At 41.9% G+C, this 1072921-nt stretch overlaps 8 protein-coding genes, 1 non-coding gene and 2 pseudogenes across 44 annotated transcripts; 4 read left to right on the top strand and 7 right to left on the bottom strand.

The window, feature by feature from the left end:
* Nucleotides 1-85492: 85492 nt before the first annotated feature.
* Nucleotides 85493-144266, bottom strand: RCL1 (RNA terminal phosphate cyclase like 1). 5 transcript variants are annotated; one of them, XR_005985961.1, is made up of 10 exons: nt 143961-144266; nt 128627-128698; nt 125870-126045; nt 119116-119190; nt 118054-118178; nt 105883-106008; nt 101696-101852; nt 97329-97432; nt 95861-95964; nt 86126-86265 (listed from the first exon to the last, which is right to left on the bottom strand). XR_005985961.1 is itself a non-coding variant. In XM_041743091.1 (9 exons), exons 1-9 carry the CDS (start codon nt 144094-144096, stop codon nt 86115-86117), a joined length of 1122 nt encoding a protein of 373 aa, XP_041599025.1. In that variant the 5' UTR covers nt 144097-144258; the 3' UTR covers nt 85493-86114. The 5 variants fall into 5 exon arrangements, 4 of the variants coding, with proteins under 4 accessions (XP_041599025.1, XP_041599028.1, XP_041599026.1 ...); XM_041743091.1 differs by lacking the exon at nt 97329-97432 and having other exon boundaries at nt 85493-86265; nt 143961-144258; XM_041743094.1 differs by lacking the exons at nt 97329-97432; nt 143961-144266 and adding an exon at nt 130191-130360 and having other exon boundaries at nt 85493-86265.
* Nucleotides 144267-180110: 35844 nt separating this feature from the next.
* Nucleotides 180111-199660, top strand: AK3 (adenylate kinase 3). The gene is made up of 5 exons (XM_041744858.1): nt 180111-180379; nt 191506-191625; nt 192554-192726; nt 193258-193376; nt 197869-199660. Exons 1-5 carry the CDS (start codon nt 180229-180231, stop codon nt 197987-197989), a joined length of 684 nt encoding a protein of 227 aa, XP_041600792.1. The 5' UTR covers nt 180111-180228; the 3' UTR covers nt 197990-199660.
* A 3976-nt stretch (nt 199661-203636) lies between these two features.
* CDC37L1 (cell division cycle 37 like 1) lies at nt 203637-230223 on the bottom strand. The gene is made up of 7 exons (XM_041745490.1): nt 229924-230223; nt 225477-225758; nt 221445-221538; nt 212700-212815; nt 212213-212335; nt 209232-209396; nt 203637-204226 (listed from the first exon to the last, which is right to left on the bottom strand). Exons 1-7 carry the CDS (start codon nt 230053-230055, stop codon nt 204125-204127), a joined length of 1014 nt encoding a protein of 337 aa, XP_041601424.1. The 5' UTR covers nt 230056-230223; the 3' UTR covers nt 203637-204124.
* Nucleotides 230224-234936: 4713 nt separating this feature from the next.
* On the top strand, nt 234937-235848 carry LOC121485012 (annotated as a pseudogene).
* Nucleotides 235849-244705: 8857 nt separating this feature from the next.
* Nucleotides 244706-291805, top strand: SPATA6L (spermatogenesis associated 6 like). 7 transcript variants are annotated; one of them, XM_041746073.1, is made up of 14 exons: nt 244706-244972; nt 245157-245201; nt 249386-249523; nt 252237-252285; nt 256437-256478; nt 267205-267329; nt 275064-275141; nt 277731-277970; nt 280492-280594; nt 283512-283546; nt 284317-284513; nt 285996-286089; nt 287088-287190; nt 291486-291805. In XM_041746073.1, exons 1-13 carry the CDS (start codon nt 244931-244933, stop codon nt 287175-287177), a joined length of 1278 nt encoding a protein of 425 aa, XP_041602007.1. In that variant the 5' UTR covers nt 244706-244930; the 3' UTR covers nt 287178-287190; nt 291486-291805. The 7 variants fall into 7 exon arrangements, with proteins under 7 accessions (XP_041602007.1, XP_041602006.1, XP_041602009.1 ...); XM_041746072.1 differs by having other exon boundaries at nt 285993-286089; XM_041746075.1 differs by lacking the exon at nt 256437-256478.
* PLPP6 (phospholipid phosphatase 6) lies at nt 246149-249139 on the bottom strand. Its single transcript, XM_041746079.1, has one exon. It carries the CDS (start codon nt 249029-249031, stop codon nt 248111-248113), a length of 921 nt encoding a protein of 306 aa, XP_041602013.1. The 5' UTR covers nt 249032-249139; the 3' UTR covers nt 246149-248110.
* A 16496-nt stretch (nt 291806-308301) lies between the features above and the next one.
* SLC1A1 (solute carrier family 1 member 1) lies at nt 308302-386172 on the bottom strand. The gene is made up of 12 exons (XM_041729552.1): nt 385945-386172; nt 347375-347515; nt 329173-329265; nt 327426-327540; nt 326154-326196; nt 324665-324763; nt 321149-321333; nt 319983-320090; nt 317959-318081; nt 317345-317539; nt 311678-311812; nt 308302-310519 (listed from the first exon to the last, which is right to left on the bottom strand). Exons 1-12 carry the CDS (start codon nt 386033-386035, stop codon nt 310273-310275), a joined length of 1575 nt encoding a protein of 524 aa, XP_041585486.1. The 5' UTR covers nt 386036-386172; the 3' UTR covers nt 308302-310272.
* A 154-nt stretch (nt 386173-386326) lies between these two features.
* On the top strand, nt 386327-1008848 carry GLIS3 (GLIS family zinc finger 3). 26 transcript variants are annotated; one of them, XM_041729434.1, is made up of 15 exons: nt 386327-386498; nt 415127-415378; nt 421572-421705; nt 505011-505179; nt 551996-552057; nt 575625-576111; nt 706315-706522; nt 713578-714700; nt 907681-907842; nt 911967-912077; nt 943137-943281; nt 962562-962730; nt 980072-980250; nt 1003459-1003641; nt 1004497-1008848. In XM_041729434.1, the coding sequence occupies exons 6-15, from the start codon at nt 575724-575726 to the stop codon at nt 1004631-1004633; spliced, it is 2805 nt and encodes a 934-aa protein (XP_041585368.1). In that variant the 5' UTR covers nt 386327-386498; nt 415127-415378; nt 421572-421705; nt 505011-505179; nt 551996-552057; nt 575625-575723; the 3' UTR covers nt 1004634-1008848. The 26 variants fall into 26 exon arrangements, with proteins under 26 accessions (XP_041585368.1, XP_041585256.1, XP_041585282.1 ...); XM_041729322.1 differs by lacking the exon at nt 415127-415378 and adding an exon at nt 461445-461496 and having other exon boundaries at nt 386327-387031; XM_041729348.1 differs by lacking the exon at nt 415127-415378 and adding an exon at nt 396621-396633 and having other exon boundaries at nt 386327-387031.
* On the bottom strand, nt 522994-523952 carry LOC121475863 (peroxiredoxin-1-like). The gene has a single exon (XM_041729565.1). It carries the CDS (start codon nt 523935-523937, stop codon nt 523251-523253), a length of 687 nt encoding a protein of 228 aa, XP_041585499.1. The 5' UTR covers nt 523938-523952; the 3' UTR covers nt 522994-523250.
* Nucleotides 619819-621311, bottom strand: LOC121475870 (annotated as a pseudogene).
* LOC121485972 lies at nt 746258-746363 on the bottom strand. Its single transcript, XR_005986464.1, has one exon. It is a non-coding gene; the product is annotated as a U6 spliceosomal RNA (small nuclear RNA).
* Nucleotides 1008849-1072921: the final 64073 nt, after the last annotated feature.

Below are 1072921 nucleotides of genomic sequence, written 5' to 3'. Positions count from 1 at the left end.
AAAACAGATGGAAATTGAAAGGAAGTCTACAGGTGGAAATAGGTAGTATCAATGGGAGAGTTTCCTGGTTTTACAGCTATCTGCCTGAGGGCAAGTCTCAGTGCCAAACTGGACAGCCAATACTCCAATATAAAACATGCAGTCTTACTGGTTAAAGAGTTAGGTGATACGGTTTTGGGCAAACATGGCAGCTGGAAATAAAGTAGTAAAGACCATGTAAACTTTGCCCAAGGCCTCTTGCTGACCTCTGCATTACACATACACAGCACACACTCTAAACAACCCAGGTAAGCTAAGCTCAACGATTCAGTGTTTAAACTGTTGCCCATTACAGGAAAGACAGACTTTGGAATTTGAGTTCACTCAAGGTAACTACCCAGTAAAAGTAAAAAAGAAAAATATGCTCTTCAAGGGAGCATAACAGGGCAGCCTGCGGTGGCGCAGCGGTTTAGCGCCGCCTGCAGCCCGGGGTGTGATCCTGGAGACTCGGAATCGAATCCCAGGTCGGGCTCCCTGCGTGGAGCCTGCTTCTCCCTCTGCCTGTGTCTCTGCCTCTCTCTGTGTGTCTCTATGAATAAATAAATAAAATCTTAAAAAAAAAAAACTAACGTTATAAAAAAAAGGAGCATAACAGAATTTAAGTATTTTCAATGTATATCTACAATATTCAGGGTAAATTCCAAATTACTAGACATACAAAGAAATAGGAGAATGTGATCCATCCCCCTCCAAAAAAAAAAAAAAAAAAAAAAAGGTAATCAATGGAGACCAACACCAAGATGATTTAGCTTTAGGCATAAACAGTTAGATTTAAAGCAGCCATCTTATGGAGCTAGAGAGTATAATGCTAAGTGAAATAAGTCAGTCAGAGAAAGGCAAATGCCATATGATTTCACTCACATGTGGAACTAAAAAACAAAAACCATCAAACTGAAAAAAATAAAAGAGAGAAAGAGAAATCGAGAAAAAGACTCTTAACTATAGAAAACAAACTGATTGGGACGCCCTGGTGGCTCCGTGGTTGAGCATCTGCCTTTGGGTCAGGACATGATTCCAGAGCTCTAGGATCAAGTCCCGCATCAGGCTCCCTGCATGGAGCCTGCTCCTCCCTCTGCCTGTGTCTCTGCCTCTCTCTCTCTCTCTCTCTCTCTGTCTCTCATGAATAAATAAACTTTAAAAAAATTTAAAAAAAATAAAAAGAAAACAAACTGATTGTTACCAGAGAGGAGATGGGTAGAGGGAAGGGTGAAATAGGTGATGAGGATTAAAGAGTGCATCTGTTGTGATGAGCACTGGGTGATGTATGGAAGTGTTGAATCACTATATTGTACACGTGAAACTAATATAACACTGCATACTAACTGGAATTAAAATTAAAACGTCAAAGAAAAATAAGACAGCCATCATAATGTTCAAGGATGTGAAGGAAAATACTCTCAAAATGAGTTAACGGGTAGTATATCTTAGGGGAAAAATATCAAAACTATAGAAAGAACCAGATTTCCTATTCTAGAGGTAAAATATTCTTTGTTAGAATACTTTACTATTTCCTATTTTAGTATTCTAGTAAAATAGAAATTTTTCCTTGAAGCTTTCTGGAGTGCTGTAGATACTGGGGCTAAAGCCCTCAATGACTGGGGGCTGTGATGGTTCAAAGGGTGCCCCCGGAGTCACAGGGCCAGGACCCGCCATGTCCTGGGCAACAGCTTTGGAAGAAAGACCCTGGGGAGATGTTTCTGTTCAGATCTTCCACTTACTTTTTCACTGGATTGTTTAGATATATTTTTTCAAGTTTATTTATTTATTTTATTATTTATTATTGAGATCAAGAGTTGTGCACTCTTCCAACTGAACCAACCAGACTCAATTCTGTATGATGAAATCAGAAGGACACATAAAGCACTTTTTTTTTTTTTAAGATTTTTATTTATTTATTCATGAGAGACACGGAGAAAGAGGCGGAGGGAGAAGTGGACTCCATGCAGGGAGCCCGATGTGGGACTCAATGCCAGGACTCCAGGATCATGCCCTGGGCCAAAGGCAGACACTCAACCACTGAGTCACGCAGGCGTCCCACATAAAGCACTTCTGCTGCATACTGAAGTATGATGGTTTTATCGAGGAAAAACATTTGAGTGATTGAGTTGTGAGCTGAATTGGCCAATTTTTTCACAGAGCATCATTTTTACTTGAAAAACAAGCTGTGGTAATTCCGAATTGAGTAATGGCAGACATTTTCTTGAAAAAAAAAGTAAATAAGCCTGTCATTTCAAGAGGAAAAACTGACAACATAAATATAAGATTCAAGCTTTCAAATAAAAATAAGAATTTTGCAACTCTTGTATCGTCCAGCATAAGCTTTACTGTTTTTCAACACTTTAAAACTTTTCTGCTAAGATTGGTAGTGATATTAATGAATGTGCTTTTAAAATTTTATACAATGAAATATGTCAACACTTGAAAGATCTACATAACCGAGTGAACAAATATTCGACATCAAAAGCAACTGCTAAGAAAACGAATAGGAAGGGGATGCCTGGGTGGCTCAGTTGGCTAAGCATCAGCCTTTTGGTGGAGCCATGATCTTGGAGTCTGGGGATTGAGGCCCGCATTGGGCTCCCTGCTCAGCAGGGAGTCTGCTTGTCCCTCTTCCTCTGGCCCTTCACCCCTGCTCATGCTCATTTGCTCTCTCTCTCTCAAATAAATAAATAAAATCTAAAAAAAAGAAAGAACGAAAATGAATAGGTAGGGCATAGACTAGGAGAAAAGATTTGCACAGAGACACAGAGAGAGAGAGAGAGGCAGAGACACAGGCAGAGGGAGAAGCAGGCTCCATGCAGGGAGCCTAACGTGGGACTCGATCCTGGGACTCCAGGATCACGTCCTGGGCCGAAGGCAGGTGCCAAACTGCTGAGCCACCCAGGAATCCCTGGACACAAGATTTAAACTGAGATTTCACAAAGGAAAATGTAGGAATGTCACAAACATATGAGTAAGTGTTCAAAATCATTAGTCAGTGAGATACTGCTGTAAATGCATCAGAGTGGCTAAAATAAGAAGACTGATGATACCAAATGTCAGTGAGGATGTGCAACAACTGAAACTCTTATACCCTGCTACTAAACTAAGCTGTGTTGAAAAACATTGAGGGATGAGTATGTAAGGATTATCTGAGAAGTATATATGAAATCTCTGAATTTCAATCTCTATAAAATATTCTATATTGTGATAGAGTTTGGGTTACCCAAACATATTCATTTGCCAAAACTCATTGAATGGTACACTAAAGACTATATGCTCACTATATGTACAGCTCACCTCACAAAAACACATAAATAAATGACTGTCATGCTAAGTACTGGATGAAGTATACTGATGTCTACAACTTACTACAAAATGCAAAAAAAAAAAAAAAAATGGATTGCGGCTCCTGGGTGGCTCAGTCATTGAGCATCTGACTCTTGGTTTCGGCTCAGGTTATGATCTCAGGGTCGTGAGACAGAGCCCCACATTAAGTTCTGTGCTTAGTGTAGAATCTGCTTGAGATACTCTCTCTCCCTGCCCCTTCCCCTCACTTGCACTCACTCTCTCTCTCTCAAATAAATGAAATAAATCTTTAAAACAAATAAGATGAATTGAGAGATTGACAGAGGAATCAACAGATAGATGGTTGGAAAAATATGTGATAAAGCAAATTAATTGCTAATTCTAGAATATAGGTGGTAAATATACATGAATTCATTGTGCAGATAGTTCACTTTTTCAGTGTATTTGACAATTTTCTTAATAAAATGTTGGGGGAAAGTTATATAGAAAAGGAAACATAGTTGACTTTAAATGTTGAAATGATGGAAATTTTTTCAAGTTATCTCTAATGATGCATATGAATTTTATAAAGAAAAAATGCACTTTGTACTTCCTTCCATTTCCATGAAGCAGGAAAAAATAGATATTTTTTCATCATATACTAAGCTGTGGTATATTGCTTTCTAGCTAAACAATTAATCCATCATAAATGTAAACTTTATACTAAAGACATGAGAAAATGAACTTCATTGTCCCATAGTGAAATTATTTTAATAAGGTTAAATTACTTAAAGCACATTTTCTTTGAGCACTCTTAGGGCATTGTATGGATTGCATGAATCTGTTTTAGACTTCTGATTTAAACCTTCACAGCCTAATTACATCATAGCCACTCAGCAGTTGCAGGATTTTATTTAGAAAATGTAACTTCTCTATTAGAGATATCTTTAAACTGGACATTAAAATCCCTGACCCGGGCAGCCCGGGTGGCTGAGCGGTTTAGCGCCGCCTTCAGCCCAGGGCATGATCCTGGAGACCTGGGATCAGGTGTCACATCAGGCTCCCTGCGGGGAGCCTGCTTCTCCCTCTGCCTGTGTCTCTGCCTCTCCACTCTGTGTCAGTCATGAATAAAGAAATAAAATCTTTAAAAATAAAAAAATAAGATGCCTGACCCACCGTAGAAATACTGTGAAATAAAATAAAATGATGGATACAAAGATACCTTAAGGGGCGCCTGGGCGGCTCAGTAGGTTAAACGTCTGCCTCTGGCTCAGGTCATGATCCTGGAATCCCCGGATCCAGCCCCACACTGGGCTCCCCGCTCAGCAGGGAATCTCCCTCTCCCCAAACCCCCACCATTCATGTTCTGTCTCATGCTCACTTTCTCTCTCTCAAATAATTAAATAAATAAAATCTTTAACACACACAAAGGCACCTTGAAAAATTAAAGTTATGACACAAAGTCTGTTGAGATATTAAAACATTTTCCTCTGTTCATCCATGTCGAATGGTAGCCTTTAGGAAAGAATGAATATTACTTTCACGCATTCATGGAAGAACTGATTAAATCTGTTGCAGTCTTTGTGATGATAAAATTATTGCTCTTACCTACTTAATTACCCTATTTTTGTCTGTTCAAGGAAAAAAAAGATTTTATGGCAATAGCGATCTTGCCTCACTTGATTGCTTCCACAGTGCCAAGGCATAAGTACTGAAAAACTGTGCTTTGTTCATTAATCAGGGATAATTCATGCTGGTTAATCAGAATGTGCAATTTTCTTTTTCTTTGGAAAAAAGACAACTGGATGTTGTGCTTCAGTGACAGTTCCATTTCCGGAGGAAGTCCTCTAATGAGGGACACAAAATGCCAAAATTTCATGTTTCAATGGTCCCATTTCTCCATGTAGGCAAAGCTAGATAAATTTTCTGAAATGGAAATTGTCCCATCCTTCTCTGTTATTAATTCCCTGATCCCTCATAGCTATCCAATGTTTAACCTGAATCTAAAACCCAGAAAAATTTTAGAGAAAGACCCCTACTAACTTAAAAATTAAATAGAAAAAAAAAATTCCTAGCCAATTTTTCCTTGAATCCATTTCTCACATTTCTTCTGAGCAATCAGCTCTTCCTTCCTAGAGTTTAAAGTTGTTCTAATGGAAACAAACCTATTTAGCTGGAACTCAGATTTTACTTACCCCTTACCTTTACTTTTCTATATTAAAAGAAATAGAAAATTTTCCTGAGAGGTGTTCTCATTTTGAAAAATTAAAATGTAAACCTCTAGTTTAAAACTTTAACCTTAAATCAGCTTATTTTCTAAAGGAAGTCTTATTTTTGTAGAGACCTGTAACATAATGATGTTTAAAACCACAAGGAACTTCTTTTCTTGAGTCATTTTTCTTACCAAATACTGGTTCTTACCAAGTGACTTCCTTTCAGGGCACATTTTACTCACTGATTACAAACTCCCAAAAACAAATGGTGTATGTGTGTGTGTGTGTGTGTGTGTGTATAACCCCAAAATCAGAAACTTACCTACAATTAAACCAGTTTCTACTTGGCTAGACACCCAACATAGTCATACCCAGGAATGGTCATTAAAATATAGTGATATTCTATGTCCTTTTAAAAAATATATGGTAATTGAGATATTTTATTAAATTTTCATTAGTCTAACTGGAAAATGAGATATTTTCCACACATGGACATAATTCTACTTATTCTGCAAGCCAGTAGGTATTCCTTTTGAAGTATTTGAATTAACCTGTTTATTAATTATGGTAAATTAGAGAATTATTCTCAACTCTTCAACCCCCCCCCCCCATGTGAACTTCTAATGAGAATTATTTCCCCATCATTAATGTTGGGTGTAGCCATGCATCAACTTACTTTGGCCCACTCAGTAATAGCAAATAGGAGTACAGGCCTTAAATAAGTGGTTTGACTCTGCTGACTGTGTGTGGTGATCCAACAGGGAAAGAATGTATCTCAGGCAGTTAATGGGATTATGAAAACACAGCGAGCCTGATCCCAACCTGAAGCTTTGACACAAGTCTAGCTGGCCTGCAACAGAAAACAGAGTGGTCCTAGCTCATCTACATACTCATGAACAAGGTAAAATAAATGCTTATTTTTGTGACCTGTTGAGTGTGGGGGCTGTTTGTTACTCAGCAGTAATGTGACAATAGCTAATATATCCCATAGTTTTGCACCAGTAGCAAACACATGTATGAAAACTGAGAGACACACTCATATCTTTACCTTAGCTCCGAGTCCTCAAACCTGAAATAATCAGGAGCTTTGGAGACTTAAAGAATCATGCCAATCTCAATAACCAAAGTTTCTTGCTACTATTAGTAGGGACCCCAGACAAATTGGAAACTCTAGATAATCTTCCATAATGGAGTTGGAGGGGAAAAAAATAAAGTAAAAGAGTCAACAGAAATGTGTGAAAGTCCTTAAGATTCTGTAAGAGTTCAATAGAAATAGCGAGAGCAAGGGAGAAGGTGTGTATTTAACCAGGCAATGTGCCTTCTACTCTACTGGCCAAAGAACCAGTGATACAATCCAGCTCTGAATTCTCGCTGGGTGTTTCCAGGGCCTGAAGTGTTTCACTCAGCATCTCCTCTGTCTTCCCCCTCTTTCATTTGTAACTAACTACATGATTGCTTCTTCCACCCGAAGCTCAAAGTATAGGAAACAGGGTATTCTCTCTTATCCCAGAGAAAAGGAGCTGGGCTTATGTGTTAGCATCTTGTTAATACTTCAAAAATCTACCTCTGGGAAGTTCTTCACTTTGGTCTCTAGCTTTGTTAGAGGAGCAGCACAGGAAGGAATAAGAGGTTGGGTATATCCCCCAGAGGGGCTTTTTACATTTACATTTGCATATTTTAGCAATAGATCTATTTTTTCTACTGGTCACAGTTAGTGATGCACTTCTTGGCAACAGTCCAGAGGAAACTTAATTTACATAGCACTTTTGATTAAAAATGAGGCACTGTTGGGCGCCTGAGTGGCTCAGTCAGTTGAATGTCTGCCTTTGGCTTAGGTCATGATCCAAGGGTCCTGGGATGGAGCCCCGTGTCCAGCTCTCTGCTCCATAGAGAGCCTGCTTCTCCCTCTCCCTCTGCCTGCCCCTCTGCCTACTTGTGCTTTCTCTCTCTCTCTCTCTCTCTCTCTCTCTCTCTCTCTGTCAAATAAATAAATAAAATATATTTTTTTAAATGAGGCACTGAGCTTCCATCTTGGTGAATTATAAAATTCTTCTCCTATCTTTTTATCAGAAGAATAATTTCAGTGTATCTCTTCTATAAATGATGTTTATATACTGTAAGAATTTTTCCTGTGGTTACAAACATTTTTGAGTCTCAACATTTTTCTGCTTTCACACTAATGACTTAACAAAGCTGTTTCCACTAGGACCATCTAATGACACCATGTGTTTTTCCATAATCACTATTTGTAATGGCTTCCTAATCTCTCATAGAGTGGATATGCCATCATCTTATTAACCATTATTTATTGTTTATTGTTGGATTTTTTAAACTGTGACCAACATTTTTGCTATTATATATAACTTTCCTGTAATTGATGACATGCTTTCATCATATGTTTTTTAATCTTTTGATTATTTCTTTAACACACATTCCCAAAAATTCTACTGGGCCCAAGGATAGGAATACTTTAAAATCCTTAACGGATATTTCTAAATCAATTTCCAACAGACTTTTGTGATATCAATGGTAATAATGTATGAGAGCACTAGTTTTATCCCTTCCTAACAAATCTTGGATATTATTACGAATGTTGCTTTTTTTTGTAGTTAAATGAATGGAAGAAGAAGGGTACTTCATTATCATTTCCACTGTTACTTTTTAAAAAAGATTTTATTCATTTATTCATGAGAGACACAGAGAGAGAAGCAGAGACACAGATAGAGGGAGAAGCAGGCTTCATGCAGGGAGTCCAATGAGGGACTCGATCCCAGGACCCTGAGATGATGACCTAAGCCAAAGGTAGATACTCAACCACTGAACCATCCAGGTGCCCCTCCATCGTAGTTTTTTTAATTAAAAGTGAAGTGGAATATTTTCTCATGTTGGTAAACTAGATGATCTCCTTTTCTCAATATCTATTTACTTTATTATGCCACAAACGTACTGGAGCAGCTTTCTTTTTTTTTTTAAGATTTTATTTATTTATTCATGAGAGAGAGAGACAGAGAGAGAGAGAGATGCAGAGGGAGAAGCAGGCTCCATGCAGGGAGCCCAACGTGGGACTCAATCCCAGGTCTCCAGGATCAGGCCCTGGGCTGAAGGCAGTGCTAAACGACTGAGCCACCTGGGCTGCCCTGGAGCAGCTTTCAAGGTGTGCTTATCAATAAGAAAACATACACTTATTGTTTCTTTTTTATGTGGATGCTGTATGCCCATTATTCTACAGATTTGTAATATAAACCTATTCTCACAGATAAGTATGTAAGTTGGAAGCATTCTTTAAAAAACAAACAAACAAAAACCCGAAGTAGTGGCAAAATCTTTCTGAAAAAATAATCGACAGAACATTTTATCAGCATTTACCTTGATCCAAAAGCACTGCCTTAAAAAAAAAAAAAAAAAAAAAAAAAGCACTGACTTTATAGAGGGATCTAATCAAATTAGCAAATCAGCCAAAAACAACAGTACATGACAGATCAAATTCCATTTGAACAAATACCTCACAGAGGGCAGAAGTAAGACCAATTTAGGGAAGCCCAAAGGAGACAAGAGTTTTGCTAATGATAGGAAGAACTTTGTAGCAATTAGCTCAAACCCAAATCACACCCAGACTGTCTGGTGAAAGAGCAAGTTTCATATCACTCTGCTCCAGCAAGGATGGTTGGGGGTAGTTTGGAGTCATATGTATGGGGATGAGGGAGGCTTGGCCCTAAGGGGGATGGATAGCTTCGAAGTCCCTTCCCACTCTGTTTTCCCAAGCGCAGCTTGTGGACCTGTCCCTCTTGGGCCTAGGAAGAAGGGACTTATTTGTACAGGACAGAGAAAGAGGAAGAACTTGTCTTCTTCTTGAGGGTGGGGCCTACCCTTGTCAGAATTTTGAAATAGTCAGACCTTATCTTGGGCATCTTCCCACTTCCCTTTCTGTACTTTTGCTTACCATCTCATCCAGATCTCAGCTGCCCCATATTCCAAGGACAGCCTTCACTTCCAAGCAGGACCCTTCCTACTATATTTCTCCTCTCTCTCTAACCATTCTCAAATGTCCCCTTCTTTTAATACAGGGAACCTAAAAAAAAAAAAAAAAAAAAATACAGGGAACCTAAAAAAAAAAAAAAAAAAAAATACAGGGAACCTTAGCTAGGTGTTGAGAGGCAGCTTGAACGATTTCACTGTAAAATCTGAATGACTGATAGCCTGTGACCTTCCCAGACAGACATGAGTTTCAAACCATGATGTTTCTAAAACCAATGGCACCTTTGACTGACAACATATGGTAAATTAAACTCCAATTAATAGCCCCTCTAGAGTTCAAATCGAAGCTCCATTACTTGCTGTCTGGTGAACCTGAAGATATCGCTAAGCTATCTGTAGCTTCAATATTCTCATCTGTAAGTGAGGAAACTTTATTATTAAGCCTAGCATAATGCTTGACATATAGATCTTAGGAAATGTTGGTTATTACCCTCCCCTTGACATTCCCCCTCACACAGGTGCCATCACGGATATCCTGCTGTCTTCCTTCATTTCTATTTCAAAGTCCCTAGCCTATATTACTTGGGCAGAAAGTATCTAAGGCAGAATCCGGGCAGCTGAGATTCCTACCTGAAAGGAGGAATTCCTCGCATTCAGCTGCCCCTACTCACCTTTCTATTGCAGGAGTTTCTGCCAGTACACGGTTTACCTTCTCCCCCTTTTCTCAGCGTTCACTTTGTTATTTTTGTTCAAGTGGTTATTGGGCTGGGATGTTAAAGTTTGATTTGAAAGTTTGCTTAATTTACTTCCAATATTTCTGATTTTCTAATACCTATATTTAAGGCTACAAGCTTTCCTTCTGGGTAGTGTGCTGACTATAAACCACAGATTTTATAAAGGAATACTTCTGTGTCCATCATCACATGTTTTTTAACTACCAGTTGATTTTCTCCTTAAACCAAGAGTTATTTAACCAACCGAGCCACCCAGGGGCCCCCACCCAACAGTTATTTAGTAATTAAAAAAAATTTTTTTAGATGCTTGACTTTGGTGGGTATCATTATCAATTTGATTTGTGACATCTTCCTGCCTATTATTAGGCATCAGGAGGTCAGTAGCCATTTGGCGGCTCTGTCTTCTCTATCTCCTGTCTCCGTGTTGGCATCTCTATAATTGATGCCACCTCTCAAAAGTTTATACTCAGTGCAGGTAGGCTATGAATAAATGAAAGGATGCCTCTTTCAACATATTTAAAGAAATAAATGAGGATGCCGGGGTGGCTCAGTGGTTGAGCATCTGCCTTCAGCTCAGGGTGTGATCCCGGGGTCCTCGGATCAAGTCCCACATCGGGCTTCTCCCTCTATCTCTGCCTCTCTCTGTGTCTCTTATGAATAAATAAAAATTTTTAAAATCTTTTAAAAACTAAAGAAACGACACAGTACAGTGCTTTCAGTCAACAACAGTAACAGGTACCCATTTAAAATAAAATGATATTTTGCCACTGTAAAACCCACTGTGTTCTCTTAATATGGTGAAAACTGATGGAAACTTAATTAAAACAAAAGTATGCTATATCAGAAAAATAAAAATCTACTCTGTGTGCTTGTGTGTGTGTGTGTGTGTGTGCGTGTGCGTGTTTGTGTGTGTGTGGTGCACCATCTTTGGGGGTAAGGCACTTATCTCCACATGCTCAATTAAAATTTGGCAATGTCTCCTAGCAGTCTAAGCAAGCAAGATTTAATTATGTAACTGCTGTTATTTTTATAGCCACATTTGGGAGTTCTCTGCTGATTATAAGATTGCCTTATCATAATGAGATAGCAGAGCTGACATCTTCCCAAACTGGGCTAGTTGTTTACTTATTGAAATATTTATCTTTTTCCCACAGGTCCTGGAGACCAAGTTAGTAGTTGTGTTATCATTAAAATTAAGAGAACATAATCAGCCTTACATGTGGGTCTTAGAAGGTGACCAGAATGCTCTGGTTTTCCCCGGGGCTGGGGTTTCCCAAGGTATGGAATTTCCAGGGCTAAAATGGGGACAGTCCCAGACTAACCAGGACAGTCGGCTGCCCTATGTATTTCCCCAGAGTAAATCACAGCATCATCCTGGGCCCATCTTAGCAGCCCGCAGGCTAAGCTACTGCATTGAGTTGGCATAATTTAAGGGCTGGCCGAAAGGTCATCCTGTCTATCCCCCCCAAATGACTGCCAACTCTTAACAGCACTGTCTCTCCTAACCTGCCATTTCCACCTTTGTTAAGTTACTCCTACAGTTAAGTTTCTTTTTGGCTGGAATTGGAAAATCAAAGGTCCAGGCATTATCTTTAAAGACCTTGGTTATAAAACTTAAGTCTGGAAAGGATGATGTTTTTAGATTTTTCTCATCTCACAGCCCAAAGAACCCTTTGAAAAGCATTAGAAGCCAGCATGGTGAGGGTGACACCAAATTAATTAGAGCTTCTCCTCTGCGTCCCCTCTGCATTTTCCTCCTCTGCATCCTCCCCCAGGCCATCGGCACCCTCATCCGATCCCTCCCCTTCCCTATAACAAACCCTCTCCCAGAACTGGAGGTCGTGAGTGGACTTACGCTCAGGTGCAAGGTTTAGAATAAGGCTTATGCCTTCGTCAAGTTTAAAGAGTTAACCTCTTCAGAAGACATGTGCATTTTAGGTGGGAGCAAAGCTCCTGTTTGTATTAAAGTCAAAGAAAAGAGGCACAAAGTAAGAAATTTTAGGACCAGGTACATACACCAGGAAACCTGCAATGGCCCCATGGCCATTGAGGCACTGCTCCCCCACTCCAATCATACAGAAGTTACTGGCAAGCTCCTGCTTTCATCAGGGAGGTGAGGGAATCCTTTCTTTTGACAAACATTTGTGGAGGGGTACCTGGATGGCTTAGTTGCATTACGCCTCTGCCTTCAGCTCAGGTCATGATCCTGGGGTCCTGGCATCAAGCCCTTCATGGGGCTCGCTGCTCAGCAGGGAGTCTGCTTCTCCCTCTCTCTCTGCCTCTCCCCCTGGCTTGTATTCTCTCTCTGTCAAATAAATAAATAAAATCCTTAAAAAAAAACAACAACAAAGATTTGTTGAGCATCTACTGTGAGCCAGGCACGCTGGCCCCCTGAGACAAATGAGACATCCTTGTTACCCACAGGCCTCTTTGGTTCAGGTCGGGGAGAGACACCTGCAGTAAGTGTGTGCTATAGAGACACATGTCTGAGGTGTGCTGGGAGCAGGAAGGGGGAGCACTGGGGGACCCAGGGGAATTCAGGGTTTGCAAGGACATGTATGGTGAACACAAAATTTAGGCCCACAACACCTGTACCCCTAAAACCAGCTGAGGGATGAAACCAAGTCCAAAAAGTAAAATTTTCCCTTCATCTAACTTCCCCCTGAAATGGAATTTTTGATCTTCATTGACTACTAAGACCTCTAAACATAAAAGTTGGAAGAAAAAAATATATATATGAATTATGTAAAATACATAAAATTGAAGTAAATAGCATAAATAACTTATGCAAACCCAATAAAAACTACTTTTCTGGGGGAATAATGATTCAAAACTCCAAATAAGGGCAGCCCTGGTGGCTCAGAGGTTTAGCGCCGCCTTCAGCCCAGGGTGTGATCCTGGAGACCCGGGATCGAGAGCCATGTCGGGCTCCCTGCATGGAGCCTTCTTCTCCCTCTGCCTATGTCTCTGCCTCCCTCTCTCTCTCTGAATAAAAAAACAAAAAATCTTAAAAAAAAAAAAAAGCTCCAAATAAAAGGAAAGACTTCAGCTTTTGTGAACAATGGGCTTGACTTTTTTTTTCTTTTAAGTTACTTGTTTTTATGTCTTTCTGTTTCATTTCCCAGAAACAAAAACAGTTTGCATTCCATTATTTCCATTTTCCAATAATGACATGCTAACTGAATCATTTTTCATGCTTTGTCTCACAATTAAAGCTTTCAACCCACATTCCCTTCCTCTGACCTTTAAATATTAGAAATTTAACTGAGTTAGGGGGAGGATCTAAGTTAGTTACTACTTATTTCACCAGCACAACTTGGCACTTTCAAGAAACACTACAAATTTTCATGGAGATTATAGAGATGAATCTATATTATGTTACCCACCTCCATGGTGTCAGTGGACAAACCAAGACTCATCAAAGATCAGCTGTGAAATGGAAGCCTTGGGCTGCAAGAAGAATCACTCGGAGAGTAGTGGGGTTAGTAGACCCATCCCCTAACCTCTTGGTCAGATACTTTCTCAGTATGTTTACTCAGGAGGCAACCCTAGGGACAAGGGACTGATTAAGTTGAGAAGAGGAATCAGGCATTAGGGAGAGGTGGCACCTCTTAAGGTCCCTTGCAAGTCTAAGATTCTGTAAAATTACCCTTTGGGATGTTTGAGAGCATTGACTTGATGAGTCTTGCCTTGAGCCAGTGAACCATGGATTTTGAGTGGGTGCCTCCTTCTATTGGTTGTCCTACAAGGCAACGACAAACTGATCCAACTCTTTTTTAAAAAATATTTATTTATATATTTATGGGGGGGGCGGTGTGTGCACATGAACGTGAGGGAGGGGCAAAGGGAACAGGAGAGAAAGAATCCTAAGCAGGCTCCACGTTCAGCATGGAGCCCAACAGAAGGCTCAATCCCATGACCCTGAGATTATGACCTGTGCCAAAAATTAAGAGTCAGATATTCAACCTACTGAGCCACTCAGGCGCCCTCAGACTGACCCAACTCTTAAATCTGGACTTCCCTGCTACTGCTGCCATCCCAATACCAGAAATCAAATTGAAAGTGAACAAAGTGAGTAAGTATGTTTTGTATACAGGCTTCTAAATTAAGTCTGCAATGATATTTTAGTAGTTGGCAACAAGACTTGTAAACATTGACAATTTAAAAATACAATAAAAGTTTTAAAAACTGGGAAAAAAACCCAGAAAGATGTTTCCAGATAGTCTTATACGATGATGCAAAGGTGAATAGAGTCTGGGATTCCAGCACTGTTTACTAACCGTGTGACCAAGAGCCAGTTATTCAGTATCACTAATCCTTTACCATGTTGGTAATAGGGGATCTTAATCATTCTTTCCTTATAATACTGCTGTAAGGATCAAGCAAGGTGATCATGTTAGATGCTGAACAGGGCCTGGTGATGCAGAGGAAGACTGACTGCCCACCCCCACCCCCGCCCTGCATGATCCTCTGTACACCTCCCTTGTCTTCATCGCCCCCCTCTGCAGGGACTTCTGCTTGGACTTGGTCACCTGAGAGCCCCAGGAAGGCAGGAGAGTGAAGGTGAAGTATATGTTCTCCAGCTCTCTACCTGGGAGGGTTATCACAGGAACACTGGGGTCCCTTGACAGGTGGCTTAGCAGCCAAGAGGAAGTGACTGTCCTCGCCTTGGGTGGCTGCCCACTCCCCTTCCTCATGGTCTCCTGCACACTCCCCACTGCACTGTGAATAGTCCCTTTGTTAACTTTGCCCCAGATTGCCCAGCTGGAGTGCACCGTGGGATAAAGTAGCCATGGGTAGCAGCTGTGATTTATCTTGGAATCTAAGGTTAAGCACTAAACAAATTATCATACAGAAACCACAAAATACATACTGTAATGCAAATAAATGCCCCCACCGGCAGAAGGTTGTTGGAATAACTCAGACCATTCCCTACTTCTCAACATTTTCATAGCACTCTCAAGAGGAGCTTTCTCCTCTTTTCTTTCAAAAACCTTGTTATTTTTTTATACCATTTTTTAAAATATTTTTTTTTTAATTTTTATTTATGATAGTCACACAGAGAGAGAGAGAGGCAGAGACACAGGCGGAGGGAGAAGCAGGCTCCATGCACCGGGAGCCCGATGTGGGATTCGATCTCGGGTCTCCAGGATCGCGCCCTGGGCCAAAGGCAGGCGCTAAACCGCTGCGCCACCCAGGGATCCCTAAAAACCTTGTTATTTAGGGTTGCCCAATTTAGAAAACAATGAGCAATCATTTCAGTTTAAAAATGTCACAAACATGGATGTTGCTTACTCGAAATGTATTCATGGCCTGTACAAAATTCAAATCTAACTGGGTGTCTTGTGTTTTATTTGGCAACCCTACCAGTCATGGAAAGATTTGGAACCTTTCTTTTCTTTTCTTTTTTAACATATTTTATTTATTTATTTATTTATTTATTTATTTATTTATTTATTTATTTGACAGAGAGAGTGAGTGAGTGAGTGAGTGAGAGCGTGAGTAGGGGGAGCAGCAGAGGGAGAGGGAGAAGCAGACTCCCCACTGAGCAGGGAGCCCATCATGGGGCAGACACATCACTGAGTCACCAGATGCCCAGAGATCTGGACCCTTTCATTCGTAGTTTCTTAAATGTCTACTTAAGAACACGCTTGTCTTTACGAGTGGGTGGGAGAGTCAGGCCTCATGATGAACCAGTACTTTCCCATGGAAAAAAAACATTCACAATCTACCTGAGTAGGTACAGAGAGGCCAATTCTGCACCACATTCTGTTCAAGACACACCAGTTGTGTCCGCCTTTTGCTCCCGCCCTTCCATGTGCAACTGCCCCACACATGACCTCTGTCTAAGGAGACCAGACGGACCAGCTGCTGGGACCAGGAGAAGGAGCCTGCCTGACAGTGACCGATACATGAGGAGTGGAGCTGAACCAATCTGATTTCTGGTATCTCCAGAGAATTTTGACTGAGGGAATGAGGCAGCGAGCAATGGCAGCTATAGGAACTGAAAATATGCCTGATAAGCCTGTGCAAACTGAATTTGTAAGAAGCAGAGTTAGGGCAGAGGAAATGCAGTCACCAAAAAGAGAAAGACTACAACTGCATGGCAGAAATAAGCAGACTTGTGAAGAGTAGCGAGGATCCATTAATGATGGGAGACTGAGGAAAGTTCCAGTCACTTACTGCCTCCAGGGCATCTTAGGATGGGGAAACCTGCCTCTGGCTCCTGTCTCCCCAGGGCTCTGTTGTTTTGCTTTCTCTTGCACAGTGAAGGATGCCAGCACCTCTCTATACTTAACATACCTCTTTCTTACTTGAGGTAATTTAAGTGAATTACTTCCCTGCACTTGCACATAGGCTGCTGAGTCCCCACCATGTGAGTAGTTTCCAACGCTGAAGAAATTCACATGCAGCCATTGCCTTGCAGAGGCCTGGGGTGCAGGGAGTAATCCATTCCTCTGGGACCCTAACTTCCAGGGGTCTCTAAGCAAAAACTCTTAGAAGAGTGAGGCAGTACTGCTCTTCCTGCTTCCCTCCCAATGCTTGCTAAAAGCAGGCTGGTGGGCCACAGTGGTGCTTGTGCTATTCCCACTGCAAGTGCACAATCTTAGTCTTCAGAGAATCCATGGTCAGCATATCACTCATGTGAATATTTTGTCTATGTAGTAATTATTCCCATATAATAAACATTAGCTATAAAAAAACAATCAGTATGGCAACTGTAAAAATAATAATAATAAAAAGTGTTGGAGAGGATGTTGAGAAGTCAGAACCCTTATGCATTTCAGGAGGGAATGTAAAATGGTGGAGCCACCGTAGAAAACAGTCTGGCAACTCCTCAAACAGCTACACTGAACTAGCATATGATTCAGTAATTCCACTCCTGGGTATGTACCCATAAGAATTGAAAGCAAGTAATCAAATAGATACTTATACACTAAGGTTCATAGCAGCATTATTTACAAAAGCCATATGATGCAAACAATCCAAAGTCCATCAACAGATGAACAGATATGGCATAACTGTACACACAAAATATGGCATATCCATACGATGCAATATTGCTCAGCCATAAGAAGGAAGGAAATTCTAGTCTATGCTGCAATACGGATTCACCTTGAAAACATTACACTCAAAGTGAAAGAAGCCAAACACAAAAGGCCACATTCTGTGTGATTCCATTTATATAAAATATTCCCAAATAGATCAACACATAGATACAGAAAGTAGGGGATCCCTGGGTGGCGCAGCGGTTTGGCGCCTGCCTTTGGCCCAGGGCGCGATCCTGGAGACCCGGGATCGAATCCCACATCGGGCTCCCGGTGCATGGAGCCTGCTTCTCCCTCTGCCTGTGTCTCTGCCTCTCTCTCTCTCTCTCTCTCTATGACTAGCATAAAAAAAAAAAAAAAAAAAAAAAGATACAGAAAGTAGACTGACCAGGGTTCGGGGGAAATGGGAGATAACCATTGGGGGTGGGGATGGAGTTCTGACTGGCATGATGAGCAAGTTCTGGAAATGGCAAGCAGTGATAGTTAACACAACCTTGTGAAAGTGCTTAATGCCACTGAACTGTACACTGAAAATGGTTAAAAAGGAAAACGTTATGTTATGTTTTGTTTCTTTTTTTACCACAATTAAAAACAAAAAACAACCAAACTGTCTGAATCAGGGCTTCATTGAGCTTCCATAAGCCACTAAGCCAGGTCTAAGGCAGTGGAAACTGCTGCACATTAGAATTATCTGGGGAACTTTTATTTTTTATTTTTATTTTTTTTAAATATTTATTCATTTTACAGAGAGAGAGAGAGAGAGCATGTGTGAGCGTGCATGCAAGCAGGGGGAGGGGCAGTGCAGAATCCTGCAAGCAGATTCCTTGTTGATCGGGGAGCCTGGTGCAGGACTCAATCCCAGGTTCCCAAGATCATGACCTGAGCCGAAACCAAGAGCCGGCTGCTTAACTGGCTGAGCCACCCAAGTGCGAATTATCTGGGGAACTTTTAAAATCCCCAATGTCAGGACCACATCTCAGACCTACTCAGAATGTCTGCAGGTGGGCATCAGCATTTTTTAAAAGCTCCCCAGTTAACTCTGATATGCAAGCATCAAGAACAGTCCTCCAAGGTAATGTGCTTCTCAAACCTTAATGTGTATACAAACAACCTGGTCATCTTGTTAGAACACAGATTTTGACTGGTACATCCATGGTGAAGTCCAAGCAGTTCTAACAAGCTCCCAGGTAACACAGATATCCCTGGTCTGTGGACCACACTTTTTTTTTAAGATTTTACTTATTTATTCATGAGAGACACACAGAGTGAGACAGAGACATAGGCAGAGGGAGAAGCAGGCTCCCTGCAGGGACTGGATCCCAGGTCCCTGGGATCACACCCTGAGCCAAAGGCAGATGCTCAACCACTGAGCCACCCAGGTGCTCCACACTTTGAGTGACAAAACCCTACGGTTCATCCTGGCCAGCTGTATATCTATTCTTTAAAGAAAGAAAAATCCATCAGGACTTAAAAGTGATTCTAAGACTTAACAACATTCATTATCAGGAGGGTCTTCATATCCAAACACATTTTCATTACCCATATTTCTTCAGCCTATAAGATAATCCTCCAAGGCTTTCCCACAAAAGCCCAGATGTTTTCATCAGCTATTTGAATTTTTGAATATTTCTTATCACCACTTCCACTTTTGTCTGATTTCTCATGTTCCTGTAGGTCCAAGTACGGATTCAGAAATACCCATTTAATAAGCTAAGGAGACTTCCACCTCTTGGCTGCAGTACATAAAATATAGCAATCAACATTTCAGTGAGACTTTGTGCCTGATAATTCAAGAATAAATCAAACAAGAAAGATCTTGACCGCTTTGACACTGCTGTCTAAATCATTCCCTTTCCCAATATCAAGCAGTAATAAAGTTTACAAAGTACACTGGAGATTCCAAGGGAAATAAGTTTCAAAATGATGCCAATTACATATAAACAAAATGATTTCATCACATAGTTTTGTTGACAGAGAAGTAGAAACTTCAAGTTCCAACAGATCTTAAAGAAAATGAATGAGATCTCCAGTAATGATTATGATCAGGAATTTCAATATTAGTAGCCAGATTTGAGAAACTCATTGGTGAGGCATCTAAGAGAGGTGATAAATGGGTGTTATTATAAAAGGCAGTTCGTTTTTATCATCACTTTGTCAAATTATACACATAAAACAAGAAGAATAGAAAAGGAATGTCAGAGCTTCATGCTAAATTAACTTTTGCCTGAAGCTGATACATACAATGCTGGTGCCCAGTTTAAAATATTTTTAACTGGCACAGTTAACTGGTGTCCAGTTTAAAACATGTTAACTGGCACAGTCCATCTGGAAAATACATAGTTCAAGAGCCTCAAAAAGTTTGTAAACTTGTAATGTGCAGCTATAATGAATGATAGCAATGGATGTGTAAAGATAGCATAAAATCTAAAAAAAACAGTGATGGGATGAAGAGAAGAGATTCAAACCAACTGAGCAAAGATCTGTAATAATAATTACTCGAAATGTGGCTAACATAAGCAAACTCATAATGACATTTTTAAGGGTTCAATTATGGTATCTGATTATGTCAACTTTATATCAAAGAGCATTGAGAAACAAGCATTTACAGTAATAAACAAGGACATTGTATTAATAGAACTCATAATAAATAGTGATAAAAACACAATAATCCTGAATTTATGCTCTAACTATAGCAATAAATATATAAGATAAAAAATGTATAGAAATAAGGCAGAAATGCAATCATGATTAAGAGATTTTAATCCTCTGCTTTCAGAACCACTATCAAAAAGAACATTAATAAGGATACTACAGATATGAATAATTTATTATATTGCTCATTACCTCTTAGATAAAGATCTGCAGGGCAATTACCATAGCCAAGACAGAATTTCCTCTCCTGATGAATAGATACTCTTTTCTTAGTTATACAATACTTTGACACTATTTAATAAAGATATAAAAATATAAAACCCAGGTAGTTTCTATTTTGCTGAAGCTGCTAGAAAGCCCAGGGCCAAACTTTGCTCTTAATAATGTAATTTCCTTTAGCCATGACTTTTTAAGATAATATTAATTTTCTTCCTCTCTGCTTGGATATCTCCATTTTAACCTGATTTACTGGCATTGATCTTAGTGTATCTGTACTCTTATTCTGAACCATCTCACATCCTTTTTTGATAGTACATTATGAGAAACAAATTAGTACCAATGCAATACAAATGCAGCACCTAATAAAATAGAATGGATGGTACAGACCTGTTGGAAATCCTTAGCTATCCTTGGAATGGGCTTTTAAGGCTGAACAGGACAGACAGGCTTCCCTGGGCCAAGGCTTTTAAAGGACTCCTTATCATTTGCATAAACCAGCATTAAAATGTATGAGCCAATCCTGGTTTCAGACATCAGATCCTTTTACTGTCATTCTGCTGCTCTGGTTGGACTCTGTATCTTTGATAAGCCTTGTGATCGTGGTCCATCTCCCTCCTGGTTCCTGGCTTGCTGTTCCCATGTTGGCTCCCCCAGCACTGATCTTTTTCCAATGTTTACTGGCATCTGTACTAAGAACCATTTTCACCTAGCAAATCCGGCAAGCTGGCTAATTCCTGCAAGAGCCAACTCTTGTCTGCTGCCCAGATCTGATCAAGTCTGCCTGTGTCCTGGCACCGGAGGTGGGGTGGGTGGGGGACAACACCATAAGAGTCACATGGGAATCAAGGGAATTTAAAACACATGCTTTCTTTCCAGTTCTATCAATACAGTGCAGACCACAAAATGAAAAACAATCAAAGAAGCACTTTGCAATTACAAGAAAGTATCAATTCCATATGTTAGTGCTATAAACTTGAAAAGATAAAGAAAGGTAGAAATGTTAATCACATCTCAAAATCTATCCAAGAAAAAATTAAAAAGTATCTTTAATGCCCTCAATATCTCTCCTCAAATAAAAGCTCAACTTTCCAAATTTCTTCTAAATATCTCATTCATTCACTCATCAGCTAGTAATTGAGCATCTGCTGTATGTCAGTTCTGGGTTGGGTGCTGGAGTTACAAGAGCAAAGGAGAAATAATGAGCGTATTGATTAGTTGGGGAAGGGGGTAATTCCGCTCACAACAGGAGTAAGCATGGGGTTTATGGGCACACAGACAAGAGCCCCTGGCTGTCCTGCAGGAACAAGATGAGATCCCAGGGTAGGGAAGGCTTGAAGACAGGGAGGGGTAGGACTGGAAGCTTCTACAGGGTGAAAGCAGTGAACTAGAGGCAGTGTGCATGGAGACAAGAGGAGTGGACTAGAGGAGAGTTAAAGAGGAAGTGAGCTTGAGGGTGTTTGATGAGAAGGAGAGGAGAGGCATGGATAACAGCAGGGAATGCTTTCAGCAGAAGGGTGGCACCTTCATTGTAACAGGCAACACAAGAGGAACATGACATGGAGAGAAGATGATGCACAGGGTCAATTATGCTTCTAAAGGATACAGCAGGAAGGAGAAAAAAGGAGAAAGGGATCAGGGAAAAGAAGCTGGGGGTGGGGGTGGGGGCGTTGAAGATGGATGATCCCAGGACTTCTGACATCTCCACTGAACACAGATGCTGGAGCAGAAGATGAAGATGACCCTAAAACACACTTGTTTCTCACTGGCTGGGTGTTGACTCTCTAGCCTTATACTCAGCAACCTAGCAACATGGTATGTGTGCTGGAAGGATTTCATTTGCCTGGGCTAGAAGGAAGTCAGGTGCCTTGGAGAAAACTATGGCAAAATCATCTTTTGGGCCCAATTCCCCGGGGCCTGCAACTCATGGAAAGGAAGAACAATAAAACCTAAGAGCAATCATTAAAAAAGAGGGATTCTCTGAAAGCCCTAGAGTTGCAGCCCAAAGGCCTCTTTTTTTCTGGTTTCTACTTGGCTTTCTAAAGGTAGGTTCAGGGTGCCCTTCTTCCCAAGTAGAAGGCTCAGGCCCTCTCAATGTAGCCGCATGCAGTTGACCATGTGACCAGACCCAAGCCAAAGTAGATTAATGAGCCACAAATAGGTTGGATGAAGCAAACCAATGCCAACAGCTCAATTCAAACTGTTGGGCTCAAGTGAGCAGGAATTTTATAGGAGAGAGGATGAACATGGATCCTCACTCCAAATGAGAAGAAAGACCTTCATACCCTCTGATTTAAACTCATGCAAAAAAACACACAAACAAAAAAATACAAAAAATACCTCATGCCAATACATTTGATTCGTGGGGGTAAAACTAGCTGGTGTCTCTGTAAGAATGCTCAGTCCTTGGAAGAGTTTGACAAATCCCACAAGTGGAAAGGCCAATCATATTTCTACTTTTGACCTGCCAAGCAGCTGACGTAGGCAGTTGGAAGTATAGAAAGCCTAGTACCTAATTCAGGCAACCAACAAGAGTCCAACTGTTAAAGGCCTCAGGAGAGATGATGAGGTGTTTTGGACAGCAAGAGGAAAACCAGAGATGTAGCCTTTCACCCAGACATGGGGACAAAGTAAACTCAAACTAGACAAGGATAGAGAATTATGCTTTTTTCAAGCCTATACACACACACACACACACACACACACAAACTGATCACCTTCTGAACTATAAAGGTATTAGTCTAAATTCTATTTAAAATGATGCCTTGACCACTAGAAGATTCAGATTGCAGAAATCTTTGATGAGTCAATGTATTATTTCCTAGAAAATTTACAGATTGCATCTATGTAAAAACTATCAGCTCTTGCACAAGTGTGGGCATGTGTCTGCATGATAGTAAAGGTTGAACTTGTGTGCATGTGACCCCTCAGAGGCCAGGGCACAATACAAGTGCACTCTGATTTGGCTTTCGCATAAAGAAAGCAGAGTTACAGCCTGCCAGCTTCTGACAAGTGTTTCTTGTAACTTGTTCTCACACTCCTTTATGATGTGAACCCAACACTGAAAGCGAGTCTGTTCAAAGTGAGCTTCCAGAGAGACCCTTCAGGTAATGGCTTTCCCAGAGAAAGTGTCCTTTGCTATCTTCCCCTAAGAGAATATAATAATCTATTTCAGGGAAGCATAAAAGATAGTTCTCTTCCAAAGAACAGTGGCTTTTCAAGACCCCTGGGGTAAGAGGCAGAGGGAGGAGGGTCTTCAAAGCAGGTCTGGACTCAGAAGGCCTTCATTTTTTCAGAGATTGGTTTTCTCGCCTCAACATCTGCAAGAGCCTTCTGATTTGGGGCCCTTGGAGGTGTATTCAACAATGGTTCCAGATGAACACTGTTGCTATTACAAATGAAAATCTGACTTGAAGCTTCTCAGAAGCTAGTGTAAGGAGGAAAGTTTAGTAAGAATTGTGCATATTTAGCCAAGACAAAGAACTGTGAACATGTCTGAAGGGAAGGAGAGGTTTTCCTGGTACTGAATTCTGAAAGTCCTCACAGGGGACACTATTTGGAAACCCGAGTGATTTGTTGGAGAATGTTTTCAATCGCAATTGCCTTGTAAGTACAAAAGCTGAAATAAAATTGTTTTATCTTGTAGCAACCATTCATAAAAGTAGAAAGCATAATATTCAAACTTAATTCAATGAAGGAGATTTTGTTCAGCGTTGACCTGAGTTAAGCCAAGTTAATACTCTTGCAGTGGTTGAACTTGACTCAAAGGTAGAATCTAAAACTAACACAAGACTACATAGATGGTATGTCCTCTGAGTTATATTTCATAAGCTCATTTCTCTCAAAGAGGATTTTTTTTTTAGATTTTACTTATTTATTCATGAGAGACACAGAGAGAGCCAGAGACACAGGCAAAGGGAAAAGCAGGCTCTCTGCGGGGAGCCCGATGCAGGATTTGATCCCAGGACCCTGGGATCATGACCCAAGCCAAAACCAGATGCTCAATCACTGAGCCAACCAGGTGCTCCTCTCAAAGGGGATTTTTTTTTCAAAGGGGATTTTAATAGGAGTTATAAAGATCCAGATTTTTCTATCTAGCAAGGTTATGGAGAGTTGATGGTATATGCCAGGATCAGCAAACCATATCCTGTGGGCCAAATATGTCCCAATGTATGTTTTGTCCCAATTGTATGTTTCCAAATGATCCATTTGTAAAGAATGTTTTTATTTGACATGTTTCTAATGGCTGGAAAAAATCAAAAGAAGAATAATATTCTGTGACATGTGAGAATAATATGAAATTCAAATTTTAGTGTCTATAAAGTTTTTTTGGAAAACATTTACATTTCATCTATCAATCCTTTAATACTACAACAGCAAAGTAAAATAGTTGTAACAGGACTGTATGGTCTGCAAAGTCTAAAATATTTACTATGTGGCTCTTTACAGAAAAAGTTTATCAACATCTGGAATTTACTGCTGATGACAGACCTCAAAGCTCTTAAGATCAGACAAGTAAAAAAAAAAGTAAAAAAAAAAGATCAGACAAGTAAATTATAGGATTCTCTAGTGGAAGCCACACTTGGATTACTAGGCCCAAAATAATTTAGAAAGAGAGTCAGAATTTCCTTCAGGAAGTCTCATTTAATCTTTTTACCATTTAATGGTTGGTTTCCCTTCATTTGTATAGATAAGAAAATAGACCTCAGATGTTAAGTGGTGGTACAAACAGATTTCCAGGTATATAAGGTATAAAAAAACAGGTTTGTAGAATCTTCACTGGCGATATTATAAAAATAAACAAATATAGAAGAAAATCCCCAAATTTACCAAATATGTAACCAAATATGAGATAACACTTTGAGTACTTTTAATCTTATTGAAGACTAACCTTATGCCATAGAGTTCAAAACTTGGTTGGTAACCAAGGAAAAAACACAGGGGAGCCCTAAGGAAAAGTAAATCAGTAATGTCATAAAAACTATCATTAATTACTCTCAATTTGCAAATGAAGTGAGAGAGGAGTACACAGCCCTGGAAAAAGTCGAAGTCAGAATTTGCAGAGACAAAAAGGGCAGCCAAGGCTTGTCATTTTCCCGGGCATTGTGCTGAGTCAGAGAAATGGAAATGGGACATGCCATTCATTGGCTGAGTGGAGAGAGATCTTTCATCTCACTCTTCTGAGGTTCCACAAAATTTCAGCAAACAAAGCAGAACCCAACTGAGGACTGCACTCAGCCCAGACTAGCTATTTCCTCCCTTGCACCCACACCCATATTCTTGGTTTATAGAAAAGTGGATGGAAAGCAGCATGGTACTCCTAAAAGGTATCAAATGTGAAAGACAATCTATCCCAGTAAAGGTGGAAAAAAATAACAATTTGAATTGATGGCATGAAGGAAATATAAGAAATGATCAGTTAATGCTGAAGAAAAACACAAAGAAACTAAGGGAGTTAAGAGAAAAGATGATACACAAAGAGAAAAATAAAGACAATCCTCTATAAGGATAACTCGTACCCTTGCAAAAGCTGATGGAACAGGAATAAATATTCAGAAACATAATACCAGAGATTTTCCCTGAAATGATGGCAGAACTGATTGAAAGTACCCACAGTGCTCTCGAAGATTTAACATTTAAAAAACCAAATCACCATTTGATTCCAAGTTAGTGAGCTTCAAATATAAGTAGACTATTTCAGGCATATAGACTGAAGGAGCAAGACACCTACAAGGGGGAATAATCGAGATAGTCTTAAGAAAACTCTTCGGCAACGTTAAGAGAAAAATATTTACAAAGTTCTGAGGAAAAGGGTAAATCAGAAATATTACAAAGTGCAGTTTAAACAGGTAGATATGATTTCCCTAAATTTAAGAGAACTCGGGTCACATAGACCCATAACACTCTTGGAAAAGCTACTTGCCTATATAACCCACCTATCCAAATTCCACTCAGGGATGGAAAAATCATGGTAAAAGAGCTAATGGTGATCATAGAAGTCTTTTAAGTATTAAATTAAGACTAAATACCTAGGTCAATTATAACTAATCCAGAATGCAAATGTTACAATTCCTGGAGAAGTTAAAATATATAAGCAACCAAAATCAGGAGGTAAATGCAAAGTTAGGCAGGAGCAAATGTAGGAGTTCCCAATTACCTCTGTTTTCCAAACAAAAGATGGATCTGTACCATCCAAAATTAAGCACATTTTCTCTTAAAAGTTACCAACTCTTCATGATTTTCATAATTTCTTTTCTTAGCCATAAAAGGATAGTCTAGAAATATCTCTTGTGGTGAAAAAAATGTGATTCGAAATTCAGTTCCTATTGCTTTTGTTCAATTCAACTAAATTAAAGGTATTATTTATAGTGTGACATTATATATAATTCAAGTAAAATTAAACAATATTACTTATAATACAATCCTATGTGTAGGCAAACCACAGAGCATAATATTTATCTATGTCTATCCATTTCCTTTACATCTGTGTGCAGAGAGAGGTAACTGGAAATAAGTTCACCCAATGCCATCCTCATCGGGGGATACAGAACTCTGGGTGGTGTGTTGCTTTTTTTTTTCTTCTTCTTCTTATAATTTTATATTTCATGAGCTTTTGTGTTTTGTTTTTGTTTTTTTTAATTCATAAGAGACACAGAGAGAAAGAGAGGCAGAGACACAGGCAGAGGGAGAAGCAGGCTCCATGCAGGGAGCTCGATGTGGGACTTGATCCCGAGACTGCAGGACTATGCCCTGGGCCAAAGGTAGATGCCAAACTGCTGAGCCACCCAGGTGTCCCAGCTTTTGTGTTTTGTTTTAGCCACTTCTAAAATTTATGCACAATAAAATCATTCTTTTTTGAAAAAAAAATTTTTGAAGATTTTATTTGAGAGAGAGAGAGAACGCACAAATGGGAAGGAGAGGCAGAGGGTGAGGAAGAAGCAGACTCCCTGCAGAGCAGGGAGCCAGATGCAGAACTCAATCCCTGGACCCTGGGGTCATGACTGGAACTGCAGGAGCTTAACCTACTGAGCCACCCAGGTGCCCCAAATGCACTCTTTTTTGGTATATGGTTATTTGAGTTTAGGCAAATGCACAGTCAAGCAACTTTCACCAAAATCAAGACATGGAACTGATCATCACCCAAGGCTTGCTTTGTGCTACTCCATATTCCACCTCTCTTCCTGCTCCCTGCCCCTCCAACCATTACTCTATTCTCTCTTCCTATAATTTTGGGCCTTTTTTTAGAACTTTATACAAATCGAATAACACGATACATGTAGCCTCTCGGGTGTGGCTTCTTTCACTCAGCAAAACCCATTTGAGATTCTCAAAGTTAGCTGAACATGAGAATCACCTGCGGGGATTTAAAACTCCTGATGAAAAAAAAAAAATAAAAAATAAAACTCCCGATGGCCAGGCCACACCCAAACCAGAAATTAAAGTTCAGAGTCTCCAGGGATTAGACTCTAGTGTCAATATTTAATGCTCCCCAGGAGATGCTGTGGATAATCAAGGCTGAGGACCACTCAGCTCATTTCCAAACTGCTTCAAACCCCACAATTCTGTTAAGTCTCCTTTCAGGTTTCTCAAACCTATTTCAGTTAGATTCACTCCACTGGGGTGGGATAACCCTCTGCTGGGGGCTGGGGTGAGGGTTCTGTTATGCATGGTAGGTGTTGAACAGCACCCTTGCTTCTATCCACTGGACCTCAGTAGCACACCCCCAACCCAAGTGGTGACAACCAAAAATGTCTCTACAATTCACCAAGTGTCCCTTTGCGGGCAAAATCACAGTAGTTGAAAACCACTACTCTACTGCAAGCCACAGCAAACCAAAAGCAATTCAGTGGAATTTAGAAGCTTTTACAACACGCAACATTCTCTTTCGTGTTTATCCAGCCTGCTAATGTATCCACTCCAACTTCATTAAACCAACTTTTAAACTCCATTTTCACTTTGAGATCAAGTTGCCAACAACCAGCAGAGGGCACCTCTAAATATTGACTGATACTTCTAATTGCTCTGGGCTCCTGTGGAGTGGTGATAAGATAAAGAGCCCAAGCTGGCAGCTCCGCTGTGTGTGGGACCAGGGGAGAGTAGGGAGGAAGACAGGTCCAAGGGCTGAAGAATGATCTGAGGAGAGAAAAGATAAAAAAGAAAGCCAGGGAGCTGGCCGGCCGAGGGGTCAGAGATGTGGACCACTGAAATGGAAATTAGTTCCAGAATGTAAAAAGATTCCAGCTACTCGAAGAGCCAACATCCCTTCTAATTTCCTGGAGGGGGTATGGAAAAACACCTACCTAGACTTCCACCTCCTTTTGCCTGGCCTAACCCAATTGCCACTGAAAAAGAGCATATGACAAAAGCATGAACAACCTTTCCCCACTTGTGACCTTGCAAGGGAGCCCAAGATATCCTATTGCAACTGCCACAGTGTACCATAATTTAAAACTCACTGTACTGTATTCAGCTCGGGGTATATACCACCTCGTTTTCTGGAGACTCTAAAAGTTCCATAAGTCTTGTCTCTTGGCATGCAGGCTTTGTGACTATTCTCAGGAAAATATTACCATTCACTCAGTCCTCTTGAGAGCCATGAACTCTTCTAAAAATAGGTCTTCTAAAGTCAGCTTTGATTACACACTCCTCATTTACAGGCAGGCTTGATCTTCCCTCTGACTTGCTTTTTTTCTGATGACAACCTAGGGCAAACTCCTTTCAAGGGAGCTTGAGTCTGATGGTTCAACCAGTTCTAGCTTGACCCCTCTCTAGACGGTTGGCAAAATCAGAGTTGTGCCCATCTTACAAGGAGAACAGCCACTTAAGGGAACATCCTATTTTTTTGCAAAAAAAAAAAAAATTTTTTATCTTATATTTTACCACTTTAAAATAACACATATGTTGGGATCCCTGGGTGGTGCAGCGGTTTGGCGCCTGCCTTTGGCCCAGGGCGCGATCCTGGAGATCCGGAATCGAATCCCACGTCGGGCTCCCGGTGCATGGAGCCTGCTTCTCCCTCTGCCTGTGTCTCTGCCTCTCTCTCTCTGTGTGTGACTATCATAAAAAAATAAAAATAACACATATGTGGAGATCCAAATGCAATTTGAAAAGCCTACAGATTATGTGTTTCCAACTCTGTGACATTCTAAAGCAGGCAAACCTACGGGAACAAGAGAAAGAAAAAGATCAGTGGCTGCCAAGAGTTAAGAGGGGAAGGAGGGATGAAGAGGAGGGACACAGGGACTTTAGGGCAGGGAAACTACTCTATATGATACCATAATGGTGGATACATGTCATTATACATTTGTCCAAACCCACAGAATGGACATCAAGAATAAATCCTGATGTAAACTCTGGATTTGGGTGGCTAATAATGTGTCAATGTAGGTTGATCAATTGTAACAAATGTCATAATAAGGGAAGTTGTGCATAAGTTAGGGCAGAGTGCATATGGGAAATCTCTGTACCTTCTGCTCAATTCAGCTGTGAACCTGTAACTTCTCTAAAAACTAACTTCTATTTCTTTTTTAAAAAATTGCAAAAGTATACAGTACAAAAAAAATTGCAAAGTATAGAAGGGTAGAACAAAGGAGAAAATAAACAAAGTCAATTTAATTTGAGGAACGAGGGCAACCCGGGTGGCCCAGCGGTTTAGCGCCGCCTTCAACCCAGGGCGTGATCCTGGAGACCTGGGATCGAGTCCCACGTCAGGTTCCCTGCATGGAGCCTGCTTCTCCCTCTGCCTGTGTCTCTGCCTCTCTCTGTCTCTCATTAATAAATAAGTAAAATCTTAAAAAAAAAATAATTTCAGGAACGAGACAAATTTCTACCAGTCTGATATTCCATCATTCTAATTAAATCAATTACATCTTCAAGAGTTCCAATTTAAACCTAATTGTCTCTGGAGCAAAAGGTTTTAAACTTTAACCTAATTCTTTGGAATGCAGGTTAAGAACTGGGGCTCTGGAATCCAGCAAGCCCGAGCTGAGTGCTCCTATTCTGGCATCTGTGAGCTATGTGACCTTGGGCAAATTACTTATCTCTTTAGGTGCCAGTTTCCATCACTGAAAAATGGGGATGACAATAATAGAACTTAACTCAGAGTCTTTATGAGGATTAAATGAGATAATGCATGTAAATTCCTCAGGAAACAGTGTGGGGTACTTGGCAAGCATTCTTGATCCCTGCATCTAAGAACTTTGCAATAATAATGTCTTTTGAACATACATTGGGTTTTAAAAGTCCTAAACTTTTGGAGTGCCTGTGTGGCTCAGTGGATTGAGCATCTGACTCTTGGTTTCAGCTCAGATTGAGATCTCAGTATTGTGAAGTTGAACCCTGACTCGGGGTCTGAGCACAGAGTCTGCTGGAGATCTCCCTCTCCCTCTCGCTCCCCTTCTGCTTCTCCCCACATCCTCCTACCCCTTTACCCCTCAAGAGCACTTTTTCTCTCTCAGAAAGAAATAAATAAATAAATAAATAAATAAATAAATAAATAAAATCTTTTTTAAAAGTCCTAAACTTTTTTTAAGTCCTAAACTTTTAATGGATATTATGGTCTTTGGAGTATATCTTTTGCCAGTTTAAAAATATACTCAGTTCAGTATAAGGTCCCTCAAAAGCACAATAAAATCTTAAAATAGGGGACGCTGGGGTGGCTCAGCCGTTGAGCATCTGCCTTTGGCTCAGGGCGTGATCCCGGAGTCCCAGGATCAAGTCCCACATCAGGTTCCCTTCCAGGTACCTGTTTCTCCCTCTGCCTATGTCTGTGTCTCTCATGAATAAATAAATAAAATCTTTTTTTTAAATCTTAAATATTTCATTTTACAGATGAATAAAGTTAGGCCCAGAGAGACTAAGTGCATGACCCTGTAGATGTCACAGCTGGAATTTTTTAGAGAACATATAGGAAGACTGGTTCTGCATCCATTTTTAAACCAATCTCATATTCCAAACATGGTTTATCTCAATTTAATGTCATTTCCTTCATAGATGGCACATCTTGGTGAACCATAAACTGTAGAAGCATTGAGGCCATGTTTGCAAGTTGTTTCTGCCTCTTAGAAAGGGCACAGTGCCTGGCATACAGTCAGTGATTAATATCAGTTGATAATGCATAAATTAGTGTGCGGAAAACACTGGGCTTTTATTACTTTTAGTGAGAGTGGGGCAGAAGACAGCTATGCCCAATAGTGAACTATTTATGCCTAAAAGCTACAAGACATTGGAGACAAAACTTGCTCTTTGAGACAAAAGCCGGGGGTAGTCATGAAAGGACAGTGAGCATGATTACGTCATTTGAGAGGGATATAGACTATCTTTCATGAAGAGGTTAGAAGACACTCTGAATTCACTCTGTGGGAACTAAGAGAGTTATATGATTTAGTAGGATGATGATTCATTCAGAGTAAGATTTTTCCAGTACAAGAGTTTAAGCAGTTTAGGTACATTTTATCATCTCTTGCCATTTTGTCTTTCTTCTAATGGATGGGGTTACCCTATCGCACAAATTGAGCAGACTCCAATCAAGAACAACAGGATGGCTAACATTGAAACTACTAATAACTCTGATATAATTTATGTTGTATTTAAGAAAATTCAAAATTAATACAGTTGCATATAGATTTAGGTGAGTCCCCCCTTGAAATTCCTTCTCACAAACTTTGTTCAGTGGTTGAGCAGTTGAGGGAAAAGCAGGCTCCATGCAGGGAGCCCGATGTGGGACTCGATCCCAGAACTCCAAGATCACGCCCTGGGCCGAAGGTAAGTGCCTAACTGCTGAGCCACCCAGGGATCCCCAGAATGGCAAAAATTTGAGTCATCTGACAGCACACATCCCCAGCTGAAGTACAAGAACACTGCTCTACCTTCTTGTTTCAGTTCTCATGTCCTAATAAGAGAATCCTTCTCCTGGCCTATCTAGTGCCGTGTTTTTCACCCTTTTTTTTTTTTTTTTCTGGTGTGCTTTTTCTTGGTGACTTTGCTGTTTAAATGACACCTGAGCATAATACTGAAATGCTGTGTCATGTTCCTAAGCTCAGGAAGGCTGTGATGTGCTTTATGGAGAAAATAGGTGTGTTACATAACCCTCATTCAGCATAAGTTATAATGCTGTTGGCCATGAGTTCAGTGTTAATGAATCAATAATATATATATTAAATAAGGTGTCTTTAAACAAGAACACATATAAAACTAAGTTATAGGGCCCCTGAGTGGCTCAGTGGTTAAGCATCTGCCTTTGACTCAGGTTGTGATTCCCGGGGTCCCAGGATCCAATCCCACATTGCGTTCCCCACAGGAAGCCTGCTTCTTCCTCTGCCTATGTCTCTCTCTGCCTTTTTCTCTGTGTCTCTCATAAACAAACAAACAAACAAACAAATAAATAAATAAATAAAATCTTTAAAAACAAAAACTAGGTTATGTATTAGTTCATGCTCTCTCTCTTTCAAATAAATAAAATCCTTTTTTTAAAAAAAAAAAAAAAAAGCCCTCATTTGCATTTTGAATCTTGGTGCTTCAACTGCAGTTTTGATCTGCAGACATCCCCAAGGCTACCTCAGTTTAAGTCACCTGAGCCTTGCACAAGATGTGAGCTTAGGTTCTTATAGTCTATTGTCAGAAAAAAACATTAGGGCCTTCCCAAACCAGGTTGTTCAAGTAGGGACATAGCTCTGCCATCAGGCTGTAAAAGGAAAGCTAGACTGGGTATGGGTGTGGGTCTGAGAGGCTGGGACTTAAGCAAGGAGAGCTGAGGAATGTCTCTCTCTCTCTCTCTCTCTCTAAAGGTATCACCAGCTCTATCAGTCAAAGGAGGAAGCACACAGGTGGGTCAGAGTTATCCACGTAAACACAAATGAGTAGACAGATAGTAGGTAGCCTCACATAGGAGGCTTTGTTGGTGCAAACATTACCATATTGGAATGATTTGTATTTGGTTTAATTTCCAGTATGTTTTTCAATTTGTCTTGCAGAAACATGGGCCAGACAAAGATGACATCTTATTCTCCCTTCGAGAAGAATCTCAAGTATTTCAACACACCATTTTCAGCTGCTTTCTATTGCATTCTGACTAACCAGGCCAGCTGAAAGTCTGAGTTGAAGCCCCAGGAACATCACTTGTACCACAAAAAAAAAAAAAAAAAAAGGGAGGGGGGAACACGCTTAGGGTCCATAATTGGGTTCTGGTTAAATTCATCCTGGTACATTCACACAATGCTACGTGGCCTTTAAAGAGAAGGCTAGGGCAGTCCCAGTGGCCTGCCGCCTTCGGCCCAGGGCGTGATCCTGGAGACCTGGAATCGAGTCCCACGTCAGGTTCCCTGCATGGAGCCTGCTTCTCCCTCTGCCTGTGTCTCTGCCTCTCTCTCTCTCTCTCTCTCTGTGTCTCTCATGAATAAATAAATAAAATCTAAAAGAGAGAGAGAGAGAGAAGGCTAGCACTCTCTGTGAGCTACTATGGGAAGACATCCTGTTAATCACGGTGCATGTGCCACATGCAGCCCTGGTGCACAGTCCCCAGGCATGATGAAGGCTTTCCAACACAAGGACCAGCCCCCATCTCTCAGATTTTTCTCCGAAGCTGAGGAGCTTTCTCAACACTCATAGAGTGGACTGCAAGTACAAGGGAATTAACCTTTTAGGAAACTCTCAGCAAATGGGGTTGCCTCCTGTCCTTGGAGGGACAATTCTGAGGTGCACTACATGATTTCTTAGTCTCCATGGCATTGGTCCCTAAGCCCACTGCACTAGTCAACTTAGTTATTCTGCTTTTCTGTTCTCTTCGGTTTTCTTTCCTTCCCTGTATTTCATTCTGACTTCTTGGAATTATCAAAAAGGAAAAGGAAAAGGAAAGAGAAGAGGAGAGGAGAGGAGAGGAGAGGAGAGGAGAGGAGAGGAGAGGAGAGGAGAGGAGAGGAAAGAAAAGGTAAAAATACAACTACCTGCCTCCAAGTCCTTTACTCAAATTCTGCTTTACGAGAAACCCAAACTAAGAGCATATCCATTCAAGGGAAGCATAAATCAAATTGTATAATTGGATACATGGTAGTTTCCATTGTGTAAAAACAAAACAAAACACCCACAACAAAACTATAAGTGATATGTACCTATGTTCATATACACCCAGCCATAAAAGCTACAGAAGGAATCATCCCACAGGTGGTGGTTTCCATGTTCTCGAAACATCTAACTTCAAGCTGTAAGCTACCCTGCAGAAAAAAGAGTAACTGCACAGAAATACAACCACCTGATTTTAAAACCTAATTGGTGATCATCCCAACCCAAACCATCTTCAGAGAATTAACATACAATAAAATGAACAAATCTGAAATGTTGTTTGGTGAGCTTTGACCAATTGTATATACCCATGTATTTACTATCCAAAAGAAGGCAAGAACATTTTCGTGTAAGTTCTCTCATGCCCTTACTTCAGTTGACTGCCCTCCCCACCCCTAAAACCAGTACCTGGTTTCTATCATAGATTCCTTTTCCCGATTATTAAATTCATGTAGAAAAAGCCAGAGTGTGCACTGCTATTGTGTCCAGCTTCTTCTGCATCACATAATGCATTTGAGATGTAGCCATGTATCAATACACCAAAATTTGCTTTCCCCTTCTCTTTTTGAAAGGTATTCGATTTCCAGTGTGGAACTATTATACATGAAGCTGCTATAAATATTCTTCTACAGGTGTTTGTGTGGATATACATGTTCATTTCTTTTCAGTAAATAACTGGGAGTGGATCTGTTGGAACGTAGGGTAGATAAATAACTTTATAAGAAGTTAATGAACAATTTTCCAAAATAGTTGTACCATTTTACACCAAGTAATGAATGCTCCATTTCTGCTACATCTTTGCCAGAATTTTCTGTCATCTGTCTTTTTGCTTTAAGCTATTCTAATGGGTTTTCTTTCTTTCTTTTTTTTTAAAGATTTTATTTATTTATTCATGAGAGACATACAGAGAGAGAAAGAGGCAGAGACACAGGCAGAGGGAGAAGCAGGCTCCATGCAAAGAGCCCGATGTGGGACTTGATCCCAGGACTCCAGGATCACACCCTGGGCTGCAGGCGGCGCTAAACCGCTGTGCCACCGGAGCTGCCCTCTAATGGGTTTTCATGTGCATTTACCCTGATAACTAATGAGATTTGAGCCTCTTTTCATCTGGCCATTCCTGTATCTCTTTTGGGAAGGCCTGACTAAAATTTTGCACATTTTTAATTGGGTCGTTTGTTTTTATTCTGAATTTCTAGGAGTTCTTTATATATTCTAGATGTGTCTTGTCAGATATATATGGCAAACATTTTCCCCTAACCTCTGGTTTATTTACTCGTTATCTTAATAATATCTTTTGATGAGCAGAAATTTTTTATTTGGGGGGACCTGGGTGGCTCAGTCAGTTAAGCGTCTGCCTTCGGCTCAGGTCATGATTCTGGGGTTCTGGGATCGAGCTTCACATCAAGCTCCCTGTTCAGCGGGAAGCCTGCTTCTCCCTCTTCCTCTACCCCTCCACCCCATTCGTGTTCTCTCTCACTCCTGTCTCTCTCTCTCTCATAAATAATTCTCAAGGAATTTTTTATTTTGATAAAGCCCAATTTATCAATTTTTTTAAAATTTTAATCTTTGAAAATATCCTCCTACGTTCTTTTACAAGTTTTATGGTTCTGAGTTTCACATGCAGGTTTATGAGTTCTCCATCCATTTATATTCATTCAGGTTATCCATGTTATTTTACGTATAAGAAGCTGGCTCTGGCTCGTGCACCTTGGTGGCTCCCATGAGAACATGCCCAGGCTGCTGGATGATGAAAGATACATGGAGTACATCTAAAACACACCAATCATCCCAGCCAGGGGTGAGCCATGGACATCTAGACACATGAGCCCTCTAGGCAAGATCACATCAGCTCAACCTTAATCAGCTAAACTGCACAGGCTCTAATGCTAAATAATGAATGCTACTGAGATTTTGTCATCATTTGTTCTGAAACACAATTGTGTCAATGTGAATTCAATCAAGAAATGAATTGATACCTAGAAGTGTAATATAGCTGTAACAAAACCTAAAGTTTATGGCATTTAGCCTTAAGAGGAGGCAATAATAAATGCAGGCTGGAAAAATGGTGGCCCATGGTTTTCAGTGGAAAAATATTTGGTAAAAGTGTAGCCTGCTGTAACTTAGAAGACTGAAAATGTGCCAAATATACACTTGAACATGAGCAAAGATTACCAGGAAGAATGATGATGGTATCAATTGGCTCCTACTGCATACAAAGAAGCCACCTCAAGAAAGAGAAGAACTCAGAAAAGAATAGGACAGTTTGCAGGCAGAATTTTCCCAAAACACAGAGAGGCCAGAATTTGCTAAGCTGGAAAATGAAACTATTGCTATGCCCAGCCTCTCAAGGCAGTAGAGTTCTCAAATTAAGATATGGCCACAAGACACAGACCAGGTCAAGGATGTGGCTGCAAGACCTCTGTTGGGACATCTGGAAGATTCAAGGTAGGACAGAATAGCGCCATTAAGTGGGACAGAAGGGCTTCTGGGATTCACAGAGGTTTGGCATTTCCAAATTAGCACTGACTCAGTCCAAAGAAAATTTGGGGGTATTTTTTCAGCACATGTAGTTAAGCCAAAATTTATATAAAATTCACAAATCATGGGGTGCCTGCGTGGCTCAGTCAGTTGAGCGTCTGACTCTTGATTTCAGCTCAGGTCATGATCTGAGAGTTGTGAGGTGGAGCCCCACATCAGGCTCCATGCTGGGCGTAGAGCCTGCTTAAGATTCTCTCTCTCCCCCTCTCTCTCTGCCCTTCTTCCCCCCACAGGCATGCATGTTCTCTCTCTCTAAAAATAAAGAAATAAACTCACAAATCATTCATATAGCTGTAATGGCATAAGTAGCCAGCCCAAACCAAGAGGAACAGAAATTGTTCAAAATGTAAAAAACACCACTAGGCTTCCAACCTTTCCAGGAAGGAAGCAGACAGAGAAAGTTGCTCAGAGGGCATGCTAATGCTGTTTTCACAAGAGGTCAAGGAGAGCGATGAAAAATGTGGGGGCCTATCAGAGGGCAGAGCCCACAACAGTGGAGAGTAGAAGGGCAAACCATTCCCGGGTAGAAAACATTTCCCACACCCAGACTCAGGGAATCTGACAACATTTGCCCAGCAGGATTTCAGAACCACATCGCCTGATACATAGGCTTCTCTCTCTTCCACTTTGGGGATGGGAATATTTATTGCATCTATCTTGTCCCTTGCCCACTGAATGTAGGGTGTGTGGGCGCAGATAACTTGTTTTTAGTTTTTAAGTCTCTGCTTCAAGAAGAATCACATCCTGGACTTACAAGTCATGAGAACCTGGATTTCAAGCCTGCTTCCATAATTGGATTAGTGTCCAATTATGGAGTAGAGAGGTTTAGTGTCCTGGGACGGGCCTGAGTCCCATTTGCATGTGGGAAATACTTGAATAATTTTAGGCAAAGGGAAATTTGTGATACTGTAAAAGTGACCCTAATTGTTCACCCTCCCTTATCTATACCCTTTGCCTTATAACTTTGTAAAGCTCTCTCACTGACTCCAAAATCAGTAAAATGAATTGCCTTGGCAATGAGGTATTAGCAAATGTGACACAAGCAAAGGCTTGAATTTGTTTGCATTTCAGGTTTGCTCTTCCTCCTCTTCCTTGGCTAGCTTAAGTTACCCTAGTAACCCCAGTAACCCCAAATTAGACCATCCTAGATCAGCCAACAGCCAACCAATTCCCACAAATGTCAGCATGCCCAACCAAGATCAGCAGGGATACCTAGCCAACCTACAGTTACACAGACCTATAAAACATGCCCAGGCAAGATCAGGTGGACCGTCTAGGTCAGCCTAACCCCACTGATTCTAAGCTAAGTAAAGATTGATTGTTGTGTCAACTTATGTGCCTTATTAGGGCAACAGATAACTGATACAGATTCTTTTTTTTTTTTTTTGATACAGATTCTTCATAGAAAGACACAGCAGTGGGGTGCCTGGGTGGCTCAGTTGGTTAAGGACCTAGCTTTTGGTTTTGGCTCAGGTCATGATCTCAGGGTTGTGGGATCGATTCCTGCATCAGGCTCTGTACTCTGTGCAGTCTGCTTGGGATTCTCTCTCTCCCTCCTCCCTCTACCAGCTCATGCCCTCAACTTCTCTCAAATAAATGAATAAAATCTTTTTTTTTCTTTTAAAATAAGACTCGGGAGTCACTGCCAACTTTCTAAAATCAAATATATAGAGTCATTTACTGTAAGGAACATTTCATTTCCTTCTTATCACTTCTCATTCTCAGGAAAAGCCTTATTTATTTAGCTCAAGTAATAAAGTTACATGTGTGGGAGGCTATAAAGGTTTGCATCAGTTTTTCTGGAATGTGAGGCTAGATTTCATTCTATCTTGAGTATATACTAGGAAGGTATGTAGACCTTGCCTTTTAACTATACAGTGGTTACATACAATATTTTACTAACATGGCTATTAATTTGAAGGCCCAGTGAGATATTGGGGAAAACTTCAATCTGGGAAGTGCAATTAGTTTTGAACAAATTGGGGACTTGAGAAAGTAAACCGGGAGAAGTAAAATGATCAGCAAGTACGTCATCCTAAAAAGTTAAGTCATTTAGATTTTTTTTTTCATTTAGTTTTTTTAAACCTAAAACTCTCTTTTCTCAAATTAAAATACAAAGGAAAGATATCTCTGACTTAGAGTCAGATAAAATTGGCACAGAATATATGAATTTTAAAAATGCATAAAAATAAGTGTAAATAGGAAAATGTCAAAACTCTATCTAAAACCAAACTGAGGGCAGCCCAGGTGGCTCAGCGGTTTAGTGCCGCCTTCAGCCCAGGGTGATCCTGGAGACCTGGGATCGAGTCCCATGTTGGGCTCCCTGCATGAAGCCTGCTTCTCCCTCTGCCTGTGTCTCTGCCTCTCTCTCTCTCTCTTTCTCTCTGTCTCTCATGAATAAATAAAATCTTTTAAAAATAAATAAATAAAATAAAACCAAACTGAGGGGGCACCTGGGTGCTCAGTTGGGTGGGCATCTGCCTTTGGCTCAGGTGGTGATCTCAGGGTCCTGGGATCGAGCCCCCGGCAGCAGGCTTCCCTCTGTCCCTCCTCAACCTGCTCTCTCTTTCTGTCTCTGTCTCAAATAAATAAATAAAATCTTAAAAAAATAAAAATAAAAACAAACTGAGCATAAAGGTGAAGTCAGAGAAAGAATTACTATCCAATGAACTATCATTGTTATAAGTTGTTCTCAATAAGCTGTTGCACAAAATTCCAGGCCAGGAAGGCTTTAATAAGAAATTTGAACACAGTCCTATTCTCTACAATTGATGGTGTCAGCTTTTCCTCCAAGAAAGTGTAGCAATACTTGTCTTTAAGTGAAATAAAAATATATAGAACAGTGCCTGGCACAGAATGAGCTTTCAGAGCTTTGCAATGAGCTTTGCAATGTCCTTTGCAATGGCAAATGGACAATCTGGTCACTTTTAATCTTATGAAAAGCTCTTGAACTGACAAAGTGCAGTGAAGGGGGTCTCTGTAGAATAGCATAGTGTCCTTCAGTTTTCTGGGGATGCAGGTGATGGCCAGGGTACCAAGATAGACTCTCTCTGATGAAGTCTAAGTATTTTCCAGCCAGGCTGGTTCCACAGGCACCACAGCCTCGGATATGAGGCTGTCGGCCTATGGAGGTTCATGAGGTGCTTCCAGAGTCCAAGGGTATCAGGCAATTGTTTGTGAACTCTTTCATAAGAACAAAGGTTTTAGTTGGTCCTTCATAGATTTTGTGGTTTGGGGCATGTGTGTGTGTGTGTGTGTGTGCTCTTAGACCTAGTTCTCTGGGTCATCTCTTTCCTCTTCAGCAAAGTCATTCTGCATCTGCAGTGCACATGCTTCCTACCAAGATCTGTGTGCATCAACGTGGTTATGGAGATGAATGAGATGTGCTTCATCCCCTCTAGTAGTTTCGAGCTTGGGAACAGCTATTAGAATTTTAAAAATTTAAAATATCTGGCAATTCACAGGAATGAAAGTTAAAAGAGACAGATATCTGATTTCATCCATTTGCTTCCAAAGCCACAAAAGAAAAGTCAAATTATCAAAAAATATAGAAAGAGAACAAATGAACATTTATTTTTGTTTTCAGAAAATCTTAGCAAGATTCTCTATCACAAGCTTTTTTTTTTTTTTTTAACACAGCACTTACAATCCTCAAGTAAGTTACACTAGGGATAAAGAACTGATACTAACCATGAAATGAGTAAGTGAAAAGTAGGGAAGTTTCAGTGCCCTGGGTAGCTCAGACAGTTGAATGTCTGCCTTTGGCTCAGGTCGGAGTCCTGGTTTCGAACCCTGAATCAGGCTCTCTGAACCACAGGGAGTCTGCTTCTCCCTCTGTTCTTCACCCTGCTTGTGCTCTCTCTCACATTCTCTCTCTCTCTCTCTCTCTCTCTCTCTCTCTCTCTCTCAAATAAATAAATAAAATCTTTCCCAAAAAAGTGGGGGAGTTTCAATGCTGGCTATATCCTACGGATCAATACCAAGATTGATGACTTAATATTTTATATATTAATTATGTATAACTCTTCCAAGTGATTTTGAGTGCTAACTGGATGGGGATATACTGCAGAAAGTGCTCTCAAAGCTATGAATCAAAGATGTTTATAAGATGATGGTCTCAAAGGTATCAATTATAACCTCATAAATAAAGAAATCTGCCTCTTTGATTTTTTTTTAAAGATCTATTTATTTGAGAGAGAGAGAGAGCACATGAGTGAATGTGGGGGAGAGGCAGAGGGAGAGAGAGAATCTCAAGCACCCTTCCTGCTGAGGGCAGAGCCTGAGGCAGGGCTCGACCTCAGGATTCTGAGATCATGACCTGAGCCAAAATCAGTAGTCTCATATTTAATCAACTGAGCCACCCAGGTACCCCTGCTTCTTTGATTTTCAGAAAATTCAGTTGAAATTTTTGCTTCTTGGGACAAAGAGACCAACACAAACAAACAAACAAAAAGACTATTATTTGATATTTTCATGTAGGTATTGAAAATAAAGTGGAGTACAATCTTACTTTTTCAAACAAACATGGTGCATTTGCCAAACCTGAATAGAAAGCTCTCCATAGCTGGATTCTAAAACTCTCCAGGTTCAAATCCTGCCTCTGCCACTCACAACCTGTCTGACTCTACATGGCCTGGTGAAGATAATAAGAAATCTATCTCTGAGGGAGATAATATATGTCAAGGAGCTAGCATAAAGCTTTGTACCTAGGAGGTTTGCAATAAATATTAATAAATTATTTTATAGCTGCCTGGTTCCAGGTGAGAGAACAAGGAGCCATATCTGTGGTTCAGAAAAAGACAATGAAACAATATGCCCAGAGAGAAAAAGGAAGTAGGTGAAGATTCCAAGGGAAGAGGTTGAAACAAACTGAAACATCTGGGTCCATTCCAAGCAAACTTGAGGGAGAGACAGGAAAGTAGAATGGGAAACGTGATTGCAAAAATGGATGAGCTGAGGAGCTGGAGCTTCTAGGTAGAGGCTGAAGGCAGAGATCAAGGGGAATGGCAAGATAATGGCAAGTCATGTCTCAGGAGCCCACATAAGTAGTTAGGACTTAAACTCCACTCAGGGTAGAGTTTCTGAAGTTAGAAACTCCCAAAGAAGATGCTGGTTCCTGAGAAGTGAAACAGTGCCAGTCAACCACTGGTGTCCACCTCTGCACCCAGAACGGAAGGTATTGCAAACTCCAAAGGGGAATCCTGCTCTCATCAGGTGTTCCTGCTTCCATACTCACAAAGCCAGTGGAGCTGGAAAAAATATCTGCAAATCATAGATCTGATAAGGGAGTCATATCCAAAGTATATAAAAAATCTCCGACAACTCAACCACAACAACAAAAACCCTAAAACAACCCAATTCAAAATTGGGCAAAGGACTTTAACAGACATTTCTCCAATGATGACACAAGTGGTCAATAAGTAAATGGAAAGATGCTCGACATTACTAGTCATTGGGGAAATGCAAATCAAAAACACAGTGAAAGACCATTTCACACACATGAGGATGGTTATAGTAAATACAATATATTTAATGGGAAATTACAAGTGTTGGTAATGATGTGGAGAATTTGAAACCTTAGTGCATTGTAAGTGGGAATGTAAAGTGGTCTAGCCACTGTAGAAAACAGTACAGCTGTTCTTCAAAAATTCAACACAGTGAATCCAGCAATTCCACTTCTGTGTATAGATCCACGGGAACTAAAATCAGGGACTCGAACAGATACACTCCAATATTCACAGCAGCATTACTTACAACAGCCAAAAGATTGGAACAACCTAGTGTCCATCAACAGACGAATAAATAAACAAAATGAGATTTATACACACGATGGGATAGTATTCAGCCTTAAAGAGGAACAAAACTCTGATACATGCTGTAACACGGATGAGTATTGAAACCATTATGTTAAATGAAATGATCCAGACACAAGAAAACAAATATTGTATGAATCAGCTCATATGAGGTACCTATAACAAGAGAACTCATAGAGACAGAAAATTTAATAGCAGTTAGCAAGGCTGTGGGAAGTGGAGAATGGGGAGTTGTTGTTTAATGGGTACAGAGTGCCTGTTTGGAATATTGAGAAAGTTCTGGAAATGAACAGTGATGACAGATGTGCAACATAACACACCCCTCAACCCTGCCCTCCACCTCCGCTGGAGGCAACCACTAATCATTTTCAGATCTTTACAGATCTGCCTATTCTGGACATTTCATATGAATGGGATCACACAATATTTAGTCCTTTGTGACTGGCTTCTTTCACTTACCATGTTTTCAAGGCTCATCCATGTTGTAGTAGTAATTTCCTTTTACAGACAAATAATATTCTATCGTATGGATATATTACATTTCATGTCATAGATTTTTTTTTTTAAAGACTGAGTTATTTGTCTTGTAGATCTGTCCTGTAGATTTGACTGACCTTTTGGATTTGGCTAAGTGCCTCCTCTTGGTCTGAGTGTGTGTGTATGTGTGTGTGCACACGTGTGTATATGTGTGTTGGGGTGGAGGAGCAGGGGAGGACTGATAGAGCAGTTGATTAGATTAAGTGTTACTAGTTTAGAGAAGCATATGTCACGTAATGCTGTATATTTCCTACCCTACCACAAAACATGTATGTCTGGTTGTTCCCTCTATGGATGCCAAAGTGATGAGGGATTAGGTGGCATCAGACTGATCCTTCCATCATAAAATCCTCCATTAGGGGGATCCCTGGGTGGCTCAGCGGTTTGGCGGCTGCCTTTGGCCCAGGGCGCGATCCTGGAGTCCCAGGGTTGAGTCCTGCATCGGGCTCCCGGCATGGAGCCTGCTACTCCCTCTGCCTGTGTGTCTCTGCCTCTGCCTCTGTCTCTCTCTCTCTCTCTCTCTCTCTCTCTGTGTCTATCATGAATAAATAAAATAAATAAATCTTTAAAAAAATAAAAATAAAAGTAAAATCCTCCATTAACTTTTCTCTTTAACATTCACTGACCAGCATATTGCTTAGTTCCAGTAGGATCACAAACTGGTGATTTTCAGGGCGCCTGGGTGGCCCAGTTGGTGGTTTTAGCCCAGATGGAGATCTCAGGGTTGTGAAATCGAGCCCTTGGGCTCTGGGCTTAGCAAGGAGTCTGCTTGGGATTCTCCCTATCTCTCTCTGTCTCCCTCTCCCTTTCCCCCCATCACACACATGTGCACTCTCTCTCAAATAAATAAATAAATCTTAAAAAAATTACAAATACCTGAAATGGTACAATAAAATTAAAAAGAAGCCACAGACAGGAAGAAAATTATTGCTATTTAAAAAAAAACTGGTGATTTTCTATCATTCTTTCTCCATTTATTAGTCGAATTTCTTCCATTAAGGGGCTGGGTGGCTCAGTCAATTACGCATCTGCCTTCAGCTCAGGTCATGATCTCAAGGTCCTGGGATTGAGCCCCCTACCGGGCTCTCTGCTCGATGGGGAGCCTGCTTCTCCCTCTGCCTCTGCTGCTTCCCCCAACTTGTACTCTCTCTCTCTCTCTCAAATAAATAAAACTTTAAAAAATTTCTATCAATTGTTTGGTTCTCCTGAAATGAAGTTTGAAAAGCAAGATAAATACTTGATTCTAATTTATTAATTTGCAGATAAATTGGTGCCGTAGTAACCTTCAGTGCAGGCCAATGAAGTTTGTTTGCTATATTTTGCATTCTTATTAAATGTCACATATCTGATGTGATTTGATGAATTACAATTATTATTCTGTTCCTGATATCTAGATTTTCCCCCAAAGCCTTTGATAGCTTGGTTATTTTCTAGTATAAGGAGATGTCCCAGGTTCACCTTAATACATTTCTTGTCCCAAACCTGCAATCACCCATTTTTCTAAGACCCCAGGTTCCTTTTAGTTGAAAATCCAGTTTGGATACTCGAATGCTCACTGCATTGTTAGTGCTCTTAGGTCTTTTCAGAGTCAGGAAGGTTAGGACAGAAATAGGGAATATGTACTGGTTTTCGAAGGAAAAAAATCATAAATTATACTGGTGTTTCCATTTCAAAGCAAAGGCTATAGGGTTAAGGTTACTTAATTTCTCTGGTTTTATATATCTCTTTTCTCCTACACTGAAAATCTTACTTCTAACATTAACATAATTACTGATTATCTTGTCATAGACCTATAATAGTTTAAAACCAACAATATCAATATTATTTAAAACAGCAAGGGGGCACCTGGGTGGCTCTGCTGGTTAAGCAATCGACTCTTGGTTTTGGCTCAGGTGGAGATCTCAGGGTTGTGAGATTCAGCCCCAAGTTGGGCTCTACAGGGAATCCAGGTTTCTCTCTCCCTCTCTCTGTATCCCTCCCTACCCCCTTCATGCGTGCAGTCTCTCTGTGTGTCTGTCTCTCTCTAAAATAAATTAATTAATCTTAAAAATAAAAATAAAACAGCAAGACTACTGAATGCAATTCAGTATCTCCTTGTGTGTTTTGTTCTTTGGATATACATCACTAGGGGAGTAAACTCAAAATACTGCATATTAAAGTCACTTTTAGGGGATCCCTGGGTGGCTCAGTGGTTTAGCGCCGCCTTTGGCCCAGGGCGTGATCCTGGAGATCCGGGATCGAGTCCCACATCGGGATCCCTGCGTGGAGCCTGCTTCTCCCTCTGCCTGTGTCTCCGCCTCTCTCTCTCTCTCATGAATAAATAAATAAAATCTTTAAAAAAAAATAAAGGCACTTTTAGTAACTATTTTGTTTGGCTTTAGCAGCTTGATAATACAGTTGATACACACTTAGGGTTATTTGTTTCCAGTTCTGGGGATTTCTTTGTATTCCTTTTTAAATTTATATACAAAACATTTACATGGTTCCAAAATCAAAACTGTAACAAAGCAACTTAACAAAAGTCATGCTTATCCATGCCCAACCTCCTGAATCTTGTTCTCCCCCCCAGACAGCTGTTTTAGGTTTTGATTTGTACTTTGATCTATTCTTTGAAAATATAAGGTATGCACAGGTATGTATACGTATGCCTCTCTTACACAAAGATAGGCTACTATAAAGATACTAGCTTCTTACTTTTTTTGTTTAAATTATATTCTAGAGGGGCACCTGGGTGGCTCAGTGGTTGAGCATCTGCCTCTGGCTCAGGTCATGATCCCAGGATCCTGGGATCGAATCCCACATCAGGCTCCCTGCAGGGAGCCTGCTTCTCCCTCTGCTTGTGTCTCTGCCTCTCTCTGTGTCTCTCATGAATAAATAAATAAAATCTTTTAAACAAACAAATAAATAAAATTCTAGAGATATCTCCATATAATGTACAGAAATTTTCCTCATTCATTTGTATAATTGCATGGTCAAGAGACATCTTTTTTACAAAAAGATTGATTGATTGATTGATTGATTTGACAGAGAGAGCACACACAAGGTGGAGGAGGAGCAGAGAGAGAGGGAGAGAATGTCAAGCAGATCCGCTGCTGAGCATGGAGCCCAACTCAAAGCTTAAAATCCCTGAGATCAAGATCTGAGCTGAGATAAGGGGCCAGACACTTAACCGACTGAGCCACGTGGGTACCTCTTGTAGATTTGATTCCAACTTCTTCCTTCCCCATTCTTCACAAATTCTCCCAATATCCCTCACTCTTTCTTTGGCCTCATGTCTAGTCTGCTTTTCTTCTCTTCTGTTTCCCTCTCCTCCTTCCTTTCCTTTCTACTAAGACCAGAGGGTCCTCCTTTCTCTGCCACAATGCTTGGGGCAGGAGGAGGATGAGGAGGCCCTGGGTTTCGTGTCTAACTTGGTGGTGTCCTCTGTGGTGTGGGAATGAAGGAGTCACAAGTGGTCAAAGAGTGAACATGTAGAGTCCCAATGGAACTGGGTTAAAAATCAGTCTCCACGCTTAATAATCTCTGTGCCTCAGTGTTCTCAACAGGAAAATGAGGACACTGATAGCAGCTCCCATCAAGTTCTTGAATGGATTAGATATAATATTGTTTGGACAACGCCTCGTTCAAAGTAGGCACTCAGCAAAGAACGTCTGTTAGGGAACTATGGTTGAAACACAAGGGAGGGAGTAGAAGGTCCACACTCCAGTGTTTTCTCCCACTTTCCTTCCCTCTGGCCTAAAATCATAGGAATGGGGAGAAGGGGAAAAGTTGGGGAGGCAAGGGTGTGGACAAAGCAACATTCTACATTTCAAATCTTAATCCCTAGTTTAGCAGCCAGATCTAAATCAAACACTTTGACATAACAGTTTTTATTTCATATATCTGATTTATGGTTTATTCCAAAGACATTATCCAAGTAATAACTTAACATATTTGAAACAAAAAATCTCAAAGGAAAAAATGCTCTGAGATGGAATCTCCATGAAACTGACACACTCAGATTACTCAACAGCTTGTCAAGAGAAACAAAAACCCAGTCATGTTATACCTCCCCTGGCCCACTCCAATAGCAATACAATTTCAAATTCTCAAAAGTTAATAAAATTTCTGGTAAATAAAGCAAACTCCTCAAAACTCATAGGGGTAGTGTGGTGAAGGGGGCAGGGACAGTTTTATCTAATTAGTGACTTTTCTCAAATACGGTATATTTTTCTGAATAAGAAATATGTAGATCAGGGCAGCCCAGGTGGCTCAGTGGTTTAGCTCTGCCTTCAGCCCAGGGCCTGATCCTGGAGACCTGGGATCGAGTCCCATGTCAGGCTCCCTGCATGGAGCCTGTTTCTCCCTCTGCCTGTGTATCTGCCTCTCTCTCTCTCTGTCTCTCATGAATAAATAAATAAAAAGTCTTTAAAAAAAATATGTAGATCATTTATTCCTAATGGTAAGTTATAGCAACTCAGAGTGCATCTTCAGTGCAGGTAGACATGTTTTTCAGGACACGTGTTCACTGTATCATGATACTTATCATCATCATATACTTATCATCATTCCTCTGTTTTAAAAAGGGGGAGGAGGCACCTGGGTGGCCCAGTGCTCTGCCTTTGGCTCAGATTGTGATCCCCGGGTCCTGGACTTGAGTTCCACATCAGGCTCCCCGGAGGGAGCCTGCTTTTCCTTCTGCCTATTCTTTGCTTCTCTCTCTGTCTCATGAATAAATAAAATATTTAAAAAACAATAAAAATAAAAATAAAAAGTGGGGTGGGAAGTAAGTTGTACCATTGTCCTCTAAGAAAATGCTTCACTTCCTTCTGTCATCATTCAGCCTTGATCATATCCAATTTCAGTGTTGGTGAATCTATTGCACTTTTAAGTAATAAAGAACACATTCCGGTCACTGCTAAGAAGATACGTCATTAGTCTTCCTGTTAGTGTGAGTCATAACACAGAAAAATGTGATGATTTGCAAGAAGAAACCATAGTCCACTAACAAGCACTCAACCTTTAAGCCACAAAAGAATTGAATTAGAAAGAAATTTTGCTCTAAATGTTTTCAGTGTTACTAGCACTGTTCTAGGATTTGCAAGTATGTTTTTAAAAAATAAAATACAGAGGTGCCTGGGTGGCTCAGTAGGTTAAGTGTTTGACTCTTGATCTCAGCTCAGGTCTTGATCTCAGGGTCATGAGTTCGAACCTTGTGTTGGGCTCCACATTGGGCACATAGCCTGGCTCTCTCACAGGAGTGACCTGGGCCACAGCTCTAGCCTAGCCCAGATGCTCTGTTACACCAACACTGGGAATATTACTACCAAGTGAGTGATCATGGACCAATGTCATGGTAAGCACACCTGAAAATGTAAAAGGCTGTCTTGGTATAAGTTGATATTTTCATCTAACAGTTCCCCAGTTCAAGGGAACATTAGTGGTTGTATGAGATTAGAAGGCTATTTAAAGTGATCAGCAAAAGAGAAGTTCATATTAAGTCTACAAAAAAAAAAAGTTATAGATGCAGCTTTTCTTTTCTCAAAAAGTTAAAACATTTTATTTAAGAATATTATGTGTCCAAAAAAAAAAAAAAAAAGAATATTATGTGTCCAGAGGCACCTGGGTGGCTCAGTTGGTTAATAAGCATCAGACTCTTGATTTTGGTTCAGGTCATGATCTCAGGCCAGACTCTGTGCTGAGCATGGAGCCTACTTAAGATTCTCTTTCTCCCTCTCTCCCCTCCACCCCCCACCTCTCACTCATGTGCATGTTCATTCTCTCTCTCTCTAAAAAGAAAAAGAATATTACATGCCCAGAACCAGAAAGCAAGCAGCATATACCTTAAATAATCTGCTTAAGGGATCTTAGAGACTGAATACAGCAATTTAGACATAGTTCAATTTCCAAAGCCCCAGAAAGATGAGAAGCATGAAAGGTAATGTTAGCTGAGCAGTTTTTAGGTGCCAAATGTGCTAAATTATTTTCATACATTCTCTCACATGTTCAAACAATGTTTTTTTTTTTTAAGATTTTTATTATTTATTCATGAGAGACACAGAGAGACAGAGAGAGGCAGAGACACAGGCAGAGGGAGAAACAGGCTCCATGCAGCGAGGCCCACGCAGGACTCCATCCTGGGTCTCCAGGCTCATGCCCCGGGCCAAAGGTAGCGCTAAACCACTGAGCCACCCAGGCTGCCCCTCAAACAATGCTTTGAGGTAGCTGCTTTTATGCTATCTACCCTACAGATAGGAACACCACGATGAAAAAAAATGTTCCAAGATCCTGAGCTAGTAAGACATGTAGCTGGCTGGGCAGCCCGGGTGGCTCAGCGGTTTAGTGCCGCCTTTAGCCCAGGGCCTGATCCTGGAGACCTGGGATCGAGTCCCACGTCTGGCTCCCCGCAGGGAGCCTGCTTCTCCCTCTGCCTGTGTCTCTGCCTCTCTCACTCTGTGTCTCTCATGAATAAATAAATAAAATATTTTTTAAAAAAATCTATCATTTGTTAATTTAATACTCTTCTCATTTCTATTGCCAATCAGCATAAGGAATTTTCATGTAAGGGCTTATTAGTATCTTATACACACCTCAGGAACCTAGAAATCAGTGGAAACCAAGTAGAATCCCCTCTTTTCACGTTTAGTTGAATGTAGTTTCCATTGGTCTCTCCTGGGTCTTCTAGGTTCTGTTCACAGGACTGCCTCAATTTCCCTTGGGCTCGACTTCTCTAATGGCCACCCTCATCATAACATCAACATATACCAAGTCCTTGCCAAGCTTGAGACCTTGTGTAACTGACACACACATACTTCATGTAGTTGACCTCACCCCATCCACATAACTCTGTAAGGCTGTTTTTGTCACTCCATTTGACAGTTGAGTAAGTTCAGTCACAGAGAAGCTTCTTGCCCAAAAATCACAAAATGAGAGAGGGTTGGAGCTGGGATTTATAACCATGTCCACGTGACTCCAAATCCTCCGGTCTCAACTATTCTGCTATATACACTCTCCCCTGATTAGGACCTGGAAAAAAAACTTCATTTCCATTTGTTTCACTAAAACTTTGGCCCAATCAGTGGCAAGTTACAGACTATTTATCAAATTATAAGAACATGAATTTAGTCTAAAGTGAAGGACAACAGCGTGAATGTGGTGAGTCCAAATTGTCTAAATTAATCAGGTTCAGAAATAACTGAGCTGTGTTGTGATGGAAATCAGTGGATGTGAGAAAATATACATCTCTCTTTTTTATTCTTCTCTGTGTACCTTTGGGTAAGTAGCTAAGTAACATCTCTGCACCTCTGGAGTTACACTGGATACAGTCTAAGATAATGTTTTTTAAAGTGCATCTCACAAGCCATTCATGGGTTATAAATCAATTTAAGGATAATTGATAATCATTAAACTTTATCATTAAAGCAATAATCATTAAACTTTAAGAAATTAAATAGATAGAACATAAATATATGTATAGTATCAATGCTATACTACTTGTAGTATTAAAATAGAAAGAATAAAAAAGTTCTTCATATATAATAGAAATCCCTTTGATCATTCTTTTGTTTTAGGTGTAGGGTGTGTGTGTATGTATGTGCGAGTGTGTTGAATCACAATGTGAAATATTTTTCTCTCTTTTTTTAAAGATTATTCGATAGTGTGCACATGTGTGCACAAGTGGGGAGGAGGGGCAGGGCTAGAGGGAGAGAGAATCTCAAGCAGACTTCCTGCTAAGCACAGAGCCCAATGCAGGGCTTGATCCCAGAACACTGAGATCATGACCTGAGCCAAAATCAAAAGTTGGACATTTAACTGACTGAGCCACCCAGGCACCCCCAAAATATATTTCTCATGGGGATCATAGTCAAAAAAGTTTGAGTAACACTTGACTATGGTCCTCTACCTCAAATTGGAGGATTCTATCCAAGAGTTATGATACTTTAGTCACACTCAAATTTGCAGACCGTAATTCTCTATAGTTGGTTAGTGACCATCTCACTGGGAAAATTCAGCAGAAAAACAAAAGAGGGAAAGAGAGTCAAATGGAATCTAATGATGTTCTGTGTCTCCTCGATACCCAAAGATCTTCCCTTCATCAGTAAGAAGTTAAACATATTCCGATGGTGAAATAATGTTTTTGCTCTTTAATTCATGCCCATTGTCATATTTTCACTGCTTTAACACATTCACAAAAAAGGACATCTGTTCCTTTCTTCACTCAATAGGATCCCATGAATGATAAGAAACCAGTATAATACAATTAATCTAATACTGGCTCCGCAGGTCATGATTTGTCAATACTTAGGCAAAATCCTCATGAAACACTTGGTATATCCCTCTAATTCCATTTGCTTCACAGCTTACTCCTCTTATTTAATCCAATATGACAATTTAATGGAAAAACATGACAATTTAGTCTCCTAAGTAAACTTGACCACATCTGCCTCTTGATCCATCCATCTCTTTATGTAGCTAAGAAGAGTCTATTTCTTTTTGAGCAAATTCCAGATCAGATCATGGCGGGCCATGTTAGAAGACTGCCAATGGACTTCCCTAAGGGTCTCCATAATGAAGCCCTAGTGCATAAACGATCTCCACAAAGATGTCTCCCCAGTACAAAGGAGATACAAGGTCTTGGGAAAGAGAACTAATAAAATGGTGTCTTCATAAAAGCAGCAGTTCCCCAAAACTCAAATTCAAATGTACCAGAATCCCCACAGAGCTTTTCAAACACAGATTCCAAAGCTCCAGGACTTCTGGGTGGCTCAGCATTTGAGAGCATCTGCCTTCAGTTCAGGGCATGATCTGGGTCTGGGGATCAAGTCCCGCATCGGGATCCCTGTGAGGGGCCTGTTCTCCCTCTATGTCTCTGCCTCTCTCTGTGTCTCTCCTGAATAAATAAATAAATAATCTTAAAAAAAAAAAAAACCCTAAGCTTTTTATGCGGACAGTTACAGTAGGTAAATATTCCAATTCTAATTTGGCATACATATGGAAAAATGTAAAAATCATAACTATGGTTTGAAGAGTTTTTACATAATGAACATACCCAGGTAACTGATCATATCAAGAAACAGAATATTCAAGCATATTAGAATCCCTTTCTTTTCTTTTTTTCTTTCTTTTTTCTTTTCTTTCTTTTTCTTTTTTCTTCTCTTTCTTTTTCTTTCTTTCTTTCTTTCTTTCTTTCTTTCTTTCTTTCTTTCTTTTCTTCCTTCCTTCCTTCCTTCTTTCTTTCTTTCTTTCTTTCTTTCTTTCTTTCTTTCTTTCTTTCTTTCTTTCTTTCTTTCTTTCTTTCTTCTTCTTTTTTTAAGATTCTGCCTCTTTCCCTGCAAGGTTAGCCAGTATCTTGACTTTGAACAGCAGAGATTGGTTTTGACTTTTTTTAACTTGATATAAATGGAATGATACAATATTTATTTTTCTGTGTCTGGCTTTCTTTGCTCAACATCACATTTGTGAAGTTTATGTTGGGACGATATTTGTGGCTTGTTCATTCTCATTGCTGTTCTGATGATAGACATTTAGGTTCTTTAGAAATAGGGGCTGTCACAAATAGTGCTGCAATGAACATTCATATACATGTCGTTTGGTGCACATGTATATGCATTTCTGTTGGATACATATATAGTAGTGAAAGTCCTGGGTCAAGGACTAGCCATATGCTTAGCTTTAGCAGATACTGCCAAATAGGTTTCCAACTGATTGTATCAAATCTGAATACTGTGAACTATTTCCCAATTGTTTTAATGTCAGGTTTGGTAACCAGTGAACTAAAGCATGACAATTTGAAGGCAACCACTACACTGACCTCCTTCTACTGCCCCCAATGTAATTGGACAGTATCTTCTACGTGGTAAGAGCTCAACAAATATTGATTTAAATTTGATTTAAATTGATTGAATTACATTTTCCTCAAGTATTAGTCAATACATGAGGAATAACAAAGCTCTCAAGTCACTTTATATTCTGGTCATCTTTTCTCACAGTTTTACAGAAGAGGACTTCAAATGGGACAATTAAAGGAGAACATCCCAACCAGAGCTCCCATCTGTTTTCACTTTATGGAGCTTCCTCTGCCATCCTCAACCAACAGGGTCAAATTCAGATCCATCTAGAAAAAAAAATCCTTATGGTTACTCCTGGCTTAACTATAGACACATTCTGTTACAGACTGTATGTGTCCCCCTAAAATTCATACGCTGAGGCCTTAGCCTGCAGTGTGGCTATATCTGGAGAAGGGGTGTTTAAGGAAGTAATTAGGTGAAATGAGGTTATAAGTGCAGGGCCCTAATCTGATAAGATTAGAGTCCTAATAAAGAGCTACCTCCTCTCGGCCCACTCCCACCACACACACAAGCACACGAAGAGGTCACGCGAGGACACAGCGAGAAGGTTGCTGTTGCAGGGAGACCTCTCACCAGAGACTGACCACACAGGGACCCTGATCACGGCTGTCCTCCTCCAGAACTGTGAGAAAATAAATTTCTGCTATTATGTAAGCACAGCTTGTGATAGTTTGTTATGGCAGCCGGAGCAGACTAATACACATTCCGATGCAATTCCACAAGGTTTCAGAGAGCCTACTGGGCTGGAATGCTGCCTTAATAATTTAACCAGGTTTCAAAAGCAAAATGGAAGTTAACTTTCAGAGACACACGATTAGCAAACAATTGCAAAGCCATCTCTGTTCACTGATTTCCAGGGAAAGAGCAGTCTCATTTCTGCCTCCCTCCAGGGGACAGACCCCTCAGGGACAGGTTTTGGTTTGTGCAACCAAATCCACAAGTTCCAATACCCAGAGTTGGCAATCAGAGCAGATGATGCCAGCAAGAGCTCCCAAAAAGAGCAATTCTATACAGAAAGTCTGAAAGTGAGGACCAAATATGCTCATGTCTAAAATACCAAAAGGGGGATCCCTGGGTGGCGCAGCGGTTTGGCGCCTGCCTTTGGCCCAGGGCGCGATCCGGGAGACCCTGGATCGAATCCCACGTCAGGCTCCCGGTGCATGGAGCCTGCTTCTCCCTCTGCCTGTGTCTCTGCCTCTCTCTCTCTCTAACTATCATAAAAATAAAAATAAAAAAAATAAATAAATAAAAAAAATTTAAAAATAAAATAAAATACCAAAGGGCGATTTAAAAACAATACTTAAAGTACAATCCCATTTTTTTAAAAGATTTTATTTATTGATTGATGAGAGACACACACACACAGAGAGAGAGGGGCAGAGACACAGGCAGAGAGAGAAGCAGGCCCCATGCAGGGAGCCCGAGGTGGGACTAGATCCCGGGTCTCCAGAGTCAGGCCTTGGACCAAAGGTGGAGCTAAACCGCTGAGCCACCTGGGCCACCCCCAATCCCACTTTTTTTAAAGCCTATTTATTATCTATCTAGGTATGTCCGTTTCCTCATACCTACAAATAAGAGGGAAAAAGCCTAAATGGGGAAGCAGAGAGTCTCCTATAAGGCAATAAGCCTGGAGATCGGTTAAGCCTTTATGGAAAACAATTTGACCAATAGCCTTCAAATTTCAAATGCATGTATCCTTTGACCCAGTAATTCTAATCCTAAGATTCTTTCTTTTTTTTTTTTTTATTTTTATTTATTTATGATAGTCACACAGAGAGAGAGAGAGAGAGAGGCAGAGACATAGGCAGAGGGAGAAGCAGGCTCCATGCACCGGGAGCCTGACGTGGGATTCGATCCAGGGTCTCCAGGATCGTGCCCTGGGCCAAAGGCAGGCACTAAACCGCTGCGCCACCCAGGGTTCCAGATGTATTAGCATATATGCTCAACCCCAAATGTACAAAAATGTTTACTGCAGTACTGCTGTTCATGTATTTTTTTAAAAAAAGAATTTCAATACTCATGAATAATGGACATATTTCTGCTGTAATTTTTTAAACAATTAAAAGAAAAAAATTGGAAGACAAATGTTAATAGCAAAATATTAATAGGAGTTACCTCTAAGGATTATCAGTGATCTATACTTCTTCCACCTGTAGTTTTAAATATTTCTCTCTAATGCTCTTCAATGAACATGTATTACTTTTTATTTTTTATTTTTTGGTAAAGATCTTATTGTTTATTTGAGAGAGAGAGTGAGAGAAACGGAATGTGAAAGAGACAGTGTGCACTCAAGAGAGCATAAGCGAGGGGTCAGGGTGGCTAGAAGCAGACTCCGCGTTGAGCACGGAGTCCAATGCCCAACTCGATCCTGGAACTCTGGGATCATGACCTAAGCCCAAGGCAGATGCTTAACCGACTGAGACACCTAGGTGCTCCATGTATTATTTTTTAATTAGGAAGCAGAATAAATGTTATATTTTATTAAATATTTTAATGAGGGGCAGTCTGGGTGGCTCAGTGGTTTAGTGCCACCTTCAGCCCAGGGTCTGACCCTGGAGACCTGGGATAGAGTCCCATGTCGGGCTCCCTGCATGGAGCCTGCTTCTCCCTCTGCCTGTGTCTCTGCCTCTCTCTCTGTGTCTCTCACGAATGAATAAATAAAATCTTTAAAATAAATAAATAAATAAATAAATAAATAAATAAATAAATAAACATTTTAATGAAATAAATCCAGCAGCTTTCCCTTCAAAAGCCTTTTCCTTCAAAAGGAAATCAAACATACTCAGAGAAAGTAACTACCTTTAGAACTGGCTAGTGATCTTTAATTTACAGTAATGCTATTTAAAACACGCAATCATTCAAAGACAGTGTATGATTCCCAGGTTGTGCAAACTGGCATACCTTCTCTCAATTTCCTCAGCTACAGAAACAAGGTGAATTATTCTTCGATTAGTAGCCTTTTCATGCAGTTGTTCAAATTACAGAGTTTCCAAATGAGTATTGCATTATGCCTAAGGCAAGAATTGCACACTTTCTCTTAGTTTATTAAATTTCATTCAGTAATGAGTCTTAATGCCAACACCAATAATGTCCTATTTTTTTCCCAAGACACACACAACATAGTTACTAGTTAAATAACCCCATCAAGTTGTGAGGTCACCTGTGGAGAAATGTGTCAAGAATAAGACAATAAATAGCTTGTGACTCCACGACTACCTGCTTCATCTCCAGGTTTAGAGCTCCATCAGAAACAGCCATGGGATGCACTGATTTCTGAGTTCTGCTACTTTTCCTCGCAGCCCAAGGGAGTGACCTCTTGCCAGGTGATGGGTCTGTTGTTCTTGCTCTTAGGGAGTCTACATATAGAGAAGCACAGGATACTTTGAACAGTATTCCTAACAAGGAAATTGCTGCATAATCTTCATGTAGTTATTTGAAGAATAAAGCAATGATGTCTTCCAAAATGGCACCTTTTTTTTCCTTCTTTTTTCCTTAGAAGCTGCCTCTAGTGCTGATAAGAGTGGATTTCCCAGAGGTAGCAAGCAATCTCAAGTAATAAATAACTGGAAATGTTGAAATATTCCTTTTTGTGGTCAGTAATACCAACAGTCTTCTTCCCAGTGGGGAATCATTCATAATTCCTGATGACTCATTCATCCACCGGAGTACAGCAGACTTGGAAATTCCCAGCCTCCAATGTTGTCCGGGATCAATTTTGTCAACCATACCCTGTCTTGTCAACCACAGTGGTTCACATTTACCCGTGCTTTTGGAAATGGGCAGGGTCTCTTTTCCCTTCACATTCTTAGGAGTGGTAAAGTCAAAGGAAACATTTTTGAGAATGAAGATGAGGGAGTAAATGGCTTTCAGAAGTACATCACCAAATATGATGTTCCACAAACTCTTTGGCAATAGCCACATTATATTCCTTCCTGTAAAACTAAGCTAAAAGTTGGCTTACATTAGCAATTTCCCAAATGCCTCTTCCAACTCTATCCCAATTCTATTCAAGCTGTGAAAACTGACCATTTTTGCCTACCTGCTGGTTAGAAAGAAAAATGGCAGATGGCCAATGATTGAGCTACTATGTTTGTTGTCTTGCATCTTTCAGGGGTAGAATCTATGCCACTTTGTCCCTAGAAAATAACCACTAAGCTCTTTGCTAAGTTATTTGGCAAGACTGGGGAGGTACCTGGTGCTGCTAGATTAGCTGAGGGGGTCCCATGTGGGCAACAGAGCAGCACAGTTGTTGTTTTTTTTTTTTTTTAAGGCTTTATCTATTTATTCATGAGAGACACAGAGAGAGAGAAAGAGGCAGAGACATAGGCAGAGGGAGAGGGAGAAGCAGGCTCCATACAGGGAGCCTGATGTGGGACTCGATCCCGGGTCTCCAGGAGCAGGCCCTGGGCTGAAAGCAGCGCTAAACCGCTGAGCCACCCGGGCTGCCCCGAGCAGCACAGTTTAAATCAAAGAAGACAGAGCAAGAAAGGAGAAAGGAGGATGCTGGACAGATGTGGACTGGAATTTAGCTGCCCTTTCCTGTTCCACCCTGGCAAGCGGTGAGGTGAGCTTCTGCTCACCAGTGCTAAGTAGTTCTTTACAGTTTCCCAAGCACTTGTACGTAAGAACTCATCAGGTCCACAACAGCGAAAGTGTGGAAGGAGTCATGATGTCCTTTGACAGATGAATGGATAAAGAAGATGTGATCTATATATACAATGGACTATTAGCCATCAGAAAGGATGAACACTTACCACTTGTTTCAACATGGATGGAACTGGAGGGTATTACGCTGAGTGCAGTAAATCAATCAGAGAAAGACAGTTATCATATGGTCTCACTCATATGTGGAATATAAGAAAGTGAAAAGGACCATAAGGGGAGGGGGAAAACTGTGTGGGGAAAAATTAGAGAGGAAGACAAACCATGAGAGACTCCTAAGTCTGGAAAACAAACAAAGGGTTGCAGAAGGGGAGGTGGGTGATAGGATGGGGTGACTGGGTGATGGCACTAAGGAGGGCACTTGATGGGATGAGCAATGGGTGTTGTACTATGTGTTGGCAAATTGAATTTAAATAAAATATGTATTTTTTAAAAGAACTCATCTGGTTTCCTTGGCACTGCTGTGTTGAAGAAATGGCTAGTATAGATGATAAATACAATTTCGTAACCTATCCTATTAGATTTTCAGGCTTTGGGGGCCCACCACTATTGGGCTTCAAATCTTAACTCAGTTACCTTCCTGGCTATGTAACCTTAAGTAAGTATTTACCTTCCCTGTGCCAGGCTTTTTTCATTCATAAAAGGTGACAGCAATCATACATATTTCATAGGATTGAGGTAAGGATTCAGTGAGATGACACAAGTCTCCAGCGCGTGGTCCAGTACATAGCCCTTAACAGATGTTAGCTATTATTTTTTTTTTAGGTTTTGTTTATTTAAGAAAGAAAGAGAGGGTAAAAAAAAAAAAAAGAAAGAGAGAGAGCACTTGTGGGGGGAGCAGCAGGCAGAGGGAGAGGTAGAAGCAAGCTCCCCGCTGAGCAGGAAGCCTGACCCAGGGCTCAATCCCAAGACCCTGAGATCACAACTTGAGCCAAAGGCAGACAATTAACCAACTGAGCCACCCAGGCATCTGTTAGCTATTATTTGTAATCGGTGCTTGTTTGTATGGTTTCTGTCTTGGCTATCATGTCTAGAAAGTTCTTTCCTTCCCTAATATTATATATATTCACTCATATTTCCTTTGATGATTTTATGTTTTACATTTAAATATTTTTAAATTTTTATTTTATTTTGCTAAGAACATTTAACATGAGATCTACCGTCTTAACAAGTTTTCAAGTGTAAATACAGTATTGGTAACTATAGGTACAATGCTGTACAGCAGGTCTCTAGGATTTATTCATCTTCCTTAACTGAAACTTTATGTCCACTAACTAGCAATCCTCAGTTCCCCCTCCCTCTCTCCCCTGGAAAGCACATTCCACTCCTTGATTCTATGAATGTGACTATTTTATGTACCTCATATACATGGTACCATGTATGTGGAAGTACTTGTCCTTCTGTGACTGGCTTATGTCCTTTAGCCTAACGCCCTGAGGTTCCATGTTATGGTCTTACATTTTACATTTCAATCTCAGAATTTATTTAGGTATATGGAATAAGGACTTTATTACTTTTTGCCAAATGGTTACAGGGCATTAAAAAAAATTTTTTTAAAAGATTTTATTTATTTATTCACAAGAGACACAGAGAGAGAGAGAGAGAGAGAGAGAGAGGCAGAGACACAGGCAAAGGGAGAAGCAGGCTCCATGCAGGGAGCCCGACATGGGACTCGATCTTGGGTCTCCAGGATCATGCCCTGGGCCAAAGGCAGGTGCTAAATCGCTGAGCCACCCAGGAATCCCAAGGATACTTTCTATATAGAGTACTCTCTTCAAAGACTATGAAATTATTAGATTTTCTTAGTCCATCTTGATTTCCATCATAAAAAGAAATTATGTATCTTCTCTAAATATTAGCCAAAGAAGAATACTCCAAAGGGAATGGAAATGAAATGAGAAAATTATGACATGCTAGTGGCACCAACAAAATCCTGTCTATGGCTGGCAGAAAGAAGCTGTAAAAAATCAATACTTCCATATAAATGAATTGGAAATGGACAAGAAAGATAAAGCCAAAGAAAAACAAGAGTAAGAGCAAAAACAGGAAGTAGGCATGAAACTAATCTAAAAATACCACAGTATTTTATGCATTTGTTATGAATGGGTCACAAGTTATCTCTTTCAACAGTCAGTACAGGATCAAACACAATCTCAATCACTAAATACAATGATTTATTAAAAAAAGAAAAAAGGAAAAAAAAAAAGAGCAAGGCAATTTCTTAGAGCATAGTACATAGAGGTGGATATTGTTAATTACCTTGCCAGAGTCTATTCTCCCCTTGATTCTCCCTAACAGAATCTCAGTATTGTTTAGGTCTCTTCCTCATGTAGCATTTGTAACTGAAGGAATCTGATCCCTGAGGTGAACAGAATGAACGCAATTGTATTTCAGCCCATAAGACATAGGGAGATTGTAGATAAAGGCTTCTGGGAAATTCCTTTATTGGCCTTAAAAGAGACCAGTGAGAAGCCCATGTCTCTTTCCTGCTAAATGTGAAAATAAGCTGCAGTTGCTACTGGTATCCACCCTGAAACAAGCCTAAGGATACACCAAACATATGAGAAGAGCCAACACAATGGCTGAAAAGAAATGGATTGAAAACCCTGATTATACTGCACCTGAAGTCTACACTACTCCAGCCATCCACCCATAAAAGCCTCACTGTTTACCAGTTTGATCCTGGTGTCTGGTACTTGCAATCCAAAATGTGTTGATACATACTCCCTCAAGTGTATGAAAACATTCTTTTTCCTAAACTGGTCCTCTAAGTCAAATTAAGAGTGTATAACAACACACCATCTCCCACTCAACCATCCATACCACAAATCATTCTTGAGCATGTATTACCTGCCAGCCTAAGTTCTGGGAATGTAATGATAGAATGATGACATAATAAGTCTATGAAAGAGTACCTTCTACTGTGGGAAGGGAGTCTAACCTATTCTGAGAGCAAGAAGCCTCCACAGGAAAAAAAAAAAAAAAGCCTCCACAGGGAGTTCCATTTAAATTGAGATGTGAAGAATGAGGAGACATTTGCCAGAAGAAAGAAAATTGAGGGGGAAGGATATTCGAGGCAGAGGAAAGAGCATATTTCAGACACACTGGGAGTGAAACAAGTCCAGTGGAGCTGGAGGTGAGAGAATTGAAGTGGAGAAGAGGATGAAATAAAGCCGAGAAATAGGGGCCTCCTAAGCCACTGTTGAACTTCAGCCTAACAATGATGAGATACCCTAGAAGAATTTTAAGCAGCGGTGATATAATTTCTTGCACTAAAAAATTCTGACAAGGGGTGGACAGTGGATTGGAAAGGGGCAGTAGCAGATGCTGGAAGCCACATTAGGAGGCACAAGCAGTAGTCAAGGTGGCAGAAGAGGGATGGAAGGGACTAGATCAGCAGCTATGACCAAAAAAGTATACTGACAAGAAAAATGTATGGGAAATGTAACCTACAATATTTGCTGATAATTTAGATATGAAAATATATGCTGATAATTAGATACTCCTCTTTAGGCAAAAAGAGGAGTAAAGAATGAATCCCAGGTTCATGACTTGTACACCTTGATCAAAGATGGTGCCGTTGGGTGAAACCAATATGCTCAAGGGAGTAAGAAGTGATAATAAATTCAGTTTGGAGTCTATTAATTTTGTTCAACACTTTATTACAGAAATGTTCAAATATACAGAAAAGTTGAAAGAACTGCACATTTTACATTCATATATCCACCACTTGGGTCCTCTAGTTCATGGTATATTGTATTTTCTTCATCACATCATATATCAAACCATCTCATGTTTTGATGCATTTCAAAGTTGCAGAAATCAGCACATTTAAGCTTTAAATCCTTCAGCATGCATACTACCAATTAAATACGTGTTTATAGCTTTTTAATTTTTTTTTTTTTTTAAAGAAAGGGAAACTGCCACATGCAGTGTCTCATTTGGAGAATCTAGAGTCTCAGAAGGTTGACTATCCTACGTTATCCTACAAATGGACCTGGAGAGCTTGTTAGGAGGTTCTAGCAGGAGAGCACGGCTACTTGTACACCCTTGACCTAAGAAAACGGTTATCCCCTTGAAGCTCGTCCTCTTCAACAGAGTTTGCAGTTTTAGGAGGGACACACATAGAATGGTGAGGGAGAAGGGGGACACCCGCCTAGCCAGCCAAATCAACTGAATCAAGCCTGGCGATCAATGAGGTGACAGATGGCTCAGTCCCATCGCCCTCACATCCTATGGCTCTTCTTGAGGTAAAACTTATATGAAGTGGAATGCATCTATCTGAGTGTACAATCTGATGAGTTTGGTAAAAACATACCTGTGTAAAAAACACTCTTATGATACACAACACTATCACCACTCTAGAAAGTTCTTTTAAGTAACTTCCCAACAATTTTACTCCCCAATACTCCGGAGGCAACCACTATTCTGATTATTTTTTTCACTATTGATTAGTTTTTTGCCTGTTCTAAAATGATATTAAAAATCAAAACACAGTATTTAATCTCTTGTGTCAGGCTTCCTTCACTCAGCGTAATGTTCTTGAGATTCAGCTATGTTGGTACACAGATCAGTAGCTCATTCCTTTTTATTGTTGACTAGTATTCTAGCTGTATGAATATTGCTATTTATTTTCCATTTGCCCTGTCTACTGTATGTCTTTCCTTCTATTCTTTTCCTCTTTTATGTTAATTGAATATTTTCTAGAATTCCATTATAATTCATCTATTGGCTTCTTACACATACCTCTTTGCATCATTTCCTTAGTGCTTGTCCTAGAAATTAGATATCCCAAACTTCTTTTAACTGTTTAGACTTAATATAATTCTACTTTATGTAAAATGTGTGAATCTTATAACTTTAAGGTCCACTTACCTCTTTTGTCCTTATTGTTACAGTTGTCATTTGTATTCATCACTATTGACATTTGTTTTTTCTGCGCCTCCATGATTTCTGACGATGTGTCCACAGTCACTGAAATCTTTGTTTCTCTGTATATAATTTATCATGTTCTTCTGAATGCTTTCAATATTTTCTCTTTATCTTTGGCTTTCAAAGTCTGACTATGATATAGCTAGACAGGATTTTCCTTGTATTTGTTGATTGGAATTCTTCTGGAATCTCTAAATATGTCTTTTGGCAAATTTGGGGACACTTTTGCTATTTATTTTTTTAAATAAATGTTAGGTCCTGTTTTCTCTTTATTCCCCTTCTGGGGCTTCAATTACATATGTTAGACCTTTCAATATTGTTCCACAGGTACCTATGACTAACTCACTATAAAAACCTTTTTTCTCTCTTTCCTTCAAATTGGATAGTTTTGATTGTTATATCTTCTCCCAAAGATAGATGTAGTGAAATGATGGGACATCTGTACCCCAATGTTCTTAGCAGCAATGTCCACAATAGCAAACTGTGGAAGGAGCCAAGATGTCCTACAACAAATGAATAGATACAATAAAGATGTGGTATATACATACCATGGAATATTACTCAGCTATCAGAAAGGGTAAATACCTACCATTCACACCAATGTGAATGGTATTATGCTGAGTAAAATAAGTCAGTTGGAGAAAGACAATTTGCATATGGTCTCACTCATATGAGGGATATAAGAAATAGTAAAGAGACTATAAGGGAAGGGGAGGAAACTGAGTGGGGAAAAATTAGAGAGGAAGATAAATCATGAGAGACTCCTAACTCTGGGAAACAAAGGGTTGCAGAAGGAGAGGAGTGTGGAAGATGGGGTAATTGGGTGATGGGCATTAAGGAGGGCACATGAGATGAGCACTGGGTGTTATACATTAGCAAACTGAATTTAAATTTTAAAAATACTAAATAAAATAAACTAGATAGTATTGATTGCAGATTCTTCAAGTTAATTGAGTTTTCAGCTGTTTCTATTCTGCTGTTAAGATCTCCAATACATTTTAAGATAATATATTTTTTAGTTTTAGACGTTCTATTTTCCTTTACTTCAAATTTGTTATTTCTGCTAAGATTTTCCAGCTGTTTTTCTATAATAATGAGCACATTTCCTTACTTCCAAGAGCTCCAATAATAGTTACAATAGCTGTTTTAAAATATTTATCAGCTAGGGAGACCTGGGTGCCTCAGTGGTTGAGCGTATGCCTTTGGCTCAGGGCGTGATCCCAGAGTCTCAGAATCGAGTCCGAGTCCGCACTGTGCTCACTGCAGGGAGCCTGCTTCTCCCTCTGCCTACATCTCTGCCTCTCTCTCTCTGTGTCTCTCATGAATAAATGTATAAAACCTTAAAAAAAAATTATCAACTAAGTCCAACACAAGTCATTTTAAGGTTGGTATGCATTGATTCTCTTTTTTTCTTAGCGCAGAATCATATTTTCCTATTGTTGGACCGTGGCTCACGGGTGCCAACGTGTCCCGGTGGACGCCCCAGAGACTCAGACCCCAGACAGGCAGATGCAATTAGCAAGAGGGTTTATTGAACGTTTGCGCAAACGGGCTCTCCGCCTCCGAAGAGGAAGAGAGCCCCGATTAGCAATTACAGGTATCTTTTAAAGGTAAAAGAAAAAAACCGCTTAAAGACAAAAGAACTGTGGGAGTCGCATAGCATAGCATTCAGGTTACCGATTTCTCAGAAGGTCAACATGAACCTATTCAGGGACATTCCAATCAGGGTGTGGGGGGAAATGGTTTTCTTATCACAAACAGAATGCTTTTTGTTGCTAAAACTTCAGGAAGGCACCTGGATGGGCTGCCTCTGGATTAGGGCTGATCCTACTTACAGGGGGGTTTCTTCACTATTTCTTTGGAATTCTAGAAATTTTGAATTTTTTATGGACACTATGAATCTGTAGAGGCTCTTGATTTTGTTATATTCTTCTAAAGAATGTTGATCTTTTATGTTTGATCAGGCAATTAACTGAGCTCAAAACCCTGCCTCTCTTGCAGTGGACAATAGCTAAAGACTCTCTTCCATACTTCTAGGCTCAGCTAGTCTCCTTGGAGTCCACCTCAAGTGAAGATGTCAAGTAGGTGATTAGTTGAATACATAGATCTCAGGAGCAAAATCTGGACTAGAGATGAAATGTTGAAGGGAATAACCATATAAATGGTAGGTGAAGCCAAGGGCTGCCATAACAGACTGGGTAGCTGAAACCACAGAAATTTGTTTTCTCACAGTTCTGGAGGCTAAAAGGCCAAGAGAAAGTTATTGACAGCTTTGGTTTCTTCTGACATCTTTCTCCTTGTCTTGTAGATGGCCATCTGTGTCAAAATTTCCTCTTCTTATAAGGACACTAAATTCCCAGAGTTAGCATCAGACCCCACAGCTTAGCAGTCAGGCTGCCACCATTTCAGACACTAATCAGTCTGACTCCCAGACTTCTGAGCGACCTGCTACAAATTGGCAGTTCCCACAAACTCATCCTCAGGTTCAATAATTTGCTAGAATGGCTCACAGAACTCAGGAAAGCATTTTTCTTACTACTACTCGTTTCTTATAAAGGACACAAATGGCCAGCCAGATGGAGAAGTACATAGGTCAAGGTCCAGAAGAGTCCTGAGCATAGGAACGTCTGCTCCCAGAGAGTTGAGAGTACAGCACACTCCTGGCATATAGATGTGTTCACTAACCTGAAAGTTCTCCAAACCCCATAGTCAGGAGGTTTTATGGAGGTTTCATTACATAGGCACAATTGATTAAATCATTGGCCATTGGTGATTAACTCAATCTCCAGCCCCTCTCCTCTCCCTGGATGTCAGATATAGGTGTGAGGATGCTGAAATTTCCAACCCTGAAATCATGCCTTGGCCTTTCTGGCAACCCATACTCATTCTGAAGCCCTCCTGGGGTCTCTAGCCATCAGTCATTTTATTAGCATACAAAAAGATGCTCTTATGACTCTGGGTAAATTCTTGTGACAGGAACCAGAGACAGGGGATCCCTGGGTGGCACAGCGGTTTGGTGCCTGCCTTTGGCCAAGGGCGTGATCATCCTGGAGACCCCAGATCGAGTCCCACGGTGCATGGAGCCTGCTTCTCCCTCTGCTGTGTCTCTGCCTCTCTCTCTCTCTCTCTCTGTGACTATCATAAATAAATAAAAAAGAAAAAAAAAAGGAGCCAGAGACAAAGACCAAATATACATTCATTACATCACAATATCAAAACCATGTTCACAGATTGGAAAACTCAGAGATTGCTAAGGTATCAGTCCTCCCCAAACTGGTCAACAGATTCAGTGTAATCAGAATAAAAAATCCTAGCAGGCTAATTTTTTGTAGAAATTGACAATCTATTTTTAAAATTTATATGCAAATGAGAAAACTTGTAGAATAGCCAAGATAATCTTGGGGAGGGGGGTGGTGCAAAATGAAGTTGGAAGGCATCAAGTATTGAAATTTGAAACTGCCTGAGAAGAAACAAACATTTCCCTTATGTGCATCTGAAACTTGACATCTGTTTTCCACACACCAAGGCATTTTTTGTGCAGTAAGAGAACATCATGGAGATAACGTAAAGTCAAAGCCTTCCCAGACATGCAAGTTGTGATGTTATCATATCAGCCATAGTAGAGAACCCAGCCAAAGCAACAAAAAGTTCTTGACCTCAGAAGAAAATTACTGGCCTACTGTAGATTGATTTTCAATTCTGTTTACCTTAATCTACTATTTCTCAAAGTATATTACTTGGTGATAATGTTTCACAGAAAGGAAAAGGAAAGAATCTTTTTTTTTTTTTTAATTTTATTTATTTGAGAGAGAATGAGAGCACACAAGTAAGGGAAGTGAGGGGGAGGGGTAGTAGAGAGAGAAGCAGGCTCCCTGCTGAGCAGGAAACACAGCTTAGGGCTTGATCCCAGGACCCCAAAGTCACGACTGAAGACAAAGGCAGAAGCTTAACCAATGGAGCCATTTAAGCACCTCACGAAGGGAAGTCTTAACCAAATGAATTTGGAGATTGCTGAGTTCAAAAGATTTTCACCTATTGCCACAGAACTTCCCAGAACCTTTAATATGCTAATGTACTCTGTAAATCTCCAAATGGCAGAGAGTAGACCTTAGTGTGTTTAAAAATTCACTGGTGTTCAATAAAACAATATACTTTGAGAAATGCTATCTCAGGTCAATAGGAAAATGCTGCAACTATAAATTTATTATTTTTTATTTTTTTAATTATTTTTTAATTTATTCTTTTTTAACTTATTTTATTTTTTTCTGACCCAAGAAGGAAGAACTAACCTTCAAGCTTATTAAGGCAAACCTTATATTTTAGGTGATACAAAGCATCTACTCTTTAACAACAATAAAAAAACCATAGACTGGGATCCCTGGGTGGCGCAGCGGTTTGGCGCCTGCCTTTGGCCCAGGGCGCGATCCTGGAGACCCGGGATCAAATCCCACGTCGGGCTCCGGTGCATGGAGCCTGCTTCTCCCTCTGCCTGTGTCTCTGGCTCTGTCTCTGCCTGTGTCTTTGGCTCTGTCTCTCCTTCTATCTCTCAAGAATAAATAAATAAAAAATCTTAAAAAAAAAAAAAAAAACATAGACTGAAAAAAAAAAAAAAAAACCATAGACTGAGGAGTTAGGATGTGCTTTCTTCTAAATATCTGTGTGAAGTTGGGCCAGTATTGTTTTAATCCCTCTAATCCAATTTCTTTTCTACAGCTGTAAAAGCAGAAATCCCCTAGCCAAGGAGTTCTTTGTGATGGCCAAATATAAATGTATTTGAATAACACAGAATTAAAGAGAATACAAATGTTAGGGTGGAAATCCCCAGACTGTCTGGTTAGAAATTCCCTGCAATTATCCTCATTCTTGCTCTTTGAGTTCTGGCCACATTATGACCTTGGGCTTGGTTCCAGTGTCCCCTTGGGCAGACTGAACCCAAAAGTGCACGTTGCTGGGCAAAGCCACCAGGGATGAGGCAAATCAGCAAAGATGAAGAAGGGTCTACTTTGTGGGCCTTCCCATCCACAGCTTAACTTCTTCAAATGTCCCCTCCTCAACCAGGCCTATGGGAATTAGTTGTGCGGAAAGAGAAGCAAGGAAGGATCTTTAAAGAACCTACAGTTAGAAAAACCCTAAAATAATTCAGATGATTAGCCCTAGAGGAAGAATTTGAAAAAAAAAAAAAAAGCTGAAGAGCTGATGAGAGCACATTCTTCAAAAGATCTTTTGCCGTATTTATTTTTTCATTTTATCTTGTTACAGTGAATCCCACTAAATACTCATTGAATATACATTCATTTTAGAAAATGGGAAATATCTCTAGTAAGGCTAAAGAGATATTAAACCTCTATCTGGGGGCGCCTGGGTGGTTCCGTCAGTGAAGTGTCTGCCTTCAGCTCAGGTCATGATCTCAGGGTCCTGGGATGGAGCCCCACATTGAGCTCTTTACTCAGCATGGAGTCTGCTTCTCCCTCTTCCTTTGCCCCTTCCCTGACTTATGTGGTCTCTCTCTCAAATAAATAAAATCTTTAAAAAGAAAAACAAAACAAAACAAAACCCATGTATCTGGAGTGTGAATTTACTCAGTCAGGGGACTTTCCTCTTAACACTTGAAATTATTTGCCCTCAAATTGGACTGCACTTGGCAGTCTAGGGAGGGTAAGACCCTTGGCGGTTGGTGGGGTGGGGCTTGCATGTCACTGGAGGAGGGTGTGGTGAAGAACAAGTACACAGGAGACACTCATACAGTGACAGAGAAGTACAAAAATAGAGTATGAAAAAGGAAAATGTTAAAGACAAATGATCCAATTCCAAATGGCTCCCAGGGCCCATCCTCCTTCCATCTCTTCTTCCTCCCTCCATCGTATGCCATCCTGCTCAAGGGAAACAGGAAAGCTGGGATCAAGGTTAGGCTACGTCATGGGTGAATTCGGTTTCTATAAGCTAGACTGACAAGCTAAAAACCATCTCCCATTATGATGGCCAAGCACATTCCAAATTCCTAAGGGCCTCCTTATATTAGAAACCTCCTGGGATATAACCTGTTCATGAGCTGGGAATTTCCAATAACATCCAGTCAAGAAATATTTACTAGGTGCCTACTGTGTGCAGGCCTTCCTAAGTGCTGAAAGCACAATGGAGAGTAAAAGACATCATCCCTATTCTCACAGAGTTGGGGAATCCCTGGGTGGTTCAGCGGTTTGGCGCCTGCCTTTGGCCCAGGGCGCAATCTTGGAGACCCGGGATCGAATCCCACGTCGGGCTCCCGGTGCATGGAGCCTGCTTCTCCCTCTGCCTATGTCTCTACCTCTCTCTCTTTCTCTCTCTGTGACTATCATATATAAATTAAAAAAAAAAAAACAATTTTATTCTCACAGAGTTAATTGTCATTTTCATATTTCCAGGGTTACTCAGATGTACAGAAAGTGGGCTGGAGGGAAACAAGATTGAGGCCAGAAGACCAGCCAGGAGGCCCCTTCAGAAATGCCAGGACTTAGTCCTCAACCTTCATTTCTGAGTGGAAGTGGATTAGCAATTAGTATATTTTCAGTGGAACATGTACTTTGGTTAGTGGAATAATGGGCACTCTTTGCCTCTTAAAATGAATCATTGGTTGGGTTTTAATAGTCCTCGCCAACACCTGTCAGTCTTCGTTGAGGACCGCTCCCTCTAGAGCCCTAAAGCAGAACATTTAGGTGCTGGCAGGTGGAAGCTCTGTCCTAGAAAGAGTGACAAGGACAGGACAGTATGGTTGGGGTGGATATATCTTGCCACCTTCCCCTCATTGAGGAGGGCAGTGACTTCTAGACCCCTCTGCATGTTATGGGAAAACCATGAAACCAGGGACAGCATCTCAATCTCATCTCCTTAGACACCTCTTCTCAGCCATTTCTAACCAGCTACCTGGGTATGCTCTGGCGAGGACATTTTGAGAAACACAGTTCTGGTCCTTTGCATGGCGCCCAGCAAAGAGTAAAAACTGGCTGAAAGAACACATAGATTTTGCTCATGGAACAGCGTGTGTTCATATTCTCCATCATGTCTCTCTTCATTTCAGGTTTTAATTTTCTCTCCTCTTACTTAGCGCTTATCCCTCCATGCTTGACAAGTCTGGCTTCTTTTAGTGAGCTACCAATCCCCCATTCCTCCTGGAGGTCCTCACACCCCACTAGTCAGTTTTACATGCAGTAGGTGCATGCAGTTTTACATGCAGTTTTACATGCAGTAGGTGCTCAGGACTGTTTTCTAGATTGAACCAAGGTATACCTACTGCATGTAAAACTCTGCCCTGACTGCTCAGGGGGGGTGCCACAAAAATGACGAGGAGGAACACGCACTCTTCCTACAGAAAGCATTTCTTCTGGCCTTTACTGGCTCCACTGAACTTTTCTTTAATCCTCTATTATTAGCTCCCTAGTTCTGCGCTCTGTAGCTTCCCCTTTGCCTCTAAAATATAAACTTCCAGACTATGATAGATCGTGACATTACTGGCCCCAAATGAATCATGGGTCCAGTGAATAGCATCAGTCTCTAGGGCATATCTCCTCCCATACTGAACCAGAGCTTAGTCACGTGACTTGGTTTTGGCCAGTGGACATTAGCAGACAAAAGGTAAGTGGGGACCTGCGAAGTGCTTGAGCATTGCAGTTTTTTCCCTTGGAATACTGCTGCTGCTGTGTGGGGATGTCTGGTCCAGACTCCTGGAGGATGAAAGATCATAGAGAAGCCCACCTGTCCCTGCCATCCCGCTGAGTCCAGCATGCAGGGGACCTGCCAGCTGAATGCAGCCTCATGACAGAGCCCAGGCGAGACCAACAAAAGAACCACCCAGCCCTGACACAGGATCATAAGAAATAACTGTTGTGTAAGCCACAGTCAGGGATGTTTTGTTGTACAGCAACTGGTAATGGAAATGTATGACCGGTTTGCAAGGCCTTCCTCTGACTCCATCCTGGAAGAGCTCCACCTTAGTCCAGAAGGTCTTTGGTCACCGCTTCACACTGCTCTGCCTGGGTCGACCATGCAAGAAGGAACACCATGAGCTCTTGAATCTACCTTTTGACGTCTGAGCCTTCTGGGCTGTGTGGCTTTGGAAATTTACTTGACCTTTTCATGCATCAGTTTTCAGCCTTAGGGCAGTGTTTCTCAAAATGTAGTCTACTTGCAGCACAACTACCCAGGGTTTTGTTAAAAAGTAGGTTAATCAGCTATTTTTAATAACAGCCACAAACTGAAAACAATGTCAACATCCATCAGCTGGTGAAAGTATATATATATATATTCATATAATGAAATACCTCCTAGCAATTAAAAAAAAAACCCAACGCTGTTGATATATTGAGCATGGTTGATTTCTTGCCTGTGGATTTTGAACTGGGCTAGAATGAAAATTAAAAACTGGTAGGGTGTAGGGAAACCACTTTCTTCTCACAGGGTAGACTAAGAAGCAAAGAAAGGGGGATTTCACAGAGAGAAGAATGTAGCATCTCAGCAGGAAGAAGCTACCTGGGACCCAGTCACTGCAGGTTCCCTCCAGAAGCCCAGCCATAGGCCTGTTTTGGAGTCTGTGAGACACCCCCACATCCTTAAAATAAATTCCCCCTTTTTTCTTTAAACTGACTTGACTTATATAGCGGATGGCAGCCACTATAGGGTCTGTCTAACACTGTGTTTCCCCCACTCCCTTCTATAGCTTTCTCTGAGAAATCCCTGCCTGCCCCAATTTTCATGAGGTAGGACAACCCACCATGGACACTCCTCCCAAGGGTGAGCACATAATCCAGGCTGGCCAATCAGGGCACCCTATTTCCCTGGCCACAATGACTGGTTTGTGTATGGACACATGACTCAAACAAGGCCAATCAGTGTCCTCTAGAATTCATACAAGGAGCTAGAAATTTCTTTTTCTGCTAAGATGGTAAAACAGAGACAATGTGAGTTTGGGACACTCAGTCACCATTTACCCTCTTTGTGAAAAGGGCTTGCTGGGAGGGAGGGGAAGAGAAAGAGAAAGAGAGAAAGAGACAGAGACAAGACACCTCTGAAGACATGAAGCTTTAGATTCCATCCTGCCTAAAGCCAGATCCATTCCTAGATTGTCTGGTTATGTCAGCCAGTAAATTTCTTTTATTTCTTTGTTCAACCCAGCTGGAATTGTGTTTCCATCCCTTGCAACCAAAATGACCCCGGCTTATATAAGTTCATTTTCATTACTTGCCACCAAAATCCTCATGATGGAACAATATATACAAATATGGGATTTTATAAAGTCTCAGAGTTTAGACAACTGTAGAATTAACAAGACCACTGTTTTGGCAGCGGCTTCTAAGTAATCCCCATAACTCCTCCAGGTCCACCACCAGGTCCACCTGCTGCAGGTTCTTCAGCCTTTAGTCTTTGTTATGGGCTGAATTGTGTCTCCTCCACTCCAAAAAAGAGATATGTTAAGGTCCTACTCTGTTACCTCAAAACGTAAGCTTATTTGGAAATACAATTATTGAAGATGTAATTGGTTAAGATGAAATAATACCACAGTGGGGTAGGTCCCTCATCCATTATGACTGGTATCCCTACATGAAGACAGAGACCCAGAGACAACACTAAGTGAATTTGGAGGCTGCATCTATAAGTGAGGAATCCTAGGACCACCAGAATAAGGAGAGAGGCACATGGAAGTGATTCATCCCCCCCCCCCCCCCCCCCCCAGCCCTCAGAAGGGACAAATCTGTTGACACTTTGATTTTGGACTTCTGGGCTCCAGATCTTTGAGTTAAGAAAAAGCCACTCAAACTGTAATACTTTGTTAGGGCAGCCCGAGGCCACTAATACAGTCCCCAAACCATGAGGTGCTGTCTGGGTGATGGCTACAGGTACAGCAGGTGCTGCCCTCACTTGCCTGATAGAAGTGCTGTCATTTTATTCAGGTCAGAACAACCTTCTTTACTTAGACCACCTTCCTACTCCTCTACTCCTCTCTGTTTTCTTCCTGCTCTAGGGTAACTGGAGACCTAGATGGTAACTCTGATAGGGTGGCCATAGTTAACCCCAATGGAATTGAGTTCAGAGCCCAGTTTCCAAAACACTCAAACATCTGAGGAAGTAGCATTCACAACTGGCTGCAGGAGATGGAGACAGAACCACATGCCTCGGCAGAACCCACAGCAAGACAGGTGCCCCACCGCTGGTGTTCAAGGCCCTATTCCCAGCTGGTGTCTGGGCAGTGCGTGTGCTAACTGTCCTGGAGAACACGAGACTCTCCTTCTCTTTTCCCAACAGCCAGCCCCACAACCCAATACTAACTCTGGACAGCCAACCCAGGGCACAGGAAAGGGAGAGAGATGGGGGCAAGAGTGCCGGATGAGAAGGGGAGCACACAGAGCCTGGCATCTCTGTCCCAAGGAGAGACCACAGAAGAGAAGACCCCAGCTTGGCTACCTGGTCTCTACAGCAAACTCATAGAAGATGGGGTGGACTTAGCACAAGTGCCAGCTCAGGAAGAAAGCTGACAATGGAGACTCAACAAGCTGCTAGAGAGATTCAGAAGATGAGCCGGTAATTGCTACTCAAATATTTTCTCCTCCAGAATTTTTTTTCTGAAAAGACCATAATCTCTTTTCTCATTCACCAAGTCCTCACTCCACCTGCTGGGAGGACCTTCTGACCTGGATGCTCCTGACCCTCCAGCTAATTGTGAGAGGAGCTGCTGAGCATTTTCAGGCTCTGTCCAACGGTTGGGGAGGAGAGCAGATGGGGAGCCACATTCCTACAGTAAAGCAGTAACCTAGAGAGCAACAAGGAGGGAGTTGTGGGTTTAGGGGGAAAATAAATCTCCTAGGAGATGTCAGATACTTGGTTCCCATGTATCTGAAATGGCTCCATTAAATTGGTATTTATTGATTTAATGTTCAAGCGAGATTGGTGCCAAGGAGTAAAGCAAACTGTCCTGATCCTGTAGTCCACACAGGTTTTAGTGACCAAAACCCCACAGGCAAGTGAGAGGAGGAGGTCAGGATTCTCTGTATGATGCAAGCCTCCCTGAGGCACCATGGGTGACCTCGCCTCGCCCTTTGCCGTGCCTCAGTGTTCGTCCAAGCCCCTCTTCCCTTCACTTACCTCAAGCCCAATCTGAGCTTTCAATATCTAGAAATCTCTGCATATCCGAATATAGGGAAGATGTGGAATAGAATCATACTACATCAAACCTCCCCAGCTTGAGAAAGGTTGGTATACCCAAGGCCACCAAAGACAGTTCTTCAGTGGAGATTGTCAAGGAGGAGAGAAATAAAATTCTGGGTTTGGGGTTGTTGGTTTTGTTGTTTTTTCTTCTCTCTCTCTCTCTCTCTCTCTTTTTTTTTTTTTTTTGTCAATTGCTTTCAGCTTTAGATATAGCACTTAAAAATGTGTCAAACCTTGAGACTGGAATTATCCTTAAGGACAGCCCACTAACACCATACCATATATGCCCAACACTGCTGCAGGCCCAGTGGAAAATTCAGTCAAAAGACGTCAGGGGAACACACAGTTCTTCCCCAGATGCTTTGTCCCCAGCTTCTTCCTACCCCTGCGACCCATTCCTGTCCCTCTGGGCATCTCCTTCTAGTGTCCATCCCTTGACGGTTTAGTCTCTTCTTACTCCAGGTATATCTCTTTTGCACTTTTCTAAAGGAAATAGGAAAGAAAAAAAAAAAGACTCCATTTTATCTCCCTCACTATCTTTCTTTCCTGGATTATCAAGGATTCTGTAAGAAAAAACTCAGTGGCCCAGAACCATCAGTGTCGTTAGTGGACCAGAACCACAGCATCCAGGTAGGAACAATTCAAAGTATACAATCCATGGCCATGGACAATCTGGCCACTATAGATTTCACTTAGTGCAAGAGAAAAAGAAAAAACAAAGTTATGGTGGGGCTAGACCCAGCCTCTTCAAGGAAGCAATCAGCAGAGGGAGAGAAAAGCAAGAAGGGGAATTCCAAGTACAACTGGGGCCAACAGACATGCTTAGGTCAGTGGAGGCAAGGGCATCCCTGCTTATCTAAATGAATAGCATTTTCTTCCAAATAAACACCTGGGAAAGTGTATCCTTATTTCAACAGAGAAACTCTTTGTTTTGTAATAAATATTCAGGAAGCTCTATGTTGCCTTTAGAATTTAAACTTAATATTCTAGATGTTTTCAGCAACCACAAATCCTTTCAGGACATATTTGATGACAGAAATGAGTCTAAAGTAATTTGGAGTAAAGCCCAATTAATAAGCTGGGCAATTACCTTTTAGGTCAACATCTAGGTGTGGCTGGATTAGTGATTAGTTTTCTCTTGTGTTCTACAAAATCGCCCAGAAAGGAGGCCAGGCTGGTCAGGCAGTGATCATTGCGCCCACCAGTCAATGGGGTCTTGACAAGTGTTAGATCCAACATACTAAGTACCATTGAGTAGGTAGGGTCAGTGCCACTGGAAGAAAAAGTCCTTATCCTCCGAAGACCTTTACTTTTCTGGGTGTGTGGCAGCCTTGTGTTTGGGTCCTGAGTATTTTCTCCAACCCTCATCTCCCTCCCTTCCCCATCAGAGGTACTTTCCCAGTCTTCCTCAAACCTTGGGATCAAGGCCAAGAGGAATCTCCCCCAACCCCCTGCACCTCAGAGCACCCCTCCCCCTTAAACCACCCTTAAACCACTCCAACAACAGAAAATAGATAAAGCACAAAGTGACCATCTCCTCCCCAATTTCATATGCCTAGGCAGGCTACTCCTGTTAACAGCCTAGTATTTCCTTCTAGATGGTTTCTCTTTGGGGACTCTAAAGAATGCTCTTTTACCTGAAACAATATACCTGTCTGAAATACTAGATAGAGTCCATTGCAGTAGCTACACTGGCACATCTCCACAGAGCCTTCGGCAGGTTGTGAATGCCTCGGGCCAAACTGCCTTAAATCTGAAGTCTGAAGATCTCTTGGTTCAGCTACAACCCATACCAATCTCAGTCCCAGTGGGACCCAGGTGGGCTGTGGGACAAGCAAAGGCGTGCTGCTGAGCCTGCCCAAGAGCCAAGTGACAGGGTCAGCAGTGCTTCCTGGCCCCAACAGCCAGCAGTGTAGGGCTAGGTTCTGCTCTGAACTTGGTCCTGGGCTGAGTCCGTTTACTCTCCTACCTACGAAGACAGAGTTGGAGTAAGAGGAGCCAGTTGGGAAGGTGCCCAGGGAACCAATTTATAACTTAATGAAAGAGTGAAAACTGTATTGATCAGAACTCTGCTCAGGGAGTGGCCTGAATGTTGTTTAAAGCAAGATTTTGATTAATTATATAGGGTGCTAGGGGGACATAACATTTCTAGAATACATATCTGCTGGCTTGGTCTGCCCAGCATTCATTTCCTTGTCTTGGCACAAGAAATCATAGTTTCCATGGGGAACCACTTCCTCACTTTCAGGGCATGTGGTTTGGGAATGGGACTCCTGCAGGCTCTCAGTGTAACCCAAGCATGGCCAATCACAGCAACCAATAGCTTTGGTTACAGTAAGTGATTACTGGTTGGGCAAATGACCAAAGTCAATTCCATGATGCTGAACTCTTTGGGGATACTTTTGAGAACTATTAGACTCTTTCTATTGGGGCGGCCAAGAACTGACAGCCTCTTGTCACCATCAGTTGGGAGATTGTGCCAGGGAGCAGGGTAGGAGAAGGACCAGAGATATGGGACAAAAATTATGAGTCTTGATGACATTGGGTAAGCCTCAGGACCCAGCTAGGCCCAAAGTGAGATGCAGCCCTGGGTTTTTCCTTTAAATGAGTCAATACATTCCCATTTTTGTGTAAGCCTGATGTTTTCAGGTACTTTCACTCAGGAAACACACAAAACATCCTGGTTTAGTATGACTTCCTAAGTCAACAAAGAGGATGAAGCTGGGCTTTAGTTCCACTGAGAAGATGTGGAAATCTGGGGTGCTCCTTTTCAACCCTCCCCTCACAGAAGGTTCATCTGCTCATCTCTAAATAAACACTAAACAAATACTTGAATAATACCCATTTGAAAGAGTGGTAAGGTATGGTCTGCTAAAAAAAAAAAAGAAAAAAAAAGGGTATGGTCTGCTAGATACTCCTATATCATGGTTCTGACCTAGGAACTACATGCTCCATCTCTCTACTCACTGTGTGGCCCCGAGGAAATCCTACAGCTTCTGTAGGTCTGAACATAAGTCCTGAATGTAAGTTTGGAGAAGTGTTTGGAAATTACTATGGCAGCAACAATTTTGAATCAAGGTATATCTGAAAACCTGCCACCTTGAAAGGCTGAGGCTTTCTGGAGGAAAACATCTTGAGGGAAGAAAGTAGCACCTGATTTCACAGCGAGGAAGCTCAGCTTGGACAACATTTCAGCACCAACAGGTCAGTAATGCCAAATGGAACTTCATCTGTTTGAACGACAACTGAAAATGGCCCAATAACTGAACTGACCTCTAGTCTGCCCCTTCTCTCTCTCCTCACCTACCCTGACACAAGCAAACATTCCAGAACATTCCAGAATGTTCACATGACCAAAGTAGATAACCAATGGGAGACCAATACTGGGGAGAACATAATTGCACAATTTAACAGTCATTCCAGCCTTTTCAAGAAAATATGGGAACCTCAGCTCTTTTAAACATCTAACATTTTCCCATATCTGTTTCTCCACAGTAGAATCTGCTGGTTGAGAAGGTTTTTAATGGAACAAGAATGAATTCAGTGGGGACCACCTGGGTGGCTCAGTTGGTTGAACACAGGACTCTCGGTTTGGACTCAGATCATGATCCCTGGGTCCTGGGATGGGGCCCCGAGTTGGACTCACGAGGAGTAGGTCTGCTGGGGATTCTCTCTCCCTTTCTGGCTCTCACCGCTTGTGCGAATGTGCATGCACACTCTCTCTTTAAAAATGAATAATTAGGGGATCCCTGGGTGGTGCAGCGGTTTGGCGCCTGCCTTTGGCCCAGGGCGCGATCCTGGAGACCCGGGATCGAATCCCACATCAGGCTCCCGGTGCATGGAGCCTGCTTCTCCCTCTGCCTGTGTCTCTGCCTCTCTCTCTCTCTCTCTGTGACTATCATAAATAAAAATTAAAAAAAAAAATTTAAAAATGAATAATTAAATCTTTTTAAAAAAGAATGAATTCAGTAATGCTTTACACAATGAATTTGTATATTATTCATAATAGCAATAGCACTTAACATTTGGAAAGAGAGTCGCACAAGACTGTGCCAGTCGTATTATGGATTCAGTGTTCATGGTCCTCTTGGGGCCAAGGATTCCTGGTAGATGGGTAAGACAAGTAGGACAGTCCCTGAGGCTGCCCATCCACTGCTCTTCTCCCAGCAGCCCCCCTTGTTTTGCCAAAGGTGTTTTCTTGGTATTGTTAACAAAGGCGCTCACCACACACTCCTTTGGTCTGAGGTTAGGCTGTCCTCCCGTTTGCACTCCTTGTTCTTCAGGGAGGTGGACAGGAAGTTCAAGCCATCTTCCCTATCTCCTACACTGGGCCGAACTCAGGGCTCTGATTGAAGCTCTACTGCTCTTTCACCTTCTAAACTCCCAAGACAAAAATCAGGACTGCAAACGACACCCACTCAGGTTGTTGGGGGTTGCATAAGTTTATGATTGATGTACATGATCAACTACTTTAAAAAGCACCCATGTAAGTCCTACATTTTAGAGAAGACTCTCAGATAATACCCAGACAGGCTGTCTCCTGGAGAGCCCATTAGCATCAAGCAAGGCTAGCAGGGGCTTATTTTAAGTGCAAGAGTCTCCTTGTATTTTTTTCTTTCTATTGAAGAGTTTCCTTTTTTAAAAACAATTTTTTTATTTAAAAAAAAAGATTTTTTTTAAATTTTTATTTATTTATTTATGATAGTCACAGAGAGAGAGAGAGAGAGAGAGAGGCAGAGACACCGGCAGAGGGAGAAGCAGGCTCCATGCAAGGATCCCAACATGGGACTCAATCCTGGGTCTCCAGGATTACGCCCTGGGCTGAAGGCAGGTGCCAAACCACTGAGCCACCCAGGGATTCCCCCAAGAGTTTCCTTTTATTTTTTTTAAATTTTTAAATTTATTTATGATAGTCACACACAGAGAGAGAGAGAGAGAGAGGCAGAGACACAGGCAGAGGGAGAAGCAGGCTCCATGCACTGGGAGCCCGACGTGGGATTCGAACCCAGGTCTCCAGGATCGCGCCCTGGGCCAAAGGCAGGCGCCAAACCGCTGCGCCACCCAGGGACCCCAAGAGTTTCCTTTTAAAAGCCCAAGCCTTCTCCCCATTCCTAGATCCACTGCCTCAAAAATTCTACCTTCACATCTGCTAGTAGGTGATGTCCCCATAAGAGTTCTTTAAAAATCCAGATGTTTGAGGGCTCAGGCTAGCTTAAGGCTATGGTCAACAGTTTCTCCATGGTGCCGCCTCCCTGACCCATTACCAAGACTTGGGCTAATCAGCCATAAGGCTCTGGCACTCTCCCTGCACCCCCAGTCAATAGAATTTTTATACACATCTTCTGACCTCTTAAGAGCTCAAATGAGCTCTACTGCCATGCTCTGAACCAAGAAGTAAAGAATAGTCAATGTGATACTCAAGAAACCAGGGGCACAGTAACTATGTGACGGGGGAAAAAAATCCCAGCCTATTCTCAAGCCTGACCCTTCTATATCTTTGAAGCCCAGATAAGAAGAAAAGATAATATGGGAATGGGTGGGGTTGGCAGCTGCTGCTCTGAAGCTCCTGTGCATGGCTGATTGATGCAGTAAGCATGGTGCAAGGGTTAGACAGGACTCTGGATTTCCCACTAGGTTCCCAAAACTGCTCAGCTTCTCACAAATATTCCAATCAAGAATGGAAGAATGTATCTTTTCCTAAAAGATATCCTACTAGACCAGGAACACCCAGTGTGATCTGCAAAATAAAAGTATTATGTGTAATTTTCTTTTTTTCTGACAGATATGGAGAGTCTCATGGTCAAGTCAGCTTGAAAAGTGGTAGGTTTTGGGTTTTTTTTTTTTAAGATTTTATTTATTTATTTGGGGTTTTTAAAAAGATTTTGTTTGTTTATTTGAGAGAGAGCATGAGAGAGTGGGAGCAGCAGAGGGAGGAGAAGCAGGCTCCCCTCTGAGCAGGGAGCCTGATGCAGGGCTCAATCCTAGGACCCTGAGATCATGACCTGAGCTGAAAGCAGACGTTTAAATAACTGAGCCAGATGCCCCCAAAAGTGGTAGGTTTAACAAAGACAGTTTCAACCTCATGATTTAGCAAAGCCTTTGTTAAATTAATGTACATTGTGATGCTCCAAACCTGGGCCGGAGATTACAGTGCTGTCTACATCTCTAATAATCCTTCCCAGGGGAAGCATCTCATGATGCTACTGTACTGTGGAGCATGCTCTATAAAGTGCTACAGTGGACCAGATCTGGTCAAAGTATTCTGGAGTCAGCAGAGGGAGACACAACTCTGGGTTTTGTTTTGTTTTGTTTTTTTAAGTACTGGGCAGAGACAGTCTCTCTGTCCACCAGGGTTGCTGAGAGAATAAAATATTCAGGAGAAGGAAGACAACACCCAAGAAAACAGCTCTGAGATGGGAGAGGGCTGAATAATAATGACATCATAGTTTCTTGGGTGGGTCTGGTGTGAGCAGTACTCTCGGATCCAACAGCTGAGTCAGAGCCCACCTTTCCAGTTCACCCTGACTGGACAGATGCTGGCACTCCACCCTGGAACAAAGTGAACTTCATGGAGATGCCTGCAGGCCCTCTTTTTTACTCCAAAATTTGTCATAAGCAGTTTGACTCCCAGCCACATGCAGGTGCCCTATCTCATCTCTGGCCTTCTGGCTAAGCACATCCATGTACTAGATGTTGAAGATAAGCCCTGTGATTCAGGCTGATGTTAACCTGTTATGTTGAAGCCTGCTTTGAATCTTCACCAAGGAGCAAACAGCAAGAAAGAATCCTAAGCATTTAGCACATAACCCTTATGTTGACAAAACCCTCTCGATACCAGGAGACGTCTGACAATTCCCATTCTGCAGATGAGGAAATGAGCCTCAGGCGCACAACCTGTTCACTGCCACACACAAGCTGACACAGCTAGAGTTCACGCAGGGCTCATTCCTACTTCTGTGCTATTTGTCCAACACTCTACTGAAATTTGAGAAACCAAAAGCTTTCCTCAGAAATTACTGAATCGAACTTTTTAAAAACTAAAGCCTTTCAAAAAGGACTTTAAAATCACAGCCATATCAAAACTTAAAAGACAAACTCATTCTAGCCCACCACAGGTCGACAGGAAGGACAATTCAGGAGTAACTGACCAAGTGTGGGGAGTGTCAAGACAGGTGGCTGGGGGAGCATCCTGGGGCAGGGACACCCTCAGGAACTGCTGAGATTTTCAGGTGCAAGAGGTGGCTCCGTGACAGGGAGGGCTCACACAATTTTTTACTTTTTAGGCCTCTTAGGACAGCATTATCAAACCACACATATTAAAAGGTAGCCACATCTGGGATGCCTGGGTGGCTCAGTGGCTGAGCATTTGCCTTCAGCTCAGGTCATGATCCCGGGGTCCTGAGATCAAGTCCCACAAACGACTCCCCACATGCTTCTCCCTTTGCCTCTGTCTCTCATGAATAAATAAATAAAATCCTTAAAAAAAAAAAAAAAAAGGTAGCCACATCCTAAATTTCTAAAGCTTTTTATAATTCTTTTAAATTGCTTGGTAGGGGGACGGGTAGCAATTCACTTAACAGATGATTAGTTACAGTTCCTCGGCAGCCGCCTGGGCTCAGAAATGCTTGGAAGAAACTCTCACCTATGTTGTTCTCAATATTTTAACAATTAAGCCAGGAAATGTTTCATTCTGTGGATATTCAATAATTTTTGCTCTTTTCCTTACATAATTTGGAGCCAGTATTTTTTTTTTCCTGGTATTTTGCAAACCTTTCCATTGGTTCTTCAAAGCTTACAGATCTTAGGCAAGAGGACTTTAACTGCCTAACAGGTAAAATGGCAGGAAGGTCAAAACAGCATGAAACTGAGAGAAGAGTATGCAGATGATCCAGAACCAAGTGAACTCAGTATTGAAAACAGCCTGAGGGAAGCTGTCCCAATGTGAAGTTGGATCCCTCCATGCAGCACTGCAGGCACCATTTGAAAATATACAGTCCCCACCAATGTCTTTCCTTAAAGACTATGAAGAGCTTCAGGGATGTCCTACCATCCCCCCTTCCTTTGGGGCATCATGTGCTCCCAAGACTAGTTCCCCAAATGGACACCAGGGAGACCAGTTGTGGTGTCAACCATTCTCATGGCTGTGGTGACAGGGTATTTATTCAAGGAGTAGACAAAGTTGTCACATGTCTCCTTGCTGGGCTGGTTCCTTATCCTTTGTCTTTGAGCTGGCCTCTGATTTCTACAAGCTCACCCGCCTTCATAGGTTTGAATACAGCATTTCGCCAACTGTAGCAGAAATTATTAACAAGATAGCCAATCTGAATATTTTGGGGTGCAAGGCTCTTTAGAAGGTTGGGAATGGGAAGGAAACAGAAATAGAGTGTCCTGAGACCTTAGAGAAAATACCTTGATATTTATAAAACAAAAACAACACAACTAACCTACCTGCTGCCCCAAATAAATATATATGATGGGGGTGGGGGTTGGTGCAACAAGTAGGCAATGGTATCATTCTGATTTTTTTTCTGCACCATTTCACACATTGACCTCAATTTCACAGAGGAAACCCAAGTGTGGGGAGGTAAGTTATATAATGTCATAACAGCTGCCAAGCTGAACCAGAAAGCAAGCCTCGCCACTTACCTCCTGAGATTACCATCACCTCCCCTGCAGACCCAACAGAAGGGTCTCAGCAGACCAGGATCCACATCCAAAACCACCAGCATCAGAAGGACAAGGCAAAGAGGGAGTGGCCCATCTGCCAAAACTCAGACCTGGGTCAACAGGGCTGACTCAGACACTGTGCTCAGGCTTGGGGTTATGTTATCTGATAGGTGTGGGCCAAATATGATGAGGGATTAGCACAGCCCCAGACCCAGGCAGTCTCAGACGAAATGAAAGCTTTTATTTACTTGAGTAAAGGAGTGATGTAGCTTGGCCTCCGTAAGATGCCAAACACTGATAAATTATCCCACTCCAATGGCCTCTTAGATCTAGTCAACTGGATGGAGTCCTAAAAGACCCAGCTTGCCTACTGACATTCACATTGACCATTAGTCCTTCTGAAGAACAGGCTAGGGGTCTCTGACCATGGATACTCTGAGCACAAGCTGCTTCTCATCCACCCTGGAGTCAAGGGAGGAACAATCAAGATCTTCATGGGGAGTCCTGCCTGTGATGCTGTTTCCCAATTCATCACAGACTGGCTAATATTGCCCACACTGGTACATCCACAGGTCTCCAACAAAGTACCAACAGGCAAAGTCAATGGAACTCTTCACTTTAATCCTCACACCATGACCAAAGCCCCCAGTAAATCCATTTCAGCAGCCCACCTTGGTCTCCTACCCCACTCAGCTGAGTCCCACCCCCACCTTGGGCATGGCCAACCCCATGAAAATTCCTTATTTCCCTGATGTTTCCTTTTCTCCATCTACCTTTAATCTTATCCACTTCTCCCACTCCATCCTGCCTACTTCTTTCCCTGCCATAGCGTTACTCAGCATAAAACTCTGCTGGCATGGGTCTCACTGAGGAGGACCTCAAAACAAAAGACCTAGCAGGAAATGGCTGCCTCAGTGGGGTCTTGTTGTCCAGTGACAGTGAAAAGACAGGCACCATGATGCAACTTAAGCTTTTGCGTTCCTGTTGGGTTTGTAATCAGGGATGTCCTTCACCACTTTTTATCAGAAAAGATTAAAAAACAAACAAACCATGAGGTTTAGCTGACCTATGAAGGCAATCTGGATTTCTGCAGAGCCTCCTGTCACTCTTTCCCCATCACTATGGTATGCTGCAATATCCTGGCTTCCTCCCACCCCTTATCAACTGCCTTGATGAATATGGTAAAGTAATTATGATAAAGGAGCCTAGCTGGTCTTGACACAGAAAGACAGAAGCAGGTAGATGACAGAAAGGAAAAGCAGGAGCGAATCTAAGAATAAGGCAGTAACTGGAAGGGCTGAATGTCAAAGACAGGCCAGCCACCTGAATAGGATGGCTTCCACCCAGTGAATGATACTGCTTCTCTTGGGCATTTGAAAAGAGGCTGGGAGCAGGCTGTATAAATATTACATTTCTCCTCCTTTGGCAATGTCATCATCACTACCAGATACTCCTATTGCAGACGCAGCTATGCCAGGAGGGCTGGAAACACCAGGCCCTTCCGAGTTCGCAGCAGAGAGCAGTACACACCCCTTGTACTACTTGCAATGATCTGACTGGGGTCCATATGCCACTGGAAACTGACCAACAATACTATTTGCAGAGCTTGCTACAAGAGAAAGGCCCTGTCATATCCAACATGGCCCCCTTAGTTCTAAATTTAATCATGGGCAGATTTGGGTTCAAACATGAGCAGCGGTAAATACGACTGCAGCGTATGTGGCAGGCAGAATTTTCCAATGGCCATTGATGCACTACTGCTGGCTTGAAGACAGAAGGAACCAAGATGAAAGGAATGCAGGCAACCCCCAGCTGACAGCCAGAAACAGGAATTCCAGTCCTAAGACCCACATTCTGCCAACAACCCAAGTGAGCTGGAGGCTCATTCTTTGCCAGGGCCCAGCCCAGCTGACACCCTGACATCAGCCTTGTGAGACTCTAAGCAGAGTATCCAACGAGGCCCCCCAGGACCTCCAACCTAGGGAACTGTGAGATCATAAATGGGTACTGTCCTCAGCTGCTAAATTTGTGCTCATTTCTTATGCGTAACACAAAACTGAAGTAAAGCACTCAGTAGGTGGAGTGCCACAATTCATAATGGCCTGGCTCTCTGCAATGATGGCCTTACATTTCCATATCCTCCCACACCCCCAGTCAGGAGAGCACAGACTTCCTCTGGTCCCCTTTCCCCAAAAAAGAAAAGGATATAAAGAAGATTAGGGAGGCAAAGACATTTTCTACAAGGAATACCATTTGGAACCCTTGTAGAAAGAATTAGATCAGGCACCTGGGTGGCTCAGTTGGGTAGGCTTCTGCCTTTGAGTGAGGTCATGGTCTCGGGGTCCTGGGATCGAGCCCCATGTCACACTCCCTGCTCAGCGGGGAGTCTGCTTCTCTATCCCTCCTCCGCTCCCTCCACTGTGTTCTCTATTTTGTGCCCTCTCTCTCAAACAAATAAAATATTCACAAAAAAATAAAAGAAAGAATTAGATCTTCTCCTTCCTGTCAACCACAGCCCCGTACACACAGCAAATATAGACTCTGCCGGTTGTCAGGGGCAACCCACCATGGGCCAAGTGTTCCTGCATGTTCTTGCTCAAGAGGCTTTTCCCTGGGCCCTTTCTTTCTCATAACGGTGTTCACAGCAAGCAGTCCTGAGGGATGCAGTAATGCCTCCATCTGGAACCAAGAGCAGGCTTGCTGGAAGAGGTGGAATCCCCAAGCATGCAGACTCCTTGGCTGTGATGCAAACCCACTGCACACTCAGCATCTGCCTGGGCCACCCCCTCCCCACCCCATGTCACCACTGTGGGGCTTGGGGGACAGGGGAAACCTGATACAAACATGAAGCTCATGCTGCTTGCTGTGCTCCGGGTAACAAAGTGTCTCTGACCCAAGATCTGCAGGTCTTCCACTAGCATCCACGGAACAGCAATAATCTGACTGAGTAGCTGGCAAGTAGGGTCAAATTCCAGACTCTGACACTATTACATGCAGGACTTTAAACCAGGAGATCTAATGTCTTCACATTATAAATTTCAAAGGAATAAAATACCCTTTCTGAATTTTCTTAAGAATATAGTAAAATCTGTATCGCAGAGCTATCATGAAGATAAAATAAGACAATGTATTGCACACTTTAGATATAGAAAATATCCCATAACTTTAATTGACCCTTGCCCTCCCCAGGCACACACGGCCCCATAGATTCATATGGTGAATCAGACAGGGAGCGGCACCCGCATCCAAGATGTCAGTCCATTCAGAAGATGAGGGACAAATTAGTTCCATATCTCATTCAGGCGAGTGCATAGCTGTGCACTCCACTTGTTATCTCATTTAATCCCCATACAGAAACCGAGGCTCAAAGTGGTCAGTCCTTACAGGAAGAACAGCAAGAGACTCCACAGGTCTGGAAAACAGCCAACAACAGAAGCTCAGGGATGAAGACCGGGGAGGCACTGCTGAAATGCAGGTGTGAGGTTGTTCTGAAGGCACACTCTTCATCCACGTGAGCCAAGGGAGGGAGTGCTCGTCATGGGCTTCCTGAGGAAAGTCAGTGCCACCACAGAAAAGGCAAGAAACCACATGATACAAAGATGTCTTTTTTTAAATATTCTGATTTTTTTTTTTTTTAAACAGAGAATTAACAAATCCTTAATATAAGAGCATATCCTGTCCTGGATGAATCTGGGCTTGACTCTTTGGGTGTCCATGGCAACTTCTGCTTTGTTTGTAGGCGCTGGGACCTTATCTGGTAAGAGTATCACTTGAGAGTCTTGCTAAGGTTGGAGAAACCGACGCCAACACAGGTCATCAGCACTTTATCCCCACCCTTGAGTTCTTCGCCACATGGCTTGGTTTCAATTTTAAACATGATCTGGAAAAAGCTCTTCAAATGTCGCAAAAACTCTATCCTAAAAAGGAAAACAACAACAACAACAAGGAAGGAATGAAAAAGGAATTCTGTTTTCAAAAAAAGTTCTCCTTCCCCCACCTAGAACCCAAGCCTTCACTTCCACAGATCAAGAATATCTGAAATTAAAAAAAAAAAAAAAAAAAGAATATCTGAAATTAAAAAAAAAAAAAAAAAAAGAATATCTGAAATTAAGTACTTCTCATTAAGGCTCATTAAATAGTATTTATTCACAGCTTGCCAGTTTCCAAAGGTGATTTAGAGCTTACAGAGATTCACACAATACAAGATAAATTAATTTTTAAAAGGTCGGAGGTTAGTACATGACACATAAGTCATTAGGCCCCTGAGCAGTTCAAGTGGACATAAATCCAGCATTAGTCTTTGAGCAGCTCACATAGAGAGAGAAACACGTACTCCTGTGACTCACAGCATCATGATGTAAGACCAAGCAGATGCCAAAAGCAGATTTCTTCGCTTCTCAACCTCAATAAAATCTTTCTGTTCATTCAACACACGTTTACTGAGTGTGTCCTAGGTACCAAGCACTGTTCTTGGTGCTGAGGATGTTGCAATCAACAAAAAAAATCCCTTGTGTCTCAGGAAGTTTTCAATCTAGTGGGGTAGACAAGTTCAATACTCTTTAAAAGTACTATGGAAATTTAAATCAAGTAAACAAGGCAGGGGCATGTGAAGAAATGTGGGTCTAACACTATCTGTGTGTGTGTGTGGCAGGCATATTAGACAACGTGGGCAGGGAGGGGCTCAGGGTAAACGTGACAAGGAGTTTCACAGGGCTGCTCCTCGTCATCTCCTTTAAGACAGAATGATGGGGTAGCCCTGGTGGCTCAGCGGTTTAGCGCCACCTTCAGCCCAGGGCCTGATCCTGGAGACCCAGGATTGAGTCCCATGTTGGGCTCCCTGCATGGAGCCTGCTTCTCCCTCTGCCTGTGCCTCTGCCTCTCTCTCTCTCTCTCTCTCTCTGTGTACAGTGTGTGTCTTTCATGAATAAATAAATAAAAATCTTAAAAAAAAAAAAAAAAAAGAATGATGTCTCCATCCCAACATCATTGTGGGGACAGCAATTCTATGGAAGGACCATGGCACAGGTAAGCAGGCTTCTATAGGTTGGGCCTAGCTGATTCAGTGTCTCCTCAGCTGGCCCACCATAAGACTCCCCTAGAGAATTCATTAAACACACAAGTTCCTGAAAGGTTCTACTCAACTAACAACTGGTAGGGAGCAAGGGTCCACATAGTAGAGCTTGAAAGCACAGGCCAACATAAAGACGGCCCCTCCCCAACCCTTAACCAGGCCGTCTCCCCAGTGTCTTCCCCAGAAATCACTGTAACAAGTATCCCTGGTGATTCTTCATCAGGCAAGTTTGGGAACACTGGCTTAGTTAAAAACAAATGGGCTGGCTCTCTATGACGAAGGATCCAGCAACCCTGTATCCTGCTGCCTCCCAACTGAAACATCCAAACTCCCAACCCTAGCCAGATGGTTCTAGCCCTGCCTACACATGGAATCACCTGAGGAGCTTTCAAAATACTGCCTCTGGACATAAAGACCAATGGGAAAGAGCTGAGAGTCAAGAAATAAACCCACACATCTATGGTGAATTGATTTTCAAAAAGGGTGCCAAGATAATTCAATGGGGAAAGAACAATGTTTTCAACAAATGCTGCTGAAACAATTACACAGGCAAAACGATGAAGCTGGGCCCTTTCCTCACATCATACACAAAAATTAACTCAAAATGGACTAAGGACCTCAATTTAACAGCTAAAACATGAAACTCACAGAAGGAAACACAGGAGAAAATCCTCACGATCTTAGGCTAGACACTGGTTTCTTAAATATAACACCTAAAGCACAGTGATAAAAGAAAAAAACAGTAAATCGGACTTCACCAAAATTAAAACCTTTTGTGCATCAATAAACACTATCAAGGAAATAAAAAAAGGATGGGGATCCACAAAGGGATCAACTCCCAGGATGAAAAAAAATATTTGCAAGTCATGTATCTGATAAGAGTCTGGCATTAAGAATATATAAAGAACTCTAAACTCAATATTAAAAAAGTCAAATAATCCAACTAAAGACAGGCAAAGGATCTGAAAAGATGCTCAACATCTTTAGTCATTAGGGAAGTGAAAACCAAAACCACTAAGAGATCCCACTTCACACCCCTCAGAACGGCTACAATCAAAAAGAGAGACCTCACGTGTCTGAGTGAGGATGGGAAGCAATCAGACCCCTCAACACTTCGGTTGGAATGTTAATACAGTGTGGCTGTGGAAAGCAGTCTGGCAGTTAACTATTAAATCAGGATATACCACATGATCCAATCATCCCCCTCTTGGGTAGAGGTAGACACACAAGAGAAATGAAACCTACACCTACACAAAACCTTGACACAAACATCTGTGATGACATTATTCATAACAGCTAGAAAAGCAGAAACAATCCACATGCCCATCAAGCAAAGAACGGATAACCAAAATGCGGAGTGTCCGTACAATGGAGTATTATTCAGCCTCGAAAAGGAGTGAAGTACTGACATACGCTACAGCAGGATGAACTTTGAAGACATGCTGAGTAAAAAGAAGCCAGTCACAAAAAACAAATGTTGTAGGAGTCTATTTATATAGAATGTGCAGAAGAGGGGGATCATAGGGGCAGAAAGCAGATCAGTGGTTGCCCAGGGCCAGGGTGGGGGGTGGGTGGGAAGGAGAGGGAACCACTATGAATGCGCAAAGGGTTTTTCTTCCTATGGTGGTGAACATGTTCTCAAATTATAGTTGTTCTAAAACTGTGGTTATGGTTACACAACTTGGTGAATATACTAAAAACCACCAAAATGTACACTTTATTTTTTTTTCAGATTTATTAATTTGAGAGTGCGCACGTGTGTGTGTAGGAGGGGGCAGGGGCAGAGGGCCCCACCTGAGTGGGGGCCCTCATGGGGCTCAATCCCACAACCCTGAGATCATGACCTGAGCCAAAACAGAAACCGTTGGACGCTTAACTCAGCCACCCACACGCCCCTGAACTGTGTACTTTAAATGGGTAAAGTGGGTGGTATGTGAATTCTATCTCAATTCAGCTATTTAAAATGAATAAATATATGTAATGTTTGGGAAATTCAGAAGTACTGAACCTGGCTTCCGCCCTCACGCAGCATGTACCCAAATGAGCAGGAAAGCCCGCTGCGGTGAACTTCCCGCCCCTTCTGCCCCTCTGTCCTTCCATCTCCAGAGGAGAGCAAAGGGGATGGAACAAGCCGGCAACCTATCTGGCTGGTGACCAGCACACCAGGGGCTAAGAGAAGAAACAGCAGGTACCCTGGACGGTAGTTCTGGTGCGTAGGGCAGGCTCATAGAAACGTCTCTCACTTTCCCCGCTCCCTCTCCATCTGCGATGTCACATCCCCTGGGCACCTCTCCTATGGAACAGCCTCTGGTTCCCCAGCGTTCCTGGTTCTGCTCACGTTCCTGGTTCTGCTCACGGTGTCTGTAATTACTGCTTCTGTCCCCCCCACACACACACTCACAGTTAGAGCCCCTCCAGGGTAAAGACCGTGTCTTTACCGCGAAGTCCACTTCCCCTGCGGGTGCTCTTCCAGCAGCTGGGGAACAGTGCTGAGGTCTCGGGACCTTGACAAGGGACATCCCCATCCTCAGCAGTGAAGTAAGCCGGATCCTCCCCTGCCTTCCTTGCCAACTGAAATCTGCAGTGTCTCACTCTCTGCCCTGCCTTACCACGTCCCCCACCCTGTCCCAGGGGAGAAAACAAACACATCAAACCCACAATTTACATCTGTGGGCCAAGCTTCCAGCTGGCAGCAAACCACCATCACTCTCCCTGGTTGTGCTCAAAGGAGAAACAGCTGTTCTGTGGGCCTAGGCTCCAGCAGGGGCATACTTGCCTCCCCACCTCCCCAGCCTCCTCACCTCTGCAGCCTCCCCAGCCTCCCCAACCTGCCATGCTGTGTCAATCGGTGGACTGTGCTGGAAACCCCACATGCCCTCTGCAGCTGGCAGAACCCCCAGAGGCCTCTGTGTGCCCCCAGCTCCTCGACGAGGATGGAGAAACACAGGCTGAGTGTACAGCCCATGTATTTGCAGCCTCAGGTGTTTGTAGCCTTTGGAAAGGCGAGGAAAAGCAAAGTTGGTTTCGCATCTCACAAGCTGTTCAGCCAGCCCCTCTGCCTGTCTGAGGAAGTCTGCGTGGAGGACTGACAGGAGGTTTCCATGCACCCACCCCCTCCCACTCTCCTGAAACAGAGAAAGAACCTTGGACCAACATACCCTTCCTGAAGGAATTCAGCACCTCACTTGGGCGCTGAGGCCAGCCCTTCCCTGGGCTGAGGCCAGCCCTCCCCTGGGCTGCAGCCCCAACTACGACCTTACCTCCCAGTTCACATCCCCACCCTTCCCCACCGCCCCGCGCTGGGACTACACTGCCCCCTGCCCCTTCCCACACCCCAGCCCACACTGCCCCCTGCCTCTTCCCACCGCCCCCAGCCCACACTGCCCCTGCCCCTTCCCACTCCCCAGCCCACACTGCCCCTGCCCCTTCCCACTCCCAGCCCACACTGTCCCCTGCCCCTTTCCACCCACCCAGCCCACTGTCCGCCCCCCATGCCCCCAGCACCACACTGCTCCCTGCCCCCACTGCCCTCTGCCCCTCCCTACCCCCCCCCCCCCCAGCCCACACTGCACTGTGGCCCCTGCTCCTTGGACACAAGCACAGAGCCACACAGAGAGCAGACCTGTTGCGTGCCGACAGTGACTCTGGCCCTCGGTGGAGCATAGGGATGACCTGAACAGTGCAGATCATTTTAGGCACCTGGAACTCTTTCTATTCAGCTCCTGTGTGAAGGGTTCGAACTCCTGACTTTAAACAACTGTATCTTTAGCTTTTTTGTTGTTGTTCAGGAAAAAACGATTTGTTTTCCAAAAAACAAAACCAAAAACAACCTACTTTTAGCCTTTAGTCCCTCTGACGAGCAGCTTTCAGAGAATTCCAGAGCACAGAGATCATTTTTCTTATGTATTTTCAAAGAGTGGGTTATTCCCACCAACACTGTTGGTCAACAGGGGAAGGCCACTGGGCTTATGGTCACTTGCCCGGGACTTTTCAGGGGGCCCGGCCCACCCCTTAACCACTGCCCTCTCACCAGGTCATCCTTCTAAAGCCTGACACAGACAGGATGACAGCATCCTGAGAGGGGGAGCCCTCTCTCAGCAGCTCCAAGGACACAAAACCCAACAGGGGGTCCCACCTCCTGCTCCACAAAGCCACTTCGGTCCTAGGGTTACCTGCCTCTGAGGCCTAGGGCCTTGCTCTGGAAGTGGAGGGGAAGGTTCAGGGGGTGGGAAGACAATCTGCTCAATGAAGCCCCATAGTCATGACACGCCAGCCCTTAAAAAAATACATCGGTGGTGCTTATCCTGCCAGACAGTGGCGCTTATCCTGCCAGACAGTGGCTTTCCCAAAGCCCACTGACCTCTGTTCCAAGAATGAATGCTCACAGTGAGTTCGCCGAACTCGGTCTGGCCTAACTCTCTGCTTCCTGCTGCCTTTATAACCGTATTTAACTACTTCACCATTTTCATCTAAAAAGTTAGGCTATCACTTGCTTTTCCCGTATGCCAAACACATCCTGGGGTAAAAAGCGTAATAAGAGTGACAGGGCTTCGCGGGACTTTAAGCACTCCGCAGACGGAAGGCAGAGGGAGCTGCAGAAGCTTGCAGGCTGCAGCTAAGCAAGGGAGCCTGAGCAGCCTGGTGTTCTCCCCCTCGGTGCTGCAGACTGGGGGAACCAACAGTCCCCCCCCACCCCGGGCGCTCTCAGCAAGGACACTGGGCTCTTGCTCCCCAGCACTTCATAAGCACTGGAAAAAGGTCATTTATTAAAGTGAGAGAAAAAACAAAGTGGCATGGTTTATTTTAGACTTCTAACTAAAGATAGACAGAGATCATTTTACAGCAGAATTTGAAACGAGGACTCTCTGAAAAGATGTAGCATGGCACCGGGCCTGAGGCAGGGAGGTGTCTGGAGTCCAGCAACATGGACGGAATCCCAGGTCTTACACAACAGCACTATGCGTCAGGGAAGCAAGGACTCTGGACGAGACTCTTGGTCAGAACCCACTGGCTGACCTGTGTGCCCCAGGGCACATGATTCGACCTCTCCATGCCTCAAACCCCTCACCTGTAAAATGGAGCATGAAGAATAAATACCTACCTGCCTCTATCGCCCTCATAGGGTTATCATGAAAACTAAGTGAGTTCGTCTTTTTAAAGCACCTAAAATAACACCTGGACAACAGTAAACCCTGTTAAGTGTTCATTAAATAAACTGACCCTACAGAATTCTTGGGAATAGTAAATAAGATATGTGTGGTTTATTTAGTAACATGACTGCAGGAAGTTGGTCATAATGAATACAGATTTAGAAATAGCCAAGTGGACAATTTACAGTGACTTCAGGTCCGAGAACACCCAAACCAAGTTAACTAAGCCTCCTGGTGTCCAAAGTGACCTCACCAGGAAACTCAGCCTCCCAGGCTGAGGGGACGTCTAGGCAGGAACCCCAGCATTTGGCATCAGCGGAGCTCTGTGAGGTGCACTGCACACCAGGAGGGCAGAGTACCTGATTCCGATCAAGCCTCACTCCATCTCTAAAAACCCACGACTTCAGGACCATTCACCATCTCTAGTGATGAGACAGACGCTCAGAGGTGCTCCATGCCTAGTCCATAGTCTCCCGAGCTCCAGGACAGAGCCAGAACTGAAATCTAGGTAGGCAGGACCCTAAGACCTGTGCACCCGCAGGATGCACCATGCTCTGGTGACTGCAGCCTCCAATCATGAACAATTTCCAAAAGTGCTAATTAAGATGCTCATTAGGAGCACCTGGGTGGCTCAGTTAGTTAAGCATCTGCCTTCAGCTCAGGTCATGATCCCAGGGTCCTGGAATGGAATCCTGTATTGGGCCCCCTGCTCAGCGAGGAGTCTGCTTCTCCCTCTGCCTGCCGCTCTGCCTACTTATGCACTCTCTCTCTCTCTGTTAAATAAATAAATAAAATCTTAAAAAAAGTAAGACGCTCATTAAGATTTATTTTTCTTGCTGTTCACCATGCTTTTAAATGAAGTATAAATCCTCCCCTAACCTCTGAAGTTTTGAGGGGAAGGCAGAACCACTGTCACCAACTAACCATCTAAAATTCAATAAATGCAACAGAAATAGATTCCACACATACTAGCATGCCATCCAATACTATTTTATTCTACTGAAAAAAATCTCTCCGGCCTTCCTGAAGAATTTCACACACACAGACATAGGTTTTCAAGTAATACAGAAAACCACCAGCAGCAATCTCCTGAAGACAGAGGGAAGAGGAAAAGAAGGGAAGAACACAGAGACCCTTATTTTCCAGAAAGGATTTGAAAGCAACACTGCAAGAAAAAACATCCTCCTTAATCCCAGTGCTCTGTAAACAGATATTTGAAAAGCTATTTATAAAAATCAAAATGTGTGAAGTGTCGGAATAAATTTTTTTAAACCAAGGAGGGTCTTGCTTCTGGTTTTCGTTGGAAACCTGATGGTGCAGAGAACAGGTTTTTTATGACTTTAACTGCTCATAAAAAGAAGTGTGATGGTTTGATCTCAAAAGCTCTTAAATCCAAGGACAAATGGTTCCCCCAAGTATGATCGTCCTGATTAAGGATTCTGTTCCTTTCCCCCATTCACTGTACGCAAATACAATATTAACTCGTTTATCGGGCCCCTTCATCATTCTGGGCTACTGGAACCTTCCATGGTGATAAACAGCAAAAAGGGTGCCAAACAGATACAGCTTCCAAAGATAAGCTCCCAAACCCCCAACCCTGTGCCAGGCTGCCCAATCCCACCCCACGGCAGCCTCCTTTTACGTGAAGCCCTGGGACGCAGGTAATCCAGAGGACAAATATCCTATAAGGCCTAGCCGCAAGTCTCAAAACACGTAATTTTGCAATTTGTCTCCTCCTCTAAAGCTCTATTCAGAACAGACCACTTTGTTTTCCCAGGAGACGCTGTAATTTTAAGCAAGGTCTCTGGAGGACAGGATAGGACACTGCAATTAATGCCTGGTGAGGAGTGAGTTGAGGAGGACACAGGAACTTTTAAAAATGTCCAGTCACATCTTGACCATCTCCACACGGACTGCGGACTTGAAAAGATTATAATATAAAGGCCCCAGAGCCAAATGAAGAAAAAAAAATCTCCAAAAGCAAATAAAAAAAAAAACTGTCAAGGAAAAATATACATTCCATTTTCCATTTTTCACATACTGTTCTGCCAAACCCCATGCCCGACGACCACACACATTTCTAGACACAGCCTCATGCTGTGTGAGCGGCCAGGCCCTTGGCTGCCCCAGAGTAGAGGCGAGCGAAGCCGCAGCAGTGAGAGCGGTTAACCAGTGGAAGGGAGCTGCTTCCAGCAAACTCCCCGTGGGAAGCCCATCTCTGCACTCAGGGTGCTGTCCCCTCAGCCCTGACCCCCTCTCTAATTGCTGCCTGGAGCCATACGGATTCCTGGTGTTTTGTGTGTCATGGACTCAATTTCAGGTTTCCTGTGCTGCAAAATACCTTACACACGTTATAGGGAGACAGCGTGGTCCTCAGCACACTCCTGCTAATCAGTCTTCCCCCTCTGTTAACACAATGGACTCTCCTCCATCAACTTGTTCCAAAACAATCTCCCCCCCAAAAAAGCCTCCTTAAGAATGTCTTTCAAGCTCCTGAGCCGTGGCGGGAAGCATGGCAGCCCGTGGCAGCGCTGGCCCCTTCCCCACGTGATGGCACCACCATTCTTCAGTTATCACAGTACTGTACCTTTCAGATATACAGCATCGGTACCATGATAACCGAAAAAGGACAGTTCAGTCTCGAGTCTACCTGAGCATCTCTGCCCAGCACGGCCACCCAGAGATCAGGCAGTGACCTAAGTAGACATGCCTGCACACAATGTCAGCGCTCACAGGCTGTTCCTGTCAGTGGGACAGGCTGCCTCTATTCTGCTGTTGATGATGGAAGCCCCCATGAGCAGTCAACTTCGGGTGACACCCGGGGCCTCAAACTCACCATCGTAGTTCCCCACTAGTCCAGCAGCATGACTATAAGCCCTGCCTCTTCCTTCAGCTTTCCGGCCAGCTCATACCCTACCTTCTTGGATAAAAAGACGGTCGGTCCTCTTTGCCACAGTGAAGGAAAAGGGGGATTTAAAAAACTAATAACAAAATCCAAGCTGCAACAGAACCAGGAGTTTGCCTGGAAACAAAATCGAAGGCATGGATGAAAGCCCAGTATTTATCATGTGGTTCTGATGACATGGGAATGAGACAGGTATGATGAAGCTACAAGAAGGAACGGAAAGCAAAATCTTTGTTCAACAGCAGGCTCAGGGTGACAACCTCTGCCTCCTTAACCATTGGTACCAGCAGGTATTCACAGTGACAAGCTGCGTGAGCCATGGGGTCATTTTGTGCAACTGGAGGATTAACCTGGACCAATAGCAAGGCCAAAGGGAAACAACTCACGTGTAGGGAGAGAGAGGTCCCAGCAGGACTTTGGAAACATCCTGCTGTCCAAGGGTCATGAGCAACAAAGCCAGGCTTTGGTTGGTTGAGTCCACACATCCACCCTGTAAACACAAATGCTTTAAAGATTAATCATTGTACCAACCAGAAAATGGAAAACCAACAGACCAGAGGGAAGGAACAACCTCAGATACCCAGAAAATCAGAACCACGGAAGAGCAGACCACAAAGTTCAAGCAGTAATAAAACAGGAGGCAGCTCTTTTCAGAGTAATTCTCATACCAACTAATTTTAGGGAGTGAAAGTAAGAGTTAATAAAAATGACTATAATCACAGAGACTACGTGAATGAACAGACACCCATGCTTACTGAATTGCATCTGGTGAAGGATGAAACCTTGCCTTTGTAATTAAAGCAGCAGCAGGACATACAAGCAAAAACGCATCATCGGTTCTAGGCAACGTAAGGTTAATTACCTAGGGCTCTCACACTGTGACCTGTCACGGAGCACCATGGCTAATGATGTGGACAGACCATCAGCTTCCATGGGTCTCACCTACGCACACGTTCTGTTATACTCAGGAACTGTTGGCCATGTTCCAGAAGCTTCCTGTCTCTCTTTGTGTCCTTAACACTGGAGAACTACTTCTCACTGCTTATAGATTATTTCCCCCATCTTTCCTTCCTTTTCCTCTATATCAGAACACAACTGCTTTGGTTGCCTTTCTTCTTTCATTCTTGAATTTCTCCACCATTTCTGCCATTTTGCTTCTGCAGATATGTGCGTCACGGCTGTTGATATTTGTGCCCTTAAAAGTGTCTTTATTTGGGATCCCTGGGTGGCGCAGCGGTTTAGCGCCTGCCTTTGGCCCAGGGCGCGATCCTGGAGACCCGGGATCGAGTCCCACGTCGGGCTCCCGGTGCATGGAGCCTGCTTCTCCCTCTGCCTGTGTCTCTGCCCCTCTCTCTCTCTCTCTCTCTCTCTCTCTCTCTCTCTCTGTGTGTGACTATCATAAATAAATAAAAAAAAAATTTAAAAAAAAAAGTGTCTTTATTTCTCATCATCCTACCTGTGAGAACTTGATTTAAAACAATTCAAACTGGGATCCCTGGGTGGCACAGCGGTGTGGCGCCTGCCTTTGGCCCAGGGTGCGATCCTGGAGACCCAGGATCGAATCCCACGTTGGGCTCCGGGTGCATGGAGCCTGCTTCTCCCTCTGCCTATGTCTCTGCCTCTCTCTCTCTCTGTGACTATCATAAATAAATAAAAATTAAAAAAATAAAAAATAAAATAAAAATAAAATAAAATAAAACAATTCAAACTTACATGGTACACAGTGAAAGTAGGGTGACCCTGGATCTCCATGTATTTTTTAAGCCTCACAGTAAGACACCCAGTTTCTAAGCATGGCACATGCCTGGCCAAGGCGAAGCTCTCAGACTGGGAAGGGAACAGGGAGCCACTCACTGCTGCATCTGTGGGTATGCGCCGTCCTTTTTCTGAGCGCATGTGGGGTAGGGACTAAGTGAGTTCTCAGGCACAGACATCCATTCTCTGCTGTCAGACTTCACCTGTGACCATGGAGTCAGAAAATAAGGGACTTTATGCTACAGCTAGGCCTTACAAAAACCCACTGCTCTTCCCAAACTACCAGAGATATTACAGGACAATATTTATCTCATTTAACAAAGTCTAAGACAAGAAGTGTTAGCTTATATATTTCCATGTGAAAAGGAAAACGTGACCCATGGAGAACAGGAGGCCCAACGAAACTCTGCCTTACAGAACTTGCTCCCTTTCACAACTGTCTAAAATTATTTTTTTTAAGATTTTATTTATTTATTCATGAGAGACACAGAGAGAGGTAGAGACACAGGCAGGGGGAGAAGCAGGCTCCATGCAGGAAGCCCAATACGGGACTTGATCCCAGGTCTCCAGGGTCAGGCCCTGAGCTGAAGGCGGTGCTAAACCGCTGAGCCACCCAAGCTGCCCCAACTATCTAAAATTCAACTGTTCTCCTCCATCTCTCCTTCTTACCACAGTGCTGCTTTTCTACCATTCTCCCTGATTTCTAAGATGTGCTGAACCAATAGATTAGTGCAATCAATATGCTAGAGTCTGTGCATCGGACACCACAGAGGGCAAAGTGGAGCCACCCCCAAGGAACAAGGTCCAGACCCTGTACTAAGTGCCTTCGATCTAACTGTGGAGAGGAGACAGGAGCAGGAACAGAGACAATACAAGGGGAGCCAGCGCTACACAGTAGCTGGGGGCTGGGGGCACTGGGGCTGCCAAGGCAGGCAGGAGGGAGGTCACTGAGATGGCACCCGAGGGAGGCTTTGGGGACAGGGATCTGAGGTGGCCCCAGAAGGAAGAGCAGGAGGACGGGGCTGGGAGGATGGAGCCAGGGCCAGCAAGGAGCAGCCAAAAGGCCAAAGAAAAGTGGCTGCACACTTTCTATGGAGGAGACGAACAAGACAGCTACCGGGCAGAGAGAAATACAGACTGAGGTAGGGCTCTTCTAACTGGGTTTTGACTTTATCCTGGGAAAGTGAAAAGCTGGAGGTCTCTGAACACAGGAGTGAAACAATGAGATCAGTGTCCCTGGGAGAGACGTGAACTGAAGAAGATGCTAGAGAGGTGGGTGGTAGGAAGGAGGGCAACAGGGGAGAAAGGCAGTTCAGAGGCAGCTACAGAACCAAGGGGGCCAGGCAACTGAAGAGACATAAATGGAGCAAGGATCAGACCAGAGGATTAAAACTGGTTAAAAAAAAAAAAAAAGGCCACACCCTCAAAGGGATGGATTTTTATTACCCATTTAAACCACGTCACATCACACAGCTATAAAAAATTATTCATGGGCACCTGGGTGGCTCAGTCGGTTAAGTGTCTGCCTTCGGCTCAGGTCATGATCTCAGAGTCCTGGGATCAAGCCTCATATCAGGGCCTCTGCTCGGCGAGGAGCCTGCTTCTCCCTCTCCCTCTGCCTGCCGCTCCCCCTGCTTGTGCTCTCTCTCTCTGTCAAATAAATAAAATCTTAAAAAAAAAAAAAAGTTATTTATAGGGAAGCTGGGGTGGCTCAGTTGGTTAAGTGTCCAACTCTTGATTTGGGCTCAGGTCATGATCTTGGGGTCATGAGATCAAGTTCCATATGAGAATCCATGCTCAGGGAGGAGTCTGCTTCTTCCTCTCCCTCCCCCACTCCCCTGCTTGCACATGTGTTTACTCTCTAATAAATAAATAAAAATCTTTCAAAAAATTATTCGTAAATGCATAAAGCATTTTCATCCTTTTAAAAATTAAAGATCATAGACATACAAAGGATGTTTTCTTGGTGATTAAAAACAAAGACAAAAAACATGGTCCAGGCACAAGAAAATGGTATAAAATAGAACCTAACTGGAGTTTATTTATTTATTTATTTTATTTATTTATTTTTTCCTAACTGGAGTTTAAAGAAAAAATGAAATAACCTAATCCAGACTGCATGTTTTCTCTCTTATGGACTGATGGGCTGGCTGTGCTTTCACCCAGGGGCCTATAACATCCGCTATGTACGTGGATATAAAATACACACTCCAACTGTGTGTGTGGCTCCCACTGGCCAGCTCTGTAACGTGATGCTTCCAGGGCCCCAGGTCTGCTGGGAATAGATAGAAACGTCCACCATGGTCAGGGAGAGGAGAGGGTCTGCCAGCCACCACAGGACCAAGGAAGGGACCTCTGCACACGTCAACAGGGGCTAAGGACTGCCCATAAAACATGCGATTTTCCCTAACACACACCTAGATGGCAAACCTCCAGTACTAAGTCACAGGCAGAACAAGCTCTCCATCATTTACCCCAGCTTCTGGTTACTACCTGTCTTTCAAAATTAAAGGGAAAAAAGGTCACTAAATTTAGCACCAAACTTTGGGCTGACTTAGCCTCAAAAACTCTGAGGCCAGATCCTGACTGCCCTCCACCAGGAGGATGTCATGTGACAGGGTGGTTCCTTCCTCCACTACTTTCCAGCTGAATGGTGAGCACAGGAGATGAAAGCACTCCCCTGAAAACAGTTATACCTTCTCTGTCTTCATTTTAATTAGATGGACATTAAATAAAGCCATCTAGGACCTGGAAATCTTAATGAACTCTGCAACAGTTCATTCTTACTTGTTCCACCTGGTGACCAATAACATGTTTCCCAGAATGCTGACTTGGATTGGGAGAGTAGATTGTGCCTGTCAGCTGTTTCCCTCGATGATGCCTATACGAGGATCAATACCCGTGACCCAGCCGTCACCCTACCACAGTGATTAATCAATGACAGTGATAAAAGGAAGAAGTGAAGAAAAAAGAAAAATCACCACTGTACCCGCCTTCCTGGTTTTATTTCGCTGGGCTCACCTGTGATTTCTGTTGATTTAAACAGGGCAAAACTTCCCTGGGAGACTCCCAGAAAGACCCAGAGAGAGGTCTAGTAACCGAGAATAAATACACAAATGCAGAGATGTAGGGCTCTTGAGCTAGAGAAAGGACAGTTTACAAACATGGTACACCATCCAGTAACAAACCATCAGAGCACAGTTCTCACCAGTACTCAGTTCCAGAACGTGAGGCCTCACCTACATGGCAGAGAAGTAAGCATCCCTCAAAGCCTGAGTGGATTCCGCATGTCAAGGGGAAAGTTGCAGCTTCCAGACGTGGAACCAAGGCAAAAGATAGTGCAGAGTAACAGAAATCCTGGAGCTACATTTGTGACTCTCCTCTAATCAAGCCTATGAAATCTTAAAGAATATTTTCAGGCAGCTTCATCTTATTTTTTCCTGCCATCATTCTTCCTTCCCTTCCAATTTCTTCCTTGCTTAAGTCATCTCAACTATCTTTTAAAAAAAATAATAAATCTTTTATTTTTTTAAGATTTCATTTATTTGACAGAGCAAGAGAGCGTGTGGAGAAGCAACGGGAGGGGCAGAGTGAGAGGGAGAGGCAGACTCCCCGCTGAGCAGGGATTCCTCTCCCACCCAACGTGGGGGCTCGATCCCAGGACCTGGGATCATGACCTGAGCCAAAGGCAGATGCTTACCCATCTGAGCCACCCAGGCGCCCTCACCTCAACCATCTTCAGGAAACAGTGAGTGTGTGTGTGCACATGGGCATGTTGTTCATATGGCTTGACAGAGAAAAGACTCTGGGCAACGAGGAGACAGGCTGGTCCAGACAGGTCTGAGCTGTGTCCCACAGCAGAGCTGCAGTTGCAGAATGGCAACTGGTGAAGTCCTGTCTTTCGCCGTGTTCTGATCTTTCCAAGCGCCTACCGTGCTCAGACACAGGACTACCTTCTCTAGACATTGTTCTGTGCTCCAGGGCACGCTACAAAATCTAGCCTGTGGATATTATTTTCTATCTGATTTGTCACACACAACTCCAGACTTTCAGCTTCTCTTGAAAAATCTGAAAACAGTGAGCCCCCACTGCCCTACGGCAGGGAGGCGGGGAATTAAGAAACAGTGCCTGCATTGGTCAGGGCATGTGTGCTCTTCAACTGCCAATCACCACCAAACATGCTTCCATTTTTTTTTTTTTTTTTTTTTTAACCACTAGTTCCTTCCTCTCCCCATTAAACTTACCTGCCCTGTATCCCAAACCAGTGGGGCTGGATCTCTACTGATGGACTAGCTTACCTAATCCATTAAATTAGTTAGTGCTAAACTGCTGAATGGGTAGGAACAAGTTAACTCCTTGGCTTAAGCCCTTGGAAGGGAAGAAAGTTGCTAAGGGAGAAAATGAGAAACAGCAGAAACTGCTTTCTGATGGCTTCGCTCCCACACCTGCAGAGACTGAGGACATACCCTATAGATTTCTTCGAGCAGCAGCTTGGCACAGTTCCTGCCGAGGTCCTCCGGAAGCACTGCTGCTCCCTGGCCCTGAGGGTTGGAGGCCAGTTCAGCACTGAGGAAAGTGCCATTGGTGGTCTCAGCAACCAGTGACAACCCAAAGCCTGGAGACCTGGGAAGTCAAAGGCACAGACATGAATAGGGTTAATGGGGAGTTGGGGTGGGGGGCTCACATTCACCCACAAAAGGAAAAGAGAAGACAAACATCTTTTTGATGGCATTCTATCTGGCCACACCAAGCCCTACTAGAGTTCCTACTAGCTTATACTGGAAATACAAATGACCTAGTGAGAGCATACAGGGCAAGACCGGAAGATTGCACAAGTTGGCACAGCTTTTCCTGTTGGCCCTGCCTTCCTTTCCCGCACACTCCTACCCTGTGAAAGATCCTACTGTGAAAGTCTATAATGATCAACTGACATATAAAGTAACATTAACAAGGAATACCAGATACTAAGCACCTACTTATCACCAGTTTCTGAGCTAGGGGCTTTGATACCACAACTCTGAGTAAATATTACCACCCCCATATTACAAATGAGAAATTAAGGGACGCCTGAGTGGTTCAGCAGCTGGGCATCTACCTTTGGCTCAGGGCGGAATCCCAGTCCCGGGATCGAGTCCCGTATCGGGTTCCCTCTAAGAAGCTTGCTTCTCTCTCTGCCTATGTCTGTGCCTCTCTCTGTGTATCTCTCATAAATAAAATCTTTAAAAACAAACAAACAAAAACAAAAAACAAATGAGAAATTAAGCAACCAGCACCAAGTCCACATAGCTAGAAAGTGACCGTGATGCATTTCAAACACAGGTCTTCCAGACTCCAAAGCCCACAAAAGTTCTCCACCACGGTACTCAGCCCTCAACCAATCCAGAAGGTATGCGTAGCCCGGAAACCACTGATGACAGCTCTTCTTCCAAAATACCAAGCTGGTTTCCTGTCACAAAAAGTCCCAAGCGAGCCAGAAAGGGCCTACAGACCTTTGTCTGAAGGAACATCTCTCGCTCAGATCTCATTTAATATAACCAATGAGCTGGCACTGTGTTTCTTCTGTTGTGTTCCTACCACGAACAGCCAGAAGCTAGCACCCTTCTTGTCCAGAATCATAGTGGACTCATTCACTCATGCATCCAGCAAACATTTGGGGGAAAGCTTCCACAGCCAGGACCTGGAGCACCATGTGCAAACACAAGAGTTCTTGCTCTCACAGAGCTTAGTGACAATCAGTTTTGCACAAAACAAAATCAGTCCACAGACAATAAATATACTACCTCACCATAAAATTTCCAAGTTTGGCATCCCACGGACATCTACTTTGTCCAGTGCCTTTTAAAAAAATATGTACTTCCCAGCAGTATACTCCGCATGTAATCACTATATATATGCCCCCTTTAACACAATTCAACACTTATGTTCCTAAAGCACTTTCTATGTGTCCAACACAAAACTAGCCAAAGTGCCTGTCGCAGAAAAAGTATAAAATAATGTTACAAAACGTATATATGAGCTACCTTGGTCACTCCTCAATTTCTTTAGAAAAAAAAATGCAAAAAAAAAAAGAAAAAAAAATGCTGTCTATGCAGCCAAGGGTTAATAAACCTGCCAAGGGAAGGGCGTGAGTGAGAACAGAGGTTCTGGGGTGCTCTGAGTCATGCTTTACCACCTCACGCCATGCCACCCAGCCATCACACCATGGGACAATCTCAAGTAGCCTTTGAGTCCCTGGACCAGGAGGAAGGAGAGCATCCAGCTCAGCAGTCCAGGTTGTGGCACGCGAACGAGGAAAGTAGAAAACAGGGAGACCGAACTAGAAGATAAGCTACCATCACTGCTTTAACCTGCTCACCTAGAGTTCCCGAGAACTTCCAAAATTTTTCCATCCACGTGAAGTTTTTGAGGTGTGTGTAGTTATTACAATAAACTTTGTATTTAATAAAGATTGTCCCACTTTGTTTTATCTAAAACAAAAAAACAGAACAGAGAACACAGGAAGCCCTAGTGCATTCCTCCAATTTTCATGCTCCGATCTGGGGTGTGTGTGTTATCACGCCTGTTTCAAGTTCTGAAAAGGCAGCTGGTCACCAGGTGACCTCACTGAAGATCTGCCTTAATACAGTTCACAAGTGACAGCTTCCAAAACTTCCCAATTGGTAAAGGATTAGATTTGTTTAAAAGTCTAACTGTGAATCAAAATCAAAAGACAATGGGCAAATGTGCATACTGGTCAAAGAGCTGACACAGACCACTCAGGACTGCTGGTCCCCAAGGTTCTAGGTCATGGCCACATATCATACACTTTCAGTCTCAGAGTTCAATAAACCTCATTATGTGGATACCCCACAGAATCAGAAGAAAATACCCACTATGACTCCATAATTTCCTTAACAGTGAAGGAAGAATGCTTGTCACCTGTAACTTGAGATTTAGAAAACACAAACCTAACATCATGCATTACTTTCACATGTAACGTTTTTTCAGTGGGGCTTCGAGTTGATGAGCTACAAACCTCCATCACGCCCATGTCTTGATCCACACGTGAGCTTCCTACTTACCCTTCGCAGGGATGGGACTGGACCACGCACCAGCGTCAGCTGAGTCAATGGCTTTATAAAAAAGCTGCACCACAGTTGGGGGCAGCGTGGCCTTCAGACCTGCTCCACTTCTTTCCTGGTCACCTTTATAGAGCCAGAGGCCAGACAGAGGAGACACTATGGAGAGCAAGCCACTCAGCTCCTGCTGCTACCTATGCTCCCCATTGCTCTGCAATCTCCTCTCCCTAGAGAGTGGCCAAGAGGAGAAAAAGGGAAGAGTGGCCTAGAGTGGCCTTAGCAGCATCAGCATCTCTGCAGTACCTACTGTGTGCCAGCCATTGCATTCATGCCTTACATATGTGATCTTTTAATCTTTACAGCAACCTAATGATGCTGGCCAGCATTATTACTCCTATCAAATGCGTGAGGAAAGCGCTGGTAATACCTTAGCAGCACACCAAAGGTTTGCGACCATCACTGACCTTTCTGAACACCTAGAAAGGGAGAGGTTTGCACACAAATTCTTTCCCAAGTGTACCTTCTGACACCCCCAACCCTGTTGCTCTCAATCATGAGCTGCCCCCAGGTTGCTGGAATCACCCTCATCTTTCCCGTGGGCCTCGAGAGGTTAGAAATGCCCTAACAGGCTCAGCCCTCCTGTGCTCTCCCCCTTCTTTGGCTGAAGTCAAAGGAAAGCTCAGAGGAAAGGGCTCTGAGAAAGGATGGGCTGTGCTACTACTTAGTGAAAAAAAAAAAAAAAAAAAACTGATTTCTGAACCCACGACAGCTGATCTCTGATGTTTCTTGTTTTTAGGAGACACAATCTACAAGCTTCAGACTCCAAGCATAATGATACTGTCGTTCACACTGAAATGATGCAGCAAAACAAAAACAGAGAAAACCCGCACACAACTAAAGCAAAACTGGCAAAATATTCACTGTTAACTACAGGTAGGACTAACACCCAAGTGTTCACTGGGCTAGCCTTTCAACTATTCTATATATTTAACATTTCCATAATAAAAAAAAATTAGTTTTTAATTGCTTCCCTAACTTACTGGTTGCTAAATATACAAACAAAGCCTAGAACAAGTATTTTCATTACACATATCATCATTAACTTTTTACTTTCTAAAATGAGGTTTTCCACAAAGGCTCTAGCTAAACCCAAGTTGAGTCTGCGATAACAACTTTCTTTGGCTCTACGGGTGTTGTTCCCCTTGTTGGGGAGAGAGCCTGACTGACACAGACCAACAAGGGATATTTTCCCCTGAACTGTTATTTACTCAGAATAGAACTTGTTTGCTTTAATTTTTTGTGGGAAGAGATGGGATTTAAAGCCAGAGGCACTGTTTATTAACAGCTGGGTTTTAACTCCTCCCAGCTAGGGTCTGGACCCCTCATCTCCAGCGCTGACCACTGCAGTGCTTTTCACGTGACAGGTGTTCTAAAGGTGCTGGCTGGTGACAACAGCAGAAAGTCAAGAGGACATTGATTCTGGAATCACTCTTCCTGTCAACACAGAGCTGGCAGCTTTCACTTCAATCAGGACAGGAGTGTGAAAAGGTTTGGTTAGCTGCAGAAATAAGCTCTAAAAATGTACAGACACTTACTTCCCAGAGTTGATTCCTTTCATGTGGTCTGTGTAAATATAGATATCGGGTATAAACTTGTTGAGGATGCTCCTTGCAGAATCCACAATCCGGTTTGCCATCTGCGGAGACACACGCACAGAGTACCTGTGATCCACGGTTAAGGGTGCCATTAACTCCAGACAGAGGAAGGTCTGTTACGAAGCCAGCGGCTCTTTGCGGAACTATATCATATAATGGGACTTCTAACGCCATTCTATTTTCCAGCTGTATTTAATTGCTTACCTTTGTAATACCGTAACTTGATTTTTAGATTATTTTCATTTATTATTATTGTATCATAATTTATTATAAAACAATCACAATGAAAAACACCCAGAAGTAGAGAGTTGGAGAGTATAAAATAAGAGTTCTCAAGCCTGCTCTAGACTTCCTACCTGATGCCCTCCCCTCCTAGAAATGGCTCAACCCAATTTTGTAATAAGAAACAGCTTGCCTGTCTGGGATGAGCCAGACTCCCTTTGAAGTAAGCGTTTTCTGACCATCCCCACTGCTGTAACCAATGAGTCTTTCTTTTGCAGCCCTAAGGCCAGAAGAGATACCACACTGGGGCTCACATGGACCAATCTCAATCTACCCTACCCCCATGTGTTGACAGGAAAAACAGAAAAAGATTAGTGAAAGAGCGTATGGTAGCTGTTTATAAAGACCTAAACAGGTTTGTTGCAACTCACAGAGCTTATTTTCAATTATTTAAGTGTCAGTTACTCCATTTGTGGATGCTACAAGCTTCTCACAGCTATTACCTTATAATCAAAATATTGGTAATTAGCACTTTACACCAGGGCACCGCTAGAAAGAAGAGGAGGAAGATACATAAACTCAAGCGAAAAGCCTGGAGTTTTATTTTCTTAATTTTTTTTTTTTTTTTTTGAAAGAGAAAGAGCGCACGGGGTTGGGAGGGCCAGAAAGAAAATCTCAAGCGGGCTCCACAACCAACATGGAGCCCGACATGGGGCTCAATCTCACAGCCCTCAGACCATGACTTGAGCTGAAGTCCAGAGTCAGATGTTTAACTGAGCCACCCAGGCGCTCCTGAAAAGGCTGATTTTTAAAGAAGTAGAAATAATTACCTAAAATTAGACTTTATTACAGAGACTGGCTCCCCTCAAAAAATAAGTATGGAGTACTTTCAATGTGCAACGTTTGGTCGAGAGGTGGCTACATACAGGTGGCTATATACGTGGAGCCAGGGGCTAAAGAAACAGAAAAGTAACAACATGTGATCTTCTCACTACTCTGACACACACACACACACACACACACACACACACATACCGTGGCAATCCAGTGGGGAAAACAAGATGCGTGGTCTACCCATTCCGGCCCAACTGTTAAAAAATTACTGTCAATGACACATTCAATGTTCATTTGAGCTGCAGAAATGAAATGCTGAGACTGCAAAGAACCTGGCTGGCATCTATCTCCCCTCCCTGATACATCCTGCACCCTCCACTGAAAGATCCATCTTCCTCATATGAGCAATAACCCACAGTTAGCTAGCCCAGGCCTCCCAGGCCTCACGGGCAGTCTGCTTGGTGCCTGTCTCCACCCTGGCACCATCACCCCCTCTACTCACCCAAACTGTCCAGATGCATCTGAACTGCCTTCCTTCCTCCTTCCCTCATTCTCCCAGAGGCCCTCCAGCCAGCACCAGCCCATGGTCTCCACCTGGCCTTGCCGTATGTCTTCCTTCATTTACACACATACTGTCCTTGTTCATCAACAAGACCACATGTTTCATAAGAAGAAGGACTCTGCTTTTGTACAGAGCAGAGCTCTCTGAGGACTCTCATACCCTATTTTTGTACTCAGAAATACTCAATAAATATTTGACTTGACTCAAAGGACAAACCTGAAATGAGGAAAGAGCAAAGAGGATTTTTCAATACACACACAAGGCCCACTTACATCACCACCTCTGTCCAGAATGTACTTTTGACCACCGGCAGCTTAGACAAACAGTCCCGGGTCTCATACCCTTTGGACCGGGTGGGTGCTGCCCTTCTGAGCCCAATGCTGCCCACTCTCCCGAGGAGAGCATGGATATCACTGACATATAATCCCACAATATTCATGGCTCCCAAAGTTCTTTCAGGTACATTAGCAACTGATCTTATGCTCACAGTGACCCTGTGGGCCAGTTCCGGGGCTTCCAGTGAGCATAAGCTGGTCACAGAAGTGAGATACAAAATTAAACAGATGCAACTTAACAAAGACAACCCTCCTCCTTCCAACCTTGAGATGTGGAAACCAGGTGGGTAACTCTACCAACTCAGGGCCAGTGGAGTCCTATTCCAGAATCCTGGCAGTGGAGAGGGACAAGGTGGCTTTATGCCAGAGTCACTGTGAAACCACTCAGCTTGGTGTGGAGGCCCTACAAAGGAATGGCTAAGAGTTCTAGAATCAGACCACCTGTGTTCAAGTCCTAGCTCCAGCAAACTGCATCATTCTGGGCCTGGGGTGTGTCCATCTTCTCATCAGTAAGAGAAGGATAAATCACAATATTCTCCTCCCAAGGTTTGGAGGCTCAAATGAAATAATGCACGTAAAGTACTTTGTGGTACCTGGTATGATGTAGGAGCCCAGTAAACGCCAGCTACTGCTTTCCTTACTGTTAGTCCAAGATTCAAATCCCAGAGTAGAGATTCCCATCCTTTCAGGAATCAGAGATCCCTGGGAATCTGATAAAAGCTATGGACACTCCCTCAAGAAACAGGCACATATAATTTTGCAGACAATTTCAGGGGATTGTGAATCTCCTGGAGCCCAAATATGAATATCATTTTTTAAAAGATTTTATTTATTTATTCATGAAAGACACAGAGAAGAGAGGCAGAGACACGGGCAGAGGGAGAAGCAGATTCCCTGCAGGGAGTCTGATGTGGCCTTGATCCCAGGACCCCGGGATCACACCCTGAACCAAAGGCAGATGCTCCACCACTGAGCCACCCAGAGGTCCTGATATGAATACCATATTAAGAAATTATATCTAAGGGAAAGGAAATCAGTTGTCCTACAAATTCCAACTCCCTCCCATCTTCTGCCTCCACCCAGCTTTTTCATGTGACTCTCATGTACCAAGTCATGAGCTTCTGGCAGAGTGCCACAAACTGAAAACAGAGTGTTCCCTTCTCCCCACCACCCCTCCTCAGGCAGGGAGAGAATGAGTGGGTGGCATTAAATCAAAGGTAACCACACTGTCCAGTCACTGCGGCTCCTTCCCAGACCCTGGACAGGCGGTCAGCGAAGGAGAAGATGTGCTCTGGGGGGTAATTCAGTTCAAGCCACAACCACCCACAAGAGCAGGGCCAGTTCTCCCAGCCCAAGCCCTCCTATGGGGACTACAACCTCCAAACTCAGACCAACAGTTAACCAGATTTGCAAGTAAAAAACCCCACAAAACCAACTAAAGCTTTTTTCCAAAGGCAGCTCTTTTTTCCCAGGCTCCAAAACTGGCCAAGAAGGTGATCTTAATTCAAACCCCCATTCCACTGAGATGTTTGTGAAAGGGGCAGCTCTGGAGACCAGTGGCTGGAATGTCTGGTTTGCAGACAAGAATCTAAGCAAGGGCACTTGCATCTACTTTCTTGGGGAGTTGGGAGGAAGGCTCTACAGGCCTGATGTGTCAGGGAGATTCAGTTGTCTGAGCTTCAGAACCAAGCAAGAGTCTTCCTGGCACCAATTCTATCCAGGGAAGGCATGAAGACCACCAGAGGGAGAAGCCAGGAACGAACAGGGTTATACCCCAGCGCTCAGGCTCTTTACACTTTCGTGTTCTCCTCTGTACAATCCCCAAGGCTTCCTCATTTCTCAGCGTCCTCATCAAAGGCTGACTCATGAGGCGTTTGCACACCCAGTACTCCAAGTACACTGGGACCCCAGTGGGACAGTCTCTCTGGAACCCACATAGTTACAAGACTGTGTCAAAACAAACAGAGTACACTCTGGAAATCACATTTCCAGACTACAGAGAATGGATTCCAAGCAGAGTTTACCGCCACAACAGAGTGTTAAAGAAACAAATCTCAAATGAGAAAAAACAAAGTGAAACAGCCCAGAGTGTGGCACGTAAGATTTCGTGTGCAAGGTTATCAACTGCAGCATTTTCAGCAACAGAGAAAAATGGAAAGCAACTCAATGATCGCCAACAGGACTTCATTCTGGGTGTATACAGTAAAATACGGTGTGCCTGTTAACAAGAATGGGGTTGAGCTATAAGCTACTGACATGGGTCAAGTAGAAAAGGCATATTTAGTTAAAAATAATTAAAATAAAAACCTACCTACTTGCATGGCATCTTCATTTCTCCATGGAGAACATCACCTCAGAAAGTCAGTTTAACTATATGCATCAATCTGGGGGCTCGCAGGACAGAAACTTCCTTCCCACCCCGGGGGTCCATTCTCTCCTCATTTTTACCAAGCATGGCCCTGAGACGCACCCCAGGATAGCTGAGCAGAGAAGAAGCCACCGTCCAGCGAAGCTCTGCTATACCTTCCTCTTATCTGGAGGATTTCTAAAGAGAACTTAGGGCAGCAGCCTTTTATCTCAACAATGGCCTTCTCTACCTGCACTGTGCGGACCACCCAGGTCCCCTCATTGCTTACTGTTCAAGCTAATCAAGCCCTCTCCAAACTTCTCTTCCCCCAAGTAGGACCACCTCCAAGCCTCCTGAGACACACAAAACTGGACTTTAAGCTCCTATGTCACCCCTGAGAAGTGCACATCTACCTCTTTTGTCAAAGTCTCACAGGGAAAGCCATCACCCAACCCCACCCAGCCCCCCACCTCCAACACCTGCCCTCACTCAGATCTTGTCGGCACCTAGAATTGTACAAGATTCTCAAGATTCTTGACAAGAGAGGATCTCTGGGTGGCTCAGCAGTTTGGTGCCTGCCTTCAGCCCAGGGAGTGATCCTGGAGTCCCGGGATGGAGTCCCACATCGGGCTCCCTGCATGGGGCCTACTTCTCCCTCTGCCTGTGTCTTTGCCTCTCTCTCTCTCTCTCTCTGTCTCATGAATAAATAAATAAAATCTTTAAAATTAAGAAAAAAAAAAGATTCTTGACAGAGCAGACGTTCAACAGACTGAGCCACAGCACCTGGAAGTTATCATCTTAATGTGGCATTTCTCTAGAAAATTACTGACTTTGGAATAAAAGCCAACTTGTCAGCATGGCCTTCAATCTTCACTGGCTCCTGCCCTATCTTTCACATTCCATCTTCTACTACCATACACCACTGACAGACCTGCATTCAGTCCACACTGCAAAGCCTGCCACCCCCAAAACTTCTGTGCACCACTGTGTCTACACAGGCCCACCCCTGTGCCTGAAGCACCCCTTTCTTGCTCCACTTCACAGGCCTCTATTGCTCAAGGTTCAATCCAAATACTCTCCCTTCCTCTAAGAGAACATAGAGGTTAAAAGCCTGGGCTGCAATCAGCACTCAAATCCCAGCTATGTCATTAGCAACAGTGTGATGTAGACTCAAACTCTTTAAGCCTGTAAAGCCTCAGTTTCCCCATCTGCAAAACAGAACTCAAGTAAACTTAGAGTCACTTGGAGGCTTAAAAACAAAGAATATAAAATGTAAATGGATTAAATTCCATAATGAAAAGTAGCTGAATGGGTAAAACAAGATCCAACCATATGCTGTCTGTGAAAGACTCACTTTAGACATAAGGAGACATATAAGCTGAAAGTGAAGATGTTCCATGCAAATGGGAACCAAAAGAGAGTAGGGGTGACTATACTTCCATTACACAAAATAGATTAAGTCCAAAAAGACTTTAAAGTCACAAAGACAAAGAAGTGAATACAATGATAAAGGGTCAAATCAACAGAAAGATGTAACTATAAACATAGATGCACTCAATACCAGATCACCTAAATATATAAAGCAAACATCAGAACATCTGAATAGAGAAACAGCAATACAACAATAATATTAGACTTCTCATCCCACTTTCAATAATGGATAGAACATCCAGGAAGAAAATCAATAAGGCAACAGGAGACTTGAATAACATTATAAACCAAATGGAACTAAGAGACATCGACAGAACATTTCACCCAGTGAACATTGACGAACATTTCACCAGTAGCAGGATACACATTCTTCTTACATGGACACAGAACACTCTCCAGAATCACATGGTAGGTCACAAAACATGTCTTAACAAGTTTAAGAAGGCTGAAATCACCTCAGGTACCTTCTGCAACCACAATGGAATCAAACTAGATGTCAATAAACAGGAAGAAAATGAGAAAATTCACAAACAAATGAAAATGAGTGCATTCTTGAACAAACATGGGGTCAAAGAAGAAATCAAAAGGGAAAATAGAAAATATCTAGAGACAAATGAAAATGAAAACACAATATACCAAGATCTATGGGACAAAGCAAAAGGAGTACTAAGAAGGAATTTTATAGTGATACACACCTATATTCTTTCTACAAAAGAAGAAAGATCTCAAATAAACAGAATAACTTTACACCTCAAGGAATTAGAAAAAGAACAAACTAAATCCAAAGTTAGCAGAAGGAAAGAAATAACAGAGTAGATATAAATGAAACAGAAAAGTGAAAACCAATAGAAAAAAAAAAATCAATGAAAGTAGGAATCTTTTAAAAAGATAAACATATTGATAAACCCTTAGCTAGACTAAGAAAAAAGAAAGACTCAAAAATCAGAAATGAAAGAGGAAACATCACAACTGATGCCACAGAATTTTTTTAAAGTCATAAATAAGGTACTATTATGAACAATTATATATGCCAACAAACTGGACAACCTAGAAGAGATGGATAAATTTTACCAAGTCTGCATCAAAACTAGAGCTTGAAGAGAACAATAACAAGGAGACTGAATTAGTAACTAAAAACCTTGCAAAAAGAAAAGCTGAAGACCAGATGGCTTCACCAAATGAATTCACTGGTGAATTCTAACATTTAAAGAATAATCAATATCGATCCTTAAACTTCCAAAAATATCGAAGAGGGAACACTTCCAAATTCATTTTATGAGTCAGCATCACCCTGATACCAAAGCCAGACCTTAAAGACACTACAAGAAAAGAAAACTATGGGCCAATATCCCTGATAAACACGGATACAAAAGTTATCAACAAATTTTAGCAAATTAAATTCAATGAGGGCAGCGTTGGTGGCTCAGTTATTTAGCGCCACCTTTGGCCCAGGGTGTGATCCTGGAGACCCTGGATCAAGTCCTGCGTTGGGTTTCCTACATGGAGCCTGCTTCTCCCTTGCTTGTGTCTCTGCCTCTCTCTCTCTCTCTCTCTGTCTCTCATGAATAAATAAATAAAATCTTAAAAAAAATTTAAATTCAACGATACACTGAAAGGATCATACAACATGACCAAGCAGGATTTATTTCTGGGATACAAGGATGATTCTACAATGCAAATCAATTAATGTGTTATACCACAGTAACAGAATGAAGGGCAAAAATCACGACTGTCTCAACACATGCAGAAAAAGCATTTGACAAAAGTCAACACTCTTCCATAACTAAAAATGCTCAACAAATTAAGTATGGAAGAAATACTTACCTCAACACAATAAGGACCATACATGAAAAGCCCACAGCTAACATCATCCTCAGTGGTGGAAAACTCAAAGCTTTTCTTTATAATTTAGAAGAAAGCACAGATGCCATGCCTATTCAACATGCAACTGTAAATCCTAGCCACAGCAATGAAGCAAGAAATGAAAGGAGTCCAAAGTAGAAAGGAAGAAGTAAAACTGTCTGTCTGCAGATGACATGATCATATATGCAGAAACACCAAAGATGTTATCTCCCCACCAAAAAACCTACTGGAATAAATGAAGTTTTAAAAGTTGCAACTTGCCTTTCTGTACACTAACAACAAATTATCTGAATAAAAATAAAATCAAGGAAATAATCCTATCTACAATGGCATCCAAAAAAACCTAAATACTTAGGAATAAATTTAACCAAGAAGGTGAAAGACTTGTATACTAAAAAGTATAAAACACCTATGAAAGACATTTTATTTTTTAATTTTTTAAAAGATTTTATTTATTTTTTCATGATAGACACACAGAGAGAGAGAGAGAGAGAGAGAGAGAGAGAGAGGCAGAGACACAGGCAGAGGGAGAAGCAGGCTCCATGCCGGGAGCCCAATGCGGGACTCGATCCCAGGACTCCAGGACTGTGTCCTGGGCTAAAGGCAGGCGCCAAACACCGAGCCACCCATGGATCCCCTATTTCTTTAAGATTTTATTTATTCATTCATGAGAGACACACACAGAGAGAGAGAGAGGCAGAGACACAGGCAGAGAGAGAAGCAGGCCCCATGCAGGGAGCCTGATGTGGGACTCGATCCCAGGTGTCCAGGACTACGCCCCAGGCCAAAGGCAGGTGCTAAACTGCTGAGCCACCCAGGGATCCCCGAAAGACATTTTAAAAAATACAAATAAGTGGAAAGACAGATGATGTTCATGGACTGAGAGAATTAATATTCTTGAAATGTCCATACTATCCAAAGTTACCTTACAGACTCAATACCATCCCTATCAAAATCCCAATGATATTTTTTATAAAATAATAGACACAGAAAATAAAAGATACAGAAAAACAATCTTAAAATCTATGTGGAACCACAAAGGACTCTAGATACCCAAAGCAATTCTGAGCAAGAAGAACAAAGCTGGAGGCATCAAGAGTTCCTGATTTCAAAATATATTACTAAGCTACAAGAGTCAAAACAGCAGGGTACCGGCATAAAAACATGCAGAGCGATGCAACCGAAAAGAGTCCAGAAATAAACCTACACATATCTGTTCAACAGATTAACACCACAAAGAAAAATCAACTCAAAATGGATTAAAGATAAACTTAACACCTAATACCATGAAACTCCTAGAGGAAAACACAGAGGAAAAGCTTTTAGCACTGGCAATGCTTTCTTGGGTGGAATACCAAAATAAGGGCAAAAGAAACAACAAAGTGAAAAGGCAACACACAGAACAAGAGAAAATGTTAACTCATACCTCTGATTAACATCCAAAATATATAAGAGACTCATACAACTCAACAGAAAAAAAGTAAAAATAAAATAACCCAGGGGCGCATGGCTGGTTCAGTGGGTAGAGCATACAACTCCTGATCTCAGGGTTGTGAGTTCGAGGCCCACTCAGTGTAGAGATTACATAGAAATAAAATCTTAAAAATAAAACAGCCCGATTAAAAAATGGGCAAAAGACCTGAATAAATATTTCTCCACAGAAGACCCAGATGTGTTCAAACATTCATGTGGACAAGTGCTCAACATCACTCATCATTAGAGAAATGCAAATCAAAACCACAATGAGCTATCACCTCAGACCTGTTAGGGTAGCTATTATCAAAAAACAAAAGATAGGGCAGCCCGGTGGCTCAGTGGTTTAGCGCCGCCTTCAGCCCAGGGCGTGATCCTGGAGACCTGGGATCGAGTCCCACGTCACGTTCCCTGCATGGAGCCTGCTTCTCCCTCTGCCTGTGTCTCTGCCTGTCTCATGAATACATAAATAAAATATTTTTTTAAAAAAAGAGAGAGAGATAACAAGTATTGCTGACAGTGTGGAGAAATGGGAATCCTTACACACTGTTGAGGGGAATGTAAACTGGTGCAGCCACTACGGACAACAGTATGGAAGTTCCTCAAGAAATTAAAAACAGAACCACCATTTGATCCCACAGTCTCACTTCTGGGTACATATGCACAGAAACTGAACATACTTCCACATTCATTTCAACTTTATTCACTATAGCCAAGATATGGAAGCAAGCTAAATGTCCAATGAAAGATGAATAAAGGGGATCCCTGGGTGGCGCAGCGGTTTGGCGCCTGCCTTTGGCCCGGGGCGCGATCCTGGAGACCCGGGATCGAATCCCACATCGGGCTCCCGGTGCATGGAGCCTGCTTCTCCCTCTGCCTGTGTCTCTGCCTCTCTCTCTCTCTCTGACTATCATAAATAAAAAAAAAAAAAAAAAAAAGGTTGAACATTTAAAAAAAAAAAAAAAAGAAAGATGAATAAAGAGGGGATCCCTGGGTGGCGCAGCGGTTTGGCGCCTGCCTTTGGCCCAGGGCGCGATCCTGGAGACCCGGGATCGAATCCCACGTCGGGCTCCCGGTGCATGGAGCCTGCTTCTCCCTCTGCCTGTGTCTCTGCCTCTCTCTCTATCTCTCTGTGACTATCATAAATAAATAAAAAAAAAAAATTAAAAAAAAAAAAAAAAAAGAAAGATGAATAAAGAAAATGTAAAAAAAAAAAAAAAGAAAAGAAAAGAAAATGTACTATTTCCATACAATGGAATATTATTCAGCCTTAAAAAAAAAAGTAAATGCTGTCATTTGTGACATGGGTGAACAAGGAAAACAGTGTGCTAAGTGAAATAAGACAGACATGAAGAACAAATACTACGTAATTCCATTTATAGAAGGAATCTATTTTTTTTTTTTTCATTTATAGAAGGAATCTAAAATAGTCATAGTCACAGAAGCAGAGTAGACTGGTGGTTGCCAGGGGATGGAGGGAGGGGCAACAGGAGATGTCAGTCAAAGGGCATAAAGTTTCAGTTATGCAAGATGATTAAGTCCTACAGATGTACCGTGTACTGTAATGCCTGCATTATATACTTAAAAATTTGCTAAGATAATTATACTGGAGTTTAAAAAATAAATTCTTGTTGTTTTATTAAAACATTCATTCATTTATTTATAATGCAAGCAAGTGGAGAGGAGGGCAAAGGGAGAAAGGGAATCCCAGGCAGACTCCAAGCTGAGTGTCAAGCTCAGAGCCCAACACGGGACTCGATCCCACGACCTGGAGATCATGACCTGAGCTGAAATCAAGAGTTGGATGCTCAACCAACTGAGCCACCTAGGAGCCCCAGTAAATCTTTTTAAATTTACTAAGAGAGGGGATCCCTGGGTGGCTCAGAGGTTTAGCACCTGCCTTTGGCCCAGGGCACGATCCCAGAGTCCTGGGAGCGAGTCCCGCATCGGGCTCCCGGCATGGAACCTGCTTCTCCCTCTGCCTGTGTCTCTGCCTCTCTCTCTCTGTGTCTATCATGAATAAATAAATATTTTTAAAAAAATTACTAAGAGAGTAGGTCTATGCCAAGTGTTATACCACAAAAAATAAAAGTGTGAAAAATTTTTTTAAAAAGAGCAGAAAGTAACTTTTAGAGTTAACATATATGTTCGTGGCACTGACAACACTGCTTGTATATGCTCATCACACTGCTGGTTTCACAGGTATATACTCATCTACAAACTCATCAAGTTGGGACACCTGGGTGGGTCAGCAGTTAAGCGTCTGCCTTCAGCCCAGGATGTGATCCTGGAGTCTTGGGATGGAGTCTCACATCGGGCTCCCTGCATGGAGCTTGCTTCTCCCTCTGCCTGTGTCTCTGCTTCTCTCTCTGTGTGTCTCTCATGAATAAATAAATAAAATCTTAAAAAAAAATAAAAAATATACTGTAAAAAAACTCATCAAGTTGTACATATTAACTATCTATAGCCTTTTTATGTAAATCGTAACATCAATAAAGTGTTTTTTTAAAAAGAAACTAAAAGTAAGTATATAGTTATATTATCAGAGTGCATGCTGAGTAACCACTTAATAAGTATTATTCATGCTCTCCTACATCTTCCAGACAAAATGTGCCATCCTCTATCTCTGCTCCCTGAACCCATCGTGCATCCATCTACACCATTTTACACATTCTATCAGAATAACATATTTGCACATGTTACCCTCATCAGATGACAAGCTTTGCTGGGGGAGGGACTACAGTATGTTGGTGTCCCCTAAACCAAAGCGCTCAGGGGAACAGCACATACCATGGAGTTATCTGCTTTGGCATGAACTCAAAACAAAACAAAACAAAACACAAGGAATGGATCTGTCTAGTCACAGTAACACAGACAATAAAACATCATATCTCAGCCAACAATTACAATTTCACTGTTAAGACTTCTCCAAGACTATTGTCTAGAAAATAAATAACTCTGGGAAGAAGTAAATTGTTATGAGTCATTCTTATCTTCGTGAGGCAAATGAAAGAGAAGAAATCTAAATCAAGTCCAAAGGATACGCAGTCCCTCTGATTCGCTTGATTTTTCCTGGATCTGTGAGCTGAATGGGCTTCAGGACCTTCCTCACAGGACAAGAGAAGAACACCTCTCCTCCTCCTCCAGGAGGCATTCCTCGTCGCACCACCTGCGCAGGTGTTGAGAAAGAAGAGGTGAGAATTTGGCAGAGCAGGTGACCCTGACACCCAACCTGGTTGGTTTACACCAAAAGTTCTTCCTTAAAGCACAGCTAGCACTTCTGTATCCAACGTGTCAATCCTTTCAAGATTATCGGTACCTGACGTTAGCACCAAGCAGGGACACTGAAAGGTGAGGCAAAAAGAGGAGCCGACACAGGGCCAGCATGTCCCAGGCCCAGTCAGGCAGGCTTCACTACCAGGGCCTGTGCCCTCATTCTTACGAGCGACTGGCGTGGCTCATTAGCCCATCCCATTTGTGAACCATCAGGAATCCATTTCTCCTCCCAATGCAATTAATGAATCTAAATTAAATAAAAATGAAGTTGTTTCCCTTGTTTAAAATGTTAACTTAAGTAGAGATGCTAAACGGCTTAAGGTATCTAGTTAACTTATTGATACAATAATTGATAATAGTTACTGGTATCATATTGATAATAATTCCTTTTGACAGCAAACAAATGGATGCTTAAATTACTTCCAGGTTTTGAAAACACTAAAAATTCTCAGAAGCATCTAGGTTCGGAGGCCCAAGACACAAATTACACCTAGATGATCTTGCTCAGAGAGGGAGTGTGGCCAGGAGACTGGTTGCACAGCTTACCAGTGGAAGTGCCATGAGGAATAAAGGAGTTAATACACATGAACACTTACAATGTTGCCTATCATACACAAAGTAAGTACAACATAATCGGTGCTGCTGCTGTCACTGCTCGAGTCCCTTTACAGCTCAAAGTCTGTAATGTTTGGTTCAGGACTCCTGAGGGTCTTCTCAATGGTGACTTCAAATGTGACACACACAGACACACTGCATCCTATAGCTCTTCCAATGAGTTAATAAGAGAATATTTTTCACATGTTTACAGCTAACAATGTGTACATTCTTACCTTTAGCTCAAATGATTCACCGTCAATTCCAAACTGCTTCAATAGAGGGAGGGCTGTTGCCTTAAGAACATCAACCTGTAAAATTATTTAAGGAAAAAAAAAAAGTTTAATTAAACCTTGAGAGGCACCTGGGTGGCTCAGTCGGTTAACTGTCTGCCATCAGCTCAGGTCCCCAGGAATGAGCCCTGCATCAGGCTCCCTGCTCAGTGGGGAGTCCACTTCTCCCTCTCCCTAGCATGTGTGTGTACTCTCTCTCTCTCTCTGCCAAATAAATAAATAAAATCTTTAAAAAAATAAAAAATAACCCTTAAGAGGTAGAAAAAATAAAGAGCCCAGGAAGCAGGATGAGGTTTAGCAATTGGGTAAATGATGTGCTCCTATGAAGAGAAAGCATGCTGATTTACAACTGAGGGCGAAGGCCTGCTCTGCTCCCAAGTAAGGCTGCAATTTTACAAAAAGCCACTGGCTTCTCCGAGCCCCTCTTCACTTACTTTATAGCATCATAAGCCTACCCTACAAGTCACCGTGAGGACCTCATATATCAGGCAAAAAGCACTGAGAAATTGCTGGGCTCATTCAGAAAACAAACTAGGATTTCTGCTCATTCTGGGTGTTTTGTTTTGTTTTTAATTTATTTAAGAGAGAGAGCTCTAGGGTTGGCGGGGTGCAAAGGAAAGAGAGAATCTTCAAGCAGACTCCCTGACTCCAGGCTCCATCCCAGGACCCTGAGATTATGACCTGAGCCAAAACCAAGAGTCAGCAGCTTAACCGATTGAGCCACCCAATGGTCCCAACTTCCATCATTCTTATAGGCATAAATGCTATGGAAAAAAATATCAGCATTTTTTATTACTTTTTCTGACATGGTTATTTAATATTTAAAGTTGGTAGCACTCCAAGCAAGGCAAACCAAATGAACCATCCAACCTGAGCTGGGGCTACCTGGGGATCCTGCAATGCCCACCACACAGGCAGTTAAAGAGGAGGTGGTGTGCCCGCAAGGGGGTGGGGGCAGACTGGGAACAGCAGCTTCAAACTCCAGGAAGCAGCACAAATCCCAGACTATGATGACAATACTCAGGGTAGGGCTGTGCCAAATGTTGCTGTTCTGACACCTGGGGTCCTCTGCTTACTTATCTGTGAATTCCCCAGAGGGAACAGGATGACATTCAAATCTGGTCAGCTAACCAGTAGGTGAATGTTGTCTCAACAGCAAGTTGGGAAGGAAAATGACTCCATCCTTGTTCCCAATGCAACAGAGCTGTTCCTCAGCCTGCAGGGGCTGGCCTGTCAGCCAGCACTGAGGGCAGGCAGCCACAGCAAGGCGCATAGGGAAAAAGTCGTGGTCAGAGTTCAGACTCTGCCTCCAGTTAGCTGGTGGCCTCAGCTCAGAAAATCCCAAACTGTCTGAACTTCTTTGTCTCTATGGTAAGGGGGCTCAGCCTGGAGCAACTCTAACATGCTGGGATTCAGCAGAATGATACTCCAATAAGGCTTCAGAGCACAGAACAGACCCCAATTAAATATTTTGATACCACAAATTAACCAGAAGCAGAAATGACCTGGGAAGCCTAGGAACATGTTCGGAATAGATCAGGTGGGGCAGAAGCAGTTATGGGGAAAACCCATTAAAGATTAGCTCATTTCATTAAATATTAAAGCTAAACACATGTTAAAAACTTAAAATACGCATTCAGGGTTACCACAACAAGGAAGTCAGTCCGAGTAGAATACAGGACAGCTGAGGAGAAGGCCAAACTAGACTCTGGGAAAAGTGAGGGAGGTACCAACATAGGTAGCTCTGCTGTCACGACTCCCAGGAACTAGGCACCCACCAGCTCTCCTGGAAGGAAAGAAAAGCAAGAAGACGGCACATCCCACCTATACTTGGATTCAGAAGGATGAGGTGAAGTGACTGTGAAGGTCAGCTGGAAGCCCTGGTGTAACCCGATGCGTGGCCCTGTCTCCTGGCTCTCTCTCCACTTGACACAGAGGGCAGGTATCTTGGTGCAGGGGGACTAGGACCAGGAAAGCAGATGTGGACTTGAGTCCCTCTCTGCCTCTTACCTGCTGTGACACCAGAAAACTCCCTCTGCATCCCCAGGGCTTTGGGTGCCTCCTATATAACGGGAGGGGCTAGAATGGATGTGCCCCCCTGGCTCTGCAGAGTCTCTAATTTTAGCAGAGTGAGGGAAGTCTGTAAGTTCTGCTCAAGGAAAACAGAGCTGTAACTCTGATTACAAGCAAAAGTCTGACCCAGGTGACACCTGAGGGCAAAGGCTTATCCTTCAGGTCAGTGCATCGGTCGACAGACAGAAACATGACCAGATCCGAGCCAAAAAGAAAAAAGGAAGAAACCCGCTCCCAGCTACCTTGTCCAAAACAGTGATAAGAAAGAACATCCACCTCACAGGGTTGGTGTGAGAATTAAACAAGTAAGGATGCATACACATGAACCCAGGTTCACCCAGAAGAACACCCAGCACACAGCAGACGTAACTGTACTTCTCTTCCCCTCCCAGGAGGGAAAGAAGACTAGAATCTTCACTTGCCTTTTGGCCGGCTTGTCTGCACCAATAAATACCTACAGGCAGCTCTGGTGCAGAATCACCGAGATTTAGAGGATACCTCTTTAACTTTTCTTCCAAGAATCTCTCCCCACTCCCAGTCTTTTCGTCCCCGGAAGGAAAATGTCCCTATTCCTGCACAGGGCTCACCCCATCACTTCCACCGTCGACCTCACCCCTCCACCTGCTGTAGTGAACCTTATAAATACCCCACTCCTTTTAATGGTTTTTTTAAAAGATTTTTTCTTTAAATTTATTCAGAGAGAGAGAGGCAGAGACACAGGCAGAAGGAGAAGCAGGCTCCATGCAGGAGCCCAACATGGGACTCGATCTCGGTGCTGCGCCACCGAGGCTGCCCATATTTTAATGGTTTCTTTCTCCACTACTGTGTCACCTCTGCCCACAAGTAAGATCAAGCTTCCTTCATTCAAAAAACAATGCAGTCCGGGTGGCTCAGCGGTTTAGCGTGGCCTTCAGCCCAGGGCGTGATCCTGGAGACCTGCGATCAAGTCCCACGTCAGGCTCCCTGCATGGAGCCTGCTTCTCCCTCTGCCTGTGTCTCTGCCTCTCTTTCTCTCTGTGTATTCTCATGAATAAATAAATAAAAACAAAAAACAGAAAAAACTAATGGGATGCCTGGGTGGCTCTGTCAGTTGAGTATCTGCCTTTGGCTCAGGTCATGATCCAGGGGTCCTGGAATCGAATCGGGCATCAGGCCCCCTGCTCAGCAGGGAGTCTGCTCCCCCTGCTTGTGCTCTCTCTCTCTAATAAATAATTAAAACAAAAACATAAAACAAAACGAAAACTCAGCTCTTAAAGAATCATCCTATCTAACCTTCTAGAAGACTCTCCTGGTTTTCCATGGTTCTGTTTGCTACTCATTCCTCAATTCATGCCTGTCCTTATAGTCCCATGACACTACTCTCTCAAAGGTCAACACAACTTCTCACTGTCGAATCTCCCCACCTAGCACTGAGATCCCGTAAACCTGCCTCTGTGAGTCATCCCTCACTTCTTAGAACTCAACTCCTACCTCCACAGTCACTGTCTCCAGGCCCTTTCTCCCACTCACACCTTAAACATTCATTTCCTCTTTTTCCTCTCTTCTCGGTCTCTGGAACCACGCAACCCACAGAGGCCAGAAAGGGAATTTAAATGAATCATGAGGTCAGCTAAGACCTGTGTCCAACCAGAGTTCACATCTTCTCCAAAGAGGGCATCAGCACCACAGGTCCAATTCAGCACCATGAAGGCCCCACTGATGGCCATGCAGTGCTGCCACATAAACCTAGTATAAAATAAAACCTGGGATCTCAAACACGAACCACCAGCTCAGATCCACACACCACCATCACACTTTGCAAGCCAAAGGAAAAACAGCTGTCAGATTAACTCAGTCAAAAAGCCTCCAGCGTTCAACCTTGGCACTAGTCAATCTCCTTCTCCTAGGGATTTAACTATCAAGAGGCAAGATCTTAATGACCTACCTCTGAGGCTCCAGACAATAACTTCTTTTATTTTTTTTTAAGATTCTATTTATTCATGAGACACACACACACACACACACACAGAGAGAGAGAGAGAGAGAGAGAGGCAGAGACACAGGCAGAGGGAGAGAAGCAGGCTCCATGCAGGGAGCCCGATACGGGACTTGATCCCAGGACTCCAAGATCATGCCCTGGGCCAAAGGCAGGTGCTAAACTGCTGAGCCACCCAGGGATCCCCCAGCCAATAACTTCTAACTGCCAGCTGGACATCCCCATGTGAATATCCTGCCAATATCCCAGAGAAGAGGATGAAAATTAAACACAGCATCCATCACCCTACCACAATTTTCCTCTTCCCTGTGTCAAATGCTATCTGCTCTCTATCCTTCCAGTCAAGAATAGAAATCATGGAATAATTTATAACCACTTCCTCCTACCAGTTAGGAAGTCTCACTCCACAGTGTCCTTCAGATCAGTCTTTCCCTTTCCACTTCCATGCCCATAATGTTCCAACTAACTGACGCCTCTCTAATTCATCCTTATCTTCCTAAAATCTGAGATACACTCTTGGCTTCCTTTCCTCTACAAAACCCTCCCCAGCTCTCAGCACTTTGCTTGTCCCTTGGACAGGGGAACCTTGTAGTCTCCCTAGCCACCTTCATAGCTGTCCACCTTATGGAGTTCCAGAAGGGAACTCTTCAAATTCAACCTTGTGTGCACTGAGTGGACATGGACATGGACTGGGGGAGCCATACGTTAGTGAGAAAGCTTGAGTCTATGGCCATAGCACTCTGAACGCACCAGATCTCGTCTGATATAGGAAGCTAAGCAGAGTCAGGCCTGATGAGTACCTGGATGGGGAAAGCCTGAAGTGATGGAAGCCACGGGCTGAAGAATTCAGGATTCTTCTACTCTCATTCAGGATTAGGTGTATTTATTTTATCCTGGTCTGGAGCCAAGTACTAACCAAGGTCATTTTAGTCATGCAGCTAGCAAAAGCAGAGAGCCCTACAACATTTGAAAACAGATTTTTTTAAAATACCCTGCATGCAAGAATTAGGTACTATTTCTGGGGAATTCATCAGCCAAGTTTTGTTACTCTTAATATATAAAACTTTTTAAAATGCCAGTAGAAATAGCTTTTAAGATTATTAGCAATTGTGGAAAATAAAAAAGTACAAAACTGAGACACACAGTGCCAGAGTTTCCTGTATGCTTCAAAGTTCTTCCCATTATGCAAGACTCTTCCTCCTCCCCCCTTCTAGAACCTTCAGAAAATGCAGGAAAAAAAGCAATAATTTGAAATTAGTTTAAAATTCAAAATACTTTAAGTAAATAAATATTTTTTAAAGGGGGGGTTGTGCCTGGATGGCATAGTCCATTGAGCTTCCTACTCTTGCTCTCAGCTCAGGTCATGATCTCAGGGTCATAAGAGACTGAGCCCCTCCCCCAACTCCAGCTCCATGCTCAACAGGGAGTCTACTTGGTTTTCTTTCTCCCTCTGCTCCTCCCCCCTCTAAAACAAATAAATCAATCTTTAAAATTCTAAACAGTTTATGCAACATTACTTTACAGATGAGAATTTCAGATATTGCACTGTACTCAGGATCCTAAGAAAGGAGTTTATATACCTGAATTCCCAAGAATTGAGGAATAAGTCTTTTAGTGCCTACCAACACACTAACTGGGATTATACCCTAATAGATGTCTTGGTGATTACCAGCAGTCTCCACTTTGGGACTCACTGCACCACCTAATTGGTCTTTCCTGGTTAAGAAAGTTATATACTTCACATTCTGCCTCACAAGTCACCTCCTCAGTGGTCTGGGTCCAGTATCAGTAGAGATGAAGACAAGTGTCCTTGGTAAGGATTTCACATCATGGCCCTAAGCTTTAAGATACCTTCTCTGGCCAGCAAAGAATCCAAAGGTGGGGAGCTTTCCCTCTATACAAGAGAGGTATAAGGCAATCCTGGACAGAATTGCTCTAATCTCTGTCTCTGTCACACACATATACATACACATACACATACACATACACATACACACAACAAAACCCATCCTAGACGGGCACCAAGACAGCTGTGGTGGCCACAGTGAAAATTCCACACATATATGAAACTATCCTCCCCACACATGCAGGAAAATTAGCATGCATAGTAAGAAGATTGCTGGTGCCCACAAACTATCCAAGTTCATGTATACCTCCCTGCCCTTGCCCTTTTTCTAAATCTGCAAACTCTCCTTGGAAGAAAAAAAAGTCCTAAAATTTATGGTTAAAACCCAAGTAAGTCAAGATTATGCTACAGCAATGCCAAGGAGATGTTATTATTTTCTGTCTAACATTTTGGTCTACTGCCTTCCAGCCACAGCCATCACCATGACCTTAAGAAGATTCCAGTCACAAGCACTCGAGCCAACAGAACCATATTTCACGTCAACCACGATGAGACTGCATGCATCTGTTCTGAAGGCTCTTAGACACGACAACGAAAGGCACCTTGATGAATGTTAGCAATCGTCACTGAATCTAATGATTACAAGTCTTGGTTCATCTGCTTCCTAGAGTGATTAATGTCTAAATCTCAAGGTAAATAACAAAACAAAAACACTCGGCAATAAAACTGTGCTTTATCAGGAACTTGTTTCTCAAAAGCTGGGTTGCTGCAAGAAACAGAGCTACTCACTGCTCACTACTCACCGAAGGGTCAACCTGGTCATTGGTTACTCCTCGCAGAACGATTCTTAACGGGTGCTTCATAAATGGAGCCAGACAAAGAAGACTCTCCAGGTAGTAGCCAATGCTGCGAAGGACATTACAGTCATGTTCCACAGACCCACCGTACAGGAGGCCAGGCTGGTAATACAAGGTTGTTCCTTACACCAGAGGAAGGAGAGCCACATTCAACAGAAAACAAAACAAAAAAAAAACAAAAACAAAAACGGAAAAAACACTTAGTGTCACAAAGTCAACAAAGGAAGTAAAACCTAAGGGGAAAGTCTGACAAGGGCATCCAAGAAGTTCAAAATGCCATTCCTAAGGGCCCACACTTCACTCCAAAAGCTGACTCATTACTGTCAAGCCCCTGTAACAATAATAAACTGTGAGTGTAATTTAATAAACAGCAATAAATTAAACCCCTCCCTAAGCATCTGAGTTGCCAAAATCGTGGCAGGGCAGAGGAGAGATCCTAACAGGCGCTCTGGTCTACCAAGAGCACACTCTGCCTGCTATGGGGGGCTTTACAAATGATGTGCTAAAATCATCATACCAGCAACCAGCTTCTCCCGGGCCCCTGAAATGAGATTTCCCTGTATACAGCACTCACCAACAGGATTCCTAGAGAAGGCAAGTACTTGATGGCACTTAATACTGTTAATAGTAGCTATTTTAATAGTAATGAGTGGAAAGATCTAAAACTATTAAATAGCTTTAGTGGAAACTCTATTATCTTTATTCAGTCTTTTGCATATTTGTATCATCCAGAAAGTTTCTTACTGGGTATACGTATTAGGGGAAAAGTAAAATATTCTAGATTATTAGGGGCAGGGAACACATAAATGGGTGAACAAGAGATTGTTGCTGCTCAAAATCTTTTGCCAATGTCTTCTGGCATAATTAACCAATAAATTTAACATTAGAGGAAAGTGATCTAGGCTCAGTCACTGAAAAGGAAAGCAATTCTTTGAAGTTTCATAAAATAAAAAAATTTGGAGTTTCGTTAACAAAAGAAAAAAAAAGACTGTATCATCACTAAATTCTGCAAATCCGTGCCTACAAATGAACCAAGTGAAAAACTGGTAGATTATTAGAATGAAGACTTCTCTGGTGGGGCAGGAAGTATGACATAGAAGCAGGATCATTTAAAATGTCTTACTTCCCAACTTAAGCTACAGATATGACCAGAAAATAATTATGAACCCTCTAAATCACCAGTAAAAACTGCTGGAAAAAAATGTTTTTAATTTAAAATTTTCTTTTAAATCCCCAGCAATTTCAAAGTAAGCCAAGGAGGACTCAAGGAATCATAGGTTGCAAAAGGTATCTGAAGTCTCATGCCTAAAACATGTTCTCTGTAGGATAGGCCCGAAAGCAGCTACAAATCGGGTCTCATGTGATGCAGGGGCCACTTATTAGGACAAACGTCATCTTTCTTAAGAGAGCCAAGTGAGAAAGTTCAGAGTTTCCTTTGTGGAATATATGTGCAAAGGTGAATACTTCATGGAGCGAGGCAGTGTTTGCCATGGCTTCCCATACAATGTCTTGAAAAAGAGTTTCTAATAGCCAACAAACAGCTAAAAAACAACCTAAGTGTTTACCTGTAGGGAGCAGTTAAATAAATTATCAGGCATCCATACAATAGAATACTCTACTAGGCCCATGGAAATGTTGAGATGGATCTGCGTGTGCCTGGCAGGGAAAGTTCTCGGAGACATCTGTGATAGTGAAGAAAAGCTGGCTGCAGAACAATCTGAAGAGCATGACGTTGCTGGAGGCTTGAGATACAGAAGTGCGCAAGGAAGCAAAGGCATATATAGGAGACAAGGGCACACACCTCAGGCTGTGACCATGGCTGCCCCTCAGGAAGAGGGAGGGAACAGGAGAAGAAACAGGTGAAGGGATTTTCACAACTTTTGCATATACTTGAGCTTAATTTTTTTTTCTTTTTATTGAGAGGAGAGAGAAAGAATGCATGCAGGGGGCAGGGCGGAGGAGCAGGAGACGAAGAGGGAAAGAATCCCAAGCAGACTCTGCACAGAGTATAGAGCCCAACTGCGGGGCTTGATCTCACAACCCCGAGATCATGACCTGAGCCAAAACCAAAAGTTGGGACACTCAACGGACTCAGCCACCCAAGTGTCCTGTGCATTCTTACTTTGAAGATAAAACTAAAAAAGTAAAATTCAGCACTTCACAGGGTTTGCTGTAAAATTTGACTGTGACAAAATAAAGACTTTGAAAAGATGTGCAGAAATATTAGGTAAAAAAAAAAATTAGGTATAAAGTATTTTTGTTGTTGAAAAAGAGAAGGTGCTTGTTCGTTGATGTGAAATTTCCAGCCTTCTAACTTCTTTAATTCAAGTGTACGCCCCTTACATCGACAGATTTCACATACATTTCCACACACTGTATCACGGACAGGAAACTCGCCCTTTCCACATGATTATTTTTATAGGGTCAAAAGGCATGAGAGGGAAGCCTGGGTGGCTCAGTGGTTGGGCATCAGCCTTTGGCTTAGGGTGTGATCCCAGGTCTGGGGATCAAGTCCTACAACCGGCTTCCTGCGAGGAGCCTGCTTGCTTCTCCATCTATGTCTCTGCCTCTCTTTCTGCATCTTTCATGAATAAATAACTAAAATCTTTTAAAAAGGGGGGGAATGAGGGGGGGGCATGAGAAGTAGGAATGTTTAAGTAGAATATGTGGGTGCTTTCAGGAACGGTAAGAAAGAGAGCTTACCTGTTTGGTTTATTTCAATCCGAGAACCATTAGTTACTTTGTCCAACAGTCTTATGAAGCTGGCTTCAAAGTCTGTGAGGAAAAGAGAAAACAGATTGGCCTCATGTCAGGTCACCATTTCCAGAGTACATGTGTTATCCAGGAACTGCGGTGGAAGGTATGTGACTTCCTGCATCATGCCCAGGTTCTTGTTAGGACTGGGGTGGGACCACTGGCTGAGGAAACTAAAGCAGCTGAAAAGCACTGACTAGCGGACATATGGTTAGTGGAACTATGAGAAACAATTCAGCTTTCATATTCCACAACAAACAACAACTCTACCAGCAATCTGATGGGGTATTAATTTCAGCAGCCTACCACCCATCAAGGCCTGCTCTTCTGACTTGAGGAGTGCATGCCAAATACAGGAGAAACTGCAGAAAGTGGGGAAGAGTCTGAAAGTCAATTTCTTATTTATTCCAGAATACCCAAGAGGGCAGATGAAATTGTGACTCCTCAGTCTCAGAAGCAGTAAGAGGTCACTGTCTCCCCTACTCAACACTGTCCCTTTTCCCTTCTTCTGCCACTTTACTCATCTAGAGCTATCTAACCAGTTCAGTTTTTAACTTCATTACAGAGGTGCTTGAATATGAAGTTATTATTACTACCTTCTTTTTAACACACGAAAAGAGACTGGAAGAAAAAACACCGAATCTTAACGAATGGATTTCTCTTCATGGTAGGACTTTATAGGAATTTAATTTTATTGCTTAAATTCTCATGTATAAATTTGGATAGATTGGTTTTTTTTTTTTAAAGATTTTATTTATTTATTCATGAGAGACACAGAGAGAGGGAGAGGCAGAGACACAGGCAGAGGGCGAAGCAGGCTCCACGCAGGGAGCCCGATGCGGGACTCGTTCCCGGGTCTCCAGGATCACAGCCCGGACTGAAGGCGGTGCCAAACCGCTGAGCCACCGGGGCTGCCCAAATTTGGATAGATTGTTATCCAAAAGATAAAAGCTGGTCATTATTTAGAAGAGGGGTGTGTAGGGAGGGAGGACATGGATTTTAAATGTAAAGTAAGAGAAGAGGAAGAGAGAGGACTCAGGCAGGAGACTATGTCCTGTGGCCTTCCTGAGTGGACCTCACTCACGTTCAGACAATCATGCTCACCTCCTCCCTCTCTTCCTGAGTAGGTCTCACTCACGTTCATACAATCGTGCTCACCTCCTCCCTCTCTGCCGTCAACCTCCTGCCCGTGAACAGGACAGGAAGACCAACTCTCCCACACCAAAAGCATAGTGACCACCTGGTAGTTTAGGCAGTTTCCACCCGTATAATAAACTAGCAGAGTTTTTAAGCACAGACGCCAGCAGTCACTTGAGCTGATCCCAGAGGGCGAGCACAACAACTAAGCAATTCCCATCCACCCATCCTGTTATTTAACACTGCCCCACGCTTCTTGCCATGGTAGATGTTGCAATCTGTACAAAGAGCCTTAGGCTAGAAGTCAGAGAAGCTCCAGTAAGTCCTGAAACAAGGAATAACAGCTAATTCCAGCAAGGTGTGCATTGATGGTTACCTTACAGCCAGACAGTCTCTCATTTAATCTGCAAAGCTCTTGACAGGGAGTGCCAGTCCCATTTTTTTGACCCACCAGGGGATCCCTGGGTGGCTCAGCAGTTTAGCGCCTGCCTTTGGCCCAGGGTGCAGTCCTGGAGTCCTGGGATAGAGTCCCACGTCGGGCTCCCAGCATGGAGCCTGCTTCTCCCTCTGACTGTGTCTCTGCTTCTCTCTCTCTCTCTCTCTCTCTCTATGTCTATCATGAATAAATAAAAAATTTTAAAAATCTTAAAAAAAAAAAAAAAAAAAAAAAGAAGGCTGAGGCCCGAGAATGAGGTTGGCCAGTGACGGAGCCAGGGGTTGAGGCCAAGTCTGGGCTTCTCCAGAGTCCACACTCCTAACCACATGACACTAGTTTGTCAAACTCAGTTTAATGCCTGAGTCAACTACCTCCTCTAGAAAATCATAGAACTTTTTAACTGCAGGCAGTGACCTACTGCAGGATCCTGCAGACCATTTAATGGGTCCCCAATCAACATTTATTTTTAATGAAATTAGAACAGAATAAACGATGCCAGAGTTAACTGTACACAGGGCACTGTTTGTGAAACCTTCAAGTGTTTTACAATTATCTGTACGTGCACTTGGTTGTACTGTTAAGTAGCATCGCAAAAGTTTGAAAAGAACTACAAAATTGTTTCCATGACCTCTCGATAAAGAATATTGTTTTTAAAAATTAGGTATGATGTAGACCACGGTGCCACTCTCCACCTATATTTCCAACACATACAATGTACTCTGCACAAAAAAAGGAAAGTCCTGATTAGCTCAAATTCTTGAGGTGGCTAAGGGGGAGAGGAACAGATATTTATGAATAAAGTCCATGATTAAACTCCATAACTTTCACAGATGAGAGGGGGGGGGGGAAGAAAGCATAACTTTTAGAACTTTTTTCTTCTGCAATTCACAGGGCCATTTAAGCATGAACACAGTTAAAAATGCCCAGCACAGGAACACGGGCAGGAACAGAATAGGCACATAAAGAGACCTCCAGGCTGGACCATCCCCTGGTCACGGCAAACAGGTGATTCAGAAGCAGTACTTGAAAGAACCAAACACAGAGCTAGTTCCAGAGTCCTGGCAACAGTGAAGATACAGCTCCATCACGTGGTTATGAAAAAGATCTCAGGTTCACCTAATAATAGTAAGACGAATGTCCCCAAACTCATTAGGACAGATGTGTAGGATTCCCTACCCCTTCACTCCCCACACAGCCTCTTTGACTCTCCTTCCTCAGGACTGCTTTTGGGGGGTACAGAAGTTCAGATATCAAAAAGCACTAGGGGGAAAATATCCAAAACTAGGCACAATTTTACTGCACTGTTTAGGAATACATAATTAGGTTATAAAGCTATAAAGACAATCTACACGAATACTGTACTGGTCAGGAAAGTGGCTACCAGCAGGTACAGAGGAGGGAGTCATGACCAGAGAGGCCCCTAGGTGCAACAGTGACTATTTCTTGACTTGGATGGGGTCACACAGGTGTTCATTTTATAATCTTTTTGGCACTACTTTAACATGTGCATTTTTTGTTTATTGTATTTAACATTTTCTAGAAGTTTATACTATATCTCAGAATTCTTTAAATATTGCCTCTGATACCTAAAGCGCTCCCGTTCTCAGTGAGCTCATTACTTCTTACAGGCAGCCTATAACTATGTAGGACAGTGCCAATCATCGGCCTGGCCCATTCCTCACTAATAAAGGCAAACTATGTCTCAAATGAGGGCAGTGAGGAAAAGAATACAAACTAAAGACCTACACTTTAAAACTAGGAGTAAATCTCAACCGATAACAGTTTCAACTTAAAAAGTATCATAACAATTTAAATATCTAGAAACATTAAGTGTGCGAAAATAAATTATGATGCATATATCTAATATAATATATGTCACATATAAATGTTAGATGTATATACATTGGATATATATCAGAACACTTTGCAGCCTTACAATTTTTTTTTTAAAAGATTTTATTTATTTATTCATGAGCGAGAGTGAGAGAGAGAGAGAGAGAGAGAGAGGCAGAGACAAAGGCAGAGGGAGAAGCAGGCTCCATGCAGGGAGCCTGATGTGGGACTTGATCCCGGGTCTCCAGGATCACACCCTGGGCTGAAGACAGCACTAAACCATTGAGCCACCCGGGCTGCCCCAGCCTTACAATTAATGAGAATTTTCATATACTGATATTTAAGTCACCTCCATGGTATGTTAAGTGAAAAAAAGTAAGATGCTGATGGCCATTTGTGTGAAAAAGGAAAAAGCGTATATGTACTTGCCTAATTACGAAAAAAAGAGCTCTGGGAAGAAACACAACAAACTAGTAACACTGGCTGCTTCATAGGAAAAGGAAGATGGGAAAGAGAGACACACTTTGTTAAAACCTTTTGCTCCCTCTGATTTTTACACAATCGTGTATGTTTTTTAAATACATAAAATTTAAATTAAAAAATACACATAAAGTTACTGTAACACAATTTAAATAGCCAACAAAACTGCTCTCATTAGATAGCCTGTGAAAGATCTTTATAATACTATATGGCCATTAAAAATATTTTAAAAGAATTATTTAATTACACGAGGAAATGCTCACATTAAGGAAATAACTTAAAAGTAATATACACAATGTGATTTCAAGTTCTTTAGAGAGGTACCTAAAATATAAGACAATGAGCCAGTAATATCTGAAACTAGAAATCATTCTTATCCTCATTAAATCCCAAAAGGTAGATATTACAAATACATACCCAATTCTCAGAAAAAATTAAAAGGTATCTGTTGGGCTGGCAAGACTGGGGACCTCAAAATGGCCGCTCTACCTTCATCTTCCTGCCAAAACTCTTTATAAACCCCCCTGAGGTTTGCCTGGGCACGACTTCTGGGACTCAACTTCCCTGACTCGGGCCTCTTCTCCAAGTCACGGAACCTTGCCAGGAGTGCTCCCCATTAAAGCACTCTCGAACCTACTGCCTGGCTCTGCTGTCTTTTTCTCCGTTGATCATTAAAAGAAAACCTAACAGTACCCATTCACTTGGAAATATGCATAAAATATATACATTTTTATATATAATATGTAACTACAGATGTGATTAATAAATCATATTTTAACTGAAAGAAACATATAACATCTTTCCTAAATTGTCAGCACAGGAAGAAAAAAAACTACAGAACATGCTCAAATATTTTAGGCAGAAACATCATTTTACCAGACTACACAACAGTCAACCAAAAAAAAAAAAATTACCACTTTGAATACCTTAGTAATTAAAAAAAACAAAAGCAAGGGCAGCCCGGGTGGCTCAGCTGTTTGTCGCCTGCCTTCGGCCCAGGGTGTGAGCCTGGGAGACCCGGGATAGAGTCCCACATCGGGCTCCCTGCATGGAGCCTGCTTCTCCCTCTGCCTGTGTCTCTGCCTCTCTCTCTCTCTCTCTCTCTCTCTGTGTCTCTCATTAATAATAAATAGATAAATAATCTTTAAAAAAAAAAAAAAAGCAAGAGCAAAATGAACTGAGATTTTAGAAATGGAACTGAATTATAAGCCAAAAAGTAAATGAAAAAAATCACAAAAGAGATTTTAAAAATGGAAAATAGAGCAGAAAAAAAAATTAAACTATTTAAAAAATACAATACAGATCAATAGTTTCATTCATCTGTAAGAGGAAAGAAAATGTGAGTTAATAATAAATAATAAAAAAAAATATAATTAATAAAAGATATTTGAGCTTTGGGGCACCTGGGTGGCTCAATCAGTTAGGGATCCACCTCCGGATCTGCCTTTGTGTCTGCCTCTGCTCAGGTCCTGATCCTAGAAGCCCTACATCGGGCTCCCTGCTCAGTCTGCTTCTGCCTCTGCCCCTCCCTTCCACTCAAGATCTCTCTCTGGCTCAGTCTCTCTCTGATCTCAAATAAATAAAATCTTTTTTAAAAAAGGGACACCTGGGGGATCCCTGGGTGGCGCAGCGGTTTGGCGCCTGCCTTTGGCCCAGGGTGGGATCCTGGAGGCCCGGGATCGAGTCCCACGTCGGGCTCCCTGAATGGAGCCTGCTTCTCTCTCTGCCTCTCTCTCTCTCTATGTCTATCATGAATAGATAAATAAAATCTTTAAAAAAATAAAAAATAAAAAATAAAAAAAATTAAAAAAATTAAAAAAAAAAAAAGGGACACCTGGGTGGCTCAGCAGTTGAGCGTCTACCTTCGGTTCAGGGCCTGATAGCACAGTCCTGGGACAGAGTCCCACATCAGGCTTCCTGCATGGAGCCTGCTTCTCCCTCTGCCTGTCTCTCTGCCTCTCCCATGAATAAATAAAATCTTTAAAAAAAATTATAAACTTTTATAATAAACTATTCCCTAATATTTACTGATACATCTGAAATTAATATAGCTAGGTAAAAAGAGGATAAACCAAGCAGATAAAAAAAAAAGACACAAAAAAGATAATTCATTCTGTCCCAAAATGAAGAGAATAAGAAAATTTATCAATAAACCGAAAAGAGCACTGATAAAGTTGCTGAAATATTTTTTCCCAACGTTGGAAGGAAAAAGTTTTCTATTACATATCCCGAAGAACAGCAATACCAAAAGCATGGAGAGATAGCTTCAACTGCAGAACAGTTAAGAAGAGCACAACATGCAAAAAATAAATTAATTAATAAATTACAAACTAACTTCATTTTATAAGAACAAATGAGGGATGCCTGGGTGGCCCAGAGGTTGAGTGTCTGCCTTCAGCTCAGGGCTTGATCCCCGTCCGGGGATTGAGTCCTGAATATGGCTCCTTGCACAGAGCCTGCTTTTCCCTCTATGTCTCTGCCTCTCTCTGTGTCTCTCATGCATAAATAAATAAAATCTTAAAAAAAAAAAGACAAATGAAATATCCCCACATAAAACCTTAGAAAAGAGACTATAACATATTTTTCAACTACCCACTATGGTTGAGAAGAGGGCCTCTCAGGGAAGGACTGCATATAATGCACAAAGAAAATGACAATATTATTAAATACAAGATTAAATACAAAAATAGGGTGAAATTAAGTAATTAGCTTGACTGCTACTGAAAAGGCAGCATCTGATAAAATTCAAAATCTATTTTTCAGTAAAAATCGGTTTTAAAAAGTACAAAGAATGAATTTATTGTAAGAGAGTTTATATATAAAAACAGAAGCCTTAGATGTTAAAGGAAAATGTCTCCACTGGCTGTGGGTAGACCAAGATTTCTTTAGCAGGACACAAAAAGATTTATAAATTGGACTACATTAAAAGTAGTACCTATTGCAAATCAATAGAAATCATTAAGTGTGAAAAAAAACAAGTCAGAGTATAACTAGGTATCTGCAATACTTCAACAAAGAATTGTGCCACATTAATAAAATGTAATAGCATGCTACAGCAATGAAAATCAGCTACTGCCTCTACAACAGAGATAAATCTTACAAACATGACAGAGAACAAAGAAACTAGACACACACACAAAATACATACTCTATAATTCCACTTACATAAATTATGGTTAATACTTCAGAGATGTGGGATCCCTGGGTGGCGCAGCGGTTTAGCGCCTGCCTTTGGCCCAGGGCGCGATCCTGGAGACCCGGGATCGAATCCCACATCGGGCTCCCGATGCATGGAGCCTGCTTCTCCCTCTGCCTATGTCTCTGCCTCTCTCTCTCTCTCTCTGTGTGACTATCATAAATAAATAAAAATTAAAAAAAAAATCAAGGGGTGCTTGTGTGGCTGTCAATTGAGCGACCAACTCTTGGTTTGGGCTAAGGTGCTAATAATCTAGGTTCCTAATTTTGAGTCACCATGGGCTCCACACTTAGAGAGGAGTGTGCTTGAGATTTTCTCCCTCTGCAACCTCCCCTCTCTCAAATCTCCACTGCCGTGCATGCTCTCTCAAATGAATAAATAAATCTTTAAAAAAAATAATAAATAAATAAAAATCAAGTTAAAAGAAAGAGTACCTTAAAATATATGACAGAAGCAAAGAAATTCAATCATTTCTCCAATCTGCCATACTAGAAATGCTATTAAATATATCTCAAAAAAAAAAAAAAAAGAAGGTGTCAATAGAAGGAAGAAGTAGCAATTAAGGGAAAATATATCTTACCAACAAAGCAAGACGGTTTCACATACTTTGATCTGACCCCACGTTTTAAAAAAAGCATAGTCTTTGACCCAGCAATTCCACATCTAGAACTCTATCCTGTAGGAACAGAAGTATGCTAGGATACATGTACCAAAACTTTTACTGCTGCTTTATTTATAATAACAAACAATGAAGATTACTTTTTTGGTCCCATGCGTTCAAATGTTCCTAGACATTTTGTCATGCTTATATAAAAACCTATAAAAAAATAAAATCAACAAAGGGAAATTTAATTATCTGATTTATGCTGTAAAGAACTCTCAAAACTTAAGCATAAAAACAAACAATCCTACAGGGCAATGAAAAAAGACATCAGAGGCGGTGCAGACTAGAAATAGTCAACAGGAGTCAGGAAGGATGTGGACCATCATCAGCCATTAGGAATATGCAAATTCAACAGGACAGTACTACCAGGATGGCTAAGGGGTTTGGAGAAACTGTGAGCCCATCGGCCACAGGTGCAAGGAGGAGCCTGGGCGCAGCACAAGGCACAGAGATACCCCCTAGCCTAGGGACCAGTCCCTCTTGGAGTCCTTCCTCCCACCTCCTCATCGTGTGCACCCCTCCTCCGGCTCCTCCTGTGTGGGCCACCGGTTCAGGCTGAGAGCCGCCTCTCCCAGCTGTGGGCTGTAGGCCATGGGCCGTGGGCCGTGAGCCCTGTCCTCCTCTTCTCTTCTGTCCTCTCCTGGGGGTATAGGAGGGCACCCCAGAGTTTCCTGATCCTCTGAAACCAGGTCACACTCACTGGTGTTCTAGTGGGAGTTCACCACTTCCTCCTGTCAGTGGCCTTCCCATCAATAGCATCACCCATCCCTGGCGACAACTAAGGAGATTTTAGCGCGATCCCCCCAAATCCAAGACCATCAGGTTCTACAAAGACAGTGTGATCAAGATGGGACTTTTCCAACATGTGACCTCTGGTGTGGACATGGGTGTGTAAATGACCTTGAGCTGCTGCCTCTTAGCCAACAACCTTTGGGGAACGGCCAGAAAGAGCCCAGCAGATATCTGCAGCTGGTCTGAGGGCCAGAGGCCAGGAAGGTGCCTCAGTGCCACCAGCTGCACAGGCTCAGCCAAGTTATGAAAATGCTGATCTTATTAGAAGTAACACATTTTAAAACCCTTGGGGAAAACACCAAATGCTGGCAAGGGTATAGAGAACCTGAATCACTTGGCATTGCTGGTGGGAATGTAAAATGGTAAGGCCATACTGGAAAACACTTTGACAGTTTCTTAAGTATGTAAACTACCATACAGCCCAGCCACTATACTTGTGGGCATTCATCCCAGGCAGAGACTTCTGTTCACATAAAAGCATGTACACAAATGTTTATAGCAGCTTTATTCATAAATGGTCAAAAACTGGAAACAATCCAGATGTCTTTCAACAGGTGAATGGTTAAAAAAAAAACACAACCCTGTAATAGTTTCATATCATGGAATAGTGTACAGCAATAAAAAGAAACAAACCTGAAAAAAAACAACAATTTAAATCTCCGAAGAATCATGCTGAGTGAAAAAAGTCCACCGCATAAGGTTACTTGCTGTATGATTCTACTTATATAACGTTCTTCAAATGACAAAATCACAGGACTGGAAAACAGATTGGTGATTGCCAAAGGTTAAGATTTAGTGGGGTAAGGAGGAAGATGGTGTGGCTGAGAACCTGAGGAATCCTTGTGGTAATGGAAATGCTCACTACCTTCATTCTTACCCCCGTCGATTTCCTGGCTGTGATATTATACTATAGTTTTCCAGATGTTCCATGAGGAGAAAATTGGGTGAACTGCAGACAGGATCTCTCAGTACTATTTATTACAACTGCATGTGAATCCACAACTATCTCAAAATTAAAAGTTTAGTTTAAAAAAAAAAAAAAGATGGCACACAGTTCCATCTGGAATAGCATTTACAGCTTCCAAGCAACAGCAGATCTGAGAGCAGACAATTAGGATTCCTGGCATCTGTCTTTCAAAAATGAGTATCTCATTTTGGGCACCCAATAATCAACATGTGGCAGCAAACTAACAGTCAACAGAGGCACAAGAGGGCGGGTTCCCAATCAACCATACAATATTCAATCTACTATCATTATTAGAGTCCTCAGGCTTGTCCAAGTCTAGTTACTGATCAGTAACTCTGAGTCTCAGACCATACTAAAATAAAATACAGGTGCATCCTTGCAGTATAATAAGAAATGTAATTTGGTCTTTGTCCCTGATTCCTGATACAGAGCTCCTAAAACCCTTGGAAGTTCCAAAATAATAAGTGTCTCTTAAAATTTATTCATAAGGAGCCTCTTTTGAATTTATGCTGATGAAGTGACTCAGAATGGGGCTGGTCAACAGAAAGACCCAAGTGGTTAAAGAGTTGGAACTTTCAGCCCATCCACTGACCCTGAAGGAAGGAGAGGTTGCCTGGAGATTAAACCTCATTAAAACTTGCATAAGGAGAGGACTTCCAGGCCAGTGAATGAACCACGTGCTGGAAGGGTGGCATGCCCTGGTTCCAGAGGGCAGAAGCTCCTGCTCCAGGACCCTTCAGGACCTGGCCCTATATACCTCATCTGTGTGTGTTCAGCTATATCCTTTATAATATCCTGTATAATAAACTGAGCTTTGTGAGCCACTCTAGCAAATTATTAGACCCAAGGAGGTTCCGTGAGAACCCCCGATTTATATAACCACTTGGTCACAAGTACAAGTAGCCTGAACCTGAGATTGGGACTTGTGACTGGCATCAGAAGCGGGCCTGAGAACCTTACGCTGTGGGATCTGCTGTCATCTCCAAGTAGACAGCATCAGAATTGAGTTCAATCTGTACTACACCCCATTGATGCCCACTGAGAATTGGAGAATTGCTTTGTAGGGGGAAAACCCCATCCATCTCGTGTCAGACCCATTGAGAGTAGAGGAGGAAAACAGTCTTCTCTTACAGTTCTCCTTCTAGAAGATGCAATTTATGAACAGCAGATTTAGCCCCCATACAGTTTACCAAGCAATGTTTTCCTTTCAAAGGACCTCTGTGTAGCACGTTTCTTCAACACATTTTAAGGCATTCTTTTGATTAAAACTCCAGTTAGCCCTCCCTTCTCAGAACCTCATCTGCTTACGCTGTGTGCAGCCCTCCCGTGGGTTCCCATCACTCCTCTCTCCCATTTCACAGGGGAAGACAGTGAGGCTCAGTCATGGGACTGGCTCAGAGATGCAGGGAGTAGCGTTGCGGCCTAACTACTATACCACTGCTCCTGCCTCAGTCCATCTTTCCCTATTCCCGCTTTAAACGATTCTCATGGAATTCCTTCTATCTGGACCTCATCTTACCCATGAACTGTGATCTCAACTTAACCTAACAAGACACAGCCCCTATGAAATCCAGAGCCCCATGCTGCGTACGGCTGCTGTCCGTGGTGACAAGCAACAGACAAGTGCATCATACAGTTAAATGGGAGAAGCAGCCCTCCAGGCAGGAGCTGACCACAGCCTCCTTCCAGCTGTGTCACCCCCGCAGACTTGAACTTGGCCAGCTATCTTACCCAACCATGCCTTGGCTTTCTACCTGCAGGAACACAGCAGTAAAACAAAATATGTACTTCCTCCTCACTAACAGCAAGAGTAGAATGGAACATAATTGTTCATGTTTCTCAGAATGAAGCAGAAATTATACATGGTTGTGTAATTAATAAAAATCATTCCAAGATCATTTTTCTTTGGGGTTCAAATTCTTCTCATCATATACAATCTGTCACGTTGGAAGGGGGCAGTTTTATTTAAGAGATTAGCTCGTTTGCTTGAAGCCACAGAGTTTGGCTTGGGTCTCATCCCCTTCTGAATCCCCATGCAGCTTTCTGGGTCCACATGCTGCTATTCCCAACCACTGGAGATATGGGGAAAAGAAAAGGCATAATAATTCAGTCTCATATGCCCAGGGTTTTAACAACCACACTGTTGACATTTTGGACAGAAGTATTTTTTGTGTGAGGAAGTTGTCTGGTGCAGCGCAGGATGTTTAATGGTATCCCTGGGCTCTGCCCACAAGGTGCCAGGAGCAGCCTCCCAGTTGTGACAACCAAAAACACCTCCAAAAACTGCCAACTGTCCCCCTGGGGAACAAAGCTGCACTGGTTGAAAACCACTACATTATACATAATACACACCAATATTTGGAAGCCATCACCCAAGAGGAAAACTTAGGCCGAAAAAAGAGGACAAAAAGAAGGCATAATTCTCTTTAAATATGTGAAAAGTTTCCATATAGAAGCAGGAACAGATTTCAGATGCCAGAGACCAGAACTATACTCTGTAGGTAGAAGTTACATAATTATAAAACCAGCTAACTTTTTTTGTAATTGATCTTTTTACATTAGAGAGAGACCGTGCACAAGTGGGGGCAGGGGGTTGGGGGACAGACTCCCTGCTGAGCACGAGCTCAATCTCAGAACCTTGAGATCGTGACCTAAGCTGAAACCAAGAGCCAGACATTTCACCAACTGAGCCACCCAGGTGCGCCCAAACCAGCTAACATTTATTTTTCCTACATGCCTGGCAGTCCTGTGCACTTTATTTCATCTAATCTTTACAATAACCCGTTAAGTTGGTAATACTGGCCTCACTTTACCAATGAAAAAACTGAGGCTCAGAAATGTTAAAGAATTCGCCCGAGGTCCAAGAGCTGACAGCATATGCAGAGCCAGGACTCAACCCAAGGTCTAACTCTGAGACCAAGCTCGTAACCACCAAGCTACTACAACCACAACAAAGTAAGGATTTTACCTCAACATAATAAATAAAGAACTCTATGACTTACAAGTGGTTCCTTTCACCAACAGTGATTCTGGCAGCCACCATCATATCTGTCCAGACCAGAAGCAGATCAAGAAAGTCTTCCTCCATGACCCCCAGGGAGGCCTCTGCCCTGACTTCGCTGAGTCCCTTTACCACATTCAGCTCTTCCTACTTCATATTACTCAAGCTACTCTCTCAAGCACTTCCTACTGAGAAAGCTCCCCCTGAGTGGGGCAACCAGCTCCTCATGTTTATGTTCCCACAAGGCCTTGCACAGTGGGCTCAGTAACCTTTCCTAAACCGCTGCCCCTGAGGCAAAAGGCCTCCACCACCCACCCCCAGAGCACGATCAGATTCAGCAAGCACCTTCCAGAGACACAGTTTTTTACTTAAACTGAAGATTTTATTGGCTGTGCTCTGAAGTTTTTTTCAATTCTCAGAATCTGAGCAGAAATAGTCAGAAAGGGAGAGATGACTGGCAACATAGCCTGCTAGCTACATCTTCAATCAAACTACCAAGGACTCACCTGACTATGACGGTAGATCATGTTTCAGGGGCTACACATTATTTATATACATAAACACGTACATGTGGGTATATATATGTGTATATACACATATGTGTGGGTATCTATGAGTGCATATATATATGTGTATATAAATGTATATATACACATATTTATATATTTATTTATATACGTATATATATACATTTACTTATATGTGTGTGTGTGTGTGTGTATATATATATATACATATATACACACATATATATACACAACACATTTCAGCTCCCTCTTAAAGAAATTTAAGCAAACATCTATGAGATTTCTGAGGACCTGAAACCAGCACAAAGAGACCTAAATCAGGAGTCTCTTTTCTTTTCCCTTGGTATATTAAAAACGTAAGGCAAATAATGCTCTACATACAGCTTCCCATAAAATACCAACACATCTGCCAACAAGTACTACCTCCCCCAAGCAGTGGAGCCTGGCATCCTTTCAGGAAAGCGCCAGTGGCCAAGCCCTGTCGGAAGAAATGAGAGTTCGTGTGTATGGTGTGTATGGCAGTTGAAGAGATGTCCACAAACCATGGGGGGGGGGGGGCATCCTTTGGAATATTAAATATTAGTTTGGACGCCACCTGTCAAAAGACAAACACTAAAATATATCTTTACAAGTACTGTATTTCCCATAGAAATGCTAGATTTCCAGGCCAAAGTACTTCTATTCCTATTAAAACACACACACACACACACACACACACACACACACACACACACACACACACACCAACTATGACCACTGTTCACAGTAGAAGCCTGTCTTCTTATCATATCCAGCTCACAGCAAGTTCTCTAAACTGGAGGTAAAGGGGAGGGCTGGCTGAGAATGCCACAGAGCAGAGCAATCAAGCAACTGCTTTGCCCTAACAGTCTCAAAATAAGGACAGCAGATGTTGAGGAAAACACCTGCAGAAACCCTGCTGGGGGTCCCCCCTCCTTCAGTGCTTCTGAACAGTAAGAGAGAAGAATCAATACTAATACAAGCCCTTCCCACTATCAGCAAGTGTGGAGGGTCTTCTGGTTCTTTTTTTCCTAACCTTGTATCTCCATCAATGACATGGCATTTTCTCTTTATAGGCAACCAATTACCATTCAGGAGAGGCACAAATGTAGCCCTCCAGAACAGGCATTCAGACAGATGATGAAATGGGCCGGCCACCTCCAACCCAAGTCTGGGTGCCAAAGCAAGCACTGCAACAGGACCGACAAAGCTTCCAAGACCAACCACAAACCCTCTCCTTCAATTTGCAGATAGATTTTTCCTTTTTTCCTTTGAGTGAATCTCCCAATTTGAGATAACCAGACAGAAGCTTTCAAATGCATGTGTCTTAGTCCAGGAAAACAGTTGAAAATGGGCACCACTTAACTTGATGTGAGTTTAAAACAGGGCGTATTTTGGGGAACCTGGGTGGCTCAATGGTTGAGCGTCTGCCTTCGGCTCAGGTCATGATCCACGGGGTCCTAGGATGGAGTCTCCCATCGGGCTCCCCGCAGGGAGCCTGCTTCTCCCTCTGCCTGTGTCTCTGCCTCTCTCCTCTCAGTGTCTCTCATGAATAAATAAGTCAATCCTTTAAGAAAATTAAAATAAATAAAATAGGGCCCATTTTTTCATCAATACACCTTTATCGGGCAAAAAAGGGCGGGGAGCTTGGAAACCTATAGTTTAGCGCTTGTCAAAAAAAAGGAAAAATTAGCACAAAGCTTCTAACCTGTGCACACCCCAGTTACGGCTAAAAACAAACACAGAATTAAAATTTTTTTCTTTGATCCACACCCAAGGAGGGGTGCGAGGGCAGCTGATCGTGACGACTGGGTCAGCCGACAAACGAGGGGGCAGCTGCTTCTGAGACGTGTTTTGGGACAGGGCACGGAAACAACCAGCGGCACTTCTCTCTGCAAACCTCTCTCCTCCTTCTATCTGCCCATCACCACATTTCGGTCCAGCAAACTGCCTTGATCCTGAGAGGCTCGCAGCGACAGCAGGAGGGACCTAAGGCGGGCGAGGGGGCGATGCCTGGGATGTGCTGCAACACGTAGCGCTGGAAAACGTGGAGCTGTTTACTAGCAGCGCCCGGGAGCCGCCAGCCTGCGCGCGGCGAGCACACCCCCCGGGCCCGACCCCGCCTTCCCCCCAACCCCAGGCGCGCTCGGCCTCCCCGCAGCGCCCCGGGACGCGCAGGCTCCGCGCGCGCCGCCCCCCCGCGGCCCCCGCGGCCGCCCCGCCGCCACTTACCTCGGAGGCCCGGGTTATCGTCCCTGGCCCGAATCCTTCGGATTTTGACTGGGCGCCCGCTCAGGGTGGACAGGACCAGCCGCTGGCGCAAGAAGTTGCAGCCCGCGTAGCTGAGGGAGTGCGCCTGGGTCGCCATGTGCGCGCCCTCCGCCAAGGTGCGGGCGGCCGGGGCGCGGCGACTTTGGACGGGCGCGGGGATCGCGACCCCGGCGGCGGCGGCGACGGAGGCGGTGGTGACCCGGGCTCTCGACCGGAGCCCCGCAGCCCCCGGCGCGTCCACGTGGTTTGGAACAGGAAGACAGAGAGACGAGACACCGGGTCAGAGGGGAGAGGGGCGGAGTCGGGGCCCGTCTCCCCGCCTCCCCCCCCGGCCGGGGGAGGCTCCCGCACCGGGTCTCGCTGCTATTGGTCCGCGCAGGATCAGGGCGGTGCCCGTGCGGCGCTGCCATTGGCCTGTGCTGGAGCTGGGCGGTGCCCGGGCCGCGCTGCCATTGGTCCGCACTGGAGAGGGGCGGTGCTCGGGCCCCGGCAACAGCGCGCGGCGGGAGGGAGCGCGTGCGGCGCGGGGCGGGGCGGGGGGCAGCCTGGGAGCCAAGCGCGGGAGCTCGCCTTCCTCGGCAGTCTCCGTGCAGTGCCTCCGCCCGCGCCGCGGCCCGCGGACGCGACCGGCTGGGGCTGGGTGCCTATTACCCTCGGTGCTAACGGCAAGCCCTGGATGTGGATGGTATTACCTCCCCCGCCTTTTTCCTGATAGAGAAGCGCGCCAGGGTTTGGCGCGCTTACCCTGTTGCGGTCTCGGCGCTGTCCCCTTGCTCCCCGCTGTAGCCCTGCAAGATGCACGCGTTCCCTACTGACACGTGAGGACAGACAGGAGGAACACTGATTGCAAAGGTGGCAGTGGCCCCATGCATGAGGACCAGGGTCTGATGATACCAGGCCATTGCTTACTGTTATGAGACACCAAGATGTGTCCCTTTGACATCCGCCCGTTTACATGCACAGCGCTTCTTGCCAAGTCAGTGCCTCGCGTGCCACATGCCTCAAAATGGGCAGTTGTGATAACTTCGCACATATATACACAGACTCTGCTTTTTCCCTCTTTCCTGTGCTTTAATCCTGCACATCAGCATCTTCCCAAAGATTGTACTTTGTCTATCCTCTGCTCAAAAACCTTCAGAGATCCGCATTTATCAAATGACTACAAACTTATGAATCCAGTATCGTAAAAACATGGGTTTGCAACCGTTCTTGGACAGTGTCACCAGATCCTGAGTTCCAGAACATTGAGGGGGCAGGGGGCAGTGATCTGCAAGGCTGGGAGCTTGAGTAAGATTAACCAAGGTGGCAAGCCTTGTGTGACTAAGATTCAGTTAGGAGGAACCACAGGGGAGGTCTGCACATAGGGTGACAGGTTATTAGTTTTGATGTTTATTGAGGGAGATGGGTAGTCCACTGATATTATTGCCATTTCTTAAAACTGCCTTTCAGGAAATTGGCAGTGGATATTGAAAGCTTCCGGACCTCTGAGAGCCCCCCTCCAACCCAATGGAGTGTGCCAAAGCAAAAACAGGCACCATCAGGCCAGGAGTGGATTTCTTTGTGCATCACCTCATTTTAATTACTCAACAGCCTATACTCTGTAGCAAAACCTGTGGGTGCCCTGTTTTATATCCCTTAAACTCTTCCCATTTTCAATGCAAACCTGCTAATTTTCCTCCAGCAGCACCTGTATCTCTTCGTCTGAGGGTTTTCCCACTTGCATGGAGCCCAGCAGACCAAAGGTGCTGAAGAATTAATGTTCCCCAGAGTCGTCAACCAATGACTGATGGGAGTTGATGTATAAATGTCTCCAGCTCTTCAACTCTTGGATGAGATAGCTCTGTGATGTGGATTATACAGTGTTTCCACAGGGTTCCCTAAGAGATTTTAAGCTCCAGCAGCCCATAGTGGTAACTTGCTTAACTAACTTTTACCAGCTTCCTTCCTCTTCCTCTGCCCCCACACACCTCCAAACTCCTTATTTAAAAAATGTATTTATTTAGAGAAAGAGAAAGTGTGAGGGGGAGGGGGAAAGGGAGAGGGACAGAGAATCTCCAGCAGACTCTCCATTGAGCACAGAGCCTGACTCAGGGCTCGAACTCAGGACCCTAAGGTCATGGCCTGAGCCGAAATCAAGAGCTGGATGCTTAACCAACTGAGTCACCCAGGCTCCTCTTCTCAGCTCCCTTCTGATATTTCCTGGGATTAACTCCCAAATAAACTACTTTCACTCAAATTATTGCCCCAGAGTCTTCTTCTAGGCAACCCCAAAATAAGTCCTGATTTCTAAAATTTGAGAACTGAAGTTCAGAGAGAATAAATTACCTGCTTGAAGTGACATAGCTAATAAATGACAACCAAAATAGAAACTCCATCTGCCTGCCTGCCTGGCCTTCTCCCTCTCCACCTCCCTCTCTCTTAAGTCCTATATCTTTGGAACACTAAATCTCCAATAAAAAGCCTGGCTACCATGGAGCCGCCATGCCAGAGAGACCACAGGAAGAGAGTGTCAACTATTTTAGCTGCTGGCTAGCATCAACCACTATAGATGTGGGGGTGATGGAGCCTTCAAGTGATCCCAGTTCCCAGCCAGCCTCTGCCCAGTGTTTGGAGCCACTCTGACTGACACCATTTGGAGCGCAGATAAACTGTCCTCACTGAGACCTGCCCAAACTGCATATTCCTGAGCTAAATAAGTGATTGTTAGAGTTTTAAGCTATGGGCTACACGGTAACGGACAACTAACACTACAAGTCCCTGAATCCCATTTTCTATATAATTCTAGGTTACCAAACCACAGGAAACATCTTGTATGAGATTTGGAAGACAAATTTGAAGTCATAGCCACATTGTTGATGTTTGAAATGTTGCTACAGGGTACCAGGCTGTCTTGCAGCTCACTTAGAGATGTTGACCTTCCTTATTGGGCTAGGGCCATAATTGGGCCCATAGCCCCTCCAGTTCTCACCTGACCCTGCTTTAGCAACTCCAACTGCTGGGCCACTTGTGCATTTACCTTCATGATGAAGAACACCATCCTCTGCTGGTCACACACATCACTGAAGTTGGATGCTTTGCAGGCAGTGAGAGATTGAAGCAGGTTCCAACACATCCTACTGACTTGGGGTTCCATCAGCAGGCACAACAGCCTCACAGACTGTGAAATCAACCCCACAATTAATTGCATCAGGTCAAATCCCTAAAGGAAATCTCTAGTGAGCGGTTCTGCTTTTCTGATTGAACCCCGACTGGTACAAAAAGCCATTATTGAAAGCCTACTGAGACTAAGGCTCTCTTCTCTGCTAAAGGTGTTACATACATAATCTTATTTGGTCCTCACCCCAACTAGCTCCAAAGTTGGATTATGAGTACATAGAAGTTTATGATACAATTGTCTCTACCTTCATTTATATTTGGAATTATCCATTACAAACTTTTCATAGATTTTTCTTTCACCCTAAATGATAAATGACATATATCTTGCCTTGTAATCACTTCCACAAATAAAGGCAAAGATAATGATAATACAAGGATAAAAGTATACTTGGTTCAGCAATGGAACAGAGTAGAGACCAGAGTAGAAATGAATTTTTCCCAGTCCATGGAGAAATTTACTCAACACCACATGTCCACCCACTCTGCTATCTCATTATCTCTTTTATCCAAACTACAATGGTTCTACGGGCTTTTTCTTACCTCACCCTGGAACTGATGCTTAACACTGTTCCAGTTTTAAGATGAATTTCTGTGTTCAATGCTCTGCCTCTGGGCCCCCACAATAACTATTCACAACTACATTTTTGCATATAAACCCTTTTATAACTTGTTTATGTGCAGCCTTTCTAAAAACACTTCATGATCTAGTGAATGCAGGGACCATATTCTATCATTTACAGCAGAAATAGTGGAGAGCCTGGGTGGCTCAGTCATTTGGGTGTCTGACTCTTGATTTAGGCTCAAGTCATGACATCAGGGTGGTGAGATCAGGCCCTACATCTGGCTCCATGTTTAGCAGAGAGTTTCCTAGAGATTCTCTCCTTCTCCCTCCACTCCTCCCCCATTCACATTCTCTCTCTTTCAAAAATTAAATAAATAAAGTGTCTTATCATTGTATCCTCAGTGTTTACTTTTTCCTTTTTTGCTATTTTTTAAATTTTTTATTTAAATTCTATCAATTAACACATAATGTATTATTGGTTTCAGAGGTAGAGGTCTATGATGCATCAGCACAATGGACTATTATCCATAAAAAAGAATGAGATCTTGCCATTTGCAATAACGTGGATGGCCCTAGAGGGTATTATGCTGAACAAAACAACTCAGACAGAAAAAGACAAATACTATATGATTTCACTTATGTGTGGAACTAAAAAAACAAAATGAAGGAACAAACAAAACAGAAACAGACTCATAGATACAGAGAACAAACTGGTGGTTGTCAAAGGGGAGGTTAGGGGGATGGGCAAATGGGTAAAAGGGAGTAAGAAGTACAGACTTCTTGTTATGGAATGAATAAGTCATGGGAATGAAAAGTACAAGGTAGGGAATACAATCAATGATATTGTAATTGGGTTGTGTGGTGGCAGATGGTAGCTACACTTTTGGTAAGTATAGCATAATATGTAGACTTGTCAAATACTATGTTGTACACCTAAAACTACTATAACATTGTGTATCAACTTCAATTAAAACACACACACATGCATGCACTCACGTACACACACACACACACACACACACAGATTGTTGGGCCTCATCCCCAGAGTTTCTTTAATACATCTGCAGCAAGGCCTAAGAATTTACATTTCTTTTTTTTTTTTTTAAGATTTATTTATTTATTTGTTTATTTATTTATTTATTTGAGAGAGAGAGAACGCATGAGTGGGAGGGAGAGGGAGAAAGAATCTAAAGCAGACTCCCCACTGAGCATGGAACCCCAACACAGGGTTTACTTAATTTCATGACTGCAAGAACATGACCTGAACCAAAACCAAGAATCAGATGCTCAACTGACTGAGCCACCCAGGTGCCCCAGAATTTACATTTCTAACAACTTCTGAGGTGGTGTTGATGCTTCTGGCTTAAGGAACACTCTTTGAGAAACTTAAGAAACAAACAAAAATGTATGGGATGCCTTCCTGTGTACCTACATACACCTGATTGGAGCTGCAGAATAAGAGAAGAAAGAGAAAGGGGCAGAAAGAATATTTGAAAACATAGTGAGCAGATCTTTCCAAATTTGATGAAATACATAAATCTACACATCCAAGTTATTATAGTCCATATGTAGAAGTGGCTCCTGCAGATGAGAACCCTGTCCTGGCTGACACCTTCATTACAATCTTGTGTGGCCCTGTAACATAGCACCCAGCTTGGCCATCCCTAAATGCCTGCCCACAGAAACTGTGAGATAATGAGTATATGTTCAAGCCACTAAGTGTATGGTTATTTGTTACCCAGCTACAGAAAATTAATACACTAGTCTGTCTGGCTCCTGCAGTCTATGCTCCTTGTCCCTTTCCTGATTAATTAAACATATCATGAAAGGCGGTAACTGAGGAGTTGGTAGAGATTATAGACTTTCAGAGTTCCAAGAAACTCACAGGGCATTAGTCCAGCACCTCTAAGACATGCAGATCCCCTTCCTCAAGGGATCATCTAAGAAAATTGGGATATTGGGGTTCCCTGGGTGGCTCAGCAGTTTAGCACCTGCCTTCGGCCCAGGGTGTGATCCTGGAGACCTGGGATCGAGTCCCACATCAGGCTCCCTGCATGGAGCCTACTTCTCCCTCAGCCTGTGTCTCTGCCTCTCTCTTCCTGTGTCTCTCATGAATAAATGAATGGAATATTTATTTATTTATTTATTTATTTATTTATTTATTTATTGGAATCTTTTTTAAAAAAAGAAGAAGATTGGGATATTGAACTATAAGATGGTGATCTGAGTCCCAATAACATTGAGATGATGACTAGGGATAACTACAAGTAGTGCTTTTAAATATTTTTTTATGATTCATAGAGACCCACTGATTATGATATTTACTCTCTCTTTTCCTGTCATTGTTAGCAGTAAAAACACTGATAAAATTTGAAAACATCTGTGTGCTTGTTTCAGAGCCTTTGGGTCGGGGGTGAGGGATAAGGAACTTGAGTCTTGTTTTATAGACAATCTTAAACCATCTTTATTGACTGTGAAAGTGACAGAGAAGTGGATGATCAGCAGGTGATAAACAGAGCAGAATTTTCAAGGCACCAGTTGCCAATCTTGAAGCCACATCATAATTACAAAACATTATGGTTTATAATTACAAAACTTCAAATGTGAGTTGAAGCCCAATACACAAACATAAAACTGTTACATAAACAATACATCCCTGATTTTTCTATGACTTTCAAAAGTTCTCATATTTTATTCACTATCTCTGTCAAATCACACTCACCACTCATCAAATCACATGTTCCAATATTTGATTCAGAACCATCTGCATTACAACTTTTTCACTGTTAGAAAAATATTTAACCATAAAAAGGAACTTAGTGATCCATGAAAAGATAATGGGTACCCAAGTGTCCACTGACTGATGAATGGAAAACCCAAATAGAGTATATCCATACAGTGGAATATTAGTTGGCAATAAAAGGAATGAAGCACTCTACATGCTACATCATGGATGAGCCTTGAAAACATTATGCTAAGTCAAATAAGCCATCTATCAAAAAAAAGAGAAAGAAAAAATCCACTTATTAGACAGTTCCATTTATATGAAGTGTCCCAAACAAGCAAAACTGTAGAGACTACTAGTAGGTTAGGTGGAGACAAAGATGGTCACTGGAGGTGGGTAAGGGGATGGGGTAATTGAGTGATGGGCATTAAGGAAGGCACTTGACGTAATGAGCACTGGGTATTGTATGCTACTGATGAATCACTGAACTCTACTCTGAAACTAAAAAATACATTATATGTTAACTAATTAATTTTTTAAAAAAAAGATAGTCATTGGAAAGTCCAGACTTACATTCCACCACCTTAGCAAACCTAATGAGAAAAGGCCTCTTTCCAGCAGCACTAGCAAATCTGGAGTAGAGTTCTCACCGGGTCACATACCCATTTCTGAACCCATGGCATGTATGCCCTGATTGGCCAAACCTGGGACACACACTCACTTCCTTTGTGGAGAAAGTCTTGCCAGTGCCTCTAAGACTATGGGAAGCAGGAGAGGGAAGTGGCTCCCCTAAGGAAAAAGAGTGCTGTTATCACAAGAGATAACAGATGCTGGATGGGCAAAAACAGTACACAATCACCTCACCAAAACAAATGAGGCCAAAGAGTCTCATCAACATAGAATCTCTTCACGAATTAGTGGAGTTAAAACTTGAAAGATGTGGAAATTTTTCTGATTCAGTTCAATTCCATGAACATTTATCCAACACCTGCCAGCATGCTAGGGGTGCCAATGCCTAGAAAAGTACAAGAATACAAGTGAGAAACTAAAAACACAGTGATAAAAACAACAACAACAACAACAAAAACACAGTGATGAGTAAGATTCAGACCCTGTTCTCATGTTCACGATCTGATACAGGGATTCTTGAATTTTATCGTACAGAACAAGTTCACCTTGGAGATCTTATTAAAAATGCATGTTTCTGGGGCACAATCTCAGATTTTTCTGGTCTGGTAAGGGTGGGATTGGCTTTAGAACTGTCTTTAAATATGCATCTCCAGGGATCCCTGGGTGGTGCAGCGGTTTAGCGCCTGCCTTTGGCCCAGGGCGCGATCCTGGAGACCAGGGATCGAATCCCACGTCAGGCTCCCGGTGCATGGAGCCTGCTTGTGTCTCTGCCTCTCTCTCTCTCTGTGACTATCATAAATAAATAAAAATTTTAAAAAAAGAAGAATTTTGTAAAAAAAAAATACACATCTCCGGTAATTATGCTGCATGAAGTCCAGGAGCTACTCTTTATGGGATTCTCTGATATGATGGAGGAGAAAGATTTGCAGAAAGGAAGTCACAGAACATCGGCAAGTTGCCACAGGACTAGGGTGAATGTCCAAGAGGAGGGTAGGAAGCGGTATCCTTGTTCAGTTTATATCATGCATTTTACACAAGATATGGTTTCCTATAAAGGAAACTACAGGATTACATCCAGCCCACTGTGAATGTTTCTGATTATGATGAGCCTGGAGATATTTGGAAGATGAGAAACTAAGAGTTGGCTTTTGTTCATTTGCTTGTAACAACCCTATGTATTTCCTCTGCTTTCATTCCAGTGAGGATTTTTAGTCATAGTGCAAATTAGTTTACCCTTCAGATTTTATCCTACCCCAGGCGCCTGGGTGGCTCCCTAGCTGAGTGACTGGCTCTTGGTTTTATTTTATTTATTTATTTTAAAGATTTTACTTATTTATTCATGAGAGACGGGGGGGGGGGTGCGGGGGGCAGAGACACAGGCGGAGGGAGAAGCAGGCTCCATGCAGGGATCCTGACGTGGGACTCCATCCCAGGTCTCTGGGATCATGCCCTGGGCCGAAGGCAGCGCTAAACCGCTGAGCCACCCGGGCTGCCCTGGCTCTTGGTTTTAAGTTGTGATCTCCAGGTCATGAGATCCAGCTCCGTGTCGGGCTCTGTGCTTGGTGCAGAGTCTACTTGGGACTCTCTTACCCTCACCCTCTGTCCCTCCCTCCCCTGTTCACAGGTGTTCTCTCTCTCTCTCTCTCTGAATGAATAAATAAATAAATCTTAAAAAAAAAAAAAAAAAGGAAGTATGGATGGGTAGGATAAAGTCTTTTTTAAAAGAAAAAAATATTTATTTATTCATTCAGAGAGAGAGAGAGAGAGAGAGAGAGAGGCATCGAGGCGGGACTCAATCCGGGGTCTCCAGCATCACACCCTGGGCTGCAGGCGGTGCTAAACCGCAGCACCACCAGGGCTGTTGCCCCCTGCCTCCTTCCGTACTTCCTTAACTGAAATCTTCATCCTTCTTTGTTTCCTTCAAATTGTTTCAATATTTCATTTCCCCTTTATTTTTTTTCATTTCCCCTTTAAAAATTATTTACTCTTATATACTATTAGGGTTCCATTTAGATTGACTCTTTTAGTAATAAATAAGAAGGTACCTTACCCTCGTAAGATGTAGGTGTAACCTCTCAATATATGTGCAGTCTTTTTTAAACTAGCATAGGTTTCTGAGTCTAGAGTTTCTATCATTATAGGATGTCATAGACCATTAAAATAAAAAAAGAATTTTTAAAGAGGCCAATTGTGGTGGTTTAGAATGTGTCCACCAATTCTTCAGAACTCCCTTCAATGGTTGGATCCTAATTTCCCTTCCCTTGGGTATGGGTTGGGCTTATTGATTCACTTCTAATGAATAAAATATGAATAAAATATGGTGGAAGTGACAGTATGACTTCTAAGACTAGGTCACAAAGGTGCTACCCTTTTATTTTAAAGTAAAGAACACTTCTTTAAACTATCGTTTGTGGGATCCCTGGGTGGCTTAGCGGTTTAGTGCCTGCCTTCGGCCCAGGGCTTGATCCTGGAGACCCAGGATAGAATCCCACATCGGGCTCCCTGCATGGAGCCTGCTTCTCCCTCTGCCTGTGTCTCTGCCTCTCTCTCTGTTTCTCTCATGAATAAATAAAATCTTTAAAAAAAAGAACTATCATTTTTTATCACTACCATTTTATTTTTTTTAAGATTTTATTTATTAATTTGAGAAAGAGCATGAGCAAGGAGAGAAGAGAGAGAGCAGAGGGAGAGGAAGACTCCCTGCTGAGCATGGAGCCCGATGTGGAGCTTGATCCTGGAACTCCGGGATCATGACCTGAGCCAAAGGCAATGCTTAAACAACTAAGCCACCCGGTGCCCCTCACGTTCGTTTTATATAATAAGTGATTAAAATCCTTTAACTTGTTATCATGCACAATTTAACATACTGGAGAGTGAACCCTCATATACGTAGCTACCCAGTTCAACAACTATTAACTCATGGCCAGTCCTATTTCATCTAGACCCACATTCATCCACCCATACCCATTGTAAATTATTTTGAAGGAAACCTCAGACATCATAACTTTTCATCTGTAAATATTTTGGTATATATCTCTAAAAGAGAAATACCCTTTTATTTGCTAAAAAAAAAAAAAAAAAAATCTACTTTGTCTTTTAGAGTTTCCCACAATCTGATTTTGTTGATTACATCCCTGTGATGTCACTTGACATGTTCCCCTGTCACCATATATATAATTATATATAAATTGATTATTTGATCTAAAGTGAGATTTCTCGGGACGTTTGGATGGCTCAGCAGTTTGGCGCCTGCCTTCAGTCCAGGGCGTGATCCTGGAGATTCGGGATCGAGTCCCGCATCAGGCCCCCTCCCTGCATGGAGCCTGCTTCTCTCTCTGCCTATGTCTCTGCCTCTCTCTCTCTGTACCTCTCATGAATAAATAAAATCTTAAAAAAAAATAAAGTGAGATTTCTCAAGCCCACCATAATTGACATTTTGGGCCAAATAATTCTTCATTGTGGGGAATCATCCTATGCCATGTAGGAGGTTAAGCAGCATCTCTAGTCTCTAACCATTAGATGCTAGTAGCACTCTCTCTCCCAACTGTGACAATCAAAAATATCTCCAGACAATGCTAAATGTCTCTTGTAGGCAAAAGTGTTGAGAGTCACTGATTTTTACTTGCTGGTTTTGCAAGAGGTATACCTTAATTATTTATTTATTTATTTATTTATTTATTTATTTATTTAGAAAGATTTTATTTATTTATTCATGAGAGACACAGAGAGAGGCAGAGACACAGGCAGAGGAGAAGCAGGTTCCCCACAAGGGGCCTGATGTGGGACTCGATCCCAGATCCCAGGATCACGCCGTGAGCGGAAGGCAGACGCTCAACCGCTGAGCCACTCAGGTGTCCCGGAGGTATACTTTATAGGTAGGATGTGCACTTCTGTCATGAGGCATAAATATCTAGATGTCCGTTCTTTTTGTGCTGGCTGTTACTGATGATCATTGCCAAAACCTCCCTTAATCCATGAGGGGATGCAAAATTCTTATTTATTAACTGGGATACTTCCATAAGGAGAAACTTCCTTTCATCAACTATTTGGTTACCTGAAGTGCAATTCATAGAGGAAAGATAAGATCTCTTCCTTTATCTTCTAGTTTTCAAAATAACAAGCTCTGCAAAGGTGTTCATTGAGGATTATCAGGTATATGAGCTGCTGAAGTCAGGCACATTTGATGTATTTCAATCCACTGCAGTTTCTATTCTTAAAAATGTTCAGAGTATCCCCTCTCCAGGTACAGACCATTCAATGTAGTTGCTGAGCCTTTTTGCATTACTCAAGCATTCCCTGATAAATTTCTTGCTTTCTTGGTTCCACATGCTCTTCCAGGCTCAACTTGTATATTTCCTATACCTAATCTGAAATCAGCCATTTTTCCAAGAAGCTTGATTTCTGTTCTTGGGAAGTAGTAATTAGAGGTTATAACTTGGGCACTCCTTAGCTACTTTGTTTTTATTTCTAGGCTTTCTCAGTACACAGAGCTGGAAAATACATTTTCTTTCCTTTTTAAGAAAAAATACACTGAGCTCAATAGTGGTACTTCCAATTCAAAAATCAGGATTCAAGCGAAATTAAATTAACCTCATTGTTCTTCATGTTTGTACCTCTTTGATTCCATAGCGAAAATCTGGCTCTCCAGCACCTCCAACATAATTACTCCATTTTTTTCTTCCACAAAACATAAAAAATAGTCTCAGAACAACAATACTAACACTAAAGTGCAAAGCTCTGTGTCAGAAAACTAACCCCATTCCTGATATGTGGATTCCCGTTCGTTGCCACTTCGGAAGCTTGCCTTTTCCTAGACGTAACCACCGAGTTAGGACTACATCATATTCTAGGGCCTGTAGCCTGCCCTCTAACTGCAATTATGTTGAAACTACTTAAAAGCACAAAGAGCAAACTGTTTCAAGCCCAGATGAAGCATTTCAAATGCTGACCATATCTGAGTTTTTAAAAATTATAAGCTATATGCCATTTATATTAGAAACCATTTCCATTTGCCTGCTAAAATAAGGCAAATGCATTTTGCTGCCCACCTGATTTTAGGTGTGACCATGCATTTCGCTTTCACCAGTGAAATTGAGTGGAAATTACATGTGTCACTTTCAAACTGAAGCTCCTCTTTTCCTTTCCTGTGGCAACTGGATTTTTCGAACTAGTAGGTACTCCATTAGCCTGGGTTCTGGAGTGAGGACAAATAGGATGACCTAGTCCGTCCACCATGGACATGCAGCCTAAGTGAGAAATAAAGCCCAATGCTCTGTCCAACACACGGCCTTCCTGTACCATTCCCAGAGAACAGTCTTCCAGAATCTTCTTGAAAATGTCCACGGGTAGACAGCTTATGTCACATGAAGCAGTGTGCTTCATTTCCTGAGAACTTTGTTTAAAAGATCTTTATAGGGATCCCTGGGTGGCGCAGCGGTTTGGCGCCTGCCTTTGGCCCAGGGCGCGATCCTGGAGACCCGGGATCGAATCCCACGTCGGGCTCCCTGCATGGAGCCTGCGTCTCCCTCTGCCTGTGTCTCTGCTTCTCTCTCCTCTCTGTGTATTCTCATGAAAAAATAAATAAAATTTAAAAAAATAAAATAAAATAAAAGATCTTTATAATCAAGTCCCACCTCCAGCTCCCTGTATGGAGCCTGCTTCTCTCTCTCCCTGTGTCTCTGCCTCTCTCTCTCTCTCTCTGTGTATCTCTCATGAATAAGTAAATAAAATCTTTTAAAAAGAAAGTTCTTTATATATCAGGTTGACTTCATTCTTCCTCTTACGGCAATGCATTGCTTCTGTGAGTAAAATTTAATCCCTCAAAAAAAAAAAAATGTAATCCCTCTTGCTACAAATTCCCAATGTACTACCTTCTTCTCAGTAGAAAAATATACCCAGTTTTTTGCAGTAATCCTCAAAGTCATTATTTCCAGATGATTCTTTCTCAGTCCACTCACCTCTGGGCCATTCTTCAAGCTAATAACCAAGAGGACTATGAATTTGGCATACAATATTTTCTACTCCCCTTCTCCTCCACCACTGCTACTTCCCCACATTGGTAGCTGCTCCGATGGAAGCCCTGCCACAATAAAACAAATCCCGCAAAGACACTTTTGATGTGAAAATCCTCCAACAGATCAAAACCACATCAAGAATAATAACTAGTAGTTATTCTGGGACTATAATAACCAAAAAAAAGGGGGGGGGGACAAATCCCTGAATTTTGCCTTCAGGGAGAATTATCGGAACAATGGGTTTACTGTATAATTCCAGCCCAGTCATTTTTGGGACTAAGTAGTCTGAAACCAGAGAAAGGAAACCAGCTGCAGAGAATTCCAAGAAACATCAACATGTGTGTACTTCTTGGAGGGAAATTTCCAGTGATTTCTGGGAATATTTAGTAACTTCTGTGCTTACATATGTTTGGTGTGTAAAGGCAAGTGCTTACCCCAAAGCTATTCATTCAGAAATTGACACAGTGAGTCTTTATATTTTTAAGAAAACTCTCATTTTTTCTCTAATTTCTAAAAATACCACATGCTGTCATAAAAAAATTTGGAAAACACGGAAAAGTATACATAAGTTGCAGTTAACGGTTATGACAGGTACTCATACATTGCATATTCAATAGATGATGGTACAGCTACTAGTGGTCATGTCTGATGGAACAAAATTATGCCTCAAAACTCTTTGGCTGTGTCCTTAAAAATGTAACAGAGTTTAAAATTTTGAAGCTTTAACTCTCTCCTTTCTGCTAGACTTATAGAACTGATTTCAATTCCTTGACTTTCCATGTAAGGCAATCAAGAATAAGAAACCTTGGGGCAGCCCAGTTGGCTCAGCGGTTTAGCGCCGCCTGTAGCCCAGGGTGTGATCCTGGAGACCCGGATCAGGTCCTGCGTCGGGCTCCCTGAGTGGAGCCTGCTACTCCCTCTGCCTGTGTCTCTGTCTCTCTCTCTCTCTGTGCCTCTCATGAATAAATAAATAAAATCTTTAAAAAAAAATAGAATAAGAAACCTTATGACTATTTCATGGCTGACCAAATTGTCAAAGAAGTCAAAGAAGTTTGGCTGTTCTCCGTGGCCCACAGGAAATACTTAGTTCAAGCTCAACGTGTTTAAAAACTGAGCTCATCTTTCACTCAAATCTGAGGTTTTCCCTAGCCATGCTATTTTTTTTCCCAAAGAGATGAAATAATGCTTATTTTCCTGGCTCATCTGGGTTGCAACATCAATGCCTCTCTCTTCTCTCTTCTTCCCAACATATTTGGGAAGATAGGAATTCCTCCTTTAAACTCTAAGGGGCAGCACCGGTGGCGCAGCGGTTTAGCGCCGCCTGCAGCCTAGGGCATGATCCTGGAGACCCTGGATTGAGTCCCGCATAGGGCTCTCTGCAGGGAACCCGCTTCTCTGCCTGTGTCTCTGCCCCTCTGTGTGTGTGTGTGTGTGTGTGTGTGTGTGTGTGTGTGTGTCTATGAATAAATAGAGCATGGAGCCTGACGCAGGACTTGATCCCGGGACTCCAGGATCGCGCCCTGGGCCAAAGGCAGGTGCTAAACCACTGAGCCACCCAGGGATCCCCTCCATCATTCCTTCTAATGTTCTAATGTGTCCTTATGTTTCATTAGTCCTTTTTCCAAAATGTGCGAAACTCCTCCTCGCAAATCTAAACTCTTTGGCCTACTGCCATTCGTCTAAAAACTAATTATCTACTCTGTGCCAGGCATGGTGCGGGCAGGAAGGCTAAAATGATGCACCAAATAGACAAGCTCCCCTGCCCTGCGGTGCCACAATCTAGTGGCGGAGACAGATAATAAGGTAAATAACAAAATAAATGTACGACTTGGGCTAAATGCCTGAAGGAAATAACTACAGTGCTGTGCCCAAGAACCGCAGTAGGGAGATGGTTAGTGGATCCTGGATGATGTGTAGATCAGTGGGGGTGGGAGCGGTGAAAGAGCAAATAAGGAGACCAATAAAGAGTCTCCTGCTGTTGGGCAGCCTGTCATGATGATGGTTGGGATTATTGTGGTGGCAGTGAGGACAGGGGACGTGCTGAATCCAAGACCATGTCCAGCTTTCTGGTTTAAACAATTGGGGAGACCGTAGTGCCAGTGCTAAGAGGAGGAATATGAGACAAAAGTAAATCTGGGAATTAAAAGCAAGAGTTCGGGCAGCCCAGGTGGCTCAGCAGGTTGGCAGCGCCTTCAGCCCAGGGCCGGATCCTGGAGACCCAGGATCGAGTCCCGTGTCGGGCTCCCTGCATGGAGCCTGCTTCTCCCTCTGCCTGTGTCTCTGCCTCTCTCTCTCTCTGTCTGTGTCTCTCATTAATAAATAAATGAAATCTTTTAAAAATTCAATAAATAAATAAATAAATAAATAGTTCCATGTTGGACCTAACCAGCCATGGAATCGCCATAGTAACAGCCACCGGGAGCAGGCTCCCATGACCCTCCCCTTAGACCCAGCTCTCCCAGAAAGAAGCAAATCCTTTGGGCAGCCAGTGGTTGAACAATCATCATCCCAGCTGGGGACCCAGCACAGGACCCAGCACAGAACAGCTTTGACCTTGGCCTATTGAGTCATCTTCTACAGTCTCCAGGGGAAGAAGCGTCTGGCCATAATTCTTCCCCAGCAGCACCTGCTCCTAACCCCTCCTGGCTTGAGCAGGAGAGACAGACAGAAGAGGACTTCTTCTGAAGACTCCTTCACCTAGCACGGGCACTTCAGGCTATCTGTGGAACAAAACGAAGAAGAACTCCTCCTTCCCATCCTTCCAAGGCTGAGATCCCTTCCAAGAGGAAGATCTGCGCCTCCCCCCCCCCCCCCCATGATTTCCTGTCAATCAGGAGAACAGAGATCTGCCTCTCTCTGATCTGGAGCGTGCGCTCTACCTCCCTATCTGCTACAATCAGAGAAAGGCAAAGTCTGCCTTTTGCAGGTCACAGCCATCCTGAGGCTGAGTTCTGGCATCCTGTCCAGTCCAGCAGTGTGGGCCAGGGCCTGTCCCATGGGTGCAGGGCTTCTGGCTGGATGGTCCCTGCCCCTGCCCCATTCCAGGCAGCCCTCCCTGGACAAGCTGAACCAGACTTGCCTCCCTGGCAGTAACACGTGTTGTGTGGCCTGCGGAACCTGCTCCTGGCTGGCTACTCTCACCCCAGCCATCAGGGTGAGGCCCTTAAGTTTCTGGAGAGGGACATTACTGCTAGGGCTGCTGGCCTTATCATTTAGGCTGCCCAGAATGTGCAAACTGTGTTCTTTGAGGCCAAAGATGCCCTGAGACCAGAGCTGCTGCCTGTAAGTTGGCCAGACTCGGTCCTCCTGTTCCCAGGAGACAGCTCCTTGATGCCCAGAGCAGCCCTTCTTCCATTGCTGGAGGAGGGGACATCGGATGAAGACAGGAGCATTTGCCACTGGAGACACACTCCTGGTTGGTGCTCCCAGCCTCCTGGCTAGTGACTCCATCTAGAGGTAGCTATGGACTGACCCCTCAACATGAGGACCCTCAAACCCATGTGGCAGGCCTGGGAGGACACCTTTGCCTGCTTTTGTGACCAGGAGCAGCCCACAAAGTCCTAAGCTTGCTTGGCCTTCCACTTCATGACTTTTGAACTTGACTGTTCACGAAATGAAAAGAAAGGAAAAGGAGAACTGTATTTTCTCTCATTCTTTTGAAGCATGTCCGTCCAGTTTATACTGGGTCATTCAGAACTCCCACCTCAGTAGTTACTTTAATTTGTTCTTACAACCAGTAGTTACTTCTATCTGTTCTTAATTTGTGTGATGCCTTTATTTTTTTTAATTTAATTTTTATTTATTTATGATAGTCACAGAGAGAGAGAGAGGCAGAGACACAGGCAGAGGGAGAAGCAAGCTCCATGCACCGAGAGCCCAATGTGGGATTCGATCCCGGGTCTCCAGGATCACGCCCTGGGCCAAAGGCAGGCGCCAAACTGCTGCACCACCCAGGGATCCCTGTGTGATGCCTTTAAATTGTGCCTTTTCTGGGCGCCTGACTGGCCCAGTCAGTAAAGCATGCGACTCTTAATCTCGAGATCATGAGTTCAAGCGCCACATTGGGCATGGACCCTACTTAAAATAAAATTAAAATTAAAAATAAATAAATTGTGCCTTCCCAAGAAGATTGAGATCATGTTCTTTTGTGCTCACCACTGTCTCCTCTGTTTGCCTAGAGCTGAAAAGGCAGCAAACCTCACCCCTGGTTCGTGCACAGGAAAACAGCTCAGCTTGTAGCTCTGGCCTCCCGTGATAGCCTTCCTGGGCCCAGTGCCAGCCCTATCAGTTATTTGCACATGGATGCCCCTGGGGGGCAGGAGGGAGGCTGGAAGGGGGCGGAAGGGCTGTCTGTGGGGCCCCTGTCCCTTAGAAGAATGAAGTCCTCACCACAGGAGGAAGACCCCGACTTTCAGACTTTGGATTGTGAGGGAAGGAATTTTAAAAGGTTCACCATGGGGGCGCCTGGGTGTCTCCATCTGTTATGCGTCTGAGTCTTGATCTCAGCTCGGGTCTTCACCTCAGGGTCTGGGTTCATTGGGCTCCATGCTGCATGTGGAGCCTACTTAAAAGGTTAACCATACAGGCATGTGACAGTCCGTAAATAAAACAGAGGACTACCAGAAATGACAGCACGGCTCCACCCTCTCGCTGAACGGGCATATCCTTTTGGATGCTTTGGGTCATTGCACAACACTCAGTGCTCCCTCGGAGCAGCTCTCCATCAGTGAGGATGGAGATGACGGTCACCATGACCATCCTTCCCGGCTTCATGGCCAACTCAGATCTCCGTGCCCAGTCCCTTGTTCTTGTCTGAGTCCTCATTTGTCCGTCAGAAGTCAATTTATTCGTGCAAGTGGGACAATGGCAGGCAAATTGAGCAGGAAAAGAAATAATAAACTCAATTACTCAGCATTTGAGGGTTGAATTCCAGTAACACAGAACTTCCCGTCTTCCTCCTCCCACTCACGAGAAAGCATTTATGTTGACGCAGCGCCATCTGCTGGCCTCCCGCACCAGTGCTGCTCGTCGCCCTCCAGAACGCGCTCCTCGAGTGCGGCTGACTGTGTTGCGCACTGCGCAAGGTGACAGTGTGCATGAAAGCATGGCCACTCTCCTGCCGGGTGTGCTGGTTAAACTTGGCACAAGTCAGAATCATCTTGGGGAATCATTTATTTGTTTATTTATTTTTTATGGTTTTATGGTTTTATGGTTTCATTTATTTGAGAGAGAAAAGAGCATGAGTAGGGGGAGGGGCAGGAGAAGAGAAACAAGCAGACTCCCCGCTGAGCTGGGAGCCCCCACTTGGGGCTCCATCCCAGGACCCTGAAACCATGACCTGAGCCAAAGTCAGACACCCATTGAGCTCCCCCACAAGCATGTCCTGGGGAATCTTTTAAATGGAGACTCCTGGGCTTTGCCTGAAACAATTCTGGATTGGGGGGTCTAACATAGGTCCCAGGAGCCTGTATTTTAAGCAAACGTCCCAGGTGATTCTGAAGCAGGGAGTCCACGAATCACATTTTGAGAAAAACTAATGATAGAGAATCTATAGTGGAATGCACTATTACAACGTAATCTGGTCAATGCCACAAAGTATAGACAGAGTCGGCTGGGGACACAGAGAAGAGACATGGAATCAGACTTGAGAAGAGATTGGAAAAGCTTCCCAGAAGGTAAGACAATAGATAAATAGAAGAAGTTGCCAAGGTGAATTGGGGAACACATGCAGCCAGAGGGTGTAGCACATGCAGAGGCAAGAAGGCATGAAACCACACCCAGGTTGTGTGGGAAGCTGGAGCGAAGTGTGGGTGAGAGTCAGAAAGGAAGAACCTGGAATATGAAAATCTAACTTTATCCTAAAAGCTCTGGGGGCTGTGGAAACTTTCCAAGCAGGAGGATGGGCCAGATCTGCGGTACAGGAAAATCCATCCGACTCAGTCGATGTGAGCTTTAATTTACTGCCAGGTACTGACTGATTGGGGTACACTGGACCACTGCTCCTGATGCCGCATTCTCTGTTTTAGAATTGTGGCTCAGTGGTTGAGCGTCTGCCTTCGGTTCAGGGCGTGATCCCAGAGTCCTGGGATCGAGTCCCATATTGGGCTCCCCTTGGGGGACCTGCTTCTCTCTCTGCCTGTGTCTCTGCCTCTGTGTGTCTCTCATGAATAAGTAAATAAAATCTTAAAAAAAAACAAAAAAGAATTGTACATCCAGGGGCACCTGGGTGGCTCAGGGGGTGAAGCCTCTGACTCTTGATGTCAGCTCAGGTCATAAATCTTGGGGTTGTGAGACTGAGCCCAGTGTCAGGCTCTGCACTGAGTGTGTGGAGACTGGTTAAGATTCACCCTCTCTGGGATCCCTGGGTGGCGCAGCGGTTTGGCGCCTGCCTTTGGCCCGGGGCGCGATCCTGGAGACCCGGGATCGAATCCCACGTCGGGCTCCCGGTGCATGGAGCCTGCTTCTCCCTCTGCCTATGTCTCTGCTTCTCTCTCTCTCACTGTGTGCCTATCATAAATAAATACAATTAAAAAAATTTTTTTTAAAGATTCACCCTCTCTCCCTCTGCCCCTCACTCCTAGCACTTTCTCTGTCTGTCTCTCTTTCAGAAAATAAAAATTTAGAATTGTACATCTGTACAATTTGCTAAATGACCTTTGCAGCACCTGCCACTAGCACAGAGTGCTTTCCCCTGGTCGACATCCATGACTTGCTCTGGCCAATGCAATGCTAGGGACACTGTGTCCCAAGCAGAGGCTTTAAACGTGCTTGTGAGGTTTAGCTTGTTCTTTTGTGCTTATGCAATTCACCAGCCTTCATGGCCACTGGGCCTAGAATGATGAAGACCAGAGAGCTGACCTAGGCTAGACCTGCAGCCTCAGTTAAGGGGGCTGGGGGACAGTCAATCGACAGACTTAGGAGCCAGAAAATAAATGTTTGCTGTGTGTCAAGGAAATACCAATGCTGTTATTAAAGAGCATTATTGCAACAAGTGCTAATACACTGACACAGGAAAATATTTTCTGGCCAGTTTTTTTTTTTTTTACACTTATTCAAAGATTATGGTATTTCTCCAGTAAACTCGAATTAGGCAGCATGAGCTACCAGGCACCTTAGATATCTGACAATACGCCAGGCCCTCTCAGCTTTTGTTTTTTCTTTTTTAAGATTTTATTTATTTGAGAGAGAGAGAGAGAGAGAGGGAGAGAGCATGAGCAAGGGGGAGGGGCAGAAGGAGAGCGGGGAACAGACTCTTGAGCAGTGAGCGGGACTCAGAACTCGATCCCAGGACCCTGAAATCATGACCTCAGCAGAAGATAGATGTTTAACTGACTGAGCCACCCAGGCACTCCTCATCCTTTGTTAAGAGCAATCATTATAGAGGTTTCCCAACCTGTAGCCACTGAGGGGTGACTTTGGGTGTCTTCATGTCCCTAAGAAGAGAGGTACTGAGCCGGAAAAGTGGCAGGTACACAACCCACTTCTGCTTATACCCTTCCTTCCCCTTGGCCAAGCTCAACTCATGGCCGTGACCACAGAGTGACCCAACAAAGCTAAACTTAATTATATACTTGAAACAGAAGTGGGGCCCAACCTGACCTCCAAATATCCTAAGCGCAGTACTATTATTCCCTGTGGGGAAAGGACCCACAGGAGTGGTCAGGGAGCTCTTAGGTCTTTGTCCATTTCTCAGTTGTACCTGATAACCCTGCTTTACTCTAGACAGCAGAGTGGAGAGAGCATTGGGTCAGGAGTCAAAAAATAGCTCTGCTGCCTACTTGTCTGACGTTGAGTAAGTCACGTAAACTGCCTCTCAAGTTTTCTGTCTGTAAAGCTGGGATGTTAGGACCTGCCCCCAACCATTCCCTAGTTGTTATAAGATGAAAAAATGCTCTCACAACAGTAAACTGAGGGGCGCCTGGCTGGCTCAGTTGGTAGAGCCTGAGATTCTTGGTCTGGGGGGGGGGGGGGATGAGGGTTGGGGGGGTCATGACTTGGAGCTCCACGTTGAGCATGGAAATTACTTAAAAATAAGATAAAAGAGGGGCGCCTGGGTGGTTCCGTCAGTAAAGCATCTGCCTTCGGCTGAGGTCATGATCTTCGGGTCCTGGGATGGAGCCAGGTGAAGGGGTCCCTGCTCAGCCAGAGAGCCTGCTTCTCCCTCTGCCCCTCCCCGCTGGGGAGCAGCCTCACCTGGAGCGGGGAGTCTGAGGCTCAGGCCGCCCTGGGCTTCCTCCCATCTCAGCTGCCCTCCATCAGTTGCTTTTTGCCTTTTCTCCCGGTGTGACTGGTACCAGGCTCCCCTGCCCCCGCTTGACTTCAGTGTGGGCACGCGGTGGTCCCGGCGCACGGACTCTGCACCTGAGCCGCAACCGCTTCTCGCGCCGCGCAGGGCTCGGTTCCTCCCCGCGGGCCCCTGGGCGGCCCGGGCGGGGGGGGGGGGGGGCTCGTCGGACGTTGACCGCAGATTCGGATCCCGCGGACTTCACGGTTCTCCGTTTCCAGCTCACTCGACCCGGGGTCCCCAGGATCACGCGCTGGGCTGAAGGCGGCGCTAAACCGCTGAGCCACCGGGGCTGCCCAAGACCAAGGCTGTCTTAAGGGTCCTTTCTGTACAGGGTCCTTCCTTCCTTCCTTCCTTCCTTCCTTCCTTCCTTCCTTCCTTCCTTCCTCTTCCCTTTCCTTCTTTCGTTTTCTTTTCTTTCGTTCTTTTTCTTCCTTCCTCCCTCCCTTTCTTTCCTTCCTTCCTTCCTCCCTCCGTTTCCTTCCTTCCTTCCTTCCTTCCTTCCTTCCTTCCTCTTCCCTTTCCTTCTTTCGTTTTCTTTTCTTTCGTTCTTTTTCTTCCTTCCTCCCTCCCTTTCTTTCCTTCCTTCCTTCCTTCCTTCCTTCCTCCCTCCGTTCCTTCCTCCTTCCTTCCTTCCTTCCTTCCTTCCTTCCTCTTCCTCTCCCTTCCTTCTTTCGTTTTCTTTTCTTTCGTTCTTTTTCTTCCTTCCTCCCTCCCTTTCTTTCCTTCCTTCCTTCCTTCCTTCCTTCCTCCCTCCGTTTCCTTCCTTCCTTCCTTCCTTCCTTCCTTCCTTCCTCCCTCCTCTTCCCTTTCCTTCCTTTCGTTCCTTCTTCTCTTCCGTTCATTTCCTTCCTTCCTCCCTCCCTTTCTTTCCTTCCTTCCTTCCTTCCTCTTCCCTTCCTCCCTCCGTTTCTTTCCTTCCTTCCTTCTTCTTCCTTCCTCCCTCCCTTTCTTTCCTTCCTTCCTTCCTTCCTTCCTTCCTTCCTTCCTTCTTCCTTCTCTTTTGGTTTTGTTTTCAGCACCAAGAGTCTAGGACCAGGTTGTTCTTGAAACCTTTCCCATGCCACGACCGTGCCCCAAGGTATCGCTGTTCTATCTACTAGGACTAATTTGAGTAATTAACTTTTTAAAAGTTATTTGCTACATGATAGTATCTTAATGCGCTAACATGTTTGTCTTTTAATAGCAGTCTGTGAAATCTTGGAGGGAGGGGGGACAAGGGGGGATGAAAAGAAAGAGACTCAATTTCAAATGAAAAGAATTGCCTAAAGAGATTATTTGTAGGGGCAGCCCGGGTGGCGCAGCGGTTTGGCGCCGCCTGCAGCCCAGGGCCTGATCCTGGAGACGCGGGATCAAGACCCATGTTGGGCTCCCTGCATGATGCCTGCTTCTCCCTCTGCTTCTGTGTGTGTGTGTCATGAATGAATAAAATCCTTTAAAAAAGAGAGATTAAAAAAGATTTTATTTATTTATCTTTTTATTTATTTGAGCAAGCAAGGGGAGTAGCAGAGGAAGAGGGAGAAGCAGCCTCCCTGCTGAGCAGAGAGCCTGACTGGGGCTTCATCCCAGGACCCCAGTTGAAGGCAGACGCTTAGAATGAGCCACCCAGGGCCCCCTCTTGTCACCTCATTCTGCTGTAGGGAGCATCTGATGAGGCAGAGGTTGCAAAGAGTGACTGAAGAATATATTGAAAAAATTGTTCACAGATTTTAATTTTCCTTTGTTTTATAACTATTATTATATTATTATTTGCTCCATTCATTTTGCAGCTCCTCCTCTCCTGCTCACTCAAAGAAACATTCTGTGAGCACAGGGGCTTTGATGTGTTCACTACTATATTCCTAAAACCATGACTGACCTTCTGTAAGTACTAACTGAAACAAAAAAAGAATCAATCGACAGGAATAATAAAAAGGCGATATCAATTTACACCTCAGTAAAGCTGAAAAAAATAGGCTGAGAAAAATCCACTGATTTTTTTAAAGTGACGTTTTGTTAAATTGGATTTGTTTTATTCTTACTATGAGATCCTAGGGGAGGATAAAAATTATATATGTTCATTATATTTTGTTCATATGAAACAGAAAAGTGAAAAAAAGAATTAATACACAACACCCATTAGGATGGCAGGCACACACAAAGGGGCCATGTGAGGAGAGAGTAAGAAAGTGACCAGGTGGGGCACCTGGGTGGCTCAGGTCATGATCTCAGGGTCCTGGGATCTAGTCTGCCATCTGCTCAGCAGGGAGTGCACTTCTCCCTCCCTCTGCCCCTGCCCATTCTTTCTCCTCTCTCTTAAATACATAAAATCTTTAAAAAAAAAAAAAAAACCACACACAAAAAAAAACCCACATGCAAGCCCAGCTTTCACCAGACACCAATCCTGAGGATACTTTGATCTGGGACTTCCAGCCTCCAGAGCTGTGAGAAAATAAAAAATTTAAGCTGCTCAGATTATGGCAGTTTGTGATGGCAACTGGAGCAGATCAACACAGGATGTATGTCTACATTTCTCTTGAGTAAATACCAAGGAGAGATTGCTTGGTGTTATGAGAGATGTGCATTTAACTTTACAAGAAATTGCCAAACTGTTTTCCAGAATAGCTGTATCATTTTGTGTTAACATCAGCAATGTATAAGAAGTATAGTTGCCCTACATCCTCATCAATATTTGGGGTTACCTGGTGGGACTTTTTCTGGTTTGTTTTGTTTGCTTTAATTTGAGCTATCCTGGTGGTATATACTGATATCTCATTGTGGTTCTGTTTTTACATCTTCCTGATGATTGGTGATGTTAAGCATATTTCAAGTGCCTGTATGTTCATCATATGTCTTCAATGACGTATTTGTTCAAACTCTTTGCCTATTTTGTTTTCAGGTTGTGTTTTGTTATTTCTGAGATGTAAGGGGTCTTTCTTTATCCTAGATACAAGCATTCAATTCGGTACATTTTGCAAAGATTTTCTCCCAAGTCTATCTTGCCTTCACATTTTCTAAACCTTGTCTTTCAAAGGGCTTAAGTTTTTCTTTTTAATAAAGTCCAGTTTATAAAGTTTTTCTTTAAAAAAATTATAAAGTTTTTCTTTTATGGTTTATGCTTTTGTGCCCTAAAAAAATCTTTGCCTAAACAAAACTCACAAAGATTTTCTCCTGTTTCTTTCAGAAGTTTTATATTTTTTTACCTTTTACATTGAGGCATACGATCCATTTTGAGTTAATTGTGGCTTACTGTGTGAAGTTAGAATTGAGTTCATGTTTTTCCAATGGATAGGCTATTATTCTAGTAACACTGTTTGTTTGTTTCTTAAGATTTTATTTCAAGTACACCCACCATGGGGCTGGAACTCATAACCCCAAGATCAAGAGTCACATGCTCCACCAACTGAGCCAGCCAGGCGCCCCTCTGGCAACATTGTTAAAAAGACTATCCTTTTCTCCTTTGTCAAAAATGAATTGACTCTATTTGAAGTCTATTTCTGCACTCTCCAATCTGTCCCATCCATAAGCCTATTTCTACATGAACACCACTCTGTACCCTTACAGTAAATCTTGAAATCAGGTGCAGTTCTCCATTTTTGTTCGTCTTAAAGGTTGTTTTGTTTAATCTAGGTTTTTTATGTTTCTCTATAAATTTTAGAATCAGCCTGTCCATTTCTATCAAAAACATTAACAACCTACTGAGAGAGTGATTGAGACTATGTTAAATCTATAGATGATTTGGGGGGAGAATTGACATTGCAATAATATTGAGTGTTCTATTTACTTATTAATTTTTAAAAGATATTTATTTGAGAGAGAGAGCAAGCAGGCATGAGCAGTGGGGATGGGCAGAAGGAGAGGGAGAAGCAGACTCCCTGCTGAGCAGGGAGCCGGATGCAGGACTCGATCCCAGAACCCTTAGATTATGACCTTAGCCAAAGGCAGATGTTTAACTGACTGAGCCACCCAGGCACCCCAATATTGAGTGTTTTATGCATAAACACAGTATATTTATTTATTTAGGTCTCTAATTTTTCCTGGAAATATTTTGTAGATTTCAGTATTTTTTGTCTGTGCATGCTATTTGTTAGCTTTACTCCTAAATATTTTTTTTGTTTTAATATTACCACAAACAGCATTTCAAACACTTTTTGTTTGTAATTGTCTGTTGCTAATGCATAGACATACCACTGTGTCTCTATGTTTGATCCTCAATGTTGCAGCTGGAACTCATGAGTCCTGGTAGCTTTCTTGTAGATTTCCTTGGGATTTTCTACATCCATGCTCATTGTGAATGAAACAGTGTGTTTCTTCCTTTTCAATCCTCCTTGTCTTAGGCACTAACCCCCAGAATAATGTTAAAGAGACATGATGAGGGCAGACATCTTCGTCTTGTTCCCTACATTCTCCATTAAGTATGATGTTAGCTTTAGGTGTGTTTGGTTTTGTGTTGTGTGCTATCGGTTTTTCAGCATCCCGTTGAATCCTGCCATAACTTCGAACATGGTCATTGTAAATATTCTGCATGTGTGTGGAAAGAACTTACATATACAATATATATATATAATATATATACTTTTTTATTTATTCAATCATGAGAGACGTAGAGAGAGAGAGAGGCAGAGACACAGGCAGAGGGAGAAGCAGGCTCCATGGAGGGAGCCCGATGTGGGACTCGATCCCAGGTCTCCAGGATCAGGCCCTGGGCTGAAGGCGGCGCTAAACCACTGAGGCACCCGGGCCGCCCAGAACTTATATATTTATCTCCTCTCCTACATGTTCTCATTTTAACACTTCCCCACATGTCTATACGCATAGATATTAATGTCTTAGTGATGTATTACTCCAAGAGATCATATTCAGGTTTTTTAATTAATTAATAATTAATTTTTGTTTATAGCTTGGAAAACATTTAGTATCAGTATAAAAAACCTTCCTTGGGATACCTGGGTGGCTCAGTTGAGCATCCAACTCTTGGGTTTGGCTAAGATCATGATCTTAGGATTGTGAGGTAGGCTCTGAGCTCAGCATGGAGTCTGCTTGGGATTCTCTGACTTTTCCAGTCCTTCTCCCGCCCACTTATCCACAGGCACGTGCACTCTCTCTCCCTCTCTCTCAATAAACAAATTTTTTTTTTTAAGCCTTCCTCTTCCTGTTTTCTTCCTCATTCCTTTTTTTTTTTTTTTTTTAAGATTTTATTTATTTATTCATAGAGACACAGAGAGAGAGGGGCAGAGGAACAGGCAGAGGGAGAAGCAGGCTCCATTCAGGGAGCCCGATGTGGGACTCATCCAGGGTCCCCAGGATCACACCCCAGGCTGCAGGCGGCGCTAAACCGCTGCGCCACCAGGGCTCTCTTCCTCCTTCCTGAATGTCATTACAGAGCATTTCATTATATGGATGGACCACACTTGAGTTGAGTAGTGCTTCCCACTTTAAAGATTTTGTTTGTGGACTTTTGTTTTTTAATCAGGAAGGCAACTTTCTCTTCTCCTTCCTCTTCTTCTTTCTTTTCTTTACCCCCCTAACCTTTAGACTCCCTTCTCTCATTTCCCCCACTGCCTCTGGCAACCTGTCTGTCCACCAGTCTGTCCTCCTGTATCTATGAGCTTGGCTTTTTAATTCTTGCCTTTTTTTTTTTTTTTAAGATTTTGTTTATTTATTCATGAGACACACACACACACAGAGACACAGAAGGGAGAGAGAGGCAGAGACACAGGCAGAGGGAGAAGCAGGCTCTATGCAGGGAGCTCAATGTGGGACCCAGGACTCGACCCAGGACTCCAGAATCAGGCCCCGGGCCAAAGGCAGGCACTAAACTGCTAAGCCACCCAGGGATCCCTCTTCTTGCTGTTGTTTGAGATTCCACATCCTATGGTATTTGATTTCACTTAGCATAATGTCCTCAAGGTGCATCTGTGCTGTAGCAAATGGCAAGAATTCATTTTTTTATGGCTGAATGAATAACATTCCATGGCACATACCACAATTTCTTTATCCATTCTTCCATCAGTGGACACAGGCTGTTTCCATATCCTGGCTCCTGTAACTAATGTTACAATGAATATGAGGATGCATATAACTTTTCAAATGAGTGTTTTTGTTTTTCTTCTGACAAATTCCCAGATGCGGAGTTGCTGGATCATATGGTAATTCTAGCATTAATATTTTGAGAAACACCATAGTGTTTTTCATAGTGGCTGCACCAATAAACATTTCCACCAGTGGGGCACAAGTGTTCTTTTCTCCGTCTCCTTGCCAACATTTGTTATTTCTGGTCTTTAGCCATCATCTTATAGCCATTCTAACATGTGTGAGATGATATATCATTGTGGTTTTCCTTTGCACTCCCCTGATGATTAATAACGTCGAGCATCTTTTCATGTACCTACCTGTTGGCCATCTGTAGGCCTTATCTGGGAAAATAAAATTTCAGGGCAGCCCTAGTGGCTCAGCAGTTTAGTGCTGCCTTTACCCCAGGGTATGATCCTGGAGACCTGGGATTGAGTCCTGTGTCGGGCTCCCAGCATGGAGCCTGCTTCTCCCTCTGCCTCTCTCTCTGTGTCTCTCATGAATAAATAAAATCTTTAAGAAAAAATAAAATTTCATTCTATGAATATACCACATCTTATTTATCTATTGATATGTTGAAGGAGGTTTGAGTTGTTTCCACCTCTTGGCTATAATGAACTATGTTGCTATAAACTCTCACATACAAGTTTTTGTGTAGACATAAATTTTCAGTTCCCTGGGGTATATATATACTCAGAAGTGGAATGGGTTATATGGTAACTTGATGTTTAATTGAGAAACTGCCAGATTATTTTCTGAAATGATTGCACTGTTGTGCCCAAGATTGCGAATCCCAGAAACCACCAAGGAGCCGACACCGACGCAAACACATGAGGGTTTATTTACAAGCTCGAGCTTGGGTCCAAGTATACCCGACACATTGGAGCAGGGACTTAGACCCCGAGGTGGGTTTCAGCTTAGTTTTAAGGGCTGGTCTAGGGGACCTCCAGAAGGGGTGGAGGAATTTCTCAAGTTCTGTTTACATTCTGATATGGGGCTTTCAAGAGCATTGAGCTCTGTTCTTATTCTAATAGGGGCTTCCAGCCCTTGGCTTGGGCTCAGTTCTTATTCTAAAATAGGGCTTTCTAGGACTTTAAGCTGTAAGCTGTTGTTTTTCCTGTAACTGAAGTAATGTAAATTTCAGCTCTTAGTCACAGGGGCCTGGGATGGCTGTACTTGTGCTAACGCTGAACTTAAAGTGGAATGGCCCTAATTTTCTCGGCCTCCACATGCACCATTTTACACTTCCTCCAGCAATGCATGAGAATTCCAGTTTCTCCACATTTTTACCAACACTTGTTGGGACCTGACTTTATTTTAATCTTCTCCTTACTTTCCAATTTTTCTTTTTCCCCACCTCCTTGACTCACTTCCCTATGTCCTCCCCTCCCTTGCACAAATCATCAGATTTTGTGATATTTCTCAGAGCCGAAAAAAGTTCCACTAAGGAACCCTTTCCCCTGTGTTTTCTTAGATCCTAAACTCCTCTTCAGTTAAAATCCCTGCTGGCCTTTAAACTCACATTTCTGCTATGCTCATCTTTGAATTTCTAATCCTTAGCAGCCACGCCCCCATCTAAATGCACTGTACTCCATCAATTTTTTTTTTTTTAAGATTTATTTATTTATTCATTCAGAGAGAGCAAAGAGAGAGGCAGAGACACAGGCAGAGAGAGAAGCAGGCTCCATGCAGGAAGCCCGATGTGGGACTCGAGCCTGGGTCTCCAGGATCACAAACCCAGGGTGCAGGCGGCGCTAAACCGCTGTGCCACCGGGGCTGCCCCATCAATGTTTCTAAAGATCTCAGGGTTTGAAAAGGACCTTAAAAGTTTCCTAATCTAATTCATTTTGTTTAATGTCGCATAGAGGTGGAAAGAAGATTGAGTGAAAAAAAGGTGGGAAATAAGAAAAGAGGAGGGAAGCAGGAAGAAGCATTGAGTATATGCCTGACATTTTACATACATAATCTTATTTAAATCTCACAACACCCTCGTAAGATTGGTGTATTACCTTTTCCTTGTTTCATAAATGAGGCTACTGAGGCTCAAAGAAGTTAATGATTTTGTTCAGGTCCCTCAGCTTGTGAGAGTCAAATTTAGCTACCTGCAACTCCAAATCTTGGGATCCAGGAAGCTCTTGAATTTCAAGGAGGAGGATGATCCTCATGGGCATATGATTACCACGTTCCTTGCTGCTGGACAGACAAGCCCCGTATGGACTGAAGTTTCGGAAATAAAGGGGCATTATTAGGAGAACACTGTGTCTCATTTCTTGGATGGGGAGCAGTTTTATCTCAATGGACAGTTGACGCCTCAAGCTAAGAGAACACAGGCTAGGAAACTGGCCAGGGTTCTGTATTTGTCACCTGGAAGGACAGGTTAGATATATTAGATATGTGAGATAGTATGGAAAATTTCAAGAGAAAACTTCAGAACATGGATGACCTCAGTACCACGGGAGGCTACTCATATTTCTGCAAGCTATTCAAAGACCAGTAGCAATTTATAAAAATAGGACAAGGCCATTATACAACCAAGTTCATTTGTTTCATTTTCCTTTTGACTTGTAGGGTTTGCTTCTGAAAACATTTAAAAAAAAATAAGTCTTAGGGTGCCTGGGTGGCTCAGTTAAGAATCCGACTTTTCATTTTGGCTAGGCTCAGGATCTCGGGGTCATGTGATCTCAGGGTGGTAAGATCGAGCCCCACATAGGGCTCCTTGCTCAGTGAGGAGTCTGCTTCTCTCCTGATCCCTCCCCCCCTGCTCTCTCAAGCTCTCACAAATAAATCTTTAAAAGAAATTAAGTTTTGTTGCATAGTTAACAAAGCCAAATCTAGAAACCATAACCAGAGAGGTCTGATCTCCATCTCTTTCTCTCTGCCTCATTCCTTCCTCCCCCTAGAAGTAATGGTTTTTATTGTTGTTGTTGTTGTTGTTTTGTTTTTTAAGCAGGCTCCATGCCTAGCATTGGAGCCCAATGTGGAACTTGAACTCACGAGCCTGAGATCAAGACCTGAGTTGAGGGGATCCCGGGGTGGCTCAGCGGTTTAGTGCCTGCCTTCCACCCTGGGCGTGATCTTGGAGTCTCAGGATCGAGTCCCACGTCAGGCTCCTTGCATGGGGGCTGCTTCTCCTTCTGCCTGTGTCTCTGCCTCTCTCTCTCTGTGTCACTCATGAATGCATAAATAAAATCTTAAAAAAAAAAAAACAAGACCTGAATTGAAGAGTCATGATCTCAGGGTCGTGGTTTTGAGCCTAGCTTCAGGCTCCATGCTGTGTGGAGTTGGCTTGAGATTCTTTCCCTCTCTCTTTCCCCTTCCACTCGTGCTCTTCTAAAATAAATCAGTAAGCTCTAAAATAAATCAGTAAGAAAGAAAAAGAAAGAAAAGAATAGAAAAGAAAGAAAAAGAGAAAGAAAGAAAGAGAAAGAAAGAAGAAAGAAAGAAAGAAAGAAAGAAAGAAAGAAAGAAAGAAAGAAAGAAGAAAGAAAGAAAAGAAAGAAAAGGGATCCCTGGGTGGCTCAGTGGTTTAGCGCCTGCCTTCAGCCCAAGGCGTGATTTTGGAATCCCAGGATCGAGTCCCATATCAGGCTCCCTGCGTGGAGCCTGCTTCTCCCTCTGCCTATGTCTCTGCTTCTCTGTGTGTGTGTGTGTCTCTCATGAATAAATAAACAAAATCTTTAAAAAAAAAAAGTAAAGAGTAAAAAGACCTCAGCTGAGATTAAGAGTCCGACAACCAACTGAGCCACCCAAGTGCCCTTGTTTTTTTTTTTTTTTTTTTTTTGTTCCTTTAACTTTGTTTTTATCTTTTTATTCCTCTTTTTTTAGGTAACCTCAATGACCAAGTAGGGCTCAAACTCACAACCCTGAGACCAAGATTTGAATGCTGTACTGACTGAGCCAGTCAGGCGTCCCTTACCTTTTATTTTTTTATTTTTTTAAATATAAGGGATATTCATCTCCTCTTCCCCTACTAGTTAAATGGTATAGTATATTACCTTCAGTTTTGCCACCTTGCTTTTTTCACTGGAGATCACGTCATAGCAGCATTTAGAGATATTTGTTTATATTATTTATTTATTTAAAGATTTTATTCATTTATTCATGAGAATACACAGAGAGGAGAGAGAGAGAGAGAGAGGCAGAGACACAGGTGGGACTCATCCGAGGTCTCCAGAATCACACCCTGGACTGCAGGCGGCACCAAACCGCTTAGCCACCAGGGCTGCCCTCTTGTTTTTAGAGCTGTGTAGTATTATAGCGTGTGAATGGGTCCTACTTTATCTGTAGGATATCATTCTGTTATGGATATTGGTTTGTTTCCAGGTTCTTGGTATTACAAATAGTTTATTGAGTAACCTTTTGTATTTGTCTTTTTTTCTTTTTTCTTTTTGTTTTTGTCAGTATATCTTTAGGCTTGATTCCTAGAAGTAGGATTTCTGGATGGACAGTAAATGCATATGAAAGTTTGCTAGATATTGCCACATTTCCCTCCCCTCGGATCCTACCATTTTTGCATTTCCACCAGCAAAAAATAGAAGTGCTAGTTTCCTGACTCCTTTGTCAACAAATTTTGTCAGACTTTTAGATTTTTTGCCAGTCTGAGAGTTGAGAGGTAGTATCTCACTGTAGTTTTAATTTACATTTCTTTCGTTACATTGATGTAACGAAAATGGTACATTTTTTCATATATGTAAAGGTCCTTTATTTTCACTTCTTTTTTTTGTGTGTGTTTATATCTCTTGCCTATTTCCCACAAGGTGATGGTTTTCCTTTTCTTCTCCATCTTTTTAAACCCTTTACATACTAGGGTGGGGATGAAGTAGCTAGGGGCATCTTATAAGTGCTAATTGCTAAATTGTCAGGAATTTTGTAATCCAGTTGATGTCACATTGGTACAGTTGTATGCATTTTGGGAACTTTAAATCTGTTAGGTTGGGAATAGTTACACCACGGTGATCGGCAAATTCTGTGAGTCCAGAGTCCCCTTCACCCTCCAGAACACAACCACTGGGTATTAATCTTCTGTAAGCTGGAAATAATTTTTCCCCCAGGTTTTAACTTGTCTTATTTTGCTTATGATATATTTTGCTATGCAAAAATTTTATTGTTGCTGCTGTTTCGGATAGTCCAAATTTCAGTCTTTTCCTTAAATGCCTCTGGATTTTGAGTTTGGAAAGTTTCTCCACTTCTTCCATTACAGAGGAATCCACTTTTACTTCCTTCTAGTACTTACATAGCTTTTCTCTTTAAAAAGTTTTTAAAAATCTTTGACCCATTTGGAATTCATCTTGTGTAGAGAAACAGATGTGATTGTCTGGCTATCTATTTACAGCCATACTATTTATGAAGAATGCCTTGACTGAACTTGAAGAACTCCACTGATTTGAGATGCCACCTATATCACATATTAAATTTCCAAATACAATTATTTTTTAGATTTTTTTACTTTGTTTTATTGACCTACATATTCATGTGCCAATACCTTAATCTTATTGTACAGGCCATATACTATTTTAATAACTGGTAGGGCTAGCTTCTCTTCATTTCCTTCTTGGGGTTTTCCCAAATATTCTCACTTATTTAATCTTCCAAATGAACGTTATAATAAAGTTGTCTTAACTCTAAGGCTCCTTCTGTTGCTTTTGCCAAGTGTCAAAAAAATATGGCCTTGTATTTTCTGACTTGGGCCTCCTCTGATCTGTACCCCTACTTTAGTTGAGACCTTCTTTTTCTCCCCGGCTCATGTCCTTGTTCTGGATAATTTGAATTCTACTTCCAGACATTCCCTTGCAGAGAAAGCATTTTGTAAGCTTCACTGAGCACTTTTTGAAATCACGTATTCTGTTGCTGAATAGCTATGGGATTTGGAGCAAACCCATCTCCAGGTTTTTTCAACTAGACATTGTAAATAAAAAATAATCTATTTCATAGAGGTTTTGTACAATTAGAAATATTTTCAGCCAGTTCTCAGTCATACCATCAGCAGAATTTGACTCCTGTAAACATTCCCTCCATGAAACATGTCCCAGACTTCCAGGACACTCTCAAACTAGCTACCTTACCTCTCCCCCTCACACTCCCTCAGTGTTTCCTCCTCAGTCTTGAAATGATGGAGAGCCCCAGAACTCAGATTTCATACCTCTTCTCCTCTCATCTAAAATCACCTAGGGGTGCCTGGGTGGCTTGATTGTCTGCCTTCAGCTCATGATCTCAGAATCCTGGGATGGAGCCCCATGTGGGGCCCCCTGCTTAGTGGGGAGTCTGCTTCTCCCTTTGTGCTTTCTCTCTCTCTCAAATAAATAAAGTCTTTATTTATTTTTTTAAATCTTTAAAAAATAATAATAAACTCTTAGTGAGTTTATGCTATCTTGAGGATTTAAATGACTGACTTCCAAGTTTTAAATCTCCAGCTTGGACCTGCACTATACACTCAAAATCTGTACATTTAACTACTTCTTTATCAAGTCCCAATGGGTGTCTCAAAGGCATCTCCAATTTAACTTATCACAAAACAATTCTGATATCCTGTTCTTGTAGCTCAAGGAAGCTCAGCTGGACAGGCTAGAACGACCGACACATCCGGGCCCTCTCTCCACCCTGGCCTAGCTTGGGCTCCTTCAGACCTTGGCTTTGGCAGGATTCCTAGAAGGCGAACCCCAGGAAACAAGCCCTTCCTAAATCTCTTGAGTTACATCTTATGATGGACCAGTATGAGTTCAGGTCTTTACCACTAGAGCGGGGGAAGCAGTGAAGAAGGGGCCCCCCATGCATGCCTATGTATGGCGAAAGGACTGCCTGGAGATTTCCCACAGCTTGGCAGTTACTTACTCATTTGTAATCAACAAACTTGAGCAAAGCTGCAGTTAGCTGGCAGCTCTGTGGGGCCTGTTGATGTGACCACAACACTCAGCTTTTCCTCCCCAGTGACTTGATGATTCCTCAGCTATTTTGTCCAAACACTTTTTCCTAATGCAATTTCTCCCACCCAGGATTCTCTTTCAGGGCTCTTCAGCAGCTCAAAGCTCCAATGTTCCCAGAAGATTTGAAGTACTTTCTCTACATGTTTAGGTTTCCTGGTGTTTCACAACTTGTACTTGTCCAGACTTTTCCCTTCTTTTGTTCTGTTTCGTAAATTTTCCAGTCCTTTTATTTATGTTCTTTTGCTTTACGTAATCCCTTCCTCGGCTTTCCTTGGGTTATTTTCATGTCATTTTTCTAACTACATGAATTGAACGTTTACTTCATTTTTCATTGTTAGTCATGAATATTACAAGCTATTAAATTTCTTTTTTAATAGATTATTTATCTATTTGAGAACTATTGAGGGAGCGAGAAAGAGTTCACACAAGCAAGCATGGGGTGTTTGTGTGCGCACGCTGCTCAGCAGGGAGCCCAACTCCAGGCCGGATCCCAGGACCCTGAGATCATCATCTGAACCCAAGCCAGACGCTCAACTGACTGAGCCACCCAGGTGTCCCCAAACTACTAACTTTCTAAGTACAGCGCCTTCTACCCATTAAATCCCCATCTCCAGTCACCCAGCTCAGATACACTCACCCTGTAGCTAGCACTGTAATTTACGCACGTTCTTTTTACAACCCATGCTAGTCTTCCAAGCCCGATTTACAGGTGAAATAAGCACTCCGATGTCTGTCTTGAGGTGCCTGGCTGGCTCAGTCAAAAGAGCATGTGACTCTTGATCTCAGGCCTGTGAGTTCAAACCCCATCTTCTGTGGAGGGATCACTAAAAAAAGTAAATTAATTAATCTTTAAAAATGTCTGTCTTGTGTTTCTCTTCCTGGGATATTTGAACATTCTGTTCTACAGCTTCCCCCTAGCCTGTGCACCCCCCCCCCCAATTCAATACTTCTAGCAAATGCCATTTCTTCAAAGTAAAGCACAGGTTAGTACCTGACCTGAAACAGCCTCCCTCCACCCTTCACACGTTCTATCTTATTTTGTTTATAGCACTATCTCAAATTATTTCCTTCATTGATTTGCTTCCTTGTGATGATCTGCCTCCACGGCCACGCGTTCATCTTCAAGAACAGGCATCTTTGTCCTGTTGAACACCGCATTCCCGAGGCTTCTCAGAGTACCTGGCGCGTCCCGGCAGGAGGAAGTATTTGTGGACTCGGTGCATTGCGGAAAGCAAATAATGCAGCTCGTGGAGGCACCAGCACTTCCAGACTCTGCTGAGGAAAGGCCAAGGCTGCTTTAGAATCTGAAAGTGTGATCCTGGGAGGGAAGAGGCACCGCTCCGTGGATGTGACTGGGGGCGCCTCCTGCGACCAGGGGAGGAAAGGATCACAGTCGCCCACTGTGATTCGACCCAGATGCAAACGTACCCCGCAGAGCCGCGTGCGCGCGGGAGGAGCGGGAGGAGCGGGAGGAGAGGTCGCCCCGCAGCCCGGGGGCCGGGAAGGGCGGGCTGGGGGGAGGCGGGGACAGTCCGGTGACCCGGGATTGGCGGCGAGGGCGGGGGGGGCACGCGGGGGCGCCGGGGCGGGCGGGGTGGACCCGAGCGAGGCGGGGGCCTGCAGGGGGCGCCGGGGGGGCGCAGGCGGGGCTCGCGGAGGCGGCGGCGAGGGGCGCGCGGCGGGGGCGCCGGGTCTCCGCGGGGCTGGCGCCGGGGCGGGCGGGGCGGGCGGGGCGGCCGCGGGGGCCGCCGCCTCACTTCCGGGAGCGCCCGGGCGCCGCGCCCGCCCCCTGCGCGCAGCGCTGTCCGCCCGCCGCCCCGCACGGCGCAGCCCCGCGAGCGCGCAGCCAGGCCGGAGCCCCCGCGCGCGGCCCGGCTCCCTGCGGCCATGGGGGCGTCCGCGCGGCTGCTGCGCGCCGTGATCATGGGGGCGCCGGGCTCCGGCAAGGGCACCGTGTCGTCGCGCATCACCAAGCACTTCGCGCTGAAGCACCTCTCCAGCGGAGACCTGCTCCGGGACAACATGCTTCGGGGCACAGGTGGGAGCCCGGGCGGGGGTGAGCGGGAGGGGAGGCGGGCCCCGGGGTGCGGGTCCTGGGGAGGCGGGCCCCGGGGTGCGGGAGGGGAGGCGGGGCCCCGGGGTGCGGGTCCTGGGGAGGCGGGGCCCCGGGGTGCGGGTCCTGGGGAGGCGGGGCCCCGGGGTGCGGGTCCTGGGGAGGCGGGGCCCCGGGGTGCGGGTCCTGGGGAGGCGGGCCCCGGGGTGCGGGAGGGGAGGCGGGGCCCCGGGGTGCGGGTCCTGGGGAGGCGGGGCCCCGGGGAGCGGGAGCGGGAGGGGAGGCGGGGCCCCGGGGTGCGGGTCCTCGGATGCAGGTCCGGGGGTGCGGCCGCCGCATCCCTTTCCCGCCCCCACCCCCCCCAGGAGAGACCTCAGGCAGTTGAGCAATTGCGCCCTGAGAGCTCCAGGCCCCGGGGCAGCTTTGAGCGGGTTGTCGGTTGCCGTCCGAGAGTTAGGACAGGTTCGAAGTTCAGAGATTAGGGTGAGAGGCGCGTCCCGGTCCGGGCGCTGCTGCTCCCGTAGGAACCGCGGCCTCTGCTCCGCGCCCCCTTTCACCCGGAGAGTTGAATTTTGACCTGAAGGTTTCGCTCTTCCTTTTTTTCTCTTCCTTCCTGCTTGCTTGCTTGCTTTCTTTTTTTTTTTCCTTTTTACTTCCTTCCCTTTCTCTTTCTTTTTTCTAACTTCCTTTCTCTCTCTCTCTCTCTCTCTCTCTTTTTTTTTTTCCGGTTAAACTCTGGGATTTTCTGGTTCCAGCCTTTCTCCCAAATCTGAAGGCCGGCTATTATTTATGCTTGTTGCACTCACAAAATTGGCTTAGATCTTTGATACCCCAGGGATTTCTTAGACAGGAAAGCTATTCTTATGAATCTGAAAGATTGTTTTGTTTATCATGCCAGATAAATTTTTATAACTCAGCACCAACTCCAAGTCAACAGTTTCTATACTTTACAATGTATAAGTTTTGTTATGCAAATTATATCTTAAGAAAGCTGTTTAAAAAAAAAGAAAGCTGTTTTTTTTTTAATTAAAAAAAAAATTAATTTGTACACCTAACGTGAGGCTTGAACTCACAGCCCTAGACCAGAAATAGAGTCTCAGGCTCTACCGGCTGAGCCACCCAGGGCCCCAAGGGAGCGATTTTTAAAAAATCAACAGATGAGTTTTTTTTTTTTCTCCCCTCAAAGGTGTTGACCTTTATTTTCCAAAACAGAACTCGTTTTGAATCTCCTTTTATTTATTTTTTTTTTAAATTTTTATTTATTTATGATAGTCACAGAGAGAGAGAGAGAGAGAGAGGCAGAGACACAGGCAGAGGGAGAAGCAGGCTCCATGCACCGAGAGCCCGACGTGGGATTCGATCCCAGGTCTCCAGGATCGCGCCCTGGGCCAAAGGCAGGCGCCAAACCGCTGCGCCACCCAGGGATCCCTTGAATCTCCTTTTAAAAAAATTACAGCAGTAATTGTACAGGGTAAGAAAAGGATTGGAAAAAGGACAGAAGTACATGAAATGAAAAGTAAAGCCAACTCTCTCATTCCCTGCCTCAGTCTCATTCTTCATAGGGGAAGACCTTGGGTTCCCTTTTAGAAATGTGTATTTGTGTACAAACACACACACACACACACACACACAGCCCTTATTTTATGCAATATGCAGTCATACAATGTATTTATGTGTTGTGCACCAGCACATTTTCACTTTATATCTACGATATATTTCCACATCAGAACATAAAAACCCATTTCATTTTTTTTTAATTTTTTTTAATTTTTTATTTATTTATGATAGTCACAGAGAGAGAGAGAGAGACAGAGGCAGAGACATAGGCAGAGGGAGAAGCAGGCTCCATGCACCGGGAGCCCGACGTGGGATTCGATCCCGGGTCTCCAGGATCGCGCCCTGGGCCAAAGGCAAGCGCCAAACCACTGCGCCACCCAGGGATCCCAAAACCCATTTCATTTTGCTCATGTTTGTATAGGTGTCTATTAGCTGAATCTAGATCATCTCGAGGTGGGATTGTCTGTTTCAAAATATAAGTGGAGGGATCCCTGGGTGGCGCAGCGGTTTAGCGCTTGCCTTTGGCCCAGGGCGCGATCCTGGAGACCCGGGATCGAATCCCACGTCGGGCTCCGGGTGCATGGAGCCTGCTTCTCTCTCTGCCTGTGTCTCTGCCCCTCTCTCTCCGTCTCTCCTTGTGACTATCATAAATAAATAAATTTAAAAAACAAAACAAAACAAAATATAAGTGGAAAACAGAACCGCCTCCATGTTTCTTGGATTTCTTTCCCTCCAGCAGCTAGTCTGGCAAATTACCGCTTTTATTTTTCTCTTCTAACATTGATGTTTTTTTTTAAAAAAAATACAGTGTTTTGTCTTTTAGTTACCACTTCTTCAAAAGGTTAAATTGTTTGGCTTGGTTGCTAAACGATCTTGATGCAACATACTTAAGTAGTTAGGTAACAAATAGCCTCCACCTGGTGGGGGGTAAGGTTACCCAAAGTGGGAAGGGGTAGTAAAGAATGTGTCAGGGATTCTCTGAAAAATAATTGAGCAGTGAGGTATAACCTAGGGGTTAAAGAAACTTTTGGCAGAGTAAGGTTCCGTACATTTGTGAAAATATAAAACATTTTAAAAATTAAATCTGAAGCCAATTAAGTAGGCCTTTTTTTCAGAATTGAGAAACAATGCTGTTTATCCTTAACATCCCCGGACCAGTCTGCTGTTCTCTTTCTGGCTCCATGTGGAGAAAGAGAGAGGAGAGCATCCCTGGAAACGGGAGTCCAGCTCGCCTGCCAGTTCCTTCTTTAAAGGTCTTTTAAGACGGCAGTTCTTTAACAGAAAACAGAGAATAGACCTTAGGGGAGGTGTCAGGAGATTGTTATTACAGGTGTTCTGTATCTCAGGACTAAGAAAATAGTCTCAATAAATATTTTTCTCTTCTAACATTTTTCTCTTCTGTTTTTTTTTTTTTTTTTTAAGTGGAATTGGCTATTTCCCACAGGATCTGAGCCAAAAAAGAGGTGTAGTCTTTTATTAAACCCAGTGTTATGTTTTCTGATACTAAAAGCATATTTATTATAAAGGAAGAAATACATATGAGAATAATATAAAAAAGAATTAAAATACTAATTTTAATTAGAAACAAAGAATTATAATTAACTTTTTAGTGCCTTATATGCTTTTTTCTTTGTCTTTTCTCCATTGCATTTGTATGTATTTGCAAAATTGTTGCATTCTAAGTGTTTGCTCATATACTGTTTTTTCCTCACTTGTGAGCATGTCGACACATCAAGAAGCAGTCTTGAATGAAAAACTGAAAAAAAAAAAAAAAAGAAGCAGTCTTGAAAATGATATTTAATTTTAGCATTTTCCTGTCTTTGGACATTTATGTTGTTAACCATTCTTTCCTGTAATAAATAATGCTATGACTGTCTTTGTTTATGAACATTTGGCAGCAATATGAAATCCTTAGTTTAGAATTCTCTGTAATGTGGGACTGTCAAATATTGCTGCAGAAGGAGAGTACCGGTTTACTCTCAAACCACTATTTCATGAGGGTGCTGTGTTTTATAACCTAGAGCTGTATTTTATAGCCAAAGTTTAAAACCAATCCAGAGAAGGCGCCTGGGTGGCTCAGCCTGTTAAGCGTCTGCCTTCCAGTTCTGGTCAAGATCCTAGGGTCCTGGGATCAAGCCCTGCGGGCTCCCTGCTCAGCAGGGAGCCTGCTTCTCCCTCTGCCCTTCCCTCTGTTTGTACTCTTTCTTTCAAATGAATAAATGTAATCTTTTTAAAAATAAATCAACCTAAAAAAAAAAAAATCAATCCAGAGTATGTGATTAGACACAGGACACCCTGGGCAACCTGTTGACAGAGTAATGGTGGCTCAGCACGGACCTGAGTCAAGAGCTGGATGATCCTTAGACATTAGGCCAGCCCTCTAGATTAAAGAAAGATAAGAAACTGAGCTCAGGAGAGGTTGAAGAACCTGCTCATTTATAAACAGCAGTTACCGGGAGACCAGGGTGAATGCTCAGGTCTCCCTAGTTAAATACTTTTCCTTCTGCAGTGTTGATGTTCATGAGATCATTCTAGGGGGGCACAATTTTTTAATCTATTTTCTTCAAAGGATATTTGAAAAGCAACAAATACACCAAACCTTTAATCTTGTGAGCATTATAATTTGTTAATTTAAAAATCTGAATCCCGGGGGCACCTGGGTGACTCTGGTTGAGCGTCTGCCTTCGGCGTAGGTCGTGATCCTGGGGTCCTAGGACCGAGTCCCTCATGGGGCTCCCCGCAGGGAGCCTGCTTCTCCCTCTGCCTGTGTTCCTGCCTCTCTCTGTGTCTCTCTCATGAATAAATGAATAAAATCTTAAAAAAAAAATAAAAAGCTGGATCCCTTTAAAGAATGGTATGCAGTAACTAATAGTCTGGCTGGGGCAGAAATTGTGAGGTTGCCGAGGGATTGCCCAAATTTTGAGAAACTGCCTTGTGGCTTAGTGCTTCTCAAAGATGGAACCCTGCCCTAGATGGCTGATCCTTCTGAATGTCATTTGTGCTCATCTGTATGTTGGGGGAGCTGAACTCAGTAGATAATCTTCTGTGTCTCCGTCAGCTCCCAAGATTCTCTAACAAAACTTTTATTATGGCCACCTGTGCAGCACAGATGCACCTATTTAGAATGATGTTGACAGTAGGGACAATTATTTTTGTAATGGCAAAAAAATAAATAAAAACCCACCCCACACCCGAATTTATAAGAGGCAATACATTTACATGGTTTGAAATTCCAGAAACTATAAAAGGGCATTCAGTCAAAAAAATCCTTCATGTATATGCAACCAAGTGTTTACCTGTTCTTCCCTCTTTATCTTACACAAATGACAGCAAATGGTAATACTGCCCTGTACCTTTGATAATAGTGCTTTTTGTAAAGATTGCCTCATTTTTGACAGTTTTATTGAGATCTAATTCATATGCCATATAACTCACTTGAAGTTTACAATTATTATTTTTTTAAGATTTTCTTTATTTATTTGAGAGTGAGAGAGATCACAGAAGGAGAGGGAGAAGCATGCAGGGAGCATGATGCGGGACTCAATCCCAGGACCACCCTGAGATCATGATCTGACCTGAAGACAGACACTTCACTGAAGAAGCCACCCAGGTGCCCCTAAAGTTTACAATTTAATGGACTTTAGGATATGCATGGAGTTGTGCAACCGCTACCACAGTCAATTTTAGGACATTTTCATGACCCCCCCCCCAAAGAAAACTCATACCTACTAGCAATCAATCTCCATTTACTTATTTATTTGTTTAGCATGGGGCTTGAACTCAGAACCCTGAGATCAAGAGTCAGTCACTTAATGGCCTGACCACCCATCAAGGTGCCCGCCCGGATCAGCGTTAATTGGTATAGATCATTGTTAGGGATAAATGAAGAAGGTTATTAGATTATGCACAGGGCTATCTATTTACAAAATTTTAAAAATTTGGAAGTTTTTAAGATTATCAGTTTTAAGAACTATTTACTCTGGGTAGTGACAGGATTATGAGAGGCTTTTTCCTTTTGTTTTGCTTATCCAGCATTTCTTTCTTTCTTTCTTTCTTTCTTTCTTTCTTTCTTTCTTTCTTTCTTTCTCTTTCTTTCCTTCCTTCCTTCCTTCCTTCCTTCCTTCCTTCCTTCTCTTTCTCTTTCTTTCTTTCTTTCTTTCTTTCTTTCTTTCTTTCTTTCTTCTTTCTTTCTTCTTTCTTTCAATTTTATTTATTTATTTATGAGAGACACAGAGAGAGAGAGAGGCAGAGACACAGAAGAGGGAGAAGTAGGCTCCCTGCAGGGAGCTTGATGTGGGACTCTGTCCCAGGACCCCGGGATCACGACTTGAGCCAAAGACAGAAACTCAACTGCTGAGTCACGCAGGCGTCTCGCTTACCCAGCATTTTTAAATCTTTCCTTTAAAAAACTCTGGGAAATGAACAAGGGATAGTGGAAGAGGAGGTGGGCGGGGGATTGGGGTGACTGGGTGATGGGCACTGATGGGGGCACTTGGCTGGATGAGCACTGGGTGTTATGCTATATGTTGGCAAATTGAACTCCACTTAAAAAAAATAAATTAAAAATAGTTGTTGGGGGCAACCCTGGTGGTTCAGCGGTTTAGCGCTACCTACAGCCCAGGGCGCTAAAAATAACTAGTGAAAAAAATCTGTTGAGATATAATTCATATACCATAAAAATTAGCCCCTTTAAAGTATCTAATTCAGTGTTTTTAGTATATCCAGAGCTGTGTAACCATCACCACAGTCAATTTTGGGTATTTCTATTGGGGTGCTTGGGTGGTTTGGTTGGTTAAACATCTGACTCTTGGTTTTAGTTTAAGGTCATGATCTCAGGGTTGTGAGATGAAGCCTTTAGTTAGGCTCTGTGTTCAGTGTGAATCTGCTTGGGATTCTCCCTCTGCCCTTCCTTCCCCCAAATAAATAAATACAATCTTTTAAAAATCTGTAATTTTATCACCCCAAAAAGAAACCCTTTCACAGGAACAGTCACTCTTCATTTTCCCCATGGCTCCCAGCTGGAGGCAACCACTAATCTTGCTTCTCTCCCTACAGATTTCCATATTCTAAATATTTCATACAAATGGAATGATACAGTATGTGGTCTTTTGTGTCTGTGGCTTCTTTCGCTTAATGTTTTCAAGTTCTTATACTTTGTAACATCAGTACTTCATTTCTTTTTATGGCTGAATAATGTAATTTTATGTGGATCTATCACATTTTATTTATCCATTCATCACTTGGCGGACGTTTGAGTTTTCCATTTTCGGCTATTGTGAATAATGTTGCTTTGAACACTCATTTATAAGTTTTTGTATAGATGTCTCTCTTAATTTCTCTTGGATGTTTGTATGTGTGTGTGTGTTTGTTCATCCAATTGGTAGGTAAGATGGTAACTCTATTTTATTTTATTTTATTTATTTATTTTATTTTTAAAAAGATTTATTTATTTTTTTTATTTATGATAGACACAGAGAGAGAGAGAGAGAGGCAGAGACACAGGAGGAGGGAGAAGCAGGCTCCATACCAGGAGGCCGACGTGGGACTCGATCCTGGGACTCCAGGATCGCGCCCTGGGCCAAAGGCAGGTGCTAAACCACTCAGCCACCCAGGGATCCCCTATTTTTTTAAAATTTATTTTTATTTTTATTTTTTTGGTAACTCTTTTTAACATTTGAAAACTGCCACAGTATTTTTCCATTTGGCTACAGCATTTAAAACCTTACTAGCAATATAGGAGGGTTTCAGTTTCTCAGCATTCTTGTCAACACTTGTTATTATCAGCCTCTTTGACTACAGTCATCCTGGTGGGTGTGAAATGGTATCTCATTGTGGTTTCCATTTGTATTTCCTTAATGACTAACCATGTTGAGCATCTTTCCATGTGCTCATTGGGTTTTTGTTTATCTTTTTATATTCGGATCCTTTTTCCATTTAAAAAAATGGATTGTCTTTTTATTGTGTATGAATTATGTCTTTTATTGTTGTAAGAATTCTTTAGATATTCAGAATACAAGTTCCTTATGAGATACAGGATTTACAAACATTTTTTTTCATTCAGCGAATTGTCTTTTCACTTTTGTGGTGCTCTTTGAAGGATAAAGTTTTTTTAATTTTAACGAATCCAGTTTTTTTTTTTGGTTGATTGTATTTTTGGCTTCATGTCTAAGAAACCACCGCCTGATGAAGAGTCATGAAGATTTATGCCTATGTTTTAAGAGTTTTGTAGTTTTAGCTCAAACCTCTAGGTCTGATTGATGCTACTTTTTGTATATGCTGTGAGGTAGAGGTCCAACTTTATTCTCTTGTTATTGGATATTCAGTTTTCCCAGCACCATTTGTTAAAAAGATTATTCTTTCCCCTGTTGAATTGTCTTGGTATTCTTGTTGAAAACCAATTGATGGTAAGGGTAAAGGGTAATTTCTGGAGTCTCATTTCTGTTCCGTTAATCTGTAGGTCTATTGCTTTTTTTTTTTTTTAAGTTTATTTTTTTATTTTTTTAAAGATTTTATTTTATTTATTCATAGAGACAGACAGAGAGAGAGAGAGAGAGTGAGAGTGAGGCAGAGACACAGGCAGAGGGAGAAGCAGGCACCACACAGAGAGCCTGATGTGGGACTCGATCCCGGGTCTCCAGGATCACGCCCTGGGCTGCAGGCGGCGCTAAACTCCTGCGCCACCGGGGCTGCCCGGTCTATTGCTTTTTTAAAAAAATATTTATTTATTCATGAGAGACACAGACATAGAGAGGCAGAGACACAGGCAGAGAGAGAAGCAGGCTCCATGCAGGGAGCCTGATGTGGGTGCAAAGATGCAACTGGGATTTCGATAGGAGTGCATTAAATCTGTTAGGCATTTTTGGAGACAGATTCTCTTAATATTAATTTTTTAAAAAATATTTTATTTATTTATTCATGAGAGACAGAGAGGCAGAGACACAGGCAGAGGGAGAAGCAGGTTCCATGCAGGGAGCCCAATGTGGGACTCGATCCTGGGTCTCCAGGATCATGCCCTGGGCCAAAGGCAAAGCTGAGCCACCCAGGAATCACCTCAGGGTATCTTTTCTTAATGCTATTCTTACACTGATGAAATTAAAAATGTTAAAAATTAGTCTCATCCTCTCAATCCATTTGATGTTATTGGTTGAGGGCTTACAAGAGGGTTTGGCCTGAAGAGTAAGAGGTGGGGGAAGGGGGTAATGCCAGTTTTAGGAACTTAGCCTTGAAGTAATACAAGTTTTTACATTTTTTCCCCCAAACACTGTGGATGAGGCTGACTTCTGCTTCTCCAGATCAGTGGTCAAAACCTGGTCAGAGCAACAGAGAGGTGTACACATACCAAGTATGTGCAGCTTTATAGCAGGTTACCTTATTGAAAGGTTCCTGAGTGCTGGCCCTTGGAACCAGGTCTTCTTCCAGATGCAGTTTGTAAACCCTGGCCATAAACCTGTCAATCCCGTGCAGTTAATGTGCTTAGTGAAAATCTAAAACTTTGTGAATATGACAATTTAGAATCTGTTCTGAAGTCAGAGTGGCAGTTTATACCAAGAATTATGGAAAGAGTCATATGCCTTAACCTTTTAATCTGAATCCCAGGAGGTTATCCATCAGAAATAATTAAAAAGAAAAAAAAAAGAAGAAAAGAAACGGTATTAAGATCTTGAAAAGCAGCAGTGGTAGGGCAAAACCAAGACCAATTTAGATAATTTGTTTTTTTTTTTAATTTTTTATTTTTTATTATTATTATTATTTTTATTTTATTTTTTATTTTTTATTTTTTTTAATTTTTATTTTTTAAAGATTTTATTTAATCTTGAGAAACAGAGAGAGAGAGAGATCAGAGAGAGAGAGAGAGAGGCAGAGACACAGGCAGAGGGAGGAGCAGGCTCCATGCAGGGAGCCCGATGTGAGACTCGATCTTGGGACTCGATCCTGGAACTCCAGGATCACACCCTGGGCCAAAGGCAGGTGCTAAACCGCTGAGCCACCTAGGCATCCCCCAATTTAGATAATTTAAATGTCCAAGAGTCCTGTGATAATGTTTTATATATCAAACTTGGGTATATGTCGATGGAGTGTGATAGAGTTAATAAAAAAATGACTGCATAAAGTCACTGGTAAATACTTACAAAATAATGCTAAGTGAAAAAAGAACATAAAACTATACATACACTGGCTGGCTCAGTCAGTAGAGTGCACGACTCTTGATCTTGGGATTGTGAGCTCAAGCTCCATGTCTGGTGTGGAGCTTTCTTTAAGAAAAAGAAAACAAAAACAACGGGTTCCCTGGTGGCCTGGCGGTTTAGCGCCTCCTTCGGCCCAGGGCGTGATCCTGGAGTCCTGGGGTTGAGTCCCACGTCCGGCTCCCTGCATGGAGCCTGCTTCTCCCTCTGCCTGTGTCTCTGCCTCTCTCTCTGTGTGTCTCTCATGAATAAATAAATAAAAAATATTAAAAACAATAACAACAAAAAAAACCCAAAACGTATATACACGCAGATTATAATGGTATTACAGTTCCAAATGTAAACAGTATAGTTTGTTGGAAATGACCAGCAAATTAAAATATTGATGTGTAAAAATGATACCAGTTTGTGAGTAATACTTTTAAATTGTTCATCAGTTCTTTTCTGGAGTGTTTAGTAAAATGTAATATGAACACTGCTAAATCTGGTCAAAAGCTGAACTGGGACAGCAAGTGTCTATTTTAGAGGATTAGAAGAATCTCTACAGTAACAGAGCAAGCACTTACATTGAGCCACTTAGAAATAATGACTATTACAAGTTCTTGTTTAAAAAAGAAAACTCTTGGGACATCTGAATGGCTCAGCGGTTGAGCTTCTGCCTTTGGCTCAGGTCCTGATCCTGGGGTCCTGGGATCGAGTTCCACATTGGGCTCCCCGCAGGGAGCCTGCTTCTCCCTCTGCCTGTGTCTCTGCCTCCTCTCTGTGTCTTTATTTATTTATTTATTTATTTATTTATTTATTTATTTATGATAGTCACAGAGAGAGAGAGAGAGGCAGAGACATAGGCAGAGGGAGAAGCAGGCTCCATGCACTGGGAGCCCGACATGGGATTCGATCCCGGGTCTCCAGGATCATGCCCTGGGCCAAAGGCAGGCGCTAAACCGCTGTGCCACCCAGGGATTCCATCTCTTTGTGTCTTTCATGAATAAATAAATTTTTTAAATCTTAAAAAATTTTCTATTATTCTGTATTTTTTTCTGATAGAAAATTTACAAAATATAGAGCAGTGCAGATATATTGAAAAATCACATATCACACAGAGATGACTGCTGTTAATGAAGGTGTCTATAGCTTTCTATGATTTTTTTTGTCTCTACATTTGCACTTATGTATTTTTATATAATGGAGACGTTGAAGTAGGTATAGATTATTTTGTAACTTCTCTGTTAATTGCAAGAGTTGACAACGCACATTTTCATATAAGGGTGCTATCCGGAGTTGCTCTCTGGGCTAGTGGCTTCCTAGGGGCCTGGAATGGGATAAAATAAATGTGCTTGCTGACAAGTTTTTTTTCTTTCTTCTGTGCTGTAGAAATTGGTGTGTTAGCCAAGACTTTCATTGACCAAGGGAAGCTTATCCCGGATGATGTCATGACTAGGCTGGCCCTTCATGAGCTGAAAAACCTCACCCAATATAGCTGGCTATTGGATGGTAAGGCGTGTTAGGAGCATTTCACCTGCCCAGAATGACGAGCGTGGCCAGAGGAGGAGCATTTTGTGGCTACAGACACACAGCTGGTGGGCAGGGGCCCGAGTGCTGTCATTCACCACACTGAGGCCTTGGGGTAGTCCTCTCCTCTAGGCCTGCTTCTTCATCTGAAGGGAAAGACAAAAGCATGATTATTTCTATGCTCCCTTCAGATGTGACCGGTTCCTTCATCCTCCTTTGAGAATATTTTATGAGGAGGAGGAAGGAAGGGTAGAAAGTGATTCTCATTCAGCTATAAACTTTCCCCAGCTAGAGGTGTGGCGGGATCTTTGAGGATAGGTTGGTTTTTAGTTTTTGGAGAGAGAAAGAGAGGTATTTATTTTAAGGAATTGGCTCACATGATAATGAAGGCTGACAGGTCCCAAGATCTTCAGGGTGACTGATGGGTGGTCTGGCTCATCTGAAGACCAGCAGGCTTACAGCCCAGGAAGAACTGGCTTCAGATTGAGTTGGAGGCAGGAAAAAGCTAATGTCTCAGCTCTGGGCAGTCAAGCAGGAGGAACTCCCCCTTACTGGGGGGATGGTCAGCCTTTTCCATCCGTCCAAGGCTTCAGTGGGTTAGATGAGGCCCACCCATATCAGGAAGACAATCTACTTTACTCAGTCTCCTGATTTAAATGTTACTCTCATTCCAAAACAGTCTCACAGACACACCCCAAATAATGTTTGACCAGTGTCCAGGCTCCCCATGGGTCCAGGCAATTTGTCACATAAAATTAACCACCATCATGGTCGTCCTACAGCTGTGATCAGCCTGCCTGATATTACTGCTTTTTTCCAGATTATTCAACATGAACTAATTCTCTTCCTCCTTCGACCCACCCGCCCTCCCTTTATTCTTTTTTTTTTTTTTTTTTTTTAATTTATAAAGGTTTTCCAAGGACACTTCCACAGGCAGAAGCCCTGGACGGAGCTTATCAGATAGACACAGTGATCAATCTGAACGTGCCCTTCGAAGTCATTAAGCAGCGTCTCACCGCGCGCTGGATTCATCCGGCCAGCGGCCGAGTCTACAACATCGAATTCAACCCTCCCAAAACCGTGGTGAGTAGTGGGATGGCACAGACCGTCTCTGATCCCTCTCATCCACACAGACCTAAGCTTTGTGACGCCTGTTCCTGAGGGAATGTTCTCGGCTCCCATTGAGCCCTGTGCATCCACCCAGCTTGCTGGTAAAGGAAACCCCTTGGGAACAATGGGCGTCTGTGACTCCTGCACAAGCATTTGCCATTTCCTGCTTGGTGCTGGGGAGGATGTTAGGAGTGGGGGTAAGAAGGATTAGAGACCACTTTGGCTTATTTAGGGAGTTGCAGTTGGGGTTCCCAGGCTGTCCCTGAATCCTTTTGTATATGAAATTACTGAGAGGCTGCTTAGAAATCCTTTTACTCTAAGGCCCGATACGGGAGATGATACTGCATGGCCATGGTCTGTGTTTGGGTTTGACTCTGTTTACTTAAAAAGCATGCTGTTGTGCTTGCTGCTGGCACAGAGAGGCTTAAGAATCACTGGACTGCTTATAAAGATCTGCTTCAGAGGTGAGATGTCTGACACCAGCCTCTGGTGACACCTGTTTAGGGCATTGATGACCTGACAGGGGAGCCTCTCATTCAGCGGGATGATGACAAGCCAGAGACGGTTGTCAAGAGACTCAAGGCTTATGAAGTCCAAACACAGCCGGTCCTGGAATATTACCGGTGAGTTTGTCGCTTTTCAGAACGTGCCTGATGTGATGAAACACTAAGTCAGTGTTTGACTGCCCCTGCTTTACAGCTGAACTGCAAAAATACCAGAAGAGTCAATTCAAATTGATTTGATGGGTAGAGATGTATTAGTGTGTATGACAGGGAAGTCCAGAAGGCAGGCTGGGCTTTGGCACCACGGGGTTTGATCAGAATTCGTATTGGCTGTGTCCTTAGACCCCTGCATGTTGCACAGAGTTGCCAGGAATGGGCAGGGCATCCTCTTTCATGGGGGGCGGAGGGGTCAGCTTCCCCCAAGTGAACAGAAGCCCCACGTGTTACCAAGATGACACCACATTGAACGGCTGCTGTGGTCAGGGGACGCTTTGCACTGTTTTAGGCCTTGTTCCTGCCCATTCGGGAGCTGGGAGCGGGCCAGTGACACCCGAGCTCTGCTGTCAGGAAGAGGGAGGGCCGCACTGAGTGCTGGGGGCACGAGTCTCATGATGCTCACTCCCTGGGCCATTAGAGGACATACGGAGGCCTCAGATGGCAGCCTGTCCTCAGGTCATTTACTTGGCCGATAGTCTTGAAGAGCTTGTGTTCGAACACAATTTTATTTGTTCCTTAGGGAATTCATATCCATGACAGGTACTGGAGCTGTCCTGAATAAATATAAGACTCGGGCTAAGGAACAGTGCAGTCCCCGTACTCGGTGTTTCCCCTCTGGTCATGCAGGAGTGATTGCATCCCGTTTCCCTTCACATTCACTAGCTGGACGGGGATGCAGTGTCAACACGCGCAGTGCTGCAGTGGGAGCAGATTCTGGAACCCGACTGCCTGAGTTCAAATCCCAACTCATTGTTGATTAACTTGGTCTTATTTATTTATTTTTTATTTGAGAGAGAGAGTGTGTGTGTGACAGTGAGCACACAAGCAGGGAGAGAGCAAAGCAGGTTCACTGCTGAGCAGGGAGGCCAACACGGGGCTTGATCCTAGGATCCTGGGACCATGACCTGAGCCGAAGGCAGATGCTTAACTGACTGAGCCACCCAGGCACCCCTATTACCTTGGTCTTAACTTCTTGCTTAAGAATAGAGGGTGGGCAGAGTGCGTTACTATGAGTGACTCCCAGAGTTGTGTCTGACACAGAGTGAATGCAGTATCATCACTGGCTGCTCCTGGTGGTGGTGTGCTGGGGTCGGTTTGTAGTGACCTCTGAAGCCATAGTCTCCAAGCTGTTCTAAAGTAGTACTTTCTGAATGGGGAAATGACAAGGGAGTTGGCAATTCACTTTCTACGGTAGCTGGTACCATAACTCTGTGGTTTATGGAATGAGCTTGGCTCTTCAGGTTACCAGCTGTGTGCGTGGCTCCTTTGCGCCACAAACTCTTCATGCATTGAGTCAGAGCAATATTGAGTAGTACCTACTGTATATGGCTGTGAAGGGGATTGCGAGAATCCGCATAAAGCCTTACTGCAGCCCTGGCACTAATAAATCACTCGATGAGAGTTGCTGTTACTATTCTGCTGACACTGTGCTGGGCGCTGGTCTACATAGGTCAAGGCCTGGCCCCAGGCAATCACACCTGCTCTCTGTGGGTGAGGTAGATAGCGGGGTAAATTGTAGTTTCCATACAACACGATATGCTTCTATCAGTCAGGAACCTAATTCAAGCTAACTTCAGCAAAAGGGGAATTTGTTCTAACTACAAAGTCCAAAGGTCAATCCTGGGTCCAGGCATTCAGATAGCACCACAGGGCCTGGGTCACGTTCAGCTCCACTTTTCTGCGTTGGCTTCAATCTCAGGTGGGCTGCCCCCGTGTGAGCCCCTCAGCACCCGAGCTTGTCTCCTACCAGTTCAGCTACTGACCAGAAAAAAGAATTTTACCACAAGTCCTGGAGTCGGATCCAATTATCTCTGATCACGTCCATCCTGGAAGCTGGGGAGTGACTCCACTCCCAAACCAAAACTCATGGACTGAGTGTGGTGAAGATGATGTTTTCCAAACGGGGGTTTTGTTATTCACTCAAAAGTAACCAGAAGGGAGAACGCACAGTTGTTGGGCTGATAAAAACAGTGTGAGGCCCCTTCACAGAGGTGACCACCTAATGCAGCAGCAGGAGGGGGGTAACTTACTTCTGTCCAAATGTGGGAGGGGGGGGCGTGTTGGGACGACTGCAGAGAGGAAGCCTAGAATCTGGGTCCCTGTCTTAGGAGATACCCTAGTCTTTTATTTATTTTTAAAGATTTTATTTATTTACGGGACACACACACACACACACAGAGAGAGAGAGAGAGAGAGAGGCAGAGACACAGCAGAGGGAGAAGCAGGCTCCATACAGGGAGCCCGATGTGGGACTTGATCCCAGGACTCCAGGATCACGCCCTGGGCTGACGGATGTGCTAACCCGCGGAGCCACCGGGGCTGCCCCTAGTCTTTTATATTTTTAAAGATTTTATTCATTAGAGAGCATGAGCAGGCGGAGGGGCAGAGGGAGAGGAAGAAGCAGATTCCCTGCTGAGCAGGGAGCCTGACGTGGGGGCTCATCCCAGGACCCCAAGATCATGACCTGAGCTGGAGACACCCTGTGTTTCCAGGCTTCCAGCTTTTGCTACCTCTTGCAGTTAACTGGAGCTGTTCCTTCTAAACTCCAGCACTGGACCTCAGGTTGGACTTAACCAAACCCAGAAAGTAGTGGTATTTGCAACTTCAGTGGTAATCAGCATTATTATTTTAAAATACTGACAGTTGTATTGTTTTTAAATTGCTTTCAGCAGCGATTAGGTCTGTGTTAACAAACAATACGAAGTTCTCACTCTTTAGAGGACCTAGAGGTGAGGCTGGTTTTATTACAGAGAAATTAAAATGACAAATATGTGACCAAGGTACAGCTCTAGGATTGTCTAGGTGCCTGCACTTGTACCCTCAATTATTAACTCACTTGTGATACCGGCTTGATCTTAAAGTGGCTCTTCAAGTGGAGGGCTCTTCAAACCCTCACACAGCAGTTAGGAACCTTGTTCTCTTGAAAGCTTGACAAGATGCCTGTGAATTTGGGGTGTGTGTGTGTTTCTGATATGTAGAGAATACAGCATTTTTACATAGTGGCCCTGCTTAGCAGATGTTTCTTAGCAAAAAATTCCATGGAACTTTTTTTTTTTTTTAAACGATTTTATTTATTTATGAGAGAGAGTACAGATGTGGGGTAGGAGCAGAGGGAGATGGACAAGCAGAGTCCGTGCTGAGCAGGGAGCCTGATGCAGGACTCGATCTCATGGCTCCCAGATCATGACTTGAGCCGAAACCAAGAGTCAGATGCTTATTGGACTAAGCCACCCGGGTGCCCCAACAATAGGAGTTACTAGTCTTAATTCTGGGAAATTTTATGAGATATCAAGAGAGCAATGCTTTTGCCCTCGGGAAGCTTTTGAAAATCAAGTGAAAGGTTGCAGAGGTAGGACTGATTCTGTTTTTAGAAAGAAGCCAGAGTTCCTCAGTTGCTCTTCTGCAGACTAAAAGACACTGTGTGTGAATTAGGGGAGGAGGGGATCTGGAGGGTGGTGTGTGTGTTTTGAAAAGCAGCCCTGGGATTCTGATCCTGCTCACTGCCTTACTCCCAGGAGTAAACAGAGATTGGCTGCCGGTGTGGGGGCATGCCAGACAAATCTGGGGGAGAAAGACAATGAAAACACTTTTTGTTACCATTTCCCCCCACATTCAAAAAGGATAGCATAAGAGGAAAAAAAATAAACCCAGGCAAAAAGAAGGAAGCATAATCAAGTATTAGGAAGTAGTTTTGCAAGTGATTAAGTAGACTGAGAGCCCCTTGGGTGTCTGACATGCCCCATGTTTGGAAGCCTACTACCAGTTTAGTGATCTGGGCTGTTAACCTTACTTTCTAACACATTGTTTTATCAGTAAAACAAGGAATCTGAACTTTAGAAAGGATTACGTGAGCTATTATATTTAAGACACTGAGCACATGCTCAGTAAGTGCTATGGTTTTTCAAGTGGCCATTTCTGTAAGCCAGAAGACACAACTGAAACTAAAATCTAGGTGTACCAACGCCATACCAATGTCTTTCTCTCTTGATCACAGACTTTATTGAAACCCCTAAATCTGCATTTTTTTTAAAGTCAACTCTCCTTCCACCCCCCATGTGGACGGAGACTGAGTTGTATGCTGCACCCACTGAAACCAGCCAGGCACCCCTCATATCATCATCTTTTAAGAATCACTTTGAAAACCCTCATCAGGGGGCACCTGGGTGGCTCAGTGGTTGAGCGTCTGCCTTTGGCCCAGGGCGTGATCCTGGGGTTCTGGGATCGAGTCCCACATCGGGCTCCCTGCAGGGAGTCTGCTTCTCCTTCTGCCTGTGTCTCTGCCTATCTCTATGTGTCTCATGAATAAATAAGTAAAATATTGAAGAAAAAAAAAAAAAAAGAAAAACCTCATCAGGAATGAGTCAGAAGTTTTTTTTTTTTTTTTGGTCATCTTTAGGAAAAAGGGAGTATTGGAAACCTTCTCTGGAACAGAAACCAACAAGATCTGGCCCCATGTGTATGCTTTCCTACAAACAAAAGTTCCACAAATAAACCAGAAAGCATCAGTTACTCCATGAGGAAAAGTGTACATCACCAGTAAGATGAGCAGACTCCTCGCCTGTGCATTTAGAAGCTCCGTGTTCTGAGACTGGCATGTATGAATTCTTTGAAAATTATATTAGTTTCACTTCCACTGATTTCATTCTGGAAATTAAGAATGGGCCAAATGAGTCTGATACTAAGATTCATCTTTTTGTCTACCCAGGGTATCTTCTATGGGTATGTAATTTAAAAACATCAGGTGTCCTAATTAAAAGAGCAATTGGTAGTAATATTAACTTTTGTTCAGAAGAGTAAGTGGTTGATAAAAATTTTTCTTATTCTTTGGAGAAGCTAAAAAAACATTTCCATGTCACTCGGTAAAGTATTTCATCAGAGAAATGTGTTGTAGACTGATGCCAAAACCCAGCATCGTTAGTACTGTGGTACATGGTTTTGTGAAACATATCAAATTCTAGAAAACAAGCCACCAGATATGCAGATTAGTTTCAGGATGCAAATTCACTGTTGCCTTTACACTAAGAAACTTAAAAACTTAACCGTATATGCTGTATTTATTATGTCATAAACAAACTTTCAGTTTATTCAGAATTTTCAGTCTGCTATAAAATTGTGTTAAATTAGCATATAGGAAAATATTACTTTCCTATGACAGGTTTTGAGAACATGTGTATTGAAAAAAATGATTTATTAGAAATTGACATTGGAAGTTCTTACAAAAGCACTGAGGTTGAATTATCAACAGAAAATGTAATTAGTCTTGTGTTTTCAGATTATTACTCAGGTTAAGAAGCATAAGTATGTGCTTTAGGATCTACTTGCCAGGTTCTCTTTTTGATCATTATGTAAAATTTGCTGTGATGAGTGACAAATTAAAATAAAAGCAAACCCATGGCCCTACATAAAAGCAAGCATACTGGGTCCTCAGGAAGTAGAAATAGATCAGTTATGCCTGGGGAGAATTTCCCTGACACGCTTAACAATCATAATTAGTAAACAATCAAAATTAGTAAACTAATCAAATTAGTAGCAATTAAAAGGATTTACATGAGAGGTTAAAAAGGACCAGGAAGGTAACTGAGTTTGTTGAAGGACTTTATTCCTAGTGTAAGCGGTGGGCAGCTGCTGGCTTTCCTTGCCACCGTCAGCAGGGCAAGAACTCCACCTGTGTGTGTAGCCTGAGTAGCCCTTTAAAAGCGAAGAGAATTTGATTTCTTCGTAGGGTAACAAGGATGCGTGCTTATGTCCTGTGGCCTGGCACGAAGAGTGGGGGCGATGAGAGGTGGATGAAAAAAATCAGCTACATCTTCAGTGGGATATTTACTCTTACTTGGTGCTAAATCAGATGCAATGAGTCCTGGTACAACCTGTTATGAACTGCCTTTGAACACTGGCCTGTTATCCCAGGCACTCAAAATATAAATGCCAGCAAGTGGTTCTTCGTGTATTTTTGTGGGAAAAAACTTTTCTTTTGATTTTTAAAAATTCAGTGATCTTTCAGAATGGACCAAGGCTTTTAAAAAGGATTGCAGGACACATTTAATTCTTTACAAAACTTTCTGTAATGCCTTATTTGAATGTATTATGTGCTTTCTAAAACTGTGGTGAACTACTAAGCTTATGAATAATTACTGGCTTTCCTGGCATACATGACTCTTAATGTACTACAATAAAATTAAGTTCTAGAACTGTGGGTATCCCTGTCTCCATTATTTCACATGGTCCACTCCATCCCATGTTCTGTTCTGCTGCCCCGAGGTCTCACGAGTTTCTGAACTGGGGACTGTTTTCTAGTAACTGATGACAGTAATAGGCTGGGTGCATTTCAAGCTATATCTGCTGTAGGGCTGCAGGCAGGCATGCTGCCCTTCTTACACTTAAGATTTGAAAATCAAGGGATCCCTGGGTGGCGCAGCGGTTTGGCGCCTGCCTTTGGCCCAGGGCGCGATCCTGGAGACCCGGGATCGAATCCCACATCAGGCTCCTGGTGCATGGAGCCTGCTTCTCCCTCTGCCTGTGTCTCTGCCTCTCTCTCTCTCTCTCTGTGACTATCATAAATAAAAAAAATAAAAAAAATAAAAAAAAATAAAAAGATTTGAAAATCAAGAAGAGGGGTAGAAGAACATGGCTTTGAAAATTAGGGCTTCTTCCCTATGTCCGCTCCCTCCCCATCCCCAAAATACTTCACCCAAAGTTTTGGACACACATCCATTACTTTGGGAAACACTATTATTTTTTCCCTTAATTAAAGCAGATAAAGAGAACCTGCTTTAAGCAGAATGAGCTGGTGTCATGGGCCATCCCGATGAAGCCTGTCACTGCCTAGCCACAGGGAAATACGTCTAGCGCCAAGTGCCATGGCTAGAAGACACCCCCTTAGTTGAAGGCTAAGGAGAACAGTACCTCCACCCAGTACCCTACTTTCCAGAGTCCCACTGTTACTTTGGTACACTTTCCATAAGCAGAATGTGCTGTGGGAAATGCAACATGGCAGTACCATCCACAAATAATAGATTACATACTCACTCAAATTTCTAAACCCCAGCCCACTTTTGCCCCAGATACTTATAATGGCTTTCCAGCAAAATATTTTAGGCACTTCATAGTTTGTGACAAAACTTACCTGAGTCACGGTAATTACCAACCGTAGGTTAAATCACTGTAATGCCTGCAACCAATGGCAAGAATAAACTTAGATTTTAAAACATGGAAGTTGTGTCTTCTCGTTGACAAAAGAAATAGCTTTCTTAATTTTGCAACTCAAGATCTGATTTTTGAAAGCTACTAGTTTAAAAGTCTTAAAACATAGTAAAAGCCAATATGCTTTATAGAGTGCATACCCCACACTACCTAAGTTTTGTTGTTGTTTTTTTTTTGTAAACAAATGATCATGTGTAAAGTAAAGTTAAACTGTTATGCCAAATTGCACTTGGGAAGGATTTTACCAAAGTAAATCAATTTGGTGAGGTTTCATAGTTTACCAAGGGACTCTTTTAAGTGTTTGAAGAGGATCATGTGGGTTTAAGAAACCAAGTGAAAGATGCAATAATTTTTTTTTATCCTTTTTTCATACTCAGAGAAAACGTGAAGTCTAATTCTTCAAGGCTTATGAGAATGGCTTCGACTTCATCATTAGATGCCAAGCAATTCATAATCAACTTTTACTCATTTTTGTAACTGCCTTCCATCACCTTAAGTAGTAAATAAGCAAATACGTATTCCATGAATCCGCTTCTCAGAAACCTGTGAAATGGTACACAATATCTATTAGATGGGAAATGGATGCAAAAGATTTTGGAATTTTTAAAATGCATATGATACAGTGGCAAAACTGGAATGAACAGCCTGACCTTAAACCTGACAAATATGTCTCTGTCCCACATCAATTTAGGAACTGAAATACATGACTGATCTTGAGAATAGTAAGTTGACATCTTTTTATTTTTCCCTGAAAATACCCCAAGGTTAACTTCAGGTTCACTTTGACTAAACCCACCATCAATTTTTTTCATACTGTAAAAAAAAAAAAAAAAAAAAAAAAAAATCCACTCCCTAACCAGACATGAGTCTGGTCTGCATGTTAATTAACTTTATTTTTTTTATTTTTTTTATTTTTTTGTTTTTTTTTGTTGTTGTTTTTTTTTTTTTTTTTTGTTAATTAACTTTTAAAAGGGGAACAGGAATGTTAATCTAAAACAACACCCAATTTTCCTAGAGAAGTTATAGGACATCATGAGCTTATTATGCAAACTTGAAGAGTCCACTAACGGTGTAACTGGATGAGAATGTTACCCATCTATCTCCTAGAGACTAATTTTAAATCCGTATTATCTCTACTACCATGGATAAAAGGACACCAAGTTATAGGCAATAAAGAAGGGACAGTGCCTTAATTTTTAAAAAAATCTTTTTTCCTTTTTATCAAATGAAATAATCGCTGATGGACACTTTGATGTTAAAGATGTTTCATTCATCTTCTGGACAGCCCAGCAAAATTCAATGTGAAACATGAGTCATTCCTTTGCTTAGTAGACTTATTTCTTAAAACAGAAAAGAGGATATTTTTCTTAAAAGGGGTTAGTTCTTAGCAGTAAATAAAAAAAGGGTGTCAATTTACTGTTCTTAGCACTAAAGTACTGCTAAATATGTCAGTTATAATCTTTAAGTGCAAACCATGGTATTAGGGGCTCCTAGAGTAAATCCAATCTCATGTACATACAAAACACAGAACCCTTCCCTTCAAAAGTAAAAATATATATAGCCACATCTTAAATAGCTCTTGGTAATTCCTGTTTCAGAGAACACAGCCAAAAAACTGTTCAGGAGTAGTTTTACTCTGTTGGTCCTTTCTTTCTTCCCAATACTTAGTCATTTTACCTTTAACTTAAAAAAGGCAATGAAATTCAAAAAACAATTTGGGCGCTTCCAGGCAGATCCTGGGGAAAGGTGAAGTTGAGAAATGGAAAGTAAAGGCTCAAGTAACACATATCTGTGAAATCAAGCGTTTCACTCCTGTGTCCGATCTCTATTTGACAGGAGGGGAAAACAAGAGCTTGCTCCAGAACAGAAAAAAAAAAAACTTCTATAACTAGGCTATTGGTTAAAAAATTACAGGCTGATGAATACTACCATATAAATTAGTCAAATATTTTATTATAGAGTATTTACTTATATCAAAAGCACAAAAAGTTTTATTCTGAAAACCAGGAAGATTGTGATGTTACAGAATTATGATATTCCGGTCCATTTCTATGGGTACCACGTGCCTTATCACCTCAGTTAAAACAAGGTGCAAATGAGGCCACGGTCACAGGTTTGATCACTGTATGGGTCCCTTAGCATTATTTGGTTTCTCAAATTGAGACATGTATTCCCAATCCCAGTCAGCCATCTTCCAAACATGTGCTACTGCTCTCAATGGGACTGAGCCAGAGACTACACCCGATACACACCAAAGCCCATGTTCCCCTAAGTCAGAAGACAAATCCTCAATAATAAGGATAGCACGGTCATCTAATTCCAAATGAATAATGAAATACCCTGGCACATTTGAAATGAATTATATAAGAAGTAGTAAAGCTCAGAAGCATCCTATGGTAACTGACCTAAGGACAGAAATGACAAATGTAGTAAAAGCCATCATTACAGACAAGGATCACCAAATTCTTAGAAATAAGGAGTTGGCAGCTTGAGGCAATTGGGTCTTCAAGATTTCTCCTGCCTTTAAAAAAGTCCTTGGGCTACATCAGAATGAAACCACCATGATTTTAAAAATCAGATTATTCTTCCCGTTTGTTCTTACAGGCCATTAGTATTCTTTTAAAACTTGCTCCCTGAGAGATCCCAGACTATGTCAAGTAAAGAAATTAAGAGTGAGTTCAAACTTGATCTCACTAAAAAAAAAAAAAAAAAAAATTGTAAAAATTGTATTAGCTTTATCAGTTTTTATATTACTATAACCCTTAATATTAAAAAGTCAACAGGGTAAAATTGACTTCTAAATAATACAGTTTTGAGAATACATAGGGGATAAAGTCAGTCTACATAAAAATGATACTATAATCAAGGATTTAACTGATGGTGTCGAAAATACGAATGTAATATTATTTTAAAGGGAAAGACTTTGTTTTAATTTTCACCACCCAGCTTATTTAGTAAAATAGATTATCAAACTACTGATTTATTGCTTTTAATATGATGAAACACCAGATTTGACAGCTAAATTAGCAGTAGAATACAAGTACATTTTTATCTTTAATCATTTTTGTAGAGTAGGACATGTACATATCCATATAAAAAGAGACTGTAGCAGATGCCTCCTAGAATCAACCAGTTCTTGTAAACATTGCATTTGTGCAGATTTTCATACTTTGATTCCAAAACTGAGAACAATAAGATTAAAGGCAAATTTAGTAGCCAAAAAAAAGTCCAGTTTGACTTCAACATATGGTACCACTCCTCTCTTCCGAAAAAAATCAAAAAACCTAGCAGCACATAAAAAAAATTTTACAAAACGTTTCAGTACTCTTTTTTCCCCTCCCATCAAAACCGAACAAAAATAAAGTGCAGCACCCATAAAAGTGTCAAGAAAATAGCCAAGTTCTTCCTTTCTTGTAACAAAATAGTACTTGGCCTCAGCAGTCTTAACCAAATCATACAGTGTCCATCATTTTGGATTCATCATCTTCTCTATGTACCACTGAGTTTAAACTGCAAAGAGCTGTATTGACAGAATACTGAAGATAATCTGGATTCTGGAAAAAAAAAATATAGGGAAGAAATAGATGATAACCAGTTTTATGCCAGTATATGCAACTACATATTCAGTTTCACACTATTTCTCTTCAGTGTAGTAAATGCAAAGTAGGGGGGAAAGCAAATGGACTTTGAAGTCAAACTTGGGGTGAAACCCAAAAAGATAAAAAAAAAAAAAAAGACTGGACCACTTGATCCAAAGAAGATGTGACAAAGACAGGATGACATATGTAAAAAATAAAACTGGAATAAACACTTTTTTCCCCTTTTAACAAAACTTGCCATTTATTTAATCATATAAGGCTATATCTTCCATATAATTGTATATACAAAGCTATGGATTTTTTTTTTTTTTTTTTTTTTTTTTTTTAAATTTTTTTATTTATTTATGATAGTCATACAGAGAGAAAGAGAGAGAGGTAGAGACACAGGCAGAGGGAGAAGCAGGCTCCATGCACCGGGAGCCTGATGTGGGATTCGATCCCGGGTCTCCAGGATCGCGCCCTGGGCCAAAGGCAGGCGCCAAACCACTGCGCCACCCAGGGATCCCAAAGCTATGGATTATTTAAAAGATAAATACTGCTTTAAATTGGCAATGCATTTTGAAATTACTAATTACCCCAGTAAGTATTAAAAATGGAAAACACTATTCTGAATAAGGAAAAAAAATCCATTTACCAAGTAAAAATTATAGCTACCTTCAGAGTCTATTTTGGTTTTTCAAAAGTTAAAAAGTGAGGAATTATTAATCTTTTGAGAGGTACTTAGATCCATATTTTAACATGGAGAATAAAAGAACATTTTAATTTGGATTTTATTTTTAAAATTCATAAATATCCTAACTGTATACTTCTAAAGCTAGGAAGAAAGCCTTATTCAATAAAAGTAAAAATAAAACTGTTATTTATTAAAGCACCATGACTAGGGACATAAGCCCATAAGACCCAGGACTTTAGGAAATTCTTCCCTAAGAATTCAATTTTGTCTATTCAGTTGTTCTGAGTATCTGCTAGGTACTCAGAGTCTTACTACCATTATCATCTGTTTTCATTTGCTTATTTTATTTTATTTATTAATTTTTAAAAATTTTTTAAAAAATTTATGATAGTCACACACAACACAGAGAGAGAAAGAGAGAGAGAGGCAGAGACACAGGCAGAGGGAGAAGCAGGCTCCATGCACTGGGAGCCCGACGTGGGATTTGATCCCGGGTCTCCAGGATCGCGCCCTGGGCCAAAGGCAGGCGCCAAACCGCTGCGCCACCCAGGGATCCCATTTGCTTATTTTATTTAATGAACAACAATGAGGAAAATAATCCGGCCAGAGGATAGATGTCTTAAGCTTTCCCACCCAAAGGGAGGCAGAGTTTTCAATGATGCCCTTAATAATAAAGTAAAATACACATTGTGATTCTATTATATTCTATTTGTAAAAGTCAAAAGCTATTTTCAAAAGGTTTCAAAAGATGCTCTTAATAAAGTACAATACATTGTGATTCTATTACATTATATTTGTAAAAGTCAAAAAGCTAGCCAGAAGTCAGATTATTTTCAATCAAGTCTTGATGAAGGCAGTGGCAGAGATGACTGACTGGGGTCTGGAATACTACAGTAATGTTGGACCTCTGTTCTAATCCTGCCTCTTCCACCTAATGTACTGCAGTCCTTAGAGAGAAAACCACTCTTCACAATTTAATAAAATTGAAACCAAGTCTATAGGATAAACCTAAGGTAACTTGGACTTCTGTCCAAGAGGCCTTGGTTTAGTTCTCGCAAAACTAAGGATGGTGGTATCTGGCTATTTCACAAGACTGTTGTCAACGAAAAAAAATTAAAAGCTGAAGTGTGAATGCAAATTTTTAAAAAAGATTTTATTATTTATCATTCATTCATTCATTCATTCGAGACTGAGAGAGAGAGAGAGAGAGAGAGGGAGAGGCAGTCTTCATGCAGGAAGCCCAATGTGGGGCCCGATCCCAGGACTCTGGGATCACACCCTGAGCCAAATGCAGATGCTCAACTGCTGAGCCACTCAGGTGTCCTCCACAAATTTAAGTTTTATTTATTTATTTATTTATTTATTTATTTATTTATTTATTTATTTATTTCCCAAATTTGTTTTATAAAAAATTATTGAACTCTCATTAGATTATCCCATTTTCCAAAGAAACAAGAGCGCTATGACCTTTTCTGACAATGCAAACCCAATTCCAAAGGCCCTCAGAACAGAGCTTTTAATTATCCTACCAAGACTGGACTGGAGTTCCCCCAGAACTCATCTATCTCCCTGAGAACTCTAAGGCTTCATCATGCAGAGACTTAAAAAACAAAAAGCAATCAACATACCTAACCTACTCTATAAATTCCGCTGGCTACTCCATATTTTCATCTGGTAGTATTCTCAACACCTTTCTCATTTCAGTGACAAGTCCCTCTGTAAGAGCACACATCTGTGTCTCCTGTCCTATCTCCAGCATAGGATTCAACAACAATCTGGAGTGCAGGTGAATGAACAGTGAAGTAGAACAGACACTAGGATTACAGGATTAGCCCCATTGCTTCCTGTCCTGATTTCAGGCACACTGCCTTCACCACCATGAGCTTCAATTTATTCATCCATAAAAATGAATGAAAAGAAATCACGAGGCGTTTGAGAAGATTAAATGAAACAACAGGTGAACATGTTTTTTTTTTTTTTAATTTTTTTTTTTTTAAATTTATGATAGTCACAGAGAGAGAGAGAGAGAGAGAGAGAGAGAGGCAGAGACACAGGCAGAGGGAGAAGCAGGCTCCATGCACCGGGAGCCCGACGTGGGATTCGATCCCGGGTCTCCAGGATCACGCCCTGGGCCAAAGAAGGCAGGCGCCAAACTGCTGCGCCACCCAGGGATCCCCCATGTTTTGTAATCTATAAGCAAATGTAATAAAAATGGGATATAATTATCACAGAAAGCTTTTCTTTCAGAAGCTCTCTGTCACCTAGTCCACAGTCCTTCTGTGCATCTAGCTGAAATACCATCCAGCCCTTCACTTCCTCAGGAGGGATAGACCAGGATGGTCAACTTCAACCACAAGGAATTAGACTGTTGGCCCAAGTGAATTAGGTCTGAACAATCCTGAAATATCAGCAACTTTCAAGTGTCAAAGTTGTATAGTCCCAGCCCCTCATCTCACCAGGGGAGGCCGAGCAGCAGATTCGAAAGCTGATGCATGCAGTAAGAACTTATTTCTCCCAAATGAAAAGCAACTTGTTGATAATACAGGCCTATTATGATATTTTAGTTTGTGTCTTTTCCCTCTTATGTTTAGAACCAATGATATTCTTCAAAGTCTCTTTCTTCCTCTGTATTCACTATGTGACATCTTAATTTTAGGTTATATATTAGACTTGACAGTGTCTTACAGTCATAAAATTCCCTTGGAAAGACTACTTTCCTGTGGGCTATTTCTCAAAGAACGGAAGAGAAAATCATTACTACATTTAAAGAGCAGAAAGAGATATTCTGTAGAACAAATGGAAGGGGAATATTGCTAATATATGCAACTAAGGGGCAGAATTACTAATTATGTAAAAATCAAGACCTTGATTATTTTTATCCTTGAGAATTAGTATTTTTAGCTGAGTTGAATATTATCAATTGCTTTCCTTAATTGTCACTTTGGCCTATGATTTATGTAACTGAAATGGTGAAATTATAGAGGTATGAGGTATAGATACTGAAAATCTCCATCCTACCACTTAATGAGATTTAAAACTACAGGGCTCTCTTCATATTGTCTTCTGAATGAGACTGTCCTTTTCACCGTGTAGGCCACACACTGAACTGGCTAAAGCTGGTCTTGAAATCTTGGAGCCTGGAAATGCGAGATGACTGGGCTCAATTAAAATGCTACTAAAATAAACATGGGCAGCAACTTTCTAGTGGTAACTTAAATTTCCTTCTTCTGACAGAAATTGTTTCATGCTAGAAACAGACCTTTATTTTGATCTCACAGAGGCTCAGTCTGAACATTACTAGAAAGAACACCTTAACAGAAGGTGCGTTAACATATTAAAAATGCTACCTCTGGGGATCCCTGGGTGGCACAGTGGTTTAGCGCCTGCCTTTGGCCCAGGGTGCGATCCTGGAGACCCGAGATCGAATCCCACGTTGGGCTCCTGGTACATGGGGCCTGCTTCTCCCTCTGCCTATGTCTCTGCCTCTCTCTCTCTCTCTCCCTCTCCCTCTCTCTCTGTGTGACTATCATAAATAAATAAAAAATTAAAAAAAAAACAGCAAAAAAAATAAAAATAAAAATGCTACCTCTGGCAGGCAACACTAACATTTCATAATACTAAATAAACTCATGGAACAAATCACCTGGGTTGCCACAGGATGTATGCTCTGAAGTTAATCCATCCTAAGAAATTCTTTTTTCTTTTTCTTTTTTTTAAAGTATTTTTTATTTGAGAGCTAGAGGGTGTGTAAGCATGCAAGGGGGTGGAGGGTGACGCATGGGGGAGAGAAACTTTAGCAGACTCTGTGCTGAGCAGGGAGCCTCACACAGGGCTTGATTCCATGACAAGATTCCATGATCTTCCTTGTCAAGATAACGACTCAAGCTGAAACCAGGAGGTGGTCATTCAACTGACTGCATCACCCAGGCACCCCCATCCTAAGAAATTCTTAATAGTACAGTTCGCTGAGAATGAGATGTTCCTCAGGAACCATCTTGAGAAGTTTATGATTAAAATGATCAATAGGTAACACTTGCCCTTAAGAGTGCTTAGGAGTAACTCATCCCTTCTATATTTAAGGAGTAGAAGTTGGTGTCTCTCAAAATACGCAACAGATGGAAGAGATTTAGTGTCAAAACATGGCATGAAATGAAGTTATCTTCTTAGATAATTTAAGAATATTTAAAATGATCTCACATATATTATATGTAAGAACAAAGAGTAGTCCAAAAGAACAAAAATTATGTGAATAAATTTATGAAACAAATATTTACTTTTCCAACTTACCTGTGGTAAGGATTCTAACAAACCTATAGATCCCACACTAGAATGGGGAACATGATTCTGAACTGTCATAGGCTGAAAACTTGGTGACTGAGAATAAAGTCGGACTCTTGACTTGAAAGCTTCAAGTTCATTTTTGAATGCTTCAAAATAACCTTCTTCCTCTGCCTAGAAAAACACAGAAAACAAAGACTTATTTTTCAAGACTTTCAGACCACACAGTAAATTCTAACAAACATGTATTAGATCTGAAGTGGAGGAAGTAAAGATAAGGCGAACTGTTTAAATGTACGTAGACACCACCCAAAATCCCTGTCAGATTTGTGAAAACTACCTGTTTTATAGGAATATTAATGACTGGTGTGTTCCATTTCCCTCTGGTCCAGTAATATAAAACAAACATACACACACACACACACACACACACACACGCATGCGCACACACACATACATATGTACACACACAAATATAACAAAAGTAGGAATTCTCTGTATTTCTTGATTCTTGTCAGGATCCAAAATAGTCCTCACTTGACCTCTCACATTGCCAAGCAAAGGCAAGGGATGTTCTTAAAACCTTCTAATTGTCCATCAATTAATGATAGGGCACTATTATCTGTTTCTGTAATTCTCCAGCTTTATACTCCCTGTTTGTAAAAGCATTAAAACCAAATAAAATTCAATATTCAATTCCATTCTGGAAGTATCTGTGTTTTAGTGAAACAACTACGTTTTCAACATCATAGAGAGAAAAAAGTAGGAGTATTATGTTGCTGGAAGAGACCTCCCTCCTATGATGTATAACATAATCGAGATTCTTGATGTAAAACAACCAACTAGCAGTAGCCTCCACTTGTTTCCTCTGCAAAGAATGACACAGCACTTATCCTCCACTAATAGGACTTTAGGCTTTAACTTCAGGTGATGGAAGGGATTTTTTTTTTTTTTTTTGATGGAAGGGATTTTATCAAAATCTCATTCCATAATATCATTGGGCCCTTTGTGTAGAATGCTATTTTTTCTTTAATGTTATGTAATCAATTAAAACTTGCGAGTTAGTTATTAACATCAATATCTATACAAATCACACAATGTTCTGTGCTATTCTATATTTTTATGAATTTAGCAATCATTTCCTTAATCCAATTATAGTATTTCACTTTAATCAATATATGCTACTTATATAGACACACAGGACATTAGCCTTCAGATCCAGAAGTGATCCTTCTCAAATGGTTTTGCAACAAACTATGAGAGGAGCCAAGTGGCTCAACCTCTGGCTTTACTGCATGTGGAAGGCCTAAGGATTTAGATCTGGAGAGACATGACTGATTTTTCCTTTAAGTAATCTATTCTATATGCTGGTTTCCTAACTTGTAAAACAGAAATAATAACCTTCACAAAATCTTATGGGGATTTAATGAGTTAATCCATGTAAAGTGCTTAGAATAGTACCTGGCACAAAATAAGAAGTACCCTGAAAGTCAGTTATTCCTTAATTTAAAAAAACTATTAACAACAAAATGCTAAGATTAGAGACTTTTCACTTCTATTTTGACAAAGTAAATTTTAAAGAATAAACATGGTTTGGCTATGTTCCATTATCCTATTAATAAGCACTAGTTCAGGGACACCTGAGTGGTTCAGTAGATTAAGTGTCCACCTTCGATTCAGGTCATGATCTTAGCGTCCTGGGATAGAGCCCCACAACAGACTCCCTGCTCAGTAGGGAGATCCAGTAGGGAATAGGGAGAGTCTGCTTCTCCCACTCCCTCTGTATGCGCTCTCTCTCTCTCTCAAATAAATAAACAAAATCTTAAAAAAAAAAGGGGGGGGGGATCCCTGGGTGGCTCAGCCTTTTAGCGCCTGCCTTTGGCCCAGGGCGTGATCCCGGAGTCCCAGGATCGATTCTCGCATCAGGATCCCTGCCTTGAGCCTGCTTCTCCTCCCTCTGCCTGTGCCTCTGCCTCTCTCTGTCTCTCATGAATGAATAAATAAAATCTTAAAAAAAAAAAAAAAAGCATTAGTTCAAACATATCCAATAATAAGCTGAAAAACAAAGTACTTTTTTTTTTTAAGATTTTATTTATTTATTCATGAGAGACACAGAGAAAGAGAAAGAGAGAGAGGGAGGGCGGGGGCAGAGACAGGCAGAGGGAGAAGCAGGCTCCAAGCAGGGGGAGCCCGATGTGGGACTCGATCCTGGGTCTCCAGGATCACGCCCTGGGCTGAAGGTGGCGCTAAACCGCTGAGCCACCAGGGCTGCCCCTGTACCACAGGTTTTATTTTTTATTTTATTTTATTTTTTTAAATTTTTATTTATTTATGATAGTCACACAGAGAGAGGGAGAGAGAGAGAGAGAGAGAGAGAGGCAGAGACACAGGCAGAGGGAGAAGCAGGCTCCATGCACCGGGAGCCCGATGTGGGATTCGAACCCAGGTCTCCAGGATCGCGCCCTGTGCCAAAGGCAAGCACCAAACCGCTGTGCCACCCAGGGATCCCTGTACCACAGGTTTTAAACATTCTTCTAGTCATTGAAATTTCAGGTTGTTTCTTATTATTTCATTACAAAAGTCATTTCTCATTACTGTGACTTCTTTTTTTTTATTTTTGTTAAATTGTGAGTTCTAAACATGGAATATACTGTATCTGTTTCATTCAACACTGTATCCTTAGCATCTTGAACAGTCCTTGCAAGACAGTCAATACTTATTGGCTGAATAAATGATGCACCACTCTAATTTTCCTAAACACATTCATCTAAACAAGTCTCAATTTCATGTGCATGATACAGTATAGCCTCTTACAGAGCTCCCTTAAGTCTAAATTAGCATGAAATCAGCAATGTAATTTTTTTTCACTATAATATCTATACAGACTTTAGCTTGTGGCATTCTAGTTGGATGGCTATCTTTGATGTATATGGACCAAAGAGGTCTCACTTAAGGCTTATTCTTCTCATTTAAAAATATTAAATACTTACTTTGGCTTTCTGGAAAAATAAACGAAAACACCCTCTTGGATCCACATTACAATTTTTGGCCATTTCCATAATAAACTGCATTACAACAGCCTGATGTGCTATTTGTTCCATTAGAGCCCCTTTCTGAAAATAGAGAGATTAAAATTATGAGAAATACCTCTGGAAATGTATTTAACATTGTGATTACTATTTGAATTTTAAAACACGATTTTTCAATAGGTTATAAAAGAAAAAGGTTTATAGTATATGGGAACAGAGAAATGAGGCTGCAAAGAGAGCACATCAGAGAAAAGTTTCCATATGCTAACTAAAACAATGAAAAATACTCCCACAGTAAACTCAAGGAGATTAAAAACAAAAAGATTATTAATTCCACTTAATAACCTTCTTGCTTTCATTCAAAGTAACATAAAAGACAAAACAAAAAAACCAAAAAGTAGACCAGAATTCCACTAAGGTTTCAGAAACTCAAAGGTTCACATGATACCTGCTCAGCTTCTAGATGAAAACACCATAAAATAAGATATTTAGCAGTCTCTTCACATACAAGGTATGGATGGTCAGACAAAAATCTCTGACTATCATCCCATCGACTCAACATACCTGCAAAAAAAAAAAAAAAAAAAAAAAAAACAAGAATTAAGCTACAATTGTCAGATACTCTTATAAACAAAGAAATTGGTATTTTAAAATGATTCTCTTTAAAGATAATTCACAGTACCACAGCAATTTGTTATGGTAAAAGAGCAAATAAAGCAATACTCAATATACTGGAAATAGCTTTTCAAGTTCACAGAAAGTTTTATTTTAAATAATTAGGTTAAAGTAGGATGATTGGTTTAAAGCCAAAAAACTCTTCACCTGGGAAATGCCTTAAGTTCCAGGCAAATTGAGATGGCTGGACAACCTTGGCTGAACTGAGTACAAATGACTTCAAGAAACTCAGTATTATTTATTCACAGAATACAAATTTTTCTATTAGAAAGATGACATATAGCAAAATCTCAAGAAACTGTATTTAGCAAAACAATACAATAGAAAAACCACATTATCTCTAATTTATTTTAAAATGTCTAAGATGATATGGTCAAATGCTGACAGCACGGAAAACCAATCCAGTAGGTATTAAAATAGTAAATATACTTTAAACATTTTAGTCATCTTAATCATTTAGTCATGTTTATAACACACAGAAAACACAATCACATTAAGCATACTTGAAAGAAGATACCATTTTGCTTCATTTTAAAAAATATTTTATTTACTTATTCATGAGAGACACACACAGAGAGAGAGAGGCAGAGACACAGGCAGAGGGAGAAGCAGGCTCCATGCAGGGAGGCCGACGTGGGACTCAATCCTGGGACTCTGAGATCACGCCCTGAGTCAAGGCAGATGCTCAACCACTGAGCCACCCAGGCATCCCTGCCATTTTGCTTCAAAAAATATCATGCTTATTCAAATACTACTTAAGGTATTCAAATTAGTAAGAAATTTGGTGAAAAAGTCAATGCCATCATGGAACCAGCAAAGTGTTCAGCTTTAAATTTTGTTCTGTAAGCCTTACACTTGAACAAATTAACTATGTTAGCTTTAGATTCTTAAGACTCATCCAGGGCCTGGGTTGCTCAGTTGGTTAAGGGTCTGCCTTCGGCTCAGGTCATGATCCCAGGTTCCTGGGATTGAGCCCCACATCAGGCTCCCTGCTTAGTGGGGAGTTTGCTTCCCCCTCTTCCTCTGTTCCTGCTTGTGCGCTCTCTCTCTCTCTCTCTCTCTCTCTCTCTCTCTCTCTCTCTCGCTCAAACAGATAAAATCTTTAAAAAGAAAAAAAAAGACTCATCCAAAGAAGTCTGTACGTCATTGAATCATTATGGAAATTGTATTAAGATGGTGTCAACAGTTTGGCAGTAAATATTTCCTCTAGACACAAACTGAACTTCTATATGTTAAAGTTCCACATTAGAACACAAGAACAAAACTGAGGACAAATGTCTTACTGAAAAATACACATTTAGCAACACACGGAAATCAACTGAAAATAAACAATTAATTTTCCCATTTAAAAAAAAGGAATAAGCATTTTAGTATTTTCATGTAAAGAGTTTACACGCTTTATAAAATATTTTTCCAACACTTTGGATATAGTGATTAGGGAGTTTTAAATTCTGAGAAAAAATGATTTAGAAAGTTACTTAAAACTACTTCTCAAGGTATAAACAGTCTAATAATAATAACTTCTGAGGGTCAGATCTAAAGAAGGCATAATCTTTCTTCCTTATACCTAAAGCCATAAAATAAATCCTATGAAGCAGTTTTGTGTTAGGTTTATTATATTCCAGAAGAGGAAGTATTTTTAACGCTATCCACCATCCATAGAGCATTGCTTCTATTTACTTCTCCATGGCAGCATCATCACTTACTATGGCACCAAAATCTTATCTATTTTGGCTTCTTTTACAGGAAGGATAATATGAAATAGTTACACTTTTAGGGATCATGAGGAATGGGTATCATTAAATGTTACAATTTTTAAACTATCCATTTAATAACTAAGATAAAAACAATATTTGAGGTTGACCACAGCTTTTCTTTATCTGAGAAACACCTATCACTACCTGATTTCAAAAATGCCTATCAATTATCATCAAATCGAGGTTAGGTTACAGGGAGTCCATACAAACCTCTGCGGAAAGAATATGGAATCTTATGAACAAAATACTTACAGATAATCAATGGCTTTAGTAGAACAGAACATAGCTGAAATTACTAATGTTATTTTGGAATTTGTAAACAAACAAACAAATAGAAAGTAGCACAATCTAGCACAGTGACTAAGCAAGCCAACTCTGGAAGTCAACTGCATAGGTCAATTTACTATGCCTCCCTCTCCTCTTCTATAAAATAGGGCAAATAACAGTATCTCAGAGGGTTTCTGTGAGAATTAAATGAGTTAATAAACATAAAGCACATGAGACAGTGCTTGACAGAGAGTAAATATTAGGTAGTATCAACACAAAAGGGAACAATTCATTCTTGCAATTAAACATGAAATCCTTTAAGATTAATCTAGTTATTTCAACTAGCCAACCAATCTCTGAATGCTTGAAAACCCCTATTTTGATAAATTAAAATATTTTAATTATGTGCTTTCACCTATGTATTTTCCTGAACGTATAACTTGCAATCCATCCATCAGCTCTCAGTATTCCACCTGATTTTTTTTTTTAAGATTTTATTTATTTATTCACAAGAGACAGAAAGAAAGAAAAGCAGAGACACAGGCAGAGGGAGAAGTAGGCTCCACACAGGGAGCCTGATGTGGGACTCGATCCTGGGACCCCAGATCACGCCCTGGACTGGAGGCGGTGCTAAACCGCGGAGCCACCTGGGCTGCCCATTCCACCTGATTCTTAAAATGGTCTTCCAATACACACATCATTATTAATTTCTCTTTCTTCTTTGCTTTATACTTACAGAGTAATAGATTTGAATCCTCTAAATTATACTAATTATTTTAATGTCTCTATCTGCTAAAAGCCTCCCCAAAACGTTGTAAATGTCTTAATGAAAGAAAAATGACCTATTTTTCTATATTTCCCAGGTCCTGGGTCTCCTGTATTTCAATAACCTACCACTAGACAACTATTTCTACCTACACACTTGCACATAAAGTCATTTTATTTGAAACTAAACCTGTCTTCCTCTCCCTGCCATCTACAGTGCTCCTAGGTCACCCACTCAAAAATTCTAGAAATTCCTCTAGACATTTCCTTTCCTCCCACATCAAACTGATCACCAAGTCCTGTGGTTTATACTATTACCAATTATTAAAATATGGTGAATCACATTAATAAATTTTCCAATGTTAACCCATCCTTGAATTCTTAGGATAAACCTTTTCAAAGTATTTTTTTTTCATATTATAAAAAAAATGTATGATCATTGTGAAGAATTTGAAAAACCCAGAAAAATCATCTGCAATCCTACAAGAGAAAATTAATGTTAACACTTTAATGCATTTCTTTCTGGGCTTGTATTTTAAGGAGTTAAAATTAGAATCCTGTTATATATATTAATTTTCTATTAATTTCAGTCCATGTTCAGGGGTACTTTATATTTATATTAAATGTCTTTCAAAAACAGGACATTAGGGACACCTGGGTGGCTGAGCGGTTAAGTGTCTGCCTTCGGCTCAGGGTGTGATCCCAGGATCCAGGATCAAGTCCCACACTGGGCTCCTTGCAGGGACCCAGCTTCTCCCTGTCTGTGTCTCTGCCTCTCTCTCCCTCTGTGTCTCTCATGAATAAAATCTTAAAACAAAAAAAGCAAAAAAACAGGACATTAATGTGTTTTTGAAAAGCAATATGTATGTGTTTACACTGAGGAGAGTGAATTATCTACCTTCCACACAAATGAGAAAGATCCATCACAATATTTATACAAACATTTTAGCTTTCGGTAAAATTTCCAGTGACAAGACTCAAAAATCTTAAATCACATCACAGCTAACTTTGACTGGAAGTGAAGAGAGGATATGCCATTAAAAACTATGCTAGATCACCTAAAAGCCACTCTGATGATCACAGAAAATGATGTCAAAGATGCATATGACATTGAATAAAACTACTCTGAAATTTAAAAGAAAACAGACTTTGTTGCTAAACTGGTATTTTTCATTTATAAAACATGAATTAACTAAATTAATGAATTAAATATGTTAAGGAGAAAAAAAATCAAGATTTCACTGCTTTAAAATACTCCACGATATGGTCATACTATTTACCATTAAATGGTAAAGTTCATCTACTTATTAGAGCAAAAGTACGATAGTCAACAAATAATGGAAGAGCAGTCTGGGTGGCTCAATGGTTTAGCGCCGTCTTCAGCCCAGGGTGTGATCCTGGAGACCTGGAATCGAGTCCCGCATTGGGCTCCCTGCATGGAACCTGTTTCTCCCTCTGCCTGTGTCTGTGCACCCCCCCGCCATCTCTCATGAGTAAATAAATAAAATCTTAAAAAAACAAAAACAAAAACAAAAAAAGAAATACCCTAATGGAAATGTTAATGTCAAATACACACGAAACCACAGAGAAGTACTGGTATCAAGCCCCTGGAGCCCTTCCCAGCCCCCCACGTATCAGGCCCAGGTCTTCCAAGAGTATGGAATGCAATCCAAGTTTGAAAAGCCTTTAGTGGGAAGCTTTAATTACAGCTGCATTTATTCCAGATGTGTTTGCTTTGAAGAAGTCTATCAATGTAGTCATAATTCTGACAAATGCTCCCCTCCGAATCTTTACCGCAAAAAGCATTAACACCAGAAACATTTGCTTCCACCCAGCAGGAAAAGCATTAAACTTTCACTATCTTGCCTAAGGTCCCTATCAGCTCTGTGCCACAATTTAGTCCACAGGGACTTTTATCACCTCATCATCCCACATGACTCCAAGTTGGCCCACTTCATACCGATGGAACTTGGCGAGCAGGAAGTAGCGGGTATCCAGATGTCTTGATAAGATACACATGAAAATTTGGGAGCCTACCACCTCAGTAACATTCTGGGGATCCAAGGAGCTGTGGCAAGTAGGATATCTTCTCCGAAGTAAAAAGCTACTGTACATTTCCATTAAGAAACAGGCACAATGTGAATCTGGGAGTAGCTATCAGGACTGGCTGGCTTTGAAGACAGTAAGGCTCTGGTCAGTATAAGAGGATGAGACACTGGAAGCCCCCAACATGCAATGGCAAAGCTGCTGCTTATTAATCACTTTGGATGTCAAGTCAGCCTTTTTCCTCAGCCATCTCCCTACTTGCATAATATAGTTTCTAAACTCAGGGGTCATGGTGGCAGACATTCAGTGGCACAGGATCACCCCATCAACAATATTCCAATATAGCCTCTGAATATCTAACTTGCCTGTAGCAGAATCCAGTGCTGAAAACTATATATGGCACCATATACTGGATGGACCAGTCAACCATCAAGTAACAAACTGTTTATCTTGGCCCCATTTCATCTTGGAAAGATCAGTGTTTCCTCACTTGAACAAACCCATTCTAGATCCGGTGTTGTCCTCCCTCCCCACCATGCTTCTACCAGTTAATATACCTATGGTCTTACTAAACGAGTTATTTAACACCCATACACATGATTTCTTGATGCAGAGATTCATTTTACAGCAAAAGACATGAAGACAATAGGTTCGTGAAATTCACTGGTCTTACAAACATCACTACCTAGAAGCAGGTTTTATGGAATGGCTAAATGCTTTACTAAAGACTTAAATATAGTGCCAGGTGGATTACAATACCTTGTGAGATTAGGTTTTTTTCCCCAGACGAAACTGTTTCTTACTGAGGCATTCAGTTTATAGCAAAAATGAGGGAACTGTTTTGCACCTACTAGGTTTTCCCATGGCATGCAGCTGGGTGACAAGACCCTGAAGGAGGCTATTCCGCTAGAGGCAGTGGAACACATAGATCTAAGAAGCAAGGACCACAGGTGGGAATGGTAAATCACATTATCACAACTAAGAGTCATTTACAGAATTTTTAAAAGTAAAAACTTTATGTTCATTTCTTCAGGTCCTATCCTTGAATTAATCTGAATACAGAGTCTTTTTTTTTAAAATAAGAAATATGAGAAAAATAAATTCTTTATGAGTAAACTACAGATAAAGGGAGAAAAATCTGAAGTACTATCTACTGTTTTAATAAACCTGAAGAATGAATGAAATTCTAAATACTTAGGGGGAGGGACGCCTGGGTGGCTCAGCGGCTGAACACCTACCTTTGGCCCAGGGCATGATCTTGGAGTCCTGGGACCGAGTTCCACACCAGGCTCCCTGCATGGAGCCTGCTCTTCCCTCTGCCTATGTCTCTGCCTTCTTTCTCTATGAGTTTCTCATGAGTAAATAAATAAAATCTTTAAAAATAAGTAAATAAATACTTAGGGGGAGAAAAACATTGGAAATACATTTCAAAATACCATGTATTAATAAGCTTATTAACATATTACAAATAAAAACTATGTTTACTAAATTAACATATTACTTGTGGTCAAATAATATGCCTTGAGCCTTAATCTCTAATATTTCCCAGTGGCATTTTGACTCCAGCAGTACTACATCGCTTACCCGACACAGCATGTTGTTTCCTGACTCTGCTTTTGCACACAATGCTAGTGCTTCCTTATCTACAAGGAGAACTTCATAATCTAGCTCAGATGTTCTCTCTTGTTGGAAGTCTTCACATCAAACCCCAACCCATCGTCTTTCTCCAATAGAAAAAACAATTTTTCAGTACTTTGTATTACTATGTTTATCTGAATAGCAGTTAAGGATCCACATAAATTATATATGAACATATCCAAAATCTGAAAATAATGAATGCTAATCTATTTTTTTTTTTTTTAAGATTTTACTTATTTATTCGAGAGAGAGAGAGAGAGAGAGAGAGGCAGAGACACAGGCAGAGGGGGAAATAGGCTCCACGCACAGAGCCTGACATGGGACTCAATCCCAAGTCTCCAGGATCAGGCCGCTGAAGGCAGCACTAAACCGCTGAACCATCCGGGCTGCCCCGAATACTAATCTTATATCCATAAAATAAGCAGATACCACAGAAGCAAAGAAGGAAAAAGACAAAAGCAAAGACTAGTTGGGAAATGGAAAGAGGCCATGGAGTAAGCAAAGGCAGTGTCTTAGAGGGTAGCATTATATAAGAATTGATTGAATTTTGCTTCTCTTCACAATTTAGTTTACTGTCAATCTATTTATGACCAAAAAATAGTATAAAGCAAGAACTGTACAAAAAGAAAGAAACTTTGGGCTTCTTTGCCAGAAGTAGCCATAAAACTGGAGTTTTGTCATTTATCTTTCTTTTCGTCCCCCCTCCCATTTTTAAAAAATTTTTAATATTTTTAATTTTTTTTAAAGATTTAATTTATTTATTTATTTATTTATTTATTTATTTATTTATTTATTTTTAATTTATTTATTCATGAGAGACAGAGAGAGAGGCAGAGACATAGAGAGAGAAGCAGGCTCCATGCAGGGAGCCCGATGTGGGACTCGATCCCAGAACTCCAGATCACACGCCGGGCTGAAGGCAGACGCCCAACCGCTGAGCCACCCAGGCATACCCCACTTTTTTAAAAAACATTTTTCAAAAAAATTATTTATTTGAAAGACAGAGCGCACACAAAGCAGGGGGAGTGGCAGGCAGAGGGAGAAGCAGGCTCCCCACTGAGCAGGGAGCCTGATACAAGGCTCAATCCCAGGACTCTGGGATCATGACCCGAGCTGAAGGCAGACACTTAACCAACTGAGCCACCCAGGTGTAATTTCCATTTTATAAATACATTGCTTGTATACATATTTATGATATCAAACATTTTTTTTTAAAGATTTATTTATTTATTCATTCAGAGAGAGCAAAGAGAGAGGCAGAGACACAGGCAGAGGGAGAAGCAGGCTCCATGCAGGAAGCCTGATGTGGGACTCGATCCTGGGTCTCCAGGATCACACCCCCGGCTGCAGGCGGCGCTAAACCACTGCGCCACCGGGGCTGCCCCTCAAACATTTTTTTTTTTTTTAATTTATTTACGATAGTCACAGAGAGAGAGAGAGGGAGAGAGAGGCAGAGACACAGGCGGAGGGAGAAGCAGGCTCCATGCACCGGGAGCCCGACGTGGGATTCGATCCCGGGTCTCCAGGATCACGCCCTGGGCCAAAGGCAGGCGCCAAACCACTGCGCCACCCAGGGATCCCTCAAACATTTTTTATTAAAGATTTTATTTATTTATTCACGAGAGATACAGAGAGAGAGGCAGAGACACAGGCAGAGGGAGAGGCAGAGAGAGAGCAGCAGGCTCCATGCAGGGAACCTGACACGGGACTCAATTGGAGCCAGGATCAAACCCTGGGCCAGAAGGCAGGTGCCAAACCACTGAGCAACACAGGTGTCCCAATATCAAACATTTTTTAAAAAAGATATTTGTTTTACAGAGAGAGAGAGCACACATGCACATAAGCAGAAGGGCAGAGGGTGAGGGAAAAAGAGAATCACAAGCAGATTCCCTGCTGAGCATGGAGCCCCACCCAGGACTCAGTCTCACAATCCTGAGATCATGACTGGAGCCAAAATCAAGAGTTGGACACTCAACTGACTGACCCACCCTGGGGCCCCAATATCAAACACTTCATAAAATAAGGAAACTAAGCAGTGGACTTACCAAAATGTCTGATTTTTTGTTCATATTTCTGCATAAATGATTTTGATTTATCTTCATCTTCTATTTCTTTTCTTTTATCTTGATTAATAAAACTCTAAGAAAAAAATGCTTAAAGTTAAAATCAGATTTTATATTCATTGAATATTCTTTCTCAGGTACTGAATGCCTAGCAATGCTTCCTACAGATACTATTAAAAGGTAGTATAGTATTTTTTTTTAAAGGTAGTATAGTATTATACTGATATTATAACCATTAAATTTGTCTGTAAAATTCTTTCAAAAAATTAAAATTTTCCTGTATTAGTTTCATTATTTAAAAAAAAATCTGTGCAAAATTACAGAATTATTTTAGAAATCATACCAAAAAATCCAAATGCATTAACTTTTTTGTTAAGTGGAATTTCCCCATCAAAGTATAGAAAGATCCTTTACATTCCAAATATATATTTTGCATTATTCATTTCCATTAAATATTTGGACCTCTACACAAATCTTTGGAGTTATTGCTAGAAATAAACTTAAGACATTCAAAGTGTATAAAGTATATTTACTATAGCTTCTCCAACAGGACATAAACCTAAAATGGACCTTTGCTGCAAACTTTTCTTAGGATAGGCCAACACTTTGATTCTGAAATCAAGTACAAATTTCTATTAAGGAAGTCCTTATTTCCAGTTAAATAAGCCATAACTTATGGACCCTGATGAAGTTTTTATCTAGCCAGAAAACTGGCAGGGCAGTTTCACAGAACGTTCTGTGATCGCATTTAAACCTTGTAATCATCACTGCCATAAAACAAAATCCCAAAGTAGCTCTCTACCAGTTGACAATGCACAAGCACACAAGTTTGTATTTTTTTTTTTTTGAAGATTTTTATTTATTTACTTATTCATGAGAAAGACAGAGAGAAAGCAGAGACACAGGCAGAGGGAGAAGCAGGGTCCATGCAGGGCGCCCGATGTGGGACTCGATCCTGGAATGGCGGGATCACACCCTGAGCCAAAGGCAGAAGCCCAGCTACTGAGCCACCCAGGGGTCCCAAGTTTATATATTTCATAATAAAAACATTTTTTCCTTTATATATCCTGCTATCTAGACCAGCACTGTTCAATAGAAACACAATCCAAGTCACAAATGTAATTTAAAGTTTTGTATTTGTCACATTGAAAAGCAAAAACAGATGAAATCGGTAATTGGTTTATTTAACCCAATATATCCAACATATGATCATTTCAACATGTAAGACAAAAAAATTATTCACAAAATATTTTACTTTTTTTGGTACTAAGTTACTGGAATCTGGTGGGTATTTTACACTTACAGCACATCTCAATTCGGACTAGCCACATTTCAAGCGCTCAATAATACATGTGGCTAGCGGCTATCGAGTCGGACAGCACAGATCTAGACCAGTGCTCTCAAGTCTCAAGCTCACAGACAAAACCAATGTACGATTCTGACCAAATGACTAGAACATAAAAGTAATCCTAATTAATTTGTGGTATAAATGTAGGCTATGTTAGAACCTAAAACACACACACACACACACACACACACACACACACACACACACGCACAAATAAAAGCAGAGACAAATGAAAATATTTTCTTTGTGACCACTGTGTTAAAAGACATTAACTTGGGGATCCCTGGGTGGCTCAGCGGTTTCGCGCCTGCCTTTGGCCCAGGGTGTGATCCTGGAGTCCTGGGATCGAGTTCTGCGTCGGGCTCCTGGCATGGAGCTTGCTTCTCCCTCTGCCTGTGTCTCTGCCCCCCTCTCTCCCTCTCCCTCTCTCTCTCTATCATAAATAAATAAAAAATAAATCTTAAAAAAAAAAAAAGACATTAACTTTTTAAAACAAAGAAACACTACTTTGACCACTCCTTCTGGAAGAAAAAAATTACTTTAAGTAGTAATGTGTATAAATGCAAACCAGAAATAAATGCTAAGAATACACACCCCTTAGAAAAATATATACAGATACAGTGAATCTTTCAGATAATGAATGATCTTGGTGTGTGTGTGTGCACAATAATAAACACACAATGCGGGCAGCCCCAGTGGCGCAGCGGTCTGGCGCCGCCCGCAGCCTGGGGTGTGATCCTGGAGACCTAGCATCGAGTCCTGCATCGGGCTCCCTGCATGGAGCCTGCTTCTCTTCCTCTGCCTGTCTCTGCCTCTCTCTCTGTGTCTATGAATAAATAAATAAAATCTTTAAAAAAAATAATAAATAAAAAAATAAACACACAATGCTACAAGCACGTAAAAAGTTTAGAAAGATACAACTCACTGTTAATAGAAGTTATCTCTGGGAATGAAACTAGAAGTGAAGGAAACCTTTCAATTCTATTTTACATACTCTTTTTTTTCATGGTAAGCATGCTGTACTCATAATTTTTCTCAATTTAATAAAGCACCGATAGAGTCAGTGGTGTTGTACACTTAACATATGTATATTACTTGTTAATATAGAAGAACTAGGGCTGGCCCAAGGGAAGGACATTAAAAGTGCTTAAGAGGATGTGTTGAAAGTGGGTGCTAGGACAGAAACAAATGGTGTTATAGACGGAGAAGTCTAGAGAGTAATGATGGCTAAAGATAAAAGTGAATGTGGACTTAGAAAGAGCAGTCTACCTCTGAAGCTTTGAGAATTTAGTACAAATAGAAAGAAGTAATACTTTACACCGTAGTAAAAATGAATTCCATTGCCCATTTCTTCTACAGATACAACAAAGAATAAAGCCTACATAATCCAGTGAGAAACTGAACACTACTCTTAATGACTACTAACTTGGCAAAAGCTCTGTACTAGTCCTTTGGTAATGCTGGTAATGCTAAATCTGGATTACTATCTGAGGTTTACTTATCTATTTATTTATTTTATTTTTTTTCAAAAAAATTTTTTTTTATTTACTTATGATAGTCAGAGAGAGAGAGAGAGAGAGGCAGAGACACAGGCAGAGGGAGAAGCAGGCTCCATGCACCAGGAGCCCGACGTGGGATTCGTTCCCGGGTCTCCAGGATCGCGCCCTGGGCCAAAGGCAGGCGCCAAACCGCTGCACCACCCAGGGATCCCTATTTATTTATTCTAAAAGATTTTATTTATTCATGAGACACACACACACACACACACACACACACAGAGAGGCGCAGAGACACAGGCAGAGGGAGAAGCAGGCTCCATGCAGGGAGCGCAACCTGGGACTCGATCTCGGGTCTACAGGACCATGCCCTGGGCCGAAGGCAGGCACTAAACTGCTGAGCCACCCATGGATCCCCCCCCCCGCTCCGCTTTTTAAAAAGAGATTTTATTTATTTATTTGACAGAGAGACCAAGCAGGGGAAGCAGCAGGCAGAGAGAGGGGGAGAAGCAGGCCCCCTAGTGCCATGGAGCAGGGAGCCAGATGTGGGGCTTGATCCCAGGATCCTGGGATCATGATCTGAGCTGAAGGGAAATGCTTCACTGACTGAACTACCCAGGTGCCCCTCCCTACCTGAAGTTTACTAAATACATACTGGTAAGTAACACTGAAAGACTATTTAACAAATCCACTATCTATACGTTAGTGTTACAAAACTGAGAGCAAGCTGACAGCAACATCAGAAAGCTCCTGTAACATCTGAGCTTTCCCAATTGCCTGGCCCTATCCTATGGGCTTTTAAGAAATTACCTCAGTCTTTATATCCCCACCCCTTGGTGTTGAAGAAACTGAGGCTTAGAGATGTAAGTGACTTGCCCACAGTCACAGAGTCAGCAGCATATGACAAAGCTGAGAGCTAAGGCAGTCTGATCCCAGAGTCTACCCTTACATTCAGTGTGCTATGCTACAGCCATGTATTTATATTAATGACTACTCACATTTGACCCTATTGGGGATATAGGTTTCTGTAACAAACACTTTTCATAAACTGTCAAAACTCAATACTGTTCACAGGTTCTGTTGCTTTGTTACCAAATATGCACAACTGGTTTGTACAAACACTTCCATTTTCTCTTCTCTCATTTTAATCCAGTAAAAAGTCGTACATACCTTGTTAAAAACATCCTTGCTAATGGCATCCATGTTCCACAGACACATTCTCTCTCTCTGTACTAGAGCCTCTTCTTTCTGCCGCCATTCTTCTTCACGTTGCCTTAGCTCTGATACTGCTGTTTGTGCTTTGGCATGTTCCTGATCCAAGGACTCAGAGTTATGCAGGGCTAGGCTACCAAGTTTCTGCTGAGCTTCAGCGAGATTCCATTTGCACGCCACAGAGCTCTTCACAAACTCTTTCTGCTTTTGACAAGCCAGTTCAATTCCATGGCTATACATCTGGATAAAAAACAGTATTGTAAGAAATGAAGACGGCAACGGGTATGTTTATTCAGCACGATTCAATTTTCTGTTAGTGAAGGATTTCTGTATAGTATGTTTGGTACATAGGTGTCCTGACTTCTCTGTATGTAGTTATACTTCTATATTATAGGCATTCTTTCGTCAACCAGACTCTAAGCTCCTTTGATAATCTATGCTACTCCTCTGACAACTAGCAGCAGCAAAAAGTCTCATAATTAACACAATGTTCTGCATATAGCTTGTGCTTGAGAAACTGGATTTATCATTTCATAGTCCTGAAACAGCAGAATGAGAACAAAAGCTTCAATCTAGCCCATTACCTTACAAGTCAACACGCTGAAAATCAGATCTTTAGAGTTTTGTTCTGGAAGTTCTTCACTGAAAAGAACCTTTTATTTAGAAATAATCACTTCTTGGTTTCCATTTTCCTTCTCTATTATCCCAACTCTTGGTGATCTGAGAAAATCTTATATTGGGAATTTCTGTTTGTAACTGACTCTGATATTCTTTAGCTTAATCTTAATCAAAATAGGCAAAGTTATAAAAACAAAAGCAAAAACTGGTTCATCCTGGTGACTGACTCTGTTCCACTGAGAAGCAACAGTAATTAGTTTTAATATTTACTGACCTACTGCATGTGAGGCACTGTGATAGATGTTTAAGTCCTTATGCTCCTCAGCTCTCTAAAAGCTGAAAGCACATATTTTATGAATCCTCAGCCAAAATGTAGATCAATTTCAAACTAGGTATAGAGAACAATCTTACTTGATTTGTTTCCTAATCTGCATCACTACTCAAGCCCTTATAATTTCACATCTCAATTATGTATATACAGTCTTTCTCATCTGAAGCCATTCTCTACTACACTTGGAGCCATCTCTCCAAAAAACAAATCTGATACTTATACTCGTTCCTAAAGTCTTAGGTAAAGGACAAATTCTGTGGCATGGCACGGTCCTTCATGACTTCCCTTCCTACTATCTCTCTAGATTCAGTTCTAGTTGCTCTTCTGTTTGCTTATTCTTCCCATCCCCTACCCCTTTCAATCTGGCAACTCCTCATCCCCCAGCTCCTATCTCCATACCAGATTCTGCAATCACTTCCTAAGTCTTTTTTTAATCCCTTCCCTTCCCAAGGTTTGCATACTTCTTAGTGGTGTTTTCACACAATGTTGTGCTTATTTGTTTACTCTACCAGCAGTCTCTTGAGGGGCTAGGACTCCATAAATCTTAAATACATAAATGTTTCTCCACTTTTTGGAAAAGACTAGTGGTGGCAAAGAATTCCAGACAAGTAGCTGCAAGGCCTCTCTTTTTGGGTTGAGTCTTAGATTTCTATTGTGGCAAATGTAGACACTGTTGCTATTCAGGTGTTTTATTTACTCATTTAGCAGTTTTGGAGGCCAGGTCCTAACCAATCAAGTTAAATATTTATTTTTATTTTTTGCTATTTTAGATAGGATCAATAATAACTGTAGCCCAGCTATGTTAAAAAGGTGCCAGGAAAAGGAGAATAATGAAGTTATAAAATTTGCTTTGTCAGAAAAGACAAATACATTCTAAGAAAGGCAATGTGAACAAATGAAAATACCGTGCATTTTCAAATTATGTGGGAGCAAACATTCATATCTCAAATCAAACATAGAAATCTTATTTCCAAATTCTAAAAATGACTCACGTTTAAATTCCTCTCCACAGACTATACAGATAACATCTGGCAATTTGAGCAAACTACCCAACATGTATTGAGATGATTAAAAAAAAAAAGAAGGTCATTTTACCTGTAAACACATTGAGGTTTAATTATTATTTTTTTAAAGATTTTATTTATTTATTCATGAGAGACACACAGAGAGACAGACAGAGAGAGAGAGAGAGAAAGAGAGAGGGGCAGAGACATAGGCAGAGGGAGAAGCAGGCTCCATGCAGGGAAGCCTGATGTGGGACCCAATCCTGGGACTCCGGGATCACACCCTGAGCCAAAGGCAGACAGATGCTCAACCGCTAAGCCACCCAGGAATCCCACAATTGAGGTTTTAGAGGAACATTAAACATAATACTCTGATGAACATAAATTCAAAAATGGAACTGCTGGCATTAGGTTTACTAATGTAACTTTACATTAAAAATGCTCAAACAGAATCTCTAAATTCTGAATCGCCTTTTACTTTAATTGGATCTCAGAACATATGACATTAAGATGTCTAGATTCCCCACATCTTGTAAAATTAAACCAGAGCTGTTTTTGAAAAAACTACAAAATGTTTATAATTTGAATTAAACATTTTATTCTTTCCAAGTACTCCAATCCAAAACTTAAGTCCTAAGCCCAGCAAGATAAGTGGGTTATAAACACAGGAACTAATTTAGGATTAGTAATCACTTTGCAAATTTTAACACCAAAGGTAGTTTCACCCGTGTGGTTTTAAACTACATCCAGGATGGTAGTAAGTCCAGCAGGTAGGAAAAACCACTGTACTAGGCGCCGGAAGTGGTCTTAATTCTGCCACTAACTAGCCATAGAGTCTCAGAGAAGTCATTTTTAATGAAAAAGATAAACCTATTTACTTACAACATCACTTTCAGCCAAATAAGCTTAAAATTCCAAGTGCATAAGTAAAAAATATACAGTTTTTAAGTTTATTTTTCTTTTTAGTAATCTCTACAGCCAACATGGGGCTTGAACCTACCACCCCCAAAACAAGAGTCATGTGTTCCTCGGACTGACCCAGCCAGGTATTATCAGCTTAGATATTTTCTAAGTTCAGAGCTCCTCTTAGGTTACTTTTGTGATTCAACCACAATGCACTATAATTCTGGTGACCTCTTATTCTCCCATATGCCTTCAAAATTGACAACAGCAGCTGCTGTTCTTTTTTTTTTTCTCTGTAACACACTCGTTATATGCTCATATAACACGCTTTGTATATAAAGATGACACCAGCGATCCATAATTAGGGGGTGACTACTGACCTATCAACTCTCATGGTGGCCTCCTAAAACATGTTTTGCACTCTCCCAGAGACTGGCTGGCCGAAGTACAGTCTAGGGTTATGAAACAGCATTTTTCTGTGAAGCCAACTAACCCAGTGAGCTGGGCTTAGGACTGATGGCCTTACACTTATTGGAAAATGATTTAAATAACTCATCTTCACTAACAGCTAGCAGGATGAACCTCAAGAAAAACTGTTAATTCAGTTAAGCCCTTTGGAACCCCGTTTTGCAAGAAGCCTAGAACCTATAACCGTTTCACTGAACATATTAGTGTTTGGTCTGTGTTCCTGAAATACACTTCCAAACACACTCAGAGTAGGAGAAAAACCAGGGCAAGGTGACATATATGAGTATATAAGCATTTCCTAAGATAGGACCCCCCAAAAACATCCGTAATGATGTGTCATCCGGTTAAGTTTCAGAGGAAAGAAGGCTGGACTGAAAACCACAAGTAGCACCAGGAATATGAGGAAGGCAGTCTGAGGGGAGCAGGCAAACGTGTGCCTGTACGTTTTCCCTGGAGAATGATGTGAAGCCGAACTTCAAGCATAATCGGACGGGGGGGGGGGGGGTGCGGGAAGCGGTCGCGTTAATAAGACGGATTCACAGCAGCATCAAAAAGCGAGGTTCACAGAATTTATTCAGATTGTCAGAAGTCAGTGAAATTGGATCCTAAATCTGGATAAAAGGTCAGGAGCTCGGGGCATTGCCGGAATACAACCAACCATTCCCTGTGCAACACCAGTACCGGAGCACAAGTATTAGAGCCTCCCACCGAATAACGCGCTCGGATAAAGACACACGCACGAAGGGACAAAGGGTCAACGTTAGAACGCTAGCCGCCCCAAATCTGGGTGCTGTCAGGAGGGGGCGGAGGGGGGGAGGGACATCTCCCAAGGAGGGGAAGGAATTCGCCAAGGTGAAAAGGTGTGCGCGGAGATGGAGGTCGGGAATGTGTGGCCAGCCCCCTGGGAAGCCCTCCGAAGATGCTACAATAGCCGCGGGACGGCACCAAGCTGCTGGCCACCGCCCCGGGAGTGAGACGGGGGCGCGGCACAGGGCGCAGGGGGGTCGCGGAGAGAGGGGGCTCTGGGGGCCTGGCGATGGCACCTCCCCATCCCCCTCGCCACACGCGGGACCCCTCTCACCTGCGCGCCGCCGCCCGGCAGCTGCGGGCAGCGGGGAGAACCGGGGGACACGTCCAAGTCGCTCTCTTCCTCAGCCTCACCCTCGGCCCGAGGGAGGCTCCAAGGTCCCGGCGGCGGCCACGGCTGCTCCATGTCCGGGGGGCCCCAGCCCTAGAAGCGTCACTGCCAACGGACTTGGCGTGAGTGGAACCTGCTGCGCGGAGCCAGCCGCCCCAGCCGGCCGGGGCCGTTACCCAGAATGCCTCTGCCGGCCGCGACGCCGACGCACACCCCGCGCCAGCCTGGGCCGGGGACGGCGGAAGGAGACGGACACGCTCGGCGACGTCACTTCCTGTTTGGGGGGCGGGGCCGGGAGGCGGGGCCCGGGGGGGCCTGCGTGAAGGGGGTGGGGCTGAGGCTGGCGTTTAAAATTCCCTTCTCTGAAGCCTCTGGGCGCTGCCCAGTCCAGCCCTGAGGGCGCCGTGGGCCGCGTAGCGTCGAGTCGCTGTTGCCCCGTGTTCCCTCCGCTGTGCGCCGTGGGTCTCGGACGCCGAGAGATGCGGGGTCCCTTTTCGCGAGTTGTTTGCAAACTGCAGCAGCTCCTTTCTGCACGTTCGTGTGTAAAGTAGGAGCCCGGAGGCGGGGTGGGCGCAGAGTAGGGCCGGGGCTTGAAGAGCGGAGCGGTGTTTGCTCCCGTTTCGAGTGCCGAGCTGCGGGGTGATTTGCGAAAGTTGGCCGGGAGGGGTGCGCCGAGGATGAAGGGGTCGAGGTCGCGCGGCTGCGAGCGGACCCCGCCCGGGTCGGGGGAGGTGGGAGGGATGGGAGTGTGGGGGGCGGCGAGGCGGTGGGGGGCGTGGGAGGGCCCCTGTCCGCGCATCCCGCGGCCGCCGAGGCCTGCGCTCTCCCGATGCCCTTTGTCGAGGAGCAGCCGTCACAGGTGTAAGGAAGGGACCAGTGGTCAGCTCGGGCCCCCCCCCTCCAAAGGTGTGTGTCCGGCAGGACCGCGCTGCCGCCTGCTCATGAGTACAGGGACCCCAATAAAAAAAAAGAATCAGACGCCATTTTTCCCAGCCTCGTGCATTGACGAACTTTGAGGTTTGTCAGCGTTGACCAGACGTGAGGAAATGCTGCTGGAGAGAACGTGGTTTGGGGGCACTTGGATGGCTCCGTGGTTGAGCGTCTGCCTTCGGCTCAGGGCTTAGGGCGTGATCCCGGGGTCCTGGGATGGAGTCCCGCATGGGGCTTCCCCTTCAGGGGGCCTGCTTCTCCCTCTGTCTGTGTCTCTGCCTCTTTGTATTTCTCATGAAAAAATAAATAACATAAAATCTTCAAAAAGAATGAGATTTGTGTAATCTTTTCAGAGGGTTGATTTGACCGTATCAGTGGTTTAAGGGCTTTGATTTCAGCAACTTCACCACCAAGACGTTATCCAACAGTTCTTTTTGTACCGATGTCCAAGGATTTATCTACAAAGATGCTTATTGCAGCATGTTGCAGCAAAAAAACAGGAAACAATCTAGTTGCCCATCAGTACAGGAACTTACGTAAATGATGGTATATTAATACAATATCATATCAGTCTTTAAAAAAGAGATATGTATGTGCTGATATAGAAAATCTACACAATGAGCTTAAAAAATGCAGAATTAGAAATATTTGTGTGTGTATCTAGCTATAGCTATCTACCTACCAAGAGAAAATGATCCAATCTGCAAAAACGTATACATGCCTATAGAAAATTCTTGGGGGTTGAATAAGAATTGTTACTGATGGTAGATCGGGCTGGGAGGAAAGTTTTGTTTTTTAAAGATTTTATTTATTAATGAGAGATAGAGAGAGGCAGAGACATAGGCAGAGGGAGAAGCAGGCTCCATGCAGGGAGCCTGATGTGGGACTCGATTCCGTGACTGCAGGATCATGCCCTGGGCCGAAGACAAAGGCTCCACCACTGAGACACCCAGGCGTCCCTGGGAGGGAAGTTTTTGAGTTTCTTTGTTTTCCATTTTTAGCTTTCCTGCATTATGCTGTTTGAATATTTTAATGAATATATGTTTTACCTTAATAATTAATTACAAATTAAGGTTGAGAAACACTGTGCCTAAACTTTTTGGGTTAGGGAAAGCCACAGGAGTTAAAATAGAAAGGGAGGAAGAAAAGGAAAACACTTTTTTTCTGTTTGCTTCCATAAAGGCACAAAGTGCTTTGAGGGTCCCTGGCATGAAGTAAGCTCTATATAAATGTTAAATATTGTTGTTATTATTGGTTTTCTTCTTAGCTATGTCACTACTTCCCCTCAGGCTCTTTGGCAGGCTCCTCCCTTTCTAAAGGGCCTCTAATTTTAGAATTCCTCTAATTTTGGCCAGTGGGGAGGACTTTGTCAATTCTTGTGGCTTTAAATAGCATCTGTGCATTGACAGCTCCCTAATTGAAATCCAACCCTGAAAAAAAAAAAAAAAGAAATCCAAACCTGACCTAAAGTACTTCAGACTCATTTGTCTACTGCTGACTTGACCTCTGTCTCTCTCTCTTTTTAAAAAAGATTTTATTTATTTATTTGAGAGAAAGCAAGAGAGAGAGCAGGAGTGCCAGGGAGGGGCAGTGGGAGAGGGAGAAGCAGATTTCCTGCTGAGTCCTCCCGTGAGACCTGATCCCAGGACCCTGAGATCATGACCTGAGCCCAAAGCAAATGCTTAATGCACTGAACCACCCAGTGCCCTACCCTCTTTTTTTAAAAAAGTAGACTCTGGGCAGGCCAGGTGGCCCAATGGTTTAGCACCGCCTTCAGCCAGGGATGTGATCCTGGAGACCCGGGATAGAGTCCCACATCAGGCTCCCTGCATGGAGCCTGCTTCTCCCTCTGCCTCTCTCTTTCTCTCTGTCATGAATAAATAAACAAAATCTTAAAAAGAAAAAAAAGGTAGGCTCTACCCACAATGTGGAGCTCAATGTGGGGCTTGAACTCATGACCCTGAGATCAAAATCCCAGCTGAGATCAAGAGTCAGACACTAAACTGGCTGAGCCCCCAGGCGCCCCATATCTCTTTTTGGATGCACAGTTTAATATTTCCAAAAAAAAAAAAAAAACAAACCCCAAAACCAAAACCCTCTTGATTCTATTCCTTCCCCAAACTTCTTCCTATCTTCTCCAAATCAATAAATGTTACTACCTTCAATCCCAAAAGAGGTCAGGCTTAACTTATCCCCTTCCTTCCCCTCCCATGTCTGAACTAAAGCAAATTTTGTTATTTTTTTACCCTGAAATGCTTCTTGAATCTGTGTATGTCTCTCTAGCTGTAATGCTTCCTCCCTAGCCCAGCACACCATGATCCTTCCTCAGGACTACTACAGTAGTCTTCAATGTCTCCGTTCCATTTTTTCTTCTTCTTCTTTTTTTTTTTTTTCTCTCTCTGTTCCATTTTTTGCTCATCACAAATCTCTTCACATAGTTACAAAGAGACATAAAAATATATGTATGTAAATCAGATCATGCCACACCCTGCTGTATCAATTAAATGCCTTCAACACAAGTAACAGAAACCCCAGCTACTAGAAACTTAAACCATGAGGAAAATTATTTTTTCTATTTTACAAAAGGGTGAAGATCAGTGTTTTCACGATTGGTTTAGCAGTTTGGCGATGTCATCAAGGACTCAAGTTCTTTTTTTTTTTTTTTAAGATCTTATTTATTTATTCATGAGAGACACAGAGAGAGAGTCAGAGGCATGGGCAGTGGGAGAAACAGGCTTATGCAGGGAGGCCGATGTGGGACTCCATCCCAGGACTCCAGGATCACGCCCTGGGTGGAAGGCAGATGCTCAACCACTGAGCCACCCAGGTGTCCCAAGGACTCAAGTTCTTTCTGTTCTTTCCACCATCCTGTCTGTTGACTTTCATCTTCAAGCTTGTCATGGTTGCAGGATGGCTGCCACAGCTCTGGATATCCTATCAAAATATGACAACAGCCAAAGCAGGAAGAGAGAGGAGGCAAAGAGCTTTATTTACTTGTGGCTCTACTATCAGAAAAAAAGAAAAAAAAAGTTTCTTAGAAGCTTCCAGTGACTTCCCCTTATGTCTCATTGTCCAGAATCGGCTTAAATAAATTATGATTCACTCCCTGAAGAGAGATAGATTGCCACCCAAGCAAAATGGGCTCCATTAGCAAGGAAGAGGAGGTTATGGCTATTAGGTAGGCAATCACATTGTTGCTATAACTTTGAGTTCCTAACTATCTAATGCCAGCCGACTATTCAGTGTCATCTCTTAACTTCCTCTGCCCCCTGCCCGGGTCTCTCTTAGTATACTCATTGCCCTCCTTTCAGTTTCTCAGACATACCAATTTCCTCCCTGACTCCTGGCTTTTTTACATTTTGTTGCTCCCTTCATCGGGATATCTTTTCTCTAGTACTTTAGAAGTCCTGTTAGTGGTCATGCTTTTCCTTTTAGATCCTTAGATCTACTGTCATTGATGTCATGATTCCTTAGATCAAATGTCATACCCTTAGAGAAGCTGATCTGTCCACTGGGTGTAAATTAGGTTCTCATTCCCTCTTCAACCTATATCCTTCTCTCTCACCCCTAACACTTGGATTCCTTCCTAGTGTTTATCATACTGTTATTATCTTATGCTCACTTATTTATTATCTGCTCCCTGCAAGATGTAAAGCCCACAAAGTCATAGACTGTTTCTTGTTCACACTTGTACCTCCATTGTCTGGAACAGTACCTAGCACAGGGTAGGCATTTAATAAATATGTACAGGGACACGTGGGTGGCTCAGTGGTTGAGGGTCTGCCTTTGGCTCAGGGTGTGATCCCAGGATTCTGGGATTGAGTCCTCTATCGGGTTCCCTGCAGGGAGCCTGCTTCTCCCTCTGCCTATGTCTCTGCCTCTCTCTCTGTGTCTTTCATGAATAAATAAGTCTTTTAAAAAATGTGTATTGAATGGATGAATAAAGAATTAATGAATGGAAACAAAGATAAAAGGAAAGGTGTAGGATTAAATAAAGACAGAAGAGGGTGGACCATACCTGCCAACATGGGCCACGTTTGCACCAAAACCCTGAAGACGGCTGCTTGGGTCATCACTGAGAAATAATACATGCTCCTGGGCAATGACTTCTACACCAACAAGCGCATGTGCAAGGAGATTGCCATCATCCCCAGCAAGAAGCTCTGCACTATGATCGCAGTCTATGTCACACACCTGATGAAGCAAGCAGATTCAGAGAAGCCTGATGAGAGGGGCGGCCATCAAGCTGCAGAAGGAGGAGAAAGGAGAGATAATTATGTGTCCAAGATCTCTGCTCTAGATTAGGAGATCATTGAAGTAGGTCCTGGCACTAAGGAAATGTTGAAACTCTTGGACTTTGGCAATCCATCCAACCTGCAGTTCACTCAGCCTACAGTTGGGATGAATTTCAAAACACCACAGGGAGCCATTTGAATCTTTCTGCTGTGCTGTAGTATCTTCAAAAAACCTTGAACAACCACCTTAAAAAAAAAGAGGGTGAAAAAGGAATGGAAAGAGATATATTTTGGTAGGAGAATAAAGAGTGGCTATAATGACATCATCTTAGCTATTGCTGACTTTGGGGCCTAAATCTTTTGCTCAGATTCAACAGATACTTTTTTACAAGTCCTGGAATGAAGTCAGGCTCTTTTCTACTTTCTTATATTGGATAATAAATATAATTCCTTGGAAACTGCTTTCGGTCATAATTAGCCTACTGCTCCCATGGACATAGTCAGTTGACACTCAAAGGAGCAAATTAGTTTTTCCTGAGTAGAAATTACTTTAAAATGAAAGGATATGGACTATGTAACCCAGAATGCCCAAGGGCAATCTTGTGTAAGGGTTTGTGTGGTATTAAGTAAGTACTGAGCCTACAAAAGCCAGTGAATCAAAGTGGAAGCCAAATAGGAGTCTGACTCATAAACTCTAATAAAGTTTGTGAAATAGATCCCACGTGTGAGTCCAGATCTCAAATGACTTCAAGATTGTTAAAAGCTATTCAATTGCAATTTAATTCCTTCCTTGGATGCTTTCCTGATACTTGGGGAAAATTCTGGAGAAGTATACACACTTAAAGAAATACTCAAATTGCCAGCTCCTGTTTTGGATATTCATGCAGAGACCACTATTTTTTTTTTTTAAGATTTTATTTATTTATTCATGACAGACACAGAGAGAGAGAAAGAGAGAGAGAGAGAGAGGCGCAGAGACACAGGCAGAGGGAGAAGCAGGCTCCATGCAGGGAGCCCAACGTGGGACTAGATCCCAGGTCTCCAGGATCACACCCTGGGCTGAAGGTGGCACTAAACCGCTAGGCCATGGGGGCTGCCTGAGGCCACTATTCGTATAATACAGTGCTGCTTTTTTCCTCAAGGGGATTTCCTCTGAATTGGAAAGTATTATGTGCCTCAATAATTTTCTTAATCTGCATTTGAGGCAAATAGATCCACTGCATTTTCTCTTTAAGTGTATGTAAGAATTCTACTGAAGGGCATTTCATAGTGATATCACTAAGAATCCTCTTTTTTTTTTTTTAATAAAGATTTCACTTATTTATTCATGAGAGAACAGAGAGAGGCAGAGACACAGGCAGAGGGAGAAGCAGGCTCCCTGCGGGGAGCCCAATGCGGGATTCCATCCTGGGACCCTGGGATCACAACCTGAGCCAAAGGCAGATGCTCAACTGCTGAGCCACGAGGTGTCGCTGGATCAGTTGTTCTATACAATGTCCCACATTCCTAATATGTCTGTTTGCTTCCTTATGGTGTCATGGACATGTATCTCTAACCTCCATATTTCCTTTAAGTTAGCTCTAGAGCAATACTTCAATAGAAGTTTCTGTGGGATGGAAATATTCCACTTGCCCTATGCAGTATGGTAGCCACTAGCCATATGTGGTTATTGAATACTTTAAATGTGACTAGTGCAAGTGAGGAACTGAATTTTAGATTTCATTTGGTTTTAGTTAATTTAAATAGTTATATGCAGCTATCTTATTAACCAGTGCCGCTCTAATGGCTTGAATAGATTCAACTTCAACTTTCGTGGCATAAGTGTTTCATAGGTGCTTTCTATGAATCATGTAGGGAGACATGATGCCAATTTTAGTATGTTAAGATTAATCAGTGGGCTCATTAACTTTTTAAAAAATATAAACTTCATCTTTGGGCAGTTTATGAGAATCAAGGAAAGAGCCCAGCATTGTTCATTGAGCTCTTTTATACATTCATTGTAAAAGTTAGAAAAAGTAAACTTTTCTATATATCAAACTGTGAGAAAACTGAACTGTCAAAGAATATTTCAGAGAAAGATTTTGGAGAAGGCAGATATTCAACAATTATTTCTTGGGTCTCAAGGCCGGGCCTGTGCTTTTTAAAAAAATTTATTTGACAGAGAGGGAGACTGATTGAGGGGAGGACAAGCAGACCCTGTGCCAAGCGCAGAACCCAATGGAGGGCTCCATGCAGGGCATGATCACATGACCCCCAGGTCACAACCCCAGTGGAAACCGAGAGATGCCTAACCCACTGAGCCACCCGGGAGCCCCTGGGTCTGTGCTTTAAAAGAAAAAAAAACCAGTGATCTGAAAATGCATCATTGCTGAAATAATCCAGATTGTTTCCTGTACTTGGATTTTTTTTTTTTTTCAGGAATTTCTCACAAATGCTAATGAACAACTCATTTTGGAAACTCAATCTGCTGGTGTTATTCATATTTGCTAATGAATAATTCACTGTTTTTTTTTTAATTTTTATTTATTTATGATAGTCACAGAGAGAGAGAGAGAGAGAGAGAGGCAGAGACACAGGCAGAGGGAGAAGCAGGCTCCATGCACCGGGAGCCCGACGTGGGATTCGATCCCGGGTCTCCAGGATCGCGCCCTGGGCCAAAGGCAGGCGCCAAACCGCTGCGCCACCCAGGGATCCCTAATTCACTGTTTTGAAAGATTGTAGGCCTAACAAATGAGTCTGAGTCCAGGCATAAATTAATGGTCCAGAACAGGACTTTGGAGGTCTTTTTCACTTATTATTGAATACGGCTTCCCCTGGAGAGACCGTTTGCTCTAATAAGTGGGCATGAAAGTGCTGCAGAGAATAGCCCCTCTTTCTTTACCTGCTGCATTGTAAGATAACACAGGAGGCCCTTCTTTGTACTGTAAAAGGAACTGATGTCAGGGTAGAGTATAGAGGGCAGGACAGTGGTTCTAAAACCTGGTTTGACTAACGCTATCCCTTTCAGACTCTGATGGAAACCACAGCCTCTCTTCCCAGAAAAATGCACGTATGTACATGCAGAAACATTGCTTATTATTTTAGGGGCTTTAGGACCCCTGAGACAGCCAGGGGTCACAGGATAAGACGCACTGTCCTGGAAGAAGAGTGACCACACTTGCAGGGGTGTTTGCATGGCAGGCAGTATATAGAATGACGCCCCCCAAAGCTGAAGAATCCAGTTCCTGGTCTTCCTTATTTAACCAGATTTAGCCTCTTTAGTGTTGTATGTTTCTACTTATTTTGTTTTCCTTTTTGGACTAGATAATGCAAATACTTGGCAAAAATATTTGAAAAGTACCTAACGACGTTCAATGGAAAGAAGTTTCAGGGAAGCCCCCGTGGCGCAGCAGTTTAGCGCCGCCTGCAGCCTAGGGCGTGATCCTGGAGACCTGGGATCGAGTCCCACATTGGGCTCCCTGCGTGGAGCCTGCTTCTCCCTCTGCCTGTGTCTCTGCCTCTCTCTCTCTCTCTGTCTCTATGAATAAATAAATAAATTATTTTTTAAAAAAGAAGTTACTTCTCTCTCTCTACTCTATGGCCCCTCCCCCGAGGCATCCACTATTAGCACTTTCTGGTGTATCCTTTCAGGAATATTCTAAGCATGTACACACATATCATATCCTCTTGTCTCTTCCTTTTTTTTTTATTTTTATTTTATTTTTTTTAAATTAATTTTTATTGGTGTTCAATTTACCAACATACAGAAAAACACCCAGTGCTCATCCCATCAAGTGTCCACCTCAGTGCCCGTCACCCATTCCCCTCCAACACCCGCCCTCCTCCCCTTCCACCACCCCTAGTTCGTTTCCCCGAGTTAGGAGTCTTTATGTTCTGTCTCCCTTCCTGATATTTCCCAACATTTCTTTTCCCTTCCTTTATATTCCCTTTCACTATTATTCATATTCCCCAAATGAATGAGAACATACACTGTTTGTCCTTCTCCGATTGACTTACTTCACTCAGCATAATACCCTCCAGTTCCATCCACGTTGAAGCAAATGGTGGGTATTTGTCGTTTCTAATTGCTGAGTAATATTCCATTGTATACATAAACCACATCTTCTTTATCCATTCATCTTTCGATGGACACTGAGGCTCCTTCCACAGTTTGGCTATTGTGGACTCCTCTGTCTCTTCCAAATAGCAGCATACTTCACACATTTTTTTATTCCATGTATTTTGCCTCCCCTTAGTCTTATTTTATTTTTTTTGTTATTTTTAAAAAATATTTTTATTTAGTTCTGTATTTCAGGGAGCATTTATTGCGAGTATGTACAGCTCTGCTTTATTCTTTTCCCATGCTGCATAATGTTCCATCTTAAGGCTTAAGCATAACTGATTACGTCTGACCCTCCGTAATGAACATTTAGGTGGTTTCCAGTATCTTTTTTTTTTTTTCAGATTTATTTTAAAAGTAAACTCTATGTCCAATGTGGAGCTTGAACTTACAACCCCAAGATCAAGACTTGCATGCTCTACTGACTGAGCCAGTCAGGTGCTCCTGGTATCTTTTTTTTTTTAAGATGTATTTATTTATTTTAGAGGTGGGGAGGGGCAGAAGGAGAGGGAGAGATGGTCTTAAGCAGACTCCGAGCTGAGCAGGGAGCCCAATGGTGGGCTCCATCTCACAATCCTAAGATCACAACCTGAGCCAAAACCAGGAGTCAGTGGCTTAACCTACCACATCACCCAGGGGTTCTTCCCCACCCCACTCCGGTGTCTTTTTTAACTACAGATAAGACTGCAGCAGGTATTTTTGTGTGTCCCTGAAAGTATATCCACACACACACCCATGCTTAGCAGTGGAATTGCTGAGTCAAATGAAAAATTTTGATAGACATGAACAAATTGCTCTCTAGAGAAGTTATACGTGGTAGGCAGAATAATAGCCCCCAAAGATATCTGTGTCCTAATTCGCGGAACCAATGAATATGTTAACTTCTATGGCAGAAGGGAATTAACATTACAGATGGAATTCAGGTTGCTAATCAGCTGACCTTAAGATAAGGAAATGATCCTGAGTTATCTGGATGGGCCAGGGTAATCACAAAGGTCCCTGAAAGTGGAAGAGAGAGCCAGAGAGATGGTGGTGTGAAAAGGACTGGCTCGGATTTGCTGGCTTTGAAGATGGAGGAAGGGAGTTTGGAGACAAGGAATGGAGGTGACCCCTAGAAGTCGAAAAAACAAGGAAATGAAAAAGGCAAGGAATGCAGGCCTGCTTCTAGCTTTGCTCTTAGCCTAGGGAGATCTGTGTTGGATTTCTGACCCACAAAACTAGTAATAATAAGTGGTACATTTGTCTTGTTTTAAGCCATTAAAGTTTGTGGTAATTTGTTACAATAACTCTAGAAAATTAACACATTATATGTATTTACACACTCCTACCAACAAGATGTTGTTTCCAAAAAAAAAAAAAAAAAAAAAGATGTTGTTTCCCCTCATCCTTGACATTAGAGCCTTCATTTTTTAAAAATAATTTCCTTCTTCATATGAATGCTCCTTCCTACATTATTTGAGGAATGCTTACAATTTAGTGTCCTCTAATTCATATTTTTGATTAAATGGAAAATTTGCAACCATACTTATCTGACTGTTACATTTTTGTTCTCTGCTAATTAACTCTTTGGAAAAGTCCCCTTTGGGACATGGGCCATTTTCTTTGGCAGGGGCCAGTATGTGAGCAGGATGTGTTGATGCGTCATTTCTGCGGTGCTGATATCACTCTGACCAGCCTGCACCGCAAAAATCCTGTGGGAATAGAAGTCCAGCAGGATTTGTTTCCTGCCACCAAGGTGGCAGCCTCAGTGATGAATTACTTTACAAGCTGGACCAGAGGTGTTGTGTGTGTAGAAACCATCACACCTCCATGGTAGCTCAGGTGACCACAATGAGTGATACTAACAGAGCATAAATAGTCCTAATCACTCATTTGATACTTCCAGGGCAGACTAGCAGTTGTAGTAGCTGTGCCTGGTCATCTCTCATTCCACATATTTAGTCTGTCCTGATGTGCTGTTGGTTTCCAAACTCAGGAGCTTCCCTGGGTGAAACTGGCTCTTAGATGGAGGACAGCAAGAAATAATAGAAGAAAGAAGAAGGCCACTCAAGAATAGTAGGTGGCAGGATTTTTTGTTTTGTTTTGTCTTTTGAAGATTTTATTTATTTGAGAGAACAAGAGAGTGAGCATGAGAGTGGGGAGAGTGGAGGAGGGAGACTGAAAATCAGGCTCTCTGTTGAGCAGGGATTCTGATGTGGGCTTGATCCCAGGACCCCAGGAACATGACCTGAGCCAAAGGCAGACACTTAACTGACCAAGCCACCCTGGCATCCCTTTAATAAGTAAGGGAATTTCCACTGGAATCTTGTCTTAGATGGCCACAAGATGAGTAGACCTCAGGCAGCCTGGGTGGCTCAGCGATTTAGCATGATCCTGAAGACCTGGGTTGTACAGGGACACGTGGGTGGCTCAGTGGTTGAGGGTCTGCCTTTGGCTCAGGGTGTGATCCTAGGATTCTGGGATTGAGTCCTCCATCGAGTTCCCTGCAGGGAGCCTGCTTCTCCCTCTGCCTATGTCTCTGCCTCTCTCTGTGTCTCTCATGAATAAATAAATAAAATCTTAAAAAAAAAAAAAGATGAGGAGACCTCTGCACCCTCCCACCAGAAACTTAAAAGTTTATTTGGAGGACTTACCTGAGTTCAGTCACATATAACATCCAGATGGTATCCACAGCATTTTGTTCTTTTAAGACTTGTGTTCTTCAAACGACTCCCTCTGTGGGAATGGTGGGTAGAATGTACATCCCAAGGACAGTGGAGGGGGGTGACGGGCTTCTCATTGCCTTGGTCCAGCTTATGGGTCAACCAGTGGTCAAGTCCTCTTGATGACCTCCTCCAACATGTGGGAACCCCCTTACCACATACCTTGAACCCTATAGACTGGCTGGACCATCTCTGTATTTATATCTCTTTAAAGATATTTATTGAGCATCTGCTATGCTAGGTGTTTAGAATACAAACTTTTAGCCATGCAGATCCTAGAGTTTATGGAGATAATCAACAATCACAGGAGCTAATGTGAAACAGCTTTTGTGGCAGTTGCTACAAAGAAGAGATAGCATATATTTGTAGTCAGGGGATTCCTCCTTGTCAGGGAGAGCATATAAATGGCATAGGTGGGGCAGCCCGAGTGGCTCAGTGGTTTAGTGCCGCCTTCAGCCCAGGGCGTGATCCTGGAGACCCAGGATCGAGTCCCGCATCGAGCTCCCTGCAAGGAGCCTGCTTCTCCCTCTGCCTGTGTCTCTGCCTCTCTCTTTCTCTCTGTGTCTTTCATGAATAAATAAAATCTTTCAAAAAAGGCATAGGTGAAATATGTAGATCTGCGTCCATGTTTTGTCCATACCTACACTGTATGCCACTGAAGGTAAAGGGCATAGAGTAAGTAAAGGAAAGGACCTAGAAACATTGCATAGCTACATAGAGGAGGGTGAATAGAGAGAAAAAATGGCCAGAGCATTGAAGAGAAACCAGAACAAGGCCTCTACTCTAGGAACCAAGCAAGGAGAGTGCAGTTAAAACTAGTAAGAGCACAGGATGGGACAGTGTATCTGGATGGATCGATAGGATTTCTATACCGCAGGGGCACTGAGCACACCTGGATCCCAGTGTGGCTGCTTCCCTTTAGCTGTGTGGCCTTGGGGAAAAGGTTGTTTGGCCAGGTCCTGTATCTGTAAAATAGAGATGATACCTTTCTCCAAGAGTTATTGTGGAGATGAAATGAATTAGCATATGCAGTGTGTCCAGCACTTTGCATGTTCTCAGTAAAGATTGATTCCTCCCTTTATTATGTCTCTGTCCACTTATTTATTCATCCATTTTGGTTATTACTCTCCTTGATGACTTAGCATTGGTTTTCGTGACTTACCTCTGAGAGTCAACACTGGTCTGTTCCTGTATATCCCTGTGTTAGTCTGGATGCCAGCAAGCTGCTGTGAGCCAACAGATAAGTTCTCTGGATATGGCAGGGAGCCAAGCATACACCTATGTGCCTCTCGGTATGCAGACAGATGGAGCAACAGGGATGGGATAAGGACATAATATACCTTCCATCATCATACTGAGTTTTTCTGTTCCAGGGAAAGGAACTCCAATTACCAAAGTGAATATCTAATTCTTGTCCCAGGACATCTTTGTGCACTTGCATTTCAGCCATCGCATAAACCTCCAAGAGTTTAGTAATAAATGACTCATCACAATTTAAGATTTTTTTCCAGAGACAGCATTGGCCCTCCCAGATTTCTCAGATTGGCTAGAAGCAGCCACTCCCCCTCCCCTTTCTTTAGTTTTTGTCTATTGCATACATTGAATGGACAAAATTTTAGACAATATCCCCTACTGGTTAAGAACGTTTGCTCTGCCAGTAGCTTCTGATGGTTTTCACAGTGTGACCCTGGCTCTGGCAATCATTGTAACTACTCACTGGGTAATAATGTAATTCCCTGCTTGCCTAAATTAACCAAACACCAGAAAAGAGAGATGGACACCTATTTCTGTTGTGGGGAAATATGTGTCCATTCCCACATTTCTAACATGGGAAACCAAACTTTTAAATCTCAGAATTATCCTTGTATTTCTAATTAGCACACAGTTCATTTCATATTATTGACAGGGGCCATGTTTTCCAAACCAAACATGAGGATGTAACATTTGATAAGCATGGGTGGCTCAGCGGTTTAGTGCTGGCTTCAGCCCAGGGCATGATCCTGGAGATCCAGGATCGAGTCCCACGTCAGGCTCCCTGCATGGAGCCTACTTCTCTCTCTGCCTGTGTCTCTGCCTCTCTCTCTCTCTCTCATGAATAAATAAAATATTTAAAATTTTTTTGATAAGCAAGCGAATGCCTTTAGGGACAGGCTACTCTATGAATTAGAATTGTTAAGAAGTTCCAGGGCTTGCATCAGAGAAGATGAATACCTGCTGTTTACTTCCACATGGCTACAACTGGAGGGTATTATGCAGAGTGAAGTAAGTTAATTGGAGAAAGACAATTATATGGTCTCACTTATATGTGGAATATAAGAAATAGTGAAAGGGACCAGAAGGGAAAGGAGGGAAACTGAGTGGGGAAAAATTAGAGAGGAAGACAAACCATGAGAGACTCCTAAGTCTGGGAAACAAACAAAAGGGTTGCTGGAGGGGAGGGGAGTGGGAGGATGGGGCAAATGGATGACAGACCCTAAGGAGGGCACTTGATGGGATGAGCACTGGGTGTTATCCTATATGTTGGCATATTGAATTTAAATAAAAAGGTAAAATTAGAAACAAATGTTTCAAGCTTTCAGGAATATGTTAAATATGGCAGGAATATTGTTGAGAATAAAAGAAGCCAAATGTGAAATAAAAAAAAAAAAAAAGAAGAAAAAAATTGATTCTAGGACTTGGCCGTCACTGAGCTACTAAAAATGGATAGCTCTTAAATGATAAGGAAGCTAATGATCATATTCCCCTTTCAGAGTGGACGCAGTAACCATTTTAGCATAGTGACGGGGGCCATCCGGAGAGGTGACGGGAAAGGAAACTGGGGCCCTGGCAGCACCTGGCGATCCCCGCAGCGAGGCTGCACCGGGTCCCGCTCGCGCCCGCGCCCGCGCCCCGCGGGGAGAGCCCGCTCCGCCCCGACTGCGCCTGCGCCGAGCTTGGCCCGTTCCAGGTGGAAGGTTGCGGGTTTGAGTCGTCATGGCAACGCGATGCTCCCGCCTTCTGGAAGCCTGGGCTCCAGCTCCCGTAGAGTGAGACTCGTCCGGGTGGGAGGGACCAGGGCTGAGTCCCGGGGCCGGATGGGGGGAGGAGGGGGCGCGGGGCTCGGGAAGCTGCTGAGAGCACTTGCCCCAGGGATTGAGCTAAACTAAGAAAAAATCGGTCCCAGGCTCAGCACGAAAGGATCTTTTCATTCCAGTCCTTTCGCCCACGCAGGGAACGATGCCTCTGGAAGTGGTGGTGGAACTACAGATCCGGGCGGTAAGAGAAGTCGCCTCCTGGCCCCCAAATCGGACTCTTTCCCCGGGGTTCCCAAATGGTCCGGGTCGTTTTCACCACCTCCTCCCCACCTCACCGCACACACATCATTATCCTTTGGGACAGATCGTACCTCTGCGTCCCTAAGATCCCTCTACATTGGTCTTCCCTGACTTCTTAGCCTTTAAACATTTACCCCCCAAGGGACTTGTTAGCTTTATCCTAAATTTTCCTGTTATTTTAGAATAACCCTGCATTATATCGAAGAAGAATTTTATTATTTTTTCCAGGATAAAGATTTGTGAAAGAATTAAAAATAAATAAAACCCTCCTTTAAATAGTGAGGGAAAAATTCAATTTCAGCAAGTCCAGTCACTTCCTGATAACTTGCCACCTCTATGAACCAATCGAGTATTTTCTAGGTATTTCCCCTAGAGAGGTCTCTGGCTTGCTAATTCCAAAAGGGAAGTCAATCAGTCAACACCTGTTTTATAATTAACCCACTGAATCCGGTGGCCCAGTGACTGCATTGTTCCTGTTTGGGATCTATCACTATCATGAATTCAGCTTCTGTGTTCCAATCCTTCCATCCATAGCTGGTGACAGACTATCATGCAGCTTTGCCTCCCAGCTCTAGGGGCTTCTCTACTGGCCATGATTACCAGCACAATGTTGGTAAGTTACAGCCATGGAGAACCTGGCTAGCCTCCATACAAGTGACAAGTGCTGTGGTTTCATCATATACATCGTTCTGAAAAGAAGACAAAAATTTCCTGGATTTGTCCCATTTCACTGACGGCAAGTAGGACCAGACTCTATCATATTGTGCTACATCAAGTGCCAACTTTCAACCTTTTGCAGTCAAGGGAAGGAATTCTTGAGAAGCTGAGTGTTAAAGCAGGCTTCTTCTTCCTCAAGGCAAAAATTAGACAAGTTTTCATCTCATTCAATGCTATTGGTTATTTTTATTTTAATTTTCAAAAGGCATTCCTCAGTGTACAATTGACAGTAAAATCATTTTCTACTCTATAGTAGTTAGAGTGCTTCAGAAACATCAGCTGAATTGATCTGTGCTTTAAAAGCCTGCAAACTTTTAGGAATTCCAGAAGTATAATCAGCAACCAGAAGATAAAACTAGTTTTGAGCCCCCAATATTCAGACTTGTGAACACGGCAGAAGGAAACATCACTGCTTTCCAAAAGATCTGGCCTGAATATTGCTGGATTAAAATAAAAGATCTAAGATTAAACAATAAAGCAAATCACTCAAAGCTTTACAGTTTGGCTGATTCAGGGAGAGAAGAGGTAGTCTGTTCAGGATGTTGTGGGAGTACAGATGATTTTGTTTGACTTTGAGGAGTAGCTGTTTCTCTTTCAATGTGCCTCTCACACTCAGAAAATTCATACTTCTCCCCAGTCAGAGCCTATTCATCACACCATTCTATGTGACACATCCAAGGCCAAAAATCCTTTCTCTTTATAAATGTCAAAATAATTCACCACTATCTGAAAACACCAGTTCCATAGGTAATTCAAAGATTCTTATTTTCAGGCAGAACAGCATTTAAAGCACACACGCTGCTTGGTTTTCCTGCTCAAAGAATAGTGAGCAGAGTCCATCTTGCATTTGGTCGTCTTTGGTCTTGTGATTTGGGGAGGTACCGTGGATAAACTGCTTTGAATGTAAAGGTCAATGTAAAGGGACATTTAGGAGTTAGTTATCCCTTGTGCCTGGTGTAACAGTGGGCTCCCCTGGTGAATTTCAAGTTAAATATTGTTACCGAAAGTATGCTATATATGGGGAAATGGAATTCCATATGAAAAGCTATACAGTGTCATCCTTGTGGTACATAGGAGAAAGTTTATGCCCTTGCACTGCAAAGAATCAAGTTATTTTCCTATTACCTCAGCAGAGGAGCATTATTCTTTGTTCAGTAGAGATGATGGGCAACAGAGCCCCATCTCCTGCCATACTGGTCCACTGACATAATATGTGGTAGGCCTACCCCCAGACGATTAGGTCCTGACGTCCTCAGTTAGCTTTCATACCACGCTCTTTGTCAACAGAATTAAGCATTCGATCATAGTCCCATCCTTCCTTTTTTGTGGGCATTGTAGACATGCCCACCATTAAGTGTTTCTTCTTCAAGTAAGTTCTTGGCTTGTTCTCTGAATGCAAAAAGATAGTATTAGAAAGTAATGGGAAATAAAGATCTATTTAGAGAGTTTTTGAGGAGGTAGAGGGAAAGGAAACCAAGATATGCACTATAATCTCTTCTCACTACCCATCCCACAAAGATGGAAGAGAATATATTAAGAAAGCTTATCAAGAAAATAAGGATTAAGAAGACACCCGTGGCAGCAGATTTTCAGGAAATACATGAGAAAAAAAAAACCTATGTCTTAATATACTGTTTAAAATTTACCTCAGGAAAAGAACTAGGATGAGTAGGTGGCTCATCTGCATGTATATTTACAGAATGAAGATCGTGTTGGTTTGTTTTTTTTCAAAGTTCACTTTACAAGTGATATGTTGACTTACAGGATTACTACAAAACACAAAATTTACTTTTGTCAACTTAAAAAAAAAAAAAACAGCAGGATTATCATCACCCCAGCTTGTTTTCTTTGCAGTTGTCCTGGAGATATAAACAGTGGTTGAATGAATATATAATAGAGGGATTTCTTTTCTTTTCTTTTCTTTTTTTTTTCTTCCTGTAATATGGCTGTGGTCACAATGGCCAGGACGTTCTCCAGCCTAGCAACCCCCCAAGATGGAATGACACCTGAAATCCCAAAGGAAGCCTGAAATGTCCTTAGAGGGACAAGCAGGATTGCTGCTGCTTGACGTCGTAGGTGTCACCGCATGCGGAAACCTTCTGATCGCCTGGTGCCATAGAGGATGAGGTGGTGTCATTGTTGGTTCCACAGTAGGAAGAGGACCCGGGCGTTGTGCGGCGAAAGCCAGCAGTAGTCCACGATGCTGTACTGCGCGTAGCCCAGAAAAAAGCCAAACGCCACGTCAGTGACGTTGTGCCGCCCCAGCATCACCCTGGAGAAGCCCACGATGAAGGCCCACAGTACCACAAGCACCCTCAGCGGAATGGCCAGCACCAAGTGGTTCAAGATGAACCGAGACACCAGGGCGGCCCTGGTGGCGTGGCCCGAGGGGAAGGAGTACCTGTCCACCGACAGGGTGACGAACATGTCCATCTGATTGTGAGCGGGGCGGCGCCTGCGCACCAGCCCCTTGATCAGGGCCACCAGCAGCAGGTCCAGCAGCAGGGCGAAGAGCAGGTTCGTGAGCACCTCGCGCCCGGCCCAGCTGTCGCTCCTGAGCAGGCAGTAGAGGGTCCCCAGCAGCCAGGGGATGCCGTGTCCCGAGATCTCCAGCAGCTTCATGAGGGGCCGCACGCTACCCCAGGACGAGCTCTCCCCCGCGCACACGCCCAGCCTCTTGGACAGCCACAGGTCGATGGCCAGCAGGGAGCGCAGGGCGATGCCCAGGAAGGACGGGTTCAGGTCCATGCGGTCCTCCTCGGGCAGCGCGGCCGCGGGCGCCTGCGACGGGCCGGGCCCGGCCAGCGGGCAGGAGCCGCGCCGGTGCACCGGGCTCTCGGGCGCGCGGAGCCGGGCGCAGGTGGGGTCGGCGCCGGGCGCGCGGCTGCCGAGCAGGGACTGGAACTCGAACCTGCCGCCGCCGCCGCCGCCGCCGCCGCCGCCGCCGCCGCCGCCGCCGCGGGCCGGGCTGCCGGGGCTGCTGCTGCTGCTGCTGCTGCTCGAGGCGGCGGCGGCCAGCGGGCGGGCGTCCGCGTTCCTCCGGGGGCTCGGCATGGCGGCGGGGGGCCCGGACCCCGGGAGCCGACCCGCCGGGCGCACCGCTCCCGGCCCGGCAGCCTCTTCCGCTTCCGCACGGCCATCCCGGGGGCGGGGAGAGGAGCCGGCGAGAGGACGATTGTGACACCTGGCGGAGACGTGGGGGGAAACGGATTGGCACTTGGGGAAGGAGGGGCGGGGGAGGGGGTGGTGTGGGAGGTCCAGGGGAAGGGGCGTGGGGGGGGTGAGGGGGATGGGGATGGGGAATATGACGTCGTCGTGGGAGGTTAGGGAAAACAGCTCCTGTGCACAAACAACCAAACAAGCCACCAAACCAAACACCTGTTCTCTCTCTTTGTTTTCTTCTTTAAGATTTCTTGTCCCGGGGTGTACCTTCCTGACAAGCAAGATGTATACCTTGGGGTGTACCTCCTGAATCAGTACCTGGAGACTGACTGCTTTCCCTCTGTGTTCCCTATTATGATTCAGCAGAACATGAGGTTTGAAAAGGTGAACTTGACTTTCTCACTGCCAAGTCAAGAAGTTTAAATGTTGTCCGGGGAGCATCTCATGGTGCTTATAAAGAACACAGCTCTCGTAAAGTCAGTTGGTACCTTTTCTTTAAAAATAAAATAAAATAAAATAAATGGCTTGAAGGCATCTCAGCACAGCACAAAACCTGACTTGGAGGACTTGCTTTTGCATTGCAGGCCTGAGCCAAGTTCTGTCAACCTGCTGCTAAATGTCCTGGTGGATGTTTTCTATTCTTGGAATTCCCACGGCATTTTGTAACTGGAACAGAGAGAGCATTTTCTGAATGTTCTTGGAGGTGTTAGAGGCAGTTGCATTACATTTATGACAGGGATTATTAGGAAGTTAGTGGCCTTAGAAACAAACTTTTGTGGACTCAGAAAAATAATGAAAAGAAAAAAAAAAGCTATAATCAAATCAGTAAAATCCTGCATCTCAAATCCTGTAACAAAACAAACCTCTTCAGATTTATGGAATTTTCTTAGGTCATCCCTGGTTTATTTAGCTACAGTGATAAAAGCTACGTTTCATTCCAGTGACTATGAACCTGATTTTTTTTCTTTAAGATTTTATTTCTTTATTCATGAGACATACACAGAGAGAGAGGTAGAGGCACAGGCAGAGGGAGAAGCAGGCTCCATGCAGGGAGCCTGATGTGGGATTCGATCCCAGGTCTCCAGGATCAGACCCTGGGCTGAAGGCAGCACTAAACTGCTGAGCCACCTGGGTTGCTCTGAACATGATTTTATTTTATTCATTTTTTTTTCTGAACATGATTTTAATAGAACATTACCAACCTCCTTCCCACTTTGATTTAGAATATTAATTTCGGGATCCCTGGGTGGCGCAGCGGTTTGGCGCCTGCCTTTGGCCCGGGGCGCGATCCTGGAGACCCGGGATCGAATCCCACGTCGGGCTCCCGGTGCATGGAGCCTGCTTCTCCCTCTGCCTATGTCTCTGCTTCTCTCTCTCTCACTGTGTGCCTATCATAAATAAATAAAATAAAAAATAAATAAAAATAGAATATTAATTTCATTATTATGAATCACAGACAGTTCTTTGAAGTTTGCATTTTGGAATTTGGAGGTGGAATCAGTTTTAACCTTTGTGAGTCTAATGATTTTCCCCCAAACAATATCTCTGAGCTGCTTTTTGGAGGAGGTGTTACTAAGTATGGGAAGTCTAGATAGGGTAGAGCCTGTCACCTTTAAAGGTCTGGTTGGTGGGCAGCCCCGGTGGCGCAGCGGTTTAGTGCCACCTGCACCCCAGGGTGTGATCCTGGAGACCCGAGATCGAGTCTCACATCAGGCTCCTTGCATGGAGCCTGCTTCTCCCTCTGCCTGTGTCTCTGCCTCTCTCTCTCTCTCTCTCTCTCTCTTTCTCTCTCCGTGTCTCTCATGAATAAATAAAATTAAAAAAAAAAATAAAGGTCTGGTTGGTGTTGCTCAGAAAATGACCTATTTCCAGCTGAGACTGGGAGAGGAGATGAGGATTAATTTTCTAAAAGGCTAAGGATGTTTGTAATATTTTTTAAAATCACAGCGGCACAGCCTTCAGCCCGGGGTGTGATCCTGGAGACCCAGGATCAAGTCCCATGTCAGGCTTCCTGCATGGAGCCTGCTTCTCCCTCTGCCTGTGTCTCTGCCTCTCTTTCTCTCATGAATAAATAAACAAAATCTTAAATAAAAAAGAGCAGATTTTAACCATGCTTACATTTATTTTGTTTATTAAAAGATTTTATTTATCTATTTTTAATATTATTTTTATTTATCTATTTTATATTTATCTATTTTTTATTTATCTATTTTATTAGATTTATTAGAGAAGCAGAGACAAAGGCAGGGGGAGAAGCAGGCTCCCTCTGGGGAGCCTGATGTGGAACTCAATCCCAGGACCCTGGGCTTACAACCTGAGCCAAAGGCAGAGCCTCAACCACTGAACCACCCAGATGCCCTTAACCATGCTTAAATTTAAACACCATTTAAGAGCTTAAATGCCTGAAACTAAACTCTGCTGAAAACTTTTGTTTGTTATAGGCTTCCAGAGTTTAGGGAAAAGGTTGTGGTATGCTTTTAATTTCAGTCCTCTCCCAGACCATTAAGCTCAAGGACAAAATAAGCCAAATTAGCATTGGCTAGATACATATCACAACATTTGTCTTGGGCTTCATGATATACTTTAAACTTATGAGGCCCTCCCGCTCTCTAATTATTTTGGATTCTGTAGGACTGTCACTAGTAGTACATGGGTTTTCTTTTTTGTTACACATAGAATTTTTACTTGTGTTCCTTCTTAGCACAACCATTTGCTAGTCATTTATTCAGTTAACATCAGTTAATGAGTGTCTGTGGTATGCAGGATTTTTTTAGAGACTCAAGCAAGACGCTGAGTTTGATACCCCATGTGCTTGTAGCAACAAACTTGTAGGGCTAGGTCAAGTTGATGACATTTTGAGAATGTGGTAGATTCAGCTAACTCAGGTTTTCCTTGTACTTTGTATTGTGTTCTTGTTCTATAATTACTTGTTGAATTTTTAACCATATACCTGTTAAAGATACTCCTGTTGAATTTTAAAATATTATATGGCTGGAATTGGCATGTGTTAATTATTTGGAAGAATATAATCTACAGTTTCTATAAGCATATATTAATAAATCTTTGAAAATTTATTTTCACCATTTTTTTCCTGCAGGTATTTGAAAATGCAACAGATCCTGGGGCTGTAGCAGACATTTTAGAAAGTAAGTACTCTCAAGACAAAACAAAACAACTATCATGTGTATGTAATTGTGTGTACAAATATAAAATTCTATATTCTAAGTTGTGATGTTTCCATGTTTGGTCCATATTTATATTCAAGAGAGTCTATATCAAATTTTTTTTTTTAATTTTTATTTATTTATTATAGTCACAGAGAGAGAGAGAGGCAGAGACACAGGCAGAGGGAGAGAAGCAGGCTCCATGCACCGGGAACCTGACGTGGGATTCGATCCCGGGTCTCCAGGATCGCGCCCTGGGCCAAAGGCAGGCGCCAAACCGCTGCGCCACCCAGGGATCCCTCTATATCAAATTTGAATCATGTTTTTGATTCTATTATAAACTCTTTTCTATATAGAGATGGGATTTATTAGATGGTACACTTGTTTGTTGATTAATTTCTTGCAAGTAAATGGTTTTTGTATTTCACACAGTTGTGTCACTATCACTGTAATTAATTTTAGAACATTTTTATCACTGCAGAATGAAACCCTAAGCCCATTCTTCCTTATCACCCCCAGCCCTAGGTAACTACTAACAAATCTTTCTCTGTAGATTTCCTTATTCTGATATTTTATATAAATGAAATTATGCAACATATGGTCGGTCCTTTGTGACTAGCTTCTTTCACTTAGCATAATGTTTTCTTTTTTTTTTTTTTTTATTTTATTTTATTTATTTTTTATTTATGATAGTTACAGAGAGAGAATGATAGTTACAGAGAGAGAGAGAGAGAGAGAGAGACAGAGACACAGGCAGAGGGAGAAGCAGGCTCCATGCACCGGGAGCCCGACGTGGGATTCGATCCCGGGTCTCCAGGATCGTGCCCTGGGCCAAAGACAGGCGCCAAACCGCTGCGCCACCCAGGGATCCCATGTTTTCTTTTTTTATAATAAATTTATTTTTTATTGGTGTTCAATTTAGCATAATGTTTTCAAGATTGATCTTTGTTACAGCATGTGTCAGTATTTCATTTGTCTATATGGCCAAATAGTGTTCCATTGTATGGCTATACCACATTTTGTTTATTCATTCATTGGTTGATGGACCACTGGGTTGTCTTCACATTTGGGCTATGATGAAAAATGTTGCTATGAATATTTGTGTACAAGTGTTTTTGTGGACATATGTTTTTATTTCTCTTGGGTATAAACTTAGGAATAGAAGTGCTGGGTCATATGGTAATTCTTCTTACTCTCTGAAGAAACTTTACTAAAGCAGCTGGGTTCATAATCTATAATCATGTAATCATTTTACATTCTACCAGCAACATGTGAGGGTTCCATTTCTCAACATCCTGACCAACACTTATTATTACCTGTCCTTTTGATTGGTAGCCATCTTTGAGCGTTTGAAGTGAAATCTCATTGTAGTTTGATGGTGTTGAGCATTTTTTTCATGTGCTTCTTAACTGTTTGTAGATCTTATTTGGAGAAATGTGTTTTCAGAGCTTTTGTTTATATTTTATTTGGATTATTTGGTATTTTATTATTGAGTTGTAATGTATAGTGAACTTGTAGTGTATTGAGTTCTTTGTGTATTGTAGATATAAGTCCCATGTCAGATGTATGATAGATCAATATTTTCTTCCATTCTTTGGATTATAATTTCACTTTTTTTTTTTTTTAAAATTTATGATAGTCACAGAGAGAGAGAGAGAGGCAGAGACACAGGCAGAGGGAGAAGCAAGCTCCACGCAGGGAGCCCAATGTGGGACTCGATCCTGGGACTCCAGAATCATGCCCTGGGCGGAAGGCAGGCGCTAAACTGCTGAGCCACGCAGGGATCCCCTCTTTTCACTTTCTTGATGGTGTTCTTTGAAACAAAAAATTTTAAAATTTCAATGAATTGTATTTTATCTTTTTTCTTTTGTTATTTGCACTTTTTGATGTCATAACTAAGAAAGCATTACCTAATTCAAGTCACAAAGATTTATGTCTGTGTTTCTTTCTAAGAGTTTTATAGTTTTAACTTTTTTTTTTAAGATTTTATTTATTCATGAGAGACACAGAGAGAGAGGCAGAGACACAGGCAGAGGGAGAAGCAGGCTCCATGCTGGGAGCCCCATGTGGGACTCAATCCCAGGACTCCAGGATCACACCCTGGGCTGTAGGCAGGCGCCAAACTGCTGAGCCACCCAGGCATCTCTATAGTTTTAACTTCTATGTTTAGGTCTATGACACATATTAAGTTGATTTTTGTAAATAACATGAAGTGGGGGTCCAACTTCATTCTTTTGCGTCTGGATATCCAGTTGTCCTGGTACCATTTGTTGATAAGAGTATGTGACCCCCATTGAATAGTCTTGGCACGTTTGTTGAAAGTCAATTGAGTGTACATAAGGAAGGATTTTTTTGGACTCTCAATTCTATTCTCTTGATCCATATATCTATCATTATGCCAGTTCCACACAATTTTCATTACTGTAGCTTTGTAAGTAAGTTTTGAAATCAGGAAATGTGAATCCTCCACCTTAGTTCTTCTTTCCAAGACAGTTTTGCTATTTGGATTTCCTTGGCTTTCCATGTGAATTTTAGGATCAGCATGTCAGTTCTGCAAAGAAGCCAGCTAGGATGTTGATAGGTGTTGCACTGAACCTGTATATCAACCTGGGGAGTATTTCCCCCGAATAATATTAAATCTTCCAATCCATGAACATGGGATGTGGTGAGAATTAATTGAATGTAAGGAATTTGGAGTTTGAGACAAATGAAGTGCTTAACATTACCATTGGAGTGATGGTTGGCAGAGATATATATTCCTTCTTACTACTTCGAAAACCTAAAATCACAAGCTGTCTTAGCTGTTACATTTCTTGGCACTTAAAATTTTATCTTCATACATTCATATGTTTTTCATAAGCCAACAAAGGAACAATTTTACTTTTCTTGTATATATTTCCAGCTTTTTTGAGACATAATTGATGTATAACATTGTGAAAATTTAGGGTATACAATATGTGGATTTGATACACTTATATATTGCAAAATGATAACCCCCACAGCATTAGCTAACACACTCATCACATCACAAAATACTGTTTCTTTTTTGTTTTGAGAACATTTTAGACCTACTCTTGGGACACCCGGGTGGCTCAGTGGTTGAGATCTGGCATCGGCCCAGGGTGTGATCCTGGAGTCCCCAGATCAAGTCCCACATCAGGCTCCCCGCATGGAGCCTGCTTCTCCCTCTGCCTGTGTCTCTGCCTTTCTCTCTCTCTGTGTCTTTCATGAATTAAAAAAAAAAAAAATCTACTCTCACAGCAAGTTTCAAATATATCATACAGTATTAGTAACAATAAGTGTCTTTAATTGTCACCATTATTGTCTATTTTATAATGTTTTAATTTCTAATATTTTGTTGGAATTATCTCTATTGATTTTTAATTGTTATACCATATATGTTTGAATTACTTTAAGATTTGAATTTTATTCTTGTCCTTATAGATTTTGTACATGAGCTCACTATTTGTAAATGCATTTTGGACTCAGGAAGTATAAAAAATGTATATTTTATGTCTTAATCAGAAGACATACTGTTTTAAGCACTATAACTTGTCTAGGTTAATGGACAACAGTCATATTTTGAATTATTTATTTATTTTTATTTATTTTTTAAAGGTTTTATTTATTTATTCATGAGAGACACACACACACACACACACACACAGAGGCAGAAACACAGGCAGAGGGAGAAGCAGGCTCCATGCAGGGAGCCTGACGTGGGACTCGATTCCGGGACTCCAGAATCACGCCCTGGGCGGAAGGCAGGCACCAAATCGCTGAGCCACCCGGGCTGCCCATATTTTGAATTTTTAAAATGAGAAGTTGATTATTATGTCATTGACTTATGAATACCTTTTTAGGAGAGAAGATATTGCATCCATTTCATCAATACTTGTCAGGGCATAAAATGCTGTTTCTAGACTCAGTTACTCTCACTGCATGCCCTTGAATGACTGGCTCTTGAAATACCTAAATTATTGTTGGTATGGCACTTATTATTATTATTATTATTATTATTATTATTATTATTATTATTTTAAATGGGATGTTATGGTAGTCTTGAACTTAGCAATTAATGAATAACTCCAGCAATTTTCTAAGGTATTAAAATCTCATTTTTTCCCTTTTAGGCTTCCTAACCAGGTTTGAATTAATACAGCTAGTATCTCCAGGTAATGTAGCAGTAAATGCATTTCTAAATTAGCTTATTTTATTTTGAAAGGACTTTGGCATGATAGAGTGAGATTGGTATTTACAAGTTGTGCTTTCTAGAACACTTTCTTTTTCCCCCATACTGGTCTGTTGAATCCTATCCATTTCCAGAAAAGTAACTTTATGGGTTTGGTGGCAGTAAATATAACTTAAACAGGCAGTTGACTTTCCATTTTTTCATATCTTTATCTAATTATCATCAAATAATAAAATCTTGGTTCAGTTTCTTTCAAGTTGTTGCCTTTGGCTTTGTTCTCATTTATGGAGCACGTGTGTGTGTAAAACCCAAAGCTATCTTTTGTATTAGATGCTAGAGCAGGGTTGGCAAAATATAGGCCCCAGGCTACATACCACCTGCAGTTTGTTTTGTAGGACTCATGAACTAAATTTCTACGTTTAAAAAAATTGAAATTCATATCCTATCTGTTTAATTCGTGCACTTCACTGTGGTCAAGTGTACAATTCAGTTGTTTTACTATCTTTACAAAGTTATGCAACTGTCACCACTATCTTATTCCAGAATATTTTTATTATCCCAAAAAGAAACGCATAGTCATTAGTAGTCCCTACCATTCCCTTCTCCCAAAGCCCTGGCCACTACTGATCTACGTTCTCTGTTGAAGGACCTGTTCCAGACATTTAATGTAAATGGAATCAGACAGTGTGTGGCCTTTTGTTTCTGGCCTCTTTACTTTGCATATTTTCATCCACATTGTGGCAAGTATCATTATTACTTCATTCCTTTTTATTGCTGCATAATATGCTTTTATATGGATATACCATTTGTTTATCCATTTGTTGGTTGATGGACATTTGGGTTATTTTCACTTTTGGAATATTATGAATAACTGCTATCAACATTCATGTACAAGTTGTTGTGCGAGTACATGTTTTCAGTTCTCTTGAGTTTATGCCTATGAGTAGAATTTTTGTATTATATGGTACTTGTGTGTTTAACTTCTAAAAAAAAATTTAATATATTTATTTGAGAGAGAGAGAGAGCGAGCGAGCACACATAAGCATGGGGAGGGAGAAGGACAAGGAGATTCCATGCTGAGACGTGGGGCTTGATCTCATGACTCTGAGGTCATGACCTGAGCTGAAATCTGGAGTCGGACACTTCACTGACTGAGCCACCCAAGTGCACCTCCGTGTTTAACTTTTTAAGGAACTGCCAAACTGTCTTCAGTGCTTGCAGTTTTGAATGGTTGGAAAAAAAATTTTAAAACATGAGTATTTTGTGATGTGAAATTATATAAAATTCAGATTTCAGTGTCCATAAAGTTTTATTGGAACATAGCCATACTCATTTGTTTAAATATTATCTTTGGCTGCTTTTGTTTATGCTGGAATTGAGTAGTTATGACCATATGGTTGGCAAAGCCTAAAGTACTTACTATCTGGCCTTTTACAGAAAAAGTTATTGCTAGAATCATGGAACTTTAGGAGGAAACTTTTCTGTGGTGCCTTTGCTTTGCGTGTGTCTTTTTTTTCCGTATGTGTCTCGAATGTCAATTTGGCTAGTTTCCTGGTGATTTTTACTCATGTATGTGTGTGTGTGTGTGTGTGTGTGTGTGTGAGAGAGAGAGAGAGAGAGAGAGAAAGAGAGACAGAGAATATTTAAAACTCAGAAACATGTCTAATTCTTTTCCGATCTTTGCTGTTATAGGTTTTTCCTTTTCTCTTCCCAAAATGAAAATAGCTTTACAGTTTTTACTTGTTGCAAAAAGCATCCCCAAATGATGAGAAAATCTCTATAATTTGGTGAACATGTTTCCTGATATCTCTGTGGACAGAACACCTAGATACAGAATTTCTACATAGTAGTGTTACATATACTTTCTTCTCTTTTTTGCTTCCCCCATGATATATCATTGTTGTTTTGTCTTCTTTTTTTTAAGATTTTATTTATTTGGGCAGCCCCGGTGGTGCAGCGGTTTAGCGCCGCCTGCAGCCCAAGGCGTGATCCTGGAGACCCTGGATCGAGTCCCACATCAGGCTCTCTGCATGGAGCCTGCTTCTCCCTCTGCCTGTTTCTCTGCCTCTCTCTCTCTCTCTCTGCATCTCTATGAATAAATTTTTTAAAAATCTTAAAAAAAAGATTTTATTTATTCATGAGAGACACACACACAGAGAGGCAGAGACATAGGCAGAGGGAGAAGCAGGCTCCCTGTGGGGAGCCCGATGTAGGACTCAATCCCAGGACCCCGAGATCACGACCTGAGCTAAAGGTAGACGCTCAACCACTGAGCCATCTGGGTGTCCATGTTTTGTCATTTCTAAAAGCATAGATGTACATCATTATTTTTAGTGGCCATAAAGAATTTCATTAAGTTACTTACGTGTTGGGACACCCGGGTGGCTCAGTGGTTGAGTACCTCCTTTTGGCCCAGGGCATGATCCTGGAATCCTGGGATCCCACATTGGGCTCCCTGCATGGAGCCTGCTTCTCCCTCTGCCTGTGTCTCTACCTCTCTCTGTCTCTCGTGAATAAATAAATAAAACCTTTAAAAAATTTACTTATGTGTTTTTATACGTCCATGAACAGTTGGGACATAATATTTGGAGTTTTGCTTTTTTCATTGTACACTGTTGTCTGTAGTTTGTTATTCCTGAATAGCTATGCATTCTTCCATAGTATTATAATTATCCTTAACTTGACATTGTTAAACATTTAGGTTTTGTTTTTTACATATTTATGAAATTATTTTTTTCTCTTGGTATATTTGTAAAGAATAGATTTACAGTATCTGTAGTTCTGATTTCTGTGATTTCAGTTACCCGTGGTCCAAAAGCAGGTGATCCTCCTCTGACATTGTCAGGAAGTCAGTAGTGGCCTAACACTGAGTCACAATTACTGACATTCATCTCATTTCATCTCACTATGTAGGCATTTTAGCAAATCACATCATCACAAGAAGGGTCAATATAGTACAATAAGATATTTTGCAAGAGACCACATTCCCATGACTTTTTTTTTAAACCCAGGCTCCAGGATGGGATTTTTCTTTTTTTTTTTCTTTTTAGTTTTATTTATTTATTCATGAGAGACACAGTGGGAGAGAGAGAGAGGCAGAGACACAGGCAGAGGGAGAAGAAGCAGGCTCCACACAGGGAGCCCGACCTGGGACCCGATCCGAGGTCTCCAGTACCATGCCCTCTGCTGAAGGTGGCGCTAAACCGCTGAGCCACCCAGGCTGCCCTCCCATGACTTTTATTATAGTCTGTTGTTATAGTTATTCTGTTTTATTATTAGTTATTGTTCTTAATCTCTTACTAAGCCTAATTTATAAGTTAAACTTTATCATGGGTATGTATGCATAGGAAAAAATGTAGTGCATTTAGGATTCAGTACAATTTGCTGTTTCAGGCATCCACTGAGGCCTTGGAACATAATTCACTGTGGATAAGGGGAGTGACTGTACTAGACTGAACGATCCATATCTTGTCACCTGGGAGTAAACTGATCGCCAGCAAGTTTCCATTATTGCTGTATTCAGTAGTATATGGCATGCCTCTTGCCCATATCCTAGCTAATGCTGGATATTATATTTTAATTTATTGTTTACAAAATATATACTTTCTTTAAAATATATTTTCTGTCCCCTTCTCTTTAGATATGTTTTGTGATAACCTAAAATTTAAAATTGACTTCTTAAAAATTTACATTTTCCCATAGTTTTTCTTTCTTTTCTTTTGTATAACATGACTTTAAGTGCCCTTTGATCCTTGTGGAGTGATATCTATATGTTAACATTGCATTTTGGTATAAATTCTTATATTTTAAAAAAATATTTAGTTATTTGAGAGGGTGAGCAAGCAAGAGAGAGAACACGAGTGGGGAAGGAGGCAGAGGGAGAAGCAAGTTCTCCACTGAGCAGGGAGGCTGATGCAGCGCTCATCCTGGGACCCCAGGATCATGACTGGAGCTGAAGGCAGACGCTTAACCAACGGAGCCACCCAGGTGTCCCTACATTAATTATCTTAAATGATAAGAATACATTTAGTATTCAATGAAACCTAAAACACATACATATATATAGATGCACACGTATATATTCATGAATGTATATCTAGTATTTAATATATGTATAGTATACAAGTTGGTTGAATATACATGTTCTGCAACTTGCTTTTTAAAATTTAACATATCTTAAATTGCCATATGTTTTTCACATGACTAGAAACCCATCTTTGAGAAGGTTGCAAGAGGAGTTCAAGGTCATGATGGAGAATGTTGAGGCTGGGTGCATACATATTGGTTAATAACTCAGAAGTTACTCAGATATAAGATGGAAGCTGTATTATGCTTGTTTTCCTTTTGTCTACGGTCCTTGTATTGGAGATTGTAATTTCTAGTAGCATTAAATTAGAATTGCTCAAAATAATTTCACTCAACTTCAGATGCATTACAAAATGATCCACTAATTTGTCATTCATTTACTTATTTATATATTTATTTATTTATAGATTGTGTTTTTTTTAAGGTTTTATTTATTTATTTATGAGAGATACAGAGAAAGAGGCAGAGATACAGGCAGAGGAAGAAGCAGGTTCCCTGCAGGAGCCTGATGCGGGACTACCCAGACCTGGGATCACGCCCTGAGCCACCCAGGCATCCCTCCAACGTATATTCATTGAGGGTGTACTCAGAACATGCCCCACACTGTGTTGCTGGTATCACACTAGTGGTACCAGGCAGGATGGTGATGGTGAGCCATCTTGCTCTGCTGGTTCTTGATACTAGATAATTAAACAAGAATGATTTGTCTCATGTAGGGTCACATGGGCCACAGTTAGGTTTACAGGAACTAATCCTTCACTTGGCTGAAGTCCTTAACTTTTCGTTTTGCTGTAGATATTATTTTATTGTTGGATGTTTATTCACATTGCTTTCAAACACACCTAGAGTCAAAAGACATATTATGACCATTATGTTAATGATATAAGTGCTTTAGATTTGAAGTTGTCTAATGATTTGGCTTAGAAGTGGTGGAAACTCCTCTGGTTCCTGTTTACAAAGATGGGAAAAAGCGAATGGACACAGGGGGGCAGCAGTGTAATCCTGTTTGACTGGGAGCTTAGCATTCTCTTTTTACTGATCTCTGATAAAAACCTCTCCTTGGGGAGAAGTCATGCATGTTCAGTCCAGCTATAAAATGCTATTTTGGGGGGCACCCGTTCCTTCAATCAGAGTTGGTTTTATACTTTGTAGTGGCGTTTACTAGGCATCAGCAGTGAAACAACTCTTGCCTCAGATAATAAGATTTTGAATTCCTACTTTGCCATGTGGCATCGTAAGTGTCATCTACTCACAGAGCCAGTTTTCTTATCTGTAAAGAAGGCATCAGATGAGACTCCATCATGGGAAGCAAGCTGTCAATTCTGATATACTCTGTAAGTGTTAGATATTCTTTTTTTTCTTTTTAGAGATTTTATTTATTTATTCATGAGAGACACACAGAGAGAGGTAGAGACATAGGCAGAAGGAGAAGCAGACTCCTGCAGGGAGCCCGATGCAGGACTCGATCCCAGGACCCCATAATCACGACCTGAGCCGAAGGCAGACGCTCAACCACTGAGCCACCCAGGCATCCCAGAACACTGATTTCTCTCAGACATTTCACTTGGCCTATGAGAACTGCTCAGCCTATGTATATGTTTATTATTTATAACCAAGGCTCTTGCCATAGCATCTCCTAGGCATGCTGACATTTTTACAATGGGTGGCAGTTTGGACTCTAGAATGTGACCAAAGCAGAGAGAAAGAATTGAAAAACATCAGCCTTTTATTTCTCTTTTCCAGTTTTAATTTCTTTATCCCTGTGATTCCAAAGATAGTAGATGAGCATGCCTCCAGTTCTCTGACTTTTATTTTTATTTTAATTCTTGCTAAATACATGAATACTGATTTAGTAGTTGACATGTTGGATGCAGTGACAAGAGCTGGCCAAAAGCCTGTGAAAGGAAAAAGGACAGGCCCAGTGTGGAGAGCATCATACCATGCATTCAGGTGTTTGCTTTCATCGGAACACGTGATTGAAAACACAGGATTTCCAGGACCAGGTAGTGCTGGGACTTCTGCTGGGTTGGTGTCATGGAGCAGTCCTGATAATGGCACATGCTCTGTACCTTACATATGCCATGTGCCCTCACAGTAACCCCAAGGGATAGGTACTATTATGACTTTTATGTTTTCCTGAAGAGGAAGCTGAAACTAGATTATTTATGTAATTTGCTCCTGGTCACATAGCTGGTGAATGGTGGGGCAGGGATTTGAACCAGCTCTGTCTGAACCTGGAAACAGTTCTTAACAATGGCACTATAGGCCTCAGTAGAAAGCTGTATTTCATTGCTAGTGATGGGTGAGGAGATTGTCACATCCCTGCCCATTTTCTGGTTGCACCTGTGAGATCTCTGAGTGGAGGAAGTCTCTCTGGCCAGCAGGGGTGGGAGGTCATGCCTATCACAGGGAGCACTGTCAAAGGAGTACTGATGAAAATGAGGCTGGGATGAAGCAGAAGATGGATCTTAGAGCTGCACCCACCTTCCCACCGCCTCTCCACCTTCCTCTTTATCATCAATGTACATTGTAGATTTATTCATATAATTGTTTACCACTTGTGGACTGTAAGCTCCAGGAGGGCAGGAATTGTACCTGTTGTATTCCCTAGAATACATTCTGTGTCTAGAACTCCTAGCACACAGAAGGTTCTCAAGGTGTATTTCTTTACTTGTTGGTTTTTTTTAAGATTTTATTTATTTTATTTTAAAAATATATTTTATTTATTTATTTGAGATAGAGCTAGTGAGAGAGAGAGCATGAGCAGGGGGAGAAGCAGGGGGAGAAGCAGGCTCCCCACTGAGCAGGGAGCCCGATGAGGGGCTTGATCCCAGGACCCTAAGATAATGAACTAAAGTGAAGGCAGACACTCAACTGACTGAGGCGCCCCTCAATGTGTATTTCTTGAACATATGAATGAAAAGGGATTGAAAAAATTGAAAGGAGGCAGCCTGGGTGGCTCAACGGTTTAGCGCTACCTTCTGCCCAGGGCGTGATCTCGAGGCCCAGGATCGAGTCCCGTGTCAGGCTCTCTGCGTGGAGCCTGCTTCTCTTTCTCTCTCTCTCAGTCTCTCTCTGTTTCTCATGAGTAAATAAATAAAATCTTAAAAAAAAAGAAGAAAAAAGAAAAAATTGAAAAGAAGTGATTGAGAAATGAATGAACAGAGGATTTTTCTCATTACTATTGCAAGAGATTCCGAGTCCACCCACCCCCAGTGTCAACAGGCGATAATAGCATAAAGGACAAAGAATACTGACGAGGTACAAAGACATATTCATGTCTCCCTTCTCTTATGGTGGTGGACACTGAGTCTCAGAGTAACTGATGCTACCTGAGCACCTGATGTAAGCAGGGCCATAAATTATCTCACATCATCTGCCTGGAGGCAACTGCAGGATGCTGCACCACACCTCTCTCCTGATTGCCACTGAAGTGCAGTTTTAAAATGTCCATCTTTGAGGGCACCTGGGTGGCTCTGTCGGTTGAGCTCCCGACTCTTGGTTTCGGCTTGGGTCGTGGTCTTGGGGTCCTGGGATCGAGCCCCACGTTGAGCCTGTGTCTGGCTCTGTGCTCGGCAGGGGGACTGTTTCTCTCCCTCTCCCTCTGCCCCTCCTTCCACTAAATAAACCCAAAAATCTTTACAATATCCGTCTTTAGCAACATCTCAAGGGGCGTATGAGAGACGCTGGCAGAATGGCCCGTCTCCAGGCGAGGCGGCCACCCTGGGCCCCGTGTGGCCTGTGCCCTGCACTCACACCACAGCCCTCTGGGGACCGCCCTGCCCGGGATACAGTACCCAACGGAGCAGTCACTGCGTTCACCGAGCATTGACAGGAGCGGGTCACAAATCCATGTCCGAATGACAGTCCTGGTTAGTGGTACATGTTGGATAGAAAGTTAAGTAGGGTGATGGGGTGGGGAGTTCCAGGCTCCTTTAGGTTGTTGAGGGGCCACCTTTCTGAAGAGATGACACATTTCAGCCGAGGCCCATCATTTGGTAGGAGGCAGCCAGCCATGCAGAGACCCGGGGAAGGAACATTACAGGGACAACATGGGGCAAACGTCTAAGGTAGAGGTGAGCTGGGTGTGTTTGAGGGGTAGCAGGAAGGGGAGCAGGGAGGACCGCGAGTGATCCAGGAGGAGAGTGTTAACAGATCAGGTAGGAGGGAGATGCAAGGAGGCCCAATTACATGGAATCCTAAAGGCCAGGGTAAGATGCTTAGGTTTTATTCTAGCATGATAGGAAGCCCGTTGGAAGTTTCAAGGAGATGAAAGGCACAATCTGGTGTATTTATAACATCACAGTGTGTGGGATAGGTGTGTGTGCAGGAAGAATGAAAGCAGGGAGGCCAGCTTAGACGCAGTGGCAGTGCTCTGGGAGAGAGGTGACGGGGCTGGGACCAGTGCCTGTGAATGTGGGGAGAGGACACAGATTTTGGATTAATTTTGGAGATGGAGTCAACAGAACTAGCTAATGGGTTACTATGAGGAGCAAAAGAGTGGAATCAAGGATAAAGCATAGGGATCCCTGGGTGGCTCAGCGGTTTGGCACCTGCCTTTGGCCCAGGGCGCGATCCTGGAGTCCCGGGATCGAGTCCCGCGTCGGGGTCCCGGCATGGAGCCTGCTTCTCCCTCTGCCTCTCTCTCTCTCTCTCTCTCTCTCTCCTCTGTGTCTATCATAAATAAATGAATAAATCTTTAAAAAAAAAAAGGATAAAGCCTAGATTTTTGGCTCAAGCATGTGGTACTGGTTTTTCTGATGGGAGGAATAAGGGAGAGCTTATTTGTGGGAACAATTAAAGAGTTCTGTGTTGGACCTGTTATCTTGGTGACATAGGGAGACATCTAAGGAGAAACTGGAAAGATGAATGGGATATCAACTGGAATAGGAAGGAAGAAAGGGCATTCTGGAAGGAACAGCATGGCATGTTGTTGTAAGTATGTGGTGGAGGAGGGAAAGACATCCTCAATCCTGTAGCTGGAGCAGGTCTGAGATGAGACGAGAGGAAAGACATGATGTAGTGATGAGAAAGAGAGAATGTGTTCTTTTTGCACTTTGATCCTTATAGAACCCAAACACTAATGGAGTGGAATAAGTAGGAAGAAATTCATCTGTTGTATCTGATAATGTCAGGTGTTTCCTACCGTTGGTGCGCCAGAAATACACCCTCATCAGAATTCTTCTCCATGTAGAATGGCAGTCACCAAACCATAAACCTACCTCTTTGACTACGGTTTCATCTTGGGTGGAACTCTGTGCAGGGGCCACTCTCGGTGTGCACCTCTGTGTAGCACCTGCTGTGTAGACAGGGAAGGCTCTGCTCGCTGCTTCTCCTCCCTTTGACTCTGTGACTCATGCCTCATAGATCTTCTTTTGGTAGTCAGTGTTTTGTAGCATCCCTTTTGCCATATGGAAGTAATATTCATAGTTAATAAAACCAGCTTACACACATCACTGCAAACAGTATATGTCAGCTGTAACAAAGGAGAAATAAAAATAAGATGGTTTTAAATAAAATGATAGGTATAGCATAAGGAAGTTGAGCATAAGGAAGTATTTAGATGCGGCATGATTTTCAAAATGCCAGTAGGGTCTTGGTACAGATCAGAACACAGGCAGGTACAGTTGTTCTGTGATTTATGTGGTAGCTGCATTCCTGAAAATACACTGTATTTTAAGATCATGCAAAGAAAGTGCTTTGTGTTAATTGGTGATAGTAGGTTCTAGGCTCAACCAATTATCAAATGGCTTCTTGTTTTGTAATTATGCTGCAATTATATACATTATAGAATGTTAGGACATTAGAATGTAGTACAGGGGCGTCTTGAGCACTGAGGGACATACTTGCACCTTTGGCTCCTGCCCATGTAATGTCCCCACACAGTTTGGAAATGCGTACCATGGGAGGCTGGTACCAGCCCTGCAAAGAACCACAGCTTCCGTGGGCCATGGGGATGTTGGTATCCCTGCATCAGAGGACACGTTGCCCTCCAGTCTACCGTGTCAGCTCTGCATGAATGGTGCATTGTCTGTCTTGTCCTGTTCTACCCCTAGGACCTGGCTCAAGGCATGTCCTTAGAGACCATTGCTGAAGGAAAGGATAGGTGGAAGTATTGATGGATGGACAGTCAGATGGATGAAAAGAGATTTTTCTCTTTGTTTTGTGGAGAAATCCTTTACTTTTTTTTCTCTCGGTTATGACTTGGGAAGGCTTTTAAAAATTATCCATGAGGAGTCCCTGGGTGGCTCAGTGGCTGAGAGTCTGCCTTCAGCTCAGGTCATGATCCTGGGGTCCTGGGATTGAGACTCACATCGGGCTCCCTGCTCAGCGAGGAGCTTGGTAGCTTGGTTCTCCCTGTCCCTTGCCCCTCCCTCTTCTTATGCTGTCTCTCTCACTCTGCCAAATAAATAAAATCTTTAAAAACAATCATCCATGAGATAAACAGTAGTAGAAATCCCTTGTACTCCACCTCTTGAATAACAGGTGCTTTGATCAAAATGTCTATTTTTGTCTGAGTGCCATCTCTGCTGTCACCTGTCTAAGCTTTTATTTTGTTCAACTCGAGTGTGGATTATTTTGAAAATGCAAATCAACTTCTGACTTTTCTCCTTCCCTTCCAGTGTGGGAAGAATTGGCTTGCTATGAAGACAACACACGGGACTTTCTTTTTCCCGAACCCAAGCTGACACCTTCACTCCCTGGGATGTGCAGGGAGGTGCTCATGAAGACGTTTGCAGGTTTTCCAGTAAGTGATTCGTGCCTGCCTCAACTTCTGTTGGGAGAGGTTCTTGGGACCTGGACATTTTATTCTGATAGAGCTTTCCCTGGGGCCAGTTTTTACCTCATCTCAGTTAGAACCCCTGTTTTTCTGTTTGGTGGCCCCATTTAGATGCCCCATTTGAAATACCAAATTATTCCCACCACTGATAGGAGAGGTGGGGGAGGTCTTCACCTGGTCATACCAAATCATTGCTTAACTCACACTGTTACGTACCTATAAGGATGCTTTTCCATTTCTTCTGCATGCCAACTAACTGAAAGGTTTGATTCCAATATATTTAATCATAGCTATTGTTTGAGAAGTAATGACGAAAGCAAAACAGAGTTGTGGTAGTAGTAATGCTTCCTTTCATTTATTTTGAGCTTTTGGGTTTTCATATGCTATATTATTTTCCTCATGAGAGCTATCACACCAGCTAAGGCAGGTATCACCATCTCCACTTAATGGAAGGGAAAGTGACAGAGAGGTTCGCAGTGATACTACTGAAGGGTCTTAAGAGACACAACAGTTATTCAGAGGACAATCTGTTTTTTTTGGGGGGAAGGGCATTACCTGAATCCAAATTCAAAATATTCGTTTTGAAGATATCTGTAATGGTTTCCAGCTCCACAAGAGCTCTGGCAGTTTTCTTGAGCTTTATGTTACTTGGATGGCCTCTGTTGGAGGGGCACAGATTTATGAATTTACAAAGCCTATTTAGGGGTGCCTGGGTGGCTCAGTGGTTGAGCATCTGCCTTTGGAGTCCTGGGATCGAATCTCACATCGGGCTCCCCGTAGGGAGCCTGCTTCTCCCTCTGCCTCTCTCTCTGTGTCTCTCATGAATAAATAAATAGAATCTTAAAAAAAAAAAAGCCTATTTAATACTCACCTTTCCTGTTACTCCCCCATGAATTGCTACTGTTATGATTTAATAAAATATTACAGCCTCCCATTTTGCTGAGAGGACTGTGCAGAATATGTCACGCACAGGACCCTTGATTCTGTGATGTTTATGATGACAGAGCTTCTAGTTCAAATACTTCAAACAGCAAACATTCATCCAAAGCTGTGCTCATCAGAATTGCTAATGACCATAACTTAAAAACCGTCTATAATCTTAGAGGGTTTGTTGAATATCACCAACACCTTTTTTTTTTTTCCCTTGGAGATATTCTTTGTCACTTATATCCATGGTACTCAAAAGAATGCTTGCCTTTATTATTTTGAGTTATTGGTATATTGCTCTTCAGAAGCTGGAAGGATAAAACTAGTGAGAATCATGTGGGGGATACTCTTTATATTAACTTTGGTTTGCCTGAGTTTGTATTGAGTAAAAGCCATCTGCAAACACTGGCTGGTATCCAGCTGAGTATCAAGAAAAGGAGAAACACATGTTCTTGTCTTTTCCCAAATGTCAACTCTGTTTAACTTTATGCACATAAATAGGAAGAAGAACATATAGGAAGCTGTATTTACAGTTATTCGTAAACGCAAGTGATCCTTAGAGAAAGGGCTTTACAATTGCAGAAGGATCCTCCCACATTACAGGTAAAGGATCAATGAAGTTAATGAAACTCTGAACAACTTTTAAAAAGGTAGAGGAGCTCAACATCTCTCCAATGTTCTAGAAAGCAAAATAAAACCAGTTGCCACAGTTTTAATGATAGCTGATATTCGTTGCATGCTCCCTTGATGCCAGATACTGTGCTGAGTTTCTTTTTTTTTTCTTTTTTTTTTCTTTCTTTCTTTCTTTCTTTCTTTCTTTCTTTCTTTCTTTCTTTCTTTCTTTCTTTCTTTTTTAATTAATTTTTATTGGTGTTCAATTTACCAACATACAGAAAAACACCCAGTGCTCATCCCATCAAGTGTCCACCTCAGTGCCCGCCACCCATTCCCCTCCAACATCCGCCCTCCTCCCCTTCCACCACCCCTAGTTCGTTTCCCCGAGTTAGGAGTCTTTATGTTCTGTCTCCCTTCCTGATATTTCCCAACATTTCTTTTCCCTTCCTTTATATTCCCTTTCACTATTATTTATATTCCCCAAATGAATGAGAACATACACTGTTTGTCCTTCTCCGATTGACTTATTTCACTCAGCATAATACCCTCCAGTTCCATCCACGTTGAAGCAAATGGTGGGTATTTGTCGTTTCTAATTGCTGAGTAATATTCCATTGTATACATAAACCACATCTTCTTTATCCATTCATCTTTCGATGGACACCGAGGCTCCTTCCACAGTTTGGCTATTGTGGCCATTGCTGATAGAAACATCGGGGTGCAGGTGTCCCGACGTTTCATTGCATCTGAATCTTTGGGGTAAATCCCCAACAGTGCAATTGCTGGGTCGTAGTGTGCTGAGTTTCATACATGAATTATCTTGTTCAAGCCTTCTTCACTCTGCAATGTGACTGCTGTTCTTTAGCTTGTTTTATGGATGTAGAAGCTGGTAGAGGGAGTTTAAGAAATGTGCTTAAAGCCACAGAGCTGGTCAGTGATGGAACAGGGATTCTTATGCTGGCCTGTGGGACTTCCAAGTTTGCGCCCTTGGTCACTGTGAGAGACTGCTTTGCTCATGTTTATTTCAGCCCAGTGTCCACTTTGTCTCTATTAATATCATAGAATGTGAGTGTGGATCATGTGTGCCAGGCAGGCAAATCATTCACTTCATTTATTTTCTCTTAAGTTATTAAGTCATTAAGAATCAGATTTATTTCTTCCACTAAAATGTGACTTTTTCTTTATATTTCGTTTTATTTTGTATTTTGTATTTCGTTTTATTTCACTTGATACTTTAACAGCTTTTTCTCCCCACCTTTCTTGCCAAGGTCAAGAAATTTTTGTTTTGTTTGTCTTTTTAAATTTAAATTTAAATTTTTTTAAAAACTGAGCTTTAGGCCCAACATAGGGCTTGAACTGACAACCCCGAGATTGAGAGTCACATGCTCTACTTACTGAGCCAGCCAAGTGCCCCAAGAATTTTTTTTCACATAATTTGTTTTCTTGTTAGGTGAAGACTGAATCTGTCAAATAAGCAGAAAGAGGGGATCCCTGGGTGGCTCAGCGGTTTAGTGCCTGCCTTTGGCCTAGGGCGTGATCCTGGAGTCCTGGAATCAGGTCCCACGTTGGGCTGCCGGCATGGAGCCTGCTTCTCCCTCCTCCTGTGTCTCTATCATAAATAAATAAATAAATCTTTAAAAAAATAAGCAGAGTATTATTTCATAATCACTAACTTTTATTTATTTATTTATTTATTTATTTTAGAAAATTTTTTTAATTTTTTTATTTATTTATGATAGTCACAGAGAGATAGAGAGAGAGGCAGAGACACAGGCAGAGGGAGAAGCAGGCTCCATGCACCGGGAGCCCGACGTGGGATTCGATCCCGGGTCTCCAGGATCGCGCCCTGGGCCAAAGGCAGGCGCCAAACCGCTGCGCCACCCAGGGATCCCTCATAATCACTAACTTTTAGTTAATAATTTCACTTTTCCTTTAGTGCTGTGATTCTAGAAAAATTGCACTGTTATTTTTTTTTTTTAAGATTTTATTTAATTATTTATGAGGGACACAGAAACAGAGAGAGAGGCAGAGAAGCCTGATGTGGGACTCGATTCCAGGTCTCCAGTTTCACGCCCTGGGCCGAAGGCGGCACTAAACCGCTGAGCCACCAAGGCGAAAGGCGGCGCTAAACTGCTGAGCCACCGGGGCTGCCGGAAAAATTGCACTGTTAAATCCATTTGTTGACCTAACCATCGTCACCCTCGTCCTGTTGCTAAGGAAACTGGACAAGAGAAAGCCTGCAAATTTCAGTTCTGAGCTATTATACTAAAATCAGTACTGCTGTGGAAAAGGGAGTACATTCCTTCTTAGTGTTTGTAAGCCACTATCAGGAGGGGAGTTATTATTATTTTTTTAAGATTTTATTTATTCATGAGAGACACACAGAGAGAGGCAGGGACACAGGCAGAGGGAGAAGCAGGCTCCCTGTGGGGAGCCCTATGTGGGACTGGATCCCAGGACCCCAGGATCACGCCCTGAGCCAAAGGCTCAACCACTGAGCCACCCAGATGTCCCCCCCCCCACCTTTTTTTTTTTTTTAAGGTTTTATTTAAGAAGGGGATTTATGGGAGGGGAACAAGAATGTGTTACCGAGTGTGAATTCCTTGCTGGGAGGTGCACCCTCCTCCTCCTCCTCTTCTCCAGGCAAAGTACAGCAGGACTTTGAAGGCTGGCAAGGCAGTCACATATGCAGAGGTCATGTGTGGAGGATTGTCTGGACTCGGTCCCCATTTTGTCTCTCAGTGACTGTGACTTTGGGTGAATTACATAGTCTCTGTATGCCTTAGTTTCCTCAGCTGTAAAATGGACTGGTAATAGTACTCCCCCCATAGGGTCCTTGTGAGGGTTAAAGCTACCTGGAATGTTTAGCATCCTACCTGGTATGTAGTCAAGTACACGATGTGAGCGGTTATCGTTTATCATACTGTCATTCAAGGGTTAACACTGCCTCCCCATAAGGTGATGAGACAATGGCACAAATCTGTGGCTCACATCTGACTTGTTCAGGCTCAGGCAGCTAGGTCACGGGGGAACCTGAGGTTTGGTACACATGCAAGGTCTCGTGATTCCACCAGTAGCGCTGTGGACCTTGCAACCCACCCACCCTCCTCTTCGTGTGGGCAGTCTCTTTCCTAACTGAAGGTGAGGCTGCACTGGTCCTGTCATTGTGCACTGTTTGTCAAATCCTCCCCTGGATTATCTGGCTGTGCACCAACTGGGTTCGTGTGTTTGCAAGCCCAGAATCTTGAGTCACCAGTCCAGGTCTACTGCTTGTATAGGCATACCACATTCTAAAGGCCAAAAAAGAAAAAAAAAAAAGAGCTGAAGATATAGGTTGTGCCTGTAAGGACTTGTAAAGACTTGTTTTGTAGACCAGATGAATGCATGCATCGGAATGAATGTGTTTAAGAAGGAAGAAATATGCAGCTAACTCCTGGCTCTACCAATCCCCAGCTGCATGGCACTGGTCAGACTAACCTCTCCAAGCCTGCTTTCTCCCATGTAAAAATGAGGACAGAATGGTGTGATGCCTGGGTTGTGTGAGGGTTATGTGCATTCACCCATGAGAGCCTCTACCGAAACCTGGCGCATGTGGTATGGATGCAGCCACATCAGTCTCCTCCTTCTAGAGCTTCAGCGGATGCAAACCCTTCTTGGAAGTACTGGTGATATGTTATATAAGTAAATATGTGCTGGGGGAGCCTGGAGGGCGATAGGGTGAGGGCAGACTCTGAGAGATGGGTGGGGCTTGGGCAGGAAAGGAAGAAAGGGAAGGCACCCCCAGGATAAGGAATTACCTGGCCAGGTAGTGGTATCTGGGGAGAGCAGAGTGGAGGATCATGCTTGGGGAGGGGAAGACGGGAGGTAGGGGGTGGCTGCAGGTGAGTTGATGAGGTCAGTTGAAGACACTGCAGCTCAATCAGATCCAGGTCCTGTCCCTGTTCTGCCATTTATAAGCCACGTGACCTTGGGAAAATTGCATTGTCTCTCTAAGCCTTAGAAAGATAATTGCATTTTTTCAATGACCATACAGTAAAATTGATTTTTTTGATATACAGTTGTATGAATTTTAACACATGTATAAATGTGTGAAACCACCACCATGATCAGGGTATGGAGCTCTTCCATCAGCCACAGATCTCTCTCCTTTTCCCCTTTGTAGGCACATCCTCTCCCTTCCCCCACCCACTCATCTGTTCTCCATCAGGGTAGTTATAGTTTTATCTTTTTCAGATCACATTAATGGAATCATATGGTCTGCAACCTTTTTAGATTTATTTATTTGAGAGAGAGAGAGTGAGAGAGAGAAAACAAACTGGAGGCAGGGGCAGAAGCAGAGACCCCATTGAGCAGGCTGCCCGATGCAGGGCTCAATCCCAGGACCCCGGGATCATGACCTGAGCCAAAGGCAGACACTTAATCAACTGAGCCACCCAGGCACCCCAGTATGTAGCCTTTTGAGACTGGCTTCTTTCACTTAGAAAAATGCCTTTGAGAGTCATCCATGTGATTGTGTGCATCAGTAGTCTGTTCCTTGTTATTGCTGACTGTAATTTTTGTGTGTGTATATGTGTATTATTCAGTATGGTACCCACCAAAAATAGGAGTGTCAGTCAATGAAACAAAAGGGAAAATTTGAAAATAGATCTGGTAAACATAAATATTTGGTATAAGATACAAAGCACATTTTTCAAAGCAAGTAGGCGGGGAAGGAGAACCTCTATCTATCCCTCTTCCTAGATGATCTCACTCAATTCTGTGGTTCAGTGTTTTATTTATTTATTTATGATAGTCACAGAGACAGAGAGAGAGAGAGAGAGGCAGAGACACAGGCAGAGGGAGAAGCAGGCTCCATGCACCGGGAGCCCGACGTGGGACTCGATCCCAGGTCTCCAGGATCGCGCCCTGGGCCAAAGGCAGGCGCCAAACTGCTGCGCCACCCAGGGATCCCCTGGTTCAGTGTTTTAAGTAGAGTAGTGACTGCATGGATGTGGGAGCCAGAATGCCTGGGTTCAGTGACGAGCCCTGCCATCACTAGAGGATAGGTTACTTAAACTTTCTGTGTCTTAGCTACTTATCTACAAAGTAGAAATACTATTAGGACCCACCTCATGGGGTGGTTGTGAGGATAGGATTGGCCAAATATGCAGAGCACTTAGGTCAGGGCCTGGCACATAATACAAGTTACATATTATTATGTTTATATGTTATTTTTCAGCTTTATTGATGTATAATCAACAATAAATATTGTATACATTTAAGATGTTCAACTTGATTTTTTAAAAAATATTATTTATTTATTTATTCCTGAGAGACACAGAGAGAGAGAGGCAGAGACACAGGCAGAGGGAGAAGGAGGCTCCCTGCAGGGAACCCGATGTGGGACACAATCCTGGGACCCGGAATCATACCCTGAGCCAAAGGCAGATGCTCAACCGATGAGCCACCCAGGTGTCCCTCAACTTGATGTTTTGATATACAATGTGAAATAATTGCCACAATCAAGCTAATTAAGTTATCCATCACTTTTTATTACTCGGTTAGCCTTTTTACTCTGCCTTCCTTCCTTCCCTCCCTCTGTCTCTCTCTTTTTTCTTTCTTTTCTTTCTTTTTGTGGTGAGGACACTTAAGATTTACCCCATTAAAAATTTTCAAGTTGACAGTATAAGTATTATTAACTACAGTCACATTGGTGTACATCAGATGGACCTCCAGAACTTAGTCATCTTGTATAACTCACCGAAACTTTGTACCTTTGGCCAACATCTCTGCATTTCCCCCATCCTCCAGCCCCTGGCAAGCAACATTCTACTCTCTGCTTCTATGAGTTTGACTATTTTAGATTCCATACATAAGTAAGACACACCATATTTGTCTGTGTCTAGCTTTTTCATTTAGCATAATGTCCTCTAGATTCTTCTGTGTTATAACAAATGGCAGGATTTCCTTCTTTTTTTTTTATTTCCTTCTTTTGTAAGGCTGAATAATATTCCATTGTATATATATATTAGGTATATATATTTTAGGTACTATGTGTGGATTATGCAAACCACACAAAAAAGTAATGAGGCTCTAAACACACTTTCAAGTTAGATGGGATGGGAAAAGAATCTGTTTCCAATAATTTTATTTGCTTCTTCTATGCTGTTTTATTTTTAGGGCATTGCTCCCAAAATAGAATTTTCTACAAGGACAGCCATCAGAGAACGTGTGTTTCTGCAAAGAAACAGATTTCCTGTAAGTATAATCAAGAAGCCAATGATAGAACTGTCAGAAATTTTCTCCACAGATTTGGAGAATTTCAGCCCAGACTTGGTTACCAAGTTTAGATGCAACTGGATGAATAGAACCTAGAGATTTATTGCTAGGTTTGAATTTCCATATTCAAACTACTTGTTCAGCTACATTAGAGTGTGTGTGTTTGATGTGTATTCATCATGGTATAGTTGGTGCAACAGGTGATATAAAAGCTAAAATCACAAGTTTGACATAAGTAGGTTAGTTAGCTTTCTTCTTATTGTTTCATGACTTACTCTTGATTTTATGAATAATAGTGTTCCTTCTTTCTTTTGCTGAGGCTGCAGTTCAGAGTTGTACTTGAGGGTCCTCTTTAATAATCATGAAGGGTCTTGGGGCATCCTTGAGCACCCCCTACATTTCACCATCATGTTCAGCCCTAATTCTCCCCATCACACCAATTGCTTTTTTTGTTTTACATTATTGTACATAGTGTTTAACCATTTAAAATCCTTTCTAGAACAATATGGAGAATGAATGAAGATAATTTGTAAAGCTTCTTCAGATACTTTGCTTGTCATCTCAAATCCTGCCTGGTGTCTTGGAAAATCCTTGAAAATGTAGGCTCTGGGTTAAGGGTTACTGAATGCAAAGGGTTACTTAGTCGGTGCAAGCCCATTAATCATTTGGGCATCATAACTCATATAATGGGAGGCCAGTGAATAATTTCAAGGAAGGCGTTGGTTACTTTTTATTAAAAAAATATTTTTTAGATTTATTTATTTATTTCACAGATTGAGAGAGAGAAAGAGAGAGAGAGAGAGAGAGAGATTGAGCAGGAGGGGCAGAGGAAGAGGGAGAGAGAACCCATAAGCAGACTCCATGCTGAGCATGGAGCCTGACATGGGGCTCAATCTCACGACCCTGAGATCATGACCTGAACCAAAATCAAGAGTCGGATGCTCAACAGTCTATACCACCCAGTGCCCCTGCATTGGCTGCTTTTTAGTTTTTCCCTGTTTACTTACTCTTTTCTCCGGTTTGATATGGGTGCACAGTGATTTTTCAGTCTTTCTCTTCCACTCCACCATTTTAACCTTGTTTTGGCCTCTTACCATAGGTCTTCCATTAAGTGTAAACTCTTTTTTTTTTTTTTTTAAGGTTTTATTTATTTATTTGAGAGAAAGAGCCAGAAGATCACAGAGGGAGAGGCAGAGAGAGAAGCAGACCCAGGCTCGCTATGGAGCAGAGCCCAATGTGGGGCTTGATCCCAGGACCCTGAGATCATGACCTGAGCTGAAGGCAGACATTTAATGGACTGACCTCCTCAGTGTGAGCTTTTTTTTTTTTTTAATTTTTATTTTATTTACTCATGAGAGATACAGAGCGAGAGAGAGAGAGAGAGTGAGAGGCAGAGACACAGGCAGAGGGAGAAGCAGGCTCCACGCAAGGAACCCGACGTGGGACTCGATCCTGATTCTCTAGGATCAGGCCCTGGGCTGCAGGCGGCGCTAAACCGCTACGCTACCGGGGCTACCCCTCAGTGTGAGCTTTTTAAAGTGATTGTTTTTATTGTTTTTTTCTTATAACAAAAGTATTTAGTTTAGAAAATTGGAAAATACAGATAAGCAAACAGGACAAAATAAAAATAATCTGTCATTCTTAGTATGTAGAGATGAACATGACTCTTCTTTTGAGTGTATTCTTTGGTACCCTCCTCCAACACACACATTCTTTTAATGTTAAAAGATTGCGATCATGCTATACTGCATGTGGTTTTGTACCCTTCTTTATCACTTAATATGTCACGAACATGTTTTTCAGATCCTTAAGTATTCTTATGCCAGGCAATTTTTCATGGCTTCCTTGTAGGCCGTGGTATAGACATACCATGATTTGGCCCATGGGTTTCCTCTTGTTGGGCTCTTGGTTGATACCGTGGTCAGTCAGGAAAACAAAACAAATCTGTTCTTTTTAGTTAAAAAAAAAATTAATTAGAGGCACCTGGGTGGCTCAGTGTTTGAGCATCTGCCTTTAGCTCAGGTCATGATCCCAGGGTCCTGGGATCGAGTCCTGTTTCAGGTTCCCTGTGGGGAGCCTGCTTCTCCCTCTGCCAAGTCTCTGCTTTCTCCCTGTGTCTCTCATGAATAAATAAATTTAAAAAAATCTTAAAAAAATGTTTGTAGCTATACACATACATGATCATTTCCTAATAATAAATTTCTTACTGTGAAATTGCCAGACTGGAGTGTGTGCCAGATTCATTCCCCCCGAATCAATCATCTCTTTGTGGTGAGGGAGGGGTATCAGATACCTTCCAACTTTCTCCTAAGGCAAATAATTCTCACTGTTTCTGGTTGAAGTATATTATGCTAGCAAGTTATAAATACTAGTGATGTTAAGCTGAACTGTAGAAAAATTAAGGAGAGAATACCCTTTGTTAAATCCAAGTTTTGCAAATCTGAGATGTTTAGTCTTCTTCCTTAGTTAAATGAAGTCCAATTAAATACAGTTATATTCTGATCAAATTTTTCTTTTCTTTCTCTGTTTTTCATTTAAAAAAAAATTGTTTTTTTAATTTACTTTCAGGAAGAAAGACATAAGTCAAGGAGGCCTTTATCTACAACGCAGGGCCCAAAACTCCCCTTAAATAATGCGAAGATGAAGCCAAAGGAGAATAATCTCAACAGACTGCCCCAAAACACGCAATCCCGTGCACCTTCTCCCTGTTCCACCAGGCGCATCTTTCAGGACCAGCCAGCTCAACAGAACCCTGGAAATAACCTCAGAATCTCTGGGGGAAGCAAGCCTCCATTTGTAGTTAGACATGTGAGCCTAAAATTATTTTTTAGAGTCTGGAGGGTGAAGGTGCGAATGAGGGTTGGATATAGGAAGGTTGGGCCATAGAAACAAATGGGTGACATTTAAAAAAATTATTATTAAGATTTCATTTATTTATTTGACAGAGAGAGAGAGTGAGCACAAGTAAGGGCAGAGGGGGAGGGAGAAGCAGGCTGCCTACTGAGCAGGGAGCCCAACACAGGGTTCGATCCTAGGACCCCAGGATGATAACCTGAGCCAGAGGCAGATGCTTAACTGACTGAGTGACTCAGGTGCCCCCAAATGGGTGATTTTAAATAAAGAGGGAATTCAAATTGAATAATAACTATGATTAGACGAAATTTGCTTTGTAGTAGAGTCACTGTCAGGAAAATCATACAGAGATGTCTCATGCAGAGGACTTGCTCAGTAAATGCCAGTCATCCCTATTTTTAATTTTTGAAAATTATTAATAGAGTGTGATGCCTGCCTATGACAACCTGCCGGTTTTTTTTTTATTGAGAAGAATCAGGAGCTGACAGGGGTAGAAGACACAAAACAAAGGCTGGCACGTGCTCTATATCAATCAAAATGGAAAGCTTCATCAGGTTTAAAGAGAACTGCTTAGATTTTTAAAATGAGGTTGCTGTTCATTGGCTGTACTTTAAAGAGCAGGACAAATGTGTCTGTAGGAAGAAGCAATGATGTGCCCTACTCAAAGCCCTTAATTAAAGTTATCTTAAAATAAAATAAAATAAAATAAAATAAAATAAAATAAAATAAAGTTATCTTAGATTTAGCCCTCAGGAAGTAGCAGGTAAATGTAATCACACTAGCCATTTTTGGCTGTGAAAATATGGGAAGTATAGAAAAAAAATTTAAAAATTACCTATAAGCTCACCAGCCTAATAAAATAAATAAAAATTTTATTTAATTTAGTGCATTTTCTTTCACTTTTGACATATTCATAAGGCTTTTCCCCCTACAAAGTTATAATTATACTGTATATACAGACTAGTTTCTCTCTCTATATATATAGTTAATATTACATTGAAAGCATTTCCTGTATCACGTTCTGGTTAATAACCTATTCTCTAAGAGTTCTTATTGTCAAGTTGAGAACTTGGCTTAAAGCCACTGGTGGTGATGTTTGTGCATTAGATGTAAGATATGAAGCCTGGTCAGCCCTGAAGTCAGGTGCTGTTCATTGGGATGACAGTATGCAGAGCTGGTAGGTAGAACAGATGTTATTTGTCTGGAAACCACAGAACAGCTGTTTTCCTTGTGGTGACCTGGGTAACAATGGCAAAAGTCTAATAACCAATCTTTAAACATAGCTTTATAAAAATATTGTTGAATCGAATTTATTGGACAGTGTGCTTTATTCCACTTGAGATAAATTTATGTGAAATATGCTGTAGTTAAGGCCCCTTGGGCTAAATAATCTTAAAATCGTGGTGGATTTCTTAGGGAATAAAACTGGCTTGATATTTATTGAACAAATTCTTGTACAGCCTCTACTATGTACCCTGCTCTTCTCTAAATGCTTTATACATATTAACTTATTTATTTAGCCAGGTTTCCTCATAGTATGTGATGTTTCTTTACATAGAAGCATTAAAATTTATTTTAAAGATTTTTATTTATTTATTCATGAGAGACACACACAGAGAGAGGCAGAGTCATAGGCAGAGGGAGAAACAGGCTCCCCACAGGAAGCCTGAAGCAGGACTCAATCCCAGGACCCCCAGATTGTGACTTGAGCCAAGGGCAGATGCTCAACCACTGAGCCACCTAGAGGCCCCAGAAGCATTAAAATTTAGAGGGCCTAATGTCATAAAGACTGTAAATTCTAATCAATGTATTTCTGAAAGTAGAATGAAGGGTAACATTGTAACTTGCCTTCTTGAAATTTAAAAAAAAAAAGGACAGAAATAAATGAGATAAAAAAAATTCAGCAACTTGATGTCATAAATATTCTGGAGGATTCCCCATTTCAAGTGTTCAGACCTGCTCACAGATCGTGCTGTCCCATTCAGGAAAATAAGGTCACCTTTATTAAAATCGGGCAGTTGCTACTCTTTGTTTTTTTCAAGGTTATAGACACTCAGGTTGGAAGAGAGGGTGGAAAGCTGAAATATCAGCTGGTGATAATCCCTTATCTCTAGGGAGGACCCTACTTCAGCCAGCACTCTTCACTAAGAACACGAAACTCTGTCCTGTTTCGAAGTATTTCGAAATTAACTTCACCTGCTCTTTTCTGGGCAGGATCCTGGACCTGCGGTTAGAATATAATTTGTGTCCAACATTTAGCCCATGACTTCATGTTTAAGCCTCGGTGAAATAGGGACAGAGCTTCCCTTATTGGGATAACCTTTAACATCCATGGAGATGATGATTTAATTTGTTCACAACTCTTCTTCTTCCCTGCATGACCCACCATTGCAAGGGAGGAAGGCATTACAGGTAATGAGGAGAGGGTAACACAAGCTATGGTGGATTCAAATCTTCTTTCTTTCCTTTCTTTCAGGTGGACAGTGACAAGCCTTTTGGTGAGGATATTTCAGAGTATCAGTCCCAGAAGTCTAGAAGAAAACTTAAGTTTTCAGACTTGCCTTTTCCAGGGAGAAGAGGTATTCAAGTTTCTCGTTACCCCTGTACATTCCCCAGTGGGAATAAGTGCATCCTCCTCCTAAATCATCTTTCATTCTGGGGCATCCTGAGCTTCTTTGGAAGCTTGAGGCCTAATGCTCCAGTCGCGTTCAGCTGTGGAGTTTGCGGGGCAGGAGGCCCTCTGGAGCAGAGCCAGACGAGAAGCTGTCCTTGTCATGGGTCCCTTAGCTGCTGAAGGAGAGTGCTCTGAGTATGCCATCAGGGGTGTGCTCTCTTTGCAAGTGTTTCCTTGCTGGGCTGAAAAAGCAGAGGGCAGCCTTTCCTGGTGTGAACTCCCTCAAAGGCACCACTGATAGCTAATGGAGGAGGCTTGCCATTTCTCTGGAGGGGAAAGTAGGAGATTGGTGGAGATCAGGAGGTATAACATTTGCTCTACAAGATTCCAGGTCAGGGAGGAGGGGAGCCAATTCTACCCGAAGCGAGGTTCTGTCAGGTGAAGGCAGGGAATCCCAAATGTAGAGGTGTCAGCCCCCTTCTGTATTCTTAAACATTACTGGGGACCCCAGAGAGCTTTTGTTTATGTGGATGAGATCTGTTAATATTTAGCATATTAGAAATTAAAGCTGAGAAATTTGTAAAATGCAGGAATACATAAGCACACATCCCGTTAGCCATTCAGAGCAGTGATGTCATGACACATCATGTAGCTTTTGGAAAATGCCATTGTACAGTCATGAGAGAATGAGAAAAAGACGAATCGTGTCTTAGTGTTATTAGAACAGTCTTGACCTGGCAGATCTGGAAGTTCTTGGTGACTCCTGGACCAAGAGGTCCCTGGACTGATCATATGTTGAGAGTCACCAAGTTAATGCATCCATCCTTTGGTGGCACTGACCTTATGTACCACATCAGCTCTGAAGATCATGGCAGCTGGCCCTTTCTTGACTCTTGGTGGAACTGGACCTAGACAGTCCCTGAAAATAGGTTCCCTATTTTAGGCTTACAGGCTTATTCTTGTAAGGGGCTGCACCGTCTCTTTTGGTGACTCAAGCCAGTGTTCTTGGATCATGGTGACTATTAGCCTACTAAGGACAGAGTGCAGGGTTTGAAGCAGAAAGTTCTTTATCACCTCTGACATTTAATTTAAGTCCTTGGATTGAAAATCACCCACGTAGCCTATAAAAGCAGCACCGTCTTCCCTATTACTGTGAAATCAAGCAATGGCAAATGTCCTTTCCCAGGGAGGACACGTTGGGCTTAATGCTGGCTGGATTACGGTGAGACTCTCATACATCACATTGGTCTCGGCCTCTGTCTTTTCTTAATCCTGGCAGGTGGAGAAATGAGGCTCCAGAGAGGTTACAGAGTGTGCACAGGTCACACTCCCAGTTTTGGGCATTCCTACATTTAGAGAAGACCTTCACACCTCTGGGCTCTCAGATCCCTGGGATCTCTGTAGCTTCCAAGCCAGACCTTTGCTTAGGTCACCTGTCAGCTCATTCATCCAGGCCAAAGGTAGAATAAAGCAGTGCTTCTCGAGCTTGAATGTGCATTTGAATCACCTGAGGATCTTGTTAAACTGTAGATTCTGATTCAGCACGGCTGGGTGGGTCTGGGCTCCTTCTTTTCGTACAAGCTTCCAGGTGATGATGTGGCTGGTCCATGGACTGCACTTTGAGAAGCAAGGGAACAAGGACAAGCCAAGCTGCCTGTGAAAGCGAGTGCTCCAAACACTAGTAAGGGGGTTTCTAGGCAACAGGCAGATTTGTGGCTATAGCTGAAAAGGGCCTTAGCATTGCCAGCTCCCTGCTCAGCTGCGAGTTGGGGAGAAGAGAGTTTCTGGGGCAAAACAGACAGACACACATGTGCATGCCCAGAGGATGTAGTGATTGCCAGGCTTTAAAAAGCCCTTTTCTTATTTTCCTGCCAGTAACAGGGGAATCGGCAATCCACGAAAAGCCCCTTGTCACTGCTGAAGCCCCAAGCATAGAGGGGGAGGCCACAGTGGCCTTAGCATAGCCTTGCAAATACTTATTCAAAAAGCATTTTTTTCCCTGAATTTGGAAAAATCCAATTTAGTCTTGATTTTGCCTGTGTGTATTTAGTACTTAATTTCCTAGTCATTCTTACTGCTCTCTGGCAGTAGGTCTACTTACTTATGATTGTTTAGGATAATCATAATGATTTGCATTTTTCCTGCATTATGTTTTCCCAAGCTCTTGTCTCTTCATTGTCTCCACTTAACATTTGTGTCTACCTTGGACAAGTATGCTCGAGAGTTCCTGCATGAGTAGGATTCCATGTAAGCCAAAAAATATAAGGGGAATGTCAGAGGAGGCAGGGTGTATGAAATTTTTTTTAAAGATTTTATTTAATCATGAGAGAGAGAGAAAGAGAGAGAGAGAGAGAGAGAGAGAGGCACAGGCATAGGCAGAGGGAGAAGCAGGCTCCATGCAGGGAGCCCAACGTGGGACTTGATCCTGGGTCTCCAGGGTCATGCCCTGGGCCAAAGGCAGCGGTAAACCACTGAGCCACCTGGGCTGCCCCCAAGTGTATGAATTTTATATGAGAGTCACATGGCTTTCTATTAGGCTCTGGGCACCTGGGCCAATACATGTTTTGTTTCTAGGCTATGTAAGCATTACTGAATTTATGGCTTCACTTTAGACTCTCCTTTGCCCTTCCCACGTCCCTGTGTGCTATCATTAATAACATAACTTCACTGACCTCAGGAGGACAGAAATACTCATAGATAGGATCACTGTGACTCAAGGGACTTGTAAAAGTTGACAGTATAACTTAAAAGGGAGCATTTAAATTCTTTAATAATTCAGCTGTGTGTAATATTTCTGTGCTGCTGTGAAACAAATGTAACAGTAGTTTTAGGGGTAAATGGTAATAATGAGTCACTGAAACACCTCTTCCTCTTTCTTCTAGCTTCGTCTCTTGACAGCCTTGCCGTTAACGTAAAGGTAATTGTAGAAGTAGCATTTGTAAAATGATTTATTTCCAGCTCTAATGTTGGTTATTGTGCATTCCTCAATGAGTGGTGGAAGTGTATTTCTAGCAAGTGCTGCTTACAGAAATGGAATTGCTATAGTTTCACCAGAGTTTGAGAGATGCCCAAGCTCTGCTGTATGCTTTGCATTAGTTGGTTTGTTCCCTTCATGTAAGCTCTTTCCATTTGTAGAATGAATCACCACTGCATATAGCCCCAATACCTACTTTATTGGTAGGTATTCTTATTGCTTTTTTTTTTTTCCCAGTCAATACATAGAGGTGGTACATCACTTGTTCTTGAAGTTTGACTGGTTTGTCAAGGTGAAGGCTCAAACTTTTATGCTAAACATGAAAACAGATGGAAGCAAAGAAATTGAATATATTGTACTTTTTATGCTATGGCTTTAAAATAGTTTATTTAAAGAAATTGTATCTTTACCAAATCCAATAATCCCTTATCCTCACAAATCGAAGTTCAGGGCATGAATTAATTTGGGCTTGTTAATGTATGACAAGTGTGCAGAATATTGGTTATCTTTCCTTGACCTTGGACTCCTGAGCATTTTGTCTCTAGCACTGCTCACTCCTGCCTCTCTTTTATTTCAGGAGCTCCCCATGGCAGGCATTTTATCAGCTTGTCCCCTTCATCATCCCATCACTCCTACCCCCGCTGCCCGCCAGCTCTAAATAAAACAAATGAGAACAAAATTACAACTAAAAAATCATACACATTGTCACCTAGGTTATCAAAGAGCCAGATGAACGGATTGTTTTAAGGAAAGATTCACCATCATCTTTAGATTCAAGTAAGTTTGGAAAACCCTCGCCCAGTTACAATAACCAAGGGGATGCTGACCTTCACCCGGAAGCTTCATTGGCCACCTTCCAGCACTCCAGATCCCCCAGCCCTCTTCTGGATCAGCCCATTTTCCGAGAAAGGTCAGCAGCAAACACCCATCTCTTTGCTTGAAGAGTGTGTTGTGGTCTAGGAGGAGTAGAGCCTGGTCACTTTGCTGCCTTAGGGATATTTAGCTGGTGATATGAAAAATGACTATACCTCTTTAAATCTTCCTGGAAGGAAGAGTTGAGACTTTTTTTTTTGCCAGTGGAAAGCATATCTCAGAATGCTTGTTAAAAAGAGGACAGAGGAGCACCTGGGTGGCTCAGTGGTTGAGCGTCTGCTTTTGGCTCAGGTCATGATCCCTGGGTCCTGGGATCGAGTCCTGCATCGGGCTCCCTGCAGGGAGTCTGCTTCTCCTTCTGTGTCTCTCATTAATAAATAAATAAAATCTTAAAAAAAAAAGAGGACAGACAGCTAACTTGGCATAGATGCTATTTAATTATCCATTTTTATCTTTCATAAAAAACAAAAGGAGTGAAAAAAATCCCAAAGTCCTGCCACCCAAAGACAAAGATTATTAACATGTAGATATGTTTTTTTCTTTTTCTAGACATGTTTTCTTGGTTTATTTATATGATTGTCACAAATAATGCCCCCTCCCCCCCCGCACCGCTACAATTGCATATATGTGGTAGGCAGGCCAGAAATCAAGAGAGGGACCTTTATTTTCCAAACTATACTATCTGGTAAGATGACCAGCTATCCACTTGGCCGGGGACTGTTCTGACTTTAGCTCTTAAAGTCCTGCATTCTGGAAAACACTTTACTCCCAGACAAGTCAGGACAATTTGGCCACCTTAACTCCAGGAAAATGGAACAGAAGATAATATATTTTTTGTAAGCTTTTATTTATTTATTCATGAGATACACACAGAGAGAGGCAGAGACATAGAGGGAGAAGCAGACTCCCCGGAGGGGAGCGGGACTCAATCCCCAGACCCCACCATCACGCTTTGAGCCAAAGGCAGATGCTCAACCACTGAACCCATGAAGGTACCCATGGATCAAACTTCTAAACATAGAAGCAGGATCATTTATTTATTTATTTACTTACTTACTTACTTATTTAAGATTTTACTTATTTATCCATGAGAGACATAGAAAGAGAAAGACGAGACACAGGCAGAGGGAGGAACAGGGTCCATGCAGGGAGCCCAATGTGGGAGTCGATCTCAGGACTCCAGGATCACACCCTGAGCCGAAGGCAGATGCTTATTCGCTGAGCCATCCAGGCGTTCCTAGCAGGATCTGTTTTTTAGAGAAGTATCTGAAACAGTCAAGTGAAGAATCACTCACAGCCACATACTCAGAAACAAGCCATTCTTAATGTTTTGGCTGCTTTTATTGTTGTTAGTGTGTCTTAGGCATAGGCATGAAGACACTGAAGCCACACTGTGTATACTCTTTTACATGTTACTGCTGCTTCTTGCTATTATAAATATCAACCCATGTGTTCTGTGCTCTAAGTGTCCTTTTTAGCAGCTGCATAATATTCTGACCTGGTTTCATATATCCAGCAGGTTCAACCCTTATTCTCAGAACACGTGGAGGAAGATCCATGAAAGGGTGTGCAGTCTCCTGACATCCCACAGAGCTCAGCAACACCTACACAAGGTAGGGCTTCTGAGAAAATGAAAGCACTGCCAACAAAATAATACGGGAACTGGGACTTACTGGGGCTGCAAGGCGACAGACATCAATCAAGTAACCATAGAGATTAATGTAAGATGGTGATGCTTCCCAGGGACAGGGGGGCACGGTGTCCTGAGAGTGTATGAAAGGGGGTATTTGATTTGGTTGGGAATAAGGGCAGGTTTCCCTGAGGAAGAGACGAGGGAGCTCTGGTCTGAGCAATGAAGTAGCAGCTGGTGCGCGGTGCAGCACGCCCAGGCAGAGGTCCTGCAGCGACAGGGAGCAGCGTCCTAAAGACAGTCTCCCTGGCCTGAGGCGCATCTCCTTGCACCACGCACAGGAGTCCCAGTCTGGGGAAGTTGTGGCCTGTGTGAGGTCACACAGGCCACACAGGCCACACACAGGGAAGAAGAATTTAAGAGTTAGTAAGGTGTTTTGCTGCTTGACTTGTGAGGTGTAGAGAGTGTTTCTAACCCATGGGTAGATACATCCAGTACTTTGCTGTGGGTATATAGCCATCGGCCAAGTGACCTGTCACCATCTCCAAAGAATTTGAATGCAGGGTTAGCAGTGCCCCCATGTCGTTGTTGCTATCATCGTCATCATCAAAGGGGTCGTCTTGACTTTATTTAAACACTGGCATATGCTACATATATAGGATGCCACTTCTAAATGAGCATTGATTTTTCACAGGCAAGGGTTGTGAATTACTTTGCTTCCTCTTGGCCAAGGCACAGGCTTTGCTTTGTTAATTTCTGAGCTTTTCAAGTCGGAATCCCCTTAAAAGGTGAAAAGAAGGAAAGGAAGGGAGGGGGAAGATCAGAAAAGAAGAGAGTACCTGTGTGCACATGCATGTAGTAAACTGCACATATATGGCACACGTGGAGTCTGTGGGCCTCCTAAATGCAAAACCACGCATCTGAGTAGCATTGATTTATATGACAGGAATAACACAGTTTCTGGATTTGCTTTTGTTACAGGAATATCCTATCTCTGAAGCAAATTATATCTTTGAACAACCAAGCTACCTGCTGAAGAAATACCCAGTGCATGAACAGAGATATTTTTAAGCTGCTGTCTTATGTAAGGAAGCAGTTTAGTGCTGCTTATTTTGATTTGCTTAAATAATTTCCTGCTGTCAATATGAAGTAACTAGAAAACGTGTTGGACAGGAGACGGGGTGGAGACCCAAGAACCACGTATGACATGAATGACAGCACATGTATCTGTGGTCTCCCAGCCCTGTCTTGGTCTCCCTCTCTCCCCACCCTCCCTTCCCTCTTCTTTGATGGTACCTGCTCTAGCTCCTTGAACACAGGCTCTTTCTTGCCACAGGGCCTTTGCACATGTCATGCTCTCTGTCTGGAATACTGCTTCCTGACCCTGCTTGGGTCACTTCTGTTTAATCGTCTGGTCTCAGGACTTTCCAGGACACTTCCTTCCCCTCCAAGGCATACCTTTTTAGTGCCCTGCCCTTTTCTTTCCAAAGCATGATACCATTTGTGGTTATATTTTTGTATGGGTTGGTTGTTTTGTAGGGGGTTGATTGCCCCTTCTATTTGAATGAAACCTTCCCAAGGCCAGGGACTATCTCACCAGTTTGTAGCCAGCTTTGGCACACGACAGTACATGAAGTCAACTCCATATGATAGGTGTGTGCCCTGAGCAAGAACCTAACTCCCCCTGCTGCCACCCTGCTACCACCCTGGTAGCAGATGATCTTCCACTGTGGTTGGTACTCAGTAAATATATTTTTGTGAGTGAGTGTTGAATGAGGTAATGAGGCAGCTGTAGAATTCAGGTCTTTGGTCAGTAGTTGGCCTTACTGTGTGGTGACATCATTCCTTAGATGCTCTCTTCTTGTCCCTTCCTACCCAGGCCTAGAATTATGATAGCTCTTCCTTATTAAGTGCTTCCTGAGTTCCAGGAACTGGTGCAGACATTTAACGTGCATTAGATGAGTTAATATCTAATTCTTACAACACTCCTATAAAGTAGATTCTATCATTAGTTCCATTTCACAGGGAAACTGAGGCATGGAGAGCATAAGTGCCTTGTTCAAAGTCACATGGCCAGTGAATGACACAGCTAGGGATAGGAACCTGGGTGGTCTGGCTTCAGCAACCATGCTTTTATTATTTAAAAATTTTTTAAAAAAATATTTATCTTTTAAAAAATTTGTTCATTTGAGAGAGAGAGAGAACAAGCAAGAGTACGAGCAGTAGGGAGAGGCAGACTCTCTGTGGAGCAGGGAGCCCAGTGGAGGATTTTATCCCAGGACCCAAGGATCATGATCTGAGCCAAAGGCAGATGCTTAACCGACTGAGCCACCCAGGTGCCCCAGCAACCATGCTTTTAAACCATTATATCCCACTGCCTCCCCAACCCCAGAGTGTGTGATAGGGGAGCCCTGGGGAGAAAGCAGAGCCCTTTGGAATCCGAGCAGGGTCTGTGGACAGTGTCCTCGAACATCTCCCATGTGCTGCGCTGTTGTATTATGTAACAACATCATCCTAGCAACATCAAAATAATTATGAATCTTTTTAAACCATAAAAGAGTGTGGGATGAAATGCTAGGTGTTCACTGCAGTCAGGCTCCTGAAAGTCTGGCTCCAGGGTCATTCATGCTTTAGGGCACAATCCACCTTGCCCCCAGGCTGGCCAGGACTCCCTGTCATCAGCACCGAGGAATGTGGAGGACGGCTCAGTAATAGCCCGTTCTGCAGGCTTCTACCTCAGAACGTTCTGCTTGGTTGATGAAAGGATGGATTCTGGGCCACTTAATCTCCAGTTGCCAAAACAGTCATCTAGGTATTTATTGGGTGGTTATATGGAACATAGCCCACATAATGACCACCACGGGAACATGGCCCACATCATTACCGAATGCTAAATTGTGTTGACTTTCAGCATGGGTGACATCAGGTTACATAAAACCAGCTGATATGTGGATGCTGATGGGAGGGGATAGAGAGAAAGGAAGAACAAAAAGTGAGTAATTTCTGTCTTTTAGAAAGTGGGTTTCCTTAGGGGTACCTGGCTGGCTCAGTCAGTGGAGCATGTGACTCTTGATCTCAGAGTCATGAGTTCAAGCCCCATGTTGGGGGTAGAGTTTACTTAAAAAAAAAGAAGAAGAAAATGAGTTTCCTTCATAACACAAATTCCCAATCAGTGGTTTGGAATATGCTCGTAGGCCTTCTCTGGGAAGCTCTCCATACCACCACCCCATATCAGTAATTTTTGGGTCATGCCTTCATAGTGAGGCAGGGGTGTTGGAGGGCTGTGTTAGTGAAAGTGTTCATGGTTGTAAAAAAAAAAAAATGCAGGTGATTTTGGCTTGTCTTAAGCAAGTATGGCATTTATTAGGAGGATGCTGAGTGTCTCAGTGAATCTAGGAAATATCCAAACAAGCAAGATCAGGCCCCTAAGATGGGGTGGTTAGAGTCCCCCCCATGGGTCCGGGAGAGCCCCGGAGGGAACCATCTGCAGGAGACCCAGTGGGCTCCTGCTGCTTGTCCCCAGCCTTGCTTTCCTCAAGGACTTTCTCCTGCCTGTCACTCCAGTTCTTATCTCCTTGCCTCTCTACTTCTGCTCTTTCACTGTTGATTAGCTGTTCCTCTCCTGGATCCCTAGTGATCTCCAGGACTGAGGGGAAATGAAACAGTTCACTCTTACCACAGAAGGGCCAGGGATTCTTGAACCAAAATAACAGTAAATCCAATTGTCTGACAAGGGAACAGGTAGAAGAATTGGGTAGGAGGGGTTGGAATACATCCATTTCTCCTTATTCGGGATGTTTTGGGGCTTGGTACTTTGGTATAAGCTAGATTATCCTTTGTATACTTTAAAGTGGTTAAAATCTTATCAACATAAACAAAATTTTGCGTTAAATGTGCATTTTGCCACCAAAAAAAAAAAAAAATCCTATAAACCACTTCCTGCCCCCTCCCTGATTAATCCTAGTTTTCTTGGAAGGCGCGATTGTCTCTGTGTCATGGCCCATGTCAGGCATGTGCTCACTGAGGCTCCACTTTCAAGGGGCCCTCCTCTGTGACACCTTCTGGTCCCTCAGGCAGACTCGGGAACTCAGCCTTCTCCCAGAGGTGCCTTCTAGCAGCCTTGTATCATAGTTGGTTTTCCTCACGACAACCCTCCCAAGAAGGGGACAGAGACTGACCACCTGGCACCAGCTCTGGCCCACCGAGGGCTCCAGCACCATGGCTGGCAGGAGCCACTTGGCTAGGGATGCTCCCAGCCAGAGGGTGGGCTAGGAACTCAGGCCTCATGTTCTCAGACCCAGACAAGAATTGTAGCACAAAAACCTCTCTAAAATTAAAGAAGAGCGAAATGGAAAGAAACCAAAAAAGGAGAAAAACTAATTAAAATGCTGGTTTCTGCTCTGTCACAGCTCATTAGGCCTCCAGATCCTAGGACGGTGGCTGGTGTGGCTTCCAACCTCACTTGGCCCTAGGGGGCAGGCAGGAGCCCTTGTACTCCCACTGACAGGGATCTCTTCCTCTCTGCAAAGGCAAAAGGCAAACCAGCCTCCCGAAGCCCAGCTCCAACCCTGGGGTCCCCCTCTCTCTGACTCAGTTGCCAGCTTCTGAGGGGCTTGTTGTTTGGTGGCTCATGGGGATTGATACAATGGATGATGCCACACCTTCCTTCATCCCAGGGCCTTGTCTGACAGACCACACAGATAGGGATCATGCACCCAAATCACGAGTCACAATCTTGGGTCAGTGTCCTCAATGAGCACTAGAATCACCTGGGGAGAGGGGGGGAGCTCTGAAAAATCCTGATCCCTCCCTCTGGACTGATTTAATTGGAATCCTTTTGGATGGTGCCTGGAAAAGGCATTTTTATAAATGTTCTTTGGGAGATTCTGATGCACATATAGGATTGAAAATCTTGCCATTGGCAAGGCTCCCCCCACCCTCCCATTGAGATGGGAGACTTGGAACACTTCCCAATCCTATACTAACTCACTCTGTGCTCAAAACTACGCTCCTGTTCCATAGAATAGGACTGGGGCATATTTAACAGTTCGGTGCAGTTTCTGTGCAGTCACTACGTGCCAAGGACTGTGCTGACTCCTCAGGAGGAGGACTAAGAGGTCGATGCTCAGCTTATCATCATCCTGATGTGATGCAGAGAAGGCTGGTAACTTGCTGAGGGATGCACAGCTGCTGCATTGAGCTACCAAACGTGGCCTCCCCCTGCCCTGGGGAGGAAGAGGGGGTCCAGACACTGAGGGATCCCAGGGAGAGCTACATGCCAAGATTGGGTTAGAATGACATCCCCTGCTTCTCCTTGGTGCTAATTGTTCGCCTTTTTCTTGGTACCACGTGTAGTGTGTGAAATTTCCAATTTCGCAGGGGAATCTGAAGGAAAGCTGGAGGAACGTCATGAAGATCTCTCTCAAGGAGCCAACCCCCACATCCTTAGAGAAATGAACAACCATTTTTGTTATGTGTATCAAATCACCAGTGTCTCACCCCTTTCAAATAAAAAACCCTGTACTCAGTCTTTTGTGGCCAGGTAAGAGTCATTGATTAAAGTGTTTCCTATGTGGGGCTCATAATTTCTTTTCCAGCTGGAAAATTTGTGTTATTGTTTGTGTACGTGTTTGTTTTGAGCTTCACCTAGAAAATAACCAGAGTTGGGTGGCAGGTGCTTTTTCATTTAGAAAGCACCTTTTAGAATTCTAAGGAAAGTGTCAGGATCCCTTTTCAGGTGCTGCTCGTTTGTGGCACTGATTTTTTAAAAAAATATTTTATTTATTTATTTGAGAGAGAGAGAGAGAAGAGAGGGTAAGTACAGGTGGGTGGAGGGGCAGAGGGAGAAGTAGATTCCCTGCTGAGGCAGAGAGCCCAGTGCAGGATTTGATTCCAGGAATCTGAGATCATGACCTGAGCCCAAGGCAGATGCTTGACCGACTGAGCCACCCAGGTTCCCCACTGGATGTGTTCTTGGAAAGTTTTTACATGTTTCCTTCCTTCCTCTTCCTCTCCCTCCATCCCCCCTCCTCCTGCCCTCTTTCCCTCCCTACTTCCCTCTCTCCTTCCATCCTTCCTTTCTCAACTTACATTTTACATGAACTACAGGAAGCTGCTATTCAAAGGAATAACCTGATAAATCCTCCAGGAAAAAAACTGTCAAGAAAAAAGTCAAGAAAAAAGATTTTCTCTTTTTGGTAAATCTGTTTTTTTTGTTGTTTGTGTTTTAGTGTTAGGCTTGAGTATTGACTCAAAGTCCCCTGAAAAGTTAGGAAGAGGGAGCCTTACATATGGAGAATTCATATCTTGCTCTAAAGTTTCACTTTCTAGGACACATTTGTAAGAAGAGACTAGTTTCTTTGGATTGTAGTTTAATCCACTCCTGTCATCTACCCCTCCCCGCCCCCACCTTTTCTCCAGTGGTGCTTTAATACATTTATATGAGGAACAAAACCTTCCTCAAATATTTCTCTGAAAGAGGTGCTTTAATTAAATATACTCTGCAGATATGACTGCCAAAACCAGATTTAAAATGAGCTAGAAGGGTGCCCTGGTGAAATGCTCATGTGGACCTGAGGGAGCGCGAGGAGGCTGGGCCTTGGTGCTAGAGGGGTGATGTGAGGCTGGAGACAGGCTCGGAGCAGAGGGGCCTCAAAACGGGAGCCTTGGTCTTTCCTTCACATTACAACCTGGCTTTCCTCTACTATACCCTAAATCCCTTTTTGTTTTCACAGGATTCAGTGAGAGTCAAATTTCCTTCTTTCATTATGATCACAGGAATTGGTTCGTTAGGTAAATTCAGAAAACAACATTAATAATTAAAGGAGGAAAAAATCCTACAAAAACAATAAAACAAAGTTCATTTATTTTCTCTTCTCAGACTTTCAGCCAAGTAAACACAACAAGCATTTCATCCACTTCTGGAAAACACAAATGCTCAATTACACTTGCTTATCTGTTCTGGGTGTGTCTGGGACTATAGTTGTTAGTTTGCTATTTTGACAACTAGTAGTCATCAAAAGTAAAAAAAAATACCGTGTTACATTAAGGCTGTGACACTGTTCTCAGAAAAGGACCACTTAAAAAAGGACATAAATAGCTAGAAGAAACCCAGTTTCTTCTACCAACCAGTGGATGGGTATCCCATACGAGTTATTGTTCAAATATACACCATGACTTCACGGTTTATTTTTTTCAATTTTTAAAAAAACATTTTTATTTATTAGAGAGAGAGAGGGAGCATGAGCAGCAGGGTGGGCAGCGACCAGGGAGGAGCAGAGGGAGGAGGGAGAAGTAGCTCCCGCCTGAGCAGGGAGCTGGATATGGGACTCTATCTCAGGACCCTGGGGTGATGACCTGAGCCAAAGGCAGATGTTTAACTGACTCAGCCACCCAGGTGCCCCAGTTCAATTTTTATGAAATGGTTTGAGCATAACTCCTTGATTCAGTTTAGGGATAAGATCTTAAATGCCCATTCTTTTCTGTTTTTTGTTTTGTTTGGCAAATCAATCTTTTTCTAACTTTCTGATTAGCTAACTCTGTTGTTTAAATTATCCTTATTTTACCTTTTTATTCCTCAAGGAATTGTTTCCATTTTGAGGAATCATATTGGGACCAAGATTGCAGTTGAGGAATTTTGCTTTTGGGGTATATAATGATGTGAATAATTTTGTGATGAACTGGGATTTCTTTGGGAAGATCTGTGTCATTAAACATGATAAAAATTCCTACCTGTCTTGCTTCGATTTATTATTCCTTTTTTGACTTTCACAGTTGCAGATCTGTCTAAACCTAGACCATATTTTCTAAGCAGGTTTGAGGGGGTCTGGGTTTGCAGAGGCTCCTGGGAAAATCTCATGGGCCCTCCATGTAAAAGTCATTGTACAAAGAGGCCATTTCCCTAAGATCACTTGACTGACCCAAAGTTACCTGAAACCTACAGACTCTGAATTATAAATAAGATTTAAAAAATGAGAGTGTACATGATATGTTTAACGTAAAAGAAGGTGATTGATTTTAAATGCATAACTGAGAGGATTTATGAGTTATATGTGCACATTCAGCTGAGCTCCTGAATGCCTGGTCGCTCTTAACTTATGAGGGCCATAACTCTACTCAATTAGTTCCATTAAAGGAGCCCTCTGGCCTCTCTGAGGGCAGCCCATGTGTGACTAGTGATCCAATGGGCACTGCTGTCCTTCTCTGAATAGGTGACCCATCCCAGCACTCCTGGGGACATGCAGGTTTGGAGAGGACCCCCTCCTTGCTGGCAGTGAGAAGAGCTGCACCCCCCAGGCTCCCTGGGTCTGCTCCCACTGACCCCTCCACGCTGGGTCTAGGGGCAGCTGGAGCTATTTAGTTCATCAGAACAAAGAGCCTGTGCTTAGTTTTACTTTCAGAGCTAGGAAATTTGGCAAAAACCGAGTCATGTCTAGGACTAGAGCTTTTCCTTGGTGCAAATGGGTCATTTTTAGGATGGGTTGTCGAAGCTTCTTCAGCAGAGTAATGAGCTCCCAGTGTGAAAGTTTCCCTTTGGGATTCTGTATCTTTTAGAGTGATCCTCCAGCACTCCTATAAGTATGCATTTTTCTTATCTTTATTTTAGAGGTACCCTGTAGCCCATAGTATAGTATCAATCCTCTGTACCTACCTGTAAGAATCACCTACTGGGGCTCCTTTGTTCTCTGTGGCTCTGTGGTGGCCACAGCTTTGCCTCTGATAGGACAGACAATAAACATAATATATGGCTGGATTTGCTATGTCTGTGTGGGAGGGTCACACGAGGCTGCGTGGTGGGGACTCTTCATTTCAACACCAGAAACCCCAAGGTGGCAGCACTGAACACCACCATGGCCTGCCCCACATATGGTGAAGGGCATTTGGGGGCTGCTAGACTGCTGAGTCCCCAGAAGTAGGACTTTCTTTTTCTTTTCTTTCTTTCTTTTTTTTGGGGGGGGGGGAGTAAAGATTTATTTATTTTAGAAAGAGAGAGCATGAGTGGGAGGGGCAGAGAGAGAGAGAGAATCTCAAGCAGACTCCATGCTCAGCACAGAGTCCAACTAGGGGCTTGATCTCACAATCTTGAGAACACAGCCTGAGCGCCAAATCAAGAGTCAGATGGGGCCAGCAAGGTGCCCCCAGAATTAAGATTTTTAAGGGAAGAGGGAGAAGAGAGACCTCTGGCAATGTAGGGAGTTTGCTCGAAGGGAAGAGAGTTGAAGGGACTCGTGTTGGGTCTGGGGCCTTTGGCTTGTGATTGGTTGGGATGCTTCTGAACCAGCCAGGCTGTGTCACTGTGTGTCCTGCATGCCTTGAATGAGTGTGGAGGGCGATTTATTCTAGGTTCTTCCACAGAGGAGGCCAGGACAGGGGCAATGTTGAGGCAGAGCTACAGTCTTGGAAAGTCCAACTTTGGGAGATTTGGGATCCTAAAGAAATGGAATAAAGCATTTTCCCCCTCTTCCTGCCTGCTCTCTTTCCATTTTTTCATTCCTTTGTTGACAGCCTCGGTTTACCAGCGCTATATCAAGTGCTCTGCAAGGGCATCATAGGGAAGGCTCTGGAGTGAGAGCACCTGGATTTGAATCCTGCTTCTGCCATGAAGTGAGTGAAGGGCAAAAAGTGACTTAGAATCTCTTTTTTGTCTTAGTGTCCAGTCTGTGTGTAATGGAGGCAGTTATAGTATCTGTTTCATAATGTTACAGTTGTGAGCAGATGAGTTAGCATATTGAAAGCCCTTTATATCAGTGCCTGGCACAAAATAAATCTCAGTAAGTGCCGGCTGCTATTATTTGCATCTCATTTAATTACTTGAGGAAGGCATTTGTCCTCCTCCCAACTATTTTTTTTTTTTTACTAAGGATACTGAGGCTCAGAAAAGCTAAGTAGTGTCAAAGCCAATTTCCAAACCCTAGCCTGTTTTGTCTCTAAACCGCATACTTTTTCTACCACTTCCTGCCACCCCCTTTGGTTGTCACCTGATTATCCCCGAGGCTTGTACCTACTGGATAATTCAACCTAAGGGGTTTAAAAAAAGGAACTCAGAACATTCCACTAGAGTGACAGGGCAACTAAGGTCCCTTGACAGAAGTTGGAACAAGGGTAACCACTTCTTGTTTAGGGCAACAAGAGGTGCTTTCTGCTCTGCTTTCCTGTCACTGGAATATTATGTCTGTAAATAGCATTTTTAGAAAGCTAGCTCCTTTCCCCTGCCCCCAATTAAAAATCCCTGTTTCCTTTTCCTCCTCGAACTGACACTTACTTAAATTGGTATCTTGAACTGAGAGAAATATCACACCTGTTTCAGTGGGGTGACTCACAGGGGCAGATCGTGGGTAATAGGTGTCATTGCTGCAAGTACTAGATTCACGGTGAGAAAATTCGCCATCGTGAAGGTTCACATGTCATTGCATAAGGGAAGTTCAGCAGGGCGAAGGATACCATCCTTTGTTTGTTTGTTTGTTTTGGATACCATCTTTTGTTCATTGATTTGTTTGGTCTCCCAGTCCTGATGGTTCACTAAATTGATTCCACAGTCTCATATGGAATCACTCAATTTGTATTTATTAAAAAAAATTTGTATTTATTAAGCTCCTTCTATGTGCTTAGTATTGTATTGTGCCGTGTGGGGCGGGGCAGGAGATGAGCTATGTAAGGAGTAGAAGATACAGACTGTGCCCTCTCGGAGTCTCAGGACTTTACTACGGCAATGAGATGTGGCAAGTGTGACTCTCAGAGGGTGCTGCAAACTCTGATGCCTTCATGACCAGGCAGGATTCGTGACTGTCAGAAGCAGTGGGGCCTGAAATAACCATGAGTGATGGGAACTGGGTGAAATGGAGAGTACAAGTCTGCTTCCCGCAAGGTGTTCAAATTATTCAAGTTCAAATCTAAAACAACAAAAGGCTCTCTGATCTCATAAAGCTGATCTGAAGCTGAATCTTGCCTGTAGCCATGTGTTTTGACTTCTATTTAAGAATATCGAATAATGAGGGGCACCTGAGTGACTCGGTCGGGTAAACATCTGACTCTTGGTTTCCACTCAGGTGGTGATCTCTTGGGGTCGTGAGATTGAGCCCCACACCGGGCTCTGCACTCTCTCTCTCTCTCTCTCTCTGCCCTGCCCTCTGCTTTCTCTCTCTCTCAAATAAATAAAATCTTTAAAAAATATCGAAAATGATACTGAATTATTATCAATAGTTTGTGGAACTCAATCTTATTATGTTATAATCAAGTATTAAATTAATAAGGCAAAAAATTAATAAGGCAGTATCTGATTATGGACCAAGATACTGCTACTTTTCTGGGTTCCGTGAGGTTAGAAATAATATTAGAAATGATGAGGTCTTGGGGCTGAGGGCCAAGAATATTTGACAGTAAGGAATAGGAAGACCAGGTGGAGAGGAGGTTTGGGAAAAGTGAGGAAATTGGAATCTAATGGAAGATCTATGTATGGAGAAGGAGGAAATATCTGCTAGGGATATCTTCTGAAGTGTCTTAAATATTAGGCCTCATATTTTAAACTTTGTGCTATAGACCGTAAGAAGCCTTTAGAGTTTGAGATGGGAAAGCAGGCTATTCATATGATTGTTTATTCAGGGTGGTTTGGGAGTGGGTAGAGGCTGGCAAGAGGGAGGCTATGACAAAGCCATTGAAGAAATCTGGAAATAGAATCTGGACTGGGTGGGAGGGTCATAGAGAAGAAAGGGGCCATTAACCGTCAGGGGTGGGAAGAAATAATCAAGCAGCTTATTTTAACGGTGCTTTAATGGTGCATGGGGTGCAGGGATGGGGACACTGGCCCCTTTAAATCAGCTGGACTGGGCTGAGTTGCGAAGTGAAGGTGAAATATTTAATCAACAGGAATGAAGTATTGATTGAGGGAATAATTACTCTGCCAACATAAGGACACAGTGTCCTTTATTTTACAGATTTGCATTCTCCGTGAACTGAGTGAGATGAACCTCAGGACTAAGGATAAAAGAGGAGGCCAAGTCAAACCTTTTGGGGAGGGATTTTTTTTTCATAGTGTGTTTTTGGCTGTAGGGCCAGAACTTTCAGGATTACCACAGGGTGGGATGCTCAGAGGCAGTGGGGGCCTTCTCTTGGATTTAGGTGGGGGCTTTTGTTATTCTTCTGAATCTTCTTCCTACTGTGAAGGTTTCATTGTTGTAAATAGAATTTAGAGGCTTATGAAGATGTATGTTGCTTATTCAAGAAGAACACGGGAAGAGAAGACGCAGGGATGCACCATGCCCAGTTCTCATGTCTGAACAGAGGCTCAGTCTTGCCTCACTTCACAAAGAGGCAGCGCTGTACTCGGGCTCCCACCTGCCACCAAAGTGGAGAGATTTCAATAAATGGGTAAATCTCTGTAGACCTGCCTTGCAACCTCAAACCTTTTGAGGTTAAAGAGGGAAGACACTGTTATGATATTAGGTTTCTGTGGAAATAAAGGCAATTTTGAAAACACAGTAGCCAATTAAAAAAAAAAAAAGATTTGATTTACTTATTTGAGAGCATGAGGGGGAGAGCTAGCAAGCAAGCACGAGGAGGGGGAGGGGAAGAGGGAGAGGAAGAAGCAGACTCCCCGCTGAGCAGGGGGCCTGACACGGGTTCGAACTCAGGCCCCCAGGATCCCGACCTGAGCTGAAGGCAGACGCTTAACCACTGAGCCACCCAGGTGCCCCCACAGTAGCCAATTTTGAGAAGAAAAACTCCGAGAGAAATTTACAAGATTGAGTTGGGACAAGTTCAATTTGAAAAGCTGCTGGAGAGGTCCAAGGGAAGTGCCAGTAGAAGTTGGGAATGTGGAGCTGACATTTGGCTGGAGGTCAGGGAAGCCACTAAGAACGGCTATAGATTTGGTGGACTCCCATCTGGGTAATTACCTGCGTAGTCCTGGTGCTTGAAGCCATAATAATGAGTTTCTGGTGGAGAGAGACCAGGAGGAGATAGAATTTGTTTGTTCAAACCACAAATGTTCGAGGGGCCGCTGTGCATTCGGCATAGGCTGAGTGGTGGGCAGGGGGAGCAGCCAGAGGAGGATGCGGACATGATTGCGGGATGACAGGAGGGCATCGGGCAGCCCCCCTAATGTCCTGGTACTCAAGGGGGGAGAGCGTGGTGAAAACAAGCCAATGAACAGGGACAAATAGTGCATTAAAGTATAAGCTGGCTGCTGAGAACATGTCCACTGGGTTTCCCAAGCAGGGCACTGGTTTACCTTGGGGTTCCGGGAGAGCTGTCAGGGTGCAGGCCAGGCCGCAGGGGACTGAGGTGCCAGGGGCTGGGAGGCAGGGGAGGCTGAGCACGAGGATCGCTGTGCAGCGCCCGAACTTCAGCAAGAAAGGGAAGGAGAAATTGGGTGCCCGATTTCATTCTGCTGCCTTCCCTGGTTGGAACAGGCAAGAACCCTTGGGGGGATTAGGTTTTGAATGAAAGATTTGAAAGTGATCCGAAGCAAGGATCTGAAAACACGGTATCAACTACAAAGGAGGTCAGATGGAGTGGGCAGGGGGTGTGGGAGATCCTACAGACGCACTTTGATCTTTGCTAGATTGGGAGAATGAGGAGGGGGCAGTTTGAGTAAAATTGATGCTCACAAGTATATACATCGTGAACAGAGTTGCACCACTGAGTTAATGAACACATCCATCACCTCATATTTCCTTTCCTTTTTTTTTTTTTTTTTTTTTTGTGAGCACTCATAAGGTTCTGCTCTCTTAGTAAATGTCCATTATACAGGACAGTGCTCAAGTAGTCACCATGTTGTACTTTAGATGGAAGTTTGTACCCATTTACCAACCACCCCCCAGCCACTGACAAACTATCATTCTACTCTGTTTCAGGTTCCACATGTAAATGATACCATGCAGCATATTTTTCTTTCTCTGTCTGGCTTATTTCACAGCATAGAGCCCTCTAGGTTCATCCGTGTTACTGCAAGTGGCAGGGTTTCCTTCTTTTGGTTTTAAGATTGAATAATATTCCATTGTGTGTATATACCACGTTCATTTACCTGTTCACCCATCCATGGACATTTAGGTGGCTTTCACATCTTGGCTATTGTGAATAGTGCTGCAATGAACATGGGAGTGTAGATATCATTGAGGTGGTGATTTAATTTCCTTTGGAAATGTACCCTGAAATGGAATTGCTAGGTTGCAGGGTGGTTCTACTTTTAATTTCTTATTTTTAAAAAGATTTTATTTATTTACTCATGAGAGACACAGGTAGAGGGAAAAGCAAGCTCCCTGCGGGGAGCCGGATGCAGGACTTGATCCCAGGACCCTGGGATCACGACCTGAACTGAAGGCAGACGTTCAACCACTGAGCCACCCAAGTGTCCCTTTCCAACAGCATTTATTGAGGACACCATTTTTTTTCTCATTGTATAATCTTTGCTCCTTTGTCAGAAATTAATTGAATATATACATGGATTTATTTCTGGTCTCCTATTTGGTTTCATTGATCTGTGTGTCTGTTTTTATGCCAATTCCATACTATTTTGATTCCTATAGCTTTGTAATGTTTGAAATCAGGATGAGTGATTACTCCATCTTTATTTTTCTTTTTCAAGATTGCTTTGACTATTTGGGGGTGTTTTGTGGTTCCATACAGAAAGAGAAGATTGTTATTTCTATGTCTAAAAAATATACCATTGGAATTTTATTGGGAATTGGGTTAAATCTATAAAAAGCTTTGGGTTGTATGGATATTTTTAAAAATCTTAATTCTTCCAATCTATCAGCCTAGAATCTTTGCATTTATTTGCGTCTTTTTCAATTTCTTTCATCAGTGTTTTAGTTTTCAGAATATAGGTCTTACACCTCCTTGGTTAAATTTATTCCTAAGTAATTTATTCTTCTTGATGCTAGTGTAAATAGAATTGTTTTCTTAATTTCTTTTTCTAATAATTTGTTGTTAGTGTATAGAAACTCAACTGATTTTTGTGGATTGATTTTATGTTCTATCATTTTACTGAATTTGTTTATTTTAGCTTTTTGGTGGTGTCTTTTGGGTTGTCTATGTATATAATATCATCTGTAAACAGTTAATTTTACTTCTTCCTTTCTGATTCTGATGCCTTTTATTTCTTTTTCTGGCCTACTTCCTCTGACTAGGACTTCTTCTTTTTTTTTTTAAAAGACTTTATTTATTTATTCATGAGAGACACACACACAGAGAGAGGCAGAGATACAGGCAGAGGGAGAAGCAGGCTCCACGCAGGGAGCCCAACGTGGGACTCAATCCTGAGACTCCAGGATCACGCCCTGGGCTGAAGGCAGCGCTAAACCGCTGAGCCACCCAGAGATCCTCCTGACTAGGACTTCTTATACTATGTTGAATAACTGTCTTGTTCCTTATATTAGAGGAAAAGCTTTTCACCATTGAGGATGATGTCAGCTATGGGCTTGTCGTATATGGCTGTTATTATGTAGTGCTATGTTCCTTCTATATGTTGAGAGTTTATCATGAAAGGATGTTGAATTTTGTTGAATTTTTTTTCTGCATATTGAGATGGCCATATGATTGTTATCCTTCATGTTGTTACTGTGTTTCACACTTACTGATTTGTGGATGTTGAACCATCCTTATATCTCAGGAATAAATCTCACTTGATCGTAGTTTATCAACCTTTTTAATAAATGTGCTGTTGAATTCAGTTTGTTAACATTTTGTTGAGGATTTTTGCATCTATGTTCATCAAGGATATCGGCCTATAATCTTCTTTTCTTGTAATGTCCTTGTCTCCCTCTGATTTCAGGGTAATTCTGGCCTTGGAAAATGAATTTGAAAGTATTACCTCCTCTTCTAGTTTTAAGATTTTATTAAAAAAAGAAGATTTTATTTAGTTATTGAGAGAGAGAGAGAGCATGTGTATGAGCAGGGGGAGGGGGAGGGTCAGAGGGAGAAGCAGACTCTCCACTGAGCAGGGAGTCCAATGCATGCTCTATCGCAGGACCCTGGGATCACGATCTGAGAAGACACTTAACCGACTGAGCCACCCAGGTGCCCTTCCTCTTTTATTTTTTTGTAAGAGTTTGAGAAGGATTGGTATTCTTTATTTTTTTATTTTTTATTTTGTTTCAAGTTTTTATTTAAATTCTAGTTAGTTAACATATAGTGTAATATTAGTTTTAGGAGTGGAATTTAGTTTTAGAGTGGAATTTAGAGATTCATCACTTACTATAATACCCAGTGCTCATCACAAGTGCCCTTCCTAACCCCTATCACCGGTTTAATCCCCTCCCCTCCATCAACCCTCTGTTCTCTATATAGTTGAGTCTGTTACATGGTTTGCCTCTCTCCTTTTCCAAGTTCATCTCTTGTTTCTTAAATTCCACAACGAGTGAAATCATATGGTATTTGTCTTTCTCTGAATGATTTCATTTAGCACAATACACTCTAGTTCCATCCACTTTGTTGCAAATGGCAAGATTTCATTCTTTTTTATGGCCGAGTAATATTCCATTGTATATACACCACATCTTCTTTATCCATTCATCTGTCAGTGGACAATTAGACTCTTTCCATAGTTTGGCTATCATTGATAATGCTCTGGGATGCCTATGTCCCTTTGATCAGTATTTTTGTATCCTTTGGGTAGGACTAGTATTCTTTAAAAATCTGTTAGATTCACTAGCAAAGCTACGTGGACCTGGACTTTTCCTTGATGGGAGGTTTTTGATTATCTTTGCTTTCCATTTTCATGGGATTTTTAGGCATGTTAAAGCACCACTTTGGGATGCCTGGGTGGCTCAGCAGTTGAGCATCTGCCTTCGGCCCAGGGCGTGATCCTGGAGACCTGGGGTTGAGTCCCACTTCAAGCTCCCTGCATGGAGCCTGCTTCTCCCTCTGCCTGTGTCTCTGCCTCTCTCTCTGTCTCTGTGTCTCTCATGAATAAATAAATAAAATCTTAAAAAAATAATAAAGCACCACCTCAATGGTTAGGAACACAGGCTTTATTTTTTTTTTATTTTTTTAAAATTTTTACTTATTTATGATAGTCACACAGAGAGAGAGAGAATGAGAGGCAGAGACACAGGCAGAGGGAGAAGCAGGCTCCATGCACTGGGAGCCCGATGTGGGATTCGATCCCGGGTCTCCAGGATTGCGCCCTGGGCCAAAGGCAAGCGCTAAACCGCTGCGCCACCCAGGGATCCCTAGGAACACAGGCTTTAGAATCCAATTTGAGTCCCACTATGTGAACTTGGGCAAGTCACTTCATCTCTCCAAGCCATAGTTCCCTTATCTGGAGAATGGAGGGTAATGATACCTGCCTATTAGGAGTGTTGAGAAGGATAAATGCCATTAAGCATGTAGAATATTTAGGACAGCGTCATGCACACAGTTAACACTTGGTAGGTGTTAACAATGATTATTATGTGTCTTGAAAATTTTAGGCTTCCCCAAACTTAAAGTTAGCACTCCTGGCCTTCTCTGGCTCTCAGTATTTGGTGAAGAATGTTGACACTGGAGCCAAATTGCTGTGTGATCTCTCTTGTGTGATCTGGGGCAGACGAACCTTTTGTACTAGTTTCCGCATCATTAGAAAGGAGGTAATAACAGTACCGACTTCATGATGTTGAGGTTAAATGAGTTAATATTTGTTTTTGTTTATTTAATGAGGGTTACTATTTGTTAAGTGCTAAGAACAGTGCTTGCCACAGTCACTGCTACACAAACATTTGTCAAGTAAATAAAAATGAGCTTCCTCTCTGTTGTTGCTGTTTGTTTTTCTGGAGTCATGACATCCCATCCTTCTCTGCACTCATCCTGGCAGGGACAACTCCTCACTTAGTACCTGCAGCAGTTGGTTCAACATCTTAAAAGAAATTGGACCTGGGGGACCTATGTGGCTCAGTCGGTTAAGCAGCTGACTCTTGGTTTCGGCTCAGGTCATGATCTCAGGTACATGGGATCGAGCCCCACGTGGGTCTGCTTGAGGCTCTCTTCCTATCCCTCTGGCCCTCCCTCCTCAAATAAATTTAAGAAAAAAATTGGACGTTTATTTGCCCTAGAGGGTCATTTTAAAAAATATTTTACTTATTTATTCATTCATGAGACACACACACACACAGAGAAAGAGAGAGAGAGAGAGAGAGAGAGAGGCAGAGACACAGGCAGAGAGAGAAGCAGGCTCCATGAGGGAGCCTGATGTGGGACTCGATCCTGAGGCTCCAGGATCACGCCCTGGGCTGAAGGCAGGAGCTAAACCACTGAGCCACCCAGGATCCCCAAGAGGGTCATTTTTACAAAAGGTGATGATGCCCAGGAACGGGGTAGGTGGCTGTCTACTTGGAATGGAATGGGAGCAAACTTCCTCAGTGCCAGTCTGTATCCTTGCAGCCTGAGGCTGTCTTGTTTGCTCTTCTGATTTCTCATCAGCTACAGGTGGCATGTTTTTCTGACTTAACTGACCCCTCTTGACCCAGCAAAGAGCTTTGAGTTTGTGTGAGCTTAATGTGAAGTTGACACAGTCTTGTCTGTTTTATCCTTTCTGGCTAAATTAGGAAATGGAGGATTAGTGCATAAGCCCTGGGAATTAAAGCCATTTTGGGGTGCTGGGAAGACAAAAGCAAGTGTTGGGGAAGCATCAGCCACTGTTTCTCTTGCTAACTGGTGGTTTTTTTTTTTAATAACAAGTATGAGCTCCACAGCTATTCTCTGAGCCTCATCAGATCCACACAGTTTCCTAAAGACCTGGAAATTTTGTTATCCACAGATTCATTCTGGAGAATCTTATTTTTTTCTTTTCTCCAAAGTCCTCAGTTCAGACAAATCATTCTGTGGGCCTCTAATTATTCTTGCCAAGCTAAGCAGATGACCTTGGAAATACAGGGACTCCTTAAATGAAAATTATATTTGAATACTTGGAGGAAGATCAAAATCCTCTTTATTTTTTAAAGATTTTATGTGTTTATTCATGAGAGACACACAGAGAGAGAGAGAGAGAGAGAGAGAGAGAGAGGCAGAGACACAGGCAGAGGGAGAAGCAGGCTCCCTGTGGGGAGCCTGATGTCGGACTCGATCCCAGGCCTCGGGATCACGACCTGAGCCGAAGGCAGACGCTCAACCGCTGAACCACCCAGGCGTCCCTCAAAGTTATCTTTAAAATGTACATGCCTTCGGCACTTTCTTAAGGCATGTCCATAAGATGAAGCACCCGTGCAATGATGGAGTGGTGCCTTTTCTTCGGCGATTGTCCTCCTGGGACCAACCACTCAATTCATTTCAACCGGGCTTACCCTCATCTTGGAAAACATGTTTTTCTACAGGGTCCGACAACATAAGACAGACCTTGGTTAATACCAGATTTTCAAACTCCTCATTTTGGCTCCTGGCAGCCAGACCTTTGACTCTGGAATGCCCAGATGATGCAGGCTTGCTTTGCATTCCCTCAGATGCCCTGAAGTGCAGAAGGAGGATGTGATGTCCTCATAAGGTAGCAAATACCTTTTCTGAGTCACGGAGACATGGTGATATCAGAGCTGGCTCCAGTCTGTCAGGAAAGGCATCTTCTTGGAGGAAAAATGGGAGTGGGTAGATGGGAATGGTGCTGGGATTGAGATCCAAACACTACCACTCAGGAGTCTGGTGGATTCTGTATATTAGTTTCAGGATTTCTTTGCCTCCATCTTTTGATAAACGGTACTCTTGTGGGGCAAGCTTCTCTATGGGTAATAGCCTCAGGAAAAAAAAAAAAAAAAAAGCAAAATAGCTTTTGCTCTTCCGAGGCCAGAGCTTCCCAGCTCCAGTCTAGCAAGGTGCTCTAGAGATCAGTGAACTCTCTCTAGATGAGGCCTCTGCTTTCCTCCAACAAGAGTAACAAGAATAACAAAACAACAAAAGGGCTATTGATTTTATCTGGGCTCAGGAGGTTTACTAATAACTGTACTGAACCTTGTGATACTTTATAAATGGGCAGGCCAAATGGAGATTTGTAGAGGAAACCAGAAACATCTCCATAATCCTGGAGAGACAGCCTCCAAATCACACGCGGCATTGGATTTTCCTAGTGAGACAGGAAGTGGGACATTAATTGTGGAATTAGATCTTGCTGCTTACTTAGGAGTTTTGTGGTTTACTTAGCCTAGGCCACTGGGAAATGTCCCCAAGGGCCTCCCATCTGTGGTCAATAACTTCGTACACTCAGGTGCAGTCACCTAATTCAATATATACAGATCAATATGTTGTTCCCAAAGCTAATTTAACAACACTGACTTCTGGTTGTTTATCTTATATGGCTTTCACTTAAAAAGTCTAAGATTTCAGGGGAGGGAGGCATGCTTCCCAGGATAGCGGGTATTAAGAAGCCCCATGTGGGGCCCAGAACAAAGTCTACTTCCAGCAGGTGGAGACAGTTACGTGAGATTTATGGACCAAGATGATAAACGTGAACTTCATGTCTTACTGTGATTTCAGAACATCTCAGCCTCACACATGCAGACTGAGCACTTCAAATCCTGCCGTGTGTCTCAGAGCACAGAAGATTGTGAACACTTACCGTTGCTTAATCCGCATGTGATCTTTTACAAAATATTCTAGATCTTATTACTGTTTTTGTGAAAATGTCCCAGTTTCAGAAAGGGCTTTCCCCCTTTATACATTTTTTTTTGTAAATATTTTATTTACTTATTTGAGAAATATGGACAGCAGGCATGAGCAAGGGGGAGAGGGAGAAGCAGACTCCCCACAGAGCAGGGAGTCTGATGTGGGGCTTGATCCGAGGACCCTGGGATCACTACCCGAGCCAAAGGTAGATGCTTAGCTGACTGAGCCACCCAGGCACCAAGCTTTTCCCTTTATAGAATGGAGTTTGCTTATTAAATCTCAGTAGGTTGCATTTATTGTTTGCTCTAATAACCCAGGTAAGGCCAAGTGGTAAGAGCTGTAATCCTCAACTGTAATGTCAGTGGCAAGGGCCCTAAAACATCTGAACAGCTGGTAAAGCTGCATGTCTGTGGATTCTCCATGGGAGGTGAGTATATGGCATTTACTAAACATATTATGTGCTAAATGCATCACATCCATTTTCTTATTGAACACTTAAGGCAGTCTCACGAGACAAGATTTGTTATCCTCATTTCACAGGATAAGAACCAAGGCTTAGATCATTGGCAAGAGTCCCAGATCTGATTCGGTACCAGAGCTGTGTGCCCACTCACTGGTTTCTATGGGCCCTTGCTGGGCAGTTAAGAGAACACGAAATATCGATCCTGTTGCATAGAATCTTCCTGGCATTCTACCAAGGCTCTGCGTGATCATTTCCTCCTTCTGTTCCAAGAGGGAAGATTCTTAACACCTGCAAAGCCAACACCATTGCTGGCTCACTGCCTGATTATAAGCCAGACACAGTTTTCTCAAGCTATCCTAAGGATGGGGTGTGTTTTTAATAAATGGCCTGGTGCCCGGTGGACTCACAAAGATTTGTTGAGAAATAGTCATTTATTAGAGCTGATAACACTTCCTCTGTACATGAGTATACTTTGGGCAAGATCAAAGTCATACGAGGACCCTGCTCAGGTGTACTAACTCTCCCAAACAAATCTCTAAGTAGTTGGGCTGGGTGTTTTATCCCATGTTCCCTAAAGAGGTCACTATCCTCAATTAGTCTGGTCAGGTAGTGATCAGCTCTCTGTGAAATGGTGTCCTCTCTTGGTAGGTTAGGGAGTTATCTATTTACGTGTTGTCTGTCATAGGCTAGTAAGTCCACCAGCAGAACCGTGTCATGACTCAGGTTCTGGGCAGGGTGTGGAATCCCTGAATATAGCATTTGTGGTTTGTAGGCACATTTCAGAGGGCAGGATTGGTTCTTCAGTGAAACCAGGGCACCATCATATGGAGATAAGACGACTTCCCAGTATAGTAACTTCTAGCCAAATTATACCTTCCCTTCCACCTCAGTGATACAATAGGGATGAACTGTTCATCACTTACGGTTCTGTATTTCAGCCTTATCATCCCCATGGATTCACATGAAGAACCAAGAAGAGTACTTTTCCCCAAGGCCTGCTTTTTCATTCTTGGGCGTAAACAGTTTTATTTTTATTTTATTTTTTTTTATTTTTATTTTTTTTTGCGTAACAGTTTTAAAACAATCATCTGTTGACAGTCTGAATCAACTGACCACGTCTCCACTTTCCCACACCCCTTCTGAGTAAAAAGAAGAGATAAAGAACAAGGCTGGGAAGGAGGAAGGGCAGAAGTATTTATTGAGACTGAAATGGAACATCGTTCTCTTTAATGAGTTAACAGCACAGTGTGTTAAGAGGCTCGTTACAAACTCACTCCAAAATAAGGATGACCTGCAGTTCACGAACAGCTCTGCCAACTCCCGTGCCTTAGATCCGAGCAAACTGCCAAGGGGGTAGGACCTTTCAGCCCATGACAAATTATGGATTCAACTGCATCGATATTTAGATTTACTTCCACTGCACAACATCAATATTTCCCTTCGAAGACTAACATTGAATCACTGGTCCACGTTTATGATGTGTACACAATCTAGGATCATTCCCTTATAGCTTTCAGGGTACAGGTAGTCAACATTGAGCATTTGTTTACTTTTCCACCATCTTTGGCACAGTTTCTGGTTTTCTTAAATATAAAAAAGCACAGGTTTAAATTGGCTATACTGCAGAAACATGACTATTTTGGATCTCCGTGTAAATACAAATTTTTATGTTAAGTGTTATTTTTAAGATGAGTGCTGAAGCACAGATTTTAATAAACTATTTCCATAAATTAGCATAAGAAGGGAAATGGATTGTAATGACCAGGGCTGAGATTACTAGACTACTAGTTGGAACCATCCTCCCTTGAGGAGGAGATGAGTTTCATACAATGGAAGAATTTCCCTGAACCACTCATAACCAAGATCTCATGTTGTGGGACTTCCTTTGCAAGAAGACACTGGCCAATGTGACTTGTTTAGTCCATCAGATCCATATTAAAATACAACTTAGCTGGTAACTTGCCACTGTTGTTTAGGCCCTAATGGGTACAAAAGGGCAAAGTCCTGTCATTTTTAAGTGGGTCTAGTTGATCTTGGAAGAATGAAGCCTTCCAATTGGATAAAAACACATCCAGCCTTGTATGAGTGACACCTTTGTATACAATTGTATATAGAGCTGATATGGATTCCCTCCCAGCAGCAGGAATCTGGGGGTTGTAGATAAATGGTGATGCCACCTTGGAGTATCTCCATAATACATATCTGCTTTGAGGCTGACACACAGACGTGGAACAATCAGACAACATGATATTTCATTCCTATGCTCCTGAGAGAGGAGTTTGGATAAGCCCCAAAGCAGATCTGGATTGAGATCATAGTTATTATTCAAGTACAAGGAAAGCTCTTTATTTCACATTGACAGTTCAATTCTGATCTCTGTCTGGCAACTTATATGAAAATAATAAATATATACATATATATATATCTAGCTCTATACTGAACACTGGGGTAGGAGTTACCAGTGTCCCAATACAGTACATTGAAAAAAGAACCTTCCCACAAAACCCCACACCCATCTTAAAACTCTGATTGCAGAATTGTGCTGGTCTGTTTTCTTTCAAAGTTGTTTCTTTGAAATTGGCTGGAGATGAGTTAAAAATGGACAATTTGGCACATTAATGGGGGGGAGGGTGTTTATATGCATTATAATCTATAAAAATGTGAGAAGTCAAAGGAAATCCATGCCAATAGAAAGCTTGAGTAAAAATTTGTAATCAGAGAGTATTTTTTTAAAAACTCAAAACACTGGACTGTGTATGAGAAAGCAATTTTTTTTTCCATATCCATGTCCTAATCCAACAGTTATGACTCTATTTACTTCCAAACTTTAGAATTTTTATTTTTTTTAATTTTATTATTTTTTTTTGTTTTTTTTTTTCAAACTTTAGAAATTTTAAATTGCAGACAATCCAGCTTTCTTTTTCATGTATTTTCTTTCATGTTACCCCACCCCCAAAGCCCAGAACCCCGAGAGTGAAAGCTGTGAATCCAAATATAGAAAATAATCTGGAAGTTTCTATATCAAATCCAATGTACAGTTGGCCATTAATGTTTTTCTTTTCCTTATTTAATGTTTGAATTTGCTAAGAGATGACTCTTATGGAGCTGTCCTTCATCATTCCTGGTCCTATGAAGCCAGGGACTCTAGAACTGAGAGGTCTGGGTGAACGAGATAGTGTCAGATTTGTCTACCGCGAAGCCTCCATTGACATAGGACTTCTTGGTATCTGAGTCTTCATTATCCAGTATTGTGGATTCCAAGGCAAATGGGTTCACGATATTGACTTCAGATGAAACATCCATCTGCTCCAGCTCCTTCTTAGAGAGCTTCTCCACAATGCCTGTCCCAAACGCATCACCAAGGACGTTCACCATGGTCCTGAACCGGTCCCTGGGGAAGAGAGAGGGTGAGTCTGACAGGAGGCCCCAAGTTCATTTCCATCTGCCACTGGGGAGAGAAAAGGATCTGAAGCACTCAGTTACGAATTAAGCAAATGGAGAGAATGCCGTCCTCATGGCTGGACCAGAGAGGCTCTTCTCATAGGCCTGGGGGAGAAGGTGGCTCATAGAAGTATAGAATGAGCAAATGCGTTCCCTGGGTGTGTGCTCCCCAGAAGTCACAACGACCCTCCTAAATCCAGCCCCAGTCTCCCCAAATTCTGTCCTCTCCTCCCAAAGATCTGTGAATAGAGTCTTAGCAGATATTCTGGGGGAGCTGAGGGAGGGTCACAATTGAGCCAGCCTCTTACCCTAACCTCTGTCTTGGTGCATTTCTGGCCTCTCTTGGTGAAGGTGAGGGGATCCTGTGGGTGGCATATATGCCACAAGGGAGTGTGTGTATGTGTGTACATCCAAGTGTTCCTGTGTGTTTGTGCATCCCTGGTGTTGTCATTTCTCTGCCACATTACATCACTCTACAGGCAAGTCAGCAGAGAGACAGCAGAGCACAGGCCCAGAAGACATGGGTCAGCTGAGGAGTAGCTTCTCCCTGTGGTGCCCTCGGCCAGCCTTAACTCCCACACGGCTTGGAGAAGACGCTGTGGCAGGAAGACATGGAGCGGAGAAGGAATCCTGGCGATACAAACTTAAGCTTGTCTTACCCCCAAGCCTTTACTCGTGGCCACCACCCCTGATGATGTAGAAGATCTTGGGAAGATGGGCTGCCTTGGAACCAGGCAGTTCTAAATCTACGAGGCTGACCCAGGGCTGGGATAGACGAGGGGAGCCTATATGGTTTGGAATGTCTGGGTCCGGCTTCTTCACCTTGCTCTTTTGTGTGTCTCTCCTCTCATACTCGACTGGTATCCTTGAGCATTATCAGGTATAATGAGCTAATGGAGATCACCGGCCTTTTAAAAATCACTGCTCAAAGTTAGGAGGAGTTAATTTTTAAGCACATTATCAGATGGCCTGGTCAGAGGGAAATTAAAGCAGCAACAGATGGCTCATTAGACAATCTGAGGACAGAATGATGACAGGCTGCCGATTCTGCAGGGCTGGGAAGCCCGCCTCCCCATCCGGCCGAGGCAGTACATTTATTTCAACTCACAGGAGCCAGTCAACAGCGATGATTAGCGTGACATCCTCCGCCGGCAGGCCCACAGCACTCAGCACGATCACCATGGTCACCAGGCCAGCCTGTGGCACACCAGCAGCTCCAATGCTGGCAGCCGTGGCCGTGACACTGCAGCCAAAACACACCAGTGCAAAAGGCGTTAGACACCCGTTTGTCCCTTTGGGGCCCCAGTGCCTGTTACTGGTGTGTCCCCAAATTGGCCGCTTCAAATCTGCTCTCTGCTGGGCATCAGCTCTGCCTCATTAGAGAGCTGTGGGGGACAAAGCAGGAATCAACCTCCTTCCAGGGGGAGATGTGGCAAATCTCTCTAGTGCACGGATATGAAAAGCTGCCTGAGAGGCATTCAAAGAATAGGTAAGAGGGCTACTCAAGAGGAAGGCAAGAGTTCACCAAGTGGGGTATTCGTGGCAGGCATCAGCTGCCTATGCATGCATGCACCATCAACTACGATAAGTGCCAATTACCTCTCTGCCGGCTTTCCTTTCTTTCTCCCTGAGGCCATCTACTCACGCAGCCAACCATTAACTGGTATCTAACATGTGCCAGGAATTTATGTTGCCTTGAAGGATAGTCAGAGGGAGGCGTACAGGTAGATGGGAAGGGTATTTCAGGTGAAGGTGAAGGAATGGGAAGGCGATCAAGCAGGTCTTATGCACTCTCTTGACATCATAAGACTCTTGGCCTCTGGGGCTGCCCTTTATAGCACAGAAAAGAGAGCAATGCCTCCGGTCTGAGGTACAAGTGTGTACCCCTGACTGTTCCATTTTGCCAGTGGATGCACTTTCTGCAAAAGGAAGAGAGTTCTGGAGCTGGAAGAGGCAGTCAAAAGGAATGTCCTTACTGTGTATTTAAAAAGATTCCTCTTGGACAGATAAAATGTGGTGCTGGGGATTCTTCTCTTTGGAATGTGGAGTTTCTCATCAGCAGTATCATTCTTACTTAAATCTGGTCATTTTGGAGGAAACCCTCACCATGGCCTGAAAAGCCCCCAAATCAGAATAAACTTGAGAGGATGCCCACTCTACGTTTTGGATGCATGTTCTCATCCTGAGTCCAAGGAGGCCTCTGGGTTGAAAGGTGAAGATGTAGCAACTGTCCATTTAAACTAGAAGAATGCCTGATACTGTCCACAAATCCATATTCTTGTGGACTCAAAGAGCCTCAGAATTCTTACGAAGCTGATTCTATTACTAATTTGTCTGCCTAGTGATGTGCTGCAGATGGCATCTGAAGGCATGGTCACACAGAGGCCAGCCTTCTTTGACAAGTGTGTTTTCCTTCAGTGGCTGTGGCCACAAATTTACAGTTAATTACAGATTTCTGGGGTGTCCCGATTCCTCGAAAAGTTTCAGGCCTACATAATCCTTTAGATCTGTTCTGACTTAAGTAATCTTTGGAAAACCTAAGTTTATTTCAATGCTGGTTGAAACAAGATTTAAACTGACTGCAACAGCAGGTTTTCTTTGCCAGACATGATTTGTGCCCATGCCCACTGATCCCTTTTGGAAGCCGCAACACATCAGGGTTAACCACATCCCTATAGCCTGTGGCTGGGCTCAAAACTCAAACCCCATTTTGTCAAAGAAAACCCTGCCCTTCAGCCTTGACCTTGCTTCTGAACTCAGACCAAAGCCATTTGACTGGTTTTGGTCTGAGCCTGGGAACTATAATTCTTCAGATGGGGGAGAAATATGAAAACCTGTTCCTTCTACTTGAATATATTCTATTTTGTCTTTAGAGGGTTTTCACAGAAGAATACACAACAACCATTGGTAGGGAGTTCTTTCTAAGCATTGAGATCTAGTTTTCAGACAGGACACTTGGCTTGGGTCCCATCCAGGCTGGCCTGGGGTGTGAACTGAAGCGAGTAGAGATTTTAGCATCAGAAAGATCTGGCTGTGCTGTTTCCAGTAGCAGCATGTCCTTAGGCAGGCTCCCTCTGAATCTCAGTTCTTCGCGTCGGATGGGGAGAATGTGTCTACTTCGCAGGGCGTCACGAAGATGAAGTGAGGCAGTATATGGAGGGCATCCAGTATAGCAGCTGGACACACCAGATCCTTAAAACACTGATGTCACTTTTGCTACATCACCAGGTGCTACTCTCAGAGCTACTGCCCCCAGTATTACTACTCACTGCTACAAAACAACATACTATTGTCATGTCTTTTCTCTTCCAAGCTTTTTCTAGGCCCTACATCCAGCCATCATCTTTTGTTATAAGAATATGCATCCTATTTTCAATCAGTCCTAACCTTTGATTAGTGCATATTACGATAAAACCACAAAAGGGTTTGGACTGGGTGGATGGCGCTTACGTTTCTTTGATGTCCAGGCCAAACGGACCACAGAAGGAGATGAACTATGGGTCTCTTTAACCATCAGCCACATGAGCCACCACTGTAACTCGTGAAGGGAAAAGTCATGTTTATTATTTCATTATTCTGTCCCAGGCTGAGCCAGAAAGGATTTTAAATTTTAGGTGAATGATCACTCTGGGCCTCACAGTTGTGGTTGTTGGCTCTGGGCCAGTAGTTATTTATCAGCGAGTCTGATTTAAGGATACAGGGGTGCCTGGCGGGCTCAGTTGGTAGACAGTGCGACTCTTTATCTTTGGGGTTGTGAATTTGAGCCCCATGTTGGGTGTTGAGATGACTTAAAAATAAAATCCTAAAAAAATACACACCAGAGCATGGGGACAGTTTTGATGTGAATTATTTAGCTTCTCCACCCAAAGTTGATTTGTCTAGCAGTCAGGTTAACGACAACAACAAAAACGGTTAGAAATATCTAAGAAACTCATGACTAAGGGAGGGTGAGGGATTTGATCACAAAGTGGTAAATACCCAAAAGAATTGGCAGACTGGGTCCCACAGGCCAGGGCAAGGGAGGCAGCAAAGGATACTTGGAAGAACCAAAGTAACAACCGCTGAACCACAGGTGGCTGTGGGGCTTTCTTAGGAATGATTCAAGATTTCACTTTGAACATACTCGTCGCTGTTCAACCTATAGGACTTTACTCAAGCTCTTTTGGCTCAGGCTTCTTAAGCTACAGACACTTTTTATAGACCACGCAGCATAGATATAGTTTCCCAGCTGATGTGCCAATGGTCCAATTGGCACTTGTCTTCAGTTAGCTTCAAGCCAATAGCAATAAATACTTTATGATTTAGGGTTGGGGAAGACTTAAAAATATACTGTATTAGAACATTGTTAGAACTTACTTTCTGAAAAAAAAAAAAAAAAAAAAAAAAAAAGAACTTACTTTCTGCCTGGAGTATATGCCTGTGCCAAGTACTGGGGATGTAAGAGTGAGTTAACTTGGAAAGGCCAGATTCAACTTTGTGTAGGCCTAGGGACTCAGTTTAGTCCTAAACTTCCACTCTACACCGAATGAACGGTGAATTAATCTCCGGATTAACTCTAAACCCAATCTATCCCTTCAAAGCAGCTCTGTCCAGGAGAATTTTCCATGCCAGAACCTAGTTCTATAATGATGGATCCTCCTATGTCTGCTTGGTCCAACATGTGTGTGTGGCTAGTGGCTACCATCTTGAACAGTGTTGTTTCAGGGCAACAACTCTGGAAAAATTCATTAATGACGTTTTTAGCATCTACTTGAGAAGACAATTCATATGAGCAGAATTCTTTGCAGTATTGGGCTCTGTTGAACATTTTATCCTTGGAAATCTCTCTTCTCTGAGTTTCCATGATGTGATGATTCCATGGATCTCTTCCTACGTTTCTGTTCCTTCTTGGGTCTCCCTCTCGGCTCTCTCCTCCTCTGTCTGCCTCCAATATCGGGATTTTCTAGGGCATAGTCCTTAGTCCTTTTCTATTTGCCACAAACCCACTGTCCCAGTCTTCTCATCATCTCCTGGGAACTCACGATGGACACACTGTTCTAAGCATTTTACAAGCGTTGACTTAATTACCACTACTTACATAAAATGTAGGTACTATTATTATCCTCATTTTACAGGTGAGAAGACAGAAGGGTACAGAATTCAAGTACCTTGGCCAAGGTCATGATTAATCATGGTGAAGCTAAGACTCAAACACAGATGATGGACTCCTAACCACATGCTTGATGACTGCCCTCCCGCTGATGCCTCTGACATCATATCTACACATTTTTTACTGCAGAGTTCCACCTGGATGTCCTGAAGGCATTTCAGATTTAATGTGACAAAGAGTATAAGCTCTTTATCTTCCCACCTAGGCTTGCTTTTCTCTTCCACTAGTCTCTGTTCTGATAAGCACCAAGTACCAGTCCAGAACCATCCACCAATCCTGGAGGTCATCCTAACCACCCCTGTTCCTCACTCTGAATCCAACTGATTCCTCTTGAATTCATTAGCTCTTTTCCATCCTCAGGGACAGTGCCTTGATTGTTAGCCTTTTTTTTTTTTTTTTAAGGATTTTTATTTATTTGAGAGACAGAGCACAATGGGAGGTCGGGGAGAGGCAGAGGGAGAAGCAGGCTCCCCGTGGAGCAGGGAGCCTGACGCGGGGCTCTATTGCAGGACCTGGGATCATGACCTGAGCCTAAGGCAGATGCTTAACTGACTGAGCCACCCAGGCGCCCCCAATATAGGCCTTTTAATTCTTTACTTGGGGGATCCCTGGGTGGCGCAGCGGTTTGGCGCCTGCCTGCCTTTGGCTCAGGGCGCGATCCTGGAGACCCGGGATCGAATCCCACATCGGGCTCCCGGTGCATGGAGCCTGCTTCTCCCTCCGCCTGTGTCTCTGCCTCTCTCTCTCTCTCTGTGACTATCATAAATAAATTAAAAAAAAAAAAAATTAATTCTTTACTTGGACTGCTATAGTAGTCTCCTAAATAGTCTTCTAGCTTACATGCCTGCTCCCATCCAGTCCATCTGCCATATTTCCATGATACCCTTTGAAAATACAAATCTGTCCATATTATGAAAGACTGAGCTCCTTCCATGGGCGCCTCACATGAAGCCTTTCATGAGATGATCCCTGCCTGCTTGTTCCTCTGTGTTCTCCACATTGTACTCTATGCTAGTGTGTCCAGTAATGTGTCCTCTCCAACTAGGCCATGATGTTATCATGAGCCCCTGTACATGCTAGTCCTTCTATCCCAAAAGCTCTTAGGTTCCTTCTTCTCTTACTAAATTTTTATTCCTAAGACTTAACTAAAACTTCCCTTTCTCTGGGAAGCCTCTACTCACCTTCCCTTCCTTCTCTGGTGCCTCCATATGCCCTTGAATAGTGCCCTCCATAATAGTTCTTATCATACTCCCCAGCATTTATTTAGTTATCTGTATCCCCCTATATCCTGGGGGCCCCCTGAAAGCAGGGGCTGGCCCTTATCTAACCCTGAGTTCTTGGCATCTGTTGTGTGCCTAGCACCCAGTGGGTGTACTGACTCAAGAATGGTGATGCCTTCGGCTATCCAGACCCTGAAGGAGAAATCCTGCATGCCATGATTCTACTTCCTGTAATAAAGTTGTGTTTAATCCTGGGAAGGGACTTTATAGACCAAGAAAATCAATCTACCAATGGACCATTCCTGATCTCCTTTCATAGGAGATCAATCTCTTACCCCCACAGGCGATTTTTAGTTGAGACAATTCCAGTAACAGAAACGAACATGAGTGTGACCCCGTGCCCTACCTGATGGTGATGATCTGCCCAATGCCCAAGTCCAGGCCATTCAACTGCGCAATGAACACAGCTGCCACGGCCTCATACAGTGCAGTCCCGTCCATGTTGATAGTAGCTCCCACGGGCAGCACAAACCTAGTGATCCTCTTGTCCACCTGGTTCTTTTCTTCTGCACAGCGGAAAGTGACAGGCAGTGTGGCTGAACTGTGTGATAAAAAAGAGAAAGGAATCCATGGTCTAGGAATGCCAGAGCTCAATCCCGGCCTGAAGAGATGCTTCTATGCCAAAAACTAAACCAAGAACCCAAAGCAGGGATTTTCTGTAGGCCCAGGAATGAGAATGTGCCGTGTCTACTGCTGTTCCAAGTTACACGGTAACACCTACCTGGGTTGCAGGCCATGCCACGAGGGCAAGAAATACCCAGTAGGTGCAGAAATGTTTAAGGACACAGGCAGAGAATGTAGAGGTCATTTCTTGAGTTAACGGCAGCTACAGCTACAAAAGCACAAGCTATAGCTGGGGCGTTATCAGCTGCATGTGGCCGGGACAGCTCTCGACTGCAGCCAGTGAGAGCTGACTAGGTGTGGCCCAGAGATCCTCCCAGACACCCCTCTTCTATTTACCTGGAAGAGATCATGAGAGCCGTCAAGAGAGCCTGAGCCATTCCCATGGCGAATCGGAAAGGGTTCTTCCGTACAACTATGAAGTAGATCAGTGGGAGAATGATAATGGAGTGGATTGCGAGACTGTGAATGAGAGAGAGAAGCAGGTTCATAGATGATACCCTCTCTTCATATTAATCCTTTTTTTCCAAAAAGCTTTTTTTTTAAAAAAAAATTCATGATATATCACTTGATTTTCATAATGACCCAAGAGAAAATGAAAAGCAGGACAGGGATATATGTCTCCTTCATTTAACCACTGAGGATTAGGAGACTGACTCAGCAAATGAAGTATTTTGTCAAAGCAGTGAAGCCAGTAGCTGCATCCACATTTCAGAGCTCACAGAACAGGTATGTCATGCTGCCAAGCCCCATATGTGCTATTCTTGCAATAGGTACTAACATCACTTCCTCTTGCTGCTGAATTCTTATCCCTCTTCTAAGGCTCAGCACAAGGGCCCCTCCTCCAGGAAGGCTTCCCTCACTTTCCCAGGTCAAGTGGACCCTTTCATCCATGGTAGCTCCATGGCTCCACATAAACCTCTACCATAAATTCTTGCCATACACCCAGGCCCTCTGTTCCCTGGGCCACACTGCCGTCCTGCTGGATGGTGCCCATCTAAGGGCAGGCAGGATGCAGTAAGGAGGAAGTCCCTGCCCTCCTACAATAATTCTTCAGGACTGACCCTCTTTTCTTTTTTTTTTTTTTTTTCCTTTTTTCTTTATTATTCCTGCCTTCTGAAATGATTCCTTGTTTCATGTAGAAATACACAGGTTATGCAAAACAGGGGACTTAAAAAATGAGACCGAGCCAGCAGATGCCTCTAGGGGGCAACTTAGAGTTTACAGATCAGTTATTCAAAGCTGAAATAAGAAGAAATGGCCATTGAAAATACAGATCCTAGAGGTCCATCGTGAGGGTCTTCTAGATTCCCAGCTTGTAGCTAAGAACTATGAGAAATTTAGTTTTCTGTTAGAAACCATGGTAGGGGTCATTGAACAGAAACAAGCAGAAATGTGTTTTAGCATGATATGCCTCAGCCAAATCACTGCCTGTACACAGGCCCTGGCCTCTAGAAGGGTAGAGAGTCCTGCTCCCATACCCTGGGGCCCTGGGATTGGACGTTGGCCCTCCCATTGTAGACATCCAGGCTTCTCCTTGGCTGACAGGGCTGTGCTCTTGGTAAACACAGATTAACTCCCCAGGACACTTGGGTTCCAACAGGTGAGCTCATTGCTCAAGGTGGGTGTTTGGGGCCACTGACCTGTGGGAGTGTTGGATGTTGTTTATTCATTCCCTTGGTCCATATTTCTTAGCACATGTGATGTATCCTGCCCCTGCTGGATATCCAGGGGCACCATTCCTAACTTTTCCCACCCTGTCTCCCCTCAAGGAACCAGTAACTGGGCTGAGATAAATATGTAAATGACCTGTCCCCAGGCTGCCTCTCTATTTTTCATAATTCCTCCCAGCCTGAAGATTTTCCCAACATCCTCTCTGACCCTCTGATGGTGCAGAGTGTGGTAGTGGTTACCAGTCCCATCAACAGGATTGGAACCAACTGGCCACCTGCTCCTACTTGCCCAAGTCTCATTTCATTTAGGCTCTGCCTGATTTCTTTCTTGGGGTTGGGGCACTTGTGGGCTATTCTTACTAGTTTGGTGAGTTTCCATCCTTGGAGAAGTGAATGCCAAGAGAGGCCACCAGTAGGTTTTGCTCGTTTTAAAAAATGATTTTAACACAACTAATAAAGGCAGCAATAAACCATGGTCCAGGCTGTTCTGCCAAGATCTGGCAATTAGCACAGTATGATCCTCCCCCAGTACAGCTGTTAAAGGGCAGCCCTCCACCCTGCTCTCTTATCTCTGAACCCCCTCTTTCTCCACACATGGGAGAAGTCGATTATAACTGAAATGCAGCTTCTCAGCAGCGATCCATTGGCTCAAACACAGTTCCTGCTTCCCCTCTCTCAAGTCTGACATACCCACTCAGGACGGTAGCCATGTAAAGGCCTAGCTTGCGGAATATTTCCCAGTCTTCAACTTCTATGATCTTCCCAGCAATCAGGAACAAAATGCCAAGTGGCATGTAACTAGAAAGCAAGCAGAGCAAAGACACTCCCATTATCAGGTGTCTTCTTGAGGTGGGACTGCTGTGCAAAAAACAAGCCAGGGCATGCCCCCTGGCTCGGTATGTGCGCTCAGCTGGGAGGAGCACCTGGTACACAATAAAGCTAAGGTGCCAGTCTCAGGCCCTGGTGGACCACACTGGCGCCAGGGTTCAGTACCTGTGCATGTACACACATGGTTAAACAGCGGCATATCCCATGCCTTGCTCCCGGTGCACATATGTCCAGTGGATGGTCCCATCTGCAGATCTCAACTTTTGCTTGACCCTCCATACATGGCCACCATGCTCTTTCTAGCCCCAGTCATCTTGTTTCCCAGGTGGTAGATTCAGCAACCGAGCAATACAATTAGTAGTGGAAGTGGTCATAACAGCTCTGTTTCTGGAGTCCTAATTACATGCCTGGTACTGGGTTAAGTATTTGACATACATCATGTCCCTTAATGTACTTCTCCCAGCTCAAGGGGGAGAAAATGTCTCCCCCGCCCTTTTTTTTAACGGATGATGAAGCTGAGGTTCAGCAGAAGTAAGTGGCTGAAATAATTAAACCTTTTGCGTCATTGTCATTGTCTACATTTCAGGGTAAATAATGTTGAGTCAACTCAGGATGAGATAAATGGGGGCAGAGATCACCTAGAAAAGATAGACTTTTTGATACTTCCAGGGATGGGGCAGATGTGTAGGTGGCACCGCTGGTATGCTCATTTAAGGAGAGCACTTTGTGTTCTGATGTGTAAAGAGCCCCTTTAAATCACTATTTTAAGAGTTATTTCTTAGATAAATGCTGGCTGGGGACAAGCCGATCAAGGGCTTTGGTAGAAAAGACAATGGCTGATACACAGATTCTTGTTAGTGAACTAACTCCTAAGTAATATGTAGAATTACTGACTATTCTAGTGTCTCAGCATTCCATGTTTATCCTTCCTGGGGTGAGGTCAGTGGAGAAACACAGGCCTCTGTATTCTAATTTTGAGGAGACAATTGTCAGGAGAAGCAAGATGGCATTCACTGGCATCTACTCACCACATAATGATCTGAACAATTTTCATGGTTGCATCACTTAGAGCATTGAAGAAATCCACCAGAACCTGTCCTTTTTCTCCCATTTTTCCAATGACAAGTCCAAAGACGAGGCAAAAGACAATCAGGCCCAGGACATTTATGCCATCTGAATACATGCCTACGACTTTGTATTCCTTTGTTTTGTTCTGTGGATCAAAACCAAGAGAATATATTGATGCACAATTATAACTTTGTTGGAATGCAGAGGCCCTGAAATGAGAAGATTCAATAGCCAAAAATAATAAACTAGTAATCTACCCATCAGAGTCAACAATACTCGGGGAGAAGAAAAAAAAAACACAACAAACAACAAACCACCTACGCATGTATCAAGTTTGTACTGCCCCCACCCTCTGCCACTGAAGTGATTTTTTTTTTCCCTTTTTTTCAAAAAATCCAAACTTGAAGATGTCTTTTGAACATTTCTTATTCTGGGATATCTTGCATTTTTAACAAGAACTTTAGAATGAAGGCACATTTCAGGGTTATTTTAACAACTTCGCTACATTTGGAGTGTGTGAAAAAGATGGGAATTAATAATGAAGGAAAAGCAAAATATTTACCATGGTGAACATTTTTAGGATATCTTACTATCTGTTTTATCCTGGTGGTGAAGCAAAAGAACATTGTTTACTGACTCTAATCTTGGATGATCAATGGGACTTTAGAGATATAAATGTATTTTTTAAAGATTTTATTTATTATTCATGAGAGACAGAGAGAGAGAGGCAGAGACACAGGCAGAGGGAGAAGCAGCCTCCATGCAGGGAGCCCGATGTGGGACTCGATCCCAGGACTCCAGGATCACGCCCTAAGCCGAAGGCAGGCGCTAAACAGCTGAGCCACCCAGAGATCCCCTAGAGATATAAATATTAACCAAATGCCTGCTACTATGAACCATTCCTTCACTGGATCCCGGGTAAGAACAGCAATGAGATTTGCTGAGAAAACTTAATCCGAGTGGGGGCAGCATGAGATTTACTGCGAGATTTCACAGGGAGATAACATAATCTCAGTGGTACAAACCAGGTTTATAAAGTATTATAAATGGTTGATAAGCTCCTGGTATGTCAGTCATTTTTTACTTATAATCTGATATGCTCAAATTCGTATTGATCAAACAGCTAGAGTGTGCTTGCTGCACTGGCTAGAGTGTAAGTCTTCAACTACAGCTAGATAGATAAGATTAACTGTAAGAAAAACAAACCAGTGATGGCAAGGTGGTGCGTAATTAACTGCGTAGCCAAGCTACAAGTTGCAGGCATCAGACAGAGATGGAATTGATGGCCGTGGGGTGAGGGAGAGTTCAGCCTGAGTGGCAGGCAGCCAGGAGGTGAAAGCACACTTCAGAAAAACGGTGTAAGCAGGCCAGTCATCATGCACTGGACAGCCCCACCCTGCCTGGAGAGTCCCTACTCCCTACTCCTCCTTTATGGCCTCCAAAGGCTTAGTTTGTTTCTGTTAAATGCCCCCAGAGAATCCTGTTCCTCCTATTGCAATGCTCACTGCTGGTCATCTGAGGGCAGAGGGCAGATCTGTCTGCACCAGTGGCATCTTGATACCTAGCAAGCCTAGCTCATGCAGGGTGCTCACAAAAGTCTTCCCATGTGAAGGCGGGTAGAAGGAGGAACTGAGGGTCTGGATGGGATGGAGAGGGCCACTGGGAGGGGACCTGGGAAACCAGGGAAGAGCCCAGTGGTAGAGGGTCCTGAGCCAGCTTGAGGACTTACGACTTTCTGCAGTAGAAAGCAGGAGCAAACCATGGTCTATCTCATTTGAATTTCTAAGTCTCCCAAACATTTATTACTATTTTTTCCTTAAATCTTCTCTTTCTATTTGGAGGCAGAGAATGTTCAGCATAAATCTACTATAGACTATAAGAGGTACTATGTCAGGCCCATACGTTCTAACCTCTAATGCTGAAATTCCAATACCTCTCAAAACCCATGGATTTTACTGATGGGTATACAGCAAATTCTTGGTGGCAGGACCTATTCTGAACTGAGACCAGGCTACTTAGGGTTTATTTCTCTCATCTGGCAGGATATCCACAAGTTTGCCGCAGGACTGTCGCTGTCCTTGATCATAGAGGGTTGTTGCCAATTCCCCTTAAGTGTGTTTGCAAAACATACAGTGCCTATACCATGTGGCCCACAGAGAGTAAAAAACTCTGGACTCTGAATCACATCTGGGAAGAGAGTTTCCGATAAGGAATGTGGCCCTGCATCTCCACATTTCCATGGTCATGCAAATCTAAAGTAGTTCCCAACTCAACTCAAGGAGTGACAGAGATAATAGAGATAACAGGACTCATTCTTTTCTCTGTGTGGTTCAGTTCCTTCTCAGAATGCGTGGGAGTCAAGTTCTACAAAGTGGTCACCCACTAACACTGAGTTAGCAAATCTTGAATCCTTGTTCTCAGGGGAACTATAAGATCAGGTTCCTGGGAACCAATGTTTGCAACATTTTCATCAAATAGTTGGTATATAACTTGCTTTATGTGTGTTTCTGTTCAAAAACACATAAATATTTAATATATATTGTTGAATGATGAACAATGAACTCCCAACCAACACTTAGGCCTGAATGAAGCTTGATCTAATGCACATGTATTTTCCATCTAGCACATCACAGCCTTCCTGCCCTGAGAATAGAAGTCAGCACTGGGGATCCCTGGTGGCGCAGCGGTTTGGCGCCTGCCTTTGGCCCAGGGCGCGATCCTGGAGACCCAGGATCGAATCCCACGTCGGGCTCCCGGTGCATGGAGCCTGCTTCTCCCTCTGCCTGTGTCTCTGCCTCTCTCTCTCTCTGTGACTATCATAAATAAAAAAAATTAAAAAAAAAAAAAAAAAAAAAAAAAAAAAAAAAAAAAAAAGAAGTCAGCACTGTAGCACTGTGCCTGGGTGACATTTTAAACAGTGAAATTATCACAAAAAAACACAAAAATATGAAAAATGTGGCATAAACACACCACTAAAAGGACACTTGTTTGTAACAAGAGAGTTGAAGCAAGAAGGCAGAGCCTGGGGCACCTGGCTGGCTCTGTCAGTAGAGCATGCAACTCTTGATCTCAGAATCATGAGTTCAAGCCCTATGTTGGGCATGGAGCCTACTTAAAAAAAAAAAAAAAAGAAAAGAAAGAAAAAAGGAAAAAAAAGAAAAGAAAGAAAGAAAAGAAAGAAAAGAAAAGAAAAGAAAAGAAAAGAAAAGAAAAGAAAAGAAAAGAAAAGAAAAGAAAAGAAAAGAAAAAAGAAAAGAAAAAGCAGAGCTCGGCCCTGTTCATCCTCAGCTGGGAGTGTGTGCCCTGGGTGACTTAAATTTCTCACCACTCCCTGTGTGTCTGAGAGTGATATGAGACCATCGTGTTGACTTTGGGGTTACAAATTCATTTTAGCAAGTAGTGACTGTATTTCCATCTCCTGCTTGCTCACAACTCTGCCCCTGCCTACTGGGGAAGGGGCGCAGGTGACCAGGTACCTTGGAAATGGCAGTAGTCATGATAGCGGTGACAGATGCTTCCGTCATGTTCATCCCTGGCTCACTGGGAGAATTTACTTCTTCACGCTTGGTTTTATACTGCATGTTGGAGGAAAAAAAAAAAAAAAAAAAGACCAGAGAAATCAACAAAATAAGAGTTTTTCCAGCCTCTGAGCCTATACCACAGGGATATGTTACTTCAGCCAAAGGAGCACCACTGAAAGCTTCTGCTTCTGTCACCTCTCTTGGCTCTGGGTTTTCATAGTACCTCCCAAGAGACTTTAGAGGCAAAAGTGGGGCCGAGAAGTCTAAACCCTGATTCCCACAGCTGCCATTCAATGATGTTAGAATGTTTTCTTTCATAATAAGGGACAAATTAACAGAGTGATAATGGGAAAGAAAGAACAGGTTTTATTGGAGATGCTTTAAGAGACCGTGCAGGGATCCTGTCAATCGTTGTGTTTCTATCTGTCTAGTCATTTGTTAATTTTACTCTGAGAGAAACACCTCATCACTTTGATAAATCATCACATGATTTTCGGAAACATCAAGAACTACACGGCTGTTTCAAAGTCAACAGTCCCTTTAGGGCGGGGCCATGAGTAAGATTTCTGTTAAATTCCCTTCCTTCACCTTTGTTTGGTTCTGCCCAGCTTCAGCAGAGAGCTTTAAGAAAAAGCTAGTATACCATTACAGCAGGCAAAAACATCACCCCTCAGAGGCTCTGCCAACCTCGAGAACCTGACAAATGACCACTGTGGCAGAACCGTGAAGGCATCCTTGAAATAGAAGCAGTTGTGTGCCTCCTGGAGTTTGGCAGGGAGCAACTTCATGGCATCTCTGTTGGTATACACAGAGGTCTCTGTTCACACAATTTATGTAAATAAATTCAGCAGTTTGTGATAGACTCAGCTGTCTTCAAGTGCACATATAAACAAGAGAGAAGGGAAGCAAGGAAGTGGAGTGACGAGACCATGAAGCTTTCCTAGAGGAAAAATCATGGCTTTGTTACATGGCTGGGGGTGGGTGGGTGGCGTGCCAGCAATGGGCACACAAGGATTAAGGAAACTGGTCAGTTAATTTTAAGAATGTAAGATAAAAAGACCAAACTCCAGGACCGCTAAGCCCTCATGTGGGTTAGATATTGCTGTCCCAACATGAGCGAGGAAGGAAGGAGGAGATGGGGTTATTCCTGCAGGGTGCTGCTTCTGCAGACAGTCTAAGCTTCTTCACAAATACCATGTGGTCCTCCAAAAACAAGGAAAGGGAGCCAGCATCATATCTAATGGGGGACTTCTCCAGGGCCCAAAAGACCCAGAGACATGAAGCAGAGAAGTCACCTGAGATTGCCCTGCAGACACATTCAGAGGTACCTTTCCTGCCAGTTCGGATGGACTCATGCCAGTTCTTGGGTCATAGCAGGACATAAAAATCTTAATTGGTAAAGCAAAGAAGGGAGCAGCCTGAAGGCAAAATGTCTTATTCTTACCTGCTGAAAACAGGCTTGGACAAGATTCTCAGGGAACATATTCCTGTTGGAGACATGAAAAGCAGTGTCACGTTAAGGCAAATTCTTTTTCTTTTTTTTTTTTTTTTTGGTCATACTCAATACCTTGGTGAACATGAGTAGAACATAGAACCAGTACTCTGGTTTCTCCTCTGGCCTCTCCTTTGCAAATACTTCCTTGGATTAAGATGTTTTTCCCCTGCCGAGCTTCAGCCAAGTCTAGAAAGCTCTCTTAAACAGTCATGGCTTAGCTGATTCACTGAGGAACTGAAACGCTTGCTGTCCTTGGCAGGTGGACACTCACAGTCAAGGCACCTCCTTAATACCCTGTATGCTTCTGTTTTCACCGATGAGAACACAGGCCTACTGAGAGCCCACTGCATAGGTTCCCAATTTCTTTATGCCAATTATGAATATAAGCATAATTATTGAATTAAAAATGATGTGAATCAATGAAACAGGAGTATGAAACAGAAGGCGTGTTTTTTTATAAACACTAAATGCAACGCCTAGAAACTCAACCAAGACAGGTGACTAAAATTTCTGTGGTTAAATCAGGTTCAGAGGGCCCCTAAATGGGAAGAAAAACTGGCATTCAGCTTTCTTTGCAGGTCTAAGGGTTTTGTTGTTCCACTTCAAGGAAATGGAACCTGGAAACTATACAAGATGCCTTTGTAAGGGTAGTAGGTGCAAGAGAAATGATATGAAATTATAATCGACTGACACCCTGGAAGGAAAGACCTTGGCCCTATGTCAGAAACTGGCAAAAAAAAAAAAAAAAAAAAGCATTTAAATTTTAAGTGTCAAGGAAATATAATGCATGTCTGTCATTTTTTTTTTTTTTTTACAATTCTCTATCTTAAAATTAACTGACTGATTTTTAGCCCTGATTGCTTCCAATAAGAGGGTTTCTCCTGTACAATAAAAAAAAAAAATGTATTTCTTCAAGTGTGCTTCAGAACTGACCCCCCAACCCAGCCTACTATCTCAATGCAGTAAGTATACTTTCTGCATTTCTGTCCATTCAAAATCCGGACAGAGGAGCCTGTTCCTTCCCATCCCCTCTTGGCACCACGGTCTGGCAAGCAGGCCTGGCCATGTGATTTCAGGGTATGGGGCTAACTTAAAACACACAATGATTAAAAAACTATTAGAAGTTTCAAGATAGTGACAGCAGAGCAAGCATGGATCCCATGCGATCACAGTATTGCAGGTGGCATGCCTATGGAGCTGCCCCGCTGGCCAGACACTCACCTGATCAGATCTAACATGGCATCCACTGTACTGACTTCGGGGCTGCTGCCTGTCCTGTCAATTTCATCCACCTTCTGGGACACACCAGGCTTGATGCTCACCACCAGCACGATGCCTGCGGCCAAGGAGAGTACCACAGAGCATTAGGAACCTTCCAGAACACCTGCCCCCCCAGAGCATCCTTCTTAGAACCAGTAGGCATGGTGGTACCAGGCAATACTGGAATGAGGACTCCAAGATCCAGCCAAAATGCTGAGCCTCAGCTGGGACTTCAGCAGTGGCCTTAATTATTTTTCCATTTAAATGAGCCAGAAGGAACTTTTCCCATTTTTCTTTCTTTTTTTTTTTTTTTTAAACTAAGTTGCATTCCAGAATTGCTTCTGGAGAGATGTGCTAATGAGAATTTTCTATTTTCTTTTCCTTAGCTTATGAGATCAGCCTAGGCAGGGGTTGGCATGAGGGTGATTCCTTTTCCAACTCAGGGCACTCATTCAATATCTTTATGTAACTTTTACCCACAGATGCTGGTTATTTTTCTGAGGTGTTTCCAAAACAAGCCCTACCTTCCTTCCATACCAGAAGCCTTCAAATATCTGGAAAGCTGTTATATAATCCAAAAAAGGGCTAGGTTTAGGAAAAGTAGTATTCCCTGTGACACTCAGGGGATGGAATGAGAACAAATAGACTTTAGAGGGAGAGATGGCTCTTGGATTCCTGCTGTGATGAACCATCTCAAGGGGGAGTATCTGCGAGTGCCATTTTGGAACTTGGAACCATGGGTTCCTGTCCTTCGGGGTGTCCAAGCAGAGGTGGGAGGCTGGAGATCAAGGCATAAGAGACTCCTTGACTGGAGGGGGAATGCCAGTCCACAGGGGCAGGATGTCCGGATGCTGAGCAGGTCAGTTTTGCCAGTGAGATGAGTCAGGGGGCGATATAAGGACCATGGTGGGTGTGGTCCCCTCTTCCCTCTCAGGCTTGCAGGAGAGACACACACTGGCTTTTTCCTTCATGCTTCCCTCCCCTCAGGAACCTCATGGGGAGATGGGGCTTTGGTTTAAGACAGGATTCAGGCCCTGCCCTAACACCTGGTGCCTAACACCACTCCAACCTCACCACATCCTAACAATCCATTAAAGCAGAAGCAGCAGGATCACGCTGGCTGATTCTTCCCAGCCTCTCTGCCCACTCAGGGCATCCTTTTTAAAACGTTAGGTCACAAAGGACGGACCACACTTTCTTCACAAAAGAATGCCAAACATACAAGAGCAGCTACATTCCTTTATTAGAACTTTCTCCCCTTTTCAAGTGGAATTTATATTTGGCAAGATGCTGTGAACTCTCAGTACCATGTGGAATTTGAAATGCACCGAAATGCTATCTTTTTGGAAATATTTCACAATTAGACTCAACTCCACTATTACAGACTAATTATTCAGTTTACAGATTATATAAGCTCTTGACTTCACTTCCTTCTACTCAGTGAGCCTGATAAAGCACAGAACTGGCAACCTCTTTCTGTGCCTTTACTAGGGACATTCATCAGCAGTGCCACAGCTGAACTTCAGTCAGTATTATATTTTCTTCATGTAAAAGGTGCCGTTTAGACTTTAAGCCCAAAAGCTTCATGTTAGTTTGACAAAACTACTTTTTGAATGGAAAAAAAAAAGTGCATTTAAAAAAGTCCAACTACTTTGAAAGAAAAATTCACCATTATACAGAAGAATAAGGAATCAGAAATAGATCTTACCTAGAACTACAGCAATGACAGTGGTACAGAAATAATATATGACAGCACGTAGACCAATTTTCCCGGATACACTGGAATCCAGTGCAGCAACACCTGCAAGAAGGGAGGGGGAGATGTCAAGTTACATTAATTTTTTTAAAAGATTTTATTTATTCATGAGAGACACAGAGAGAGAGGCAGAGACACAGGCAGAGGGAGAAGCAGGCTTCCTGCGGGGAGCCCAATGTGGGACTGGATCCCAGGACCTTAGGATCACGACCTGAGCCAAAGGCAGATCCTCAACTACTGAGCCACCCAGTCATCCCAAGTCACATTAATTTTTAAAAGAAGCGATTTCTAGGACTGAGGTCATTCAATCTTCAAGATGTGAAATAAAGTGCTAAGAGCTGTCCTCTGCACCTGCTGGGCCTCACACATTTCCTCTGGATAAGATGCAACGGGCAAAGGAAGGTCTTCAAAATTGCCAACAAAGAAGGCAGTCAGAAGAGGGGCAAGAGGTAATCTCCCTCCCCGCTCACCCCACTGCCAGCCAGTGCTCTTGGGGCTGATCATGAGACAGGAGCAGCTCCCCTCCCACATCTGCTCTAAGAACTTCGTTAAGATTTGTATGTCACATCCCCCCCACAGCCTTCAAGTCAGTATCCAGAAAAACCCTTCTGGAATTCAGTACCCAGAAAGTTTATCTTGAAGCATGGAGACCGTTCTTTCCTCAAATAATGAATATTGTAAAACTCACCCTTGTCTCCCTTTTGCCTTTTCTGTCAGGAAGCTCAGAGTCAACCAAAAAGATAACTTTTGTGTGTGATTATGAAAGTCAATATGTGTTCGTTGTAACAATTTGAAAACAGGAAAATGAAAATCACTCCATCTCATCAACTGTCGTTGATATGCTGGAGAATCTGTCAATATTTTTTCTTGATTTTTTTCGTAAACATAGTTGAGATAATTCCATAGTTTTTAATCCTCTCTTCCTCATACTGTATCATAAGAATTTTCTTGTTACAAATTCCCCTCCCAAGGGTAATTTTAATGGCTGCATGATCTTGTCATGGGACCATACCATAATGCATTTAATCATCCACTTATTGCCAGAGCTTTGGAGATACTCAGAGCCAACTTTAATAATAAATCACAGTAATTTCATTATTTATCCTGGCTGGCACATTTTCTTCTTCTTTCCATGATTTTCAAATTGCTTCTACCTTAACAACCTTATCGTGTACGGCTCTGTGAGACAAAATATCCATTTTCAAGCGGTATGATATAAGTAAAGATTTCCAATTTAAAAGACTTACAACCACACTGTTAGCAGTAGTCTCAAAAGGTCTATGGTGGTCTCTAACATGACTGAATGTCACCTGAAAATGGAAGGGCTATCCAGAATGCCAAGAATAATTATGGAGGTGGGAGGCACACATCCCTTCTTGCTAGAAATCCTTGGTCTCCAGTAAAGATGCTTCTATAAAGGGAGCCAAATGATGTGGCTACCTGGATAGCTTCTGTGTTGGAAGACAGGGCAAGTGGAGAAGCAACCAAACCACCTTTTAGCTAACTGACATTTGAAGGTTTCAGACTGTACCCTGCCCATTTTCCAAATGAGAAGCACATATTGAGTCAAATTATCATCACAGAAAATTACTTGAAACTTCAGCACATGTGAGCTGTCCCATAACCACTGTCAAAGCCTGAAGTATCAGGCAGCAGGAAAAATGAAGAGGTTGGCATGAGGCAGCCCCAAGGAGAGGGAGTAAACCTGTAGGCTACTGGCATACACAGGTAGCTTGTGTGTTCATTCCTGACACCATAAAAGATCTATCCTTTTTTAAAAAAAGTGACTGGGGGCTTATGCTTCTCACGTATCATTGTACATATTCAGTATATCGGAGAAATCTGCAAGCAAGCTATCATCATCATGATGACCGAACAAATCATCTCTCACTGTAAACATGTCATTCATCCCAGCTGTTGATTGTTCCTCTGGAAGCTAATATTTTGACAGAAGGGGTTCTGGCCTCTTTAGCGACCACCCCACGATGCTGTAAGGGCCCATTCGCCAAGCCTTGGGACAAGACTGTGCCATTACCATATGATGGGCATATTGCAACAGACACATCCTAGAATAACCCTGATGACAGATTCCATTATCTCTCTCTGGGAAAAATGCACTTTGCTGTGGTTGAGAAGACTTTCTTCTCATGGTAAGACAATTAAAAATAACAACTCTGCAAGAAACAACAATAGCAACAACAACAAAACATCAAGAGACAACGAAGGCCCCAACTCAGAATCTCCTATTTAGCTTTTGTCTCTTAAAAGAAGAGGGGCACCGGGGTGGCTCAGTTGGTGAAGCATCTGTCTGCAACTCAGGTCATGATCCTGGGGTCCTGGGATCCAGCCCTGCACTGGGCTCCCTGCTCAGCAGGAGTCTGCTTCTCCCCCTCCCTCTGCCTGCCACTCCCCCCGTTCATGCTCTTTCTCTAATAAATAAGTAAAATCTTACAAGAGCAAACAACACAAATATGTATGTTTGCTAACTACATATGAATATAAAATGTGGTCTAATATCCTATTTTAGAGCTCTGGGCATGATTTCATGAACAATCCAAATAATTATTTATAACAAAAATGAGTGATTAAAAAAAAATTACCAATTCAACAAAACTCCAGGTAACCTGTATCAGCACATGTAATCCTGGTCCAAGAGAGGATGTATTTTCAGACATAGTGTCCTTGGGTAGATGTCTAATTTCAGTGGCTAACAGCCCCGAAGGTGCTGGCAAGTGACAGGCTTCCAGGGTAGCTGGAGAACTGTTCTCGGGTATGTGTTTTGTGCCCTCTCGGGGTTTTCTTCCAGCAGTGAAACAAATTAAATATATGTAGGTAATTGTTTCCAGCATATGTTAATATGTCTTAATTTGTCTTAATGATTTGGCCATGGGCTGATGCCTCTGCTTCTATTGCAGGACCCAGCTGGCAATAAAAGGCTTCATAATAATGAGATTCTTGGTGGAAACATCTTAAGCAAATGCATCCCCCAAAGCAGCCAGCCAGCTCCTCTCTGCTGGAGTACAGCAATTGTCTTGCAATTACTTTTGGGAAAGGCTTTATTTCCCGTTTCTCAAAACTACTTTAGTCCTACAATTCTCCTGGATAGATCAGGAATGTGTTCGAACCAACGATTGTCCTTCTCTACACTTTACCTCTAGAGTTACCGTTCTACCTCTCTAGTCATCACTGATTGGGGGGCAGAGCTGGCCCCCAAGTCCAGGTCTCAGATTATAATGTGCTGCTGAGGACAGAGCCTCCATAGATAACAGGAACATTACTGAATTTAACTTGAAGATAAAATGCCTGTCTGGATGCCCTACACACCCCACCTGCCAAAAATAGCAATGATGTTGATGGTAATTATAATAAAAACAATGATGACAATAAACACTGGGTAGTGGGCAATGACTGCAGGTTATGTGTGTCACCTTCTTCCATGCTCAATGGTGAAGCTGGGATCCCAACCCAGATTCGACCCCAAAGACCAAATTCTTTTTCTTTTTTTGAGATTTTATTTATTTATTCATGAGAGACACACAGGGAGAGGCAGAGACACAGGCAGAGGGAGAAGCTGGCTTCCCATGGGGAGCCCGATGTGGGACAGGACCCCAGGATCATGACCTGAGCCAAAGGCAGATGCTACACTGCTGAGCCACCCAGGTGTCTCCAAAGGCCAAATTCCTAACCACTATGTCCTGCTGGCTCTATCCATAAGCTACCAAATTCTAGACCAGCACTGCCTCAGAGAACTTCTGCGATGGTGGAAATGCTCTGTTTGTATTGCCTGATGTAGTAGTCACGAGCTACGTGTAGCTAATGAGCACTTGAAATGTGGCCAGTGTGACTAAGGAATTTTCATCTTGCTTAACTGTGATTGACTGCACACGTGGATAACGGCTGCCATGCTGGACAGCACACTCTTTAGACCTTACCAGGGGATCCAGCATTTAGCAGGTGCTGAGTAATTTTGAATGAACAAACTTAAGCTTAACTCCAAAGTTAGTTACTAAAGTCAGTACAACCTCTTTACCTTGCCAGCTTGGGGCCAGGGGAGACACAAGGAAGAACCATCATCTCCTAGGATGCATTTCCATCACTGCACTGACCCTAAAGCCTGAGGCTTATTCTTCTCTGTGTCCCCAGGGCATGAAACAAGGTGCTTTATAAATTTTGTACTTGATGCTTTCCCTGTGACAGAAAAAGCTGCATTTAAAAAAATAGGTAATCCCCTCTTTACAATGTGAGCCCACTTAAAAGATCCACTCATGTGTCAGTGATTAGGAACTCAGCAGGTAGTCTCCTGAGAAACCACCTGCACAGGGCAGTTTGGTTCAGTCCCCAGAGTGACCAACAATAATGCTTTTCATACATGATGTGAAAACATATTTAGCATTTTAATGTTTCTCTACCTACCTTGTTTTCCATCATTCTTTGCTCTCCCTGACCCTCCCCTAGCCTTTTAAATAAATTTTATGTACTAGACGTACACAGGTATTTTTTACCTAAAAAGAGTACATTTCTCCTCCTTCACCCCAAATAGCCAGGATTTGCTGCCTTGGGGGGTGATATTGCTCCTGTTGAGAATGTGAGGTCTGGCTCAGTGGATGTCATGCAAATGCTACCTTAATCCAGATGCTGGACTCTGGAACAGCACCTCTCCATCACTTCCTTAGTTACATCTGGTCACATGTAGCTCGTGGCTACTACAACGGGCAGCACAAAAAGACAACATGTCTACCACCACCAGAAGTTCGATGAGGCAGCACTGGTCTAGATTTGGTAGCACATGGATAGAGTCAGCAGGACATAATGGTTAAGAATATGGCCTCCATCACTTACTGGGGGGCATGGTCAAACAGCACGCTCACCTTCATCCCAAAAGGTGGGGCATCACTGTGCTTTATCCTGGGGTCTTACTCTCCATAGCTACCTGGATCCTCTGCTTTCAGGCCATGCCTCATGCCTGCTGAAGCCTGGTCACTCTCTTTGTGATCCACTCCCAGAACCCATTTCCTCTGGGTTCCTCCCTTTTTTTTGATCCTCGAAATATTTATAAGTTCCTTCAATTGTGGGCATCACAAACATTTTCTATCTTAAGAAAAGTCAGAAAAAGCAACTAACAGAAAAATAAAATTGCTGAACTATAGATCTTAGAGTCAACCAAGGTACGTGAACTTTTTTAAGAGACTGTGGGACACGGAATGTTAACGATCTTCATTGTCAGGAAACTTCCTAAACTTTTGTCTGAATGCCTCATGCATCACTTGAAGCTCATTTCTTCTCACTGAACATTGACAGATGAGAGGGGAATGCACACTAACCCATCATAAGGCAGGGGCGACAGGGTCTGTACAGAAACCAGAGAAAGGGGCTTAAAACCATTTATGGGGGGCACCTGGGTGGCTCAGGTCATGATCTTGGGGTCCTGGGATCCAGTCTCTCATCAGGCTCCCCACAGGGAGCCGGCTTCTCCCTCTTCCTATGTCTCTGCCTCTCTCTCTCTCTGTGTCTCTCATGAATAAATAAAATCTTAAAAAAAAAAATTTATAACAATTGGACAGGGATTTTCCATTTGTTCAATATAACCACAAAAAGTAGGGCTAACATTTTGTAGGTCTTTGTTTTTTTACATCCTTACCTCGTAATTCATTTTTACTATAGTTTACAAAGATGACTGATCTGTGACAGACTGGAAATTTAAAAAAACTAGATCTCTCCCATCCATCTAAAAAACCAGATGCTTTGCAAAGCCCTGGAGCAGAGGATGGGTACTGGGGGTTTCGGAGGTGCCAGGGGTGCCACCAGGCTGAGATGATATGGCAGACAGACAGCATGTGAACTGGGCAGAAAAAGATGAGCAGGATTCTGACAAAGAGTGTTTGCTTGACCACAGGCTCCTGAACCTTCTCCTGGGTCTATGTACTTCCTGCAAAATCCAGGTTTACCAAGAACTCTGCTAGGCTAGTTTGACCAGAACCCCCACCCTCGATATCTGGTCAGTCTCCTCGTCCTCCAGCATCCCCCCAGGTGATGTCTGGCTACCCTGGCCTGCCTCCAGAAAGAATCCTGTGGGTTCAGTTTGGTCAGAATCCCCCAGTACCCCTGATGTTCTGTTTTAGTGACTCTCCACCCACTGACCTCCACCCTGCTCCTTGACGAGCAAATCCCATGTACGATGCTGTGTTCAGAGTTGAGCCCCAACTCTCTCCCCCACTGGCAAATCCCACTGCAGTGGCCCCCACACCTATCACGATGGTCTGGAATAAAGTCTGTCCTACCACCTTTGACAGGTGTCACTGAGTTTTTATTTTCTTAACAAGTCCAGTTTCCCAGTGAGCCCACAATTATCCTTTAAAACCAGGGACAGTCTGGAGGCTGGGCTGTGGCCTAGAAACAGGGACACCATCCAAGATTGCCCTTGGAAGTTAGGGGCACCTGCTTGGTCTTTATTTTAAGACTGCACACTTAATTTTTTACCTTGGGAAGAAGCTCTGATGAGCTGGGGTGATGGCTCCTGGCTAGAGCAGTAATAATCTATTAGAACTTTCTATAAAAACACCACAAAGGATGTAGTTGCCATGGGCTAAACAATAGCATGTTTTAAAAATAAACACCCGAGGGCAAAAGACTCCTCCGAGAACTCTCTGATTAAGCTACCACCCACTGGAGAACAAAGTTTTTGTGACAGTCTCTCTCCACCTTGTCATTAAGGTGTCAAAATTAACTCCATTATTGGAAGGTTGTTTTTTTTTTTTCCCCCAGTCTGGCATTTGATGGTATGTCACGACTGGGAATGGACACAACATCCAAGAAACTCATTGTTGCACAGGAGTTAAAACCCTCTTATCCAGATGGTCCCTCTATCACCGTCATGGAGAAAAACAAGCATGGACTCAAATCCCAGGCTTCTCTTCTCAGACTCAGTTTCTCCATCTATACAAACACAAGGTTTCAATGCCTCTGCCTCCTACAGGGTAATTGTGAGGAGCAAAGCAAGTAATCTTATACAGCTGCTGTGAAGATTAGAACCAGTATCTGTAACACACCGAGTACAGTGCCTAGAACTTAACTGTACCAGTAAATAGCCTCATTACTGAATGAAATGATCAAATGGAAGGTACTCAGCAAACATTAATTAGCTCATTCATCCCCTCTGAATCCTTCTGTATTCCTTCATCAGATAGGTGCTAAAGAGATCCTTTTTTTTTTTTTTTAAGATTTTGTTTATTTATTCATGAGAGACACACAAAGAGAGGCAGAGACACAGGCAGAGGGAAAACCAGGCTCCCTGTGGGGAGCCCGAAGTGCGGGATTCAATCCCAGGACCCTGGATCACGACCTGAGCCAAAGGCAGATGCTCAACCACTAAGCCACTCAGGTGCCCCTAAAGAGAACCTTTAAGAGCATCCGTCAGGCCATTTCACACCCTGCTATGACCTCCAATGGCACGGATGATAAACTAGAAAATCCTCATGCTGGCTGAGGAGACCCTGCTGGAAAGGTGCCTGCCTGCCCTCCTAGCCCAGGCTGTGCCACCTTCCCGCCTGGTCATCCCCCAGCCCTCATCTGAAGCAGACCCAGCTCCCTCCCAATTTGCAGGGACTCCTCTCTCTGCCCCACTGCCTTCCCTCTACTCTTCACTTGTCTACTTTCAAGACTTTTCTTGGGGCTCCTTCCCTGAGTCACCAGGCTAAACCAGGCTCCTCTGTTTCCTCACCTGGCACCCTGCTCATACATGTTTCACAAGTTGTATTAATAGGCTCATTATTTATCTCCATCTTTTGCACTAGACTGTAGCAAGCAGCATGGAGGGCAGGAGACCCAGATGTCTGTGTGTTCACCAATGCATAGCTAGTGCCCAGCATGTAGGAGGAGCTTGATTAACATGTGTTGGTTGAATGGTTGAACACCTAGTTATGTATGGTTGCTGCCCCAGACCTGAGGGAGGCCTCAGTTTCTGGTGCCTGGACAGCAGAATGTTCCAGAACAGAACTCAAGACTCTGCACCAGTCCCAGGTCCTACTCTTATGATCGTGTGATCTTGGAACAGGCCTTGGAACTGTCTCTGAGGATGGAGACTGTGTCCCACTCACCTTACTACTTCACTGGGTTGCTACAAGGATTAAATGAACAAGCTCATTCCCCAGGGAAAATAAGGCTAGATATGACCTCACCTTGTGTTCCAGGACACAAGAACATCTCTGCTTCTTGGATTTATACCCCTGGGATGTGACAGGGGAAGAAAAGAGGCAGAAGGGAGCATGCACTGTGCACTCCTCGCCCATGACATCTACTTTTCTTAGAGGCATCTATACAAAGGACTCCCTGAAAATAGGTTATATCAGCACCTTAGACTCTTCTGTGAAGTTAACAAAATACACTGGTCCTTGGGCAGAACCAACTAAAGGTCACTTTGCAGCCTCTGTCAGCAGGTCTACATTTGAAGTTCAAACATGTGTCAAGAAGCAGTGGGCCAGTCTTCTGGTCCTCAGCCATTCAGGGAGCTGTTTTCAACCTTTTTTTTTTTTTAATACCATGGATCTTGGTGGTATTTGTAGTGGGGACCAATTTTTTAGAAGACCCCATGAGCTTCTGAAGGATGCTTATGGTTCAGTAAGAGCATTAAACACATCTCAGAGGATCTAAGGAACTCAGCCATCCTCTTCAAAGTCCATACAAATGCTTTGACATCAGGACAGCTAACAGCTCAGTGAAACTTCTCTCTTTTTTTAAACCACAACCTAATTATTATTGGGCTTTTTGCTTCTCCTTATTCTATAAAATCAGTAGCTCAGGATTCTGGGTAGAAGTGACTTGTATGCCAGTGAACTTCACAGTTTATTACAAAGAGTAAGTCTTTTTTAATGTTTTCCTTTCTGGAATGAATGCATTGCATGTACCTGCATCTGTAGGGCTCAATTCTAATACTGGCTCTGTAGCTTCTAATGCCAAGGCAGGGACTTTCTAGAAACTTCTGACAGTATCAGGCATACTACGGCACAGTACTACTATTTTCCTATTTTACAATTGAGGACAAGTTAAGTAACTTGTCAAGGTTTCACAGCTAGCAAATGGCAGAGCCAGGATTTGAACCAGGCAGTCTGGCTCCTTGGTCTGCACACTTAACCACTTGACTCTCCTGCCTCTCTGTGACTGGTACTGACAAGGTTCTTTGCCTGACTATAACTTTGTCAGGCTCCTGGACCTTCTCCCAGGCCCATCTGTGTATTTTCCCGCAAAACCTAGTTTTCGTAAGAACTCTGCTAAGTCAGTTTAATCAGAACCTGGTATCTGATCACTCTGCATATCTAATCAGGCTTCCCATCCTCCACCTTCCCCCAGGTGATGTGTAGCCACCCTGGCCTGCCCTCAGCAAGAATCTTACTAGGTTGGTTTAGCCAGAATCCCTCTCATGGTTTCTCTTATGATTTTCCATCCACTGACTCCCCTTCCCTGGCTCCTTGGCTATCAGTTCTCACTTGCTGAAGCTGTATTCAGAGTTGAGCCCCATCTCTCTCCCCCACTGCAAAATCCCATCATAACGGTCCCCATACCTATTGTGATGGTCCTGAATAAAGTCTGCGTTACCACCTTAACACGTGGCATTAAATTTTTTAACAATCCTTTCCCACCTGAAGCTCGTTCAGGGTGTTCCTTTGCAGAGAAGGGTGACCACCTGGTGGTCACTGCTGTGATTTGCTTCTCCATGCCTAGACATGTCCCTGATGAAGGCACATGCTGGCCTTTCTGTCCCCACCCCTCTCCCCCGTGTTTCTAGTACTGTGCTCAAAGTCTCACTGTCCTTGAGAGGCCATGTTATCTGCTGTTTTCTTCTGCCTAGAGTCCCTGCTTCCTTCATCTGATTCTTAGGTTTCTTTCAAGACTCCACTCCAGCGTCCCCTCTACCAGCCTCATTCCTACAAAGCACTTATCACTGCATTTTTTTTTTTTTTTTTGCTGGGACAGGACCTCTCTTTATATTGTATGTGCCTAGCATAGAGCCTGTGACAATGAAGATGGAATGAATGAATGAATGAGTGAGTGAGTTGTATCCCAGGTCCATGCATTTAACACACAGGAGGTTTCTTAGAGTCTCTGCATGGCATTTCATTCCTTTTTTTTTAAAATATTTATTTATTTATTATTCATGAGAGAAAGAGAGAGAGGGAGGCAGAGACACAGGAGGAGGGAGAAGCAGGCTCCATGCCAGGAGCCTGACGCGGGACTCGATCCCGGTACTCCAGGATCACGCCCTGGGCCAAAGGCAGGCGCTAAACCACTGAGCCACCCAGGGATCCCTCCTTTTTTTTTTTTTTAAAGAAAAAAAATCAGGTTAACTTCTAGTTGAACAGAGCTGTGAGCCAGTGTAGTCACAGTATAGGCAGAAGAGAAAGCTTATTCATGGCTGATTCTCGGGGCCTTCCTATCTCAGAATGAGATTTGGTTGCACCTCTTGCCACTTTTCATTTGATTACTGTGGCAAGTGGCATTTTCATTGTAGGAGTTCCACTCCTTACACGTTATGTGCCAGTTTCCTCTTTGGAGAAAAGGCATTGTAGATGTCGAATTATTGCATTAAGTCCTCTGGCTTCCATAACTGTGTTCTAACTCCATGCAAATTTCCTGATGACATTAGGGAAATGTTTAATTCATGCGTGCAAAGCTGCTTAATTCATCTTATTTTCTCACTTCCCCAATAAGGCTTGGGAAGGTTAAAAGAAAAAAAGGCACTTAAATTCAGGCAGAACCCAGTGGTTACAGATGTTGCAAAGGAAGCAAGAAGCTCCTTCGTCTATATAGTTTTAGGCTACAACCCTGCTTTCCTCAGCATGGAGCTTGACGTTTATAGGCCACCTTGAAATAACAATTTTCTAGCGATTAAAGTACCAAAAAAGCACCAATCTTTCCAGAAAGCATGCATACTCCCCTGCCCCCACCAGCTGACATTGACACTAAACACTCTTTGCTCCCTAATGGCAAGAGGTATGACCAAGTGAAGTGATACATGAGCCTTCCACTCTTGTACCTTCTTGCCCACACGGGGATTCATGAATCCAACTGGCTCCCTGCGATCCATGAACAGGTGAGTGGCAGGCATCTCATCCTCTCACAAATGCTTTTCTCTTTGTTTTCACACAGCTGGGGTTAACAAATGTTGAATTCAACTGAACCGTGTTAAAAGTGGGCACATTCATGGTTCTTCCCACTGGAGGAAGGTACACAGGTACACAGCTGCTTATGAGTAAATGAATACACAGCTTAAAAAACAATGGAGCCCACACCACACAATCCAAGCATGTCATCGCTTGCAAAGCCTGGATTTAAAAAACAGGCTTAGTGGTTGAACATCTGCCTTTGGCTCAGGTCATGATCCCAGGGTCCTGGGTCATTCTCCCAGAGTCTCTGCCTATGTCTCTGCCTCTCTCTCTGTGTCATTCAAGAATAAATAAGTAAACTTAAAAAATGAAAAACAGGCATCTTCAAATACCTAGACTGACTTCACTCATCCTGCTCCACCCTCCATCCCTCCTCCCTCTGTGCCTCTTTGGAGGCATTTACACTCATTACTTGATATGAATAGTGATTGCTTCCTGTGTTGATTTATTTTTGCCACATGGATTCCACCTCAATGACACTGTATCTTGAGAGTTTGACTCTAGCCTTGTTCTTCATCTTGACCAGCTGCTGGTTGGCCTCCTGTTATCAAAAATAAATGCTTTATTGACACACAGCTATGCCCATCACTTACATATTGTTTATGGCTGCTTTTCTGTGACAGCCAGTTGGGAAGTTGGAAACCACATGGTTTGAAAAGCTAAAATATTCACTATCTGGTCCTTTACAAAAATGTCTCCAGCCCCTTGCTTGTTAGGAAACCAACTTACAGGCGTATTCTACAGCTGGCTGTTGTTTAATAAATACTGTTTATATCTAAGCCTCTGTAAGACTTAATTTTTTTTTTTCTTGGTTAAAAAGTAGTAGAAAAATCTCTGGCCTTAGAGCTGAGATCAAGCCCTCCAAAATTAGAAATCCTAATGTAGAGGCTGGAGTGACAACCATCTAAATTTTGTAACAAGTTTGTTTGTTTCTTTGTTTTTTTAAATCATTGAAAGGTAGAGTCTGACATTTATCCTTGAAGGAGGTCCCCACAATTGTAAATCCAATATCCAACCAGTGCTCTTGTCAAAATAGGAAGGTCATCAATAAGCAGAATGCAAGTGTTTTCTACCAAAGTCTTTTTTTTTTTTTTTTTAAGATTTTATTTATTCATTCATGAGAGACACACACAGAGAGAGGCAGAGACACAGGCAGAGGGAGAAGCAGGCTCCATGCAGGGAGCCCGATGCGGGACTCAATCCTGGGACCCCAGGATCATGCCCTGGGCCGAAGGCGGTGCTAAACCATTGAGCCATCTGGGCTGCCCATCTACCAAACTCTTATGTTTGGTATGTGACTTGCTCAAGAGGTGAAAACGGTACTAGGACCCAGGGACGCAGTGGCTTGGGTCTTTTTCTACCAAAGTCTTTTTTTTGGTTTGGTATGAATTTGGAATGTACTGCCCTGCAAACTGATGTGGTTTCTTGAGGAGCTGACATCTGTAGGAAATCCAGATTGAAGTACCACATGAATGAGTAGGAATAAGCGTCTTGCTCCCAAGAGAGATGGTGCACATAAGAACTGGCATGGGGGATCCCTGGGTGGCGCAGCAGTTTAGTGCCTGCCTTTGGCCCAGGGCGCGATCCTGGAGACCTGGGATCGAATCCCACGTCGGGCTCCCGGTGCATGGAGCCTGCTTCTCCCTCTGCCTGTGTCTCTGCCTCTCTCTCTCTCTCTCTCTCTGTGTGTGTATGACTATCATAAATAAATAAAAATTAAAAAAAAATAATTAAAAAAAAAAAGAACTGGCATGGATTCAGCATAGTCCAAACTCCCAAATCCTGCAAGTTGGGTGGGAATGCCCTAATCTGTCAGGTGCTAATGGTACCTATTCTAGTGTGAGTCTCTTGATGGGGCCCTCAAGGTAAACCATCCCTTTGTGGCTATGAGGAGGGTTGCCTCTCAAGTGGATAATCCTTGATGGCGGTCATCCCAGGAAGAGGTTGCTCCTGGGTCAGGACAGGAAGACCTGTGTGATGGTGAAATTTTTTCTTTTCAAAACCTAGTGTCAGGTGGTGGGGTCTGGGATGTGGTAATGCCTAGAACATCTTCGGGAGGAAGAATAGGCTGGAAGCTAAGCAAAAGGGGAGCCCTGTTAAGAGACCCTGGGACTCTCAGAAGACCTCATCGGGGAGCAGCTGGGTGTCACTATTGGTATTTCCCCTAATTTCACTTTCCAACCTTTCATAAAGCTTTATCCCAAGGAACAGCCTGGTCTTGGCCATGCTATAAAGAATTAGGTTCTCATTCCTATGTTAGGATAGAGGAGCAAAGGGGGAGCTCTTCATCATCAGAGGGGTGGCGGAAGGCACAGGAGACACCAGGAAGGGGGCAGCTGTGTTTGGCAGAGCACTTCTGGCCCAGGTGGTGGGGGCAAAGAGGCTGGAGTACAGGAGTTAAGGACCTCTACCTGCCTACAGCTGAGGCGCCATCTTGGGAAGATGGTCAGGGAAACTCTGGGAGTGGCTGTGGAGGGGCTGTTCCCTTTCCTGTGCTGGTCATAGGAGGCTCAAATCATCATCATCATTTGTGTATTAAAGAAAACGTGCTCTGATTTTAAACTCACTGGCTGGTGAAATGTGGACCAGGATTTTCCAGAGCCGCAGTTCTCATGTACAGAAGCCATTTCCCCTGCTATTCCCCTGGTGGTTTGGTACAAATACAGCTTAGAAACAAATCCAAACGTTAATAGGGCCCAAACAGTCTGCACATCATACGAGTGTGTCTCTCAGGATGTAAGTTATGGGAAGGATTCTGTTAGTGCCTACACTGCCTGTCTCTGAAAGTACCTTGAGATTTTGTCTACCATGCCTTTGTTTTTTTTTTTTTTTTTAAGATTTTATTTATTTGTAGAGAGAAAGAGAGAGGCAGAGACACAGGCAGAAGGAGAAGCAGGCTTCACACAGGGAGCCCGATGTGGGACTCGATTTTGGGTCTCCAGGATCACGCCCTGGGCCGAAGGCAGGAGCTAAGCCGCTGAGCCACCCAGGCATCCCTTTTTTTTCTGTTTTAACTAAATTCTAGACATTCTGTTATCTTATTCCTACCTAATTCATATGCATTAAAAAGGACATTTTCTTACATAACAAAAAGCCATTATCACTAAGAAAATTATCAACAAATTCAAATTTCCTCAGTTAATGGGACATCTTACCCTCATCATCATATGAAGGTGGTTCTTTTTTTAAAAAAAAAAAAAAAAAAAAGGGACGCCGGGGTGGCTCAGCAGTTGAGCATCTGCTTTTGGCCCAGGGCGTGATCCTGGGGTCCTGGGATCGAGTCCCACATCGGGCTTCCTGCATGGAGCCTGCTTCTCCCTTCACCTGTGTCTCTGCCTCTCTCTCTTCTTGTCTCTCTCATGAATGAATAAATAAAATCTTTAAAACAAACAAACAAACAAACCCCCAAAACACAGCTATAAATTAAGTATTTTTATGTCAGCAAAGGCTTTGATGGCAGAGGGTTCTTTTTTTTTTTTTCCTTGTTAATTCACTAAGAGAGTTTCCTTTATGCAGAAGTACAGGCTACTAGTCATAGATCTCAATTTTTGTTCCTACCTCTAATTTATGTATCACAAGGGAATTCATTTAATTCTCCCCAGCTTCCAATACGCATCTTCCTTTGTCCTAATAAGTGTATAAGTTATTGATCTGCTGGATTTATAAAGGCTCTTGAAAAGTGAAAAATGAGGCAGCCCGGGTGGCTCAGCGGTTTAGCGCCGCTTTCAGCCCAGGTCCTGATCCTGGAGGCCCGGGATCGAGTCCCACGTTGGGCTCCCTGCATGGAGCCTGCTTCTCTCTCTGCCTGTGTCTCTGCCTCTCTCTCTCTCATGAATGAATAAATAAAATCTTAAAAAAAAAAAAAAAAGTGAAAAATGCTCTTCTTGTGTATTTCCACAGCCACTCTGTGCTTTACCCTGCTGGCTCTGTGCTGGGTGAGGAGGCTGAGGACTACTGGGGGTTTGGGAGAGGACCACACACCAGGGAAAAGGTGATGCAGAGGTGCAGAGGCCGGGAGCAGAGCCGAGGAGGAGAGAAGCAGGGAAGCTGCCAGAGGCAGCGATGGAGGATCATAGAGCAGAATCCACCTCAGTCTCTCTCTCTCTCTCTCTCTTTTTTCTTAAAATACAGGGAGCCAGCTTCTCCGTCTGCTGTTTCTCCGCCTCTGTGTCTCTCATGAATAAATAAAATCTTTAAAAAAAAGAGAGAAAGAAGTGGGGAGAAAGAATTTGAAAGAGAGGAAGAGCAAGAGAGAGGGGAGAGAGAGAGAAAGAAAATACAAAACCAACAAAACAAAAATAACAAACATCTGTTTGCCTTGAAAATGTAAAGAAAGCATGGTGAGTCATGTTTTCTTACTATCCCAATCTCACATCATTAAGCAGTTTTCATCCCAACTTTTTAAAAATCCACATACATTTTGAAAAATTTTGGATTGTACACAACACTCTGTTTTATCTTCCTATTTGATACCATGTGAGGAACATATCCATATGTCATTTAATGTTTTCAAAACAAGGTTTTTAATAGGTCCAGAGAATCATAACTTAGGGGTATAACTTACATTTAGATTGCTTATAATTTGCCACCATGATTTAAAAAAAATGTTACCATGAACATTCTTGTACCTAAATCTTTGAACAGATTGCTGATTATTTACGAGAAATTCTGAGAAACAGAATTACAAAGTGGAGAGACCAGGACATGTTCCAAGCTGCACCCCCCAGAAGTTTGTTCCAATTAATACAATAATCGAAAATGTATGAATGAGCCAGTTTCCCCACAATCTTGCTAATACTAGTAATATTGTTTCCCCTTTAATCTGACAATTTAAATCATGAACATGGTATCACTGTTCCCAGGCTGCTCTGTTCACGTTCCCTCAATCTTTGACTATTTTATCACTCCAGGGCAACAGTATGGATAGGGGTTCTGGTCGGTCTGTCTCTCTCTCTCTGTCTCTCTTCTGTTTAATTGCTGGGGGTTTGCTAAAGGAAAAATGTAGAAATGTCCAGACCCGTGCTACAGCCTCAGAAAGCAGCTGGGCTATGTGAGCAGAGTGCTGAGGGTTGCAAATTATTTTCCTAGATTATCTACAAGACTGAGCTAGCACGCAAAACAGCCAGACTGCAAAAATACCACAAATTATTGACTGCCAAGAGTGGTACATATTTCAATATCTGATATTATACTCGCATATCCAAACATGTATTTTTACCTTTTCTTCTAAAACCCAGTTTTGTGTACGAGTTTTGGATCTGTTGCCTAATTTGGATCAACTTAGACTCAAGTTTTAAATGGTATTGATCAAGTGATTTATGTATCTCATGCAATTGCATGCAAATACAGAATGGTATGTACAACTATAAACATTTGTCTTGGGAGAGAGTCCAAAGCTTTTGTTGTGTTCTCAAAGGAGCCTAAGAAAAGATTTAGTCTTGATGAGGAGAAACTTCTCAGAGGTTATAAAGGCAACACGTATGGGGGCCAGCAGGTAATGGAAATGAGAGCAGTGGACGAGGTGTCAGGTGATAGGGAGTGGTGGGGACTGTGGTGTCCTCAAATGCATTTGCTTCAACTAAATGGAGTAGCTGTCTCTTAGCTCCAGATCACTGTTGGTCTGTGGGGACATGCGTCCAGTATTTCCTGATCTTAATTCTTCTCAGAGGTACCCAGAAATCCATATGCCTACATGAAATCTTCCAAATTTCAAGTGCGTATGATGATTTAAAGTTGAATAGACTTATCTATTCAAGTAAATAATATATAGTACAAACCACTGGGCTACTGATCTGGTCCCCAGGGTCCAGGGCCTAAAAGAAGCCAGGCATTTCAAAACATAATTAAGTATGTACATAAAAATAATTAAATGCTCTTTTTAGGCTTGTAATAAGCCAAGAACACCAAGACCATTTAAGGACCAGGCTCCTAGGGGATTCTAATCTTTCTGGAGTTTGGCATTTGGAAAGTTCAATAGCCAACTCTATAGCTCCTCAAGCAATGCAGCTGCTGAGTACAGCAGAGCCTGATATCCACCTTCCCTCTCCACCGAGCCAACATCCAGTACTCTACATAGATCAGTCCCAGGTCTTTGTAGTGGCAGTGGGGAAAAATGTTTAGAAAAGGACATGTCAAGAATCCTAATTGCATGATTACAGAAAACCCTGATTTTTCAAGCTGCCAACACTAGTGACTGTCAGGCCATGTTTTACTTAACACCAGAATTAAGAGAGTACAAGAAAGTATGGAATGCACTGAGCAGCTTACCACACCCAGACTAATGACATTTTTGTAAGCCAAATTAATCTGTACCCCTAGAGGGGAGCTTGCTCTTTAAAGCAACAGAATGACCAAGGAGGAAAAAAGCATTTCCAAATCCAACTGGGTCACAAGTTCGGATTTTAAAATACCAGGCTTTTAAAATATGGTGCCAACCCATCATAAAATGTTTCCCACAGCCAAGTGGCTCTGAGTTTCCAGGGCAGGTATGCGGGGGTGTGGACATGCAGTGGGGAAGGTAGAGAGACTCAGAGGGTGGCCGTGTAGAGAGTGGGGGGTAGCACGGCTGCAGTTGGGAAATAGATGAGTGAACTGCTCAAAACAACATCGAAACTGACAACCACATTTTGCCTGGGGACACTGGTTGACATTTCAGTGACCAAATATATGGGCGTTTTTTTTTTTTTTAAACGTCTGTGCCCTGGATAGAGTTTTATTTATAATATGTTTGAAAATGGCATCTTCCTCTCAAGACATCACATGGCTGGCCAAACGAAGATTCGAGCGAGGAGAGGTGGACAGTGCCCTAGGCAGAGCAATGCCACTTTGTGAATAATGTAGTATTTCCACTCAAGCAAAATATACACTTTCCAAGGAGTGTGTATGAGTGCGTGTGTATGTGAGGCATCAAATGCATTTCAATTTTTTCCATAATTAGAAAAGAACTTAACAGACAACTCCTTAAATAATCACAGAGAACATCCGTTTTCTCAAGATACCTGTAATCATGCTGGATATAATTAATGGCAAAATGATGAGTTTCAGCATCCTCATTAGGATTTCACCGGGAAAAGCAAAGTAGAATTTCTCCAGACTAGACAGCTTGCTGTATTCTCGAACCAAGACTCCTATGGCAATCCCTAAGAACGACAAAGATTGGAAAGGAGAAAAGAAAACAAGCATTGAGTTCTTCTGTATATATTTCAAAAAAATACCTCCCAATACCCCATTTTAATGGCAAGAAAAACAGTTTAGATGATCTTCCGTGAGTGAAAATTTTAGACTTAAAAAACAAATCACATTTTAATGAATGCAAAGTGCACATTATTCAGTGAATCTGTAAAAAGTACTCCTCATGTGAAAGGTTGTGTTTTCATTTTTCTCCTTCAATTATATTTATTATAATGACAAAACATCAAAAACACCGTGAGAAGGAAAAGAAATTCATCACCTAATATAATTATTTTGTTTTACACTCCCCTTAATCTTTGTCTACTTCAGGTATTTTACATTTTATTTTTGTTTGTTTTTTAAAGTAATCTGTAACCCCAACATGGGGCTTGAACCCACCACTCTGAGATCAAGACTCCCATGCTCTTCTGACTCAGACAGCCAGGCATCTCAGGTGTTTTACATTTTATAGCTTCCATATCCATGTAATTTTTGTCATTTTCTCATACTCTTTGCATGATAGTTTTTATTAGTACTCTGTGTTTATGCAACTTTTGTGATTTTAATAGCAACATATGGTTCTCCTGGTTTGATATGTTTACATGTTGTTAAACAACTGTGTTGTCCAATGCTCTTCATCCTGCTCTGGTTATTTCTAGATGATGATGTGTCCAAATTGGTTTGACCAAGAGGCTTTTTAAGAAGCTACTGAACCCAAGTACCTTGGACACTGAGGCTTATATTTATGTGAGTGTAGGGAAATGTTCAAAATCAAGAAATGTTACACAGTGGAAGCCTGAACAATGATGGAGCTCGGGGCACCAATCCCCGCATTGTCGAAAATCTGTATATAACTTTTGTCTCCCCCCAAAAATAGTTAGTGACAGCCTGCTGTTTACTGGAAGCCTTATCCATAATATAATCAATTAACATGTATTTTGTATGTTATATGTACTGTGTACTGGATTTTTACAATAAACTAAGCTAGAGGAAAAAAATGTTATTAAGAAAGTCACAGGAAGAGAAAATACATTTACAGGGCTGGATTGCATTTACTGAAAAAAATCCATGTGTACATGGACCCACGCAGTCAAACCCATGTTGTTCAAGAGTCAACTGCACGTTCTCTGAACACTTGCCTTCACAAGACGTCTATATGAATTCCTTCCTTGTGCTGGCTTTGGTAACTACAAATCACAAACTTTAAATATTTCTTACTTATCCTCTTCTGAAGGTCCCAACATTTAACTGCCTTATTCTTTCCAACTCTCACACATTGCCCCTTTGTAATACTTCTTTTTATAAATTTAAAAAAAGGTTTTATTTATTTATGAGAGAGAGAGAGACAGACAGACAGACAGACAGTGCACATGAGCAGGGGGAGAGGGAAGGGGAGAGGGAGAATCCTAAGCAGACTCTGTGCTGAGCCTCACCATCCTGAGATCATGACCTGTGCCAAAATCAAGAGTCAGATGCTTAACTGACTGAGCCACCTGGGCGCCCCCTCTTCTTTTTTTTCTTAAGTTTATTTATTTCTTTTAAGCAATCTCTCCACCCTACATGGGGCTCGAACTCACAACCCCAAGATCAAGAGTCACATGCTCTTCCAACTGAGCCAGCCAGGAGCCTCACTATACCCCCATGTTTTTTAAACCAAGACATAAGGGATCCCTGGGTGGTGCAGCGGTTTGGCGCCTGCCTTTGGCCCAGGGTGCGATCCTGGAGAACCGGGATCGAATCCCACGTCAGGCTCCCGGTGCATGGAGCCTGCTTCTCTCCCTCTGCCCTTGTCTCTGCCTCTCTCTCTCTCTCTGTGACTATAATAAAAAAAAAAAAAAAATTAAAAAAAAAAATAAACCAAGACATAAAATGGGCTGGGATGAACCTGTACATCTTTTTTCCCCTCATCAACCTCTGAGGATGATATGTTAATTGGAGATAAAATGGCTAAACAGCACAAACACTCAAGGAGGATATCCCTGGATCTGCTCCTTTACAAACTCAGATAATTAGTCTGTGAAAATTTACAGTTGCTTCGGCACAATTAAGAAATCTAGGGCAACAAAGAGATGTGAATTATAATCAAAACTAGAGTTTTCATTTAAATTCAGGTATACTTCCCATGTGTGTTAGTAGGCCAAATAAAGGAACCCCACAAGATACATCTGTGTAGTGACCTCATCCTTCGTTTAATTTTATTTTCCTACATGTTCTACCTTTGTCTTAATCTCTTTATTTTGGGCATGCATTTCTAAATGTATTTCTGATCAGTCACTTAAAATTACTTTTGGGGGACACCCAGGTGGCTCAGTGATTGGTTGTCTACCTTCAGCTCAGGTCGTGGTCCCAGGGTCCTGGGATCGAGTCCTGCATTGTGCTCCCTGCTGGGAGCCTGCTTCTCCCTCTGCCTGTGTCTCTGTTTCTCTGTCTCTCATTACTAAATAAATAAAAACCTTAAAAAAATTAAATTACTTTTGTAACAAACATATGCACAAACATTTCTCAAATTGTAACTAAGACAAAAGGAAAAAAAAAGCTCTAATACCAATCCTACTTGGTTCATATTTCAAAACCTAGGGTTAGAGATTCCTGAATGGTTCAGAACGCCAAGGATTCAAAATATTTTAGGTGAATTTAAAAAGCATGTTGTGCTTACTTCCTACTTAATAAATGCCTCTGTTCAGCTGTTCTATACGGAACATACCTACTTTATGCTGTAAGGAAACTCTGTAGTGTTCAGTGTTTTAAAAAACCAAACAAACATTCTCTCTCATACTCTTTAGGTTGCCTCAAATAAATTTTTGGCTTGTATGTCAAAGAAAGCTCTGTGTTTAAAAAGAAAGGAGATGTGTCTGTGCTCAAAAACCCACCACAAAAGCACTCTGTTGAGTAGCAAAAGAACCCCATGTGCTCCAATTTTAAGGTTTATATTACTAACGATTAACTGTGACTCTAATCATCTCCACCCCAAATAAATGCAGGGAAATTAGAGAGAAGTGTACTTGCTATTTTTTAGTTTTTATCCAGATCATGGGTTTTTACAGGAGAAATAAAAGAGTCACCACAAAGAGTCATTTCAAAGCTATCAGAGGTGACAAGCATCATGAATAGGTTACTGTTTTTAAACTTTTTATCAAATGTGTTCTTGAAGTAACACGAATTATAATTCTTTTCTTTCCCCTCCCTCCTTCCCTCCCTCCCTTCCTTCCTTCAAGGAAAGAGAATATAAATACCAACCAAGACCAGGAGAAGCAGTTGAGAGATTTGCCCTGGGCCAGAGATGTCATCCCAGGACCTTCAAGTAAGATGTGGCTGGTGAAGAAGCACAGCCAGGAGTTATACCTTGTAAACGGGTGTGTTTTATATTGGTCTCAGAGCAGTTTGGAAAAATTGGATGCCTGATAAGAAAAAATCCCTGGAAGATTTTCCAGGTCCCAAAATGAGGTCAAGATTTCACAGGGCACAATCCTTCTCTACATTTCTCCAGAGCCAGAATCTTGGACTGGAGCGGTCTCCAAAGACAAAGGCTGTTGGGAATAAGAGCCTGCCTGGAGGTACACAGTTCAGACCCATTTGGCAGGATAACTCCCAGAAGTAGGGAAGGTGAAGATCAAGAACTTCCCTGAATGGTACAGCTCTCTGGAGGCCTTTGGCAGGGCTAACAAGGAAGCCCAAAGGTAGAATTATGTAGATCTCTGTAGCCCCAGAAATTACCAGGAACTTATTCTAGGGCAGCTTTCTCTCACTCAGGCAAGAAGATCCCAAGCAGGTACTAAGGCTGGGAAGAGCTCTGTGTCAGAACCACCCGCTTGAGTTCTTACTCTGCCATTTACAAGGTTTGTCACTTGGGCTGTAATTTTAACCTCTCCCATCATGGAGTGGTGGGATGGAAGGTACGGGGCAAAGGGCTTGGATGAGATGCCCTCAGGGTCCATTCTAATGCCCGAGATACTATGATAATCTCTGACCGTTAATGTCCTCAGCTTTAAAATGGGCTCATAGGACTAGTTCATTGGCTCCCTAAAGAGCTGGCTGGACCTTCCCCAGTATTTATGCTAAGTATAAGTGTATCAGTAAAACAGGGAAGAAAAAACTCGGGCAGAAAACGAGATCTCAGCTGGAGATTTCAAGTTCATATTGTTTCAAACCACTGCCAGTCCAGTAGCCCTATCTTGGAAGAAATGCAGTGATTTTTTTTTTCACTCTAAGCTTATAAAAAATTATTGTTCAAGAAATAATTCTGGAGGGGTACCTGGCTGGCTCAGTCAGTGAAGCGTAGGACTCTTGATCTCGGGGTTTTGAGTTCAAGCCCCATAATGGGTGTAGAGATTACTTAAAAATAAAAATCTTGAGAGAATGAATTCTGGAAATCAAAATAAAAGAAAAAAGTCACGTATAATAATTTATACTGACCTATCCTCCCTTTCTGCCTCCGGTTCTATCCAGCCTGTTCTTATGTACACATGTTTTTTTTTTTTTAAATATATAGTTATAAAAATTAATCTGGGGACAGTAGCTGAATTGCATTTCAGAAAACAGATTTATGAAAACAGCATTGTTTCTGTTTCAGGGTATTTTCAGAAAAGAGATTAAAATCTTCTGTGTGTTTTTTTTTTTTAATCAAAGCCCCAGAATGGTTCTCTGGTACACTGACTGATTTTGGCTTGATTGACTAAGAACTATTGGCAAAGGAAAAAATATTTTTAATTATCACTGAAATAGTTATCTAGCCATGCCATCTTGTAAGGCACCATATTAGGGAAATTAACAATATGCCTTCCTGCCCTCTGGGAGCTAATCTAAGATGAACATTGATAACCAGAAAATAAAAAGTGTAGAATGAATAGTTATTAACAAATGACCATATGCATATACTGAATAGATGGGAGGATGGTTTTTCTAGCCTGTCCCTGCACTGAAATAGACCTGTTCCCCTCGTTCACTATTTTCCTCGGAGCTGAATAGCTCTACCATTGAGAGCTCTTTAAAGGCATTTGGCTCCAAAAAGATGCCTCTGTAAAGCTTTATTTTTAAATCCTTAAGAAATGTATTTATTGCACAAGCAGTATTATCACAGTTCTACTGGAAACAAGAAGTTCAAAAATTCACTCACAATCTCAAAGAGAAATTGTTTTCATTTTTTCCCCATATACTATTGTGGTTCATCATAATTTAAATAGAAAATTGAGAAAAATAACATAATGGTTAACAATTACTGAGTACGTACTGTATGTCAGGCTCTGGGCTAAGCACTTCAGATGAAGTGTCTCTTGATATTATCTCTTGTCATTTTTAATGGCTGTTATTACTATGGGATTAGGGCAATTTTTCATTGAGATAAAATTCACAGAAGATAAAATTTATCATTTTTAAAATGTACAAACTCAGGGGTTTTTAGAATATTTACAACATTGTGCAACCATCACCACTATCAAATTCCAGCATATTCCCATCACAGAAAAAGAAACCCATACCCACCAGCAGCCACTCCCCAAACCTCCCTTGCCTCAGCCCCGGGCAACCACTAATCTGCTTTCTGCAGATCTGCCAATCCTAGACATTTCATCTAGATGGAGTCATACAACACGGGGCTATGATGGTTAGTTAGTTGTAGGTGTTAACTGGGAGAGGCCATAGTGTCAGTTATTCAATAAAACACCAATCTGGGTGTGGCTGTGAAGGTATTCGGTAGATGTGACTAACATCTACAGTAAGTTCACTTTACATTACCCTTGACAATCTAAGTGGTCTCATCCCATCAGCCTTTGAAGGCCAAGGTTTCATGCAGAAGAAGGAATTCTCCTCAGGATGGGCAGCTCCAACTTCCTGCCCAAGTTGCTGGCCTGCCCTATGGATTTCAGGCTTAAATGGGACCCTCAATTGTGTGAGCCAATTCCTTAAAATAAATCTCATGTAAATTTACAGAAGAGATTCTGTTCCTCAGGAGAATCCTGACTGATACCATGGCATGTGTGTCTGGATTCCTTCACTTAGTATGTTTTCAAAGTTAATCTGTGAAATTTGAATGGGTTTTGTCTTGTTTTGGGTATTTCTCATTTAATATATTACAGGCATGTCCTCTCATGCTACACACCTTCATCTTTTTAAAGTGCTGGATAATACTGCTTTGGATAGACACATTTCTTGACTACCACCCAACTGTTAAACATTTCAATTCTTGACAATTTTGTTGAGTGTTACGGACTTTTCCTCATGACCAAAGGGGATGAGCATCAAATATGATATAAAGGCTTTAGTTATTGTGCAGTTTCAGGCTCAAGGGAAGAAAGTCCATTAAAGGCATTCTTTGTAGTATCTAAATTCAAGGAAAAGCAAAAATAAGTGCACATTTATTAAAATCCAATTATATGCCAAGTCTGGTATTGAATGCTGGAGGATCTGAGGAGGAGGAGTCGAAAAAATACAATTTTGTTCTTACTGCAATAATAAACATTTCCCTTCATGAACTGATCTGTCCCCTGTCAACAGGAAATGTGGTCTGTACTGCTTTGTCTATAGAGATGACTGTTTACACTGAATTTTTTCAGCCTAATGCCCTTTCAGCCCTTAATGCCCACCCCCCTATTTGCCCATCACCTACAATTAAGAATTCAGTCTGGCTCAGAGAGAAAGTTTTTTTTTTTTTTTTTTAAGATTTAATTTATTTATTCATGAGCGACACACAGAGAGAGGCAGAGACATAGGCAGAGGGAGAAGCAGGCTCCCTGCAGAGGTTGATGTGGGACTCGATCCCAAGACTTTGTGATCTCGACCTGAGCCGAAGGCAGATGCTCAAACAACCACTCAGGCATCCCAAGAAAGTTCTTTTGATGAGGATCTAACAGGTTTCTCTATATGTCCCTAGCCATTAAAATGTATAATGTTGTTATGTGTTTGAAAATTGGACTTCCGCAGTATCAGTCTAGATACAGTGTTTTGTAGCCTATCTTTTCCTTTTGAGATTTTTTTTCACCCTATGTTTAAGACTTACTCATATTAATATAGGTAGATCCATTATAAGTGGTGTCCAGTATTCCATACCACACTCCCTATTTTGTTTTTGTTTTCTGTATCATTAAATTCTGCTCTTACAAATGATCAAATGATCGTTCCTTCCATTTTTTTCTAGGTTTGCCCTCTTCTTTCTCTAACTTTGTGGGTTGACTGCTTAAGCCCATTAACTTATTTGTTTCAATATATGCATGTAAAAGTATACCTTTCCTTCTAGATTTTGTGTTTGTGTTCCCTAAATTATTACATAGTATTCTCATTGTCGTTTAGTTCTAAAGGTCTTCCAACTGCTATTGTGATTTCTTCTTCAACTGCAAATTCTCTAAACCTATGCTTGTAAGTATCCAGCTACATGAGGATTTGGGGGCTTTTAACACTACTTCTTTTTATCTCTGTGATGTATTCTCACTGATTTTCTTGTACCTACTTCAGTTTACCCATGTTTCCTTCAGCTGTACTTAGAGGATGTTTCATTCATCTGCTGAGTTTCTAATTCCACTGTCTCTTAGTTTCATCTCTGGAAGTTTTATTGTATCCTTTTCAGAGTGTCCTTCTTCTATTTCCTAGTTTCTACTCACCTGTTGCTCTTTGATCATTTTCCTTAAAGATTTATTTATTTATTTTAGAGACAGAGAGCACGCACGTGTGGGGTAGAGGGGGAGAGGGAGAGGGAGAGAGAGAATCTTCACCAGACTCCACACACAGCATAGAGCCAGATACCGGGCTTGATCTCACGACCCTGAGGTCATGACCTGAGCCGAAACCAAGAGTTGGATGCTTTACCAACTGAGCCACCCAGGCGCCCCTTTCTTTAATCATTTTAAACATACTTAGCATTCTTTTAGATTGTTGTATCATCTCCAGTTTTGGAATATGCATCGTCTTGCTTGTGGTGTATATATATTAACTGGTATCATTTCCTTGTGTGGTTTGTAATTTTTGACTGTAGATTTCTCTTTTGGAGAGGGGAGTGGCTTTCATAGAGTAGGACACCTGTTTTTCCCTGGGATTTAGGTGTTTCAAGATCACTAGGACTGTTTTCCTATTAGTTTTTCAGTGTAGGAAGTCAGCATTCTTCCCCCAGCCCCACCTCAAGTTTTTATTTAAATTCAAGTTAGTTAACATATAGTGTTGGTTTTAGGAGTAGAATTTAGTGATTCATCACTTACATATAATACCTAGTGCTCATCACAAGTGCCCTCTTTAATGCCCCCCCCACCCCCCCTGCAGCAAACTTCAGATTGTTCTGTATGGTGGAAGTCAGCATTCTGTGGTAGTGTAAATTTAGATCAAATACCCAGTTAAGTCTGCATTTTAATTTTTTTATAGATGCCCCTCTTCCTTGTTACTTGTAGCCATGGGTGGATGGCAAGCTTTCTTGAGGTTTTCCTGAGTCACTGGGTAGAATTTTTCTGGTATTCTTTTCAAGGATAGGACTAAATTTTGAGAGTCTAGCTTTATGCAGAGGTCTGATTCTAGCTCCTTCACTCACACAGTCCAAACTCACATCTCTTTTCCATGTGAATATTAAAACCCATTTCCCATCATTAAGGCCTATAATTGGGTCTAGACCTTAGCATCACTTTTTTCTTTTTTTTAACACTTCTCATTTTGAGTCCCCTTTTTATTTCTGGCACATGAGGACAGACCTTCCCAACCTACTTTCCTTCCTTCCTTTTTTTCTTCTCTCCCTCTTTTATTTTTAGATTTTAAAGTAATCTCTACACCCAATAGCGGGCTTATACTCACAACACCACGATCAAGAATCACACATGTAACCGACTGAGCCAGCCAGATGCCCCAGGACTTTCCTTTGAGTCTAGGTTTAGTGATTTGAAGAGGGGTGTTATATTTCCATGTTTGAGATGGTAGGGATCAATCCACTTGAGCTCAGCCATCAAACTACTAGATGTTACAACATCTCCAATTATTTCTTCCTTTTCTTTCCAATATGTAAACTTTAGGATGGATAAGGAAGTCCATGATGATTAAAGCTAAGAGTTCCACAGTATATAGGAAAGATCTTGTTATATTAAAACATCCGCTGCTGTTCCAGGTATTCCCATGTAACCTCTTGGGATCAATTAAGCCAACAATCATTTATAGACCACCTAATTCCTACAACACATTGCCCAATAGGGAAATAGAGATGAGAGTAATGCATAATCAAGGGGTCTTTAATCTACATGATGAAATGAGGCATATTAAATCATGCGAGACACTGTAAGGGAAGAAACTAATTCAGCACCAACTCTTTAGGAGGCAGGCTCTATAGTCAGATGATCTGTGTTCAAACACTGGCCTCATCATTTTATTAGCTGTACTCTTGGGGCAAAGCATTTATCTTGATGCCTGTGCATCCGTTTTCTCTTCTGTAACAACAGGCATAATAAAATATCAACCTCCTAGATCACTGGTAGGTTTAAAAATGAGACTATATATAAAGTGCTTAGAATCAACAGTACCTGCCTCTCATAGTAAGTACTCAGTCAATGTGAGCTATTACTATAGGCTATATCCTCTTCGTAGGTTTTCTTGTAAAATCTTTGAAATAGTTATGCTCTCAGGTGAGCCATGGTTACTGAGCTCATATCAGTAGAGTCAGAGGTTTATGGGAGAAATTCATGTAAAATATTTTCATTGTGATAAATTTACAAGTTATTCCCTTAGTCTATTACATGTATTTTGGTAGAAAAATATTTCATTTTATCCTATAAATGAAAAAAATTCCAGGGTTAAAGCAATGACACACAAAGCACCCATGAGATGCGCCAAATGTAATCTATGTCCATTTGATACCACTTGATGTCCCTGAAATAAAAGTCTCAGGATCTTGGCACCATAAGAAAAGCATTTTTAATTTTTCTTTTTTTTTTTTAAGACTTTATTTATTTATTCATGAGACACACACACACACAGAGAGAGAGAGAGAGAGAGAGAGAGAGAGAGAGAGGTAGATACACAGGCAGAGGGAGAAGCAGGCTCCATGCAGGGAGCCCGATGTGGGATTCGATCCGGGTCCCCAGGATCACGCCCCAGGCTGCACCCGGCACTAAACTGCTGCGCCACCAGGGCTGCCCCATTTTTAATTTCTTTAGGTGTCTTCTGAAATATTTTTCATGGTGATTCAACAATCTAATTAAATTCTGCAAATATTTACTGTTTAAGAGATGCAGTAGTGGGAATAAAGATATAAAAATGGACAGCATAAGATCCCTCTCTCAAGAAGCTCCTAGTCTAATGAGGGCTTGTCATGGAATGCAACCTCCCTCCTTGAGAAGACTAGGAAGTGGAGAAAGCTGAGGAAGGCCCAACAGTGAATACAAATAGATAGTTATTTCTAGATTTCTATGGAATTGTTTCCAAGCCTGAGAGCACCTCAGGAAAATGCCAACCGGTTTTCATCAACCAGCAATGAAGAGAAGCTGCAGCCAGTCCTAGGATGGCACCAACATCACATCAGGCTAAATCCAAGGAAGCCACAAGAAGAAAGAGGAAGACTGCTGAGGCAGACACAGACCGAATAGCCGTTTGAGGAGTACAGCAACAGGGAGGCTGACATGAACAACAGGCTTCCCAAACTTCAATGTGCATATCAATCACCTAGGGATTTTGGTTTTGTTTTATTTTATTTTTATTTAAAAAAAATTTTTTTAAAGACAATTTTTTTAAAGATTTTATTTATCCATTCATTAGAGACACAGAGAGAGTCAGAGACATAGGCAGAGGGAGAAGCAGGCTCCATTCAGGGAGCCTGATGTGGGACTTGATCCCAAGACTCCAGGATCACACCCTGAGCCAAAGGCAGATGCTCAATGGCAGATGCTGCAAATTGAGCCACCCAGGCATCCCTGCTTGTTTTAAAATAGGCTCCATACTGGGCTTGAACTCATGACCCTGAGATCAAGACCTGAGCTGAGATCAAGAGCTGGACTCCTTACTTGAGCCATCCAGGTGCCCTACCTGGGGATTTTGTTAAAAGACAGATTCAGCCAGTGGGATCATGTTTTGAGTAGCAAGGAGATAAGTGAGCCTGGCAAGGGCACCCTAAGATCTTGCCAGTCATGGTGACATTCACCTCGACACATCAGAAAGATATGCTGCCAGCCTCAAGCCCCAGCACAGTGAGGAAATGGCACAGTCAGCATGCGATCTAAGCACAACTGCTCCCACTGCAAAGACCCTGAACACACACCTGTCTTTGCTGACTCTTAGACTGTCGCACAGAGTCACCTTCTTCAGCTGTGTTTCCCCCTATTCTCTATTCTGCCTCAGTTCTGGGGCTCTATGTCTTCTACAAGGTGTGCAGCAATAAAGTCACAGTTGAACCCAAAAGAAAAGAATGGGCCTTCACCCGGCCACTATGAAATTTCCAACCAAGTCGCCTCAAATAGGCAAACTCCTCCTGACCAGAAGAAAAGTGTTGGAGTGATAGGTGACTGGGGGGTGGGGACAGCTCATCCGCCTCAGAACTTTTCTTTAAGAGCAAAAGACAAAAATCTTACTTTGAAGCAAAATCAAAGTTTCCATACCACCATGGATAAAAATGCCATAAACTTTCAAGCTTCTACCACCACACATACCCTCAGGCTTCATGGCTTCTACCAGTGAAGGAGATGGGGACCTTGGCTTTCTCAAGGTGAGAAATCCCAGGCCAACAAAATGCTTCCTTTTCACTCCAAACCCCACTTTTGAATGTAAGTTCTGGTGACCTTCCAGACACTAATAATTAAATACAAGGTAGGGCCTGGTAAAGACCACAACATGGCAGCAAAATACAAATCTTTCAAAGTTTTGCTTTGCAATTGATTCAAGAAAGGTAGATACACAAATCATATATTGGTAAGTGTCTAGGATCCAGAATATATACACAACTCCCACAATTCAACAATTAAATGGGCAAAGGATTTGAAGAGACATTTCTCCAAAGAAGATACATAAATGCAAAGAAGGATGTTCAAAATCATTAGTCATCAGACAAATGTGAAGTGGAAGTCACACACACTCATTAGGGTGGTTCTTTAAAGAGCAAACAAAACAGAAATTGACAGGTTGGTGAAGATGTGGAGAAATTGGAATGTGAACATTCCTATGATGTTGGTGGTCATCTAACAGTGTGAACCCTGTGGAAAACCACAATTCCTTGAGAAGTCAAACATATGTACCTTAGGACCGAACAATTCTACTCCAAAGCATATAGTCAAATTTAAAACATGCCTTCACATGAACGCTTGTACCTAAATGGTCACAGCAACATTATCCATAATAGTCAAAAAGTGAAAAATAATAAATGTCTATCAACTTATTACTGGATAGAGAAACTGTGATATATTCATATAATGGGACATTATTCAGCCATGGAGAGGAATGAAACACTGACATGGTATGGTGCGGATGAGCCTTGAAGAGTTTATGCTGAGTAAATGAAGACAGACACAAGAGGCCATATGTTACATTTATAGGATTCCCATCTATAAGAAATGCCCAGAATAAGCAAATCCATAGAGACAGGAAGCTGATTAGTGGTTAACATAAGATGAGGGTAAGAGATATAGGTATGGGGTTTCTTTTGGGTGTGTGTGTGTGTGATTAGAAATGTCCTGAAATTAGTTTGTGGTGATGGTTGCACAATTCAGTGAATATGTGGATTACATCTCAATTTAAAAAAAAGACAAAAACATATACACACAATCAGAAAGCTAAATTGTTTAAAAAAAAGAGAGAGAGAAAGGCGGATAATAATATTAAATGTGATTCTTTTCCACTGTGATTGGTTGACAATTTGAGGGCTTTTTCATGGGGTGGGACACAAGACAAAAATACAGGGAAATTTCTTTTTTTTTCTTTTAATTATCATACTAACAGCATAAAGACTGCCAAAAACGTGGCATTTTGTTCAAACTTCCACTTAGTAGGATATGCACGAGCTTATCAAATCTGAAGGCCTCACCATCTGGAAATAACAATTTGAAAACTCCAATGAAGCCAGACATGTTTATTAACAGCTCAAAAGAAAATGATCAATTTAAAGAAAAGTTGTGATTACAGATTGCAGCTCATAGCCCACAAAGGAGATGTTTGGGAGCTTAATTTTCAATTACAGGGTAGAAAAATCAATCAAAACAACCAACAGAAAAACCAAGATTATTCTGAGAATAGTGCAACCTGAAAGTCCCTGCAGGAAAAGCAAAATCAAGCCAATGGCAAAAATAAAAAAATAAAAAAATCAGCTGTCATTAATTAATGACTTGTAACCTGGCTGGATCCGACCACTTCACTAAGCTCTGTGGATGATACACTCAGGGTCCCGATCCTCATGTGGTTTAGAGTCTAGGTAAAGACACAGGTCATATCAGATCTGGAGTTGAGTCTGCTCTAAGAGTTACTAGCTGTGGGACCTGAGGAAGCTACCTACGTAAGCCCCTTTTGACACAGCATCCTTATCAAAGAGGGATAACGGACCCTAGGATTTCCCAGGACCGTGGTGAGGGTGGAGATGGATAAGGAATGTGGAGGACTTAGCCTCGCCCCTGGCAGAAGGCCCCAGATGTGTGATGATGAACAACAGAAGCAGCAAAAGTGGACAGAACAGAGCTTTCAAAATTAACTTCTACCCTGGTGCAAGTGAAAACCAAGCAGGAGAATGTAATAGAACAAAGAGTCAGGAATCTGGAATTTACTTCCCTTTCTACCACATACACAGCTGTCAGGCCTTTTGTGGGGTTGCTTCACCTAAAAACTTCAAGGAAGGTACCTCAGAAATGTTGTGAGGATCAAATGAGAAAATATACATGTGAAGCACATTGATCTGAAATCGAAGACATTATTATTTTACAATGAAGTTATTTTATTGACTTGGTCCTATTTCCTTGAAGACCATCCGCTTACAGAGAGATTTAGGTGGGAGGCCTAAAGACTCAATTCCAGTGCAGGGCTGAACAGAAACTTCTGTTTAGGGCAGCCCCGGTGGCTTAGCGGTTTGGCGCCGCCTTTAGCCCAGGGCATGATCCTGGAGACCCAAGATCGAGTCCCATGTCAGGCTCCCTGCATGGAGCCTGCTTTTCCCTCTGCCTGTGTCTCTGCCTCTGTCTCTCATGAATGAATAAATAAAATCTTAAAAAAAAAAAAAAAAGAAACTTCTCTTTAGAGCTGGCTGGGGCTCAAGTTTGATTTATTTTAGCTTTGCTCTTAATTGCCTTCAAACTAGTAAATCCTTCCACAAACACTGGTCCTAGAAACACGGTGGGATGGGGCTGAAGACCCTAAATCAGACAGATTAGGGGGACATGCCTTAAGTTGGATATTAAATCACCCAAGCTCTGCTCACTATTTATGTCCTTGCCGTGGGACAGAGGGTAAACAATGGTCTCTTGTTGCCGTAGTTCTGTCATCAGTCCAGAAGGAATGATACCTGACCCAGAGTGTGGTGTAGGGATTAAATGTGATAAAGTGGAGAATGAAGAAAATCCTCTTCCTCTTCTTCCTTCTCCCTTCAGGAAGGGTGGGCCTTCCCATCACTTTGACCTCTCCCCTTGTGGGGCGGGGGGACAACTGTTGAAAGGTGACTGGGGAAGCAGTGATCTGACATTTGTCCCTTCACCATGATGCAGTTTTTTTTCTTCAAGTAGTGTTCTTATTTTCTGGCTCAGCAAGATTTCCCAAGACTCTCTTATACATTTCTTGCCCTGGAATCAACCATTTCTCCAAAGGCTCTAGATTCCTTTTCATGGAAAATCGTATTTAGAAACTACAGTCTTGGCATAGGGGTGTCCATTGCTAACAGGTTGTTAATGTTTCTAGGCATTTTAGTGGACAGCTCTCAGAAATACATAGTTCATAGAAAGGGAAAAATAATGAGTCCACACTGATATTTTCTATTCAAATTTTCTTATTATGGTAAAATATTCATAATAAGTTTTATCAGTTTTAAACAATTTTTAAATGTACAGTTTTGTGGCAGTAAGTGGACCCACATTGTTCTGCAACCATTACCACCATCCATTTTCAGGGCTTTTTCATCTTCCTAAACTGAAACTCTCCCATTAAATACTAACTCCCCACTCCTTTTTCCTCCAGCTCCTGGCAATCCCCTTTCTATATTCTGTATCTATGGATATTTATGCTTTTGTGACTGGTTTGTTTCACTTAACATAATGTTCTCAAGGGTCATCTGTGTTGACATGAGTCAGAATTGGGTGGATGGTTCTTCCATGTCAAAGAAGCCACAGCCACTGCACTGACAAATGCACTAGAACAGGACTGGGAGCCACAGATTCTAAACAACTGAATGATGTCTACAGATGAAGAGCACAAGGACATTGAATAAAACACATATAATAGAAGAAGAACCTTTCTATCATCTGGGGAAATAACAGCATCTTGGTCACCTATCCTAAATTGAAAATGAAGAACCACTCTGCTCTTAAATACAGAGTTTAAATACACGTTAATGATTTTTCAGTTTCATCAAAGATTGCAAATGTCCAAAGCTAGGGGGTCAGAGAGGCAGTGAGAGCAGCACACTTCGGGTCTGTGGTGACCATTACAGCTCCAGCCAAGCGCTATCACATCAAAATGAGGGTCTATGGTGGCCTCATCTCCTGAATTTTTAATTTATTTTTATTTTTTAAAGATATTTATTTATTCATGAGAGACACACAGAGAGAGGCAGAAACATAGGCAGAGGGAGAAGCAGGCTTCCCCTGGGGAGCTTGATGAAGGACTCAATCTCAGGCCCAAAGGCAGACACTCAACCACACTGAGCTACCCAGGTGCCCTTCTTCTGAATTTCTTTTTTTTCTTTTTTTTTTTTTTTTTTGAATTTCTTAAAGTGAAACTAAAAATCGGAGTCTTGGTGTGAAACCACTCAATTTTTAAATGTGAAGCTTAAAAACAATTGTTAAAAATCTCCCTAAGGTCACACCAAATGCCTGCACAAGCCAATTTCTTCTTGAGCTGTCATCTCTCATTCCAGTTTTCCCATTGAAGACGATATAGGGGCAGGACAGATCAGATGAGGGAGAGTCACCACGCCCAGAGGACAGCAAATATCACAGCGATGGGGACATGATCACTATGACCTCTTGAAGCCTCCTGTGGCCCTGAGTGAGTCCTACGAGTGCTCTCTGGGTGATGTCTTTGAGCAGCACCACAGGCAGTGTGGTGGGGTGAAGCCAACAAGAGGGTGTCGCTCCTGCCCAAGAACGTCCATCCCAGTAGACAGGATAGAATGTGCACAGTGAATTAAAAAAAAAAAAAAAAAAAGGGATCCCTGGGTGGCGCAGCGGGTTTGGCGCCTGCCTTTGGCCCAGGGCGCGATCCTGGAGACCCGGGATCGAATCCCACGTCAGGCTCCCGGTGCATGGAGCCTGCTTCTCCCTCTGCCTATGTCTCTGCCTCTCTCTGTGTGACTATCATAAATAAATAAACAAACAAACAAAAAGAATGTGCACAGTGATCATAGATATGAGACTGCTATTCTGTAGGAGAGCCACCCCAAAGTTGTAGGAATTCAAGGCTACCTTGAGATAACCATTAGGCAGCATTAAGAAAAGCAGAAGTTCATCTTTGAGAATAGGAATGCAGCTGTGAGGTGCATCTTTGGGAATAGGAATTCAACAGGTAAGGATTGCTTCTGGGGACAAAGGAGAGTGAGGGAAACACCCCAAAACCAAGGGGTCAGAAGAAGAAACATTCAAGTGCCTCTGTCTGGAGCACTTTTATAATTCATTGTTTTATTTAATCTCTGACTCTAATAAGCTTTTAATTTACAGATAGAGTAAGATGAGAAAGGTCAGGAAACTTGGCCAAGGTCACATGGCTAGCCTGGAGACCCAGATATGTCTGACCCCACATTGCTGCCCCTTCACAAAGAGTTGTGTTCAGCCCACCGTCTGGCTGGTGCTCAAGGGGTGGTTTAGAGAACCCTAGAAAAAAAAATTGGGACATATCATGAAATGCCCAGATTGCCCAGGAGAGGAGTGTAAAATCTTTTGGCCCTTAAGTCCCTTCCCTATCACCAAAGTCATTGTCAGGATTACATGAGCTAACCCATCTTCAACTATAAAGTAATATACACAGATTAGCTATTAAGAGAGCTAACGGGCAGACACTGCACATGTTTGCATACAGGTGGCCCCAGACTGAAGATAAACCTGAGGTGTGCAGGGTGGATTAGAACTGGGAGATAAAGCAGTTGGGAGGCTGCTCCTGGGCAGGGAACAAGATGGGAGGATGGAGAAGGAGCTCCGTCAAGGAGAGGGAGGTAGCAAAGACAGGAGAGCGAGCGTCCCACATACCCAGTTTGGGCAGGGGAAGATTTGGCAAGATGGTAAGGGTGGTTCATTTTAGAGCTCGGGCTGAGGGGGAGTGTGAATCACTTTGTTAATTCATTTGTTTCTCACAGAGAAGAGGTCAAGGAAAGCCACTCTGACTCTGCCAAGTACCCACTGTGAGCCTTCTCTTATTTTTAACCTGCTCACTCAAATTGAACCCACCAGTCTCAGAGCTCAATCTGGGGGGAGTCAGCTGGTGTGTACTGTATTCAACTGTCTGGATGTTGAGGCCATTGAGGGAAAATTCATGCTGGTGTCTTCTGAAGGCATGCAGGGGGTGAAGCGCTCAGCTCTGAAGTCACACAGACCTGATTTGGAGCCTGGCCCTTTCACAGAACTGCGGGTCACTTCCTCTGTCCTGGTGGCAACTCACAAGAGAGGAACCAGCTTAGCCCTTGCACCAGTGTGCTTCTCTGAAAGGGTCTGGAACTGAAGGCGAATTATAGGGACATGGCTTAAATTCAGAAGGACACTGAGGGAAGGATGTTACTTAAGGACTTGCCAAGTACTATTTTACTAGAGGGAAGACATGTGACTGGGAGGAACATGGAGGGTCTAATTCCTTGTGCCACTCTGGAAATACACAGGACAGAAGCAACCAGAACCCCGTGCTCCCTGCGTGACTGCTTGGCCTCATGGGGAGGATGGGGACTGTGACAATGAGCAATCTGGCTGGAGAGGATGCCTGATGTGGCCAAACAAGGGTCCAGTCTGGCTGGAAAGGCAACTCTTTGCCAAGAGGATGCTGGGTTGCTGGACCCCGGGATCATGACCTGAGCTGAAGTAGATAGATGCTTAACCACCTTAGCCACCCAGGTGCCCCCATTTCAGAAATTTCAAAACACAGCTCAAGGGTGTTTGCCAAGCCTTCCCAAACTCCTCCACAATCCATGTGACATGTATGTCCTCAGGCCAGATAAACAGCACGCCCTGGCTTGCCCCAAAGATGCAGAGTTAAGAAGTTCCCTTTCTGTCCATGTCCAACAGTGCTTGGAATGATGAGATCAGATCTACTTAGTGGGAGTGAGGGCAGCATCAGGTCATAGGAAGCTTTGCTCCTCACAGGAATCACACACCATAAAGCAGAGATTCCTCACCATTAAACACAGACCTCCTTTTGCCAACATTTGACTTGTCTGCACCAATCTGACTTGAGGTTTGTGTGTGTACATAGTGTATGTATCATATGATAAAACTGACTTTTTTAGTGTCTAATCCTATTTTTTTTAAGATTTTATTTATTTACTCAAGAGAGATACGGGGGGGGGGGGGGGCAGAGACACAGGCAGAGGGAGAAGCAGGCTCCATGCAGGGAGCCCGACGTGGGACTCCATCCCGTGTCTCCAAGATCAGGCCCTGGGCTGCAGGTGGCGCTAAACCGCTGAGCCACCCGGGCTGCCCCAGTCCTATGATTTTGAACATGTGTTAAAATTCTTACCACCATAATCAAAATTAGGATGTGGCTTATAGAACAGTTCTATCACCCCAAAGAACTCCCTCACACTATATTTTTACGGACACACACACCCCTAACATTTGCCAGGTACTAATCTGTTCTGTATCGCTATGGTTTTGTCTTATGTTTCAGGTGGTCTTCTGAGACTGGCTTTTTCACTGAGCATAATGCCTTTGAGATTCATCTCAGTTTTGTGCATATCAATAGTATGTTCCTTTTTCTTGTGGAATACATCACACTAGTGTGCTCATCCATTTACTCATCGAAGGATATATGAGTTGTTTTCCTGTTTTGAGGGACTATGATTAGAGCTGCTATTTATGTACCAGTCTTTGTGTGAATGTAAGCTTTTCTTTAGGTATATACTCAGAAGTGGGATTGTTGGGTCATATGATTTGGTAAGAGTATGTTTAACTTTTTATAAGAGACTGCCATATTGTTTTTCATATCATTTCACACTCCCACCAGTCACATATGAATACCAGTGGCTCCCTATGCTCCTCAGCACTGGTTGTAGTATTTTGTATTTTAGCCATTCTAACATGTATGGAGTGACATCTTATAATTTGCATTGCCCTAATAGCTAATAATGCTGAGTATCTCTTTGTGTGATGATTTGCCATCAGTGTACTCTCTCTGGTGAAGTTCTGTTCAAATCTTTCACCCATTTTAAAAGTTGAGCTGTTTTCTTACTATTTTGAGTTTTGAAAATTCTTTATATATTCTGGATACAAGTTCAGATCTGTTGGATAGGTGATATGTAATTATTTTCTCGTAGTCTGTAGATGGTTCATTATCTTTTATTTTCCAGCGTTGCCTAGGTATAACTGACAATTAAAAACTGCGTATACTGAAGATGTACGACTTGATGACTTAAAAAAAAAATTCTTCATTTATTCATGAGAGACACAGAGAGAAGGCAGACACAGGCAGAGGGAGAAGCAGGCTCCCCACAGTGAGCCCGATGTGGGACTTGATCCCAGTACTCCAAGATCATGCCCTGAGGTGAAGGCAGATGCTCAACCACTGAGCCACCCAGGTGTCCCACAACTTGATAATTTGATATATGTTCATTTTTATAATGGTATCTTCCATGAAACAAAAGTTTTTATTTTTTATAGAATTCAATCTAACAATTTTTTTAAAAAGATTTTATTTATTTATTTATTTATTTATTCATGAGAGACACAGAGAGAGAGAGGCAGAGACACAGGCAGAGGGAGAAGCAGGCTCCATGCAGGGAGCCTGATGTGGGACTCGATCCCAGGACTCTGGGATCACACCCTGGGCTGAAGGTGGCGCCAAACTGCTGAGCCACCCAGGCTGCCTTTTTTTTTTTTTTTTTTTTTAATTTAATGATCTGTGTTTTGGATGTCTGAGAACTCTCAACTAGGTCACCAAGATTTTTCTTTTTCTAAAAATTGTACATTTTATCCTTTTTCTTTTAGATCATCCACTCTGAGTTAATCTTTGTATGAAATGTGATGCTTAGATCAAACATCAGATGCTTAAACAACTGGGTGTCTCAGTTGTTTAAGCATCTGCCTTCAGCTCAGGTCATGATCTCAGGATCTTGGAATCCAGCCCCGCCTCTGACTCCCTGCTCAGTGGGGAGTCTACTTCTCTTTCTGATCCCTCTCCCCCATACCCCTACCCCCCTACCCCCCCACCCCGCTTGCGTTCTCTCTCTCTCAAAAATAAATAAAATCTTAAAAAAAATGTGATGTTTAGATAGAGGTTCATTTTTAATTTTGGCATATGGGTGTCCAGTTGCTCCAATACCATTTGCAGAAAAGACTATCACTTCTTCTTGGAATAGCTTTTGCACTTCTGTCAAAAACCAATCGAACATTCTTGCATGGGTCTATTTCTGGGATCTCTCTTCTGTTTCATTGATCTATGTGTCTGTCCCTTCACCAATACTACAGTGTCTTGATCACTGTTTTAAAATAGGATAGTGTGACTCTTCCAGCTTCCTTCTTCTTTTCAAAACTGTGTTAGTAGTTCCTAGTTCTCTGCTTTTCCACATAAAGTTTAGAATTATGTCTGAAGTATCTACAAAAAATACTGCTGGGTTTGATCAGAATTACATTAAGTCTATAAAACAATCTAAGGGAATGCACACGATTACTGTGATGAATCTTCTAATCCATGAACAGGTGTGTCTCTCCGTGTACTTTAGGTCTATAATTTCTTTTGTCAGTGTCTTATAATTTTTGGCCTACAGATTCTACATGTTTTGTCAGATATACATTTAATCTTTTATTTTTTGGAGCTATTATAGATAATAGTTTTATAATTTCTATTTCCAGCTGTACATTATTAGTACATAGAAAAAATGATTTTGTTGTGTTAACTTTGTATCTTGCAAAGATCCAAATGACTTATCAGTTTTAGGAGTTATTTCATAGATTCCTTGGTATTTTCTAAGTAGAAAATCATGTCATCTGTGAATGGGAGCAGTTTTCCTTCTTTCTTTTCAATCTATGCCTTTTATTTCTTTTTCTTGCTCCCTGGGACTGGTTCAGCACCCAGTGAGATACTGAATACAAGTAGTGAGAGTGAACATTCTTGCCTTATTCCCAATTTTAGGGAGAAAGCAGTCAGATTTTCAACATTAACTATGATATTAGCTGTAGGCTTTTTTTTAAAAATAATCTGAATTTTATTTTATTTTTTTATTTTTTATTTTTTTATGATAGTCACACACACAGAGAGAGGCAGAGACATAGGCAGAGGGAGAAGCAGGCTCCATGCACTGGAAGTCCAACATGGGATTTGATCCTGGGTTTCCAGGATCGCACCCTGGGCCAAAGGCAGGCGCCAAACCGCTGCGCCACCCAGGGATCCCAGCTGTAGGCTCTTAAAAAAAAAAAAAGAATTCTTAAGAGTTTAAAGCAAAAATTCAATTGTCACCCTCGCTTAATTATTCTTCCCCTCTCTCAGATTTTAATGTGGTTTCTGTCTAAAAGTAATCAATTTCAAGGCAGATGGTGAATATCTAAACAACTTCAAACGTTTCTATCCCATGAATTCAATAAAACTTGGTCTATGATTATGTACTAATTGCATTCAGGAAATAGCATAAGGACACAAAAGATAAAAGGGAGGGCATCTGTTGTAACTGCCACCCAATATCCATTATCCCTGCTGTCGTCAGCACACCTCCCAGGTTTCGATCCGTCTGATGTACAGTGGCACCTGTTACTAGCTCAGAGTTGGGGACATGGTGTAAGGTGAGGGAGTGATTCTGGCCCCAATTAGGGCTGCCTGAGGTACAGGCCAAGGCAGGGGAGGCTTGTTTGAACCATAGGATCAGAAAATTTTTCTCTTCTGCTGGGCATGGAACAGGGAAATGGAAACCCTTAGCTGTGCTCACAACTATCTCACCACCAATGGGAGTCTTCCCTGAGGGTGAAAACAATACAGGCATGCAGAAACTGTATGTAAACAAAGAACAGGCCAGAGGGTACTGTCTAAATCCCTGGATCCAGCTGTACCTGAAGCCATTAGTATTTCTGAGCTCTTAAATTATCTGAGCCATAAATTCTACACCTCACCCCTCACTCTTTTGGCGTAAGCCTGTTTGACCTGGATTTTCTGTCACTTCCAATTAGAAGAGTCCTTAATTATAAGGTTGGGAGAGAGGGTGTCACTGGTATTCTGGGTACCTCCACCATCAATCACATTTGCCCTCTTTGCATGGACAAAAGGCTGGTGATGTGGGGGCAAGGCAGGGGAATGGTCATGCTGGTAATATAGTTACAGAGGCTCATTTCTCATAATGCCCATAAGCAGCAGTATCACTAGACATCATTAAACTTTCTTCTCTGCCATCACTCATAGACCTTGTATCTTTTCAACAGTTTTTGTGGTATAATGGTGTCCTGAGAAAAACCTCTTAGCACTCAAAGCCACATGGCTCTGTGCTGGTTATTTCCTATTTGCCTTTCAGATTTAACTTCTGTCACTTCTTGCCTGCTTTATGTTCCAGGAGGCTGGGCTCTACAAAATGTGTAACTCAGGGTTCCTTGTTCTCTGGCTTTGGCTAAGTTTAGCCAAGGAGAGGCACTAGCTACAAATCTCAAAGATGGAAAGAGAGGTTGGGGTATTTATCACCTGTGCTCCCTCCCAGCCATGCCATGGTTCTAGGAGTGGCTGCAGTCCTGTGGCCACACAACATGGTCCCTCTGCCACAGCCCCAATCCTCACTGGACTGTCGTAATACTGCCCCCTCCCCTTGCCTGTTCAGGTATAGGGGAGCTAACAGCTTCCCACAGTTATCAGCTCTGGGTGTCTCACCATCTTTTGCTGGTTTTCTTAACCCTGCTTACCCTGGTACATGTCCCCTGATTAAATTCTGTCCAGGTAAACACTTTTGAGTGAGTGGGTCCTGTGTTTTCTGATAGGTCCCTAAGGTGATATAAGCCTTCATGTCCTCACCACCCTGTGTCCTCATTTATAGTGACAAAAAACTCCTTGCTATTTCTTAAAGATGCTCTTTGCTTTTGTGCTTTTTTTTTTTTTTTGCATAGATTCCCCTCTAAAAAAAGAAAAAGAAAAAATAACCTTCTGCCATTCTCTTTGTCTAGTGAACTCCTACTCACCCCTCAAAATCTAGTTAAAATGTCACCTCCTGCAGAAAGCCTTCTGTGGGCTCCCTCCCATGGTGGAATGAATCTATTCGCTGGCCCGCTTACCTTCATTTGCATCTGTTACTGCCTCTAACAGACCTCTAGTTCAGCCCCTTGCCTCATCTCGAGCTCCTGAATCATAACGACCGTATGCTCACTTCTGTACTCCCACCACCCCAGGCACTGAGCCTGATTCTCCATAGCTATCTGATACTATGTGCTGCACTGAACTGAACCCGAATGCATAAGTGCCGTACACAACACATGGGCCCAGGAGGCCACCACATTTTCTACTCTTTACTCAACACTAATTACAAGACAGGAGGGAACAGCTGAGAGAGGATGCCACTGGCTGAGTGTGAAAATTGGACCACAGGAATGTGGGTGTGAATTCGGCCACACTGTTCCAGAGCCATCCAACTCAGAGGTGCATCATACATATGGCCTCTCAGGTAACTCCTAACTTGTGGGGTTGTTTTCCTTCGACAATGGCTGTGGTAATGCACCCATGAGAATTTGGGCGTCTGGTTCCTACACCTCTGGACTTCTCCCAGGCTTCTGGGGCTCCTGGAGTCCCAAGAGCCCCATGGGTTCAAATGAGGATGAGGTCGGTTATAGGACCACTGCCCCCCACCCCCCAGGACTCTAGTCTCTACAGGAAGCATCTGCTGGCTTAGAGGCCAGTTTATGAGTGAACCTTCAATCTAGGAACAAGCAGACTCTCTCTCTCTCTCCCTCAAAGGTATGTCAGTCCCCAACTTGTGTGGTTGGGTTATTTCTGAGATACATATCTGTGACTTGACTTGTGGGTTCTAAAATCTCCCATTTTCTACTGTATCTAATAATGTCATGGATGATGCCACCTCTCAGCCTACTTTATGCATGCCTCTGAAAGACCTTCATCTACCTTGTGGTTACATTTTATTCTCTCCCCCTCCTTGGCACCTGGGAAAATATTTGGCCTCCAAGTCACTGAAGGATCTGTGAGTTGAGTCCCCTCACTCAGACTCATGGTTTGGGGAGGTCCTGGGTTCTCTGGTTGGGAGGCTCCTCTGGTTGGGACACACCTTTTCCTCAGGTTTAACACTAGATGTCTGGAAACACTACCTACCATAACCAGTTTTACAACTCTCATAAACTTTTCTTGTTTTCTTGGTTCATTACACAATTTCAGGAAGCCTTCTCCCTCTGAGTAAATGAAACCCAACCATCTTCCCTACAGCTGGTTGTAGTCAGGAGCAATTTGAGGGCAGAGAAAGAGACCTCTGGCAGAAAAAAGGCAGCCAGCTATCCTGAATTTTCTTTTTTTTTTTTTTTAATTTTTATTTATTTATGATAGTCACAGAGAGATAGAGAGAGAGGCAGAGACACAGGCAGAGGGAGAAGCAGGCTTCGTGCACTGGGAGCCCGACGTGGGATTCGATCCCGGGTCTCCAGGATCGCGCCCTGGGCCAAAGGCAGGCGCCAAACCGCTGCGCCACCCAGGGATCCCTATCCTGAATTTTCTAAACCTGTCCCAAGCCTGGAATTCTCAGTCTGAGGGACCTTGCACCCAGAAGGCTAAGTCTAAGGAAGTGGATTCCCTGATTTCCCTCAGCCATTCCTCACTTCTGCTTGGAAAACTTTTGTCACCTTGAACTCTGGTCTCTAATGATTCCCAACAATGCCGCCTGGCTGCTGTTTACCTGTCTGCTCTAACTTCTGCGGAGCTGTAACCCTGAACTATCCTTCCCCACTCCCAGAAGGACCACAGAAATATTTAGTTATCTTCAAGTAAGTTAAGATGTATTTGAAGAATTTTATGGTATTTCTTAAATTAAAATGAAAGTGGTCTCCAGTGCTGAAAGGTTGGGTCAGGAATCTGTCTGTAAATACCTTGGATACTTCTTTTAATCCTCACTGGAAGAAGAAAAAAAAAAACCCACAAAGATAGCCAACTTGTTAATTACTTGTGAAAGGAAAGAATAGTCCTGTTTAGAATGTTAACCATGCTATATAGCCACTAAAAGACCAAATGCCTTTTCATAGGATGAGAGTAGGGCCCCAGGAAAACACACAAAGATGACACTGTATATACCAGTATCTCCAAGGAATAACATTGTATGTACCCAGGACCCAGATTTCCCCATTTACACACCCCCTTAACAATAAGAAACATTTATAAGGCACTTCACAGGTTTATAAGTACCTGCTTATGCATTAACCTGTTTGAGAACAATAATGGATTAGATAGGTCTGGAAATAACTATAAATGCATTTAAGATGACCACCAGAGGGCAGCCCTGGTGGTGCAGCGGTTTGGCGCCGCCTGCAGCCCAGGGCGTGATCCTGGAGACCCTGAATCGAGTCCCACGTCAGGCTCCAGGCATGGAGCCTGCTTCTCCCTCTGCCTGTATCTCTGCCTCTGTGTGTGTGTCTCTGTGAATAAATAAATAATACAAATCTTAAAAAAAAAAAAAAAAAAGAAAAGATGACCACCAGAGACCCAAGAAATCAAACACAATGAGTATAATTTTTTCATAGTACTACTTAAGGGTTCTGTTTACTTTTGGAATCTGGGAATGTTTAACACTTGTGAGGCTTTTCAGCCCCCTTTGTTGGGGTTGCCCACATGGACAACAGATGTTGCCTGGGGAGTGGGAGAAGAGGCTGCAGAGGAGGAGGAGGAAGAAAATCTAAGCAAAACGCCCCTGCTCCAAACCCACCTGCTGTGATCCACTAACCCTTTACCCTAGAGCCCAGAGCAGGATTTGCAAAGCCTCTGGAAGCTCTGGGATGAGCCCCACGGTTCTAGATTTTAGATGCCTTAAGTTCTGTTTTTCTATGGCTATCTACTTGAAATTTTTTTTTTCTACTTGAAATTTTAAAAAGCACCCCAACTTTACTCGAGCATTCCCACTTAAACAATAGTAGATGGGAACTTTGTTTTTCAGGGTCTGTGGCTTCTGAACTGGCAATATTTCCAACTCCATTCCTCTTTGGAACTCAGAAGCTCCTCCAAGTGACAAAACTTCAGGAGGTGTGAGAAAGGAATCAATGGAGAGAAAGCAGAAATGGAGGAGACGTGTTCCGTCTCCTGGTTGACGATTAACTTTTGCCAATAAAAAAGTAAAAACCCATCTTCAGACTCTTTAATGACCAAATCTAGTGTTTATCCAAGCAGTTCAAGCTCAAGGTCTACTGGAACAGGCAGCACAGACAGGTTAATTAATTCCTTATCATAGAAATAATCTCCAGACAGAGAGAGAAATGGGCAGGATTTGAACAAGGATGTAAAAAGATTTTGGGGGGTGGCGGGGAGAAAAACCTAGAAATAAATTCACAAGCGGACATAGGTATTGCTAAATATCACATTGAAAAAAGCCCTATCATTCAAGGCTGATTTAGCTTTATGCCATGGCCCAAATCTGAGAGACCACATGGCCCAAATATCACTCCAAAGAATTCTCTGGAGATCAGGCCCGTGCTGCCTTCCTGAGAAGGTCACAGGTCTTCCTCAGGGTGGAGAAACTCCCTCCAGCCTGGGAGCTTTGAGGCCACGTGGAGCTCACACTAAAATGGCTTCAGAACTGTTGTTGGCCATGCTTGCTCTTTTTCTGGGATCCCCAATGTAGAAGTAAAGTATATTTAGGATGGCTCCAGCTTGAGAAGAGCTCCCAGGGTCTTTACTCAAAAACCCATACAACTGGGCTACCTGGCTCGGTTGGTTGGTTAAGCATCTGCCTACAGATCAGGTCATGATCTCAGGGTCCTGGGATCGAGCCCTGCATTGGGCTCTCTACTCAGTGGGGAGTCTGCTTCTCCTTTTCCCTCTGTGCTCTCTCTCTCAAATAGATAATGAAATATAATTTTAAAAAATTGAAAAACAAAAAACTAAGTGGCTAGTTGTAACCAAGTGAAAAATGATTTGGGGGTGTCATGTACAAAGGAGGTGCAGTACTAGATGCCATGAGTACAACAGACCCATGTGAGGCCGCTTTTTTTTTCCATCCTCAGGAAATTAAGGTGAGATAGAGAAGTTGTGAAAACACAGCAACACATTTATTACATAGTAGTTGCACATGATACTGAAACTAGACATAAGACAGGATATGGGCCTTTGTCCTTCTATCATTATCTTGACCTGGGCTTATGTCCCATCTTCCAGCCCAGGAATCCTACCGCACCTGCTCAAGGCCATTCCTGGACACTTCCAGGAACTCTTTCTCAATTCCATCTCTCTTCTTTGAAGGCCCAATACAAGATGTAGCTTTCTTGCAGCATTTACCGCACTTGGGCTACTGTTGGGTGGCATCTGACACTCTGAGACAAAACAGATTTTCACTCTGCATCTTTTGCCAGTAACATTAATAGTTGCTCCATTTGAACTGAGCTCCTAATTGATTGCTAAATGAAAAGGTGTTCCCAATCATAGACAATACTTTCCCTCTTACATGTCAGTTCCCTTTGATTGACAGTGGTTCCCTGGAGGATAGTTTTGGGGATTTTGAGGCCATAACTGAGCTCTGTGGTTAAGAGTGCAGTAATCAATCAGTGATGTCTGCCACAGGGCAGGGTCTGGGGAGGTGGTGCACATGCAGTGTAATGTGGGGATGTTAAGGTATAAATGAAAGGTGACAAGAGCACAGAGAGGGCAGATCACCTCTGGTTGCGCAGCCAGAGAAGTCTATTCAATAAAAGTGGGAATCAGGTGATCCATCTTCAAGGACGGGTAGGGTAACAGTGGGTGAAACAATGAGCAAAAGCATTCAGGCAGCAAAGTGCAACACACCGAGGGGAAGCAACCACTAGACAAGCTTGGCCAGAATATACGTTCAAATAGGAGGCTTCTGAGGGGAGAGAGGGGGGAGGCTGACCACTGGGGATGCCCCAAGGACAGGATGAAGAGGAGCCAAGAGATGGGCAAGGGATAGAGCAAGAAGAGGGAGAATAGGCTTCATTTCATCATTGTACAAGAGTGAAATCTACACGAATAATTTGAACTACCCATTAGTTGTAGCAAGGTCTGCTAGGAAGAAAGGAGCCCTGCTTAATGTTTAAGAACCTCAGTTTTAGAATCAGATAGTCCTAGGTGCAAATCCCAGCTTTGACTGGGACCACAGCCACGGGACTTAAGCCTTTTACGTTTCCTTCTCTCATCTGCAAAAGGGCAAACTTCCTACTTCATTGTACACAGGGTCAAATGGGAAATTAAAGTGCATAAAACTCATAGTAAGCCCTCAATGAATATTAGCAAATTGTAGGCTTGGTGAATCTCAAGGAAAGTAACTTTTCAAAGGAGAAAATGTGTCTCCCTTATTGTCTCATAATTTGGGGAATCTTGCATGAAACCTGTAAAGTGGTAAGGGACTCAGAAGGCAATGAAGTATATGAAATACCCATTCTAAACAAAACCAGTTTATCTTCCAGAAGTGAGAAGAGGCTTAGAGATTAGCCTTTCTGTGGTTAGGTATTTCTGGTGATGATGCATTTCTTTTTTGTTGTTGACTTAATTCTTTATTGAATTATAAGTAACCAGATAACTCTTGAGCAATAGAACAGTGGTAGAAAGATAATTTGATTTTACAATCTCACTTAAGCTCTCTTCCCAAAGGGTTTCCTTCTTCGTTAAGTAAGTAAATGTAGTTTTAAAAACCTGAGAGCACTGAATCCAGTGCAGTTATAAGAATACACACATAGCGTGGACCCTCTCTGAAGTCATTTCTGAATGGAAGTTCCAGGCCCAAAGGCCACACCCTGCATTGACATGCAAACCTCACAGAGTCACATGATGCTGGTGTAGGGACCCTTCCTGGACAACACGTGAAGATGTACTATGACAACTGTCCAATATGTGGGCACAGTTAGGGACCCTGAAACCAAGAAGGGCCAAGGGAACAAGGATCTCAGGCTGCAGGTGCAGGACCTGGTGGAAGGGTCTCAGCTCAGTGCTGGCTCTGGTTCTTGTGCCTGAGAACAAGGTGCAACGTCCTCGTCGTCCTAGCTGAGTGGGGGCCGCTGCCCAGAACTCACACAACACACGGCATGAAGCATCTGCGGGCTGGGCCAAGGTCCACCCATCCCGGAAAGTGCAGGAGTATTTGCTGGAAAGGAAATATTCTACCACTGGTAATGGAACAGGCAGTTGGCAGATACTTTCTGAACGTAGGGTAGTAACATTTCTGGAAACCGAGTGAGTCACCAAAACACTTTCTTTCCATCAACAGAGGTGTTACTGTGGAGTGTACTAATTACAACAGAGCGTTCTTTGTTGCAGTTTGGACTGTTTCCACTGCAAGTGTAATGAATTACCTCCTTCTAAATCTATCCACTGAGCCAAACTATAGCTCCAAAGTGAATTATTGGCATAACAGTCACTGTCTCCAATATTCTGTGCTATTAGATGTTTAACATTCTAAATAGGAAAGGTCACTGAAAACACTTGCTACTTTAACACACTGCTGCAGGGGTGTTTAAAATGGGCCACTTGATGTCACCGAAAATGAATTCATTTTCTTCGAGAGTGCTCCAGTACTCACAGCATACGTGACTCCAGATCTCCAGCCCCGACACAGGGGAAATCTGCACTTCTGCAGGCGAACAGAGCTTCCCTGGCACGGGGCCAGCCTGTTGCTGACTCCCCGCAGGACAGTTACTTTGAGGCTCAGCTCTGCTAAAGGTAATCAAAATTCCTCACAAGTAATTAATGTGGAAAGCTTTCTCTCTCAACAAGCAAATGCTCACATGAGCACTCTAATAGCGAATTCCTAATCCCATGTATGTACACCTGGTCTGACCTGCCCAGGGTTTCTACCACCTGAGCTACTCTTAGAGCTTTACCATATCCTGATCTGGCACATAGTGATTTTCAACATCATGTGTCTTCGCTTGTCCTTTATCTCTCATGCTTGCTGCTCAGATTTTTGACAGGTAGATAACTTTGATTTTACGGGTTTTTTTTTGTACTAAAAAACCCAATGTCTCACATTAAGTGACATCTGACAAGATGTTGAATATCTATGAACAATCTTCTCTCTTTTTAAGAAAGATATATTTATTTATTTGAGAGAAGAGAGTGCGTGCATGCCAATGTGGGGGAAGGGCAGAGGGAGGAGAGAGAGAATCTCAAGCAGACTCCTTGCTGAGCGTGGAGCCCCATGTGGGGCTCAATCACAGGAATTCTAACCTAAGTTGAATTCAAGTTGGACACTTAACCAACAGAGCCACCCAAGTGTCTCTGATCTTGTTTTCTATCAAACTAAATAGACAGACACAGACACATACCCATACACACATACCATCTTTTCTCCTTCTCTGTACTTTAGCAATTTACCTTCAAAGTCCTCCCAAGAGGGCAGCCCCAGTGGCTCAGCGGTTTAGTGCCTGCTTTCAGCCCAGGGCGTGATCCTGGAGATGCGGCATCGAATCCCATATCAGGCTCCCTGCATGGAGCCTGCTCCCTGCATGGAGCCTGCTTCTCCCTCTGCCTGTGTCTCTGCCTCTCTCTCTTTCTCTGTCATGAATAAATAAATAAAATCTTAAGGAAAAAAAGTCCTCCCAACAGACGGCATTAAGAATGTGTATCCAACATAAGGTGTTGGGCTAACACCTTGAATAATTTTTGAAAGATGCATTTTATACATTTGGATTCTTCTAGCTTTGTGCGGGATTTTGGTTTGATAGACTTGAGGTATATACCACGCAGAAAACAAAAAAAAAAAAATCAGAATCTTTTTAGTGAGTTCCCAAATCTGCTTGGTTCCAATTTGGTTTCAAAAATGAAAGGCATCAGGCATGGACGTTCAAAGCAGAAAATTCTTTTTTCTATTTCTTTCATATGTGGATCTTGGGTCAAGCTAGCCAAAGGACCTCTTATCTAAGGTACCTAATTAAGCAGATACGTTCAAGATATACATACACATATACAGCAAGAACACAAGTTATTAGACCTCATATTCCTGAATAATCTTGTGCTGACACGAAATACTGCCCTGGTAACAGTCCAATATACCAAATATGTTATTTACTTATTTATTTTTCAATTTATATTGTGAAACTCAAGTTGCAGAGGTTTACAATGGACTCAACAGCAAGATCATTTTGTCTTTCCCATAACGACCTTTAACACTAAGTGTCCCATGGAAGATTTCCTCTGGTTCCTGGCAATAAACTGAGGAACGAGGATGATATAATCACTGAGCAAAAGGATTAAAGCTAGAAGGAATGCAGAGATCTTCAAATCCACGGTCAACAAGTAAGCTGCACACATGCCCCTACTCTCTGCTCCTAAGCCCTTGGCAGACGTCAGTAATCAATTTCAGAACTTCTGTTTCCAATTCTTTCTCAACAAACATATCCCACCAGACAGTCCACTATCTCTAAAGGGAGCTGGCACGTGAATGAAATCCTTGCTCTTCTAGGTCATCCAAACCCCTCTTCTTTCTGATAAGGAAACAAAGGCCCAGAGAGTTTAAATATCAGATACGCTTTCTTAAAGAGCTCTTAAGAATAAGGCTCATTACTGTAAGGTCTCATTTCATGTTCCAGAGTCTTCTGGGGGTAATAGGGGTGCTTTTGCCCTCAAGGGGTCTATAACCTAGTTTGAGGAAGAAAGGATGACCATGCTTAATATATATGTAGACTAAGTGTCGACCAGAGTTACTGATGCATATGGGAGAGAGCTGAAGTAGGCAGAAGAGGATTTGTGGAAGACATGGAATTCAAACTAAGCCTTGGCCTCATTTATTTACTCAATAAACAACAACGTCTTACTCTCTGGGTCATGGATGGCTCAACAAATTAACGCATGTATTGAGCCCACCACGCACTGTGACAGGTGCTGTGGGTTCAGGGAGGCCTATGGATTGGTGTTGGAGGCAAAAAAAAAAAAAAAATGAGGGTGTATTCTAACTGCACAGTAACACATACAAGAAGATGTTCCTGCTGCACAGTGGGAGAGCACAATTGTTCTTTTCCAAGAGTGTGCCACTTCTGGGGCTCCCTCTTCTGCTAGAGATTGCCACCTCCATTCCCTACAGGAACAAACCCAGCCCATCAGCTTAACCTGCTGAGCAGCTCGAGTTAACTGTATTGTCATTTCTTTTCCACTTCTACTGAGGCTGTACAGCCGAGGCCCCTAGCTCTCCCTGTCGGACACAGACATTAAACCCCCTCGGCAGTCTGCCCACCTGCAAGACTGCCCTACCAGGATCCATTAAGCTATACACATTTGCTTCAATGATTTTTACCAAGCACAGCACTGTGTCGTTGCCAACCTGACCCTCTGACCATTTCCGAACTCATCAGCATGGCATTCTAGGCCCTTCAGGATCTGGCTCTGCCTCTTCAGCAGCCTTGCTCCTTTTGACTTTCCACGTCCCTCAATCATACCCTCTGCTGCAATCACGCCAAGCCTCTCTGATAGAAGGTAGGAAAGGCAGACTTTGAAGGTGGAAGGAAGAAATGGGCAGCTTCATGAACTAGAGTTGCATAAGGATAGGTCTGAGCCCACGGTGGAGACCAGCCTGGCTCGTGTGTCTGGCAGGTTCTGCTGGAGCAGTCTTCTTCCAATGGCGCACACTGTGATTCCTGGAGTCCTGGAGGCATGCTTTTGCCCCTTCCCAGTCTCAGGGGAGAAAAAGACGATACAGACCAGAGTGTAGAGGGAGAATCCTCATTCTCCACCCCAGTATGGCACTTGGCCACACTGCCGTGGTTCCCAGGAGGGTTAGCAAGGATCAGCTACGACAGGGAGCTAGGGAGCAAGACAGAGAGAAGTGGCCCAGAGGAGGCAAAGGAAAGGAACAGGAGGACCTGGTGTAGCCAGTTTTCACCTGAGTTACTGTGAGCGTTGAGTCTCAGTTCCCTTATCCATGGGCGGGCAACTTTATAGTTTCCTATATATATACACATATACACACATTCACACACATATGTATATATGTGTATATATATACATATATATGTGCCTGGGATTTCTATGGTGCTGGCTGATATATATATGCAACATTTTATAGCTGCAAAAAAGTTTTCATTGACTTTTTTCGTAAGTATTTCCTAATATTTCCTAAGGCATGATGGAAATGAGATTTGAGAAGTACAAGAAGTCAAATGTGTAGTAGGTCAAATGCACCAGCCTCCTGAACCTGGCTCTGCTTCCACCCCTGCCTCTGCCAGTCTATGGTCAAACAGCAGCCAGGGCAAGCTGGTTAAAATACATCCAGACCACATCTGTGCTCTGCTAAGAAACTTTCAATCATTTCCCACCTCCCAGTAAAAGTCAAAGTCCTTAGAGGAGCCTCTACTCTCCCACTGCTCTGCCCCTGTGAGTTCCTGCCTCCCCTCCCTCACTCCATCCCTTGTTCTTTCTCAAACAAGCCAGGATGCTCCCCAGTCATCGGTGTGGTGCTCAGTGTTCTTCCACCTCTTTCTAGTCTCGATTCAGTGGTCACCTTCTCAGTAGGGCCTTTCCTATAGCCCTATTTAAAAGCAGACCCCTCCCTCCCAGGCCCCTTTGCTTTTTGTTGCTCTAGAACACTCTCACCGTCTGACATACTCTACATTGCAGTTGACCTATTCATTCTGTTTACCTCTCTCCACTTGAACATTACGTACCATGAGGAAAGGGGTTTTGATTGTTTTGTTTACTGCCTTGTGCCCAGGCTCCAGAACAGTCTCCAGTGAATGAACAAATGATTTAAGTGTTGGTTACTGCAGATGTATTCCAAGACTGAGCTGATTTGAGGCCCAGCAGTACCAGGCAAGGTTGCCAGATCAAGCAAGCTTTATCAGTAATGATAGACATTCTGGAATGCTGCCACACACAAGTCTCTGCACAGGTGAGGGGCAGCCTGAGCTGTGGCCAGCCCCTGTCCTCAGAGGCTTCAAAGACATAAAAACAGAGGAAGAGGGCAGCCCGGGTGGCTCGGCGGTTTAGCGCCGCCTTCAGCCCAGGGCCTGATCCTGGAGTCCCGGGATGGGTCCCACAATCAGGCTCCCAGCATAGAGCCTGCTTCTCCCTCTGCCTGTGTCTCTGCCTGCCTCTCTCTCTCGCTCTGTCTCTCATGAATAGATAGAATCTTAAAAAACAAAACAAAACAAAAAACACAGAGGAAGAGAGCATATACCATGACTCTACGTAGCACTGCCAAATATATGCTGCAAGAGCTACCAGTAGGAGACACAAGGCTTGGGCAAGGGGATTACTAATATAGCGTGAAATAACTGTTCTCCATGTCAAACGATGGAATCTGAATTTATAAATGCTTGCTTCCTTACTGCTCTGAAAAAAATTATTCAGAATGAACAAGCTTGCCAGTTCTGTAACGTAAATAACATCTACTTCCTGTCCTGAAAATCCATAAGGTGGAAATCAGGCTTTTCAGATGGCTAAAATAAAGCACGTCCTGGACAGAAAGATTGAGCTCCATCCTGTGCATGGGGTGAGGACTGCATGAGCACCTTAGCAACGTGACACACACAGTTCGTGACGTTCTTCAACTTCACAATGGTGGAAAAGTGTTACTTGTTTAGTAGAAATCAGACCTGAAATTTTGAAGTTTGATCTTTTCCTCAGCTAGTGAGACCTGGTACAATCCTCTCTTGTGACGCTGAGTATGAGAGCCACGCCGCGGTTCAGTCAGCCACCAATACACACACTCACAACCATTCTGTACCCAACAACCACTGTCCTTCACTTTCAGTACAGTGTTCAACAAATCACCTGAGATGTGCAACGCTTTATTACAAAATTGGCTTTGTGTGAAATGATTTTTGCCTGACCACAGGCTGATGGAAACGTTCTGAGCACATCTGAGGTAGACCAGGCTAAGCCATGGTGTTCAGCAGGTCAGGTGTATTAAATGCACTTTTGAATTATGATATTTGGTATTTTCAACTTAGCACAGGCTTACTGGGACCTAATCCCATCATAAGTCAAAGGAGATGTGTACACATTATGATCATAATTGGGTCATTTGAATCAGAATGCTGTGACACAGGGTTTTTTTTTTATACATAGTGATCCTGTTTGGACAGAATTATTGGTTGGAGTACAGAAATTCTACCCTCAGAATTTCTGCCTGTTAAATGAATTGAAAATCAGGCCATGGGGCACGAAACAAAATGCCGTATCTTTGTAAAAAAATGAACGCTCCTTAGCTGCACTTCCCCTGACATCCTAGGTCTTGAAAAATCAGAGGCTTTAAGCTGGCTCATAAGAACCTTTGCCCCTCATTTCAATAATCAAAATATTTTAAAGTGTCAGGGCTGTTGAATTCCAGAGGGGACCGAACATTTTGATGGCTATCATCAGAAGATGATACTCTGTCAAGGTAGGTAATAAATTTAACAGTTTCTTCTTTTCAAAGGTCTAGAAAAGAAGCTGCATGAGAGTGCTTGTGATTTTCTGTATTAATAAAGACTTTTAAAATAAACTTACTATGACTTTATATATGGACTCAGCCTCACTGTTTTAAGTTAGCAGAAATTTCATTCTGGTTAAACAATTGAGCTAGCGCAGACCACACAAACCGAGGCATGTTTTCCACTCAGACCCAGTGCTCAAGAAAAAAAAAAAAAAAAAAAAAACCAAACTGGAAGACCCCAGGGGGTGCCTGTGATGGGCACACTGGGGATGGCTTAGGGTTGACATTTCTCAGACCAGGAATGGGAAGCCTCAGGACAGCCCTGTGTTGCTCCTGGAGGAGCAAATGTCCAGAAAGACTTCAGTGAGGCACTTGAAACTTTTATATGGTGGTTTCTTTTCTTGAGAAAAGTGTCTGAATCAAGCTCCTGTGGTTCACCCAGATTAAAAACTGTTGGGGGGATCCCTGGGTGGCGCAGAGGTTTGGCGCCTGCCTTTGGCCCAGGGCGCGATCCTGGAGACCCGGTCTCCCTCTGCCTATGTCTCTGCCTCTCTCTCTCTCTCTCTCTGTGTGTGTGACTATCATAAATAAATGAAAAATTAAAAAAAATAAAAAATAAAATAAAAACTTTAACAACAACAACAACAAAAAACTGTTGGGAAGGGATCCCTGGGTGGAGCAGCGTTTTGGCGCCTGCCTTTGGCCCAGGGCGCGATCCTGAAGACCCAGGATCGAGTCCCACGTCGGGCTCCCGGTGCATGGAGCCTGCTTCTCCCTCTGCCTGTTTCTCTGCCTCTCTCTCTCTCTCTCTCTCTCTCTCTCTCTCTCTCTCTCTCTGTGACTATCATAAATAAATAAAAATTAAAAAAAAAAAAGATCACTTATTTAAAAAAAAAACAACAACAACTGTTGGGAAGTGTTCTGATGCCAAAGGCCAGATTTGCAAAATGGGCATGTGATCCCTCTAGACAATGAAGCTGTATTTATGCAATAGGCTCCTAAGGCCACAGATCAACTGCCCCAAATCCTTTCCAAACCTGCCTCCCGTGAATGGGTACGCTGAACAGTGGTATGTAACACTTGATTAACAGGTGAGCATCTCTGGAGACCCCTAAGGCTAAAAAAAGGCAGGATTATTCCACTTTCACAAGGAATTAGGAGGGAAATGCCAGCCTTGAGTTACCCAGTAACCATCCTTAAATAGGGCTTAACAATTAATTCTGGACTCTTACCACTTGGGAAAACAAACAAGGCCATCTCATCTGTTTGGATGCAGAGACATCAAATCACTGACTCCGTGGTGTATTATTTAAATGTAGTGGGGGCAGGATAAACTTTCCCTAAAACCCCCTAAGCCATTTGGCCCTTGGGGGAAATAGTTAAGCAGATAAGATAAGAAACACTTGCTTCTCTACCTCTCTCCTTTCCTCCCACAAATGGCCTCTGCTAGAGCAATTCCAAGATGTTATTTCTTTACTAGAAACCTGACTTTATTTTAGCACAAGGTTCTGAAGGTGCAAATCTGACTCTGAGGATTCCGTTAACTTCCACAGGGTTTTTTGGGGGGGCTGGGGGGGGGAGCATCAAGAGTGGGAGTAGGCAATGCCAAATATTCTGAAATTCAGAAGCATCCCTGGAGAAGAAGAAGAAGCATGAGGTCGGGAGGCTACCAGTCCACCCCCTTTTCCACAAATCCAGCTCCTGTTTCCAAAGGGAAGATGGGGATCTCAAAGACCTCTCACCTGCTGAGTGTCCCCACCTGTGTGAGCTCCCAGTGGAAAGGAGACCGACTCCAATCCCAAAGGGGTGCGTCTCAGAACCCAAATTGTAAGACAGGCAAATAGAAATTCATGATCTAAGTAGGAACAACTCATACCTCTGAGCAATGGCTCAGACCACCACTTAGTCCAGTAATCTGTCAGGTGTGAATCATTTAAATACACCCTTGTTTAAAAACAAGCAAATAGAACTTAAAAAATTGTTTTCAGTAGAAAAACAACGTGGAGAGCAAGGAAGCTCAAGGAGGCTATTCTGGGAGATTACCAGGGTGGGGAAGCAAGACATCTGAGTTATGTTAGCTCTTTCCCCAATGACCTCCTGTGGGCCATTAAGTGCACACCTCCGAGTATGGGCAAGAATTTGGCCGGGGGGGGGGGGGGCGGCCAACACCCTCTTCCTCCCGCCCCTTGGGGACCTCCGGCCATCCCCGAGGCTAAGGTCCTTCTTCCAGGCCAACGGAGGACCCTATCCACGCTGGATCCCTGTCCCGGCAGCACCGTGCTGGTGCTGGTGGTGCTGGTGGGAATGGGGGTAAAGCACATAGGACTGAAAACGTGATAATGAACCACGTTTGCTACCCAAACGGGAAGAACCGAGGGCTTCCTTCCCCCTTCCAAGCCCCTCCGATCATTCGGGGGTCCCCAGGAGCTCTGTTCCTCGCACGCACACCCCGGCGGCCGAGGGGGGCGCCCGGGTGCCCCCGCCGCGCCTCGCCCACCCGCGCACCCGCCGGCCCCGCACGCGGCCTGGGCGCCGGGAGCGCGTGAGGGCGCGCGCCGCCCCGCGCCCCCCGCCCCGCGCCCCCCGCCCCGCGCCCCGCGCCCCGCGCCCCGCGCTCACCTAGCACCACGGCGGCCACGGTGGACAGCAGCAGCCAGTTGTTCCTCAGGAAGCGCCTGCAGTCGCATCCCTTCCTCGCCGGCTTGCCCATGGCGGGCGCAGGGGCCGGGAGCCGCCGCTCTTGTGCGCTGGGCTCGGCCGTGCGCGCGGGCACCGGCGGGGGCTCCGCGGCGCGGCGGGGCGGGATGCGGGCGCGCGGGGAGAGGGTGCGCGCGGGCCGCCGCGGTCGCTGTCCCCGCCGCGGTCCCCGCCGCCACCTGAGACCGCGCGCCGCGCCCGCCGCCCCTCGCAGGCAGTGCGCGTCGGGCGCGCCCGGCTCCTCCTGCCGCCGCCGCGCTCTGCGGAGCCCGGGCCAACCAGCGCGGAGGAGGGCGGGGCGGGGCGGGGGGAGGAGGGCGGGCGCCGTGCGCGCGGGGGCCGGAGCCCGCTGCCCCGCGCCCGCCCAGTCCTCGGCTCACCTGGAGTCTCTCGCCTTCTTCTTCTTCTTCTTTTTTTTTTTTAGATCCTGCCAGACCAGCTTTTCAGATTTCGGCTTTCCTCCTCTCCTAGCCCAGGTGGGCGGAGCCACGGTGCTTTGGACCTCTTCCCGCACACCCCCGCCCTCCCCTCCCGCACACCCCCTCCCCTCCTCAAGCCAACCCCTGGCACCGCGAAGCCCTTGCGGGTGGGGAGAGGTGAGGGACCCTGGGCTCTGTCGTGGGTGCTCTTTGCTCCCCGCAGCAGCCTCGGATTTGCCAGGCGTCTAGAGAGCTTGAAGCCCCTGGCGGGAGGGGAAGAGTGCGGGGGGCGGGGGGAGAACAGGACTTTGTGAGCTCTCGCCTGCTGCCCCCCTCCCTGCCCCCACCCGGACTATTAACTCTTCTCTCTGAGTAGCGGGAGGTGAGGCACCAGTGGGATGGTCCGGGGACACAGGGCTTGCAGTGGGCCCCCTTAGAGCTTGACTGGCTCTGTGGCCGCCGAAGGCCCCCCGAACTGTGAGATTTGGCAGAGCAATTAGGTCTGAGCACCCGGCCCAGCTGGGAGAAGGTGGGCCCGCCCCTAAGGCCAAAGGCACTGGAAAGGCAAACAGGGGAGTTGGAGAAACTGGGTAAGTGGTGCCAAATATATTCCGCGAGGCTAAGTGAATTTTCGAGTTCTCTTCTATTCTTCTACCCCATTATTTCACCGTCACTTATGCAAACTCTTTCCTTTCCTTCCCCACCTCACCACCTCTGCAGCCCCAGGCTGCCTTGCTGTCAGCTTTCCTAACACTAGGTAAGCTCTGCACCTTTTCTTTGCTATTGTGGAGGCTGCTCTCTGAATGGGGAGGGTGGGGGAGCTTCCCAACTGGATTATCTGGTGACTAAACCCCCATAATTAGAGCTTCATTCCTTTGGCTGAAATTGATGCAAGCCTTCTTCAAGAGATAATAATTCAGCTTTATGAACCAAGTACACTTTAGTATGAATGACTTTGTCAGCTCCTTTCCAGAAACTAAATTTTGAGAGAGGAAGGATAGAAAGGTACAAAGGTCACTGTGTGCCTGAGCAGGAGCTGAGAAAATGTCAGAAGGAGAGAAACTATCAAGAAAGAGAGGCCAGAAATAGCCATCCCACAGTAGAAAAGCTGGAAATACTCAGGTGTCCATCATGAAAGGAATGGCAAGTATATCATGAAACTGTCATGCAGTAGCACACTATGTAGCCTATAGAAAGGAAGTTTATGAACTTTCTAATTGCATGAGATAGCAGATGTTAATAATATTAGGAGGAAAAAAGGAAGATTGAATTGTGTATATAATTGGTCACAGGTATGTAAAGCAAACATAGACAACAAAATCATATACTTCAGAAAGAAGTCTCGGAGGACATATGCTAAAATTTTAACAATGGTGGTCTTTGGGTGATATAATAGCACGTTCAATTCTTTCTGCGTTCTATCTTCTGCATTTTCCTGAGTGTTTACCATAAGCATATTCATGTTCCTTACAGCTGTGGGCAGGGCTGTATTTAAGAGATAAACAGGCCCTAAAGAGAGAAAAAAAAGTGGAAGACCTAAGATGAATTTTGTACATGACAACTTTTTGAGGTAGAGTAGAACAACTACACCTGGGTTTTGTGGGTAGGATATTTAGGTTTAAATCCCAGTACCATCACTTACCAGCTAGGTAACTTTGGGCAAGTTGCTTACATTTCTTTGTGACTCAGTTTCTATATCTGTAACATGGAGGCATTAATATTATTTCTCTCATGAGGGTATTGTAAGAGTTGAATACAGTATTTGTAAGTGGCTTACTGACTCGCTCGCAATCAGCACCAGTACTGGTTTTACATGGAGTCAACCTGAGCTGACATCTTTTACTCCCTCCCTCCTGTGGCCTGCCTGTCAGGAACGTACCCTGAGCTACATCAGACCCACGAGAACCCTTGCATATTTATCAACAGTAATTGCTCATATATAGCACATACTTGCTTTATGCTTATTTAAATTATGCAATTTTAAAATAGCACAATATGAAAAGACGAATAAAGCCAAAATGCATACACTCATTTTGAAATGATAAAAATCTTCTAAATTAGGTATAAAAGTCAAGAATCTCAAAAGTTCAAAGCAGGTGGGCCAAGTGAATAATAAACTGCATTTATGCCATTGCTCCATGGTGGTTCCACTTTAGGCGGCCATAAAAAATAATTAATAAGCAGACACAATGCACTTACCATGTGCCAGCACCTCTCTAACCACTTTGCACATATTAACTTCTTTGATCCTCCCAACAACTGAATGTGGTAGGGATGGTGGTTACCTCAAGGGACTGTTGGAAGAATCAGATAAGATATTGAGCGTCATCATCATCTTCATCTTACAGCTGAGGAATCTAAGGCAAACAGAAGGTCAGTAACTTCCTTCAGTTCCCTCTGTTAGTAGGAAGACAATTAAGGTAAACTAAGTGGTCTGGCTCAAGGTAAATGCACCAACCCTGTTCATGAAGCCACCACCTCCTATAGGAGGTAACAAATACAGATTTGTTACGGGGAAATTACTTGAGTTGCTTTATGCAAGATCTTCAGAAGTCCATTCGTCCAAAAACAGGAGACATTAGGGTGTCCTGAAGTGCTGTGCTCAGGTGGAAGCTGCCTACATTTTATAGGGCAGTGGCTGAACTCTTGAATTCACTCTCCTTTGCTGCTACTGGCACCTAATTCTATGATTTCTTTGCCTAAGATAAGCATCACTTTGGGGAGGGACCAAAGGATGCTTAGGGAGACCCCTAGGGCTTCAGTTTTATTATTTTATTTTCATTGCCTATGATAGTCATGGATGCAAATGATCTCAAATTGGACAGAGGTTAAGAGGCATTTCCCTTGTAAAGCATTTCTTAATATATTACATTTTGCCAGTGTGGGTTCTTTTTTAAATTTTTTATTTATTTATTTTAGCATTTAAATAACCCTGGCATTCATTTCTTTTAGTGTTACTGTTCTTCTCTCCCCACTCCCACCCCCCGCCACTGCCCTTAATTGTTGACTCATGAACTCTCTTGTTAGTTATTAAGGAAAGGAGACTTTGACTTTACCATGCAAGGTTACATCATCAGGTGACAGTGTGGGCTTATATATTACTTGGGACAGAAATGAAAGCATTCAGAGACAAAAAGTAAAGCATCAGCTTCTGATCAACTCCAGAAATAGTATGCTGGTTGCATCCTACCATCATAAAACATACACAGTTGGTTGCTTTGTTCTCGTGCTGTGGTGATGGGGAGAAGGAGGTCATGGGGTACCAGAGTCTCCTTCAGCATCTATAGTTGTGCAGCCATTCATGACCGATGGGTGGTAAGAAGAATGGTGTCAGCATATTCAGACATTCTTTTTAGCAGTCTCTTCCTTATTTAATTCTTCTCGTGACTATACGTTAAGATGTTAAAGAACTGTAAGTAATTAAATCTTCACAATAATCCTCCAAGCAATCTTTTATAAAGATGATCTGGCCCAAAGAGACTTATTTATTGTTTAGATGTCCTTGAACTCTGAATTCAACAGAACTTTGCCCACGGGCTTTATTGCTTACTTTGACAAACTGAAGAACAATTTCATTTTATTTTAGAATATATATAACTATATATAGTTATTTGCTTCATAGAAGCTGTGTGTCCTTGAACAAGTCATTTAACCTCTCTGAACCTCATTTCCTCATCTGAAGATACCATTTGAAGTAATGAATACAAATGGCTGATGTGTATTTGAAGAATGAACAAGTTTTCAGACTCACAAGGACTCAAGGAAAGGAAAACTTAAACCATATTCGTTTGCTAGTTAAGCAAAAGTATTTTAGGATAAAACATTTTTAAATGCATAATTCTAATATTATAAGTTGTAAACTTAGAGAAAGCATGCAGAAATGGGCAGCGTCACATACTACTGGTAGACCTAAAAATGTGCTATGACTTTTCTGAGGATAATTAGCCAATTTGTAACATATTTCAACAAAAGTGTATTCCTTAACTCCATCATTCTACCTCTACAAATCTATTCCAAAAAAGTGAGGGGAGGGGGCAGTCCATTCCAGTTCAATTGGGAACAGTTTCGCTATTTCATAAAGTAGATTGGCTAAAGATTGGTTACATGTGTAAAGATACACTGGACAATGGAACACTGTTCAGGTATTGAAGAACATATTTCAGCAGAATGTTGAATTAGATGGGAAAATAGTAAAGACATACAACTATGGTTTGAAATGATGGAAGTAAGTTATAAAACAGTGAGTCAGTTGTTTTTTATGATGAGGCTGTAGTCATTTACTATTTGTATACCTGAAAATATAAAACTTAAAATATGCATATTATAATTCCAATTAAGTCTCTCTGTGTGTATAAGATAGTAATCTGAATGTTACTCTTGTGCAAACACATGTCTTTGCCCTGCCAGGCCAAGGTATTCATATGCTTGGGAGATTAGGATTTGTCACAGAAGGAATTTAAAGAAAAAAATGTACTAACATTCCACTTCTACATGAAATGCAGGATTATGTAGCAGGAAAGACTATTATCATGAGAAAGAATGTTTCATATTCCTTCATCTCCTCATTATAATATCAAATCCCAGCATGGAAGATCCATCTCATAGGATTCTCTGTAGTGGAGGGAAGACACCCCATTACCTATAGCAGCTGTCACTCTGTTGCAGCAAGAGGTGAAGACACAGGGAAATTAGATGAAAGACTCACCACTTTCTGGTCAAGGGAATGGTGGGAAGATGAAAGAGAGACGCTGGTCCTGTTTTCTTTCTCCAGGCTTTGTCCAGGAAGGGAGTCTATGCTAGAAAATAGGAGGCGACAGCTCTGTCCCCACTGCCCATTGGGGGGCTGACTCCCCAGCTGTCCCTTACCAACCTAGGTTACAGCCACATCAACACAAATGTGGCAGGAAGTGTAGTCAGGCAAGGAGAGGATCTGAGATTTTACTTCCCAGCCACCCTTGGCTCCTGGTGGCAGGGATGCTGAAGAGAACCATGGGATGGTCATCACAGGATAAGGCAACTCTCAGAGTTCTGACGGTGTGTGTGTGTGTGTGTGTGTGTGTGTGTGTGTGTGTGAGAGAGAGAGAGAGAGAGAGAGAGAGAGAGAGAGACCTAATGCAGAGACTAACTTATTTATTACTACCAGTGGTGGAGGTGAGAGTAAGGCCATGGTAGATGTGCCTGAGCTCAAACGAAGCCAAGAGAAAGAGCAGAATATATCTTCCCAACTGCAGATTTCAACCATGAAGGGCAAGTTGGGACCAGGGAAAATGTTCTGGACACTAGGAGCTAAGCAAGTCCACATGTTACATTGGGTTGTTCATGTTTTAAAGTCTCTTTTATTCTGCAACAGATTCCCCCCCCAACCCCCGGCCCATCGTCTCATTTGTTTGTTGAAGGGACTAGGTAATTTGTCCTACAAAATTGCCCACACACTGGATTTGACTGATTGTTTTTTCATGGTGGCAATTAATTTGTGCCCCCCCCCCACTATTCCCCCTAAGCTGGTGGTTAAATCTAGAGATTTGATAGTTAGCAATGCTAAGATTGAACGAACAGTGGATTCTGATGTCAGCCTGATTCATCTGTGATGAATTCACCATCAACCTTTTGAATATGGTTTTGGCATCTGTTAGTGATGGTTGCTTAAGATCATTTTATTTAATTTGTTCTAATTCTATCATTCCTCTGAATATATTTGCTGGAATTCTTCTATAAAAATAAATTTTTATCGCATAATTATTTGGTTACCCTGAAATAAGAGTTTGTACAGAAAAGGCAGGATCCATGATTAGCTTTTTCCCTTTATTGGTTTTCTAAATAATGAATTGGTACACTAGCAACCTCTATTGTTGACTAATGATGTTTTGTTTCCTTGTTTTTATTAGTGTTATTATGAATACTACTGTTGAACACTGATGAACACTGTATTAGTGTTATTATGAATACTAGTGTTATTATGAATACTTTTATTACTGTTATTATGAAACACCACTCCATCCAAAGTGTGTAAATCCATGTGCACATAGATTTATATGTGTTGGGTAGATTTATGTGTTTCAATCAATTATAATCATTCTTTTTCTTGCTCAAATTGTCCCATCCTTGGCTAATGGGAGTCCCTTAATTTTGGCTCCCATGTCTTTTGGCAAAACCATTTGTCTTCAAGTAGTGTTCTTATTTTCTGGCTCAGAAAGATGTCCCAAGACCCTCTTGTACATTTCTTGCTCTGGAATCAACCATTTCTCCAAAGGCTCTAGATTCCTTTTCATGGAAAATCGTATTTAGAAACTACAGTCTTGGCATGGGGGTGCTCATTGCTACCAGGTTGTCAATGTTTCTAAACATTTAGTGGACAGCTCTCAGAAATACATAGTTCATAGAAAGGGAAAAATAATGAGTCCACACTGATATTTCCTATTCAAATTTTCTTATTGTGGTAAAATATTCATAATAAGTTTTATCAGTTTTAAACAATTTTTAAATGTACAGTTTTGTGGCAGTAAGTGGATCCACATTGTTCTGCAACCATTACCACCATCTATTTTCAGGGCTTTTTCATCTTCCTAAACTGAAACTCTCCCCATTAAATACTAACTCCTCACTCCTTTTTCCTCAGCTCCTGGCAATCCCCTTTCTGTATTCTGTATCTGTGGATATTTATGCTTTTGCGATTGGTTTGTTTCACTTAGCATAATGTTCTCAAGGGTCATCTGTGTTGACATGAGTCAGAATTCCTTCCTTTTTAGAGCTGAATAGTATCCCATCGTGTGTGTGCGTGTGTGCGTGCATATACCACATTTGTTTATCCATTCATTGATGGACACTTGGGTTGTGAATAATGCTGCTATGAAAATGGGTGTATCAATATCTGTTTGAGTCCCTGCTTTCAGTTCTTCGATGTATATACCAGAAGTAGAATTCCATGTGGAAATTCTATGTAGTATTTTGAGGACCTGCCATACTGTTTTCCACTTTGGCTGCACCATTATACTTTCCTACCAGCAGTGCACGAGGGTTCCAGTTTCTCCACATCCTCATCAATACTTGTTCTTTTCTCTTTCTTTTAATAGTAGCCATCCTAATGTGTATGAGTCAATTCAAATTTAACACTAGAGTTTGATTAAACTTCTTTGATTTTACTCTTATATCACTTTTTTCTTTACTTTGAAAATCTTGGTTCTTAAAGGCATTTATTTCCTAATTCTATAATGTACACGTAGTAGTAAAAAATATATATATACATATGAACAGGGGCACCTGGGTGTCTCACTTGGTTAAATGTTCGACTCTTGATTTGAGCTCAGGTCATGATCTCAGGGTCATGAGATTGAGCCCTGCATTGGGCTCCATGCTGCATGGAGTCTGCTTGAGATTCTCTCTCTCTGAAAACAAAATATGTATATGGGATGGCTGGGTTGCTCAGTGGTTGGGCACCTGCCTTCAGCTCAGGTTGTGATCCTGGGACCTGGGATCGAGTCCCCACATTGGGCTCCTTGCAAGGAACCTGCTTCTCCCTCTGCCTATGTCTCTGCCTCTCTTTCTGTGTCTCTCGTGAGTAAATAAATAAATCTTTAAAAATGTATATATCAACATTACTTCTAATGGTAAGACAATTGAATGCAGCTTAATTGTTTCTTTGTGGTTCTTTTCACCCCAGAATATGTCTCTCAAGTCATATATAGTCAAATTACTATGTTCAGTGGTCTCTTGAAGTAATTATTTTCCCTCTGTGGTTATGCCATCAATTTGATCTAAAGAATGTAAAACATTTACTTAGTTCAGTCAAATCTATAAAACAACACAATCAGAGAATTCTTATTTTGCTCTTCATCTCTCCCTCTCGCCGTATGTGACACTTTGTAGATTTCTATTGGGTTCGTCCTTCAGTTGATTCTTTTTAGAAAACATAAACGAAATATTTATACTTCTGTTCTCTTGCCCTTTATTACAGAGGTAACATCTTCTAAGCCCTGTTCTATGCCTCCCTTTTTTTCATTTATCCTGGTGCTCATTCAATATTATGATACAGAGATCTTGCTCATTCCTTTTAATGTTCAATATTCCTTTGTGTAGCTATTGGTATAAAGAAGTCTTCCTCATTCCTTTGAACTGCTACAGAATACTATATTGTGTGGATAGACCCATAGTTTTTTTTTTTTTTTAACAAGCTTCCCACTGATAGACATTTGGTTTGTTTCCAGTTTTTGCTATTATTAATAATATCACATTGACCTCACTCAGAAGTATGCTGGCAAGTGACCAACAAACTCTCCAGGAAAAAAAAAAAGAAAGAAAAAAAAAGAATTCCTAAATTTTAACATTTATTGATTTACATGGTGAAAGACTCCCATCCTGGCCAATTTCAAGCTACCAACATGAAATCATGTCATGTGGAGTTAGGAAGACATGTCTAGTAACAGCATTATGAAGTACTTCTTCCATACAAGTGGAACAGATGTACAGGACCTCAAGGGCATAGATAATAATAAAAGGCTATAAAAATAATTTGGAAATAGTGAGTTTTGAGTATTTATTACCTTTCTTTTTTATATAGTTTCTTTAGCTTTACATTTATATAATTTTACTTCTTTATTTTCAGAGAAAGAGAGAGAGTGTAAGTGGGGGAGGGGCAGAAGGATTGAGAGAATCTTAGGCAGACCCATGTTAAGCACAGAGCCACACTCAGGGCTGGATCTCATGACCTGAGATCATGACCTGAGTCACAACCAAGAGTTGGATGCTCTAATTTTTTTTTTAATTTATTTTTTATTTATTTTTTATTTATTTTATGATAGTCACAGAGGGAGAGAGAGAGAGGCAGAGACACAGGCGGAGGAAGAAGCAGGCTCCATGCACCGGGAGCCCGACGTGGGATTGGATCCCGGGTCTCCAGGATCGCGCCCCGGGCCAAAGGCAGGCGCCAAACCGCTGCGCCACCCAGGGATCCCCATTTTTTTTTTAATTTTATTTTTTAAAATGGAATTGTTTAGGGATGCTTGGGTGGCTCAGTCAAGCATCTCCACTTAACTCAAGTCAGAATCTAGGGTCCATGTTGGGCTCTCTACTCAGCTGAGAGTCTGTTGCTCCTTCTCCCTCTCCCTCTGCACCACCATCGGCTCTTCTGAGCCAGTATGAGCCATCACATTGTTTAATCCACACCTCATTTTACTTGAATAGAAAATTCTGTCTGCCTAAGCTAGAGACCATCTGTTTTTCTCTCAGGAAGAGAAGTTCAAAGGTAGGCAGCCCAGTGCTTATGTTGGAGCTCCATCGTCAGTGGTGTCCCATGCTCTTTTCTCTCTGCTCTGCTATCTTAGCCTTATCATTCAAAGTAGTTGATGGAGCGCCAGGTATCATATCCATATGCCAGATAGCAGGAGAAAGGAAGTGGGGAAAGGCAGAGGGTTTACACTGCTCTGTTCAATCAGTTACTTTTTAGGATATTCCTGGAGGCCCCATCTAGCACTCTGTTTACCATTTACGATATAGTACTTGGCTACCTGGTCATATCTAGGTGTAAGAAAAGCTGGGAAATGGGGACAATTGTGCAGATTGCTGCCTCAAATAAAATCAGGTTTTTCTCTCTTAATTTACTAAGTAAGAGATGAAAAGTGAATATTAGCTAGGCAACTAGCAATCTGCACTTCTATTGTAATTGTGGATTTTTCTCTTCTTTTAATGTTACCAGTTTTTGCTCTCCATATATCAGAGTTGTATTATTAGATACATAGAACTTTAGATAATTTTGTGATATATTGACACTTATTTTTATGAAATATCACTCTTAATCCTTAGTAATGCTTACTCTTTAAAAGGCATCTTCTTTTCTAATGCTAGCATGGTTATGCCACCTTTATTTTAATTAGTATTTTCATGATATATAATTTTCTATACTTTTTTTTTGGAGGGAAGCACATTTTATTTATAAATCACTTTTACCATAACTGATATAACTGACCCATCTGATTGCCCATTGCTAGTTGGGTTCCTTCTGGAATATTGAGGTATTCCCCAGGGTTTTATAGCTGATAGATCCATGGTCACTGGGCAGATCAATACTGTGGAGGGGCTACTATGATGCTCTGTAGAGCTTGGCTTTGGGCTGATCCCTGGGAAGCTGGGTGAGGTGGTGGTGGAGCTACTACTCAGTGACCTGAGCCTGCAATTCACTTTCCACAGCCTCCAGTGAGAGGTGTGTGTGTCCACAGAGGTGTGTCCACTTGCAATCTGATATTGGTGAGTTTCTTATTTATAATTAGACTTGTTCAATCTGTTAGAAGTCAACTTTATGTAAGACATGATTTTAAAGCAGCTCACAGAAAAACTGGCTGCCCAGATTTAGGAATAAATCTGGATAGTTGACAAGTTTAGCATTGTTAAAAGGAGTATGCAGGGATTGAGAAATTTTCAGAGGATGCCAGGCTATAGTCATTAAATATGCTCAGCCTTACAGATTCTTACAGAAATATGAAGAGAATATTTTTCTTTTATGAAATATTACTCTTGATCTTTAGTAATGGTTTATATCTAAAAGTCTTCTAGAAAATAAATAAGTCTTCTAATACTAGTCTTCTAATAACTTTGTTTTAATTAGTGTCTTCATGACAAATAATTTTCTGTATTTTTAAAACTTCTACATCCTTATTATTTAGAGTGTATCTTTTGAAAGTAGGAAACAGTTGGCTTTGATTTTATTTTCAGTCTGCAAAGCTTAGTTCTTACATTGAGTATTTATTTATGCTTAATTCAGTTACTAATATAGTTTGAATTCTATCAAAAATATTTGTTGTACTTGTTTTATGTTTTTTTTCTTTTATTACTTGCTTCTTTTGGGCTTAAATATTTTTTATCATTCCAATCAACATTTTGGTTATACATTCTTTATTTGTGGAGATTACTACTACATTCATTTTTGAATTATTAGTGTCTGATATAAATTGGTACTTCTACATAATGACAGGATCTTGGAACATATGAACTCTACCTTTGATGCTTATGTTGTTATACATTTTATTCTACTTACTTAATTTTTTAAAAAAGATTTTATTTTTTTATTCATGAGAGACGGAGAGAGACGCAGAGACACAGGCAGAGGGAGAAGCAGGCTTCCTGTGGGGAGGCTGATGAGAGACTCAATCCCAGGACCCCAGGATCACAACTTGGCCCAAAGGCAGATGCTCAACCACTGAGCCACCCCTGTGCCCCAGATGCATTTGTTCTTACCTCAGTCCCTATCCTGGTGCTGTGCAGACACTTCATGGGCCAGACCTGGTGCTGCTCTGTTCCTGACTGGGCTCCTAGTCCTGACTTGCTTTTCATGCCCACACACTAGCTTTGGCCCACCCCGACCTTGGAAGAGTGTTTCTTGCTTGTCTGGTAACTGTGGACAACTTATTACTTGGGCAAGCCAGAGAACTTTTTCAGCATCCAGTAGACTATCACCACATCTTTTCCAATTAGGTCACATCCCTTTGTCATGAGGGTCCTCTTCTAAGTTTGTTCATCCTTGGGCATTTTCTTCAGGGCTAGTATATTCTGTAGCATTGTCTTTATGTCTTTATAGTTACTCCTCTGTTGGAATTAGTAGTTCTTTTTTTTAAGAATTTATTTATTTATTTATTTATTTTTAATTTTTATTTATGATAGTCACAGAGAGAGAGAGAGAGAGGCAGAAACACAGGCAGAGGGAGAAGCAGGCTCCATGCACCGGGAGCTCGATGTGGGATTCTATCCCGGGTCTCCAGGATCGCGCCCTGGGCCAAAGGCAGGCACCAAACCGCTGCGCCACCCAGGGATTCCCCTAAGAATTTATTTATTTATTTGTTTGTTTATTTATTTTAGAGAGAGTGCGCCTATGCATGGATGGGGGAGGGGAAGGGTAGAGGGAGAGGGAGAATTAGATAATTTCAAGCAGACTCCATGCTGAGCATGCTACAGGGCTTGATCTCACGACCCTGAGATCATGACCTGAGTCAAAACCAAGAGTCCAATGCTTAACCAACTGAGTCATCCAGGTGCCCCTGGAGTCAATAGTTCTTTATATCAAACTTTCTCTGTTTTAGTTACTGTGTCATTTCTCTCTACTGATTGGGACTTGAATGATATAAAAATCTGCATCCACAGGATACACCCCATTCATCATGATACATTATCCTTATTGGATATTTATTATATATTATTGGTTTAAACTTGCTAACATTTTGTTAAATTTTACATCTATGTTATGAGAGTTAATGTTCTATTATTCTAATATTCTGTTATTGGATTAAACTTGCTAATATTTTGTTAAGTTTAATATCTATGCTATGAGGGAAGCCTGGGTGGCTCAGTGGTTGAGCATCTGCCTTTGGCTTAGGTTGTGATCCTGGGGTCCTGGGATTGAGCTCCTGTCGGGCCCCTGCAGGGAGCCTGCTTTTCTGTCTGCCTATGTCCCTGCCTGTCTTTGTGTATCTCTCATGAATAAATAAAATATTTTTAAAAAATCTGTTATGAGAGAGAATGTTCTGTAATTCTGTGTAGTTTTAATGTCTTTGTCTAGTTTTAGAATCAGAGTAATACCTTATAAAATGGTTTGGTGTTTCTTCTTTTTCTATTTTCTGAAAAAGTATGTGTTGGTTTGGTACTATTTCTTCCTTAGATGTCAGATGGAATTTACCAGTGAAGTGTTCTGGGCCTGGAGTTTCTTTTTGGAAGTTGTTAACTGTGAATTAAGTTTCTTTGATTGATACTGGGTTACTCAAGTTTTTTATTTCTTGTGCCAATTTTTTATAATTTGTGTCTTTCAGTGAATGTGCCCATCTCATCTAAATTGTCGGATTAGTTGGCATAAGGTTGTTCATCATAGACCCTTATATCCTTACTATTTTTTGGGTCTTAGTGATGTCCTCTCTTTCATTCCTGATTCTGGTAATTTGTCTTCATAGTCTTCTGGATCAGTCTGGGTCGGAGCTTGTGAATTTTGACATTCCCCAACCCCCTAGAATCAGCTTTTGGGTTCGTTGATTTTTTTTGCATTGTTTTTCTGTTGAGTGGGCCTCATTTTTGAGGTTCCTCACCTTTGTCATCTTGTACTGTAAAATCCTGGCTGCTAAGGCAACTTTCTAATGATGTCAAGTAGGTTTCATTTTTGTATTTTTTTTCTGGCTTTTCAAGTTATTCTCAGCAGAAGCACATGTTACTTCATTATAGCCAGAGAGAGAAGTCTGAGAGGAATAGTTTTGGGTGGTTGGTATTGCAGGAAAAGCACTGATTTGGAGGCAGGATTCCTGGGTTGAAGACTTTCCCCTGTTGCTTACTAATATTGCTAACAATGACCTTGGGCAAGTCAACTTGACTAAGCAAAGGTTTTCTTGTGTATAAAAGGGAGATAGCAAGAATATCTTATGTCAAAACGTTTCTGTAAGTATTAAGTAATCAAAGTAATACTGTTTATATGAACTATGACAAATTTTGTAATATAGTGTGGCTCATAATTATTTGTACAACCATAGATGCCTTGAAGGCAGGGACTAAATCTTTTTGCTCATGATTCTTGAACACACAGCACAATTCTTGGAATATGTTTCAGTGTTTAATAAATACTTGTTGAGCTCAACCAAAGCTATTTCACATGAATGGTTAAAATTCTCACATACTGACTCAAAGGAAATGCATACTGTATGCTCATAGTTATTGACGACATCTGAATTAATCCAGATTATGCTGAATTGTTGTTTATTATCATTACTTAGGCTAAAAATATTTACAATGCTCTATGTAAATTTCCTGTAATATTTTTATAGGATTATCCTGGTTCTGGCCACAAATGAAAAGATGTACTGAGAGATCTATGATTGGTGGGAAATCTCCAAGAATTGTCTCATAGGAGGAAGAGGTAGAAAATGCCCTGTTTCTGAGTCTGCAGATTTAAAAAGAGGTTCCTAAGATATGTGTCACTGAAGCTTGTAAACTCTAATCTTGTGGCCACATTCCTTTATGGTTTATGCCAATGGGTCTGTTCAGAGGAATTAACTACCTATACTACCTACAGGTGACAGGTTTGTGCTTTACCTTAACACCGTTTCTGGGGAGGGGAGTTTCTCTCCCCTATATGTATGCATATCTCTCTCGTCAGTTTTAAATTCAAGTACCGAGTTCATTAGATCAGATCAGTGTTTTCCCAGCTCCTTTGTTCTGCCTTCATAATTCCTTTTCATATCTATGTACACTTACACTATTTACTTAAGATTTTCTTTGAACTCATTTTCTTTTTCCTAAATGAATGTATTTTAAAAGAAACTTAATATCAATAATTTGAAAATTGAAAATCAATACTTTCAAAGATCTTGGTAGAAAATAAAAGATAGTGAAAAATAAACAATTTTATTGAATGCTTCAGAGAGACCATTGAACCCTAGATCTCATTGAAGACTGAGCCCTAGGCCTCCTCTCCTTATTAAAATAAGCAATAGTGAGAGGGCTGTTAAGACCCACCTCAGCTGAGTTTTTTTCCTTGTTATAATAAAACACCTGAAAAATAATTTTTAAAAAATGAGTGATTTCTTCACTATGTGATTCCATTTCATTTAATGATTTGCAAGCCTACCACCTAAAGCCACTCCAGGTCTCGCACTTAGGAATGCCTGGGTTAGATCATCTGCAAGGTGTTTTTCCGCTTTCAATATCTATGGTGTTGCAAATATTTTCTCTTCCAAATACTTGTGTATTTCCTCCCTCAGTTCTCATTCATGCAGACTGTCCCTGCATCATGTGCAAATGATTCCTTTCTACCAATGACTACCCCTGTTCTTAGTGTTGAGGATCACTGTGGGAAAAAAAAAAAAAAAAACTTGATAATTTTTATATAAAAGAGTGAAAATCAGGAAGTGATTGGGACAAGGTGACTCAGACAGAAGCCATTTTGCCTCCTTGACCTAGTATAATTTTACCTGTTTTTCCAAGCATTTCCTTTTCACTTCTTTGCACTTCCGCTCTGAAGTTTATCTGAATTAAAAATAAGGAAAATAAGCATATTTAAAGTTAAAATAAATTAAAAAGACAGATGCCTCCAGGAGGATTAAGAGGTCATTAGTCATCTACATACATCTGAGTATAAATTAATCCAATCAGTTTATTTCCTTAATACCTGAGATTACCTATAATGAAGAGGAGGGAATAAAATAATCACAATGAGTAGTTTATTTTGGGAGACTATGGGAGAATAAAAGGAAAGAGGGTTGGCTGGGACGGCATGCAGAGTGAGAAGGGAAAGAAAGGAAGATCAGAGCATCTCGAAGAAAAGTTAAGCATAATTTAAAATTTTTTCTCTCATTCCTCTCCTTATTCTATCTTAGTTTCTGTTTTAGAGACCCAGAAGTAAGACTAATATAGAATATTGTATATTTCACTTCTTAGATTAAGTCAACTTCCAAAGGTTAAGTTAAGACTTCCTCCACTATAACTAAAATTGCTCCTAAGGGAAGATGTCTTCTGTTTGGTGACACATATTTGGTAACCTGAGAACTGTATGTGTAGTGCTCCACACACAGTGGGTGATTAAGAAATGTTATTACTTCCATCTGCCTTTGTAAATCTCCAGTAGGACAGAAAATGTTAGGAAGACTGTTAGTGTGGACTTGGATTTTCCCAAGAGAATGGTTCAATTTTATATATAATATTCCTGTGCTTTTCAGGTCCTCCATTAGGTAACCCATCAATTTAAGTGATGATTTCTAAGCAGGTTCTAGGTCAGCACTTTTCAAACTATCTGTGGTGAAGACCAGGATATTATTATTATTGTTGTTGTTATTATTCTCTGATCTGTGGCAGACCCATCCTTGTGTGTAGCTCATGCCATATGTGACTCACTACACTAAGTCTGACAACACATATTAGCCTGTTACCTCACTCAACAAGACAATTTGACCAGCTTTGAGCTTCAGTGTCCTAGCCATGTCAAATTGCTATAAGAGCTTCTAAATACTTATTCCTAATACTGATATATCTCACTGAAGCCTGGTGAGAAAAAATTCACAGGCTATACTTTGAGTAGACTGATCTATTAGATGTTCTCTGAGAGTTCCTTTTATGAAATGACAAGACTCCTCTAGTCCTGGGGAGTCATTTTACTGATCTAAAATAAATGCAATCTGACAGTGTGGTTCATAGACAAAAATAATCTGAGAATTACTGCTTTGTAACATGAATTTTCCAACTCTCCTGGAATACTCTTGTTGCTGTTTTCTTTTGAACTCTACCAGAAAATTAGGAGCCCAGAAAATTTGGAGGTCTTATTATATAATTCTTAAACAATTATTATAATATTTATAGTATATAACAATATATAAAATAATTTATGAAGTACTTTCTGTCGGTATAAGTTATGCTGTAGTAACAAATGATCTCTGGAACCCTCGAGTTTCATACCAGTGAACTCATACCATTTATTTCTTGTTTGTGCTATCTGTCCATCACATCATAGGCAGGTTCAGCTTGGCTCCGGCTTATTAATTTTAGGACTTGTGCTGAGAGAGTAGTCCCAATCTTGACACTGCTGATCATGTTGGGAAAAGAAAAGATGGAGGCTGTGTGATGGTTCCTAAAGCCCTACCCAAAGATGGACACATTACTTTCTCTGACATTTCAATGGCTAAATTAAGTCACATGACCAAACCTGACTTCAGTGAATCAGGTGGAGGTAACCTCCCAGTAACCCTGGAAGGAGGAGCAGCAAAGAATTCAAATACTAATAACTCCTACAACATTCACTGTTAAGATTTGGGTCAGAGGTAGAAAAAGAGTATAGAGGCCTTTCAAAGCGTGGGGAATCTATTTTATAAATGAAAAACATAAAATTATTTGTTCTAGTTTCAATACCAATTTGAACACATTTTTCTCTTTTTTCCCTGGCCTTATTTGAGATGTAGTTGACATATCACATTGTATATGTTTAAGGTGTGTAACATGATGATTTGATATATGTATATATTTCAAAATGATTACTACAATAAGATTAATTAACACATCCATTACCTTACATAGTTACAATTTGTGTGTGTGTGTGTGTGTGTGTATGTATGTGTGTGGTAAGAACTTTTCAGATTTACCCTCTGAGGGACATTCAAATATACAATATCATATTGTTAACCACCATCATCATGCTGTACATTACATCCCCTGAACATGTTCATCTTAAAACTGGAAATCTGTACCCTTTGACTACCTTCTCCCACGTCCCCATCCCATCACCCCTGGCCATCACCTATCAGCTTCTGCACTGTTTCTATGTTCAGCTTTTTGTTTGTTTTTGTTTTAGATTCCACTTATAAATGAGGTTGTATAGTATTTGTCTTTCTCTGTTTGACTTATTTTTTAGCACAATGCCCTCAAGGTTCATCCATGTTGTTGCAAATGGCAGCATTTTCTTCTTCCTCATGGCTGAATAATATTCCATTATACACACGCACACAATCTATCTATCTATATATTATATATATCACCTTTTCTTTATTTGTTCATCTGTCAGTGGACAGTTAGGTTGTTTCCATGTTTGGGCTATTGTGAATGATGCTGCAATGAACATTAGAGTATCCGTTATCTCTTTCAGATAGTGATTTCTTTTTCTTTACATATTTATCCAGAAGTGGAATTGCTGGATCATAGGGTAGTTCTGTATTTAACTTTTTGGGGAATCTCCATATGGTTTTCCAGAGTGGCTGCATTAATTTACACTCCCACTCAGTGCACAAGGGTTCCCTTTCCTCCACATGTTCACCAGCATTTACCACCTCTAGTCTTTTGGATAATACTCATTCAACGGGAGTGAGGTGATACCTCATTGAGGTTTTGATTTTTATTTCTCCGATTCATGATATTGAGTACTTTTTTCATGTACCCATTGGCCATTGGAGTATCTTCTTTGGGAAAATGTCTATTCAACATCTTAGCCCATTTTAAATTGGATTATTTGTGAGGGTTTTTTTTTGCCACTGAGTTATATGAGTTTCTTTTTTTAAAAAAATTATTTATCTCTAATCTTTATTATTTCCTTCCTTCTACCAGTTTTAAGTTTTGTTTGTTATTCTTTTCTAGCTCCCTTAGATGTAAGGTCGGGTTGTTTACTTGAGATTTTTCTTGCTTCTTGAGGTAATTCTGTACTGCTCTAATCGTCCCTCTTTGAAGGGCTTTTGCTGTATCCCCAAAATTTTGGACCATTGTGTTTTCATGTGTCTGTGTGTATTTTTTAAATTTCCTCTTTGATTTCTTGGGTGACACATTCATTGTTTAGTAGCATGTTATTTAACCTCTATGTATTTGTGCTCTTTCTAGATTTTTTCTTGTGGTTGATTTCTAGTTTCATAGCATTGTGGTTGGAAAAGAAGCATGCTATGACTTCAGTCTTTTTTAATTTTTGAGACTTGTTTTGTGAACTAATATATGATTTATGTGATCTATTCTGGAGAATGTTCTATTTGTACTTGAGAAGAATGTGCATTTTGCTGTTTTAGGATGGAATGTTCTGAATATATCTGTTGGATCCATCTGGCCCAATGTGTCATTCAAAGCCACTCTTTCTTTGTTTGAAAAGATGATCTATCCATTGATGTGAGTGGGGTGTTAAAATCCCCTACTATTATATTACTATTGATTTCTTTCTTTATATTCATTATTAGCTGCTTTATGTATATGAGTGATCCCACATTGGGTGCATAAATATTTATAGTTGTTATATCTTCTTGTTGGATTGTCCCTTTTTATGATTATGTATTGTCCTTCTTTGTCTCTTGGTGCAGTCTTTGTTTTAAAATCTATTTTGTCTGATGTAAGTATTGCTACCCAGGCTTTCTTTTTACTTCTATTTGTGTGATAAATTCTTTTTCATCCCTTCACTGCATGTGTCTAGGTCTGAAATGAGTCTCTTCTGGGCATTGTATAGATGGGTCTTTTTTTTTTTTTTTTTTTTTTTTTTAGATGGGTCTTATTTGTTTTTTCATTCTATCATTCTATGTTTTGGAGTGTTTAGTCTATTTATATTCAAAGTAATTATTGATAAGTACATACTTATTGCCATTTTGTAACTTGTTTTATGGTTGTTTTCGTAGTTCTCTACTCCTTGTTCTCTCATAGTTTGTTGGCTTTCTTTGGTGATAGACGTGGATTCCTTTCTCTATTTTTTGCATATATATTACCAGGTTTTGATTTGTGGTTGACATTAGATTTATATGTAACATGCATATAGCAGTCTATATTAAGTTCATGGTCACTTAAATTTGAACCCATCCTAAAAGCACTAAATTTTTACTTTGCCCTACCCTGACAGTTTAGGTATATGGTATCATACTTTATATCCTTTTATTTCATGGATCCCTTGGCTGATTTTTTTTTGTGGACATACTTACTTTTATTGCTTTTGTGCTTCCTAATTTTCTTACTATTGCTTATGATCTTTCTTTCCACTTAAATCTCCCTTCAGCATTTCTTGTAGGGCTGACTTGGTGGTGATGAATTCCTTTAACTTTTGTTTGAGAAACTCTTCATCTCTCCTTCTATTCTGAATGATAGCCTTGCTGGATAGTGTTCTTGATTGCATTTTTTTTCATCATTTTGAATATATCATGCCACTTTCTTCTGGCCTCGAGAGTTTCTGCTGAAAAATACTCTGATAGCCTTATGGGATTTTCCTTGTATGTAAATGTTTTCTCTTGCTGCTTTAAAAATTCTTTCTTTATTACCACTTTTTTTTTTTTTCCATTTTAATTACTAGCTGTGGATCTTGGTGTGGATCTTCTTGGGTTGATTTTGCTAGGGAATCTCTGCTTCCTGGATCTGGATTTCTGTTTCCTTCCCTGGATTCAGGAAGTTTTCAGCTTATTCAAATAAATTTTCTGTCTTTTTCTTTCCATTCTTTTCTCCTTCTAGGATCCCTATAGTGCAAATGTTATGCTTGGTGGTGTCTCTGACTTCCCTCAATATGTTTTCATTTCTTCTTCTTCCTTTTTTTAGGTATTTTTAAAAAATATTTTGTTTATTTATTCATGAGATATATATAGAGAGGCAGAGGCATAGGCAGAGGGAGAAGCAGGGACGTAGGACTTGGTCTCAGGACCTCGGGATCACGACCTGAGCCAAAGGCAGATGCTCAACCACTGAGCCACCCAAGTGTCCCTTTTATTTTTCTTTTTCTCTCTCCTGTTCTATTTGATTCCTTTCCATTACTCTCTTTTCCAGGTTGCTGATCTGTTCTTCTGTCTCCTCCAGTCTACTATTTGTTTCTACTAATGTTTATTTAATTTCAGTTGTTGAGTTCTTCATCCCTGATTGGTTCTATTTTATGTTTTCTATCTCTTTGTTGAGGGCCTCACTGAGCTCCCCTACTCTTCTCAACTCCAGTGAGTATCTTTATGACCATTTTTTTACATTCTCTTATCAGGCATATTACTTATCTCTGTTTTGTTTAGGTTCCTTGCTGTGATTTTTCCTGTTCTTTCATTTGGGATATAGTCCTCTGTCTCCTGTTTTGTATAACTATCTGTGTCTATTTCTCTGTGTTAGGAAAGTTAAGTATGTTTCCTGCTCTTGAAAGTTGTGGCCACTAGGGTGTGGAGTGGGAAAAAAAAAATTTTTTTTTAATTTAAAGAAAAAGAAAAGAAAGCTGTGGCTTTAGGAAGAAGAGGTCCTGCAGTGCCCTACAGTGCCCTGCAGTGCAGTGTCTTCTGTTCACCAGAACCCGGCCCTTCAGAAATGTTGCATATGTGTGTTGTGTGTGCCTTCCTGTTGTGGTTGAGCTGCTTTTGCTTTCAGTCAAGTCATCTGCAATAGTTCTCTTTGCCTGTTGTGGGCAGGATTTGGTCCCTGTGTTGTTAGTGAGCCAGTCTGGGACTGCCCTGAACTTGAGTTGAGTCAGACTATGTGTTTGGTAGAGCTGTGTAGCACCAAACTTCAGGGTACTCTCCTCACTTTGCTCCCTAGGAAACTTTCATTAATGGGGCCTGCTATCAGACCAGGTATATGCCCCAGCCTGCTGCTGGGGCTCAGCTGAAGTGGTATGTGTGGTTATCTTCCCCTCTCCCTGGGGCAGGACTCACTTTGGCAGGAATCACTGTTGGGGCTGCTCACACACTGCCAGGCTTGTGACACCACTTTGGATGGCCTCTGGCCAAGGGCATGTTGGAGGGCAGGGTCCACAGGAGAACATGGGGTGGGTCACATAATGCCAACAAGGTCTGCATGGGCAGCTGCAGGAGGAGACTCATAGCTCCCAGGAAGACTCCCGTTGAGATTGATTGAGTTAGAGGGAGCCTAGCTGTATGAGCTTCTTATATATTTGGACATTAACTTCTTATCACATATGTGATTTGTAAATATTTTCTCCCATTCTATAGGTTGCCTTTTCATTTTGTGGTTGTTTCTTTTGGTTTGTGGTCATCCTGCTTGTTTATTTTTGCTTTTGGTGTCATATCTATAAAATCGTTGCCAAGACCAATGTTAAGGAATTTCTGCCCCCTCCCCCCACCCCCCGTATTCTAATAGGAGTTTTATGGCTTCAGGTCTTATGCTTAAGTCTTTAATGTATTTCAAGTTAATTTCTGTGAATGGCATAAGACTGGAGTGCACTTCCATTCTTTTGCATATAAATACCTAGTTTTCTCAACACCATTTATTGAAGAAACTGTCTTTTCTCCATTCAATATTTGGCTATTTTGTTAAATATTAGGTACTGTATACAGGTGGGTTTATTTATGGGCTCTCAATTCTGTTTCACTGATCTATCTTTGTGTTTTCTGCCAGTGCCTTACAGTTTTCGTTATTATGGTTTTGTAATATAGTTTGAAATCAGGAAGTGTGATGTCTCCAGCTTCATTCTTCTCAGGATAGCTTTGACTATTCAGAGTCTTTTGTGGTTTCATATCAATTTTAGAATAATTTTTTCTACTTCTGTAAGAAATTTGCCTTTGAAATCTCAATAGGAATTGCATTGAATCTATAAATGGCTTTGCGTAGAATAGACATTTTAATAATATTCTTCATTTTACTCTATCTTTTAAAAAAGATTTTATTTATTTCTTTGACAGGGAGAAAGCGTGAGCACACGTGAAGGGGAAGCAGTAGGCAGAGGGAGAAGGAGAAGCAGGCTCCCTGCTGAGCAACAGGCCCCAGGTGGGTCTGGATCCCAGGACCCCTGAGATCATGACCTGAGCCAAAGGCAGACGCTTAGCTAGCTAAGCCACCCAGGTGCCTCCATTCCACTCTGTCTTAAAGGCTCTGTGAGATTATTTCTTTAAGTGTCACAAGTGGAAAATGCATCTCCTATGTAAAAATTATAGATGTTTTATATTAAAAACAGAACATCATAGCAATTTATCCATCTCTCTGGAGTATATATGGAACATATAAGTACGTATGATTATAAAGTAAACACAGAAGAAGATGAAATTTGATAGGAAACTCACTCAGCTAATTTCTGAGGTTTCAAAACTTCAGTGTCTTTTATCTTGATTTTTGTGGTTCATTTTAGAAGATGAGGTTATCACAGAAAAAGAGTCACATATTCATGTCCTGAGCCCTGTGAGAAAATTCCTTGCTTGTTAAAATAAGTTAGGACATCTACAATTCCCAGAGAAGAAGTCTGACAGGACTTAGCATTTCTTAAAAATTCTTAATTCTCTGAGGATAGGAAAGAACTTCTTCAGATCTTTCTTCAAATAGGGCTCATTTCATATCAAAGAATTAACAAGCCTCCTTAAGCACCTAACATGCAGCCATGGAGTAATTAGGCTCATTTGGGGTTAGGGCTCAAGATCTCTTTTATTTTTAAAACACTTCAGATTTGAAATGCCTTGTCAGAACTAGAAAGAACAAAGACAAATCTCTGCTGCATGCAGATATGTAGAGAAAAAGATTAAAAAAAAAAAAAAAGAAAAGAAAACTTCTTTATTTGCCTCTTTCCTTTCCTTCTTGCTAATGGTTCCTTATTTTTATTATGCTATTCCTTTAAGTCCCTCTTTGGGATTTTTTTTTCTACTTTCTGTTTTGAGAGATGTTAAGAATACATCTTCCTAAGAGCTCCTGATGTTTAAACTTGGGGAAAAGAATTGTGTTGTTTTAGCCAAAATATCCACTTGTTTTAAATATATATGCCTGTAGCTTCTTCAGGGGACTAGGTGGCCAGGGAGTGTGGCCTGGAGAAGTGCCATAGCAGTGTGCACTTTCATTTGGCAACATGATGGCCATCCATCAAGTTTATAAAGAAGTTGCAGTCTGTGCATGCAGAATTCAGTCACCACATTCTCTTATTTGATCTGATTTTAACACCAGTTCTGTGAAACTGAGACTTCCAATGCCACTTTATACTTGAGGATTAAATTGCAGACTCCCATGTTTGGGAGATTCATGGTGATCTTATCCTTCTCCTCCTCCTTCCTGCATCTTTCGCCCTGTCTCCATCCATACATACGTCTCAGAATGCCCGTGTTCTTATGTGACAGTCTGAGATCCCCCACTGTTGACTGGTCCACTGCTGATCCATGAAATTACTTTCCCCCATGTCATAGTTTATTGGCCTGAGAATGAGTCTTTTACCTGAACAGGTTAATCAGGGTGTATCTCTTTAAACACTAGAGCTGAGGCTTCAGCATCTCTCCAATGGCATAGGTTTTAGAGCATTTGTCTCTACCATTTCACTAAAAACATGCTTGTCAAGGTTACCTGTGAACCTTCTGTGGTCATAACCACTGGCTCCCTTGTTTATCTTTGAACATATCAAGAGCATGTTCTCACTTCAGAGTCTTTGTGTGCACTGTTCTACCAAATATTCTTATTACTCTCTCCTTTGTTTGTTCAAATAATACCAAACATTAGAAGACTTTCCCTGGCCACGTTTATAAAATAACACACAGCACCACCATCACCACTACCACTTGGCACTCTCTAAGTCCTTATGCTGGTTATTTTTCTCCATAGCAGTAATGACTACCTGGTATATCATTTGTACATTTGTATAGTGTGCAACTTTCTCCGTTCCACTAGAGTATAAGATCCCCAAGGGCAGACACTTTCCTTGTCACTACTAGGCCTCTAGTACCAGAATAGTGCCAGTTGGGCTCTAGAGCGTAGCTGATTGAGGAATAAATAAACATAAGTCTAGAGCTGTAGGAGACTGCATTTCCTTGCAAGTAGAGAAAGCCAGCATAAGATAAGAGAGAACAAAGCCAGCATGCTGGGAGGAGCAGAGGCCAGGTGAAGGATGAGTCCTGGTTGAGCTCAATTTCCTGATTGTTTCTGATGCTCAGGTGCATTTCTGATCTGCTGCAGCTTGATGGTCCAATCCTTCCAAAGAGTCCATGGACCTTTGCGTTTAAATAGCCTTGAGTTGGGTTTCTGCATCTACCAGGGTACCTAACGAATAGACCAAAGTCATAGATACAGAAGGAGCTATAGGCAGGGCCAGAACTCAGGTTTTGGATTTTCAATCTAACATCATACCAGGTGTTTCTGCAGCTTAAAGCTCTTATGTAATTACAGGACCCAAAGATATTCGTGTCCAAATCCACTTGAAACAAGGCCCCAGAGGGTGTCAAAGATGATGAGATCCTGCTAAACTTGCTAAATATCTGTTTTCCTCCTGCCAGAGGGTGCAATCAATATTTTCAGGATCTGGAAAGAAACAACGTATCATCACTGAGTGTTCCATTATCAATCATTTCATGATGATATTAAGAATAGCATTTAAAAAAATTAATTGCATAAGTGACAGGAGAAACCCTATGGCATGATGTTGGAAGGAATGTTAGAGGCCACTTCGTCCATCTAGAGAAATGATATGATTGACTTAAGATAACTTGGTTAGTGCCAAAGCTAGTTCTAGAACCCCAAAATCCAAGGCTGTTTCACTTTAAACTCAGGCTCTTTTTGCTATACAAGATGCCCAATTTTTCCTTTTCCCTTTGTCCTTTCACTCCCACTCTGGTCTCTGAGGTCCTTATTTTTATTATGCTATTCCTTTACATAGCTGTATACAGCTATGTAAACTCTATTAATAATCTCTTCATCAATAAATTGTGGATCATGCTATTTAGTTGTCTCCAGAGAGTGTGATGACAGATTTTAAATGAACTCAGGGTAACTAAAGATTGTATGTTGGAAGACAATCTCACACAAGCTGTGAATGAAATATAAATCAATCCAAACTCAGCAATTTATGGATTCACGCTTGTAAAAGAATAATAACTTTAGAATATGTCCCAACATATTAACTCATATAATGAGTAGACAATTTTTTTATAATTCTGTTTTAGAAAGAGAAATTATCTCAGAACTAAATTCTATTTTGTATTATCTGTCTAGCAGATAAAACAGTCTGGAAAAAGGTATAAATTACCTAATGAAGTAGAAAAACACTAAATGCTTCTTAATTATTGATAGTTTTAGAAAGGTGGATGGTATAAGAATTAGGAAGAGCTATAGCAAACACTTGGGAGAAATTTAAAAAATATGTATCTAAATATATGCATTGCTCTAGGTTATATGAAATCAAAATTTCTTCAGATTTGAATATCCCACTTTAGGAGGCCAGCAAAGGAATGTATGACCTTCAACCATATGACCTTTTTGAGTAACTCTACTCATATTGAAATCATGAGAGAGAGAATCTAAATTGGCCCAGTCTGGAATCCACTGACCACACCATCACATCCACTGATCAGAGGAGAGCAGGATATATTCCCTGCAATAGCAAAGTTGTAGTTCCCCAAAACAGAAGTAAGAAGAGCTGCATGCTGAAAAATGAGAAATAATAGGTGTCCCCTAAAGTCCTCTGGATTTGTCCCTTTGTCATTTACCCCATATTGTCATAATGTTTTGGGAAACAGCAGAGTATAGGGCAAAATGACCTGGACTTGGATTCTGAGACTTAAATTTGACCTTCATCTCTGTATAACATTAGACAAGTCATCTCTGTATAACATTAGTCAGGTTTATAACCCTTTGGGGCCTTAGTTTTCTCATCTGTAAAATTAGAGAGCTTTAATGTGTTGTTACAAAGATTTCTTCCTGCTTCATATGGTAAGAATTTATGGCTCAAACTTGGGCGCTGTCCATGGTTCTGCCAAGTTAAAGTGAAATCTTTATTCTTTATAACTGTACTTCAAGGTTTTATTATGATAAATAACCCCAATTAGAGTTTATTCTGGTTAAACATCAAGATTCTGATGGTGTGGATTCAAGTAGATACCCAAACTGGAGTGGGAGGGAGCTGTAGAAGAAGTCTTGGATTGGGAGTTAAGAGATATAGTGCAATGCTCATCTCTGGCATTCATTTACTTTTCTTCAGTTAATGCATGATTTCCCTTTGGTTAGTCGGTCTTCTGCCATCCAATCATACAATTCTGATAGAGCCAACTTCACCCTCTATGTTCCCCCTTCATTTAGCGCACTTTGTCACAGTAAGGAATTGTACAAGATCACAAGTGGGGCTGAATCAGGTGGGATCTGTAAGGAGTTGGCTTTAGAGACCAGTACCAGTAAGGGAAAGTCTACCTCCTTTTGGAGCATGAATAGGACAGAAACAAACTAAAAAATAACATAAGAGACAAATAAAGAAGGACCATGACGTTGTATAGGTTTTTCTTAGGTGCTGAACAGAGGGCTGTGTTCAGGAGATTGACTGCATCCCATAATCTCCCATCAAAAGAAGAGGTAGAGGAAGATGTCCTCCATGAGGTTATCCACTGTTGAGAAAATTTCAATATCTCTTCCAGCAGCTCAATAGTACTTAGGGTCAATGACTAGGATAGCAGGAGAGTAAGGTTGAGGAAGGAGATCACTGGTCACTTTTGAGTAAGAATGAAGAGTCCAATTTAAATTCAATATTCGCCAAGATTCTGGTTGGAACAACAGACATAAAACAAGTACTTACAGTACTATGAGGTAAATACAATCAGATGTGCAAGATATTGTAAGAACATAATGGGTGAACATTTTGGTAGTGTTGTGGGGAAACTGCTCAGGGATAATTTCCTGGTGGAACTAAGAGTTGAGACATTTTAAAATAAATATATGAGTTAGGAGAGTGATGCATTGCAGGCATAAGGGGCAAGGGGCAAGGGGCAGGAGCAGCAGAGTGACAATCAGTGGGCATGTTCGCAAGAGTCAGCAGGTGTGTTATTGCAGTAAGCAAACTGTTTACTGCAGCTGGAACCTAAGTACAGGCAAGGACAGATAGGAGAGTGAGCTGGAGAAGGAAGCAGGGGACAGATCATGCAGGGCCTTTGATACCGTGAGAAAGAACTTGAACATTTCCCTGCAGACCAGTGGTCACACATTGGTAAACCATAGGCTAATTTTTACTCTCCAGTGTGTTGTTTGGCCTATACAACATTATTTTAAAAATTGAAATATTTAAAGTTTAAAAAATTTTCACTTTGGCGGTGGTTTCTTTTGCTGTGCAGAGCATTTTAGTTTCATGTAGTCCCACTTGTTTATTTTTTATTTTGCTGCTTGCAGATTTAAAAATTGGGAGTCTTCACGTATCAAACATCTGTATTTCTGGTCTCTCTAAAAAAAAAAAAAAAGAGAGAGAGAGAAGATCTAGCAATCCTGGGCCTATACTCTGATATGGTGAAAATTGCCTGGAGATAAATAATAGGTATTCTTCCTGGACAGGGCATATGCATTTCCAGCTCATCACAGTTCCCAATACTCTCCCCTGATTCCTCATTTGGCACCTAGTTCCTCTCTCTCTCTTTTTGTCTGTGTGGCCCTTGTATTAAAGAGAGTATCTGCAAAAGGACTCAGTTACCTGCATCCAGAATTTAAGTTGCCACTAGTGTGGTGTATGCTGATCAGTAGGTTATTTAGTTCTGGTGCTCAGTTTCTTCATTTCTTAAATCCAGACTAGTTAATTTCCTGCTCCATCATGCTATGATGCTTTTATCATTAAAACAATGATAAAAATGCTCTGGTCTTATACAGTTTTCACAAATTTCATGTGCTTTTTTAATGGCCTCTATGAGATAAATACTGTGTTCTCAACTAAAGAGATGAGTAAACTGAGGTCCCGAGAGGCCAAGAAAGAAATCCTGTGCCCTTCCTTCCTTTGCTATGCAGCAATGTTATGCTTGGATTTCTCTTTTCTGATACTTCCCAGGGTTGGTGCAGCATGAGTAAAATAATGAAATGCAACCAATTAGCATATATGAGATAAAATATATAAGGTGTAATTCCAAGGCAGTGGGGCAGTTCCCATATGATAAAAAATTGTAGCTTTATCTTTTTTTTTAAAACTTCATGTGTTTTATATTTTTGCGTCTTGGGGAAAAAGGAACTGAAACTGAGCTCATAAGAAGATTTTTACTCCCTTTTTAAAGATAATTTATTCAAGCATAAAATCTTTGAAGCAATTTTGTAATCAAGTCTGAAAACAGAAGAAAAAAGATTTTTATAAAAAAAAAAGTCTGAAAACAGTTTACAATCCTCAGAGGCAGGAAATCCAGGACTAGTTAAAGTGAAAGGGTATATCTGCAGGGAATGCAGATATCACTGGTTCCATATATACCAGGGGCTTTGGCTCTTCTTACGTGGTTCTCTGAAGGGAAAGGAAGCTGGACTTCTAGTGAGGCAATGACCTGCTGTCTTCACAATAACCAGCAAGGTAATGGGAATACCACACTTGTGAAGTCATGTCCAGCAACCAGATGTTTTGTTTCATACAGGTGAATGTGAAGTTACTGGAAATGAGACTGCTATACGATGGAATCACTAGAAGTCTGGCTTAATGATTCACATACAACAGAAAGACCAGAGCTCAGAGCTTATCATTCCTATGCTTTCAAGAAAAGTGTGTGAACTGGAAGACAATTAAGATCATGATGCTAATCCAGATTGAAAGGATACAGGGGAAGATTAGAACATGATTCCATATCACTTCTGATGGGAGAACATTGCTTAGGTTTCTTTATTATTGTGTATGTGAAACAGAATAATTATGCTTTTGTGAATTAAACAGTGTATATTATTTTGCAGAAAAGCTTTTGTAGGCTTCAGATGCTGATTGAGGAAATGGCAAATGAGCTGAATGAAAAACCCAAGATTGCATCTCAAATAATCAGCTCCCATCGCTTCTCCTCCTCATTGCTCTAGGGATCAACCATCAGATCAAATTTCTCTTGGCCATAGTCCTATTCTTTAATCCTTCCCAACACTCCTCCTCTGTGGCAAATCACTAGTGCCTCACACAGCTATAGGAAGTCAAGTCTCCTTGATTGTGTTGTGGAGAAGCTTGGTATAGAACCGCTCTGCAGCGAGACACTAGGCAGGGACACATAGTGGAATTGTAATGTCTATCTCAGAAGAAGTAACATAATTCTGTCTTCTTTGAGCCTAGTTCTTTGAATCTAGACTCGCTAAGCTAGTTCCTTTTCCTTGGGAAAACCAAGACCTTTCTGACAGAATTCCCAGGGCAATCCAGAGTTTAGGTCAAATCTGCTTTCTTTGCAATCACTTGACACGTAAGTGTATTATTCCTTTCCCTGGACCTCACATTCACTTCCTGAACTGGCCTCCAGAAACATGTTTCCCAAGTGTTTTCTCTAAGAATGTCCTCTTGATTCCCTTAATCCCAGCTTATCCTCCTTTTCAATCCTGGTTATTTTCTTCTCTGTCATTGATACCTCCAATTTTAGTGTCTTTAATAGGGTGCCACTTGTTTTTTTTTTAAATTTTATATTTATTTTTTTTATTTTTATTTTTATTTTTTATATATTATTTATTTATTTATTTATTTATTTATTTTAAAGTAGGCTCCATGCCCAAAGTGGGGCTCGACCTCAAGACCCTGAAATCAAGAGTTACATGCTTTACTGACTGAGCCAGCCAGATGCTGCCCTCCCCCTACCCATCCCCCCCTTCTCCCCCTCCTCCTCCCCTTCCTCCTCGTCCTCCTCCTCCTTCCTATTTTCTTCTTTCTTCTTCCTTATTCCTGGCAAGAACCTTAAGATTCCTTAAGAACACTGCATTTTCATTGTGTCTTTTTTGTTGCTTTTAACTCATGAATGGGAAATTCATTTTATGAGAGAGGAGACTTCTGGTCAAATTGGAAGAGTAAATTCATATTTTGACACACCTCTTCTCCAAAATGCTGATGCAACAGATAAAATATAAAAAAAAGAAATAAAGAATATTAAATTGAGCCTTCTGTGATTACAGTTCTTATAGATTAAAATCATCAAATTTTAGAAATTTTAAATGTTCATCTTAAAATAGATATGGATTGAAAACACAAGATAAATATCTCTGTGTATCAGAAATGGACAAACAATGTATGTGGTGAGTGAGGCTTGAGTTACAACTTTGCTGGGTCTGGAAGCAGGCAGTCGTAGCAGGAGTTTGACTCTCTTGGGTAATAGCGACTTGAAAATACCTCACAGGAGTTGAAGGACTGGACACAGGATTGTTACTTGAAACCAGGTCTTGGAATGGGACTTAATATCTCATAAAAGAAGATTGGAGGAAAAATTGCTACCAATGAATGCTTAGATCCCATGCATCCTAGAACACACATGATTTGGGAGGAAAGAGGACATGGGCCTAATGCTTTGACCAGCAATGGAACCAAACTTCTGCTGACTCAGCAGCTTGATTGGCCATATCCCAGTTGTCACCCCAGGGCTTCTCCAACCTGTCCTTATGAGGCTGTGCTCTGGATTGGAGTCTGGGGCACCAAATGGAGGCAGCTTCCAAACTCCTGGAATGAGGGGTGGACAGCAAAGAGGGATAAAAGGAAAATGAAAAAACAATCTTTTCAATTTAAAACAAACCTACAGGGGTGCTTGTCTGGCTCAGTCAGTAGAGCATGTGACTCCAGATCTTGGGATTGTGAGTTCAAGCCCCATGTTGGCTGTAGAGATTACTTGAAAATAAAATCTTAAAACAAGCCTGTAATGTAATGACTACAAATGTATGAAAGAATATAATAGTAAGAAAGACATGAATTCATTAGGGAATGAAACTAATTTATTAATTTGTTTAATGTATTTATCTGACAAAGACTATAAACTATGCATGTTTAAGGCATTCAAGGAGAAAAAGGAAGGCATACATTTTATTGAAAAAATAAATTACAGAACAAAAGTAACAAATGAAATCTGAAACGAAAAAGTATGCATTAGATAGAAATCCTGGAAAACAGACACAATGAAAGTCTTTGGAATATAAAATTTCATACTTGTAGGGAGAATTAATGAATTGGAAGACAGTGTGAGAAATTCACTTGGAATGCAGCACAGTGAGACAGAGGGATAAAAAAATCAAAGTGTGTGGAAGGGATGATACATTGAAGTTGAGAGGACTGGCATTGACCATTGTGTTATGTTTTGATGGTGTGTTATGACCCCATGTATATAATTCTTAAAAGCAGGCCAGACAATGCTACATGTTTAATGAAGATCTATATATGCAGTAGGATTATATAAAACTTGAAATGATAAACACCAAATTTCAGGTAAGCTGTTGCTTCCGAAATAGGACAGGAGTCAGCATAAAAAATGTTTCACATTGCCACCATCTCACAATCTCTTTGGCTCATTCCCCCCTCCTTAGGAAAATGAATATCCATCTTCATATTCTCAGAGTTTCCTCTTGTTGATTATGGGGAGAGGGACTTTTCTGCGACATGGACAAATACAGTCTGTTATCCAGCCTTTCGTTGCTTTTAGTGATACAATCTTCATTACTAAAGAAGCATGTTGGGGATGCCTGGGTGGCTTAGTTGGTTGAGTGTCTGACTCTTGGTTTTGTCTCAGGTCATGATCTCAGGGTCATGAGATTAAGCCCAATGTGGGTTCAAAACTCAGCAGGACCATCTGCTTGATGCTCTCTCTCCCTTAGCCTCTGCCACTCCCAGCCCCACCCCTGTGTGTGTAAAAAATGAGTTCTTCTTTCTTCTTTCTTATTCCTTGCAAGAACCTTAAGATTCTTTAAGAACACTGCATTTTCATTGTGTCTTTGTTGTTGCTTCTAACTCATGAATGGGAAATTCATTTTATGAGAGAAGAGACTTCTCTCTCTCAAATAAATAAATAATCCCCCCCCAAACCATACTAGTTGTATCTATAATTTTTTCTCTTTAAACATTATCTAAAGAAAATATGGCAAAATATTAATATTTAGTAGGGTGGTGTGCTGGGTACCTGAGCATCTGTTATTTTTGTTTCATTATTATACTTCATAATAGAATGAAAATATTTCATTTGAAAATAAATTTATAAAATAAAGAAGAATAAGAAGCCATTTAGTTAGTGTCAGTGTTTGGGGCCCTGATTCTGGAATCAGATTGCTTGGGTCAGTCCCTCACTCCTTAAATACTAGTTATATGACTGGTCTCTCTCTCTGCTCCAGCTTCCTCATTTGTAAACTAGTTGCCATCACGAAATCTACTTCATGGAGGTACTTGAGGATTAAATGAAAAAGATTACATGCATACCCACAGAGCTAGAAGATTTGGGCAATATAGATATGTGGGAAGAATAAAACAGCCTCATCCAAGTCATACTAACGTCTTCATGGGTATACACCTGTGGTCTTTTTCCTGGATATGCATATAAATATAACCCTAATAAATCTAAGCCCCTCATGCAGCTTTGGTCTAGCTAGCAAAACCTGTATTCACAGAACTCAAATTTTTTATTGCTGCTTCTGCAAAACCATGAAAGGGTTGAAATACATTTCTCTAGTGCGGTCTCACAGCTCTGTTTCTTCCATCCCATTTCCTCGGACCCTGTGCTATTCCATATCCCCTAGAAAACTCTTCTTCTTCCTCAGCTCAAGGTACCTTTTCTCTTTATTGTAGCACTTTATTATGTAGATGTGTTGTCCTTCTAGATGGCCCTCCTTCTCCTTAACTCCCTCTTCAGTTCATCTCTCTGCATTATTTTGATTACACATTACAAAACTCAAAGAATTTATCTGAGAAAAACAGAACTCTTTGCTTGAGGTAAGATGTCATTGATGGAGACCATAAAGGTAGCTTGGGTATCATGGCAGCAGTGGTGTTGGGAACCTGAGCAGACAAAGACTGAATTTGCTCTGGAGGTGTACAGAGGAAGAATGTGAACATTATGATGTTATAATTTTGATTATATTTCCTATTAACATGACATCAGACTGTTTATATTCATTTGAAACCAACTTCTAAATATATACAAAAATGTCCCTTTGATATTTTTCAATAACACCATTTTCCTTGCATAGTTTCCTGTAATACAGAGTAAACAATGTTCTATGGTTATTTCCAAATTTTTAAACAATGCTTTGATGACCTCCTCATAGCTGTGTGTATATTTATACCTTAATTCCTAGAAGGAGCATTGTTGAGTTCAAGGATATATCAAATACCTAAGGCTTTATCTATAGTAGAAAAAAATATTGGGGCGCCTGAGTGGCTCAGTCAGTGAAACATCTGCCTTCAGCTCAGGTCATGATCTTGGCATTCTGGGATATGGAGTCCCCGTGTCAGGCTCCCTGCTTAGCCGAGAGCCTGCTTCTCTCTGCCTGCTATCCTCTTGCTTGTACTTACTCTCTCTCTCTCTCTCTCTCTCTCTCTCTCTCTCCTTCTCACTGTCTCTGTCAAATAAATAAATAAAATCTTTAAGAAAAATTCAGCACGAGTGTTGTGAGTCACAAATAGTTTTTTTAATAGTTTTTCAAATATTCACATTTGCACTGAATATCCTTAAAATAGCTACAATCCACAGAAAGTCTGGGGGGAGATTTTTGTTACAGGCTATTGTGTCAGCCTTCTTTGCTGAGATTTAAAAGTAAAAGAGCCTTTTCAGTGGCATGGCAAATCTGTCTTTAAATACTAGGTGGATGCAGGATCATATAAAACTAATATTGAAGGACTTTTTTAGGGGTATTTGGGTGGTGCTCAGTTGGTTAAGCATTTGCCTTTGGCTCACGTCATGATCACAGTGTCCTGGGATCAGCCCAGCATCAGGCTTCCTGCTCAGAGAGAAGCCTGCTTCTGCCTCTCCTCCTGCCTTTTCCACCCCCCACTGCTTGTGCTCTCTCCCCCCCCCCCATCTTTTGTAAATAAATAAATAAATAATTTTTTTTAAATAAAGAGGATGCTTTTTGAGGCTCTTGTGACAAGGGTCAGGAGACCCAGAGAAGGGAAAGGGACATTACCTTTACTATGTTAGAAAATATAGTCTGTGTTTCAAACAATAAGTTTACAAACAGATTTTTGGAACACAAGACTTATGTGTATACTTCCTAATAACTTTCAGTGGCTTTCGATTGCCACCAAACGTTCGATCTTTACATGGTATTCAAAGCCTATTTACTTCCCAGATTTATGTCTTACAGGTCCTCTTCATAACCCTGTATTACAGCCAACTGAGCCATATGCACTCACTAACCCTACATTGCTTTCCAACTGTTAATACATTTGGTCAAGCTGCTCCCCCACTTCTGTTTGTTAGAATCCTATCCTACCTTTGAGAATCAACTGTAATATTTCCTGAGTCCCCTCAATTAAATATGACCACTTACTCCTGTAAATATCAAAGGTACTTTATTCTTTATTTTTAAAATGATGACATTTATTGAGCAACTCCTAAATAGTGACCTTTACTAAGCATTTTGCAGACACTGTAATGTAATCCTCATGACAGTTATATGGGGAGAGACATTAATTTTACATGTGGTTCTTTGCTGGAACTTGCTCTTTCTCTATCCATGTCTAAATGTAGAGAGAGAGACAGACAGACAGACAAGGTCCTAGAGTAACACTAGCAAACATCACTGATAGTTACATTTATGTAAGTCATGCAAATTCTTTTTATAAATACAGAGTGAAATGTGGACATAAAATGGTTCTGCCATTTGGATGGTGGCAGTAGGTGGTATTTATGTAAGAACTAATGACAAAAATTCATGGCTAGCAATATGTAAAATAAATTTTCTTTGCATTAAAAAAAAACAAACAAAAACAGCCTACTGCCTATTTTTGTACATGGAGTTTTATGGTGACATAGCCATGCCCATTGATGTACATATTGCCCATAGCTGCTTTTGTGCCACAATGGTAGAGTTGAATAGTTGTGACACAGACCATATGGCCAACCAAGCCTAAAATATTCACTATATGGCCCTTTGCAGAAAAATATTGCCATCTCTTGGGCTAAGAGGATGGTGGGACCACATGATGGAAGGATCCTGAGTCCCTGATTGACTACTTGGAGCAGAACAGTTTGGCCCCACACACCACCAATCTGAACTGACCTGTGATGGAAGTAAGAAACAATTTTTTATTCTGTTAATGCATCAAAACTTCTGGGTTGTTTGTTCCAGTACTTGGCCTAGTCTCACTAACGTGAGAGCGACATAAACATGCTAACTATCCCAGACAGCAGTCAAATGGTTCCTCTTCCCATGACCCAGGAATGTGGGGAGGTTGTTGCTGAGTTCTTTTACTGGCTTCTGATGCCTTTTAAAAATTATAGGTGAGTATGAGAGACATTCTAGGATCTCAACTCAGCAACATGCTCCACAAACTAACTTTCATGATGGCAGCTGAGAAGCTACTGATTTAATCTAGTAAATAAACAGCTTAGGAAAAAATATCCCAGGGATTGCTGAGGCATGTACTTGGCTGGTGGTCAGGTGCGAGAGGTCAAACTGGGAAAATCTGGGAAGCCCTTCTATGTGCCTGGCTTCTCCTGAGTTAGAGGAACTAAAACTAAGGAATATCCTGGTTTGATCACTGCTTCTTTTCTTGGAAGAGCAGTGTGTGACATGCTTTTATTTCTTCAGGGAAAACGCTAGGGGAAAAAGGAACTCTGAGATAAAGATAAACTTTCCTAGGAACTCTGGGATATTGAAAGTGACTACAATGTCTCAACGGAAATTTGAATTAAGTTGAGGGCCATTGGCAGCTTATCTTTGGCCTGTATTTTGTTTGGAAGACGAACAACCTAGTTGGTAATCTATACGTTCTCCCATAACGGCCATTTGGGTTTTTTGCCCCATTGCCTTCAGGGGGAGAATGAAGATGTTAATCTCCTGCAGGCTTTGTTTCTTTGCTTTAACAGAACATAGTGCTCTTGGAACAATAAAGCCAGTTATAGATTAACTGATCCTGACGTCTTAGTTTCATGGAACCATCAAAGTCCAAGTTGGATAACTATTGCTAAGATTATTTATGAGGGCCCTACCCCGTTTTCCTTGCAACAGAAGTCTGTAGCGACAACCCTGCATCTTTCCTCCTGCTCCCCCCTCCATCTAGGCTGAGGATTGCAAACTGGCATCAGCAGCCCACATTCTTCCTACAGATATGTTCTGTTTGATCTGCATAGTGTCTTAAAATTAGAGTGACTTCATACAAAAGTCCAGGTCTAAATTTCTCTTAAAAGTTAGGACAGCCGAAAAATATTGAGGGCCCATGTTCCCATCCACCAACAATAATTCAGAGCTGGAATTAAATCGGATGTCCCTTCTAACTGGATGTGGTTACCAACACTCTTTCCTTTTTAAAAAGATTTTATTTATTCATGAGAGACACAGAGAGAGAGGCAGACACAGGCAGAGGGAGAAGCAGGCTCCCTGTGGGGAGCCCAATGCAGGACTTGATCCCAGGACTCTGGGATCACGCCCTGAGCCGAAGGCAGACATTCAACAGCTGAACCACCCAGGCATCCCCCAACCCTCTTTCTTATCTTAACTCTGTTGTACCTCAGTCTTTACCTGCCTGGTTCCTGTAGACATTAGAGTTCCTGGTTCTCACTCCAGGTCTCCTTACTGTCTCTGCTTATTTCAATTTTGTTAAATAAAAAAGAAGAGTGGATGAGGATAACCTAGATAGACATCATAGATCTGCCATTATGTGACTTCAGGCAAGTCATTTGATATCTCTAGTTTCCTTATTTATAAAATGCCTAAAGCAAAAAGTGGACTGTTCAGAAAATTAGCCAAAGAGATGCATGAAGAATCGGCCTTAGTTTTAGGTTTTCACTTTCTTCTGCAGGACCATTACATCTCTTTCTACCTTGGTCACCCTGCATCTAGTCTTTTCACTCTTCTATTCCATAGCTTTAAATGTTTTATGTACCCTCCAAACCCACTAAACACCTACCCTATGCCTGATATTGGGTTGGAGACTTAGTGGTCAGTGATAATAGACTCTGTCCCTATTCTCATCAGACTTAAAGTTCTAATGGGGGAGGTAGACATATCAAATAATCCACACAGATAAATGTAAAATTTTCACTGGTACAACTGCTATAAAGATGACCTTCACATTAAGAGACCATGTGATGAAGCCTTTGATGAAAGGGGAAAGGTCAGACAAGGCTCTCGAGATCTGCAGGATAAGGAGTTGTATGATTGGAGAGAGGTTTGAAGAATATTCTAGGCTGTGGAAATAACATGTGTAAAAGTTCTGTGGGGACAAGAAACATGGAAAGGACAGGGAAGAAGAAATCCAGTGAGTCAGGTACAGAGGGAATAAGGAAGAGTGGGGGGTATGTGGCTGGAGAGGAAGGTGGATCAAATAGCATTGTGGGCTGTGCTTAGGAGCTTTATCTTTATCTTAAAAGCACTGGTAAAGCCTTGGAAAATTTTGGCAGGGGGTTTTATGGAAAGGTAAATCACTCTGTAGTGTGGAAATCAGATGGGAAGAAATAGCAGGTCAAATCCTATGAAATTTTCACTTCCAGACTTATTTTTGTCCTAGAAGATGGCTGATAGAGTTGGTGCAGGGTAAACCAGTTAGGGGACTGGGGAGAGATGGCCATGGTTTAGACTAGGATGGGGTATTGGAAATGGAGAGGTGGACAGATCTGCTAGAAATTTACAGAGTAAAGTCAATGAGCCTTAGTGACAGATTGGTGTAGGACATCAAGGATGACTCCCGGACATGTGTGCCCCAATGGGAAGTGATATTATATGTAAATAATTTGGTGAGCAGCCAGATTTGGTGAGCAGGGATGATCCACATGGAATTCAAAGTGCCTTTGCAACAACCAGGAGGAGATGGCCTTTGAGAGCGTTTTTACAGGTATATCTTGCCTTGGCTTTAGCTGGATTCTAGGAGGCATTGAGTAACCCTAGACTATGTTAAATTACCAGCTAGAGGTTCTACATCACAGAAGTTTTATAAGTTAAAGCCCTAAACCTATGTGTGGTGTAGACTCGAAGTTTTGATTTTCTTAGGTGACTTTTCATACCCCCCTTAGAACCTCAGGCAGATGATGTGTTTATGAAGGAGTTCAGTTTCATTCTTTTCCTCTCTTAGGGTTAAACCTACAATTTATTTTAATTTATTATTATTTTTTTTGTAGGCTTTAGATATCTATCTCCCTTGCCCTAGAGGGCCTACAAGTCCATCTGAAACTCCTGTGACCTCCTCCTGGAATCAGCTCATATTTATTTCTCTGACTTGATTTCATGCCATTCTTGGCACCTGAGGATTTTTTCTTATCAAACTTGGCTATGTGAAAAATAAATTTGTTACACCATGTCTAGCATTTCTGTGTACAAGGAGCCTATTCGGATCAGCTCAGTGGGCTGGGTGGTCAGAAGTGATATAGTAAATATTCTATACATATTATTAGAATGGTTATATAATGAAGTATGGTGTGCTATTCTGTAATTTGACTTAAGAATGCATCTCTTGTCACAAGACAGGTAAATCCTGTAGGCCGGTTGCCATTTGACCTTGCTATTAGGCTTCAAACTCACAGAATATAAAAATGTGAGCATGACCTGAATCCTGGGCTTGAGTTTCAGTGCCAGGGCAGCTGGTTCATAGGTGCTCCAGAAAGACATTTTGATCTCCAGCCCTCATCACAAAACCTGACACCCAATGGTTGCTAAATGAATATCTGTCCAATTAAACAGGAGTTGAAAAAAAAGTCATAATTGGAGAAGATGAGAATTCTTGGCCTATCTTTCATGATGGAATAAAATTTCTGGGGTTAGGACAGAGTTGTAATCAGAATGTTTTTTCAAGACCCAGAATGATGTGTCATCTCAAATTAGCATCCATCTCACTGTCTGCCCCCCACCCATCTATTCCGGAAATACAGATGGCAATGATGCTGTTTGAAGTTCTTAGATAAAATCTTTATGGATGATTCATTTTCATTTATATAGCATCTATTGATTATTTACTATGTCCAAAGTTTTTCTTGGTAAGGTTCTATGAGGTATAAAGTGATGACTAAGACCCAGGCTCTCCCTTCAACTACTTAACAGCTTAATGATAGGGGATGGGGACAGAAGTGTACAATCCACTAGAATAAAAATACTCCTTATCAAATGCTTTCCGTGTGCCAGGCACCATGCTAAGAATTTTAAATTTCATTTAAGCCTGTGATGTGGAAACTGTTATTGTGTCCATTTTGTCAACAGGAAACTGAAGCACGGAAAGATTAGGAAGTGTACACAGGCTACACAGCAAGAACGAGCCAGAGCCAGAATTGAAACCTAATCATTCTGATCATAGACCTCAAGAATTCAGATATTCGGGTGTACAGAAGCCCAAATAATCCACTATGGAAGGTGATATAGGCTGTAACAGATATTCAAGCTCAGGCTGACTGCACAAAGGTGGGGTTCAAGAAAAGCTTTATGGAGAAGTTATGGCATTCTGACAGATAGTGATCAGCGAAGAGCTAGGTGTAGGAAATTATCTGAACAAGGGCAGAGTTCAGAAGAAGGCACCTCAGCATGTTTGGGAAACTGTACATAGACAGTCCAATGTGGCTGTGTGTGGGTTCCTTGTATAAGTCAGGAAAGAAGAGTTACTTGGGAGTTAAATTTCAGTTACAGGACCTTGGAGCTGGGAGCAGGGAGGGAGTGTGCCATGTTTTTCTCACTATTGGTCATAAGTAATAGTAAAGCCAGTAGACAATTGAAGCCTCTAGAATGAATTTGGGCTACTGTGTTTCAGAGTGGTAGTGAGGACTCTATCTCAAAGAAGAAACTAGATGACTTCAGATATTTCTAAATCTTCTCTGGAGTTCAACGTAAGCCTTCTTAACCTGGGGGCTCCAGACTCATGGATGGGTGTCAGGGATCCGAGAGCCTTAGGGAGTTAGGGCAAAGTTGTGCATTGCATGAACATGTGTGCTTCTTTTCTAGGAGGAGGTGGTTCACAAGATTCATCTCTTGGTCTAAGGGTTCATGGTCAAAGAAATATTGCAAACCATGGCTCCAAGGAGAAAAAGCCAGCATCGATCTCAGTGGGGCCTTCCTTGGAGCCAGGAACTGGAAGCAATGCCCCAGTGTGTGTCCTAAATCTTTGGGATTCAAAACTGATTTTGAGTTCCTCACTGACAAACAGAGCTTTCCACAGAAATATCAACACTGTGCCTCAGCAGAAGCCCTGCCTCAGGCAGCTTCTGCCCCAGGACTACAGGTTATCTGGGTTAGCAGGCCCAGTCCTCAGCAGAAGGATTAGGGAAGGCAGATCTCACTGTAAAAGTGTCAGTAGGAAGTGGATCACTTTTGAACTTCTATCCCTGTAGGTTTACAAGGGTAACAGGAAGCTACAATTTCCAGGAAGATGACAGCTGTTTGGAAGCATTTCTGCCATTGCACTTTTAACCCAACCCACCAGAGTCACTCAGCATAAAACAGGCTTGACAGCAAGGCAACTTATGGGCAAGGCCTGTGAGAAAACCCTTCATTTACTCCTGTTTGTCAAGTCTTGCCTAGCAGGCCCTTCCATCACAGACACCAGCTGAGGTGACTAGGGTAGGAAGGCAGAAATGCCAGTGATGAAAGTGAGGTTTCCAGGCAGATCCTTTGATGCATAGAAATAGTTGTGGTGGAGGCTGGTGTGGTGGTCAGTGGCGTGTTTTGCATAATGATACTCTTTGATAAAGAGAGACGGAGTCCTGTGTGCATTAGGATTAGGACTGTCTGCGAGTAACAGAAAAATGGAAGACAACAGTGGCTTCAACATGATAGAAGTTTCTCTCTCTCACATAAATCCAATCTGGAGTCCAGCAGCCCAAGACTGGTTGGTTAACCCCGTGCTCGGCAGGGAACCAGCTTTACCCTCACTTGTTTCTCCACCAAACCCAAGGAACTACTTCGTGATCCAGAATGGCTCCCCAATCTCCAGCCTGGAGGAAGAGAAAAAGAGGAAGAAAGGAGCCCCTTTATATTAATGACACTCCCGCAGAGGGCTCATGTCACGGTTCTGTTTGCATGCTGTTTTCCAGAACATACTGATTACAGCTAATGTTGACATGGTTGGAATCTTCTAGTCTTACACTCGTCATCTAAGTGCCTGGTGAAACACTGGGGATCCTGTTCCATCTACATGTGGACAGCTAGAGGTCTCTCAACACTGTCCTTAGGAAAGATGGAATGTTTTGATGTTGTTTTGATAACTCCAGAGACCTTAGCAAACCTGATCTGCCTTTATTGTTTAGATGATTTAGTTGTTCCTCCCCTGCCACGGAGAGCAGCTTCATAGAGAGAGTATCCTTAATTTTTGTTAGAGGGCATGAGAAGCAAGATGTCTTCATTTACTCATTTACTCATTCATGTAGTCACTCACTCATTCATGTGTCAGTACTGTCATGTTGGATACGGTTTGCTGTTCATCACATTTATGCTTCCTGTCCAAAGTGTAGAGTTATTTCTGGAAAGTAGTTGTCCTGCTAGAGGCAAGGTTTCTCCGCCTCTAGCATCGAGGTGGGCTCGAATAACCAGCTTCTGCCAATGGGATGTGAATAGAGGAGATGCGTCCCTTCTGGGAGGAGGTGCTTAAAGAATAGGCAAACTTTAATACCTATTTTCCTGTCTGCCTCTGGGGGCAGGATACCCTGAGATCTAGCAGCTGGCAGAGACACAGGTAGAAGTTGCTTGGGCTCCAGAATCACACCAGGGAAGACTGCCCACCAAATATCCACACTGGACTATTGCATTGATGAAGGATCAACTATCAGCTAAGGCTTGGTACGAGGGTATGCAGCAGGTCACCTGCTTTCCTGTGACAGTGGTTAGCTCAGCTCCCACATCAGAACTAGATTCAAATGCCATGTGCAGCACTTACTAGCTGTGAGATTGAGAGTTCAGGTAATTTCTCTTAATCTCTAATAACCTCTCTTTTCTCGTTTATAAAATGTGACTTACATACTACATACAATGTGTGTGTGTGTGTGTGTGTGTGTGTGTGTGTGTGATGCTGGCACCAAATAAATGCTTCAAATATTAATTCTTATTCTTATAATCACATACTATTGGGCTACTCCTTTTCTGTTTATTAGGGTAGCTTTTGCTCATTTGGAATAATCAAAAAGTTTCAGCTTATTTACTTAGTTCTTCTCTTTTGCCCTCAACTTGTGGGTCTCTTTCTCTCTGCTAAATGGTCATCAATGATTCTGTAGAGCAGATGTCTCCTTCCCCATCACTTTGTGGTAGGCAGAAGGCCCCTGAAGATGTCCCTGTCCTAATCTCTGGAGACTGTCAATATGCTAACTTTACATGGCAGAAGGAATTTTGCAGCTGTGATTAGGTTAAGGCCCTCTAGTTGGGGAGATAATCCTAGATTACCTAAGTGGGCCCAATGTAATCAGGAGTGTCTTTAAAGATGGGAGAGGGGGCAGCCCCGGTGGCACAGCGGTTTAGTGCTACCTGCAGCCCGGGTTATGATCCTGGAGACCTGGAATCGAGTCCCACATCAGGTTCCCTGCATGGGGCCCGCTTCTCTCTCTTGCCTGTGTCTCTGCCTCTCTCTCTCTCTCTCTCTCTCTCTCTCTCTCCCCGTGTGTGTGTGTGTCTCTTTGAATAAATAAATAAAATCTTTAAAAAATAAACAAATAAAGATGGGAGAGGGAGACAGAGAACCAGAAACGGAGATAGGATGACAGATGGGTGTTGGAGTGGCTTGATTGCTGACTTGGAAGGCGAAGACCGCAAGCCAAAGGGTGTAAGCTGCCTCTAAAGCTAGAAAAGGCAAGGAATAGGCCCTGCCCTAGAGCCTTTGGAGGGAGCACAGCCCTGCCAAAGCCCTGGTTCTAGCCTAGTGAGACACACATCAGACTTTTCTCCTACAGAACTATAAATAATAAATTTATATTGTTTGTCATTAAGTTTGTGGTAATTTGCTACAGCTGCGATTAAGTCAAATCATGGGATGCTTGGCTGGCTCAGCTCTACCTCTTTGGCTCAGATTGTGATCGTGGGGTCACAGGATAGAGTCCCACATTGGGCTGCCTGCATGGAACCTGCTTCTCCCTCTGCCTCTGTCTCTGCCTCTCTCTCCCTCTATGTGTCTCATGAATAAATAAATAAAATCTTAAAAAAAAAAATCCAAATCATGTCCTTCCCCTAACATGCTGTTGCAATGTGCATGCAAAGCTCTTTACTGAGGTGGGAGGGGAGATCTCAGAAATGAAGCACAGGGCCGGGATAAGAAGGGTGGAGTCACTGGTTACCACGAGCTCTCCCTGCCCCACACTGGGAAAGCTACTTCAAGGTCTGGGGCTTCCCTGGGGGTGGGGTGGGGTGTGTGTGACCACACCCTCCATGGATCCTCTTTAACTCCTGGCCAGACTTTCTATCTTTGTTTTGTGTCACGGATACTTCATGGTCCACCCCTGCCCCCTCCCTGCACCACAAGCTATGAGCCTCCCAAATCCTATAGTGGGTGACCTTTAAGTAAGAGCCTGTCTCCTATTTTCTTGTTGGCAGGGCTCTGGCTTTGAACTTGAGCAATCATGGATTCCACACTTGTGATGTGAGCCCTGAGATGTTCCTGCCCCTCCCACCCCTTCCAGATAGCAACATATAAGAGCCACACTGGCACCTTTTTTTTTTTTTTTAGGTGAAATGCACACATAAAATTAACCACAAGCAGGAGGAGTGAAGAGGGAGAAGCTGGCTCTTTGCTGAACAGGGAGCCCGATGTGGGGGCTCTATCCCAGGACCCCTGACATCATGACCTGAGCCAAAGGCAGACGCTTAACTGACTGAGCCACTCAGGTGCCCCAAATTAACCATTTTAAAGTATACCATTTAGTGGCATTTAGTACATTTGTAATGTGTGCAACCATCACCTCTACCTACTTCTAAAACATTTTCTTCATCACCAAGATGACAAGGGATAACATGCTTGATAATAGCAAGGTGGTGGTGGAATTAGCACCTCCCACACACTTTTTCCACCTGGAGAAGATCCTAAATATGAATAATTTAGTGGCACTGGGAGAATGTATTAATTCTTCAATTCCTTGGCTGAATAATATTTCATGAAATGGCTAATCACATTTTGTTTATCCATTCTTCTGTCCATGGATACTTGGGTCGCTTCCCCCTTTTGGCTATTGTAAATAATGCTGCTATGAACATTTGCATGTGAGTTTTGTTTAAATACTTCTTTTAAGTTCTGCATGGACCTGCATTTTCATATCTCTTGGGTATCTTCCTAGCAGTGGAGTTACTGGGTCATCTTGATGTTTGATACCTGCTTATTTTGTTATCAAAGATAAATATCTCCAGTGTCATCATTGTGGCAGAAACTATCAGGTACATGAAATTAGTGGTGACCTGAAATTAAGGGATATAGGCTGTGTCAGAAGCCAAGATACCTCCTGTCACCCTCTGAAATAGTAAATGGGTTAACCTGTGTGTTCATGGTCTGACTCCCTCAATGACTATGTGAGTTCTACAAGGGCAAGGATTTGCTATATTTTGTTCACTTCTGTTATCTCTAATGCCTAAGACAGGGCCTGGATCAGTATATATTGAATGAACACATGAACATTTGAAGGAATAACCATCAGTGCTCTGTGATTTCATGTCCTATCTCTCCTGGAAGTCCTAACCCTTGCACTGCGTTCACATCCATGAACTATTTAAAGGGCATCTTTGTGTCCATTTTTTCTTTCAAGATTAAAGAATACCTTAGATTACAGAGTAGGTCTTCTTTTCTCACTTAGATTAAGAAAATGATGATCAGAAGTATCAATTTATGCTAACTGACTTAGCTAGGAGGTTGTGACAAAGGAAGGTAAGGGTGATGTATTATTTTCCCAGGACTATAACAAATCACCATGAATTAGGGGGGTTAACAGAGCAGAAACTTATACTCTTTTTTTTTTCTTTTTTTAGGATTTTATTTATTTAAGAGAGAATGAGTTGCGGGGAGAAGCAGAGGGAGAGGGAGAAGCGGACTCCCTGCACAGCAGGGAGTCCCAATCCCAGGACCCAGGACCATATTCTGAGCTGAAGGCAGAGGCCTGACTGAGCCACCCAGGAGCTTCAGAAACTTATACTCTAATCATCCTGGAGGCCAGAAGTCTGAATTGAGGTGTCAACAGAACCAAGGCTCTAGGGAGAATTCCTGCCTGCCTCTTCCATCTCCTGGTGGCCGTAGGCTTCCTTGGCCATTGCACCATGACTCTGATCACTGCCTATTTTTCATGTGGCCTTCTCCGTGTGTCTCTGCCTGTCCTTTTCTATCTCTTACAAGGACAGTCTTCAGTGGATTTAGTGGCTGAACTAATCTCGGATGATCTCATCTCAAGATCCTAAACTTAATTCATCTGCAAAGACCCTTTTTCCAAATAAGGTCACATTCTGAGGTTTGGGTAGACACATCTTTTGTAGGCCACAGATTAGGCCATTACATATCGGCATCCCCGTTTCCTAATTGAGCTCTTTCTCCCTGGGTCTCTGATCTGTATTCCAGCCTAATTTCTAATGTGTCCATGTAACACTGGTACATGTTATGGAAAAGAGAGTTGCAGGTAAAATGAATTTGGAAAACTCTGAGTTGAACAAAGGTAGGCAGGAATTTTTTACCGCAGGACTTCTCAGACTTTTTAATATGCTAATATACATTGTAAATGTTCAGGAGAGGAAAAATATGGAGCACTGCCCAAATTCCTTTGATCTGGAAACCCTTTAAAAAGAATTAATGAAGAACAATAGAGCTTTCACAGGTTGAGGCTACCTAGAATATAGGTGGAAAGTATTGCTTCTTTCTTTGTTTACCTCAGGGTCAGCAGGGACTCCATTCTTAAGACATGTTCCATCAGAAATGGTACAAATCACCCCAAAGAGGCTGAAGTCAAATGGCATGGAAAAGATAAAAATATATAATGTTTGGCATATTCTTTTCATTGACAAATCTCTAATTAAAAAAAGAAAAACTCAGCAAATGTCTAAATATCCCATACAATTGCTATGGTGATGGTGCCTCCCCTAATAGACCATGTTGGAAATTTGAAGATACTTGCTAGGATCATGTGCCCATTAGAAATTGACTGCCTAGTGTATGTGGACCTATTCAGTTAGAGGGCAGAGATTTATAGAGTTTTAGAGCTGCAAGAGGTCTTAGAAATATCTCTTCTAACCCAGGAATTTTACAGATATGGAAACAGAGGCCCAGAAAGACAAAATAGTACATGGTCACACCTGTTCAGGTTCACATAGAGAACCAGTGGTAGAGCCTTCACTAACTGAGTTCAAGTTCAGGGCTTTGCTACCCCAGGCTTCTTTCTAAATAGAAGGAAAAACTCTTCTATGGATGATTGACTAGAAATCTGGGGATACTGTGCATTTTCTTATTACTGAACATTCTCCCAAAACCTGTTCGCCTCAACTATTTATTGATTTTGTCAAATATGTCAAACATTTGCTAATCCACTTATCTGTCTTCATTCAAGTGGAGTGCAAGAGACAGAATTTAATTTTTCTTTAATTATGCACCATTTTGCAGTGGGAGAGGTCTGTTGTCTGGCCATTAGCCCTGTCTCACATCTGACCATGGACCAAGTGTAGATGGATATAGACTGCACCGGAAAGTGATTAGTAACATTTTATAAGAGATGTTAAACCTTCAGTGATTTCCTTCTGACATGTTAAGTGTGTGTGGTAGGATGCTGTGAACAAGAATAAGGCAACTGAAAGTTTAGAAGTGTCAGCAAAGATTGTCTGATAGAAGCAATTAGTCCACTTGTCCATAAAAGTGGTTCTATGTGCCTTTATGGCATTAATGCAGTAATTCAGCCAAACTCGCATTATAGGGCACTGCGCTGAATGTTTGGTAATTTGTGATATGCTGTAGAAATTATTGTTTTTTTTTTAAAAGTAAATTCATCATATGATCTTGTTTAATAGCCACCGGGTAGGATTTTTGTTGATTTTAAGAAGCTAGTAAGTGATGTCTTAGATCAGAGCTTTGGTGTCATTTTTTCTTAGGAAAGAGTGATTCTCCTCAAGATCAAAGGCATGGGGTGGATGAGTACTTTCCCTGGATCTACCTGGGAAAAGGTGGTTTGACTAGAACTCTTGCACTCATGAGGGAACTTTGGAAGACAAGAATGAGATGCAGCTTCAAGGCAAATCGCTTCCATTCCCTCATCCCTCCAGTGGAGAGGTCATTTCACTGCTGTCAGTCTCTGAAATCAGGGGTCTGTGGTCCATGATATCAGCTGTTAAATATTTATGGATCCTCTCTAGGAATGAGGAGGGACCTCTGATAATAGCAGCTTATTGTCTGAAAGGCAAATAGTGATGAGCTGGTCTAGGAAAGGCTCAGGATTGCCCTGAAATTGCCTATTTCAGGGTGCAGCACACATGGAGGGTCTGTACATGGCAGATACTAGGGCCCTTGATTCATATCCTGGCTGCTGCCTCTGGCCACTTGTGGCCACCTGATCCTTAGACAGCCTCCAGTTTCCTCTCCTGACGCCCATGATTAGTTTCACAAATCTCAAAGTTAGGGCATAGAGGGGAAACAATTACATTAAGAGGACTGGATCTTTGGATTCAAGGGAACTGAAAGTTTGTCTGTGTCTGTCTCCGGGCCTTTGTCTTATCTATCTGTCAGACTCTTCCTCCAAGTCTCAGTATGAATGGCACCTCCTCAGAAAGAGCCCCCCTGACCCCCTAGGTGTCCCACAACACCTCCTAGCAGTCATTCATTCTTTGACTCTTTACCCTGGGTTATCTTCTTCAGGCTCTGATCTCTAACTGAAGTCATCTTGGTTACGTATTTCCTTATGTGTGGTTGGCTCTGACTTCTCCCACTAGATTGGTAGGCATAGCTACTCTATCCCCAGTGTCCACCAAGGCCTGGCACAGGAGAGATGGGAGCAGAATCTTGGTAGATCCCATTAGACTAGATACTGGGGGATTATGTCTTCTTTTTGGAATCTCATATACCTAGACTTTTTTTTTTTTAGCACTCTTAACACTTTGTAACTACATATTGGTGGGATTATTTCCTTAAGGCCTGTCTCTCTCTTAGTAGGGCAAGGATTCGTGACCATTTTGTACCTTTGTGTCAAGGTTGCTTTGGTGTCTGGTGAAGCCTTTGGATCCCTTCTCAAATAATATGTTTGATTGCATAAAGTAAACTACATAGAATTGCAAAGGAAATTGACTATACTGAAGTAGAATCATCAAAATGTTAAAATGTAAATTTGTAATATAGTTACATGTGCATCTTCATTAACACATGTAATAACAAAACTGACCAAACTTTTCTAAGTAGTGACAAGCATAATTGGTTTTTTGAGCTGTCTCTGAAAACTGTAATGTGAGATAAAAATGACTGTCATTTTGTTGATGATAGAGGCATGGGTACTTTTAGTACTGCTCTGGTTTGTTGCCTACATGCATGATGGAATCAAACAGTAAATTTCAGTTAGAGATTATGAAAATCAAAATGTAATTTTTTTCCCATCTGAGTTCACTGTCTCCCTGAAGTCTATCTATAGATTCTAGGGCAGTCCATGGACCCCAGGTTAGGAATTCCTGAGCCACAATCTATCACTTAAATTTAGTTCACCATTTTTACCCTAACACTTAAGACATAGTAAGTACTTCTTACTATTTGTGGAAGGAATGAAGGAAGAATGAAGGAAGGGAGGAAGGATGAAGGAAGGAAAGAACATTCTTCTTAGGGTTTAACACTGTTCTCAGAACAAGGCTGCTGAATGAATGAATGAATCCTGCATGCAAGGTAGTGAGCTCATCATTAATAAGTGAGAGTACCCTTTTCCTCCACCAGTTCTAGTAATGATTGCATCTTAGGTGAGGACCTTGTATACGATTGAAACCCACTGAGTGCCTTATCCATAGCCAACACAAAACATGTGCTTGAGTGATGCCTCTGGCTGAAAGAGACAACCCCCACACTGTAATTTATCAGGTATAATGGATCAGTGCTTTGCCACTTCTATCAGACCAATCAGCTGACCCCTTGGGCTATCTTAGACTCAAGAACGCAGCTTTTGTGGGGCTCTGCCTTTTACCATGACAGCACCTCTCAGTTTCAACCAGCCCCATCATTGCACCTGCCCTTGGTGAGTTGTTTTGGACTGACCCCCTTTTCCTGCTCCACGGGAAGAGAAGGCCCCTGGGACAACAGGCTCCCTAGGAATTTGGCTCTATCATCTGACAGATTATTTCAGGCTTTCATGAATATCAACTGGAAGGATCAGCGCTATGTGAATTTTTTTGCTCTCATGGTGCCTTGCAAGTCAGCAGTTACTGACAGGACTTACATGAGAACTCAGGGCTAGCAGAGGAAAAGTTGAATTCATTATTCAGTGCCTTAGAAAAATTCCTAATATATCAGCAGTGCAGATGCCAACATGCCTCTCTTGGTAGCAGACACTTCTTAAAAATGTTGGAATGCTTTCTAAGACAGTTAAGGATAAATGAATATTCATGAAGGTGCTATAAAAATGAAAGATCTATTTCTTAATAGGGGAAAGACAAGTAGCTTGGGGGAAATAAACAGCAACTTTGTGGCTGTAAAAACTAGATTTTCTGCCTGGGCCTGCATTATTGTAATTGCTCGGTGGAATCCATCTTTCATCATCTTTCTTTCTTTCTTTCTTTCTTTCTTTCTTTCTTTCTTTCTTTCTTTCTTATTTCTTTCTTTCTTCTTCTTCTTCTTTTTTTTTTTTTTTGGAATCCATCTTTCTGTGTTATCATGGAGATCAAACAGTAAACATTCTCCACTGGTCCCCACTCACCTTACCCCCATGTTGATTGACTTGTTTCACTTGATACGAAGTGGTGACTAATTGCACCTTTCTGATCACAACACCTTACAAGTAATAGTTTGGGGCTAGAGGTGCTTGTCCAAGTATATAATCATCTAATTATCTTTCCTCCGTTGAGGTTTGTAGGGTCTGTGCTTTATCAGATAAGATAGTCATGGTAATGAAACATGAATGAAGCAATGGAAGAAAATTATGTCTCCTCTTCTTGAATTCCATAACATTCCTGGCCTACTCTGCAGATGTATTCAGTGGACCTGTGGATGCAGAATTCTCACATTGCTTCTTCCCCTCCACGTGGGGTCCATGGCTTTGTATTCCATGACTTCCCTAAATCTGTGATTTTCTATCTTGGTTGCCCATTAGAATCCTCAGGACCGTTTTTATTTATTTTTTTTAACCACACACACACGCCTGGGCCTCCCTCCAGGAGTTTATAAAAGATCCCCAGGTGACTGCATTGAGCAATCAGGGTTCGGGACCACTGATCTAAATTCCCACCAACTACTCTGGATGACTTCTGTTCAGATCCCCATAAATGTTCTCCTCTCCTTGTTCAAAAGAGATTAGCAGCTGTTCAAACCAGATTAGTACCAAACAGAGTCCTTCTGATGTAATCAGAAAGATTAAACTTTTGGGAGAGTGAGCATAAGTCTCCCATATTTGAGGCCAGAAAGCAATACTCATGAACTAATTCTTTCCAAGAAATTAAAAAATCTGGCTCAGCGGTATAGTGCCGCCTTCAGCCCAGGGTGTGGTCTTGGAAACCTGGGATCAAGTCCCACATCAGGCTCCCTGCATGGAGCCTGCTTCTCCCTCTGCCTGTGTCTCTGCCCCCGCCCCTGCCCCTGTCTCTCATAAATAGATAAATAAAATTTTAAAAAATCTTAGCCCTCAGAAATTGTGAGGATATTTTGTAACTTACTGGGAAATTAATGACAGATTGCAAGGCCTAGGTCCTATTCCCTCCAAATTTCAGCAATTTGACCAATTTGTTCTCCACCTTCCTCCCTAACTTTGTCTTGAGTTGACTGTACTCCACACCCTGATTTCCACCACATGGGACCGCGACCTTTTCCCTGAAGAAGTCCTGAATGTTTTCACCTCTTGCCCTGGCTCACATTTCTCTTTCTATGTGCAGTCTTTCTCCTCTCTATCATTTGAAATCCTACTCATCCTTAAAGATCCAACTCAAGTTAATCCTGCCATCCTTAAAGATCCAACTCAAATATTACCATGAAGGTCTTTCTCCTTCTAATGCCTGAATCAGTACCTTTTGCCATTTTGTTTTTATGTCACTTTGTATTTCTATTTTAGTCTTTTCCAAATTCTTATATAGTCCTTTCCAATAATTAGTTCAGAAGATATTGCAGATAGAGCAAACCCTATAACTTCCTCATTTTAACTCTCTCATTCGGGCAGTATTGTGACTTTCATAAGGTTATAGTCTACATGTCTATTTCTCCTACCTGAGTGCATACAATGAACTCAGTAGTTAAGGCCCAGTTCCCTTCTTGTAATAGCTATTTGTGGGATAAAAAAAAAATTCCCGGGTGTGCTATAGCACAGTGTAAGGTTCAGTGTGGCTTATTCAAAAGACATGTGGATGTATCCAGTCCATTTGTTCAGGATGGCTCATGAGTGACTGTTCAGTCTTGGGGTAAAAAGATTGAGATACATAAGCCAGTGGTTTTCAGGTAGTCAGTCCATTTGTGAGGTTTTGATTATCACAAAGACTAGAGGTGTTACTGGCATTTAGTGGGCATGAGCCAGGAATGCCAGATGCTTTGCCATGTATAGGAAAGCCCCTACAAAAAGAGTTGTCCCTTTCAAAATACCAATTGTTCCCCACCTCCCACACCCATCCTGGAAAATTCTAACACATCATATTTTATGATTATAAAATACTTAAACAGAAAACCAAAAAACTTTTTTTTTTTTTTTTTTTTTTTTTGAAGAAAAGAGAGAAGCTCCCAAAACTCACTCTGAAATCATGTGCAAAATGTCCTGGGTGTGTTATCAGATAGGCAGAGATAACAAAATTGGATGATACCTGGCTGGTGAAACAGGAATTTTTACATTATGTAGGTGAGAATGTTACATGATGCAACCTTCTTAAAAAATATTTTTTATTTATTTATTTTAGAGAGATTGAGAATATGAGCCAGGGGAGATCAAAGGGACAGAGACAATCAGACTCTATGCTGAGCGAGGAGCCTGATCTGAAGACCCTGAGATTATGACCTGAGCCAAAATCAAGAGTCAGATACTTAACCAACTGAGCCCCCAGGCACCCCAGACACAACCTTTTTGAGGAAAACAATACTTACAGTATTTACAATGCATATTCCTTTTGACCTAGTAGTTTCACTGCCAGAAATTTATCCTGTGATGTATATTTTTAAAGACTTTATTTATTATTTTGAGAAAGAGAGAGAGTACAAGTTAGAGCAAGCATGGGTTGGGGGGGAGACACACAGGGAGAGGGAGAAGCAGACTCCCCACTGAGCAGGGAGCCCGATGTAGGGTTCCATCCCAGGACTGAGCTGAAGGCAGACACTTAACTGACTGAGCCACCCAAGCATCCCTATCCTGTGATGTATCCACACAAAAATTCAAAGTTGCATGACCAGGAATGTTCATTACAAGATTGGTTGCCATCACAGAAAAGTGAGAACAATTTATATGTCCATCAGTTGGAGCATGGTTACATAAACACTGATACATCCATATGATGGTATGTGACCAAGTGGAATGAGTGCCACAATATATTGAATAGAAAAGAGTGAAGCATGTTATGCGTGATGATCCATTTTTCTTTAGAGTGTATGACATACATTTATATGTCTCCATAAACACACAGGCAATCCTCCCTTTGCATGGTTCTCATATAAACAGATTTCAATTGCCATGGGTTGACTAAATAACACATCTCAACAATGTAGTTCGAATTTTCAGTTACCAGGTATATTACCTGTGAGTCATTGAATAAAGCACAAACTTTGCTGCTACATCTTCAGCCCACAAATCACTACGTAACAGAGGCATTACGATACTCCATAAATATTCACTAAGACTTCCTTCCATGCCTGTTGAGAGTCACTGCATTGTTATTCCCAAGATTGTGAATCTGAGAAACCACCAAGGAGCCGATACCGATGCAAGCACACGAGGGTTTATTGCAAGCTCGAGCTTGGGTCCAAGTATACCTGACACAGCGGAGCAGGCACTTGGACCCTGAAGTAGGTTACAGCTGGGTTTTTTACAGGCTGGTCTAGGGGATTTTCAGAAGGGGTGGAGGGATTTCTCAAGTTTGTTTACATTCTGATATGGCGTTGTCATGGGCTCTGTTGTCTTTCTGGTATGGGATTCCCTGCCGAGGACATTCTGCAGTTTTTCCTATAAAGTTCAGCTCTTATTCACAGGGGCCTAAGATGGTTGTACTTGTGCTAATGCTAAACTTGAGGTGGAATGGCCTTGATTTTTCTTGGCCTCCACATGCATATTTGTTATTCAGTTCACAAACCCATGGTGAAGCAAGTTTAGAGACTCAGGTGACATTTTACAAAAGCGAATGATCAAAAGAGGGAATCTACAACAGGGGATCCCTGGGTGGCTCAGCCGTTCAGTGCCTGCCTTTGGCCCAAGGCGAGATCCTGGAGTCCCCGGATCAAGTCCCACGTCAGGCTCCTGGCATGGAGCCTGTTTCTCCCTCTGCCTGTGTCTCTGTCTCTCTCTCTCTATGTCTATCATGAATAAATAAATAAAATCTTTAAAAAAAAAGACTAATGATAATAATGGAAGATAAAGTCGAATCTCATGAAATGGATGCATAGAAGAAAAAGCTGACCACAGGGATGTTGACACTGCCACCCTTGAGTGACTTGGGGTAGGCAGCAGGGGGACTTTGGGAAGGCCCCTACTCACCAGGATACACAACGGAAGAGGTTGTGGGAAGAAACATGAAGGTATCCGTAGGGCAGTGAGACCAGCAAAGAACTTCACACGAGAGCAGTTCTCAGAATTATTTCATGATGTTGAAATCACAAAGGACAAGCATTGGAAGTGGACCCAAATTTGGAAAGGTATATGACAGTTTGACAAGGTACGGAGAAGACACTCTCTCAACATCATCAAGTTATATGACAAATAGAAGGCAAACATTCTTGCCAAAGATTTTACAAAGAAATATGATACTTTAATTCTCAGTGCTTTCAATGTCTCTAAATAAAGAGCAGTTTTACTACGTTTTGTTTTTCTTCTACATTTATGATCAACAGAGAATGTCTAATGTTCTGACAAAAAGCTTCAAAGATAATGAAACAGCTGGAATTTTTCTCATTATTGCTAACATCACCCTGCATGGTTTCCATGTGTGCAGTTATTTTTATGGTTCAAGACTACTGTGCAAAGCAAAGAGCACCTGTACCTATATATTTTTAAATGGAAGTATATACAAAGAATTATTATAGTTATTACTTCTCAGGAGTGAGGCTGAGGGAGGGTGGTAGCAAAGGGAATTTTTTTTTCAAAGGATTTTCTTTATTTATTCATGAGAGACACAGAGAGAGAGGCGGAGACATAGGCAGAGGGAGAGGCAGGCTCCCCGCGGGGACCCCAATGTGGGACTCAATCCCAGGACCCCAGGATCATGCCCTGAGCTGAAAGCAGATGCTCAACCACTCAGCTACCCAGGCATCCCACAAAGGGAAATTTTATGTTCATTTTCTCCCCTTCTGAACTGTTTTTCCTTTAGAATGTATTACTTTTTGATATAAAACCTAATTAGTAAAAATAAAGATAAAGATAATTTGATAAAATATTAAAGATGTTTTGTGTATATGATTTCTGCTTCTGTTTTTTTTTTTTTTTTCCCCTTGCTGGGAAGATAGTCTGAAGTTTCATGTGGAATTTCAAAAGAATTCATGACAACAAAAAAGGTTTAAATCCATTGGTATAGGCACCCTGGTCCCAAGCAGAAAGATTGCAAAATATGCAGTTTCTTCAGACATGGATATGATGTGAGTTATTGATTTCATTTTTCTGTGGAGAGAATTGGCCTGGAAATGAGTCCAGCTGATGGTGATGTGTAAGCACAATTTTCAGACAGATGCCCAAAACAAAATGCTTCCACCGAGTCTGGTGACTAAACATGCATCTGTTTAGAAGGCAGCAAAGTGTGACCTTGTGCACAACCTTCAAAGTTTACTGGCTAGCAAACAAAATGTGAAATACATGGGAAGGAGCCTTTGGAGAAATAATGTTGAGGTGATATAGCCTGCCAGGACCTGTACTCAGAGAATAGAGTCCCACCATGACTGGGTTGAGGACTTGACCCCTGATGCAGGATGCAAACCTAAGATTTGGTTTGAATGAGTCTATGGGGTGGAAGGATCCTGACAGAGCCCTAAATCTACTTAAACAATAGATTTCCATCTTCTATCACATTCCCTGAGGCCTCCTGGATAGATGGGGAGTTCCCCTAGAGGATGTAAGCTTATGTTAATCAGAAAAAGGCTCTTGGGTGAATCTTGCCTTTTGCAAGAGGTGGATGGAACTAGAGGGTATTATGCTAAGTGAGATAAGTCCATCAGAGAAAGACAAATACTATATGATTTTACTTATATGTGGAATTTAAGAAACAAAACAGATAAACATGGGGAAGAAAGGGAAAAATAAAATAAGAGGAAAACAGGGAGGCAAACCATAAGAGACTCTTAATTCTAGGAAGTAAACTGAGGATTCCCTGGAGGGGAGGGGGTTGGAGGATGGGGTAACTGGGTGATGGGTATTAAGGAGGGCATGTGATATAATGAGCACTGGGTTTTGTATGCAGTTCATGAATCACTAAATTCTACCTCTGAAACTAATTATATAGTATATGTTAATTTAACTGAATTTAAATAAAACGATTAAAAGAAATAGAAAAGGCTCTTGGAGGTCTAGGGAGTTGGCAGGAATGACGAGGTAATCCTGCAGCACACAGGATACAAGCCATCAATCAGCATTTCACATGCATTATCTTATTTAACCATTAAAACCATCCTATGATTGTTTTACCACCCCTATATCCCTCATGAGAACATTAAGGTTCAACTGGGTTCAAGGGAATTAAATAAATAATTTTCCCATTACCACATCAGGGTAGGTAGGAGACTAGGAGAATTCTAATTTCTGAAGCTGTGTGTATACCCACTAAGCTATGTGTTCTGAATTACTTGGAAACACCTATGAGTTGTTTTTTTGCATCTTCGTTTTATCAGAAATCTTGCTAATGCTAGATTATCTAATCTAAAACCTGCCCAGCCCTGTTCTAGTGTTCTGAACCCTACTGACCTGGTGCTCATTATTGTGGGCATTCAAGCCTTTTGATCCTGGTTTTTACCCTGTTGTATTTTTCACATATGGCTTTGGTGGCCAGGGATCGTCTTGCTTTTGCCGACTACGTTCCAACCAGTTCAGAAGAAATGTACATGAGCATTAGCCATTAGTGATTCCCCTTAAAGGATGGTATGGTTCTGTCTTTTACCGACTTGGCAAAGGCTTCTTTGACTACAAGTAAGAAACGTCTGACCACAGGTCTATAAATTAAAGTGATGGCAAGTCGGGCAAAGTGGAATTCTATAACCTGGCAATACTGAGCCCAATTTGGAAAGCCAGAACCTTCATTTAGCAAAATCCAAGTTTTCAGTTGGATTAAACCTTATGGAGTCTCAATCATTGGAAAAATGAAATAATATTCTTTTGGGGTATTTAAGTAGAGGTTAAAGTGGCAGTGGAAAACATCCTAACATGTTAGAAGACTCAGGGAACATGGAGTCTCTCCTCCCTCACTTAAGGTCATGCTAGATCTGGGTGGCAATGTCCAGTATGCTATTGGTATCCTTTCCTAAAAAAGAGAGTCCTATCTTGGCCCTTTACAGAACTTTGCTTGTCAGAGCGTTGAAGAGTTTGACAATATCGAGTATTCACAAACAGGGCATGTTGAAAGGGTGATTCTTTAGGGGCAGATACTGGGACTTACATAGCCTTTGAGGTAATACATACCTGGAAAATAGCCAGAGCATAAAATATGCAGGCTCAAAATGCAAGTCCAAGTCTGGTGGAAACTCCTTCACTGATAGGAATAGGGATTAAGAATGAGACCATGAGGGGCGCCTGGATAGCTCAGTGGTTGAGCATCTGCCTTTGGCTCACAGAGTGATCCTGGGGTCCTGGGATCGAGTTCCACATTAGGCTCCTTCGCCTGCAGGGAGCCTTCTTCTCCTTCTGCCTATGTCTCTGCCTCTCTGTCTCTGCCTCTCCTGAGTAAATAAATAAAATCTTAAAAAAAGAGAGAGAATTAGACCATGATATTGGAAGAGATCAAGAAGGAGTCCAACAGACAGAATTATATTTCCCATAGTCATGTAGTCACACCAATAGTGTGGTCCAAGGAGCCAAGAACTATGCTAGGGTATAGCCATACTAGATCTTATTCGGTCCTCACAACAACCCTGATGTGGGGTTGGGGTGTTAAATGTGTTCCAAAGGCCTCTGAGTGAGGGCATCAAATCCAGAACTCAAGCCCAGGTCTAACTCTAAATGGCACACTTAACATCATGATACTTTCCCTTTAATAAACCCAATAAAGCATCTTCTTTATAATGTGTTGCATTAGTTTGGGTGGTGCTAGCTGCTAAAACAGATGAACCCTAAACCTCAGTAGCTTGTCAACACAAAATTTTATTTCTTACTCATGTTAAGTCTATTTGGCAGCAAGGGACCAGCAAAGGAGGCTGTGCTCTACAAAGTTATTCAGGGATCCAGGCTTACACAGTCTCTGTCATTTTTGACCTTGCCTTCCAAGGTCACTCTGGGTGCCAACATTCAGAGGCAAATGGGAAAAGAGAGGTAGTGGGAAATCATATGATGAATTCTTACGGGCCAGGTCTGGAAGTGGCACATCCATTTTTGTCCATAATTTAGTGGTTTAGTCGTATGGCTACATTTACCTATGCGAGAGGCTGCTAGAAATGTAAACTAATCGTAGGCCCTGGAGGAAAGGAAAAAGGAATTTGGTGAATAGCTAGCCTGTATCTGCTACACTTGTGTTTTTCTATAGTTACCAGAATTTTTTAAGAAAGATTTTATTTATTTATTCACGAGAGACACAGAGAGAGGCAGAGACACAGGCAGAGGGAGAAGCAGGCTCCCTGTGGGGAGCCTGATGTAGGACTCAATCCCAGGACCCTGGGATCATGCCCTAAGCCAAAGGCTCAACCACTGAGCCACCCAGTGTTCCTAGTTACCAGAATTTAAGTATAAAGAGATGTTGTCACCTACTAAATACCAAATACCATGCTAGATTCTGAGAATTTAAAAATGAAAAAGATTGAATCTACATCCCTAGTCTAGTGGGAGAATAGAGAGAGGTGCAGACCCAGAGTGATATGAATGGTATGCTTATGTAGATAACTGTCCTTGGCTATTTGGCTCTTAGGTTGCATTTATGTATGTGGGAATATTCTCAAGTTCAGAATTACCGATTTAGGTCCTTTTGATCTAGAAAAGTGCTGCAGGATCTGAACTTAGGTGCCAGTCTAAAGCAGGTTTTCCCTCTTAAAAATCTCTGATGAAAGGAACCCATCTGTAGGTTCCCCCAACACAAAAGCCACATTGTTCACTACCCACAATCCCATCTCACATTATCAAGCTGTCATCAGAATAAGCATTCCACCTCTCCAGGCCTGAAGGAGTGTTTCTTGGAAGAGTTCCACCTAACCTTTAGGCCAGACACCAGGGTGTGTGGATGGTAGGATGAGCAAGATACTCTCAGAAAGGGGTGCTGTTTAGAGACTGAGGCAATTTTGTTAGAGGATTTGACAACCTTATTTCTTGATACCCATATTAAGATTTTGGGCCACCTCTTAAAATAATTATTTTTTCTGTTTAAAGCTAATTTGGTATTAGGCCAGCTTATTTCATATACTCTAGTTAGGACCGTAATGAGCCACGATATTAAATGGCATTTTTTAACAGAAAACAATTTTAGAAATCATTTCATTAGCTTTCTATGGCTTTGAGAATGCACATCAAAAGCTGATAGGAGAAAAGGACTGCAGATAAGAGAGCAAAAATCTCAGCATGAAACTGGCTGATGGTGTTTTAAGCCAATTGCCTCCCAATTATTTCTTTGGCAGCATGAGCTGTGGGTTTTTATTCTATTCTGCTTCAGAGTAGTTTAGGTAGTTTACAAAAGAGCATACAGCATCATATATCAAAAATACAGATTTTCTAAAAATGAGGCCAACTAGAAAATAAAAGTAGAATGGAAAGATGGGACCAGAGGGGAAACTGATAGGCCACTAACCCCTAAATCAGTATTGTCAACAGGAATATACCAGATACATTCTTGGGGACTATTAGTTTTCTATGAGCATTTAATACTTCCGCTTTTTGATTTTTATGGCAATTTAGAAAATAATATAAAAACACTCTGGGTCATCTCTATGATCACTCACTACCTCATATTTGCAACTGAGTTCATGTTTATAGTTGGATGGTCATGGAAATACATGAGAAAAGCACAAAGATAGACCTTAAATGTAAATGATCTGTTTGCACCAAAGCTCTAATGTCACTATAACACATCATACAATTGACAGGTTCACAATAATTTTAACAGAGAAAAGGAGTGAGAGCATTGAGTCAGCATGCCACACACTGGAGTAACAGACACAAGGTACAGCAGAACTCTGTGAGTGAGGATCAGTTTTGACAACATAGCTTCACCTGTCATGTTTACAAATGCCAGTGAAATGAATTGTAGTTTTACTCCATTGTTTGCATTAAACTTTGTACACTTGTTGTGGTTCTTACAATTGTAGAAGGGCTATAAATATAAATAATTTAGAACTCTTTTTAGGCTCATACACAATTTAATGAAAAACCCATGAGTTTGTGAGGATTCTGTCCCATAAAAAGACTAAAGCTGGGCCCCAACTTCTGCATTCTGATCTTCCTGGTGCCTAAAATGAAAAGAAAGAGGAACCTGATAGTGAAAGATTCATCTTAAGATAAAAAATTATTGCATTTGTGCAGGGAATGGACAAGTTTTGCTGGCAGTTAAACATGAGCAGAATTTCACCAGGAGGTACCTGTTAAAGTCATACTGAGCAGTGGGAGGTCAGTATTCTTGACGACTTCCCTAATCACTGAAACAGTGTTTTTAACACTGATACTTCCAAAGGATCCTTTGATGCAAGACAAAGGAGGATATATGCCAATTAACATGAATCTGTGATGGACCAAAGCAAGTATACAACTAATTCAAACAATATTACAGGTGATATATGTGCAATCCTTAGGAATGTTTTTCAATCCTAGTTTCAAAATATGCATAAATTCCTTATACGAATGTGAAATTCTAATATCTTTATCATTCATTTTTACCTTTTGGTCTATAACTATAACAAAAAAAAAAAAATAAGGTTGCCTTTTCTACCTGCCTCTGTGCTAAAGAGAAAAAGCAATGACTTCTCTGGTGTTCTACCTTCCTCTTAATATCTGAAAAAAAATTAACTTACATAGAACCCAGTCCTTCAGATTTAAAATACATAGGGTTTTCAAGAATTTATTCCTATTTTTAATATGTGTGCTGTCAAAAAAGATACTGAAAATCATTTTATAGGCATGTGGAGGTGGAGAAACTTTCAATAGTCATGTCTGAAATTAGAGCTAGTCAATAATATTTTCCCAAAGAAGACATACAAATGGCTAACAAACACATGAAAAGATGCTCAACAAATACAATTCAAGGGGTAGTCCGTGTGGCTCAGAGGTTTAGCGCCACCTTCAGCCCAGGTTGTGATCCTGGAGACCCGAGATAGAGTCCCACGTCGGGCTCCCTGCAAAGAGCCTGCTTCTCCCTCTGCCTGTGTCTCTGCCTCTCTCTCTCTCTCTCTCTCTCTCTCTCTCTCTGTCTTTCTGTCTCTCTCTGTATCTCCTGAATAAATAAATAAAATCTTTAAAAAAAAGTACAATTCAAAACCACGATGAGATACCTCACACCTGTCAGAATGGCTAAAATTAACAACACAGGAGACAACCAATGTTGACGAGAATGTGGACAAAGAAAAACCCTCTTAGACTGTTGGTGGGAATGCAAACAGAGAGCAGCCACTCTGGAAAACAGTATGGAGTTTCCTCAAAAAGCTAAAAATAGAGCTACCCTATGACCCAGCAATTGCACTGCTGGGTATTTACCCAAAGGATACAAAAACACTGAATCGAAGGGGCATGTGCATTCAGATGCTTATAGCAGTATTATCAACAATAGGCAAATCATGGAGAGAGCCCAAATATCCATTGACTGATGAATGGGTAAAGAAGATGTGGTACATACATACTTACATACACACACATAAATATTACTCAGTCATAAAAAGAATGAGATCTTGCCATTTATAGTGACATGGATGGAGCTAGAGTGTATTATGCTAAGTGAAGTAAGTCAGAGAAATACACAAGACACATACTGTATGATTTCACTCGTATGTGGAATTTAAGAAACAAAACAGATAAACATGGAGGAAGAAAGGAAAAAAAAAGAGAGGGAGGCAAACCATAAGAGACTCTTAACTATGGAAAACAAACTGAAGGTTGATGGCAGGAGGTGGGCAGGGGATGGACTAAGTGAGTGATGGGTATTAGGGAGGACACTTGTGAGGAGTGCTGGGTGTTGTATGGAAGGGATGAATCACTAAATTCTCCTTCAGAGACCAAATATTACACTGTATGTTAATTAAATAGAATTTAAATAAAAGCTTGAAACAAATTAAAAAATAGAACTAGTCAGTAATAAGCCTGTTCCTTTCTTTCTTTTTTAAAGATTTTATTTATTCATTCGTGAGACACACAGAGAGAGAGAGAGAAGCAGAGGGAGAAAGAAGCAGGCTCCACGCAGGGAGCCCAATGTGGAACTTGATCCCGGGACTCTAGGATCATGCCCTGGACTGAAGGCAGGCGCTAAACCGCTGAGCCACCCAGGGATCCCCCAATAAGCCTGTTTCTTATGTAGGCTTTTAGGTTTGTGTTATCTGTGGCCAATATTTTTTTCCTTGATAATTTTTATATTTTATAACTGATCCCCCTTTTTTCTGTGGTGTGTAGCTTATTATTTCTTCCTCTTTTGTTTTTTTTAAAAGATTTATTTATCTATTCATGAGAGACAGAGAGAGAGAGAGAGAGACAGAGAGAGAGAGAGAGGCAGAAGGAGAAGCAGGCTCCCCAAGGGGAGCCAGATGTGGGGATCACTCCCTGAGCCCAAGGCAGCCACTCAACTGCTGAGCTACCCAGGTGTCCCTTCCTCTTTTGTTTTAACCTATGTTTGATAATCCTCCAGTGAAATGACTGCAGTGACATGCATAACTTACTGGAAATCACTAGAATCTTCAACATTTCCCCTGTTCAGTGATCTTTGGAAAATTATGCTTTGACAATAATCTTCACTGTGTATGCCCCATAAGGAGCCAGTTACACCAGTAAGTGTATTCATCTGAAAATAAATGATTAAGGGGCTTCTCATAATGAGAGGGGGACATTTAGCTGTAAGTATGTTAGTAGATAAAGTGTTATTCATATCTTAATTTAGAGATGATTTGTAGGGATTTTTCAGACCTTGTAGGTCTGAACCTACAACTCCAAGACCAAGACCCGAGCCGAGATCAAGTTAGATGCCATTGTAGGGATATCTTTGATAACATATCCAAATATATGGCATTATCAGCCATACCCCTGCCTAAGCAAACATACAGGACATCATCACAATGTCCCTATCCCTTGCCAGTCTCATATCAGATCCATCAAGCCCTACTGATGTCCTAAGTAGCTCTATCCTTTGCTTCTCCATCCTTTTTGCTCTTACCTGAGTTCAGGCCACCAGCAGCTATCATCCATATTATTTCAACTGCCTTGTCAGTTTTCTTCATCATCTTTTCAGGCTCTCCCTTCAATCTGTCACCCCATGGAAGAGGAATCTTTGTAAAACAAATGTGGTCACATCCCTTCTGTGCTAAAAAACTTCAATGACACTTCTTGTTCTCAGGATTTGGAGCAAACTCCTTATGCAGCTCCAAAGGCTGTTCATGATAGGATTCCTGCTCGCCTCTGGGCCTTTTCTCATCCCATTGTCCATCCTCCCTCCTCCTTACCCAACTCAAGCCTCTCCATTCTGCTCCAGCCATACCGAATTTCCTTTTGTTCATTTGTTGAACTGGCCCTACCATCTCTTGCTTCTGACCTTCACCCTGTTTCCTCTGCTCAGAAATTCTTCTTCCCATCTTTTCCTTCAGGTTTTGGCTAGAGTGTCATGCCTCACAACAAACTGAACTTCATACCTAGTGCTGAGTTATATGCTCCTCCTGCGGGTGCTCATAACATCCTACTTTTAGCACCATAATAGCACATATCACATTGTATTGCCAATTTACTAGTCCAGGACAGCCTTCAAAGGTGGGCTGCTTGAGGAAAGGGATGAAGAAGGGAAATCACTTTATATATCTATGTGTGTGTGTGTGTGTGTGTGTGTGTGTGTGTATACATAACATCTGTATAGATCCTGAGTACCAGGTAACTAATTACACCTGACACCATGGTAACAGGGAAAGAACAGACTAGGGCTTGATCCTGCCTCTGCCTCCTGACCAGCTATGAGAACACGGACAAGTTATTTGATCTTCCTGAGCCTTAGTTTCTTCATTTGTAAATGAGGATAAGATTATCTACTTTCAGGGTGGTTGTAAGGCATTCAATGAAGTGATGCATACAAAAGAGCTTAGCACAATGCCTGGTACATGTTAGAGTACTTAGAACAGGGCATTGCTATTGTAAAATGTCCTGTTCTCTCCTTTGCATGAGATAAATGGATGAGGAGAGAGAGGACAATCAAAGGAATCTGAGAGGTTGAAGAAACATTTTAAAGTCCAGAGGATGGTAGTGGGTAGAGGGTGAGGCAAAGGTGTGGGTGAGGAGATTCAGATTCAGTAGATTTGGGAAGGAGCCTGAAATTCTGCATTTCTAACAAACTGCCAGGTAATACTAATGTTACTCCTCCAGAGAGCGTACTTAAAGTAGCAAGGGTATAGAAAATAACCACTTCTGCTAGCTTGTACTGGTGTAATGACATGGAAAAACTATTAGTTTCTTAGCAGGTGGCATGAGAATTCCTTTGGGGAAGAATGTGTATTTGGAAGAAACACTCTGATGAATCACTGGGGTTTGGCATTGGGGGGCGGGGGGGGGGGGCAGAGGGTGACTCACCAAAGTACATGTTGAAGTAATAATTGATGATCTTAAACTGCCTTCTCAGGAGGAGGGGGGTCTCATTAACCTCAAGGCCTTTTTGACTGTGTGCCAGAATGGAGTGGTATCTGGGGTTGAGGGCAGGGTATAATTGCTCTGCATAGGACAAGATGGGAGCCAGGAGGAACCACAGAGCCAAATGGGAGAATTGGAGAAACAGAGCCACACTGGAGAAATGCTTATATAGATATTTGGAAGTTATTTGCTTGACAATGTGCTCATTTTCTTTCATCTCTTGCAAGGAATCATTTGGATTGCTTGCCAAAGCTTTTGTGCATGTGATTTCTCTCTTTGTAGAGGAGTGGATGTGAAGAAGTGGATGAGGGGACAGCTCACAGCAGGGTCACACTAGCCTCAAGGGACCTGCTAGGTCCTCTTCAGCAGTTGCTGGGTGATGAGTAGGTAGTAGTGAGGGTGGGACATGTCCCAACTTCTGCTGTTGGGTGATATGGCTTTACTACTATCAAAATCAGTAATTAGGGCAGCCGCAGTGGCGCAGCGGTTTAGCGCCGCCTGCAGCCAGGGGTGTGATCCTGGAGACCCGGGATCGAGTCCCACATCGGGTTCCCTGCATGGAGCCTGCTTCTCCCTCTGCCTGTGTCTCTGCCTCTCTCTCTCTCTCTCTCTCTCTCTCTCTCTCTCTCTGTGTCTCTATGAAAAAATAAATAAATAAAAATCTTTAATAAAAAAAACAAAATCAGTAATTAAAGCAAAGAGAATAATAGATTGGCAAACACAGAAGGAACAATGACAGGGTTGAAAAGAAGCAGGATGGTTGGATGCTTCGGAAAAGGTTAACAGCGCTTGGACAGTTTACCTAGAAAAGAAGAGCAAAGCCTTTGTGATAATCAAACTTTATCAGCCATTTTCTGACTTGCTTTATTTTATAACCTCACAAAATCATAACTCAAAGAACTGGCACTAGTTTTAGAACAGAATTTTTTTTTTTTTTTTAGAACAGAATTTTAACCTAGGGTCCAGGAAAGAGCTTGGAGGGGTGGTAGCCTCAAATTTGCTAAAATTACATGCAAAAATTATATGTGTGTGCATGCATATCTTTCTAAGGAGTGGCTACTTAGTTTTCATTGACTTGAATAGCAAAGGGTCATATAGAAATGGTTAAGAATCATTGATTTCCAAATGAAAACTAGCTAGAAATCTGTCTTTGATATACTTATGAAAATTTTAAAAAAAAGTGGGGAAAGAAAAGAAACTAGGAATGTTGTCAATAAGAAACCAAGATAATCGGTTCGATGTTACACTATCGTTCACTTAAAAATAGTGAAATCTAGTCAGAGGATGAAATTTTTATATTTGCTTAGAAAAGTAAAAAAGGCTTCCCTTGAACTTATTCAATAGGGAATGGTGGCCAGTTATTCTCTATCCCCATAGTAAACAAAAACAGCAACAAAAACGTGACATCGAATTGTAAAAGAACAGATTCAAGTTAGGTTGGAAGCTTTGTCCCCCAGGGAATATTTGGCAATGCATGGAAATCTTTTTGGTTGTCTCCCCTAGTGGGGTTACTATTGGCATGTGGTGGGGAGAGGCACGAGAAGCTGCTAAACATTCTGCAATGCACAGGACGGCCCCCACAACTAGGGATTTTGTCCAGTCCAAAATGTCAATAGGGCTGATGTTGAGAAACCAGGAATTAGAATAAATGAAAACGTCCTGGCTATGAAAAGTACAAATAATTGAAATAGGTTAACTCAGGGATTGTAACATGTCTATGAGGCCTTTAATGATTAAGAACTTTGGGACGGGGATCCCTGGGTGGCGCAGCGGTTTGGTGCCTGCCTTTGGCCCAGGGCGCGATCCTGGAGACACGGGATTGAATCCCACATCGGGCTCCCGGTGCATGGAGCCTGCTTCTCCCTCTGCCTGTGTCTCCGCCTCTCTCTCTCTCTCTCTCTCTCTCTGTGACTATCATAAAAACAACAATAACAACAACAACAACAACTTTGGGACGCCTGGGTGGTTCAGGGGTTGAGCATCTGCCTTCAGCCCAGGGTGTGATCTCAGGGTCCAGGGATCGAGTCCCACATCGAGCTTCTTGCGTGGAGCCTGCTTCTCCCTCTGCCTGTGTCTCTGCCTCTCTCTCTGTCACTCATGAATAAATAAATAAATAAACCTAAAAAAAAAATAAAGAACTTCATCTCTACCTGGCAAAGCACCATCGTTTTTCTACAGAGGTGATGGTGCAGTCTGCGGAGATGAAGCTGCTGTGAGAAAGGGGGCTAAATTTTTTTCAATTTCATCCTCACAGCTCTGGGTGTGCAGGCACTTAGTGTTTGCAGAATGAATAAAAATCTCTATGGATCTTCCCACTGCAAATGACCTGCCCCGAATTCAACTGCCTCTAGGGTCAAATGCCTTTCTCCATAGGAAGGATAATCATATTTTATGAAACTGAAATTGTAGGAAATTTTAGATAAGAAGGCAATCACTAGGTGAGGAATATAGCCCGACTAGTGGCAAGAACCCACTGGAAACTAACAGTAGTCTCTACAAAAGTATCCTCCATCTAAGTCTGTCCAAGAACCTGCCCAAGAGCCAGTTTGCAGTGGGCTCAGTCCCTTTTGGAAGGGGAAAGATCTTCCTAGGCACAGGTCCCAAAGTGACTCATGGATTGTGTAGGAATCCTTTCCTTTTGGCTAGAGCATCTGAGCTGGGCTTGGGAGCAGACACCACCACATATCTCAAGCTGTCCTTCAGATATGTAAGAAAGAACATGGATTAGAATCTCTGTAACAGTCACATGTTCACATTGAAGTATTGTAGTGAGTGAGAAAGGGGAAGTAGAAAATCATGTCAGAACCTAACAAAATAATCAGACTACACGTGCAACTCACCTGTTTTGGAAGTCGTGTAAGTAATCACAAGTCAATGAATACATTTATATTCTACTTGTAAAATTCTGCCTTTTAAGGGAGAGGATGTGACTGGCGTTTAATAAGCTGAATTACTAGAATTTAAATTCATGGGCACAATTTGTAAATTTATGAGCATGGCCTGCATAAAACCCTCAACATTAACCTTTAGTAGGTTGGAGGCATACAATAGATGCCCGTTTTATTCTTAATGAATAATTAGAAAGTGTTTTACACTGTTACAGATATTCTCTAGAGTCATGGGCCTGAATTTTTAAATCAGCAATTAGTCATGTACTGGATATTCAGTGCAAGAATAGGACTCACAGTGTGTTTTCCCAAGCCAGGCTGATGAAGCAGCTAATTATAGTGCTAGTTATTGTGGCTATGGTCCCCAAGCTTAAAGATATTAATAATAGTTAGACATGGCTATATTTGGTAGTGTTTTGCTATTGCTATATAGGAAGAGCTATTCGAGTTACAATCTTTTCTCATTAGTGGTGAATGGAATGAAAAGTGTGCTTGCATTAGTCTGTACTCTGTAAAAACAAACGTAGAGTCAGATGTGCAAAATCAGATTCTCTTAGGGAAAATCAAACAAGTGCGGTGGGCTACCTTTCCTGAAGAACTTTGGTATGAGATACAAAGCTGACCTTTTGAATGGATAGGAATTATTTCTCAGCTATATTTCATCTGAATTAAAGGTAAGTCTTTTTCCTTCCACCCACTCACTGATACACACAGTACCATCAAATTAAAGCTTTAAGATTATGGTTTTTCCTTTGCTTCTTGTTCAAGAACTAGAACCATAAAGAATTCTGTATTTGAAACATAGATACTGAAGCCTAACTCCATGTTTCCTGAGAGACCGAAGGCTCAGAATAGCCTCTGATTGCCCATTTAGTCTGAGTTAGGGACTCTGAAATGATAATGATTAAAAAAAATGTAATTGAATTGAGTTTTCCCAAAAGATAGGAAAGGGGCAAACTTCATGTTTTATGAATTCCCTGAGAAGAATCCTGAGTCTTAGGGTCAGCAGCCAAGGGCAGTCACAATAAGTTCAGAAATAAGTGCAGATAAAAATAAATGCAGAGTATGGAAGAGATTTTTTAAAAATAGGGAGCAATTTTCCTTGTTCACCCTCCCTTTAATTTCCACCTGCTGTCAAGTTTCCCTTGATCCTAAAATCAACCCCTCCTTTGCTTCAAAGCCTAAATATTATGTGAGATCTTTTTCTTCCTTTCAACAGTTTCTTACCTCTCATTCACTCTTCCAATCACTAAGATCTGGCTTCTGATTCTACGTGAACTGCTTGTCAAGATTACCAATCACCTCCATACTTACCATCAATGAGTCTTTTTAGTCCTATGTTACTTTTCCTCTGTGCTAAATTTAAACATTGGAACATTATCCCTTGAAATTTTCTACTTGACAAATTTTCCTTCTATTTTTTTCCATCTACTTTTCTGCTTTTTACTGCCTTTCAGTCCTCCATTCCCAATTGTTCCCTAGGGTTTCATCTTTGGCCTACTGCTTTTCTTGGGTCCTAACTTTACCTCCTATATATTATTTCCTTAGAGAATGTCTGTGACTCCCTATTGCACACCAGGCACTCTTCTTCCATTGTCTTGTAGTAGCTTCACTTTTCCATTATAGTCCGTAGCGTAAGCACCATTTGCCATGACATTTTTTTATGTGACTTTTTTGATGGATGTCTGTCCCCTCCTCTAGATGGTTAACTCTATGAGGACAGGAGCTGTGAATATTTTGTACGTCACTATATATCCAGAGTCAAGTGCAGGGCTTGGCCTTTAATGAATGCACCTGTCTCTATTACTTACCTTTATCCATCCAGACAACCAAACCAAAACACTCGTAGTCATCTTAGGAACTCTTTCACATTCATATCCAGTCAATCACATCATCTTACCTATTTACTTCTAATTCTCTCTGGCAGGTGCCCTTCCTCTCCATCCCTGTTATCACTGCCCATAAGCAGTTCTCACCATTTCTCATTGAGACACTTCCTTTGTCACCTACCTGTACCTGCTTTTGGGCATATGCCTATCTGAGTCTGGAATGATCTATTTGAAATGCAAATCTGACTATATCATTCTCCTATGGAAAATATTTGAGTGGCTCCTCATTGCCTACAATAAAAATATCCCAAATCCCATAGTATACAATGCATAATCTTCTTTGGTCTGGCAAAGGCTAGTCTTCCCAGCTGCATCTACTACCTCTCCTTATCTTGCACTTCTTACCCTGATAACACCAAAAGTCCACTGGGTTACCCATATACCCCTGCCCCGCCTTTATTCCTGGAAGTCCAGTGACACTCTTTTTCCTTAAAAGTACATTTGCACTGTTGTCATCATCACCATCCTCCTCCTTCTCATGTATGTCTGCCACCAACCCCATCTCCATCCAATTTGACTATTTTGAGAGCTGAGCCTCTCTTATTCATCTTAACTGCACCCTCCCTGACATATAATAGTTGCTTAACAAATCTCTGCCACCTGAACTGAATATGCTTGTAGCATAAATACACTGGGAGCTGGTAGTATGACAGTTTGATTTTGACACTGTTTTTCGAGGTTCTGAATTATTGACTGAAGACCTCTTCCTTGTCTAAAGGAAAACAAAGACTTGCATCATGCCAGATATTTCCTGATGCCAGTTCCGGTATATATTAGCCTCTTGTTGAATGGCCAGTTACACAATAAAATGATAACTAGTTCACTGAGTCATAATGTCATCTTGAAGTTTGTTTTTTTTCCTGGTCACCCCTGCTATTCTCATTATTAAAACAAATTATGTTCTCTATTAACTTTCCCTTCTAAATCTAGCAAGCAGCAAACTAATGTAAAAGAAAGAAAAATTTACTTTTTGATCCTATAAATAATGCTGCATTAAACAATTTTGACATGCATCCTGATAGTAAGGTGACTTTATTGCTATCAAATTCCCCAAAGTGGGATTGCTGGATTAACAAAAATTGTCTCACCTTAAAAAACAAATTAAGCTGTAATAAAACAGAAGCAGTAATTCAGGAAGAATAGTGACCTAAAATAGTTCTGGGTTTTTTTCAGTTATTCTAGTTATTTCACTCTGGCAAGTAACATCTGTGTCCTCTGGTGTGTTTCCATTTGTCATTTTAAGACTGGTAGTATTGACTCAAGAGAATGGGGCTGCTCTGAGTGCTGCCTCCAATGATAGCAGAAATAAGTGCTTAATTCAGCCAGAAACAAGAGGAAATCATAAACAATGTATCCTTCCTGCCTTAGCCTCAGTATTTCCAAGGGATGTTGCATTTGTGTGGTGATCTGCATAGGAGAAGAACACATATTTAAGGCTTGGAGCAGATAGGAAAAAGAAGCTGCAACCATGTTTTCTAGAATCAGTTCAAGGCTGTACTGAGAGGGCACTCAAGTTAGCTTTCCTTCCCCAAGAGGGGCCACAAACTAAGCCTGGGAAGAGGTAGGTTCTACCTAGACCAGCCCATCCTAAAGTCCCCTGTGGAGATTCACTTTTTGTAAGAATGATAATAGTCTCTAAGTATTGGATGTGTCTTTTCTTATGCTGAGTGGTTAACTGAAATCTCTTTTGACAATGCAAGCCTCTCTCTGGTTTTCCGGTTCTCAATGGAGATGGAGAAAAGGGATTATTTATCAAATTTCAAATAAATACTTACATACCTGGTGCAATAAACAATGTCACATTCTACCTATCCCAACACACACACACACACACACACACACACACACACACATTTCTTACACTTTTATCAGGAAGAAACATGGCAATGTGGAACAAACTATTGGCGTACAGTGCCATTGTCTCAGATGATCCAGGCAGAGTGATTTTTCAGTTAATCAAGAAAGGCCTTAATGAAAACCAGGCAAGGAAAGAGATCTAGTGTTACTCACAAGAACAAGGTTAAAGCTATATTAAGAAAACACACTCCTTATGTAGATTAGACAGGGTAACCTTTGGAAGAAACTACTCTCATAAAGTCTGTCTTTAAAGAACATCAGAAAGCAAAGTGGAGGCAGGCCCTTTGGAGGTGAAGCACCCTCTTGGCATGTCTCTTCCACAAAAGAATGCACCCTACAGAACAGGGCTTATGGAAGTGTTGGGGGGGGGGGGGGCGTCAGAAAAAGCTCCCACTGGCATCCAGCTAAAACCGGAAGTTGCAGAAGATTCCTTACTTATGAAATGGCTCTATCTACATCCTGGTAGGAATAGTAGGGAATGATAGAAATGGGAAGGACACAGAGATAGGGAGGAGTAAGGCCCAAAGAGAGGGAAAGGCAGGAAGATAAGGAGACAGAGGAAGAGTTAGGAAGGGAATGAGCCTTCATAGAGATACTTCTTAAAAGCCCCAAACACGGTCTCCTTCTTGAAATATAAAAATGTTAACTTTTTTTTTTTTTTTAAAAAAAGGCATAATTTCTGTCTCCAACTCCTTACTGCTTTGAGTCATACATGAATCTTTCAGAAAAAGAGTAATCTAAATCTCCCAGTGGAGTTCCAAGCAGGTGGGGAAGTTAGTAAAAGAAGTAGCTATGCTGTTTTATCTGATGGCACTGGTCCCAGCCCTAGGTTGGACTTCTGGGTGGGGAAGAGGCACCAGTTGAGTGTCCTTCAGCCTGAAGGAGAGAAAGGTGATTCACTGACCCCCCTTAACACCTTCCCCCAACTCCTATCCTTGCAGGAAGGTTGCAGCCTGAGGCCAGAAAGGTTAAGTATTTCTGTGGTATAAGCACTTAAATGCTGCTAGAAGTTTTAACTTTTATCAAGCACTTAATATATACAAACACTGTCTGGGCTTAAGCCTCCACAAAACTTACTTATGCTGTTTTCTGCACTTACTGTGAATTATCAAACCCTATACATATGAATTATAGCATTCGATACATAGTATGAGTTATTGCATACCTCGGCCACATCTGCTGCTTTTTTTCTTTCAAATTTTGTCCTCCATGATTTGGAATGTCTTACAGTTCTTCAAAGACACCATAATCTTTCAGACATCTATTTAGGTATGTGATCTTTTCTGCTTGAAACGTCTCTTTTCCTCTCTGCTGGAAAATGTATTTGTCCAGGATTTGGTTCATTGCAGTGCATATGTATCCAGGAAATGCTTTTGGATTTCAGTTAACCACTCAGAATGAGAAAGTCTGTCTTGGGGCTACTTGGATGACTCAGTTGGTTAATCCTCTTGCCTTCCACCCAGGTCATGATACTAGGGTCCTAGGATTGAGACCTGGGTGGGGCTCCCTCCTCAACCAGGAGTCTGCTTCTCCCTTGCAACCCCCCCATTGTGCATTCTCTGTTTCAAATTAAAACAAAATCTTAAAAAAAAAAGAGAGAGATACTCTGCCCCAACACCAAGTTAATCACTCCTTCCTCTGTGCTACTTTAGAACCTTCTGTGTCATTTGTGTCACTTACAGGCTATGTTGCCTATTTACCTATCTCACTTCCCTAGACAGATTGGTTTGTCACCACATATAAAATTTATTATTCCAGTGGCACCAACACAACTGGATATGCTCATGGGGACATTGTGTAAGATTTTTTTCTTTTCATTGTGTAAGATTTCCTGCCTTCTGGTTTCTGTTCAATGAGAAATGTCTACCTGCTTGTTCCTTCTCTGGAGGTGGGGAACATCCACTGACCCAAGTCAACCTGTCAATGTATGTATGTATGTATCTGACATTTGAGTTCCCTCTGACGAAACGTCCCTGCATCTGCAGAGTGTGGGCAGGCGCGCTGGGCTTGTCGCTGTGGGAGTCGGCGAGCGGGTGCCACGCTGTGTTCTGCCCACCGCCCTGGGGCTGCCGTGGCGAGCGCGTGGAGTACAAGCTGCTCAGGAAGCTGTTTGGGGCCAGGATGCCTTCCACCAGGCCTGTGCACCTGTGTGTCCCCGCCGCCACCCGCTGGTGCTGTGGGAGGGGTCGTCGGGCAGGATCTGCCTGGCAGTGGTCGGACGTGTGGCGGGGAAAGGCATGGCTGCCCTCCCAAGGCCTCGCTAGCGATCAGGTAGACGCGGCGCCTCCACGAGGCAGACGGGCTCCACCAGCAGGGGCTGCGTGGTCAGCGCGCTGACGTAGAGGCAGCGCGGCGCGAGATGGCCCGGGAGGCCGTCTGCGTGCCATGTGCGGAGCGCGGCGTGCGGCGTGCGGCGTCCCGTCGCCGACGTTGAAGCGCGTGCTCCCTCCCCTCAGGCCATTTGGGGCCGCCATTGCGCCGTCGCCAGCGACCGGGTTGAGGTGCCGCGTGCGCCTGCCGAGGGAGGTTATCGCGGCCTGGCGTCAGGTCTTGTAGGCCTTGGGCGAAGCCTTCTCGTGCTCTCGGCCTGGAGCGGGCCCGCTGCTTGAGCTCCTGGCTGGCAGACACCTCAAGTTTGATGTCCACAACCAGCCGTCGGGGAGGGGCGGCGCCTTCCGCGCAGTCACTTGCTCCTGGTGCGACTGGAGCTGGCCCCACACGTCCGACGCCTTGCTGACTGTCTCGAGGCACAAGACAACCGTGTTGGGTTTCTTGATAGAGATGCAGATGTCTGGGCTTCCTCAGGGTTTCTCAAGCGTATCCGGGTGCAGCTCATCGGCACGCGCCAGGGTGTGCCCCGCTGAGTCGGTGATGATGCTCTTCGTGGGGTTGCGGTGGGGCGCTAGCCGTTGGAGCCCCTTCACCAGCTTGGGCGGGGCGGCCGGGTTCTTGGCCTCCACGGGGACTGTGATGACCCGGCTGACCCTCAACTTCATTACTGGCATGCTTGAAGGAGCTCAGAGGTGGGGGTGGTGCCTGTGTTCACCAGGAGCTGGTGCATGCCCACCGGGCCTCGGGGTTCCTGCAAAGGCATGTTCTCGATGCGCTCTTTGTAAGCCCAGACAGGTTTATTTTTATTTTATTTTATTTTTTATTTATGATAGTCACACAGAGAGAGAGGCAGAGACACAGGCAGAGGGAGAAGCAGGCTCCATGCACCGGAAGCCCAACGTGGGATTCGATCCCGGGTCTCCAGGATCACGCCCTGGGCCAAAGGCAGGCGCCAAACCGCTGCGCCACCCAGGGATCCCCCCAGACAGGTTGGTTGGTTGGTTGGTTTGTTTATTTACTTATTTATTTATTTATTTATTTATTTATTTATTTATTTATTTATGATAGTCACAGGTTGGTTGGTTGGTTTGTTTGTTTATTTATTTATTTATTTATTTATTTATTTATTTATTTATTTATTTATTTATGATAGTCACAGAGAGAGAGAGAGGCAGACACACAGGCAGAGGGAGAAGCAGGCTCCATGCACCGGGAGCCCGACGTGGGACTCGATCCCGGGTCTCCAGGATCGCGCCCTGGGCCAAAGGCAGGCGCCAAACCGCTGCGCCACCCAGGGATCCCCCCCAGACAGGTTTTGATGGCTGGCACCATTTATGTCTATCGTCGCAGGGTCAGCGGAACAGTGCCTGAAATGTAGCAGATGCTCAACAGATTTGAATTGATTTGAACCTTTGTTCACTCATGGGCATCAGTGTGGTGTACAGTTCTCCAGTGCAGACATCTTTGTGGTGTTGGACTTATAGATTCTCATGATGTCCTTGTCCTGCGTGGGAGTCCGCATATTGTCCGTGCCCAGGACCAAGGAGTACACTCAGCTGCTTATTTTTCATTCAGATTCTTGTCTGGAACCCTAAATTTTTTCATTAGCCCAAGATCCAAAGAGGCTTCGGGAATACAGACTCTAAAGGCCCATATATCATATTGTTTCAGCAGCCTTTGGAAGCCCTGAACTGGCCCTGTGCGCTATGGGATCTCCAGATAGGTAAGTCCTGTTCCCCAACAGCCTGTGGATTCTGGGATATAGGCCACGCGACCTACCAGCCTTTTTATGTGAAGGGAATCCATGGCTTCCTTGAAAGGAAGAGACATCACCAGAGGAAAGCAGGATAGCACATGCATTAGAATAGACTTTGGGGAAAAAAAAAGATTTTGGAATCATTGGTTTACTTTTTCTCCCCTCTCTGATCTTAAGTTTTATTGATCTGTCTCCACCTGATTCCTTTGCCATCTTCAATCTGCTCTTAAGACCTGTCCTTCCAGTGAGTTTTTCATTTGTTGTCTTTCCATCTTGTTAGAGAAGATTGGTGGAAAGCCCGGAATGTTTCCCAAGTGCCTTTCCCTTGGGCAAGGCTCAATTTATTTATTTATTTTTTAATTTGTTTTTTACTAAGATGTAATTGACGTATAACATTATATTAGTTTAAAAAAATAACATTGTCTTAATTTCAGATGTTGTACAACATTGTAATTCAATAGGTGTATGTATTGCAAAATGATTACCATAAGTCTGGTTATTATCTGTCACTATACATATACTTCAAAAATTTTTTTCTTGTGATGAATGCTTTAAGATTTACTTTCTTAGCAACTTTCAAATATACAATGAAATGTTATCATTTTTTACAATACAGTATTTTAAAAATTATTTTTAAAATTTATTTATTCATGAGACAGAGACAGAGAGGCAGAGACATAGGCAAAGGGAGAAGCAGGCTTCCTTTGGGGAGATGGATGTAGAACTCGATCCCAGGATCATGCTCTGAGCCAAGGCAGATGCTCAACCACTGAGCTACCCTGGTGCCCCACAATACAGTATTATTAACTGTAGTCATCATGCTGTAAGACCCATGTAATGATGTACCCATCATGTAAGACCCATGCCTTATTTATTTTATAACTGGAAATTTGTACCTTTTGACCCCTGTTACCCATTTCACTCATGCCCTGGCCACCACCCCTCTGACAATCACCAGTCTGTTCTCAGTATGTATGAACTTGGTTTATTTTGTTTTGTTGTTTATTTTTTAGATTCCACATGCAAGTGAGATCATATGGTATTTGTTTTTTTCTGACTTATTTCACTTAGCATAATGCCCTCAAGATTCATCCATATTGTTGTAAATGGCAAGATTCCTTTCTTTTTATGGTTGAATAATATTCCATTGTGTATATATGTATACGCAACAATTTCTTTTTATTTTTTTTAATAATAAATTTATTTTTTATTGGTGTTCAATTTGCCAACATACAAAATAACACCCAGTGTTCATCCCGTCAAGTGCTCCCCTCACTGCCCGTCACCCATTCACCCCCACCTCCCGCCCTCTTCCCCTTCCACCACCCCTAGTTTGTTTCCCAGGGTTAGGAGTCTTCATGTTCTGTCTCCCTTTCTGATATTTCCCACGCATTTCTTCTCCCTTCCCTTCTATTCCCTTTCACTATTATTTATATTCCCCAAATGAATGAGACCATATAATGTTTGTCCTTCTCCGATTGACTTATTTCACTCAGCATAATACCCTCCAGTTCCATTCATGTTGAAGCAAATGGTGGGTATTTGTCATTTCTACTGGCTGAGTAATATTCCATTGTATACATAAACCACATCTTCTTTATCCATTCATCTTTCGATGGACATCGAGGCTCCTTCCACAGTTTGGCTATTGTAGACATTGCTGCTATAAACATCGGGGTGCAGGTGTCCGGCGTTTCATTGCATCTGTATCTTTGGGGTAAATCCCCAGCAGTGCAATTGCTGGGTCATAGGGCAGGTCTATTTTTAACTCTATGAGGAACCTCCACGCAGTTTTCCAGAGTGGCTGCACCAGTTCACATTCCCACCAACAGTGTAAGAGGGTTCCCTTTTCTCCGCATCCTCTCCAACATTTGTGGTTTCCTGCCTTGTTAATTTTCCCCATTCTCACTGGTGTGAGGTGGTATCTCATTGTGGTTTTGATGTGTATTTCCCTGATGGCAAGGGATGCGGAGCATTTTCTCATGTGCGTGTTGGCCGTGTCTATGTCTTCCTCTGTGAGATTTCTGTTCATGTCTTTTGCCCATTTCATGATTGGATTGTTTGTTTCTTTGGTGTTGAGTTTAAGAAGTTCTTTATAGATCTTGGAAACTAGCCCTTTATCTGATATGTCATTTGCAAATATCTTCTCCCATTCTGTAGGTGGTCTTTTAGTTTTGTTGACTGTATCCTTTGCTGTGCAAAAGCTTCTGATCTTGATGAAGTCCCAATAGTTCATTTTTGCTTTTGTTTCTTTTGCCTTTGTGGATGTATCTTGCAAGAAGTTACTGTGGCCGAGTTCAAAAAGGGTGTCGCCTGTGTTCTCCTCTAGGATTTTGATGGAATTTTGTCTCACATTTAGATCTTTCATCCATTTTGAGTTTATCTTTGCGTATGGTGCAAGAGAGTGGTCCAGTTTCATTCTTCTGCATGTGGATGTCCAGTTTTCCCAGCACCATTTATTGAAGAGACTGTCTTTCTTCCAGTGGATAGTCTTTCCTCCTTTATCGAATATTAGTTGACCATAAAGTTCAGGGTCTACTTCTGGGTTCTCTATTCTGTTCCATTGATCTATGTGCCTGTTTTTGTGCCAGTACCACACTGTCTTGATGACCACAGCTTTGTAGTACAACCTGAAATCTGGCATTGTGATGCCCCCAGATATGGTTTTCTTTTTTAAAATTCCCCTGGCTATTCGGGGTCTTTTCTGATGCCACACAAATCTTAAAATAATTTGTTCTAACTCTCTGAAGAAAGTCCATGGTATTTTGATAGGGATTGCATTAAACGTGTAAATTGACCTGGGTAACATTGACATTTTCACAATATTAATTCTGCCAATCCATGAGCATGGAATATTTTTCCAACAATTTCTTGATCCATTCATTTATTAGTAGACTTTTGGGTTGCTTCCATATCTAGGCTATGATTAACAATGCAATGAATGTAGGGGTGCATGTATCTTTTGGAAATTGTTTTTTTTTTTTGTTTGTTTTCTTGGGATGAATGCCCAGAAGTAAAATTGTTGGATCACATCATAGTTCTGTTCTTAATTTTTTGGGGAACCTCCACACTGTTTTCCATTGTGGTTGTACCAATTTGCATTTCACTAACAAGGCACAGGGTTCTCTTTTATCCACATTCTCACCAGCACTTGTTATTTCTTGGCTTTGATTCTAACCATTTTAACAAGTGAGAGGTGATATCTCATAGTGTTTTGATTTGCATTTCCCTAATGATTAGTGATACTGAGCATTTTTCCATATGACTGCCCATTTGGATGCCTTCTTTGCAATAATGTCTATTCAAGTCCTCTGCCCATTTTTAATTGTTTGGGTTTTTGTTTGTTTGTTTGTTTGTTTGTTTTGGTGGTAAAGTTGTATGATATTTTGGTGTTGTTTGAATATTAACGGCTTATTACATGTATGATTTGTAAATATTTTCTCCCATTCAGCAGGTTGACTTTCCATTTTGTTGATGTTTTTCCTTGCTGTGCAGAAACTTTTTTTAGTTTGATGTCTCACTTGTTTATTTTTGCTTTTGGAGTCAGATTTAAAAATTGTTACCAAGACAGATGTCAAGGAGATTACTGTCTATGTTTTCTTCTAGGATTCTTATGGCTTCAGGGGCAAGATTCAATTAATTAATTAATTAATTAATTTCCTTCCTCCTTTCTTCCTTTCTTTCTTTCTTGATTATACTTGACAGAAAGTATTATGTATTAGTTTCAGATGTACCACTCAGTGGTTTGACAAGTTTATACATTATGCTGTGTTTACCATAAGTATAGCTACATCTGGCCCATTATATAGCTATTACAGTATCATTGACTATATTCTTTGTGCTCTGCTTTTTAGTCCCATAGGGCTCAACTTCTAAAGTCTATCCTCTGAAGATCTTGCCAGAACTTGGTTTTGGGCATTATTAGGATAGATCTAGAGTAAGCCTTGCTCTGGATCATGTTCTTTAGTCTCAGGCATGGCCCTTCTGGTTTCACAGCTGATGCCTGGCTTTGTTGAAAGATCCACAGCCCTGGAGTATGGTCAGGAGAAGTCTTCCCAGTGGTGAGGAAACTTAGTGGTCTAAGGTAGGAAGAATAGTTAAAGATGTCAGTAGGGCAAGGGGAATAGATGACACATGGGAAGGGCTGTCGCATAATAGGGAGAATGGATAATATCTTTGTGGCCTCCTGGTTAAATGTAGTATTGATGCTTGGTTGCTAAAAGGACACAATTTTCAGTTCAGAATAAAAATTGATTTTTTTATTGTTAGAGTAGTATAAAAGTGAAATGTCTAGGAAAAGAGGGAGTTTGTCTTTAAAGATAACTAAATAAAGGTTAAATATAGGAAATGTTGAAGGGGTGACTGGTATCAGATAAGGACTGAGTTTAAGAACTTTTGTGGCTCCTCTCAGTATTGCATTCTATGATTCCCTGAGTTCAAATTGTTTTAGTGAAAACCCTATGTGGCACAGTGAGGGAATTCCCCTTTCTGTGTGTAACGGAAAGAGCATGGCTTATAGAAATACACCTGGGTTTGAATCCCTGATCTGTCATTTTCTAGCACATTTTCTGAGAGATAAATCTCAAGCCTCACTTTCTTCACTTTTTAAAATAAGGATGGTGTGATATTCACCTCCTAAGATCATTGTGAATATAAAGTATAGATAGAGTACCTGATACACAGTATGCTGCAGGAATACTTGTCATTATATATTGATGGTATTGTGGTTTCTATTATTAGCTTGAAATTGGGTTTAATTAGTTCTATTTCTAAGAATTTCTTTGAAAAATATTCATGGCTGTACATAAAAATTTAGCCACAAAAATGTTCATTATGGCTCTATGATATATATTTATATACATAATTTTTATTATAATGGGATAATAGTCAACCACTGATAACCAAAGTTCCTTCTTAGTATGGTGATTATGGATAATCAAATTACAGAGATATCTGTATATACACATTATAGGTAATAAAATTTAGGGTTTTTTTTCCTCCCTGAACTTTTCTCTGTGGATATGTATTATTATAATTAAGAGATCAATCATAATAAAACCTGTAAGAAAAAGTCGATTCCTCATCCTCAGGGATGGTTTGTCATTAGTTGGTTCCTGGATGGGGAGGTAGGAAATTGACAGACAGAAAGAGAGAGAGGCAGAGACACAGGCAGAGGGAGAAGCAGGCTCCATGCAGGGAGCCCAACGTGGGACCTATCCTGGGTCTCCAGGATCACACCCCAAGCCGAAGGTGGCGCTAAACCGCTGAGGCACCGGGACTGCCCTAGGGTGGATAATCTTAAATTTTTTTGTATCCTGAAGCATTTTATATGGTCAGTGAGTGGTACAAATGGTAAGTCCTACAGGAGATTAAAAGATGGTGGAGCTCTCTGGATGGGCTTGGGAAGGAGGTGAGCCTTGAAGACCAGGTCTGTAGTCCATAAAGGAATTTAACATCTGTGTGGCTTTGAAGATGCAGCTGTTGAGTAGCAGGTAGCAACTCCTATCTTTGGGCTTTTGGAAATCTCTGAAGTGTTTATTTGCAGAGGGAAGCTTAGGAGAAAATGAGTATGGGAAATGCAAGGGGTTGTAGAAACAGTCCTGCTGTCAAACTGCAACAAATGATACTTTTACTGCTCTCAAGTTCACTGGGTACAATCAACTATCCCTGATATGTGCCAGGAAATTTTTATTTCGAAATTTGAAGCACTTCAAAAATATCTTATTCCATTGCTATTTTACAAGCATTTCCTAAAGGCTGAGGCATCTCCCTTTAGTTTCTGACTCTCTGCAGAGCCATATGAAATTGGAGCAGCTGAATGTTGACAGGTGATTTGAAATTGTGATGATGACAGTTATAACCCAGTGTCGTGCAACAGCATTTTAACTGAGGCGCGTTTTCCCAGTCTGGATATCAAGGAATGTAAAGTCTTTTATATGATAAGTTGGACAACAGGGTTGTGTTGGGGGTGGAGGCTGAGTGGGTGTGAGTGAGGGGTGAAGGGTGGTAGGAGGAGTGCATACAAGTCTGTAGGTATTAACCAGTTGATGTTGTACACTTATTGAAAAGAAGTTTATAAAAACTAGGAAAGAAATTTATAAGACCAGGAAAACAAGGGAGGAAGGAAGGAAGGAAGGAACGAAGGAAGGGCAGAGGGGGGAGGGAGGGAGGGAAGGAGGGAAGGAAACAGGATGATGGGAAAAGAGGAATAAATTACAATGTTATTGACAACCACTTGACCATGGGCAATAATAGTCCTTTTTAAAGAACACAAAGCTGATACTGACAGCCTAGAAAATTAACTCTTATCACCATATGGAGTCTTAGAAAGTTCTTTTCCAGGGATATTGAGTCCTGGCTAAATGAAGAATATTGTCTCAAAGCTCCTTTATTTTTGTCTCCTGGCAGCATTGCTGTTAACTTCTAGGAGCCCTCCATTACTAAAACCCAGAAGTCATCAAGGTCCAGCAACCTGAGTCTACCACACGTATAGGTTCCACAAAGTGGGAGGAAAACTTTTAAATATCACTGACACAATCTCTGAACATAGTGCTGGGCAATAACTGGTTAACCCAAACAAGAACAGTTTCTTCAGTGCTAAGTGGGGAACAGAGGACAAGCTTGATGCCCTGAAGTGAAATGATTGGCAGCCAAGGACACACACACTCCTCCAGCAGATTATTGTAAAATGTGAGTAGAAGCTGGCTGATCATTTGGAAAATGGGGGCATTTTAGGGGACATTTAGGGGGTAAGTCTTGAAGGAGAGTGGTTAGGGATCTAGGTGATTAGGGATTCAAGGATCACCCAGCTGATGAAGAATAAGTGTTACAGGATTGCAGGGTTCTTGTCTCATAGAGTCAGAAAATGAATCTTGCAGACACATAAGGGTGAAGCAAAGTGAAAGTTTATTAAGTGAAGATGAGAACAGAAAGGAAATAAAAAGGCTCTCTAGAGTAAGCAGAGTCCTGAGTGGGTTGCCACTGTGGGCTTCTACTGGCAGTCTTTTTTGAGAACTCACCAGGAAGCTTGAGGCCTTGGAATTCTGGTGCTGTCTTGGTTTGAGCAAGGACTATTGATAACATTCTTAATGGTTTACTGCTTTGAGGTCTGGTTAGTTTCTGTGATTACGGTGTAGCTACCAAAAAAAATATACTCCCTAACATCCAGGGCCAGGTGGTCTGCTTTGTTCCCTTATCTCTGGTTTTGTCCACCTCAATATTTCTCCACATTTGGGATTTCTTTGAGCTTCCTCAGAGGATTTAGGACCTACATTCTCTTCCTGCCTATATCTTAACCCTTTCCTTACTTGTAAAGGGGGGGCCCATTTCTACTACTGCAGATCTGTTTATCATTCAGTACCTCTCTTTTCATTGAAATTTAAGCCTCTGAACAATTAATATGAAGAAAGGGCTGATTATCCAGGAAATTGACTTTTCCGGAGGTAGATGCTCAAATGGGGAAGATCAGGTATAACCTAAGAAGTTCTAGAGGACATTTCAAGGCTCCTTTGGACCCATAAATCTAGAGTTCATTTCCTTTCAACCAGCTTACTGGATTCTTAATACAATTTGAGAATTAGAATTCAGAAATGTTAAAATATAGCCAGGTCTGAGTTTTATGGAAACTGCTTTTGGAAAACATGCCATTCTCAGCCTGTTAGTAATTAGAAGTAATTATTAAACAGCTTCTGGCATAGGTGAGGGTTCTATATTGCCTTAGAAGTCACATATTAAGTGGCTCATGGTATACCTTGGTTTGCTCACCTGAGAATGAGGAATAATTTAAGTCAATAACATCAAAGTAAAATATATAAAAGGAAAATTAAATTTTCAAATAATGGCTCCAAATGTCATTAAAAACTAATGGGGTTTCAAGAGGTAAATAAAAATGCAATTTGTTTGGTGTTGAGTGTTTTTTGCAAGCTCATTAAGCATTTGTTTCTTAAGCTTGCTCTCTAGAATGTTAATGCCAGGAAGCTAATGCAGTGAGATCTGAGGTCTTGGGGGACAAGGAGAGGCTTGCTTCTTCCCAGGAAGTCTGGCGTTCTCAGAAGATGCCACTACTTCTTTTCAGAGGACCTGAGTTGTATGCATTGTTTAGATTTTGCTGTCTATTTTCTTGGTGAGGTTTACACAGTTCTTTCTTAGGGAAAAAAAACAAAAACCAAAGAAACATGATGGAATGTACAGAATCAGTGAGTCCAGGGAAGGTCAGATTTTGCTACGTGAGGTGCTTTTCATTGGGGCAGAAATATTAATTAGGCAGTAGTGACACCACCTGGTCTTCCTGGGAATCTTCACTCAATCAATTCATTGGAAAAATGGACGTTTTTATTGCATGTATTTAAACTGTGTTAGGCACAGTAAATACTACATAGGAAATGGAAGGGCCCTGATCTTGAGGGGTTTATTATCTTAGGAATATACAAAACATATATATGCCTTCTCTACCCAACCTCCTCCAGCCCTCACTCCAGAAATTCTGATTCAGGAGGTTAGGAGTGGGAGTGAGGTCCTGGCATCTGTACTTTTTTTTTTTTTTTTTCTTCTGAGAATTCCAATGATCACTTGGGTATGGGAAGTGAATCTGGCCAACACTGACTGATAACATACCTGGAGAAATTCTTGAGAACTGAGAAAACCAAAGGACCAGAAGAATTCAGAGTAAATAAGATCACGGTTAGCTGGGGTAATCAGAGAAGCTTCCATGAGGGGGAGGTAATTGCAGATGTTTGTAGAAAAGCAGAGAGATTAAAAAATAACAACATTAATAAGGTAATAAATGCAAGGAGATACTCCAGGAGAATGAGAAGGCATTTTGTCCCCTATATGTGCTGTTTAATAATCTAATTCTCCAATTTAATTTCAGTTTCTATTCCAGGTTCTTAAGGAACCAATGAAATATTCTCTAACCTGTGCTTTCAATACCTAGTGTAATCAGATTTCCCCTGATTTTACCAAATGTCTCAGTCAGAGTATGGTCAGAGAAATAGAAACCAGTTCTGTTTCAAATAGAGGGAATTTGTTTTATTTTTTAAAAATATTTTATTTATTCATGAGAGACAGAGAGAGAGAGAGAGAGAGAGAGAGAGGCAGAGATACGGCAGAGGGAGAAGCAGAGAGAGAGAGAGAGAGAGAGAGAGAGAGAGAGGCAGAGACACAAGCAGAGGGAGAACCAGGCTGCATGCAGGGAGCCCGATGCGAGACTTGATCCTGGAACCCTGGGATCACGCCCCGGCAGGCGCTAAACCGCTGAGCCACCCCAGCGTCCCAAATAAAGGGAATTTAATGCAAATCTTGGTTGTATGGGTGTTTGAAGAGATGGAAAAGCTAAGGAGAAAAAGCAAGGAGCTTGAGAAGGAAAAAGGAGAAAGAATAATATCTAGAGATAAGTGTGTATCTGTAGTAAGCAGCTATCAATGCTAGGGATTGGGGGAATAAAGGGAAAAAAGGGTTGTTATAAAAACTCAAGAGCAAGTTTCTAGGGGTTCTATCTAGCCAGTGCTAGGACTGCAGACATTGGTCTCCCTGGCTAGTACAGGGACCACCAGAGAAGAGCAGTAACAGCAGAAGCTTAGATGACAGTCTGCAGCTATTTCCAGAAACACCAGCAGAAGCAATAAAATGTGAGATAGAAATAATGTTTCTTTCTCTTGCCAGAATTGAATAGAAAACCAGTTACTGGGGGGGTTGGGGGTTGGATTTTGGGGAATGTAGCTTATAGATATCAAAACCTGCCAATGCAGAATAGATGGAAGGAGGTAAGTATGGGGCTGAGGGGCGACAGATAACTGGCATACCAAGTTAAATGAGTCAAGATATACTTCCTTCGGGAAGACAGATAAACATGCCTTGGAGGTTATGTATGATTGCCAGCCGATATTAGTACTAAAATAGGTCTAAGTCTTCTCTAACAGTCACTTGGCAACTCAGTCCAAATAGAGAAGAATTGTGTGATTTGATGAATACTGTATGAACTTGCAGCTCTTCTCTTGGCTTTTTTTGTATTAACCTGATTTTACCCACCCATCCATCTACCCATTTACTTATAGATCCGTCTGGTTAGTGCTTATTATATGCTAGACACTGTAGTAGGCCCTGGGGATCCTAAGATAATGCCATAAAGCCCTCCATAACTAGCTTCCAAGCCTGACATGAAGTGAATAAATTTGACAGTAAAAAAAAATACTGTAAGTAGTAATCATCTCATTTATTCTTTATGCTTTTCAGAGTACTTTCTCATCTTCTAAAATTCTTTTTTTTTTAATTTTTAAAATTTATTTATGATAGTCACAGAGAGAGAGAGAGAGAGGCAGAGACACAGGCAGAGGGAGAAGCAGGCTCCATGCACCGGGAGCCCGACGTGGGACTCGATCCAGGGTCTCCCGGATCGCACCCTGGGCCAAAGGCAGGCGGCCAAACTGCTGCACCACCCAGGGATCCCTCATCTTCTAAAATTCTTATAGAATATTTTTAAAAATTTCATATTGAACATATTTTTATTTCCCACCTACAAATGTTCCATGAAAATTGTATATCATTTTTAAAAAAGATTTTATTTATTTATTCATGAGAGACACAGATATAGAGAAGAAGCAGGCTCCCCGTTGGGAGCTTGATGCAGGACTTGATCCCAGGATATGACCTGAGTTAAAGGCAGATGCTCAACCACTGAGCCTCTATATCATTTTTTTTTTTTTTTTGTAAGGACACTGACACTTTTATTGTTAAACTCCTTTTTGACGAATTGGTTTTTTCTTCTACCAAGGGCTGTCTCTTTTATATTTGTAGGACTCAATAGTACTACCCTTCCAAAGACTGTTTGTTCTGTGACAATTTCTATCTTCCTATGTTTTTCTTCCAAATTGTATGGGCTTTTGACTCTTGGGTTTGTCCATTTTCTTCCATCATTTTCACCAGCTGGCTCTTGCCAATCAATCAGAGACACATTTGAGAGATTATTATTTTTTTAATTTTTATTTATTTATGATAGTCACACACAGTGAGAGAGAGAGAGGCAGAGACACAGGCAGAGGGAGGAGCAGGCTCCATGCACCGGGAGCCTGACGCGGGACTCGATCCCAGGTCTCCAGGATCGCACCCTGGGCCAAAGGCAGGCGCCAAACCGCCGCGCCACCCAGGGATCCCACATTTTGTGAGATTAGACAGTGCTGTGAGTCCCTCTCTCCAGCTTTACTCTTGGGAAGGTCTTGGCTCTCCTGTCCCAGAACGTTATATTGAAGCAAGTCTACTATATGCTTTCTACTAGTTTCATTTTATTTCATTGTCTTTAAAAAATCTTAACTAAAAAAAAATAAAAAATCTTAACTATGTTTGTATTTTATTGATAATGACCAGTGTTTCTCAGAGTGTTTTAAATGGACCATCTATTTCTGAATCACCGACGGAGCTTATTAAATATGCAGACTCTTTGGCCAGTTCTATTCCTACTGATTTATAATCTCTGATGTGTAGCCCAGAAGTACATGTTTAACAAACTCCCTGGATGACTGTGAGAGAAGACAGAAGAAGCACTGTGGATGCTGGGGTGGCTTAGTCAGTTATGTGTCCACCTTTGGCTCAGGTCATGATCTCAGGGTCCTGGGATTGAGACTCATCATTGGGCTCCCTGCTCCGTGGGGAGTCTGTTTGTCCCTCTCCCTCTGCTTCTCTCACCCTTACCCCCACGCCTGGGCTTTTGCGCTTATCTCTCTCTCTCTCAAATAAATAAATAAATAAATAAATAAATAAATAAATAAATAAACTTTAAGAAAGGAGAAGAAATGACATTTTTCTTCTCACCTTCTTTGGTTCTTTTGAAAATATTATCATCTTTGGTAGAATAGTGTCTTACCAGAGTTCAAAGATGGGCAGTAGTGATTTGAAGTTTGCCCCCTAATTCCTGAAATCACTTTGCTTTGAACCAGTTATAACCTTTCTTTTCTCAGTAGCATACAGCCAATATGCTTTCTAGATACGCAATCTTGTCCCAAAATATTCCTGTGGAACAGAGCAGATATTGATGTCAGGCTTTGTTTTTTTTAAAGATTTTATTTATTTATTCATGAGAGAGAGAGAGAGAGAGAGAGAGAGGCAGAGACACAGGCAGAGGGAGGAGCAGGCTCCATGCAGGGAGCCTGACATGAGACTTGATCCCGGGTCTCCAGGATCATGCCTTGGGCTGAAGGCGACGTTAAACCGCTGAGCCACCCGGACTGCCCTGATGTCAGGCTTTGGATGGTGGAAATGGGGCTCAGAAAGAATCAGGGACTAGTTGAAGGTCACCTAGCTAGTTAATTCTATAGCTGAGATTGGAACCCAGGCCTCCTGGGACCCCTTTACCTTGTCTTTCCTCAATTCTTTTTCTTTCTTTCTTTCTTTCTTTCTTTCTTTCTTTCTTTCTTTCTTTCTTTCTTTTGATTGGTATTAGTGCTACAAGACATACACGTATACTTGATTCCACCCTTTGCAGTGCACCATGACATATATTTGAATATTGGCCCTTTTTCTCGTGCCTACCTTTTGCAAAAGTAGAGTGACATCTTTTCTTCAAGAGCAAAAAGATGCTTGAACATGTCTCTATTATCATCAAGGCCACTGTGAATTAACATAGTTTATTCTCTGAGTGGTGCTGACTGCAAATGGAGGGGGGATGGCACACCCTGATGTGAAGCAAATAGGATAATTTCAAGGTCCACTGAAGTAGCAGAAAACAAGTCAGCTGCCACCATCGAGTAGAAATGAAGCAACCCAAGGTTAGCTCCCAGAACCTGAAATCTCATCAACTCAAAACAGCTTATAAGCATTTACATGTTTATTCTTCCATCTCTAGATAATTTGCACTAAAAGAAGGGATGGATGTTGTCAATCTTCCAAAATGCCTGATAATTCCAAAGTCATTTAGATTTGGCTTTGCACCATGTTTTTATGTTGAGTATTTGAATTTGGGCTTAATGTATTCTGAGAAATTACAATATTTTAAATAACGAGAACACTGCAGGGAGAACCAGGCAATAATTTCTGGCTTTCTCATTTTGCCTCTTGATTTAATACTTCTTCCTCTTTCTGGTCCATAGTAGGAGTGGTGGGTGATCTGTCATTGCACCAATTAAAATTGAATCTCTGTTTTTGTTTATGGCTTGCTCTCACATATATAATTATTATATTTATTTCATAGGACTGATGTGGGTTACTAGATAAAATGTATGATGCCCAGGTAAATTTTAATTTCAGAAGAAAAACAAATAAATTTTTAGTATAAGTACATTTCAAATGTTTCAGATAAATAATGAATAACTTTTAGTATAAGTATGTTCCAAATAGTTCAGATAAACACTGAATAATTGCATTTCAGACATGTTTATACTAAAAAATTATTCAATATTTATCTGAAATTCTAATTTAATAGGCATTGTGTACTTTTATTTTCTAAACATGGCGGCTGTTTGGATTAGGAATTACATGAGATAATATGTGCACAATATCTGGAACATAGTAAATGTTCAGTAAAGATGCATTAAAATTATGTTCATAATTGAGCTTATGTAGACCCCAACAAGTAATAATAATTAGTATTTACATAATACCTTACTATTTCCAAAGCTTCCTTGTATTCATGACTATTCTGATCCTCATAATGATTCTGTGGTAATGTCCATTAATCTGATGAAGAAATTAAGCCTCATAACATTAGGTTTTAGTGACTGCAGAGTAATCCACACTATGCTATTCAATCTTTTGCTTCATAGACATGTAGTTTTGAACACTGGCGTCATTTCCAATCATTGCTACTATAAATATTATTGAAATGAACATCTAAGAGTGTAACTTTTTTTTTTTTGCATCTATGTATAAGCTTTTTAGGTCAGAGACCATAACTGTTGTGTTCACCATCTCACAACCAAAAATATTGCTCAGTACATATTTCCTTAATGAATGCAGTTTCCAGATTGTTGTCAGGTTCTTCCAATAATGAAAATAGCAGTAATATTAATACCATCTTATGATGCACTAGCTGTATTCTGGGTGGCTTAAATTTACTGATATAATCTTCATACTACTTGGTGAAATAGGAACCATTATTACCCCACTTTATGGTGAGGAATCAAAGCACAGAGAAGTCAGGCATTTTCTTGCCTAGTTGTTTGGCTAAATAAGCAGTAGGACTGGGAGACAGTTTCAGGTGACCTGGCTCACAGCCTGCATTCTTCTCCATTGCATGTTCGGCCTCCAGCAATGGAATCAATGACTCCATGAACATGCACATTTGTAAGCATCTTGATGCACATTGCCAAAATGCTTTCCAGAAAGATTGCACGTGTAGACTCTTCTAGCAGGAATTCATGAATGTCTTAACACAGCCTTGAGTATTCTCATTAAAACTTTATTTTCATATCTGATAGACAGGAAATAGTATTTACTAATTTTTAAACTGCACTTTGACTACAAAAGATTGAGCTCCCCCCCCCCCCATATGGTTTAAGAAATTTTGTTTCTTCTTTTATTAGGTGTATATTTACATCCATACACTTTTGCATTTTAGTGCTAAAGCAATTGCATGAATTGTCATTGTTGCACATGGGTTAAAAAATCAAATTTGCTTGTCTTTCAGTTTTGTATTTGGATCTTTGTCTTGTGAAGTTTAACTGTAAAGAGAGGGAAGTTTGTCAGTCTTGTTTTTTGTGATTTCTTTTGTTGTTTTTGTACTTAGCATATTGGTCCAGCATTTTAAACTGGAAGCCATTAAATTATAAGCCATTGCTTTTTCAAAGGCTTTATTTAAAAAAACTGTCTTCAGCCTCTGAAAGTTCTCTTCAAATTCTCCTAACATTTGAGATGCTTGATACCTAAGAGATGGTCAGTTTTTCTTTCTGAAACTTTCCCTGCAGACACCTTTCCCCCCTGACTTCTGAGATGGAACTGTTTGCCCCTCATTCAGGGACAATCTCTCCAGTAGTATTATGTCTGAAGATATTTTTAAAAAATCCAGATTACTAATCCAGCTGTTCTGAATGACAGTAATAAGGCTTTATATTCTGTCTGGTACTTTAGCACACTTCAGCACTTCTCCCATATGTGACCTCAGGAACTCTGTGAAGCTCCCAGCTCAGGTATTCTCTCCCTTTTTCAGATGAAGGATCAGGGATTAAGGAGTTAAGCGACCCAAGGTCACTGAAACTCATGTAGCTCTGATGGCAACCCAATTATTCTAACACCTACTCTTGAGATCTTTTCACTACTCCAAAGTTTGTTTGTTTTTAAAATGACTTACTCTTAAGCAAGCTAAATACAATGCCATTTTCCTTTCAAGTATTGGTGTTTAGAAGGTTTTGAAATGTTGGGCTCATATCAGAATGTTATCACTTGAGGACTGGAAACTCTCTAAGCATTTGGTTTATGTGCATTTTTTTAAAAAGCCAATAAACGGGGTAAGGGGGTGGGGTGACCTGGTGATGGATATTAAGATTGGGATGTGATATGATATCACTGACCTCTACCTCTGAAATCAGCAATACACTATATGTTAATTAATTGAATTTAAATTTAAAAAAGCCAATAAACAATGATATGCATATTCTGTTACAATTGAAGCAAACCTTTTCTTAAAGAGGCGCTTGCAGTTGTACTTGATTTTTCTCATACCCTCACACACTAGAAAGCTAAGTGTCTTCTGATTATCTTTTGTATCAGCCACAAGATGGTACCCTTGCACAGCCTAGAGAGAGCCTGGGTCAGACGTGGGAGAATTCAGAGAATCCAATAGAAAGGAGATTCATCTTAGGTTAAAGGTGGCATGAGCATACAAATCTTGCCTTTATATTCTAAAATAGACCAAAAAAAAAAAAAATAGACCAAAGTTGTTCTCCTTCATTAAAGGTAAAAAGGAATTTGTATATCCTGTAAATTGACATGCTCCTTTTCTTTATACCCATGCTCTCACCCTACAAAAAAGCCAAGGTTTTTTTGTTCTACAAGAACATTCAGATCTCCTTCACTTCTACTGAAGGGGAATTGTGGAATCAAGTAGGCTTGATTGAAACCCCCCTTCCCTTCAAACCTGGGAGTATTCCTTCTCCTTTAGAGAGTGCTGACTGTAGCGGTCAGAAGGGATTTGAAATTCAATTTTGCAAAATGGTAAATGACTAAGAATAGTGTGTCCTGTCAGGAGAAGATGGGATTTACCTTGAAGATCAAGCAGAGAGAGCAATCAGAATATTATTTATAATAACAAACAGTTAGAGCTATGCAGGTCTATCACACGGGAGAATGCTCAAGATGGAGTAAGTTAAGAAATGGATTTCAAAACAGTATATTCAGTTGTGTTTGCATGTGTATGTTTGTGTCAATAAATAAATAACAGTGGTTCTCTCTGAAAAATGTAGCTAACTTACTTTTTTGACCTTTGAGGGTTCTCTACATTTTCTGTAATAAGCCTTTTTTGTGTATGCGATCACTCATCTAGGAGATGAGAAGGCTCTGTTGCCAACAAAGGTCTCATTTCAATCCTCACATGGGGTGGATGTGATGCCTGGATTGACAGCCTCATCAGAATGAGGGAGGAAGAGTAATTCCCCAAGAAAGGGATGCCATGTGTAAGCTTGGCTTGAACAGGCCCAGCTGTCTTAAGGGCTTTAGGCTGGGCCTGTGTGAGATATTTTTTTGGGCACTGGTCAGTAATTGGTTGAAAGGCCTATGTTAGCCCTAGTATTGGTTCTTTGAAAATGTACTAGGAGGTGGGAGTTTCAGGATTGCCAGAGTTGACTACCAGCACTTTCCATCTTTTTCCTTTGGAGGGATGGATAGAGTAGAAAGTGGATCATAGAAGGTTTTCTTCTAAATAGGTATTGCTTCAGAGAAGGGGAGTTGTTTTAACTCACTTTGTAGCTGTTCTTGGATCAGAAATACTTGGCAGTTGCAGCATCTCATCAGAAATCAGTATCACTGGGGCAGGTCCTTCTGTGGACATCAGTAGAAAATTAAATAACAGAGGTATATATATATATATATTTAAAGATTTTATTTATTTATTTATTCATGAGTGACAGAGAGAGAGAGAGAGAGAGAGAGGCAGAGACATAGGCAGAGGGAGAAGCAGGCTCCATGCAGGAAGCCCGATGTGGGACTTGATCCTGGGACTCCGGGACCACACCCTGAGCCAAAGGCAGACACTCAACCTCTGAGCCACCCAGGCATCCCAATAGAGTTATATATTTGGACAGAGATTTCACATATTACCTGAAATCACCCTTACCTGTTCATTCATTGTGAGACATGAAATGTACATGAAGTGTACATACATGATGTAAATTATTCAGTAGTTACAGTTTAGAAATCCATGTTTTTCTCCAGATAAGGAAAAATAATTAATTTCACACTGAGTATTAGGAAGTCTTTTATAGAGGTGCCTGGGTGGTTCAGTTGGTTAAGCGTCTGCCTTCAACTCAGGTCATGATCCCTGGCTCCTGGGATCAAGCCACATTGGTCTCCCTGCTCTGCAGGGAGCATGCTTTTTCCTCTCCTGCTCCCCCTACATATGTGTACTCTTTCTCTCTCTTTGTGAAATAAATAAATAAAATCGTAAAAATGTCTTTTATAAACCCCAGAAAGAGAATTGGTTCAGGGCTTGTACATAACATTTATATGATTCAAACTGATTCTTCTTCTGAATTGAGCTGGGCCTCAGAAACCTATGCAGCTTCAACAGTTTTTCATCCTAGAGCAGTGGTTCCTAAAGGCTGATTTGTGGATAACCTGTATCAGAATCACATGGAAGGGCTTTAACCATCCCCTCTCCCCACAGTCCACTTCCAAATTCTGGTTCAGTAGGTCTTCAGCGGGCCCCGAGAATCCCAAACTCTTCAGTGACTCTGAAGTTGGAATGGACTGCTAGCTCAGACCACAGGGCATGGGAGCTGCTAACTGCTCCTCTTCTGTGTTTAATGCAGCGGGCAGTCAATGACATCTGAGAATGTTGTCCTGCCTTCCCCAGGTCCCGTCATGCTAGCAAAGTCCAGTTTCATGTAAGTAGCTTTTCAAAAACTTGTAAATCACAGGACCCCATGTTTTCATAGGCTTGGAATTTAGGGAACACAGAAACCACTTTTACTGAGGGTTGTGCCTAGTTCTGAGATGTGGCCTTTAATAATCCATTTCTTTCTGGTATATTTTTTGCCTTCTGCAAGCATTTATGAAGTGCTACTATTAGTAGGAGTGACTGCATGAGCTACTGAGGTGGATAGAAATATTAGCCATCATTCCTCGCCCTGAGAATTCACTGCCCATCAAAGCCTGGGGAAGGATGGTGGAGTCCTACACTGCATGGAGTGACATCTGCCAGGGTGGGTGGTGGTGGTGAGGAGTATGTGTGGAATAATGGGATCCCTCAGGGCTTAGATGAGCTGTCAGGATTTTAGTGCTTTCCCCAATTATTGACTCCATTTTAAAGGTTCTCTAGGAAAATCATTTATTTTAGCAGGTAATGTCCCCTCCAAGCAAATACTGCTTGTAAAAATATTTCCTGCTTTCAGTTACCAATCTCCTAAATAAGTTAAAACTAGGAGGCTTCCTTAAAGCAACTTCCTAAAGTCTAGTAATACATGCAAACTCTGTGTGATTTTCCTTTTTTTATGGGAGGATTACTGTACATGGGTGGCGTAGTCCATGAATGCCCCACTGTATTTCATTGAATCTTGACTACAACCTCTAACCCTGTCTCTGAGGCAGCCTACAAAAGCAGGATGTGTCTAGTGGCTCTTGCAGTTGGTGATACACCTGCTGGAAGCCACTGGTAGACTTGCTGCCTCTTTCCTAACTAGATGTGGCTGGATCCATCCCCAAGAGGGTCCTCATCCCACCTCCAACAGCATACACTGCCTGGCATGATGAGGTCTGCAACTCTTATTTCTCCTGGGCTGGGATGTGCCTCTTTCTCTGGGTAGTGTTGGTTCATTTCTGTCAACGTTGTGTTCCTTGTGTGAAAGGCTCTGGATTGGAGAGGAAGGATCTTGTTCTGAATTCTACTACTGGAAATAACAATTTAGTCTTCAATCAGACCAAAACACAACTCATAGTAGGCACCCTAGTAAGCCTTCCCTTCTCCTTTGTAAGTGTAATTTGCGGTTAGGTGGTAATCACTATAGTAAGTGGTTCCTTTTTGCCTGTGAAGGGTCAGCTACATAATTTGCGGGGCTCAGTGCAAAGTGAGAGTGCAAGATCCATTGGTTTAAAAAGCAGGAAAATAGTGCCATGAAAGTTACTAAAATACAACACTTTTTAATTTCTTCTGTAGTTTCTCTGGATTTGTAATGGTGTTTTATTATTTATTTATTTATTTTTTTTTTAACTTTTTTTTAAATAATAAATTTATTTTTTATTGGTGTTCAATTTACCAACATACAGAATAACACCCAGTGCTCATCCCGTCAAGTGCCCACCTCAGTGCCCGTCACCCATTCACCCCCAACCCCCGCCCTCCTCCCCTTCCATCACCCCTAGTTCGTTTCCCAGAGTTAGGAGTCTTTATGTTCTGTCATGTAATGGTGTTTTAAACTTAAATTAGCTATTTAATGTCATTTTAAGCAATGAAAAATTAAAAGTTTAAATTATTAGCATGAATTTTACCATTTACTATTACATCGTATAATGCCAGTTTTAAATGTAAATATGAGAGTGTTAACTTGTGTGCAGAATCAGTGTAGTTATATACAGTTTGTGTTTCATAGCTCGTACACGCAATGTACTTTGTTCTTACCAGAACAGTAGCGTCACTGCACAAAGCTAATGCAGCTTAATTTTACTTCTCAATATGTGCACATTCTGCAGCATTCTCTCCTGATAAGTAAGGAAGAACTTAAAAGGAACTCAGGTTGCCCGACTTTTCCCTTTCCTTCTATGGCATCATTTTCAGCATAAGTGGTTGGCTGATCCTGGGAAGTAACATGGTTAAGAAAGAAGACAATAGAGTCCTTGGTCATTTGTATTTCTCTCTTCTTCCTACATTCAAAGTAGATTCTGGTTCAAGTGGAAAGAGTGGCCTCTCTAAGGTGTCAGTTTATTCAACTGTAGATGTAACATGCTCACCTTATTCTCAGTTTGAGTCTTTCTGAACTTCTATGCATCTAGATGTACCAGAATTATGTACTTACAGGACATCACAAATGTCATATGCAAACCCAACAGCCAGAAACAGCAGCAGACATGCATGTTGTATATGTCTCCTCCACTCATGCTTACACTGCATTGTTCCATCAGATTTCACTTACATAACAAGTTCAAAGATAAATGTTTTATGGTTCAAAGAACTAAATGTGCGACCTAAAGCATAAAACTAGAAGAAAACATTGACAGAAGTCTCTTTGACATTGGCCTTAGAAGTATATTTATAGATCTGTCTCTGTAGGCAAGGGAAACAAAATCTAAGGTAAATTATTTCACCAAAATTAAAAGCTTTTGCACAGTGAAGGAAACCATCAACAAAATGACGAGACAAACTAATGTATGGGAGAAGATATTTGCAAACGATATATCCAGTAAGGGATTAATATTAATATCTAAAATATGTGAAGGACTTATATAACTCAATACCAAAGAAACAATTAAAAAGTGGGCAGAGGAACTAAATAGACATTTATCCAAAGGAGACATCCAGATGGCCAACAGACACATGAAAAGATGCTCAGCTTCACTAATGCTAGGGAAATGGAAGTCAAAATCACAGTGGAGCTATCTCCTTACCCCTGTTAGAATGGCTAGTATCAAAAAGACAAGAAACAATATGTGTTGACAAGGATCTGGAGAAAAAGGACATTGTACATTGTACATTGTTGGTGAAAATGTAACTTGGTGCATCCACTGTGGAAAACAGTATGGAGGTTCCTCAAAAAATTAAGAAGTACTATCAATCTAGGAATTCTACTACTGGATTTTTACCCAAAGAAAATGAAAACACTAATTCAAAAAGACACATGCACTCCTATGTTTATTGCAGCATTATTTACAGTAGTCAAGATATGGAAGCAACCCAAGTGTACATCTATAGTTGAATGTATACAGAAGATGTGGTATGTGTGTGTGTATACACACACACACACACACACAGACAAACATAATGGAATATTACTCATAGAAAAGAATGACATCTTTCCATGATGGACCTAGAGGATATTATGCCAAGTGAAAAAAGTCAGAGAAAGACAAATACCATATGACTTCACTTACATGTGCAATGTAAAAAGCAAAATAAGCGAAAAAGGCAGAAATAGATCCATAAATATAGAAAATAAAATGATGGTTTCTTTAGGGGAGGAGATGAGAAGATGGCCAAAATGGGTGAAGTGAGGTGGGGAGTATAGGCTTCCAGTTTGGGAAGGAGTAAATCGTGGAGACAGAAGGTACAGCGTAGGGGGTATAGTCAGTGGTATTGTAATAGTATTGCATGGTGATGAATGGTAGCTACACTTGTAAGTATAGTATTAAGGTATATAATTGTCAAATCACCACCTGAAGCTGATGTAATATTATGTGTCACCTGCACTTCAATAACAAAAAAGAAGCTTACAAAAAAATTTCAAGGTGGCAACAGCAGAGTATTAAACCAAGCCCAGGCCCTGTGGAGCGTAGGCCCTCTGCAGCTGCATAGGTGCTATACTCAAGAAACTTGGGTTTATGAATTCTTTCTAGATTAATTCTTTCTATCTTGGTGGCTGACACTCCAGCCACCCTTCATAGCATAAGCGGGGCAGGTTGAATGGAAGTTCTGTAACTACATGTTCAAAATAACAGGGATCTTGCAGAAGAGGGTGGGGAACAGGCCCCAGCACCAGACCTACCCATGGACGCTGGGCAAAATAGGGACTGAAACAGACCAGGTGCAGATATGTTTGATCTTTTTTTTAAACTTTAAAAAAATTTGAGTTCATTTAGCCAACATATAAGTACATAGTTGCAGATGTAGCATTTATCGTTTGTGTATAACACCCAGTGCTCACATCACGTTCCCTCCTTCGTGGCCATCACCCAATTACCCCATTCCCCACTCTGCCTCTCCTTCAGCAGATATGATTTTAAAACAGGTGCAGACAGGCAGAGTTGAGCATCCAGAGAAACACAGGTCAGTTCCTTCCATATTTATTGTGCAAGATACTGAAGGAGTCAGAGGCGGCCTGTACCTTCAGAGCAGAGGGTCAGGTCTTCAGGGAGACTTGAGTCAGGCAACAGATTTGAACTTCATTTTGGGAATGGGGAACCACTGAAAAGCATTAAGAGAGGTAACATGGGGTTATTTCTGTTTTTATAAAGATGACTTTGGCCACAGGGTCTTAGTGGGCATGGCAGAGATACAGCAAGGGCGGGGTCCTTTGGAAGGCTGTAACAATAGTCCAATGCAGAATGGATCCTGATGAGAGGTCAGCAAGAAGGGCCGCATCCCAGGAGTGGCGGGCTGTCCCAACTGCAAGTCTGGGCAGGGAAAAGCATGCCAGGACTGCTCTCACTTTGTGGACTGGACTCAGCCTTTGGATGGGGGAGTGTCTAGAGCAAACAGGCCACAGACGGCCTCAAAGGAAAGAATTAGCTGATGGAGGGAGGAGAGCCCGGGGCTTTGGGCTGAAGTGATGTTCAGTAGAAGTGGGTTGCAGCTGGGAGGACAGTCTGTGAGAGGGATTCATGATCACTTCCAGATCATGCACTCAGGCTACTTAAATGGCTTCTCTCCCAATCCATCAGGATTTGTCTTGGGCACACACTGAGTCAGCAGGTGGAAATACTGTATTTCTTCTAATAAGGAACGGAAGAGATGCCAAGCCTGGGAACCAGGCCCGACCAGTTTATGTATGCATCTTTCTAAGAACCAAATAAATTTTATTTTTTCTTATCATAGAAATTAGAATTTTAGACAATACAGATGAATGAAATGAAAAGTCAATGCAAAGAATAATTTCGCCTGTCCTGGGTCACTATTACCATTTGGGGACATGTACTTTCAGTAATTTATCTTTGCAGTTTCTCCCCTTAATTTACAAAAATGTGTGTCTTTTATGCTGAATATACTTTGGAGAACTTAAATATTTTACCTGTTGGAGTTTCACTTATTTGTTACTCCTATATATTCATATGTGTTTATATTAAGTCCCCTTCTCTGGAAGCAGGACCAGGTCTACTGTTTATTTTTCATTTCCCCACAGCATTCTAATTCTTTCTCCAGAGTCTTGGTGAAATAAGAAGTCTTATTGACTTGAGATTAATTACCTTAGGGAATGTACATGGGGGATATGGTTGATCTCTATTTCTTAGTTGATAGAAAGCGCAATAAAGTCCTATATAAGCAACTAAAAATCTAACGAGAACCACAGAAGCACACGACCCTGGAATGGTGATGGTGATGAGATGGTAAGCCATGGCTTAACTGGAAGGGTTGGAAGAGCAGGACTGCTCATCATGGAAAAGTCTAAGGAAGTAATGCTGCTTACTTGTCTGAAGACTTGTGGAAAAGACACTTTTTACTGCTAAAGAAGCCCATGAGAATACTAACTTTTGAATAACCACTCTGTGCTATGGCTTTGTATTTTACTTCCTATGTCTAATTTTTTTCATACTCTCTCCATTTGTCTTCTGTAACGACATGGTTCCCTTTTAGTTGATGTTTGCTTTTTGGCCATGAACATAGTTCTTTATTAGATAAACTCTCTTTAGATCTACTTCATGTTGCCAACTTGTCAATCCCGATCTTTTGGGACTTGGATTTGTTCAGTGAGCATCTAAGCCAACTCTTCTAGTTATATGCACACTTGGTCAGCATACCATTTTATTATCCTCTATGTATAGATGAGATATAAGAACCTTAAGAAGGATTACTAGCCAAGTCCTTTTAGCTAAGGTGTATCAGAGCCTGGACTATGTCTGGGTCTTCTGATTCTTAGGCCAGTGCTGTTTTTCATGGCACCATACCCTCTCAAGACAATTTTTTCAATTTTTCTCTCTCTTTTTTTATTTTTATTTTTTTTCTCTCTCTTTTTTAAACAAATTATTTATTTATTTGAGAGAGAGAGTACACAAGCAGGGTGAACAGCAGGCAGAGGGAGAGGGAGAAGCAGACTCACTACTGAGCAGGGTAGGGCTCAATGTAGGGCTCGATCCCAGGACCCTAGGATCATGACCTGAGCCAAAGGCAAACACTTAACTGACTGAGCCACCCAGGCTCCCTCAAGACAATTTTGAATTTATGGTAGAACTTATGGTTAGAAGCCTTAGACACAATGTAAAAGAGATTTTAGCTTTGAGTAATGCTTACAGAAGGAAATTGCAGCCAGTTCTTCTAGTGACTCTAGAGTTGGTGTTGTTGCTCTCATTTTATGGAGGAGAGGCCCAGGAAGGTTATTTTTAAGATCAGAGAGTAAACTGGGTTCTGTGTATATCAGTTGTTACAGAGCACAGTTAGGTTTGATAGATGTCTTTTCTTCCTGTGATTCTTAAAGCATCTTTGGGAATACTTCTTTAGAAGACCTAGAAGAGTAGCTGAACAACCCATCAGGAGTTGTTGACATGGGAGGACCTCAAGGTCTGCTTCATGATACTAGAGAAATGTACAAAAACTCGAAGTTGAAAGCTAATGTTCTTTCTGTTCTCTGCCTTGTGATGCACTGTTGCCTTCTGGTTGGGAAAGCTCACTAGGCAGGGCTTCTCGGGATGACTTAGTTATTTTCTTTGGAGATACTGAGAACATCAAAAGAAATCCCTTTTAAAATGGAAGAACAAAAGCACTCACCAAAAAGAAATACCACCTAAAACCTGATAGAAATGATTTAAGGATTATTCATTATTTGATAATAGTCATGCTGTATGATGCTGCATTGACATGAATAAACGAGAATTGACTGTGGTTGACTTTGGGCTGCTTAAGAGGAAGCATCACGTGGTAGAAAGTTCATTAACTTTGGAATTACACTTGGGTGTGACTTCTGGATTTGACACATTCTCCCTTGTAGCAATGGCCAAGCCACATAAACCTCTCTGAATTTTACTTTCCTCACTGTAAATTTAAGATAACAATACTTTCCTGGGTATATTAATATGTCACTTCTCTTTTCTCTTTTGGAATTTACTGCTTCAAACATATTCTCAATAAATATCTATAGTCTCTGCATTGGATGTGGGGAGTAAGGGTGAACAATAGGCACAGAATCTACCCTCATAGAGAACACCTTTTAATGGGGAAGAAAGATATTAAATAAGCAGTTACAATTGAGTGTAATGGGTGCCTAGGTAAGGAAACTCAGGGTGCAAAGTTCAGACTGAACAGAGAGAGTCTAGGAGCTTAAGAAAGGCCTCCAGGAGGAGGTGATATTTAAGTTAAATATGAACAGATGGAGAAGATTTAGCCAGACGAGATGGGATGAAGGTGGAGAAGGGAAGTCACAGTTATTCCTAGTAGTGATCATACTGAAGGGAGAGAGTTCAAAAAATGTTAAGTGAGGGGGAGAGTGAGATTTGAGGTGGGCAGGAGATAGATCTTTAGGGGTTTATAAGCAATGGGTCATGATTTTGGAAGTTAATTTTAAGGGCAAAGGGGAATCATTGGAGACCTTTGAGTTTGTAATTTGCAATGTAATTTTTGTCAGCAAAATTAGAGGGCTGTAAGTATTAGCTCTTTGGAAGGGGGTAAAGGCAACTACTCAAATAGGCTGATAAGATTGCTCCAGAAAGTGCCTTCATCCTTTGTTCATGGAATTCAGGGATGTCTTTCTGCTGGAAAAGTGGCAGGACTTAGCCATTGTACTCCACCGCAAGAGGGAGCTAGTGATCTTCCATGGTCCTGTAATTTTCTGTTGGCTCATTGTCTAATGACAACATGGTAGCACTGGCAGTTGGTTCAACAGTTGGCCATTTTCCAGACACAGGGCCGTTATGGCAGTTGGTGGTTGGTAAATTCAGTCCCTGCTCTCTGTGCTCAACCATATGTCCAAACCCTACTGGCAGTCCTACTGCTGGAGCCTCCAGCCAGCTCAGAACAAAGACTTAGTCTGAAAAGGCCTCTCCCTGTCACCATCGCAATCACTTGAGCATTTATGCTCAAAGCAGCTCTCTGACAGGAAAACGTTTGTGTTCCTCCGGAATGTGAAGGAAGGTTCATGGTTTTTAAAATTCATGAATTGCGTGGAATGGAACGTTCCTTCTCCAAGTACAGGAAAGAAACAGAGGGGCTGTGTCTTCATGACACCCAAACTATGGGTCATCTCAGGCAGGAAAAATCTAGTCAAACCAATTATTTGGCATGGTATAGACCCTTTCCCTCCCATCCCAAGAAAAGGTTGTATATTTTTTTCACTTTTTAGCTTGTTGCATTGGATTCACTTGAGAGTATTCAGGTTTAGGCAACCAGTTGAAGAAATTCAGTATCTTTTTTTCTATTTTAAATTATTTGAAGATAATTATTTGGGCTGGGTATATGATCAGAATAATCCAAATAAAAAATTCAAGTGGTTTATTTTCTTTGTTTGGCTAAATACAAGATAAGGATAGGATTGAGCCTTGGGAAATTGTGAAGTTTATTTTTAACTATGCTTATCATCCTGTGTTCTCACTGGCCCCTTTGACCTATTTCTTCATGTCTTCTGGTGCTCAGGACTCTTAGACCTAAGATCAGGCTTCAGTTCCCCACCAGAGCATTTCCTAGGACCTCTCCTGCCTGCTCTGCCAGTTTTCTCTCCTACACTTTTGAATGAAACCTTAGAGCTTCTGAGTTTGAAACAAAGAAATTTGATTACATTGGCTTACTATGAGATTGTAATAGACTCTAATGTGTGAATGTAGGAGCACCCAGCACTTTCCAGCTCCTTGACTCTGGTGGAGGGTGTTGGGTGTTGCATCCTAGATGAAAATTTTGATAGCCCAAATTTTGATAGCCCATACGTGGTGGTGGCATTTTAGATATTAAAAAAAAAAAGAAGAAGCACAAAGTAATTTCTCCCCTATATTCTGGAAAAGAGATCCTTTAGCAGTTGGTGGAGTGGGGTGAGCTGGAGCAGGACTTCTCAGCACGGCGAGTGGGTTGATCGTCTACATTCAATGCCGTTGTTGGAGTCTCAGCTTCTGTCCTTCCACATGAACATGTCAGGGTGAAGAGATGCATCCTAGATTTTCATTACGTGTGATTTGATCTATCTTATCCGCATATGGGCTTCTGCACATGCTTAAGCCATCTCTTAACTGCCTTCCCTGCCTCATACATGACACTTCACAGCATGCCAGTGGAAACCAGAACTACTGTTTAATGGTCGTGTCTGAGAGAGACCTGCACAGAGAGTCTTCCAATGAGGGAAGTTCCTCTTTTATAAAGAAATCATCTAGCAAGGACAGGGACCTTTTTTGTAAGCTAAGAATCTCTCATTTCTTTTCATTCCAAAACTTTATAGTTTTCATATTTTAAAAGCAATACATGATAACATAAAGATATAAAATATATACAGGGTATAATAGAAAATGTAAAGAAGAAAATAGAACATCCCATTTTTAGAGAATAATCAGTGTTAAATTATTAGCATTTTGGAACATTTGGAACTTTTCAGATATTTTTCAATGCATACACAGATATTTTTCAAGCAGAAATGAATGAAGTTGTATTATGGTTACTATTTTGTAACCTGATTTTATTCACTTAGTTACATATTTTGAGCATGTTTATACCATCATTTTCATTGGAAGCACACAATCCTTTTGCCTGAATGTACCATCATTAACTTAAGCAATATAACCACTCTCCTATGAATGGAACTTTACACTTAAAAATGACAAATATTGCACCTGAGGTTTACCCTTTTTGAGGAAGAAATTTGCTAATCTTAACTAAAAATACTGTGCTTCTCAGTTTCATTGAGACTTTCAGAATTCACTTCAGAGAGAGAACAAAGGCCGCCAAGGTTTGGAGAGGGATTGACTCCTATTTGGTTCTAGTTCTTCAGTAAACTCAAGGGTATCTTCAGATCAAATGAGAATAATCAAGTGTTTTCATGCTCACAAAGAGAGCCCTGAGAATTCTATATGGTTTTCAGCCAAGGTTCAATCTGGGAGGCAGATTTTATGACTTGACCATGTATTTTGTGTCAATTATATATGTTTTCAGTATTTAATATGCAAGTATCTATAGGAATTCTGTCGAGCCAGGGTTACTAAAGGGGAATTTAAGGAAAGGTTTGAGGACAATGGAAACCTCTTGTAATACTGGACTGGGAGCCTTGCTCTACTTCTTTGTACCTGCTAACACTGTTGGAGCCTTTTATGCAGAATTGCCACAGGCTGTTGTTACCCAGTTTATTCACTTCACCAGCCAGCCATCCCGCTCTTGTGAGATTATTTTAGTTGGTACAGAGGGTTGATCAATGCCAGTAGCATGTTTGTATGTTTGTATTCTTAGAGCAGAAGAATTAAGTGATGAAAAACCAGGATACTGTTGCTGAGTACCTATTTGTCGAGGATGTGATAGAGGTGGAAAGAATCTAGGCTGGATTGACAGTGTTGCAGAAGCTTACTACTAAGGTCCCTTCCAGTATTAACAGCTTACACAGCTCACAGCTAGGAAACAGCCATTGGACAGGACTGCTTGCTACTGCAGTATGTGGAACTTCTGCTCCAGAATTTGTATTTGACTTCTCTGCTCCCTAAATATGCTTGGGGAAGTTAAATCACTTTATTATTTATTTTATTATTACTTTTTATAAAAAGAATAGCTCCATAATTTATTTTCCAAAGTTGTCACTATTTTTTTTTTGTTTTCAGTTGCAAATTTTACCTCATTCTCTTTTTAAGCGTGTATGTGTGTGAGGGGGGCATTTGATCACAGGTTAATAAGTAGGTAAGTCTGTGGTTGGGTGGAAGCAGGTTAATTTTGATCATTTGTACTCTAAAGTTCTCTAGTTAGTTGGTGCTTAAAGCAGTCACGTTGTTCAAGACCACCTTTGGTTTATTGGTTCTTCTATTCCTGGTGGTTTTCTAGATCAAGGCTGGGTCCACCTGTCTCCTCTCTTCGCTCCTCTACTTTCCTTTTTCTTCTGCCATCTCTCTGCAGTACAGTAGTTCTCCTTTGCTACCCTCTTCCCTCCTTTCTTCCTTTGACTCCTTGATAGGAGTCTCTGATCCAGTTTCTCAACAATAGATATTTTTTAGGTTTTCCCATCATTTTCCAGCATAATAGCTCAGTTTTCTGACAAGCTCTTTAGGTTCCACAGAATTTACTCTTTTTGTTTAGTGAAGTGATGTATGAAGAGCTGGACCCCTGGTTTTTTTGTGCTTTTGTGCCCATCCACCTCTTTGCTTGAGCATTACCTGAGGGCCTAACAAATGCTTTTCATCACAAGAATAACATTCAGACTTTGCCCCTGTGAAGTAAGATCCTTTTCCCATTGGAGTCCTTGAAGGTGCCAAACATATGACCATGAGCAATTTTAAGGGAAATTCATCATAAAGTGCCTTTTGGAGTGTTGTTTGAAAAATAAGCTGTTGCTATAGGATTTTAATAAAACTGGCCCCATGCCGAGATGGAAAGCGTGTGGTCATCAACTACAAAGGGAGCTTCAGCTGAGAGGGCTCATTTTGGGATGAAAATTGTCTTCCTGTTTTCTTACTACATCAATGAAACAGCAATTTCTTTTATAATTTCCAGTTGTGCACAAGCCAGTCAGCAGAAAAATGAGAGTTTGCTTTCCTTCCTAGCTGAGAGAATATTCTCTTTAAAAGAATGAAAGATAAAAAGAAGGAGGAAAGAAAAAAGGAAAAAATTCATGGCAAAAAGACATTTTAAAAAATCCTTCACAGGTTTCAGGGAAAAGAGATGGGTTTACTATACAACGAGTTGTCTTAGATCTTGTCTTAGCAGTTGCCTCTCCAGGCACATCAGGTTATTAGGAGAGATTGATGAGTGCTTTTTAGGGATTCAGTGTAAGTAAATGTATCCTCCTTCACTGACCATTCGTCTCTGGCTTATTACTGTTTTACCAGCTACAAAGAGAATATCAGTGGATCATTGGAATTTCACCTAGATTTTTCTCATCAAACTGCCCACACATTTTATTCCTGTTGGATGGAGAGGAGGGAGGTAATATTCCTAATTTATAAAAACAAAAACTTGAAAGATTATGTGGTCTTCCCTTGACCGTCAGGGTAAAGAGTTTCAAATTAGGCTGTAGATTTTCTACTAATACTTAATCAAATTGAAGGTTTTAAGGTATAATAAAAATCATCATGTTACTCTAAGGTCAGGAAATGTGGTTAGGAGCCTTTACTGACTTTGATGCCAAGTCTTCCCATTATGTGTTTGCAAGATCAAATCAGGACTGCTTTCAGAGTGGCTTGGAGTGAATGCGGTGATCTGGAAGCTAGAGCTTCCACCAAGGATCCATGCCAGGATTGATCTTGGCCCCTTAGGTGAGTCATCTAGCAAGGAATGGTTCACACACTGCAGCACTGCAAATCTCAATCTCCTTGCATATAGACCTTTGCTGCGCTCTACATAGAAGAGAAAGGGTCCAACCATCAGATTGTTTTTTAATAAGAAATATTGTCTTAGATTGGGCTCCCTAGGAAAGGGAACATCATCTTTAAGGGAGTGAGGGAAGCTGAATTGTGCAGAAGAAGAAGTTGAACTGCCATGCAGTTGAAGAGAGATTTCAGCCAACCCCTGGGATTGTCAGAGGATCCTTTCTGGGGACAGGAGGGCCAGGCAGTGACATCTACTAGTCATTACATAAAGGTTAACCATGGGGAGAGAGGGGTATCACCTTGGGTGAAGCAGCTCCCTTCTTTAGAGGCCTGTTCCTGAAGAGGGACAGCTGGGGGCTGTCAGTGGTCACCATGGCCAGCAGCATCATTCTCAGGAATGAGGGTTTTGTTTTGTTTTCAGTTCTAAAACAGGGCCAATGATAACGACTTCGTGGGGTTAAAATAAAGAATGAATGAGATAATCCTTGTGAAAGGCCAGAATTGACATGGTAAATGCCAAGCGCTTCATGCATGTTACTTAAATGTTAGCAATTTAATATTACTAGTAATATTTGCAGTAGCATTCTTAGCCATTAGCCACATTTTGTGAGCATGTTACTTAAATGTTAGCAATTTAATATTACTAGTAATATTTGCAATAGCATTCTTAGCCATTAGCCACATTTCTGTGAGCTATTGTGTATTTTCAGGGTGCAGATGCACATGGACTTGGGGAGAATGACAGTGTCTCTGAGATGAATCATGTTTTGCTTATAACATCCAAATGTGCTCAGTCATGTGCTCTTTCCTTGTTACTCCTCTTCACTTATGGAAGACACATTGAGACACAGGACCCTGTGATGTCACACTGTTTAAAAGCTGTGGGTGGAGGGGTGGGTTAGGCAGTCCTACGCTTAGGTGATGTCTCCAGTGTTTTGAAGCTTGCTGCCTCTTTAGGAGCAAGGCTCCTATTCATGTAAGGCAAATGAGTAAGTGTGAGTAAGTTGGCAGAATGACTTTGTCAGGAAATGGAGGAATATCTTAGATGGGCTTCAATTTTTGTAATTTAAGTTTTTGCCAATTCTGGTATTCTTTTAAAATTATATATGTACGGGGATCCCTGGGTGGCGCAGCGGTTTGGCGCCTGCCTTTGGCCCAGGGCGCGATCCTGGAGACCTGGGATCGAATCCCACGTTGGGCTCCCGGTGCATGGAGCCTGCTTCTCCCTCTGCCTGTGTCTCTGCCTCTTTCTCTCTCTCTCTGTGACTTTCATAAATAAATAAAAATAAAAAAAATTATTAAAATTATATATGTACGTATTTATTTTTCCAACATTTGTCTCCTCATGGAAAAAATAATAACACATCCATTGGTGCTCGCTTTTACTTAACATCAAGATTAATTATTTTTCAAGGTAAATATTGACTGAGGTGGAGACCAGGGCAGCCTGCACTTTTTATTTAGCTTGATGATTCTTGATGTAAACTTCAGCAGAAATCAGTGTCTGCTTATTGTACTCCCATGGGCCAAAGCAAGCAACTCTACCTTTTAAAATAAATTTTAGTCCCAAAATTGAATGGATATCTGGGTCTTGGCATCTTCTGGGTAGTGTGTACTCCTAAGTTCTTTATGCAAAGTGTTAAATAAACCATTTATTGAGTCTATCATGTCTGTCACTGGTTAGAAGCTATTACTCTTCTGCAGATGGGAGGGAATCATTATAAGGTGACAAAAGGTGAGCAATAGCTACTCAAAGGAGTCAGCCAGAAAGATTGTAGGGCTAAATCTCAGTACAATAGAAATAAAAATCAGGAATCTGTCCTGATCTATGCTGTAAAGGAAGACAAGTAGCTGTTTCTGATTGCCTTAGGCTAGTGGTTCCAAAAGCAGTTCAGGTGAATCTGCAAGGTCAAAGCAGGAAGGAAAATAGAAGCTCTGATGAGTCACATGCCAGTTCCAGCCACTCCACCAGTGGATCTAGCAGGAGGTTGTGAAGAAGCAGGTGTGTGGGGAGATTCATATGTGTGTGTCTGTGGGTGTGCACAGCTGTGGGCATTCCTGGACATTTGGGGTTTGGTAGATATTGGAACAATAGCTACAATAGCACCTGATTTGGTGAGGAGGAGCCAACTTTCAACCCCTAGAGGGCAGTAACTAGGATGACGGTCCAGAATGAGGAGGTCTCCTGTCTCCTCTCTAAGCTGCTGTAGTCTTACCAGATGGAAATATCAAGGTTTGGACTAATGGCAGGTTTAAGGACTTAGGCACCCAGCCATCTTTAAAACTGCAACCAGCGCCTGGGATTCAGAACCCTAGCTGTCCCCTGAATTGCAGCTGTCCTGGAGGGGTTTGGAACAGTGAGGGAGAGGCGATAGCAGCAGAGGGAGCTCACATTGAGTTCTGTAAGGTGACTCTGGTTGTTAATGAGATTTTACATGTTATAGGGACCTTTTACACACCTTTCTCATCTGCTCTGAATAGAGGCCTTACTGTATAGGTTTGTTTATGTGAATGCCAGCCAGATGTCACCCAGCCACAGATGTATACATGCGCATATCATGTGCACATATACACACACCCATGCCCTCCCTCTGAGAGCATTTCTAGAGTGTTCACGTGTATGATAATACATTATGGCCACATGAATGTTCTGCAGAGACTGCAACATTTTTTATCTCAGTAGGTAGATTGTAAGAACTCTGAAGGCAAAGGTTTTTGTCTTTTGGTCACTAATATATCCTCAGCACCTAGAAAAGTGCTGGCACATAGTAGGTGCCTCAAAAATATTTACTGAATTAAATTCACAACAGCAATTCACCACCACCAACACATGTGCTAACAAAGTGGAGAATTTCTGTGGACAGTGAGCCCTTCACCTTGGGGATGTTCTTAGCACACTGCTCAGTACATAACCCTGATTTTTATTATTTTTAAAAAATATTTATTAGAAAGAGAGAGTGAGAGCAAGAGAGCACAGAGGGAGAAGCAGACTCACTGCTGAGCAAGAAGCCTGATGTGGGGCTCAATTGCAGGACCCTGGGATCATGATCTGAGCCGCAGGCAGACGGTTAACCAACTGTGCCACTTGGGTGCCCCCAGAATCCTGAATTACTGAGTGAATGGATGGACTTTTGTATTAGTCTAGATTTTTTAAAATTACAAAAGCAATATTTGCCCATGGTAAACACATACACTAAAAAAGGGTATACAACTAAATGTGGAACTCCTTGTCACTATGACTTTCCAGCAGCAACTAGTATTAATAGTTTATATTAATCCAGAAATTTTCTTTGTGTGTATGTGAGGACATAAATGTATATGCACACACGTAGGAACATACTCTATGTTGTTCTGCCCTTGGTTTTCTTGACTTAGACATTGGTCCTTATCAGATCATATAGATGGACCTCACTTTTTTTTAACAAAGGCATAATATCCATACTCTCCTATCATATAGATGTAGCATAACTTATTTGATCATCCTGCAATGGTAGAAAATTTCATTGTTTTGAGTTACTTGCCATTTAAAAAACGTAGTAGTGAATGTCTTTTTTTCATGCTTCAGGGGAGACATTGACATAGCCTCACTGATAATGGTACCTCTGAACCTGACAATGTACAGCATGGTGCCCCTGATCCTTACACTTAGTTCTTTGCATGCATGTCCAAGTATTTCTGTAGGATAAATTCCTAGGAGGACAAGTGCTGGATCGAAGGCTGTGCTTAATGTAAATTTTGATATCCTGTTCCCAATATGTTGAATGATGTTAACATGAATCAATTGATGACATACTTGAAGGGGTCTATATTAGAGATCTTCAGAAAAAAATCTATCTATCTATCTATCTATCTATCTATCTATACACACACACATACGTATTTCTGGTTCTGTGTATATATCCATTTATACACACGTATATGTGAATACATGTATATATGTGTGTATGTATATACACAGTATACATGGATGGAGAGATTTATTATAAGGAATTTGCTTACATGATTGTGGATGGTGAAAATTCCCAGTGCTTGTAGTGGTCAAGCTAAAGACCCAGGGAGCTGATGCTATATTTGGAGTTTGAGTCCAAAGGCCTGACAACTAGAGAACCAGAGGTATGAGTTCTAGTCCATGTCTGAGTCTGAAGGCAGGAGCTATATGTCCCAGCTTGTAGAAAGTCTGGCAGAGAAAGCAAACTCTCTTACTTTAGCCTTTTGTTCTATTCAGGCCTTCAGCAGGTTGGATGGTGCCTACCCACATTGAGGAGGGCAATCTGCTTTACTCAGTCTAGTAGTTCCAATGGTAATCTCATCCAGAAGCATACAGACATACTCAGAATAATATTTTAATCAAACATCTGAATACCCTGTGGTCCAATCTAGTTGACACACAAAACTAACCAGGATTGTTCCCTAAAGATTAAAAATGAGAAACAAATGCTATTCTATTTCTAAATGCAACTTGAGACTAAAATATGACTTTTATTTCTGTCCAATTTGCATAAGTAAATGCACTAATACTTAATGATTCATACACATTGAATTTTGTTTTTAGATTCTTATTCTTTGGGAACCATTAAGACTTAATGCCAGTGAATATATTCCACCTTTTAAGGCCCTCATTAATATGTTATAATAATGCCAACTGTAGCTACTGGCATAATGCTCTCCCATGAAAGTCCAATTTAACCTTCCTTTTACATATGTAATCTTGAAAACATCAGTGGGCATTTTACATCCAAAGGGCTTTGGGATCAAACCTTTAGAGATTTTCTTACTGATGTTTCTGAGCTTTTAGTTCATCACCAAATTCCAAATTTATCCTTGATGATTTTTATTGCTGTAATAGTCATTCAATTTCATTTATAAATGAAACAAATGGCCTTTGATCATATACTCTTTGCAAAGCCTGATGCACTCTGTTGAATCTACCGTGTTCCCTTTGTATTATAAAAGCAGTAGCTGCACTAGAGACAGCTTGACCTTACCGTGAGAAATAGCATTTTATCATGAAACTTGGCAGAGCCTTCAATTTCCTCCCGTTTAATATCTGTCAGTCATTCCCATTGTCCAGGAAACATTCTCTCCACTCTCCATGTGAAAGTTGTTATCTCTGGTGGCAGATAGAACTTGTCGGGGGCCAGATCATCCTCATCCCAAAGCTCAATCATGTTACATTGCTAGATCCCTGTGGAAAACCAGTCATGTTCTTTAAAGTGTGGCCGGAAAGTTAATGATACAATAGAAAGACACTAGATTCCTGCCCACTAGTTACTGCCCACTCCCCCTAAATTGTATGCCATTCTTTCTGAGCCTGCTGCTAGGCCCAATGGGCATAAAATAGAGGCTGTAATGAAGGGAAGAGGTCTTGTTTATCTTATCAGCGTTGAGCTGGTAAGGGATGTTAGGTTTTATCTAATTATAACCCTTCATCATAAAGACAAGAAAACAGGCCCAAAGAGGGGAACTGAGTTGGCCAAGACCACCCAGCTCATTAGTATCAGAGCTGGGACTGGAAAGTATACTTATGTTTTTAAACTAATGTAACTGAGGTGTAATTTGCATGCCATAAAATGCATGGAACTGAAGTACCAGCTCATGCATGGTTTTTTTTTTTTTTTTTTTTTTTTTTTTAATTTGAGAGAGAGAGTGAGGGAGAGAGAGCACAAGCCAGGGGAGAAGCAGAGTGAAAAGCAGACTCCCCCCACTAAGCAGGGAGCTATGGCTCCATCCCAGGACCCTGGGATCACCAGCTGAGCCAAAGGCAGACACTTACCGGCTGAACCACCCAGGCGCCCCCAGCTGATGTGTTTCGACAAATGTATGTATCTATGAAACCATAGCTAACACACCAATCAAGATACAGAACATTTGGGACGCCTGGGTGGCTCAGTGGTTGAGCATCTGCCTTCAGCCCAGGGCGTGATCCTGGAGTCCCGGGGTTTGAGTCCCACATCAGGCTCTCTGCCTGCCTCTCCCTCTGCCTGTCTCTGCCTCTCACTGTGTCTCTTGTAAATAAATAAAATCTTAAAAAAGAATGAAGAAATGCCAATACAGGATCATAAAACATATGGTATATTCAACAGCTACTTTAAAAAAAAAAAAAGATACAGAACATTTCATTGCCCTTAGGAATTTCCCAATACTCCTTTCTTTAAAAGTAAGTTTTTGATGCCTGATCTAGTATTTTGCTGCCACTGACCCCTTTATCTCCTCATCATCTGAGGAAAAGAGCCCAGGGCTGGAAATAGAGTATATAGGTTCTAATTCTAGTTCTTCCTCAATTAACTCTATGATATTAGGCAAACAGTTTTACTGAGTCAATGTCTCTAGCTCTTTCACTGAGTCAATATCTCTTGTTAGGATAGGGTACACATGGAGGGTCAGATTATAAAGGTGGTAAGGCTTATTTTTGGTTCTTCCTACCCTTCTATTCTGAGAACCTATTTACAGTTCCTGGGCTATAAAGTGTCATTAGTTCTGTCTAGCTCCCACTTGATTCTGTACTTGGTTTTGAGCTAGCCTAGGTACTGTTACAAAGTATCAAGGTATTAATAACTTTGCTCTTGGAAGAGCTTGTATTTGATACTTGTAGTGACATCTGTAGTTTATTAGAATCTATACTGTATCAGTCATTAGTATTCTAGGTACATTGACTAAATAAATGCTGCCTAATGTGAGCCCTGTAAATTCTTGGGTTTTTCCTAAGGCCCATCTAAGACTCAAGGAGGTTAAGTATCTGATCCATGATCTTATGGCCGATAAGTAGCAGAGTTTTTTTTTTTGTTTTTTTTTTTTTTTTTTTAGTAGCAGAGTTTTTATTGGGACTCAGATCTGCCCAACTCCAAAGTCAGGCCACTTTCCCCTCTGCTCCTTTGCTTCCAAGAACTCTTGGAGATGACAGTGCCTTTGCCCAAAGGAATGACTTTTTAGGTGGAATTTTAGCCTGTCTTGCTGGAGGGAGAATGACATCTGACCAGAGAGATCATGGACAACTTCTGCATCATCCCAGTGCCTGCCAGTGAAATTGTTCTGGTTCCAGGATCACAGTGAGAGAGGCCTGAGAAAACCCTGTGAATGGTGCATTGCTTTGCATGAATGCCACTGACTTAACTGTGTAGGGCAACTCTGTGCATTGGGATTTTGGCTTCAATGAGATGGGGCAGATGGGTTCTCGAGAGCAGGCAGTTATTATAGGTAATATTGGCTATAAAAAGTAAGATTCCAGGCCAGAGTGTCCAGCTATGTGTTAAATACAGCAAAAGGGTAAGGAACCATTACCTACTCATTCAGGAAAGTGACTCTGGCTAGGAACCTCAGGCCCACGAATAGGGTGTGCTCTCATTCTTCCCACAGCATAAAGAGAGGTGTCCTGGTTGAAGGGTATTAACTGAATCTTATTCACAAAGAAAATGCTTAGGAAGTTTGGCATTTCAACTGAGGCTCTTGATTTCATTCATATACGTTTGCTTGTCTTTGTCTGACCTGTGAGTTTAGCAGAATACTCTTTTGGAAAGTGCTCTTAGCCAGTCCGTTTTCCTGAAGTGGCACAGTTGAGACTGTGAGAAATAAAAGACTCAATAGCTACAGGCGCCAAACTAAGGACAGCACATATAATTCAGAACATACTTCTTGTGCAGGGGGTAAGCAGGCCCCAGGAGAAACAACTGAATACTATTCTGCTGTGCTGTTTAGGGGAGGGGTTTAGGTCTGTGTCAGGAACCTCCTAGACTCCATCCTACCCCAAATTAAGATGCGTTTTGGTAACTTCTAGATGTTGGAGAATCTTAGGTGAGGAATCAGAATGTAGTCCCCAGTTTTGCTGGTAACATACACACAGATACTCATGCTGCCCTTGGGCCAATACCCAGAGACAGTTCTGGAAATGCCTTAGTTCTTTCTGAGCGGGGCCGAGTCCAGAGATAAACCCTGGCCCCTGAACTTTGGAATGCTGAGGCTCAGTTAGCTTTGGTGCCAGTGAACTCTCACACCTCCTCCTCATCTTTTAAAGAAGGCTGCCTGAGGTCAGAGGCCTGAGACTTCACAAAAGCAGATCAGATAGCAAGTAGTTTCATGTGCATAAAGACAGTGGAGGCTTTGAGGGGTTGCTTGGCTACAGAAGTCTGCACCCAACCTGTGGTTTTACCTGATTGGTGGGGCACAGAAGTCTGGTCACCTTTGCCTCAACAGTATTAACCTTTAATGGCATAGGGATGTCAGAACAGGATGCTTCTCAGAGTTGGAGGAAACAGAGCGGTTGGGGCAAGTTGTGTTTGTTCATTCAGGGATCAAAGATAAAACCAAGTCTTGGTGGCCACCATACTCAGGCTGACATAACTTTCCAAAGAGCTAACTAACCTCCTGATTGAACTGATGAAGCAACAAACCATTAAGGACTGGAGCTCTTGAGGAGTGCAGGGACCCCATATTTCAGCTCGAAGGGTTGTTACTTACACCTGCTAAATGTATAAAAAACAGAACTTGTTTTGTGCATCATGTGATATGTTCACAAAATCTAAGATTCACCCAAAGAGGATTCACTTTTGACCAGTGCTTGAGAACATTAATTTATGGCCACAATTTATTCTTTCGACCATTCCACTTGAATGTTATTTTCCAGAGTCTCTTGGCATGAAGGCACCAAGGTAAGCTGAATGCCCAACACCACACCTAGCCCTTCAGGCCTGCCTTGGGCCTGGTCATCTCCCCTCTGGGTGCCTCTATCCTGATAATTTCCATGTCCATTAAAGCCTGTGAGTGGTCTCCCTACACAGAGACAGCTTAACCCAGGACAGAATTCACTTTAATGGTCATCTATAAGTGGAACAGGCTACTTGGTTACCATCTGTGCTCTTTAGTACTGAGCTTGAGGAAAGGTTCTTGGGTTTACCTAGAATATGCCCCCCCATCCCTCAGCCACTCATATTCCCATGCTCTCACAGGCCATAAAGGACTCGTGGTGAATTGTGAACTATTTTTAATTTGGAGATTGGTGACCAAGGGATTTCACACAAAGAGCCCAGTATAAGTTTACTAGTCACAGGCAAACCTCAGGTTTTCCCCTTGTTCCTGAGCCATATCCCTGCATGACCTTGAGAAAATCAGTCAGCCACCCCAAAGAGGGCACTTCTGGGTGTTGCCTGAGCTTTACTGATGTTAGCAAAGCTCAATACAATGGCTGCATTTTTTATTTAAAGGAGGAATAGGGTGAACTGAGACAAGCTTCTTTTATAACTACAAAGATCTCCTGTAGTTGTGAATCTGACTTCATGGACAGGATAGTTCAAACTTACACTGAACACTTAACTTTATGAAAAGGAGGATATTTTACAAAATGGTCTCATTTATTTTTTAATCAAGAACAGCTATTAACCCTATGAGGATTAAATCAAACTTCTTAGATCCAAAACATAACTCAAGTAGAAGCAGTATAATTTTAATTTTTTGTCCAGATTCAGAATCCTGACTTTTTTTTTTAAAGAAAACTGTGCATTCATTTTCTCTGAAAATGACAACTCTGTGCTCCAGATTTCTAGCTCTGAGATAAAATTGGATTCTTCGAAGAGGCTCAGAAACTAATTTTAAAAACCTAAGGCTCATCAATAAATGACAGAAGTCCTTTGGCTACCACTTTCTGCTCCCTAGTTCAAGGAACCATAATATTTTGTTCAAAACAAAATCTTTCATTATCCTTTGATGTCCATCATTAGGCAACCCAGATTACATACTTTTTGCTCTTTTCGCCTGTGAAAACTATACTGATTCTGACCAATTAAGTGGAAAGTTCAAAATCTGAATAATAAAGAATTCTCAGAGTTTCTTAGAGAAATGTATTTTTGTGTTTTTAAATGTGTATCTTAATACTTATATTAAGCACTCAAACACTAAACAATATTTTCGGAGATATGTAAGTGATTTCTCCTCACTCCCTTTCCCCCATCTTGATTTATATTTTGTTAGTTTTTACTTTTGAAATTTAAAAAGTACTGAACAGTATGAAGAATAGTAAACAACTTATATACCCACTGTCCAATAGTATTTTATTATGTTTGCTTTTGGTCTTTTTTTAAAAATTAAAATGTAAAACATTTCAGGTAAAATCGAAGTCCTTTTTGTTCCTTATTCTGTTTTGTCCCATTCCAAAGACAGTTGAGTTTAAGGTGCATTCTTAAAATATATTTCAGTACTTTTAATGTGCATTCTTACATATCAAAGGACAGTATGTACTAGCATATGTGTGCATTTTAAATGTATACGAGGGACATTTTACCCCATGTCTTTCTTTGAATATATCATATTGCATAGGTTACTTTTCTCAATCAACATTGACTTACCTGCGAAGATCTGTTAGTGAATGAGTCTTATTTATTTATGGTATATGACTTATTTGGAATTACTTGTACCATTTTAGTTTGTTTCTGTTTGCTTTTGTTTTTTGATTTTGTTTGCTTCCCCCCCATCTACCTTAAATGGAGTGGTCAAATTTTCTCTCTTTCCCCTTCTCTCCTACTTTGAAAGTTAACACATTCTATTTCTAGCCCCTTAGTACATACCTTTAACAATATTGTTACACACAACTCATGGTATTGTAAAATAAATATATATTTTTAAAAAGATTATTTATTTATTTATTTATTTATTTATTTAATTTATTCATAAGAGACACAGAGAGAGGCAGAGACACAGGCAGAGGGAGAAGCAGGCTCCCCACGGGGAGCCCAATGTGGGACATGATCCCAGGACCCCAGGATCACGACCCGGGACGAAAGCAGACGCTCAATTGTTGAGCCTCCCATGTGTCCCTTAAAATAAATATTAAAGTTAATTTCTGTTCTTCCAAACAGATGAGAAATTTAGCCTAGTTTTTTTCCTGTTGCAAAGAATGCTCTTTAACCTCCCGTATTGTCTGGAGTTTTAGTTCTACCTTGTTCTTAAAGAATGGTTGTAATTGTTAGTTAGCATATTCTATACCAGTTTTCTTTTTCTTTTCTTATCATTGCTGTCAAATGTCATCTTTCATTTCATTCATCTTTCATCTTTCTGACTTCCTGTTCTTTCTTGCTGGAGTCTATCTTGCATGTTGGGTTTGGGACATATAAAAAATGTACTTATATTACTTTCACTCCTACACGATTACTTATCTGTAGGTAGGATTCTGTTGTGTCAGTTTTCTCCCTTAAACAACTGTGAGGATGGAATTTTTCTCTTTTGGCATCTGTTGCTTCTGCAGCTAGTCTGCAGCCAGGCTGAATGTGGGGGTTTTCAATTTAAGATAATCTGCCTTCTTGGTTTGATTTGCAGATTTTCTTTTAATGTTCTGTAGTTTCGCTATAGTGTGTTTGAAATTGTTCTTATTTATCGTGCTCATGACTTTTTACTTATTTAATTCTTTTGATTCGGTAAATTCTTATCAATTGTCTATTGCCTTTTTTCCAGATTTCTCCATTACATTTTTCTGGAATTTCAACTAAGAATATACTGAACTGTCTCCTTTCTTTCCTCCATGTCTCTTAGCATCTTGTTCATAATCTTTTTTTTTTTTAAGAGAGAAATGAGAGAGAGCAAGAGTGGAGTGGGGAGGGCCAGAGGGAAAGGGGGGAAGAGAGAAAATCTTAAGTGGGACTGTCCTGAGTGCAGAGCCCGACATGGGGCGTGATCTCATGGCCCTGAGATCCTGACCTGATCCGAAACCAAGAGTTGAATGCTTTACTGACTGAGTCACCCATGCACCCCAACATCTTATTCTTAATTTTCTTTATTGCTCCAGGCTATGTTTGCTCTTATTTTTTAAGGTCTCATTTCACTAATCCTGTTTTCAGTTTTTTTTTTTTTTTTAAATGAGCATATTTTCATTTTTGGATTTTTACTCAGTTTTTTTTTTTTTTTTCAAATCCAGGTTGTTGTTTTATAAGCTCCTATTCTTAGGTTTGGGATTTGTATTTCTTTTCTTTGTGACAAGATTGCTATTTTAAAAATGTTTTCAGATATATTGTTGTCCTATCCTGAAAATCTTTTACCCTGCGCTGTAGTGTGATTGGCACAGCTTCTAGGAAAGAGGTGGGAAAAACCCACTATTTTCTAAAAAGATATTAATCAGCTTTTATCATTGGGTTAAATTTTGTTCGATTTCCACAGCAAGAAAGTAAGCTTGAAGTCCAGACCTCCTTTACATCTAGAGAAGTTATTCTAATCAGCTATAAGGTCTAAGTGGTAAGCCAGAATCAGAAAGGAGGAAGTTATGTAGGGAGAGTGAAAGCCCCAAAGCTACCACTTCAAGGCATTGGGTAGAGGTGGGGCCAGCTATGGGACCAGCTAAATAGACATACAGCTTGTACAGCCGCATGGCACCATGCTTAGAAGGGCTCTGTACTTGGTTTAATGTTCCGCTGTTATCATCTTGAAGTTCCTGATAATTTTTGAACAAGGGGCCCTGATTCATTTTGCACTGGGCTCCAAAAATTATGTAGCTGGTCCTGGTACTAAGGGAAGTCCAGAGAGAGAGGAGGAGGAAGTAAAAGAAAAACTGACCTTTATTGACCCAAGGACACTGTGGGTAGACGAGGCAGGAGAGACAGTGAGGGAGACATATGGACTCCACTTCCTCTGTGGCCCAGGAAGAAGATACCATTTGACTTAAGAGGAACACCGGAGGTGGGATCCTTTTGTCTCACACTTTGGAAGGGAAAATCAGTCCTTTACCTCTAAAACTGAGATGATAAAGCCACCTGAAGGAGACTTTAAAGTTTTTTAAATGTTCAGAGATACCACATCGTAGAATTGTGAATTTACTCTCACTGTACTCAGGTGAACAGAGAAAATGTAGTTTAAAGAAATTTTCTATCATTCAAACGTCATGAGTAGTTCCCATCCATATAGAAGTTGGAAGAAAAATCTTAATTTTAAGTTGAATCCAGTAAACATGGTCCAGTGCAATGTGTCCCTTAAAGCTTAATATTTTTCCTTGATTTAAACCTGGCTGGTTGCTCAGATTTCCACCTATTTTCCCTTTGCTGTCCCAGGTGCTGAGTGGGTATCTGAAAGGACGTAGCAAACATGGCTGTGCAGTGGGCCTTGAAGGATGGAAACCACTTCCTGCAGATGGTGAACTGGCAACACAGGAACCTTGGTTACTGAGATGAAGATGCCGTATCAACCCTGGATGGCCTCCTTCCTCTGAACTTATTCCAGGTGAGGGAAAAATATATTTGTTTGGCTAAATGATGATTATTTTAAATGTTCTTTTATATGCAGACACACTTAACTCCAATCATTACAGCTACTTAGGCTGATTCTAAATTTTTGCTTATGTAAGTTATGCTGCACCTAGCACACTGGTCTAAACATTTCTTCATATTAGTCTGGGAAATATTAGAACATCTTAGAAGTTAAATTACCAATTAAGAGATTCATGAACAGCATTTTATTATTTTGTGAAATATCTTGCCTAACTTGGGAAGGTATTCTTTTTGAGGATCCTCCTGGGTAGTGAACAAATGGGGTGGGAATACCCATCCTGCACGTGTGGGACACTGGCTGGAGATCCAGTGCTGGGAAATGGTTGACATAACATGAGAAATGTGGATGGAAGGCAGGTGTTCCATGTCAAGCTGAAACTCTATCGTTTCCTTTACTAGAATGTCTAGTGAGTCAAGGTCAATATTATAAAAGATAACCTAGTATAATAGTTGTGTGTCATGCCTGTCAGGTAGTTATTCTTAAGACTTTCATTTTAATTAAACTGTAAAGCAGTAGACCCTCCCCACCCCCCAACAAAAAGGAGAGCTACTATGCTAAGTCCATTTCCTTCTGTGATTTTAGTTCACTCTGGATTATTAGGGGATTGATTTTAGTGGATTATGTAAATCAGTAGTTTTCAAAAACAGCAAAAAAGCCTATCAGTAAACTAGATTTTTTAATTTCTCCACATATTCTGATTCAGTTGGGCAGGGGTAAGCCCAGGAACATGCATTTTAACGGATACATAACTTTGAGAAGCACTCATCCAGATACTTTAAAGACGTTTTTTAGCAATTGGATGACTCTTACTGCCTCATTGCTCATCAGTCCTTTCAGAGATGCTGACCAAAGATGCTCATAGAGGTGCAACTGAGATTGGCAATTCTTCCCATCAAGTTGAATGGCATTTTGTGGCTCTGGATTTAAAGTAATGACCACACTAATGAATAATGGAGATGATATTTTAGGAATTATTTAATGTATTTTTTATTCCCCTTAAATCAAGATGCCATATGGCTCCTCATCCTTTTAATCAATGAATCTCAGTGCTTCAGGGGCAAGGCAGTCACTAGCTAGAACACCAAAGTCATCGCTGAGCTTTGACTGTCAAATGAAGCTTTTTATGTATTGTGTCCCCAGGGAGAAAGTGCTATTGAAAGTTAGCTCCGTCAAGAGAGAAAAGGAATTTCTGAATTTCTAAAGCTCCTTTTATATATCATTTATTCCTAATCTTACTGGATTTTTAATAGAGAAGGAGATCTGTAAAATCTCTACTTGCCATATTTTCTTGAGATTTTCTTTGCAGTCATGTACATGATTGATTTTTATGTCTTTCATTCAGTGGATGTCAGGTTCTTTAGCAATTAAAACAAGTGAGTTGATTGTACTGTTCAGTCTTTCTGTGTTTATTTCTTGTCTCCTAGATCTCACTGGTTTGAAATATTCTTCTGTTGCTATATTTTGCCTCTTTTAAATTTTTGCAAAATGTACCCCAAAACTTAAAAAACAGAACAAAACAAACCCAGCAGCATAATCTCTTATTCCTCCCTATCCCCAAATTCTTACTCCCTGGAGGCAACCACTCAACTCTGCTTTATCTTCTGCCATCTTCCAGGATTACACGTAACTTTGACTTTTAAATTTTAAATACTATCTATTGATATTTTATCTTGGAAAATGAGTTTGAGAAGTGGAGATAAATTGCTCTATGCAGTTTGCCACACTTAAAGTCTTTAAGGAAGGGGAAAATGAGGAACAGTGGCAAGTGATGAGGTAAGTGGGTGCTGGTTCCTCTTCTGCAGGTCAAAGCCCCAGTTGGTGGGGTGAGGGGTAGTGAGTATTAGAATTAATAAGATATACTCAAAAATACTTACTGAGCACCTACTGAGCAAAATGACATCATGAGCTTGCATTATTTTGAGAGAACCAGACAATAAATAATATATAAAATACATGTCCACTGGTAAAAAAAAAAATGTATGGAGCAAAAAAAGTAAGGAGTTAGATGGCATGAAGAGGTGGGCTTGGGGGTGGGTTCATAATTTTGTTTTACTAGAATTATTATAGAAGGCCCTACTGAAAAGGCATTATCTCCATAAATACCTGGAGTGGGTGAGGGAACTGGCTAAGGGTGTTTTAATAAGAGCAGAATGAAGGAAGGGCAGAGGTAGGAGATGAGGTCAGTGAGGTAACAGTGGGACATGGCAGGAAATGGTGAGAGTAGTTTGTTTTTTTTTTAAGATTTATTTATTTATTTATTCATGAGAGACAGAGAGAGAGAGGCAGAGACATAGGCAGAGGGAGAAGCAGGCTCCTCGCAGGGAGCCTGATATGGGACTCGATTCCGGATCCTGGGATCAGGGCCTGAGCCAAAGGCAGACGCTCAACCACTGAGCCACCCAGGCGTCCCGGTGAGAGTAGATTGTACAGGACCTTGTAAGTACTTTGGCTTTTACTCTTTGGTAGAAATTCCTGGACACTTTTGAATGGAGAAGTAACCTAATTTGACTTTGGCTTAAAGGCATCATTCTGGTTGTTGTATTGAGAATAGACTGAAGGGAAGCAAAGTGTGGAAGGAAGAGACCAGCCAGGTGACTAATGCCATGATTCATGTACAGATAAGAATTAGACCAGAGTTGGCAGTAGTGAAGAGACAGTGAGAAGTATGAATTCTGGATATATTCTGAAGGTAGAGCCAACAAGATTGCTAATGGATGAGCTTTGACAACCTAAGAGGAAGAGAAGAGACAAGGAATTCTGGCCTGAGGAACCAGAAGGAGAAATGCTACCTGGTGTGTTGAGGAAGATTGTAGAAGGGGTGGATTTTAGGTGGAAAGATCAGAATTTAGTGTGGACAGATCAGGTTGGAGATGCCTGTTGGTTAACCAGATGACACTGTGGACTAGCACTTGGTTATTGGAATCTAGAATATGTGGGAGAGGTTGAGACTTACAGCGAAATTTGGAATCGTTAGCAGATTTAAAGCCAGGAGACTAGATGAGGACACCATGGGAGTGAATTTAAGGGAGAATTGAAGAAGAGGCCTAAGAACTGAGCCCTGGGTTACTTTCCATTTAGAGATCAGGGGAGGAATCAGGGAAGAGTTGATAATGAAGTTAGAGGAAGACCAGGATTTTTAGGAGCCCAAGTAAAGAAGGTAATTCAGGGAGCAAACAGTCAACTCTCCAATCCTGCTAATGTGGGAAATAGGGTGAGCACTGAGAATTGGCCTCTAGGTTGGGCAATATGGAGGTCATCAGAGAACTTGAGAAGAGTAGTTTCAGTGGAATGGTGGTGGGGAGGAAGAACAGTAACCATGGACGAAATCATACTGGTACAGAATATATAGCACGTGCCTGTGGGGTCAGAGAAACCAACTGGGAAATTCTGTCCCCTCATAGGGAACACAGAAATGCTCAGGGAACTAATGGACCAGAAAATACAAAAGATCACGAAGCAAGACTTGCAGCCAGAGGATGCCTTGAGGACAATAGACTCTAGCTGTGGGTGTTAGCACAATTCCAAGAGAATCAGGTAGGATCAGGTACCTACAGTGATCAGCAGGTTCAGGGGTCCAGGGGGTAGATCAGCCCAGTGTCTTCATGAACAATGACAACAGTATGGAGGTTACTACATGGGCCATCATTACATTCCTGTTCTACTGCCACTACAAGTACACAGAAGCTTACCCCCAGGCTCAGGAGCCATCTCAGTAAGGAAAATGGGGAAGGAGGATATATTCTGAAAGATGGAGCATTTCTCTCAAGACTCAGGGGTGAGCTAAGACAATAAGAGAGTGTTTCAAAGTGGAATTAGCTAAGTTATATTTAATTGTTATGTTGAACTCTTCCCCCACCCCCCTAACTTCTATCTGTTGGCAGACTCAAAACTCAGAAAATGTCAGTTGTGTGAGCTAAAGGAAAGTGATATTGGGGATCCTTGGGTGGCGCAGTGGTTTGGCGCCTGCCTTTGGCCCAGGGTGCGATCCTGGAGACCCGGGATCGAATCCCACATCGGGCTCCCGGTGCATGGAGCCTGCTTCTCCCTCTGCCTGTGTCTCTGCCTCTCTCTCTCTCTCTCTCTGTGACTATCATAAATAAAAAAAAAATAAAGGAAAGTGATATACTTTTTTCTCATTTGATTTGTAGTTAATAAGCTTCTACTTGGGTATAGACATTTTGGGTTATTTATGGATTTAAAACTACATGTTATTTCTGTTCCCCTGTGGTAATTAAAAGTTGGCCATATAAGAAAATATGGAAAAGTATGAAGAAGTCTGGAAAAAGAGGAATAGATCCGGAAATCCCAGGGAAATAATAACCTCACACTAGATCAAGCCATGGAGATCTTGTGAATTCACCACTGAGCAAGAAGCAAAGCCATTTGTCACTGGCATGTGTTAAATCTTGATGTCTGCTCAATCTTTGTGTCAATGTCAATGTGAGAAGTCTCCAGTCTACCACCAAAAATATGCTGTGCTGTGCTTTTCTTTCTGCCTGCCTGCCTTCCTTCTCTCTCTCTCTCTCTCTCTCTCTCTCTTTTTAAACAAAACTTGTGGAACTTTCAGCATCCCGTGTGAGCAGACAAGGGCAATGGGAAGCTTTCTGCTTGAATTTAATGTACCAGTGTCTGAGGTAGTGGGTCATTCAGAACCACCTTGGGCCACATTTCCATCTCTACCAAGAGCCCAGCATCTCAGAATGTTCCACCTTAGAATTGGAGCTGTTTCATGTCAGGTGACATGTGGATTTGAACAAATCTGTTACCACTGCTTTCCTCTAAAATTCAGCTCTTGAAGGTTGCTGTAAGGATCAGTGATAATGTATTTAGAGTAGCACCCCTGTCTAGATGCTGAAGAACTGCTGTTATTAACAGAAACAGTGAGAATAGCATTCATCTAAGCCAGTAGTTTTCACAGATTTTCTGAAAAGTCCATGATTAAAAAAGGGAAATTTAATTTAGACCAGTGGTTTTCAAACCTGGCTATGCTCAGAATATTCTCTGAGGCTTGTTAAAAACACATACCCTGGTGTCACTGCTAAACATTCTGATTCACTAACTCAGGAGTGGGAAGTGGGCATCTGCAGTTTAACAGGTTCCACAGGTGATACTGTTGCACAAACCAGTGCTTCTCAGCCCTCGCTGTGTATTAAAATAGGACAACAACTGGGGAGCTATGAATGTTTCAGATACAGGGGCCACACTTTGGACCAACTGAATCAGAGTCTCCAGATAGGTGGGCACTAGTGTTTAAAAAACTTTCCATGGGGATGTTCATGTGCTCTGAGAAGTTTTATATTCGGGGGGCACATGGATGGGTCAGTAGGTTAAGCAGCCAACTCTTGATTTCACCTCAGGTCAGGGTCTCAGGGTCCTGGGATCAAGCCCCATATCTTAGTGGGGAGTCTGCTTGTGAATTCTCTCTCCCTCTTCCTCTACCCCTCCCACCCCCTACTCTCTTTCTCATTAAATAAATACATAAATCTTAAAAAAAAAGAGGTTTTGCACTTCACTTTGTGTCAGCAGTATCTGAGCTGCTTGTCAAAAACCCCATTGCACAGGCTCTGCTGGTGCCATTCTGAGTCAGATTTCGTTGGACGGAGGCCCAGGAATCTTCACCCTAGCAAATTCCACAGGCTCTTATGCATAACACTCTTAAACAGTGTTAAGGACTATAGTTCTACATCAGTAGTTCTCAAATTTGGTTGCATGTTGGAATCACTTGATAGCTTGGTCTCACCCCCCAGATATTCTGATTGAATTGGGATGAGGTTTGGTCTGCTCGTTAAAAAATTTTAAAGCTCTCTTGTTGATTTGAATACCCAACAAAACTTGAGAACCAGTGGTCCCTGGATCAGTAGCATCAACATTATCTTCTGGGAACTTGTAAGAAATGCAGATTCTTGGGCCTTCTCCCATACCTGCCGAATCAGAAGCTCTGGGAGTGGAGCCCAGTAATCTGTATTTAGCAGATGCTTCTGGTGATTCTGATGCACACTAAGGTTGGAGAACCAGGGGACTAGACCTTGCTTATTAGCACAAATCACTTAGCAAGGACTAATGGATCAGATTAGCTGGTTGACATTGTGATTTAAGGGGCCTGGCCCAAGGCTGGCAGGGTGTAGTTGCTCAGTGCATACCTGTCCAGAGTACACATGTGCCTCTAGGTGCATGTGGGAGATGCAAGAGCTCTGAGGTCAGCCCTGCACACACTGGTGCTTCCTCAATTGATAAGCCATGCTCTATCGAAAGAGAGCCCAGCCCATCCAAGGCAACCCAGGGGCTTTTAGCAGCCATTTCAAGCTTTGATGAGAGCTCCCTCAAGACACTATTTGCAGTAGATTGTTAAAATTTCGATTCCTGGGCCCTACCAACAGATGTTGCTTTGGTGGATCCAGCGTGGCCACTAGGAAACAGCATTTTACGCTGGTATCTACAATGATGCTGATGTAAATGATACGTAACCAACTGAAAAATACTGGCTTAATGGGCTATTGTCCTGAAGCTTGGTGAAATCAACTTATGGAACCTTCAGATTTTAGCCCTAGTTTAGATTCAGAAGGTTTGGACTCCTCCATCAATGCACGGATAGCAAAGCCAGGTGTGAAGTCACTGGCCAAGCCCAGTGTCTGGTTCCAGAGCTCAACTTCTGATGTCAGTGAAAAACTTCTTTTGTTCTGGGACTCACCAACCCCATCATTGCATTGGAGACCGGCTTTGAAATTTCTTTCTGGTACTCTCCCCCAACCACTCCTGGGCTTAGGAAATTTTACAGAATGAAAAACCCAGTTTGCCCCTCCTGACCCTAACTGCTCATGACTGAGGCTTGTCACAAGTGGCTGAAGGGAGCAGGTTGAAGACTCCTTCCCCAGAGAAATCCAAAATGCTGCACGTATTTGGCCTCTAGGCGGTGCCAGCCTTTTGGAAAACAAGGCTGTTTATGTAACAGATTGGCAGTTTGAGCGGCTGTGTAAATGTCATTCTTTAAAAATAAAGATGAAACTCTCTGTTAACTCAAACAGGAGCAAATTAAAAAGTAGAGTGAAACATCTACTTCGTGAATACAATTCATCCGCTGTCTCTGGTACTTCAAAACGATACCTTTTCTTCAAATGATAACTGGCATCCTCCCACTGGCTTTAGCTAGGCAGTGACAAAACAACAGACCACTTCACTCACTTCAGTGAAGAAGAAAAATCCAGTCTGTTAGGATAGGCTTCATGTGACTCATACACTCAGAGACCGGATCCTTTCTATGTAACCAAACTCAGAAGCCGAATAAGCTACTGAAATATGACTGAGCTTTGGAGTTTATTCCCTGAAATGTATTGAGGAAGTATTGTATTAAGAATCTCAATTGTTTCTAGACCCAAAAGATGATTATTTTTTCTTGTGAATCACCAGGAGGGTCCTTGAAATACCAATTTTCAACCATTTTAAGGGTACATCTATAATACATAAAGCCACCTCATTTTGAGGGCTTTGTGTCTTGTTTCCTAATGCAGAATCTCAACCTTAGCTTCAAAATGGAACTATTAGGAAGCTTTTAAAAATCCCAAGCCTGGGTGGCTCAGTGATTGAGCACTGCCTTTGGCTCTGGTCGTGATCCCTGGGTCCTGGGATCGAGTCCTGCACTGGGCTTCCCATAGGAAGGCTGCTACTCCCTCTGTCTATGTCTGTCTCTTTCTTTGTCTCATGAATAAATAAATAAGTACAATCTTTTAAAAAAAATCTCAAGGCTCAGGCACATACTCCAAACCAATTAAGTAAGAATCTGGAGGTAGGACCCAGTCAACAGTATTTTTCAAAAGCTTGTTAGGTGATAATGTGAAGTGACCCCTTTGGTTCCTTCACTCTCTGTATCTCTTTCCTAGAATTCAGACCCTTGTCCTTGGGGCTGGCTGCAGGGACCATTGTCCAGGACTCACACTGCTTTCTCCTGATTTGTCTCTCTCTGAGTTCTGCTCATGCAGACTGATCCCCAGTGGACCCATCTTTAGTATTTTATGCCCATCATCTCAGATTTGTCTGAAATCCAATGGTGGCTACGTCTTGATCTCAAGCCTGAGGCTTCAACCATGCAGTAATGGTGGATAGGAAAGATACCTCCTAGATTATTTAATATGTTGGTTCCAAAAACCAGCCCAGAGATGAACTCTTCTGAATAAGAATAAAATATATGCTAGACTCAACCCCCAAAAGGCCCATTAGGTAGGTCTGGAGAATAACTTAGCAAGCTGTGTTTTAATCAGCTAAACCTTCAATACCTAGGGGTAATAGAATCTCAGACGGGATATGACTTGTTCAGTGTCTCTTGGCTTGTTAGGAAAAGAGTCAGGCTTAGAATTGAGTGTCTTGACTTCTATGAAAAGAAGTCATGGTATGGATAAATATAATTTTTGTATTTCCAAAAAAAGAAATCCAATGAATTTTCTTTCTAACCCTTACCAGTCAGACGTTAGGGAAATGGCAAAGCATTCTGGAGAGTCCTATTTGGTTTCTAGCCCCTGCTTAGGCACACATTAACTCTGAGGTTTGGGGCAAGTATTTTCATCTCTCTGAGACTGTCTTCAGTCTTTCAGGTAAGGTGCTGCATGTCTCATATGGTTTTGTGAAAATTGAATGATACAGTATAAGTAAAGAGCTGAGTGTAGAACCTGGCACTGAGTAAAGACTCAAAACTAGCTGCTACTGTTTCTATTATTACTGCTATTTATGTTGTTCAGCACCTATCTGGCTTTGTGATATGAAAGAAAGAGAGCCAAAATGATTGCCCAGGAGGGATCCACCATGTTCTTTTAGTTCTGTGTTGCTGGAGACCCTCATCCAACTCAGCATGTTAGAAAAAAAAAAAACATGCAGGCATCTGAAGTTTTGTTAGCTGTGTTTTCCTGGTTATAAATGAAATACACATCATTGCAGAAAACATTTGAAATGTTCAGAATCATTGGCAAATATTGCCTTCAGTCTTTTAAATTCAAAAGTATTACTTAAACTAAAACAATTTAGTATTTTTATTTTCAAATTAATGGTGATATAAGAACTTTTCCCTGTCATTAATCTTTTTGACTATATCACCTTAATAACTGCATGGTATCCAGTCATATGGCTGCATTTAATTAACCATTTTCTGATTTTTAGATAATTTATATTTTTTGATTTTTGTAATAATTAACACTTTGATGAGTGTCCTTGTAGATAAGTCTTTTAAAAAGTTTCTGATGATTTTTTCAGCACTAAATCCTACAATGAGAATTTTTGGTTAAAGGATTTATGCTTTAAAGATAGAGAACAAACCGAGGATGGGTGGGCGATGGGATAGATGGATGATGGTCATTAATAAGGAGGGCACTTGTGATGAGCACTGGGTGTTCAATGGAAGTGATGAACCACTGAATTCTACTCCTGGAACCAATATTGTACTGCTTGCTAACTAACTAGAATTTAAATTAAAAATTTGAAAAGAAAAGATAAGATTTTTGCTAAGTAATTGCGAGATCATTTTTTGGGAAATTGTACCAATTTGTGCCCTGGAAGCCAGTGGTACTACCAACTTTGAGTATTTTTCTTTTCTAATTTCAGAGGTAAAAAAAAAACTCATTTTAGTGCATTTGAAGATATTTACTAGTAATGCTGGATTTTTACATAGATATTAACCATTTATAGTTCGTCCCCTGAGAATTATCTGTTAACTTGGTCTGTTTGTCTCTGGGAATTTAATGTATTCCTGATCTGTTTATACAAGTATTTCTATATATAGTTGACAGATAATTTTGTAGACCTCTTTTCACAGATCTTTTAACAAATATATAGTGCAATTTGTATGTTCATCTGTCTACTATCATAAGGGCTCACTCACTAAAGGAAATAATGCACACATTGTAAAGGACTTGGGATATTAACTTTGATTAGCTAGAGCTCCACGTTTCCCTTAAGTGGTAGCTTGGTGTAATGGCTCATGGACCTGGGTCCAAATCCTGGCTTTGCCACTTACAGGTTTTGTGGTCTTGGTTTTCCCATATAATCTTTGTGAGCCTCATTTTCCTCTTCCATAAAATGGAAGTTATTATATCTAGTTTTCAGGGTATGTGTGAGCATTCAGAGTGGTGGTGCTTCTATAAACACCCTACTGCACATGTCACAGTTAGGTACCAGTAGTGGAAGCAATGATACCAAGGTATTGAGGGCCCTGACCTAGGACTGACACTCTGAGTATTGGTGGCCTGGTGTGGCATGGTGGCTTTGGCTCTGTGGAGCCTTGCCAGTTGCACCAGCAGTAGGGGGTTAGTGGATAACCTTGGCCACAGGGATCTCTGAAGGATACGGGGCCAAAGAGGAGGAAAGCCATGCATGCTACACGTCAATGAAAAGTACTTCTTTTGAATTGAGATGATATACTGTTTGGAGGCTCCCAAAATTAGAGCAGGGAGGGGATTTTGCAGTGGGCTAAAGCCAGTGAAGTATTGTTTTCTATTCCTATTATGACCCCACTTTGATGTCCTGCTGTGGTCTATTGATAACAAACAGATGGGGAAATGGAGCAATGACTTGGTCAAGATCACATGGCCCATGACTTTCAGACACAGGCCTCCTGACTCACCAATTACTGCTCTTCTACATCTTGTCACCAGGGAAATTTTTCTGAGTCAGCAGATTTTTACATTAGATGGTCACAGTACTGTATTAACTCCTTGGATTTCTTGGAACTAGATACAGACATCAAGGACAGGATGAGGGAAGGATCAGTCAGTCAGTCACCTCACCATGTACCCTTACATCTGGTCCAGCCGGGGAAGGGAACTTAGGGCATTTCAGCCACAGACAAGGGACCCAGGGAAAGCTTTCATGGCTCCTTCTAGGATAGGTCTAAAGAGATCATGATGTTTCTATGGTCCTGCAGGGTAGCTGCCACACACAGGCTGGGTCAACACCATCCCCCAGCCGGTGGGCTACTGGCTGGGGGATGGTGCCAGTGGGCCCTAGAATCATTGCATTCTGGCTCTCTGCTCTCCACACCCAAAGGCTTTGTAGATACAGGAAGCACGTGAAGTTGAGAGGACTCTTCAGAGAATTTGAGCAAAAACCTTTTGCTGAGTAGCATTGCCGGTTATTTTTATTTGCTAAATCTGGCAACCCAACGAGCAATTAAGGATTTGCTTTAACTGAATCATTTTGTTTAGCTGCCTACATTAAATTGATCCAATTCACAGGTTAGAGCTTCATTTCACTTTGTGTTATAGACTTTAATCATTGTTGTCATCATCGAGGTATTCCTTATGCTTCTCATTTGTTTTAATTATGGCACTGAGATATTCAATAAAAATAGGTGGAGAGGGGTTTTTATTCTGAGAGCTATTCTCATTTTAGTTAGGGGTTGAAGGGAGCAGGCATAACTGCCCACGGCTGGCCAGGCTTTGGAAGGTCAGAAGTAGAAAAGGTCTGTGGACACCCGGTCCCTTAAACAGATACCTTCTGTAGTGTCTTTGTACATAGGAAGGAATGCCACCTCTTGCAGAAGTGGTGGTACAAATGAGGGAGTAGGGGAATGAAAGGAGAGAGTGGGCAGGGCAGTGTGGGGACAGCATGCTGTGCCTGACCCATAGCTTACTGGGCCAGGCCAGGCTGTTTGGTGTTCACCAGGGTAACCTGTTGCCAGGAGGACGACAGTAACTTCCCCATGACAACCCTGGAGCAAGGTCCCTGGCATTGCAAACAGGGCCAGGAAAGTCCGGCCCTCCAGTAGGCCTCCTGCTTAATGAGCATGCATTTGCACTGCATTCATTTCTGAAAAGGTGGAGGGGGCAGAGGGCTCTCACCAGCTTCCCAGCCTCTCCAGCCATCAGCTCCTTGACAACCCCACCTTTCCTGTCCATCTGGATACCCCAGAGCTGCCTGTTTTTATACTTGCTTGTTTTGAGCTGGTTCTGTGCTTGCTTACTTTCTCTTTCTTTCCTCTTTTTTCTTTTCTTTTCTTAATTTGTAGAAGGTACGAATATTGTATTCAGAAGGCTCTTTTAGAAATAGAAGATTTAGAGCCTTCCTGGGACTTACCCTATACAGTCTTTAACTGTCTCCCTGAATCACCTATAAAAGAATCAGTGCCCATTTCCCAAATTTTTAACTGAACCTGTATGAGATCACATTGTGAAGTCACACATTCAAAACTCCTGAATTATGAGTCATCCTATTGCTTGCCACAGGAAGAAATCACTTTTGTTTCTAACTGTTTAAGCCTGGAACTGTAAATCTAGTCTTTTCCTCTCCCTAAAAGGTCAACAAAGCAAAAATGGTAGCAGCATTCTGGGTAAGATTTAAGGAATTCAGGAAGCTCTCAAAGCAAAATGATATCCTCTGGTGTTGCCTGAAATTCTATCTTTTTTGTTATTTGGAGCTTTATAATCACATAATTTCTCTTGGGAGGAAGATATTTCCGATCAGGTGTAACACCTGGAAGTGATGGGGAATCACAACAGATGAAGCAGGGAGGTTCCTCCCATCTCCTTGCATTGCAGTTTTGTCTAGAGCAGCCTTCCCAAAGTTCTGGGTGGGAGGAAGCTAATAACCTTTCTTGAAAAAAAAAAAAAAAAAAGCTTCCTAGCCAAGTTCATTTGGGAAGAGCAGTATTGAGAGGTCATTGAACAAGATCTTGTTCTATCACTCTCTGAGAATGTTAGAAATTTCTTGCTGTCTCTTAGATTAAATATTATTTGCTGATTCTTTTTTTAAAAAAGATTTTATTTATTTATTTGAGAGAGTGAGAGAGAGAGCATGCACACACAAGCACAAGCAGGGAGAGGGGCAGAGGGAGGAGATGTGGACTCTCCACTGAGCAGGGAGCACAACGCAGGACTCAATCCCAGGACCCTGGGATTATGACCTGAGCTGAAGGCAGACGCTTGGTTAAGCCACCCAGGCACTCCATACTTGCTGATTCTTAAGGAAATTAAAATCAATTTTTAAAAAAAGTCTTAGTTTTTTAAGTTTGTAAAATGAAAATAACAGTAACTGTTCCATGAAGTTATCCTGGGGCTTGAAGGGGGCAGCCTAGGGATGAAGAAGCTGCCATAGAGCAGACAACCAGTGTCCTAAGGCCCAGTATGGAGCTGAAAAGACTAACATTGAACCCACTTTCCTAGTGTCACAAGAGGGACTGTAAACAAAGAACAATATACTGCCCATCTCAGAAATAACGATACCACCAAATCCGTAGTGTGTGGCATCTAGTAGATGCTTGATATATTTTCTGGATGAGCACATAAACCTGCATCTATACCAGATGTAATATATATCAGTAGGGTCCACATGGGGATGATATATTTTCTGGATGAGCACATAAACCTGCATCTATACCAGATGTAATATATATCAGTAGGGTCCACATGGGGATGATTCTTGGAGTCATTATAGTGGCTCAAAGGTTATAGAAATTTCCATCTACCTCATCTAACAGTCCAGAGATGGGTGGGCTGTTTAGGGTGAGTAGAGTACTCTCTGCCTCAAGAAGTCATCCAGACACCCAGGTGGGCTGTTTTTTTCTGCTCTCTTCAACATGGGACTTCCACATCTGAGTACAAGGATGCTGCTACAGTTGTTTCTCTTTCCAGAGAGAGAGGAGGGAGGGAGGGGGGAAGACTGGAATAAATGACTTTGCTAAGAAAATCATATGGACCAGAACTTGTCTGGTCCAGAACTAGTCTGTGTGACATGACTAGGCTATGGAGTCACACAGTCAGGTACAAAGAAGACAAAGTTATTAATCTCTCTCTAGTTGGGCAGCCATGTGCTTAGCTAAACTTTGGGGGAGCTTATGTTAGTAAAAAGGAAGACAGTAATGGTGGATATTGAGGTCCAGTTAGCAATCTCTGCCACAAAGACCTGCCTTAATTGTATTCCTAGGTCTAAGAGGGAAAGCTGCCATCAGTAAACATGGATCTTGTGGTGTTGGGTTGGAGTATTTTCTTCCATTTGGGGATTCTGCCTGGAGAGATTTAGACAAACTGGAGCGTATTTGCAGGACTTCAACCAGGATAGTTAGGATTGAGATGGGACTCTAAAGTATACAAGAAATCCTTGGAGAAATTAGGTGTATTTAACTTGGAGAAGAGAACATTTAAGGACAACAAGATACCTGTTTTTAAAGGACTAAAAGGACATATGGCTAAAATGAACAAGTTAGGAAACAACAAATGCTGGCGAGGATGCGGAGGAAGGGGAACCCTCGTACACTTCTGGTGTGTACACTTCAGGGAAGGCAAGCTGGTGCAGCCACAGAAGTTAAAAATAGAGCTACCCCAAACCCAGCAATTCCACTACTAGGTATTTACCCAAAGAACACTAATGTTGTGATCCAAAGGGGCACCTGCACCTCAATGTTTATAGCAGCAGTTACAAAAGTCAAACTACAGGAAGAGCCCAGATGTCCATTGACAGATGAATGGACAAGAAGATGTGGGATATATATACATATATATATATATGTATATATGTATATATATCCCGGAACATTACTCAGCCATCAAAAAGATGAAATCTTACCATTTACATCGACGAGAATAGAACTGGAGGGCATTATGCTAAGTAAAATAAGTCAATCAGAGAAGGACAATTATCATATGGTTTCACTTGTATGTGGAATTTAAGAAACAAGAGGATCGTGTGGGAAGGGAGGGAAAAATAAAATAAGTTAAAATCAGAGAGGGAGACAAACCATAATAGACTCTTAACTCTAGGAAACAAACAAGGTGGATGAAGGGATGGTGGGTGAGGTTTGGGGTAACTGGGTGACAGGTATTAAGGAGGGCACTTGATGTAATGAGCACTGGATGTTATATGCAATGGATGAATCACTAAATTTTACATTAGAAACTAATGATAAGCTACATGTTAACTAATGGAATTTAAATAACTTTGAAAAAAAGGACATAAGGAGTCTTGAGTTGAAGAATGGCTAGGATTATTCTGTGTGACTTGAAGAGATAAAAGCCATGGGCTCACACCTCAGTACCCTAGGTGCTCTCCCTCCCACCCCCATGTACCACTCTACAATCCAGTCATCTTGAGTGTGCTTGAGCTCTGGTAATGAATCATGTTTTTCTCTTACTTCTGGGTCTTTGTCCAGGTGTCTCCCCCACTGGAACACTCTTCCCTGGTGTCTCTTTTCTCACCCAGATCTTCAGCTGAGTATTTTCTGCTCATTCTTCAGATCTCACCCGAGACCTTTTAACTGTTAGGAAACCATGCCTCACATTCAAGTCTGTGTTCAGGGCCTGCCTTCTGGGTTCCCATTGCATCTTGCCTTCTTCATAATAACCTATCAACATTATCATAATGAGTGAGATTTATTACTGACCACTCCCACCAAAGTGCAGGTTTAGGGAATTTTTCTGCAACTGGATAACTTCTCTGGAGCCTCTCTTCTATTTGTCAAAAATCCCACCTTCTATTTCAAGGGACCAATGAGTGTCCTGAGCTTTTGAAAAGGAGAGGGGGTAAGGGAATCAGTGATTGGATTCAGTTCAGTAGTGGATTGAATAGTGCCCCCCCAAATTGATGTATACCTGGAAACTTAGAGTGGGACCCTCTTTGGAAATAGTCCTGACAGGTATAATTAGTTACATTAATATGAAGTCATACTGGATTAGATGAGTCCTAAATCTAATGGCTGGTGTCCTTACAAGAAGAGGAAAGGACATGCAAAAGATGAAGGCAGAGATTAGGGTCTCTATAGATTAGGGTTTCCCTAGAAAACTAATACAGATGGTCCAGAGAATAGCAGACTGTCTTAAGGTGTCATGCATGTAGCAGTCAGTAGAGGGGCCTAACTGGGCAGCAATGGGAAGAACAGTTAACGGGATCCTTTGCACAAGTGATGTGCAGTGCTTGCTCAAATGGTAGCAGGTGATCTTCAGACATTGGCTTAGCTCTCTCCTAGCCCCCTGGTGCTTTTGATGGGTGATGATGAAAAGTTTCTCAGTGTTGACTCCACTTTGCCCAAAGTACCCCCTGAGTCCAGTCCCTCTTCTCAGCAAGCCCTGCTATTGCCCAGGTGTGACCCTTCTAGTTCATCCCCACCTTTCTTCCCAGCCCAGGTGGGGGTCACTTAGTTTCTCCTAGACCTGAACCTGGATCGTCTTTCCAGTCCACTGTCAAGATGGATTTCAAAGTGTTATCCCTGGAGCAGCAGTAACAATGTCACCCAGGAGGGTCCTACCAGTACAGATACTACTCATCCCAGACCTACGGAATCAGTAACACGGGGTGGTTGCCAGCAACCTGTGTTTTCATAGGTATTCTAGGCAATTCTGATGTGCCCTAGAGTTAGATCATTCTCCACCATACTGTCTTGGGGCCCTGACTCTTAATTTTTAAGGGCCTTTTCTCTTGGCAGAATCCAGACATTTTAAGTCAAAATTATTTGTCTTTCAAAATTGCTGTTTCTGCTGTGGGCTTCAGGTGCCTGCATTGGACATCACAAAAGTGAGTTCTGACCATTTATATCCATTAGCATTTCTGCTGGAATAGTCGTCATTTTCATCAAGGATATGTGAAAACCTTTGGTTGACTTGGGGAAGGATGCTGTTCAAGGAAATTAGGGAAAGAAAAGCATGAAGATTAGTATTTCAATATCATATTTCATTGCATTCATTAATTCACCTGTACCTCTCTCTTGACTGTAAACTCTTTGAGAGCAGGGTTCATTGTTGGATTAGTAGCACTCAGCTGTGGGCCTGGCCACTTGATGAAAAGATGAAAAAACTAGTAAGTTCTAGAGATCGTGAGTGGGGGCATTCCTGGAGGTGTTAACCACAGGGTAGGTGTGGGGATATTGTAGAAGATATTCTTGTATCAGAAGGTGGTCAGATGAGACAAATTTTCAAGTTCTCTCCCACCCCGGGATGCTGTAATTCTTGTGATGGGAGGCTGCAGAGAGAGAGAGAGAGGGAGGGGCATGGCTGTGCAGTACTTGGCACGGTGTTTAGCACATCTGTACTGAGAAATGCTTCCTAGTCTTTTGACTTCTTCAATGAGGGTACAGTAGGTGGGGTTATGGTGGCTCTTAGAAGTTCCCTGACACCACCTAGTTCCAGGACAAATTGTGAGGTGTTAGAAATACTCATTGGGAAGCATTTTATCATTCAGAGGTATTTTTTTTTTAGCTGTTATATTTGTAAATTCTCTGACTTTAATATTGAAATGTTGATTACCAGAAGCAAGATGAAAAAACAAAGACTAAGACCTTCAGTGGGAAAAAGTGGACTTCACACACATGTGCCAAAGTGCCTGGTTGATTTTGTGTGCACCTGGAGTCGAGGACCCTTCTAGAATGTTACTTTTGGATGGGACTTCAGAGAGCTTTTGGTTTATAGTCAAGGAAACTGAGGCCTATGGAGATGGAAAACTTCTTAACCCCACATGGCTGTTCAAGCAGACAGTATATCAGGGAAATGAAAAAGGCTTGAGCCATTTCTTTAAGTGGCAATAAGACAGGATTTGAGAATCTTATTCATCATCATAGACTTTTTGTAACAAAACACTGTTGGTGTCTTTCCAATGTGCCCTCTGCACTCACCTCACAAGCTGTGGTTACTGGAACTGACAAGAAGCAAGTAGGGAACTCATGTTGTCATTCTGCTGCCTACAGCCTGGGAGCACTGTGTCAGACTCCTGTCCTAAAAAGTAATAATAGTGTAATAATAGTGGATGCTTACCACACAGCAGGCACTGATTTAAGGGCAATCTGTGTTTCTTTCTTTTTTTTTTTTTTTCCTCAGTTCAAGTTTAATAGAAACAACAAAAGATCAAAAGTGATGCCTTGCTACTACTGTACATATCAGTTGGCCTGCCCCATAGCACACCTCAGACCATTCTCTCCAGAGGAGAGCAGGAAAGGGCTGTCTTGTCCCATACCACATACCACATCTGCAGAGTCTAAAGTCTTGTTATAAGCATGACAATAATACAAAAAAAAAGATTCTGTTTTCATGGATGCCCCACTGCAGCCCAGCCCTAAAATGGCGAGGCGCTCACTTCTGCTTAGAGAAATATTCTTTGCTCTTCTGGACATCAGGCTTGATGGTATCACTGCCAGGCTTCCAGCCAGCTGGGCACACTTCCCCATGCTTGTCAGTAAACTGGAAGGCCTGAACCAGTCGCAGAGTCTCATCCACAGAGCGACCAACAGGAAGGTCATTTACAGTGATCTGCCGAAGGATACCTTTATCATCAATGATAAAGAGGCCCCTGAACGAGATGCCTTCATCAGCCTTTAAGACTCCATAGTCCTGAGCAATGGTACGCTTGGGGTCTGATACCAAGGGAATGTTCATGGGTCCCAGTCCTCCTTGTTTCTTGGGTGTGTTGATCCAAGCCAGGTGACAGAAATGAGAATCCACAGAAGCACCAATCACTTGACAGTTGAGTTTCTTAAATTCTTCTGCCCTGTCACTGAAAGCAATGATCTCCGTGGGGCACACAAAGGTGAAGTCAAGAGGATAAAAGAAGAATACAACATATTTTCCTTTGTAGTCAGATAGGCTGAGGTCTTTGAACTGGCCATCTGGCATAACAGCTGTGGCTTTGAAGTTGGGAGCAGGATGCCCAATTTTGGCATTTCCTGAAGACATCTTGCTATGGGCAGTGCTGAGGAGACTAACCGCCGAAAACCAGTCAGGAAGAAGACGCGTCCAATCTGTGTTTCTAACACTGTCCATTCTCACAGTCCCTGTACAATAGAGACAGTCATCATCATCCTTATTTCACAGATGAGGAAACCGAGGCACAGAGAGGTGAAGAATCTCATCCAAGCAGACATCACAGTGACTCTCCTGTCAGTCATTTCTTCATACACATGGTCATATTTGGTTTTAGGAGTCAGGAGACTTCATCTTTCTTGGGGCCCAGGACTTAACTCCTCTAGATTTCTCTGCTTTAGAGGCTGACGTGCTAGTGGAGTATGATTTGGGGCAGAGCCATAGTTTACTTGTTCATAAACGTGAGCAGTTGGGAGGCAGAATGTCAGGTGAGGGTCCCAGATTCCACTCAGTTTCTGTCTGTTTTGCTGTGGTGGTCTGAGGTGTGAACACTTTTACCTGCTGACAGCTGGTGGGTGGGATGGCTTCCTATCTGGCTTTACTCACCTGGAGCCCCAGGTAGAGCTGTGTCCAAGTCATTCTTCAGGGACCATGGTAATATCTGGGCTGCCTTGGAGTCCCTGGGGGAGGCTTGGAGAGATCTTTTGTTTTCTTGCGCTAGACTTCTCAGGCTGTAAGGGATGAGTCAGTCTCAAGCTTCTGGTGAATTCTGTGGAACATGCCTCGCTGGCACTGAAGCCCTAGAGTAGCAGCATCCACAGCTCTTCCCAGCAATGGGCCACATGACCAGAAAACCATATGTGCCCAGCTACACGAGCATGACATTGCTAACAGTGATGAGTGGGAAGAGAGTAGACAGCCCTCCAACATGCCTCCAACATGAGTCATATGTGCATATAGGCTTTCTTCTTCCTAATTTCCTTTTGCCCAGAATTCTTCTGAAAGCCCAGGCTCATCATGTAATTTCAGTGAACTTAACTTGAACAGCTGAACAAAAACACTTGATTCCATTGGGCTTTTGGTACATTGGTCATTGATGACAGACCTCAGGTACGGTAGGAGGAAAATGATCGATGGGGGAAATTAGGCCCAGGTTAGGGACCACAGCTTGTCACATGACATTATGGTGTAACTGCTTGTGCTCAAGTCCAGGGGGCACCGCTGGCATTGACTTCAAAGTGGATGGCGTTCCCCCCTGCCACCGCTCCCCTCTGCCTGTAGTTGTGCAGTGTGGTGACACTTTTTTTGTTTTTTAAGGTTTTTAAATTTGTTTTGTTCATGAGAGAGACAGAGAGTGGCAGAGACACACACAGGCAGAGGGAGAAGCAGGCTCCATGCAGGGAACCTGACATGGGACTCTATCCTGGTTCTCCAGGATCACATCCTGGGCTGAAAGTGGTGCTAAACTGCTGAGCCACCCAGGCTGCTCCTGATCACGCCTTTAATTAGTGACTTTGAAGGCCCTATCCATCCAGCTTCACAAAATACAAAGCTCAGATATATCCTTGCTTCTCTTTTCATCCCTCATGCCTCCTGATTTGGTACCCAGTTCCAGTGTGGGTGTCTGCCCCTGCCCCTCCCCCCACCAATAACAAGCATTTCTCAGGCACCTGCTGGGTGTCCTTCATTTCAGCTCAATTCTAATACCATCTACCAGGAGATAGAGTCAGATCCTAGAGGCTAAGAGCTCAGGCCTACTACAACACTGTCCTTCACACACATTTCAGATGCCAAAGTCCAGGTTGTTGGAGCACCTGGGTGGCTCAGTCAGTTAAGCGTCTGCTTTTGGCTCAAGTCATGATCCCAGGGTCTTGGGATGAAGTCCTGCATCAGGCTCCCTGCTCAACGGGGAGCCTGTTCCTTCCTCTCCCACTCCCCCTGCTTGTGCCCCTCCCATCAAATAAATAAATAAAATATTAAAAAAAAAGTCCAGGCTGTCACCTGTGCTTCTGATGAACTGGCTATAGATTGGAGGTTCCAGTGACCTACTCCTTGGATTCACTTAGTTTGCTAGAGAGGCTCAAAGAACTCAGAGAAACATTTTACTTACTAGATTCTAGGTTTATTATAAAAATATAGAACTCAGGAACAGTCAGAGGAGATGAAGAGGGCATGGTATGGAGAAGGGGTGAAGAGCTTCCTCGTTCTCTCTGAGCAAGCCACTCTCCCCAAATCTCCACATATTTAAAACCCAGAAGCTCTCTGAACCCCATCCTTTCATATTTTTATGAAGATTCATTATATAGGCATGAATGGTTAAATTGTTGTCCTTTGCCAATTATTTCAGCCTCTAGCCCCTCTTTCCTGTGCATTAACAGAGTGAGAAAGCAAGTAGTGAGAAGGCAAAAGAAATAAAAATTTCAGATTAGAGTTGAAAATCTTGATTCATGACCTTGGGAGAGCTGTCTACCTCAAGATGCTGTCTACTTCTGGGGAGGAACCCCCCCCCCCCCCGCCCCAGTCAGTTTTCATTTAAGATCTCCAGCTGGTATGCAGTTCCAAAAGTCTGAAAGAATCCTTTTTATTTGTGGGGATGTGGGCCCAAGGTTCAAGTCCCTGAGGTATGGCTGCTGTCTGGGTAGTGAGGAGAGCCTGGTATGGCTCCCTTCAAGGAACCTTAAGGGCATCTGTGTTCTTTTGAGATCCTAAGTCAGAAGGGTGGGAGAAAAGAAGGAATGTTAGTTTGGAGGGTTGTAGCCAGGTATTTGATTGAAACTAGAGGAATTCGCTATCCAGTTCAGTTCATATATATATAACAAAACCTCAAAGACCATGAACAGGGGAAGAATTTGATACCTACAGGTTGTGTTACAGTTTTCTACTGAAACATAATTTTTCTTCTTTTTTCTTTTTTTAAAATAAATTTTTATTTATTCTTAAAGAGACCCAGAAAGAAAGACAGAGACATAGGCAGAGGGAGAAGCAGGCTCCCTGCAGGTAGCCAGATGTGGGACTCGATCTGGGACTGGGATCACGCTCTGAGCCAAAGGCAGACGCTCAACCGCTGAGCCACCCAGGGGTCCTAATTTTTCTTCTACATTACCCATCATTTCTACATCTACTCATTTCTACTATAGATAATTACACTAAAACTAATTTATTTGCAGAATAAATCTAATTTTATTAAAGTTGGCCTGATTATTTATGTAAGTGCTGCAAGAACAGTGATTGGCCATATAGGCTTTTTTTTTTTTTTTTTTTTTTTTAAAGCCAGATTTAAAAATCTGCTTTGCTGGAACTTTTCATAATGAATCTTAGATTGGACTTTTATAGGCTCTCCAGGCTAAGAAGCCAAGCCAAGAATTCATCAAACTTCACTGGTAATACCCATAGATTTGAATGAATTCTTCTCTTCTTGAGGTCTCCAGGATATCTTGAGGTTCCTGGCCTTGCCAGGAAGTGACCTACCTTCCTCGCCTGCTAAGGCTGCCAGGAACCCCATAAGCACAGTACCCGGTTGATTTTTCCAAGGAACTTCTATTGGTTCCATAAAGTCAATTGTAGTATCTTAAAATTACCTGGTTACATCTGATTTTATGCATCAAATATGACATTTCAGCACAGTCTTGCTCATATAGCCCATGTTTCCAATTGTGTCCTGTTGCAAAGAAAACAGATTCTTATTGAACTTATGCAAATAACTATATTGCCATGAAATAAGTATAGAGTTTCCAAATTCTGGAGGGATCGGCTAGGGAGAAAAATGTTTCATCTTTGTTTCCAGAGATACATTTTACCAAATTGCTGATAGTTTAAGAGAAAGAAGATTTTCTTAACTCTAGAAAAACAAAACTTTAAAGAGCCATAAAGTTTCAAACAAAAGTCATAAACATTATAAAAATTATCCTGTTCAGTCCTATGTAATTAATTCTTGTTGATCTTGATATTTTGTTCATTTTATGAAGCCATACATTTCTGCCTTAGAGTTCTGCCAGCTCTTACCCAGTTCAGTGTTGTGATCTGAGAGTTACAAGACTGAACTCTGAACTTGTTAGAATCCTTTCCATGGGTCTTCTTGAAGATGAAACAGTTTTGCAGGAACACTCGGAAAAGCATCCTAGTAAATCAGTAACTGTAAGGGACAAAGGACATAAAAATGACCATAGTTAAAGAGCTGATGAGAGTTCATTATAATGCCATTGGCAAGAAAATGTGGTTATTTCTGTGACATACAGCATTTTAAGGTAATAACTAGAATTATAAGTGATTAACTTATACCAGAATATATATCAGATTTCTAGGAATTTTATATAATTGCTGCAACACTTATATTAATAATATATCCATACAAATATAATGTAATTATTCCTTCTTATTTGACAGTGCTTCTCATGTAATTTAGCATAGCAAGTAAGGGTAATTATCTAATTAATGTCTGTCTTTTTATGAGACAATAAATCTTTTGAAATGTTCCAGGGACCCTCTAAAAAATTCCAAACTTACAAGTCAGACTTCATTTAGAATTTGATTTTGGAAAGTTTGTCAAAAATATCATAGGGTTTTATATGCTTGGCTAATAGAATCACAGGTCACTGAAACAATATACTTAATTATCTATTTAACTAATGTGACAAAAGATTTCAAAGGCAAATACAGAGTGCTATGAGCAAAGCTTCACTCTTATAATATTAAGAAGACTCGGTTTTCTTAAGTAATCAAAGACATGATGAAGATAGCACAGAGCACAGAATATTGTTTTAGGAAAACATGAAATATTTGTTTTCTAGGCATATTACTTGAAGGGAAAGGCCTGTCACAGTTTCTTATTGTCAAGAGCGGACCAAAAGTTTAGGAAAACCTTGTCCTTTGAGCAGATGAAAGAAAATTTGTAGTTTTACATAAGTATATTATTGATGTCAAAGTTTATTTTTTAAAACTCTTGGAATAACAATTCAGTTTTAGCCAGCTTAAATACTCAAGGTAAAATTTCCTCTTGTCTCTTTTCCCCCAACTTTCTGTAATCCATTTAGTTTAGTTTTTTTTTTTTTTAATCCATTTAGTTTGTCCTTTGTTCTCCTCTTTCCCATTCTGAAGGAACCAACTTGACTTTAGGGCAAAATTATTTTCATTTCTCTTAACAAAAAATGCATCTTCATACCTTGACATTTTCTTAGCCAAAAACACATCTTACTTTCCTTGTATCCAGAGTTTTTCCCTTATTATTTCTAGTAGTTTTAATCATATTAATCAGAGTTCTTAACCCTTATAAACCTTAATTTCTAGTGAAAAGTTAGAAGTAAGCAATGTGAAGTGTTACACCAGCATTCTTTAGATTGGCAAATTCGTGACTATGTTCATAATTCCTAGAAGCATATGCTTTTTCATTAATACAATATTTCAGTGAAGCACAGGACATATTTACTAACAGACCTAAATATCTTTAGTTCCTCTGTAGTAAGAAGCCAAAAGTAGATAAAAATTGCGTTCAGTAATTAATGTCTCATTATTTTATCTCACTTGGAAATGATCTAGATACTCAGTGAATATGCATCATTTAACTTATTTGGTATAACTTTGTTTCAAGTTACTAAAAAGGTTTTGGATATTTTTAAGTAGATGTGTAAAGTATCATTATTCTTGAAAATTTCCTTTGTAAACTTATATCTATTTGATTTATTACTTCTTAACAATTATGTTTAGATCACCTATTGACACTTCATGAGACATTAAACAGGTGTCATCTTAGTTTTCTTTCTTGCTGACAGATTTTATAACAGAGATATCATGAGCTTATTTGACTTTTGGTAAATCTAGGTAAAATAAAAGTATTATATTTAATGCTGATAACTCTAAAGATATACCTGTTTTGATTAAGCCAACAAACTTAAACTAACTTTTATTTACTGAAGATTGTCCTAGATCTTGTGACCTTGGAAAACATTTGAGTTAATGTTTATATTTCTGAGAACAGATTTCATTTATATAGTGACTTTTTTTTTGTCCTTAAGCTTGTTTCTCTTTAAGCCAGTAAAATAAAGCTCTTTACAAATTAATTTTGGCAATGCCATATGGAGGTAGGACAATATCACACATTTATAATATACATACATAAATGTATATAAACATACAGATAGATACAAACAGAAAGCTTGTAGCTTTTGTTTTAAAGTTCTAGCCATGAAACAGGTATCATAATTTAAAAATCACTAGTTTATAGAAACTGTTGGATCTACAATTGTGTTTCTTGAAGATGGCATGAAGTCAAGTTTGTCTGCTTAGAATGGCTTTAACATGTTTACTAATCTGTGTGGAGATCTTCCAGATTTTTAATTAACCTGTTTTCCCAATAGCCCCTTCCTCCTTTTCTTTTTCTTTCCCTTCTGGTAAGTAAGAATCAGCTCCCTGAAGTTTGCATTGAAGAGATGGCCCTCAGTTGTGAGAGAAGGCTGGTAGAACATTTACTTCTCAGAAGCACTGGGAAAGAATGTAGGTTCCTCTAAGGAGAACTTCTGATCATAAATCAAGAATTTTATAATACTTGCAAGGCTTTGGAGGTAAATAGGGAAGGTTTTGGGATTGGTAAAACTGATAGGAAGGCTTTGAATTCTTTCTAGAGTGGCATTTCTGTTTTTGTAAAGACTTAATTTATAAGACAAGTACAGTTGTTTTTACTTCCTCAAAGGATTGGGATGCAACCTGAATAATATCAAGGCTGATCCACTCATCTACCTACATTATCTTCAGTTTGCTTCTTTATATCAGGGAGAAGATCTTCAACTAAGATGAAAACCAAAGGATTCCTGTGTTCTAGATATAGTGCTATTTATCTTTGTAATGTTTTTCTTTCCCTTGGTTAACACAGTTTCATTTAACTTAGGGGAGAAGGTCTTAAAACCCTTCCTATCAGGGCAGCCTGGGTGGCTCAGCGGTTTAGCGCCACCTTCAGCCCAGGGTGTGATCCTGGAGACCGGGTTCGAGTCCCGTGTTGGGCTCCCCGCGTAGAACCTGCTTTTCCCTCTGCTTGCCTCTCTCTCTCTCTCTGTCTCTCATGAATAAATAAATAAAATCTTAAAAAAAACCCCACCTTCCTATCAAGCTTCCAGTTTGGCTAACTTCTGATCATAGAGTTACTTTAAATTCTTTATAATCTCTTGTCAGGTTTCCTGGCAGTATTGAACCAACCCAGTGGATGCAAGAGGTATCCTCAGAGAGGTATAGAAGATACAATCCTCCCATGATCCAGAGCCACTCTCAAAAAATAGCCAAAGGAAAAAAGATTTAGACAATTCCCTTGAAAGCTGGCAGCAATGAGTAAGACCCTATCCACAAATGGAGTGCAACCCATATTTTTGTATGTCCATGTTTTGGGGGTTCCCAATCTGACAGTTGCCAAGCCAACTATTAGAACACAATGACAGGGCAGCCCGGGTGGCTCAGCGGTTTAGCGCCGCCTACAGCCCAGGGCTTGACCCTGGGGTTCCGGGATCGAGTCCCACGTCGGGCTCCCTGCAGGGGAGGGACCTGTATCTCTGCCTCTCTTTCTCTCTCTGTGTCTCTCATGAATAAATAAGTCTTAAAAAAAAAACCACAATGACAAATAAAAAGGCAGTAGCTGTCCCTCGGAGAGAAAGGATCTATAACTAATGCATTCCCAAAGGGAAATTCATGAGTCACTATTCAAAGATGTTATTCTTACAAATATTTTTTTGCCTGCCAATCTGAATTCCAGAAGAAAGGAACAATGTGAAATTTTACCTTTCCCTCTTGACCAGACACAACAAACAGAGATCTGGGAGAGCTGGCTTTGGTGGGAATTCTCACCATTTGCTGGCTTTTACCAGTTTCCTCAGGATCCCATGTGCAGGCTCTGAAGCAAGTGGGGTGTCTCAGTGGGTCTCATCCTGGTCACTGGAAACTGTAGAGGAGGATAAATAAATTTCCCTCTACCTTGTATACTGACTCCTTGGCTGAGACCCCTTTTTCTCTAGGGCACCTTCTAAATGAATAGGCTTATCTAGGTTAAAAGTTCTCTACTGTGGTCATTGTAATTCAGAATTATCTTTGGTTAGGGTAACCTTTTGGTTCAGTCTTAAAACACCTGAGTCTTTACACTGGACCCAGGCTGGTTTCCAAGTTGTACCAGTCTGACCCTGGCTCCAGTCCAGTTTCTAAGTCAGGCCTGGTTTGAACGCAGACCCATTCTGACTCTGTACCCAGTCTGACTCTAGCTAGTTTCCAGAACTAGCCCAAGAAAGGAAATGCTCGAACTCTGGAAGTTCATAGTGCAAAAACTGTGGAGCTGGCATAGAGGTACTTACCCATCACCTGCAGAGGAGCAAGAAAGCCGTGAGCCTAAGGCCCAGCAGGTACCTTCCCTTGGTTGCTCTTTGCTCCTTGAGGCCATGGGGATTCTCCTTTGGTTCCCTCTTCTGACATCAAAACTATCAAAAGATAAACTGAAGCATATTAACAGCACCAAGCCAGAAGTAGTTAGGAGTGCTCCACCAACAGGAGCTTGGGGATGGGCTTTAATAGAGAAAAGATGGAAGAAAACTAAGGAAATTGTTGATTGGATATAGCTTAAAGCCTAGTTGGCTCTTTGTGGTTGATCATCGTGAGGATTTTTAATTTTGTAACCTTGAGGCATTTATAGGTTTAGATTTTGGTTTTCTTATGCAGGCAGCCATGGCATTAGAGCTGCATCAGTCTATTGACCTCTTTGTTTAACTAATACAACAATCTTATAAATTACAATATCATAATCCTTGATTTATCTCAAATTCTAAGTCCCCCTTGGATCTGCCTACTGTCTTCATCTCCTCCAGCACTTCTCTAGGCCCCCCCACTTCTATTGCCCCTCACTTAGACCACTGAAGTAGCCTCCTACTTAGTCTCTCCACATCTCTTTTGTGCCTTTTTTCCAGAATCCAGATCAATTGTGACATCCCAACCTTCTCCTACCTCCACTTCCACCTCTAGTACTACTATAATTCCTATTTGTTCTGATTCCTCTTTGCTCTTAGGACAGAGACCACAAGTTTGAACATGGTCCCTGGCCCTGACATTTGTTCCCTGCCCACCTTTCCAGAAGCACCCCGTTTGTTCCCTTTGCTCCCTCAGCCTCGCTGCTCTGTTCAGGTCCTGGAAACCCGCTGTTCCTGCCTAGGATACCCTCCCTGCACCCCCATCCCCTGCTTCATAAACCTTACTCATTCCCTACTCTCAGCTCATGCACCACCTCCTCGCTTGACCTCCTTGACATGAATCACATTATGACCTCCATTTATATAAGTGATTGTTTTCTGTCTGTCTCCTTTGTGTGACTCTAAGGTATACATCTGGCTTAGTGCTGTGCCCCCAGTGTCAGCATGGAGAACTCATTACATATTTGTTGTCGTTGAAGGAATTGCTTTGCCCTCTGGTGGGGAGGAGGGAAAGCTTTGTCACTGTAAGAGCACAGGTCAGCCCACAGACACGGATCTCCCATACCCATGCCAGCCCCTACATCTTTCCACATTGAGCCCAACACCTCCCACTTTTGCAGGTGCTTCCAGCCTGAGAATATTTCCCACATCTCTCTCATTCTTTGTCCTCACTGCAATTCTAGACTCACATTTTTTCAAAATTGTAAAATGTATATAACACAAAAATTACCGTTCTAACCATTTTTAGGTGTACAGTTAAGTGGCATTGGGTACATTCACACTGTTGTGCAACCATCACCACGGTCTATCTCCAGAACTTTTTCATCATCCTAGATTGAAACTCTGTACTCAGTAAACAAGAACTCCCCACTTCCTGCTCCTGCCTGGTAACCTCTGTTCTCTTTACTGTCTCTATGAGTTTGACTGTTCTAGGGACCTCATATCAGTGAACTCATACAGTATGTGTCTTTTTGTGACTGGTTTATTTCACTTAGCATCATGTCTTCAAGATCCATTCCTATTGTAACAAGGGTCAGAATTTCAGAATTTCCTTCCATTTTAAAGGCTGAATGATATTCCATTTGGGGTGTGCTGTGAACATTGGTATACAAATATCTGTTCAACAGACTCCAGTTTTAATGATGTACTGTAATTGTAAGATCAAAGAATGCTCTCTTCCTCATCTTGGTATAATGGATTCTTGAGCTATGTGTTTAATTCCTCTTAAAAAGTATCTGCTACAAGTATCTTTCACTGAGGTGGCTCCAAGTTCAACATCCTTCCTCTGAGAAATTAGACAAGGACAGGGGACATCTGTGCCCGAAAGGGCTTCCACTTGGATGAGGAAACAGGTTCTAGGGACTTTTTTGGATGCTGTGTTGTGTATTCAAACTTAGTCTGAATTCAGAGAGGTGGGGGAGATCAGTGTGGACCTGAGTGGCAGAGAAGTTGTAGTAGTTTCCTGTTGCTGCTGCAACAAATTACCAAACACTTAACTGACTTAAAACAACACAAATTTATACTCTTCTAGTTCTGAAGGCCATAGGTCTAAAATCAGTTTCACAGGGCTAAAGTCATGCTGCCAGCAGAGATGGTTCCTTGGAGGCTCTGAGGGGAGAATCGTTGCCTTGCCCTTTTCAGGTTCTAGAGGCTGTCTGTATCCTTGGCTTGTGGCCCCCAGCTGTTTCTGCAAAGTGCATTAGTCCAGTCTTTGCTTCCATCATTGCATTGCTTTCTGCTCTGAATCTATCTTCCCCCTGCCTTCCTCTTCTAAGGGAACCATTATGACTACATCAGCCCAGCCTGGATGATCTAGGATAATCTCCCCACCTGAGGATCCCTGACTTAATCACACCTGCAGATCCTCTTTTGCCAGGGTAACATATTTGCAGGTTCCAGAAATTAGGACACAGATATATTTGAAAGGGGGACATTATTCAGCCCACCCCAGAAGGCTTTCTGTGGAAGCATGTGGGCTGGCCTTAACAGGCTTTGCTGAATCTTTCTGTGTATGATTCATCAAACATGGACCCAAGGTCCATGGTGAACGTGGACCCTCCTCATTGTACCTGTTTCAGTATTGTGTATTCTTTAAGTGCCCACTAAGTGTTTCTGACCAGTGAGCAATGCCCTGATTGCTGGATGCATAGCAGCAGTGGACATCATTGGCAGGGAATGTTCCTGGGTCTTTAAAAAATCGACTCATCATCTACATTTATTGAGCACCTCTAAGTGCTAGGTGCTCTGTCAGACTTCATGGACATATAATGGACATTTAGCCCTCACACCCAGCACATATCTATCTATCTATCTATCTATCTATCTATCTATCTATCTTTCTTTCTTTCTTTCTTTCTTTTCTTTCTTTCTTTTCTTTCTTTCTTCTTTCTTTCTTTCTTTCTTTCTTTCTTTCTTTCTTTCTTTCTTTCTTTCTTTCTTTCTTTCTTTTTCTTTTATTTCTCAAGTTTAATCCCTTGAACAGGATAGGATTCTGATTGCTGGATGCATAGCAGCAGTGGACATCATTGGCAGGGAATGTTCCTGGGTCTTTAAAAAAATCGACTCATCATCTACATTTATTGAGCACCTCTAAGTGCTAGGTGCTCTGTCAGACTTCATGGACATATAATGGACATTTAGCCCTCACACCCAGCACATATCTATCTTTCTTTCTTTTTTTCTTTCTTTCTTTCTTTCTTTCTTTCTTTCTTTCTTTCTTTCTTTCTTTCTTTTTCTTTTATTTCTCAAGTTTAATCCCTTGAACAGGATAGGATTACTTCTATAGTTGAATAAAAAAAAAAAAACATGGTAGTTATCTAAAAAAAAAAAATACAGGAGTTGTTTCTGGTGCCAAGAGTAGGTGAATCTGAATCTCCAGTGTGCTTTGTCTCGTTTCAATGTAGATGAAGATTAGAAAAGGCAGGAGAAGCATCCTTTGTCCTGGAGGTGGTTGCAGAAACACGTGTTTTCCAGGAAAGGGATCAGTGTCAGGGAATGGAGAGCAACCAGAAGGTGAAGTATGGATGAGCTTGGTGGGATTTGGGTTTGGTAAAAATTCCTAGTAGGCACAGAATGTCCGTTGTGAGTGCTGATTTAAAGATGAACTGTATGTTGTTGCTGAAACCTTTCTTTCTTTCATGTTTGCCCAGGTGTTGTTCCCTAGCACATTTCTCAGAGTTCAGGTCACCATATTAGGGGGTTCTCTATCCTTCACTTATCAAGAACACACAAGCAGCCCCAGGATAGGTCCTATTCTGGCCTCAAAAGTAAAACAAAAAGGAGAAAAAAATGTGATTGGGTTTGCTGTTTGGAAGCCCCAGACCTATGTAGCCAGAGGGCAGAGTGCACTGAGGAAGATGGGCTTTGCAACCTCACCAGCCCAGTGAAAGGATTTACCTGCTGGGTGGTGGCACACTTTATTTACTTTTTCACTGATGCCACAGTCTCATCTGTGAAAGGGACACAAACATAGGATGTATAACATCGGGCTGCTGTCAAGGATGAAAGCATTTACCATACTATCTGGCACACACAGTAAGTTCTCAATAAATGCCAGTTGCTGTTCAGTGTTATTTAAGGTTGTAGGGGATATCTTTTCACCTTCAGAGCAAGGTAAGAGAAAATGAGCAAAGTCAATCTTTTTTTTTAAAGCTTGTAATAAATCACCCAAAGCTAAAACAAATCAAGTGACTTACAGAAAATGGGGTGAAACAAATCAAGAGATTTACAGAAAATGGGACTTACTGAGTCATTGGCAAGCTTCCTACTTCCTTGCATTTTCCTTTAGCAATTCGTGTGAGTCCTGGAATATGTGTTCAGATTGACCTCAGTCTCTTTATGAGAAGATCTTTCAGAATCCAAATCTGCTGCCAAACTTATATGTGAAAGGAGGGAGAAAAGTCTGAAACCTCCAAGGAAGAATATTAATCATTATAATAATTACCATGGGGATCCCTGGGTGGCGCAGCGGTTTGGCGCCTGCCTTTGGCCCAGGGCGCGATCCTGGAGACCCGGGATCGAATCCCACATCGGGCTCCCGGTACATGGAGCCTGCTTCTTCCTCCACCTGTGTCTCTGCCTCTCTCTCTCTCTGTGACTATCATAAATAAATAAATAAATTTAAAAAAAAAATAATAATAATTACCATGATACAACTAACATTTGTATTGCCTCTGTAGTCGACAAAGAGCTTTGTCACATGTTCTAGCATACAGTTCTCAAAATAATCCTGTCAGGTGTCTGTGGTGGGTGTTGTTATTAATCCTCTTTTACTAATGAAAATATGAGGTTGAAAGAAGTTAAATGAGTTGTCTCAGACAACACAGAAAACAAGTTTGAGGGTCATGCCTCCATATCCGTTAGAAAAAATCAGTGTCTGATGCTGTTAACATCACTGTGAAGTGATATAAATACTAATACACCCCTTCTAATGTAGGTGGATGAGTGTTGTTTTTCACAGTGGTCACTTTTGGTTGCTGGGTGCTATTTTGGAATTGCGGCCATGCAAGAATTTTTATGACACCTTACCAGTTGTGAGAGATACATACCTCTCACTTTAAAATTCCTTTCCATTGTTGATCCTAAATGCCCAGTTATTCACTAACCTTGGTTCCAAATGGCTTTTTGCTATATTCAAGGCTCAAATATACCCTTTTCAGACGTGACTTGAGATCAGTGAAGATATTCATATAAAATCCACAGGCTCTAATGGAACATCTAAAAGATGTTAACCCAGAGTTGCCTTATTGGAATATATTGGAATATGTGTCACTTCCTCTGGGGACTAGTTTGAAAAGCATCCCTTATTTGGGTGTGAAAGTTCTGGTGTGTTCATTTAAATATAAGGGTCATATTACTTCATGGTTGTGGTTTTAAGAAGTCAATAAATAAGTCCTTTTCTTCCCCACCTGAGTTCAGTACCAGTTGAGAAATGAGGCAGGGAAAGCAAACAGATGGAGGTCAGAGCTTTGTCACTGATAAACTGATGAGAGAACTGGCCAGAGAGGTGTGGCCATAAAGGTTGCCAACAACCCAGCCCCGAGTTAGAGCTTTGCTCACTAGTCCTAGCCACCCCGAGGGTGGAGGTTGTCTCTCTAGGTGCCAAGGGGCAGAGCAGAATGTGGGAGTCCTGCAGACAAGCAGATGAGAGCTGATGAAGGTTGGACAGTACAGAGGAGGGTTCTGATGGAGAGATGGAGAGAGAAAGTGGAGGAGGTGGAAGGAGGAGTAGAGGGGAAGGGAGTTAAGCTAGGATGTTCACTTTTTACTCCTAAATTCTCTAATCTGCTAAATCATTCTTTCCCAAGGAAGAAGTGAGTAAGAGGTAGGGGCTGGAGCCAAAAGTGTTACACCAGGAAAACACAGGGTAAGTGGAAAGGGGCTTCCTATCTAGTATTTTCCAGGTATTTGTCTACTTCAATGTGACCAACATTTCCAAGAATTGGATGTGATTCCTCCTGTATAGGTAATGTCTTAAGGTCATGCAATAGAAAGGATTTGAAATCAGATTTGAGTATGAAGCCCATGTACACCAAGTACACCAAGAACTTCTGATTGGACACAGACAAGCACTGTGTAAGGTAGTGGGTAATAATGGCTAGAGACAGAAGAGATCATTCCATCTGGGAAGTCAGGGAAATATTTTGGGGAGATACAGCATTTGCAGTGGCCATTGGGTAGAAATTAAATGCCCAGAAATGAAGGAGTCTCTGAGAACAAGGAATAGCATAAGCAAAGATAAGGCGATAGGAAATTATCAGGTACAGTTTAGGGAATTGAAAATAGAACAGGTGGAAGTCGCATCAGGTTGAAATGATATATTGGGGTGGGAATCCTTTTCAACACAGAAGGAGCAGAAATGGGCAAACAATCAAATGTAAGGATTTAGGGAAAGACCAGAGTCAGATCTAATGTCAAAATCTTTAAGCTAGATAAATGAAAGAATGGTAATGGCATTAAAAATATGTGAAAGTCAGGAAGAGAGGGTAGTTTTACATTTATTTATCTCTGTAATGTTTAGTTGGATATACTCTTTAGTAGAGATGAGTACTTATGTTCATGATTCATACATTCATTCAAGCAATAGCTTTTATTGAGTCCTTATGATGTCCTAGGAGCTGGGGATTTGATAGCAATCAAACATAGGCATAGTGCCTGTTCCTGAGGAGCTTACAGCCAAGTGGGTGGGAGGATAGATGAAATCAGACAACCCTTGTGTGAAATCATTACTGCAGTATTGGCGACAGAGGAGACATACAGGGTGCTTTGAAGGCCTGTAATAAATCAGGGGTCCAATCTGGTTGTGAAGGTTAGGAAACATTTGATGAAGTGACACCTGAGCTGAAAGCTGAAGGATAAATAAGAATTAACTAGTCCAAGAAGACAAAGAGCAATGCAGGCAGAGGACATTCACATAATGAATATTGTACGGCAATAGCGAACAGCAAGTCACCCTGCTACCCACAACTGCATGGGTGAATATTGGTAACATAATGGTGGGTGAAAAACAAACAGGCTCTGGAGACTATATTCTGCATGATACCTTTTTACAAAGTTTATAATATATATATATTTTTTTAATTTTTATTTATTTATGATAGTCACAGAGAGAGAGAGAGAGAGAGAGAGGCAGAGACACAGGCAGAGGGAGAAGCAGGCTCCATGCACCGGGAGCCCGACGTGGGATTGGATCCCGGGTCTCCAGGATTGCGCCCTGGGCCAAAGGCAGGCGCTAAACCGCTGCGCCACCCAGGGATCCCTCTTTTTACAAAGTTTAAAAGCAAAACAACCCTAAACAATGGATTGCTCAGATATACAAATATATATGATAAAGCAAACAAAAAGGCAGTGAAAAGTAACCCCAAAATTTAGAGAATAAAAATTCAGAGGAGGACCAGCAGTGGGGGATGGGGAGGGTCACAAAGGGGCACACAAGTTATTGGTAATGTTCTAGATACTGAGCTCTATAGAGCTCATTATAATATTTTAAATACATAAATAAAGAGGGCCATACATCAGCCAATTTAAATAGTGTGATAAACCAATAATTAAGATTAATCCAATTCTAGGCACAGGAATTATTTTTAAAGAGATTATGCTGAGTTTTAGGAGCTTAAAGTATATAAGGAGGTTGGAATAGAAAAGCACAGGGTGAAGGGGAGAGATAAGAAATGAGTCGATGGCTGAGCTCCAGACCACGGAGAGCCTTGCAGGCCCTTTTAGGTGGGTTTCCCCTTTATCCAAGACCTGTGGGAGCCATTGAAGGATTTTTAAACAGGAGACAGGCTTCAAAATTTGCTTTTTGAAAAAGGTAACTTTGCCTTCAGTGTAGTGACCAGATTGAAGAGAGGCCAGAATGAATGTGGATGAACCACTTAAGAAACATAGGCATGGTGCCTGTTTAGATGTAAGATGTTTAGATGTAGGAACTTAAAATAGGGTGGAGGTTGTAGTGGCAGTGCTGGTAACAATGATAGCAGTCATGGTGTTGGTGGTGGTGATGGTGATAGGGATGGTGGTGTTGATGGTAGTAGTAATGATGGTGGTGATGGTTCTGGTGGTGGTGATAGTATTGGTGATGATGATGCCTTTGGTATTGGAAATGGAGCTAAACGGCCAGATTTGAGAATATTTAGGAAGTAAAATCCATAGACTTAGGGATAGATTTGATAGATGTTTTGATGGAGAGGAAGACATCAAGGATGATTCTTAGTTTTTGGCTTGTCAGTAAAATGGGGATGGAGCAAGGAGAAATCTGTAATTCAGTTCTGGGCATGGTGAGTTAGAGATGCTTTTTTAGGTTCCACCTTTCCTCAACTCCTTTCCAGAGATGATGTTCTCACTTTCCTCTTTACTGCCTAAATGAGAGCTCATAAACTTAAATTCTTTCTGAAGTCAGGCAGGTAATTGAAGTGAGTGAAGCTGGCAGGGAGATATTCAGAATGGTGAAAACATGGTTGTGACTTGACTCAGTGCACTGAGAGGCTGAGTGTTTTTCAAGAGGAGCAAAAAAAAAAAAATCATAGTTCTTATGTTTATTAGTGAGCAACTGCTTCAGTGCTTGAAAAAAAAACAAAATAAACCACACACACACACACACACACACACACACACACACACAAAACCCTGTAAGGCCCAGTCCTGTGGATTAAGCAAAACTGATCTGGGACCTATGAGTAGCCAGATTAAAATTTGGTTCTAAATCTTTCTTTAACACTAATTTATTCATCATATTATTGGTTAAGTACATTTCAATACAATAATTTGGATCAAAATATTCTGATAACATAGCATTATTAAGAGTTGCTTGCGTTTGAATTTTACCAAAATGTATTGTATATTCAGTTATAGAACATCATTTCCAATTTTTAAAATTTTCATTTTGAAAATTTTTACATCTTCAGGAAGGTTGTACAGATAGAATGATGAAACCTCATATACCTTCACTCAGATTTACCATTTATAAGGCATTTCTCCATATTGGAGTTCTCTTCACCCAACCAGCTGAGCCCCTCCCCTCCATTTCTGAACCATTCCAGAGTAAGTTGCAGACATCATGATCCCTAATACTTCCATATGTATCCCTGCAGTACAGTGACATTCTTTTAATAACCACAGTCATTGATCAAATTGAGGATTAATGCAATACTTATATATAATACACAGTTTATATTCAGTTTTGCAGTTCTTTTCTGACCCAGAATCCAGTTGGATCACTCATCGTATTTGGTCACCATGTATATTTAGTCTCCTGTAATCTGGAACAGTTCCTTATGTCTTTGATGACATTGACATTTTTGAAGAGCACAGGCCAACTTTTTTTATTGAATACCCCTTATTTTTAGTTTGCCTGATTGGTTCCTCATGGCTAGACTCAGGTTATGCATTGTTGGCAGCAGTAGTACTGTGTAAGCATTGTGTTGCCTGTGCGTTACATTGGGAGGCACATATCACTTTGATTGTCGAGGGAAGCATGTATCTGCCAGATTTCCCCACTTACAGGAATTTAGCCCCTTTGTAATCAGCAAGTACTCTGTGGAGAGACACTGAGACTCTGTGAATAGTCTGTTCACCAACAGACTCTCACTGAGTAGTTCAGAATCCACTGAAAATTGCCATCTAAATATGTCATTACTATGTAGGTTGCACATCTGTGATTTGAGTTATTTATATGTATGATTTGAGTTATATGTATGTATGTATTTAGAGAGCACACACACAAGTGAGGGGAGGGGCAGAGAGAGATTGAGAGAGAGAGAGAGAGAGAGAGAGACCTTAAGCAGACTCCTCACTCAGCCCAGAGCCTGAAGTGGGGCTCAGTCTCACAACCCTGAGATCATGACCTGAGCTGAAACCAGGAGTCAGATGCTCAACGACTGAGCCACCCAGGTGCCCTACAGATCGTGATTTTTTTAAAAACCGACATTTCTCCTATGTTTATTAGTATTCCACTGTAAGAAAGAGCTTTCTCTTCCCCATTTACTTACTATTTATATCTTTCTTTATTCCAGTGGACATCTGGATTCTTTTTCTGTCCAACACCTTCTAACCTATTATTGTTGTGATGCCCAAACTGCCCACAGTTGGCTAGTGGGAGCCCTTCAAGCTGCTACTGTATTCCTTGTCATGTCCTCGTCAGTTTCTGAAGATTTACTTTCTTCCACAAGATGCTTGTAGCTTACTCAGTACTTTCCCTGCCCTAGCCCTAGAATTAGCCATTTACCCAAGGACCCTGCTTCTTTTTAGTGGGGAATGTATTTAGAAACTAAAACTAAAACCATTGGTAAAATGTTATTGATTCTAGGTGCTTCCAAGGGACAGAGCTAGGAGGCATGTATTTTTAAAAATGCAAAGGTTTGGGACACCTGGGTGGCTCAACTGTTGAGCGTCTGCCTTTGGCTCAGGGCATGATCCCAGGATCCTGGGATCGAGTCCCACATTGGGCTTCCCGCAGGAAGTTTGGTTCTTCCTCTGCTTGTGTCTCTGCCTCTCTCTCTTTCATGAATAAAATTTTTTTTTTTAATTGGAAAGATTCATACTGATACTTATAAATCCAGTCAAACACTAGAGGGCCTTTCTTATTTTCCCTCATTGTATCCTTTGGTCTATCTTCCTTCTCTCACAGTGAGTACCTGGCCTGACAATATCAACATATTTGCTCATTTAAAGCATGAATTTTAAAGCAGTTTTTTAAAGAGTGTTCTTCTTTGCCTCCCTTCTCTAGCTGCGGAGCTCATTTATTTTGATATTCCTCAGTTTCTATAGTTTTTCCTGCTTAACTTTCTCACTTATAAGCATGTTCAGGTTTCTCTAAGTATGTCTTTGCAGAGGTTTCACCATGTAGAAGTACTATATTAATATTATTTATCATAAATCATACAAAGAACAAGTGAGTCTGGAATGGGGGTTGTTCTAATAACTTCCATCCTCATGACAGTTTACAGTTTACCAAGGACTTCTTTACGTGTGCTATTTATTCATCATGCTTTGAATTCCTTAGTCCCAGACAAAATGAACAGTGGATAAGTAAACCCAGGACTTCATGAATGTTTCACATAGTAGGACTTAAGTAACACCTGTTGATTTTTAAAAGATGCATTTAGAATCTATGACTGATGAAAACATGTATCCTATAAAAGCATGGGATAATCCTCAGCAATAGATAATCTAAAATGTTTTATATTTACGTAGGCATTGTTTGCTATTATTATTTTGTAGGAATTTTCATGTATTCCTCAGATTTTTTTTTTTTTTGAGAGAGAGAGAGAGAGAGAGAGAATGAGTGTGTAAGTACAGGGGGAGGAGCAAAGGGAGAGGGAGAGAGAGAACCTTAAACAGACTCCATGCCTAGTGTGGAGCCCCATATGTGGCTTAATCTCATGACTCTGAGATCATGACCTGAGCCTAAATCAAGAGTTGGACGCTCAACTGACTGAGTCACCCAGGCGTCCCCAGATTGATATTTTTAAAGGATATCTGCTTCCTAAACATACACCGAATTACAAATGCCTTCAAAGGGGTGATTCTGAAACACAGCTACATGTGGTAGTGCTTGGAGAGATGTGACTGGGGGCTGCACCGCTTACTGATTAAATCAGACTCTTTAGAGTAGGCATCAATTCTTTTTTTTTTTTTAAGATTTTATTTATTTAACAGAGAGGGTGTGCACACACAAGCAGGGGAAGAAGCAGAAGGAGTGGGAGAAGCAGGCTCCTTGCTGAGCAGGGAGCCCATGCAGGGCTTGATCCCAGGAGCCTGAGATCATGACCTGAGCTGAAGGCAGACACCTAACTGACTGAGCCACCCAGGCACCCTAACATCAGTTTTTTTTAAAGCTGTCCAGATTTCAGTGAGCAGCCACTATCTGGCTGAAGAAAGGCTGTGCTATTTTGGAGAGAGAGGCTTCACTCACAGCTAAACACAAGAGAACTTGATTTGGGCCAGATTTCTGGTTTAAAAACTGATACCTAAAAGTAATATAAGGATCTATTTTGAGATTTACCTAGCGGTTAAAGGCACTGAACGTATTATTATTTTTTTTTATTAGCCAGCCATATTTTCTTTACTTTGAGATTTACATTATTTTCACATTTTAATGTTTCTGAAATTATGTTATCTAAAATTGAGGTATGCGTGTGTATGCATGCACATAAATGTGTACATACACATGAACATGGTCATGTTCTAAAGCTGTACCTAGAGCAGAGTTCTTAAAAACTCAGTATTCATCAGGAATACCTAGAATACTTGTTACAAGTATGGAATTGTAGGCCAGTTTGGGCCTTCTGGAAGGATCTGGGTCAGCCAGCCCAGCAAGGGATTCTGATCCACCAGGTCCCTAGACTTTGAGCAGCCATTTTCAAAGAGCCATCCCCCTCACTCCCTCCACAGCAGTGTCAGCGTCACCTAGGAACTGCTTAGAAATGCTTGTTCTCAGGACTTTCCCCAGACCCACTGAGTCAGAAACTCTGGAAGTGGGGACCAGCAATCTGTATTTTCACTGGCACCCAGAAATTCTGATGCAGGATAAAGTTTAGGAACCACTGTTTTCAGAAATACTGCCAGTGCTCCCATACTTCCTTGATGATAAGAATCACCCAGCATACTTTTAAAAACACAGAATCTGGGCTCCACCCCAAATCTGTTGAATTACGGTTCCAAGGGGACAATAATTCCATTGCGACAGGTGGATAGTCTGTATTACTAACAAGTATCCAAGGCCATTCTTATCTTCAGACAAATTTGGGAAGTACTGAGAAGGGAAAGCCAAGGATGTACCAGTTCACAGTCACATTCCCTAGTTAGGGGTTGTCTCTGGGTTTTGTGTTCATTATCAGATTTAAATTTTGTAACAGCCTTATGAAAGTTGATGATAATTAAAACTCATTTTACCGATGAAAAAACTGATGTTTGGAGAACTTAACAAAACATATCTAGGGTCAGATCGATAGTAAACCAGAGAGCAGGGACTCAAGCCACGAACTTTCTGACACCAAAGCCTTTATTGTTAAACTGTCCTAAGGCAGCTGCATGCAAATCCTCATCACTGTTATTACAATATAGTGCAGCCTTGGAGATAGATACTTGCCCAGGGTCATTCCTTGTTTCAGCAGTTAAGAACCGCCAGCTGTAACCCCAGCCTGCTTTGCGGACTTTCTTCCCCACTGCTTCTCAACATGAATTGTTCCCTCCAACAAGGCCATTTCACTCCTCACCCTTGACCTCCCCTTGCTCACTCCTGCCTCTGCTGTTATACTTAATGCACCTTCACTGATGGGATCTCTTTATCATCTTGTCCCCCAGGCCTCTTACTTTCTCTTCCCTTGCTTCTCCCCCCAGAAGGACTGCTCTTTCTCTTCTGGAACAGTCCAAACCTCAGCTGTGCCTCAAGACTCTTAGTCTAGTGTTCTCTCTGGAGCCTCCCTACCCACACTGGCCTCGGCGAGCACTCTTGTATGGGACCTACCGTGGTGCATGCACACTCTCTTTGTCTGCAACATGGAGTGCCCTGCACACGGACCTTCATCTTCCGTCTACATTAAGTAACTTGAATATGCTTCTCTGTTTCTGGCTAAGTAGTAGGAATTGCTAAAATATCTCTTGACCTACAATAAAGTCAATGCAGCTAAGATCCACAGAAAATGAAGGTGGATTTTAAAAGTAAATACAAGTTGTGGAGTTTCTGGGAGAATCTGTGACAGACATACTGACGATCATATGAGCAATCACTAGATTTGCAAGGGTAGATGAATTTAATAACTATCCCTTAGAGTTCAGTTTGTGGGACTCCTCCCCTCTCTTCCAAACCCAGAAAAAGCCGGGGAAATCTTTTTTGGTGGGGATGGAATGACAGTGGCATGGGGGGAGCAGATGGAGGTGTAGTATATGCTTAATAAAGGGGAATACCTTTTGTAAAAAAATTTACATTGTGGTCATTCCAGGTGATAATGTATTTTCTTTTAAAATGGGATGGATAATGCCTTTTCTGGTTTCCTTACACATGTTAGGGTATCGTAGTATTTTGGGACAACAGTTTCCCAAGAGGTAACATGAAACAAAGTCAGCGTTCTGGAGCCTAGACCAGGAGGAACATGTCCCTGTGCCTCTGAGCTAGGGTCAGGACCAATGCTGGGGAAAGGTCGCCACCTACTGACCAGCCTTCATCACACTTTTTCCTCCTGTTGCCCCACCCACCATATTTCATGGCAAAGTTCATGAGGACATAGCCACACAAAGTATAGTATTCTAAGTTTCTGTCTTCTATAAGAGTCTCTCTCATGAAAAGAGTTCTCCTTTGAGGAAACACATCAGCAGCCTTGGTGCAGAAAATGATAGAACTTGTATTTGGTTGAATGCTGCTTATATATAAGTTATGGTTCCACCACATAGATTTCAAAGACAGCTCTGTTGTTGAGGGGTGGAGGGGGAAGTTAGGACTTAGTTCTGTTTTGGAAGCGTTAGAAGCTGTTTAAAGGTCTTCATTTCATTTAAAGATAAAACTGTATTCTCTGACACATTTGGGAATGGGGAATTTGCATCAGAAAAGTGTCATTACGGGGCGGGGGTGGGGGTGTGTGTGTGTGGGAAGCCCGGGTGGCTCAGCGGCTTAGCACAGCCTTAAGCTCAGGGAGTGATTCTGAAGGCCTGGGATCGAGTCCCAGGTCAGGCTCACTGCATGGAGCCTGCTTCTCCCTCTGCCCCTGCCCTCTTTCTCTCTCTCTCTGTCTCTCATGAATAAATAAAATCTTTAAAAAAAGTGTCATTACGGGATGAGCACTGGGTATTATACTATACGTGGCAAATTGAACTCCAATAAAAAAATATACAAAATAAAAGTGTCATTACATACATGGTAGAGTTCTGGAATGTTGACTCAAGTGAGGAGAAACTGACAGAACAGCACCAGTATCTTCTGATAAACCATTCAGCTTCCAGCCATACATCCAGGAGACAGTCCTAATCACTTGTCCTCTCAACACTCTGCTGGTTCAGTCTGAAGAGTGCACGAGAGGGGACAATATGGTTGGATAGGATTTGTTTCCTCCACCAGGAAAATGCATCTGGGACACATGATGGTAAGTGTAAGAAAGGCTACTTCCTAAATCAAGTGAGAACCAAAATTAGACTCTTTGATTTCTTTGGTGGAAGCAGTATCTGAAAGAAAAGACACTTTCATGAGTGGGTGTATAAAGGAATGGAAAAGAGTGGAAGCACAAGCTGTACTTTGGTGGATGGCTTTTGGGGGCTTCCCACTTTCATGCCAGCAGCACCTAATCCCTGGGGAATTCCAGCCTTCTGGATCCTGATAAACAAAGTCACATGAAACTTAGCTCCCCATTGAGAAGCACTCTCAGGAGGATTTTACCTAACTTGGAATGAGAGGAGGGGAATGCTACTTAGCCCAAAGGACTAGTACCCACAGCCAACACAAGGATGCTGGGCACTGGGCTAATTGCCTTGCACAGGTCAGTTCATGGATGCTGCTATAGCCCAGTGCAGGAGGAAGAGCAGAGGCTCAGGGATGGATGATCAGGAACTTGCCTGCTGTCCCAGAGCTGGCAGTGAGAGGGCTGCATTCTGAACCCAGTTCTGCCTAAACCCAGAATCAATTATCTTATCCATGTGACATTGTAAACCTGTAATGATGGCATTTCAGAAATTGCTAGTAGGATTATCTTGGAGCTAGAGATGCTACAAAGGACCCCAAGGGCTCATGTCTTTCTTAGATATAAGAGGCTGTCCTGCACTGTGAATGACAGAGGATTCCCTTTCTCTCCTCCCCTCCCCTCCCCTCTCCTCTCCAACTAAAGATTTTGTAGTTTCATTAAAGTTGTAGATGACCTTAAATGGAAAAGCAATGTTTACCTGTCTGTTGACTTGAATGTATGTTTTTGTGTGTGTGTGTGTGTGTGTGTGTGTGTGTGTGTACACAGGCTTGTGCGTGTGTTTCTTTTGCATGGAGCAGGGATGTTGAACCAAGAGTAGGGACCCAGTGCTAGAAGATGGAGCCTGCATGAAGAACCCTGGACTGGGAGCCAAAGGTCCTCAGTTCTAATTCTGGCTCTGCCATTTATAGCAACAATAGCAGCAGCTAACCGTTGAGTGCTCACCATTTGCTGGGTACCATTCCAAACATTTCCTATATCTTAACTCACTTAATCCTCATGGCCATTCTATGGATGAGTATCATTCTCATTTTACTGATATGATAAGAAAATTGAGGCACACAGTGGTTAATTTTTTCCAGGTCACACCAGCTAATAAATGATAGGAAGTTGGCTTAAACTTGGGCAATCTGGCTTACTACATTAGTAATACTGTCACTCTGCTAACATCTGCAAGTTGTGTCAATTAACCTTTACGGGCTTTAGTTTTCCCTATTTATAAATTCATGTTTTTAACAAATATTGATTTCCAAGCTTGTGTAAGACATTACAGATCAGAGATGGGAAGGACCGTGTGCACAGACTCCTTTCCACCTCCTGCCACCTCGCACTCTTAGCATGTACACACAGAGTGCAAAATGCAAAGGAGAGGGAGTCTGGGAAAGGCTGCAGGAGAAGCTGGCTTTGAAACTTGATCTGAAGGCTGGATACTGGTCCAGAGACAGCATCACAGGCAGAAGTAAAGCTGAAGGCGAGTTTGGGGATGCTTACAGGAACTAGCGTGTTTTGAGTGAAGAACGGACTCTTGGGCAGGGGTCACTGCCAGAGTGAGAGCAGGAGGCTCAAGATTAAGGAGTCACGACCAGGACCATTTGTATTTGAAGTAGTATGTATGTTACATTTGTGGAGGGCCACAGTAGAGGCAGGGAGACCAGTGAGGAGAACTGAGGTTACAGAGACTCAAGTGGTTACAGAGACTGAACCATGGACCAATGCCAGAAGCTTTGGGAGGCAGGATGGTGAAGGTGAATAGGGTAGAGGAGGGGTTCAGTAGACAGAAAAACTGAGAGGGTGACAGTGGCCTGCAGTGAAGGACAGTTGAGTTGCTGACTTATTCCACCTGACAGCCCTGTGGACTCTGTAGGCAGATGAGTTTGGCCAGAGTTAGAAGGTTTATATGGTTGAAGGTCAGAGTAATGATCTTTAGAGGAAGATGGTAATGATGGCGATGTGCCAGGCTTTTCCCCACCCATGTTATCTCTATAATTAGCAGAAGAGTACTGCTCGACAGGTGTGTGACTTTCATTTTAGAGGATTTTTTCTTTCCCTTGAGAGACAACAGAACAGAGTGCTGACAGAGTAGACTCTGAAGCCAGAAGACTAGGACAAGTAGGGGAGCAAAGAATGTAATCTTTCTGTGCCTCAGTGTGTTGTGTGTGTGCATTACATCGGGGTAACATGGCTCCCCTCACAGGGCTGTTGTGGGGATTAAATGTATTAATGCAGATAAAGTGCGTGGCCTCGGTAAGCACATAGGAACTGTTGGCTCTTCCTACTGGTGAGTAAACTGAACTGCTGGGCTGCAGCTAGGAGAGGCCGTCCAGCTCCAAGGCGGCCTTATGTTCCTTATGTTCCTTATGTTCCTCTGTGCCATGTCTGAGCGAGAGTGGGGCCCTCCCAGAGGTGCTCAAGAAGGATGGTGGGAATAGCACGTTCAGGTGGAAGGAGGAAGAGGAGGATGAGAAGCAACCAGGAGAAATTTGGAGGAGGAACAATAGAGAACTTTAAAAAAAATCTTTTCTATTTTTTCTGGCTGTTAAATTAAAATGGTCTCACTCTGAAAATTAAAACATCCTAAAACTAAATTTCTATCATCTGTGATCTAGCCATCTGCCCTATTCCATCAGCCAGCCATTGCTAGCAGACTTTGGAAAAACGAAAGCCAACAGGAAATTATAATATCATAGAAAGCGGGAGACATGACTCCAAAGAGCAGAGGTGGTTGATAGGCCAGATGCAGGAGTGTCAGGTCCCTGAGGCTTGGTGTAGGGAGGGAAGGGGGAGCACGTATCATAGTCAGGGTTGGAGTCCCTCAGTTAGGTTTGGGGTGAATCCGGGGTAGGTCAAGGAGTGGACATACAGCTCCAGAATAAGGGGGGTGGCACAGAGAGTTGTGGGGCCAGGAAATTTTGTTTTGCTCTGGACCTCTTTGGGGGTCTGATGAGCTTAAGGACCTCTTCTCAGAATAAGGTACCTAAAATAAAAGACGTGGGATTATAGCAGGTAGACATTTCTGTTCACAAACACTTTGGAATTCAGAACTCCTGTAAAGATAATTCCAGCTTTCGGATATGGCACTTCTTGAAGACTCCCTGCTTAGAAGCTGTCTAAATCCTCTAAACCTTGTGGGTATAGAAAGCTAAAGATATACCCAGAATACTGAATGAGCCAGATCTCTAGCTTCAGACAGTGATTTTGGATAAGGGCGTATCTTTAGGTGATTTGGAGTCCCTAAAACGTAGAGAAGTTATATAAATATTAGCATCACTACCCCCATTTACTTATTTCATAAGGGTATTGGCAGAATGAAAAGTACTTTGGAGACTTCATGTGCTGATCAAGTCCCTATAGAGTCCAAAAAAAAAAAAAAAATCCACTGCGACCTAGGGGCAAGTAATCCTGGGTTATTGACTCATTACAGGACATTCTTGGTATGCTCCACATGCTTGCAAGGCAGCTGATGCAGTTTCCTATGGGGCTGGATCCACTCCCCTCCCCCCACATGAGCATATATGGGGTTTAAATTTACAAATACAGTTCAGATAATCACCAGTAACTCATCTTGGACAAGGGGGAAGACAGGAAGAAGGCTGACAGCAGGCATGGCCCAGGGCAGATTTGTTGGGGCACATACACTAGAAAAAAGAGTTTTAGAGATTTTCCTTATCAGCCATTTATCAGAAATTGACTGAGCCTGCCTATGAAGTCATCATTAATATAGCAGAGGGGAAGTTGTGCATCCAGTGATCCCATTTACTGTTCAATTGTGATTCTATATTTTTTCCCAGGTCACAGGAGTGCGTCTATAGGAGAAGAGCTTCTCTGCTCCTTCCTACTAGGAGCTTTTCTGCTCTTAGATATGAAATCATCATCCCAACTACATCCATTGTTGGAAGTACTATTTTGGATTGGCCCTGTGTAATGTGAAATGAAGAGAAAAAAGTGTGTAGCTGAATCCCGATATGGAAATCCAGACTTAAAAACATTCTCTGATGGTTTGGCATCCGTGGGATAAATTGGTCATAGTTTTCAACAACTCAGATCAAAGCCAAATGCTGTTTGCATTCAGACAGTGATTCAGGGACCATGTCTTATTTGGTTTCTTTGAAAATAGAGCACAGGCATTTTTTCATACCTTTGAGAGAAATCTTTTGGCTGCCAAATTTGTGCCTAGTAAATGTTATTGTACCCTAATACAAAGTTTTACATCTTATCTCAAGTGTCTTTTGCAGCCTTGCTCCACCATCCCCAAGCTGAGTGGCTGGTTGCAATGAAGGTCTCCTGATGGTAATGTGAAGAAGAAAAAAATAGGCCAACTGGTAAAGATATAAAATAAATGAGAGTAAATAAAACACATATGGAAGGTCTACTTTCAGAGTTAAAATGTATACGAGTGTGTATGCAAATCAGCCCTCCAAATAGAAAATCTAGGCGGGGCCCACCATAGGCATGATCATAAGTAGCCAAGTTTGCTTTCTGTGGCCTTTCATTCCCCTGACCTGGGTATTTCTCCAGCACCTCCATCCCCGTTCTTTCTTAGGCTTCTTTTCCATCCTTCTGAACCTGCTAGAGAACTAGAATTGCTCCTGTTTCAGGGCCCACTTCAGGACTCCTCCTCTTGCCTCACATTTCACTTCTGCTCTCCCTACAGACTCCTGTGTCCAGTGTGCCTTTCCTCCTGAGGGCATTGCTCATCAGGGAGGAGCTCCAGGGGTAAGTGAGAATTCTTAATATGACCATTCTTTTTTTTTTTTTTTTTTTGAGAGAGAGAATGAACATGCACAAGCTGGGAGTAGGAGTTAGGGAGAGAGAGAGAATCCCAAGCAGACCTCTCGCTGAGCTCAGAGCCACCAGCGCAGAGCTCCATCTCATGACCTTGAGATCATGACCTGGGTGAAAACCAAGAGTCAGATGCTTAACTGACTGAGCCACCCAGGTGCCCCTAAATGGCTGTTCTTAAATAAAAATTATTAATTCATAGCCAGTTCTTGATTTTGATGAACAGATTATGTTTTAAAGATTATTTTCTGACTTAATTTTGCTCACTTACCAGACTTTATCAAGTGTCTCTTACATAGAGTGCAGTGGCTTTGGTGTAGTGGGCATCAGAGGAGAGCCCAGTTGTCAGTGGAGGGGGCAGAGGTCCTATACACAAAAGGTTAAAGAGCATGGCAAGATAGAGTAACAATTCAGAGATGAAGCAGGCTGGTTTTAACAAATGCTTATTTCATACACTGAATGTGGCAGACACTATTTTAAGGGCTTCCCAAATATTAACTCATTGAGTCTTCAAAGCTGTGGTCATTCCTGTTCTGCAGATGGAGAGACAGCCACAGAGAGTAACTCCCCCAGGGTTACTTGGCCAATTAGTGCAGAGTCAGTACTAAATCCCAGCAGTTTGGCTCCAGGGTCTGGGTCCTTAAAGCAGCTCGATGTGGCATCTCCAGCTTTAGGATGAGGACCAAGTGCAGGACACAAACAAGGGTTCTGATTTGTGGAAGGGTCCATTCCAGGTGAGCTAAAGAGGGCAGAGAGGGCTATCTGACAGAGGTTCTTTACCCTGGCTACTCATTATAGTCACTGGGAAGTTTGAGAAAGTCCCAAAGACCAGATCTTATCCAGGCCGCTAAATCAGAATCTCAGGGGGGAAGCCTGGCCAGGTGTGTGAAGAGGGCCGCCAGGTAGAAGGCAGCCAGCATGAGAAGCCAGTAGGGGGATGAGGCTCCAGAACTAGAGCCTCTGAGTGGACAGGAACTCAGGAAGACAGGATGGCGGAGGGCAAGGTGGTCAGGTGTTTCTCTCCCACCACCAGTCTCCGGGTCTTCCTCCAGCCCCGCTGCTCCCTCCTTTCTCCTCTTTTCTGGCCTCATTGTCCTTCCTTATCTTTTGTTTTCTTTTCCTCCTCTCCTATCAACCCCTTTACCACCTTCTTTCCTGCATCTTCCTGCTGTTCTCTAATTTCCTTCTCCTGCCCACTGCTTCCTTCCATTTCCTGGCCTTTTGGCCATTTCACTTGACATTGCCCCTCCTCCCAGCAGAAGGTGGGCAGAGGCAGAGTTGTGACTTTGGATGAATCTCAGTGCTCATTGGCAATGCTCCTGAGGGAATTGGGGGAAGGCCTGGAACATGTAGACCTGGCTCCCCAGTAGTGTAATTCGTGTTTGATACTAGCGAGGGCCATATTCCCTGGGGACCTAGGGTATGTGCACCTGGCTTTGAGGTTGAGAAATATGAGTTTGGAAGGTGTGTGAAAAACTGCCCTCAATATAGTGGCTTAAATAACCCAATTCACATCTCACAGTTCTGTAAGATAGAAGTCTGACATGGGTCTCACTAAGACTAAGGTCCAGTGTGAGCAGGACTGCTTCCTTTTTGGAGGTTCTAGGGAAGATTCTATTTCATTGTGTTTTTCAACTTCTAGTGTTTTCCTGTGTTCTCTGGCTCCTGGCCCCATCCTCCATCCTCAAAGCCAGTAACCTGGCACCTCTCTGGCCCTACCGTGGTTGCCAAATCACTTTCTCTGAAGCTCTTCTTCTGCCACCCTCTTCCACTTTTAAGGGCTCTTGTGATTGATTCCATTGGACCTACTTGGATAATCCAGAGTAATTTCTCTCTCTCTCTCTTTTTATTTATTTATTTATTTATTTATTTATTTATTTATTTGTTCGTTCGTTCATTCATTCATTTATTCATTCATTCATGAGATTCAGAGACAGGCAGAGACATAGGCAGAGGGAGAAGCAGGCTCCCTGCAGAGAGCCTGATGCGGGACTTGATCCCAGGACCCCAGGATCACAGCCTAAGCCAAAGGCACTCAACCACTGAGCCACTCAGGTGCCCCCAGAATCATCTTTCTATTTTAAGGTCATTTTTTTTTTTTTACCAGCTTTAATTCCATCCGCACCTTAATTACCTTTAGCCACTTAACATATTCACAGATTCCAGGGATGAGGATATGGGCATTTGTAGGGGGAAGGAGGACATTATTCTCTCTGTAACAGCCTCACAGAGGAGGAGAAGTAGACAATAAGGATCATTCCATATGGACAGAAGAGCACATACAGAGGTTTGGGGACTTTGAAGAGTATTCAAGGTAGGTTTGAGGAACCATAGTAGTGTAGTATCACTTGGTGGTGTCCTGCAACTGGTTATGACATATACCATTTATACAATAAATTTTATTCATAAATTTTACATCTAATAGTTTTAATCACATATCTGATCAAAATGTCTTCCAATAAGCAGTACTCTGTCGGGGCAATAGAGTGTTGTGGCTGAGAGCATGTGCCCTGGAGCCATAGCTAGGTTCTAGTCCTACTTCTATCACTTATTAGATAGATATCTGTAAGGATTGAATGAGATCAAGAATCTCAAGTACCTTGCCTCAGCCGCTGGCACACAATAAATCCCTAATAAATGTGAGCTTTTCTGATTGCCATAACTAAGCTGTGTCTTAAGCTTATGGCTTATAACTTGCCACTCACATTTTCTCCTTCATGTCCACTTCTTGCTGGAGGGAAAATGAAAGCAGTGGCAGGAAGAACATTTCTGACCTAGGCAGCCAGCTGAGATAGCATCATTATTATTGAGCTCAGACTGTCTGACTGCTGGTCCCTAAATTCAATCTAGAATCTAAGGACTCTCTGCTCCTGCTGCTTACGCCAGTAGCCCCAAATGGTATCTATAGCTGAGTTTTAAATGACTTTTGGTTACAAGACAGAAGACAGAAAAGCATGGGGATGGGGGAGGCGGTGTCCAGGCTGAACTGAGATTTTCTCAGGTAGGATTAATAACAGAAGTGAGTGGGCCTGAGCAGTGACTTCTGTACAAATCTTTTTTTTTTTTTATTTCTGAATGTCAGTCAGAAAATCTTGACTCTGTTTTATCCAGGAGTGAGATAAATTCCACTTTCAGTAGGAATTTGGGAATGCATATACTTCTCTTAGGTGCTGTGTTCCAGGGCTATATTTGTTAACCAGTAACTGAGAACATGTATAAATGGCCTGGATTTTCAGGACAGTTGTCTGATAACCAAATGGATAAGCTACTGTATCTGACCCCCCCAAAGGTTGACCAGCTGGTCTGAGAGGGGGCATTGTGTAATTACTGCAGAAGCAAAATGTCTCTTGTTTATTTTTTTTTTCTCTCTTGTTTAATCTAATACTGATCAGATGATAGGAGGATCTCAAAAAGAACGTGAACCATAACTTTTTTTTTTTAAAGTAACCAGGCTAAAATGATGTCACAGAAACTGAGTATATTGGATGGTGAGCCCCTTTAAGTTTTTAAGTATTGCTTTTCTTTGTACCCTCCATGGTATGCTGAATGCCTTAGGTACTTCTATAAGTTGTTGTCAGCTATTTGTTTAAAAAAAAAATAAAAGAGATCTACTGGCTCCCGCAAATGAAATGGTCCAGAGATTGGATGGCGATCACGTGTGGTTCCGTTAGGACTCTGGGCCTGTTTTCTGCTGCCTTCTCCACCTTGCTCTCCACAAAGTTACACCTTCCTTGACAGGCTGAGAGGAAGACGGCTTCATCTCTGTCTCTTCATAACACACAGAAGAGGCTCTTTAGAGAGAGGAGAAGCCATTTTTAAAAGCTACCAAAACTTTCCTCTTATGAGAACATCTCATTGGACCAAAATGGTTCCTCTACCCATCATCAAACTAGTCCCTGTAGCCAGAGCTCTCCTCTTTACATTATATTGGTCCAAATTGGGTCATATGCCCATCAGTGAACCAATCTCTCTGGCCAGAGGAAGCCCCTGGTTGTGCATATGTGCCGGCCAGTTTTGCAATTCCTAGTCAATCCTTGCAATAACTCAGGTAGCAGCCCTGAGGTCCTCAGTGGTTCAGGAACCAGCCAGAGGTCTTCCAGAAAGTGGCAGAGTTAGGATTTCTTGGTTTTCTGATTTTAGAGTCACCCTCCTTCCAATGTACTATCCTGCTTGAGTGAATAAACAAATAGGTATCTGGTGGAAGCAGGGCTCCCTGCATGGAAAGAAGAGTAGAATAATGGTTAATGCGGGAAATGTTTCTCTTTGAAGCCTGACCATTTCCCCAGGAGCTGGGTAACGCTGGAAAGATAACCTACTTTTCTCTGCCTTTGTTTCCTCGTTTATAAAATAGAACTTGTCACCTCATTGGGATGTCGTGGGAATTAAGGGAAGTAATGCAGACAGTGAACTTGGAACACCATTCCAGCCTGAAGGGAGTCAGTGCTTTACCTAGGGCAGGTCTCCTTTGGGGACTGTTGGTCATTTGTCTGATGGACAATAAAATGGTACTCCTCCATTCTCTACAGGGTCAAAAGGGGGATAGAAATGTTTATGGATCTGAAAACCGCCTGAGTACTTCAGCATCACGGAGCCTAAGAATTTGTAGACAATCTCCAAGTACATTCAAACCCCCTTGCAGGCAGGTCTGTTTAGAACTTTAGGTGAGTGGGAAGGAGTCTGAAGAGCCACTGGATCACTTTTTTTTTTTCAGAGCTTAATTCTGTCCACAACTTACTCATTGTTCTTGCTTATTCTGAAGCTGTCCTAATGCTGTCTTGCCTCCTTTACTTTCTCTTGTTTTTTATTATTTATTTTTTAAAAAGATTTTTACTTATGTATTTGAGGGAGAGCTCACATATGTTATGTATGTGAGGGAGGGGCAAGCAGACTCCTCACTGAGCATGGGGCTCGATCTCAGGACCCCAAGATCATGACCTGACCTGAAATCAAGAGTCTGATGTTCAACCAACTGAGCCACTCAGGCACCCCAGCTTCCTCTTATTTTGAAGAAATTCATCTTCCTTCCTGTGCCCTTGGTCCATATTTTCCCTCTTTTTTTCTCCCCATAATTTAGTACATATGTTTTCCTGTTGTTCAGGGTGTGATGCAGATGACCTGGTGTGGTGTGGCACGAGGGAGGACTGGGGTGTCATATGGGGGAGGATCATTGGGGCAGCAAAGGAGGAGGAGGCTCACCCTCCTGATGGTAAGCATTGCTGAGACAGTTTTCTTCCCCAAGAAGGAAGAACTTCCGGTTTACAACGATGAGCCTTGGGGCACAGAAAGAGAGTGACAGGTGTTTAGACCCTTTTGGAGTATTGGAATGATTACATAGATGTGCAGAGACAGTCGTTAGTGCCATTCACCAACTCTCAAAGTGGGAAAAAATGTTCTTTCACTTCTTCATTAATTCATCCACTCACTTAGCATTAAGTACTTACTAGTGCTCAGCTGTATTGCTAGACCATGAAAGGCTGATGAACTGTAAATTCTACCAATGAGAAGGCACTGAGAGAAGGGAACTTAATGGATAGGTAGCATTATGATGAGGTAATTAATTTTATTTTAGGTGGCATATAGAAGTAGCCAGTATGGATGTTAAGTGGTAAAAAAAAAAAGTAGGAATATTGTGTATGTCTTTGAACTTATTTTTTGTTATTTTGGTAAACTCTGTGGATACACATTAATAGTATGTCAAGAAATATCCTGTCACCGTTGTAGAACACAAGATGCATCTCAATCGGGTCTGTATAAGATAGGAAGAAAAATTTTACCAATTAAAATAGATGAGGCATTGCATGGAGTAAAATACTTCAGTATTGGTCAGTTGCATATTGAGTGATACATTTTAGACTCTGATTCACAGTTTCAATCTGAGAAAGGAAAATAGGTATGATGCTATGAATGTAATGAGTGTAAATACTTTTTAAAAATTGCATCACTGCTGTGGAAGCAGGAGAGTCTAGGCTGACTGCACTTGTGGCAAAATTAGTAGAAAGATCAACTTAAACGTTTTATGAGGGTATTAAGCACTGATAACATTCCACTATTTGTACTATTCGCTTAGGAAGGTAAAATGGAAATTTTCCATCTGACACATTTATTTCCCCTCTTTAAGTTGGCAAACACTGACTTTTTCCAGTGCATTTCTCCATAACTGGACTCTTGCCATCTCCCATGTGGTTGTGTGTGTGTGTGTGTGTGTGTGTGTGTGTGTGTGTGTGAATAGCTAGGCATACTATCCCTGGTGCTGTTAGTTCAACTTGTCTGCCTTTGGGGGTTAAAGCTTGTTTCTCTCTATATACATTTTACAGAAGTAGGAATCTGATCATAGTTCTTTGCAAGTTTGTAAAGGTTTGCTGGTGGATTCCTCAGACTGACACAAACAACAGTTCTCCTGTAGGGTTGCACCTAAGATGTTCCATCCCAGAGTCCGTTGTGTTCTGCTGATGTTGCTGTATGAGACTGTGCATATTCCTATTTTGTACTCTTGCTTGGTGTGAGCAGATACACAGGATCTATGCCTTTTGTGCCTTTCTGACGCTCCTTATTCCTTCCATCTGTAATGACTTTCTTGGCTTATCAATTCTATACTCCTTCTTTGAAGTTCAGCTGAAACAGCCAAGCTACTGCATGGGATGTATAGTAGGAAATGATTTTTGCCTCCTCCACAGTCACCTGTGCTTATCTGACATTGATCACAAGGTGCTTGCACTTTATACACCTGCAGTGTACTTTGTACAAATTCAGAGAACATGTGGTATTATTTTAGTTTACAAGGACTTGGGGCTTCAAGACTGACAAACCTAGCTCTGCCCCTCACTCTCTATAACTTTTTACTGGGCTTCAGCTTCCTGGCTTCCATGTAGGAGACTACCAATGGCCATTTGGAAATTGCTTGGATAAGGTTCTGTATTGCAGAGCCATCATTTCTTAAGGGTTTGCTGTATCTCTGGCACTGGGCAAATTGCTTTATGTGACATCTTCCCTTGCACAATGCCTGCAAGTGTTAATTCCTTTACTCCCTGTCCTGGGACAGAGTGGGTACTCACTGAATATTTCTCTAGTGAATGAGAACTGGACTTGAGCTGGCAGCAGGGTTTTGCCTGCTGAGTTGGCTGCCCTGAGTCAGAGGCTGAGATACACACAACTGATGGCTCCAGAGAGGGAAGAGAGCAACTAGACTGCAGTTCCCACCTCTGGCTGAAAGGCTGCCAGGGTGTGATTCCTAAGCATGATGGAGAGCTTACAGGGAAGGAAGAGTGTCATTTCTGAACTACACTATTTCCTTTCCCACCATTTCTTACTCTCCCCTCCTCCATCCCTGCTGACCAATTCAGTCTAGAAGAGGTACAGATCTCATTCTGAGTCACTCCAGGATTTTATTAGGAATGCTGCATCTTTACTATATCCCATGGAACATAAGGACATTGCTGATCTACATTCCTGCCCTCCCCCCCCCAAAAAAAAGTCAAATGAAGTACTGTACATATTTAGTCGTAAAGTATAGGAATGTTAGAGGCTCATGAAAATCCCACCTAAATAAAAAATGACTTTCCTGCCGTAGGTCTCTTCTAAGTGAAGAGAATTTTGGGGATCTCCAGGTTAATGACTCATAGCTTTCCTAGTGTTTTATTTTCCATGAGCCACTGATTAAAGTAGGGTGTAGCACAATATTTTTCTCTTCCAGCTAAGCTGTTCCTATCAAGTAGGAAGCTTCAGAAGCTTCTTCAAGCCCCTAGGATATCGTTTCATGCATGAAAACTATTGTATTTAAGATGATATTCAAGAGATGGTAGATCGGTTTTTTTGCAGCTTCCACCCACGCTTGTCTTGTTCCTGGGGAGCCCTATGTACAGCACAAGAGTCTGGATGAAGAGAATTTCCCAAAGCACATTAAAGGGTCAGTGTTCCCATCTTGCTCTGTTCCTGAAGGCTGGAGTTAATGAGGAAGAGTTTTCTGTGAATGTCAGGCATGTTGCAATAACTAGCCACAATGGAATAGTCATAGAAACTTCTACCACTTGGTTTCTTTGTTTTTGTGATGTTGCTGCATGCTTCATTTTATGAGCCTTTTCTTGTGTGTGGTTGAGCCCATCTATTGCCATCTTGGGCTTGGATACTTGTATTTAAAAGGAGATGAAGAACAGAGAGAGAAACTGGAAAATTGACAGAATGACATATCCTAAGCACTTATAAATTTATTTCCCTCTCTCTACTTCTGCTGACAGATATTCTGATGATTAATATTCTGATGAGTTTGTGTCTTTAGCAGAGGGGAAAAATGCCTTCCTTAAAGGGAGTCTTGAAAAGCAGATCATAACAAGACATAAGGATTGTGAAAATGGGCTTTTTTGTATGATGTCAGTATCTTGGATACAGACCCACCCTAGTAATATTCTTTCTGAAATAAGATAAATGAAAATTATCAATAATCATTTTGGTTTGGCTTTTTGGGGCAAGTCATTTGTGTACTTAAGGGCTTCTATCTTGCTCATAGGAATGCTCATTTATATTTTAGTGGAAGCCCTGGAATAGAATATAAGGATTGGTGGAATTCATTTTTTTCCTTAGAAGGAGGCAGTGAGAGGGAGAGAGAATCTTAAGCAGGCTCCACAACGAGCGTGGAGATGTAGCTGGGCTAGATCTCAAGACCCTGAGATCATGACCTGTGCCAAAATCAAGAGTCAGATGCTTTAACCGACTGAGCCACCCAGGCGCACCCAGAATTCTGAATGTCACCACAGAAAGGCCTAACTGGAGGGGATTTGTGTTTTATATACGTTGATTCCCAAGATGCAAGTCTGTACATAGGTAGCAGTACATGTGGGGAACCACTAGTAGTTGGCCTTCTGGGGACAGTCTCTTGAGGGCTCTGACCAAGCCAAGTAGAAGGGCTGGGGTCACAGCTTAGGTGAGGATGTTGAAAAAATTTTTAAAGATTTTATTTATTTATTCATGAAACACACACAGAGAGAGGCAGAGACATAGGCAGAGGGAGAAGCAGGCTCCCTATGGGGAGCCTGTTGTGGGACTGGGATCAGGGGATCACTCCTTGAGCTGATGAAGGCAGATGCTCAACCACTGTGCCACACAAGCATCCCAGGAGGTTGAATTCTTAAGGAGCAAGTATTACTGAATAGATGCTATACATGCAGGGAGTGTGCCTCCCTTCCTAACAGCCTGTTTTTAGAATTTTATATTCAGGTAACATTTCCATTTCTTCTCTGCTTATACTTAGAAGAGATGCCAGAGGCATCCTCTGTGCTTCACCTAGCCATTTTCAAAGTTATGTTCATCTAATCCTAAGTATCAGAAAGACACTTTTGCCATTTACCACTTTTTAAAAAGCTTTTGTCTCTGTATTTTACTATTGGGTATTTGTTTTCACTTGTTCTCTACTATTTGACATCAGATCCTGTCAAAACTCTTGACACTTTTTCACGTTAAAAAGGCCAATTCAACAAATAAGGCCCAAGAAGAAGGCAGTGTCTCTCTGCTGTTACTCTGTTCTGGAGTTCCTAAACTCCCTGGCACACGGGAAGGAGTGCGTGCGTGAGCGCGTGGAGAGGGAGACACGAGCGCGGCCATCGAATTGGTCAGCCTGGTGACCGGCGAGCCCGCCCCCACCCTCTTCCCCCTCCCCCTCCGGCGCTCACACTCAGGAAGCAGCTGGCTACAGGCCGGCCCTCGCGGCCGAACACACATCCACACTCCTCGCGGGGCCGCCTTCTCCCTCCCTCCCTCCCTCTCCTCTCCCCCCCTCTCCCCCCTCCCCCTCCCACCTCCCTCCCCTTGCAGCCGCGTCCACACTGCGCCGCCCCAGCAGCCCAGAGCGCGGCGCGCAAGGGCACCAGCGCCAGGGCCGATACCGTTGCCCCTCCCCGCACGCCCGCCCTCCCGCCCGCCCGCAGCCGTCCAGGCTCGCACCAGCGCTCCCCCAACGGAGCCCGCCGAAAGCAATTAGCCAGCATCCCGCACCGGCCCCCAGACGCAGGGCGAGGATGAGCGGGACAGGCGAGGCACAAAGTCGGAACTCAACTTTCTAAAAACATTTGCGCGTGTCTGTGTCTGTGTCCGTGTGGGGGAGAATGAGCTGATGCCGAGGGTCCGGCCACCCCCTCCTGCCTCCTCCTCCCCCTGCCGCCGCTGCCCTCGCACACGCGCGCGCACACACACGGCGCTTGGGCCGGGTTTCCGCGCTCCGTCCCCGGCTTGGATGGGAGTTCTCGTTTCCGAAGGAGGCAGAACCCGCGGAGCGCGCTGAAGGGCGGCCGCCGCTGTCACTCGCAGGCGGGCCGAGGAGGGGACCCGCACGCCTGGCTTTGTTGTGGAAATCCGGGTTACCTGGTAAGTGGATACCATAGGAACTTTGCTCGCAGGCGGGAGGCGGGAGAAGCCGGCTTGGGAGTGGGGGGGAGTTAACGCTCGGAGACGCAAACTAGGGGTTGGAAAGAGTTTTCCACGCGGAACCCGTGGCGTTCGCGCGGGTTTAAGGATACTCGCACCCGCAGCCCGAGATTTTCTAAAAGATCTGCTTGTTGAGACAGCAGCCCTGGATGAGGCGTCAAGCCCTGTTGTCAGTTGCCTCAGAGCACCGAGTGTAGAAGACGGAAAGGGAACCGACAAGGTATTAAAGTTTCTTTACTTAGGAAGAGTTTTGTTTTGGGTTTTTCTTTTGGACAGCAGGGGCCGGAGGGCCACACAATCAAGGCAAGTTACAGGACCCACGGGCTTGGTCCTGCACGCCGCCCCCGAGTCCCCACTGAAGGGAAACTTTGAAGAAGTGGGCACTGATGGGGGACGGGAGGTCCCGCGCGCTCACGGGTCTGTCGATGCCTTCTCCAGATCCACGTGTTTGTGGAACTCCGCTGAGGCCGTTTTGCAGACTTGGATCCCCCCGAAGACAAGGTCCCCATTGCTCCGAAGGTTCTTGGGGTGGGGGTGGGGGTGGGGGGTCTGTCTCTGGGAGTCGTTCGGTGACCCGCAGCCGCCAGGTCTCTAACTATAACCTCCCACGCGGCAAGCGGCGCAGACATTCTCAGACGCTCACACTCCCCACCGGGTTCGTCACTTTGCGTTTACATTTTTAGGGGCCCGACAGAATGTCAGCACTGTTTGGAGAATGTCTCAGTCTTGGCCACTCCGTCCCGCTCACAGCTCCAGTCCCTGTAAATGACGCTGTGTGTATTTTGAAGTCTGTCGGGGCCGCTCTCTGGAAAGCGTGACTGAGCAGCCGGCTCTCTCCTAGACACACACCTTGCCCCAAGCGACACTTCCAAGTTACTCACTGGAGCTGACAAGTCACCTCGGGGACGAGGAAGTTACCAAGTGTCTGGAAAACTCGGCCCTGAGTGATTTGTCATCCTATGGATGATTCAGTTAGGTACCTGGAGGGAGAAGCTTTGGGAAAGGTGGTTTCTGGCTTCGGGGGTCGCGCCCTCCACTTGTTGGGGGTGTTTGGGAGGCAAGAAGCGAAAGCAGCCCCGAGGGTGAGGACGCTGGCTGGATGGCAGCCCCGGGCCGCAGCCGCCCCGGATCCCAGCTCAGCTCGGGCCGGGAAGGGCAGCGCGCTGCTCTCCCCGCTCGGGTTTCCCAGCCGCGGGCCGGCGGCGGCGCCCTTTCGGCCCGACTTGCTCGGGGCTGGGTTGCACAACAGGAAACCGGCACGAGTTTGTTTTGTTTTGCTGCGCTAGCTCGCGGACCCGGCGGAGGGTTAGGGTCAGAGGCGGCCGGCGAGTGACGGGGTCGCAACAGCGCGCCCCAGCCAGGGCCCTGCCGCCTCCGCCCTCAGACCCGCCCCTCGCTCCGCGCGGGGGAGCCTAGTGGCTCGGGCCTCCGACCTCCGCGGGCCACGCCAGGGGGTCGGGATAAGGGCTGCCCTCCTCCTACCCTGCCCCAGTCGTGTCTCCCCGCCCGGCGGGTCCCCAGCACGTCTCGATCTCTCAGGCCCTCCTCCTGCCTGGAGAGCCCCCTCCCCCCCCCCCCCCCCCCCGCCCGTCTGCTCTGTATTCCTCACCTCCTGCTAGGCTTCCTGGGTTTCCGCGAGGCCCTCATCTCTGGAGCATCTAAACCCGGGGCAGGGGCGGGGGGTGGAGGGTACTTCCGGGATGGCAGGGAGCAGCGTCTTTTGGGACTGGACTCTGGTGGTTGTGGCCCCTTTTACGGAGAAAAGGGCTTTGCACCCTCTCCCCATCTACTTCCAGAACCTCAGTATCTCCCCCAGAGTTTGGGCTGGGGTGGGGGGCGGGGTGCTGGAGTTTGAGGAGAGGGATGTACTGCAGCTCCCCCCAGCGGACCGATTCCCCTTAGGATCTGGGATCTGGAATCTGGGAATATCAAGTAGAGACTAAAAACTAGAAGGACCTTGGCTATGGATCCCCTATGGATGACGAAACCCAGATCCAGAGACTTGTAGGGTTTTGTCGAAGCCCTCATAGTCAGTTGTCACAGATGCTGGACACACAATGAAGTTCCCCAGTTTCTGGTGCAGAGAGCCTCTCTTGGCGTGAAGGTGAACTCAAGACAAATGTGAAACCTTCTTATGTCCCCACTGAAAGCTTTGATGAGTCATGATTTCTGCATTGGGAGTTAGCCAGACATCCGTTTCCCCCGTGTCACATTCTCTGTTAGACTACCCTTTTACACTAAACTGGGAAGCTTTTTTTTTTTTTTTTTTTTGTATAAAATTGATTTATTTGGTTTTAATCCTCCCATTCATTCCTCCTCTTCGCCCTCCCCTAATTTTGCTTCCTTGGTGAAGTGTTGAATAAGTGCACCATGCAAAGATTTTTAGAAAAAGGATCTGCCCATATGAAGGTTGGGGGAAAGCTTGCAGCCACATAGAGACAGGAGTGTGCTATGACATGTTATTGTTGCAGCTGGGAGAGATCACATGTAAAGGCACTGCAGTTTTCCTGTGTTTTCACCAGTTGTCTATGGCAGCCACATCAGACCTGCCACTGCCTTTGAAAGGAAGAGTAGGGGACATTTCTTTTCCAATTCCTTTGAAAAACACTTCTTATTGGTGAATTCTTTTCCTTTGTTGCTCAGAGGAGTCAGCAATTCTTGAGTATGAGTGGTTCAGTCTAAGTGCTGCTGTAATTCCCTCTCTTCCTGGGTCACCTTGGGCCAGTTGTGAGAGGGCATCTTTTTCTCTGATCCCTGCTTCTAACCAAGTTCCTTAAAATGAGTGGTTTGCTAGAGCTTGAGTAAATGGAGTCTGTTAATTTGCTTAGAAGTGATCTTCATTCCAAATAGGAAAAGCAACTTTTTGGGGCTGGGGTGGGATAAACTCCACGGTTCACCTAGTGGGTGCAGTTCCTACTGGGCCAAAATAGGATAGGGAAGGTGAAAATAGCAAACTAACGTTCTGTTCTGTACCAGCTATGTCTTCAGTCATATGGTAGAAAGTGGTCTTTCCATTGTTTCAAAAGAGAGCTGAGTGTTTTCAGTCTTTTTTTTTTTTTCCTCTGAGTGTTCTTTCTTGCTAGTAAATTAAGCCCGAGGACATTCTTTTCACTTTTGTCCCCTCTCATATTGTACGTATTGATCTTTGGAGTTGTAATGCTAATTTGTAATTCTTCCAAGTAGAGATGAAGTATGTTTTGAAGGAGATAATTCAGGAAGTGGCATCTCCTGCACATTCTCTTCCCTGGAGAAGTCATTTTTTTGTGTGTTTCTGTAATTATTTTCTGTAGAGGATAATATAAAGATGGTGGAAACACAAGGTTTAACTTTTTCACTAAGTTTGGTTGCTTCGTGGACTCAATTAGGATTAAAAATAAAATTTAAAAAATAGATAAATGGCATCTAGGAAATTTGTGTAACAAAAATGTGCTGCCTTACTCATTCCTGGAGGATGAGACATACGGCAGAATCTTTAAATGACTCTAACATGTAGTTTGATAAAAAAGATGCCCCCAAGTCAGGTTCTCCATTTACTTAAGGTGGAGTTGAAACAAAACCCATGTTTTTTATTGAGCTGAAATAAAATAGCCATACAGAAAAGAACATGTATCTTAAGCTTGGTGAATTTTCACTAGCTAAACCGAACTGAAAAACTGGCATCCAGATCAAGAAAAAGAACGTTACCAACATTTCACACACTCATCATTATGTTCCCCCTCAAGAGTAACCACTGCCTTGACTTCTAACAGATACATTAATCTTGCCCGTTTTTAAAAATACCTTATGTGAGTGGAATAATTCATTATGTACTCTTGGATCTGGCTTCTTTTGCTGATGTCACAGCCTTCCAGTAGGTCAAATAATTTGGATTTCCCTTTAAAGATGGTGGGAATAATTGAGCTTGCAGAACTTAGTTGGTCAGGCATTACTTAATATGATAGAATTAGAACACTGACAAAACAGAAGCCGTGTTTTCTATCCCACTGATGGTCTGATAGGGGACAGCAGACAAGAGTGAAAGACCAGTTCAAAGCCAGTGTGGGATGAGCAAGGAGAATGCTGAGAAGCTCAGCATTCCAACTGAGTGCTCCAGATGCATTTGACAATCCCCATTAGGGCCACCAACCCCCATAGCAAAAGAAGAAGTGCCTGGTCTCAGTAACAAAATGACTGTGTTTGTTTTCCAGCTTTTAGCTACGATTTTTCATTGTTCATGAGTATGCCAAGATAAAGGCCAGAATAATGTTTCTGCTTAGAAGACTGGCATAGTGTCTGGCTACTTTTTCCTGTCACAGAAAAGAATAAACGAGGGAGCATGCAACTGTGTTTAAACTGGCACAGAGTGTAGGGTTTGTTATCATACAGTTATACCTTATTGCACTGTTATTTATTTGGGCAATAAATGATAAATATAGGGTACAAATATGTAATTATATATTTTACTGATATCACATATTTCAATATTAATGAGCAGTACAACTATGAGTACAATAAATGCATGTGATATATAAATGTTATATATGAATCCACATGTGTGTAATATGTGTAGTATGAAAAATACAGAGGTGTAGGTATTGTCTAAAACCATCTATGAACATATAAGCACTCATGAAAGTTCAAAGGGTAAATTAGACAAGGCCTCTAAACTTAATGTAATTAGAATTTAGGCAGGGAGATGAAACAGACAAGTAACTATAAGGTAATGTAGAAAGTTATGGATGTTACAAGAGAGGTATTTTGAGTAAAATAGTTAACATTTACTGGGTCCTTGTGCCAGGCACTGTGCTGAGGAAGTAACATGATTGGTCTCATTTCATATTTTGTAATCCTATGAACTATGTATGATAGTCTAATTCTAACCATTCTGCAAATAGGTACAGATATTAAGAGAGGATCAGGGAAGGCCTACAGATTTGGGATGGACATGGAGGGTAAGTAGGATCTGGATTTGGGGAAAAAGAGGGCCAAAGAAGGGAGGAGGGGAAAGACCACCCATGTGGACTCGAGTACAACATGTAGGATGAGCAGAAACAAGGATCCAATTATGTTCCACTATGGGAACAAAATCAGGGGATTTGTCTGTAAAACTGGAATCACAAGGGCTGTGAGTGGTAGAGAGCAGACTTGAAATGAAGAAAGCTGATGGGACCATTCTCGTCTGATGTGATCTCCTCAAGGCCAAGAATGAGAACAACTGCACATTCCTTCAGGTGCAGGAAGCCCGGCTGAACTGCAGATGGGCAGATAGGGTTACAGCACCAGATCAGACCCTGTTCCAGGGGCCTTGGTAAAGAGATCAGACTTTCTTCCTTTCTTCTTCTTCTTCTTCTTCCAGATCAGATTTTCTGAATATCATTTCTTCCTGAAGTTCAGAGCCAGATCCAAGAAGTTTCATTTCTAGGCCTGCTGCACACTGTATGCAGAAAACTAAGCAGATGCCAGGGCTGTGTATGAATTCTTGTTATTCTTGTGCGTGAAGAAATGGATTAATGTTTTCCCAACCTTTTCAGCATGACCAGTAGTAGATTCCACTTCTTTCTGTAACTTGACTGAGTCATTCGTGTTGGTTTTTTTCTCTATCCCGTTTTCTTTCTTTCTTTTTCTTTTTCTTTTTCTTTTTCTTTTTTTCTTCTTTCTCCCTTCCTTCCTCCCTTCCCTTCAATAAATATGTTGTCATATTGGTTAAGGGCCTAGTCATTGTTGTGAATGTTCATACTTCTGCAGTGATGTCAGTGAACATAATTTAACTTGTGTAATACTTTTGTCTATCAACACTAAAAATAGTTTTATTGGTCACTTTTAGGCAATAACTACATCGAAGAAAAGAAATCAGTTTTGCATGTGATGCAGGACACTTTAATATGCTTGAATATTTGGTTTAATCTGTGATAAATTCAATTTTATTTCTTTTTTTTTTTAAATTTTTATTTATTTATTTATTTATGATAGGCACACAGTGAGAGAGAGAGGCAGAGACACAGGCAGAGGGAGAAGCAGGCTCCATACACCGGGAGCCCGATGTGGGATTCGATCCCGGGTCTCCAGGATCGCGCCCTGGGGCAAAGGCAGGCGCCAAACCGCTGCGCCACCCAGGGATCCCAATTCAATTTTATTTCTAGAACCTCCCATAAATAATTATTTATTACCTGTTTGAAAGGATTGTGACCTTTAGCTTTGTAAATAGTTATTCATATAGACCAACTAGTTATTTGTACACAAAAAAATGACAAAGAATGTACTTTACATTTGCCATATTTTACTACATATGTACCTCCTTGTATGAGTGTGGAGGTTTTGTTTTGTTTTTGAAAGAAAAATCTCCAGCTAGTTACTTTTCTTTTATATTTCTGAAGTGGCCTTTGTGTCTCAAACCATGGCCCTGTGGTGTTCACTCTTTGCAATTCAGGTAATTAATTCAGTGGTGACATCATAAGGAATGTGTTCATTTTTCCATTTCAAATTCCTCTTCATAGGATCTGATGGTTAACTCATATTAAGAACATATTTTGGAAAACTCAGTTCTCAAAGGCAGTTAGGCATTAATTTAAACTTGTCCCCCTTTAGCATTGTAAGAAGGAAATTCTGTTTCAGGGTAGGTCCCCCTACCTTCTACAATGAGAAATCACTACAATTGTGGGTCATTTGGATCCTAATTTTGTTAGTTGGTTGATTTTTGGTGTTTATAGAGCACGGCTGATGAAGTGATACTGAGTCAAATGCACAAAGATGGCAGTGGTAGGAGGATAGCCTTGTATTGGTGAATCCTTATGTTTTATAAAGCTAAAAATGTTGAACTTTTAGATTCTTTGCTCATTGCAACTATAATTTGATATTTCTTTTACTTTGGCTGTTCAACTCTGTCTATACCTGCAGCTTTTCTTTTTAGGTGTCTGAGCAGGCAACAGTCTAAATGCTTTTTTAAGTTGCTTTTATACCTTTTTGACTGTAACTCACCATAAAACATATTTTTCATCTTAGGCAAAATACGCTATAAGCATTACAGATACATACAGACATGTATACCCACAAGTAACAGACACAAAACAGTACTTAACAATTAATACATTAGATGTACTCTGGTAGCTTCTATTTTGGTCTAGTCAGTTCAGTTTCATTAAAATATACTTTTTCCATTGAATAATTGATTTCAGGGCCTACCATCGTATTGCAACCAGTTTGAGAAACACTGCTTTAGAAAGAGCATTTTGTTAAAAATAGATCTAGGAACTTAGGAGCCACAGCATGGTTACTTTTCTGAACATACCTATGTTTGTATTAAAAATATTTTTGGTTCCAAGTTCATTCTCGTTTTGTGTGATCTCTTAGAGTCCTAATTATTCCCCTTTCCCTTGCCATTTGTGATAGGGTCACAGATTTCTACAACTTTCTGTACTCATTGATGAGTTAATGATTGAGACAAAGTAAATGAAACGTTTGTAGATAATTACTACTAAAAGTAGCGACATTCAGTGAGCTGGGGGAGTATGAGAGTTACATAGATGGACTGAAGTATGGTGAATGGATTCTAATAGAGGTTACTGAATTTTTAATATATTGCTCTTCTCCTTTGCTCTTGTTTTCTTTCCTTAGCCTATGTTTACTGTCTGCATTTGGCATGTCTTAGCCATTAATTTAAATTTAAAAGGGCACTGCTGGTTGTTTTATTCCCTACTTAGGGGAGATTATTTTCATTGAGAAAATTTTATAAAATATAAAAATAAAAAAATTAAAATGTGTATATCCCTGGATAGCTAAGGGTTTAAATCCACAGATAAGATGGTCAGGGATTCTACTAGATGGAATCCATAATGTTCATTACGTTATCTTTTCTGAGTGGGCTTTGAAAGAATGGTCTTGAATATCTGGAGGGAATAGTAATTTGTCTTTATGTTTGTAATTGATATAACTCAGCACTAAACCTCGTTGATTTGTAAGATTTTATCTTACTGGTGATTATATTGCTTGAATAATGTTCATACATCTTAGTGTTCAGAATAAGTATGTTAATATTCGTAGCATTATGGACATCAGACCTTGGCAGTGCCTACCTGACTATATTCTATACGTGGTAGCTACCAGGTGTAACCTCCATAAGTTTGTTGCTCTACATCTCACTCATGTGGAAATATCCCACCCAGTCTTGTTTCTGTGTAACTTCTGTTGTAAAGTCTGTGAATCTGTCAGTCTCACTGAATAACGTTGTGAAACCACGGAAATGATCAACTCCACTTTGTTGTGGGTTATTTTATCATAATATTGTACCCTCCCTTTCAATTTAGAGAAATAATATTGTACACATCTAATGCATTTCCTCTATAATATCCTCCAGTTTCACAGGCACATGTTTGCACTTCCCTCGTCAGAATTGCAGGCAAGAATAATTTTGATTTATTGATTTCATCTAATATAGCCATGTTTATATTGTTGCCAATAAAATGCCTTACAAGATTGGTTTTTGTTTATACAATCTTTTCTGAGGAGTCAGTCACCTGTGTTAGGACAAGGTACATTCTGCTTATTAAAATGAACTCCTGAGATCTAAGAACATTCAGCTCTATCTGTCCTTGATTGAATTGCAAAATGTGCTTCACACTGCAGCCGCGCATGAGAATAGCTTATATTATTTGTCAATAGGCTTTTCATCTCTATATTCTTCTGGCTACAAAAGCTGTAACCAGAGAAGCGCAGGGGAATAGCTTGGGCCTATTAATGATCAAGGCAGTGATGTTGAAAAAGCAGTTAATGAAATTACACAATCATTAACCCGAAGGGGAAAAAAATAAAAAAAAATCGATAAAAACCCTATTTTAGATGGCTTAGATGTATATAAAAGAAGCAGTCCAGAAGCATTTTGTTTGCTGACCAGTATTTTGTGTCTCATTATCAGGTTTTTTATGCAGAGTAAGAAACACTTGTGGCATAAGGAATGGAAAATGTAACAAAGGCTAAATGTAGCCTAAGGAAATGAAATGATGTATGAAAATTAATAATTAACTGGCTCATCAGATGAATTATGACTCTAGATGAGTTTATTAATGATATTTACTAGGAAAGGGCTTTTGGCTGTAAAAGAGGCATTATGGACTCGTGTTTTTGGAATTTCCTTGAATGGATGAATTAACCTTGCTTTTTACTTGTTGGATCTTTTAATCTATGAGACACAGTGCCTGGAGCCTTGGGTAGAAGATAGTGTCATGATTTTGTGTTTTGATCAAAGTCATAGCTTTTCCAGAAAACCAGTGAAATTATTAAATGGTTTTGTGCCTTAGTTTCCTTAGAAGTTAAGTAATTTCCTTTCTGACCTGACTTAGAGGAGTGTGTTTTAAGAGTTTGAAAGTGGTCAATGGAAAGATTTATTAACTCATGTTGACTCATTTGACAGAATGAACATTTTCATTGTTTGAATGGACAGAGTGTTAAAACTCTAAATGTATCAATATGTCAGATCCAAAGTACCCTAAATTTGTATTTCCAGATGTCCCTTTCTTTTTCTTCCTCTTCTTCTTCTTCTTCTTCTTCTTCTTCTTCTTCTTCTTCTTCTTCTTCTTCTTTTTCTGTTGATAGCTTTGGGGTAGGCAGTGAGTGGAGGGTGGAGGAGAAAGTAATTCTGGAGAACTTGAATACTTTTTTTAAAAGAGAGAGTGTGCCAGTGGAGAGGGGGAGGGGCAGAGGGAGAAGGAGGATCTAAAGCATACCCCACAGAACGAGAAGCACAATGTGGGGCTTGATCTCATGACCCTAAGATCATGACCTGAACAGAAATCAAGAGTCGGGTGCTGAACCAACCTACCCAGGTGCCCCTTGAATAGATTTTTAAATAGAAGGATGCTCTGCCAATGGAAATCTACCAGTTAGGTTTTGATATATTGATTAGTCGTGATTTTACTTTTTGGCAAAGTGTAGGCAAATTTATTTATTTATTTTTTAAAAGATTTTATTTATTCATAGAGATGCAAAGAGAATGAGAGAGAGAGGCAGAGACACAAGCAGGCTCCATGCAGAGAGCCTGACGTGGGACTGGATCCAGGGTCTCCAGATCACGCCCTGGGCTGCAGGCGGCGCTAAACCGCTGCACCACCGGGGCTGCCCAAGTGTAGGCAAATTTAGTCCTGTTATCCATTTTTCAAGGTAAGTGTTGTCTTTTTAGCACACTGCTAATGTGAGAACCTCCTATCTGCTCTTGCTTTGATGGAGTGGATGAAGGTTACTATTTTTGCTTTCATGTCTACCCTGTCCTCTTGACTTAAGTGTCATAGGTATAAAATCTACATATTTATCTTTGATCATCTTAAGTGGATATCTTTGATAATCTTCCTTATCTTAATTATCTGGAAGATTAGAATTTCAAGAGATGGCACTGATTATCATCAGCTGTTTTATAGATGGAAACTGTAAGCCAGAGAAGTTATAAATGATTTGCCAGAGGTAGAACTTAGGTGTCCTGACTTCTAGTTGAGTGCTGTTTTTACTCTGATTAAATAAGGATGTATCTTTCTTAAAAGTTAGCAGTTTATTGCTTTTTTGTTAACGCGGGGATTTAGGATTATAAATGATCATATGGCCTTGCTAAAAAGTATATAAAGTACTTTAATACCAGTAGATAAAATTGATTTTTAAATTCTTGTCTCTAATGCTTGAAAAATCCATTGGCATGATTAATGTGCAAACTGGGTTATTAAGCATATTTTCACACAGAGTTTATATTATTTTGTCTTGAGGTTGGTTTTCCTAGCTTGTATGCCATCACCTTACTGGTGTTTCTTTATGGCATTCATCACTTTGCTTTCTGGCTGTTGCTTTTTTAGTAATAAAATTTAAGTGCATTTTTGTTATTGTTGTTGTTACTTTCAATCTAAAGGTATTTAAAACAGGAGTTCAGTTTAAAAATAAAATAAAAGTCCAGCTTGACAGGCAGGTATGAATATCTGATACTTAATTAGCTTCTCAGCACATTATTTTTCTCACAAACCTTCTTAATGATCTAATCTAATGCTAAGTACCTACTTATGTGTTTTTATCCAGATTTTTGATGAGAATTCCTGCTTGTATTGATCTTGCTGCCAAAAATGACTCCTTTGTTTTTAAAAACTGGAAGTGGGGCATAGTCTGTAAATCTACAGACGCTTGTCACATGGACTCACGATGGCTCATAATGCCAGTCATATTGGATGATTCCTCATTTTCAACAAATTGCCAATACAACATATATACTTACTTCTTTTGGTTGGTGCTGAATAAGTGCTCTCTTTTGCAGGGTTAAGAGTAGTCAGAAAACACTATTTTATGAATGAGTGAAGAATAGATGGCCAACATCCTCTGGCAAAGCACAGAGATATGAAATGATTCTTGGTCACAGTCAACCCACGACTCAACAGACCAGATGATAAGTCACTGGAGTTCTTAAATGGACACAGCTGGAAAGGCATTGGGATTTTTCCCAATGTAAAAAACCAAAATCTTAACAACCTGTTTAGTACTAGGGTTTATTTCTTATTGTTCCATTAAACAACTTAAAGTGATAAAGTTTGGGTAGGCTGGCTTTCCTTGTCCGTTCTTGGGGACTGTAATGGAAGGAAGGGCAGGAGCAGGGGCTCAGAGTGTTTCTCAGGATTGAATGGTGTGGCCATATGAAATATGCTGGACTGATAGAATTCTTAATAAAGTAGAAAATTGGTAAAGGCGAGGGAAACATTCCAAATGTTATATTGTTAATAATTTTTTAAGTTTCTCAACATTTGGGCACACACTAAACTTTGCAGAGGGCACAGTGAGTGCTTGACTTAAAAATCAAATCTTTTGATTTTCTAAAAGGATAAATGAAAAAAAAAAACTTTTTCACAGAGAGTTTTCCCTCCAATATTCTGTCCCTGATGGCTGATGGAGCCATTTATTTGAGAGTTGGTTGGGAATATTTGTCTAAGACATTGAGTGGATCCTAGAGAAAACGTAGGAATCATCCAGTAGAGAATATCTGACTACTACCACTGTGTACTCAGCCATATCTCCTATATTTGTTCAGCTTTGGCTTCTTTGCATGACAATCATATCTGTGTAAAAGAATACAGATTGTGACTATGTTTGTCATTCATTTGGAATAGTGGCACTTAGTCACCTCCTTGACTCTATATACATTTTATGAGCTTTTGGTTAAGGGAGGGAAGGGCCTTTCCTAAAGATTTGTAGCCAGAGAGTACTGACTTTATGATATACAGATGGATAATGATGTCCTGTGGTCATACCAGTGCTGTTGGTTCTTTCTTTGTCACTTGAGGAAGGTGGCGGTGGGGTGGCAGATGGAACCATGTTTGTGGAACTATGGTTGATTTACTATGTGTGGTGTGTATGGTGAACATAATTGCCTCCTTCTTTCATTATGCTTTCCATGAAGTGTTTTGCAGAGACTTTTCCTTTTCTAGGATCTTAATAGAAGGTGAGAGTATTGTGGTGTTGATTCTTTTTTCATCCCCATAACTCAGAATCATTATGGAACCAAGACTCTGATGCTGCTGTATTTGGATATGTGGTTATATGACGTCTTCGTGAGAATCCCAAGCCCCTATTTTTATCTTACGTGAGTCCAGGGACTGTGAACATTTTGCTCTTACAGTAAAAATCAGAGAGTGGTTTAATATCCTCATAATTTCATTTAGAGGCCATATCTGCCTTTTGCTTGTTTACTGGAAACTTTGGAGCATTGGTCTCACAGCTCGCAAAGGTGATGCTTTGGACTTCCCAAGACTCACTGTAGCAAAAGTGAACTAGTATGGACAGATCTTCTAGGGAGCCAAATAAGTTTCATTTTGCAAGCTGGCACCAGTTGATTGGTTGTAGTTGCCAAGAGCACTGTATTGAGAAGGGCTCAGTGGCAAACAAAACAATACAGTGATCCATAATCCATGTCTACCATGAATGCAGGAGGGGAGAGTGCCTGCCAATGAACCATGTATTTGATGACCCTGCTTTACATAAAAGGCCGTTTTGCTAAGAGTGCTTCTTTTCTTCCTGATATGAATGCTACACAGGTTGAAAACTCACTGTGACTTAGTTTCATTTTTACTTTTAAAAATGCCTGTATTTATTTTTTTAAACAGGCTAATAACCCACACCATGGATAACTTATTGGACTTTGCCTGAAAGGAGTCATTAGTGCCATTGGATATTTGACCATCCTGGCCACAGGTTTTTTCAGAATGAATGGAAGGTCATGCAGCATGAGTCTCCACCGGACATCAGGAACCCCACAGGGGCCTGGGATGGTCAGTGGCCAACACATTCCTCCCATCCAAGCCCACTCTGGGACTCCTGGCCCCACGTCCTGTGGCAGCACAGCAAGCCCTGCCATCGGAAGCCTTGGTAACAGCCTCCATCTCAAGATGCCCTCGGGAGGAGGGATGGCTCCTCAGAGCAACATGGCCGAGAGCCCCCTCCATCTGCCCGCCTTGAGCCCCAGGAGACAAGTGCTCACCAATGGGAAGCCACGATACCAGGTCACCCAGGCTGGAGGCATGTCAGGGCCACACACTTTAAAGCCAAAGCAGCAGGAGTTTGGAAATCCTTTTCCTCCAAATCCTGGGAAAGGTAGGATTGTCTTTCTGGGATCTTTTCAAAGTGGAAACGATTTTTTTTCTCCTCTCCAGATCCTTCTCTGCCAGCAAATCTTATGGGAAAACACATGATTGAATGTAAGGGTCAAAGCTGATAGTCTCTTAATGATATGTAGCTTTCTTGGGACGGGGATGGATGTGTATTTGTGTGAGGGTAAGGAGACCACAGGGATAAATGTGGTACCTCATGGGGCTGTGGAACAGAGCGAAAGGTGAGAAAGATCAGACATAGGGAGTGAGGGTGGGTGGTGGTGGTGGAGGGCAGGAGCCAGTTTAGCAAGCCCCTAACCTCGGGATGCACAAAGGGACTGGATTCCCTGGGCCACAGAGCAGAGGGGCGGCCAGAGCCATCATGATGTGGGTTGGGTGCTAGAAGGAAAGTTTGGAAGGAAAAGGATAAGAAGGGGGAAGGTTTAACAGCCAATAGAGTGAGGAATTCATACATAGAAATGATAAAAAATTATTCCAAGAGCAAGACTCATAAAAGTTTTGTAGTTTAGCTGGTGACAAGAGGGAAGGAAGCCAGAAGAGAATAATGAAACGATGTATTTTGGGGCTTGTGAAGAACTAGAAAACTTGGTTAATTTGAAGTGCAGAGAGAACGTGCTTTTAGTTCAGTAATGTTTGAATAACATGTATTTTAAATTACGGAATTGTTAAAAAAATTACGGAATTGTTGGAGAATAACAAATTATTCGAATGACACACTCTATAGGAACTGATGTTGACGTAATGAGTGATGTTGCACATGAAATGTGTATTTGGGCTAGAAAAAAAAGAAAGAATATATATATCTCATGTGAAATATAGCTTGGTTACATAAAATAGCACAATTACATATACCGGTAGGTATTTTTAGCATTTGGTTTTAATTGTTTGTATTAGGTGGGTACACTACCAAATAAAATTGCCAGCACCTGGAATAGTCATTCACCCAGTTAACTCATAACTCACCCAGTTCAGGAGAATACTCATTTGTAGCAGATGAGTAACTAAAAAGTTGTTTTAGTGTCTTTGTATTCCTCTGTATGGTATAAATGGACAGGTTAAGAAAAAAACCCTAAATATGTACGTAGCTTTTTTCTTATTTTGGTTTAGGTTTGACTTTAGATTGTTTTATTTCTCACACCTATTGATATTTAGAACAAGCATAGGAAAAACTTTCCCTGGGGGTGCATCCAAAATCATTCGATCCTTGTCAGGTTGCTGCGTCAGCATGGTGAGCTACGTTCCTTGATGTCAGGCTCATGTGTTTGCGTTTTTAGGTGTGGAGGCCCAGTTTTTGAATCCTGGCTGACAATATTAATGCTGATAGTACTAACAGCTTCTATTTATTATGTCATAAATAAGCCTGTATCAGGTACTGTATTGGGTGCTTCCAACACAGAATCTCAGTTATTCCTCAAAACAGCCCTGGGTTGTATGGTACTGCTGATTAAGGGGCAAGGGAACTAATGTCTAGAAAGAACAAATAACTTCAGCATTGCCATTGGTAAGGAGTTTGGGGATGTTACTTTGATGGTGACCAGAAGTGGGTATAATTATATACATAGTTTAAAAAAATTATGCTTCCATTAAGTCAGGGATAGTGAACTCTGAGGGTTAATATATCTTGGAACTCTTGTAAAAATCAGTGCTGTCCCCCGATTCTCCTCTTCTCAACTTTCTGCCTCCTTGCTCAGCTTCTGAGCTCACAGTGCCTGTTCTGGATCTGCATGGTTGGGCCACACACGAGCATGGATTAGGGGTCGAGGGTAACTGTATTGTTATCTCTTCTGGCCTTGTAGCTTGGATACCACTCTGGATGGTGCCAACAGTGGCTGAATGTGTCTCTTTCAGGTCTTGGTTGACAGTTCCTAAGTTAAGCCAACAACAGGTTGAGAATGGTGATCTAGGACTCTTTGAACTTCATCCAATCATTTACTGATCAGATAATTATTGAGCATGTATTATAGGTGAGCCACTGTTCTGGGGATACACTAGCTAATAAAACATAGTCCTGGCCCTCAAGGAGTTAGGAAAATTTGACAAATAAGTGGGCAGTTAAGATATAGCACAGTTAGGGCTCTGGTAAGGATACACTGATGGCACTAGGGCAACATTTGGAGGGTTCCAGCCCCTGCTTGATAAGTGGATCTGGGAGGAGAGTAGGCTATCTAGGCAGACACCTGAGAGATGAGGAGCTAGCCTTACAAGCATGCAAATTGTATGTCTTGTGGAAGAGTATGTACAAGTGTGTGTGTGTGTGTGTGTGTGTGTGTGTGTGTGTGTGTGAGGGGGTTGACTGGAGCTTATTCTGGATAGAGGGAGAATCACCCTCAAAACCTGCCTGGGTGGCTCAGCCAGTTATATATCTGCCTTTGACTCAGATCATGATCTCAAGGTCCTGGAATCGAGTCCTACATCGGGCTCCCTGCTTGGCAGAGAGCCTGCTTCTCCCTCTCCCTCTGCTGCTCCCCCTTCTTGTGCTCTGTCTCTTTCTTTCTCTCTCTCTCTCTCTGCCAAATAAATAAATAAAATCTTAAAAAAAACCTGGAGGGGAGACATCATGTGTGTTTCATGAACTTCTGCCTGATTCCACATTGAGGGTATAGGGACTGTGGTAAGAGACAAGACTGGAGAGGACTAAGCAGAGGCCAGATAAAGGTTACAGATGAGATGCTTAGGAGTTGGGATCTATCTTGAATACACTGGTGAGCTGTGGAGGAGTTTCAAACTTGGGGATCATGTGATAGGATGATGTGATAAACTTGAGGTTGACATCTCTCCCTGAATTTGTCATTGTTTTCTCATGCATTACTGGCCGTGTCAGGACCCAGAGGGACAGGTACCAAAGAACCTGTGACTCTGTGGCTGTATTAGCTAGGGATCCAGAGAAACAGAACCAATAGGAAATATATCTATGCTGGAATCTATACCTGTACCTGTACCTATATCTGAATAGATTATGGAGGCTGAGAGTTTCCAAGATATGGAAGATATGGAGTCAGCAAGCTGAAGGCCCAGGAGAGGTTCTGGTTTAGTTCTAGTCTGAGTCTGAAGGCCTGGAACTAGGAGGGGTAATGGTATCCCCCCTTTCTTTTTTTTTTTTTTTTTTTTTTTTTTTAAATTTTTATTTATTTATGATAGTCACAGAGAGATAGAGAGAGAGGCAGAGACACAGGCAGAGGGAGAAGCAGGCTCCATGCACCGGGAGCCCGACGTGGGATTCGATCCCGGGTCTCCAGGATCGCGCCCTGGGCCAAAGGCAGGCGCCAAACCGCCGCGCCACCCAGGGATCCCGGTATCCCCCCTTTCTGAAGGATGGCAGGTTTGAGACCCAGGAAGAACCAAGGGTTCAGTTTGAGACCAAAGGCAGAAAAAAAGCCGATATCCCAGTTTGAAGGCAGTCAGTCAGGGAAGAATGCTTTCTTACTTAGCGGAAGATCAGCTTTTTATTCTATTCAGGCCTTCAGTTCATTGGGTGAGGCCTATCTACATTAGGAAGAGCAGACTGTTTTACTCAGTCTACTGATTTAATGTAAATCTCCTCTGAAAACACTCACAGAAACACCCAGAAATGATATTTGGCCAAATGTCTGGACACCTCACGAGCTACTCAAGTTGGCATATAAAACCAACTATCACAGTGGGGGTACCATTGCTTTGGGGCAAGCACAGTTTACAGGGTGGCCAAGAAAATACATTTTCTAAGCCTTGAGAGTGATTATACCATCTCTCAGAAATCCAGTGGAAGTGGGTATAGAGAATATGTCACTTAAGGATTGCCACACAGAAAATTTCTGACTTGAAAAATGGGAGAAATCTCCAGTGGGAACTTCATGAGAAATATAAATTTGATTGTAGTGTTTAAGTTACTTAATTAAGGATTGAGTTCTATTCAACTGAAAACTCAAAAAACAGTGGATTCCACATCATTGGAGCATAGTTCTCAAATAGTATACCAAGGGCATTGGAGAACCACAGCAAACTCCAGGGGAACCATGAGATATTTTTAATTTTGAAGGAAACAGAAGGATACATGGCATCCTTTGGACACCAGGCAAAGTACTAGCTTGAGGAGGTTCACAGTTTCAACATTAGACTGCACTCCATCCTTTTAGTGATGTCATATCTTTGCAAAGCTCCACTTTGCAGTAGTTGTGATGGAAAAGCTAGTACTCTGTATGCCAAAAGGTGGAAGCAACCCAAGTGTAGGCAGATGAATGGGTAAATAATATGTGTCTTTATAGCTACTGTTGAATATTATTCAGCCTTTAAAAAGGAAGGAAATTCTGACTCATGCTACAACATGGATGATCTTGAAGACATTGTGCTCAGTGAACTATGCCAGGCACAGAAGGACAGCTATTGTATGATTCCTCTTATGCAGCATTCCTAGAAGAGTGAAGTTGTAGAGGTGAAAAGTCAAATGGTGGGTGCTGTAGACTGAGGGAGGGGAGAATGGGAAGCTAAAGTTGGACGGGAATGGAGTTTCAGTTTGGGAAGATGGAATAGTTCTGGGGATGCATGGTGGTGACGGTTGCCGAGCAGTGTGGAGGTACTTCATATACACAGTAAAAATGGTTAAGATAGAGGACGCCTGGCTGGCTGGCAAATTTGGAGTGTGTGACTCTTGATCTCGGGGTCCTGAGTTCGAGCCCCATGTGGAGGGTAGAGATTACTTCAATAAATAAACTTTAAAATAAAAAAATTGGTTAATGTGGTAAATATTATGTTACGTGTATTTTATCACAATGATAAAGACGAGCAAGTACTGAATGAAAATCATTGTGGAATGGGAGCTGAAAGGGTAGCATCCAATCTAATTCCAAGAGCTGAAGTAGTAGAGGGCACAGGTTGGAATGCACCTCCCATCAGTAATAGCGGTTATTCAAGAATGAAATAAGAATACCTTTATTCTTAATTTATGTATACTATTTTTTTAAAACAGCTAATAGATTGTTAGTACATAAATACTATTAAGTTGTTGGCACCTAACTACTTAATAAAGGGTAGTGTTAGTTGTTCCTTTTGGCCTAGGGGCACCATGAAAAAATTAATGAGATGCTAAGAATGCCATGAACTGAGAACATTCAGAAACCTGTGTCCCAGGAGTTAATTTTTCTTATACATCCCTGGTGATGCTGCTGATGGTTAGAACCTCAGAGGTGTCAGGTCCACAATCATGGAACTTCCCTTCATCTTTTCCCCACTCCTGCTCCTGCTCTGGAGTCTGTCTTCTGAGAAGAGTGAAGGAGGAAGGCAGGACAAAAGGCCGAAGGACGAAAGGGACAACTCCCTCCAAATTGACCCCTTTTAATCGGCTTTCCCAGGAGCCCCACTCAAGTCTCCCTGGTTAGTCAATCATACACACCTTACTTCGTAAATAAAACTCATTCTTTGTTCCTGAGTTTACCTTTCTAAAAAAGTTAGATTTTATGTTATATTCTATTATATTTTAAATTACTTTTTAGCATTTGCTACCTTTTTCTCTCTCAAGGAAGCTGAACCACTTACAAGTAAGTTGCAGACATTCTGACATTTCACCCCCAAATTTCTAAGCAGATGTTTTTCATGTTGTACAACCAGGATAACAGGAATCTTAACCAAGGAATGATACAACAGTAGTGCTCAGTCATATCTTAAAATTTAATACATATTTAAATTCATATTCAGATTACTTTTTATATTATTTTATATTTTACGTTACTTTATCATATTATTTTTCCCCCTACTTATAACCCATATGTCCTCTGTAACTGTTCTTTTCTTTCGATTCAGGATCCAGTCAAGAATCCTTTATTACGGGGCACCTGGGTGGCTCTGTTGATTTAGTGTCCGACTCTTGATCTCAGCTCAGGTTTTGATCTAATGGTTGTGAGTTTGAGCACCATGTTGGGCTCCACACTGGGCATGGGGCCTACTTAAAAGAAAAAAAGAAGAATCCTGCATTACATTTGGTTGTCATGTCTCTTTAGTCTCCTTTTTTCCTAGGATGGCCCTCTACCCAGTCTTTTCTTGGTGTCTCATGACAAAATATGTTGATATTTTAGAGTTCAGGTTGATTATCTTGTCTCACAACTTGGTTCACCTAATCATTTCCTTATGATTAGGTTTGGGTGAAATGTTTGTAGCAGGAGTACCACATAGGTTACTTACGGCTTATATACTGGGAGCACTGGATACTCTTTTGTTCCAGTATTTGTGATGCTGCTTTTGATCATCTGGCTAAGGTGGTATCAGGATCTCTGCATTGGTGGACACTTTCCCTTTCAAAATTAATACAGATATCTTTGCAAAATTATGCAGATATCTTGCTCTCCATCAATGATGCTTGTGTGAATCAGTTACTGTATTATTAACTACATAATGGTGATTTTTCTGATTCCCGTATTCCTTCTGTATTTATTATTTGGTAATCTTCTGGAAAGAAGAACTTCTGTTTCTCCTTTTTTGAGAATTTCTATAGACCTCATGTATTCTTTTTAAAAAGCCACTGTGCCATAATTCATTACTATCACTGTTCTTTTTTGATACTCACATTGTCCCACATTTGGCAGGTGGGGGTCCCTTCAGGCCAGTTCCTGTATCTTTCTGATAGGTTCCCATCAGGCACTTCCTTGCTTTCACACATAAGGAGATGTTTCAGGCCCACTTGCACTTCCCTGCTCCAGACCTGGAATTGGCCTTTGCCCAAAAAGCTTGGATCTCTTTTAGTGGGAAATCTTTGGAAGACTGGAGGAAATCATGATTTTATTGACTCTGGGTGTCATTGCTTCTAGGCCCTGTGTGTGGACAGAATTAGAAAATCACTCAGAGGAAGGTAATGCGTTCTAGTTAAAATACAACGTGATGGCGTTCTTCCTCACACTTCCTCTTTGCACGTGTGTTGGTGGGATCCCTGGTTCTCAGCCAGGCCCGTATATTTGTTTATTGACTCCGTCCTACAATAAGGAGTGACTTTAGTTTGACATTTCTAAGGCAGTAGAGATTAGTTATTTTATTTATTATTTATTTATTTATTTATTTATTTATTTATTTATTTATAGATGATAAGATATCAGACTCTTCACTTTGTGCCTACCCTTTATCTCATTTTAGAAAAAAGAACCAAAGGGAGCCTTAATCCCCTCACCCCCCTTTAAAAAAGATTTTATTTATTTATTCATGAGAACCCATAGAGAGATAGAAAGGCAGAGACATAGGCAGAGGGAGAAGCAGGCTCCATGGAGGGAGCATGATGTGGGACTTGATCCTGGGACTCCAGGATCACGCTCTGGGCCGAAGGCAGGCCCTAAACTGCTGAGCCACCCAGGCATCCCAGAAGTTAGTTTTAAAAATAATTTCTTACTACGTGTAAATTTTTCATGTACTGAGATGAGAACTTTAGTGTTTACCTGTGCTGCCGAGTGAGTGTGGAGGGCATTCCACAGTTGGTAACTTCTTAGCCCTGCTAGGATTGGTGAGTACAGAATCTCAGTTATATTGTACTAATAATGGCATTTCTCTCTACTTCCTGTTCCACAGTTATGAATTGTAATTAGACTGGTAGAGATGCATTTTTCAAAGCATCTGGGAAATCAGTTTTATGATCCCCACGTTAAGCACATTTGACACAGCTATTTAAATATTTCAGACAATCCCACATTTGCAGCACCCGTAGGACTATATAACTGGGAAGACTTTCATTGTAAAGATTTTTTATTTTACTTTAGGGCATCTGACATTTTTTCTCTGGGCTCTACTGTCCTTGGAGACAAAGGGAATTAGTTATTAGTGCTTGGGGGTTATTTGTTATTGTTGGTCAGAAAAGGCAGAATAATATCAACAAAGGACACTACTAATTGGGATTAAAAACCTCTTTTGTATAACTTAAGGCTGGTGTCTTTTGTAAAGACGTGGTTTAAAAAAAATAACATATTGTGTGAACCTGGGAGGTCTAGAAACTAGTGTACTTTAAATAATACATCAGGTTTTATTTTGATATTTTTTACTCTTTGTGGTTTGCTAATTCAATTGGTTTTGACTTAGAGCTTGGGTTAGAGCTTGATTCCTCAGTGGGTCAGCTAGCTTCATATTTTCCCCTCACTGCCACATTATAAATTTGAAAACCCTGCCTCTGATTTAAAATGTTACTTTCCTATATCATTCCTTCACTTACGTTTATTTGTAGGCAGACAATGAAAAAAAATCTGCTAACACCAGCGAGTTAACTGGGTTGAATGTTGTCATGTCAGCACTGCAGCAAGCATAGCAATTGGGGTCTCGCACTTTTGGAGAGATGCAGTTGATATATTAGCTAATGAAAGTTGGGGCAAAATACTTGGTTACTTTTTTTTCCACTTCTGCTTTTTAATCATTTATATTTCCTTGCACTTCTAATGTGGCTTCCTGCAGAATTAGAGCAAATAAAGTTAATATTCCATAACAGGTTCCAAAAATAACCAAACCAGTCAGAGACCAAAGGCATTATCCCAGTTGAGGTAGCCAGAATTTTCATTTTGTCTTGCCAACAAGGCAGGTGAAACACAGTTGTTTACTTTTGTTTACTCTTTGGGCTCCACAGGCTACATTTTGTGTGGTTTATTGATACAGCATGTAAATCAAATTGATGATGGATTTCCAAGTATTACTGAATGGCAGGAATGGTTTGTTCCAGTTATAAAAGTGGTTTGTTAGTCTTCACAACATATCACCTTTAAAAGAATGTATTCCATTAGCATTCCCCATCCCCTAGACGTATGTCAGATACTGTGGGACAGCATGCTGGAATGTACCATCCACTAATCACCTGTAGCATTTTCTTAAACTGTTAAATAACAACAGCTTTGGACTCACACCGAGCTTTGTAGGTCATAAAATTGCATGTTGATGGTCTCCTATGATTTGATCAGAGGTTCCATCCCAAGAGGCTGGGCAAATGTGATTGGCCCCATTTTAGGGATTGAGAGACTGAGGCTCAGTTTGCTGGAGGTCTCATTCTCCATGTGCTGTGTGCTTTGTGGGTTGACTCTGAGTGAGACTCCACAGTCTGAGAGCTCCTGTTATAGGAGTTCTGAGAAACCTTGTACCTTCTCTCCCTTAGAGTTTACGGTTGCTGCCATTCCAGAATGAGTGTGCCTGTAAAACTGTCTACTGTTCAGCTGCTGTCTCTCCATCCACAAACTGAAGAAACGGGCCCTTTGCTCCTGTTTTGGAAAACTGTACTGGACAATTTCCAATAACAGGCCTTTCTGAGCAGGTGTGGCATGTCTACCTGGGGAGGAATCAGGCTGTCTTACACAAAGACCACCCGAGTGACATCAGAATGTGCAGGAGTAGCTTTGCACGTCTCTGGTCTCTGTTTATGATGTCTTTAGACCCGGGCAAGAGGATAGGATGAATGTGAATAGATTCACTATTTCTGATCCATCAAGTTTTAAGGATACAATGGATGATGACTTGTATTTAATGCCTGTTTTTATGGCTGCCTTATTTGAATAATGAAGGAAATAGAAGGCCTTTAATTGGCTCTGACATAATAAACAAGTTAAAAAATAAGATTTGTTCTGTAGAAGCTTACTAGTCAAGGCTAGGCTGAGGCCAGCAACATTAGGATCCTTGGGGAGCCAGTGAGAAATGCACAGTCTCAGGGCCACCCCAGGCTGACCTATTCAGGTCATGTTGTTTAACAAGATCCCCGGCACAAGGCCAGTTTCATGGCCATGTGAGCAGTGACTATGCTCAGAAGGAGTGCCCTGTGCTTGGGGTTTAATGCTCTGTGATTGTTGTCTTGATCTTCTTACTGATTTTATCTTCAAATCTGTGTATTGTAAGTGAAATCTGATGGGCCCCTGCAGTATGTGTTGGGTGCTTGGGGTCTCAGTTTATCTGTGATCCCCTCATCCTGCTAGGGTAGCTCCTAGCTCCTCTGTCCCAGCCCAGTATCTACTGCTGTCCTCTGCCTCCAGTGGGGACCTGGGCATGAGTGTGAGGAGGTCAGGGTTGGGTGCATGTGCTCTGTGAGTCCAGAGCACATGGGAGGCTCTGGGCACCTTTGAGGGTCTGTACTTACCCTATGAGTATCCCTGTGTGGAAGGAGCCCAGGGGTAAATAGCAAATTAAAACAAAACAAAACAAAACAAAACAAAAAACCATCATGACCCATCATGAGGGAGACCAGAGAAGAATGGAAAATGATTTTTTCCTGCTTTTTGACCAAGGGACCCAACATTTGCATTTGGATTGATCCCTGCAAATATGTAGCTGACTTTGTAAATGCAGACTGAAATTTGAGAAGCACTGGTGTCTGAGGAAGAGGGTGGACTCTGGATTCAGAAGACCCACACTCCCGTTCAAGTGTTGCTGGTATGTGATCTTCCCTGCCTTGGTTTCTTCGTGTATGAAATGGGGAGGGTGTAATGTTTTATCCCTTTTTCCAAATGGGCAGGGTCCAGGTGAAGGGGAGACCTGGCTACATGTTCTTGAGTAGGAGTGTATACAGGGTGTTTCTCATCTTTGGCTTTGGCTTCATGATGCTGATGAGCAGAGCTGAACATTATTGGTGGAGGTAGGGGGCAGGGCTCCAAATGGAAAAGAAGACTTCAAACTGGTCTTCAAATCCATGTTAGTGGGTAGAAAGTGAGGGTCAAGATGCTGAGGCAGGCAAGTTCTGGGGATCTTGGGTAGAGAGAGGGCGAGCTTCAGAGAACTTGTGAGCTAATGCAGTGGCTTTCCAGGTGGCCACCCAGTTATGTAGCCATGGCAGATGATGCACATGACATGGTAGAGCAGAAAATGGTGTTTGTTTTTTAAATTAGATGGCAAATGTGAGAGTACATTTTATACTGTCAAATGCCAGAGGTGTGTCAAGTACTATTGCTCCCTGATTGTAAGTCAGCACAGTGCGGTGTGGGTCTCCATAAACCTCAGCAACTGCTGCTGAGCAAGATGGTCCTGTCCTGTTACTCCATTCATGTGACCTGTCCCTTGCAGTAAAGACTTACAGTGAGTCATAACTCCCAAGTCTGGGCAGTATGGAAAGCTACTTGCTCTGTAGATATGGAACCCTGAATGCTCTCTATTTTCAGTTTGCTTCAAAGGTAAGACAGAAAAAATTTAAATTATAATAAACCACAGTAAACAGACATGGTTGTGAAATAACAAATTTTAAAAGCTTATCTTTCACTGAGAGATTTTACTTTAGGGTGATCCTATAATTTATTATCCAAACCAGGACACTTTCAAGAGTGAAATGGGGCCCTATTAATAATTATGCCCAGGACTATCCTGGATGAATTGAAATGTAGGGCCACCCTACATTTAGGGAAAAGTTTAATTGCATTTAGATTCAGAATCTTACCCTGCTGTTTTAAGGTAAAGTTGTCTAACTGACTTGACAATATTAGACCCATAGAAGTTAATAGCAAAATTTTTTTCTTGGGGCCGTTGAGTGATTATTAGTATATTATTAAGTAGTATACATTTGTTCCTGGTTATTCCAGGGTTGGAAATAAACAAGCTAGCACTTTCTATTTATTACCGTTCTTAGCTTTACATAACTTATTTTAATCCTTCCAAACCTTATGAAGTATTTCCTTGAAAACGTAAGAAAAGAGAGGCTTAGAAAAAACAAGAGACTTGACCAACAACATGTGGGGATTTTAACCTATGTCTCATTGACTTACTTCAGAGCCCAGCATACTTCTGTAGGACATTGTTCTGTAGGACATTGTTTTGTCTTTTGGTATGGGATTTGGTGGAAAAACTAGGTTCTTGGCAGTTGAGAATGATATCCTGAAAGACACAGAGTATGGCTACCGTAATTATTACTATGTGTGATGATGTTGTGTCTGGTATATATATTTATTTTGAAAAGTACAATGAGTTGAAGCAGAAAAACCACTGACACATTGTTGCAGGTGCTTGTGTCACTTTGTGTTAAAAGTGTCCCTCCTCAGTTGCTTAAGACAGTGAGTGGCTTTGGCAGCAATCAGGTAGAGAATGTGATGTAAAAAAGAAAGATACAGTAATGGCTAACTTTGGAGCCCTTCCTCTGGGCCAGCTGCTGCATTAAACAGAGCTACTGGGCTACACAACTAGGATGCTATCTGGAAGGCCTTCCATGATGGCCCTGGAGCTCAGAATTCCCTTAATTCTCCTAATGACCCCATGTGTCTTTAGATCATGAAACTAAGGCTTAGAGAGATGAAGTAACTTGGCAGCAGTCACATGGCTAGTATGTGGTAAAGCTGGAAAGGGAATGCAGTTTCTGTCTGACCCTGGGGTCTCGTGTCTTAACGGTCCTGCTGCTGTGTTCTGTCAGAATGTGGCAGGGAGCCAAGCTAGAGATGGGGACTTTCTGCTGCAGGAACACTGGTTCACCAAGTACCTTATTCAAGACTCTTTGGGTTGTAGGTAACTGTAACCCACTGTGCTAATTTATGTAAAATGGAATTTGTTATAAGGAGTCAAGAGTGTTTCATGGTGCCCCAGGACAGGATGGACAACCAGATCTTTTGAAGGACTGTAAGGACAAGATACTTTCCTATGCGTTTTCTCCATAGGCAATATGATCTTTTATTTCTGCTTTTCTGGTACACATCACTTCATTTTTCTCCCTACAAATTGCTTTTCTCTTTTTCTTAGTATCTGTATCTGTATTAGGGTTCTGTGGCGAAACAATAGGATATTTATTTATGCGTGTGTGTGTGTGTGTGTGTGTGAGTGTATATACATATATGCATATGATACTTATATAAGATTTATTATCAGGAGTTGGCTTATTTGTTTATACGGTGGGAAATCCCAACACCTGCAGTTGTCAAGCTGGAGACCCAGGACGGCCCATGGTTTAGTTCTATTCTGAGTCCAAAGGCCTGAGAACCAGGAATGCTGATGGTATAAGTCCAGTGCAAAAACCGACAGGCTTGAGACCCAGAAAGAGCCGATATTTCAGTTTGACTCTGAAGGCCAGAAAAGATTGACATCCTACCTCTAGGTAGCCAGGCAGGAAAAGTTCCCCTTTCCTTGGGGCGGGGGGGGGGTGCATTTTCAGGCTTTCAACTGATTGGATGAGGTCCATCCATTCTGGGGAGGACACTCTGCTTAACTGAGTCTACCTGTTCAGAATATTAATGTCATTCAGAAACACCCTCACAGAAATTCCCAGAGTAATGTTTGACCAAATATCTGGATACCCTGTGGCTCAATCAAGTTGACACACAAAATTAACCATCACAGTATCCATGGCTTCAACATGGTTCTGTTCGCCAGGCCTAAGCATGTAATGTACTCAGAACTTCTGTGCTACAAGTCAACTGGGTGTAGTGTCCCTCTATCCGATTTTCACATTCTTTGGAAAGAGTCTGATTGGTCCAATGTGTGTCAGATCCAGTTCATCCCATTAAGGTGTGAGGGTGGAACCTCATAGAATAAACATGAGTCTTACCTCTCAGAAAAGGGCAGTGTGGATTGGGTGACACCTGGGACTTAGTGCCCCATATAAAGGTGATTTTGGGGATATGTTTTAAATAACAGTGGCATTTCCAAAGTTATCCCAGAAATCATAGAGAATTTTAGAAGTATGGTCACTAGCAGAAGTTAATTCTAGGAAGTTAATTTTTTAAACTTATTTACCACTGAACCGTATAGATTGTGGTGCTTTGCATCAGTGTTTGAGGGGTAGCAACTACATTTTATAAGATAATTTTTTTTAAGGTAATGCAGATTTTCATTTTGGGATGTGAGAATTAAGAAGGAGCATTTAGTGGATAGTCCATTAAATCTTTAGGTTTGTTTTGCATTTAGAGTTTAGTGAAGGGGAGGCTTGCCAGGATTCAGGTACACAGAACTATGATTTCTGTTAGAAACCACATTGAACAACAAAGCAGTTAGAAGAATTTTGGCTGTCAGATTTAAAGGTTTTCAGCATAAAAAATTTTTTTCAGCATAGTTGTCTTCTTGTTGGATTATATAATCAAAGAGCATTGTGATTTGTTTTTTGTTTTTGCTTATTTAGAGAGAGACAGTGCGTGATGGGAGGTGGGGTTGAGGGGCAGAAGTAGTGGAGAGAGAGAATCCCAAGCAGGCTGCATGCTTAGCACAGAGTCTGAAGTGGGGCTCAATCTCATGACCCTGAGATCATGACCTGAGCCAAAATCAAGAGCCGAATGCTCAACTGCCTGAGCCACCCAGACACCTCAAAGAGCACTGTGATTTGAATATTCCCGGCTTTTATACCAGATTTTAATAGGAATGTATAAGACACAAAATACATAAAATTAATCAGCGAGTTATATTTTTAAAAGTTGGGGTTCATGGATTGAGTGTTAAAAACATTTTTTACGTATTTGGCTCAGCCAATTTTCCTATTCATCTAGAAAAAATTATGTACAATTATCTATTTTATTTTATAGCAGGTAGATTCTTATCTCCTAAGGCTCATATTTTCTATAATAACCATCCCTTGAGCGTGTGCTGAATATAGTGACTTGTTCATAACAAAGATGATGAAATGTCACTTCTGTTATCAGATTACAAAAGATATGACTTCTGTCTCTGTGAGACTCTGCTGCCTCCTTGGTTTGTGTGCTTTGATAAAACAGGCTGCCATGTTAGAAAAGGCCCATGTGGCAATAACTAAGGGAGGGATCTGACCAGTCCTGAGCAACCAAAGGCCTCAGTCCAACAGCCTTCCAGAACATGAATTTTGCCAATAACCACATAAGCATTAAAGCAGATCTTTCCCAGTTGAACCTTCAGATGAAGCTCTAGCTCTAGCTGACACCTTGATGATGGTCCAGTGAGGGACCCCGATCAGATGACCCACTCAGCCATGCTCACTTTTCTGATTCACAGAAACTGAGCTCAAATGGTTGACTCTTGACCAACACAGGTTTGAGTTGTGCAGGTCCATTTAAAGATTTTTTGCAGGGCAGCCCAGGTGGCTCAGCGGTTTAGTGCTGCCTTCAGCCCAGGGCGTGATCTTGGAGACCCGGGATTGAATCTCATGTCAGGCTTCCTGCATGGAGCCTGCTTCTCCCTCTGCCTATGTCTCTGCCTCTCTATCTGTTTCTCGAATGAATAAATAAAATCTTTAAAAAAATTAAGATTTTTTGCAATACAATGTTGTAAATGTATTTTCTCTTCCTTACATGTTTCTTAATGGTATGTTGTTTTCTCTAGCTTATGTTATTATAAGGACACAGTATATAATATATATATATATATATAACATATATATATAATATATCTATCTATATCATACAAATGTGATTTCATCAACTGTTTTGTTATTGGTAAGGCTTGTTTTGGTCCATAGTAGGCTGATTAGTGGTTAAGTTTTGAGGGAGTCAGAAGTTAAATATGCAGATTTTTGACTGTGCAGGGCATTAACACTCCTAACCTTTGCATTGTTCAAGAGTCAACTATACATGTGTTACTTTAAGGCGCAATTTGGTGGTATTTTGTGACGGAGCAATAGATACCTAATACAGTTATAGTCTTGGCTTTTCTCTCTTTCTGGGCATACTATTTCCTAGTATGAGGCAACATCTAGGAGTAGGAGAGTAGGAACTAATCTCTGTCAAAGGGCTATGATATGCCAGACATGGTGATTGACTTTGAGATTCAGGAAAGCCAATTTGTAAAGCCCTCATGTGACTTTCACTTGGCTGAAGTGAGCAACACTCAGAGAATTGAAATTATTTGCCCATGTTGACATGACTCATAAGAGGCAGAACTGGGGTTTGAATGCTGGTCTACCTTACTCTCGTGCTTGTATTCCTTCCATGCATCTGACTAACTCCTGTAAGCCATGACAAACACCAATGTGGCATTTCTGCCTAGCAAAAAGGATTACATAAAGCCCATTCATCTTTAAGCATTCATCACATACCTTCTGTGCTTCTTTCCAGGTTTCACTCTTTCTTTCTTCTGTGTAATATGTTTCTACCAGATACCTTTTTGCTGTTCTCATCTTTCTCTCCATCTATACCTGTGCTTCACAGCCCTGTTTTTTTTTTTTAAGATTTTATTTATTCATGAGAGACACAGAGGGAGGCAGAGGCATAGGCAGAGGGAGAAGCAGACTCCCTGTGGGGACTCGATCCCAGGACCCCAGAATCACACCGTGAGCTGAAGGCAGACACTCAGTCACTGAGCTACCCAGGTGCCCTCTGTTTTTTTTTTTTTTTTTTTTTAAGATTTATTTATTTATTTTGGAGATAGAGAAGGAGTATGAAAGGGTGAGTATGGGGAGAGGCAGAGGGAGAGAATCTCAAGCAGATTCCCCACTGAGTGTGGCGCTCAGTCCCAGGATCCTGAATCATGACCTGAGCTAAAATCATGAGTTGAATGCTTAACTGACTGAGTCACCCAGGTGCCCCAACATCCCTGTTTTTTTTTTATTGTCCTCTTTATTATTCTCAAACAAAATTCATAGACAGTATTATTTATGCATGTGATTTTAAAAAGTCAATATAATTTCATAACTGAAATACAAGGGGAAAAAAGGAACATGATTTATAACAAATATGGATTTAAATATGAGAGTATTGGAGTATATTCCAGGAGACATAAGGAAAGAGTTAGGTAAGCTTGCACCTACATGTGGATTTAGCTAAAATTCTGATGAATCAGAATTGTACTTGTTGTAGTGGTGGCTCAGATGTCTAGTTGCTTTGCTTTCAGTGATATGATTCTATGAAATGGTAGAAAATACTTTATGATATTTCTATGAAAACAATCAGTTTTCCTTTGATTTGTACAATTAACTTCATTTTAGATAATTTAGCATAAAGAGGAATCGTGAAAATAAAATGGACTTAGGTTGTAAACTCAGATAATTATAAACAGGTTTTTACCTACATGAATAATCTGGTGAGATACTTGAAAATCATGTAGGATGTGAGTAATTTGTTGTGTGTAGGACTATGTGCCATCCCTGCCTTTCCCACTGAATGCCACTAACAGTGATAACCCCGAATGCCCTGGAATTTCCAAATGTCTCCCTGGGGCAGTGTCCTCCAAACCCACTGATCTAAATCAAAATGTGCTTTCAGTAAAAGAGCTGGTCAACTGACTAAAGTATTACAACTTCCAGAGGTGTTGGTGTTTTAACTGGCCTGAAACCCTAAGACAAAGAAGGACACAGTAGAATTAGTAGGGGTAGGAAGATGGCAAGGTGAGGGGTGAAGAGGATCCCCTTTTACAACCCTTAAACTACATGGCCTAATGTCCTCTTTATATTTCTGATTCTAGCCTTTCTTCCTATATCCTTTTTCTTTAGGTTCCATATACACTTCATGACAAATTAGATGTCTTTCTAAGTCAAATTCTTTTTTAAAAATTCTGATTTTAAGTGCTTCTCTGTGTCAATCACTTGATATTTTCTGAGCATTGACTTTAACCAAGCTGTTATTGTGCTTAGCTACTAGGGGATCAAAGGTAACTGAGGTGTAGCCTGAATTCTCAGTAGATTTGTGATTGTAGCTTAATCCAACACACATTTACAGGGCAAGTCACAATTCCAGTCATGTGTACGCACAACCACATACACACACACCTAAGTATATGCTTCCAGGGAGCTCACAATCAAATGAAGAAAGAAAAGAAGAAATTTTAAAAAGCAATAAGTTTTATAAATAACAGTTCACTAAAAATAGTAAGTGAATTTTACAGTAACATACATACATTAAGCCTGTAAAATGATATGTATTATATATGCTACTTGATGCATATTATATATCATGTACATTTATTATTATATACAATATATTGCCATTTATATGTAAAAGCGTTTATTAAATTGGTAAGCAAAAGTGCCCAGAGGTAAGTTTTCCTCCACTACTCTTATAATTAGAAATGTAACTTCAAACATAGACACTTTTATTTTATTTTTTATTTTAAAAAATATTTTATTTATTTTATTCATGAGGGACACACACAGAGAGAAAGGGGGGGCAGGCAGAGACACAGGCAGAGGGAGAAGCAAGCTCCATGCAGGAAGCCTGATGTGGGACTCGAACCCCGGTCTCCAGGATCATGCCCTGGGCTGAAGGCGGTGCTAAACCGCTGAGCCACCAGAGCTGCCCAAACATAGACACTTTTAGATGGAGTCTTTTAGAGTTGGAAGCTCAGTGGGGCTGGAAGATGAAAAGAAAGAAGTTACCAGAACCCAGAAGCTGGGTGGAGGAGCTTGTGGACCTGGGACCTAGACCTTTGAGGAGGTGTTGCCCAACTGGTGTTGGTACTTTGGAGAGCTAGGATGAACTGCCTTCCAGTGGCTCTTCCAGAATCAAACCAACAAGTATGGGCTCTTACTCTCTGGGAAAGCATCATGGAGGATCCTGGAGTATGATATACAGATGTCAAATCAATAGCAATTCTCAAAACAGAAGTCATGGATTAGATCTAAATACAGGATCTAAATAAAGGAGGATCTTCCCTGCTTTTGTTCTTGTTCTTAAATTGCCTACAATAATTGCGTGAGTTAGAGCTAGGCAATACATGAAACCATCCTATTGAATTCCTTGCAAAATGCTTGTATCAAATGAAGCTTGTATGTTTGAAACGTATTTAGAATAAGGCTAGAGAAATAAAGCAAAGTGAGACCATGTAACCTCCTTCTCATATTTCTTTATAGTCTTACTCAAATTTGGAAGAATAATGATATCTAGTACTCACATAGCACGTGGTACATATTATTTTATGTACTTGATTTCTCATTTTAAAATATATGTTAATAAGTCATATTATCTCATTTGAGTTGCCATAAAACTCAAGGAGGTGAGTACCATCATGCGAGTTGTTACCATTATTATTCCTCCCATTTTCTGGATGAGGAAACTGAGGTATGGTTGAATAACTTTCTTAAGGTCACAGAGCTGGTAAGTGACAGAGCCAGGATATAAACCAGCCAGTTTGGCTCCAGAGCACATGCTCTTAACCACTAAGGCATATTGGCTGTGTGCCTGTTTTGAAACCTGTGTTCTTTTTTATTTATGGGTGGACAGATGGATGAATAACAAATCAATTTGTTTATTCTGGTGTAGTAGATTGTGGATTAGGAGAAGGAAGCTCAAAACCTCAGTATTTTGCCAGCTTTTCTTAGAGATTTAAGAGTCACCTTAGCAGTCTGGACTTTTGTAAAATGAAGAGGTTGAATGAAGTAATTTTGCTGACTCCTTTCTAACTATCATTGTTTCTGGTTTGTAAGGATTCTGATGACCTTCCAGGAACTGGGAGCTAGAGCTGATCCCTGACCTTTAGGGTGAGGTAGCAATCAGTTTCCTACCAAGGGTCAAATATAGACTTGGAAGTTGTGGTGCTGGTGATGCTATTGATGGTTAACTAGCCAGGAAGTGTCAAGGACAAAGATTAAGCACTTATTTTCTTCAGACATGTGAACACTGTGGTGTTGGCTGTTGTTTGAATTCCCCACCTTTTAAATTTTTTTTTGCTTAATTTACATTTTTCTGCATCCAGAAATCAATCTTGCCAGGAACTTGCAAAGCACTACTTAGAAGTCATTTCATCTCTGGGGATTTAGCCAAGAGAGGATGGTCCCTTCTTCTAGCTTTCTTTGCTCCCAGGAGTTGTCTGCTTTCTCAGTTTATTGATAGCCCAGTTGTAGGCTCATCTTTGATCTGAAAACTGGAAATCTGGAATCTAGAGACCAGAAAATACCCAGGAGCTAGAAAAGTCTAGCTGAAATACTGCCAGCTTAGAAAGGTGATGAGCTTAAAACACTCTCTCCTGAGGTTAAGAAGGGAACATGGGTATGGGTGGGGTGGGTATTACATGGGGGGACAGCTTTTCTCTTATTCTCAAAGCAGTGACATTCTCTTTCATGCTCATTCTCCTATTTTCCTTCCCATTCCTCTTCTCTCACCCACATTTTCCGAGCCTTGATTTTTACCAAAGATTTGAGTCCTCAAAGCCATTGCATAAATGGGTCATCTTGTAGCACAGAGCACTTATTAGCAGTTTTATAGAATTTATGGGTTTAGAGTCAAAAGTGATTTTAAATTAGGTGCCGAGTATTGCCAAATGTCTCAGTTGTGTTATTTTCGGTAAATTTAGAACAAAAGAGTAATGTTGGCTCACGTTCAGTAGTAAAGTTGAATATATACTTCATTTGTTTTCGGAAAAATTCTTTATAATCTTCAAAATGAGTATGAATTTATTTTAACATTTGTAATATTTGTAGTGAAGTAACTGTGCATCATTATCATAATGGGTAATATTCATCCCATAAACAATCAAGAACCACAGGATTGAATAGGGAAGGGGTGTGTGTGTGCATCTCCATGTGCATAGGTGCATGTGTAAACAAGGGCCTTGTAGGTGTGTGTGCTAGCTAGCATGAGCAGTGAGAAACAGTGGTATCTTGATACGGGACACAGATGGGCTAATTCTAATTTCATGGCAGTAGAAGAAAGAAGCAGAGGCACCTTAATGTATCTTTGGGTTTGTGCTGCCTCTTCTTAGGTCTTGTGCTGTTTCAAAATTGAGCTGGAGGGTTCCAGAATTGAGCTGGAGGGTCCCAGAAAATGTTGTTAGAGTTGTATGGAGCCATGAGAGGGGTGCATCTGAGACACTCTATTTTGCACAATCAGTTATAGAGAGTTTAAGACAAGGAGTTGGTGTGGATCTTTCTGCACAAGCCAGGCAGCTAATTCTCCTAGTGACAGATAAAGAACCAGGTGAATGTGTTTTGCTAAAGTCTTCTGAATCCAGCCAAACTTCTGAGCTTATCACCTCTGGCGGTTCTTGTTTAAATGTGTAGTCTTTAGAAAGGGAACATTCATAGTTTGGATAATATGGGTAATGGAGTAGCGTGATGGATGTCTCATCTGATGCCTCACCATATAACACCACCTGGTCTCTGTATGCACATATTTGGCCTTGGTCTGTGGCCAGTTGTTATCGCTGAATTGTATTTGTGTAGAAGAGTTCTTGTGATTTAATTTAGAAATTAAGTTTTAAGCAGCACAAGTGAAAACATTTTTCACTTGTAGAATTGAAGCATTAGAGGTCATTGTGGCTCAGCCCATGCCTTTCCAGAAGTCCATATACAGAGGCTGTGCATAACATAGTGTAGTGGGTAAGGGTGCAGCTCAGGAGTGCGATGGGTCTCAGATGAATCCAAACCCTCCTTCTGATCACCTCTGGGGTCTTGAACAAGTGACTTACCTTCTCTGAGGGTAAGATATTTTTTCTCACCTCACAGAAATATAAAATAAATAAATAAATAAACGGAGTAACATATATCCAGAATTAGGAGAATGATATTTGGTATATACAAAATGCTCATACAGTAAGTAACATAGTAGGAGGTTAAGCAAAGTAAACAATAGACTTTAAACTGGATACCCAGGTCTTTTCCCTGTCATCTCTCACAGTATGTAAACTCTTTGAAGGCAGAAGATTGTTATTTCATGAAGTATTCGAGAGCATACCGAGTGCCTGCATGAACAAGACAGAATAACTGCACTCACCTTATGTTCCAGTGGGAGTAGCAGTCAACAGTTCATACCTAAGATGTATTTTCATGGGCTCTTAAGTACTATAGAGAGAAATAAAGCAGAATAATGGGGTTCAGAAGGAGGGGAAGAATATTTTAGAAAGACTGTCCAGAGAAGGCTTCTCTGACTTGAGTGAGGAGTAAGTCATCTGAAGATCTAAGGGAAAGTGTTCCTGGAGGAGGTAAAAGCAATAGAAGTCCTAATGTGCTTCTAGTACAGCCAGATCACTTGGATCCTCATAGACTGAAGTAGAGAGTTCAGAGATTTCAAGTGTGATGGGACTCCTTAAAGGGTTTTAGGTAAAGGATTGATATTATCTAACTTACATTTTAAAAAGGAAGTTCTGGTTACTTTGTTGAGAATAGAATGAGTGGGAGGGCCAGAGTGGAAACAGGAAAACCATTAGTGTATTGCAGTGAGCGAGATAGATGGTATAGAGGTTTAGATTCAGGATAAATTTTGAAGGTAGAGCCAACAGGACTTACCAAAGGATTAGATGTGGTGATAAGAAACAGAGGAATCAAAAGTTGTGGGGTTTGGCCTGCACATGTATTGAATGGCAGTACCATTTCCTGGGGTGGAGAAATCAGGGCTTAGGGGTAGGAGATCAGGATTTTGTTTTGAACATACTATATTTGGGATACCTATTCATCCTCAAAGTGAGGTTGTCAAGTACATAATTGGATATACATATCTGGAGCTCCAGAATGAAGTGGGAGCTGGAGTTAGAAATGTAGGAGTTAACAATATAGTTTGATGTCAGGGGGCTGCAAGGGAACACCCAGGGAGAGAGTGAGGATGGAGAAATTGACCAAGAACTGAGCCAGAGGGCAATCAGCATTGGAGGCTAAGAAGTCTAAGAAACAGAGAAGCTGTAGCCAGAGAGGCAGGAGGAAAAGTAGGATGGAAGAGATCTGGGAAACCAAGTGAATGAAATGTTTCAGGAAAGAGGACGTGATCCACTCAACCACATGTTGCTAGGAGGTCAGGTAAGATGAAGCCTGAAAATTCTCTATTGATTTGGGGAAAACGGAGGTCACTTATTGCCTTTGACAAGAGGACAGAGGCCACACTGTATCTGGCTTGTTCACTGCTCTGCTTCCCATGAAATAGATAGTTCCTGGAATAAGATAGAAGCTTGAAAAACATCTGTAGAATGCTGGATGGATGAATGAATGAATTCATTTTCCTCCTTTATTTTAGTCTCAGTAAAATATTTGCTTATTTCATTTATTTTTAAAAGTTTATTTATCTGAGAGAGAAAGTGTGAGCAAGTGGGGGGAGGGCAGAGAGAGAGGGAGAAGTAGGCTCCCCACCGAGGTGAGCATGGCGCCTGACATGGGACTCAATCCCACGATCCTGAGATCATGACCTGATCCAAAATCAAGAGTCAGGTGCTTAACTGACTGAGCCAACCCAGGCACCCCAATCCTTGCTTATTTTAGAGTTTAGTTTTTAGTCTTAGCAGGGACAAAATCACATGATTGTTACAACACATACACAAGACACCTGCCTTCTGTCACCAGTCTGTAATATTGACCCAACATTCATCTCTCATGTTAATTAATAAAAATGTACAAACTACCACTTTTCTAGACAATGTCCCACATTTACTGTGGGGTCAAGTAGTTAAAGAATAGTGATTGATGATCCATTAGCATGGCTCTGCCTGCCCTGCATGTCTCTGGGTCTGCAGACTCTGTCTGAGTCACCCAGGGGTTTATCTGTTACCCAAATAGGCTGCTCTGGCTTGAATGTAGAATCCTTTCAATAGAACAGATCAGAGGTTACCACAGACCATTTCAGTCTGGGCCACATAGATCTTTTTGTTTGGTTGCTTTAGATGAAAACCAGCAAGAATGCTCTTGATTGGTTGCAGTGGAAGGGGCCTCACCTAGCAGTTTCCCAAACAGTTCTCTGAGGTACCCTGGGGCGCCACAGTGATTCACAGGGAGGCTGTGGGATATTTTAAATTTTTTGAGGAAAACAAATAATCAACATTTGTCAGCTACCCTGTGAATTACTGGCTTCAGGTAGTTCATAGTTTCAGGATTAGATCACTGCATTCCTTTCTAATGATGTCATATCTTTGCAAAGCTGGGCTTTGGGGGTTTACTATCCTTAAAAAGCCAGTACTGTATAAAAATTAAGTGGAGCAGGAAATGGGGTGGCCAAGTTCAAACAGATTCCAAAGTTTGAGAAGCTGTGTAGTGCCAGCAGCATACATATCCCAGGAACAGCTGTGGTTAGTTAAGAATGAAATAAAAACATTGCTTTTCTATCAATTTATGTCTGTTTTTTCCAATGGCTACTAAGTTGTTAGGACAAAAACTTAAGTTGTTTCAATCTACCTATTTCACAGACTGAAGTGTTGGGTATTTATTTCCCTTGACCCAGGGGTGAAAATATGAAAGTAGTATTAAAACAACAAGGTGTCCCAAACTGAGAAAATGCTGAGAAGCCCTGGGTTAGGCTCTGGCACATCTGGCAGTGGGTGGGGGAGCTGTTCTTCCTTCTCCAGCTGGGCCTGCCTGCTGATCTGCCTGTCACCTCGCTGCACGCCCCTAGTGCTCTCTCAAGCCTTCCTGTGAGTGAGTGGTTGCATTTGTCAGAATAACAGGTATTGAAGAGCATTCTTTTTTTTTTTTTTTTAGATTTTATTTATTTATTCATGAGAGACACACACAGAGAGAGATGCATAGAGCATTCTTATGTTGTGCTGAGCTTTTGGCTCCTACTGAGGAAGGGCCCCTTTTCCTTCCCACCCACGTCTGTTCCCTTTCCCTCTTTCACCCTTGAACCTTGCCCCAGAGCTCCTAAAGCAGGACTACTCTGTCATGTAGTTCAGATTTAGCCCGGGTCTTTCTCTAGTCATTCGCTTCTGTTCTATTTTCCTTTCCAGGACATTGTGTTCTGAGCACCAGACAACTGGTGAACTTTTAGAATATTTATTTTGGTGGGGGGATTTAAGAGAAGAGGGTGAAAGAGATCCATCTTCTTGGGGTCATGAGTCAGTGCCATGTGCTTTAAGACTCTCTGAAAAGGGAATTGTATTTAGCGAAGTTGCACATTTGTGACCATTGACAAAGATGAAAGGCCGGCCATGAGTTACATGACGTGGCTTTGTCCGTTTTCGTTAGGGGTGTTCCAAGGCTTAGGTGCGTCCAGAGATGTTTCCTTTATCTTTAGTTTTGTGTCTTTCTTTGCTGAGTGGAGGGACCCTCTTGAGTTACTGCCCTGGGCATTGTCACTTCCTTCTTGATCCTGGCCTTCTAGTCTTAGCCTTCAGAGTTGCCCTGAGCAGTGGGAAGGGAGGTATTTTTTTTTTTTTTCCCACCACAGAGACGTCTTTCCTTCTCTTTTCTCCATCTTCCCATCCCTACTTTCACTGACCCTTTGATTTCTATCCCAATCTGTCCTTTTGTCCACTCTTCCTCCCCTCCCTTCTTTCTTCCACTCTTTGATCCCTTTTCATTGATTTCATCACAGTAGACTCCTCAAGCCATATCTCACTCCAAGTGTCCTGAAGGGAAAGAGGTGCTCACATTGGATTGTGAGTGTTAGCCTAGATCTAGATGGAGCACCAGAGCTTGTCGTATTTTCTGTGTTGAACTTGTGGATGGGACACAGATGATCTCTATGAATGAGTCGTACCTTGGGGTGAGTTAATGAGGTTTCCTTTCCCTTACCAGTTTTCCAAAATTCCATAGAATTCAGGAAGTTTAGCCTGTGCTTGCTGCTTGGTGTACACATCTCTAGTTGTAGGACCACATTATCTCCAGAGTGGTGCAGTCCTATAGATATATTATGGTCACCACAAATATGAGCCATAGACTTCATTTAAGATATTTTTTTGTAGATGTATTTAAAAAATTAAAACATCAAATAGTTAAATTAATCTTAATAACATATTTAATTAAATATGTTAATTAAACCAAATATACTCAAACTATTATTCCAACATGTAATCATCATAAAAAGAGATTATTAATGAGATATTTTCCCTATTGAGTCTTTGAAATCCAGCATGTATTTTATACTTAAAGCACATCTTAATGTGGATAAGTCACATTTCTTTTTTTTTTTTTAATTTTTTTTTTTTTTTAATTTATGATAGTCACAGAGAGAGAGAGAGAGAGAGAGAGAGGCAGAGACATAGGCAGAGGGAGAAGCAGGCTCCATGCACCAGGGGCCCGACGTGGGATTTGATCCCGGGTCTCCAGGATCGCGCCCTGGGCCAAAGGCAGGCACTAAACTGCTGTACCACCCAGGGATCCTGATAAGTCACATTTCCATTGCTCAAGAGCCACATCTGCTACTGGCCTACTGTATTAGACAGTGAGGCTCCAGGTTGTAAGACATGGAAAGAAAGATTTTAGGCAATGAATGAACCAAAAGTATTTCTTCAGCTGAATGCTGAGTGAATGGAACAAGTACTTGACTAATAAGATGGGCTTGGGAAGGGCCTACATGTTCAATGTCAGTCTTTTAATTACTTTAATCTAGCTTGTCTGCTGGGGCCATAGGGACTTGACCTGAAAGGATAGAAATCTAAGAGTCACCTGCAGTCTTTCTGTGCAACCATCCAGTTCCCCTTTTCCCTTTCTGTTTCCACCTACTGTGCTTAAATTTCCCTACTTCTTGGGAGTCTAGGACTTAAACAGAGATAGAGTAGTCTTATTGGTGAAATTAGTTTAGTAGCTAAGAGGTTGGGTAGGTTTAGATTCCAAAATACATTCTCTTCCTTTTTATACCTTGGTTCACCTGGAGAAGGAGGAGATCTACTTTTGCCTTGAAATTACCAAGTGATATTTTATTCTAGAAAAGCCCAAATGCCAGCACATGTAAGTGATGTATTTTCATGGTTTGCATGTCACAGTTGACAAGATGGTGCTGCCTATCCCCACCCCCCATCTGTGAGTATAGACAAGTTTGAACAGGCCCTGCTTCTTTTTTCTTGGTTAAGCATTATCTTATGTTCTTTGGGTTGCTCTTGCAGAACACCAATACAAGCATAAAGTGAAAGTACCCCCATTTAACTTTGATCTCAGTCTGCCCTGTGGAGGAAGGACTGGAGTGGTGGGGGTAGGGAGTGGCTAAGTTGTCAATAACCAGGAAATAAAATGGAAGTATGGCTTTAATGCCTCCCACGTAAATTTCCCCACCCCTAATTTCTATCTATTTTCTTTCCTATGAAGTGGGGAGTTTGATTAGGTGAGGAATCTCGTGTTCTCCAAAAGAATGTATTCTCTGTTCTTTGTGTGCAGTGGAGAAGGTGGAGGGGGTGCTGATGGTGCTAGTGGTGAATTGAGGACTGTTGGTTCTGTAGTTATCTGGCTTCTCTTAGAAATGTGCGGCCAGGGCAGCCCAGGTGGCTCAGTGGTTTAGCGCCGCCTTCAGTCCAGGGTGTGATCCCGGAGACCCAGGATTGAGTCCCACCCATGTCAAGCTCCCTGCATGGAGCCTGCTTCTCCCTCAGCCTGTGTCTCTGCCTCTCTCTCTCTCTCTCTCTCTTTCTGTCTCTATGAATAAATAAATAAAATCTTAAAAAAAAAAGTGCAGCCAGAGACCCTTGGGTCTTATGAAATCTATGGTACTTCGGTAGTCCTTGTTTCTGGGTTTCTGTGTTTCAGACATTGTTTCAAGTGTTGCTCATCTGTGGTCTTCTAACAGAGAGATGGCAGGGTCTCTGCTGGTGAGAGGCAAAGAAGTACCTAGAATGTTTGGGGAGAGGTTATGTGGCAAAGCAGGGGATAGTTGGGAGATGGCAAACTCACAAGGGTCCATTGGTTTTTGCTGGAGTAAGTTTGTTTGCTGGATGACATCTGGGGCTTTGTGATGGTAAGCTGAAGAACTATGTTTAGTAATAGGATTGGGGAAGTACAGAGGTTGAATTATTACCGCATGTAAGGAATGTTGGAAGGTTGCTTGGATAAAAGAGAAAAGAAAGAAAAGAATCCAAATAATGTTATACTAGGGTAGCCCAGTATTTTGTCTTCAAGTGGCTTCACATTTTTAAAATATATTTACCATTGTAGAGTGATTTTAAAAAATGAACAAATAAAACCTAAAATCACCCCCAAATCCTGCCACTCAAAATCAATAAGCCTGTTTTTCTGTAGTTTCTGTGAGTTCCAAGAGGTGATTTATGAATGAACATGGTCCTCTTGGAAATGAGGTCCTTAGAAGCAAAAGGCCATCTTCTAAAGAAACAAATTCTTGAACCACCATGAATAATCTTCTTCTTCTTCTTCTTCTTCTTCTTCTTCTTCTTCTTCTTCTTCTTCTTCCTCTTCCTCTTCCTCTTCCTCTTCCTCTTCCTCTTCTTCTTCTTCTTCTTCTTCTTCTTCTTCTTCTTTTTTTTAAAAAGTAAACGTTTATTTTGGAATAATTTTAGATTTATGGAAAAGTTGCAAAGATAGAGATAAGCTCTGAAAATGGGCCTCCATCACCCACCAGCAGGCCAGCTCACTGACTAAGATGAATGGATTAATAATGAACTTTAGGGTATTTCCTAGTTGCTTCATACTGGCCAGTATTACCTAAATTACCTTATATTGCTTTTAACTAAACTCCAGACTTCATTCAGATTTCATGAGTTCATTGTGGATCATTTATTAGTTTATTGAAGTTATTTTTTAAAGTTTAATACTGTGATACTACTTTATTTATATAAGTAATGCTTATTTTTCTCTGAAAACAAAATATATATTTTTTTCATTGTTAGAAATTAGGAAAATATTGAAAAACATAGAAGATAAAATAAAATTGATTGTAGCCCCATCCCTGATCAAGTTTTGTGTTGTGTATTTATGTATGCATTAGCAAATGAGGTTTATTATGTCCACAGTATAGTTGTAAATTGCGTATTTTTCATATGATATTACCTTAGGAGAAATTTATTTAATTAAAAATTTTGACACCAAATGTGTAATTACTCATTCTTCTATTGGTAAATAGCCCTTAGGCTCTTTCTAATTTTGCCTACTGTAAATTATATTTGATATGAAATGTGTTATGTAGATCCTTTACTGCTTCTCTGATGATGTTCTCAGGATAATTTCTAGGATTGGAATTACTGGATCAGTAGGCTTCCCTTATGTATGCTAAGTTATCATCCAGAAACATGGCACCCATTTATATTCCCAAAGTATCCACTGAGATACTCACCTTACTTCATTTGTATTAGCATTGAACATCATAATTTTTAGTCTTTCACACTTTGATAGGTAAAAATTTGGATATCTTAAGTATTCTAATTTACATTTCTCTGTTACTCAAGTTTGGCCAGATAAATATTCACCCATATTTTCTTTGCTTATATAAATTAACATCTTTAATTAAAGTTTTGAATCATCATTAATTAAATTTATATTTACTGAATAGTAGGGTATAAAGATCTAAAAAGACTTTTTTTTACATAGGCCATGTTCCCCAAAACTGTAATTGAATACTGCCTATCTTGCTTTCACTGAACTGTGATGTTCTTTTTTTAAAGGAGTGTCTCTATCTGGGGTCACTTATCTGTTCCAGTGACTTCTCTGTATCTTTGGCCAATGCCATTATTATTTTACCTTTAGAATTCTTTTATTAAGAGCTTGGGAAAATTCCTTATCTTTTTATTCCAAAATGTTTTAGCTTTTCCGACCATTCCAGATGAACTTTGGAACTTTTTAAAAATAATTTCCAAAGAGGAATATATACTGTCCAGTTTCACTGTAATTGCTTTATAATTGCTAGTCTTCTCAATCAGTAAAATGGCATGTTTCTATATTTAGTCTTGTAAAAAATTTTGTATTTCTCAAGGTGATTTATAACTTTCTTTAGATAGATCCTACACATTTCTTACTAAAATTACTTTATGCTTTGTTGTTGTTGATGTTGTTGCTACTATGAATGGAATTTTCATTTCTGCATATTTTGTGATTGATTTTTATTGGTAGATCTTATTACGTAGTGTTTGGACTTTATCTTTCTTTGTACCCTTTGTGTCTAGCACATTATGTGACATGCACTAAATGTTAAATAAATGTTTGGTGAAATGAATAATTGATTTTCATAGATTTACTTTGTTATTCAGTCACTATTGAGTTCTTACTTAATTCAGTTAGCCTTTTAGTTTGTAATCTTGGACTTTCTCAGTATACTATCATGTTCTATAAGTAATGATTACTCTGCTACTTTTGATATTTATTTATTTATTTATTTATTTATTTATTTTTAAATTTATTTATTTATGATAGACACACAGAAAGAGAGAGAGAGAGGCAGAGGCACAGGCAGAGGGAGAAGCAGGCTCCATACCGGGAGACGGATGTGGGACTTGATCCCGGGTCTCCAGGATCGCGCCCTGGGCCAAAGGCAGGCACCAAACCGCTGAGCCACCCAGGGATCCCCTACTTTTAATATTTAAATGTTTTGTTTCATATCTTATTGAGATGTCTATATCCCCCCAGGTAATGCTGTTAGCTCTTAGAATATCCAGGCTGGAAAAAAAAGAGAAAAGAATATCCATGCTGATTTGATGTGATGTGAGAGATTGTGTGTATGAAAGTATTTATAATTATATATTTCTTCTGTATTGTTGAATAACATATTTTAATATCTTAGATTTATAATTTTAATCATGTAAATAATATATCCCTTTGTTCTTCTATTTTTTTTTATCATGAGGTTATTTATCCTTTTTTGAGTTCATCTTTCCATATATTTGTTTTATTTATTTATTTTTATTTTTAATTTTTTCCTCATATTTGTTTTAAAACAGCTGCCTTTAAGTTTTAAAGATACGTCCCTTGAAATAGCTGGTTGAACTGATGATACTGTTATGGAGGGGAAAATAGCCATTGAAAGAATCCAGGCAGTCATGAGATTTAAACTTTACAAAATGGTGGAGGGAAGCTATTTTCAGCACAGGTTGAAACACTGAATGGAGAATGTCGCCACTTCTCCCAAATGTATTGTTTTATGCTTAAGCCAAACTGTGAGCTGATTTGTTGAGGCTAAAGCTGCATTTACTTATTTTTTTTGGTGTCAGTATGTGAGTAAAGGATGTAAAAAAAACCCTGAGGGAAGGGACAGAGACTGTTTCATTGGACAGAATTCATGAAAACAAATGAAATGTTACTTATGGTTTGTGTCAGGAGTTAAATGGGATGGCACTTGACAGGGCTGCTTAAGAACTCCATGTAGGTTCTACAATGGCTACATGCACTTCTCTTTTAGGAATGACGGGAGGAAAAGGGTGACACCAGGCCTTACCTTTAAGGTTAGCAAATTTAGTATCAGTAGCTGCCTTTAGCCAGCAGCAGTAAGTGGGGATCCCTAAGTCCAGTCCAGGTTTGGAAAATACATCATTACTACAAGGGTGGCTGTGGTTTCCTCAGCAAGTATTCACAACTGAACTTGTAGCGGGAGCCATTAGAAAATCCCACAACAACCAAAAGTGGCACTTAGAGAAAAGTGCATGTAAATTGTAGTCACACAGGATCCCCTGTGGAGTTGTGTGGAATTATTGTACCTTAAACAGGATCTTTTAAAAAAATATTTTTAAAAATTTATTTATTCATGAGAGACACAAAGAAAGAGGCAGAGACACAGGCAGAGGGAGAAGCAGGCTCCATTCAGGGAGCCCGACGTGGGTCCCGGGTCTCCAGGATCACACCCTGGGCTGCAGGCGGCGCTAAACCGCTGTGCCACTGGGGCTGCCTAAACAGGATCTTAAGAGGCCCACTTCCTCTCTGCATTCGTGGGAACACAGTGTGGCCTGTTTCTTCCCGCAGGCGGTGACTGACTTCGTGTATATTGGTTTATGTGCGCAAAAGCACTTCAAAGACTGATCAGCAAAAGCATTATTAACTATTAAAATGGAGGAAGTATTTGAAGAGAGGTTGTTACTTATTAGACTCCTATATTAAATGGGCCCCTACCTGCAGTGGGGTGTTTCCTTTTCCTATCAGATAGGGGAGGAAGAAACACAGCCAAGAATGACTTTTCCCTGATTATTCTTCATGTAGTTTGCTAATCAAACTGGAAAAAGGAAAAATAAATGCCAGAGTAAGGAATAGAAGATATGCAAATGAACAGAATGTGTGAGCCCTAACTACCTTGATAGTTGGAATTATGCATCAGACCTACCCTACTTGGGAGTATTTTTCCAGTATTTTCTTGGACAGGTGCTCTGAGGTGACTTAGAGATGAAAAGGGAGGTCTCTATCCCAGGAGCAGTCAACAAGCAGGGTACACTTAACTAAACTAAGGAGAATTTGGTTTATGATAAAAATATCAAGTACTGTGGGAGTCCAGAGGAACTGGAGGAATGTAAGAGGTAGAGGGTTTTTGAGCTTTTCAGTCCAGAGATGTATTTGTGGAAGAAGGCCCTGCCAGGCCTGGACAACAGCAGGGGCACAGCCCTGGGGGGGGGGGGGGGTGTTGTATATATGGAAATGTTCAGGCTGGGAGGCTAGACCAGGAAGGTCCTTCAGTGCAGTGTTTACTGTTGGCAGAGGTAAGTCATTGAAGGACGTCAAGGAAAGCAATACCACATTTCGAACGGTTTCTACACCACTTTGACAGCAAATGACCATGAATTTGGGGAAAGACTAACAAATGCATTTGGATGGCATTTAGACATTACCTCAATTTCCAAAACATCTCTTTCTCCATGTCACTTAGAGTCTTACAGAGTTACTCTTTTATTTCCTCCCTTCTTCCCCTATGTATTCATCTGTTTATTCATTCACTTAGGGAAAAAATGCTCAGCATCCACTGTTATATCCTTGCATGTATATAGCTCCGTGTACTTTTCAAGGTGCCTTTACAAAATTGTATTTACTTCCTGTAAATATACTATGAAGTTGGGGCTAATTTTATGGTTCTTCTTTTATAGATGAAGAACCTGAAAATTGCTCCCAGTCAAAAGCTGGGAAGTGGTGAATTTAGACCAGAATTTTGGTCTTTTGATTTCTTAAACAAATGTGGCTTCCTACTTTTGTACAACACTTAATACTGTGTGGAATGCTAATGTTGTAGGCCACAATTATCTGTACTTGAAGAGAGGTGAGGACAGTCTTTGTGGAGTCTGAGGTCACACACCTACCAAGCAGTAGAATTCCCCTCAACCAGTGTGATCTGGACTGGTAATTGTTCAGACAATTAAAAAAATTGGTTCAAGTGGGAAATCCTAAAGTTGCTATATATACCTTCCTTCCACAAATTATAGCAACTTAAAGGATTTAAATGCATATTTATTTGCCAGTCTTTTGATGTAGGACCAAGGTCTTTTTTGTGATTAAGGGTCTTCTTCTTGGGAGTCCACTTCAATCATTTTTCTTGCATAACTCTTCTATAATTTAAAATTATTGATTTCTTTAATGTGTAGTGAGAACTTAAAAACATTTGTGAAGCAATCTTGAGTGTAGAACCATTTTAGAGTTTTCAAGCTCCCACCTAAACTCTTTTGCAGATACTTTCCCCACACCTAATTCAGGTTTTAGAAAGCCGTCATTTTTTTTTTCTCTTTCCAATGTAGCCATGTAGAATAACAACCTGCCTTCTTTTTCTACTCATTTTATGTAATCCTTAAGCAAATTATATAAATATAACAGCATACAAGTCATAAACACGTCTGTCATACATGGGTTTGAGAACAAACATAGTGATTCTAGGTAAATATCCAACTCATATTGGATGAGGTGGGGATGGAAGTAGAATGGCATATTAGAAAGTAGCCTCCTAGCCAGAGCACTTGCTGTCCCATGGGGGACAGTCTGTGTACCCCACAGAGGGAAGGGGGGACAACAGTTGTGCCAATGAGTTGGTTAAGAGAGACTCCGCTGCAATGTAACCTATGGCAGTTTGTACCACTACAGTTTTGAGCCAAAGTGGGCTCAGGTGATCCAGACAGTCTGATGGATGGCTCAGGATGCTAGTTGGGGCTGGAAAGATGGATGACATTTAGGAAGAGGAGTTCGTGTGTGTGTGTGTGTGTGTGTGTGTGTGTGTGTGTGTGTGTGATAGAGACAAAGTAGGAAACAACCAGATGTTCTCAGCAAAGGAAAGAAGCCCACTTCCTTATAATATAAAAAAGTGGATAATCAGATCAAATCCTCTTCTGAATTCTGCCTCATGTAGGAAATCTCAGATGGGTTTGGTGAGGATTTTGATTTGCTTCCTCATGCAGGTAAAATCGTTGTGGTAGTTAGAAACATAGACAGTTACTCAGTCTCCCTCTCTTCACCTGCAATGTGGACTACATTTAATGCATCCCAGGCAGATCATCCCTATTTTAACAGAACTGCCAGGGAGGCATTTATGATTTCCCTTAGCAATCCACTCTGATGTTCTGGCCCTCTGTGATAGCCCTTCACACATTTAAAAATGATGACTAAATCTATCTTCCAGTGTCTAGGTTGGATTATCCCAAAGTGATAGAATCATCATGTTGTACATTTTATATTCTAAATTTATGAAGTAGAAAGAAACATTACAAAGCATACATTTCTCATCCATAATTTCAAATCATTCATGAAGGGTGTTGGTACTGTATGCGTAGATGTATGTTAGTACTGTGTGTGTGTGTGAATGCGCACATGAACATAAATATGGGTCTAAAACACAGTGTGTAAATATAATATAAACACACAAATGCACTCATATACATCCACAGACAACATAGCTTTTGAGAGACATTTGATTGGATAAAGTGCCAAAGGCAGGCTCTCAGGTGTAGCCTGGAAGTCAGAAGGTCAAGGTTCTGTCTGCTGAGATCACCTGACAGAAGGGAAAATTGATTGTTTGATGCTCTTTCACCTCAGTCACTTCTCACTGATCCTTTCTGGCCACTTCCTGCTCCTTCCTATGCTTTGTACTCTGTCTTGATTGAACAAGATCTGACTCTCATATCAGTTTGCTAAGCTCCTTCTGATTATTAAATGGGCTTGCTACTAAAAATGGATTCATGTGTTGGTCTCCTTTGGGTTATTTGTTTTTAAGAAAGGACTTGTAGAGTTGGAAGGCCTTGAAGACAGAAGGTCTTGACGACTGAAGGCTGGAGTCTCTAACATTGGGCCAAGTGGCTGCAGGGCCAGTCATGGTAGTTTGTCTGCAATACACTGAAATTTTATTGGTTACATGCAAAGCAGGCTTTTCAGTATGTGTGGCTTAATGAGAGCAGTGCCATCTAATAGAAATACAACATAAGCCACACATAAGAGCTACATATGTAATTAAAATGTTTTAATAGGCTCATTAAAAAAAGTAAAAAGAAACAAGTGAGAGTAACTTTAATAACATATTTTATTTAACACATCATATCTAAAATGCTGTTTTAAGGATTTATTTATTTATTTATTTATTTATTTATTTGAGATACAGAGAGAGGCAGAGACATAGGCAGAGGGAGAAACAGGCTCCCTGTGGGAAGCCCAATGCAGAACTCAATCCCAGGACCCTGGGATCACAACCTGAGCCGAAGGCAGATACTCAACCACTGAGCCATCCAGGCATCCCTAAAAATGCTATTTTAACATATGATCAGTGTACAAAAATTACTGAGATATTTTCCTTACTTTGTGTGTTTCATCTTCAGTATTGATATGTATTTTGTACAGTGCATCTATGGCTGGTGGCTACCCTTTTGGGTGGTACAGGTCTAGAGAGTGCCCCATTGTGAGAACAGGGAGCATGTTATCTCAAAGTGTTGGATCCCACTGGATACAGGAAGCCATTTAGATGACTGCCATTAGCTAGGCAGTTTCATGGTATGTGTTGGTCATGCCTTGTAAGTAACCGGAATCAACATTCTGTCAAGCATGGGGCTTTGGAACGCCACTGTGTGTTTGATTTCACCTCAAAGGGAGCAGATTGATTCCTATAGAGCTCTAAATAAAAAGAATTGTTCTTTAGAAAGAGTCTTGTTGAGCAACAGGTATAGGATTTCCTGGATAATGGCCTAGCCTGAGCAGATTTTCTATAGATTGTCTAGCGCACATTTTTTTTTTTTCTTCCTGGAGATGCCCTAGAATGAGATGGTAAAAAACAGCATGTGTTTCAGTGGAGGATTAGAAGAGACACCACATTTCTGAAACTGACCAGGTTAGAAGTTGTTTCCAGGGGTCCAGGATGGATTGGGATGTGTCCAGAGCAGCAAACTGGCTTTCCCCTATTGCTTAGACCCCTAGGGGAGCCTTGTCAGTTCCTTTGCATTACTTAAGGACCCAAAGCCGCAAGATAAATATGGTGTACTTTTACTCTAAGGCTTAGGAAAAGAGCAGAAATATTATTTTTGTATTAAAACAATTGTGGCTGTATTATGAGTATAGTGCAAAATTGCATTGCATTTTAAAACATAAAACATAAGTCTTATAAAAAAAATGACAGCAAATTGCTTCAGGACACACCATCTTTTTCCTTGGGTCTTGGGCTTAGAGCTCATTTCCCTTTGTTTGTTGGGAATACCTGTTAGCAGCTCTGCCTTTCCTGCCTATCCCACCACATATCGTCCAGTCTTGAGTTTAATGCACCGTCAGGTTCTGGAGGATGCACAAAAGGCAAGAACACCCTGATGAGGCCACAGTTACAAAAGGGGATTTTCCAGTGGTGGAGAAATTCATTTGAAATCAGTATTTTGAACGAAAAGGATAACAAATGCCTGGTAAGATTACTTTCAGTCAAAATTTAGTTTAAGAAACACATGCACACACACACACACATACATACATACACATTCTTCACTTGAGAGTAGCCAAAGTTCATGTTCCCTCCATGTCATTTTTTTTATCTTAATATTTCTTGTAGTGAAATTTGATAAGCCAGGGCTATGTTATTTAGACAGTTGTTTTATTCCTTTTAGGATTCCAACTTGTGTTTTAAATCTTTTCAAACATTTTTGCTTTACTTTGATTATAAGACTAATGCATTCTGGTTGTGTGAAGAAAAGATAGTTCCCTATTAGTGTTGTGATCTTATAATCTTGTTTATTATTATTGCTATTTTTAAAAAGATTTTATTTTTAAGTTATCTCTACAACCAACATGGGGCTCAAACTCAGAACCCCAAGATCAAGGGTTGCACATTCTACCAACTGAGCCAGCTGGGTGCCCTGATGATTCCTTTTTGAAAATTTTTTTTCTTTCTGGAGGACAAACAGTAGGAACAGAGGATAAAAGTGATGCTTCAGATGATGAGATAATCCTAAAAAAGATATGTATGTCTACCACTTACATATTATAAGTCTTACCATTTGCAATTGGATGAGCAAAAAAGGTCAGAAATGATTTAGCATGAAAAAAGATAAAGTTAAAAAGAGTAATCTAGAGAATATAATGTAGGTAGGTGAGACAGGGGCTATCAGACTTTATTCTGGTAAAGTTCTAACGATTCAGAGTTAGGAAATGCGTGATACCCTTTGCTGGCACTCACAAAATCTAGTGATCACAGTGGATAATGCTCACGCCATGGTCCTCTTTTTTACTGCACCTAGGCGTAGCCTCACCATACTTTTTATTCAGCTATTGATATAGTCAAATGGAAACCTATTTAGTATCCTGGTATAATGTAATAAGAGAGACTGGTAATAGAAAAACAATAAAAAAACCTTTGGATCATTTTTTTGGTAATGCTCTCTGAAAAGGAGAGGATGGAACCTAATGATTATCAGATCTCCACAGCTCCCAAAGTCCAGACCTTCTGTTCTCCTGAATTTAAGGACAGATAGCACGAGTGTAATGCTTCTCAACTTGGATGCCAGGGTCTCCACAATTGTCATGTGTTGGGATGGTTGTCCCAGATATTTTCTCGTTAATGATGAAAGTACTAGAGCTGGCTCCCAGGTCTCTAGTAATGGCACGGAGCCCATACGTGAGGTCTGCTCATGGGAGTGCAGAAGTATGAGAACTTCATCTTCCCCAGCCATGGAGGAAAAGAAGCTGTGACTGTGGTCAGAGAGAGCAACGGTCTAATGATTTGTTTGGGACCAGCTTACTCATGGCAGAGAATTCACAGCCACGGCAGCTGCAGTAGTTACAGTACTTACCATGTGTCTCTCTGCTGGGCATTTCAAGACTCTGAACCCCAAGGCAAGCCTGACTCATGGAATGCTCTGGGGCACGAGTGCTGAGGGTGGAATTAAAGAAAGCCACCTCTGGAAGAAGGACGTCAAGTGGGCACACAACACGGTGGACAGGAGATGCTGACTCACAAGGAATGGCTCGGGGTTAGAGCCCTCATTGAGAAAACTGTTCGTTTTCCTGTTGTCAGGAACTGAGAACACTGGTGGCACTTTTAACTTGCTGTCCATAAATGAATGGTTAAGGTTTCTTTGGTTGCTTCACAGAGGCCTTGTGAGTTTAGGTAGCCACCGTGGTTTTTTAGCACTGCAGGCTGGGGGAAGATTTGGCACTTTTCAACTTTTTTTTTTTTTTTAAATTGTAAACTGGTAGATGGAGGTGTTTTTCATTTTTTAAAAAAGATATGTATCTGGGTGGCGCAGTGGTTTAGCGCCTGCCTTTGCCCCAGGGCGTGATCCTGGAGACCCAGGATCGAATCCCACGTTGGGCTCCTGGTGCATGGAGCCTGCTTCTCCCTCTGCCTATGTCTCTGCCTCTCTCTCTCTCTCTGTGTGACTATCATAAATAAATAAAAATTTAAAAAAAATAAAAAGATATGTATGTATGTATGTATGTATGTATGTATGAGAGACACAGCAAGAAGGCAGAGACATAGGCAGAGGGAGAAGCATGAAGCCTGATGTGGGACTCAATCCCAGAACTCTGGGATCACACCCTAAGCCAAAGGCAGAGGCTCAACCACTAAGCAACCCAGGCGTCCCTGGAGGTGTGTTTCAGAAAGGAAGTTCCAGTTACAGTTTTGGGGGATGATTAACACCTTTCATGTGAGCAGGCTCTCTCATTCTCAAAGCAAAAGGAGGATATTCCCATGCATACTCTTATTCCCAGCAAAGTAACAGCTCTGTAGCCTTCTGCTCCAGCTCTGCTCTGGGCAGAGGCTGGGAACAGGGGAGAGATGAACACCAATTGCCTGTGAAGAGATCACTCCTGTCCTGCGGTCTTCTCAGGTTCACATTTTTTCACGTGGCCTCTTACAAAGCTCTGTGTGGACCAGCTTTGCACCAAACAGGCTGAGAAGTCCCAGTTCCTTTCACAGAAAGCGTGGCCCTGAAGGCCTGGCCCTGACATTGTGCTTGCTGCCCCGGAAGCAGGACAGGATAGCAACAGGACATGTCTGGGGAAAATTTTTCTAGAGCATTCTAAGGTAGAAATTCTGAGAAAGGAGATCTGGGCAGTCACTGGTCAAAGGTAGAATAAAGAGAGTGCGTGGGAGACTTGGCCTGCCAGTGTGAAATCTGTGGGGCTGGTCCATTAACTAAGGAAGGCAGAGTTACTAAAAACCACACCACGCTATATGAAGTGCTGGAGTAGCAGAGGACTAGAAAAGAGGAAATATGCATCCAGTGTTTCCAAAAAGAAGAAGAGAGAAATGAACCTGTCACTTATAATTATCTTAATTTAATCTCAAGGGAAGCAGTGGAAAAAAAATGAAAACCAAAAGACATGTCTTCCAAGAGTATTAAGTTGTGAAAATCAAGAGCTTGATAAACCATGTTTAAAAACTTACCTTTATGAAATTGGGGGTAAAAAAAGTAATAGAATTTGATAATGAAGGTACTATATTAAAATAACTGTACTTGTGGTCTAAATAATTAATCCAGGCCAATAAAGAGCCCACTTACAGGTTTTCAGCCCTACTTAAGGGCTCATTAATAGTCTGACATAGAGCTATCTTCTGGCTCTAACTTGAAACTATTTTTGTTTCGTTTTATTTTGCATACTTACTTTTAAAAATATCTGTAGTCATGGTATAGACTTAATGCTATGTTCTGATTTTTTGTCAGTTAATTTAAAGTTGCCATGAGTGGTTAGTCATGCTTCCTGTTGTCATAATTTTTATGGCTGTGTAATATTCCACCTGGAGACTATACTTCACTATGCCTGTTGTTAGATGCTTAGGTTATTACAAAAGGGCATCCTCACTAGTGCAAATAACCTGCTGCAAACCTCTTTGCATTACACACCTTTTCTGCTTAGTTTGGACTACTTCCTTAAAATTGTTTTTGAGTAGGATGTGTGAAGGAAATGAATGTCTTGTTGACTCTATCCTTATTGTCAAATTGCTTTCTAAAACATTTCCGCGATTTTCACATGGTGCAGTAAGCATGGATGTGGCCACTTGTGCCTAATGGGGTTATACTGCGTGAGAGATTCCCTAGATTTAATGCAACTGGAAATAATTCTCACCAGAGGTGGTGGTGAGTCACTTCCCAAGGGAATCCTGGTCCGAAAAAATATTTTTAATGAATTGCTATGAACAAAAGGAAGACAATCAACTGCCACTCAGAACTTTAGATAGCCTCCAATGGAAGGATTTAATCTTTTAGTTGGCACTGTCTTATGTAAGACCTTAAACTGGGGCCCGAAAACTGAGGAGTAAATAAAATTTTAATAAATTGAATTTTTGCACCTAAAAATGCCTCACACCTAAATAATATTTGTGAGTAAATGAAATGCATGGGAAACTTGTCGTTGAAAGTAAGCCTGAAGTGATTTTTTTTTTTTTTGATCATGTGGTGGAAATGAGACTGTTCTGCTTGAAATTTTAGATGTTTTTCCACCCAGGTTTTCTTAAAATGAGGTATGCTTCTACAGTTCACTGCTACAGCCAATATTTGCAAATACTGTAACAAAAAACTGTTTAAACACAAAAACAAATATTCAGTCTGTCACATCCCAACCCATGTGGAAAGGGAAACACTTTGTAAAAGTGGGAAATCTTAATATTATAAATTGTTCGGTTGGAGCAGGAACTGTTTAAAAACTCACAACTTTAATAAGTGAAGGAGACATGCTGATGTAAACCACAAACATGTTTAGCACATGAGATCATTCAGCCTCCTTCTCACCTTCAAAACAAAAGGTTTTCCTTTTTCTCTGGTTTTTGCTTGTCCCCCTCCTTTCTTTCTTTTTTCTCTCTCTCTCTTTCTTTTATTTTTTTTGACAACCACGTCAAGTTTTCCTGGCTGCGGCCAGGGAGCAGCGCTCCAACTATTAAGCTGTGTGAGAGCGGTGAACTTGCTCAGCAAGGATCATTTGTCTCCAGTTGTCAACAAAGGTTTGTTTTACTAGGAACAATGACGGCGCAGGTTTGTGCAGAGTGTTGTGTGCAAAAGCGTTAATCAGTAAGCAGCTTGAGCCATACTCAAAATCTCTTTTACACAGTTATTTTGCTCTTTAGGGGTGATTGTTGTCTCTGTCAATTGGCACTATCTGAAAAAGAAGTTCATCAGTATGCCGGGATGCTCTCTGCAGAGAAGGCTTGACTCAGTCCTCTGTTCCTTTCTTTGGTTCTCTTTAATCAGTGTTCGCCAGCGCACAGCCCTGCCACTATTGATGTTTAAGTATAGCGAAGTGATTAAGCGATAATGATCTTGGTTTGCATCTTAGATGACAGATTGTGCCAGCTTTGGGGATACCTCAGTGCCCTGGGATGGAGTGCATTTTTCATATACTCACACACGCATTCACACACCCCTCACACTCACAGTGGACCTTGATTCCAAGGAGTACAGAATGGACAACTGTTGGCCATTAGAAAGGGTGCTAGCCTTGAGCCAGTAGGAGTGACTGGGGGTGAATGAATTCTTCTGCTCTGTTTGGCACTTACCAAAAGGACCGAATCACTACAAGAAACATTCTGAGCTTACTCCCAGCATGGCTAAATTGCTGAGATCAAGTTGTTAGATACAGAGCTTGATAAAAGTTTCGATTTGAGTCCTAAGCAGTGGCATATCTGTGAGGCTTCTCCCTGAATGCACATTTTAGGAGAACTTCCCCAGCCCTGCTCATTCAGTGACCCCCCTCATCACATCTTTATTAAGTTCAGTGGGGTACTACTTTCCACACCTCACTGAGGCAGACCAGGCTGACACCAGGGAGGATCTGGAGTGGCATGGTTTCCAGTCCTTCCAACTCTAGACAGTGTTGTGAGAGGCAGAGTGTAATGCCTAAAAGCTTGGACCAGAAGGTCTAAAGTCAGAGATACCAGTATTCTAATTTTGACACTGTCTCTTTATAGTCATATGACCTTGAGCAAGCCAGTTAACCTCTTAGTATTAAGAATGAGTATATAAGTAATGGGCTAATGTAATAATAACACTCACTATATCCTGGGTACTATGCTTAAGCATGTTACATATGCTCTTTCATGTACTTGACAACAATGCGTTGGGATACATCTTCTTATATCTTGAATTTACAAATGAAGAAACGAAGACCCGAGAGGTTAAAAATCTTACTGTAGGTGACATAGTTGGTATGCAGCAATCAAACAACTATATCTCTTGAACCATATTTATTCCACTATACCATCCTGCCTCTCCTGAAACTGCATGGTATGATGTCTTGTGTACCAGAATTTCTGCTTTTGAGAGGTTGAATAAATGAGGTTGAAAAGGTTGACCAAGGAGCTCCCTGGGTTTTAAACTTGTGTTTGCTTTTACCTCTAGTGGTTGGGGAGTAGGGGGAGGATAGAGCTATCAGAAATGGCAGTCTAACTCATCACTGGTCAAAGTGGTCTCCAGCAGCAAGTGCTTTAGAGGTGTGAGAAATTGAAAGGATTACCAAAGGCTCAGGCATTCCATAGACAGACTTCTCTCCAGGGGGTCTGTGAAGTAATAATAGCAATGATAATGCAGGAAAACCCATGTGAGGGTCTAGGGAGTCACTTTAGTTAAAGGTCTTTGAACTTGGAGGCTGAGGGCATCACAGGATTTGTACACCCGGACTGTAACAGTCACACCAAGTCTTGGGGTGTGAGTGTTTGGAAATGCCCCTTGAAGCATACCATAAGCCCTGTGGGCTTCATTGCCCTTGAGCAGAGCTTCCCTTAGTCAAAGTTGGAGGGAGTTGGAGGTTCTGGTCTCCTCAAGATTGGCAAACCTAGGATAGCACCTGAACAGGAAGGGTCAGTCCCACTACAAAGACAAACCTTTTTGGAAGAGACCTGGCAAGTGCCTAGATCGGAGTTTTCTGTAATAATGGTGGCTAGCTGTTACTTCTGGGTGTTTGGCTGGAGATTGTCACAAAAGAAGCAGTAGTTAACCAAGAGGATCAAAGAATCCATCTCGTCTGCCAGTCTTAAAGATTGAAGGTAATTTGAGAATGCTCTCTTTGAAAAAGGGTGTCACCAATGTATTCATATAATTGGTGTCAAAATGATGTAACTGGTCATCAGAGCTCATCCTTTTCATTAATATAGGCATTACAGTCATGTGGTGGTCTTGGGAGCAGAGTTTTGATTATTAGAGTAGAAAAGAAATTGTCCCAAACCCAGAAACATTTTGCCTGCATTCTGATTTCCACTAAGGTATATTAGGATTAACAGTCTTCTCTCTATGGTCACGGTGTCCTGGGCAAAAAAAATTTATTTATTTATTTATTTATTAATTATTTATTTATTTATATCTTTAAAAATATTTATTTATTTATTTATTCATGAGAGAGAGAGAGAGAGAGAGGGGCAAAGACACAGGCAGAGGGAGAAGCAGGCTCCATGCTGGGAGCCCGACATGGGACTCGATCCCAGGACTCCAGGACCGTGCCCTGGGCCAAAGGCAGGCGCCAAACAGGTGAGCCACCCAGGGATCCCCTCCTGGGTAATTTTAAACTGTCATTTACTAACATCTCAGTGCCAGATGTTTAAACATGACTTAGTATTTGGAAATTGTAGAAGGAAAAAAGAGAATAGGAATATAGCATTGATGGATGGTCTTCTAATTTTACATGACCTTTCTATCTCTTCCAACTTTTTCAACTTTATTATGGCTATTTCCAGAATTAATGATGACAATGATGAATAGTAGCTGTCGTTTTATATTTTTTAGTATTCTGCCTGTTGTTAGTCCTTAGGTAATGTTTACAAATTTTCTTATATTTTAACTCTTCAACAAACTAAGTTAGAGATTATTATTGCTATTTTAGTTAACACATTGAGATCCAGAGAAGTTATCTAATTGTTTACAGTCACACAGCTCATGGCAGAGTGAGGACAGGAACCATAGGAAATGTAGTGCTTAAAGTTAGACTCCTTTGTTTCATTTTTAAACAATTTTTTTGAAATAAAAAATAGTGAATTAAAAAACAAATATATATAAATCTTTTAAAAAAGCTAAAAAATTTAAAGAAATGTTTCTCTTGATTTCTGGTAACTGAAGAAAAAAGTATTGCTTGGGAAAATTAACTTTTGTAGACTGGAGTGAAGGGCTTTAATAGAAACAACTATAAGGCCTTCATCAGCTTTGTCGATGTCAGTGTTTTAAGCCCCATGCCTTCCATTACGTTCATTTGCAGTACATACTTTAATAGAATTTCCCATGATGGTCTGTGAGTTAGAAACACTATTTAATAGTACTTCCTGTGAGTGTCTATGAGTGGTAAAATCTTGATCTTTGAATGTCTGAAAATGTCTTATTTTGCCTGATTGAATGATAGTTTAGTTGGGCATAAAATTCTAGGTTGTCAGCAATTTGACTCAATATTTTGAAGATTTTAGCATAGTTGGTCTCAGTTTTGCTTTTCAAGCTTGCTAACTATATATCTAATTCCTTGAAGAGTTTTGCTTTATTCTGAGATTTTCTGTTTTATAACAGGGTACACAGATGTGGATCTATCTTTTTGTCCTGTTCATGTGTTCACTCTAAGAATTTTTCTCAAATTGTGGGAAATCTCTCCAAATATTCCATCTTTATGATCCTCTCCTTTTTTTTCTGGTGTTGTTATTAGACATATAGCAGAGCCTCTTAATCTATCTAATGAATCTCCTAATTGAATCTCAATATTTTATTTTATTTTATTTTATTTTATTTTATTTTATTTTATTTTATTTTATTTTATTTTATTCTTTTTTTTTGGGGTGGGGGGAACACATGCCTTTTATTGGTCTGAGGAGCATAACTAGTTAATAGGCTTGGGCAGAGCTTCCCTATTTGTCCTGGCTCCCATCTTCCCTCTCCTGGGAGTTTGTGACTCACCCCCAGGGAAGAAGAATATTCTGGACAGGGGTGGCAGACAGAGCCAGGATAAAAAATACAGAACTGGGGCCTGAAAGGGTATTATGGTGAAGTAGAAAACACAGGGTTATGGATAAAAAATCCATCAGGGCAGAAGAGAAGTTTCTCCACATTGGCCCCCCACCTGCCCTTGCCAGGAATGGGAGGGGGCAGGAAGCTTCAGCTGGATATTTCCTACTGTGCCCTTCATGCCATAAGCATCTCCCAGATGTTGTCCTCAGCTTCCTTCACACTCTGCTCCAGGTAGGATTTTTTCTGTTCTAGTTCTTTAATTTTTTCTTCTGCTATTTTCTGTTTTTCTAACAGTTGACTGTGAATTACCTCCTTGGACTTAAGAATAAACATTCTTCCTGTACCTTCATACATGTTAGTCTCATCTACCAAAGTCATAATCTCTGTATCTGTAAGATGTGCATGCTTTTTCGTTCTGTTTAGCTGTTCAATGTGTATGTATGCAAGCTTCACCTTCTGTTGAGTGTCAATAACTCTGGCTTAAAGTTCTGTGAAGGCCTTCTTCAACTCCAGATCCACAGGAGTCGCCATCTTGATTCACCGAATCTCAATATTTTAAAGAAAAATATATTTTCTCCTTGTTCTTCCTTCTAGGTAAAGTAAAATTATACCTCCTAGTATTATCTTCTAATTCACTGTTCTTTTGGGGTATGTCAAGATACAGATTTTATCTTAACTTATTGAATTTTTCTAGATCAGTGAGGATGCTCTCACTATCCAGGACTTTTGTTTTTCAAAATATCTATCTGTTCTGTGTTGCCTGGGTGGCTCAGTTGGTTAAATGTCCAACTCTTGGTTTTGGCTCAGGTCATGATCTCACAGGTCATGGAATCAAGCCCTGTGTCAGGCTCCAGGCTCAGTGTGGAGTCTGCTTCAGATTCTTTCTCCCTATTCTTCAGCTCCTCCCTGCTTGTGCTCTCTCTCAAATAAATAAATAAATAAATAGATAAATAAATAAATAAATAAAAACATTTATCTGTTCTTACTCTTTTTCCCCATAAATTTTTGAGTATTTTTCATGGTTATTGCTTCTTTATTCATCTTAATCATCCCAAGCCTATTTGTTTTAAACTTTATCTGGCTGTTCTATGAAATTAACTTTCATTTGGGTTGAATTCATAGTTGGATGGTTGATTAGACTTTCTCAGAATTAGATCTTTTTGTATATTTGTAATTCTAGTTTGTGGATTCCTTTCAAATGTGAGGGATTTTTTGCTTTCTTTTGTATTGTTTCTGCCTCTCATTCTCCTTCCTTGACTAATGCTCTTGTGGTTTTGCAGTTGCCTTCACTTGGTGCTTCAGGCCCTGTCCAAAACTGAGTATTATATGGTGTTTATGCTTGCTCTGTGATGGTTTGGGAAATATCACAGATTCATACAGCAAGCAGACAGTATGACTCAATTTCTCTCCTAAGACTTCTCTCCATGAATACTTGGCTGAGGAGGGCTTCAGACAGTGAGCTGGGCCCCATCTCCCTCTAGCATGTGGTGGCTGGATCTCCCTACTTCTCAGAAGTCCAGTTCTCTCTGCCCTGTCTGCTTCTGTTTTGGGAGTCCTACATTTCTTTGATCCCAGTCTGCCTTCCATTCTTCATTTCTTTTCTTTCTTTTTTTCTCTTCTCTTCTCTTCTCTTCTCTTCTCTTCTCTTCTCTTCTCTTCTCTTCTCTCTCTTCTCTTCTTTCTCTCTCTCCTACTGTCTTACCTGCCCCCCCATCCTCTTTCTTTTTGTTTCTTTTCCAGTCAGTGGAGATTTATCTGATAATATCTTACTGATCTTCTTGTTTAAAAATTCAATTTCAAAATGTAAACTATGTATTTTGATCAGAGACAATGTTTCATAGCTCGGACCTGCAGGGCTGAGCTGACCTGACCTGTATCATGTTCACTTTGCCAGTCTACCGATCTTAAAGTAGTTTTCCCAGGAATGCCCAGGTACTATTGTATTGTGATTTGCCTGTCCCTTCTAACCTTTTCTGGCAGAACTGCTTCAGAAATTAAGGGCTTTACTTTCTTCCTGGTATGACTTTGATTGGGCAATATTCAGAATAAATTTCAAGACTCCACCTTCAGTGTAAATGTCGGTATTATCTCGAGTTAAGGAGAGTAGTATTAAGAAATAAGTAAGTTTACAGAAATTATTCTCCAGAACCAATTTTCAGGAGATGCGATATTTGATATGATGTGTACCCAAGTATAAACTTCCACTTAGCTCTCATGTGTTGAAATAGCTGACAAAGCTTCATGAGTTGTTAGGGTTTCCCTTATCTTTGAAATCAGAAATAGTATTGTAGTATAGACTTTATTTATATCAAAGCTTCGACAAAAGCAAATGTTAATAAAACTGCAAAATAATTTATTATTTTCACATCTTAATGAATTCAAAGAACCAGAAACTATCCCTGCTTCAGGGTACTTTTTCAGGGTGCGAAGGTGCCGCTGTACTGTCGACAGCTCCAGCTCCTCTTCCAGAAAGTCTTTTAAAGCTCATGGTAACTTAGCTGTCATGAGAGCAGTTCATGCTCTTCCACTCAGATCCTCAAGTCTGAGGACTGGTCACGGTAATTTCCCTGGGTTAGATCTCTTGAAATGCCCTCTTTACATAAAATAACTTAATATCAACTGTTGTTTTCAGAATGATCATTTACTTATTTTTAGTTCTTTTAAAAATCTCTTGAAAAGGTAGTTTGTAGATAAAGTAAAATTTCCACATGAAGCATGTTCAGTAAAAGCACGTCTTTATCCCCACCTCTGCCTCACTCGCTCCGGTCTGTCTTAGAGACTGCTGTTCTCCTGTGCACCTGTGCTGGGGTGACCCAGGCACACACATTATGTTCCCTTTCTGTAAAACTAAATGGTCACATGTCACATGCACAGCATTCTGAGCCTTGTCTTTACACACAACAGCCTGCTTTGGAGCTCATCCTCTATCAGTATATATAAAGCCATCTGATGATTTTTTTTTACATCAAGACTGTTAACTATTATTAAAATCTTCTCGTCCTGAACAAAGCATTATGTGGGAGTTGTTAATGTCCACCATGGGTTTGTTTTATTTTTGAGTAGTGTGGACTTTATTAGTGGCTCTCCCGGCAGGTGGATTTTGAACTTCACACTCGAGTCGATAACAGAGTAGAGCTTCTGTGTCTTGTCACCAGTGTTCAAGGAGCCCTTCAGTTCTGTGTTTTCAACAATAGGTGGCACCAGCAATTTCTGTATGTAGATGTGAAGCATAATTATTTTGACCATTTTTTATTTCATATCATTGTGTTCATAGATTATTAAGAACAAAGATGTGTTTACCTGGAGGCCGAGAGGCTTGTGCAAGCAGGCATAGGCACATGGGGGGATTAAGAAGCACTTTGCAGAAAGGTACCTAGGGTACTGTGCTGCACTCCACTCCTTGCCCCTGTTTGTGGCAGGCATCTGCTGAGAGCAGACCTTTTGTTAACACATTTGGTCTCACTAATTATGAATGTGAGTTTGTATATGCAAAATACATCTTCATAGGTGAATTTTTTTTCCAGTTTGTTTTGATGGAAATTTGGCCCTACACACGAGAGTTCATCCTGATGCTGAGGGAGTCGTGTATGCTCACCGTTTCTCCTGTTCCCGTCTGAGTTTTCCGGTCTGTCTCAGGCCCTCCTGTTACCCTGTGTGTCCTGTCAGCCATGCTCAGAATGTCCTATCAACATTTAAAACACAGCACTTAAAAAGTAAATTTCTATCATAATTCCTCAGGGAGCAGTTCCCTCTTTTTTTTTTTTTCTTTTCATTGCTCTCTTAGTCTTTTCTCTACCAATTTTTCATTCAGCCTTTTGTCTCTCTGAAAATGTTCTATATTTTTGTTCCCTGGCAATACAAGGCTTTGGCTACTTAGTGACTGTGTAATCCTCCTGCCCACTCCCCTTCTGTTCTTGTTGAGAATAGGAGGAATAATCCTCCTGGTTTGAGGGTGGAGAATTGTTAGAAGGGTCCTCAATAAGGTTTTTCTAAGTTAAACATGTACTGATCACAACAAGCTCTGTGATCCAGGATGGCTGTGCCACACCTGTTGTGACATCACTTTGTGACCCTTTGCCCATATCCCTGAGGTCCGTGGGCAGCCCTGGAGGAAATGAAGGGAGGCCCCAGGATCCCAAACAACGTGGCTTTCGGTGGGATCAGCATGGACTCTCTGTTTGTTTATTTGTTTTTTTTTTTCTTTTTCCTTCTGAAGAGAATTCAGAACTGCTTAGCCTTCACCTGGATCAGGCTTCAGTTTCATTCCATAGTGACACCTATAGTGTTCTGTCTTCCTAGAAACTTTTGATCTCGAAGAAGTCCCAGATAGGCTTGCTGTGTGACATTAGGTTAAGACTTTATAAATTCCAGAGTTCCTGAATCTTCCTTTGTCTTCTGCAATTCTTAGAGATGCTGGATTTTTCAGATATTATTCAGGTTTTTCAGTGGCTTGTTAAAGTTCTTTTTCAGTCCATAGTGTGATATTCACATGGAAATACCAGAGCACACATTAGAATCACAAATGTTTCTGTGCCCAGAGTTTTGGACTGATCTGCCCCATGTTTTGCCATTGCGTTAGGACAGGGATCATACCAAAGAAGCCGGTACAATCCTCAAGCTGCCTCCTCCACAAATCCTGTTTTAAAATCTTCAGTAGCTCTTCCCGTCTTTCCATTTAAGACTATCATTATGTGGGTCTAACTTACTGCTTTTTTTTCTTTGTAACATAATATGACCCAGAACCATCTTTGGGAGTCCAGCAAACTCAGCCCTGTCTTTTGGGGAGCAGGAAAGATCACCTGCCTCAGAGAGGAATGCCCAAGACAGGGAGGAAGAGAAAAACAGAAGTACTTGGTGAGGTTGCCAGCTGTTGCAGAGCTCACTCTTCCTTCTCCATCTCTCCCCATCAGCAAAGCAAAGGGACAGACTGCTGGGTCGTCCTTCTGCAGACTGCTTCCCGCACCAGGCTTCCTACTTGTGTGGTAGGACTTTTGTTTTTCTTCCAAGAATGCTCTTATTGCTTATTCTCACCAGATTTGTGTGTGTGTGTGTGTGTGTGTGTGTGTGTATCTAAGATTGGCTATGCTCCTCTTAGGGATGAATAATTCTGATTCCCTTTAACATTGGGTGGGTTAATACTCTAGAAATTTACTTCGAACTAATAATAATAGCCACCATGTATTGAGGTCTTGCAATAAGCTGGACACTTTGCACCCATTGTCTTTTTAGTCCTTATCAACAACTCTATGAGATCCATACTGTTACTCCTGCCCCATTTTGTTTTAGAGGAAATCAAGGTTTAGGAAAGCTGAGGAACTTCCCTAAGGTTACACAGATAAGGAGAGGCCAGAAGTTGACTTGGCTCTCTCCTTCACACCTTGCTAACTCCACACTTTGAAGTAATGCTATAAAGTTCTGTTTAAGAAAGAAGCAGGAAGCCATAGAGTTCTCTCTTTGCGTAGCTCTGTCTTACTGTTCACTTGTCCTGAGCCACAGGCTGGTTGTGCTACAGAGTTTGAGCCTCGGCACAATACCCTTTAACCTTCTCTAGAGAAGAGGTATTATTTCTGTTTGAATTTTGTAATTTGTCTCTGTTAGTAATTTTTAAATGTATTCAACAAATATTTAGTCTGTGACTCTATGCAAAGCACTGAGCATGTATTGTTAAAAGCATATACAGGGTCCTATCTCCATAGAACTGTATAAATTAGTTCGGGACAATTCATGCTCTCTGTAAATGAAAAGCAAACAAGTAAGAGACCATCTTACTTTTGCTCCTTCTTACTGTCAAGATGTTGGAAAGCAGAATTAACTTGAGCATCTAATGCATGATCTGTTGAGAAAAGACACATATATGGATACGTTGTCTCATAGGCAGGAATTAGTAATTTAAACCAGTACATGTTTGAAGTTGATTAAAGGAAAATAGTCAGATTCCTGAATAATAATTTAAATGTGCTGGAACATTACCCATTACCCACACATTATATAAATATATTTTAAGATCCCGGCCAATTGTTAAAACGATAGTATTTCAGGTAGGTGGCGCTAAGAGGTATTCATGCAGTCATAGAATGTTGAGTTAAAAAATATGTGACCTTCCTCATTTCCCCCAAAGAAATTAAAACTCAGAGAAATTGCATATGCAGTGTTCCCTTACTTCCCAAATTGATGACTTGTAGGATGAATAGACTCTGGTTTATTCAAGGTCCCAGGAGTTCAAGCTGTCAACATTTCACCCTCTCATACATTAGCAATGTCAATGACTTGGAAATTAATATGATTTGAACTTCATGATTCTTTCCCTTAGATGTGGTTGAAGTAGTGTGAGCTCATCATCAAGAAGCAGTTAGTTAGCTCTTCTCTCCAGCCTGCCTTGTCTAAATCTCATCTACTACTAAACGGCTCCACTAGTTCTAGTGACTCAAGAGGCAGTTTTACTCGATGTGACTGCTTTAGCAGACCACATTAAAGCATTTGTGTTCCCTGCTAGGGTGCAGGAATGAGTTTTCTTAATGCCATCACTGAATTCCAATGGAGGAAATAAATGACTCATGCATTTTCTAATGGTTAGGAAATTTTCCAGAGTCTCGGCTGCCTCGTTTTCATCATGCCCAGGTTCCATTACTGAAGGGTAATTGATGTGATTTTGACTAGCAGGCTGATACTGCTTGGAAAACCAACTAAGTAAAATGTGTGAGTCATATATCCCAGGACAAAATTTCATAGTCAACTATGTAAGAGATAGAATTTTGTAGTTACAGGGAAAAATGCTAGACTTGGAAGAAAAAACCCCTGTGGTCTTGCTTTATTACTCGATTAACTTTGTCCATGTGGGCATGCTGCTTTAAACTCTCTGAGTGTGTCTTCCTTATCTGTAAACATGAAGATCATCCTAATGGCATCCCCTGTATCCACCTCATGTGGTTGTTTAGAAAATCACATGAGCTGAATGTGAAGGCTCACTTGAAAATTGCTGTGAAGATCTATGTAAATGTAAGGGTTTAAAAATGTTGTAGTAATGATAATGAAACTCAAAGTGACAATTGTGATCCAAATCTTGGCATACAATTATGTGCAAGAGAACATTAAATGGATGCTTGGATGCTTTTATGTGTTGGTATAGTGACACTGTTCAGAGTTTGAAAAATGCAAGTCACCGAAGGAACGATTTTGCTGTTCAACAGTGACATCAGTAAATGAAAATAGCTTGAAATACCTCCTTTGTTTCAAAAATTGTTAAAGGTAGCTTTCACAGATAACCAACAGTAGAAAAAGAAGAAAAAAAGTTCAGTGAGGAAATGGGGAGACAGGGAAGTAGGGTGAAACAACGGATTAAGTTAGGACCCAAAATACATCTCATGAGGCTCTGTACTATTTGTTAGAGGTGAGTCAGAGATTTGGATCAGAGTTTTCCTGCAGCCAGTGCGATGAGGGAACTATAACCAGCCATGTGAATCATGGTGCCCATAAGGCGAAAAAGAGAAGCAGGGCTGTTTCTAATAATGAGACACAAGACAGTGATTTTCCCAGAGCCCTCATAAAGAGGACAGTGCGTGATGACCAACATCCTACAAAACATCTTGATGATAAACATTCATACCTTTTTTGAAATTATCATTGTGACTGCCAGATGAGAAATTGACAAGTTCATTGTTTGTTAGCAGGCTTTTCGTTACTTGGTAATAATCATGATCAAATGTATGTTAGGACTAGAAATAATCTCTGAGATCACCTCCTATTGTCTTACAGGCTAAGGAACTGTGACCTGCAGGGGCTGAGTGTCAGCTAGGGGTTATGTGTGCTTTGTATCAGTACCAGGAGCTCCAAGTGAAAATAGTTTGCTCTGAGCCCATTCTGTGTGACTGTGGGAGTTTTCCTTGTCTCAGTATAAATACCACTTGGCACTTTCAGCATGTTTCTAATTGTGAGTTTAGCAGTTTACTGTGGTGGGTTTTTTCTGGCTGTTTGTTGTAGAAATGTAGAAACTATTGGATTTGATGGCTCTCCTATATTGCTTGTTTTGTTTTGTTCCGTTTCCACTGTAGAAGTTACCAAAAAGCCTGACACATTGGATCAGAAATTTATAGAGAACAGGTCCCGATATGTAAAATTTCCAAAATGTGCAGTTTTACTGCCTGGAATGTCCATCCTCATAAAGCCTTCTTAACACTATTGTCCGTAACTAGAAAATATAGAAAGGCATCAATATTTTAAGCAAATTAAAATAAAACCGCAAATCTTAATTTCGGAACATAGATGGAGTTTAAAAATACTGGCTAAAAGCCTAAGGGAATTTAGGTTGGCTTCTTTAGTGAACTTACTTGCTCATGAAATAAGCATGGAAATTCATGGAAAGTTCTAATGTGGGTAGCAGTTGTTCAAGAGGTTCCTGTGGGTGTTTAGAGGCTGATGAAAACAAACTTCTTTCATGAAGGAACCATGAGATCAACTATGGGAATACAGGGAATACTATGGGAATCCCAGATTCTAGAGAAAATAAAGGGGGCTCTCTAAGAGGATCAGTCAGTGGGCTTGAGGATTTGAGAGAAATATGAGGCAGTTCGCTTATGTTCTTGAGGGAGGTGTACTTATGAACTTTTGACCTGGGGATAGTGACTCATGGGCTATAAACCCTGGAAGCAGTGACAGTAAGAAGTCATCTGTCGTGTCTGTCTCTCCTACAAGGTTGAATGACTTTACCAAAGTCACAAAGTATGAGACTAAGGCTTGTGTTTTCTCCAGCTTTGAGATGTGTGGGTAATGCAAGGGTAGAAAGGAAGAAGAGGCAGTGCAGATGTGAAATCTCTTCTCCATCTGTCTTTTTGTTTCCTAATTGGTAAAATTAAAAATTGGGGCCAGATTATCTGAAAGCAACTTCATAAATCTGAAAAGAATTCATCTTGTGGAGTGTAGGTGTGGGAGATGTAAGTACTTTAAAAGTAATCTTTCTCTGTCTTAAAAAAAAAACCCCGGCCTACCTAAAAAGTGTTTCCCCCTAATTTTCTAAGGAACAGCAGTTAAAGGAGTAAAAATCTGAAAGCTCCTGAGATAAACAGAGCGGAGGCACAGTCTATTATTTCCCCTTCTGCATGGTCTAGCCTTGTGAATGAAAATGTTGGCCTGAGAAATGGAATGCTACATCTTTTTCATCTTACTGACAGCAAAATGAATTTGATGTCTTTTATCTCAAACATATGCACTTGCTAAGCCAATGCGTTGAAATACAAAACATATACTGCTTTTTTTTTTTTTAAACTCAAATTGCTAGCACATAGTTAAAGTATAACACATTCCCCCTGGACTTGGTACCGCCCTGACTTGGTTTGGATGATGCCTTTATATATATGTATATATATTTTTAAAGTGCTATTGTTCTTTGACCTTCACATCTTAAAACTTGCCCACTGAGTTAGTAATCTGTGCAAGAGACAGTGACACTGTGACTTGAAACATTTGGCAAGCTTCAGTGCTGTGGGGTTAAGCAAAAATCTTGGCCGGGTCTGTTTATTATTGCTGTAGGTGATGAGTGTTAAGTGGTTCACAAAAGAAAAGGTTGAGTACAGGGGGAAACACTGGGCCCATTCTAAGCAACTCATCTCTGTGTGTCCGTTTTCTAGGTTGTAGGGCTTTCCAGAAGAAGTGAGTCATGAGGAGTCTGATGCAGAGAGAGATTGTTTTTTAGATCAGTGGCTCATGGGAGAAGCTGGGTAGATGGGATAGTATTTAGTGTAGGAGTGGCAATAGGAGAGAGAAGGAGGATGCTTTTGCTACAGGATCTAGAGAAGTTGTGGTCCATCACGGTTTACGTGGCCAGAAAGCTTGGAACTGGTAAAGTGATATTACATACCTCTTCTCACAGGCTCTGGGTGAAGAAAAGGAGAAGAAGGGAGGAGGCCCGAAGGTGGCACTGGCAGCATGAGTTAGAAACATCTGGAGGGTCCTCTGGGCCTGGGATACAGCTCCAATTCTATCCTCCCTAGAGCCAAAGTAGCTTATTCCTCCTTCCCTTTCTGATTCTGTCCACGGGCACCTGATCTGGTCCTGATATTTTCCCCAGAGCCCTATGCAAGATAGAGACTGAACTTCTGAATAAATAGCATAAAGTCCTCTCCAGCTTGCCATGCAGATGAATCGCCTTTGTCCCAAAAGAGGTTTAGCATAGAAGATGCAGATGTGGTGGTCTGAGAGGCTCTGGGTTTTTGTCTGGTTTTGTCAGACTGAAGACAAGCCATAATCCAGCTCTGGTTATCAGTTCCCTTCTCTTTACAGCGGGACATTTGCCTGGATGACTTCCGGTCCCCTTTCAAAAGCTCCTAGATGTGATTCCCAGCCTTGAGACTACTTCTTGCTTAAGGATGGATGATATTGCTTTTTCAGATGGTCTGATTGTTATCACCATGTTTGCCTTGGCTTCCTATTTTCCTTCTTTTTCTCAGTTCATGCAGTGCTTTTCTCAACTGTTTCTGCCCCTTGGTATTTCCATGTTATCTTTGCCCCTTCATCTCATGGTATAGTCACGTGTCAGCTGAAGGCAAGAATTAGATTTTCCATTCTGTGCATTGGTAGTTCTTTGTCTTCAGACATTTTTTTGATATCAAAGGAGAGTTGTGGGAAAAAATCAGGTCAGGGACCTGAATTAAATCTAGGGAAGTTTCAAAGCCTCTTTCTTACCTCACTAATTGATCTTTATATTTCTATTCATCTGAGGAGAACGGGAGAAAAATTTTTTCTAGCTAATTCAAAGGCCCTGTATTATAGCATCTATTTTTACATATGTTTTAGGGTTCCAAGAAAATACCAAATATTTTTTTATTTTTTCCTTGTTAACTATACAGTTTTGGTTAACTTTTAAAATTTTTAAACACTTTGGAACTAATAGGAAAGTTATAAGATTAATGCAAAGAATTCCCGTATGCCCTTGACCCCAGTGCCCCAAATGTTAACATTTTGCTTCATTTTTACTTTATCATTCTTCTTCTTTTCTTCATAAATGTTGAGTTTTGATATATATCTGTATCTTTCTATGTAGGTATGTATTTTTTTTCTGGATCAGTTGAAAGTAATTATAGACATGGACATTATTTAAACATCCTATTCTGCATCAAACTTTTACCCTCTGCTTCTAGTTACATTGATTATTTTGTAAGCCCATTGTTTCTTCTAAATTTATTAATTTAACTCATCAGTAAAAAAAATGTATTTATAGATACAGTATATCATGGATTTTTATTTCTTCCAATATGTTATAATGCATTGCTCGCAATATTTATTTTAATGTCGAAAATGTTCCTAATTTGGCCAGTGGGAGCCCTTTTAAATTGCCTCCTGAGTTCTTCTGAAATGTCCCTATTATTCTTTAAGCAATTTTTAGAATTTCATCTATAATTAGATGTTCCAGTCTCATCTCGTTCTTTCTTGTCCCAGCCCATTGTTTCTTCTATCTTCAATTCCAGTCCAACACCACAGGACTTATTCTAGTTTTATCCCTTAGCATATTTGTATCTCCTTTTTTCCAACAGTGAGAACCCTGCTTCTAGTATCTTTAGTATATTGACTTTTTTTTGCCTTCAATTTCCTGGCTTTGTGGGTCATCTCCTGGACCCTAACCTCTCTATATAACAGTCACATGGGGCAGGTCCCCATCCTTGCCCTGCCTACCATCGGCCTCATGCGCATGCTTACTCTACTGACCAAGGACTCTCCCTTCCCTCAGCTCAGCTGTATGACTTGTGAGTTTTTTTTTTTTTTTTTTTTTAAATAGTGGTGGCAGCCCAGGTGGCTCAGCGGTTTATCACCGCCTTCAGCCGAGGGCCTGATCCTGGAGTCCCTGGATCAAGTCCCATTTCGGGCTCCCTGCTTCTGCCTCTGCCTGTGTCTCTGCCTCTCTCTCTCTCTGTGTGTGTCTCTCATGAATAAATGAATAAAATCTTTAAAAAAAATTAGTGGGGGCACCTGGGTGGCTCAGTCAGTTAAGCATCTCACTCTTGATTTAGGCTCAGGTCATGATCTCAGGATCCCGAGATTGAGCCCTGATCAGGTACTGGCCATCTGCTTAAGATTCTCTTTTCTCATTTTTTTCTCTGCCCTCCTCTGCTGGTATTCTCTCTTTCTCTCTCTCGAAAACAATCAAAAAGATTTAAAAGTCAACATTTTTTTTCATTGAAAGATACTTAGATTAGGAATTTCTTGAATTAAAGTGAAATTCATAAGTGGTATTTTTTCATCTTTCTGTTCAATATGAGCAGGAGAGAAGTAACTGATTTCTAAATATTCAGATGTCATTTTGAGAGTTTTGGATTTGATCTCATTTATTGAGGGGTGGGCTTAGTGAGTTCACAATGCTTTACAATCCTTTGTGTATCTTGAGACACATAGAAAATGGTGATATTTGTACAGCACATAAAGTTAAATAGTTAAATGGATAAGATTCATAGGGAATGCAGTCAACAGACCTGGGGGCTGTGGGTGTTCATGTGCCCCTCATCTTGGTACACCCATCATCTGTGAAGGAAAGGACATATCTTTGAAAGCTCTGGCTTCGAGCATGGCACTCCTAAGCTGCTGTGATACTTATGAGGACCTAATGCTACTGTCTATAGCTTGTATACCTGAGGTTGGCTGGTTGTCTGTCAGATTTGCACTAGTGGTCACAGGAGAGCCATGTGAGAGGAGGTGGACATAGTAGATACAGAAGCTCCAAGCACTTGATCATGTTAGAGGAGGATTCATTAATCACGTCCAGTGGTGGAGGATTGCTGGAAAGAAAAAAAAAAGAAACACAAGATTAAATTAAAAAATGTCTATTCCAAATTCATTCATTCAGCAGTTACTTATTGAGCTCTGCTTATGTGCCAAGCACTAAGTAATAAGGATACAGTGGTGACCCATTTTGCCTCTCGTGGGGCTTATATTTTAAAGGAGGAAGCAGATAATAAATAATAAGGAAGAATTAAAAAAAATAAGGAAGAATTAGTTCAGATAGCTATGAGTTTTATGAAGAAAATAAAGCTATAGAGTGTTTTAAGATGGTGGGGGGGGGCAGGGCATGGGCTGTGTGGGTATGTTTTGATTTTTTTTTTTTAAAGATTAGTTTGGCTGCTAACATGAGGCATGGATTTTAGGGGGCAGGAGTTGGTGTGGGAACCTGGAAGAAAGATGATAATGTCCAATATGTTAGCCATTAGCCATGTGTGGCAGTTTAAATTTAATTCCAAATTAATGACTATATCTGACACGTGCTGCAATGTGGATGAACCTAGGAATTTTTTTCTCACCAAAACAAGCCACACGAAGATAAATAGTGTGTGATCATTTACATGAGGTCCCTAGAGTAGTCATATTTATAGAGATGGAAAGTAGAATGGTGGTTGCCAGGGGCTGGATGAGAGGGGATTGTTGTTTGGCAGGTAGAGTTTTAGTTTTGTGAGATTAAGATTAAGGTTGACATACAAAGATGTGAATGTATTTAACCGTTCTCACTTGTACACCTACGAATGATTTAAATGAAAATTTCAGAAGTGTATTTTAATACAATTAAAAAAAGTTTTAAAAAAAGAGCTAGCCAACATTTTCTATGTGAGAACATGAGACATAAGTTTGTGGGGTAAGAGAAGGATGAGAAGAGAAAAAGGCATGAAAAGAGTAGCAAGAGGGTGTGAGGCCAGGGTTGAAAGAGGGTGAGAGAGATCTAACCCAGCCTGTTCCAAGGAAATAGCATATGGGAAGGCAATTAAAAACATGTATTTCTACTCCCCTCCTCCAGTAAATGAACATAGAACTAATTGTTTTCCTCAGTTGCACTGGCCCCACTTCTGGTGCTCCATAGAAACCTGTGGCTGGTGTCTACCATGTTGGAACCATTCGAGCATCACAGAAAGTTCTGTTGGACAGCTCTGGTGTAGACCATGTAGTTGCTATGGCAGTGGGGAGAAGTGGATGTATTGGGGTTGGATTTGGGAAATATCACCAATAGGACTTGTCTGATAAGATATGGTGGTAGAAGGGAAGTGACGAATTAAGGATGATGTGCAGCTTTTTTGCTTGAGCAGCTGGGGTAGACTATAGACCAGATTGGCTTGAAGAGAACAGAGTCCAGCACACAGATCGAGAGAGTTCTGCTTTAGGCATATTGTACCATCTTTTCTAGTGCAGAATCTAAATAAATCTTAATGGAGGTAGAGGGAGAAGAAAAGTCCATTTTGATGAGCTTTTCAGTCTCATAAAAGATGCTAAATAAGTGCCATATGTTTGTAAGTCCTCATCTTGCTTTAATTTTAAAAAGGCCATTATTGTCTGTTGGTTGTTTTATTAAATACTATTTCATGCTGCTGCAAAATTTAATTCCACAGAAATCCCTTTGTTTATTTTAATTTTGTTTGAATTGTGATTTGAAATGCCAACTGAAAGTGACCAGAAAATGGGGAGTTTGTTCTTGATTATTTGCTGAAGAGTTACTTATTAAGGGACCATCCGTATAGGACCCTAGCCCAGGCTCGTGACAGGTAAATTAAACTATAGTAGCCTTACTGTTTCTGGAGCTTAACACTTTAAAATCTATAAACAAGGCCTGTTGTCCAAAGGAGGAACCTCTGGGAGATTAGGGTTCTGAAGGTGGCCTCCTTTAGAACCACGTGGCATTTCTTAATCTCTTTCTAGAAGGGTGATACATTCAGATACCAGGAGAGTCCAAACTGTGCACTATATGTGGGTATGGACACTGCAGATTTTCATTCTTAGGAATCTCTGCCAGTGTTGCCACTTTGTGGGAGGGAGTCATTTGCCTGCCCACATTTAGGGAGAGGGGCCCTTTACTGATGGTTGTCGAGCAGGGGGAAGGCTGATCAAAGTTTTTTTTGTGTGTTTGTTTTGTTTTAAATGCTGCAGTGGTTTTATGGCTGATGGCCTATGGTGTCCGGGCCAAGTGACTGAGTCACATCCACAGTCCTTGGACTTCCTTGCATATATTCTTCTGAAGGCCAAAACGCTTCTTTGGCTGCTGGGTTTTGGGTTGACCACTTTTGTGCTCATGAACCAGTCACCCTGATGCCTGGTTTCACATTTCCAGACCCTGTTTAATTGTTCCATGGCAGTGGGGTGTATCACAAAGGGACTGACAAAATCAAACTGGAGTTAACTTTTTTTTTTTTTTTAAGATTTTATTTATTTATTCAGAGAGAGAGAGAGAGAGAGAGAGGCAGAGACACAGGCGGAGGGAGAAGCAGGCTCCATGCAGAGAGCCTGACTTGGGACTCGATCCCCGGTCTCCAGGATCACGCCCTGGGCTGCAGGCGGCGCTAAACTGCTGCGCCACCGGGGCTGCTCCTGGAGTTAACTTTGGAAGTGTTCCTCTTTCCTTTGTTCACTTCACTTACACATTTCCCAGTGCCAGAGCTCCTGGCAGCAGCAACCCCCTTAGCGTGGCTCTGTTCCTCTTAGAATGCTCACTCTTTAATGGATTGAAGTCTCCATTCTCATGCTGTTGGGCAAATCAGATTGATTGCAATTTGCAATTCAGGAGAGGAGGAGTTGTGATTTTTAATAGAATGCATGTGACATTCCTTGTCTGCTTCATCTTTCTGTTGTGACAGCCCCCTCCCCCACATCCTGTTCATCAGATAAAGAATGAATATTTACAGATCCATAGCTGTCTTAAGGATAAACTTAACAGGCAAAGGTGAGGCATTCTGAAACCTGAGTCCTAGGCCACATTAGCCTTTGGGTGGGCTGTAAATCACAGAGGCATTGAGAGAGGACCCTAACTGGAGAGCCAGGTGTGCATCATGGTGAGCTCACATGTGACCGCTCAACACTGGCTCTCCTCTGCCTTCCTTCAGAACCCGGTGGGGTTCTCCAGGTCCAACAAGTTTGCCAATTCAATCCACATTCTCTCCCTACATGGAATTAATTTGGAACCGAGAAAGAAAAATTGCCCTGGCATCTGTCTATTCAAATAGAAAGGAAAGTCAAAGACTTAAAAAAAATTTTTCTTTAAGCATATGTAATAAATTTATATGGACATGATTTTCTCAAACATTAGGAAGGCTGCAGCTAGACCATCCCTGCAAAGAACATGGAGTCCAGCATCAAGATGAGAGTTCTCTTTGAATTTAGAATGCGTTAGAACCAGATTTTTGATTTTCACTTTCTCCTATATCTATTGCTATACTACAGAACCATTTTAAGAAAAGGATTTTAAAAACGATGAAGTTTGCCTTTCTTTTAAAGGCAAGCAAATACCAACCAAGTATGTGGAACTATTGAAGAAAACGAACATTGAAAGCTGGAACATGACTCTGTAGTAACACAGTGTCACGAAGAAACTTTGAAGTGATTCAATTATGCAGACATGTTTTCAGAGTGTAGAGCTTCAGTAGGTATTGGAAAGGGAAGCTGATGACGGGAGTATTCACTGCATTGAAACTGAATCATAGAAAGATGATTCCATGGCATAGACCCAGGTGATGGCATTATACTGAAGCTCCAGGGTTTTTGACGCTTGGAAGATGAAAGTGGAGCCTGGGAAAATCCAGGAATCTTCTCAGTAGAGTGGCAATGAGGCCAAACAGATTTTTTCCTCACCATAAGTGATAAGCCATGTGTCATCCTCCATAAAGGCTTGCTGTTGTAATTAACAAGAGAAGTGAACTCCTTACCCACCTGAAAGTGAGTGTATCTTTACCATCTGCACACATGTTTATATGTGCACACACACACACACATATATGCATGCACTATGCATATCTTTTACCTGCTCCTCACAGGCAAACATGTGATCAGTGACTGTGCATGCAGTTAAGACTGGTTCTGCTTGGAGACTTTCAGAGGTGAGGTGGGAGAGTTTGCTCACAGATTTATTTGCTTGTGTATTAGTCTTCTCCTCCAAGGAGGAGGCTGGGGCCGAGCTGACTGAAGTTTTGCCTCTATGTTCATGAGGCTAAGTTTTCAATCTCTGCTCTCTGTTCTTGAATATTGGCTCATCTATTCACCAGTCAGCTACTGCTGCTATGAGGGCAGAGTTCCCATTTTTATCCTAATGACCATTTATACAAGGCTTTTCAACTACAGAATGCTGTCCTGCCCAGTTTCCCTTAACTTTCATGATGAGGAGAGGTGGGCAAGTGTTTTTAAAGTCCAGATAATCTTACTGGGGAATCTCCTCTTGGGTAGGTGACTAGTATGCATTATGTGCCGCTAACCAGCCTTACGATTTTTTTCCAGCCTACAAAATGCACTTTATATTCTGACATGTTTCCCAGTAACATGATTTGTATCTCAAAGGTGTTAGGTGCTGCGGTAGTGAAGGAAGATTTCATTTTATGCACAATATGGAATTACGAAATAACCTTGGTCTTAGGAGAGAAAACAGCATCCTTGAAGACTTTATGACCAGGGATAAAGAGCTTTTAGGAAGGAGCTTACTTTCTTTCACCAAAAGAAAGAAAATGGTGTGATACGCTTTGCCCACATTGCCTTTTAATTTTAATTTTTAATTAATTATGTAATTAATTAAAACTGTGTGATTTCTCCTCTTCTTCCCCTTGTGGGAGGTTTCTTTCCTGAAGCTAAGCATAGCCCCCTCACTTGGGGAGATGCTCAGTAGATGTGGGGTAGATTGAATTGCAAAACAGAAGTACATGCTACAGATGGAGATTTTGATTGGCCACTGGTTCTGACACATGTTGTGACACTAAGTAATTCAGAAGATGTTTTTCTCCACAAGTTTGCAGAAATTCCCTGCCTTCTGGGGCTAACCATTTGACACATTAATAGCTTTGAAACAGAATATGGGTCAATTTTGCCACTGCCTCCTTTCCACAAAAATGCATACTTGAAAGCTTTTATGACAAGATGATCAGAGAGTAGAATTTATTTCTGAGCAATTATCTTACTTTCTGCTAAAGTTTGTTCCATTAACTTTCATCATGAGTTTTGTTTGATATGTGCTCATGCAGCAGAGGCTCTGCCGAATACTCTGTGAGATAGTGCCATTAAAACCGACACACTCCTGGCATCATCCTCTATCCCCTTCCCTTGGCTTTTTTTAAAAAATAGAACCCGTCTCTCCGAAGTTGTTTATTTTGCTTACATGTTTATTTTTGCCTTTCCCATCGAAGTAGAAGTACCACGAAAGCAGAGGATTTGATGTGTGACCTTCCCATCTAGCACAGTACCAAGCACCTTGCAGATGCTTAATAAGTGTGGTTGTTGAATGAGTGAGTTGAATGAATGAATAGAATAATTGGTGTTCTGAGCCTGTGAATATTATTCGTTCTTTCACAAATGTTTATCAAGCTCCTGTTATCTTCCCAGTGTTTCTCTATATGCCAGTTTCAGCAGGGAACAATACACAGTGCCTGTGTTTGCAGATTACAATGCCTAGTGCTGTGCTGTCCAATATGGTAGACACATGTGGTTGTGTAAATCTAAATCTAAATAAAATAGAAACTTTAGCTTCTTAGTCCTATTACCACATTTCATGTAGCTAGCAGGCACATATTGGACAGTACAGATACATAATATCTCTGTTTATCATAGAAAATTCTGTTGGGTAGCATGCGCTTAGTGACAAAACAGATCAGTGTATGGGCACTTGTGCTGCAGAAATGTATAATATATGCTATGTAGGGAATAAGCACATGTTTCAAAGGGAACATGTAGAAGAGGCTTGTAACCTAGGATGTGGCTGGGTTGTCAGGGATGGCTTTCTGGAGGAAGGGTCTCTAAACAAGCCATGTGAAATGAACAAGGAAGAGGCAGGCTAAGGGGGCAAAGCAGAACAAATGTCTGAATCAAAGGAAACAACTAGAAGAAAAGGGGCTAGAATAAATGCCTTAACCTGGTTAGTTCCAGGAGGACTCAATATCTTCTTCTGAGGTCTACACAGGAATGGATGGAAGATGCATGAAAATAAGCCACTTCCTGGCAGGCAGATACACTTGTCATGGCAGCTTCTGTCTCTCCTCAGGCCCAGACCACCATCAGTCTGTAACCCCTTCCTCATGAATCTTCCTGCTTCAAGTTGTGACTCCCTTCCATTTTGTTTCCACCAAACTCTGAATTTGATCCTCATCTTTACTTGCTGAAAACACTTCATCATCTCTCTATATCACTAAACCCACACTTTTTAATATGCCTGTGAGGCCCTTTATAGTATGACCTCTTTGCCTTTCTAGAACTTCTCTTCCTTCTCTTCACCTGTCACACTATCACTGAGCAGTACCACTTCTCCAAGTATTCCATCTCTCCTGCCCCTGGGACTTTGCACTAGCTCTTCCCTCTGCACAGAAAACTGTTCCCCTTGCCTGCCTCACCTTTGTTTTCATACTTGCTTTTCAGATGCCAGCTGAGAGTTAGTTTCTTCTCCTGATATTGTCATCAAGCTAACGTGCCTCATCTGTGTGCCCTATCACACCTGTTACATCCTCTTTTTTTTTTAAGATTTATTTATTTATGATAGACATAGAGAGAGAGAGAGAGAGAGAGAGAGAGAGGCAGAGACACAGGAGGAGGGAGAAGCAGGCTCCATGCCAGGAGCCTGACGTGGGACTCAATCCCGGGACTCCAGGATCACGCCCTGGGCCAAAGGCAGATGCCAAACCGCTGAGCCACCCAGGGATCCCCTGTACATCCTCTTATTGTAGACCGTGTCACACTCTTCTATTTCGCCTGCTCGTATGTCTGTAACTCTAAGCCTTGAGACTGAGAAATACCCCATTATCCGCCTTGTTTCTGGTTTTTCCCTAAGTACCCCAGCATAGTGCCTCAGTAAACATTTGCTTACTGAATCAATGAATGGATCTGATGACCCATCTCTGTTCCCAAGGTGTGATCAGCCCCAAGTATGGTTTAGAAGTGAAGCTGTGACCCATTAGCAGAAACTCCTAAAACTCAAACGTGGTGGTGGTGGTGGGGGGGGGGGGCGGGTAGTGATGGGTATCAGTCCATGAAGACAGCAGATCAGTGACCCTTGTTGTTTGTTTTATACTTAATATTTTTTATTGGAGTATAGTTTCATACATAGCTCACCCACTTGAAGCATACAGTCCAGTGATCTCCGGTAAATTTATAGAATTGTACAACCATAATTCAGTTTGGGACATGTTTGTCATCCTAGTGATAGTCCTCATGTGCCTTTATAGTTGCTTCTCAGTCCACTCCCAGTTCCACACACTGTGAGTCTACTTTCTGCATCTGTGGATTTGCCTCTTCTGGCCATTTCATATAAATGGGATCATGTAAAATGTGGTCTTTGCGTCTGACTTCTTTCACTTAGCAAATTTTAAAAAATGTTTATTTTTTTATTTTAGAGAGAGAGAGCATGAGATAGGGAGGGGTAGAGGGAGAAGGAGAGAGAGAGAATCCCAAGCAGACTCCCTGCTGAGCACAGACCTTGATGTCGGGCTTGATCTTATAACCCCAATATCCTGACCTGAGCTGAACTCAAGAATCAGATGCTGAACCAAATGAGCCACCCAGGTACCCTTCACTTAGCAAATGTTTTAAAGAGTCATCCATATTGTAGCAAGTACCAATATTTAATTCTTGAACTTTTTGGTGGTATTGCTCTATCTGGATGTACCACAATTTATCTCTCTATCCGTTTGTAGACATTTGGGTTGTTTCTACTTTTTGGCTGTTATGATTAATGCTGCCATGGAGATTTGTGTTCAGATATTTCTGTGCATGTATACTTTAATTTCTCTTAGGAAGATATGTTGGAATGGGATTGCTGGACACAATTTCTTTAAATGTTAATTGTGGTAAAATTCACAGGACATTAAATTTATCATCTTTATTATTATTATTTCTTATTATTTTTATGTTGGCTCCATTCCCAGTGTGGAGCCCAGTGGAGGCTGGGACTCACGGCCCTGAGGTCTAGACCTAAACTGAGGTTAAGAGTTGGACACTCAACCGACTAAGCCACCGTTCATGTTAATTATTTTTCAGTGTACATGTTAAATACTTTCACATATGTTATGCAACCAATATCTAGAACTATTTTTCATCTTATAAACCTAAAACCTAAAATTCTACTTCCTCCCAGCCTTGGACAACCACCATTCTGTTTTCTGGCTCAGTGAGTTTGACTAATCTTGGTACTCATGTAAGTAAAATCATACAGTGTTTGTCTTTTTGTGACTGATTTACTACACTTAGCATGATGTCCTCAAGCTTTATCCATGTGTCAGAATTTCTTTCTTAAGGCTGAATAATATTTCATTGTATATATAAGAGACACATTTTTATCTATCTGTTCATCTGCAAATGGACATGGGTAACTTCCATGTTTTGTCCATTGTGAATAATGGTGCTGTGAACATGGGTATGCATGTAACTCTTTGAGATCCTCCCTTCAGTTGTGTGATTGAGATATCTATCTATCTATCTATCTATCTATCTATCTATCTATCTATCTATCAATCATCTATCTGTCATCTATCTATCTCTCCAAGTGGAGTTGCTAGATCATAGCCTAGTTCTGTGTTTAATCTTTTGAGGAACCTCCATGCTATTTTTCAGAGTGTCTGTACCAGGGTCCATTTTCTCCACATCCTTGCCAACACTTATTATTTTCTGTTAAAAGAATTTTTTTTTAAATAGAACCATCCTAATGAGGGTGATATTTAACGTTTTAAGAAATTATCACATTGTTTTCCAAAGTTGCGCCACTATTTTACACTCCTCCAGTTAGTGACCTTTCTTCCTAAGAGCTCACTTTAACCAAGGCTACATACTCTTTTATCCTACTACCTGGTGTTGTGAGCTGGCAGTTAGTAACATAGTGTCTCTTTCCTTAGAAAACAAGGAGTGAGTGGGATGGCAGCAGGGGTGGTGGGTCTCTTTCTGAGATGAGTGCAAATGAAACCTCCTTAGGGAAACTGTGTCTTAGGAGCCTGCTGGAAAACCCACTGCCCACAGCTATCCCAATGAGAATCCACTTCGTGGGTTTTATTAAGAGTAGGGCTGAAGTGGACCTTGCATTTATACAAATCACAAGGAATCCAAAAGAAATATACATAAAGAACAGGGCACAGATTCATACACTTGGGACAATCTGAAATAGCACAGTGAACAAGTTTTTATTGAGCACTGACCACATGACTGGAATTGAGCTAGATGCTGGTGGGGCATGGATGGCATGGATGCTCAGGGAATTTAGTCTTGACTGGGGAGACCAGGTTAGCCTATAGGAAGCCATAGACAAGCCCTATCAGATGAGGTTTGGCTAAGTAGGGAATGGTGTTTAGTGGCTTTGAAGAGAGGACTCTTTCAGAGAGCTGGAGGTGTCAGAGAAGGCTTCCTCCTGCATGAAGGAATGTAAGTGATGGGATTTACCTTGGAACACGGACCTGGAGCACATTCCAGGTTGGGGGGCCAACATAAAAGAAGGCCCAGAGATGGCCTGTGGCTTGTTGGTGAGACCCCAAGGAGGCTGCCTTGGTGAGAGCCTGGGCCTCATCAGGACGTGCCTACAGGTGCCCTCGTTCTGGGGACTGGCAGGAGAAGGGGTGTATTTCTTTCTGTATTTGGAGGCTCTGTTATTTTCCAGGGAAGCTTGCTTATTTTTAAACTGAAGACTTAGGTTTTCTGGATTATAGAATCCCAACATAAGAAAAAAAAAAAATCCCCAGGGCAGCTCACTGAAGTTTGCTCTCAAAAAAAAAAAAAAAAAAAAAAAAAAAAAAATCCCTGCTTAGCAGTCATAAATAGCTTGCTGGATATGAATTTAAGCAGGCCAAATTTGAAATTCTATTCTAATTCAAAGCATGTTGCACAGCCCTGTTTTCAGATTGGCAATTCAAATGCTTTCCCAGATAATACAGAAGGACGTTAAGATAAACCAAGGCCACTGCAGAATAGGAAAGGCAATTGGATGCCGAACCTCACTGATAACAAGAGGCACAGTAATCTGATGGTTACTTTCTGGTTGGGTTGTTCAAAGATGGAATGATTAACCACACCACAAATCCTTCATATATTACAAAGCTGTCATAATGGGTACTTTCTGATGTTTTCTCAAGAAGGTCTTTGGGGCTTGTGTTACTGGAATTAAGCTCATTTATTAAGGCTTGAGTTAACTAAGGTATGTATTGCTCCAAAGGAGGCTCCTTTCAGCCAGTAAATCCTTAAGGTGTGCCTGCCACCTGCCAGGCATTGTTACTTGGACTGGAGATATGAAGCTGAACAGAACATCATCCCTATGTTCTGTGAACTACATATTCTGTCTTCATGCCACTCCATAGAGTAATATTGATAGAAAAAATTAAAGATGAAGTGATGAGATGTCTCATCTCTGTTATGCCTGTGTAGATTTATTATTTGTAGCCTTAGCCTTAGAGCACTGGTTCTCAATCGTGAGTGAGTTTGGCAGTGCCTGGAGATGTGCTGATTGTCATGACTGGAGGGATGCTACTGGATTCTGGTGGAGAGAGGTTGGGGATGCTCTGTAACATCTGCACTGCATAGGACTGCTCCCCACAACAAAGAATTATCCAGCCCCAAATATCAGTAGTACCGAGGTTAAGAAACTCAGGTAGAGCAGAACATAAAATGATAGGAATTATACAAAGGCTTTAGCAAAGAATCTCTCTTTGACAAATGTTGTGATTAATATTGTGAAGAAAAATGAAATGGAATTAATGTGATTTTATAATGATCTAAGAGCATGGCTGGTGCAATGAGCATAAAACAGACTTGTCACTGATGAAGTTTCTTTTGTGAAAAGGTCACCCATCTTGAGAGGGTCGCTTCCCACAGGGGCTCCATTGACACTTGGGGTAGGGGATTCCCTGTGTGGGGAACTCTCCTTTTGATTGTGGGATTTTTGGTATCCTTAGCCCACACCATTAATGCCAGGAACATGCCTGGGCATGATGACAAACCCAGACACCTCATGGGCTTATAAATGCTCTGAAGGGAGGGAGCACAAGCTACTGTTGGCAGCCTTCAAGAAAGAGCACTGACCTAGGGTCAGGGCATGTGGGTTGTCAGTGAACTTGGTGACCCCCATTGGAATTAATTTTACCTCTTTGAGTTGAGTGTCATCATCTATAAGATGAGGGTATTGAGTTAGATCAGGGTTTCCTAAATGGAGCCTGGATATCCATTTTAGTGTAGAAGAAAATCTTAGAACTTCTATACTTTTATCTATTTTTCATGTCCTCTTTTAAAGTGGCACTTTGTATCTAGCATGGACTGGTAACAACTATATAAAAATGAATGTACATTTAGGAAGGGCATGCTCAGTAGTATTTTACTTAAAGGGGTGTACCATCAGAGAAGTTGGGGACCCAGACCTCTTCCCATTGTGACGGTCTAAGGTATGGGAAGGAATATCATAGAAGCTAGAGGCTTTCTAATCCTGGATTCACGTCTGCCGAAGGGCACACAAGGTGATGGACATTGGTGTCATCAAGAAGCAACCACCCACAGAGGTCTGTTTCTCAGCATGTGGAGATTGGCATAGGGCTTTGGGTAAAAAAATGACACATTCCCTTGTCACAGAGAGTCAGAATTTTTAAAAACTGGCAAGCAACCAGGTTTTTCAAATGATTCTCTACACAAGTGTGGAAAATACTATTCCCTGACAGAGAATTTGATTCACACTTTACAAAGAGCATGGGTACATGGTTGGATTGCATAATCCCCACTCACAAAAGGGCCATGAGTAGAAACAGCCTCTTTCAATCCCACCCACTCCAGCACAAGCAGAATAGCATACTTGTTTTCAGACACTCATGCTACACCATGTTGAGCAACTTAGTAGACTTTATATTCTTAAGACCACTCTTTGGGAACTGCTCAGGGGCATGGTTCTCGCGTACTCTCCTTTCCATTGACGTCAGGTTGAGGAGCAGGGAGACGTGCGCACTGAAGACCAGAAGTTGTCCATGGTCATTGCAGTCTCAAGATTTAAAATAGAAATCCTCACCATCTCCCATCTCAAGCCCCTTCATGAGCCTCTCTCCTTTTGTCATTCGTTTGGGGGGAATGTGTGCTGGTAGTCATATAAAGAAGCCATATTTTAGACATCAGCTGGTTTCTTGGATTACTTTTGTGTGGCAAGAATCTGCTTTGACAAATAAAAGCTCTTCTCCTTGGGGACTGAGCTAAAATGAAAACTGTAGGCCTGCTTAGGCCTACACTTGGCAGGCAAAGAGGTAATGTGACATTGGTAGAATAGAAGTCCCTTTGCTATTGGTGAGCGGGATGGCTGTTGAGTCACACATGCTAACTCTGCTGTTTTAAGTGCCCTGTCATTCCCGCCAGCTTTGTTCAAGGTACATATCGTATTTCTGGGGCGGTTGAGGTAAAAGTACTTCACTTTAGCCAAATAAATCAAAGTTAGATTTCTAGAATCACTGACCTAAAAGTGATCTTAAATTATCATTCCATTTGCTTCCTTGTATCCTACCCTGCTCAGAGGCCTTGCAGCGTGGTGGTTAAGGGCACAGCCGTGGGCCAGGTCCCTCACCTAGAAGTCTGCCTCCACCTCTCAGGAGCCCTGTGGCCTTGGGCAACCTGTTTATGTCTTCTGTGCTGCTGTTTCCTCACCTGCAGTGCAGGCGTGACGAGAAAAAGAATGCTTACTTATATCATTGAATTTGCTGTGCCAATTAAATGAAACAGTATTTGTAAGGACTTTGCTATGTGTAAGGCACATTGTAATATGTTAGTTGTTATTATTAACTTTAAATAGGAAAAAAAATCGTTAATCTTCCTTGAGTTGTTACCTCTCTCTCAATCACTTGTAAGCACTGCTTTGAGGTAAAGGCATATTGGGGAAAAAATATACATTTTACTTCTGCAAATGTTTCATTTGCATCCTTAGAATTTAGGTGAGGCTGGCAGAGGCCACTCCCCTCCTCACAGTGGTGGTGGGGGGCTGGGGGAATGGCTGCAGCGTGCGCTGCTCTGCATAAAGACTGAATTTGGGGTTAGATCATAAACTTAAACTGGGTTCTATCACTATGAATTGGGAAGTGTGACCAGGTGGTAGGGAACCAGTGTGATGCCTTTCAGATGCCCTCTGGTCTAAGATTCTGTCATTTTCAAAGGGCAGGTTGTCGTCTTTGGCTTCCAGCTCCTCTGGATCCACAAAAAACTGCATTCTGCTTCCACAGACGTGAATGTCTAAATGAGGGTGTCAAGCAGTTGTTGTTTGTCAGTATCAAGGCTTTAGTCCCTCCCCTGTCCGCCCAGTGCAACATGCCAAGTATCTACATTGAAATGTAGAATGAATCTACACAGTGAAAACTGTGTTAATCTCTCAATTGTACTGAGATTTGACAGGTCACATTTCAATAGACCGTTCAACTGTTCAGCTTTGTGTAAATTGACCCAGAGTTCATATCTATCAAAGATCTTCAGGCAGTTACCGCAGTTCTGCATTTTTCACAGATAGATCATTTCACTTATGGACGGTTCAAACTTCTCATTAGACCTGAGAATTTGAGGTGTGAGACTCATGGTTCTTGTAGCCCAGCAACATGCTGTAGGGGAGATGATCAGGCACTTTCTTATTCTGTTAGACCTCAAAGGTCTGGGAATATGGTGGTTTCTTTAAATGTTCACTATGTGATCATAACTTTCTTTCAGAAACAGTAATTTTTATTCATAGGAAATAAATCTCTTTTAAGGTTAGGGGATGCTAGCTGGTCTTTGTATAATGAAATTTGGTGAATGAGATCTCATTTTGGCCAGTTTTGTTGTAAATTTTTGGGAGACTCTCATTATAGCCTCCTTAAGCTTTCTTCTTTCCAGAATAAAGACTTCGATTGTTTCAAAAAATGTTTTCAATAAAAGTATAGGAAATAAAACTAATTTTCAGATTTTCTTGCACACTTTTAAGATCAGCTTTCCAGACAATTCTGTTAGAGATTTCCTTAGGTTTAGTGACCAGAAAGTGTGAAGTCTTTCCCTCCATAATTTGAAAGTGGAAGGATCTTGTACCAGTTGTTCATTTTCCCTTCAGTATCTTCAACTTTCTCTATTCTAGATCCTTACTGTTAGTTTTCAAATTAGATTCAGATATCTCACATCTTGAAACAAGCAAGGAAGCAAACAATGAGCAACAATGATAGCAATCAAACTGAAAACAATCCTCTTGTGACTACACCTCATCCTTTTTGGGGTGCTGCCTACATTTCTCTTTTTGCTCACGTTTCTTCTAGGAGAACTCATTCACATGTAATGTGTTTGGCAGTCCATCGACATTGCTTTCCTGAGGCTGCTAGTGACTGCCTTTTATCACCTGGGCTTCCTTGTCTTGTCTTGTTGAAGCTACTCTGACTTAAAAGTAATGGGGAATTCTTGGCTTGTGTCACTGAATATCCTGAAGTAAGTAGGACCGTAGGTGAGGCTTAATCTAGTGTCTGAAGTTTGTTTGCCAAGAACTTGGGTTCTCTTCACCTCCTTGCTTTGCCTTCCATGGTTTGGCTTCATCTTTAATGTTCCTCAATGCCATTTACTCACCTTTCCATGCCCCAGCTCTTGGATTGTCCCTGGCAGGGTCTGTGAGCTGTTCCAGACCTCACATCCTCACGTTCACCCTTCCAGGAAAGACAGAAACAATACATCATCTTTCCAGGAAAGACAGAGACAATACATTTTTCTCAGCAGCCCCAGTGGATACCATGCTTTGTGTCCCATTGTCTCTGCTGGGGTTCCTGCCCATCTCCAAAACCAGTCAATCAGTCACTCTGGCCAGATGAGGATTGACAGGCCAGTTGTGGCCCATCTTTAGAGCTGTGGGTGGGATCAGTACATTCAGATCACGTGACTAAGAGTGGGGAAAGAGTTTCTCAAGGTGAAGTTGGGGTGCTATTACAGAAAGAGAGGAGAGGGTCTTAGGCAGAAGCAGTGGTGGCCGCTGTCTTTGCAATGGTCATAACTTATTCCTTCTTTAAACTCGACTCTTTGGCTATCGGCTCCCTTCTGTTGTGGTATCTCTAACTTCCCTGGTTCTCTGCACATCTCCTGCATCTTACTTCACTTTCTTCTGGGGGTTCTTCTTAATCTGGCTTAACAAGTAAGCACTGGTTTCCTCAGGCTGCAACTCTTTCGTCTTGTTCCTTGCTCTCTTTGGTTACTTTTATCATCTATATCTTCTCAGCTTTTGCTCCCAGAATAATGGAAGGAGGCTACTACTCTTAGAAAATTGTGTCCTAGGGATCCCTGGGTGGCGCAGCGGTTTGGCGCCTGCCTTTGGCCCGGGGCGCGATTCCTGGAGACCCGGGATCGAATCCCACGTCGGGCTCCCGGTGCATGGAGCCTGCTTCTCCCTCTGCCTGTGTGTCTGCCTCTCTCTCTCTCTCTGTGACTATAATAAATAAATAAAAATTTAAAAAAAAAAAAAGAGAAAAAAGAAAATTGTGTCCTGAAAATGTGTCAGGTGGTTACACGTACAAAAGTCAAATATACCCTAGAAGCATTGGGATCTGTGTGTAAGAAAATGGTTATAGAGCCCCTAATTACCTCTCTCTTTTTAGATATTATCTTCAACTACTAGATGTTCCCCCAAATGTGTACCTGTTTTCCTTAACTTATGGTTTTTTTCATAATAGATCATGTGTTCATCAGCATAAATCCAGTGACTATCTGGACATGCTTAATAATTTCTGACTTTAATGATGCTTATATTTCTTATTATTATTGTCAGCACCTTGTCTGTCTTTCTTTGCCTTTTTTCTTTTGGTTAATAAAACAGTAAGCCTAAAATGTAATATACCCCAGTAACCAAACAATTACCTAAGCATTGTGAACATATTGCTGCTACAGCCAGAACTGAACATCTGGCTGATAAGCACTGTCACCACATGATTGCTCAGAATATTCATTCATCTGCTGAGGAAACAAAGTCCATATTTGGCATATGAAAAGTGACTTGTGGGTTTTACTGTACAGAGGTGAAATGGGTGAGGGTTTATTGCAGCCTATATTTCCAGCCTCCCAAGTGTATCTAGTTGCCTCTAAGACATCTCCACAGAAATGTCTTCAAGGGCATCTCATCTATCCATCTGTCCTGTGTCTTCCTCCTCAGGTAGAGATACCATCTCCCTCCCCAGCTGTTCAAACAGCTGAAATCTGAAATTATCCCTGACACGACCTTTGTTTTCATCCATGCACCTTGCTGATTTGATACCCTACTCTCTCCATCCCTGTTGCCCCTTACCCTAGTTCAGCCCTGGGTCATTTTTTAAAAAGATTTATTTATTTTTATTTATGATAGACACAGAGAGAGAGAGAGAGAGAGAAAGAGGCAGAGACACAGGAGGAGGGAGAAGCAGGCTCCATGCCGGGAGCCCGACGTGGGACTCGATCCCAGGACTCCAGGATCGTGCCCTGGGCCAAAGGCAGGCGCCAAACTGCCGAGCCACCCCGGGATCCCCCCAGGTCATTTTTTAACTGATCTGTTCAATCCCGGAAGCCATTGCACAGGTCTTCCTTCTTTCATCCATCTTCTGTATCAGAGGTCAGCAAATTATAAAAGGCCAGATAGTAAATACTATAGACTTTGCTGGCCACATGGTCTCCATCATTACTCTGCCTTTGCGATAGCAGTCACTGATACTGTGTAAACTGATGGATATGACTGTGTTCCTACAAAACTTTATGAACACCAAAATTTGGATTTCATATAATTTTCATGTGCTACAAAATATTACTCTTGTTTTGCTTTTTAAAAAGACATTAAAAAATGTAAGAGCTATCCTTAGCTGGAAGGCCACACAGTTCTACAGGCTGTATTTGCTTACCCAAGTTCTGCAGGGTTACCAGAATGAGCTAACCAAAATATAAACCTAAACATTTCATTTGCATGCTTAAACCCATCATCAAAGGCTTGCCTACAGGGGCCAAAAAATAAGGGTTTTCTTCCTTGAAATGGTCTGTTAATTCCTTCATGATCACAGGTCCAGACTCATACTTCACCAGTGCAAGTCTCATACTGCACTCTTCAGAATATTGGTCTCCTTGCAGTTTCAGGCCCACACTGAGCTGTTTCTTTCTAGGGCCTTGACCTCTCTTCTTGGAATGTCTTCCCCTTTACATTTCTTCTATTTTCCTTTTTCGTAGTGCATTCAAGTTGAGTTGTTGGTTTGCCTGCTCCATTAAGAAGTTTGTTTCCTGCTGGCAGGACCATGTATTATTCTACTCTGTGTCCCCATCATCTCACTTCTAGCCTGGTGCCCTACTAAAGGAGGTCCTCAGTAAATATTTGCTGAATGCATGCATGCATGCATGCTTGTATGAATGAATGGACAAATGAATAAGTGGAATGGAATAGTTAAATGAGCTAGTTGAGCTATTTTGCTAACAACCCCTGACCAAAGTGTTGGTGAGTTCACAGGTTGAAACCAGTACAGGCAGTTTTTAATATAGGAATGGGTCAGTTTCCAAAAGTTTGTAGGTTTGTTCAGAACTTGGAATACATTTCCCCATATAAATGATGTAAATTATGCTTAAGTGTTCACCCTTGTTCACAAATGATTATTTGATGCATCATGCCTGAAATACTGTAGAATTGCATTTTTTTTAGAATTGATATTTTTATATATTAGAAAATAAAAACTGAGGGGTCACCTTTTATTTTTTTTAATTTTTTTAAACATTTTATTTTATTTTTTTATTCATTTATGATAGTCACAGAGAGAGAGAGAGAGAGGCAGAGACATAGACAGAGGGAGAAACAGGCTCCATGCACCGGGAGCCCGACGTGGGATTCGATCCCGGGTCTCCAGGATCGCGCCCTGGGCCAAAGGCAGGTGCCAAACCGCTGCGCCACCCAGGGATCCCATCCTTTTAAATGTCATTAAAATATTATCAGCCCATGGCTCATCTCAAGAAACTTTAAAAGGTGTTTCTTGGCATTATGTAATATTTTAAATAAAACAACACTGAATGCTGGGGTACTTGGGTGGCTCAATTGATTGAGCATCAGACTTATGATTTTAGCTCAGGTCACCATCTCCAAGTTGTGAAATCAAGCCTGAGTTGGGTTCCAGGCTGAGCTCCCAGCTTAGTGGGGAGCCTGTTTGAAGATTCTCTCCCTCTGTCCTTCCCCTTGCACTCTCTCTAAAATAAATAAATAAATCTTTTAAAAAACAACAACACTAAATGCTGGTGAAAGTTTAGTATGGATAAAGAAGGCAGATAGAGAGATTCTGGAATATTCTATGGGAAACCAAATGTTTTGAGGAGCATTATTTCTTGACTCTTTTTGTTATCACTTCAAAACCCACAGTTTTCTTTGTCATTATAAGTGTTTGTTATTAGAACTTCTTTTGGGCTCATCGAAAAGATTATGTCCATTTTTGACTTAGATGTAAATGATACCATTTTGCCATTTAAGAGGCAAAAAAGAAAAAAGCGAAAAACCCTTAACCATTTACTTCTACCTTCTTTAGAAAAATTCATTTTTATCTCATCTTAATCTTTTCTTTTGCTTTAGAGTTATTGTTCTTTTTTCTTCCCTTTTCCTCCTCATTTTTCTCTGATTCATCACTATTTTTCTTGTGGTATTTAATTTCCTTGTAACTTGACTATGAGATCACCATTGTGATCAATGATTAAATGCCTAGCTTCAAGTCACTTTCATTTATTAATTGAATTGTTTATTAAATCTTTCCTCTTATGACATGTATTTATTAAAAAACATTCTAAATCTAAAGCAGAAGGCCATGTTCTGTATCAGTTAGAGGAAACAGTATGGACAAAGGGGAGTTAGTAGGCATGAAAGGAAGTTTGAAGAGCACAACAAGGCTTGGTGTTCAGAAACTGTGAAGATGTAAGTCTTGGTAATAGGATATACTCCCCGTAAAAAAAATCCTAACATTATAGAAAGTGTTAATGTAGAGAACCTTTCCTCCTAAACTCCCCCATTAACATGAGATATATACATCCAGATTTTTTTCATGTGTACATGAACATGTATTATTAATAATTATTCTTACCAAATTGGGATCATATCTCATCAAATCAAATATTCTTAAATGAAGATGCATCATGCATCACTATTTTATGAATCACTAAAGAAAAGAAGAAAACTTTGCCAATTTAACTTTGACACACTGTACCAGGTATGTATGTTGATTATCTTTGCATGTCTACTCTCCACTATTCTCTATCTGCTCTCTGACCTGGAAGGCTGGTCTATATGGACTGTGTCAATTTCTGCTTGTTCTCTGTCTTCCGGTTAGGTGTGGCCAGTGGAGAACCTCTACATGAGATCCATCAGAGGGAAGTAAAAGAAGGAGGAAGGATGATTTAATCACCTACCTCTTCCCAGGGTACCTATATATTCATCTTGATAGAAGGGTGCTTTCTTCACAAACTCTTTTAAAATTTATTTTAAAATTCCAATGTAATTAACATACAGTGTTATATTAGTCTCGTGTACAATATAGTGATTCAACAATCCTATACATTACTTAGTACTGATCATGGTACTTGTACTCTTAATCCCATTCCCCTACTTCACCCACTCCCCTCACCCGCATCCCCTCTGGTAACCATGACTTTGTTCTCTATAGTCAAGAGTCTGTTTTGTGTTTGTCTCTTCATTATACTCTCTGGATACATCCATTTTGTTGCAAATGGCAAGATTTCATTCTGTATGGCTGAGTAATATTCTATTACAAATATGTGTATGTATATAATATATATATGTGTATATACACACACACATACATACACACCATATCTTCTTTATCCATTTGTATATCGATGGACACTTGGGTTGCTTCCATGTTTTGGCTATGGTAAATAATGCAATAAACATAAGGGTGTATATATCTTTTCAAATTAGTGTTTTCATATTTTTTTAGGTAAAGACCCAGCAGTGGAATTTTGGATCATACTATAATTTTATTTTTAATTTTCTTGAGGAATGTCCATGCTGTTTTCCACAGGGGCTGCACCAGTTTGCATTCAAGGTGGCAAACTTTTATTTACATGATTGAGTCTTTCCTTCTTTGGTTCCATCTTTACCTTTATATTTGATTCCCTTGTTAAAGCTTCCTCAAATGACCCTGTTTTGAGTATGTCATCTGTTGCCTTTTGGGACTTGGACTCATATATAAGTGGTTGATTGTAAAATGCATCCTAATTTCTGAGCTTAAGCTCTTGGAATTGATGCTATTTGGCCATTTTTTCCCCTCACCTTAACATCTGTGTTGGTATGTTAGCATGAAGACTTGCATACAAATGTTCACAGTAGCATTATTCATAATAGCAGAAAACTAGAAACAGCCTAAATGTTCACCAGCTGGAAAATGAACAAGCAAGTATGGTATATCCATATAATGGAATACTATCCAACAATAGAAAGGAATGAATTCTGAAGCATGCTTTATCATAGATAAAACTCAAAGAAAATTATAGTAAGTGTAAGAATCCAGGCACAGAAGATCACACAGTGTGATTCCAATTGTATTGAAGTGTTCAAAAAGTCAAATTAGTGGAGACAATTGATTAGTAGTTGCTCAGGGTTGATGAAGAGAACAGGGATTAACTATATGGCACCATGGTTACTCTTGGGATGATGGCAATGTTCTAATTCTAGATTATGGAGATTGTTACACAACTTGGTAAATATACTAAGATTAATTGAGTCATATACTTAAAAGGGGTGAATTTTACAGTATGTGAATTATACTTCAATAAAGTTGTTTTTGTACAAGTACGTTGGATGTCCTTTTATGTCAGTAGCTGTGACTATAACTGTAACCCATATGTTCAATGCTTTTGTACATAATTTTGTTTTTCTACCATGCAATACAATACACAACCTCATTCCCTTTCCACATTCCCTGCCCCAATCCCAAATAATCTATTTGCATAAAAGTGCTGAAAGTGCTATAAATCCTATCAAAGATTCTACAGGGAAGAGTTAGTATCCATAGCAGAGAGATCTAATGTCCCGAGTCTCTCCAGGTCTCACCTCCAACCAGCGGCTCCCGCATCCATGGAAAATTTCCCCTCCATGTAGTGCCAGCATGGGGTGTCCTGCCCTTCCCTTTACTCCATTCTCCTCCTCTACTTCATTGCCCTCCCTTCTCTAACTTTCCTTCCCTCACTGTCTCAGGCAAATGCAATATAGATCATGCTTACTGCAGAATAATTCTCTTTGGGGTTGGAGTATTCTAACTAGTTGCTAAGAAAAATAGGATTATCTTTATATTATTACTTTCCTTATTCTGTTTAATTGCTACATGGTATTTCATCTTATGGATGAAATAAACTTTTTAAAAGTTTTCTTTTGAACAGTTTCCTTGTGTAGTCCTGTATATTCACATGAGAATGTTAGGGATCCCATTGTTGAATTTAGCTTAGATTTAGATTAGATAATACTTATCCACAGGGTTTACCCTGTGCCCTCCCACATTGCCAAGGATAATCAAGAATTGACTGTAATAATTTATACTTTGATTTGGAACATGTGATTAATGATATATAATATTATCTCCTGTTAATTGGTGTTTTCAATATAAATGGTCTGAGTTAAAAGTTGTTTCCAGGGCTTATTTTATAACCAGAAGGTAAACTTTTCATTTATCCCATTGATTTCCTATAGCAATAAAAAAAAAAGGCATTGAAATTTGTCTTATGAATTTGAACTGCAGTTGGATTTAATGTAGCTGTGTAATTTAATTAAAATGCCTACTATGCTGGGTAAAAGCAGTATATTAGAAGAATCCTTTATAGTTCTCTGCCCTCAAGGACTTGTAAGGCTAATAGAAAGTCAGACATGTAAAAACCTAACCTATAAATGATCCAAAGTAAATGTCAGGAGCCTGACAAGGCAGGAAGAAATAGAAGGAACTCCCTAATCAGTTGGCATGTAAAGGTATTCTAGTTGAAAGTGATTTGGGAAGTATAATTTAAAATAATTTTTTAAAGATAAATTAACATAATAAAAAAGTTGGATCTGAAAGAGACCTTTGAAATAAACCTAATCAGTGCCATTATTTTATAATGGAGAAACTGAGGTGTACAGTGATAGAGGTGACACAGATTGGAGTAAAGGAGCCAGGACTTGGGATGAAAATGCACAGATTTCTTTAGGACTGCAGCTTCCTCCAGTAATGTGCTAGACCATGTAAAGGAAGCTAAATTAAGTTAATGAAAATGAGGCTAATTAAGTTAATGAGAAAGATATGGAGTCTTTGCTCAGGAAATCTATCAAATCAACAGTTAGTGGCATGGTAGCATCTGGGTGTAGAAATAGGGGTTCCTGGCAGAATTCCTGAGCTATATGGTTTTAGTGTTGCTTTCATGGAACCCTGGACTGTCATCATTGAAGTAACCCCCAACACTCATTGAATTTCTCTTTAAGATTCTATGTTGAATTTAAATTTTTAAAATTTTGGTGCCAATTCGCAACTCTTATCAAAATGAGCAACCGTATTAGCAAACCCCAGTCCTTATTAGTACCCTTTTTTTCCCTCCCTGTCTTCCCATTGGCATATGATAGCTCAAAACACTTAAAAGGGGATACATTTGCATCTTCACAAAGCTACACTTGCTTTATCAGTTATCTGTCATGGCATAACAAAACATTCTGATACTTGGTCACTTAATACATGTTTATTATTAATCACAATTCTGTGATTTGTCTGAGAGATTCTTCTAGGCTAGCTGGTAAGACTTCTAGTCTTACCTATCTGGGTCCTTCACTAGGATAATTGGAATAGAATGCTGCTCACTATGGCCCCTAGACCTCAGCAACGCTAGCCCACATTCTTCATGTGGCAATAAGCCCCAGTTCTTTTTTTTTAATTTTTAAATTATTTTTATTTTGTATTTATTTTTTATTGGTGTTCAATTTGCCAACATATAGAATAACACCCAGTGCTCATCCCATCAAGTGCCCCCTCAGTGCCCATCACCCAGTCACCCCCACCCCCTGCCCACCTCCCTTTCTACCACCCCTTGTTCGTTTCCCAGAGTTAGGAGTCTCTCATGTTCTGTCTCCCTTTCTGATATTTCCCACTCATTTTTTCTCCTTTCCCCTTTATTCCCTTTCACTATTTTTTATATTCCCCAAATGAATGAGACCATATGTTTGTCCTTCTCCGATTGACTTATTTCACTCAGCATAATATCCTACAGTTCCATCCACGTCGAAGCAAATGGTGGGTATTTGTCATTTCTAATGGCTGAGTAATATTCCATTGTATACATAGACCACATCTTCTTTATCCATTCATCTTTCGATGGACACCGAGGCTCCTTCCACATTTTGAAGCCCCAGTTCTTAACCACTTTTTAAGCCCCTGCTTGTGTCACTTTTGTGAATGTCTCATTGGCCAGAGCAAGTTGCATGGCCAAGCACAGATTCAAGGAGTACATGGACTCTATGCCTTGGTGGGAAGAATGGCAAGATCACCTGGTTGTGCTTGGGATACCATGTGGTACTTTTTGTTTATAGAGGGAAGGAAGACGCTACTTGGTGGGAAATTCTCTAAATACTGGAATGAGATTCAGATGACAGTTGGGCAAAAAGGACAAATGTTCATGACAGTGTTTTCTGGCACAGTATTGCAGTAGCAGCCTAGATGCCATGGAGCACAGTCATACTGGAGTATCTGGGTGTTATCTAAGCTCAGAGAAACTAGGAGGAGCAGGCAGGGTGTCCAGATGGTTGGAGGGAGCCTCAGGATGTGGGCCTCATGGACAAAGAAGACCAGAAGAAAAACAAGTGTCCTCATGGCCTGAGTGTTGCCATGGTTAGCCCCAGTGTCTAGGAGACAGATGGAGCCTGAACTATACCCATAGATCCTTAAGAGAGCATGTTGGAATTATGCCTGTAGAGAAGAGCTATGCCTGAAGCCCTTCTCATTACCATCAGACTTAAGGATCCCCAGGATGGCTCATGGCCAAGCATCTACTCATCTTCCAACAGGACTGCTATCTTATACCTGAAGACTTTACTTGCTCACCTTCTTTACATGGAGTGGACACCCTGTTTCAACAACCAAGGATACTTTAAGTCCCCTTTTTCTCTACCTCAAAAATAGAGTGTGGCATTCTGGACAGCCAGGAAGATGGTAACATTCATGAGGTGGAAGCATCTGCACTTGGGTAAATCTGAACAAATCACTTTGGGATTTTATTCATTGGCTATTTGCCTCCCACCACCCTACCACACTAAGGCCTTGCATTTAGATAGGAGGAATATATGGCTATTGTTTTTAAGTCTACTAATGTGCCTTAGGGAAAGGAGAGTAGGACAAAGTTCCCCGAATGAGGTTTTTTCCTCTGGTAGGGCAGGAAGGGCAGATTTCTCTAATTAAAATTGGAAATAAAAGTTTCCAGGGAAAAAGAAAGATTTCTGATGATAGGCCTGACATTTATTGAAGGCTAGCTATGCGTAATACTGGACAGTATATAGGAAAGAGTGTTTCGTTTAATCCCAAAATAACACTAAAAATTTATGTAAGGGTGTCTTCATTGTTGGTGAGGAAACTGAGGCCATGAACACCCCAGCGTACCGATTGAACTAGGGTGAAGATGAGCCTTGTGTTTTCCATCGTGACTCTCTGGGCAAGCAGGGAGGAGACATTTGGATGGGGTGGGGTTATTATTGTTGAGCTAGGACTGAGGTAGCTTTGGAGGGGGGTCTTGCTATTTGCCCATAATTCTCCCCCATCCACACCCTCTCCTTATGTATGGCCCCTGAGGGTCCCCCATCCTGTTCCCTGTCTCCAGATTTCAGTCTCTGTTACCCACTGACCTCTGCAGCTCAGCTTGAACAGGTAACCTTTGGTAACTTAGAGCTGAAGGAATCTCTAAATCAGGTGTCTGTCAAGTGGCAAAGAGAATGTTGTTGCAGGTCCAAGAAGATGACATGGGCTCATGGAGAAATGTCAAGTTTAAATTTCAAGCCTACTTTCTCGTAGAAATGCTATGACATGGGTAGTTCATTTCTATTGCTAGAAATTTATTTTAAATGATGGCTTTTTTTTTTTTAAATGATGGCTTTTTAAAAGGCTTATATTTCTTCTCTATGGGAGTTTGTATCCTAGGTTAAAAACTAGAGAGACATAACAAATAGGGTTTCCAAATAATTTATCATCCAAACTGAGCACTTTTGAGAGTGGAAGAACGTGCTATTACTAATACCCAGGACTATTCCAGATAAACAGGGATGTATAGCTACTCTACATAAGGGAATTAGGACAAAACACCTTTGAAAGCTGGGGACTACTTGCACATATTTTATAATTTGATGACAAGTTGTTTTAGGTAGTGTCTTAATAATTTTAAAGAAAATACATGCACGTCTCCTGGGCAAACTTCTAAATAGTGAAAGGAAAAGTAACTTTTTGGCTTGCTCGTTATTAATAGCCTCTCTGCTTTCAAATTGCCAGTAAGTTTCTCTTGTCTGGTTCGCACATTTGGATTCTGTCTTTCATACTGAACATTTGCAAACCATCCAAATATAAACATCTTTAATGAAGCAGTAAGATACTGAGGTGAAACAATGTCCAAGGTGTGAATTATTGCACCATCCATAATTCAGACTGAAGTGTGACTTTTTGTGATTGCAAGAATGACTGTTTGCCAAGTTGTATAACAAAAAACCTTGGTAATTACAGCCTTAAATAATTCATATTATCTCTAAATGTCTATTTTTAAGTTGGTAGAAACTGTAAAATAAAAATCCAAATAGTAAAACCTCATCTTCAAATTTTTAAGTTTATTTAAATAACTAATGTTTATGCTGGATAGCTGAAAAGATGTTTGTTTCTTTTCTTAGTGACTTTTAAGAAATATTATTAATGGATAATGGATGGGGGTTATATAACTGAAAAATGTCTTTAGTGAAAGGCTTCTAATAAATAGTTATATGTCAGGAAGAATTCTGTATACTAGAAAATGATGTGTCAGAATTTCTTCAGAATTTCTTTAGGAAGTTTGAGTTTATATTTTCCTGTTTTTAATCATAGTTAAGCTGTGATTCCTTTGACATGAGTTATTTGCACATACAAGTTTGGAAAACCTAAGGTATATAGAGGACAAGCTCTAGGCAAAACCATGAAATAGGTAAAATTCAACAACACTCAACAGTTATATGTTTGTTTTCAGCAACCTAAGCATTAGATGCTTCTAGCTCCAGATTTTTCTATATATCTCCCCTCTGCTCCCCAACTGTTCCTTATCCCAAGTCTTTGTCTCAGGCTTCTGATCTGTACTCCACGTAAAGGCTGATGAGTGATGCTAGTTCACGTTGTCTCCTATGCCATCGCCGCCACCTTCTCCTCCTCCTCCTTCTTTTTTACTTTGTAAGATATCCTTTAGAAAAGAGACTTAGTGTGAGTAATTATCTAAGGCACCATGGCAAAATCAGGTATGGGGCAGGAATTTTGGTGTCCAGGGGTGTCTTTATCAGCCACCCCTCAGATCTCCTTTCATGAATGTCTAGGCCACCTACTCACCTCTCATTAGGCAACTGACCAGAGTCATTCTAGTTTGCTTGGAAATAAGAACATACCTTTAAGAATAAGAAACAGTCCCATGAAAAGATTTACTGAAATGTGGGGCTTTTGAGAAAAAACATAGTGATTTCTGGCTTCACTCAATAAATCACTATATTTCCCTGAAGGTAGTGATAATCAATGTGCTTTGACTCTCTGCTTCAGCAGGAAGAATGGAGGAGGAAATATTTCACATTGATTTGTCTCATCCAGGATCCAAGCTGCGATGGGAGTTAGTGAATTCTGAAGAGTGGCTGATATATCTACTGGAAACTTTCAGTATTCAGAATACTCCTGTCTTTCTGTCACATAGCTTATTCAGTACTGCTCTTTTTTTTTTTCCCTCTGTACCAGCTGCACTTAGAGAGAGAGAGAGAGAGAGAGAGAGAGAGAGAGAGACAGAGAGAAAACATGAGAGGAGAGGGGCAGAGGGAGAGAGAAAAGCAGACTCCCCCCTGAACAGGGAGCCCAATGTGGGGTTCCATCCCAGGACTCTGGGATCATGACCTGAGCCAAAGGCAGACGCTTAACCAACTGAGCCATCCCGGTACCCCTGCTTGTATCTGTTTTATAAATTTAGCTGTGTGTAAAATTTCCCTTGACCATGGTTAACCAAAAATGGTGAGCTTTTGGTCTGTGTGAAGTGATTAGCTCCAAGTGTTCCAACTAGTTAATGGCAGGGATAGGTGTGAAACGTGCCTCCTGATCCTCTGGCTCTCCTGTCTTATTTTGTTAAAACTTATGAAAAGGAAACCAAGACATAAGCTGCCAACCAAGAAATAAATAGAATCACGAAGAGACCATTCATAATGAAGAAATAAGCCTTTAAAATTTTTTTAATTGAAGTGTAGTTGACATATATTAGCTTTAGGTATACAACATAGTGATCCAACAATTTATATACGTTATACATTATGAAATGCTCACCATGAAAAGTGTAGTTACCATCTGTCACCATACAAGGTTATTACAATTTTGTTGACTCTGGTCCCTGTGCTGTACTTTTCATCTCCATTACTTACTTGATAACCAGAAGTTTGTACCTCTTGATCCCCTTCACCTATTTTTGCCCATCCCCTCAACCCTTCCCTTGGGCAACTACCTGAAAAAAATAAAAACACTAATTCAAAAAGATACATGCCCCCGCCCCCCCAGTGTTCATTGCAGCATTATTTATAGTAGTCAAGATATGGAAACAACCTAAGTGTCCATCAATAGATGAATGGATAAGGAAGATGTGGTGTGTATAAACACAATGGAATGCCGTACAGCCTCAAGAAAGAATGAGATCTTGCCGTCTGCAGCAATGTGGTTGGACCTAGAGGGTATTATGCCATGTGCAGTAAGTCAGATAGGGAAAAACAAATACCATATGATTTCATTTATATGTGCAATCTAAAAAACAAATGAACACATGAAAGAAAAACAGAAATAGACTCAAATACAAAGAACACATTTTTTTCTAAACATTTCTAGAAAAAGCTCAACTTCATTGAATTTGAGAATATAAATGAGAACACTGGTGATTTTTTTTGTTTAAGTCTGTCAAATTGGCAAAGAAGATTAACAGTGGAAAAGCAGAATATATTGAGATTAGAGTTCTCATCATGTGCTTTGGGGGCCATGTTTATGTAGAAAGCTTGCAAAATATTTGAGATAACATTCACCCTATCAACTGGTAAAGTCAGGTGTAGCCTAGCAGATGTGTTTAGAAGTCATATCTCTTCTGACCGGTCCGTGTGTGCTTGCTGACTAGGGGATGTTCATGCTGTGCAGGATTAAATGTGTTACCTGTCACTCCCCAATATAGCTCAACAGCTTCTCTAATAGAAATCAGTGCTAAGAAAATAATTTTAAAGGTGGTAAAATAAATGTGAATAGAAATGTTTTTTTTTTTTTTTTGCAGTATTTTTTAGTGGAAAATCACCTCTACCTAAATGCACAACAGTAAAGGAAAAGTTAAGCAAAGTGGTAATGTCTGTATGGTGAAGTATTAAAATTAAATTTACAATTTTTTTAGAAGTATTAAAACAATTTTAATATACATTAGGTGAATAGAGCTTCATATAAAATATAGGCTGGGGTGGTTTCAAAGAATGAATAGATATATGGAGTGCCTGGGTGGCACAGTTGGTTGAGCATCTGACTCTTGGTTTCAGCTCAGGTCATGATCTCAGGGTCATGGGATTGAGCCCCACATCCAGTTTTATGCTCAATGCGGAGTCTGCTTAGGACTGTCTCTCCCTCTCCCTCTGTCCCTCCATCCCATGCTTGCATGCTCTCTTTCTCTCTCTCTCAAATAAACAGATCTTTAAAAAAATATGAATAGATACAGAGATGTCTGGAGAGAATAACCTAAAATGCTATGATTATCTCTGGGCAGTGAGATCATGAGTGATTATTAATTTCTTCTTTGATTTTTAAAATATTTCCCCAATTTCCCATGTTGTGTATGTGTTACTTTCTTAAGAGGGAGAATGAATTGTTTTTTCTTTTTGATAAGTCCATCGAAGGTGTCACCCAAATCCAGGTCCTGGTTTATTTTCTGGTATAACCCAGGCATGATTAAAGAGCTGCTGGTCTACCCTCCACTGTGCTGTTTTGATTCTGTGACTAGAGAGATTTCTACACGTCATTTGTTGTTCATCATGCTCCTAGTTGTCTGCTGGCAGCAATTGCTCCCTGAATCTTTCAAGTTAGCATCAAGGAACTCTGACTTTATGTAAGGAAGAGTATAATGGCGGTGTCAGGTCTCAAAGAGGATACACAAACATATGGACGGACACTTTCTTCTAGTTCACAAAAAGGAGAAGCCCTGGGTTTCAGTCCTGGCTACCTCATTTCCTATCTATGCAACTGAGATCAAATTTGGAAACTCTCTGCACCTCGGTTTTGTTTTGTTTTTTTTTTTTTCATCTGCCAAATAAGAATGATGATACCTCCTTTACAGTGTTGTTAAAACAAGAAAAGACAGGTAATACGGATAACATAATGCATGATATTGATGTAAAAGACACCTTCAACCTGTGTTTGTTATATTGCTTCACTTCCTCTGGGCCTCTTCCCTTTATTATGGGAGTTGTTTAAGGGGGGAAGGTACCAGGGTTTTGACAATGTACTCCTTATCCGGTACAGTGGAGACTTGGGTAGATGAGTAGATCTTTCTGGCAATTCTAAAAGAACAACAAATGGCTGTTGCTGTTTTTCAGGGGCTGTGGGCTGCTGTGGTTAAGAATCTCATGTACATTTCCGTGTGTGTCTCAAGGAATATATAAAAATTACAGTCATTTGTCTTCAACTTTTTATTATGTTATTTGTGACTCAGAGAAGGCGCCCAGCACCAAGTGAGTTCCAGAGCTGCCAAGGAGCCATTTCTTTTGTGTCTTCTCACTCCACTGCCCAGTGCCCTAAGTCTATCTCCATTTTTGCCCTTCTAGAAAACCAGTGTCAAAATCTCATCCTCCATGTCAGAAAGAGTGGCACCATTAATAAATTTTGATGTTCCCTTTCTTAGTTGCATTTGCCTCTAATTAGAAGGCTTGTAGCTAAGAATATGGGGTTCTGATTGAGGAATTTTAAGGTCCAGTTAGCAAGAGAGACTTTCGGATGTAGGGAGACCATCTAGAAAGGCCTTGAAGTAACTTCTGAGGAAGCCTCCTGTTTGGACTATTGACTTTTTTAAAAGAAGGAAGGAATGCTGGTCTCAGAAGCCTCAGGTGGTCAGTGTCGGTGGGTCATTCTCCAGGTCTCATTCCTCTGTGCTCTTGGCTTAAGTTATTTCACTTCTACAAATGTCACTGGCCATATTTGCTGTGAAGACTATCAGGTCAGGTAGAGATCCTTGCAGGCCCGAGTGCTTATGTTGGAAGAACCTAATATGAAGTCAGGTCAGATGCCAATGTATAAATAAAATTCAAATGACTCATTAACTATTGAAAAATGGAATCAATGTTTACTGCCTCCTGGAACCTAGCCTGGGAACCTGAATGAGAGGTTGGTACACATGTCTAGGGATGAAGGAACCACAGCACGGGATTTAAACACCATTAATTCCAAAGGAACAATTAATTTAAAAGGGTGCTTAATTCATGGTTTACAGACTTTGCAGCATATGCATTAAAAGGAAAGTAGTAGCAGATTTATAAAAATGTCACTTAAATAATTTATAATATATGTACTAATCTTTTCTTGCATAATCCAATTCTTTTTTCTCTCTCTTGATCCTCACTGAGGTATTGTTTCAGAACAGAATGTGTAGTTATATACCCTGTGTCTTTTTAGGAATTAAATATTTTAAGTTGAAAGAATTATATATATATTTTTGCATTCCATTTTGTCCTCAGACTTTCTGGAACTCTTTTTTTTTTTTAATTTTAAATCAGTGAATTGAAAATTGTCTCTGTATTTTCCTTGGGATGTCCAAGCAATGTATTTGGGCTGAGGTTCACAGGTTGTATTTTCTAAGTAGATGCAGTACATGAGGGTGTTTCACTTCCTGATAATAAGAACTCAAATGCTTCTTATTGTAATATGAAGTAATTCACATGTTACTCCTTTATACTTTGTGTATTTGTATCTACCTTCATTTTACACAGACAAATTATTAATTGATTTTTGTTCTAGAGAGATGCCCTTGCATGAAAAGTTTTTCATGGTCTTACCTACTTATGTAGAATTTCCCCAGAGATCCAAAATAAGGATAATAATATCCAAACTTATATCAAAATAAGTATGAGGGTTATAACTGAGAAAAAGATGTGGAAATCTGAGTGTTTTTTAAATTTATATGAGTGTTTAGGTTATTTTTCTATATGTAAATGGGTACTCAGACTAACATTTCTATCTTTTGCTAAAGGCTTAAGAACATAATCATTTGAAATAAGGATCCTTCTGTATTTTCCAGTGGTGAATTTTGGGTATAGAATTTTTCAATAAGGGATCCCTGGGTGGCGCAGCGGTTTGGCGCCTGCCTTTGGCCCAGGGCGCGATCCTGGAGACCCGGGATCGAATCCCACGTCGGGCTCCTGGTGCATGGAGCCTGCTTCTCCCTCTGCCTGTGTCTCTGCCTCTCTCTCTCTCTCTCTCTGTGTGACTATCATAAATAAATAAAAATTAAAAAAAAAAAAGAATTTTTCAATAACATTTATTGAACATCTCACCCTTCAGGAATCACTCCTTGTGTTAAAACTGTATAGCTCCTAAATATAGTAATACACTTACCTGTAATTAGAATATCATGAACATCTGAAAGACTTTTTTTTTTTTGAAATTTACTTATGCCCCACCTCTTTTCAAAAAGACTGTGAAGCTATTTACAAAAAGAAAAGAAGACCTATATGGGATGATTCATAAATAAGAGGAGTTAGGGGCACGTTAGTAGGGAGTGGGGCTGTGACAATATAGCAATAAAATAGTAGGAAACTGAGTGCTAAGTGAGGTTTGAGCAGAATTGCTGAGGGCATTAAGGACTTAATATTCCCTGAGCCTTTTCTGGAATTTATCCACTTAAAAGAAATACTTGATTTTCCCATTCTGTTTTGGGTGACTTTTCAGTGACACCGGTTTGCCGCTCCACCTCCCATCCTTTGCCAGACTTGAAGATAAGGTAAAAATAGGAAGTGAGTTCTTGCTGATATGTAGACAGATTTAGATCGAAGGTTAGGAAAGGAGAGTCCGTGGCAGAATGTGGCCCGTGGCAGCTGTGTTCTGTTAGGCCTACGTAGTATTAAGAAAAAATAACTGAGTTAACATTCAGAAATAAGAGGATTGCATGTAAAAATTCAGACTCTCGGCTTCTCTCAGAAAGCTGAAAGAGCAGCTGACCATCCAGCCTTCTCTCCTGCATGACAGCAATCAGCCCCTGCCCTCCAGATGGATTTGTGCTCCTCTCATCTGCCTAGCCTTGGCGGGCATTTGTGAGTAAGACCCCTGACTCAGGCAGCCCTGCTTGCAGAGAGCTTGCAGTCTTTCTAACAGTGAGTGGGGGTAATTATTGCACGCCTGAGCGTGTTGAACAGAGGCTTTCATATAGTGTTTGCCTTTCTAGAGATGTCCCTCACCCCTACCTGTGCGCACACAAGGCCCTTTGTACCATAGTTCATCTCAGATGACACATCCTCATTCACTATTCATTCACTCACTTACTCCTTCTCATTTCTCATTTATTACAAAACCTTTCTATCTTGTTCTACTGAAACTTGGGGGTACAGATAGTGCTATCATTGATATTTTAGAAAGTGCTTTAGAAATACTGTATTTAAGGGTTTGAGATAATGTTGGATGCTTAGACTCCACTCTGAATTCTCACTGGAAGAAACTGCTTATGTTGATTCCTCAACATGGGCACCTAATGACCTCGGTGGGCTAGAAGATCCTACACTCCTTAAGAGTAAGCACCCAGCTTACTCTTAGGGATGGAATAATGAAGAGTCTGTAGATATTGAAGGTTGGAGGTGAGCCATACTCCAGAGAAGAAAGCTCATTGATATAGTAAGAAAGACAGATGCAAATACAAGATTCTTCAAATAAATAAGAAAATTATGTGGATTTATTCCAAGTTTGAATGTGATTCACTTGAGGGACACGATTTTCTTCTCAGCTCCCAGCGTTTGGAGGCAGAGCTAAACTTCACTTTTCACAAACACTTAAATACAAGGTACCTAGTCTAAAGGGAGATGTATTGCAAAAAAGAAATGTTCAGCAAATCTATTAATTTTTGGAATTAGCAACATTAACAAAAACTCTTTTGGTCATTATTACATCAAATACAAGCAAATACACTGATTTCTCAACCTTTGGTTGTGTTTTTTCTTTTTTCTTTCTTTTTTTTTTTTTAATGACATCTACAATTTTATGCCTCAGGAGCCAGCCCTTGTGAGCCAGTTGACACTGGGGCATTTGTTCTATGTGTAGTGCTGTGGTTCCACTTCCACCTGCTAAAAACCTGTGGAAGTCCAGACACTGGAGACCAAATTTTAAGCTTAGTCTACATTAAAAGACAAGGAGTTTAAACCATTTTAGGCAGATTCCTTCCATATAGACTGCTTTTGTCATAAAGCTCTGTATCACATGATAACTTATCCATCTATGAAAGGTCACACTGGATGATGTAAGCAGTTCTCTCAGATAGCTAAAGATGAATTTTTTAAAGGATTCAACCAGCAAGAATCTTTCCTTATTCCAGATTTTGAAGTCTGCATCTGATTTTCAAATTAAGTGAATGAGGTTTATTCAATCCATTCCCTCCTCCCTCCTTCTTTCTTTCCCTTTCTTTTTATCCCTTTATTTCTTTCTCTCTCTCTCTCACTAAAAATGGAAGCCTAAAGAGAGAGTTTATCATTTCTTTTAAGGTAAAGAACAGGATGAGATAGACTGAATTGTAACCTAGTTTCTCTCTAAGCAGCTTCTATGGGATCATTATTACGTGGCTTGGTATAACACATTTCATTTTTGAAGGCTTAACTTAAGCTATTCCCCAGACTCTGTTTTAGTGAATAAAAAATATTATCTCCATACTGTTTCAGTGAATATTGTACTTATATGTATATTGTTATGTCCATCCCTACAGAATTGAATTTAATAAATATCCCTTCCATGATGGAAAGTTATAGCATTTCAGGAGTGAATGCCTGGTATTCTAAATATGACTTACAGGTGATTCTAATAAAAGTGTATTCACCACATATGTGGGTGATGATAAATCTCATCCTTAGATAGAAGCTTGATTGCTCTCATATGGCTCCCTTTGTGTGATCTGTGTGTGCTAAGTATCATGAGCACAGTTCTAGGTACATGACTTCTTAATTAAATAATTACTAATTAACAATTCATTTTCATTTTTCTATCTCATTGTTTCTATGTGTGATCCCCAGTTATGAGATATTCATGGAAGTTTTTTACTTAGTATTTATAGTAGAGGTCTTTGGAATGCTCCTGCTTATGTGAATTTAGGTAGCTATTACTAAAGCACACACCCTGAACACAAGAATTTTGGGCAGAATGCGGATATCTTTTTGAAGACTTTGCAGAGTGGGGAAAGGAGCTCCACTATATGTTTTAGTCCTGACTGAGACTTAACTACTTTGGGTTAAGAGCAATGTGTTGACTCCAATGCTCGATCTTTGGGATGTTGTATTGGGCATATGCTTGGAGAACAGGATGGGTGTGTGCTTTGGATAACTATCTCAGAGACTTTAATTCACTGTTAATGGCAGAGTGGGCTAGAGGCTTCCTGTCAGGTCAGTCAGGTAGTCAGCTCATGTGCCTAAGTGGGATCCTCACGTGTGGTTTTGCAAAATGGATCCAAACATTGCAGACCTGTTAATGAATCCTGCTTCACTCATCCTAGCTAGACAAACTTTCTTGGTGCTCCTAGGAAGAGACCACCTCAGGCCTCCCTCCATGCCTCTTCAGAAAAAGAGCATAAGATCCCTCTGATATCTCCCATAATATCTCCTCTAACTTCATTGCCAATTCATATTTTTATTGATTTGAAGGTCCTGTTCAAAACTTGTGTCTTCTAAAAAGTTTTCCCACTTAGCTTTAACTCATCTTGAACACTTACCCCATTTTATCACTTTGGCCTCCTTAAAGGCAGGAATCATGTCTACTCCTGTTACTAGGTTCTCTCTATGTTACAGGAAAATTACTCTATGTTGTTGAGGGTACTTATTATGGAACCAGAGTCATTGGGGGATAGCCCAGCTCTCTGACATTTTTGTATGAGGATACTATGTCCAAGAGAAGTTAAAGTGCCATTCTGTGAATTTACTGATTGCCAATTATACAGCCAGCATTTATTTTATTTTATTTTATTTTATTTTATTTTATTTTATTTTATTTTATTTTATTATTTTATGATTTTATTTATTTATTCATTCATGAGAGACACAGAGAGAGAGAGGCAGAGACATGGGCAGAGGGAGAAGCAGGCTCCCTGTAGGGAATCCTATGTGGGATCATGCATGACCTGAGCCACAGGCAGATGCTCAACCACTGAGCCACCCAGGCATCCCTAGCCAGCATTTATTTTAAGTTTTATTTTTATTTTATTTTTTAAGATTTTATTTGAGAGAGAGAATGAGAGAGAGAGTGTGCAGGAGCAGGGGAAGGGGCAGAGAGAGAGAGAGAGGGATAAGCAGAATCCCTGCTGAACACAGAGACTGATATGAGGCTCGATCTCAGGACTCTGAGATCATAACCTGAGCCAAAGTCAGATGTATAAACCAGTCTGAGCCACCCAGGTACCCCAAAGTTTATTTGTACTTATTTAATTTTTTTTTTTTTGAGAGAGAGAGAGAGAGAGAGAGAGAGAGCTAGAGAGAGCAAGAGCACGCAAATGGAGTGGGGGTAGAGGGAGAGGGAAAGAGAATCTTAAGCAGACTCATGCCCAGGCATGGAGCCCAATGGAGGGCTCAGTCATACAACCCTGAGATCATGACCTAAGCTGAGATCAGGAGTCAGATGCTTAACCCATTGAGCCACCCAGATGCCCCTATTTTAAATTTTATTTTTTATTTTATTTTTTTAAAGATTTTATTTATTTATTCATGAAAGACACACACACACACACACACAGAGGCATAGACATAGGCAGAGGGAGAAGCAGCCTCCAGGCAGGGAGCCTGATGTGGGACTCAATCCTGAGACTGTGGATCATGCCCTGAGCCAGGGGCAGGTGCTCAACCACTGAGCAACCCAGGCATCCCTTTAAATTTTATGTTGATATAATTTCAGATATAACAAAGATTTCAAGAGCAATACAAAGAATTCCTTTGTACTTTTTACTTTGATATTCCAGATGTTAACTTTTCTCCATTATTCCCTCTACTTTTTTTCTGAACTATTTAGAGTAAGTTGTGGACATGGTGCCATTTTATTCTTAAATTCTTTATTGTATAGCTCCTAAAAACAAGAAAATTCTCTATATAACCACAGAACAGTATCAAAATCAGAAAATTAGTATCAATACATACTGTTACCTAATATATAGACCTTAGTGATTTCACCAATTGTGCCAGGGTCATTTGGAGCAAAGGAAAATCCTGGATCATATGTAAGTGGGAACTGTGACACTAACACCCAGACCTTTCAGCTTATTCTCTTGGGTGCTTTCTGCCTCTCTACACTAAGCAACATATTCAGATCTCACTTCTGACAACATCACAACATCATGGAGTTATCTCAAAGTCTTAGTAGACTCTGATCTTTTAAAGCTGTTTAGTAATCCAGAATCTGGGGCTAGTAATGCTGTTATTTTTTTAAAAATCAGTGAATGCAAAGTAGAAATCTTGATGTCATTCTTCATGCTTTCCTTGTGTGTACCAAGTGGTAGAAGTCTCATTTATGAGATTAAAATTCAGAGAACTGTAGACAATGTTGACAGCAGTAGAACCTTGGCAAAGAATTAACTAAGGGCTAGAGATGCCTGAAATGTGGAGATGGGACTGTCTGCTCTTTCCATCTTCCTCATTGAACATGGTGGTGATGATCTTTGACTCCAGGGGAAAGAAAATATCCAAGTGCTGAGATTTAGTTTAAATAGTTCATCACTTATAAATTAAATATTTTCCTACCTGACTACTATGATTTTCATTAATTAAATCTTTTGCTTACATATCAGTTAGAGAATCTGTATTAAATATAGTGCTGTTACAGTGATTAGGCCTAGCTGGAGACAAAGACTTACCTCTATTTCCATGGAGCTTCTTGTTTAATTTACCAGAAGACATCCCAACATGGCCTCTAGCATTAAAGAGAACATAGTAGAGCAGAATATTCAGCTGGAAAAGGGTTTGACATTATTCAAAGGTTTGGAGGACAATCACAATACCCATAAAACCAGAAAATGATACATAAATCTTTTTTTAAAGTAAAAATGTTGGCTTATTTCTCAAAATGTTTCTGTTACTTAATATTATGAGTATCAGAGCCTTTGTTCAGCACATAATGTTCAGGGTAATTTGGTAGACAGGAACTAAAGATCCTTTAAACAACTTGCTTTTATCACAATTTAATTTTATTCCTCTATTCAGGCACAGTGACATTCATTTAGTGACTTTGTTGTGGGAACATTTCTTTGCATATAATATACAGAACTGTTCAAATGTAGTGTGTTTTGGATCACTCATTATTCATTTCTTTGGGCTTCCTTGGATGGAAAAGGAGAGTCCAGCAAACAGCTTCCAATAAAAAGTCTCTGAAAGACCTGACTTCTCATATATATAACTGGGAAAAAAAAAGACCCTTAATTTTTGGATATAGAAAGTCATTTACAACAGAGAACTAGTCCGAAGCTTTGGCAAACAAGAGAGGAGACAGAGAGAGAGAGGAAGGAGAAAGACAATTGGTCTGACTTGCTTGCTATAAATTGAAACCTTTGCTATCAAGAAGGGAAGGAAAGAATGCCTCTGACCAGGCTGGTTGTGATGTTTCTACCTCATTGGAACAGATCTCAGGAGACCAGTGACTTCCTCCTATGGTTCTGGACCTCCTCGCTTCAGGCCCTTGAGATCGTGTGTTCTCAGCAGTGCCCTGGAGATCCTGACCACACTCAGTCAGTGGAGGGGAGCAGCCAGACCAAGGATGGTATCTTGAAAGAAACACTTTGAAAACAACCTAGGATTTAAAGAAGAGTATGTGAAGCACCTGGGTAGCTCAGCTGGTTAAGCGTCTGCCTTTGGCTTAGGTCATGATCCCAGGATTCTGGGATGGAGTCCCACATTGGGCTCCCTGCTCAGCAGGAAGCCTGCTTCTCCCTCTGCCTACCATTCCCACTGCTTGTGCTGTGAAATAAATAAAATCTTAAAAAAAAAAATAAAGAAGAGGATGCAGTAGTCACAAATGTGATATACATCATCCAATCTGTCTGTTAGAAAATAAGTATCTTTGTTGGGGTTGGAGAGAATTATTTGAAGGGCAGCCATGCAGTAAGGGGCACATGAATTTGCCTTGGGGGTCAGATAATCCTGAACCCAAATTCCAGTGCTGCCGCATTTTTTGAAAAATTTTTAAAAGTTTTATTTATTTGTTTGACAGAGAGAGAAAGAGAGAGTCAGACAACACGAGTCCGGGGAGTGGCAGAGGGAGAGGGAGAAGCAGGCTTCCCATTGAGCAGTGAGCCCCACTCAGGGCTCAATCCCAGGATCCCAAGATCATGACCTGAGCCAAAGGCAGACGCTTCGTCGACTGACCCCTCCACCCCCACCCCAGGCACCCCAGTGCCGCCACTTTTACCAGCAATGTGACCCTCTTGGATGCGCTTTGTTAATCTCATTGATCCTCATTTTGTGCACCGGGAAAATCTTACACTCATTCTGCAAGCGTATGTTGGGCCCCTGTTGTGTACCAGCACTCCATCAGGCACTGAGGATTCATGGATGAGTACCATGCCTCTTTCCTGGGGGAGCTCAGGATCTCTAAGACCCACAGAGTGATGAGGCTTATGTGAGAACTTGCATGAGAGCATATGACAGGATTTCCAGCACATAGTAGGGGTTAGTATGTTTTATTTTCTTTTTCTTGGTGTCTTTGCAGCTTTCCATGAAAATGGGGAAATCCAAATTTTCTCAAGAATTTAGCAACTGCAGTCAGTCATTCCTATTACATCCCACACAAAATCTCTTCTGAGAAAATGTCATGATTTGGATTTTGACCAGTGAGTTGCATTCTTCTGCGGAATTGTTGCTGAGCTGAGTCAGCACACAGGAGCTCCTAGTCCAGCCTGGTGTCAGTGGCCACTCGTTCCCATGCGAGTCACTGCATAGTCACCTGGGGAGTCATTTCTCTCACTGACAGGACGAGGCTTGTGGACCGAGTAGGCTGGGGTCTGGCGGTAATCGAGCTCACTTCCCATTATGCATTTAAATCAGTGCTAAATGCGTATCTGTTTCTCTCATGTCCACCTTCCCAGCTGGGGCCTGAATTCTGCTGGAGTTCCCAATGAGCAGAAACACCACTTTGGTTTCAGCCTTGATTCAATTGATTTTCTCCTCCTTCTTCTCTGCTCTGGTACTGGGGCAAACAGAGGAGGGAAATGAGGAGGAGGGAGGTCTACACACCTGTCTTCTGTTTCTTGCGAAGACCCCTGATGTCTTCCGCAGGGTCAGTGTTCTCCGTGTAGCTGCTGAGCCTTGGGGTAATGTGTTGAGGCCCGGGAGGAGCCAGGGTGGCGTTGTGTACAACTGAGGCTCTGGAAGGAGAAAGAACCTTCCTGAGGGTGAGCAGCAGGTTAGTAGTCATCCCAGAACTGGAACCCTGCTCTCAGAGGCAGCTGTCTTCTACTCTGCCGCTGCCCATTGATGATATGCTGTCCACATCACTTTCCAGGCAGCCAAAGGGCTCGCACCTCCTTTCTGGTCAGGTTTACCTATGGATCCCCACCTTCCTCGTCCTGTGGCCTCTCTCTGCCTCATGGCATGCCTCAGACATGCCTCCCGTAGTGTCTCCTGAGCTGAGACTTTCCTTTCCACCCTTCAGTGCATTCAGAGCAGTTCCAGGGAAGGATCTGAGACACACTTAGTCACCCCTGACCTTATGTATCTATTCCTCCATGCTTCTTAATAAGCATTAATCATGTCTGACAGTTTTTGATAATTCAGTGAGCAAGACACTGTGTCAGGTACTTGCATCGGAACAACTATGTGACGTTCTGTCTTCCCTGTTTTCCTGAGGAGAAAAAGGAGCCGAGGGAAGTTCTGTGCTTTGTGGTTCCACGATTTGAAGCCAAGTGGTCTCATTGCAGAGTCTGTGCCTTTAAATACTGTGGCATATTCCCTTCCCAGCCTCTGCTCCCCTGTTCACCCCACCCAGCCTAAACATGCTTTCTCTATCCCTTTTGCAAATTCCTTTCTGCCTATGGCCCCAAACATTGGAGACTCTCTGAGTTCCATCCCTGATTGTGTCCTGTATCCCCAGTACGTGTGAACCATGAGCAGTCTCATCTGGCACTCCCAGAACCTAGTTGTAGCCTTACTTCCAGACCCTCCCCACCACTGCCTATCTAGATCTACTTGGATGCTTGCACGGGCACCTCACACACAACTTGTTCAAAACCATGGGGTACCTTGTGTGGCTGCAGTGATATTTCAGGCATCAGCCTGGAGGGGGAGATGTTTTGTAGACCTTCCAGGTTCTGCTGCACAAAATTTTAGGGGTAGCTCCATGTCTCAAGGTGTGGGTCCAGTGTTACAAAGTGTTTTTGATGAACATTTACCTGTGAACCAGTAAATGCTCCAATGGAAAACGATGTGATTTTAAAAAGCAGAAGTTGATAAATATATATACATATATACACACATATATATGCATATATATATTTATATATACACATATGTATGTATGTATATATATATATATATATTTTTTGCCTTGGATATTCAATAGGTGTTTATATCAAAAGGAGCTCTGCAGGGGTGATGTTGGAAATAGCTTTGTCACTGGGTTCGAGGGTCCCTCCAGCCTCTCTTACCAACTGTGTCCATAGAACTTCTCACAGTGTGGATGAACATGGCCCATGGGGAATCCACGAGTTCCAGTAACCCAGTGTATCAAGCCATAGTGTGACACTTTGAAAGGGAAGCCAGGAACAAAATTTGGAATTAATCTCTTTCACTCCCCTTCTCCACTCCTAGCCTCCAGCTGCTCTGCTATCTTTGGTTTGAGCAGTGCTATTTTTGCCGAGATTAAGCATCTTTTTATTTCCTTTAGGTCTGGTCTGTGCCTCGCTTGGAAGTGTTCATTTCGGTTTTACTCCCTTCCTTCCCGATCCATGAATTTTTGTTCTCAAACAGCCCTCTTAACGAATACAGTATCTTTTGCTTCCCAATATTGTTTGTTCCGGCTTATAGGATGTTCTTTGCCATCTAATTTTAGATCCAACATAATGACCTCCAAGCAGCCTCTCCTTTAGAGGGATGAAAGCCATGGTTAGGATGTCACTTCCCATAAATCAGGGTTGGTGAAGATGAAGGCAGCTGGGGGAGGGGGACAGGAACCCACAAAGTCTAACCCTTTCAAAGTCGCCTAATCCTCCCTCTCACCCCTCCTGCTTCATGCTACACTTTGGAGGGTGGATAGACCTCTTTAACAAGATGGAATGAGCTTTCGCATTGTTCGCCTTTGTCACGGCAACAAAAGCCCTAGGAAATTCCAATTAATTAGCAAGCCTTGGGCTAATGAAAGAATAAAACTGAAAGAGAAACGCTCTAAGCTTTCAGAGAGGCATACGCATGTGAAGACAACGCTGATTTCAAATATTTGGGGCTGTTTGTATAATTTTCCCAGGGACTGCCTTCCCAAGACTCAAAGTTATAAGACCAGAGAGAGACAAGAGCAAGGATTTGCCGGAGTCAGGATGTAATAACATTGTTGGCTTTTCAGGACTCTAAGTGACCCACCATCATTTGAAGATGGCAGTTAAATGTGGACTCACACAACTAGGGAAATTAAAACCAGGATCAAGATCCTTTGCACATTTTGTGTTAACAGTTAAACAGGGCGATCGGATCCTCATACAGTCGATTATGAAATAAGGTTGAAGTTAATTACTAGGAGAGATCAGGAAATCACTGTATCACTGTGTCCTTGAATGAAGACCTGCAACCAGTGTGGCTACTAGAAATGTATGGTGATGAAAACACTGAAAACACTAACAAATGAGACACTCATTTGTTAGCTTATCATTGGATGATAATTATGATGGCCATAATAACACAATAATAAGAATTGTGTAGCGATAAAGCCACAAATAGAACTGCTACCAACAACTAACCTGTACTAAACATTTGCTGTGCACTCAGCACTATTTTGAGCATGTTTACTCCTCTCAACGGTCCCATTAGATACTGAATATGTTATAACCCATGTCTTTATTACCTCCTTTTTACAGTCCAGAATATTGAGGCTAAGATAGGAAGTCACTGGTCCACATATATGTTACAAGCCAAGATCCAAATCCATGCAGTCTAATTCTGGTGTCCATACTCCAAACCACCACCATGCTGACCTGTCTGTGAAATATGGCATTACAGCATAGACTACTGGGCTAGATGTGGCCAGGCTGGACTGGGAGCTGAGAGTCGTCTGAGGCTCTGTTCCCAGTGTGGTCGCTAGTTATTCCTGTGATCTTGGACAAGTCATTCAGTTAGCATTTTTGGTCGTCAGTGTGTTCATCTATAAAATGAAATTATGGTATTGGTGATATATAAGGTGTCTTCCAGTTCTAATATTTTATAGATTAAGAAAATGATATTTTTCAGAAACAAGGTAAATGAAATGGTTGTTTCTGAGGGGTATGTGTGTGAGTGTGTGCAAGTGCATGTGCATGCTCCCACTCAGATATAAAACAGGAGGCATCAACTTTGGACTCAGGCAGGTTTGTGTTCAGATCCTGACTCTCCAGTGTTATTTGGCTGATTGCTTTATCTCTGTGGACTTTAGTTTCTTCTCTTCTCTGGAGATGATACTGTGTCCAGAGTGCTGAGTGTGATGTTTGAGCATTGCTGATACTTGTTTGTCCTCGTGTTGCTGCTGTGAGAGATAGGTAGAAGATGCAGTCCTTAGGGAGCTGGTTCAGCCAGAAGGGATGTTTTCATGAAGAGATGGTAGGTAGGTACTTGTGCATGATGGATCTGTTGGGAATTAACTTCAGAGGTGGGAATGCCTCACTCCTGAGACCACCAAGCTGCTGGCATTTTTCCTGTTAGGCTTCTTCATCAAATTGTGTCAGCTTCCTTTCACTGTTCTTCTATGAGTAATTAATTGTTTTGTCTGTAATGTTCTTCAGATAGCAATGTCCTTCATACTCCATGGGACAAGTGATAACTGAGAGGATGCTGGCTTAGCAATTGTACAGGGTAGTATAGTGTCCCCTCTCCTCCCCCAAATTCATATCTACCTAGATCTCAGAATGTGACCTTATTTGGAAATAGGGTTTTGTAGAGGTAATCAAGTTAAAAGCTGTTGCCACATTGGATTAGGCAGGATCTAATTTGGACACGGACATGGAAGTTAGAATGCCATTGAACACAGAAGACACTCAGGGAGAACACTAAGTGATTACAAGTGCAGAGATTGTAGTGATGTGTCTACAAGCCAAGGAATGCCAGGGATTGCTGGCATCCACAGAAGCTAGGAGGAGGTGGGGAAAGATCTTCCCCCAGAGCTTTCAGAGAAAACATGGCCCTACCAACACCTAGGTTTAGGACTTCCAGCCAAAACTGTGAAAGGATAAATTTTGATTGTTTAAAGCCACCCAGTTTGTGGCACTTTCGTTGTGGCAGCCCTGGGAAACTAATGCAGCAAGAAAGGCACCTGTTTCTAAACCATAATAATCAGAGCTAGACAAGAGGGAGATAGACAAATAGATACAGACTAAGGGGAAAAAGAAAATACAGTGAATCCATAAAGATTATTTGGAAGCCACTTACTGCCATCAAGATTCCTCTGCCCAGAGTAAGTAAAGCTCTTTTTACTCTTAAAATACAGGTCAGAACAGGTGTCACAGAAGTGACAAAACAACAAACTTAACCAAAAAAAAAAGATTTTTAGTAGGCCATTCAAAAAATTATGGCTTTAAAAAACCAGTATATTATGACTACCCATGGAGATTCTGAGGTGTAGTCAGTCCATGCAGTGAATATTAAGAGGGGTGCCACTATGTGGTTTACCAGTGGATTTGAATATTTTTTGAAGTCACGTACATGTTTCCAGAAGTTGGAAAAGGGTCATTATGTCTGAAATACTAACTTGAGTATAGGATAGATTGGAAAGTACAGAGTTCCTTAGAATGAGGTGATCATTTAATAATCGGTAATGGAATAAATCTTGAAATTGTAATAAGAAAAATAAATCTTGGTTATCTAAAAGGCAAGAACTTTGCAGAAAACAACATGATAATAAGACAAAGCTGTCAAACAGGCTTAGGCTATGTGGACTCAGTTTGTTCCAGAAAAGCTCAGAGTGAAGACAGCTCGTGAATTCTGTCATCAGGCAGTGAGGCCCGTATCACATGTCACTTTGCTTTGTTTTTAACATGTGGCTCAAGCTATGCCAGACCTGCTGCTGTGTGGGAGATGTACTTTCTGACAAAATAAGGCATTTTCCTGGCATCAGGCCCCTTTGGAATTTTTACTGGTGTGCATAAATCCAGCGAGTTTGCATTTCCCACACGTATCCAATGTGGTCACACTTGGCTTTCTGGATTTGTGGTGGTCTCGAAGCCTGTCAGTGCCAACATGGTCCATTCCTTATCCCCACTGGGAGTTGTTGTGAAGAAATGAAATGAGGCATTCATTCATTCGTTATTCAGAAATTGTCTCCCATCTACCATGCCTGTGATGAGGAAGAAATGGAGGAGACAACATAAAGCAATTTTGGAAGGAATGAAAATGTTTTGTTGGGTAGAAATGAAAGTATTTCTAACAGGCTGTCTCCTTCTCTGTCTTTTCATCCATCATGATAATAAAGTTCACTATGGAAGTTCATTTGTATTATTTTGTGTTCAAAGAGACAATGATGATGACAGTGATGACAATATTAATGTTCACTCTTAGTTGGCTGTTACTGGCTGAAGTGAAACACCATATAAATAAACTGCTCCTAGGATGTGAGTCTGAACTCTTCTGAGCTATTTTTGAAACCCCATTGGGCTGGCCTTTTAACTCCTGGTTCTTCATTCCTGTATATTTCACCCTTGGTTACACGAGCCATCAGTGAAACTTCATGGACCTCTAGGCACAAATTTATTATCTCTGATGGAAAAATAACCAAAAAAACCAGCAGTACGAGTGCATGGTATGTTATCTTTGCATAAAAAGGACAGAACGTAATCCTCCATGTTGAAAGAGTAGCTGAGAGAAAGCGGAATGTACAAAGTGAGAGAAAAATATCCTCAGTGTTTTTTTCATATGTGACCTTGGGAACTGGCTCATTAAGTTCATTCATTCAACACATGCTTGTTGACCAAGCATCAGATATGAGACAAAGGACCAGAGGTGAGGCTCAGGTAAGACATGGGCCCTATTTTCTGGGGGCTCATAGTCTCAAGTCAGAAGATTGGTAAATCATCTCCAAATTTATCTGGTACCACACTCACCTTTGCTGAGTATATTCCAGCCAGTCTGGTTTTCGTTTCTTACCTCCAACACACCAGGCTGGACCAGCTTCCCAGTGGCTGCTTTCTTTATATCCTTTGCATCTTGGTTTATGAGCTGTGTCTTCCACAGGCCTTCCTGACGTACTTTGTCCAAAGTCACCACTTGGCCCTCATGATGCCCAGTCCCATCTACCTGCTTACTTTCTTTCATGGCACTTCTCATTTAAATTACCTTGTTCATTCATTCATTCACTTGTTTTATTGTGCATCTCCTTACCACTAGAATGTACACTTTACGAAAAAGCGGATCTTACTTGTCTTGTTTACCATTGTATCCTTAGAAGTACATTTTTTTTGAATGAATGGATGGATAACTATACTACATGATAATATGTTCTATAATGGGCGCGTTAACAAAGTGCTCTAGGAAAAGGAGGAAGCCAGTGACAACTTCCCTGACTGAGCAGGTTTGAGATACCTTTGCAGTGAAGACACGTGAGCGCGACCTGGCAGGTGGGGGAGGTGTGTTGGCAGGTGCTATTTCTGCTTAGATAGATGGGTCTCTTCCTTCATCATCCTGACCCTCTCCCAGCTGACCTCCTGGCTCTTAGCTTGCAGTGAACAGCCCAGATCGTTCACTGATAGAGACGACTATAATACTTGACAGGATAAGCCCTCAGTTGTGACCCCTGCCTTCTTTGGATGCATGGAACAGGGAAGTGAAGAACACATGTTTCCTGAAAACTTCTCTTTCATGCATTGAAAAGTTGCTAAAAGCCTGTCTTTCCAATAAGGAGAACTTGGAATTGATGTAATGGATAAAAGGAGCTTATGAAACAGAAGTAGGCATTCTTGACGAAATAAAAATAGAAGCTTAAAAGACGCATCGTTTTGGGAAAGTTAAAAAAGATTTTTTTCCCCTACTGTAAGAAAATATGTGTGGATGAGGCATGTGTTCTAAACTATAGAATAAGATTTGCATATTACTTCAGGGTACTGCAACCATGGCAATGCAGAGTTTTGCTGGTTCTGATAGACATACTTGCAATATATACATCCATTAACAAGATTATCACTTGAAAAGACAATTGAAAAAACTGAAAAGGTTTTTTGAGGATAAAATTTATTGATATTTAATGAAGCATGAAGCTTCTAAATGAACCATGAAAGCAATAGCTGAACTAATTAAGTGCACATAAAGGCTCCCAGAATACATACGTGATGTGGGCTGCATGCTTATCCATCGTGCCTGGTTACACTGGCATCCTGGATAGCTCGCTCATCACATACGCTTTGTGGAAGCAACAGTAAATCCTCCTGTAATGCATGCAGTAAAGAAGGAAATAACCATTTAGATTTCCTGCAAACGAGGATGGGATGTTTAAGTCAAGCGTTGCAGGGTTTATAGGTTATAATTTAGCAGAGTAAAGACTAGTAATAACAACATATTATTTCCACACACTTGATTTAAGCCTCTTTCTATGCTGTTTCATTGAATGATAAATCGTCCCCTGGTTCTAAAAATATGCATCTTCCTCCCTCCCTTTTCCCCTCCAAAGAGAGATCAAGGATGTTAAATAACATGAGTTGAACATTTTGTTGTGCAACAGGGATTCTTATGGGCCTTTTCCACTGCATGTGAAGACATGCCCGGTGGAGAGCAAAAGAAGGCAAAACCACTCCTGCTTTGGAGGCCATTACAGGTTGTACCAGTTGGGGAAGCAGACTACAACGACAAGGCTATTGACATTGACCTTTATCAATGGCTTTATTAGTTTCCTTTGTAGCTACTGGCTCTTCCTTTGTGGCCACAGACACATACTATCTGCCCGTTATCACAGATCTTAGTCTGTGATAATGAGCTTAGTCTGTGACAGAGCTTAGTCTGTCTTAATGAGTAGCTTATAGTTTCCTCATACACCTATCTGAAATTGACATCCTAGACCACGAAAGGAAGCTGACAAACCAGTAAGACCCATGGTAATAGTACATAGTAATGGTGGGAAGGCAGACACTGTAATAGGTGTCAGGCGGTACCTCTCAAACTCGAGCATATGTTGGTAGTTCCCAAAGGGCCTGAGAAAGTGCCAGTGGGTGTGCCCCACTTCCAGAGTTTCTGATTCCATAGGTCTGGGGTGTGGCCCGAGAACCTGCATTTCTAACAAGTTCCCAGGTGATACTGATACTGGTGGCTCAGACAGCACAGCTGGAGAACCATTGCATGGTTCCATCTGACGAGATGCAGACTGGGGTAGGGAAAGGCATTTCAAGGACACCCATCTGAGAAGTCACAACCAGGGAGGGATGTGGTTTGTCTCAGGTACCCTTGAGACTCCCATCCTTTCATGTCTTTCTTTCTCTAAGATATCCATGGCCGTTCTTATCAGATAAGGGCTTGAAACTTCACTCACATGTAGCGTGACCCTTGGCAACTTAAGGAGCTACCCTTAACAAGGACATGTGCATTTTAATGGGGCAAAAGTCACAGAAATTAAGCTCTGGAGAAGGTATTTCCAGTTTCTGCTAGTGGGTTTTAAGGGACATAACATTCAGGTTTGAACTTCTACCATGCAGGCCAACTACTCTATGTGTCCACGAAGCTTCCTCTGCCCCTGTACCCTCTTGAATGAGCCCACTTTTGCTTGCAGGTTCTCTAATCCCTAACACAAAGCCCGTTACACAGCAGACACCTGGCAAAGGGATATTAAATGGATGGAAGGGTATATGTGTAATGGGGACAAAAATGATTAATTGCTGGTGTGATTGATTGAGTGGTTCTCTCTCTTCATGCTCTTTAAGGAAACTGTAGTGTTGCTTGAAAAGAAAGAAATCCTATGCTTTCCTAGGGTATCCCTACCCCACTCTACCTGAGGTTTTAATCAGCAAATAGTAGGAGAAGATGAATGGCAGTGGGTATAGGTGAATTTGTGTTGGGAGGGAACAGTGGGAGAAAGGAGAGAAGAGGGAAAAGCCTTATTTTTCTAAAAAAAGACATTTATTTGAGACAGAGAAAGAACACAGAAGGGAGGGGCAGAGGGAGAGAGAGAATCTCAAGCAGACTCCTCACTGAGTGTGTAGCCTGATGCAGGGCTCTGTCCATGACTCTGAGATCATGACCTGAATTGAAGCCAGAAGTTGGACCCTTAACTGACTGCACCACCCAGGTGCCCCAAGAAGAACCTCATTCTTGCAGGAACCCTAGGGAGAGTTTGTTCTGTTCTCCGGGAGAGTACAAGAGTGAAGGAAGGCTTTGGGTTGCTGAAGAGTGTAAGAGTTGCCAGTCAAAGGGGATGGCAGAGAGCTCTGGCAGCAAAGGTGATGTTTACATGCATTGCCCAAGTTTGTTTCTTTGAATGGAGTACCTCATCTGAAACTGGAGTGAGAGGTCCTAGGATTTATTTGGGTTGTGAGTGATTTGGTGTGTCAACAAATACCAAATAATATATTTTTAATGTGAATAATAGAGATAAATGAATAGCACACGGTGGGAAGATGCTTAGTTGGTTGTATGATCTTGATCCATGGTTCTCAAAGTGGGGGTCCCCAGACCAGCAGCAGCATCACCTGGGAAGTTACTAGAGCTGCAAGTCGTCAGGCTTCCCCCTCCCCGACCTACTGATCTAGAAACTCTGAGGTGGAGCCAGTATTCTGTGTTTTCACAGGCTTTTCAGGGGATTCTGATAACATACTCAAGTCTGAGTACCAGGGGACTAGGGAGTTGCTATTCTCATGGTCCCTCCAGTTGGGAGGAACAGTAGAGGCTCTACCTGACCAAGATCCTCTGAACTTCAGGAGGGCTTTGGGTAAAGAAGAGCAGAAGCCAGTGTTTTCCTGGTGTGAGTACAAATTTTTCCTAAATATTTCATCATTTTAAAGGCCTGTGAAGACAGAAACAGAAACATTTTGAGCCTAGCAAAGAAAACAAATGGGCTGAATATTAAAAAGGGAAAGAGAAAAATTTCTAAAGCAGTCACACTGAACAGAATCTCCACAATGGCCCGAGAAAGGTCATGAGCCTGAGAAAGTGACTTGGTTGTGGATGAAGTGGACCGTGGGTCAGTGGCTCTAGGTGTAATCACCCCTGATGTCACAGCATGCACAGTCATATTCATTCTCCTGTTTTGACTTTCTAATCTTCCAGCAATAACTTAGTAACATGTGACCTTTTCAGTTTTTTATCCACCAGTACTGATATTTTTCTTTAAGTAGTATTATTTTGTTTTGTTTTCTGAGTATAAAAATAGCATGTTTATGTAGAAAAATTTTTAAATACTGAAAAAACCCCAAAGAATACAATAAAATTACCTTCCAGTATTCCCCAGACACAGAGATATCCGTTGCTAATATTTTAGGAGATAAACATGCGTAACTATTTTGTAATAGATAATAGCAGTGATTAATACCTAAATAAAGTGCTGTGTTTTCTTTCTCCACATTGTTATGAATGTTCCCCCATGTGTTTCAAATTCTTTGAAAATATAATTTTTACGTACAGCAGACTTTTTTTAAATGTGTGTGGAAGTATACTCTATTTAATCAAGTTTGGTTTCTTTTTTGTTAAAACTGTATGCTCACAAATAAATTTTACAATGTTGGTTGATGATTGGGTCAAATGAACATTTTAAATACTCTTGGTTGTATTACCAAGTTGCTCCCTAAATGGGTTAGATCACACTTTATACTCCACTCAATCTAGTAGCAGAATTAAGAGTGTCTACTTTATGTCTTATCTACTGGGTTCTTTTGTGAACTGTTTATGTCCTTTGCCTTTCCCCTGTCATACAAATGTTTATCTTTATTATTGATTTGTAAGGCCTCTGCATATGTTAAGCCCTTAACCCTTTGTACATAGAATGCTGGCAAATTATTAGTCTTTTTGCCTTTTCATTTTGTTTTGGTGCTTTTTGAGCTAAAATATTTTTGCAGTTACATCTTTGCCTTCCAGATCCTAATATTTTTTTTAAAAACTCATGTATTTTCTTTTAGTGGTTTTATTTTTAATATTCAGCTCTGAATTTCCCTGAAATTTGTTTTGGTATATTGTGGCTGATTGTATTTTCCACCAATGGCTGAAGACATCTCTCCCATTCCATGTGTTCTTTTGTGGTGTGACTTTGCCCTGCTGCTTTCTTACAAAGTAGAGTTAATTCCTTTGCCCCATTTGAATTTGGATGAACCCAAGATTAGTTTGGCCAATAGTATATGGCAGAAGTGATGCTGTGCCTGTGCAGGAATGGTCTTTAAACAGCCTGGGAACAGCCTCTTCCATGGCAGCTGCCATGCTGTTAGGAGCCCAAGTCCTATGCCCTGGCCATGTTGAGGTGTTCCCATGGACAGTCAGCATGTGAGAAGTCTATACAGAGCCCCCTTCAGCCCTAGATGACATCTGGCCACAGGGCATGAGAGAAGCATATGCTGCTGAGCCCAGTCCACCCTAGGTAAATCATACAAGGTAATAATAAATTGTTGCTTTAAAGACCATAAATTTGGGAGTGGTTTGTTATGTAGCAATACATAACTAGAAAATAGTGTGATAAGGATTTAGCTTTGATTTCCACCCCCACCCCCCAAACAGTAAATAGTTGCTCCACTACAGTTTACTGAGTACCCTCCTATCCTCCACTCCTTTGTCATACCATTGTGTGCTGATTGTCATTGTGTTTGAGGTCATGACCTTTTGCTTCTATTCTGTTTGTCTTCCGTTTTGTAGCCTTCCTTCAGTGTTCCACAATTTTCACGTTCCTAGCTCTATCATGTATTTTCTTCTTCAAAGCCTTTTGGACAGTTAGTAGAGTTTATTCTTCCAAAAGAACTTCAGAATCTGTTGTCAAGGTAGTGAATAAGGAAGGGTACCTGAGCACTTCACAATCAATCATGGCTCCTGACCTGAATGATGTTGTCCACCACGGTTATTTGGAAGTGTCTGGACAGACTTTAGTTTTGGATGTCACAACTGGGGGGAGTGCTACTGGTATCTAGTGGGTAGAGGCAGATGCTGCTCAGCAACCTGCAATGTCCAGTGTAGCCTCTCTGCATTGTGCATGCACATGCACGCACACGCACATGCATGCACACATACAAATTATCTGGCACGAAGTGTCAGTAATGAGAGTCTGAGAAACCATGAATTAAGGTTATGAAATAGTTTAGAAGAGGCAATATACTATATTAGTATTTACACCTCGGAACATGTATATGTCTGTATTTATTCATGTCTTCAGGAAAAAAGAAATAGTTTTCTTCATATTACATCGTATTCCTAGGTATTTTTAACCTAAAAAATTTCCCTTTACACTTTAAAACTCATAATGGAGAATATATAAGAAATCTATTGCTTTTGCCCTATTTACATTGTAACTTGTCACCGATTCTGTTGCATTGTATAGGTAGATGGAATTTCTGGAATTTAATTGGTAGAAAGTGAGGAGAGTAAACTCAGTGTTTATTTAGAAAATGTTTGAGCTAGAAGGGACTTGAGAGGTTCCTTAATCCCTTGCCTTCCTTTGAGTGATGATAAATCTGAGACCTAGAAAAGTTAATTTACCTGCCTCATGTCAGAGAGTATAGGGGCCTAGAAAGAAGAGAAGCATAAGAAATAGCCTTTGGATGAGAGTATTGAAAATTCTCATAGTTTACATAAAAATTGAGAACTCCACACTGGGTTTTAAAGCCTTTGGGGATGTCACAAAGTGTTGGCAAAGAGTTTAGGAACCTTGCCTTGTGGCCTCTTCACCCTGCCTCGTCTACAGTGTCCTGGCAACCCTTCTGTGTATTCCTCTGGGGGCAAGAGCTGTGTCTTACAGGGTGTTTCCAAGTCACTTCTGCTTGCTAGAAAGTTTTTCCTTTGGATGAGCTATGCTCTGCCTTCTTGAGGCTAGCATACTATGGTTGAGTGGTGTTGGAAGAAGTGTAGTTTTCACAGCTGCTGAGGTGGCACCTAATAGGCTTGATGGGCAGTGGGAAAAAAACTGTTACTGGTTGTCTGACTAGTTGAGATATGGGATTGGGAGAGTTTGTAGCTTCAATTTCCAGGCAGACGAGACCTGTATGAATGGGTCATCCCTTAAATACTTGTCAAATAGAGTTTTATAGAATTTTATATGATGTTTTTCAGATTTTTTTTTTTTAGAGAGGCCTTAGGGGAGCAGTTTGGCCCAAGGAGGACTGAGGGTCCTAACCCCAGATGTCCCTGGTCCTGTCACCTTCCAGTGGTTCTCCTTGGGGATTTCAACTAGGCCTCTCCCAGCTATGGGAGGGGTATGAGCAGGTTTAACTAGGAACAGATGATTCTTGTGTTTCATTACCAGGCAAGGTTCCTGTGCCATGGGGACTCCATCCAAACTCATTGACATAATGAAGAGCCCTTTCATTATTTCAGACTCCTGAAGGCAGAATTTTTCCTCAGAACAGAGACAAAGGCCACAATGCAAAGGAACTCCCTCAGTGCATGATTGCTAATTGGACAATTGTTCTGCAATTATTACTATGCTAGGACATAATCATTGCCTTATAGCCTCGTTCATTGCTTGTAAACTTTCTTTGAGATGGGAATCTTAAGAAATTACACTGTCAAGTTTGATATGTTGAAATTAGATTTTTACCTGCATTCCTTAACTAGATGCTTACTGTCCCAGAGCAGCCTGAATATTGGTTCTATGGCAGATTTACATTTGGCAGATAAACAAATGGGCACGGTTCCCACTGAAAACTGTGGGTCAGCCATGATTCTGCTAAAACCTAAGGTTTACAAGATTTAAGCAAACTCCAACTGAACCTCTTTTTTTAAACTACTGAAGGTAAATAATCTCATTTCTCTTTCCTCCTGAAAATTCATAGATTTTGTCTGATCTGGGAGTGGTGTCTTTTGTATCCTCTAAGCTTATAGACAGAGGAAGGAGAAATCTGTCCAGGGGTGTTTTCAGACTCAATTAATGGACCGGAATGGGACTTATCTTTAGGCACACTTGTAAGGTAGGGGGTCTCTGTGTCTCTCTTCACTCCTAATCCCGTCTTCTGTGCTTACTCCTTTTCTCCTCCAACTATTCATCTCTTCATGAACACTCCTGTCCCAAATTCAATTCTCATTGTGTAGGAGGAGCCTGCCATCTGCCATCTTCATTCTATTTTGAAGGCGAAAGACATTTTTAACTGCTTCAGAGGTATTTGCACCATTAAGCATCATTTATAACTGACAGTCCCATGGAAGTGGTAGGATATAGTAGAAAGGGAGATTAGTCGGGCGCCTGACTACTGGGATTTTTGTACTGATTCTGCCGTTAACTAGCTGTGTGTCCTGGGGAAAGTCACTTTATCTCTCTGGACTTGAATTTGACCAGGTTGGAAACATGATGTCTATTACTCCTTCTTGGCATGTAAATTTATGAATTCAAAGCATGGTGGGAGCAAGGATGCATCTTTTCTCATGAAGAAAGTCCTTGAAATGATTTCATTATTTATTCTAGTTTAAAGTTAGCCTTTTAGATTATGAGAGATGAAAGGTTTTCATTGTGATCTGCAGGGAGGAAAGAAAATGAACACTTACTGAGCATATGGTTTTTGCCCAGCTAGGGGGCTAGATAATTTATTTTATGATCTCACCAAACGAGGCTTGACAAGGAGGTTTAGTCTACGTGGTTTGGTCAAGTTCACACAGTTGCACAGCTACAGATCAAACTTGGCTTCCTGGCCTTGTGACTTGACTCTGGCCTATCCCTTCTTGTCTCCATAGCACTGACCACACTTACCCATACATCCACGTCTCTTTCCTCCTTATGTTACTATTTTTCCTACAGAGTGCAGAGTGCAGCCACATGCCTGGGGAAAGGTGATAGCTGATTAGACTCTGCTTTTATGTCAGTGCAGTTTTGAAAGATAAAATCTTGTGTTACTGAGGCAGAATTTTAGACAAGACTCCATTTAAAGTTATTTGTATTGTTCTAAGGATAGGTTGATTTCTAGTAGAAAGGGTCCCTGTAAAATGTTGGACTGCGTGGGAGGTTGCTCATTCAGGGCACCTCATATTCACATCTTGTTGCACCTGACTCATTGTGTCATTGTCTTTGTGCTTGTCTGTGTGTGTGTGACTGTGTGCATGTATGTGTATCTGTGCATGTACAGGCATGTACACACACCTATCATGTTCTGACATCCCTATGTATATCCCGGTGAATTGTGTGCACTCAAGACTGTTAAATGAATAGAAAATTAGTAAATCCTTTCTGTAGTAAGGTGTATGCAGATGTAAGATCACTGTCATTATCACTATCATATCCTCTTCAATGTCCCAACAGCTTTGAGATCTTACCTTATTTTATCAGACATGAGTGTGTGCCATAATTCTCTTGATCTATGTTTCAGCTGCTCCTACCAGACAATTTAACCACTGGATGAATGGGTGAACAAAGGATGTTGATGTTATCCACCCAAAATTCCTGAAAGTAAGAAGGGTCATATGATAGACATTTAACCACTGCTATGGAGGTTAAACTAGTGTCCTCTGCTTATGTGTGCACACAACAGCATTTATGATACCTACACAGAATCAGTTATGGTATTGTTCCTGACTGTTGCTTATATGTGGAAACAAAGATGTTAGAGGCTGTGGGTGCATGAATGTTCAAGTTTTGGGAGAAGGATCAGTGTCCAATTGTCCTGTCTCCTCTCCACTTCATAGTATTTCTGCAGTTATATGGAGGGTGATGGCTAAGAATGGATGAGCTCTTGGACACCCTTGTGTGACTTTGGAGTGTGACTAACTGGGTTTGACTCCTCACTTTTCTCAGGTGACTATGTTTTTTAACCTCAGATTGCTTCCTCTGTGAAATAGGATGGTAATAATCAGGATTATTGTTTAGTGAGGTGAGTGGGCTAACCCAGGCATAGAGCCAGACATCTGCCCCTGGTACCAAGTTAAGCCTTCCATTAATGTTTGCTGTCATGTATTTTTAATGTATAGATGTATTATTATTATTAATAGTAGTAATAGTAGCAGCAGCAGTAAGGTTGTAAGTTCTTGGTGAGGAAATAAGACCACCATGTTGATGTCTAGGTAACCCCTGCACCACTGTCGTGGTTCTTCTGAATGGCTAAGGAGAGGGGGAGGAGAGAGAAGTGTGTTAGATTCCTGTTTCCATAGGGGGCTTCACAGAAAAGGTGACAAGGCCAACAGTTTGCTGCATCCATGGGGCAGAACTGTGTGCTCAGTGAGGTGTAGTCTGTCTAGTGGGGAGTGAGAGGAGAAAACAGCTCAGGAATGGCAGGGGCAACAAAAAAGAGGCATCCCCTCTGCCACCCCATGTCTGAGCCTCCCAGCACTGTGCTATTTTAAATAATAAAATATTGTCTTCCTTGGAGCCCTTCCCCCACCTCTAAAATGCTGCAAGTGTGTGGTGTGGGCATGACCTGTCCCCTCAGTGAGCGTCTGCCCTGTGCAGGATGCTGAGGCCTGGCGTCCTAGGGGATCAGGCACATTCTCTATCCTTGTAGACCTGCCAGTTAAGGGGGATAGGTGTAGGTAATACCCAAGGTGGAAGTGATTAGTAACACAAAAGATGCAAAAATAACAAGACCTGTGGTTTTACAGGAGAGAGAAGGCACTGTAACCTGCGGGTAGGGAGTAGGAATCTGGAAGGTTTGTTTCAAGGAGTGGGTGGCACTGGGAGCTGATCTTTGATGACAGGGAGTATAGGGGTATGGGTGGGAGCTGGAGTGGGCAGCAATTCTGGGCTCCTGGAGTGGGGTGTGTGTGAAGGACCCGGGGCCTCCTGTGAGCGTGGCAAGCAAAATGATACAGTCAGATCCCTCTAGGATCTGCGATAATTAGTAAGAGTTTTCCTGAACCTCTTTTCACTATAATAAGAAAGAAGGGGAGGAGGGATTGCAAGCTAAAGCACTCTCAGTGTTCAAGTTAAACGTTAACTCCTTTGTGTGGTTAACGACTAACTTAACTTTTTGCAAAAGGTAAAAAGAAAGGGAGAAAACAATGCAGCAGTAACCACCTAACTTAAAAAAAAATTCCCATTTGCTTTTGTGGTTGATTATTTTGGAAGTAATACATATGTAGCAATTATAAAGATGTATGCAAACTTGAACAGCTGACTGCAGACTCACCTTCGAAGACTCACCTTCCTGAGTTCCCTGTGTGGCTTTTGCAGGGTTCTCAGAGACTTAGCTATTTTCGAACACATTCCTAGTTTAGCCATTAGAAAATTATGGGTTTTATTTGTATAAACTCAGCGGCTGAAATAGCACTTCCAGAAAGGTGGGTGAGCTCATCGCCGCTGTCTGAACCAGGCAAGTTAATGACCTGCCCAGCATTGTTTGTGCGGCCAGCGCTGGCTGACTTCACCAGCATTTCCACTTGAAGGGAGACATTGTTTCCTTGGCTGCATTTGTCAGATGCTTTTCTCCTTGGCACACCAGCCTTTGCTAAATGTCCTTGCTGTCCCTGACTGCCCACCAAGACACTGTGAAGTCAAAGAGCAGGCAGCCCTGGAAATCTTTTTTTTTTTTTTTAAAGATTTTATTTATTCATTCATGAAAGACACAGAAAGAGAGAGAGAGAGCGAGAGAGAGGCAGAGAGAGAGAGAGGCAGAGACACAGGCAGAGGGAGAAGCAGGCTCCATGCAGGGAGCCCAATGAGGGACTCGATCCCTGGTCTCCAGGATCACGCCCTGGGCTAAAGGCGGCGCTAAACCGCTGAGCCACCCGGGATGCCCCAGCCCTGGAAATCTATGCAGAGTACTCTGCACAGCGTCTGAGGCCCCCAGCCAGGACAAAGGTAGAAACACCTTTATCCCCACACCTTTAAGCGAACAGACACTGCCTATGGTAGGGAAGCTCCCAGTGAGAGGGCTGCTTCCTTGCAGCCTTTCTCAATGTCAGTGACCAGACAGCCTGGGAACATGAATAACTTAAGCATGAGGTGATCCTCTGAGGATTTTGATCACTTTTCAGGAGGAATAATGGTAACGTATGGAGTGGAGTTTGGAGGTATGTGGAGCAAGGGGATCAGGGACTGTGGAATTTGTATTTACTGTAAGAATTTACAGTACAGCATGATGTTGAACTTTAGGAACTTAGAGTATTACCTCCATAGTGTTCAGTTTGGCCAAGGAATGAATGTCTGGAAGAGAGGAATTTCAGTGGGCTTACAAATGTGGACATCAAGTGCTGGGGCAGGTGGCTAGAAAAGTTTAAGAGACAGATGGTGGAGCACCTTTGGAATGAGATGTGTTTGACTCTGAAGATGCTATTCTGCAGACATCATGGAGAAAGGAAAACAATGTCGTTTTCAAAAGTCAAACTGACTGCTCTTAAGAATGACTGCCAAATAAAATCCTGGTGCATTGGCTCTGGCCTCTTTTTAAATGAGCAGTTTTTGCATTATCCTCCCCTTCTGCTGTTTCTATCTAGAGGACTGTGTAATTTTTATTATGAGGCTAATCCCTGGATTAAAGGCATAAGACATTCCATTTGTAAGAAGGAGCGTAGGTGTTTGGGGTGAATTTCTGTACTAGAGCAAAATCTAATTCACCGTTGAGGGGTTTGTAACCGCAGATGCTAATTTAGAAATCTGTTTGTTGGATTCAGGTGACTTTGATAAGACTTTTATTCTTTTCAATCTTATGCATTTGTGCACACATTCTTGGGAAGATTGCTGCGGGGTAGTGTTGCATGTCAGAGAGGAGGGAAGTTTAGTTATTAACCCCACATAGAGGGTAAAGGGGGGGCAACAGGCAGGCTTTGGAATGAGGAAAGGGCTGGGTAGAAACATTTCCAAGAGGTATTTTTGTTGTTTATACTTGTTAATTATTAATATTAATTATTGATGAAAAGAGGTCTTGAGTTACATGCCACACATTGTTTAGAAATAAGTTATCACATTTCTTATCTGGAACTATAGTAGATATTAAACTATTTCAAATAATCAATATATATTAATTTAGCAAGATTTTCCCTCTTCCTTCAATGTTACACACAAGAAGACATTAATTTCTGGCTCATAAAGAATTTGTTTTGTGAAAGTGTGTTTTTCCCTCAGCTGTGGGTGGATTTTAACACTAAATGAGTATGTTGAGAACTTTATTTCACCAAATTAGGTCAACAATTAAAAATTACCTTTAGTATTTCACATAAGACACACAGGTAGGTAATACATAAGGCCTTGTGGGTTAATGTTGCCAAATTAGTTGTGAATATTGTGCTTTGTCTCAAATATCTGTGCCTTTTTAGGGATGTATTATTCTATGATCATCTTAGTTTCTTGGAAATGAACTTTTACAGAGTGTCTGTATTTTGTGGTATGTCCTATGGCTTTAAATGAAGTATATTGCATTCAAGTTTCAGTGGGCAGGTATGTATGTACAGGATTGATGATAACTCTGGGAGTCAGAGCTGATTGATGTTCGTGTGTATGTGTGTGTGTGTGTGTGTGTGTGTGTGTGGTTGGGGGGGAGGGCAGGAGAGAAGAGGAGGGGGTTGAGGGAGGTGGTGGTTGAGATGGAAGGTCTCTCTGACAGATTGGGAACTGATGTTACTTGGAGACGTTGCTCTCAGGCTGAAAAAGTTAATGTTTATGCTTTCTAGGCATTGTGGGCTTTTTGAGTGTTAGTAGGTTCATTTTCACTTCAGTCTTAAGGACCATACGTTGGGTTTCATATGGGCTTTACTCATTCTGATCGGTAGGCTGTACTATAACGATGATGTGCAAAAGTACCAGTCATTGACAACCCAAGGAGTCGTTTGGTTGTAGAATACAGGACACACAGTCAAAGGGTCTCTGGGGTTTGTTTTGCATTTGCCTAGGTGGCCTCTGGGGGTAACTCCTATTGGTGTGTCTTGGCAATAGGGGGAAGTGGTAGTAGTGGCTTGAAAATCTTACCTAAGGTGGAATAAGTAGGCTGAGCCTGGATCAGGTCATTCTGTCATATGAAAGACTTGGCCCACTCACCTCATCCAGAGCTTGGTGTTTGATCTCTGTAAGCAGTTGATTCACCACTTTTCAAAGCCCCAAGCTATGATCACAGATTCTCTGGGGGATCTGGGAAGATTTCCTTTACCTGTGTGAAGTTTATGGCCAGTTTAACCTTGATTTTGATGGGCTCACTTCATTTGGGGAAGAGAAATTCTGCATTTGTGAGCAGTGAAGGATACTTGCCTTTTACAAGGAAGCTGACAACTCTTGGTTTCTCCAGAGGGGATTACTGGTGAAGACAGGAAGAGAACAAGTAACTCTTTTGAATGCACAACATATTCTTGCTTAAGTATTTCCCAGAACAATTCTAAAGAAATATAATACAGGTATGTTTTGTTATGTTCTCATTGTGAGTTATGTTTACGAGATACAAAAATAGGATTACGATCATAGAGGAGGAAGAGCTTTTTTGTACCAGTGGCTTATGTTTTATATCACATGAATTCTAACCATTTATAAAATTACCTGGTTTCTTGCCCCTACTCATGGTTGATTTTTTCTTTCTTTTTCCATCTAGAGACCTTTGAATTATTTTTATTCATAAGTGAAAAATGTATTACAGCTTTATTTCCTTTTATTAATAGTTCCTTCTTGCCCTTAACCACATCTCTGACTTTTTGGCATGTAAAGTCCAATGAGCTCATGCTTAATCATGTATAAACAACCATCTAATTATATGGTGTTGAATTTTCATTTGACCAACTAAACAAAAATGACACAGAAAAGAGAAACCTGACAGCCTCCCTGTCTTTGGATACCTGGCCTTTCTCAACCTCACTCTCTTCACACATGTAGTAAAATGCATGTTAAAACTTATCAAAAAAAATCATTTTGCATTTGCCAAGACTCTGAGGCAAAATTCTTCTTTTCAAGGCTACGTGTCAAAAAACAAGTCAGTCGAGCTGCATTGTATGCCTTCTTTACAAATTTCTTTCGGACTTTATTCTTTCCTCCTCGGGACGGGACGGAGGTATTACTTCAGTTCGTTGTGTTGCTGGTGTTGGATGACAGAGCAGCCAGTATTCATGGAGTAGGATTTCTCAATCTTCACCCCTCCACTGGCCTACCTGACGTACAATAACCACCGTCCCAGTCGCCATATTTTTCCACCCTCCCCCAAACCATTCTGACTGACACATTTTTGAAAGAAGACAGTGGGAAAATCCTTCCAAACAAAGGTACTCACTGTGTTGAAACAGTGAAGGAAGAAGTTTTCCATTTTCTTGGTTCTAGAATTCTGAACAAGGAGCAAAATCTCTTTGGAACCTTGAGATGGTTTCACCACAGATAGCTTGGTGTGCTTGATAGAAGAAGACAAAGAAAAGATATACCTCCCTTTTATTATTCTTTTTTTTTCCAGATATTTCACAAGATGAGTACCTACAAGAGAAGAGTAGGTTTGGCTGACTAGTATTTAACTGCTATGAGAGTGATTCATTTTCTCACAGATTCCTCAGCCTTAAGACATAATTTGATTTCTCAAAGTCTGTGACTTTGAAACATGCATATCTCTAAGTGCTAAGTGATTTTATACACTAGATGGTATAAGTTTATTTGGAGGCAAATTATATGAACTATATTTTGAGAATTTAGAGTTAGAATGATCTTGCTAAGTTTAGTGTCTAAACAGTCATCCTCACTGAAAATATTTTATTTTTATTTTTATTTTTTAGAGAGTGTGTGTGCTTGCTCCAGTGGGTGAGGGGCAGAGGGAAAGAGGGAATCTTAAGCAGACTCCCCACTGAGTGCAGAGCCTGATGTGGGGCTTGATCTCATGACCCTGAGCTGCAACCAGGAGTCAGATCCTTGACTGACTGACTGAGCTACCCAGGCGCCCCCTCACTAAAAGTATTTTAGTAAATACTTTTGTAATTTACTTTACCAGTTCATGTACCAGAAATGGTTTTTAAAATTATTTCCTTTAAATCAAAACAAATGAGACTCCAAGACCCCATCTTGCTGATGAGCAGGAAATCTAACCTCAGTCATTTTCTCCTGGGTGCCTAGTCATTACTACCTTGCCAGGGTGAGACAAGACCCCAGGATCTTTGTCCAGAGCAAAACATTCCAAGAGCTTTCCTGGCTCGTGGTCTACAGGTTCTTGCTGAGGTGCCTCCTGGCCAAGGCCAGAAGTCTGCTGTTCCATGCATTGCTTGGATACAGGAAACTACTGGAGCTGGGACCCCAGACCTAGAGTCTGGCCTTTGTGCATTTGTCATGCAGCCATGGACACCCTCCCTATGCATGCCTCCCTCTGCCCCACCCCCTGCCTTCCTTGACTTTGAGCTGAGCACTCTCCCCTTCTCCTGACTTCCCCCTCAGAGGCAATCTTCTCTATCCCCATAGCTTTTGAGCACCTGGATAATCTCAGTGGATTTAGGATTTTGCACAGGTCTAGGAAAGAGGATGGAATCAAAGAGTATCTACTTTTAGCTCTCTTATAATAACCCATCTGGGACAAAGGAGCACAAATTACAAAGCATAGCTCAACAAATTTTCTTGCCATATACCTGGGCTACTAATGGGCTTTTGGAGCATGGAGTCCAGAATCTATAGCCTACAGGCAAAAAGTATCTGGCTGCTGAGGCACCTGAGTGGCTCTGGGGGACTTCTGGGTGTAGGAAGCTGGGTAATGTCTGGTTCTTAGAAGATGGGTGACTGAGTTTTTAATGTAAAAAAGTATAATCTCCATAATCATCTGCCTTTTCTCTGGGTCTGATGCTTCTGGGCATCCCATCTGGACTCGCAAACCCATGTAGCATATGTAACAGAAAATATTTATGGTAGAGTATGTGTCTCTTTGGACAGTTCTTAGGAATTACTGTTTGAAGGCAAGCAAAGGTAGTCTAGCACCTTTTGGTGATGCCTGTGTAAGCTTTGCCTTTTAGAACTAAGATGTTGGGATCCCTGGGTGGCGCAGCGGTTTGGCGCCTGCCTTTGGCCCGGGGCGCGATCCTGGAGACCCGGGATCGAATCCCACGTCGGGCTCCCGGTGCATGGAGCCTGCTTCTCCCTCTGCCTGTGTCTCTGCCTCTCTCTCTCTCTCTCTGACTATCATAAATAAATAAAAATTAAAAAAAAAAAAAGAACTAAGATGTTATCTCTAATAGGAAGGAGTAAATGGAATTTTTGCCTCTGAACCAGCTCTTATATGCTGAAAAAAAAAAAAGTTCCATTGGTTTATATTAAGTAGTTTAGACTATACTCTCTTCATGTTGTGTTTGTGTGTGTGTGTGTGTGTGTGTGTGTGTGTGTGTGTGTAGGGAGTGTGGAGAGAGGAAGGCAAACTAGCAATATTCCTAGCTATTGAGTAATTCAGAGACAAGGATCTAGCAACAATTGTAGTCACCACTGGTCCATACAGTGAGGAGTCTACCTGTGGGCAGCTTTGGCATTTCCTATTGCATCTTTGCTTTTGGTTGACTTGCGGAGAGAAACATTTTAGGGAAGACATGATCTTGGTTTTTGGAGAATGGTTTGGAATCTAGTAACAGGCCCTGGAATTGGGATTTAGAATTCTGAAAGGCCCTTCTACAACCTTATATTTTGTTTCCTTTGTAAGGCCATTTGGGGTTACTCTGCATTTGCTTCTGCCCGGCCTGCCCCAGGGCCTCAGCACGGCACCCTGAGATCATCACAACATTTTCCTCACTTGGCTTCCTGCCTTTAGTCTTTGTTCTATCTCAGTATGTGCTGGAAGTAGTTAGACTACCTCCCTTCTAGTCTCTCTCCACATCTATGCCTAAACACCTACTATAGCTTTTTTGGTGGGGGAAGTAGAGGGAGGCTGGTCTTGGATGTCCTGTATAACCTGATAATCCTTTAATATGGGAATCATTAATACTGGGAATACCTACAACTCATAGAGTGCTTCCTGTGTGCTGGATACTATGCTAAGTGTTTTACACACATTGACTTCTTAGTTCTCCAAACAGCCTTATGAAGGTCGGTACAAGTACCATGCCCATTTCCCAGGTCGGAAGCAGAGGCACAGAGAGTTTAAGGAACTTTCCCAAGGTCACATAGCTGGTGAGTGAAGCCATTCTGGCCCTAGCATTTCCATCCCTGCTCCTTGCTCATGCTGCCCCCACACCACTTTGCCCTCTTTGGGCTGCCTTCTCCCCTTTAGCATCAAGAGGTTCAGATCAAATCCTACTCATCCCCTTACCCCCTCCTGTATACACAGGTCTTGGTCTTGTTTGGACACTTTGTGTGCTCAGCACCATCGCTACTGAGTTTAAGATCGGGTGTGTTTCCTCATCCATGTGTTGGTTACAACTCTCCAGCTGGTCAGAAGCTCTTTGAGGACTAACCCACCAGCCAGGGGCTCCACTTGCCCTGTACAGCACCAAGCCCACAGAAGGTGCTCAATAAATGTCACCTGATCAAGGGAAACGGAGGCAGTCTCCTCTCATTAAAGTGTGTGCCCTCCCTTCTCTGCTCCCAGCCTTTCTTATTTATGGAAATTCTGTCTTTATAGAATCAGTATAACAGTTTTATCTTGAACTCCTTCATTTTCACAGATCACTCCCATGGTATAAACCTGTTAAATTAGATCATAAGCAAGCATCATCTCACCCATCTGTGTACCTGCAGTCCCCCCGGGGTACATGCTCTCGTTCAGCTTGGAGTGGGGCCACGGCAAACAAATACCTGATCAGGGAGCTCTACGTTCCCCAACTGCGCTGTATTGCTTGCTACTTCCACCTTTCAGAGTAACGCTTTGCTTATTTAACAAATATATCTCATCTCTTCCCATGGGATTTTTTGAAAATTTGTCCAGGGAAAAGCAGTAAAATGTGCTTACATTTTCTCTTTGGTTTTCTAGGCTAATTGTTGGTGAACTTTATTTAACACTCTTGCTAAACTCAGAGTCTCTATGGAGCAAAGCGGCTTTCGGTTAACTTGGCAAATCATTACAAGGGAGAACAGAAGGGTCAGCATAAGCACTCTGTACTAATTAGTTGATAATTGATGTACCATAGCTGACTGATGGGACTTTAGCATATAAACTTCAGGAATGTTGTTTAATATATCTTTACATCTTTATGAGGTGGTTCGGAGCTGTGTATTAATAACGCCTTATCAGGAGTGCCTGGTGGTAGGGAGATAGATTGAGGCTTCATGTCCAGGAATTTGGGGCACTGAGTGGTACCGAAAGGAATATGATATTTTTTAATCTCTTGGGGTATAAATACGATTCCATTTAATGCAGGGATCAGATGAAATGAGTCATGCTAGTGATTCTGTACTTGGAGGCCGACATTCCTGAATGCTGACTAAGGTTAGCAGAGTGTTGGTGTGAAAGTTATATTCTTTTAGGGTGAACTTGGTAGATACCAGCTGCACTCCAAAGGGCAACGTGGTGTGAGAACTACACAACTCGTGGGAATCTCTGTTAATCTGGATTCAGATTTGGCCTATTTATTGGCTGGGACTAAGTAACTCACTTTGGACCAGAGTCATGAAAATAGTCTTTATGTGATCCCCCTGTCCTTTTAAAACTTGATCTCCTGAATCTTTATCTACCAATTATAAGACTCCAATCTTACTCTGACTTGCTCCCATAACCGTTGCCTTCCTAATTCTGTTGTTTACCAAAATGTGACCAGCTTCTGGTTCACGTGCTCCTCCAGCCTTGGTCCCTGTGTCCTCCGAATGCCTCCTGGGTGGACATGGTCTCTGGTAGGACTGTACCACTCACTACCTACAGCACAAGGTCAGCGGGCCAATTGCACCAGCACCATCTGACTTTTTTGGTTTGAGGTGGAGCCTGTAAATTTGCAGTTTCGAAAAGCTTCCCTGGTAACATTGATGTGCAACTAGGTTTGGGGCCATTGGTAAATATATATCATCCAGCTGTTCAACCAGAGTCTCCAGGGGTTTAGAGCAGCCATTTCAGTCTGCCTCTCCTTTCTCCTGGTCAGACAGACAGCCTCCTCCTGCAGGCAGCCCTGACTTCTCTTCTTCTCTCTTCAGTACACGCCATGCCTCCTCCTTTCTGTTTCCATGACTACATTCAGTCATCTCCTTCTCGTTCATGTGCTTGTTCTTCCTTCATGTTCTAGCTTATTATTTTCCAAAAACTGTTTCAGTCTTGAGTGAACTTATAGGGAAATTAAAATATATATATATATACATACACATTCCATATTATTTCCTCCTCTGGGAGTTTCATTTTTTTATTTTTTTATTTTTTTCCTCTGGGAGTTTTATTATGTGCATTTATACATTTACTTTTTAAAGATTTATTTTATTTATTTGAGAGAGAGCACATACAAGCCAGGGGAGTAGCAGAGGGAGAGGCAGGCTCCCTGCTGAGCAGGGAGCCTACAGGGCTCCATCCCAGGACCCTGAGATCATGACCTGAGCAGAAGGCAGATGCTTAACCACTTAACTAAGCCACTCAGGTGCCCCCTGCATTTGCATTTTTAAAGGCTCTGGGAGTAAAGGTTCTGAACTATAAAGATATGTTTACCTTTGTTGTGTTAGGGTTTCCCAAAGCTATTTGACTATGGATCTCTCCGTGATCTTGCCTTATGTGTTACCATTGAATACTCTTGGACTTCCTGAAGGACTTTGGGAAATGCCTTTATGGTTAAAATTATTATTAGTCAATGAGTTGCCTGGAGATTTCTCCCTTCTCTGAATTCCTGTTTCTAGGATTCAGCTTCATGCTTAATCCTGTACAGTCCCGTCTCATTATCTGATTGTTCTTAGGTGAGTATGTCTTGTCTCTACAGACTGTAAGCAACATGAAGGCAGGATACTATATCCAGTATTCCTTACCTCCCATAGGTTTTGTGCAATTTTGAGCATTTGTAACATTTGCTAAGTTGAAATGCTTTACCCCTGAATAGAAAAGCCAATTATGTCATTCTGATTCTCATTATTTGGTGTTCTTAGCCATTTACCCCTGCCTTAATGTATTTCAGAGTAACACACTACACACTCACATATAGTCATTAAGTTGCCACTACTGTATCTTAGCAGTGAAACGTTACCAGTTTGACAAAACACTAGATAGCAAGCTGAGTATGTTTAGTATGCAAGAATTTCTTATTTCTAGTTTTAGGGAAGCATATGAATGAAAGCTGGAGAGAATCTAAGAATAAGGTAGAATGACAATGAGAAAAGAGGGAGGCTTGAAGGCTGGGGCCCATCCAGAGAAGGACAAGTCTACTGTATGCTGAGGAGAAGGTTTTGGAAAGAGAGGTGTCAACCTATAGTCCTTGGTCACTCCAGAGGAAAGAGATGCTATAAACAAAATCAGAAAATACCCGAGGTAAATTCTTTAATAAAATATAATTAACACTTTCAGTATATTAAGTGCTAAGCCCTAAACATATGACATATGTTAGATCTTTTAACCCTCAAAACAACTCAGTGAGGTGTGTACTAGTGTTGATCCCATTTTAGAGAGCAGGACAGTGAGGCACTGAGAGGTTGAGTAATTTGTTTAAGGCCACACGGCCAGTCCATGGTGGAGCTGGGGTGCTAACCCATGCTTATAACTACTGTGCTTATTTGCACTTGGTTGTTTTTTTTTCTTTTTTTTTTCTGTGCCCTACTGTGTGGTGATTTACTAACCTACCTCAGCATGAGCCTCAAAACCTTTCCTTGAAATGCATGATCCTGGAATGTAAAACAGTTGCTCTACAGGGTGTTCTTAGGATAATTGATAATATTTGAATATAAATGATATGCTACATGCCATTATTATGTCCTTGCTAAATGTTTTGAATTTAACAATTATACTGTGGTTTTACGTATTTAGGAGTGAAGGACAAAAATCTATGATTTATTCTTAAATGGTTCAACAAATTAATAATAAAAGTAAGCTTATGTAGAAAGCTGGATGGATGAAGAGGTAAATACAGTTTATTCATAGACAAAACAGAGTTTATTTTACTATTTTTACAACTTTTCTATAGTTTTCAAATGTTTTAAAATGAAAGGCTGGGAAGGAAACCCTGATCTTCAAAGGAAGTAAGGCATATATTACATTGGTAACATATTGTGGTATTGGTAGTATATGGTGGTGTATATTATATTGGCAATATATGGTGGTAAGGTATATATTAATATACACGTATCCTTTTAATTATCTTTAACAAACTGTGAGTTAGGTACTACTACTGTCCCCATTCAAGGTAATAGGACATCACGCACATAGACTTAAAAGACCTTGTCCAGTGTCACACAGCTAGTGAGTTGGGGAGCCAGGACTCAAATCCTGATGTATATTATTATTTCTCTCTCTACAACACCCTGCATTTGTGTTAGGTTATTAGATCACGTTTGGCCTACAAAGAAAGCCATCTCATATGATCCAAACTAGAAGCAGTGGTCACTTCTTTTGTAATGAAGAGTACTCATCTTTGTACTCCTTCTTGTAGCCAGAATGAGGGCTCCATGGGGGCCAAGACTTTGTCCATCTGTCTCCAGGGACTCCCTGGCTTGTGGTTGGCACTTGGTTAAGTGTCACTTTAGTGAATAGTAACAACCAAAGAAACTTTGATTAGTTCTTCCTGACTCCTTCCTATATATATATATGCCATTTCTGTCCCCCTCCATATCTGTGTCATTTTTAGAGGAACTAGTGGGTAAACACAAATCTTCTGAGGACTATAGCCTCAGCACGGGCAATTGCGACATAATCAACTCTTTGACTTCAAAAGAACCCTTTTAACTAACGAAGACATTAATTAAAAACATGCCCCTACTAGGATGACCTCTCAGTTCATAAACTCAAAAATGCAATACATTTGCACTCCCCACCAGCACACAGTGCTCTTGGCTAGAATGTATGTAGTACTCAGAAGGCCATCTACTGGTATCTTTATTTGAGCAGTAAACACATTTTTTTAAAAAACATCATGCAGCCTCTAAAAATAAGTGGTATTTCAAAACAAAAACCAGCATACAAGTGGTTGGCACATCTGGTAGACAGAAAAGCTGTATGGTTTGTTTTCAGGGAATGACAAGCCAAGCAACATTCAAACTTGGCCAGTTGAAAACTTTTCTTCTATCTGTGATGACACCTGTTTTTAAAACGTTGGCTCGAGCCTTAAAGTGGGTAGAGAATGAAATAGCATCATTCACTATCTTGATTTGTGCAAAGAATTATAAGGAACTGTTTTGCCCTTCAAGAAAGAGAGTGGACCAAAAATCAGTGAGAGGTGTGAACAGTAATAGTAAGGGTAGTGACAATAACATCTGACATCCATTGAATACCTACTATGTGCTGGAAGATGTGCAGAGTCCTTTATATGTATAATTGATACTAGATGCACAACAATCTTGGGGGAGGTTGTGTTATTTTTGTTCCCATTTTACAGGTGAGAAGGCATAGGGATGAGGCACACATATACTTTAGTAATTGCCCAAGTCACATGACCAGCGTGGGTGCAGGAAGTCAGCCCCAAGGCAGGCTGTCTTCAGAGCCCAGAGCACAGTGTGGTTCCAGCCAGTCTGGTGGTGTTCGTTATGTCTGGCACTATGAAAACAATATTAGAGTTGGATGGTTGTATTGAGTGCCATAGGTCTTGGTCAAAGTATCATTTGCCTCCACTTGTGAACCAAATGATACCATTTTCCAGAACATTCTCACCGCTGTGCCACAAACATTACTTGTTTCCCATAAATTTACTGCTCACCCTCATGCTTCAGGGATGCCATTTATGATACCTTTCAGAAGCTGTCATTTCTCTGTGATTAGATGAGGTTCTTGGTGGCCAGTGAATTTGGGAATGTAGCCAAAGTAGCCAAAACGATGGGGATACCAGGAAGGGGGAGATGAATGTCTCAGTATTACAGAGTGGGGAGATCATTTGAATGTGTGAATCCAGGGTGGAGAGTTACAAAGGCAGCCTTGACCGGTGTAAAATTCTCACCCAGGAAGATGGCTTTGTAATTATGATCCCCATGGGCTTCATCCTCAGTTCTGACCCAGTTAGCAGTACTATAGAGAAGTGTCAAGAGATTGGCTTAGTTGGAGTTTGTTTTTGAAAACTGGCACTGTTTTAAATAAAAAACCAGGAGGTTTTTTAAGCCAGGAGGTTTCAGTGGAAATAATGTGTGAGTATTAAATATTCATGTACAACTGTCTTTTATTTTCATTCATTCATTAAAATTTGTGTTCATTGAGGCATCATTGACATGTAACACTGTATTAGTTTCAGGTGTGCAACATAGTGATTCACTGTTTATACTCACTGTGAAATGATCACCACAATAAGCCTTATATCCATCGCTACACATAGTTACACACATTATTTTCCTTGTGATGAGGACTTTTAAGATTTACTCACATAACCGCTTTCAAATAGGCAATATAGTATTATTAACTATAGTCACTTTGCTGTACATCAATGCCCAAGACTTATTTATCTTATACCTGGGAACCATAGGTTCCCCACTGCCCCTGTCCCTGGGACCACTGATCTTTTCTCTGTATCCACATTAATTCATTCTTAACTTCATTGACAGACTTTGGTGTGTACGTGTTATAGGCCCTGGGCTACGTGCTGAGGAAGCAGAGCTACCTCAAACAGGATCTTTGTCTTTAAAAGCAGTAAAATATAAAAGAGGAGGAAGTGGCAGGCATGTAAACATGACAGTTCCTTAAAGGTGCTGAGGCAGATGTGCTATGAGAGATGGTGGGAGAACAAAAAGGAGACTTGGTCACATCTGCCCAGCTGGCAACGGGGAAGGGGTAGCAGGAGAGGAGGTGACCTTTGAATTGAGAGCATGAGGACCGAGAGGTGCTCACTAGGTAGACAAATTACGGTAAGGATGTGCCCAGCAGAGAGGAGAGCATGAACAATACAAGGGCTAAGTGAAAATTTTCAGCAACTGTATTTGTATTTATTGATTTTTAAGGTGTGCATTTTTCTACATCAGAACCTCTCCAAAATCTCGATACCATGCGCTAGTTACAGTGGTGGCGTGTGTTCTTACCGGCACACAAAATAATACTGTCCCTTACAATATATGGCATCTTAGCTTCGATGGAAGAAAGTGTCAGTATGCTTTGTCATCAAGTGGTAGTTCTTGGTTGTGCTGTTCCAGCTGTTAATATGTATTTGTTTTAAAGGTAGATGTTAGAACCTTTTTATTGAGAGAGAACCAGGCATTAAATGACAGATGAATAGATGATATTGAATTTAACGGGAATATCTGACATCTGATGTTGCTTTTAATAGCAGTGGCTAGTGGTGATGGAACCTGTGGAGGCAATTCAGGTGTCTTAACATATTGGACCAGGGTACGAACCATCACATTGCCTTTTTCCGAGGTAAAAAAAAAAAGACTATGAAAAGCAAATGGCATGTAGCTTGTTGGAATTCATAAAGATACTAAGTTTATGATCATTGCATAAGAATGTACCCACTACTTTTGATGTCAAAATGGAGACCTGATGGTACTGTTATATGAGCGTTGAAAATGGAGAGACTATCTATGATTGGTCTTTCAAGGCACAAGAAAATACATCAGATAGAAGTGGCAGTGGGAGGGGGAGAGGGAAAGGTTCTGGTTTATGTGTCTGAAAAAAAAATCAGGGAGAAATTTCTTTTGGAGCTAATGATCTTGGCAAGTATCCAAGGAAGAAACTAAGCATCTAGTACCTAAACTTAAACACATAGGCACCATGAAAATACCCTATAATGGAATCCATTTCTGCTCAGTCATTAAATCCCTGTGTGGCCTTGGGCAAGTGAATTACCACTGGGATTTCCCAGAGTGCTGGACTAAACAGCAGGTTCCTGCCAATTAAAAACATTGCAACTCTCTCAGCATTTTTGAGATGTGGTTTCATTGATGAGAGCATGGTGATTGCTCTAAGGTCTGTTTATTCTTCAGCTTTGTGGGCTCTTGGAAGAGAATGTTAAAGATGACAAAGTCATTTTTTGGTTATTGATTTAATTTCTGGAAAAACAAAATAGGAAATTATGTCCCCTGGGGCTAAGGAGAGTTACTGTGATGATTTTCCACTTATTTTGATCCCAGATACATCAGTGAGAGGTACGGGGAATTTGATGAGAAAATTTTAGAGTTTAATTTGTTAAAATCTGACATTATGCTTATTTTTGTTTGAAATGGGAACACCAGTGCACACTGAGGCTTGACCAGGTAGTTTGCAAAAAATGTTTGAAAAAAGCACATCCATGTGAAAAGAATGTCTAGAATGATTCAACCAGTATTATTATTATTTCTTATAAATGAGTCATGGCTGTGTTTGACTTTCTGTCTTATGTTTTTCACTTCTCCATAATGACACAGGTTTGGGGGGGTTTCTTTTTTTCTTCCTCCTTTGGGTATGTACCACATTTTACTACATTTGAAGATTGTTACTAATGAGATGATAAATCAGTGTTGAATTTGGTTACCATGCTGCTTTTAGGATGAGTATTTTGTTAATGGGTCTTTCGTCCTGATTTTCTTTTAATTGGGTATATGTCCAATGACAATGTACTGGGATGAAGAGGAGAAATCAGGACTAGAGGGACACAGGCAGACTATATCCCTTTAAACTTTTTGGAAGGCCAGAATTGGAAGGAAGTAAATGAGGTAAATAAGTGTTCAGCAGTGTCAACTTTCCTTGCTGGCTAATTCAATATATTAGCCATTCTAGAAGAAACTTCTAGATATAAGTAATCCCATCTACTTATCACCTTAACTCTTTAGGTAAGGAGACAATAAAATATGATTCTTAATAGCTAGGTGCTTCTGCATAGAAGGAGCAAAATGTAAGCACATTTTTTATGAATGGTGATTATCGAAGTTTTTTTATTGTAGCAATGGCTTTTTCATTGGAAATACAGAAAGCTTTTGGTATCACTAATACTAAAAATAAACAAAAAGGTGATCCAAGGACTATCTTTAAAGAGGAGTCCTAATATAAGTGGGCAAGTGTGTGTATTTACTGATTTCTGATGTAAGGCACATGAAAGCTAACCTGATTCATTTGTTTTTAGGGGCTCTTGGCTTTGGGCCTCAGTGCAAGTCCATTGGAAAAGGCAGCTGCAACAATCTAGTGGTCACCAGCAGTCCCATGATGGTTCAGCGACTGGGACCCAATTCACCTCCAGCAAGCCAGGTCTCTACAGCATGCAACCAGATCAGTCCTAGCTTACAGAGGGCAATGAATGCTGCCAACCTGAATATACCTCCTTCAGATACCAGGTCTCATGTTACTTTTTTTTCCCCCTTCTTATGGTATAATCACACCCCACATGTGTTTTCCCTTCCCTGCTGAACACACAAACACACAACACACACACATTCACACACTCAGTCAAGCAACTCTTTCAAATTGAGCTTTGTAGGGGAATGTGTATAAAAACCATGTGTCATAATATCTTAATTGGGAAGAATGGTTTAATACCTGCTGTTTTACCGTGTGAATGTAAGTAATGCCCAGTTTGACTTTGGGGCCTTAGTGACTAAAGCCCAGTGTATAAATGTGGCAGTTCCTGGTGAAGCGGTCCTGTCATGGCTAGAGAATTGAGATGTGCCCTGTACATAGATCTCTCTTCCCTGCCCGGTTTTCAGTGTATACTATTGTGGTAACCCCAGGATGCCTTCCCATCTGTTTGTCTGTTTATCCATCCACCCATCCACTCGAATATTTGTTAAGTACCTACTCTCTTCATAATACAATAATTGAATTTTAGGGAGATGGTAGAAAATGTAAAGAGAGAGGCCATGAATTTCAAGATTTTATGATATGTCTGGGAAGACACACTTTCATGCACAAATTATGTAACATTTCAACTCAATGTCTGATTAGGTGCTGGAATAAATGGGTCCAATAAATGCCATATATCATTCCATATGGGAGAGAATTGAATAGGAAAAGGAAATCACCCTTTCAGGCAAATTTTTGTATCTCTCAGGTTGATATTATAGAGGACATAAAACCAAAATACCATGCAATGTGTAAGGTCTGTTTCCATGTTTGAAATGAATTATTTTGTCTTCTGTAAGTAGTCTTCTTGGAGAAGCACAACCCAGAGTTTTTACCTCTAAGTTCTGGCTCTGCTGTAGCTGTGATTTCGCAAAGGAATTGGCCCTCTGTTTCCTCTTACTCAGAGGATGGAAGCTGTGGAGGTGTCTCACAGGTGTGGGGTCCCATTTCTTCTCCTGTCCTCCCTCCTCTTGCTCGTGTCTCCTTTGCCCTCTTGTATCTCTGCACTGTCCTCCTAGCCACTACTTGATACTCAGAAATCAGAGTTCCTGGGTCCTTTTTTTTTTATGCCAGTTTTTTAGTGAGATGGAAACTTGTTTTTCACCTGAGAATTTTGTGATGGGAAGCTGCTGCTGTCATTTCCCATTGATGATTATGCCTTGAGGGACTCCTCAGACTTGCTGAGTGTTGCGTGTAAAATTAACTGTACTCAGGGGGTAGATGTCATTGGGAAGCCTTCAGCTTCCTGTCTGTGGCAAGTCCAGCCAATGCCTTGAAGGCAGAGAGTTGTAATTAATGGAGAAAGTGACGGGAGGCAGGGTGCGCGCTGCTCCAGCCTTGTACCTTATGCAGCCCCTTTCATGGGCCGGCTGGAGAAGGGTCATTATCTCAGTGTTTTCTGGCATATTTGATTCCTTTGCATAATTTTATATCCTTAAAGGACAGCATCTTAAAGATGCATTGACATGTGTTTTTGACAATGTATTCTGTGAGTCCTTCGATGGAAATAATTCTTTGGCAGGATGAGCAAAGAAGCAGGAGTTGGGAGGTGGGGTGGCTTGGTGAAGTATGGAAATTACTTTCAGCGATCTGGGAAGGTTGCATTTATTTGTGATCCTCAAATTGATTTGTGTGTTCCATCAGACGAATGGAAGGAAAGGAGGCAACATTTCAACCTGAGGGCATTTTTCTGTCTAAAGGTAAAGAGGAAATGGAGAGACAATCAACTTTGTGTGTTGTCCATTGGAGATATGCTAGGGAAAGTGGTGAGGAGAGGGTATGCACTGTTCACATGGAGTGATGGCTGTTGTATAGAAAGCTGTAAAATTTATTATTTTTTCTTGATTATTTATGTAATTATTATTCATTGGAAAAAGTATGGTAAAGCACAAAAATAGTGAATGATAGTCATCCTGAACCCTACCACCCGCAGGCAACCATGGGAGCAATTCTTTTTTTTTTTTTTTTTTTTTAAGATTTTATTTACTTATTCATAGAGACAGAGAGAGAGAGGCAGAGACACAGGCAGAGGGAGAAGCAGGTTCCATGCAGAGAGCCTGATGTGGGACTCGATCCCGGGTCTCCAGGATCACGCCCTGGGTTGCAGGTGGCACTAAACCGCTGCACCACCGGGGCTACCCAGAGCAATTCTGATACACATCCTTCTCATTAGATGCAAACACATTCTAAATAAACACAGGTTTTCCTTTCCACCACATTGATCTATAATTACCTAAATAATGTTATAATCACCATTTTTTAAGTTAATAGAAACACTTTCTTCTGTAGTAAAAATCTTCTTCAGCATCATATAATGGCTTTTTTCTGCCCAAGATTCCATTTTATTAAAAAAAAAACTATAATTTTTTATCAGTCTGTTACTGGGCATTCAGTTGGTTCCCTTTGTTTCAATATTATAAGTAATGCTTTGTTGGATCAATTCTGTGAATCTTCTGTTGTATATGTCTGGTTATTAGAATAAATCTGGTTATTAGAATAAATTCTTAGAAGTAAAATTTGCTGAGTTAAAGGAGATATGCAATTTTGAGGCTTTTGCTATGTATTTGCAATTTGCAAATTTTGCACTGTAGCAAAGGTCTACCCTTGATATACTCACCAGTAGTATGACAGTTCCTGTTTTTCTACTAAATTCCAGATATTATTATTTTGATACCTTTTGCCAGTTTAATGTACAAATTGTTATTTTATCTTAATTTGAATTTTCTTAATTATTGATAATATTTTATTTATTCATAGAGACACACACAGAGAGAAAGAGAGAGAGAGAGAGAGAGAGAGGCAGAGACACAGGCAGAGGGAGAAGCAGGGCCCATGCAGGAAGCCTGACGTGGGACTTGATCCAGGGTCTCCAGGATCACACCCCAGGCTGCAGGCGGCGCTAAACTGCTGCGCCACCGGGGTTGCCCATATATTTCTTCTTTTGACTTCCTTTAATTGTTTGTCTTCTGGAGTGCTCATTTTGGAAAAAGCACTGCTTCTTCATAGGATTCTGTTTAATCCAGTGATGTACAATGTACCCTAATGCTTCATGTTTGCCTTTATTAACTTCCCAACCATTTCTGACTAGCCCCACTTAATGATAAATGCAAACTACACCTTACCTTTTTGGAGATCCAGAAGCCATTCTTAACTTAGGCATTGCCAAAACTCTGTGTAATACAGAAGTCATTGTATATATTTACCCTAAAATGACAAGTACTGATATGATAACCTCACATAGTGGCTTCATGTACCAATGCAGCAACAGAAGGGATTGGACACTACTTGCATGGGTTTTATATATGTTAAGCTTTCCATGATTCTATTTTATGATTGAATATTCATAAACCATCTGCAGGTAATACCTCTGTCGTATAGATGATGGACTCAAGACACACAAAGTCTAAATGCTTTGCCTAGTGTCACTTAGCTTGTCAGTTACAAAGTGCAACCATCAAACTAATAATGTCATTCTGGATCTCAAAAGACACTACATTTTTCTTTCCTAAACCAGACATTCATGGAGGTGATTTCTGGTGGTGGAATTTCTTAGGGTCTCCTTTTGGGTTGGAGTATGTCCACAAAGCTCAGAGGAGAGCTGAGAATAGACTCTGGACTCTCTGTAAGTTCTAATGTTTTACAAAGCCATACTATCTCTAGATGCAGTGCTAATTCTGGGGGATTTGCCCATGCACACAGACAAGACCTTACAGATGGACCAGGACTAGTCGTTTCTGTGACATAGATAATATATATTCTCTTAATGATCAGTTTGAGGAATTCTATGTGATCTGTCAGTTAGCATTTCTTTTGAACTTGGCACTGAACCAAGCAATTCTGCTTGGTCATCATGCCCCTTATGGCGCCATGACAGTCAATGAGCTCCTGCCTCACCAGCCACCTTAACCTGTTTCACTGATCGTGTCAGAGTTTTTATTGGTTGTATTTTGTTTGAGCTATTTCTCTTTCCTTTCCTATAACTCCAAATTAAACAGTCACTAGAAATAACATCCTTGGGGGCAGATGAACCCAGGGAAATGGAGGTTGTCATGTCTGCTGTTTGTCTGTCTCTTTCCCAGAGGCCTGGTGTGTGCAGCAGCAGGGGCTGTAGGAGAAAGTCCTTGGGAACTTTCCGCAGTCACTCAGCAGATTGTCGCAGAAAATGTGGGTTCTAACCACAGCTTGTGTGACTTCAAGCCTATTACACCAGGTCTGTGAATCAGGCAGAGTATAATGGACCACATCTGGGGAATGGTATGGGGAGAACAACAGAGGATCTGTGTGACTCACTAGGTGACTGCTTATCCAAGGCTGCTTCATTTCTACTTCCAGTGTTTGTTTGTGTGGTGTCAGTGGAGGGCTTCACAGAATCTTAGTTTTTATTCTCTGTAAAATAGAGGTTATTTTAAAAATCCAGTTTACTCATCTCACAGGCTGTATCAAATGTGATGATGTGCATGGAAAATGCTTTGTAAGCTGTAAGTGATGGCTATTTATCATTGTATTGATTATTCCCCTTCTTAATCAACAGTTTTTTGAAAACTTATATATCTTATACTCTGGTGGGTGCCAGAGAGATAAAAACAATTCCTTCTGTTGAAGGGCTTTGGATTTCATTGAGGAACATTATACCCACAGATGCCAATAGTGGGCAACATTTAAGGCACAGTACAGACGATTTACACCTGCTTTGGAAAGAGGACTCTACTGAGAGCTGGTGTATTTGGGAGAAGTTTCATGGATTAGAACTTTGAAAAATGGAAAGATCTGGGGAACTGCACACGAGGGGGATTGGCAGCTAGGTAAACTTTCATTTGTTGGAAGTTTTGTTTGTATTTGGTGTTTGAGATAGAAGGGGGGAGTTCTCTGTTCATATTATTGCCATCATGAAGAGAGTATAGAATTTGCTTTCTGGAAAATGTATGGTAACCATCTTAGAAAACAGACATCCAAGGAGTTAAGGGATGTCTGTGTGGGGTTACAGTCAGATTTAAATCAAGTCATAGTTAGGTGTAATTGGGGAAAAAAGAAAACCTCTCGACAATAGAACAGATTAACGTGTCGCACTGGAGGCCACCCTCAAACTAAATAATATAATTTCATATGCAAAGTCTGCGCAGCTGGGTAGAATACCTTCTGCCTGATATTTACCGCTTAAAAATCTGAAGTGCTCCAGTATGACAGTGACAGTGGCTAAGCCAAAGTACCATTTGAGAATGTTTGCTAAGCCTTTTCAACCTCCGGGTATAAAGCAAAGTCAGTTGTCTTTGCCTCATATATGACACGACTACTGATTTGGCTTGGGTCAGAAAGCAATTCCTGAATCTTCCTGGGGAAGGGACCAAAAGGCCTTTGACATCCAATCACCAGGAGCCTTCAACTGAGCTCTGCAGGGAGGGCTGCATGCTGCGGTGTGCTGGGAAAATAATTGAAAGTGTCCATGGGGAATTAAAAACAGATGGTTCAGAAACCACTTTGGGGCTTGCAAAAGGACTTCAGCCCGAATATAAGAATGGGGTGGCAAAAAAAAAAATCTGTGTCAAGGGCAATGGGACGTAAATTCCTGCTGTGTTTGTCATTGGTAAACATTACTTCACTCGGTGGAAGCATCACATTGATAACGGTGTTATCTATCACCTTATACTGTACCTTTGAGAGTCAAGATGTTTTCTTGCCCATAGCTCACTTGTAGAAAAAAGTGTTCCTGGCTTCCATTTTGTGAGAAGGACAAACAGGAACAGATGGGACGAGAATGCTTCTCTTTTCCCTTCAATTCCTTTGCAACAGGTTGCTGTGTAACAGCTGGAAGTAGTAAATGGGTTCATTCTGGGAAGATAGATATTCTGTTTAATATTTTGTTTTGGGTTAATTTTTTTTGTCAGAAAAATCTCGGTAGAAAGCCAATGCAAGGTGCATCAGAGTAAACTGGATTTTTCTGATACACACCATGTCTGAGTCAGGAAAGACAGTGAGTGATGGCTAGCTTCATTGTGACAAATTTACGTCCAAGGGATGTGGCTTTTCCTTCCAATGATTTTTTTTAAGGCAATGATGTCATAGTAAAGCAAGATAAATTTTAAAGTGGCCAGAATACATTACAAACCATTTTGATTTGCAGGTAAATCTTATGACACATGGGACATGGTTTGTAAAGGGAATGAAAAAGAGATGAATCACTGCTAAAGTGAACTCCTGAAAGGGAAAGATCTGTTCTTGGTCTCAAACTGCTCTGATTCGGTAGAGGAACTCATGGAAAACCCCAGTCTAGCAGGTGTCATTAAACCCTGTGTGGCCCAAATGCATTATACTAAATAGAACTTGATTTCAGGCTGTCATTTCCTTTTCTATCATAGCTCTGTTTTGTATATATTTTTTAATTTTCCTGTGTGATTTGATGTTGTGACTAAGTACTGATTGAGTTACTATCAAAGAAATCTTTAGGATTCCTTATCATCAGTGAAATGAAGTTGTGAAGTTATTATTAGGTCTCCTGGATGACCCTTTGACTTTGAGGATATACTTTTTTTTTCAAATGAAGCATAAGTTTACATTTTACTTAACTGAATAAATTTTGCTCAAAGGCTGAGGCTCTGTTTAGACTTGTATTCACTGTGATGCATATTTGTAGTATACTGTACACAGCAAGTGCTTACTAAATGCTTGCTTATTTGGTTTGCCATGACAGGCATCAATAATTATTCCCTGGTCTTTAATTCCTCCCCCTTCGTCCCACATTAAAAAAGATATTTAAAAATAAAGCAAGGACCCTTTATTATCATTATAGTATTAAGATTATTTATAACAATAGATCTTTTGTTTTATTATTCCAGTGAGCATTGGCCTCTATTGTCCTTCTTGGTAAAATGTTATTTACCTGGAACTAAAAGCCTTGGGTTTTATCTTAGCCAAAGAATGTGTGTTTAGCCGAGAATGTAATTAGGGGAAATACTTAAGGGATTGTCAATGCAATGTTCTTTTAGCTCTTAAGCAATCCATATCCTGCTAAAATGTTTGTCTTTTTTCTTTTTTTCCCTTCTGGCTGCTGTTCCAGGTCCCTTATTTCTCGTGAGTCTTTGGCGTCCACAACTTTGAGCCTGACGGATAGTCAGTCAGCCTTGAGCGTGAAACAGGAGTGGTCTCATGGCTACAGGGCTCTCCCGTCGCTGTCCTCCAGCCACAGCTCCCAGAACGGCATCGATCTAGGGGACCTCCTCAGCCTTCCTCCTGGGACAGCTGTGTCTAGCAATAGCGTCTCTAACTCGTTGCCGTCCTACCTTTTTGGCATGGAAAATAGCCACTCTCCTTACCCTAGCCCCCGGCACTCATCGGCCAGGTCCCACTCAGCCCGCTCCAAGAAGAGAGCGCTGTCCTTGTCCCCACTGTCCGATGGCATCGGGATAGACTTCAATACCATCATCCGCACCTCGCCCACGTCGTTGGTCGCCTACATCAATGGGTCGAGGGCTTCCCCGGCCAGCATGTCCCCGCAGCCCGAGGTCTATGGGCATTTCCTGGGGGTGCGGGGAAGCTGCATTCCCCAGCCGTGCTCAGTGCCGAGCAGCCAGAAGGGCCTGCGGGTGGCCGGCGGTGGCCTGGCGCTCCCAGCCTACGGAGAGGACAGTGTGCTAGAGTATGAGCGCATGCAGCAGCTGGAGCATGGGACCCTCCAGCCAGGTCTGGTCAACAACATGGTGGTGCAGCATGGCCTGCCGAACCCTGATGGCCAGTCGGCTAGCCTGCTGAAGACCGAGCGCCTGGATGATTTCCCGGGCACAGCCCTGGACCTGCCCCCTGCGCCGCCCCCACTGCCTCCTCTGCCGCCGCCCCCACAGGGCCCCCCGCCACCCTACCACTCCCACCCACATCTACACCACCAAGAGCTAGTGCCCCGGGCCCAGCCCCTGGCCCTTCCCCAGGCTGCCCTGGAGGAGGATGGGGAGATGGATGATGTGGGGGGCAAACACTCCTGTCGCTGGATAGACTGCAGTGCCCTGTATGACCAGCAGGAGGAACTTGTGCGGCACATCGAGAAGGTTCACATAGACCAGCGCAAAGGGGAAGACTTCACTTGCTTCTGGGCTGGCTGTCCTCGAAGGTACAAGCCATTCAACGCCCGATATAAACTGCTGATCCACATGAGGGTCCACTCTGGGGAGAAGCCCAACAAGTGCACGGTGAGTCTCCTCCTCATGTTCGCAGGAGTTGGTTGTAGGTGCATGGACTTTTCCCAACTTGGCCGCAAATCAGGGGACATTTTCTTTTATGGAATTCGGATACATGGGTGTCTAGGTATCCATGAAATGTGACTTCTCTTCAGTCTGAAGACAGGAAAAATTTCTTTAATTAGTAGTGGCTGGGGTATCGCTCCACTTCTAGATTCTCTTCTGCGAATGTACGTGATCCATAATGTCAGGGGAGGTCCATCTGCCACACTGTCCAGAAGCTTGGCACATGCCTGCCAGGCACCAACTCGATTGCTGAAATGTGCAGGGCAGAATACTCGCTGCACTACCAGCAAGCTTTAGCTTTTCTCCAAAGCAAATATTCAGTGATTTTTTTCCTTCCCTCCAATAACTGGGCGAGTATTGGGGTTGGAGGAGGGGTGGTTCTGATATTTGGAAAGGAGCTCACACTTAGCAACTTGGCTAGTAAAAATGTTGCTGCATACACCCACACGCCTGCACACCGCACACTCTCCAGTGTTGTGTGACTAGTTAATGATTTATAGCCGGCATAAAAACACCCAGGGGATACCACGGGAGCAGGATCTCACAGGCTCTCACTGAATTTTAAGGAGAGAAAATTTTGTGGAAAAGTATAAGGAGAATGAACCAAGAAGGGATGGTGCCTTGGGTATTGAAGGAAGTGGGCCTGGTGTCTCTTTCTCCCCTGCCTCCCCTCTTCACAACATCGATTCTGGAACTATCTCTGTTTTTTGGCAAAATTTAGTCTTTTTGAATAATATGACTCTTAAATGATTTTGCAATCATTTCACACCTAAAAGAAACCCTCAGGGTTTACAAGCAGGACACAACCCTTGGGATCACAGGGCAGCTTTGCACAATTTCCAACAGCTCACTTAACTCTTGGAAGAAGAAGTGCATGTATTTTATATTAGTTTAGATGAACAGGAATATTTCTTTCAATGTTAAAATCTGAGAACTATAGGTACTTCCTGGATATTGAATATGCTACAGTTCACGGGATGTGTGAAATATATAAATCATTTTTAAAGGGGACTTATTCAGATGGTGGTCCCCCGACCAGAGTCCCTTCTTACTCTATCTAGTATGTCTATCTATCTAGTATGTCTTGGTGAAAAGAATCTGGGCCATGTTATGTTTGATTATAGATTGGCCAAGTTGTCTGATTTATGTAAAAGCAAACCAAACAGGTTGATAGCTGTAATGCAAGTATTAGAAGCACTTTTTTACTATCCAATAGGTATTTTTGAAAGAGTTTTCAGAATTTCTGGTGGAACGAAATTGCATTTCTTGCCATTACCTTATGCCCCAACATTGTGATTTTTCTTAAGGAAAACCAGAAGCTGATACACTGTGAGGATGCCAGATTAGATGACTGAAGAGAATAATTACATTTCAGGCGGCAAAACCTTACGCTGTCAGTAGGATTCTGCATTAAAAATGCCAGAAAGAGACAAGCAATTGAATGCAATTCCATTTAGTCTGTTTGGAACACACCGGCCTATTACAGGCAGGAAACACGTTCAGTCTCTGAAGGAAAACAGTCCAACCTTTTAGTTCTGACTAATCCTGGCTGAAAATAGTTTGCTGGATTTGGCTTTACTGAAATAAACATAAAGGCCTGAATTATCCAAAACATATTTTTTGCATTGCAAAATTAATTTTTGTGCAATAGGATTTCCCCATTTTCCCACTGTTCCCAGACTTTTTAGTGGCATATAACTTTATAAAGTTGACTTTTGCTAAAGTACATGATGACTATTAAAAATAGAAATACTGCAGTGAAAGAATAAGCTGAGAGGTGAATATTTGCAGGCCTCTGCATGGCTTTTCATTGTATTATTCAGGATGGATATGGGAGGTGATTTTTCTCTTCTCTCGTCTGCCTACTTCCCACTTCTGGACGGAACCTATAAAATTCAGATTGCTAGATATAACATCATATCAGATCTAGACCCACAAAGCATTAAATGACACATGTTGTAGTGCAAATGTATTTATATGAAACAGAGTTTCTTAGGAGCTGACTAATGCTACAGTTCTAGTCTTGGGACTGTATGTTTTTAGCAGGAAGATACTCATTTTCATGTGAAATCTACATAGTGGGAGTGTTATATCTTCTAAAACAGTGTTATATCTTTCTAAAAACTGTTACATTGCCACATGTCATCTGCTTGATTTGTAGGATTATAGCTAAGTGGTAGCACATAATTTTGCTGTGAAAGGTTAGTAGTCCTCTCAAGTTTTAGTCTACGGAGAGAAGACATTATACTTGATGTGGATGCACATCTGAAAAGATGCATTTTCTGCCTTTTGCAAAACCAATCTTGACACTCTTGGAATCTAGACACAAAGAATTGTTAAAACTGAAATATTTCATTTCCCGCCGTTTTGAAATCTGATGGTAGTTGATTCAAAGCTCAATCTTGTTGCCAAGTAAAATGACCACATTCATCTTTTGGAGACATGAAGTGATCTTTGGGTTTTTGTGGCTGTGTCACATGCTGCAAAGGTTTAGGGCATCTTAAATTACAGGACCCAGTCCACTTTTGTTTTACGTATGTTTCACTGCTATTAATTTTCTGTGAACCGTTGTTAGAGGTAGCCACCATTTTCACTCACTTAGCTTATTGATCCAAGAAAGATGCAATGACCCACTTGTGTTTGGTGACCATGACTACAGGCAGCACAGTGTGCTTCTGGAAGCTATGGTGGAAGAAGTATGTGAAAGGACTGCTCAGTGACAGCCTGCTTACAGTAAAAGACTAGCACTGCCATCCTCCCCGTTGCCATATGCCATCTCATGCCAGGAGAGCACATCTTCAGAATCTGTGCCTATAACTTCTCAGCCTCACCCAGGATGCTGGGATTCGGATCACTCAGGATTTTAGGTGTCAGAACTGGGGGAGGATTGCTAATTTATTATTTGGTTAACTTACTGGAAGAAGAGAATGGTTTCTTTTCTCTTTTCCACCCAAACAACTCCACCCTTCTGTACATCTCATTCTTATTCTGTGGAGAGCCAAACCAGCTGCTCTTTCCAGGCCTGGCCCCGCTGACAGAGATATTCCCAGCCAAGGGGCAAGGGCCTTGAGAAGTAAAGGCCTCAGCAGGCAGACAGACAGACCTCAGTTAATCAGAAACTGGGATATATATATATATATATATATATATATATATATATATAATATTAAAAATGCCCACGTCCACTCACTGCTGTCTACTAACTAGAGCAATTTCTAGATGCCGAATCATTCTATTTAGACCTTCCTGAGCTTAGATCAACCCCAAAAGTGATGACTCTCAGAATTAACCAGAACTTTTGAGCATTCCTAGGCATAACCATGGCTGAATTCTATTATATGTTTTTCTGAGATTAAAAGAGTTCAGATACTCAGTAAGAACAAATAACGGAGCCTCGGATTTTGTTTCTTTCTCAAACCCCTGTTTCACGATGCTAAAAGGACAGCATAAAGTATAATCCCAAATTATTGATATGCACTAGCCATCCCTAACAGTGTCCATAGTGATGGTTCCAATAGAGCGCACACGGAGAATGTTTTTGCCGTAGGTCTTTTTTGCCATTAAATTAAAGAGTGTGTAACACCCGGGTAGCATTCCCAGGAAGGTGTGTTCTGAATGAGATCAAGCACACTGTGTCTGCCAGTACTTCTCATGAGAAAGCCTATCTGATGGGAGCAGAGTGAGCAGAGGGAGAGGGGGTTTGTTGCCAGCATCAGAAACATGGATGGCTCGCCTCCGTGCACAATAGAAAGCAGTTGTGTAGGGAGGTTAGGGAGTGTTAATAAGGGGATTAGGGGGAATGTGGGTCGCCACTTAAATTTTGCTTATTTTTCCTGGATGAATTTTATCCAATAGCAAAAAGGAATTTTGCAAGACTTTTACCCACCCACAGATTTTCACGAAAATGTCACTGACCAAAGACAGCTTTGAATTTTGTATGAATTGACTCATTTCTCCACAGGCATTTTGCCTGGCAAAATCCAGAGTATTTGCTTTGGCTAGAAGATTGGGCAGTTTGCTTTTTAAGTAACATTGGATTATGGAATACAAGAAAATAAATACAGAGCTGGGGCCATGTCCCCATTCCTCTTTTATGGCCTGATTTATGGGTTCATGAGCCAGCATTAGACATGTAAGACATTTCTTGAGGAAAAGTAAATTCATTGTAAACTATGGCAGGGGTTTTTTAAGTCACAACCTTTATTTTATTATTTTGATAAGACTTGGCGTTGATGTGGTGACCGCAATTATATGACCAGAAAAGACTTTAGGAAAATATTATCTAAGTGTAACTATTAGTTAACACTTCACAACCTTCAAATTGGCTACAATTAATAAATTCTCATAATGTCAAGGATTGGTGAGGATATAGAGAATGAGGAATGGTTTAACATTGCTGTTGAGAGTAAATTGGTATAACCACTTTGGAAAAAAATTTGGAAATATCTAATAAAGATGAAAATGAGCATATCCAACAAAACCATGTCTCTTTGTTTACACTAAGGAAACTCTTGTATATAGTAGCAGGGTCACTGCAAAAAAATGTTTATTGTACCTCTTTTTCCAAAAAAAAAGTAAATAATCTAACTTTCCACAGATGAGCTAAATCTGTAAACTTTGGTTTATTTTTAATGAAATAAAGGAGTTTAAAATTAATGACTAGGTATAAATATATTTATAGATGGATAAATAGATACCAATGTGGCTGCATCTCAAAAAACAGTGTTGAATGAAAAAATTAAATGTAAAAAAGAATATATATACACACAGTGTAATACAATTTATATACATCTAGACACAGACACACACTAAGCAGGATTATATAGTTGTTACAGCTACATAATTACTTGGTTAAACAGTAAACTCCTGTGGGCATGATAATCAATACTCTTTGAATAGTGGATACTTCTAGAGAGGAAAGAAATGCAATGGGTATTTTGCCTTACCTTTTTTCCAAGAGTGAGAAAACCGAAACCAATGTGGCAAAATATTAATTTATTTTCATCTTGGTGGTAGTAATAGAGGTGTCACAGATATCTTAAAATATTTTCTGTGCTGTGCTGCCTCTTTGAAATATTTTATAACTGTAAGTATAGATTCTTACCTAAAATAAAAAAGGAAAATCAATGAGTATAGCACTCCACCTCCCTCTCATACAAATCGTCTTTGTGTGTGTGTGTGTGTGTGTATGTATGTGAGAAAGAGAGAGAGAGCAAGAGAGAGAGAAAACAAAGCCTAGAGAAATTAAGTGATTTTTCTTTGACTAGTAAGTTATTTGGCTGTTCCTTACTTAGCACCTGCAAGGCAGTGGTTCTCAACCTTGGCTGACCTTGGAATTGCCTGAAAAGCTTTGTAAAGGACCCATACGTGAGTCCCACCCTGAGTCTGTGATGTAAATGGTCTGGGGTGCAGCTTCTTGGGCAATTCTAATGTGAAGCTAGGGGTGAGAACCAGCACTCTAAAAGCTTCCATGTTCTGACATTGAACTCTAAGTAAGTGAAAGGCTACTCTGTCATTTCAGTTAAGGTGTGGGGAGGCAGTGTTTTGTAGTGAGTACATCTTCATTATCTCCAATGTCCTGACAATGATTAGGGTAATTTCGTGTTCCCTTGGAATAAAATTCAGAGACAAGAAATAAGAAGATTAAATAGAGTGACTCTGGTAGTGGCAGAGGCTTTCAATTGAGTGTCCATTTCATATTCTGAGTACTCTTTCTCTACAATCTATTAATTGTCAGTTAAAGGTTGGGATGAGGCTGTGCTGAGCAATATATGTCATTGCCACATCCTTGCCTCCCCGAGTTAAAAGTGGAACTGACAAATCTGTCACATTGTTCCCATTTTTAAAGGTAATGTAGAGTGTTCTGTCTTTCGAATACACTGCAGCCTTTCTGCTTTTAATATAAAATGATCTTCAAAACATTTTTTGCTACCAGGGATATTTCTGAAGAGTTGGTAAATTACCAAAATATTGAATTTTCCCTTTTATCAAATCTGCCTGATGTGATTAAATAAATAAAATTAACATTAATATCCTCTTTGTCTCTTGAGGCTGAAACACCACCAGTGAAACATCTGGTAAAGATCAGAGAGAGTGTAGCTTCCAAGTCCAATCCCATGAGGCATCAGTCTGTCAAATAGTTAATGCAAGCTCAATGATTTAAAAAAAAATCGCAAGATTTTTTTCCCCATGATTTTACGTAAGAAAGAGATACTGGCATATTTATCTGTGTATATACATGTTCAACATACTGTAGACATATATATGTCACCATAAATTACAAACCTCTTAGTATAGGTAAATGCAAATCTGCAGAAATTCTATCAGATGGGGCATCGACCACAGTCTATAAGGCGTCTGTCAAATCAAATTTCACATCCCAAAACACAGTTTAGAAGCCTTCCATTTGGTAGTGGTTTAATTTTACTTCCCTTTAGAAGGCATTTAATCCATTTTACCTGGAGAGCTGGCCTTTTGCGAACTTTGTCCTGAAAATAAATTTGTAGCAGATTTGGGGAAACGTTTCAAAGCAAATCGTGGTTTCTGTTTCTTTGCCCTGCGATTCTAGGATTAATGAAAAGCAATGGATAATGAGAGGAATCCTAAGAGGTTAAGTATTTGGAGGCTTTATCCTCATTCATTAACTACATGATGGTTAATGTTCCTTTTAGTTCATATTTGTTTTGTGGTCTTTCTCTAATTTCATGCCCTGAAATAAGTTTTTAAAATTAGGAAGAATGATGTAAATCTCTGTATGAATGATCTGATAAGGAGAATGTGTTTCAAACCTTTTGAGGTTTGCTCACATACAGATTTTAAGGTGTGTTTTTCTTCGTTTATTCAGACCACACCAGGATAGAATTAGTTTGGCAATTTATTAGAAACGTCTTTTGTGACCTTTGGAATATTTCTTGATTACCTTTGGTTGTGTTGACATCTTTGAGTCCAGACAGAATCTGAGTATGTGGAGTGAAAGACCAAACACATTTATTTTTCCAAAAAAAGAGGTAGTCTGATTCTCTTTGATCTTTCAGAAGTGTTTTCTTCAAGTTCTGGGTAGAATGATGTGGAAAAGAGATGCTTATTTTTCTTTCTGTGCAGATTTATTAGTTTTTGCTCTAATTACCGAGTCGGGGCTTCTAGACAATCAATAAGACAATGAATGTTACAACCTTAGGCAGCGGATGTGTGGCTGGCAAGTAAAGGACCTGGGTGGGTAGCTGGGTTTCCCATCTGCTCAGACGATGGGCAGCCTCATCCAGCAGGGACATCAGTTGGTTTAATAGGTGTCATCACTCATATAGGAGGTTGGTGTGGATAGAAATTTGGTGAGAAAACGGAATGAGACCTATGTGTTCTTACTTTACAGCACAGTGTTTCGTTTTATTATCTTGGGCCAGAGATACTGGACTTGAATAGGAAGAATGACTAATCCTTTTGAGGAAGAATTTTGAAGAATTAAAAAAGAAAACAGTTAATTGGCAACATTTTTGAGAAATAGATGACCTGGCTCTGGGCAGGCAAAGGCAATGTGCGTGAGTCATTATACCATGCTCCAAACTTGGAGTGATGGTATAATTAATTTATTATTTAAATAGGTACACTTTTGAGACTTTTGAAAGGGGTTCTGTGTTGCTGGAATATCGGTGTTTACCAGGCTACTCATGGGAAGACCAAGATATATAGTTTGTCTTCCCCAAATAGTGTATGCACTGATGTGTCCAATCAATGAATGCATGTTCATTCATTTATTTGGTCACTTAGTACAAGCCATTTGCCATGCCATGTCCTGGAAGCTGAGGATTACAGAAATAAATGAGACATTTCCTTGAGGACCTTACAGTCTTCTAGAGGTGATATGTAAATAGTTATTTACACAATCGTGAAACAAGGGCTTCAAAAGAAATCTCTGCAGATTATTTTCATGTGAAAACAAGGGAAGAAGCTTCCAACTATGTGTAGAGTCTAGGCAGGCTTCTTGTAGGAGGTGACTGCATCTTGAAAGAAGACAGCAATTCTTGAAGAGTAAAGGAAGAAGGCCATTCAAATGGAGGACCACAATGTGTGCTGACACAGTTGTGTGGAAGAGCCCGAGGAAAGAAATAATTCCCAAGTAATTTGTTGGTCTAACACTAGTTAGTAGGAGAGGCAAGGGAGACTGGAAATCTACTTTGGGCCGATAACAAAGGACCTTTACTGTCAAATAGGGATGATGTTTTTGAAACTTAGAAAGGATCACACACTTAGCTAATACAAGTCCAGTTAATTTAAAAACAGAATTTTAGGAGGCAGTGTCACTGAGGGAGCAAGTACTATGCTTTCGTGCTTGTGAAATGAAACTACGCCTTCCCCCAAACCATCTCATTGTCTCTTCAGGTTTATAGTTTAATACTTCATCAGAACGTATCTCTTGGCCGCTACCACATGAAACACAAAGTTTTCTCAGGCCAAGTGATCAGCCAGGAAAACATGTTGTAAGTGGAGACAAGCATGAAAGCATTTTCTGTGGTCAACGTTAAAGAAAATTCTCAATCTAGAAGAGACTAGAGACCAATACTATTTGATCAGTTATGTAGAATGATTAAGATGTGGAAAGAGGCTGCATACATTATCCTGAGTGTGAGTAGCCTTCCATTATTTAAATATTTCCTTTTTATAATCTGCAAAGAGAGTAGAGTGCTGTTAAACAGAGCTCTGGATGAGTATTCATTATGCTGAGCCTGTCAGCCCTTTCAAGACATTCCCCTCACTGCTAAGATTGACTTTGGAATTGTATTCTGCTCAGACTGAGTTAATGCAGAACAGAACTGAAGTTTGAGATGGTCAGAGGAGTACAAATTAAATCAGTTGTCATCAAAATGGCGTCCATTCTCAGTGGTGGTGGCTGGAACACTGTAGGGCTGCAGGCCTCTCTTGGGTGGGGAAGGCAGTAGAAAGAGAGGCTCATCTTTTGTTACTTGAGCTTTCTGCTCTAGTAGCACTCGCCTCACCTGGGGACTGAGCCTCCCAAGGTCGGGCCATTTGCTTGTGTGACCAGATAGCACAGTGGAGTCAGGTGCCTGGAGGGTTCAAGATGGGACATCTAATTGGTCTTGCTCTCAAAACTTATGAGGCAGTGTCTCAGGCTTCTCTCTCCAGAATAATTTCTTTTCTATGTTTTAGAGTGTTTATTTGGAAGCACTTTAATTTTTAAGTTGGGGCATCCCCATCCTCTGATGCGAAATGCAGCTACTTCTAAATTCTTTCTTGTGTCTTCTTCCTTTCTCCTGTTCTCAGTCATAGTTTCTAGAGTGAAAAGATCAAATGGTGCTTTGTTAACCAAGAATGGACTTGGGGATGGGAGACCAGTTTTAATGAAGGAAAAATGGGGATTCCTACTTGAAACAAACTTGGAAGGAAATTTGTCCTCCATTGAATTTGTGGTGACTCTACTGTTTTCTCTTCTTCCCTCAGAATTTCCACATTGCCTCAATGCCCCTTGCTTTTCTGCTTATTTTTCTCTCCACCTTTTCAAGTCTTGCTTTGGGGAAAGAACTTCAGCAAAAATAAAATTCATATGTATAAATGGTGAATGGCTAAGAAAAGACTCAGTGAGCTGGCCATCCCAGGGGTAGCTAGATTTTTACTAGGAAGGAAGCAGTAAACCATTCCCTTAAAGGAAAGCTCCGTCAGGGAAATGGGAGAGGGAAGAGAGGATAGATAACTATGTTACCAACTCCAAGCTACTAGATTACTTTGATCCATGCTGTAGCCTCAGAGCAATGTGATTTATGGAGTTTGAGATTCATGATCTGTTCCTTCTACTACAAACTCAGAAAACATGATTCCCCTTTGAGGCCTGCCTACAGCCCTGAGCTCAATGATTAGGTGAACAGATAGTAGACTTCAAATAGGTATACCTACATACTTATCTATTATCTGTGTGTGTGTGTGTGTGTGTTTGGATATATCTATGTCTGTATACTTGGAGTTAGGTGATGGATACTGGAGGTTCATTGTTCTGCTGTTACTACTTATATGATGATTTGAAATTTCCCATAATAAAAAGCTAAGAATAAATGAAATATTTTTTGAGTTAACTTATAGGAAACAGAAGGGTGTTTGTTTTCTCTAACATCTCAGAAAATGGTGTCAACCATTTTTGGTGCCATGGATAATCTGTGTTCCTCTGATCTGAAAACAAATTAATTTTTTTCATTAATCTTTTAGGGCTCTGAAATCATTCTGCTTGGGAATGAGATGAGAGATAGCTCTTAGGCAATAGCATGACATTTGAAAAGGCAAATGCTAACAAGGAAGCATGATTATAATATATTAGATAACCTAACTTCTGTAACAGACAGTCTCAGATCTCAAGTGGCTTGGTATCATAAAGGTTTCTTTCTTACTTATGTTCTAATACAGCTTGTGATCATACAGCAACTCAGGATCCTTCAATCTAATGGCTCTGCAGTCTGAGTCCAGGGTGAGAGACAGGATGTTGAGGATTGTGCAGAAAGTTTTAGGAGCCCGGGTCTGAGAGTGACACATTTAACTTTTGCCTGCATCCTGTTGGCCGGAACTCAGTCACATGACCACAGCTAAATGCAAGGGAGGCTGGGAAGTGTGGTCTTTCTATGTGGCATAAGAAGAAATTGAACACATATTATGCATCTGCTACAGGGGACCAGAATTGCCCCTCCTGCTCACCCCTGACTTATCTTAGCTCTCCATATCCGCTTGAAAAGAAGATGTATTTCAGTTCTGATCTTTGAGCTTTCCATGAGTTGGCAACCTTGTGTCATCAAAGTGGTTTTGTTAAAGACCATTTCTTTCTTATCAACGCTGGCTCCTGTAATTTGCTTTTCAACTTAGTAAATCTTTCTCAGCCCAACCATTTTTTTATTTACTCTCCAAGGATTCCATCGCCATACAGTCACCACTGCTGGGAAAACTCTTGTTATCTCGAGTGAATTACTCAGTTTTTTCCACCTTGGCCAAATTATATGTTTTTGGTGCATAATTCCCTACTGCTCATCATCTTCCTAAGTCATGAGGATGTGTGATGTCTTCATGTCCCACAGGCACTCACCCTTGAGGGGGATCTGCTCATTATCAAGGGCAAGGTCATAAATGAATCACCAAGCGATCCACCATTGTGAACAGAAATTTGGTGTGAAGGGCTATTTTACTAAGACCCTGAAACACAATATTCCCCATCTGTTCATAAAGCAGCTTATTTGATACACACAGTGTGGTCATAAATGCTCTTTTATTCTCTGAATGCTTGCTTTTGGTCATGAACTGGCACCCACTCAAGGAAAAAATGACAATGTGCCTCTTTGGATACTTTTGGTCCATTTCCATAAATATATTCAAACAAAATGAAATTGCCTGGCTCTTTATAATACATCCTTTGGTGTGTTTAAGCTTGCAGAATTACCCCCAAGGATGACCAATTGTAAACATCATGCAATACCACAGCCCAGGTTCAAGGCCTATCTCAGGGTTCTGCCGACCTTCACCCTTCCTAGAAACGTTTCAAGTGTTTTAGGAAAATGAAGCTAGGCAAACAAGCTTATCAGGAGCGACAATAAAAAAAAAAATCATTGATTCTAATTAGGAGCCGTCCCCTACACAGAAACAAAGCTGCTTTTGTGTAGTGGAAAGTCTACCTGTTCTCTGAAACACATGGAGTGCTTTCCAGTGGCTTTAGATAATCAGGCTGGCCAAGTTTCAGGGCCCTGACCTTTTGGCACATCTCAAGTGATTGAGCAGCACTTGTCGAAACTTGTGGAAGGTGCTGGTGGGAGGTGTGCTGGGATACGAGTTGTTACAAAGCTGTGACCGGGAGATGGGCACTGGTTTTCTCTGAAAGCCCCAAACTGCATCACAGACTGAGCTGGGGAGTATTCAGGTTCTTGGGGTGAGGATGGAGTTTTTTTTTGTCATGATCTCTAGTTGTCCACCATCCCTGCACGTTTAGCCACCACTCTTGAAGATTCTGGCAGCTTGTGCTGTCTGGGTCAGCTTGAGCCACTCCACCGTGGGCTCCAGCAAGGCTAGCTTTCAATTGTAACCCTGGTGTTAATACCATGTCCAGGGAATGGCGCCTTTATGATGGCACCAGTCTGGGAGGAGGCTGTATAATCTGAGAGAATCACGGAGAAATCACTCTAATTGCTTACTCTATTGAGGTAGTAAATCAAAATCAACAGCTGTGTCACTGTCGCTTTTCTTGAACTCAGAATTTCAGGAAAAAATGAATTTCACTAGACCACAGGGTCAGGAAGATAGATCTTAGTAAATCAATGGGCATTTAGTTTAAAATTAAGAGTCCATATTGACCATTTGCAGTGTCAGTGATTTATTTTCAGGGAGGAGTTTCATAAAAGGCATTTTTAGTTGCCTGATTGCGCTTTTCCTCCAAAGATTGGCTTGCTAATTACCATCAGCAAGTATTAGGGGATGACAAAAAAAAAAAAAAAAGGCCATTGTGTTCTGCAGGAAGGATGCTGCCAATTGTCTTGACAGACTCCTGCTGCACTTGTCAAACAGCTGTGCCTGGGAATGGAATTTTGAAGTTGGATTCTCACTTAGCCAAGATTAGAACAGGCTTAATTGAAGGTGTCTGGGGGGGGGGGGCAGTAGAAAATTCTTTAAATATGGAGTTTATGCATTTCTAAAAAACCTTACACTGACCATCTCTAAAACACCTGATTTTGTTTTGCCCCTTATTTTTTACTCAGGTAGGTATTATATGAAATTCAACAACCAGATCTCAATTCTATGACATTGGATGAATAAAGGAAAATTATGTTCATGTGGAAAAAATAATGTTTTTATAATTGTTTCACTTAAAGATCTTTAAGTATTTAAGTATTTAGTTTATATTTACATTTTAATGCAGGGTCATTCATCTTCTATGTGCATATTCTGTGCAGTCTCTAAAAGTGATCTTCAGGTATCAAACAGAAAGAAAGGTCTCTGATGACTTTCTTTCAGTCATTCAACTGTTTGAGCAACTGTTTCATGCCAGTCACTTGTATAGGCCCTGGGGACACTCCCCATTCTCTTAGGGCTTATACTCTAGAGGGGGAGATAGTAAGTAATACGGGTATCTGGGGGGGAGAAGATTTCAGGCAGAGAGAACAGCAAGTGCAAAGGTCCCGAGGCAGAAATGTTAGCCTGACACATTCTAGAAACATCAAGGAGTCCAGGGTAACTGGAGTGGAGTGAACAAGTTGGAGACAGGAGGTGAGGGAAAAAAAATGGGGACTGAATTGTTAGGGTCTTGTAAGGTTGATGAGAGGATGGTTTTGAGTAGAAGAGGGACACAATCTGATTTATGTTTTAATATAGTTGTTGGGTGCTGTGTGGGGAGCACGTGAAGTGGAACGAGAACTAGAAGCAGAGGGACCAGACTTGCGTGAGTAGGGTCACTGTAGTAGCTCTCTCTCTGGTCTTCCTGCTTATGTCCAGTGGTGGAGATTGGCATTCTGGCTATCTAAAAACAGCTGGACCTGACAGGATTTCCCAATAGATTGGAAATGGAGTGGAGGAGACAGAAGGGTCAGGGGTGACCCCATGGTTTGGCTGGCGTATCTAGAAGGATGTGAATTTCCTTTAATGGGGGTTGAGGTGAGTTGGGGAGGTCTGGGGAGGAAGCAGAGAGTTTGGTTTCAGAGTTGTTAATTTTAAGAGACCTGTAATGAGTCCCAAATGGAGAGTCTGGAGACGAGAGACGGGTACAATTTTGGAGTCACCTGTGTACCAGTAGCATTTACGGTTATGAGATGGGCTGACCAGATTTAAAGTGATATGAGAAGTAGAGTCATGAAAAAAATTGCTGTTTGTATTTCTGGGTTCCATGGGGGGTGGATAAAAGGGAAGGTGAACTCTTCTCTACCAAATACCTTGTAGCTCTATTACCCTGCTTTGTTATGTTGCCCTGACTGCCTCCCATGTACCTATAAGAATTTTGAGGGGCCATTGAAGAGAAAAAGACAGGGTTGAAGTGTTTGTTTCAAGAGGGCCTGCCATTGGCACACCTGCATCTATGTCTCCAGACCAGAAGACAGGCAGACGGGAAACAAGGTTACATTCCCAACAGTAAGTAGGCTTCTGCCATCATGGTTTTATCCTGTTGAATCAAGGGGATGTTTGTGACAGGATATGTATATTTTAGTTCATATAGAACTCAGAGACTCTGAGATATGGTATTAAGTCAGTTCTGCCACTGGGGTGACATTGAGGTGACAAGGAGTCCAGGAGCAGTCTGAATGACTCTTGATCAGTGTGTGTTGAGTGAGAACCCAAGGTTCTATCTTTTAATAAATTAATTTCTCAGTGATTCTGGTGGTATCTTGTGCTCTGGGATGCATCTCCTCAGTTGCTTGGCTCACTTCTACTTCGAGAGCCTGCTTTATGAATGTCTCTGTGTCGATAAGGAGGAGTATGAAATCACTACTGGCTGAAGGCTCTCAGGGTTCTCAAGCTCACATCCTAAATGTGTAAGTTGTGTGAAAGGCTCAGGGACTGTGTTCTTGACTGTTGAAGCCCAGTGAGTCTGAAAATAATTTCAATTTTAAGATCACACATTTATATTTCTTATTATTATAGAAGCAGCCTAATGAAATACCTTTTGTGTACCATGTGTTGGGCTTATTTACTGTGAATTATGATAGCTGGGGAACAAAACCTTACATTTTAGGTTTTGGAAAATTTTATGACGTTCATGTCGATGGCAATAAAACTTCACTGGCTCCAGTGGGATGCCTCTTTTGTTTTACTGAAGTGTTATGTCACGTCTACATCCAGAGAAGGGATAGGACCTTTTTTTTCTCTTTACATTTAATTTGTTCTCTTGTTACCACCCATCTCCCCTCCATGTTTCTGGAACTTACTCATTTCCTTTGTTTTTTCTTTCTATGCAAAGCTATTGAGGGTAACTGCAAAGAGCAAATGGAGCTTGTGCCTAAAAGCTGTGTGTGTATGTGTGTGTTTCCATCCAGTGACTATGAAAGAAAGCATGTTCAGTGCTTTAATAGTTAAGTCTGTATTTTATGGAGTTTATATCTGTTAGAGGGGCTGTCTTACATCCTCTAGCAGGGAGGTGTACTGTCCTACTAGTTAGGGCAGAGCTTCACAACCCACACTATTGTCATTTGGGTACAGGTAATCCTTCGGGGTTGAGGGGCTGTCTTGGGCATTATAAGATGTTTAGCTGCATACCTGGCCTCTACCCACTAGATGCCAGTAGCACCCCCTCCACTCCTAATGGTGACAAAAAATGTCTCCAGGCATTTGCTCTGTATCGCCTGGGAGGGCAAAATTGTCCCTGGTTGAGTTTAGGGAAACCTGAATTTACCAGCTTTATTTATGCAGAGACAGGGCAGTTATTTTGAGATTGCAGCCAGGGCCTAAAACACAAACATTTGGCTTAAAAAAAAAACTCCGAACAAAACAAAAAACCCCATGTCCGTTGGCATTGCCAAGTGAGAGCTTCTAAGAGCCTCTTCCTCTGCCCTGCCCTCATCAAGGACCCTGGACATGACCTGGGAAACTTCTGATGGCTAATTGATGAAGAAGCAATCCTCTATGTGTACAAAATTACAGTAGGAAGGGCCAAAAATGTTTCCAAGAACCTAGTTGATACTAGGATTTCCTTTGCTTGTGGAAATTGTGATACAAATGGAGGATTGGTTCCCGGCCCTAAAAGAATATTTGTATCTAGAATTTATCCTCTTCTAATGGGGAAGCATCTAAAGTAGATAGAATGTGACCTTCTAAGCCAGAAATTTAGCCTTAGATGAGAATAATCCCTGTCAATGTTTAACTTCTCACCCGTTCAGTACTCTTAATAAAACCATAGTTTGCTGAAAACATATAAATTTAGAGGTCCAAATTTGCAGTTCACTGTGTCTGCCCTTGGATACTCTGCTTCTTGACATTAGAATTGAAACTCATTTCACTCTCTATTTAGAATAAGTCATAGAAAGGGCACACTTTCAGTACCCAGGATGGCATGAAATAGAATTACCCATCAACAGAAAAGGAAGTTCTCATCCAAAAACGACCCAACTTTGATAAGAAAAGCCAAAAGGAGCTTGAGATTTGTAGATCTGTGTCAAGCCAGCAGTGCTTATATGATTAAGCTTTTTATTGAAATCAGCTAATTAGAAGCAGTTTTCAAAACAAACAGCTTTCTGGCTCTTCATCAGTAAGACAGTAGGTATAATTATCGGTAGTTACAGTATTACCCTAGAAAAATATAAACACGATACACCAATTGTTTAGCCAGCCTGTTCCACCCAGGAGACTTTTTGAGTCAAGACTTGGTTTGGAGATATTTTATACAGAAGGACTCGTGGCAATGATAATGAGACAATGACAAATGAAAACAGCCTTATATGGTTTATGCAGAATAAGAAAAAGCCCACTATGTTCATGACAGGATAAAATTAAGTAGGAACAGCTAGCTATATTTGAATATTTACTTTTGGATCCCAAGAGAAAAAGAGTTTTCTTTTTTTTTTTTTTAATTTTTATTTGTTTATGATAGTCACAGAGAGAGAGAGAGAGGCAGAGACATAGGCAGAGGGAGAAGCAGGCTCCATGCACCGGGAGCCTGATGTGGGATTCGATCCCGGGTCTCCAGGATCGCGCCCTGGGCCAAAGGCAGGCGCCAAACCACTGCGCCACCCAGGGATCCCGAGAAAAAGAGTTTTCATTGTTTGAGACAGACTATAGGGAAGCTGAACTCTATCTGAGAAGATTGTGTCATCCATTTGCTAAGTCAGGTTTACAAGCATTGTCCCATGCATAATCTTACTGGATTCTCACAGTGATCCTCGGAGGTAGAAAAGGTGATTGTGGTTTTCATTTCCATTTTAAAATGAGGGAACAGATCACATGATCTTTAAGGTTCTACAGCCAGTTAGTACTAGATTGCGAACCAGGACCCAAGTCTGTTGGACACCTAGGCCAGAGCTTTTTTCTATTCCACCACAGCCTTCCATGAGGTAACTGTGAGTTATGTCTACTCCATTCCATCCCCAGCTATTTTCTAGGGCCCTGAATCCCAGTTCCGTCTCATTAGGATGGCCCCAAATCCTAGTTCCAGCTCATTAGGACTGCCATATTGCACAACACCAGGTCCACCACTCATTTTGCCTGCCCTGTGGTCTTGTACAACTAGAGGTCCCTGGAGGAGCACCAGGCATGTGGGCCATGCAGAATTCCATCCATTGGGCAGTTTCTGTTTCTGTGAGTTAAAGCTGTGCAATGATACAGTGGGTGAGTAAAATAGCTCTCTATGCCTTCAAGTTTGACAAGAATCAGTGCCCTGCATTCCCCCACCCCCAAAAATATTATACCATTTAAACATTATGTAACTCTATGATTCTACTTGTGAAAATGGCCACTCAAATCCTACTAAATTAGAAGAAAGAGACACCATTGATTTTATTCCTTTGGTTAAAATCAGCTAATTAGACACAGAATCATCTCATCTTACTTAAGATGATGTAATTTTGCCTTTCAAATGTGGCTATTCTGGAAAAAGCACATTTTTCACTTAATAAAAAATTATGTATCTTGGATTCATGTTATCAAGAGGTATTGGCAGTGAGCTTTTAAAAAATTACTTGTTTTTCCTAATTAGGTGTCTTTTACCCTATTTTCTTGTAGACTTCCTTTAGAGTATACACACACATACACACACACACACACACAAATACACTGTCTCACATTTTCCAGAAGTTATTTGTCCTCATTTTGTGAGTGATCAACTTTTGAGGGACCAAAATGCAGGTAAGAGGGTAAGTTTGTGACTAGGAGAGTGTGGTCTAACAGGTCAGCCCTGGCAGGAAGTGAAGCCAGTTAAGATCGGAGGAAACTGTCTTGCCAGTGTAAACTTCATTTGCTTATACTACCTCACTTGTTCTGCTTTCTCTTGCAAGAAGTCTGATGTCTGTTACTAATGTCTAACAGAAAGGCGACTAAGAGTAAGAAGGCCATGATCTTTCCTTTTTATACCATTTCATACCTTTTCAAAACATTCTTCTACAGTACGTGCCATTTTATTGTTACAAAATTCAATATGAAAGGCAGAATGGGCAGATCTCATTGTTTCTACCTTACTGGTGAGGAAACTGAGTCCCAGGGAAATTATGGGAGAGAAATGCCCAAGTTAATTAATTACACAACACAGTCTTCTATTATGCTGTAAATCTTACCATTTTCACCCAGGATAGTATTAGGAATTAGAGGGTGAAATCACATTTTAAGCAATTAAAATTCTTTATGGGGGGAGGTGAGATGAAATGCAAACATTTTAAAACATAAAGTCACACATTTCTGATTATACTTTATAATATGTAACTTAATGTGTCCTGCAAAACAGAAACCCATAGAAATTAGTTTGGGAAGGGGCATAGAGGGTCAGGCCTCTTCTCAGAGTAGGACTTTGTTATGGCTTGAATCCTGTCTCCCCCCACCCCCCGCAAAAAAAGAAAAAAAGATATGCTTGTAGCATTATCCTCAGTACTCAGAGCATGACCTTGTTTGGGAATAGGACCTTTCTAGAGGTCATCAGGTTAAAAAGAGGTCATTAGGTTGGGCCCTAACTCAGTACAACTGGTGCCCTTGTTAAAAGGGGAGAGTTAGACCCAAGGCAGACATGCACGAAAGGAAGAGGAGGTGAAGAAACAGACACAGAGAAGCCTGTGTGCAGTCAGAAGCAGAGCCAAGGAATGCCAGCAAGTCCCCAGGAGCCTGGAGAAAGTGCACACCTGACCCTCCCTCTCCGCCCCCCCCCCCCCCCATTCTGATTTTGGACTTTTAGGCCCCAAGAACTGTAAGACATTGAGTTTTTGTTACTTCAAGCCACCCAGTGTGTGGTACTTTTTACAACAGCCCTAAGAACTGATACAGACCTCCCTCCACCCCGTGCCCGCCTCCAACAAGTGCGCTACAGCTGGGGCTTTTCCTTCTTGGCGTCAGGACAACAGTGAGCCATGCTGTGGGATTTTGGACTTGATCTCGAGGTGCTGGGGAGCCTTTGGAACATGTTATGAGGAGAAGGAACTGGCCACATCTGTGTTTTAAAATGTTCACTTTTGCTGTGGGGGCAAGACCATGAACCAGTAAGCAGGGTTTTATACCTCATTGAAGAGACAATGAGGGCACAGCCTAGGTGAGAAGGTGCCAAGTTCATCTTTCATTCCTGAGGTTTCTGGAATGTTCATTAGTCCAGCCTCAGCTATACATGTCTCTCTCAGCCTGCAAGCCAGAGCAGGGTAGAGCAGATGTCTCCTGGGGACACATCCTGGTCTGTCATGCATCAAGGCTCCAAACACACTTGTACGGTGTATCTGAGCCCATCTCATGGGAGCTTCAGGATTATCACACTCTGCCCTGGACACAGGCATCCCTCCCTTTGAGCTCAGTGAGCACATTTGTGTCATGTCTCTCGGCAATATGTGAGAGCTAACTTGGAAAGACGAATGAGTAAGCTTCTAAGGAAATGGAATCGGGAGTCTCTCTGTGTGCTTGAATTAAGTTCCCTGCAATTGTACGTCTTAGCTTTTTCATGGCCTCTTACTAGAAAGTAAAAAGGCAAAGAAGTATGATGTAACAGCAAGGGACAGGAAAGAATATTTCAATAAGTTAGAAATTGGATTAAGTCTAACCATCCTGATAGTTTTAAGGCACAGTTGTACTGTATACAGTTGGAAGCAGGAAGGGCTACAGAGACCTGGGTTCACATCCAATTAATCTCTCAGGGTAATTTGTTTACTGGCTTCTGTCGCCAAACCTCTGAGTTGCTTTCTTCAGGGGTGAGGGTTAGTTGATGAAGCGATTTATTATGTTTCTGTTACACACCATATCGATCTTGCTCATGAAAAATGTTAACGGTGTTCCTGGTATATCATTCATCTTCCGCTCCCCCCCATTCATTATTCCCATCCCCCATTAGTAATTCTTGTATCACAGAGGGACATCTCATTAGGAATATTCCAAGGTCAGTGAATGGCATGGCTCTGTGTGTTGCTGCAGGATTTTTAAAAGGCAGTCATTATTCAGAATTGCAAGAGGGAATTAGCATTTGAGTAAGAAAGTGTTACAAAGTCTTGAAAATGGATCTGTTCCTTAACTTCAGTGAGAAATCAAATTCTCATAGATAGAAATTTGTTTTTATTTTCCTATTTCTCAACCGCACCAGCTCTTCCTTCTTTAATCATCCAGTGCCCTGCTGTGTAGAAGGATCTGTGGGCTTCTCAATATGGTACTGAGATCCTGTTTTTAAAAACTTATGAACTAAAAAAAAAAAGTTATGAACTTTTTCTCGTACACATAAAGCTGTAAGAATAATATAGCAAACATCCAAATAGATCAGTGGAATAGAATAGAGCCCAGAAGTGACCCACAAGTACATGGAAACTTAATTTTTCAGAATTTTATTTGTGTGTATGTGTGTGTATGTGCATGCTGCGCATGAGTGGTGGGCCTTCTTGGTACTTTGGGGTATGATGCAAATTCAGCACCATTGGGTTCTTGGGACATGATCCCAATAAACTATCCATGTTGATCGGAGTCAGGATAGAATGAAAATATCGTTGAAACTGAGCAAAGTGGTTCACATAGTACAACAGGACATCACATGTCTATGGTTATTTCTCTTCTAAAATATTTTATCCTGGTTAAACCTTCAGTGTGTGATGCTGGTAGAGTCTCTGATCTCTTGCTTCAGATTATCCACTGATTTCTGAAGTACTCAGTCATGGGTCCCAGAAGAGGGAGGAAGTGGAGGTGGTTATAGGAGAAGCCACCTCCCTCCTTCTCAGTGAAGGGCACCCAGATAAACTCTAAGAGAAGTAATGAAAACATCAGGTGGGTCCACCCTTCTGCTCTCAGCTGAGTCCCAAAGCCCAGAATTTCATATGGGCCCATGTTTCTGCCTCTTTCTTCTCACAAGGTTGATGTCCTTTTAGTGTTGTAGGTCTTCACTCAAGCCAAGGCTCACTCATACCTTCTTACTTTTAACCCTGGAAGGATCTTTTCTGTCTGTCTGTCTGTCTATTTTTTTTTTTTTTTAAGTAGCCTTGATGCCCAGTGTGGAGCCCAAGGCAGGGCTTGAACTCACAACCCTGAGATTGAGACCTGAGCTGAGATCAAGATTTGGGTGCTTAACTGACTGAGCCCCCCAGGAAACTCCCCTTTTGTCTCCTAGTTTATAGTAGAGAGAAACTTGGTCCCAAGTGGCTCTGGATGGCAGGAAGTTATAAGAGCAGGTGCTGCTGCTCAGCAGATTGGAGATGGGCTGTTCTCCAGACCGTTAGGTCCCTCTGGGAAGAAAGATTTCTGCAAACAGAACCTCTCCATAGAGTGATGAATGACTTCTTTCAAGCTTAACTTTTCCTTTCTTTGGTCAGTTTCTCAGCTGTCTTACCCCCACTGCATCTCTGCCTCTTTTGTCCCCCTCCAGCCTTGTTCAGAGGGCCAGATCGTGGTTCTGATAGCTCCTCAACTCAGGGTGGGGAGTAGTCCCCACTCCCATCAGCCTCAGATTAAGGTTACTACACTGTAATTTTATTCATTTCTTTCTTTTTATTTTTTACAAAGGTGCTAGAAATTCTCTGAGATTTAATCAGATTTCTGATTTAGTGTTTTTCTTTCCTTAAAGAGTCCCCTCTCACCTTCCTCATACCCCAAATGTTTATGCTTCAGGCCTCACAAAACCTGGATGTGACTCTGGCTGAGCCCTAGAGCGAACTGTGAGTGCCCTTCCTTTTCTGAACAAATTTTGTTTTCTCTACAGTACATAATTACCTTTAAAAAATAGTAGATTTTATTTTTTTAGAGCAATTTTAGGTCCACAGAAAAATTAAATGGAAAGGACAAAGAGTTCTTCTGTACACCCTGCCTCCACACACACAATCTGCCACTTATAACTGTATGGACACATTGTAATCTTTCTAAGTCCAGAATTTACATTATGGTTCACTCTTGTTGTTGTACATGCTGTGGACTTGGACACATGTACAATGACATGTATCCACCCTTCTCCTACCATTCAAAATAGTTCCACTGCTCTGAACAGCCTGTGCTCTATTCATCTTTCTGCCCTCCAAACCCCTGGCACCTACTGATCCTATTGACTCCATAGTTTTGCCTTTTCCAGAGTGTCATAGAAGTGGGATCATACAGGACATTTAGTAATACGCAGTTAAGGTCCCCCTATGATAGCTGCCTCCTTCCCTTCCTATCTCCCTCCTCTCCCTGTTCTTTGAAGATTTTTAAAATCATTTTTTCTTTGAAGATTTTATTTTATTTTAAAAAAGATTTTATTTATTTATTTGAGAGAGAGAGAATATGAGAGAGCACAAGCAGGAGGGTGGAGCAGGCTCCCCGCTGAGCAGGGAGCCCAATGCAAGGCTCAATCCCAGGACCCCGGGATCATGACCTGAGCTGAAGTCAGACACTTCACCAACTGAGCCAAACAGGTACCCCTCTTTGAAGACTTTTAAAATACTGTTCTTAAGCCAGTGGAAGCTTGAGAGGGAGGGAAGATATAGGGAGGTCAGAATTAATACTTGGGTAATTCAATGTAAAACAAAATGAAACATATTTATGCTAGATTGGACTTTGTGTCTTACTATCTACACTTCCACCTTATTCTAGTGGCAACAGTTTTAACCACTGGGTCATTCCTACAGGGTTGAGTGCCCTTTGTAGCTAGATACACTTGGGTATAAATCTCAGTTATGCTCTACGCCATGACTCATTATATTTGTCTGTAAAATGAAAGTGGCCTTGTGAGAACTAAAAGATAATACATGTAAAGCCCCCAACACTTAATATAGGCTCTATGAACAGTGGATTGCTTCCACCTGAGTAATGCTTGAATTTTTCCACAGCCCACAGCAAGGCATTTTTCCCCTTAACTTTGGTCAATTGATAATATCTAGGCAATAGTTTCCTTTTTTTTTAAATTTAACTTTTTGAGCCCTTTCACCTGTTTCTTCCACACCCATCTCTAGCTCTGGCAGCCACCAATCTGTTCTCTGTATCCATGAGCTTGTTTTGGTGTTATTGTTGTTTCTGTTTTTTTTTTTTTTTATGAGACAGATAATATTTGTCTTTCTCTGTCTGACTTAATTCACTTAGCATGATGTCCTCAAGGTCCATCCATGTTGCTGCAAATGGGAAGATTTCATCCCTTTTTATAGCTGAGTAATATTCCTGTGTGTGTGTGTATGAGAGAGAGAGAGAGAGAGAGAGAGAGAGAGAGAGACGATTTCCTTATCCATTCATCCATTGATGGACACTTAGGTTGTTTCTATATCTTAGTTGTTATAAATAATGCTGCAGTGGACATGGGGTGCATTTATTTCTCTGAGTTAGGGTTTTCATTTTCTTTGGGTAAATACTCAGAAACAGAATTACTAGATTATATGGTAATTCTATTTTTAATTTTCTAATGAACTTCCATACTATTTTCCATATCGGCTGCACCAGTTTACACTCCTGCCAACAGCGCATAGGATTCCCTTTTCTCCACAGGCCTTGGTATTTCTTATCTTTTTTATTCTAACCATTCTAACAAGTGTGAGGTGATGTCTCATTGTGGTTTTGATTGCATTTCCCAGCTGATGAGTGATGTTGAGCATCTTTTCATGTGCCTCTTGGCCATTTGTGTGTCTTCTTTGGAAAAACATCTATTCCGATCTTCTGTCCATTTTTAATTAGATTTTTGTGGAAATTTTCTGCTGTTGAGTTGTATGCATTCTTTATATATTTTGGATATTAACTCCTTATTGGATATATCATTTGCAAATACCTTCTCCCATTCAGTAGGTTGCTTTTTCAGTTTGTGCAGAAGTTTCTTTGTTTTTGTTTTTAGTTTGATGCATTCCCACTTGTTTATTTTTGGTTTTGTTGCTTTTACTTTTGATGTCATATTGAAAAAAAATCTCATCTCCAACTCCTCTGTCAGGGAGCTTATGGTCTAAGTTTTCTTCCACGAATGTTCTGGTTTCAGGTTTTATGTTCATCTTTAATTTTTGATTTAGTCCTTCAGCCACTAGATGGATTTAAGTACGTTAAGGGCTCTCCCCCCATGCCCCTTAACTCTGCTTTTAAAAAATTATAAATGGTGGCTTAATTAAAGAAAGGGCCATTGAGGACCTAGAGTTCTGGAGTGATTCATAGGATGAATGTGTGACTTTTGTTTTTGGTATGAGTTAACAATACAAATGACCTTTGAGTTGGAACTATTCCTAGACTAGGTATAGGAGTGATTCAGTCTATGTCTTTGTAACAAAACCGGTAGGCAAAAAAGAACCAAACACCCATATTTACCTTAGTCTAAATAGAATCAATTAATAACAAGTCATCTGGTTATTTTAGCACTAGGTAGAAACATAGATGTTAAGTCACTTACGGTGATTCAGAGAAATTTTTAATTTTAATTATCTATTTAATCCTTTGGTGAACAAACTTATCTTTACTCTTTTTCCTTATTTTCCCTTGAAATATATTTCTCTTCCTGGTTTGCATTCAGATGCTGCATTTCTTGGTTTGATAAAATCAGTGATGTTGACTTTTTTTTCTTTAAGTTTGGGTTACCAGATGTAGAGAAAATACAGCAAAGAGCAAAGAACCTCAATTTGGGGTAAAACCCAGCAGATTTTGATTCCTTGCCCTGTCTCTTGCTGGCTCTGGAATCCGGAAAATGACTTAACTCTTCTGAGCTTCAGTTTCCTAAACTGTAAAAAGTAAGATAATAGTAACTTATGAAGTTGTTGGCAGGGTTAAGAGAAGTCCAGTTGACCCTTGAACAGCATGGGTTTGAACTCTGTAGCACCACTGATGTGCAGATTTTTTAGAGTCAAGTACTGTAAATATAATTTCTCTTATGATTTTCTTAATACCATTTTCTTTTCTCTAGCTCACTTGATTATGAGAATACACTGTATAACATATTTAACATGCAAAATATGTATCAATTGACTATGTTGTTGGTAAGGCTTCATATCAGTAATAGGTTCTTGGTAAAGTTTTGGGGGAGTCAAAAATTATACATGGGTTTGCAACCATGTGAGGTTGGTGCCTCTAGCCTCCAGCGTTGTTCAAGGATCATCTGTCATGGACAACTATGATGCCAACCAATTAATAGGAAGGAACCCGTTTCTTACGTGTTAGTTCTGTTTTTCTTCTGTGTGGGCAGACAGAGGTTCAGCTCCGTTTAGCTGCAGTATAAATGGATCATTAAAGTGAAGCAAATTTACAGCTAGTTCGTGTTTGTCATTCAAGGATGAAGGAAATCAGAGAAGTGTCTTATCTAAGAGCATATATTATTAGGCAAAAGAGAGATTAGAGTCCCTGTGTCCCCCCCTTTCTCAAACTCAGACCGTGTCCTCTTATGGTATGGCTTGACCTGTGATCCAGTAAGCCTTCCTCTTGAATTCTGTAAAACACAGCAGCCACCTAAACAAACCTTTCAATCTAGTCACCAAAGGGACAGCAGCGAATAGGATCTCTATCTCCTTGGACAATGTATTTGTTTTAACGTGTTAACTAAGATAAGGTTATACTGTGTGTAATTGTTATGTCCTGGGGTTATCATAAAACCTTTTCATTAATATCTCTCCAAAAATTTAGAAGTACTCACCGTTTGCATGTCCTTTTGGTATAGCATGCAATGGCACCCACTTACCAGGTTTGTGTCCAGGGAATGGCTTGTGTAAAGGGTATGTGCATTTGAATATTTGGATACTTGTTGGCAGATTTCCATGACTCCATAGGTGATGGGACCAACATACACTCTCGTTAGCCATGTATAAGAGTGCCAGTTGCTCCCACACTGCATGAACACAGGATTTGCTAACCTGGTAGATGAAAAATGTTCATCTTTTTAAGAACTCAGTGAGCCATTGGGATTTTCTCCTTCATTCTTCAGCCTCTCTGTCTTCCCTACTGTGTTTCTTTCTTATCTCTTTCTGTCCATCACTTGGTGTTTTTGGCTGAGATTTTAGATTGTTTAAAGTACTTTATCGGGAAGAATCCACTGAAAAGGTGACTTAGAAGGACCAGAAGTTGAGACATTGACTGGAAATTTAATTCAAATAGGATGAGGAAAAACCATGAATCACTCCCAAGAATTAGTCTATAGCAAAATACTGATTCAATGCACAGTCAACCTAAAGTTCCTAGGTTTTTGGAGTGGGAATTTATGAGGTAAAGCCTTAGGGATATTGCTGAATTGATGACCTCTTGTCAGTTTGTCCTGTTGTGACCAATGAATGTCTCTTTGACTTCAAATGGCCTAGAGTTCATCTGCAGGATGTTTAGCACTACCAAGTCCACTATACCCACTGTAGTCTGGAAGAGCTGTAGATGGACAATTCAGCCTCACTGCTGAGTTAGGAAGGAAGTTGAAGATACCTTGGCCTCCTGGAAGCTTCCTCAAGACCAACATGCAATATCCTCAAGACCAATATCCTGATTATTTACAATCCCTCATGGTACCATAGAAGGCCAAGCCCATAATAAACATTTGTTCCTCGTCAGTTTAAAACTTGCTGTAAACTAAGTGGCTTTGGATTGAAGACCAAAACCCTGTGTTCTTTTTTATATGGTTAGGCCACTCTGGTGTTCCGCCTTTGGCTGGAAAACCCCTGCCAGGCCTGCAGAGGCAACACTGAGTCGGCCCTCCTCTGCCCTCCACATGCCTTTGTCCTCCCTTTGTGTGCACTTTGCAAGAACTGTCCCTGCTCATTGAAAACAGTAGGGTCAAGGTCATTGACTCTTGTCTGTATTTCTTCAGCAGGAACATTCATTCATTGTTTTAACACTTTTTTAGGCAGCACAGCATAGTGATGAAGTGCACGGGTTCTGCAGCCGCACTGCCTGGTTTTAAATCATGACTCTGCTGCTCAACCTGTTGCTTACCTACTCTGTGCCTCATTTTTGTCATCTGTAAATGAAGATAATTAAATATACATGCATACGTACACAGGTGGGCATGGGTATGCGTAGCTTAACAAAATGTCTGCCTTATCGTAAGTTATCTGTGTGCCTATTACCATTAATCATACTTTTTAAAAAACTACAGACACACTAAGGTTAAGTGGAAAAATGCTTACTATGTGCAACTCTTGCAAACATTTCACATATATTACTTTCACTCACAATAACTCCATAGATATTATTATCCTCTTTTTATGAATGGAAGCTAAGGCACAGAGAGGTTAAATAAATTGTTCAAGGAACTTACCTACATCAGAAAATGGCCAAGTTGGGATTTGAAGTCAGTCTCCAGAGCCTGCGGTTACAACCACTGTGCTCTGCATGAAGTTTCCCTTCACAGAAAGTATAATCCAGTGGCTCTACCAGACCGGCAGGAGTAGTGTAGCAGCTGCCCCAGCAACAGCAGTCACAGCAAGAATCCTTGCTGAGCCATGCCCACTACTCCCTGTGTCTTATAGGAGATGAGATCCTACGATCCTACAGATGAGGAAGCTGAGGGACACTGGCTGAGGCAGCTGTCACAGGACTGAGCCAATGTTTGAGCCAAAACTTGCCTGATTCCAGCATCCTTGGCCTTAAAACCATTCGCATGCCTCTCTCCTGATTTCTATGTCCTGGACCAGGTGGCCAGAGTGTGTCAGGCAGGACAGCAATATAGCTTCAGTGGACTTGGAAGCTTTCTTCTTTCCTTCCACTCTTGGGTGTTCTCACTTGATTCTACCCAATTTTTTTTTTAAGTCCCAAAGAAGGTTAAAATACAAATTCTCCTGGGACATACCACAGAAACTGTAATAAAGGCTTGTTTTGTTTTGTTTTCATTGAATGTGAGTCAGTATAATGTTCCTCAATATGTGAATGAGTGTAGGGGTTGTCTTAAATCAAATATTGATTAAGCCAAGACCACAGTTTTGGATTTGCTGTGGGTTGTAGGCAAGAAACCAGGAATAAGGAGAAGTGTAGTTTTTCTAGAAGAAGGTGAGAGCCCCCGGCCTCCATAGGAGGGAGGAGGCAGCCATGTAGATCATCTGTGCCACAGCTCTGCCTCCTGCCTGTTTCTGGAAGAGGCACACTGACCTAAATGGGGTGGCAATGAGAAGTTTGTATCCTGAAGTCCCTGGGAGCCCAGACAGGACACCTCCCACTGACACAGGACACAGGAGACCAAAGAGCAACATTCTTGAATATAATACCCCGTAGGCCACAAACATGACACCTAAGGGGAGGTGCCACTTTGTCTAAGAAGAAATGTGCATCTTTTGATCACAAAAGAGTATGGATTTTTCCCTCTTCACTCCCTTATTAGTGAAGGTACCTGACAGTTTAATTTTGTGTTTTTAACATTTTTAGGTTTTGGCAATGTTCCTCTTCAATAATTCCCCAATAATTTTGAAATAGTCCTCTGTTTTCCTGTTCCCTGTAGTCATGTGTTGCTTGAATTCTTAAAGCTGTGATGGGAATACATAGTTTTGTATTATCTTTAAAATACAAACAGGCACTGGGCAGCCCTGGTGGCTCAGAGGTTTGCCACCGCCTTTAGTCCAGAGCCTGATCCTGGAGACCCGGGATCGAGTCCCACGTCAGCCTCCCTGCATGGAGCCTGCTTCTCCCTCTGCCTGTGTCTCTGCCTCTCTCTCTGCATCTCTCATGAATAAGTGAATAAAATCTTAAAAAAAAAAGATACAAACAGGCACTGACACACATGTATACATATATTTGTTTTCTCTTAAACCTTTCATGAAGGGAAAAATATGCGCTATTCAAGATTCGACTCTTCAGGCATTTTCATTTTTAATTTTGAGCTGAATGTATTAAAGTGAGCTATTTCATAGGTGATATCTGTCCCCTTTCTTTAATGGAGTGATGCATCCCCATAGAACTGTTGCATTGCACCGGTGGCAGACATGAATATTTGGGTTATTAAGAGACATGAAAAACAAGCCCAGATCAAAATCTTTGGGAGCAGTCCATAAAAATAAAAGTAAAGCAAACATTTACATTTTGTTTAAAGTTAGTTGTGAGGGATAAGCCTTTCCACCAGCTTTTTTTTTCTTTTAATGTGGACATATGGATATAGATGGTTTTATCAAAATTAAGTCATTGGTAACTTCTTCTGAAGGCTTGTCTATTTTATTTTCTTTCTGAGGAATGAAGACAGGCCTTTCAGGGTGAGGCCCTTTGGACTGGCAGGCTGCTGTGTGGGATTTGGCTGTGAAGTACTTGGGCTTTCTCAAAAGGAATACTAATGTATCTCTTTTGGCCGTGGTTTTAAAAACATAGGACTTTATAAATATTGTGAAATTTCATTGTGTTTTTTTGCATCATAGTCAAAGGCACTGTAGTTTTTCAAGGAACGTGATATAAGATTATAAGATCCTTGAGGAAAAGAACAAGTCTTATTTATCTTTCCTCTCTGCATTGGAAACACACCCTGTATATAGTTGATACTCAATATTTACTGAGGTGAATTCAATCTGAAATGCTTTCACTCAGACCCCTACTCTCCTCCCCTCTGGTAACCACCAGGTGGTTCTCTGTATTTAATAGTCTGTTTTTTGTTTGTCTCTATTTTCCTTTGTTCGTTTGTTTTGTTACTTAAATTCCACATAAGAGTGAAATCATATGGTATTTGTCTTTCACTGACTAACTTATTTCCCTGAGCATGATATGGTATAGCTCCATCCATGTCATTGCAAATGGCAGGATTTCATTCTTTTTTATGGCTGAGTGATATCCTGTTGTATATATTTACCACCTCTACTTTATTCATGTCTCATTGGACGCTTGGGCTGCTTCCATATTTTGGCTATTGTAAATAATGCTGTAGTAAACATAGGGGTGCAGGTATCTTTTTTAAAAAAAGATTTTATTTATTCATTTGAGACTTATCCAGAGAGAACAAGTAGGGGAAGCAGCAGAGAGAGGAGTAGCAGACTCCTTGCTGAGCCAGGAGCCCAATGTGGGGCTCAATTCTAGGACCCTGGAGATCATGACCTGAGCTGAAGGCAGATGCTTAACCATCTGAGACACCCAGATACCCCGCATGTATCTTTTTGAATTAATGTTTTTGTATTTTTTGGGTAAATACCCAGTAGTGGAATGTGGTAATTCTACTTTTAATTTTTTGAGGATCCTCTATCCTGTTTTCCACAGTGGCTACTCCAGTTTGCATTCCCACTAACAGTGCATGAAGGTTCCTTTTTTTTCCACATCTTCACCAACACCTGCTGTTTCTTGTGTTATTGATTTTAGCCATTCTGACAGGTGTGAGGTGATATCTCACTGTGGTTTTGATTTGCATTTCTCTGTGATTGTTGGCCATCTATATATGTTTTTTTTTTTTTTTTGGAAAAATGTTCATTATGGTCCTCTGTTTTTTAATCAAATTAGTTTTTGGTGTTGTGTAAGTTCTTTATATATTTTGGATATTAATCCCATCTCAGATAAATAATTTGCAAATATCTTCTTCCATTCAGTAGGTTGTCTTTGTTTTGTTGATTTTTATCTTTGCTGTGTATCTTGTGAACTTTTAGTATCCTTTCAAATTTGGTGAAGGCACCTTGTTGAATCACTTCAGGACACACTTAAGATGGGCAAAGTAAGGAAGAATTGACCTTCTCTTTTGTTGGCCTTATTATTTCTCATTTCAGTGAGTACTAGTTGAGAATATTTCTTTTTCTTACCTTTCTCTCCCCTTTAATGAACCAACTGAATCACCAACTATTTATTAAGCATATGTTTTATGCAAATAATTGGGCTAAGGGCCTACAAAGGAAAATAAAACCTAATACTTGTTTCTAAAAGGAGGCAGGTCAATAAATTAATTATTGCAAGTGACCTGAGAAGAAGAATTTATCTATATGCCACTGACTTCTCTTTTATTATCTTCTCTTTGCCATACCCTTTATCCTTACTCCCTTTGAGAAGTAGAATTCTTATAGGGCATGTGGGGAGAGGGGACATATCCAGACCTACCATGCTGTGACCAGACTTTGTCTAGCCAGTGAGCTGTGCTCCATGTGGCATTAACTAGTAGAGTTTCCTAGTGAGTGAATGCGCTGCAGGGTCTCTGTGCAGGTGATCTGAAGTTCATTGGTTGATTACAGGGCTGTAACTAACCATAACATAAAATGGACAGTGGTAAAACGGGACAAGCAGGGCCAAATAAATCTCTGGTGTGTTCAGGGGCCAGAGAGAACAAGTGTATGTGTGTGTGTGTGTGTGTGTGTGTGTGTGTGTATTCGTGCATGTGTGTGTGGGGGGGGCGGGGAGCAGAGAGAGAGAGAGAGAGAGGAGGAAGAAGGAGGAAGAAAGGGAAAGACTTCCTGGAGGAAATAGGCTTGGACTGTGTGACAGGATTAGGACCTGCAGATCCATATCTCTTGTGTCACCTAGGCACATATGGATACTGTGTATTTCTGTATTTGGTGCTCAGTGAATATTCATCTCATATGTATGAATCCTGTGTTGTAGTAGGTTTTTTTTTTTCTTAAATTTCCTTTTGTTTTCTAACTTTCATGTGCCATCCTTTCGTGAGGACCATGCTAATCTTCTCTCTATTGTTCCGTTTTAGCGTGTGTGCTGCCAAGGCGAGCATTGTTTTCTAACTTCTAATGTGGTTGTCAGTATGACTGTCTATTCGGCTTTGTGAGGACAGAGTCCACATCCTGTGTAGGCTGTTCTTCTTCACGGTGGGGGGCTTGCCAACTGCTTCGCATGCTCTAAAGGATTTAGTTGGAGTATTTTCACCGGGAGAGTGAAGTTTTAGATCTCTCTGGAAATTGCTGATTATTGTCCTATTTTATTTATAAGGCTATCATCTCAGAATCCATTTTTCCTTTTCCTCTTTCATCTCAAAACTTTTTCTCATTTTCTACCAAACAGCGGTTCCGTAGAGTGGTAGCTGTGTGTATACTCAAGGCTCTCACATGAAAGGACAATGCTCTTTTTGCCAGGATAAGTGCAGAAGGAATAAAATATATGAATCCATAACCTAAATAAGGAATGACAACACATCAAAATATGTGATGTTTTTATAGCTATTCTAGCTCTGTATTCAGTCTGACAATAGTAAACCAAATATTTATTGTTGTTATCACTTAGCAGTATTTTAGGTTTTCTCTTCTTTCCCTCCACTTAACATGGATTATTAGCTGCAAACTAGTATAACTATTGCTTTTTTTTTCAATCTGAAAATTTGCCATGTCTTCATAGTCTGTCCAATTCAATTAAACAGTTACAAGTTGACGGCCAAGGGTGTGCAGAGCACTACACTGGAAGCTTGCAGAGTCCGTGAAGGTGAGGAGTGGAGAGTCCCTGCCTTCTCAGGACTCAACGACCCAGCGGGGAGGATATGTCCATAAATCATTCTGTTATCAGGCTGGACATAATGCTACAACTGAAGAACAGCACAGCTCTGTGGGAGTTGAGGGAATACTCGGATAATCTACACAGAAGTTTCACCAAGTTCAAGAATTTCTTTGGTTAGTGAAGCTTTTCCATGGTGCCCAAAATCCCCACTGTGTGCAGTGCCAGGCACGGACTGTAGTGCCTCCCTAGACTGTGGGGAAAAATAGTGCACATGGGCAGTAAAAAAATCTAAAACTCATGAAAAGGATATGCAGTGGAAAGGGTGTCTATCTTTTAACACAATCCATCACTTTTCCTCTCTGGAGACACCCACTTTTCATAATTTCCTGTGTGTGGTTAACTGTTAAAGATTTGTTGCTGACAGATTCTTTTGAAATTTCATTGACTTCAATCCAGTGTCAAAAACAGTCCACAAATGTGACAGATGCTGTGTTAAGTACCAAGACTAGGATTCTGGTCTCCTAGAGTGCACTGTCTGGTACACATAAAGATATAAGTTGGACTATAACATGTTCAGCGATATGATGGAGATAAGGGGCAAGTGTTCTGGTAACTTAGGGAGGGGATAAATGACTTACCGCCTGAGAGTGGTGCTGGGGCAGCTTCACAGAGATCATGATCCTCCAGCTGGCACTTGGGGCTGCAGATCTCCCTGGACTGAGAGATAGGCAAGTAAATTCCTGGCCAGTGGAACCATATACTCAAAGAGAAAGCTGAAGATACAGGTTGAGTATATCAGTAGGGTTAGGATGTAGGATACGTTGTGGTAGAGATGTGTGGAGGTTAAGACCAAACTATTAGGGGCACCGAATTTCTCATCCTGCAGACTTTGGGTATCATCCCATGCAAGGGCAAAGGGAAGCAGTTGAAGGAGTACAATCATAGTAGGGATATGATGCTTATCTGTCTTTCAAAAAGATAATTTTGGTGGTCCTCTGAAGGACGGAACGGACAGGGAAGGAGATAGAAGTGTGGGAATCGGTTGGGTTATAACTCCGGCTATAACCTGGCCAGGATGAAATGAGAAGGCTGTAGTGCAGTGGGAATGGTGAGAAAGCAGACCTGAGCGATCTCACAGAAGGACAAATGGCAGGCTCTGATGATGACAGGCATGGAGCAAGCATGCTCCCAGCATGGACTTGTGCACCTGCCAAGGGGCACTCATAGATGAGTTTGACACAGCCTTTGTCCTGAAGGAGCCAGCAGTCTAGTGAGAAACAGCATTCTCAGGATGCAGAGTAAGAAATGAGAAGAAAAGGCAACCCTGAGAAAACATCAGCTCTTAAAAGGCAGGCATATCAAAAGCCCTCAGTGATAGAGAAAAAGTGATTGATGATGTGGTTTGGAATAGCATAGTGGGGGGACTCTGAGTGAGGAGGAAGTACTCCTAAGTGTCTGACCACAGCAACTGAGAAGTCAAGTGGAGTGGAGGCTGAGAGAAAGAGAGCTCTGGCAGTGAGAAAGTCCGTGTTGACTCCTGAGGGCAGATAGGACTGACGTGATGAGGAAGGAGAGGTTGGAGGGAGAAGAGGTGATCAGACCGGATCCATTGGCTATAGTGTGGCATCATGAGAAGAAGTAGGGCTGGGCATTCCCTCTCTCCTTTTCCCACCAGAATGCTCCTCAGGGCACTCTGCGCCCCATGGTTGGTAGATGAGAAGCCAAATGTGGGAGTAGGATGGAAGGATGGCAGTCAGGGAAGATGGTGATGGAGGCAGGGGGAGGGAGAAGGTTCTCCAGAGCCACCACAGGGTGTCTGTTCCCAGCCCAACCTGGGCTGTGTCTGTCCACTGCCTTCACAGGCAAGCTGTTTTCTTGGTCCTGTGGAGTATCTAATTTTATGTATAAACCCAAATGAGCTCATTTTCTCTGGGCTTTTTAATTCCCTCAGGTAAGTTTCGCATCCCTTTGCTTGCAAAACTCGACAGTCACTTTTCCTTGCAGACGCAACCAACCCTGCCTGCATCTTCCTGACCCGTGCCAATGGGGATGCAAAAGGCATCTTTGCAGAGAGTGCGCTGTTGGATAGCATAGAAGATTCCTGTGTGTCGGTTGAGATGTACAGAGTAACGGCCAAAGTCCCGACGTGCTATTCTGGAAATGGCATCCATCTACACAAGGGGGAAGCCGGGGAGTCTGTTAGGTCACCAGAGCCCGGAGCTTGAAAAGCAGCTTTAGTGTACAGCATGCTTCTGTTGTTTATAACTTTCTGTAATGTGTGATAACAAAGAGCAGTGTGTGGTAACAAAGAACACTCTGTTACCACGAGTTATTTTAACCACCAGCTTTCGGCTGCTCAGCCTTTTTTCCCCCTTCTTCCTCACAGCTCTGTTTCTGGCTCCATGTCTTTGTCACCCACTTCCACCTCCGCCCCAGCTGCTCCTCCTCGCCTCCTCGTGTGAAGTCCTTCCCCGTGGCTGTTTCTCCTCCACCACTGAGAACCTGCTGGAGGCTTCTGGCTTTTATAGCGCTAGCAGTTTGCCACTCTTTTCCCTCTTTGTGCACGTACGTTTCTCCCGAGGGTTCTTCACGGTCAGAGAACCCCGAGACGGAGTGCATTCCAGGGGCTCTTCTCTGTTTGAGGAAAGTCTTAGAATAGAGGGAGAGAAGGTGTGCGTGTGTGTGTGTGTATGTGTGTGTGTGTGTGTGTGTATGTGTATGTGTATACACATATGTCAGACAGAGAGAGAGAGAGAAGGATGGATCAGAGGTGTGGGCGGCTTCATAGTCATTTTCTCTCTCCCAGAAGACTCCTTGCGGGGTTTTTAATGCTACTAAGCCAAAAACACAGAATAGTCATTATTAAACTGGGACTGGAAAAGTTTGTCTTGTGTTGAAAGACCTGACCTCAGACTTTGAATAGCCACCCAGCCCCGAGGGGCTCCACCTTGACCTCATGGAGAAAGGTGGGAGATCAGATGTGACCATGGTGTAAATGGTGTGAACCCAGAATGGTGCAGCAGAGGTAGTTTCTTTCTCTGGAGGTAATTTCTACACGTATTTTCTCTTATTCTGGTGTGGAGTAGCATGTGATACCAGAAGTTGTTGATGTAGGCAAATGATACAGGAGACAGGGTCTATAGTAAGCTTTACTAATCATCTTGCCCAAATTTCAAGGCTGAGAGTGAATTTACAGCTCTCCCTACACTTCCTGCAGTGGATTTTTGTTTGCTTGGCTCAGTTTGTAGAACACATTGAAAATTTAGCTCAAATCCTTTTACTCTTGAACCTTGTTGTACATGTCTTCAATGGTATAAGTCATACCATACCAAGAAAGAGTTTTTCAAAAATCTGAAGATTTCAATTAAAACATCCCTGTGGATTGGCTCTTTGGCTTTTGAAAAGCCAATCAACATCTCCATTGCTCATTTTCTTTACCTGTAAATGGGGAGTTGAGGAACTCTGATGTCTTATCCATTTCAAATATTCATTAGTAATAGGACAGAATCAGAGCTGGAAACTAGATTTCATTTAGCGTTTCAATTCCACATGTTTGGTAGCTGGTGCCGAGAGGGCTGTGGTAAAGATGGTAGACTGTGGGGCTCCGTTGGAAAGAGTTGGGTATTCACTAGTGAGGTCTGCCTTGTGTGCAATAATTAGGGGTGGTGGCATGTGGTGTTTGTTTTGTTGTTTTGTTTTTGCCATTCCTTCTCTAACCCTACTAGGAGGGACCAGGGCAGTTGTGTTTTCATTTTGTGTGCACACACACATACACACACACACACACATGACCGTCATTTGAACCAAATTGTTGATAAAACCATCAACATGTGTTCTATTCCTTCTCCAGATCATTTAGCTTCAGCTAAATCAGATTTCTGTTCCCTGCTTCATGTCTTAAAACCCAAGGGAATAGAGAAAAGGGTTGTGTGGATGGCCCATTTAAACACCATCACCACTTCAAGGGTGCCTGGGTAGCTCAGTTGGTTTGAGCATACGACTCTTGATCTCAGCTCAGGTCTTGATCCTCAGGATCATGAATTCAGGCCCTGCATTGGGCTCCACATGGAGCTCCATGCCTATTTAAAAAAAAAAAAGGGGATCCCTGGGTGGCTCAGTGGTTTAGCGCCTGTCTTCGGCCCAGGGTGTGATCCTGGAGTCCTGGGATCGAGTTCCACATGAGGCTCCCTGCATGGAGCCTGCTTCTCCCTCTGCCTGTGTCTCTGCCTCTCTCTCTCTGTCTCTGTCTCTGTCTCTCTCTCTCTCATAAATAAATAAATAAAAATAAAATCATAAAAAAATAAACATTATCACTTCAAACCCAGGTCTCCTAAAATCTTGGTCACTTGCAGAGCACAAGATCCAAAATGATAGCCAGTTACCCATCTAATATAGTATAGCATTGAGTCCTGCAGTATAACTTTTTTATGATCATGGCCCTAGAATCAAAAAGGTATGGAGAATTGTACATGGGAAATTATACAAACTTTATCTTAAGTCTGTTTCAAAAGTGACTTTTTATGCTACTTTTTATAATTGCTGTAGGATGTTTGACAAAATTATGTTTTCAAAATATCCAGGTGAAGAATGGAAAGCTTAAAAACAGTGTTTTTAGAATGCTGATGGGAATGGGTGATGTTAATCAGATTTCAAGGTTCATCGTGACCTGCTGTCTCTCGGGACACTGATCAAAGTTTTGTGAATCCTTCTGATGCAGAGTTATTCATTAGAGTTCTCAGCACATAATTATGGACTGTCAGAAGATTTCGGTTTTGTGTAATAAATGAGTAGCATGCCTGTGGCTTGCTGAGGTGTTAGCTTAATAACCTCATAAGATAGGTTGTTTTTCTTCTCCCTCAAGACCTGAGCAGACTGGATTATGTCCTGTCCCCCTCATCTCAATGGAGGTGTGCAGACTAGGACTTAGATTTCTTTAAAAGTTTATTTCTAAAAAGAAAAAAAGTTTATTTCTAAGAGGAAGAAACAAAGCTTCTTATTTTATTCCCTTTTCCTTTGTTCTTTCTTCTTTTGAATTGGAAGTGTAACGGATTTTGTTTTTATGCCTAAATCTTGGTACGGATGTATAACTTTTTCTTCTACCATGCATGGTTATATACAGTAAGATGTTAGTAAATTGGTGCTGATAAGCAGTGCCACATTTAAATTGCTGCCTGCATGATACTTTTACTTGCGGGATGCAATTATTTTGCTTGGTTTTGACAAGATGTCAACTGTGATATGCACAGAGCAGAAACATATCCTAAGACACTATAGTGCATTAGAAATCTTTCCAGAGGAAAACTCAAGTATGTGTCTGGGGCTCCCATTCCAACTCCATCCTTTGCCTTTGTATGTTTATTTATATTTAGATTATTAGCTGATTATGAAGTGGCATTTAAGAAGCATGAATCATTCTATTTAGTGATCATAATTAACAGGGGTTTCTAGGAATATATTTCCTTCATTTTCAGTATAAAGAGATAGAGAGCAATTCATAATAAGTCATTCTACTGGCAATGGTGGTGGAGGTACTTTTTTATAATAGCTTCAAGAGGGAAATAGAGATGCCTAAATATCACAGGATTGTAGTGCACACCCACTGTGTGCTCTCACTGTTGAGAATACAGAGATGCATCAGATAGAGAGCCAGCCAGTGAAGAGTTGATAGTCTAGTTGGGGAAGTATATTAGTCCAGAGAGGCTGGTTGCTATAACAGACCCCCAGATCTCAATGAGCTTAGTTTTTCATTTCTAGTTTATTTCCATCTGGTTGGGGGCTTTCCATATGTTCCTGCGGGGACCCAGGCTCTATCTGCTTTGGCTCCATTATTCTGGAAGTGTTCTCTCCATTTAGCCGGATGGGGAGCGGAAAAAAAAGGAGATTACACATGGAAGTCTGAAAACGGGAACATCCCTACCGTTCATACCTCATTGGCTAGAAAGGAGGAGTCATTCGCTCCCTGAGCTAGGATTTCGCTAGCCATTCCCAGCCTGTGTATAGTCTGTACAGAAGGCATCATCCCTGAAAATACCGTAGGTGAATCAGCCAGCCAAATTTATATCTCCAAAATATTTAGCTTTTTCTACATGCTATGAATTGAGATGACACGCTCAACTTGTAAATAAGTCTTTTTGTACATTAAAAAAGTAATTTTTTCATAAAAAAAAAAAAAAAAAAAAGAAAGGAGGAGGCGCATGGCCAAATGTAGGTGCAAGGGAGACTGGGGAATGTAGTCTGATTTATTTAACAGCTGACAGCCTCTGCCACCAGGGGCTTACTTGCTTACAGCAGTAATGTGCTGCAAAGTAGAGAGAGTTGACTGTGGTAAGGACAGAAGGGGCAAAGCCCTGCCTGGAGAAGCCTGGGAGAGAGGAACTAGATGCTTTAGAATATTTGAGAAGAAATCAAGCAGATCATGTTTATACCACTTGTGTCAGGCAATTGTGTTCCCATGCAGCATGGTGATCCTCAGTGCTGTTCTCTGATTTGAGTGTTTTGGACTGCATTGAATATGAAGCCCTCATGTAACCCAGGCACAGCTCAGGAAACTGTGGTGGCCACTCGGTCTTGGAGCAGACTCTACCCTCATGACCAAGAGCCAGCCGGGCAAGGCTGCGAACATGTACCGCATGGTGGACACCCTACCTGTAGAAATCTGGTGGATTTGTGGGACTGCATGTGTACAGGGGCTGTGAATGGCAAACAGAACTATCTCACACTGTTATGGGGAAAGAGGTGTGAAGAGTGGATGGTGAAGTGTAAAAAAGATCCAACAGAAAGTCTGTTTTGGGATGTCACTGCTGGCCAGCCTTGTGCTGCATGTTCCTCACTTGATCTTTCTCAGCCTGGACATCCATAATAGATCTTTAATGCCTCTTTATTGCATCCTGTGGTGACTCCATGGGATTTCAGGATTCAACTATGAGAGGTGTCTCATTTAGAGTCAAGATTAGAGTCAGAATTCTGAGGGGATGCCAAAAGCTCATTAATCCAGATACATAATATTTTAGTGTGATATTTGAAGTGATCAATATTAATACCCCAAAAATCCATTATGGATAAAATATAAAAATTTAAAATAGGACCAGGTCATTATTACTTGTTTTCCCTTTTGTTTCAGCTCCAGTATAGCTCAACACAGCACTGTTCACGATCTTGCCTTTATTTATAAATGCTCAAGAATGCAAGGATGTTGGAAAAATAAATGGGTAAACTAATAGATGAGGCATCTTGGAGTTGGAAGAAAGAATAGGATGGTTCAGGAATCATAGCACACAGTCACTGGCTGAATCATAAAGCCAGGTTGTGTATACCGAGCATACCCAGAGTCATTGGGTCTTACAAGCCAGCAGATTCCTGCACAATTTTACAATGGTATTGTCCACACAGGTTGTTGTTTGTAGTCTTATGTGACTGTGCGTATTTTTCATCTTTTAGGGAGGAGAATATTCATAGTGTCCCCTCTTTTGAATAACTACCTTTTTTCTTTTTTTCTTCTCTTTTCTTTCCTTTTTAGATTTTTTTTTTTTTGAGGCAGTGTTTATATTTGCCTATCATATTGAATTTCTCTTGTGTGCTGGGTGTTTTTAATTAATTAACTAATTAATTAATTAATTTAGAGAGCAAATGAGCAAGGGAAGGGGAGCAGAGGCAGAATTTTAAGCAGACTCCACATGCAGCACAGAGCCCAACGTGGGGCTCAATCTCATGACCCTGAGATCATGACCTGGGCCCAAACCAAGAGTTGGACACTTAACCAGCTGAGCCACCCAGACGCCCCATTGTGTTGGGTGTTTTTACTGACCACAGAAACCTTTTGAGGTAGTGGTTTGGTTTCTTTTTTTTCCTTTTTTTTTTTTTAAGATTTATTTATTTATTCAGGAGAGACACAGAGAGAGGGACAGAGACATTGGCAGAGGGAGAAGCAGGCTCCCTACCAGGAGCCCAATTTGGGACTTGATCTCAGAACCCCAGGATCACGACCTAAGCCAAAGGCAGATGCTCAACTGTCGAGCAACCAGGCGTCCCTTTTTTTCTGTTTTTTGTTTTATCTCTTAGAGGTGGAATGGGAGGCTGACCCTGGTTATGAATGGTAAAGCTCGTATTTCAGCCCACTTTTCTTTGGATCACTCCAGAGCCCAAGCCCTTCCCAGCACTGAAGACAAGTGTGGGGATAAAGGTATTTTCCTGATAGTGACCTGAACTCAGTCTCCAATGCAGAGGAACAGAGTGAGGACTTTGAGGCTGCTGGGCCTCTGCTGGTTGAAGGAACTTCCCTGGAGAGAGAAACCCCACCCATGAAACAAGTTGCTCTAGGTTTGCAGGTATTTCTGGCTTGCGTAGCTTCCCTTTTTCTCTGTCTTCATTATGGTTTGCTCTTGTTGCAGGAGTTGAGGAATGCAAGCACAGTGCAGGCATCGAGGCAGTCCACTTCTTACCCTGGCTTTGACAAGGACTTTAAGCTGGTCAAGCTCTCTGAGCTTCGATCTTTTCTTCTGTGAAGAGGGAATAATTCTGATACTTATCACTTACCACCTTTGTTGACTGTAGTTGAGAAGATACAAAGGAAAAGTATCTGCAAGTTATAAATATCACTGATGCAAAATTTAAAGTTTGGAATTTGTTTCAAAAGCAATTTGACCCTATTTTCAGGGGATCAAAGTAGGTAAAGACAAGCTGAAACCAAACTATAGTGGAAATGGATGTGAGAAAACCATCTTACTATGAATATCTTATTTGCATTAGATTCTTTTATATTTGAACAGTTTGAGTATCACTTTAACAATTGAAAGGCTACAGTTTTAACAAATAGCCTGGATTTTTTTTTTTTTATTAAGAAATGGAAGCTTAATAGATTTTGAGGGGGAAGGGGGACATTTCAAACTTCAGATTTCTCTTATTCAGAACTTACAGTGATCTCTCTGAGCTCTAAAGTAGCTAAATACACTTTTAGTAGCTTCACTGAAAGAAAGTACAGCCTGGAGCCAAGAACTTTCATGCCAAACTTTAAGCTAGAGCAGATTTTTAAAATCATGTTAGAAACCTCTGAAAGAGGCTCATAATGAAAAACGCTGACCTATTCTTAACAGCAGGAATGGCAGTTACTCAATAATGGTTTCTGCACTGTATTACCCCAGCCTGGTTGGAAAGGATCTCTTGGTTGTGGTTGAAAGACGGGGCTGTAGATGAGACAGCCAGGTGTGTATGAAGCACCTGGTGGCAGACCTCTTCTGTTTCTCTTGAACTATTATTGGGGTCATGTAAATGTCCAGAGATCCCTGGACCGTGCAAGAAGAGCTGCATAGTTACAGAATCATAAAATTTGGAAAGGAACATAGGTTGTGTGGATTAGTGGTTGCCAGACTGGGATCTGTTGAACCCAGGAGTTCTACAGAAAGTTGGGGAAGGGCAGGAGGGAATAGGGCTCTATAGAAACTGCTGGTTGAGTGGGGCCATGAAACTAAGGGGTGGGATGCTCCATACTCTCACATCAGCCAAAGCATCTCTGCTTTTATAGATTACACATTGAGTTTGGTAAAAGATTATATTTTTGAAAAGGATTGCACTGACAAAAATACCCTTAAGACTACTGATCTGTCTTAACTTTCTCTCAGGTCAGGAATTCCTGGACATGAGGTTACTCCTTCTCAATTTACCAGCTGCAGTCATAGGGAACCATATCAGTCAGGGTCCACTAAAGACACCAAATCACACCAGTCATTTTAACAGAGGGAATCCATTATATAGAATTGTTAGCTAGGTATTAGAAAAATGAAAAGGTGAAGAAGGAGAGGAAGTAGCCATCACCCCTTGAGATGGAAACAAAGGGAAGAAGGTCAGAGTCATCAAAACTTAGGAGCTCAGAAAAAGATCCCAGGGAACTAGGAACCAGATCTCTGAGGGAGGGACTGTGCCAATGAGGCTGCATCTGAGGGCATTGGAAAAAGAACAAAGTAAAATCACTTGCTGATACCAAGATAGAGCGCTGTTCCTGGGCGATGCTGAAAGGAACAGAAAAACATGGAAGGGGCACTTGGGTGGCTCAGTGGGTTAAGTGTCTGCCTTCAGCTCAAGTCATGATCCCAGGGTCCTGGGACTGACTCCCAGTTCGGGCTTTCTGCTCAGTGGGGAGTCTGCTGCTCTCTCTCTCTTCCTCTCCTTCTCAAATAAATAAATAAAATCTTAAAAAAAAAAAAAAAAGAACATGGAAGGAGTCAACCTTTCTGCCTCTTTTGGCTTTCCTCTCATGCTCTCTGTGGGCAGAGGCTAACAGGAACAGCCTGGTAGTGGATTGTGGCTGCAGATCCCAGCTCTAGTGTCATAGAGTGCAGCACGGAAGCTGAGATGCAGTAGCTTAATATCCAGCACAGGGACTCTTTTCCCCCTACGTGTGCCCTGATATTGTTGAATGTACTTTAAACGAGAAACAAAGCAGCAGACAGGAAAACAAAAATCCTTTTCCTTTTGGAGGGAATTTATCTTCCTCCCTAAGTGTGCCAGGCACACTCAGTCCCTTTAGCCTGCCTCGAGGACATGTTGAATAGACACTTTGGTTGTCATCCTCTGGACACCTTCCAGTTTGTCAGTGTCTCTTTTAAATATAGTTCTCAATTTGTTGGCATCTACTGAAAGTCTTGAGACTGCATAGTTTTTGTCTTAGCAGTTCCAACTCTAGGAATTTATCCTTATGAATTTTTCATGGTCTGCGTAGAAATTTAGCTAAAGGGGCATTAATTTCAAACTTGCTGATAATTTTTTAAAAATTAGGAGAAACAAATGTTCAAGAAGAGATTGGTTGTACTGTGGAGTACTCAGCAGAAAGTATAAATGATGATGAAGAAAGTTTAAGAATATGAAAGAAAGTCACATTATGTTTTTAGGTAAAAGAGGCAGGTCACAAAATGGCACACACAGCATCATTACATTGCTAAACAGACATCCGCGTTAAAAAAAAAAAAAACATTGGGAGGGTACTAATATCCAACTTATGATTGGTTAATTTCAGATGGAGATGCAGTGGACAGCTTGATTTTTTCTTTCTGTTTGTTTGTATTTTAAACATATTTTATAATTAAAGTATATTTCCTTTTGTAATAAGGCAAAAAATTCAGTGCTGAGAATGAATCAGATCTAATGTGTCATCTGTCATCCTCATTGTGTGTCAACTACATTTTTTCATAAATGTATCTTTTATATCTTTACTGAGAAATTGCATTGGTGGAAAGATTGCTGGAGCAACCAGGAAACTATAAGCTGCCCTCCAACTATGTGACTTTGAGCAAGTCTCTTAAACAAGAACTTAAGTTTCTGTATCTGGAAAATCCAAAAGATTGCAGTAGATGATCCTCTTAGACTGGCTTTAACTGTAGATGCTGTAGTTTGCTGAAAATGTGTCATGTCCAAATGGAGGCATAATCCCATCTACTGAGGTGTCATGGTTGCTTTGTAGATGACACAGGCTGAGACCAGGTGCCTGAAATATAACTGGGTCCAATGTTGATGATTTAAAGAAATGCCATCTAAGAAGAGGTCTTGGTACAGGGCTAGAGCCTCAAACAGCTCTTCATGGTGATGGCATTTACAAAGTAATGGAATCAGGAAAAAAACCCACAAACAAATCTATGTTGTAATAAGGGATCACTTTGTAAAATATGGAGCCACAAGAGAATATAATCCAGTTGGGTAGAACCTCCAAATCTGACAAAAGAAGGAGAGAGTTTAAAGATTGACAGCTGAAGAGAGATGGAGAACAAGGATGTGGCTAAATCTCTCAAGATTGTGGGGGCTGACAACATCAGCGTTCTAGAAAGCACTATCAGGAGGAATACATCAGTGTGTTCAGAAGTATATGAACCACAAAAGGCTAAGAAAATCAGTGTTAGGAAAAGATAACAAAATTCCTAGAATTTCTGAGACAAAGTCCAAATGATGAGGATACCAAGTCATGGCTTTGGTGGGACACTGTTTCAACCTGAAATCAAAGCATGGTTTGGGGACCCACTCCTTTAGAGTCTTCCTGGTTTGCAACATTGACCATCCCCAGCCTGGGTATAGCTTGATAGGTGAATTAGCAAGAAGACTCTAACGCCCTGGGGTTGAGGAGGAAGGAGGAACCAGCCAACTAGAAGGGAAGTGGAGACAGAAATGCCAGAAAGATTTATGTAAATAAAACTGGTAACCTGTACCTCGGCTCTAGATTTGTATAATGGGATCCTATGAGTTACTTTTTCAGTGACTATTTTAAGCAGGTATTTCTGACACACACACTACCAACCACTAAGCACCTCCTGTACATCAGGTGCTGCTCTGTATGCTTTGCACGTTTTCATTTATTGAAACTCCCCATTTATTCTGTAAGGCCGATGCTTATTATTATTCCCATATCAGAGTATAAGAAACTAAAGTAGAAGTTAAGTCCTTGGTGGAGCAAGGACTTGAATCTAGGCAGCCTGATGCTGTGATTTACACTCTCAGCCGAACACCATGTTGTCTTTTCCTGTAGCTGGTATGTGTTGGTCATGGTTGGGGAAGAGTGCTGTATTACCCAGTGGGAACCATCCTGAGTTTCCCCTTTGTGGCTGTGTATAGTATTTGTCCTTCTTGTCATGCCATGAGAGTCTATTAGCTCTTTAAGCCTGGGAGTGGGGATGTAGGCTCCTTTTATTAGTGAACCCCAAAGTATGGTCGCCCATGAATGCTTTAGAATGACCGGGGTGCTTACTGAAAATTCTGGGCCCCCTCCAAGATTGTTGAATCGGAAACTTGTGAGGTGAGACCTGACATTCAGGAGGTGTAACAAATTCCCAGATGATTTGGGAATACACTGAGATTTGAGAACCAGTGCTTTAAGCATCCTGTATTTTAGATGAATGTTACCCATCCATGCTCTCATGCAGGCCCAACTGTAGTGATCATTCTTGTAAATCATTGCAGATAAATGTATCTCTCTCTCCTCTGTACTATAGAAGTCAGGTGGTAGGTATTAGAGGAACAGGTGTACAGCACAAATGTAGTGGTTGCAAGGTTATAAAGCTGGTTTCCAATTTGAGATTGGCAGCCATTTAAAAGAGGGAGAGAGGTACTTAAGGGGCCAATATTTGAAAAAAAAAACAAAGCAATAAACACAAGCAAAGAAGGATCATAACTACATACATCATGCTCTATGACTAAAGCATATACTTTTACTTAAGAGATATTTTACTACTAATTTGAGCTTTCAGTTCTATTTGGGACTATAGGTGAACTATGAAATGATGAATGTGGCTTCATTAGGCTGCTTGTGTACATCACAGGATCCTCTTTTTGAGCTCACTCCACTTTTATAGAAGAAAAAACCTAAACAATCACCATACCAGCACAATAATATAACAAGAGGGGACAGTCCTGTCTAGAAAGCAAGATCTCTGTAATGTGTGAAATCTCTAATAAGCAGGATGGCATAAAAAAAAAGTTCATACTTGGCTAGACTTCTCAGTATATTGTAAAGAGAAAAAAAGTTATGTATTATTTACAGTGAGTTTATTTCATACATTGGAACTAAATCTTGATAGCTCAGTAATGGCTAATTAAAATGTCCTTCTAGGTTTTATGGAAAACTCTTCCTGCTTCCTGAAAGTTAATCCATTATTGCCCAAATGTTACTGATGGATTAAAGACACTCCACTATCATGGAAGAATGGGCCCGCCATGCAACTGTACCTACTCTCCATGTGGGAACATTGCATTTGGTCCTCATGTACTTACCAACTAAAGACTTCATAGCTTGGCTCTTTTCATAACAGACCAGATGTTGCAGTGGTTGTGACTAGCACACAGGGTCCATCTTTGAGGGATCTGAGTTGCATGTGAGCCCGTGTTCAGAAAACAGTCAAGCCTGAATATTATGATCAAGGTGAATTCTAATAGAGAAGATGAGTAGCTTGAAAGCCTGTCCATGGAGTAAAGAAGCATGGAGAGAGGCTCAGAATGGGAAGTAAAGGATGAGGGGACTATTTACATGATGAGAGGAAAGCATCCCTGCCCAGCCTTGCCTGGCCTTCTCTAGCATCTGAGAGGATGGGATGACCTAGCAAGTGGGTAGATATTGAGCTCCATCCTTTATGTTGCAAGACCTGTTGGCTTCATTCCCCGGCCAAAGGGATGTTACCAAGGCAGGTAAATGCGACCTATTGCTTTTGCTCTTCAGGTGTGTTTCTTGATCTTGTATTACCTCTTTCTCTGGGATGGATGAGTTCATGTGGATTTTATGAAACTCCCAGGATGACTCTTAAAAAGATATGTTTAAGAAAGAACTTTAAAAATGATAAAGCCAACTTAGTAATTTTGCCAAGGAATAAAAATGCCAAATTAGAAATTCTGGATTGCAAGGTGTATGGCAAAGGGAAGAGTGAATTTTACTGGCTCTAGCTGTCCTGGGAGCAGATATGTAGTAAGAGCTTCTAAAAGGTAACCGTATTGGCAGCTGTCTCTTAAGCTTGTGGCACAGTACTGTGTTCCTTAACACTTTACAGATACCCATGTACTCCTTTTAAAAGTCAAAATGTGAGGTCCAAGATAGGAAGCAAACTTTGGTAGAGACTTCAGAGTCATGGATAGATGAAAAATAGCTCATTTCAAACCCTTAATCTTTTTTTTTTAAGATTTTATTTATTTATTCATGAGAGACACCAGAGAGAGAGAGAGAGAGAGAGAGAGAGAGAGAGAGAGAGGCAGAGGGAGAAGCAGGCTCCATGCAGGGAGCCCGATGTGGGACTCGATCCCAGGTCTCCAGGATCAGGCCTTGGGCTGAAAACGGCGCTAAACCGCTGAGCCCCCCAGTCTGCCCTCAGACCCTTATTCTGAATCAATCACAGTACACAGTGTTGGCAGAGCTAGTATGGTTTGAGGACAGTTAACTGATACTGCTTCTGTTTCCCCTCAGACCATTTCTGGACTGTTTAACGGGTTTTTCTGCACCTTGAAGAAAAAAACTGCAAGATTTTGATTAAAGACGAGTACTTATGACTTTATTTCCTTATTCACATTGGCCCAGTGGTTGCATAGATATCTGCCAGGAATATTTCCCATCACATTGTACCTTTGAAATGTACCCATAGGCGTTTGAAGCCCTTGCCTCCCTGTGATGCATTGTCTTCTGATTGAAATTCAAGGAATGCTTTGTGACAATTGCTAATTCCTGAGTGGGAGCTTTTGGTGTATTAGCAATGCTTTGAAATTGAAAGGCATTACAGATCTCTTTGCATAATATTGGTCAAAGCATCACAAGCCAGTTTTAAGGGAAGAAAAAAGATCCCAGTGGTGAAAAGAAAATATAATGACAAAGATAGCTGTTTCTTGTGAGTGTACATGTGCATATTTCTGAGTGCTAAAGTACAGATACATAAAGCTGGGGATGTTTAGCCTAGCTGCCATGTTGTGAGGCTCTTCCCTATCTTAGCAGGGCTTCTCTGGCTGGCCCATAAAGGAACTGTGAAAAGCTTCCTAGTACATAATTGGAGACTCACTGGCACCAGATTAATTAGTTGATTACTTCATTGTTTAAATATTTGAGTGCTTATTACTTGCTTTGGAGTAAAAAGAATTGAATATTTGGGACAGAATAAAAACTCCACCCATACTCTTTCACCTGAGTGGGTGAGCATTTGTGTACTCGTGCACATGTGTGCGCGCACATACACACACGTGCTTACAAAGTTACCACCACCTCCTTTGGGGGCTTTTTTGGTCCCAAAGAGTTTAGAGAGAGTGTTGTATCTGGGGACATAGTGGTTGGTATCTGAGAGATCTTATTTAACAAACAGAATTTCCCAAGAATAGTCCTTATTTTTCAGTTTGTTCATTATTCTTCCCTGGAGCAAATCTGAACTTATCCTGAGTCATTATCCATTAAATTGTTATACTCAAGAGAGAAGAATTCACCACAGAATGGATCTGTATAGAACCTTCTTATAATGAGGGGGTTAGCTAACTGAAGAATCTGAAGCACTTTTCTCTAAAGCTGTCTCAACTATGAAATCTCAACTCAGCAGAGACGGTAAGGACAGAATTAAGATCCAATATGTAAATTGTATGTACATACAGAACACTCTGGTACACACACACACACACACACACACACACACACACACAAACAGATACAACATTTTGAGTCAGATAGAATCACTTGAGTATCTTGATTACAGATAAATGCAGACTGGGCCAGCTGGCCAGTGGCTGAAATGGCTGCCTGTGTGCCCTGGTACCATGTTCCCTGGGTCCCTTCCTGGATTCAACAGTGATGTCACCCATGGTTGGAGCATGTCACCCATGGGCTTCCCCTCCCAGGTGGGTGTTCAGAGTTCCACTGCACGCTGGGAAAAGTAGTGTCCTTGGGGGTGGGTTTGTCTTTTAAAATCTACTGTGGTATTTTAGAACAATCCCCAAATCTTTCATAAAAGAGATTTGGCAAAATAGCAAAACAGCTATAAAAGGCTCTTGAGTAAATTTAATGGCTTAATTTCCCTGTAAGTATGCACTGTAGACCAAAAAGCACCCCTCCACACTCACTTTCATTTTAGGGCACCTCTGAAGTAGGCATACAGTGGCTAAATAAATAAATAAATAAAACCAAAACCAAAAACCTCTTGATGTGCTGGGGAAAAAAATAGCTTTGTATTTGACAGATAAGTTAAAAAGAAACTTTAGGTTTTCCAGACAGTAAGTATCTGTGAAAGCCATTGTGGATGGTTAGACACTCAGGGGCTGGGCCTTCAGTGAGCTTGTAGGACCACTCACATCTAAATCTATTAATGATTTCTATATGTAAATATCTTATCTCTAATCCTGCTCTCCCCTAGGGATAACAACTGGAAGGTTTATGAGCCTGGGGTTTAGAATGGCTGAGGAGCTGATCCAAAAGCTTAGCTACAAGCTAGGGAGCCTCTCCAGTGGCTTTAGGTCTGGAGGCTGCAAGGGGACCCAAAGGAACAACCTGCAAGTCTCAAAATCTGGAAGGCGAGGGCGCCAATTAATTCCTCAACCATAAAGTTTTAGAGCTGGCCGGTATCTTAGAAATCTACTCTGCTCAGCAAGTTCCTACATATCCAACAAGGCATTTTTATTGAGCCTTATCCGAGGCCCTCAAGGCTTTATAAAACTATGAGTTTTATAGTATTTCTGCTAATCCCATACATTTATTGGAACTAACTCATTGGCTGGACCTGAACAAGCCATTTATTTTTCTGGGCCTTAGTTCTCTATGAGTGAGACAAGGGGGTTGGATTATAGATGATTTCTAAAATCCCTATTTCCATGTTCTTTAATCAATGGTCAGATCTGATTTATTGGTCAAAGCTACATGGAGGAGAGAAATGGAACAGACTTATTTCTCACACATACACACAGCAAAAAACCCCAAAAACCTCTAGTCAAGAAAGAAAACACTCCTTTTGAGGGCACTGTCTTTCAAGACTTCTCCATGTGACTGTTCTGCCTCCTTCCATGGTCTCCTGGCAGCAGCTGTAAGCACATGGGAATGTCTTGATGGGACATTGGGAATGTAACAACAGATGGGAATGTCTCTTTTGAAATTCTTGTGCTTGGAGGCCAGGATTTCCTCCAGTATTTATTATTTTGTTTCTGCTTATGCAGATTAGTGGCTAATCTTGGTCATTGTAAACAAATTGGAAAGTACAGAAAAATATAAAGGAGGAAAGATTATAAATTCACCATTCAAATACTTGAACATTTTTTTGATATCATATTAGTCTTTTTTATTTTATATATACATATATACATATATATGTGTGTGTGTGTGTGCATATATATATGTTTCTTTGCCTTTTTTTTTTCTTTTGTGATCCAGAAGTTACAAATCCTATTTTTAGGTTAAGATTAATTTTATAATTAGTGTACAAATTCTTCCCCAGTTGTCAAAATCATGAATGAAATACTCTGTTGATTTTCTCCACTTGTATAAGGTAAGAAATGTAGCATCTTTTGAACAACTTCCTTGCAACTGGAAATTTTGAATTTGATCATTATCATAATTTGGAAATGACCGTTTTGTTACATTTTACGTTTTTAATTCAAAAGCAATTTTAAGAATTTGTTTTATTGCTGTGCAATCTTAAAAATGGCATTTAATTTTAATTATGGAACATTTAGTTTCTGAGCTCATGCTTACTACCAGCCGTTTTGTGCTAAGACTTCTCCATCCTTGAGTTCTTTGTTTCAAGTCCTTTCTTTACCAGCTGGTGGTATTTTGAACACTCTTTTCATGAAGAATATGTGGCATAATGCTTTCTGACTTCAGACACTCTGAGGATTTTTCCTGTTATCTTTACTCAATAGTGATAACTTTACAGGATACTATGATAACATCATAATCTTTTTCTTTCAAAGCTCAGTGGTTGTTGCTTCATTTTATTTCCAATTATCAATATTGTGGAGGAGAAGTCTGGGATCAATCTATCTTTGCTAGTACTTTTTATTTCTTGCTTTGATGCTTATATCGTTGGCTTTTTTCCCTCAAAATGAGACATTATTAATTTGTGTTTTCACCTGGAATCCAACCTGCTATTCTGTCTTAATTGTGACTTTAAGTTTGGCAAGTCTGTTTTCCATCTCTGTACTATTCTTTTTTTTTTTTTAAGATTTTATTTATTTGAGGTTGTGCGGTGGGGGAGAATAAATAGGGGGTGGGGCAGAGAGAGAGAGAGTGACAAGCAGATTCTGCACTGAGTGGGGAGCCTGATGTAGGGCTCAATCCTAGGACTTTGAGATAATCACCTGAGCCAAGGTCAGATGCTCAACTGACTGAGCCACCCAGGTGCCCTTCCATTTCTGTCTTGTTCTTGGCAGTACTCTCTTCATGCACCTTTACAGTTTCATATGGAAAGTGCCTATTTGAATCTCTTTGAAAAGACATATTGGAAATTCTCAAAAATATCCTTCTGGTTCTCGAAGTAAAACTATTTTGTAGGCATGCTTTGACTCTGAGCTTTCACAGCTATTTCCTTCTTTTGACAATATCATTTTACAGCATTTTTTTTAAACCATCTTTTCCTGTGTTCTGTGCTCTTTCCCTCATTGTTCAGTCCTATACAGGAGCTGTCACGTTCATGCAAAATAAAGTGCTGAGACAGTGCATCAGGCAGGGTTGGGCCAGGAGGCAAACCTCCCCAGGAATTTGAAGAGAGATAATTTAATGTAAAGTATTACTAAACAGTTAAAGGTGATAAGTACCAAAAAAGGTAAAAGGTTTCTAAAGAACACATGAATAGCAAAGGCAGGGAGTGGTCCTCTCCTCCAGGGCTGAGGGGCTGGGTGAGGAGGGAGCTAGAATTTGGAAGAGGGATCCCCTATCGTCCCAGGAGGTTGAGAATTAGACCTTACTAGGAAGGCCAGGCTTGCTGCTGGCTGTGGTAGATGAGCTCACTGGGGTGCTGGCTGACCAGAGGTGTCCATATGAAGCCCCTGCCAGAAGCTGGAGTCCTGGAGAAGTTCACTGGAAAGGATGTACCAGTGGGCCTCCCACACGTGGCTGTGGCAATTCACTAAGAGCTAGAAAAGCACACCAGAACTAGGATGACAGCCCTTTTTTCACTATGCCAGTCCCTCTAGCTTTTCCTGTTGGCAAGGCCTAATATTATACCAGCTGGCAAAGGAGAAATTTACAGGGTCCAGCTCTGGTATCACAAAGCAAAGTAAAGAAAGGTAGATTGGAGTTGACAGCCAGGAAACTGGTAACTGGCACAGATGAGCTCTCTGAGGATCAGGAAAATGAAGGGAGGCATGGTTTTAGTATTGTTTTATATTACCTGGTCAGAAATCTAGCAGCCTGGACTAGCAGGGAGAGAGCTAGAGCCATAGTGTTGGTGGCAAGAAGCTTCAACTTTGGGCTGATGAATTTCTAGTTCATTCTTGTTGGACAGCCTGGAGAGGGCTGGGACAGTGCCCTTGCTCTGCAAATGGCGCACACATCAGCATTGAGGGCAGACTGGGAGCATCCACTCCAAAGTGTTTCCCAGCCAGGAGGCCTCCCTGCCTGGATGCTTCTGAGCCCCCCACTTCCCCCTGCTGGGGGCTCAGAGAGGTTCCCAACTGCCCCACAGTTATGGGTGCTAAAGAGCTCCTGCTGGAGCCTCTTCCACTGCTGGCCTGGGAGTTGTATATATATGGTCAACCTTCCCTATAGACAAGTACTATTTGCTCTTTTGTTAAATAGAAATGCCTTGAAATTTCTGGTGTATGAATGCTACTCCTTCTAACTTCCTTATAGGAATTAACTTTTCCCCATTTTTAATATTCTTTGGGTCACTTTAATGCGATTATGGAAGGAAGCAGAGTTTTATGTGCTTACTTAATACACTGGGAAGTCTCATTTCTAAATGTACCACAAATCTATTTTCCCAAATTTGTTTTAACTTTATATTAAAAAGTCTAGTCTTATTAGTGTGTATTGTCTATGCTCTTTCTAATTGAATTAAGAACTGTATGATGCCATCTCAGGGCTATAAATATGCTGTGTGTTTTAACTGCTTAATTTTTATGAGTGCCATCTATATATGCAGTGTAGCCAATCTAGCATCTTATTTTTTTTATTTTTATTTATTTATTCCTGACAGACACACAGAGGAGAGAGAGAGAGAGAGAGAGAGAGAGAGAGAGAGAGGCAGAGACACAGGCAGAGGGAGAAGCAGGCTCCCTGCAGGGAGCCCGACCTGGGACTCAATCCCCAGTCTCCAGGATCACACCCCAGGCCGAAGGCAGCGCTAAACCGCTGGGCCACTGGGACTGCCCCAATCTAGCATCTTAAATAGAACTCTTCACCTGTAATATTCTATGCTTGTCAGTTAGCTAATTAGCATCACACTGATTTGTGGATTTAGAAACATTTGGGTTCTGCTACTTCATTTTTTTCTGGCCTGTAGGAAATGTATAAGGCTAATACAGAGAGTTTTCTATTTTAGTAAGCTTGTTTACTAATTGGTAGAACATGACATTTGTGTTACTTAATACATTAAGGCAGAGGAGTTGGGAATTTGTATAAAACAAACAAATTTGATATTAAATTTTTAAAAATGACAGAAAATTTCTCACTTTGGCTATTGTAGAGTATTGGTATGAAAAGATTCAAAAGCAGTAAAATAAAAAGTGAAGAGCTTTAAATAGCATGTGGAAATAAAACAAACATTATAATACTTAGAAAATAAGCCATTCCACTTGCCCTTGACTCCAGTGTCTCCTGATATTTCATTTTCTGTCTGGGCCATGTTGCTGGTCCAACTGCAGCCTGTGGAAAGGGATCAGCTGAGAGTCAGAGGACACCTCTGTCTCTGGGAAGGGCTGGTTTGCAAATTCCAAGTCGGGGGAGCTTCTGGGGAAAAAACAAATCCAGACTTACAAGAAGAAAGAAGAGCCAGCTCTGCATTTTGTTGGAAATAAATCCATTACCTTTTTGTAATTTCCAGAATCAAAATTTTTTCCTCTTCTAAAAAATTAGGAACAGTACCAGTTTTAATCCTCAGGTATCTCTTCTCGGCTCCCAGACACTGGATAGTGGTGCCCCACCAGTCACTTCCACAGGTGCAGCTCCCTGGGGGTTTAGGACCCTTCTGCACCGGGATAGTAGGATCCAGTTAATATGACTACATGCTCTCTTGCTTTCCCCCCCCCCCCCTTCTAAATTAGTCTTCAATTTCACAGTTTGAAACCCATTTCCCTCTCTGATGAAATGGAAATGAAACAGGAATTAAGTAGTTGCCTTTCTGCCTTTAGTTAATTTTTATACATCTCTGAGTGGAGGGTCTAGAACTGAGGGCTGGTCGGAACGGGATGAGCTAAATGGATGTGGATCTTGCATCGCCCATATTATAAATCCAATAGATATATTTTATGAAATATAAATTAGTAGCACAGAAAACATGACAGTCAAGGAAAACCTTGAACTAATATATAAATTTTATGTAAGTACTATCTCTGCTTTATTGAATAAAAGCTTTAAATTTTTGATAGTCACATCCTTCAATCACTTACACTATTTGTGGATTTTTATCTTATTTAAGAAGGCCTTCCTCATCCTAGTATTAAAAGAATTCTCCGATGTGTCCTTCTAATACTTGTTTAATTTTTCTCCTTAATTTGTCTCTTTATTTTTTTGTAGAATTTATTTCTGTGTATCATATACGAGGTACAAATCTATTTTTTCTTCAATAAATGTCAGTTGACTTGGCATCATTAAATAAAGTCTGTTCTTTTCCTACTGAGATAATATGCTACCTTTAGCATAAACTATATTCTGATTTTTGCTTTATTCCATTATTTGGTTTTCTCTTCTGTCTCTGTGGCTTATTTTTCAATTATTGAGTCTCTACATTTCAGAGTTTATAAGAAATGTCTTATAGCTCTAAAATATGTTTTGACATCTGGACAAGATGTTTTTTCTCCTTATTAGTCCTTCTCAAAATTTTGTTGATCTTACAGATTTTTTTTAGCAGAGTCAATTTAATAAGTTCCATTAAAAAATCTTGTGATTTTGATAGGAATCACATTCATTTCACAGATTAATATTGAGTCTCACCATCCAGTTTGTGATATTTTGCTATTTAGGCCTTTCTTTATGTATTGCATTACATTTTTATGACTTTCTTTTACATATTTGTTTCACTTCTATCAATAGGTTTATTACTGGATATTGGACACACACACACATTCACGCACACATTCATTCTGAATACATTCACCTTCCAATTGGTTGGTTGTGAGTAGAAAATTTTTTCCTATGATGATCTTGGATCTGACCAACCCATTGCCTTATTTGCCTTAATACTTCTTTTCAGTTGATTGTCCTAGATTTTACTATGCATTCTTTTGTAATGTTTGTGCCTCCTTTGTTCTCTGGTTTAGTTGCCTTATTCAAGATCTTTGATGCATTGTTGAGATCTTAGTGGTGAGATAATAGCAAATATGCTTGTCTTGCTTCTCATTTCAGTGAATATGCTTTTGCCGCAATGCCATTTTTAGAATTATTTTTTTAATCATGAACTGGGGTTGAATCTTACCTAGAGCTTTTTTAACCTTGATCAAGACAATCGTCTGGTTGGATTTCTGACTCTTAATGTACTCAATTACAAGGCTAGGTTTCCAGATGTCTAATCATCATTCATTCCTGGAGTAAACCATTTGTGGTGGTAGGATTTGGTTTTCAATAATATTGTGCTTTCCACATGAACAGGTCAAATATATCCCCCTCTTTCTACTATAATTTGTTACATACGTCTAAAAGTCTCTTCCACACTGTCTGAGTTATCCATTATATTGCATGTTTTATAAGAGTTTAGAATTTCAGTAAGTAGGGAATAAAGAAGAAGGAGAAGTTAGAATAAGAAATGACCGGTCTCATACATTTTGCTCCTGGGAATATGGTAAAACATACATGTCACATTCCTAGACAGACCTAAGATGGTGTTGGCTCAGATATAAATTTTTTGTGTGTGCATTGTGTTTTCCAGAAATGGAACTCAGTTTCTTAATCATCCGTATGTTAATCTGGTGAGTTAAGGATTTAAGTGACGTAAATGAGTTTATTTCCAGTGCTTAGGCAACATAACAATAAGAATTTGTGTCACTTGTACACTAGACTTACTGTACACGTGGCATTCTTAACATACGCCAGCTAAATTAATCTTCCCAGCAGTGATGGGAGCAGACAGAGGCGTTGTTGTTAACCCTGTTTTGCGGGAATGGGACAGGTCTGGAAAAGATAAATGGCACACCCGAGGTCACAGGACAAGTAAGTGAACTAGTGAAGACTACACCCCAAGTCTTCTTAATCTTAATCCAGGATTCATTCCATTCCTGTCTTGGAATTTTTAATGATGAAATGTCGACCCACTGAGTGGCAGAAACTGGCACAAAAGCAAAACAAGTTGAGAACACATTCTTTCCCTTTCACTGCTCTCCTTCTTTGGCCAGGAGTTCCAGTATGAGGAAACTAGCAAGGACTCCTCAAGGAACACCTCCTCCAGCATCATGAAGATTTTTGTCTTTAACTGCCTTTTTTTTTGTCTCCTAAATGAAAGTGTTCGCTAAGCCATAGGGGCCACATATCATTTTCATATGACTGCATTTATGGCACTCCACTGGATCAAAGAACACACAGTCCTGGGCAGACAATGTTATCCTGGCTACTTCGTGTGGGAAGGCAAGGATGGAACTCAGCGTGCACATTGTGGCCATGAAATCATGACAAGGAGGGGTCGTGGGACAGCCAGGGAAGTGAGGACTTGGAGGGCTCAACAGCCTTCCCCACTGCTCATGCCCCTTATCTTTACACCTGCATTCAAGCAGTTCAGCTGTCCCAGGCCGAGGTGTCTGTCTTGGGATACCCCGATCTTTGATAAACCAAAGTGAAACGTGTAGTGGCAGATTTCTAGCATAATTAGCTCTCATTTGTGGCTTTCTAGCATAATTCTTCATAGAATTGCACAAGCTTATCGAAAGAATAACATGTTGCTTTCTTCCTCTAGAAAACCATTCAAGGCTATCATAATGCTGGCTTTCTTTTTGATAATTCAGTTATTTTACAGACTGTCATGCAAATGTGAGGCTTCCAAAAGAACTGCTGGCATCTCATTTTTAAACTAAACGATACTGAAATATATGCTGTGTAGTTCAATCTTTACTACAATTAAACATAAGACATTAAAGGGTCCAATGAAACCATTCTGTGGCTACTTAGGTGAATTGCCAAGTCTGGAATGGAAAGTCATCCTTATTTTCCATACTCTTCTTATATCATAATGTGATATTAACAGCTGAGCAGCAGCCATCATAAAGCAGACAGACAGAAGGTGGTGTGCAAGTCTAACTGATCTAGAAGATGGAAGTAGAAACTGTATCTGAAGCATACCAGGGGTAGGCCAAAAAGTAGGGACTGTTAGGTGGGGTCTGTATTGAGAGAACCCATAGGCAGAGGTGAGGTAGGGTATAAGATCCATATCTGTCAGCAGGTTGAGACTTTTGATTCCAGGGCAGAGGCTGGTTGACTTACAGAGGAGAAATGCTGCCAATAGTGAGCTGGGTTGGGGGAGCACTCCCAGGTGGAAGGGCCAAGCATTAGATCTCACTGAGAGGGACTAAGGTAATAAGGAAGAGATTGGATGGGAAGAGAATCAGGAACCAGGTTTGTAGCTAAAAAGACAATGTTCGTTAAATTGGTAAGTTGAAGTGAAGACAGAAATGAGAGACCGGGTATAAGCACTTAGTCTTGGAGAGCTGAGAATGAAATACAGTGAGATGTGGAAGTTCCATTAGCTGAGAGGTTCAGGTAGGCTGGAGTTTCCAAGCTGGCAGCCTGACGGGACATCTTCAGCAAAGTGTCTGGTGCATGCTATTGGCAGTTGTGGGGGAGGCTGGCAAATGAGCTCAAAGGAGCTGGCCAGCTTGGCCAGGAGCCTAAGGGCCTGGGGGAAGGATGCATCTAAAATTCAACATGACCTTAAGAGGAAGGTTCTGGTTCATATGTAGAAAATTACAAGAGGCCTTCACACCTACTCTAGTAATGAGAACAAGCAACAGAATCACAGATGTTTTTAAACCAGTGAGAGAGCCAAGGACACAAAGAAATATACATAAATTAAATTTCAGAAAGTGACAAGTCCTTCCTCAGAAAGAAGAAACTCAGGGCTGCTTTCATCCCTGGCAGAGTGGTAGGAAGAGGAGGAATCTGTCACAGCCAGAGTGAAAAGAAACTAGCCCAACTTTTAGCTAACTTTGGGTGGCGCGTATTGGCTGGGGTTTAGGAAGCCAAGGATTCCCCAGTCACAAGGCAAGCTAGCTCTACCCTTTGGGTCTTTGCCATGGGCCTTTTCACCAAGTGTACAGGGATTGTAGGCAGAAGGCTAAGAGGAGGGCAGAGAAGCTCTTAGAGGTTCCATTTAAGGCATGTGTGCGTTTCCCCAGAGCTAGGTAATGGCCTGGTGAAGGGTCACTGGGAACAGGGCAGGAGAGCTGAGAGCAGTTCTGTCATGGCATTCCAGAGGCACCATCCAAAGGTGGAGGGCATCCAGAGCAGGGCAGGAAGATACACAGGGGTACAAAAAGCCAGGAGCTGTCACTGTGAAAGAAGAGAATTTCTTAATGACCCAAAAAAATATGCCTGGCGGGATTTCAAGCTGAGAAAGACATGCCCCAGTTTGGAAAACTGGAGGTTTAGCCATAAAGCAAAGGAATCTCATCAGTGCTCAGATCTCCAGTCCTGCTAAAAGAAAGGCCTAATCCCACCTCTATTAAAGCCAGGGGTGAATTTGAATCTAACTAAAGCTGCAGTAAATGTAGACCCAGATCAGCTGTGGATAACTGACTCTGTGCCCCCTCCCCAACAGTGACCTTACCAAAGGAGTAAGTCCTTTTCTGTGCTTAAATATTATTAATTCAGTCTCTGTTGTTCTTTGATACAAAATGTTCACCACAAAATAAGTTGTGAGATCTATGAAGAAACAAGTGAATGTAATTCTTGTGCAGGAGAAGAAATAGTTGATTACAAAAGTAGACACAGAGTGGGTCCGAATTTGGAGTTTGTAAGGCAGGAGTTAAGTGATTATGCTAAGCATATTCAAGGATCAATGGATGACATGCGGGAGAAGGTGTGGAATTTCAGCAGAGATGGGAATTTTTTCTGGTTTTGTTTTTTGGTGTTTTTTTTTTTTTTTCAGATTGAGTCCAAAGAGTCTAGAAAGTCCAAGATCAGTAGGGAAAGAAAGACACTATTTGGAGAGGTGGGACATCTTACATGAGAGCAGAGTCTACTTAACTGTCCCCAGTAGTAATGTGTGATTCCTAGTTGTTAATTACGAAAAACACAGAAACAAAGGAAAAGAAAGTAGTAATGTGTGATTCCTAGTTGTTAATTATGAAAAACACAGAAATAAAGGAAAAGAAAGGAAAAGAAAGCAAAGCAATTTCTGGGCTGGACAAATCAGTGGTCCAAGAAGCTAGGCTCACAGCAAAATCCCAGACTCACTTCCTTTGCCCTAGGAGTAGGCATGTCTGTGATTCTGTGCAAAGCACACATCAATGTCTTTTATTCCTCAGCTTTGGAGACGTCACTCATTCAAAAGGCAGATGCACCACAAGAAAATGTCTGAGTTCCAAAGCCCAGGATAGAGATAAAGATCAATAGATATTTTGAGAATATTATATGTTCTTTACAGCTTTTTTTTTTTTTAACATGTAACAGAGATGAAGTTTCATAGCCAGGGGCATGCATTTTTTGTAAACCCATCATCAGGACCTCTTTTCTGAAGTTTTCTTGATGAAGACATGAAGACTCCCCCCCCCCCCCCCCACCTTTTTGTTATAGCATTAGAAGTACTGTCACATCTTTGCCAAGAAGTGTCAAAAGGTCCTTTTGGACCTTTGGTATCATTGAAAAAGTTGAGTAAACTATTTTTTTTCCAAGCTGCATTCTTCTCTTCCCTAGGAAGTCAGTTTGACCTTTCTTTCTTTTTTTATTTCTTTTTCAATTTTCTTTCATTTGAAGAGGAGTGAACCGGTTCACACAAGATGTGACTTTATGTTGTGCCTTTCAGTGAAGGACAAATAATGAGTCTGAAACAGACCCCAAATGCCTGCTCAACTTAAGCCTTTTCCAGGAAATGGAAAAAGTGCTTCTCTCTATTTATCTGGGATTATCCGGTTTAAAATTGGTCTTTGTCACCCATTGTTGTGCTTTTCCTCTTCAGCTCTTTAGAATAAAAGCATTATATCTTTATTAGATGCTTTTCTTGGGGAGGGGCCCAACCAGAGAAAATTCTGAGGGCCAGTTCTATAGTTTGCAGGGCCCATTGCAAAATAAAAATACGGAGCCCCTTGTTTAAAAATTATTAAGAATTTTAAGATGGTAACAGCAGAAGGTGAAACTAAGTGTGGAGCCCTTTTTAGGGCAGAGCCCTGTGTGACTACACAGCTTGCATGCCCTTGAAGCCAGCCCTGCAATTAGGATGATCTCAGCTTCTGGTTCCTTAGGATACTGCTGATGTTTCATCAAGCTACTTATCTAGATCTTCTAGAATCATGGTGGTAAAGGAGATGAAGTTTAGGAGCTTAATTATTAAGGATATATGGTCAGAATGTGAAGCTGCGCAGGTTGTATGCTGCACAATTCAAGGGAACGCCATTCCCTTTCTGAATCATCTTAGATTTAGAAGATGATTATGGTGTTTTGTTTTGTTTTGTTTTTCCTGGCACATGGTGAAAAAAGTGTCTCAAGGAAGAAGAATGTCTTTCTTCTGCTCAAGACACTATTTAGGCAAGTAGTAGCTGCTTTCACCAACTTCCTTTTCCCTATCCATTAAGACTTTTCTTTCCTGTATAGATCTAATTTGTCTTTGTGTGTGTGAGTGCCCACTTGACCTCATAGCCCTGTATCTTCCCTCCCTCCTCCCTTTCCTGTTTTCTTCCTTCCCCTCACACTCCCTCTCTCTCCAGCCTTTATTTTGCTCCCAGAAACCTGGATCTATAGAAAGTCTCCTGAGACACTGGCATTTGAATCTTAGGTTGAATTTTATTCAGTTTGTCTCTTCTTAAATCCTCAGTTCTCAGTGAGAAGGAGGAGATCTTTAACCATTTAAAGGAAATCTTGTGAGCAGATGGTACCCATCTCAGCCACCCTTAGAGCTAGTAACTTAAAAAGGAGTCATATATTTGAAGCTGCATCCCTGGGGAGTTTATGCTATGACAGTGAAATAGGAAAAAAATCCCCGGGAGGACAGTCTGCTTCCCAGGCCTTCAAGGTTAGACCTGGAATACAGGTTCTCTGAGCTGGAGGAGATCTTGGAGATACAGTAGAGATTCTTTGCCCTTTGCAGGGCCCCGTGCTATGAGAACTGCCACTATGAGCCTCACTGGCTGCCTATCCGGTGCTCCAGGTTTCCCTCCTGAGCCAGTCTGGGGTCCGTATAATCAGGGCCAGCGTAGGGGCTGGATGAAGATCGTGACAGAAGTGAACATAGCTGCTTCGGCAGGATGTAGCATTAGTGGCACCTGGTCCTCAGTCATCCTCTCACCCCTTCCCCATTCTCCTAGATGTCAGGGGAGGAGGGTTTCCTTTGCCTGTTCACTCTCTCCAGAATGTAGACTTCTCTTTCTTGGCAGTGCCCTCTGTGTTCATTTTCACCCAATTTTACCTGCAAAAGAAGTCCTTGAGAAGGAAGAGGAGTCCTCTGTTACAAAAGCCAGACCATCTGTGGGTCTACTTACTCCCCCCAAGAAAGCTGCAGGCTGGCTGCTGTTCTGCTGTTTAAAATCACTCAGTGCTGGAACACAAGCCGGCTTACTGTTGTTGCTCCAGAGAAAATGAAAGGTTCTCTGCATTCTGCCTCAAATCCAATCACTAGGGCCCGTCTGTGGCAATGCTAGCACTACCACTTCTCACATCTTCAGCAGGCCTCTGAACATCCCATAGAGCAACATGTCGCTTACAATTCCATGTTGAGCTTTGTGGGAAGGTTCTGCAAGCCTTCCTCTAAGGTTTAACATTGAGCCTTCCCTGTCTTGTAATTACATATTTTAAGCGTTGGTGTATCTCAAGATTGTAAGCCCTGAGAGCCAGTTACTCTGTCTCAATCATCTTGAATCCACCCCAGACTGCCCCCAAATTTGGTGTGTGGGAGGTGCCCAGGACAGATTCAACTCTCAGATCAGGAACAGGGGTGCACAGAGGTGTCTGGGTTTCGTTTTACCTGAAATTTAGAGTAATGTGAGGCCAAATTCTGCTTAGTCAGACTTGACATTTGTGGCTACATTTCTCAGAACAACTCAGCAAAGAGAACACAGAGGCCCCTGCCAAGCCTGTTGATGTCAAGGATGACAACTCCATATGCTAAGAAGCAGGAAGCCCCAGTTGTACTGTTCATTCTTGGTCTAAGACCCAGAAGGAATGGAAGGGAGAAAGATGAAGCCTATCTGATATCACCTTCTTTTTCCCCCCTTCCCCACCAGACCAGGAAGAAAGGAAAATAGAATTTAAAAAATTAAGGTAGCATCATCATTTTTTAAAAGCCCTAGATATTAGGGGTGCCTGGGTGGCTGAACTGGTTGAGTGTCTGATTATTGATTTTGGCTCATGTCATGGTCCTGGGGTCCTGGGATCAGGCCCCACGTCGGGCTCTGTGCTTGGCTCAGAGTTTGCTTTTGAATCTCTCTCTCTCTCTCTCTCTCTCTCTCTCTGCCCCTCCCCCTGCTGGTGCATGCACATGCTCTCTCTCTATCTCTAAATAGGTACATAAAAATCTTTAAAAAAAAAAGCCATAGATACCAATGTTAGGATGATCCTTTATAAATCCCAGAAAGATTAATCAGTAGCTCTTATGGAAACAGCCTTGGGAGCCCACCATTTGAGCCATTATGCATCTTCACTTGAAAAAAATGGAATATTGGGGTGCCTGGGTGGCTCAGTTGGTTAAGCATCTTTCTTTGGCTCAGGTCATGATCCTGGGGTCCTGGGATTCAGCCCCGAGATGGGCTCGCTGCTCAGCAGGGAGTCTTCTTCTCCCTCTGCCTCTCCCCCTGCTCCTTCTCTCTCTCTCTCTCTTTCAAATAAATAAGTAAAAAAAAAAAAAATACAAAATAGAATCTTCTAAACCCTGAAAGCCCATAGTGGTCAGGTGTGCCTAGGAGCTAGGTGTCAAAACTGCTGGTTTTTCAGATGTTTTGGTCAAGAAAACACACACACACATCCACATACAAAACACGATTTAAAAAAAACCTACCCTGGTTTCAAAATGTCCTTGTTTGGCTCTCTGTGATGTGCTATTTATTTATTTACTCTGAGAAGCAGCACAGGTCTGTAGAGGAAATGACTAAATGAGCCAAGGTCTAGGACCAGAGAAGATTCAGTCTTCAGACTTTGAACTACCACAGAGGCAGCTCTGTCACCAACATGCCATGTGATCTGATTCAGCTGAGCTCTTGATGAGGCCTATATTTGCCTCCTCCTTCCATAGATAGCCATCTCTGCACCTGCAGAACCCGTGGTCTCTACTGTTGACTTCACTCTGGAACACTTCCGCATGTGACTTTAACCAAGGTGCTTATTGTCAGCCCTTAAATTCAGGTGGTTCCTCAGAGGATGGGAAAACAGGTTTACCCTGTGCCTTTGAGAGCCTGGAAATGTGGCAAGGCTGTGGAATTGTGGGAACATCTGCTGAGCCCCCTGCCACCACTGGTCTGTTCTGAAATCGGGCAGTGACCACAGAAGATGCAGTGGAACTGGTGTTCTGCTGGTGCCCATAGACGGGTTCCTTGCTCTGCCACCAGGGAGCTCTGTGACTGTGACTAAGTAGTGTAACCTCTCTGAGCCCTGGTGTTTCCGTCTCCTAAAGGCAAGACTCAGATCTTTAGATGGCTTTGTGCTCAAATCAAACATTTTGTCTTTGTTCCTTTTTATCTCTCATTCAAGAGGCCAGAATCTGGCCCTTGTGGAGAGGACCCAAGCTGGGTAGGAGTGAACATGTACAAGTTGAAGGATCCTGGAGATAACTTGACTTTTTGCTTTGACCTTAAGAGTAAGTGCTTGGAAGCTTCTATCTGATAAACAACAGAACAAAACAAAATGAAAGCCTGAAGCAAACTTACCTTAAGGACCTTTAGTGAGCTCCTTTTGCTTTACCTCAGGAACAAAAACAACCAATTGCAGTGTTGACTGGTCTATGAAGGAAAGGCAGAGCCTTAAACGCACAATTAAAATCTAAGCAGTCTGCAGTTGGTCACCGGTGTTGTTAATGGGGTGGCCTTTGGGGCCATATTCCTTTCTCTTTTTTGGGCTTTCGAGCCTGTTGCTATCCAGACTTTTGTCTTCCTTGTGAAGAAAGAAAATTAATAGACACAGAATCTGGCCCTGTTGTAGAAATTCTTTTTAGCTCTGAGCACTATTCAGACATTTATCCACTCAAGAGAGATGTCTGCTCTGGGCCCGGGCACTGCATTGGGCACTGGGGTTAGAATGGTGAACAAGACAAGAAGCATTCTGCTCTCATGGAATTTATATCTAACAAAGGGAGGTAGGAATTAACAAGCACATGAATAGATTTCTCATTGCAGAGAATCTGAAAGTGCTATTAGGGAGGGTGAAACAGGATGGGAGCCCGGAAATGCCTGGGGATGGAGAAGAGGAGCTGTTTCAGTTTGGGTGACCATAGGGCTCTGTCCAAGGGGATATCCAGTGAGCAGAGCCTGGAGTGGATGGAGGAGCCAGCCACGATTGCTTGTTCCTGCACTGGCCACTCATGTTATTTAATAGTAGTAACAAAATAAATGCAAATGTAAGATGGAGCAGCCCTTGAGAAATACAGTTTGGTGGTTTCTCAATAAGTTAAACATAGAATTATCCAATGCCCCAGCAGTTCCACTCCTAGGTATATACCCTAAAGAATTGAAAACAAAAGCTTTATGAGTGTTCATTAACACTACTCAACAGTAACCAAAAGGTAGAAAGAATCTAAATATCAGGGTGCCTGGGTGGCTCATTAAGTGAAGCATCTGCCTTCAGCTCAGGTCATGATCCTGGGGTCTTGGGATTGATGGGCTCCCTGCTCAGCGGGGAGTCTGCTTCTCTTTCTCCCCCTCCCTGCTACTCATGTGCACATGCGCATACACACTGTCTCCAATACATAAATAAAATCTTAGGATAAAACCACCCAAATGTCTATCAGTGGATGAATGGATAAAGCAAATGTGGTAATAAACCAAACTGGAATAGTATTCAGTTAATCCTAAAAAGGATTATTAGATGGCACCACGTGGATGAACCTTGGAAACACTTGAAAGAAGCCATACACAAAAGGCCACACATTGTCTGATTCAGCTTATGTGGTATGTCCAGAAGAGGTCAGTCCACAGTGGCAGATAGTAAATTAGTGCTTGACTAGGGGCTGAGGAGAGGGGAGGATGGGAGTGCCTGCTCATGGCTGTGGGGTTTCCTTTCGGGGGAATGAAAATATTCCAGAACTAGATAGTGGTAATGATTGCACACACTGTGAATGTACTTAATACCAATGAATTGAACACTTTAAAATGGTTAAAATATTATGAGCATTTTACCATAGATAAAAAAAAAATTAAACCCATATGTGATGTCTGACATCAGTCCAGACTGAGAGACATTTTTATACACTTGAAAAATATCCTGAAAACTAATTGTATACTGTCTAGCCCTTTACTTCAGGGAGGAAAAGTTTTATTTGGTGTTTATTTAGGCCCACACCCTCTGAAATGGGGCTTTCAGGGACTTATCAAAATAGAACTGAATATAATTACAGGTGTGCAAATATGTAGGTGTGCACATCTCTCCAATGAATCCATTCTTTAAAGCTCTAAAGTATTTGCAAGTGAACAGGATGTGTTTCATACATGGACCTCCCGCTGATGTACTCTCATCTCTGTTTCTGTATGTTCTGTAGAACATTCTTACCTGTGAACTTGTTGACCACTCCTGGGATCTTAGTGAAAAGAGAAGTCTCTAGGGATGAGTGGACAGGGAGTGGTAGTCCTTATCAAGAGCACCAACCTTGGAATTAAAACAGGTGGAGATGGGGTGCCTGGTAGCTCAGTTGGTTGTCTGACACTTGATCTCAACTCAGGTCCTGATCTCAGGGTCATGAGTTCAAGTGCTGCTTTGGGCTCCACGCTAGGCATGGAGCCTACTTAAAAAAAAAAACAACAACACACACACACACACAGGTGGAGAAAGTTTGGACAAGTCCTCAAAGATTATGTTGAAGACGTGACAATAGCTAGAAGTGGCACAGAGTCAGGGTGAGAATACCAGGCTGGCATCCAGAAGGCCAAGTTTTAGGGCTAACTAGTGCCCCTAGCTTGTCATTTCAATTCATATATATCTATATCTATATCTATATCTATATCTATATCTATGTATCTATATCTAGTATCTGTAAAAATTAATACCTTCTTCAAGTCTGTTACATAAAGTAAATACACATGGGGGAAAATAAACCCCTTTGATCAGACTTTAAAATATTAGCCACAGCAGTAGTCCCATATGTTTTATTGGGTCTGGTATGTCATCCATCTGACGTTTCTCAAAATGTGAAGCCCAGAAAAATTACTGATGATGTCTAAAAAGTTCTTAAATCTTTGGTGAGAATGATTGCTGTATTCTTTTTTAAAAAGTTATTTCTCGGGGATCCCTGGGTGGCTCAGCGGTTTTGGCTCCTGCCTTCAGTTCAGGACCTGATCCTGGAGTCCCAGGATCGAGTCCCACATCGGGCTCCCTGTGTGGCGCCTGCTTCTTCTTCTGCCTGTGTCTCTCTGTGTCTCTCATGAATAAATAAAATCTTTAAAAAAAAGTTATTTCTCAAGTAATATTTATTTAATGTCTTGAGTCAATATGACTCTATTCGTTCTTTGAGTGACATTGAAAAAAAATGCTTGCTAGGCCTATTTTGTTTCTTCTATCAATTCCTCTGATCTACAGCTATTAGGAGGTGGATGTATTTCTAGTTATATCTTTGAAGAGGTGGATTTTGATATGTTTAGGCTTAGATATAAAGTACTCCATGAGACTAGGTTAGCAAATGTTGGGATGCCTGGGTGGCTCAGCGGTTGAGTGTCTGCCTTTAGCTTAGGGTGTGATCCTGGAGTCCTGGGATCTAGTACCGCATCGGGCTCCCTGTAGAGAGCCTGCTTGTCCCTCTGCCTGTGTCTCTGCCCCCCCCCCCCCCGCTGTCTCTCATGAATAAATAAATAAATCTTAAAAAAAAAAAGAAAAAAGAAAATGTTGGGATTCATATAAGTTCTCTCTACCCAGCCACTTGTGTCAGCTTCCTACCCTACCCTTACTTCTGCCACAGACACTTTTCCTTCTTCTGCTTTTCCTACCATACTCAATGTTACAAATAAGCATTGCTATGTCTTGCTTAAGTAATGTTTGAATTCCCTTATAAACACGTGAGAGAAGAGACGCTCAGTCTGTTCTCTTTGAGGCCCATTGTCTGTTTTCATTTTGACCCAGTTTCTTTTGGGACTGGGAGTAGAGGGAAAATTTAGGCCTCACCGGAGATTATCAATGGATGCTTTCAGGCAGTTCTCTGAAACATGTGCCTGAGTAGTAATTACTCGCCTAGGATCTCACATTCACCAGAAGGAGTTTATTGTTCTCAAACAGAAGGAAAAATAAATCTTTGTAGTTTATTGTGAAACTTTCAGCTTCCCCTAGCTACAGGGACCCCAATGGTAGGTTTAGGGTTTCATCTGCAGGTGTGAAGGCTTATTCTCTTTATCCTCTCTTACATGGAGGCCCGTCTCTGATTGGGTGTAGGAGTGAGAGCCTCACCAGCCCAATAAAAGAGATGTTAGTGACTTTCAGTGGACACTAGTATCTGAAGATTGAAAAAAGTCACCACTAATGTCACCCTTTGCATCCTGCAAGAAAGGTATGAAAGTCATAAAGATGCCTGACCCACCAGAGCTTTTTCTATATAGAGACATATAGTCTGTGATCTGAAGACATTCCTCAGAGGATCCTTATGCAGAGAACCTATTGCTAGGTGTGCATATGTGTGCTTGAAGTGGAGAGATAGGTATGAAAGAGAATGAGGGAAAGAGATTATTAAAACGGGCTCAGCACAGGATCCTCCTACTAGTGTCACTGGGCTCTGAGCATTGGTGGCAGTCACAGTCTTGAATAGCTGGCCTGGCATGAGCACTGGTAAGTCAGAATGTCAGCCACATTGCTGGAGCAGGGTCCTGGACAAGCCATTTGTGCCAGGCTTTCATTCCTTAGCAGTTGTCCTGTGGGGAAAGTGGTAGGTTGGATTCCACAGAGGAGCCCAGGTGGCCAGGCTAGTAGAAGGAGAACTTAGGTATCAGGACAGTGGTTATATACCAACCAGTGTGGTGGCATGTGAGTATTTCAACAACCAGTACATGAGCTGCTCTGGGAATTTCTCTGTATCCCAGACTTCTGAAGCAGTCCTATCAAGATGGAGCCTATCTGGCAGCTAAGGCAGCTGTTGATGGTGGTGGTGGTGGTGGTTGTTAGATGTTTGTTTCTTGACTGGCATGCTTGTGTGAGAATTTGCTCAGACATCCTTGGTGTTTATCTGAACTAGTTAGTATCCTGCCATTTGTCCTCAGTAATAATCTCTGTGCCTGTGACATTTAGTACAGATAGAAGCCTACTGACTACACCAGGAACCCAATACTATTTGTGGCATTGCCTGTTTTGAACTCTATCTTATTACCTGTTGATGACTATTCCAAAGAATGCAGGAAAGTCACTGGTGCTCCAAAGTTGTTTTTTTTTTTAGGAAGCCTATGCTTCTATCTCCAGAAAAATGTGAAAATGTTGGAAGTAACAAAAAAGTTGTTGGTGAGTACGTGTCTGAATAGGGGTACAGGCCAGGTCTCACTGTGTGATGGGTGGCTGGAGGGACGGCTTTGGGAAGGGGTGAAATTATTGAGAAAGTTCGCAGCTAGGACATCTGATCACCATCTTTAGGTGAGGACTTCAGTGCTGGAAGAGATGCTGCCACCTTTTGATCCTCATCGTAAAATAAGCTTTCATGTACTCCGTGAAGAGATGCTTCTCCTTCTATTAGGTCATTGCCTTCAGAGTGATTTAATAGAATTTAAAAATAAGCACACAGTTGAATAACATAATGTGGTTAAGCAAGCTGCTTCTGACGGTGCAGACCTTTCTTCTATTTGTGAGAGTGGCTTACATTATATTATGCACATACTGAGCCATGGCGTGACTACATGATAGCCCCATATAATATCAGCATTTAGGGTGGACTGTTTAAGTGGATCCACGGGGAAATATGTTTTCAGCAGGATCCCTCACAGTGCATGAGCCATCTCACAGCTGGATTTGTACCTTTACATCTTCTTCTAAATACATTTTTCTTCTCTTGATCCTCATGAATGTCATTCTGAATTTAAAAACTGTGTTTGCTTTCTGTGGTTTAGCTTAAATGTTGCATTCTGCTTTAACTCTGACATGCCCTTCATAATAGAATTTGCTAGAGGGAGAGGAGGGTTTGATGCTCAAATGTTACTGCTAACCCCTCGTTTTTAGGGTTTGGCTGAATTCAATGTGAACACACAGAACTGAGGCAAATGGGACAAAGCATCTGCTTTATTTAGGTTTCTGTGGTCACAGGTGATATTGGAGAGCACAATGGGGTCCCTTCCCTCACTGCCTAAATCTTGAGTCTTACCCAGGCTTCCCTCCTGGAGACTGCTGGAAAAGTTGGAAGTAGAAAACAGACACCCTTCCTGGGTCTGCCAGATGGCAGCTCTGGTTGTGGAGGGGATGGCTGACCCTCTGGTTAACCAGCTTCTTTGGGTGTCAGATGAGCTTCAGCATCGGTCCCTCTTCTTCCCCAAGGAAAGGACCAGAATCCTTCTGTGGAAAAGCTCTCCTAAGGAGGGCCTTGGGAATCCCTTCTTGAGTGTATGAGGATGGGAAAGTAGAGTTCTGCTTGCAGCCCTCCTGTCCCAGCAGAGTTCATCTCAAAGAAGTTCACTGGCCTTGTCTAAACTACTTGGAGGTACCTTGCCACATAATAGCAAGAGTATACAGAGAAGACCAAGATGTGGCTGTGGGGTCAGAGTGCCAGGTTCAGGCTGTCCACAAGGCCTTCCCTGGCTGAGCTGGGGGACCCCTCTCCTGTGCTCTCAGGAGGTCACACTGAACCCACTCTTCTTCCACGCTGACAACATCAGATTAAAGTTCTTCCTCCCCCTAGGATGTGAGCTCCTTGAAGCCATGGGTCGTGTATTAGTCGTTTTTATATCTCTTTCTCCTGGCATAGTGCCTGGAGTAGATAGTAGGACCTCAGGAAATATTTGTGAAACTGAAATGAAAGGCAAATGAAGCCCACTGCTAGAGGTCTTTATGTGGCAGGTTTAAGGGTGTGGAGTTGAGTCTGTTTGTAGTTGAGAGCAAAGCAGATTTTAGTGGAATGACAACCAGAACTGGAATTATTAGACTAAAAAAAGTACTATTTTAGAAAAGCATAGACTATTGAGATTTAAAAGGACCTTAAAGGATTACCCAGTCTACCTACCCATTCTAAAGCTGACGCTCCTCTGTAGCTTGCCTAGCAGTGGTGACTGGGCCTTTGAACACCTGCCCAGGCAACCTATTTTTTTTCACAATAAAAATATCCTCTATGGCTTAATCCTTAATTTTTCCCCTTGGAGAACCTAGACAGAGTATTGCTTCTTTTCTACATGAAAACCTTTCATTAATTTCAAGACAAATGGCCATGTCTCCCCACCCACGCTTGCCACGGGAACATACCTAGTTCATTCAAACATCCTGCATAAGTACAATTTAGAGTTCCTGCACAATCCTGGTAGCTGTGCTCTAAATATGTTCCAGTAAATGCAAAGTCCTCAAAAAATACATCACTAGAATTGAAAGGGATATTCCAGGTATGATCTAGCATAGAAAGGGTTTGTTACCTGATTCTAGAAACCATATGCACATTAAATGCAACTTACCTTATTAGCTCTATTGACGACCTTGACCCATCCTGAATTAAATTTGGCTGTCTTTTGATGAAAATAGTACTTTTGTATGCTGTGGCTTAAGCCAGGCAGCCCTCTACTGATGTAGTTGCTTATTTGGACCCAAGTAGAGAACATTACATCTGGCTAGACCTAACCCATCTCTTATGTCTGTGAAACCTCTCTGGCTCCATACCATGCCATTCTGTGTATTTGCTATATTTTTCACCACTGTGACATCTAAAGACTAAATAAGCATATGCCTTACTGTTACTCTCTTTACTCAAGTTCATAGAAAAATGTTAGGCTGGACAGTGCAAGGACAGAGTCCTGTGGCATGCTGCTAGAAAACTCTTTTGAGGTGGATGTCACCTTTGAGAATGGCTTATGACAAGTTTTACCTCCTTACCCCATAATGTATAAGACTATCATAGAAGACCTTGTAAAATGCATTGTTGAAGTCTGTATTTTGGTATAATCAAAGGGAAAAATGAGTTTAGGCAGATATGGCCAATTCTGAGTGCAATTTTGTTGCCTCTTGGTGATTACAGTTTGTTTTTCTGGCTTCCCATGAAAAATCCTTTTGATAAACCATTTCTGATTTTCCGCAAGATCTCCCAAGGTGACCTCTATACAATTTTTGAATCTACCTCCTTCTTCAGTTTGAAAACATGAATGACATTTGCCAGTCCCCCAGCCTTTTGCACATCTTCCATTTTCCATGATTACTCAAAAATCTCTGACGGCACAAGAGCACTAATGGTCTCTACTACTGGGACTTGAATATCTAGGCTGTGATTCTGAGTCTATGTTTAATTATACCTTAAGCCTGCTGTCTCATTTTTTTCCCAGGCCTTGGCTGTTGAGACCAGAACTTACTACCTTTTCCAAGTTGTTACATTGCATGTGCGGAAGAAAAAACCCTCAATTTTATAGCAAAAAAAAAAAAAAAAAAAAAAAAAAAAGAACAACAACAACAAAAAAACAGAATACTTCCATCTTCATGCATCTTGCTAGTTATATTAAATATATAAAGTCCAGTGTGTCATTGGGTTCTTTCATTTGCAAGCATGTGTCTTCAAGTAATAGAGCTTCTTATAAGGATGCAGGGGGCAAGACTAGCAAAAATTATTCCTTAGAAATGTGAAATAATCTAGAAATGGCCAGGACTTGGAATTGGAAAATCTATGGCAACTCTGGGCACTGGGCAGTCCAGCCACCATGGTAGCAGCTCTATGCCAGAATAGACCCAGCTCCTTTTCTTTTCCTTTTTTTTCCCCCTGCCCCTGGAGCCCAGTTCATAATTAATTAATTAATTAATTAATTCTACTCAGGTCTTTTTTGCCTTTTCTTTTACTGTTGTGATACCAAACAAGGTAGTCACTCTTCCTTGACTTCAGAATTCACATTTCCTAGTCTTTCTGACTCAGTTAAAACTCTGCCTCACTTATGGCACTTTGTGGCCTGTTTTGTGTGTGTGTGTGTGTGTGTGTGTGTGTGTGTGTTTTAAAGATTTTATTTATTTATTTGAGAGAGAGAGTATGAGCAGCGGGGAGGGGCAGAAAGGAAGGGAGAAGCAGACTCCCCAATGAGTGGGAAGCCTGACATGGGCCTGAATCCCAGGACCCCGTGACCCAGAGGTCATGACCTGAACCCAAGTCAGACGCTTAACTGACTGATCCACCCAGGCACTCCTCTGATCTACTTCTGACCTATTCTCTTGTCCAGGGGGCACTTTTAAGATGGTGTCTGCAATAATTTAGAGATAGTTAAATAATTAAATAATTAAGTCATCTGTATTTGTCCTAGTAGAACTGAACATTTCTCAGGGCTATGCTTTTCTTCAAACAGATATGAGAAAACTTGCTAACATCTAACTTTTTGACAATATTGTGAGCAATCACAACATAAGCCACAGTCTTGGGCAGCCTGGGTGGCTCAGCCATTTAGCGCTGCCTTCAGCCCAGGGCGTGATCCTGGAGACCTGGGATCGAGTCCCACATCAGGCTCCCTGCATGGAGCCTGCTTCTCCCTCTGCCTGTGTCTCTGCCCCTCTCTCTCTCTGTCTCTCATGAATAAATAAATAAAATCTTTGAAAAAAAAAAGCTGCAGTCTCTTTCTGAGGATAACTTCACCCCATCTGGACCACCATGTTCCCCTCCACTTGACCCATGCTCAGAATAGCTGACTGGATGACACTCATGTTCTCATGTTGGGCTGGCCAGCAGAAAGCTCTTCCCACACAAGGATGAGATGGACCAATCAGAGTCTTTCTCTCTGAAGCATCTTAATTGAAAACAAGACTAAGGCCAGGCAAACAGGAGCAGAAGATAAAAACCCAGGGAGAAGCTATGAGAGACCAAGGAAAGACTAGGTGGTGTTTTCCTAAGGGAAAGGTTTATTTCATTCTCCCACAGTCTTTGGATAGATCCATAGAATCCTATGCATAAACACTGTATGCCCAGCTCATAGAACTTGGTACAAGGGGATGCAAAGTGGGACGTTTTGCAGGAGAGTGGGGAGCTACACACTGTTTCAAAGACTCTTACTCTTTCTTCCCGTGTAGGAGCTCCCTTTGCCTCTTGCGTAGAACCATCCCTCCCATCCTTGCTGCTGGGCGTGCCCTGGAGGTCCCCAGCTTCTATGGGATTTGAAAGGGTATTACTTTCAACCATCCCCGGCTTGCCTCCCCCCAGTGTTGGGGACACCAGGTGGCAGTGGGTGCTGGCCGGGCCTCCAGGAGCTCGATTCTGCTACTCCCACAGCTGCTTCACCTGGGAGCCCGGTCAGAGAATACAAGAGCTGGATTTTACTCAGTGACTATTACAACTGAGAAGATGCCAGTGTAGAAGTGGGCTCAATTCCAAATAATAAGAACATTTGAATTCAAGGCCATGGAACAGGACCCAGGGGCCAGTAGATGGAAGATTGTCAGAGGAGGCACTGAGGATGTAGGGATTCTTGCTGTGGTGGGTGAGACAAGCCAAGGGGAGAGCCCAGCAGGAGGCCTCATTGGGAAGAGGGCTGGGAGGAGCCCACGTGAATTTTGGTCAAGGAGAAGATCTCTGTCTGCCGCTGACCCACTAGTTTTATATTGTGTTTCTGGAACCACAGGTGAATTGGAGCTGCATCTTGTTCATGTCTTAAATGAGGTACTCGTCTCCCTTCTGTGTTAGTTAGTTACATTCTCCTGAGGAGGTGCTGTGTGGGTTCCCAGTGGCTCAAACATGGAGGGAAGACATCTTTCCCATTATTCGTTTGGGCTCCACGCACAAATCTACGGTGGCCAGGGCTTGCGGGGTGAGAAATGTTTTCCTGGGAGCAGTCTGAGTAACACAGGAAATACAGTGCTCAAGACCACACCTTCCCAGCCCTCCAGCGACCAAGGCATTGCTCGAGACCCACCTGTGGGCTTGGCAGTCTCCTTCCTTAGGATCTTCTGTGGTGCCCACCCCCACCCAACCAACCCTTCCTGCAGACTGACCGTGTGCAGCCTCAGCCTCCCACTGGCCTCAGACCAGCCACACCTGGACACCACCCGGGAGTCCACCCAAGGCGCAAGCCAGGCCTGTTCCCCAACCTCCTCACCCTCCTCACACTTGGAAAAGAAGACACAAAAAACTTAGTGTACCTCACCCTGACCCCTGGCTCAAAACGAAGAAAGCTGCCTTTCTTTTCTCAACTGTCTACAGTTCATAGTTTAAAAGAAATTAATTCTGACCGAATCACCCCAGGCCCCTTTCCAAAGAAGTGATGTTTTACTGAAAGTGATTGGAAAGAAAGGCACAAATCGGTGTTTATAAGAATTAAGATGCAGGAATTAACCTGGGCCCTGGGGTAGGATGGGATGGGATGGGATGGAGTGGGGTGGGTGGGAGCTGGGGGGCTGAGAGTGTGGAGGACCGAAGCTGAGAGCACTGTGGCCCCGAAACTGGGAGAGAAAAGCCATTTGGGATTCTTAATAGAAGAATGACCATTTCTTTTGATATTTCCAAAATTGCCACTCTTGAGGTTTGCACTGCTTTCTCATATACCACTTTTCAAGAAAGTACTAATGATTCGGCATCCTGGCACATAGCTGCATCCTCCTTATAAATGTGTACTTTCAAATCTCTACTGAAAGTCAAGAGAATTTCTTTTAAAAAAGCATTTTTCAGGAACACTGTATTAAGTCAAGAAAATTCTCGCAGCTTTTATTGTTGCTAAAATCATATATTGTTTTTCACAGGATACCACCATTTGTTTGTATTTTCCCTACAGTTTTTGTTTTTAGTAGTTTTGTTCTGTTCTAGCGGCAGCTGAAGTGATTTTGAGTGTTTGCAGCATGATGTTAATTAGCCAAATGTTTCAACCTGGAACTTTAAACACCTGGGCCGACATAAATTGCTCTGAATCAGTGTGGAAATCTTGGAATGGTGGATGTTGAAGATTTGGGGCTAAAACAGGGAGTAGATGGTGAGAGGTTTTATGCTCTACTCTCTCTTTTTTTTTTTTAGACAAAAACAGACAAGTAAGTGGCAGGCTCCTTAGCTGAGTTGATTGCTCACAGCAGACATGTCCTGGACCTACAGGTTAACCCCAGTGGCTCGTAGCATCTGTTTGCATGTAGTTAGCTGGGGTTTGGTCCACGTCTGTCCCTGTTTCCATTTCACGTCTCTATTCTACCTGCCTACCTTTGGGCTTGATAAATTTTGGATATCCAATATCTTGGATAGTTGCAAATAAAGAGTCATGGTTGTGGGAATTGCTAGGATGTCAGGTGAGATTTTGGCATCCAGATCCATCTATTTGTCCTTTCTTCCTTCTAGGGATCCTGACTGACAGCATATACAAAAAGCACCATATTCAAACAGAAAAATGAAGGACTGTTTTATTAACAGTCGAATAGACACCTGATAACCTCACACAAGCACCCACACAAGAAAGGGGGCATTGGTAAGGCCAAAGTGAGTCAAAATGGGTGTGTTGTGGGACAGACCCATCCTCTCTTCCGCCCAGCCTTAGGTGGAAGAGCTAAAATGGATTGAGAAGAACAGTTCTCAACAGAGAACAGTTCTACTCCAGAACTTGGGCTGTCTTGTGCAGTGTAGGATGTTGGCAGTCTTCGTGGCCTCTCCTCACTGGACATCAGTAGTGAAATTTATCTACTGTTCTTTTGATGACCAGAAGTGTCCCAGGCATTGCCAGACCTCTCCTGGGGGTAAAACTGTCCCCAGTTGACAATTACTGCCTGTGGGGAGCAGATCCTAACTGGCCTGCATTTCCTAGCGATAACCAGGTTATGAAGCACAACTGAGTCACGGACCCATGAGGAGAGGATCCAGAAGAAGTCTTTCTAAATTGGGTGCAGAATGTGATTGAAGCTCTTTCAGGCATTGGTTTCCAAATGTTACATATTATGAACATCTGGGAGCTTTAAAAATCCTGATACCCTGGCCATGCCCCAATGTCAAATTTATCTTGCAGGAGTGGGGGGCGTGTAGAAGCACCATCAGGATCTTTTAAAGCTTCCCAGGGATCCCAATGTGCAACCAGATTCGAGAATCAGTGCTTTAAAGTGTAGTCACTAGTAAGATGTGGCCAAATTGCCTGGCTGGCAAATAAGGGCCATCACTCAATAGCTTCTTGCTGTTATTCACTGCATGTAACTGACTATCCTAGTAGTTTTCTCAAACTTCAGCACGCATCAGAATCACCTGGAGGGCTAGATATTAGGAAATCCTCATTCATTCAGGCCCGGTGAGACTGGATATTTGCATGTCTAAGAAGTTCCCAAATGATGATGATGCCCCTGGACCACAAAGCACCTTTAAGAGCCCTTGCTAAGGACCCTCAAGTCACCCGTCTTACCTGAGGAGCAGTGGCTCCACTGTCCCCAGTCAACAGCACTACCCAATGACAGACCCAGAGGTACTCACCCAGCATCCTTGTTCCCTCACCTGTTTGTCTTCTCATGGTGTTTTTCCATCATTCGTGACCCTGGCCCACTTCGCGAATGCTCATAATTTCCATCCAGAAATTTCACATGCTTTCCCAATCCTCATTCATTGATTCTGTCTTTCTCCATTTATCAAGCATCACAGATTTTAGGGAAATATCCTTTATTTGGTTTTATTGTTTTTAGATTTCCCCGCTTTGGTGATATGCCATCAGTGGGGATTTATTTTCACTGCAAATGTATCACATTCTAATATTTCATTATATAGATTTGGGGGGGTTAACTTAGAAACCCAACAACCATTTTCAAAGAGTGAATTTTTTAATTCTATGATTTGAACATGTCATTTAAGACATGATTATATTGCTCTAGAAGTTTCATTCTTTGAAGACCAAGGCCAACTCACATGTCCCTATTTATATCTCCCACTTAAAGTGATTATGCATCTAGAAATAAAGAAACTAATAATGGATACATATTTGGTCAGTTAAGTTCCAGGGTTGTACAGAGGGCTTTTCTGCAGGTGATCAGAGGGTGTCACTTGATTTAGGAGGGGGTCTCTGTTATCTGCTGCTTGGAATCCTGGAAGCAGGGCTGCCTGCCCTTGTCTTGCCTCTTGACACACAGATCTTCCCAAACAGTTCAGAGATGGACTGTCCTTATGTTTGCTCTCTGCCCACTGGCTTTGCAGAGTCCGCTTCTCACAGACATTTCTATGACCCTGGCAGAAGCTGTTTGGACAGATTTTGGAAGAAAACAAATATGTCTTTGGTGATCTAGTGGGAATGAGCCACTTAGAAGCCAAAAGTGGGCTTTAGTCCAAGCTCTGGCACTACCTGGTGGTGTGACCTTAGACAAGTCACTTCACTTGTTCTGCCTTCATCTTTCTGGTCTGGAAAGTTGAGGGCATTAAACCTGGCAATCGGAAGCCTCCCTCTGGTGTTGCTATCCTGTGGTTGTGAGAAGTGCTGTATTCTGTAGGCAACAGACCTGTGGCAGACCGACTGCTCAAGGGAGAGAAGCATGGACTTCTTTCTATAGTTAGTAAGTCAGGGTAATGCATTGCTTGGAGGAGGGAAAAACAGGAGTTTGGGTACCTCTCTGTTTGCCTTTCAGTGGTGAAATAATACTGTGGTGGCCAGCTAGGAAAAACTCCTTTATCTTTCAGTCAAGCCCTTGAATGCTACTCCTCAGAGCCAGTTTTTATAGATACAGAAATACCTTTCTGGGTGAGGATGCTGGACTGTCTACAGCGATAACAAGGTGGCCTGTCAAAGTCCATAGTAAGCAGGTGATGTGTAGTAAAAGCACCCTGGTTGTGAAAAGGTCCTTTAAGATGATCTTTCCTAAAATCCCCCCAAAAAGGCAGGATGAGAATAAGGTCTGGTGCCCAGCCCAAGTTACCCTGCTTTTCCTTTTTCTGTCTTCCCCAAATTTGTAAGAGAGAAATGGCTCCCAGTGTTGTGGTGGGTTCTCTGGCCTTACACAGCGGCTCCCAGCAAGAGAATTTGGGGGCTCATCAGGCAGCTCCTCAGCTGAGTGCGTGGGGTGCATGGGGCTGCCCTGAAGAGCACAGGGCAGGGAGAACAGGTGAGCAGAGTAAGGAGGGAGCCCAGGATATTGTCTTCCTGATGTTTCTACACATGGGGACACCTGTCTGCATCATGTTTAATGCATGCAAAGGCCGGGCCCACACCTTTAAGAAATAAGGATTAAGGAAGCTGTGCAAATGTAGACTTTGAAGAAAAAGAATGAACAAAAGAGTGCCAGGTTGTTGAATACATGTGGCTAAAGTCTGTCACAAGCCAAAGGGCTGGTTATCTTTGTAACATGCACATAGCAGTGGTTTACACAGTGGATTCCCATGCTCACTCCTAAGATAAAAACATTAGAGCAGCATGCCCAGGAAATTCTTTTTCCTTTTAATCAGGATAAAGTAGCCTATTGAGACCTGAACAAGTGTATTGGATTTCACCTTTCATCTCCCACACATCAGTCTCTTTAACAGGAGGTCATTCTCTAAAAGGTACAAGTCAGGAGTGCCTTGGCATGGAGTTCCAAAATGGCCTTTATCATCTTGATGACAATTTTTCCAATTTAGTTAACAGTTTATTTGGTTGTAAAACTACAGTGACTCATGTAATTAGAGGTTTCCTTCTGTGTCAACAAAAGAGGATTTTTGGATCTTGGTAACAAGTTGGACAACTTTTCTGCCACACTTCAAAAGAAGTAGTCAATCATGGGATAATATTTTTAGGATGTCAAAACTGGAATATGGCTGGCTGCTAATCAACCTTCAAATAAAATCCCTTGATTAATTGCAAAACGAATTATCCAAGAGTGACAAAATTTACTTGGGCCCTATTGAAGTTTTCCCAGGTCTCCTCCTCTAAGCCAGGTGAACAGGAAGAGGGAAAACATGTTCTCCTTCATTAATGTTCCACTTAAAACAAACACACAAACAAAAACAAAAAGCTACAGAGCTCACCACGATCAGCGGGAAATCTTGTAAAAAGTTTGATCCAATGAAGTGATTTTTTTTATCTTGCTCTTCCTGGATTTTGTGTCTTCATTGAATGTGGGCAGCTGAAAGGTGCATATAAAATATTCCCGAGCACCAAAGTGAAATTTCTCCATAACTGTCATAGTAATAGTTCATTAAATAAATGGTTTGTTTGTTTGTTTAACTACTTGAATATCTCATGAGCATAAATGAATCACAGCAACTCTTGGAAAGGTACTGAAAATTAATCAAGTGGCCACAAGGCAGGATGAAAGTCTAAAATGTGAAACTGAAGAGAATTCCCGCTATGATTTCCTTGTCAAGGTGGTCGTCTGTTTTTCTGTTTTCTGAGAAGTTTATTGTTTAACTCCTATTGCTTGGGTCCTAGGTTAAGGTAATGCCTGGCCTGGACAGTTCTGCCAGGATCCACTATGATTCTGTGTGTGTGAATGGAAGGGTAGGGGGCGGTTGCCTGTAGCAGAGTACCTGGCTTGTGAGATATTCCCATCTGGCATATTTATGAAACACGTGTAAAATGCTAGATGCCAGCTACTTTTTTAGATAAAAAATTAACTCAATCCTCATGGTAATCCCATCAGATAGGCAGGTCCTTTTATCCCATTTTGCAAACAAAAAAATTGAGCCTTGGAGAGGTTAGTAAATTGTCCAAGGTCACAACACTAGGAGGTGACAGACTGGAATTTAAACCCCAGGCTATTCAGTTCAAGGTGTCAGTCATTTCTCAAAACTTGAATTTTTATTTATACACCTGTTTGCTTGTATTTCATCTTGGTCCACGGAGATTGAGGTAAATTAAAGGAAACATAGAATGATAAACTGAAAGCAGAGAATAAAGATGAGAGGAGATAGAAATTAGCATAGGGCAAGGCCTGAAGATAAAGAGATTTGACTTCTAGCTTCTCAGCCAGAAACAAACAAAAACAAAATGCAAAATGCAGTTAATTCTGGAATTCTTGATGAGGAGAAAAAGCCTTTAAAGGAAAATTCTCACTTGAGATTCCTTTCAGATGGTAATTCCCCATGAAAAGGGTGGTAACCATTGTGGTCATAAAGGTGACCTTGAATCTTTCTGTCTAGCAGGTGAGCCAAGCAAATCAAAACCTACAAATAAAGTAAAAGAAGTTCAGGGGCAGGCCCCAGTGGCTGGGCACGGAGGAAGACTGACAGAGAGGTGTGGGAAGACAACAGGAAACTCCACCTGAGTGAGCCTGGAAGGGTTTGATTTCAATTGGAGAAGACTGAAGAGATGGGCATGCCAGCCCCCAGGAGGGTCAGGAGCTGTGGTCAAGGTTGGAGGGCTTGTGTCTGGGATGCCATGGGGAGATAGTCATCTGGGTCAAGTAGGAGACTCATGTAGAAGGCAAGACAGGAAGGGAGGTCAGGAGGAGGCTATGCCTTTTGGGAAGTTGCCTGATTTCTGAGAAAGGACTGTGTCCTGACTTTGCTTGAGGAGACTCATTCTGTTACCTGGCTGACCGCTGTGTGACAAGTCAGGGGCTAGTGGAGGGACATCAGTTAGGGCATGACTGCAACAACAGAGAAGTGGCTAGCCCCCTGCTAGGCCAGTGGCAGAGGAAATAGAAAGTAGAAAGTGGGGAGTCTGTGGGAGATAAACGTAATAGGATTTGGCCAGATGTAGAGGTTTAACTAGCAAACAGATAGGAAGTAGAACAAGAGGAAATTAGAAGGTGAATTTGAGATAGGCTGAGGTTATCCAGTTCATGGGGATCTGATTGGACTTTCTAGAGTTTTTTCTGGTTTTGCTGCTGTCAAGAACTGGTCAAGAACGTCGACTTCTGTTGACTAGATTCATGTTGAACCATGGCTCACTAGCTATATGTGATCATTCACAGGCAGTCCAATCCTTCATTTTTCCATCTGCAAAATGGGGATCACATTAACCATGAACAATTGTGCTAAGGAGAACATGCACATTTGGATAGTGCTTTGCATACTGTAAAGCCCTAATAAACAGTCTCACTCAAATTATTTCTACTCCTGGTACTCTTGGGCTGGTCTTGTTCCTTCTTTGCTTTGTGCTTCTGCTTTATTGTCTCATCTACAGTTCTGTCAGAGATGTACACTTGCCAAACCACATCCAGAACCTCAGTACCCACGGTGCCCAGGTTCCCCCAGCAGCCTTTGTACACATAGCCCCACGGTGAAGTCAGGCACCATCTTGCTGCTGCTGAATTATCTGAAGGAATGAAGGTCCCCCACTGTACCCCCAACATTTGTGTTTTGGCCCCAGTCACCAAGAGGTGAATAGGGACACTCTGAGGAACCAAGTAACATTCACGTTTTGAAGACAGAACTCAGAACTTGGCACTGCTCAACTCCTCAACCAAGAAGCACTCTGGCTAAAGTTTTCCTGAGGACAGAAGGGCAGACACTATTGAACGAAGGGAGTACCAGCAATGGCAGTGCCACTAGGCTCCCCAGATGAGTACTTGAACACTTGTGAATGTGACAGTCTGCAAAAGCAGCAGCCAGAGTGACAAGTAGTTGAAATTGTGATATGGCCTTCTGTGAATCCCTGAGGGCAACTAACAATAGGAAACGGTCTCTGAAGGGTCAGTGGATTGTTATAATATTCCTAATTACCAGGTATCATGGGTTTAGCTTCTTATTGGGAAATTCTCTCCCTAATTAACATATCCCTGCTCTGAACATGCTCACAGGTCTCTGCTAATTCAAGAAACAGTGGAAAAACACACCGAGAGCTCAACTTTAATTGAAAATACAATAATTAGATTGTGGAATCCTACTCTTAATTATAGAGCCAGATTTTTCTCAGGGTCTACTCATTTTCTGATATTATGCCCTGACAGAATTAATAAAGTTTCAGGGGGCTCTCTTACAATTTTTTGAAAACTCCATGACTCAACATGAACCCAGAAAGGTAGATAGGATCCATGGTATTCTGCTTTCCTTGGATTCTTTGCCTGACTTGTCAGGGAATAAAACAAGTGCTTGTGTTGTCAAGCACATGAATGGAGTGTCATTTCATCTGAAATAGCCGGTTTTGAAAGTTGATCAAGTAGTATATTCAAGGAATTGACAGTTGCCAGATGCAGCACTGTGCTTTGATTGGTACAGAACGGGTCTCTATACCACCAGCAGTTCAGTTCCTACTTGAATTCTAGGAATCGCCAAGAGATTTTGATTGAGTAGGCCCAGGGTGGGTCCTGGGAGTCTCTATTCCTAGCAGGGTCCCAGATGGTGTCCACGCTCCATCTAGTTGATGGAGCACACTTTGAAGTACCCAGCTCCAATGGGACCCACCTGGGCCCTTTCCCATCTTTTTCCTTCCCTGTGGGGCAAGGAATCCACAAATCCAAGGGGATGTGCTAACTCTGTTTCCTGTCCTCCTAGACTTCGTTGTAGGTACTCGTCCTAGAGTTTCCTGCTCAAATGGCACCTTCTTCTAGGATCTTCTCCGGAGTCTTGCTCTGGAGTCTTCCTCTGATTCATTCACTTGGGTGGGTGTACACAAGGTCTGCAGGGTGGCTAAGGGACAGCTGTTGTGGGTGTATGTTAGAGGCCCATGGTGGTCTAAGATAGAATTGAGATGGAAAGAAGGAGCCAAGTCAGGGTGTGAGCAACTCTCCTAGCCCTGCTACATTCTCATGTAGAACCCTAGGAAATTCAAGAATACTGGATTCAACCTGGATTCTAGACTCAGAGTCTTTGAGGAACTTAAAAAGTTGATGCCATTGTCAGTAGAGACAGGAGAATCTCATGAGCAGAAGTTGCCTATTTTGACTTGGTTCAGGTGAGCAGACACCTCATGGCATATGAGTCCTCTTGCCTCTGTCCTACAGATGTTTAGGGGAAGTTTCATGGAAGATGCCACATGACCCCAAAAGAATAAGATCATCTAACCTTTTCTCTTTTGATATTTTGCATATATTTATTTTCTTTAATGCACATTAGAGTTATTCAGATTTGTTAGGCTGCTATATGGTATACAGTTCTTACTTTTTTTTATTTTATTACTTATTTGAGAGAGAGAGTGTGTGCACAGCAGGGAGAGGGGCAGAGGGAGAGGGAGAAGCAGACTCCCCACTGAGCTGGGAGCCCGACATGGGACTTGATCCCAGGATCATAATCTGAGCTGAAGGCAGACACATATCCAACTGAGCCACCCACTATGGTATACAGTTCTTTATCTATAGTTTGTTTTATGGGCCATTCTACTATCTTTAAATATATTTATCAGCTGAGAAGTTCTTTTAAAAATAAGATTTTAAAAAAGTTTTAAAGGTTAATGTAAAATAAAAGTATTCTTGAGAGAGAAAATAAGATGATACGCTTTTACATTTTATAGCTTTAGTAGATTTCACTGTAAGCTGGTTCTTGGTGGCTAGGCTAGTGAGGACCAATTTCTCAGCTGGGATACAGGTTGCAGAATGGAGGGCTGACGCTCAGTGACCAGGCTGGATGGCCCTCTGCCAAATCCAGCACCACTTGCTCTGCCCTGAGCATTTGCAGGCACTGTTGCAACCCTCTTCTGAATGCGGTGTTGTAGGGCCTCACGCCTTGCAGCAGGCAGTGTGGACAGGATTGAAGGCACTCAGGATGGGGAGCTTGTCCTAGGTGTTTCTCACTCTGAGTCCTGCTGTGCTGCCTAGATCCTACCTGCTGGACATCTTGCCCTTCCTGCCGAGGCTCAGAGGGCCTGCTGCGTTCTTCGGATTTTTGCTGAGCTGCACCTCCTGTCTCTCTGGATTCTTGGTATCTGCCAGGCCTCTCCTGGCTAGCTGGAGTCTAGGCTCCTTGCTACCCATATACTGGAAGGAAAAATAAGGGCTTAAAAAGAATTTCAAACTTTTATGGTATTGTCAAGAGAAAGGGTCTTTCTAGCTCATCTCCCAGTTGAACTGCTTGGTTGTTTCCTCATCATCTTATGCCCCTGAAGATATTTTTCCTGGTACCTGTGAGCAGTTTCTGCCTCTCACCTCCAGCCCCATTTTGCCTGTTTTTTCTTTATTTTCTCTCTTTCTCTCTCTCTTTTTTTCCTGGATATTTAAAAAAATTGAAGTGGGATCCCTGGGTTGCTCAGTGGTTTAGCGCCTGCCTTTGGCCCAGGGCATGATCCTGGGGTTCCGGGATTGAGTCCCACATCAGGCTGCCTGCATGGGGCCTGCTTCTCCCTCTGCCTGTGTCTCTGCCTCTCTCTCTCTCTCTCTCTGTATCTCTCATGAAAAAATAAATAAAATCTTTAAAAGAATAAAATAAAAATAAAAAAATTGAAGTGAGATGCACATAATATGAAATTCATCATTCAGTGACTATAGCACCTTTAGCTATTCTGGGCATTTCATACAAATGAAACACACAACATGTGATCTGTTGTACCTAGCTTCATTCACCTAATATGTGTGAGGTCCATCCACACTTGGCATGCAGCAGTCCTGCATTTCTCAGTACGGCTGAGTAATATCCCATGTTGTATGTGTGCACTTTTTTAGCCATCAATCTGTTATGAATATTTGGGTTGTTCCCTTTGGCCGTTGTGAGTCGTGCTGTGGTGACCATGTGTGTATGAGTATTTGAGTGCCTGTTTTCAGTTCTTTCGAGTATATACCAAGTAGTGGAGTTGCTGGGTCACTTGGTAAAAAAAAGTTAAAGTTTTAACTTTCTGAGGAACTGTTTTCCATAGCAATCAGCCCATTTCCCACCAGCAGTGCACGGGCCAGCTGCTCCACATCCTCTCCAGCACCTGTTATTTTTCATTTGTTTAGAGCCATCCTAGTGGGTGAAGTGGTATCTCATTGTGATTTGGATTTGCATTTCCCTGCATGATGTTGAACAGCTCTGTGAGCTGTCTTGATAAGTCAATACATGATGCTACGCTATCGATGACTAGGACACATTTTGTAGTGGAATATTTGAATGAGACAGACCGCCCTGCATGCTTTGCCTCCCCCAGCCTCCTACAAGCACAGTTAGCCTCTGAGTGTGAGCTACTCTAGCCTCCTGCAAGCACGGTTAGCCTCTGAGTGACTGTGAGCTATGTGAACTCTCACTGTCATACCATCAAGAATGGTAGGGGCATGGGATGCCTGGATGGTGCAGTTGGTTAAGCATTCAGCTCTTGGTTTTGGCTCAGATCATGATCTCAGGGTTATGAGTTCAAGCCCTATATCAGGTTTGGTGCTCAGCATGGAGTCTGCTTGAGACTCTCTTTCTCCCTTTCCCTCTCTGCTCCAACCTTTGCTTACACTCACTCTTTCTCTCTTTTAAAGAAATAAATAAAATCTTTAAAAAAAATGGTAGGGGGCACTCAATTTGGTCTAGTGGGAAGAAAAAAGTTGTTGATTATTACTAATTTTAATCCCAAGAGGCAAAGAGTATTATAGTTGACTAGATGAGATTTTTAAAAATGTATTTTCCAAGGATCCCAAGAGTTTTGAAGATAGTTTTATAAAGGTATTAAGGAGTATTTTTAATGTATCAGTGAGGTTTAAGTTTTAAATGTGTTTTGGGGAAATTACTGATTTGTATTTTAAATTTTGGTGATGGCAGTCACTGTCAGAATTAAGTCAAATATATATAAATATATATCAATATATCAAAATATATTTTCTTCTTCTCCATTGTCTTGTAGTGCTATGCCTTCTCAATCTAGAACCACTCTAGAAAGCGGGTAGAATGAGTCCTACCACTAATTTTTATAAGAACATGTAAAGATTTTCTCATTTTTGTTCTACAGTGTTTGGATAAAAATGAGAGGCAGAGAAGAGAGCCCAGCACCTTAACAACATGTTACCTTTATTACTTTCATTGCTTGTTTTCAGTGTATTTATTTCTTTTTATAATGTGCTTTGACATAGCTCATTGGCTGCAAATCCATACAATATCCCACATTTCCGTTTGTGGTTTGTGTGTGTCAACATTATTAAAATGCTACTTGATTAGGTAGTCAATGGGCCTGGAACTCAAGAAAGAGGTTATCTTTGGGGGAGAAGTGGCTGGGAGTGAGCATGAGGGGGCTCCTAGAGGCCTGGTTATGTTCTTCACTGAGGTGGGTGTCTGCCTGGGTTTGTCACTGTGAAAAATCATGGAGCTGGAACCTTATGATTTACACTCTTCTGTATGTTACACTTCAGTACACACTTTACTGAAAAATAAAAAGAAAGAAAAAACCCTGCTTCTTCCTCCATGTCTTATCTATTCTTGATTTTAAGACAAGGCTGCGTGATTTGAGCAAATGGGAAAATCTTAAGTCCCAAAGAAAGGAGAAGGAAGTGGATGGGCTTCTTTGTTGAGTATTTCCCCTGCAGTCAAGCATTATGTTACATTTGCCTTACCTCATTTGGTCTTGTTAGCAGTCCTATGAAATGACGTAGGTTATCCCCATCTTGCAAATTTAGAAACTGAGGCCGGAAAATTTTCAGGAATGCAGAGAAGCTCTGCTTGCTGTGTGTAATGGATTCAGGGACTGGCCCCCTGCTGTCTGGTTTCAAATTCCTCTAGGTACACAGTGTCTTTGTTACCCAGTTGATGTTCGATTACTATTTATTTAATGGAGGAATGAGTTACTTTGGGGAAGAAAAGTGCTCTGCAGCTGCCCTAGTGGTGCTGGTTTGTGCTGGTTTAGTCTGGCACGCAGGTTGCAGGCAGGTTCCTGCAAATGGGGTTGACAGGACCCCTCCCCAAGCTGTGTTCCCCCTTCCTTGCCGCACTGAGCCAGCCTTCAGTTGGTTAAGGTGGAGGAGTCTTAAGAGCTATTGACAGATTGACGGCCTGTTAGCCGGAGTGTACCTCTCCTACGAGGGTCCTGCCAGGGCTGTTCTCATTTAGAGCCTGGTGTCTGAATGCCTCGTCCGCCTGGAAACTGGCAGCAGTGATGGACTGGTTGGGAGGCTGGATTGAACAGGTTCCTAGTGAGCTGTCAAATGTGGTTGCCGAGATGGTTTCAATACGAGCTTATCAGACTGTTTAAGAACAGAGAACAAGCACAGTGCATGTTATTTATGGCATTCACACTCTTGCAGCTAGAAACAAAATATAGCACGTCCCAGCCTCAGATTTAAATTAGAATATTCTGGCGTGCACAGATTAACTGAACAATAGATTCGAAAGACAAGAAAGAGCCTCACAGAGGAAAGAGCATGTGCAAGAAATATGTCTGATTTTCCAGTGAGATTTGAAAATGTTTCTGTTTCAATCCTCAAGTGAACTGGTTGTCCTTTACCAACTGTGGGAATGGGAAAGGCATTCTAGTATATCCATTTGTGAACTATTTTAGCAAAGCTCCTGCTGTGAACCACTGCTGAATTACCTTGTTTTCTTGTGACTTAAAGACCTGTTTGGATAGATCTTTCAAAACCATCTAAAATCTTTCTAGCAACTCTGAAAGGACTAAGGTTGTTCAATTAAATAGATGTGTCCTTTTAGCCAGGTTACTAAAATTATATCTGGTGCACTGTTAACTACCATAGCGGTGGAGCTAATTACAGTGTAGCAAATCCAGGGTGGGTTTGTATCCAAAGGTTTAGCTGCGCTTATTGTTGAGAGAAAGATGGAGCAGGTTTGAGATTGGAGCCTCCAGGCTGACCCGTCCCCCCGGCCTGCAGGTGCCAGGCTGGTGTCACACACACTCGCATGCATCCTCACAGCCTGGAAACCCATGGTATTTGGAGTCAGACCTGGCTTTGAATCCAACTCCACTTTCTACCTGCTGCGTGACTTGTTACTCTTTCTTTGCTTCTCTCTGTTCATCTATAAGAATGTGATAAGAACTGTCTTAAAGGGATGTTATAAGAAATAAGATACTACTTATAGTACCTGATCAATAAATGTTAATTCTGTCTACTTGCTCATTGGAATGGATGAAACACTATTGGTAAAATGTTTTTAATACATATTTAAAACAAAGTCTAATAACTATGCTTAAAGAAAATAGATATTAAAAAATCTTCTTGGGGGGACTCAGGTTTGGAAGTATATTACTCGTTACAAAATGATTTATATTTTATTGTATTATTTTAGTTGAACAACACTGGAGATATACAGATGATTTTTTTTCTCTATGTATGTGTATATGTGTGTGTACTTTTTTTGGGCCACCTTTCCAAACATTTTTTTGGAAAACGAAAGATGATGAAAAAATACAAAATACATCCATTTTGATACTTTCATTGTGCTTTTGTACTTAAATGCATGCTAATAAACTAATCATATCATTGTTGCTTCATGTTAACAGAAAAAACATTATTCAGATAAAAAAATAGTAATTGTGTATTTGCTAGCAAAAAAAAAATGGATATATGCTTAATAATCGAGTGACTTACTGTTTCTCTTTTAGTAAATACTAACTGGGTAAACTCCACTTTCTTCTGGCTCTAGGGATATTGAGGGCCTCTTTGGTAAAGACTATCATGTGTATAATCGTGATGTTGGAAGAAAGCCTTTGTAGGTTGTCTTAGGCAGTTGGGCTACTAATGACAAAATGCCACAGGCTGGGTAGTTTAGAAACAACAGAAATGTGTTCCTCACAGGTCTGGAGGCTGGGAAGTCCAAAATCAAGATTTGGTGTCTGGTGTAGTCTTCTTTCTGTGTCCTCACCCAGCAGAAGGCCTAGGGAACTCTGTGGGGTATCCTACCATGACACTAATCCCATTGACAAAGGCTACACCCTCATGACCTGATCACATCCTAAGAGCCCCACCTCTAAAAGTGCCATCATACTGGGGATTAGGTTTCACTGTATGAACTTTGGGAGGACACTTTTCAATCTACAGCATAGGTTAACTGCATTCTTTCTCCCAGGTTTTTATTATCTGCAATTGAATGTTCTTGGGGTCATGATTTGACCCAAAGCAGAAATTAAAGTATATTATAAAATTCACTCTTCTGCCATGACTTTTGTTTTCAGAAATTATTTTTAACATTTTATCCTAATTGAAATACAGAATAACCCAAGCCTTTTTCTCTATTGATTATTCCCCAAAAAGAGCTATTTCATTTTAAAAAACTCCATGCAAGCATCATGATTTATATAGTCTCAGTATATTTCTCACCCCTGAATTCTTAGGAATTTTTATTTCTTTTCAAATTGGTCATAAGGCTTCCACAGGCTACCCAGTCTTCTTAAAAATGGTAATGATCATGTGAAACTCATCATTAATTTTATCTTTTTTATCTAGAGACAAAGCCAAAGTATTATGTATAGATAATACTTTGGGATAATAGATGGGTATAGATGCTAATACCTACTATCTAGAGACTTCATTTGTTCATCCCTGTATTTATTTATTCATTCTTCTCTTCTTCCAGCAGACATTTGTTGAGTGTGTTCTATTGTTCATCACTGTGCTTAATTAAGTGCTAGAGACTACTGCTTAACAGGACAGGACAGGCATGGCCATTGCCCTGTGGAACTTCCTGAACACAGGGGGAGATTCACAGGACTGCATTTGTGATATCTATAATAAACAGGAAGAAGCAATCTAATCAGGAAAGTTGGGACAGTTGTCTGGGAAACTGACCATTGAGCTAAGGTGGAAAGGAAGAATAAACATTAAGAAAATCTTGCCTGTTAATCCAAAAGCCCGACCTGCATTCCTGCCCGTTTCAATCTGTGCAATTTCGGGGGCAGTTATAAGGGTCATCCCTCCTCCCAGGCACTCCCTGTGTCATGTGAAGCAGACTGTCATACTCTCTGAGTTCCCTACCAACTAACCTTTTTGAAAAACATTAGAAATGAGGATCCAGAGTTTCTTGGACTTCATTTAGTTCAGCCTAATTAGATTTAAGCAGTGGCCATATGGAGCAGCCCCTTCTGGGTCAGCTGCCTATGCTGCCCCAAACATGAATGGGGCTGATTCAGAAATAAGTGTGTTCCTAAGTCATCCCCTAAGAAGGATGAAAGAAAAAGAAGAGAGAGAGCAAAAGAGAATAAAAGAAAGGGAAAAAGAAAGTAAAAAATTAATTATATCCACACAGCTATTATCATGACCTTCATTTTGATTTTTGACGTGCTGACAACCATATTTGCAGCTTATACAGCCATGATACTAATTAGAGTAGAAACATAGCACTTTTGATCAACTTCCTCTTTGAGAAGGTTTATTGAATTTCACTTCACAGTCTCAATCCAAACACCTATAGACAGGCTGGGGGTTACATGGATTTGATTGGATGATAGAGTGGCCTTTTTCTGCCTCTCACTATCACTTTGGGAAAAATTAACATTCACTGGGTAAGCCATGCCATAAAACTATGCTTCTCAAACCATGTGTGGAAGATGACTAGGTTTTTTTTTTTTTTTTTTTTAAAGATTTTATTTATTCATGAGAGACACACACAGAGAGGCATAGACATAGGCAGAGGGAGAGCAGGCTCCCTGCGCAGAGGGAGGACCCAGGACCCAGGGATCATGACCTGAGCCGAAGGCAGATGCTCAACCACTGAGCCACCCAGGGGCCCCCAGACTAGGTTTTTTTGTTTTTGTTTTTTTTTTTCTTTTAACATTTTAAGCCACTGTAAATGAAACTGTCCATGACTGGTTTCACCCTAAGTTTTTGATAATATCAGACCTGGTATGAACCCAGTTCAATGAGAATGGAGTCCACAGATCACAGCCATGTCTAACAGCTTCAAAAGCTTCTAAACACTCTCAATTTCTGTACCTGTCTCCTTGAGGGTCAGTAACACATAGTTTGTAAACTGGCACTGACAGTCTAATAGGCTTTAGTTCCCTTGAGACAGGAAGTAGGTGGGAGCACATTTAAGGCTGAGACTGCTTTTAGTCTCTAACCTCTTGTCGGATGAACTCTGCCCCCTCACCTTCCTTCCCCATATCCCTTGTCTTACAGAAAACATAAAGTTAAAAGTCAGGATTGCCCATAGCTTTCAGAGGCCACACTACCTGGATGGCCCATACAACCTACTGTGTCTCTGCACAGAGAGAGGGTCTTGGAGAAGTTCTGAGAATTACTGGAGGGCAGTACTTCACCCAGAATCCTGAGTCATAGGCAGCCTTTGTATGTTTAGGAACAAATGCAAACATTTCCTTGGTGACACTTTTTAAGGATCTGATGGCCATGCTAGCAGGCTCTCTCTAGATTCTGCTCCCAGGATCTCTTTGGAAAGCAAGGAAAAATAGAATGAAGATATGTTTAGATTCAATGTTCTGAACAGTTGCAACGCCTAATGCTGTGTTAGGAACTGCATAGAACTTAAGCTAAAAATGAGAACTTGTTCTTGACTACCAGGAGTTTAGAATCTAAAATAAACAGCATAGCTAGCTGAAACTGCATGTTGTACCAGATACGGACTGGGCACTTTCAAAAAATTGAGTGTCTTTTTATTTTTATTTTCTTTTCTGAGTGTCTTTTTTAAAAAGATTTCATCAACTGGAGTTCAATATATAAATGGTTTATTCATAAACCTATCTACTTTATATTCAAAATTATTGAGGTACATTCTATACATAATAATAAGATATATCCTTTTAAAGAGAGAATGCAAGCTATATACACTCATGACATCATTGCCCCAAACAAGATACGGAGAGCATTCTCCTCTAACCCCTGAAAATTTCCTCGTGCCTCTTTTGTGATCCATTCTTCACTCACCTGTGATCCTAGGCAACCACTGATCTGGATTTTCTCACTGCAGATTAGTTTACATTTTCTAGGATTTTAAGTAAATGGTATCTTGTAGTGTATACACTTTTGTGTCTGGCTTCTTTCACTGCTGTAATTATCTTGAGATTCATCCATGGTGTTGTGTGTATCTATATAGTTCATTCCTTTACAATGTTGAATACTATTTCATCCTGTGGATACAACATATTTTATTTCTCCACTTTCCAGGGGACTGTTACCAGTTATTGACTATTGTGAATAACACAGCCATGAACATTTGTATACAAGGTTCAGTGTGGACATACATTTGCATTTCTCCTGGACAGATACTTGGGAGTAAAGTGTGTGGGTCATTTGGTAGGTATGTTTAACTTTTTAAGAAATCAGGACAGGGTATTTTTGCTAAATCTAGCCACCAAGGGATGCATATACATTTGCATTTTGAAAAGTTTAATTTTTCTACATAAATGCATAGTACCAGGTTGGGAGGAAGGTAAGGATATTCTGTAAAAATGCATGCTGAAATGTGTTTTTATAAAATAGACTCAGGACAGGAAAAATTTGAGATATGAATGGAGTAAGTTCTAATCATATAGACATCAAGTCAAGTATAGGACTTGGGGCTTGAGTGCAACCATTTCCTAGCTGTGTGACTTGAACCAGTGGCTCACTGCTCTGAGGCCTCCACTTTCTTATCTTTGAAATAAGGATGACAGTAGTGGGGTGGCCTTTTAGAAGATTGCCATAGGAGTTAAATGAGAAAGACCTTGTAATCGTCTTAGCACAGTGCCAGCCATAGCTCCATCTTTGTTGTATTTAAGCAGATATCTTAAGCAAACCCTCTGAGCAGTGCCTAAGCTGCATGGGAGACCAAAAACAAAACAAAACAAAAACAAAAACTCTGCTGTTCAACATATCTTGTTTGTGATTGGATGTATCTGATCGCTATTCTACTCTTTAGCTAAGCAGTGCACCAAAGTCACTGCTCCGAGAGCTTCAAACTGTAGACACTTGTTGTTCCAGATGAACGGAAAAGACTTCAAAGTCACTTTGTGAATTAGCCGAGTAAAGGCCAGCTGGTCACATGGTTAGTTCAGGAAGATGTACAGTTTGACAAGTGCTTCAGCAGGCTGTTTCTGACAGAAAACCGGAGGCTTCCTAGAGCCAGCTCAGGGAGTCTCTCTGCTCTTGAGTACATGTTGCTAGAGACTAGGAAACAGCCTCTTGATGTTAAATGCAGTGTTACATTATATTGATTAAAAATAGAAAGTCTAGGGGCACCCGGGTGGTGCAGGCCAACAAGTGTCCAACACATGTTCCAGCTCAGTTCATGATGTTAGGGTTGGGAGATGGAGCCCTGTGCAAGGCTCTGCACTCAGTGGGGAGTCTGTTTGAGATTCTCTCCCTCTCCTTCTGCCCTTCCCACACATTCTCTCTCTCTCTCTCTCTCTCTCTCTCTCTCTCTCTCTCTCTCAAATAAATAAGGGCAGCCTGCGTGTCTCAGTGGTTTAGCGCCACCTTCAGCCCAGGGCTTGACCCTGGAGACCCGGGATCGAGTCCCACATCGGGCTCCCTGCATGGAGCCTGCTTCTCCCTCTGCCTGTGTCTCTGCCTCTCTCTGTCTCTCTGTCTCTCTCTCTCTCTCTCTGTGTGTCTCTCATGAATAAATAAAATCTTTTAAAAAAATAAATCTTAAAAAAAAATAAGATTCTAACCGTAAAATTGAACAGGAAGTTTGACTAGGACACTGTATACACTTGCATTTGCAAAGCACAAGATGAAAAATGGGAAGTCACCCAAGGTTTGAAATTACCTCTAATCAGGCAGACTTGGAGCTATGAATTGTGATAGCCACTATAGTTAGTGTAGTTTTGCTGTGTAGGGGACAGAATCTTGTGTCTACCTTTTGGTGATATTATTCATTAAACTCATATTAACTCATTAACCAGGTAAGTTTGGCTAGGAGAGCTTTTGCAAAGACAGGGAAATTTCTTATCCAGTTGCATCAAAATTACATGTAAAATCTTATAATCATTTAAAAATAAATGTGGATTAGTAACTCCGGTTTGTTCTTTGATGGTCTGCATTATCTATTTTGAACCATTCTCCAAACTTGATCTCTGTTCCTAACATAGTAAACAGTAGAACATATTTTCTAGTGTAGCAGAGTATAGTATTCATATATTACATAAAATATAGTAATAATATAGTTTGTGTAAGTAATGGTCTCAGAAACTTCTCTGTCCTCTCAGGGACTTGTCCAAGGATTACACATGCCTGTTCCTTATACTCTTGAACACGCTCTGCACCAGATCTGTGTCTGTCAATCCCTGAGACTGTTGCTTTCTCTAGTGCACAGAAATCTCTGAGCTGCTCTATTTTTGGCACGACAAGCAGGTGGAGGTTGATTTGTGGTACATGTTACCGTGGCTGTGATGATCAGGAGATACGTGACCATTATCATTTGCTTCTATCAAGATGACAGCAAGAGAGAATTTGAAATGAATCCACCATGTGTACTGCTGTTAATTATTTGCTTTGTTTGGTACAGCTCGGCACTCATTCTTCATGATATCCGACATTTGTAAGCTGACGCCGTGTAAATGACTGGGGAGAAGTCTAAAAAGTGTCTCATAGCTTAGGAAGCCCAGGCTTCCTGGAAAAGATTTAGTTTCACGATTAAAGCCAACGTGGCAGGATCCATGTTACTAAGTACAGCTTTTTAAAAATCAGGCTTCTCTAATATGAAACAAAGGGTTAGTCTGGCATTTCTCTTGATTGCCCAGGTGTCTGGGTGTGATGTATGTAAACAGGCAATGGCATACTCGGATCATGAGGGCCTTGACAGTGCCAGTCCTCGCAGGGAAGAACTGCAGCGTCCTTACAGCATTCAAGCCTCTGTGTGCCATCTTAACAATGAGCAAACAGACCTCCCTTGCTCAGCCCACACTGGCCACAGGGCCCCTAGCTCTTCCTCCTGCACGCAAGACTCACCCCTGACTTAGCGTCCTCACACTGGCTGTTCCCTCTGCCTGGAGCTCTCCACCATCTGCTGCCTCTCACCTCTTCCAAGGCTCTGCTCAGTTGTCACCTTCTTCATGAAATCTCTTCCTATCGCCTTATTTAAAATGGCAGCCTACACACTCTTCCCTGACCCCTCACTCTGCCCATCCCCCTTAACTTGCTCTATGTCTTACATAGCTCTTACCAACTTACAGCATCTGTAGAATGCACTCCTTTATTATTTATTATTATGTCTTCTGCTCATTGTTGGCCTTTGCTCCCCAGCCCCCTCCCTGAGGTCAGAGTTCTTTGCTGTTATTGGTCACTGATGTGTCCAAGTGGCATCTAACGGCACTCAGTAAATGTTTGCTAAGTGAACAAATTCGTGTTATGAGCACAGGGAAAAATAATACGGCAGGTGGTAAGGTTGCCAGACTCAGGCTGTGTGATGTAATCAGAGATCCGCACACAGGGCCTGTTTCGGTCTCATTCTTTGCTAGATGTGTGGTATCAGGCAAATGACGGAACCTTCTGGGTTACCCTGAGGATGATGCTTCTGAGAGACAAGAAGTCACAAATACGAAAGCACTGTTCAAACATGCTGTTGAAACTCTGATCCTTTGTTACTGAGTTGTAGCCTTCCAAGGAGCTCAGATTATTTATATCTTCACCAAATTATTATACTCCATCCTTCATGCTTCATTAAAGGAATGGAACTAGCACTTTTGTTAGCTGCCCACCAAAGGACACCATGCAGGAGGCTTTACCCTCTGCTGTGAGAAGTAACCGCTCTTGCCTCACTCTGTACTCAGGCATGCCAGAATGTGAACAGCCCATGTCACCTAGCGATGCTTCATGCTTGTTCCTCTAAGGGAGAAGGCTTGATTCTTCCTTTCTCTGGGAACACAGACCTCATTAGCTTACTGCCACATGTAGCCCGTCCCTCTGTCACAGGGATCCCCAAGGGGCATGCTCATCCTCACTAGTGGGGAGCTCTTGCCATGTGTGCGTACCTGCCTCCCCGGGGATCTGGCCTCACTGACACAGCTGCCAGTGAGGGAACTGTCAGATCCCAGAGCTGAGGCCAGAGATGATATGAAAACTACTCTTTAAGCCCTAAGTCCCAGTCAAGATCCCAGTTAAAGCTAGGAGCCTGTGAAGCCCCCTACCTTTTAGTCCGTTGTAATTTAATTTAAAGATGATCAACTATATAACTGAGAAAGAACATCCCAGGTGTTTTAATTCATGAAAAACACCCCATAAGAGGTGATTCACCTTTTCTCCATCCTTACGGATTTCTCTTTCAGCTGTGGGTTGGCAGAGAGCCTGCTCCAGAGGGAGCAAGGAAGGAGGGTAGGGAGCACGGCCTGGAGCCAGTCTGTACACCTCATCCCCACTTGCCCTTTCTCTGGTCAGCATCCCTCCCCACACGAGGAGGGCCTGACAGGGGCCACCAGCAAGTAGCCAGTTGATATCTGTTCTGTTCCTCCCTTTGTCCCTCCCTTGCTCCCTGTCAGGATGTACTTGAACACGGTGATTGCCTTCTAGGAAGAATTTCGCTTCTCTTTCAATCCGCACATCCAGAAATCATGTGTTTGTGAAGAAGCTGCAGCACTGAGCTGTAACCGTGTTTCACTATTGGAGGCAGGTTCCCAGGGGTGAGGGCTGCACCCGGCACAAGGCCTGGCCCCACAGTTGGTGGGCAGCAGCTGCATTAGAAAAGATATTACTTGCCCTCAGTTTGGTCAGCACACCTCAGTCTGCTGCTCACGTTCCAGCCCCATGTGGACCAGACCAACCTTCACAGCTGAATTTTCTTCACCGGTCTTAGCACCCACCTGAAATGTTGACAAAAGGACAGCACTTGGTGGCCCTGTACTTTAAGGAGGGGCTATTCCTCTTGCGCCTTCCCAACTTCTCCACTGACTCCCTCTGTCAGGCTGTTCATTCTGAGGGTTCTGTCTTTGCTCATGACACTTCCCCTACTGGGAATCTCCACACATTTTGGAGCTGGGGATCTAAACCCTAGCCCACCTTCACAGACTCTGGGAAACCTTTGGGGGGACCACCTCTGCCAGAGATTTCTCCTTTCTCCCAGCGCTTGGCCTCACTGTTTCTGTCCCTCATATCACATTTACATATTACTGGTTGTGTGTGTGTGTGCATGTGCACGACTGCCCCATCCTGAAGGCTAGAACAGTGCACTGCCTCACAGTGTACAGCATCCAGGCCATATTGTCGGTTGGTGTAGGAAGTGCGGGATGCTTGCTTCTTCGTGCTGCAGCACGAAGGCGGGTCAAGGCCTAGTTAAACAACTTTTTGAACTACTTATAGTTACTCCGCTAGACCAAATCGGCATATCTTTCTTTCCAAGCAAACTTCCAGCCGCTGTGCGGAGACGAGCCTTAGGCCAGGCGCTCATGACTGTCCTCGGCCAACATCTGAGCAGTGGTGCAGTGGGAAGAAGACTGAAGCAACTTAGTGGTTTTCTGAAAAAATTTTTAGCAAAGAAGAAAGGCCAAGCTGACTGTTTCATAAGCACTCAGGGCCAGATGACAGGCACATGAGGGCTGATTGAATGCTTGTTCCTCGACATTGAAAGCGTTTTGCAATGTGATTGTTCGATTTGTGGATCGGGTGTCAGAAAATCTCCTGGGCTGCGCTGCCCAAGAGGGAGGGCCTCAGCAGTTCTTGTGCTGGCTAAGTGTTTGTGTTCACTTTAGTTATCATCTGATCGTGGGCCAGCTGGTAATGGGATTGTAGTGGCCTTGCACAACAATGGAGTCCTCTAAGGGCTGAGACAACATGACAGAAATGGTGAGTGGCAGAACCCTTAGATGTCTCATTTAATGCCGGGTGATTGAGTGCATCCATGTGGAGGAGGTTTTTCAAGTCGGCATCAGAGCAGAGCAATTGCAGGGAAACATCAGAGCCTCCCCGAATAAGATGGGTTGGGTGGGCAAAGGCAATTATTGCAAACAAGCTCAGAAATCTCGAGGCAGGGGAGCTGCATTGTTTCCCAGTGTTGGGAAGCCCCACTGTCACCTCACATGGAGTCTTGTAAGTCCCCCCGCCCCCCGCCCCTGTGGCATTTCTGGCCTGATGTATTATGCCGAAGCTCATTCAGGCCCTTTGTTCTGTTTAGGAGCATATAATTCTTCTTACTTATTTAGTGTGAAGTGGAAATGAGAAAGTAAAGGAACCACAAAACGTAAGGCCCCACTGTCGAAAGACGAGGGGACAGTTTGGCCAGGAGCTCTTTTTTCAGAAACAATGGGAATTCCAGTAGTTTCTGATTCTTCCTGACTTGATGGTTGACGCCATATAAACTAGCTTCAGATGCGTGAAGCTTTTTGTTGGACGACAGTGCTATGTGACCATTGACTTTCTGGGTGAGGGGTGGCTGGGGTCAGCCAGTCATTCACTGCACTCAATTTACTTTGAATGTAATGAACTTCAAGTGGAAAATATGACCAATCTCTGAATTAGCATTTGGTTCCTTAACCAGGGAAGAAATGTTCTGTGCAGGAAGGTTGTAATTGAACCATGCATTTAATAGCCTACCGCAAAACCACCTTTGAATTTGATAGGCATGTATAATTGGGACAGAATTTATCAGCTGTACAGTATTTACCAAATTCCTATTTATCAGAGCCAGATTGGTTATGCCAGTTCTTGTGGAGAGAAGCCTTCCTTATTGTTGTTGAACTTCTTTGTAGATGGGGAAAAAAACAGCCACAAAGTAACTTTATCTCTAGGGTAGGCGACAATGGAAAGAGGGCATTTTTGGCTTCACAGAAGGTGAAATATTTCAGATAGAACATCGTAATATTTCTAGGATGGACATGTGTAGTCCAGTGCATACGGCAAATAAGAGTTTTCCTTTGTCTTTTTTAGGCTCTAAGTATTTTGTGGTTAACATCTGATTGACATAACTTGATAGGACAATGACATTCTCTTGCTTTTTTATGAGTTTCCAGGAAAGACAGTATAGTGAGCAAAAGATTGATGAAAAGATTGCAGTCTTTATCTGGAATAATCTCCTCCCATTCTACTCCTCATCCCCTCAAAAACCCCTTTTGTCACTTGTCTGCACACACATGCTTCTATGGCATGGTGAGCTAACTCTAATCTGTCCTTTAGATTTCCTCTTACAATGTCATTTCCAGGGGACACTTGCCTAATTTCCAGAGTCTTCACTCTGTGCTCTGATCACTGGACCCTGGGTTTCTCTCTGTAGCTTTTAACAGAATTATTACTGTGTCCTGGGATACTGGGAATAAAATTTACAACACTCATCAAAACAGGAAATATAGAAGGAAAAATGGAGTCTGCTATGAAAGTGCTTTCTCAACTGGTAGGCTCTTAAGGTCTGTCACTTAGAGTCTTTACGGTCTCATCTTCTGTGAAATATGTGCACTTGTGTTTGGAGGGTTGAGGACATCACAGGCCACCAGAGGACCCAGAACAGTTGACAGGCATCACGACACTGTGGACCAGGCTGTCACAGAGAGTTGACGATGCCCAAAGCACAGCCACATTTTTCCTTTATTCCTATACAGGAACCTGGGGCCAAGATCCTACATGTGAACAAGTAGTGCAAGAAAACAAAGTACAGGAGAAATGGTGGCTGAGACCCACCAGGTTCCCACATTTCCTGACAGCTCATAAGGGGATGCAGTAATTTCCACAAAAAAAAGTAAGGAGGAATATTTTTGCACAATAGTTAAAAAATATATATCTTACCATTCTCAAGAAATTGTATATCTAAATAGAAGTATCAAGAAAAGTTTATATGTTCAGTTCCTTTAGAGAATTATTGCAGTTAGGAATTATTAGATTTTATTTCTGCCCAGGTGAAAGAGTAAATACAGTATTACCAAAAGGAATTTGGTCGGTGTAGATTTCTAGTGCGTATATTTGGTGTCCATAATGTGCATTGGCTTCTCTCTACAGTGTTCTAGTAACTATTAGCTGTTGCTGTGTTTGCTCATGAGGCATCTCTCGGTGGCCCCATGCGCCGGGGCCAGAGAAACCAGGGTTGGGGAAAACACGCTGAGCCCTCAGCGGGTTTACAGCTTGTGGAGTAGGTAGGATAGTGGCTTAGCCCCTGTACTTAAGACATTGCTTCCGAGGGCACACATAAAGGTTAGGAGGGGTTTTGTCGTGTGTTTCAAATGTTGTGGGTTTTTTTTCCTTTTTTTCATTCTCCTGATGATGTTTGTTTTATAGGCGGCAGGCTTTCTGCAAATGGAAGGAAAAAAAATCTTCATGCCTCTAATACTTGCCTCTCTCCTGTCACCTTTCCGACTTCTGCTGCCAAAAGTAATCATTTTTAATGAGAATTCTCTACCATAAAAATCTGACTTTTGAAAGCAGTGCTGGAAAGAGAGACCAATCTCTTGGCGGGTGTGTCAAAACAATAAAAAAAAAAGTGTTCAGAGCAGATATGCCCAGTTTCCTGTGAGTATCTTGAGTTTTCTGAAAGTCCTAGCAGATGAAAAGTGAAGTATGGGGAACAAGGTATCTGGCCCACTCATACCGAACTCACCAGATGAAAGTAATTTGCCAAAAATCAATTAGAAAATAATGACCATATGGCAACTCCCTTGTAATCCGAGGGACTGCCTGGACAGGTGACGCAGTCCGGGAGCAGCTCGGCATGTTATTCACCAGGGAGATGGGATGTCAGGTTTTTGGCTCCCTCCCCTGCTTGGGCAGCTGTATATTCTAGACACCTTGGGAGTGGGCTTCCTGTCTCACCTGGGAGTCAGGGGGCACTTTGTGCTACACAACCTAGCATCTGCTCACTAAAGCCTTGCTCATAGGACCAAAGGTCCTCTTGGGCCACCAAATGCCACATGCCTCTCATTTAGACATGTCACTATATTTTCCTGGTCTTCGGACCTTCTATTTTCATCTGCTGTTTGACTGTGAAATCCTTAAGGACAGGAAACCTGCTTCTTAATGAGTCCCTTCTCTCCCTGGGCCAGGCACAGTGCATTTTGCAAAACAGTTCAAGTCAGCAGTTGCTTGCTTCCTTCTCTGGCCCTGGGAATACTTCTAATTTAGTGCTTTGTGTGCATAGGCCAGCTAGATCTATTAGGATTCTTCTCTTACTACAAGATATACAAACAAGATCTTTCAGAGCCTTAGGATTCTGCAGGTAGGGGAAGAAGTGTGAACAAGTGGTAAACCATGGGCACACCCCTTCTCCTCACACCTGGCCATCTCGAAAAGCTCCACTTTTTACCTGTTTTATATTTGGGAATTTTCTTTGGAGATAAAGGTTCTGTTGTAGGTAGATAGATACATACATACACAATAGTCCCAATGGTAGTATCTTTAGTATCTTTTTTTTTTTTTTAACTTTCTTACATAGGCTCCATGCCCAGTGTGGAGCCCAAAGCAGGGCTTGAACTTATGACCCTGAAATCAAGATGGGAGCTTGTATCAAGAGTCAGACACATAACCAACTGAGCTACCCAGGCGCCCCTGGGATTTTTGTACCTTGATCAAGTCAATGGGTTCATAAGTTAGAGTTTAGTCTGGAAAAAGGGACGGGCTCTAGATATTTTAAGCAGGAAGGGGTTTAATACAGGAAGTTATATATGCCTTACTCATGGGACAGGCTGGTGGAGGATGGGTAGGAAAAACTACATCTGGCTTTCAAAGATGAGGAGCCTACAGAACTCAAAAGAAATAGCCATGGATTACCTCAAGGGATTTGCAGGAAATCTGGAAGCTGAGGCTCACCTTTGTCCTGTTCCCATACATGGCTCTGTTGACCTATCCTAGAGTGGAATCATGGCTTCTCTTTCACGTTTGTTCTCCAAATTGCACACAGAGGTCTCTTGAGGGCAGACTCTAAGCTAGAGCCCTGATAGCAGGGATTCTGGAAGAATGAAGTATTTCCTGGGCTTCTCTGTAGGAGAGGAATACATACTATGGACCAGATATTACTCTGAGAGTTATTCCTGGAGGAAATAAATGAACATTTGGGGCCACCTTATAAAGATGGGTTCAGTTATTCCCTCCCGTTTTACAGCTGAGGAAATAAGCACAAAAATGGAATGATATGGCCAAAATTGTCTGTCTTGGAAGTGACAGAGTTGGGATTCAGTTGACCCAGGGAGTGTGGGGCCTGCCTCCGTGCCCTTGAGCTGATATCAGTGGGTTCTCATTTGGGAGTTATGCTGGAGACGTGTCTGGAGAGATTTTTGATTGCCACCGCTAGCAGTGGGGTTGCTCTTGGAAGAGGGTGGGCAGCCTCCTCATGCTCCATATGAGCGCAGAGCAGCCCCCAACAACAATTACCCAACCCGAAATATCAGCAGTTCTGGGGTTGAGAACACCTTCTCTACACTCTGCCGAGCTGGTAGGCAGAGGAAACCTTGAGAACAGAAGGTGTTTCTTGTGTTACTTAGGGCCTGCTAATTGAGAGCTTTCTTTGTGTCCTGTTCCCAGGGTCAGAGCACCAGCCCCCCTTCTCTCCCCACTCCCCCAGCTCTACAAGGAACTTCTTTTCCCTTTGCAGTGGGGGACTGGTGGACCTGGCCTAGGTTAGGGGATGGGAAGCCCCTCCAGTTCCTGAGATTGCCAGATCCCTTAGTGTCTGGCCCATACTTCTGGAGGTGCCCAGCATGTTTTTTCACATGCAACGCTTTGCCTCTTCCCTTCTCCTTCTCACTGTGTCCAGAGCTGCCAGACCTTTGCCAAATATAACATAGACCTGCCGAGAGCATTTGAACAGACTTTGGCTCCACCCATTGCTCCAGAAACCCAGCTAGCATAAGTGTGCTCCTGCCCCTTCCCACAAAGGGCCAGCATACTTCTGCTCTCTGTTGGGAAGCTTCCAGAGGGTGGCAGGACGCACGGCTTGGACCTTGGGGCTGCACCTTGCTGACTGGCAAGGACACCACCTATCTTCTTGAGCGGCAGCTGGCACCTGTCACATGTGTCTTGGTGGCATCTCGGTTGGAATTGAGGAGTGATCCGTGCCAGCTGGCTTGTCAGCTGTCACAATAAACAATGAGCATGAGCCACCTTGTGTCTGCGGCACAGCTGAGGGGCTGTCTTTGCGCACGGGCTGTGCGAGGGAGGTGGGCAGCCTCCTCATGCTCCATATGAGCAATTTCCATTCTGTTGTTTTCTCTCACACATGGTGTTCAGGAACGGCTCTGGAGGGAGTGGGGTGGGGGGAGAGAGAGGGAGAGATGGATTGACTCAGTGTTTTAACTTAGATTCTCTGAGATTCATCTAGAGATTCCTCCATTATCTTGTGAGTAACAGGAATGCCACCTGTCATCTCAGGATGCCAAGCCATGGAGACTGTGACGCTGCAGTGGTGAACACACCTGGTTGCAAGTTAGGACTCTGAGGGGTCAAATGCATGATCATGGTGGCATTCACTTCCCTTCTTACCACCATTCCCTCATCTGTAGAATGTAGATACTGTCATCTGGAAAGCTTCTTCCAGCTCTAAATGTCAGTGCTTTTAGAGTTCAATTCATAGCATTGGAGCTGGGGCTAGAAGCTTCCAGACCTTCAGCCCATGGTCCTTTTGACTATGTCACAGAATCTGGCATAAGCAAACCTGTGGAGCACATCCTCTGTGAATTGCTCACTGTCTAGATGGAAAGATGAATGCGAGTGCTCTGAGAATAACCTCTGGCCACACGAATTATCTGGCCATCTCTGTGTTAAAAGATGTCAAGTTAAGGATGAGGGAGCATCTGAAGGTGCTCTAACCCACACACAGATTTCTACTATACACCCTGCTCCTTTTATCTGGGCGGTTTTGTTGGAGGGCTGGGTTTTGAACATGCCCTGGGAGCATTTTGGACAGCTTCTGTCGTCCTCTTCACCTAGGAATAGAATGAGGGCAGGGAAGAGTTCTGCCTACTGTGGCCAGTATGACAGCTCATTTTGGAGGCTGGTCGCACCTTCTAAGCCTGCCTGAAGTGCTGAACTTGTCCTGGCCCAGCAGTTCGAAGATACCAAACAAATATCCGTGTAGGGCCTGCAGTGAGCCAAGCATGATGCTTTGTGTTGGACCTACGGAAATGACCCTAAGCATCTTGTGGCACGCCCTTCTGAGCCACATACAAACTGGGCCCGGCCCCTCCTCAGACACTCGCAGGCCTTTTATTGTCAATGGACTTTTTTAAAGATGGGGGGAGTTTGTTAGAGTTAAGTTTAAGTAGAATTTAAGCAACTGCAGAACTAGGGACTTTCTTTGGGCAAGTGGAAGCCAAGGTGGAGAAGGAGGATGGACAAGCAGCCCTGGTGTGCACAGAGCACACTGACCAAGACTGATCTTCACTCTCCGTGCATACACCACCTCACAGAAGGCTGGCGTGACATCTCAGGGACATAGGAGGTAGGCGACTGCCCTGAGGAAGTCTCATTGCTACCCAGGTCTCAATCCTCCAAAGCAAGAGGACACATAGATGCTTCTTGATTTACATGCTATAAATATACTTTCTTTTTAATTACATGTGTGTGTGTTATCTTTCTTTTCTGTCTTACATGTGTATGTGGGCCCATCCGTGCATGCATGCAAGATTTGAATATATTATCAATTTTTCATAGTACCTGAAATCCTACCACTAGATATTCATTTTTTAGGCCTTTTCCTTAAGTTGTCAATGAGTCCCCATTGAAATCCCAACCATCCCTGGGATTGGTAGCATCACACTTCTTTTTGAACCACTAACTGAGCAGGGATCGAAACGTCTGTTAGCACTGGCCGAGGACTGAGAGGTTGGCATCCAGGGATGGCTGCAGCTGGCATCAGGATGAGGAAGGTGCCCTTGAACCAGGCAGAGGGAAAAGGACACCAGGGTTGTGGGATCTTATTTCTCACGTTAGCCTGGGGGAGGGGAGATGGCTGCAGCTGGCATCAGGACAAGGGAGGTACCCTTGAACCAGGCAGAGGAAAAGGACACCAGGGGTGTGGGACCTTATTTCTCACGTTAGCCTGGGGGTACCAGGGGTGCACCATCCAAAGCTTAGATGTTGGCTGTTCTGCTCTCCAGGTGGGGCTTTTTACTACTATGTACCCTAATCCCAGATGTCCCCTGCCTTTTGGGGGCCCCCGAGGCAGGGCAGCACCCCTCAGGCTCAGACAGAGCTGAACCAAGCAGTGCAAGACTCTGTTGGGGGCTCAGATTGACAGCTAGTTTCCTGAGCTGTTCTCCCAGTAGTGCTTTCCTCTAGGAAATTGAGTCAGACTCTTGGTCACAATGCTTGTTCCACATAAACAAAAACTTCCAAGTGAGTCCCAGGAATACTTCAGGTTACCAGTGTTCATCATGTCATTTTGGCCAACAATAAGGTATCTTGATGACATTGGGCCTTGGCTGAAATATTCTCCTCTTCCCGAGGCAGCTTGATCCAGAAGGACTTTCTGAAGTATCTGTCACTTCCTAGTGTTTCCCTGGGTCAAGGAGTACCATTGGGAGTTTTTGATAGATTTTCCATTTATTCCGATACCCTTTTCTTTGCCATCACTGAAATCAGAACCTTCCCAGAAATGTTGAGCTTTAGAAGAAAGAGCATGAGTTTTAGAACCAGCCCACCTGGCTATTAAATCCTGGTTCTGTCACCGTCCTGCTTAATGTGAATAAGTCTTTGCCACCCTCCACGTTTTCATGGGCAGTGTAGAGTTGGTGACTCTTCATTCACAGGATTGGTCTGAGTACCCATTTGATGGTCAAGGAGCATGTTGATTGTCCATCCTTTCCCCACTCCTCATCCACGGTCGCTCTAGGTCCACATCTGTTCCTCATCTCAGAAGTATGCTCAAGGCATGACCTGAATTCAGAAATGACACAATCTTTTATGTTCTGGCCTACAGCTAAGTTATATTCACATCGACTCTTTTGGCCCTTTGCTCTATTTCCAAAATTTCCATGTGAACAGTTAAATGTGATTTAGAAATCCTCCAATTTTCTTGAATCATATAACTAACTTAGTTAAAAACCAGTGCTCAGAATTCTCTGTAAAAGGAGCCTTCATGCAGTTTACCTGTCAGGCAAGGAGGGTGAAAGAGAGAATTCACAGCAAAAAGCCTTACAGTATAGATCCAGGCAGGAGAATATGCATTCTCCCAGATTATTTTGGCAGCTTTTGTGGAAAGTCTTTTGGAAGCAGGGAAGAAAGGAAGGTAGCTCACATGTTTTCTTCCCGTAGTAGCTGGGAATTGAGCAGTGAAGCAGCAGGCAAGACAGATCCGTGTGAGTGTGGAGAGATTATATGTCCGTGTCCACATACATCCTTTAATCTTTGTATGTCTCACATTTCTGCTCAGCCTGAAGTTCTTCAGACCACAGTAGTACTATACTAATTCATCAAATGGCTAACAGACAACTGAATGGAGGAAAAATCCCAGATTGGAGCCTCAGATATAATTGGTTGCCTGACACGTGTATGTTCTTCTCTTCTGGACAAGAAGTTCATTCAGATATATTTCAGTATCTTCAGTGACAGTATCATTCTCTTTTATGTGGACATACCACTGTGAATTCAGCCATCCTCCTCTTGCCATCTATTAAGGGTTATGATTGTTTTGCTCTTACAGTGTTTGACTGAAAATCATAATAATAGCAGCTAACATATATACGGCACTTAATACTTGCTGACCAAAGGCAAGTATAATTAATTTGCCGATATAATTAATTTAATTTTTCCAACAAGTCCGTGAGGTGGGTACTCTTCTTGGCCCCACATTATTGATGAGCAAACTGAGGAATAGAGATCCAAGAAGCCCAGGATGGTAGAAGCAGGAAGAAATAGAATTTGAACTCATGCGGTTTGCTCCTAAGGCCATGCTCTTAGTTGCTCTCTCTTATTATTGGTGGGTATATCTATCTACGAACTATGAACCACAAGACCTACTTCTATTGTATAGCAGCAGGTTAAATTCTTCACAGTGATATTGTTATGTAAAGGGTAAGTGTGTTTCAAATTTGATAATAATTACCAAATTGCCTGTCCCAGTCTGACCCCCCCAAAATAGAATGCGCCAATTTACTCCCTTAAGGCAGTTATTTTGAGACATATTTTGCAGTGCTAGGTGCACAGAGAATACCGAATGCAGAAGTCACACAAAAACATATGAAGGTGTGAGCTGAAGTTTGAATGTTTCCAATGACAGTTCAGAGTAGACGGGAGAATTCACCACTGGGAGCGTTGTGATTCAGAGGGCTAATCCACAGCCTGGAAATGCAGGACCTGTGAATTTTGATTCCACTTTGACTTTGCTGTAATTCTTTGGGAGGGTTACCTTACTTCATTTATTCATTCAGCCTCAGTTTAAATTTGTGTCATCATAGATACAGTACATGAGAGAGCCAGAACTCAAATCTAAGTGTATTCAAAAATCCATATTCTAAGTCTCATAGAATGAGGTTGCTGATCAGTATCTCACAGGGTCATGGCAAGGATTGAAGGGATTAACGTGTAAGGATCACACAGTATCTGCTCAGTACGGTAGTCTCCATCTCTTTCAAGTGCTCTCTGAAACCCCACAGCCCTTCAGCTCCCTTTTGCTCCCCTGAACCAAGACACCTGCACAATGGACTGCTGCCCTGGATGTGTTCAGGGACACAGAACTTCCTCAAACTATACTTTTCCTGTAGACCAGCATTTCCAGTCTCTTCCAAACTATTGCATGTCATGTTCACCCTAGGATTTGTCTGATTCTCCTTTAATCCTTCAGCTACTGAATTAATTTGTTACTAGCTGTTAACTCAATGCCTTGTCTCCAAAGGCATTTTTGGAGTCTGTGGAGAAATTTGAGTAATTCAGATATTAAAGTCCTTCCACTGCTCTGTCATTTCCATCCTACTATATCTTCACTCGAAACAGCCCGGCTCTGTTAACTGATCAAAATGTCAAGGTCTCTTGTTTCCTACCTTGGTATAGTCTTCAATCCATCAATAAAAGGGAGATTTTTGTTGTTTTTTTATTTAATTGAATTGTATTAGTTCAACATACTACTTTAGAAACATTATATTAGTTTTAAGTGTACAACATAGTGATTCTACAATTCTGTATATTATACAGTGCTCATAGTGAGAAGTGGAGTCACCATCTGTCACCATATAAAGTTATTGCAGTATTATTGAATCTAGTCCCTGTGCTGTACTTTTCATACCCATGACTTATTTATCTTACAACTGGAATTTTGTACCTCTTAATACCCTTCATCTATTTTACTCATCCTCCCATCCCCTTGCCTCTGGCAACCACCAGTTCTTTGTGAGTCTATTTTATTGTTTTTTTTTTTTTTTCATTCATTTTGTTTTTTAGATTCCATATAAATGAAATCATATGCCATTTATCTTTTTCTGACTGACTTATTTCACTTAGCATAATGCTCTCTAGGTCCATCCATGTTGTTGCAAATGGCAAGATCTCATTATTTTTATGGTTGAGTAATACTCTACTGTATATATACTACGTCGTCTTTATCCATTCATCTATCAACGGACGCTTGGGCTGCTTCCACATCTTGCTATTGCAAATAATGCTGCAATAAACATAGGGGTACATATCTCTTTTCAAATTAGTTTTTTATCTTCTTTGGGTAAATATCCAGTGGTGGAATTGCTAGATTGGATGATATTTTTATTTTTAATTTTTGGAGGAACCACCATGTTGTTTTCCATTATGACTTTGCCAGTTTACATTCTCGCCAACAGTGTAGGAGGGTTCTCTTTTCTCCACATCCTCACTAACACTTATTTCTTATCTTTTTGATACTAGCCATTCTGACTGGTGTGAGATAGTCTCTTGTGGTTTTGATATGCATTTCCCTGATGATTAGTGACGTTGAACATCTTTTCATGTTTCTGTTGGCCATCTGTGTATCTTTAGTAAAAATGTCTATTCAGGTCTACTGCCCATTTTTAAGTGGATTATTTGGAAACATTTTTTTATTGTTATTGTACAAGTTCTTTATATATTCTGGATGTTAACCACTTATTGGATATATTGTTTGCAAAAATTTTCTCCCATTCAGTAAGTTGTCTCTTTGTTTTGTTGATGGTTTCCTTTACTGTGCAAAAGTTATTTTTATGTAATCCCAATAGTTTATTTTCCTTTTATTCCCTTTGCTTACAGAAACATATATAGAAAAATATTGCTAAGGCTAGTGTCTGAGAGTTTACTGCCTATGTTTTCTTTTAGAAATTTTATGATATTAGGTCACACATTTAGGTCTTTAATTCATTTTGAGTTCATTTTTGTGTATGATATAAAAAAGTGGTCCAGTTTCATTCGTTTGCAGGTAACTGTCCAGTTTTCCCAATACTATTTAGGTGGTCTTTTCCCCTTTGCACATTTTTGCCTTCTTTGTCATAGATTAATTAACTATATAAGCATGGGTTTATTTCTGGGCATTTTTTCCATTCTATTGATCTGTGTGTATGTGTGTGTGTGTGTGTGTGTGTGTGTGTGTGTATTTTTTTTTCCAGTACTATACTGTTTTGATGACTGTAGCTTTGTAATGTAGTTTGAAATCTAGGATTATGACACCTCCAGCTTTGTTTTTTTTCTCAAGATTGCTTTGGTTATTGTGGTCTTTTGGGATATTTTGGTAGAGATTGCATTGACTCAATAGCTTGCTTTGAGTTATGTAGACATTTTCACAATATTAATTTTTTCAATCTGTGAGCATGAAAAAGGGAGGTTTTTTGCCCATGTTTTTTAATCTATTTCATTACCCCCCAAAACTTGTAATTCCCCTTTTACATTCCATAACATATATTTATTTGTTAATGTCTGTTACTCAACAAGAATCTGAACTCCACAAGGACAAGAACTGGGATTTCTCCTTGTCTCTGTTTCTAGTTCTGTGCCTGCCTTTGAATAGGCCGTCTACATATGTTGTAACCTCAGCCTCTAAATGTTTTGATATCCTCAGACACCACCATAGTAATTAGTCATTATAAGTAGAGTTCTAATGACAAGGCTCATTTTAGATCTCTGCCTTAGCCACAAAAGATTTACCAAAGAATCTTAACAGATGTCAAATCTGTTAAGATAAGCTAGACTGTGATATGAGCACCAAAGAAACAATTTTAGAAATCTGCTGGAGTAGTTCCATTCCCAGAAGAAGCTTCGATCTCTTTGACATTGATTTCCTCTAGATAGTTCACCATAATCCAGATCATTGCTCTGGGACTTTCATGTTATATGTAGTGTCCAGAACATTTTATCTCCTTTGTAATGCTTTGCGTTGATGTGGTGGTGACGTTTGCAGAATGGCGATGGAGTGACTTAGAGATGTTGCATGCATGTCAGAAGGAGGATGGAGTGCTTGAAAGACTCAGCTTGTCACTGCGGACTCTTCCATATATATTTATAGCAGGCAATGCTGTGAGGCTGAGGTGAGGAAGGTGGTTGTTTCTTTTCTCCAGCATTTCTTTCTCGATGTGCAGCTGGAGAGCAGTCACTAAAGTTTAGGTTTGAGTTGCTTCCTTCTTTCCTTCCCTCCTCTGTCTCCCTCCTTGCACCCTTTATCCCATTCTCTCCTTCTCTCTCTTATTTCCTTTATATTTTTCTTTTTATTCATAGCAATGCATAAAATTATATGCGAAGGAGGATTCTGTTACATTTCCTAAAGCCTCAGTGGTCTGGTTGCTTGTGGTTCAAGGGGCTACTGGAGAAAGGTCATGTGTTCTTTGGGTATGGTTTCAGCTGCAGCACCAGACCACACTGCAGTGGCTTCAATAAACAGGAGCTTCACAGGACTGGAAGCTTCCAGGGATAAGCAGTTGGCTCCATGACTCAGCAATATCAGAGCCTGTCTTTGTCATTCTCTTGGCCTTCTGCTCATGATAGCAAGACAGCAACCACTTGTCTAACCACCCTACTCATTTTCAAGGTAGGAAGAAGGAAATGGTCACACTGGTCATATTTTCCCCCTTTTTTAGGAAAGCAAACATTTTCCTCAAACATTCTCTTTCTCCCGGCAAACATCCATAGGTGCCTAATTTTCCAGAACTGGGTCATATTGCCATCCCTCTGCAAGAAGGTTTGGGGAAGAGTGTATGACTTTCTAACCACCACAGTATAAGGCAGCAAGGGAGTGAAGTACTGAAGCGAAGTACTTCAGGTCAACTAACCAGCAGTGTCTGCCACAGCCAAAAAAGAATACATTAGTCTAGATCACACCAGAGTATAAAGGGATGGCCAGTGAGGCATGAAGGTCGTTTCAGAGATGAGAGAATTGAGTAGTTGCAGGGTGCAGAACAATGCTGGGGCAAGATAATGCAAATAGGAATAATGTCTAAAATGAGTAGATTAATTTTCTGTTACTGCTGTAACATTTATCACAAACTTAATCACTTCAAACAATACAGATTCATCAGGTTACATTTCTGGAGATCAGAAATCCAAAAGGAATTTTAATAGATTTACGAGGTGAAAGTCAACATGACCTGTTCATTCTGGGAGCTTTGAAGAGAGCATCTGTTTCCCTGCCCTTTTCAGCTTTATAGAGGTTACTGGCATTCCCTGGCTTGTGCTTTCTTCATATTCCCCCAGGCTCTTGCTTGTGCTGTCATATCATCTACTACTACTAATGCACGTCCTCCTGACTTTCTGATAGAAGGACGCGTGTGATTTTTACTAGGCCTGCCTAGAGAATCCAAGATCATCTCTCCATCTCAAGACTCTGAATTTAATCAACTTGCCAAGTTCCTTTGACCATGTAATATAATATATAACAAGTTCTGGGGATAGAACATGGAATGGACATGGATAGAAGGGCCAGTATTCAGCCTGCCACAGTGGGATTGGCAAGGACCGCCTGGGAAGGCCACAAGAAGATGTCCATGGGAATATGGTAGTACATCTGTCCACTGGAGAATGGAGGCCAGTGCAGAGACAATAAAGTTGCATCTGAATGGCATAGCTGTGATATACAGATGACCCTTACTTGCTTTTCTGTGTGGTTTGTTGAAAGCTAGTATCTAAGAAATGCATCATTTTAAGTATTTCTTGGCATATAATATTCGTAAGTGGCAGATCTGAAGCCTGCTTACATGGATGTCTGGAGCTATTGAGAAATTTTTTAAAAAATGCTTGATTTGAACTCTTTTTTTGGAATTTTTTCATTTTAAAGAAAGTGAAGAGCAAGTAAACATGTTTACAAACAGAGCCTCACATGGGAGAGATAAAAAAGGAATCCTTTAATACTTTCTACTTCCAAGGGGGGTGGGGCAAGATGGCAGAGGAATAGGATCCCCAAGTCACCTGTCCCCACCAACTTACCTAGATAACTTTCAAATCATCCTGAAAACCTTCGAATTCGACCTGATATTTAAAGAGAGAACAGCTGGAACGCTACCGAGAAGAGTTTATGCTTCTAACAAGTACAACTCGTTTTTAGCCACTCTGCACTGAGCAAAATGACTTGAAAGAAAAACTCACCACAAAAGAAAGAATCAGAAACAGTACTCTCTGCATAGAGTTACAGAATTTGGATTACAATTCGATGTCAGAAAGCCAATTCAGAAGCACAATTATAAAGCTACTGGTGGCTCTGGAAAAAAGCATAAAAGATTCAAGAGACTTCAGGACTGCAGAATTTAGATCTAATCAGGCCGAAATTAAAAATCAATTAAATGAGATGCAATCCAAACTGGAGTCCTAACGAAGAGGGTTAATGAGGTAGAAAAAAGAGTGAGTTACATAGAAGACAAGTTGATGGCAAGGAAGGATGCTGAGGAAAAAAGAGAAGAACAATTAAAAGACCATGAGGAAAAGTTAAGGGAAATAAATGACAGCCTCAGAAGGAAAAATCTATGTTTAATTGGGGTTCCAGAGGGTGCTGAGAGGGACAGAGGATCAGAAAGCATATTTGAGCAAATCATAGCTGAGAGCTTCCCTAATTTGGGGAGGGAAACAGGCATTCAGATCCAGGAGATAGAGAGATCCCCCCTCTAAAATCAATAAAAACCATTCAACACCTCATTTAATGGTGAAACTTGCAAATTCCAAAGATAAAGAGAATATCCTTAAAGCAGCAAGAGACAAGAGATCCCTAACTTATATGGGGAGAAATATTAGATTAATAGCAGACCTCTCTACAGAGATCTAGCAGGCCAGAAAGGGCTGGCAGGATATATTCAGGGTCCTAAATGAGAAGAACATGTAGCCAAGAATACTTTATCCAGCAAGGCTCTCATTTAGAATAGAAGGAGAGATAAAGAGCTTCCAAGATAGGCAGAAACTGAAAGAATATGTGACCACCAAACCAGCTCTGCAAGAAATATTAAGGGGGACTCTGTAAAAGAAAGAGGACACCCAAAGAAATAATCCACAAACAAGGACTGAATAGGTATTATGATGACACTAAATTCATATCTTTCAATAGTAACTCTGAACGTGAATAGGCTTAATGATCCCATCAAAAGACACAGGGTTTCAGACTGGATAAAAAAGCAAGACCCATCTATTTGCTGTCTACAAGAGACTCATTTTAGACCTAAGGACACCTCCAGCCGAAAATGAAAGGTTGGAGAACCATTTACCATTCAAATGGTCCTCAAAAGAAAGCAGGGGTAGCAATCCTCATATCAGATAAATTAAAGTTTATCCCAAAGACTGTAATAAGAGATGAAGAGGGACACTATATCATACTTAAAGGATCTATCCAACAAGAGGACCTAACAATCATGAATATTTATGCCTCTAATATGGGAGCTGCTGTATACAATCAATTAATAACCAAAGTAAAGACGTACTTAGATAATAATACAGTAATACTGGGAGACTTCAACACAGCACTTTCTGCAAATGACAGATACTCTAAGCACAACATCTCCAAAGAAACAAGAGCTTTAAGTGATACACTGGACCAGATGGATTTCACAGATATTTACAGAACTTTATATCCAAATACAACTGAATACACATTCTTCTCAAGTGCACATAGAACATTCTCCAGAATAGACCACATACTGGGTCACAAATCAGGTCTCAACCGATACCAAAAGATTGGGATTGTCCCGTGCATATATTCAGACCATAATGCTTTGAAACTTGAACTCAATCACAATAGAAATTCGGAAGAAATTCAAACATGTGGAGGTTAAAGAGCATCCAGCTAAAAGAAGAAACGGTAAACCAGGAAATTAGAGAAGAATTAAAAAGATTCATGGAAACTATGAGAATGAAGATACAACTGTTCAAAATCTTTGGGATACAGCAAAAACAGTCCTGTCCTAAGAGAGAAATACATCGCAATACAAGCATTCCTCAAAAAATTGGAAAAAGCTCAAATACACAAGCTAACCTTGCACCTAAAGAAACTGGAGAAAGAACAGCAAATAAAACCTACACCAAGCAGAAGAAGAGAGTTAATAAAGATTCGAGCAAAACTCAATGAAATAAAGACCAGAAGAACTGTAGAACATATCAACAAAACAGGAGTTGGTTCTTTGAAAGAATGAGATAGATAAACCATTAGGAAGCCTTATTAAAAACAAAAAAGACTCAAATTAATAAAATCATGAATGAAAAAGGAGAGATCACAACCAATACCAAGGAAATACAAACGATTTTAAAAACATATTATGAGTAGCTATACACCAATAAATTAGGCAATCTAGAAGAAATGGACACATTTCTGTAAAACCACAAACTACCAAAACTGGAACAGGGAGAAATAGAAAACCTGAACAGGCCAATAGCCAGGGAGGAAATTGAAGCAGTCATCAAAAACCTCCCAAGACACAAAAGTCCAGGCCCAGATGGCTTCCCAGGGGAATTCTATCAAATATTTAAAGAAGAAACAATACCTATTCTACTAAAGCTGTTCCAAAAGATAGAAAGGGATGAAATACTTCCAAACTCGTTTTATGAGGCCAGCATCACCTTAATTCCAAAACCAAAGACCCCAGCAAAAAGGAGAATTACAGACCAATATCCCTGATGAACACATACACAAAAATTCTCAACAAGATACTAGCCAATAGGATCCAACAGTACATTAAGAAGATTATTCACCATGACCAAGTGGGATTTATCCCCAGGATGCAAGGCTGGTTTAACACTCGTTAAGCAATCAACAATCAACGTGATAGATCATATCAACAAGAGAAAAAACAAGAACCGTATGATCCTCTCAATAGATGTAGAGAAAGCATTTGACAAAATATAGCATCCATTCCTGATCAAAACTCTTCAGAGTGTAGGGATAGAGGGAACATTCCTCAGCATCTGAAAAGCCCACAGCAAATATCATTCTCAATAGGGAAACACTGGGAGCCTTTCCCCTAAGATCAGGAACATGACAGGGATGTCCACTCTCACCACTGCTATTCAACATAGTACTAGAAGTCCTAGCGTCAGCAATCAGGCAACAAAAAGAAATAAAAGGCATTCAGATTGGCACAGAAGAAGTCAAACTCTCCCTCTTTGCAGATGACATGATACAGTACATAGAAAACCCAAAAGACTCCACCCCAAGATTGCTAGAACTCATATAGCAATTTGGCAGTGTGGCAGGGTGCAAAATCAATGCCCAGAAATCAGTGGCATTTCTATACACTAACAATGAGACTGAAGAAAGAGAAATTAAGGAGTCAATCCCATTTACAATTGCACCCAAAAGCGTAAGATACCTAGGAATAAACCTAACCACAGAGGTAAAGGATCAATACCCTAAAAACCACAGAACACTTCTGAAAGAAATTGAGGAAGACAAAGAGATGGAAAAATATTCCATGCTCATGGATTGGAAGAATTAATACGGTGAAAATGTCAATGCTACCCAGGGCAATTTACACATTTAATGCAATCCGTATCAAAATACCATGGACTTTCTTCAGAGAGTTGGAACAAATAATGTTAAGATTTGTGTGGAATCAGAAAAGACCCCAAATAGCCAGGGGAATATTGAAAAGAAAAGCAGAGCCAGGGGCATCACAATGGCAGATTTCAGGTTGTACTGCAAAGCTGTGATCACCAAGACAGTATGGTACTGGCACAAAAACAGACACATAGATCAATGGAACAGAATAGAGAATCCAGAAACAGACCCTCAACTCTATGGTCAACTAATATTTGACAAAGCAGGAAAGACTAGCCACTGGAAAAAGGACAGTCTCTTCAATAAATGGTGCTGGGAAAATTGGACAGCCACGTGCAGAAGAATGAAACTAGACCATTCTCTTACACCATACACAAAGATAAACTCAAAATGGATGAAAGATCTAAATGTGAGACAAGAATCCATCAAAATCCTAGAGGAGAACATAGGCAACACCCTTTTTGAACTTGGCCACAGCAACTTCTTGCAAGATACATCTATGAAGGCCAGGTAAACAAAGGCAAAAATGAACTATTGGGACTTCATCAAGATAAAAAGCTTCTGCACAGCAAAAGAAACAGTCAACAAAACTAAAAGACAACCTACAGAATGGGAGAAGATATTTGCAGATGACATATCAGATAAAGGACTAGTATCCAAGATCTATAAGGAGCTTATTAAACTCAACAGCAAAGAAACAAACAATCCAACCATGGAATGGGCAAAAGACATGAACAAAAACTGCACCAAAGAATACATAGACATGGCCAACAAGCACATGAGAACATGCTTCGCATCCCTTGCCATCAGGGAAATACAAATCAAAACCACAATGAGATACCACCTCACACCAGTGAGAATGGTGAAAATGAACAAGACAGGAAACCACAAATGTTCGAGAGGATGTGGAAAAAGGGGGACCCTCTTGCACTGTTGGTGGACATGTGAACTAGTACAGCCACTCTGGAAAATGTTGTGGAGGTTCCTCAAAGAGTTAAAAATAGAGCTACCCTATGACCCAGCAATTGCATTGCTGGGAATTCACCCCAAAGATACAGATGCAGTGAAATGGCAGGACACCTGCACCCCAATGTTTATAGCAGCGATGTCCACAATAGCCAAACTGTGGAAGGAGCCTCGGTGTCCATAGAAAGATGAATGAATAAAGAAGCTGTGGTCTATATACACAATGGAATATTACTCAGCCACTAGAAACCACAAATACCCACCATTTGCTTCAACGTGGATAGTACTGAAGGGTATTTTGCTGAGTGAAGTAAGTCAATAGGAGAAGGACAAACATTATATGGTCTCATTCATTTGGGGAATATAAAAAATAGTGAAAGGGAATAAAGGAGAGTAAATGAGTGGGAAATATCAGTGAGGGTGACAGCACATGAGAGACTCCTAACTCTGGGAAACGCACAAGAGGTGATGGAAAGGGAGGTGGGCGGGGGGAATGGGGTGACTGGGTGATGGGCACTCGGGGGCACTTGACGGATGAGTACTGGGTGTTATGCTATATGTTGGCAAATCGAACTCCAATAAAAAAATATTAAAAAAAACTTTCTACTTCCACACACAGTTGTATTATCGCTTGGGATTATGTTGTATAATGAATCTGGGTTTTAATTGGTTGGTTGAATTTAACCTCTTCTAAAAGTTTCATAAGAACAATTAAAATACCTCCATCTAGATACATATTTGGTGGGAGTTTTCTTAGATAAACTTTAGTTTTTGACAGATAGCCTTAAACTTTTAGCCTTAAAAGTCATAAATAAATTCACTAAAATCATGATTTATTGTCAGAAGGCTTTATTTGTTGAAATAGGAAAAGAACAGTTCTTATTTGTCCCTTCATTTGTTCATTCACTGATTCCTTCATTGATTTTGTCAGACATAATTGATTAATCCACAACATGCTTGGCATTGCAATGAGCATAAAGAATACAGACATGAGTATAACTAAATTGTAAGCTTTCTGAGGGTAGGAAATGGGAACTGCTCTTGATAAATTCAGTATCTGGCACAATCATGACATAAAATTAACACTCAGGAAACGTGGGTTGAAGATCTGAAAAGCAAGTGAGGTGGGACATATAAATAGATTAATTGAAATACAGCTTTGTGAAAGCAAAGAAGAAAATATCCATCAGAATTTTCAGATAAGGGGCACCTAAGTGGCTCAGTCTGTTAACTGTTTGCCTTCAGTTCAGGTCATGATCTTAGAGTTCTGCGATCGAGTCCCATATTGGACTCCCTGTTCATGGGGAGCCTGCTTGTCCCTCTCTCTCTGCTCCTCCTCCTCCTTGTGCTCTCTTGTTCACTCTCTCCTCCTCTCTCTCAAATAAATAAATAAAATCTTTAAAAAAATAATTTTCAGAGAAGACTCTTTTAAGAATCTGACATTTGCTGAATTTGAAAGTATGGGATTGGCGAAGTTGACACGGAAGGAGCACCTGCCAGGCAGAGGAAATGCGGGTGCATAGCTTAGGTGTATATGTGGGGTGCTGATAATACAGGGTGTCACTAGGATATAGGCAAGTTGAGATGAGGGCTAATGAGAGAGAATGGTGGGGGATGAGGCTGCAGAGGTAATTGGAGGCCTAATGGGGAAGAGCATATAGTTTTCCCTGCTAGGAAGTTGGATTTTATCCTGTAGGCAACAGGAAGCAACTAGAAGCTTTTAGGTAAAGGACCAAGAAAATAATCTTTTCTTTCTTTTTATTAAACTTTTTGGAATTTTGAAATTATATTATCTACCAGAGAGTGAATATAACATATATGTATATTTTCAATTAAAATGATAATAAAATGGTTAACCTGCAGCATATGAGACAGATGATTATCTATGTCTTAGAATCTTCCCATGTCTCCTTCACCCTCTCTCCCTATCAGGGGAAATTATTGTTTTAATATTGTATTAATATTTATCTTGCTTTTCCTTAAAGTTTTACCATATGTAATGTATCCCTAAAAATATACTGTTTGGTTTTGTCTGCCTTTGAAGTGTGTATAATAGAACCACACTGAATGCTTTCTTTTATGACTTTCTTTATGACCCCATGTTGTTTTCAATATTTATCCATGTTGATCTGTGGACCTATGGATCATTAATCTTCTATGCAATAGTTATTAAATGATTATACCAGCTTCAGTTATCCTGCCTACTATCCTGGCTATTTGGGTTATATCAAGTTTTTTATTATTATGGACAGTGCTATTGTAATTATTCTTATACTTGTATACTGAAGGCCTGTGCATGAGAATTTTTCTGAGAGAAAAATCACAGAGTCATAGTGGATGTGTGTTTAGTTTTTTAATTGCCTTTTTAATCTATGCCCATTTGTTGGTAATAAAATATTCTCTCACTAGAATTATAATTTGCATTTTTCCACATGCTACTGAGGCTCGGCCTCTCTTCATATGTTCATTGGCTGTTTATATTTCTTCTGTGAAATACAAGTCTTTCTATTTTATTTTTTTAAATATTTATTTATTTATTCATGAGAGACACAGAGAGTGAGACCAAGGCACAGACAGAGGGAGAAGCAGGCTTCTTGCAGGGAGCCTGATGTGGGACTCGATCCTGGACCCCGGGATCATGACCTGAGCAAAAGGCAGATGCTCAACCACCGAGCCACCGAGGCATCCCACTCTCTGTCTATTTTAAATAGGTTATTTTTCCTTTACTTACTGATTTATAGGAGTCCTCCATTTATTCTGAATACTATCCTTTGGTGATTATTAGCTAGTTTGCATCAATTTTTTTCATTGTGGATTGTGTTTTTCATGTTTTATCTAAGGCAACTTTCCTACCTAATGATCTTCAAAATAATGTCCTATATTTTTGCCTAAAGGTGTCAACCTGTTGTCTTTCACTTTTAAGTTCTTGATTTATTTGAAAAAAAATTTTTTAATGGTGGGGGTTGGAAGCTTTTTTCTCCCCTCTGGATGATCAGGTGTTCTGGCAGCATTTTTTAACAATCCGTACTTTCCCTACTCTGTAATGCATCAGATTTCCATATCTGAATGGGTCTGTTTATGGGATTTCTGTTCTTTCCCATTGGTCTGTTTTTCTGTCCTATGCTTAAATACTAAATTACATAATGACTAAGTCTTGTTATTTGATGGAACAAGAACCCCCAGCCTAGTTTTTCTTTAATCCTGTCTTGGCCTCTCTTTCTGGCCTGTTTGCTCCTCTGTATACATTTCAGAATAATCTCATCAGCATCCTTGAAAAATCCTATTTAGGTTTTGGTTAAAATCTCATTGAATACATAACTCAATTAGAGAATCCTTGACATGTTTACAGTGGTGAGTCTTCTTATTCCTATATATGCTTCATCTCTCAATTTATTCATAGCTTCTTTAAGATCTTTCTGTAAGTTTTATATTTTCTCTTTTAACCTAAAAATCTCAAATGGTATACCATATATTTTTTGGTTTTGGTTTTATAAATGATAACTTTTAACAAATTTACATTTTAAATTCTTGAGTGCTTAGAAATGCATCCTTTCTTAAGAAAACATTCTGCTGGATAGTCAAGAAGAACAAGAATTCTCACTCATTATTAATGAGAATGCAGAATGATTACAACCTCCATGATGGAGTACTCCATGATGTTTAACAAACCTACATATTTTTTTACCCTTGACCTAACAATTGCACTTCTGAAAATTAACTTTTGTGAAATACCTCTATAAATATGAAGCAACATAAATATAGTTATTTATTGCAGTATTCTTTGCAATGGCAAAATATTAGAAATTCAAAAGTTTAACTATAGAAACTGGTTAAATAACCATGGCCCATGCACACAATTGAATACTATAAAGGTCCAAAATCATGAGAAATACTTCTATAAACTGATATGGTCTGATATCCGGGATAAATTTTAAGTAAAAAAAAAAAAAAAGCAAGTTACAAAAGAATGTGTATTGTGTGCCCCCCTTTGTTTCAGAAAGAAAGGGAAGTAAGTTTATGTATGTGTGCATGTGTGTAGGTGTGGGTGTGTATATACTTAATTTTGTAAAAAGAAATATAGGAAGGATAAATGAAAAAGTAATGACAATGGTTAACAAGATGGGCTAGGAAATAATTGACTTGCAGGTGATCAGGATTGGAGTATACCTATTTAGGTAGTTTTGACCTTTGAACTATATGCCTCTTTTACCTAATAAAAGTAAAATTGAAACCATAAAGGATGAAAAAGTACCAAACCTTAAAATTGAATGGAAACAAAAAGTAAAGAATCCTAACTAAGTATCAAATAGATAACATAAACAAATAATTAGTTTATAGTCTTTTAGAATAATACTTGAAATATATGTATTCTTATGAAATATGTATGAAGGACAAAGTACTGCAAAGAGATCTTAAACCCTACTAAGTAGGTTTATTCTTAGTGATAATATTTGTATTGTAATTATGAAAATATATACATTGTAGGATTAAGTAGATAAATAATAAATATAAGTAAATATATTTTAAAATACAAAAAAGATAATATATTTCATATATAATTATAAATCACAATATTTTTACTGAAAGAGAAAAGAGGCATAATTATATAATAAAAGAAGGTCAGAAAAAAACCTCTGTGATAGTAAATGTGAATTGGTTCTATCAGATGAACTCATGACTTAAAATAATACATTTCTTAGCCCTGTGCTTTGAAAAGGCATGGAAAGTGATAGCTCATTAGCAATAAGCACACTCAGCAAACAGGCTTATTAGTTTCTAGCATCATTCTTCACTAAAGGGAAACAGAAGTGACTAATTACAGATCTGGAACACACAAAGACCAAAGTGAACCTGGATCATGTTTTCTAGGCTAGAAAGCAAGGAACTGCTAAAAGAGTCATTGGGGATCATGTTAAAAAATCACAGGCACTGGCTTAAAGGAATTTCCACAGGCATTTGGGACAATTTAAGCACCAAAAGGAACAATGACAACAATGGATTATTGCATAATTATAAAAAGAGAATATATGAAGCTTCTCTCAACTCCCAATTAATTCCAGTAATTTGTAGATTCTTTGGGGGTTTCAATGTGTAAGATTATATCATCTACACATGATGATTATTAGGTCTTCTTTTCTAGTCCCGGTACATTTCATTTCTTTTCTTTGTCTGACTGTATAGACTAGAACCTTCAGGGGTAATACTGACTAGAAATGCCTCTAGCATATGCCTCTTCTGTTTCCACTAAGGTCATATTTGAAAATATTACACAATTGAGTATATTTTTTTAACAGGTTATCAGGCTCTTTTATCTGCTCAGTTGGTAAGAATTTTTATCCTGAATAATTACTGCTTTTTATCCAACATTTTTTTTTCTGTAGAGATAGTTATATGATTTTTTCCTTAATCTCAGTGACATGATCAACAAAATTTACATTCCTAGAAAAAAAATGTTGAGTTTGATCATGATGTGTTATATCCTTTATATATCAAATAAGTTAGTTTGCCAAAGATTTGTGGCACTTATGTTAATGAGAATCATCTAAAACTTTTATTTCTTGTGCTAGTCTTGTCTCATTTCTATTCTCTGATAGAGTCTATGGAAATTGGAACCTTTATGGTTCTCAAATGTTAGTAGAACTCAACTGTTAAATCATCTAGACCAGGAAGCAGGAAGATTTTAAATTTATGGTTCAGTTATTTAATGGCCGTAGTATTGTTTAGGATTTCTATTTCTTCTTAAGTATGTTTTGGTAATTTATGTTATTCTAGACACTTGTCTTTCATCTTGATTTATAAATTTATTGACATAAAATATCTTTTTTATCTCTGTTGCATCTGTAATTATGTTGCCTTTTCATTCCTATTATTGTTAATTTATGTCATCTTTCTCTACCCCCACATTAATCTTCCAGAGATTTGTCTATTTTATTATTCATCTAAATTTTTTTATTCATTTATCCTCTATTTTGTGTTTTTGATTTATATTTTATTAATTTATTTTCTTATCCATGTTATTTTTTCCTTCTACTGCTTTGGGCTAATTCTGTAAGGTCCCACCCCCACCCCCACCCCTGCTAAATCTTAGTAATTTCTTATTCGCTAACATAAGCACAGCAGATTATGAATGTTCTTTGAAGAACTGCTTTAGCTATATCCCACAGATTTCAACATTATAATATGCATATTTACCTCAACAGATAGTAAAGCCAGTCAGTATCTGTACCTTTTTTCCAAACAGCACTTTAACTCCATTCACTCCCCACCAGAATTTTATGCCATCCTCCAGAATTTATTGATTTTTTTCAATATTTTAATCCCTAAATTAAATCTTACTGTTATATTGCTGGTCAAGATTTATATTACCCACATTTTTTGTATTTTCTTTGTTCCTCAGTCTTTCTTGTTATCAGAACTTAATCTGAGTTTGGGGCACCTGGGTGGCTCAGTTGGTTAAGCACCTGACTCATGGTTTTGGCTCAAGTCATGATCTCAGGGTCATGGGATCAAGTTCTGCATGGGACCCTGCATTAGCGCACAGTATGCTTGAGATTCTCTCTCTCTCTGTGCCTCTCCCTCTGCTTAGTGTTCAATAAATAAATAAATAAATAAATAAATACATAAATAAAATCTTTAATTAAAAAAAATAACTCAATCCAAGATAATTTTTATTTTTCCTTAAGGTCATCTTTTAGAAGTTCTTTTAGAGAATCTCTCAGCTTGTTGTCTTTTTGGAAACATTCTTTTTAAAGATTTTATTTATTTATATGAGAGGGAGAGAGAGAGAATAAACTGGAGGGAAGGGCTGAGGGAGAAGCAGACTCCCCATTGAGCATAGAGCCCAATGCGAGGCTCAGTCTGAGGACCCTGGGATCATGAGCTGAGCTGAAGGCAGACACTTCACTGACTGAGCCACCCAGGTGCCCTTTCTAAAAGCATTTTTATCTCATCTCTGTTTTTATTTTTTTTTATTTTTATTTTTTTTGCAATTCCTTTTTTTTAATTTTTTTTATTTATTTTTTTTATTATTATTTTTTTAATTTATGATAGTCAGAGAGAGAGAGAGAGAGAGAGAGAGAGACAGAGACATAGGCAGAGGGAGAAGCAGGCTCCATGCACCGGGAGCCTGATGTGGGATTCGATCCTGGGTCTCCAGGATCGCACCCTGGGCCAAAGGCAGGCGCCAAACCGCTGCGCCACCCAGGGATCCCTAATCTCTGTTTTTAAAAGACCTTTTTTCCTTGTATGCAATTTTAGATTGATATTTACTTCTCACAGCAGCATTTTGGAGATACTGTTCTCTGCCTGGCTTCCACTGTTGCTGTTGGGTCTCACTGCCATTCCTTTGTTAGTTATCTGACTTTCCTTTCAACTACTTTTTAAGATCTCCTCCTTGTCTTTGATGTTTCCGTGTAATGTACCTAGGAATGAATTTGTTTTTATTTGTCCCACTTAGAAATCATTATGGTTTCTAAAACTTAGCATTTTGTCTTTTTCAATTCAGGATAGTTTTTTTGTTTGTTTGTTTGTTTGTTTTTTAATATCGCCTTCCCCACATCACTGTGCTATCACCTTCTGGAACTCTGATTAGAAGTCTTTTTATTATATGTTTTCTTTTTACCTTCTTTTAAACTTTCATAATTTTTTTTTATCACATTGACTATCTGCCTATCCCACCTAACTTATACCCATCCATTTTCCAGATTATTAAGTCTTTCTTCAGCCATGTATTCTCTGCTGTTTAATTCACACATTAAATTTTTATTTTTATTCATTGTATATGTAATCTTCAGAAGAAGGTTCTTTTTATTTTTTAAAACTGCTACTCAATTTTTAAAAATTTCTTGTCTGCTTGGAATATGTTATTTTTCTCTTTTATTTCTTAAAATATTTAAGTAATACTTATAGACATGATATTTCAATACTTACATGGCTGACAGTCTTTTAAGGTCTTATTCTGTAGTGTATAGTTTTTGCTATTACTCAGCGGTAACTTTCTACTCTGGGCTCACACTCTTAAGAAACTTCATCTTTGGGATTCTTTCAGGCCTAGGTTGAAAATACATTGCTTCAGGGAGAGTTTGCCTTTGTTGCTTCTAGAATCTCAGAGACTCTGTCATCTGTCTGTCACTTTAACTGAAAATAGCAGCTTTGGGGTGTTTTGGTGCATACAAGTAACATGAATTCAGGATCCAAATACAGGGTTTGGGGTTAGAAATTCTTAAGGCTATCTTTTTTCCACTCTTCTTTATCAAGAGATAAGACATCTTCGTCTAATGTCCCACTCTGTAGGGCAGATTTATTTATATATATTTTCCCTTATTCATTTGCTGACCTTGTGGCCACTCAGAAGCCTCTGCTTTATGAATGAATCTCTCTCTGAACTTAAATCCAAATCTGGATCCATGCTCTGTTGTTTTTCCCACCTGGCCCTTTAGAAGCCAAGCTCTAGGGTGCCTGGGATTAGTAGAATATCCCCAGTTCTTGCTTACCCTCCGCGCGCGCGCGCGCGTGTGTTTCTAGCTTTTAAAATATTCCCCTACTCTGTTGCCAGGTCAGACGTGCATTCAAAAAGATATTCTTTAAAAGTTTTTAACCAGCATTTTTAGAAGTGCTGCATCAGAAGTAATTTCTCCAAACATCTCATTTGCCATGTTGCTGGGAACAGTAAAAAAACAGTAAATAAAGAGCTATTTTTTTTTTAGGAAGACAATGTAGGTGGCAAGGTTGAGCCTTGGATGACATCAGGAAGAGGTCAGACACAGGGAGACAGTTTTTGCTCTGATGATTTATTCACACAGTAATTATAAATCCAGTGTAAATACTTAGAGCTCATTACACAGGCAAAACATGTAAAACAACTCAAAATGAAGATGTTTAATACTTGTTAGTTGGGGAAATAGTTGATTACTCTTTGTGGTATTTTAAACTAGGTTTGTGAGTCAGAGTATATTTTCACAGCCTAACCTTAAGGAAGAGATATATTTGCCAAATCTTGAGTGAGAAAAATGAATCCCAAATTGAGGTGTAGGTGTCAAAACTGTAGTCTCTCCTGCCAGCATTACTTATTTGCCAAGCACTTTTCAACATAAGGAGGGCACCTGAGCACATGCCAGGCCATGGACTGTGCTGTGAAGTATCAACTTAAGCAGCTTTTTATTTCTCGATGGGAGGGTAAAAAAGAGATGAGCCTACAATGAGAACTCTTTCTCTGTGTCCGTTTCATCAGATCCAGCAGGTGCTTCTCCAGAAGGTGTGGTCCAGACCATGGAACTTGTCAGAAATGCAAATTCTCAGATCCACGTCAAGCCCTTCTCAGTTAGAAGTCCTAGAAGGGGGGCCCAGAAATTGATCTTTTAACAAACCTTTCAGATGATTGTGATGTATACTAGAATCAGAGAAGTGCTGCTCCTAAGAAGGCTGTTTGAAACAGAAAGAAGTGATTATTCAGAAAACAATTCATTTTCCATTGGATTCTCTAGTGTCAAAATACTTTCAAAATGTGGCAAAACAAATTGTTCATACAGACAAAGAAATTTGAGAATGAACTATGTATCCAGTGGTACCAGACTAGGAAAATGAATTATAGTATAACCATCTGATGAAAGTATATAACCATCAAAGCCTTTTAAGAATATTTAATAATAAGGAAAGTGCTTATAATACATTTAAATATATGTTTGCATAAATGTGCAAGCATACATTCTGATGATGACAAATATCAACATTCATTGTGATCCCAGGAATTCCTTAGTTATCCTTGTAATTAAATGCAAACAATGTTGGTTCTCCAAGGACAGTGAGATTATGGGATATTTTTATATATACCTGTGATAACACATACACACTTGTACTCTCATGCATTTCTCAATTCTCTATGATAGACACATATGTCATAAAATACTAGAAGGAAATAAGTGATTTTTTTAAAGTCATAGTAGAATTGCATTGAATTGCAGGTTTCAGAAAATTAAAGATGACACCTGCCTCCCCGACTTTCTGCAGAACAGTTGCGGGGGAAAAGTAGTACAAAGAGTTCCTGATCTGACAGATGGTATGAGGCCATGGCAGAGTCCGGTGCATTGTCAATGGGCTTTACTCTGGAGATATTTTCAGGCCAGTTCATGACATTGTTGACTGGTCATAAATCCAGAAAGTTTGGGAGCTGGAATGAGAACACAGGAAATGCAAAAACCTCCTTCCCCACGATTCTATAGCTCAGAAAATCCCCAACATCTGGCTCACGTGTGAAGCCCGGAAAGCTACGATTTACACTGGCAGCCAGCCTTACTGAGAGCCTTAGCCGGTTGGCTCCATGTCACAGAGGGAAAACACTCTGCAAGGATTTGCTGAGGATTTTATTCCCAAGTGGAAAATCTTCACACACATCCAATTAAACTAAAGACAATTTCGTATGGCACCTCCTAGGGGATGAAGGTGTTTGACCTTATCAGAATTGGTCAAAGTAGAGATTATTGGATATCACACAGTCTGGTCTTTTGTTTTACAACTGGCTAAATTAAAACTAGAATAATATTTGGAAAGTGGGAATACTTTTACAAAAACAGCAAATCCACTGTTAACTTTTTAAACTTTATTATGGAAATTCACAAAAATTGTCAAAAGTAGAATAGTTATAATAAATATGCCCGTCAGCCAGTTTTAGTACCAAAAGTACATTGAGCTTCTGGGTTAAGAATCAAATCAACTCTCTCCCATAAATGAGCATGTCTTCCTTTACTTTGTGACAGGTTTGATTTACAGCCTATATACATTCATAGTTTATCCCATGAGTAAAGGAACCTGTACAGTTTCCTCGAACACTTTCCAGAAGAACCTTTCACAAGGAGAAACATTTCTTTGTTGTCCCCTTTCTCAGAGAAGCACCTAGCATTAAGATAAACAATTAATTTTCACTAATCCCTTTCCTTTGGTTCTGCACTTTTATATTTTGAATAGCTGAAAACAAAAGTCACTTTTCTCCAAAAAAAAAAAAAAAAAAAACCTACTTCTGGAAAACATGTGGGTGTGTGTTTGTGTGTGTGTGTGTGTGCTCAATCTTAAGCATTAGTCCAGGCACCATATAAGAATAAAGTAAATGCCATTATTCTTGTCCTCTGAATGTCCATATTCCAACATCACTTAGTTGTGGCTGCGATATAAACAGACAAAGCTGCCCTCAAGCAAGGTTGTCAGTAGGGAGTCCTATTGTCTCACTGACTTTGCACTATAAAATCTGATTTCAGTTCCTCTGAAAGTAATTGGCCTTAAGATACAATAAAATTTCAATTAAAAATTCAAACCCACTTGAAGTCATGACAAAATGTATAATAATAAAATATTGTCCACTCCCAAGTTAAGCCACAGTTAAAGTACAAAAATGTAATTAAATTAAAACAAAAATGAAAGTATTGATAATTGTATCCATCATCATGTAAAGGATGACAAATGAAGATATAGCAAGTGGAGTGATGAAACTCTAGGACTTGTGTGATTTTCCTGTGTTCCCAGTATATTAAACCTTCCAACGAAATCATAACTTCAGCTCTTACAGCCAGGTTTTCTAATTACATGAATCACTTTGTTTTTACCTCTGCTCTCCTTTGCATTTACTAATCGGCCTGCAGATTTGAGCCTAATGACATCTGCTGAAACTCTTTTTTTTGCATCTTCACTAAAGAGGATTTGCAGGGGGGTAGTGGGGATGATAAAAGTAAAAGTAAAATGGATACCTATTGTCATGGTAGCCACTGGTACACCAGTTGGTACACTGACCTCCAGGGCATCTCAGTCAATTTTTAAGTTTTAAGAGGGACACAACTTCCTGTTGCGAGATCTTTGACATGATGCTCCTCTCTCTTAACCCCTCTCTGCACAAGTGGGGCTGGAGCTGGGTGCTTCTGCTCATCTGCAAGGAGCTACTTGTGTGTGAGAGCTAGCCAGGGTACAGATACGGTGAAACTTTTGTTAAATTCCAGAGCCTTCACTTTTCTACTTCAGAAACATTAGAGTGGTTCCCTGCCAGATGAAACAGTTTCACTCTGACATTCTGTACTTTTAAGAACCCCTTTGTTAGTTAGGTCTTTTCTTTTTATAAATTTTGGAGCATGCCTAATATAAAGGATGAACTTTGGTTGTGTGTGTGTGTCTGTGTGTGTGTGTGTGTGTGTGTAAGGAATGAGGTGTGTTCAGTTCTTGAATTTGTATGAAATTTAGGCATAAAATGTAATATATGTTTAAATATTAAACATGATATGATTGGGTATTTGAAAACTAATTTTTACTTTAGGACAGCTTTAGGTCATTACATCAAGTGTTTCTTTACTGATAAGTAAATATTGTTAAACTGTCTATGCTACCCAAAGCAATCTATACATTCAGTACAATTCCTATCAAAATACCACCAGCATTTTTTCAAAGATCTGGGGAGCAAACAATAAAATTTGTATTAAACCAGAAAAGACCATGAATAGCCAAAATAATATTGAAAAAGAGAACCAAAGCTGGAGGCATCACAATTCTGCACTTCAAGCCTTATCACAAAGTTATAATCATCAAGATAATATGGTATTGGTACAAAAAACAGACACATAGATCAATGGAACAGAATAGAGAACCCAGAAATGGACCCTTAACTCCATGGTCAACTAATCTTCAACAAAGCAGGAAAGAATATCCAATGGCAAAAAAGCCTCTTCAACAAATGGTGTTGGAAAAATTGGACGGCCCATAACAGAAGAATGAAACTGGACCACTTTCTTATACCATACACAAAAATAAACCAAAAATGGATGAAAGACCTAAATGTGATACAGGAAACCATTAAAATCCTAGAGGAGAACATAAGCAGCAACCTATATGACCTCAGCCACAACAACTTCTTGCTAGACATATCTCCAGAGGCAAGGGAAACAAAAGCCCAGAATTACTGGGACTTCATCAGGATAAAAAGCCTTTGTACAGCAAAAGAAATCAACAAAACTAAAAGGCAACCTATGAAATGGGAGAAGATATTTGCAAATGACATATCAGATAAAGGGCTAGTATCCAAACTCAACACCCAAAAAACAAAAAGTCCAGTCAAGAAGTGGGTAGAAGACATGAACAAATTTCTCCAAAGTAGATCTACAAATGGCTAACAGACCCATAAAGTGTTCAGCATCACTTGACATTAAGAAAATACAAATCAGAACCACCATGAGATACCACCTCACACTAGTCAGAATGGCTAAAATGAACAACTCAGGAAACAACAGATGTTGGCAATGATGCTGAGAAAGGTTCTCACTGTTGGTGAGAATGCAAACTGGAGCAGCCACTCTGAAAAACAGTATGGAAGTTCCTCAAAAAGTTAAAAATAGAGCTACCCTGTGATCCAGCAATTGCATTCCTAGGTATTTATCCAAAAGATACAAAAATAGTGTTTTGAAGGGACACGTGCACCCCAATGTTTATAGCAGCAATGTTGACAATAGCAAACTATGGAAAGAGCCCAGATGTTCATCAACAGATGACTGGATAAGGATGTGAGATACACACTCACACACAGGAATATTATTAGCCATTAAAAAGAATGACATCTTGCCATTTACAATAACATGGATGGAACTAGAGGGTATTATGCTGAGTGAAATAAGTCAGAGAAAGACAAATACCATAGGATTTCACTCATATGTGGACTTTAAGAACAAAACAGATGAAGACAGGGGAAGGGAAGGAAAAATAAAATAAGAAAAACAGAGAAGGAAGCAAACCATAAGACACTCTGAGCTCTCGGAAACACACTGAGGATTGCTGGAGAGGAGGTGGGGGATGGGATCACTGGGTGATGGGCATTAAGGAGGGCACTTGCTGTCATGAGCACTGGGTGTTACATGCCACTGATGAATCACTAAATTCTACCTCTGAAACTAATAATACACTAGTATCAAGATACTAAATATTCCCCATACCACAAGGATCTCTCCTGTTTTCTTTTTTTCATCATCTCCACTTGTCTCCCACCCTCCCCATCCCTGTCTCTTCTAGCAACCATTAATCTGTCCTCTATTGCTAAATTTTTTTTTGGTTCAAAAGTGTTACATAAATAGAATCACATGCTCTTGTATCCTCTTTGGATTGGCCTTTTTCATTTTAATTCACTGAAAATTCAGTTTGTTCCTTCAGTTCAAAATTCGTCCAGTTTGTTGTGTGTATCAATATTTTATTCCTTTTTATTGCTGAGTAATATTGCTTGGTATGTTTATTTCACATTATTCCACACTTGGTTTAACCATTTACCTGGTGAAGGACATCTCAGTTGAGTCCCGTGTGAGGCTTTTAGAAATGAAACTGCTATGAACACAGGTTTTTGTATGGATATAAGTTCTCATTTCTCTGGATAAATGTCCACTGTTGGGTTTTCTCAGTCATCTAGTACTTTAAAAAAATTTTTTTAAAGTAATCTCTACACCCAGTGAGGCTAAAACTCATGATCCTGAGATTCAGGAGTCAGATGCTCTACCTACTAAGTCAGCCAGGCACCCCTTATGCTTAGTTTTGTAACAAATGGCAGACTCTTTTCCATAGTGGCCATACCACTTGACATTCCTACAAGCAGTGTAAGAGTGAGTCAGTTTCTCTACATCCCTATCAGCATTTGGTGTTGTCACTATTTTTTATTCTTAACTGTTCTGAGAGGCAAGTAGTGCTATCTCCTGGTTTTGATTTGCATTTTCCTGATGGCTAATGATGTTGAAATCTTTTCATGTGTTTCCTTGTCATCTATACATCCTCTTCTGTGAAATGTCTGTACGTGTCTCTTCTTATTTTCTAATCGGATTGTTTTTATTACCTTGAATTATGAGGAATTTTTAAAAATATATATAATATATACACTAGTCCCTTGTTGCATATGTGTTTGCAAACATTTCCTGAAGCATAGCTTGTTGCTCCTTCTTCCCTTGGGCTTCCATGGAGCAAAGGCTTTTTAATTTTGATGAGGACAAATTTATCAGTATTTCTTTTTACGGATTGTGCTTTTGGTGCTAAGTCTAAGGACTTTTGGCCTAATTCTAGACACCAAGGATTTTTTTCCTATTTTTTCCTAAGATTTTTATAGTTTTATGTTCATGCCTATACTCCATTTTGACTTCATTTTTGTATAAGATATGAGGCTTAGGTCAAGACTCATTTTTATCTATAGACATCCATTTATCTATGGTGTTCCAGCACCATTTGTTGAAAAGGCTGTCCTTCCTCCAGTGGACTATCTTTGCACCTTTGTCAAATATCCATTGAACACATGTATGGGCCAACTTCTGGGTTCTCTGTTCTGCACAGCTAATCAGTAGCACACTATCCTCAGTAAGCCTTCCTAGCAAAGTGAGTGACTCTTCTCACTCCATTCTTCTTTGTCAAGACCATTTTAGTTGTTCTAAGACCTGTGCCTGCCTTATAGATTTTGAACAATGTCTGGAAACCTCATTTCCAATTAAATCCTTTACCTCCCCTACTTTGAAACATCATTATCTTGAATATCAGACAATGTTGTAATTTTGGCCCCAGTCATCAAATGTTATTTATAAAATCTATGAACAAATGATAATCTATTGCATGGAGCACTATTTCTGGGTTTTTTTTTTTTTAATCTTCTTTCTTCCTGATGTCCCAGGATTCTTTGACCATCTTCTTTCAGTTTGAAGAACTTTATTTAGCTAATCTTTCTTTTTTTTAAGATTTTTATTTATTTATTTGAGAGAGAGGGAGAGTGGGAGAAGCAGACTCCCTGCAATTTGAGAACCTGGGATCATGACCTGAGCTGAAGGCAGACACTTAACTGACTGAGCCACCCAGGTGCCCCTCTTTAGCTAATCTTTACAGGTAGCTTTGCTAGCATCAAATTCTTTGTTTTTCTTCATCTGAGAATATTTTTGTTTTCCCTGCACTCCTAAAAGATAGTTTCTGTGGATATAGAACTCTCAGTTGACAATCCTTTCCTTTTAGCACGTTCTATTTTGTTCTATCCTCCATGGTCATAGACAAAAAAATCTACCATCATTTGAACTGGTATTCATATGTAAATAGTGTATCCTTTTCTCTCTGGCTGCTTTTGAGATTTTTTTCCTCTTATTTTTAAAATTGTAATCATGATATGTCTTAGTGTGGATTTTTCTGGGTTCATCTTGTTTGCACCCACTGAGTTCTTTGGATCTATGGGTTTGTGTCTTTTGCCAAACTTGGGAAGTTTTCAGCCATTGTTTCTTTATGTACTCTTTCAGCCCTACTCTCTTTCTTCTCTCCTTCTGAGACTCTGAGGATGCGAATGCTAGCCTTTTGTTATTTCCCCACAGGCCCCAGAGGCTCTGTGAATTATTTTTTCAGTATGTTTTTTCTTTTTGTTGAAATTGAGTGAATTCTTTTGTTCTGTCCTCAAGTTCACCGATTCTGTCCTTGCTTGTCTCTACGATTGACAATATCCAGTTGAGTTTTAAAATTTCTTTTACTTTGTATTTCAGTTCTATAATTTCCATTTGGTTCTTCTTTGTACCTTCTATTTCTTTCCTGAGATTTTTCTTTTTTTTCACTTACTTCAAGAAGATTATTAAGTGTTTCTTTTTTTAAAGATATTATTTATTTATTCATGAGAAACAGAGAGAGAGAGAGGCAGAGACATAGGCAGCGGGAGAAGCAGGCTCCATGCAGGGAGCCCCATGTGTGACTCCCAGATTCTAGGATCACACCCTTAGCCGAAGGCAGACCCCTAACCAGTGAGCCACCCAGGCGTCCCATCTCAAGTGTTCTTATGAAAGCTGCCTGAACATCCTTTTCAGAGAATTCCAACATCTGATTTATCTGCTTCATTTTAGTATTGACATTAGTTGATCATCTCTTTCATTCAGGTTAGAATTTTCTTGGTTCTTGGTTGATGGGTGGGTTTTTTTTTTTATTATATCCTGGATATTTTGTTTTTTATGTTTGGAAACTCCAGATTCTATTTAGGTTTAGTATAGGGGTCTTTGACTACTGACATGCCTGTGATTCCAATGGCAGTTTAATCTGCAGAGCCTTTGTGGTGCTGTTTTGGTTGGCTTGGTTTGTCTGGTGCCTCTGGGGATTCCAGAGGTGTCTTCTGGGAATCTGGGGATTCCCTTCTGCCTAGGGGGGCAGAAGAGGTTCCACCACTGGATGTCTCTCAGTAGGGGAGGGCTGTGGCAAGTTTCCCCTGTTAGTTTTCCCACATTCAGGAGGAGAGGGTTAGGCTGGTGTGGCAAAAAGTATTCCCAGGTTGGGTCACAGTCTGTATCTGGATTCCTTTTACTGGTTTTACTTGACCATATGATTGTCCAGTTTAAAATATATAAATAGTCTCTTTCTTAAAGATTTTTCTTTTCCTGTCCCTTTTTTATAAATGCCTGGTATCAGATTCTTTATGCATTTCTTGGCCTCATGCCATCCTCCCTTACTGGGGCACAAGTTCCATTTAAGTCAGTGTTATATTGAGTCCAGTAAGTGGCATAAGGCCTATAGGGCCTTGACCAGGTTCATTTGTGATAATCTGCTAACTCAGCCCCCTGTGCTTTGGTTGTGTATCTGATGTGGGATCTGGTTGTGTTCTCTTACCCCCGTGCCCTTCTGCCTTCTCTCCTCTGCCCCCTCTCCCAGGCCATGGTGCAGCTGCAGTGAGCTGTATGGCCAACCCATTTGTATGACCTCACGTGAACAAGTGATCTACCAATTTGAAGCTCCTTCCTCATCTTTGCAAGTGGCATTCCCTTGTTTACCAGTTACCACATTTTATTGAACACCAGGCCTGATCTCAAGACTTACTCAACATTTCATTGGGAAATCAGTCCTGTGCCTCAAAATGTAGCTATCTTTGAGGAATGGTTTATGTTAATTGGGAACTCGATGGTATATATGGCACTGGGGATGAAAAATCAGAGGGTAGATTAATAGTAAGATATTCCTAATTATACACAAGTTTCCAGTAAAACTAAGAGATCATAAAGGAAGTAGGGAAAGGAGGTGGTGATGGAATTCTGTGAACAGTTTATTATCACACAAGGAAGCTCTGGTCTACAATTAAAGTTCGATTTGTGTAACCATCAAAGCTCCAGAGCAGATCATCTGCAGCAATACCCATAGCTTCCATTCTCCAGCCTTCACCAGCTCCTGGGCTTCATGGACTGTGGACAAAGCCCAGGTAGCCCTGTCTGCTTTTAGGAGGTGCTAGCGAAATGCACGATCTCTTGTCAAGTCTAGCACAGCCTGCACCATCGAAGTGTAAAACACTCCTGCTCCCTGGACTCTGTGGCTCCAAGGTATTGAGGATTTGTTTGGTAGTTTTAATTTTCTATAAATTATTCTTTAATTTAACTAAAGAAGACTTCGTTTTCCTCCAGGGAAGTCATTCTCGACAGTTCTGCACTTAATTTATTTTAATTATCATGACTCGTTTATTTCTCTTCTTTTTCTCTGCAAATGAATTTATAATTGATGTGGGTAGAACAAGTGGTGCAGTTTATAGTTTAGTAACATTATAAAGTTTTCATTTAAATTGGGAATGGCAAAAACCACTAAGAGACATTAAGAAATACTTTTTATGGAATTAGATTGCTGTACCACTCAGTTGTTTGGGTTTGTACTCAGTATCCCTAACACAGATGACCTCTGCTTCTGTGGAGCATTGCCTATCAATTATCCCTTCCTTTGCTGGAGTAATTTTAGATTCCTTACAGGAAAGCAAACCTTGCTTTCATTGCTAAAATGTTTTATTACTTGAAAAACCTCTTGCTATTGTTAGGTGACACATTTCATTAAAAAAAATAATGGACCTAATAGTAGCTGCTGTACATCCACACAATCTGTGGTAGAAGATGGTATTCTAGAGAAGAACATATATCTTGCTCCTGGCCACAAATACTCATGTACCGGAAACCAGTGCCTTGCAATAAACAAATCCTAAAATTACAGAATTTACTTAATCACAGAAAAATCATAATCCTTTTTTTTGTTGTTTTTTTGAGAGGCAGAGAGAGAGAGAGAGCAAGGGCTGAGGGAGAGGGAGAGGGAGAGAGAGAGAGAATCTCAAACAGGCTCCACGCCCAATGCAGAGCCTGACGCGGGGCTCGATCCCACAACCCTGAGATCATGACCTGAGCCAAAGTCAAGAATCAGACACTTAATTGACTGAACCATCCAGGTGCCCCAGAAAAATCATATCTAATTTTGACTGACCTGGTGAAAATTTTTCTGTGTATATGAATACAGGGACAGAGATTATACCAAGGACAAGAAAACATTGTTTCCTGGCCAAGAGAGCCCCACTCATGGCCTTTCACCTTGACTTTGACTCTCATTTCTTCTAATTCAGGCAAATTTGGATTCTGTATTACTCCTGCTGATATTTAAGAGCCAGTGACCCTGTGGTGACTTAGGCCTTGATTGTCTTACCTTCTTTCTGGCTAGCTGCTGGAAGGCTTCTCTAAATGTTTAGAAAAATAAAGGAGGTTAAGATGCAAGCCATTTTTTTTCCTGTTTCTGAGAAGTCTCAGTAAAGAAGAGTTTAAAACTGTCCATTGGCTAAATATGTCCTTGGATATAGATTTTCTTTGCCAGGCTTGGTTTTTCTGACTGACCAGAAGTCAAAAGAGTCTTCTGTATTTATTGGTTTGCACTTACTTAGGTATTACATTTATGGAGCATCTTTTCCTGTGTTCATCGAGGGCCCCAGCTTTTATCAATATGAAAAGAAGATAAAAAAAAGAAACTTCTTTGTTTTCTGTCATGGGCCATTTGTTAAAGAGGAATGCAGTGAGACATATAAACAATGTAGTGTATAGCAAAACATTTGATCTTTACAGTTGGGAGTGGCTAGAGCTATAAGAAGCTGCATGGAGCCCACAAGTAAGCATGACTTTACTAGGGTAGGGGGACGTCGAGCGGGAGATGGAGTCTCCATGCCAAGATCACCCTGGGCAGGGGCTATATTTAATACAAAGGAGGGGAAAAAGAGCCAAAAAGAGGCAATGTAGTCAGATGATTTCTTTTTTTAATTTATGCAGCTGTATAGGGGTAAAAATGAAGTAAAGGTACCCCATGCTGGTAGAGGAAGGGCAAATCATGGGAAAGAGTACATTTTGGAATGTCATGTTCTTTTCTGTTCTCTGCATTAGCAAGTAAATACAATAGCACTCTGTGGAAACAACAAAAGAATTAAAATGTGCCATTCTGAAAGGCATAATAAAATCAGACAGGCCAATCCAAGATTTTTTCTTTTTAAGTGTAAGCAATTACTTTGCAGGTGGAATAAGATTAAGGCAGTTCCATGATTCCCTCCCTCTGTGGTAGACATGCAGAGCCCAGAGTCTGCCAGAGATCTCTAGAAACTTTTGACATCACTCTCAGGTCTTTGAATGTCCTTTGTTTTGTTTTGTTTTTGTTTTTGTTTTTGTTTTCTTTAATGTCCTTCTTTGAAAGAAACTTGCCGGCAAGTGGTTGAGCATTCACCCAGACAGGCTGTAGTCTTCTGGACCTGCCTGGTAAAGTGATATGATAGATGTCTCAGGACAACGCTGAACTTATTGTGATGCCTTCCGCAGCCTCAGAAAACCAGACGGGCCCATCACAGCCCCATGGCGGTCAGTGTTCTTGGGTTGGACCTAAGTTTGTTAAACACAGTGAATAGCAAGATTCTCTATGGGGCCTCTTTTGAAGGAAAACCTTAAAAAAATGTGACTTGCTAGCAAGATGGATGACTGTACTCATGTCCCTCCATCTGTCCATCTGCCCAATCATCCAGTCCATGAGTCTTGAATTCCTCATTTGTTCGTGTTGTTGGGAAGATATACCAACTATGAAGTCACCAAATGGAGTCACAGGCAGCCTTGAATTTTAGCATCTGTCACCTACACGGCAGTGCTGTGTTAATTACCTAAGAGAGTCAGGCCCTCCCTGCAAGTGCTCCGTGCAACTATTAGAATTAACTGGTAATGAGATGCATTTTTCACGAGAACATGTGAGGTCTGTTTCTACATTTCTCCTGATTTTCAGAATAATAGATATTCTCACAAACTGACAAATCGATAAGTGGTATGCCTCCAAAGCAGCCGTAGAATGGATGTGCTTCCCTTCATGCACCTTGGGAAACAGAGCTGCACCCAGGCCCAGGACAGATGCATCCCCCTGGCATCACTGTGCAATGTCCACCACTTGAAGGTGAGCCTGGGCAAACCATCATGTTTTCAGACTTTGACCTGTTGATTCCTTGCTACTCATTTCACTGCAGTTTCACCTCTGGGGTTGGACTCTGAGCCTGCTACTCCCTGTCTAGGTAACCAGTGCTCTTCCTCTTACCTTCCCTGTCCAGTCCCCTAACCAGTAACCCTGCACACTGGCCACTGGTCTCCTTGATGGACATACACTGACTGTGCATAGTGTTCCAGGTGTTGTTTCAAATGCTTGCATTTTAATATTTTTCTTTCAAGTGGGGATAAACATCAGAGCCTGGGGGACGTGAAGAGAGGACTTCCTGCCAGAAATAATTTGCCTGTTTTCTCCACAGAGGATCCAGCAAGTGTCCTATGGTCTAGGGATTCACCGTCCTATGTTACATGCTCAGCTTGTGTGTCCTGTTCCCCTTCTGCAGTGAGGTCATGTCTCACCTCCCTTCACCCTTCTCCAGGAGTCACCTTTCCCAGTGGAAGTGAACTTTCTCCTCTGTTCCCTGTCCTAACAAATTGTTCCAGGTCCTCTCAATCCCAACTCCTCTGTGACATTTTTGGTTTCCTGTCATCTCCTTTCTCTCAATGTCTTACTGCCTTAACTTAAAATCCCCAGATTCTTAACATTTAATTCTTCTCTCCATGTTTCATATTCTGTAATTCTGTCTCCTTAACAACTCTGTGAGCTGGTAGAGGATAGGAGGGGGGTGGTTCTTCTTTAAGATGGCTCAAGCGGTGGCTCTGCTGTGCCTGGTAGCAGGCACTCGCTGGTACTGATTAATGCAAGTGCTGACTCAATGGCTGTGGAACCCAGTTCATGCCTCCCAAGGGCCTCCTATTGATGAGGAAGACATGCTAAAGTCGTCCCTTCTCCCTCATCTCTCTGGGGGCCCTGGAGAGAATGAGGGAGAGTTGCTTTGAGGTCATAATGAAGAAAGGAATTCTTGCACCCCACTTGAAATTCAAGAGATTTAGGATTAGTTATGGATCAGACCGTACTCACCAGAGTCAATTTTGAGCCCTTTAAAGCATGAAAATTCCTAATGTGACATAGCCTTAAGCCAGGTAACTTTTAATAAGATACACCTGGGCCAGTCATTTTCTGTCTCTTGTAGCTCTGTTCTCTCGAGATCTTCCTTCTTTCCATAATATTTAAGCACATTGTATGTGTGTCCACAGGTACTCATTCTATAATGTTTTAGATTCATCTTGCCTACTAAACTATAAATTCAGTGAGGGTCATGACCATGTTGTCCCTGATGCTAATCACAGCTCTTCCCGTGAAGGCAGGAGTATTTAGAGTTTGGTGCCTCTGGTGTCATTAACTCTGCTGATTTTGTATTCAGCATGCCAGCAAGGTAAGTGTGCAGACTATACTTCTCAACCTTGGGCCACAGTGGGTTCCTTGCCTGGAGCTAGTGACATCCCATCCGTGGGGCAGGACAGATGAGAGATGAGGACAGAGGTGGTACAGGGAGTTGGAGGTAAGGAAAGCAAGGACTATTTTGCAGACTTTCACCTCCCTACCCCCTGATAGTTATGGAAAGCCCACTGTGTGTCAGGACCTCTGCCAGTAACTGGGAATAGCACCGCTGGAACCAGCAGATCCAACCTCTCTGCCCCCATGGAGCTCGCAGCTCCCTGAGAGAAACTGATAATACACCATTATCTACCTAGACCAGGTTATGAACCACAAAAGATAAGTAACACAGTGCTTTGAGGCTGTTTGAGGGAAGGGGGGGGCTCCTGCCCCCAGAAACTCTCTGAGAGATTCATCATGATTCAGCTGGCCTGAAACGAATCTGAAATGCTTTTTCTCGGCATCAGTGAGAAAAACCATACTCAAGTCAGAAAGAATTTTCCAGCACCAGGAACCAATGGCATATTTATAGGCTTTTTTACGTCAACTTGTCAAGCAGCATGTGTAGCACAGCCTGCTCCTGAGCAGCATCTCATGCTCATGGCAGACTGTGGCGGCCCTGACGCCAGACAGAGGGGACGTGGGGCCCTGGGCCGCCATGGGCCGTGGTTAGCACATGCATCCCTGGGCACGTCAGGGCAGTAGCGGCCTGAGTTGCTGGAGTTCGGAGGTGCTTCTCTGGCTGGCTGGAGTCATGTGTAAACCTCCCGACCTGGGAGCTGGATGCTGGGAACTGCTTGGGAAGCTTACTTCTGTGGCTTCCTTTGTGTTTTTTTTTTTTTTTTTTTGAATGGTGATGATGACGCATGATTCTTCAGACCCTTCCTACACCTCCGGCAGTAGGTTGTTAGAATTGTTTTGCCTAACGGCGTGTCCGTGCGAACCCTCGGGAGTGCAGGGGTGCTTGTTGAGCTGGGGTGCTGCATGGTACAGACGTGCGTGCATCAGCTGGGTGAAGGCCTGTTCTGCTGCAGAGAAGGGCACTGCGCACAATGGAAACCACAAATATGATAGTAAAATGAAGACTGTAAAGAAAAGATCCACACGAAGCAGCTCACTGGGCCAAGGTGTTCAGTCAGATGAGATTCCACTGCTGACGGACGTGAATCAGAAGGCCGTTCACTTTTGCACACAACTGCACATAGAGCTCCAGGAGGAAACGATGTATGGCTCTTGATGAAGAGTCATAGATGCCCCCGTGCCCATCCTAGGCCTGATCCTGGTTTTCTGGGTGCAGACAGGGACATGTCCTCATGCGGCAGCATTGTGGTGGCCTGGGACCTCTCATGCAGAGGAGCGGGGCTTTCTCTGGGCTTTTCTCAGGGAGTATCTAAAACTGGTTCCAGCATAGCTGCCTTGAAAGGGGCTCACCCTCCAAACCATAACCCACCTGAGACCCAAAATGAAGAGGGAGTGACCGTCTCGGGGAGGAGAGTAGGAGAGGCTTTGCTGCACAGAGGCCACCAGGGCTGATGTGGGAGGTGTTGAAAACCTCAGTGGGGATGGGAGGTGGGAACAGGGCCAAGGGGTGCCGGGAAGAGGTCTTGGTCAGAAGCCTCCTCACCAAGGGAAGGAGACCCTCCTCCAGGGAGAGGCGGCACACCCCCTGCAGGGTTCAGGTAGTGAGAGGGCAGCGGGAGAGGTCATTAGTCACCTGCATGCCCTGGAACCTGCACTCTGGAGCCCTTCCTCCTGAGCTCCAGGGCTGACGAGGAGAGAATTCATTTAAAGTTTATTATGCAGCTGGTGCAGTGCTAAACATCCCACTGGTGCTATTTCCTGACTCCTTACTTCACAGCACTGTAATGCTGGAATGTAATGCTGGAATGTGTAATGTACTCCCATCATCTCCATTTTGCAGATGAAGAAACTGAGTCCTGAGGAGCAAGGCGGTGGACCCGGGGCCTCGCCCCTGGTGCTAGGTTCTAGGGCCTACCCTCTTTGCCCCTACACCTGCTGCCCCATAGATGCATTTCTTGGTCTTCCCAGAGGCAGATAGAGAAGAGGAAGGCCTCAGCAGGGCCTCCTGGTCACATCTCTCCCTTCCCCTCTGTTCTCATACCTCATGAATGACATCACCCCTTTCTTAGTTAGCAGACCTAGAGGACATGAAGGGTCCTGAGCCCCATCCTGCTTCTCCCTCCTGTGCATCATCAGGCAGTCATCAACTGACATATCCCACTCCTGAGAACCAGCCCCGCCCCTCAGAGCATCCGTCTGTCCCTCACATGTTCTGTGTGTTGTCTGAGTCACCTATCTCTTTCTTCTCTCTTGCACTGTAAGCTCCTTAAAGGAGGAGCAGTGTTGTAGGCATCTCTCTGTGCCTTTATGGCCTCTGCAGCCACTGTGTCTTAGCAACAGTAGAAGCATAAAATTACTTGCTGATTGATTTAGTCGAGAGGGCTTGTAACTATTTTAGGAGACTCTAATTGTATTTTACTTTGTTTATTTTTTAGGTAGTCCAGACTGGGAATGTAGCTGGGAGGGGGGACCAAGGGTGTGCTGTAGAATGGCTCACAGGTTTTGTATGAGTTCTGAGTAGAAAACGGTACATGAAATTGATGGGTTGGGCACAGAGTCAAGGATTAGTTTCTAGACCTTCTCAAAAGGGCTGGTTTCTATTGGAAGATCTTGGAAACAACATTTGGACTTCATATGTGGTCCAGGTCTTCGGCAGTTTCAAGGTCCAGTGTGGAGTATATAGCTGTGAGAACCTCCAAAGCCAACCTTCCCCCACAGACAAGAGTGAGGAGAACCAACTTCAGGGGATGAGTTGGATTATCAGACATTCCCCAAAAGAGAATCTGCTCCCCCCCTGCCATGTACATTGTTCATCCACTTTGCATTTTAAAATTACATGTGACATAGTCTGGGTTTTTAATTGAGAAGGGAAATGAATTTCAAGATAAATTACTTGAAAATTTGCAGACATTATTCTCATAATGAAATAGCCTCATTTTATTTATAAGTGAAATTTTAATTTTCTCCACTTCTCTCTCTTGTATTTAGTGATCATTTTCAATCTGGATTCATCTGACCCCTATTTTTGCCTTCCCTGTCATATTTGGAAACTCCCACTTTGGTGCCCTTTCCTGGAGTCCAGCATTCTGCTCCATTGTTAGAACTGTGGCTAAGGCACAGGCCTCCACTGAAGACTGTTCATGCTGTAAAAACTCAATTAATTTGGATTCTGTTGTTTTAGACTTAATGACAGTTTAGGCCTGGCCAGTGCAATTGGCATTGAATACAATGTTCGGCCTTTTTATATACAAAATTGTCTTTTTTCCACTAATTTTTGGAATGATAGAGCTGGAGAAACCACAAGGGATTGTCACAGATGTCTCATGACGGGTGAGGGAACCAAGGTAGAGAGAAGGGAAGAACACTTGAGAACAACCAAGCCCTGGTCCTCTACCTTCCGATTCCCCTGGTACCATGTACAGGAGATATCTTCTAAAAATTCATAAATAGCCTGCCCTTTGGACCCTATCCTGATACACACAAGGCTCCCTGATCACCACCACCTTCTCTGCCCCTACCTCATCTCACATTATTCTAACAGTGAAGTTATCCTCATATCCTAGGATGCCAGTGGGGCTTTAATCCAGAAATAATTTTAGAGCCTTCACTGTGCTAGAAATGCAGCTTCTCACATCCTGCTTTTCTCCAAAAACAACCCCAAAGTGAAGAAGCCTTGTGTGGTCCCCTCCCCTCAGAGCTGATGCTGTGGCTTGTAACCTGAGCTGGCTCCTCCCTCTGCCAGCAGGCCCTTAATGGAGACACCAGCCTCTTAGGCTAGCCCCCAGGCTGAGCATCTCACAAGCTCCCATGAAGTCTGGCAAGCTCAAAGAATTGACTGTGAACAGCTGCTGCCCTGTAGGCTGTTTCCAACGTAAGCCCCTGTCCCAGAAATTTGCAAGAGCAGTAGGTAAGGTCAAAGGGACTTAACATCTGTCTCCAGAAGCTCCAAACAGTGGTGTGCATCCTTTGGAGATGGTTGGCTTTGAGACTCATGAAGGCAATGGACCACTCCTCCCACCCCAGCTCTAAATACAAATGTGTACTCCTCACAGCTTTGCATGGTATTTCAGGGGATCTGTGGATTCTCAGAGTCCCATGCATGGAATGTACCAACCAGTTGCCTTAACCTAGAGAGTTCAAACTTATGATAAGTACAATGTAAATTTGTAGAGCGTCAAATGGTTAGTGACATCTAGTATAGCATTTGATCCCAAATAAACTTACATTGTAGGTAAGTTTCTCCGATTCCATAGATGTAAAATAATCGATGATTAAAAAGTATTACTTATTTTTGCTACATTTATCATTCACTGTGTGCCAGCTACCATCTTAGCACTTTGGAAGTAGGAACTATTATTAACCCCAGTTCAAAGGTCAGCAAACAAAGGCGGATGGTGGGTCACTCACAGAATCAATGGGAGGCTTGAGGACCGTTCGTGGGCTTCAGTGGAATCCAAGGCACCTTTCAGAGTTTGTTAATGAGTCCTAATTTTGGTCAGCACACTTTCTCTATGACATTCTCCAACCATTTCTTTAACAACTGAATTGTTTACTCAAAGTTCAGTGCCCAGGGAAGATATATTCAATATTGGCCCAACTTTTAGTAGGTAACAGGTGCAACCCCTGGCTGAACTGGTCCCTGTGGCTTATATGGATCATTCTATACCTCATACTCACCAAGAACAAATTCTCCCAAAAGACAGTGGGTGAATTAGGAAGGGAGCATAAATATTGGGCAAGTAAAAATATTAAATGGATTGATGATCTGTTACTATCCCTCCCAACCATAGGCTGTTGTGACTTGGTGATTCTGTGCCATCTTTTGGTTGAATGATTACAAGTTAATGGTGATTGAATTCATGTCAAATGTCTAGTGCCAGCAACTGGAAGGACCCAGATGCTAGGTCCACACTTGGGGCCCTGAGAGCCCACCACATGAATGGAGGTAGGAAGAAAAGCCTGTTTTCCTTAAAAAAAAAAAAAAAAAAGTAGTTGAGCTAACCACCACATTAGTGGAAGCTATTTCATGGGAAAAGAATTTTATGTGTGAGGTAGTGGGCCATAGTAAAAACTTTATTTTATTTTTAATTAGATGCTGTTTTTTCAGATGCCTTTGGGCCATACTAATGTGTGAAGAGTAAATTCGGAACTTGTTGGGTTTTTATAGGAATTTATTGTGTAAGAGTGGCTCCCTGCTCCACTGTAGTTTTTCCTAACACCCGATCACTCTAGCCATAACCAGCACATGCAGGACTGAGTGTTTTATCCCACCTGTTCACATATTTCAGTCCAGATCCAATGTTTGTGTGGGAAGGTCGTGCATACAGACTGCCTCCACATGTACATTCTCTCACGTGTCCGCCCCCCTCCGCTCCCCGTAGGGCTTCACAGAGAACATCACCCTGAGTCGCCGCCTCAGCTAGGCAGGTTGCATAGTGAGGGTGTCCCTGGTCATGGGGAGCTGGACGTGGTACGACAGAGTAGCAAGATCATGCGTTCTGAAGCCAGACGTATGCCGTGCAACAAAAACTCTCTTCATTTTAAAAAATTCTTCCTTCTCTCTGCGTTTCATATTGAACATTCTCTTTTGCTTTGTCTTCACCCTCACTAAGCCTTGCTTCTGCAATGTCAGATCTGTTATTAATCCCTTCCAATGACTTTCTTATTAGACACTGCAGTTTTCATCTCCAGAGGTTTGATTTCTAAAATCTCTTCCATATCCTTTCCTACTCTTTCAATTTAAGGAATACAGTGAGAACAACTATTTTAATGGTTTTTCCTGCTACCTCTAACGTCTGTGTCAGTTATCAATCCATCAAAACCAGATTGATTTTTTTTTCTTTTCCAAATAGTGGGTCACTTTTTCCTGCTTCTCTGCATGCCTGGTAGTTTTCTAGGTGCCAAGCAATCTGAGTTTTGCCTTGTTGGGTGCTTCATATTTTTGCATTCCTGTGAATATTCTTGAGCTTTGCTCTGGGAAATAATTAAGTTCCTTGAAAACTGTTTGATTCTTCAGGTCTTGCTTTGGTAGGCAGCTCTGGAGCAGTGTGCAGTCGATGGCTAACTATTCCGTGCCACTGGGGCACAGCTGTCCTGAGCAATCTACCCTGTACCCCGTGAACTCTGGATTTTTCTGTTCTGATTTGTGGGAGTATCAAGGGTGCTCCCTGAGTGCTCAACATTGTTCCCTCTAGACCTTCGTTGTTTTCCGGGGAGTTATTCAAATGTATGTGCTTCCTTATTAGTTCTCTGCAGAATACTTGAGGGGGGCCCCCTGCAAATCTTCTCTTTCTGAGTGGTTCTCTTCTCTGTAGATTTCTCTACTCTGTCCTGGAAACTCCAGCTGCCTTGGTATCCCCTGGCTTTATTTTCTCAAGTTAAGAAGTCTGCTGCCTTCTTCCTGGGTCCTTCTTCCCTATGCTGCCACCAAGGCTTAAGTAAGCTGGGCCACTAGTAGGCCTCACCTCACTTGTTCTTTATCTTGGGGACCCCTGTCTTTTATTGCCTGATGTCCAATACCAGTGTTGTTTTATATATTTTATCTGAGAGGTGTGTGTGTGTGTGTGTGTGTGTGTGTGTTGGGTCGGAGGGTAAATCTGGTCCCTGTTACTCCATCTTGACTATGCTAGGAAGTGAGGCAAGTGTGGAGACAGTACCACTCACGGATTTTATAGTCTCCTTTCATCTTAGTTACTGATTCCATCCAGTGACTTTCTTAATGCAGTAGTGGCTAGCATGTTTGGGCTGCTTGTTTATTCACTTTCCCACAAATACTCATTGAGCATCTACTAGATGCCATCTGCTCTGCAAGGCACCCACAGTATAAACAGTGATGTGATGGGGCTTGTCTCAGACGAAGCATCCTGTGGTCATTGATTAAAAATTTCCCCTGGAATACTTGTAAGCCAGTTTCTTGGATGTAGCCACAGGCCTTCTTGAATGGTAAAAACAGGCTCTTAAAGGAGGAAGTAAGAGAATATTTGAATAGCGAGTCTTTTGGACAATTTACGGGAAATAGTAGGTCCTCAGTATGTATGTATTATTTGGATAGATGAATGAATGAAGAAAACTTATTTGCAAATTTAATAATCATATTGATGATTTTAGGACTTGAAAGGATTTGAAAATACCTTTCCATCTGACTGGCCTAGCAGTTTAATTGGAATCATGTATTTGCACCATCGATAATGCTCCAGGCACTGTTCTTGGCACCAGGGCCATGGTCGTGAGTGAGACGTGGTTCCTATCCTCAGAGCTTATGGTTGAGAGCTGTGTAAAATACTGGCTATGTCAGGGCACCCAGGAGGGCACTTACCCCAGACTCACTGGGTCTGGAAGGGCTTCCAGGAGGAAGTGATGGCTAAGTTGCAACTGAGAACAGGTGATAGCTTTGGGGAAGAAGCAGATTGTGAATGCAATTCTTCCAAGGCCTAAGATACAGCCATGGGGCCTAGAGTCAGACTTTGACGTCCAAGGTCCACTTGTGTTCTAACTAATAAGTCTAGTATAAAACTGGGTGGGCCGTGGAGGTGAAATCACCTTCTAGTCATGTACAGTGCAATGTCCTGGCAATGCCTGGTTCAAATGAAAAGACCTAAAGCTCTGTTGTCTTTAATATAGAATTTACTTAAAATAGTATCCCAGAAGAGGGTGAGCACAGAGAGGGCTCAGGTCTTAAATGCTTGTTTAATTGCATCAAGGCCATAAACCCTGAGAAGTGACCAGGAGAGAAGTTTGGGAATGTGCTGCCCCCCTCTCTCAGTTCTGGGCTCAGTCTGGGCTGCTGCCGAGGTCATCTTTCTTCACTTGGTCCAGCTCTGCAACAGAGGAGCCTTCAGCTGGGCAGAGCAGCAGAGAGCTCACACACATGCTGAGCAGGAGGGCTGTCGAGAGGGATCAGTGTAGTAAATACAGAGTGCTCATTGAAATGCCAAGTGTCACTACTTTGGCATTTAATTATCTGACTTGCTGGCAGCTGGAAGCAGGGAAGTAAGCAGGAAAAAAAGAAGAAAAGGCAAGTGAGGAACAGAAGGCAGAACTGGACAGTGATCTGATGTAGACAGTTGGGCCAGGAGCACATCCTTAGAAAACACTCACCTTGTATTGATTGTTAGAATTACCTAGTCCTTGAGAAGAAATCTCAATTAAAAGGCCTTCTCAGTTTTAAAAAAAATCATTGCTTGGAATATACAGAAACACAACCAGTGAACTGTAAAAGTGAAAACTGTTCCAGGTTATGTTCGGCAAGGGGTGCCCAAGGTGTCTAAACACACAGCACAGTCTTGGGGAAAGACGCTCCCACAAAGCAGTGCCTGTGCTGTGGGAGTTGTGTCACAATGGAATCCAAGAGGCTTGACAGCCTGCTGGAGTGGAGAGGTGTGGGCTCTCGAGGTAGCAGACCAGGATTCTAATACCCCACTCTATCTAAGCTCAAGGCCCTCCCTACCCCACCCCAACCTCTGACATTCCTTTCCCCTTACTCTATCTTATTTTTTCTCCATAGTGGTTACCATACCTGCCATACTGTATGTTGACCTATTTGGCTATTGGTCTGTCCCTCCCCAACTGGACTACCTGTCACATGAGAGCAGGGACTTTATCCGTTGTATTCTGTACTATATCCCTAGTAAAGAGGTATCCCTAGTACCTGAAACAATCCGTAATTGTTGGCAATCCATAATTGCCTTTTATAATTAATGGTGCAGGAGTAGTTGCCAATATTGACACATATCATTGCTTTACTCCTCTAGGTTTGGGGAAGGACAAATGTGGTTAGTGTTGTGCTGGGTGAAGTATGGAATGGTGTGAGAACATAAAGGAAGTTCTGTGACTCAGACAGGTGAGGTCCAGGAGGGTTTCCTGGAGAAGGAAGCATGAGCACTTAAGAAATTGAGGCACGTAAAGGATAAGTGACTGACCCGAGGTCAGATAGACTGAAAAGTGGCAGAGCTGATACAGAGCAATGAAATGGCACTGCCACAAAGGCCTTGGTCTCCATTCTAAACGTGATATTTAGATATGGCAGAGTCAGCATCAGGACTTCACTCATGACTGGGGGTCAGTACAGCTGTGCCTGCATCACTGAGGACTGGTGAGAAAGAATGACCTCAGGGAGTGGGTCCAAGGAATGCTCACATTATTCTGGAGAGTGATAAACTGCATTGTTGAGGAAGTGAGATGAACTTAGGGATTTGTATAATGCTATGAAAGTGATAGTGGAAGGTTTGAGGTTTTGCCAGGATCTGATCCCAGAGAAGGTGCTTCTAAAGCCAGTATTTCACGTCTAGCCATTAAAACGGGGGCTATCTTATCTGCAACAACATGGATGGAGCTAGAGAGAATTATGCTAAGTGAAATCAGCCAGTCAGTGAAAGACAAATGCCATATGATTGCACTCATATGTGGAATTTAAGAAACAAAACAAATGAGTAAAGAGCAGAGAGAGAGAGAGAAGTAAACCAAGAAATAATCTTAGCTATAGAGAACTGAGGGTTACCAGCAGAAGGAAAGGGTGGGGGAGAGGGGAATTATGCGATTCAGATGAAGAAGAGCATTTGTGATGAGCACTGGGTGTTGTATGGAAATACTGAATCACTAAATTGTACGCCTGAAACTAATATTACACTGTACATTAACTAGAGTGTAAGTAAAAACTTAAAAAAAGTTACAAAACTGTTCATAAAATGAATGAATGAATATATAAAATGATGGCTATCTTAGACTTAAAAAAACTTAAAAAAACCTTTTTAATGTGGATACTTTGACCTCAGAATTCCAGTTCTAAGAATTTATCCTAATTTATCCTAACATAATAATTAAGTTATATGTATATGCATAGTATATGTTTATAATAAAGATGGAACATATTCATGTACTCTGTATTTATATATATATATATATATATATATATATATATATTCTGATATTGTAAATAATTGGAGATGACCTAAATGTCCAATGAGAGGGGCCTGAATAAATAAGATGGGTAATCCATAATAGAATATTATGCACTTGTTAAAAATGATGGTTTGGAGATAGACTTATTGACATGGAAAGATAATTACCATAAGTTGTTAAGCAAAAAACCTTACAGTATACATAGCCCGATTTTATTTCCTAAAGAAAAGTGGATGTATGTATATATACCTGTATATATATAACATGTATATATTTCCATGGGATAAAATACAGAAAGATACATGTCACTATATTATTTATTTATGCAATCAATATGTTGTTAGTGGTGTAATAAGAATCAGTGGAAAGAGATACAGTGACAATTAAATGCACCTCCCTCCAACCCCTTGAAGAAGAGACCAGGCCCTTTGGCAGCAGCTGTTCCCTCTGAGGCTTCCGCTCTCCCCTCAGGCTGAGGAGTGCTCTTCTCAGGAGGGCTTCCACCCTGTTCCCAGGGCAAGTCCTCCCCCACGCACTCCTCTGAGCTTTTCATGGGAAAAGCTGGTCTGTCTGTACTCAACCAAGACTGCTATTCATCTCTCAGGTTTAGACCAGTGGAGGGTGCACCCAGCGGCGTCAACTGGCCTTTTGCTGTCATGAAATATTACTGTTTTACACTCACAAATAAAAGTTAGCAGCATTTCATTGCTGTGCGGTGTGAAATTAGACCTCCTAACCAGCTGGATGCAACAGCCTGGCTCAGAAATGGTGGTGACTGCTAGTGTTCGTGGTTCAATTCAATTAGGCATATTTTTTCCTCCTCTCTGGTGAAAGGGGTAGTCAAGATGAATGCCTCGCAAACTTCTGAAATATGTACTTGTATAAAAGAACTATTAAAGTAGAGTAACATCTCTATGATCTTTGAACTGAGCCGTCATTCTGCCATTATTGATGTAGCTGCTTTAAGCCGTCTAATTAAAATCAGAGTGACAGATTTGTTATTGAAAATCTGAAACCCAGCTCACATCCCGTACAGCACATCTGAGCGGGGTATATATCTGCTGTTTTGATGGGCTCTCAAAATTGCTAAGCTGTGCCGGGTGCCAAAAGGAATTCAATAAATCTTTTATTTTCTTACCGAGCTACTCTCATTAGTCTTTTCAATAATAGCACTAGTGGGTATCAACTTCACTTCTCCAAAATAAATTAAGTGTGTCCATTAGGCTTGTAATTATAGCATCAGATATGAGTTTGTTCTGCTACAAAGAGATGGCCAGGCTGATAGAGCCAAGAGCTCTCCTCTCCGCCCTTAATGTTTCAAACATGGCTTTGTGCATAAAACGTGGATCTCATATCTGGGTTGGGGACGTGTGGCCTATCAAGGTCTTGTCATCCAAACTGACAGTCTCTCTCCCCTCTTGGTTCTGAGCACGAGGTATCCAGTGGTGTGAATTCTGACCAAAAGCTGGTTACAGCAAGCAGCCCGCAGTTCAGAGCCTGCAAAACACACCGCAGAAGCCTCGGAGTAGGAGAACATGACAGAAGGCTGCGTTATCTGAAAATTTAGCTAATTTTTTTTTTTTAAACTAGCAGGAGCCATCTGTCATGGTTATTCACATTCAATGGCTAGATTGAACGGAAGGCATTGCTGAGCGATTAAGCAAATTCTCTCAAAATATTTTCATACCTTTCCCTCTTGTCAGAAGCTTTTTTTTTTCCTTCACCAAAGATGTCATCCAAGTGTTGTGGGGGTTTTTTGTGTGTGTTTGGGGGCGTTGGTTGTTTTTTGTTTTGTGTTTTGTTTTTTGAGTTTCTGTCTTTTATGCCACGGGGAAACCTTGTTACTCTGTTGGTATTAAAGAACAGGGCGGGATGCAAGCAGATGAGTGTGTGCTGTACAAAGTTGGTTCTGAGCTTCTGGGTCATTGACGCAGAGTAATTCCCAGGCCTGACTGAGATGCCTGGGTGTTCTAACTTAATCCATAAGAGATTTCTTCAGAGGTTGGCAGAGGGGATCATTTTAGCAGAGCCATGCAACCCCCATCCATCGTGCCCAGAAAAGCAGGCAGCAAATACTAGGCAGAAAAAATGAGCAAGGGGTCAGAAGCCTGTATTTCCTGCAAGAATCTACCACTGTTTTCTTGTCATTCATTATTTTCCCACTTCCTTTCCGAATCTGGAAGAGAAGTTTCTGTTATTTCCTGTGTCATGAATAGTCACGTAGATCTTAGAAGCTCTGTCCTCTTGAAGTGTGGAAATACGAAGTTTGAAAAGATATTTATATCTTCTAAAATATGTGTGCAAGGTAACCCCCTCCTCCTTTCTCACCTCCTCACTTCATTATTAAAACAGAAGGATTCACGTGTGGATGTGAAGGCAACTGGGTGTCATTTCCCTTTAAATAGTATAGAACATATGGGGGCAGGATTGCATTTGTCACAAATTGTCAAAATATTTTTTTTTAAGAAACCAAAATCTTCTAGGGATGGTTCCAAATGTGCCTGATTTCCCTGAGCAGTGAGCAGCGCGACCTTTACATTAGCAGATATATTTATAAATACACATATGGCCCGTCGGGACCTGATTGGCTACTGATCCGCTGAGCCAGCGACACAATTATGATGTATCACCTACATGCGGTTTAGTTGTGTGTTTTATTCTTAAAGTTACTAATCTACTTTAGCAGTTCCCACATACAGTCACCTAATTTATCTGTGCTCATTGACAGCTGCAATTTGTTGATGCAGGCTGTGGAAACAGAGAGGTTTGGAGGGTCTTGATGTTTTTTCTGGGATCATCACATCACTATAGCTTTGTCTCCTTTTGAATCCATGAGATTTGTCAAGATGGACAAGAACCAGGGCCATAAAAGCCAAATGAGTTGATATGGAAGAGTGTAGGTAAAAACCTGAAATGAAATGAAAAAAAAAAAAAACCTGAAATGTTACTTAGATTCTAGTTTATTTTAGGCACTTGCAGATTGTTTAAACACCTGTAAAATGCTTTGAGATTTTCAAAAAAGAGATGCCCCAGGGATGCCTGGAATGTCTGCTTTTGGCTCAGGTCATGATCTGAGCCTGCTTCTCCCTCTGCATGTGTCTCTGCCTCTCTCTGTGTGTCTCTCATGAATAAATAACTAAAGTCTTTAAAAAAAAAAAAAAAAGGATGCCCTGGAGATGCAAAAACAAAACAGAATGTCCCACCTGGAGGTCAGCTAGGTTCCAGAAAGTACCAAAGGTTGATGGTATTCCAAAATGTCAGGTGTCCCAAGGTTACCTTAACATTGCAGTAAGGACTCTGATGGAACAGGGTCCTGAAATTGTTAGGGTATTTTTTAGGTTTCCAGTCTTTTAAAACTGAATGCCCTCTTTTGAAGAGCGTAAACCCCATCCCAACCCTCCCCTCCCTTGCACTTGTTTTGTGCTTCCCTCCTCTGACTGTTCTCTCCCTCTCCTGTTGAGAATCTGCTTGGCAGCTGGGTTAGAACAGGCTTATCTCCACCAGCCAAGAAGATTTTGTAGAGCTGGACTCGCCAAGGTTTGTGTTACAAGCATGAAAGCAATCTCTCTGAATTCAGAATGTAAGATTATAATATCTAATGCCCTCTTTCAAGCGACACTGCAACCCCAGGACATTCTAACCTTCCCTGCACCTCCACCCACTGCAGCTGAGGATCCCTGATTCAGGAGGCTTTGCTCCTCCTCCTTTCTCATCCTCTGTGTGCCTTGTCATGTTTTCTGCCTGCCACCTCTTCTTTCCCTTTCTTCTCTTCCTTTTTCATGTTAACATTTCTGGGTGCTTTTTTGATTCCTGAATATTCACCTTTCTCTAGCTGATGACATTAAAAGACATTTCCCCCTACACTAAAACGATGAAATTGCCTGAGTCAACTGTATACTTTTGCAACTGGGTTCATTTCTTTTTCAGTTTCACAGGCTCTGTGAATTGTGTGAATAGGGACCTTAATTTCCCTTCAGCTGCAATCTATAGTCTTTAACACTTCAAGGTGGAAGAAACATAAGATCACCGTTCTTTTTTTTTTTATTTATGATAGTCATACAGAGAGAAAGAGAGAGAGGCAGAGACACAGGCAGAGAGAGAAGCAGGCTCCATGCACCGGGAGCCTGATGTGGGATTCGATCCCGGGTCTCCAGGATCGCGCCCTGGGCCAAAGGCAGGCGCCAAACCGCTGCGCCACCCAGGGATCCCGGATCACTGTTCTTTTAAACATGTAGTAGTTTCATTGTGAATTGCCCACATGTTCTCTGCCCTCTGAAAGATAGAGCCAGTGCTTTCTCTGAAGACACAAGTGGAGCTGCCTGACTTTTAGAGAATAGGAAGGAGGCCACATGTGTCCGTAGGGAGGTTTCCTAGCCTTACTGAGTGCCTCAGCTGCATTAAAATAAAAGTGTCAAATGGAGCAGAGATTCTTTATGGAAGTAACTACTTTTTCATGCATGTACAAGGTAATCCAGAAGCTTCGACTGAATAGAAGCAGCACCCCACTGTTGGCTGGCTGTGCATCAGAGGGAAAGTTTGGATCCAGAAACGAATTAGTAAAGAAGAAAAAAGGTGAAATTAAACCATGGTCCCTTCATATTCATCAATTTGTTGAGTGCAGTAGAAGTCATTCATTAATTTTTTCAAACCCAGTTCTTGACCTTCCACTGTATGTAATTCATAAAATTTCATGTCGAGAAAGAAAAAAAAAGGTGTAAATCCAGAACTCTTTAGTCTGTTTTCATGTATGGCAGGGAAGGTCTTGAAGAGCTTTACACATCTCACTTGCAAAACAAAGTAGAAATGAGTGAGAATTTGTACCATATGTCCACTTATTTTTCGCACTTACAGGAATCACAAGTGATCTGAGTTCATAAAATGTTGATTTTTATAAGAAGCTTCTTTTCTGTTAAGAAATCGCACCTAGAGGTCCATGAGGCTGGAGGTGGATTATAATCAAAATCCTCGTTAGCTTTCAATAGGGAAGTAAACATGTAAAAGTTTAAAAAATAAATTAAAAAATAAAATATTAAAAACTCCCCCTTCTTTATGACATAGTTGAAATAGTGTATATTTTTGAAGCTGTTCTTCCCTAACTCTCATTTTATTTTTTAACTATTATGTGGAGGTCACATTTTTTTTTCTAAGATTTTATTTATTTATTCATGAGAGACACAGAGAGAGAGAGAGAGGGGGGGCGGGCAGAGACACAGGCAGAGGGAGAAGCAGGCTCCATGCAGGGAGCCCAGTGTGGGACTCGATCACGGTACTCCAGGATCACGCCCTAGGCCAAAGGCAGGCGCTAAATTGCTGAGCCACCCAGGGATCCCTGGAGGTCACCTTCTTGTTTTGATACTCTTACATTATCAGAGATATTTATTGCTAGATACAATTTACCTCTCATTTTAAAATTTCCCAACAGTTTTATGTAAAAATTGTCCCCTTAGTAAAGTATCATCGTAAGAGGAATAGGTGAGGATTAGCATGGTCAATAAGAACAGGTGTAAATTAATTTGCATAATAAAAAACCTGGCCTTGCCCAGTGAGAGATCCCCTTTGCCTTTGGGTTCTGGGAGGTAATATATGTCATACTTGATAGAAGTGTCTTTTTTAGAGTGGTAGGTGGCCACATTGGACCTTATGGTAGACTAGCCATGCCAGGAAGACCAACCATGCAATTCAGGACAAGGGCTTTGGGTCTTGTGATATCCATAAGCCTGGTGGCTGAGATCAATCATGAGAACAGCCAATCAATCATGCCTACAGAATGGAGCCCCAGTAAAAACTCTGGACACCAAAGCTCAGGTGACCAAGATGGTGATATTCCAACACGGATTGTGTTGTAGCAACGCAGGGAGGGTAATGCATGTATTCTGAGAACAGCAGAAGTTTTCGTATTTGGAGCCCTCTCAGGCTCTTCCCTATATCTGTCTTTCCCTTGGATGATTTTCATCTGTATTCATTCTCTTAATGATCCATAACCATGAGTATAATAGCTTTCAGTGAGTTCTCTGGGTCCATCCAGCAAATTATCAAACCTGGGGATGGTTCTTGAGAACACTCTAAACTTACAGATAGTATCAGAAGTGAGGACAGTCTTGTGGAGGACTATGCCCTCAAACTTTGCAGTTTAGTTAATGTGCATTTACTGTCACAAGCAGGAATTCTCCAGAACAACCCTGACTTACTGCATGTGTCTTGGGAAGAATTATTATAATACAAAATCAGAATCTGCTTTTCTAGGAGTGAAATCTCTCTTAAGTCATTTTTTAAAGATTTACTTATTTATTTATTTATTTATTTATTTATTTATTTATTTGAGAGAGAGCACGTGCAGGAGGTGGAGTACAGGAAGAAAGAGTCTCAAACAGACCCCACACTAGGCACGGAGCCCAATGGCGGGCTCCATCTCATGACCCTGAGATCACGACCCTGAAATCACAACCTGATTTAATACCAAGAGTCAGACACTTAACCAATTGTGCCACCCAGGCACCCCTCTCTTAAGTCATTTTTTGAAACAAGTTGAGTAATAAATAAATACAAATATGCTTACCAATTCTACGAAAGTATAAGGGAGAAGCTAAACTCACAGGTGAGAAGAATATTCTAATAATAATATAACCTTAAGTCCTAAGGTCTCCTTCCCTGCCATGTTTCATGTTATTCAACAAAGGAAGAATGCTTAAAGGTAGCTCATCTGCTACGTGACTAACCCCATGATAATATCCATGAGGTATCAGATAGGAAAACTTTAGTCCAGAGAATAGAAATAAAGACACTAGGAGGATAAAACAGTAAACTGCAATGTTCATATCTTTTTAAGAGACTGATTCAGACAACTGTTGAAAAGATAATTTTGTGATCGTTTTAATTTTTAAAACTTAATTTTAAATAAAACCTGTTTAGAAAATCCCACGACAATTTTCTAAATTTGATAATAGCATTGTAGTTATGTAACAAAATATGTATATAATTTTAAGATGCACACTGAATTATGTGGGAGTGAAATGGCAAGTTATATGGGATTTACAGTAAAACATATTAGAAATACAAAGAGGTAGGTGAAGCATATGTGGAAAATTTTAATAATTGTTGGGTGAAGGCAGTTGGGGGTTCATCACCCTGTTCTTTCTACCTTCATCTAAGATTACAGTTTTTCATAATAAATTCTTTTCAAGTATTTTTTTAAAAATCAGAAATCAGGTGGAAATCTGCTGGCCCCAAATACTGAGAAAGAAACTCTGATTTCTTGGGGGAGCCACCAGAGTTATCTGTAACATGGCCTGAAGAAGCTAACGTTCCCTCCAGAATTGAGCAGCTATATTCTGTGCCTCTTGTCCACAGGGTCCAGACATAACCAATAACAAGGGTGTAGAACGAGGGAAGTTCCATTAGAGGATTAGAGAATTGGGGTGGTTTGTTATAGGCACAAATTTCATCCTAAAACAGGGAACAGTCTTAAGCCCTCAAAGCCATGGTGGGGACAGGGGAGAAAATGGAGTTGTATCCAGTTTCATCCTTCCCAAATCAGGCACTACTCCTCAAAACCAATTTCTTGTTTGCTTTCTCTCTCCCTTCCTCCCTCCTCCTTTCCTTTCTTTCTCTTTCTTTCTCATCCTTCCTTTTTTCTTTCTCATCCTTCCTTCTTTCTTTCTCTTTCTTTCTTTCTTTCTTTCTTTCTTTCTTTTCTTTCTTTTTCTCTTTCTTTCTTCTTTCTTTCTTTCTTTCTTTCTTTCTTTCTTTCTTCTTTCTTCTTTCTTCTTTCTTCTTTCTCTTTCTTTCCATCCCTCCCTTCTTTCCTTCCTTTCACAACTAGTCCAATGTTCCATAAGCGAACACCCCTCTCACTCTAGTCTAGATAGGAAAGCAAGTGGAAATATGAAATGTTACCCCCCTACACTGTATTACATGAAACTTAAGTGCCCTAATACATCTCTGCTGTACCACAGAAAGCAAGAAGCAGGAGTGTGCCTGCTTCTCAAGTGTGTTCCTGGCTGCAAACAGGTGCCACTCCGAACAGTGGAATCCTCTGCCCCCCTGTGCTGTCTTCAGTGGCCAACACCGACCTGAACGAGGAGGGTGAAGTGTGTATGTATCAGCTTATCTCCTTCCAACTCTGGGAAGGCAGCAAAATTCAAAAATGCAGTGTGATTTAACTGCTGGAGCTAAATAGTCAAATACAAGACAATCCTTTTCAAAGAACTGTTATTACAGGCTGAAATGTAAATACACCACATAGGAAAGTTGCAGTGGGCCCATCAGATAACTGTATGTCTACCATGTTCCTGTGTGTACTGAAAATTAATTTATTGTGTTTAGACCCATCTTTGTATCCTGGCTGTCGTGGTGCCCATAGGATCCAGGCATGTTGGTTGTGTCTGCGTCTTAATTGTGTGATAGATCTCTTTTTATTCCCCTTCCTCTCTTCTCACAAACCTGTTATTAGTCTCCCCAAATGGCTTATTTAGAATCATCTCATTTCAGAGGAATGCTATTTTTAGGTGCAAATGATGACTGCATAGAAATCGGATAATGACTCCTTTTTTAAGTGCTAGGTCAATTTTATCGTGAACCAGTCTTGCTTTGTGTCAATGGCACCATTAAAACACAAAATGGGATTCAGCCTCAAACTCCTTCTGAGGTAGGTGACATCAGACAGGAAATGCTTAGTGTGGAGCGAAAATGTCCTCATTTTAAGAGGAGTAACATGGTTCCTTTGCCATGCCGCTATTCTTCAGTGAGGATGGAAACCAGAAGGCTTCTCTCCCCTCTCCATTTTTTTTTTTAATTTTACTGCAAAACACCAAAGCCATACGGCAAGGCAAATACAGCCAACTTTGATCTCTGAACCTACTTTGAATTCATGCTTGTCTTCCCTTCAATCCTTCTTTCATTGCTGGCGCTGCGGTAGAGCGGTTGCTCCTAAGTGCTCTCAGACGTTCAAAAAAAGGTGTACTGAGGAGAGTAGGGGTTTTATGTGCATTTCCATGATGAAGGCAGTCTCATTCTCTGCTCCTATAAATAACCTTGGAAAACCATGCTCTAGGATAGAGGTTTCTCAACCTCAGGACTGATGACATTTTGGGTTGGTTAATTCTTAGGTTGGGGGTCCTGTCCTGTGCGTTACCAGCATCCCTAGCTTCTTCCCACTGGGCGCCGGCTGTGTCCCCACTGCCTCCCATATCCACACAGACTCTCTTGTGACAACTTAAAAATGTCTCCAGACATCGACAGGTGTTTCCTTGGAAGTAAAATGGCCCCTGGTTAAGAATCATTGCTCAGCGCTAGAATACTGGTGGTCTCTTATTGCTAAATTTTGAAAGAAAATGGCTATGGCAGGCTTTAAGGTTGATCAAATTGTGATTTCTTCTCCAAATAATGCATTTGTTTTCCCAAGTTGACTAGGAAAGGGAAAAATTTGCATTTTGGACTCCATGTTCCATAAATTAGCAGAATTTTCTGTCAAAGAAGAATCAAAACTATCTTCTCGTAATATAAGGACTAGAAAATCAACTTACCTTTGCATTTTTCACCACTACAATATCTTATTTATAATCATTTTAGTCCCAAATCTTTACCAGCATCAGTGAAACAGCAAAGGTCTTATTTACTCTCTGCTTTAGGAAATCTCTGAGCTTAGGTAAAAGGATCTTTGCCAGATACTTGGCGGTTATATATGTGTATCAGTTCTGAAAACCACCCTTAATAATTGTTTTCAAATTACCTTATGTGCCAACTTTTTGCAGTTAAGCAGAGAGGAAGGCTGAACCCGAATTGCCGACTTCCTGATTGAGAGTGAGGGTGTGTCGGTGCAGTGCACGTTATTCATGTGGAAGACAAACCTACTCTACAATTCTAAATAAAATATTCCATCATAGGTAGCATTTATCCACCAAGTCCTAAGGCATGTCTTGAAACAGGAAATAACAGAGTCAATGTTAAGCCCCTCGCCCAGATTCCTTCTCTGAAAGTGGACTCTAAAAATATCTCTTCTCAAATTTTACTCAATTTCTGGAGAGAGAGGGGCTCATTGCCTGACTTTCCAGTTGTGATGAGTGACTCTGAAAACAACCATTCAAGCTTCTAACAAAGCAGACATGGAACTTAAAAACAAAGGGCCCAAGTTATTTTGGTTAATTCATACACAGCAAGCTCAGGAGTCTTTCACAGTCATTCTGTTTGGTTGGGAAGAAGAGATCTCCAGAGTCAAAGAGTTGTCTTGGCCTTCCAGGAGCTTCAGCACAGCTAAAAAGCACCATTGGCTTTAAGCACCAATCACATAAATGCTCTATAGGTCTTGAGATCCCTGCTTTTGTGGCAAAGATTCTGATTGCCTATGTCGATTCCGATCAAGTCAACAAATCCCTGTGCATCTGGTATGTTCAAGACCTAAAGAAGATGTACTTTCGGTGGAAACAGTGAGCATTGATAAATCCTTTTCCCAGACCTGTTCTTCTTTGGAGATATTTCTTATCCAGTGTATAGAGTATGCAGAGTCTGCTCACTTTTGAACTTCTGTATTTCTAACCTGCATGTGGATTCTAAGCAACCTTTTATTCAAAGAAAGAATAACAGATTGAACAAGAGATTGATATTCCAGTCTTCTGAGTCTTCACTTTGTGCTGACAAATTAATCGTCTGTTTTACTTTCTTTGAACAGTGAGGCTCTGTTCAGCTTGCCGGGTCACATGCATTTCTTTGCTCTATATCTTGGTGACAAAGGGAGCCTAGGGGTAAAAATGAACCCAGAGATGAGTCAAAAGTTTGGCTTGAGTTGTGTGACTCAAACATGAACAAGTCATTGGTCTTGACAGCCTGTCCTGTGACACAATGGAAAAGACCTGTGGCAAGCCATGTTGATGGAGCCCTAACACATTTTCCAAGGATGTTTTGTCTCTAGACTCTGTGGAGTCATTTTTAAATTTGCTCACTCACTCGCATTTAAATTTTACCCAGACAGCCCAGTCTAAATCCCAGTGGAAGGAATAACTGCTTCAATACACCAAACGTATTTGGTAATTCAGACTTTCTTCCCTGAAATTAAATATTCAGTTTCTCTTACAAACCAGGATGAAATGTTCTATTTCTTGGTCTAGGTGGTGGTTACATGAGTGTGTTCAATTCACAATAACTAATCGAGCTGTACACATGCCATTTATGTGTTTTTTCTGGATATAATACTTAAAAGCTTTATTTTAAAAAGAATAATGATGAAATTGACAGGAATAACAAAAATCATAAAAGGGGGAAAAAGCTTACCCGTGGGAAAAAATAGAACCACAGCACTTTGGTGAGACTTCCACGTGCATTTGTGTAGTTTCATCAAACATCTTTGCAAATGTACCTATGAAGCATTTATATAGGAGACTTATCACACAAATATGTATTTTTCATATATGCATATAGTCACAGTTTCATTTTGTGAGGCTGAAAATGGTATTTCCTTTTTTAAAAAATTTTTCTTTGTTGTTCTACTGATAAGTTTTCTGTCCTAATGAATTAGACAGCAAGGAGTAGTATTGAGACTAGTGCTGTTGGACTGTCTCTCATTCCATCAGTGTCCCAGAGTGAGTCTAAGCATTGACCCTATTCCCCTGCCCCACTCATTTAGGAAAACTTAGAGATCCAATGAAGGTGAGGCTTTGTCCCAAACATCGGGCTACTCCTGTGGCCTGATAAAATCATAGTGTTGACATCTTCATTCCCTTACACCAGCACTGTGAATTTGAAATCCAGTTCTGAAACCTAAGTTCTAACCCAGGGATCTCCATAATCCACATAATATTTTAGCTCACCCATTTGGTAAAACCATATTAATTTATATTTATGGTGGAGAGGGAGGGAGGAAGGGAGAAGGAAGCTAATCTTAAAAATAGAAAACATAACTGTGCCTTTCAAAGATAGCATTTATGGCATTTTTCTTTTCAAACAGGAAAACAGTGTTTGATCATAACAATGGAGAAAGTGACTTCCTCACCTCCTGCCCCCCAGTAACACTTGCCCTTTAAGTAGTAAGTGTTAACAGTTTGCTGTGTGTCTCTCTGTACATTCTTGGTGGTTATAGAAACATACAAACATGCACATATATGACTTTTTTCTCTTTTTATTATAAAAATAGGATCATACCATATTCATTTCTCAGCACATTGCTTTTCTCTTTCAGCAATATGTTATGGGCACTCCTTCTCTTCCATTCATGTAGCCTGTTTTTCTGCCCCTATAACACATCAAGGAATAAACACACTGGTACATTTATTCTTAAATACTAATATTGGCATTTCAGTAGCGTAGAGCACTTTTAAAGAAAAGACTTAAAGAACTATTTTTAGATGTATTCTGGTAACTGAAGGGAGTTAGCCAGGTGCCGGCAGACAGAGATCTGTACCAGGCATCTTTGCTAAATGCCCAAGAAGAATTGCACATACTGTATAAATTGTGTACCAGGGCACCAGAGTGGCTCAGTTGGTAGAGCATCTGACTCTTGATTTCAGCTCAGGTCATGATCTCAGGATCCTGGGATTGAGCCCTCCATCGGGCTCCGTGCTCAGTGTGTAGCCTTCTGGGGATTCTCTCTCTTCTATCTGCCCCTACCCCCTCACTTTCTCTCAAATAAATAAATAAAATCTTTTTAAAAATCGTGTACCTGATTGAAGAGTCCTCAAGATGTCACTTTTTTTTTTTTTTTTTTTTTTTTTGCAGAAAGTAGAGGTTTCCTCAGGGTAGAGAGTAGAAACAAAGACTAACCATACATGGGCCCTGAGAACCTCACTGGGATGGGAACAGTGTTCTAAACCTGGATTATGGTGAGCTGCACAACTCAGAAATTTTACTACATTTCATATACCAGCAACTTTGAAAATGGGTGAATTTTATCGTAGTAAATTATACCCCAGTAAAGTTGTTTAAAGGGGTAAATTTTGGGGCAGCCTGGGTGGCTCAGCGGTTTAGCGCCTGCCTTTGGCCCAGGGCGTGATCCTGGAGACCTGGGATCGAGTCCCACATCGGGCTCCCTGCATGAAGCCTGCTTCTCCCTCTGCCTGTGTCTCTGCCTCTCTCTCTCTCTCTCTCTCTCTCTCTGTATGTGTGTGTGTGTGTGTGTGTGTGTGTGTGTCTCATGAGTAAATAAATAAAGTCTTTAAAAAAAAGGGGGGGGTAAATTTTTAAAGTAGTTCATGAAACATTTTTTCCCTATATCATCATTTAGAATTATCTGAGAAAAAAGTTTTGCTTCAATAAAGCCAATTTCAGTCCACTAGTACCTGCTTAGTTTATTACCACCCCAGAATTTTTGGAATTTGCTTGATAAATGTTTTTCTGCATTTAATTGAATAAACTTTTTGCTCCTGTCAATTATAAGAGTCATTTCCCAGGGTGGCATTGAAGACAGTTGTGATCTTATTTAGACACTGGTGAATTTTTTCAGTCCTGATAAGGCTTTCACTTAACTATTATACACTAAGCACCAACTGTGTGCCAGGGACTGCTCGAGTCATCCAGGATATATATGTGTCCAAGATATATATGTGTCAAAATTCCCTGCCCTCTTGGAGCTAATACTCTAGCTTAAAGTCTAAGAAAGGAGAAAAGGCCACAAGTTCATATTTGAAGCAGGGCTTCCCAAACAAATTACCTGCATTTCTCATAATGTGCAGATTCTGGTTTCATAGGGATGGGGTCAGGAATTCTGAATTTTTACCAAGCAGTCAGGTGATGCTGATGCTGCTGGTCTGAAGACCACATTTTGAGGAAGAAGGCTTTAACATACAATGCCGAGTATGTACATAGCGCACGGCTGTATGAGGTTGTAATGTATTTCCTACTGTAATCACCTCAATACCCTCCATTTCCTGCACAGATGGGAGTGGGAGTGTTGGTAGCCAATAGCTCTTGGTTATTATCTGGTACCTATCTGGTACCTCCTCAGCCTGTCCTTTGCTGGAGGAGAGCTGTGTTGCCCACTGCAAAGGATAGAAGCATAGGTGGTCTTGGAAGTAGCATCTTCTGGCTACCCCTTTCCACTGCACTGGCTTTCCCATCTGCATGTTTGGTCTGGAGGTTAGGAAGCTTGAATTTTTCTACATATTTTTTTAAAGATTTTATTTATTCACGAGAGAGACAGAGAGAGAGAGAGAGAGAGAGAGAGAGAGAGAGAGAGGCAGAGACATAGGCAGAGAGAGAAGCAGGCTCCTCGCAAGGAGCCCAGTGTGGGATTCAGTGCCAGGACCCCAGGATCACACTCTAAGCCGAAGGCAGGCATTCAACCACTGAGCCACCCAGGCATCCCTGTACATATTTTGTATAGCTCTCGTCTAGACACTTGATGATTAAAACATAGCATAAGAGCAAAAGTTACAAACTAATGGGTTATAGCAATTGAATTAGGAAAGGAAATTAATATATGTTTTTTTATTGAAGTATAGTTGGCATACAATGCTATATTAATTTCAGGTATACAGTATAGTTATTTGACAATTCTATATGTTACGCTATGCTCATCACAGTAAGTGTCATTACCTTCTGTGACTATACAACATTATTACCATATTATTGACTGTGTTCCCTATGCTGTACTTTTTTATCCCGGTGACTTATTTATTTTATAACTGCTAGTTTGTATCTCTGAACACTCTTCACCTGTATTACCCAGCCACCTGTCCCCTCACCTCTTCCAATTACCAGTTTGTTTTCTGTATTTATGATTCCATTTCTGGTGTTTATTCATTTTGTTTTTAGAATCCACATATAAGTGAAATCATCTGGTTATTTTTCTTCCTCTGTTTGACTTATTTCACTTAGCATGGTACCCTCTAGGCCCATCCATGTTGTCACAAGATTTTATTCCTTTTTTAGAGCAGAGTAATATTCTGGTGTGTGTGTGTATGTGTCTGTGTGTATATTCATATGTATATATACACCATATCTTCTTTATTCATCTATCAGTGGACATTTGGTTTTTTTCCATATCTTGACTACTGTAAGTAATGCTATAATAAACATAGGACTTCACTGTTTTGAATTAGTGTCCTTGTTTCCTTTGGTTAAATACCCAATAGTGTGGAATTACTGGATCATATGGTGTTTCTGTTTTTAATTTTTTGAGGAACCTCCACACTGTTTTCCACAATGGCTGCACCAGTTTGCATTCCCATCAACAGTGCATGAGGGTTTCTTTTTCTCCACATTCTTGCAAATGCTTGTTATTTCATGTCTTTTTGATTCGACATTATTACAGGTGTCAGGTGATATCTCATTGTGGTTTTGATTTGCATTTCCCTGGCTGTTGAGTGATGTTGAGTGTCTTTTCATGTATCTATTGGTTATCTGTATATCTTCTTTGGGGAAATATCCATTCAGGTCTTCTGCCCATTTTTAATTGGATTATTTGGTTTCTTAGTGTTAAGTGTAGAAACTCTTTACATATTGTGGATATTAGCATCTTATCAATTATATAACTTGTAAATGTCTTCTCCCATTCAGTAGTTAGCCTTTCTATTTTGCTGATGGTTTCATTTGCTGTGCTAAAACTTTTTTATTTTGGTGTAGTCTCAATAGTTTATTTTTGCTTTTGTTGCCCTTGCCTGAAAGGACATATCTAGAAAAATACTGCTAAGGCCAATGTCCAAAGATTGTTACTTATGTTTCCTTTTAGGAGTTTTATGGTGTTAGGTCTCACACTTAATCCATTTTGACTTTATTTTTGTGTGTAGTGTTAAGAAAGCGGTCCAGTTTCATTCTTTTGCATATAGCTGTCCAGTTTTCCCAACATTATTTGTTGAAGAGACTTTTTCCCCACTGTATAGTCTTACCTCCTTTCTTGTACATTAATTGACCATATGAGTTTATTTATGGGCTGTCTGTCCTCTTCTGTTGATCTGTATGTCTGTTTTTGTGCCAGTACCATACTCTTTTGATCACTACAGCTTTGTGGTATATCATGAAATCTGAGATTGTTATACCTCCAAGTTTGTTCTTCTTTCTCAAGATTGCTCTGGCTGCTCAGGGTCTTTTGTGGTTCTATACACATTTTAGGATTATTCTAGTTTTGTGAAAAATATTATTGGTATTTTGATAAGGATCTATTGAATCTGTTGAATACTTTGGGTAGTATAGACATTTTCACAGTATTAGTTCTCCAGTCTATGAGCATGGTGTATGTTTCCATTTGTTTGTGTAATTTTCAGTTTCTTTCATCAGTGTTTTATAATTTTCAGAGTATAGGTCTTTTACCTCCTTGGTTGGATTTATTTATTCCTAGGTATTTTATTCTTTTTGGTGCAGTTGTAAGTGGGATTTTCTTAATTTCTCTTTCTGTTACTGTATTGTTAATGTATAGAAATGCAATAGATTTCCACATATTAATTTTGTATCCTGCAAATTTACTGAATTCATTTATTCTAATATTTTTTGGTGGAATCTTTAGGATTTCTTTTTTTTTTATCTTTAGGATTTCTATATTATCATCTGCAAATAGTGACAGTTCACTACTTCCTTACCAATTTGGATGCCTTCTTTTTCCATGTGTGATAGCTGTGGCTACGACTTCTGGTACTGTGTTAAATAAAAGTGATGAGAGTGGGCCTCCTCATCTTATTCCTGATCTTAGAGGAAAAGCTTCCAGTTTTTCATCATTGAGTATAATATTAGCTGTGAATTTTTCGTATATGGCCTTTATTGTGTTAAGATGTGAGGAAACTAATTTTTTTTAGTGTATACTATTTACCATTAAGCATTCTGTGATGCTTAAAACTTAGGAAGGATTTATTATTATCTTCCATTTCAACTGTGAAAACTGTTGCCCTCAGGGTATTTTGCTGATTTTTAAAAAATTTGTTTAAGATCACATGATATGCAGTTAGCAGGACTAAGATTAGAGGAACAGAATTATTTGTATCTGACTTCTAAATGGGAACAAAGCCCTGAGCCTTACTACCCTCCTGGAGAGTTCTTAGTTGAGGAAAATTTCTGGTCTCTTAAGATCTCCAACAATTGTTAAAACTTAAAGTTGAAGGACCATAATTTCCTTAAAAAACATGACTTCGCCCTCATAACCTGCTACCACCCTGAAATTCTGAAAATACCAGGGCCTTGACATTGTCTATTATAAATCATTTCACCTGATAACCTTTTGTGGAGACAAAATATGAAAAGATGCTGTTCTTGTCTCTTGTTCTTTTCAGATATCCCAACCTGACAGGCAAGGTATGTTCTAGACATGGGCAACTTTGGAAATGTAGAAACATCATCTGTTGAAGAATAATTGATCCTTGTTAGATGCCTGATAATATTTTTGGCTAGTCATCTTTGGAACATCAGATTTAATTAAACATAGTCACTAATTAAAGTACAGAACATGTAAGTGAATTCCTGGGGAATTAGAAAAAGAAAATTTCAGATAATAAGCAGAATTCTCTTCCTATGTTCTCCCTGGGTTTGGGTGATTTTTCTTTTCTTCTTTCCTTTTTTTTTTTTTTTTTTTTTTTGTTAATTTCTGACCTTTTGTCAAATGCAGTGCAAAGAAAATGTAATTAATGCAAGTGTGTTTTGTACGCCCAGTAATAGATTTTTTCATTGAAACATAACCTTTATATGATGCTTCTGTTATTACTGGCCATCAGGTGAAAATTAAATGAGCTTGCTCTGAGCTTCAGATTTATCTTTCTGTCTACAAAAGGCTATATGAGAGTCTGAGGAGATACGCAGCTTTTACTGATGATTCTGTAAATTAGTCCCATCAATCTGTGGTAAACACAATACATCCTCTCCTTGGAGCTAATGGCTGGAGCCGGCAGTAATACTTTGCAGCCCAACAGCCTCTCTGGGCCTTCTGCTTAGAAAACAGTTCCAGCTACCAGAAACTTCTACCAGTTAGTGCACTGATGCCATTGTTGACTTAAGACGAGATGAGCCTGGCGGCCTGATGCAGACCATGCACCTGCACAGATTGAAAAGGCTGCCCAGATTACCAGTGGGCTATCATGTGCGGCTCATCACAGCTTCATGGCGATAGGATTGAAAAATGAAACCGAAACAGACTTCTAGGATACAGAAGACCCTGCTATGCACTATCTCCAAAGGACGTGTGCTTTTCTGCTCTGTCCTGCAAACATTGTCCTTGGTTGTCTCCCCAAAGGACAGTCACCATCCAGCCAAGCCTCACTACCATATCCTCAATCCAAGCTGCCAGAGATACCACTCTTTGCTTTCCTTGTGTTTCTGAAGCTGAGCCACAAAGCAGAGCTTGGCTCTTACGTGGATAGCCCTTCTGCCCTAGGGATGTGGAGCCTAGGACCGAGGAGAAAGCCCCCTCTAGTAGGCAGTCGGTGTTCCTCATATTCGATGTCTGTATGGGAAGGTGGTCCCAAGCACAAAGCTGCCTTTAACTCCGGCTGAGTCACCGAGGACTGGGAGATGGGATCGTACTTGGCCGACCACCAGAAAGTCTCTGGTTTCCTGCGATAACTCTGGCTTCATGGGGGTGCGGAGTCTGACCTCACATCTTCTGAGGCCCAGTGGCCCCGGCTCCGACTCCAGCAGGGCCAGCAGTGTTGTGGGAGCAGTCCTCGCCCCACTGTTCTCGTACTCCCAGCTGCCAGTTTTGTGCACGGCTCCAGAAGTGCAGGGGATGTGTGAACGTGTCAAATTAATGAAAAACAAAGTTAAACATTTCAGAACCTGCAAAAGGGTTCAATTCCAGAAATGAGCAAAGGTTTGGGAAGAGCCTTATTTTTTTAGTGAGGTTTATTCATCCTCCATAGACACAAAAATAAGTCTTTCAAAGAACATGAATATTTGAGGCATTTGGCAACACACAGACTCTGGCAACCTCTCCTTATTTATACCATGTAATTATGCTCGCCTTTCTATGTGTGTCCTTTTCATTATTGACCCTAACATGGTCTTTTGTGAAATTCCAGTTATTGATTAGCCCTAGCACCTCTAAAATGCAGCTTTTTATATACATCAATAAATCTCTCTCTCTCTCTCTCTCTCTCTCTCTGTCTTTCTCCCTTTCTTAAATCACAGCAGATCTTGTTGGACATTTGGGGAGAAAACAACTTAAAATTCACATCCAGATCTTGGCTGCCAATTCAGGACTTTGTGACTCTGAGATTTGCCAAGTTTTTAGCTTACTCCTCGCTGAAAATGCAGAGTCTGGGGGTGGGGGATCCCTGTCGCTAGAGTGAAAATGGAGTGACATCATTAGAGCTCAGCTAAATCAGTGGTGCCCGTGAGATTCTGGCCTTCGTGGCTCCCTCCACCCCTATTTCTGTCATCTCTTCTCTCTTTGCTGCTCCTCAGCAGGTCCTCAACCTGAGAGCAAACAAAAAAACTGCCCAGAGGCATGACATCAGTGCCCAGCTATGAACCCATCCAATTTGTTTAAATAAATATAAATAAACAACCAAAAACTTGGCCTTGTTTCAAGACCTCTAATCCCTTTGCCAGTTGTACCCTTACAGTGTTCATTTTCATCAGGGGACTGGCATCCATTTTAAAAGGAGGGAATTGATATTTCTTGTGTTTCAGAGAAGAAACTAATGAGGCCTGAGTGGGAGCATCAGATATCTGCAGCTCCCCTTTGTCATTGACAAAAGTTATCCTTGTGTCTGTTCCATGGTGCGACCAAGAAAATTTAGCTGCAGCCAGTTATTCTAAGCTCAGTTATACTTAGGGTTGAATCTCCTTAAGGAGAGAAGACAGAGGTTCTTGGACAATGCTCTTTACATATTGCACACTTACATGGAGACTCATTGAGATCCTCACCTACCTGGGAAGGTTACTCTGGCTCACATATTAAATGGTGTCCTCAAGCCAGAAAGAATTAATGCAGCTCTCATGCCGCCAGCTCTGCAGTCACTGTAGATCTCCTTGTGTGGTTTTGAAATTAATAAACTTGTTCTTACCTTTGTGTGATTGTGCAGAGATTTGCATGTAGCCCCACTAAACCTGCCAACTCTGGCAAATGGTTCGTAACTAGTCTCAATATGGGTGAGCCCACAAAGTACCGCTTCAGAACAGAACACTATTTCCTCACGGCGAGTCTCCTTCTTTCTGTTGAATGTTGGCAACCTTGATTTTGGAATATTTTTGCATTTACAATCAAGAAACTTTCAAAGAATGTTATTCTGACTGGCTTATTAGGGAGCCATGATTTATGGCGTGTTTAATTCCACCTGACTTCCGTCGGGTGGTTGCATGGAGAGGACATGGAATATGTTCGGGTTTTGTTCAAGCCCAAGAATAGCATATTTTTGGTCACATATCAGATTCAAGCCTGTATTCCAAACATTTATTCATTTTACTTGTTTATTTATATATATAGATACGGATTTCATAACACCAAAGTGATTAATACGTGGACTTTGAGACCTGGCCACTTATGGGATAGTTTCCACATTTTCTGGGGTCAAAAGGCCATTCGAGCCATGCAGTAAGAACACAGTGAGTTCTGATGAGCCATTTACTTTCTTGTAATGCAAGAGCCTGTTTAGGGCGATCCTTGTGCTGCTGTCAGAGCAATGAGGGTCAGCAGTTGTGGTGACAAATTAGTTTTGACAAGCTTAATGACCCCAAAGAAGAAAAGTCTGTGGCTCTGATAGCAACTGGGGAATAATTGGTGAGCTCAGCCAAATGGGGAATGTGTTAAAATTCCCCAATTCTCTATGGCAGGCCAATTACACCATTCAGCAAAGGGGTGGAAGGTTGCCATCCACTTCTCCAGCCTTACAAAAGCATCAGCAGGCTATATTTCAATCAATTGAATTTGGTTTGGCGGGACATCAGGACATTGAAAGAAACAACTGGATCTTTCAACCTATGTTCGTACAAAAAACTTGGGCAAAGAGCAAAATGAGAATTTTTGTCAGGCACCAGTAGGTGCACCACAGGCTAGCTCTGCTCTCCTGCATCTGTCCAGAGTGGGTAGGCTGCGTAAACAAGCATAGGTTCGGTACAGTGCATGATACCAGACTATCCGTCACAGCCCACCCAAACACAATCTTTTCATTAACTTATGCAACAAGAAATTTATTGTGACCTATGCCATGTGTTGGGGCCAATCTGGGAGTCAGGGAATAAGATGAACAAAGCAAGAAAAGACCTCTGCCTGCACGGAGACTACATTCTAATGGGTATGTAGGCGCAGGGTTAGAAAAATAAAAGAAAAATAAACCAACCGTATGATTCCACAAGATGGCGGCAAGCACTATGGAGGGAATAATGTAGAGACCATGGCAGACATATTCATTTGCTCGGGGTTCCATAGCAAAGTGCCACCAACTGAGTGGCTCTGATAACAGAAATTTGTGCCTCACGTTTCTGGAGGCTACAAGACTGAAATCAAGGCATCAGTAGGGCTAATTCCTTCTGAGAGCATGGGGGAAGAATTTGTTCCTGGCTTCTCATCTTGACTTATAGATGGCTATTCTCTCCCTGTCTTTTCACTTTGTCTTCCCTCCATGTGAGTCTCTATGTCGAAATTCCCCTTTTCTATGAGGAGGCCGGTTATAGTGAATGACTGCCCGCACCCCTCACCCCCTACCCCAGTGATCTCATGTTGATTTGATTACCTCTGTAAAGACCCCGTCTTCAGATGAAGTCACATTTTGAGCAATGGAGGGGTCAGGATCCCAACATGGAATTTTGAGGGCCGTGCAATTAAATTCATTGCATCAGATAAACCACTGAAGAGAAAGTAGTCAGGGAACATCCTAGAGCAAGTGATAGTAGAGTCTAGATCTGAGGAGAAGAAACCACTCCTGAGAAGAGGTGGAGGCCAGAGTTTGGGCAGAAGAAATGGCACGGGAAAGCCTTGGGGCGGAAAGGGCCTTTTGTGTCTTGGGGAGAGCAGCTACTTGTGAGGATGGTAGGCCCTGACGAGTCAGCCCCCAGATCGCATGGCCTTACTGGCCAGCCGACTATGGAGAGGAATTGAATCTTATTGTGAAGATGGTAGGAAGCCGGTGGAGCTTTTTAGTCAGAAGAAGACACATGTTCTGCTTTTCATTTATAGAGTGCCTACTGCAAACAAAGCAATGTACCCCATGTAGAGTGGGGCCCACAGCTTTCCTGCAGTTTTTACCACAGCCTGTCCTGGCCCTCCTGCTCTGTTTGGAACTGGCATGGATTCTTGCTGCTCTCTCATGGCCAGCTCCCACAGAACGTTGTCTGTTTTCCCACCTCTAGGCCTTTACCAGTGATCTTTCATCTGTCTAGATCTCCCGAAGTGCCTCCCATGCACGCTGAATGCTTATTCATACCCTGACACCCCTCTCCAAACTTACTTCCTGGGTGCTGTCATCCCTCACTCACACAGCCGGTGCCTCTCTTTAACCATATGCCATCTGGTTGCATCTGTTTGTTTATGTGCCAGGCGAGTTCTCCGAGGGCAGGGACCCCAGCCGCATTCACCATCATGCTCCGAGAGCCTATGGTACCCAGCCCCGAGCCTGAGCCCCACCCTGCTCATGAAAGAGTGACTGAATCACATGGAGGCCAGGGCCCTGCTCATAAGCAGAGAAGCCTAAGAACTCCTAGGCTAGTGGAATGGGTTGGAAAGACTGAGGGGCTCTCTGTAGGCACATCTGTGCCAGACAGACTCACACCCCAGCCAGCATTACTTCTGGGCATTGCTGCTTCACTTCTTGGAGCCTCCTTTCGTTCACTAGTACAATGAGCCCAAGGATTCATGACTTTTTAAAAACAGAATTAATTTAGGAAACTTCTGTGACTGCATCTGGCCCATGGCCTGGCACAAACTAGTTCTCTTCCCCTCATCTTCAGAAAGCCTTCTTGGTATTTATTACCTGTGGGGAAAAGCACATGGAGGCTTACAAAACTCTGAACTGGGCATTGTTCACTTGAGGGCTTGGTGGCTGTATACCACAGATATTTACCTGCAAAAGATGTTTTTGGGGGACCGAGGATGGAAGGCTGTGTCGTGACAACATTTGGTGGGAAATCAGAGATTTGGAGGAGTAAAGTAGTCTCAGCTTTCCATGACCGATCAGCTCTTTATGAAGAACTTCAGGAGAATCACATTTACTGCCACAGAATATTACAGCACTGAAGGTCCAACTCATTAACCATGACAATCCCTTTGTTTGGAGTTTCATTTTCCAGTCCCCAGTGGCTGCCTTTATGACATGCACATTCCAGGCAGAACATTGTGCACCGTCTTACAGCACCCAGAGTGCAAATCCTTGCATGGACCAGAGCAGGCAACATAAATGCTTAATTTTTAAGACTAAAGGAAACCGAAGAAGGAGAGATCCTTTATGCACCTGAGTTGGACTAGGGATGAGCATTAAAGAAAAGAAAGTCCACTAAGAGGTCTGTTGGTGCTGAGATTTCTTGGTCTGTTTTCCAGAATGGTGATACACACACACACATACACCAAGACATACACATATATGTGCCTAATTGCAAGGTTTTAAGTATGGCTTCTATTTAAAATCACTGTTCTCCTGTGTATATTGCCTCTGGGGTGAGGAACCAATTTTCTATATCAGTGCTGCCCTGGTGGTAGACCCTTAGGATGGAGACTGGATCAGTCTCTTGGTTGACACGTCTGCAGTATGCAGATTCCACCTGGAGGTTCATCTTGAACTCCCTATAGCTTGGTCCTTTGTTCCATGTGCAAACAGTGTCAGTGCCCACCTCGATAGCAATTTTTAGAGTCTTCTTTTAAATGTGCTAATTATGAAGGTGAAAGCAAAGATATTAATTGGCTAGGCCACCAAACTGGAGAAGTGTGATTCAGTCCAAATACATTGACTACCGCATAAACAAGAACAGGTTTGATGTGTAGGCAGTGTAAAATACTCCCAGGCAAGGACTCCAAACCCACTGCTTGATAATGATTTTATCCTGCTTTTCCATGTGAGACCCCTAGGCCACACCTTCAAAGAGAGAACAGATATACAGATAAGGAGCCACTTTGAGATTTTCTTCCCATTCCGCAGCACGGTGGGAGGCAGGTGGCTTAGGGGCCTGGAAAAGATTTTTCAGGTTTTAGCTCCAACTGTGTATGCCGTGCTGTGAGTTCCAGGGCAGGCTCTCAGGATGGAGTTTTTAGATGATTCGCCAGGGAAGATGCAGGGGCTTTAATCAGCTCGTGCCTGTACGTGTAGATTGTTTTGTTATTGATGTGCCTGAGAGGTGAGGCAGAAATAGTCCCCTTTTTGGGGGGAGCTCTTGCCGTTTCAGTGATGCTGCGGAAGAAAAAGCCAGCCAAACACTAAATGTCCAGGGCGGTTAAAGCATGGTCAGCCCTCTTCTGTGCAAGGCTGTTTCTGTAATGGAATTACTCTTTAGGGGTTTATTCAGAGTTGGCTGAAGGAAGAAGCCAGTTTGTAATGAAAGGAGCAGAAAATATAACTGGTCCATGGCTTCAAAAAAGAAAGAAAGAAACAAAAAATTTCCACGTCATGTCTTTTGGTACCCTAAAGCTCGTAGTTAGATCCAGTGTGTTGAGTTACTTAAGAATGGGCTGAGAATCAGAATGATGTCTCCAAGCCCTCTGGCTTTCTGGGAAAGGGCTTTATTTGATGAGCCAAAAATATTCCGCTCAAGGGTTGGGTCTCCACAGAATTAGACAAAGGGCATCAAAGCCTGTTCCATGGTGATCTGAAGGCTTCTGTCCAGGACATTTCTGTTGATTTGGATACCAACTATAGTCTCAAACCCAGGGCACTTGCTTGTAACATTTTAATAGTTAGCCTGGATTTTTGGCAAGCTTTTGTTTAGTTTATTTTTCTCTAAGCTTGAGACCTAAGGAATTGAAATTTGAGAGCATTGTTGTGTCTTGGAACTTAAAAATAAAAATTTTTAAAGCTATTGGAGGTGATTTTTTTCTTTCAAGTGCCGCACTGAAAAATAGAATTTAACTTTTGTAAATGACTGTTGGGTAATGTCACCACAAGATTTTTTTTCCCCCCATGGACAGTGTAAGCAGGTGGTTTGACTAAGGTTAAAGAAGTCTTTTCCTTTTTCTTGTTCTTTGTTTGTCTGTTTGTTGTTGTTTTGCTAAGTCCAGAGAACATAGATTGTAGTAGGAAATTTTCATGAGGGGAGCACACCATGGAATGGCCCTAGCCACTGGTATGTGTGTTTGTACTACTGCATTCAAGTATTTCCTCTTTTCCATTGCTGCACTTGGACTTCCCTTTGCTGATTATATTGACCCCTTCCTTTCCCTAGTTTTCCCTTTAAAAAAAAAAAAAAAGTAAGCCTTATACTGAAGGTGGGGCTTGAACTCATGACCCTGAGATTGAGAGTCACGTGTCTGCCTGACTAAGCCAGCCAGGTGCCCCTAGGCTTTGTTTACTTATACTCTACCTCTTAAGTAACTGAACTCGACATGGGGATTTTTGAAGAACTAGACCTATTTATTATTCAGTCACCAGGTGACCAGTTTGTCCTGAAATAAAATTTATCAATTATTTTTTCATATGGCTTTTGAATCCCCGAATGCTGGCAGATGAAATGAGATCTGAGTTGAGTGTGTCAGTCCTCGCGACCATGTTGAGTAAGAATCTGTTCTGAGATCCCAGAAGCATCTTGGATATTTCCTGTTCTTTAATCTAATGCCAAACATAGCCACTGCTCCTGAGCCCCCTTCCATTGCTGGGATGCTTTTAAGTTTGTAAAATACTGTGTATATGTTATCTCTTTGATAACATATTTTTTCAGGCCTGTCTCAGTGGCCGAAACTGCTTCTCGGGCACCGTGACACTTCTATCCCTGTGTCTTCCATGGAATGCAAGCACAGAGATTTTATTGACAAACTTTGGTTGAACTGCCTGCCTTTCCCTTTCCCTTTTCTTTTCTTTTCTTTTCTTTTCATTTCTTTTCTTTTCTTTCTTTTCTTTTCTCTTAAGCACAAAATGACCTTCAGCTTTCATGTTAAATCCTGAGAGAGACAGGCAGAGCACCACATGTCCCCCTGAATGTCGTGATCCAGGGTGGAAAGAACTGACTCCCACTCACTGTGCTCCCTCACTGCCCCGCTGACAGGCCATGGTTTCCGAGTCATCCCTCCATGTATGGTTCCACTTCCTGGGTCATTTTCATCTGATGCAGCTGCTGGCTTCAGATATTTGGGCTCTGTCCGCGCCCCCGCCCCCCCCCCCCCCCCCCAGCCTGTCCCCTTGTCCCCTACAAGCTCTGAATTCTTTCACTTTTGCACAACTTCTGCTCACCAGGTGGGTCCTTTTGAGCTTATACATCTCTCTTTTATTTATTTATTTTCACCCACAGGCTTATTCCATGTGCACCATTGTTTGGATTGTCATGAATTTTGGATTTAATTCCAGAGAGTCTAAGGCATGTTTTCAGCTGAACAAACCAAATGAAGTAAAAAAGCTTCATCCTCCTTTTACTTTATTCTCATTACCCATCCCAGTGGGGAGGATGAGTAAAGAATGCATCCTCTAGATCCTGAAAGAATTTCTGATATTCATTCTTTCTCCATAAGATACAGAGCTTAATCCTTTCTTTAGACATTTTCTTTTTTTTCTAAATAAACAGGGCCTAATTGGAAAAAGCTGAGAGAGCGAAGCAGAAAAGAATAGAAAACATTTACTGAGCTTGGAAGTGCATATTGAATACTGCACGAAATTTGCATATGGATTACTCGGTGAAAAAATAGAAACATTCTCAGCCCATTAGTTACTGTGATGGACTCCCACTGACTAAAATCCAAGTACTTTTGCCTTGTTTTCTCCAACTGTTCTTTTCTGTAATCATTTCTCTTTAACCACAGGGCAGCTATTCTGTTACTGCACTTTGTACTGGGGAAAAGAAAAAATAAGGAACATAGCTGTGCCTAGAATATGAGCAGGCTACCTCTGGTTTAATCCTGAACATTAATTGTACCATTATTTCTATGTTTCAGGAGAGTTGCTCCTTTATCAGATGGCACTTCTGAGTCATATTTTCAGCTCTATAGTTTTGTTAAGTGACATCCCTTAGATCCCTCCTTGGTGCCTCAGTTTCTCCAAATGTAAAATGGAGGGTAATGGTTAGCAACACTAATGGAGATGGGGGGGGGGCAGCAAGAATCAATGAATATTTATAAAAGTAAATTGAGTCCCTGGAATATCAGATCCCACAGAATTTCAAAGCATAATTAAGGTAGGGAGAACAGATTACTGTTAAATGTATGTGTGAAACACATTTTACATTTCCTTCCAACAAAGACAGAATTTAATTTACTCCAAGTGAGGAGGAAAAAAAAGGAAAAAATGGTATTGTGAATTAGGATTCTAAATTTGGATTTTAATATGTTGATTGGTATACTACAGACATAAAGTCACATGTTGACTTTTTCAGCAAATGCATGTGTGCCTGTGTGTGTGTGTGTGTGTGTGTGTGTGTGTGTGTGTGTGTGTTGGAGGTGGAGGAGGCATATACATAATGAACAAATTTAATTACCATTGGCAGTACTCTTCCAGGAGAGCCAGAGCCATATCAAGTATCAGCAGCAGAATTGTTATCAAAAACGTATTAAAAACTATTTACCTTTAATCCATAGAAAAATAGTTAGATATGGATCAGCTCTTTGTGGTGTGAAGTAAGACCATATTTACAAAGAGACATTCAGATATTGCCTGCAGAACACATCTACATTCTATGTCATTGTTTGAGGAAACAACCCCAACTGTCACTTTATGAAGAATCATTGAATATTAATAGATGTAGAAGTTGGTATAAAAGATCAAAATATCAATATCCACAGTCCATTTCAGGCTTTCACAATGGCTTGGAAACTTGGAAAAAGGATCTGTGTGACACTGATCACAGAAATGGAAAGAAATCCTAATAAAGAGGACCCTCTGTGTTTTACAATCACCTAAATGCTGCATCTGCACTAATTTCTCTAAAGAACGACAGATATTCTTGAAATATTTTATTATAAAGAATGCCCTATAGAAAATCCAGGTTCATTTTTATTTTCTGGCCAAATTCCCTTGACACAAGTGAAATGTTCACTGGCATAATAAAGACATGGCTAAATTTTCTAGTGAGATGCAGAATTCACCAGAGAATATATGTAGTACAGATCCCAAGTCCCAGAGAGAACCAAGGCATGGTGATCCTTCTTCCCTTCCAAGAAGACATCTGTGTGAATATCTAAACCAGGAACCACTCAGAGGAAGATCACAATGTGGGGTTTTTCAATGCAAAATAAATAAGATTCACGTGGAGGAAAAGCTGTGCTTGGATTGTCAATTTGGCCTCCTGGGACCTTACCATATAAAACGTGGCTTGAGGACCAGCAGTATCAAGGATGTCTTGGGAGTTGTTTTTGGGAAAGTAGACTCTCAGGCCCCAGTCTAGACTTACCCAACAAGGGCTGGCATGATAATGAATTCCTCAGGAGATTTGTGTGCATAGTAAAGTCTGAGAAGCATTGTCCTAGATACCACTTGGCATATATGATTACTTTAGGTCTTATGCATTGTCTCCACATAATTACTCGATAACTTTAGATAATTAATTTTTGATCGTTCACCAAATGTAATAGAGAGTAGCTTTGACAGGTGCATAATCCAACCTAATGTTACCTGTCAGTCCCAGATTTTGTCGTTTTCATTCATGAAGGGCCTGGCAAATTCCAGGCACCATGCTAGGCTCTGGAAGCAGAGAGAGGACAAGATAAATGCAGAACTCGGGAGATAGCCATTGCACAGATAATTACTGAAAATCTTATTTAACGGCATATAAGTAAATAAGTATGAAAGATAGAGTGTGCAAAGAAAGTTCAAATTGGGTGAACCCAATTGGGTCCAGAGGATCTGAAAGTGCTATGAGATCCCCTACGGAGGGATGCCCTTTCCAGGCTCTGCTACCAGTGGGCCTTGATGCAGTGGACCCGAGACAGGCAGAAGAGCTGTGAGGCCCACCACTACCTCCCAGCAGTCAGGTGGCCGGTAGAGAAGGAAGCCAGTGCTTAACAGTGCTTAACTTCTTTCCCCTTGAATAAACATTTTTATTGGCCATATGATTTTATTTTTTGAGGTGCCAAAAGCTTATATGGTTTGCTCAAATTAGAAAAATAATAAATACCACAAGTTCAGAGAGCATGCAAGCAAGAGCTCTAAATAGGGCAGGAGTTACAGATCTGCTTTGTTGATTGTCCCTCTCCAGACTTTGTCTCCCTGGGTGGACCTGTCCTCTCGCCATCGTAGTCATCTCAGTGTGCCCAGCACTGTCATCCTGTGTCCTCCCATGTCTTATAATGGTACCCGCTGACCTTCAGTTGTCCAGAAGGACAAAGGTGCAGGGTCATGCTGCTTCCTCCCCTTCCTTTCTCTTCCCTGTCCAGGTTGTTTTTCCAACTCATTCATTTCAAGTTCGAATTTGATTTGCATATCTAAACTGCTAATTATGCCAATTACTTCCAAGGCTTCTGTGTTCTAAAAAGAAGTCTGAAACTGACCCCTTTCATTAAAGTCAGTGTCAGTTTGTCCTGAAATTGGGAGCTATGGAGACAAATATTTTTTTTTCTCTTTTTCTTCTATTTTTTTAATCTTCTAAATATATCTTTTAAAGGCCAGCTGCCAACGACTGTATTTTTCAGGTCCCAAATGCTCATGTTTCTGGTCATGTTTTTCTGTAGTACAGCATACATTCTTTAACTAAATACTACTTTTGAAAGATCAAAAGGAGTGCTCCCTGCTTTCATTTTGTTCTTGGCTGTAGCTTGTGGATGTCTATTTTTTTTCTTCTTAATTTACGAAAAGCTTTCTTTCCTACAGAAGAAAAAGAAGTGGCTCTGTGGATCATAAAGAGATCATTAGCGTTTACTAATACAGTCTGTTCTTAAGTTGCTTTACCACCATGTCTTTTCAGTATTATTTACTGAGCAGCTGAAATAATTGGGCTTTGAATTTTTAGATTACTATAAAGCAAGACCTATTGTCACTTATTGCTGGGTATAATTGCACCATATGTATTTAGCGAAGCTATTTATTCATCTCCCTGGTGAATAACTTTGTCAAAATGAGTTGAGATATTTCTGTGTTTGCAGTTGGAATCTAGAAAACATTTGCATTTCATATAGCACTTAGAAATTATAGAGGGCTTCACAAATATTTTTTTTTCTCCAGACCTGAGGGTCTGTTAAGTTCTACTTATCTTTTATTATTCCCCATTGTTTGTTAGAACAAGCACTGTTCTTTAGGAGTATACAGTTTTTCTGAGTAGATTTTAAGCCCTAGAAACAGTTTTAAAAAGAGAAAAGGAGGGAGAGAGGGAGAGAAAAAACACATTATAATGTAAATTATTTGCATTTTAATATAGAATCGCTAATTTGTCCATTATTCCACAAATCTGCATTGAGAGCTTACTGGGCACACTAGCACACCTCTTGAAGAGGCCCGGCCTCGCGCCTGTCCTGAAGGAGCTCACATTCCATGAGGATGTTTCTATTAAGAGGAAGAGTAAACCTAAGTTTGAAGACAGAAAATGCTTTCCTGAAAAAGGGATATTTCAGCTAAGCTGTAAAAGATGAGTAGGATTTAAGCAAGCAAATAGGAAGAAAGCATTTTCTTAGGCAAAGGAAATAGCATGTGCAAATGCCTTGAGGTGAGAAAGGTCATGGCACCTTTGAGGAACTGAAAGACCAGTATGTTTGGAGCAAAAGTGAAGGAGGGAAGGAGGGTGTAGCAAAGAAGATGAGGTTGGGGGGCAGGCAGGAGCCAGATCAAGCGAGACCTTGTAAGCCATGACCAGGCTTAGGTCCTTATCTGAAACCTGCGGGCAACCGTCAAAGAATGTACCCACAGGAGAGTGACATGATCTGACTTCCAGTGTTCCAAAGATTACTCTGGTGGCACTGGGGAGACAAGATGACAGGTGGGGACAAGAGTGGGCAGGGGACCTGTGAGAAGTCTATTAAAGTAGACCAAGTGGGAGAGGGTGGGAAGAGCAGGGAGGTCAGATGTGGATGGAGAGAAATAGGCATGTTTGAGAGATATCCTTATGGGGACTTGGAGAGTAGACATGGGCATGGGGAAGAGGATTCCATCCAAACCCTGGGCCTGTGCTGCTGGGTGAAGAGGCAGAAGGGAGTAAAGACGCTGTTTTGGGAAAAAGGTCACTGTTAAGTATTGGAATATTTACTTTGAGGTATCTGTGAACCATCTGTACAGAGATGCCGAACAGGCAGTAGGCCTGGAGCTCGGAAGAAGAGGTGAAAGACAAGTTTAACAGTTGTTAGCCATGTGCCTTCTGATGTGATGCAGGTTGGAGTCTTCTATCCCATGAAGGAAAGTAGGAAAATGAATTGTTTTCTCTTTCTCAAGGAATTTTGCTTCAGATGGAGTTAGAAGTGCTACAACAAATATGTGTCACCATTGATAAATTGATAGCAAATATGGGGGGCCCCTTTATTTGAGGAAGTGAGGAAGCATTCATACTGCAAGGTATTTGGTTGTTTACAACCTCTTTTTTTTTTTTTTTTTTTTTTGTTGTTGTTGTTGTTTACAACCTTGAGGTCCTTCTAGAATACTCAGGTTGACTGTTTCATGCCAGGCCTCACAAAAGGAGATTAGAACCAAGAACATAAGGCTTACAGTGCTTTTTAGTCATCACTAATGGCTTCACTCTATGCTCAGACTTTTCTCAGAACGATTGGTATAATTTAGAATGGTTGACTCTATTTATGACAATAAATTTAAGCTACTAATGTTTTTCACTTTGTAAAGAAACAAAAGAAAAAGTGTGTTTGAGTTCCTTCCAAGACATGTTTCTTTCTTTATCTCTGTGACCTTTTGAGAAGTAGCATTCCCTTGGAGTTGCATGGAGGGAAATCTTGGTTGAATAATTGAACCAGAAGGCCATGATCTAGTTGCAGTTCTGCCACTTACCAGCTGTGTGACTTCGGCAAGTCTCGGAATCTATCAAGGCCCTAATTCCCTTCACTTGTGAAATAAGGAGAAAATACTAGAAAATTTGGGGATACTGGGTGGCTCAGTCTGTTAAGCTTCCAATTCTTGATCCTGGCTCAGGTCATGATCTTGGGGTTCTGGGATTGAGCCCCATATTGGGCTCAGTGCTCAGCACCAAGTCTGCTTAAGATTCTCTCTCTCTTCCTCAGCCCCCCTCCCCACAAAAATAAAGAAAAATATTTGAATACATTAAAGATGATAGAAATAATGGCTAATTTTTTTTGAGAATTTATTGTGTGCTAAGTACTTTCATGTCAGGATTATTGGCTCTATAAGATGACTAAGGAGGTAACATAAAGGAAGAAATATGTCTTAGAAACAACATTTTACTCATTTTAAGAATTTCTTTAGAGAATAAGAAACAATAGAAGTTTAAGTTCAATGAAAAGGCTAGCTATTCTGAATAATAGATCAATATTCTCATCAAATTAAAACATCTGCGATGAGCCACATCTACCCCAAACCTGACAGTCTTTAGGTAGAATTTTATGTAGACCTATCGTTCTTGTGATCAGTGGAGTCAAGTTCCAAAGACAGAGGGTAGAAGTTGCATTAGGTAGAAGAATCAAGGGAATTGAGATGATGATTCTTAGCCAAAGTGTTTTCTTAAGAACTATAGGGATCTCAAAATTTCACGTATGCATATGGTGACTGACTATCCTGTGGGTTGCAAAACCCAGTCTTGGAAAGGGTTAATGGATTTAGTGACAGTTCCTTGCCCATGAGTGAACCATGGGATAAGAGGAAGAAGAGGCAAGGTGTGAGAGTGGTTTTCTCAAACAACCAAGAAGGGAAAGGGCCCGGAGATGAAATAGGCAGTTGACAGAACAAGGAAGGAGAGCAAGCAGAAGGAACGGAAGGTCATCTGAGCACCTGCTGTGTCCCGCAGGTGTGTGCCGGGAAGGCCATGTGGAGCAGCTCAGCTGTGAAGAAAGGAAAACCCGAGGCAATGCATTTTGGAATCAAGCGAGGGAGTGGCTTTGATGAGGCAGAGTGGGCTGTCAGAGGGGACAGTCAGTCCTAGGACTGTGGAGCTGCCATGAGCGTCATGCTGAGCTCACACCTTTGTGATGGCTGCTAGGGCTAATGCAAAGTTTGAGTTTCATTATTTTCATATCTGCTGCTTTTTTTAAGCAGCCAGACACAGATGACTTTTAGCAAGTACAGAATTTATATTTAAGCAGTGCATAATGAAAATCGACGGCTTCTTGTTGAGAAAAGCACAGTGTCAGGAAAATATCCCTATCCCCGTCTTTCCCCTGTCACAGTGGTGGAAATTTTACATTTGAAAGTGAAAAGGCTTAAGATATAATTTTTTAATCCCATCTTTCCTGCCCACTTGCATCTCTTCCAAAGCTTGTCAGGGCCAGATCTAGAATAGTAAGAGCCATTAAAAATTTGGCATCTTGCACTCTGTTTTTTGGAATAAACTCAGTGTGGGCCAATTTATGGTAAATTATTCTCTTCGTGTGTGAATTTCCTTTTCTCTCTTGGCAAATTCATGCTTGCCTCTACACCCCTGCACACAGATCTTAAACACACACATTTATTACAGAATCTGTGTGGGTTCTGTGTGTAAGTGTTAAAGTGTGTGCCCATGGCTGTACCCACAAGTGCATATGCACATATTTGCACCTATGTGCTTATATGATAGCAAATTGACTTAAACAGTTTGTCTTGGAGGTTTGTGTTGCTGTATGTATGTTAGCATACATTCTGTTGCAACCCGCAAACAGTTTCTCAGTCAAAAGATGACAGAATTCAGCAATCATTTTGGGAAACACCATAGTAAATAAATATATTGCTTAGCTCTGTTAAACCAAGCATGCCAATTCTTAATCAAACCGAAGGCAAGCATGGCATTTCTCATCTTTGCAATCAAAGACCAGTCCTGTAGCCAGTCCTGTAGCCAGTCCACTGCCACAGGGGGAGGCAGAGCCAAGGCCTTGCTGCAGCCCCCATCCTCTGAGCACAGAAAGCTCCCAAGCTAGGTGTGCTTGTAACGTGGGATCATATGGGATGATGGTGTCTGCCTCCCATCCAGAGAGTCTGGCTATAGGAGGGTGGACAGAGGCATGGCATAAGAATTGCTTGATCTGCTCTTCTGGGGATATTTGACTCGGGGCAGCTTAGGGCAAGATCCCAAAGAGCTTTTTTCATTGCATGAGAGGCTCTGATGAGAGGCTCTTTCCTGGCATATTGGAGCGCATATTAGCTCAGCTTTTAAAGGGCAATTTAAAACAGTTTCTTTTCCTTTATGTATGAAGAAGGCCCACATTTATGTGCCTTGAATTATTGCGAATAACACGTTCCCAATGGGTCTGTGTATGTTTAGCTCAAGTTTGGAAGAGGGTGTGGTAGGAAAACTGCTTGCTCCATTCACCAGCATTGCTACATATTTCTCAGAACACCAATAAAGAGGTCAATGCATCGCGTCGCAAAAAAAAAAAAAAAAAGGAAAAGAAAAAGAAAAAACCACAACCATATGCTGGTATTACTATTGTTTCCCCATCTTGGTTAGATATTAAAATAATAAAATATATATTTTTCAGTAGTTCTATAGAACATTCAAATCTAGCAAAACCCATAAATACATTTTTATAGCTTTTGCAATGTTGACCATTTGATGTCATCGCGAGTACTAACTGGCCTGACCTAATTAAAAGACCTTAATGAGCTTACTACACAAGGAAGTCTAGGAAATCAATATGTTTTTTTACAAAGAGTTCATTCTGTCCATTTCGCTTAGCATTTATTTAGCAAATAATCTGCAGCCACTTGAGTATATGCCAAGCACTGTACCCAGTGCTGGTAATAAAAAGATTAATAAGACTCAGTCCCTTGTCCTCATAAAGCTCACAGCCTAGTGGGGGAAACAAACAATCCAATTAGTGTACCTCTGTGTGTTAGCAAGGCAGTGGGCAAGGCGTGGTCGGTGTGTGGGAAGTGACCTATTGTGCCTTGGTAAAAGCATAAAGGAAGGCGTCACAGAGGAGGTGACACCAAGCTAAGGGGTCAGTAGTACGTCACTGGGCACAGGGAATAGCATATGCAGAGGCAGAGGCAAAAAGGAGTTTGCTGCTTAATTAGGGAACTGCAGCTGGACTGGCTTGTGGCCCTGGGGGGTGGGGGGCGGGTGGGAGGAGAGGTGGGAGGACAGGGAGGAGCAGGCCTGACCACGGATGCACTAGAGCCTTCCTTCCACCTGCAGTCTTCTGTTTCTATTTTCCCCTTCTCCTTTCTTTTGCTTACTTTATTGGCTTTTACTTTATCCCCCATCTGTCTTGAAAGGCCTGAAACTTGAGAGACCTCTTAGAAAAACTAGAGCTTTAGGGAATGTTTCTGACCTTTAAAAACCAAAACCAAATAAAACACATGAAAAATAATGCCTAAAATCCAAAGGCTGATTGCTCCAACTGCTGTCAACTTCCTCACTTTAGTATATAGAAAATAATTCAGGGGTGTTTGGGTCAGATTCCAAATGTATTCTGCTGTCTCTCTCCTGGAATGTTCTGTGAATGCAAAGAAAGTAGGATGCGACCTGATGGGGTCGTGGGGGTCTTTTTGTTTTTGTTTTAAATCACCCACAGAGCCTAATCAAATGCTGAAGGTGTAAGAAACTCCACTTTCCCTGGTCCATTTGTGGAGCAGGGACGTAGTCACTTGGTGTATAGACCGGGACTGAACAAATTAGAACATTTGTCTTCTTTTTCTTTTTTTTAAAGATTTTATTTATTTATTCATGAGAGACACAGAGAGGGAGAGGCAGAGACACAGGCAGAGGGAGAAGTAGGCTCTATGCAGAGAGTCCGACGTGGGACTCAATCCCAGGTCTCCAGGATCACACCCTGGGCCGAAGGCAGCGCTAAAGCGCTGAGCCACCCAGGCTGCCCAATATTTGTCTTCTTTAATACAGAGCAGCAAAACATCTGAAAATTGCTTTTATGTGTCTTCTTTATATGTAGTTCGTAGAAGTATGGTACTTACGTAGGCACATTTATATGGAATTATATATGACCTGCCATGATCAGAAACACGGATACAAAGAAAATTAAGGAATTTGATTTCTTTTAGGTATATTTATGCAGGACCAATGACAGGCCTTAAATACATTTGCTCTACGAATATGTAATCAGACTGCATTTACTGAGCTCTGACGGTGAACCTCTGGAATATACATGCTCTAGTGGACATGTATTTGCAGATTGCATGAAATCGATGGTAATAATAACAGCAGTATCAGGCAACTTACTTATTGTTATGTTTAAACAACCTTTTTCATTATTTGCCCACTCAGAGAATAATTATTTGCTTGAGATTATAGTTTTCCGGCATTGTATTGACACAACATGAATAATATATGATACCTTATATTTGTTTACTAGCCGGAGAGAGCCATATGATCTGACTTAAATACCAGTGTTTCACTGTGGGGTATTGGCTTTCCAGTTGTAAATACAGTGCCCACGATGAAGTTCCATTTATCCCCAGCAAGTTTCAACTGTTATAAACCAGACACTTGATAATTTCCATAAAAATTTAATATGGTTCAAATGTTGGCACAAAACTCACATATTTCTCTCTACATCGTCATGTGGCTTCTCAAAAACACTGTTTTCCATTTTTTTTTTTAAATTGTGCCCGCATTTACTTTGTCACTTTGTGTAGAGCAAGGACTCATTTGCGTATCAACCACTAACCCATAACCCACAACGTTAAAAAGCAACGAATGGTCTTAAGCTGGTAGGAAATACATACATACTGGCTAGTTAGGTAAACTTTGTTTTATATAGAGCTCTTAATTAAAAGTAAGAAGGACGACAAGCCAGGAAGTCACATTTATGAGCTATTTAATAAATTCATGGTGTACACCAGAATAACAGGGAAAAACATAGTAACTGGGATCTCTTTATTATGGGCTAGGGAAACATTACAGAAAAGCTTTTATATTAATTCTACAAAATGTTTAGTGGTTCCAGAAGATCTGGGTAAATGAATACAGTAGGCCACTTCAGAACACCAGGTGAGTGGCACACAGGCTGACTCATAAGCCCCAGGGTCACAGCCTCTTGTCCCCTCGAGCTGCTCCACCAGCCAAACAGGCTGGGGAACTTTGAAAGCTGTCATAGGAAATGCAAGTGCAAATCTATGTAGATATTTGCAATCTTTGGAAAATCGTCCAGAGGGGGCCCTGATTTCTCTGCAGTTAAAGGAAGTCTCAAGTTAACCAGGGGTAACCATACCAAGACCACTTTTCCTCTGTGTAGAACTTTTGAAATATTATAATCCGATATTACCTTTTAGCAACCAAAAGGAAACATAGAAATCCCTTTTCTCTCAGTCTGCTGTTCGGATAAGAAGGTGGTTAGGCTGAAAACATGAGTAAAGTCACAAAGTAAGTGCACACGGAGATCCGTTCATCACCCTCACTGCAGGATGAACCATCAGAATGAGACCCAGAAAAGAAGGAATTCCATAGCCACTCAGTGTAATGAATTCATGAACCAGATACTTTTGAAAAGCCTCAAAATATTTGAATTATTTTCTTTTTCTCCCTTTATGTAACACTTTCTACAAACTGACATGGAAGATGTTACGCGTTTACGCGAGCATGCACTACCACTGAGAATGCACTGGGATTGGAAATCACAGGATGGCACAGGGCGAGCCAGCTGTCTAAATGTGGATGAAGACTGGAGGATTAATGGAATCAGGTGGCCCTGTGGGCCTCCACAGTCTTTCTCTTTTGCATCTCTGTCCTTTTTTTTTTTTCAATTTTTCTTCTACTTTTTCCCCCCAGACAGCACTTTCTGTCATCTTCCCAGCCTACGTTTTAAAATTAGATTTTACTCTTCCACACTTTGAAGAATGAAGCTGCCATAGTTTGCCAAAAGCAATCCCTTTCTTTATTTCTTGATTCTTGCTCTAGTCCTTTGTTTATTTTCTCTCTTCCTTAAAAAAAAACAAAAAACAAACATTAAACTGTGTATTGTCAACCTAAGATTAGTTTAATGATCCCTAGAATTTTACTTCTCAAAGGATAATCTTTGAACACTCAACATTTAGAAGCGTAGCCAAGGAGACTCTTAGGAATGCACCAAGTCTGGCCTCACTCCACACCTACTGAATCAGAATCTGCATTTTAACAAGAGGCCCAGGCAACTCATTGACACCTTGAGCTGGGGAGCACTGTCCCAGAAGGAAAATTGGCTGAATATTAGAGGTGGATTTCTCACCTCCTCTCAAGTGTGTGAGATGGCTCGGGCCTTCAGCTCCCGGCTGTCTCCCTCACTTGCACCTTTGGCAGGTGTCCCTGTGGTTCAAGAGGACTTGAACTCTTGGTCTTATTGTGGAAGTAACCTTGACTATATCCACGGCATTAGAAATATTTGCTGGCCTTTCCACCAGTGCTTTTCACCTCCCATTGTCTTTGAGCTGTAAGCAGAAGATGTATGCCAGTAGTAATTCATCGGTCCGTCCCCAGAGCTGCAGGCAGACTGCACTGCAACCACTGCTAATGGGATTAATTGGTCTTGACCGATGAAATTGTGAAAGTATGTACCTCCAAGGGTCATAAACACTGAGCCTTAATTGAAATCAAACGTATATTTTTAAAAAGCATGTCCAGCATCCTAGACTCCTTTCTGTTTGGGTTTTGTTGACATGAGTGATGGTACAGAAACCTGATCAGGAAAGGTTTGCTGTTATTACTGCTTTGAACATGAAGTATGCTTCTCAGTACGTTAAGTAGCTGATTAGGGGAAGGAGCAATATTCTACTTGATTATTGGTTACACATATGGAATAAATCCTATTTTAATGGTGTCTAATGAGCCTTTCATTTTCAGAACCTTACACAAAAGCCTCTAATAGAAAGGGAAAGTAATATTTCAAAGGTCATCTTAATAGCACTTAATGTCAACAATCTGTAATCAAGCCAATATATATGGATGGTGAATACAGTCCAGTTGTGATCCTTTAAATATGAAATAATCTCCTAAATTAGCAAAATGGCGTAAGCTAAGGTTCTCTGGGTTTGAGGCAATTTATACTTTTTAATTAAAATTTGTTACTTGCAAACAGCCTCGGAGTTAGAGATCATTCTCAGAGTGAGGCTTCATGCAATGCAAACCCCCGAGATTTAAAGTTCTGTTACCTACAGAATTGTTTCATGCATTATTCTGTGTGTTCTGTAAAGTCACTGAAATGTGCAAATGGAAAGCTATGTGCTTTTTTCTCAACAGGGGAATGTAATGGGCATTAGAAATGTGGAATGTGGGGATGCCTGGGTGGCTCAGCAATTGAGCATCTGCCTTCAGCCCAGGGCATGATCCTGGAGTCCTGGGATCGAGTCCCACAACCGGCTCCCTGCATGGAGCCTGCTGCTTTCTTTACCTGTGTGTCTACCTCTCTCTCTGTCTGTGTGTCTTTCATGAATAAATAAAGTCTTAAAAAAAAAAAAATGCAGATGCGTTGCCGGTCAGGAGGCCACTGAGGGAGCTTGTAGGCAATACCTCTTTCAGAACCATGTATCTACTGGGCAGCAGATTAAAAAGTCAGGAATTTTAAAGAATCTCTGATATGAGATTGGCATTCTGAAACTTTGCGCCATTTGCTGCAGGAATAGAGATAATTCAGCTTTACCCCACATCAGGAAATGTTCCTTTTTCAGGCCAAGGCTGCTGCTGGTTCACGTAGCTCTTGTAGCAGTTAGAAGTGGGTGAATACTGCAAGGAGATTTTTCAAAGCAAATCAGCAGTGGTTACAGTACAAATGGCATTCACAGATAAAACATGAGAATCTCCTGGAGGGCTTGTCAACACCCAGTTGGCTGGACCCCCACCCCTGGGGTTCTCTTTTGTACATCTGGGTAGGGCCAGGGATTCATATTTCTGACAGATGCCCAGGGCCCTCGGCTGCTGCTGGGTCCTGCAGCACCTCATTGAGAAGCCCTGCTACAGGTTTATCAGTATGGACACTGCCCAGCCCTACAACTTGCCTTATGGCCACCTTCCCATGAGAAAAGCTTGAGCTTCATTCATCATCTTCTCCCAGGGCCTAGCACACATTGTGCCATGCTCAGAGGGTTTACCCAATATGTGCTGGGGACAAAAAAAAAATGTTATTTACAGGAGATTACTAGTATATATCAGACCCCTGCCCACTACCACTCCCTCCCACATCACTGACCTGTGTTTGCCTTTCTTTGACATTCTGTGTTTCCTCCTCCTGCTGCCCGCTTTGATTCTGAGAGTTTGTTTTTTCTCTTGTCTTTTTCCATATGACCTGTGTTTGAACCACAGGCAACCTCAGCCTGCTGGTTTAACTCCACTTGCCCTTGGTGCCTGGTTCTACAGACAGTGTGAAAAGGTAAGGACCTGAGAGTAGCCTCTTGGTCAAGTTTTATATAAGGCTTGGTTGGTGACGGTGGCATAAGCAGTCAGGTGACTCTTTGGACTTTGGACCTCAGGGTGGACTTTGCACGGTGGGAACCTTGATGAGAAAGCCTTTGGCTAAACCCAAAGAAACACTCTTTCTGTGGTCCTTGCTTTCCTAGGTTTAGATGTTCATTCGCAAGGCGAAACTCACTCATTAAAGATTTGGAAAACATGAAAAAAACATAATATAGAAAAAGGCATCCATTTGCCCAGACGCCCAAAGCATCCAGTTTTGGTGTATTTTGTAACAGCCTTTTATACTTCTATCTAAATGTTAGTTTATTTTTAATGCATTTGCATTTAACTGAATTTATAAATCTAGGGGTAAAATTGCCTTGAGGGAAAGGAAATTCTTGTGTTGAATTACAGGGTTATTCCCATAATGAATGATAATGATTCATTACACAATTGTTTGCTTTCAAGTTTAAGCCAGACACCATTAGAAAAATGAACAGCACCTCCTTCCTCTTCTTGCAGAATTGTTGGTGTGCAGAGTTCAATCAGGTGTGGTGCTCTCTAGACCGCCCTGATGCGTTGGGTGCAAGGCCTCCCAGGGAGCCATGTATCAGTTCCTCAGTGCTTGACTTTCCTGGTTTGGGGTTCTTGATTTCAAGAGCATTTCTTCAACAAGAGTGAGTGGGCGATATATATATTATGAGCCCCCAAGTCCAAGAAATTGCCTTTCTCTTACCTTTATTCTGGCAACCCCATGGGGTCAAACATGATGCTTCACTCTTAATCTCTCCCCCTGAAAATACTCTAGTGCTACTGCAAGTGCTGACAGACACTGTCACCTTCCAGCCTTTTATGCTGCAGATGAGATGCGTGACATCAGCTGGATTTTAATGATTTTTACAGATAATCTCTTGGTTATCGTTTTCAGTCTGGGTGCTCATATTTTCCTCCTATCTTTGCTATTTAAGAGTGGTCAGGATGTTCTGGGATATAGTTCACTTTTCACTCATTTACATGGGATACAGCAAGCCTTTTCGTCTTTGATCACATTTTCTGTTAATAGTAATAATAGCAATTAATTGACTTTAACTGGACATTTAACAGGAGAGAGCATGGAAACACCAGTCTAGTGTCCAGCTTATGTCTGATCAAGTGGACAGTTTGAATTAGTTCTAGGACATGTCTAGGATACCTCTAGTCCCTCTGTGGTCAATCCAGGGAGTCTTGTTTGTCTGATGCTCACCGAAACCTCATTCGTCTGTTCTAAAGTAGTTCTCCCTCCCCATGCATGTTGGTTCCTAGACAATGCAACTTTCTCTCTCATCAGTGTTTGGGACGACTGGTACAAGGCAGTGGAGGCCAGGACCTCCCCAGGTCTGTGTGTGTACCCTGGAGCTGGCCTTGGCACAACATCCATCCTACATAGGGGCCTTGCTAGGAACCAGACTACAGGCTTAAGGGATCCAAAACCACAAGCTCATTTCTGACCTAAGTGTGGCCCAGCAGGTGACTGTCAAATCAACTAAGTTCCAGCAGTTTGCTCCAAGTGGTCATTCAGAAAGAACCTTAAAAACACAGGTTTGGTCAGCAGAGTCTTCTTAGCCACGAATTGGGGGATAACATTGAGCCCCTTTAATTCTCAAATTTGAGACCCCCTCCAACATCTGCAGAAACAAGGCCACTTAACCTCTCTTTCCCTTGAATGGTATGTCATTATATGCCTTTCACTCTGTTGAAAAAGTAGTGGCTCTGTCAGCAGTCATCTTCTGTTCAGGCTAAATTTATTTTTATGTGAAATAGAAATCAGGAAAACACCAAAATTATTTTAAGCAAAATATCAAAATTGAAATAAACCAACATATGTCTGCAAAACATGTATAACTCTCAATCAAAAATAAGTGCAACTTTCATAAATTTCTTAAAATACTCTAGCATGCAAATCTGGATGACTTAAATAGACGGAGTTATGACATGGTTGGTTATTCTTTTTCCTTGGTCCATCCATTCTTTAAACCTGGCCAGCTCTGGACTACTCCTTCATGAACGGCGTACTGCATCCTCCATCATCTACTCTAATAATCGCTAGAACTGAGAATTTCATAAAATGTCTTGTAGTAAGGTTAAATAATACTGCTGATTTTGAATGGAAACCATCTTGAATTTACCTTCTTTACTTCTATTCTGTTCTACCCAGCCATCCCTCACCCCTCAGGCCCTACATTACTCTCTTAAGAAGTGAGGGTTTTTAAAAAATTGTTTTAAACTCCATGTCCATATTTCTAAGTTTCCTTTGCAGTGGGAACTCAGATGAGGTTAAAATTGTTAAAGTGACATCAGTATGTTGGGGCTTACTACCAAAGAGAGAGTCACAAGTTAAATGCCCATCTCACATTTATGCCTCATTTACAGGCTTCCTGTAACACATTTTCTTTATTAGATTGTCACTTTCAAGATTGGAATCACTGTGCACCTCTAATATAGTAGCTGATATTTTACCCACAGAAGATACATAGTAAATAGTCCCATCGATAAATATTATTGACAAACCTATAAAGCATTTCTTGAAACCTTCAGCCTTTCATTTTCAATTCTTCTCTTCATGAAGGAGGTAACAACATTTCTTAGAAAAACAAAAATAGATACAACTATCACTTCATTTGGAAAATGTTCTCAGCACTACACAAATTGTGTTCCAGGAGATTTTTTAAAAGCACATTTAAAACGTATCTCATTAGGCTTGGCTTCACTGTGTACGCTAACAGAGTCACTCTTTGGGAAGTTGAAAAACTCCTTGAGATTATTTAGGAAGTTTATGATTGTGACGACCCCACAGACACATGGCTTTTGCATCCTGGACCCTTGGATCTTCAGCTCACCTTTATTCTCATACATCACGTTGAATTTTCTTTTTTTTTTTTTTGCTAGTTTATTAGTTGTAAAAAGTTTCTTCCTTCCTGATTCCTTCCATTTAGTCCAATTTGGAAATGGAAAAGTGTGTTAATTTTTTAATAAATCTTTAAGACATGCATTACTGTATTTTTATTAACTGAGCCAGATGGCTCATAGCAAATTTTCTCTGACATAAGTAATCACAGAAATCAGTTTGAGACCCAGATTTGGTATGGAAAGTGGCATCTATATTAGTGGAAAAATGTGGTTCACATAAATATGTGGATATTTTTAGAAGTCATATTTGTTACTGTTTGGATTTCATTTTATTTTTTGTTTTTTGTTTTAGGCCAAATACACACCGAGGACATTTTTTTTCCCGTCCCCCAGACCCAAACATTCAAGCTCCTTCTCAACAACCCAAAACTGTTTTCTTTTTTGCAGTTTGAAGGTTGCAAGAAGGCCTTTTCAAGGCTTGAGAATCTCAAGATTCACTTGCGGAGTCACACGGGTGAGAAGCCATACTTGTGCCAACATCCAGGCTGTCAGAAGGCATTCAGTAACTCCAGCGACCGCGCCAAGCACCAGAGGACGCATCTGGACACTGTAAGAATGGCCAGAGATTCCCAGCTTCCAGCCCCAGGCCCTGGTGTGAGAAAGTGCCCATTTGATAGTGGCATGCTGAAGTGTTTGCTTTATGTCTACAGGTTATAGGGACAATGCTAAAGGCAGCAGTGGAATCTTTGTGGAGGTCCAGAAGGGGCCCTGTTGGGCTCTCTCTTCATTTTTCTGTAGTGACAAGCTATCCTAAATATTACAACTGCCTGAAAGACAAAGGGGTTCCTTGATCACCTCTGTGTACAAAGCAGAGGCAGTTCAGGTGTTGTCACATAGTAGATTTCAGTACACAGGATGACTACCAGGCATAAGACATAAAAATAAATTATTCAAATATCAAGATATGCTGAAATAGATAATATATATTATTGCTAGAATTGGAAAGTCATTGTCTGTTATTGTTTTTTCTTTACCCTTGTTCTTTTTTTGACGTAAGAACTTTGAGACTGGCATGGTTACCCAGTGTGAATCTGGCCTTTTGCCTTCAGGCGATCTAAGAAGACTCAGCAAATCTTATGCCAGGGTTCAGCTTTATCATGCTTCCTGTGTGTTAACAGCCGCATATCCATTGGCATAACCCTTATGAGAACAACTGATTTTCATCGTTGAAAATCACCTTAACTCTTTTAGTGCTGTAACATTTTGCTTCTTTTCTAAGACTCCTTTATTTTCTGTTATGTTGATCATCCTTCTTTGCATCTCTCAAGTTCTGATGCCATTTGCCTTACAGGAGGCCAGGTAGACTATGTGCAGTTTCACTTCTTTTAACAAAGCCATCAGGATAAATGTATTATACACATCACAGATCTCTTATCCCACATTCTTGCAAATAATGTATTCATGACAGTACTTTCTCAGTGTTAACATTCCGATGTCTATTATTAAACTACACCAGAATTTGAATTTTGAAAAGATACTGTTATTTCTACACACCTTCTCATACATATTTAAGATTCTTCTGATGTTATAGTTGACATATTTATTAAATTTTATATTAGTCTCTATTAGTCATATTGATAGAAGTCATTTTAGCTATATGTCACATAACCTTTCTAAACAGAATTATCTCCTAACATACGTAAGTGTGATGGTTTGCCTCGTAAATAGCTGAAGTATAATTAGAGCTATATGAGCATAAGATAGCCCCTTTCTGCTCTAGCTGAATTGAATTCAGTGATTTTAGGACCAACAGAATAGAATATGAAATGAATAAATTTGGTGAATAGCAGGATTTTTAAAAGGTAGAAATAGGAAAAAAAAGAATAAATTATGTTAAAATGCCCTATTTTGTATGTCTAAAATGGTCTTGGTAGAATCTAATAAATTTTCCAATTTGTCATTAAACTTTATCATGGAAGAATGAACATTCACGAGACAAGATTGTCTTGAGAAATTGCCTCTACTCTAGCTGGTTATCTGTAGTTTGAAAGAACTATTGTGAGCCTAAGTGTTATGGTTCTACAATACCCTTCTTGGAGCTAATTTTAGCTAATCAGACTACGAGCATTTTCTAAAATCACTTTGGAATTTAAAAAAAAAAATCACTTTTTAAAACTTTTGAGGAAAGCTACCTCAGATAATAATTTCATGATTCAGTTCAATGCCAGTAGCTTTTAAAACCCAGCTATTTAAAAAAAAAAATACACTACTCTATTAAATTTTTTAAAACCATCATTCTTCTTCAAGATGCAAACCAACCGTCCTGTTTAAATTTTTATTGTATTAAATGATTTGGTAAGCTCTTTTAAAATCATGTAAAAATTAAACATTTGTTTTAAAAAGCAAACGGTAGCTGCTTGAAAAATGTATATTTAAATGTAGGCCCTCTTTTCCTTTCATTAAGCACTCCTTTTGCTAGTGTTGTCAGAATTTTGGATAAAGTATCTTTCTTCAACTCAATGGATTCTTTACTTATAGGAAAATGATTTTTTTCTATAAGGTTTACCAAGTTCATAATTCTAACCTTGAAAAGTTTTATTAACTTATTTCTCTATTAGCATCTTAATATCTAAACAGGGGGAATGATTTTATGGTACACGTGGAAAATAGAGTTTGATAAAGTGCAGCATGCTGTTTAAAGCTTAGGTCATCTGAGGTACAATGAGCAGTGCACTAGTAGCACTGGGACCAGACCACTGCTGTTTTGGCATTCTGATCCCAGGTGGCTAACAGCAGGGGAGAGAGGGTAACACGCCCCCCCCCCCCCCCCCCCCCCCCCCCCCCCCCCGTGAAGTGGAGAGTAGCCAAGCCTTCTTTGAGAACTCAAAAACAAATACAAAATCACATTACCCATTTCTTGTCTTTTCAACCCAAATACTACCGGCCATGGTAATAATAATGGTATTGATTTATATAACATGCTAATATTCCTGAAGTTTTTTTTTTTACATGCCACAGTGCTCAGATGTGAGTTTATGTGGTTGCAACATGACTGCAATAAAGATACTATCGAGTTGCTGCCCCGAAGCCAGGGTAGGATAGGGAAGGCTGTGCAGGAAAGCCACGCAAATCCAGAAGATTCCCAGGTGAACAGAAACCTTCGTTTACCCAGTGGAAACTCATTGGTGAGTGGCTTTAACCCATATCGGCTGACCCTGTGCAAAAACAGTTATTGAGAGCCTGGTTCAGCCACTATCCCTTGTCTGATTTCTCACATGTAACTCAGTGCTGAACGCACTGTGAAACTGTGAGACCTGATGGGGGATTTAGTCAATCAGTCAAGGAACAGACACATCGCACTTAGAATTCGTATTGAGGGAGCCCAACTAAATTATATATTCATGACTTTACCTTGTGGTTGGAATCAAAAATGGCAAAAACAAGAAAGCGAATCATAAATGTGGCTTCAGGCAGGGCAAATAATATAATCCACATATGTGTTGGCCCACAAAATGACAAGCATACACATGAAAACAGGAATAAATAGAGGAAAAAAAATCAGGTTTTTTTTCTGGCTTTTTATTTTGTTTTGATTTGATATATATATTTTGTTGTTATTTTTAATGGAATAGCCATTTCCCAGAGCAAGAATCCTATTCTAGAGGCAGAGTTTCACTTCTCCTCCTTACGTTTCAAATCCTGTACGCACAACTGTAGTCAATCTCACTTACTGAGATCCTAAGTACATGAGTGACTGGAAGCTGTGACTTACGAACACAGTCTATCTTGTGATTTTTTATTTTAGTTCTTAGATTAAACAGAAAGATTTACTTTATTTCATAGCTCAAAAGCCATCCTCTAGACTCCGCCTGAGGCCCTGCAGCTCACATCTCTCAGGAGCATGAGGGCATTGAATTAGCCAAAACTTGTGTTCTCATTGCACCCAGCTAAGGGCCTAGGCTGAGCACTGGGACTCTTCTACACCTGCAATCCTATAATAATATTTCTCTGGCTGAGTTTTCATGTGTCTGTTGTTTGGGGAAAAAAAACCTATTGCCTCTCACTCACTTTCTACTAATATTCCCTTTTTAATTCTCTCATTCTCTCTTTCTGAATCAGGTTTCCTCTGAAACATTCCCAGTCTTTTCTGGACTTTTCTGCAGCTTCTCTCTACCTGAACTCTTAAAGAATGTGTTTCCTAGTTTCTGACAATACCAAAGATTGTTTTCAGGGGAACGTAACTGTAAGTATGACTAGAGATGCTTACTAATAATTTCCACATCCAAAAATGCCACGAGAGAGGCACCTTGGTGGCTCAGTGGTTGAATGTCTGCCTTGGCTCAGGGTATGGTCCTGAGGTCCTGGGATTGAGTCCCACATCAGGCCTGCTTCTCCCTCTGCCTATGTCTGCCTCTCTCTCTGTGTCTCTCGTGAATGAATAAATAAAATCTTTAAAAACACACACACACACAAATGCCATGAGAGGTTCTGTGGGAGGAGTGCACCTCTAAAGCTGTCTCCTTGTTTCTCAAAAATTTAGTCCCCTTTGCCTTGATGCAAACTTTCAGGGCTTTCTAATTAAAATGCACAAGTAATCCCCAGCATTTTCACCTCAGCCAGTTGGTAAGAATTCCTGCTCTGAAGTCAGTAATCTGAGTAAATTTCCCTCAGTTACTTTTATGATTTAACTACAGCTGGTTGTTTGTGTTTTTTTTTCTTTCTTTCTTATTTAGAAACCTTATGCTTGTCAAATTCCAGGATGCACCAAACGCTACACAGACCCAAGTTCCCTACGAAAGCATGTGAAGGCACATTCTTCCAAAGATCAACAGGCAAGGAAAAAGGTAATTTTAAAAAAGAATTTATCCAGCCAGGAAAGGCACATTTAAATGACTCTTGCAGTACTGGGACCTTGTGCTGGACATTGAAATTCTTCAACTTGTTACATGCTCTTTGGGAAGGGACATCTTCCATGAAGTAATAGCAATTTTATAACCAGATATGCAATTCTGGGGAGGGCTCTTATAACAAGAATCAGAGAAAATTAGCAAAAGGCACTAAACCAGAGAGTAACAAAAGGCTTTTATGGAAATTAAGTCCACATAGTTAAAGGAAATTGAATTGGGAAAAATAGCACAACAAAAACCCTTTCTGGAGATAAGTGCTTCTCCATGAAATATCAATTGGCTGAAACCATTTTCATTCTTATGGAGAAGGTAGGTGTATCTCTAGGATAAGTATAGAGTATCCCTCCCTTTAAGCTTAAGAAAGAAAGAAAGAAAGAAGAAAGAAAGAAAGAAAGAAAGAAAGAAAGAAAGAAGAAAACACGTTTCTTAATAGGTACCATGTATGGAAATCTGAGAAAGGAATTGAACCTAAAATTACTTTGACATCACTGAGGAATTAATGCATCTTTAAAGTATATAGAATGCATAGTGTCTTGGATTTGGAAGAAATGCTAAAGGTCAACCAGCCTACCCACTTGACTCTCTCAAACTCATAAGATCTCCAACAGGTGTCTGGTCACGTTGTGCTTCAACACCTTGAGATATGAGGAGCTTACTACCTTTCAAGGCATTTCCCAATAAGTGAGTTTATGAGTTTTTGGACCAAGTACCTTCTGACCATGGCAGAAAAACACTGAGTTAACCTTAGCTTTTTGAGTGTTCCAAAGCGTTAAGATAGTACTACTGATTCATTTAAGGGCCCTTCGTAATAAATGTAAGGGAATTTAAGATTCAATTTATTTCAAGTGATTTAACCCAATGATGTGATTGAACCCCATGGCCATGGTTTTCAGGTCACTAGCACTTCTAGTTAACTAGAATCGTGCATTCTTTCATGGTTTATAGGGATTTAACACTTTTATGTTGGGAAATGCTGTGTAGTCTTTTTTTTTTTTCCTACTTGAGCTTTTTCTTCCTTGTGAGGTGTTAGCACAAAGCCAGTTTGAGGGCTCATATATGGAAAGAGTTTGACCTCTTCCCTGAGAATTAGAAAAATGCCCAGTTGGAAGGATTTGATAGATACTCTTAATTGCATACAAACCCACTCTTGTAAGTCAATTGTTAAAATCATTTTTTTCTCTATAAATATAATTAAGCCTCTTTTATTGGAGTACAGTAAACTGATAACAGATGATCATTATCAACAGATGATAACAGATGATCAGTCAACATGGACTAAATATATTCCTGTATTGTAGAAGAGCAAAGGAACTGCTAAGTGAATTAATAATATAAATAAAGTTGTAAGGAGGATGCTTAATACTTTTTAAATAACACCAATGTTGCATACTGTTCCCTGTGTCAGAAGAACCACGGCCTAATGGCTTTTGTCATTATCTATGTGTGTATCTTGTGAATTTGAAGTGATAAGTTGCACAACAGAAACCTTCTTGGGAGTTGTCTCTCCTAAATTTGACCATTCACCCCCTAAATTGTCTTAAATGCATGAAGTTTTACCATAATAGCAAACCTATCATAAGACTGGAGAACACCTTCCCTGAGAATAACAGCTACCATGGACATGAGAGAACACAAGTCCTACATCCAGACAAATAAGCACTAATTCGTTATTCCAATTAAGAAGGTAACCTAAGGGGATCCCTGGGTGGCGCAGCAGTTTGTCGCCTGCCTTTGGCCCAGGTCATGATCCTGGAGACCCGGGATCGAATCCCACGTCAGGCTCCCGGTGCATGGAGCCTGCTTCTCCCTCTGCCTGTGTCTCTGCCTCTCTCTCTCTCTCTCTCTCTCTCTCTCTCTCTCTCTGTGACTACCATAAATAAATAAAAAAATAAATAAAATATTAAAAAAAAAAAAGAAAAAAGAAGGTAACCTAGGTTAACAGTAGGTATGGAAACGTAATGAGATATTTTCAGGAATTATTAATTAATTGGTTTCTGTTGTTCAAATGGAGTGTGTCTCAGTCTCTATAAACAGGAATAAAAAAAAAATAAAACAGGAATAGTTTTGATTGTGTGAAAGATTCCTGAAGCATTAATTTAAAAAAAGGAAAATCAGACCCCAAGACTACAAAATAGAAATTTCTAGACAATTTGCAGATAGCCTTCAACTATCAGTCTAGGTTACAAGGATATACTTTCGAAGAGCAGTATTAAAACCCAGTGTCAAATATTGCAATACTCCTTTGATTTTGTCTTCTGTAAAATGAGGTACCATGTCTGTAGTGATTCAGCTTTGGATGAGCTCCCGGTTTCTTGCAAGTGAGTGAGCTGTATGTGGCTGCCTTTTATTGTCCAGACCTTAGGGACACGGTTACTGTGTTTTTACTCTCCAAATTTTCACCCATCTTTTTAATCTGAAGATTTTAAGAATCTGTTATGAATCAGTGATAAATTAATCTGTGGAAATTAAAACGATGAAAGTTGCCCCATCCAATAAAAAGGGGAAATGCCACTCCCGGGAGCAGCAATGTGAATAAACCGAAATGAAATCAGCCAATCCACGTTTTCAGATCTTGTACCGGTGTCCCAGCATGTGATATTTACACGGTACAATGTTGTTACTAGACCTTGAGATTCTAATTGCTAACTCACATCAGGACTTGGTATTTGAAATATTTCCTGGCAGCAATAATAAAAAAAAGAAGAAGAAGAAGAAGTAAGAAACAATAAACCTTTTAAGGCAGAATTAAGATTATTTACGACTTTAATTAAAAATTGAAAGTTGGCATCATTTCAAAAAAGGCTTTACAAAAATGTGAATTCATCAAAAATAACCATAAAAATTCCAAGGTGATAAAGGCACAGTAGAGTCATGGTCCCAGCCCTAGGGAATTGTTTTGTTGAAAAGAATAAAACCCTTTCCTGTCACACCCTGTTAGTCATGGACTCGTTTAATATACCCTGCCTGCCTGCTTTCTTCTAATCTTTTTAACCTCCCCCTAGACACTAAATGACATTATTTTGGTCTTAACATTGCTGGCTTTACGAGGCCCCACTCTGAAATCTGGGCTGGAGACAAGGCCCCCTGAGCCGTGGAGACTGCTATTTATCAGGAGAGGTAGAGTCTTCCAGAGTGATGCCCCTGGCCATGGGCATATGACCCCTCCCCACACCTGTTGGATCCTACTGAAAACCCAAGGACCTGAAAGCTAAGCTAAATGTTGTTCAGGCTACGAAAAGAAAAAGGAAGAAAGGGGACGGCTCTTCTGCAGAGGAATTGGGAGAATTTGGCTCATTGCATGCAGAAAGTAACTTTTCTCTCACCTCGTGTGTGCACACCCACATTTTCCATCAGCTGACGTGCAGACTTCTTCCACTGGATGCGCCTTACAGATCTTGAGTCCATTAAAGAGAGTGTTACGCAGATAAGTGAGTCGCGAGATACTCTGGTCACCCACTCTGGTCTCCAGTGAGAATAGAATTTAGTCCGCAGAGCAAAAGGCAAAATCTGTCCTTCAATTCTCTCTGATAATGAGTGGTGAAATATGAGAAAACTAAGGCAAAAAGCCACTTGAAATTTTCCTCAAGGCTGTGAGCTTTATCAGAATTTTTTACTTGCACCTTGCTAGTGCCCATAAGCAACAGGGAGGGGGTTCCCTTCCATTCTGGCTCATTATCGACATGGACTTTTTTAAGTGAATGCAAAAGAAGGCCGGGCCCAAAGTTAGAGATGACACGTGTCTTCTCTCCATTTCACAGCTCCACGAAGGTGCCAGACTCTGACTGTGACTCGTGAAAAGTTTGGTTCATGTTCACCTCTGACCCACCCTGGTTGATGACTTTCATGTTCACAACCTTAACACAGACTATGATAAACTCCACGCAGTGTTTGAAACGTTTGCGAATGCCACATACACTTCTCTTTCCCACTTAGAGGCCAGTTCTGTGGAACTCTCTGGCCAAGACAGAGTGGTTCACATAACGCACTTCTCATCTGCTTAGAACTGGCAGTTCTGCGGAATCTGTTCAGAGCCGCCACCACCCCATCCACACCCAGAACTATAAACGATTTCATGAAATACCAAAGAGCTCACCTTGCTTTGTGGCTTCATTGAAATCTTCAAAAGTTACGTGGAAAATATATCTGTTTCCCCTACGTGGAGGCACAGATTAAAGGAGCTGCTGAGGCTCTCAATTTTCTCCCATTTTCCTGTTATCATCTATGTGGCAGAGGGTGTGCACATGGGGGCACATGGTCAGAAGCCTTCCCAGATTGTGACTTTCCTTTTTTGTTGTCGTGATTCCTCCCTCCCTTCCACTCTCTTCTCCCCCTACTCTTCTCTTACTCTGACTTTTTTTTTAAAGATATTATTCATTTATTCATGAGAGACACAGAGAGAGGCAGAGACAGAGGCAGAGAGGGAGAAGCAGGCTCCTCACAGGGAGCCAGACGTGGGACTCGATCCCTAGACTGGAATCACATTCTGAGCTGAAGGCAGATCAACCACTGAGCCATCCAGGCATCTCTCTCACCCTGACTCTTAATGGAATGTCAGTCATGGGCACATATCATGGATATAGGATTTCCGGATGAATTAGTCCTGTCTTCTTCTCACATGTAATAAATCATATGGGAAATCATATTGGAAGAGTGATGCTTGTATGTTGTTAAAATGGCACTAAAATAGTGATTGTTTTTTAAAGTGAGTCATTCACTAACTTCTATACTTTAATGATTGTTGGTGGCAAACTGCTTCTCTCTCTTCTCAAAACGATGGTGGGACATACTATCCTACCTGAATGTCCTGATGCCTCAATTGAGGGTAACTGATTGTGAGAAAGGCACTGGATATGCTTTTATAAGGCAAATAATTGTGGCCCAAAATAGTGATGTTAATTAATTAAAGTTAAGTGATAAAAACAAGTCATCTTGGGCAGCCCCGGGTGGCTCAGGGTTTAGCACCGCCTCAGCCCAGCGCCTGATCCTGGAGACCCGGAATCTAGTCCCACGTCGGGCTCCCTGCATGGGGCCTGCTTCTCCCTCTGCTTGTGACTCTGCCTCTTTCTCTCTCTCTCTCTCTGTCATGAATAAATAAATAAAATTTTAAAAAATCATCTTAAGTTTAACCCTCGAGTTATAGCACCAATTTAAAGTTGAGACTAGCTGCATGGAGGCTTCTGATTTAGGGAGGCTCAGTGATTCCAGCTCTGCCTTTTTTTTTTTTTTTTTAAGATCTTATTTACTTATTTGACAGAGCACAAGCAGGGGGAACAGCAGAGGGAGAGGGAGAAGCAGGCTCCCCACTGAGCAGGGAGCCCGATGTGGGGCTCAATCCCAGGATCCTGGAATCATGACCTGAGCCAAAGGCAGATGCTTAACCGACCCAGCCACCCATGTGCCCCCCAGCTCTTCTTTTGTGAGTATTGTGCTACCATGTGGTACTGTTATGAAGGACTTGAGAATCCCTTTGGGGTGTGGGAAGTGGAGGGGTGGGGCCAGTTGTCTATAAAGTAAGTAGTTAGTGAGGAAAAGCTGCTCTTTCTGGAGAGATCAGAAAGCTGTCTTCATCCTTGAAAATATAAAGAAAATTTATACTAGTGTCTCTGGACCTAGAGGCCCAGGGTCTTTTTGTAGGTCTTAAAGCACTTGGCCCAAAGTGTGTTCTTTGCAACACATTCCTCAGGATGTTATTAGCTATTATTTTAAAAACTGCTTGTCATTGTCCTATATGTTTGGGAAATGCAGAACTGAATAATATTCAAGGTTTTCTTCTTGCAAGAGTTTTCAGAGCCAGGGGTATATGATACTACAAAAGAAAGAGAACATGAAACATTGCTGAGAGCTACTCAGCCAACAAAATAATCTTTTTCCTCTAGAGCATCTCATCAAACTAGTCTTCTAGTAAATTACTTGCGATATAATATCAAATAATTTATTTCATCTAACAGATATTTATTAAGCACCTGCTGGGAGCCAGGCACAGGGTTAGACCCAAACACACAAGTAGTTACAAGACAGACGCATATTCTCTACCTTCACAGAGCCATGTTGTCCTGATGAAACCCAATGACAATTAAAAAGTCAACGGAAAATAAGTAGCATAAATGCAGGCAAGGAAACAGTGCAGGGTGGGGGGGTAGATACAGAGGTTACAGAGAAGACCTGCTGAGGGGGGACGGTCAGGGTCACATTTGAATAACCACTTTGGAAATGAGAAAAATCAATTGGCTGTGCAATTTTAAAAAGCCCTGTTTAAGTCAAAATACTATACCTTCCTGGGGCACCTGGCTGGCTCAGTTGGTAGAGCAGGAACTCTCAATCTCAGGGTCATGAGCCTGAGCCTCACGTTGGGCATAGGGCCTCCTTAAAAAAATGCTGTACTTTCCTGTTTGAACTTCTTCTGGAAGAACCTGGTACTAGTGAGGGCATAGCAACAGATTTCAGGATCTTCTTAGCTTGTTATATATACTTGCATTTTCTGCAGCATGTCCTTACTCTCAGTGGTATTACAGGGCCTGGGTGAAAGGCATAGCTTTCATCTCCCACCTTAGAAAATGACTCCCACCAGCCAGCATTTGTGATTCACTTAGCCATCAGCATAGGTAGCATCACTGAAGCCCTGCAGCTGCTCTGAGAATTTGGAAACAAGGAAGACCTGAACTTGGCTTTCTGAAGATTACATGCCAAAAAAAGACACATGGACTCATGTGCTTTCAGTGCAGTAGGAGAAATGCTGTGATAGTCTCACAGACAATGCTTCTGGAACATGGCGTCTGAGGGTTTCTTTGTAAATGATAGACATTCTTAAGGAGTGAAGGCTTAGGTTCCATGGTCAGAATGAAAAGATCTGTGGGCTTTTATATAGTCCTCGATTACTTTATAATACTATGTCATACCTGGGAAACTAGTTTTATTTTTATTCTTCCTGAAAATTCTGATTTAGGGCAAATAAAGGGGGTGTTTGGCACAGCTCTGGCCAACCATGTAAGGAATGAGGACCCTCTGGCAGGTACTTTAATAAGCAATTGAGGCTGTACAGTGCCTAGCACAGCTCCCTTATGGAAATAGTTCCTAGGTAATTGCTTTTTTGATTGATTGACAGAAGCCTTCTAAGCTTCTCATTCCCTTTCTCTTATTAGATTCTGTGAATTCTTGATGAAAATGGTTTTGGAATAAAAGCATTTAGCTCAGACTCTCTGCTGCCAAATATATGTCCTAAAATATCATGACACAGCTCACCACAGATCTTCTTGGGCTCCGCTCTTCATCTCATATCCCTTGAGCAATCACTGCTCCCTCCGCTTGTTCTGTCGTCCTCCCTTTTCAGCTTCAGTTGAGCTTTGTCTTTGATATCCATGGGCACTATTTTCCTATTTTGTTTGTATCCTGACTCTCTGAGCTGTGAAGATTTATTTTCAGGGTGACTTCACACAAGGGCTCGGATAAGCCTAATGTAAAAACTTTTCATGGTGGATACTGGGCAGGTGGCTGTGTCTTCGAGCAATGTTTGGATTGGATGTCGGGAGGTATGAGCCTTTCTTAAGCAGGGCCATGAATTGCTTTGTGACTTAGCTTAAGTTACAGGCCCCTGGTTTGACCATATCCCGTCTTCACAGCTAGCTTGAAAGGCAGACGCAGGGCCTCAGAGGTGGAAGGGGACCACCTATTCAGCAGAAGACATTGTTCTGTCACAAGCCTGCAATCCAAGGCAGTATATTGTAAATAACAATGAAACAACTGCATTTGCAAGTACTTTCCTTCCACAAGAACTGAATATTCTTGCAGGGTCATCTTTCAGTGATTACCCTAGCCACTCTTTCTGGGTCATGTGGATGCTTGGATGATGGTGCAAGAAAAATCCAAATAAAGGAAAGGAAGCTGAGACCCAAACCAGAGGGAATTAGAAACAAACTTGAACCTATGATATTTGGTTCTAGTCAGGGGTTATTAACCTGGGCTCCACAGACCATAAGGGGGAGCTTCATGGCTGGATGGGTTTCAGGAAACTCATGAAATCCCAGAAATTATATGAAAAATGTATTTTCTAGGTAGAGGCTCTAGAGATTTCACTGACCCTCCAAAATTAAGAGCCTCTGATAACAAAAATAAAAAACCCAAAAAACAAAAAGAAAACAAAACAAACATCACAACAGGACACAAGGAAACTGTAGCAGATGCTCTATGTATCCATATGTATCTTGACTATGGTCATCATATCATAGGTGTGTGCATATGTCCAAATCAAATTGTATACATTAAACATGTGCAGGTCTTTGTATATCAAGTACAACTCAATATAAAAGAGAAAAAATTTAAGAAAGAAGAAAAGAGGGATCCCCAGGTGGCTCAGCGGTTTAGTGCCTGCCTTTGGCCCAAGGCGTGACCCTGGAGTCCCGGGATCGAGTCCCACGTCGGGATCCCTGCATGGAGCCTGCTTCTCCCTCTGCCTGTGTGTCTCTGCCTCTCTCTCTCTCTCTCTCTCTCTCTCTCTCATGAATAAATAAATAAAAATCTTAAAAAAAAAAAAAAAGAAAGACTATCTGAGCCAAAAGAAATGCAGGACTCTTAGTGACTATTTCACCTGACTTTCACTACAATACTTGAAAAGACTCTGCTCCAGTAAGAAGAATCTATGCTTCACGTGCCCTGAAGGATTGCTTCCTACTTACCTACATCTACTGCATATCTGATATTTTGCTAAGTGCTTGGTATGTGTAAAAAAATGGTAAGATACACTACTTTCCCTTGAGGCAATCAGAGATGTCAAAGCTGGATTTTGACAAGGGTGGGCTGGTTGTACAGATGGTGCCTGGCAATGTGGAATAGGAATAGACTGGAAGCAGTTGCACCGCTTAGAAGGATGTGCACTTTGACAGAATGTAATGGAGGCCTGGGTGAGGGTTAGCGGGCAGTTGGGATAAAAGTGAGTGAGTGGGAAGCAATGATGGACTGAATGCCAGGGGTAAGGAGAAAGGAAAAGTCAAGATGGTGCCAGAATTCCTAGCTTCAGGATTGGGTGAGCAGTCCCTGGGCAGAGTGTCTTTTTCCTGGTCTTAAGGCCTGTCAGTTGATTGGATCAGGCCTACTCAGATTATCCAGGATAATCTTCTTTCCTTAAAAAAATCACCTGATAGTAGACACTAATCACTTGATCTAGGTCTAAAAAATACCTTCACAGCAATACCTAAATTAGATCTTATTGTATAACTGGGGACTAGAAGCTAGCCAGGTGGATACAGACAAATAACTGTCACACTCACAAATCGGAATGCTTTATATCCAGATTCAAATGAGGTTACTTTTTTTGAAGGTTGACACTAACCACATGAAAACTGGGTAAGGCGCACCACAAAGTGTGATTTATATTAATGCAAGCTGGTTGCTCACTAGGAAAACAGAAGGAAGTTCATTATTGGGTAGACCTGGTCCTACCCCTTTGTATTATACCTTTGACTGTTCAAAGCAAATATGTTCATGCCAACTAATTTACAGACCCTGCTAAGAGAGTAAAAGAGGATTCTACTTCAGGCAAATAAGCAGATACTTTTTACAAACATTTTGCATTATGTATCCGAATTTACAGGATCATATAAGTTTATCATAATATATTAACTTTTACTTTAGTCATTATTGTCCTAATTTTATATCATACAGTGTACATTAATACAGTGTGTTTCTGTCATACTAAATGAAATAGTGACCTAAAAACACAGCATGCTGCCTGCCACATTATACATATCCAATAAAGGTTAGATATTACTACAAGAATTACATCATGTTATATATTAGGAGTTTCTAAGAGGGATGCCTGGGTGGCTCAGTTGGTTAAGTGGCCAACCCTTGGTCTTGGCTTAGGTCATGATCTCCAGGTCCTGGGATCGAGCTCTGCATCACCAGGGATTCTACTTGAGGATTCTCTCTCCCTCTGCCCCTCCCTGCCCTCAAATAAATAAATCATTATTTTTAAAAAAGAATTTCTGAGGGAGAAGATAGGTAATTTGAAATTTTAGTAAGTCAAGTTTTCTCTGCTGTAGACTCCTCCATTAATTAATTTTTCCCTCAAAGAGATTTTAGCTGTTTAAAAACAATTCATAGAAACTGAGATCATGACATAATTATAAGTTGTTTATATTATCTACCTTGCTTTTTCCTCACATAAGAAACACATTGTAGTCACATGTTCATGTTTTAAAATCTTGACCAGACAAGCTGACTGTCCTGATGTCGATTTTTACCCAGAGAATTAGTATCTCTGGGTTGGAAATTCCTACCGTTTGTCAGTCTGCCCACAGATACCATTACACAAGTGAGAAATGGAGGGTTAGAGACCTCATACTGAGGAGTTTTGCTTTCATGCCTATTTTAGAACTTGGTTGTTCCCTGACAGAAGACTCCTCATGTTTCCTTATTCTTATAATGATTTACCATTTTATTTCCTCTCGTGTGAGTTATCTGCGCATTTCTCCTGCCTATCTACAGACTTCTAAGTCCTGGATCTGGATTCGAAGGCTGAGACCCTACCAGGTTCAGTGAATGAGTTCCTTTACATCTCTGAGCTTCAGGCTCTCCTTTGTGAATTGGAGATAGTAGCAGCAAAGCTTGTAGGTTTGTTGTCGTTATTAGTCAGAAAACACAAGCACAGGGCTTGTTGTAGTCTTTCGTGGAGACAGAGAGCAACCCTTGGAGGTGGGAGCTGTGGCCATGGGGGTGGGAGTTAATTTTAAAAGGTGTTAGGGTGCAGAGGAAACTGGCCTGCCATCCCCCATTGCTGGGGGAAACCGGCTTTAAGGAGCAGTGTCAAGAAATGAAAGTCGGAAAATAGGGAGAATTCTCAAAGCAGAACAGAGACTTTTCCTGCCCTGCCTGGTTTAGTTGCATTCTGGCATGAGAAGTTAGGGAACTTGACAAGTTGATGCTTGAGCCTTCTGCCAGGCTCCACCTGACTGGTTTATCAAGTGGAGTCCAGTCTCTGTAACTCAGATGTTTTAATGGTCATCGTCATCATAGTGATAATAAAAAAGGGTCTTATTTTGCCACCTCTAATGCTTTGACATTTCAGAACCATTTTGTATACATTATCCCATTTTATTCTTTTGGCCTTTAGAATCAGGATACGTTTTTTATTACTACTTGTACTGTCTTTAGTTTGTTTCTGAGAAATGAGAAAGTTTAGAAGGAGAGAGGGAGCCAAGTATGATGCCGAAAGGTGGTATGCTGTCTTTCTACAAGTCAAAAGACCTACAGACATGCGCACCCAAGTTAGTTAATATGGCCCTAATGCAAAGCTGTCTGTTAAGTTTTGACATACTGTTTGCAATCTTGGCATTCCACAGAATGTTTTTGGCAAAAGATTATTCTCTCACCCAACAATCCAGAGCCCTCTTTATAAACTCTAGCAAAGTGTCATGTGACATCTTAAATGCTCACTGTTTCCGCTGTTTGTCAAGTACAGAAGAACTCTTGAGTTAACTGTTAAGAGAACTGCACTCTGTAGGACTGCTCTTTTAACTGGAATAGAAGGATGTTCTCCCTGAGTGGCTTTTCGGGATGGTACTCACTACAGTGTCACTCCATGGGGCCAGCTGCAGGCACAGCTGTGGTCCATCAGAATTGTAAGTGTCTTTAAATGTAATCACATCCTCCAGCATGAGGAATCACAGTTAGAAAGTCCCAAAAGATGTTCATAAAGCCTCTTCATGAAATCTGAAGCTTTCTGACAATGAAGACCAATCTCTTTTTTTGTTATTTAATAAACTTAATATGCCTAAACATTCCTTTTAAAAAAAAGCCCCAAAACTTACCTTCCTGGAACACCCACATGTGAGCCCTAGTCTATCTTCTGAAGGTGCTTGTTTTCCATTAACGACCTCACTGATGTCTGGAGAGATTCTGCATTAATATCTCTAGTTCCCTTCAATTTTTTCTTATTACCCACCTTCCAGATTTTTTAGCATATGGATCTCATTCCTCTCTATTCTTTCCATTTTGTTCATGCCACAGAATGGTGTCAGCTAGGGTCACATGAGACCTTCAGTGTCATTTATTGACCATTGAGGCAAGCATTGAGGCTGAGAAAATTGACAAGGGAACTGATGTTAACAGGCCTTCTATGCCACACTAAGATATTTAAACATAGGCTGGTGGTCAGATCCATGATTTAGAAAGATAATTATGGTGGTAATGTGGAGGATGAATCAGGAATTTAGGGTGAAAGGAGACAAGGCAATTAGTTAGGTTGGCATATTTCCATTAATCGATATTCTTTAGATACAGTGGCTCCTCCAATTATGACTGCATCCAGCTGGGCTGTCATCAGTTCCAGGATTCTCAGTCTTGTCCAAAATGCTATCATGAGAGACTTTGTTAAATATCCTGTTGAATTTTAGGCTCATTATATGTGCAGCTTTCACATAATGGCATCAAAAAAGGAAATAAAGATTCTCTGGTTGTTTCAATGATCCCTATCCTGGCCACTATTGACATCCTTCCTTCTGAACTGCTCACCAACCAAAAATTCTTTCTAGAATCTTTCCAAACATGAACTTTTTTTTTTAAAAAAAAGATTTTTATTTATTTATTCATGAGAGACACAAAAAGAGAGAGAGGCAGGAGACATAGGCAGAGGGAGAAGCAGGCTCCATGCAGGAAGTCCGATGTGGGACTCGATCCCAGGACTCCGAGAACACGCCCTGAGCCAAAGGCAGACGCTCAACCACTGAGCCACCCAGTCGTCCCATCCAAGCATGAACTTTAAGTGTTCTAGATATCAGTGGCATTTCTGGGTTGTTTATTTATTTACTTACTTACTTATTTTTTGTCTTGTTGAAATTTGAGGTGTGGATTTCCCTTTCTCCATTTTCTGGACCTTATTTCTTGGTAATTTCTCAAAGCATACTTTTAAAACCATAATCACAAGTGTTTTGGTAGCAGAATTTCCATAATCTTAGAACTTTTCATTACCTGATTAGCTAGATGAGATCTTTCTACTTTCTTCCATGTGTGAAGCTTTACTGCCCTCCTGCCCCCACTCCCAGTAGTTGCACTCTCACCTATGGGAAGTATAAAAGCCAGGTAGTAGCAGAGTTGTGATAGACTTTATCACAGTGGCCTAACACTAGTGCATCTCTTTCCATAAAGTTTTCTATCATGTAAACATATGATGGGGCTCCTCTGTTTTTATTCTTTTTACTCAGGAGTGTATAGTAACAATCACTCCTTAAAGAGTTTTCCTTACTTGGTATTTGCAAGGACATCAGTGGACTCTGAAAAAGCCCTTCCGGTCAGTAGGAAAAACACAGGTAAAGAGGAGGTAGCACATGTCAGACAAGAAGCTCTGTATCACAATAGTGCTTTGGGCTAACCTAGCACACACCACTGGCAATAGGAATTTGGGTAATATTTGACAACTGTCAACTTTGAATACATTGTATTTTGGGATAGTAGTACAAAGGACATCCTTGGCATTTCCACATCTGTACATGAGCAAATACAAAAATCAGATTTCATTTCTGTGTACTGGGAATAGCAGTCAAGGATGATCTGTTCTCTTACACTTCCTTTGCTAAGATAATCTTGCTCTTTTATATGGAAAACTAATGTAAAAGTTCCCCAATTTCGGATCATAAAGGCTCAGACGTATTAGGGCTCTCTGAATCATGGCATAAACGAGCAGGAGAACTTAATGCTTCATACACCCCGCCCCCGTGTCACCCCGATTATGAGCCCCTTCCTCTATCAGGATGTTAAGATTGAAATTGACCAGAGACTTTAATACTATAAAACACTCACAATTCAGTACTAGTTTTAGCTTTTCGACCGTCAGCGATATCAAGAGGTGGCAAACTATAGTAAGACATTCAATAATGGGGGTACCGGAATGGTGCAGTCAGTTTAAGTATCAGACTCTTGGTTTTGGATCAGGTCGTGATTTTCAGGGTTATGAGATCATGCCCCATATTGGACTCTGCTGGGTGTGGAGTCTGCCTGAGATTCTCTCTCTCCCTCTTCCTTTACCCCTCCCCCTGTTTGCTTGCTCTCTCTCTCTCTCTCTCTCTCTCTAAATAAATAAATAAATAAATAAATAAATAAATAAATAAATACTTAAAAAAAAAAAACACGCGGGGGCGCCTGGGTGGCTCAGTCGGTTGAGCCTCAGACTCTTGATTTCTACTCAGGTTGTGATTCCCAGGTTGTGGGATGGAGACCCACATTGGACTCTGTGTTGAGCCTAGAGCCTGCTTGGGATTCTTTCTCCCTCCCCCCAACCCATGCTGTTCACTCTCTCTAAAAAAATTAAAAACGAAAACCATGCAGTAATGACATAATAGTTACACATTTTTGTTTTCTTCCCTTATTAAATAAGAGTTTAAAGGAAATGGTAAAAGAAATAGTAACTGCCAAACATGAATGTAGCATGGTTTACTGGACTTGTTTACGGCTGTTCACCTCTTGAATCTTCACAGGGTTCCATAATTGTTGCAGTCCCAGTAGAGAGACAAGAGACCTAAGGTTCAAAGCTAAATGACTTTACGGACCACACAGAGTCAGCAATAGAACTAACTATATTCCAGCTGACATTTTCTGACTCTACCTCCAATGCTCCTTTGACTCTACTGTTTTTGCTGTGGGCTGTGTGAGTTTCCACCATGGGAAACTTTGTAACTTGTCAACAAATTGTTGTGAGGATCCATTTCGGAAGCTCTAGAGCATCTTTCGATTAGAAGATGGTAGCGTGGCCCCCAACTGAGACAAGGCCCCCCATGTTTGGCAGTATCTGCTTCAAAATTCTCCAACTTTCCTTTTGGGCCAGCAGCAACATCCAGGTGGTCAGCCCTGAGCCCATACTGGTACTTAAAGGGGTGCAAGCCCCCATTTCTCTCTTTCAGGACTCTCTCCCACCCTCTACCCCATGTGCAGGATCACCGAGGTACCCTAATGAGCCCTAAAACACCTGACTATGGGATCATTCCAGAGCCCCATAGGCAAGCCTGAATTCTAGGAGAGCACTCTGGTGAGCAGATGCCAGTATACCATCTCTTTCCCTGCATCACTTGAGATTGCACCCTAAGTGTGACATGGACATATTGACTTGGGGGTGACTCAAATTGATTATATGGACAGGAACCCTGCAAAAATATTTGATCCAGTGCTCTGCACGTCTAGGGATGGTTCTGTAGGTGGCAGGAACTATGAAGGGTCTGAGATTTGACCCTAGGTACAAGCTAACAAGTTAGCCTGCTACAGTTGGATGCTGGCAGAAGACAAAAGGAGAGCTTATAACTCATGGCAATAGCAGTGGCCAGAGTATTATCATTTTCTTGTGCCCATTTCTCAAGGTGCCACAAATAGAGCCAAGCAACATTTGCACACTCAGTGGATTGTTGTTATGGAAAGGGAAATTCTGAGCGGAGGGAACCTAAATCATTAATGATGGGTAAAAGCATGCCTGACTTTTTGCTTGGGAGGGAGAGACTATCCCAGTCAGTTTTCCAGAGCTGTTTAGTAAATAAACATCCTTTGAAAGATAGTCCAGAAAGGTAGTCAGTGCTTCTGCTCCCAAGACATGGATAACCCGAGAGATTCATAGAGAAATGCCTCTCACCTATTCCTGTTGCCTCCTCTTGATTGCAAATGTGCAAGAGCAGCAGAACAGTTACCCCAGCCTGCCCTAGCATGACCCTAAATCTTCATGATTATTTCTAAATAAAAGTGGTTTCTAAAAGAAAAGACTGGGACACCTGGGGGGGCTCAGTTGGTTGAGACCTTTGGTCAGATCATGATCTCAGAGCCGTGGGATCAAGCCCTTATTCAACCGGGAGTCTGTTTCTCCCCCTGCCATCCCCCCTGCTCGTGATCTTTGACTCATTCTCTCAAATAAACAGATACAATCTTTAAAGAAAAATAAAGAAAAGAAAGAAAAGAAAAGAAAAGAAAAGAAAAGACTGAAGACAGGAAAGAAGGAACAGAAAGACGTATTGGGAAAGACATGATTCTGTACCTTGCGGGCCTGTCTATAACTCTGGCCATTTCCACCCAAGTTTGTTTCAGATTCTATAGTCCTATCATTGGGCCCCACTGTTTATCTCATGGTTTGATTTGGGAGCTGCTCTCTTGTACTTAAATTATCCCTACCACTAGGCTGTGCATTACAGTGCTTAGAAGCGTCGCCATTACAATGGTTCTTTCCAGTCAGACGATTGTCTCCATAAGATCCCGATATAATTTTGTTCCGTTATATGGCAGTCCATCCATTCCCATTAATATATCGATATGGCTTGAATCACAGGTTTTCAAGTAGCATCTATGTCCTCTGTGGATCATGGATCAGAGGAAGTGAGAAATTATGAGGATATTTGGACCTTGGGTAGGTAGTTTCAGTGGGGTCTCTGGGGGATTAAGGAACAGTTGAAACTACCAGATGTCAAGGCAGAGAAAAATCAAGCATTGGGAAAAATAAAATGGATAGGGTGGTGTATTCAAACTGTATATTCTACAGTTTATCCGGGAGCCTATACTGCTATTGGACTTTTAAGAATAGTCTTACTATCCCATCTCCTTAGTTTTCCTTGGCTTTTTAAAGGAATGTCAGCAGTATATTCTAAAATGAATGTCAAGGGAGTGTTTTTAAAGGAGCAACTCAAATGCAGTTGTGTTTGCTCACTTGTCACTGTCACCTTCCCTCCTCAACTCCCAGCTCTGCCTCGGCTGTGTGTACTGTCCATGCAGACATCTTCAGCCCTGGCAGCACATGCTGCTTGTGACTGTCACCCGTTTGGCCACACTCCTTTGTAAGATGCTGCCACCACGAGCACCAATGATTTGGCTCCAAAGCAGTGATATTTACGCTGCTCTGCCTAACTGAACTTCGCGGTGATTAAAAGCCTCAGTTTTTCATTTCCTGGCTGGTATTTGCAATGTGGAATTGCAACACTGCACTTACGCGCATTTTTGTCTTTAAAATGTTCTGTGGTGTTGCAACATTTGAGAAATTCCCAGGGATCCTTCGACTTCCTACACACACTGGTTCGTAGAGTCAGGACTGACTCACCACATCAGAGTCACCTTCTTGCGCCCCTGCCGCTGAATTCTGATTTCGCACCTCACATCTTTAGCTGGTCCCTGAGCTGTCTCCCAGCTCCAGCTTCACTTGAGGACACCAGTACAAAGACAAAGAAAAAAGATTTTTAAAAAATGGTAGCTTCTTCTTTCAAGAGCAATTGAACTTAAACTACTCTCTCTATTGTTTTCCGAGAAGTCTCATTTAAAATATTTTACTAATGCAAAGACGTGCGCATTCAGGGCTAAGGACCAGTGAGCAGTAGCCATAGCAACCAGGAAGCCATTCTGGGAGGAGAAAAAAAAATGCAGTAAAGAGTAAGTGTTTTAATCCTCAACTTTAATCCCTTTACTTCCTGTTCTCGAAATGAAATATAAATCAGGCACCATGCAGTGCTGCGATTTTTCTCTGAAAGGGATGTTGGCAAAAGAGGATTAGGAATGGACAGACGAGTTTAAGAAATTTAATCACACAATTTGTTGTCAAACTTTTGAGACCACGAGTGACCAGTTCCTTTGAGTGGCATCAATGAGAACCAACAAAACATACTTTGAAACTGATTAGAGGGTTGGCCCAGGGGGACAGCCCTGTTTGCTGTTCCTTTTGCATCACTTTAGCCCATAGTCATGCCATGAGAGACCAAGGGATTGGCTTAGTCCCCAGGGGGAGGTTGAGGACCAAGGGGTGTCTAGTTAGTCAAATAGAGATATTCTTTTGATCTTAGAAATACTCAGGGGAAAAATGAAGTCACCAGTATCTCGTATACTACCTTCCCTTGATGTTTGATTGATTACTGTGGGGGTCTTACAAGAACGTGTGCTTGCCATCGTCGACAGACTCTTGGATTTCTGCTGAACAGCCCAGGCTTTAGTTTCTGTGAACAGTAAAATAAAAATTCTCAGAAGGATAGGTATTATTTCTGAATGTCTCCACATTTTGTTTCTAAGATTTTCTTTTACATGGACTACCACTGACTTGTTAATTTATTGAAAATAAAATTCCTAATTTTCTTTCTTTCAAATCAGACCAAAGCGATGCCTCCCAACACTGGCTTAAAATGTTGGTTGTTGGCCTCTACAGCACATCTGTTCATCCGGTTCTACTTGGGAGGATTTTTGGGGGTGACAGGAAGACATGTTTTTTATGGCACTTTTCCTTCCCTCAGCATATATATGAGTATTTCTTTGATAAATTTAGTTCTAGTGGACTGAAAGTTACCGGCACACAGGGCTGTTTGCAGAGATCTGAAGTAGCTACAACTTGGGCTAGCTTCCTGCAGTGTCAGAATGTGAAATTACTTCCAAGAATAGCATCTTCCCAAGGGGGCACTAATAATGAAGATAGACAAGCGACAGGAGGTCTAGAGCATATGAGGGTGGAGTTAGACACAGTGACCACTGAGTTTGAAGTTCCTCCTAGACTTCGAGAACAGAAGTATACATGGTAAGGCCTGCAGATGGCAGGACATCTGGGGAAGAGAAATAGCATCACACTCTCAACTAAGGACAGGGTGCAACACTGGCAACACCTGTTTTCTGCTTCCTCGTCTTGAGCTGGTGTTCTTTCTCCCCATTTGATCAGAACCAGCAGGACTAATGTTGTCTAGGACAGAGCACCTGAGATGTGACTTGTGCAGGATGAGGGGCTGCTGGCCATGCTCATCATCCTCCCATGCTTCCCTTGGACTTTTGGCTTTCTAGTCTGGATTTCCGGGACAGGGTTGACTTTTTGAGAGGAGATTGGAGTTCATTGCAGGGAGTGGATGATAAGAAAAATAAAGTATTATCTGTGTCCAAAGGAAGAACCATAGATTCTGAACATGGAAATCGCTTTGGCAGAGGTTGTGGAGACTATAGGAAGTCTCCAAAGGAGTCCAGTTGCTGTACTGGGCTTCACCCAAAAAAACTTCTCTGAACCAGGCCTCCTTCTGATTGACTAAAGAGAAAGGCTTCATTTCACCCAAGGATCCAAAGATCATATGATTCATATATCACCCTGAGGCAGAGATACAGTCCTCCAACTAGAGAGGGGAATTACTTTCATAAATGCTTCTCTGAATTGACAGAAATAGCACCACAGGTAAGCTCTTACACTGGTGGCATTACCCCGGGGGGAAGAAGGCTCTGGGGAATATCAGGCTGTGTGAAGCAGTGATTGGGGAACCGGGTTCGCAGCTGGTCATCTGGTCACCAGGTGTCAGAAGATAGAAGTTCTTGTCTTGGCCATGTAGGTTGTCACAAAGGGGGCGAGAGGGTGCCATTTTGGGACCACTTGGCTCAAAATTTCTGTGTTCTGCTTACCAAATATATGTTAGACATTGAATCTTTAAAAGCAAGGTAGAAAATTGGATGTGTTCCCAGCCCTTCCAGATGAATGAGAGATAGGAAATATAAATGTAACAAATTAGCATTTCCTATTGGAAGGATTGCTCATTTGCACATTCCAAGAGGCAATATATAAATATGAATAGTATTATCTAGTGAGACTTGGCATGAACAGAGACTATTATAAGGAAATAAACTTCCCAAGTGTCCATTTTTAAACTTCTGTTAAGATTTCACTTGGCTAGTTCCTATCTTATTGTTAGTAGATGATCTCGGCGTGCTTACACTGCCTCTCTCCTCTTCCTCTCATATTGCGTGAAGACGTGATTTTATCTGTCTTTGGGGGCTGCTCTTAAGGATAAGCATGGATTAATGAGTCCTTAGCAACTATTGATTCATTTTTTATTCATTCACTGTTCACGCATTTCCCCAAACATTTATGGAGGACCTTTCATGTGAAAAGAAGCACTGTTTTAGCTTATATGATCAAACAGACATGGTTTCTGTTTACAAGGAGCTTTTTTGTCTTCTGTGACACACACACACAGAGAATTTATAAATAAGTACTATACAGCATAGAAAACCACAAGTCCCCTCAGGGTGATAGAAATTGCCATTGCCAGCTTAAAAGGAAGGAGTGACTTTGGGGAACTTCAGGGAAGAGGTGACATTGAATGGGGCCTGAGAAAGTGTGCAGAATGTGTTGCAGATATGCAGAGCCTGGAGGAAAGAGGACTCTGAGTGCAGGAGTCTGGTGGCCAGAAGTGCAGCAAGAGATGTGAACGAGCAGTATGGAGGAGGGTGTCTGAGCTCTGTGTGGCTTGGAGGCATGGTCCACATGGCCACACGTGGTGACATGCCAGCCTGGTAGGTGGCCAGGAGCTGAGGCTGTGGTTGATTCTTGGTGGAGAGTCACTAGAGGGCTTTGCAGGTGGGGAAGTGGCCTTGTTGGGGAAGTGGTCTTGTCAGCAGTGTGCTTTGGAGAGATTAAACTGAGCTCAGAGCCTGGGCATGAGGTGAATGGGAGAGCAGAGAGCAAGTCCTCTCCATTGAAACACTGGCCTTCAACTTCTACAAGGAGGCATTTTAAAAATTGTCCAAACACTCATGCGTGTTAAAATCAGCCTTAAATCTTTTTCAGACAATCCGTTTTAATTAAATGAAAGGGAGGGGAAAAAAATGAGTTCTGCTGTGAGTGTCTTCCCACATTTGCTACACTACAGCACAGGCTGGGCTGCAGTCAGAAATCAGTTCAAAGGGAGACAATAAGGATCTGGTAAGATGGACAGAGGAAGTAATTGCTAGATAGCTGGCTGCTTTAATTAAACTTTGAGAATACTTGAATAGAAAGAAAAAGGCTACACTTGACTGGATGGGCTAGAATGTGTGTGGTCACGTTAGCACACTGAGCCACAGTCAGGAGGGATTCATGAAGCTGTGATAGAAATCAGCCCTTCACTGTGCCTTGAGTCTTCACAACCATCATATCCCACCCCAGAGGGTGAAGGAGGATGTTTTTCTGTGGCAACATGGAATGCCTTATTAATATTTCTCTAATTGTCTGAAACATGCAGTCCACCCTTCAATTTCATGTTCTGCTTTTGCAATGCTCCTCCAGATGTAGTTTGACTCTACCTTTGGCTGTGGCCATTGGTGTATTGTTTTTCACTCAGGAAAACAAAAAAACAAAACAAAAACCCGTAGGAGTCTCGGTGTTAATTTTAGAATACTATTGACTTAGGGAGAAAATGGTGTTTTTAACAAATGTAGCAATACAGAAAATCCAAAGCTTGCATGCCTTTCTGATTTCAACATCCTCTCAAAATTCAACCCCAAGTCTGTCCAGGATGCTAGATAGTAACTGGGGTAAGTGGGACATGGAAATGAAGTACTAGCATCCCCCAAGTGTTTTCTAAAATGTTTTGTGGTTGGCTTTAATTCCTAATATATTTTGGACTTTTCTAAGAGAATGAGAGCTAGCTACATTCTTCTGAGATAGAATATTTTCAGGGTGATACTCATGTGCAAAAACTATGCTAACATCTTGATCCAGATACCGTTTGGCCCCAGACTCTGTCTTCTGAGGATAAACAAGGCCCCAGGGGGTTCTAACAGGTATCCCTTCTAACAACCATAATCGTTTCTACTGGGAAAAAGAAAATTCACCAAACAAGCCACTTTTCTCAGGTCCCCTCACGTAGTATTGTAATAACTCCATGGAGTTGTTATTACCCCCATGCTGTAGAGGACGCTACTGAAGCTTTTCCAGGTTAAAAATTGTGCCAAAGGCCACCTATTAGTAAGTGGCAGAACTGAAATTTGAATCTGTGAATTTGAATTTGATCCACTTACCCCCAAAGTTCTCATTCTTTTTCCTTTGTCATATTGCCACACTATGGTATGCAAAAGGAAGAAGTTGATAGAAATACTTAACAGATAGGAGAAAAAGAAAATCAAAATACATGTTCTACAGTATTACAGAGCTTCCACAGTGAATATTAATGAAAAAAAAAAGTAATGGTAGAAATGGTAGTTGACATTTATTTATCTAATGCTGTACACCATACATTAGTGAAATACTTATCTCATGTTATCTCATGTTCTCTACCACTAACAGCAGTCTTGGAAATTAGGGGGCATTATCCACGAGAAAACTGAGCTAAAGAGATGTTAACAACTAGTTCATTGTCCAGCATTTCATAAGTAAGGACATGAAAGCTGAAATCCAGGTATCCTGGGTCCAGAGCCTACATGCTTATCTTTCATGATCTGTATCACGGATAAACTGGTGTTTAAGTGGTTGTTAACGGCTTAATGTCAGATTGTGCTGTTTTATGGAGGGAACTCACTCTCTGGCAGAGATTGAACATCACCTCTGGTGCCAGAGAATATTTTGATCAAGTTTGCAAGTGGCACTGAAGAGGGAAATAAAGTAGCCAGCTGAGTGATAGGGTCAAATGATATGCAGCCCAGGTATTCTGTACTGCCCAATGACAACAGCTTGAATGAGTTAGCTTCTGGGGGGCTCCGTTGGTTACACCTCTGCCTTCAGCTCAGGTCCTGGGATAGACCAGTGTTGGGCTTCCTGCTCAGTGGGAACCTGCTCTCCCTCTGCCTCTGCCTGCTGCTCACCCTGCTTGTGCTCTCTCTCTTGGTCAAATAAATAAATAAAAATCTTTTAAAAGAAAAAAAGGGGGTCCCTGGGTGGCTCAGCGATTTAGCGCCTGCCTTTGGCCCAGGGCACGATCCTGGAGTCCCGGGATTGAGTCCCGCGTCAGGCTCCAGGCATGGAGCCTGCTTCTCCCTCCTCCTGTGTCTCTGCCTCTCTTTCTCTCTCTCTATCATGAATAAATAAACAAATAAATCATTAAAAAAGAAAAGAAAAGAAAAGAAAAAAGAGTTAGCTTCTGAATATAAAGGGCCATCAGAAATACAGAGCTTCCCACGTGAAAAAAGACCTCAGGAGTTCCTTAATGGCGAGTTTTATCTGAGCCACCCTTTCAACTCCACAAGGACATGGAACGAAGTTATCTTGTACACTGCTTTATCTCCTAGGCCTCACGGAGTTTTGGACACATGGTAATGGCTCAGTAAATGGAAAGAAAGAAAGAAAGAAAGAAAGAAAGAAAGAGAAAAAAAGAAAGAAAGAGAAAAAGAAAAATGTTAACATGGATTTTAAAAAGCTCTGGGTTCTTGGGATCCCTGGGTGGCGTAGCGGTTTGGCGCCTGCCTCTGGCCCAGGGCGCGATCCTGGAGACCCGGGATCGAGTCCCATGTCGGGCTCCCGGTGCATGGAGCCTGCTTCTCCCTCTGCCTGTGTCTCTGCCTCTCTCTCTATCTCTCTGTGACTATCATAAATAAATAAAAATTAAAAAAAAATTTAAAAAAAAATTAAAAAAAAATAAAAAGCTCTGGGTTCTTGCAGGCTGCATCAATAGAAGTAGAGAGTTGAGAACAAGGGATGTGTTTCTCCTGGTCATATACTAGTTTGGTCCATCAGTACTTAGGATATCATTTACACATTTGCACATCTAGTGAGGTCGAGCGTTGAGCGTAATTGGAGGGGCATGTGAAATAATACACTGAATGAGAGAGCTGGGTCTGACACTTTGGGTAAGTGACTTCTGTGTGTCAGGCATTACTGAGTGCTTTCTAAATCTCTGGTATTTCTCAGAACAACCACGATAGCTTAGTGCTATGATCCTGATTTTACAGAATGGAAGCTACACTCAGGCCAGTGAATATACCTGCCCAGGATCATGCAGTCACCGAACCACAGCCTATTAAACTAAAACACCCAAACTCCTCTTGCTTAACTATTCTATTCTCTGTATAAAATCCATAGATGTTCAGCCTGGACAGAAAAACTGTTGTAGGGAAGCGCTGACAAACTAAACCACGGCCCCTCTCAGGGCTGAAATTCTGTGAAACTACAGCATTTTGAGACTTCTCAAATATTATGAGAGCCATAAAGTAGACCGTGATCAGAGTTACTCTACGTGGTCTGCAGGAGGAAGGGAGAGAGAAGCCCCAGAGCATGGAAATCATGGGCAGGCAGATCAGAGCTCAGCTTGGGGCAGAACTCTCTAACAATCGACAAATTTAACAATGGAGAGCACCAAATTGTAGGGAAATAAGTTGTCAAAGGCATTTAGACAAAGGCTAAGCTGCCGCCAGGATATATAGTAACACCAGGCAGTTCAACACCACACATTTAAATTTAAATTAATTAAAATTCAATTAAATAACATTAAAATTAGGTTCCTCGGTGGCATTAGCCACATTTCAAGTACTATTAATCACATGTGACTAGTGGCTGCTGATTGGTACAGAGCAGAACTTCCATCAGGCAAGAAGGTTCTGTTGGGTAGCCCTGCCATAGAGTGGCACATAGGAAGACTGGACTCTAATTCCTCTTTAATTTGGAATTCTGCTTGTGTGAACATTCCCCTCAATCACCATATTTGACTGAATACCAGCAGTTTTGTAGTATCTATTATACTAGAATGAAAGTTTCATGTCTCTTACTAGATACACCCCAGCATGTGCATCTACTCAAATATTTTGGCATGTTCATTAATCGGCTATGGGTAAAATTTTTGGCTTTTGGAGTCATTGCTAACCAGATATGTATCCCCGATTACAGGAATTCAAGTGCCAAATTGGCCAGTACCTTATGTTCATTCCCAAAGAGGTTTCTTCCAGTTCTATTTTTCTAAGTCTTCATTATCATTTCTTTTCCTTTTTGTAAATTGGTCACTCCCGAAGGAAATGAATTTGATAGCAGATTGTTGGAGATTAATTACCTATGATATGCCAAAGCCACTTCGTAAATGTCAGTGCTGAGGAATCCCCTAGAGAGAGAATTTTTAGATTCAACTATAAATTAATTGTAATTAATAGAATAGGTTAATTCATTGTAATTATTTTTAAGGCTTTCGGCAATGAGTCAATTCCCCAAGATCCACATTGCTCAAAGTGTCATGGAGAATGCTTGATGAGAATGTTCTGGTACTAAAAACCTTAACCCTCTGGAAAAAAAAAAAATCCTACTTGTCTTTCCTTCTGGCTGAGTTTCTTCAGAAACATATTTTGGTGGCATTTGATTTCTGGAGAACAAAGAAATCCCTATAAGGTGGAGCATAAACATACACAGCCCAGATAGACTCTGCTCATTGGAGAAAGGAAAAACAAAAGGCTTTTTGATTGTGCCTCGTTTTCTTTGGAAGTATGTCTCACTTCAGACTAACAGAATGCCTTTGCTCTTGGAAGAAAATGTAATGGAACTGAAAATTGAAGAATCTGGGCCTTTTTCCCTTCTCTAATTATTTCCACTTGACTCACTTAATCTTGGATGATTATTCAATCATATCTGAAATGAGAAAATGACGGGAGTAGAGTTTCCGTCTCTTGTTTCGAGAGCTTATAAACATTAACAGAATAGTCTTGAACAAAAAACAAATACAAATCACAATTGACGGTGCCTTGTTTTTATATATTAGGAAAAATCCCTGCATTGTTGGGAAAGCATCTCAAGTTTCCAAATGTAGGAACCTTGTCAAGCCTTGATGGGTGATTTCATTATCAACGTTGAAAAAACTATCATTTGGAACAACTATTTTATAATGGGAGATTGTACAGAAGCTAAGGAGCCAATTTGTTTACTTGTGCCTGGACAGGCTGAGAAACTAAGCCCTGAAACAGGTCCTTGAAGACCCGGATCATTAACAGTCCCAAGACTCACGTATTGGTTTTGGAGACTCAGAGATGTCTCCTTTCTTCCTGGCATGTCCACAAGCCGTTCAATGTTCATTGACAGAGGGATGCTTGTAGCCCTAAAAATTGCCAAGAGCTAGTTCGGGACTCCATATGTTGTCATACTTCCTGACAATCAGAATTGTCTCAAGTTGAAGTTCACTGCCAAGATGAAGAAGTGAGATCTGGGAGAGGAATGAGGGGAGAGGAAGAAGCTAGACAGGAGGGACCCCGTAGAGGGTTTGAAGCATGATGCACATCTCAGAGCTTGTCCTGCTTAGAGACCAAGGAGCACAAGTTAGTGGTTCATGTGTGTTTGATGTGGGGAGTAGTCTGCCTGCCATTGGCCATCAAGGACCCAGAAGCCAGGGGATGGGCACACCAAGGCTGGGCGAGGGTGTTGGAGCTAACGGAAGGGATCGGAGGGGATCTAGGTAGAACAGCAGTGGCCTTCCAGCTATAGTTCCAATCTGTATTTTTTCAAAATCTCCATCAGCAGGGGTAATTAAAACATGGCTACATTGTAGTTTTTCGACACATCCACAAATGCTAGAGATGTAAACTCCATCAGGTAAAGCGTTGTGTCTCATTCTTACTAATCTGGGTGCTGAGTGGTTTACCCCCACACCGGCCCCACCCTGCCAGAGGCTGCGGAGTTTGGAAAGTTCAAAGGGCATTTGGTCAGCCAGGTCCTCATGGGCTTGATAACAATTGTGCAGACAAAACTCCAAACAAGGGGATCCCTGGGTGGCGCAGCCGTTTGGCGCCTGCCTTTGGCTCAGGGCGCGATCCTGGAGACCCAGGATCGAATCCCGCGTCAGGCTCCCGGTGCGTGGAGCCTGCTTCTCCCTCTGCCTGTGCCTCTGCCTCTCTCTCTCTCTCTGTGTGACTATCATAAATTAAAAAAAAAAAAAATTTTTTTTTTAAATTAAAAAAAAAAAAAACTCCAAACAAGAAACAAAGCCCCAAACACAGGTCCAATCACAGGATTGCTGAAAGCAGATTCTGCAGCAGTCTCTACACCACAGATTGGGCCAGCCTGGTCAGAAAGGGTTTCACTCAGGAGGCAAGCCAAAAACTGGGTCTTGGAGAAGCAACATTGGCAGAAGAAAAGCCATTCCCGCAGGAGGAGTGAGCAGCCATGATAAATGGAATGTTTGTGGATAGCTAGACTAGTGGATAGTTGTGGATAGCTATGTACTTCTCTCCTTCTAGAACCCTTTTCCCCTTGATATAAACTTAGCTAATTCCCCCAACTCCTTCTAATCTTCACTCGAATATATCTTTCCAATAAGGCCACGGTTCTCCCCAGCATTCCTAGTCCAGCTACCCTTTCTCTTTCTCTATTTACTATAGCAATGACTGCCTTCTGTGAAATTTGCTTATCTGGTTAGATTGTTTGCTGTTCACTGCCCCTAGAATATGAGCTTCTCAGAGTGAATCTTCATCTGCTCTGATGGCTGATGTATGTCAAGCCACTAGAACAGTGCCTGGCATATGGTTGAGGCCCAAGAAATATTTTTTCAGTGAATGAATGAGGATAAAGAAAGGCAGTGCTACTCTGGAACTAATGGGGTTTGGTTAGGGCAGCAGAATTGAACACTCCAGGGGCACCATTCACCATGCATGTATATCAGGGTCCCTGGCGTTGTGTGACACAGCAGCCAGCCCTTTAAAATAGATGAATTGATGATTAGTGGGTTCAAATGTCACTTCTTTCTGTAAAGACCAATAATGTTTTCATAAAGGGCAAATTCTTTTCTATCTCCTAAGGGTGAGTGATTAGATGGCATTGAAAAATTTTTCAAACTCTTTTTATTCCCCTGAAAGAAGACAGAAATCCAAATTGTTTTTAAGACACGAATCTCATGTAACCATTTCTTGTTATGAGATCTGAAAGGAGACATAATAAGACCTGGTTACGTGAGGTTCATGTCTTAAAGACAATTTGGTTTTTACAATTTCTTATTTCTACAATTCATTTCCTGTTCCCATAACCAGAAAGATCTCAGCCCTCCTCATCAGGATTCGTAGAGACCAGTGGCTCTAAAAGTGTCCCTAGACCAACAGTGTCATCATCACCTGGAACTTGTTAAAAATACACCCCAGACCTAATGAGTCAGCAGCTCTGCAGCAGTGCCCACAGGTGATTCTGATGCATGCCCAGATTGGAGAACCATAGTTAGAGATCATCCCCCATTGGAAAATTTCTTTCCATCTTCTTTACATTCCTAGCAGCTAAGAGGATGTTGAAACATACATTATGTAATTTGTTTTATATAAATAGTTGGGTTTCTTACTCCCAGTATGAAACTATTATATGGAAGGACATCTCTCCCAAGAGATCCTGCTATATCCTTCTGCCTCACCCTTTTAGATAATTCCTGGACAGGAGAATGTTTAAGAGCCTTAAATGATCTGGAAGGCCCTTTCTTGGTCTAATAATCTGGGAGGGAGAGGATAATACTAAACTTACACATTATTACGCATTTCTCTGCATATGGCCTGCCTTTGGAAGTTATGCATAAGTTCCTCAAGGCTTGTTTGATTTAAGAAGCGCTTTCTAGAACCATGCCTAATCCCAGAGAAAACCAAATTAACACTCCCCACAAAGTTGTTTGGAATCACACTCTTAGGAACCATGAATATTTGTTGAAGCTAAGAAGAGTTTGCCTGCCTTTGACTCTGGGAGTGTCCGTGGCCATAAAATTCCTTGGAAAGACCACATCGGTACTGATAACTGTAAAACCCTAGAGTAATAGAAAGCAGAGAGACATTCATGTCTAAGCTTGGTAGAACATATGGGCCCCAGATCACATTGTAACGATGAAAATAAATTAAAAGTGATCACCAGAACTCATTCTAAGCCTTGATTTTTTTCCAGTTTTTCTTACGCGGCATGTGTTAGGTTAGTACCAAAATAACAAACATACCTTCCAAAGCCCTAAGAGGGTCCATTAATTCAGACAGTCTTGGTTAGAGATTGCAATGTCGCAAAGCTGAGGAGATTATAATATAATTATGTCTGGTTCACTATATGTGTTAAATGCCTTTTCTCTATACTTAGGGTCACTATGCCATTTTCATATTCTTGGACTAAGATCTGGATATATATTCGCTGCTTTACAAAGCTTGTTGAGGTCCAAGAAATGCTAAAGTTACATAGTAGTAACTTACCAATGTTTTGTGGGTGTTTATTTTCTTTCTGATGAAGGTATGGGTCACAGTTAAAGTCACACAGTTCGTAGTATGCTACTAGCAGTTAACAACTGGCTCTCCACAGAAAAAGGCCCAGTTTGTAGCATTTGCCAATTTCCATGATGTAAATATTCTCATCATGACCAATTTCAAGCTTTCATTTAGACATCATTGCATGGAAAATTTGGGAATGATACACACGAACTGCACTCTGGGATTGGTGTAAGCCAGCTCCAATGCATCATTGAGATGTAGAAGATTTGGAAGGCAGAGGAATGGATTTAAAAAAACAAACCCAGAGAAAATGAATTAATAATATTGCAGCTGGGGGAAAAATCAGTTTTAATATTGGATTTTATAATACATTCTTACAGTATTTTATCTGTTTTACATAATAATCATTTTGTGTATATAATTTTGTGTTCTGCTTTTATCTTCATGGACTTCAGTTTAACGGTTGCATAATATTCCATCAAATTGATTTAAGATCATTTATTAGCCCTAGTTGGGGACATTTAACATTCCCTAATTATGGATCTGTATTATTAGAACATCAGGTACAAATCTTCCTTCACCTCTCTGGCCATTTCCTTAAGACAGATTCTCAGATCAAATGACTTCAGTTATTGATCTTGAGAAAGTATTCCCAGATACATTCTAGAAAGTTTGTGGCCGCATATACTCCCACCAGAAACTTGTATGAATGCCTCTCTCACTGCACCTTGACTACCACCATTTTTTTTCCTTAAAGGTTTTGTTAGTTTGATAAGTTTTTTAAAAAGTTTTGATATTACATTTCCTCACAAGTGTGCTGAACATCATTTATTCTCATTTTTCCATTTCTCCTTTTTAAAATGTTATTCTTCACATTGAGGGCGGTATAGTGAGGCAGTCCCACCTCTGTCAGTAGGTAATTTCTGGACTAGAGAATGTATAAGAGCCTCAGTGATCTGGCAGGCCGATTCCTGGCTCTAATGAACAGAGCAGCCATTTCCAGGGTCTTTTCAGAGCCCACTCCTAAAGGCTTCCCCAGGCCCTCTGTTTGAGGTCACTTTCTGTCCTGTTCGCACCATCTCTCTTCTCTGCATCCCTCTTCCCCACAGTATTAGCCATCGCTGACACCGAGTGTTGGAGGTATTCCCTGTCTGCTTCCCCTCTAGGCTAGAAGTTCTGTACAACCACGTATTCCTAGAGCCCAGAGGAGCATCTAATGCTCCATAAATACTTGTCAGGTGAGTCAGTATACTGCAGCCCTGTATAAAGGCTTAGTTTTGTCTTGAGAAAAGCAAAATCAATTCATATGTTCTCTGTAAACACTGAAGATGCTAACTATTTGCTGTATCTGCCACAAATAATGTTCTGTATTTTTAAGATATTGTGTAAGAAGCAGAAGCTTTATGTACTTTTCTGTAACTAAACCTCCCATTGTGATCTTTCCCCATTCAAATTCCACTCAGAATTCTTTTTCATAAGGAGATCAGATAACTGTGTATTCTTTATTCTTACATTTTTGGGGCTTGATTTTTTTTATATGTAGCTAACATAAAGAATTATTTTCTTATTGTGATAAGATGAAGATCTAAATTAAGTTGGGTTTTTTTTTCATGAAACTTACTGTTGGGTTTTTTTGACTGCTAATGACACATTTTGCTTTTAATCATGCTCCATAATATTTAAAAGTTTAACCTATGTATTATTTTCCCCTCATGTACAATCTATAGGCACCAGATCACAATGGATATTTCTGTTATCTCCAAGATACTTTCCTGATCGTATCTCTGTATTTTAAAAGCACCTTCCAATCTGGACCAAATGTACTTGAGTTTGTTTTTGTTATCACTACAAGTTCTGATAAGATATAGAGCAAATAAAAGGAAGTATAATAGGAAGCTGAGTTCCCAGAAGTAGAAACATCAAAGCCCAAAGTCAAATCTGCCTCGAGCTGCGTTTTCTGGAATCACCTGCCAGGTGTTACCAGGATTGGAGAAATCACCATCTTATTGACTCTCTGTTAAGCCCAATGCCTGACCCACCAGTTGTTGCTTAGTAAATACTTGTGAATTGAATTGCATGGAACCTTAGGGCATGATGTCTTTCCCCAGGGAAGTACTCCAAGGGACAGCTTTCCTTTCTCATGTATCGTCTGTTTTCTCCTTTTCTTAGTTGCGGTCCAGTGCAGAGCTCCATCCTGACCTGCTCACAGACTGCCTCAGCGTGCAGCCCCTGCAGTCGGCCACCTCCCCACGCGATGCTGCTGCTGATGGGGCAGTGGGGCGCTCCCCCGGGCCAGGGCCTGACCTCTACCCAGGTAACAACAGCAGAGGCCACGTCCACTGTCCTCCTCTAGGCCCCTTGCTCTGGTTGAAGGGAACTCACACATGAGCAGACTTCTCCTAAGATCATGTTTACTTTCTCGATGAGCTATAACTTGCTCCCTCCACACTTCCCATCTGACTCCTGAGCTGACTTGGCAGCAAACTGTTTTTTCTCATAAAGAAACACAGTAAAATAATGGATTAACTCTCTTAGTTCTGGACTTCTGCCAAAAGTCCAGTGCACCCGCTCTCTCAGGTATCTTAAATTTATTAACTTGATTTAGACCCAAAGGAAATGTTTCCCACCTTACGCAAGTAACAGGCTGCGTGTGGATTTCTTAATGGAACAGTCATTGTCATGTTTGCATTTCAAAAGGAAGCCCCAGGTCTCTAAGAAAAATCTCACATCAGTAAGCCACCTTGTCAGAAAGGTTTGTCAGCCACTGGGGTGGGGGGGATGGAAGGGCAATCTAAGACCAGCGTCCTTCTGCCTGGGTTTTAAGAATAGGTGACTCTCCAGTTGGGAACTTTCATATATGTAATGAAGAATAGGAAAGGATTAATATGCAATAAGGAAGTTTTTTTTTTTTCCATTTACTTTGTTAGCCTGGATTTTTGTGCATTTTCCCTTCTCTGTAATGATTATGTACTTGTGCAAACATAGTTGGTTGTCATCCTCACATATGGAAAGCTCTTATTGTCATGATTTGAATATGAAAGCAAAAGTCCCACCAGCTCAACACTCCAGACAATGGAGATTTTCTATTATCTGGTGATTGCAAGTCCCACTGCCACCCCTATCTGATTCCAGAGCCAGGTTTTGGCAGCAAACTGGGTTTTTTTCACTAATAAGCCATAAAGAATTAAGAACTCACTGGTGCATAACACTAGAATAGGAAAAGCCGTGCTTGTATAACTTCTTTTACTCGACAGTTCTCAGCTGATCCAAATGCAGGGGAAAGAGCATTAAGCAAATATTTTGAGGGGGTCTGTTCTCAAGACACCCTTAATGTTGTCCCATTAGTGGGGGCTCTTTATCAGTTGCTTTGGGTACTTTCTCTTAGAGACAACAAAGCCTCTGCCTTTTGAGACCCCAGGAGATCTGCAAGGCAGACCAAATCTTTCAGAAGCTTCGGGTACAGGTACATATTCACACATGAAACATACCAAAGCACAATGTTATCAACTCACATAAATATTGTGTATTAGATATATACATGAAAAAGCGTGACTCACTTTTGTTTGCACATATGTCTGCTTGATTTGCCAAATATTTGATATATGAACATTTATTCTAGCACATTAACAATCAGCTTACAACAGCCTATACAACATTTCCCTGGTTCTTCCGTCCAGAAATCCATGATCTTACTGAAGACCTGGTACCCAGAAGTTAAGAGTCAAAACTAACCAGAATCTATTGAAAAGCGGCCCAACGTCTAATATAAGTGGTTTCGGGTAATGGGCTAGACTTACTACATCTACACTTGGAAATGGGTTTGGGAAGCCATGATATCTCTATCTGTGGAAAACAGTAGTACCTTAGCTGTGTGCCGCATATAGTGTATGGCTGACTCTCAAAACCTAGGAGTCACATTTGTCTTGGTGTGTGTTTCGTATGTCTGGTAGTGTTGTTAAGGTTATTTAAGAGGTTTATGTTGAACCAGCTCTGTCACTCCAGACAGATCCCCTTTTTTTGTTTATGACACTTTTCTGTATTTGGTCTTCCAAACAATTATGGGCTCTTACTCTGAACCTCCAGCTGTGGCAGGCGAGCTGCCATGGGGCAAGGAGCCTAAGTTGTCACAGTGTCAACAGAACATCTTCACATTGACTTGAATTTTCTGTGACTTTGAAAACATTTGAAACAGGCAGGTGGTCACGCTGTTGAACTGTGTTCTTCGAATTTTATTTCTTGAGTCAGAGCATAAGTGTGAAAGTTTATACTCCTTAACTTCTTTCTTCATTCTCCTCTCCCTCGGGTCCTATTTTACTTTCTTTGTTCTTGCCTTTTTGAAAAATTGATTAGGTCTTCTGTTTTGCTGAATACACCACAAAACCCAGGGCAGAACAAAATAGAAGGAAAAACTATAAAACAAATTTCAAACCTTCCTGCTAAAGTTCTAGAAATGCATGGGCCAGGAGTGCATGTTTATACCAGTTTCAAACCTGTACTAAAGATCTATGGAAAGAAGCCAAACAGTGGAAAATGCCAAAGGAAAATGAAGCTGTTCATCAATTAGTTAAATGTAAACTCTGAAGTGTTCAGGCAATTTGACAAAGATTAAGACTTGGCTAAATGGTAAAAGTACTTGGAACCATTCCTTTTACGTTCTGCCACACAAAGTTGAGAAAATATTTGTTTAATGATTGTCAAGCACTTACACTTCGAAGTGTTAGCCAGTGGATTCATCATAAAAATATTTTGATGGAAACCTGGTGAGTACATATGGATGTAGGACCAGAAGCAGGTTAGAAACGGGCACCAGGATTCTTTAGAAGCCCACGATTGAGGAGGAGGAGGAGTTTGAAGAAGTCACAGTTTTGAAATGGAAATTTTTTAGCAGATTAATAAACAACAATTTGTGAGATTCCAAGAGAGGGATAGTTTAAGAACATTAGGAAGAACAGGCAAGGTGGCGGTTCTGACACATCCAAATCTTACAAGTCTCTGAATATGCTGGCTTTCCCTTCTTGAGATAGTTTTCAGCTGATGAGACAGAATTTGATTGGAAAGAGTTGCCAGGAAAGACTTTTATTTCTGTGGAAGGAAATAGTGCTTCAGGTTCAAGCAGCTAAAACATCACTCGAGGCCACGCTGAGGACTACTTTAAATTGAGGTATTTACTTGCCTACTATTCTGAAAATCCCAGGGCTCCCCACACCCGATCCTGAGCTATTTTGAGAGCAATTTTGTGACCTAATGGAAAAGCCAGGACAATGATGAGCAGTTCTCAAGGACGGCTCACTTGCATTTTCTGCCCTTTTGTTCAGGAGTTCTGGACCTTCGATATCTGGATAATGCTCCAGATTAGCCTATAAATTTAGGTGGTTTATCTCATAATTTGAGGGAGAAGTATTTCATGACCAGTAGATCAAGGTATGAATGCCACCTTGGAGGCTTCATGCCCGTGAAAGTCTTGTCAGCTTCCTCGATGAACACATGAAGCGGGTGGGCATACAATTAGTGAGTGTGCAATACTGTGAGAATCTATTCACTAACAAAGAATGCTGATGGAAGACCATCTGTCCCATGGGTGGTCAGAAAACTTAAGGCTCCCTTCAAACCAAAACCACACCACAGACTCAGTAAACCATGATCTTTGCAAATGGCCTCAGCCATGAATGTATCACAGAGGCCAGTGTAGTTGAGATGTCCGAGGCCCCAGAAACCACCCATTGAGTGAGAAGCTGATGCACTTAGAACAAGGAAATAATGCAAGAATGGGGGAATTTTATTGGTACCACTTCTTTTGAGTTATAAAATAATGTCATGTTTTAGAAACTTGCAAGTTCTGTTCGATTGTTTTAATTTAGAATGTTATGTCAGATTTTCCAGGAGGAAATAGAAGTGCGACGCTCAGAGATTATAGGGAATTGTAGAAAGACAACGAAGACTTCTTTTAGGGCAGGAATTTTTGAAGTCATATATTGTCATTCTCTTGTTTCACCCTCATTACTGGGAAATGAAGCATTCTCTCTCACAATAGCATCATATTTTGTAATAAATAGCACCATATTAAATCCATGCAAGATTTAACATCATGAAATAGTTAATGTTGCATTTTAAAGTCATTTATGGTATATGTTTTAATACATTTTCTATATTCATAAGTTGAATATATTGCTATCTTGGGGCAGCTTGCAGAGTTGTAGGGGTTAGAATTAATTTTACATAAAAGTGCCTCATGCACACTGGGTGTTATACTATATGTTAGCAAATTGAAATTAAATTTTTTTAAAAGCGCCTCATACAGTCAACTCTCAAACAGTGGTTAACTTGGGGACTTTATCAGAAGGTTCTAAATTGACATACAAATTTCCCAGTAAATTAAACTTTGTAGAATTATGAAGATCAAACAGCATGATCTATATAATAGCAGGCATAGAGCATTATAAAAAATGCAATAGATTATACATGATCTTCAAAAGCAGTGGTTTGCTTAGAATTCACCAGAGGTAAAAAAGGGCCAGGAGTTCCAAGGGACTTGGAACTGATGGTAGCCAGAAGGAGGTAGACGCTGGGCTTACAGAATTGATTTACAGGGAAGCATTTGGCAGCGTCTTTCTCATGTCTCTTCTGACATTGCCCGAACTGCTTGTCAGAATCTTGTATTGTTCTTTATGTCCCTTACATCTGTGGTTCATCCACCAAGTTGGATTAGAAAATTGGCAGTGGGGGATGCTGAGGTGGCTCAGTTAGTTAAGTGTCTGACTATTGGTTTCAGCTCAGATCATGATCTCAGGGTCCAAGGATGGAGCCTTGAGTCACGCTTCCTGCATAGAGTGGAGTCTGCTTGTCCCTCTCTCTCTCTCTGTTCTTCCCCCTCTTATTGCACTGTCTCTCTCTCTCTCTCTCTCTCAAAAATAAATAGAATCTTTAAAAAAAAAAAAAAGAAAGAAAAAAAGAAAGAAAGAAAAAATCAGTAAGGGCAGGAGCAAGCTCCACTCTTCTCCATTGCAGGCATTGATAGCTTTAACCTACAGAATTTGCCTTCCCCGGCCCTGAGCCAATCCATTCGTGTGCATCAGATCACCTGGAAAAACTGTGATAATACAGATTGCTGAGCCCCACTCCCAGAATTTCTGATTCAGTACATCTGAGTTAGTCCCAAGAATTTGAATTTCTGCCAGGGATTTTTAACAAATTCTCAAGCGACACTGGGTGCTGCTGGTCTAGGAAATACACTTTGAAAACTACTGCTCTGGATCAAAAAATGTGGGAATGTTCTAGTAAAACATGATCTCAGTTTTGACAGGTGGGAGTTACAATGAGAACTGCCTGTATTTAGTTAAATGGGGCAAGGTGGGGAGAACCTTTCTCAATGTGTAGACAGTATATCAAATCACCACGATGTACACTTGGAAATATCTTACTATCTTATATGTCAGTTATACCTCAATGAAGGTGACATTTTAAAAAATTGTAATTGGAAAATTGAAGCAAAATTTACACATGAAAACCATGTGATGGAAATCTGTCCACAAAAGACAATTTAATGTTATAGCTGCTATGCCATATATTTACGATGATAAGTAGAATCATGTTGCTCTGGTACTTATAATTAAATACTTACAAAGATAATAAAACAGAATCAAATGGTGGGGGAAAAATTACCCTGTAGTATATATTTCTGTTTCTCATTACAGAAAACCTATCAATGGATATTAAGCTCATCATCCCCCACCACTGTTATAATGGCATTACTCATATTTTGATTAAGAGTGAGATCTTGTAACTATCCAACTGAAGAAAATTAAAATTCTGATTCCCAGCCAGCCAGGGCACATTTGTATGTATGCAGCTAATGTTAATGACTTTATATGTTTGCAAGCTGCTTAATTTGGTGCTTCAATTTCCCATATCCACTTACTCTCTTGTATTCGTGTTAGTTTTTCATGCAAGATTAAGCTGAATTATTCAGTTTTATAATATGTACAGGTTTTTGCTGTAAAAATATTTTTTGTGGTTGAGCAAAAATAGTTCCACACCTTGTGGAGGAGAGGAAAGTAGTGAAGCCGAGTTAGTTGTAGCTTTATTCCCATGGAGCTAAGTCTTGGTTGTCTTTATACTGTTATTTCTGCTGTTCTCATTTTATGTTATTCTGCTGGCATTCAAATGGGTGTGAGAAAGAAAGGTTGAATTTACTTCGATGTGTACCCACAAGCAGGTCTTGGGAAACAGATGGCAAGCCAGGGAATCCAGGATAGGATTTCTGGAATGAGGAGCTAATAGTTTTGCAATTAGGAAGTTATGGGGCAAACTTCTGAGTTCAAGGTCCTGACCTTCTGCCTCAACTGAATTTCTCTTCTACGGAGAGGGTGAAGTAGGTAGGTGTGTCTCTTTCATTTGAAAAATAAAGGGAAAAGGAAATTGGGCATTTTCAGGGTGCTTGTCGCTCACACAGTGAAAGTTCTTTTTTTTTTTTTTTTGACACTTGTCTTAGCACTGAAGATAGAGGTGAATAGTGTAGAACCTGCCTGAAAGTGAAGGACATTACTGAATTAGCTGGACTATTACCTGTCGTGTTTTACTGCTAACAATAACAAGAAAGCATCTTGCAGGCACTGAATAAAGAGGATGTTGTGGAGATGACTTGGTCCATGTGATCGAAGACTGGCTTTTTTTATATCTTCCTTGGTACCACCAGAGAGCGGTCTGCCCCGTCAGGTGCCCTGGCCGTGGCTCACAGCATCAAGGCCACCCTAACAGCTGGCACTGGCTCTACACAAGTTCAGCTTTCTCCTCAGCATCTTTTTTCTTTTTAAGATTTTTATTTATTTGAGAGAGAGCAAGCGAGCCAGAGCACAGGCAGGGGGAGCAGTAGAGGGAGAGGGAGAAGCAGCCTCTGCACTGAGCAGGAATCCTGATGTGGGGCTCCATCCCAGGACCCTGAGATCATAAGCTGAGCCAAAGGCGGATGCTTCACCGACTGAGCCACCCAGATGCCCCCCTCCTTAGCATCTTAACTTGGTTTTCCTAGTAAGTGTCGAGGCTCTGCTATTTCTAATTGCTTCCTTGGCTTACTCTTCATCTCCAGCCCTGGTCTCTCTCAGTGAGGTTAGCTGCTCATGTCTGGCTTCTGCTCTGTGAGCAGCTCTGTTAACACCTACTCACACTCCAAGGAATTGTGGATTTATAATCTTCACTGCAGCCATCCCCTGGGGATTCTATGAAAGCCCTATTTCTACCTTCTGGATGGGGAGGGGGGCTGCAGAAAGTGAACTGTCTGTTCACTATGCAGAGAAAAGGAAAACTCTGATCAGCGTGCATAGGAACTTGCTCCTCAGACTGACCCACAGGGATGTTTGTCTCCTTTTCTGAGAAACAAAAACTGTAATGTGTCAGCTGCCCTTGAAGATGTGGTATGGTTCGTAAAGTAATGATCTAAGGTCCATAATTGTGAATTACTGAAGCAGTTTGGGGTCATACCTGTACAAACGTAAGGATGGGCAATATTTAGTATTCTCTTTCCTAAGGTCATATTATTGGCTGTGGTTTGTTTTTGTTTTTTGTTTTTTTGTTTTTTGTTTTTTGTTTTTTGTTTTTTTGGCTGTGTTTTATACAATACCTCTGACCATCAGTGTAGCCAGTCTGTGCCCAAGTGGAACATTAATAAGTGGGATTGTTGCTGCTTCTCCAACTCAATTTCATTTCTCTCTCACTGAGGCCAGTTGCTGGATTAAATGACGTAGCGCGCTTGCGATAGTCCTTAGCACTTAGCAAGTGTTCATCATCTATTGGTTATAGTTGTTGCTTTTATCCAAATACTAGGAAAATGTATGGAACAGTTTTGTGAAGCAGAGAGGGAACAGGTGCCTAAAATTACCCATCATGCTCGTTTAAGAAATAGGGAAATTATGGAAGCCTGAACGAATGGAGGATTTGGTCAGCATATTAGTAGTTCATCTAGCATTTTTAAGTCAAGGGAATGTCCTGTAGGTCTCTAAAGAAAAACAAATTGGAATCAGAAGCCCATCACCTTTAGGGGGTGGTAGTGCCCCTAAAATCACAATGTCAAACTGTGTCTTATAAGGAGTGGTTTTTTAAATTCAAAACTAGCATGTTTTCTGTTTGTTTTTGTTTTTTAGAGATAGTGTGCAATGACAGGAAGGACGGGAGCTAGATCTGAGCTCCAGTCCTGGCTCTCCACTCTGGGGAGGTTATTTGTCTTCCTTATAAATCGGTGGGGAGAATAGTGGCACTTGAGGACTGATATGGGAATTAAGGGAGGCCACACAAAAGAGTTTCCAGCTGGCAGATGCTCAGTCAGTGCTCCTTTCTCTTTTCCTTACTCTTTGCTTAAATGTTTAGAGAATTACCCCAATTACCAAGTCCATGTTTGTGATGGAGCCTGGAACCCCTTCTTGCCATTCATTTTAGTGCTGGGTGCTGACCCTTCGAGGTCAAAAATCACTATCCTGAAATAAACTCTTCCTTCTGAGAAACATTCAAGTCAAAGATGCAAACTCAGAACTCCCCTATTCTAAGACCCATTTTCAGATCTGTAACTTAGATTTACAGTTTGTTATTGTTGCCATGAAGAGGAGGAGTACACAAATGCTGGTCATACAGAGTGCCAAGGTGTTTGGGTGAAAAAAGAGTTTAATCAGCAGATAATTGATAAGGATGAGGTAGGGAGAGGAAGGGAGAAAAGTAGGATTCATGGCCTCAGCCAACACAGTTTACACCCTCACCGTGTTGGCCCTGTTGGGGCATAGCCTTTCCCTCCTGACATCATCTCATAGGTAGGCTCTCCAGGCCATAAGGTTTATCTCAAAATATACTCTAAGGTGTCTAGAAAACTATTCTTGACTCTTTGCTTACCTCAAATGTAGTTTCTACAACTCAGAAATATTTCCATAGTCCATAGATGGCTCTGTATTTCCATAGATGGTTCTTAGTAGTTCACTTGTAACAGATAACCTATTAAACCATGGGCTGCATGTGGCCTGCCTGCCTCTTGTTTTTGCATGGCCTGAGAACAAAGGATGTTCTTAAGATTTTTACATGTAAAATGTAAAAAAGACTGTTAGCTTTTAGGTGAGAACACTGGCTCAAAGAATTGAGGACATTGCCTCTTGCTAGCAATGCCTAAAATATTTAGTTTCTGGCCCTTTACAGAACAGGTTTGCCAACTGCTGCTTTTTACCTATATCTGGGACATTGATCAACGACAAGGTGAAACCAAGGAAGCTTGTAGCTTCCATGTGTTTGATCACATTTTGTTTTAACAGTCTGGCAATACAGGGATGCCTGGGCAGCTCAGTCAGTTGAGCATCCAATTCTTGATTTCGGCTCGGGTCATGATCTTGGGGTTTGGGATTGAGCCCTGTGTCGGGCTCCGTGCTAGGCAGGGATTCTGCTTGAGATTCTGCCTCTCCTCTCCTTTTGCCCCTAATCCACAAAAAAAAAAAAAAAAAAAAAAAATCTTAAAAAAAATACAAGTCTGCCAATACATATAGGTTTTTTTGGTCACCATGGGTTTTTAGACTTAGCAAATACCTCAGTAGTCTTCTAGCCCATGGGTTCACAAAGATTTTTATGAGGCCTAGTATTTGAGACAGGCCACAGCAGAGCTATTTCAGTTGAAGGGATCCAGACCACTTACACTGCCTGTGGCCCACCACTCTTGTCCTCCCTCACGTAGTTGATGGAAGTCTAAATGTAGTGACTCTCAACTGGAATTACCACTGTTGAAGTCTTCACATTGTAAGCAGGTGTCCCCAGAGGCAGCGTTGCGCCATGGTGGGAGATAAGCCCTCATTGATACGGTTGCCCCTTAGGAAGAAGCTGCCAGAAAACTGGCAGGACTTAGTTCTGGTTATGATGACCCCAGGGCTGACAGGGATAGCACAGAGAGCAGTCACAGTTTAATTCTACTAAGGTCTATATTTTCCTAAAAAGAGAAGAGGCTTAAATCCTTGAATATCAAAGATTATGTTTTCTAAGATTTGGGCTTCTTGCAGACAGACACATTAATGCCCAGAAGAAAAGGAAAATTTTAAAAGATTGAGCTTAGGAAGGAGATGCTAAAATATACTTTCTACCCAACAATAAGGATGCTTGAAATTCATATAACAGAAGGACGAACCTTCAATCTCACAGGTAGAGAAAATCTTTCGAACTCCTTACGAGAAGTTATAAATAGGCATGATTCGTGATAACATGTGAATGACTTATCAGAGTCTGTCTTCCTGAGAGGAAAGTAGGAGGTAACACTGAGCACCTGAAGGCAGAGTAGGAAAAGCATCCACTTTGTGAGGAAAATATAGAAAGAGGGGAAGGGGATTCTCTGGAATCACAAGACCGCCTTCACCATCTGTGCAGCTTTGCTCAGAGTTAGAGGTCACTGCAGACTTTGGTTTCCCGCTATAGCACAATTCCCCAAAAGGGCTATTGTGACTCCATTTTACTCAGCAAGGGAAAAGGGAGAGGTCTCTTGAGAGAGCTCAGAGTTGATAAGTCAGCTGTTGAGTTGGCTAGAAGAATATTGCATTAAATTTGGATTGGCTCTATGGGTTCCAAATCTGTTGCCAAGAAGGCTTCTCTGTGAAATGATTTCAGAAATCACATGGCAGGGTCACCTGGTTGGCTCGGTGGGTAGAGCATGAAGCTCTCCATCCCTCAGTCATGAGTTCAAGCCCCATGTTGGGCGAGGAGCCTACTTAAAAGAAAAAAAAAAGAAGAAGAAGAAATCACATGGAAGTAGAGCAGGTGGGGTTGTCTTGGTAGCATCTGAAAGGGAGGAAACGTGTTTTGTAATCACCGGTATACAGGTAGGAAGTAGCTAACGGATGAATATGGTGATCCAGAGAACCCAGTATTTTTACTAAAACTGGTTTTTGTGGCCAAATCAGACTTTATTCCAAAAATGGAGATGAGGTACATTTCTATAAGAACTTCCAGGAATGGGTGTCCATCACTGCGCCATCTTTCATCTTTTTGCTCTCCTACCCTGTTCAAAATGGGGGATAATGCAACACACAGTGGCAGTACTGGGTTTCCGACAGGGGACACTTTGTATTATTTTACTGACTTGCTTTGGAACCAACTGTGAGTGAATAAGTGGATTAGGAGGTGAAGGGAAGAAAAAATAAGGTATGAGATTTGAGGTTAGATAAGTCATGCATTGTCTGGAAAGACTGGAGAGGGGCTGCCTGAATTCTTGGCCCCAGAGAAGTTGAGAGAGCTTCCAGATGATGCCATTCTACTTGTAACAAAATATCTTTATTCTGAAATGCAAATGTTTCAGGGGCTTTTTTCCTACAGGCAGTTAATTACACCTGGTATTTCAGAATGTTTGATGCTAACCTTTGGCATCTACGTGGATGACATCAGCCATTATCTGCTAGTTGTATCATAGTGTATTCCAGAAAAGCATGCAAGCATGTGGCCTCTTCCAAATACTAATAACTTCTTCCCTGGCTGTAAATCCAGCTTCATGATGTGGAAATGTAATTGGGCAGCCTACATGGAAGTTTGGAGCTCATGTGGGAATATCTATTTGTAAGAGAACCTGAATATTCATGTAACTGTCCAGACATCAATAAATTCTCATTTTACCTTATTTATTTCTGTTCCCCAGTGAACAGCAGTGCTCTTAAGCTCAAAGTTAATAGGCATGTTCTTCAGAGATGTACCCTCTTTTACCTTAATAGAAAGTCTTTCTAACACAGTTGTTCATCGGTTGCCAGGTAGCTCTCCCATCAGGTGACTCGAGTATGTTTGCTTTGTCTTAGGGCACAGGTGACAGTTACCATTGTTTGCCATCAATTAGCTTGGGGTAGCATGTCAAGGATGTACGGATGGTGTCATTTTATTCTGACAGCCACCCGAGCTGGTTGAGAAGGGATTGTTTCATTATCCTCTTATCAGTACTTCTGGATAATCCACACTGCAAAGAGGGAGAGGAAAAAAAGGCAGGAAGAATAGAATTTTAGGGATTGGCAATATTAAAATTATTCATGCGTCCAGGAGGAGAGAAAGATTAGAAGGATGACTCTGGGAACCCTTCAGAAGCCCCTCCCTTTCCTAATGCTAGCTAGAATGTGGAATGCTGCCCCTGATGGGAGGGAGGCCTGAGGGGGGGCAGGGAAGGGGGAGATGCAGGGAGGAGGGGTGCAGGGACAGAGAAGGGGGTATGCAGGGAGGGGGCAGGGGGTGCAGGAACAGGGGTGAGGGGGGGATGCAGGGAGGGGTGCGGGTAAGGGGGAATGCCCACAGGATCCTGGAAGGGTAGAGAAAGGGAACAGAGCCCTTGTACCCAGGGGCGACCAGGCCAGGAGTAATTGCAGCATCTCTGTGCTTCCAGGGGATGGGGCTTTCTCCCCACTGGACACTTCTGCCTGGTTCCTGAATTTGGGTCCTGAAAGCATATTTCACTGAGCTAGGGTGCAATTAAATTGTTCCATGGTGAAACACAAAGAACCACAGAAAGTGTTGGGGCCCAGATTTTCACTGTTGGGGAGCAAATCTCCCGTCACCCCCCAGTGTTGGCCACATCCTTCAGGGAAGTGTTTTTTGAATTCTGAAAATTAACCACGGCTGCATCTTTATGCTCTTGTAGAAACAAATAAAGCGAAGTGCTGAAAATGTAAAAATACTTCAAGATAAACTGAGCTTCAAGAGGGACAATTGTGTTGACATTCTAGTAACAGCCCGTTTTCACTCCTTAACGAAGCGTAGTCGTGCATGAAAATGACTTTGCTGTTTTTTAAACTGAAACGCTGTATGGGTTGTAACTCAGAGGTGTGTATCCCCCCCTTCCCTGCCATGTAAAATAAAGGACAACATTTTAACTCTGCGAGGATTCTATCGCAGACCCTCAACACTTCATAGCAACTTGCATTAGAAGAATTGAACCAGCGATGCTTATTATCAGAGAGCGTGATGTATATACTCTTTTTGCTTCCCCAGTCCACAGTTTATAAACATCTCTAGGTCAGAGGCTATAATTGATGGGAGACTGACAATTTTGGAGCAACATATACCTTTGTTTTCTATCCTGTTGATAGGAATAATTATAATAAAACAAATAAGCAAAGAATAATGACTGTGGTTTCTCTAGCACTAAAACGTGGTTCAGGCACCGTGCTAAGTGTTTTTATAAATTATATGATCCTTCTCGTCATACTGTGAGGTATTCTCATTATTTAAGATGAGGAAACTAAGCTGAAGCCAAGTGATTTGCCCAAGAGCATTGCTGGTAATTGATAAAGCTCAGATTCAAACTCACATCCATCTGACTCCTATTGTGCACGCTTTGTTCACTGAATGACCACCTGACACTGTCTCTCTCTCCAGTGCCCAATTTCCAGTGAGGCCAGAGCAGTTATCATTCCCATTGCAGTTCAGCTATTTCTTGGCTCTTTTCCAGGTTCAGATCTCTCCTGGGGGACACGGGGGCATGGAGTGGGAGGCAGACACAAGGTTGACCTCATCATTCCCATTCACAGGGAAATCAAATTCTTTCCAGTTATCTCTGTGAAAGCCAAGTGTAGCTCAGTTCCATTGCTTCACCGAACCCTCTGTGCCCAGACCCAGAAGTACTGCCAGAGAGATGACTGGTCAGCCCATAGATCCCCTTGCGCACCAGCTACTAAGAGCGTTACCTGCCATTTCTCAGGGTCCCAGCATTATCCTAGCACTCACTGTAAGTGAATCCCCAGTCCATGGGTAACTCTCCTTCCCCCTTTCCTGTGAGAGCAGGCCCACTACAATGGCAATGGCTTCTTAAGGAATCATAAATGACCCCAAGTGCACGTTTACAGTGCAAGCTCAGACACAACAGATCTACACGGTGGATCTGTGCTCTGTGCATGATTGACTGAGGTGGTGACCTTTCAGCCCACCACATCATAGTCACTTGTAGTAACAGGTGCATATATCTGATTGCTCATGAATAATCCATCCCTGCCTTCCTTCTTTCCTGCCAGTAGATCAATATGTCCCTGACAAGCATCTGAAATCTTTATTTGGGAAAAAAGCACATTTCCTCCCAGCTGTTTGTTTTCCAAACCAAATAATTTAGTTAACTTGTTGCCTGAGTTAATTTTCAGAGCTGGAAAATTTCTCTCAGCCATGCTGAGGTCACTTCAGTGCTTTTAGAATGGGCAGAAACAGAAATGGGAATGTACTTTTGGCATTCTAACCAGTATTTTGGTGGCTGCAGCTGGAGCCATGTGCATTGTGCGTGTGAGGGGGGAATGCCTAGTGACTCCAGTCTTTGCAAATGGAGGGTGCAGTATCAACACTCTTAAGGCCTTCTCTTGAATCTATCCTGTGTCTGAGAGGCAGTGTAGCCTTCTGGTTAGGCACATGTGATCTGAAATCCATCTTCCTGGGTTTGGATTCCAGCTCCACTACTTACCAACCACGTGCCCTAGGCCAGGTACTCTCATCAGGAACTCAGTGAAGCCTCAAATTCCTCATCAGTAAACCGTGGAAAGGTTTGCAAAGTACTCAATAAATGTTAACTTGGTTCAGAGGTCTAGGGCAGCAGGGAGACGAAACACAGCTGAGATGATCTAGCTTCTCCTGCTAGATCCTCAGATCAGCAGCCTCAGCATCCCAGAGGACTTGGGAAAGTTTGATAGAAGTTCAGAACCTCAGCACTTTCTGCCCCTAAGACCTAGTGAATCAGAATCAGTACTTGTCCCTGGTGATCTGTTTGCAAGGTAAAGCCTGAAAAACAGGACTCTAAGTGCCCATACTGCTTTGTACAGGAATATGCCCTCCAATTGGCTATTTTAATATACCTCACCTAACGAGGGAGGTCCTCCTCCTTTTCCTCTAAAATGATAAGAACACAGCCAAGCAATGCCCATGGTAGCCTTCTCTGGCCTTGGGAAAGGGCCTGAAATAAGTAGGCCTCACTACGGGAACACTCCTTGCCTGCCTCCATTCGCATAGTGAATACATGACAGCTAAAGTATCCCTGGGGGTGCCCTGTCTATATCCACAGAAATATAGATTGATTGTTTTCATTTGGACAGAGAGAGAGCTGTTTATTAACCCAGATTAACCTGAGCTAGTTAAAGGCTCAAGCCTAGAATGCCCTGGTCCCAATAGCTGGTGAGATGGCCTCTGCGGAGCACATAGATCAACATATGCTGCTTTGTTAGAATTATGAAGCCCAGCTGAGTTCCTCAAGCCTCTGTCCGCAGGAGACTGGTGGGGGAACTGTGGTAAGCTGTGCTCCAGAGAGAAAACCCAAAGTGGCAGGGAGGCCAGCTCCTGCTTCTCTACTGAAGGCAAGGCTCACAAATCCAGCTCAGGACCAGGCTTTTATTTCCTTGGGGAGTCCACCATCCCTTAATCACAAAAGCACTAAGAATTTCCAGTATGTTCTACTGCCATGCCTAACCACTTGTTTTCACTGCCAGTCATCAGTGCCATCTGGGGGGCACCTAGAAGCTCTCTTCTAGCCTTGAATGAGGCACTCACCCCAGAGGTGACACCAGACAATGAAGGCCACCCCCATGGGCAGCCTGCATGCACCATTTGATTTGATCACAACAATTTTGTTAATATTGCTCTGGTTCTAGAGGGATCAGTTCTTTTCCTTATACTTTGACTGACAGGTCTCGTTGCATGCCCCTTTGGTTGAGTGTGTATGGAAGGAAATGTTTCCTTTTGTAAATGACCTGACCATTGCACTCTAATGTGGAGGTTTTCTTCTGGAGGTTAAAGTTGGCAAAGCTCGAGTGTTTGTCAGGAAACATGTATTGTGTTGGGCACTCAGTGTGAAGCCAGCAGATATTCAACTTCAAACATTAAGAGGGACCAGCACCAGCCTCATAGAAGGCAGGGACTGGAAAATTGTGTTTGGATGAATGAATGAATGAATGAATGAATGAATGAATGAACGAACGAATGGATATTCTTAAACTACACTAAGATGGAATCCTGGATGTATGACTGATACAGGTGGAACTTTCCTAAAAGTGTAAATAGGAGAGTATTTCCTGTGCCACAGGAGCAATCCCTGAGAAATGTGGATCTCAGGTAGAAGCCAAGAGTAATCCTGCAAAGCCCAAATTCTCTCATCCCAGAGTTTTGTCCATTATCTCAGAAGGATATGTGAAATGGGGTTGGATGATGGTTGTGAAGCCATGCTCTGTTTGTATTTCCTCTAAATCTTGGTTATTATAGTGGCTCCAAGCAATGGTCTTGACCAGGACTACATGTAAAGTGCCGTTCATAGACACTGAACTATCAGCTTCTGCTAGATTATGTCACCAGGAGAGATTTTTGTCCGACACTTCTCAACCCATCTGTTAGGAAATAGACGCCAGTCATTTTGGGCTTTGTTTTGCACACAGGTTATTTCTTACAATTGATGTAAGAAGCTATACTGTAGACTTTAAAATTCAGACTTTAAATTGCACCCAACACATTCCCTTTCTTATTCTCCTGGGGTCTCAGGCAAAGGGTCGCTGCCTGTTTCAGTACCATTCCCCAGCTTTAGCAGTGTAAGAAAGTGCTATTGATGTGTTTGACTGTTGGTCAGTCAGCCCTTGACCTTAGCACAGCTGGAGGGCAAGTTTCTGAGACCATCGGCCCTGTATCGTACACCTCATGCCCCACCTCATACCTTCTTCACCACCTAGTCCTACAGGCAGCCATTGTTATGGTAACCATTTGTACCAAATGTAACTTGGAAGCACCTCCCCTCAAATGTACCACGAATCTCTGGCTTTCTGCCCCTAGGCTGCTCCATTGCAGCCAATGGTGTTGGACATCTATGAGAACATTAGCCACTCTGGTATACACATGCCTATTTACCTGAGAAAAGTAACAGCCTAGGTAAGGCAACCTTCCTCCTGACCAATAAAAACAGGATTTGGTAGATAAATGTTTCTTTCTGTTCTTGTCCTACCTACCCATTGAGCCCAAGATGGACCCCACTGACATTTAGACTGTGTTCATCCTTATTTACTTGAACAAACATGAATGATGCCATTGGAGATAGTAGGCTCCAAGGGTGCCTTCTTCCCTAGTCTATCCCAGGACTTCACTCAGTGTCTGCCACACCATACGTACTCCATAGATATGTGTGGAATAGTTGGCTGCTGAGAGAGCAATCAGAGGAACACAGGTGACTGCATACAGAGCAAAAGTATTAAAATAAGTAGAGGAAGGTAGAAGATGTTGCAGTCAAAAGCACAGTAGCATCAGTTGCCATGATGTGGTTGAGGTGTGACCAATTGTCTGATTTGGCCAGAGCTTAGGGCACAGTTTAGGGCCGTGGATAAGACAGTATGTTGAAGCAGTTAGAACACCACTTGATGATGTCTACCAGCAGGTCTCAGTATTTTGGTAAATTGACGTCTGGAGCCTGTTCCCCTCACTAAACTGTAGTCTCCTCAAGGGCAGGGACCCTCATGCAGTAGAGGGGCTAGCATGTGGTAAGTACTTAATAAATACTGGATTAAAAAATAATGGTTGGAGGACAGGTGGATGGATGAATGGATAGATGGACACACAGTTGGTCCTGGCTGTTAAATAGGAGAGGGAGAGGCCCTTACGAGAACTACCTTTCAGTGTGTAGCAGGCTGCAAACAATACCAAATTTCCCAACCCATTATTTCTTTGTGGCTTATGCAAAAATGTAGCTGATAGAGTTAATGGAGACTGCTGGGAAGCACCACATTTTCTATTGAACCATAGCATAGAGCATAGAGCGCACACACCAAGAGTCCCTGTTGCCCACGGGGTTGGAAACGGCAGGGGCTGCATCCCTTGTGATGAACATGTTACACATACATACAAAACCACCTCCAGGGGATAGTGAGTGATGGGCGTATTCAGCAACTGTGACAGAATAAATAGGAGAGCTCACATTGCTACACTCCAGAAGGAAAAAAAAAAATTAGCTGTGTTTCCACAGTGTCTCTGTGACCTCTTATTATTCCATTAGTTTTTGGAATAGTGTATAAAACATCAAGCTCCATGCTGACAAACACCAGCATTGAAACTATTGCCACAGTCAATCCAAACAGCCTTCTCCCCTGGGTAAAATTATTATTTGGAATACAAGCAGAATTGTGGTTGCCTGAGCGAGCAGAGCGTAAATGAGGGTAGTGATTCATAAGGTGACTCTAGCGAGTTTGCAAACGTGCAACTTTTCTGGAGGCTGCCACACAACCAGAGCCCTGCAGTGCCTTTTTGAGCGAGTAAGCACTTTCTAGTCTTCCTACCTTTTCGGGTCTTGGAGGGACTGTGGAGGATGCAGGCTTCTGAGGACAAGAGTTAACCTGACACAGTGCTGACTTACCAGAAATAAACCTTTCACATCAGATCACACCCTTGTCAGTCGCTTTTGAGCGGGAAGATGGTAATTCCGCTTCCTCACATGTTCCTTTAAGTACTTGAACTCTTATTCCATTGGATTAAGCTTTTGGGGGCTGGGTCATCTGGGGTGTTCATTCTCTCCTGGAGAGGTTGGAGGAAAGTGGTACTGGTCTAAAAGTAGCGCTCCCTGAACTTTTAAACCTTCACATCAGTTTGATTTTGTGGCTGCTGCTTCTTAATCCTGAACCCGATTTCTTTTATTTTTTTTTAGAACCATTTATTCTTTGACATCAGTAGAGTAAGTTCAGAAAGAGCAGAGATGGGTATAAAGCTCAGCATAGCTTTGTGTAGAGAAGGAAGTTGAAGAGAGTCAGCGTAATGATGCTGGTATGATTGCAGCATAATGAGATGTCTGCTGAGTAGGTCCCAGACACTGAGAGCCTCTCTGATAGTGATAGACTCTAAAAGTGACAAGCCTCGTCTCTTTTGTGACATCGTACCAATTAGCTGATCTAAATGGGCACATATTTAAGTTTGAGGTCATGTACAGTTCTCAAAGGCTAGGCTGCCCCTCCGAATGAAGCTGTAACTCAATCTCTGTGTCATAATAGACAAGTCGAGGCCCGGGTGCGGGGGGGTTCTGGAGCTGTGTTTGAAGCCCCTTTTCATGTTTTGTGGTGCCAGGCATGGACTCCTCGCTGATGGAGACTAAGTGTCCATCTATCACACCACCAGGGAAATGCCCGGGTTCAGTTAGACTCTGAGGTTAAGAGGGTATATGATCCTGCCCTTGTGCTTAGGACCAGGAGAACCTCCTTACCCCCATTTAGGGGTGACAGAGAGAGAGCCAGCCTGACCTGTGGAGACTCGCTGCAGCCAAAAGAAGAGGCACACGGCCTGTGTTCTGCCCCTTGGGGTCAGCAGACCAAATATTCTCTTACCTCTTGTCCTCTGTGACGGAACAGTGCTTGTACAGAGACCTTTGCCCAGAGGCAGACATTACAGGATTGAGTACTTGTTCAGTGTCCAGACAGGGAATGAGCCAAACCTGAGCATAGTAGGAGTGAGTAGTGGGAAAGGTATGTTAGCCAGGGATCCTGTTCCCCCTGAAATCAAAAGCTGTGTATATCTAGTAAACAAAGCACTGTTCCCTGAAAGCCACCGAGAGGACAAACGAGCCCCTAAGCCATGCTCTCTAGCAGCCTTCGGTGTGTAAAGCACATGTGGTTTGATGCTTGTTCTCCTTGATTCCAGCTTCCATCTTCTCCAGCAATCACTCAAGCCGAAGCGGAACAGCTGCTGGGGCCGTGCCACCCCCACATACTGTCGGTCACCCTTCTCCGGGACAGAATGTGCAGGGGAGCCCTCACACCCCTGCCTCCCAGCTACCTCCACTCACAGCTGTGGATGCAGGAACCGAGAGGTAAGGCCATCTGTCTCCCTTCTAACAGGCCCAGAAGTTCTTTGACACTGCTGAATTTTATTAATAATCCATCGGTGGGCCGAGGGATCCAAAGGTGAAATATTGAAAGTGCACATGCAGAGCATGTGGATCAAATATCCCAGGATCTGTTTTAGTTTCTGTGGGATATGGAGGTGTGTGTGTGGGGGGGGTAGGGTCGCCAGCTAAAGTATCTGCTGGGAAAATGCATCCGAATGTGCATCTTCTCCACCTTCCCTCAGTCTGTATCAGGGACTCAGCAGTGTCCCCACAGGTGGAAAAGCTCTCCAGATGCAAGATGGTGCCCTCCACTCATAGATTAACATTAGCTTGAGAGTATAGCATCAAAGGATTCAGGATTTTGTGGGGCAGACCAGCAAGGGGCTGTTCACTGAGTGCTCTCTGTTGATACCACTCTCATAAAGAGTTTTGGGGAGAAAAGTTTTAAATTTTGACATTTCGGTCTGTCTTTGGACCACCCAACCTTCTAGTGAGGTGGACAGCACATGGCTCCCTTTATTATCCTCCCCACGTGTCAGCAGGCTTGAACTGACTGTAGGGCTTGTACCAGCCATGGAGGAATAAAGTCCCCCTGTGGGGAGCCCTGAGCAATCCTAGAGTCTCAGGACAAAATAATGGGTTGAATGGGCAGCAGAAGTGAAAGTTTTTCAATCTTGAATTTTCAACCAGCAATCTGTGGTTTCATTGGAGTTGGCCTGGTCTGTGAGTTTTTAAATATGTGTTTTTAAATTTAATATAAACCAATATATATTTTTTACTTATTCCTACTTTTCACTTATTACTAATATGTCTGTTCATTTAATAAATCTATCAAGTACTCTAGGTTGGACTCTGTTCCGGATGCTGTAGATGCCGAGATTGTTAAAACATGGTGCTGCCCTTAGGATTTAGTGGGTGAGGAAAGACACATAAACAAAGTATAGTAATTCTATTTGGATAAATGATGTAATCATAATCAAGATGCCACAGGAGCCAAGAGAGAACGTCCCTAATTCTGTCTCAGGGAGGGAGAGGAAGAAAGCGTTATCTAGATTTAGAAGGAAGATTAAGACTTTCTTAATGGGGGATCCCTGGGTGGCGCAGTGGTTCGGCGCCTGCCTTTGGCCCAGGGCGCAATCCTGGAGACCCCGGATCGAATCCCACGTCGGGCTCCTGGTGCATGGAGCCTGCTTCTCCCTCTGCCTATGTCTCTGCCTCTCTCTCTCTCTCTCTGTGACTATCATAAATAAATAATAATAAAAAAATTTTTTAAAAAAGACTTTCTTAATGGATAAATGGGGAGCAGCATCAAGGCTCACCAGAGGAACACATATAAGACATGAGAGGGACAAGGACACACAGGGAAGGAGGTCCCAGTAAGTTCAGGGGACATCATCCAGAGCAGACAGGACTGATGAAGTCAGGTCAGAGTGGGCTGGCCTGTGTAGAACCATACATTTCGTGCCAAGGGGTTTACCTCTTACTAAAAGTGAAGAACCATTATAGCCCATTTATGAGGAGAGACACATCAGATTGTCATTATAATGAAGGAACTCAGGTGACAAGGTGGCAGAGTCATTGAGGTTGGGAATAGGGACAGAAGGTAGGGAAAATAAGAAAGAGGTTATTGTAGGAGTCCTTATGAGTAGTATGAGGACTTGAATTAAGGTGAAGTGGTAAGGATGGAGATTTTATCCAAGGGCTATTATTTATGAGAATTGCTAATTATACATATATGGAATAAAAAGGAAGGGCCAAATTCACCTGTGAGTTACACCTCTAGGTACAAATGGAAAGGTAGGTCATTAACAGAGGAGAAGGGAGTGTTTTTCTAGTAGGGGGAAGAGTGGGAGAGAATAGGTAATAAATGGAATAGGTAATAAATGGACTTTAGGGTTGGAGTTTTAGGTGGCTGTAAAATGTCCGTGTGGATGTGTCTAATAGTCAATCAGATATATGGATCAGAAGATGTTAGACTTCTCTTAACTGTTCTGCTATGTAGTCAAGTGCAAACAGCTCCCAGCCTCCCCACCCAGGCTGCTGACAGAGCCATGCAGGTAGTAACCATCTCTTAAGTTCATGGACACTGGGGATGGACAGTCCTGCCAGGTATCTGATGTATTTCTAAAGGTTAAGATGAGCTTATTCACTTCAGCATTTTGTTAAGTTTCCAGTTGGGTCTTAAGTGATATTAGCCATGGGTTCCTCATCCTCTCATTTTCTTCTGCCTGGCCAAGAATCATACTCCACAAGGTCATGAAGCTAAGAAACCATCACTTGAGTCCTCTTCTTCGTCCCATCTTTTTATCAATATTCTGTTTACAAGAATACAAGAGACAAGCAATCTGTGTGTCTTTCTGCACACAGCTTCTAAAACAATAAAGGTAGAAAAAAGATTTTAGCCCTGACTGGAGTTAACAACAACCAAACACCTGATGTTTGAAGCCCACCTCCAACGGTGGCTGATTGTTTGAATGTGTCACTTAGGTGCTCCTGCTGCTTGGGTTTCTTTGTTTGTTTTTAACATTTCATATTAGTACATAATTTTAATTTTTTTTCAATTTCCTCTTTTGAAAGCTTGTAACATATAAAACAACTACAAGAATAGTCCAGTGAACACCCATACACCCTGCATCCACATTCACCCACTGTTGATATTTTGCAGCCTTCTTTCTTTCTCTCTGTCTCTTTCTTTCTCTGACTTGAGAGATCCTTTGTTTGCCTGTTTGCCTATTGTCTTCAAACCCTCTGAGAGAGAGTTGTGAATATCACTGAGCTTTAACCCTAATTACTTCGGGAAAGATCTCCTAAGAAGGACATCCTCCTGCATAATCACAATATAATTATCTCACTCTGGAAATTTAACATCAATAAGCATTATCTAACATGCAGTCAATACTGAAATTTCCTCGATTGTATAAATAACGTTCTTTATATCCAGTTTCTTTTTTTTTTCTATCCTTTCTTTTGATCCAGGATTTAATAAGATCACAGTTCTCATTTCTTGTTAATCTTCTTGAATCTAATGAAGTTCCCCAGTTTTTAAAAAGTTACCATCATCATCGTCATCGTCTTTCATGACATTGACAGTTTTTGAAGACTCAGGACATTTATTTTGCAGAATGCTCCAGAGTTGGGACTCACCTGCTCTTTTCCTCTTCAGCAGACACATTCCTTCTCATCAAGAGCACCACGTAGGGAATGTGGTACTCCTTCACTCTTTTGAACCTCTGCTTGCACCCCATCGGGAATTAAGATTAAGTGAACCATAGCAGGTGAGGCACCCAGCATGTGGCATAGTGTGAAGACAGGCAACCTTGGCATGGCTGGGAAATTGAGGTTTAGAACCGGGGGGGTGGGGGGGGGGTTGTTAAGTAATGACAATAGTTGATAATGTGGTCATCATGGAAGGTAAAAAGGAGAGGCAGGGGAAGAAGGTAACAGTACTTTATATGGCTGGGTGATGAAGCAGACCTTCTTACACCTGTGGCTCTGCCTTGTGCTCTCCTCTTCCCAGTGGATATGTGGCTCATTCCTTTGCCAGCCCAACTGGACTGGGCAAGGAGATGAAGGGTTATCTCTTCCGATCAGGTTTGGGGAGGAGGGTGACATGAAACAGCCTTGAATTATGCACTGTGTTTGCATTAGTGTGCAGCATAAAAACACTACGAGGAAATGTGCTTACCTTCCGCTTTTGGTTTATATATCTTTGCCTCTGTTTGCCTGGGAAATCCCCCAGTAAAAACTCCAGCAGTTTTCTTAACGGAAATAGGTTTATCACACTTTGCGATTTTTAGTGGGAAACGCATTTTTTCCTGCTTTGCGAGCACTGATTCATCATTTATTTGGCTTTAGCTTGTTAATAAAATGGGCTGAGTCACTGTCAGAAGTCAGGAAAGGTCCACCACATCTATCCAGTTAGCATCAGGTTCTTTGATCTTTGCCATCATAAAATCAAGTAAATGCAAGTTCTCTCAATTTGATGAGGCTCCATTTTTATTTTGAAATATTATCTGAATGACACATCGTTTCAATGATTTATGTAGTACCACCACATCACCTAATGTTGATTTAAACTTATTATGGGAAGTAGTGTTTTACTGTGTCATGTTGAATGAGCCAGCGGTACTTTATGACAGTGGCTTCCCATAATAGGAACCCAGCATCTTTGGAAATGTCAGTTCATTGGGTTTTCATAGTATGTCTGTTAGAGCAGAAAAAACAAACATATTGACATGAATCCCTTTTTGAAATGGAGAAATCTTACAGTCCCAAGAAAAGTCCACTGGATCTATGTCACTCACCTTGTCCAAGAATGCATCAGCAGCCTCTCTCCATCCCATAGAAGTCCACAGACATGCTGTGCTCTGGAGTATATGCGACAGAGCTCAGGGAGCTTGTGGATTGGCCACCTGCAGTGATTTGTGAAGGGCTTCCAGGAGGCCCATCTCTGAGCCACAGGACACTGAAAACAGGGACTGGATGTAGCCTCCTCAAGACATACGCAATCTGGGATAGGAATCCACAGCATAGAATGTTAGGGACTATCATTTCTGAGAAAGTAGTCAAAATACCTTCATTAAAAAAGGAATGTTAGTTTCTTGAGTCTGTATCAAGTATTGGGAAGCTGTTTTTATCCATATCAGATGTGACATTGCTAGGATTCTAGGATTGTGTGTGTTTGTGTGTGTGTGTGTGCACACATGCATGCATGTGTACAGTCTTTCTGTGCCTTTGGGTAACCAGGGCTGGTCTTCACTGATAGCATTTTCTAATTTAGCACTGGAAGCATGTTGCAGCTTTTCTGGATACTAAAGGGTTAAGGATAGCAACTGTTTTCTATTTAACTTCCTTGAGATTCTTTACTGTTCTCCAACTCTTGTCAAACCAGCCTGCTCACTGACTTGGTCTGTTTGTTTCTGCATCTTATTTCAGGATCTGTTCTACCTAGAAAGACAATAAGGACCTTCCATTATTGTTCTGTTCTTGGCTAAACGTTGACCAGCTTGGAGCCTGGGTTAACTCTACCCGGAAAGCTCACAGAGACTCGTTTAGTCTCTTGGTTCCTATCCTCTGTTTTATTTATTTATCATTTCCCAGATGTTATCTTGCTAACTGAATTACTAGTTTTCTGAGGGCAGGAACCTAAAATTTCCTTCTAACCTCCAGAACGCCCTTGTGGTGTTTCATAGAGATGATGGCCGACAGGCAGTCTTAATGTAGGCTGTTATGAAGGGATGTCAGAAGAGGCTGTGGAGGCACACAAGAATGACCCTAAAATGGGGGAGGGTGGGAGAAATAGAAGAAGAAACATCTGTCTGAAATCTGAAAGTCTGTAAGACCAGGCTAAGGACCATGCATATGCTCAAAAGCTGAGGTGGGAATGCTGTAGGCCAGAGCTTCATGTGTGAATGGAGAAGGGCTTCATCAGCTGCATCCAGGAAATTGAGCTTTCTCTTGAGGACAGGGATTTGTGTATTTGCCCAGGAAGGGTACCCTGGTGACCCTGGCATACTTTCCAAAGGCCTCCTTATCCTGTTATCCACCCAGCAAGAGTTCAGAACATATTCTACACCAAACAGAAGAAGAAATGACGAAGGATAGACCAAAGGTCTGTCTGGTCCTCAGGAGACAAAGGCCAGACCAGCGAGGCAGTGCAGATTTTATATTACTTTCTTTTTTTAATACAATTTGAAATGACAGTTTTGCCCCTTAAAACTCCAAGCTTGTATTTTATGTAGTCATGACCTATATTAAAGGATTTTGAAGAGTCACTGAGTGGCAAAAAAAAAAAAAAAAAAAGTCATCTCTGTTTTAGATGCACCGTGATGAGCGTCTGGAAGTGAGAGCTCTGATATCATCAGGAACTTGGCCTCTCTCATCTTATTTCAAAGAAAACTTGGGTGTTATTGAGAGGTATCCACATTGCCATGTGTCATAATGTCGACTTACCCAGTGAGCGCAGCTCTAAGAGCATCCCTGACATGTGTCACAGATACTTTCCCGTGTGGATAGATACTGACTTACAGGGCAACTAGGGCCCCAAAATAAAGCTTGTCAATCTTGATCATCAAAATAACTGAGAAAAGCCAGAGCTGAAAAACAAGCCTAGCTTCAGATAGCTATTTCTTCAGCCTGCATGCTGGCATCGGCATCATCCTATCAGGCCGTTGACTTCATGCTCACCCAGTGCCACGTGATCATGAGCATCATTCTTTTTCTTGGGGCTGCAGTGTTTTCTCTCCAGAAAACAGTTATCCTCACCCAGTATCACATGAAGGGGTCGGTTTCTCTGTAGGAAAGTGACTTCTGCAGATATTCAGGGTTGAGGGAAGTGGTGTTCAAAATCCACCTGCAATACACATATGCACATACACATTTTATTTGAGAATCCCTGAAATGTGATGAACATTGTTTCCAATGTCTATGCTATGAGCAGAGAAGAGGCAGAAAATCCCAATGTCCCAGCCTTGAAAATAGAGATTAGAACATTGGGTCTTAGATTGGAAATGCTTGGGGTCTTTATTCTATTTTTTTCCCTTTATGTCTATAGGTAGTTTCTGATACTTCTCCAAGTTTATTCCAGGGCAGAATAGCCTGCAAGTCTTTAAGCTTCTTCGAAGCTGACCCATAACCACAGCCATGCTTCATCCTCTATGGCATGTATCAGATCGGTTATTGGCCTGTGGAATGAAGCTACCCATAGAGATATTCACCTTACTAAATATGGTCCCCTTAAATATGTTCCCCTGGTCTACTCCTCTTAGCACACATACAGGGAAATTGATGATATTTTCTCCTTTCTTCTTATTTCCCTAGCGATTGTGAATGACTCTTTTGGGAAAAACAACAACAACAGAAAGACATTGCTGAACTGGCTTTTCTAGTCTTCTCTGATTTGTCTCTGATCTGTCTCTAATTTAAATGTCTGTGTTGTCTGCAAAAATTTTATGAGCATAATTTTCGGAGTCCAGTCTATTTCTTGATAATGGAGGACAATAATGAGCCAAGCCCATGTGGTTATCTTAACTTACCACTAAGAAGTTAAAAAACTCTGATTCCTCCTCTTCTCAAGCACTCTCTCATCTAATTAATCTGTAAGTCCTGTTAGCTCTACCTTCAAACACAATCAGCTTCCTTCCTCCAACCGAGTTCACTGAGTTCACAGCTGTTCCCTCCCATCTCAATTATGGCAGGCCCCTGACTGTCCCCAGACTGTAACCCTGTTAGCACACTCCAGGCCTCACAAGAGGGGCCCTTTTAAAATGTAAATGGAGTCTCTGAGGATTTCCTGCTCACATCCCTCCCCTGCCATGCTTGGAGTCAAATCCAGACTCCTCTTTGTAGGTGACAAAGCCTTCTATGGTCTTGCCTTAGTCACATTCCTTTACCACTGCTCCTCCTGCTTCCACTGGTTTTCTTACTATTCCTGGAAAACACCAACTCATCTTGCCTTGGGGCCTTTGTACGCGCTACTCCTGAAACCTGAAAGGCACCTTCACTAGAACTGTACTTGACTCATGCCTTCATTTCTCAGGTCTGCTCACATGTCACCTCTTCAGAGAGGCCTTTCTTGACCACTTCTCCTAAACCTTCCACCCCCAACCTCACTCTCCTTGCTAACTCTGCTCTGTTTCTCTTCATAAATTTAGCAGTCCCTGAGATTACGCTGTCTGCTGATTTGCTTACAACCCACTAGAACCGGAGCTCCCAGAGGGGAGACAATGTCATGCTTACAGCTCTTAACCCCTTCCGTGCTTGGGCATCCTGTGGAATGAACAGGTGTGAATAGAAGGGAGTGATATAGGAAAGATGTTGGGGTTTCAAAGCCAGCAACCAAGAAAGAATTCTTTAGATGTCTTTGATGCAAAAAGGTGAATTTATTAAATTCACGGGGACAGGACTTGTGGGCAGAAAGAGCTGCATGGGGGTCATGAGGAGTGCCCTCCCCCCCCATTATATACCTTAAAGTTGAGAGGGAGTTAAGGAGAGCATAAGTCTGTAAGGAATTTTGGAAGCAAGGTTTCCAGGGCCTTGAGGGGGCTGGCTATTGTTGGGAAATGTCATTTGTTACCGTCTAATAAAACCTGAGTTGTGAGACCCTTTAGATGTACATCGGTGGGTCGTATGCTTGGGAGATGATTGCCAACACTTATCTTGGGGGGTTTACAGATAAAGGGAATTTGTAAAGGAATTTTATATGTGAAAGTAGACTCATAGGATCCTGGGGATCCAGCTAACGTCGCCTTTTGCCTTCAGCAGAATATCAGCATCGAGGCAGCTGAGTCCCTAGAGGAAGGTCACTCTGCCTGTTTCAAGGACTTGACATTGGGCTGTAGGGAGTAAGAAAATTTAATAATTTCTCTTCTGCCTTTGTTTCCACATCAGGGAGGACTACAACTATGATTCCTTTATGGTTTCTGGGAAGAGTAACAGTAACCCGGAGCAGGTGACTGCAGCTCTTCTCTCTGTCTGCACATTGTCCTCTGCATCACCTCAGAGCAAAGCAAGAGACGCTGATGTGAGCGTATGCATGTCACTCCACCAGACAAACAGCTTGACTCATGGTTCAAATATTCCTTCACATCAGATTGTTTTCCATGTATTTTTAATTTTGAAGTGCTCTGGTTTTTCATTTTAAAGAGGTCTCATTCATTTCACCCCTGAATGCCAAATCAGCCATCTTTATTTTGTTCCCACATTCCAAACAAATCTACCTCATGCGAAGCCCAAGATGATGTTTTTTTAGTCCCCTTGGATTTTCAGTCAGGAAAGTGAGTCATGACAATAACAAGGAAGGCTTGAGGTAAAATAGAATTCCTTTTCTTGCAACCTCTACTTTAGTGTGTTAGCATGAAGCAGCGTGGAGCTCAAACTAAGCCATTATGTTATTCAGATATATCAAGGTATTCCTTTCCTAGGCTTTCTCCAAAACAGCACCTCATATGGAGGCAGAATTCCCAAAGTGAAAGCCTGTAAGCCTTTCTAATGTGACCTGGAAATCAACTTTATCTCCTGGGTGGGAGGCAGTTGGGGGATTGACTCTGAAGGAACTGTACATCTTTTTGCAAGTGGAAAAACTGCCTGTTGGTGGTGAGGAGACCATGAGGGTGAGCTGAAACCACGAGACAGAGGTTTTTTGCTTCCTTTTCTGAAACATGGTCTTTGGTTGCTTTTTTGTTTAGTTGCAGGGAGAAACAATTTTCTAGGATTTAATCATCTTCCCGAGAGTCAATAATTGGAATCATTCTCTTGAATTAGATGGTCTCTCTTCAGAAAAAGAAACTGTGGTCTCTGGGCAAATATAGTATCCAGCTGGGTATTAGCTCCAATTGGGCAAAGGTACCATCTACCTGGACACAAAAAGAGGCACCGAGTTAGGAGCTAAGTCAGTGGAGCCTGGGGTCTGTTCAACAGAAGAATTCCTCAATAACAACGACCAACATTTATTAAATACTTATCTTTGTGTAGGACTGGATGAACTAGAAATACAAAATGGTAGCAAACATCCAAGTATTTGATGATCTTTTCATCTCTAAGAGCTAAGAGCCCTTTTCTGATTGTGAATTTTTAAAGATTTTGTTTTAATTTATTCATGAGAGACACAGAAAGAGAGAGACCGAGACATAGGAAGAGGAAGACACAGGCTCCCTGTGGGGAGCCCAATGCAGGGCTCCATCTCAGGACCCTAGGATCACAGCCTGAACTGAAGGCAGATGCTCAATCACTGAGCCACCCAGGCGCCTGATTGTTAATTTTTAATAGATGTAGTCTCCCCCAGTTTATTTCTCTAACCAAATGTGGAGCCTTGTATTCAAGGGAAGGTATGGAAACCCCTTTGTGGTCACTACAGTAGTAACCTGACATCCTGAAGAGTAAAAAATCACACATAAACAGCACATGTTATTACTGACCGAACCATCACCCAGCTAGTTTCTTTCAAATTTATGGATGATATTGACTTTTAAGGTCTCATTTGGCAGTGACTTTCAAAGGCACCTGGCCATACATGGCAGGAGTACTGCATCTGAAATTAATTCTAAAAGTTCTTCTGGTGTTTTCAAGAGACTCGTGTTCACAATTTGAGACCATGAGAAAGACATGGAAGGGGCCATTTTTTTCCTATACCTGTGCCTCCCTTTCTCATGTTGAGACAAAAACAACATTCTTCCCCCTCATTTCCCAGCTGGCTTTCTTGTTACACTCACTCCTGAGTGTTTTCCTTTCATGTAATACACTCCGTTGCAAAGCAGACTGAACTCCATGCCTAACATGCCATGCTGAACAAGAGGAAGAGTCTTCTCTTTGCCACAGGACCCTGAGTTAATCCCCTTGCTTTGACCTGCTCAGAGCTGCCCAGAGGATGAGCTCACTCCAAAAGGTTTTCTTTTTTATGGCAGAATTTTTTTTTTTTTTTTTTAAATTTTTTTTATTTTTATTTCTATTTTTTATATAGTACAGGAGAAGAGAGAGAGCAGAACCGGCTGGAGAAGCAGCTCAGACGGAGCGATGTGGATTCCGATCCGGTCTCCAATCGCGTCTGGCCTAAGCAGCGCAAACGCTCCCAGAGATCCCCAGCAGATTTTACATCAAATGTCTAAGACCATGAAAATCTCTTCTGGTTGGTAAATGTTATTATAATTATTTTCCTTTGAATTTCTTGAGTTTTCCTTTTCCCCTCCCTTTTCATTTTCACAGCGAGGGAGAGATTGTGGTGCCCTCCGCCCCATTTCGGTCTATATCAGAAAAAAAATACACTCCTCTGCCTTGGGCATTGATGGCTTTGTTTTCTGGACTTAGGACCAACCCCCACTAACCAAGTGCAAGAAGTGTCCTCCAGAACATGCTATCCTGTTTCCCACAAATGCTCTCATCAAAATCTACATGTGAGCCTTCTGTAAAAATCCTTGGTGATCATTTCACCTACAGCCAGTTCACAGCCCTCATTCTGTCATGGTCTGTGGAGGCTCAGGCAATCATGTTTGAGTCTTGGTCTTACCCAATGTGATAAATTATTTGCAGTTAATATTGACCTAGCCTCTCGTGAGGAGAATAAAACACTAAGCCCTTGCAGGAGATGGATTCAGCTCTTTGAGTAGTTTGGAACAGAATCCTCGGACGGACCTACAGCTCTTGGCGGGCTTTAGTCCTGCCCAGATGGACAGTGTTGCAATTACCCACACTTCCCAGCGGCTGTTTCTTCATTACTGAAAGCTGGTCTTGATTGTCTCAGAAGCAGAATTCAATTTGCAGTTCCCCCAGTAACGTGCTGTGATTCATTCGGGGACAAATCTGGATTGAACTGAATCCAAGTGTCTCTTTTGTGAGACAGAAGGGAAGTATAAGTAGATACTATAGTCACCCAGATGAGTCAGCCAGGAATTCATGAAGTGATTCATAAATCGTTATAAAGACCACTAAAGTCTACTAAAATGGAGTGCTGTCTGGCTATACAAAGTGGGGTATTATCATTGGGGGGTTTTTTTTAGATGTTAAATCAGATGTGAAATCCTTAAAACTGTGCTTTTCTTTTTAGGTTTTGAAAAGGATTCCTTTTTTCCTCCTCTGTAGTTGGCCAACGGCTAAAGCCACTTTTTATTGATTAGTTTTCACAGATGAATTTAAAAACCACCACAATTCTTTGGGGGATAAAAAAATGCCTTCCCAAATCCACCATGGACCAGTTTGTATCCATTATTTCTACTCCCTAGCAGCAAATCAATAATATTTTTCATGTGAATACAATGAAACAAGCTGTTCTGATGCATTCTTCCTTCTTTGGGAGGTCTGCAACCCCTGTGGAAGAGAGAGGGGGAGAAAAGACCGGTCCAAAGCACATATCAACTGACATTTAATCTACTTGATCATGGAAGCCCCTCTTTTCAAAGTATTAACCCCCAAAGCTATGCTTAAGCACACAGCCCCAAGTTGCTTGCTAGAACTGTTTGCAAATGCAGCACAAATGAAGAAAAGTAAGACACATTTATGACATGCTTAACCTACAAAATGGTCTATTAGCAAATACTGTTTGAAGAAATACAGTTGTTAATTGACATAGAAATACCTTGGACTTACAGACAGGAGACAGAGCATTATTTGAAAGGAGTTAGCCAGCTGGAAAGACTAAAGGTATAAGCCTGCTTAGGCACAAAGAACTCTAGTGCAGAAGTGAACAAGTTCACCAAAGCAAACTGGGAAGCTGATTGCTAGGTCTCCTCAAGGCAGTGGATCATTCACACACCCTTCCCCTGCCAGCTGGCAATAGGGTTCCAAATCTCAGATGCTCACAGGAGTCCTCCACCACCCTCCCTCATCCTCCCCTCCACCTTGCCTGGAGCCTCCACTAGAGAGCATCTTACCTTCCTGGGATAAAGTGGCATTGGAGAACTAGCTGTGTGACTGGGCACATCATTTCATGCCTCTGGGCCTGCCTCATCTCATCCAAATAAGGCTACCCCATTACCTTTCAGCTAGAACATAATAATGATTGTATGAATTTGTGAACTCAGGATACTCTGGGGGGAAGACCAGTGCTGAGAAATGGGATTCTTACACAAGGCCATGACTATGTGCTCTTAGAATTGGAAAATTAGCCAGAGGAGTAAATTCCTTGCTTTCTCTGAGCCTTAGTTTCCATATCTGAATGGCCAAGAGAGAAAAGAGTCCTAAGATGTTTTATTTTAAGAACTCTATAGAAATTCAAATGCAGTGCTGGAGTTACAATCTTACAGAGCTCTCAAGCACTGTATACATGTTAATGTCAGGGATACCTTAGGTATACGTTCCATTCAGGGCGATTACTCTATAGACATGTGCTGATCATCTGGAAGATGTCAGACTTTGTCTAAAGTACTTGGAAATCTCTGACTTCCCAATTTAAAATTGTTCATAATCCACCCCCACCCCTTACCTCCCATTATTGATTTTTCTCCGTAGTACTCATTTCCTCAGTACAACTTATAGTTTGCTTATTTCACTTTGTTCATTGCCTGCCTCTTCTCCCCAGAATGTAAGTTCCAGAGAAGCAGGGATGTATGTCATGTGTTGCTCTGTCCCTAGTGATGGGAACAGGGCCACACACTGGGTCAGTGCTCAATAAATATCTCTTGAATGAATAAATGAATATGTTATCTCAGATTTTATGATCCCCAGTAGGCACTGAGATTATCTTTATTTTATACTTGAAATTGAGGCTGGGAAATGTCAGGAAATTTATTCGGGATTATCTAGCTAGTAGGGACAGAGCCGGAATCCAAGCCCAGTGGGTGTTCAGTGATATCCATCTCCTCTTGCCATTTGTAATTTTACTGCATTATGAACCTCACCAGTTCTGTATGTCTCAATCGGGATCTACTGTCCTGTGAAATAATCTAAGACTGTTTCTGAGTACTACATTTACAGGAAACATGACCTCCTTGCTTATGGCCTACCTCACTGCAAGGTTGGAAAGCTCAGTGTGAGCTGAAGGTGGAAGTGGGGCCACAGAAGAGGAGTGAAACTGACTAAATCCCCCTAAATAATCAGACATTTTCTAAGGTCTATATATATAGATATATATTTACAGAAGCCTTTTTAAGTTGTGTGGGTTTTTTTCAGAAGATTTTTTTTTTATGAGTCCTTTAAAACCTGTTTCCTCCCTGTTTTGTCTTTATTTTGTTTTTTTGTTCTGTTTTTTGGGTTTTTTGGCAGGAGGTTGGAGGAGAGGTACAAACCATTCAACCGTGGCTCATGCTGAGGTTATAAACTCCTCCACTAAAGGAGTACAAATGGTTGACTGACTCAGTTCTCTGGTTAGCTTTTGTGTGAAGTGTTTCTGGTAAGCAGTGATTTCTTTCTTTCTTTCTCTCTTTCTTTCTTTCTTTCTTTCTTTCTTTCTTTCTTTCTTTCTAATTTCTAGCCCATTGTGTGCATATTTATATTAACAACCTTCTATTGTTTCAAAGAAGAGACTGGTAAGCTACATTGAATGAAATCTGTGAAATGTCAACTGCAGATCAGCAGCTGGGGGACAGAGTTGGACCTAGGAAGACTTCAGACATTCTGTCTTCTGGCTCCTGGACACTGCCGTAACTCAGAATGAATTAGAGTGACGTCACCTTGCCTTGACGTCATGGGTGATGAGCTATTCTGTGGGAGAAAAATTGTAAATCACTGCAACTTAGACTCCACATCACAATTGTTTATTTTAGCATCAAATGTTTTTAATTTACCCTCTTTGGATTAAAAAAAAAAAACCTCTCTGTTTTAGGCAGAATATTCAGACTGTATTCATTTTGGTATGTGTATGTGTATGCCTGTTAAAAACGAGGTTGGAAAATCAGTGAGGATACTAAGAAAATAGGATTCAGTAACAGTAAGAACATCATTTGGCTTAATGAGCTTCTGTTTAAGTGTGTATGTTCCTGGTTTTTTGCTTGCTTCTGGAGTACATGGCTTCAAACCACTCAAGTTTCTTGAGTCCTTTTGGCTTTTTTTATAAAATGTTTCTGGCATCTGCCTTGTTACGAGTTGTCAGTGACTGTTTTGGATGATGGCAGGGCCTTTCCTCTAACAGGGAGCCTCCCTCGCTTCTGCACTCCTCTCCTACCCCCTCACCTCTGATTTTAATTTGCTAATTCTATTCTACTATGACCTGGTTAACATGTAACCAGGTTTATAGAAGATAAATTTAAATTAGATTGTGAGAGATTTTTCAATAAAATACTATGTACCATTTGTCAGCAATAACAAAATTAAATCTAAGTGCTGTACTTGAAAATCAGTCACATTTCTACATTCATTTCTTGTGGTGGGCTTTTTTAGCACTGAGTTCTTACTTATTTCCTTATTGCTGGCAATTGTTAGATAACTGTAATCACATCTTGTCACTTTTCATCTTTTCTCTATATGTGTAAAAGTTAAAATTTTTGTATCAGTGCTTTCCTTTCCAAATCAAGGCCTTTTTTAAGTGTACATTTATCTCATCTAGAATATGTATGTTTAAGTTTTTATTAGTACTTTATATGAAGTGACACACTGTATTTTAAAATTACATTAACTTTATACCATATAATCTTACTTATTTGAGTAACATGGAGAAAAATCCAGTCTGAATTAGCAAAAAGCAAAATGTGGAGTCAGTTGAATGGTCAGTAGGTATAGTTTACTCCTCTCCAGATCTCTGAGATAAGCATTACTAATCCCTTGGTGTGATACCACCACCTATTTTTTCCTTTGCTCACCATTACTACATTACATAATATGTCATAGCCAAGAGGGCACAGCCAGCAATTGGAACTTGTGTGAATGAATAGATAACAATGATTTATAATTACCATGTAATTATATGCTCTTTAGATAGATATGTAGATATACAATTTATATGTAGCTATATAATCTGTATCTAGATGGAGAGTCTCTTGTATGGAATTTACATTCTAGATGACTCCTAAATGAAGTCTGTCCTTTAAGTTAGTTGAGAAATCTCCCCTTTATAGCTAGTAATCATGGTTCACTCTATAACCAGATCACCCCAAATTACAAAGAGGTAAGATTTTATATTGCTGATTTTATATTTGCCTCCTTCCCCTCCCCATCTACCTTTTCTATCTTTGTTAATCAAACCCTCTTTTATGAGTCAGACTCACTTGCCTGGGGGTGAGGGATTGTAAAAATAGAATCCATCTCCTCCATCAAGCTGACCACATCAGGATCAGGCTTTTACATACTGTGACTGGCCCCAACTTCACATCTCCGCCCTGTCAGTCCTCAATAGCCAGGAAAAGTGGCAGAAGTACCAGAGAAAAGACCAGAAAACCATCAAGAGTATGCTGGCATCTTTTATTCCCAGATGAAAAAATATAATCAGGAAGCAAGTCAAGGCTCTTGCTGCTTTGCCCAAACCCAGAATTGAGATGCCATGACATAGATTGTTTCCAATTCAAGTCCTCCCCATTTTCCCTGGGGGTCTCCTGCCCACAGGGCTCTGGGATGGTATGGTTGTGTGGACTCATAGCCCAAAAGCCTGCAATCCCACAATTCTTCAGCTCCCTTCCATGACCTCAGAGAGAATTGCCAGCCACATTAGGGACATGTTCCCCAAGAAAATAGCCTCCATATGAGGAATCCTGGCACTTGAGTTTTTACTAGATGTTCTCAGGGTAGTGCCAGGGTTCATTTGCGATGTGTTCTCTCAGGCCGTTGAGTACATCTTCCAGGCTAATTCCAATTAAGATGATACACTTGGAAAATATATATTTGCCCGGCCCAGGGTACTCGGTTACTGTTCTCTTGCAGCAAAGTGAAAAGATGCATCCTAATGCAGCCAGTTTGTTTCAGCCTCTTCTGGATACCTCTCTTCTCAACTTCCTGGGCCTTTTAGTGGAGACCAAACAATTCATTGCTGATACAGTTTGCTCCCCGATTATTTTGTCAACTTCATTTCACAGCTCTGACAGGTTCCCTGTGCCAGCACCCTACTGACCTGGCCATCATGTAGACACTGGTAAACTTGAACACCATTCTCATAACAACACCCTAGAAAGTGCTAGAAAGTCATTTTAGACCCAGGGAGTCAGACCCTGCTAATTGCCCTTCACAATCAGAAGACTGGTGGACAGTTATCAATTTTGGTGTCTCAGGTTAGTTGGTCAAGTCACCTTCTATCTGCATGTCCCTCCTCCAAAACTGCCGGTAGCTTTACTGTGATTAGCACACGTGGCTGCAAAAGATATCCCACATTGTGCTGTTCTTGGGCTCTGGGCAGTGTTCTTTGCCAAGCACAGAGCCCATGCAGATAGGTTCTGGATCTCAAACCACAGTTGACCTTTGAGGTTTAGCTTCACTCATTCTTGGCAAAAGAAACTGTATTGTTTAAAGGGAACAGGATGAGAGAGGCTTATGATAAAGACTTGTAACACTTCTTGGACCTCAGATATGTCTCACAGAACAAAATGTTTATGAGCTAAGTGTAAATGAATCAGAAACATAAGGATCACATTTCCCCTAAAATGCAAACGAATTTAAAAATTAGCAGAAAAGGGGGCCTGGCAAAAGATGTGCTTTGCATTTCACCAAACCCAGAGTATTTGAAATGCATTTTAAGAGGCTTGACAAACCCAAACTGTGACTATATTTTCCCTTCCTTGACCTCGCCTCATCCCCTCAGTTTCTCACTTGAGAAGCCAGTGGTTAAAGTGGGAGAAAGTCTTCAGCACTTCCCTTTGAGAGCTTCTTGTCATGCTCTTATCCAGCCAGGGTGCAAATCAGAATTTGGCAATTTGAGTGTGTCTCTGCTCCTACTTCTTCGTGCCCCTCACGCTTCCTTTTGTGATCATTTTCCTAGGTTTGCACCTTCTGTCCCATCTCCTCACCACATCAGCCCCCGGAGGGTTCCAGCTCCTTCTTCAGTAATGCAGAGAACACAGCCTCCCCACACCCAGCAGCCTGCGGGCGGGCCACACCTGAAGTCTTACCAGCCGGAAACAAACTCTTCCTTTCAACCAAACGGAATCCATGTCCACGGTAAGTGGGGAGCCAACAGCCCCCTTGAGTCTCAACAAGTGATACTATGCCGTCGTTACCAGTGCTGGGTTCCTTCGATTCGGGCACACACCAAGCTTTGGCTTTTATGACTTTCCTCTAAAATGTCACACTTCATCAGCATGAAATCTCATAGCATTTTCCTGGTGTTGGCCCTAAGCTGGTATAACTTATGACACCCCAGAGCAGTCAGCCCAAGATGATGATCTGTTTACTGGCCAGTGATTTAACACCTCACAGATAGGCCCTAACAACAGCATCTTGTTTCCTAAACAGTAAATAGTCACTTAAAGCAGAACCACAGGAGTGCTTTGGCCCAGGCATACCCCTTCTTCCACAGATCCCATATCCCCAGAAGCTCCGTCTTTCAAGGCCCAGGTGATATGACACCTCCTTGCTGAAGCCTCCCTTCGTGTTCTAGCTGGATTGCATCTCTCCTGGCTCCAGGTGCATATCACCTGCATCGCTCAGATAGCACTCTTCTCTCTCTACCTTGTTAAGTTACTTCTTAGTGAGGAACATTTGCCTTTCTATTAATGTATAAGCTTCTTTCTGAGGTCAGAATTTTCTGACCCATTGTTCTTTTTCTTGGAGAACTTAGCACAGTTCTCTACATGCTGTGAAGACACACAGATGCTTGGCAAATGCAGAGAGAAAGAACAGGAGGAAAGGAAAAGCAAGAGAAATCATGGTGGTATTCAAAATGTGAAGATTTGGGGTTGAACTTAGAACATACATGGAGAACCAAGTTTGGCTGAATTTCTTTTTTTTTTATTTACACCAATTTTGCTGACTCAGGCAGTTATCTTTGTGAACATTCATAGAAAGTTGAATTGAGTTGTCAAATCACATAGACTCAGACTATATGTAGTCTTTTACTTGCTGGCGGTGAAGGGGATACTGTCCATTTAAACGAGAGTTTCAGCTCCTGAAAAATAGGACTCTCCTCCATCTGCCTCTTGCTAATTCCTGAGTTTGTTCCACATGAGTTGTTATTTGATGTTACTGAGTGGTGTCCCCAAATCTTAATCAGGATTTCAGCTGAGTGTGAATAAGCATGACTGACTTCCCAAGATGGCAGAATCAGGGAGTGCTGTGGAGTGAGGTGTATGTGAGGACATCCCAGTAGGGGTCTGGACAGCTAGAGAGGAGACCACGCAGACAGAGTAGTGAGCTATGGGGAGGGAAAGACCTTAAGAAGCCCAGGCCACTGGCTCCATCCATCTCCTCTCTTGCTGAGAGCCATCACACAAACCCTCATCCCCTGACAGAACCTGGGCTTCCACCATTGTTTGGGCCTATGGTAATTTTTATCCTTTTCCATCGGGTAACCTTTTTCTTAAGTTTTAGTTGTGTATTTATTCAACCAAGAAATATTTCTTGAGTATCAACTGTGCACAAAGCAATGCATGTGTGAGAAAGGAGATCTCTGGGGGAGATCTCCTCACCCAGACAAAAAGCTTGTCTAATATAGGGGAGATCCAGGTCCCCTGTATTGGGAAGCCACCTTTACTGCAGGCAGGAGGTAGACAATGTGGGCTTTTAGGGATACAGAGTAGGGCACTGATCCTACCACACATGACTTTAACCCTTCACATTTTAACATGGTGGAGGTCTGAACATGCATCAGTCAGTGGCATCATATGATTGGCAATGATTTTTCTCTCTAATGCTATAAAAAATAATGGAGCATTTCAGGCAATGGTGTCATAGGTCCAATGAAAGGCCATATAACACACTTAGATTACAACGTGAAACATTTTAAAAATTCAAAAATTAATCTACATGTAGCCAAAAAAATGGAAGGAAATATTCCAAAACATTAACTATTTTGTTTTGTTTTTAATCATAATGGGAAGGATAATGGATAATTTGTTTTCTTCTTTTTCTGCTTTCTGAAGAAATTTTTCAAGAGATTTTGGAATTAGACCAATTCGATTACAAATGCCAATCCACTCAACTGTGTGACTCTGAACAACTTCTGAGGGGTCTCACCCACCTTCTCTCATCAGTGGTTACAAAGAGGCCACAAGAAAAGCACCTGATGCAGAGTAGGAGCTTAATTAATTTAATGCTTTTATTTCTTCTCCCTCCCTTTTCTTTATTGGACTCTTTGAGTATAGGAATAATGTCTCTAGCCTTAGGGCACATATAATTCATAATTCTTGGTGCAAAGTAGGCATTTAATAAATATTTACTGAATAAACGATTGACACTCTCTCATTTAACAAATGCAAAATGAAACAAGACAACACAGAAAATGAGATCCACCTTATCATTTTGTACCACATCCTGGCAAAAGACTCTTCTCCCATATTTCTCTTTTTTAGTTGAATAATGAGTACATTGTCAACTTGAAACCATTGAGTTGCTTTTTTATTTTAACTCTTACTTCAATTGTTAAAAATTCCCCTGGCCAATGAGAAACTGCCAACAGCAACCTAAAAATAAATACATATGACAAGGCTTTCTGGAAGAGATCAGGATAGAGTTATGCAAATTGGGAAACATAACTTTCTTTTAGAAGATGGGCAAGGAGCTGCTGTGATGGGCTCACAGAGGGAATGTCCAGGCTTTAGCCACTGGGCCACTGCTAAGAATGAAGGAGTGGGCATCCAGTTGCAGCCTTACTTCATCCTCCAAGCATTTTGTCTGCAAATGTTTTCCTGGAACTTGCTAGGCACGAGGATTGCTCATCAATGGCTCCTTAGGATAAGGAGCAAATTGATCTAATATTTTTCAAATAGGTGATACAGTGCTGGGAGCGCAAAAGGAGGCACAGGGAGATCTTCTAAATGAGTTGCAATTATTGACAGCTTTAGTTGGACTAGTTTGCGGGGTGGTATCATATAGCATCTTGGTACCAGGGAACTTCATCCCCTCATAAAACTAGATTTTTAAAACCCCAAGCACAGTGTCAGCGTGCAGATATGAGAGCCACAATGAGTGAGTGTTCTGTCTTTCAAGAAGTTCATGGCTTTCATAAGTGCCGTCACCCCCATCCTCTGTATTCTCTGCAGTACGTAGAGGTCAGAGAAAAATGTCATCAGTGTATTTTTAGAGATAAGAACTAGAACACAGAAGAAAACAAAATGTCTAGGCATCTCTGCCTTCCTGGCCAAGCACACAGGCATCTTTAACAAGAGGTCCACATTTCCAAGCCACGTTCTCCATCTGTGTGTTTCTGAGTCAAAGGCCCACCAAAATAAATATGTATTTACATCTTTCCATGGGGAAATATACTTGTATGTAGATGCTGTTGCCTTACACAGAGCCATGCAAGTTAGAATTCAAAAGGTTTTGGTCTTACAGATGAGGAAGAAAATGATGTCCCATTGGGCTTTGCTCATGCCATGTTAACTGATACAGAGCTTAGACTTTGTGGGCTGTGTGTGTGTGTGTGTGTGTGTGTGTGTATTTATTTGCTATCAAACTATGCTTGACAGACAATGTTATGTTTCAGGTGTACAACATAGTGGTTTGACAAGTCTGCGCTTCCCCACAATCAGTATAGTCACCATCTGTCGCCATACATTATTGCAGTATTAATGAGTGTTTCATAAAAGGCACATTAATTGAAAAGATTAATAGTACTGCTTGTTCGATTCCCTCACCCAGCAAATGACCCAGGACTAGAGCTCAGCTTTGTTGATTCTGCATCGACTTCATCCATTTATGTCACCTTCATTAGTAAGGTAGATGAGGTGTCATTCCTTTTAATGTTTGAATGTTGATAGCATTTACAGGTCTCTGTTTGGGTGGCATCTCCAAGGCAACTTTTAAGTACATTTTAGTCTTTTATTTTAGATGTAAACATAGGAACAACTCTTTCCAATCATGTAAGCTTGTTCTGCAGTCTTTTCTTTCTCTTTAGGACTATTCTCTTGCCCGGGCAAGCTTCAGAATCTTGCCTGGATTAGTTGCCTGAGAGTTGATATTTGTACATTTTGTTATGGTACTAATGGATAATTTCTTTTTAAATGCCCTATTCATTCTGGGCTCTTAGAATGCCATGGGAATTCCTAAAACAGCATTTTCACAACCTTCCTGCTTCTGGACCCATCAAGGAGAGGCCAAGTTCAATTCAGCAAGTGTTTATTGGTCCCTGTGCCAGGCAAACATGAATGCCATTTAATCAATGGGGTGACACATGCAGTAATAATAATAATAATAATAATAATAATAATAATAATATCAAGGCACCTGATTTATTCAGAAGAAGGTGTCGTAGAAGTGTTTCTAGAGATGACTCTTGAATCGGGTTTTGAAGATAAATAGAGGAGGCTGGGAACCAGCAAGCCCAGCTCATAGAAGGATTTGGGGCTATTATGAGTATAATGCCACCGAGTGGAGAAGGCAGCCTGATATTTTAGGAAAGTAAGCCACGGCATGTGTAGGGAGCAGAATTGGAGAAGTGGGAATGTAGCACCCTAACTGCTGGGATTATATTGCACCGCACCAGTACAGCACCCAAACAACATGACTGAATAGTCTGATTCACTCAGATGCCACTGGTAAGTTAGAGGAATGGTGTCAGAAGAATGCAGAATTGTGTGCATTCACCGCAGTCTTTTCTAGGCAAGGGGAGCTGGAATAGCAAAAGAAGGAAATTAAACAAGCTTTCAGCCCTGCTGCTGCACAGGCAAGAGCTCCTCTAGCCCCTATAATACAGTCGGAAATGAGCCAGCCCCTAAGGTCGCCTTCCCCAGAGAGGCAAGCACCTGGCCTCGCATGGCCCTAGGCTGCTGGCAGATCAGTCTTTCCCATACGCTGGTTCTAGCACCTGTTGTCTCATTCCTGCAAGCCAACATTTCCAGTCAATACTTTTGAGCATTTCTGAACCACCAAGGAGCCTCTAGCTGCATTGAACTGGCTGCCCAGTTTCCCTCTTGATTATGTTGTTCCTGCTATAGTTAGAAGGTTGCATAGATCTTGAGTGGTCTGTCCCAATCCCAAATTTCCCCAAAGAGCCTGTTATCTGCAGTCCACATTGTACAGAGCACAAGATGTTTCCAGATTTGTTTTTATGTTAGAACAGCACTCCCAAAGTGTATGGCTTTGCTCTTCCTCTATGACAAGACACCTGGTAGTAGACAGTGCTGGGGGGGAACAGCCCATGGAGCCCACGATGCGCCAGCCACTGCCAGCTTCCCACTTTGCCATATGTAACAAGTGGCTTCCATCCTCCTGTTGATAATATAGATGCTGACATTCTCCATATCCCATCCCAGTTTCGGTCATGGAGGAGGGAGGAGAATGAAGTACAGGCAGACCCCAAACTTTGACACATGGCTACCCTCACTTGCGAGGGAGTCTGGGAAGGAGGATATTTCAGTGCATTGCTGGGCTTAACAAAATTGCGATGCTGTCAATAACATTTATTGGAGAGGCACACACCACAGGGCCTGCCAAACAGTCCCCAAACTAGTTTTCTGATCTGCAAAATGGAACTCTCAGATCCTTCACACTGATTACCTCTCAGAAATCAGTGATAGAGGCTTTCTGGAGGGTTCTGCCCTTGTTCTGCACCTCTCCTGCAGCCTCTTAGGTTGCTATGCTTTTCACCGCTTGCTCTTATCATTACCTTCGGGAGAAGCCAGTTACTAACATAGATTTCCATCATACATGATCCAGTCATTAGATTTCATTAGAACACCATGGAGCTGCATCCCAGCCTGGGCAGTCTGATAGCAAGACAGTGGCAGTGCAGAGGGGGAACCTTTTCTCATGATTTAGAGCTGTCCTGCCCCAGTCCCTGTAGAAGCTGGCCCCTGTCAGCTGTCAGCTAGAAGACAGTGGTGGCATTTTCTCACCTCAATAAGGTATGGTAAGCTTGACAGCCCAGTTCACATTGACCGTCTCAGGAAACAAAAGGTTTCCAGCCACCAGCCAGCCTCCAGGAACAAAATACTTTGTAAAGGGCTTGTCCTACCAAACAGCCAAACTATCTTTCAAGCCTAAGGAATCTCAGAGCATTGATATTTAAATGGATGAGGTGGCCCTTACAAGTTTAACTTCTTCCTCTGAGTTCCTGTTTATTTACAATGATTGTGTAATGGTACTTTCCAGAAGAGTCCTATGGGTTACAGCCATGACTGATGTCATTTGTGGGGGTTTATGTTAAATGTTTAAAGGTTATTTTTTTTAAAGGCAAATTGTAGAGACAATAAACACACCCCGTCCCACAGGAAATGTAGTCACATCTGCATACGTGAAGTTGTGAAATGAAGTAGTTAAGTCTAGAAATTGTATTGCTTAGGATTTAAGCATGTGTCACAAATTCCCCTTGAGATCTCAGGAAGACAAATAAGATTGATTATAAATCAGAGCATAATCGTCTTCACTGAGAAAGTTGTGACATACGAGGAGAATGAGCCAGTGAGCGCACTTCACGTTCTTCCAATGTTCACAGCAGCAGTCCCAATCAGGACTAAGTTTTGGTATCAGCCATGATGTTATTAATGCTTATATAGTACTAGGGATTGATGATTAGATCCAGAGAAATTCTTAATTACTCTTATACACTTAATTACTACAAAATTACCCCACGAGCAGTTTTATATAACTAGTACTTGATGAATTCTGACAGTGTGCTAATTCTATTAAACAAAAGTTAAATTTAGGTGTGTATAGGGGGTGTAGTTGGCATCTCAGCATGTTGGGCTTTGTGGGAGGGGTGTAAAATGGTCATCTTCATCAGAAGAGCTGTTTAAATGATTCGTTATGGAAACGACTGAACTGTGAATAATCTACGTATGTAATTAAGTATCTATCCACACACACACACAGACTAAACCCATATAACCATAAGGATATTAACATGATTGGATCAACTAACCATCGCGAAAAAGTTTCCTGGGGACAGAAACTATATCCTCCTACAATGTTTTGCACAAAGTAAGTGCTTCAATAAAAGTTTGTGGAAGAAATGTGAATGAATAAAAGGATGATGGGCGGGGGTGGGAGGGGGTTTGCTTATGCCTTAGGAGGCTGATCCATAGAGCCAGCCCTTGGTAAAACCATGATTAGGAGTCAAGTTTCCAGGGCTCCTCTTTTCTCTGGGCACTTGCTCCTTTTCCTCTGTCCCTCTCATTATGTATCCAGTGTTTACCCAACTGCCTGGGACCTCTCCCCAGAGGAAAGAGGATGATTTAATGATTCTCTTACACATTAAGGTTAAAAAGTTAATACAGTAAGTATTCCTTCCCATGGGTCTTTGCACACCTGGGAATGAGTGTTTAATAGTGAATCATGAAGCAGTGGCAGCCTTCTGCAGCAATGGCAGCCCCGAGGAAGAGGTGTCTGAGGCATTCCCACAGATAAAAGTCTCTTGTTTCTGTAAGTTTCCAAAACATTGTTTTCAGTTTTCAAAGCATTCACATTCACTAGCTTACATAATTGGTCATATTATCTCAGAAGAGATTACCAGAAGAGGAAATTGTGACTTGCCCAGATAATACAGGGAGATAAATAATGAATTATAGAAAGAAAAAAAAAAAGTAGGGGCACCTGAGTGGCTCAGTCACTTAACACGTCCATCTCTTGATTTCAGCTCAGGTCATGGTCTTAGGGTCGTGATATCAATCCCCATGACAGCTCGGTGCTGGATGTGGAGCCTGCTTAAGATTCTCTCTCTCTCTCTACTTCTCTCCCTCTCTCCCTCTCTCTCTACCCCTCACCCCCAACAAAAAGAGAAGAACAAAGTAGATAAAAAGACTTTAGAGTCAGGCAGATCTGAATTGGAATCCTGTGGCCAATCATGCAATGCCCTGAATCTCAGTTTCCTGGCTTGTAATATGGGATGTAGTGAAACCACTCTTTCAGAGTTGATATAAAAATGAGAAAAAATGCATAGCTCATGGTAGATGCTGAGTTAATTAGAGCTGTTTGTTGTTGTTGTTACTTTTCTTCTGTGTTCCAGATGCCAGTTGCTCTGGATATATCCGCTTGTGTTGTTTTAAATCTTCACAATAACATAAATAAAAATACTAACATACTGTTGCCTCCCAGGCGAGGCTGCAAGATACAGCACCTTGCCCCAGGTCATACATCTAGGGCATGTCAGAGCTAATTTGAGGAAGACTCTGACTCCAATCCCACACTCATTGTCCTTCATGATGGCAGATGTAGGTATAGTATACGGAAGTTTTGAGTTGCTTGGGAATTCTCTCTGTGGGATGTTTAAGTGTGGAACCATTAACGATGAGGTCCCCTCCAGGGCTAAAATTCTGCAGGCAATACAGGGACTGTGGTTGGTGAGAAAGTGGTTTCCCACCGGCCACTTGGTGTTGTGTCTTCTGTGCCAGGCAGTGCAGTGAATACTTATGGTGCCCTTTCTCATTAATCTCATAACAACACAATAAAGAAGGTATTGTTTGCTCCCATTTCACAGATGAAAGATCTGAATCACTGAAATGTTAAGTGACTTGCCCTAGGTTTCCTACTCGTGAAATGGTGGGGCTGGAAAGTATACCCAGGACCATCTAACAACAGAGTCTGTGCTCTCAAGCAGTGACATGTCACTATAGAGAAGGGAGCATTCACTCTCTCATTGTCCGCATGGGATTGCCACACGGGTGTGTGTGAGATTGTGTGTGTGTGTGTGTGTGTGTGTGTGTGTGTGTGTGTGAGATAGTCTCACACATGCCATGTTTGCCTCTCAAGTACATGCATGCTGGGGTAACTGTTAGAAGCATGATTACTAAATCAACAAACCAGGGTTATTGGACTGTTTGCACAGTCCTTAAAATACAATTTGAAAATTCTTAGTGAATTTTTTTTTAATTTACCTATTTTTTAAATTAAAAGTGCTTAGTGTACTTAAGCTTATGAAGAGTTGAAATTATTTTCAGCACTAGTGAAACATAATGACCATGAAGTCTATTAATGACTTTTTAGGTGTTTATAGAAATGAAATGTATGTGTTGTATGTGTACTTACATACACTCACACGTATATACATGTGTACACACATGCTCTGTTATAAAGATGGACTCACATTCTGTGTTTTATTTTATGACTTACCTTTTTTTAAACTTAAAAATATATATGAATCTGCTTTCTAGGTAAAGGTATATAGATCAACTTCTTTAAAAAAAATTGTGTAGTAGTTGCAGGAACCTATCATTTTTTTTAATCATTCCCCTACTAATTTTTTTTTGCTTTTATTAACAATGCTATATTAAATCTCTTATGCACATACGAGTGTTTACATGAACACTCACACACATATGTATCTCTTTGCATACTTTCTTCAGGAATTATTTCTGGAAGAAAAATTGCCAGATTGATGGATATGCACATTTTAAAGTTAGGTACGTACTGCCATAGGTCCCTGGACAAAGACTATGCCAGTGTAGACTCCGCAAAAATGCACTAGACACATTTCCCCACCTCAGACGTCATCAGTCATTTTAATTCTTGCCAGCATGTGCAGCAAAATTATTTTGCCTTTGCCTTTGGTTAGTATTGTGATTCAGCATCTTTTCATATTCTTATTGAGCTCCAAAGGTAGTTTCATTATAACAGGAATGCAGTGGCTGTCACTGCTACTTGGGTGGTTATATTACTTATGAAGCAGTTTGCTCCTTCTCTCACCCTACCAGGCAGGCTGTGTTGCTTGCAGCGTGATACTTTGTTTTCCTCATTGGAACCCAAAAATGTATCGAAGAAAAGGAAAATAGCCAGAAAATTTCCGTTTCATTGACTATTGTGACTTCTCTGTCAGTTAACTTAAAAACATTTATAGAAAAAGTGATGAACATTCTTACAGCTTTAGCGCTTTTTCATTCTTTGGGGGAATTAATGACATTTTTTTCCAGAAGCAAATGTTCTGTCTTATATCTGAAACTCATAAAGTTTAGCCTCTAATGAATGAAGCTCTTAAAATCAAGTTAAATATTTTCTTATAATTCTATTTTACAGGCTGCTTAGTTGGACTCTTCAGGGCTGAACATATTAATGGCAATCTGTGTCTTGTGATTCTTGTATTTTTAGTTGGAATTTTCCTTGTAAACATGATAAGCAGTTGATGGCTTAGAAGAAAAAATGTGAATAGCTGTGGGTGGAGTTTTCTTAAAATAAAGGAGGGAAAAACCCCACATCAGGAACATTTGGGTGACCGGTAATGAGAGCACTGTGTTAACAAAGCAAAACAACACTGAAACACCAGAACTACCTTGATCTGTGCTCATTCAGATCATCTGAGCTCAGACCAGGTTGCAGAACAATCCCAGTTTCCCTAGAATTTCTAGCTGATTTACTTACAGTGTGAATGTCCTCTCTGATTACAGAATATTTCCCTCTCCAACCAGATTGTTCTGAACAAACTCTCCATTTCATTCTCTTGCAAGGTCTTTAAGAACTAGACCTTATAAGATGCGGCCATGAAGTAAAAACATTCAGGCATTTTTCTAGATCATTCAAGTATAACAACAAGCGCTCCCTCTCCCCCATATTCCTCCACCAAATCTAGCCTCGTATCACACATTGCTGAACACAACTTATTCTTCAAGTTCATAAATTTTCTCATCATAATGGCAAAATGATTCCAGAGATCTGAATTAGCAAAGTCTTTACCCGAGGTCTTTTGCATCTTTGGATCTGGGCTGGTACAGCATTTTTGTCAATACCAGTGAGGTCAATGAGAGTATCTACATTTATATTGCAATGTATGTTTTATAAATTACTCTTAGGTACAAAAATTTTATCAGTACCGGATAACTATAATGGAACTGATCAGTAAGCTATTTGTTAGATAGAAACCTGAATTCTCATTATAACTTTATGAAGACAGTAGGAAATCTATTTCTGCCCCTATTTAGAGATGAAATTCAAGAGTAGCTGATCAAGTTCCTTGACCTCGGAATGGTTTCCTCAAAGAGCACAGGGCATTCTGTGGGTGGATCAGGTTACCTAATTCTTCTGCCCACTCTTTTTTCTCTTCAGGCTCAGTAGCCTCTCTGGCACCCAGCAGAGAAGGGTGGCTTGGAGCAAACACAACTCTCCAGGTCACCTGGACCAGGCCGATCATATCTTCTTCGTCTTTGTTCCTCCATTAAAAAAAGTAAAATCCCATGTTAGAATAAGAAGCCACACAGACAGCCTATAATATAGAAGTTTATAGATCAGAATCTTTTTTTCTAAATTTTATTTATTTATTTTAGATCAGATTCTTTGAGCTTAGTTGTGATCCCTCTCACTATTTGTATTTTCACCGAAGGCTCTAGCTGTTGAGTGTCATTCACTCATTCATTTATTCATTCTCAAATACTCAGCTTCTCTATGTGCCAGGTTCTGTTTGAGGTGCTAAAGCTAAAACTTCCAGTAGAGGAAGCAGGCTTATACCTACGGGGTGAATTTGGCAAGTAAGACCTTTGAAGTCAACAGTAAGAGAATAGTCTTCTTGGTCCATGTGTAGGCGGGGAATCATACCATCTATTTATCCCTTGTAGCACTTGGCAAATTTTTAGATGCTTAATATATACTTACAATTCAGGACTTTAGTGTGCAGTAGGATGAGATTAAGCAGGAAAGGAAGGACCCTATAGACTATATACACCCATCAGAGCACAGACCCCCAGGTGGCTAAGAGTGGGCTCTGTCTCACACTTGTGCCCATGATGTGAGTAATCTCCTGCTGAACCCCTGCCTCAGAGCAAAGCAACCCCTGTTGCTGCATACTATTAGGCCTCCTGCAAATTTACTGTCTAGAATGTTAAGTTGAGATGAAATCTGGGCTTGAAGCAAAACAGTAGAGAAATATATATAAGTGGGTTAGAGATAGCAGAGTGGACATTACACTTACAAAACATTAAGAATGTCACTGGATTCCAGGATCTATGTCACCCCCTTCTATCAACTGCCAGGAAATTTGTTACTCTTAGATCTGAGTGCTAGGAAATTGTATAATCACAGACTTGGATTCAAACAAGCAAGCAGTCACCTAGTTAGTAGACTGGATATATTTCAGGAATCTGGTTACAGCTAGACAACAGAAGTCCATGTCACAAGATGAGCTAGACAACAGAAGTCCATGTCACAAGATGGTCCTTACTACTATGAGGCCCATTAGTAAGACCAAGTCACTCAAGTGAGATCCCATGATTTCACCTTGACCAAGACCTTCAGTGTGCAGGAAGGGCATTGGGGTAGGGAGGGAGGCCATCTTAATCCATATCTGCTGAGAGTGTAAGCCAGTCAGTGAGAGCAGTCATCATTTCTGTACTGCTGAGAGTCCTCAGAGTTCAGCAAAAAGGACAGGGGACCAGCTGATGAGAAGAGATGCCCATCAGAAGCACTCTCTTCCTCTATTTCAAATGAAATCAGAGCTGTTCTGTGTTTTCCTATCTGTATTTCATTTGGAAAACTTGCTGAAGATTAAAAATCATCTAAAAGATGTTTTTAGAACCTCTCACTCTTTAGTGTAAGAGATACCTTGTTAAACATGACGATTTCCAGACCATTGACCCAGACATTCTGATTCACTCAGTCTGCCCAAAGCTGAGCTGGAACTGATGCTGTGGCACCTTCTTTAAGAGCCACTGACCTAGACCCCAAGTGTGGGGCTCAGTGCCCCCTTTGCCATGCTTCTCCAATCAGGGGTAATGCAAAGGAAGCAATTGGCCAATGGTGGAGAATGTTAATACTTTCCCACTTCCTTCTTCCTTTACTTCCTGGGGAAGTCCTCTAAGTGTCTCACAGCCTAAAAACCAGAATGGCTCTCATAGAGCCCAGTGGGGGCAGGGGGACTACAGCTCTTCTTTGTCTGAAATCCTCTTCTCTGCCAGACTTTTCTTACAGCAGAGCTTGCTTGGAAGGCCAGGGGTACACAGAATTAAGTCTTCATTCCTTGCCATTTTTTCCTTGTTCTGCTTCAGGCTCAAGTACCCCTGAGTCAGTGGCTTGTAAGCTCTAGGGGGCAGAGCTCTCCTCAACCAGGGTAGATACACCTTTGTATTCAGGGAAGGTAGGAGCACCAGGCTCATAATAAGCCAGTAGGAGCTAGAATTTGCACTGGGTTTTACTGTTTGCCAAACATTTCCACACTTACTATTTCATGTGATCCTTATTCAGGAGGAGCGCATATGCTAGCAACAGGGTGGAACCCGCCCATAGAGAAACTCCCAACTCATTCTTACCAACCTCAACCAGTGGCTGCTTATGTATGATGTCACTTTACGCGACTATCAGACACAGCATGGCCAGATCCCAAACCCCCATTCGGGGCCTCACATGTATCCAGGATGTTGGAGTCACGGGCAGGTGTTGGGGTCTGGTTGGCAACTCATGTTCAACTGGGCACTGAATCCCATCCATGTGTTCCCTCTGCTTCTTTCCCTTCCCACCGTGAGGATTATGCTGCCACGTGAGTATTATTATCCCCCTTTTATAAATAGGACTCACAGGCTCAGAGAGGCTGTGGTTTCCTCAGGGCCTCACAGCCAGTACATGGCAAAGCCAGGCTGTCAGAGCCATTTCAGACTCTTCGGGTCTTCCGGTTTTGAGAGTCTTTATTTTATATCATTTCTAAGTGTTTCATTATCACCATCAGGATTCACTAAACCATCTTACTATAACTGCAGATACCCACACATGACAGTTACTGAGACACATTGCGATTAGTTTACCTTGGCAGCTTATCACTTTGAGAATTTGGAAGCCATAGGCCACCATGTGTTAGAGGTTTGGGTGGGTTGAGTATATTTAAATGAAAATGGATTACATGTCCGAACCAGGAGTGTTCGGCACCTGCCTTCCTTCTCACTCTGCCCTGTTGCATTTCCCGTTTGTCCCTGTCAGTAGCCCTGGAAAAACGATTCTGAGGGCAAGAATGGGGCTCATGGTAACAAACACTGCTAGCAGCTTCTATAGACTGTCGAGGTGCTATGAGGGGTGCAAGCGGAAGGAAGCACTCAGAGTGTCCCGAGCGTGTATTATGGCAGCCCCCCAACTGGCAGCAGAAGCCACAGATGAAAATGGTGTCCCTTCTTGGGTCCAGGTTGGCTTTTCTAACTGGAAGGCCTCATGCTGCAGCCCATCTGACCGAGGGCAAGGAGACTAGGCAGTTGTTCCGGTGGTCAATTTCTGGACCACTGTCACAGGGCTCCTTCAACAGGAATGTGTCCAAATGGAATTGTAAGAGTTATTATTTCCATTATTTTCCTCTTTCTTAGTACAGTAGATGCTTAAATGTCAGTCGTAAATAGCTCAAGTGCTGTGCAAGCTGGTTCAGTTCTCAGCCCAAAGAAAAATCTGTCTTCCTCACACAGTCTGTGAGCCATTCCTGCAGCTTCCCCATTTATAGACTCTGTATTAAAATGAAGAGTCCATTTCTTCACCACTTCCAGGGCGTAGACTTAGTAGAGTTCTGGCTAGATGAAGACCTGAATGATGTTGATGGCCATGGCTGGGAGCCAAAAAATGACAACCAGATTGTAGAGATTCCACTTTTAAGAGCAGTACCATTTTAAACTCAAGGGTGGTGGGTAATGAGAGAAAAAATTGCTAAAGAATTGCTTATACATTTTAAAGAATCTAGAAATACTTCTGAGCTTATTTCATGGCAATAATAATCACTTCTATTTACTAAGGGCCTACTACATGCCAGGGAATGCAATATGTACTTATATAAACATTCTCCTATATAATGCTTTCCACAACCCTATAAAATAGGTATTATTTTAAAAGAGAATGACTCTGAAGGAGGAAAATAGTTTACCCAAATTGGATAAATTTAACACAGTTGGTTAATGGGGAGCATCCAGGATTCAAACCCAGATCCAAGTTATGCATGCAATGGATAGAAATGAAATAGTGACTAAATCCAAAAATTGGCCAAAAGAAATTTCTGAGATATCTGTTTCTACTTTTGAGGGTTTTCAGAATTTTTTAGTGGTTAGGTGATTTTATTGATTTTTATTAATTCAATGTCTTGCTCCCTAATGAAAGTGTTTATACATTATGAAATATTGGTCCAGTGTGAGTGAATTGTCTCTGATCTTGGCAGTAAGGGACCTCAATAAAAATGGCAAGATTCTCTTAAAATTTTGTCCATGAACTCAAGCCCTAGTAGTCTGAATGAACTATGTCACCAAACAGACGACGTTTGAGTCCTAGTTCTAAAACTCCATAGCTCTGAGGATTTGAGTAAGTTATTTTTACTTCCCTACTTCTTTGTCTATGAATTGGGGACAATGCTGCATAGCTCAAATGTTGTCGTAAGGATGAAAATTTTCTATATGAAACACGTAGGACAGTGCCTGCCTTAGAGCAAATAAATATTCGTTCCTTTCCTTCCTTCTGACAATTCCCTGAGCAGTTGGCAAAACACTAACCAAAGTGTTCTACAAAAATACCAGAGCACAGCAAGAGGACAGCAAGTGAGAAAGTGCTGAACTGAATAGGAACATGTATAGTGACTGTTTTAGTTCCGCTACCCATTTGTGTTAAGATTAAGGCTAGATCTGTGAATGATTCCAAATATCTGGATATTTGGAAATATTAAAACGGTTGCATGAATTTCCCACTTTTCTCTTATTTGCATGGTATCATATAAGTAAAGTGCTGGTTATAAAGGCAGGGAATGCAGCAGCTCCTGTGCTTCTATCACATCTCTGCGATGGGAATATTTGTTTGAATCACCCGCTTACAAGACAGGACTATCAGATGGCCATCTGAGAAGGAATGCACAAGTTTTCTCATACTAAGGCACCATGTGAGTAGTAAGCGTGGGACTCCCTGGGCCCTTCTCTGAGTAAGGCTGGGGTGTATAAAATCAGGCCAGGAGCCAACAGGAATAGAGTCCTGTATCTACTCTGTATGTCCCTGTCCCTGGGCTCCCTGATTTGAACCCTCCCATTCCTCACCAGGGTCCGTCCCTGCCCCTACCCATGCAGCAGTTAGAGGACTGAGGCCAAAAACAAAACAAAACAAAAAAACCCTACCTTTCCTCAAGTAACCTGAAAAATTATAGTCTCTGCAGAAAAATAATTAGGGTCACAAAGCTCATAAATACATATCCTTCCTTCCACTTGGCTAGCAAACAACTGTACCACCAAAAAGCTGAGGCACTGCCAGCTCTCCCCGTGTCTCTGATACCTTCTTGTCCTCCTCCGGAGCATGAATCCATCAAGCCACTGGCAGAAATGGACTCTGTCGGGGCTGGTCCTCCACAGAGCTGCGGGACGGACGGCCCCCTGATTGTACCTGCCACCACCAGCTTAGGGCCCCACAGAGGGAACCGCTGTCAGCACCCAGCCTTCTTTCTCCTCTGTTGCCTTTCCCTCTTCCTACTTGCACATTCTGGAGAAAAGAGTACTTTATATCTCCCTTCAAGAAAATGTTCTCTATGTTGTCATATATAGTGTGGAACCAAACATATTACTTGGTTTCTCCTGTGTGTGTTTATCTTTCTCACTAAAACATAAACTCCAAGGAGGCACATGGTCTGCCTTATTCCCCGTTGTGACGCCAGTACTCCGGTGCTTAGTAAAGAGTCTTTGAGTGAATAAAGGTGTAAAACCGGAAATGCTTGTGCTTGGAGAAGAAAAAGAAAAAGTAGCATTTAGAGAGCGCCAACTGCGTGCCAGGCACATGCTCAGCACTCCACCAGGGCCTTTTCTCTCAGTCCTCTGAGACCTGCACACTTGTCAAGTAGATGCTGTGAACCCCCTCACTTTATGAAAATAGACCAACAGGCACAGACACACGCAGCAACCAGTGTTCCTTCTTAAAGGTCCAGCGAGCAGCCGGCTCCACTGCAGTGGCAGTGGCCAACCATGGCAGTGCTTGGCCTGATCCCTGAAATGACATCCCCAGGTCACGCAGAAGCTGAAGGCTTTTTCCCATCCCTAGCTATCGGGGCAGGGGGGGAGGGGGTTGGGAAGTGATTGCTGTTGGGTGTTCTTTCCAGGAAGACTCACAAAGGTTTCTGCTGAGCCTGCCCAGGGCCACTTGGCTGAGGAAGCAGTCCCAGGGGACCACACTGTGGCCCAGGAGGGGCTCCCCCTGCGTGCTGCCTCTTTACATTGTCCCCGTGCTCGTGCTCAGGGAGGGGTCAGTCTTTGATTCCGCACACTGTCCGTCCAGCACTTTTCCTGGTGCCCGGCATTTGGTGGTGGTTCCCAGCCTCACGTTAAAGGAAAAGGAGAGTTAAACAATTTGCAAAAGCCATCTGCTACATGAACAACCTACTAAGTATATAGCTCCCAACAGGGTGCCTTGATGAGAGGTGCGGGCTGATGCTGTTCATCCCCATCCATGAGGGCCCACAGTTGGGTCGAGCCTCTGTGTTGAACCTTACTCCACCACCACGTGGTAGGGGCCCCTGGGGGCGGGCCTGTGCTTGTTGCCACTCCCAGCGGGCACCAAGAGCCAGTATCAAAACTGTGCAACACGTTTCCTTTTCTTTCTCCTACTTCCAGAAGAGAATGTGGCTCACTCCTCCAGGAGAGCTGGAATGCTCTGGAAGTTTAGCTTCAAACAGTCACTCATCAGCCCCCTGGAGGGTTACAAGTTGGGTGACCATTGTTCACTTACCGATGTATGTGTATTCTGGTTTTTTTTCCACAAAGATTGCAATGGTAGATTTTTAAGGAAAAGATAAATGTAGTAAAGAGCCTAATATATTTCCTATCTTGGAGGCCATGGGTCTAAGAATCATTGTCTGGCTTTTGTTTAAACCTTGGGTAGTGGGTTCTGTGTTTTTCCTTCAGGAATTTAACCAGAAACATTTCTGAAACAAGGTGTGCTCTCAACACTGGGAAGGCACAGATTTTCTGAGAGCTACACTGTCCAGGATAAGAGCATGAGCAACACGTGCCTATTTAAATTTTAATTAATTAAAATTAAATAAAGTTAAAGGGCCAGTTCCTCTGTTGGACTAGCTCTACCTCAAGTGTCTGGCAACCATATACAGTGACTGTACTGGACAGCGAGATATTGGTAGAAATAGATCATTTCCATCATGGAAGAGAGTTCTGTTGGATGGTGCTGCCCTAGATGACACCCTTCTGTTAACATAGTTAGTTGTGTAATTCCTCTCTTGTCTCCCCACTCCCCTTCCACTTTGGGAGGAAAACCTACACCCAGCTTCATGGGTCTGCTTTGTCATCATTAGCAGCAGGAGTGACCTGGACTCCTGATCGAACGTAGACCCCATGTGACAAAGTGAAGGGGAAGGTGTTTTTAGGAATGATGTTTAGGGAATGTGTGAAGCACATAGAGAATATTACAGGGGAAAATAGAAGATAAAGCAATGTATATAACAAACATTACAGTTTTGTGTAATACATCTGGCCATATCTAAATGTAGAAATAAAACTTTCTCCTTTTTTTGTTTATACTCTTCTACATGTTCTGGTTGGTATAATTAATTCCAAATATATATACATATATTTTATAATTAGGAAAACAGGTGTATTTTTAGAAGGGAAAAAACTTCTCAAAACTGACAAGAAGAGGAATGATTCTTCTTGAACTTCAGGAGCTACAATGTGGGTAGATCAAGCTTATCTGGAGATTCCGCCCCTGCCATTTTTGGAGACAAAGTAACATGTTAAATGGAGTAGGGGTGATTTTATAATTGAAGGTGACAGCCAACGTTTATTGCCAACATGAATGTCCGTGTGTGTTCTTACGCTGTAATAACTGTGTGTGCTCTCGCTCCAACAGCATTAGCAACCCTCAAGGACAAGGCATGATCTTCTGTTTCCTTGGTTTCTCCCACAGCACCTGATGACCATCATTGACTATCTGACTGACACATTAGCCGACCTTGCCCTCAAGCTTATGTTTTATGCCCATGAAATGTGTTAACATCTTGCCTCACTTTGCTTTTGGTCTGAGGGGTACTGTGCTCCATCCACATTCACTGCATGAAATCCCACAGCTGGAATACAGGAGCTGCTCATCAGAAGATGAGTTAGGCTTCCTCAGGGCTTGTGTGTGTGTGGTGAGACCCTAATGGATTTCTTAAACCCTTCGTTAGTTTTATGGAACTAGCACCGGGAAGAGGGCATGGTAAGGCTCTTTGATTTGCCTGACCACAGCCATCCACGCCAGTGTACTTGGCATCTCTGGTGACTGGCTTCTTGGAGTGAGGGATTTCATAAAGAGGATTTTCTTTCCCCGAGTTGGCTGTGAGAGCCATCAGACATGCTTGCGGGACCATTCTGGTTTCAGCTGTTCGTCGTGTCAGCCAAGACACCCACAGGCATGAATTAGAGTCCACTGTACCTTCTCACTGTAACCCAGGCGGCCGGGGGCGGGGGGCGGGGGATCTGGGGGCTGTAACCCAGTATGCTGGATTTAAAAGTTCATGTCGCTGGGTGTGTTTTACTGCATCACAGGCCCTTTTATTTTTTTTTTTAATTTTTATTTATTTATGGTAGTCACACAGAGAGAGAGAGGGAGAGAGAGAGGCAGAGACACAGGCAGAGGGAGAAGCAGGCTCCATGCACCGGGAGCCTGACGTGGGATTCGATCCAGGGTCTCCAGGATCGTGCCCTGGGCCAAAGGCAGGCGCCAAACCGCTGCGCCACCCAGGGATCCCAGCCCTTTTAAACTCACATGTCGCAACACTCAGTTGTAGGGGGAAGCCGTGTAACAATTCTGCTCTCTTAGAAGCATAAAAGAAGATATGGAAGAGAGAGAAAATCGGTTTTCATAAAGGCCAGAGGTCTCTATCCGTGAACCTGACCTACCTGCGTGTTTAATGTCCCTATTTGGGGAGTTGCAAGAGTTTAGCAAGAAATGTCTTCTGCTCTTGGAAGGGAAACCGTTTCCTGAGGAATGCTATTAGAGAATTTACAGGTGACCGATTTGAGCAGAGCCAGCAGAGTGATATAAATAGCAAATATGGTCTGTTCTCCTCCGTGAGGAGACATTACATCCTAAAAAACCCACCCATGGTGGTTCAGGATCATGTTTCCCTCCTGATATATGTGCCTGGTCACCAGGTATCCAAAGTCAAGATCAGTCCAGGGAACCTCCCAAACCACAAGCTGCTCATCTCTCAAACTTCCTTCAAACCCCTCAAACTTGTTGCTGTTTTGAGCCTGCACTCGGCTGAGTGAAGAAATCGAGATTATGTGTCGATTAGTGGAGGATCTAAGGACCAATATGGGCAAGATGTATACAGCTCAGGTCCCCACAGGGACATGAATGTTCCAGAGGACTTTGCCTGGGGAGCAGATGTGCTCCATCCATATGCCTGCTGCTGTATCCATTCTTATATTTGATTATTCTTGAAAGACTTACTTGTTACCCTTTTGAAAATTTTATTTCTCTTAATAACTAGGGTTTTGTTTTAATTTTTTGAGGATTGGGTGGTTATAAAATCATTTCACTTTTAATTTTACTTATTTAACAAACACCTATATAAAATAAAATATACAAGTATTAATTATATAATTGTATTATCAAATTATATTCTATAATATGTAAATATTAACTCATTTAATCTTTATAATAACTCAGTGAGGTGTAGGTACTACTTTTAACCTCATTTTAAGTTTAGAAAACAGACACTGGGAGGCTAAGTAATTCACTAAGATTACACAGTGGGTGAGTGGTTAAGCTAGGTCTTGAATCCAGGAAGTCTGGCTCCAGCATACTTGCTCTTCCCCACTATTAAAATTCAGAAAAATATAAAGCCAAAAATGCCAGCCCAAAAGGCAAAGGTTGCCTTGCCAGGGCACCTGGGTGGCTCAGTCGGTTAAGCATCCAACTCTTGATCTCAGCCCAGCTTATGATCTCAGGGTCCTGAGATTGAGCCCCGCACAGACTCTGTGCTCACTGCGGAGCCTCTCCCTCTTGTCCCTCCCCACCACTCATGTGCTCTCTCTTCCTCTCTTTCTCTCTCTCTTAAAAAAAAAAAAAGAAGAAGAAATGATGCCTTGCCATCTATGCTATGCATGGACTGGCACATGAGTGTGCCCAGTCTCCATATTCAGTTTTGTATCTTGCTTTTGTTTCCTTCTGAACCTTATATAATGGTCTTTCCATGTTGTTAAAACTCCTTGTAAATATTGTTTTAATGCCTACTTAATATTTTCATCATGTAAATGTACCCCTCTTTGCTTAATCATTCCCTTATAGTTGCCTGTTGGGCCGTTGGGGTTTCTGTTCTAATAGCTAGCCCTGTAATCACTACCTCTATGCAGAATTGCTTCTGTTCTTTGGAATAGACTTAGAATACCTCCTTAGAAGTAAAATCCCCAAGTCCTGGTGTATGAATATGGACACTTTTAGGGTTCTAGATACAGGTAGTCCAATGGTTTTCCAAGAAGTTTGCACTCTCACAGAGTCTACAACACTGGACAGAAACAACTTTGTCATTCTCACACCAGCACAGAGAATGGTTTCTAGAAATCTTTGCTAATGTGATGGGTAGAATATGGTATTTTATTATAGTCATGATTCTATTTCTTTGTTGGCTAGAGGACTGAGTTTGTCCATATTGGTTGATCAGTTATCTGAGTCTCCAGGTGGTTTAGTTGGGTCCTTTGCCCATCTGTCTGCCAAGATCATACACAGAAGCCTTTAGAGATCAAACAAAGAAGGATTAATGGTTTCCCATTCTTTGTTCTCCTGCCTTGACATGGTATCCCCCCTGGGTATTTTCCTAGTCTGCACTCCTATACGTGCTTTTAATCCCTCCGCACAAACCTTATGGGCATTTTCCCCAAAATTCTATATAAAGTATACTACTATCTACTTTTAAATGATATTATTTCATTTTCTGTGAGTGTTCCTGATGCATAAATCTGCATTGGTCCTTCTTTCTTGGATCACAAGCTCCTAGAGGGCCAGACTGTATTTTTAGGAGCAGTTCTGCACATGTTCTTGGTGATGTTGCCAGCAATCACAGAACAGGCCTCCTGGCCGAGGGTGGTGTGAGCATTTACAAGGGTCATGAGCACAGTCGGCTGGATGTGCCGGTGTGCCCTGGTTGTACTTGAAGAGAGTCAAAAAGAACCTGAATAACACCTCCCTTACCTGTTGATCATTAAGAAACGGAGCAGTTCTAGTGGAAGAAGGCATACAGGACTAGGGCCCGTGGATTAGCCCTGTGTTCTCCATCATCTAATAGGAACCCTGAGGCATGTTCTCTATTAATCCCTTGTGTTCTTTCCTACTAGAGTAGTGATAGCAATAATAACCGAGGTTTATAAAGCACCTTAAAATGTTACATATGGTCTTTCTTACCCCTTCATCTTCACAAGAGCCAGTGAAACCGACAGTCACATTTTGCAGTTGAGCAAACAGACACAGTGAACAGCAACTCTCCCTTCAATAAAGTATCAAGTGAAGATTTCATTATTAGGTTTTTAAAAGCCTATTATACTGCAGGCAAACAATCCATTGACTTAGATGTACCATGAGGCCAGGAGGAAGAAGGAAAAGGTAAGGTATCTTGGGAGGTGTGGAGGATCATGGAGCAGGACCACAGACACTCCCTAGAAACCTCTGTTACACAAGAAAAAAGCATTGAAAGAGATCAATGAAATAAGATCAGCAGAATGTTGATGATTATCTTCAAATATTAAGCGATCTTTTCTCATATTCATTACAGGATATCTTCACTTCTAATTGTCCCATTTACGGCAAAAATCAGCAGTGATGATATAGCACATCCCATCCTGTGGGATACTTCATGTGCCTATTCAAAATGATGATGATATAAATGTGTATTTATACTTACCTGTTAGAAGGACAGATGGTTGGATAGATCTATGTTGCTTTTTTTTTCTTAAGTGGGCCTTGATAAGAGCATGCTTCAGGTTTTACCAAATGTAAAAAGCAGGATAGAATTTAAGATAAAGGAAGTGAAGATATACTCAGAACCTGGTGAGAGGGATGGGGTAGGCATGTTCGCCAAAGGTCAGGCCTGCAGTCTCCAGGACTCTTCAGAGCATCGAGGGAAGGTAAGAAGCCCTTCAGCTTCCTGTACTGGAGCGGGAGATAAAAATGTCATGAGCCAACAAGCTCTGACAGCCCCTGAAGGTACAAGAGCTTCTGCTCCAGTAGTGCATTTCAGATGCTCGCTCAGATTTTACAGGGGGGCTTCAGAGTTAAAGGCATTTTGTTGTTTGCAGCCAGGCTGAGCGCGGGTCTGGCTGTGTCGGGGTGATATTGCTATGTGGGAGTTGGGCTCTGCAAGAGCTCACTGCCTTGCTTGCATTTCAGGATTTTACGGGCAGCTGCAGACCTTCTGCCCCCCGCAGTACCCCGACTCCCAGAGAACCGTGCTGCCCAGCAGCTCCTGTGGCGCTGTACCTTCCTTCGAGGACTGCCTGGCCCCCACACCCATGGGTCAGGCTGGCTTTGATGTGTTCCACAGAGCCTTCTCAGCCCACTCGGGCATTGCAGGTATGTTGTTGTCTGTGACTTAGAAACTCCTGCACACTAGCAGGTGAGACCAGGTGGGTTTCCTGTGCCCGGCCTGGACTAGGCATGAGCCCGCACATAGCCACATCCAATCTTGTTGAATCTACCCCTGAAATGGCTCTCCTCCTCATGCTTCTCTCCAGCCCCACTCCCACCACCCTGGCTCAGGGGCCTTAGTATCTCTCCCAGACTATGGCAACAGCCACAGCCTTCCAGCAAGTTCCCTGAGTTGACTCTGTCTTTAAAATTCTGCCTTCCATACCGCCATGAACATTGTCTTCCAAAAATGAAGATTTAAATAAACCCCTTTCTTCCTTGGATACTCTATATTCTAGTCTCCAGTTGCCTAAAGAATGAAGTCTACTCCCAACGAGGCATCCAAAGCTCCCAGGAGGTAGGCCTGATCAGACTGACCAGACTCTCTCCCTTACACACGTCTCCCGACATGTGTTCCACCTGAACTTGGCCAGAGCACTTGGCCCCAAAGCCTTTCCCTCTCTGTCTTTGCGCTCTGCTTCCTCCTTCTAGAATGTTCTTTCCTTACCTCTCCATCTGTGAGAATCTCATCTTTATGACTCAACTTTAATATCATCTCCTTTTTGAGGCCATCCTTGGCCTTGCCCAGAGCACTTTGCTTTTACTTCTACTCAGCCTGTATTATGTGCCAAGACTTATTTTAGCCATCTGCCTGCAAGTTCACCTCCTCCCCCCATTAAGGTCCCTGAGGACAGAGGCTGCCTAAGGGCCTAGCCCATGACCCCACTCAGTGTTTGCTGAGTGCACACACCATGGATGTGGCCAGGCAGGAGCGTTAACATCATGTTCTTTCTCTTCCAGTGTATGATTTACCTTCAGGGTCCTCGAGCCTCTTCGGGGAGTCTCTTCGCGGTGGGCCTGAGGATGCCACGTTCTTGCAGATCAGCGCCATGGACCGCTGTCCTAGCCAGCTCTCCTCTGTCTATACCGAAGGCTAAAGGCTCCCAGGGCCTCCACTCCCACTGGCCTCCAGAACCTTTTCATTGCTTGCCATCTTTTTTTTCATATTCTCATAGACTGCGGAAAGGATGTCAGCCTCTTCACTGGAACCCACAAGGTCACCGATGTGTCTTTGGAAGGTGGGACTGGTCAGAGCTGGGCTCTGCAGGAATATTTGCAGTTGCTCCTCTTTCTCTCTGGGTTTCCTGGTGACTAGCAGGACTGACTGTCTTTTCAAAGGGAATTTAAGAGTCACTCTGCCAGATACCTGTTACTTCCAGCTGTCACTTCTTCCTCAAAGGACACCAGTGAAATGATGCACATATGAAAACACAGTTTGGGGATCACCCTTGCACAAAACTCCAAACAGGGAAGGACCACCCAGATTGCCAGAAGCACAGGGCAATGCCGCACCGCTGCTCATCCTCCCCGCTGGCTCATGTGAAACCAGGCAACCAGGGAAACCTACTCCCAAAGTACAAAGTGGGCTTGGAGAAGCCCGGGTTCCTGGCACCGACCCCGGCCTGGCACCCCAGTGAGCCGGCTGCCTCTCTCCTCTTACTATCCCCATGCTAACCAATTGCTTTTCAGTATTTCTCCAAAAGCAGGATCAGAAGTTTCTGTCAAGCACAGTCCCTTGAAAGGCACTACAACTTGTTTTATATCCCAGCAACATATCTTAGTTCTTTTATTTTAAAGACTTGTTATTTACATCTACTTTTAAAGGAAAAAAAATATTTAGAGGTCTGTGTTTTGGATGGAAATAATTATTTTAATCACCCCCGTTATATCCCTTCTGCCCCAGCTATAGCTGTGCTGGGACCCACCTCACAGCGTCAGTGAGCCACCCCTACAAGGGTAGTTTCACATCTAGCAAAAGCCACCTGCGGGATATGGGGTGGGCCCAGCCCCTTGCCAGTGCTGTAGCAGGAACCCTGGAGGGTTGACTATTCCATGACTCCACCTCAAAGACCTTGGACAACTGCAAAGATCGCTGGACTGGTTGACCCATGGCCTCCACGTGGGTGCTATGCCCAGGGTCATGCTGGTGTGAGAACAGGGACCCACGGAGCTGAGATCCTGGTTATCTCAGTAAAACAAACTAGAGGTGCCCCATGTCCAGTTATTTTGCACAGCTTCCACTTACCTCCTTTGGGATATCTACTCACCCATCCGTCTGTCCCTCCCCCATGCCCTCCTCTCCCTCCTTCTCATTATGCTCCCCTGCTTCTTGTCTGCGTTCACACACACCCACCTGCCCTTGCCCACCTGACGGGCACTCCGAGCAAGCTCTGCCCAGAGGCAGGTAGAGGGGAAGTCCAGGGAAGGTAGGCAGAAGTTAACTTTACCTGAAACTCTCATTTGAGGGCCTGGGATTCTTATAGCGCTCTTGGTCATTTGTTAGCAACCCTGAATAGGAAGCCACTTTCTGTGATGCGTTTACAAAGCTTATTAAAAAGATCTCAAACCCATGCATAGGCCCTAAAAAGTAGCCAAACCCCAAAGATACATGTAAACTCTGACTTTCCAGAACAGTCCCATGTCACAGTTTCCTTTCTCTTGTAAAGTGAAACAGTGCTACTTGTCCAGCAGAGATCATTATGGTCTCCAACAGGCTTTACCCAGCAGGGTGTCAGACTTGGGATCCGGGGCCAGTTTGTACCCCGACAGACCGGTCCTAGCAGTCGGGCTGCACGGTTGCTCGCTAGCAGCTCAATGGGGACTTGATCCCAATGTGCCCTAGAGTGGGAAGACCAAAGAGCCACGTGTGGGACCTGCTTTTACAGTGCTCAAGGCCAGGCCAGTTTCTCTGATGCGTGAGCTCTGAGCTGAGGACAGCCACCGTGCAGACATCCAGGGCTGCCAGAGAGCTAAGTTACTCACTTTACAGAAGTCCACTTTGTTTTACGAAAGAAGGCTCCTCAGGCCTCCCTGCCGGATGAGCCCTCAGACTGCAAGTCAGATGCCACCCTCCTTGCTGGCTTTGTGGGTCATGTCCCCGGGCCTAAACCGGGACACATGCATGCTAACTCTGCCATCCCTCGTGTGTCCTTGGTCACACTTGGGAAAGGAAGGTAAGCTCTGCTATCTTTAGACAATGTGTCCATTCTTAAATACTGGAGCCTTTGTAGGGACCTCAGAACAGGCTTCATTTGTGTGAGGAGGAAGGAAAAGACGAAAAGCAAGGTTGTTATTGCAGTGATGTCAGCCCTGCCGTGTGGCTTTATATAATGAAAGTGGGCAGCGGGGGAGGAGGAGGACAAAGCCAGAGGCTGGACCTCAGAAACTATGGATGTCATCTTCCTCTTTGGCTGGAGGAGATGCGCCTGTGCCAGTGTCGGGTCAAACCCAGGCCTTGAGGTGGCCCTGCCCCTCTCTTGCCTCACTGCTGCTCTGGGGGCGTTGGGGCGCAGCCGGAACAGAGGCCATCCCCTTAAGGGCACTGGTGGCAGTTGAGGGAGCAGCTAGTGCAGCCCGCAAGCTCCGGTGTCCCCTCTTAGCTGTGGAGCATCCTGGTGGCTCCAGGTTTGAGCCTAGGCCCTCAGGGCATGACACGTTCCAGTTCCTTGTAGACTGCACATGCTGTTCTCAGATTCCAGAACCTCGCCTGACCTTCAGGTTTGTCCCTGGCTTTCTTTCTCACCTTGCACGAGATTCACAGATGTGTTCCTCGTTACATTTGTGGCAGTGAAAGTAGAAACTTCCAAAAATTCATTCCTTTCCGTTTCCTGGCCATTTTCAAAGTCTCGATATGTAACCAACCACTTTCATAAATAGCAGAGATTGTCGTTCCCCTCTTTTGAAACAAAACAAAACAAAAAAGCTGGTGCTTGTGAAAATACACACAGCTCAAAGCCAATTATCCTATTACATTGAAAAAAAAATCAATCTGCCTAGAAACATTTCATTGGCTGCATTGTCCTAATTCCCTAAAGGGACTGCCTCAAAATGTCAGTTATAAGTTAGCATCTGATCAGCTGTTAAATATTAAAGTATGTCCTAGTTCCATGAAGTGTCTCCCTCTACAACTCCCATCTCCCCAAGATTGCATAGGGGATTCTAAAGTGGACAGAGGTCATTCAGCGGACCCACTGATAGAACGGAGTGTTGGTGTTGGTGTGTTGTTTTTAAATTACCCGCTGTCAGGCACATTAGTAAGTTAGAGCAGAAGTAAATGTTCAGCTCCCCTGCCCAAGAGCCTTGACTGTCCATTCGCCTCGAAGTATTGGGAGTAGCGACTGTAAATGTCCAATTTAATTATTTGGTATTTTATTTGACTGTTTGACCGTGACGTTTTCTAGCAGCATTTTGTAAAGGCACTTTTTGTTGGTGGTGTGATATTTCTGCAGTTACTTTTTATTTTCCTTTTCTTTCTTTCTTTTTTTTTTTTTTTTGCAATGGATGAAGAAAAAAAAAAGCCAGTCATTGGAGAAATGGCGAATGTAAAAAAGAAGAGATTTATTTTGTACAGACAGCAGAGCATCCTGTGTAATGTTGCTGACATAAAGCACTTTGGGGGGAAGAGTGGAAATCTGGTTTCCATAAATCACATGGACTCTTGTACATAGTTATATACACTCACGTAGAGAAATGAACTGTATGTCATACTGGATATGGGGCCGATTTTACTTTAGGGGCACATCTGGTGCTTATTGTCATAAATCTTTTAAAGAATTAGGTACACTTTTTTTCTATTAATATGTATAGTTTTGTGATTTGTCACAGTTATGTTTCGTATAATCATAAGTTATTTTGTCTTGTTTCATGAAGTCCTTTTTTTTATGTCAAAAGTAAAATGAAGGGATTGTGCACTTGGTACAGAATAAAACTGGAACTGGAGAAAACACCGACCTGCCTGAAATCCTCCTTCAGCCAGCCAGGGCCTCCTGAAGCACAGTGGTAACAACTGGGGGTTGGAGGGGTTGTTTGTTTGTTTGTTTTACTATTTTGTTTTGTTTTACCATAAGCCTCCTTCCCATTGGGGATGGTAATTATAATTAAAAGCAGATGGGGGTGGGGGAGGGCGAGTCTAAGGCGGACTTTAAAATGCCGCATTGCTTTGGGCCAGAGCTGCAGCCTGGATTTAATTATAGATATGAGGACAAAATGGCAGTAAAAATGAATGTGTCCCTGAATCCTTTACATGTTGGGAGTGTCCATAAATAAAACATGAAGTTTTATTTCATCAGATTTAATTAAAGCTTTTATACATGTTTTATTGGTTATTCTATTAATCCGCTTCACAAACTGGATAAATGTGTGCTAGGGTTTGGGGCTTATTTGTGCCTTTTCAATGCAATGCTACATCATGCTTCAGAAATGCCTCGAAGTGCTCGGTCCTTCAGGTGAGGGGGTTACAGCATGCTGGCCATTGGGGATTGGACCTTCTCTGGCCTGCTTTCCTAAAACCCTGCAGAAAAAGACACAAGTGTCTGCTTCCCATGAGCCAATACCTCAACCTTTGAAGTCCTCTGATTGCCCAAAGGAGAAAGGGGTGGTTAGCCGTGCACCCTGCAGGCTTTGGCAGGCTGCCTGACCCATTGGCTGTGATGAGCTTCCCTCCTCAGCTACTATTACGGGAGCTGGAGCGGTTAGGTAGGGAGAGAGGGTGGTCAGGACATTCTCACACCTGGCTGACCTGGAGCCACGCACTTGAACCTAAAAGAGACCCCATTCCAATCAAGGATCGTTCTTGGAAAATTGACTATTTTCTTGCAACAATTTTCCAGACTTCAGATACAAAGCAGAAGAGATGATGTCTTGCGTGCACCTTGCCTAGCTCTTCAGGGAACCGGGGAGGGGCATGCAGCAGACCCCTGTGGTTCAGGTTTTGAAAATGAAAATGGTGCTTACTGACAAGACTTGGAGAGCTTCCCTGCTCCTTAAATAAGGATGCTGCTAGTGGGAGTGCGATCTGGCCCAGGGTCTTTGGGGAAGAGTTTGGCATTAACAGGTAGAATTGAAGATACACATTATTCACGATCCACCAATTCCACTTAGAGAGAGGCTCTTACATAGGTCAACAACAGCTAAGATGCAAGATGCTCACAGCAGTGCTATTCACAATGACCCTGAATTGGAAATGTCCCCACTGTCCATCAACAGCACGAAGATGAAGAGATGAATTTTGCTAAAGTAATAGAGTGAAAGGCCAGGCAGCAAAGGCAGTTGCAGACCTGCAGCCACACGCACAAACTCAGAGCTGAGCCTCACAAACTATGTTGAGAGAAAGAAGCGAGACACAGAAACAAACGAATGGGGTTTTTCTATTTATATACGGTTCGAGAGCAAGCATAATTCACTTACAGAGCTTAGGCAGTAGAAGGACAAAGAACAACAAGGAAGATATCACAGGGGTCCAGGTGCTGATTAACTCTGGTCAGGATGAAAGGACACACAGACGACTTCTGGGATTCTGACCAGCAGTGTTTCATTTCGTGAGCCACTTGTTAGGGAGAGAGGGTGATCAGGACATTCTCACACCTGGCTGACCTGGAGCCACGCTAATTATAAAGCCACTTCTAATTATAAAGAAGAACAGGTGTCTTCTTTATAATTGTGCATATATATTTTATAGTCATTAGTTCAAATGGCAATGAATGCCAGGTCTTCCATCCCCCACTCCAGGAGGATCCACACTTTTTTCTGCAAACAGCCAGACCAGCCACGTTGTAGGCTTTGAGGGCCATATGGCCTCAGTCTCAAGGACTCAATCCTGTGGCTCGAAAGCAACCAGACAACACGCAAATGAATGGGTGTGGCACCATTCTAATAAAACTGTATTTGTGGGCACAAGTTTGAATTTCACACAACTTTCAGATGTCATGAAATATTTTTCTTCTCTTGATTTATTTCAACTATTTAAAAATTAAAAAATGAAAAACATTCTTAACTCACAGGCTGTAAAGAAACAGAGACAGAAGGCAGTGGGCAGGATTTGTCCCGTGGGCCACTTTCTGCTGACCCTAAGTGGACAGAAGGTGCATCCTCCAGCATCCCTGTAAACATCCATGTGGAGAAAACTGCAATTAAGACCCTCTGCTGATCCTTCCACTACCTCGGGTCCTGTTCCTAGAGGAGATTCATGAGTTCTATTGATTAAGCTTCTCTTTGTTTAGATTCTGGGTCCTGCTCCCCGGGATACAGATGAATGCTCAGAGCCTGGAGTGCCATTCGACTTTATCTCTGGATTTGAAGTTTTTAATAAAAGGAACTGGGCATACAGAAGTCTGTGGGAATTGGAAAGCGAGCACCCATTCTTTCCAAGCTAACCAAATATTTGCTGGACCTTGGCAGTCATAGCCAACCTTTCTGTCTGAAATGCTAAGAGGTTATAAGCAACAGGAGACTTCATTTTTCTCAGGCTGCAGCTCTTATGAGAAGCCTGAGAAGCCGGAGCTACCTCTCAAAACCGGCAGTGTCCCCAGGGAGAGGGGAGTCGGGATTTTATGTTCAAAGACTCCGCCAGGAGATGGTGGGAGCACTCTCCCTGCATAGGGGCCCTGCCAGTGCTAAGGGCCCCTCCAAGCAGCAGGGAGGCACCTGCTCTGCCCCCTGGTTCCCTATACGCCTCCCTCCCTAATCCTCAAATGTAAGGGTTCTTAGCCGTGACTTTGCTGCCTCTCGGCTACTTGCTCTTAGAATGAGACCAAATTCATACGGGCACAAGTCTCTGCCACTCCTTTTATCTCTAGCTCATAATAAAATCGACAGTTTCAAAAATACAGTTCCTCCCGGTCATTTGCTTAAATATTAGTGCGGACTAATCCCTCTTCAGCAGATCTCCCGGGTTGGCTCCATGTGCTTGGGCTTCTGCGCTATGTACGGTTCTGCTAAAGTTTCTTGGGCAAAATAATCTGAACTTAACTTTATAAAGAGAAGTTTAGCGAAAAGAAAACTTACAGAACATCTATTCCAACCTCATCTTTTACAGAAGAGGAAACAAGCTGTTTCACTCATTCATACATGCACGCGCTCCTTCCTTTGTTCATTTGTTCGCTCATTCAGCATTTACTGTGTACGAGAGGCAGAGGCAGAAGTGGCTCTTACCCTCACAGAGCTAACAACAGGGGCATTTCAACAATCATCTGCCCAAGAACATCGCCTGGGGTGCTTGTTAAAAATACATACCCCAGAGCTACCGAATTGTGATATTTAGGGTAGGATGGAGGCATCTGAATTTTTAATAAGCTCTCCAATGATGGTTTATGCAAACTAAGTGTGACTCTGGCCCCTTGATATAGTGGAGGAGGCAGTCATTTAACTGGACAACACAGTTTCGTAAGAGCTGAGTAGGAGAGGGGCTTTTAATCCCACTTGGGGACACCGGAGAGCAGGGCCAGAGTTTCCTGAGAGAAGGGGTAGGTGTCTGAGCTAGTCCTGAAGTCCAGCTTAATCTCCAAGAGGCAAAGAGGCAGAGGAAAGGTGGAGCAGTCAGAGAGCAGGGCAGGTGCAGAGCCTCAGGAGAAGGAAGTTAACTTGCCAAGGTGGCCTGGTAGGCTATCTGGAGAGTTGGGGAGGACCTTGTCTCAGGGCTATGAGTGATTCCGCACTGGGCCCAAGCCCCAGCTCTTCCTCTGTCAGCCTGCTGAGCTCAGAGAACTGTTTCCCAAACCAGCAGAGGATGGTATGGTTACCAGGTACTCTCAAAGGAAGCATTCCGCTGCCTTGATTAGGTCAGAGAATGGTGGATCTAAATCACCTAGATTCTTTACTTCAGGATCTGTCACAGCCTTTACCCTGTTAAGTGCATTGTGACTCTTTAAGAAAGTTTGGAGATGTGGGATGCCTGGGTGGCTCAGTGGTTGAGTATCTGCCTTTGGCTCAGGTCATGATCCTGGGGTCCTGGGATCGAGTCCTGCATTGGGTTCCCCTTAGGGAGTCTGCTTCTCCCTCTGCCTATGTCTCTGCCTCTTTCTGTGTGTGTCTCATGAATAAATAAATAAAATATTTTTTAAGAAAAGATTTGAAGATGAAGTCTATTGAGCATGGAACCCTTTTTTTCCAAAAAGTACCTGTTAGCATTGCAGAAAACAGTTTGGCAGGCCCTCAAAAACTTAAAAATACAACTACCATATGATCCAGAAATTCCACTCTTATACTCAAAAGAATTGAAAACAGACTAAAAATGGGTATTTATACACCAATGTTCCTAGCAGTGTTATTCATAGTAGCTAGAACGCAGAAACAACACAAATACCCATCAACTAATAAATGGATAAACAAGGTGTGATCTGTCCATACAATGGAATATTCTTCAGCCTTAGGAGGGCAATTCTGACATGACACGGAATTCCATACCACGTGGGTGGACCTTGAAATCATTATGGTCCATAAAACAAGCCAGACCCACAAGGACAAATATGGTACAATTCCCGGTGCATGAGGGACCTAGAATAGGCCAATTCATAGAGTCAGAAGGTAGGAAAGAGGTGAGCAAAGACTGGAGAAAGGGAATAAGGACTTCTTATTTAATGGGTGCAGAGTTTCTGTCTGAGATGATGAAAATCCTGTATGATGACCGTTGCACAACATTGTGAATGTACTTTTTTTTAAGTACAGTTGGCACACGGTATTGTATCAGTTTCAGGCATATAGCAGTGACCTGACAACCCTATAGGTTATGTGATGCTCAAGTGTTGGCGGCCACCTGTCACCATACAGTGCTGCTACTGTACCACTCACCATGTTCCCTGTGCTGTGCCTTTCATCCCCGTGATTTATTCACCCCACAACTGGAAGCCTGGATCCCCCATTCTCTTTCCCCCATTTTGCTCATCCCCCATTGCCTCCCCACTCTGGCAGCCACCAGCCACCAGTCTGTTCTCTAGATTTATGAGCTGGTTTCTGGTTTTTGTTTGTTCACTTGTTTTGTTTTTTAGATTCCACATATACGTGAAGTCACATAGCATTTGTCTTTTCCTGTCTGACTTACTTAACATAACAGCCTCTAGGTCCATCCATGTTGTTACAAATGGCAAGATCCCATTCTTTTTTGTGCCTCAGTAATATTCCATTGCATTTATATATACACCACATCTTTATCCATTCATTTGTTGATGGACACTCGGGTTGCTTCCACAGCTTGACTATTGGAAATAGTGCTGCAGTAAACATAGGGTACATAGATATTTTCAAATGAGTATTTTTATTTTGGGGGGTTGGAGTGGACAAATACCCAGTAGTGAAACTACTAGATCATATGGTGGTTCTATTTTTATTTTTTTGAGGAATCTCCATGCCGTTTTCCACAGTGGCTATACCAATTTACATTCCCACTAACAGTGCACGAGGGACCCCTTTGCTCCACATCCTTGCCGGTGCTGGTTATTTCTTATATTTTTGAGTTTAGCCATTCTGACAGGTGTCAGGTGATAGCTCATTGTGGTTTTGATTTGCATTTCCTTGATGATGAGTGATGCTGAGCATCTTTTCATGTGTCTGTTGGCCATCTGTGTGTCTTTTTTGGAGAAAAAAATGTCTATTTAGATCCTCTGATCATTTTTTATTCAGATTATTTATTCTTTTGGTGTTGAGCAGTTCTTTATATAATCTTGGATGTTAACTCCTTACCGGATATATCATTTGTGAATACCTTCTCCCATTTGGTAGATTGTCTTTTCGTTGTGTTGATGGTTTCCTTCACTGTGCAAGAGCTTTTGATTTTGGTGTAGTCCCAATAGTTTATTTTTGCTTTTCTTTCCTTTGCATGAGGAAACATAGCTAGAAAAAGTTTCTGTGGCTGATGTCAAAGAGGTTACTGCCTGTGTTTTCTTCTAGGAGTTTTATTGTTTCAGGTCTCACGTTTAGGTCTTCAATCCATTTTTAATTTATTTCTGTATATAGTGTGAGAGCAAATGTACTCAATGTCAACTAAACCCACCTAAAAATGGTTGATGGTAAATTTTATGTGACGTATATTTTAGCAAACTAAAGAAAGATAATGAAAACAGAGCACCTAAGAGGGTGCCTGACACCTAAAAGACAATTTAAAAAGTATGCACCTTGTTGGGTAAGTGTTCTTTAGAACAAATGTTGGGAACCCCTGACAGGTGACCTTGAGAAAGCAAAAAAGGAAGAGAAGCCGAAGGGAAGAGGGGAAGGTGGTTCTGAGCACCAAGCACTGAGCCTGACCTAAATTCTCAGTGGCTGAGTCAGAGAGCGAAAGGAAGAAGGGGCCTGGATGTTAGTGTAGCTGAAGTTAAAGGTAGCAAGTGAACTAGAGGATCCATCCATACGAGCTGTACTAGCACAGACCCAGCCAATCCCAGTGTGAGCAGAGGCAGAGATCTGGACTTCATTCATTCATTTGTTTACTGAGCTCCATACCCAGCACTGTGTGCCAGTGACTACTCGAGGCACTGAGGATAATGCAGAAGAGAAAACACCCAGTCATCCCTGTCCCCATGGTTATAGTCTAGCAGGCTGGTGTTTCATTGTGGTGGTCTGTGAAGCCTGAGGCTCTGAGTATCGAGCATCAGGCCCTCCAAGAAGCAGAAGCTGAGCCAGAGTCAGAGTGCAACAAGTTTAGTGGAGAGTGCCACCTGAGAACGGAAAGGGCCAGAAGCAGGGTTAGGCAAGGGTGCCATCAGACTGAGATGCCAACCAGATGGAGGGTTTGCAGGTGCTCTGGAACAAAGAAGGCTCTGACCCAGTGGAGAAGTTCCGTGGGGGGGCGGAATCAGCGAAGCCATCCTACCCCTCCCTTGTGGAAGCCTACCCTGAGAAGACTGTGTCTTTGGCTGCCCTCTTAGTCGTTCTTGGCCGAAATCCCCCCAGAGAAACTCGAAGCTGACACAGACTCTGAAGAAGTTAATGCTGCCAGCCCGGCACACACCCTGCAGCAGGGCCTGCGAGCAGGGTACTCCTGTGCCGGCCACACAGGGCACTGGGGGAAACACGGGTCCCCATCATTAGGTTTCCCAGTTTGCCATGAAGAGGGTACTGGGCATGTGCACTCACATACAGTTTTGAAAATGGACTTTCTACTCTGTCCTTCCCCTGCTGGCTTGTGCACTCTCTCACTCTCTCTCTCCCGCTCACTCTCTCTCTCACACACACATACACAGAGTCACTGGGATTTCAGGATCTCCAGTATGTTCTCAAGGCTACCCTACTCCTCCCTGGGGAGTGGTGAGAAATTTTGAAGAGGGCGGGGAAGTGAATGACCTATTGCTTTTTCTCTCATCCTGGGAGGGCATCGAGCAAGATCCCAGCCTCTGGTGTCAGAAACACCTTGTTCTCTGCCCCTTACACACTTTGCGGCGTCGGAAGTGAGTTCCTAAAGGATCCTGCTCTGGGCCCGTTTCTTCTTGTCCAGCAGAAATAGTCACGCTCATCTTACAGGCAGAGAGGCAAGCGCGTAGGTTACCTGGCTCAGCCCCAGCCACGTGTAAAGTCTTTGCTGAAGAGCGTTGCCTTCCCCTGAAAATCACCGCTGGTGCGGCCAGAGCCAAGGGGGCACTTGTGACAATCCCGCAGCACAGCCCGTGGTTCTGAGATCAGCACCTGGCAGCCCGGAGGGAAGGAGCGAGCCTGCAGTAAAAGCAAGTCCTAAAATCCTCTGGATGCCGCTGCCTGCAGAGGTCTGTCTTTATCTTAAGCTCAGGGCAACCTGTCCTACACGCAGATGCCTCTTTGGCATCTCCCTGGGGCCGTTAGGAAAGGTGAGAGTTGTCTGTAAAAGCCAACGAGAGGATCTCCTGTACCAGCCCCAGGCTTCGGCGGCTCCACCGACTGCCCTATCGCCACGCCTGCCCCACAGAGCGAGAAGCCCACACAACCCCCCAAAGCCTGCTCGCACCCCACTTACAGATCCATTCCAGGTACCTGTAACCTCCGAATCCCTCGTCTGGGTGGCCCCAAGCGGTTCCTAGGGCCACATGGGCTTCTTCTCAAATCCACCCTCCCAAGCGTGGCCCGGGTCCCTGGAGCACACATCCCCAGGCCTGAGGGGGTGGCTCAGGAGTGGCTATTGGTGGGACTGTGGGTGAACCTGGACATGGGACAGGGTGGAGCTAGACTTGCGTGAGCAGGAGCCGCCTTGTGGCTGAGGATGGAAGCAAGGGTTTGAAGAGCAGGGGAGTGGGTCTCGGGCAGGAGGCCGGGGACTGGTCTTCCTGGTGCCACCCAAGTTCTGGCCAAGAGATCCACGGCGTCTCTGGACATGTTAAAGCAAACCTGGCCCCCCCGCTTGTGATGGAAGTGCACTTGGTTAAGACTCTACCTCATTAATGGTTTCTCCAGCTTGCTGTGGGACTTGTAAATATTTAGATCTCTGAGTCTGTGGGCCTCCACCTGCAGTCTCGTCGTGGGTCCAGTACATGTTAGAGGCAGGCCTGGGGGATTCTCAGAGCTAGGAGGCCACAGAGCCACATGGTGTCAGGAGAGAAGGGGCACAGTGGACAGGCTTGGCCTCGGAAGCTCCCCTTAGGGCCCTAGAAATCCCCTGACAGTTGCCAGACAGCAAATGGTGAATGATACAAACATTTGTTGTAGCCTGAGACTTCAAAACAAAACGATGCATCTTTCTTTCTTTCTTTCTTTCTTTTTTTTTTTTTTTTTTAGATTTTTATTTATTTATTCATGAGAAACACAGAGAGAGAGAGGCAGAGACACAGGCAGAAGGAGAAGCAGGCTCCATGCAGGGAGCCCGATGCGGGACTCGATCCTGAGACTTCAGGATCACACCCTGAGCTGAAGACAGGCGCCTAACCGCAGAGCCACCCAGGCGTCCCTGCATCGTTATTTCTCACCCTAGAGCCTCCCTCCCGGGGAGCACATGCAGCCTGTCTCTCTGGTTCAGTCCTTGTGCGGCCCGGCCATGGCATGACCCCTTCTAGCAGAGTCACCTCGGAATGCCCCCTCACCTTCCTGTACATCTGCGTGGCACATGGAGACATCTGTGAGCCCGGCCACACAGCTGGGGCTTCCCTCATCAACCCCAGAGTCATCTCCTCTCTCACCCTGGCAGGCGCCCTGTGCTCGCCCCTGCTTCAACTTTCAAAAGGCCAAGTCCCTGTCCCCAGAAAGCCTTTGTGTCTGAGGCCGAGGGCCCGTGAGGGAAGAACCTCCTTTGTGCTCTAGCCCCCATGGCTGACCACGACCTCCAGGGCTCGCTCCCTGACTGCCGTGTAGTGCAGACACCTGTGACAATATCACAGGGGACCCAGGATGCAGCGTCGATGGCCTGTCCCAGCCCAAGAACAGGAAACCTGGGCTCTTCTGTTGGCTCCGAGGTCACTTTTCCTTGGCCCCGACCTTTTCCAGGGCTTCAGCCCTCATGGGAGCTAGACTTCCCTGTGTTGAGCTGTCAGTGGGCAAACTTGCTCACGGCCCCCGGCAGAGCCCAGCTGCTATTGGAGGTCCCGGGCCTTGCTCCATTCTCTTTGGGGTCGACTGCCCAAATCGGCACTGCTTCAGCCATCCAGACTGGACCCTGGTGGAGGCTGCATGGTGAGCTGTGAAGAACATTGGCCTGGCGGCCCAAGACTAGGCTCTAGTTGGGTGACTATGGCCAGGTCACTTCTGACTACAGCTCGAGCCTGAGAGTCAGATGGCCTGGGAATCCACTCCATCTTCACCACCTCAGCACATCACTTGACCACTCTGATCTCAGTTTCTCCATCTATTTAATAAGGATGATATGCAAATGACAGGGTTTGGGGGGGACTTAGGCGCTGGTCACCTGCAGGTCCTTAATAAATGTTGGGTTTCCCTTCCCCAGCTGTAAAATTCAAGGAGTTGAAGCAGATGATTCACACAGCTCGGATAAGCTTTTGTGCTGTCACTTGGCTTCCTTTCTTAGCATTTTCTCCAGGATCCATGACTGACATCCCTCTTGGGTCACCTCCCTCATCAGCCCAGCTGTGTTCATCGGAAAGTTTGCTCTGAAGCTGTTGTCCCTCACCTTCCCGGACCATGAAGGACTTTGCATCCAGTCAGTCCACTTGGCAATTAGGACTATTATTGATTCACCAAGAAGACAGATCCAGGAAGGGACCTGTAACAAGATGGCCTGTGCTGCCTGAGAGGAGATCCAAGCAAGTTCTGGAGAGGGACATGCCATCCCAAAGCCTGGGAGCCACCAGGATCATGCAGGCATGACAGGCTGCACGGAGCAAGCAACACAAGATACCCTCTCTGGGCCCTTCTTTCTCCAGGCTGCAACCCCAGAACTGGTGCAGGGAGCAGAGTCGGGGGTGCAGGGTGTGAAAGCCCAGCTTCGGAGGGGCCCAGAGCAACCCCACCTGGCCAGAGGGAAAGCCCCGACCCTTTGGTCTGTAAAGTAGCAAAACCAACCTGAGTTTGCTTAAGCAGTGAAAGGGAAGTTATTGAAAAAACACAGGTACAAGTGTAAGGAGATACCTGAGTGGAGCTGAGACACTAACCCAGCTCTGGCCTCTCTCTCTCTCTCTCTCTCTCTCTCTCTCTCTTTCTCTCCCTCTTTTCATCTCTCCTCACTTTGGCCTGGCTGTTCTGTTCTTCTATGCATTCAGCCTCCTCTGCTCCTCTGATCCACATAGCTAGCATATGATGCCCACCCCACATTCCGAGGCTTATGCTTCACCAGCATAAAGAAAGAAAAGAGAGTACGTCAGCCAGTCAGTCTCTCTCTACATATAGATAAGTGGATAAATATAGATGGGTATGTATGTGTAGATACAGACATATGGATACACATCCTATCAATCTGGACTTGAAATCTACAGAGAAGGGCTTCTGAGGTCCCCATCTTGGCCCAGGTAACCACCCCTAGTGGGATCACTGACTCCTAGCACTTGATACATTCCTGAACTGGGTTCCCCAGATGAGTGAGGGGTCATAAAGGGGACGGTCTCTGTGATCCTGGCATATGCTCTGAAAGGTCCACAGAAGCCTAACAAGTGGGGCCTCTCTGAAGGCCAGAATCATGACGGTAACATCAGAAGGAAACCCCGGCCCCAGGATTGTCTACACCAGTGATTCATGGATATTGGACCTTAGCCAACAGGACACTTATCAGAACCCTGACCTTACTGTCAGGCGTTTCTACTTTTTCCAGTAGTTCCTCAAGGCTCAGTTCTCCCCTTCAGAAATGAATCAAACTGCTGTAAGAAGGAAGGGTAGGGGCTGAGAGCTTGGAAAGGGCAAGAAATTTGCTCCCGGCCACTGGGCTGCCCACCTTCTCTATGCATTTGCCATTGTAAATACAGTCCAGAGTGCAAGCATCCGTGGACCAGGGAAGAAGCAGTAGAGGCTGCTGCCCCCTGATTATTTCCTTGTTAGTGGGATTAGAGGTGGTTTGGCAACTCCATTCCACTGATAGGGGAGTGTCTGAAAGAAAAACAACACACAATAGACGAGTGAGGGCCAACTAGACTCCCTGCTCACTACACTGTGTTCAGCAACGGAAGCTTTTCTCTACTCCTCTGAGACAAGTCAGGTGCCCCTTTGACAAATGTCCCCCTCCTTGTCCACTGGCTTTATCATAGCCATTTGGAAGTTGGTAACGTGATTGTGTGTGTGTGTGTGTGTGTGTGTGTGTGTGTGTAGTCAGGGGAGAAGTTTCAGGGGGAAAATCTTTTTTTTTTTTATTGATTTACTTCTCAAAATGTGTGTGGTGCACATATGTGATGGGGGAGGAAAGCAAGTAAATGCAATCTGGGTACCTCTCTTCACTATTACGCTTACACACATGATACACACATTACGAGGGAATGGGCTCAGGCACCTTGTGTGTACCTGAAGCCCGAGGCCGAGAGTTGAGGACCCCGTAGAGTCTGAACGATGTAACACAGTGATTGGCAGACTTTCGTGCGTATTTGGGTTATTTGAAGATCCCGAGGAAACACGCATTCTTTGTCAGTGGGCTTGGGCAAGGGCCTGAGTTTCTGCATTTCTAACCAGCTCCCAGGTGACGCTGCTGCTGCTGAACAGGGACCACACTTTGAGAACCAAATGCAGAGACAAAGATGGGCACCTAAATAAAGATGCAGACATCGCCATACAGACCAGCCCGCGTAGACGTAAAGGCGCTGGCCACACTCACACATGGGCTGTTCCCCCGCACATCCTGGCTAAGGTCATCACTTGCTTCTCAGTAAAGAGAAAACAAAGACTTGAATATTCCCCTGTTATATTTCATGCCACCTGCCCATTCCGCTATGCCCCATATTGCTGAGGAGTTCAGAATTTTCTGAAGTCTTGGTTAAAACTTTCAGCAATCAATTGCAAATCTCTATATTTCTGCTTGCACACACAATGGACTCTGTTTAGCAATTTGCAAAAGCTATATTCTTGTGTGTATGTACAAAAAGCTCTTCTCCAAAAGGAAGACCAGCTCTACTTAATGGGACATTAGCCAATTTCTGACATATTGCAAAGCTTCTTTCTTCCCGTCTTCCAATATCCATTATCCCTAATAGTCTCAGCATGCAGGGCCCATTCCATGTGATTTGGTGGACAACACATCTCTGTGGTTTTCTTCCTGTTTTACACAAATTGCTGCTCTGTATGCACCAAGAAACAAGGAGACAAGGACGCTATGGTAGCTCCATTACAAAGTTGGCCTCTGTTCTGAAGTCTTCCCGCAACATATGTGCCCTCCCCAACCCAGGCTACCATTTCTGAAGAATTAATTACCCCATGTCACCATAGGTCTTGAGGCATGTCCCCTGAAGGACCCATCGGAGTTTATTATAGGTATTTACTAATGTCTCCCCTACTCCACTATCTTGTAACCTCCTTGGAGAGAGAGTTTATGACTTATTTATCTTTATTTCCTGAGCACAGCAGAGTGTTTGACACAGAAAAGTTAGTTGTTCAGTAGACCTTGTTGAAGTGGATTAAATTGAAAGGTCAGTGAAAGAGTTGTTTCTGAGTTCTTCAGATGAAGTAGGACTTATGGCTTCTGGAGGGAGAATGCTGCAGGGCCAGAGTTCTAGAATGCAGAGCTGTGGGGAAGAACAACCTGGGCAGGGGTTGTAGACAGCTCTGTCTGGCGGGTGTGTGTACAATGTGGGAGCACGTCAAGGGAAAAGGGGAGGTAAGCAGGAGACACATCCTCGGGGCTGTGGACTCAATAGTCTAGAATATGTCCTATGGGATCTGGGGAAGCAAAAAACCATTTTAAGCTGGTGCTATGATCCTATTTGGCTCAGAGACAGAACCCTGGCAGCAAAATAAAGGACAGATTGGAGCAGATTGAGACCAGGGGCAGGGATTTCACCATCAAGACCTAAGTCCTTGGAGGGTTGGGAGGATATTGTGCAAAAGGACTTGAGGCAGGTGTGCAAATGAGCCTGCACCTCTGGTACCATCCAAGGGCTGCCCGAAGGTATTGGGTAATTTCTGTGGGACTTGAAGAACCCGTTGGATTATGCTTGAAAGACAACCCAAATGGGCCTCTCCTCCCAAGATAATGTGAAATTTCTTTTGTGCCAAGAGCCCATAAATTTGTTGAAGATGTTGGGGGTGGCCAAAATGAATTTCCCATCAGCCTACTTGACTTCACTTCCTGCCTTTCCTGAAATATATGGAGAGAGAAAGCATGAGACCCCCCACCGGGCTCTGCGTTTGTGCACATCTGCCGCCCAATTGACAGCTTGTGAAGGAGGTGTTAATTAGTTGGCAGAAGCACCTGAACAGAGCCCTGGGTTGGCTGAGGGGGTGGGCAGGTCTTGGGCATTTCCTTAGTCATACAGGCAGGAAACAAGAAGACTGGAAACTCTCATTGCTGCCCAACATGGCAACCTCCAGGCCACGCGAGTGGCACAGTTATCGGAGGTACCTCTCTTCTCCAAAAAGGGAGCCTATTTCTGGATTCCTGTGATTAATGTCAAACGCTTATAAGGATTTAAGTTTTACCTTCTGGTACCACTCTGAATTTTAAAGACCTGTCAGAGCAACAGGGGGAGAGTGTTTGGCTCTTGAGTAAAATTAACATGGTGGAAGGACCACCCTGAACTCCTGCGGGGGGTGGGGGGGGAGGCAGAAAGCACGTCCTCCTGAGAAAGGGCAGTGATGGGGGGGCAGGAGAGTCTTGGAGGTGCAGGGTGGAGAAGGGAAGTCACCAATCCAGGCACAGCAGAGAGGACTTGTCATCGTGGTCAGATTTTTTTAAATTAAGATTTTATTTATTCATGAGAGACACAGAGAGAGAGGCAGAGACACAGGCAGAGGGAGAAGCAGGCTCCCACTGAGCGCGACACTGGACTGGATCTCAGGACCCAGGGATCACAACCTGAGCCAAAGGCAGACGCTCAACTACTGAGCCACCCAGGTGTCCAAATGTCCCGTTTTTTTAAAAGCTGGCTGCGTTGAATGAAGGAGGTGATTCCGCAGCCCTTTGCTGGGGGTAGTGTAAGGCTGAGTAAAGACCAACTCAAGCACTTTGTATGCCCATGGAACTCATCAAATCTCTGTCACTCCAAGTGACCAAGTGGCTGAAGAAACCAAATGGAGACCATGGGCGGGCACAGCTGGGCTGCGGAGAAGGCAGTAAGCTGCCCCAGGACATGGATGGTGGGATCCTAGTTGAGCCTCGGGTTCCCGACTGCTGCTCCCGCTCCATCCCCGCGCTGTACTGTTTCTCTGAAGGTCGTCCGCGCCCTGGGGGCAGGACCCCCGAGGCCCACACAGCGCAGCCACAGCATGGACGTGGAAGGGCAGCCGCTGGAGAAGCAGGCCACGGCCAGCAGACAGGGCAGGTCCGCGCCTCTTGCGCCCCAGCGACCCGCGACCCCCACAGAGCTGCGGAAGCACACACGTGCCGTGGTGGGCGCTATCGCGTGCGTGGTACGACCGTGGCAGAGGACGTGGCCTCGCAGGGCTCAGCCCGCCTTGATGAGCGCTATCCGGGAGGAGACCACTCGCTTTCCACCTGGGGGCGCCCCCCGCCCCCAAGCCCCGCCAAACGCAGCTGGCTCCGAGGGCAGACCGAGGGCAGAACCGGGAAGACAGCAGAAACCAAGCTTCCAGCGCCCTGAGCGGGCAGGGCACTCTCCCGGGCTGCAGCCCCCCAGGCACCTGAACAAAGCGGGGAGAGGCCCCCCCCCCCCCCGCCCGCTGCACCTGGCTCCCTAATGAAGCCGAGGGGTCCAAGCAGAGAAAGACGGGAGGACAAACGAGGGCAGGCGTGTCTGGAAGATCGGAGCACCCCAGGCCCCCCGCCGCTTCCTTCGGCAAATCCTTTTTTTTTTTTTTTTTTTTTAAGATTTTATTTATTCTTGTGAGACACAGAGACACGGGCAGAGGGAGAAGCAGGCTCCATGCCTGGAGCCCGACGCGGGACTCGATCCCGGGACCCCAGGACCGCGCCCTGGGCTGCAGGCGGCGCCGACCCGCTGGGCCACCCGGGCTGCCCTCCTTCGGAGAGAAGACGGAGCACAAGGTGTCTTCAGGGCACACACGCGGGAGAGCGATCCGGATCCGGATCGAGAGGTGTGCAATCAGGAGAATTAGCAGGGCTGCGGGGCCGGCCTCCCTGGGGGCACCGGGCACCGGGCACCGGGCACTGGGCGGGGCGGGGCGGGGCGGGGCGGCCGCCTCTCGTGCCTTCCTGACCTGGGGTCACCGCCCGGGCTCAGGCTCCGCGGGGAGGCCCTGCGGCAGGTCAGAGCGCTGCTTCCCGGGCACCTTCACCCCAGCTCCGACCCCTGCTCCGCGGCGGGGCGCCAGGTGGACCCTCCGTAACCTTCACTCGGTCACGGGGGGCGGGGGGGGGGGGTGAAATGAGCTCGTGAAGGAAACCCACGAGCTTCGTGTCCCTCCTAATCTGAGCGGTGAGGGTGTTGGCCGAGGCGGGAGGGCCACCTTCAGCCACGAATGAGGCCTTGGCTCGTTTTTAAGATTTTGTTTATTTATTTGAGAGAGAGAGAGTTGGAGAGAGAGCACGAGTGGGAGCAGGGGCAGAGGGAGGAGCAGACTCCCCGCTGAGCGGGGATTCCCCACTCGGGGCTCTATCCCAGGACCCGGGGAAATCATGACCTGAGCCAAAGGCAGATGCCCGCCCAACCAACCGAGCCCCCCCGGGTGCCCCTCCAATGAGGCCTTTCTAGTTGTCCTGTACTAGCCCCAAATAGCCCATAAAACCCAGCAAAGGGAAACCAGGGTGATACTTCCACTGCTTGAGGGTTTATTAGGTGTTAATAAGATACAGTGAAGCTACGGCCTGCTATAGTCTCTGTGGACAAGATACCTACTGGACATGGACAGGGTTGCTTCGACTCAAGGATCCACTACTTACTATGGATGTGACCTGAAGAAAGCCTTTTGATCTGAGTCTTGGTTTTCTCGTCTGCAAAGTGGACCTACTTAAACAGGCTTGTAGGAATTAATAAGATCACATCCTTGGATGGCTCTAGTGGACAACCTAAGGCAGCAAGCTAATACACTCATTTACTCAAACATATGCTTTGGAATTGGTTTATCTTGGAAAGCTCACCGGGGCACGTTATTGCTCAAAGTTAGACATTTCAGGGGTGCCTGGGTGGCTCAGTGGTTGAGCATCTGCCTTCACCTCAGGTCATGATCTCAGGGTTCTGGGATTGAACACCCACCTCAGGCTCCCTGTTCAGTGGGGAGTCTGCTTCCCCCTCTTCCTCTGCCTCTGCCCCAACACCCCACTCCTGCTCTCTCTCAAATAAATAATCTTTTTTTTTTTTTTAAGTGAGACATTCCAAACCTGGGAGATTTAGGGGGATTTTTTTAATGGCCAAGGTAGGTATTTGGCAATGCCTACTTTTAAAGATTTTCAAATTGAAATTATTGTGACTAGGCTCCATGGTGTCAAACTTTGAGGCTATTCATTTATTTTTTGGAATATTCCAAATTAGAGGTTTCTTCCCCCTTTCTTTTTTTCTTAATTTTAGTAAAACATATATAACATAAAATTTACCCCTGAAATCATATTCAAGGGTTTGGTTTTGTGGCACCAAGCACGTTTGCATTGTGGTGAAACCATCACCCCCACGCATCTCCAGAACTCTTCCTCTGAGGCTGTCTGCATCCAACACCAACTCCCCTTCCCCCCTCCTCCAGCCCCTGCCAACCACCCTCCTGCTTTCTGACTTTATGAATTTGACTACTCTGGGAAACTTCTATAACAGGAAACACAATATTTGTCTTTTGGAGACTGGTTTATTTATTTTTTTAAAGGTTTTATTTATTTATTCATGAGAGGCAGAGACAAAGGCAGAGGGAGAAGCAGGCTCCTCGCTGAGCAGGGAGCCTGATGCGGTACTCGATCCCAGGACCCCAGGATCATGACCTGAGCCAACGGCAGGCGCTCAACCACTGAGCACCCAGGCGTCCCAGGACTGGTTTGTTTCACCCAGCGTGATGTCTTCACGGTTCCTCCGTGTCAGAGAGGGAGTCAGAATTTCCTTAGGCTGAATCACATTCCATTGTCTGGATACACCACATTTTGTTCATTCGTCTGTGGAGGGACACTTGGGCTGTATACACCTTTTGGCTGTTGTGAATAGTGCTGCTGGGAACCTGGCCGTGAACCTCATTTATTTTTAAGAAAAAGATTTGACCGTGTCATAGGTACTTCTTTGGTCACCTCTGATAACAGCTGTAACAGCTGGTTTGGTTTTCCTTCCAAACATATCATGTCGGATTCTAAAAAAAAAAAAAAAAAAAGTTAGCTGTAAGCCCACTTCAGGCCACTGCTGAAATATATGAATTTACAATCAACCAAAAAACACTGAGTGGCTGTAGCCCCCATACGTGTCAAAGTCTAATCTGAAATTTGATGCAGTTCAGTTCCCTTCCAAAGATTAGTTGAGAAACACAGCTTGTTACAGGAGAGCTGCTTGAAACTTTACTCTTACAAAATCCATTCCTAAACTAAGCCAGACCCCGTCCCAGGACCCGTATTGTGCAAGCATCCGTGGAAGTGATTCCTCTGAATTATGCTTTGGTAAAAGGGCTTCTGTTTTTCATGTCTGTGGTTTTATAAAACTGTATTGTTTACTGTGTGGATATCATACAGGCTTTTATTCCCTTTTTCAGACCACGCTCTCTTTAGGAGAACCCACTGAGAAATTGTTCTCAGGTGTTAGTATCAGTTATGCCTTCCTGGAGCTACTGGTTTTTTGGTTTTTGTCTTCTGATGACCACAGAATTGTGTAACAAACTGTGTTCCTGTCGTTGCTTTGGCTATTAGGAAGCTTAAATCCAAATCTGCTACCCACCTGTAACAAAAAGCACAGACATATACAACATGGGGTTTGTGTGTTAAAGTCACTCTGGCTTTGTCCTACACTTAACCATAATTTTCTCTTTGCCAGGATTTCCTTACTTATTCCTTGTTGCTGTTGTGTTTGTGTAAATTACCAAGGGTGGAGGTGGGGAGGAGTCATATTTGAAAATGAGAATTTATCATTCCAAATTCTTGGCTGCAAACAACAGAAATCGATTCTATAATGAGTCTCATCAGAAATTAATTGATTCAACAAGGAATTCATGGGAAGGCCATTAGCCTAGCTCACCGAATTACTGGGGAGGTTGGAGAACACGGCCCAGAAAACAGGCAAAATCCCAGAGGAGCAGGGCAATGGGCACTGCAGGTACAGGGAGAGCAGGTAAGATGCTGCTGGGTGGTAGTGGGGGGATCTTGGTAGGGGGAAGATGGGAAGTGAAGGAGAGGAAGGGGAGAGCTGGAGAGAGCAGAGGAGGAAGAGAATGAACAAACCCATCCAGGGGCACCTGGTGGCTCGGTCGGTTAGCTGTCTGCTTTCCGCTGGGGTTGTGATCCCGGGGTCCTGGGATCGAGCCCCAAGTCGGGCTCTCTGCTCAGCAGGGGGGGGTCTGCTACTCCCTTGCCCTCTGCCTGCCACTCTCCCTGCTTGTGCTTTCTCTCTCTCTCTCTCAAATAAATGAAATCTAAAAAAAAAACAGAGAGAGAGAGAGAGAGAGAGAGAGAGAGAGTGAGTTCTGCCCAAGCTTCAAGGAACAGAGCACATTCAACCCCACTGCCCCCTCCCCCGGGGGAAAGTCAGCCCTGGGGCATCGTCCTCACCCTAAGACTGTCCCCTCAAGCCCTTTGTCCCTTCCACAGCCACGCACACACTTCATTATCTGTGGGTCAGGCCTCACTGAAGATTTTGCACAAGCCAAACGAAGGATCTCCCCATCCCCCCCTAAAACCCACCGTGTCTGCTCAACCTCCGTGTTTTCCCGACCATCTGCCTGAGAAGTGCTCCTCCTTCTCCTTCTGACCCCCAGCAGTGCTCCCTCCCAAACTCTGCTTCCAACTTTGCAAACCCAGAGGGCTCTGGTGAGTTGAACCCCATGAACCCCACGCCTTAGGATGCACCGTATCAACTATCCATTGACACCTGAGCCGATCCACCCCCTACACACCGACACCAAGTGGCTTATGGAATACTCTCGGACTCCACAGAGGCCTCTAGAAGAAGTCAGGTCAGTACAGACTCCTCCATCCCATTACCCACCTAGAGCTTCACCTCCTCACGCAGTGGCCGCGGACGCCACTCTGCAGCAGTTCAGTCTGGAAGAGACTCATCTAGAGCCATAAGGTCTAAAAAGCTTCAGATACACCCAGGGTCTGACTCGAGTGTAGTCCTGGAAGTGCTGTATTAGCAGAGCTAAGCTTTAGATCCCACCCCCTTCCTACAGTGTGCAGTCCGAAGAGAGCTCGCCATCCCACTGGGATATGCAGCGTGCAAGCAGAGAGGAACCAGGCCGAGTTGGTCAGCCCCGTTCACCAGCCAGAGTCTCCTGACCAGAGGACTAGAAGATGCCCTCCGTTCTGTGGGCGAGTACCCAATATCCTCTCCCGGAGGGGGCATGACTGCATTAAATCTGTACAGCTCGATGTTACCACTTCCAATTCCATGCTCACCAACTGACGTTCAGATTACAACTCAATTTCCCATGCAGGTTTTCACTTCAGGGAAATGATTGAATGGGTGCCCCCCCTTGCCTGTTTCTAAATCTTGCTAAATGACCACATTGGTTTGAGGGCAATAAACCCTTTTGTGAGTTTGTAAATTCAGTCTCTGTGAGATAATCCCCACAGCCCACTTAACTGGGATTGCACTGAGCCAACCACATTTTTCCATCTATAATGCTGAGCGTCCCACCATGATGCTCAAGGCCACCCACCCACTTACTACTCCTATCCCGTGAGGTTCTATAGAACTTGCCAGCAAAATTGAATTTAAATAAAATATTTTTTTAAAAGTTGCTGACAGATTTTTGAGTAATGACAATGCCAATGCTTACTACCATTTATCCAGCACTTACTCTATGATAGACACTATTCTACATATCCTTTTGTTAAAAAAAAAAATGAAAAGAAAAGAAAGAATAAAAGGAAAAAGAAAAAATCTAATCCTCCCAACATCCCTATGAGGTGGTACTACAATCATCCCCATTTTACAGATGGGGAAACTGAGGCACAAAGACGTGAAGGGGCCTGCCCCCCAGGTAGAGTCAGGATTCAATCCCAGGCAGTCTGGCTCCTAAGCTTGCACTCTTAGACTGTTATGCTGTAGTGCCTTCAAGGATTGATGACATTTCTATCTGCTCTGCAACGCTTATATTTTGGACTGACTACAAATAGCACATCTGGAAATTTTTGGAAGGAAGTTATTGGATAGAAGCTATGTCTAGTGGCTTAGAGTGCCTTGATGTTGGAAAGCAAAACAAAACAAAATGGGGAAGGACAAAAACCCAACATGTGTGGTACATGCGAGGTGATTCTGCAAACAGCCCCAAAGTCATGTCTCCAGTGTGGGAACTGACCAAGGAGACTTAGCCAGAAATCCACATGGAGATCGAAGGATCATTCCAGGAGAAATACTCCCTAGTTGGCTCAAATGATCTTTCTAGGGGCACCTGGGTGGCTCAGTGGTTGAACATCTGCCTTTGGCTCAGGGCATGATCCCAGGTTCCTGGGGTTGAGTCCCATGTCCGGCTCTCCACAGGGAGCCTGCTTCTCCCTCTGCCTGTGTGTCTCTCATGAATAAATAAATAAAAGATTTTGAAAAAATCTTCTTTCTAGATTTCTCCCTCCACACATTCAGTGCTTCACCAGTGATTTGTGAATCACGTACAGACACCACACATGTTCTGCGGGGTGGGGAGAGTGAACTACCAGCATCAAGCCTCCAACAAAAGGAAAGAAGACAACATGGTGGCCCTTCAGCCAGGGTTCCCTTCCTCAGCTGTCCTGTGTCATACTGTGGTCAGTATGACAGACATTCTGACTGTTAGGGAGCAACATTGCTCCCTTTGACTCATCAGCAGGATTTACAGCCCCAACTGGAGTGCTATTGGTTCACTGTACATGTTCTTCCCTTGCTTGCCTATGGCAAAAGCCTGAGCATCTTCAAGGAACTTCAGAGCGTGGTGGATTCCCACCATCATGCCCACAGCCGGAGTCCAGGACAAAGGCAAATCAGGGGGAAACCTGGGTTAGGATGTTCCCATCAAGACTGAGGTCATTTCTCTCAAAGGATCCTGACAAAAGCCAAACCATTCAACTAGAGTTTCTCCTCTGGCATCATCTGAAGTCAACTCTGTCCACACTGGCTGAGAAAGCACTAAAGCCAAGTCCATGCTCATTTCCACAAAGCTGTGCCACCTTTCAGTGTTTGCACATTTAGTTGTACCGTTTATGGTATTGGAATATAGGATTTCGATAGCTGGACGCCGGGTTCCTCAATGCTAAACTGTTAGTAATATTTACCATTAAAATAGAAAACAAGCATTTCACAAGGTAACCTGCCGCTGCCTGTCTTTGCCTGACAAGAGAGCCAGTGCCGCCCTGAGCCTGGCCCCGGTCTCTGCCTCCCTGACTTCTCTTATCCAACCTCCCAGTAGCAGCCAGCCTCACGGGTACCCTGCACTGGCCTTGGTCCCTCTGCCTGACCGTCTCTGGGCCTGCAGGATCCTGTCCTGATCTGACTCTTTGTTCCCAAATCTCCAGCTACCCAGAACCCTCTCATGATCCATGGCCTCCCTCAACTGTAGCCAGGGACCCATCCCCTCCTGCCTCAGTGCTGCTAACCCAGCCTCTCCCAGAAAACCGAGCTCCTGGTCCTTTATCCTCTTCCACTGACCATGTTTTTTGAGGAACTCATAATTTTCACCCTGATATCTCAGTCTTAGAGGCATCCATGCCCTTGAGCACAGACAAGCTCCCATCTTCCACCTTAGGAATGGCTGAGACACTTAGTGCCTAATCAGTTGGCTCAATTAATGCATTTATCAAACGTTTTGTTATTTACCAAATAATACGTACTTAAAGTAAAAACTCCAAAAATTGCAAAAATATACAACAGAAGTGAAGGTTGCCATTATTACACCCATAGGGACAACCACAGTTGACATGCTATACATGGAGAGTTGTATGTGTATAATCGGAGATTCTGGAAATAGTAATGGAGTTATATTCTACATAGCATTTTGGAACATCCTGAACATCTTTTTCAATCAGCTCATATAAATCTACCTAATTTTTAAAAAGACTAACATTGATTTTGATTTGGCAAGTGATGTGGAACATTTTTTCATGTGCTTGTTTGCCATGTGTGTGTCTTCTTTGGAGAAATGTCTGTTCATGTCTTCTGCCCATTTCATGATTGGATTGTTTGTTTCTTGGGTATAGAGTTTGATAAGTTCTTTATAGATCTTGGATACTAGCCCTTTATCTGATAGGTCATCTGCAAATATCTTCTCCCATTCTGTAGGTTGTCTTTTAGTTTTGTTGACTGTTCTTTTGCTGTGGAGAAGCTTTTTACCTTGATGAAGTCCCAATAGTTCATTTCTGCTTTTGTTTCTCTTGCCTTCATATCTACATATGTCTCTTCATAGATACATAGATGTATCTTTCAAGAAGGTGCTGTGGCCAAGTTCACTGGATGTTATACGTATGTTGGCAAATTGAATTTAAGTACAAAAATGTAATAAAAAAGAGACTACACAATATTCCATTTTGGAAATATACCACAATTTATTAACAAATACCTGATGATGGGCACCTGGTTTGTTTTCAATTACTGTGCTGTAACAATGCACAGTGAATATTCTTGGATGTTAGTCTTCGCTGACTTGCGTGCTTCTGTAGAGCTTAGACTTTGGGACACGGCAAGTGACCTCAGAGCCTTGGTTGCTTTCTCTATAACATGAGGGTAACTGCAGAAGGTTGTGAATTAGATGAGATAATTAACCCTGAGGTTATAAGTCGCTCTAGCTGCCCAGTGCCTGAAGTTCTAAGTTGTAAATTCTCTATTTTATGAGTGTTGGTAGAGGACGAAGACTTCCTTCCATCAGAAGTACCCCAAAATGCCAGATATGCACCTTCCCAGACCCCTTTGTAGCCATGCAGTCACATGACCTGGGCTCCGTCAATCAGGCACCCTCCCAGTCTACTTTGACTTGGGAGCTAGCGACACCACAGCCAAGATCAGGGAGCAGATGCACACTCTCTCTTTGGCCATGGCTGGAACAGTGAAAGGAAGATGGAGTTCTCAGTGGAGAAACAGCAAGGGTTGTAAGCTGTGAGTTTGGTGTGTGGTGACTGTGAGCAGTAGAGACTTCATCAGAATAGCTTGGATGTATTTGGACATTGTTTCTGGCAGCTTAACCTCAAGCTTCATTCTTCAGACATCCCGACAACTCTGAATTACTCAAAATCCTATGAATAAAGTCATTTTCTGGTTAAATTAGCCAGGAACATTTTCTGTTGCCTGTAATTAGGAACATTGTCTACTACATATGCATAGCTGTAAAACACCATATGAAGATAAGTGACATAGCAGATGTTCCTGCTTGCCTCTCCAACAACCAGCCCTCCTTCTTCCTTGCTAACAGGGTGGACATTTGACCCAGTTTCAGCTAAGGTAGCAGAAAGCATAGGTATCTTCAAACTTTTGGGAAAGAGTGTTCATTCCTTCCTAATCAGGAAGTCATGTGTGAAGAGAAAACCTTTGGATCACTGCCCCTCCCCCCCACCCCTGCCCCATTTCCTTCTTGGGATGCTGTCATGTGAGATGTGAGAATGAGTGGCTCAGAGACCTGGCAGACATTTTCTAACCCTGAGGAGAGACGTTGCCAACACAACTGGTGGGGATGAATGACCTGGCTCAAGAATGTAAAGAGCCTTGGGCCTCAATGACACTACTGAATTTCCAAAGCAAACTTGGATTGCTTACTTCCAGACTATCTGCTAAATGAAAAAAATTAATCGTGATTTAAGGTGTTACATATCAAGTATTCCGTTACTTGAAGGTGAACACACCCTCACTGATACAACTTGACTATCTTTATAGCAGCCCTGAGAGGCCAGGCTGAGGATTTTGATGTATCAGGAACCCAACTATCTGACCCTATTTCCAGCTGCAAAAGTATCCTGAATTATTGATGACATCTAGATATTTTTAATCTAAAGAAAACTTCCGGATAGTTTGGTCTGTTAGTGTTGGAAGGCTAGTCTCATTGGTGTGCCCTTTGGGAGACTATTAAATTATCACAAACTGGCATAGATCAAAGTAACCATCTATACCCTGAAGCTTAGCCTCATAGGGCATCCTGGTACAGGGCTATATGGTACTCAGAGTCTCTCGATAAATCTGTGGCTGACTTCCAGGTCTTAGGCTCACATCTTATGTCTGTCATCTCTAGTCTAGACTGCTGATCCCAGAGAATACACAAGATGTGCACACAGCTGTCCCACTGCACATTATTCTTCAGTCTTTTACATTTATCGTCTCATCTTGACCTCCAAAAAACTTGACAAGGTAGGTATTATTTCTCCATTTCTCAACCAAGGAAAATAATATTTGAAGAGATGAAATAATATGTACTAATCACATAGCTGGTGAGTTATGGAGAAGTAATTCAAATTCATGCTTTTCCTCTCCCTCAGTGGTTCTCATTCGCTGCCCCTGGAATATCCTGGGGAGCTTTAAAAAATACTGATGCCTGCGTCCCAGCCCCAAAGATTCTGATGTAAAGGATCTGGAGTGAAGTTTAAACACTGGGATTCTTTTTTTAATTTATTCATGAGGGACACAGAGAGAGAGAGACAGAGAGACAGAGAGGCAGAGACACAGGCAGGGGGAGAAGCAGGCTCCACGCAGGGAGCTCGATGTGGGACTCCATCCCGGGTCTCCAGGATCACGCCCTGGGCTGAAGGCAGGTGCTAAACCGCTGAGCCACCAGGGCTGCCCAACACAGGGATTTTTAAACCAGTTTTATTGAGGCCTAATTTACATAGTGTGAAATTTACCCATTCCAATTGTTTATAAATTCAATTACTTAAGAAATATAGAATTGTGTGGCCATAGCACGATCCAGTTTTAGAACATTTCTTTTTTATTACATTTTTTATTTAAATTCAATTTGCCAATATATAATACAATACCCGGTCCTCATCCCATCAAGTGCTATCCTCAGTGCCTGTGACCCAGTTACCACACCCCTCCACCCACCTAGAACATTTCCATCATTCCCAAAAGTTCCCTCCTACCAATTTTCATTCAGTTCTTGCTCCTACCTCTGGATCCAGATGGCCACTAATCTACTTTCCCTATCAATTTATCCTTTGCGGACACCCATCTAAACAGAATCAGAATCATGTGTAGTCTCCTGCATCTGGTTTCTTTTACATCTCTTCATAGTGTTGAGGCTCATTCATGTTACAGTATGTTCTTTTTTTATTGATGAACATTATTCCACTGTATGGACATAAAACAGTTTGTTTATCTTTCCACAGTTGATGGACATTTGGGTTGTTTCCAGTTTGGGGCTATTAGGAGTAATGTTGCTATGAACATTTGCATACATACCTTCATGTGGAAATGTGCTTACATGTTTCTTAGATATATTTCTACAAATAAATAGAGCAGAATTGCTGAATCATATGATAGGTTTATGTTTAATTTTTTTTTAGAACCTACCAATCTACATCCCAACGTGTATTATTTTACATTCCCAATACCAAGGATCCAGGGTCCCATCTTCTCCATATCCTTACCATCAGTTAGTGGTGTCAGTGTCTTTAATTGTTAATTTGTGTTACCTCAGTGACTAATAATATTGAATATCTTTTCAAGTGCTTATCACCTATTTATATATCTTTTTTGATGAAATCTCTATTCAAATTTTTTGCCCATTTTTTCATCAAATTTTTTGATTGTCTTCTGTTGACTTGTAAGCGTTCTTTATGTGTTCTAGAAATAAGCCTTTTAACATATATAATTTGCAAATATCGCCTCCCAGTGTTTTCATTCATATTTTAATTTTTATGAAGGACAAAATATCAATTTTCCATCTTACATATTATACTTTTTTGTCATGTCTAAAGTCTTTTTTGGCCAACTCAAGTCATGAAGGCTTTCTCCTGTCTTCTTCAACAAATGTTATAGTTTTACCTCTTATGTTTAGGTCAATGATCTGTTTCGAATTCCTTTTTGTGTATGGTGTGGGGTTTTGCTTATGAGTATCTAATTGTTTCAGCACCATTTGTTGAAAAGATTATCCTTTCTCCTTTGAATTGTCTTGGCATTTTGGTCAAACAGGCACTGAAATTTTAAAAGCTCCCCTGGTACAAAATTGAGATCCAAGCTGCCTAAAGCTGCTGGCACCACTAGGTCTCTTCTGCCCTTCCATATTAGACAAAGATCTCAATGTGCTCTGAAATCCAGAACACGTTCCCAGCCTGATGAGAATCTGTGCCTTTTCCCTGGAATTTTTGCAAATGCTGTCACTGTCGAGCTGGACAGAAACCATCAGAGGGAACAGATTATACAAAAGTGATCTTAAGCCTAGAAATAACCACAACCTACACTTCTACAACTATTCTATTATACCCTGCATGAGTCACACCTAGGTCTGCTTTTCCCATTAGATTGTGGGCTGTTCAAAGGCAAGGATTGTGTTTTAATAATAAAAATGGCATTAACAGCCACCATTCTGAGCACCTGCTGTGTTCCAGTGCTGTGCTCTGCACTTCAGAGATATTATCCCATGCAATCATTTTCTGAGATTCCTGGGTTATGGTTCACAGAGGTTAAATAACTTGCCCAAGGTCACGCAACCAGTTAACGGCAGAGCCAAGATTCATGTCATGGAGAGTCTTTCTCTAAAACCACAAAAAATAACCAAGCAGGTGTTACTAGGTGGCCCAGTCGCTCCCAGGGACTCTGAGTTCTCTGACCTGCTGCAGACCCATGACACAATTGCAGCGTGCAAAGCGAATATGTTGTCAGAAGCGGTGAGCGGGCGAGGCCGCGGAAACCCTGGGCCCGAGGGGGAAGGTCTCTCCGCGAGGTGGCCCTCCCGGGCTTGGTTTTTCTTTTCTATTGTGATGACAATTTGGAATCCTTACCCCACTGCGGAGAGTGGTGGTTCATTTCACATCTCACACGGCTGGTTTGCTGCGCTTTTGACAGTTCCCCCCCACCCCGACTCTTGACAATTAGCAGTATTGATCTGTACCCTGGAATGACAGGGATTACACTGAGGCTTTGGGGACCCACGCGTTCCCTGGCACCTGCCACCCACAACCATGGGACAATTGTCTGGATTTCTCAGTCACTGCTCTAACAGCCTCTTAATTTTATTTTTATTTTTATTTTTAAATTCTTTTTATTGGAGTTCAATTTGCCAACATAGAGCATAACACCCAGTCTCTTCATTTTAAAAGATGCTGCCGGCCAACCCCTGACACTTGCAGGTGAGGCCGGCCAAGCTCAGCAAGAGGCCCCCCTGCTGCCCTCTGTCCGCTGGCGGAGCAAGCTGGTGCAGCGGGGTGGGGTGGGGTGGAGGGGTGTGGGGGGTATGGGGGGGGTGGCTGCCTGCCGCAGGGCTGGCCCAGAAGAAGGGGAGTGAGCCCGCACCTGTACCTGAGTGGCTGCTGCTGCTCTGCCTAGTAACCGGCCCAGCCCGCCGGACCTGCCTCAGCCCAGCTCGGCCCAGAGGCTTTTGGGGGCTCAGCGGTTTAGCGCCGCCTTCAGCCCAGGGCGTGATCCTGGAGACTCAGGATCGAGTCCCACCTCGGGCTCCCTGCATGGAGCCTGCTTCTCCCTCTGCCTGTGTCTCTGCCTCTCTCTCTCTCTCATGAATAAATAAATAAAATCTTAAAAAAAAAAAAAAAAGAAAGAAAGAAATGGCCTATGTTAGAAGGCGGCCCCCACCGATTTAATTAAAAAGCAATTCAACATCCCTTTGTTATTGGATGTAGCAGGCAGGGGCACTCCCAGGTCGGGGTGCGGGAGGGTCTCTGTGTTTCTCTACTTTGTGTTTCTCTGAAACGGATTTGTTGCAACAGTTCATGAATTTACAAGTCACAGTGAACACTTGCTTCTTAGAAGTCTCCAAGGCTGCTGAGTAGGTAATGCCTGGGCACCCAGGCACCTGGCACCTGTGGGTGGGCCTGGTGCCCTGGACCCTATGCCTGAAAACTGGGACAAGGCCTGGCCCTCTTGTTGACCCCCAATCCTTAGGGTTTTATGTGGAGGAATGGAAGAAGCACCGTCCAGATAGAAGCCTGGGTTCCAACCCCAGCCCTGCTACCCTTTGGCTGTGTTACTTTGGTCAAACTGAGGTCTCTAAGCCTTAGTATCTGTATTTGAAATTAGGACCAGCTCTGTATTTCCCAAGTCTTGTCCTAGGTCATGCAAACCTGTACTGTTCTCCCACTAAACTGGGCTTAATGGTCAGCCGAGTTAGGGAGACTTCTTTGGGAGTCCATCTTGCCCCCTGGGAACCTCCTGGGCTCCCTTTAAAGCCCTCCCCTAAACTTTGATTCCCCATAAAGCTGATCTATCACCTCCAGAAGAATCCGTCCATTTCTCCCTTCTTCCCCTACATCACAGCTTGCAAGTTCTTCCCCGCTCCTGGCACTCATCCCATGGTACCTGATTTATTTTCTCGTGTCTATCCAGCAACCTGAACTCTGAAGGGTTACAGCCTTGTCCTTATCTTTGCTTACCCAAGTCTAACACAGGCGTGACGCATGGTTGGTGCAACAGAAATGCTGATATTAATAACTAGCAATCGGTATTGGATGGTGGGGTATGCGTTTATACTTTGCTGTGCTCCTGGAACCATTCTGGTCGGTTCTCTCTTACTGGGGAAGCAGCTTCTCCCAGACCCAATTATGTAACCCTGGTGAGGCCGCCAGTTGTGGCACTCGGCTCCTTGCCCATAGGAATAGCCGTGATGTGACTCAGCGTGGCCAACCTTCTACTTTATCAGCTCTTCCCAGTGATGAGATAAAGGGGGGTGCTGAGGCCTGCGACCCAAGCTAGGCCCATCATAGGTCTGCTCTGGGATTCATTTCACCATTTTTCACAGGGCCTGTGTCAGATTTTGTTTTTCTGTTGATGAATACTTTTTAACCACGTAGCCCATGTCCACATGGAGTCACCCACATTAACACATCCTGTGACAGCACTAGGGCACCGAAATTCAGGAAGAGGACTGTGATGTTCATGTTTATGCCTCCACAGGTCATGTGCCCAAACAAATGTGATGTTGACTTCTGCGTGTCACTGACCTCATCAGGAACCCTTCTGTAACTTCCTGCCTGATCTCTCTGTGGCCTTTGAGTTCTTGGACTATTACCTCCTCCTTGGAGCTCCTTCCTGTTCTGCTTTCTGGGAGCTGGCCCCCTGGAGGTGTTCTCCTACTCACAGGGCACTGCTCTCTCCCCTCCTCTGTGGAGTCCTTTTTCTGTGGTGTTTGTCCTCAAGCAAAGAGAGAGAGGAGTGCCTTACCTTTTAGGTCACAGATATTAGAGGACATTGGTGGCCATCATCTATCATCTGTGGGAATGTGTTTTTAGTGAATGAGGATGGAGTAGGGAAGAGAGATGGTGGGAGAGAAGGCCTACAAGTAGGTGTTGACAGTAGCCAGCATCCGAAATCCAGCAATTTCTCTCCCCCTGGTCCTGTGAGCCTCCAGAGTCTTTCTAACACAACCCTTAATATGTAAGTGGGCCTGGGTTCCCGTTAACTGTAATCTAATGCAACAAAAACATGACTCCAGCCCCTCCTTAGCTCCTCTCATCCTGGGAACATGATGATTGTAATGGCGTAGCAGAACAAAAGAAAGACAAAGGCCTGAGTCTCAAAGGGGGGGGGGCGGTTTCCAGGGCCCAGGAATGGTTTTTCCCGACCTCCAACACAGGAAACTAGCACATTCTGCAATAATTCTTTGTTCCTGGATAGACTTTTAAAAATCCATCTCCTCCTTGCCTCCAGCATAGCCCTCTGAGAAACCTGCAATCCTTCAGAAGGATTCCTATATTTGGATGCTGACTCAGCCAAAAAAAAATTTTTTTTCCCCCTCAACGAATTTAATTCTGCAGGCCACACCGGTAACTGACAGTGTTCGAGATTGGGAGCACTGTAAGTGAAGACAGCAAGTTGCCTGCTGTTATTTTCTGCTTTGTTCTAGTTTAATTGCTTTTGTACATGTGCCTATTACACGAAGAACTAAATGAAAACTCCACGGGACTGAAATGTAGCACTTAGAATAGCATTGTGTCCCCTCAGAATCTCCCTGTCGACTCTGCAGCGAGGCAGGTGTTTTTCATCACAAGGAAAGATTTTTTTTTTTTAATTATTGTAGATCTGTGGGAGAATGATGGCTACAATTTTGCCTGGCCTCCACCACTCCCTCTGGCAAATTCTTCCATGGAAATGACAGCTTCCCACCATAAAGCCCACCACTTCATGCTCGATGGTGGCAAAGGAGATAAAAATGGAGTGACAGTTCCCAAGGTAAAAGGTGTCATTTTCTCAGCAGAATGGAGGTGGGTTTGCATAACAGGAAGCTTTGATAATCAATATAGGGCTGTGCTATTTTTAAATCGTCACAAACTTTTCTCAGTGTTCAAGTGGTAATGGCCGTTATGGTTCATATATTGCGGATCCATCCACCCCTTGCCCTTCTTTTTCTGTATTCTGGAACACAGGAAGGGGGTGACCCTATGGTCTATCACCTAAGCAGCTATGAGAGCACACTTCCCAAAGAGTTTGACCAGCGGGAGGGACTGGCTCTCGTTCATTTTGTCACCATGATCTAAGAGATCCATTTGAGAACGGAGCACATAGAGAAGAAGCAGAGGACAGCAGTATTGAGAAAAACTCATTTGAACTTCTGGATCAGGCCATGCCTGAAATCAGCCATCTTTAGGCTTGTCTTTTATTTTATTTTTTTAAGATTTATTTATTTATTCACGAGAATCACACAAGAGAGAGGCAGAGAAACAGGCAGAGGGAGAAGCAGGCTCCCTGCAGGGAGCCCAATGCAGAACTCAATCCCAGGACCCTGGGATCACGACTTGAGCCAAAGTAAGTTTTTCATTTATAAGGGCCAATATATGCTCCTTATTTTGTTGTTGTTGTTGTTGTTGTTGTTGTTGTTACTTACAACTTAAAGGATCCAAACAAATGCTGATCACTCCCCTGGGTTCTCCTCTATGGAGAAGGATCTTTCAAGGACCCAAGAGGAACATGAACTACATCTGTCTTCACTTCCAGGCCCAGCTCTCCTTTCCCAGCTGGTCCTGTGGCTGCTCTATGGCCTCACAGCTGTGCCAACTCTGCCAACGCCACGTGGGTTCAGTTCTAAAACAACTGTTGTTTGTTTCTCCTTCAAAGAGCAAAGTAGAAAGCACAGAACAGAGGTTGTCAAGGTGTATGATCCCAGAGCCAGCAGCATCAGCCCCACCTGGGAACTTGTCAGAATGCAGATTTGCAAGCCCCATCCAGATCCTGAGAATCAGAAATTCTAGGAGGTGGGGCCCAGAGAGAACCGTATTTTAACCAGCCCTGCAGGAGATCCAGATGCAAGCTGAAGCCTGAGAACAGCTGGCATAGATGATGTTCCAGGTTGCTGTGGACATGATCGCGTTCACGATGAGGAGATTCGAAAAAGCAATAGTTAGACCAGGATGGTGTCTTACCAGAAATGTTTTGTGACACAGAACCTACACATCTCAGATGGTATAGTATGTCACAGATGACGTTTGTCGAGTGTGGAGACCAAAACATGGTTAGGACGTAAGGAACCCCTGTGCTGTTTTGCACACCAATACAAGTGAGCTGGGGAGGGGGAGGGGAAAGCAGAGAGATTTGGATGTTTCTTCTGTGGAGGAAACGACTCTATAAAGGAGCTATTTTATAAGAAAATAAATTTCTCCGAAGATCACATTTTGGTATCGTTTCTGGCATCTTCAGTGTTTGGAAAGTTTGGAGGGTAATCATTTGCTTTCTATGCAAAGGAAGTTTAGTTTCTGTTGTAACAGCAGCTCATCTGGCCACATCATGCCTGTGATTTGGGAGCAACTAGGAGGAAAGTCCTTCTCTCTCCTGATCCCTGAAAGTGCCTGCAGCTTTACTCACCTAATGCATCGCTGCAACTAGAAGGTGTGGTTCACTTCTGAACAAAGCATTCGATGGAGTCCACGTATTTTAGCAAAGCTTCCCTCCCCTGGCATCTAGCCAAGCGTGCACGCTGAGAGTGAGCATCGGGCTGAGTGCAATGTGCCGCAGGGTGAGGACTGTGCACCATTTCTTTGCACCTGCCTCCTCCCCATCCAGGACGCTTTCTCCATAGGATTGCGGTGCAGGGACATTCCCTCCATACTGGGGAGCAGACCCCAGGGCTAACCACCCAGGGCACAGTGTTACCTCGGAGCACGGGGAGACAGCTAATCTGTCCCCAAATCCCGACAGCAGGTGGTGGCGGCAAGACCAGGTCCAGGTGGACAATTCCAGGGGCATCCGAGCAGCACTGCCTACTTCTGAGGTTCCTTCTTGCAAATTTGACCTCGCCTCTCAGGTCTGAAACCTTATAGGAAATAAAGGGTTTCCACGAGGTGCTCGTAAAGCAGCACTTGTTGACTGGGCCCCCTTCTGAACGGCATCTGGGAGTGACTAACGTTTCATCCTGTCAGGTGCGCTGTCCCCATCCATCTCCTAGTCTCTCCCCTGTTGCCAGATAATTAGTCGGTATTCAATAATGCTGCCTTTGTTAAATGCCTGCAGAATGAGCTAAGGCTCTAGGACGAAGGCCAATGCCCACACACACATGCACACACACAGGTGCACGCGCAAACATACGCAGGATGGCTTCTCGGCCATTGAATTTCACTCGTTTATTTTTTAAAAACTGCAGCGACAAAACGAAGCAAGAGGAGCTTGCTTTATTCTTTCCTGCAGCAGCTGCCACGCTGCCCCACATCAGCATGGGAAATCTGTGTAAATCTGTTCAAAGTCTGTGTAGCATCCTGCCCGCCGGGGCCATTCTTCGTGAAGGCTTCCACTGGCTTTCCATCCCCCTCCCGTGTGGCAGCAAGAGCCCAGGACTCGCCACTGAGCAGACCCAAGTCCACGCGTTGGCCCTTCCGCTGATTTGAATAGTAGGCCAAATCCCTCCCCCCGCCATTCCATAAGTATTTATTGAGCACCTACTAAGTGCCTGGCATGATCTGACGGCTTGGAATCTGTCAGTGAAACACACAAGGATGTCTGCCGTCAGGGAGCTTATTTCTGGCAAGAAATGAGAAACAATAAACAGAATGAATAAGGAAATAAGTACTATGATAGAAAGTGCTCATGGCTGTGAGAAAAAGCACAGATCGGGTCAAGGCAGGTAGACTCACTGCACGATGCAGTATCAGGTGCAAAATTCAATAAGGGAATGAGCACAACTTTCAAGAGCAAAGACCTGAAGATAAGGGACTCAGATGGGGGGATACCAGCAGGAAGTGTCCTAGGCAGAGGGCGCAGCTAGAGCAAAGGTCCTGAGGCAGGAGCACATGTGTGACTTGGAGGAAGAGGAAAGAAGCCAGAGTGGTTGGAGTAGATTGAGCCACGAGGGGAGAAGTCAGACTGGAGGTTGGGGGTAACAGGAGGATGGGATTAGCTTGGGTGTGAGAGACAGATGGTACGGTGCTGGCTTTACCTTAGTGACCCCGGGAGCCCCTGCCGGAAGTTAAGCAGAGGTGTTAGGTGACCAACCTGGATTCTAGATTAGTCGCCCAGGCTGCTGAAGGGAGGACCGTCCACAGGGGACGCCGGGCCAGGCCAGGGGTGGTCACCCTCCACTGTCTTCTAGAACACCCCTTTCCCCTCCCTCTGCGTACACACCGAACACCGCCGCCTAGTCAAGCTCTCTTCAACTCCACCAGCATTCTCCTTCTCGCACCGTGTTCCTGCCGAGGAGCAAACCCCTGTATCTGGTTTTACCGCCCCCACATCACAAAGCAGAGATGATATTTAAAATATCTAGCAGTGGGTATGGCCCCGAAGCTGACTTGTCATGTCAGACCCCAGCCACGCCAGCCTGTGCACGACAACCAGATGCTGGCCTTCCCATTTGGTGTCCCCTCTCGGCATTCTGAGGTGGCCCAGGCTGGACGGCCACTACTGACTTACCTCCGCACCCCCAAAGGGTGTCTGACCTCTCACCTCTCTTTAGATATTTTCTGAATAAATAGTCACCGGGAGAAGAGAAGCCAAGGTCCCAGCCTCCTCTGAAATGCGGGGACACATTTGTCAGCCCTGGGTGCCTGGATCAAAGGCCTCTCCTCCCTCCCTTCTCCTAGCTGTAGGAAGGCCACGTCCCAGGCCTCTCCCCTTCCTCTTGCCTGACACTGTTTCAGTAAAGGACACTCATATTGGAGCTAAAGGTGTCTCCCCCAAAGCAAGTTTTCACAAGCAATGAAGCCAAAACCCACAACATCCTCCTCTGCCATCCGTTCCAGAGAGTACACTTGGCCCCGGAGGCCAAGTGGGGCCCACATCTGGGGGGATGGAGGTGGTTTGGATTTACTGCTTCCAGCTCCGCTCAGGCTTTGGCAACTTCCGCTACCCCGCTTTTCCTCGCTTGTACACTCACCTTTTCTAGCCCGAACTTAAAAGTGAGTTTTAGAAATTTATTCCCTCTCCGTCAGGAAAAACAATCTCCAAATCGGCCAAAGTAAATTGGCTGGCCATTTAAATAAATGATTATTTTTCCTAAGTGGCCTCTCATACCTAGCCAATGTCCATGGTTTTAGCCAAAAAATAAATAGAGGGAAAGTGAGAAAAATTAGATTAAAGAGGGTTGGACAATCTACATAGAATTCCCCCAAAGTTCAGGCTGGAAGAGGCCCTGGAGATGAGCTACCTAGAGGTTTCTCAAACGGTGTTCCGAGGAGCTCATCAGGGGAAGTGGAAGGAGCAAGAGAAAAGCAGGTGGGGCCTCAGGCCTCCCATCACCTCTCCAGCCAGCTTCGCTAGAGCTCTGTGTGTTTTGCAGGACAGTTTTCTTAAATAGAGAGCTTTGGGTTAGAAGTGCTTACAAATTACCATTCTAAGCCCAATCAGCACATTTTACCAATGAAGAGATGAAGGTTGAGAGATAGGACACCCTGCCTGGGCTCTCAGAGTGAATCAGTGTTGGGGTTGGACCGCCATTTCCTGGCTTCTAATTCTGATACATCTCCCTTTGGTCCTAACTGGCTCACAGCATCCTGTTGGTTGTAATCACTTGGCTGAGACTCTGCGTCCGCAGTTACAAGGTGCCTGAAGTGTGGTGCACTCCCAGAACCTATGGTTGCCAGTTCTGGGGATGGGTAAGGATCCAAGCAGGACCCACCAGAGTCCTCTCTTGAGAAAGAAAACGACTCTCCTTAGACGGAGGGCATTAAAATCCATGGAACTGGGAGCTGTTGGAGGCCTTGTCACCATCATGGGGAAGAGTTTGTCTGAGAAAGAAACCAAAGCAAAGCAGAGCAGTGAAGAGAGATACCTGAAGCATTATTTGAACCCAGGCCCAGCTGTGTCTAAAGCTTGTGTGACCTCTGTGCTTTCCAGTCATGTGAGCCAGTAATTTGTTGTTGTTTAAATTAATTTGATTAGGTTTCTATTTCTTGTTACAGTGTGTCCTGACATGTGTCCAAAAGTAAGTTTTATTTATAGAACACTTTATACTATATCAAACCTTTCCATTACCCCAGGTCACAGCGGTGGATGTAGCCATATATCCTCATTCCAGAACGGCATCACCTCCCTGCTGGCCAGAAGCTGGCCACAAGTACCCAGGAAACTCAGGATGTAACAACATGTCAGAGAGACTTAGACGCTCACCAGGTATTCTTTGAGAGCCCCTTAAGTGCAATTCCAATTTCTCACCCCCTTGACGTGATCCCGCAGTCTAACCAGCAGGAAGGTAGAGCAGGAAAAGTATTGGTTTTGGAGGTACTAGACTTGAGATTGGGTTTGATATCTTGCCTTCTGGGCACCACTCTCACCCCAAAAGAAAGAATGCACATGTATCAATCAAGGTCTACTCAGCAAAACAGGAACAGCTTCAAGGATTGATAAGAGTAGACTTATTGGAGGAACTGGTTATGTAGGTGATGGAGGAACAGAGGAGCCAAATGAGGTGATGAGGGAACCCAGAGATGAGCAACGTCAGGAGCCACGTTGACCCCTTGGACTGGAAGGATAAAAGGGGGGAGGTAGTGACCCTAGGGCCCAGCAGCCAAAGTTACCTGATCAAAGGTGGACCCATAGTGGGCATGTCCAGGTGGAATAGAGACACAGAGGAGACTGGCTTCCACTGGAGCCTTGGGGATGTCGATAGAAAGCAAGCAAGGGAAGTAGGAAGGCACTGGCTTCTTTCTTTTCCCCACCTTCAGTCAGGCAAGAGCCAGAACGCATTCACCACGATGCATCATAGGTAGAAATACATGGGTGGAGATAGGATGAAAGCCCTGGATTTATCTGCTGCTTTCCACGTTGTGGAGGTAGAAACGTTGTTTCAGGCGACCCAGAGAAGTGCGTGATTTGGAGGCTTCCTCAGGTTCTGCTGATCTGGGGAGAGGGGGGTTGTGCTCTCTTTGTTTCCATTACTTTCACAGTGAGCAGAGGCTTGCTTCTGAATCACACCAGCCGTGTGTGGAAACAAATAGTGGGTTTTTTTGAGCAACCACATCTCAGAAGCAACGGACCTAGGCTTTCGTCTGTCTCCTGCCGTGGTCTGGGTGGGCAGAGTCCTGGTGGTTTTCATTAAGCCAGTTGAAGGAACAAACATTATCTGTCAGCCCACCCATTCCTTGGAACTGCCTGGTTCTGAGCCTGCTAATGTGCAAATAAGAGAAAGACAGGTCGTTCACGGAAACCAACTCCATTGGCAAATTCTGAAAAACAGGACAAAACTTCTGAAGCTCTTTGGTCATCTTCTACTCCTTGTTTTATTTCCCTGTGGGAGGTGCCAAGCCAAGATAGCTGGAAGGTCATTGAGCAAAGTTACTCATTTATTGGTCTTTTGTTTGGTCCAGCCCCAATTTGTTACAGTCTGCTTCTCTGCAGCATCAGTCTGACAAGGAAATAGTGCCTCATCCTTGTTGATAATGGGAGGGTCTGCAGTTCATCAAGTGGAAAATTGGGATTTAATGGGAAATGAGTCTTAGGGCGGAATTGAGACATCTTCGGGTGTTTTATGGGTTATAAAGTGTTGTGTGACTTCTAACGGCTTCATTATGGTGCTATTCACTCGCCAAACATTTGTTGAGTAATCTGCGTATCTTCTTAGGTTTTTCCTGAGGAAACAAAACTGATGAGGGCAAAAGTGTGAAGAGCTTTCTCTAAGCTCTTTCAGCATTTCCTCTTTTCAAGAGACCACTAAAGCCTAAGCAACTTTTTAGAATTGCCAATTTTTAGGTGAAGGGGGAGATGTTTTACTAATTCAGCCCCACAGGAGGCCGATGTTACAAGGTGGAAAGAATGGGGATCTGGAGACAGAATCAGAGTTGAGTCTTGACTCTATCATGTACTGGCTGCTTGGGTATGGGGAACACTATCCTTTCTGAATCTCAGTTTTCCCATCAAAAGAATGGGTATTGCAATGCCCATCATGCAAGGGAAGAATCAAAGATAAATCACTAACATATTAACACTCTATTGGGCACATAGCAAGTGTTCACATAATTGTATTGTGATGTGCGTGATACCCTCAGACACGTCTCTTTGCCAGAGCAAGCCCACATTATTCATCTATGCCCTGATAGCTTTGTCCTTTTATTCCCTTTGCTCCTTTCACTTTGGCTGGTGAGGCACACATGTGTCCTTTTTGATAATACCCTCTAGCTCTGGACATTTTGTGATCTTCTTCCACCCATCTCTCACCGCAAACTAGCCTACACCATTGTGCTCCTCTGGGTTTATGGAAACACACTTGGTATAGCGACTGGCACAGAGTAAGTCCTCAACAAATACTTGTTAAATGAATGAACAAGTGACCTGGCTGATCTGACAAATGAAATCATGGGGATGCATGCAAATTTGTCACCAATCCTAAATATCTTGTGCATATTTTAAGAGGGGACTTCTGAAGCAATCGCAAGTAACCCAAAGGAGGATTGCTAATCCAAGAATCCTGGGGGTTCTCATGCTGGAATGTGGGGACAGTGAATGGAGGAAGTTCCTTGGAATGTTCCTCAAATCCTACCCTGGACTGCACTCTGACACCCTCTGTGAGGCATCACTCTTTGCAGTTATCATAGGAAGTTTAGAATTAGGTGTTTGGGTGATTCTTGGATAATTTCTAGGAATGGCTTATATGCCCTTAAATGCACTGTGTGAAAATTGTTTCTAATGCCTGAGAATCTCACTGCTAATATATACCTACAATAGGACACACACTGCTACAAATTATTTGGGGAATAGTGGTGATGGATATGCACAGGCATCCTCATAATGGCAGGACACCAGGCCAAAGCCTGGACTATAGACTCTGCCCATGTAACACTTATGCTCATGTGACCGAATGTCTTCATTTGGCCTCACCAACACCGGGCTCAAAATAAGAAGGCTATCCAACCACAGACTAGGCACAAATAATGAGAGTTCCCACACTTGTCCTAAACCTCCCTTCTAGAAGAAAATAAACTGTTGATTATTTGGTATTTCTGACAATGTTGAATTTGGGAAATATTCTTTTTTGCATTAATTTCTAAGTTCTACATACTTTTACATGTATTTTGACACAAAAAAAATAAATGAAGTGGTTTGCTGGTTTTTCTTCCCTTATACCCGCCCCCCACCCCCCCAACACACACACTCATATGTTTTCTGCCTTTCTCCACCCTGCTCTCTGCTTGGAGGAGGATGGGGCTGACTCTCTGGACCCAGGTGCCTTTGGATGTAGCTCCTAGTTGGGTTCAGCCAAGGGAAAGCACCAGCAAGAGCTTGGAGGATAGAGGAAAGAGAAGTCAGGGTACTTCTTCCCCTGCTTCGTTTCTGAAGTCTGCTTTGTTCTGGTGCTAACTGCATCTCTACAGCATCACCTCTTGTCAGGAAGCTTTATAGCTTTATAGCTCCAGTTCTTGCAGGTTCTGGGAATGGTTTTCTCCACTTGCCCCTTTAGGACAAGGTGGTAATGGCTTCTCACTGTTGCTAATTTCTATGTGCCCCAACACTCCCTGTTGGTTTCCTTAATCCTCCTCATACCTGTGTAAAGACTCTAGTAATTAATTGTCTTCAAAATCCAAGCTTAGTGCACTTTTTGTTTCTTGTTGGATTCCACATCATATAGGCAAGCATGACATTAAAGTATCATTCCCAGGGTGGCTTTTGGAAGTATACACAATTTATAATGTAGAGGAGCCAGGAATGGGCCTCAAAATTTGAAACTCTACAGTCTCATCATGTTACCTCAGGGAGAATAGAAAATGTCTTGGAATAACAATGCCCTCTTGTGTCCTTTGCTATTTCTTAGAAAACTCCTCAACCTCACAGTGTTGTACCAAGACTAATTATATTTATAAAAATTCATCAGTATACATATTGATTGCCTACTTTGAGGAAGATCTTAGAAATTCGAGACAAGTGAGACCTGGCTCCTGTCTTTGAGGAAATTTGTCATTCTGGGAGATGAAGACAGACTAAATCAATGAATCCTTGGATTGATTCTTGAGGAACAATGGGTGTGTTCTCCAAATAGATAGGAGTCAGAGAGAATTCTATGCAGAGGGAGCAATTTAACAATGGTTGAAAAAGGAGAAATAACTCATTGTTCAGAGAACTTCAAAATGCCTATTGTGCCTAAAATACAAAAGGAAAGGAGAAGAAAAGCGACAAGACCAAAGGTTTGGTTCACAAGAGTCAAGAAGGGGCTACAAGACAGCCTTGTGTTCCATGCCTTCATATTTAGGGTCAAAAACCCATTGAAGGCTTTAAAATTGGGGAATTTCATGATTAGATTAATAACATTTTAGAGTGATCTGACATCATCATAAAAGACAGATAAGAAGGGGCCATAACTAGAGACTTGAAGATCAATGAGTATTAGAAGAGTATTCCATTTTTCCTAGACTTAAAAGGCTGGAGGAAGCTGGTAGCCGAGTAGGTGGAAATGGAAACAAATCCAAGAGATGGCAAATGTAGCAGGGTGTCATCAAGAGACAAAACCACACAGAAATTTGAACAGGAAAAGTTTAATATAAAGAATAATTATCTAGGGGTGGCTGGCTGACTCAATTGGTAGAGTATGCAACTCTTGTGCTTAGCGTAGTGAGTCTGAACCATGTTGGGCGTAAAGTTTACTCAAAAATAAATAAATAAATAGATAACTATATAAAGTACCCTTTAATAATGAATAAAATTAGCTAGTTTTAAAAAAGAATTATTATCTATAAATAGAGATTGCATTAATGGGCTATTGGCTAGCCTAAAAATAAGGAGAACTCTAAAGAATGGAGAAATAGCAGATGTAAGGAACAGCCACACACCCACAGGACTGAGGTAAAATGCCTGAGAAAGAGGAAAAACAGATCTGGTTGAAAAATCAAAATTGCAATTAAAAAAAAGTTAACAAAATAGACCACAAGCTAACTTGACCAAGGAAAGAAAGAGTAAGGGGCACCTGGGTGGCTCAGTCAGTTAAGCATCTGCCTTTGGCTCAGGTCATGATCTTGGGGTCCTGGGATCCAGCCCTATGTTCGGTTCCCTCTTCAGCATGGAGTCTGCTGTTCCCTCTCTTTCTGTGTGCTCTCCTCTCAAATAAATAAATAAAATCTTTAAAAGAAAAGAAAGAGTAAGTACAAACTACAAATTAAAACAATGAGGGAGGATATAATCATTGAAGCAGAAAAAAATAAAAACAATGATAAGAAATTACTTGATAGTTCTCTACACAATTAAATTTGAAAACCTAGATGAAATGGATAATTTCTTAAGGAAATTCAGAATACTCAAATTGGATACCCATTGGAGTTAAAAAGTTTAAATGTACTAATTTCTACCAGAGAAATAGCACTTGTAAGAAATTAACCCATACCAAAAATGTCACCATGTCCAGTTGGATTCACAGTGATTTCTACCAAATCTTCAAAGACCAGATTGTCCCAATGTTCCATGAATTATTCTAGAATATTGAAAAGATAGAAGGAATTCCTAAGAAAGTACATCATTATATATAAGCTAAAGACTATAAAAAGAAAGAAAACTACATTCCAATATCACTCATAAGTATTAATGCAGAAATTCTAAACAAACAAAATCCCAATCTAGATGGGATTGAAGAAAATTTATTGAATGGAGTCTTTATAGGGGCATGGGGAAAATTAAAGGAATAAATAAACACATCATTAGCAAACATAATCCAATACCACATTAAATATAATGATGTAAATGACCAAGTAGGATAAATTCCACAAATGCACTATTTCTATAGATGCTGAAAAGGCCTTTGACTAAGTTCATCACCCTTCATGATGAAAGCACTCTCAGAAATGGGAATTGAGGGCTACCTTCTCAACATTATAAACTATACATACCTTAGTCCTAAAGCTAATATTTTATTTAATGAGGGAATACTAGAGGTATTTTCATTAAGATTGGGAACAAGGCAAGAGTCAAACATCACACTAAGTGAGATTGTTAGCTAATGCAATTGGGCATGAGATGCCAATCAGAGGCATAGGATGGGAAAAGAAGTAAAGCTACCTCTCTATTCAAAGACAATTTGATAGTATTCTTTGAAAAAACCCAGAGAATCAATGATAAAGCGAACTCAAACAATAAGAGAATTCAGCAAAGTAGCAGGCTATAAAGATTAAATGCTTGGGGGGGGCGGTGGTTGGCTGGCTCTGTTGGTAGAGTGTGTAACTCTTGGTCCCTGGGTGTGAGTTCACACCTCACGTTGGGCGTAGAACTGACTTTATAAATAAATACATAAACAAAAAAAGGCAAACTGCTTTTAAAAAGAAAAGATAAAGATTAAATGTTCGGCATTATGTTTGACCAGAAATGGGCAGAATCTATATGAGGACAGTTTTGAAACAGTCCTGAAAGACACAAAGTCAGACTGAACGATTAGAAATCTATTCCCTGTCCTCGGCTAGGATATCAACATTAAAAAGATGTCAGTTCCCCCTAAGTTAATTTACAAATTCTATTAAACTCCTATGGAAATACCAAGAAGCTATTTTACAGACAAGTTGATACTGAAGCTCATATGGAGAAACAAACATGCAAGAATCACTAAAGACCACTGAAGAAGAACACCCACAAGGGAGGACTGGCACTACAAGACATTAATGTGTAATGTAAGGCTCCTTATTGAAACTAGTGTGGTGGGACACATGGATAGGCAAATACCAAAGACCAGTGAGACAGAATAGAAAGTTCTGAATTGGGACCAAATACATACAGAATTTCTCTGTACTCTATTTGATATTCTTCTGTAAGCCTACAGATAGTTCAAAATACAAAATAAAAACCATACAAACACCATTAGTCATTAGATAAATGAAAATCAAACCCACAACAAAATATCATTTCCCACTAGGATGGCAACAATAAAAAAAGACAGAAAAATAGCCAGTGTCAGGAGGAAGGGGAGTAATTGGAATTCCCATCCATTACCAGTGGGAAAACTGCTGGGAAAACAGTTTGGCAGTTCCTCAGAAAAGTTAAACATAGAATTACTCTATGACCCAGCAATTCCACCCCTAGGTCTATATCTAAGAGAATCAAAAACAAATGTTCACACAAATACTTGAACATGAATGCTTATAGCAGCATTGCTCGTAATACCCCCAAAGCGGACACAACCCAAATGTCCGTCAACTGCATAAACAAAAATGTAGACAAACAAAATGTGGTGTATCCATACAATGAAATATTGTTCGGCCAAATAAAAAGGGAATGCGTTTCTGATTACATGTTACAGCATGTGTTAAACTTGAACAAGTGCTAAACGACAGAAGCCACACGCAAGCAAGGTAACATATTGTGTGAATAGGGCAAATACATTGAGATAGAAAGTAGCTTAGTGGTGGTCAGGGCTTGGGGGAACCCAGGGGGGTGGCAATTGGGATTGTTAACAGTCATGGGGTTCTTTTAGAAGTAATGGAAATGACTTGGAATTATATAATGATAATAGTTGTATAGCATTGTGAGTATGCTGAAAAATCATAGAACTGTAGGACTTTAAAATGGTAAATTTTATTTTATGTCCACTTTATCTCAATAAGGAAGATTAACTTAGAAACCTCCATACACTGAGGGGTGCCTGGGTGGCTCAGTTAGTTGAGCATCTGACTCTTGATTTTGGCTCAGATCATGGTCTCGGGGTCATGAGATCAAGCCCCACATCTGGCTCTGTGCTGAACGTGAGGTCTGCTTGAGATTCTCTTCCTCCCAATCTCTCTCTCTCTCTCTCTCTCTCTCTGCCCTTCCCCCACTGCCACTTGTGCGCGTGCACTCTCAATAAATAAATACCTCCGTACACTAAAATTTAAACACACACACATATACACACACACAAACCCCCTTCATACAAACCAGAAACATGATGACATCAAGGAAACGAAAAATATTTAAAAGGGCAAGGTCCATTTGCACAGAGCAGGCAATGCAGGCTGGATCCAAAAAGAAAGGGGATTATAATCTGACCCGTGCCACAGTCTAGCCTGTTGGCTTCTCACCTTCACATGTGTGCTCTTACCACACCTGTGCGCTTTGAAAACAGAAAGTTCTACACAAATACGATTTCACAGGATCAGCCTACCTCCTTGTATCATTTCCCCTATATTTTCTCTCTGAAAACAGCTCCATTTGAATTCCAGATTCTTTTGGATCCCAAAGTGTGGTTTTCCATCACTGCCACCATATAAGAGGAAAGGAATGAAGATTATATGGGGCTCTTCTATCTTTAGTGAAGCTAAAGTCAAATAGAAGAATGAAACCACATGAGATAGGTAGTATGGGGGAGATAGCCAGAGAAATCCCTGAATTTTTTTCTATATTTAACTCTCCTGGCTTTCAATTTTCCTGGGCTCTTAGTAAAAAGGGAAAGTAGAAATAAGAGGGCTGCTTATTTCTCTCATGTTTTTTGTTTGTTTGTTTTGACTTTTTTGGTTTGTTTGTTTTTTCTTATTTCTCATCTCTACATACTAATCCTTTTTTGGCAAAACCAGACTGTGGAGAAGTGGCAGGGAACCCAGAGTGGTGCTTTAGATGGAAATTTCTAGAATGGATTTTTTTTTTAAGATTTTATTTATTTATTCACGAGAGACACACAGGGAGAGACAGAGACATAGGCAGAGGAAGAAGCAGGAAGAATGTGGAACTCAATCCCAGGACCCCCAGCTCCATACCCTGGGGGTTCGAGCTCCACTTTGGGTGTAGGGATTACAATAAATGAATGAATGAATGAATGAATGAATGAATGAATGAATGAAAAAGAATTTTTACGATTCAGTTGATTTGGGCCACAAACTTCCTGGGTAACTGAGGACATTATAAAAATTCATATACAAAATTGTGTACATACATACCATATTTAAGAACACTAGAAATGTTGATTTGACTCTATAGTCCTTATCTTAAAAATGAAGCATGTAACTGAGCTACTTTTTTTTCCTCTCTCTCTCTCTCTCTCTCTCTCCGTGAAAACACATATTCAAAGATGGTATTCTGTTTCATTCTGGAAGCATTATTGGGGCTTGGTTTTAAGAGAATCTTGCTCTGGCATCCTTGTACATGCCACCGTTTGGCTTCCACTGGCCCAAATCCATGGATTACGAGGCCCCTCTGGGAGTTAGTGGGGCAAGTGCTGGGGCGTGAGGGACATAGAGACGCAATATCCGATTCCCACCATCCAAGCCCCTGGTCCAGACTCTGTCTCACCAGCTTGCTGATTAAGCGTGCCCCATCACCTACTCTTTCTTTACGTTTGATGGAGTCCCACTGAACGGAAAAAATAGCCAAGACAGCACAAGAAGCAAATTTGGCAGAGCCCTTCAATTAGAAGGTAATGATTAAATCCATTTGGTATTCTCTCTTTGTGCCATAATGACATTATTTATAAGGAATTCTTTTGGTGGTAATGTGACTGCCTTTTACACTTCCAGCAACATTTCTCAGCCATTATCACTAAATAATCTTGAGTTCTTGCAAATCCCTGAGCAAAGGCTTCTTATAAAAGAACTTAAAAAGGAATAAATCCTCTGAGATATTACAGGATTCTCGCTGTGTGCCTCCCACAGACTTGCATGGGAATCGCTCAGCTTAAACCCTGTATATTGCTTTGAAGATCCAATCCATGTTCCCGTAATTCAGGCATAAAAAAAGAAGAGGAAGAAGAAGACAGCCATAAATATTTGTAATGGGGCTAACATCTGCATAGGTTTGTGATGTTTTGAGTAGGATAATGGAGGGGAGAGTAAAAGTCTGATGTTTACATGCAGCCTTTTTTTTTTTTGCGGGGGGGGGCAGATTTCAATCTATCTCTTAGGTGCAAGGGATTAGAATTTTAGAGAACTCAGGGTAAGAGTGGAGGACTGAGGTGGATGTGGAAGTAATAAGGCAAGAAATCAACTAATTTTTTGACACCTACCTTTTCTTATCAAGAAACCACTTTTATATTTGCCCATAGGAGCCTCTGAAGTATAGGGTTTTTCCTCCCTCAGAGGACAGGTGTGAACATCAGCTTTCCACTGCTTTCTGCAGCTGCCAGAGATTTTAGCTTCCCAAGGTAGGGCCATGCTACTGACAGATGAGTGACATCCATGATTGCAGAGTTCCTATTTTTAATCAGACTTGCAGGAAATTGCAGGCATCTCTGTTGTATTTATTTGGTTTTTAAAATGTTTCCTGCATGAGCTCCTTTTTTCAGCAAATGCGCTGTAGAAGATGTTACCTGCATACTCCCAAAAATTACTCTGTTGGGTGGTGGGTTTTTTTTTATGGACTGGAACACAGGCCTTGAATCTTTAAAGTCCTGAGTCTCTCACTATCATTTTCTACATGTAGGTTTTGTTCCCCCTTTATTTCAGGAGTCACAGAAATAGTCTAATAAGTGGATTTTTTACTGGGTACATGTTGAAGAGTATCAGAGTTTTCTGCTACAGCACCATGTGGTCAGAAAGAAGCAAGGTCATCTCCTCCTCATTCCATCATGCTGGGTAAATTCTCACAATACCAAGTCACCACATGAAGGATCAAGGTCAACGTTTTTAATTACTGTATTTTATCAAATCTACAAGGCTGCTAGGAGAGAAAAGAAACCTGCCAATTAACTCTGACACACTATGAATTGAATGACTGATTTCAGAGATGTTCAGGGTAACAAAAACATGTATCTTCAAATTGATAAAAAAATAGTGATTAGTTCCATTTTTTTTCCCTGAGCACTTTGTGTGCCAGCCTCTTTGGATGCTATGGCTGAAGTGTGGAACATGGCTGTGGTATCAGGGAGCTTATGGTTCCTTTGGGGAATTAAGATTATCACCTGTGGAACCAAAAGACCAAGAGCCATCTGAGCATAATGGGCAGGGCTGAATGCCATGAAGAGGGATGTGGGAAGAAAATCCTATAGGAATGGTTTAGAAGGACAATGAAAGTGGAGTCTTAAAGACTTGGGCAAAGGAAAGCATTCTAGGGAAAGGCAAAGGCTTTCCTATTTGCAGAAATGATAGGCAATTGTGTCAGAGGTCAGGCTCTAGGAGCCAAATGGCCTGGATTCAGATCCCAGTCCAGCCATTTTATGGGCTGTATGGCTTTGGCCCATTCACTTTAACCTCTTCCTGCTTCAGTTGAAGGGAACTAAATGTGTTACTGCGATTAGAACACTAATTAACATACACACACACACACACACACACAATCTGTAGGAACTAACTCAGAAGAACAATAATGATGGTGTGTAAAGGCTTGAGTTGGCTAGACCAAGAAGAGAGAGGTAAAGAGCCGAGAGGAGGGGATGGCTGTGGGATGCAGGGGTGAAGTTGCAATCTTTACTACTCCTTAGGCACAGCAATCTAGCAAAGTACCAGGGCCTTTGCACGAGCTAGTTCCTTGTTCTACAATACTTTTTCTCCAACTAGCCATCTGCCTTGTTCCTTTATATTTCCCTTTGGCTTTTGCTAAAGTGTAATATCAGCAGAGAACTCTTTTCTAACTACCTTAAATAAAATGATACCACCAACTCTGCTCTATCATTTTCATCTCTCTTACTATACTTTTCTTAAAAAGCTCTACTACCTGCGTTTATATGTATATTTATTTGATTAAGGGCATGTGTGTGTGAGTGTGTCTGTGTGTGTGTGTGTGTGTGTGTGTGTGTGTGTAGTATCATTCTCTGGCAACCATGATGGGACTTGTAAGAGAACAGGGCTCAGACAAGTAAAAATAATAGGAAAGAACAAGTCTTCAAGGCTAGAAGACTTGGACACATCTGCACTGAAGCTGATCAGAATATGCCTCCCCAAGATATACCACTTTTGCATAAGGATTATTTTGAGTTGAAGACGATTAAGAAGCAAACACAGGAATGGGGCGCCTGTGTGGCTCAGTCAGTTGGGCATCCAAGTCTTGATTTCAGCTCAGGTCCTGATCTCAGCGTTGTGAGATGGAGCCCCATGTCAGGCTCCATGCTGGGCGTGGAGCCTGCTTGGGATCCTCTCTCTCCCTGTGCACCCCCCTCTTCCTAAAAAATAATGAAAATTTAAAAAAATTAAAAATAAAAAGAAGTGCATGTAGGAAGAGCCCTCTGCCCTCCTATCTGCTGAAAACATGGTTTTCCCTTGAGAAGGTCTTCCTTCTACCCTCTCCCCTACCAGGAGGAAAACAACCCTGATCACTAGGGACAGAAGGTCACCCCTGGGCTGGGTGGGCACAAACAAGCCTTACAAAAATAATCCTTTTCTTCCATTAGTTCTCATCATATATTTACCCTCTCAAAATTTACCATCCATAGAAACCCCAATATATTTTCCTTTGATTTGTCACTTATCTGAAATTTAGCACCCTTTGTTAAAATGGCCTATAAGCTCCCCAAAAGCTAAACTGCTTTTGCAGATTTTTACTTCTTTTCTGTGAGGCTCCCTGTGTGCATATGAAATGACCTTTTTCTGTTACCCTGTCAATTTAATTGACATGCCCTAGCAACTGACCTAAGAGGGTAAAGGAAAAGGTTTTTTTTTCCCCTCCCCTATAACATAGATAGCATCCATGGATGCTACTGCCCAGGATATATAATCTACATTTTAAAAACACAGCAATAACAATAACAAAACTATAGATCCCCCTTGAAGACAGGGACTATGTCAATTTTCTGTAATCTCTGTACCTGCTCACTTCCTATTCTATGAGGGAAGGAAGAAGAAGCATCTTCCTGGATAGAGATGCTTTCTTTGGAGAATGATACATTCTCCTGACCCATAAACTAAAACCCGTGACTCAGAGAGCTTAGGATCATGCACTCTGGTTGGCTGAATAATGGCCCCACAGATATCCAGGTCCTAATCTCTGGAACCTGTCAATGTTACCTCATATGGCAAAAGGAACTGAGCAGATGTGAGCAAATTATGGATTTTAAAATAAGATTATCTTGGATTATTTACAGTAGGCCCTAAAAATAATCACAAGTGTCCTTTTAAGACACTGAAAGGAGGCAGAGGGAGATTTCACCTCCAAGCAAGATCCTGCTCTGCTGGCTTTGGAGATGAGGGAGAGACTAACAAAGCAAATAGTGCAGCTCTAGAAAAAGGAATGAAGGCAAAGAAATGAATTCTCCCCTAGAGCCTCCAAAGGAGGTGTGGCCCTTGACTTCAGCCCAGTGAAACTGATTTCAGACTTCTGACATCCACAACTATAGAGAATAACTGTGTGTTGCCTTGAGCCACCAGATTGGTGGAAATTTGTTACAGCAGCCATAAGAAACTGATACACTCATCATGGTGTCTTTGTGATGCTTTTCATACATCGTACTCTCCATGCCATTCATTCAGGGCAATCGCAGGTCAAAACAATTCCAGCAGAATCTTGGGTGGTTTCCAATTTTGTTTAGCCCCAGGATGGAACTTCTTTTATACTACACTCCATCGAAATGTTAAGTCACTGGCTGTAAATCATGGTTCTCATTGTTTTTCAGCTTGTCCTTCTAGAGTAGGACAAAAGGCAGTATGGAAACCAAGGAGAATTCTCTGAGAACCTACTGTGTGCTGTATTTGAGGCATATAGGGTCTTTTGACCATTTAGTCTAATTTTTTTTTTTCATACTAGTAAGGAAACTGGTATATAGAAGAACTCATGAAAAATACATGAAGGAACTTTGAAAACCAAATAACCTACATATAAAAAGTATTTTTATTGCCTAACACTGTGTTGGGCCCATGTACAGGTTCAATAAATATGGTATTTAAATGACATAGTCCTTGTTTTTAAAGAGTTTACAATCTAAGGAAAAATATTTAGACGGGAAAGACAAATAGATTATCTAGATAATAAAATGTATTATAAAACTCTATTAAAAACTGTGATCCAGGGATCCCTGGGTGGCGCAGCGGTTTGGCACCTGCCTTTGGCCCAGGGCGCGATCCTAGAGACCTGGGATCGAGTCCCACGTCGGGCTCCCGGTGCATGGAGCCTGCTTCTCCCTCTGCCTGTGTCTCTGCCTCTCTCTCTCTTTCTCTCTGTGACTATCATAAATAAATAAATAAATAAAAATTAAAAAAAAAAAACAAAACTGTGATCCAGTGTAGGAATAGACAGAAATCTAGAATGTCCTAAAACTCTAAGAAGAGTTACAGGGGCGCTGGAGTGGCCCAGTTGGTTGAGCATCACATCTGACTCTTGATTTCAGCTCAGGTCATGATTTCAGGGTCCCAGATTTGAGCCCAGAGTGGGCCCTATGCTCAGTGGGGAGTCTGCTTGAGATTCTTTCCTTCTCCCTCTGTTCCTCCCCCACTCACTCTCTCTCAAATAAATAAATCTTTTTAAAAAAAGAATTTACTTTATAATAGAAGGGGCATTTCAAATATATTTGTGGAGAAAGAATAGATTATTAAACAAATAATGACGATAAAATCAGCTAACATTTGGGGGGGGGGGGAGGCTTGATCCCCTACCACACACCTTATACCAAAAGAAAGCTAAGTTATAAATGGAAAACACATGATATAATAAATCAATGGGAAAATGTACACGATATTAATTTTATTTTTAAAATAAAAGACATTTTTAAAAGACATTTTTAAAGCATTTTAAAAACATGTGAAAGACATTTTTAAAAGACATTTTTAAAAACATGTCAGTTTTAAGTTTATGCCAGCAAAATGGCCTAGACTTAAAATTTTTAATTTGACAAAAACTTTAAATTCATATTCCAAAAATATAAAAATTCCAAAGATAAAGAATCTGGGAAATAATTAGAGAGTGTGAAAGTATTTAGCTTCAAGAGGCTCATTACAATGTATAGTGTGTGTGTGTGTGTGTGTGTGTGTGTGTGTGTGTGTGTGTGTTTGAGTAAAAGTCTGGAAAAACCCAATATATTAATAGTAGTTATGTTCTGTTAGTAGTATTTCAGTAGAGTGTGTATATCTATCTAGAGATAGAAAGATGATAGAAGAGATCGATCGATAGATAGATGATAGATAATTCACTTGTTTATTTGGTAATTTTATTCCTAGTAAATTACCACTCTGTTCTCTCATTCAATTTTCAGAGTAACAAATACATCTATTAACATGGATCAAGATTACAAGGTTTAGTATCAAAACAGAGTAGAATCAACTCTCAAGGGAAGCAGAAACACTGCATTTCCCTACCCATTCACCAGTTTATTGTGAGGGATTTCATTATTATCTCAGAGGGAGAAAACTTTGAATGACTATACAACTGCAGATAGATTATCCTTTACTTCATTTAGTCTACAAAATAAATCTCAAACTTTAGTGTATCTAATATAAGTAAATTCTACTTGGAGTGACCTAGAGGATTTTTAATGCTGACTTTAGAAACAAGCCTTATATAAATGCGGCTCCACAGTGTAGGTGAGTTTTTTATTTTTATTTAACATATTTCAGTATGGAAATGAGCCTACATTGCTTTTCTTTTTCTCTTGTGTACAGCATTAGGAAACTATAACCCACTTGGTTCTGAGAGGGGACAACACTCCTCATAAACAGCCTACAGGTATTCCTCAGAAAGGTAGAGAGATTAGGAGAGCAGAGGAGACACAGCTTTCCTGTTGTTCATGGTTCTCTCTGAGGATTTCATGATGGTACAATAATCTGTTTCTCTGCTCTGGATGTGAGGTGAGAATGGGGAAATGGAAGTTGGGGCCAGAGGGAGCAAGCAGGAAAGTCACCTGACAGAGTACCATAATTCCAGGAGTTGATTGTGCAAAGGTAGCCAAAAAAATATGAAAAAATAAAAAGATAGGAGCCTAGCTGACTTAGAGATGGGCCACTTGGAGAGATAATACTCAAAAGCTGGGGAGAGCCTAATGTTCACTTGCCAACAGCTCAGACCCAAAGAGCAAGAATCTTAGATTGCCAGAATATGGGGCCAAAGGCAGTAGGTTCCCCAACAGGTGCTGGTGCTGGTGGGAAGTTGGTCTGCACTGGGCTCGCCAGTTGCCTGAGCATCAGGACTTGTGCCCGTCTGTGTCCGTTAGTCTAGACTGGGTCCTTGTCATACTACTTGGTAGGGATACCCACTCCTTACAGGGTCACAAGAAATTGTTTCTGGGGGTAGGGGATGAGAATGAATTGGATCCCTACATGGACGGTGATGAGGGCACCAAACTGAATAGTTGGAAATGTCTAGGCTGGGATATGATTAATAATGCCCCTGACATAAGCCTTTTCCAACTTGCCTGAAAAATTAAATTTAAAAAACCTTACACGATGGAATAAAATCACAGGGCAAAATATCTGTAGATTTAATTATATATACCTAAAACCACCACAACAAAACAAGTTATGCTTTCCAAAACAGTATAAACCAGATAAAAAAGAAAGTAATATGGTGAGGGGAATATTTGCAACCACTGAACCTCCCTTCCCCACAAATGGCAGTAGTGTCTGCTGTGATCCAAAACTGACCACACGATGTGGGTGGGAGAGATCATTTTGTTTAGGTTAATTGCTTGAGGATTAACCTGCATTTAAAAAAACTTTTTATTTAAATTCAATTTAAGTAACATATACTGTATTCTTAGTTTTAGAGGTAGAATTCAGTCATTCACCAGTTGCATACAACACCTAGTACTCATCATATCATGTGCCTTCCTTAATGCCCATCACCCAGTGACCCCATCCCCCCACCCATCTCTCTGCCAGCCATCCTCAGTTTTTTCCCCTAGAGTTAAGAGTCTCTTATGGTTTGCCTTCCTCTCTGATTTTGTCTTGTTTTATTTTTCCCTGCCTTCTCCATGTTCATCTGTTTCTTAAATTCCACATATGAGTGAAATCATACGGTATTTGTTTTTCTCTGATTGACTTACTTCACTTAACATAATACCCTCTAGTTCCATCCATGTTATTGCAAATGGCAATATTTCATTCTTTCTGATGACTGAGTAATATTCATATCCCACATCTTCTTTATCCGTTCATCTGTCATTGGACATTTGGGCTATTGTGTACATTGCTGCTCTAAACATCGGGGTGCATATGCCCCTTTTAATCAGTTTGTACCCTTTGGATAAATACCTAGTAGTGCAATTTGCTGGGTTGTAGGGTAGGTAGCTCTATTTTTTAACTCTCTGAGGAACCTCCACACTGTTTTCCAGAGTGGCTGCACAGGTTTGCATTCCCACCAACAGTGTAGGAGGGTTCTCCTTCTCCACATCCTCGCCAACATCTATTATATCCTAAGTTGTTCATTTTAGCCATTCTAACTGGTGTGAGGTCAGAATAACCTGCATTTTATGAATACGTGAATTCAGGGGGTTGACAACTGGGAGTGCTGGCAGAGTTTCGCCCATCCCAGTGGAAGATAGACCAGCATACAGCCTGGTGGAGCTCTGATCTTACTGGGCCGTACACTGGCTCACACAGAGGGGACTTGTTATTGACATAAACTAGATTGGAGGTTTTGTTTTCTGAAAACGTCTGTGAAGTTCATAATGGGATGAGTTACTATATTCACATTTGGGACTTCTTCAATTTTTATTTAGGCATATTTTGAAACTTCTGGTGAGGTACCAACAAACTAGATGAACACAATCTGAAATAGGAAAGAATAAATTCTGTGGAAGAGAAGTATAACACAGTATTATCTGCTTATCTGTGTAGTAATGAGTGATTTTTTAAAATTCTCATATGTGCTGTTTTCTTATATTTTTCTAATTCTTCAATGTGCACACATTTTTTATAATACGAGCAAACAAATCAAGAACCATTTTAAATGCGACTAACCCACAGTGCTGACATGCATCTCTATTCTTCCCATAATAATACCTGTCATCAGTTAAAGATTGTTATGCTATTCTGACTAAACTGTACCTATTTGTCCAATGAGAGATATTGTTTATTGGAAAATCATTGTATCTATTCTGTGATACAATCTGAAAAGCGTAAGCCTCATACACTCCCACCCTTTTACATTCTCCCTCATCACATTCCTTCTAAGTAGGGTAATGACCTTGCCTGATGTTAATTTTCATACCACCAGGTTGTGCTGAATTTACCTAAGACAGGAGAACAAAATGAGTAAAGAGGAAATGAAGAAAAAGTGAAGCAATTAAAAAGTCTTTTTAAAAAATCACAAACCAATCTTGAGCTCCTTTGAGGGCTACTGAATCGATGCTATTATCTCCCTTTTATTTTTTACTTTTACTTTTTTTTTAAAGATTGTATTTTTTTATTCATGAGAGACACAGAGAGAGAGGCAGAGACACAGGCAGAGGGAGAAGCAGGCTCCCTACAGGGAGCCAGATGCGGGACTCGATCCCAGGACTTAGGATCATGACCTGAGCCAAAGGCAGATGCTCAACCACTGAACCACCCAGGTGCTCCTATTTATCTCCCTTTTAATAGAATAAATGGGAGGAGAAGCTTCCAGTCTCTGGCTACCTGAAAAACTGTGGATTGTGCCTGTCCTAAAGTTGTGACGATGGGAGCTCTACTCCATTTCTTTCTATTTTGTTTCCAGGAAGTACATTTGTACCAGATAACTCTAGCATAACAAAGGTTACCCTAAAAGCTGGTCAATAATTTATATGAAAGAATTTGTGGAATTTTGTTGTTCCTTGATCTTCTTGTTGAAAGGGAGAACAAGCAAAAGCCCTAAAAGCATTTTGAAATGAATGTTACAGCAGGTTTCAACTTTCAAAACAACCACCACCATAATCTTGTGCGTTATAGGGCGATGTGTCGTGTGGTTTGGTCTGTGGCAAAGTTGTCAGAAGTCACTAGCCTGTGGCTTCATTGTTCTCTGCTAAAGAGGAACAGAAAGAATGAAATGAGCTCTGTGTGTGTGTGTGTGTGTGTGTGTGTGTTTAAATTTTCTTGCTTGTTTTCACAGTTGATTTCCAGTCAGTGTAGTCATCCAACTTGGCCACAACCTATCCTTGTTTCTAGAAATGGGGTTAGCCCTCTCAAGGGTTTGCCATAAAATATAATGCAGCACATCTTTTGCTAGGCCTCTCTGGGTTGCTGTTATGAATAAATTCTTGCACATTTCATTCAGAGCTTTCTGATTTTCAGAGTGATTTTAGGGCTTCTATCTCACTAAGATGACATAATAAGGACATAAACTATTACACCTTCATCCCCCTTCCCTACTCTACCCCCCATTTAACAAGTGAAAAAAAAAACCAAAAGTTCTAGAACTTCTATAGGGTATTATTGGTTTGAGGGTCTTCTGGCAAATCCCCCTTTCTTTAATATCCTAGCATGCCTTCTGGGGGGAGGGGGCACACTGTCACCCAGATCCTCCCTGTCCCTACCATGGCACAGTTTTGGGCACATGGCGTAGGCTGACCCAATAGGATTATCAGTCCTGGGACTTTGTATCTTGAGTGTGACCCAGAGACAAGGGAACAAGGGATATCAAATATTCCCAATTTCTGTCCTCCCATTCTCTTTCTTTCTCCCTCTCTCTGGGTTTCTTTCATTTAACTTAAAAAAATATTTATAATGAAATTTAATTGACACACAGAGAAGTGCTATATTTAAAGTTTCACCAAGCATTTTTAAATGAACACGTATAACCACCATCTGAGTCAAGAAATAGTCCTTTGTCAACACCCCCAAGTTCTGGTTATACCCCATCCTGACTGCAATTCTCTCCTTCCCCAAGGTAAGAAGTAGCCTGATATCTATAGTAATACTCTCTTGCTAATCTTTAATTATATCACCCAAAGATGAATCTATTAACATATAGTTTCATTTTACAAGTTTTTAAATTTTGAAACGAAATCACACAGTATGTATTTATTTGTAACTGGCTTCTTTCACTCAGCATTTCACCTGCATGGTTGGGTGAAACTGTAGTTCATTTATTGTCATTGCTGTGTAGTATTCCGTTGTGTGACTGTAACACACTATGATCATTTTTTGTACTGCTGAAGGCTATCTGGCATGTTTAGGTTACTGCAAACAATGCAGGTATGCATAGTCTTGTGCACTCTATCCTGATACACACGAGCTCAGATCAAGCTAGGGTATCAGTGACTGGCAGTGGAATCAACAGATTCTAAGTGTTTTTTATCTTCATCCTTTCTACATAAAGCCAAAGAGTCTTCCAAAGTGGTGTTTCCAATTTACACTACTACCAGTAACAAATTATCTTCCCATCATGGTACATCCTCACCAACACTTGGACTCACCAGGTTTTAAAAAATGGATTGATCACATGATTTCCACAATTTTCATTGTTCTGCCTTGGATAAAAATGAACCAGAATATTTTCCTCAAAGCCTTATGAGTGGCAGGGTAGTATAGTGGTAGGAGTGCAGACTTTGGATTCAGCTCATGTGAAAGTTACTTAACCTTTCTGTGCTTCATTGTTTTTCTTTTTTTGAAAAAAAGATTTATTATTTATTTTGGCAGGGGGGTGGGGAGACAGCGTGAGTAGGAGGAGGGGCAGAGAGAGGGAGAATCTCAAGCAGATTCCACGTTGAGTGTGGAGCCAGATTGGGGCTCAGTCTCACAACCCATGAGATCATGGCCTGACCAAAACCAAGAGTCAGACGCTTAACCAACTGGCCTACTTGGGTGCCCCTCTGTGCTCCATTTTTCAGGTCTGTCAAATTGGGTGATAATAATGCTCAACCTCATCCAATTATTGTAATGATTAAGTGACTTAATAAACATAAGGCCTTTAGAGTAGTACATGGCACATAATGAGTCCTGTATGTGCTCGTCATTGTTAGTATGAGAAAAGCAAAAGAATGTCTGGGATCAGGTATTGCTCAAGAGGAGATTGCTTAGAATCTGACCCATAAATACAGAGAACTCATTGATGGTTGTCGTGGGGGAGAGAGTGGGGGCAATGGACAAAATGGGTGAAGGGGCATGAGTGGGAGATACAGCTTACAGTTGTGAATGAATAAGTCACAAGTGTAAAATGTACAGCATAGGGAATATACTCAGTGACACTGCAATAGCATTGTGTGGTGACACATGGCAGCTGCATTGTGGTGAGCACAGCGTAACCCATAGACTTGTCAAATCACTATGTTGCACACTTCAAACTAATGTTACATCATGTGTCAAATGTACTCAAATTTAAAAATTTAAAAAGAATAAAATGCTTATATGTTGGAAGAAAATCAGGATTATCCAATTGTTCATTGATTTATCAAGTCAACCAACATTCAAAGGACAATGAGATCTGGAAGGAAGGGAAACAAGGTTTCGAGTGTCGAGTATGTGTTGCTCCCAGGCACCTTCATCCTGGCCGGCTCTCTGGCCTGCAAGGCTGGGAAAGGATGGAGCAGATGGAGGGAGGCAGAGGCCACCCAGTGTTCAGTGTAGCCTATGGTATCTGCTGCGATGGGACTGGATGCAGGGTTCCCTTTGGGGTCCTCCTCTTCCAGAGGCTGCTGTTGTTTGGGGTGGTGGACCTAGTCTTCAGTGGCACTCAGCTGGGTTTTCAATAGACCTCGCATCTCTCTTCTTATGAAATTATAACTCTTTAGAGATTAACTAGAGAACGAAGAGAAGCCCCTAGGTCTTAGTCAAAAACAGGTATCCTATATCATGCACACTGAAAGAAAAGAACATTTTACTCACTTGGAAAGAAAGACCTTTTGCCCCAACATTTAGTAGTTGACACCAACAACAAGGAAGGGGCTCTGATCCCTGGCCATCGTGATGTCCAGGTGTACAACATAGTGATTCATCGTTTATGTGCATCACCATGACAAACCTAGCTCCCATTTGTCACCACACAGAGTTGCTACTATGATTAACTACATTCCTTATGCTGTACATTGTATCCCCATTAAATGAGCTACTACTTCTAAGATACTTAGAACAGTCTGACCATTTTTAATCCAATAAATATTACTATAGTTGAATATATATATATATATATGCTTAAAACTGCTAAAAATAGATTGCAGTCATATAGAAATCTATGCAACTCTTAAAGTATTCTTATGGCATTGTGTTTTTCCTGCAGCATGTTTAAAAAATACAAACTTAGACATATGAGGGCCCCCTGGGTGGTGCAGTCAGTTAAATGACTCTTGGTTTCAGCTCAGGCTGTGATCTCAGGGTTGTGAGATGGAGGCCCACACTGGGCGCCATGCTCAGCATGGAGTCTGCTTGAGACTCCCTCTCCTTCTCCCTCTGCCTCTCCTCCTCATGCTGTCTCTTCTCTCTCTCTCTCTCTCTCTCTCTGTCTAAAAAAAAAAAGAAATCTTTCACTTATTTCTTGGTTATTGAATATTATTCAGTTAGATGAAAGTGTGCTTATAGATTGGATAGACCAATTAAAACTTTGGTACTGGGAATTTGGGGCATATGGCTAGATTGTCAGATGTCATAATGGCATTTTTTTTGTCTATAAAATGCAATGAAATTACACCGAGAAAAATTGAAATGCTTTCCCTTATGATCTACTATTTAAGATTAAAGTAATTTGGAAAGCTATTACCTGGCTTTTATCATCAGTGTCTTTCACAAAGGCCATTTTTCCACAAAGAAACAAAGTTTTAATAGCCACTTTATCCAAGTGACTGCGTGAAATAAAACTCCAAATTACTAGGTGTTAGAACTTTGGGGTACCTTGCCAATGCATTAGCAGGTCTCTTCACTAATGTCCCCAATTAATGAATACTCTTCAGTTCCTCTGAAAGTTATATGGACTGCCTGGGGCTCACGGGGCTGTGGCCAGGCAGCTCTCTTATGGTTCTGTGTACCTCACACCTGGCTGAGTGTTTTGTTTAGTTTGCGTATTTCCAGAATTATTTGTGGCATTTGTATCTTTACTATAATCATGAGGTTCAATCTGATGTTTTGTAAACATGAAATACGATTTTGTTGTTGTTTTTCAAAGTACACATTAGAGGCTTTGTAAAGACTTAATAACACTAAGTTATTGAGAGAGAGAGAGAGAGATGGTTTCTCCTCTCAATTTAAGGAGAAAGGTGGATACACGGACCAGCAACATCAAACACGACCTGGTCGGGGCCATGATGGTTGATGCAGACAGAGGAGGAAACTGTTATACTTGAGAATGGTACATTGGAGCAAAGCAGGCTTCATGTTGGTAGTAGCCATTGAGATAGGCTTCACAGCTTGAATAGGAGTTGGACAAATGGAAATATGGGAGAAAGGACCTTCCAAATAGAGATAAAAGTCTGAGGAGAAAATAACAGAAGTGTGAGAGTCAAGAGGCTATTTGAAGGACTCAGGTTGGTAGAAGATACTTAAAATATATATATATATATATTTTTTTTAAAGATTTTATTTATTTATTTATTTATTTATTTATTTATTTATTTATTTAACAGTGTGAGAGAGAGAATAAGCAGGTGGATCGGCAGGCAGAGGGAGAGGGAGGAGCAGACTCCCCACTGAGCAGGGAGCCCGATGCAGGACTCAATCCCAGGACCCCAGGATCATGACCTAAGCTGAAGGCAGACACTTCACCAAGTGAGCCACCCAGGTGCCCTGAACTTAAAATATTTTTGAAGAAAATTCAAAAGTGGCAGAAAGTCAGATTAGGGTCAGATTGTCAAGGGCTTTGAGGTAATGCGAAAAAGTTTAGAGCTCGTTCTTGAGCTGATAAGAAGTCATTCTAGGTTTTAACCGGAGAAGTGACTAGAACTTCAAAGTCGTAACAGGCTGTGACTAGGGATCAGCTGGGAAGGGGAAGAGAGAAAAATAGGGATCCAGGCATGTGGAAGCCTTACCAGAGGATTGGGACCACGTGAGCTTCCTCTGAGCTAGGCCCATTATTCAGATGAGGCTCCTCTGCTGTGGTCCAAAGGCCACAGTAGCAGCTCTAGATCTCTTCTTCAAAGCCACCAGAACAGAGTGTCTCTGTCCCCACAGCCACACTGCTACTAGGAAAAGTAAAAGAAAAGTAAATAGCTGATGGACAGTGAAAATGACAGCCTGCCCATTTGCAATGGGCAGATCCTTTAGATCAGACGAGAAGTTGCAGAAAAAATTAAATGGACAGAAGGGGATGGCTAGGAAATCTGGTCGGATTTGACAGTTGACGTGATATGTGGGGAATGGGGAGGGAGGAAAGGAGGAAGCAGAGACGATTTGGGAGGTGGGGGCCTGAACATTTGGGAGGATGGTGATGTCATCTACGGAGATAAGAAACACAGGCGGAGGAACAGGTTTGGGGCCAGATGAGTTTCATTTGGGACCTGCGGAGCTCGCCATCCTGGCAGGCTCCCTCTGAAGAAAGGTTGACCAGGCAGATGGGAGAGCGGGTCTGTAGGAGGCACAATACCCTGCACACAGCTTCCTCATAAATGTTTATTAAATACAAAATAAACAAAGCTGAAACCAGTTTCCATGTTAGCATTCCCACAGTGCTATTTACTGGTTGGGTCCTTGCCGAAGTGAGGCTCGATTATATCCAACTTAAAAATAATTGCTTACCACTTCTGTGCCCTCCCATATGTTTCTCCTTCCAGTTACTAGTACAATTAAAAATAATAATAATAATTAAGATTTGGAGTGGGGGGAGAAAAAGCACCAAACACACTCTCATCCTTGCCCTCATATTGTTAGTCACTAGAGAAGGATGATTTTGTAAACAGCGTTTTCAATGGTGGGCATTAATGTACAGATTGGCAAGGGTCTTGAACTTGGCCTTGAGGTGAACATTTTTTTTTCCTGCCTCATTGTGCTACGGCTACTATAACCCTAGGTCTTTTATTCTTTTAGTTCAGGCTGCTTTAAAAAAAATGGCCTATAAACAACAGAAATTTACTTCTCACAGCTCTGTAGGCTGGAAGCTCCAGATCTGGGTGCCAGCATGGTCTGGTTCTGGTGAGAACCCTTTCCTAAGTTGCAGACTTCTTGTATCCTCACATGGCAGGAAGAGAGAGCTCTCTGGCCTCTTCTTGTCAAGGGTACTTAGTCCCATTCCTGAGGGCTCTACCCTCATGAGCTAATTACCTCCCCCCAAAACCCCACCCCACCCCCAAATACCATTACCCTGGGATGAGGGTTTCCACATATGGGTTTGAGGGGAACATAAATATTCAGTCCATGACACATACCTCAAAGATTTTGTCTTGTCAGAATGTGTGAGATCATAGTTTCCCATTTGGGGTTCCAGAAATATGTATAATGTATGTGTGACTGTCCAAATACAGGAAGGTAGCCTGACTTCCTTTCTCTTGCCCTCAAGTCACACTCCCAGGGTGGGGTGTGAAAGCATCTCCCACATAAGGGCGGTGGGAGGTACAGGCTTCCAGTTATAGGACGAATAAGTCACAGAACGAAAGGTACAGCACAGGGAATAGAGTCAACGGTATTATAATCAGGTTGCATGGTGACAGGTGGTAGCCACGCTTGGGGCGAGCACAGCATAACATGTGGACTCATCCAATCGCCGTGTTGTACACCTGCAACCAACATAACGTTCTGTGTCAACTGTACCTCCGTTACGAAAGAAGCAGCATCTCCAGTGAAAAACTCACTTCAATTTGGAGGTAGTGCAGGCTGGCAAATTCCATTCTCAGACTGTGCTCCACAGATTCATGCCCTCCTGCCCCCCGTGCTCCTCTTGTCGGCTTATCGGTGTGTTTATCCCTCGCCCTGAAGTATCAGCATCTCAGAAGGCTGTCTGAGCTTTGCTCCCTGGGGGCTCTCTTTAAGTCTTTGCCCCTAGTCGTGTCTCAAACGAAGCACATGTAGAATATGCTGGTGAAAAGCAGCTGTTGATCTCGTCAGGTCTTCTGTGAGATCACCACGTTGAATGCTTATCTTGCTTCTGTTTGTCTTGTGTAGTGGGGCGGCGGCTTTGCCCAGACCAGTTAGAAGCTGAGATGATTTACAAGGTAGGGATAAACAATGTCACACATTTCTCCAAGAGTCAGAGAACCAAAGACTGGCTCCAATGTGCTTTTTCTCAGCTGAACTCTGTTTGAAAGATTCTCCGCTAGCATTTCCTTTTAAGTCTGTTAAGAAAGAGTTTCTCTTTCACCCCTAACCCTACGTGTCCCAGCCAGGTGCCCAGAGCACCACAACAGGGGAATCTCTGACTCACCCTCGCAAAAAGTGAAGCTGCATAATAGGATATGTTCTTCTCTGACTAATTTCTTCTTCTCAACACATGTTGACTCATTAGAAATTGGGAGAAGATATTTAGCAAAAGTCATTGGATTTTATAGCTTCCTTTGCAAAAAAAAATTTTTTTTTCTTTATGACAAATTAATTGAATACTCAGTACCATATAATTCCACACCCATTTTAAGAGTACCTACTAGGAAAAAGGCATTGGAAAGTGCTTTCTTTGGAAGTCATAAAAATTAAGAAAACTGGGGGGAAGAAATCTTTGTAGCATGTTTTTATGGCTGCAAATAAAGTAACTTGGTAAGGTTGAGGGGGAGTCTTTGAAGAGAAATAGAGGTTAGATCTCAACTCAGGGGAAGACTTGAAAATGAACATGGGAGCACCATGTGGCAGGAATTTCTCTCAACAGGTGTGGAATAGGTCTTTGCCCCTCAATGGTTTTGTTCAGATCGCTGCAGAAGGGAGGCATTCTTCAACTCAAAGACAAAGTGTTTGGTCATTTGAGCCCTTTCCTTGTATTCTTAACTTGTTGTTTTGTTGCATTTTGCTTCCAAGACAGGACATGTGCTCCTGGGGATGGGGTTGGGGGTGGGGTGAGGTCAGGGTGTAGAAAATTTTCCCCGAGGGTCCACTCATCCCTGCAAGGTACGACTCAAATTCTACTTCTGCGAATCCTGCTCAAAGTCCCCCAGTAGTCTCTTCTTCCTCTTCAGGTGTTCTGTGAGGTTTCTTCCTTAATGTTTATTTCCATATAATAGACTCTCCCTGAGATGGTGGTTTAAAGCAAAAACTTTTCACTTCTTGTTATTCTGTTGGTCTGGAATTTTAGCAGCACTCAGCAGAGATGGCCCATCTCTGCTCTGTGTGGTGTTAGCTGGGGAAGACCCAAAGGTCTGGTACCTCAGCTGGAGTGGCTGGGATATCAGGAGGACGGCCCAGTCTCACTTTCCAGAAGGATAATGGAACTTCTTTTCAGAGTAGCTCCCTCCAAAAGAGTGAAAATGGGAACTTTCAGGTATCTGAAAGCCTAGGTCCTGAACTGGCATAGCGGCACCTCTACTCTATGGCCTAGACCAAAATAAAACTCAGAGGGCAGCCTAGGTAGGATGTGTTCCTAAGATAGATTCCAGGGAGGGGAGATATGCTTCCCCTCTTGGTGGGAGAGGTGGCATGCCCAGAAAGGGAGGAATGAACAGGTGGCAGCCATCTTTACAGATAGCATCCTCCTCTTGTGCTCCATACGGGACCTTTGGTCCCAGTCTCCTGTTATTTATCTGCCTACCTGTAATTGTGTGAGCTTCTCAAAAGGTAAAGCCATGCTCATACCCATTGTTGTGTCCTTCCCACAGTCAGGGCTCAAAGACAATTTGGATAAACCGAATAGATTTGTGAAAGGCCTGGGACGCAGTCGGGAAATAATCTTGGACGGACTGAATCAGCCCTGAAATCAGACGATGTGGCTTTGACTCCCAAATTTCACGTTTTCCACAAGCCCTGCATGTGGCCTTTATTCTTTACTTCTGTTTCCTCAAGTGTAAACCGAGCTGATAGTTGACAGTCCGCAGATCAAGAGCAAACCAGGAATTGTTGGTGGAAATGCCCTTCTGAGCCCATGGGCCGGGGTTGGGAAACGAGTCTCATTCTTGACTTTGGGTTTCAGGCCTCTTCGCTCTCCTCAAATGTTCGGACGCATTTTGACATCCTGACACATCTGAGGGAAAGAGGTTGCTTGGGAAGTGGTTAGAAGTAGAATAATGTTTTAAACACAGCCCAGGATAGAATGGTGTTAGAATAAATGCCATAATTGGCACTTAGCAGAGCTGCTGACAAAAGACACCCCGGCATTCTCATTAAGGCCCCAGGCACAAATGCACATGTGGATATCAAATCAAAGATCCAGCTGTGCCAGTGGCCACTGTTCTCAGGATTACCTCTCATACCCACAGCTGACTTATCTTTCAGAAAACTGCCTGTGATCTGCCCAGAGATTACTCTCGCAGACCACAATAACCAACGGACACACACTAGAGGACAGAAGCAAGCAAGGAGATGTCTAATAGAACAGCCTTGACATCATAAAGAGCGGAGAACCATCTATCCCCAGCTAATTCTACCTCAGGCAGTCTCTTGTGCAAAACCAAGGACGAACAGCAATCATCCACAGTTCTTACTATACTAGTCCTCAACCTCCTCGGTCCTGGCTCTGTTTTTATAAAGCTTACATTTCGTATTGCCTTTTCATTATCCTGAAATTAAATTTGTAAGTAAAATAGCTTACCTACAAGCACAATTTCAAAAACATCAATACAA

Source organism: Vulpes lagopus, chromosome 2 (assembly GCF_018345385.1).
Source record: "Vulpes lagopus strain Blue_001 chromosome 2, ASM1834538v1, whole genome shotgun sequence".
Lineage (NCBI taxonomy): Eukaryota > Metazoa > Chordata > Mammalia > Carnivora > Canidae > Vulpes > Vulpes lagopus.
This window is presented reverse-complemented; position numbering and strand designations above follow the sequence as displayed.

Bases quoted from the DNA above. Each gene is read 5' to 3' on its own strand.
- AK3 (XM_041744858.1), top strand. From the start codon at position 180,229: ATGGGGGCGTCCGCGCGGCTGCTGCGCGCCGTGATCATGGGGGCGCCG. The intron at 180,380-191,505 runs GTGGGAGCCCGG...TCTGTGCTGTAG, and splicing joins CAACATGCTTCGGGGCACAG to AAATTGGTGTGTTAGCCAAG. The intron at 193,377-197,868 runs GTGAGTTTGTCG...GGTCATCTTTAG, and splicing joins CCGGTCCTGGAATATTACCG to GAAAAAGGGAGTATTGGAAA.
- LOC121475863 (XM_041729565.1), bottom strand. From the start codon at position 523,937: ATGGACAGTGTTAGAAACACAGATTGGACGCGTCTTCTTCCTGACTGG.
- RCL1 (XM_041743091.1), bottom strand. From the start codon at position 144,096: ATGGCGACCCAGGCGCACTCCCTCAGCTACGCGGGCTGCAACTTCTTG. The intron at 118,179-119,115 runs GTAAGAATGTAC...ACACCTGCGCAG, and splicing joins GTGAATCATTTGAGCTAAAG to GTGGTGCGACGAGGAATGCC. The intron at 106,009-118,053 runs GTATCCTTTGGA...CGTGGATCACAG, and splicing joins AAGCGAATCAGAGGGACTGC to GTACTCTGTGCGTGTGTCTC.
- PLPP6 (XM_041746079.1), bottom strand. From the start codon at position 249,031: ATGCCGAGCCCCCGGAGGAACGCGGACGCCCGCCCGCTGGCCGCCGCC.
- GLIS3 (XM_041729374.1), top strand. From the start codon at position 575,724: ATGAATGGAAGGTCATGCAGCATGAGTCTCCACCGGACATCAGGAACC. The intron at 962,731-980,071 runs GTAAGGCCATCT...TCATTTTCCTAG, and splicing joins GTGGATGCAGGAACCGAGAG to GTTTGCACCTTCTGTCCCAT. The intron at 980,251-1,003,458 runs GTAAGTGGGGAG...CTTGCATTTCAG, and splicing joins AAACGGAATCCATGTCCACG to GATTTTACGGGCAGCTGCAG.
- CDC37L1 (XM_041745490.1), bottom strand. From the start codon at position 230,055: ATGGAGCAGCCGTGGCCGCCGCCGGGACCTTGGAGCCTCCCTCGGGCC. The intron at 209,397-212,212 runs GTAAGTATTTAA...GTGTTTTTCTAG, and splicing joins TATTTTTCCAGAAAGCCAAA to GCAGAGGAAGAAGGTTATTT. The intron at 204,227-209,231 runs GTAAGTTGGAAA...TTTTTTTTCCAG, and splicing joins TGTTAGAATCCTTACCACAG to AATCCAGATTATCTTCAGTA.
- SPATA6L (XM_041746072.1), top strand. From the start codon at position 244,931: ATGCTCCCGCCTTCTGGAAGCCTGGGCTCCAGCTCCCGTAGA. The intron at 244,973-245,156 runs GTGAGACTCGTC...TCGCCCACGCAG, and splicing joins TGGGCTCCAGCTCCCGTAGA to GGAACGATGCCTCTGGAAGT. The intron at 252,286-256,436 runs GTAAGTACTCTC...TTTCCCTTTTAG, and splicing joins TGTAGCAGACATTTTAGAAA to GCTTCCTAACCAGGTTTGAA.
- SLC1A1 (XM_041729552.1), bottom strand. From the start codon at position 386,035: ATGGGCAAGCCGGCGAGGAAGGGATGCGACTGCAGGCGCTTCCTGAGG. The intron at 327,541-329,172 runs GTAAGATCTATT...CCTTGGCCGCAG, and splicing joins TGTCATTGCTGTAGTTCTAG to GCATCGTGCTGGTGGTGAGC. The intron at 320,091-321,148 runs GTGAGTAGATGC...CTTGCTTTCTAG, and splicing joins ATTGTTCAGATCATTATGTG to TTACATGCCACTTGGCATTT.